Genomic DNA, 1,153,433 nt, shown 5'->3' on the forward strand with positions numbered 1-1,153,433 from the left:
AAATTTGTTCAGTGTTCAGGTTTCCCAGCCATAAGTCAGCAGAGGTAGAATGCATTGATCATAAACTATTTTCTTCAGATTTACTGGCATATTTGATCAGAAGACAGTTGAGTTTCTTCCATACGTCTGCCATCCTAGCTTAATGCGTCAAAAAATTTCTGGTCTTCTATCACCGTTCACATTCATCAGCTGGCCCAGATAGATATATTCATTGACCTCCTCTAACAGCATGTTGTTGATGTTCACATTTCCTGCTGTGACCCACTTGTTGGACATTACTTTTGTTTTGGAAAGGCTCATCTTCAAGCCGACTGCCTCACATTCCATGGCAAGATCAGTAACTAATGTCTGGAGTTAGTCATTGTCGTTTGCCAGTAATACAATGTCATCAGCATATCTCAAGTTGTTAAGCCTTCCGCCATTGATCCTTATATCCTTTCCTTTCCAATTTAACTTTGACACTGTCATCTCCAAAACAGCTAAGAACAGCTTTGGAGATATTGGATCACCTTGTTTAACACCTCTTCTGACAGGGAATTCTGAAGTTGCTTCACAGACATTAACACGTTCAGTACCTGCTTCTGAGCAGGACACTTGAATGCCTGGACCAGCCATTTTCATGCCCAGCCCTCTAGACGTGCATCGCTTAATACAATTTACGATTACTCCTAAACTATAAATATTAGAAAAATGATACTTTGTGCTTACCTCTTAGTAAATATTTAGGGTGTGATATCTGGTGTGACAGGTTTCAAAATATGTCAAATTTTATACAGCCTATATGTATTTTCGGCATAATGATTACTGTCACCGAAGTGAAGAAATTAAAGAATATGAAGGAAGCATATTCGGAACATCGTATTAGAAAATATCGGAGTATGAAAAACAGGGTCTTCGGTCCAGTACATTTTTATATCAGGGTTTTGGACTAATCGGTTTCCACGATTGCATGATCGAATTCTTTGTGAAAGGCCGGGGCACCATACATATCACTTGACTCGCGTATAGATTGGTCTGCTCACACACATACTGATAAAATTCGTCATTCATGAAAATACACATGTAACTCAAAATATCCTGCTTATTTTCTATTTGAACGTTTATACCTGAATTCTCTGTAAATGGTGGAACGGGTGGACAATAACTAGGATGGTCACAGGCACTTCACTTTTCTCTATAGGACTATCGGATTCGGGAATCGGAATATCCTCGTCACTCTCACTTTCACTATCTGAGTCTATTTCAGGAATAAGTTCATCACCAGAATAATCATTGTGAACAATATCTAATAATTAATTTTCTGTAAGAAACATTGTTTTATAAGCCATTATACTGCACTCGGTAAGAACAACACGCACTGCATTGGAATCTCAAGTACCATGTTGAAACGCGAGGAAGTGCTGAGATATTCCCGCTAAAACAGCTAAGATAAACATGAGCCCACTCAACGCGAGAGTTATCTCAAAAAGGTCAACCAACTTCCTGCTACAACCAGTAACGCTGACGAAGGTGTAAGAATGCATAGATGACGAATATAAACAGCATTGCTTCGCGCGGAACATTAAACGTCTTACGCCGTCCACAGTCCGCAATGAGTTGACAAAGGCTGAAGAGGTCTTGTAGATGTTATTGAGAACTCTGAAATTAGCCACTTCAATGCCCTGCTCATCTAAGGCTTGTAAGATAGCTGAATGGCTGATTGAATCAAATGCCTTTACAAAATCGACAAAGGCTATACACAGAGGCATTGGGTATTCATTTGCTGTGCTAATCACTTTATGCAGAGCCAGAATGTGGTCCATTGTGCTAAAGCTGTTGCAGAATCCTGCTTGTTTAACCGGCTGGGCTGAATCAAGGGTAGAGCTTATTCTGTATAACAAGATCTTCATAAAAAGTTTGTACAAAACAGAGAGCAAGTTTATAGGGCGATAGTTTTGGATATTGTGAATACTTCCTTTTTTATGCAACAATACTGAAATAAAATGGCGTATGGCTTTTAGTGCCGGAAGTGTCCGAGGACATGTTCGGCTTGCCAGGTGCAGGTCTTTTGATTTGATCCCCGTAGGCGACCTGAGCATCGTGATGAAGAAAACACATACACCCAGCCCCCATGTCATGGAAATTAATCAATGATGGGTTAAAATTTCCGAGCCAACCGGGAATCGAACCCGGGACCCGTGTGACCAAAGGCCAGCATGCTAACACTTTAGCCATGGAGCTGGACTGCAACAATACTATCTTTGCTTTATTCCATGACTAAAGCATTGTGTAAACAGGAAGTGAAGATTTTAGCCAGGTGGTTTATTGTTTCATCACCTGTAAGCTTCAGAATATCAACAGAGAGATCATTACCAGCAACAGTTCCTTTCTTCATGTTGTCTGTAGCACATCTGACTTCCGAAAGAAGTACATCTGGAATTTTAGTTACACTTTTTTTTTTTTTTGGTCAAGTGCTATCAAAATTTCCTTTGTTTTACTATACAGACACCGAGCTTGATAGCTACAGTCGCTTAAGTGCGGCCAGTATCCAGTAATCGGGAGATAGTGGATTCGAACCCCACTGTCGGCAGCGCTGAAGATGGTTTTACGTGGTTTCCCATTTTCACACCAGGCAAATGCCGGGGCTGTACCTTAATTAAGGCTACGGTCGCTTCCTTCCCATTCCTAGGCCTTTCCTATCCCATCGTCGCCATAAGACCTATCTGTGTTGGTACGACGTAAAACTATACAGATTGCTGTAAAAGTCTCCTCTTTTTCAGTAATTCGACCATTGTCTCCATCAATTGCTGTTATCTGTTTTTTACCAATTGTGAGCTTACGTTTAGCTGCCTTCAAACTTGCCTTGTCTTCTACATTTGTTCTTAAGGTTTCTTCATTGAACTTCGGTATATCAGCATCCACTTCTCTTCTTAAGGTCTTACATAGCTCAGAATATTGTATTGTGTCCCGATCAGTTTGAATTTTCATTTATCTTCTCCTGTGTAGCAAGTCTTTTGTTTGGTCACTGAATTTCTTTGGTTGGTTGTTATTCTTACATAAGCCACCTACTTCTTGTGTACTTACAACTAACATTTGTGCTAGGTCTTCTTCCTTTGTTACCTGAAACTTTCTTTGGATGACCTTTTCGAATTCTTCTTTGTTTGCTTCTAAATTTTTGAGATTGATTACGTTTCTCTTCCTTTTTAAAAGTTTTTTCTTTCATCTCTTACATTGATTTCAATTCTTGCTCATACAAGTCGGTGATCACTGTCAGTATTGAGTTTGTTTAAAACCAAGACATCTTTCACAATATGAGGCGTATTTGACAGAATAAAGTCAGTCTCGTATTTAACACTGAAGTTGGGGCTTCTACATGTCCATTTTTGGCTAGGATGCTTTTTGAAGAACGTGTTCATTATTGGCATGTTGGTATATTCTGTAAATTGTACTAGTCTCTCTCCTTGGTCGTTTCTGTCATCAATCCCATTGTTGCCCACCACTGAGTTATGAAGTTTATAGGTGATATAGATGTTGAATCCCATAGGGAATCTGAAATATTTATCCCGTATGAGTAAATTTATAATACCAATATAAATGGTCCGTTATTGGACATTATAAATTTTCCAGCCAACTCATTCTGGTTGCCAGCGTTTCACCTTCGTGTGCTAGGTTAGGCTCATTAGTTGGTACCTAGCACACCTACCAAGATGCTGGCTAGTGCATAGTGTGGAGGCCACTGCATAGGCTACTTAGAGCCACTGGCAAGCCAATGCACTATGAGAGACATCAATCAATCTGGTAATTTAGGTCCCCTTCTGGGATAATGCTGTCGTTCTTATTTGTTACAGTTGTGGAAGAGCCAATTTCATCAATAATTTCATCAGATGTAAACTCTGGCTGAAAATATGCACCTATAAACACGCACAGTTTTGTATCCATCACCAAGGCATTGTTCGATGTGTACAGAACTCTGAACGGAGCAAATATAGCCTTTAGCAAGCACATTATACCACCTTTTGACCTACCCGATGGACCTTGCTTTGCCAATTTATGGATTGTGTAGTGGACAGACGAGGACCATTCTGTAGTCAAGAAAGTTTCTACCATAATCACGGCATCGTAATTATCGAAAAAGCTATCAGGTGCTGATTTTGTGATATTTAAAAGACCCTCAATATTCCATAATAATACCTTCACTTTGCTGGTATCCATTGTCTCTATACACAAGTTAGAATCGAAAGGGGCGAAAAGTTATACCGGCTGGCCAAAAGGCCGGGTCTTGTACTTCGTCCTGTTCAAAAGGTATACGCAGGTGAAAAGCTTTATTGTCTCTCTTCGTATGAAGTTCTTCACAGTTTACTCCCTTTTCTGTGCCTTTACTTTTCAAATACTCCACTATGTCATTAGTAGACGATTCAGGGTTCACACGACCAATATATATAGGCACCGTGCACGTCACTCTAGCGGCCGGGTGGAGAACAACACGTAAGGCAGACTCCAGACTCGCAGTAGCTGTTCTGTTATGACTGAGCGTGTAGTCACTCAGATGATAATGGCAGAGGAAAGGAGATCAAGTAAACGCAATTGTTGTGTTGTCAGATGTTCCAATACTTACGCAAATACGGGAAGTGGAAGTACAAATTTATTGTTTTCCAAAACGAGCGATAGATGTGGACCGAAGGAGGCGATGGATAATACAAGGAGTTAACCGAACGAATTAAGTAGGCCTACACATACGTACTGCAGATGTTTGCAATAAGTTCAGTTGATCCGATTTAATTTAATTTTTAGCACTGATGGATCGCTTTGGCAACCTACAACTTACTCAAGAATAAGTTATGTAGTGCACATCTCATCGGAAACAAAAGATCTGGACACCCACTAAGTCCAGCCTATGTTCCGACAATATTTCCAGATGAATCCAAGAAGAGGAATGTGTCGCCGGGATCCAGCTTACAGCGCTTTCACTGACAACTCAAGCGATTAAAAAAGGAAGAATCAGACGGAAAATTTTCAAGTACAGTTTGCCCAAGTAACATAACCAAGGATGCATCCGTGGGAACAGATGCATCTGAATTTCATTGTTCAGACTTCATGTTTTCTTGTTCAATAAATGCTATTTGCTTTACGTCGCACTGACACAGATATGTCTTAAGGCTACGACGGGATAGGAAAGGCCTAGGAATGGGAAGGAAGCGGTCATGGCCTTAATTAAGGTACAGCCCCAGCATTTGCCTGGTGTGAAAATGGGAAACTATGGAAAACCATCTTCAGGGCTGCCGACAGTGGGGTTTGAACCCACTATCTCCCGATTACTGGGTACTGGCTGCACTTAAGCGACTGCAGCTATCGAGCCCGGTGTTCAATAAATGAAAACAACGTAAATACACAAGCATGGATTCCACTTAATTTCGTTCTGGGAGGGGGTCATTACGAAACATGATAAAAAGTGTGGAACGGAAGACGATCATGCAGACATCAAAGTGGTCCAGGTTTCCAAGGCTACAGTTCCATAAGGAACAACACACAAACGCGTGATTTAACAGGTGTGAACTTCAACGTCTTTGCCTTGCGTTATTACGAAACTGTAACGTTTCGAAATTATGTAAAGAAACCACATTATTCATTTTCCTAATGAAAATGAAAATCGGACTGTCCTATTCTGCTTTGAGAGTGTTCACAGGACAACAATTTCACGTATTTTTACGACTGTGCTTATGCAACTGGCACTGCGTACGAAACATTTCATATTCTGGCCTAGTAAGGAAGGTGTTCAAGAAACAATGTCTCCAGCATGTAAAAGAAATTACGGTAATTGTCGAGTCATTATTGACTGCACGGAATTTAGGGTTGAACAGCCTCTCCATGTAGATCAAGAGATTGTATTTCTATTCTCAATACAAGGGTTGCTACACTGCAAAAGTTTTAATTGCAATCACGCCTAATGGTATGATCGCTTTAAATCTAAATGTTACAGTGGAAGAGCTAGCGACTCATTCATAACAACCGTCAGTGGTTTGCTTTTTTTCAACCTGGCGATGAGGTCATGGCTGATAAAGGATTTAGGCATCAGAACTAACTTATCTGGCCGCGGTATCATAATCGTGACACCACCGTTCTTACATGACGGGAGATTAACAGCTGAGGAAGTTGAGAGTACTTACAATATTGCGAGTGTTAGAATTCACGTAGAAAGGTGTATTCAAAGAATCAAAATATACAATATATTACAGAAATTGCCAACAGAATTTTTTCCACACGTGGATGACATCGTCTATGTGTTGCATTTAAATCTATCAGCTGCCTCTGTGGATCCGTGGTAGAGTGTCGGCCTCCGGATCCCAAGATAGCGGGTTCAAACCCGGCAGAGGTAGTCGGATTTTTGAAGGGCGGAAAAAAGTCCATTCGACACTCCATGTCGTACGATGTCGGCATGTAAAAGATCTCTGGTGATACATTTGGTATTTACCCGACAAAATTAATTAAATCTCAGCCATAGACGCCCAAGAGAGATCCGGTTTACTCTAGGTCCGCTAGATGGCAGACAGAGTAAACCGGAACGTCGAAATTGACGAGCAGACAGCCAGATGGCGTTAATTCGAAATGTCTGCAAACGGTAGCTGAGGCCATACGATTATTATTATTTAAATCTATCGAAAAGGAGTCGTTATCTAAGAAATTTTTGGTTTTTTGAATGTAATCTGTTGCATGTGTGTTGCATGTGTTTCAGGTTTTGCATTTATCGGGTCCAAACTCACGCTTGTGCAATTTCGTCTCACCCTTCACAGCTGGTTTTGAATTGACGCTTAGTGAATAAGTGATTTCAATCCCTAACTGCCAAATTTCATCTCAACCCAAAAGTATTTTTAAAATGTCATGTGCATTTTTGAGACGATTGTGTTTGTTGAAATCTAACCTATGTTTTGTACTACACTCGCGGCAGGCAACATTCAGTGGAAGAGTGTCTGAAATAATTTGAATCTCCAATGCCAATTTCATCTCGAACTTCCGCGTGGTTTTGTTGCGGTTTATGTGTTCTTTTAAGTGATTATGTTTTTGACCCCTAACTCATGTTTATACAATTTTGACTCACCCTTCATGACCATTTTGCAAACTGACATTGTAATTCACTATTTCATGTCTCTCATTTAATCACACTGATTTAACATCTTGCATAATGTAAATGTCTGCATGCTTACGCCTATGCCTATTTCCCACATTTTGGCTGAAGATGACGCCAAACAGCGTCGAAACTAGTTCCAAGTGTAAATATATGTTGTAAATAAACTTATAACATTTATTTGTATTGAAAAGGTGGACCCTTTTAAGTTTCCTATCTTATGTGTTGCATGTTAACGAATTTGCTATCTCATTGAATAACATGAACAACAAATGAACTTCCATAGCATTCTATTGCTTCACTTTAAATTTCACTTCCGTAAGAATGTTCAAAGCAGCTCCCCCAATTGGAGATTCATTTACAAATGCGAGAGCTAAAGTATCAAAGTTATGTCGCTTAGTTTTGATCCGATTTGCTTTCGTGCTAGCAGATATCTTTTTTCTTGAAACCATCGAGGGCTTCCTGATTGAGAGTGTCCAGGGAGATTTTAATTATATGATCTGTATCAACCTGCACTTTGCTGGTAAAAAGCATTTTGTCACTCACAGTGCGAAAGGTGTATTTGTCTGGTAAGCGCACGTCCTTAGAGACTTGTAAATGTAATAGCTGTGTCACAATTTCCTCACATTTTTCTCTCTCCACATTATTCACTACCCTTGTATCAATAAGGTGACTACGGCCCTGCACGATTGTTCGATTTCAGTGCTTGCTTCTGCTCGATGCTTTGTACGAAGACTGCAAGGGATGTGTTTTAAAATATCCTCAGTTAATTCGAAGGGGGGAAGAGATGTCCTCAAAGTCTTTTTACCGAACAGTTCTTCTACGCGTTTGCCTTTTCTACATTTTTCTGTTGACATTGTTTTTGGGCTTGGTTTTCCCCACTGTTGCGGATGGTCTGTTTTGGAGACAGCGCTTTTATTATTTATAAAATACACTACCGCAGCTACGTGTTTGCAAGTTCTTCTGGCGCCGGCAGGACAGGAACATTCGCTGGTAGAGACATTACGATTCTGGTCAACCTGAACACAAAATAAAAATGTGTACAACTTAGCATCAATTAATCCTTACTAAATAAACTATATAAATTTTTACCTAACTACACCTTGCCTACCTCAAGTTTCACGATATAAGGCGACAAATTGCCAGATGTTCGTCGGGTGACTTTTCCTGTGATGTAACCGAAACCATTCGAAATTAACTTTTCATCTCCGTTCACGTGGCCACTGACAACAAGGTTTCTTCCTTTATTGCATGATGATTCACTTAGATCCCCGAATTAAATCGCTTTAAACCCGCAACTTGTTTGAATGTTACACACGTTGTACTGAGACTCTCGCACTGCGCGCCTCACCTCTTGTTTCAGAATGGGCCACTATGTAGCGCTAGGTTAGCATTTCGATCACTCTGCATGGTGCCTGTATCCATGTTGTTTTATTAGCTGTTCTGAATTTTCCATTTGATATTAGTGCTATTCCACTCTGTAATCTTCGGTGCATCCCAGTCCTCGTTTCTCTCTCCTCCCTTCTTGTTCCTCTTGTCATAGTAGGCCTCTGAGAGAGTTGGGAGAAAAATTCAGTCTATGACACCACTGGACCCTTATGACATAGCCAGTTTTGAGGAGGTTTGCTTCTGTGGCTTTTTACTAACTCCTTCTTCGCTGTCTACATATCGATTACTATCATGTTCGTATATTTCATTCAAGAGAGCTGGTGATTGCTGTGTGTTTTATCCTATTGAAGACTGTTATGAAGCCACAAGCCTCACACTGCTTCTTTTTCTCTCTCTCCTCAGCATCTAGATTAGTAATCACTCGTGTCTCAACATCTTGCTCTATTGTGGCAGTCTCCTTCATAAAAACTGGATTGGTTATACATTTTTTTACTTCCACCGGGATCGTTCATTTTATTTCTTCACTTATTTTCTTCACAATGTCGCTTTGCATTAATTCCATCATTTCCTTTAATCTCTTTGTCAAAATCTCCAGGTGGTTCCCTTTGGATTCCACTTTCTTTAGGACAATAGGTTTGCATTCCACACATAACCAAGTAAGTTTGCAATGTCTCCTTTTAACTACGTCTCATTCTCCCTTCGACAGTTCACTGCAGTCCGTATGCTGCCATCTGTTATAACACAGCATTTTCGCTCTTTCCGATGTCTTTCCTGCAGCTGTCGCACAGAGCCTCTTCCTCTACTACCTTATCCGCCAATGTAGCGCTAGCGAATAAATTTACTCTCTTTTTAGTGCTACTTATCCATATTTCTTTCTAGTTTAAGTTGTGTGTGATTATTTCTCCAAGATGTTTAAACTATAGAACTACACTAATTTTTTGATCATTTATGAAGACTTTATTTATCCAAACCAAACCCCATGGCACTACAGCCCTTGAAGGGCCTTGACCTACCAAGCGACCGCTGCTCAGCCCGAAGGCCTGCAGAATGTGAGGAATCGTGTGGTCAGCACGACGAATCCTCTCGGCCGTTATTCTTGGCTTTCTAGACCAGGACTTTATTTATGCTCAGAGATTTTGTAAGCATGATCTCAAGTTTTCTCGAAAGATATTTGTAAGCCTATGTTTAGGGCAGTATCTTGAAGATTGGTGATCTGGACACGAACTTCAGGTCAATGGCTAAGAGCTAATTCGTCTGCAAATCCCAGGCTGTTTGTTCTTATTGAGGGTTGTGCTCCAATTTTGACTTAGGTAGGTTTTCTTTTTACCAAAGTTTCATGATGTAAATGATAGCCATATTGAAAAGTAGTGGAGATAATCCATGACCTTGTCTGAGGCAGTTTTTATTGTAAAAACTTCTGACACTTCTCTCCTGGAAATTTGTTTTATTTCTGTGGCGAGCCAGAAGGAAAATTGAACGGAGTTGGGTTTTAAGTAAACAGGAACATCACTGACAAGATATCGGTATTAGAAGGAGTATCCAGCAGAATAGTTTGACTGGTTCTGAATGTTATGATATAGATGTTGATTCCCATAGTGAACCTGAAATATTTGTCCCGAATGAGAAAATTTATAATACCAATATAGTTGGTCCGTTATTGGACATTATAAATTTTCCAGCTAACTCATTCCTGGTTGCCAGCGTTTCACCCCAGTGTGCTAAATTGAGCTCATCAGTTGGTAAATAGCACACCTACCAAGACGCCTGGCTAGTGCATACCGTGGAGGCCACTGCGTAGGCTACCTGGAGTCACCGGCAGTGCCAGTGCACTATGAGAGACTGTCTCCTTTTCAAAAATTGATGCCTGCCTGGCCATCAGATGATATAGATGTTGATTCCCATACCAAACCCCATGGCGCAACAGCCCCCAAGGGCCATGGCCTACCAAGCGACCGCTGCTCAGTCCGAGGCCTACAGATTACGAGGTGTAATGTGGTCAGCACGACGGATCCTCTCGGCCGTTATTCTTGGCTTTCTAGACCGGTGTTGATTCTCATAGGGAACCTGAAATATTTGTCCCGAATGAGTAAATTTATAATACCAATATAGTATTAGCACACTGGGGTGAGAAACGCTGGCAACCAGGAATGAGTTAGCTGGAAAATTTATAATGCCCAATAACGGACCAACTATGTCTATATATATAAAATAATACTATTGTCTTTACATTGCTCTGAATTGTAAAAGGATGCTATTTCTGTATCTGTCGTGTCCAAAGTAGAGAGGAAATGCACTTTTTCAATTTCCGTAATTTCTGTCTGTGTGTATGTACATGCATCACGAGAAAGCGGCTGAAGAGAATGTAATGAAAATCAGTGCGTAGTGTCCAGGAATAAGTCGCTACAATCTAGGCCATACATAATCTTATTCACGCTGAAAGAAATGGTAGTTTAGGGCAAGGCCTAAATTTAAATTCTCAAATGTTTATGTTGTTAGTGGTCCTATCTTAATGAAAATTGGTATTCAAAGTCGGGAAATAAGTTGCTACAATCTTGGCAATAAATAATTTTATTTGCGCTGAGTGGAATTGTCATAAGGCAGCAGGAATAGATGAAATTAGACCTGAAATGGTGAAGTATAGTGGGAAGGCAGGGATGAAATGGCTTCATAGAGTAGTGAAATTAGCATGGAGTGTTGGTAAGTTACCTTCAGATTGGACAAAGGCAGTAATTGCACCTATCTATAAGCATAGGAACAGGAAGGATTGCAACAACTATCGATGTATCTCATTGATTAGTATACCAGGTAAAGTATTCACTGGCATCTTGGAAGGGAGGGTGCGATCAGTAGTTGAGAGGCAGTTTGATGACAACCAGTGTGGTTTCAGACCACAGAGAGGCTGTCGGGATCAGATTTTCAGTATGCGCCAGGTAATTGAAAAATGCTACGAGAGGAATAGGCAGTTGTGTTTATGTTTCATAGATCTAGAGAAAGCATATGACAGGGTACCGAGGGAAAAGATGTTCACTATACTGGGGGACTATGGAATTAAAGGTAGATTATTAAAATCAATCAAAGGAATTTATGTTGACAATTGGGCTTCAGTGAGAATTGATGGTAGAATGAGTTCTTGGTTCACGGTACTTACAGGGGTTAGACAAGGCTGTAATCTTTCACCTTTGCTGTTCGTAGTTTACATGGATCATCTGCTGAAAGGTATAAAATGCCAGGGAGGGATTCAGTTAGGTGGAAATGTAGTGATCAGTCTGGCCTATGCTGACGACTTGGTCCTAATGGCAGATTGTGCCAAAAGCCTGCAGTCTAATATCATGGAACTTGAAAATAGGTGCAATGAGTATGGTATGAAAATTAGCCTCTCGAAGACTAAATTGATGTCAGTAGATAAGAAATTCAACAGAATTGAATGTCAGATTGGTGATACAAAGCTAGAACAGGTCGATAATTTCAAGTATTTAGGTTGTGTGTTCTCCCAGGATGGTAATATAGTAAGTGAGATTGAATGAAGGTGTCGTAAAGCTAATGCAGTGAGCTCGCAGTTGCGATCAACAGTGTTCTGTAAGAAGGAAGTGAGCTCCCAGACAAAACTATATTTCCATCGGTCTGTTTTCAGACCAGCTTTGCTTTACAGGAGCGAAAGCTGGGTGGACTCAGGATATCTTATTCATAAGTTAGAAGTAACAGACATGAAAGTAGCAAGAATTATTGCTGGTACAAACAGGTGGGAACAATGGCAGGAGGGTACTTGGAATGAGGAGATAAAGGCTAATTTAGGAATGAACTCGATGGATGGAGCTGTACGCATAAACCGGCTTCGGTGGTGGAGTCATGTGAGGTGAATGGAGGAGGATAAGTTACCTAGGAGAATAATGGACTCTGCTATGGAGGGTAAGAGAAGTAGAGGTAGACCAAGACAACGATGGTTAAATTTGGTTTCTAACGGTTTAAAGATAAGTGGTATAGAACTAAATGAGGTCACAACACTAGTTGCAAATCGAGGATTGTGGCGACGTTTAGTAAATTCACAGAGGCTTGCAGACTGAACGCTGAAAGGCATAACAGTCTATAATGATAATGTATGTATGTATGTATGTATGTATGTATGTATGTATGTATGTATGTATGTATGAGTTGAATGGTAGTTAAGGGGAAGGCCTAAAATTTAATTCTCAAATATTTGTGTTATTAGTGGCCCTATCGACAAATACCACATTACTGAAGTTATATAGTATTAAATTTCGGATCGTTTATGTCTTATGCATTTTTACCGTTCCAGCTATGATAACAGAGATCTTAATGAATTTGGATTTTTGTTGTTAAGCCCATATCAACGTCGAGTTACAAGAAAATGGTTAAACAGAATTGAATGAAAATCGGTATATAGAGTTGGGGAATAAGAAACTAGAGTCTACACTATAAATAATTTTGTAAGACGTCCTAATATCACAGAGTCGAAAGAAAACTGAATGCGAAGGCCTACAATACAGAAAACTCATAACATTGAACAACAATAATATTACATTGACCATTGTTTGTTGTGATGTGCTTTGTCTCTTCTGTTGCCAGTCATGTCTGGTAGATGGGATTACTGCTGTTACCGAGTATTTTTTTTTTAAATTTGCTTTACGTCGCATCAACGCAGATAGGTATTATGGCAACGATGGGATAGGAAAGGGCTAGGAGTGGAAAGGAAGTGGTCCTGGCGTTAATTACGGTACAGCTCCAGCATTTGCCTGGTGTGAAAATGGGAGACCATGAAAAACCATCTTCAGGGCTGTCGACAGTGGCTTTCGAACCCACTACCTCTCGGATGCAAACCCACAGCTGCGCATCCTTAACCGCACGGCCAACTCGCCCGATTGTACCGAGTACAACAGCCTGCCTGAATATTGGCGGGAAGTAGCTCAGGAGTTAGATAACTTTCTTCTTAAGCATGCCATTCCACTGGCTCATAAATTTTCTGGTACTACTGGTACGTAACAAACTGGTTCATCATAGCATTTGAGCTATTCAATCCCTACTGTGAGGCACTGATTGGAACAAGCAATGTGCATATTTAACGAAATAATGGCGGTCGAGTGTTCACAGCTGTCTGCGGCCTGGTCATTCCAGCTCTGGAACTTTGGATTGTTCGATCGGCACCGTAGTACTGTTACATTACATGTTATAATTTTATATGTTATAAATTTGTTTGAAACTTTTTACACCGTAGTACTGTTCGTTAAAAGTGAGAAAATGTGCGGTTTTTCATTTGATCAAGTATTTTATAACATTGCTTTTAATCGCTACATTACTACTCACGTTTTTGTAATGACCTATCTCGACTTCAGTTAGGAAAACCATAAGGCAGTCTTTCTGAGAATCCTGTTGCTAAGCACGGGTACATCAGCTAGTAGGTATTATAAATTTACTCATTCGGGACAAATATTTCAGGTTTCCTATGGGTATCAACATCTATATCATCTGATGGCCAGGCAGACATCATTTTTTGAAAATGAGACTGTACCGGTTGGTACACCTATACGCCGCACATTTGAATTTTCCGCCTTAAAGTACTCCTCTTCAGCTGAAACTCTGAACTTAAAAAACTGAATAAATTCAACCGTTTATCAGAAGATGTCACTGTGTTAATTTCGAATTGTTTTTCTTTACTAATTATCAAGAAGTGTGGACATTCTCTCACAGATGTCTCTACCAAAAACTATGATCGTGCACCCTGGTGCGAAGTGAAGGAACTTTCCTTGAAGATATTTTGTATTTATAAGTTTGTTCTTTACTAAATGTTGTTCTTTCATTTGTGGGTTGGCAATATTAATCTTTCTTTCCGCCAGTTTTGAAATTAGCCAATCGTAACTTTCTGTCATTAATTTTCAGCCAATGGCGTCATCATTCCCCAATGTTGATGTGTAACTGTAAGCTACCCAATAAATGACTGCGGGTGTGTCTTAATCATTCATGAAAGGTCTCGAATCTTCCCCGAGAGTATAAAAACTGCTGATTTTCCTGGCTCTCCGCCACTTCTACATCTAGCTTAGTGTATGGACGTGTAGCAGGGGGCGGGTAGCGCCTCTTCCTTCGGGCAGCAGATCTTCAACAAGGTAATGGCCGTTTAACATCTTTTTTTCTTTCTAGCTCAGCAGTTTAATCCATGGGGCAGGTCCGAAACCTTTAATATGTAACCTATCTCTTGAAACATGTAAATTTTGTTTCAGTCTTTGTAAAACTTCATATATCTTTAACTGTAATTCGGGGATAGAGAGTGCTTTACCCTCTCGAGCTCCCCTTCATTTTGATTTGAGGTGACTACATTTTCATAACCGATTTTGTACTCTTCCTTAATGTGTTAAAATTTTTCTTATACGAGTCACCTCCCTAGTTTGGGAATAGCCCCTGTGTCATCGGCCTAGTGCCTCTTAGGTTTTAAAATGTGTATTTAGGAATGCTACTTCACGCCTCCATTCCTTTTGCGTTTAGGGCCATTTAAATGAACCTATTATTTTTCTATTAAGGCCCAGTAGGCTGGGTACAAGATACCCCTGTTTTCTTGTAAGTTGTGCCTTGAGGGCAATTTTTGGTAAAATCTGTTGTGGCCTTTAGTAGGGGATCAGCTCTTTTTGAGGTGGTAAAGTGCCTCTAGGAGGTCTGATGTGTTTTTGGAGCTAATGCTCCTTGTATAAAGGGGTTGTCTGCCCTTTGAACAAATGTGTGTCTTGGTAAAGTTGGGCTAGTAAGCTCAAGGATTGTGGAATTGGGGCTCGTAGACCAGAACTTGTTAAGACCCCGAAACTTGTACTTTCGTTCGTAAAATTATACCTTGTACCTGATTATTGGATAGCTGTTGACTTGTTCTTATTAAGTTTTCAAATTCTATGTAAAAATTGTTAAACCTTCCTATGTCCGAAAATATAACCTTTATTGAAATTTTAAATCATCTTTCGGCCTTGTAGTTGGATCCATTCCAGCCCGCACCTTCTTTCACCTCTGCCTTCCACGGGTAACTCCGTAACAGAGACAAAGTCTCTCATAGTGCATTGGCACTGCCGGTGGCTCCAAGTAGCCTATGCAGTGGCCTCCACGGTATGCACTAGCCAGGCGTCTTGGTAGGTGTGCTATTTACCAACTGATGAGCCCAATTTAGCACAATGGGGCGAAACGCTGGCAACCAGGAATTAGCTGGAAAATTTATAATGTCCAATAACGGACCAACTATATTGGTTCTGAATATTTTGAAAAGGTACAAAGTGCAGATTGTACAAGTTTATGCTCCCACTTCAAGCCATTCAGATGAAGAAGTTGAGTTCTTTCTATGAGAGTCTTGAAAAACTCTGTGAAAAAGGAAGAATTGTCATTTCCAACTGATTATTGGTGATTTTAATGCAAAAGTCGGCACCTATAAACTTATAATGCCAATATAAATGGCCCATTATTGGACATTATAAATTTTCCAGCTAACTCAATCCTGGTTGACAGCGTTTCGCCCTCATGTGCTAGGTTGGGCTCATCAGTTTGTACCTAGCACACCTACCAAGACGCTGGCTAGTGCATACCGTGGAGGCCACTGCGTAGGCTACTTACAGCTACCAGCAGTGCCAATGCACTATGAGAGACTTTGTCTCTTTACGAATAACTGATGTCGATTGAAGTTATTAGTTACTTGGAAGAAGAAGGTTTGACACTGATAAATAAGACAGACGGTTTGTTGTAACGGTACCAACACCATAGAGTTGGTATTCACGAATCAGAGAAAAATTATAACCAAAAGTCAAAAAATCATCCCAAACGTCAATAGGAAACACCAACTAGTGGAAACAACCTTTCTTATCGGATATGGTAGAGATCGGAGGGACTTGGAGGTTATTAAGATATTGAGGAAAATACAAAATGAAGCAATAAGTGAGTTGGACAGTTATGAGGTTCTTAAGACAAGTCAAGGAGGCGATTTGGATGAGGCAGTCTTGAAGATGGAGCTTCTGTTACATAGTGCTACCTTACTAGTGGTTTATAGAAAAAGTCAAAGCCATGGTTCAATGAAGTCTGCTACATGGCTCATAGGGCTACACTAGACTCTCTACATTTAGCACTAAACTCTCGAAGTGACGAACATTTACAGGTTTATTCTAAAATGAGGAAGGAATAAAAATCTATCGTAAAAGAGACAAAAGAATTATACCAGGAACAAGAAGAAAACCTTCTGATTGAGGAAGTAGAACAAGATCCATACAGAGCTCTAAATCCTAGGCACCCAAATATCCTAGCAACATTCCTATGGAAATTTGGGAAAACCATCTTAGTACTGTCCTACAAGGGAAAGATACACACCTTTTAGAAGACAAAGAAAGCAATTATGGATCTGTGGTGTACAATGACATTTACAATAAGATACAAAAGTTGAAAACTAGAAAAGCGGCTGGAATTGATCAGATTTCTGGGGATATACTAAAGACAATGGGTTGGGATATAGTACCATATCTGAAGTACTTATTTGATTATTGTTTGGTCGAAGGAGCTATACCAGATGAATGGAGAGTTGCTATAGTAGCCCCTGTGTATAAAGGAAAGGGTGATGGACATAAAGCTGAAAATTACAGGCCAGTAAGTTTGACATGCATTGTATGTAAGCTTTGGGAAGGCATTCTTTCTGATTATATTAGACATGTTTGTGAAATTAATAACTGGTTCGATAGAAGGCAATTCGGTTTTAGGAAAGATTATTCCACTGAAGCTCAACTTGTAGGATTCCAGCAAGATATAGCAGATATCTTGAATTCTGGAGGTCAAATGGACTGTATCGCGACTGACCTGTCTAAAGCATTTGATAGGGTGGATCATGGGAGACTACTGGCAAAAATGAGTGCAATTGGACTAGACAAAAGAGTGACTGAATGGGTTGCTATATTTCTAGAAAATAGATCTCAGAGAGTTAGAGTAGGTGAAGTTTTGTCTGACCCTGTAATAGTTGAGAGGGGAGTTCCTCAGGGCAGAGTTATCGGACCTTTATGTTTTCTTATATATATATAAATGATATGAGTAAAGGAGTGGAATCGGAGGTAAGGCTTTTTGCGGATGATGTTATTCTCTATAGAGTGATAAATAAGTTACAAGATTGTGAGCAACTGCAACGTGATCTCGAAAATGTTGTGAGATGGACAGCAGGCAATGGTATGTTGATAAACGGGGTTAAAAGTCAGGTTGTGAGTTTCACAAATAGGAAAAGTCCTCTCAGTTTTAATTACTGCGTTGATGGGGTGAAAGTTCCTTTTGGGGATCATTGTAAGTATCTAGGTGTTAATATAAGGAAAGATCTTCATTGGGGTAATCACATAAATGGGATTGTAAATAAAGGGTACCGACCTCTGCACATGGTTATGAAGGTGTTTAGGGGTTGTAGTAAGGATGTAAAGGAGAGGGCATATAAGTCTGGTAAGACCCCAACTAGAGTATGGTTCCAGTGTATGGGACCCTCACCAGGATTACCTGATTCAAGAACTGGAAAAAATCCAAAGAAAAGCAGCTCGATTTGTTCTGATTGATTTCCGACAGAAGAGTAGCGTTACAAAAATGTTGCAATGTTTGGGTTGGGAAGAATTGAGAGAAAGAAGAAGAGCTGCTCGACTAAGTGGTATGTAATACCAATATACATGGTCCGTTATTGGACATTATAAATTTTCCTGCTAACTCATTCTTGGTTGCCAGCGTTTCGCCCTCGTGTGCTAGGGTGGGCTCATCAGTTGGTACCTAGCACACCTACCAATACGCTGGCTAGTGCATACCGTGGAGGCCACTGCGTAGGCTAACTGGAGCCACTGGCAGTGCCAATGCACTAAGAGACTTTGTCTCATCAGCAAAAATTGATGCCTGCTTGGCCATCAGATGATATAGATGTTGATTCTCATAGGGAACCAAGAATGAGTTAGCAGGAAAATTTATAATGTCCAATAACGGACCATTTATATTGGTATTATAAATTTACTCATTCAGGACAAATATTTCAGATTCCCTATGGGAATCAACATCTGTATCATCTGATGGCCAAGCAGGCATCAATTTTTGCTGATGAGACAAAGTCTCTTAGTGCATTGGCACTGCCAGTGGCTCCAGTTAGCCTACGCAGTGGCCTCCACGGTATGCACTAGCCAGCGTATTGGTAGGTGTGCTAGGTACCAACTGATGAGCCCACCCTAGCACACGAGGGCGAAACGCTGGCAACCAAGAATGAGTTAGCAGGAAAATTTATAATGTCCAATAACGGACCATTTATATTGGTATTATAAATTTACTCATTCAGGACAAATATTTCAGATTCCCTATGGGAATCAACGTCTATATCATAAGTGGTATGTTCCGAGCTGTCAGTGGAGAGATGGCGTGGAATGACATTAGTAGACGAATAAATTTGAATGGCGTTTATAAAAGTAGGAAAGATCACAATATGAAGATAAAGTTGGAATTCAAGAGGACAAACTGGGGTAAATATTCGTTTATAGGAAGGGGAGTTAGGGATTGGAATATCTTACCAAGGGAGATGTTCAATAAATTTCCAGTTTCTTTGAAATCGTTTCGGAAAAGGCTAGGAAAGCAACAGATAGGGAATCTGCCACCTGGGCGACTGCCCTAAATGCAGATCAGTATTGATTGATTGATTGATTGATTGATTGATTGATTGATTGATTGATTGATTGATTGATACCTTGAACTTTTTACAGTTGAAGTGGTGGTGGCAGTAATTAATAGTCCTAAAGACAATAAAGTCTCTGGCCCTGATCTCGTTTACAATAAACACCTGAAAAGTGCTCTTCCAGTGCTTAAACAAGCTATCACTTATATTTTTAATTTTTAATGTATGCCTTTTACAGGTAACAATCCCTAATCATTGGAGAAGATCTGCAGTCAGAATGATATATAAAGGCAAGGGAAAATCGGATGACCCAAATGCCTGTAGAGGTATTGCCCTTGAGTGCACCATGTTTAAGACCTTATCAAAGCTCCTGGCTAATCGTCTGATTTTAAAAGTTGATGACAGACTTCCGGAGGCACAGTTTGGATTTCAGAGAGGAAGATCAACAACACAAGCAATTCAGTGCCTTCTAAATGATATCGAGGCTGCTCTATCAGTCTCAAGAGGAAAATTACATGCCGTTTTCATAGACTTTTCCAAAGCATTCGACACGTTAAGCAGGAAGATTCTGTTTGAGAAATTAGAACAATTGATAGGGAATAGCAGCTACATAACACGACTCATTAAAAACATATTGGCCTCAAATTGTATAGTGATAAATGATGGAATAACAACATCTAATCCTATAGAACAAACCACTGGCGTATTACAGGGTGATCCGTTGAGCCCATTGTTACTTATCATCGCGACTGCTGATGTAGAAATTTTTTCAGAAAGAGTAATTCCGTACATGTATGCAGATGATATAGTGTTGGCTTCGAGTTCAGAACAAGAGCTACAAGCAGCTTTTAACCTAATGATGACATGGGCAGAAAGAATGAGCTTCGTTTGAAGGAAGAAAAGACAGTTTCTATGACATTTAGGAAGGGTGGAAGGTCAACAACTTTCAGCGCAAGGAATGGTCCTCTGCGAAGTGTGAACAACTTCAAATACCTGGGCGTCACATCACAGTTTTCTGGCTAGGATTTTACGCTGCATATTAGGGAAAAAGTAAACGCGGCAATAAAGGCTATGAATGACATCTGGTTCCCACACAGGCTATCACTAAAGACAGCCCTGGAATTGTTTAAACTGAAGGTAACACCCGTTATATCTTACGGCCTTGAAATCGTATGGCCTCATTTAAAGAAGAAACACTTAGCGTTAATAGAAAAAGTTAAGTTGACTTTCTTGAAGTAGATTCTGTGTGTTTCTAAATACACCCTTTCACGTCTGGTTTATGAGTTAACAAGGGAACTGTTCTACATAGAGGATCTTTGGCTACAAATGCCTCTCCCGTCCATACAAGGATATGATCAATTACTGAATGAACTAAAATTAAAAAAGAATAGTGTATGGAGAGACTTTTATGCTATTGATGCAATGGTCTATAAAGACTGGATGCGAAAAGAATATGACCTAAGACACCTAGTCACTAGGTTCGCCGTACATGGCTTTCACTATAAAGTGTGTATAACGAAGCTGTTTCATCAGCCTGGTCCGAACTGTGTGTGATTGCTGTGGAAACCCTTGTGATCGATATCATGCTTTGTACTGTAGGCTTCAGTGAGAATCGTGGAAGGAATATTGTTCAGACGAGCATTCGTTTGTGTAATTTATTATACTATTGTGATATTACACAATTGGCCATTGGCTGCAACAAATGTTTTATTATTATAAGTAGAACTAACAAAACAGAAAAGGCCCAATTTCTAACCTGGCCAACGTATAATAAGAAATGTCTGTCATTAGACACTTAAGATCCCACTAGAAAACAGTCTCCTGGAAGCCAGTGTTGCTTGTGAAACCCTGTTCCAAATTAAGAATGAAAGAAGAATCATCAGAACTTGCATAAATAGAAAATACCAGGTTGAAGGAATCGGGAGAATTCTTTCTGATGAAACTGTCAATAGAGAGATTGACCCAATTACTAGCACAATGAAAAAAAGGAAAGATCTCGCATTTGTTTCATGCCGTGCAACTGCCGGGAAACCAGATATTATGGTAAGTAGTGATGAAAAATCTTGGAAAGAAGACTGGAGGACAATGGATCCACGAAATTCAGCAAGATCTTAAAGCAGTTGGACTCGAGATAGCAGGTGCAGAGGACAAAAATAAAATGAACATCCTTCTTAACAAATGATCATATGCTCCTGCTTCCAATTGTGCCGGGTGCAACACATTTAGTACGTGATCTACGAATATACAGTCAATACCGAGAGTGTATAACAATATTATTCATAGTCTGCCTGTGTGCAAGTATTGTATTGCGAGTGATATATATTTTAATATCCCATCAGTGGGTATTCTATAAATAAGTATTGTGACTGAGTGACATTAATAGAGCCCACAACCCTCAAGAAGAAGGTATAACGAGACCAGCGTGGATCGATTTGGTCCGACAAAAGTTACAGTACATAATACCAAATACAGTAGAGACAATACGCGACACACTGTGAGATATTGCGGGTCAGTGATTTGAGCTCTGTCTAGCGGAGTGACCTGAGAGTTACTGAATCTGTCATAAGGGCATGTGTATTTGTTTGTGAAGTTTTTGGAGTTATTTATGCGTTTGCATTAAGTTGACATAAGTAAATAGTAGCTTGTGTCATTCCTTTATATCTCCTTCAATCAATCAATCAATCAATCAATCAATCAATCAATCAATACTGATCTGTATTTAGGGCAGTCGTCCAGGTGGCAGATTCCCTATCTGTTGTTTTCCTAGCCTTTTCCTAAATGATTTCAAAGAAATTGGAAATTTATTGAACATCTCCCTTGGTAAGTTATTCCAATCCCAAACTCCCCTTCCTGTACATGAATATTTGCCCCAGTTGGTCCTCTTGAATTCCAACTTTATCTTCATATTGTGATCTTTTCTACTTTTCTAAACGCCACTCAAACTTATTCGTCTACTAATGTCATTCCACACCACCTCTCCGCTGACAGCTCGGAACATACCACTTATGTGATAATGAGACAAAGTCTTTTAGTGCATTGGCACTGCCGGTGGCTCCAGTTAGCCTACGCAGTGGCCTCCATGGTATACACTAGCCAGCGTATTGGTAGGTGTGCTAGGTACCAACTGATGAGCTCACCCTAGCACACGAGGGTGAAACGCTGGCAACCAAGAATGAGTTACCTGAAAAAATTTATATTGTCCAATAACGGACCATTTACATTGGTATTACATACCACTTAGTCGAGCAGCTCTCCTCCTTTCTCTCAATTCTACCCAGCCCAAACTTTGCAACATTTTTGTAACGCTACTCTTTTGTCAGAAATCACCCAGAACAAATCGAGCTGCTTTTCTTTAGATTTTTTCCAGTTCTTGAATCAGGTAATCCTGGTGAGGGTCCCATACACTGGAACCATACTCTAGTTGGGGTCTTACCAGAGACATATATGCCCTCTCCTTTACATCCTTACTATAACCCCTAAACACCTTCATAACCATGTTCAGAGATCTGTATTCTTTATTTACAATCCCATTTATGTGATTACCCCAATGAAGATCTTTCCTTATATTAACACCTAGATACTTAAAATGATCCCCAAAAGAAACTTTCACCCCATCAACGCAGTAATTAAAACTGAGAGGGCTTTTTCCTATTTGTGAAACTTACAAACTGACTTGTAGCCCGGTTTATCAACATACCATTGCCTGCTGTCCATCTCACAACATTTTCGAGGTCACGTTGCAGTTGCTCACAACCTTGTAACATTTTTTTTTTTTTTTTTGCTAGGGGCTTTACGTCGCGCCGACACAGATAGGTCTTATGGCGACGAGTAACATTTATTACTCCATGATCCGCAAACAGGCATGATGGAGTTTTTAATAAGTAACTATGATTGATGGAAAATGGTAAATAAAAATGTAAACAGACTCTGGAATGGGCTTAAAGCAATTGTTGAGGAATATGAAAATAGGTTTGTACCTTTAAAGGTGGTAAGGAATGGTAAAGTTCCAGTATATTATAACAGGGAAGTAAAGAGACTAAGAAGGAGGTGCAGGTTGGAAAGAAATAGAGTTAGAAATGGCTGTGGAAGTAAGGAGAAATTGAAGGAACTTACTAGGAAATTGAAGTCAGCTAAGGATAACATGATGGCAAGCATAATTGGTGGCCGCCCTCATTTTAGTGAAAAATGAAAGAGTATGTATAGGTACTTTAAGGCAGAAACAGGTTCCAAGAAGGACATTCCAGGAATAATTAATGAACAAGGGGAGTGTGTATGCGAGGATCTTCAAAAGGCAGAAGTATTCAGTCAGCAGTATGTAAAGATTGTTGGTTACAAGGATAATGTCCAGATAGAGGAGGTTACTAATACTAAAGAAGTATTAAAATTTAATGAAAGCAATGACATTTACAGTAAGATACAAAAGGTGAAAACTAGAAAAGCTGCTGGAATTGATAAGGTTTCGGGGGATATACTAAAGACAATGGGTTTGGATATAGTACCATATCTGAAGTACTTGTTTGATTATTGTTTGCATGAAGGAACTTTGCCAAATGAATGGAGAGTTGCTATAGTAGCCCCTGTGTATAAAGAAAAGGGTGATAAACATAAAGCTGAAAATTACAGGCCAGTCAGTCTGACATGCATTGTATGTAAGCTTTGGGAAAGCATTCTTTCTGATTATATTAGACATGTTTGCAACATTAATAACTGGTTTGATAGAAGGCAGTTTGGGTTTAGGAAAGGTTATTCCACTGAAGCCCAACTTGTAGGATTCCAGCAAGATATAGCAGATATCCTGGATTCAGGAGGTCAGTTGGACTGTATTGCGATTGACTTATCTAAGGCATTTGATAGAGTAGATCATGGGAGACTACTGGCAAAAATGAGTGCAATTGGACTAGAAAAAAGAGTGACTGAATGGGTGGCTTTTCTAGAAAAAAGAACTCAGAGAATTAGAGTAGGTGAAGCTTTATCTGTTCCTGTAAAAATTAAGAGGGGAATTCCTCAAGGCAGTATTATTGGACTTTATGTTTTCTTATATATATCAGTGATATGTGTTAAGAAGTCGAATCAGAGATAAGGCTTTTCACAGATAATGTTATTCTGTACAGAGTAATAAATAAGTTACAAGATAGTGAGCAACTGCAAAATGACCTCGATAATGTTGTGAGATGGACAGTAGTCTATGGTATGATGATAAACGGGGATAAAAGTCTGGTTGTGAGTTTCACAAATAGGAAAAATCCTCTCGGTTTTTATTACTGCGTTGATGGGGTGAAAGTTCCCTTTGGGGATCATTGTAAATACCTAGGTATTAATATAAGGAAAGATCTTCATTGGGGTAATCACATAAATGATTGTAAATAAAGGGTACAGATCTCTGCACAGGGTTATGAGAGTATTTAGGGGTTGTAGTAAGGACGTAAAGGAGAGAGCATATTTGTCTCTAGTGAGACCCCAACTAGAGTATGGTTCCAGTGTATGGGACCCTTACCAGGATTACTTGATTCAGGAACTGGAAAAAATCCAAAGAAAAGCAGCTCGATTTATTCTGGGCGATTTCCGACAAAAGAGTAGCGTTACAAAAATGTTGCAAAGTTTTGGCTGGGAAGACTTGGGAGAAAGGAGACGAGCTGCTTGACTAAGTGGTAAGTTCCGAGCTGACAGTGGAGAGGTGGCGTGGGAGGACATCAGTAGACGAATAAGTTTTGATGGTGTCTTTAAAAGTAGGAAAGATCACAATATGAAGATAAAGTTGGAATTCAAGAGGACAAATTGGGGCAAATATTCGTTTATAGGAAGGGGAATTAGGGATTGGAATAACTTACCAAGGGAGATGTTCAATAAATTTCCAATTTCTTTGCAATCATTTAAGAAAAGGCTAGGAAAACAACAGATAAGGAATCTGCCACCTGGGCGACTGCCCTAAATGCAGATCAGTAGTGATTGATTGATTGATTGATTGATTGATTGATTGATTGAAAAAGCCTTACCTACGATTCCACTCCTTTACTCATATCATTTATGTACCGTATATAAGAAAACATAAAAGTCTGATAGTACTGCCTTGAGGAATTCCCCTCTTAATTATTACAGGGTCAGATAAAGCTTCACCTACTCTAATTCTCTGTGATCTATTTTCTAGAAATATAGCAACCCATTCAATCACTCTTTTGTCTAGTCCAATTGCACTCATTTTTGCCAATAGTCCTCCATGATCCACCCTATCAAATGCTGTAGACAATACAACTCAGTATGAGTGGAAAGATATGTGCTGCATTTTTGTGCAATAACTATGAAGTGCAGAAGGATTTGCAGTCTTTCTTCCGTTTCCCTCGTGACAAGAAAATGTAAGTAAATACTGTGTTTGCATATATATTCTTCCAGTTACAGAAATATTTTTATAGAATGTCTACTTCCTATACTTCTGACCTGCGCGACCCATATTTTAACTGGCTTAAAATATAATAAGCTTATTTTATTGGATTAGTGCAGCAGCTAACCTTGAATACTGATGTGGTGTTGTAGGTGTGATCTGTGGGTTTTGATTTAATTCAGGAAAATGGATATGCATATGTGTGTGGCTGGTTGCATTCCAAGTTATCCGAGTTGGAATGCCATAACGTTGTCAAACACTGAAGAAAATATGGGTGATTTAAGAAATGTGATGATGCAAATTTGCTTTACCCTAATGTAACGGCAAGTATTGCTTATAGGGAAATTTTGAATGTTTTTGCAGCTAAATTTATAGATTTTCTTTCTGTTAGTAGGTTCAAGTTAAAAGGAAAATTGTCCAGCTCTTAAATGTAAATTCATTGAATCATGTGTGTAAGGAATGTGCTGATATTTTTATTGACAAGTGTGCTAATGTGATGTACAATGCTTTTAAATGAGAAAAAATGACAAATGTAGCTGTGAAAGTTCAGGCAGGTATGCTAAAGCTAAAAAAGTAATGCATAAATGAAAGATCACAGAAGTCTATTTCACATCTTGATTATATGTCTAATTTCAGTCTTTAAATAATAACCTGTTAAGTAATTCTTCATTCATGTATCCAGAATTGCTCTAGCAACTTTGAAGTTAATATTTTAGCAACACTTTCTTTCTAGACGTAATTTATTTATCCATTTCAGTATATACATGTCCATTGATATTTGAATTTAGCGCGAATTTTCAGGTCACGCCAGTAGGAGCGCCACTTGCGAATTGTGTCCCATTTTAACGAGGCTGAATCTGGAAGTTCCCGTATTGTCTCTACTGTATTTGATAATACGAAAGGTTATAGGCCTCCCGGTAGTTGCTCGAACTCAGAAAATGACCAACGGTAATTAATTAGAGAGAAAGAAAATGCAGCTCATACTATAGATAGACATTGAGAAATACCAAGAGAGTTGATAATTCTAAAGCAGCAATTTTCTTCTTTTTGGAAAAATAGTGGTACAGTAAGTAAGCTTGTCGTCCCGGGTACAGCACTTCACAGCTGCAGTTGTAATAGTGACCAACATTTTATGGTCTTACATAAACACTCCATTTCACTAGGAGCGCTGTATAGCTATGACGGAGTTATATTTTAATGATATTATTATTTTACATCTATTGTATATTTCTGTAGATCAAGCTATGGGAATGTTATAAAGTATATTTCGGAGAGGTAAGGAGTATCATTCAGTAAAGGCACTGTAGTAACTCTTAAGACAACGAAGCGTTTGGGAAGTTTATTTGTTCCTGTTATGTTTGCAGTACGGGGAATTTTATGTGATTTGTTTGCTCGTCCTGTCTACCCTGTACTTTGACAGGTGACAGTAGGCACAATAAATACTACGAGCATCTGTGTAGAATTTCCAGCTGTGTTTTTAAACATAAATACTAAGTTTGTGACTTCGCAGCAGAATTTACGGCGGTAAGAGAAAGTACTTTTTCTATTTGTACATCTGTTGATTTCTCTCAACATTGTCATCCGCTGTGTTCATTTTAGTTATTGTAATTGAGTTAGGAAGTATTGACGTTTTAGTTTCACTGCAGTGTTTCGCAGTCTGCTCAGTTAGGTCGTAGGCTATGATTATTTATACCCAGATTTATATTTTCGAGACACAAGGTGCCGATACATTATTCTTGCTTGGTTTCACACTATATTATTATATGACAATTTCCGTTACATATTTTCTAGCGATGCGGTACATTTTCAGTGAAGCTTTGAGCATTTTCATATACCTGTTTGGAACGAGATATTGATGCATATGCATTTAAATATATGGCCATAGGTTTAGTAATGGTGATTAAATGCTAAAGAAACATCATTCGCAGTCGTAATTCTCATTGGTAAATTAGCTATTTTTAAAATCACATATTCACTTAATCTCTTGTGTGGTTACTGAGACATCAGTCAATTTGTTGATGAGTCAGTGCCTTGTTTGCACTTGATAATTTCACTTCCTTGATAATCTGCTATAAATAAAACACTTCATATCATCCTAAATTTACTTAAGCCCAACTTTGTGTTTATGTCACTGGCATTAGATCTGTTTGGCAGGGGCTGATAATTTTGTTTTTATGTTACCACTGCCGTCATCATGTTCAGCACATTAACCAAACACAAGCAAGGCATTCGCTATAACCAGGAGTGGTGAGCACCAGGCATTCAGGAACATTTTATCATCTTGGATGCTGTTTATCTCATATTATGTACATTGTTATGAATAATAATAATAATAATCTAAGTGAATTCCACCTTGTTAAAATGTTTTAAATTCCTGTTTGTCAATTGTTCTGTTTTAAAAATTTCCTCATTATAGAACTTTTTTGTTATCAAGAGAAATATTCTGCAGAGTTAATGAAATTGGTGTGTTTTGAAGTGCCCATCCCTCCAACACCTACTACAGTACTTAGGTCATAAAACTTACCAAATGACAGTGCTGTAATGCAGAAATATGTCAGCTGCATACCCATGCCTTGACAGTTGTGTCCTGTTCCACAAAATGGCGACCATTGAGAGGTTTCTTCATGTTCCCGAACAGGTGATAATCACTCGGTGCTAAGTCGGGAGAGTATGGTGGGTGTGGCAGCAGCGTGAATCCCATCTGATCAATGGCAGCGGTGGTGTCTCAGCTAGTGTATGCAGAAGCACACCTTTAGCCCATTTTCATGGCAGCTTAGTTTGAATGGCACGACGTAAGTGCTTAAGGGTTGCCACATATGCTGCATTGTTAATTGTGGCCTCAAATTCCAGCCAGTCAATGAGGATGATGCCCTTTGTGTCCCAGAACACTGTCACCGTTTGCTTGCCAACTGATGGCAGTGTTGGACATTTCTTTGGTGCTGGCTCCCCCTATGCTTCCATTGCATCGATTGTTGTTTTGTTTGTGGCTCATGGTAATGGAACCATGTCTCACACTAGTCATAAGCCTAGCCATGAAGTCGGCCGGATCTTGATCATGGCGTTGCAAAAGTTCTCTGCGCACGTCCACACGCCTCTGCTTTTCGTCTGCAGACAAGAGTCTAGGCACCCACGTGCATGACACCTTCCCCAACTGTGAGTGGCCGTGCACGATCCACTGCAGGGTGTCTTGGCTAATTCCCGTGGCTGCCTCCATTTCCGTAAATGCGATGCATTTGTTTCCTTGGATGGCCTGTTCGACCCGAGCAATGTTGGCTGGTGTTGACACTGTCACATTCCTTCCAGAACTGGTTCCTGAGTTCACCGATGTGTGCCCTGTTTTCCAACCTTCCACCCAGTTATAAACTATTTTCAGTGACGGCACATGTTCTCCACAGACTGCCACCAAGCGGCGATGAATTTCTGCAGTAGTCACGCCTTCTTTCGATAGGAACAAAGTCGTATAGCACTGTCCCTGTCGGTTGCTTTCCATGTTGTCTGCTCCTATGCTGACATTGTTGTTGTAAAATGGCTATGACGAGTGCATTCATTGGCCCCTGTGCGTGTGGTGCTATCAAACGGTGCAACAAGATACTAGTTACACGTCACCACCTTCAAAAGTGAAATGTGAACTATACCCGGACGTACAAAATGTAAGGTGTAAAACAATATAGTATAACCCTCATACATTTATAATTGTTTACCTAGCTTTTTCTTAAATATTTTCAATGAACTTGGAAATTTATTGAACATTTCCTTTTATAATTTATTCCAATCCCTTACTCCTCATCCTATAAATGAATATTTGCCCCAATTTGTCCTCTTGAATTCCAACTTTATCTTCATATTATGATCTTTCCTACTTTTAAAAGCTCCACTCATGCTAATTCTTCTAATTATATCATTCCATGCCAACTCACCACTGACAGCTTGAAACATATCACATAAAACATATCAGATGTAAGGCTTTTCAGGCGTTCGCTCTATTAACCAGCGTTTCGTCTTAGGTCCGACACTAGACTCGTCAGAGTGGGATGTGTCAGACCCTACCCACTGACGCTGGGTGTATGCAGGTGAACTTATCAGAAGCCTATATAAGAGGCACAGTCTGATAACTGCATACGGGAGATAAATCTCCGCAATGGAATTATTGCCCGCCTAGCAATTCCGAATGGAAAATTCTAAATTCCCATGGAGGGCATTAGATATTTTTCACCAATAGAGCATGTCAAAAAACATATCAGATGTAAGGCTTTTCAGGCGTTTGCTCTATTAACCAGCTTTTCATCTTAGGTCTGACACTAGACTCGTCAGAGTGGGATGTGTTAGGCCCTACCCACTGATGCTGGGTGTATGCAGGTGAACATATCACGTATCACATAGTCAAGCATCTCGTCTCCTTACACTCAAGTCTTCCCAGGCCAAAGTTTGCGGCATATTAGTTAACACTACTGCTTTGTCAGAAATCACCGAGAACAAATACTGCTGCTTTCCTTGAATTTTTTCCAGTTCTTGTATCAAGTAGTGCTGGTAAGGGTCCCATACACTGCAGCCATACTCTAACTGCACACTTACCAGAGACTTATACGCCCTCTCCTCTACATTTGTACTAACACTCCTAAATACTCTTCTTAACTACCTCGTTAATATGGTTATTCCAGTGAAGATCATTCCTTGTATTAACACCTAGGTAAGTTACTTACAGTGTTCCCCCATGAGGTACTATTTCCCTATCAACACAATAATTAAAAGTGAGAGGACTTTTCCTCTTGGTGAAACAACTTGACTTTTCATCCCATTTACATTCATACCATGTCTGCTGTCCATCTCACTACGTTGTTTAAGTTCCCCTGCAGTCGCTCACAATCCTGCAACTCATTTACTACTCTATACAGTATAATATCTGCAGATACCCTTATCTTTGATTCCAGTTCTTTACTCATATCATTTAAGTATATAAGAAAACACAAAGGACCAGTAATACTGCTCTGCAGGACTCCCCCTCTTAACCATTACAGGATCAGATAACGCTTCACTTTTTCTAATTCTCTGAGTTTTGTTTTCTAGAAATGTGGCCGCCAGTGGCGTATGCTGGGATCAAGACGTGGGCTACCACTAGACTTAGGTTACATCCCCATTCCCGCATTTTCGACAGTTTGTTTAGTGAACGTCAAGTCTTACGAGTTTTGAGCCGCCAGAGTAGCCTGCTATGTTGTCAAGGCTGTTTCACAAGCTAATGCTAGGCCTCTGCCTCTGCCAATTCTCAATGCCTGATCAGTGGAAATTGTAGCATAGTGTTTAGGAAATTAAAGCTCGGCTTTGTGGCTAAATGGATAGAATGCTTACCTTTGGTCTGATGGCCCTGGTTCAATTCTTGGGATCAACCTCCTCGTACTCTTAATTCCCCTGACTTGGGGATTGGGTGTTCATGACGTCCGCCATTAATTTCATCCTCATTGGGTCACGACCAAGCATTGCCAGAGGCTATGCACTATTATCATCAAATTAAAATGTAGAATTTTACAACATTACCTGCAGTTGTACAAGTCGTTCACCATTTTATTAGCTCCCTTGGTAGATCGGTGATGGTGTCCAACCCATGATAACGGGATTGATTCCGAACAACGAAAGAGAACACTAACCCTGAAAGATTGAATTTCATTTTAGTAGATCTACCTATAAAAAGAAAATTATATTACTCCTATAATAGCAGCCCTGGTGTCTTCCAGCAGAAGGGTGTGAAATACCAGCACTCTATTATCTATATAATTAAGTCAGAAGTATAGTCCGCGCACCTATTAGCAATATTTCTTTGTACGGGGGGGGGGGGGGGTTGTGTGGAGGAAGGAGGGAGCTCTCAAAATTCCGGTTATACTGCCAACTGAATGAAAATGAAATCTGAATTGAATCGATAATATGATCGATCGATATGAATTTTCTAAACCTTTATTATCTTAAGCCAACAACTGTGTCATACACACTTTATATAACATTATATAACATTTCTCGATGCGAATCTTGTTCCCAGCATGAATTCTACAGTTTGGCTTTGATGTGTAAACAACAACAGTACTAATACGTAAAGTGTATGCCAGATGTCACACAGCGATGCATAAGCGATTCATAGTTTGTGTTTCAAAGGTTGCCATTACGAATCTCGAAGATACCCGAGGTCGACCTATTCAGCACTAGGGTGTCCGTGTATCGCTAAAAGGTGCGCGTATGGTATGAGGTCAGGAAGTACATACGATGAGGAAGGCATGGTTGTTTGGAATCGAACCCGTGATCATCGGTTGGACACCACCACTGATCTACCAAGGAACATGATAAACCAGTGAACAATGGGTACGAGCATTGGTAATGCTGTAAAAATTTACATACATACATAGATAATCATTATAGACTGTTATGCCTTTCAGCATTCAGTCTGCAAGTCTCTGTGAATTTACTAAATGTCGCTACGATCTTCGATTCGCAACTAGTGTTGTGGCCTCATTTAGTTCTATACCTCTTATCTTCAAATCGTTAGAAACCGAGTCTAACCATCGTCGTCTTGGTCTCCCTCTACTTCTCTTACCCTCCAATAGCAGAGTCCATTATTCTCTTAGGTAACTTATCCTCCTCCATTCGCCTCACATGACCCCACCACTGAAGCCGGTTTATGCATACAGCTTCATCGATCGAGTTCATTCCTAAATTAGCCTTTCTCCTGCCATTGTTCCCACCGGTTTGTACCAGCAATCATTCTCGCTACTTTCATGTCTGTTACTTCTAACTTATGAATAAGATATCCTGAGTCCACCCAGCTTTCACTCCCATAAAGCAAAGTTGGTCTGAAAACAGACCGATGCAAAGATAGTTTCGTCTGGGAGCTCACTTCCTTCTTACAGAATACTGCTGATCGCAACTGCGAGCTCACTGCATTTGCTTTACTACACCTTCATTCAATCTCGCTTACTATATTACCATCCTGGGAGAACACACAACCTAAATACTTGAAATTATCGACCTGTTCTAGCTTTGTATCACCAATCTGACATTCAATTCTGTTGAATTTCTTACCTACTGACATCAATTTAGTCTTCAAGAGGCTAATTTTCATACCATATTCATTGCATGTATTTTCAAGTTCCAAGATATTAGACTGCAGGCTTTCAGCACAATCTGCCATTAAGACCAAGTCGTCAGCATAGGCCAGACTGATCACTACATTTCCACCTAACTGAATCCCTCCCTGGCATTTTATACCTTTCAGCAGATGATCCATGTAAACTACGAACAGCAAAGGTGAAAGATTACAGCCTTGTCTAACCCCTGTAAGTACCCTGAACCAAGAACTCATTGTACCATCAATTCTTACTGAAGCCCAATTGTCAACATAAATGCCTTTGATTGATTTTAATAATCTACCTTTAATTCCATAGTCCCCCAGTATAGTGAACATCTTTTCCCTCGGTACCCTGTCATATGCTTTCTCTAGATCTATGAAACATAAACACAACTGCCTATTCCTCTCGTAGCATTTTCCAATTACCTGGCACATACTGAAAATCTGATCCTGACAGCCTCTCTGTGGTCTGAAACCACACTGGTTGTCATCAAACTTCCTCTCAACGACTGATCGCACCCTCCCTTCCAAGATGCCAGTGAATACTTTGCCTGGTATACTAATCAATGAGATACCTCGATAGTTGTTGCAATCCTTCCTGTTCCCTTGCTTATAGATAGGTGCAATTACTGCCTTTGTCCAATCTGAAGGTACCTTACCAACACTCCACGCTAATTTTACTACTCTATGAAGCCATTTCATCCCTGCCTTCCCACTATACTTCACCATTTCAGGTCTAATTTCATGTATTCCTGCTGCCTTATGACAATGGAGTTTATTTGCCATCCTTTCCACTTCCTCAAGCATAATTTCACCAACATCATTTTCCTCCTCCCCATGAGCTTGGCTGTTTGAAACACCACCAGGATGATTTCCTTTTACACTGAGAAGATGTTCAAAATATTCCCTCCACCTCTCCAGTGATTCCCTGGGATCTATTATGAGTTCATCTGAATTACTCAAAACACTGTTCATTTCCTTTTTCCCTCCCTTCCTAAGATTCTTTATTACTGTCCAGAAAGGTTTCCCTGCTGCTTGACCTAGCCTTTCCAGGTTGTAACCAAAATCTTCCCATGACTTCTTTTTGGATTCAACAACTATTTGTTTCGCTCTGTTTCTTTCATCTACGTACAAATTACATTTTAATTTTTAATAATAATAATAATAATGTCTTCTGGAAAGGCTTGGTCGTGACATAGGATAAAATGAATTTTCCCCAAGCCAAGAAAATTAAGAGTACGAGGAGGTTGATTTTGGGGTAGGTTTACCATTTTAAACTATCAGCATTTTATCTGCATACTTCAGTTATGAAAATAGCCAATCCAGTACCTGTTTTATGCGGTTCAGCCTTTTTACAAAAGTAATCCCACACGGTCAGCCAAGTTATACACTGTAACTTCAAACAAACTAAAATTGTTCTGAAAACAGTAATACTATTGAAATACACAAATAATTTTCTCAGCTGTGAACAATCGGTAGGATGTTTTGTTATTGAACAGTGAACATGTGACACCACAGTACATGGGTCAGTCGTGTCTGTTCGAGTCAATGAGCTCTCTCTCTCCTTAGCAGTGGCAGGGTGATTGGCAATCTAAAGGTCCAAAGCTTTGCCCACCTGTCCCCTCGGTCCCCACACCTATCGTTCATTCAGCAGCGAGCTGCACGAGGTGTGGCGAGGGGAAAGGGACGCAATGCCTGGACTGCAATATCAGTCTCCGATGCCTTGTACTAAAATGTATGAGCAACGTTTTTTTGTCATTGCTTTCAAGTTTTGTAAATGGAATGATGTGAAAGATGCTTACATTATAACGATTTCCATCTTTCTCATTAAGGTTTGGGCTTCACCGATAGCCTTGGTAGCCCTCAGTATATGCTGCTGGTAGCCACACATTCAACCACTCAGTTGCCCTCATTTTTGTCAGTAATCTCCCATGATCTACCCTATCAAAATCTTTGGATAGGTCAATAGCCATTTAGTCAATTTGACCTCCTGAATCTAAAATACCTGCTATATTTTGCTGGAATCCTACAAGTTGAGCTTCACTGGAATAACCTTTCCTAAATTTGAACTGCCTTCTATCAAGCCAGTTAGTAATTTTGTAAACGTGTCTCATATAATCAACAAGAATGTTTTCCCAGAGCTTTCAAACTACACATGTCAAGCTGACTGGCCTGTAATTTTCTGCTTAATGTTTGCCACTCTTTCCTTTGTACACTGGGGCTTCTATTGCAACTCGCCATTCATTTGGTATAGCACCTTCATGCAAGCAGTAATCAAGTAAGTGTTTCAGAGGTTTCATAGGTTAAGTGGGTGCTGCTAATACAACTTCGGTTGGTAGGTGGGTTTGAATCCCACTTGAGCCTGATACATTTATTCACATTTTGTATTTCGAGAATCATCCACAAAGCCAATGTATCCAAATACCCTCACATTGTGGGTTATTTATTCATTTATTGACTTATTTCAACATACAGTAGAGTCTCGATTATCCGACCTAAACGGGACCTGGAGTAGGTCGGATCACCGAATATGTCGGATAATACAGAATAACTTTGAAAATGAACTGAAACAAACAGGAAGGCTATACTCTAGTACTAAAACAATGACATGTTTTCCGGTACTCTGTTTATTGAATTATCAATTCAATTGTACAGTACATGCAGTATTGAACGAAAACATTCCAGATGTCTTACGAAAGGAAACTTTTCTCTACAGTTATTAAGCTGCCTAATGCCCTACCGTTTTTTCCACCGATCAAGCCACCCAGCACTGGCAGGAAATTTAGGGTCCCCTTCATTAAACTCCTTCTGGAAATACGCAGCCTTTTCCTGTAGAATGGGGCCAGATATTGGCAGGTCCTTCTCCCGGTGTTGAGATAACCAAAGAAATAGTGCTTCACTTACTTTTTCGTGCTCACATTTTTCATTTTTTCTCTGCTCTGGTAGAGCACCACTTTTAAATTTCTTCCCTCTGTTTTTTTCCAGTCTCCCACTGTAACACATCCAACATCCATAATCTGAAGCCACATTTTGAAGAATTTCCCCTTTGTCCAGTCTCTTTAATGCACTCAAGTTGTCTTCTATAGAAACAATCACTTTCTTCCATTTACTCGCTATACTCACAGAGGATATGAAAACTATAACATCCGCACCCAACCAATACTACAATGAACAATGACAAGACTCACTGCACCTGTCCTTGAGAAAAAAACTGTCCTACCGCCAGCGGTCAGGCCAGTGCTTGTCCCACGGTCGCACCCTCCACAGCGGGTGTGCCTGAATTTAGTCTCCACCAAAAGTTCAAATTAAGTCTACCAGTTTTGGATAACACGGAATGTCGGATAAGCGAAGGTCGGATGGGCAAGACTCTACTGTACTCATCTGTTGAATACATAGTGAAAAAATGATCAGCACTGCTAGGCTACACCAAGTGTCAGGCCAGTACACATTGAACATGCATGCTGCATGCTATTGGTTGCAGCAAAAATGGTCTTGTATTTCATCCACAAAGCTTAAAATGTGAATAAAAATATTTTGTACTCGTGGGATTCAAACGCACCAATGAAACTTTAAAAGACTAAGCAAGTTTGCTACGTGGTTCAAAGTCTGTAGCATTTTCATAGCAGGCAAATACTGGAAATGTATGTTAAGTATGGCCATGCTCGGTCACGTTCTTCCCTGTCCTGTTCTACAGTCACCATAAGACCTCTGTGTGTTGGAGCAATGTAAAAAACAATAGGAGGAGGCCACAGCTGGAGCCTCCCCAATCCTAGCCCTTTACCATCCTTCTGTCACTGAAAACCTTTGATGTGTTAGTGCGACATTAAAAACAAGTAGGAAAAAAAGAGAATAAAAACAAAACACTCTTAAAGTATGGTATCCTTCTTTCATGTTTATAAGGAGTCCGCAGTTCAAAGGTTGTCTATATTCTCAACAGATCCATTATCAGCTGTTGTAGTATATTCTAAATGTCAAGGAAAAGTTGTACTAGGGATAAGAGCGCCATCGTCACTGAGCGAGATGATGCAGTTACATTTCAGTCTGGCAAGCTTACTAAAATGCAAACGCCAACCAACCCTGTGAGTAACACTTTTATAACATTCATCACAGGCATTCACCTGGTCTCATATCAGAATGATGTAAAATAATGAAATCAGTTCTACCACAAGGGTAGGAAAGTTGGGTCATAAATATGAAGGGAAAAAATTAGGGATCTTCCGTGAATATGATTGTAAGAAGATATATGGACCTCTGAATGACTGAAGCTGTTAATGGATTTAGATCTTTAAGATCTTTATTATTTATCAGAACTGTTATTTTGAATATGTAGAGGAGATTAAGAAAGATGCTTGAGATGCAGGAATTAAGCTTACTGAACTGGATGCTGAAGTAAGTGACATGGAAAGATATCTGTGCAATCAAGAACTAGGCTGTTGAACCATTGAAAGAGGTAACAGGTTTTAAGGAAGTTCTCACAGATGCAAGTACAGGGTGCTTTTCACAGTTGAGAAGTAATTTAATTACATTTATGTTTTTAGTAATTTTTACTTATAATTGTTGCTGTTTACACAATGTAATTTTTACTTGTAATTTACTTCTTGAAATAAATTTGTAACCGTTACATTGTAGTAATTGATTTATGGTGCACCGAGCTCGATAGCTGCAGTTGCTTAAGTGCGGCCAGTATCCAGTATTCGGGAGATAATAGGTTCGAACCCTACTGTCGGCAGCCCTGAAAATGGTTTTCCGTGGTTTCCCATTTTTACACCAGGCAAATGCTGGGGCTGTACCTTAATTAAGGCCACGGCCGCTTCCTTCCCACTCCTAGCCATTTCCTGTCCCATCGTTGCCATAAGACCTATCTGTGTCGGTGCGACGTAAAGCAAAAAAAAAAAAAGAAAAGTATGGTGCGTGGAAGCAGAAAAGGTGAAAAAATAAATGAAGATAACTTTTTCAGTTCTATTACTGCAGAATCAGTAGCTTCACCAGTTCTGGTGGTGATTATTGTTTTAAGAGGCAGTCCAACTGGGCTACCATTCTCTATATAACACTAATGAGAGAGGAAAAAAAAATGGAAGGGGTCCGACACTTCGAAAAATGAAGGTATCGGCCAAAGGAAGACAAGGGCCACGAAAGGCGTGAAAATGAAAGACTCCCTAGGCTTCCATACGTAATACCGTCGGGGTCGGAAAAGAACGAGAGTTGACCAAGAGAGATCAGATAGGAAAGATGAAAGTGAGGAGCCTGGCACAAGTAAGTGGAAGCAATGTCAGGACTCAGCTAAGGGCCCCGTGGTCCCCACCCTACGCTCCCAAAGTTCAGAGCCCCTGAGGCCCCTTTTAGTCGCCTCTTACGACAGGCAGGGGATACCGTGGGTGTTATTCTACCGCCCCCACCCACAGGAGGACACCAGTTCTGGATGAGGTACTTTCTCTCCAGTACTTCAAAAGACATCATACTTATTCCAATGGTGGTGTTCTTATAACACAGGTATTCCTTCAAGAAGGACATATTTTGAGTAAATGCAAAGATGTACTTTCCCCCAAATAGTGTGAGGCTTAGCAATGAGAATTTTAAGAACCAATTCATTTATTTGTAAAATAAATGGCAGATTACTTGAAATGCTAAGCCATTAACTAACATTTCTTTTTAAAAATGGGAAAAGATCATTTCAAAAGTTTCAGTGTGTCATATTTATTAGTCTTGCCTGGTGATTTTTGTTTTAAGAGGAAGTACAACGGGGTAACCATTCTCTTTTTTGATACGGGGCGGGGAAGTCTCATTTCCACAAGACTGGCTTTTGGTCATTGTAATTTTACTGCTTGCTTGTTGAAAAAGTAATTTGTAAGTGAGGAAAATATTACACTAGCCTGCAATGATATCTCCGTTTTGGTGAAGATAGGTGGTTCATATGGAAAGCGATGTGCTGATTTCGAAAACTCCAATTGTTTTGCCAAAACACGTACAGGTTTTATGTAATTAGATATTTTATACAACTTATATCAATGGTCGAGATTTAATGTAGAGTTAAGAAAATTTGAATTCATTTCATTATGTTTCAACATTTTTTACCAGGCATCAAAGTACATGAACAACGCTAATATTAGCGCGTAGAATTGAGTGAAAAAACAAATGTTTTATCATGTACCGTTTAAAAGATTTCAATAAAAGAGATATCCTAATTCTTATGTTTTGCAAATTTACGGAAATATGAATGTCTTTTTCACATACAAAAATAAATTTCCAGTCATAACTTTTGGTGGAATACGTAATATTATGACTTACTATCTGGAAATAAAAAGAATTTCCCTGTGTAAGAAAGCCTTTGAGGAGAAGAAGCAGCTCTTAATAAATCCCTAGATACTGAAATTGTTTATCAAAACATTCATTTGGAGTGTGCTGCTATATGGCTGTGAAGGAGGACGTAAAACGACTGGAGGCAGTGGAAATGTAGCTATGGAGGAAGATGACAGGAACTGGCTGGATTGAGAAGAAAACTAATGAAGCAGCGCTTAGAGAAATAAACACCCAGAGACATTTAATAACAGCGAAAAAAGGAGAAAAGCATCAGTTTTTGGTCACATTCTCCGGCATAATGACTTCATAAAGAACTTGTTCGAAGGCAAGGTGATGGGAAAGAAAGGGAGAGGGAAACCACGGAAGATCATTGGAGAGGTAGTTGAGATGATGGGATGTCAGGGTTATAGAGAGATGAAAAGGATCGCAGAGAGAAGAGATCAATGGTTGCAGCGACAAGGCAAACCTTTAGATAATGATGATATCTGGAATATGCCTTTGCTAGCGAGATGTAGTGTTAAAAATGCACTATGTCTTCTAGTATGGGCTAGAATAAATTTGTTACTTTCATTGACCGGTCTCAGTCTCATCCTTGGCTTTGACAATACGAAAGTGACTGAGGTATGAGTGATGCTAGTAATACCATTCCTTATGCAGCCAGTCTCTGTTATGAATGGTGTGAAAATATTGCTCATAGGGTCGCTTAGTGCTGCATTTCAGTGGGCTTGGCAGACTAATATGTAACAGCAACTTCTGGTTCGGTGAGGAAAACAACGGGAAACTACCTCACTCCTCATTTCCATAGTACGCCTCTTCAGTGATGCTTAGGCTATTACGACAGCCTTTGGCGGAGCTGTGGAGGATCAAACCAGCCTTCAGGCTGAATACCCAACATACATACATACATGCATACCCCTAGGTGAAAATAAAATACAACCTCAATGTTGGATGCTTTGTATACTGTAAGAAAACCGGACTCCGGCACTGTATTCAATGTGTTAACATTATTTATAATTACATTTCAGACGTCAGAAAAATGTTTATTTTGCTTTCAAGTCATTTACGGTCACTTATTAAATTATTTTCTTTAGATCTTTAAGGGGTGTACAAATTTAGGGAAATGTGATCAAAATCATGATATTAAAGGAAATATTGAGGCCACTGTAAAAAGAATCCTTACGTGATACGGGAAAATGGAAAGTAAATTCGAACTCAGCACACGTAAGTTAGGTTAAACTTTTTACCGGAGGAAAAAGAAATTGCAGGTTATTGTTACTTTTTTCTTATACATTTCCCATCACTGGTGCTTATGACTTTTACACATTTAACTTCTTCTAATGTGTTTTGAATATTGTACTATTTTAATGGAGAAATCCATTGGTGTCGAATAACATTTGTGCTTGCTCTATTTTTTCCTTTTCAATTTGCTTTATGTCACACCGACACAGATAGGTGTTACGGCGACGATGGGGTAGGAAAGGGCTAGGAGTGGGAAGGAAGCGACCGTATCCTTAAGGTACAGTCCCAGCATTTGCCTGGTGTGAAAATGGGAAACCACGGATGCCGACAGTGGAATTCGAACCCACTATTTTCTGAATGCAAGCTGATAATTATGTGACTCAAACCGCGCAGCCACTTGCTGGCTATGCACATTTCTATTAAGTAATAACTTAATGAAGTATATCGACTGAATTAAATTAGTGCGACTTGTAAGGTTGCTTTGCTGGCACATCATTTCTGTGAATTGAAATTTTCTGTTCCTTATTGCATGCACATTAATAAATATGCCTAAGTCGTGTTTGAAATTACTGTTTCTGGAAAGAAATACTGTATAACAGCGAGATTGTATTAACACAAATATGCATTAAACGTTTTCCAGTTTATTGTGTCCCAGTTTTCTGGGATAGCTGGAGCCACTTAGGCCGATTTTAGTTAGGGGTTTAAGACCGGATGCCCGTTCCTGACACCACGTTATTTTGAGATTAAAATATCACACCAGGATCAACTGGGTCGACCTTCCGAGGGGTGGGGGTGGGGGAGACCCGCTTACAACCGCGACTTCACTCCAGTAGACCTTCAGTACATTCATGACGCGACTGTTCGTGGTGAACCTAGTCTTAAGCACCTTCGAAGAGCTAACCGAAGGAGATGCCAAGCTGTTAACCGAATACGCCTAGCTAGGTTATAGCCGTCATGTCCAGAAGATGGAAGGAGAGTACTGGCAGAGAGACGGGACTGTTCAAGATAGGCCTTCGGTTCAGAGGGTCCTGGTTTCGATTCCAAGCCGTGTCGGGGATTTTAATCGCGTTTTATTAATTCTTCTGGTTTGTAGACTGGGTGTTCGTGTTTGTCCCAACAGTTTCCTCTTCATATTCAGACAGCGCACTACAGTACCAACCACCACAGAAACACGCAATAGGGATTACATCCCTCCATATAGGGTTGGCGTCAGGAAGGATATCCGTAAAACAGGGCCAAATCCACGTGTGCGACACGGCTCGCATCCACGGCTCCACAGAATTGGGAAAAGCGGTAGAAGAAGATACAAGATCCCCATGTTCTTCTGATTCTTATTCACCTAGTACCGTTGGCATTTGCTAGTTATGTTAATTTTATTCACAGAATTATAATACTTATTTAAATAAACAAAACGAATAAGTTTGAGTGGCGTTTATAAAAGTAGGAAAGATCACAATATGAAGATAAAGTTGGAATTCAAGAGGACAAACTGGGGCAAATATTCATTTATAGGAAGGGGAGTTAGGGATTGGAATAACTTACTAAGGGAGATGTTCAGTAAATTTCCAATTTCTTTGAAATTATTTAGGAAAAAGCTAGGAAAACAACAGATAGGGAATCTGCCACCTGGGCGACTGCCCTAAATGCAGATCAGTATTGATGTATTGTATGTAGTTGCATCCGATCGGTGTAGGTACAGAATGTAGAGATAGAATAAGTACGTGCATTTTTATCCTATGTGTATTCTGTTCTGTTCTATACTCGCTGTTCTGTTCTGCCTATGCCATGATATGAAACCTTGCAGAAGAACCCGCGTAGTGTACCAGGATGCTAATGATAATCGATTCTGATTTGTTACCATGAAGGGAGGTGGTCGTACCTACTATCTGATTTGTCACTGATGGGCTTTATAACGTAACTAGCTGATGTACCCGTGCTTCGCTAAGGGATTCTCAGTCTTTGTGATTTTCTAACTGAAGTCAACATAGGTCATAAAAATCGTCAGTAGGAATGTAGCGATTAAAAGCAATGTTGTCATATAAAATACACGATCAAATGAAAAACCGCACATTTTCTTACTCTTAACGAACAGTACTACGGCGACGATCTGACAGTCTAAAGTCCCAGTGCTGGAAAAACCAGGCCGCAGATAGCCGTGAACACTCCTCTGCCATTATTTATGTAAGTGTGCACACTGCTCATTCCAATCAGTGCAACAGAGTAGGGATTGAATAGCTGGAATGCTATGATGAATCAGTGTGTTGCGTACCAGTAGTACCAGAAAATTTATGAGCCAGAGGAAAGGCATGCCAAAGAAGAAACTTATCTAACTCCCCTGCTACTTCCCGCCAATATTCAGGCAGGCTGTTATACACGGTACGACTGGGCGAGTTGGCCGTGCGGTTAGGGGCGTGCAGCTGTGAGCTTGTATCCGGGAGATAGTGGGTTCGAACCCCACTGTCGGAAGTCCTAAACATGGATTTCCGTGGATTCTCATTTTCACACCAGGGGCTGTTCCTTAATTAAGGCCACGGCCGCTTCCTTCCCAATCCTAGTCTTTTCTTATCCCATCGTCGCCATAAGACGTGCGACGTAAAGCAAATTTTTAAAAAAAATACTCTGTACGCAACAGTAATCCCATCTATCGGAGATGAGTGGCAACTGAAGACACAAAGCACATCACAACAAACAATGGTCAATCTAATGTTGTAATGTTGTTGATCAATTTTATGAGCTTTCTACATTGTAGGCCTTCACATTTAGTTTTGTTTAGACTCTGTGATATTAGGGCGTCTTATAAAGTTATTTATAACGTAATCCCGCTGCATGGCTAAATGGTTAGCATGCTGGCCTTTGGTCACCGGGGTCCTGGGTTCGATTTTCGGCAGGGTCGGGAATTTTAACCATAATCGGTTAATTTCGCTGGCACGGGGCTGGGTGTATGGGTCGTTTTCATCATCATTTCATCCTCATCACGACGCGCAAGTCGCCTACGGGAGTCAAAGCGAAAGACCTGCACCTGGCGAGCCGAACATGTCCTCGGACACTCCCGGCACTAAAAGACATACGCCATTTCATTTTATTTATAGAGTAGACTGTAGTTTCTTATTCCCCTACTTCGCATACTGATTTTCTTTAAATTCTGTTCGCTTATTTTCTCGTGACTCGGCAACAAAAATCCAAATTCATGAATGTCTGTTATCATAGCCGGTACGGTAAAAAATAATGTATAAGACATAAATGACCGAAAATTTAATAGTACCGTATATGACTTGACGTTCTGTAGTATTTATCGTCAGGACCACTAATAACAAATATTTAAGAATTACATTTGAGGCCTTCCCCTAAACTACCATTTCACTCTGCGTGAATAAAATTATTTATAGCCTAGACTGTAGCGACTTATTCCCTGACTTTTCATACCGAGTTTCATTAACATAAGACCATTAATGACATAAATATAAAATTAAATTTTAGGCCTTCCCCTAAACTACCGTTTCTCTCAGCGTGAAGCAAATTATTTATATCCTAGATTGTAGCGACTTATTCGTCGACCTCGCATACCGATTTTCATTAAATTCTCTTCAGTCGTTTTCTAGTGATGCGTGTACATACATACATACAGACAGACAGACAGACAGACAGACAGACAGACATTACGGAAAATTAAAAAGTACATTTCCTTGTTACAGTCGACATGACCGATACAGAAATACCATCCTTTTTAAATTCTGAGCAATGTACAGACAAAACTCTTATTATATATATATATGGCCGACGAAGAAAGTACAGTGTATAGCGAGAAAGGAAATCCATTGTACCTTATGTGTGATTTTAAATTTTCGTCCCACAAACACCTAGCCAGTGATATTCAGAGATATGACTTACAGCAGTGCCAACTATAAATGGCAATATACATCTTTGACGGAACAATTATTTGCAATCTCTTAAATGTAGAGTAGTATGAACGATTGTATGTATAAGAGCCATTTTGTTGACTTCAGTGAAGAAAAAACCAACCCCTGTCTTACGGCAGTCCGAAGGCCCAACTAGTGCTGCTCCGCTTTCGACCAGGGACCCATCTCGTGCTGTTTACTTCTCGGCTTGGGATTTAACTATATCCATAATATTAAAAGAAGCGTTTTGACAGATCGGGCTGGAGGTGGAGCATTGCACGTGCCATTGAACGGTGTTGTCACATCCCTCCATTCATTTCTCGTTCCTGTTCCACCTCACGTGTTCGTTTGTTCAGACCGCTGTGTTCTGTTGTACGTAACTCAGAAGTGAGAGGATTGGCAACTCGAAGCAACACGAGCCGGCCAGCAGGCTTATCTCTATGGCAACCCCAGTGGGTCCGCCCTCGTTTCCATAGCAACCATACCCCAACTCCCTTCTCCCCACCCCGGCACGCTCTGAGAACGGTCAGAACGCATCTTTCAATATGACGACTATAGTAAGCAATCGATCGCGGCACCCAATTAGTAAACACGGGATTTGTGACATTTCATCAACCGTTCTGTTACCTCCTACTTTGCGAGAAAGTTTCCTATCACCTATGCATTTTAAATATTTACTACCTATGGCCTTGTCACCAACATCCTCGCACTGCTGTTGGTTCGTACTCGCTGCAAATGAACGTGAAATGTCTACAAACCGTGTTGGGTTGGTGTTGGCCTGACCGAGTTCTGTTGTTTCTGTTGAGTATTCATCCCGAAGGTTGATTTGATCATCAACAGCTCAACCATCAGTGGTTATAGACGGTCTAGGCGTCACTGATGAGATATACTAGGGACATGAGGAGTGAGAGAGTTTCCCCTTGCTTTCCTCACTGAGTCAGAAGTTGCTGTTACATATCAGTCTGCAAAGCCTATTGGAATGCACGCACAAACAGAGCCGGTGAGCGACAATTTCACACCATTCATAATAGGAACTGGCTGCATACGGAATGGCATTGCTAACATCGCTCGTAACTCAGACATTTTCGTGTTGTCAAAGCCAAGGATGAGACTGATAAAGAGGTCAGTGAAAGTAACAAATTTGTTCTAGTCCATACCAGGAAACACAGTGCACTGTAAACTCTAGGTCTCGCCAGCAAAGGCACCCGAATATTCAATGGTCGTAACAGTGTGACCTTTATCATAGCCACTCGGGTATTTCCTCTTGCCCAGTTTTGTCACATTCAGTAGATTAACCTGGAATATATGATGTATCTTTGCCCAATTCATTCTGCGTAGTTGTTACATGATAAGTAATGTTACTTTCGTCTGCTGGTGCTGCTCATAATAGTTATAAGTCTGTACTTACATTTATAGCTGAGTATGCTAATATACTTTGTGCGATAAACCTTTGAATCTAGAGTGATTTACTTCTTGGCTATAGGTATCTTCCATTAACTCTTCTGAATATGTCATTTTCATGAACCCACTCATCACAATTTCGAAAAAATCCGTTATTGTACCATATATCAAATAATTACAGCTGTATCCTTCAACAAGCTTTCACAATATTGTAGTTTCACTATCATGAGAATTTTGTGCTGATATCTAAAAGTGTCCTAGTACTATTAGGAATTGAATGGAGTGCCGGAAATATTCAAATGCTGAAAGTATTTTTCTAGTCTTTATTTAATCGTAGGAGTACACACATTTTGAACATCCGTACCCTAGTTAGTGAACTAGGTTCATGCAATCTGATAACTATACAGAAGAATGTACATAGCCTACTTACTTGCAAGGATAATCCCTCTAAGCTTTCATAGCAGGTGTTAGTGACTAGGTTGAGAATTTTGATGAAATTGGTGGCGTTTTTTCTTGTAAGCCAGAAACATTGCTCCTTCGGTATTTACATGTTTTGTGACAAATTAAGGGACCGAAGATGAATTTGTGGGTCATTATTTTTTAAGTTTTGACCCAGTAAGATATTTTTTTACCATTTTTTGTAATTGTTTTACCCCAAAAGCTTAAATATTCTTATATTTAACGCTTTATTCATATTCATTTATAGGAAGCGGAGTTAGGGATTGGAATAACTTACCAAGGGAGATGTTCAATAAATTTCCAATTTCTTTGAAATCATTTCGGAAAAGGCTAGGAAAGCAACAGATAGGGAATCTGCCACCTAGGCGACTGCCCTAAATGCAGATCAGTATTGATTGATTGATTTATTTGTGTGTATATATATATAACCCTCTGAGGTGATTTTCCTGGCAATGAACATCCACTGTTCGTTACCCTTGACCAATGGTCGTTTTTTTTAAAAATCGTACTGGAGACTTTCTTCATGGTGGATTAATTATCCTCATTAAAAGAGAGAGTATAATTTCCCAGAAAAATATTCGGATTACGAAAGCTGGAAAGATCCTGGCGATTTTTTTTTTTTTTCGATTTTGCTATACGTCGCACCGACACAGATAGGTCTTATGACGACGATGGGGCCTAACTTAGGAATGGGAAGGAAGCAGCCGTGGCGTTAATTAAGGTACAGCACCAGCATTTGCCTGGTGTGAAAATGGGAAACCACGGAAAACCATCTTCAGGGCTGCCGACAGTGGGATTCGAACCCACTGTCTCCCGGATGCAAACTCACAGCTGCGCGCCCCTAACTGCACGGCCAACTCGCCCGGTCTAGGGATTGTTTAAATTTTTGATCAGTACTTAACATCTGAAGCAACTCTTGGGGCTGAGGGTTTCTCAACAGACCCTGCATGTCTTAATCTTTCTAGAACAGCATCGTGAAACTATCTTGTTGGCTTCGAACCAATGATGTTCGAACGATCAAGAATATTCATTTACCTAGGATATAGTGAGAAATTGAATGTTGTTATTTCTGACCCCAGATGGCCACCTGGACTGTCCTGAATATGCAGATGACTGTAGTTTCGTTCATTTTACTTCGCAAAAGCAAACCTGTAGTGTCTGACGTGCAGAACGTTTGTAATTGTGATTCAATTAACATTATGCCTGAAGTTAAACAAAATAAAACGATTGGTGATTCAGTTCGATGCAAATGTATTCAGTACGTTGGATTAGTGTTATTTTGCTAGTTTTGCGGTGTAAAAGTGTCTATTGAGAAGAAATTTACTCTGGAGCAACGCTTTAACCATGAAAACACAAGACAGCTTTGAAGCGACTTAAAGATCGGAAGACGGTGGAAGGATGAGAGTTCTCAAAGGCATTTATTTTTAGGGCAAGGTCAGATAAATTATATGCCAGACATAACGTTACCCTGCTTATGAGTGGCCTGGTTCAAATGGTTTATATTTCTAGCATATTCAATACAAGGAGAAAATATATTTTCAGTTCACTTTTTGAAAATTTTAGATCATAAATGCGTTGTTTTAGGCCATTTTGGGTTATTTATTGGTCAAAAAATCCTAGCCGTACAAGAATGGACCTAGCCAATTTAGAATTAAACCTCCTGCGGTTGTTTTTTTTTAAGAACATATTTCTATAGCTTCAGGGGATGGTTATTTAGTTGTACAGTAGCTCAAAAAAATTAGTGCATGGTTCCATGCAGGTACACTTTTCTTATTGTCAGAAGCAATTGAACCTATACATGTGTTTGTTATGGGTTACCCACAGTGTTTGTGTCTACATGGGAAGAGAGTTATATTTTGATATTTAAAAGTCATAAAATATTAAATGCGAAGAACATACAGTACCACGAGCACTTCTGTTCTGAACGACTAAACGTCCCCTTAAAATAGTCACTATGATTATCACGTTGTTTTACGTCTTACCATCACCTGCTGCTATCATTTCGTAGTACACCTATCTGCTTGTTCACTGGTAGCTGATAGCTTTAGAAACTAACGACCTCTCCGAAGTAGCACGTTAAAGTGATTAAGGGGTGTGACGCTTAATAGCCATAGGGGTTTTGAAGACGTTATTTGAGCTCTTGTCGTTGCGATGTTATAAATGGTCATGTTTATGACGTCGTTCTATGTTTTCTAGAATGGGAAAAGCAGAATGCTGATAATATTGACCGAGAGATGTGCACTGTTTTTTACGTGCCTTTTTCTCTTGTAACCTTGACAGTTCTGGCTAAATTCTCTGTTGCTCAAGTTGCCTGGAAATTGACATCCCCTTTTCGTGGATTATGCATGGGATTCAAAAACATACGACCTTCCTCTCGCCACACGATGTTTCTGTTGAAAATTCAACTCAGAGTGCGTATCTGCCAATACGCATCTCTTCAAAATCATTGAAGTCCACTATACTATCACACCCCTACCACCTCCGCAGCGTGCTCTAGAATATTGTCCTTTATTCACAGGCTTGCGTGATCGGCGTCATAACTTGTTAATGTTATCAAAGTAGACGTTTCATCCATGGTATGCAATCACATCCTCAGATATGAGTGGCAGTATTATGATCTAGTAGACGCTACCATTGAGGAAGCCGTTATAAGTAGTGTTGGCTACTGAATGTATGATTCGAAGCAGTGTATCGATTCATTCAAGTGTCCGAATGAATCGATTCACAGGAACGGCGAGCTCACGGCACACGATTCAGCTTACTCCCAGCGGACAGTGCTGAGTGGCGCACTCACTGGACGTTGACGGGGAGCCGAGCTTCCGCTGCAGCGAGACAGTGAATCATGGCACATTGAAAGAATCGTGAACGAGCGCGGCTCAGTGAGACACATGATACACACGGCTCCTTATCGGCTCACTGGACACGCGGAGAGCCGAGCTTCCGCTGCAGCGAGACAGTGAATCATGGCACATCGAAAGAATCGTGAACGAGCGCGGTTCAGTGAGACACAAGATATACACGGCTCCTTACCGGCTCACTGCAGCGAGACATACAGTGAGCCATGCTACACTGAAAGAATCGTATGCTATAATAGACTCTCGAGCTCAGCTCATTTGAAAATAATACCCATTTGCATTCACTGTCCTCTTCTTACAGGGAGGTTTAAATAATAGCTGGATTTATTTGCAGTGTTAAAAAGGTAGTCACAACATAATTCTGAAGTAGCTAGTAAGTAGGTAGGCTATTAGGTTATACTATTTATTAGTTTAGCGAATCTTAGTATTATAACTTATTTGACATTTGGCAATTAAACTCGATTCTAGCCTGCCCTATGACTATGAGTCATGCTCATGACCACTCAAAAGTACCTGTTTTATATTGGGAAGAACGGCTCAGTATTCTCTCAGTTCATATGTCACATCGTTGCACAAAACGTCAGTCATATATGGACAGACGCAATAACAGTATGTTGAATCAGAAAACCAGCGGGCTACTGTACATCTCGGGTAGCCTATACAAAATATGACTATTAAAAAAATCCTCAGCTGATAGAAGAATACTTTAAAAAAGTGACTGAGCGAGTTGTCGTGCGGTTAATATCGCGTGGCTATGCAATTGCATTCGGGGGATGGTGGGTTCGAATCCCACCGTCGGCAGCCGTTAAGATGGTTTTTCCGTAGTTTCCCCATTTTCACACCAGGAAATGCTGGGACTGTACCTTAATTCAGGTCATGGCTGCTACCTTCCTAATCCTAACCTTTCCCACCCTGCGTCGCCGGAAACCTTCGATGTATTAGAGTAACTAGCATTTTTTCTAAGAAAGAAGTTCATAGTATGAAGACCAGATGGCAGCTGCGAGCACTGAATGCTGTTGCTGCTGTCTTACCAGCACATACTACACAGATGCAGTAGGAGCGGTGACCAGTGAGCCGTGAATCGGATCACTGTATCGATTCAGTAACGTGAACGGAATCAAATGAATCGATTCAGTAAAATGAATCGAATGTCCCATCACTAGTTATAAGTGTCTTGAGTGTCAATGGTAGATTTATTGTGATTTTATGATAGTGCATTGTGAGTGGACCAATGGCATCATTGCGAAGTACTGACGTGGAAACCGTGGAGCATTACGTGTCATTGATGAGAGAGGCGAATGTCGGCATTGTGTCAAGACCGACCGACAAGTTTCAATGGAGTAAAATTAAGACAGCGTGGTAAACCCTGCTGCGTATGGGGTCGGGCCCCTTAATGTTGGTATGATCGACCGAAAATAGAGTGACTAATAATTGCTCACCGAGCTCGATAGCTGCAGTCGCTGAAGTGCGGCCAGTATCCAGTATTCGGGAGATAGTAGGTTCGAACCCCACTGTCGGCAGCCCTGAAAATGGTTTTCCGTGGTTTCCCATTTTCATACCAGGCAAATGCTGGGGCTGTACCTTAATTAAGGCCACGGGCGCCTCCTTCCCACTCCTAGCCCTTCCCTGTTCCATCGTCGCCATAAGACCTATCTGTGTCGGTGCGACGTAAAACAACTAGCAAAAAAAAAAAAAATGCTCTGTTCCGGATTCCTTTTCTTTGAGATGTTTCCGTTACAATGGCAGGCCCCCCTTTCCTACGTCCAGACACAATCGAGTTGGGGAGTTTTTAAGAAAATTGCATGCTCCCTTGCCTTCTGCCAGTCAAATCGTGAAGGGATTTATTCATTACAATGGTAGGCACTCCTTACTAATGCCAGTTACACAGGAGTTGGAGAAGGACCCCATTCCTACTGCCAGTCAAAGTCGATGTGGGGGTATTGATTATAATAGCAGACGCCCTCCTGCTGACAGTCACTATCGATTTGTAAAGTATTCATTATGGTGGCAGACACCCACCTTCTTGGTCGATACAAATAGACTTCAGTGAATAAATATAGATCGACATACGAAAGTATATGCATGTTTACATATTGCAGATCTTCATTAACATTTACGTACAGTTGAGAAACACAGCCAAATGTAACGCATACGGGATAGAGATAGGTAAGTAATATCCCTTGCACATAACTGGTACATCTTTATTCCATATTAATCTCCGTACCTGGTGGAAGAAGGTAGGGCTACTCTCCAGGTGTATCCTCCTGCTAATTTCCTTATCCAGTCTTCCATTTTCCGACATTTCACTTCCCAAGTATTTGAAGTGTTCCATTTCCTTGTCTCCAGTTTGCTTCCTCTACTCATCATCGTCTTGCTCTTCTCCACGCTGATCCTCAATCCCAGTTGTTCACTCCTTCTCTTCAGTACATTCAACTGTTGTTGTACATCTTTCTCATCTTCTCTTCAGATCACATCACCCGCAAACATCATTACTCTCTGGTTAATGCGGATCCGAGATAGCACGGATAACCAAAAAATACGGATAATCCAAAATACGTGTTCTTACTGGAAACTGCGCGTGTACTGTATATTTGCAAAACGTGCTACATATCACATTTGAGAGCCCACTGTATTACGCGTAGTTCGCCGGAAACTTACAACGTATTAACAATACGTTTAGAAACACACCGTATTTCATAAGACTTAGTTTCAGTTCACTTTTGGGAAATAATCGTCCAATTTTTTCTACTTCTGCTTTTCATTCACACTTTTCCTTCATTTTTCGGAGAGTCAAAGCATGTGTATAGTCAGACGAATTTTGTCCTGCGTACTCTAACAACAGTTGAACGCATTTCAGTGTATCGGCGTGCGTGATGACGGATTCCTCGATCGCTTCATCTTCGCTGTCTACCGAACGCGTCTTCACTATGCCCGCGTTACATAGCTGCTCCCACTCGCGGATGTTTTCATCTACATCTTCACAACCAGAAATTTGTTTCACAAGATCAGTAAAACTAGTAGCAGAAATCACATTCCTCATTACTTTAAAAGTAGAGAAGTAGAAAAGATTAAGATAAAGCTGGAATTCAAGAGGACAAATTGGGGCAAATATTCGTTTATAGGAAGAGGAATTGGAGATTGGAGTAACTTACCAAGGGAGATGTTCAATATATTTCCAATTTCTTTGCAATCATTTAAGAAACGGCTAGGAAAACAACAGATAGGGAATCTGCCACCTGGGCGACTGCCCTAAATGCAGATCAGTAGTGATTGATTGATTGATTGATTGATTGATTGATTGATTAATACTTATACCTTCAAGACCACTTTCAGAGATGGCCGACGGTTGAAATAGTGCCCTTAGCGTCTTTCGGTGGCAAAACGTTAGTCACATGCACAATAGTGCATTCTAAATGAAAACATTCGGTCCATTTCTAACATAATACATTACTTCTGGCTTTGTTTTTTTAATCTCCGAACTATGTTCGGGGCCGATGACCTTAGATGTTAGGCCCCTTTAAACAGCAGTCAAGAAGTACCTATGTACGGATAATCCACACTGGGATAACCGGAAGTTTGCTGTATTGCTTTTATCATTGTTATTAGCTCCTTGCCCATGCCCTTATTGAGCGAGTTGACCGTGCGTTTAGGGTCACGCAGCTGTGATCTTGAATTCGGGAGTTAATCGGTTCGAACCCCACTATCGGCTCCCCTGTGGATGGTTTTTCGTGGTTTCCCATTTTCAGACCAGGCAAATGCTGAGGACACTGCCGCTTCGTTCCCACTCGTAGACCTTTCCTATGCCATCGTCGCCATAAGACTTAATTGTGTTGGTGTGACGTAAAGCAAACTGTAACAACAACCACCACCACCACCACCACCATTGTCCCTGTGTGTTAGGCTTTCTCAAACTTTTGTTCAGTGTATGCTGCCGCATGTGTTTTCTATAAAATTATTACATTCTTCCTAACTTCTATAATCCTTAATGATAATAGTTGATTATATACAACATATAGCTTGAAGAGAGGCAGATTTAAAATATTAACATATTAAACAAATAATAATTAAAATATTTACTATTACTTACTAGATATTGGTGACAACGTTGCCTGATACTAGCAGGTGGGGCCCCTCTGATAGATACAGTGTGTTCCATTGTCGTGCTGAAGAGATGATAGATGAGTTTGTGTCTATCTTGTGGTGTGGTGGTATCGATAAGACTGGATCAGTTCCTTACCGTGCTCCGAAGTTGTGATTATATGAGAGGTGGTGAAACTTGACAACACTATTACGGAGGTAAGCACGAAGAGAATATTCGATGGAAAAGGCATAAGGGATGAAGATTACGGGTTTACCAAATTTAAATATAATGAGACTCATGATAATTGGTTAATTCGGCGTTCAAGTTACATCGGTTGATATTCGTGCACGTGTAGAAAGTAAACAATTAAAAAATGGATTATGAATGTTCATGTTATATGGGGTCTTGAATACTTCAAAGCACTGCTTGAAAGTGCAGTGTTTGTATGTAATAAAATGTCATCCCTTGTAAAAATAGTTAACACAAAAGGTTATCAGTGATGTTCGGCGCTGGGCGGGTAGAGAGGCTGGCGGGTGAGTAAGCGGGACCCCCGGCAGGCAGACCGGTCGATGTCGCTGCCGCCTCCCGCCCCGCCGGCACCGCAGTATGACTCACTCGCCCACTCCTGCCCCCTTCCCCATTCCTCCCCTCCACCCATACTCCATTCATGTTATCATCCAGCAGAGTTTCCATATTTCCGCGCTAGTTGTTTTGGAAGCCGAAATTCCCTTCTGCTGTCCCGTGCTAAAAGGGCCCCTTTATCTTTTCTCGTACATACAATACACGGGTTTTTTCAATGAACATATTTTATCTAGAAAAGACAGGAAAGGGAGGTATTTTTAAACAGAAAATGACACACTGGAGCAGCGATTCCCAACCGGGGTTCCAAGGCGCCATGTTAGGTCTTCCGCGAAATAGCATATCATTTTTTTTAGAACAGTCATGGAACTTATCCGTAGGTCTTTCTGTAGTGGGCGCTACACACGAACTTTGCTGATGATTTGACATTCGGACTTTCTCATATAGGTAAAAAAGAGTTTCCTTCAATCTCGCCAGGGCCGGTTGAAGAAATTTCAGGGCCCCCTGCAAGGCATTATTTTGAGGCCCCCATTGCTTACTTCAGGTCAATGTAACCGTACCTATTCACAGTACTTGATGTTTAGATTAATACATAATTTGCCACCAGTAATTTAGTTTCTAAAACTATTATAGGCCGATAAGCCAATTACGCTTTACGCCGGTGAAAGTGGTGACACTAAAACGACGTCTAGTTTCTTCGTCAGTTCGAAATATCACGTTCCTAGCACATATATAGCTATTCATCCCGTTTCTCCTTCTCATGAACCTGTTCCACCTCCCTCTTCATATCCTGTACTCTACGTTTCCCTTTCCTCTTACCTCCCCCCTTCTCTGTAACAATTCCCTGTTCCTCACCTTACCTTTGCTGTTTTACATCCGTTGACTCAGACCTCTCCTGAACTGTCCCCCTGAGTAGACTCCTTGGCCCTCAGTTTCCTTCCCCTTAAAATATTAGCCCACCTACTTTCCACAATTTATTCCCTTCCTTCCCCTTCCGCTTATAGTATACGTACGTTATCGTGTACATTGTACATTCGTAGAAAAAACAAACGCTAATACGTTGTTCGATTGCGATGACAACAACTTTGTTGCCACATAAGAGCTCTCTATCTGACTCGATTTCCTGCCACTGTCTGGATGTTTTTCGAGGGCTTCCCAACTATCGCCGCCTCTGCTTCCACTGTCCGACGTTACCTTTTGTCTTTTTCCAGCTCTCTGGGGATTCCATTCAGGAGATCCTGTTTCGGTTTGCTCTCAGGACTATTTCCATTTCCGTTCTCTTATCTAGACTTGAGACATGCGGTGTTGGGTGCGCTCCCACAATTCTTGATACGATATAGTGTCCGCCCATCGCATTCGGAGGACTGTTCTCAAACATGTGTTGATGAAAGTTTGAAGACGTAGCTTCAATTTCCTAGTAAGTTCCTTCAATTTCTCCTTACTTCCACAGCCATTTCTAACTCTATTTCTTTCCAACCTGCACCTCCTTCTTAGTCTCTTTACTTCTGTTATAATATAGGCCTAGTGGATCTTTGCCATTCCTTACCACCTTTAAAGATACAAACCTAGTTTCACATTCTTCAACAAATTGCTTTAAACCCATCCCAGAGTCTGTTTACATTTTTATTTACCGTTTTCCACTGAATGTCTTCCTTTCTTTCACATTTATTTTTAACTACCACAAAAACAGCTTCGTGATCACTAATACAGTCTATTTCTTCGGTTTCTCTACAGAGCTCATCTGGTTTTAGTTTTACCAGCACCACATTCAGAATATTCTTTCCTCTAGTTGGTCCCATCACTTTTTGAATCAGATGCCCTTCCCATAAACTTATTTTCCATTTGTTAGTCATGCTTTCTGTCGTTCGCATTACCTTCCCAATTGACATTTGTTAAATTGAGATCACCCGCTACAATCAAGTTCCTTTCCTTATCGTTTCCCACATAGCTGACTATCTTATCAAATAATTCTGAATCAACGTCAGCGGTAACCCTTCCCGGTCTGTACACTCCAAAGACATGAAGTTGCCTATTATCTTTAGAGTTGAGCCTAACACCTAGAATTTCATGTTTGTCATCTTTAACTTTTTCGTAGCTTACAAATTCTTCTGTCACCAGAATGAATACTCCCCATCCTATCATTTCTATCCGATCTTTACGATACACACTCCAGTTCCATGAGAAAATTTCTGCATCCATTATATCATTTCTCAGCCATGATTCAACTCCTATTACAATATCTGATAACTATATATTAAATTACTTAATTCTGTTCCTTTCTTTACAATACTTCTGCAGTTCAGCACTGACATTTTTATGTCATCCCTACTTGACTTCCAGTTCCCTGTTCCCTTATCACCGCTCCCTAGGCCACCCCGTTTCCCTGAATGCACCTCCCTGTAACCCTTCTAAACAAATTTCCTAACTTATATGTACCACTGCGGTTTAAGTGAAGGCCATCTGAGCTCAGATCCCTATCTTCTACCCACCCATTAGGATCTAGAAATCTCACTCCCAGTTTCCCACATACCCACTCCATATTCTCGTTTAAATCCCTAATCACCTTCCAGTCAGTATCCCTCCTACACAGTATTCCACTGATAACAATCTCCGCTTCCTTAAAACTTCACCCGTGCTGCATTTACCAGATCCCACACATCCCCAACTACGTTGGTACATATACCTGCTTGAAATCTATAATTCGACAGAGATTAACAAACTCCAAGGACATAGTTATAACATTTATTGTCTTTAAAAAAGCTTTTGACTCTGTTGATAGGTAAACCATAGATAAAGTAATCCGTGAATTTGGAGTTAAAACTAAATTGGCAAACCTAATTCGTGAAACCCTCACAGACACTATCTCGAAAGTAAAATTTATGGGTGAAATATCTCGACCTTTCAAAATAAATACAGGTGGCAGGCAGGGCGATAGTTTATCTCCACTACTTTTCAATTGTGTCATGGAAAAAATTGTAAAAATATGGAATGAAAAACTGAAAGAATCCAAAACATTGCCACTCGTGCTGGGGAAAAAGAACAAAGGTGTTGCAATAAATTGCCTGGCATTTGCAGATGACTTTGCCATACTTTCAGAAAGTCTTACAGATGCAGCAATGCAAGGCAATCTCCTTGAAAAGACAGCCAACATGACAGGCTTGAGAATCTCTGCCGAGAAAATAACATTTTTGACGAATATAAAAGGTGCCCCGAAGTTTTTAGTAACGGATATTTGTCAAATAGAAAAGGTAAAGAATTCAAATATTTGGGTGAGACAGTTCAAGAAAATGGTTTAGAAAAATCTGCTATGGAGGAGAGGATACAAAAGATGGAAAGAGCTTGCGGTATAACTAAGAATACTTACAACAAAAAGTGCTTATCAACAAAACTTAAAATAAAGCACTACAACACAGTAGTGAAATGAGAATGCCTGTATGCCAGCGAATGTCTAGCACTGAACTGCAAGCTTGATAAATTAGAAATATTAGAAAGAAGAATTATAAGGAAAATATTAGATCCTCTAAGAATTGCAGAGTTTTGGAAATTAAGAAGTAACAATCAAATTTACCAGAACATAGAAAACATATCAGAAACAATAAGAAAAAGAAGATTGCTATTTGTTGGACACATTTATAGAATGGATGACAATAGACTAACTAAACGATTATTCAAGTACTTTGGGGAAAAGAAATCAACCACCACCTGGATTCAAGAAGCCAAGAAAGACCTGGAAAGGAACAACATGAGAGAAGAAGAATTATTGGAATGAAATATTTTTAGGAAGAAAATCTTGCAAATGGAAGGATTCCAAGGGAGGAAGGAAAAGACAACAGGCACAAAGTGAACTGAAGACAGGAAAAAGCACAGTGAAACAATGAAAGAATACTGGAAGAAAAGGAAAGAACAACTAAGGAGGAAGAAATGAAATTGTAACGTGGTCCTTAGAAGGCCGGAACGCAAGAAGAAGAAGAATTGCTTGATGACATTACTGTTACGATTACTAAAACCAACACGTTAACGACGGGTATGCAATATATATATGTATATTCCCTTGTCCTTACCTGGCTTGGCTACAGTACAGTAGTTGAGAAGTATTTATTGCGTGTTTCCTTTTGTTACGGTCATGGTTGCACATACACTTATGGCATGACAAATCAGCAAAACAATCTGCTAAACTGAACTGTAAATGTCCTCAGATGCGAGAGTAGTTATATAATTAAAACCACAGTGAGGTTTTTACAACCGGTTGTTTCATGTCTGTGTTCAGTATAGGCTAAGATAAATTACTATGGAAATATGAAAGTCCATGGAACTACGCAGTGTGTTGTAGCTATGTAGGGAGAGATTGAGGGCAAATTTTATTTATTTATCTATTATACATTCGCTGAAATAGTAATAAGTGATATTAGTTCTAGGAAAGATCTGCGTATTTTAATTGTGAAATCACAGTCACATACCATAATAGCGCAACCACACAACCTATCATACATCACCAGACACACGAAACAGTCAGCGGTATTCAGAAGGAAATCTCTCCAAGCAGTCCTAAATATTGTAAATGTCTTACAGTTCCTGACATCAAATGAAAGTTTATTCCAAAATCGCGATACAGTTCCAATGAAGGATTTAATGTGTACTTAGAAGAGCGGTTGACGGGAATAGCAAGGGAAGAGCCAAATCTACTATTAAGATTATGGAATGAGGACAGGAAATACAATTTTGAAGAAATATATATACGGGAACATTTTTATCCAGAGTTCGATATACTGACGTCAGCAGTAGCGGCGATTGGGAAAAATAAGTAATGTTGGTAGTGGTGGAAGGGACGTGTCACAGAAAATTATAGACAACCAAAAGTACCCGGGTTTGAGGGATGTAGCGGCCGGGGGAGAGGGGGTGTATATATCAAAATTGAAAAGAAAAAAACCCCTACAAAATGGTAAGTTTGTTGATGCTCTCTGAGCGAATTTCAACAGAGAGGTAAATATTGACAGTCTCAGAAGTTAAGTGTGGTAGTAATAGATTTTGAGATTTTGATTCAGTATTTTACAATAAAACTTCCACCAAGGGAATAATAAATATACATGTATTACAATTAAATAGAAGTACGGCGTGATCATACAATTAAAAATCATCTAGAATTTGACTGCATACTAACAGAGTATCAGGCACTATACAGACAGATTGAGTGAGACTGCCAGACTGACGAATGTGCGCGCCAAGCGGGTGGGTGAATCATACCCCATTGTCCATGAACTTCCTCAGAGCACATGCTTCACGCTGCTGCGCGGTGCCTCTGTACGAATGGGTTTAGTCGCATATTGTGCGTATTTTCGCTATTTTTCTTCATAACTAAAATTAGGGACCGATGACCTAGATGTTAGGCCCCTTTAAACAACAAGCGTCGTCATAGAATTAGCTGATAAGACAACAGAGTTTGTACAAATAGCTTTTTGTAATAATTCCTAGTTTCTGGTGGTTAAAATGGAATAAAAATGAAATGTTTTTCAACCGGGGGGAGGGGGGGGGGTCGAACGTGCTCCATTGGACGTCAGTATATGAAACTTTCATCGCCCTTCGAGCTTCAGCCAGGAAAGAACTTCGTAGCTACGAGTTCCGTGAGCATCGCAACTCAAATTAAAAGCAAATGCTCTTTGCAGTTTTATAGTTAGTTCTCTAGTTGCATCAACGAGGACCACGTGGCAATAGTCAGCAGTAGCGGGACTAAGGGTGGCGAGGGGGGAGGGGGGCAGGTGGAGAAAACATTACATTTTTATTCCATTTTAGCCGGCTGAAACTAGGAATTATTAACATTATTTAAAAAAAATGTACGAGCCCCGTTATCTTATCACTAGCTCTTTAGCTTATTTTCTTTAATATTGTTAGCGGAAACACGTACAAAATGTCGTTCGTCGCGGCTAACCGGTTTGCAAAGCGGCTCATTAAGTAGTGGAGACGTTGTATGTGCTATGAAAAAGGTTAACAGGGGCACTGAGGTATGTTTCACCGATTGTCGCGCGCATTCATCCGTCAGGCAGTCTCTTTATTGTCTGTTAGTTTCTGTGTGTGTAGTCAAATACTAAATGATTTTTAATTGTATAATCACGCCATACTTCTATTTAATTGTAATACATATGTACACTGACTGACAGAGCAAATGCAACACCAAGGAGGAGTGGTTCTAAAGGGATGAAAGTTGGGGAAAAAACAGAGACGGCACGGACGAATAATTGATGTTTATTTCAAACCGATATGCAGGTTACACAATGCGCACGGCATCGACTCAGTAGGATGTAGGACCACCGCGAGCGGCGATGCACGCAGAAACACGTCGAGGTACAGAGTCAGTAAGAGTGCGGATGGTGTCCTGAGGGATGGTTCTCCATTCTCTGTCAACCATTTGCCACAGTTGGTCGTCCGTACGAGGCTGGGGCTGGGGCAGAGTTTGCAAACGGCGTCCAATGAGATCCCACACGTGTTCGATTGGTGAGAGATCCGGAGAGTACGCTGGCCACGGAAGCATCTGTACACCTCGTAGAGCCTGTTGGGAGATGCGAGCAGTGTGTGGGCGGGCATTATCCTGCTGAAACAGAGCATTGGGCAGCCCCTGAAGGTACGGGAGTGCCACCGGCCGCAGCACATGCTGCACGTAGCGGTGGGCATTTAACGTGCCTTGAATACGCACTAGAGGTGACGTGGAATCATACGCAATAGCGCCCCAAACCATGATGCCGCGTTGTCTAGCGGTAGGGCGCTCCACAGTTACTGCCGGATTTGACCTTTCTCCACGCCGACGCCACACTCGTCTGCGGTGACTATCACTGACAGAACAGAAGCGTGACTCATCGGAGAACACGACATTCCGCCATTCCCTCATCCAAGTCGCTCTAGCCCGGCACCATGCCAGGCGTGCACGTCTATGCTGTGGAGTCAATGGTAGTCTTCTGAGCGGACGCCGGGAGTGCAGGCCTCCTTCAACCAATTGACGGGAAATTGTTCTGGTCGATATTGGAACAGCCAGGGTGTCTTGCACATGCTGAAGAATGGCGGTTGACGTGGCGTGCGGGGCTGCCACCGCTTGGCGGCGGATGCGCCGATCCTCGCGTGCTGACGTCACTCGGACTGCGCCTGGACCCCTCGCACGTGCCACATGTCCCTGCGCCAACCATCTTCGCCACAGGCGCTGCACCGTGGACACATCCCTATGGGTATCGGCTGCGATTTGACGAAGCGACCAACCTGCCCTTCTCAGCCCGATCACCATATCCCTCGTAAAGTCGTCTGTCTGCTGGAAATGCCTCCGTTGACGGCGGCCTGGCATTCTTAGCTATACACGTGTCCTGTGGCACACGACAACACGTTCTACAATGACTGTCGGCTGAGAAATCACGGTACGAAGTGGGCCATTTGCCAACGCCGTGTCCCATTTATCGTTCGCTACGTGCGCAGCACAGCGGCGCATTTCACATCATGAGCATACCTCAGTGACGTCAGTCTACCGTGCAATTGGCATAAAGTTCTGACCACTCCTTCTTGGTGTTGCATTTGCTCTGTCAGTCAGTGTATATTGTTCCTCTGGTGAAAGTTTTATTCTGTAGTCTAGTATTGAAACAACATCTCAAAAACTGTTATTAACACACTTAAATTGGTAAAACTTTTACCTCTCTGTGGATTTCGCTCAGAGAGCATAAAAATGTACTACATTGTAGATTTTCTTCCAGTTTACATACATATACCCCGCCCTCCCGCCCCCGCCCGCTATATCCCACTAACGCGGGTACTTTTTGTTGTCCATAATTTTGTTTCGCCCTCCCCCCCCCCCCCGCTTTTAATTCCCAATCGCCGCTACTGATAGAGTATCACAGTCTCAGTAAGTTTTATTATCTTTTATCAGGGGGCTTTCATTCTTCGAGGAGTACATCTTCAATTTTCTCATATACTGGCTCAAGTACCCGTTCTTTGTAGGGATTTATGAGCCAGGATTAAAGTGGCTAAATTAAGCTGGCCCGCAAGTATATAACATGTGTGTATCTTACAACACGCTCTAGTAGGCAATATCTACGACCTTCTCGTCGGGGATATAAATATGCAAGTTATGCCTCCTTGACACTCGAGAGCACGCCACATAAAGCTTGGTTCTCCAGATAAAATGAAATGTGAATTATAAATCCACTAAATATGGATCATAAGAAAATAGAAACACAGAATATCTATATTATACGATGACGATAATGAAAATGGCTGAATATGTAAACTGCAGCAATTCTCAAATACTGATAAACACGCTATTACGCGTCGTTGGCCAAGTCCGAGTTCGATAATTGAGAACAGCTTAAGAGAATAATAATAATGAAACAGTTGTAACAAGCATACGGAGTGGAAAATTAGGCCAGATGGATCCGGGGATGTAGAGCGTATTAGTGATAAAATGTAGTTAAAGGAAGTGATAGTTTCAATACAAACAATTACTTTTACTTCAATAAATGCAGTGTGTACATTTCCGACCAGCGGGGATAACAAACAATTTCAGGAATAATTTCGAGTGCGAGTTTAAGATATGTTTCACTCACAGAAAAGTGATTACAGTACAAAAAGGTGTTGAAAACCAACTTTAGTCAAAGCAGTTGAACTTGGGCCCCTACATGTACATACATCAGTGTCTGAAATTTTTACATAGACTACTGTGTCAGGGGAATATATTTGAAGAATAAATAAGTGCTATATAAATTTAGGTAAGCAAAATAAGCCTGTTTAACATGATTTACGAAGAAATTCACCAAAAATTGCTAGACAAATTATGAAATAGAAGCTAAAGTTGTTAAACTCTTATACAAAATATTTTAAGGATCTATATACTGAGATTGATACTAACAAATTTTAACAATATATAGGATATGCTAGGGAAATGGTGGAGGTGAAGGGAACTGAGAGACACAGCCAGAAAAATTTAGTAGTTTAGTGGATGAAGCAATGAGTCCAAAACACACGAGGATAGATTCAAGATCAGAACAGTTCGAGTGCACCGAATGAGAATGTGACCCCTAGAGACATTCAGAGTCCGTAGCTCGTTGACACAGGAAAAAAAGTTACTGGCCTATACTTCGATGACTCCCCCAACTCCGTCCGGTACCACGAATATGACAAATAAAGAATATATTATCTCACATTATTTGCTATGTCTCACTTGGAAAATTGTTGCAATCTATGTAGAAGACAACCAGCTCTGTCCAAGATCCTGTGCTCGTACATCAACCAAGGAACAGGCTCTCGTTCAACCTGCCGGGTTATTATTATTTCTTTTGTTTCGGGGGGGCCCCCTAAGCCCGCTCCCCCCGCGTGATCATCGACTCAATCTACATGGCCTCCGACATGCTATTATTTCTAAGAAGAAAGAGATAGCAGGGAAGAGTGGTAAGTGATATAAGGAGTATCTGTCGGTTTCCGAGTGAACTCGCTACCACGGCAAGCCTGTTAGTACGTTAGACGCATTACCAGGCAAAGTTTGTGTTGGTAAGGTGGTGTTGAGGTGTGGTATTGAAGGGTCAGGGGAAAACCACAAAGGCAGAAAGAGAAAGAGCCTACATGTAAAACCTGACATCTTTTGATAGTACATGCAAGGATGTGAGCTGGAAAGGTCCAGTGGTTGTGTTAGTTGAGAAGAGGTATCATGTACAAGCCATGAACCGTAGTCTCGCCATTCCAGTCGTTAGGGGACAGTCCATCTGGGCACTGCCGTGACTAGCGCGGGCCTTGCCGGTTGCGGAGCCATGCGTCAAGTACCAGTAGGGCCCGCCGCACAGTGCCACCTCCTTGGGGTCCCTCGTACCCAGTCTCCGATCCCGCAGAATGAGGCCAAGCTCGCCTGAGCGGGGGCCTCCCGGATGGGGGTGGGTCATGACGCCGAGCCTCCTTCCTCTTTGCCCGCGCCATCGCCCGGTAAACGGGGCAACTGCGGTGAAAGGCCGGGTGGCCCCCCGCGCAGTTGGCGTACACGTGCTGCACAGGCCGTGTAGTGGTGATCACCCCCACAACGGTTGCACCTCACTAAGAATCCACACCTCTCCTGCCGGTGGCCCCATCTCAGGCAGCGGAAACACTGCAAGGGCTGCCGAGGGGGACGTTTCGGTCTCACCTGATTGCCGCTACCCGCTGAGGTCCTCTCCTGATTGACTCCTCGGTAGACTGCTGTCCTGGGAGCAGTCCTGGGTTGCGGCTGGGTGGCCCTCTCCTGGTGAGCCGGCGTCGTCTTCCTCATTGTCCGGGGATGTCGCCTTCTTCCCGGGGGTGGGGGTCTCTTCTCGGCAGGGGAAGAGGCCTCGTCCTGGTGGTCCTCCTCCCGGCCTGGTGACCCAGGGACTGCTGGTGGTCCCACTGTAGTGACGGCGTCTTCCTCCTCCTGGCTGGCGGCGGTGGCGTCAATATGTGCCGACACTCGACTGCGTTTCTTGTTCTGTGGGGCGCACATCGATGTCTGCACCTCGACTGACTCGCTGACGGGCCGGGCCTGGATAGCAGCTTCCGAACTCCAGGGGGCGTCCTTCTCCACTGCTGTGCTGCCATCTGCCCTCCGGGGCGCTGTCCTGGAATGTGCCTGGGTGATAGGCCCTTCCTGGTAGCTCTTAGTCTGCGTCTACTTCGAGAAGGCGGTCCATGGAGGAGCGGTCTGCATCCATTTCGCAGTGCCGAGCCGCTCGGTCTGGGTCGCACAGTCGCGGCGTCAGGGGGCGGCATGCTCCACCTCCGTGGTGACGTCGCTGGTCTCCGGCTGGGTGGCTTGGACTAGATCGGTGTTAACCGCCCTATGCCTTAGCCTCCTCGGCGTCTGGGTGATGGCCTCCCTGGTCTCCGTCTCGGCCCTCCACCTGAGGGCGCCGGCGTTCATCCCTGGCACGCCGTCCCTCCCTGGTAGGCGGATGACCTGGAACAGAGTAGAGAGCTCCTTCTCCGCGTCGCGCATCCGCTCCTGGTCGTGATGCCTGATGATGAGGCCTCCTGGTAGGAAGCTCTCAACGGACATGGTCGTCGAGATGATCCTGCCTCCGTGGTGAGGGCGCCGTATTCTGTCCAGGACCAGGCCCCGTTCAGAAAATACAGGGCGCCCCAACCCGCCGGGTTAGGCCCGTTGGCGAGTATGTGTACGAATTTGAGTACATTTTAGAAGTCACAAGAAGTAGAATATGACGTCAGGGGAGAGGGATAGTCAGCTCATTGAGCAAGATGGCGGCCAGTATGTGAAGTGTAGAAGGTAGTTTTGAAATGAATATGCAAGGTAATTCCGGAATATTTGCATCACAGTAGAACGCTTATGACTCGCAGCACTACAACTGTAGAATCCGAGTGCTTTCCATAGAATGGCGCGCTCATTCTTCAGCTGGCCTGTTAAATAACGACATAACGCGCGGAATACGTATTCGTTAGTGAAGACGACCACAGCCAGAAACGCAAGAAAGCTGAATTTTCCGTCAAACGGTTAGAGCTAAGAAAATGCACATGGCATTCTTTTAGGGCTAAATGGTACACTTCATTTTTCCATAGAGGACGAAGACGAAGAATACACCCACGGCATCCCCTGCCTGTCGTAAGAGGCGACTAAAAGGGGCGACGAAGGGATGACTGTATTAGCCCATGAAACTGCTTGTGATTGGTACCATCACGCGGGGAACACCGCGCGTCGCCTTAACTTGCGAGTAGTATCACTATGTTAGGTACAAAATAGGTTTGTGTTTGGTAGCGACAGATGGTGAGTCGGTATGGGTTCTCCAGTACCCGTGATATAACCATTGTGAGAAACACCACGGGTCTGGGCGTTGCCTGTGATTAGTACCCACTATGTGAGGAACACCACGGGAATACCGGTGCCCGTGATTAGTACAGCTAGGTGAGGAACACAGTGGGTTTGCGTTGCTATGAGTGGTGCCATTATGTGAGAAACACCATAGGTCTGCGTTACCTGTGCGACGTACCATACTTGTGAGCAGTACCACATTGTATGGAACACTGTGAGTCTACGCTACTTATGATTAGTACCGCAACATGACAGATACCATGGTTCTACTTTACTGGCGATAAGTACCATTATGAGGGACCGTTGACCTGAATTTTGGACCCCTTTAGACAACAGGCATCCTCGATTCAGGATTGTGCTTTAGAAGCAGTCCCTTGGTCAGTAATACTATTGTTTATGATAGTTTCTGGGTCGGATCCACTGATTGTTTTAAATTCATATCCGTCCATTCATTCTTCATCATCACGTTTTTTATTCTGGTCAGTGGATAATTTTGAACTTTTAAATTGTCATTACATTTCGTCTCATTTGGTACCATTAGGGGTCGATGACTAGATGTTAGGCCCTTTAAACAACAGGCATCGTCGTCATCATTTTTCGATAGGGTCAACCGTTTGCACGTTGTTTTAGTTGCTGAAGGGCAAAAAGTGCCCGAATTTGGGACATACTCCTGCAAAATCTCCCAGTAGTTCGAAACGGTGAAATATATCAACTTCCAAAGTATCACTTGCGTGTCTCGGTATTTCAAGCTATATCTTTACACCTAATTTCAGTTCAATCGGTCCAGTAGTTTTTGAGCCTATTCGGAATAACAAACACCATCTCATTTTTATTAATAAGTCAATAACCGCCGCCGCTTCTACCACCACCACCACCACCACCATCTTTACTTTAATTTATCATTAATGATTTAAGCCCACTAAGGAGCGCTTACGACTTACTTTTTGGACGCTCGTTTTCGTTCCCAATACCTCTTGAGCCTTGCTATTAGTTTTTACTCTCTTTCCTGTCAAAGCGGTTCGCGAGATTGAACAACCTTTGGTAGAAGAGACCACGAGTTTACCATTTTACAAAATTTTGACGGGTCTGAGAGATCAGTATCAGAAATCCCAGCGGAATTAAGTCTTTTCTTTTTTTTTTTACTTCATTGAGCCACATGCTGGTCTTGTAGCTTTTGATGAGAGAGATCATCTTCTTCATAAGCCTGCCGCTGTCCTTTCTCAGAGGGTGCCCATAAAATTTCACCGCCTACGTCGCATGCTAATGTTAGCCGTTTCCACGATTCTAATTTTTTTTCCCTTTAGGGTGAACCGAGCGCGCCTTTACCGCCTCGACTAGGCAACCCCCTCTTCACTAATAGCGCTGAACGAATTGACTGCGCCGTTCGGGTCGCGTAGCGATGAGCTTGCTTTTGAGAGAGGCAAGGTTCTTTTCTGTGGTTTCCCATTTTCGCACCTGGCAAATGATGGGGCTGTCGCTTCTACCTGTCATATCCGATCGTCGCCATAAGACCTCTTACATATAGTTTTTTATCGTCTACGTTAGAGTTCTTATTCACATCTTGCGGTCTACTATGACGTTTCACAGCTAGTTGCGTCACCGGGCGGCGACTCATTTCATTGTTCGTTCAGGCACGCGTTTGACCGCCTTTTTTGACGACACTGCAGGACGTTCCATTTAAGAAATTAAAGCACTTCACGTGGAGTGCATTGTTCTCCTCCCCCTCCTCAAGGCTATCAACTTGAGAACGGGAAGACATGTCCACGGAGCCCTAGCAGAGTGTAACTATTGTTTCCAGTTATTTACACCAGGCTCTTCTCATCTTTTCTATACGATTTGAAATTCTTTCAGTTATGCGTGCATTTCTATGCGATTGCATTGCATACTACACTATTATTTGTATTGAAGCCGGCCTCGGAGTCTAGGGGTAGCGAGCCGGAGGCCAGTTCAAGGATTTTTACTTAGTTTTCACGGCTAGTTCGAGGTCCACTCAGCCTTCGTGGTAATAACTGAAGAGATATCTGATGGCGAGACAGCGGCCCTTGTCTAGAAAACAAAGAATAACGGCCGAAAGGATTCGTCTCTCTGACCACGCGTGACCCTATAATCCGCAGGCCTCCCTGCGTGGGTGGGGATGCACACGAATACACCCACGATATCCCCTGCCTGTCGTAAGAGGCGACTAAAAGTGGCGACCATGGGATGATAATTTTAGAACCATGAGGCTACTTGTGATTAGTACCATTACGCGAGGAACACCATGGATCGACGTTACTTGCGATTAGTACCATCATGTGAGGAGCACAATGGATCTACGTTACCTAGGAGTAGTACCCTTATGTGAGGAACACCACGGGTCTGTGGTTAGTACCATCGTGTGTATTCCACCGTGGCGGGGAGGGTGGGCATTCGGCTGCGCGGACTAATGTCCATGTACCGTATTCTGCGCTGGAATGTGTCGGTTCCCCTATGTTCAGAATGGGTCTGCGCTACCTATGAGTAGTACCACTTTACGAGAAACACCACGGGTATAAGTTGCCTGTGATTAGTACCACTATGTGAGAAAAACCACGGATTTGGCTGGCGACCGTGATAAGTACCACCATGAGAAGAAAATCCTGGGGCCTGTTCCACCAACGAAGTTTGCAACTTTGCACTTGACAGTTCAGATTTTGTTCCACCATCACTTTTCAGATTTAGCTTGCAAAGTGAAAAGTTAGGAATCTTTTCAGTTGTAAATTAACAAGTATGTACACTAGTTTCTCGGCCTAGAATTATGTTTAGTGATATAAACATGTTACGACGAGAGCTTTTGTTATCATCAAGTGAGGACAGTGATGAAGAATCCAACAAGAGAACATACAAAGACAGGATTAATTTTCATAACCTCACTTCGACGGAATTTCGCGAGTGTTTTCGTGTTACCCCATTACAGACTGACTATATTCTTGAAATGATTGGTCATTTATTGAAACCTGCAACAAAAAGAAGTCAATCCCTTTCCGAAAAAGAACAAATTCTGATATGCTTACATTGGTTAGGAAATGGTGCCCAGCTGCACGGTGTGGCAGCAATGCATGGGACATCAAAAATCAACTGTTTGCAGAACTGTTACTCAAGTCGTAGATGCTATAGTAAATGTAATATTTCATAACATAGTACGTTGGCCTGATAATCCACATAATATAGCGACGGAATTTCTAATGAAGGGTGGCTTTCCTTCTGTGTGTGGATGTGTTGACGGTACTCTCGTTAATATTGATGCTCCTACTGAGCACGAGGAGGTTTATGTTGATAGACACGGGCATCATTCTCTCAATATTATGATGATTAGTGGCGCAGACTTGACTTTCTACAGTGCTAATGCTAGTTGGTCGGGTAGCGTGCACGATTCCAGGAAACGCTGCCTTATGTAGTCGTTTTGACTCAGGTTGGAGGCCGTTCCCAGGAGCAGTTATATTAGGTGACAGTGTAACGTTCCAGACGTTACAGTGTAATTATGTTAATTTTATTATGTGTAATTAATTCAGGAATTTAACGTCATGATATTTATTTTGGTATGTAATTTTATTATAATTCATGTTTAATCATTTGCTCACTATCATTTCATTACTTTGTAACTACGACTTGTAAACGAGGGCTGAATATCCTAATATTCACTTAGATTCTTGCGACATTCGTTTAAAATTAACTTGCAGTAGATTTCCTCTATCTTGCCACATCACTGAGGAAGAAGGAAGGACAAATTTAGACACCAAGTTCTGGGAAAAGCGAGCACGTGTTCAAGCGTTCTAACGTAAGCTACCGTATTTCGACCAGAATTATTCAAACTGATCACCGCCTATATTTTCAAAGGAGCGTCATGTTGCCATGGATACTGAGTGAAAGGACTAATAGAAGAACAGTTGATATCAGGGTTAAGACCCGTCAACTCTAATATCTGGAGTGGGGAGAGACGTGTCATCTGATTGGACCACGTGTAGCGACCTGTAATTAGCGCCAGAGAAGGTTATAAAAGGGCGTGTTGGAGCTCTTGGCTTCATCTTCTACGTGATTCTTATTGAGTTTCTACAATCTTCTACTTGATCTTCTACGTGATTCTTATTGAGTTTCTACAATCTTCTACTTGATCTTCTACGTGATTCTTATTGAGTTTCTACAATCTTCTACTTGATTCTTCTACTTGATTCTTCGGATACTTCGTGTGATTCTGCATTCGTATTCTACATTAATTACTTCATTTACCACGACGTGGTACTTAGAAATTCTGAATGAGGGGTGTATAGCCACTCTCATCAGGAAGTACGTACAGCTCGGCTACGAGACCGGTTTGAACCAGTCTAAGTCAATAGGTAGTATTAATCTAGATAGAAATGAAACTTCAGAGAACATTTTCAGTAAAGTTGGAAGGATTCTTAATTGAGTATCCTCTCCATATAACCCAAGGTGGTTCTTCTAACTATGACTTAGGGCTTATCTCCAATATATGGGATAGAGCATAATAGGGAGTGTTAGTTTTGAAGTCATCTTCCAATTAGTGGGAGGTGCAATTTGCAAGGTAGGAATGGTACTTAGCTGCAGATGAAGAGATCTCAAAGACGACCGGTGATGTTCCAGCTACAAGGATGGAAGCTTTCCAAGGACCAGCAGAACAAGACTACATGGTGAGCAAGCGAGTTAAAGATATTGCAAGTTTTAGCGAAGTAGAGTCATTCAATTTTTTGTTAAATTCATTTTCTATTTTAAATTCAGTTCTCGTTAAACCGTCGTCATTTATATTCAATATAATAAATAGTATTTTTCTAGTTCACTTTAATCAATCTGCCTTAATTAGCCTTTTGATTTTTAATTCTCCTGCTTAATGATTAGTGCACTATCACCCCACCCCTGTGATAAGAGTCCGTCCAAGCTTGATTATAAATTTTTATCTTTAAGTCCTCAACTTAAAGATTGGCGCCCTTAGCTTGAATGGTTGCATTTCTCGTTCGATGATTGTTCTCCGAGAGGGGAAGTCACATAAATGCCGCTCCAACGTGTGGCGAGAAAATCATTAAGTACGGAGCAGTTAATGACAGTAACGATATCAGAATTCGTATTATGGGCAAAATTTGGATATCCACGTTGCATTAGGAGTGTTTGATTGTGGGAAGGGTCATGGCTGATCAGACGAGAGAGGAGAGGATGTTGCGCAGTGGACGGGCGATAAAAGGCAATAATGTATTGAGTTCAGAGGAAGAGTTGTGTAGTCTAGTAGAGGAAATTGAAGATAGAAGTGTAAGTAGTATGGAGAGTGAAGGCAAGCAGAAAGAAGTCAGTATGGAGTCAGATGATAGTAGGATGGGGGGCGAAGCGGAAGTAAACACTAACAATGAAAGTAATAATAATGATCAGTTAATGGGAATGATGCAGTTAATGTTAAGTAAGATAGAGGACAGTAAAAGTGAAATAAAAAATGAATTGGAACAAACCAAATCTGAACTGAAAGAACAGTTAGAACAAACTAAAGCTGAATTAAGCAGGGAGATGAGGGAAAATAAGGAGGAAGCGAATCGGAGAATGGACGAACACAGTAGGCAGTTACGCGATCTGGTGGTAAAAAATGAACATTTTAATAAGCGATTAGAGGACCAGAAAAATGAATATGTACGGCAAGGGAAAGAGGTAGAAGAAAAGTTTGCGGAGCAGAGAAGTGAATTCCTGGAATTAATGGGGAAGGAAAACAACTCTACTAGGGAGGAAGTAATGAGGCAGGTCACTAGTATTGATAAGAGAGTTGAGACTCAAAGAGGGGAAATACGGATATTCAAAGACCACGTCCAACAAGAGATTGACACGGTAAAGCTTAGAATAGAAGATGAGACCCGGGCAAGTGAAGAAAGGTTTGCGATAGCTGAAGAGAATAAGATTGAAATTAGGACATTGAAAGAGAAGCAGGTTAATTTGGAGAGAGAAATTGATAGGAGAGACAGAGATGTAGAATGCCGGATGGAGAAAGCAGAAAATAAGTTAAAACAGGTGGCAAAGGATAAACAGGTTTTCACGGGAAGGCAATGTCTAGGAAATAGCTACATTAGGGAAATTGAACTACCTAAATTTAATGGGAAACAAACGAACCCGCTAGATTTCCTTAAGATGATAGAAAAACGATTTGAAAAGCGTCTAGAGGAAGGGTCTATGGACTGGGAAGACGTTATGGAAAATATTGACCATGCTTTTGTAGGAGAAACTCGGTCTTGGTTCATGGTATATAGGCAGACGATGACGAACCTGAAAGAATTCAGAAATAAGTTTAGAGAGAAATTCTGGAATGAAGCGATACAAGCTCGGGAGAGAGAAAGGGTGGTATTTGGGAGGTACAAACAGCATGAAGGAGTTACTATGACCGAGTACTTCCTGGCACATGTCATGATTTGTCAGAACTTAGATGGTATAACCGAGGGGTCTGATGTAGTAAGACTACTTTTGAGACATTTTCCGGACAGGGTGAGAGAAGCGGCCTGCATGCAAAAAGTTGGAACTATTCAGGAGATGGAGAACCTACTAGGCAGTTTTGATGCGTTAGGTAACCTTAGGAGTAGAACGGAGAATATTCAGAACTTTAGTCATCACAACGGAATGAGACATAACGGTAGAAGACAGAATCACGAAGCTCGCAATCAGTTCAGACCTCAGCAGAACAGCAGGAGCGGAGCACCTGAATATAGGACAGGAAATTCCCAACGGAGGCCAGAGCAATGTACTAATGAGTCCAACGTCAATACACAAAGGGAACCTTTAAACTAACTAGAGGCTGTAATGTTAGGTCAGAATTCCAGCCTAGTACGAAGGTAGCGAAGTGTCTTGCCATGAAAGTGTTACCATATGACCTAGATGTTAGAGACGATTTGTTGTATGAACCCGAGCAGAATAATGGAGATTCAAGTAATAAAGTAGTATATCCCGTTGTTAAATTGAAAGTCTGGGGGGCGTGGGTTAAAGTTTTGATTGATTCTGGTAGCCAAATATCATGTATTAGTTCTCAGTGGTATGAGTCATTAGTGAAACAGGGTATTCAGTTGGAGGAAATGCCTGTTAAGTCTACTTTCATCATTACGGCTGTTGGAAAGAAGTCTAAGCAAATTTGTAAACAAGTAGCTGTCCCGATCTGTATTAATAATTCTATTAGCGTTCAGATATGTTTGGTAATTCCGCATTTGATATTTGATCTTATCTTGGGATCTGACTGGTTAACGTTAAAATTGGCTCAGTTAAATTACAATGATCTAGTGCTAAATTTGAGGTGGAATAATGAGGATATCAAGGTCAAGTTTGAGGAGGAAATTCAGAGGAAAACGGAAGTTAGTACAGTGTGGAGAATGAGAGAGGTTTCTAAAGTAAATGAAGAGGCTAGTGAGGGCCTGAAGTTGTGCCAGTTGTGGATTAATGAGGATAAAATATGTGGCTTGAAAGAAGCCGTAAGTAGAAATGAGTTAAATGAAATCCAGAAGGACAAGTTATATGAAGTGTTATGTGAACACGTGGAGATTTTCTCCGAGAAACCTGGTGTTACCCATCTGTATGAACATTCTTTTTCTGTGTTGGATAAGACTCCATTCAGCGGACCGCGGTATCCGATACCACACAAATATGCCAAAGCCGTAGAGGATCAAATTCAAGCTATGTTAGCAGACGATGTGATTGAATTATCAAACAGTCAATACGTTAATCCCTTAATTGTCGTGCCTAAGTCTGATGGATCAATACGTTTGTGTATTGAATGCGAGAACGTAGTGAGAGTGTTAGGTTTGCCTGAGGAACCACCTCGTAATGCTGAATTTTACGTCCGACTGGCACGGGAGAACCTGATTAAATCTGGAGATAAACGTAAAAGGCAGCAGAAACGTAAGGTACTGGATAACTTTGAGGTAGGTGATATGGTTTTGGTGAGAGTTCCAATGTTGTCAAATAGTGAGGATAAGGTAACAAAGAAATTTTTTCTTTTATATCAAGGCCCTTATAAAGTACATAGAAAACTAGGACCCTGTGCTTACAAGTTAGCGGATGGCGAGAGCGTAATGAATGGTTCACATAACATTAGTAGTTTACGGAGATACCTGGCGTGTGAGGTGGCTGAACCGGATTGTGAGATATAGGTCAGTAACTCGGGGAAGTTGCTACTTGTTATGTCAGACTACGAGCGGAATGAGTTTACGTCTCAATTGTGGTGGTATTTCCTAGTTGTGTTTGTAAACAAGGGAGGTGTTTGTGTGGCGGTAGAGTTACGCTCGTTCATTGACAAGAGATCATCTGTTTTCCGTATGTGAGGCCATGAAATTTGATATATTTGTTTTCTGAGATGTTACCGAAGGCTAATTAAAGCTGACGACGGCAAATAATTAATTTTCCCGTATGTGCATTTCTAACTTGCAATAATTTTACCGTGAGCTTAAATCACGTGTTTATTCGTGTGAAGTGTATGGCATCCTGCTTCAAGATAAGGTTGAAACATTCGAAAGAGTGATAAAAGTGTAAATTGTTTGTATCATTTGTTTTCCATGGTTCTAATGTAAAAGATTGGAAGAGAACGTGTTACTGCTATCTAGCAAAGAATGTCGGAGAGATGGGGAGTAAAAGGACAAATAGACACTCGGCAGAGTCTGTAATCTGAATTGTATATATATTATGTTATATTCTCTAGGATAATCTTTTTTTTTACAAAAATGGAAAGTTGCTTGTGTTGGGCATAATTTAGTATCTAAACCTCAAGATGAACTGAAATAACAGACATTCGCAATGGTAAGCAGTCTAAGAGAGATATGGAAACAGTGAGATATAATTAATTGTATGAAAATAATGTCGCTCGTTATGGGCGGGTAATAGAGGTATTTCAAGTTAATGTGGGAGTAAGTGTGTGAGTTCTCAACTCATGTGATATTTGTTAAGAACTCATGGGGGCGTATGTAACGTTCTAGACGTTACAGTGTAATTATGTTAATTTTATTATGTGTAATTAATTCAGGAATTTAACGTCATGATATTTATTTTGGTATGTAATTGTATTATAATTCATGTTTAATCATTTGCTCACTATCATTTCATTACTTTGTAACTACGACTTGTAAACGAGGGCCGAATATCCTAATATTCACTTAGATTCTTGCGACATTCGTTTAAAATTAACTTGCAGTAGATTTCCTCTATCTTGCCACATCACTGAGGAAGAAGGAAGGACAAATTTAGACACCAAGTTCTGGGAAAAGCGAGCACGTGTTCAAGCGTTCTAACGTAAGCTACCGTATTTCGACCAGAATTATTCAAACTGATCACCGCCTATATTTTCAAAGGAGCGTCATGTTGCCATGGATACTGAGTGAAAGGACTAATAGAAGAACAGTTGATATCAGGGTTAAGACCCGTCAACTCTAATATCTGGAGTGGGGAGAGACGTGTCATCTGATTGGACCACGTGTAGCGACCTGTAATTAGCGCCAGAGAAGGTTATAAAAGGGCGTGTTGGAGCTCTTGGCTTCATCTTCTACGTGATTCTTATTGAGTTTCTACAATCTTCTACTTGATCTTCTACGTGATTCTTATTGAGTTTCTACAATCTTCTACTTGATCTTCTACGTGATTCTTATTGAGTTTCTACAATCTTCTACTTGATTCTTCTACTTGATTCTTCGGATACTTCGTGTGATTCTGCATTCGTATTCTACATTAATTACTTCATTTACCACGACGTGGTACTTAGAAATTCTGAATGAGGGGTGTATAGCCACTCTCATCAGGAAGTACGTACAGCTCGGCTACGAGACCGGTTTGAACCAGTCTAAGTCAATAGGTAGTATTAATCTAGATAGAAATGAAACTTCAGAGAACATTTTCAGTAAAGTTGGAAGGATTCTTAATTGAGTATCCTCTCCATATAACCCAAGGTGGTTCTTCTAACTATGACTTAGGGCTTATCTCCAATATATGGGATAGAGCATAATAGGGAGTGTTAGTTTTGAAGTCATCTTCCAATTAGTGGGAGGTGCAATTTGCAAGGTAGGAATGGTACTTAGCTGCAGATGAAGAGATCTCAAAGACGACCGGTGATGTTCCAGCTACAAGGATGGAAGCTTTCCAAGGACCAGCAGAACAAGACTACATGGTGAGCAAGCGAGTTAAAGATATTGCAAGTTTTAGCGAAGTAGAGTCATTCAATTTTTTGTTAAATTCATTTTCTATTTTAAATTCAGTTCTCGTTAAACCGTCGTCATTTATATTCAATATAATAAATAGTATTTTTCTAGTTCACTTTAATCAATCTGCCTTAATTAGCCTTTTGATTTTTAATTCTCCTGCTTAATGATTAGTGCACTAGTGATAAGAGTCCGTCCAAGCTTGATTATAAATTTTTATCTTTAAGTCCTCAACTTAAAGATTGGCGCCCTTAGCTTGAATGGTTGCATTTCTCGTTCGATGATTGTTCTCCGAGAGGGGAAGTCACAACAGTGCCTATGGACTAAGAGAGTGGCTAATACCCCCTCTTAATAGAAATCCTGACGATGCTGTTGAGCAACGATTTAACAAGGCACATAAATCGACACGGCGTATTGTTGAGAACAGTATCGGAATTTTAAAGGAACGTTTTCCCTGCTTAAACCACTTACGATTATGTCCAACAAAAGCGGGAAATGTGGTCTTAGCATGTATTGCATTGCGTAATATTGCACGTAAGGTTGGAAGAGAATAGATTAAAATGAAGACCCCAATCCTGGAAATGATGAGGCACCCGATTTAGACGCCGTTGCTAAACTCAATTCGTTGTTGAGATATTTCGCTAACTGAACTGAACAATAATATCTGTTTCTATATTAATAACATTCATTTTTATTTACTATACTATATTTCTACTGATCTACATACAATAAACATGTTACTATGAAATTTAAGTTCAAATCAATCACTCAATACTTTTACTGGCTATGTATTCTATGCATTCGTGTGTTGTATAGACATAATTCTGCGAAGCAGAAGCTGCAATGCCACTAGTAAATTCTGAAGGTGGTATCTCCAATTCCCTTTTCAACTTCAGAGTTTGCAACTTCCTGTGGTAAATTTCCACACGGAGAAGTTCCTGCATCAGTTTTTTTTGTCATCGTATGTTCTTCAATGTTAGCAATAGGACGTGGGGAATTCGACAGCTTCCTTTTCTTTCTCCTCGGTGTATTTTGTAGGTTTTCGCCACTGGAAAGTTCAGCAGGAGTCGGTATTGGCTCCACGGTCGCTTGATCTTCCATGTAGCTTTCTGGAAGATTCAACCCGTCTAAAACGGCCGAATCTTTCTGTAGGATGTCAAAGATAGCAACATCCGCCTCATCCAATTGCTTATCTTTCCCTCCTTAACTTACAGTTTTCTTGGCAGTATCTCTTTTTGCCTAAAAGCGAGAATTTAATGCTTCAGACGTGATATATAGGTAAGATGAAATCATTCATTTCTACATCACAATTTTATGTAACATGCTGCATCGACATATGTGAGGTTATACAAATTGATTTAAGCGGTATATTCTCGATTAATGCATTTAATTAAAACGTAAATATTTACTTACTAGTGCACGACATTTCTATAATCCAAATAGATTATCCCTTGCGTACGTCCAAGATTTTTCGGCTCCAGCTAACTGCAAAGACTGAGCTTTCTTTAGAACTTCAGTCCAAGCGGACCGCTTGTCATCATGTGATAGGTTATTTTTGAAATTGCCAGAAAGAATGTCCCGTTTCTCCTGGACAACTTCTAACACCGCTAGCTTCTTGTAATATTCTTTCTTTCCCATGATCAAAGCTTTAAAACTGCCGGTACCACAATTATCGTCAAATTCACCGCGAAAAGTAAAGTATTAAAACCATGGAGTATTATACAGTTTGCCCATGGAATAAACATGATCGGTTCACTCATACGCAAAGACTTTTCGTTTTGCAAAGAAATTGAAAAGTAATACCTAGATCATGGAGGAACAGAAAGACTTTGCACTTTGCAAGAATTGAAAAGTGCAAAGTTGCAAAGTGCGTTCGTGGAACTGGCCCATGGGTCTGCGTTACCTGAGAGCAGTAACATTATGTGAGGAACACCATGGGTTTTTGTTGCCTGTTGACGTCATCATAATGTGTCATACACCATGGGTCTGCATTGCTTATGATTGGTACCACTATGTGACCAACACCATTTAAGTATACGTAGCATGTGATTAGTTCCACTAAGTAGGAACACCACGGGAATACCGGCGTCCGTGAAAAGTCCCACTGTGTGAGGAACACCATGGATCTGCGTTGCTTGTGAGTAGTACCCTTATGTGCGAAACACCATGGGTTTATTGTGCGTGACATTCCATGGACTACATTACCTGTTGTTAATACCACCATGCGAGAAACACCATGAGTCTACGTTACATGTGATTAGTACTACTGTAGGAGGAACGTCATGGGTCTGCTTCACCAGTGATTAGGACCATAGTGAGGGGCCGGTGACCTGGATTTAGGACCTCTTTAGATAATAAGCATCATCCCTGTAATTAAGGCATTGTGAATTGGATCCACTGATTGCTTTTGTTTCACTATCATTTTTTTCATCATTCGTTTTAGATTATAATCAGTGGATAATTTTGAAGTTTTAATTTTCATTTCATTGCACCTCGTAACATTAGGGGTCGATGGCTTAGCTGTTCGGTACATTTAAACAACAATCGTCGTCGTCATCATCATCATCATCATCATCATCATCATCATCAATCTGCAGGCCTTTTGGCTGAGCAGGGTAGGCCCAAGGCGCCTGGGGGCCGGTGGCGCTAGGGGAATAATAATAATAATAATAATAATAACAATAATAATAATAATATCATGCACAAAACAAATACTCAATCTCAAAACTATCTTACAAATGTGCCAAACTAGACAAACAGTGATCACCTTCGTAAACTTTAGAAAAGCATATGACTCCATAGACGACAAGCAGCTTCCAAAGTACTCGAAGAATTTAAAGTAGGCAGAAAGACAAGGGAATTGATCAAGCATTAACTGACACTACCTCCAAAGTTAAATTCTTATAAGAAATATCTGAGGGGTTCGACAAGGAGATGGACTGTCATCTCTCCTTTTCAGTCTTGTTCTAGAAAAAGTAATCTGAACCTGGGGAAAGGAAGTTAAAGGAGTAACTCTTGGTAGACAACTGAAAAACAGAATTCACGTGCGGTGTCTAGGTTTTGGAGACGACCTGGCAATTCTTTCTAATAATTGGCAAGAAGCAATCTGCGCCCTCGAAAACCTACATGAAATTGCAGACAAACAGGACTTCAAATATCATACGATACAACCCAGTACATGGAAGGAGCCTCTCGGTTTCTAGATGGGCAAGCTATGATGACTAAATTTGGGCAAATTTCCCAAGTAAATAAATTCAAATACCTTGGAGAAATCATTCAACCTTCTGGATTAAATCGTGAAGCAAATGAGGAGAGAACTACTAAATTACAGAAAGCATATCGAATAACTTGGAACACATTTAACAAAAAATCATTATCTCGGAAAACAAAACTAAGACAATTTAATACAGTAATAAAACCTGAAGCATTATACGCATCGGAAATCTTAATCATTGGCGGTAGGTCACTCATAATTGATATAGAGAAGCAAGAAAGAAAAATTTCGGCCCAGTCTGCACAGAGGGAGTATGGATGAAAAGGAAATCTAATGAAATTTATTGCCGTACTGAAAAAATCTCAGACACTATCAGGAAAAGGAGGTTGAAATTCTATGGTCACATTCTCAGAATGAACAATGTTAGGTTGACCAGAAGAATTCTAAATCTTGCCCTCACACTAAAGTCAAGAACAACTGGCTAAATGAAATAGAATCAGATCTTCAGGAAATCAACATCAACCAGGAAATTGTGAAGAACCGATCTGCTTTCAGAACACTGATTAATAATCATTGTTTCGCGGAGCCAAAACCTGAAACTAATAAAACCTGGACAGAAGAACGTAAGAAGAATTTAAGTGAGAAGATGAAGAGATTTTGGGAAGAGAAGGCAAACTCATCAGCTAAATAAGTTCAAGAGTTCTCCTCAGTTGGGCATAACGATGTGAAAAAATTAATAATCGGGCGCGTCCCATTGGAATTGGGGAAGCTCGCTGGCTCTGTCGCCAGCAGAGTCAGAGAGTAGTAGGGAAATAAAATACCACCGTGAAAAAAACTGGTCCCTTGCCAGGGTTACGGCGAAGACTGGTAAATGACCAGAAGCCAGAAAACATCTTGAGGCAACGTCTAGGGCTAACAACCGTAGTTGTAAAAGGATGGGTACCCGTCCAAAGCAAAGTCAAGTCAAAAAGCATGATGACACAACATTTCAAGAAACATACCCCAGGGGGTAAATCTTCGGATAAATCCCTCGTCGTGAACGCCACGGCGCACGAGTCTCATTCGGATTCTGGGGGAGACTCGACATCATGCAAGAGACGAATCGGAGCGTCTCGGTGTACCCCGAAGTCAAAAACTCTAGCAACTTTCAACATAAATTCACTTACACAAACTGGCAAGCTGAAAACCTTCACCAAAGCTCTTCACGAAAATCAGATATCCATAATGGCCCTACAGGAAACAAGGTACCCAGATGAAGAGATTTTTGAATTCGAAGGCTACCGAATTTTCAAGAGCAAAGCGCAAAGAAAAATCCTCAATGGAGCTGTGATGCTTGGAACCGCGTTTGCTGCTAGAACCAAGATCCTTACATCGGTTGCAAATTTCGAACCTGTGAATGACAGATTGTCTATACTCACAATTAAATGCGCGAACAAAACCTACGCCCTAGTTAACGCACATGCTCCTACAAACAATAAGAACCAGTCTGATCCAGACGAAGTTGATAATTTCTGGGACCTACTGAATGAAAAATTAAACAAAATCTCCAAACACCATGTCAAGGTTCTTTTGGGTGACTTCAATGCCCAACTAGGTCGTGAACAGAAGTACAAGAAAGTTATAGGAAATTACCCTGCTCACAAAAGAACCAATCCCAACGGCAAAAGACTGGTGTCCATTTGCGAAAATCACAACCTGCAGGTGATGTCCACCCACTTTCGCCATCTACCCAGAAAGCAAATGACTTGGCGTTCTCCCGTCCAAGCTCTCGGAGAGTTCCAAATTGATCATGTTGCAATCTCCAGGAGAAACAGCCCTGAGATTATGAATGTCAAGGTAAAGGAAGGCATCAATGTGGCCTCAGATCAGTATATGTCTCTTATCAAATTCAAACCAATTCCTGCAAACACAAGGAAGACAACCAAACAGATCACACGCTTCGACAATGATAAACTTCGGCAAAGGGTCGAGGAGTTCCAGGAGAAGGCTAGACCAAATGACTGTGACTTTAACAACGCCAAAAGTCTCCTTGTGGAGGCCGCCAAAGACGTTGCAGAAATCAAGAGAAGCAAAAAGCATGCCTGGTGGAATGGTACCTGCGAATCAGTCCTCCAAGAAAGACTCAATGCGTGGAAACAGTACTACTCTACAAAATCAGAAAATGATTGGGAAACCTACAAAACCCAACATGCCCAAGCAGCTAGGGTGTTCAGAACTGAGAAACGTAAATACGAAAAATCTCATTGAAAAGATAGAACAAAACATTCGGAAGAATGAAAGCAGAGAGTACTACAGAGCTTTCAAACGCAAACTCACTGCTATAAACCACCATCTCTCATGCTTTGAGCGAAAGGACGGCACACTGGCGACGTCAAATGAAGAAAATTGCAGCATTCTGGCAGATTACTTCAAGAATTTACTTAATTGCTCTAAACCGCAAAGCGCCATTGAGACCAAGGAACCCTTACTCAGGTACCCAGATTCCAGACCACCCGACAGAGATGAAATCAAGCGCCACATTGCCCGTCTCAAAAATAACAAAGCGCCGGGGGAAGACTCAGTAGTAACAGAACTATGGAAATATGCCCCAGAGGAATCACTTGATATCTTGCAAAAGCAAATAGAAGAAATTTGGAACAAGGAGACCCTACCCGAAGATTGGAAAATAGCTTTGATCCATCCATTACACAAAAAAGGCAGCATGAAGAACATGATCAACTACAGAGGAAGATCTTTGCTACCCGTGACTTACAAAATTCTATCTCTTGCCATCCTGGAGCGTTTGGAAGCACAAGTCGAACATCAAATAGGTGAATACCAAGGAGGGTTCAGAAAAGGTCGCTCAACAGCTGAACAGATCCAAAATCTCAAAACGATCATCAGATATTGTACACTAAGGTCCAAGCAGTATGTGTCTGTCTTTGTGGACTTTAAGAAAGCGTATGACTCCATTGACCGGGAAGTCCTGCTAAACATCTTAAATGAACTTGGAGTTGATTTGAAACTGCTGGCATTAATTAGAGCCACCCTGACCGATACAAAATCCAAGGTGAAGTTCCATGGATGTCTCTCGCATTCCTTTGACATCAAAACAGGAGTCCGACAAGGTGATGGGCTATCCCCGATACTCTTCAACTGTGTTCTTGAAAAGATCATCAGAACCTGGCGGGTGAGATTACAGGAAACCAACTACAGTCCATTAAGAATAGGAACCAAATCCAAGGGGATCGCAACAGACTGCTTAGCATTTGCCGATGATATTGGTGTTCTCTCAAACGACATAGAAACCGCTAGAGCTCAAGTTGAAATTTTAAAGGAAATTGCCGAACAAACTGTTTTGCAGATATCGTTTGAGAAAACAGAAGTAATGACTAACATCAAAGAGGCTCCACCAAAACTCCATACAAAATACAGGGACATCACCCGAGTAGACAAATTCAAATACCTGGGTGAGATTATCATGAAAAATGGACTGGACAAAGAATCACTTCAGGAGCGAGTACGCAAACTGGAAATAGCCTACCAAACATCCCGCACAATCTACAACAAAAAATGCCTTTCCCAAAACACCAAGATACGTCACTATGAAACAGTTCTGAAGCCAGTAGTTCTATATGCAGCCGAAACCCTGTCTCTAAATGCCAACAAAGGACTCCTTGAAGAACTGGAGAAAAGAGAACGCAAAATTGTGAGAGGAATCTTGGGATCAAAGTACAGAAATGGAATCCACCAAAAGAGATCCAACAAGGAAGTCTACAGCAAAATAGAGAAAATTACCGACACAATCAGAAAAAGACGGGCACGATTTTACGGTCATCTGAAAAGAATGGACGGAAGAAAGTTAACTAAAGAAATCTTTCACTTTTTTTATTCAAACCCTAAAACCACAATTCCCTGGTTTAGAAATACCGAAGAAGACCTGCAAATGCTACATATCTCAGCTGAAGACGCCCTTAACAGAGATCTCTTCCGCAAGAAATATTGACGAACGGGCTAAACCGAGACGAGCAACCGAAGAGAAGACACGGTGCCCCTTGGACAGAGGAGCGTAAGCAGGCCGATTCACCAAGAATGAGGGGAAATTTGGGCTCTAAAGAAGGCCAAGTTCAGTGTCAAATGCAACAAGACTTAACGTGGTCCTTGATGGCCTCAGCGAATTATATAATAATAATAATAATAATAATAATAATAATAATAATAATAATAATAATAATAATAATAATAACTCTGCTACTCCTTTTAAGCTGCCCGCGTGTCAGTTTGAACATTCCACTTTACTGCAATCCTGTTGGGGTGTACAGTGATCAGTTTTTAAAATATATTTTGTTGAGTAATTCCCGAATGTTTCTTCAGATATCTTTTACATTCCAAAATGGAACATGGACTACTTTTCACCTTTCAAAAAATCCACCTTCTATCAGGCTTGGTACCAAGAGAATGACACGATATACATGGATCCATGCTGTGTTTGCGCATCACTATCTAATCCTAGATTACTTTTAGCAGCTTTACTGGACGAGCTTCACCAAAAGGGAAGTACTACTACCTTTTTTTTGAAGTACTGGTTAAGTCATTTATAAAAATGAGAGAACATGAAAAGGCAATGCATGTTAGTATACCGGTAATCACAATGACGTGGCGGTTTGGAAAGAGGGCGCAGCAGAAAGGGGGGAACATGGACAAGCATGTAAACTCCGGAAGGCAGTCTCTACATCTTTCCTTGATCTGGGAAATATAAGAAATACCCTTACGGGTGAAGGTGGTAGAATATGTCCATTAAAAGGGGAAATCTCTGTGGGGGGGGGGGGGGTAAACTTCGGAGAATGGGCTGGCAACCTCAGGACCCCTAACTTAGTATGGCATTGCTTCCACTTGCGTATGCCAGGCTTTTCACTTTCAGCTCCTGTTCTCTCCCGATTCCGAAGGTATTAGGTTTGCGAGGCCTAGAGAGTCTTCCAATTTCACGCATTGCGTTGCCCTTTCCTTTGTTTTGCCGATACATTCATTCTTCGAAGGATAGCTCCTCTTCCCTCTTAGTGTTAGGAGGGGTATAGTTGCTTAATACAGTGCGTTTGCTTACTGGTGGGGCCGGGAGAAACCTGGCTAGCCACGGGCGGGCTTGAGAAGCGCCAGTGAAGGTCGAGAAGGCGGCAGTTGTAAGCCAGCCAGCTGTGCAGCGCGTGTGTAACGCACTGGTTAGAAATGCAACAGGCTAAATACCCGCTTGAACAGAGAGTTTTTATGGACGATACATACGAAAGAACAGAGTCATGTATAGAGGTGCGCAGACGATTTGCAGTGAAATATCCGTGTGCTCCAGTTCGGGACAGAGTAACTGTTAAACGACTTGTTAACAAACTAAGGACAAGAGGATCGCTAAATGCTTCAATTTCTGAGTGAAGACGAAGAGTATTGACGGAGGACAAAATTGGTGAAATCACACGTTCTCCGAATAAATTTCTAAGACATGTTTCATAGGAAATTGGTGTTTCAAAACATCCCTTTTTACTGCCGCTAGACTTCTTAAATTAAAACCATACAGAGTGCATATCGTGCCTGAATTACGGCCTAGAGACGATGAAAAACGAGTTCACAGAGGTCGATAGCTGCAGTCGCTTAAGTATGGCCAGTATCCAATATTCGGGAGATAGTGGGTTTGAACCCTACTGTCGGCAGCCCTGAAGATGGTTTTCCCTTTTTTCCCCATTCTCACACCAGGAAAATGCTGGGGCTGTACCTTAATTAAGGCCACGGCCGCTTCCCATTCCTAGCCCCTTTCTCTCCCATCGTCCCCATAAGACCTACCTGTGTCGGTGCGACGTAAAGCAACTTGTAAAAAAAATAGTTAAAAGAAAAACGAGTTCAGTTTTGTAATTGGATGTTACAAAATATTGTGGACGGTAATGCGGATCCTCATTTAATTTTTTTCTTTCTGATGAGGCGTGGTTTCATCTACGAGGACATGTTGCCACACAGAAAATCGGCATTAGAGTACACATAATCCCGCAAGTGGCTAGTGACGGCAAGCGAGCTTTCTCCCGGCCCCACCCGTAATAGGCTTGTTTCACACCTACCCGGCTGCCGGGTAACAAGTAGCCGGCTCCGGCAAGAATGGGAATCCTTTTTCACATATACCCGGCAAGAACACGGCAGCAGTTGTGTACATATCGCGTGTTGGAATGGATCGCAATAAATAACTAGCGTTTATGGTCTTGTATAGGCGTTTGAAGAAAAGGAGAAAAAATAGACTGCTATGGGTGAATCCAGTCAATATGAGAAGAGACGAGGTAGGGGCATTCTTTTTAATTTTTGAAGACTTAAGAAATGACAGCGACAAATTTTTCAACTATTTTAGGATGAGTGTGCAAACTTTCTATGTCAATTTCCGGCATAACAACAAATACGTAATACACTAGAACGTAAAAACAAGGAAACGCAACACTCGAGAAGACTGTAGGCACTGCCGTGGTGGCTAGATGTGTAAACTTCCACTGACTCACAGCCACCACTACCCTCCCAATCTGGTTTTGTTCACCCGGCAGCCGGCCAGTACAGTGGGGGCTGCCGGCTTCCTACTACAATAGCACGGCAGCCGCGTGCCGTTTATAAGGCAACGACTTTTACCGGGCAAGTGTGAAACGTCTCGTACACTTCTTGCCCTGACAACCGTGTACCCGACACCGGTTACCCGGCAGCCGGGTAGGTGTGAAACAAGCCTAAGCGAACGCACTGTAGGACCGGGCGAGTTCGTTGCGCTGTTCGGTTCGCATAGTCATCATGAGCTTTCAGTCGGGAGATAAAAAACCTAAACCCATGACACTACAGCCCTGAAGGACCTTGGCCTACCAAGCAACCGCTGCTCAGCCCTAAGGCCTGCAGATTACGAGGTGTCGTGTGATCACGACGAATTTCTTGGCTTTCTAGACCAGTTCATTCAGGAGATGGTAGGTTCCAATCCTACTGTTGGTAGCTCTGAAGATGTTTTTCCATGGTTCCCCATTTTCACACCAGACAAATGCTCGAGGTGTACCTTATTAAGGCAACGGCTACTTCCTTCTGAGTCCTAGCTATTTTCCATCCTTGCGTCGCCGAAAATCTTCGATGGGTTAGTGTGTCGTAGCACCAAGGGGTCTGCTGAAGGCTTAACATCTACATCCAACGGACGGATCACCATCAACAGCGTCATTTGCCCTCGCTCCATATGAGCACTGCGGAGAGTTTGGAATTTAATCCAGGCTTTTGGCACGCAATCTAGTGATGAGAAATTGTATACCACCACCTCTTCTACCCTGCCGGCCAACATTCCGATGGTGACAATTTCTTCGACCAACGGGACTCGAACCGGCTAACCACGGTGTCAGATAGTTTAGACTTCAACGCCTTAACGGTCATGGCCACCAGGCGTGCTGAAATATGAAAATTAATGTAGATAGTAAAAGATTGGGAACACAGGGTAAACACAGAAGGAGAAAACAATCAAGTGCAAGGCACGTTTAGGTGTCCTTACCTTTTCATGGTCAAATTAATAATTCACTCTTTATCCTGGAATTTGAGAGAAAATGACTAAAACATGATAATCTTCTGGGATTTTGCCGTGTCAAAGAAAACAAAGAGGAATAATTTCACTTCGATTTTCTTTGACACGACAAAATCCCAGAAGATTATCATGTCTGTCAATACGGGCTGCCAAAGTATAATTCTAAATAATAGACGGCGACTTGCTTTTCATTTGTAAAAATAATATGTCAAAGAGTCTTGGGCTACATGGTGGGACATGATGCAATCAGTGCTGAATATTTAGTTGCATCTCACGCAGACGTTCTTAGAAACTTGCCGTAAATTTAATTACATTGGCTAGACAACGTAGCGCGCCGCGGGGCAGAACTCGGCGTTGAATCCATGACCGAGTTTGCATCGATCCCATAGCGACTTCCGTGAGCGAGGTTTGAACTCACCAATGCTCCTTTCAGAAATAATAATTATGCGTGTTTGGTGATATGACCACGTTTCTCGCGCCATGGACATGACACATGTTCGCGGCAATGGTATACTGAACCTAGACCACTGGAAATGAAGGAACGGAAAGGATTCATTGTTTAGTTTCCTGTTGTGTAAAACGCTCCCTCACGTTCTACCTTTTCTACGAGATTGTAATGTCATCTTGAAACTTGGCTTGCGTACGAAACATTTCATACAGTTAATTCTATTCGAATTTCATTAAACTGGCGCACCTGTGCGCGCTGCGCGAGCAAAATGATATTAGTAACTTCCAACTTGGTTAATGAACATAAATATGCTTACGAGGTCTTGCCGTTCGATATTCACGCACTCATTACTTTCTCCTTTGCTTGTCTCTCTTGCGGATAATTTCAAACATTTGAAGCCCTTTCACAAGTCAGCATTGTAAAAAAAAAAAAATAATAATAATAAAAACTGGTGACTTTCGCTCTCGTTTTGCCACAGGCTTGTGCCCAGAACTCGAAGGCCAGTCCTCTTGCCACGCCATTTGTAGGACGACAGTGACACTGCCTGAATAATGACATAAATGCACTGGAGAGAATATAATTTGATTTATATTATTACAGTAAAATATGTTTACTTCGAACGTTTTAAATTCGAATTCGTGAATAATTCCCTGACATTTCTACACAACGCAATGTTAACAGTATGTGTTGAATTCGAATAGTTTATAATCGAAGTAAAGATACCGTATTAGTACTTTTAGATTTTTAAGAATGATGGAACCCCGCCTGTGTGGACGAGAAAAGGGGTTCAGAATGCTGGTACGGCGATGTAACTGTAGTTCTTGTAAAGATAAGAAAAGGTTCAAGCAGTCGGGCTCCTGAGGGTACGTTCTTAAATCCAGAACTCCACGTAGAGTTGATGGACAGCTGTCAGCAGATGAAATGAGAGATTCCACTGGCTACTGAAGTCTTCGAAGGCGGAGCATGGGGACACTTGGTAAAAATCCATCATTAGCTGGAGATGGATTAAGCGACAACGACTAGGCTTTGCTACCGACGTACAACTAATAAGGGAATAAACACTGCTTTTGTTTACAGTAAAGTGTATGCAGTAGAGTGTGCTGTGTCAGGGTACCTGCGTTTGTTTTTCGGTATAGCATTGAAGCCAACCTGATTCACTTAAATTGTGATGTTTATTGTGTTACCTGTGTTCGGAACTGTTAAGTTTTTCCATCATGTCCATGCTTGAAAGAAAATATGATGATAGGGGCCGGTGACCTTCATATAATAATAATAATAATAATAATAATAATAATAATAATAATAATAATAATAATAAAAACCACTAGGCTGCCTAGGTGAGGCAGTAAAGATATTTTCGTTTTACCCGGAAGGATGTGGGTTCGATTACCCATCCGGGAGACGAAACATTTAGAAACAAGAATATGCTATGGCCGTCTGACGAGAAGTCACGTGGATGCAGGGTAAGGGGTGCGAGGGGTAATCACGGCTGCTGCACATGCACCAATCTCAAGTCTCAAGGCCTGACTATAAACACCTGTTCCGTCCGCAGTTTTTCGCGCGAAATGAGGTGCTGTTGTGGTACTTCAAAGTGTAGGGCATTTGTGCTTTAGTTACACGTTTATTTTAAGTACTGCTTAATGAACAGTTTAATAATGAACATGCATCTGCTCAGAGAGCTCGCACCATCTGTCACGACAAATGTTTGTAGCTTACTGTAGCCTATCTGTTATTAGTGACGTACCTACATGCTACCGCGACTTCTCGTGAGACGCAGATATATAAGAAAGGGAATAGGAGAGGAATAAATGTCATGGTTTCGGTGAGTAGGTTGCTCAGTATTCGAGTAAAGAACAGATAGAATGGGAAAGATTTCACGTGTTGTATCTCAGGAGGAGGCGGTTTTTACTGCTGGAAAAAGTTATGTGGATATCATCTTTTGTGTACGCCAGATGTGTCAGAAGATGATGACAAAAATTCAATATCTTCATTTGATGTTTGTTGATATAGAAAAACCTTATAATTCTAAGCGAAGGAAGTTACTATGAAGGACACTGGAATATGTTAGTGTGGAGTGTGCATCAAGAATGTGAAAAGAATGTACCACCTATGCAAGGCAGCTGTGCAGTTTGGTAATAAGGTATCAGAAATTTCTAAACAAGGAAAGGATTAAGCCAAGGGTGTATGTCAGAAACTATGTTTAAGTTTTATTTAGAGCAGAAGTTTGGTTGTGCCAGTACAGCACGAACACTTACATACATTATTGTTCGCTGACAAGCAAGTATAGGGTTTCTCATATAAAGTAAGACCGGCGAAGCGGCGTTTTTACTCTCCGATCCGTAAGCTGCTGTATGGGAGGCGCGTGTTTGACCTGGCAAACATCAGTCGTCATTCTGAATTTCAGCTGTTAACATGGTGAGACAGTTATCATAGCAACACCGTATTTTCATATGTAAAAGTTTTTTGTTTCATCTTAATGATCGCGTGAATAGTCACAACTCTCGCTTTTGGTGTGCAGAAAATGCTAATATTGTTTATGAAGTGGTGTTTAGGGTGCTGTTAGTACAAGTCGAATAATTGGGCTATTTTCGAGACGACAGTAAATGCAGAGATATACCAAGCTGACATTTTGACGACGTTCTTCCAAGAAGAAAAATCGCGTGGGTGGTTTCAACAACAAGATTCAGTCCTAACTAATACAGCAGAAGATTCCCTTTTTACAGTCTCGGAAGTGTTTGCAGACAGAGTGATTAGTGCTGGTCTATTTCCCCCCTCATTCTCCAGATCTAACAGTGTGTGATTTTTTACTTGTGGGGTCAACTGAAAGAAAAAGTGTGTCGAACAAGTCCGCACACATTGGAGGAACCGAAAGAAAACATTGCGAATGAAATCAAAAACATTACAGTGACAGCACTCACTAGGGCCAGCCAGAATGTGGTTAAGAGATACAGTGCCTGTATAACCCAGGAAGGACGACACTTCCAGCATCTATTATAAGGTAAGGTTTCATATAAGATTGTATACTCGCTTAAAGCAGTGCGGCTGCGCGCGTCGTAAGTTCCGCTGAGGCAGCTGCCGTAGCGCAGAGTACAAACACCGTGCGTTCGGTCTTAGTTTATATGCGAAACCCTGTATTTCTGGATCTGGATAGAGATGATTCCAAGTATCTCACGGGAAAGTTAGTGGATGCATGTAGACGTTGGGGATTAGCTGTCAATATGGATAAAACAGAATATCTTGTTACTGGAAGTGAGCAAGTTGAGGATTAGAATTTTGAGTTGGGCTGGTTGAGTACTTTGGTTCCGTAATGTACAAAACTGGCCACTGTGATGTGACAGGATAAGTCAAGCAAGAATAGCTATTAGATCTTTAAAAGGGATCTTTTGGAGTTTGAACATGCGCAGACAAACGAAGAAAGTGATGCTACGTATTATGGTTGAAAGCATCCTGACATATGGCTCGGAGTATTGGATACTGAACCAGAGACAAAGTGATAAGATTGAGGCTTTGGAAATAGATGTGTTGCGGTGAAGCAGGATAGTTACCCGTTTGGATCGGCTGGGGAATGGATATGTAAGAATAGAGTCATATGCGGAAGAATCGGTTACAGATAGGATTGATGCTCGAGCATTGAGATGGTATGGACGATTCCAACGGATGGAGGAACAGCGATGGCAAGTGTTGACTCAACTGGTCTCCACCGGGGAGATGCTGTTGGGGGAGATTAAGGGCAACCTGGAAGGGAACAGTATCTAAAGCCATGGAAATGAGTGGTCAATCCGAAGAAGACTGGCAGGATAAGAATGCATGGCATTTGAGAAGAGATCTCCCTTATATGACAAACATAAATATCTGTTTTAGCGAAACATCGAAATGCAAAGGAAGTTAGAGTTTATCCTCTGGGGAGGCAATTGACGCTGAAGGTCACTCAGCCTACACCAAAAATGAGCACCATGTGAATTCCTAAGGGCAAAGGCGGTCGGGCATAGAGCCAGCCACTCTCGTCACTTAGTGCCGATGTTGCGAATTGTGGAAACCATTACCATCCACTCTTTCAAGGACCTTTATGGGCTATACGGAGAATACTGTGTCCTTCCTTAACTGCAGCAAGAACGCATGTTTCATCATGGAAGAACAGTCCAGTGATAAATCCGGCAGGGAAGGACAGTTCTTATACAACGCTCTCACAGCGCGTGAGATAGTCTCTCCAGAGAAGAGTCCATTGTCCTGTCATCTGCATCGACTCGATGTTCGTAGTGGAAACACAGGCTCTGTTACCATGGAAACAGATCTCCCTCACATAGCAAACATATTTGTTTTAGCGATTGCGACGCAGGTGTCAGACTCAGAGTCGTATTCAGCGTATTCACTCACACTACCTAGTATGTTCTCTTCATACAAACAGCTAGAAAATTAAAATAAAATTATGCAATACAAGTTCATCATCACTTCCTTAATAAATTGCTGTATCTTATGGCTTCATCAGGTTTGCTTATGCCAATCGTGGTAGGTATTTTACGTCCGCGATCTTATCGACATAGACACCGAGCGAGTTGAGAAAACGTTTTTTTTTATTGATCTCAAACGGGAAAAGTATCAATAATAAAAAAGTAAAGTAAACTTGTGTCCTCAGCCCGAGGTAGTGCAGCTCGTTCCAGGTACACCCCAAATGGAGGTGAGCTACACGTTCCATTTTAAAATAATAATAATAATAATAATAATAATAATAATAATAATAATAATAATAATAATAATTGTACCGCTAGGTACACCTCAATGCCGCGCATTCTAAATTAGCGCCTAAATGAACTCCTCTATCAATCAAAAGTGGAACTAATAACACAACAAATTGGAACTTTAATCAGAAGATGTCACCATCGAAATATTATGTAATTTTGTTATTGCGCAGTTTCCTAAACTGAGTGGATTTCTTCTTGTTTTGTTTGCCATTCAACAAGAAGTTTGGATATTCTTCCATAGAAGACACTACCAAAAAAACTATGATCATGCACCCTGGTGCGAGATATAAGAACTTATAATTTAAAGAAGTTTTGTATTTCTAGGTTTTTGTAACTGATTGATGTTCACTTATTTTTAGGTTGGCAATATTTCCTTTTTCTTTCCGCCAGTTTTGAATCCAGCCAATCACTAATTTCTGTAATTAATTTTCAACCTATCACAGGCTTCTTGTTCTATTCTGAGTGTAACTTTGAGATTAACCAATTAAATTCAGAGGGTGTGGCTGGTTTAGTCTTGAATGATCTCGAACCTTCCTTGAGGGTTTATAAACTGCGGCTTTTCACGTTTCTTGGCCAATTGATCGTCGTCTATCTGAGTTTGTGTGTTTAAGCAGGAGGCGGGCGGCCTCTTTCGTCGGCAGCTAGAACATCTATAAGGTAATGGCCACATAACTTCATTCTTTCTTGCTACCTTCGCAGTTTAATCCTAGGGAAAGGTCCGAATCTTTAGTTAGGTAAACAGCTTTTCTAAAATGTAAATCTTTTTCCGGCTAATGTAAAAACATAATGCTTTAACCTTAAATCGGGGGAGAGAGAGTGAATTACCCTCTCGAGCTCCCCTTCATCTTGGTTTGAGGTGACTACGTTTTGTAACCTTTTTTTCTTCTGTAAGGTGTTTAAGTAATTTCTATACGAGTCACCTCGGTAGTTTGGAAATAGCCCCTGTTTCATCTCTTCGAAAAATAAACGTAAATATTCGTATGAAGGTAAATAAGGATTTTCATCAAACAAATGAAGTTAATTTATAACGGCAAGCTAGTTTGATTTCACTCGCGATGATCTTGAACGACTTGATCGAACCTCGGACGTGGAGCATCTGGTGAGCCATCATATTACATTGCCCTATTTGCGGTAACGATACGAGATTCATTGTGGTCGATGTGTGGGAGTATTGTGCTCTGTTTGGATGGTTTGTGTCCGTTGTTACAGCGATTATCTTCATGGAACAACTGTTCCATGTTTTGAATATGGAACTATGATTTTGGAAAAATAACATGCTATTTCACATCGTCATTAAAAAATACTTTATCTGAAATCCAGAATTTATTATTTGAGTATGTAGAAAATGAAAATCCAAAGTCTGTTTCCAGTAATTCGAAAGGGCCAGGAATGGATGAATGAAGCCGCATCTAAGAGGTGAGGATATGCAGTGTGCCGGCTGCCGAAGCCTGCCGCACTCCTCTGGGGTAATGATTAATGCCTGAGAGATGAAATGAAGTGAGATTGGAGAGTATTCCTATAATAATAATAATAATAATAATAATAATAATAATAATAATAATAATAATAATAATAATAATAATAATAATAATTAGGCCAACGAAGTACCTCGTCAATCGAACTGTCTTTTCCGTCTTCCATATTCTGAAACTTTTGTCCAGTACTCTAGCATTTCTGTCCGGCGCTTTTTTTAAATCTCCTCAGTCTGCGCCTTTCCTGTATTTGAGTATTTATTTAATTTATTCCCACACAACTGAATACCCTGCATTGTGATATAACGTGTTATAACAACTGCGTATTTTGCTTACTAAAACTTCCCTTTTCTTGCAAGGAAAGCAAATGCATATCTACAAACGTTAACTTGATGTACTAGCAGATCCTCTCGGTGAGTGGCGTTTGCTGCTATATTCGGTCTTCAGCTTCCTCTCCACGCTGGTCGATTTCCAGAGGAATCGTCAGCTGCACCGGTCGGCTGACTCTTGAAATATCTGGCAGACGCAGGATGGCTGACCTCACTCGGCCGTCTTTTGTTTGGAGGACTTCGTCGACGCGGGCTCTCTTCTACATATGACTGGGCAGGACGTCTTCTTTTAAGAGGAAATCATCTCCTACACGCTGTCTCGGACGTTTTCTAATTGGAGACTTTACCCCATGGTAGCTCTGCAGCTCAAGGAAGTCTTCCCTTTTCCACCTACGCCAGAAGTCTTCGACCATTTCCTTCATCGTGCGGAATTCTCTCGTTAAGACTTTCTTCCTCTCTGGCTCAGGTCCGGTTGGGAAGGTTGTGAGTCTTTCTACGTTCAGAAAATGGGAGAATGTCAGAACTTCAAGGTTGCTTCCGTCTTGCACAGTGGGATGTGAATTCAGGCTGGCTTCAGTGCTGATTTTAACAGCATGAAGGCCCTCTTCATCGATCTGTAAGCGACCTAAAATCTTCCTAAGGCAGCGCTTGGTGGATCCGACCATCCATTCCCACCATTCTCCCCACCAGGCCGCCCGTGGAGTTACGAACTTCCACGTCACATTGTGATGCGCCAGTTATTCATGTGTCTAAGGACTGTTTTGAAGGTTTAAGTTCTTTGTTCTCAGCTTGGAAGGTTTGGGCATGTCGGTATATGTAGTATGCAATATACGATGTCCTACAAAACGTTGGGAAGCCTTTGAAATCTGTCAGTTAAGTCGGTGAGAGCTCCAAGCGTATAACTGTCCCAGTTGCACACGTGAACAGAACGACGCAAGTTTTCCTGTGTTCCCCGACTTATGTAGAGTGGGCACGATGTAAAGGTAGCGGAGCATTTATTTATTCAACTCTTTCCTTATGGGATATTTTGCACGGCAGGAATCCATACACCACCACCTCGATGATTTGTCGGTCTCGTATGATCCAAAATTCAGTGCGAAGTTCTTTGAGGAATATACGTACCCCTAAGTGATGTAACTTGATGTGAATCTGCCAAATGAGATGTGTGAATCCGTGTGATCGTTCCAAACGCACTGGATGTTTCACACCACTTGTCAGGTCTGCAAATTGTAGACGGCCACCCAGGCGAATAATATCATTTTGCAGGAAAGGATTGCATCTACAAACCTTGGATGGTTTTGACAACTGTTTTTTTTCTTCAAGGTCGCCAGTTGTGTATGGAGCACTCCTCCTGAACCTGGCATGTCTAGTATATTATAGCGTTTTCGATGTTTTACCTAGTTTCGAATCCTCTTTCGTTTTTTCCTTCATACATGTAACAAACCGAAGTATCCATGCGGTTACGCCTAGCAGCTTTCAGTATGAGCTGAAGCATGAAGCGATGAACAATGGTCTTCGAACCGTGACTGGTAGAGCATGAGAAGTCTTCTTTTTTCCGGGCGTGTCCGGGACAGTGATATCACGGGGCCAGGAATTGGATTGTTCGATAAGCCACGTAGGTCGTTTCCACAATGAATCCCTCAAAACCAGTTCTTGGGCTTGAAGTCCTCTGTAGACGTAGCCGGGACAGTGTCCCCATTGACTGGACATGGTATGTCTGAATCTCGGTTACGCTGTTTGTCAAGTAGTTTGTTGGTCATATCGTCTGGAGTTGTGAAGAAGTAATTCGATTATACGAATTTACTTCTCGACCTTCTGCTCTCGAAATGTATCTCAATGGTTCTGAATTGGTAAACCATTTCTACAGAGGAAGTTTAGTGCTGAAGGCCTGTGAGTTCATAATATGTGACAACGGCCAAGTTATAGTTTTCTACGCAGTCTGCAAGGTCGTCCATAAGGTACAACCATCCAGTAGTGCTGCTGCAGTGGTAACTTATATTTCTCCTGGTGTAGTTCAACCAGTTCTCGCAGAACAGACGACAGAAGGAATGGGCTTTAGAGAAGCCCAAACTGTAATCGCGGCAGCGATATGTGACGACGTCTGTGGTTGTCTGAGATTCCAACAGAGTTAGTTTCGACTCAGTAGCACAGAAATCTTGAGACAACTACCGTTTTCACGTAGGGCCAGCTGTAAGAAAGCTTGACTGCCATCGCAGACAATGGCACTTCGGATTCATCTGAAATGGAGCAACGTCGCTGAAATTTCTGTTAGCGAATTTGGTCCCATCTCAAGGGCATCATTCAACGCTGGTTGGCCTTGCTCATGAGAGGAGGCATCGAGCACGAGCCTCTATTTTGTCCCATGTCTCTTCTTTTTTACTGCAACGTGATGTAGTAGATGAAAACCGTTTCCTGGAGTCTCACCCTTCGGGGCTATTTCCACATGCTGCTTCGTTATGTAGTCTAACATATGCGTATAGTGCATAGTTTTGAAGTCTGGAGCTTGATGCATGCGTGTCCCAAGGGTTTGAAATCATTTCTCAGCTGTTGTCAGGTCAACTGGTAATTCTATGTCTTTCTTCTTAGTAGTGATACAGCTCTTCTTCCGTCTTGCATCCGTTGGGTTTTGTGAATTTCGTGAAAGATAGCAGCCTCGTTATCGTCTAAGGCCCTGCCTTGCGTTTCACGGATGCCAGTTGTTTCCAGATCTCAGAACCCTCGCATGTTTTCTCTAGATGTATATCACTATCAGTCACTGAGACGTGGTGCGTCGCAACCTAATTGAGCGAGGTACCAGACTGATTGCCTACAGCACCCGTCCGAAGACTAGGAAACGGTAAGAGGGCAGGCGTGATTGACATCCGTTGTTCCGGTTTTACCATCTTCCAGTAATTGTCCGCGCCGATTAGTATTTCAGTAGGGAGTTCTTCGTTGTCATTTTGCCGATCAGCTAGCGCCAGGTTGCGGAAGTCCTGTGCGACACTTGGATGAGCTGAATATGCATTATGTCTTTCGAAGGCCGTGAGAGTTACGGTTTTCTTTGCTGAATGTGGTGGTGGTGATATTTTTTTTACAATTGGCTTTACATCGCACCGACGCAGATAGGTCTTATGGCGTCGATGGGATAGGAAAGGGCTAGGAGTAGGAAGGAAGCGGCCGTGGCCTTAGTTAAGGTACAGCCCCAGCATTTGCCTGGTATGAAAATGGGAAGTCACGGAAAACCATTTTCAGGGTTGCCGACAGTGGGGTTAGAACCCGCTATCTCCCGAATGGCAAGCTTACAGCTGCGCGCCGCTAACCGCACGGCCAACTTGCTCGGTGATTATTGTTTTAAGAGGAAGTACAAGTAGGCAATCATCCTCTATCAGTTAATTAATCAGAGGGAAACAAGTGGAAGGGGCCCGACACTTCGAAAAATGAAGAAATCGTTCGAATAAACACAAGGGCCACGGATTGCTTGAAAATTAGACTCTTTAGGCTTTATAACCTAATACCGTCGGGGTCGGAAAAGAACAATAATTGACCATGAGTGGTCGGATAGTATAGAGGAAAGTGATTGTCTGACACAAATGGAAGCAATGCCAGGACTCAGCTAAGGGCTCGTGGTTGCTAACCCACGCTTTCAAGTTAAGAGCCCCCGAGGCTCCTTTTAGTTGCCTTTTACGACAGGGAGGGGATACAGTGGGCATGGTACCTGTGGATGTCACTTCAAAGTCTGTCACTGCAAGATCTCGGCTACCAGTTTCGTGTAGTTAAAGATCATCCACTAGAGAGTTGGCAGTAAAGCTGAACTGGCTTCTGGCGTCCAGTAGACATCTTGGGAGTTTAGATATTCTAGAGGGCCCTTTGATCCAAACACGACCAGTTTAAAAAAAAAATGAAAATGTGACGTGGTAACTTCTACTTTACTGACAGACTTAGTTTGCGAGTTGGAGTTACAGGCGGCTTTATGATGAATTTGCTTAGATTTTAAGCAAGAATCATTTCTTTTTTTCTTTTTGTATCACTGTCGGACAGTATGTCCTCTACTTAAGCACAGAAAACATCTCTTAAAAAACTTAAGCTTGTCTTTTCTGTCTTGAATATTGCCTATTTCTTTATATTCTGGGGGGCCCATGTTTCTATTTTCACTAAAGACACAGAAAGGGCTCATTGTCGTCTTTTTCTTCAACTTCGATATTTTTTTTGTTCCCGTAGTAATTTGAAGAGTGGCTGCTGTAGAAGTATAGAGATTGGACGTGGTGTACTGGTGTCTTCTCGTATTTTCTGATCTTTTAGCGCTCCTTCAACCTCTTCATTGAGGAACTCCATTAATGTCATCGTATGGCCTTCCGGGATATTTGAGCACTTGGCGTGGATCAACCATCGTCTGCAGATCTGAGCTGGAAATGCTCGCAGAAATTTGGTGCTAGTACACGTCCATAAAAGTTGACGTCCTCTCCTTGGACCTTGAGTGCTTGTACCCAGCGATTACATTCCACGTATTTCTGATTCATTTCGTCAGAGCTTTCTGGTAAGGTAGGCGTTAAGTTGTCCAAGTAATCCAGGTGGGCCTGACTTATTCTGTTCTTGTCCCCGTATCGAGTTATTAATATTTTCTTTGTCTGTTCATAGGTGGTTGCGCTGGCCGCTATCCCGTCGACTAGATGTTTGGGCTCGCCTTCTGGGTACCCTCGGAGGAAGGCATGCTTGTTTAATTCGGTTACAGTCGGGTTGCTATCGATTGACGACTGAAACTATTCCCAGAATCTTGACGAGGTCTCATTGTCGCCAGAGAATGGTTCAAGTCTTATTTTGGCAGTTTTACCTGCTGATTAAATCCACTCCATGTGAACCCAGCTTTAATGTGTTGGAGGTACCAGGTGTATGCATAAGTCTTGTCCGGTTTCACTAAGAGATAGTGCCAGCGAACAGTACGCAGCGTATGAATTTGACACATACGTCAGTTTGTTCATCTGACATTAACCTACCAACATTCGTAAGTTGAGTCCGTCAAACACCAGCGTGTGTGTTGTATCGTTAGTGATCATGTCGACGTTTGTGCCTGGAAAAGAACGTTTGCGGCGCGCATTGCTGTTCTTGTTTAATCAAAATAAAAAAGGCTGTTTAAAGTCATCGTTTGCTAGTAGAAACATATGGGGAACACGCTCCATCGATTAGAACATGCGTCAATGTTGTTACGAATAAAACTCCATCTGTTTCAGTACTCTAATGTATTTCAGGATGGTCTAATAAATGCACACACACACACACACACACACACACATATATATATTTAAACACAAGCAATTCTAACCAGTCATGAATGGCCACGCTAATTGCCAGTCTATTTACAAATCTCTCTATCTTATGGCGCAACAAAGGTCCAGCCCGTTCCTTTACCTGGGACACTAATCCTTTCCCCCAAGTCCAGTCACCTCCTACAGCCATTGTGCGTAGACAGCTGGATTTGAACAAAGTGCCCCTGGCTATACAACACACGACGACTGTTCGTCGGTTCGACTCCAATGCTAGGCCAGTACTTCGCACAGTCCCATGCAGTGAACAATTGAACAACTCAACAGTATTCAACAGCAGGGCGATACTCACGCCAGCGAACATTAACACAGGTCCATTTATTCTCGCATTGACGATAGCGCGTTTCCTTGCTGGCTCACGGTGATCCTCATTTCACAGAGTCAAACAGTACAGTCTTTTGTTCTGTCGCCTCCAGTTACACATTCACTGGTCTCTCCGACACCACAGCAGCTCCTGGTTCAAACCTCGGTGAGACAATAGCGACAGCCAACACCTCTGTCGCCCTCACCCCAGCTCACTGTCACATCGGCTCCACCTCAGAGCCCTACTGTCACTCTCTCTAACACTGACTGCCGCACGGAGTCCAACGCTGACTCCGAGTCCAACACCGACTGACAGTCCGCTGTTAGCCTCTCTTTTTATAGCTCGCGTGATTTGATCCAGAAATTTCACGATGTCACTACAGGCAGAACATTCCCATTGAATCTCTAAGGAACTCGCAGGTAAGCCAGCCGCCGAGAACAACACACGGAAAGATCGGCCCCACACCACAGGCCGGCTGGGAGATTCCAGGTCGCCTGAGTTACCAGTCCCTTCCTGGAAGTACCGAAAGGGGCTACCACGGGGCCGGCACGTAACCATTTAAACGTGGTGATTTCAGTGTGAAGGACAGTGCGCGCTCTGGTAGCGGTATTGTGTATTATGAACTCTTGAAGCTCGGCGAAACCGTTAATGCACAACGCTATCGCCAACAAATGATTAATTTAAATCACGCATTGATTGAAAGACGACCGGAATGGGCCAGAAGACATGGCAAAGTGATTTCTTTACACGACAATGCGCCGTCTCACACAGTAAAACCAGTGAAAGACACCTTTAAATCGCTTGGATGGGACATCCTTCCGCACCCGCCGTACTACCCCAACCTGGCGTCATCTATCACATCTTCGCATCGATGAGGCACGCGCTCGCAGAGCAGCACTTCAGCAATTTCGAGGAAGTTGGAAAATGGCTGGACGAATGGTTTGCCGCAAAGGACAAGTAGTTTTTCTGGCATGGTATTCATAACTTACCTGAAAGATGGGCGAAATGTGTAGAAGCCTATGGCCAATATTTTGAATAAAAAAATGAATTTCCCTTGAAAATTACGTGTTTCCTGTACCACAGAGCCGGCAAAAACTTACGCATACACCTGGTACAAATGGCTGGCATCAATCGTGTTGTGTCGTGAATTCCCGCGTCTTATTTCATATAATGTACGCCTTAATTAACTTTTCATTTGATATTTCGTCGAAGAATGTTCAGAGTACTTTGTCTCGTGATGAACTGATACGTGATTCGAATAGATTCCGGGATATCGGTACCAGTATGTTGTGTTGTAACGTGAAATAACAACTTCGTCTTTCTCTTAATAAACACTTTTATTGCAAGGAAAACAAAGACTCATCTACACATGTAAACTTGATGTAATAGAAAATCCTGCTTCGTGTCTTTCCGATCTGCACTTTGGGCGATTGCGATTGATCTCATAACGAAGCAGAGCTGAAGTTGAATGGCACATGTTTTAAAATGCATTCCCCATCCGCTGCTAATATTCATTACATTAATCAGCTGACCGATTTCAGCCCATAGAAATATTTCTGCGTGTTTATGAATATGTACTGTATGTTGATGTGTAAACGAGTCATCTGGGTGAGATTAATGCAGCCTTCTATACTCTACCGTACATGACAGATCTGTTTGTTCCTTTTATCATCTGAAACCAATTAGCAAGCTTATATGAGTAATTTTTTAAAAGTCATGCTGACTGGCTGCATAGCTCAGACGGAGTTTTCGTCTCCTCATATGTTCAAAATTACGGGACCGAATCCTGACGCAGTCGCTTAGCAGTTAATTGTGTTTAAATGGGAGACCCAGTAGAGTAGAGTTAGACATCTTTACGGAGTGCGTGGACCTGGCTGATCCTCGCCGTAGTCTAAAACTTCCAAGTGCCATTTCCCTCATCCTACGAGATGACGAGCGGTAGAGTATAGTTCCTGGCATTTTAAGTGACACTTGTGTAGGGCAACATTCTTTCACTACGGCGTAACTGTTAAAAACACTCGTAGATGAATGGACATTATTATTATTATTATTATTATTATTATTATTATTATTATTATTATTATGCAATTTGTGTTAAGTCGCTCCGACACGGATAGGTCTTATGGCGACGATGGGGTGGGAAAGGGCTAGGAGTGGGAAAAAAGCGGCCGTGGCCTTAATTAAGGTACAGACCGAGCATTTGTCTAGTGTGAAAATGGGAAACCTCGAAAACCCATTTTCTTGGTTGCCGACAGTGGGATTCGAACCTGCTATCTCTCGACTGTAAGCCCACAGCTGCACGCCCCTAACCGCATGGCCAACTCGCTTGGTGCACTAATAGTCCTTACTGCAATTTAAAACATATGATCGGCAGCATGACAGTTTATATGTTTATATATGTGACAGTTCTTTGTGTACCTCTTCTGCTCATTCACCCGAGTTTATAGAAACGCTCACATTTTCCGTTTTTAGGCATCCCAACATATTTTCATATTCACGTCAACTTCAGTGATTACCGTTTTTAGATAACCCACCTTCTTTAAATAGCGAGCGCTTTCCAGCACTTCTCAGGGTATACCTCCAAGCTCATTACATAACAGTACCAATGTCCGTTCACAGATTTCTCGTTTCTCTTTTCACTTTCAACTTGAGTTCACGCGCTGGAAACTCCGGCTGTCGGTGTTAACCAGGATTATCAACCCCACTTTGTTACATAAGCAGGGTGCCATAGTGACCCAGATAATGGCTGTCTGATTCTTACCAAATGTACACAGGTATAACACCATAACTATCTTGATGCATTGCCCCAAATTAAAATATTAGCATGGATGACGTAACATTTACGTAATTAATTAATTAATTAATGTACCGGTACGTGTAACATGGTACGTCATCAATTAATAAATTATTTACGGTGCATGTAAGACGCAACACATTGTGTATTCTCTCGCGACTTTCGACGTGACGTCTACTGTATAAAGTCAGGCTACAAACATTCGAACTTTATTGTAACGAAGTAATGCTGGCATTGGCGCTTGTAGTTACTGAACTAAAGACCCCTTACAACATTTGAGAGACTGTTTGACCGGAAATATAGGACATATGAAAATATGATATTCGGTGGGCTTCAGTTAATAAATACGTGAGGCGAAGGGCCTTAAAATATGATTTCTAGATATAGGACTTTTGCGATTAGAGGAATACGAAGTTGGTTAAGATGTCTTAAGCCAGATTATTTGACACCTTACATTCTCATAACAAAATGGTCCGAATTCCGAAAGAATAACACGGCAAGGGAGGGGCTCAATTTTACGATTTTTTTTTCGAAAAATGGCAATTTTACTGTCTACAACTTCGGGCCGTCGTTTGGTGATGGCGCGAGAGGGGGGGGGGGGAGGTATCGTTAGAAAGGGTCTCTCTGAACCCAAGATGATGGTACCACAACAGTTGCCTTATAACATCTGGGGGAAAAGTTAAGAAGGGCCAAAAATGTGATAATTTCGTAACTTGCTTTATATCTATTTCTGAACGTAAATTCCGATATATAATGTGTCATTGAGTAGAGAATCTTAAGTCCGTCATAGTACCATTGCGGTAGACTTACAATAATTAGGGCAGTAAATGAAATGAAATGGCGTATGGCTTTTAGTCCCGGGAGTGTCCGAGGACATATTCTGTTCGCCAGGTGCAGGTATTTTGATTTGAGGCTCGTAGGCGACCTGCGCGTCATGATGAGGGTGAAATTATGATGAAGATGACACATACACCCAGCCCCCTTTTCGGCGGAATTAACCAATGCTGGTTAAGCACACTATCTAGCCATGGAGAAGAACTTTAAGGCAATAGACTTGCAATAATAAGGGCAGAAGTTACGTGGTGTGCGAAATTTCGAAAACTACCAAACGTTTTGAAATACTACCGTAATTGGTATAATTGGCAAGAAGAATTCGAGTAGGTTTGAATTTTGCCATCATAGTCCTTCTCAGACTTCAAATTAACAAATTATAAACACACTGAATCCTATGTCTTAATAAGTGCATGTGCTGAAAGGTACGAAATAATACGGAGGGGTACAGTTCCCTGAGCGTGGGAAATATTAGTCATCCGCGTCGCTAGGCCACCAGCCAGGTAAGTTGGTTCAAATGAATAACATCATAATATAACAGGTTGTAAATAATTATTACATCTAATAAGTTTCATTATCGGTTCCGGATTGCCTTGCCTGTAAATATAATTCTTAAAATGAATTACAAATATAATTTTTTTCCACTTGTTCGGTACAAAGTTGTTACCATTTCAAATGGTTTGTGTAAAACATTACATTATGAAAGGACATGTTTCGACCTTACTAAAGGTCATCTTCAGCTTAAAGATTACTGAGAAACAAGATATACATATACAACATATATAATTTCCATTTATTTTGGAAACAACTCCTGTATTTACAGGCTGCCGTTGAGAACAAGGTAAAACATCAATTTTCTGTACATATCTATCTTGCTGGCAAGATGTAGTGTTTACAGTGCACTATTTCTTCTGGTATGGGCTATATCAAATTTGTTACTTTCATTGACCTGTCTCAGTCTCATCCTTGGCTTTGACAATATGAAAGTGACTGGGGTATGAGTGATGCTAGTAATACCATTCCTTATGCAGCCAGTCCCTGCTATGAATGGTGTGAAAATATCGCTCATAGGGTCGGTTGTTGCATGCATTTCAGTGGGCTTGGCAGACTATGTCATAGCAACGGCTGGCTCGGTGAGGAAAGCAACGGGAAACTATCTTACTCCTCATTTCCCTTGTGCGCCTGTTCAGTGGCGCCTAAGCTATTTATGACAGCTGTTGGCAGAGTTGCAGAGGATCAAACCAGCCTTCGGGCTGAATACCCAACATACACAACATCTATTAGTTAAAGAAAATTCAAAATTAGCTGTAGAGGTGGTGCCTCAGGATCTTGATGGAGCCTCGGAGGACGAGGGTCGCGATTTCGGGGATGAGCTTCATTGGGAGTTGGGAGCGCTTCCATGTTGCGACGAAGTGACGAGGTATGGTACCGCGATCTCCGACCATTATCCCTATTATTTCAATTTCCTGAAGTTGGTATTTAGTTTTGTAGTATGGGATAGTGGGTTTGTATTTGACTGCTATGGTGTTCGAACCTGACCGTCGGATCTAATATGAATTCTTGAGAGCTGTTGTCTTTAAAGGCTATGATGTCAATTCTCTGCGAACTACCGTTTATGGCCAGTCCGTGTACCTCCTCATGTACATTGAATCCCTTCTTTCTCAGTTCTTCGGCAATGAAATAACAAGGTAAAAAATATACAGATACTATAAGACTCAATATTTTAAAACGTTCTTCAATCTTATCGTCGTGAGATGAAAAAATTGTGGATGCTTGTTACGTCGAAAAATAGATTAACTGAAACTGACCCTTCATATGTGTGTAAGAGTATTTAGGGGTTGCAGGAGGCTGTAAAGGAGAGGGCGCATAAGTCTCTGGCACGACCCCAATTAGAGTGCGATTCCTGTTTATGGGACCCACACCAGGTTTACTTGATACGAGGAATGGGAAAGATCCGAAGGAAAGCAGTACGATTTGTTCTGGGAGATTGCCGACAAAAGAGTGGTATTACGAAAATGTTGCTAACTTTGGACTGGGAAGACTTGGGAATAAGGAGACGTGATGCTCGACTATGTGATGGTTTCGAGCTGTCGCTGGAGAGATGGCGTGGAATGATGATAGTAGACGAATAAGTTTGAGTGGATCATTTAAAAGTAGGAAAGATCACGATATGAAGATTAAGTTGGAATTCAAGAAGATAAATTGGGGGAATGGAATGATTTATTACGGGAAATGTTCGATAAATTTTTCCAAATTAATTGAAATCATTTAAGAAAAGACAAGGTAAACAATTGATAGGGAATCTACCACCTGGGTGAAAGTTCTAAATGCAGATCAATTATGATAGGTTGATTGGTTGCTTACCCTAAAGATCAAATCAGTTAATTGGTTTTTATTTATTTATTTATTTATTTATTTATTTATTTATTTATTTATTTATTTATTTATTTATTTATTTATTTATTTATTTATTTATTTATTTATTGTATTGAATCGACTATCTAACTTGTATTTCATTTCACCTCAAATCGGACTTGCTTTGTCGCGAAAACCCCTGTCGCCGTCGTTGAATGCATTACTGTCTTGAATTATATTCGCAGCAGTAATGCCATCCCGATTTTATTGTGATTGTTTATACAATCTGTTAAAAGTTCTTCAAAGTATCGGACCTCCTCGTCGTACATTAATGATTAGTGTTCAGGGAGCTGAGATTCCGTTTTTTTTTTTGTTTTCCCCTTAAAATAACAATTGCTATCACTTTATCAGCATTGAGCTATTACAGAAGAAGAAGAAGACTGTTCTTGTAGAAAGCCTATAGGTTATGCGGATGTGATATGCCTTGTGGGTATAAGCAGCTGCTTGTAATGTCCGTGGCACATATCAAGCAAAGGGTAAGTCTCGCTGTTTTCATTAAAGTGGAGAGTTAAATCAAATAATCCAGTTCTTGAGCAAATACCACCAATGACTACAGCTGGGAGACCATTGTTTCGTTCTGTCCCACTGGCCACTTCTGTACGCTTCACGTTCGCTTTATAGCCTGTCGCAATGAAGAACTAGGCCTCATTACTGTAGTGTTGCTAATTTGCAGTAGACCGAACAGTGGGAAGTTATTTATGCTGTTTTGGTCCAGTTGTGATAGAGGAAAGTAAGCATGATACATTTTACTAATCAGCTAATAGTGTGGACGTACACGGAAATCAAAATCAGGACGTGGTATATGTATAGAGAGACGTGACGTAATTGTTAAGCTCCTACCGAACTTATGTAGTAACCCATCGATGTTCTTTCCGAATTGTGGCTGCTCCTGATTTTCATTAATTTGCCTATGAGCATAAAGATAAAAAATACACCCTTTACTTGTTGCCGTAAATTCAATTATATGTAACATTTTCGAACTGTTACTAACATTATGCAGGGTGTATCAGAGCTATACCAAAGAAAGAATCAGGGATGCTCTTCGTGTTATGTTAAGAAAAAAAATTTCTTTTCGAGGAAGTGAGGTTACTGTGTTACCTCCGAGCGCGCGATTCGAATTGAACTCGCCGTATTTACTATACCAGAGCACAAGCCACTGCCGTGCTTCAGGGAAGAAAAGGAGAGGGAGGGAAAGATATAATATAATAATAATAATAATAATAATAATAATAATAATAATAATAATAATAATAATAGTTGCTTTAAGTCCCACTAGCTACTTTTACGATTTTCGGAGACGCCTATCTGCCGGAATTTAATCCCACAGGAGTTTTTACATGCCAGTAAATCTACCGACACGAGGCTAACGTATTTGAGCACCTTCAAATACCACCGGACTGGGCCAGGATCGAACCTGCCAAGTTGGGGTCAGAAGGCCAGCGCCTCAACCGCCTGAACCACTCAGCCCGACAGGGAGGGCAAGTGAGGTGTATGATGGAGACAGAGATAATGCTCCGCGCGTATGCACAAGTTTCCTCGTTCTACTCGCACAGGATTGTCCTTATCTCTTACAAGTAATATCCACAGTTCGTTTATTGAACAGCCGTAACTGCACACACAGTACAAGAACACAATGTAATTAAGACACACTTGTCAGTCAAGAAATGCACCAGATCGTTTCTTTTCTCGTCTGTTTGTCGCAGTAACGTTCTTTATTATTTAACATGCTCGAAGATACAACGCTGCCACCCCACGATTGTGTATTCCTTCATTCACAACATTGTAAATACACAGTTAAAAAAATAGGGGAACATGTTTTTGAACGTATGCCATGCTCTACAAAACAATACCACATACCCAGGTATATTACAACTAAACCTTTATTCCTTACCGTTGAAGTATACAAAAGAACATCGATGGATTGGCGTTCATTTTCAGAACACAAACGGAAATGTCCAAACAAGGGCGGAAACAAAGTGTTAACAGTCCTCCAGGGTGGATTTTTATCACAGTTGGAGAGCTTCAATATGGTGTATGTCCTCCACGAGCATTTATCACAGCTTGGCACCTACGTGGCATGCTCCGTATAAGTCGACGGAGGTCACGTTGCGGTATCAGGTCCCATTCTTAAATGAGAGCCTGTTCGAGGTCTTGGAGAGTCTGTGATGGAACAGGACGCCCACGAACACTTCTGTCAACCCTATTCCACACATGCTCGATGGGATTAAGGTCGGAACTCTCTGCTGGCCATTCCATCTCTTGAATGTCCAGTTCTCGCTAGACAGCTCTGGTGATGCGCGCTACATGAGCCCAGGCATTGTCGTGCATGAGTACGAATTCAGGGCCAGCACCGTATGTAGCAACCAACGCATGCTGTAGCAGTATATGCTCGATGTACCCCGCAGCGTTAAGATTACCACGGACGGCGACAAGATCCGTACGGCCATCAATACTAATGCCACTCCACAACATCACAGAACCTTGTCCGAATCGGTCGCCTTCCTGGACAACATTTGGCATGTACTGCTCACCATGGCGTCTCAATACACGTTGACGTCCATCATGCTGTGTCAGGACAAATCTGGACTCGTCTGTGAACAACACAGGTCTCCATTGGCGAAGTTGCCAGTTGACGTGGGTACGGGCAAACAGAAGGCGAGCTGCGCGATGTTGCTGCATTAAACGGCGCACTCCAACGGGCCGTAAGGTCGTTAGGACACTTCTCTTAACCTGTTCCTTACTGTCTGGTCAGACACTGTGACTCCAGTGACCCTCCTGAGGTCTTGTCGCAGTTCTCTGGCAGTTGCCCACAGATGGTCAGATATCTGTCATCCTGTGCGGTTGCCATGCGTCCACGACCTTGTTCAACCCTCTTTGTAAACTGGCCTGTTTCACTGTAGCGATTCCACAAGCGTTGAATAACTGACGGAGAGACATTGAGATCCACAGCAACACGACGAAAAATCTATCCTTTCTGGATCAAAGTGACGGCCCTTGCTACTTGAACCTCGTTAAGATGTCTCATGGGATGTGCTGGTTGATGTACAACGTGCTTAAATGGCCGCAGTAGTCTGTGTACATGCAAGCACAGAAATGGTGTCCCGACGTAAACAATCAACACTGCCCCACTCCAGTACTGAAAAGAAGGGGAGAGAGTGAAGGGGTAGTGTTGAAGGCCAACCCAGTACAAAACAAGGGGGAAGGGAGTGAAGCGGTAGTGTCGAAGGCACAATGACTCACCTTCTCGCTTAACGCATTGCTGCATGGACTGCATGTAGACAGCCCGCTACAAGACATCGTTGTGATCGAAATGGGCACAGTGGCGGATGTATTGAAGTACAGCATTAGGTTACCTACTCGTCCGGCCCCGCGGTGTAGGGGACAACGCGTCAGGCCGCCCCGGGTTCGATTCCCGGCTGGGTCAGGGGGTTTTAATTGTAAATGATTAATATCCCCGGCCTGGGGACTGCGTGTTTGTATCGTCCTTAACGTTCCTCACATTCAACACTCAACACTTCCGCAATTCCAATTACATGCAGGTTCTTATATTGTGCAAGTAGGGGCAAAAGAACTGTATATGTCGACGCCCCGAACAAATAGCATTTTAACATACAAAATTAAAAAAGTAACCTACTCTGATAATTACAGTATTAAGAGGTAAAGGAGGTTTTTAACCGAAAAGTATTTTACACTAGTTAGGAAGATTTTGTAGCTGCGTTATATCGGGTAGTAATTTGAAAATATCTTTTATTGGTTCGTAACTTTGTTCTGGACTTCACTGAAGTTATATCATCATAATTTACCACATCGGATATAGAATTACGATAAATTCTATAAACAGAAAATTAATATGCTAAAATAAGGTATTGGTGTATAACTGTGTAAGCATTTCTTTATAAAAATAACTGAAGATACATTTTACTTCTTGAGCAATAAGAAAATACATCTGAACGGCACCCTCTAAAATGTCCACATATTCACAAGCAGTCATATGTGGTGTGATCTCTATCAACTCTCCTGGACCAGCACCCAATACGCCACATGTGATGCGACCCGACTGATTAGTTACCTGGACAAAGGGCTCTTCATAACGCTTTCCAACTGGACGCCAGCACTTCAGCTGTTTACCTGGGTCGGAGCAAAATACCTTTTCATCCAACCAAATTGTAATTTCCCATTCCTGTCGTGGAGTAACACTTTCTTGTAGTGCAAAGCCTACGCGAAGTTCTCTGTGGATAGGAAGAAGTCGCTCCTTTTTCGCAGCTCGGCGATTGTAAATACCTGCCGCGTGGAGTCAGCGACTCACGGTAGTCCGGCTTACTGGCAATTCCAATGCGGCAATCGCATTATCGATAGTTGCAAACGGAGAATTGTCCATAGTTTGAATGATTCCAGCATCCTGTTCCGGAGTAGTTCTTCTAGAGCCTTGTTATGTGTCCTATGATCTACCAATCCTTCTTCACCTCGTTCTTGCTATATTTCTATCCATCTCCAAACTGTCTTAAGACTGCATGGTATTGCTTGTGCTATTGCTTGGGGGACCATGTGAGCCTCCCACATGCCAATAATACGGCCTCGATTCACCTGTGATAGGATAGGAGACATCGTATTACAATGTTACAGTATAACGCCGGAATACACACACTGTGTATTCAGCACTACCTGTTCACTCCCTTCCCCTCCTTTTCAGTACTGGAGAGTGGCCTTCAACACTATCCCCTTACTCCCTCCCTCTTTTTCAGTACTGGAGTGGGGCAGTGTTGATTGTTTACGTCGGGACACCATTAATGTGCGTGCATGTACCTCACGACGACACACGGACGCACCGCTATTCACTTTGTGTTGAGTTGTCACCTGACAGTTTAATGCATGGCTACGCCTACAGATGGAGTATAACTTCGATTTGACATACCCTGAGTAGCTAAGGTCTCAAGATATGCTGTACGACCATTGAAACCCCATGTGCCAAATTAACGTTCACATACTAGACGTTAAAAACATGTTCCCCTAATTTTTTGAACTGTGTAGAATGAAATACTGAACGAAGGAAACAATATGCCCCATGGTTTGATTAGCCTACAGTAGATGTGCAGTATGCGAACGACCTGGAAAGCTGCATGTATTCTTCGTACAAGTTCATTTTCTCTTTCTACGGAGTTCGCATAGTACTCGTAGTCCATTTGTGCTGAACAAACTGTACACTGAGAAGGTACTAGCATTCGGGCCTAGGAAAAGGGAACATGCCCAGAGGGGAAGCGAGGTGAACCGAGGTTCGGGAGTTTTCCATCTGTGAATTCATCTGTCATTTATTGCAACTCATCAAAAAAAAACTAAACACGGAAGTAAAATATTTACAAAACTAAACTGCTGAAGCACCTTACAGCAATCACACCAACAAACTTCTATTGGCCTCGTATGATTGATGATTTACTGCAAACGGCATGTATTTTACCAAAAGTAAGTACCAAATGAATGTAGTACTATATATATATATATATATATATATATATATATATATATATATATATATATATATATATATACTGTATACAAAATACTAAAAGGAACGGCCTTCATCTGGTCCCTGGGCTACGAGCCCGGCACATGCATACAGCATAGCACACGCAGAAAGCACAACACTTACCCAATCACACACCCATTCGCTGCCACAAGCATTAACCTTTCACTCAACATACACTCACGACTTACACTCCGATGCTCGCAGCCCAGCAGCCTCGGGTTCGAAAGGAACCCCTAAGTTGATGCTCCGATCAAGCGAAACATAATAATGATCCTCATCCGCTGGACACAACCAGCCACCTAGACTACGCTTGAGAAGGGAAGGGGAAAGGACAGGAGGGGAAACAATCAATGTCGAAACAGAATACAACATACCACTAAGATTACACTCGTCCGGCTCCGCGGTGTAGAGAGAGCGCGTCCGCCTGTCACCCGGCGGCCCCGGGTTCGATTCCCGTCCGGGTCAGGGTTTTTTAATTGTAAATGATTAATATCCCTGGCCTGGGGACTGGGTGTTTGTGTCGTCCTTAATGTTCCTTTCCTCACATTCAACACTTTACACGGAAGTTTTTAGTACAATAGTTCTTTTTACGGAGCTCTTCTACTGCAGCAGAAGAACAAGAAAGAAATTGATAAGAAGTTTCAGAGACAAAGTGCCTATCTTTTCATGTTGAATTCTTCGAACAGACTTTTAAGACGATGGATTTCCGTGCCTATTTTAAGAAATCTGTCCATGTTGAACCTAGAAAATTGCAAAAGATATGGCAGTTTCATCAGCATAATCTGATTAGCTATATATTTTCCTAATTTCCCTAATGCAATTAAAGAAAGTGTTTATGAAGTTAGATAGGAAATGGTGGTTAGCCAAGTCCAACTTTTCAGTCTGTCGAACACACAATCTTTATATAAACATTACACTACAACATACCTGTAAGAACACACTATTAAACAATATTTGTATTGAACTTGTATGTTCGACTGACTGAAAAGCTTTTAAGTTACACTTAATTAAGTTGACACTGGAAAGTATGACTTCCTTCTTAACAAACAAGTCTATAGAATCACTGAAAGAAAGCTAAGAATTTATGAAATTTTGGAACTCTGTTTTCGAAATGAAAAGTCTCGTAGGCGACTACATCTATCCAAATTTGACAAATTTTGTCAAGGCAGTTCTCTGTTTACCACAATCTTCTGTTCCATTGGAACAGATTTTTTCCTCCTGTTACTATTAATAAGACCAAATTGAAAAACAAACTCCTATCCTGTATGTTGAACGGGCTCTTTCTAACAGAGAAGAAACTAAAAACACCCGTCTGCCCAAACTTTTCGCATTTCAAAACAGTTTATTGCTTTGACAATGTTTCCCAAGGATTAAGAGAACAGCAAAATGTGAAATGCATCTGAATATATTCTAAAAGAAAGCCAAATTTTGGGTAGTGTATCAAGACAAAAGGCATGTGTGTGTGGTGTGAATGTCAAAGTGAAATGCGTTACAATATTCATAGTGTTCATATCCTAGACATAAATAACTAGAAGTGTTAAGATGGTGTTGATTGAAACTACAGCATGTTTGCTTCCCATCATAGATACCAAAACCGGTAAATTCTGTTAATTACAAATGTTTTCATTTAATAAATGTGTTTTTGATAAGATACCTTGTTTTCTATACTACCTTTATGAATAATCCTACTCCATTGTAAAAAAATGATTTAGGCTACTACTTTTTTTTTCCATGATCTAGTACCTTATTAGGGGGAAATGTAGTACAAAAATGTTTTGCCCAGTGGCAACCCTGCTCAAATCATAGCGCAGGTGCACTTCAAGCGTCTTTGAGTCTTCGGGAATTATTCGAAGATAATTTCTTGTTATACAACTTTTTAAAGTAACTAATGAAAAAGACGTCTGCGGCGACACTGCCTACTGGGGCTGAGCATCCGTGATTTTTTCTTTCTTTTTGCTGGTATAGTCTGATACACCCTGTAGATGTATTTAATAGAAAAAAAGCCTCCTAGACTGGCGTACCAAGCTGCGCTTTCCTTCCTACATATTCAGATAATCATCACTATTTCTTCGTAGACTTATACTTTCCGTACTTCCAAAACACTGACGCTATATTTACTGTTTCATGTAAAGGTCTTGGACATAGCGGTCAACGGTTCAGTGTACTTTATGTGGAGTTAGTCTAATGAGGAACCTGTCGCAACGTCGAGGTCGGGAAGTCACATTGTTACCAGTGAAAGCGCTACGAAAGCTATAAGCGACATAAAGTACCTAAACCAACTATACATTCTCACAACAGCCATCAAGCTCTTTCATCTGAAATTTAGCCCTAGAGTGACATATGGCCTGGAAAATACACATGTTCACCTAAAAAAGGAGACAATATTGGAAAGAATAGAGAAATTACAGGCAACATTCTTTAAGAGAGCACTCTTATCAATGTACGCTCCCTCCTGACTTGTGTGCGAACTGACTAGACAGGTGTTCTACGTGGAAGGACTCAATTACAACTGTATCTGCTGGCCACGCTAGCTTATGTGGAACTTCTGCAAGAACTCCAACTGAAGACGCCAGAATTTGGGAGTTCTACACTAGCGACGCGTTGACCAACAATTAGAGGCCTAAAGGTGGCTACGAGCTGTGACATTTACTGATAAGATTCTAAGAGCGCGGATTCCATCACAAACTGTGGCATACTACAGGTTTTCGTGAACTGGGCCCAGAATGCATATGTACTGGATATCGGAACCCGTGTGAGAGGTACCACGTTAATAAATAGCTACTTTCGTACGGAATCTCATGAAATTTTGCACTCGAGTGTGAATAATGTTTGTCCGAGCGAGTTGGCCGTGCGGTCCTCTGCATACGCAGTCTTCATGCTCATATGCGGTGCTCAGTAATGTTGGGAGATGTGACGATGGATGGTGAACGGACCTGTTCCCTGTGGAAGGTACGTCGGCCGGGTGAGAATCCGTGTTCGGCGACCTAAGAAATTGTATTTGGCGGCCACTCGGCCGGCCAACGGAACAAAGCAAGTCTGTCCCCCGCAGGCCGCACTCGTCGGCGGCGGGCTACGACGTTCGGTTTCGGCTCTTGAGTCAGTCAGCTCCCTGGTTGATCCTGCCAGTACCGGGCGAGTTGGCCGTGCGCGTAGAGGCGCGCGGCTGTGAGCTTGCATCCGGGAGATAGTAGGTTCGAATCCCACTATCGGCAGCCCTGAAAATGGTTTTCCGTGGTTTCCCATTTTCACACCAGGCAAATACTGGGGCTGTACCTTAATTAAGGCCACGGCCGCTTCCTTCCAACTCCTAGGCCTTTCCTATCCCATCGTCGCCATAAGACCTATCTGTGTTGGTGCGACGTAAAGCCCCTAGCAAAAAAAAAAAGATCCTGCCAGTAGTCATATGCTTGTCCCAAAGATTAAGCCTTGCATGTCTCAGTGCAAGCCAAATTAAGGCGAAACAGCGAATGACTCATTAAATCAGTTATGGTTCCTTAGATCGTACCACTTTACTTGGATAACAGGTAATTCTAGACCTAATACATGCAAACAGAGTCCTGACCAGAAGTGGAAGGGACGCTTTTATTAGATCAAAATCAATCGGTCTGCTCGTCCGGTCCGTTTGCCTTGGTGACTGAATACATTTGGACTGATCACAAGGCCCTCGTACCGGCGACGCATCTTTAATAAACATTTCAGGATGAGCGAATGTACACGCATGCACAGAAATGGTGTCCCGGCATATTCTATGAGCACTACCCCACTCCAGTAATAAAAAGGAGGGGACTGAGTGAAGGGGTAATGTTGAAGGCCACTCCGGTACCGAAAAGGAGGGGATGAGAGTGAACGGGTAGTGCTGAAGGCACAGTGTGTGTATTGCTGTACATCCCCCACTGTGCCCGTTTCAATCGCAACAGTCTTGTAGTAGGCTGCCTACCTGCAGCGAGGAGGTGGGCGGGAGGATTCCATGCTTTGTTTATATCGGGACACCATTTCTGTGCATGCGTGTACAACCCGTCTTAGAGAACACACAATGAATCGCCGTCCTGTAGAAATCACCGAGCACTCACGGCAGATTAAGTTGGCCAAGCGACGACGTAACTTTCTTGAGTTTGAGGGCATTTTCACATCTTGTCACAAACTTTCGAATTAGCCCTCTACTTGGTCCTAGTTGTATGCTCCTGACCTACACTCTTACATCTAGTAGTTCTACTCGGCTATTGATGTAATCCTAGCCACGCGATTTCCAGTTTTGCACGAAATCCAAAACGCATACGTTAATTGGAATTCAAACCACGGCCATGTTGTTCAAGTCAGTCAACAATGACCTGCAATTAATGCTGTCGCCCAGGTGACAGATTCCCTATCAGTTGTTTATCTAGCTTTTTCTTAAACATTTTCAAAGAACTTGGAGATTTATTGAACATTTCGCTTGATAATTTATGCCAATCCCGTACTCTGCGTCCTATAAATGAATATTTGCCCAATTTGTCCTCTTGAATTCCGACTATCGTCATGTTATGATCCTTCCTACATTTAAAACCTCCACTCAAGCTTATTCGCCTACTTACGTTTTTCTACGCCAACTCTCCACTGACAGCTCGGAACATACCACTTACTCCCATGCCTTCCCAGCCCAAAGTTTGCAGCATTTTTGTAACACTACTCCTTTGTCGGAAATCACCCAAAACAAGCCGTGCTGCTTTCCTTTGAATTTTTTCCAGTTAGTCCTGTTGAGGGTCCCATACACTGGAGCCATACTCCAGTTGGAGTCTTACCATCCTTACTACAACCCCTAAACACCTTCATAACCATGTGCAGAGATCCTTACCCTTTATTTACAATCCCATTTATGTGATTACCCCAATGAAGATCTTTCCTTATATTAACATCTAGATAATTACAATGAAGTCAAACTTGAAACGGAAATGACAAATACTGTAAACAGTTATCTATTGTATTCTGAACTGTATTATCAAAATACATTCTTTGCGCAAAAAAATCATTATTTTATTTTGTAATACTCTGCTTAACGATCATGCATGTTCCTCTTAATTTATGTAACTTTCGCAAGTAGAAAAAATCGGTAATCTTCTGACGCGAGGTAGCCTATAACAGCTTATAATGAAGATATGAAAATGAAAATCCACAGCCAGTTTCCAGTCATTTGACCGAGTCAGGAATGGAATGAATGAATACCCCAACTAGCCGGCTGCCGAAGCCTGTCGCACTCCTCTGGGGCAATGATAAATGACTGACAAATGAAATGAAATGATAATGGAGTGTGTTGCTGGAATGAAAGATTACAGGGAAAACTGGAGTACGCGGAGAAAAACCTGTCGTGCCTCCGCTTTGTCTAGCACAAATCTCACATGGAGTGACCGGGATTTGAACCACGGTATCCAACGCGCCGGCCTGAGCCACGGAGGCTCCACTATAATGAAGATATATTATATTATATTATATTATATTATATTATATTATCCATAAACTCGAAAGCTTAGGGTCATTCAAGTGCAAATAAAAATAAAAATAGCACCTTCCAACTACATTTTTGAGGGTGTAGGAGTGATTTACTTTTCTCTGGTATTATTATTATTATTATTATTATTATTATTATTATTATTATTATTATTATTATTATTGAAAACCTACAACCTGTTTTCCAGTCATTGACCGGGTCAGGGATGGAATGAATGAAGCAGATATAGGCTGTTAGTACGATAGAGTCGCCACTCCCAGAGTGATTTATTAATGAGTGATAGATGCTATGAAATGAGAATGGAGAGTGTTGCTGGATTGAAAGATGACAGGGAATACCGGGGTACCCGAAGAAAAACCTGTCCCGCCTCCGCTTTGTCCAGCACAAATCTTACATGGAGCGACCGGGATTGGAACCACGGTATCCAGCGGTGAGAGGCCGACGCGCTGCTGTCTGAGCCACGGAGGCTTCCCTATTATTATTATTATTATTATTATTATTATTATTATTATTATTATTATTATTAGTAGTAGTAGTAGTAGTAGTAGTAGTAGCGCGGAGGTGAAGTCTAGAAGGTGCTCATCGGGCTTTCTTGCCATCTCGCTTGTGAATGTTCGAAGTTCAAGGAGAAACGTGTGTGTTTCCCTCGTTATACATTGACCCAGAACTGTGGTCGAGAGTCGCGTCTGATGGAGTCTCTAATTTCTGCTTTCGTATGAGCTCTCATTTCTGGGATAATGAAACCTTCCCGGACTGTAATTAATCTTGTTTGTCACGAGTCTTGCTTTTAAATTTACCCAAGATTCGTTCTTTGCTATTACTAACGACTTCTATTCAGACGCTTTGGAACGTAGACTGCTTGTGTATGTCTTCTGGAAAGAGGAGCGCTCCTCGTTTTAACGACCTTTTTTATATTTAGTTTGCGAATTTGTTACTGGCGCACGTAATGCTTCTTTTTGCACTTTAATGTCCTCAGTTTTATAGTTTATATATAATATACAATACAATACATCTTCATTATACACTGTTATACCTCGCGTCAGAAGAAGATTATCGATCTCTTCTAATTGTGAAAGTTACTGTGTTTTTATATAAATATGAAAGGTACCTAAATTAAGAGGAACATAATTGTTAAACAGAGTATTACAAAATAAAATAATGATTTTTATGCAACAAGTGTGCTTTGTAAATACAGTACAGAATACAATTGTTAATTGCTTACAGTAGGCCCTATTTGTCATTTTTATTTTGATTTCTATTAGAACTACAGTATACCAGAAAATTAAAAGTCACGTAGCTATCAGCTTTCACTCGGGACATAGTGGGTTCGAACCCCACTGTCGGCAGCCCTGAAAATACGGTTGCTTCCTTCCCACTCGTAACCTTTTCTTATCCTATAGTCTCCATGAGACCTATCTGTGTCGGTATGACGTGAGGTAGATTGTAAACAAAAAAAGGAAAATCAGTACCAATCGCGTCCCATTGCATGACATTGGCGGGTGTAGCTTACATAACAGCGTAATAGAGACCCCGCTACCCCCTCCTAGTTTCAAAACCAGCTTGTGTGGTGGCAAGCCGGAAGGATGTAAAGAATTTAGAAATTCTGTCCCCCTGTGAGTGGGGGACGCAGGCGAAGAATACACCCTCGGTATCCCCTACCTGTCCTAAGAGGCGACTAAAAGGGGCGACCAATGGATGATCGGATTAGAACCATGAGACTGCTTGTAATTAGTAGCCTACCACCACGCGGGGAACACCATGGGTCTCTTTTACTTGCGCGTAGTACCACTATGTTAGGTACACAATAAGTTTGTGATTAGTAGCGGCAGTGTGTGAATCAGGGTGGCTTTTACAGTTCCTGTGATTAGTACCACTAGATGAGCAACACAATGGGTCTGCCTTGCCTACGATTAGTACGCACTACGTGAGGAACACCACGAGTCTCTGTGGTTAGTACAACTATGTGAGGAACACCATAGGTTTGCGTTGCCTGTAAATAGCGCTGCAATGTGCGAAACACCACTAGGTCTGGGTTACCTGTGAATAGTACTACACCCTTCCGGGCCTCGAATGGATGACCCACGCATAAGAATGCCTCCACGTAACGGGGTAAACACCTACGGATGAGATTGGATTGAAGAGCGGGTCGAATTGCTTCACGAGCTTCGAACCGCTTCCCTTTCTACTTTCTGTGCTTGCCCGGCAGCATGAGCACTTGGGGAGTGGTACGTTCGAAGAAAAAAAAAATACTTAAGATGGAGCCTTATGTCTATAATATGAAAGTAGGATCTCTGGGTTCAAATGCCTAGTGGATACTGCTTAGCACTGCTACAAATGACAAGAATCATAAAATAGGGGTTACGAATACGAATTTATTCAAATATGACATATTAAAGAAGTTGACACAGCTCTATACAATGAACTCTCCACATATGGGAGGAAAATAAAATAATGATCACTTTAAAATATGAATCGCCCGTGGGCGTCGTCTGCATAACGGTATGATTGAGGTTTTGCGATTTGCTATCGTTCATCTTTCCTCATTAGTTCAGACCGTTCATGAAATTTTTATATTATTCTGTCGATCACACCGTGAGATGATCCGATGTCCCTATTCACAAATTACTCCCTGTTCTTAGCACGAACATAACCGGGGCCTACGCTACATAATTATCATATTAAAGAAACATTTGCATGATACACAAACAAACACACATACCATTTAGCTAAACCCCGGACTCCTCATCTATCACCAAGACCACGCAACGTGCACATAGGTTCTGTTTGAACTCAAAAATATATGCACATAATTACGAAACATACACAGATATATGGATATATACACTTCATGCATAAAGGAGAGCCATTCCTAGAAAGAAACAGCATGGTTATCACTGTTTCCGGCCCAAGGCGCATGCCTGGGGCAGCTCGCTCAAGGGCGCCAAGTATAATCCAGAGTCGAACTGGCCGACTCCCGACCGAGAGGTACTGTGGGTTTCTGTAAATCCCTAGAATAGCTACAGTCTCATATCACCGGATATCTGGGGGAGATCCCTACTCATTCATTAAATACCTTTTAAAATCACCGTGATATTATCATTATACAAGTATTCTTAGCTAAGCCATTTAAACCAAACAGAGGAGCACGGTGTAGACCCAGCGCCCCAAGTCTTAATACAGTGGTACAACGGGATCCCTCTGTCAGGAAGGCGAGAGCCAGACATTCACACACACAAAAAAAGAAGGGCGGCCATTCACTTCGCACGACCATTTCTCATTCATTGGCCACGCCAGATTCTTCTCTCCCTCGCACGTCCACCCTTCTCATCTCGGGGATACATATCCATGGCCCACTTCATTTGTTTATTCATATTATCGTGGAATTCCCATGAAATACTCTTTTATTCTCTCCCTTCTCATTATTACCGCTGAACGTCGACTGTGGGCACGATCACTTCTAACTCATCTCATCGTAAATTCCTCGGGCATTCGGCCCTCTCACTACGTCTCATATCGCGCATCTTCTTCCCTTGGGCATAGGGCTCTCATGGCTCCCCAGTCCACCTTTCAATACTCCTCGCTCCTACCACAGGAAATATACCTATATTTAAATCTTCTGACCAAAGATTAGGGACTCCTGCCTCTGGGTCTCACCCCGGCTATAGATTAAAAAAACACTCCAAACCATTCTGGCCAATTAATCAAAAATCACGGGAGACTTGCACATGGTCCCTCACACCTACCTAAATAACACAACATATACCTCTCCCGGTCGGGATTTCTTCTCTCTTGCTGTACATGCACTGATTATATGTGTAAGCTAGGCATGCATTGTCTGACTGACCCATGAGTTTCCCCGGCATATACGACAGCCACGTGGGACAGTAACTACCAACATTTTGACATGGTTTTCCCTGCTCGCCAGCACTATTGTTCCAACCACCCCTAAGGGAAACTCAAATATTCTCCTAACCTTGTTCCCATATTTGCTAGGACATTCTACATATTACTAAAAATATAACCCTCACGATAAGCTAATCATTAAGAAAAAAATGAGTCGTCCGGGAATTTAGCTCCCTTGAATTTACTCCAACATTATAAAAATCAATAAAATTTCCATATAGGACATGCATTATCTTACAACATTTTGATATTTACAAAGAAAGCTAATCCTATCCCCCGGTTACGTTATCATGCTTAGAAATTAGATTTGGACATCACTCATCTGTTTGGTGGCCGTTGTTTCTCCTTCCACGGGAGACCCATGATGGAGTTTTAGTGCTGCATGACCACACGGTTGGTGGCGGGCGTGCAGTCCTTCATCCCTGGTCCATACAAGTCCGACATCCTGGGGAACTCGTTCACAGCTGAAATCTTACAGTAATCCAAAATGGGTAACACTTTACACTCGTCACACGGCCTCTATTTCCAGAGTTTACACCACGAATAAGACGGTCTTTCAAATCACGGCGGGCGCGTTCACAGCAGGGATCGGGTGGCTCACGAGACTCGAGCACCCTGATTCAGAGTAACACTTTGGGTGATACCAAATTATGAATTTCACTGACTCATTAAAGCCGGCACTGTCTCAGCCGTATTCTGCTACTCGTTTGTAAAGTATGCTCGCGGGTTAACTAGTTTTACACGCAGCACAGAGACAATTCACCTAGGCTCGTTTGGCCTCCCGTTACACTTCACAAAGGCTTTTTACTACACAGCGGCGATGGACACAATAACTCTTAGTAAGCGGTCAATGGTTTCGGACTGTAAAACTGGAGCACCGCGGGACACAGTGTCCTCAACGACCCGCAAAGAAACAACTGTCTTCTGCGATGGCCAGCCCGGCCTATATCATTTTGCCCGCCGGAAGCCTGGGGGCGTAAACGTTCACGGTTCATTAAGGACAAGAGCTCCTTTCATACCAAGAATTGAAGACATTTAAATAGTGCATCTTGTGGCCCTCTATCTGCTCTTTCATTTGAGCAAGGCGTGCTGGGCCTACGATCGGCAGTTTTTATGCAATTTGCTTCCCGCCTTTGATTAATTCATTAGCGTCCCTTGGGGGGTGGAGTAATCTTTTGAGCGCGACTCTTAGCTTGGGTGACGCTGTTGTATTCACATGTGTTAGCAATATGTTACATCTGGACAGCTGGTGACCTCATTTCTTCCCCTGAATAAATTATTACATATTTTTAGTCTGGGAAACGCAGAAAATTCAGCTCTATTCAATGGCGTGTCTCACATAATTTTCCTATGTCTGGATCAAAATATCCTCCCATTTATACGCGCCAAAATCCGACGTTGGCACCCGTGACACGTGCATAAAAAACCGGAAGTTCCTTATGTTAGTTTGGAACTCTGGGAAGCTAAGCCACACCTCGGGGCGTATCTGACTCCTCCAGCATCGCGTCCTCTTCTTGCTCTCTCTGCAAGTTGAGAGGGTATTTCCGCGGGGGCTTGGCTCTTGCTCTGTCTCCCCTTTGTTTTTCAGGCGCTCTTTCGCGGGTTCCATTGTGGCCGGACGCCGCTCGATCCCCATCGCCCATACTGCTACTAATGACGCGACCTTTAGGAGTAATTTTAATGAAGTAGAAAGGCACCTATACTTCCAATGAGATGTACAGGACACTGTACGGTTTCAGTACCATAATGTTCGGAATACCGCGAGTCTACGGTACTTTTGATTAGTACCGCAACATGACAAATACCATGGTTATACTTTCCTAGCGATCAGTACCATTATGAGGGGCCGATGACCTGGATTTTGGACCTCTTTAGACTACAAGCTTAATCGATTCAGTATTGTGCTTTAGAAGCAGTCCCTCGGTCAGTAATATTGCGGGTCGGATCCACTGATTGTTTAAAATTCATATCCATCCATTCATTCTTCATCATCACGTTTTGGATTCTGGTCAGTGTATGATTTTGGACTTTAAATTGTCATTACATTTCGTCTCATTTTGTACCATTAGGGGCTGATGACCTAGATGTTAGGCCTCTTTAAACAAGAAGCATCATCATCATCATCAGCAATTCTGTAGGGTAATGAACAACTTCTTCACTGCTGTGTATAATGAGTAATATATTTGAACCTGGGCAGTAAATTTGGAGAAAGATGGCTTGCTTTGTCTTTGTGAAGTCAGTTTTTATCTGTCCGTTGACATTCGAGAATCCCTTTGTTGGCCAGTTTCAGTGTTACGTGATAAATGCACTTTCTCGACTGCAGTGTACACTACTACGACCTATGTTCACTTGCCGTCTCTTCAGGATGGGTTATCATAGATTTTACGTAGATAACGAAGAAAACACTGGGAAAATACGAATTATTGTATCATACGTAGCATGTTCAACGAATAATGGCCGAAGTCGTTTATAGCTCGCGATCTACTCGGTCGCTCTGAAGCTGGCCATTTACTTTTTTGGTAGAACTTATGCTGAACAATTCTTACCCTCATAGTAGCCCCCTAAAGGTATTAACACCGGGCCAGTTGGCCGTACGGTTAGGGGCGCGCAGCTGTGAGCTTGCATCCGGGAGATAGTGGGTTCGAGCCCCACTGTCGGTAGCCCTGAAGATGGTTTTCCGTGGTTTCCTATTTTCCCACCATGTAAATGCTGGGGCTGTACCTTAATTAAGACCACGGTCGATTCCTCCCCACTCCTAGGCCTTTTCTATCCCATCGTCGCCATAAGACCTATCTCTGTCCGTGCGACGTAAAGCAAGTTGTAAAAAGAAAGTGGTATCTTTAAGCCCGCCTGGTGGCGATGATCGTTATGGCGTTAGAGTCTAAACGGCCTGACACCGCGATTTACCGGTTCGAGTCCCGTTGGTCGAAAAAATTCACCATCAGAATGCTGGTCGGCAGGGTAGGGCAGGTGGTGGTATACATTTTCTAGTCACTAGATTGCATGCCAAAAGCCTGTACTAAATTCCAAACATCTTCGCAGTGCTCATATGGAGTGAGGGCATATGACTCTGATGATGGTGATTCGTCCGTCGGATGTGGACGTAAAACCTTTAGCAGACCCCTTGGTGCTATTCGACAGGAGTAGGCTAAGTGCCGGTACCGAGTTTCACCCTCTCCCTTCCTACTATCATTTATCACTTCATTCATTTCATGCCATTAACTCCTCTGATGAGGTTGACGTCAGGAAGGGCATCTGGTCATAAAAATCCGCTACGACAGATTCATCTCACCTCATACCCGACCCCACAAGGAAACGGGACAAGGGTTGAACAAAGATAGTATAGATCAGGGCCTCTCAAACGCCCAAAATCTCACCCGTGTAAACAGAGGTGCAGAGGTTCTATGTACCGTGCATCAGTCCGACTCGGCTCGGTCCGGACCAGCGTTTTGTCTCGGGGTGCGGGGCTGAGTGGCTCAGACGGTTGAGACGCTGGCCTTCTGACCCCAACGTGGCAAGTTAGATCCTAGCTCAGTCCGGTGATATTTTAAGGTGTTCAAATACGTCAGCCTGGTGTCGGTAGATTTACTGGCACGTAAAAGAACTCCTGCGGAACTAAATTCAGGCACCTCGCCGTCTCCGTAAACCGTAAAGCTAATAACATGAATATTATTTCTCGGGGTGACTCGGCTCAACTCAGCTCGGATGGTGGAGCGCTGCAGAGCAAGTGAGGAAGGGGGAGACAAGCGGAGCGAGCGAGACAGGCGTATGGAAAGAGAAAGACAGCGCTATTGCTCAAAAGTGAAGAGTGGGGGTCTGCACTCCTGTCAACCTAGCGAAGTCGTCTTTTGGACTTTGCACCGCACAATGCACCGGTGCATGCACCCTGAGAGGCCCTTGTATAGACGTGTCTTTATCAGTTTAACCAGCGTAAGCTAAAAAAGAAGGCACACGAACGGCCGGTTTTTCCTTCGACTTGCTTCACTGAAATGGTTACCGCTCGGCTTCCTTTGCTTATAGGTGAATGTTTCTGTACAAAAACATTCCTCGAGAAATTCTTAATAGAATGGTGCAAATCGCACCAAAATCCATCCAGTCGTTATTGAGGTTAGCCCCACATACAGACAGATCGAGGACTTTATTTCGTACTGAGTAGAGACTAGCTACCCGCCCCGGCTTCGCGCGGAAGCAGTTTTAAATATAAGGTGATATGTTACTTTTAACCGAGAACTTACAAATTTCTTTGTATACCGGTACGACAATAGTCGTTTTTCCTCCAGTAATAAACACGGAAAAATTGTTTTGGTGTAAAGCTGTCCATGGAAAAAACATTCTCCACTGAGATCAACTCCCGCCACGCTGTCTGACACTGTGCTTTGTTTATTGTTATGCCAAAGTGAAGGAATATCGTCGCCATACTTCTTATCTGTGTCGGTGCGACGTAAAGCAGATTGAAAAACTTCAGTGAAGGAATCATAGGGATTGTCGGTATTAAGCCCGCTTCTCCTGTGCCACATCCAGTCAAATTGCTTCAATCAAACAGTTTTTCAAAATGTTTACTGCTGTGAGCTTGCATCCGGGAGATAGTAGGTTCGAATCCCACTATCGGCAGCCCTGAAGATGGTTTTCCGTGGTTTCCCATTTTCACACCAGGCAAATGCTGGGGCTGTACCTTAATTAAGGCCACGGCCGCTTCCTTCCAACTCCTAGGCCTTTCCTATCCCATCGTCGTCATAAGACCTATCTGTGTCGGTGCGACGTAAAGCCCCTAGCAAAAAAAAATGTTTACTACCGAGCAAGTGGCTGTGTGGTTTGGGTCACGTAGCTATCATCTTGCATTCGAGAGATAGTGGGTTCGAACCCCACTGTCGGCAGCCCTAGAACAGATTTCTGTGGTTTTCCATTTTCACACCAGGCAAATATTGGGACTGTACCTTAATTAAAGCCACGGCCGCTTCCTTCCCATTCCTGGCCCTTTCTCAGCTTTGCGTCGCCGAAAACCGTCGAAGTGTTAGTGCGACTTTAAAGCACTAGCAAATAAATAAATAAATTAAATAAATAAATAAATAAATAAATAAATAAATAAATAAATACCTTGCCTGGTACACATCATTTTAGCGCTGCCATAGGATTTTGCTGTTTCGTGTACCGACATAACTTCTGGTCATGCTATTTGAGGATCTAGCCAGCTTCTGCCCTGTTAACCCTAGAATGGTAACAATACGCCTCATAGACGTACACGTACCTTGACAGCGCATCCCTACCCTCCAGCTATGTTTCAAACAGCCCCCCCCCCCCCTACGTGTGTCAGTCACGCCCCAGCCGTGTTCCTGTCCACGTTCGGTGAGTAATAATCCCTCTTACGTAATGTAGCGCACCTGAGAGGCGCATAGTTACCATTTAAGGCTAACAATTGGTGTGATTTTTTCTAGTTTATTTCATATGAGTTTTTATCAAATTTGTTGTAGGTTATTTTTCTTTTACTTGAGTTACTTCTGGAACAAGAATTTACTTTCAACAAGCTAGTAAGACTGTCTTGAGAGTCTAGTTTTTTTACTGGTGTTTATTTTTATGTACCACTTGTGCCTTGTATACCTTGCGTTGGAAATAGAATAATTAATTCAAGTTTCAGAAAGAAAATATAATTGAATTCACCTCTATACTTAGTGATGTAGTTAACATGAAGAACGTTGAAGAAAAGAAAGATAGGAGACAGTACAGACGATTTTTTGCGCCGTGTACTGCTTGGAAGCGTATAGTTACCAATAAGCGTTAAATTTCCTTGTTACCATTCTAGGGTTAAGCTAAACCCATTAGCATTAGTGTTAGCTACTGAATACATGATTCGAAGCAGTGTATCGATTCATTCAAATGTCCGAGTGAATCGATTCACAGGAACGGCGAGCTCACGGCACACGATTCAGCTTACTCCCAGCGGACAGTGCTGAGTGGCGCACTCACTGGACGTTGACGGGGAGCCGAGCTTCCGCTGCAGCGAGACAGTGAATCATGGCACATCGAAAGAATCGTGAACGAGCGCGGCTCAGTGAGACGCATGATACACACGGCTCCTTATCGGCTCACTGGACACGCGGAGAGCCGAGCTTCCGCTGCAGCGAGACAGTGAATCATGGCACATCGAAAGAATCGTGAACGAGCGCGGCTCAGTGAAACACATGATACACACGGCTCCTTATCAGCTCACTTGACACGCGGAGAGCCGAAGCAGCGAGACATACAGTGAGCCATGGCACAGGAAAGAATCGTGAACGAGCCAGCTCAGTGAGACACAAGATACGCACGGCTCCTTATCGGCTCACTGCATCGAGACATACAGTTAGCCATGCTACACTGAAAGAATCGTATGCTATAATGGACTCTCGAGCTCAGCTCATTTGAAAATAATACCCATTTGCATTCACTGTCCTCTTCTTACAGGGAGGTTTAAATAATAGATGGATTTATTTGCAGTGTTAAAAAGGTAGTCACAACATAATTCTGAAGTAGCTAGTAAGTAGGTAGGCTATTAGGTTATACTATTTATTAGTTTAATGAATCTTAGTATTATAACTTAGTTGACATTTGACAATTAAACTCGACTCTAGCCTGCCCTATGACTATGAGTCATGCTCATGACCACTCAAAAGTACCTGTTTTATATTGGGAAGAACGGCTCAGTATTTTCTCAGTTCATATGTCACATCGTTGCACAAGACTTCAATCATATGTGGACAGACGCAATAACAGTATGTTGAATCAGAAAACCAGCGTGCTACTGTACATCTCGGGTAGCCTATACAAAATATGACGATTTTAAAAAAACCTCAGCTGATAGCAAAATACATATTTTCAAAAATGACTGAGCGAGTTGTCGTGCGGTTAATATCGCGTGGCTATGCGCTTGCATTCGGGGGATGGTGGGTTCGAATCCCACCGTCGGCAGCCGTTAAGATGGTTTTCCGTTGTTTCCCCATTTTCACACCAGGAAATGCTGGGACTGTACCTTAATTCAGGCCATGGCTACTACCTTCCTAATCCTAACATTTCCCACCCTGCGTCGCCGGAAACCTTCGATGTATTAGAGTAACTAGCATTTTTTCAATGAAAGGAGTTCATAGTATGAAGACCAAATGGCAGCTGCGAGCACTGAATGCTGTTGCTGCTGTCTTACCAGCACATACTACACAGATGCAGTAGGAGCGGGGACCAATGAGCCGTGAATCGGATCACTGTGTCGATTCAGTAACGTGAACGGAATCAAATGAATCAATTCAGTAAAATGAATCGAATGTCCCATCACTAATTAGCATTCTAATGGGGAGCGTTATACCTGAATGACATCGTCACTGTCTTCTTACAAAGAGGTCGCAGGCTAGGATAATGTTATCAACAGTGGCCGTTGCATGTGAGGAATTACTGGATGTCCTGTGGCTACGATCACGTTGTCAACAGTGTCATAAACCTAAAATCTTAGTTGTACTTTGGCGACAGAAGACCACCACTGGTAAATCACGCTGTCGCAGAGTATTCATTTAAAGTTGCTTGGGAGTCCGTCTCAGGCATCGAACTGCATAACTGGCAGATTTCCTTGTCTGTGTGAACTTCTCGTGCTGCAGTATCAGCCTCTTCGCCTGCTCCATCTTACAGATCTGTTGGGCTCAGGTGCACTAAGTAATCCATAATAGTGTTACCAAGTGATGTGTAGCAGTTTTGCACGTCACGCTACAATTTGCACCCACTTTAACTGTAGTATTATTCTTCATTTGTCTCTGTAAAGTGTTCTAGTAAATCATTGTTAGCTATCGTTAAGTTTAGGAGTAACTATGCTGAGTACAAAACACTTTATTGGCGAGTCTTTACGAGAGAAAGATTTCCCTAAGCTGCACAGGTAGAATCTAAAGTTGGGGTTCATCCAAGGAGTTTAATCGTGGTGTGAGGTTTGGGAAGTGTGTTCTCCTGCAGATGTTTTTCGTACTGTAAGTACAAATGAATACCCAGTAGTGAATGCCATTCACTACGAGTGAGGGAATGTTTGATGAACACATACCGTCCATTAAAAACCTTTTAATAACTAACTATTGGTGTTCGGACATGGAAGACCATTTGGCCAATATCTACATAGTGAGAGAGTATGCAATTTATTTTAGATATTCGTGGTTGAAATGGATCCATAGCGCAATGCTACAGTCTTATAAATGTTGAAAAATTACGGCACATATTTGAAGGGCTTATTTCCAAAATGACGCAACTCCAATTTTTTCGGATTTCAAGTTGAACGTGTATTCCCACAATAGTACTTTATCATGTGGCAATGTATTTATTTTAAAAGTGGAGTATATCGTGGTTAAAATGGTATCCAAAAGTTGTATTTATTTCCCAAGTGACGCAAGTCCTCCAAGGTGCCGCTGCTCCACATGACCAATAGCACGGCGCGCACATATCACGTGACCGCTTACTGGTTGTGGCGGGACCACTGCCTGCTCGATCTGCATCCGATGGCTGCTTAAACTGCCTGCTCATTCCATACTCAAACGTGTAACACGCCTTACATACAATCTGCCGCCAGATGGCAGCACCAAACGTACCCATTTACCGCGTGAATACAACTAGATTAAGCATACCAGCAAAATTTAAAATTTGAAAGTAAGAGAAATATTAAAGAATTTTACGTATAAAGTGATGCTCTAGAGAGTTATGGAGTTATAGCTTCAGGTCTTTTCGAGAAAGAGGTTTCGACGAACAAGAAAACCTGGAAACTTTGTCTGTATGGTACTACCCTACATTACTAAGTAGAGGTTTCACGACTTTGGCCAGCACAGTTCCTGACACAAGTTCCTGGTGCTTATTGTTATTAAAACACTTTAAAAACTTACATTGGCACAAAGAAGGTAGAACATAGTTTTTTATAATCTGGAGCAGACTAGCAGATTTTTTGCAGTACGGTAGAGCCGCCTCAACAAATTTCTGAAGCCTCATAATTAGGTCAATAAATCGTTGCTAGGGCTAGCGCAGCTATCAATGGGGATGAATTAAATGAGGTAGAAACGTTATTCAAGCACGTGCTGCATTCTGTTTTTTCTTCGATTACGCGCACTAAATAACCACACACTAATCCCTGGTAAGCAGTTTCCGAAGTGACACACACTGACTCAGGTGGCTCCGAAAATCTTCCAGTAAATCAAGTACATACTCAGGGAATAATAATAATAGACGGCCTATTAGGCGACTTGCATATCTGTGAAGATGAAAGCCCTACCTAGGATGATTTCTAATGCTGAAGATGCCATACACAGCCCAGCCCCCGAGCCACTGGAATTAACCAATTAACTAAATAGGCCCTACTTGCGTAAATAATAATAGTAATAAAAAGAGCAGTATATTGACACGATATTATACTGCTAGCAAAAGACTCGTAATGGAATCTTAATCTGCTTACCCTCCAGGGTTGGCTTTTCCCTCGGACTCAGCGAAGGATCCCACCTCTACCGCCTCAAGGGCAGTGTCCTGGAGCTTCAGACTCTGGGTCGGGCGCATGAAACTGGGGAGGATGACCAGTACCTCGCCCAGGCGGCCTCACCTGCTATGCTGAACAGGGGCCTTGGAAGGGATAGACAAGGAAGGGTGAAGGAAGCTCCCGGCATTTGCCTGGAGGAGAAGTGGGAAACCACGGAAAACCACTTCCAGGATGGCTGAGGTGGGAATCGTACCCACCTCTACTCAGTTGACCTCCCGAGGCTGAGTGGACCCCGTTCCAGCCCTCGTACCACTTTTCAAATTTCGTAGCAGAGTCGGGAATCGAACCCGTGCCTCCGGCGTTAGCAGCTAATCACACTAATCACTTCACCACAGAGGCGGACAATGATATCTATGACAGCATATTATTCCGTTTTGTACCTTCACATTAACAGTACAGTGTCTCCAGATATTATATTACTTAGTATGTAATACTTCAAACCTTACGCTTACCATTTTCTGCAATGGTGTTTGAAGAGCTCTTGTTAGACGTCTCTGTGCTTGAATCCCTTCTCTTAATCATCGCTGAAATTAGCGGTTGTTTATAAGCTGGATAATCAGGGAAAGGGCTGGGTACAGATCCTGTTTTTAATTTTCGCGTTTTGCTGGTCACTTTGAAATCGTCATTTACGAAATGTAGACTGCAAACCACGGAATAATCAGAAGGAATCCATTTACTTCCCTTGCTGTTTCCTTCCCTGGATATAATACTTAACCACTTTCGACGCAATTGTGTACTTGAAGGTATATCATGGAATGAAATATCACGGCATTCTGGTTTCCCTTTCTTTGATTTGCAGAAAGGCACGCAGCAGTACACCATTTTCAATGAAAACAAGTACAGTCTATCCTATTTCCCGCTATTTCATTCCGTCAGGTCTGGAGCCGGTTAGTGCTGCCACCTGCTGTGGGTGTTTGTAAACGGAGTGTTTCATTTAGTGCCATGTTAAAATGTTGTAATGAGCATGCAGTATAAGCAGCCATCGGATGCAGATCGAGCAGGCAGTGTGCAAATACACTCTGCTCTTTCGCTCGTGGTTTTGCAGTGTGCAAATACACTCTGCTAAGGTAGGAAATGGTTGTTTCTTGAAGGGGAACAGGGACCATTGGGCAATGTATTGAAATACGACAAAGTCAAGGGTACTAAGAGCCTGCTCGATAAGCAGGGTGTGCGCCAAGGACATCCTACCATGGCATTTTAAGATACAATGCTCTCTTCTACTTCAACTGCTGAATATTGAAACCCACAAAGAAAAAACAATTCATCTTTCAACTCGAATATAATAATGATTGTTAAAATTTATTTTGTGAGTTGAAATGCGAAGTGTATGGACCAATAGGTCCTTCCAAACATTTCCCCTAAAAATGTGTATGTTCAAAAATACGAGACAATCATATTTGTTTTTCAGTCACATGTTAGGCTTTGCTAAATTACATTTGTTTTTTTACATTAGAGGCATTTTTATTTTCTGTTCATATTATAGGCCCCCGTGGTGTAGGGGTCGTGCCTGCCTCTTACCCGGAGGCCCCCGGTTCTATTCCCGACCAGGTCAGGGATTTTTTACCTGGATTTGAGGGCTGGTTCGAGGTCCACTTAGTCTACGTGATTAAAATTGAGGAGCTATCTGACGGTGAGATAGCGGCCTCGGTCTAGAAAGCCAAGAATAACGGCCGAGAGGATGTGTCATGCTGAACACACGACACCTCGTAATCTGCAGGCCTTCGGGTTGAGCAGCGGTCGCTTGGTAGGCCAAGGCCAAGGCTATCCAAGGGCTGTGGTGCTATAGGGTTAGTTAGGTTATTCATATTATAATTATGCGGTTTGAAATTCTTAAATTTTGAATAAATACAGCTTTTGTGAATTATTAAGCATTGTATTTTGAATGTTTTAGCATCTACGAAGAAACTTAGCCTACACCGTTCGGCATAAAAAATTTAAAAATCAATCAATCAATACTGATCTGCATTTAGGGTAGTCGCCCAGGTGGCAGATTCCCTATCTGTCGTTTTCCTAGCCTTTTCTTAAATGATTTCAAAGACATTGGAAATTTATTGAACATCTCCCTTGGTAAGTTCTTCCAATTCCTAACTCCCCTTCATATAAATGAATATTTGCCCCAATTTGTCCTCTTGAATTCCAACTTTATCTTCATATTGTGATCTTTCCTACTTTTAAAGACGCCACTCAAACTTACTCGTCTACTAATGTCATTCCACGCCATCTCTCCGCTGACAGCTCGGAACATACTACTTAGTCGAACAGCTCGTCTTCTTTCTGCCAATTCTTCCCAGCCCAAACTTTGCAACATTTTTGTAACGCTACTCTTTTGTCGGAAATCACCCAGAACAAATCGAGCTGCTTTCCTTTGTTTTTGTTTTCCAGTTCTTGAATCAGGTAATCCTGGTGAGGGTCCCATACACTGGAACCATACTCTAGTTGGGGTCTTACCAGAGACGTATATGCCCTCTCCTTTACACCCTAATAACCATGTGCAGAGATCTGTACCCTTTATTTATAATCCCATTTATGTGATTACCCCAATGAAGATCTTTCCTTACATTAACACCTAGACACTTACAGTGATCCCCAAAAGAAACTTTCACCCCCAATAACGCAGTAATTTAAACTGAGAGGACTTTTCCTATTTGTGAAACTCACAACCTGACTTTTAACCCCCTTTATCAACATACCATTGCCTACTGTCCATCTCACAACATTATCGAGGTCACGTTGCAGTTGCTCACAATCTTGTAACTTATTTATTACTCTATACAGAATAACATCATCTGCAAAACGCCTTACCTCTGATTCCACTTCTTTACTCATAACATTTATATATATATAAAAAAACATAAAGGTCCAATAATATTGCCCTGAGGAATTCCCCTCTTAGTTATTACAGGGTCAGATAAAGCTTCGCCTACTCTAATTCTCTGAGATCTATTTTCTAGAAATATAGCAACCCATTCAGTCACTCTTTTGTCTAGTCCAATTGCACTCATATTTGTCAGTAGTCTCCCATGAACCACCCTATCAAATCCTTTAGACAGGTCAGTCGCAATACTGTCCATTTGGCCGCCTGAATCCAAGATACCTTGCTGTAATCCTACAAGTTAAACTTCAGTGTAATAACATTTCCTAAAACCGAACTGCCTTATATCGAACCAGTTATTAATTTCACAAATATGTCTAATGTAATCAGAAAAAATGCCTTCCCAAAGCTTACATGCAACGCATGTCAAACTTACCGGCCTGTAATTTTCAGCTTTATATCTATCACCCTTTCCTTTATACACAGGGGCTACTATAGCAACTCGCCATTCATTTGGTATAGCTCCTTCAAGCAAACAATAATCAAATAAGTACTTTAGATATGGTACTATATCCCAACCCATTGCCTTTAATATATCCCCAGAAATCTTATCAATTCCAGCCGCTTTTCTAGTTTTCAACTTTTATATCTTATTGTAAATCTCATTGTTATCATATGTAAATGTTAATGCTTCTTTAGCATTAGTCTCCTCCTCTATCTGGACATTATCCATATAACCAACAATCTTTACATACTGCTGACTGAATACTTGTGCCTTTTGAAGATTCCCACACACACACTCCCCTTGTTCATTAATTATTCCTGGAATGTCCTTCTTGGAACCTGTTTCTGCCTTAATTACCTATACATACCCTTCCATTTATCACTAAAATTTGTATGACTGCCAACTATGCTTGCCATCATGTTATCCTTAGCTGCCTTCTTTGCTTGATTCAATTTCCTAGTAAGTTCCTTCAATTTTTCCTTACTTCCATAGCCATTTCTAACTCTATTTCTTTCCAATCTGCACCTCCTTCTTAGTCTCTTTAATTCTCTATTATGATAAGGTAGGTCTTTACCATTTCTTACCACCTTTAAAGGTACAAACCTGTTTTCACATTCCTCAACAATTGCTTTAAACCCATCCCAGAGTTTGTTTACATTTTTATTTACCGTTTTCCACCGATCATAGTTCCTTTTTAAAACTGCCTCATGCCTGCTTTATCAGCCATATGATACTGCCTAATAGTCCTACTTTTAAGACCTTCCTTTCTAACACATTTGTGTTTAACTACGACAAAAACAGCTTCATGATCACTAATGCCATCTATTACTTCGGTTTCTCTATAGAGCTAATCTGGTTTTACCAGCACCACATCCAGGATATTATTCCCCCTAGTTGGTTCCATCACTTTCTGAATCAGCTGTCCTTCCCATATTAATTTATTTGCCATTTGTTGGTCATGCTTCCTGTCGTTCGCATTTCCTTCCCAGTTGACATTTGTTAAATTCAGATCCCCCGCTACAATCACATTCCTTTCCATGTCGTTTCTGACATAGCTGATTATCTTATCAAATAATTCTGAATCCGTGTCAGCGTTACCCTTTCCCGATCTGTACCTCCAAAGACTTCAAGTTGCCTATTATCTTTAGAAATGAGCCTTACACCTAGAATTTCATGTTTCTCAGCTTTAACTTTTTCGTAGCTTACAAATTCTTCTTTCACCAGAATGAATACTCCCCCTCCCACCATTCCTATCCTCTCTCTACGATACACTCTCCAGTTCCGTGAGAAAATTTCTGCATCCATTATATCATTTCTCAGCCATGATTCAACTCCCATTACAATATGTGGTAAATACACTGACTGACAGAGCAAATGCAACACCAAGAAGGAGTGGATCGAAAGGGATGAAAGTTGGGAAAAAACAGAGACGGCACGGACGAATAATTGATGTTTATTTCAAACCGATATGCAGGTTACACAATGCGCACGGCATCGACTCAGTAGGATGTAGGACCACCGCGAGCGGCGATGCACGCAGAAACACGTCGAGGTACAGAGTCAATAAGAGTGCGGATGGTGTCCTGAGGGATGGTTCTCCATTCTCTGTCAACCATTTGCCACAGTTGGTCGTCCGTACGAGGCTGGGGCAGAGTTTACAAACGGCGTCCAATGAGATCCCACACGTGTTCGATTGGTGAGAGATCCGGAGAGTACGCTGGCCACGGAAGCATCTGTACACCTCGTAGAGCCTGTTGGGAGATGCGAGCAGTGTGTGGGCGGGCATTATCCTGCTGAAACAGAGCATTGGGCAGCCCCTGAAGGTACGGGAGTGCCACCGGCCGCAGCACATGCTGCACGTAGCGGTGGGCATTTAACGTGCCTTGAATACGCACTAGAGGTGACGTGGAATCATACGCAATAGCGCCCCAAACCATGATGCCGCGTTGTCTAGCGGTAGGGCGCTCCACAATTACTGCCGGATTTGACCTTTCTCCACGCCGACGCCACACTCGTCTGCGGTGACTATCACTGACAGAACAGAAGCGTGACTCATCGGAGAACACGACGTTCCGCCATTCCCTCATCCAAGTCGCTCTAGCCCGGCACCATGTCAGGCGTGCACGTCTATGCTGTGGAGTCAATGGTAGTCTTCTGAGCGGACGCCGGGAGTGCAGGCCTCCTTCAACCAATCGACGGGAAATTGTTCTGGTCGATATTGGAACAGCCAGGGTGTCATGCACATGCTGAAGAATGGCGGTTGACGTGGCGTGCGGGGCTGCCACCGCTTGGCGGCGGATGCGCCGATCCTCGCGTGCTGACGTCACTCGGGCTGCGCCTGGACCCCTCGCACGTGCCACATGTCCCTGCGCCAACCATCTTCGCCACAGGCGCTGCACCGTGGACACATCCCTATGGGTATCGGCTGCGATTTGACGAAGCGACCAACCTGCCCTTCTCAGCCCGATCACCATACCCCTCGTAAAGTCGTCTGTCTGCTGGAAATGCCTCCGTTGACGGCGGCCTGGCGTTCTTAGCTATACACGTGTCCTGTGGCACACGACAACACGTTCTACAATGATTGTCGGCTGAGAAATGACGGTACGAAGTGGGCCATTCGTCAACGCCGTGTCCCATTTATCGTTCGCTACGTGCGCAGCACAGCGGCGCATTTCACATCATGAGCATACCTCAGTGACGTCAGTCTACCCTGCAATTGGCATAAAGTTCTGACCATTCCTTCTTGGTGTTGCATTTGCTCTGTCAGTCAGTGTATATATCTGTTAACTTACTTAATTCTATTTCTTTTTTTACAATACTTCTACACTTCAACACTAACATTATGTCATCCCTACTTGACTTCCAGATCTCTGTACCCTTATCACCGCTCCGTGGACAACCCCATTTCCCTGAATGTACCTCCCTATTACCCTTCCAATTCATATTTGGAGCAAGTCTTCCGTTCCAAAGCGACGTAAATCCAAGTTCGCCCGTCCATTTTATGGTATTCTTTGCACTACGATTTTAGCCACCGTGATAAGCAGATGTTGTTCGAATTGATGATTCTACATAGAAAAAATGAAGTCTCTATCCTATTAGGAAATCAAGTGATTTAAAACGGTGTTACCTAAAAAATTGTGTTTCTAGGGGATGCGTCACTTTGGAAACAAGTCCTTCAATTGTGGAATTTGGTTTGATACGATGATGACAATGGAGGTTGGCTGTGGGGGTTTAACTTCACGAGAGAAGAGTGCAGATGGTTCTGGTGTTGAGAATACTTCTTACATGACGATAGGATGTGGTTCTAGTGGGTTGTTTCTCCAGTGTCTTCTGGCAGTGAGGAGTTTCCAAGACTTCCTTCCTGTGGAGATGACTGGAGTAGCATCCATGACCAATTATAATTAAAGCTATAATTAAGAGGTGTCTTCGTGTTAACTTCAAATTATTGAACCAGACTTACTTTGGGCTGGTGGGCTGAATTCTAGCGTAGTGCTTTCCTCTCGTAAGGTATGCCATGTTCCAGTAGGCCTGTTTCTTAATGCGGGCCGGAAAACTACTGTAAATGCGGTAACTGATTGTAAAGGCGGTGCTCACATGTGGGTTCTTTCACCAGCGTGTCTCCTATCTCGTTCATCATTATTCCTGCGTGCCCTTTAATTCATATGACCGGGCGAGTTGGCCGTGCGGTTAGGGGCTCGCAGCTGTGAACTTGCATCCGGGAGATAGTGGGTTCGAACCCCGCTGTCGACAGCCCTGAAGATGGTTTTCTGTGGTTTCCCATTTTCACACCAGGAAAATGTTGGGGCTGTACCTTAATTAAGGCCACGACCGCTTCTGTCCCACTCCTAGGCCTTTCCTACCCCCATCGTCTCCATAAGACCTATCTGCGTCGGTGCATTGTAAACCAAACTGCGGGTGGGGGGGGGGGAATGTAGAAGATGGACTTCCTGGGCTGCTTTCTGGACAGTATAGATTAAATTTACAATGTCTAAGACATACTGGTGTGTTGATAGGTTCCAACGTGTATGTTGCAGTTTCTTATTGTGAGTCACAAAATATTAGAATATTGTAGCCACAAAGACGCACATAGGAGATGCTGTCAGTTGTGTACACTGTTTTATTTACAAATTATATATATACACACACATACACACACACACACACACACACTAACCCACTACCTTCTTGGACAAAACACTGCTACGAAGAAGATGCTTCATAAGCATGTGAACCGATTACCAACACAACAGAATCACAGCATGAGTTCACGCACTCGGTTAACGACTTCCACTACAAGTCTCGTTAAACAACTAAATTCCAACTCCCAAGGCTGTCTCTTTATATACATTGCGTGGACAGACTTCTAGAAAAGTATGCCACATATTTTCTCATAATTTCTAGCGTCTACAATAACCTGTGTACAAATGGATCGAATATTCTGTAGGACTCTAGTACCGAGATCCGTTGTTCTGGATTATTACAGTGTGTTGCACAACATTACCTTGTATTTATACATCATATATACAAGTAATAATAAATTATATCCTATTAATTACGTGTTCTTACATTAAATAAACACTTATTAAATATACATACAGCAGACGTGTCGTAACATAACCTCACATACTACACACAAATAATACGACCACGATTTATACCAAATAAAGTCCATACATAACAACGTAAATAATAATAATAATAATAATAATAATAATAATAATAATAATAATAATAATAATAATAATCGAGCTCGATATTTTCAATATTTACCCATGGGTTAGAGAATTGTTTCCAAGTTATACTAGTCCATTACACTTGCATCAGGAATCATACGGAAGTGATTAATTTCATAGATAATAGCTGAAACTAAAATTTCTGCTGTAATGATAGACGTTTCTTGAGGTATGAGGTATTTTCTTGACAGCTGAGATGCAGAACAGAAGAACCTACGCCTGTTGAGATCTTTGGATCCGTCAGAATAGATATGGATCAAATTGGACCAAATGGTATTAAGAAAATCTTATACACTTTCATTGATGAAAATACTGTTAGTAATGAATAAAGGCCTTGGACTTCCTAGAAGACTGCTGTGCCGCCAGATTGCCTGCACGTATTAGAGTACCGCGTGACGACATTAGCAGCCATATTGCTTGGCCTTCGTTATGATGTCTGCTGCCTGTTTAATGGTTGTTTCTTCAGTTAAAATGTTTATTCTAGCTGATACAGATGGAACTATGTAAATCTTATCGTGGGAAATTTTCATCAAAGATGGGGTGTGGAGGGGGGGGGGGGGAGAAGAAAGAAGGAAAGAAAGAAAGAAAGAAAGAAAGAAAGAAAGAAAGAAAGAGAGGATGCCCTGCACGTGCCAATGCTTGTCATTTCATTTAATAAAGAGTTTCATATGGTATGCTGGTGTCGTGTCCTCCCCGGGACATGAACTCAGGACGGTAGTTCCCTCCGAGAATCGACCCGCAGGGAAGTAGGAGAAGCTGCTGTGGCCTGACTTATTAGAGTTAACCGGCATAAAAGCTGGGATTCAGTACTTAGAAATACGATTACTTATAAATGTGGTGAAATTATAATATGTAATTCACATAAATTGTAAGATGGTTGAAGGAATGAGTTTCAGAATTTTGAGCAATAAGTCGGTCACAAGGCTTAGAGTAATAGTCATAGGACCATGAGTCGAAGTAGTAATAATAATAATAATATTTGTTTTACGCCCCACTAACTACTTTTACGGTTTTCGGAGACGCCGGGTGCCGGAATTTAGTCCCGCAGGAGTTCTTTTACCTGCCACTAAATCTACCGACACGAGGCTGTCGTATTTGAGCACCTTCAAATACCACCGGACTGAGCCAGGATCGAACCTGCCCAGTTGGGGTCAGAAGGCCAGCGTCTCAATCGTCTGAGCCACTCAGCCCGGCATGAGTCATAAACACACAGAACAGAGGTCAGGTCGCTTACAGAGTCGTAGAGGAATTATACGATAAATGCAGGCATCTGATCGGCTTGAACCACGGAAGGTTCTATGGTGACGTCTCATAGAACATTCTAAGAGCTTCGAGAATATATATATTTTTTGCTAGGGGCTTTTCATCGCACCGACACAGATAGGTCTTATGGCGACGATGGGATAGGAAAGGCCTAGGAGTTGGAAGGAAGCGGCTGTGGCCTTAATTAAGGTACAGCCCCAGCATTTGCCTGGTGTGAAAATGGGAAACCACGGAAAACCACCTTCAGGGCTGCCGATAGTGGGATTCGAACCTACTGTCTCCCGGATGCAAGCTCACAGCAGCGCGCCTCTACGCGCACGGCCAGCTCGCCCGGTTCGAGAATATTTAGGTGGGGCCCTGATGCCTATATAAGCCTCGACAATTCTGCCGCGAGGCCTTCTGTTAGAATTGGCCGGAGCAGTTACTGAAGAAATCCTTGTCAGTCGACAAGACGATTGCGCAACCGATAATAAGAAGTCTTCTCAACTTAGTACCCGAGTATTAAGGCTTGTCTGGACGACATCAGCCCAAGACTCAAGTCAGTTAAGAGTCTGTTTTTCTGTATATAATCTACGTAGTTCAATCTTTCAAGAATAGTAAAATTTCATTTTTTCATCATCATTTCATCCTCATCACGACGCGCAGGTCACCTACGGGTGTCAAATACAAAGACCTGCACCTGGCGAGTCGAACTCGTCCTGGGATATCCCGGCACTAAACGCCGTACGACACTTCATTTCATTTCATTTCATTTCATTTCATTAAGGGAAATCAGCATCTGCTCACTATCCTTCTTCTCTTCACCTACTATAGCTGAGGCTTCCTAACCAACTCCATCTGACCGCTCGGGAACTTTCCAATCAACCAACCAGCCAACCTACCAACCTCCTACGAGGTCCTAAACCTGTCTGTCACGACACTGGTACGTTCTGTTCCTGTGTGTTTCCCATGATAAATGTACTATGTAGAGTTGTAGAAAATGAGTTCTAAGATGGAAATAAAGAGCTTCCGAACCCTTGTCCATATAACATATTTTCTTCTACGTGTGAGGTATGTATCCTGAAAGATTGGCCTACCATGTTGTTAAATCCTGTATATAAATTGTATATTTATTTAAATTGATATTAGTGGACTTGCTGCAGCATACGTTATAAATAAGTCAGATAACTCGTCTTGATATTCCTGTCGCATTCATATTGTTTTGCCGGCCCTTTTTAATAGTTTTATGAACATTTAATACCGGTACATAATAACTGATTCATTCTCTTATGTCGTTTTTTACACTTCTTTCCATACAATATTCAATGTGCTTCGACCGTTCGGGCGTATCTGGATCTGAATATTTTCAAACGATCTTGCCCGAGATAGTGCAACAAACAGTTGGCCGTGGCTGAATACTGGTTCGGGTAAGTAGACGCCCACTTCATCAAGAGTTTGTCCCTGCGCTTTATTAACGGTCATTCAGAAAGCTAGTCGAATTGATTCCTTCCCGTCTGTACGTACGTAGACTGCTTTCTGTTAGCAGCATGTAAGTTATTAGGAACGTTCTGCCATCTGTTGAGAATATTAAGAACCTGGGGAAGGTCAGAGAATCAAAGAATTTATAGCACAGAATAATATTCTTCCATGACTAGAGGATCTCTGGCTTGACAGGTAGTAATCAAACATGGCTGCATGCAATGACATTACTAAGGATGAAAATCACATATATCAGAATATTAATCGGTGTTGGTTCTGCTAAGTGCAGAATGTATTGCGGGTTAGGGTAAGCCTTCGCCTGCAGTTATTGGACTGATCATTTAATGTTTGATTTTATGATTACTCAAAGTTGGCTGAACTTAGAGACTATCAATATCTCATGAGTCACTGGCAGGTAATTCCGGAGAGAATACGACAAAAATGAAGCAAATCGATCCAGTAGATCGGACGGACGGTTTTGCCAGAGCTGTTTTTAGTAAACTCTTTTAATATATAGATAGGCTAAAGCATAATAGAAAAAGAAACGCATTTATATTGATACAAAATCAGAATAATAAAAAGCAAATATGCAAAATTAACTTGAGTCATATTCATGTTCAAGGAAATCATGGAACGTACCTCAACATTTTGTCTTCTCATTCTAGTTCTCATTGTATGTACTGAAGTATATTTCATCACCCACTATCTTGTTAAACCTCAAACACACTATGGAGCTGCCTGAGCAAACTCTGGTTTTCTGATCTTAGCAATCAACAACATTTGAAAGCGGTCTGAGGGTACATATACTCCTCGGTTTAAATACCCCCCTCCCATGACACTACAGCCCTTGAAGGGCCTTGGCCTACCAAGCGACTGCTGCTTAGCCCGAAAGCCTGCAGATTATGAGGTGTCGTGTGGTCAGCACGATGAATCCTCTCGGCCGTTATTCTTGGCTTTCTAGACCGGGGCCCCCACCTCACTGTCAGATAGCTCCTCAATTCTAATCACGCAGGCTGAGTGAACTTCGAACCAGCCCTCAGGTGCAGGTAAAATTCCTTGACCTGGCCGGGAATCGAACCCAAGGCCTCCGGGTAAGAGGCAGGCAACGCTACCCCTACACCAATCAATAAAATGTATTAAAAATAACTGGTTGAGCTTTTATATCGCATTTCAGTATAAATTTCGCATTCGTAGCAAAATTTAAATGTAATATTTTTGCGTTTGTGAGAAATGAAAATATGAAAGTGCAGGCCATTATAAGGATTTCCGTAATGTCGCTAATGCGAAAAATTAGCAGGCCTAGGCATGACTATTATTGGAGGGAATAGTTGAAGGGCGGAGGAACCGACGAAGACCCCGCTTCCAGTATATATCCACAGATGAGGTGGGGGGGGGGGCGTCGTTAACTATGCCAGCTATGCTGAACTTAAGAGGAGGGCAGAAGATAGCGCCGATTGGAGAGCTGCCGCAAACAAATCTACGGATTGATTTATTAACACTAGAACACCCAACCTGGGTCAATTTGACTGAGCTGAAGGCGAAGAGTTTATTTTTAACTTTTGATCTATGATAACTTCATTTCTTGACTTTTACTCACTTTGTGAATATTTCATTATAAAAAAATCTTAGGTTTATAAATACTGAACTTTTCGAAAGAAAAAAAAATATAGCAGTTTAGCTAGAACGCCCAACACCGTTCATTTTGATCCACGTCTTTGTACGTGATTTAAGTTCTACTGTTGGCATCTGTGATTGTGAAATACTTTGCGTCACTGCATTTACTTAGTCAACAATGGCATTACATGCAAGAAAAGCAACAATGCATCAATTTATTTGTTGTTGTTTGGCATGATTTGGTTACTGTCTGCTTCTCTTGAGAGCTTGTTGCAATGACGTCTCATAAACGTATGCGAGAAGATGAAATACCGGAAGAATTACAAAATATTTTGGAGGGAGAATCTGATGGAAGAAATGTAAGTTGGAATGAATCAGATGATGATTTCGTACTTCCAGCAGACGAAGTATCCGGTGATTCTGAATGTGAGGAAGGAAAACACGACAGATGAATATAAATGTGTGTGTAGGACTATTAGGAATGATACAGAAATATAAAGAAATTGAAAATGACATGAGTAAATCTCTCTCCCTTTCTCTTCAGAGCACGTTTCTTTTTTCTCTTTACTCCAATTCATGGATGTAAATTCAGTATTTGCTGACTTTTGACAGGATTTCTAATACTTGTATTGTTGTAATTGTAATTTATGAAGAAGCTACTCATTGTTGTCCGTATGGCTGGATCTCTAATAAATATTAGTGTTGGTAAATAGTAGTTCTTTAATTTAAAAATGATATTGTCAACAATAGATTAATTACACCAACATTTTATAGTTTGGGTCAAATTGACCTAGGTTTGAAGTTAAAGGCAAACGGAAAACCGGGCATTGGAGTGTTAAGGGGAAAATGGATTTGTGAGTAGGTATCAGTTGACGAGTGTGTGCTCAAAGGCGCTATTTCCACCCTAAGAAGGTTGTGGAAAAACGCAAGGAAACGTATCATAAAAGGCACATGGAACGTACCCACGATCGTGTATGGTACTACTTTTAAGGAATTACATATTTCTGGTCTGGATTGCTCATGACATTCGATAGTATTCAAATACTGCAATGTGCGTGGACGAACCACTAAAAATGTTTTTGAAGTGGAAATAGCACTTATCTTATTTCAGTCATCGTACGTTAACACTTTGAATGCTGGTGTGGACGATTGTCCTGTGTCGCTTTTAGTCATTTCTCGTAATGTCCGGCTCCATGGCTGAATGGTTAGCGTGCTGGCCTTTGGTCACAGGGGTCCTGGGTTCGATTCCCGGCAGAGTCGGGAATTTTAACCATTATTGGTTAATTTCGCCGGCACGGTGACTGGGTGTATGTGTCGTCTTCATCATCATTTCATTCTCATCACGGCGCGCAGGTCGCCTACGGGAGTCAAATCAAAAGACCTGCATCTGACGAGCCGAATATGTCCTCGGACAGTCCCGGCACTAACAGCCATACGCCATTTCATTATCACTCGTAATATTTTGTGTTGTGTGCTGGTCGGGAAGGGAGGAGGATGGCTCATTTCCTGGGCGAGATAGGGCTCATTTCCCCGCGGTAACAGAATGCAGATTACATGCCTTATTACTCTCCAAAGGGCCAGTAATGGGTGTATAATGAAGTTAGAATGGCGCCACTCGCCTAATTGTTAGCTAAGTTCCTCACTCTGCCTCCCGTCCACATTTCATATACTCGACCACCTCGCAAGATCCATGTCTATTTGCGCACGCCCCATGTTACAAAAAGTGAGCGACTGAAAAGTGTAAGTCCCAAGTACAAGCACGATCAAAAGGAACGAACACATTATCATAGAGACTTCTTGTTTAGTCAATGCACAGACGTTTATCTACATTTTACCTATAAAACAGTACAGGTCTAAGCTTCTAGTTCACATACCATTCACTTTAAATAGCAGTAAACGCCCCTTATAACCAGGATCAGGATTTTGATGACCTAAAAATCCAGTAAAATGACCCGAAAACTTAAAAAAAAATTACATCATTTTTAAATGAAATTTTACAATCAATTTGCTAGTCGAGTTGGTATATCATATATTTAAGTTGTTCACGTAATATTAACACACAAACAAATGCAAACGGACTGCTTCATTCTATAGTCTACTAACATAAATTTAATAGATACTTAATCTAACTTCATACTCTGATGAAGATGCACATACATACTAGTTAAAATTTCAGCCCATTGTTTATTACTGCAAATTCAGTTTTTAAGAATTTGTTTTCTGATTTCTCCTGCGGGACTAAATTCTGGCACCTCGGCGTCTCCGAAAACCGTAAAAGAGTAGTTAGTGGGACGTAAAACAAATACCATTATTATTATTATTATTATTATTATTATTATTATTATTATTATTATTATCTGATTTGTGGTCGATTAAGTCAGGAACATCTGAAGAACAACACACACACAAAAAACCCGAAAATGTTGCTATTAGATACGAATCGAATGCTTTATTGGTTTAGAGCATACATGAAAAATGTGCACTTCAAATGTGATATGCAGTCTTACCTCATTCAGCCTTATAATACTGCCACTTTCACTTCACATATTAAGCAGTAAGAATTTCACCATCGGTAAAAACAAATCCTCCCCGAATTCCGAAATTATTTGTTTGAAATGAGCAGCTCTACTTGGCTTTAATTTTGGCATTTTAAATATGTACTCTGCAAACAACTGTTACCGCTTTTGGGTGGATCGCAGAGAGGTGAAAGAAGGTGCTGGGTTTGAATGGGTCTAACTACGATATCAAAATTTGAATTAAAACTTTAAATAAAGGTTATATTTCTTTCAAACAAACTTAACAAACTTAACAAATTTTCACTAGGTGAAATAACAATGAAATCTCAGGTACAATGCCAATTCAGTTACAAGGGTGGAACACCCCAGAATAGAGAATTTAACAATTTTTGGCCTCAATCCCTCAGTTTGCACATCTACACTTTCAGAAGAGGTAGAAATCCCCCAAATTCAGGAGCACTTGCTCCTCAAGTTACAATATTTAGCCTTCCAGAGGCACCCCTCACAATTACAACTTAGAAAAGAGCCTACATGCTCTCGATTTATTACCACCTACTCAAGGTAACATTACATCAAAATGTTACAAGCTCTGGCCTCTCAAGGCACGATTTACAATTGAAATTTTTCTAAAATGTAAAATTTCGTTCGGCTAATGTAAAAATGTCATACCATCTTTAACTGAAATTCGGGGATAGAAAGCTCGTTACCCTCTCGAGTTCCCCTTCAACTTGGTTTGAGGGGACTACGACTTTGTAACTTTTTTTTTCTTTCTTTTCCGTAATGCATTAAATTAACCTTTGTTCGTGTCACCTCAGTAGCTTGGGATTAGCCCCCTGCATCACTGGGCCAAGAGCCCCGTTAGGATTTTATTCTTCATTTAGGAGTGCAAGTATACGCCTCCATCATTTTGTGTTCGGGCCATTAATTTATCCTGTTATTCCGTTTCTACGAAGGCCCAGTAGGTTGGGTACTAGATACCCCTGTGTAAACCACTAGCAGAAAAGACTAAAGACCCAGATCCTCTTCTGTCCTACATGCATTGGCTGGGATTCCAACTGCGGCATTCTTAGAGAGAAACCATTGGCGGTGGCACTCAACTAATAATAATGGCTTCGCAAGGCTGGAATTTAATTACCATTTATAGAACTGATGAACACTGGAAGTTATATTAAATTATGTTCAGTAGTTATTGAGAAACGATGGAACACATTCTGAGACATTCGAATTTCTCGCTCTTTTTCTGTTTTCTCAATGAGGTTTAATTTTTCCTTCCCTTGCCTTAGAAGTACCGTATTTTGGGATAACGTGATTTTTTTTTCTACATGGTATCGATATCGAAGCTTACTGAAGGAAGGTACCGAATGACAATCTAGTCTTCTTAGCAACAATATAACTGCTTTGAGCTTCATCACACTGTAGACAACACTTATAACCATCAACAACAAAAACATAAGGATTCAGAAAAAAAAGCCCATTCAAAACGATTCATCTTCTTGGAACAACCATAGAAAGAAACATTCTTTCAACAACTACAGTACGGTACTTAGACATATCTGCAATAGAATACTACGAGTAAGTTAGCTGTATACAGGCATCAAATAAGTATTCTTTAAGTTCTTTCCTAACCATGTATAGACCTCCTGGAGTGTACCAGCGCGAAAATAATGGAATGGAAGCTTAAGCATGATTAATTCAGTGTACAACAGATTCCAAATCAAATTAACAGCTAAATAGGTAACGATAGTGCAAATAAGTGCAACCTAATTACAAATTTTAACCAATAGTAGCTCGCGTCTGACTTCCCTTCAGACAATTGCAGCGCATCAGCGATCCAAGCAAGCGTTATATGAAGCTTGCTTGTTTGAGCGTAGGTGGCAGAGTGCGTGTAGGATGTTATTTTATTTAACATTTATCAGTGGATTCTGCCGAATTAAAAATACACATTGCATCATACATTCTAGAAACTAGATCGTTATTAAATTATCTAGCTTGCTGTGCGGTTGATTTTCATAAGACCTTGAGGACTGTTTGTATGGACAAAACACTAACTATAAAAATATATATTGCAAGCTATCTATTGCATATAAACACACGCTGCCCCGGACTGTGTTATAGATTATTAAGATCTATAAATGTTACCCATATAATTTTGATGCGTCTTATAGGCCTAATAGTTCTCAGTTTATTGAATTAAAATACATTCTGTATCAGCACACTTTTTAAAAATAATTTTATCCATAACCGGTTTTCGGTTGTCATATCGACAAAGGATTATACCATAAGACGCCGAATTTAGTGGCCTAAATGCCTGGTCCTATGATATCGCATCTATTCTTGGGTCAGACTGAGTTAGAAACGTTGAACAGAGTAAAGTTTTTGTAAGATTATCTCAATTACTTTTCGGATAATTATGTGACAGCTACATACAGAGCATTTGGCTCACATATGGCTACTGGGTAGGCCAATTTTCGTGAAGAGTTTGACGATTCTGCATTTCCTATAAGTGATTGAAAGTATGAATCATGCATGTGAAAATTCCAAATTGACTTAACATCGATTAATAGAGAAAAATCAAACGTAAAAGGGATACAGATACGGCAAAAAGTCATAAGACCAAGGTTGTAGATCATTCCAAATTGAACGGAGATAGTGCAATCCGTTAAGTGATAGGATTTCCCGAAGGTCTGCACCATCATTAAAATTGCCTCCATATTTCGATATTCTTCGGGAATAAAAAGTGAAAAATTTAAAGATCTTGGAAGTTTTCCGTCCGTTACAGGCTAAAACGTATAATTTTGTGAAATTTTCTTTTTCGTCTGGCAGATTATGCCGCAGTCTGAATTTTGGGCGAGGAGGGTAAAAGTTAGGACTTTCAAGAAACGAAACCAAAAAAATAAGCAGATGGTCATTATTACCCCTTAAATGGGTAGCTGTGCGAAAATTTCGCCAAAATAGTCGATGTGGAGGCACAGTCGTTACGATTTTATTTATATGGATAGATAAGGAATCTGCTCCACGTACAACACCTTTTGGGCTATGTCCGCTGGACTTAACCTGCAAAACTGACCATTCATGATATCTCCCTTATTAATCCTCTTGACGAATAAATGCACATGAAAGAAGTTTTAGAGATGGAATTCCATCACGTTTGGTCGATTTCCAGTGAGGTTGGTCTTGTACTGTATACATTGTGGAAGAGTAAAATCACCATTTCGGTTCCGTATAAACCACCAGTCCATGCCGGGAACGTGGAATGTTATTGACCTTTAAACCTACCTTTGGACAGGTGGGTGCTAAATATAAAGTTTGGTTCGAATATCTTCAGTAATTTTTAAGTTGTAAGAAATACGCTTTACACGCACCCGCTCTTAAGTCCGATGGGACTTGTACCGAAAAACGGTCCGTTAATGATATCTCCCTTATTAATCCTCGTATCGAAATGATGCACATGAGAAAAAAGGTTTAGAAATTAATTTCCATTAAGGCAGGTAGATTTCCATTAAGTTCGGTTGTGTATTTTGTGGAAGTGCAAAATCACGCTTTCGGTTTCGTATAAACCCCCAGTCAGTTCAGGGATTTAGAAACAATATTTGCCCTAAAACCTACCCAACGACAGGTGGATTCTAAATATTTATTTATTTATTTATTTATGTCTTTATTTGTGGCGAAGTTAGGGCTCTTGGCCCTCTCTTACACTTAACCACATTATGCGGCTTAATACTGAATCCAAACTTAATATTCAAACTTAACACAGTGTATATAATATAATAGTAATATAACTTAATAAATTCTAAAACTAAAAGATTACATCCTAAGTCTAAATTTAGAATAATAAATTCAATATTAACTATTCTAGGTGGAAATCATAAAATATAACAGTAATTTATGTAAACTTTTGGGAACTATTTACTCCAGACATTCACTCTCACATTCACACATAACTACATGATATAGCCTACGTATTCAAGAGGAAATCTTTAGACTGTCTTTTGAAGGTAATTAGTGAGGAACAATTTCTAATTTCAGGGGGTAAAGCATTCCATATTCTAGCGCCCGACACAAGGAAAGAATTACTGAAGGCAGATGTATGATGTGGAGGTATTGCAATTGTTGACCCAGATCGCGTGTCAAGGAGGATAGAAAACGGAAATTACTGGAGAGATATTCAGGTATATTTTCGGTCAAGAGTCGATAGATAAGGGTTGATACATGGTGATTCCTCTGCTGCTCTACTTTTAACCAAGAAAGTTGTGCATAAAAAGGGGATACATGCGAGGCAAAATTCAATGAAAAAATAAATCTAATGCAGGAGTTTAAAGCTCTCTGCAATTTCCTATTTTGTTCACTGGTAGCATCCAGCAACACAACATCATAATAGTTAAAAATTGGAAGTATCAATGTTTGAACCAGTTTTATTTTTAAGTTGAGAGGTAATACGGTCTGGTGAATCTTAAGGGGATGAAGTGATGAGTGAACTTTCCTGCATACGTTAGTGACATGCTCATCCCAGTTTAAAGTTTCACTTATAGTGACGCCAAGGCTTTTTACTGATTTACAGAATGGGATAGCAACGCCATTTAGTTGAATGACTGGAATTTGTAGACTGTGTAGATGGGCAAGCAGTTTTCTCTGGCCTAGTATAATAGCTTGTGTTTTCGTTGGGTTGATGGAGAGAGAATTCTCAGCTGCATAACAGCTGATCTGTTCTAAGTTTCGGTTCATATTTTCAATAGCTGCATTTATGTCATTCACTTTTGTGTGACAGTAAATTTGAAGGTCGTCGGCATAGAGATGGTAGTTGCAGTTTTTCAACTTAGAAGATATGTCATTCAAATATAAAATAAACAACAGGGGGCCGAGTATAGAACCTTGTGGCACACCATTAACTTTGTACTTCCACTCCGTTCTCTTATCATTCATGACAACACACTGTCGTCGGTTATGGAGGTAGGAAGCGAAAAATTTGAGAGCAGCGTGGCTAAAATGGAAGGAATGCAATTTCGCTATTAATATGTCCGTACTGATAGTGTCAAAAGCACTGCTGAAGTCTAGGAGAATGAGCACGGTCACTTTGCGTTCGTCCATTGCTTTTCTTACGTCATCCGTAACTTTTAGAAGAGCAGTAGATGTACTATGTCCTTTTTTAAATCCAGATTGCAGGTGATCAAGTAACGAATGATGCATCAAATATTGGAGCAGTTGTTCATGCATGAGTTTTTCTAAGACTTTCGAAAGTGAAGAAAGTATACAGACAGGTCGAAAGTCAGATGGAGAATTTGCTAGAGATTTTTTTGGTACTGGGAAAATTAAGGCATCCTTCCAAACAGTTGGGAAGTAGCCTTCCAAAAGACATGAGTTACATATGTGGGTTAAAATTGGCAGTACTACATCTATCAAGGTAACGACGAAGGATATCGGGATGTCGTCCACTCCGATTGCTTGCGATTTGATTGATGTTAGTTTTCTTCTTACATCGTTTTCATTCACTTTACAAAATTTGAACAAAGGCCGTTGTGGTAATGGAGTAGATTGAAGAGAATTTATTGTTGTTTGTATAATATGAGGGTGGGTATTAACTATTTCTCTAGTAAAGTGGGCATTTAATTCATCTGGATTTATGTCATGCGTATTGGAGTTTGTAGTTTGCCTCCCAATACCTACGGATCTGAGTTGTTTCCAGGTACTTTTTGTGTTTAAGTTACTGGCTAATTGTTGGAAGTACGCATATTTTTTGTTTCTGATTATTTGTTTAACTTTATTTCTAAGCACACGGTACTTTTCAAAATCTTCAGTTGATAATGTCTGCTTGTAACATCTGTGTAGTGCATCTCGTTCAGCCATTGCGGACTTAATGTCATTTGTTAACCATGGAGCAGCTTTGCGAGTCACCCTAGCAGTACGTTTAGGTACGTGTTTGTTATACAATCCCAACAATAATGTGTTAAACCTCTTTACTTTTTCGTCATTGTCAGTCAAGTGCAGTATTTCGTCCCACGGGCAGAGATTAGCATCTTGTATCAATTGTTGAGGATTTAAATTTTTCATGTCTCTATAGGTTATCCACTTCGGCTTTGTTTTGGGAACTTTCAAAGAATAAGCTAAATATATGAGATCGTGGTCTGAAATACCAGGTACAGAAGTTTGTCCGTGTTTTAGTATTTTCTGAGGATTATTTGTGATAAGTAAATCTATTAGAGTGTGTGAGGATCCGTTAGCCGTGTGCACGTGGTGAGTGGGGTTAAGTGGCAACACTGACATGTTACAAGAGGTAAGTATGTTCTGTAAACGATTTGCTTCAACGGAGTCTATTAACAGGTTTGTGTTAAAGTCGCCAAATATGAGTACATGTTCGTAGATAGGTAGGAGTCTTAATTCCGCCAATATCCCGCAGATAGTCCGATTGACGCCTCTCTTGCCTTCTACCCAAGGAATCACCACGAATTTAAAAGCATGATGAGGAAAATGACAATACGTTTCTTTCCTGCTGGCAAGCAGTCAGAGACGTTGCCAAGGTAACCTGTAGGTTCGTTGTCGGTCTGTCGGTCACTCAATGCAGAGCATGATACCCGCAGAAAATGGTAAATTTCTCCGTCATGTGGAGAGTAAGGTAAATTATGAACATAACGAAAGTTGTTTATAATGAAGAGACGTTTCACGTACGGTACACGGAGTTTACAGAAAATCAATAGTATAAGAGAAAATGGAGGAAGACCGTTCTGATTTTCCTATAAACCCCCCGTCTGTTCAAAGATTTTAAAATGATATGCATATCGAAACCTTCCCCGGGATTAGTATACTCTAAATATGAAGTTTGGTTGAGATCTATCCAGCCGTTTCGACGTGATGGTGGAACAAACAGACAAACAGACAGACACGAAAAGTAAAAACCACCGATTCGGTCTTGAGTTGACCCAAAACGGATAAATGTCTAAAAAGTTGGCAAAACAAAAGAAATTACAGGCAGCGGACCCCCGACAACTTTATTTATATAGATTTAATAACTCAATCCCCAGGTAACTCGAGTCTGCACAGAATGAAATGAACGTCACATTTTGATGGGCGATCAGAAAAAATTACAATAGCGAATTACATATATTGTAAAGTTTTCAAATAGGAACGATCTTCTATTTTCACGTAACATTGACGTGTAACGGGAAAAAGACTGCTCAACATTGCAGGATGTTATTGGGTCATATTTGAAATACGTCAGATCATTAGACTTCAATTGAGGCTCACATTTGTGTCGCTTTCTATGCATCTTTTTGTACAGCTTACCCACCTAATTCACACACACACACTATATATATATATTTCTATGAAAGATAAATGTAAGAAATTACAGACACGATTAGGAGATGTAAAAAAATCCGTCTTTGAGACGACTGAAAGCAGGTATGCGAAAATGAAATACAAAGATAAAAATATGACAAAAATACGAAAATTCACGGGGAAATATGACCATAATATGAAAATTACCGGAATATGAAAAACAACTTTAAAAGAGCCAAAATATGACTTGATATGACCCGTGAAAATTGCATAAAGATATTCACCGTAGATAAAATCATGCCTAACTTGTATTTTCCACGGAAATGATATTCTTTCATTATCATTATAGACCGTTATGCCTTTCAGCGTTCAGTCTGCAAGCCTCTGTGAATTTACTGAACGTCGCCACAATCCATTATTTGCAACTAGTGCCGTGGCCTCATTTAGTTATATACCTCTTATTTTTAAGTCGTTTCAAACTGAGTCTAAGTCTAAACATCGTCGTCTTGGTCTCGCTGTACTTCTCTTACCCTCCATAGCAGAGTCCAATAGCAGAGTCCATTATTCTCCTAGGTGACGTGTCCTCCTTCATTCGCCTCACACGACCCCACCACCGAAGCCGGTTTATGCGTACAGCTTCATCCATCTAGTTTATTCCTAACTGAGTCTTTATCTCCTCATTCCGAGTACCCTCCTGCCATTGTTCCCACCTGTTATGACCATTCTCGCTACTTTCATGTCTGTTACTTCTAACTTATGAATAAGATATCTTGAGTCCACCCAGCTTTCGCTCCCGTAATGCAAAGTTGGTCTGAAAACAGACCGATATAAAGATAGTTTCGTCCGGGAGCTGACTTCTTTCTTACAGAATACTGTTGATCGCAAGTTCGAGCTCACTGCATTAGCTTTACTACACCTTGATTCAGTCTCACTTGCTATATTACCATCCTGGGAGAACACACAACCTAAATATTTGAAATTATCGACCTGTTCCATCTTTGTATCACGAATCTGACATTCAATTCTGTTGAAATTCTTACCTACTGTCGTCAACTTGGTCTTCGAAAGGCTAATTTTCATACCATACCAACATCGCAGGATGTTAGGAGATGTGAAAAATCCGTCTGGAAATATTATAAAGAAATGAAATATGACATGTCATAAACATCAGAGCCCTAATTATTATTATTATTATTATTGTTACCGTGTTTTGGTGGTAGGTAGAGGTGTAAGAAGGTGCGGGCGTGAATGGGTCTCAAACTACGGAATCAAAGTTAATGTAAAAGTTAACAAGGTTATATTTCCTTTTCAATATTAAGTAATAACAAAGAACAGGTACTTAGTAGCCGAAACACAATTTGAAATGTACAATTACAGGGATTACAGAGTTTGGGCTTCGAGCCCTGAGTTCACAATTTTTGAGCAACTAGCCCAACTTTCCGATATACAAATTTTAACAAAGGGGCAGAAGACCCCAATCAAACCCTGGAGCCCTTGCTCCAAATTACACAGTAAAGCCTCCTCGAGGCATACAACACTCCGTTTCCAAAAGAGCCACACGCTCTTTAATTTAAGCCTCTCCTAGGCCACACCAAACTCCACCTTCAAGTTGTCCTCAACGGACATAAACACAGGGGTAAAATACCCAATCTACTGAGGTCTATTAAATGAAAAGCAGGTTAATTAAATGACCTCTAAAACAATTTGAGAGGAGGCGAACTTGCACTCCTAATACACTTGGTTTTTAAGACCTACTTTGGCTCTTAGGCCACTGATGCAAGGGCTAATCCCATACTACAGAGGTGACGTAATAGCAATTTACATTACATTACGGAAGAATTGGTTGAGAGAATAAGTTCACCTCAAGACGATGTGAGTGGGAGCTCGAGAGGGTTAAGCACTCTCTATCCCGATATGTCGTTTTAAAATGGAATAGATACCAGTTGTTTTTACATTTTAGGAAAAGGTTACATGGTTGAACGCTTAGAACCCGCCCCGAAAGTTAAACTGCTGAGCAAGAAAAGAAAGAATTTATTAATCGGCCATTACCTTATTGTTGACCGCCGCCGAGGAAAGAGGCGCTTCCCGCCTCCTGCTATGTACTTAATACACTGAAAGATGGAACAGAAGTGGCCCGGAGACCCTAAAATCAGCAGTTTATATACTCTCGCGGAAGTTTCTAGGCGTTAGGGGAATGAAAACACCCGCCCACAATGTTTTTATTGGATAGGACCCCGCAACAGATACAAGTTGGGGGAAGATACACCAGATTGGTCAGAAATTACTAAAAGAAATTCGGGATTGGATAAATCTAAAACAAGGGGAAAAAGAGGGGTATACAGCCAACTTAAACAATAACAGAAAGAAATTTAACAAGAAACAAACTTTTGAAATAAAAATTTCTCCAACAAAATAGTTCTTTGACTCCGCACTAGGGTGCGCTATTGTTGATCTTCAGTAGTGTCCTCTAGAAGAGAAAGTTCACACTTCTTACTTCAAGCGAAACAAAAACACATCAAAAAGTGACACAGTTCAAAAACTCAAAATTTTCCACGTGGTGATATCTTCTGAGAAAGTAGAGAATTAATAGAGTAGATAAAGTTCAACCTTCCTCCAGAAGAGGAGTTTCAACTGGCGCAACTTTTAAATAAACGGTGTAGAGGTGTACCGCCCGGTACAATTATTATTATTATTATTATTATTATTATTATTATTATTATTATTATTATTATTATTATTATTATTAAGCATACGATACATGTACTTAAGTCCACGTTTGAGGTTTGCTTGTAATAACGTGACTCTCATGCTAGCAATTATCTAGGCTTCATCTCGGGCACGTTGTAGATTCTCTTTGCCACCACGGCTGTAATTGTTCACCGGTCTAGATGATGGGGTTCCGATTATCGCCGAGGAATGACGTATGGACTGACCGGCGTGACGCAGTCCCACCGCACAATTCCGGACCGATGTCAAATTAATTACAATAGAGAGCGGTAATCAGAGTTAGCAGGCAATTAAAACTAATTATGTCGCAACCTTTCCTCCCCCTCTCCCTTTTGTGTAGCGTTCATTTCTCTTTTACCAACAAAGATTTATCCGCCCATCCTGAGAGAGATTACAACCAACGAGCATCATCTGAATCTGGCTTTTTGCTAGTGGCTTTACTTCGCGCCGACACAGATAGGTCTTATGGTGACGATGGGATAGGAAACTCCTAGGGGTTAAAAGGAAGCGGCCGTGGCCTTAATTAAGGTCCAGCCCCAGCATTTGCCTGGTGTGAAAATGGTAAACCACGGAAAACCATCTTCAGGGCTGCCGACAGTGGGATTCGAACCCACTATCTCCCGGATGCAAGCTCACAGCCGCGCGCCTCTGACCGCACGGCCAGCTCGCCCGGTTCTGAATCTGACATGGCTTTCACTTTCCTGTTCATTATTACTACTAATAATAAACATGTTTTATCATTATTTGGAACTATAACTCACTCCCCACCTCCCATCGGCCGATCCTGGCTACTCTTTTCTTATTACCTGTCCAGCGTCGCATGGTTCACTCTTTTTCTGCCAGTACCACCTGTTGTAAGAGCAGCTGTGATTAGTGTGTACAGTAGAATAGCCAGGATCGGCCGATGGGGGGTGCGGAGTGAGTTATAGTTCCAAAATGATGATAGAACAGAATGAAGGTGCGTCATTATAAGGACACTGAAATAAAGTGAATTACGTTGATATTCAACTTGCAGTACCGGTACACTACAAAATCTTACATTAACATACAGATCAAGAACAATACAATCAAAGTCAACAATTTCATAGCGAATTTTATGTTCATTTTATAAACTAAAATCCTGTTTTCGTGTTTTTTTTTTGAAAATATGTGTTGGTTTTACAGTTTGTTTCAGGATGTTTGTTTAATTTATTGTGTACTAGCTGTAGTACCCGTCGTTGCCCGGTTATTTTTGAATGTTTACCGCTCCAGACACGGCGCAATATATTTTTCCAAGCGGTAATATAAACTGTTTAAATATCAGCGCTATAAACATAAAAGAGGTTGAAATGGCGATGAAGAAACTTAAACCAAAATCATCCGCGGGACAAGATCAAATTCCACCTTATGTAATTAAAGGTCGCATGGAACGTCTTAAGTACCCCCCTTTCTCTTCATTTACAATTTAATTTTCAAAACGTCGAAATTTCCATCCTGGAAAGTGCCGAGAGTGTGCCCAATATTTAAATCAGGAGACCCCATGCTGATAAATAACTACAGGCCGGTATCCATATTGTCAGCAGTAACGAAAATTTTTGAATTTGTGCTATATCTTAGAATGCCGAATCACATACGACCTTTAATATCAGAAATACAGCATGGACTTCTTTCAAAACGATCTACAGTTACGTTAATTTCACGCAGTCGATATCCACAGCTCTCGAGAGCGGCGATCACATGGATGTGATATTTACGGATTTTGAGAAAGCTTCCGACAAAATTAATCATGATATACTTTTAAATAAATTAAATAATTTAGGGTTCTCTCATTCATTCTTATATTTCTTCTCTTCCTACCTGAGTGGAAGGAAACAATATGTGTCGTATAGAACATTTAATTCTAAAGAATACGTGGTAAAATCAGGAGTAATTCAAGGGTCTAATTTGGGCCCGTTAATATTTCTCGCATTTATAAATGATCTACCTGATCGAGTGATTTATTCTGATTTTCTACTATATGCTGATGACTTCAAAGTATTCAAAGCCATTTCAACAATCGGCGACAATGAACATCTCCAGTTAGACCTGAACAACATAACGGACTGGGCTGCAGAAAATAAATTATATCTAAACATTCTAAAATGTGTGTCTATGTCGTTCACCCGAAGTAAAGCACCCTCCCTCTATACTTACAAGTTAGGGTGCGATGACCTGAGAGCCGTAACAGAATGGAAAGACCTCGGAGTATTATTAGACCGGGAGCTGACCTTCACTCCTCAGGTACAGAAAGTGGTCACTGAAGCATGTAGAACTTTAGGATTTGTGATAAGAAATGTGAAACCATTTAAAATCATAAAAACGTGTATTAAGTTGTAAAACACCTTGGTCAGGCCAAAACTGGAATACGCGAGCGTGGTTTGGAGCCCTAGGTGAAAAATATATGTGTATCAACTTGAAAGGGTGAAAAGAAATACTTGAAAAATTTACATTTTAAAAGAACATCACAATATCCTCTTATGGTTTCGTACAGCGAGCTTTTGTTAAATTTAGAAATGGAGAGTTTAGAAGATCGAAGGCAGAAAGATGCGGCAAAGTTCATGTATATAATAATAAATTCGCAATTTGATAATCCTGAGTTCCTTTCCCTCCTGAATTTCCATGTGCCACGCCCGAATTCAAGATTTCATTTAACATTTTCAAATAAAACAGCTAAAACATCTGCCCATCAAAATCAGCACTTTACAGACTATGCAGTATTTATAACGGTGCATCTCGGAAAAGTAATGCTCTTGATTTCAGTACAAACTTAACAATATTTTTAAAGAAATTCATTACAGCAAGAAAGGCCATGTAATTGATCCCACAGTCAGAATGGAGCATCACACCGGCCAGCCTTTATATTCCCGTTAATGTCATAACAAGCAATGTGTTGTGTGTGTGTCCAAATGTTAATGCTGTAGACTGTATATTGTGTTATTGTTATTAATTGTGAGACTTTTATTTTTATGTAGTTAAACTTTGTTCGTATGGCAATGCAGAATGTCTATAATATCGTTCAGTTTTTCAGTAAAAAGGATTAGATTAAAATTAGTTTAGAATAGACTTAAGTTAGGCTAGGTAATATTAAGTAATAATTATTTGTAAGTTATCTGTGTATCACAAAGAATGCTGCTGTAATTGGGATGAAAATCCTGTAGCAAGCAATAAATTAAATTAAATTACCAGTTAGTTATGTGTGAAGTGAATTTTATAGAATTCCTTTTTGAAAAGTTGATTGATATTTTTTGATCTATGATATAGTTTTAGAGTTATTGAAATGTGTTTGATTTAAAGTTTAAATCAATGAATATTCAAGATAAACTTAAATACTATAATTAAGTGGTCCGCCTATTCAATACAATATATAATTTATTATATCTAGTACATGTTTCGTCCCCTAAGGGACATCATCAGCTAATAATAACATTAATATATCAGAAATAAATATTATTAAAATTGGAAAGACATATTAAAAATGTTTGACATTTCAAATAAGATCTTCGTAATTTTATATTATTTAATTTTCGAGTAAATCTTTATCGTTATGGAAGCTCGAATTGACTGGGAAGTATTTGACCCTGTCAAAAATATAAGTGATAACTATATCTATTTTTACGTCGCTCTATGGATAGGATGTACGCGATTTCAGCTGTCATTGGGACTGCCACCAACCATCCTTGCGACCCCAAAAGCTGTGGATTCAACACTAATCTCGGTTATTTTAGACTATTTACTTGTAAGCCCATCTCAGATCCCCGTCTCAATGGAGGTTGACGTGGACTTTTTACGGTATCCAGAGTGTAACAATAATTCATCTCAGCGGCACATAAACAATAGATTAGACATTAATATAGGTTCTTCTACTACTTTCCCACATCTGTGGGTTTGAGGGAACGAACTGCGTCGTACTTGTGGATTTGGCCCTGTTTTACGACCGGATGCCCTTCCCGACACCAATCCTATTTGGAGGAATATAATCACTATTGCGTGTTCCTGACGTGGTTGGTAGTGTAGTATGTTGCCTTATTATGAAGAAGTGTTGGAACAAACGCAAAATCCCAGTCCCCGAGCGAGGATAATTAATCACAAGCGATTAAAATCCCCTACCCGGCCGGGTATCAAACCAAGGACCCACTGAACCGTAGGTCGCTAGGCTAACTATTCAGCCAAGGAGTCGGACAACTTTAATATAGGTTATTTTCCATTATTTCTTCATGTCATCCCCTCCCATTCCCATCTGCGCAGGTTTTTCTTTTCTCCTGATTGTCACATGTATACCAAGTTTCGTCGAGAGCTATTCTGGAACATACTCACATACATCCACAATCTCGGCAATTTTTACATTAATTTTCACCCCTTCTCAACCTCCAATCTGATTGCGGCTGACATCCAGAGTGTCACAGTTCAACTCACGAGGGAACACATACATGTGTTACACTCGGATTCGGTTGAAATTTGGTGGGAATATTCGTGGGAGGCTGTAGAATGCTAAGGTGAAAACTGCATGTGCCCAGCGCAAGTTTAAACGCCAAAATTAAACAAATAAATAGTCGTAAATTTAGAAGTGCCGCGGGAGTATCGGGGTGTGGCGGAGAGGTAGGGAGGAGCGAAGCAACGGACGTGAACCAACCGGGCTGCGTCGAGCTGCGCCAGCAGCCAGGCAGCGTATAGTTCGCGCGTTCCCCGTAACTTTCCGATCAGATGTGCAAAACGTAAATATGAAAACAGCACATGAAACAAGTATACAAAGGACGATGTTTGAACAACGATACCAATAAGGTTTGAAAAATTCACGCCCGAGTTCTTGTTACTCGTTGTAATTTTTCAAACATTATTGGCATCGTTGTTCAAACATCGTCCTTTGTACACTTGTTTCATTTACGTTTTCCACATCTGATCGGGAAGTTAAGGGGAACGCGCTAACTATACGCTGCCTGGCTGCTGGCCCAGCTCGATGCAGCCCGGTTGGTTCACGTCCACTGCTTCGCTCCTCCCTACCTCTCCGCCACACACCGATACTCCCGCGGTACTTCTAATTTTACGACTATTTATTTGTTCAATTTTGGCGTTTAAACTTGCGCTGGGCACATGCAATTTTCACCTTAGCATTTCCCACGAATATTCCTACCAAATTTCAACCGAATCCGAGTGTAACACATGTATGTGTTCCCTCGTCAGTGACCTCGTAAAAATGGATTCGAGATTAATATAAGTCGTTTTGATTTATTTTTATATTTTCCTCCCCCCCCCCTCATTCCCTGGGAGTGCTAGGAGTATTTTCCCCCCAACAGTGTATTTTTCAGATAGTAAGTCATATGTGTACACACTTTCGTTCAGAGCTATTCTGGAACATCCATCCATCCATCCATCCATCCATCCATCCATCCATCCATCCATCCATCCATCCATCCATCCATCCATCCATCCATCCATCCATCCATCCATCCATCCATCCATCCGTCCGTCCGTCCGTCCGTCCGTCCATCCATCCATAATTTCGGTCATTTATACATTCATTTTCACCCCTTCTCAACCTCCAATCTGATGGCGGCCGAAGTAGGACTTAACCACCATCCAGAGTATCACAGTTCAACTCGGCGACCTCGTAAACAGTAGATTCTAATATCAGTCGTTTTCGTTTATTTTTATATTTCATCTCCTCCCCTAGGAGTGCTAGGGGTGTTTTCCTCCAACAGTATTTATTTCAGATAGTAAGTCATATGTGTACCAACACTGTATGACCGCTATGCTGGAAGAATCTTACATACATGCGTAATTTCCATAAGTTTGGATATTTAACCTCTCTCCCCTTCTCATACTCATGCCAGTGCTGGACGAACATGGACTTCAAAGACATCCGGAGTGTAACTATTCATCTCAGTGACCCCGAAAATTATGGATTCGACGCAATTTTCGATTACTTTTATATCTCACTGCCCCCTCGCCCCCCACCGCAATGACGGCTGAACTTAGAACTAAACATGTTCACAGACCTAGGTGCAAACAGAGGATTGTTTTTGCTAGTGGATTTACGTCGCACCGACAGAGATAGGTCTCTTGGCGACGATGGGATAGGAAAGACCTAGGAGTGGGCAGGAAGCGGCCGTGGCCTTAATTAAGGTACAGCCCCAGCATGTGCCTGGTATGAAAATGGGAAACCACGGAAAACGATCTTCAGGATTGTGTAGGCGCGTAGTTAATTCAGTTTTGCAGATTGAATGCTGAAAGACGTAGCTTTCTATAACAAAGATGTTCATGGACAGCTTATTTTGAAGCAAAACTCCGGAAATCTTTATGTACCTAGAAACACCGTTCTTTGCAGAGACATCGTTCAGATATCTATATATATAAAAGAACATGTCCTGACTGACTGACCGACTGACTGACTGACTGATTTATCATCGCCGAGCCAAAACTACTGGACATAATGAAATGAAATTTTGAGAATACATTTATAGTACAATGTAGGTGCTCGCTAAGGGAGGATTTTTGGATACTCCGTCGCTCAGGGAGTGAAAAGGGGGGTAAAATTTTAAAATGAGAGTATCCATATCTCAAAACTTTAAAAGTTTACAGATGTAAAAATTGGTAATTAGAATCTCCTTTAAAAATAAGGAAACACAAATTTTTTTGTTTTCAGAAAATCCCAATAAGAGGGGTAAAAAGAGGGTTGAATGCCTTTAATGAGGATACTTATATCTCAGAAACTGAAGACATTACAGACCTGAAAATTGGTACTTGGGATCTCCTTTAAAATTAAAGAAAAATATATTTTTTGTTTTTGGAAAATCCAATTAATGGGAGGATGAAAAGGGGGGTGAATTTTTAAATGAGTGTATCTATATCTCAAAACTTTTAAACTTTGCAGACGTAATAATTGGTATTTAGAATCCCCTTTAAAAATAAACACATATATTTTGTTCCGGAAAATCTCAATAGGAGGGGTGAAAAAGGGTGGAAAAGTGGTTGAATGCCTTAAATGAGGACTGACTGACTGATTGACTGACTGACTGATTCATCATCGCCGAGCCAAAACTACTGGACATAATGAAATGAAATTTTGAGGATATTACGGACCTGAAAATTGGTATTTGGGATCTCCTTTGAAAATAAAGAAACACGTATTTTTTGTTTTTGGAGAATCCAATTAATGGTGGTTAAACAGGAGTGACAAATTGGGGTGAATTTTTAGAATGACTGTAACTACAGTATATCTCAGAAACGTAAAATGTTACAGATGTAAACTTTGGTATTTGGAATCTCCTGTAAAAGTAAAGAAACATAGGTGATTTGTTTTTGGAAACTCTACATAAGGGGAACTAAAAATGGGGTGAAATTTTAAAATGTGCATTTCTACAGTATATCTCAAAAACTTAACATGTTACCGAAGTGAAAAATAGCATTTTTTATCTCTATTAAAAATAAAGAAACCTGTGTTTTTGTTTTCTGAAAAACCACTTGGGTGGAGGGGTAAAAGTGACTGAAAATGGGGTTGAATTCTTCTAATTAGGATACTGATATCTCAAAAGCTGAAGATGTTACAGACGTGAAATTTTGTATTTGGAATCGCCTTTAAATATAAGAAAATACGTATTTTTTGTTTTCGGAAATCCACCTAAAAATTAGTTGAATTATTTGTATGAGGATACTATTATCTCAAAAACGAAAGAGTTTGCAGACGTAAAAATTGGTATTTGGAAAATGCTTTAAAATGAAGGAAACACGTATTCTCGGAAAATCCAATGAAGTGGCGGGGGGAGGTGAAAAATTGAAAAATTAATTGAATTAATTGTATGAGGATACTTAGATCTAATAAAAACTAAGGTTGTTACAGACGTGAAAATTGGTATTTGTATCTCCTTCAGAAAAAAGAGAAAAAAAGTGTTGGGGGGGGGAATCATCTTTGGGGGCGGGGGTGAAAAGGATTTGAATTCCTTTTATGAGGACACATATTTTAAAAAGTGAAGATGTTAGAGTCGTGATAATTGGTATTTAGAAGATCCTTTAATATTAAAGAAACAAGTTTTTTTGCCGGAAAATTCACTTAAGGGGGAGTGTGAAAGGACGTGAAAAAAGTTAATTCTTTTTGTGGGGATACTTATATCTCAGAACTGAAGGTAACAGACGTGAACATGGGTATATGGAATCTCCTTTAAACATAAAGAAACACGCCTTCTTATTTTTTTTGGGGGGGGGGGAATCAACTTAACGACGGTGGGGTGAAGAAGAAGTTGAGACCAATTGATTTTACTGTTCATAATGTATTTATTCTGATCATAAATTGATCATTTTTCATCTTTCCTGGGTTCATTTTCAAGAGCCATCTTTTCCTTTGGAGAACATAGCTTACAGTAGACTCTCCTGGCATATAAATAAAAATTTAAACACATTTGAAATAAACGATAGGAATGATATTGACCGTGCAATTGTTAAACTCTATAATAAGGTCAATAATGCACGGAAGTATATCATTCGTGTCGCCAGAAATCTCGCGCACTTGCCTACGTCCGACGATGGTGCTGGTCACATTGTCAGCAATGACAGTGGCAGCAGATGTAATTTATCGCCAAGTAGCGGTCTTGCATCTTGCTGTGGGGTCCAGAACATCAGTAATAATAATAATAATTATTATTATTTTCTATTATTATTATTATTATTATTATTATTTTCTGGACCGTAGTCAAAATGTGCGGACCGCGCTGGAAACGGGTCCTAGCCGGGTAAGGACTTCGAATGCAGTCTGGCCGCGGGTTCAGTACCGCCAAGGCACCCAAGACGACACCACGCCGGATCTCCTCAAGGATTTGATCCATATTAAAAATGCTTATAGGAAAAGATGGCAAAGATTTAGGGACCCAACTGACCGGCTCGAATACCTGGACCTAGCCCGGGAAGTACGAAATCGATTGCTGGCAGGAAAGTTTGAAAAATGGGAGGAACTTTGCCGTAATCTCTCAGAAAACGAGTCAGATCATGAATTTGGGCGGGTTCTCTCAGAAAACGAGTCAGGTTGCGAATTTCGGCGGATTATATATAAAACCTTAAGCATTCAATTATAAATTTCTTAATAATACCGTAGCGAAGCACGGGTATTTTGCTAGTTTAGATATATGTTACTTAGCTATCTGTAGTATTTTCTGCTGTATGAGATTCTGCCAGCATCGCAGTTTGTGTGTGTGGAGCTTCAACTACTTCCCTACCGTCTAACACAGAGGTGCTCAGCTCGGTGCCTGTTGAGTCTAGCCCAGTGCGGCCTGACGTAGCAAGCATTCGTCATAGTGAAGCGAGAGAGCGCACACACTTTTCAGGGAGCATTGACGTTTGATTGTGATTACGAAGCTCGGTTCCACTACTCAGCGAAGTGCTGATTGGGGTACATTATTTAAAATAAAACTATAATCGCAACAAGAAATTTCCAATTTCTTTGCAATCGTTTAAAAAAAGGCTAGGAAAACAAGAGATAGAGAATCTGCCACCTGGGCGACTGCCCTAAATGCAGATCAGTATTGACTGAGAAAAACTGATCTTTTTCAAGATATTCCGGTTTGATTTACATTGCGCTTGATATAAACAGTTAGTATTATTTTTTAATATTTATTCATTCAAAGAAAACTGACACGTTATAATCTGTGTGCTACAATCTACAAAGGTACATGGTTTAAGCGTACAAGCTACGATTTACAATTCCTTGGATGGGAATGGCTGTTATTCATTCACCAAAAAATCCACAGCATGTTTCCAGTCATTTGACCGGGTCAGGCATGGAATGAATGGAGCCTCCATCTAGCGGTGGGTGTAGGAATTGTGGCGGCTGCTGAAGCCTAATCACACTCTTCTGGGGCAATGATTAATGAGTGACAGATGAAATGACATGATATTGGAGAGTGTTGTTGGAATGAAAGATGACAGGGAAAACGGGAGTACTCGGAGAAAAACCTGTCCCGCCTCCGCTTTGTCCAGCACAAATCTCACATGGAGTGAGTGGGATTTGAACCACGTTACCCAGCGGCGAGAGGCCGGTGCGCTGCCACCTGAGCCACGGAGGCCCAGCAAAACGTAATATAATTACGTAATGCAACACTGATTTTGCAGAGTGTTGAAGTGCTGTATGAATTTCCCTGTTCACTGGATTTCTGAAAATAGTATTTACAATTTAACAGGCGTCCGGTGATAATAGCTAGCCTCTAAATGGCAAGAGGGAGGATCATCACGAGTGAGGATTAAAGTACAACAACAATGTAAATGTGTCTATCAGATAGGTATACAGTATCCTCCATGGCACTACAGTCCTTGAAGGGCCTTGGCCTACCAAGCGACCGCTGCTCAGCCCGAAGGCCTGCAGATTACGAGGTGTCGTGTGGCCAGCACGATGAATCCTCTCGGCTGTTATTCTTGTCTCTCTAGACCGGGGCTGCTATCTCACCGTCATATAGCTCCTCAATTATAATCACATAGGCTGTGTGGACCTCGTACCAGCCCTCAGGTCCAAGTAAAAATCATTGACCTGGCCGGGAATCGAACCCGGGGCCTCCGGGTAAGAGGCAGGCACGCTACACCTACACCACGTGGCCGGCAGGTTTACAGTATGCCTTCAAATATGAAACCTCACTGATTTTAAATCAAAGAAAAGGTAGGGTTTTCCACGTGTCCAATACTACAAAATAGTGAAATTATTAAAACACATTTTTATTTAATATAATTTCTGGTACCGGTTTCGGCAACTTAATTTGCCATCATCGGCCTAGGAGATTGTTGCAGAATATTGTTGATAGCTACATTAAAATACTTATACTATTTGTATGTTTGTGTGTTCTCCCAGAATGGTAATGTAGTAAGTGAGATTGAATCAAGGTGTCGTAAAGCTAATGCAGTGAGCTCGCAGTTGCGATCAACAGTGTTATGTAAGAAGGAAGTCAGCTCCCAGACGAAACTATCTTTACATCGGTAAGTTTTCAGACCAACTTTGCTTTACGGGAGCGAAAGCTGGGTGGACTCAGGATATCTTATTCATAAGTTAGAAGTAACAGACATGAAAGTAGCGAGAATGATTGCTGGTACAAACAGGTGGGAACAATGGTAGGATGGTACTCGGAATGAGGAGATAAAGGCTAATTTAGGAATCAACTCGATGAAGTTGTACGCATAAACCGGCTTCGGTGGTGGGGTCATGTGTGGCGAATTGAGCAGGATAGGTTACCTAGGAGAATAATGGACTCTGTTATGGAGAGTAAGAGAAGTAGAGGTAGACCAAGACGACGATGTTTAGACTCGGTTTCTAACGATTTAAAGAGGTATAGAACTAAATGAGGCCACAACACTATTTGCAAATCGAGGATTGTGGCGACGTTTAGTAAATTCAAAGAGGCTTGCAGACTGAACACTGAAAGTCATAACAGTCTATAATGATAAGGCATGTATGTACGTACGTATATATGTATTTGTATGCACATAAACAGGACGTTGTAAACTAAGTTTTGTGTTATTTACAATTGCGTGTATACCTTAAAGCTTATGTAATTGAAATAATTCAATTCAATTATTACCGGGTTCTAGATAAGTCATAAAACTTATGCATCTTTTAAATATACAGCTCGTTGCGTTGTCAAATTGTTTGCAACTATTATAAAAAAATTACTATGACACCAAACTTTAGATATAATATCTTAAGTAAGCTTATTCCGCTGTTAAGGACGTACAATTAGCCTTGAAGAGGCATAAAAACATTTTAAAAAATTCGTCTTAGGCAGTTTTTAAAATATTATCCTTATCTTTGATGTAAATTTAGATTCAATGCAGACCAAAAATGAAATTCTTGACATTAAATCACTGATTTTATTTCCGGTAAGCACGATTGGATTGTTGGCGAGTTCATTAGATAATTCATACCCAAACAACCACAAGCCACGGCTTATCCACCTTTACTCTGTGTTATATTAAAACTGTTCCTAAATCACCTCTTAAATGTAATAGTGAAAATTGTAATTCATTACGTACATTATAAAAATATTTGAGGTTGTAGGCCTAACTCTTCATTGTACCCGGTCAAAATATATAAACTACAATGGACTATTATTTAGCGTATGGCTTATACAGACAATATCAGTAATATATATACACATTTACAGCTGAGAAACAAATTAATTTGTGCTTCACAATTGAATATCAAGTTTTTCAATCCAACGTACAGCTTCCGGAGACACCAGCAGGAAGTCATCTTCATCACCGTGATACGCTCGAATCTTACATTCCGTGACGATAAGATGAACAGTCTGGTGTGGAGCTCCGCAGTCACAGTCTGGATTAGGTAGCTTTTTCCACTTACGGAGAGCGGCTCTGCACCGGCCATGTCCTGTTCCAATTCTATTCAGGGCAGTCCATCTCTTGCGTGGTAGGTGGGATCCACTTGGAAGTTCGGGACCTGAGAAGAAGGTATGAAGGCGTACATCCGTTGCTGCTTCCCATCTACTTTTCCACTCATAAAGAGATTTGAAATCCTTAGCATCCATGTTAGCAGCATCACGCAGAGTTGGATGGCGTGATTTCAGTCTATTAAGATTCAGAAGTGGCAGGCCACTATTCACGGGTAGACTAGGATTTCTTGAGATCTTGTGGAATTCCTTCATGAGGGCATTAGATCGGCGTAGATCAGGTGGCATTATACCAGTTAGCAGTGGAAGCCAATGAACTGGAGTAGATGTGATTGCGCCAGATATGATGCGCATTGCGGTATTAAGCTGGGTGTCAACAAGCCTTGTATGATGACTGTTCATCCAAACAGGTGCACAATACTCAGCACTTGAATACACCAAACCTGGGGCTGAAGATCGCAAAGTGGTTGCTGAAGATCCCCAAGTAGTTCCACACAGTTTATGAAGGATGTTATTTCGAGACTTCAACTTTTGTGCTAAGTTCAGGAGGTGTTGTGTGAAGGATAGTGTACGGTCCAAGATGGACATAAATAACTTATTTCTTACAACGTAAATTGAAAATGGCGTGGATTTCTGCCCTCTTTCTGTCATTATTTCAAACTCTGGTATCGCAGCAGTAATCAAAAGCGACTGGGAGAACTTCGTCCAATCTTCACGGCCTGTGACGTAGCCGCAACGTCACTGTGCTTGAATAGCATACGCTGCGCTCATCGCCTGTCAGTCCGCCCACTTACAGTGCTGGGTGCCCAGCGTGAGCACCTCTGGCCTACACTGTGGTTGAATAGCATACGCTGCGCTCATCGCCTGTCAGTCCGCCCACTTGCAGTGCTGGGTGCCCAGCGTGAGCACCTCTGGCCTACACTGTGGTTGAATAGCATACGCTGCGCTCATCGCCTGTCAGTCCGCCCACTTACAGTGCTGGGCGCCCAGCGTGAAGCACCTCTGGTCTAACAAGTGGTGAATAGTCTGTTTACTTATTTCTTGGCACATTCTTTTATAATTGACGGGGTGGTGTTCTCTTCCCATTATCACTCGTGGATTTACTTCCATATGTGTTTTCGCTGTTAAATTAACGATGCCTGTCATTTGTACCCTTCATTATCTTCAAGTGATTACTAATTTGTTTACATTTGCTTTGATATCTCGTAATTCCTCACCCATAATAGATAAGATAAAACACTTGGGGATGTAACTGTATTACAAGTTCACCTGCATGTTCTGCGTGTCTGTCTGTAACCATGGTGTCAGGAGAACATTACCACATATATCTTCATTTGTGTTCTACCAACTGTGCTGGACTTAGTTATTATTTATTTAAAGATAAAATGTGTGGAAAAGAGAGGCCACAGAACCAGTTGCAAACACAGGGGTTTGTCACTGAATTAGGAATTTTGGTGTGTTTCACGGTTCAGTTAACTTCATTAAGGTTTCAGAGGAATGTAGTTATTATTGTACACGTAGTCCGACTCGTTGGCTGAACGGTCAGCGTACTGGCCTCCAATTCAGAGGGTCCCGGGTTCGATTCCCGGCCGGGTCGGGGATTTTAACCTTAATTGGTTAATTCCTACGGCACGGGGGCTGGGTGTATGTGTTGTCTTCATCATAATTTCATCCTCATCACGACGCGCAGGTTGCCTACGGGAGTCATCGAGCCGAACCCGTCCTGGGATATCCCGGCACTAAAAGCCATACGACATTTAATTTTCTTTCATTGTACACGTAATAAATACACTTGTCAGTTTTTATTTTAATTTATTTAATCTAGTTAATCTGACCCAGGTTTGCCAAATGACACAGAATACTACAAAGTATTTTTTTATGAAAGTTGTTAAATCAGAATCTTAAAAAATGAAAAAATGAAAATCCACAGCCTGTTTCCAGTCATTCGACCGGGTCAGGTGGTGGTGGTGATAATTGTTTTAAGAGGAAGTACAACTAGGCAACCATCCTCTATATAACACCAATCAGAGAGAAAAACTGGAAGGGCTCCGACACTTCGAAAAATGAAGGTATCGGCCAAAGGAAGACAAGGGCCACGAAGGGCATGAAAATGAAAGACTCCCTAGGCTTCCATATTTAATACCGTCGGGGTCTGAAAAAAACAAGAATTGACCTAGGGAGGTCGGATAGGATAGATGAAAGTGAGGAGCCTGACACAAGGAAGTGGAAGTAATGCCAGGACTCAGCTGAGGGCCTCGTGGCCGCCAACCCACGCTCCAAAGTTCAGAGCCCCCGAGGCCCCTTTTAGTCGCCTCTTACGACAGACAGATGATACCGTGGGTGTTATTCTACCGCCACCACCCACAGGGAGAAAACCGGGTCGGGAATGGAATGAATGAAGCCCCATCTTGCGACGAGGATAGGAATTGTGCCGGCTGCCGAGGCCTGTCGCACTCCTCTGGGGCAATGATTAATGACTGACTGATGAAATTTTATTGAAGAGTGTTGCTGGAATGAATGATGACAGGGAAAACCGGAGTACCCGGAGAAAAACCTGTCCCTCCTCTGCTTCGTCCAGCACAAATCTCACATGGAGTGACCGGGATTTGAACCTTGGAACCCAGCGGTGAGAAGCCGGCGCTCTGCCGCCTCAGCCACTGAGGCTTCTATATCGGCAAATAGAAAGTGAAAAATAAATTGGAGTATGATGTTGGTGAAATCAGATGGAGTGGAATGTTTAGCTCCAGGAAGTTCCATGAATGTATCATAACTCCACGTCTTTGATATAATTTTGTGTGCATGACATCACCTATACCCTACAACTTCTAGAAACACTGAGTTTAATCCCTTTCATGACAACATATCCGTGTGAGTGTACTCTTTCTTCTCTCACACAAAAGTAAACGAAGTACAGAAACAGAGCTAATGTAGAGGCTGATCTTCGATTCGAATGACTACGCTTGTAAAAGGTTTGGTCTTTGGAAAACGGCATCGTTGATCCAACAACCGCACCAAGTGAAATTTTTCAAGTAAAATTCCATGTCGAGACTGTTGTAGTTATTAGCCAAGTGTCACATTGTTTTATAATATCTGTGCGTGTACAGTATGTAAATGAAGTTAAACTTTTAAATAAAATAAACATTAGTCGTATATTATACGATTAGATTCAAACATGGTATTACAAAATTCTGTTTTTTTTGTTTACTGAATGCCGTATTATGCTCTGTGGCTAAGGGGTCCTTGGATATGTACGCGATATGCTCAGGGAGCCTCAGACACAAAAACGTTTGGGAAACCCTCTATTACGTCTGAGGAATGTGTCCTGAAAGTTTGGCCACACCTTATTGTTGCACGCTGTATGCATCTATACACTACTGTCCAAAACTTAAGCATAATCACTAAACGAGGCCATACCGCCTGATAGTAATGTCAAACGTATTGCTGAACAAACGGAAGCTGAATCACACACCATATGTCACACAACTTGTCCAAAGATAAAAACAGTGTCAGAAAGGTTCTGATAGCTAAGGTACACCTTTGACGACAACTAAACATCTTGGCAATGTCTTCCACAACAAAATATGCTGGTAATAGGGTGCATGGTTACCCCCAACGGCCACACATTCTTCGCAACGACGTGGCATGCTCTCTATCAGATGGTCCAAGAGCTCTTATGGCATTCGATCCCATTCCTCCGAAAGGGCAATGCGAAGGTCTTGGAGGGTCCTTGGTGGAGACTGACGGGATGCAATTCGCCTCCCCAATGCATCCTAGGCATGTTCTATAGGATTCAGCTCCTCGCTGGCCAGTCCATTTGATGAATGTCTTCTCCAGCCAGAAATTCATCCACCAGAGCAGCGCGGTGCGGACGGGCATTATCGTCTATTAAGGAGAAGTCTGGACCAACCGCACCTCTGAAGGGTTGAACATGTGGTCTCAGTACCTGATCTCTGTATCTCCGAGCGTTAACAGTGTTCCTCGGACCACCCATGAAGATGTGCAGGTCCGTACGGCCATTCAACATGATGCCGCCCCACACATGACGCCACCACCATCATACTGATCCCTTTCCACGATGTTCCTGTGGTTATGTCGGCTACCCGGTCCTCTCCAGATTAGTATGCGACGGGAATCGTTCTACAAACTGAAGTGAGATTCATCTGTGAGGAGCACACGCCTCCATTCATTCATGGTCCAATTTCGATGTTGACGGCTCCACAGTACTGGAATGAGCGGGACGCACACCGCTGGACGTCGAGCAAACAGCCCTGCTGTTCTGAGCCTGCGGTACATACTTTGCCGGGAAACAGCAACCCCTGAGACGGCTGCAAGCTCCGTCGACAATTGTCTTGAAGGTGCACTCCGATTTCGTCGGGCGGTTAAAGCCAGATATAGGTCCTACTGTGGGGTGTTACCCTTGGTCGACCTGGTACTGACCTACGACTAACATCTTCTGTGTCTCGAAATCGTCTCCAAAGCCTGGAAATGACACTTTGTGGCACATTCCAGGATAGGGTGACTTCGGTGTGTGTCTAGCCTGCTTCCAGGTGGGCGAGTATTCTACCCTGTAAAACGGGGTCCAAACGGCGTCGTTGTGCCGTTATGTTGTCACGTTTGCCACGAGGCTACACTCTGCACACTATGACAGGGCAAACACGACTGAGGGAATATGGGGCGCAGGCAGTGGCTGTACTTACCTTGCGGTTTCGCCGCTAGTCAAAGCAGGGAACACTCCGTTCCTATACAGAGTGAACACGTAAGGTTGGTAGGTGCATATGTCGTGCTATTGGCGGTTTGTTTCCTGTTGTCCTGCTTACTCGTAACTTATGCTTAACTTTTGGACACTGTTGTTTATATATATCTGAGAGAAAGAGAGAGATTCGTTTAGTGTGTCGTAAGGTTAGGTCTCTTGACCATCTCGCATACTTCCCCACTTACAGTTTAGATATTTTAAACATGATGGTAAACAACCACAAGTGATGAAAGAACGTGTAAGTAAAACTTACTAACTTCAGAATATGAGACATAAAGAAATAAACGAATTTTTTCATTCTGTTCTCTCTACTTAACAGGAACCCTTATCGTATTTATGTAACAATTTGGCTCTAACCGAGCTTGCCATTAAGACACAAAATAATACATATTTAGTTTCAGTTCGTAAAATTTTGTTTCGAATACAGTATAACTGATTTTTTGTCCCATGAAGGTGAAGTCCAAGGATAGTAACAAAGTGATTTATAATAGTGATGGCTATTTTGTCCTTTTCCTCCAATCAACAAAAGAAAATGGAATTGTGTCTCTGAAGTCAAAGAAGAGATCAGTGATCGATTCTATTTGTATAGGAAATATGGTATCATGGGTTCGTAGAGTGCTTTCTTTTATTTTTTTTCCATTACATCAGTTGCTTATTTGAAATTCAAACCGAATGGTGGGATCAATAATTTTTTCCCCTTTAATGGAGTTATCTATTCTACGACTACCGGCATTTACAGCAAGGCGCTGTTTCTCTTCATGAACTTCTAGTTCCCTCGTTTGGAGAGTGTAAGAAGACCTTAAACGTAGTTAGTGGAACGTAAAGCCGTTATTATTATTATTATTATTATTATTATTATTATTATTTTTATTATTATTATCATTATTATTTATAGGCCTATATTAAAAGAGTTTACTAAAAGCACTTTTGGCAAATCCGTCCGTCCGTTCTACTGGACCGATTTGCTTTATTTCTGTTTTATTCTCTCCGGAATGACCTGCCGGTGAATCATGAGACACTGATAAGTTTCTAAGTCCAGCCAACTTTGACTAATCGTAAAATCAAATCATTAAATGATCACTCCAATAATTGCAGGCGAAGGTTTACCCTAACCCGCAATACACTGTACTTAGCAGGTTGCTAAGCGACTAATGCTTTCATTAATATTCTGGTATGCGATTTTCATCCTTAGTAATGCCACTGCATGTAGCCGTGTTTGATTACTACCTTGAAGCCAGAGAGTATACACTTCCTCTGATGATGGAAGAATTTGATTCTCTGACCTTCCCCGGCTTCTGAATATAATCAACAGATGGCAGAACGTCTGATAACTTACATGCTGCTAAGAAAAAAACAGTCTACGTATGGGAAGGTATCAAGTCGACTAGCTTTCGGTATGACCATTAACAAAACGCAGGGACAACTCTTGAAAGAGTGGGTAGTCTACTTATTCAGCCACGGCCAGTTGTATGTTGTACTAGCTCGGGCAAGTTCGTTTGAAAATGTTAAGATCGAGATACGCTCGAATGGTCGAAGCACAGATAATATTGTATGGAAAGAAGTGTTATGAACTACATTAATAAAACTATTGAAAAAGGCAGGTAGAACAGCATGACTGTGACAGGTATATTAAGACGAGTTATGGTCTATTTATAGGGAATGCTGCAGAGCAGTGCAGATACACTAATTATTATTTATTTACTTTTCGTGATAAGAGCTGGTTTTCGATTGGATTCCCTTCTTGGGAGAGAGAGAATTCACCCTCCTCTTCCGATATCCTGAGTTGAATGAAAATAGGCCAGTACGCGGATATAAATGGGTTTTTAAGTCTTGAACCATTCATTCATACATAATGTGGTTACATCGCTCACCTGAGCCAAGTGATGAAATTGCACTTGTCTTACAGAGATGGATGGATAACTGTGGCCGGTGAAGCTCGGCAGATCAATAACAGCCTTGCAAGGCGGCCATTTCACTAAGTTGCTTGCGTCTTTCTCTGGCTAGCTCCAGGATTCTGATCTAGGAGCTCTCAGGAACCGTGTCCGCTGTGCTTGGTAGTAATTAGCTATTTGTTTTACGTCGCACCGACACAGATAGTTCTTATGGCGACGATGGGACAGGAAAGAGCTAGGACTGGGAAGGAAGCGGCCGTGGCCTAAGGTACAGCCCCAGCATTTGCCTGGTGTGGAAATGGGAAACCACGGAAAACCATCTTCAGGGCTGCCTACAGTGGGGTTCGAACCCACTATCTACCGAAATATCTACCGCACTTAAAGGACTGCAGCTATCGAGCTCGGTAGGTAGTAATTAGCACGCACTTCCACATGGACCTAAAGATAGTGTAAACTTTGCATGAAGAGATCTCAGCTCACTCTGTTAATTAAAAAAAAAGCTTTATATGGCTGTTTTTGTTATTCCATTGTATGTGAAATCAGAGCCACGTGGTCGTGATATTTAATTTCAGAATTTCTATATGTATTTGCCGGGATACATCGAGTGCATTTCATTCGTCCATTCATGCATTCATTCATAAATCCATCCATGCATTCATCCGTCGACTCATTCAATTAGGAACGCTCTCTCCGCAGTTGGTGGTTATCCGTGACTGGGAGAGAGGTGTTTATTCATTCATGCATGCATGTATACAATTCACTCACACAATCATTCATTAATTAATTCATTCCTTTATATATCCAATCAGTTATTCAGTTCATGTATAGTGTTTGTGGAATGTGGGGAACTCTGTACAGATTTATGACAAATAAATAAATATAAATAAATAAATATTTGCCGGGATACAAACCGTAGCCGGATTAGTTGGAAGCCGACCGTGCCACTCGGCTATCACGTCCCACTTTTAGAGCGAGAGCGTTTAATAGCAATCTTTGATAGAATAGGGAAGCTGAGGCATCCTATTTTATGACTGTGACTATCTGAAGTGTGGTTTTCTCCTCATAGTTCCCTGTTTCGGGTGATGCAAGCTTGAGTGGAAAAGTGTCTCTAGCAGTATACCGGGAATACCACTGGTTTTCTGACTGCTCAAGTGCTGCTGTTTTGCCATGCAGCGAGACATTTTGTTGAATCAAGACTGACTCATTATCTCAGACCTTGATGCTACTAACTGTACAGTGTGATTCAGCAGCCCCTTCCAATATCGTTTGCTGCAGCCCAACTAACGTGCACATGGTTATAGGGGTTCTATTCCCCTGCAGACGTACGGTATGGTACCAATGTTCAGTGAGCACATTTTGCACACGATTCTGAGCCCTAGGGAAATGTTATATAATCCTTTCGCAAAACATGACGTCTTGAGATTATGTAGCAACGTTTTTTGATGTTAATGTGTCGTGCCTCGTGACCGAGTGTAACGAAGAGGGGAATCAATGCATAAAACTAGGTAACAGTGCAGTGATTAATGTCTTAAACTCCGAACCGGATGGTGTATGTACTCGGCTCTCGTCGTACTACCAGCATGTTCCCAGCAGTGTAGCGTAGCGGATGTAGTTAGGCGTTCGCCTAGCAATCGACGGAATGTGCTAGAGGGGGTTCGAATCCAGCGTCATTCAAATATTTTTGCATCGGTATGATGTTTGAATACGTAAACACGGACCCACGTTTGCCACATTCAAACAGTAGAATAACGCTGTTATCCATCTTGTGCCCTGCGCATGCTCCGCTGGTTAGGGCCTGAATGTACTGTAATCTCTGCTGTCATTCGGCATGTTTTCCACAGAGGAATAAGTTGATATGCTCCCCATTTATGGGTAGGCAATACAAAACGCGTGCGAAGCACTACATCTGTACCAGGAACGGTATCCCGATTGGCGACACCCGGCTGCTACGACATTCCGCCGTGTTGAAAGATTTCTAAAGACAACAGGCGTGATATCCAACCAGCCACTAGTCTGTGATAGGCCCGTTACATCGGGTGAAACAGAAGAGGCCGTTCTGGAGGCAGCTCGTAATAATCCACGCATCCGTTCAAGTGCGATTACACGACATGTGAACACCAGCCAGCCGTCCGTCTGGTGAATACTTCATGAACATAAATTTCACCCATACCATCGTGAGCTACACCAAAAGCTCCATGGGCGGGATTCGAAGCTCGGAGTTCTATCGGTAGCTGTTAGGCAGGCTGGACAATGATGCAGCATTCGTATCGCATATATTGTTCTCGGACGAATCGCGCTTCCACAATAATGGGAACGTCAATCGCCACAATATGCACTGTTGAAGTCCGGACAATCCTCACTCGGTGTGACAGGCAGCCCATCATGTAACGATGGGTAGTGAATGTTTGGTGTGGAATCTTGCTGGATTACCTGATTGGACCTTAATTCTTTGAGGGCCATTGGACGGGCCCATGCTACCTGCAGTTTCTGCGTCAGGAACTCCCACTGCTACTGGAGGATGTGGCCATGCACGATCGTTTGCCGATGTGGTTGCAACAGGATGGAGCTCTACCAAATTCGACTTTGCCAGTTCGTAACCATCTGATCGAGGAACTGCCAGGGAAATGGATAGGACGAGGAGGCCCTGTTTCTTGGATCGCCAGATTACAGGATTTAATGCCGTTAGACTTCTTCTTGTGTGGACATTTGCAGAACGTCGTTTACACTCCAGCGCCGGAAAACCCCGACCAGCTCCTTTAGCTCATCACGGACGCCTGGCGAGCAATTACACCTGGAATGCTTCAGCGCTCAAGGCGACCTTTACTCCGGACTCGAACCTCCCACCTGACATGCAAGCCCGCTCTGCCACGCCTTTACCAACTAAACTACGGTTCCGAACGGCTTACTGGACAGCGGTCCCAATATCAATTTAGTGTTTCGCCGGTGTGTCACGTTCATATGATCTAGAAGGCACACGCATGTCTTCCAGTGTTTAATATGACTAAAGCATTACGGCGTCCTATCATGATGAGGCGGTAAATACCAAGACATCCGATTGTGTTGTCTGAGCATACCGGCAGGGCAGATGTTTTCAGGACGGAATGAATATTGTGGGTTGCATGAAACTACATTGGAAGAGGCGACTGTATCACGCTGTATAGAAATTAAAATGGCGCGATCATAGAAATGTGGCTCGCTTATAGCTATGTTTACGTTGTACATGGAGGATTACAAGTGTTATTTGACTGAATTATTCTGGTATAAAGTATCAATACCAGGTAAATTCGCAGATCGATATGGGATGGTTTTCCTTTTCTACTTGGCTTTGCTTGGTCAACCGTTGTTCTTTACTGATCCCGACGGTATTAGGCAACATTTGAATCTAGAAATGCTTCTCGCGGTATACTAACGATGTTTTCACTCTTCATTGCCAATGTCACATCTTTCATAAACCAAACTCTGTCGCAAACAACACACGGAAAACCAAATTCATTGTCCAGAAAATGCTGCTTGAAATACTTGCTGCAAAATACATCATTGCGATTCCAACGTTGTTCACGAGCAGTTTCTTCAGTCACACCCAAATGTGGCATTTTATAATCCACTGGTTCACTTTTCTTGTCTTCCAACAAAGTCGTACGAAGGTTGGAACTTAAATAGTGTCAGGACTGCTGTGGAAACGCTATGCAAGGGAATCTAATATTGTCGCTGATAGCACACGTTGGCTACATACCTACCGTACCTCAGAGCAAATGGACTCGCCCTTCCCACATCACCTGCGTGCGCACAAGCGAGAGAAACACAGTCACTTGTGAGCTAGCGGTCTAACGTAACGTTGTCACTGTTTTCCAAACAGGAACAACGGAGTTGGATCAAGATTGAATGTGCCAGAGGTCGTACAGAATGACAGTGTCATCAAGGTCTTCATGAGGCATGCGGGGAATCTGCATTGCCTTAAAGAACAGTGGCACGTTGGGTAAGAGCCTTCAACAATGGTCGGCAAACTGTGGCGGACATTCATCGGGCAGGTCGTCCTGCGAGCGTCAGTGAAGAAGAAGTGCATGCTCTTGCCGCATTACTGGACAGTGATCGACCTCTGGCACATTCAATTTTGATCCAACTCCGTTGTTCCTGTTTGGAAAATATAGTGACAACGTTACGTTAGACCGCCAGCTCACAAGTGACTGTGTTCTCTCGCTTGTGCGCACGCAGGTGACGTAGGAAGGGCGAGTCCATTTGCTCCGAGGTAAGGTGGGTGTGTAACCAACGTGTGCTATCAGCGTTGCATAGCGCCTCCACAGCAGTGTTGACACTATTTAAGTTCCAACCCTCGTACTTGACGTAGATATCATTTACTTCAAAGTACTTACTTATTGTAAATTGTTTTCGCTGTTTCAATTTCTCATAGTAACGCCTTTCAGGCTCTTTTCGTTTCATTTCTTTTATTCCTTCGTCATTTATTTCTCGTTTCAGTTATTTCTTTTTCACGTTTTTCCGATTCCTATTCGAATTTTTCTTTTTCATTATTAAATTTCTTATTCTGTACAACGGACGACGATGTATTCACAATGACAGCTAACCTCCAACTGAGCGCGCGAGTAAACACAGCGCCATCTTATAACAGAGCATGCGCGTGACGTCACAAATTTAACACACATTTTGCTTTATTTAGAAGCGCTATTTCATGAAAACTACGTTTCAGATCTTTTTTACAACATGTAGCCTCCTCTTTTATCTGTTAATTGAAACATTAAACATAATCGGCAATAGACGCGTTCTAGCCAAACACTAAAGGCGTCTTAAAAATTTTCTTTCCATGTACCCGTTATCGAGGAACGTAAGTCTACGTTAAGGAAGATGCTGACATCTTGGATACGTGCTGCAGGGCTGATTGTGAGCCTCTTGATAACACTACTGAAACTGGAAACAGATGTCGATATCAATCAATCAATCAATCAATCAGTCACTACTGATCTGCATTTAGGGCAGTCGCCCAGGTGGCAGATTCCCTATCTGTTGTTTTCCTAGCCTTTTCTTAAATGATCGCAAAGAAATTGGAAAATTATTGAACATTTCCCTTGGTAAGTTGTTCCAATCCCTAACTCCCCTTCCTATAAACGAATATTTGCCCCAGTTTGTTCCAACTTTATCTTCATATTGTGATCTTTCCTACTTTTAAAGACACCACTCAAACTTATTCGTCTACTGATGTCCTCCCACGCCATCTCTCCTCTGACAGCTCGGAACATACCACTTAATCGAGCAGCTCGTCTCCTTTCTCCCAAATCTTTCCAGCCTAAACTTTGCAACATATTGAACGCTACTCTTTTGTCGGAAATCACCCAGAACAAATCGAGCTGCTTTTCTTTGGATTTTTTCCAGTTCTTGAATCAAGTAGTACTGGTGAGGGTCCCATACACTGGAACCATACTCTAGTTGGGGTCTTACCAGAGACTTATATGCCTTCTCCTTTACATCCTTACTACAACCCCTAAATACCCTCATAACCATGTGCAGATATCTGTACCCTTTATTAACAATCATATTTACGTGATTACCCCAATGAAGGTCTTTCCTTATATTAACACCTAGATACTTACAATGATCCCCAAATGGAACTTTCACCCCATCAACACAGTAATTAAAACTGAGAGGACTTTTCCTATTTGTGAAATTCACAACCTGACTTTTAACCCCGTTGATATCTTCAACGGTTCACGTGTTGAGGGGAACATCTCGCTCGAATAATCCCGTATATTGTCATGCTGTAACATTTAACGAAACAAGTCATTAGTACTGCGTACTGGAATGTAGTTCGAATTACACCGAGGCAAATATTTCAACTTTTAAATTCCTGAAAGATTCAAAAGAGAGATGGATGAGGGAAACTTCAGAGTCAAATCGAAACCATTGCGGGTATTACCGGACAAGTTGGCCGTGCGATTAGGGTCGTGCGGCTTTGAGCTTGTATTCGGGAGATAGTGGGTTCGAACCTCACTGTCGGCAGCCTTGAAGATGGTTGTCCATGTTCTGGGGCCACGGCCACTCCCTTTCCACTCCTAGCCCTTTCTTATCCCATCGTCGCCATAGGACCTACCTGAGTTTGTGCGACGTAAAACAAATTAAAAAAAACACTGCAGGTATTACAGAGGAATGAGGAGAAGTTTTAAGTGGCTAATTTTTGAGGTGAAGTGTGTTTCCGAGATTAGAGAATGGAAATGGAAGCAGTACCACGCAGTCCTACCTGTAAAATTTGTTGTAATTTATACTGTACCATGTAGCTAATCTGTTTTAATACTCGTATTACATATTTAGGGAATGCTGTTTGTTATAAAATATCGTACATATTGCGTGGGATTTATTTATTTATTTATTTATTTATTTATTTATTTATTTATTTTATGTGCATGTTTTGTTATTAATATTTGTAGTTATCTGTATTTTAATCAGATCTATGTCGTCGGATGACATACTGTATATCTTCTGTAACTTTCTTTTGTTATTTATAGTACATCATTCCATTGTTATTATTTTCTAAAAAAGTGTGCCCTTTATATCATTCACCTTGGAGTATGCCATATGTACGAATGATTTTTTCTTTTTTTTTTTACATTTGGCTTTACTTCGCAGCGATACAGATAGGTCTTATGGCGACAGTTGGATAGGAAAGGGCTAGGAGTGGGAACGAAGTGGCCTTGGCCTTAATTGAGGGTTCGAACCCACTATCTCCCGAATGTGAACGTTTCTTATCGAAATGTAGGTCATTTTATAAACTGAAACTGCAGTTGTTCCTCTATCATTTCTGCCATCTGGGTTTGGTAATACGGTCATAAATATTGAGGCCAGTCTTTAATTGAATCGCGTTCATTGATACATATCCGCAGTAGCTCTCCCCCTTTCATTGTTGCGGTAGTGATAGACTGAGAAGAACTAAGCTGAACGTGGGAGTTTCATTTAGGCGGTTTTTGTCCTGCGTGCGTCATCTTCATCTCATTGATATCCTGTTCCATTCATGAACAATCTGCTGTCAGCGTGTTATGTTTTGTAGATACCATGGCGAGGGAGGAATTACTAAAGAGAATGCTGAATGGAATGGAAAGTGTGTTGTTGAGTGAATACAGCGCGATAAGAAAAGCCTTGAATTGTTATAGCCAAAAGAGTAACAACTTTATTTGTATCGCTTTCGCTTGCTTTAAATAAGCAATTTTTTGTAGAAACTCCGGTTATTCTTTTTATAATGGCCTTTGTTCAGGCTCAGGCTAGAGTAGACTATTGTACTTACCAAGATTGCAAAAAGCATTTGCGCACGAACTCGGGTGGTACGAGCGCCAGGCCTGGGTCAGTTATCCTCAGCAATAAAGTGATTCCCCTTCCCTCATTGGTCTTTTTGATATAACTGTAGCAGTATAGGTGTAGGGTCCGTTAGAGGTACTCCAAAAAGAGTTTCTTTCGTTTTTTGGAGTACCTATAACGGACCCTACACCTGTTTTGTTTTGTTTGTCCAACCTTTGTCCCGTTTCTGTACTGGGTCGGGTATGAGGTAAGATAAATCTGCTGTGGTGGGTTTTTATGACCGGTTGCCCTTCCTGTCGTCAGCCTCATCAGAAGCGTTAATGCTATGAAATGAATGAGGTGGTATACGTTAGTAGGAAGGGACAGGGTGAAACCCGGTGCCAGCACATAGCCTACTCCTGTCGAATAGCACCAAGGGGTTTGATCAAAGCTTAACGTCCCCATCCGACGAACGAATCGCCATCGACAGCATCATATGCCTTCACTCCATATGAGCACTGCGGAGAGGTTTGGAATTTAATCCAGGCTTTTGGCACGCAATGTAGAGATTATAAATTGTATACCACCACCTCTCGTACCCTACCGGCCAAACATTGTGGTGGTGAATTTTTTTTGACCATCGGGACTCGAACCGACTAACTACAGTGTCAAACCGTTTAGACTTCAACGCCTGTATTTTTACAATTATATCAAAAACACCAGTGAGGGAAGGTACCACTGTCCATATGAGGCATATCCAGGAACTATGTTCTGAAATGAAATGGCGTATAGCTTTTAGTGCCGGGAGTGTCCGAGGACATGTTTGACTCGCCAGGTGCAGGTCTTTCGATTTGACTCTCGTAGGCGACCTGCGCGTCGTGATGAGGATGAAATGATGATGAAGACGACACATTCACCCAGCCCCCGTGCCAGAGAAATTAATTAATGGTGGATAAAATTCCCGACCCTGCCCGAAATCGATCCCGGGGCCGCTGTGAACAAAGGTCAGCACGCTAACCATTTAGCCATGGAGCCGGACAGTAAGTTCTGATTTGATATGAAAATAGAACGGAAGCATGTTCTCAAAATAATTTTCCCCAGTGGATTCTGTACTGTTTTTCGTCGTAGTCTCCGTCAGTAATTGAACTGAATGATTCAATGATCTACGAAGGGAGTTCAGTATTTATAATACAGCACATTTTTTTCGCAAAAGCAGATTGGTTCTGTGGAAGATTCAAATACACCATGTTATTTCCCAATCGTTTTGCTACACTATCCTACTTTTCAACGTATTCGCCGTTCAATGCTACGGCCATAAGCTACTGTAATGTGAGGGCCTGTAGGTCTGCATGGTACCACTCGACTGGTCGATGTCGGAAGCAACGTCGTGCTGCATCGATAACTTCCCCATCTTCCACGTAGTGCTTCCCGCGGAGTGCATCCTTCGTTGGGCCTAACAAATGGAAGTCAAAAAGGCACGAGATCCGGGCTGAACGGTGGATGATGAAGAGTCCAGATCAGACAGGTTTGCTCGACTTTGGTTGTTGTGATGATGAAACACGCCTCGCCCAACGACTCACTGTGCTTTATGCCTACTGCCAGGTCTCCGTGGACATTTTGCAAGCGCCCATGAATATCTCTGGTGCCCTGGTTTTCCGCCAAAAGAAACTCTGTAACTACTCTCTGTTTGGTACGCACCTCCATTACAGACGTCATTTTGAATGCTAGTTATAGCGCTGCCGCTTATCGGAAATTAATGAAACTCTACGAGACGAGGCGGGAATATTCAAAGATGTCCCAAACAAAATTCCAGTTTTAAAAATCGAAATTGGCCGAGAATCAAAATGTGTTGCATTATATATTGAACGCCCCTCGTGCATTTGATGTATGGGAGAGAAAGCTGGATGGACTCAGGATATCTTATTCATAAGCTGGAAGTAACAGACTTGAAAGTAGCGAGAATGATTGCCGGTACAATTAGATGGGAACAATGGCAGAATCGCACTCGCGACCGGGGGCATGAAGTCTAAATTAAGAATGAAATCGATGGGTGAAACTGTGCATACGAAGCGCTTTCGGTGGTGGGATCATGCCGGGTGAATGCAGGAGGATGGGTGCCCTTGGAGGGCAAGAGAGGAGGGGAACCAAGGTGATGATGGTTAGGCTCAGATGTTTGCGATTTAAAAAAGTCTGTAACTAGGTGAAGCCATAGTGCTAGTTGGAAATTGATTTTGGAAGAATTTGGTTCATTCACAGAGGCTTGTGAACTGACCACTAAAAGGTAGGTCGTCTGGTGTCCATGATCGTTAAGTCCTATGGTCAGACACAGTGGTTAGCCGGTTCGAGTCCCGTTGGTGGGAAACATACTTACCATCAGAATGTTGGCCTGAATGTCGAATCACTGGGTTGCGTGCCAGTATTTGAATTTATTTCCAAACCTGCCCGTAATTTTCACATGGAATGATGGCATATGATGCTATTGATGGTAAAGTAAAACATCCTCGTTCAGAGGTGGTACAGCAATGGAGGTGAACTGCGTGTACTATTTTAACCAAATACCATCACTCCTGCCGATCGGAAATTTCTGGTAGTACCGGGAATCGAACCCGAACCTCCGAGGACGGCAGCTAATAGTGTTAATCGCTATACTACAGAGGTGGAAACAGTTGCTAGTGATTCGTCCGTCGGATGAGCACGTTAAGCTTGGAGCAGACCCCTTGGTTGTTCGACATGACTAGGCTATGTGCCGATACTGGGCTTCACCCTCTCCCTAGCTAAGAACAGAATGCCATTGATTGCGAATGCACTGCATTAACTTTGCTACATCTTAATTTGATTGTCTGTACTTCCATCCGGAGCCAAGCCACTTGAAATGATCCTCCTGTTTCAGTTTCATATTTGCTGCGTGGCATTTAAACCATTCATATTCAGAGTTCACAAAGTGGTCATGGAAGATTTAACTTGTCCCATGAGCAGCGAATGAAGAACAAGTCACTGCATTCTTCTCAGAGCTCACTCCATCTGTATAAAAAATAACTCTTAGACGTAATAAGTACTCAGGACGATTATAAGCTCTCACCAGAATAAAAGTCACCCTTGTGGGATTGTTAAGCCTGTACAGATCCCGCAGCAAACGAGTCCCGTGCTCAACCACACGCGCTCGGCCTCTACGTGAGCATAAGGCACTATCTATCAGTGAGACATCAGTTTCAAGCGGACAGTGTACGTCAGCATGGGTAGATGTAAGGTTGTGACAGAGTGGCAGAAATGAACAATCGTGTTTGGCTGTGCCCATGGCCATACGGCGCGTGAAGTTGCTGGATTTGTTGGTGTTTTTAGTGGACTCCTCAATGTGTCTACACGCAGTAGTGTACTACACGCGGCCACGAAACGTCAGAATTGTGGTCGGAAAAAGATCCTGACTGAGAGGGACCGGAGACGAGATTCACGGCTTGTGAATCAAAATCGCTTCCAAACCCGACAGGAATTGCTGCAGTCAGTGAATGAAGGTCCATCCGAACCTGTTAGAGAGAGAACACTGCGACGGGAACTGCATGCAATGAACATTTGGAGTCGGTCACTTCGCAAGAGGCCTTTGCTCACACAGGCACACAAAGCTGCGCGTCTTCAGTGGGATATAAATCATCGAACGTGGACAGTAGCTGACTGACGGAACGTAGTGTGGTCTGCAATCACGATCGTGCCTGTATTCCACGACGTCGAGTGCACCGAAGGTCAAATGAAGCATTTCATCCTGGATGTGTGCAAGGTCAGATTCAAGCCGGAGGTGGGTCTGTGATGATTTGGGGGTGCTTTTCGTATCATGGATTGGGCCCCCTCACTAAGACGACCACTAACATGAACCAGCATGTTTATTTAAACATTCTGGATGATATGGTGTTGCCTTTCAGTCAACATCTGCATGATGAGTATGCTATTGTTACGCCGATTTTTCAAGATGACAACTGCAAAGTTCTTCGGGCTGAACGCATATGTGTTTTATGAGCGCTCCTCCACCCTATAACATCTAAATCGGCCTGCAAAATCACCTGACTTGAACCCCCATTAAAAATCTGTAGGACATGTTGTAACAGCGGGTAAGACGCCGACATTAGCGTACCCGCAAATTTGTGGAATCGCGCGATGAAATCCTCAGCGGGTGGCTTAATCTGGATGCGACGTACCTGCACAATCGTGTGGACTCACTTCCTAACCGAATCCAGGCGGTTATCAAGTCCAAAGGCGGAGTTACACGATATTAAATTATGCTTGTAATGATTTCACCAGGAGTGACTAATATTTTGTCCGGCGAGCTTATTCTATATAGCACATTTATTCACTTTGCGTCTTCCAGAGAGCTTTTACGGTGATTACTTAGTGAAGTGTAACTCATATCTCCTGTAAACTATATTCTTATTCAGTAACCGATGCTTTTCGCATCACCCAAATGTAGGCTTACAATTGTTACAATTCTTCACTTTTAAACACTGTCCATGCGAACTAGAAGTTCATACCAACCCTGTAGTAACCCCTTCGATATTTCCTGGGAGGGACTAGTGAGTAAACATGGGGAGCTCCCAGTCGGCCTGGAGGTCATGGCCGGCCTTTCCATGTATTATTTTTTCTGGTCTCCCCGTGCGCTTTCTGGAAGGTGCAACGAGAAGGTTCCGTCTCTAACTGATCTCTTAATATTCCAGTAACCCATCATCGATATATAATACAAAGCCGCCGCGAATTAAGAATTGTAGTGTTGTAGGGTTGAGTTTGTGGTAGGTGTTCCACCAATCAGTGTTGGAGTTCAGTCGTCGGGATGGGGGCGACAGTGATTTGTCTCGCCGAAATCTGAACGAGGAATTGTTGTTGTTGAAGTATTATATGTGTGTGTACTGCCTTGGAGTACTGACTGGAATACTGTACGTGTATCGACCTGGAGTGAACGATTGGAACTTGACGGCAGAAGTGTTGGTTGTCGTCTATGCCCCCCCGGAGTCAGAGTACCGTCGTGTACGGAGCGGAGTATTGTGCGTATTGCCTTTTGAGTACTGTGTGTGTGTTACCCTGGATTCAGGATCGTCGTGGAGTCAGCGTCTGGAGTAACTGTCGTGAGTGAAATTGGAACAGTGTTAATGGTCGTTGTTGTGAGTAGTATTGTCCTGCTGGTTAACACTGTTGAGCTGTTGATGTTTAGTAGTCAGTTCACTGTGTCGGACTGTGGGAATCGCTGGAGATGCTGAAGTGTCCGAATTTTGTTCCCCATGAATGTTTTGACGTACCGACTAACCTACCGGCAGGAGGGCGACGTTTTCGAGCACCTTCAAATATCACTGGACTGATCCGGATTCGAACCCACTAACTTGTGCTCAGAAGGCCAGCACTCTACCTTGAACGAAGAGTTGTAGTGTTGGAGGGTCGAGTGTGTGGTAGGTGTTTCACCAGTATGTGTTGGAGTTCAGTCGTCGGACTCGTGAGGTGAGTTCCGCCCAGCTGGATCCTCAGCCGAGCGCATCTATCGCCCCAGTAGTGGAAACCCGAACCTACACGCTCTTAGCTTCATGGAGACTGTTGTATACAGGGAACTTGGTATACAAGGCACAACATAGAAGTTTATTGCTTCAACACATTTATACAATATGTACATGAAATAGAGCGAAACTTTTCTTGAAGCTTGTTGAGTTGCACACGTTTAATGTTAATATAAGGTAGTAGGCTGAGGGTCTGAATAATATTTACATACGTAAGAATTGATATTCCTATATACATTCAATCTTGTCTTGATGAGACAGTCTGTTCACATGAGAGAATGTTCTTGATAGTCGAAAACTATCGGTCATGTATAACAACCAGTGGAACTTGTAGAGAGAGTTCGTATTAGCAGAATGTTAACAGGAGGCATATAACTTGCAAGGAACTTGCGTCTAGTGTTCATATATAGAAGAATGCTATGATTGGATTCGGAGCACTGTAGAGGACTTGCGTGAGTAGCAGAATGCTTGGATGGGTGCTCGACGTGGCTACGGGATGCAGGATGAATGAGGCAATGTCCAGAGGTGAAACCTCACGGCCAGGAATCAGTCCACCTATTCAGAACACATTTTTAAGAGGGTACCTCCGTGTCTGACTTGCGGTGTAGTCTGGTCGTTGGTCACTGTAGGAGTCCTGGAGAGGCGAGAAACGTTGTTCCTTTTATAGCGCTGGTTGACGTCACAGACGATCACGTCAGCGCACTGCAGTCTGCCTCGTAGTCTCTGGAAACATCCATGTGTCGGGCGGGCTGCGGAGATTGTTGGCGCGGAGGACACACACAACAGAGACGAATTTCAATCTCTCTTATCTGGCCATCGAACCTCTCACGACTCTGGGTGGTATAGATATAGAATTAACTTTCGCTCGCATAATATTTACGTGTGTCGGAAACAACATGAACCCGGTCGCACAGTTGTCACTTCATCGGCTGCTGAAGTTAGCCAATCAGATCGCTTCGCAGGTGACTCATAGGCTTTGCGAGGCGGTGTTGCTAAATCTGCACGTGACTTAAGACCGGCTTGAGAGCGCCAGTGGAAGAAATAAACTTCTCCAGGGGTGGGATTTGAATACGGACAGGGTCACCCCACAGAAAGCTCTCCATTGAAACCCACGGTGTGTTTGTGTTCGATGCAGATTTCTGGGCGTGGCTCCTCTCAACCCGGTCTAAGCCACGTATAGATTTACCAACACCGCCTTGTAAAACTCATTTGCATTCGCCCGCGAAGCGATGTGATTGGCTAACTTCAGTAGCTAATAAAATGACATCGGCGCGAGATATTGAATGATTTCCTTCAAATTATGTATCAGTATGACCAACCCTCTAACGTTCACGTTGTTTCCGGCCACACTGCATCTTTCCGTAAGTATGTTACTTGTCATATCACAGAGCTGTACATCGACTTTATCTTCAAGACGTGTAAATTTGTTTAACATGTCAACAATAACATTTCACCGAGCTCGATAGCTGCAGTCGCTTAAGTGCGGCCAGTATCCAGTATTCGGGAGATAGTGGGTTCGAATCCCACTGTCGGCAGCCCTGAAGATTGTTTTCCGTGGTTTCCCATTTTCACACCAGGCTGTACCTTAATTAAGGCCACGGCAGCTTCCTTCCCATTCCTAGTCATTTCCTGTCCCATCGTCGCCATAAGACCTATCTGTGTCAGGACGACGTAAAGCAACTTTGAAAAAAAAAATAACTATAACATTTCAAATCCATACTGACTAGATGCCTTGTCAAGATCCCTCCTGGTGGCCGCGATCGTTAAGGCGCTGAAGTCTAAACGGTCTGACACCGTGGTTAGCCGGTTCGAGTCCCGTTGGTCGAAGGAATTTTCACCATCAGAATGTTGGCCGGCAGGGTAGGGGAGGTGGTGGTGGTATACTATTTCTATGCCTGCCAAAAGCCTGGATATGGAGTAAGGGCATATGGCGCTGTTGATGGTGATTCGTCCATCGGATGGGGACGTTAAGCCTTGAGCAGACCCCTTTGTGCTATTCGACAGGAGTAGGCTATGTGCCGGCACTTTGTTTCATCCTCTCCCTACTATCATGTATCACGCCATTCATTTCATCTCATTAACTCCTCTGATGAGGTTGACGTTAGGAAGGGCATCCGGTCATAAAAACCCGCCACGATCCCGTAGAGAAACGTGGTAAGGGTTGGGCAAACAAACAAACAAACAAACAAACAAACAAACAAACAAACAAACAAACAAACAAACAAACAAACAAACAAACAAACTGACTTGATAACTTGCCCGACTCCTTGGCTGAATGGTCAGCGTTGAGGTCTTCGGTTCAGAAGGTCCGGGGTTCGATTCCCGGCCGCGTCGGGGATTTTAATTGCGTGTGGTTAACTCTTCTGGCTCGGGTACTGGGTGTTTGTGTTTGTCCCAACACGTTCCTCTCCATATTCAGACAACACATCATACTACCAACCGCCAGAGTAACACGCACTAGTGATTACATCCCTCGGCATAGGTTTGGCGTTAGGAAGAGAATCCGACCGTAAAACAGCCCATTTGCAGCCCAGTTCGCACCCTCTACCCCGCATGTGTGGGGAAAAGTAATAGTAGTAGTAGACTAGATAACTTATTTTGACAGCTCCTATCACGCGGTACGTATTCTACGCTATAACTTGCATTTATACATCTTCACATGATAGGCCAACCTTTTATAATCTCTTGTTTGGTAAACATATAGGAATTCCTAATAAACGTGAATGAATCTGAAATTACCTTTTAAAATATTTAAAAGGAAGAAAAATACCTTCGGAAACTAATTTCCAAAGGATTACTTCCTGTGGATTGGAGAGTTTATTACTCGTTGCTATTTAGTCGTTATTCTATAATATATGATTTGCAGTTTAACAACGGTTTTGATCATTTAAATGGTGAGTAGTTAATGATATTCACATTTCTATGCTTGTGACAGTGATAGACGATCACATCAGCACATCTGATATGTTTTCCCCCCCGTCACATGTATTAACTAACAGTTAATGCCATTTTAGAAACATGAGCGTCTGTTGTTGCGCGCCGACTGACGAAGAGTAAAGAATGAATAAGTGATAGTTTTGGGCATTTTAGGTGCTGTCAGCTCTGTCGACCTGATAAATATTTTATATCGGCGATTGCGGTTTAGTATTTTATAATGCTTGAGTTTTCGTGAAGGGTAGATCCGTTTCAGAAAAAAGCTACTTTTGTGAAGGGTATATTTCGAATTGGTTTTCGGTAATAACTTCAGAGTGATTGATTTCCTTATCTGCTTGTAAGTGGTAACGCACCCCTGAGCTGTGCATTCTAACTTTGTTCCTCAGTCGTTTGAAACCCACAACTAATACAAACCACGAATATTTTTGAGGATGATGAAATCACAGTGCTTTCTTTTAACTTGTAGACGTAGAAAATGATATTTGAGACGGAGTGTAATTGATAATATCCTTGAACGCTACGCTGAAAAATGAAAATCCATAGCCCGTTTCTAGTCATTTGACTGGGTCAGGAATGGAATGATTGAAGCCTCATCTAGTTGGGAGGATAGGAATTGTACCGGCTGCCGAAGCCTGTCTCACTCCTCCGGAGCAATGATTAATGACTGACAGATGAAATGGAACGATAGTGGAGAGTGTCGCTGGAATGAAAGATGGCAGGGAAAATCGGAGTACCCGAAGAAAGAACGTGTCCCGCCATCGCTTTGTCTAACACAAATTTTACATGGAGTGACCGGGATTTGAACCACAAAACCCAGCGGTGAGAGGCCGGCGCGCTGCCGCCTGAGCCACGGGGGGGGGGGGGGTCACTCATAGCCATGTTATGTTTATACATTCTTATCGCTTTCATTATATGATTAAAGTTGTTTTGATATTAATTTTAAACATAGAAATCTTAAATTAGAGCTACTATGTTTTGCAAGTCGGCTTATATGTTATTTTCTTCAACTTTCGGAGAAGGATCACGGGGAGAGCTTTTAGAGTAATTATGAAAAAGTGACTGTTGTAAAGCTACCACTGCCAGCAAGCATGTAAGAAAAGATTCTAACTAAGAGATAACCTTAGGATCATACTTGATTCTTTTGTGTCAGTAGATGCTAACTAAAAGATAACCTTATTATCATACTTGATTATTTTGTGGGTCAGTTGGTTCGGTTACTAACACTGGAGGAAAGATTTTTCTTTAGCTGCTCAAGGTACAGTATTTCTATTTTACATAAACCCGACTTTCGTAAGCACCCTTTCCCCAACAAATATAGTACTAGAAATTTATAGTCGACGTCTTCCGTTGGTGGCAATTTAGATGTTCACAAACGATCCTCAGAGATGCAGATATTAGCTAAATTAACTATGGGCAGTTTTATGTCTATAGGTACCGAGCGAGTGGCTGTGCGGTTTGGGTCACGTAGCTGTCGGCTTGCATTCGGAAGATAATGGGTTCGATCCCACTGTCGGCAGCCCTGAAGATGGTTTTCCTTGGTTTCCTGTTTTCACATCAGGGAAATGTCGGGGCTTTGCCTTAATCAAACCCACGGTTGATTCGTTCCCGCTCCTAGCACTTTCCTGCCCCATCGTTGCTATAAGACGTATCTGTGTCGGCGCGACGTAAAGCATATTGTAAAAAATGAAAAAGTCTGTAGACAAACTGATGTCAAAACTCATGGTAGTGCTTTTTCCTTTTTTTAATCATCTTCTTCCAGTGTTGGAGGGTTGTATGTACTGTACATCCTTCCTCCTACCGCGTGTTGCTCTTAGTAAAAATCCTACTCCAAATATCCAGGAATGGAACCTGCATTAACCACGGTACATGTCCGCACGGAATGCGTTAGACCTTATCGATCTACATCGTAATCTAACATCGTCTAATACAATGTCCCGTATACTCCTAGTTGGCAAGCAATCTGCAAACCCCGTTAGCCGATATATGAGGGATAGCGAACTTTTTTCTTTCAGTTTTGAATTAGGTAAGACTTTTAACTTGTCATTAACAATTCTATACCTTTCTACGTCTCCTATTTTACATACTTCTGTTAATTACATTTTAAATATTTTATGCGCATTTATAATAACTTCTTCTTTTTTCTTAGTCCGCCTTTGCGGTATAGTGGTTAGCGGAATTACCTGCCACCCCCTGAGGCCCGGGTTCGATTCCCGGCTCTGCCAAGACAGTTGAAATATGTTACGAGGATTGGAACTGGGTCCACTCAGCCTCAGGAGGTCAACTGAGTAGAGCGTGGTTCGATTCACACCTCAGCCATCCTCGGAGTGGTTCCCGTGGTTTGCCATTTCTCCTCCAGGCAAATGCCGGGATGGGTTCAACTTAAGGCCACGAACTCTTCCTTATCTATCCCTTCCAAACTTCCTAACCCCCCTACAAGCACCTTTCAGCATAGCAGATGAGGCCGCCTGGGCGAGAGACTGGTCCTCTTCCTCTGTTCTATCCCCGACAGAAGAGTTACTGAATATGTTTTCTTATATATATATGATACGAGTAAAAAGTGGAATAAGAGATAAAGCTTTTTGCAGATAATGTTATCATATATAGAGTAATAAATAAGTTAAAAGATTGTGAACAACTGCAGAATGACCTCAATAATGTTGTGAGATGGTCAGTAGGCAGTGATATGATGATAAACGGGGTTAAAAGTCAGGTTGTGATTTTCACAAATAGGAAAAGTTCTCTGTTTTAATTACTGCGTTGATGGGGGTGAAAGTTCCTTTTGGGGATCATTGTAAGTACCTAGATGTTAATATAAGGCAGGGCCTCTCAAACGCCCAAAATCTCACGCGCGCAGACTGCGGCGCAGAGTTCCTGTGCACAGTGCATCGGTCCGCTCGGCTCGGCTCGGCTCGGCTCGGACCAACGCTTCGTCTCTGGGCTACTCGGCTAAGCTCGTCTCAACTCGGCTCGAATTTGGAGCGCTACGGAGCAACTGAGGAAGAGTGAGACAGTGGGAGCGAGCGAGACAGGCGTGGGGAAAGATAGAGACAGCGCTATTGCTCCAAATCGAGGAGTGGGGGTCTGCATGCACCCTGAGAGGCCCTGATATAAGGAAAGATCTCCATTGGGGTAATCACATAAATGGGATTGTAAATAAAGAGTACAGATCTCTGCACATGGTTATGAGGGTATTTAGGGGTTGTAGTAAGGATGTAAAGGAGAGAGCAATATAAGTCTCTGGTAAGACCCCAACTAGAGTATGGTTCCAGTCTATGGAACCCTCACCAGGATTACTCGATTCAAGAACTGCAGGAAATCCAAGAAAATGCAGCTCGATTTGTTCTGGGTGATTTCCGACAAAAGAGTAGCGTTACAGAAATGCTACAAAGTTTGGGCTGGGAAGACTTGGGAGAAAGGAGACGAGCTGCTCGTCTAAGTCGTATGTTCCGAGCTGTCGGTGGAGAGATGGCGTGGAATGACATTAGTAGACAAATATGTGTGAGCGGTGTCTTTAAAAGTAGGAAAGATCACAATAAAAAGATAAAGTTGGAATTCAGAAGACAAATTGAGGCAAATATTCGTTATTAGGAAGGGGGAGTTAGGGATTGGAATAACTTACCAAGGGAGATGATCAATAAATTTCCAATTTCTTTGCAATTATTTAAGGAAAGGCCACGTGGGCGACTGGCCTAAATGCAGATCAGTAGTGACTGATTGATCAAAATCTCACTGCCCTTGAGGTGGTAGAGGTAGGATCCCTCGCTGAGTCCGAGGGAAAAACCAACCCAGGATGGTGAACGAATTAGGAAAGGAGAGAAAGAAACGTCTTTGTACAACGTAGGATTTTAACCTGGTTTTGCAATATTAAAAATTAAATAATGGCTCGTTACCACCTTAGATAATGGAGGCATTTCATTTTATTTCATCAGGTGCTGATAACCTCGATGTTTGTCCACTTGCACTTGCAACTGTCCGGTGGAGGTATCTTGTGTCTCGCTAAGTGCCCAAGCGTTTATGCACCTTATCGTAGCGAGGATTCGAAATAAACAAAAGAAATAAATGCAACTGGCTATATTTTCTACTGCTATTCGAGATAGGAACAAACTTCGTGACATAAAAATAAATTATAATTTATATACTCACTACTGTATATTCTTTATATACTAATATTTTGCTCTTTCTTTTCTTTTTTAGGTAAGTAACACGACATTATGCAATAGCTGCTGTATAGCGGAATGCGGACTGGCAAGTGACAGTAAGTAATTTACATATTAATTCCTGCGGCCGGCAAATTACACCACTTTCTGCTTGCCGTGACTGGTAATAGTGATATTTGTTACGGGACATATGTGATTTGCATGATTGGCGCAAAACTCTCGATTAATAGCTTATGGATAGTGGAGAGGGCGTGGTTAGCCGAACATTTACACTACCATAAACTTAAGTTGTCCTAATTGTTTCCTCAGCGCAGGTTTCATCAAGATTTCTTAATGTCTCTGATGTACATTTGAATACATAAACAAACAAGTATATTATTCGCATTTTTTGTTATCTAACAGATATTTCTAAGTGCCACTAACTCTAGAACACAACACATAAACAAACACAATGGCAATATTTGTTATGATATGCTAGATCTCTGAATTACATGAAAGATGTCACAACTCCCGGTTCCTGAAGTCCCAGTATTACCATGATTCATAAATGGTATTATTATTATTATTATTATTATTATTATTATTATTATTATTATTATTATTATTATTATTCCCGTGAGTTATATGCAAGCCCGAGTCGGCGTTTTCTTAAAATGCAATCGTTAAAATTTAAAAATACCTCTGTTGGCTTGAAAATAATATATCATTCAGTTGTTTCAAGTCACTTGAATCGCGTGATGTGGGTGTGTGAGGATGGGCTTATAGCGCGGTCATCAGGATTGTACAAAGCTTACTGTATTGTATTGTTTAAGTAGAAGGTAATCATAAATCATACTGAGGCCATGAGAATAGTTTTACATTGGTACAGTGAGCTTACATAATATGGCGAAAATAACTCTGATAATTTAAGTCTTAGATACAGAGGTTTCTAGGATACAAGAACATACTGTAAGTTCGTCAATTTTTACGTAGACGAGACACTTGAGCTTCCTTTCAAACAACGACCATACCACCATGAGCTTGATCAGAATGACACAGTTAAGGAAATGTATTATTGAAGACAGATGAATCATGATATTAGTGCAATGTTGACATTGTCGAGACAGTTGTATTACTTCTTAAAACCACCCGGTAACGGATTTCGGCTGCGTCTGGTTAATTTCTCTGATTCGGGGATTGGGGGTTTGTATTTTTCCCCAACACATTTTTTTTCTAATTGCTTTACGTCGCACCGACACAGTCAGGTTTATGCGGCGATGGAAGAGGAAATGGCTAGGGTGGGAAGGAAGCGACCTTAGCCTTGATTAAGGTACGGTCCCAGCATTTGCCTGGTGTGAAAATGGGAAACCACGGAAAACCATCTTCTCGGCTGCCGACAGTGGGGTTTGAACCCGCTATCTCCCGAATGCAAGCTCACAGCTGCGTGCCCCTAACCGCACGGCAAACTCTCGATGTTTTCGCAACACAACTTCTCTTTATATTCACACAACAGATCACACTACCAATCACCACAGAATCACGCGAGAGTTAGTACATCCCTACGCGTAGACGTCAGGAAGGGTATGTAACTGTAAAACAGTGCCTAATCTGTATGTGAGACACTGCTTAAACCCGTAACCCCACCAGAATGCTGGAAAAGCGGAGGAGGAAGAAGATGAAGATGATTATTCACGGAAATTACTTTGTGCCACTTAATGCTGAGATTATGAAAAACAGAAGCCTCTACCTTCCACTCCTCCAAGGGCCTCCATTAACGGAGATGACTTGTTTCAGTTTGTTACATTCTAGGTTTCGAGATATCTGTAAAATGTAAGCTTGGATTTAAAAAAAAATACAAGTTGCTTTACGTCGCACCGACATATGGTCTTATGGTGACGATGGAATAGGAAGGAGCTAGGAGTGGAAAGGAAGCGGCCTTGACCTTAATTAATGTACAGCCTCAGCATTTGCCTGGTTTAAAGATGGGCAACCACGGACAAATATTTTTCAGGGCTGCCGACAATGTGGTTCGAACCCACTACCTCCCGATTGCAACCTCACAGCTCTACACCTCTAACCGCACGACCAACTCGCTCGGGGTAACCTTGATAAAGAGTTTAGACTGAGGGTTAAAGTAATTAACTATTGGTCTGCTGTGTGGGCTACGCCCTTTTATTTGATGTAATTATGTCCGATCACGTTGTGTTGGCTAATCAGAGGTGGCTGTTAGTTTTATTGGCGTGTGGCGTGGAGATGTAGCTCGTAAAATATATCATTGTCAAATAAGGACACAACGTCGTCATTAAAACACAAGTTGTTCCGTTCTCCCTCTGTGGATCAGTTACAAATTATGTCGCCTGTAATATTGATGTATCCCGTTGGTGGTAAATCAGTCCGTCCTTCCGTACACGGAGTGTCTGCTTTCGGATCTCAAGATAGCCGATCAAAACACAGCAGAGGTAGTCATATGCTTGACGGGCAGAAAGCTACTGGTCATCAAGCATGTCACACAGTGCTGGCATGAAAATTATTTGTTTCTTAGAGGTAGTGATTTTTCGCAACAGCGATAATATGCGAAATGTTTATAAAGTCTTGTACGTTTGCATTTTCGTTTTTCAAGACCTGTAAACCCCTTTTAATTTTTGAAAATGCCATAATATGCTAAATTTACTGGAAAGGCGAAATACATTATAAAATGTTATATAAATTCGAAATCGAGGAATAGAAATGGTAAAATTTTATGTCTCTAGAAAATTGTGTAAAATTTCCCTTTGAAAAAATAAAATGACCATACATTTTTCTTTCAAAGCAACTAGCAAAAAAAAAAAAAAGAATACGACTACGACAGGCATATCAAGACGAGTTATCTGACCTACACAGTTCAAAAAAAATAGGGGAACATGTTTTTTTGTAACGTCTGGTATGTGAAGGTTAATTTGGTAGATGGGGTTCCAATGGTCGTACAGCATACCTTGGGACCTTAGCTACTCAGGGTATGTCTAATCGAAGTTATACTCCATCTGTAGTCGTAGCCATGCATTAAACTGTCAGGTGACCCATCAAAACAAAGTGAATAGCGGTGCGTCCGTGTGTCATTGTGAGGTACTACTGCGGTCATCTGAGCACGTTGTACGTAAACCAGCACGTCCCATAAGACATCTCAACGAGGTTCCCAAGTCGTAAGGGCCCTCACTTCCATCCAGGAAGAATGGACTTTTCGTCGTGTTGCTGTGGATCTCAATGTCTCTCCGTCAGTTATTCAACGCTTGTGGATTCGCTACAAGGAGGGTTGGACAAGGTCGTGGACGCATGACAACCCCACAGGATGACCGATATCTGACCATCTGTACGTTGCGGCGTTGTTCAGTAACTGCCAGGGAACTGCAAAAAGACCTCAGGAGGGTCACTGGAGTCACGGTATCTGACCAGACAGTAAGGAAGAGGTTAAGAGAAGGGAAGTGTCCTTATGACCCTGACGTCCTGTTCGAGTGCCCCGTTCAACGCAGCAAAATCGCGCAGCTCGCCTTCTGTTTGCCCGTACCCACGTCAACTGGCAACTTCGCCAATGGAGACCTGTGTTGTTCACAGACGAGTCCAGATTTCCTCTGACACAGTGTGATGGACGTCAACGTGTATGGAGACGCCGTGGTGAGCAGTACATGCCAAATGTTGTCCAGAACGCCGACCGATTCGGACAAGGTTCTGTGATGGTGTGGCGTAGCATCAGTATTGATGGCCGTACGGATCTTGTCGTCATCCGTGCTAATCTTACCGCTGCGGGGTACATCGAGTAGACTCTGCTACAGCATGTTTTGGTTGCTGTATACGGTGTTGGCCCTGAATTCGTACTCATGCACGACAATGCAAGGGCTCATGTAGCGCGCATCACCAGAGCTATCTTGCGAGAACTGGACATTCAAGCGATGGAATGGCCAGCAGTGAGTCCCGATCTAAATCTCATCGAGCATGTGTGGAAAAGGCTTGACAGAATTGTTCGTGGGCGTCCTGTGCCACCACAGACTCTCCAAGACGTCGAACAGGCTCTCATTGAAGAATGGGACCTGATACCGCAACCTGACCTCCGTCGACTTATACGGAGCATGCCACGTAGGTGCCAAGCTGTGATAAATGCTCATGGAGGACATACACCATATCGAAGCTCTCCATCTGTGATAAAAATCCACCCTGGAGGACTCTTCTCACTTTGGTTTCGCTCCTGTTTGGACATTTCCGTTTGTGTTCCGAAAACGAACGCATCCATCGATATTCTTTTGTATAGTTCAACGGTAAAGAATAAAGGTGTAGTTGGTAATATACCTGGGTGTGAGGTATTGTTTTGTGGATCATGGCATACGTTCAAAAACATGTTCCCCTATTTTTTTGAACTGTGTATTTATAAAGGATTTAAAACAGCCTTGTCAAGTTCGTTGTAATGGACCGATTTCCGTCATATTTGTTTTATTGTCCGGAATTACCTGCCAGAGAATGATAGAAAAGACTGTACGTTTAGTGAAATGTGGGTAATCCTAAAACCAAATCATTTAGTTAAGTGATCTCTCAAATAATTGCAGGCGAAGGCTTAATACCTTCTGTACTTACTTTCAAGTTGAGCTAAAATTGACAAAATTTCGGTACCACCGCGCCTCCGGAAACCATACAAGTAGTTAGCAGGACGTAAATTCAATATTGCTATGTTTAGTAGGGTTCATTTAACTCGTTAAAGAACAAAATGCAGAATTGCGATAAATACTATACTAGAAGAGGTAGGATTCGTGTTGGAAGTTATACGCATAAAGGCAGTGAGAATGAAAATCCACAGCCTGTTTCCAGTCACTTGACCGGGTCAGGAATGGAATGAATGAAGCCCCGATCTAGCGGCGAGGATAGGAATTCTTCCGGCTGCCGAAGCCTGCCGCACTCCTCTGGAGCAATGATTAATGAATTACAGACGAAATGAAACGATATTGGAGAGTGTTGCTGGAATGAAATATGATAGGGAAAACCGGAGTACCCGGGGAAAATCTTGTCCCGCCTCCGCTTTGTCCAGCTCAAATCTCACATGTAGTGACCGGGATTTGAACCACGGAACCCAGCGATGAGAGGCTGGCGCGCTGCCGCCCGAGCCACGGAGGCTCACAGTGAGAATATTTATAATAATCATTTGCCGGTATAAACAGCTGGGGACATTGACAGGAGGGTATCACAAGGTGACGATGGTTAGTCTTAACTTTTAATTTTGGTGTAGAACTAAACGCCGCCACAGAGCTACAGTAGATACAAATAGAGGATTGAGGAGGCATGGTTCATTCAGAAATGTTTGCAGATAGAACACTGAAGGGCATGCCAGTGCGTAATGAATAAGTTTGTTTTGGAAGAGACAGTGTTAGTAGGTTTTTTTTATTTTTTTATTTTTTTTTTTTGGACAATTTGCTTTGCGTCGCACGGACACAGAAAGGTCTTATGGCGACGATGGATAGGAAAATGCTAGGAGTGGAAAGGAAGTGGTCGTGGCTTTAATTAAGGTACAGCTCAAACATTTGCCTTGTGTGAAAATGAGAAAGCGCGGAAAACCATCTTTAGGGCTGCTAAGAGTGGGGTTCGATCCCATTATGTCTCGAATGCAAGCTCACAGCTACGTGATCCAAACCACCTGCTCGGTGATGGCAATAATGGGAGTAGCAAATACTAGTAAACATCAGACAAGTTCCTTTACTCATTACCAGGGCTAGGGTTTTGATGACGTGTCTTCTTTTAATAATTAATAATTAAGAGGGGAATTCCTTTATGTTTTCTTATATATATGAATGATATGAGTAAACAAGTGAAATCAGAGGTAAGGCTTTTTGCGGATGGTGTTATTCTGTACCGTATAGGTAATAAATAAGTTACAAGATTGTGAGCAACTGCAACGTGACCTCGATAATGTTGTGAGATAGACAGCAGCCAATGATACGATGACAAACGGGGTTAAAATTCAGGTTGTGAGTTTCACAAATAGGAAAAGTCCTCTCAGTTTTAATTACTGCGTTGATGGGGTGAAAGTTCATTTTGGGGATCATTGTAAGTATCTAGGTGTTAATATAAGGAAAGATCTTCATTGACCGAGCTCGATAGCTGCAGTCGCTTAAGTGCGGCCAGTATCCAGTATTCGGAGATAGTGGGTTCGAACCCCACTGTCGGCAGCCCTGAAACTGATTTTCCGTGGTTTCCCATTTTCACACCAGGCAAATGGTGGGGCTGTACCTTAATTAAGGCCACGGCCGCTTCCTTCTCACTCCTAGCCCTTCCCTGTCCCATCGTCGCCATAAGACCTGTCTGTGTCGGTGCGACGTAAAGCAACTAAAAAAAATAAAAAAAATAAAAAAAACTTCATTGGGGTAATCACGTAAATGGGATTGTAAATAAAGGGTACAGATCTCTGCACATGGTTATAAGGGTGTTTAGGGTTTGTAGTAAGGATGTAAAGGAGAGGGCATATAAGTTTCTGGTAAGACTCCAACTAGAGTATGGTTCCAGTGTATGGGACCGTCACCAGGATTACTTGATCCAAGAGCTGGAAAAAATCCAAAGAAAAGCAGCTCGATTTGTTTTGGGTGATTTCCCACAAAAGAGTAGCGTTACAAAAATGTTGCAGAGTTTGGGCTGGGAAGAATTGGGAGAAAGATGATAAACTGCTCGACTTAAGTGGCATGTTCCGAGCTGTCAGCGGAGAGATGGTGTGGAATGACATTAGTAGACGAATAAGTTTGAGTTGCGTCTTTAAAAGTAGGAAAGATCACAATATTAAGATAAAGTTTGAATTCCCGGAGACAAATTGGGGCAAATATTCATTTATAGGAAGGGGAGTTAGGGATTGGAATTACTTACCAAGGGAGATGTTCAATAAATTTCCAATTTCTTTGAAATCATTTAAGAAAAGGCTAAGAAAACAACAGATAGGGAATCTGCCACCTGGGCGACTGCCTAAATGCAGATCAGTATTGATTGATTGATTGATTGATTAATTGATTGGACGCTTTGTCAAGCTAGGGACTAAAGAAACTGTTGACCAGTTACTTCTTGGAAATGTCCGCATCTCCAATCGGAGAATTCTTCCTCGTGAGAAGTCGAGTTTTTCTTTTGACGACGCGGAGCAATGTTCTCTGCGAAACTTAAAGAATTTTCACCTTGTTTTCTTAACATGGCAAAAGACCAAAAGCTTATTATAATGTCTATAACATAAATATAGGCGATACGAGCTCGATTAGTATGTTGATTGTAAAATTTCATTTAAAATGTATTTCATTTTTTAAAGTGTTTTGATCATTTTAGTGGATTTTCGCCGTCATTTTATAGATAGTTTTTTAAACATTTTAAAGTCATCGCAATCCTAACCCTGCTCATTACCCTTTTCTTTTGCCAAAATCCAATCCACCTTCGTACAAGCCATGAAGGTCTTTGTAGGAGTGGAAGTTGGGCTTCTATACATAACCTCGGCGCTGGGTGGGGTAAGGTTGTGAACGCTACACCGGACTACTTTCACCACCACCACCACCACCACCACTCCCCCCTCTCCTCACCCGGAATTAATCTGGTACTGATGTTTGGTGTAGGCCGACTGAACTTGGAACGACTTGGAACCTGACACTTCGGGCATAATTCGTAGTGTGTAGTGCACTAACTCGGTTTCAAGGCCGGTCTGCTAGGTGCGCTGGCAATCAATGTAATGCGATATCTCACAAAATGGCACGTATTCTTTATAGTGTATTTGCTAGTACGCCTACACAGCCTTGGTTAGACAGCCCCTCCCCCCCCCCCCCCTACTCTTCTTTTACTGTAGACGCCAGAAATACAACTATTCTGTACGTAGGGCTATTTCCAAACAAACCAGACTTTACCAGCTGAAGTGCAGGAAGGTGGATGTATTTCAGATACAGTACTTCCATATTGGTGGTCTGGATTCAGTTGGGTAGTTTTTATAGGTAGCTGTAGCATGTACATCTCGTACTGGTAGCTGGAGTGGGAAGTTCGTTCCGTGTAGATAGGTGCAGATAAAATTTTTAGACCGTCGCAAAAAGCCAGGGATGTGCGGAATGGGAACATTTCGCGGAGTATATATTTTAGCTCTGACAGTAACGAGCTGGTGTTATAGTGCGCTGGTGGGCGTTACATTTATAGCCAGCGGCGAATTATATTACCAGCTAACATAACTTAATCGTCATGCTGTAGATGTCTCTATCTATCGTTACATGTTTAGAACGAGGCTGTAGGTTCAGCAAATCTAGCAGAGCGCTCCTGGTAGTGTATTTGGGTGCTCACAATACTGTTTACGAAATAGTATCACGTCATTCTTCTTATTCTTCTTCTTTTTATTATTATTATTATTATTATTATTATTATTATTATTATTATTATTATTATTATTATTATTATTATTAAGAGAGGGCTACCATCCACAGGACAGAGTGAAGAAAATATACAAAACCTGGATCAAATTTTATACAACGGAGGCCATGATGAATGGGACATGGACCAACACTAACAAAGACACGCGACACTTGGTTAACTCGATGGTGGTACATGGATACCACCACAAGCTGTGTAATACCGAGTACTTCCATGATCCAGACGAATCCTGCGTATGCAAATGATGCGGTGTATAACGTTGCCAATACCATGTACTCACTTGTACAAATCGGAGATCTTATATTGTGATCTTTTGTAAAAGTGAGTGATGTCAGTAAACATGATAATTCTAGTTTGTTCTGAACTCGGTGCACAATTTGTGCACTGTATCTTCAAATAAAATTATTTATTTATTTCAGTCAAAGTTTAAAGGCAATGCCTTGTCGGTTCAACCATTGTCTTCTGTCTTCAGCTTGTCGTTTCATCTCACAGTAGGAACTACATGCATCAATACTGGAAGGAATTGCTTCCTCGGTCGACCTCTTCCCTTCTTTCCTAAGATCTTTCCTTCTAGTAGATTGGTAGATGCACTGTGTCTTCCATGAATTTAGTTGCTCTTCTATGTATTGTTATCATCAGCTGTTTCTTCTCCTGTATTTTTCTCAGGTTACTTTCGTTGGTTCTTTTTTCAGTCGAACTGACTTTTAGCATTCGCCTCCAGACCCACATCTCGAATGCTTCAAGCCGTTTCCTATCCTGTTCTTGGATTGTCCAAGATTCACATCCATCTAAGAGTACGCTGCACACAAATGACATCACAAACTTTTCCCAATTTATTTATTTATTTATTTATTTATTTATTTATTTATTTATTTATTTATTTATTTATTTATTTGTCTTCTTTCAAGTGGCGAAGTTAGGGCGTCTGGTCCCCAGTTACACTTAACCACACTTACAATACTTTTCTGCTGATATCATCATCATCATCATCATCATCATCACCATCATCATGATATAATCTATATATTAAGAGTTTACTGAAACACATTTGTCTAATCCGTCCGTCCGTTCGGCTGGATCGATAGCCTGCGTGGTGTCCATGATCGTTAAGGCGTTGAAGTCTATATGGTCTGCCACCGTGGTTAGCCGACTTGAGTTCAGTTGGTCGAAAAAAAGTTTACCATCAGAATGTTGGCCGGCAGGGTAGGGGAGATGGTGGTGTACAATTTCTAATCGCTAGATCACCTCTCCGCACTGCTATCGTTACATGTGTACAACGAGGCTGTAGATTGAGCAAATCTAGCAGAGCGCAGCTGGTTGTGTGTGGTCATCCCGGGCGTAAAGCTGAGCCAAACCCCTAATACTTGGAAAAGAGGCCCAGAAGAATAAGAAGAAGAAGAAGAAGAAGAAGAAGAAGAAGAAGAAGAAGAAATGTGTCGGTTCGACGTAAAGCAAAATTGTAAAAAAATTGAAAGAAGAATAAGAATAAGAAGAGAGTAATATTTTATCTGTGCTAAGTATGGAGTAGAACAAATTTGCTCTGTGATCTCAGACTTCCTCTTAAGTGAGGGGATATTACGCTGTTGATGGTGATTCGTCCGTCGGGTGGGGACGTAAAGCTTTGAGCAAACCCCCTTGGTGTTATTCGACAGGAGTAGTATACGTGCCGATACCGGATTTCACCCCCTCTCTACCTCATTATCATCATCATCGGACATGCAGACGTGCAGGTCGCCTGTGGGAGTCAAACAGAGACCTGCACCAGGCGAGTCGAACTTGTCCTCAGACACTCCCGGTGCTAAAAGCCGGACGATAAATAAATAAATAAATAAATAAATAAATAAATAAATAAATAAATAAATAAATAAATAAATAAATAAATAAATAAATAAATAAATGAGAAACTGGTCCGATTTGCTTCATTTTTGTTTTATTCTTTCTGGAATTACCTTCCGGTGAATCATAAGGCAATTGATAGGTCTCTAAGCTCAGTCAGCTTTGAGTAACCCTAAAATCAAATCACTAAATCCAGGTGATAGTTTACCTCTTTCCACCCTGAGATATTTTCTTTTAAATTTGAATTGTTTTCTTATTTCAATGTGCATAATTTTGAGATTAGATTTCAGGAAAAATAGTATTAAAAGTGTCTTCGCCATTCTCGTGAAAAACCACCTGCACAATCGTGCTAGTTAGGGTTTATTTGAGCACATTTCATTGCTGAATGACACATGTTGAGCATATGGAATTCTGTAATTGGATGATTTCATTTACAGTGAATCAAATATATGAAATAAATGAATTAAATTATGTTATAAAACATCAATATAGGACTTATATAAACAGAATATTCTTTGCGAAGTAGTAGTAGGGAAATTATTATCAGTGGAATCATTATCCCCTGTGTGTTCTTCCTCTTCATCAATATCGCCACCGTGGTGAGAATTATCAGAATCATTGCCTACGTGTGAAGATATAGATTCAGGTACCCACTCAACATCATTGCCATCTTCACTGAATAATCCCTCATAATCAGATGCATAGGTTAACCTCGCTATTTTTCATCTGATATTCCTAAAATTCGTATGAGTATATGTATTTTGTATTCACATAAGTATACTAATGCTTAATTAGAGGAATCGTCCCAGAATACTAATGATCATTTTTGAGGTTAGAAACACACCATTAACTGAAATTAAACCCTAACCCGCAACATCGTACTAGTTGCAGATTGAAAGTTTATTATAACCGCTAGGTTCAAACAGCAGCATTGTTAAGGATATGTATATCTTCTATGATTATTCTAGGATGTTTTAAAATGATTAACAACGAAATCAATATGTAAAAGAAAATAACAGGGACAAGTTACCTTGAGGCCGTATGGTGTGTTTTGTTTACAAAAGGTTAAACACATATGCTGCTTCCTTGTGCCCGACTATAGAAATAATAACTGCAATACGAAGCGCGGAACCCGCACGATCATTGCAGCCCGGTGTGACGCAGGGAAATGGGCTAGTTTTCTTTTAATAAAATAAAAACCCGACCCGCACGATCGTGTGGTCAAGGGTGGAAAGGGGGCGTAGTCCGCAATGCATTCTGTACGTAGCGGGTTGAACGCAGTTAAGGGGCAATATCTTTACTTAAAGATATCGGCGAAGGTAAAGGATTAAAAGTGACGGCGACTGTAGGCAAATCTGTAAATTAAACCAAACTTGGTACACTCGTGAGTACTATATGGAGATAAATACTGTGGGAGTAAGAACCTATCACTCCTAGGGATGGACCGGAGAGGGAATGACGTTTAAAAATAATCGAAAACGACCAATATTAGCGTTGAATCCCTACTTTACGGGGTCGCTAAGATGAATTGTTACACTCTTGATGTCGTTTAAGCCAAAGTTCAGCCTCCATCGTCATGGGGATGAGGGGTTAAAAAGAAAATGTCCTAAATGATCGAGATTAGTGTTGAATCCACAGTTTTCGTGTTCGCTAGGTTAATTGGTGACAGTCTCAATAACAGTTGGAATCGTGTACATCTACCTGTGGGGCGACGCGTAAATACATACAGTTATCATTTATTTGTATTATTTGTATTTATTACTGCAATAATTCTAAAAAAATAGAAAATAAAAAGTAGACATACAAGAAATGTACCGGGGCAGCGCGCGGACCAGTTTCATATCAAGACACATTATCTAACCTACTTGTAGCAAATGCTACGGCTCCTTGACTGAGTGGTCGGTGACCTGGTCTTCAATTCAGAGGGCCCTGCGTTCGATTCCTAGGTAGGCCGAGAATTTTAACTTCGTTTGCTTAATTCGTCTGGTTTGGGGACTGCGTGTTCGTGTTCTTCTTAATACAATTCTGTTCATACAAAACAGCACACCATATACTGCCAACTACCAAAGTAATACGCAATAGTAAATACATCCCTCCACATAGGATGGTGAAATCCATGGCAAATGTGGACTTTTAATCTTCCGTCCAAGAGACCTCTCACGAAGTGTACATTTTTTACAATTTGCTTTACGTCGCACTGACACAGATAGGTCTTTTGGAGACGATGGAGCAGGAAAAGCCTAGGAGTTGGAAGGAAAAGGCCGTAGCCTTAATTAAGGTACAGTCCCAGCATTTGCATGGTGTGAAAATGGGGAAACCGGGAAAAACCATTTTCAGGGCTGCCGACAGTCGGGTTCGATCCAGGAAGTGTACAGTAGCAGTGCTTGCTGGATAGAGAAATAGTTTTCACGTTCGGAATTGTATGTTTGACTGAGGTGTTAGCCAACGTTAATTTGAACGCTATTTCAGTTCCCTGTTTAAATGTTAACGTGAAGCGAATCTCTTTTTGTAAAGAAGAAGAAAAAAAAGTGGAATTGATTTTCAGTGAGTGGAACCAGCGTTTGAGCGTGCGCAGTTGCGACAAGTGGATACTCTACTGGTGTACGTGACGGGAATTCTGATGACAGCATGAATAAAATTATTGTAATCCCTGCACTGATGGCCTCTCCTTGACTTAATCAGATATCGGTCTTTGAGCGCGCACCGTTTGTTCAGATCTCAGTGAATGTATGTTTCATACCTGCTTTCGTAGGCGACCAGTTAAGTTCGCTTCACAGAAGGGATTGGAAACTGCATCGTTTGGACATCTAAGTTTCGTACATCTGGGTGGCCTCGGGTTCGATTCCCGGTCAATCCAAGGGTTTTAGTTCAGGATGGAGGGCTGAAGCGGGGTTCGCTCAACCTCGTAAGATCAGATAAGGAGCTGTCTTATACAAGAGACAGCGGATCCTGTCGCAAATTCCAAGCAATATGGCTGAAGGTGTTGTTACCATGACCACGTGACACTCAACTACGTGCTGAATAGCAGTCGTCTTACCAGCCCAAGGCCCTTAGTGTCCTACACGTGCGGCAGGTTTGTTTGCATTTTTATGTAACTGTTTACATTGTAATCGTATCCATGGGACCACCAGATTTTCGTGAAGTCCGAACCATTTAAAGTATCCCACGATATTTGGCCTGTGTTCGAACCGCGGCCACCTTGGCAAGTAGCCAGCATCGATGTTACGAGGCTTTTACACCCCAAGTGGCACTGACAGCAGTTACCTTAAGTAGAGTCTTCTTCAGATTTTGTCACATTAATTCGTGGCAAATAGCAGGATAGGACTAATTTTAATCCGACCCACCTTCACTTTTATAATTACAACTGTACAACAACACGGCATTTAATTTTTATGCCAACTTACTTGGCAACTTTATTTATTTTTGCTAGTGGTTTAACGTTGCACTAAAACGTTGCTCAGAACTCGCTGACATGCAACTTGTGCATGGAGACGACGACGGGAAAGGTGGCGTGGTAGTAGCCATGGCTGTACAGCCCCAGCATTTGCCTGGTGTGAAGATCGGAAACCAGGGAAAACCATCTTCAGTGGAGTTCGAACCCACTATCTCCCGAATGCAGGCGCACAGCTACGCGACACTAACCGCACGGCCACCTCGCTCGGTTTACCTGGCAGCTTGAATGTAGTGAACTTATGATACATTTTAAAAGATGAACTTTGTCAGTTATTTTACTATAGTCTGAAAATTAAACGATATGACACAATTTTTATTTTTTGATTAATTACCTAGACGTGTAAAAAAGTGTTGCATTCTTCCCATTTCCGTAAGAGCGTTCAAAAATTTAACAGGACATAGAGAATGCTCCAGTGAACAATTTGAGGTAGGGAACCTGGGGTCGGAGATGCCGGCTTAAGGAGATACGGAAGTAAACTTGTCTTATACCACTTTGTCTCGCATTACTGTTTTCCAGCTTGTTTACAGCCAACAGGCGTACATGTTTACACGTACTGTGCTGTTAATTTACATGCACATTCTTTATTTCTTGCAAGGAAACAAGGAGGACGAGCCTGATTACCAAGAAGTCATGATGCAGGTTTTGTTTACTTTACCTGTCCATAAAGTGGCTCTGTTGTATCGTATTCGCATTGTCCCATCACAGAACGTGCTATTAATCACCGACAGACCCATTCATTACTCAGTGCTATTCCGAGATGCACAGTACAATACGATGGTGCGGTACCAGTACAGTTGCGCAGAACTCACTGACATGCAACTTGTGCATGGAGAACTACCTTGCAATGCTCTCGCTGCTGAAAGCCTGTACAGGGAACGATTTCCTAACAGGTATCATCCGTCACGACGAGTGTTTATTTCTCTCCATCGACGAATGAGGGAGACTGGGAAAGAAGAAACGAGGGACCTGGCAACATGAGGACCACTCGCACACCCGATTTTGAAGAGGAGGTGCTGGAACGTTCTGCAGCGGACAAGTACTCGTCGTATTGCAAGTGAAATGGGTGCTGCACATATTAACGTGTGGCGAGTACTCCACGCACAACAATTATACCCATATCACCCACAACGCGTCCATGCAATGCTTGAGACTGACTTTGCACCAAGGCTCGCATTGTGTCAGTGCTTGCTCCAACAACGGATTGAGCAACAAGGTTTCCTCCATCTCGTATTGTTTACTGACGAGGTCTTATTTGATCATGATGGTATTTCGAACAGCAGGAATATCCATGTGTGGGCTATGGAAAACCCTCACGCTGTAGTAGAGTTACACCATCAAGTACGTTTTACTGTGAATATCTGGGCCTGCATTGTAGGCGACAATCTCATTGGCCATATCTTCTACCAGGCCGTGTGAATGGCCACTTTTACTTAAGGTTCTTGCAAAGAGTTCTACCTAAGTTGTTGGAGGACGCACCCTTGGCTGTTCTGCGAGGATCTTGATGCAAAGGCATGGCCTGCGAGGTCACCTGACCTGAATCCTATTGATTATTTCCTATGGGGATATCTAAAGTCACTTGTGTATGAGCCACTTGCGTATGAGATACGTTAATGGAATTAGTTGCCAGAATTGTAGCTGCTTGGGATGTGATTCGAAACACACCAGGCATATTTGTCTGGGTCTGTCAGAATTTTGTTCGCCGATGTTATGCTTGCATTGAGGTTGATGGCCGTCAGTTTTAGTACATTCTGTAAGATGCAGTGCAAATGGTACGTTCATTGTGTCAATGATGGTATTTGCAGTTAACTGTAACTAATGTAAATAAAAACGTATACAGTAATGTGATTGTATGCCTGAGCAAACACACTGCAGTCTTTCAAGCGGAAGTGATAGCTATTACAACATGTCTTGAAGAAAATTTGAAAAATGAACTATAGGAATAAGAACATTTTCATTTTTACGAACAGCCAAGCGGCCATTACGGCACTAGAAGCAGTTCGGACAATATCCAGAATTGTCTGGTATTGCCATTCACTTCTCCTGAAGCTCGCAAAGTCAACATTGTCAAAATAATATGGGTACCAGGGCATGCAGGTATAGAAGGAAATGAAAAGGCTTATAAACTGGCCAGGAAAGGGCCAGAAACACATTTTGTAGTCCCAGAACCTGTATGCGGGATTTCCTATGGACAGGCTCGATACTACATAGGAAAATGGGTACAAAAGAAACAAATGGAGAACTGGAAAAATACTCCAGGATGCAGGCTTGCAAAAGAACTGATAAAAGGACCAAACAAGGAGCATACTAAAGAACTGTTGAAACTCAGCAGAGAAAATTTGATGGGTAGTAGGACTGTTGACAGGACACTGCCATCTGAAAAAACACCTGCATAGAATTGGAGTAATAAGAGACAATAAATGTAGGAAATTCAATGAAGCAGAGGAATCAGCTAAACACATACTTTTCGAATGTGAGGCGCTGGGTAGACTCAGACTCTCCACTCTAAGACTACCAGGTGAAGAGAGAGAGAGAGAGAGAAAAAATCCAAGAAGACCCAATAAGAACAACCTGCAGCTTTGTGAAGGGAACAGGTATATCTAGGTGGGAATGAAGGAAAAACATAGTAGCAAAAGATCTTAGAGGTCGACGCTAATTAGGGACTAATATTTAGAGGCCCCATGAAGAAAAGAAGACCGGGCGAGTTGGCCGTGCGGTTAGGAGCGCGCAGCTGTGAGCTTGCATCCGGGAGATAGTAGGTTCGAACCCCACTATCGGCAGCCCTGAAGATGGTTTTCTGTGGTTTCCCATTTTCACACCAGGCAAATGCTGGGGCTGTACCTTAATTAAGGCCACGGCCGCTTCCTTCCCACTCCTAGGCCTTTCCTATCCCATCGTCGCCATAAGACCTATCTGTGTCGGTGCGACGTAAAGCAACTAGAAAAAAAGAAGACGAAGAAGAATGTGATTGTATTCCTATTATCTCCTTAAGCTGGCTTCTCAGACCCCTGGTTCCCCGCGTCAAATTGTTCAGTGGAGCATTCTGTATGTCCTGTTAAATTTTTCCACGCTGTTACGGAAACACCTTGTATGTAAAAATGTATATTATTAGAATAATAACATTTGCCGACGATTTTCATTTTCAGTTGTCAACAAGTAAAGGAATGGAATATGTAACTACATAAGAATCCGGGCGCTAGTTATCAGTGCTGATTTACGGTAAAAAATGAAATGGCTTATGGCCTTTAGTGCCGGGAGATCCCAGGACGGGTTCGGCTCGCCAGGTGCAGGTCTTTTGATTTGACGCCCGTAGGCTTCGTGCGTATCGTGATGAGGGTGAAATGATGATGAAGACAACACACATACCCAGCCCCCGTGCCAGGGAAGTTAACTAAATGGTTAAAGTTCCCCACCCTACCGGGAATCGAACGCGAGACCCCTGTGGCCAAAGGCCAGCACGCTAACCATTTAGCCATGAAGGCGGACTGCTTTACGGTGTGGAACGCTGATTGCCTCAGTGAACCGGCAGCAAACTTTTCAAATATGGATGTATCGCAGAATGTCGGAATCCCATGTGTAGACCGCATCACCAACGAGGAAGTAGTCTGTCGTGCCAGGGAAATAATGCGAAGTTCTAACCCCTGCAAAACGCAGGAAAGCAGCCTTTTTTCGGTCACATCTTGGAAAATTACAAATACAGCCCTGCAGCTCATAGGTTGTAAAAGAGACAGGAAAGGCGGAGGTGTAGGCTGAGAAGATTTTTCTGGGCGCTGAACCACCTGCAATCAATCGTTCGACATCCACGATTAAGGCATTCCTGATAAGCGAAGCTTAAATAATTAGGATTACTTTTCCCATAATGGTCGCCAACAAATCTCAGCCACCTTGACCGTGTACAATCTTTCTTCTGTGCAGCGTCCCTGTCTGTGGCAACTTGAGCACTAACCAAGTGCTTGGGAAACTAAACCTCAAAACTCTTTCTGCTCGCAAGAAAGTAGCCGACCTGAAGCTGCTATACAAAGTAGCTAATGCTTTATTTCGGTCTCACGAATTAGTTTCCTTATTCCCCTTCCACGTTCCATCCCGTAGTACCAGAATGAAGACCCTCTTCCATATTCCTTACTCCCGGCTTTCTCTTACCCAAAGGTCCGTCTCTATACGTATTCCAGCAATGTTCAATACCTTACCTATCAACAACAACCTAGATATCTTCTTAGCGTATCCTTCCTTCTGTCACCGGGCGAGTTGGCCGTGCGGTTAGGGGCGCGCGGCTGTGAGCTTGCATCCGAGATGTATTGGGTTCGAGCCCCACTGTCGGCAACCCTGAAGATAGATTTCCGTATTTTTCCATTTTCACACCAAGCAGATGCTAGGGCTGTACCTTAATTAAGGCCACAGCCGCTTCCTTCCCACTCCTAGGCCTTTCCTATCCCATCGTCGCCATAAGACCTATCTGTGTCGGTGCGACGTAAAGCCAATTCCTTCCTTCTGTCATGATATTTCTCACATACTTTTCCTTTTTGTTCTTTCCTGTATCTTTTCTTTATTTAAGTGCATTTTCCTTTATTTATGATGTTGTTTATGTAAATATGTAAAATATCGGACTTAACAGTTTTTATTCTGTATATATGTATCCTTTGTAAATGTTTCATTTTAGATTAATAACTGTTGTACTTATTTCGGATCTTTGTAATTCGGCGTTATGCCGTTACTGATCCTAAATAAATAAATAAATAAATAAATAAATAAATAAATAAATAAATACACTGACTGACAGAGCAAATGCAACACCAAGGAGGAGTGGTTCGAAAGGGATGAAAGTTGGGGAAAAAACAGAGACGGCACGGACGAATAATTGATGTTTATTTCAAACCGATAGGCAGGTTACACAATGCGCACGGCATCGACTCAGTAGGATGTAGGACCACCGCGAGCGGCGATGCACGCAGAAACACGTCGAGGTACAGAGTCAATAAGAGTGCGGATGGTGTCCTGAGGGATGGTTCTCCATTCTCTGTCAACCATTTGCCACAGTTGGTCGTCCGTACGAGGCTGGGGCAGAGTTTGCAAACGGCGTCCAATGAGATCCCACACGTGTTCGATTGGTGAGAGATCCGGAGAGTACGCTGGCCACGGAAGCATCTGTACACCTCGTAGAGCCTGTTGGGAGATGCGAGCAGTGTGTGGGCGGGCATTATCCTGCTGAAACAGAGCATTGGGCAGCCCCTGAAGGTACGGGAGTGCCACCGGCCGCAGCACATGCTGCACGTAGCGGTGGGCATTTAACGTGCCTTGAATACGCACTAGAGGTGACGTGGAATCATACGCAATAGCGCCCCAAACCATGATGCCGCGTTGTCTAGCGGTAGGGCGCTCCACATTTACTGCCGGATTTGACCTTTCTCCACGCCGACGCCACACTCGTCTGCGGTGACTATCAATGACAGAACAGAAGCGTGACTCATCGGAGAACACGACGTTCCGCCATTCCCTCATCCAAGTCGCTCTAGCCCGGCACCATGCCAGGCGTGCACGTCTATGGTGTGGAGTCAATGGTAGTCTTCTGAGCGGACGCCGGGAGTGCAGGCCTCCTTCAACCAATCGACGGGAAATTGTTCTGGTCGATATTGAAACAGCCAGGGTGTCTTGCACATGCTGAAGAATGGCGGTTGACGTGGCGTGCGGGGCTGCCACCGCTTGGCGGCGGATGCGCCGATCCTCGCGTGCTGACGTCACTCGGGCTGCGCCTGGACCCCTCGCACGTGCCACATGTCCCTGCGCCAACCATCTTCGCCACAGGCGCTGCACCGTGGACACATCCCTATGGGTATCGGCTGCGATTTGACGAAGCGACCAACCTGCCCTTCTCAGCCCGATCACCATACACCTCGTAAAGTCGTCTGTCTGCTGGAAATGCCTCCGTTGACGGCGGCCTGGCATTCTTAGTTATACACGTGTCCTGTGGCACACGACAACACGTTCTACAATGACTGTCGGCTGAGAAATCACGGTACGAAGTGGGCCATTCGCCAACGCCGTGTCCCATTTATCGTTCGCTACGTGCGCAGCACAGCGGCGCATTTCACATCATGAGCATACCTCAGTGACGTCAGTCTACCCTGCAATTGGCATAAAGTTCTGACCACTCCTTCTTGGTGTTGCATTTGCTCTGTCAGTCAGTGTATAACCTTCTGACCGGATCGTTGGCTGAATGCTCAGCGTTATAGCCTTCGGGTTGGAAGGTCCCGAGTTTCATTCCCCTTCGGGTCGAGAATTTTAGCTGCATCTGGTTAATTCCTCAGCCCTCGGGAGCCAGTGTGTTTTCGTCTCAATACTCATCTCCTCATATATCCACAATCCACCACATTACCAGCACCACAGAAACACACATTGGTGAAATACATCCCTCCAGTTAGGACTGACGTCAGGAAGGGCATCCGGCCACGTCCATTTGAGCTACACAGGTCGCACTCTAGACCCCACCAAGGTGTAGGAGGAAAGCGACTGAAGAAGAAGAAGAAGAAGAAAATGGCTGTGCCAATTTTCTGTGTGGAGAAGGCACCGAAAGAGAAATAATTCACGTATGTTAATTCTTCTACTATTTAGATTTTGGGAGCCATCCCTAGAGTTCGTCATAGCTTAATCTTTTCTGTCGGTTAGTGAGTTAATTGGAGTGTTTAATTTTGCCTGGACGAGTAATTAGCTTCTAGCTAGTTGACTTTTCGTTATTCAGTAGAATTCCTGGGGTTCTGTAAAACTTTCTAATGCAAATATTCACGTATAAAAACTTCATACGTTTTGTGAGTGTGTGGGTTTAAACATACACATCACGTGGGAGTTAAGCAATGTTGAACTTTTTTTAAAACTCATAAATAAATTACATGTTATCCTTTTGTGGGCGTGTTGTTTTATAATCTAATGTAAACGGAACATAATATTGCAGTGGCACCCATTTCAAACGATGTTTACTAAGGCGCTAAATATACATACATTTTCTTGTTTTCAAAAACTCTTCATACGAACATTTTCTCCTATATTTTTAAACCATTCACCTTCTAAATCAGTTTTTCATGAACTATCTAGGCTACATGTTGTATGTCTGCATGTTTCAAACAAAAATGATAGCGAAGTTTAAGCATCATGTAGGGTTGTCACGAAGCAGCCATACCAGTTAAGGATTAAAATTGTATTTTAAAATACTAATGATGCGAATAAAAGCCTTGTACATGTAAATAACGAAAAAACCCGAATTATTACCAGTACTAAGGCTTGATTTGAAGAATGCTAGTCTTCTGATTTGATACTATGACTCCAGGGGCTCTGAACTTGAAAGCGTGATGAGTGACCACAGGGGCCTTAACTGAGTCTGGCACTGCTTCCGCATACTTATGCCTGGTTCTTTGCATTCATATTTTCTGTTCGAGCCGGGCTGAGTGGCTCAGACGGTTGAGGCGCTGGCCTTCTGACCTCAGCTTAGCAGGTTCGATCCTACCTCAGTCCGGCTTTGTTAGAAGGTGCTCAGACACGTCAGCCTCGTGTCGGTAGATTTACTGGCACGTAAAAAAACTTCTGCGGGACTAAATTCCGGCACCTCGGCGTCTCCGAAAACCGTAAAAGTAGTTAGTTGGACGTAAAGCCAATAACATTATTATTATTATTATTATTATTATTATTATTATTATTATTATTATTATTGTTACGGATATATCCGTGGTAGGTAGAGGTGAAAGAAGGTGCGGGTGTGAATGGGTTTCAAGCTACGAAATTAACGTGCAATGTAAAATTAATTTAAAATTTAACTAGGTTATATTTTCTTTTCAAAAACAAGAGATAACAATCATAACAGGTACAGAGTAGCAAAAATGTAGGTACAATATTACTGGGTTCGGGCTCAGTGCCCTTACTTCATAACTCTTGGGCAATCAGCCCCGCCTTACTCCAAAAAAAATTTTAGCCAAGGGGCAGAAAACCCCATTCATTCCCAGGAGCACTGGCTCCAAACATTACACATAAAGCCTGCACGAGGCATACAGAAACAAATTTCAAAGCGCGATCCGCTCTCAAAATTGTAAGCCTATCACAAGGCCACACCAAACTCTACCTTCAAGCTGTCCTCTAAGGACGTATTTACAGGGGTAAAATACCCAAACTACGGAGGTCTATTACATGAAAAGAAGGTTGATTACATGACCTCTAAAATAACAATTTGAGAGGAGGCGAACTTGCACTCCTAATACACCTTGTTTTTAAAACCTAATCTGGCTCTGGGCCACTAACGCAAGGGCTAATCCCATACTACAGAGGTGACTTAGAGAAGAACACTTTACATTACATAAACGAAGAAGTGTTTGAGAAAATAAGTTCACCTCAAAACAAATGTGAGTGGGAGCTCGAGAGGGTTAGCACTCTCTATCCCAATATGTAGCTTTACAAGAAAAAGATGAAAAGAGTAATTACATTTTAGGAAAAGGTTACATGATGGAAATGCTTCGAACCCGCCGCGAGTGTTAAACTGCCGACCTAGCAAGAAAAGAAGTTATTAATAGGCCATTACCTGGTGTTGAACGGCTGAAGAAGAAAGAGGCGCTTCCCGCCTCCTGCTATGTACTTAATACACTGAAAGATGGAACAGAAGTGGCCCGGAGACCCCGAAATCAGCAGTTTATATACTCTCGCGGAAGTTTCTAGGCGTTAGGGGAAAGAAAACACCCTCCCACAAAATCTTTATTGGTTCGGGAAAAGAAACCCCTACATAGAGGAAAAAGAAACACATTATTGGTGGAAAATTAATTAAGGAAATTCGGGGTTGGCTAGATCCAAAACAAGGGGAACAAGAGGGGTATACAGCCAACTTAAACAATAACAGAAAGAAATTTAACAAGAAACAAACTTTTGAAATAAAAATTTCTCCAGCAAAATAGTTCTTTGACTCCGCACTAGGTCGCACTATTGTTGATCTTCAGTAGTGTCCTCTAGAAGAGAAAGTTCACACTTCTTACTTCAAGCGAAACAAAAACACATCAAAAGTGACACAGTTCAAAAACTCAAAATTTTCCACGTGGTGACATCTTCTGAGAAAGTAGAGAATTAATAGAATAGATAAAGTTCAACCTTCCTCCAGAAGAGGAGTTTCAACTGGCGCAACTTTTAAATAAACGGTGTAGAGGTGTACCGCCCGGTACAGACCTCCCCCCCCAAAAGTTCCTCCAAGGGGTAACACAGAAGAACATAAACTTGTTTCCAAAATAAGGTCCAAGTTTTGATGTTGATATTAAGATTAATTGCGGAAGCATTTATAAGATTTTAGTAATTTGGTTGGTTGCAATTTCCAAATTTTGTTGTTGCAGGTGCAGTAAAGTTTTTCTGTTGTAGTAGTTGAATTTCTGAAGATAAACCTTTAATGCTTAAAAGTGAAGAAAAGTTTTGCAATGTCCACCAAATATTGTTGTTGAATTCCCAAGTGTAATTATTGCTTATGGTGACTGTCCATGTAGTTGATGTAGATTGAGTCGGATGGCCAGACCGGCCGTTGCAGCTTGCGTCCAACGGAGGCCGCTCGGACCCCTCAAGTACCCTGAGATACCGCTCGCCCGCACTATGAGGGGAGCAGAGGTGTTGAAGTACGCCGCGCCCGCGGTGAACAGATACAGGCTGCGGGCATGTAGTAGGTCGTGCGCCGCACATCAGCCTTGGCCGGGAGGAGAGCTCCGGCTCGCCGTGCACATGTCGTCCTCGCTGGAGAGGAGGGGGCCCATCCCCCTCCCCAGTCGCTGCACGGTGCTGCGCGGCTGCGGGGGCGCTGAAACATTAAAGCTAGGCGGCAGAATTGTGTTGGACTATCATCTTCTTTGAGGGTACAGGCTTGTGGAGAGGTTGAGGGGCCAGCGGCGTGTAGATATCCATGGCATTTACTATTATGAAGCCACAGTGTAAGGTGAAGCAGGAGACGGGAGCGTGGTAATGGCCGTGGCAAGAACAGGATGGCAGTTTAACGGGTCGGGGCAGGTTTTACACAAGGCTTACATCTAAAACCATAATATTATAGAAGGGGCAGAATGCCTTAAAGGTGAAACTCAAAAAAAATATAACCTTCATATCCTTTCAAAATAATATGAAGCAAGTTAACACAGAAATTACACCGGTTTCACCTGGGACAGGTGAACTCTAAATATCCTCTCGGTGGCTGGATTACTTAGCAATAAGGTAACCGGCGTAAGAAAATCGAGAATGATACAAGGACCATGAAATCTGGGGGCAAGCTTGCCCGCGGGAACAAAATTTTTGACCATAACCAGGTCACCTACCTTCAAAGTGGTGGGTCTCCGTCCACGATCATACCTTTCCCTAACCTTTTCATGAGACACTTTAAGATTGGCTTTAGCCTTCTTCCAAAGATCTTTAATGTTATCCGGATCTATTGTCTCGGGTAGAATGTCATTCAAAGACCAGAGGTTAGAGAGCGGCGAGTTGGGAACAAACTTGAACATCAAAGAAGCTGGAGTAAACTTGTGAGATTCATGAACCGCCGAATTCAAAGCAAAAGCTATCCAATGCAGGGACGTGTCCCACCTGGAAGGATCTTCATGATGATAAGCAGTGAGTGCGGACCTGAGATTACGGTTAACCCGTTCAGCCAGAGAAGGTTGAGGGTAATAAGCAGATGTAGTTACATGAGAGATGGACAAGTCAAAACAGAATTTACGAAATAAATTAGATGTAAAAGCCTTAGCATTATCAGATACAATATATTGACACGGACCAAAAGAAGCAAAAATAGAATTTAAGCAAGCAATTGTAGACTGAGCGGTAGCCAGCTTAGTCGGGAATAACCACGAAAATCTTGTAAAACCATCTACACATACAAAGATGAATTTGTTGGCATTCCCCTTTGACTGGGGGAAGGGTCCTACATAATCAATATACAGGCGTTCCATGGGGCGCGATGCTTGATGCGAAGACAAGAGGCCTACCTTGGTGGACATGGTTGGTTTACTGAGCAAACAAGATTTACAAGCTTTTACAAGTTCACGGATTTCACCGTCCATACCTTTCCAGATGAACATTTCACGAATCTTTTCACGAGTTTTAAAGATACCCAGATGCCCTCCTAATGGGGTCTCATGATAATACTTGAAGATCATAGGTACAAGAACCGCTGGAACAACAACTTTCATCAACTTATCATGCCTCGAAGGGCAACATAGAACACCATTCCTCAGAACATAAGGGACAGCATGTTCCCCAGAAGAAAGGGTTTCCATTATAGGAGCCAGCGTCGGATCTTCACGTTGGTATTTCTCAATATCCCTAAAAAGCATGGGAGCATCGGTTAGGATGGCATTAACCTCGGATAGTATGGACTCGGAAGGTGATGAACTGTCGACCGGTTCATGGGTCTCGACCTCGTTTGAAAACATACGGCTGAGTCCATCAGCCACAACATTTTCGGTACCTCTGATATGTCGTACATCAAATTGGAAGGCAGAAATACGGATGGCCCAACGGGCTATACGACCAGTACGACGCGGCCTACCTAAGACCCAGCTTAAGGCTTGATTATCTGTCTCCAGGTCGAATTTGACATGTTCCAGATAGAGACGGAACTTTTCTAAGGCGAATAAGACTGCCAACCCTTCGAGCTCATAGATGGAATACTTGGCTTCTTGAACCGATAGAGTCCTAGATGCATAGGCGATGGGACGCCTCCCTAGTTCAGTCTCTTGAAGAAGGACTGCAGCTACAGCTGACGACGACGCGTCCGTTTGGACGATGAATTTCTTCGAGAAATCAGGCATAGCAAGTACAGGGGCATTACAGAGAGCTAATTTAAGATCTTCGAAAGCGGCTTGTTGAGAAGGTCCCCACTCGAATTTGATGCCTTTCCTACGAAGAAGGTTTAAGGGCGCCGCTCTATTAGCGAAGTTAGGAATAAACTTCCTGAAGAAATTCACCATACCAATGAATCTAGCGATACCTTTGATGTCCTTAGGAGGTTTAAAATCACGGATGGCCTGTGTTCTAGAATGATCGACAGCTACCCCATCGGGTGACACAATATGCCCCAGGAATGACATTGAGGGCTTAGCAAAGGCAACCTTGGACAACTTAACAGTTAACCCAGCCTTACGAAGGCGATCGAGAACTTCTCGCAGATGATCTAGATGTTCTTCAAAAGTCTCGGAAAATACGACGACATCATCCAAGTAGTGATATAAGTACTCAAATTTGATGTCGGAGAAGACCCTATCTAGTAGTCTAGTGAGCACAGCTGCCCCCGTGGGGAGCCCGAAAGGCACGCGGTTGTATTCGTATAAATTCCAGTCCGTGGCAAACGCTGTAAGATGTTTAGACTCCTCGGCAAGGGGAATTTGATTATAGGCCTGATTCAAGTCCAAGATGGTGAAGAACTTGGCCTTACGAAACCATGAAAAGCAAGAATGAAGGTCGGGAAGGGGCACAGATTGCAACACCACCTTCCGATTGAGAGCCCTGTAATCAATGACAGGCCTGAAGCCTCCTTGGGGTTTCGGGACTAGAAAAATAGGCGAAGAATACGCTGACTTAGAGGGCCTAATAATACCATCCTTCAACATCTGATCGATGATTTCTTTCAGAGCCTTCATTTTAGGTGGAGATAGCCTATACGGTGGAAAACGGACAGGAATCGAGTCCGTGACCTCAATTTTGTATTCAATAAGGTCAGTAACACCAAGAGTATCAGAGAACACCTCGGGAAACGACTGACACAGTTTGCGAATACTATCAGCCTGCTCCTCAGGTAGATGTCTAAGGTCTAACAACATCTCATCCTGGGTAGGCGAAATAGATGAACAGGATACAGAATTACACTTTAACAAGGGAATTCTACAATTGGACGCAAATTTGAATGTGCACGACCTACTCTGGAGATCGAGCACAAGACCAGTGTGAGAAATAAAGTCAGCTCCCAATATAATGGGGCAAGACAATTGCTTGGCCACAAACAATTTAACTTTCCATGTAAACTTAAAAACACGAATTTTGACCAGTAAGGAACCTAGAATTTCTAATGGAGATGAATTAGCCGAAACGTATTGAACAGGAGAAGAGACATAGTCAGGGAGTTTACAAACAGATTTCAATTTAGAATACCAATCAGCCGAAATAATGGAACAAACACTGCCTGAATCTAAGAGAGCTGTTATAGGCTCGTTATTTAACTCAATCTTAAGAAAAGGAACAGGTGCGGGGGTATCCGCCGCAATCCTAAGACACTCTTTAGGGCATTCAAATGATGAATTTGAAGGCTGGTCGTTCTCTGCATTTACAACCTGTTTACTAGGGGCTGAGTCTCGGGAAGATGGATTAGTCGGCTCAGCCGACGCCACTAGTCACTTTTTATTATTGGCATAGCTGGAATTTGCACCAGAAGTTGAGCAGGAGGGGGTGCTATTTGAGTTTGGGCAATTCTTGGCGATATGTGAGAAGGCCCCACACTTAAAACAGCCTTGTGATGACCCTGCTCCATTCCTTGTCCCACTTGACTTGATCAGAGGACACTTATTCCGCAGATGGTCAGGCGACCCACAAGCATAACATTTACGGGGATTGACTGGTCGGCGAGGTGGAGGCCGAGTGTTACTAAAGGAAGGCGGGGGTTCTTTCGCGACACGCAAAGAATCGGCGTATCTAACTCCTTCCGCTGAGACTGCTAATGCTTCCAGTTCAGAGAAGGTTTGCGGGCACGCCGCGAAACACAAATATGACCTGTAGGGTGGTGAAATCCCTTCGACAATAGCTTGCACGATCTGATCCTCAGGGAAGTGGAGAGCAAACACCCTAGTATAAAACTTAATATCTTGGATGAAGTCTGCCAGGTTTTCATCCAAGCGCTGTACCCGATAATAGTATTTCTGAATAAGGGAGGACCTGGCCCTAGCCGGGATGAAGTTAGCTAGCAAATGGGCATGGAAATCCTCAATAGAAGATTGCTCGGCAATGGCTCTAACTATTTTGTCAGATAGAACACCAATAGCATAAGGATAGATAATTTGCAAAATTTGACATGGGGAAAGAGAAAACACAAGGGCATGATCCTGAAATTCCACTAGAAATCTTAAAAATGAAATTACGTCACTGGTGGTGTTGACGGAAAACTTAGAGATACCTCTAAGCAACATTGCCAATGGATGAGGCAAGCTGCTGAACCCAGGTGACATAGTCGTTAAAGGTTTCAATGGCAAAGAAGTTAATTCAGAGCGGATGTTACTCAATGACGCACGGCGTTCAGATTCGTTGTTCGATGGGGCAGAGATAGTTTGAGCAGCAACGGTTATCCTATTGACTTCTCCCTGAGGAGGCTCTTCCTCGTTACCTACATTCACCGTGGCGGGTTGATCAGTTTTGGGAGGAGCTTCGCCGGTTAGCAATTGAGTGACCTTATTAGACAATTCAGAAATCGTTTCAAGGAGCGTATTAGCGTCCTTCCTCTGAACGTCATTCACCTTTAGAGACAACAGAACATTAACTCTATTTGCAAAGTGATACAGCCTGCCTTGCACACGCTTAATTTGATTAGGAGATGGATCGTTTTCATAAAAAAAAACTGACTACCGATGCTAGCCCAGTAATATTCTCGACAATCGTGGAAAGAGAGTCATCAATTTCTTTCTCTCCCAAATTGGGGATGGAAATGGGCAAATCAAGGGACTCTCTAAGCTTGTTAGTGTCTATTGCAACCGTGCCTCCAGATTGAACGTTTCTGATAGTTAACTCATATATCAACTCCTCTTTGCGCAAGTAGTTAAGGAGGAGAACATCGCGAGGGCCGGGCATGATGACAGAACAATTTTGAAAAACTCAAAAAATTCCAGCAACTGAGAAAATTGTTAGAGTTCGAATTAAAGCAATGTTTAGCCGTCAAAAGGGGCTAAATTGAGACCCATTCAACCACGCTCTGCTACCACTTGTTACGGATATATCCGTGGTAGGTAGAGGTGAAAGAAGGTGCGGGTGTGAATGGGTTTCAAGCTACGAAATTAACGTGCAATGTAAAATTAATTTAAAATTTAACTAGGTTATATTTTCTTTTCAAAAACAAGAGATAACAATCATAACAGGTACAGAGTAGCAAAAATGTAGGTACAATATTACTGGGTTCGGGCTCAGTGCCCTTACTTCATAACTCTTGGGCAATCAGCCCCGCCTTACTCCAAAAAAAATTTTAGCCAAGGGGCAGAAAACCCCATTCATTCCCAGGAGCACTGGCTCCAAACATTACACATAAAGCCTGCACGAGGCATACAGAAACAAATTTCAAAGCGCGATCCGCTCTCAAAATTGTAAGCCTATCACAAGGCCACACCAAACTCTACCTTCAAGCTGTCCTCTAAGGACGTATTTACAGGGGTAAAATACCCAAACTACGGAGGTCTATTACATGAAAAGAAGGTTGATTACATGACCTCTAAAATAACAATTTGAGAGGAGGCGAACTTGCACTCCTAATACACCTTGTTTTTAAAACCTAATCTGGCTCTGGGCCACTAACGCAAGGGCTAATCCCATACTACAGAGGTGACTTAGAGAAGAACACTTTACATTACATAAACGAAGAAGTGTTTGAGAAAATAAGTTCACCTCAAAACAAATGTGAGTGGGAGCTCGAGAGGGTTAGCACTCTCTATCCCAATATGTAGCTTTACAAGAAAAAGATGAAAAGAGTAATTACATTTTAGGAAAAGGTTACATGATGGAAATGCTTCGAACCCGCCGCGAGTGTTAAACTGCCGACCTAGCAAGAAAAGAAGTTATTAATAGGCCATTACCTGGTGTTGAACGGCTGAAGAAGAAAGAGGCGCTTCCCGCCTCCTGCTATGTACTTAATACACTGAAAGATGGAACAGAAGTGGCCCGGAGACCCCGAAATCAGCAGTTTATATACTCTCGCGGAAGTTTCTAGGCGTTAGGGGAAAGAAAACACCCTCCCACAAAATCTTTATTGGTTCGGGAAAAGAAACCCCTACATAGAGGAAAAAGAAACACATTATTGGTGGAAAATTAATTAAGGAAATTCGGGGTTGGCTAGATCCAAAACAAGGGGAACAAGAGGGGTATACAGCCAACTTAAACAATAACAGAAAGAAATTTAACAAGAAACAAACTTTTGAAATAAAAATTTCTCCAGCAAAATAGTTCTTTGACTCCGCACTAGGTCGCACTATTGTTGATCTTCAGTAGTGTCCTCTAGAAGAGAAAGTTCACACTTCTTACTTCAAGCGAAACAAAAACACATCAAAAGTGACACAGTTCAAAAACTCAAAATTTTCCACGTGGTGACATCTTCTGAGAAAGTAGAGAATTAATAGAATAGATAAAGTTCAACCTTCCTCCAGAAGAGGAGTTTCAACTGGCGCAACTTTTAAATAAACGGTGTAGAGGTGTACCGCCCGGTACAATTATTATTATTATTATTATTATTAGGAACAGCACATCTTCCTCCTTCAGTGGTGGACAAGTTATTTCGCAACCATAGCATGACTCCAACGCTTTCGCAAGTCAACAAGGATCGAATTATTGATATTTGGGAGGTACATGCATTGCCATGAAAAAAGTAGTGTCACATACTGTATGTTATTTTGTATAAACATTGATGTATCTCTTTCTTTTCCTTTACAATGGTTTAAATGATTTTGTTTATGTACAGCAATTTGAAAATCTGATACATACAGAAAGCGACATATGAACTTCAATTATCTCTGCTTGGAAATCTAAGCTATAATATTTCTTAGGTAAGTTTCAAGTTTATATTTGTTATATAGACGTGGCGAAGTTAAATTAATTTCGTTTGAATGCTTGAACTTTCTAAAAGGTTTCATTTTATTATAACTTAAGCATTATAATAGTAATCTAAACTTAATGTATGTTGCTTGGTTTCTAAGTCCGAAGGCTGGTTGGATCCTCAATAATTCTGAGCCTAACTTGGCAGGTTCGATCCTGGTTCAGTCCGGTAGTATTTGAAGGTGCTCAAATACGTCAACCTCGTGTCTGTAGATTTATTGGCACGTTAAAGATCTCCTGCGGGGAAAAATTCCGGCACCTCAGCGTCCCTGAAAACCGTAAAAGTAGTTTAGTGGGACGTAAAATCAGTAACATTAGCAATCATCAACAGCTCAACTGTCAGGTTCATAAATGACGTAGGCATCACTAAAGAGGCGAAATGAGGAGCGATGTAGTTTCCCGTTCCTTTCCCCACCGAACCAGACTTTGTCAATACGCATTAGTCTGCCAAGCTCACTGAAATCACTAGGTCCCACCAGCAAATTAGTTGGAGCAACTTACATCCTCCCTTCCTTCCTCCTCACATCTTTCGGCTGATGAAAAATGTGAGTGAAGTGGGAAAATAAGCAAGAAAAGTATACTGTATAATATAAATTGTATCTCATTCAATAGAATAATTAAATTCCGGCACCTCGGCGTCTCCGAAAATCGTAAAAGTAGTTAGCTGGACACAGTACAAGTCCGACTCTCTGGCTGAATGGTCACCGTTACTGTCCCTCCGTTCAGAGAGCCGCGCGTTTGATTCGTAGCCGGAGCGAGGATTTTAACCGCGTGTCAATCACAATCAGTTGAATTCTTTTCAATCAGTCAATCAATCAATAGTAGTATAATACGGGGATTCGGCCGCCACCTCCACCTCAGGCTCCCAGTGGCCACCTCCACCTCCACCTCAGCCAGAGGCCTCCCAGTGGCCACCTCCACCTCCACCTCAGCCAGAGGCCTCCCAGTGGCCACCTCCACCTCCACCTCAGCCAGAGGCCTCCCAGATGCCTCCTCCACCTCCCGCGGGAAATTTGAATTTGTAAACAAAGCCACGTGCTTTTTGACAGACAACAACGCATCGCAAACCTCAGTACTGCCATCTTGACGGGCCTAAACCTCAGTAGTGCCAACTTAACCTAACTAGCGCGAGGTAAACAAAGCCACGTGCTTTTTGACAACCACGTGCTTTTTGACAGATTTGTAAACAAAGCCACGTGCTTTTTGACAGCTGTCATCGACAACAACGCATCGCAAACCTCAGTACTACCATCTTGACGGGCCTAAACCCCAGTAGTGCCAACTTAACCTAACTAGCATGAGGTAAACAAAGCCACGTGTTTTTTGACAGCCACGTGCTTTTTGACAGATTTGTAAACAAAGCCACGTGCTTTTTGACAGACAACAACGCATCGCTAACCTCAGTACTGCCATCTTGACGGGAATAAACCTCGGTGGTACCAACTTAACCTAACTAGCTCGAGATAAACAAAGCCACGTGTTTTTGACAGCCACGTGCTTTTTGACAGCTGTCATCCACCATCTTTAAACTACAGAGCGCTGTGCTGCCCTCTTTCGTCACCTGTCATCGGCAGTGCTGCCATCTTGGCGGGCCTAAACCTTAGTGCTACCAACTTAACCTCACTAGCTCGAGATAAACAAATCCACGTGCTTTTTGACAGCCACGTGCTTTTTTGACAGCTGTCATCCGCCATCTTTAATCCATAGAGCACAGTGCTGCCCTCTTTAGCTACTTACCTTTGAAATGTGGTGGCGGATAATTTGAAAAAATGCTTTTTTGACAGCAGCCATCTTTGAGCGCCGTGCTACACTCTTTAGCTAGTTACCTTTGAAATGTGGTGGCAGGCAATTCCACATGACATCAGTCATCTTTAATCACGAGAGCACCGTGCTGCCCTCTATGTGGTGGCGGCAAATTGAAAAATTCTACATGCTCTTGTTTGGAAACAAACTCACGCGCTTTTTTGACAGCCGTCATCCCCCATCTTTAATCAACAGAGCACAGTGCTGTACTCTTTAGCTAGATACCTTTGAAATGTGGTGGCGGCAATTTGAAAAATTCTATGTGCTCTTGTTGGGAAACAAAGCCACGTGCTTTTTTTTTGACAGCTGTCATCCACCATCTTTAATCAATAGAGCACTGTGCTGCTATCATGCGGGCAATTTCGTTAGCTGTCATCCGCCATCTTTAATCCAGAGAGAACAGTGCTGCTCTCTATGTGGTGGCGGTAAATTCCATGTGCTTTACAAACCTATGTGCTTTTCTGACAGCTGTCATCCGCCATCTTTAATCTAGAGAGAACAGTGCTGCACTCTATGTGGTGGCGGCAAATTCCACGTGCTTTACAAACCTATGCGCTTTTCTGTCATCCACCATATTTAATCTAGAGAGAACAGTGCTGCACTCTATGCGGTGGCGGCAAATTCTACGTGCTTTACAAACCTATGCGCTTTTCTGTCATCCACCATCTTTAATCTAGAGAGAACAGTGCTGCACTCTATGTGGTGGCGGCAAATTCTACGTGCTCTTATTTGGAAACAAATTCTACTCGCTCTTCAGCTGTCATCCACCATCTTTAATCAAGAGAGCACCGTGCTGCCCTCTTTGTGGTGGCGGATAATTTGAAAAAATTCTTTTCGACAAGCAGCCATCTTTAATCCAGAGAGAACAATGCTGCCCTCTTTAGCTACTTACCTTTGAGGCGGTTAATTTGAAAAATTCTTTTCGACAAGCTGCCATCTTTAATCCAGAGAGAACAGTGCTGCCCTCTTTAGCTACTTACCTTTGAGGCGGTTAATTTGAAAAATTCTAGCTGCCATCTTTAATGAAAAGGGCATCGTGGTGCTATCTTGCGGGTAATATTTTACGTCACAGCTGTCATCCACCATCTTGCATTGCTAACCTTAGTGCTGCCCTCTTTAGCTACTTACCTTTGACAAGCTGTCACCCGCCATATTGCATCGCAAACCTCAGTGCTGCACTCTATGTGGTGGCGGATAACTTGAAAAAATCTTTTTGACAAGCAGCCATCTTTAATCAACAGAGCACCGTGCTGACATCTTTAGCTACCGCCATCTTACATCGCTTACCTCGCTGCTGCACTCTATGTGGTGGCGGTTAATTCGAACAAGTTTAATCACGCATCGGGTAAGCTAGAGTAAGCACGTGCTGTTGTGATGACATCATCATACATGTTTAGACTTGTCCGTTTTCTTAAGAGTAAGTCGATGTAAAGGAATGTGGTAGTGGTAAATTCGAACGAGTTTAAACATGCATCGGGAAAGCTAGAGTAAGCACGTGCTGTTGTGATGACGTCATTGTGCATGTTTAGACCTGATCGTTTTTCTTAAGAGTAAGTCGGAGTAAAGCAATGCAATAAGTACAACATTTTTGAATGCGATCAAATATTTATTTACAAATGTACTACAACAGTGTTAGTTTTTGCTGCTGACAAGGTTGGTGTGCTTCTTAAGAACGTATGCTTCCGAAATGCCTCCTGCAACATTCAAATTAAACAAAGCATTTAGAAATATATTATACTAAGTATGTTATGCTTTACAGAGAAGATCATGTACTTCTTACCTTGCTGTTATTCCTTTTCGGAATCATCATCATCATCATGAAGTACTAGAGAAAGTTCATTCATACACTGTGTACAGTGTTCAATCCTCGGATTTGGTCCATCCCAATCATCATCACCATTTTCTCCTCGATGCTTGTAATGTCGCTCACAAGTTCTGCATAAAGCTACTTCGATTGACATCTTACTGTGTAGAGGAAGGATGTCCCAAAAATTATGTACGTAAGAGGCAGCGTACGTATATAAAAATCCTGGTGGTAAGTATTGAATAAGATGTTTCGGCATCGACGATCTACGTTTATAGAACATCTTAATAGCCTCACTCACTCGTGAAACATAAATAAGATGTTGCGTATGAGCATGCAAACAGCATGCACATTTACAGTTTTGTTCCATAGCGTACGATGTCGAAGCACACACTAATGAAAATGATAAAGATCTATTCTTATTTATAGTCTCGTAACAATATTCGTTAGCGGATGGTAAGTAACATCACTCATATGAATAATAAGACAATAGGCTGCTGTGTTAGCAGGAATGTTTTCAGATGTTTCAAATTCTAAACGAATATCAACTGGAGATTCTTTTATAGATTCTTCATGATAAGAGCAGTCTATAACTACAATCGGTGCTTTATTTTTAAATTCTTGAGGTGTAAATAGCGGACGATCTTCTTTCTGATAATACGATGATTGAAATTTACAAAACATGTCATAGAGCATCCCAAACTTATTTTTCTCAAAGTTAATGTCGATGTTTTCGTAGGGATACGTAATTCCATTGAGATATAGTCTAACGTGTCTTAATTTGCAGTGATCAAACAGTGAGCTATCTTTTTCGTGATTGAATTTACGATTAGTTTGAAATCCAGAAATAATGTACAAGGGCTTCTCAGTAAAACGGGATGTTTTAACTGCCCAGCTATGCTTGTTTGTAGGTGGTAACACAGGATATTCATGCAGCTCCCAACTTCTAAAACGTATAGGTAATGGTGTATCATTTTCTACAATCTTGAGCAATCGAAGTTTTTCACGATCAGATAAGGTTACATGTGGGATCCGCCACAGTATACGATGCAGTGTTATTTTCGATTCTACAGGTGTTTCTACTGCTTTAAGAGAATTGTAATCACTTCGATCACGGATTAGAATAAGCTCTTGTTTTACGTTGATTATAATACGTGTAAAGTCTTCTGCGAATCCAAAAATATGTTTCAGTGATAACATACCCGTAAAAGTTCCATCCTCATTAATCATCCAGTTGTTAGTAGCTTTTGGACACCATCCAGCCATCCGCAAAAGATTACTTTCTTCATCACAGAAAGAAGGGTAGAGTTTCATTGCGCTTGTAATACCAACATTCTTCGTTCGATCTATTTCAACATTATTTACTTCATATCGCGCTTCAGAAAAGAGAAAAGCTAGAGCATGGTTGTTTAGTTGTGAAGTGCTTGGTCCACTTCCATCAGACTTTTCTAATCGTCCTTCAATATAGAGGTAGCTTTCGTGTGGTAAGGTGTAAACATCTTGTTGATTAATAATAAAATGAATTTCATCATTGTTATTTAATCCAAACGTAAAAGGTTGATAAGAATGAAGCTCACTTCGTACTACACCTTCACGACTTTCTACTGTATTCGTAATGTCTAGCATTTCTTCCATTCTGTTGTAGTAGTGTATATCCTAAATCTTGGAGTATCTGCTTATGGGTATCTGTTAACTCGATGAGTCTCTGCACACATGTAGTATGCCTTCGGAATGTACACCGTGTTTTATAGATGGTTTTCATACTGGTTTAAGATGTAGTTTGTAAGCTACGTACGCGTGCTGATCTAAATGAATAAGCTGATTATGTTTATTTACAAGTCTAAGAGTAATGTTGCTAATGTGTTTTACAGACACAGGATGATAAAGAACTACTGCTGGTTTCTCACAAATAGTATATCCACGTTCCTCTGTAACAATAAAGTCGTGCAGGACGTGCGAAGGTTGTAGATTACTATTCAAGTCTGTAATAATATTACAAGTAATGTTCACATTATAATCATCGAAGAGTTTTATAGGTTGATCAGACTCGTAACGTACGTTCGGTAGGAGCTCCCTCGATGAAAATCCAAGCAGTGGACCAATCGAATCAGGTTGTGATTTGAAGTCAATCTTAAATGATGATTCAATAACACATTTGTGCGTAATGTTGCTTATAGTGATTGAGAACTTGTAATTATGATTACTAAAACTATCTTCCCCAAACTGATCAATTAACGTACTTTCAATATAGTCGTGAATATCATCTACTGTATAACTACCTGAGGGTAGTGTTAGCACATACTCATCGTAATAGAACTTGTTTAAACCATCACGCACATTATAGATTTTATTGTAGCTTTCAAACGATACTAGTCCAAGACTATGCGGCTGATAACCAAGTTCGATTGGCGGATTAAAATAGATGGTTGTTTCAGGTCCTTCTCCACGTACAGCAAACGTTCTTTCACTGTTCGTCATCAAGTAGACACTAATACACTTTCTCTACTGTCTGGGTTTGATATAAGAACATAAGACATAATCGTCCGCACATGCGTGTATTAAAGTTTTGCACACGGTTTTTATTGTAAACAATGTCTGCACTGCTTCCGAAATAACGTTTGAGCTCAAAAGGAGGAGGTAAATCTCCATAGCTATCAAAATACCATACTTTAGATTTACGTTTTACATAAGCAACGTAATGAGTTCCAGGTCCACGACTGTCGTCCAAGTTAATTACGGCACTTTCACGTTCACGTGGACGTGCTGGTAGTTGATCACGCATATACACTCCTCGAAAATAATGAATTCCTAGTTGTTTAGCAAACGTAAAAACTTCATCATGCGTTAGAGCTCGATATGGCAGTGCATTCAGTAGACGTTTTTTGGAGAAATGTAGATACCAAGCCCTTTCTTGTATGGCGCTAGCTTCATGTTCACACCTTTGCCTCGTAACGCAATTGCCTCTATCGTCTTGTTATGACGTTCACTCTCTTTCAACTGTTGTTTCGCTTCTTCTACAGCTTTGACAGTTCTCGCTACAGCACTAGCACCACCTAGCAATGACCCTAAAGCTGCTAAGCCAGCAAACAGCGCAGGAAGAAATCCTCCTCGTTTTGGTACAGGAATAATTCGCGCACGTTTACTAAATATTGCTCTGCACTTTGGAGAAATTCTCGCTCTTGCTGCGCGTAACGCCTTAGTAATAGCTACACGAGGATTGTATTCCCCTCGAATAGCTTTTTGCGCAGCCTTTATAACATCTTTCCATCCAACAGTTTTTACTTTCTTCTTCTTCTTCTTCATGTCGTTTGGATATCGTTGTTTCACCATGCTGGACACGACTTTACTAGTCAAGAGCAAATCATAAACTAACCGTTGCCTCTTGTTTCGTTTAATATATATATTACTATTACGTACTTTATGATTCAGTTATCATGAAGATTATAAAGCAGCAAGACACGCTACCTGGTACCGACATTGTACCACATCTCTTACCTAGTTCTAGTACAACTACAAGAAAACGTCATGGAACGTTGTTTCCTTTTACTGTTCGATGTATTATATCAGGTCCGTCGGGATGCGGTAAAACAAATCTTTTACTCACACTTATTACTTCTGTAAATGGTATACGCTTCGAGAATATTTACGTTTTCGCAAAGTCACTCTATCAGCCGCTATATACTATTCTACAAACTGTAATGCACGATCTAGTTAAAGATGGAATAAGATATTTGAAATTTAATTCACATGAGCAAGTACCATCACCAGACGATGTGCTTCCTAATTCTCTAATGATCTTTGATGATGTCGCAACAGAACAGCAAAACGTTATTCGTGCATTCTTTAGTATGGGTCGACATAAATATGTTGATTGCATCTATTTGTGCCAAACCTATTCTCGTGTGCCCAAGCAGTTGATACGCGACAACGCAAATGTTATTGTGCTTTTTCGGCAAGATGAGCGCAACATGCGACATGTGTATAACGATCATGTTAACACTGATATGACATTCGATGACTTTAAACGTATGTGTGCTAAATGTTGGTCATTACACCGTTACAGCTTTTTAGTTATTGATAAAGAAAGTGATGTACAGCATGGACGATATCGCATGGGTTTCGATCATTTTATATGCATTAACACAGAATTACAGTAACTACTTGATTAAAAACCACCATCATGTTAACATCTAGCAAGGAGATCACAAAACATATCATCCAAGCTCGAAACAATATTCGACGGAAATTTAAAGAGCTTAAACGTATTCAAGCAGACACGGATTTATTTTTAAAAACACAACTAAGTACACCACTCAAAGAAATTTTTAATTCTACTTCATTACCGCAGTCTACTTCAAGTTTTGCTTCTATGCAAACATCATATCATAAAGAGAAGCATGAAGAAGATACGGAAGAGAAGAAGCAGGATGTAGATCAAGAAGAGGAAGATAAGGAAGAAGAAGAAGAAGAACTTAATGATGCATCACCATCTAAGCGTGTTGAGTTTTTAACTACAGATGTTATTGCAGAAACACCTACTACATCGACGCAAAATCTACCATCTTTGTCTGAGGTTATGATTACACCAGAGTATTGCAATCAGTTTAGAACTTTTATTCAAGATACCTATGGATCTCTCTTTGCACCTTATATAGAAAAACTTTTTACAGGACAAACTGACACTACCTATGGTATTCGCTACGAAGATGACTGTTTCCGGATAGGAAATTCAAATGTTAAGATTAATAGCAACAAACTCATTGTAAAAGGTGTTACCTATAAACCTACGAAAGGACTCTTAGAACTTCTTTTCTCACGAATACCTGACAAGGATATAATTTTACAAGATGATCTTAAAAAGTATAAAGCAATACTTTTTGCTACCGATGCAACACGACGTAATTACAAGAGAACAGAAGCTGTAAATGCGAATAAGAGTTACAAGTATCGTGAGTTTATTTCTAAGCTGTTTCCGACTGCACGTAGTCTAGACGTTATCTACAAGCCTTTGTTGCCGTATGTGGATGTAAGATACTGGAATGACCCAAACTTACTCGTTGAACGATTACAACTTTTAAGAGCATCGCAAGAGGCTGGTCACACTGGTCACGGATCAGAAATTCTAGAAATAGAAAGAGAACTACGTTATGCCGGTATTATTTTGTAATGGCTCGTCAAGAGAAGATCTCACCTGTAAAGGTAAACATCGCACATGAGTTACATAAACCAGCACGTCGCACCTACTGTCGCAGACGCGTTATTACACGAGGAAAAGATGATCTCTGGCAAGCAGACTTAGTAGAAATGATTCTATATGCTTCTAGTAATAAGGGCTATAAGTATCTACTTACTGTTATCGATGTGTACTCAAAGTTTGCTTTTGCACAACCCGTGCGTTCTAAAACAGCAGCTCAAGTTAAAGAAGCATTTAAACATATTGTTGAAGAATCGAAACGCTGCCCAAGGCTTCTTCAAACTGATCAAGGTAAAGAGTTTTACAACAAGGATTTTTCTTCTTACCTCAAGTTACTTGGCATTCAACACTACTCTACGTTCAGTAATCTCAAGGCAAGTGTTGTAGAACGCTTTAATCGTACACTCAAAACAATGATGTGGCGAGAATTTACAGCGCAAGGTTCATATCGTTGGATTGATCTGCTACCTAGACTTTTATCTACCTACAACGATACACCTCATCGCACTATCGGAACAAAGCCACGTCTTGTTACAAAGAATACACCTCGTCTAGATGCTATTCATCTTGTAATCAAAACAGCTGATCCACGTCGCTATCGCTTTAAAGAAGGTGATTTCGTTCGCATCAGCAAACACAAGTCTATCTTTGCAAAAGGATACACACCTAACTGGAGCACTGAAATTTTTCAAATCAGAAGTGTTAAGCTTACTAATCCAGTTACGTATTTACTTCGCGATCTCAGAGGACAGCCTATTGAAGGAGGATTCTACATCGAAGAACTGCAGAAAACAAAATATCCTGATCACTATTTAGTTGAACGTGTTATTCGACGTCGTGGTAATAAACTGTATGTTAAATGGCTTGGTTTTAATAACAGCTTTAATTCATGGATTAATAAAGAGGATGTACTTTAAATCTTATGTGTGTTTTCTTTTAATCCTCTACGTTTCCTTTCTTCTAAGTCACTAGGACATGCTGTAGGATTAAACAACACCTGTAATATGTTTTGACAATTCATATTTATTTTAGACTATATACATACATTTTTATCCTTTGTTTATTTTACGGTCTTTGTCACTCAGTTTTCGTTTTATTGCACCAACAACGACAAGTGCTGCTATATTCTTCTGAGCAGCTAAAGCACTAGGTAATAACACATACACACACAGCATAACTTTACGAAGCAGATTTTAACAGCTACACGACATGCAGGCAGCATGTAACTACGTATCAGGCGAATGTGTTCTAGGGCCGCAGGGGAGATGAAGCACGAAGAAAAGAAGATCAATCACTCTATTGATGAGTCCACGCCCAACATGCTTCCTCATCTTTCTCCCAGCACGTTTCTTCACCTTTTCCTTGTTTACTCTCTCCACAGCCATGATAAGTGTTTATAAGCGAAGACAACTCGTTAGTTTTAGGTCCGTGATACAGTTTAATTAGTTGACATGTACGGCACTGTCTCACAGAAGGTCTTCTAGCTAAACTCACGTGTTCATGATGTAAACTACACGTTTGAAGCTCTGACAAAACAGGATCTTGAGTCCACTCACGAGGCACCTTATCCCAAATCTTCTTTACAGCATTCGCAGCTACATTGACCAAAAATGCCTTTGGTAATGCATTTAACTCTTCTTCAGTAAAAGTGTTTAGTTTCTTTTTGCATGCATAAAACTTTACGATCGCCTTTTCAACTGCGTTACACTTAGTATCTCTTAGAAATGACATGATGTCTTTACTCTACAAATGTTTCTTTTACACTAAGGTTATTTCGACACTGCAGTTTACATATGTTGTTCACTTCCCGGCATGCACTGCGACACAACCAATCAAAGAGCATGCATACATGTTGTAAAGACTGTTTAGTTGTTTCTCTACTATGCTCTTTCGGAAGAGTTTTAAATGATGGGCACCCCAATTCATGCATGTCGATAACTTCACATGATGATGGTAGAAAATCACGCAACCATTCTTTCTTTTCACAACCCTTTAAAAGAACAAGATCTGCTCTTGACAAATGTGCATTCATCATTAAAGGTAGAAAACGATAAGGTATTCCTTTTTCTTCCCACTTCAAACCTAAATTGTTTTCAATCCACTGAGTCTGCTTTTTATCTTCATCTGTTTGCAAACAGTAAGGGAACCGTGGACTAAATACTAAACTAACAAGTTTTGGTGCCCACAACACACAGCAATCTAACACAGCCACCTCTTTAAACACAAACTTGTTTCCGTTTACTTTAAAGCCTTGCACATCAACTATTAATGTTTTCGTCATGTTTGCACTCCACACTCTATCACTGTTTCCCGAAGACTAAAGCTTTTAGTCAACGAACGGGTTTAAACATGCATGATAACGTCATCACTGCAGCACGTGCTTACTCTAGCTTACCCGATGCGTGATTAAACTTGTTCGAATTAACCGCCACCACATAGAGTGCAGCAGCGAGGTAAGCGATGTAAGATGGCGGTAGCTAAAGATGTCAGCACGGTGCTCTGTTGATTAAAGATGGCTGCTTGTCAAAAAGATTTTTTCAAGTTATCCGCCACCACATAGAGTGCAGCACTGAGGTTTGCGATGCAATATGGCGGGTGACAGCTTGTCAAAGGTAAGTAGCTAAAGAGGGCAGCACTAAGGTTAGCAATGCAAGATGGTGGATGACAGCTGTGACGTAAAATATTACCCGCAAGATAGCACCACGATGCCCTTTTCATTAAAGATGGCAGCTAGAATTTTTCAAATTAACCGCCTCAAAGGTAAGTAGCTAAAGAGGGCAGCACTGTTCTCTCTGGATTAAAGATGGCAGCTTGTCGAAAAGAATTTTTCAAATTAACCGCCTCAAAGGTAAGTAGCTAAAGAGGGCAGCACTGTTCTCTCTGGATTAAAGATGGCTGCTTGTCGAAAAGAATTTTTTCAAATTATCCGCCACCACAAAGAGGGCAGCACGGTGCTCTCTTGATTAAGGATGGTGGATGACAGCTGAAGAGCGAGTAGAATTTGTTTCCAAATAAGAGCACGTAGAATTTGCCGCCACCACATAGAGTGCAGCACTGTTCTCTCTAGATTAAAGATGGTGGATGACAGAAAAGCGCATAGGTTTGTAAAGCACGTAGAATTTGCCGCCACCGCATAGAGTGCAGCACTGTTCTCTCTAGATTAAATATGGTGGATGACAGAAAAGCGCATAGGTTTGTAAAGCACGTGGAATTTGCCGCCACCACATAGAGTGCAGCACTGTTCTCTCTAGATTAAAGATGGCGGATGACAGCTGTCAGAAAAGCACATAGGTTTGTAAAGCACATGGAATTTACCGCCACCACATAGAATGCAGCACTGTTCTCTCTGGATTAAAGATGGCGGATGACAGCTAACGAAATTGCCCGCATGATAGCAGCACAGTGCTCTATTGATTAAAGATGGTGGATGACAGCTGTCAAAAAAAAGCACGTGGCTTTGTTTCCCAACAAGAGCACATAGAATTTTTCAAATTGCCGCCACCACATTTCAAAGGTATCTAGCTAAAGAGTACAGCACTGTGCTCTGTTGATTAAAGATGGCGGATGACGGCTGTCAAAAAAGCGCGTGAGTTTGTTTCCAAACAAGAGCATGTAGAATTTTTCAATTTGCCGCCACCACATAGAGGGCAGCACGGTGCTCTCGTGATTAAAGATGACTGCTGTCATGTGGAATTGCCTGCCACCACATTTCAAAGGTAACTAGCTAAAGAGTGTAGCACGGCGCTCAAAGATGGCTGCTGTCAAAAAAGCATTTTTTCAAATTATCCGCCACCACATTTCAAAGGTAAGTAGCTAAAGAGGGCAGCACTGTGCTCTATGGATTAAAGATGGCGGATGACAGCTGTCAAAAAAGCACGTGGCTGTCAAAAAGCACGTGGATTTGTTTATCTCGAGCTAGTGAGGTTAAGTTGGTAGCACTAAGGTTTAGGCCCGCCAAGATGGCAGCACTGCCGATGACAGGTGACGAAAGAGGGCAGCACAGCGCTCTGTAGTTTAAAGATGGCGGATGACAGCTGTCAAAAAGCACGTGGCTGTCAAAAAGCACGTGGCTTTGTTTATCTCGAGCTAGTTAGGTTAAGTTGGTACCACCGAGGTTTATTCCCGTCAAGATGGCAGTACTGAGGTTAGCGATGCGTTGTTGTCTGTCAAAAAGCACGTGGCTTTGTTTACAAATCTGTCAAAAAGCACGTGGCTGTCAAAAAACACGTGGCTTTGTTTACCTCATGCTAGTTAGGTTAAGTTGGCACTACTGGGGTTTAGGCCCGTCAAGATGGTAGTACTGAGGTTTGCGATGCGTTGTTGTCGATGACAGCTGTCAAAAAGCACGTGGCTTTGTTTACAAATCTGTCAAAAAGCACGTGGTTGTCAAAAAGCACGTGGCTTTGTTTACCTCGCGCTAGTTAGGTTAAGTTGGCACTACTGAGGTTTAGGCCCGTCAAGATGGCAGTACTGAGGTTTGCGATGCGTTGTTGTCTGTCAAAAAGCACGTGGCTTTGTTTACAAATTCAAATTTCCCGCGGGAGGTGGAGGAGGCATCTGGGAGGCCTCTGGCTGAGGTGGAGGTGGAGGTGGCCACTGGGAGGCCTCTGGCTGAGGTGGAGGTGGAGGTGGCCACTGGGAGGCCTCTGGCTGAGGTGGAGGTGGAGGTGGCCACTGGGAGCCTGAGGTGGAGGTGGCGGCCGAATCCCTGTATTATACTACTATCAATCAATCAATCAATCAATCAATCAATCAATCAATCAATCAATCAATCAATCAATCAATCAATCAATCAATCAATCAATCAATCAATCAATCACTACTGATCTGCATTTAGGGCAGTCGCCCACATGGCAGATTCCCTATCTGTTGTTTTCCTAGCCTTTTCTTAAATGATTTCGAAGAAATTGGGAATTTATTGAACACCTCCATTGGTTAGTTATTCCAATTCCTAACTCCCCTTCTTGTAAACGCATATTTGCCCCAATTTGTCCTCTTGAATTCCAGTTTATCTTCATATTGTGATCTTTCCTACTTTTAAAGACACCACTCAAACTTATTCGTCTACTGATGTCATTCCACGCCATCTCTCCGCTGACAGCTCGGAACATGCCACTTTGTCGAGCAGCTCGTCTCCTTTCTCCCAGATCTTCCCAGCCCAAACTTTGCAACATTTTTGTAACGCTACTCTTTTGTCGGAAATCACCCAGAACAAATCGAGCTGCTTTTCTTTGGATTTTTTCCAGTTCTTCCTGGTGAGGGTCCCGTACACTGGATCCATACTCTAGTTGGGGTCTTACCAGAGACATATAAGCCCTCTCCTTTACATCCTTACTACAACCCCTAAATACCATCATAATCATGTGCACAGATCTGTACCCTTTATTTACAATCATATTTATGTAATTATCCTAATGAAGATCTTTCCTTATATTAACATCTAGGTCGGGGTCTCTCAGGGTGCAGGGGAGACGACTTCACTAGGTTGACCAGAGTGCAAACCCCCACTTCACTTCCCCTACACCTGTCTCACCCGTTCGGCCTGTCTTCGTCTTCTCCACCTTCCCCGCTGATTCTCCCCTCACTTCGAAATGTTCCTGAGCGGTGACACTGTTGTATGGGACAATGTTACCGGCGTTAAAACACTCTTCTTTCAATTTGGTTTGAGCAGACAATTTATCTTCTCTAGCTCTTCTTTCCCTTTATCTTTGCAATGATACCAGTTACACCTGGAACAAGGGACCGGCTGACAGTAAATCTGAGAGCCTTCTTAAATTACTATCAGAAATAAGCCTACTCGCACGCAATCTAGTTTTCGTACAAGTCAAAACAGGAACATATACCTTCCACATATGCATTTGGAACCAAACATAGAAATAATCTTAGCTGCTTCACGATGCAGCTTAGGAAAATTTTCCTTCGATAAATTATCGTAGAATTTGAACACAGTCTTTTTATTGGAAAATACCATGGATTAAGCATTTGGCTTTATCGTCACGACTGACAAAAATTACGGAAGTTCCCAGTTCGATTGAAATGGACTTTCGTTAGTCTTTGTTTTCTTCGAAACAGGTTGCCCGATTACTATGTTGTTGTCTTGCGCTTATCTGTTTCACTGATAAACAAGCCGTCTGTCACCAAACGCTTCGTCGCTCTCAGCACACTGCACTACCCGAGTCAAACCGAGTTGAGCCGAGTCGGACCGATGCACAGTGCACGGAGTCTCTGCGCCTCGATTTGCAGATTTTAGGCGTTTGATAGGCCCTGATCTAGGTACTTACAATGATCCCCAAAATGAACTTTGACCCCATCAGCGCAGTAATTAAAACTGAGAGGACTTTTCGTATTTGTGAAACTCACAACGTGACTTTTTACCCCGTTTATCATCATACCATTGCCTACTGTCCATCTCACAACATTATCGAGGTCCTTTTGCAGTTCCTTACAATCTTGTACTTATTTATTACTCTGTACAGAATAACATCATCTGCAAAAAGCCTCATCTCTGATTCCACTTCTTTACACATATCATTGAAATATATAAGAAAACATAAAGGTCCAGTAATACTGCCACCGAGCTCGATAGCTGCAGTCGCTTAAGTGCGGCCAGTATCCAGTATTCGGCAAGTAGTGGGTTTGAACCCACTTTCGGCAGCCCTGAAGATGGTTTTCCGTGATTTCCCATTTTCACACCAAGGAAATGCTGGGGTTGCACCTTAATTAAGGCCGCGGTCGCTTCCTTCCCACTCCTAGCCTTTCCTGTCTCATCGTCACCATAAGACCTATCTGTGTCGGTGTGACGTAAAGCAACTTGCAAAAAAAAAAAAAAAAAAAAAAAAAGTAATACTGCCTTGAGGAATTCCCCTCTTAATTATTACAAGGACAGATAAAGCTTCGCCCACTCTAATTCTCTGAGCTCTGTTTTCTACAAACATAGCCACCCATTCAGTTATTCTTTTGTTAAACTGGTTTAGGTCAATATAGAGTTCCAATCCCAATAATAATAATAATAATAATAATAATAATAATAATAATAATAATATGTTCATTTTTATCCAGTAGAACAGAATTCAACACTTAAAAGTTGATGAGCATGGAATATTACTTCGGAAAATCCGTCCATTTAAAAACAATGGCAGGTGGAATAAAAACGTTAATCTTCTTGGTTGCTGTCCAAATTTGTTTGTCATAATATAATTGAGTTGAGTATTTTCTTGCACACTCTTCCTGTGAACAGCCAGCACGCAGTCCACCTAGCCGCCTCTCTTCCAATGTAAACGGATTGGAAGTCTTGATGCGGCGTAATGTACTAAACATGCGTTCAGTTATACATACCGGGCGAGTTGGCCGTGCGCGTAGAGGCGCGCGGCTGTGAGCTTGCATCCGGGAGATAGTAGGTTCGAATCCCACTATCGGCAGCCCTGAAAATGGTTTTCCGTGGTTTCCCATTTTCACACCAGGCAAATGCTGGGGCTGTACCTTAGTTAAGGCCACGGCCACTTCCTTCCAACTCCTAGGCCTTTCCTATCCCATCGTCGCCATAAGACCTATCTGTGTCGGCGCGACGTAAAGCCCCTAGCAAAAAAAGCAGTTATACATGTCACTGGGTGTCAGACCTATCTTATTAGCCTCAGCTACAGCTCGGTAGAATTTGACGCAACAAGCAAGCAGCTTACTACGAAGGGTTGATTAGTCCTTACCGAGCGAGGTGACCGTGCGCTTAGGATTGGACAGCTGTGAGTTTGCATTCGGGGAATTGTGGGATCGAACCCCATTGTCGACAGCACTAAAGATGGTTTCCTGTGGTTTCCCATTTTCACACCAGGCAAATGGTGGTCTAGACCTTATCCAGTCCATCGTCGCCATTAGACCAATCGGTGTCAGTGCGACGTAAAGAAAATTCAAAACAAAATAAAATGAAATAAAAAATAAACTAAAAATAAAATGAAGGTAGCTATAGATATAAGAGTAAACAAAATGGAAAGCTTGTTTCATATGACAAGAAATATATACAATAAGAAATCTATATCTTGGAACTTGAAATTAAGACATTATAAGACAGTGGCCGGGCCAGAAATTTTATATGCTGCAGAAACTGTTAAACTTACAAGAATTGGGGATCTCGAAAAATTTGAAAAGGTTGAAAGAAGAATTTTGAGGAAAATATTGGGACCTATAAGAAACAACAGTGCCAAATTTAGATTACGATCAAACGGAGAGCTATATTTAAATGTTGAAAAACTGACAACTGTAATGAGGAAAAGAAGTTTTTCGTTTATAGAACGAATAACAATAGACTAACTAAACAAATCTTCAACTCATTGAACAGTTACAAATCCAAGCCAACGTGGTTTATTGAAATTGGAAAGGTTATGAAAAACGCTGGAATTAAAATAGATACGATAGAAAACAGAACACTTTTCAGAGAAGTAACACGAAAGGCAGGATTTCAGGAGAGGAAGAATTTAACAGCTGGAAGAAAATGAACTCAAGAGGAAAAGAAACAACATTCTCAAACAATGAAGGAAGTTTAGAAACGAATAAAGTTAAATGCAAAGAAAAGTAACCAAATTTGATTTATCGTACCCTCAAAAGGGTTATTCGAAGAATTATAAGAAAACGATAGTCCTTGTTATTGATTTCTAAGCAGTGCCATCTCAATTTCCGAAAATACACTAAATAAAACACAACCCCGTAAACGCAGCAATACGTTTATTTAAATTCATTTTAACATAATCATGTAAACCATCTTTTAACTATGACGTAAGAAATACGTGTCCTTGCTGCTTAGCAAAATCGTTCTGTAGGTCTGGTTAACAAAAATTTAAATGTAGGTATGCACATATATAATCGTGAACAACTTAGTGTAAATAGTATATTAAACTCGTTCGGTGTAAGAGAAGGCCGTATTGCCGCGATAAATAAATCATTAATCAATATAATATTTATTAACTCACAGGATATTGTATTTGAAAATGAGTGCTGTGTGTTAAATTTCAAATGATGCGCACAGATTCACTCTACCTTTAATTATAAAATGTTCACATTAGCATTTCATACGCGCTCTATGTTGAAACAACATTTATTACACACAGAAAACAGCAGCAATTTCGGATGCACGAATAGTACTAGTTAGGTAAATATAAAGTATACAATGAATCTCGGCCACGACACGTACAGCACTTCGACACACGATTCCTACTTTTTTTTTTTTTAACAATTTGTTTTACGTCTCATCGACACAGATAGGTCTTATGGCGAAGATAGGATATGCTTACGAGGAGGAAGGAAGCGGCCATGGCCTTAATTTAGGTACAGCCCCAGCATTTGCCTGGTGTGAAAATTGGAAACCACGGAAATCCATCTTCAGTGCTGCCGACAGTGGGGCTCGACCCCACTATTTCCCGGATGCAAGCTCACAGCTGCGCAACCCTAACCGCACGACCAACTCGCCCGGTGATTCCTACTAAAGGTGGGCGGATGAAGAGTGGGTATCGGTCCACAAGTGGCCACAGCTGGTCCGTGATCCGTCAGCTCTGCACTCCGACCGGCTAACCGAGCAGAGAAGGGTGGCCACGGCTCTCTACCCGTGGCTCTACACCTCTGTATTCGGGTGACGGAGAGGGGCTGGTCCACATTGTTGGCTGTCCTGATAATGTTTTTCCGTGGTTTTCCATTCTCCTGCACTAAGGCGAATGCCGGGACAGATCAACACAAAAGTAAGAAAACCTCAGACTTCAGATTTTAAAAGTTCATCCGGAACCCCTCTTCTTGCCATTATTGGGGCGAAACACATTTTTGTTTATATATTTTAAATTTTATTTATAGATTGAGAAGCCTGAACATTATCAATTCTTCTTCTGCTTCTGCTTTTCTCACACCCTGTTGAGTGAGGTTGCGGGTGCGCACACTGTCGCACAGTTGGACATGGCCCCGTTTTATGGTCGGATGTCCTTCTTGACGCCAACCCTATGTGGAGAGATGTATCGACGGGAGTGTTGGGGCAAACACGGATACCCAGTCCCCGAGTCAGGAAATTAACCAGAGACGACTAAAATCCTCCACCTAACCGGACCCTCTGAAGTGAAGGCGCTGACCATTCAGCAAGCAGCTGTGCTGAACGCTATCAATTATTGAGTAATCGAATTCCCAATCGGTGAACCAAATTATGAAATTTCACTGTGTGAAGCAGGTACTACTACTACTACTACTACTACTACTAGATGTTTTCACTCCTCCCCTGAAGGGGGAAGGCGGGCCTCCTAGACGGTGACGTCGTCTCTCAGGCCAGGAGATTTGTATCGGAGAAGATGTGCGGAGAAGGTGATAGGGTTAGCGCCCGCGGCCTATACTAGGAACTGTCCCGGCATACGTCTTAGTGTAGGAGAATGGAAAACCACGGAAAAGACATTCTCAGGACAGCCGACAATGTGGACCAGCGCCTCTCCGTCTCCCAGACACAGAGGCGTATAGGCACGGTAGAGCCGTGGCCACCCCTCTTCTGCTTCGTTGATCGATCGGAGTGCAGAGCTGTCGGACCAAGGACCAGCCGTGGCCAGTAGTGGGCCACTCTGCATCCGCCCACCTGAAATAAGAATCATGTGTCAAATTGCTGTACGTGTCGTGGCCGAGATTCATTGTATACTTTCTGTTTACCTAGCCAGTAGGCCTACTATTTGTACATATATTACGTTTATCCGAAATCGCTGCTGTTTCTTGTGTGTAACAACAGTTTTTCAATATAGAGCGCTTGTGAAATGCAAATGTGAACATTTTATAATTAAAGGTAGAGTAAATCTGTGCGCAAATGGCGTCGTTTTAAATTTAACACACAGCACTCATTTCCGAATACAGTATGCTGTGAGTAAATAATTATACAGGATATTGATTAATGATTTATTTCTGCTGGCAAAGTGGCATTCTCTTTCATCTAACCAGTTTAATACACTATTTACAGCACGTTGTTCACGACTTCATATGTGCACACCTACGTTAAAATTAATAATGAAATGATTAAAAGAACATGTTTTATTATTTATTTGCCTATGGATCCTCTTGGATCATGCAGTGTTTGTATGGTTCGCCTTTCTAGTCTTCCATATGGCTTTCATTTTTTTTTTTTCTCCGTGGGCTCTCTTTCTTTCTTCAATCCACTTGGTTCCTTGTCTCCTTGGAACTTTACTCTCTGTCTGTACTATCCATCTGTTTACTTTTCTACGGAACAGATTTCTGTCTAATATTTCTGATATAACGATCTGGGCTTCCTCCAGGTCCTTTCTGACTTCTCGGATCCATGGTAGATTCTTCATTTTTCTGATGTATGTCATGATCTTGTGTTTAAGCCTTGTTGGGAGTTTTTGAACATGCCCATAAAATTTAAATCATCTTTTTCTCTTGCTCTACGGAATTTGTCTATCCGTTTTCAGTTTTTTCTTGACCAAGATTTTTCCTAATTATCCTTCGTTCTTCCTTTAGAATGTTCTCTAGATCCTCTTTTCTATCGAGTACCAGCGTTTCGCTCACGTATAGAAGTTCAGGTTTGATCACAGTATTGTAGTGCCTGAACTTCGTGTGTGTGGACGTGTATTTTTACTTGTAAATGTCGCATGTTCTCCAGTATGACCTCTTGAGTTTCTGTACGCGAACTTCCTGTGCTTCCGTTTCTCCCACCCTATTGGTTCTGCAATTTCACCACTGTATTTGAACTGTGAAAGGTGAAACCCGTTTAACTGTATCTGTCCGTATTTTGTGTATAGTTTCAGAATGTTGAGTATAACATGTCCTGACTGACTAGCTGACTGATTCATAATCGCCGAGCCAAAACTACTGGACATAAAGAATTGAAATTTTGGGGATACATTTATATCAGAGTGTAGGTGGTCACTAAGGGAGGATTTTTTTAATATTCTGTCGCTAAAGGGGTGAGAAAGGGTGAATTGTTTAAATGTGCATATCTATATCTCAGAAACTTAACAGTTTACAGACGTAAAATTGGTATTTAAAATCTCCTTTAAAATGAAAGAAACGCCTGTTTTTTATTTTTGGAAAATCCCCTTAAGGGGTGGAAAAAGGTGAAAAGTGAAATATCTTTTATGGGGATACTTATATCTGAAAAACTCAAACGCGTTTTTTTGTTTTTGGAAAATTCAAGTAATGGGGTTTGAACAGCAGTGACAAAGGGGGTGAATTTTTAAGCAGACTATATTTACAGTATATTTCAGAAAGGTAAATTGTTACAGCTGTGAAAATTGGTATTTGGAGTATTCTGTAAAAGTAAAGAATGATAATTTATTTTCGGAAAATCCACTTAAGGGGAACTGAAAAAGGCGTCAATTTTAAATAATAATAATTATTTGCTTTACGTCCCACTAACTAATTCTACGGTTTTCGGAGACGCCGAGGTGCCGGAATTTAGTCCCGCATGAGTTCTCTTACGTACCAATAAATCTACCGGCACGAGAATGACGTATTTGAGCACCTTCAAATACCACCGAACTGAGCAAGGATCGAACCTACCAAGTTGGGGTCAGAAGGCCAGTGTCTCAACCGTCTGAGCCACTCAGCCCGGCGGGGTGAATTTTTAAACTGAGAATATCTACAGAACATCTCATAAATTTAACATGTTAAAAGCGTGAAAATTTGCATTTTAATCTTGTTTTCGGAAGAGAGAGAGAGAGAGAGAGAGAGAGAGAGAGAGAGAGAGAGAGAGAGTGTGTGTGTGCGTGTGTGAAAATGACTGAAAAGTGGGTTGAATTATTTTTATTATGATAGTGATATCTCAAAAACTGAATGTGTTACAATGGTGAAAATTGGTATTTGGAGTCTCCTTTAAAAATAGAGAAACATGTAATCTTTGGTTTTCGGAAAATCCATTGAATTGAACTTTTTCACTTCCTTTCACTCTCGCCCCTTAAGTGAATTTTCCAAAAAATTACGCGTTTCTTTATTTTTAAAGGAGATCCCAAATACCAATTTTCACGTCTGCAACATCTTTAGTTTTTGAGATATAAGTATCCTCATGCAAATAATTCAACTAATTTTTCAATTCTCTCTCTCCCGCTGAAGCGTATTTTCCGAAAACGAAGGAATACGTATTTCTTTATTTTTAAAGGAGACTCCAAATACCAATTTTCACCATTGTAACATATTCAGTTTTTGAGATATCTCAAAAAGCGAAGGTTACAGATGTGAAAATTGGTATTTTGAATCTCTTTTAAAAATAAACACGGAATTTTTTGGATTGGGGGGGGGGGATCAACATACGGGGAGTGGTGCGTGAAAAAGGAGTCGAATTCTTTGCATCAGGGTAGGCCTACTTATATCGCAAAAAATATTTTATAGACTTGACAATTCTTGGTATTTAGGATCTTTTTTAAAATAAAGAAACACATATTGTTTTGTTTTCGGAAAATACTTAGTGGACCGGGCGAGTTCGCCGTGCGGTTAGGAGCGCGCGGCTGTGAGCTTGCATCCGGGAGATAGTGGGTTCGAATTCCACTGTCGGCAGCCCTGAAAATGGTTTTCCGTGGTTTCCCATTTTCACACGAGGCAAATGCTGGGACTGTACGTTAATTAAGGCCACGGCCGCTTCCTTCCAACTCCTACGCCTTTCCTATCCCACCTTCGCTATAAGACCTATCTGTGTCGGTGCGACGTAAAGCCACTAGCAACAACAATACTTAGTGGGGGAGGGGTTGAAGTAGTTGAATTATTTGTGTGAGGATTCGTGTATTTAGAAAACCTAAATAAACACGTAATTTTTTTGTTTTCGGAAAATCGACTTGGTGTGTGTGTGTGTGTGTGTGTGTGTGTGTGTGTGTGTGTGTGTGAAAATAAGTAAAGAAGGAGTTGAATTCTGTTTATTAGGATTCTTATATCTCAGAAACTGAAGATGTTACAGACGCTAAAGTTGGTATTTCAAATCTCCTATAAAAATATAGAAACACGTATTTATTTTATTCGGAAAATCCGCTAAAGGGGTGAGAGGGGTGGAAAGAAGTGAAGAAGTTGAATTCTTTTTAAGAGGATACTCATATATCAAAACTGAAGATGTTACAGACATGAAAACTGGATTTTGAAATCTTCTCTAAGAAGAGAGAGACACGCAATTTTTTTCCGGAGAATCCTCTTAAGGGTGTGAAAAGAAGTAAAAAATGAGTTGAATTCTTTTTATGGGGATACGTATATTTCAAAAACTGAAGATGTTACAGACGTGGAAATAGGTATTCGGAATTTCTTTTAAAAATAAAGAAACGCTTTTTGTTTTTTAAGTTTTATTTTTCGACTTGAGAGAAGACTGTTTCTCACATGTACGGTTCTATGTCGCATGGTCATCTTAGCCCCAAAAGGCAATACCACAAACTTAGTTTACAAAGAGTTTCTGGGGTAAATGAAACCCAGTTTTATGTTGAGTTTTTATACGTTATTGATTTTCAGATAATGTCTTAGTACGGTGCTAAAGGACGATTTCTTTTAACAAATTACGAAATCCACGCGAGCGAAGCCGCGGGTAACTGCTAGTTTATATATAAATAGACATGAATATTTTGTTCTTTAAAACCCAAATACTTTTAAAAGATTATCCATAGTGTAAAACAGTAATATACAGAGTGTATCCGTGGTGATGTTACAAACATTCAGGGATGATGGAGGATCGCAAACGCATCAATTTAAGATAAGGAACCATATTGCAGAAACGATCGAATCAAAAGTTGATCAAAATTCTACTCATTTAAGTCCGTTTACCTGCACAAGTTTCGCAAGCTACTCCATTTACAACGAATGTTTCGAAATGGCGTCCCCCTGAGTCAATGCAGGCATCGTCGCACAAAGCTTTGTCGTACCAGTCCGAATATCCCCGATGTCGTTTGAACAGCGTCGTAGGCAGCGAGAACTCTTACCAAGAGATCCTCTTCAGTCTCGACGGTGTCTCGTACACAAGGATTTTCACATGGCCTCACAAGAAATCAAGTGGGGTGAGATCAGGTGAACGAGCCGGCCACGAAACAAGACCTCCTCTTCCTATCCACTTTGCAGGAAATGTCTGATCCAGGTGTTCACGAACCCTCAGTCCAAAGTGAGGTGGGGCCCCATCATGTTGGACGAAGGGCAAGTGGGATGTGTTCCCGGAACGTGGGTAGTACATCTCTGAGCATCACTGTATACACTGCTGCTAAAGTTGGGTGGTTCATGAACTAACTAGTTCATTTGAACGACTCTTTTATTTGCACTGGTACGAGTTCGTTCAGATATTTTGAACGGGTCGTTCACGCGAGCATACCGCATGTTAGAGGAGGAACACCTAAGCAAGCACCATATATCGTAAAAGATGCGTACTAGCTCGCGCCGCTATGCCGTTGCTAAGATGTTCATAATAAACTACCTCGTTCATTGATTGGTTGATTGAACGAATTACCGCGTGAGCTATTTCCATGTAGACAGCACAAATGAACTATTGTATAAGCTTGCACACGATTGGCCAATGGCGTGCCGTGTTAATGGTCACTTAACAGCACATCTCTCACACTTCTCAACTGGGGGGGAAGGAGTTATACAAAATTAGAAAGCTTATCTGCCTCTCCGTCTTTCGTGTATACGATTTCTTCACGTAGGCAGACTGGCGGCGGCATTGTGTAGCTGTTTTCTGTTCGTGCTCATAATAAACTAACTCTTTCATTTGAACGAATTGCCGCGAGGGCTGTTTCTATGGCATCACCTCATGAACTACCTCGTTCATTTGAACGACTCAAGGCTCTGAACTGTATCTAACGAACTATTTCGAGCAAGTGAAGTAACTAGACCCATCCCTAACTGCTGCTGTTAAGAACGGCGGGACGTTAAACAACGTGGATTATTAATAACTATTTACTCGAACGTTTCCGGATAACGGTTCCCTATCTCAAATTGATCCGTTTGCCGTCCTCCATCATCCCTGAAAATTTGTAACATCATCACAGACACCCCCCGTACATGGAATTCGTAGATCCCCTGCATCTCGTAAGATGCTACTTAGAGGGGAACAATCAAAGAATCTCTACTCTCTCTCATCTTGTAATCCCAAAAGCATATCAATAATTGTATGCTTTCCTGTATAGCGAAAAATGTATATACATCTTTTTGTTACGTAACGAATACTGAGGATATAGTTTTTGTAGTTTAGTGTAGTGTAGCCTTGCCATCATGTATATCGTGCGTGTTCCAGGATGTGATGCATCTTACGCAGCCAGATGTCGTATGATTCATGTTGAGTCATCAGGAACGACAGCACCAGGAAATCGACTGTAGCACTGTAATCGAGCGGGAAGTTTTAATCTCTTCTGTGTAATTGGCACGAACCTTCTGGAACGGAAAAGAAAGGAATTGTTGCTAGACTGTGCTGAGCATGACATTGATGGATTTGATGTTGAGTTTTGTGTGAGGGGGTACGTGCGCGAAGTTTCTTAAAATGTTGCGAGAAAATATTATTTTTCTTTGTCACGAAGCTTTCATATTTGCCCATTTTCTGACCAAAAACGCTGAGCGGACTCTCGTAGGAAAGGGTGTACATAGCTCCGTGCTGTAGGGTTTTATTATAAAACATGTTTCTCATCTTATTTTATCTGGCAAGATTAAGGCCTTCAGGACTTCTCTTCCATCTAACCAGGCACTGGCATATACGTATATTACATTGTATTACATTACAATAGCTAGATTAAATACAAATCAAATAAACAATAATACAAAAATGACGAGTGATGAAATTAAATTAAGTAGAAATAAATTAAATAAAAGAAAAGATTAAAAAACTGATATCCTACATATAAAAAAGGTAGTACCAATTTTTTAACATACATTTTTTTATATAATAATTGAATGTCTGTACAATACATTTGTCCCATACACACTTCGCCAATAATTCACTGCATGAGATGGGTGAATTAGTGGACCTTTTTCACTCACTCCCTCTCTAAAATTAGACGTGCCCTATCGGCCTTAAGAACGTAAGGTCGTCTCTCTATTAATATGTGTATAGAAATCTCTAAATTCAGTTTAATCATGGCAGTTATTTAAGGAGATTCACTTTTATTTAAGGTGTTGTAAATATGTGTATGTAGACTTCTCAAGATTTCGTTCAAGTTTAGTAATTATTTTAGGAAATTAGTTTTTATGTATTTATTTAAGGTGTATTTGCAGTATCTAATGTTTTATTGAATCATCTATAATAGGGTAAATAACCTGCTGATGATACGTCTATCTGTCTATAAATTTGTGTGTTCTATGACGTTATGTTAGGAAACTTTTATATCACTTTGTACCGAATGTTATTATTTAAACTAAAAGCATATATGCATCCGGGAGATAGTAGGTTCGAATCCCACTATCGGCAGCCCTGAAAATGGTTTTCCGTGGTTTCCCATTTTTCACACCAGGCAAATGCTGGGGCTGTACCTTAATTAAGGCCACGGCCGCTTCCTTCCAACTCCTAGACCTTTCCTATCCCATCGTCGCCATAAGACCTATCTGTGTCGGTGCGACGTAAAAGTCCCTAGCAAAAAAAAAAAAAAAAGCATATATACAGTATGGTCCAAAACATTATCCCCAGTACTGCTTTAGCATTCCATTTGTTATCACATTTCATTACGGATTTATAGTATTAGAAATGTATTTTTAATAATTTAGAGATGTTTTGCTGCTGACTGTTCCAAATTCTTTGAAATTATTTAAGAAACAACTGTTAGGGAATCTCTCACCTGGGAGATTACCCTAAATGGAAATAAGTGGTGATAGATAGATAGATTGCTTTCTGGTCAATTTATACAAGGAATATTTGCAAGATGTTGTAGTATCATTCCAGCTTCGAAAGTTAACGGATAGATTCACACTGATCGCCTAGCAATGAGTGCGTTGTTTGGTAACTAAATGTTGCATATGTCCTCGCAGTGCATTATATTACCACCAGATGTTCTAAATCTGTTTGTAAACTACTTCTCAACAGTTATTGTCCGTTAATCAGTGTGCCAAAGGATACAAATTGTGTAATTTTTCGGACTACTGTGGTTGTTTCTCTCAGTGAGTGATTCCTTTTAACGATTTTCATTGTAACTGAACGGAGATACAGAGGTGTCTTCGATTTCCAGATCATGGGGAAGAATATCTAAGAAAGTGTATGGATATTATTTTGGACCAGACTGTAATAATAATAATAATAATAATAATAATAATAATAATAATAATGTCCATCTCTGTAGTGTAGTGGTTAGTGTGGTTAGCTGCCACCTCCCGGAGGCCCGGGCCCGATTCTCGGCTCTGCCACGAAATTTAAAAAGTGGTACGAGAGAAATGGGGACCACTCAGCCTCGGGAGGTCAAGTGAGTAGAGGGGAGTTCGATTCCCACACCAGCCATTCTCGAAGTGGTTTTCCATGGTTTCTCACTTCTTCTCCAGATAAATGCCGAGATGGTACGTAACTTAAGGCCACGGCCACTTCTTTCCCTCTTCCTTGTCTATCCCTTTCGATATTCCCATCCCCCTACAAGATACTCAGATTTTTGAAGAGCGAAAATAAGTTCAATTGTCTCCCGTATCGTGCGGTGTCGCCATGTGACACATTTGATATTTACATGACGACTTGAATTAACACTGCTGGACTGATTGGCTCAGACGGTTGAGGCGCTGGCCTTCTGATCCCAATTTGGCAGGTTTGATCCTGGCTCAGTCCTGTGGAATTTGAAGGTTGTTAGATTACCTAGCACTTCGTCCGCCTTCGTAGCGTAACGGTCATTGCTATTAGCTGCAGTCTCTGGAGACCCGGGTTCGATTCCCGGTACTGCCAGAGATTTCAGAATGACAGGCAGGAGGGCTGGTATGTCGTTGGAATGGTACATGCAGCTCACTTCCGTTAGGACGAGGACACGAATTTACTTACTTTACCTAGCAGTTCAAAGAACTCCTGCGGGACAACATTCCCGCACCTCGGCGTCTCCGAAAACCGTCAAACGTAGTTAGTGGGACGTAAAACCAGTATAATTCTTCTGATTTTGTTTTGTTTACAATCTGCTTTACGTCGCACCGACACAGGTAGGTCTTATGGCGACGATGGGACAGGAAAGACCTAGGAGTAGGAAGGAAGCAGCCGTGGTCTTAATCAAGGTGCAGCCCCATCATTTGCCTGGTGTGAAAATGGGAAACCACGGAAAACCATATCTGGGTCTGCCGACAATGGGGTTCGAACCCACTATCTCCCGAATAGTGGATATTGGCCACACTTAAGCGACTGCCATACTTCCAGCTGATGGAGACGCATCCTGCGAGTGTGGTGTAACACAAGATCCGTACCACCTGCTCATTTGTCCCCTACTAGAACATCCCTGCACTACACAGGACCTAATCGAGGCGAACAACAAGGCCATCGGAGTTGCTACATTTTGGAAATGCTGACCGGACACGGAATGATGATGATGATGATGATGATGATGATGATTATTATTATTATTATTATTATTATTATTATTATTATTATAGGAAAACTCCAGTATCCCAGTAATATTTCCTAACATTTTTCAGTTTTCGAAGGTAGCATTGAGAGAAAGGGCCCAAGAGAAGGCAATATATATATATTAGCGGAATATCGGGAGTATGACCGAATTAACTTTATCTTAGTTTCAGAGTGTCGTTTCTAAACATCATTCTTTTAATCGATAGTTTGTGAGTTTGTGTCTACCGACGTACTTCTTTGCTGAACTAGGGCAGCTCAGAACCACGGTTTTAAAGTAAGGATTCTCCATTACGAGTACACGTCATTGACTTCTTGAAATCTTTCTTGTTTTTCTTTCAGATATCAATATTAACAAGGAGAGCCAGATTAGTAGTAATATTTTGAATGAACATACCACGAGAATTCTAAGCACTACGAGTTCGGTTGATGGCTGTCTATTCCATAGACAATGATGACCCTGACCCGCGTCCAGAGTTATCGACCCATGCTCGCTGCAGCGCCCTGCACTCCCAGGCTCCAAAGACTCGTGGGTTGCTTCCGGATTACCGACTTGCCTGCCAGCTCTACTTTTCGCTCGGCTTTCCTCCCTAGAAAAAGCTTATTGTCTCGTTAAGATATCCCATGTCCAAAGAGATGCTCATTTGCACAGGTTGGTTGCGAAAGCAATTATAACTTCGCAGTGTAGAATCCTACAAGAGCGTTAAGTCATACGCTATGACAACGCTGATGTCCGGCTCCATGGCTAAATGGTTAGCGTGCTGGCCTTTGGTCACTGGGGTCCCGGGTTTGATTCCCTGCAGGGTCGGGAATTTTAACCTTAATTGGGTAATTTCGCTGGCACGGGGGCTGGGTGTATGCGCGGTCTTCATCATCATTTCATCCTCATCACGACGCGCAGGTCGACTACGGGCGTCAAATCAAAAGACCTGCATCTGGCGAGCCGATCTTGTCCTCGGACACTCCCGGCACTAAAAGCCATACGCCATTTACAACTCTGATGAGACCTATGGTTTAAATTCTGACTAACGTTAGATATTCTCTTCTTAGGCTGACATTTGCTTCCTGACAGCCAAGTAATATTGTCTGAAGTTTCCCACCAATGCGGTCGTGGTTCGAATCACGGTCAGTACATGTGGGATTTTGGAAATGCAAATTCACTTCCATGTGGTTCGGATTCCATATAAAGCTGGAGGTCCCGCGGCTATAATATATTATAATATTAATGTTATTAGTTTTACGTTCCATTAACTATCTTTCGCCGGGCTGAGTGACTCGGACGGTTGAGGCGCTGGTTTTCTGACCCCAGTTTGGTAGGTTCGATCCTGGCTCAGTCCGGTGGTATTTGAAGGCGCTCAAATACGTAATAGTAATTAATTGGTCGTAAAGCAAATAACATTAATGTATTATTATTATTAAACTATTTTTACGGCGTTCGGAGACGTCGATGTGCCAGAATTTCTATCCGCAAAGTTCTTTTATGTGCCGGTATATCTTTTATTTGAATCTTGACTATTTAATTTACGTGGCACCGACCTGCGTAGTTATGGTGCCGATGGGACAGGAAACGGCTAGGGGTGGCAATGAGTCGACCGTGGACTTGATGAAGGTACATCACCAGCATTTGCCTGGTGTGAATATGGGAAACCATCTTCAGAGCTGCCGACAGTGGTGTTCAAACCCACTATCTCCCGAATGCAAGCTCACAGCTACGTAAGTAAATCTACTGACAGGAGGCTTACCTATTTTAGTACCTTCAACTCCAACCGGACTGATCCGAGATTGTAACCACCAACTTGGTCTCAGAAGGCCAGTGTTCCACTGTCTGGGCCATTCAGCCTTCCTTACGTAAAACCGTAGGTCCCGTTCACATCCCAGCCCACTTTCCCGAATATTAAAAAAAAACGAGAAAAGAAGACATTTACACACGCACAAATCGTGCATTTCAGTGTAACATAAGTTATCAGGAATTTTCAGTGCGCAGAGGCCTAAATGTTAATGACCAAAAATCATTAGCATTTAAATTATTATTATTAATAATAATAATAATAATCATCATCATCATCATCATCGGTTGCAATTGTGGGAAGTCAGTTTCTATGTCAGTCAGCTATTGTGCCTTTGATGTTTTCTCGAAGCAATGGAGTAGAATTAGAGAAGTAGGAAAACTAGCGCAGCGAACTGGGAGTTGCGATCGATGGTATTTTGTTAGAGGGAAGTGAGTTCGTAGATTTAATTATCTGTACATCGCTCTGCTTTTAACCCGACGTTGTTGCTCCGGGGACGAAGTCTGATTGGGCACAGGCTATCTTCTTTATAAGCTGGATCTAACAGATTCTATCGCAGATTAGATCTATGAACAAATGGGAAGAATAACAGTTCGCTGTTAGTAATGAAGAATTCATCATCACCATCACGATGAGCATGGGAATTAGGGTTGACAGATTTCCAGATAGCAAATAAAGAGCGCTTCAATTTCTTTGTCACATAACGCTAAAATAAAACACCATAGCCATTTAATGAATGAGAGAAGAGGCTAGGGATGTATTAACTAATAAATACTGATAATACACCAGCGTGAAATATTTTTTAATATTATTATTACAAACTAAGAATGCGTTAGTCTTTAGACTGAAATGCACATTTCACAAGTACTTACAATTTAAAGATGCAATTTGCAAGAATTTCTTATTCAGCAAAACTGTTTTGTGAAATTCCTTACCATTCTCATTGTAGTTGAAATATACAGACAGTTCATTATTTTTATTAAATCTACAGAACTTCTGTTTCCATCTTCTCTCCATTTTCTTGCTATTATTGAATTATCTCAGTATATGCATTCGATGGAATTATAATGAACATAAACTTAAGTAGCATCAAAATGTACTTCCTTCAATTTTTCTCGGCCAGTTAAACCTGTAATATATAGCCATCTCTTTGGTATTGTTTTATCAGCCTATCAACTTCTGAACACATGCCATCCCTATTCTCCTTTTCCTCTAAACGTAGTGTCTTCACTAACTTTCAGATATTGCACCGTGCGCGCAACAAAATGAAAAAAGAAAAACCCGTAAAGTTCCGAGCAAAACCGTACATCTGGCAACCTTAATGGGAATGTCAGGAAGGACTCACTATGGCCTTTTTTTTTTTTTTTTTTTTTTTTCGAAACGCGTTAGGCCATCCAGAAATTAAGTCTCCTTATTTCTTCTCTCGTAAAGTAAACGTATTTAGCCGCGAAATATGAGAATGCGCGACTGATCTAAGACATAATCATATACCGGCCGGACAAGTCCCGTCAGGTGTCAGCAGCGCAGCACCAGTGGCTCCAAATGGCGGCTCGTATTCTTTCTCCCGCCACCTGCGAGGTTCGATCTGTGATAAAGTTTCTACGGAAATTGCGATGGGCCGTTCAAAACAAGAGGCGTGGAATGTTCAGTGCGGGTTTTGTGCTGATCCTTGGCAATGCTCGCCCACATACGGCTCCGAGCTCAGCAAATGCTCTGCAGGAGTTCGACTGGGAGGTGTTTGTTCATCTACCGTACAGTCCTGATCTTGCACCTCAAGAAATTCCTGTCAGCATTTTCACTCGGACGAAGATCTGAAGATGAATGTCGTGCGCTGGTTCCGTTCCCAGGCGGCAGACTTCTACGACATCAGTAAACAAAAGTTGATCCCAAGATACGACAGGTGTCTCGACTCTGGTAGTGATCATGTCGAAAAATTTCTCCAACATTGCTGTATCGGGTGCCAATGAAGTTTTTCATGCAACTAGGTTGTCTTTTTTAATAAATAGGGGAAACTTTGACAATGTTATTTGCTTTTCGTCCCACTAACTACTTTTAAGGTCTTCGAAGACGCGGAGGTTTCGGAGTTTAGTCCCTCAGGAGTTCTTTTACGTGCCAGTAATTCTAACGAGATGAGACTAACGTATTTGACCACCTTCAAATACCACCGGACTGAGCCAGGATCGAAACTGCCAAGTTGGGGTCAGAAGACCAGAGCCTCAACCGTTTGAGCCACTCAGCCCGGCGGAAACTCAATTTCTGGATGGCCCTCGTATTCTAATTTCCTGAACAATGCATAACTGACAACCTATGGAATGATAGTCGTTTGTATTCACAGTGAATTTAGACACTGGTCACTGAATATTGTTGTACGAAAACTGTCCGAACTGTCGCCCGCCACGTTCAATACCGGCATCACATGGCTGCAGTGTCTGGGTTCGTGGCTAACTGTTTAGTATGCGGCCGGAGTCTCGGGTTCGATTTCCGGAGGATCGGAGATTTTAATCGTTGGCTAATTCCTCTGGCTCGGGGATTATCTTTCTCTCTTTCTCTCTGTGTGTGGGTGTGTGTAACTCGAAACTCTGATTAGAAGGGGAAAAGATCTGACCCTTGTAAGATTTAAGATATCAGAAAGGGAAGGCTGCGGAAGGCGTGGAAATGGAAGACTTCGTAAGCCTCGAAAACGTAATATCGTCGAGATCAGAAGAGAAGAAATGTTTGTGAGATTGAAAAGAAAAACATGGGAGCCTTGCACAAGTAGAAGAAATACCAGGCTCAGATAGAGGCTCCGTGGTCTCCAAACCGCCCTCTCAAGTTGAAATCGGGGCCGATGACCTTCGATGTTAGGCCCCTTTAAACAACAAGCATCATCATCATCATCATCATCATCATCATCATCATCATCATCATCATCATCATCATCATCGTCGTCAAGTTGAAATCTCTCTTTACCGAGCGAGTTGGCCGTGCGGTTAGGAGCGCGCAGCTGTGAGCTCGCATCCGGGATGTAGTGGGTTCGAACCCCACTGTCGGCAGCCCTGAAGATGGTTTTCCTTGTTTTCCCATTTTCACACCAGGCAAATGCTGGGGCTGTACCTTAATTAAGGCCACGGCCGCTTCCTTCCCAATCCCAGACCTTTCTTATCCCATCGTGGTCGTAAGATCTATCTGTGTCGGTGCGACGTAAAGCAACTAGCAACATTACATACATTATCATTATAGACTGTTATGCCTTTCAGCGTTCAGTCTGCAAGCCTCTGAGAATTTACTAAACGTCGCCACAATCCTCGATCTGCAACTAGTGTTGTGGCCTCATTTAGTTCTATACCTCTTATCTTTAAATCGTTAGAAACCGAGTCTAACCATCGTCGTCTTGGTCTCCCTCTACTTCTCTTACCCTCCATAACAGAGTCCATTATTCTCCTAGGTAACCTATCCTCCTCCATTCGCCTCACATGACCCCACCACCGAAGCCGGTTTATGCGTACAGCTTCATCCATCGAGTTCATTCCAAAATTAGCCTTTATCTCCTCATTCCGAGTTCCCTCCTGCCATTGTTCCCACCTGTTTGTACCAGCAATCATTCTTGCTACTTTCATGTCTGTTACCTCTAACTTATGAATAAGATATCCTGAGTCCACCCAGCTTTCGCTCCCATAAATCAAAGTTGGTCTGAAAACAGACCGATGTAAAGATAGTTTTGTCTGGGAGCTGACTTCCTTCTTACAGAATACTGCTAATCGCAACTGCGAGCTCACTGCATTAGCTTTACTACACCTTGATTCAATCTCACTTACTATATTACCATCCTGGAAAAACACACAACCTAAATACTTGAAATTATCGACCTGTTGTAGCTTTGTATCACCAATCTGACATTCAATTCTGTTGGATTTCTTACCTACTGACATCAATTTAGTCTTCGAGAGGCTAATTTTCATACCATACTCATTGCACCTATTTTCAAGTTCCAAGATGTTAGACTGCAGGCTTTCGGCACAGTCTGCCATTAAGACCAAGTCGTCAGCATAGGCCAGGCTGCTTACTACATTTCCACCTAACTGAATCCCTCCCTGCCATTTTATACCTTTCAGCATATGATCCATGTAAACTACAAACAGCAAAGGTGAAAGATTACAGCCTTGTCTAACTCCTGTAAGTACCCTGAACCAAGAACTCATTCTACCATCAATTCTCACTGAAGCCCAATTGTCAACATAAATGCCTTTGATTGATTCTAATAATCTACCTCTAATTCCATAGTCCCCCAGTATGGCGAACATCTTTTCCCTCGGTACCCTGTCATATGCTTTCTCTAGATCTACGAAACATGAACACAACTGCCTATTCCTCTCGTAGCATTTTTCAATTACCTGGCGCATACTGAAAATCTGATCCTGACAGCCTCTCTGTGGTCTGAAACCACACTGGTTTTCATCCAACTTCCTCTCAACGACTGATCGCACCCTCCCTTCCAAGATGCCTGTGAATACTTTGCCTGGTATACTAATCAAGGAGATACCTCGATAGTTGTTGCAATCCTTCCTGTTCCCTTGCTTATAGATAGGTGCAATTACTGCTTTTGTCCAATCTGAAGGTACCTTACCAACACTCCACGCTAATTTGACTACTCTATGAAGCCATTTCATCCCTGCCTTCCCACTATACTTCACCATTTCAGGTCTGATTTCATCTATTCCTGCTGCCTTATGACAATGGAGTTTATTTACTATCCTTTCCACTTCCTCAAGCATAATTTCACCAACATCATTTTCCTCCTCCCCATGAGCTTGACTGTTTGCAACACCACCATGATGATTTCCTTTTACATTGAGAAGATGTTCAAAATATTCCCTCCACCTCTCCAGTGATTCCCTGGGATCTGTTATGGTTCATGTTTGTGGGTTACTGTAGTCACGTCCTAGTTCGTGAACCATGGGCAACGGCTGAGTGGCCTAGTAAGTGGTCCTGAGAGTCGGGATACCAGTTGCTATGGAATGGGAGTGGGCATCTCGGACATATTCTGAGTCGTGGCCCTCCTTGTGCTCAGGCGGCCAGGACTACACAATTCACCGGTGGTCCATAACCCGTTAGAGGAGAGATCCTCACTTGGACTATGTGCAAGTAGGGCAGCATCCTGCTTCATGAATTTACCGAGCTCAGAACACTTAAAAAAAAAAAAAAAAAAAAAAAAAAAAACCAAAACAAAGAAATCTCTTGGGGAATCACTTCTCTATTTTTTCTGTCGCCTTTTACGACAGGTCTCATACGCCGTCCTTCTTCTTCTTCTTCTTCTTCTTCTTCTTCGGAAATCGAACCCGTATTGAGCGCAATTAAAGAGAAGCGCATCTCATTTTTGGACACCTCATTAGGACACCGGAAACTAGAATTAGTAGAAAAATTATGAAATAACAATACCAGGATTAAATAGATCACAAATTAAGAATGGTAGAGTGTTCCCAACTAAAGGTATCTGAGGGGATGAAGAAATATTGGAGGCATAGGAAAGCTTTTGTTTGTATAATTGACTGGAGTGGTCCTATGTTGGCCATAAAATGTTATTATTATTATTATTATTATTATTATTATTATTATTATTATTATTATTATTATTATTATTATTATTATTATTATTATTATAACTCTGGCAGATGTAAGCATACGGTGTATTGGGGCATTGATTCTTTGACATTTGGTAGATAAAAAGGAACGTCGGAACTGACAGACAGGCAACCTAAATGGTGTCAAACCAAAATGCCAAGACACACTTAACCAAGGTCATTCTTCTTTCTCTTCGAAGCACTGAGCCTCTGTTGACTCTAATAGAACAACTTGTAAACGACCTGATTGTTGTTCGTGTGTTCTATGCTGCCCACCTCAGCTTGGAGACCTTGGGTAAAGCTCTGTGGAGTGAACTGCAAGGGCATGCGTGTGGGGAGTTGGCGATCTCCCGGGACTGATGATGTGATTCGGCGTAACGCGGTTTCGCAGAGCCTTTTGAGGTGTCACTTCCCAGGCTTCCTGTTGTGACCATCATCCGCAGCTGAACACAAGACGCGTTGCATGCTGGAATGTTATCTCGGACTGGTTCGATCCTCGGCTACTAAAACCTTTCGGCTGTAGTGTGAGAGCAGTCTTCTTTCTTCCTTTTCCATGCCCACTGTAGGTGAATGCTAAACTCGTCTGCAACGTCTGTTCTCTCTCTTCTCTCTCTCTCTATCTCACACACACAAACGTAGTAAACTGGGACATAATAGACCTAGGATGAAGTATTTGAACGACATCAAGAAGAGGTTAGGTTGTGTCAATTACATGGAACTGAAACGAACACCCAATGAAAGAAAAGAGTGGTTGCATCGACAAGGCATTAGCCTTTAGAATATTGGTGGATTGAATAGCCGTGTGTATAAGTGATTTCTGATCAAAGCGGCCCAGTTTCATATGCCAGCCTGTGATGGCAATTCCAGTCTACTCCGTAATGTTAAATATCCAAGAAGTTAAGGCTTGGTTTCTCAGAACCGACGTATGCGAGGTGCGAGGTGCGAGGCGGCCTCGCACAAATCCAGACTACAGTGGTTTCTCAAGCTGCGCGGTGCGCAGTGTGCGCAACCTTGCAGTGAGACCTCGCAGCGTCACTGCACACTGATTCGTCCGGCCAGATTTGTGCGAGGCGACAGCAGTGCGAGGCGACATTGTTTCTGTTCTTGTTTTTACTGTTTTAAGCAACACGATGAGCTTTACGGACGAAAATGGACGAGGAACTGATTGAAGAAGTTCGAATGCACCCAGTGTTATATAACTTACAACACAAGAGCTACAAAAACAACATTGTGAAAGACAAATGGAAAATGATATCACTGAAGTTGGATAGAACAGCTAATAAATGTTGCTAGTTTTATGTATTATACGATTGTCTTGAGAAGGAAAGAGTTCGTAAAAATAGAAACTCCAAAAACAAAGGTACCAGACGATTAATGTTAATTTACTGTCATTTTGAGCCTCCGTTCTTGGGATTCTTTGTTTTTTCATTGATGTGGTAGCTGCCTCTGTGAATCGGTGGTACGGTGTCTATTATTATTATTATTATTATTATTATTATTATTATTATTATTATTATTATTGATGTTACTTATAACAAATATAATGAGTTCAGTTTCAAAGGATTAAATAATTAACAGATTTAGAAATGATATATCAACCAATAAATCCATTACTTTAATATCAAATATGCCAATATATATAATTTTACAAAATTTGAGTTCAGTATTGTTCATTTAATAAAATCACGTGTTTTATTTTAATAATGGTATTCATTCCGTTATTATGCAAATTGGGTCACGGAAAAAGTAAACTACAGGTAAACAAATACATGTTTGTCCGTTAGAAAAAAAACTTTCACTCCACCCTGTTAGCATATTCTCTTTGTCATACCGATTCTCTCTCCCTGCTACAAAAATATTTATTGAAGCTGTCTCTTATAATGAAAGCATCATGTGTAGAATTAGCTCCCTTGTCAGCCGCCAGAGGAATCATGTTTTTTTCTGTTAATTCCAAATTGCCACTAAAGTGTTCATTTGGGCAAGGAATTCGCTCATTCCGGAGAAGGTTGTGGACGATACATGCTGACATCACAAGATCATCAACAGTTTTCATTGATACTGCTATAGGCGTGAAGAAAACCCTCCAGTACTGACACATAATCCGCTTCCTCTTCCAACAGCAGCGCACAGGCTGCGAGATCCAATGAACAAGACATGTGCTCGGCAACGGATCCGCTTCGCAGCCTGGGAAACCACGAGCCTCGCAGCGTCATTGGGACGAAAGTACGCAACGTTGACTTCGCACCTCGCACCTCGCACCTCGCATGCGTCAGTTCTGAGAAACCAAGCCTTTAGCAGTGGCGATCTGACGGACCGAAGCCTAGCACACCTATTTCCCACCCCCCGGTCCCCGCACCTATCGGACATGTAGCAGCAGGACGCGCGAGGTGTGGCGAGGGGAGAGAGACGCAGCGCTTGGATTGCAATATCAGTATCTGATGCCTTGCTCTCAGAAATACGAGCGACGTTTTTTGTCATTGCTTTCAAGTTATGTAAATGGAACAATTTATCAGATGCGTTATATTATAATATTCTTTAGATTTCCATCGTTTTCATTTGAGGTTCGAGCTTCACCGATAGCCTTGGTAGCCCTCAGTATTCGCCACTGGTGATACGTATTTTTGCTTTAGTGCTGCTGCACAATGAGAACGGAAGTGATACCGTTGGTACGGAGTTGTTTATTGAAGAGATACGCAACTTCCTCGAGAGACGCTGTCTACATCGACGTAACAGAAATGCTTCCTCTTCGAAATCCATTTCAGTACTGTATATTTACGGGTGTTGAGTGATGGGGAAGTTTGTGGTCGATATGAACTTCAAATAACCACAAACAACCACGTAATTGTGGTTAAGGGTGCCCGATTGCAACCGCAGCTGAACCACTCAAGAACCAACGTTTTGCAGTTGCAAAGTGGTACGTGCGAATGCAGCCTAACTCCCATGGACCATCTTACCATGTGCATTTCCATTTTGCGAAGTATTTGCTCGTGTCTCTTTAAAATATATCTTGTATGTAAAATTTGTCGTAGCATATCGCAAGGAAATTAAATTACACGTATCCTGGCCACAGAACGTCTGTAATTATACATTAACGGAATATTTAGGTAAGTTCTTAATAGTCGAGCATAAGACTTTTTGTTGCGTTTCTTCTGAAGTACAGGGAGCGGTAGTCTCCCTTTCGTCATAAATTATTCATTCAGTGTTTCTTCGTACTTTATAGCCTCTTGTTAGATGAAACTTTTAAGTAGAGACTGCTGAACGTGGAACAGGACGATTAGCGGAGGGCAGCCAGGCGTGTGCTTTGTGTTGCACTGCTGACGTAATGCAGCCCACGCTCTTTAAGACTATGCCGGATAAGTTACTGCTCATATCTCCTGGATTGTGCCGTGCTCTTATAGCCTTCTGTTTTGTGTGGAGACGGGAAACTGCTCTGCAGAACTTGATGGGTGTAGGCTGGGGACGGTAAACTCTTGCGGAGCAGCATCTCATAGCTATTACTTACACGTGACTTTTAACGTATGGTGACACTATGGTAATTCACTTGTTGCTGTTATGGAAACGCGTGAAGATTGCAAACTGTCATGGGGAGGTGAGGGCGTGGCTGTTACTCTGCGTTATACCAACAACCGCTGTACCGTTTAAATTATTTACTGTAGAGACGAATAACTTCTGGCGAGTGTCATTTAAGCGCTCATGTCACCTCCATAGCGAACACGTGATTCACCGAGCAAGTGTCCGACTCGTTGGCTGAATGGTCAGCGTATTGGCCTCGGTTCAGAGGGTCACGGATTCGATTCCCGGCCGGGTCGGGGATTTTAACCTTCATTGGTTAATTCCATTGGCCCAGGGGCTGGGTGTTGTGCTGTTCCCAACATCCCTACAACTCGCACACCACACACAACACTATCCTCCACCACAATAACACGCAGTTACCTACACATGGCAGATGCCGCCCACCCTCACCTCCCCATGACAGTTTGCAATCTTCACGCGTTTCCATAACAGCAACAAGTGAATTACCATAGTGTCACCATACGTTAAAAGTCACGTGTAAGTAATAGCCTTACAAGGGCTGCACTCGGCTAGAAATAGCCGCACGAAATTATTTATTTACCGAGCAAATGGTTGCGCGGTTTGAGTCACGTAGCTCTCAGCTTGTAGTAGGGAGATGGTGGGTTCGAACTCCACTGTCGGCAGTCCTGGATATATTTTTCTTTGGTTTCCCCACCTTCATACCGGATAAATGCTGCGGTTGTACCTTAATTAAGGCCACGGTCGTTTCCTTCTCACTCCTAGACATTTCCTATCCCATCGTCACCATAAGAGCTTTCCTGTGTTATTCAAGGCATATGATGGCACTGCGGTCAATTTTTTTTACGTCGCACCGACATAGATACGTCTTATGGCGACGGTGGAATAGGACAGGGCTAGGGATGGGAAGAAAGTGGCCGTGACCTTAATTAAGATACAGCCCCATGATTTGTCTGGTTTGAAAATGAGGCTGTGGGGTTCGAACCCACTATCTCCCAATGCAAACTCACAGCTGCGTGACCCTAACCACACAGCCAACTCGCTCGGTGGTCAGGTTTTTATGGTAGCAGTTATGTCTGATGTGGAGCAATGTCTGATACATAGTGTGGAGTAAAGGGGATCATGCTGGTAGGCTACAATACGTGTAGTATTAGGTCGCTCTATTATTTAAGTGGCTAAGTCTTGTATTATTCATTACTGTAGGGCCAACATCCATTATCGCAGCGCCATCAGCTTGAAGCGCGACTTATTCTCGCCACGGGCATTCCATATTACGTGGAACTACAGTTGTTGGTAGTCGCTTTGAGTACTCCGTAAATGGTAGAATCGATTGAATTTCGAGTGGTCATACTAAGTGAGGTCAAACTGGGTGATCTTGCGATAAAAAAAAAGAACCCCACAGCCTGTTTCCAGTCATTCGACCGGGTCACGAATGGAATGAACGAAGGCGCCATCTATTGGCGAGGATAGAAATTGTGCCGGCTGCCGAAGCCTGTTGCACTCCTCTAGGGCAGTCATTGACTGCCAGATGAAATGAAATGATATTGTAGAGGGTTGCTGGAATGAAGAGAAAACCGATGCACCCGGAGAAAACCTTTCTCACCTCAGCTTTGTCCAGCACAAATATGGTATGGAGAGACCGGGATTTTGTAGCATGGAACGCAGCGGTGAGAGGCCGGCGCATTGCCGCCTGAGCCACGGAGGCTCTTCATGTAACGATATAAATCCAACGTAATGATGTTAAGACATGCGGCGAGAATACATCTTCAGAATGTAATGTTGGTAAATTGTTTGAATTATTTTCTTGTCTACAGGATAAAGACCTGTGTTGATTAGAGGCGTTCTGAAGGCATCTGTAGAAAAGGTCCTTTTGTTTCACTGTCGCGTACTTGGCCCACCGTGTGACTGTGTAAATTATATCCGAACATCTCGTACAAATTGATAAGATCTACCGGGTGCTTCTGTCGAAAGGGTAGTCTGCCTCGTCCGCTGTAGGAAGAGCTTGCATTTCATTGCACGAAATGATCACGTGCAACAACGCAAAGTATGAAAAGTTGTCGAATGTTGCGTAGGGGATAGAGACTAACCGGGAATGTATTGAATCTATGCATTGCCCAAGTACAAACAACTTCAGCGCATAAATGTTTAGTCTAGTTAAATGCATGGTGATGTAATGGCGTCTTGATGAACTTGTGGATATGCAAATTATATTTGCAGAGCGTTATCGCAATGAACGACAAGCAGCTGCACTTTATGATTAGCAATATGTAGACAGACCACAGACCCATAGCAAAGGGATTCATAGTAAGTGAACATGGTAAGAAAAGCTGTTACCGCAGAGTTCACCCTGATCCTCCTGCTAGATGCGGCAACGTACACAGTGAAGATTAACCAGCAAATTGGCTACGCGTTTTCGTCAAATAGCTGTTAGCTTACTTTCGGGAGATGGTGCGTTCGAACCCCACTGTGGACAGTTGTGAAGATGGATTTCCGTGGTTTCTCCTTTTTCATACCAGGCAAATGCTGAGATTGTGCCATAATTAATGCCACGGTCACTTCTTTCTTAATCCTAGCTCTGCCCTATCTCATCGTCAAGACGTGTGCCTTGTCTCTGTCGGTGCACTGTGAAAAAAGGAAGGGTGCTTTACGTCGCACCGACACAAATAGGTTGTATGGCGATGATGGAATAGGAAAGTTCTGGGAGTGGGCAGAAAGCGGCCGTGTCCTTGAGGTATAGCCCCAGCATTTGCCTGGTGTGAAAATGGGAACTAACGGAAAAACCTTCTTCAGGGCTGCTGACAGTGGAGTTTGAACCCACTTTATCCCAAATGCAAGTACACAACAAAGTCATTACGGCTATTCTGTGATGTATTTAATCTTCGGATCGAGAGAAATGGACTTGGACCCTATTCAGAAACAAGTGGTGGTAATCTTAGGTTGAATCATTGGCTGAAGTGAAGCGGTCTACTGACACACACTAACCACCTGTGTACTCAGCATTATGACGTGTGCAAATTGGAGAGCATGTGATTGGATCAGATCATTATCATGTCTTGAATAGGGACAATTACTTTATCTGGCTGATGTTCCTCCAACTGTGAAATTCTCATGCTTCGACAGCCATTGAGCTCCTGCTTTATGCAGGAGGGTAATCTACAACCAGTGCATCGTATTTAAAAGAAATAATGCGTTTTTTAAAATCTAAAAAGGTTTGATTATAAGCCTTGCATTCGTACGGTTTGGACGACCAGTTTGAATAAGGTATAAGGAATTAGAGTAAGCAACATAATCTTCTTCCTTCTGGGCGTGTATGTGATGCCGAGCTGAGTAGCGCAGACGGCAGAATGCTGGCCTTCTGAGCTCAAGTTCGCAGGTTCGATCCTGCTTGGCTCAGTCTGGTGGTATTTTAAGGTCAGTTTCGTGTCAGTAAATTTGCAGGCACATTGAATAATTCCTTCGGGGCAAAATTCCGATACCTTGGAGTCTCCGAGAACCGTAACATTAGTTAGTGGGAATTACATTTATTATTATTATTATTATTATTATTATCTATATGTTAAAAGAGTTTACTAAAACACCTTTGACAAATCCATCCGTGCGTTCTACCGGACCGATTTGCATCATTTTTGTTTTATTGTCTCCGGAATTACCTGTCAGTGAGTCATGAGACATTGATCAGATCATTAAATGATCACTCCAGTAATTGCAGGCGAAGGATTACCCTAACCCGCAATACATTCTGTACTTAGCAGGTTGCTAAGCGACTAACACTGTCAGTAATCTTCTTCATTTCGAATCACCCATCTTTGGGGTACGTCTGATCAATCACTTCTTAGATGCTTCTACTCTTTCTTGATACGTGTGATTTTAATCCTTAGTAATGTCATTGCATGCAGCTGTGTTTGATTACTACCTGCCAAGCCAAAGAGTATACACTTCCTCTGATCATGGAAGAATACTATTCTCTGTTAGATACTCTTTGATTGTGTGACCTTCCTCAGTTTCTGAAAATACTCAACAGATGGCAGAACGTTCCGAATAACTTACATGCTGTTAAAAAAAAACAGTATATATACGTACAGTCGGGAAGGTATCAAGTAGAATAGCCTTCTTATGATCATTAATAAAACGCAGGGACAAACTCTTGAAAAAGTGGGTGTCTACTTACCCGAACCAGTATTCAGCTACGGCCAATTGAATGTTGCACTTTCTCGGGCAAGTTCGTTCGAAAATGTTAAGATCCAGATACGGCCGAATGGTCGAAGCACAGAGTATATTGTATGGAAAGAAGTGTTATAAAGTATATTATCGGCATTAAATGTTCAAAAAACTATCGAAGAGGGCAGGCAAAACATTAAAACTGTGGCAGGCATATCAAGACGAGTTATTTGACCTGCAGCACGGGATCCACTAGTTCTTATTCTTTTTCTTCTTCTTCTTCTTCTTCTTATTGTTATTCTGCCTGCTGTATTTTTTTTGATGGGTGTAGTACTTGTGCATCCATCTCTTGGCACAAGCCAGAGCAAAATGTAGTTTCCACCGAAGTCCCAGTCTTATCCATGGTTGTGACAATATGGAAGTTGCTGGGATATGGGTGTTGCTGAGTGATGACATTCGGAGCGCAAATAGTGTCTGAGTGTTATGACAGGTGTTGCTCAAAGGGTTAGTCGTGCTGCTATATCACTTTATGGTCAGCATTGGCAAACTACAGTACTTCACTCCTTATCTTTCTTAGTACGCCTCATTTTGGTGCTGCCATTGGTTTTTCTGGTTTTCCTGTAATTGCATAGCCTTTGGTGGTGCTGCTTGAGGATCCAACCAGGCTCTGGGCTGATGACCTAACAGACAGATATTGTTATTTTTATTATTACCTGCGGGCACAGTGTGGGCACTGCGGAGTATCGCCCAGGGTCTTCTGATCCGAAAAGTATCAGCTTCTATATTTCGTACACTAAGATCTTCGTTCCTCAGTATGGTTTGAGCTGTTCGCCACCACGTTGCTCTTGGGCGTCCTCGTCCTCTTCTTTGTTCTGTGGTGGAAGGCGCTTTCTGTAGGGTGATATGCTGTAGGCCTTTATCATTACGCCGTTTCACGTGTCGTTGCCAGGCAAGTGGTCTCGTCTCCAGTTTCTCACCAATATCTGTGATACCGAAGGATCCTCGCACGTTCTTAGTGCGCAGTACTAGGTTAGAATGCAAACTAATTTGGCTATTAGAAAGCATCGTCTAGCCCGCTCTTCCATAATGTAGCGAGAGTAACATAACGGCTAGGGGTTATAATAGGCCGAGCCCCTATGTTTATGCAAATCTCATAGCAGAACTGTTGTCTGGAATATAGTATACTTGTTATTCCCTTCAGTAAGTTTGCATTCTAACCTGTAAATGCCTGAACATCCGGGCTCTAGCATAGATGACGAACACTGGTTGCCTGCTTACCATGGTCCCTTTTTTGTTTGTCGACGCAAAATTCTCTACGCTAAATTTATGACGCTAATTCCAGATAGACCTCCCCCTATGCATGTTAAAAATCGGATATTGTCTCCACATGCTGTACACTATCAATCCTGTCAAAATCGCGAGAAGAAACGAATATACGGATATACACTACTTACCTACATTCTCATTATATTAGAAGTATTACTAGAGGGCCAGTGTTGCTCCGCAGGAATCGTTATGACCGAGCTCGATAGCTGCAGTCGCTTAAGTGCGGCCAGTATCCAGTATTCGGGAGATAGTAGGTTCGAACCCCACTGTCGGCAGCCCTGAAAATGATTTTCCGTGGTTTCCCATTTTCACACCAGGCAAATGCTGGGGCTGTACCTTCATTAAGGCCACGGCCGCTTCCTTCCCACTCCTAGCCCTTCCCTGTCCCATCGTCGCCATAAGACCTATCTGTGTCGGTGCGACGTAAAGCAACTAGCAAAAAAAAAAAGAATCGTTATGGATAGGTCAGATAACGTGTCGTGATATGACATTGGTCCATGTGCTGCCCGGATACTTTTTGAAGGTATACTTTTAGAATTTTTATTAGGCTGCCTCTTAATTATGTGTCAACTGAATTTTTGTAGATTTCTTTATTGTGATGATTGATTTTTATGTACTCTTTTGTAAAAACATTTAAGCTCTTTAAGTCTTTAGGCTTTTTCAATCGTGAAATTACCAGCGTTTCGCCCCAGTGTAGCAGTGGGCTCATCAGTTGGAATGCTACACGCTAGTGCGCCGTTGTGCCTCCACTTTATACAAGTGGAAGCACATGCTTCCCCTAGTGCACCGTCACTGCACTGTCCTACATAGGAGGTTTTGCAGTAGTATCTCAACGGCGCACTAGCGTGTAGCATTCCAACTGATGAGCCCACTGCTACACTGGGGCGAAACGCTGGTAATTTCTCGATTGAAAAAGCCTAAAGACTTAAAGAGCTTAAATATTTTTAACATTTGCAATCGATAAAATTAAATTATGGTTTCCTTCTGGGAACCTTATTTTTGAACTCTTTTGTAGTTTTTAGAGTTATCGTTGTGTGTTCAATTGGAAGTTTCAGTTTGAGATAATTTTGTTTCGCGTGGAGCTTTGTCATTACTGCAGTCGATATTGCCAAATAAATAATAAAAGTAAACGATAACTCTATGTATTTACGCGTCGCCCTAGATATATGATGTACACGTTTCCAACTGTCATTGAAAATGTCACCAATCAGCGTAGCGAGCCCGAAAACTGTGGATTCAACGCTAATCTAGATCATTTTGGACATTTTCCTTTTCGAACCTTCCCCCCCCCCCTCCTCCATGCCGATGGTGGCTAAACTTGTATTTAAATGGCATCAAGAGTGTCGTAATTCATTTCAGCGACCCCAAAGAGTATTGATTCGGCACGAACATTGGTCGTTTTCGATTATCGTTATGTCACTTCCTCTCAATCCCAACCGTAGCGGTGCTAGGGGTGTCTTACCTCCACACTAGTTTTCTCCAGATAGTATTAAGTCATATGTGTACGAAGTTTGGTTGAAATTGCAGGTTTGCCTATAGTCACCGTCTTTGTAATCGTTTAGCGTCGCTGATATCTTCACTTAAAGATATTGCTCCTTAAGAGTGTGCAACCCGCTAAGTTCAAAATGTATTGCGGGCTAGAGTAATCCTTCACCTGCAATTATTTTGGAGTGATCATTTAGTGATTTCATTTTAGGATTATTCAAAGATGCCTGATTCACTGGCAGGTAATTCCTGAGAGGATAAAACAAAAATGAAGCAAATCGCTCCAGTAGAACGGACGGATTGGACAAAGCTGTTTTAGTAAACTGTTTTAATATATAGATACCAATAACTTCAGGTACGTACAGAGCGTTCCTTGTAAGAGACTGTCACACTTGCAGCCCCTCTTCTTCTTTGTTATACAGTGCAACTGCATATGCCAGTAGGACACAATACAGTTGTGAGTCAGGATTAGAAAATGCTCGCCCTAATGTGTCAGCGTAAAACCCGCCAGGGATTTAGTGGTTCCCAAATTCCATAACATTTATTGCATTTGATTGGATGAATCACAGCGCATCTGGTCGCTGAAAAAACCCCTAGCTTCCTCTCGATCTTCCCCTTCGCTGCTCCATAATCTCACCATTCAAGTTCAGTCATAAAGTGACTCATACTATCCTCACATGTGTATTAATTGCAGTTTGCTATTTGCTTGGCTGATTACATCGGCACTATTCTAGGGTTTCTGTATTTAGTCTACGAGGTCAATATTTTCTCCATTACACCGCAACTCATGATGCAAGATTAGATTGTGCATAGCAGTCACGTTTAATGCTTCATGCGCCAGAGCCACGGAATGCGGAACCCTTGATTACTTAGCGGTAGAATTGGCTATTATTGCAAAGTTACTTTTGATTCTTTTTATGTTGCTCTTTCTCTTTTGTTTTGTCGCTGGCCTATAGCAATGTCTATAGTCAGGGGCGTAACGTTATGGCCTTCAGGACCTGCAATGCAGGCGGGCCCGGGCCTTTAAGGGGCCTCGCAGAATCCCCGCAAAAATAAAAGTAAAATTAATTAATTAATAAATTAATTCATTAATATATATAGGTGTATATTGGTAATATGAAAAAGGATACAGCTGCAGGAGATGACGGTCTAATAGCATTTTGAAACTTGCTGGGGAAAAAGCCGCAAATTATTTGGCTAAAATGTTTACTCATTTTCTCCAACGAGGATCAATCCCCAAATCTTGGAACAAAGCAAAAAAGGTAGTATCCACAACATAATGAACTATCGTCCTATCAGCCTATTGGCCGTCCTGTACAAAGTCCTTACCAAGGTCCTGACTAATAGAATCAGCTCAACTCTTGACTTAGCCCAACCCATCCACTAGGCGGGTTTCCGCAATGGTTTCAGTACCATTTACCACATACTTGCTCTAGATAAGCAGTCAGCAGAATGAATGATTACCAACTGCCCCTCTGCTTAGCATTTGTTAATTTCGGAAAAGCATTCAATTCTCTTAGCCACTCATCTGTCCTTTTGGCATTAGCTGAACAGGGAGTAGAAGCAGCCTACATCAACATACTTAAAGACATATACAAATCATCTTCTGCCTTTTTTTTTTTTTTTTTTTTTTGCTATTTGCTTTACGTCGCACTGACACAGATAGGTCTTATGGCGACGATGGGATAGGAAAGGCCTAGGAGTTAGAAGGAAGCGGCCGTGGCCTTAATTATGGTACAGCCCCGGCATTTGCCTGGTGTGAAAATGGGAAACCACGGAAAACCATCTTCAAGGCTGCCGACAGTGGGACTCGAACCCACTATCTCCCGATTACTGGATACTGGCCGCACTTAAGCGACTGCAGCTATCAAGCTCGGTCTGCCTTTGTTAGTGTCAGTGAAAACACTGAAGATTTTCCCATTCAGCGTGGTGTAAAACAAGGTGGCCCCATCTCACCAAAGCTCTTCTCTGGAGTCTTAGAAATGGCAATGTCCAAAATTCAATGGAAAGATCGAGGCATCAGAATCAATGGGAGGAGGCTGAATCACTTGAGATTTACGGACGTTTTAGTATTGTTGGCTGGCGATAAGGAAGAACTGCAATCACAAGTACGCGATTTTGTACTAGTTTGTCAGCAAGTAGGCCTCAAGATGAATGTGTCCAAGACAAAGATCATGCGTAACAAGTGGGCAACTTCAGGAAACTTAGTGATAGAGGGAATAACTATTGAAACTGTTGGTGAATACATCTACCTTGGTCAACAAATCAACATGGAAGGAGATATAAGACATTAAATTTTCCGAAGAATCAAATTAGGATGGCAGGCATTTGGACGATATTCAATCGTCTTCAAATCCAACATGTCAGTAAACCTAAAGAAGCAAGTTTATGACCAGTGCATTCTCCCTGCCATGACCTATGCCTGTGAGACCTGTACAATGAATGTGTTTACTAATCGGAAACTGAGAACTGCCCAGAGAGGAATGGAGAGGTCTCTGCTTGGGTTTACCAGAAGAGATAAAAAGAGGGCCCATGACATAAGAGCGGTTACAAATGTCGTTGACATCATAACGATAATATCAACCTTGAAGTGGCAATGGGCAGGACATGTGGCCCGAAGAAGGGATGACAGATGGACCAAGGTTGTTCTTGAATAGAGCCCAAGAGATAAACTGAGACCGCGAGGAAGGCCACCGGATCGCTGGGACCAATACTGTTGATCGCAACTGCGAGCTCACTGCATTAGCCTCACGACACCTTGATTCAATCTCACTTAATAATAATAATAATAATAATAATAATAATAATAATAATAATAATAATAATAATAATAATAATAATAATAATAATAATAATAATAATAATAATAATAATAATAATAATAATTGTTACGGGGATACCCGTGGAATGCGGAGGTGAAAGAAGGTGCGGGCTGGAATGGGTCTAACTACAAAGCTGAGATATTAAAATTGCATTCAAGGTTATATTTTCAAAAATAGCAAAACAATTTTCACATAAAAAGTTCAGATTTTAACAAGTAACAACAAGTCAAATCAGGTACAATACCAGGAAAGCCAAGATTTAGAGATATTTTAACAATCTGGGCCACAAGCCCTAATTTTTACAATTTCTGAGCACTCAGCTCACAACCACATATTACCAAAGGGCAGAAATCCCCTCATTAGATGGAGCACTTGCTCCCACCTAGCACTGTCAGGCCTCCTAGAGGCACATATCCAAATACAAGAAAGAGCTGACCCGCTCTGCCCTCAAGGCACATTTACAAAGAAACAGGGGTATCTTGTACCCAACCTAATGGGCCTTAGTAGAAAAATAATAGGTTAAGTTAATGGCCCGCAACACCAAGTAGAATGGAGGCGTGTACTTGCACTCCTACATGAAATCTTTTAAAACCTAAGAGGCAGTAGGCCGATGAACCAGGGGCTATTCCCAAACTATGGAGGTGACTCGTATAAGATAAATTTCATACATTAAGGAAGAAAAGGTTCCCAAAACGTAGTCACCTCAAGGCAAAAATGAAGGGGAGCTCGAGAGGGTAAAGCACTCTCTATCCCCGATTTACGGTTAACGATATGTGAAGTTTTACAAAAGTGACAGCAATTTACATGTTTGAAGATAGGTTTCATAATAAAGGTTTCGGACCTTCCCCGCGGGTTAAACTGCTGAGCTAGCAAGAAATACAGATGGTTAAGTGGCCATTTACCTTGTTGAAGAGCTGCTGCCGGATGAACGAGGCGCTTCCCGCCTCCTGCTACACTTCCGTACACTAGGCTAGATGTTGTTCGAGTGGCCGAGAGACAGGAAAATCAGCAGTTTTTATACTCTCGGGGAAGATTCGAGACCTTTCATGAATAATTAAGACACACCCACAGGCGTTTATTGGGTAGCTTACAGTTACACATCCAAATCGAATAAGAAAGACACGATTGGTCAAAAATTAATTACAGAAATTCTGGACTGGCTCAATTCAAAACTGGCGGAAAGAAAATATTAATATTGCCAACCCACAAATGAAAGAACGAAATTTAATAAAGAAGAAACTTATGAATACAAAATTTCTTCAAATAAAGTTCTTCCACTTCGCACCAGGTTGCATGGTCATAGTTTTTTGTAGAGACATCTATCAGAGAATGTCCACACTTCTAGATCAATAGAAAACAAAACAAGTTGAACTCCACACAGTACTGACAACTTCGTAATCACAAAATTTATGGTAGTGACATCTTCTGAGAAAACTTATGAGTTGATACAGTTGTTAAAGTTCAGAGTTTCTCCTGTAGAGGAGTATTTTAAGGCAGAAAATTCAAATGTGCGGCGTAGAGGTGTACCAGGCGGTACAATAATAATAATAATAATAATAATAATAATAATAATAATAATAATAATAATAATAATAATTGTGGGCATCTGTATAGGCTTGGTGGTGACCTAATGAGGATAAAACGAATGGAGAAGACGTCATAGACACCCAGTCCCCAAACCAGGGGAATAAACGGTATGAGAGGGTTCATTCTGAAAATTGAACCGGGGCTGTCGGACCAAAGGCAAGCATTCTATGCATTTAGCCACAAATCTGGACTTTAATTAATTTGCTGAACCTTAGGGTACAATCTCCACTGATCAGGAGTTGAGCATTGGCAGTAGCAGAGGCCAGGGCAGTAGCTTGTGAAGCAGCCTTGACAACACAGCAGGCTTCTCCGTTGACTATTGGCTGCAACTCAAAACGCTGAAGGCTTGACGTTCACTAAACCAACCATCGAAAAGGGGTAACCTAAGTCTAGTGGTAGCCCACGTCTTGATCCCAGCATACGCCCCTTTTCATACTGATACATAATTTGAAACAAATAATGAGATATTTAGCCCAGCTGTCGTTTTATAAGCTGCTGAAGTTAGTCAGATCACTTTGCGGGTAAATTCAGATGGGCTTTGCAAGGCGGTGTTGCTAAATCTGAATGTGGATTGAGACCAGCTTGAGAGCACCAATCGAAGAACCGAAACTTCGCCAGGTTAGCGACTTTAATACAGTCCTCCGGGCTGACAGCATGGCGCCTTACCAAGTACGCTACGGTGACACCGGCTGAAACCCACTTTGTGTTTGATGTTGATTCCTCGCCATGCTTCTCAAGCCGGTCATGTAGCAACACCGCCTCATTGATTTCGCCCGCGAAGCAATATGAGTGGCTAACTTCAACAGCTGTTAAAATGACAACAGCGGGAGATATCAAATTCTTTTCTTTTTCAAATTATTTATCAGTATGACCAACCTTTCTAAAATCCATATATTCGCTTTTTTTAACCTGCAGTTCTCTACGTAAAGCCTGATATTGTGTTGTAGAAGGCAATGGTATTTTTAATCGCAGTTCTTCTGTATAGAGCTCGTAGGTTAGTCTCGAAGGAGCGTTTTTTGCCAGGCAGACAACATTTTGCAGGTACATGGCCTTCACTCTTTCTAATGTAGCTGGGTTATCTTTCGATAGGTGTTCCCGGGCAGTGTCTAAGGCGTGTGTCATGGTGGGGTCTGCTTGAACGTAGACTTTTTCTCTTGGCAGCATGTAAGTTATTAGGAACGCTCTGCCATCTGTTGAATGTATTTGGAAGCTAGCGAAGGTTAAAGAATCAAAGAGTATCTAGCAGAGAATAGTATTCTTCCGTAATCAGAGGAAGTGTATAATCTCTGGCTTGACAGGTAGTTATCAAACATGGCTGCATGCAATGACATTACTAAGGATGAAAATCACATATATCAGAATATTAAAGTGTTAGTTGCTTAGCAACCTGCTAAGTATAGTATGTACGGGTTAGGATAAGCCTTCGCCTGCAATTATTGGAGTGATCACTTAATAATTTGATTTTAGGATCACTCAAAGTTGACTGAACTTAGAGACCTCTCAATGTCTCATGATTCACCGGCAGGTAATTCCGGAGAGGAAAGAAAAAAAAAAGAAGCAAATCGATCTACTAGAACGGACGGACGGTTGTGCCAAAGCTGTTTTTTAGTAAACTTTTTTAATATATAGATAATAGTATAATATTGTGCTGGACGGCATGATTATCGCATTGGCTCAGCTGTCGGCTTTCCACCCGAACGGCTGAGGTTCGAAATCCAGTCGATCTTGGGTTGGAGTTTTCAATTGAAGAATCACACTGCGTCAGGAAAGGCATGAGTCCTTAAACCCTCCGAGATGACTCCAGCGACCCCGCAAATGTATGGGATAAGGTGAAGAATGTTTGTACGGTCCAGTTCATTGGCTGAATGGTCTACGTGTTGGTCTTCGGTTCATAGGGCCTGGGTTCGATTCCCGGCCGGGTCGAGGATATTAGCTGCGAATGGTTTGTTCCTATGGTTCGGGGATGGAGTAATTATGTTCGTCTTGATACACTTCTCTCCATATACGAACAGACACTACACAGAAACACGCAATACTGAATACATTTCTCCACACAGGGCTGGAGTCAGGAAAGGCAACCAGGCCTTAACTCAACAAATCCATATCAATGAATTTGTAATAAAGCCATGAAGAATAAGAAAGAAGAATATGATAATCTGGTACCAATCTCCTCTCTTCGGACGGTTGAGGCTCTGGCCTTCTGACCCCAACTTGGCTCAGTCCGCTGGTATTTGAAGGCGGTCATATACGTTGGCCTCGTGTCTGTAGGTTTACTGGCACGTAAAATAACTCCTGCGGGACTAAATTCTGGCACCTCGGCGTCTCCGAAAACCTTAAACATAGTTAGTGAAACGTAAAGCCAATAACATTATTATAAATGGTGTGAAAGTGTTGCCTAGGGGGTCAGTTAATGTGTACACTTCAGTGGGCTTGGCAGACTGATATGTACAACACTTTCTGGGTCACTGATGAAAGTAACGGTGAACTGCTTTACTCCTCGTCTCCTTTAGTACGCTTCTTCACTATCACATAGGCTAATGGTGGAGCTGTTGAGGATCCAACCAGCCTTCGGGTTGAGGACTCAAATACGCATAGTTTAAGAATGGAGATATAGGCATACATTATGTTGATTTACGGTACACCGGGCGAGTTGGCCATACAGTTAGCCGCGCGCAGCTGTGATCTTACATCTCGGAGGTAGTGGGTTCGAATTCCATTGTCCGAAGCCCTGAAAATGGTTTTCCGTGGTTTAATTAAGGCCACGGCCACCTCCTCCCCACTCCCAAGCCTTTCGCATTCCATCGTCACTATAAGACCTATCTGTGTCTGTGTGACGTAAAATAAATTTTAAAAATGGTACTGGTATTATTTTTTACTGGAATTAACTGTGTTAAACTTCTATAAAGTCTATGGCACTATCGTATGAATGATGATCGATCCTTACTTGACGTGTGTTCACTTCGTATTACACACCTCTACTATTTTTGTCGTCTTAGTCAACATTATCAGCTCCTTCAATATTTGATCAGTTAACTGAATTTGGTAAGTTACATAGGAGGTTAGAAATTCTTCGACGTAATTGAGTAGCTTGGGTGTGTGGGTCATGAAAGAGTGGGAGTTTACTGAGTGAACGAGGTACTTGTGCTCTATGCTCTTTTGCTAACCTTTTTACTGAATGTTGGCGTTCAAGTGCGGTGTGGTCTTCGTTTGTTTCATACTTTACTTGATTGAGTTCTTGTGTGTGTTTTTTGTCTCCTTGTTTGAGTGTGTAGTTTTATTTACACTACTCTTCTCTACAGTCAGAACACCTTGCAGAAATTGTGCTATGATATTACTTTTTAAAGGTTATATCATATAGTGAAAACTTGTCTTTATTTTCTTTGTTTTCACTTGTTGATCAGTGAAACTTTACCGTAAAATGAATAACACACATCCTATAACGAAGGTTTACCCATCACTGGCCCCGATAGTATGTATGTACGATGATGATGATGATGATTATTATTATTATTATTATTATTATTATTATTATTATTATTATTATTATTATTATTATTATTATTATTATTTCATTGATTGCTCTTGGGCCGTCCGACTCCTTGGCTGAATGGACAGTGCTGAGGCCTTCAATTCAGAGGGTAGCGTTACAAAAATCTTGCAAAGTTTGGGCTGGGAAGACGAGCTGCTCGACTAAGTGGTATGTTCCGAGCTGTCAATGGAGAGATGGCGTGGGAGGACATCAGTAGACGAATAAGTTTGAGTGGTGTCTTTAAAAGTAGGAAAGATCACAGTATGAAGATAAAGTTGGAATTCAAGAGGACAAATTGGGTCAAATATTCGTTTATAGGAAGGGTAGTTAGGGTTTGGAATAACTTACCAAGGGGGATGTTCAATACATTCCCAGTTTCTTTGCAATCATTTAGGAAAAGGCTAGGAAAACAACAGATAGGGAATCTGCCACCTGGGCGACTGACCTAAATGCAGATCGGTAGCGATCAGTAGTTCTACCGGGAGAGTTGGCCGTGCGGTTAGAGGTGCGCAGCCTTGAGCTTGCATCCGGGAGATAGTGGGTTCTAACTCCACTGTCAGCATCCCTGAAAATGATTTTGCGTTGTTTCCCATTTTCACACTATGCAAATTGATTAAGGCCACGGCCGCTTTCTTCCCACTCCTAGTCCTTTCCTATCCTATCCTCGCCATAAAAGCTATCTGTGCCGGTGCGACATAAAAACAAATTCTTAAAAAGATAAGTTTCCGACCATGCTGTATATGTATACAGAGGGTATCAGTTGAGCACGTCCAAACTTTCAGGACATGTAGAGGAAGAAAATATGTTACATGTATATGGGTCCAGAAGCGCTGTATTTACATACTACAACTAACCTCTACATAGTGCATTAATCATGGTAAACACACAAGAAAACGTACCAGCATACCGCTGAAACTCTTTCTTGCATGAAACGTTCAAAATGCCCTCTGTTAGCACTGACACATGCATCAACACGCCGTCGCATTGAATCCCGGATGCGCTGTTGGGTGCCCTGTAAAAAAAGACCTAGGATCGAAGGAAGAGATGACAACGACAACGTTGTCATGCCATTAGTTGGCCACAGAAAGCATTTGTATACCCACGGAATGTGATGGAGCTTCGTCACTGAATATAAAATTGTAGTCAAATCTATGGACGTAATAACGACGGGCAAAATACAATTATATTGAACATATAGAATAATAATGTTATCAGTCCATAGACTGGTTTGATGCAGCTCTTCATGCCACCCTAACCTCTTTATTTCCACATAACTGCTGTATCCTACATCTGCTCTAATCTGCTTGTCATATACATACCATGGTCTACCCCTACCGTTCTTTCCGCCTACACTTCTCTCACAAACAAACTGAATAAGACCTGGGTGTCTTAAGATGTGTCTTATCATTCTATCTCTTCTTACTAATTCGATTCAGTATCTCGTCATTCGTGATTCGGTTACCCACCTCACCTTCAGCATTCTTCTGTAGCACCACATTTCAAAAGCTTCTATTCTTTTTCTTTCTGAGCCAGTTATCGCCGATGTTTCACTTCGATAAAATGCAACGCCCTAGACGAAAGTCTTCAAAGACATCTTTCTAATTCCTACATCAATATTCGAAGTGAGCAAATTTTTTTTTTTTTTAAGGAAGCTCTTCCTTGCTTTTGCTAGTCTGCATTTTATGTCCTCCTTGCTTCTGCCATCGTTAGTTATTTTACTACCCAAGTAAACAATATTCATCTACTTCCTTTAAGACTTCATTTCCTTATCTAATATTTGCTGCTTCACCTGACTTCGTTCGACTGCATTCAATTACTTATGTTTTGGACTTATTTTTTTTCATCTTGTACTTCATACCCAAGACTCCGTCTGTAGCATCCAGCAATTCCTCCAGATCTTCTGCAGTTTGAGATAAAATGGCAATATAATCGGTAAATCTCAGTATTTTCCTCTCCTTGGATTGTGATTCCCTTTCCGAATTCCTCTAAAATGTAATATATTTTGGCATGATAAATACGAAATGCTGATCGTACCCACAAGTAAGTATGGGTACGGTGCTGATATTCTATCTATGTGGTTGATAAGTCGCTTTATGCACTAAGTCACGTTGCTGTGCCTGCTGGGTGATGGGCGGGTGAGGGGAAAAGGAGGTTTCTGTACTTTTCTTTATCATCATTGCACTGCAGATCGGTTAGTGCCGGGCTGGGTAGTTCTGGCTGTAGAACGCTGGCCTTCTGAGCTTAACTTCGCGGGTTCGATCCCGGCTCAGTCCGGTGGTATATGGAGGCAGACAAGTACGTCCGCCTTTTGCCGGTAGATTTACTGGCACGTTAACGAATTCACGAGGGACAGAATCCCAGCAACTAGGCATTTCCAAAAACAGTAAAATAGTTGGTGGGACGTAAAACCAATAATAATTATTGTTATTCGGATCGGTTAGCAAGGGGCGAGAGTAGAGGGAACGTTCGGTGCCTAAATGGGACAATATAGTGTTACTATACGCGGTGTCCCAGGAGGAATGGTCAATATTCAGGGATATGACAGGAACGATCATTTGAAGAAGAAAATATCATATGGACATATACCATATTCCGAATGGTTTCCAAAATAGAACAGATTTAATGTACGTTGATTTTTGGGCTAGTGGCGCGCACGTATGTATTGTACCCACCCAACCTCCTCGACGTTTCGAAATGCGTATAAGTTTTCCGCATGTAATATTCGTCATACACTTGTACTTGGGACGTTGATACTTGCAGAAAGACACCGTGTGCTGGTAGTAGGACTACACTGCACCATTTCAACAATGTGTTGCTGTTCCTGCACAGGTTGTTGAACTGCACGTTCAGAAGAAAAATGGGAACTTGGGGGAGTACATGTTTCACTCAGTGTGCTGAAAACTCTGGTAAACACTCTACGATCAGGAATTCGACGTTTCGTGTACACATGTTCAGTATTAACTCTTCTTAGGTGAGTTCAGTACAAACATAGCATGTTTATGACACTGATTAAAAATGTGTCCACTAGATTATTAAAATGAAACAGTAATTTTTCTTTTGTTCTACAATCTCGGTCGTCGGAAAGAGGGGAATAGGTTTCTGAACTACTTGGATAAGCACGAGAACTACTGTCAAGAAATGATGCTTTATTCCTTCGTTCACATATAAACCACTCAGTTGGTATAGAGATTCCATTGGTACTATGTTCATAAAAGGGGATGAGAGAGAAATTGTTTGCAATGCTGCCTTTAATCCTGAGCCTTTCGCTTGCTTGCTCTACCCTCCCATCTCTAGAATAAATGTATCGTTGGAAATGAGATTTGAGAATGGAAAGCAATTCTTCCCAGAAAGTTCTTCACAGAAAATCTTGGAGATGTAGAAAGTTTTATTAGACACGCAATTCGCTTATGTGTGGATGATGGTGGAAAGATATCTGATATCGAAAGAGTTTTTAGGTGGTATCTTAAGAGACGAGCGTAAGGGGATGCAGTTTGTAAATTGGCCCAGCGATTTGGCTGCGCGGTTTGGGTTAGGTGGCTGTGAACATCGGGATATGGTTTTGGTTTTGGCCTGGGTTTTAAGACCGGATGCTCTTCCTGGCGTTGTGTGATTTTTGAGATGTAAATCACAACCCATAATTGACGAAAATTCGAACCTTAGCCTTCCTGTTCGGGAAGTCAGCAGGTAAGCCGCTGAGCTAATCACAACACGTCCTACCCCTCTAATGTTGCATCAACACACATGCGTTGCATTATTATTAAACATACATCTACCACTCAGTTATATCTGAGGCCGCCGCAACCACCCTTACTCAGTTCAGTTCTGGCCGAGAATTTAATGCCGGGTGCCTTCCTCATGTAGCTTGATTTTTCACGCGAAAATCTCCGTGTTACAGGTACTCACGGCCCGGACAAAGCCATTGCGCTAACAAGACACCTTTATTATTATTATTATTATTATTATTATTATTATTATTATTATTATCCGTTTCATCCACTTTTGGGTGGATTAGATCAATCAATGATTAGTGAGTCGTGTTTTCCTCTCTTCCCAGTACTTTTTCATGCTTTCAGACCTTCCTCTCTTCTTCAGAAATTCTCGTTTGAGCTTCACCCTGTCCTGAAACCTCTTTTACCGAGCTCGATACCTGCAGTCGCTTAAGCGCAGTCAGTATCCAGTATTCAGGAGATAGTGGGTTTGAACCCCACTGCCGGCAGCCCTGAAGATGATTTTCCGTGGTCTCACATTTTCACACCAGGCACATGCTGGGGCTGTACCTTAATTAAGGCCACGGCTTCTTCCTTCCCACTCCTAGCCCTTTCCTGTCCTGTCGTCGTCGTAAGACATATCTGTGTCGGTGCGACGTAAAGCAACTAGCAAAAAAAACTCTTTATTTTATCTTTGATTATTTTCTTCGCGGATCCATCTACAAGCATCTCGTCGGTATTTTGGAACTTTCGTAGGTCCTTATCAGTTTCCTTAAATTATTCGGTTTGGTTTTATTTTTGCGGAAATATTCGAAGATTCTTTTAGTTATCCTTTGTAACCTTCTTTTGATGATAATAATAAATAAAATCATGAATAATAATATATAAATAAAATTACTCAAAACTTAATAAAATTAATAAGCATAATTGACCGAAATGTCCGTAATATGGGCGCCAGAGTTCACCAGAATGGATCCCTCGAATTTAGATAAGAGCATGATAAACTTTATATCCCAGGGCGTGTACATAATGCTGCGTACTGGTACATCTGCTGCAGGCCTTACCTAACCTCCTGAAAACGACTAATTAGGTAGGAACTGCACCTAGGTTCATCAATAACACTGATTCTAAAATAGCTAACTATATTCTTAACAAATTCCGTGCATGAGCACCTCATCAACATACAACATTATACATATAATACACACATAAAATATTGCTGGAAGACTCCATATTTACAACAACAACAACAACAATCATAATAATGAAAATCGTGGGAAAACGAAAGCGAGAACTAAGCTACCATTTGTAGATAGTCCGATGAACAATGTACATGTATGAAGATAAATACCCTTCACTGTGTCTATATCAATTCGACTTACCGATTCTCATAATCGGCAGTTATCACATCACACAGATACTGTACCTTGTACTACCGTGTTCACATATTTTAACACTTGTTGTAAAGATATATACACACGTCTGTCGATCCTCAACATACAAATTTATGGAAAGTCTGAGATAGCTTTCACCAACATATAATGCTAGGCCGCCACAAGTGCTACAATACTTAATGCGCAAGTACTCTCCACAATCATCCACTTTCCACGAACATAACAAGACTACGCTCCACGAACGTTTGAAGTCCAGTCCATTGCAGCCGTGTAACTCCAGTACCGTGTATCAGCACCACTTCCTTCTCGTACCGTGTGTCAGTTGTCGTTCCTTAATACAGTGTTACTAGTTGTAGTTATCTTCCTTCTCGTTCCTTTACAATCACCTCTACAATCACCCTTACAATGTTTTTTACAATGTTTTTGGTTGCCGCCGTATCATCAACCTTTATAGACATCAACATCCCCCTCCTCTCAGATGATACGTCTGGATTGGTGCTTGCCAGCCAATCATGGGTGGTCCTCTTCTCAAGCCCAAGCCCTGAACTACTTCTTCCTCCCAAGACAATAACAAACTCTGGGGTATATTCCATGAGTCACCAAATTTTCCTAATACAACAACAAGCTCATCTCATCAGGCTGGGATATATACATGATTCATGAATTTCCCAACACAAGTACATCACAACAAACACTGGGGTAGCCATATGACTCATTCAAATTACCAGAGTTATTAAAGCAATGTTTTCCCACTCGTGCAAAACAAATTACTCATACCTACATATGCGGATATCTTCCAGCTTACCAATATAAATGGCAAAATATATAAATGAAATACTGATAATAATAATGATAATAATAATAATAATAATAATAATAATAATAATAATAATAAATCGAATACTGACAATAATATCTCTAACTTCTACATATAATTCTGGGGTGTGATATATGTACTATCACACCTTTTCGGGTCCATTCTTAGGATGTGGCCATAGAAGTCAATTCTCCTTTTCCTTATTGTGTCGGCAATCCTTCCTGTTTTCCTATTCAGGATTTCATTGCTGATGTGTGGAAGTTCGTTATTATGGAATTTGGGCCCTAGAATTTTCTTAGTATTTTCCTGTCCTTGATCTCCAACTTTTCCGTTGGACCATATGTAGTTATAGAGAATGTTCCTGCAGTGTAAAGGACTTCGGGCTTGACTACTGTATTATACTGTCTGATCTTGGAATTCCAGGAGAGGGATTGTTTGTTATAGGTGTCTTTCGTAAGCTGGAAGGCTGTTTCTATTTTGGTTCGTTGTGATTCCATTGTTTTCTTCTTAAGACCATTCCAACTGATCCATTCACCAGGGTATTCGAAATCCCTGACGATCTCTATTTTTTTTCCCGCTTTCAAATATTTTGGGGAATTCTTACTGTTGGTTATTATTTTGGTCTTTCCAAAGGCGATTTTGAGACATATCTTCTCTGCTTGCTTCAGCGGTTCGATGGACTGCTCCTTGGCTTCCTCCCACGTCTCAGCTAGTAAGGCTATGTCTCTGCTAAAGCTAAATATTTGATCTTGATACCCTTGTTTACCGATCCCAATCGAATTCTACCACTGACTGTCTTATTCCATATTCTGTCTACCTTCTCCAAGGCGCAATTGAACAGTATGCAGACAGTCCGTCACCCTATCGGACACCAGTTTTGATCTCAAAAGGAGCCGACAATGCTCCCATGAATTTGACTTTGGAAAATGTATTAGTGCGTGTTTCCCTAATGAGGTTTGTTGTGTTTTTGTCCAGACAGAATTCTTTGAGTGCAGATAGGAGATTTTCCGGGTGTAGTGAGTCATACGCCTTTTGGAAATGAATATAGTGATGACGTATGTTTTTGCCCTAGATTTCCGATGTGCTATAAGATTTTAACGGTTCAAGATTTGTCCCGGACAGGATGTCCCCTTTCTAAATCCCGCTTGATATTCTCCCAATTGATGATCTAACCGTGGTTCTGTTCTATTAATTAAGGCCTTTGAGAATATCTTATACGTAATATCCAAAAGTGATATGCCTCTGTAGTTATTGGAGTTCATTTCATCCCCCTTCTTGTGGATTGGGTGGATCAGGGCCATCTTCCATTCTTCTGGAATCCTTTCTTTGACCAAGATGTCTTCAAAACACTTTTTGTAGGGATTCTATTGCTTCCTTGTTGGCATTCTTCCAAAGTTCGGCTGTGATCTGGTTTTCTCTCGATGCTTTGTTGTTTTTAAGGCTCGAAATTATATTTTCTAGTTCCTCGAAGGTTGGTGGCTGTGAGTCGGGACTGGTATTTGTTGGGACGTTAAATGTCATCTTATTGACTGGCATTTCACAGTTGAGATTTTCAAAGTAGTCGGTTAATATCCTGCAGTTATCCGTGTTATGTGCTATATTTCCGTTCTTGTCCCGTAACTGTAGAGTCGGTGGCTTGTACTTTATTGTTCTCGGTTTAAAGATTTCGTAGAAACTTCTTGTATTGTTTTTAGTAAAGTCCTCATCTATTTGAATAGGCATCTGATTTTCGTAGGCCCTTTTTAATTTTTTGATATTTTTAGAATTTTTTGTCTGTTCCTTTCCGTTCGTGTCGACTGTCATTTGTGCCATGCCTCCGTTGCTGCAATAGATTGTCACATTTTTCCGACCACCCAGCATTTTTTATAACTTTTGTTATAGGGGCTGAATGTTCGGCTTTTGATAATAAGTTCCGTTTTATTTGATCCCAATCTTGTTTGTGTATATCCTTTGTTGCAAGATGGTATTCTTTTGAATTGAAGATTTTCTCCTGGTCATATCGTTTACTTGTGTGTTTAAGGACCTTTTCTCTCCTTCTGGGGATGATTTTGATCTTTATCTTAGACAGTCAATGGGTCCGAGTCTAAAAATTAGCTCCCCTTAGGACTTTGACATTTTGTATCTCCCTATTTAACTTCCGTCTAATAGCCACATGGTCCAGTTGAAATTCACCTAATTTAGGGTTTGGTGAGATCCACGTTTAGGAAGCTTTTTAAAAGCTGTGGATTTCAGTATCATACCATGGTCTTGGCACAGCTCTGTAAGTCTGACACCATTTTGATTGGTCCTGTTATGCGCTGGGTATTTCCCAACTACATGTTGATACTTTCTCTCCTTGTCTATCTGGGTGTTGAAGTCTCTCATTAGTATGATGTTGTGTTTTTCATGTACCCTTTGGATGACATCGTCTGACTGATCCCAGAAGAGTTCCACTTTCTCCTTTTTTTTCTATTGTCCTCATTTATAGGGGCATGGATATTCACGATAGTGTATATTTTATTGGTAAATTTGAAAACCAAAGTTGATAGTCTTTTAATATTGAGACTCAAAGCGGACTATGGAATCCAGGATGTTCTTGTTTATTATCAAGCCATTTCCTAGGTGTGGCATGTTTTTCATGACTATTTGACCAACTTTTCCCTTGCATATCTTGAACCCTTCAGAGTCGAAGTTGTTTTCATCTATATATCTGGTCTACTAAAGTGCCATTATGATAATTCGATGATTTCTGAGAGTGTCTGTAAGGTATATTACCTTTCCTGTTTTAAGAAGAGAATTAGCCTTGAAGGTGGCTATGAAATTCGGGTGTTTGCATTTGATTTTGTTTGAGGTTCCAAGGCTCTCCGACTCGTCTCTGTGTAACGCAGCGGACTCCCCAGAATCCGAATGTCTGCTTGTGCACAACGGTGCACCTAGGTAATTTGTTTCACATTACACTTTCCCATGAACGATAAACATGAATTTGGGGTGATTACTTGAGTCACCAGTTTACAACCAAGGTTGTGAGCCCCGGAGGTTTCTTCGAGCCGCCCCTAACCTGGGGTACAGACGCTGACCTAAGGCCACCCAATCTGAGAACGGATGTCTAGGGAATTTTATGTTCTTCAACCAAGATTCGATTATTATTATTATTATTATTATTATTATTATTATTATTATTATTATTATTATTATTATTATTATTATTATTATTATTATTATTATTATTATTAAACCACAGAGGTGAAAGGACGTGTTTGTATACTGTGCCGTGAGAGTTTCATTTTTCAAGTGGAAAGTGACATTATTGAGGTACAGTTCAGTTACATTACTTAATACTAAGTGAAGTTCTTTGAATTGACATAATTAACATTTCAATCGAAACCTGTACAAGAGTAAAAACTGTGTTTGCTTGATTGTTGAGTTCGTTAAAATTTAAGTCGCCATTTAGTTAACATATGACATCAGAGACTCTAGTGGCGGAGTAAGGAACGAGAAACAAAGCACGGTAGTACTGCCAACTGCTGCATAAGTCATGGAATACGGCAAAGCGTGCGAGTGCGAACTGCCTAATGACGGGGGCTATGTGGAGTGCAAGGGGTGCGGAAATGCATGGCACTATGATTGCTCCGCCCTGAAAGAAAATTCGTACCGTGCGATGAGCAAGGACAAGAAAACAAAATGGCGATGTGCTGAATGCAGAAAGAAAGTGGACACTAGCAGTAACGCTAAAAAAAGCGATGACTTGACGGACATCAACAAAAAGTTAACAATAGTTGTGGACTTGAAAGATGCAGTGAATGAAAGGAAGTTCATTTGTGAACAGTATGAGGACATTAGGACAGGAATGCAGAGCATGATTAAACAGATAAAGGAGTTGGAAAAGAAAGTGGTGTGTTGAACAGATGCATGCAAAGAAAAGGATGATATAATTCATGAACAGGAAATTAGAATACAAGAACTTGAACAATATTCCAGAAATAGAAACCTTTTGCTGCATGGTATTCCAGAGAAAGATGAGGAAGATGTTGAAGAAATAGCATGCAGAATTGCAGCAGAGCTGGATGTTCCATTGTGTAAAACTGAAATAGATGCAGCACACAGAGTTCCAACTAGGAAGGAGTACCCAAACCCATCATAATTCAGCTACCAAGGAAGAAGAGAGACTTAATGCTCGCAAGAAGGAAAAGCAAGACCATCCTTAACTCCAAAGTTATTGGACCAACTGAAGGAGGGAAGGTACTTGTCACGGAGCAACTGTCCCCTTACATGGCTAATCTTCGCTGGGAGGCATGGAGACAGGCGGACATCAAAGGATGGAAGTACGTATGGGTGAAGCAGGGAAAGCTGTTCTCTAGAAAGGAAGAGAAAACTACTCCGGTAAGAATTCTTTCAAAAAAAGACATTGAAAAAATCCAGTAACTGGCTGAAAATATCAATATTTAATTTTACTCTAGTGTATCTTAAATTTAGTTATGGATGTTAGTTACATTGATAGTTGTAGTTTATTACTAGACTCAAAGGTATACAATAATTGTGATGAATGGCTACAGATGACAAAGAAACAAGAAAGTGAAATGTCTCTACTTCATATGAATATAAGATCAATTAGAAAATATTGGGATCAGATGGTTATAATATTAAGACACAGCAGGCCACTGGTAGATGTACTAATATTTAGTGAAATAAATGTAAATAATGAAATGGAAATTGAGCAGTATGAGTTAGAAGGATATAGTATGCATTATTCAATAAGAAATGTTTCTAAGGGTGGAGGAATAGTCATTTTTGTCAAGGAAGGGTTCATATTTAAAGAAAAGAAATGTATAACAAATCAGTTTGAAAATTTATCAGGGGAAGTTTGGATTAATGGAACACTATATGGGATCATTATGGCAGTATACAGACCACCTGACTATAATCCAAAGGATTTTATGGAGGAGTTAGATCTTCATTTACATAGTATGAATGCCAGAAACTTAATAATTATTGGGGACATGAACATAGATATTCTGAAAGACAGCAGAGTCACATCCTTGTAGAATAATGTGCTAGCAGATCATCAGTTAGTTCATTGCATTAACAAGTTCACAAGGGAAGAATATGTAAATGGAAAACTAACACAATCCTGCATCGACCATGCATTGATTAGGAGTGGGAAAAATGTAAGAGATTCTTCTGTAATTCAGACTAAAGTTTCTGATCACTATATAATAACTGTACAGATATCACATGATACTAGGTGTAATAAATATGTTCCAAGTGAAAAAGTTATAGATAACATACAGGAAAGGGTGAGTAAATCCATGTTAAGAACAGAAATAGAAATTATTGCAAAAGAAATAAATGAGAACATGAGTTCAGATGATATATACATGAAGATATGCAATGCAGTTAACAAGGCAACTATTGAAACGAAGGATACAAAATAAACAGAAGAGAAGGAAAGACTCTCAACCGTGGCTGACGGGTGCTACAATAGAAAAAATCAAAAAAAGGGACAGACTTTTCAAAAGATGGAAAAATACATCAATTTTAAATCCAGAAAATAAGGAAAATTTAAGGAGGTTATATAAAAGAATGAGGAATGATATAATAGCTGATATTCATAAAGCAAAAAGAAAGTATTACAGATTGCAGTTTGAAAGTTGTAGAGGGGACATGAAGAAAACTTGGGAAGTATTAAATGATGTGCTAAAGACTAAAAAGAAATGGACAATAGAAGAAACGGTAAGACATTATTTAGGAAGGCAAGACTCACTAGAAAATATAGTTGATAACTTTTCAAAAACATTTTCAGAATAGCTAGACAAGGTAGTACATGAATGTAGAGTACAACGAAGACCATTACCTAATACAGAGAGACTTTCATCATTTTATCTACCACTAGCAAGCACAGCAGATATAGCACACATAATTGAAGGAATGGACATAAATAAATCACCAGGCATGGATAAATTAACAGTTAAACATCTGAAAGATAACATAGACATAATAACACCAGTAATACAGAAGCTAATCAATAAAATAATAGAGACAGGTATTTTCCCAAAGGATCTGAAGACTGCCATAGTGAGACCTATTTACAAGCAAGGTTCACATTTACAGTATGAAAACTATAGACAAATATCTATTCTTCAAACTATAGGTAAAGCAGTTGAAAGATACATTGCTGATCACCTAATCTCATATTTAGAAAAATTTAAAATTATTGATGAACATCAATTTGCTTATCAAAAACACAAGGGTACAAGTAATCTTCTTGAGGAATTCTCCAATTTGATCAATGGGAAGCTAAATCAAGGTATGCACATTTTAGCTATGTTTATTGATTTCTCAAAGGCATTTGATTCAATTTCCCATGAAAAAATTATTGCAGCGTTAAGCAAAATTGGGGTAAGAGGAACACCACTAAAAGTTTTTGAAAGTTATCTGACTGACCGAACGTATAGGGTAAAAATTGATAATATATATGGAGAAATAACTTCAATTAAAAGAGGTGTTCCACAAGGAAGTATCCTAGGACCCATTTTGTATATTATTTTTGTCAATGATATAAGCTCATGTTTTAAAAAATGTAAATATTTCATGTATGCAGACGATAAACTAATTGTATCAGTACATAAAAACCCAAAAGTAGCAGAGAAGCATTTACAAATGGAGTACAACTACTTTCAAGAATGGTGCCATGATAAGGGTCTAATAATTAACACTTCAAAAACAAAAGTCTTGTATATTACTACCCCAAAAATGCAAAGAGAAAACATTAAAATAACAGGCCATTCAGTTCAGTGCATTCACGATGGTGAACAAAAATCATGCAATTGTGACTATGTAATAGAGGAAGTTGATAACATGAAATATTTAGGTATAATAATAGATAGATATTTTTCATGGAAGCAACATATTAATAATGAAAGACTGAGGCTAAGCTTGTTCAAAATGCAAATGGTTAAGTATATAATACCTCATGATAGCTTAAAATTGGTTTATCATTCACTTTTTGAGTCACTTATATCATATGGTGTAAGTGTATGGGGACCAGCTTCTGTTACAGACATAAACATGGTACAAATGTTACAAAATCGCATTGTCAAAGCATTCTTTTGGTGTGAAAACAGAGGAATATTTAGCTTAAGTGAGGATATGTTAACAGGGATGTACCAGAAGGAAAGGTTCTTGAGAGTTAAACAACTATATATGTACAACATAATTAAAGAAAATTACTGGAAGCCACAATATAGAATTGTTAATGAACATACACATGGAACAAGACTGAGGCATATAAGTTATTTTCAGGTCATGAGGTACTACAACAAATGTGGATCCAGAACACTGCAAGTTGTAGTTCCTAAATTTTTGAACAAGTTGCCCTCAGAATTGACACACTTGAAAACCAAATATCAACTAAAAAAACATGTGAAATTATGGATCATAGGTAATAAAATTACAGTTTAAATATTTGTTCATGAATGAAAAATGTACCAAAGACTTATCTATTTTGAGTGATACTTTCAGGGATTAAGAAAAACTCACACCACAGGACAAAATTACAATGCTAATGTAAATATACATACCTTATTAATGTTGTGAACAGTAAGGATTTCAACATTGTATATAAATGTGAAACAACTACAGCGGCAGATAAGCACATCAAGTGCTTTGCAGGTGTAAATAATTGCAAAGATAATGTATAATATCCTACTGCATATTTGCAAATGTATTTTAGATAAGTTATAAATAAAAATAAAAAATAAAAAATAAAATTATTATTATTATTATTATTATTATTATTATTATTATTATTATTATTATTATTATTATTATTATTATTATTATTATTATTATTATTATTATTATTATTATTATTTATTGACATCATGAGCTGAATGTTCGTGGAGAATAAGAATAGTGTGATGGAAATAAAATAAAGGTGGCTTAAGGAATAGTATGTTTCAGAACGAGGGCGTGACGTAAAAAGTTTACGGACCACTGAACTCCTTTGGCTGTGTGTAGAAGGCAACCCGGATAGCACGTGGGTAGGAAGAGTAGCATAACGGACATCCCTCGCGGCCTTCAACCAAAGGACTGTGTTGGGTACAGTTCATTTTTGCATTAGGGATTTTTACATTTATGGGCTTCGTTAATCCAGGACATTGTCCGGCTCCATGGCTAAATGGTTAGCATGCTGGCCTTTGGTCAAGTGTGTCCCGGGTTCGATTCCCGGCAGGGTCGGGAATTTTAAACATCATTGGTTAATTTCGCTGGTACGGAGGCTGGGTGTACGTGTTGTCTTCATAATCATTTCATCCTCATCACGATACGCAGGTCGCCTACGGGAGTCAAATGATCTGCACCTAGCGAGACGAACATGTCCTCGGACACTCCCGGCACTAAAAGCCATACGCCATTTCATTTTTCATCCAGGATATTAAGTCCATATTTTTTACTTCCCCGTCTCTCTCTCTCTCTCTCGCTCGCTCTGTTTCTCTATATCAAAATCGAATTGACTGACCGACCCTGCAAAAACAGTATATGATAACAGTATTATACCTGAAAATGGAACAATTAAGGTATAATACTGTTACCATGTTTTCTTTTGCAGTTACTTTATAAATTTCTTTCTTTCTTTCTTTCTTTCTTTCTTTCTTTCTTTCTTTCTTTCTTTCTTTCTTTATCTATTTACCCTCCAGGGTCGGTTTTTCCCTCGGACTCGGCGAGGGATTCCATCTCTACCGCCTCAAGGGCATTGTCCTGGAGCGTGAGACTCTGGGTCGGGATACAAATGGGAAGGAGGGCCAGTACATCTCCCAGGCGGCTTCACCTGTTATGCTGAACAAGGGCCTTTAACAGGGATGGGAATATTTTAAGGGATAGGCAAGGAAGGGGGAAGGAAGCGGCCGTGGCGTTAAGTTAGGTACCAACCCGGCATTTATCTGGAGGAGAAGTGGGAAACCACGGAAAACCACTTCGAGGAAAGTTGAGGTGGGAATCGAACCTATATCTACTCAGTTTACCTCCCGAGGCTGAGTGGAGTCCGTTCCAGCCCTTGTACCGCTTTTGAAATATCGTGGCAGAGCCGGGAATCAAATCCTGCCCTCCGGATGTGGCAGCTAATCACGCTAACCACTGCACCACGGAGGTGGATTGTTTATAAATTTATTATTCAAAATTAGTGTCGGCAGACTGAAGAACCAATTACAAATTAACACGGAGTTGAAACTGAAAAGAAATGCTTTCAGATAATAGAAAATAATTCCCAACTTTCAGGGAGAAAAGATTCTTTTATTTAGGCGCTGTTATTTCCTCTATTTGATCTGTATTCATACAAAACATCCCGGCACACAACAGATTAGTTGTTTTACTGACACTGGATTTACGAGTGTTCACCTCACGCCAGAGCACACAACTGAATTTTACGTTCGTTCAAAACCATCCAGCAAGAACACATGTACATCACTGAACATCAGTTAAGCCAAAGCCTGTCTGGTCAGTGTTGCCAGGTCTACAAATAAAACAATCTGTGGATTGTACGTAAACATTTCGGTAGTTTTGATGAAAATGTCGGTAGTTTCTCGAGCACTGACATGTTATATATAACTAAATAAAGAGTGCAATAGTTTTGAAGTTATTATGGGAAAATTATATAATTTCACTCGCCCGTACTCTCTGGCCCCTCTATGCTTCTTCCCCTTCCCTCCCCCCCTCCCCTCACCCCGCTCTTGGGTCGTTGAAATTGTGTGCCAGTTTTGAAGTCGTAGCGGGATGCAGATTTTGTATTCTACATGCTGGTCGGTGATTTCCTTTCTAATGGTTCAGTCAAGCCTGAGTTTTGAGTTTAGTAAGAGGGGAGAGATTACGTAATTTGAACCTATAATGAATGATGTTATACAGCGATACGAGGAAAGAGTTTTTTCGGCACAAATATATTATGGCCGGGCTGAGTGGCTCAGACGGTTGAGGCGCTGGCCTTCTGACCCCAACTTGGCAGGTTCGATCCTGGCTCAGTCCGGTGATATTTGAAGGTGCTTGAATATGTCAGCCTCGTGTAGGTAGATTTACTGGCACGTAAAAGAACTCCTGAAGGGCAAAATTCCGGCACCTCGGCGTCTCCGAAAACCGTAAAAGTTGTTAGCGGGACGTAAAGCAAGTAGCATTAATTAATTAAATATATTATGCACCATTAATCATTTTCCTTAAATTGGAATCAGAAGAAATTTCGGCAGATATTTTATTTCTTTTTTTGGTGTGTGGTAAAAAATTGGGATATCTTCTAAAATTTTGGGAGAGCTGGCACTGTGTCTCTAGCTCTTTGGCGCCGCTCCTCACGGTAGGGCCTCGCACTGTGTCATTGCTACAATTTAAGCACGAGGAAGTGCATAGTGTTTATCTTTCTACTCGCTATGCTACAATGGCAAGATAAAAATATAATCTACGTGTACATCATGAACATTTTCAATTATCTCTAAATATAGGCAGCCATTAATAGTATCCAGTTGTTACCGAGCGACTTGACTAAGTGGTAAGGGTTGCGTGGGTGTGAGCTTGCATTCGGGAGATGGTGGGTTCGAACCGCTTCACCAGCGGCTCTGAAGGTTGTTTTCCGTCTTCTCTCTTATTCACACCAGATAGATGCTGCGACTGTACCTTAATTAAGACCATGGCCGCCTCCTTCTGTCTTAGCTCGTTCCTATCCTGTCGCTGCCGAAAACGTACCTGAGTCAGTGCGGCGTTGAAGCACTATAGCCGGGGTGAGTGGCTCCTACGGTTGAGGCGCTGTTCTTTTGACCTCAACTTGGCGGGTTCGATCCTAGCTCAGTCCGGTAATATTTGAAGGTGCTCAGGTACGTCAGCCTCGTGTTGGTAGATTTACAGGCACGTAAAAGAACTCCTGCGGGGCTAAATTCCGGCACCTTGGCCTTAATAGTACGTAAAGCAAGTGTCATTATTTTTAAGCACTACTATAAACATGTGTCCATTAGTAAAGAAATATGCGACGTAAAGCAACTAGCAAAAAAAAAAAGTAAACAAATATTACAAAGATACGATGGAGACTTCCTTTACCGAGCGGGTTGGCCGTGCGGTTAGGGGCGCGCAGCTGTGAGCTTGCATTTGGGAGATAGTGAGTTCGAACCCCACTATCGGCAGTCCTGAAGATGGTTTTCCTTGGTTTCCCGTTTTCACACCAGGCGGATGCTGGGGCTGTGCCTTAAGGCCACGTCCGCATCCTTCCCACTTCTAACACTTTCCTATCCCATCGTCGCCATAAGACTTATCTGTGTCGGTGCGACGTGCTATCATATGCCTTGAATAACACATATAGGTCTTTATGGCGACGATGGGATAGGAAAGGGCTAGGAGTGGGAAGGAAGCGACCGTGGCCTTAATTAAGGGAAGAGTAGTTGTAGGTCAAAACATTTACGTACTACATTAAAAAAAGCAATGAAAGAACAGTTGCGATATGAACTGTTGTGCGGATTGTGATGTGTCATTATTTGTTTCCAGGTTATGCTGACTTGTATTTGTTTTCTTGTTTATTTCTTGTGTTGTGCTATTTCGTATATTGTCAAGCCTGCAATATACTAGTATTGATTTAGAACTCAACATTAACAAAATAGAGGCTCTTGACCTGCGCTACACCGAACTCTAACGAGGCACTTACTTCCATCTCAGTTAGTAACGAGACCTTACACATTATCGCGGACTTTCGTTACCTTGGCAGCCACCTCTTGACTAAAGCTAAGTTAGACACTGAAATACAGTATCGCGTCAGATGCGCTGGTGCAGTCTCAGGGCGTCTCCTCAAAAGGGTCTTTGTGAACCATGACCTCAGTATCCAGACCATGGTATGTGTTTACCCGGCTTTAGTAATTGTAGCACTTACTTATGGACGCAAGACGTGGACTGCTTGCAGAAAACACTGGAAAAATACAAGAATACGCAGCAAAATGGCATGAACTTAGAACAAACCTCGATATCTGGAAGAGAAGATTGCCACGAGTATGGGGGCAATGCTTATGACATATTAAATTCGATGGGCTGACAACGTTGCCTGCTTGCCTAACACACTCGCTCTTTAAAGCAAGTGATGTATTGACAAGGATCAGGGAGAACAGGAATAGTAATACAAGGACGTTCTAAAGTACCATATGAAGAAGTATCAAATCCACATCGGTAAGTGGGACTACCAGGTGTATGCAAAAGGTTTTGCCGGTTTTTGTGGTAAATAAAACACGTAATTTTCAAGGGAAATTCAATTTTTGTTCATTCAAAATATTGGCCATCGGCTTCTACACACTTCGCCCATCTTTCAGGTAAGTTATGAATACCATGCGAGGAAAACTGCTTGTCTCTTGTGGCAAACCATTCGTCGAGCCATTTTCCAACTTCCTCGAAATTGCTGAAGTACTGCTCTGCGAACTCCTGCCCCATTGATGCGAAGAGGTAATAGGCAATTGGCTACAGGTCCAAGCGATTTTAAGGTGTCTTTCACTGGTTTAGCATTGTCGTGTAACAAAATCACTTTGCCATGTCTTCTGGCCCATTCCGGTCTTCTTTCGATCAATGCGTGATTTAAATTAATCATTTGTTGGCATTAACGGTTTCGCCGGCTTCAAGAGTTCGCAATACACAATACCGCTCTGGTCCCACCGGACACAAAGCCTGGTCTTTAAATTGTCGAAACCATGCCTCACATGTTCTAATCGACGGAGCGTGTTCGCCTTATGTTTTACCTGTAAACGATGACTCTCCACAGCCTTTTTCTTTTGATTAAATAAGAGCAGCAATGCGTGCCGCAAATATTATTTTTCAGGCACAAACGTCGACATGATTAATGAACGATACAACACAGACGCTAGTGTTTGGCGGACTCAACTTGTGTGTGTTGGTAGGTTAATGTCAAACGAACAAACTGACGAAATCATGTATATTATATCAATAAGGGTTGCCTAAATGAAACAGAAAATTTCGTTGGTTTCTGTAATGGTTTATTATTTGCAATGTCTGAACATACAAAAAGTAAAGTAAAGATGACTGTTCACACGACCATTAAGTGCAAACCAGGCCTCATCCAAATACATCACTCACAAAATTAGCACAAGTAGGGGCTTCGGTTTCTTCTGCACACAGAGCTACGAAGCTGTACGCTCAGAGTATCCGTCATCAAACGGCGCATTGCTTGAATAAGCAAGGCGACTCTATTTAAGCAGATGTACAGGATCTCTCTTATAATCCCAGACAGAGCACACGGTGTTTGTACTGTGCGCTACGTCAGCTGCCTCAGCCCAGCTTGGGTACGTCGCGTGCGGCCGCCCTACTTTAAGCGAGTATACAATCTTATATTAAATCTTACCTGTAAAGTTGCTGGAAGTGTTACCTTTCATAATGGGGGACTTCATAAACACCATGAGAATTATCTGCACACCGATAGCGTTGGAGGCAAGAGAATAGAATGTATAAGATTTGCTGATGATATGGCAGTAATAGCTGAAAGTGTGAAGGACCTCCGCAAAATGCTGAGAGAATTAAACAAAAAGTGTGAAGAGTATGGAATGAGCATAAACAAAAAGAAAACCAAATTCATGATACTCGGAGGTAAAGGTGAAAAGGCAACAATCAAGATAGGGGGAGAAATTATTGAACAGGTGAATAAGTTTAAGTATCTTGGAAGTATTGTGACTGAAGACCTTCACTCTATAACAGACATAAAAGCTCGAATTGCCTTAGCCAAGGAAAGCTTCAACAAGAAAAAACTGCTTTGTGGCCCGCTAGAGAAAGATCTGAGGAAGAGACTTGCAAGGTGTTACGTATGGAGGATAGCTCTATATGGCGTTGAAACATGGACATTAAGGAAGGAAGAACAGAGAAGAATAGAGGCATTTGCGATGTGGATTTGGCGAAGAATTGAAGGAGTAAAGTGGGAAGATAAAATATCAAATGAGGAAGTTCTGAAGAGAGTGGGAGAAGAGAGGAGCATGATGTCCGTAATCCAAAATAGGAAGAAAAATTGGATAGGGCATAATCTAAGACACAACACCTTACTACGAATAGCAATTGAAGGGATGATAAAAGGAAAACGAGGAAGGGGAAGGAGACGATACCAGTCGTTAGACAGCATAAAAAAAAGGAAGATTATGCAGCAGTGAAGAAAAGGGCACAAGATCGAGAGATACGGAGGTCACGGCCATGACTGGACCTGCCGGATGGCAGAACAACCTATGATGATGAATAGCGAGAGGTATAATTTCGTGTGGCTATTAAAGCCCTGTCACCATGAGGATTATCTGCACACCAATAGCGAGAGGTATGATTTCGTGTGGCTATTACAGCCCGGTGCAGCCTAAGTGTGGCAGACCCTTGTCAGAGGATGCCTGCCAGGTGTAGGAAATTACTTGTTCGTTTGATGGAGAGTAATGTTGGTGTGAAGTTGCAGGAAAGTGCGAAGGGAATTAACCATTCGTGATTTAAGTCTGTCCAAATGGCCGACCAGTCTGGCAAGGAGCCGGTCTAATAAGACATGACTCTCTCTACATCTGATGTATATTGGTAAAGATCGAAGTTGATTACTCATAAGGCATCATCCATCTATATAAATAAAATTGTAGGGGGTCCGCTGTCTGTAATTTCTTTTGTTTTGCCAATTTTTCAGATATTTATCCGTTTTAGGTCAACTCAAGACCGAATCGGTGGTTTTTACGTTTCGTGTCTGTTTGTCTGTTTGTCTGTTTGTCTGTTCCACCATCACGTCGAAACGGCTGGATAGATCTCAACCAAACTTCATATTTAGAGTAAACTCATCCCGGGGATGGTTTCGATATGCACATCATTTTAAAATCTTTCAATACTCGGGGGGTTTATAGGAAAACCAGAATGGTTTTTCCACCATCACGTTGAAACGGCTGGATAGATCTCAACTAAACTTCATATCTAAAGTATACTCATCTCGGGGAAGGTTTCGATATGCATATTATTTTAAAATCTTTGAATAGACCGGGGGTTTATAGGAAAACCAGAATGGTTTTTCCACCATCACTTCGAAACGGCTGGATAGATCTCAACCAAACTTCATATTTAGAGTATACTCATCCCGGGGAAGGCTTCCATATGCATATCATTTTAAAATCTTTCAATACTCGGGGGGTTTATAGGAAAACCTGAATGGTTTTTCCACCATCACTTCGAAACGGCTGGATAGATCTCAACCAAACTTCATATTTAGAGTATACTCATCTCGGGGAAGGTTTCTATATGCGTATTATTTTAAAATCTTATCTTAAAATCTTTGAATATACTATTGATTTTCTGTAAACTTCGTTTACCATACGTGAAACGCCTCTTCATTATAAACAACTTTCGTTATGTTCATAATTTACCTTACTCTTCACATGACGGAGAAATTTACAATTTTCCGCTGGTATCATGCTCTGCATTGAGTGACCGACAGACCGACAACGAACCTACAGGTTACCATGGCAACGTCTCTGACTGCATGCCAGCAGGGAAGTAACGTATTGCCATTTTCCTCATCATGCTTTTAAATTCGTGGTTGTTCCTTGGGTAGAAGGCAAGAGAGGTATCAATCGGCCTATCTGCGGGATATTGGCGGAATATCGTTGGATATTATAACCGCCCTCGAATAGATTAAGTAATAACACCATTAGTCATCTTCTTATTATTTGTTTACCTAAGAATCACTGACCTAAATTTCTCCTCTGTTACCGCTTTATTATATCCATTACTCACACTAGCATAATTTATTGAGGGGCATTTGATTTTCCAATACATTCACTTGGCATTTACATATTTGTCGTTATCCGGCTGTCCTCAGTTATAATCCATTTTCTATTACTTTCAACTTTCTTAACTGTATTATTTCTTCCTTAATTACGCCGTATGTACGCGAGTGCTACAAACTACTGGATGTATTTCCACCAAGTCTCATATTTAGAATACACCTGTCCTTGATAGGTTTTAGGGCAAATATTGTTTCTAAATCCCTGAATTGACTGGGGGTTTATACGAAACCGAAACAGTGATTTTGCACTTTCACAAAATATACATAACCAAACTTAATGGAAATCTACCTACCTTGGTAGATAATAATTTCTAAACCTTTTTTCTCATGTGCATCATTTCGATACGAGGATTAATAAGGCAGATATCATTAACGGCCCGTTTTTCTGTACAAGTCCCATCGGACTTAACTCCCGAGCGGGTGCGTGTAAAGCGTACTCCTTACAATTTGAAAACTACTGAAGACATTCGAACCAAAATTTATATTTAGCATCCACCTGTCCAAAGGTAGGTTTTAAACGTAAATAACATTTCATGTTCCGGAATGGACTGGCGGTTTATAGGGAACCGAAATGGTGATTTTACTCTTCCACAACATATACAGAACAAGACCAACCTGACTGGAAATCGACCAAACGTGATGGAATTCCACCTCTAAACCTTTTTTTCATGTGCATTCTTTCGTCAGGAGGATTAATAAGGGAGATATCATGAATGGTCACTTTTGCAGGTTAAGTCCAGCGGACATAGCCCAAAAGGTGTTTTACATGGAGCAGATTCCTTATCTATATAAATCAAATCGTAACGACTGTGTGCCTCTACACTGACTATTTTGGCGAAATTTTCGTACAGCTTTCCGTTTAAGGGGTAATAATGACCATCTCCATAATTTTTGGTTTAGTTTCCTGAAAGTACTAATTTTTTACCCGCCTCGCCCAAAATCCAAATTGCGCCATAATCTGCCAAAAGAAAAAGAAGATAATTGAAATTTGACAAAATTATACGTTTTAGCCTGTAACGAACGGAAAACATCCTAGATCATTAAATTTTTCACTTTTTATCCCCGAAGAATATCGAAATATGCAGGCAATTTTAATGATGGTGCACACCTTCGGAAATTCCTATCACATAACGGATTGCACAATCTCCGTTCAATTTGGAATGATCTACAACCGTAGTCTTATGACTTTTTGCCGTATCTGTATCCCTTTTACGTTTGATTTTTTTCTTTAATCGATGTTAAGTCAATTTGGAATTTTCACATGCATAATTCATACTTTCAATTACTTATATGAAATACAGAATCATTAAACTCTTCACGAAAATTGGCCCACCCAGTAGCCATATGTGAGCCAAATGCTATGTATGTATCCGAAAAGTAATGTAATGTGAGATAATCTTACAAAACCTTTACCCTGTTCCACGTTTCTAACTCAGTCTGACCCAAGAATAGATGACATATCATAGGACCAGCCATTTAGGCCACTAAATCCGGCGTGTCTTATGGTATAATCCTTTGTCGATATGACGTACGTTTAGTAGCAGTTAATCTGTAAATGAAGGTCTTCAATATTGTAAACACGCATATACTTTCGTATGTCGATCTATATATATTCACTGATGTCGATTTTTAGCGATCGAGAAAGGGTGGGTCTGCTATTGTAATCAGTACTCCCCACACCGACTTTGACTGGCAGTAGGAAAGGGTTCCTTCTCCAACTCCTGTGTAACTGTCATTAGTAAGGAAAGCCTACAATTGTAATGAATAGTTCCCTTCTCGATTTGACTTGCAGAAGGCAAGTGAGCATGCAGTTTTGTTTAAAACTCCCCTACCCGATTGTGTTTGGCAGTAGGCAAGGGTGCCTATCATTATAAAGAAATGTCCTCATCTAAAATGTGACTGGCATTAGGCATAGTGGCCTGCTATTTTGATGGAAACTCACCAACTTGGTGTGACTGGCAGTAAGCTGGCTGGCAGTAGGAAAATGGACCTGGCATTATAATGATAACTGCACAACTCAATTTCGAGTGATAGTAGGGTAATTGCCTGCCATTATAATACAAACTCCTCAACTGTAATCTGTCTGGAGGTAGGAAAAGGGGCTGCCATATGAACGAAAACTCCCCAAATCGATTCTGTCCGCGTAGTAGGCAATGGGGCCTGCAATTATAACGTAAACTTCCCAACTCGATTGTGAATGGCAGTAGGCAACTGAGCCTGCCGTTATATCACAAATCCGTAACAAACACTTTACATTGGAAACAACGTACGGGGACCTCCCCATGCTCTTTCTCGGATAACGCTAAGAGACATGCAATTTTAAAACAATCTTATTTACTGCATGTACACTATTTACTTCGATATTCGAATACAATGTAGAATACCGTAGCGAAGCACGCGTACATTCGCTAGTTTACAATAAAATCGAATGCACATACACTGGCAACGTTGAATGCAGATGACGAAATTCAAACTGCATTTCTCAGTAATACGTGATATGGAGGGAAGAAGTAGCTGTCATTTTCGAGTACCTAAAAGGACCATAGAACAGGCTGGAAATTCAGAACTGTGCGTGTTACTAGCCAGGTAAGTATGCTTTTCCTGCTCGCGTTGCTTTTTAAAAGGGGGAGTATGATGCTATCGGTAGAGAAGGTCAAACTTGTTCAAATGTGTTAGCTTGGGCGAAGCTTTGATGCGCACCGCATCTCAAAGGTGAGAAAAGTTCAAAGGTGGCACAAGGGTGGGAGACGCACTTAGACGAGATGAAAGAGACCCTTCAATCCTCGGCTTCTCTAAGGCACAATCTAATAACACAGCGATTTCGTACATGAAATGTAACTGAATTTTATATAAGGAAGTAAAAACCAAGCATGCACTTTTGTCTTCTGTACACTGCTGCATGTACTCCGCTCTCAGCATCGCCATCACGTTCAGATGTATGTACCGTACCGTACGAATACGAATACAGTCCTTTCCAAAAGTTTAAGACCATTACATTTGTAATAGAATTCATATGGCAATTTAAAGAAAGTGAGGATTTCCCCCAGAAGTCCTCGGTTTTGAGGACTAAATTCAGCATGAATATAACATAGAAGAAACAATATTAACAGTATGTGATGGCCTGCCGATCGCCTCTTACGATAGGCAGGTTATATCGTGGATATATTCTGTCTTTCATACACTGGGACAAAGAAGGATGGAATATATGTTAAGTAGTTTCAGAGTAACGGGTGTTGTAGCGGAATAAGGCACTGTTAATACATGATTGTAATACCCCCAGTGGGTGGGGGTGGGGGGCTCAGACGAATACACCCACGGTGTCCCCTGCCTGTCGTAAGAGGCGACTAAAAGGGACCCCAGGGGCTCTCAACTAGGGAGCGTGTGTTGGCGACCACGGGACCCTTAGCTGAATCCTGCCATTGCTTCCACTTGTGCCAGGTTCCTCACTTTCATCTATCCTGTCCAATCTGCCTTGGTCAATTCTTGTTCTTTTCCAACCCCGACGGTATTAGAGCATTCGAGTCCTAGGGAGTCTTACATTTTCTCGCTCTTCGTGGCTGGTGTCTTTCTTTGTGCGGTACTTAATTTTTCGAACTGTTGGACCCTTTCTATGTGAATTTTCATATGATGATGCTGTATTTACCCGGTCTAGAAAGCCAAGAATAAAGGCCGAGAGGATTCGTCGTGCTGACCACACGACACCCCGTAATCTGCAGGCTGTCAGGCTGAGCAACGGTCGCTTGGCAGGCCAAGGCTCTTCAAGGGCTCTAGTGCCATTGGCGGAGGGGGGGGGGGGATGCTGGATTTAGAATGTTAAACTAGTAGTAATTCTTGTAATATTTTCTTTCCGTGGAATTTTTTGTTGTACCCTTATTGTTGTTGTTTTTGTAAAAGTTTGAAATACTTAAGTTACGCGTGAATTTATATAGGACGGTGTTGTAATGTTAAGCTAGTAGTAAGCTCAACCTATGGTATTGTAAGCCGTAGTGTTAAGCACTGGGAATACTTACGTTGTGTGTGAATTTGTATATGATGATCCTGGATTTATTCCCCCTGTGGCTAACTGACTGACTCACTGACTCACTGACATTAATGTTTGCCCACTTCCAGGTGAGCTAGGAACTTGAAATTCGGCAGTCTGATAGCTTTTAGGCTGCAACCCAAGGAAAAATTGCAAAAAGTTCAAATTTTTCATATTTAGCCCCCCTTCCGCCCAATCAAAGAAATTTAGTGTTAGACCCTTCCAGATGAGCTAGGAACTTGAAATGTGGCAATCTGATAGCTGTTAGGGTGTGTCCCAAGGGAACATACCAAAAAGTACAATTTTTTTGTATTTAACCCCCCCTTCGCCGAAATACTGAAATTTCGTGTTACACCCTTGCAGATGAGCTAGGAACTTGAAATTCGGCAGTAGAATAACACCCACGGTATCCCCTGCCTGTCGTAAGAGGCGACTAAAAGGGGCCCCAGGGGCTCTCAACTAGGGAGCGTGGGTTGGCGACCACGGGACCGTTAGCTGAGTTCTGGCATTGCTTCCACTTACTTGTGCCAGGCTCCTCACTTTCATCTGTCCTATCCGACCTCTCTTGGTCAGCTCTTGTTCTTTTCCGATCCCGACGCTATTAGGTTTGCGAGGGCTGGAGTCTTTCATTTTCACGGCCTTCGTGGCCCTTGCCTTTCTTTGACCGATATCTTCATTTTTCGAAGTGTCGGATCCCTTCTATTTTCCCCTCTGATTAGTGTTATATAGAGGATGGTTGCCTAGTTGTACTTCCTCTTAAAACAATAATCACCACCACCACCGCCTCCTGGATTTACAATATTAAAGTAGTAGTATTCCTTGTAATATTTTCTTTCCATTTAATTGCTTGTGCTATTGTTAATAATATTAATAATAGTAATAATGTGAGGAACGCCATGGGTATACGGTGCTTGTGAATAGTACCCTTATGTGAGGAATCATACGGTCTACGTTGCTTGTAAGTAGAACACTTATGTAATAGTGTCGTTGTTTGTGACATAGCCTGAGTTTATATTACCTGTGATTAGTACTACTATAGGAGAAACATCATGGTTCTGCTCTGCCAGTGATTAGTACTATTATGAGGGGCCGGTGACCTGGATTTTTGACCCCTTTGGACAACAGGCATCATCATCATCATAAATGATTTATACAGACCCATAGCTATTAGATGTTTACATATGTTCAGAGTGTCCTTGAAAAAAGTTTCCAATATTTACAGGGAAGGCAGCACACAACAAACGAAGGATAAAAACTCCTATAAACATTGGTCGCCCATCTACTCTTCACGTGTTATGGTCCTCTACCACGTGACGAACTAACCTTCTTGACTGCGAGAACAATACGGTCTGTAGTAGGCAGTGATAAGGAGAGAAAGGCTTCTTAACGGAGAAGTAAGAGGAATGGTGTAGTGGCAAATGGGAATATATAAAAATTTGCCAAATTTCAATATTCGAACACACCCCAAATTTGAGTCCGCCATTTTGTTTGGGGCTAAATATTTAAAACATTGAAATTTTTATAATTTTTTCTTGGGTCACAGCCTAATAGCTATCAGACTGCCGAATTTGAAGTTCCTGGCTCATCTGGAAGTGGGTAAACATGAATGTCAGTCAGTCAGTCAGTCAGTCAGCCAGTCAGTCAGTCAGTCAGTTAGCCTTCTGGCTTTCTATAATAGGGGTAAGGGTCAGAGAGGGAGAAATAACGAAAATCAATGTCTACTCTGTGGAGAAGAACTGGAAGAAGCGCATATATTAAGAGTTTGTAGGCAACCGAAGCATTGAGAGCTAAATATCTGGGAAGTGAATATAAAACAAAAATAGAAAGAGAATTCTATGCAATTGTTAAACTATTACATAAAGAGTGGATTTCTTTCTTTCTTTCTTTCTTTCTTTCTTTCTTTCTTTCTTTCTTTCTTTCTTAATATGTTTACCCTCCAGGGTTGGCTTTTTCCCTCGGACTCAGCGAGGGATCCCACTCCTACCGCCTTAAGGACAGTGTCCTGGAGCGTGAGACTTTAGATCGGGGATATAACTGGGGAGGAGGACCACTACCTCGCCCAGGTGCCCGCACCTGCTGTGCTTAACAAAGTCCTTATGGGGGGATGGGAAGATTGGAAGGGATAGACAAGGAAGCGGCCATGGCCTTAAGTTGTGTACCATCCCAGCATTTGCCTGGAGAATTGGGAAACCACGGAAAACCACTTCGAGGATGGCTGAGGAGGGAATCGAACCCCCCTCTACTCAGTTGACCTCCCGAGGCTGAGTGGACCCTGTTCCAGCCTTCGTACCACTTTTCAAATTTCGTGCCAGAGCCGAGAATCTAACCCGGGCCTCCGGGGGTGGCAGCTAATCACACTAACCACTACACCTCAGAGGCGGACAAGAGTGGATTACACCGGGAGGAATAGCATATTTTTGTACTTTAAAAAGTAAGCTAAGGAAGGGGAAGGTACATGTTGTCCTAGACAATATAGCATTGTTAACGTTTAGGACAAAATTAATAATAATAATAATAATAAAAAAAAAGTACAAAAGAAATTATGAATGTGAAAGTAGTAAGGAATGGTGAATTTGATTCCGACCATTTTCTCTCTAAAATTAAAGCCAAACTCCTACCTAATAAAGAACAAAGAAAGCCACAGAGGTTAATAAAATATAATGTAGACAGACTTACTATAACAAAAGAATCAATTAAAAACTACCAAGATGAAATTAAAGTGGCTAAACAAGGCAACTGGCAAGAAATATCCAAAGCAATTAATTATGCAGCACAGAAAACATTTGGGCCAATAAAAAATAAAAGGAAAATATGGTGGAATGAAATATGTGAAGAAGCTTTAGCAGAGAGGGCTAAAACATGGAAAAAATGGAAATGCTCAAAGAAAATTGAAGATTTTGATCAGTTTAAACAACAAAGGAAGGAAACAGCAAGGATAATCAGAAGTACTAAACGAGCCTTTCAAAAGGAGAAACTTATAGAAATGGACAAAAACTTTATAAAAAATAACACCCGTGACTTTTATCAGACTTTTAAGAATGAATTAAAGGGGTACCAAACTACAAATGTTAGTTTCAAGGATGAAAACGGCAGAATTGGACTAAGCAATACTGAAAATTGTGAGATATTAGCAAGATATTTTGATCAACTTTTGAACTGTCCTGAACCAAGTCATAAATTAGAATTTCAAGATATTGATGAAAATTTGGAAGAAGACATACCACCAACTATAAAAGAAATTGAAGAAGTAATTAAAACCCTCAAAAACAACAAAGCTAGCGGAGAAGATTCTATTACAGCGGAACTTTTGAAGTGGTCCTTGCCAAATATAGCAAATGAGCTACAATTACTCTTTGAAGAAATCTGGAAAACTGAAAAAATTCCTGAGGAATGGAAAGTAGCCTTGATACATCCACTCCACAAAAAAGGTAATAAACAGGACGTTAATAACTACAGAGGAATATCTTTATTAGCAGTGGCATATAAAATATTTTCCAAAATTTTATTAAACAGAGTAGAAACAACACTAGACAATCATTTAGGTGAATATCAAGGTGGTTTCAGGAAAGGAAGATCATGCTCAGAACAAATATTTAATCTTAAGTCAGTAATTCGCCACAGGTTACTTAATTCAAAGGACATTGTAGTCATGTTTGTAGATTTCAAAAAGGCTTTTGATTCTGTTGACAGAGAAACTATATATAAAATAATTCGAGAATTTGGCATAAAGTCTAAACTGGCAAATCTAATCCGTGAAACACTTACAGACACAGTCTCTAAAGTGAAATTTCTGGGAGAGATATCACAGCCTTTCAAAATAAAAACTGGTGTACGACAAGGCGACGGACTATCCCCAATTCTTTTTAATTGTGTCCTAGAGAAAATAGTGAGAATTTGGAACGAAAAACTTATTGAACTCAACATTTCACCGATAAGGTTAGGAAGAGGAAACAAAAGGATTGAAATAAATTGTCTTGCATTTGCAGATGACTTTGCAATACTTTCTGAAAATGTGACATCTGCTGTAACCCAAGTAAATGTCTTGGAAAGAATCGCCAGCAGAACTGGCTTAAGAATTTCTGCAGAAAAAACAAAATTTTTAACAAATATTTGGGATGCACCAAAATTTCTGAAAACAGATATTGGCCAAATAGAGAGGGTAAAAAAATTCAAATATCTAGGGGAAATAATCCAAGAAAATGGTTTAGAAAAATCTGCAGTAGAGGAGAGGGTACATAAAATGGAGAGAGCTTATGGTGTCACCAAAGATATCTACAATAAAAGATGCCTATCCAAAAATGCAAAAATAAGGCATTACAACACAGTAGTGAAGCCAGAATGCCTATATGCAAGCGAGTGTCTGGCATTAAACTATAATTTAGATAAGCTAGAAATACTAGAAAGGCGAATCATGAGGAAAATATTAGGCCCACAAAACACAGCAGAAGGTTGGAAATTACGAAGTAATGCTGAAATATATCAAAAAATAGAAAATATATCAGATGTAATGAGGAAAAGGAGACTTATGTTTTTTGGACATTTATATCGAATGCAAGATAGTAGATTAACCAGTAAGATTTTCAGATATTTGTGGAGTAAGAAATCAACGACAAGCTGGGTCAACGAAGTAAGAAAGGATTTAGAAAAAAACAATATAACAACAGAAGAAATAAATAATAGAGAAGGCTTTCGGTTAAAAGTATTGAAAATAGAAGGATTCCAAGGTAGGAAAGTAAAAACGACTGGTTCAAAGTGGTCTGAAGACAGAAAGAAGAAACATAGTGAACAGATGAAAGCGTACTGGAAGAAAAGGAAAGAACAAAGAAGAAGGAATTGAAATTGGCACGTGGTCCTCTGGTGGCCCATTCGAAAGAATAATAATAATAATAATAATAATAATAATAATAATAATAATAATAATAATAATAAATGTCATTGGCTTTACGTCCCACTAACTACTTTTACGGTTTTCGGAGACACTGAGGTGCCGTAATTAATCCCGCAGGATTTCCTTTACGTGGCAGTAAATCTACCGACACGAGGCTCACTTATTTGAGCAGCTTCTAATACCACCGGACTGAGCCAGGATCAAACCTGTTAGGTTGGGGTCAGAAGGCCAGCGCCTCAACCGTCTGAGCCACTCAGCTCGGCAAGAAAATTGATTATATTTAGTGTAGTAATAGTCAAATAATTTTAAGAGGAAAATATAATGCGTGTATCAAACTTAATGAATTGCAATAAATGCTCTCTTCCCAGTTTCAGGGGATGGAGGTATTCTATTCTAGTACGCAGTGGAATACTGTACGTTGACTAGTGCGTTTCGTTCCTGCTTTATACAATACAAATGAACACACACATTTGTCTACGTGTAAGGTATGTTCCTTCTACATTATACGACGAAAACGCAACATGCTACTGTTCTGGCTTACGACCAATGTTTGATGATGATGCTTGTTGTTTAAAGTGGCCTAACATCTGAGGTCACCGGCCCGATGGACCAGTGTTTAGGTAGGAATGGATTTCAATTTCTTGTTGCGTACGACCCTCCGTAAATTATTAGAACATCATGATCCCTGGTAGTAGTGGTAGCCGATCATAACTGCGAAGACACTGGGTTTGTGACCAATGTTTATAGGACCTTTTTTCCTTCGCTTGTTGCGTGCTGCTTCCTCTGTAAATATTGGAACCTTTTTCAAGGACACCCTCTGGAAATACATTAAGTTGCTTAACGAGGAGGAGTAATTGTAGCTCTGTGCGCTTGATGCAAAATTGGTAAGGTGGTTATATTTTAAATTCTGGTCAATGCAAATCAAATTATCGGGTATTTCGTTGCTTTTGCTATTCAAATTCTTACAAAAAACTGTAGGCTTCATAAGTAAAATTAGTCATGGAGAACTGTAAGCTTGCATGCTTTTTATTATTAGTTTTACCTTCAAACGTTCTCAAATTTTTCCATTAATTCTGTGGTCTTTGTGTTGGGTTCAGCGTTGCCAACCCCCGAAAATAGAAAAACCGTACAGAAATTCAAAATACTCTGTATTCGTTATCGTAAAACCGTACAGTAATAATATTCGTTCAAATACACTAAAATTCAATAAGAATGCGTGCAGAAATACCAAGTAGTAATAATATGAAATACAAATACTTAACTGAAACGTAATGCTATAAGTAAGAATATGCAACATATACACTTTGCCCTTTCTTCCCATGATGGGTCAGAACGCAGTCACTTCCTATACTGTATATACTCTCCCACGATTGCCTATACTTTGTTTTCCCTCTGGGTGTTTAAGTTTTAACTTTTTTGGTGTCGAAATACTTGCTTTATTTTTGGAATCGGAAGTTAACTGCATCTTTACTTATTTAACATTCAAAATAAACATCAAAGAAATTAATACATAGTAAGGTAACAAACAAGAAATTGAAACACTGCATTGTCTCGCAAAAGAATTTGAAAGTAATCACAATATTATTCAAAAGTTTAACGAATAAGTTTTACAGCTAGACGCTGCAGTGTTACATGTACAAATGTACGACTACAAGATCCACAGTTGTTAAAGTTTGAAGTAGGATAATCCCGGCCGCAGAGTGAGACAGAAAAATACCAGGCGCTTTATTGGTTGATCTGAAGCCATCTCAAAGGTGAATCACAACATTCGAAGCTTGGGAGTCCCCTGGAGAAATAGAAGCCACGTCATACATGTCCAGGAAATGAGATATGTTCAAACAGGAGACAAAATAACCTTGCATACAAAATATGAACATTTCCAACAATAAAAAATGTTAATTTAGAAATTTCGCAGAACCATATTGAACCCATAATTCTACCTTGCTAAGAATTGCAACTACAAGATGGAGTGTAACCATATATTTTATTGCAAGCTCATCTCGCGTTCTGTGGCGTGACAACTCACAGTGGGCAGGCGAACCACCAAACATTCGAACGAGGTCGAAACATTTCGGTACACCTCGGTAATTAATAATGAAATTCTGGATAATAACCCTCATTGCGAGAGATTTCGGCCCTGTCATTAACAAAGAAATAAGTAATTAAGAATTTTGAGAAATATCTGATGAAGCTAAATTCCACAGGGTGGAAACGTATTTAATTATGCCTGGAGAGAATTCGGCATCCATACTGGCAGAGTAGAAACACGTGTCAAGGACATACAGTAACAATACGCTGACATTCTCCTGCGCGAAATTAATGAATTACGCCCGTTAAAGTAACAGGAAAAATCAGCAAACAACACCACCATGACCGGAAAAATAGATGGAATCTTTGGAGCGAGTTTCGAAGAAATCGGCCCAGTGGTCTTCAGCCTGAATGATTGCACCACAGTAGATAAGGCCAAGCATAGCGTCCGTAGAAAAGGCTTAAATAACCCCTCCTCAACCAGGAGCGTCAGTGGTCATTCTGTGTTCCGAGGAGCGTGAACCTACGTCAGGTAACATAAGGAGAAGACTTAAAGTGGGCGAAATAAACTTGTAGAATCTCTAAAGCCAGTTGGTTTGAGGGATGAATATTTTACCAAGTGTTAAATGATGAACGAAGACTAAATTAGCTATTTGAAACATTGTAGATACGACATCTATCACGGCCAGGGAAGAAAATTATAACTTTAATAACTGTAGGATTCCTAAACTTCTCATAGGGAGACAGCAGATTCATAGATAGTTTTTGTGAATTACTGCGGACAGTGTTAATTCTTTTGTAATCGGTAAGGGAGGACGATAGTCTGGCGAAGATAAGCTTTTTGTCTCACGGTCAATCACGCCTGTGAAACATCTGGTTAGGAAGGAGTTGGGAAGATTCCGCAAACTGGATTAGTAGAGTTCTCGAGATGAAGCGGGACGATTGAACTGTTATATGTGAATAGAATAATTTATGGTAACGTGTGTTGCTTCAAGCTAAGTGTCAAATCTGTGTGTTTATAAGGTAATAATTTAAGAGACGAATGTGTCCTGCAGTTATGAAGGGATAAATTGGAGGTGGCTGGCACACAGTGGAGCCGAGATAATGCCATGCCAAACGACTACAATTACAGGTCTGTATAATTTAAATATTATGTTTTGTAGTTAGAGATGTAAATACTTGTCCCTTTAAATTAAGTAAATAATTAATAAATCATAACGTCGCGTTGTATATGGGGCGTGTGTAATCAAGAATGTTGCGATGATGAGGATGTCTTGTCGTCATTCTGGTGTGGAGGCGAAATGTCTGTTATTTGCGTCAGCGCGCGAGACTTTAAAATGTGTTCAAATTTCTTAAAAATATAAAAGTAAAGTTAAATATTGCAATGAAAATCAATGAAATAATGTTCGGGCCGGTAAAAGTTACAGTAATGATAACGATAAAATAACCGTTATGAGTGTGATAAAGTCAAATATCAAATTATCCAATAATAATAATAATAATAATAATAATAATAATAATAATCACGTCAGTATAAAATTTGAGACGATGAATTATGTTTTCAGCAGTACTGTCAAGCGAGATTCGCGGTTTATATCGAATTCCAGTGAAGTGTGATAAAGTTGGCGCTTTTGGGAAACTTAAATTTTGTGATACCATGCATTCGTGATACAGAAAATCACGGCATGCTGTTTTGCTCCTGAGGTCAGGAAAAATTTCGAGAAGTTAATTGTGAGATCATTATAAAGTTGTTCGATCGTGGGGGGTCGCTTGTATTTAAAAAAGTTTCAAGTGTAAAGGAAATGGGTTGTAATGGAAATTAAATAATGTGAGAATAGTTAGGAAGATGTTAAAGGCAGAGCGATCCTGTATTTTATGAGTGATGTAGCATGAGCAGGATGCCCAGGATAAGAGGTTTTGTATTTCGACGGAGAGGATTTTTCGTGACATGATGTCTAGGTTTAGATGTAATATTTCTGAGACAGGCTGTGTATGATGAACGATGTCCTGTAGCAATCCAGAATGGTTGCTGAATTTAAAGGTTGTCAGATCCAAGTGAGCGCGATGTAACGCCTATTTAAGTACAAGTTGATGTTTCTCCCATGATTATTTTATGTAAGACCGTAGGTAACGGCATTATGTCTAAGTGACGGTTCTGTTTGACACCAGCGAAGTGCGTTTTGAGATAGCCGACCTCACGAACAAAATACATTTTAACACACGGTCAAGATAATATTTGATTATTGTATATTGAATTCTGTTTTGTATCTTTACGAGATGAGAATATAGCTGACTAGAAACATTGCGGGTGTGAGAAATGAATTTTAGAATGATAGTTTAGCTTGAGTAGATTGATGGGATGTTACTTCAATGGACAGTTCACGACGATACATATTCGGAATGTTGACATGGCAGGTCAGTTGGAGCCTCACGCTCGAGTTGTGCCGTGAATATCGTGATGGTAGTCATTGTTTTCAGTGATATTACGAAATATTAAACGAGAGTTAAGTGTATTTTTATTTAGCGATCTTCACTGCATGTGTTGAAATTGTATTGAGGAATAGATTAAACTATTTCGACATGTTGTTTAAGTTCGATTTCACGCTTTATTGTAGGAAATAGACACAATAATTTCCAGGTTCGAGTTAATTTTGGTAGCGAATTTCACTTCATGTGTTAGAGTTTCAACGAGGGTCAGATTTAATTATCCGAGCATTGTATTAAAGTTTCGATTTCGCCTGACAGTATGAATGATGTGTAGATACCATAACGTTGGCTCAACGATATATTTAGGATGCTGCGTACATTATACAGAATGTTTCAAAAATGGGGGGCATAATTTCAGGTATGTATTTGTTATATGTTGACAATCAAAATAGTTCATTACAACATGTGTCAGGAAATGCTTCATTTCTGAGTTATGGCCTTCACAGCACTGAACTTCACTGGAACGTTTTCTTTCCGCAGGTCATTGTCATTACAGAAGATGTTCAAAATGTGCACCTCCTGCTTGAATACAGACTTCACATCGATGTCTCACTGACTTGGATGGAATGTTTCCTGATGGATGGATGGGTAGAGGTGACCCGATTGTTTGGTTTCCACGCTCACCTGATCTGAACACTCTCGTTTTCTACTTGTAGGTCCATTCAAAATCATCGGTGTATTCGTCTCCGGTGCCTGATGTGGAAACCCTTCGGAATCGAATTGTGGCATCGTGTGAGGACATATACTCCTGGAGTTTGGGATCATGTTCGCAGGTCAATGAGACATCGATGTGAGGTCTGTATTCAAGCAGGAGGTGGACATTTCGAACTTCTTCTGTAATGACAATGACCTGCTGAAGAAAAACGTTCCGGTGAAGTTCAGTGTCGTGAGCGCCATAACTCGGAAATGAAGCATTTCAGGACAAATGTTGTAATGCACTATTTTGATTGTCTAGATGTAACAAATACATACCTGAAATTATGCCCCCTATTTTTAAACACCCTGTATACAGTAACTTAAGGATGAGTAGACACAATAACGCTGACTCAACGACAGGATTAGGGCGTCGTCTGTACATAGTCGTCATAGGTTAGTCATGTTGCGAATCGACTTGAACGATGTTAGTGTTTGCAGTAGTGGGTACGAATGTGAAAGGTATTAGCAGGTACTGTTCAGGCATAATTCTTACCAGCCAGAATGTGCTCCCATAATAGCGTTGCATCCGTTGCGGCATAAATGTAAGGGTTGTCCCGCGTGGAAACCGGGCTAATGGAGACTGATCATTACAGCTTAGCCGCACGTGTTCAAGTTCGATGAACTTTCATTCTCTATTTGCTTTTCTTTACTTTTAAGATTTATTGTTCGGATGTCCGGTATATTCTGATAATGCCGTGTGTTGACACTAGTTGATTTATGCAGGATACACTAAAAATGCGGTTTCGATACGTCAGCTGTTAATATGTATTTTATTTTCACTTTTCGTTATTCACATTATTTATGTGAGACGTTGATCTACCGATCACTTGTAGTTTAGTTTAATGGGACAAGTGTAGGTAGACATATTTGTAATGGTGGTCGTAGTTATAGAAAATTGGAAATATTTTCTTTCGTGTGTTTTATTGTGGACTTGTATTTTAACAAACTTAACGACGTGATTGTTTTATAAACCTGAAAGTTGGTTTATGTGGATTAACTCTCATTTATCGTTTTGGTCAGTGGTGCCCGGTTTTCAGGTTTTATTCTCGTTTTCTGGGTTTTGCTGTCCACGAATTTTACACTACATTTTCATTCTTTGAAAGACAATAATAAATAACTTCAGTAAAACTTTATACCACTCACGTTATGCATTGTGACTGCTTTAAAATATGTTGTGAAAATGTTAAGCGACTTTCTTGCCAATTTAATAAATGAAGTATCGTGATTTAAATTGAATAAATGTTGTAGTAAGCACATTTTGCCCCTCATTTGAGTAGTTATGCTATTTTCTCAACCCTATCGTTTGGTCGATAAAGTGACAGAAAAAAAAAAAAAAAAAAAAACCTCGCAACGACCCCAAGATCCAAGAGTACGGTATTGCTCTACTGATGCAGCCGAGGCAGACGATCAGTGATGGAACGGTAAGTTCACTGGTTGAATATATAGCGCGCACTGTTTGACATTCGAACCGTACATCGTTTATAGAGGGTTGAAAACCGTAAATGTACGTTTAGCAACGCTGGTTACAAATGTAACATTCTTAAATCTTAACGTTCTTTCAGAAATTATTACTTCCGAGCTCGATAGCTGCAGTCGCTTAAGTGCGGCCAGTATCCAGTATTCGGGAGATAATAGGTTCGAACCCCACTGAAGATGGTTTTCCGTGGTTTCCCATTTTCACACCAGGCAAATGTTGGGGCTGTACTTTAATTAAGGCCACGGACGCTTCCTTCCCACTCCTAGCCCTTTCCTATCTCATCGTCGCCATAAGACCTATCTGTGTCGGTGCGACATAAAGCAGCTTGCAAAAAAAAAAAAAAAAAAAGATTACTTCAGCCATACATCATACGACTCATTTCAGCTGTTGTAACTCTTATTTCGGGAGTAATTTCAACCGACTATGTTCACCAGTATTCTATTGTTACTGTCATTGCACTCTGAATGTATATCAAATTAAAATTCAAGGACATTTCTGGTTGGAGAAAGTCAAATAAATTTATCTTTTTTTTTGTGGTGGTGGTGGTGGTGGTGGTGGTGGGGGGGGGGGGGGAGGTGACTGTTACTTCGCCGTCTGGTAAAGTTTTAATGCATGTGTCACTGTTCCGTACAGGGCAGGCTTGGAGATTAAAATAATTAAAGAAAGCGTTGAAAGCTTTGAGCTTTATTGGCATGGACTTGGTTTGGAAGCTGTTTAAAACGGGGAATAAAATGAAAGACTTCAAATGTGCTTTACGTTGAATAGCTTGATGCGCAGCTTATCGCCCAGTCCGTACTTCCCTCTGTTTAAGAGAGAAAAGGAAGACACCTTTAGTTGGGGAGCCCATGCAGGATGAGAGGAAATTATTCGTTTGGTGGGATTCATGTTGAACAGTTTACTACAAATCCTATTAACTGAGCACTAAAAATTCGTTCAGCTTGAATGATTATTTAACATGTAGGTATGTTTGAGATCCGAAGAGAAATTATTCATTTCGTGATGTGTACAAGTTATAAAGTGAAGTAAAACAGCAGAATTACTCGGATTTTATATTCATAACCCCCTGTGGGTGGGGGACGCAGACGAAGAATACACCCACGGTATCCCCTGCCTGTCGTAAGAGGCGACCAAGGGATGATTGTATTAGAACCACTTCTTGTAATTAGTACCGTTACGCGGGGAACACCATGGGTCACCTTTACTTGCTAGTAGTACCACTATGTTAGGTTCACAATAGGTTTGTGATTAGTGGCAGCTGAGAATGGTTCACTGTGGGTACCCGTGATTAGTACCATTGTGAGAAACACCACGGGTTTAGGCGTTGCCTGTGATTACTACCATTATATGAGCGACACCGTAGGTGTGCGTTGCCTGTGATTAGTACCCACTGTACGAGGAACAGCACGGGAATACCGGCGCCCCTGATTAGTACACCTAGATGAGGAACACCATGGGTCTGCGTTGCGTATGAGTGGCGCTATTATGTGCGAAACACCATAGGTGTGCGTTACCTGTGCGGCGTACAATACTTGTGAGTAGTACCATCATGTGTGGAACACCGTGAGTCTACGTTACTTTTGATTAGTATCGCAACATGACAAATACCATAGTTCTAGTTTACTAGCGATGAGTAGCAGTATGAGCGGCCGTTGACCTGGATTTTGGACCCCTTTAGAAAACTAGCATCAGGATTGTGCTTTAGAAGCAGTTCCTTGGTCAGTAATACTACTGTTTATGATAGTTTCTGGGTCGGACCCACTGATCATTTCATATCCATCCATTAATTTCATCACATTTTTTATTCTAGTCAGTGGATGATTTTGAACTATTAAATTGTCATTACATTTCGTAGCATTAGGGGCCGATGACCAAGACGTTAGGCCCCTCTAAACAACAATCATCATGATGATGATCATCATCATCATCATCGTCTTCGTCGTCTTTTATATGCATATGCCGGGTAACCCACATACGTTTTACACCTTAAGGAGAATCATAACGGAAATGTTGGGATTGTTGTCCATAAATTAGAATTTTAATTTTTTAAAATTAATAAAAAGGAATTTTTAAATTTTGAAGGATAATTGCTGTGTACTTCGGTGTCCGACTCATTGGCTGACTGCTCAGAGTTGAGGCCTTCGGTTCAGAGGGTCCCGGGTTCGATTGCCGGCCGGGTCGAGAATTTTAATCGCCTCTGATTAATTCTTCCGGCCCGGGGACTGGGTGTTTGTGTTTGTCCCAACACTTTCCTCTTCATATTCACACAACCCACCACACTACAAACCACCACAGAAACACGCAATAGTGATTCCATCCCTCCATATAGGGTTGGCGTCAGGAAGGGCATCCGGCCGTAAAACGGGGCCAAATCCCCATGTGCGCCACCGTTCGCACCTGCGACCCCACAGGTGTTGGAAAAGCGGTAGAAGAAGGAAAAGAAGAATTGCTGTGTTCTTCTGCAGGGCACCTCTGGGTCCTAACAGGAGGCCTCTGACAACCCACTTAACAAGAGAAATATTATGTTTGGCTGATAGATATGGCACACATGGTGTATAAATTGCTTGTTTTTTTTTTTTTTTCCAAATTGACCGGCTCCGTGACTAAATGGTTAGCGTGCTGGCCTTTGGTTACAGGGGTCCCGGGTTCGATTCCCGACAGGGTCGGGAATTTTAACCATAATTGGGAACATGCGTCATTTTCAAAAATATTTTGTTTGAAAAGTACACCAATGAAATAGTACGTAAACGTATTACATTGTGGTATGTTGCCTTGTTTTCTACCATTAAAAAAATATTTAATAGTGCCTTTCCGCAAGGCGAGTGAAACGGCCTCTGACGTAAGCGGCGCGCTGTGACATCACGATCCAGTACCGCATGGAGCTCTATCAGCCGTTGTGCATCAGCCGTTGCTAAAAGCCGATTGTTTATTACTCATGATCGCGAATAACTTCGAAATGACAGAAGAAAGGTTCAAAACAGCATAGTCAGACAATCTACCATGTGTAGATGTCATCATTCTTGAAAAATGTGACTTTTGTGGCCGCAGAAATTCGCGGATAACAAGTAAGTTTGTAAGTGGCATCTTTTATATACGTGCAATGTACTGTAACCACTGATCTCTATACCTGGATGGCTGGTAGCTTGGGTAGCAGTAAGCCGAATAGAAGATGACTGGCGCAGTAAAATGGCAGTGAGCGCACGGTGCAGTAGACCACGAGGAGCGCGCTTGCTTTGTTTATGCTTAGTTCAGTGACGCCAGGCCTCTTGATTGTAGTTCCAGGAGTGTTCTGTGCTTTGTTATTGCAAAGTAAATAGTAGTGTATTTTACGAATTTAGGTTCGTTGCCTTGTAGTATACTTGTGGATTACAAGATTCAATTTAAATATGTATGTGTTTACCTGAGTCCGCCTCTGTGGTGTAGTGGTTAGCGTGATTAGCTGCCACCCCCGGAGGCCCGGGTTCGATTCCCGGCTCTGCCACGAAATTTGAAAAGTGGTATGAGGGCTGGAACGGGGTCCACTCAGCCTCGGGAGGTCAACTGAGTAGAGGTGGGTTCGATTCCCACCTCAGCCATCCTGGAAGTGGTTTTCCGTGGTTTCCCACTTCTCCTCCAGGCGAATGCCGGGATGGTACCTAACATAAGGCCACAGCCGCTTCCTTCCCTCTTCCTTGCCTATCCCAATCTTCCCATCCCTTCACAAGGCCCCTGTTCAGCATAGCAGGCGAGGTCGCCTGGGCGAGGTACTGGTCATTCTCCCCAGTTGTATCCCCGATCAAGAGTCTGAAGCTCCAGGACACTGCCCTTGAGGCGGTAGAGGTGGGATCCCTCGCTGTGTCCGAGGGAAAAAGCCGACAGATGATGATGTGTTTATCTGAAATATGAATGAAGAAACATTCTACGGGGTATTAACATACCGCAGTATGCAGCTTATGGATGTACAAACAGAACCGATCAATAGAAGGAGAAATCATTTCATCGGGGAGTTTTATACTGTACATAAGAATCTTCCTAGGGTAGTGTTTTGAGTTTTAGGTTTATTGTATCATATTTCGCATATTCCGGGAGCAAAATGGCAATTAATTTTTGTAGGTTTCCTTTCTCGAGACCCGAACATCTAAGATCATCGATTAGGAGTATCAGGCGGGAGAATTGGGAGCCTCCTAAAACAGCTGTTCTCTGCTCGGATCACTTAGAGGAAGACTGTTTTGATAGAAATGGACAAACTGTACACCTTAGAAGTGATGTAGAGCCAACTGTTTTCAATTTTACTGAACATTAACTGCAAGTAAAAATTTACTTATATTTTTCTTATTTCTCGTAATTAAACTGACGGTTTCGATGAAATAATTGACGTGACCTTATAACAATCTTAGAAAATGAAGTCTGGGGGAATTCTAGACATTATTTACATCAGTAATAATTATGGGTGGGAGAAGGGAAAGTGTGGTGGGTGTTTGGGGCTATCCCATTATACAATTCGTGGTATTTGGGACTCTTAACTGGTGTTACATATATCTGATGATGACTATCAATATCGCTTTGCTAGCTGAATTTAATTAAAGAGGTCTGTAATAGTGAATTAAGCTGCAGGTAATGTGATATATTGACAAGTTTTGAATATTTGCTGGTTTTATAAATGTGTACATTTGCTTCACTGATATTTTAATTTGATAATATGCGCGTTATTTCATGGAAACAGGAAACAGAAATTCATTATCAAGCACCGATTACGATATGTCGAATCTAGGCCTGTATAGTGAGCTACGTTTATAGGTACATCATTTTAAGAATGCATAATTTCGTGGCATACATGTATACAATTTACAGCAATGTTTCCAGAAACTGGTTTTCACTTGTATTGTGTTACCGATCGCTAATTGCATGTATTCAGCACCTAAGTTAATATTTGTCGGCCATTATTATACACTCATGTTTATTGCTATCCCGGAGATTTAGTGACCTCGGAATGACGTGTCAGTGATCCCAATGTCCTTATGCTTTGAGTGAACATGTCTCTATATTTTTAATTATTCCAATGCGCCATTAATTGCGACTTAAAATTGACTATATTATCATTGCTTCCCCATAAGGAGAGCTCTAGGTTGGGTACGCCAACATGGCGAACCGCGCACTCAACTTGGCGTACTTTCTCCTGCAGCGGAGACCTGCCATCAGCGATCCATGTATAGAGATCAGTGACTGTAACCCATAGTATTAGGATAACAACGAACCTGGATAGATATCACATCACTTTCAACGTTTCCTTCTAGACTGATTCCCCTATTAAAGAATAACATTACATTTTCGGGCTTTCAGCATTAGTACAGTAAGAAATCGGATTTCAGCACTAACATAAACATATAGGTAGCATTATAGTACTAGTCCGCTTCTGTGGTGTAGTGGATAATGTGTGCCACTCCCGGAGGCCCGGTTTCGATTCCCGGCTCTGCCATGAAAGTTGAAAACAAATAGTACGAGGGCTGGAACGGGGTCTACTCAGCCTCGGGAGGTCAACTGAGTAGAAGGGTTTCTAATCCCACCTCAGCCAACCTCGAAGTGGTTTTTCGTATTTTCCTACTTCTCCTCCAGGCACCTAAGGCCACGGCCGTTTCCTTCCCTCTTCCTTGTCTATCCCTTCCGATCCTCCCATCCTCCAACAAGGCCCCTGTTGAGCATAACAGGTGAGGCCGCCTGGGCGAGGTATGGCCCTCCTCACCAGTTCATCACCATACTCAAAGTCTCACGTTCCAGGACACTGCCCTTGAAGTGGTAGAGGTGAAATCCCTCGCTGAGTCCGAGAGAAAACCAACCCTGAAGGATAAACTGTTTAAGAAAGAAAGAAATATCATAGTACTATAGGGCTATAATCTATCATTCCCCAAAAAATATATATTTATGGTTGGGATAACTGGCCTACCCACTTCCAGGGCCCATGAAAGAGAATTAAATATCTTTGTGGAGGGAAAAAGTTAAACATGATAAAGATAAATATGACTTCATCTAGTTTTCACAAGTCGGCTGAGTGGTTCAGACTGTTGAGGTGCTGGCCTTCTGACCCCAACTTGGCAGGTTCGATCCTGGTTCAGTCCGGTGGTAGTTGAAGGTGCTCAAATACGTCAGCCTCGTGTCGGTAGATTTACTGGCACGTAAAAGAAATCCTGCAGGACTAAATTCCTGCACATCGGCGTCTCCGAAAATCGTAGAAGTAGTTAGCGGGGCGTGAAGCCAATAACATTAATTACATTTGGCTTTTAACAAGCTGAGCATATCAGGAAAGGAAAGTGTCCTGGTGACATTTTAGTCGCTCAATACAGGAATGTCTTTGGGGGCTGTGACTTTTACTTTTCTTTTTTCTTTTTTTTTCCTTGCTGTTTGCTTTACGTCACACCGTCACATATAGGTCTTATGGCGACGATGGGACAGGAAAGGCCTAGGAATGGGAACGAAGCGGCCGTGGCCTTATTTACAGCCTCAGCATTTGCCTGGTGTGAAAGTAGGAAACCACGGAAAACCATCCTCAGGGCTACCGGCAGTGGGATTCAAAACCCGCTATCTCCCGGATGCGAGCTCACAGCTGCGCGCTCCTAACAGCACGGCCAACTCGCGCGGTATTTTTACCCTTCGGTTTATTGACTTGGCTTGTATAACCTAAAACTTAGGCCAAGTTGGATAATATTTTAAACACCTACATCACTATTTTCACCTGTGTGCAATTATGTTATTTATTTCATTAATATTATGATAATTATTATAATTGAGCATTGTTAACTTATAAGACCCCAACAGACAAGCATTGGTTTTGTGTAGAGTTATACATTTGTGAAATTCACGTTGTTTCCTTTCATGATGTACACGCCTATTCTTTGTTACATTATAGAGTATTTAGATATAGCCTAAATTTCTTTACCAATTAAGTTCTTCAATAAAGACATACCGTACATAACTGTCGCATGTCAAGATATATTGGTAGAATTAGAGCTGTCAAAATGGTTCATAACCCCTTTGATTTATTATCTTGACATGGATCACCCAAAACATAGATTAGGTTTGGAGAATACTTTAATAATCACTGTTTATTACTTTCATATTACAAGATGTAATTGAAGCATTTAAATAAAGCATCATACGTTAAAATTTAAAGTTTTACCACTAGAACAGCTGACGTGGAAAAGTGATTTGAAAATTCAAACAAATTCATCTTACGTTAAAATCTTCAAAACAATAAACTGTGAACTTTTCCGATATATCACCAGCATTTATCCGGCTCGCCAAAATCCATTTCTCCCTAGTTTTTGCGTCTTTGGAACATTTATAAACAATTTGTTCGGTATGGTATGCGATGTGCTATTGCACATCGGAACTCTACACCATTTATAAGTTTTCTACCTCACTGTCTGCGCAGGATTCATTTTAAGTCTAAAATATACCACTCAGATTATTATCCAATGTATAGACCTCGAATTTAACCATACTAGACACTAACGTAAAGTAGAAATACGCGAAGTGTATCCTGCTTCTCACAGCACACTGTGTTATTTCGTCTGCTAATCCAGTCAACCTGTACGATGACGTCAGACCAATGAGATCGCGTACTTGCGTGACGTGACATTTTCGTAGATTTTTATCATGTTTGGAGTTATTATTTGTACATTCTGATCACATTTTTGAATTCTGCATGAAATTTTGAATCAGATTAGCATATTTTTAATTAAAACCCCGGATCATGCATGTTCCCTATTGGTTAATTTCGCTGGCACGACGGCTGGGTGTATGTGTCGTCTTCATCATCATTTCATTCTCATCACGACGCGCAGGTCGCCTACAGGAGTCAAATCAAAAGACTTTAATCTGGCGAGCCGAACTTGTCCTCGGACACTCCCGGCACTAAAAGCCATACGCCATCTCATTTTTTTTTCCAAATTAACAACCTGAGCCTGTTGCAGGACCCTCTCGAAGCGAATAATAGGATCTAACACCATCGTTTTATTCTCTTCCTTATTGATACTTATGGTGTCCACTGTTCTCGTTGAATCGTCGATAGTGATGCAGTGAATTTCGTGCACCTCCTATCTACGCTGCCTTGAGCAGCTGATGTCCTTACTCGATGGTGGCGGTTGTTGCGCAGTAATTCGGTGCTCCTGCAGAACCCCAGCACTTGTCCAAGCGTTTCGGTCTTGTTCCTAAAATAGCAGGAAACTAGAGCTTTGCCTCTTACAAACTTATATCTCCAATAGTTTATAGCTGACTGCAAAACCCGAGTTATTGTTACGTATATGAGTATTTTTGACAAGTCTGTCAAATTATAACCCAAAAATAATGAGAACGGTGCCGCAAGAGCGATTTCCATGCAACATACGTGGGCCGAGTCATAAGTCATGGGAACCATTTTTTTTCTCGCGAACAGGAGACATCACGGAAAATCTAAGATATGCATTTGGAAACGTGCTGTATGTACTTGCGTATAATGCCACTAGATGGTGTATCTAAACAACAGTGTGGGTCTAAGCATGCCCCCAAGTTCAGTGTGTGAGTGAGAGCGTCACAAATTGTATGTCAACAAGCAGGAGAACGATCGTATATTAAAATAACAGATCTCCGTGGCAAAAATGCACGCCAATGCCATGCAGAGCTGCGGGAAGCATTAGGTGTGCATGCCATGCCCTATAGAACAGTGGCGAGGTGGGTGGGGACGTTCAAACGGGGTAGAGTATCAACTGCCGATTTGCCTCGCCCAGGCCGTCCAGTGTCCAAGACAAAGATGTACGGATAATGGTGATCGATCAGTGTTTACATGAGGACAGCCGCTGGACTCCATAATCCTACACGATAACGCGACAGCTCACACAGCAGCCATCGTTCAGCGTCGCTTACAACGGTGGGGATGGGAGGTTCTTCCACACCCGCCTATTCGCCTGATCTGAGCCCTTGTGACTATGATCTAATCCCCAAAGGCAAGAAGCCATTACGTGGACAACGGTTTGCTAACAAACAGGATATCGTAACAGCATTTCGGAGAGAGGTGTCACACGTTAGCGATACACAGGCAGCGAATTGTATTCAGCGCCTGCCCCACCGCTGGCAACGCACAGTGGAAACCTTGGGTGATTATTTCGAAGGTCTGTAACCAGTGGAGACCTGTCCTTTATACGTTGTCTTGTGCATTTGCTGTCTATACCATAATAAAACAATGTTTACCAATGGCCTGTGTTCTGTCACTCACTTTCCTATGAGAATCTCCTGAAGTGAGAATTTGTCTTCAGGCACTATACATAAGTACATGCCCTATATTTCCAAATGCATATCTTAGATTTTCCGTGTTGTCTCCTGTTCGCGAGAAAAAAAGTAGTTGCTTTGACTTATTACTCGACCCTCGTATAAAAATAAACATGCTAAGTTAGCAACATTGCAACAAATTAACTAATCATATAAACATTTTATGTGATGCTTTATCTTATTAATGTGTGCTTGTGTTTTAAATTTGGTTGTGATAAGTGGTAAATTGTAGCAGAAGTTTCAATTTTCAGCCAAGACTCCCCTTAAGTGGGGGGGACCAACACCTTTGAACATAGAAAAACTGAGTGTATTAAACATTTTTTGCAGCTTTGGAAATGAATTCTGAAAGGAAACTTAGTATGACAAACATATTATTCCTTAATAATATGCCTAGATATTTAGAAATCATATGGACGTATGCCATTATATATAATTATCGAAAATGGCAGTAATAATAATAATGTCGTGTGGCTATTTCTAGCAGAGTGCAGCCCTTGTAAGGCAGACCCTCCGATGAGGGTGGGCGGCATCTGCCATGTGTAGGTAATTGCGTGTTATTGTGGTGGAGGATAGTGTTATGTGTGGTGTGTGAGTTGCAAGGATGTTGGGGACAGCATAAACACCCAGCCCCGGGGCCATTGGAATTAACCAATGAAGGTTAAAATCCCCAACCCGGCCGGGAATCGAACCCCGGGACCCTCTGAACCGAAGGCCAGTACGCTGTCCATTCAGCCAACGAGTCGGACGAAAATGGCGGTGTATCATGGCCACTATTTTGCCGTTTTCCTGATAATTTTGCAAACGCATGAATATTTTTGTGTGGTTCTTTTTATTATGAATACTAATGTTATAGCTACATCATATACTAGAATCAGTTAAATCAATCACGTATAAATATTTTTTCAAGAAGTTATTTTCAAGTATCACAATTTTTTCATTAATTTTCATTTGAAAATACTTTTAAAAAACTGAAACAAGAAGCTTGCCGAATTATTCTAATATATCTTCTTCTCTATGAAGTATACATGCATACAAAATTTCATCTTAATATCTTAAAAAGTTGTAGAGTTATCAGGGAAAAGGTTCTGATAAACAGAAGTTACGGGAAATGGGCTTGCTTGGGTGACAGGGCTTCACGTTTTTGGTCGTAACTACAAAAGTATTGGAGATATTAACAAAAATGTTGCACTGTTATAAAGAGAAAAGTTAAATTTAAAATGTAAACAAAAACTGAAAATTCGCATTTTTGGAAGGTCAAATGTATTGGTCCCCCATTAAATGTCATAATCAGTCACCACCTCATAATGATCATGTAAGAAAAGGTGGTTAATGCATCGAACATCCCCCTTGGTAAATTATTCCAATCCCTAATTCCTCATCTTATAAGCGAAAATTTGTCCCAATTTGTCCTCATGGTCATACGTAGCCAACCACATTCAGCCATGCAGTTATTTCTGCAGTAAAACTTGTAGCCAAGGTGAAAAAGAACGTTTTCAGATGTGACGCCGTTAGGAAATGATGACTGGTACATGCAGAGGGTGAAGCGTGAGTTACTGTTTGTATGTTCACTGCCCTCGGTGACATCAACACAAGTATGGACCATACGTTCTTGTCGCCTTGACTTTCGGGCGAGTCAGAAATATGGCTACGTATTTAAAATGAACATATTATGTTGATGCACAAGTCCGTGGCGTTTTAACTGGGCTAAGACGTGTTAATATTACTACACTTTTAATTTTTGCACACTTGCAATAATGGGATATAGTAGCGATACAAACTTCACATTAGTGCATTAGTGTTGCATTTTCAAAGACTTTTTGCCAGTGCTGGGGATTTTTTCATTTCCACGCCTAACAGATCTACTGGTTTGATATTAAAGAAGTCGACAAGCCAAGTTCGAAGATCATTTACGTCATGACAATAGCGTCCTTGCATATTATTCGTTAAGGAACGGAAGAGGTAAATATTGGAGGAGGCAAGGTCGGGAGTATAAGGGGAGTGGGAGGTGTGTGTCGATGAACCGGCAATGATCAAGCAAAGACTCACACATGGTTTCATTCTGATATTTGTTATTTTCGCTTAAATCAAACTGTACACCACCCCAGACATACACACACACACACACACACACCCTGCCCTCATTTCTGACCTTTCCCATGGAGTGCTAATGCCTCACGAAGCCTGACTGGATGAATTTCATCACATTTCCTTACTTTTAGAGGATTGTTGCCTAGTTTTATTTCCTCTTAAAACAATAATCACCACCACCACCATCACCACTTCCTTTAAGGTTGACTGGCGTGGGTCATCATGAATCGACACCACGTTGCCTTGGTTGGTCTTCATTAAAGGCTGATGATCTTCCTGAACATGGAAAACACCCCATTATTTTGAGACCACTCCTCATCTAATTAAAGTTTATAATTAACCCAATCACTCAATTACCTTAATACTAGTAAATTACTTATTTATCACTTTTTGTGTACAAAACAATCACCACCACCACCACCACCACCATCTCTCAGGTTAAATGACATGGGTCATCATGAATCGGCACGTTGATTTGGTGTTCATTAAAGGCCGATGGTTACCATAAAACCTATATGTGTCGGTGTGACGTAAAGCAAAAATAAAAGACCGATGATCTTCCTGAACGTGGAAAGACACCCTATTGTATTCTTTTTAACCATACTCTTCCCGATATCATGGTCCCTATACACAGTGCAAATTGTTCCAGCCTACTTAGCTGCTTGTGTTTCTCCATTTGAGTACCCATCTTCGACCGTTCTTCTGACACTTCACCAGGTGCTCAAATACGTCAGCCACGCGTCGGTAGATTTACTTGCACATTAAAGAACTCCTGCGCTACAACATTCTGGCACCTCAAGCCAGGTTGTGCGATAATGGCACCAAAATCGCTTTCGCGTGGCTTCCAACGTACGTTGGGATTGCGCGAAATGAACTCGCGGATGAAGGTTTTGAGGAAGCGGTACTTTTACCTCCCGACCTGTGAATTTGTTATCAGCTCCGTCGAACCATCTTGACGTCCTGGGAGTCGGAGTGGCTAGATATCCGAACTCCCAATAAGCTGAGGGCAATTAAGAAGACAACTGCCGTGTGGCGGTCCTCTTTTCGGCCCTCACAGAGAGAGGCCGTTATTTTGTGTAGGCTGAGATCTACTGACATCCATCCTTCTGCGCAGTAAAGAAAAATGATCAAGATTCTAGGAAGGTAAGTTGAAAAACTAGCCAAAGATTGGAGAGGAGTGTGGAATTCTTAAAAATGACTCCTCTAGGCACTGCAAACCTACGACCACCAGGGTCGGAAGAGAACATGAGTCAAATAAAGGAAGCGCGCTGGGCAGGTGAGGGGTGGCGCCTTTTAGGTGAGGTAGGAGGGAAGTATCTGACACGAGTTTGAAATCCCGCTGGGGATGTGCTGTGGTGTTAATATATTGAGGGTGGAAATGTGGACCTATTTGGGTGTAGGATTGAGAAGATTGTGACATTGGCGTTATCCCAGCATTTAAAAAAATGCTATTTGTTCGGGTCGTCGACCTATAGACATCTTTTGCCCCTACTTGCACCATGTGATATGAACCTGCGTGTAATTGGAATGGAAGAAGTGTAGAGTGTTGAATGTGAGGAAAGGAACGTTAAGGACGACACAAACAGCCAGTCCCCAGGCCAGGGATATTAATCATTTACAATCAAAAACCCCTGACCCAGCTGGGAATCGAACGCGGGGCCGACGGGTGACAGGCGGACGCGTTGCCCCCTACACCGCGGGGCCGGACATCCCAGCATTTACTTGAATTGTTAGTAATAATCTATATATTAAAAAGTACTAAGACAGCTTTGTTCAGTCCGTCCGTCCGTTCCACTGGACCGATTTGCTTCATTCTATTTTTATTTTCTCCAGAATTACCTGCCGGTGAATCATCAGGCATTGATAGGTCTCAAAGTTCAGTCAACTTTAAGTAATCCTGGAATCAAATCACCAAATGACCCCAACCCGCAATACATTCTGCACTTAGCAGGTTGCTAAGCAACTAACACTTCCATTAATATTCTGGTATATGACCTTCATCCTTAGTAATGTGATTGTATGCAGCCATGTTTAATTACTACCTGTCACGCCAGAGAGTATACACTTCCTCTGATCATGGAAGAATTGTGTTCTCTGCTAGTTATTCTTTGATTCTCTGACTTTCCCCAGCTTCTATATACACGCAGCAGATGGCTGAGCGTTCCTAATAACTTGGATGGTGCTATGAGAAAACACTCGACGTACGCACAGACGGGAAGGTATCAAGTCGACTAGCCTTCTCTTGATGAAGTGAGTGTCCACTTACTCGAACCAGTATTCAGTCACGGCCAATTGTTTGTTGCACTATCTCGGGCAAGGGGCAAGATCGTTTGGAAATTTCAAGATTCAGATACCCCTGAATGGTCGAAGCACAGTGAATATGGTATGGAAAGAAGTGTTATAATACTACATTACGAATGAATCAATTATTATGCGGTCGCTTGGTAAGCCAAGGTCCTTCAGGGCTGTAGTGCCATGGGGTTAGTTTTTATCAGATGTTCATAAAACTATTGAAAAGGGCAGGCCAAACAGTATAATTACGACAGACAAATGAAGACAAGTTATCTGACCTGTTTCTAAGAAATGCTGCAGTACAGGCCCACCAATAATAATTTCATGTAGTTTTTGCGCCTTGCTGCAGTCCTTGTCAAATCCGGCGCTCCAATAATGGTGGGTGGCGTATGTTGTGGAGAATAAATTGCATTTCGTATAGAGGATGAGGTGTAGTGTGTGGATTGCGGGATTGTTAGTCTCAACTCAACGACAACTTCAGGGACGGAACAAACACCCACTCCGCGAGATTGACGTCACCGGGAGTCGAACTTTTCTTGTTTGTACACAGACTGTACAAACAGTTCATTCCTATAATCACAGGCAGTGGTAGAGCGGACAATAAATGTAGGAATCATCTCTGTACTCGGAAATTTCTTAGATGCAACCAAGGAAAGTCGTTTCAGACGAGGTTGAAATTCCTATAATTTATTTATTTATTTATTTATTTATTTATTTATTTATTTATTTATTTATTTATTTACTTATTTATTTATTTATTCAGCTTGTTGGCTGAATTTTCAGCGTATTGGCCTTTGGTTCGGAGGGCCCTGGGTTTGATTCCCGGCCGGATTTGTGATTTTAACTGCCTTGTCAATTCCTCTGACTCGGGGTCTGGATATATGTGTTCGTCTGAAGCACTTCTCTTCATTTACATCCAACACATCACACTACTACCCACCACAAAAACATGCAGTAGCGAGTACATCCCTTCGTATGGGGTTGACATCATGATGAACTTCACCGAGTGAGTTGGCCGTGCGGTTAGGGTTGCGTAGCTGTGAGCTTGAATTCGGGAGATGGTGGTTTTGAATTCCATAGTCGGCAGCCCTGAAGTTGATTTTCTGTGGTTTCGCATTTTCATACCAGGTAAATGCTGGGGCTGTACCTTAATTAAGGCCACGCACGCTACGTTACCAACCTTAACCCTCTCCCATGCCTGCGTTTGACGGTAAAGCACTAGCAAAAAAGAAAACTACAAAAAACAAAGAAGGATGCCCGGCCGCAAAAATAGGCCATATTCATATTGCCGAGAGCAATAAATTGAAAAAAAAAATGCCGGGAAGAAAATATTTGATTTATTTATTTAGTTCCGAATACAGTGTCTTCTTAACACGTAAGTACTTATTAGGCATATATTGTACAAGTAAAAATAAATACAAAAAAGAAAAAATGTCTTGGATTCAGCCTGTTGGACATCTTAAATCACACTTATATTCCGAAAGCCATTTTTTTTTCGGTGTTTAGCCGGGCTGAGTGGCTTAGGTGGTTGAGGCGCTGGCCTTCTGACCCGAACTTGGCGGACTACGAGAGGTGGTGGTATACAATATCCAGTCACAGTCACTAGATTGCGTGCCAAAACCTCAACATCTCTGTAGTGTTCATATGGAGTGAGGGCATTTGACGCGTGGGTCGTGATTGGTACGTCGGATGGTAACGTTAAGCCATGAGCAGCTCCCTTGCTATTCGGCAGGAGTAGTCTATGTTTCACCCGCTCCCTACCTCATTATCATCGCACCACACTCAGATCTCTAACTGGTTGCCCAGTTGGGGAGTCCAACAGAAAGACCTGCGCACCAAGTGAGGCGAACATGTCTTCGGACACTCCTGGCACTGGAGTAGGAGACAAGCATCTGTGCCGTTGATTAAGGTACAGCTCCAGTTTTTGCCTCGTGTGAAAATGGGGAATCCAGGGCTTCCTGCGGTGGGTTTCGTACCCACTGTCTCCCGAATGTAAGCTGACCTCTGTGTGGCCCAAATAAAAAAAAATAAAAAAATAAATCAGTGACGTACAATATACTCCCCAAAGTATTACTCACAAAAGTAGAGGCTCAACTAGACTCCTGCATCGGAGAGTACCAGGCTGGGTTTCGCAAGTCAAGGTCATGCGCCGAACAAATCCTGAACCTCAAAACCATCATCACTTACAAAAACCTAAGCGCCTCACCCTACGTAGCAACATTTGTTGACTTTCAGAAGGCCTACGATTCAGTAGATAGAGAGTCACTCTTCCAGGCACTTGCTGAACTGGGACTAGATAAGAAAACCTTAAATCTAGTGAAAACTCGTACCAACACTACAGCCAGAATCAAATTCAGAGGGGAACTGTCCAAGATCTTTGAGATCAAAACAGGTGTTAGACAAGGGGATGGCCTATCTCCAATCCTCTTTAACTGCCTTCTCAAAAAAGTCATTCGTGAGTGGACGAAAATGCTAAAGGATGACTCTGGATTGAGAATAGGCTACAAGAAAGACAAGTTAACTGTCAACTGTTTAGTCTTCGCAGACGACCTTACACTCCTGGCATCCAGTGTGGAGGAAGCTATCCATCAACTATCCTCTCTCGACCACATAGCAGCTAAAGTAGGGCTGAAGATCGCCATCAACAAAACACAGTTTATCACCAACATCAAAGATGCACCCAAATCAATCTCACTGGGGGGCAAAACAGTACAAAGGACTAACTCCTTCAGATATCTAGGAGAATGGATAACCCCAAGCATGAATGGAGATCAGGCCATAAACTGCAGATGCATCAAACTGGAAAGCACGTGCCACCTATGTAAGAATATGTACAAATCCAAATCCCTCTCCCTTAACCTCAAAATCAGGCATTACACTACTGTAGTGAGACCGTCAGTACTATATGCCTCAGAATGCCTAAACATGGTAAGAAAAGGGCAACTTAGAAAACTGGAGCTGAAGGAAAGGAAGATCTTGAGAAAAATCATGGGCCCTATTAAAGAAGAAGGCAAGTACAGAATCAGGCACAACAACGAACTGTACCAACAATTGGAGAGCATTACAACATTTATGAGGAAGAGGAGATTGAATTTCTGTGGTCATGTCATGAGAATGGACAATCAGAGGCTCACCTCCAGAATCTTCCACACCATCTCTAGAGGGAAAGCGACTAATGCCAAGTGGGCAAGACTCGTCAGAAAAGACCTTCAAGAATTGGACATTGCTCTCAGTGAAATTTATGACAGGAATAGGTACAGAACGTTGATCAAAACATCAAACCCTCTCCAATCACTAACAGAAAAAACAGTACGTCCGGGAGGAGGTGTGAAATGGACTCAGGAGCGAAAAGACATTCACAGTGCAAGAACGAGGGAGTACTGGTCAAGGAAGAAAGCTGCTAGAGATAAGAACCACGTGGTCCATAGCAGGCCCAAACGGAACTAAAAATAAATAAATTAATTAATTCTAGATCTATCAAATACTTTTTCATAAATATAAAACTTAATTCACTCCTATTGCTGTTCGAAATTATTTACTTCTTTATTTATCTATTTCTTTATTTGACTTTAGTAGTGGCGAAGTTAGAGCTCGTGGCCCTCTCTTACACTTAACCACGTAAATTACGAGATAATACATATATTTATTAAATGTACTCTCCTATTATAAAATCAAAGATAATTAAGCTAAATAACTTATAAATTATGGAGAACATTTAATGAAGAATGAAAGCGAAGTTTAACAAATAAAAATAAGATTTAAAAAAATCCAGAGCATAAAAGTAAAAGAAGAATGAGCAAAAGTAATAATGAAACAGTTACATACAAACTGACAAATATAAGCAATGTATAAACAAGACACAGTACATAATGGAGTAACGTAAATACAAGTATGCGCGTAAACAGCGATCTATGTACACCAGCTAAAAGGTAAATATTATGTGCATTTACTCTGTAATAATAATAATAATAATAATAATAATAATAATAATAGAGTAGTAGTAGGAGGAGGAAGAAGAAGAAGAAGAATATTCTTCAGCTGTACAGTAAAATGCGAATGTTACTAGCCTACCTACCACAATCACATAAATTACCATATGTCACCAGCTATACGAAACTTGTCAGTGGTATTCAGCATGTAATTTCTGCATGCATTTTTAAATTTTGATATTGTACTGACAGTGCAACTGAGAGTAAGGTGAACGACCGCGATACTCCCAAATAAGTAATTTGAAGTTGCGAAGCTAGATTACCTTATTTTTCCCTAGTTGACTCTGGATGAAGGCTGCGAATTAGCGGGTTGGTTCATATCACTTTAATTCTCTTGATCCCTTTATTACGGCTTGCAATTTTTGTGCTGCATTCTTCCTACACCTTGTGTATACTGTGCGTAGGGCACCAGTTGGCTTTCATCCAGGTCTGGGTGTGAAGACGGCCTGGGTGTGTTATATTTCATCAGGAATTACAGTAGGGTTTAACTAGAGATAATCTGCTAATATCCGCGTGGAGGGTTCTACATGCTACCGGGCGTTCCTTTTGAAGTAATGGCCTCGGTGACAAGGTAACCATGTGAGGACTTTGAGGCAAATTGTATCTTATGTGAAACTCGATGCAGCGTACACTGGTGACCGGAAACAACGTGAACCGGGAATGTGAGCGTTAGAGGGTTGGTTATACTGATAAATAATTTTTAAAAAATCGATATCTCACGCCGTTGTCATTTTATCAGCTGCTGAAGTTAGTCAGTCAGATCGCTCCCCGGGTGATTTCAAATGGGGTTTGCGAGGCGGTGTTGCTAAAACTACACTTGGCTTAAGGCGACACTCCGGAGATAAATATATTTTTACCTAATGCATGGACGTTCACGAAACTTTGTGGGAATGTCACCTACATAAAAATAAAGATATCACCAACATTTCTTTCTTTTTAAAAATATTTTTTGAATTTTTTAATTCAATTTTTTCGTGAAATTTAATTAACATATTAATATAAATTCGTGATTAGGTAGATAATACTTCTTTTAAAAGAACTGCATATTGATTTTCGTGTACATAATTTGTATGAAGGGATATATCGTACTAAAGTTTGTGTAATTTTTACGTTCTAAAATTTTTTGGACTTAAAAATCCCTACTCCTTGAATAAATTCTGCAATAGAAAATTCCATACTCTAGTTTCTTAGTATAGTATACAAAGTTCGTCACATTTGGCAGAATATTATGGGATAAAAATGAGATTTAAATGAAAAAATACAAATTGGCAAACAAAGCATTGTTACAGTGATAAATTGTTTGAATTCAGCGGAATAACTTCGTGACAAGAAAAAAAGAAACTCAAATCCTTTCAATTTCAGTCATAAAAAAGTCACCAAAATATCGATTTTTATCTCCGGAGTGTCGCCTTAAGACCGACTTCAGAGCACCAGTCGAAGAAGGCTTGTGTTGCTATATGAATCCAGGTCCACTGTACACATACCACATGGTGTTTAACGAACATGATCATAAATGACCGGTCGCCTAGCAGCTACCGATGCTGAGAAATCAGCATCAAACCCAAGCACAACTGCGGGTTTTAGCTAGTGTCACCGTAGCGTACTTACTGTGGGGCAATCCTCTTAGCTCGGAAGTCCGTGTTCAAATCCCTCCTCTGGCGAAACTTTTTCTTAGATTGGTGATCTAAAGCCTTAAGCCATGCACAAATTTTCAACACCGCGTCGCAAAGCCAATTTGAATTCACTCGGGAAACTTCAGCTCCTTATAAAATAACAACTGCGCGATATACCGAATTAAAACAAAATTATCTGTAAGACCAACTCTCTAACATTCATACACCAGGTTCCCGTTGTTTCCAACCACCCTGTATATAAATTAACTCTTTTGTCTGTGGTTGACGGGGTAGGCCTTACACAATTGCAGAATTACTGCAATCTAGCGGACTGATTCATTTTAGTAGGTTAGAACATGAGCGGGTTCAGACGAGTGATGTCGAACTGGCGCTGCTGGGATGTAAATCACAACCTCCAATGATGGGATATTTGAGCTGTAAGAGTAGTACATAATGATGACGGGGGGTTTCAAATAACACAATTACAGATCAGAGATAAAATATAACGCGTATATCATAGCGTTAGATACATAGTCAGGGTGACCCACAAAGAAGCGCAACGAAGACTTGATGTGAAACTACCTTCCATAGGCTAACGGCGTAGTCATGGTGTAATGTCAGGTCCCGTGACCTATAACAGGCTAAGCCACCTCGGATGTGGTCATAATTTGCACGGAACTTTTGGATAGAGGAGGAATGGGAAGAAAATGACCATCCTCAGAAAGTAAGTGACTCATGGTCCTCGGGCTTAGGTCCGGGCACAAACTAGATGAACCTCACACTACCTGTTGTTATAGGTTAGTTCTTTTTGTACAACTGCAACTGCAATGCTGTTTCATGAAGATGAGTTGCATTAGAGCATCCAATCATGCCTATCATAAGAGGCGACTAAGAGGGGCAACTCCCAAGCGCTCTCATGGATTGACTACCAAAGGCTCCTAGCGGAGTCTGGCATTTATTCCACTTACTTGTGCCAGGCTCTTCTATTACGATTTTCCTACCTGAACTTCCTTGGTCAACTCGTGTTCTATTCCGACGGTGGCGACATTCAGTTTGTGAGTCCTACAGTCTCTCATTCTGATGTCAATCATGGCCCTTCTCTTTCTCCGACACCTTCATGCTTCGATGGTGCAGACACTTTATTTTTACATAAAAATTAAAGCACCCAGAAGGGGAGAAGGAAATTAAATGGAACTTCGCCTGTTGTGAGGGTACGTAGTGTTATTTCAATGTTTGTAAAATTGAGTCAAATTAGTAAATAACTTGGCAGTACGAACCCATTTATCAGTATGACGTTGCATCTCTTCTAGCCTGGTTGCATGCACTGATTGGTTGGGAAGGGCGTTATAAAGCAGTTGTGTCCTCTCCTGAGGCAAGCTGGCCCACAATTGTTGTATCCTATTTGTCGAAGTAGGATCCCCACCACCACCATGAGAGTCATTACTGGGCATCAGTCAGGTCGTCACACATGCCGCTTGCATCCAGCGAGTGTTGCTACTCATGTACAGTGCCTTTTGTGCTTGAGTTGGGCTCATTTTCTTTCTTTGCGATTCAGTTTATTTGCTACTTAGAATAATCATTGATCGTTATGATTTCCTGTAGGCAGATGTAAATGGTATCCGATATTTTTGGTACAGAATTTTAAATTGTAGCCTTTGATATATGAAAAGAGTGTTCGAGACTTCTGTAGCTATTCCCTCAATCCATCTCAATATCGTGAAACCAGTATTCGATCTCACAACGAGGAAGCAACTATCTAATTTAGTCCTGCGGGTGCATAAGCCAAGAAAGATAATAAACATCCTAACACCGAGCTCGATAGCTGCAGTCGTTTAAGTGGGTTCGAACCCCACTGTCGGCAGCCCTGAAGATGGTTTTCCTTGGTTTCCCATTTTCACACCAGGCAAATGCTGGGGCTGTACCTTAATTAAGACCACGGGCGGTTCCTTCCCATTCCTAGGCCTTTCCTATTCCATCGTCGCCATAAGACTTATCTTTGTCGGTGCGACGTAAAGCCAGTAGCAAAAAAAAAAAAAAAATCCTCATCCTAACACAGTTGTTTAAGTGGAGTCTATCAAGTGTCTTCTGCTGTTGACTGTGACTAGACTGCGAAAGTAATTTTGATACACAATCCAACCATTTTACTTTGCCTCTACAGGTGTATATATGACTGAGTAGTAAGTAATTTTCAGCCCTCAGTAATATCTCCTAGACTTGTAAAACACTTAAAAATTGTCAACACGAGATTGTTAGAACACTGACTAAATAATTTAAAAATACTGGTTGAAAGCGTATCAATGTTTGAATAGGTCAAAAGGAGAAACTGTACTGTAAGCAGAACTCGACTGTGTACCGCTGGGTTGCCTAGATGTTGGCTTTTCGTTAAACACAAAGAGAAATGAAAAAATCATATTTGTGTTCATAGATATACGTGGTACGAAAGAAGAAATGAGAGACCTTAATGGCACTAAAGAGGTGCACACAAGAGCAAGTACACCTAATAAGCAACTAGAATGTAATACCTGACACAGTTAGTCGCAGACAGGAAACTTCACATTGGGTTGATACAAGCAAAACCTAACTGTGTATCGCCGGGTTGCCTAGATGTTGCCGCGTGCACTTCGTCTCCTCGCCTGAACTCTGAAGAAGAAAGGCGCCGATCATATTTTGTTTCGATGGTATCTGTGGGATTGAGGAGTAAGTTATCCCTTACCTTGAAGAGCAACGTGGATGATAGGAAGAAGCAATACATAGTTGAGAAGGAACAATCGAGAATAAATGAATGGCGAAATGTTGAAATGCAATGCGAATTTATATCGCAGCCTTGCGCGGATGTAGGCGCGAATACATTTGACGAGATCGGTTTGCTGGACTTGTGGACCATGCTGTGGTCGATGCTTCCGACGTTTCAAGGAAAACTGGAGTGGCCACTTCCAAGGTTTTACTCTCTTCCCCGCCGGGCTGAGTGGCTCAGACTTTCTAACCCCAACTTGGCAGGTTCGATCCTGACTCAGTCCGGTGGTATTTGAAGGTGCTCAAATACGACAGCCCCGTGTCGGTAGATTTACTGGCACGTAAAAGAACTCCTGCGGGACTAAAATTCCGGCACCTCGGCGTCTCCGAAGACCTTAAAAAGTAGTTAGTGGAAAGTAAAGCAAATAACATTATTATTTATTATTACTCTCTTCTGTGTCTACGGAGGTCTGAGCGCGTTGCTTTTGCAGCACTAGGAGGGTTGGTAATGGGCACAGGTGCTGGTGTTGGATGTTACGTCATTTGCCAGTGAAGTACAACATTATTTTCTCTTTTGTGTTCTTTGTCGTTTTGGTATTGGTCGTGTATTTGATTGTGGAACTTTGTTTACTTTTTCTCCTTAGTTTTATTTTTCATTTGTTAAATAAAGTCCTTAATTCAAAATATTGCCCGTTAAATCGCGGGCTAAAATGACAGGCTGCATAGATGTATTCGCGTGTACTTTTGATGAAATCGGTTTGCTGAACTTGTGGACCATAGTCTAGTGGTCGTCGATGCTCCCGACGTTTCAAGGAACGTTCTATTTCAGTTAGTTTGTACTTTTAATCTTCACATTTGCATGGTCCTGTCTTAAATGACCCTAGGAAGCTTTAATGATAATAATAATAATGTTATTTGCTTTACGTCCCACTAACTACATTTTTAAGGTCTTCGGAGACGCCGAGGTGCCGGAATTTAGTCCCGCAGGAGTTCTTTTACGTGCCAGTAAATCTACCGACACGGGGCTGTCGTATTTGAGCACCTTCAAATACCACCGGACTGAGCCAGGATCGAACCTGCCAAGTTGGGGTTAGAAGGCCAGCGCCTTAACCGTCTGAGCCACTCAGTCCGGCAAAAGGAAGCTTTAAGGAATCCTATGCTATTACTCATTGGGCTCTTTCAAATTATCCGCTTAATTGCACATAAGATTTATTTCTCTTATAAGATCTGTTATTGCAAAATATGCAGTTCTGAGTAAAACTCTAAAGGCTGATTTTTCGTGTGTGGAATAGCATTTCACAACTAACTGAAAGCAGGCAGCCTGAATAGTATAAACAACCCATTAGACACTTGATCTATTCTTGAACCACTCAACTGAACTGAACGGCACTCAGACTTATTTGTCGAAGTAGATTCCCCCACCACAGTAGTCTTTACTGGACGTCAGTCAGGACATCACACTTGCCGCTTGCATCCGGCGACTGTATCTGCGAATGTGTCTAAGTGCCTTTTGTGGTTGAGTTGGGCTAATTTTTATTTTCACGGTTCTGTTTACAGTGTAGAATAATGACTGACCTTCATGATATTTTAGGCACGTAATTTGAAATTGCAGACTTTGATATATGAACAGAATGTTGGAGAATTCTGTAGATATTCCCTGTAGCCAAAAACCATAATTTCACTTTTAATTCCAGTGTTCCTGGTATAGCGTCCCTCATTAAAATGCTTGATCGCTATAACTATTAACTATTGATTGCTTGTACCTATCATTCATGTTACGTTTAAGGGTAAGGGAGAACTTATTCCTCATCCTACAGATATCTCTTGACGCATAATATGATCGGCGCCTTTCCTCTTCAGGGTTGTGCCGAAGAGCCGAGGTGCACGCGCCAACATCTAGGCAACCGAGTGATACACAGAGAGGTTCTGCTTCTACCAACCCAATGTGAACCTTCCTTTGTGCGACTGACCGTTTCAACTATTTCATTCCAGTTTATTGAATGCATTTGTCCTTGCATGCACCTCTATGGCACTATTATGGTGTAAAATATTTTTTTCCTTAGTCCCACCTGTAACTGCGAACACAAAAACGATCGTTCCCTTTCTCATTGTGTTCAACGAAAAGTGAAGTCCGCGCCAAAGTATAGGCAACCTAGTGATACACAGGTAAGTTCTGTTTACGGTGTAGTATTATCCATTTGACCTATTCCGCCATTAATCTACTTTCAACTAGTACTTTTCTATTATTTATTCAATGTTCTAACAATCTCGTGTTGAATATTTTTCAAGTCTTTGTGATATTACTGGCGGGTGTGGCTGAAAATTACATACTACTTAGTCGCGTATACACCTGTAGAGACAAACGATGGTGGACTGTGTATCAAAATCATTGTTGGTATAGTCACAGTCAACAGTAGGAGACACTTGATAGTCTCCACTTTAACAATGTGTATAGATTTAGGATATTTATTACCTTTCTTGTATTATGGTACCCACGGGACTCAATTCGACATTCGCTTCCTGATTGTGAGCTCGAATAGTGGTCTCTCAATCTCGCGATGAAGAAGTAAATGGTAGTGTATGTAATGTATGTATGTATGTATGTATGTATGTATGTATGTATCATTCAGACGGAAGGCTCCTTGCATCCCCAACAGCTCAACCATCAGCTCTCATAGGCAGCCTAGGAATCACCGAAGAGACGTACTATACTCCTCAAGGCTCTACTTCTAAATTGACGTTTTGGCAGGTTTTGGCTCTGTATGGTGGTTATGCGCTGAAACATAGACATCCAACCAATCCCAAGCTGCCATTCATATCGATTTATATCGGCAGAACACGATCTCGAAATCTACAGTACCTGGCCACTTTATTAGACTCAACATAAAAAATCTTCATTTTTCTAACAAAATGTTATATTAACAGACATTTAATGGCATATTACACATCACTAATGGATAGCATTACAGTATGTTTAATTTACGATGTCATACGCAGTTTTAAGACTGCAATTCCAATATTTAGTCAGTCCACCCTTAGCTTTTATGACTGCTTGCACCCTGTGAGGCATACTTGCAATGCAAGATGAAGCTGCTGCTGACAACTTTTCATTATGTTTCCAATGAAATATGATCTTTTCAAGTAGTTGAAGCTTGGTAGTGATACAATCTTTACCATTTTCAGACATTGCCACACATTCTCAATCGGGTTCAAATCGTGTGAATTACGGGGCCAGTCCAAAAGAGGAATTTCTTTCTCTTTCAGAAAAGCTTTAATAGATTTTGCTGTGTGGCATGGAGCCCCATCTTGCATGAAAATCTTGTTTTCAACTTCACTAAACCAGTCCTTCAATTGCGGGATCAGTCTATTTTCAAGTATTTGTCTGTACTAATCCTGACGCACTATACCCTCCACAATCTGAAGACGTCCCATTCCCTTTCCACTTATCACTGACCAAATCATGACCTCGGTAGGATGTTTTACTCTTTGCTGGACGCAATTCTTCTCATACTCTTCACTAGACAATCTTCTTACAAACCGGGATTTCTCACTTGACACCTCAAAAGTTGATTCATCACTGAAGCAAACCTAGAAATTAAGATGATGTGTATGAAATTTAAAGTTGTAAATACTCGTTGGAATTTTCCTAGTTAAAACATCATTTGTTAAGGAATTTATATTAGGAACTTACCCTTTTCCAGTCTTCTGCTGTGAAATGTTGGCGTTTTCTTGCCCACTGTAGTCTCCGTTTCATCATTCGTTCAGTGTTTGGCTTTCTTAGCTGGTCGACGACATCGGTACCCCAAGCTGCAAGTACGTCGACGCACTCTTCTCTCGGAAACCTTGATACCACTGTTGTTCAGTTCTTGGGTTATAGTAGCATAAGATACCCTTCTGTTTCCTTTCACAATTTTGACGAGCAAACCTTCTGCTCTTGGAGTCAGAATTTTCTTCCTACCACATTTCCCTCTTCTGTTCTTCGGCTAATCTCTCCCAGTTTTATTTGTATTGTTTATACGACGCACAGAAGTCTGCGATATTCCTGAATGGGCAGTAATTTCTCGTTGTGTCAGATTTCCATTCTGCAAAAGTCCCTTCACAAACTCAATTTTGCGAGGAAAAAGGTCTTGAGACTTCCCCATAACTCTGTTATCAAGAATTTGTTTGATTTCCCAAGTAACAAATTTAAAACGACTGCTACCTCATAAAGTTCCTGTTATCAACACAGATTTAGCGTAAATATCTAAAATACAGCAAGACAAACTGTTAAAGTTAATTATCAGTAAACCAAACACATATCTGACACAAAAATCGCGGGAATTATTACCTCATATGTTTATAGCAAGGTAGGTACTAAGTTAATAAAGTAAAAAAAGGCAGGAATTTGTAATGATAATAAGTTCCAAAACTCACATTATTATCAAGAATACCATGTCCTACAATGCAAGTATCAACAATGGGTTTGCTGTCACATAAATCCAAGAAGTAGGGTGTCAAGTGTAAAGAATTGCTAAAAAGGTCCTTGAGTCTAATAATGTGGCCAGGTACTGTACATAGTTGCCAATTCTAATATTTACATTCACCACATGGTTAACCTATCTTGCTCAGCGTGTATGGTGTTCCGTACGGTACGCGATCTTTTGCATTTTCGTTCAGTAATCACTGTGTTTTTCAAATTGTTGGAGGGTTCTGGTGATTTTTGAGATCAGTGGAGTGTTCCCTTTGTAGGCCATAACCTCCTTCCTGTGTCAGCCATTAGCGGGGAGTGATGTGTTATTTCCTCAGTCTCTTTTATTAATAATAATATATTCTCTTATTAGTGTCAGATGTTAGTAAGTGTAGTTTTGTGAATTTGTATTAAATCCATGTTCATTAGTTTTTCTGAGTACGGTATTACATTTTGCAAGAGCTGTTTACCGCATCAGCTGTTCTAGCGGGCGTAGCGCGCTGGCAACAGAGGAAAGGCGATGCTCATTTGTTTTGCAAAACTTCAGTTTAGAAGTAAGGCCGTGCGGAGTATAGGTGAAAGATGAATAACGAAATTTCCCGTTGCCTTCCTCGCTGAGCTACAAGGTGCTATTGCTAATCGGTCTGCCAAGCGCACAGACATATAGGGCCTACACACCAACTGACCCTTCTTACAACTCATCACAGTCATTGCCTGCACGTAATAGTATAATGATATTGTTTTTAAGTCTCAATAACTACTTTTTCACGGTTTTCGGAGAGAAATAGTATCATTAGCGTCGGCCATACCGAGCAAGTAGTTGCTTGGTTTGGATCACGTAGCTGTCGGCTTGCATTCGGGAGATACTGGGTTCGAACCCCACAATCGGCAGCCCTGAAGATGGTTTTCCGTAGTTTCCCATTTGCACACCAGGCAAATCGTCACTAAGACCACGGTCGCTTCCTTCCTGATCCTAGCCCTTCTCTACCCCATCATCTGCATGTGGGTGCGACGCAAACAAAATCAACAACACATCGTTTATATCTCAGTCACTTTAATAAAACTTGTTCTGATCCTCACTTGGAGACACTTCCCTGCATACGCGTCGTAAAGATTACCAATAAATTGTAAACATTTGTTGGTGACAGTCTCAAGCAAGCCTTGCATTACTTATGTTCTTCCAATGTGAGCTTAAAAAGAAATAAAGCTGAATAATAATAATAATAATAATAATAATAATAATAATAATAATAATAATAATAATAATAATAATAATAATAATAATAATATATTATTAGTTTATATCGGCCTACTAAAGACCGCGTTATTTCAGCTGTATTTTATGGGTTTGATCTTTGCCCAGTGCTCCTTCATTCATTGCCGGTGTTACTCTTTTCTTTCCTCCGTCCACGTCATTCATCTTCAACTTCGGCCTTTCTTGAAAACCCTAGGGCCGATGACCTAGATGTTATTCGCCTTTAAACGACAAGCATCATCATCATCATCATCATCATCATCATCATCATTGAAAACCCTGGTGGCCTTTTAGTTTCCTCCTGAGTGGGTTGCGTTCTTGTCCATCGTCATAAGTGATCCCCTTCTCCTTGAACCAAGTCGGCTGGGTCTTCTTATCTTTAAAATAGGTAAAGATCTGGTTCGATAATCGCGTGGGTTTTATTCTTAGCAAGTGGCCATAAATTGCAATTCTCATTTAATCGTAATAAATGAAATAACTTCCACTACTTGAACACTTAATTACTTTTACTTGTTGAAGTAATTTGAACGGCTAGACGATCTACGTAAGCCTTCCAATACCATATCTGAGACTTACCTTTGAACAGTTGATTCCTCTGTGGGTTACAATCAGACCGCTGTATCCCTGGCTCAGATCTGTGTCTCCACGCGCCAAGGTCTAAGTGGACATGGTGCAAGCTTTTGATGGGATCGATTTTCCCTTTTTCTTTCACTCGTCATCGCTTCGGAAGACTGTGATATCCCATTTAGGCAGCTAAGTTATATTCCTCTGTGCTTTATTTTTTTCTCTTGGTTATATTGGCTGGGTTCAGGTTCTGAAGACTGCTTATGTAGAGTATTTGGTTAATCGCTCGTCTTCTGTTCATAAGACTGCGACCTCGAATCCTCAAACAGTAAGTTGACATTAATCTACGACAGCTTAAATGTGACATACCCGTGCGATTAGATTTGCTGCCAGCTCAACGAACCCCTTTCTTAAGGTGAAATTACGGCACTCTGATGTCTTTCTTAAAATAGGTCGCATTGGAAAGGATTTACACAGAATATATATATATATATATATATATATATATATATATATATATATATATATATATATATATATATATATATTATTATTATTATTATTATTATTATTATTATTATTATTATTATTATTATTATTATTATTGGTTTAACGTCGCACAAACTCGGATACGTTTTCAGTGGCAAAGGGATAGGACTGGGAAGGAATTATCACTGGTAATAATTAAGGCACTCTAGTCTCAGCATTTCCCTGAAATGAAAGTGGGTATCCACGGAAACCATCTTCAGGGCTGCTGACGGTGGGGTTCGTATCCACCATACCCTTATTGCAACTTCGCAGTTACACTGCCCATACTTTGCAACCAATTCGCTCGGTATTTATTATTATTATTATTATTATTATTATTATTATTATTATTATTATTATTATTATTTGTACTTGGCACCGCGGTGTTGGGGTAGCGTGCCTGCCTCTTATTCAGAGGCCCCGTGTTTGATTCCCGGCCAGGTCAGGGATATTTACCTGGATCTGAGGGCTAGTTCGAGATCCACTCAGCCTACGTGATTACAGTTGAGGAGCTATCTGACGGTGAGATAGCGGCCCCGATCTAGAACACCAAGAGAAACGGCCGAGAGGATTAGTCCTGCTGACCACACGACACCTCGTAATCTGCAGGCCTTCGGTTTGAACAGCGGTCGCTTTCTATAGCATGGCCCTTCGGGGCTGTTGCTCCATTGGTTTGGTTTATTATTATCATTACGGTATTATTATTATTATTATAGATTTTGATTAGGGTACGTATTCCAAATCTGAAACGTGCTGCTATCAAGGTATTAAATTGGTAATTAAATGACGTATTGCTTTTAGTGCCGGGAGTTTGAAAAAAGAGTTCTACGTATTATTTCCTTTGATTATGAGATTATTGAGCACTTTGAGTTTGTCCTTTGGTATTTGCATACAAATTGTCTTCCTTATTGCCAGATGCAGGTCTTTTGATTTGGCGCCCGTAGGCGACCTACACGTCGTGATTAGGATGAAATGACGATGAAGACCACACATAAACCCAGCCCCCGTGCCAACGAAATTAACCAATGTGGTTAAAATTCCCGACTCTGCTGGGAATGGAACCCGGGACCCCTGTGACCAAAGGCCAGCACGCTAACCATTTAGGCATGGAGCTGGACTAAGGTATTGGTAAATAAATCTGGATTGAATCTGTGAAGTCTGTATTTGAAAAGCAAGCGTACTTGTAATTTTACATGACTGTTGATATCATCAAAGCCACGGGACTTTCAGCATTACGTGGAATCCAAAGCACACAGAAGTGACTTTTCATTTAAAATATCCCACATGCATTAGCCAGGATATGAAGTGTAGACACCTTAGTGAGAAACCAATGTCAATCTCGTCTCCTGATTTGTCTTTCTAGCCTCATTATGGTGTGTACCATAGTGCACCTGATTACAAATATAGATACTGATGTGTGTAAATATCACTTTTACGCTATTTTGAGCTCTCATGAGGCAGCCAAGGAAAAGTGTCTTCGAGTCTTCTAATATTGGTACCTACTTTGTCAACTCTCCCGATGACTCACGCTGAGTGCCTAGCAGGGCCAGGGATCGAACACCAGGACATCCACCTTCAAGTCCACGCCCCGGCGTCTTGACTAGTGCGCCATCTCAATTGTTTAGTCAGCAAAAATATTGGTCAAGGATCCCTGTTGAACCAGTATAGGGTTACTTCCTGGTTATTAACTGAGAATATAAAATTAGTCTTGGGGATATTGACTGGATTTTGGGAAAACGAGCCAAGTTCGACAGTAATATTCTCAGTTTCTATCTTTCAAAGAATCGATCATCGATACCTGGAAACTGAAATAATTTTTCAGTGAATTGCGCGGATTATTTGTGCCTTTGTGACCTTTTTGGGGATTATTGCGGGACTATTTCTTGGAGAAGAAGAACTTCCCCTCAAGAAATACTTGCTCGTGGAGGCATTACGTCACTACATCCTTAGAATACAGTCCTAGCTGAAGCTGTTTCTCCTGCACCTTATGAATACTTCACTGTTTGAGATGGCAGCACTGTTTGTTCCCATATCGATTGAGTACTTCCATGGGCTGCTATTGGTCTTCCAAAGTGACGTAGGCGGATCCACTGGCTATTGATTGCCCCAGCTGCAATGGGATACCACGTGACCCCTGACCTTTGGGAGCGGTTGTGTGCGCAGACGCAAACGTAGGCAGCCATCTTGTGAGGGAGGTCGACTGACAGAAGTATGTGGGCACTTGTTGTTGTGGGTAGTGAGTAGTAGTGTTTTTGTGTGGTGTGTGCCTATGTGAACATCTCTCATAAATGTAAGTACAGCTTCTCCTTGATACTTTCTTACAGGTTTGAAGCGCAGGGAGAAATTGATGTTATTTGAAGATTTGCTGAGGAACAGTATCGGACACCAATCATTTCTATGAAATAACAAGTATCACCTTTAAACTCGAACTCTTGAGCCGGAAAAGTAATTGATTGCCTTTAAGCTACCGCATAATATTCATTGACAAGTATTTGGTAGTAATTTTCAGTCTTCCCGGCGTGTTTTAGTCTTCATTCCAAGAGATGCGCTACAGAATTGTTTTCTCGCCTAGTCCATATGGAAATCGTGGGGGGTGTCGATTTTATACTCCCCCGTGCAGTTGTTGTTTGATGTGTATTATTTTTGCCTTAATCAAAGAGAGTTTTCTGGTATGTGTCATCTCCCAAGTGGATATGTAGACCCATATTTTCTCTTTTGTTTTTGTATTCTCTCTGTTAAGTTATGCACCAAATGCTTCTGGAGACGGAACGGAACATACACATATATCGAGTAAAATAGCTTCTTCATACACCACAATGAATCGATTACGGACTGTTTGAAAAAAAGAGTTCTACGTATTCTTTCCTTTGATTATGAGATTATTGAGCACTTTGAGTTTGTCCTTTGGTATTTGCATACAAATTGTCTTCCTTATTGGTCTGCCCAATCTTTTAGTTCTCGTCCGCAGTGATACGAAGTCCGATATTCTTCAGTGCAGGGAAAGTAAAGTATATATTGGAAATACAGTCAAACTATTGATTGTAAAGTCCATGAATTCTGATTTAAATGTTCGTAATGAAGGTACGTTCCGGGTCTCAACATTATATGCCAGTCATATGAGTCTCCTCTTGATCTGAAACGTCCGTGGACGGATTGAGAGATTTTTTCTTCCTCAAATATTGTTTTCTTCTTGGTACTGATCTGGTGAGTTACGAATATGTAATGCTAATTATCAGAATACTTTTTCTGATGCTTACATCTGTTACCGAATGATCTATCTTTCCTTCTTCCTATGCTATGTCCGCTTAGCGAACGTTTCTTTACCGGGGGCTGCTCCAAACAGTTTGATAGATTTTTCCATACATATCCCTCAGATGGTTTAACCATGATGATATCTTCCGCAAAGACCTAGATTACCTTCAGGTTTGCTTCACATGATATTCCAGAGACTGCACTTTTTTGAAATCGCAAAGCCAGAATATTCAGTCTTCGGCTTCTTCGTGTTTCTGCCACCCTAGTACCTGCACGTATGTCACTTCGCGAGTTCGACGTATATGGAGTTGCGATTCCGTAAATCGTGATGCAGAAGAAATAACATCTCGCCATATTGAGTTTAAACTTAAGGTAAGATTGTTATTTCAAAGAACATTCTTTATCCTAAAGAACGTGGCTCGGGATTTCTCGATCCTTTTATTTTATTCATATTGATACTACACGCACGGTATAATTGTTATTAACATTTTTCCTATGGGATTAAATTTGCCGTTATCTCTGGTAATTCAGTAGGTAGTATTCTGACGACCATGATGTCAAGAATGAAATCGCACTCTTGATAAACTGCCGCGATTCTGTTGATAAGTAGTTTTAATAGTACGTTTTGTAGTAGTACTTCAGTCCTCCTGGCAATTGAGAACGGTACACCATTCACCTTGATTCCATCTTCTGTGTTTTCCTTTGTCTTTGACTGAAGAAAGGGAGGATACAAGATGCAACCCTTGAAGTCAGTGAATCTCATATCAACTTCGTAATTGACATCTCCACATCGCTGCACTAGTACCTGCATCCTGAAGAAACATACCTTCTGCTACGTTTTAAAGAATAGTTGAAAATGAAGTTCCACGCTATCCTTCTCTAGCTGACAAAGCCGAATATTTGTTTGTGTTGAAAATTAATCTAAGGTAGCATTAAACCAGATGATACGCTGCTAATTGGCTGATTCCTCCCACAATCTTACCTGTTGATAGTTTACCTTTAAGGTTGCGATAATTTGTTACGGTATTTCAGCCAGCTAATTCTCTTTTTAGTGTACTATAAAATAGACGCTCAGTCTATTTCAAAATGTAATTTTCCGCCAGGGTTGGTTAACGTATGATTCTGGTACGCGTAACATTTTCATCGATTATTTCTATCTAATTTTAATTGTACTTTTTTTTTTTACAATTTGCCTTACGTCGCACCGACATTGATAGGTCTTATGGCGACGATAGGCTAGGAAACGGCTAGGAGTTGAAAGGAAGCGGTCCTGGCTTTAAATATACATTTTCCTGGTGTGCAAATTGGAAACCATGGAAATCCATCTTCAGGGCTGCCGACGGAGGAGTTCGAACCCACTTCTTCCGAATGCAAGCTCTCAGCTGCGCACCCCTAACCGTACGGCCAACTCCCTCGGTCTACCTATTTAATTTTTGTTGTTGCTCTGTCTGTAGTTCAGACATTTATTGATGATCCAGGTAATCTTTTGTCTCGTTAGCCTCATCGGTGTTAAATCGAAATGTGTCGATATGGTGGCTAATAACTTCGTTCTTATTTGTCGTGGAGGACAAATCGTGATTTCTTGCAGGGAACCGAAGATACTTCGAGCGAGTAATACGAATATGATTTGTTCTGGGATTTTCATGTAACCTGAAACAGGGTTCAGTGATTATAGCTCGAATTATGAATTCTAATTTGGAGGGTTATGATTGATAATATGCTTTGAGATCTGCCATAAAATACAGTCATCTGAGAGAGGAGCGCATAAAGACTTTTGTGACTCGTCGGACTTTCTTATGGGATTGAGAGTTAGGTAGAGAGAGAGAGAGAGAGAGAGAGAGAGAGAGAGAGAGAGAGAAATCAGTCGTATCAACTGAAGAAATAAAATACCCTTCAGCAATGGGAAATATAAGACTGCTTAGAACTCACAGATTCAATACCGTTGGTGACTGGAGAAAATGAGAATTCCGAGTAAGGAAAGTAGGAATTTAAATCTGATTTGATACTTTTATTTCAGCCATTCATGTTTCTTTCGTCATTCCTCTGTTTATTGCGAGGCGTGCACGTTGTTCGATTTTTATGTGACTCATGCAGATAAAGTCCTTCACGAAGAGAGGTTCCAGAGGGGTTTTGTGGTTTCAGACCCATTTAAGGAATGTTGCATTTTTCTCTAAATCAGAAACTCCTGATATTTTTTTTCATTAAAACAAACATGCCTTATGCAACATACTGTCACATTGTTCAAACAGACTTTTTACATTTAAATATGAAATGATGCTAATAATAGAGAAATGCATTCTAAAACAGTTGATGGAATTTTCCTTGTAATGTTACTCATCCTTCTGGAAGGACGTTCGGCTAGTCTGGTGGCAGAGGTAGGGGGGTGGGTTTGACATCCTGATTATCAGTAACTTGTGAAGCCCCTCTCCTGGCCTGTATTCTTTTAGTATCTGTAATAGTTCGTTTAGTTTTAATTATTGAAGAGCTTGGAATGGTAATTGGCAAGAAAAATTGAAAAGAGTACGGTTCCTTAATTTAGAGGACAATAGGATGGAAAAACTATAGCTTACCCAGGTGTGCTAAAATGTCGAATTTCGCTTTGCTCTAGAACCGAACCGAACCAGACCACTCATATTTGATTTCTTGACCCTGTAATGGCATGGGCTTGCTGCAAAATTGATTTTTTCTGAGCCTCGCTCCTCTGTCCTAAGTGGTTTTCTTTAAATGAACAATTTGCTTCACGTTGAATCGCCACAGATAGGTCTTGTGGTGACGATGGGGGCAGGAAAGGGTTAATAGTGGGAATAAATCGACCATGGCCGTGATTCAAGCCCAGCCCTAGCATTTTCTTGTTGTGAAAATTGGAAACCACGGAAAATCATCTTCAGTTCTTCAGGGTTCGAACCTACTATCTCCCGAACAAACAGCGCAGCCACTCTCTCGGTCTGAATTCCTATCATCAAACCTCGCTCTCTCAAGAGGCCGTGCGTGACCTGGAAGACTCGACAATGTCCACCGGTACAGCTGCAGTGCCGTGGGCTGTTACAATTCCTGTTATAGTGTAATAGTCGGGCTGAGTGGCTCAGACGGTTGAGGTGCTGGCCTTCTGACCCCAACTTGGCAGGTTCGATCCTGGCTCAGTCCGGTGGTATTTGAAGGTGCTCAAATACGTAAACTTCGTGTCGGTAGATTTACGGGCACGTACTATCTGCGCACTTTTTAGCGATAGATTTGTGTACGGGTTTGAGGAGTAAGAAGGGAACGCTTCCGGTTCCGTTTGTACTGCCAACTGAATGGAAATGAAATCGGGAATGAATCGATAATATGATCGATCGATATGAATTTTCTAAATCTTTGTTATTTTAAGCCAACAACTGTGTCACACACACATTATATAACATTTCTCGATGCGAATCTTATTCCTAGCGTGAATTCTATAGTTTGGCTTTGCTGTGTAAATAACAACAGTACTAGTACGTAAAGTGTACGCCAGACGTCGCACAGCGATGCATCAGCGATTCATAGTTTGTGTTTCAAAGATTGCCAGTACGAATTTCGAAGATTGCCGAGGTCGACCGCTTCAGCACTAGGGTGTAAATCTATCGCTAAAAAGTGCGCAGATAGTACAAGAACTTCTGCGGGACAAATTTCCGTCACATCGGCGTCTCCGAAAACCGTCAAAAGTAGTTAGTGGGACGTAAAAACATTATTATTATTGTTCTTCTTATTTTTATTATTGATTCGTTTTGGCCAACTGACGAGCGCGTTTGAACTTAGCACTTGTTTGGTTCTTCTTCTCTTCCCAATCTCTCTTCATCCTCTCGCTGTGTTCCTCTTTACGTTTTTCAGTCCATTCTGTACTTAGTCGAGTGGGCTTTACAGAAAATGTGTGTTTGTGAATTAATATTCTAAATTTTATTCTATATTGATTGGTTTCTTCATTGTCCGACTCATTGGCTAAATGGTCAGCATTGAGGCCTTCGTTTCAGAGGGTCCCGGGTTCGATTCCCGGCCGGGTCGGGTATTTTAATCGCCTCTGATTAATTCTTCTGGCCCGGGGACTGGGTGTTTTTGTTTGTCCCAACACTTTCCTCTTCATATTCACACAACACACTACACTACCAACCATCACAGACACACGCAACACTGATGACATCCCTCCATATAGGGTTGGCGTCAGGAAGGGCATCCGGCCGTAAAACAGGACCAAATCCACATGTGCGACATAGTTCGCACCCGGGACCCTACAGGTGTGGGAAAAGCGATGGAAAAAGAAGAAAAGAAGAAGATTGATTGGTTTCTTCATTAATGCAAATTTCATTTAGATCTCTGATTTATCTTAATTATTGTGATTTTTCATTGATGAGGCTAAGTTTAAAATTTTATTTGTGAGCCTGTTATTATCCATTCTATATAGGTGACCATAAAATTGTAATCGTATTTTCCTGATTGTATCTGCGTTTTTCTTCTGTAACTTGATAGATTTCATGTAATTTCTTTTTCCTTCCAAATACCATTTTCGCACTTTGGTCCTAATATTTTCCTGAAAATTTTTCTTTCTTGTTTTTCGATCATCTTTATTCTAGATCTGTCACCAATCATAATAGTTCCGAATGCATAATGTGTTTCTGTTTAAACTACTGTGTTATAATGCCGTCATTTTGCCTTTTTTGGTATAGTTCTTTTATTGTATCTATGCCAAGTAATTTTGTATAATCTTTGAAGTTTTCCATTCTTTGTTAGCTTATTAATTTAACCCTGTTGGTTCAATAATTTCACCTAGATACTTAAATTTGTCTACTTGAGCGATATTTCCATATTTGGTGATTAACGGTTGATTGTTGAAACCTGATCTATCTAGTCCCTTCCGCATTTTTTTCTTTTCATGAGAAATTTGGGTGGATTGAGTAGCTCATTAACTGTTGACGTGAGGAAGGGCATCCGGTCGTAAAATATACTGCCAAAAGCCAAACAACAGCCAGAATACATCTTGAGGCAACCTTTAGGGCTCAGAACCTCAGTTCTAATTTTGAGATCGACTGCATTTGATCTCTTCATATCCTTCAACTGATTAGCATAATGGAATTTTTCTTCTTCTTATTCTTCTTCTTCTTCTTCTTCTTCTTATTTTTATAGTGTAATATTGGTATTTAACTTGTGTGTTCGACATACTGAAAAGCTTGTAAGTTACGTTTAACTGAGTCGACTCTGGAAAGTCGATTTCTTAACAAATTAATCATACTAGTACACGAAATATCATAATGAACGATTCTTCTGTACCGAGTAGCAGATTATTCGTACACTTCCTTTCCATGGCAATGGGCACTAAGGGTATATTTTACTACTTCTGGATCAAATGGCCCAATGTATTAAAAATACTACGTAACAGATTTCACTACATTCCGTTTCAGTGATAATTGAGCAGCCATTGGCATAATTTGTACATTTGCTTTCGTTGATAAGACAGTAAGTAGCATATTTTGATACTCTTACTATTATGGCTCCTTGTATACTTGGTAACATATTATACTACCCTCACTTTAAATTATACTTGACTGGGCGAGTTGGCCATGCGCTGAGGGGCGCGCAGCTGTGAGCTCGCATTCGGGAGATATTGGGTTCTAATCCCACTATCGGCAGCTCTGAAGGTGGTTTTCGGTAGTTTCCCATTTTCACACCAGGCAAATGCTCGGGCTGTACCTTAATTAAGGCCACGGCCGCTTCCTTCCCATTCCTAGACCTTTCCTGTCCCACCGTCGCCGTAAGACCTATCTGTGTCGATGCGACGTAAAGCCACTAGCAAAAAAATAAAAAATAAATAAATTGTCTGAAATCAGAACAAATCGAGCTGCTTTTTGATTTTTTCCAGGTCTGCAGTCAAGTAATCCTGGTGAGTTCTTCAATACACTGGAACCATACTCTAATTGTGGTCTTATCAGAGACTCTCCTTTACATACTTATTACAACCGCCTGTTGGTGGGAGCGGTAGAATAACACTTTTGGTAACCTCTGTCTGTCGTAAGAGGCGACTGAAAGAAGCTCCAGGGGCTCTGAACTTGGGAGCGTGGGTTGGGGACCACGGGGCCCTTAGCTGAATCCTGACATTCCTTCCACTTACTTGTGCCAGGCTGCTCACTTTCCTCTATCCTATCCGACCTCTCTTGGTCAACTCTTGTTCTTTTCCTACCCCGGCACTATTAAGTTTAGAGGGCTTGGGAGTCTTTCATTTTCACACGGCCAACTCGCCCGGTCAGACAAAATAGTAGCGTTACAAAAAGGTTGCAAAGTTTGGGCTGGGAAGACTTGGGAGAAAGGGCACGAGCTGCTCGACTAATTGGTGTGTTCCGAGCTGTCAGCGGAGAGGTGGCGTGGAATGACATAAGTGGACGAGTAAGTTTGAGTGGTGTTTTTCAAGTATGATGATAAAGTTCGAATTCAAAAGGGGTAATTGAGTGAAATATTCGTTTATAGGAAGAGGAGTTAGGGATTGGAATAACTTACCAAGGGAGATATTCAATAAATATCCAAATTATTTGAAATTATTTAAGACTAGGTAAACAACTGACATACATACATACATACATACATACATACATGCATACATGTTGCCAGGCTGAGTGGCTCAGATTGTAGAGCGCAGGCCTTTTTGTGTCCAGGTTGGCGTATCCGATTCTGGCTCAGTTCCGTGCTGTGTGAAGGTGTACAAATACACTAGCCTTGTATTAGTAGTTTTCCCGGCAAGTAAACTGTCTGCGGAACAAAATTCTGGCACCTCGGTATCTCCGGAAAAAAACCGTAAAATAAATATTGAGACGCAAAACCAGCAACATATAATACATCCACGGCATCTTCAGCCTGTCTTAAAGGGCTACTAAATGGAGTGATTCCTTTGGGACTCTCAACTTGAGTGTGTGTGTTTGTTTGTTTGTTTGTTTGTTTGTTTGTTTGTTTGTTTGTTTTATCTGGCTGGCAGCCACAGACTCCTCACTTTCTTCTTTCCTATCCGGTGCGTCTTCGTCAACTCTTGTTCATGGATTTAGGTTAGCGTGGCATAGCGAGTCTAATTTCACGCCCTTCGTGACACTTCCCATTTTTTACGGATATCTTCAATTTCATCTCTCACAAAAGTTTCATCGACTGCCTGTTTGTAACACAACCTCTCTCTCACACACACACTAATACCCAACTGAATTTTTTCGAATTTCCCTAAAAGGAAACCTAAAAATGAAAAGGAAAATTCTTGCCCTTTAACGTTATGGAAGAATTACACGTACTGTATGTCAGGTCGCGGAGTGACGATCCACTGCATTCCACCATTATCCTCTTAGAATGTGGAGCGGACGGTCCACCGAGAATTTATAAGAGTATTTTCTTTTTTTGCAAGTTCCTTTACGTCGCACCGACACAGATAGGTCTTATGGCGATGATGGGACAGGAAAAGGCTAGGAGTGAGCGTCCGCAGCCTTAATTAAGGTACAGCCCCAGCACTTGCCTGGTGTGAAAATGGGAGACCACGGAAAACCATCTTCAGGGCTGTCGACGGTCCACTATCTCCCGAATACTGGATCCTGGCCGCACTTAAGCGACTGCAGCTATTGAGCTCGGTATATAGGCCTATAAGAGTTTTAATCACTATATGTCAGAAATCAGTAATAATCTCTGTGTGTTTCATGGACACCGAGAAAACGTCCAGGCAGGTCTAACTGGACCAACATCTCTGTCAGGCCCTTGAAGAACTTTAATTCCCAATTAATTGAATAGAAAGGGAATATGATGTGGTTTAGGTGGGAGATGTGACTACCAAAATGCTGTTGCTTCTTCATCTCCAATTAGGGATCACTTTGAGATCGATCGTTCACACCTGACCAGCTTCCACTCCAACGCCAGATGCACAGATGCCCTCCACAAATGGAGTGAAACACTTTCGCTGAATTCCGGCTGTGCTGTATGATACTTAACACAGGACCTTGAGGTCAGAGCCTGTAGATGGGATCTTACCGATTTTCTGATGACAGCCGATCAAGCAGTTGAATTCGTTTGCTAGTTGGTCATTTGCTGTAAGGTTTTACGACGTGGGCGTGCACGAATCTCGCTGTCGTTGCCTTCCACACTGCACCTCGTATATTGCTGTGGCGCAGCCTCCCCTCTCTGGCAGTGTGTTCCTTCTCTACGTGATTACCCACAATGTTGTCATTTTCTATCCTGTTTACAGTTTTTTATTCCAGGTTTCCCTTATTAATTACTAAAAACAACATTTATAAGGAAAGTGCCACCTCCGTCATGCCGAAATCTACCTTCAAACGTTGGTAACATAACCGTTATGTTAGCTGGTTGCTTCCACTGCAAGGTCCCGAAATTGAAGCTGGAATCCTACGTGGTCAGACGGTGACTTGGCACAACTGGACATCCCTGACTCAGTGGTGAGCTGTGTGGAGTGCGTTTGCTATATGCAAGACGCTAGTGGTTGGTCCACACCGAGAGCTGTACAATCCGACCTGTAGTGACTATTACCGCTTTCTTATTGTTTATATGTGTAATTCAAGGTTTTATTACGGGGCTTGCAATGGAAATGGAAACAGACAGCAATTTTTCGGATGTGGTCTTCTCGCTGCATGTCGGTTATGTCACCAAAACTTCAAGGTAAGTTTCGGCATAAATGGTAAAACACTTTCCTTGACAGTAGGGCAATTTGAATATAATTATTATGTGACAACTTTGTTATCCAAGAAGTAACTATAAAGTTTATGTCTGGGTGGGGAGAATCTGCGCGTAGGCAAACACAAGGATCTTCAGGGATTCAATCAATCACCACTGATCTGCATTCAGGGCAGTCGCCCAGGTGGCCTTTTCTTAAATGATTGCAAAGAAATTTAATATTTATTGATCATCTCCCTTGGTAAGTTATCCGAATCCCTAACTCCCCTTCCTATAAACGAATATTTGCCCTAATTTGTCCTCTACCGGGCGAGTTGGCCGTGCGCGTAGAGGCGCGCGGCTGTGAGCTTGCATCCGGGAGATAGTAGGTTCGAATCCCACTATCGGCAGCCCTGAAAATGGTTTTCCGTGGTTTCCCATTTTCACACCAGGCAAATGCTGGGGCTGTACCTTAATTGAGGCCACGGCCGCTTCCTTCCAACTCCTAGGCCTTTCCTATCCCATCGTCGCCATAAGACCTATCTGTGTCGGTGCGACGTAAAGCCCCTAGCAAAAAAAATGTCCTCTTGAATTCCAACTTTATCTTCATATTTTGAATTTTCCTACTTGTAAAGACACCAAACCCAATCAAACCCCATGGCACTACAGCCCTTGAAGGGTCTTGGCCTACCAAGTGACCGCTGCTCAGCCTGAAGGCCTGCAGGTTGTGAGGTGTCATGTGGTCAGCACGACGAATTCGCTCGGCCCTTATTCTTGGCTTTCTAGACCGGGGCTATTATCTCAGCGTCAGATAGCTCCTCAATTCTAATCATGCAGGCTGAGTGACCTCGAACCAGCCCTCAGGTCCAGGTAAAAATCCCTGACCTGGCCTGGAATCGAACCCGGGGCCTCCCGGCAAGAGGCAGGCACGCTACCCCTACACCACGGGGCCGATACTTGTAAAGACACCACTCAAAGTTATTCATCTACTAATGTCACTCCACGCCTTCTCTTCACTGACAGCGAACATACCACTTAGTCGAGCACCTCGTCTCCTTTCTCCCAAGTCTTCCTAGCGCAAACTTTGCAACATTTTTGTAACGCTACTCTTTTGTCGGAAATCTCGTCCGCAGTGTTTGTTTACAAATTCTATTCATTAATTTTCATACTGAAAAGAACTTCTCACATGTATTCGCGGAACCGAACTTCCGCTGACCAGCGAATATACGGCCGCATAGCAAATACAGAGTACCTGCAATTGTCATTTTGCATTAAAAAATTTATCAGTCATTGTTAGATGACTGCGACATCAACTCTAGGCACTTGAACACAAGAACGTTCGAATCACCGCTGGCCAACCCCGGCTGCAACAGCTGCTATGATATTCCCCCAAGAGTGATCTCGTATGTCTTTGCACACGCGCAGTAATGTGCATTGTACAATGTTTGCCCACCTTCGTGTTACTCTTTAATTTGGTGTGTATATTCCTTCTGATCTTGTATTCGAGATGTACACGAAGATCACATTCATTTTAGCAAAAAATGGGAAAATAATTGAAGAAATGAGCACCGACGTTGCGTATGACAACTGTCCTTCGTGTTGGAGAATTAAAAGCAAATTTTCATCCAAGATAGTGCAAGCACTTGACGACGTAGTACTGATTACTGGAGCCCAAAGTGTGTACTGCAGTCTAATTTAAGAGACCAAATACATTCCAGATAGCACAAAGAGATTAGCTTAAACATTTGTAGAGCCGTATTTAAGTTAAAATGCAACTCTTTACATCACTCATGATTAAACTTTTACAGTTTTTAAGGATCCATCAATTCAATACGCTATTCAATCAGATAAAATACTTCACCTGATAGAAATTATAAGTACATGTTTCATCCACCTAGTGGACATCTTCAGCTACATACGTACTAAACCATTATTACATTTAGATTATTCAAAGAGAACAGTGAATTAAAATATCTATAGGGTAACTAATGCATGACCCATTAAAATTGCGGAATGAACCGCCAAATTAAAATACGTGAAATAGAAAGTACATGTTTAGTGACTTCAATACGGATCCAATATGAAACTTTTAGTATGTAATCAGTCATGATTGTCTTTAATAGTGTGCCTACCAGTTGTCATGCTTCATTGGGCTCAGATTTTGAGCCGATAATGCGTTAGAAATGCAAACTAATTTGGCTGTTGGGAAGTGTCATTTAGGCCGTTGTTCCTTAATGTACCGAGAGTAGCATAAGTTCTAGGAGTTATAGCGTTCTGTACCCCTGAAGCTTATGCAAATCTCATAGCAGGACCGCTGTGCGCTTGGAGTACATTTGTTACTCGTTACATTTGCTTTCTGAACTTTTACGCTTACAAAACCAGGCTGTATTAATTACTATCAATAACTGTTATGGAATTGGACTCAGTGGATATTTTCGAAATATGCATGTGATGTTTAGAAATTCCCCTGTGGTTAGCCTACAAAAGACCATTTCGTATCCACTTACAAATATAATAGAGATCTTGAAGCTAACACTATGTCTCCTTTTAACGAATTCTTATTATTTATGTCCCTTCTTTCAGAAGAAATACATTACCGTATTATAAACATTTTTAATAGTAAGTAATTAAATAACATAGTTACGACCATCTTGAATGTATGCAGCTGATGTGAAGAGAAAGTAGGGCAACGTGCCTTCTATGAGCAGTCAACATTACACCTATTTCGAATTCATTCGGAGAACGGTTTGATTACCATTGCAGGTTTTGAAGAGCCTACTGACTAGAAGGCACCCAACGGTCCGCTTTGAAAAATACATTGGACAGCCTGCTGACGTTGGTGAAGAAAAGCGGCAAATTTTTTAGTCTGTCATCCTATACTACCAGAGAAAGTACGATCTAGAAGTAATGTGTCATCGGCCTAATGGTGGAGCCATTCCTCGCCTCATCGCGGATTTGTAGCGAACTTGTTGTCTACAGACTGACGTTTTAAAGATGATCACAGTGTTGGCCCTAAAGAATCGATCCCCTCTTCAGGAGTCATTCCTACTGAGAAGCAACCGCAACAACAACAAAAGCAAACCATGACGAACGCTCAAAAAGTTTTTACCGACTAGATATTTGTTAAGTATACTTTGATAGCAACCCAGAAATCTAGGAAATGTAGGATGAATAAATCCTAGTTGTATATGTTCTCTGAATGAATCTGAACACCGTGCCTTGCATTCAGGAAATAGTGGGTTCGAACCCCACTCTCGGCAGCCCTGAAGGTAGATTTCCTTGTTTTCCCCATTTTCACACCAGGCAAATGCTGGGACTGTACCTTAATTAAGGCCACGGTCGCTTCCTTCCCACTCCTAGCCCTTTCCTATCCCATCGTCGCCATTAGACATATCTGTGTCGGTGCGACTTAAAGCAGATTTGTAAAAAGTAAAATAAAAACATGGACATTTATTATTGTTAAATATACTGATGCTCTAGATGTTAGGCCCCTTTAAACAACCATCACCACCTGCACCATGATCAATATCCTCACTAACATAGAATTGCCAATGAGCATATCAGATTTAATTCTTGCAAAGGAATTTATTTTGAATTTCGGTCGTGATTGTGGTGGTCGCTTTACAGGGTAAGTCAACGAACTTAAAGGTTCAGTATAAATACTGAGATGTTCACGAGGAAGAGTTCTATCTCTTCAAAGGATGAGATTTGTAGGGGAAAATGAAAGAGAAGGACCATGAAAATCAGGAACTTGCCAAATTTCTTCTCCTGTATGTTATATCGTTGGGGTCGAAAATATGAGTTAATCAGTAACATGATTAACCACACTTGGAGGAAATCTACTTTCTGAGTCGAATGGGACGTCTTTAATGCCCCTGACAATGTTACCTGATACCGAATGACTCATCTCGCAACTGCTCAATGAATCGTTCATCCCGTGTGCTTATTATGCCTACAAAATATCTTAATGAAGTCTAATTCTTCTTTTCCGACCTATTTCGCAGCTTATATACATATATATGAGGAAAGCAACGGGGAACTACCTCACTCCTAATTTTCCTAGTGCGTATGTTCAGTGATGCCTAGGCCATATATGTCAGCTGATGGTGGAGCTGTTGAGGATCCAACCAGCCTTTGGGCTAAAGACTGAACAAACATATATATCAGTTGCCCCAGCAGTACTTTGTTCTGTAGCCTAACAAACGTGTGAGATCGTCGTGAGGACGAGATTTTTCTGCTAACATCCCGTATTGTACTAATGCACTGTAAGCATATCCTGCGAAGGATTCTGGTCGCTATTATCGTTCCCACCATGTGACTATAGTCCGTTCGAAAAATGACATCCTTTCAATCACTTATTGTACGTCAGTCTACTTTGTGACTATGTTAAGATGTCGTGCTAAGTGACTGGGTATAGAGCAACGCGGAATTGACTCTTAAAACTACAATACAGTGAAGTGAAGAGTGTTCGAAGCAGCGAAAGTGAGTGATAACATAATCTAAGGTATTCTTAATACAACTCTCGCTTACAGCTGTAGCATAAGCATGGGGCCAACACTAGACTACCAATTAACGGAACGTAATATTGACAGTTCGAATCCTTCATCTGTATTTTTTTAAACTTCGATATGAAACTTCAGTGCTTAAACACAGACCAGCATGTGCCACACGAAAGCAGCAAGAGGCCTCTATTACTGCGCACACTGCACTGTTATGTGGTGGGAATGAAGTAGTTTCAGTCATTCGCCATGTATTCCGTGAATGAATACGTTGACATGCTCCCTATCAACGGGAAAGCAGGAGAGAAGTCATTACTGGTACTACGTCTGTATCAGGAAAGTTATCCAAAGAGGCGACATCCAACTGGAGAGACTTTCCGCAGTGCTGAGAGACGTTTACGAACAACAGGGGTACTTAAGACGGTACCACCTGGTGAGAATCAGGAGGCTGTTCCCGACACAGCTCGCAAAACCCCTCACACTAGTACCGGTACTCGGGCAGTTGCACAACAGGTGAAGATGAGCCAGGCTTCCGTACTACGAATACTGCATGTTCATAAATATCATCCCTACCAAGTACAGCCAAACCAGGAGCTCCACGAGCAGGATTTCAGACCTCGAATTACTGTTAGTTGCTGTTAGGAAATTTGGAAAATAATGCAGCATTTCTGTCGAAAAGCCTGTTCTCGGACGAATCGCGATTCCACAATAATAATACCGTCAACCACCACAACATGCTTCAGTGGACTGCTGAAAATCCTCACTATGTGTGACAGGCAGCCTATGAAGTGCAATAGTGATCTATGGTATGGAATCATGGGTGATCGCCTTATTGGACGGTATTTCTTAAAGGGCCTTTTTACAGGTGTATGCTACATGCACTTTTTATGCCATGAATTCCTACTTCTGCTGGAGGATGTGCCACTTGGTGAACGTTTAACGATGTAGTTTCTGCATGATGGAGTTCCACCACATTGGATGTCAGCAGTCCGTAACCATCCAAATGAGACACATCCTGGAAAATGGATAGGAGGAGGAAGATCTTTCTCTTGGCCCGCCAGGACACCAGATTTAATTCTATTAAACTTATTACTATAGGAGCATTTGAAACAACAGTTTACACCCAGAAGCCAGAAAATCCCGAACGCCTTCGATAACTCATCGCCGAATCCTAGAGATCAATAGCACCGGCCATACTATAGCGACTAGAAAATCCATTTAACGGCGTGCTCAGATGTGCATAAGCCAGGCTGGTCATCACTTCGAATCCTCACATTTTCGGAGAAATGTATCGACTGTAACATCCAATGTTGAAGTTTGTTTGTTACGCGTTTGTTGATTGCTGACAACAATGTAGGCCCCTAAAGCTTGTATTCAAACTCCTGTTTTCAGTAGATTGTAGATTTCAAATCAGTGTGTATGTTAAATAGTGAAGGCAAGCATCGCTGCGAAGAAGTCGCAAAAGGGAGGGAAATTGTTTAATATTGTAGAAAAGTCACCAATAATATGGCGATTACAAAATGGGGAAACAAACGTCAGTGTCGCGAAGGAGTTGGGTGTATCACACTTGACGATTTCTACAATTGGAAGGGCCAAGACCGTGTGCGATATTATTGATCAACTTACATTGTTGCTATTTCTTTCCTCACCTTTTGCCGACATATTATTACTGTACGTACTGTGTAAACATAGAAGAAAAATCATCTCGATCCCAGTCCACAAATACTGTATTCCAAGCACAGTATTTATATCACTTAGGTTTTTTAAAATTTTAACTTCATTCTGATTTTATTTATTTGTACTTCCTACAATGATGGGCTGTCTAAATCTGACAAAGTATACCATAACACTGTAATATTGAATGTATGTGTAACCATGAAGAGTTTTCTGGAGTTAATCCTTCTCGGATGCAGTAATATCAAGGTGATGTCTAACAATTTGGGCACCGGGCGAGTTGGCCGTGTGGTTAGGGGCGCGCGGCTGTGTGAGCTTGCATCCGGGAGATAGTGGATTCGAATCCCACTGTCGGCAGCCCTGAGCGTTAATTGGTGGCCCTTTCAGTTTCGTTATAACCGTTTTTTACTATATTACTCTTAAAGTTTAGATGAGTTATGGTTTGCCAAGTCCTGTGATATTACGAATACGGTTGTGGTATGAACCCTGTACAAGCTATAGTAACTTCCTAGTTCATTAACGTTGGCTGGGGCAGAGTAGCTTGCACGTGTGACAACGGTGTCTGTGCAGTCATGCACTTTTTCTGCAATGATAGGTCATTCGTATATGATGTGTGTAACTAGTATGGATACCGAGGGACAGGAATTGCATAATGTATAAAGACAGGTTTTAAGAGCAGAGATGTGGATAGTCATAGACGAATGGAAGCCCTGAAGATGGTTTTACGTGGTTACCCCGTTTTCACACCAGGCAAATCCTGGCGTTGTACCTTAATTAAGGCCACGGACGCTTCCTTCCAACTCCTAGGCCTTTCCTATCCCACCGTCGCCATAAGACCTATCTGTGTCGGTGCGACGTAAAGCCACTAGCAAAAGAAATGGGCGGAGCCTTTAATGGCCTAGACGACTGTCACAGTACAGATTTTTGGGAATGTCCACACTGTTGAAAAACTCAACTAAGAATTTTGATATGGTTCCTCCTGTTCCGATGAAAAATCCTACAGCCCTTATACAGGAGATGTATGGTTGTTTGAAGTAGCTGATTGTTGGTACATAGATGGCTCGCTTCTCCGCGTCTGCCTCTGTTGGCTGACGCGAGTCGACCTTACATCTAATGGTGGGGTCCAGAATATATGCGAAGTCTTTTTCTCGGTCAATTGCGATTATATCTATTCTCCGGTTGCTTCCACCGTCAGTAACACTTGCCACCTCTTCATGTACCTCGTTAGCTGCCTCTGTGGATCCGTGGTAGTGTGTCGGCCTCCGAATCCCAAGATAGCGGGAGAGGTAGTCGGATTTTTGAAGGGCGGAAAAAAGTTCATTCGACACTCCATGTCGTCATGTAAAAGATCTCTGGTGATACATTTGGTATTACATACATACATACATTATCATTATAGACTGTTATGCCTTTCAGCGTTCAGTCTGCAAGCCTCTGAGAATTTACTAAACGTCGCCACAATCCTCGATTTGCAACTAGTGTTGTGGCCTCATTTAGTTCTATACCTCTTATCTTTAAATCTTTAGAAACCGAGTCTAACCATCGTCGTCTTGGTCTCCCTCTACTTCTCTTACCCTCCAGAGCAGAGTCCATTACTCTCCTAGGTAACCTGTCCTCCTCCATTCGCCTCACATGACCCCACCACCGAAGCCGGTTTATGCGTACAGCTTCATCCATCGAGTTCATTCCTAAATCAGCCTTTATCACCTCATTCCGAGTACCATCCTGCCATTGTTCCCACCTGTTTGTACCAGCAATCATTCTTGCTACTTTCATGTCTGTTACTTCTAACTTATGAATAAGATATCCTGAGTCCACCCAGCTTCCGTAAAGCAAAGTTGGTCTGAAAAAAAACCGATGTAAAGATAGTTTCGTCTGGGAGCTGACTTCCTTCTTACAGAATACTGTTGATCGCAGCTGCGAGCTCACTGCATTAGCTTTACTACACCTTGATTCGATCTCACTTACTATATTACCATCCTGGGAGAACACACAACCTAAATACTTGAAGTTATCGACCTGTTCTAGCTTTGTATCACCAATCTGACATTCAATTCTGTTGAATTTCTTACCTACTGACATCAATTTAGTCTTCGAGAGGCTAATTTTCATACCATACTCATTGCACATATTTTCAAGTTCCAAGACTGCAGGCTTTCGGCACAATCTGCCATTAAGACCAAGTCGTCAGCATAGGCCAAACTGCTTACTACAGTTCCACCTAACTGAATCCCTCCCTGCCATTTTATACCTTTCAGCAGATGATCCATGTAAACTACGAACAGCAAAGGTGAAAGATTGCAGCCTTGTCTAACCCCTGTAAGTACCCTGAACCAAGAACTCATTCTACCATCAATTCTCACTGAAGCCCAATTGTCAACATAAATGCCTTTGATTGATTTTAATAATCTACCTTTAATTCCATAGTCCCCCAGTATGGCGAACATCTTTTCCCTCGGTACCCTGTCATATGCTTTCTCTAGATCTACGAAACATAAACGCAACTGCCTATTCCTCTCGTAGCATTTTTCAATTACCTGGCGCATACTGAAAATCTGATCCTGACAGCCTCTCTGTGGTCTGAAACCACACTGGTTTTCATCCAACTTCCTCTCAACGACTGATCGCACCCTCCCTTCCAAGATGCCAGTGAATACTTTGCCTGGTATACTAATCAATGAGATACCTCGATAGTTGTTGCAATCCTTCCTGTTCCCTTGCTTATAGATAGGTGCAATTACTGCTTTTGTCCAATCTGAAGGTACCTTACCAACACTCCACGCTAATTCTACTACTGTATGAAGCCATTTCATCCCTGCCTTCCCACTATACTTCACCATTTCAGATCTAATTTAATTTATTCCTGCTGCCTTATGACAATGGAGTTTATTTACTATCCTTTCCACTTCCTCAAGCATAATTTCACCACCATCATTTTCCTCCTCCCCATGAGCTTGGCTGTTTGCAACACCACCATGATGATTTCCTTTTACATTGAGAAGATGTTCAAAATATTCCCTCCACCTCTCCAGTGATTCCCTGGGATCTATTATGAGTTCACCTGAATTACTCAAAACACTGTTCATTTCCTTTTTCCCTCCCTTCCTAAGATTCTTTATTACTGTCCAGAAAGGTTTCCCTGCTGCTTGACCTAGCCTTTCCAGGTTGTTATCAAAATCTTCCCATGAATTCTTTTTGGATTCAACAAGTATTTGTTTCGCTCTGTTTCTTTCATCTACGTACAAATCCCTGTCTGCCTCTGCCCTTGTTTGGAGCCATTTCTGATAAGCCTTCTTTTTACGTTTACAAGCTGCTCTCACTTCATCATTCCACCAAGATGTTCGCCTTTTCCCATCTTTACACACAGTTGTTCCTAGGCATTCCCTTGCTGTTTCTACTACAGCATCCCTGTATGCCACCCATTCACTTTCTATATCCTGAACCTGCTTACTGTCTACTGTTCGAAACTTCTCACTAATCATATCCATGTTCTTCTGTCTAATTTCCTCGTCCTGGTGGAGATTTTCTACCCTTATTCGTTTGCAGACTGATTTCACTTTCTCTACCCTAGGCCTAGAGATACTTAGTTCACTACAGATCAGATAGTGGTCTGTATCATCGAAAAATCCGCGAAAAACTCCTACATTCCTAACAGATTTCCTGAATTCAAAGTCTGTTAAGATATAGTCTATTATGGATCTTCTGGTACCCCTAGCCTCCCATGTGTAGCGGTGAATAGCCTTATGCTTGAATAATGTATTCGTAACAGCTAAACCCATACTAGCACAGAAGTCCAGCATACGCTTCCCATTCCCATTAGCTTCCATATCTTCCCCACATTTACCAATTACCCTTTCGTATCCTTCAGTTCTATTCCCAACTCTCGCATTGAAATCTCCCATTAGCACTATTCTATCCTTGCTGTTGACCCTGACCACGATGTCACTCAATGCTTCATAAAACTTGTCCAGTTCATCCTCATCTGCACCCTCACATGGTGAATACAGGGACACAATTCTAGTCCTGATTCCTGCAACTGACAAATCTACCCACATCATTCGCTCATTTACGTGCCTAACAGAAACTATGTTGCGTGCAATGGTATTCCTGATAAAGAGCCCTACCCCAGACTCTGCCCTTCCCTTTCTAACACCCGTCAAGTACACTTGATAATCTCCTATGTCTTCCTCATTATCTCCCCTTACCCGAATATCAGTTACTCCTAGCACATCCAGATGCATCCTCTTTGCTGACTCAGCCAGTTCTACCTTCTTTCTTCCATAAGCCCCATTAATATTGATAGCTCCCACTCGAATTCCATTTCGTTCGCCAAGTTGTTTCCAAGGAGCCCCTCGCCTGTAAAATGGGAGTGGGACTCCATTACTTCCATAGGTCCGAGGCTTGCTTAAAGTGTTCTGAGCTCGGTAAATTCATGAAGCAAGATGATTCCCTACTTGCACATAGTCCAAGTGAGGATCTCTCCTCTAACGGGTTATGGACCACCGGTGAATTGTATAGTCCTAGTCGCCTGAGCACAAGGAGGGCCACGACTCAGAATATGTCCGAGATGCCCACTCCCATTCCATAGCAACTGGTATCCCGACTCTCAGGACCACTTACTAGGCCACTCAGCCGTTGCCCATGGTTCACGAACTAGGACGTGACTACAGTAACCCACAAACATGAACCATTTACCCGACAAAATTAATTAAATCTCAGCCATAGACGCCCAAGAGAGGTCCGGTTTACTCTGTCTGCCATCTAGCGGACCTAGAGTAAAACGGAACGTCGAAATTGACGAGCAGACAGCCAGATGGCGTCATCGAAATGTCTGCACACGGTAGCTGAGGCCATACTATTATTATTATGTACCTCGTTACCTTTCTGGGAGAATGCTACGTAAGTGTGCAGCCTAATGCATACAGATATGACATTTTAGCAACAAGAAAAAATGCCGTTTTGTGCGAGTATCGGCTATAACGAGCGTTAATTGGAGGCCCCTTCGGTGTCGTTATAACTGTTTTTGACTGTGTTACTCTTGAAGTTCAGATGAGTTGTGGTTTGCCGAGTCCTATGATATTGCGACTACGGTTGTTGTATGAACCCTGTACACGCTGTAGTAACTTCCTAGTTCATTAACCGTAGGCTGGGGCAGAGTAGCTTGCACGTTTGTCAATGGAGTCTGTGCAGTCATGCACTCTACTGCAATGACAGGTCATTCGTATGTGATGTGTGCAACTGATATGGATACCGAGGACGGGAATTGCATAATATATAAAGACAGGTTTTAAGAGTAGAGATGAGATAGACATAGACGAATGGGAGAGTTTGGGGACGTGTAGAGACTCCTCATTGTACGGTGTCGTCCCGGTGATATGGAACTGCGCCCTTTCCAGATCCTTTAATTAGGCCGATTGAACTGCGCCCATAGTCAAGTCGGTTGTTAGCCCAAGGTCAGTTTAAGAGGAAGTGATGGACTGTCTCCCACCACTAGCTTCTCTACTGTTGAGAATAAGAGGTAGTCCCCATCCCGATAAGCAGCTGCACTACGAGAAACCCAACAGAGAACATTCCAAGACAATATCCGTCCTAAAGTGTGAAGGAAATGTGTAGTATGATACTACTCGGAAATAAAGGATTAAATTCAAACTTCATAAATATCAAGTATCGCCGAGCTCTATAGCTGCAGTCGCTTAAGTGCGGCCAGTATCCAGTATTCGGGAGATAGTAGGTTTGAACCCCACTGTCGGCAGCCCTGAAAATGGTTTTCCGTGGTTTCCCATTTTCACGCCACGGCCGCTTCCTTCCCACTCCTAGCCCTTTCCTGTCCCATCGTCGCCGTAAGACCTATCTGTGTCGGTGCGACGTAAAACAAGTAGCAAATATATATATATCAAGTATCGACTGGGATAGTCTACTATAGGATCAGTGTTGCCAACCCATAAATCTTTTCTCCGCTAAATTTTAGTTGAAAATCCGCTAAATTCCGTTAAATTTCGAACTGAAGCAAAATAGCATATACCAGCTGTTTTAATAAAATATATTAACTCAACACTCGCCAGTTTCAGAACAGGAGTTTATCATCTCCTCCCCGCATTATATGCTCTGAAGCAGATGTGCTGAGTTAAAGTCCTGTTGTTTCATATGAAGCCACATGTTACTATGCTTTGTCAAAGATTATGCTGGCTGTTCACAGCAGCAAAGACAATACGGAAATTTTCAAATCTGTTTAGAAATATATTTTCACTTTCATTACTGTTTTCATTGTTTTTGATAAGTGCGGAAAGAAATAATGTCAAAACAATTGCGCATTTATATTGCACTGCCTATAGATGCAACGTCCGTGTTTGGGATCATTGGGAAGCTCAACCAACTAGTCTTTTAAAGTTTACTTATCTAACCACTCTTTACGATATATCTGACAACTTTTTAACATTTTCTTTCGACATACCGACGTACCAAAAATAATCTGATGTCGAAATAAACACGTTATAAAACACGACTCTACCCGGCTCATCAAGAGTACAGTAACGATTGTAACAAATTCTGACTGAGGCTGGTCTAGAAAACGTGTGGTGGTATGCAGCATAAGTTCAATACAACAGGAATAAGTAAACTAATACGCCATATTAAGTTCTATATTATTTTTTTCTCGTGGTGATGAAAAGTGACATTCTTACTGCTGAAAATCGCTAAAAGAAGTTTTAAAATCCGTCAAAAAATCCGCTGTCCGCTAAATGGAAAATTTATCCGCTGTTCCATCAAAAAATCCGCCAAATTTGACGGAAAATCCGCTGAGTTGGCAACAGTGTATAGGATCATGGTAGCAAACACTAATGGAAGGCTATGCTAAACAAATGGACTAACAGCCAAAAATTGAATCTTTTACAAATTGAAATATATTCTTCTTTTTGGTTGGTTTTAATAAATGTTGCTAAACACTTTGCCAAATAGATAGTTAAATATTGGGCGTTATTCTCATAGAAGTCACTGTTGAAGTTTGTTTAGAAGTGATGTTTCGTTTGTGGATGTCCTAGTTATTTCGCTTTCGTATGTGACTTTTTTCTTGAATTGATTACCGTTACATGAGCATGAGTAAACGAACACAGGTATTCTTATTCTTAGATTATGGTGCGTTTCTAAGAACGACTTCGTGTGGTTCGTATTTGTCACCTGCAAGTTTACATAGATTTGAAATGAGTCGCTTAAAATTTACATAAGTCTACCCAACATTATTCGGTAGAGGGGAGGAGGGAGGAACATACCTGAGCGCTAACCATGGGCGCACGTCCACTACCACTTTTCGAAGCTTGGGCGCAGTTTCATACCGTCCTCCCGAATGCGAAGTCTCGATTGCGGATACAAAATATTTGGGAAGAGTGCCAGCTCGTTCCAGGGTATTCCCCTTTCGGTCGCTTCGTTATGGCAGACTGTCTCGATTGCAGACACTATTTCCTACAAATAAGCCTTCGTGAAATAAAGCATCGACAGTATACTGTACTTTTATTACTTGTGGAACTGCGTAAAGGTTCACTTTTAGCGCCAACCGGACTGCGTTCGTTTTTTATCTTTATTACATAATGTCCCTTTACACTTCCTCGTTTTCTCCTTCAAACAAATCCATGTGGTAGCACCATTTTTACTAATTCTAAATTGTCTGTAACTATAATCGTGTAATGAAGCACATGGCTTACCTTTTTCCGTCTCGATAAATTCCATAATAGCACAAAAATTATTATTAAACAGAATTTTTTTTAAAAAACTCAACTTTTATAGAGCTAACGTTCTGTATGACAACTAAAGCAGAACTGGATTGGTAAGACGGGTGGAAGAGGAGTGGAAAGAAAAACTCTGGAACGAGCTGTGTCCGCAATCAACACGCAACCCACTGTACACTGTAAATTTAAACAGTTTAGTTCTTTTTAAATCTGTTCAGTGACTCTTACTGAACCTTCGTACCGAACAAGTGGCAGTTAAATATTCTCTACGATATACGCGTTCTGCCCAAACACTAGAAGCGTCTTAAAACCTTTCTTTCCATGTTCCCCTTCTCAAGGAACATAAGTCTACATTAAAATGTGTAATGTGATGTTGCTTAGCAACCGTGATGCTATATCATAAGGCTGACGGGCACCTGAAATTAACGATACAAAATGTGTAACCTAGCAACTGCTATTGGATGGCCATGACCGAGAGACGCATGACATATTTATAATCATTTGATATTCCCAAAAGAAAATTCGACACCATGGTTCTATGGTTTTTGGTAGTCTGCTTCTCTGTAAATGAACAGACACATATTAAGATGAATACATATAGTCAGATCCCTAGCCAGAAGAATTCATTGCGAATAAAAAATCCAGTCCAAACGAGAATCGAATCCGAAACCCACTCAGCAGAAGGCCTCGATGTTGACCATTCAGCAAAAGAGCTGGACTAGATAAAAACGAAATAATTCGTGAAATTTCGAAATGTATACACAAGAAGAAATTCAGAAGATTTCTGAAGAAAACCACTACTGATATCTGTGGATTTCATTGGTTCGGATTAGGGACTTCAGACATGTGTAGAGGCATGCTTTTTTCGCATTAACGATAAACGCGACAAAAAAAATATTTTGGAGCGATTTTGAAATATCTTAACGAATCATATGATTATGGTTAAGATATTAGTGATTTTGTTTTCGCGAATTACAGCGACAAAGCCAGTTTAAAGCGAAATTTACTTATTTTGCGTTAAGTGCGAAGATACAGCGAAATTCATGGAAAAAATCTATCTTGAAATTTTATTCAAATAACACGTGTGTGAAGGGAAACAGAAGGTAGAATAAGGATTTCTCGTTTCGACAGAAATATCTCATCGTATTAATATTCTATAAAATTCCTTAATGGTGTGGTCATATGTGGTGAAAGGGTAATTTGTTATGTAATCTTATTATCAATATTGCTTCTCTTTATTTATTTATTTATTTATTTATTTATTTATTTATTTATTTATTTATTTATTTATGTATATTTCACATAAATAATTCACAAATCTCACGAACTGAACTTTTTATGAATAATTTTAGGAAGGGATTAACGCGAAATTAAAGCGATTGGGTCAGCCCTATTTCGAGAGATGGAACATAAATTAATGCGAAAGATGTGCCTCTAGACATGTGTGATTGTTTGACCCGTGAAGTTGTGTATAAATACTGACTGTAAACTATTATGTTGTCTGGTATGGTCCATTATTGGGGCTCTTGAATTGGAGGCAGTGTCCTGAAGTGGAAATAATCTGAGATAAACTACACTGAGGGTTGCCACTTTCGGCGCTGGGACTACTTCTCATATTACAGTACCTTGAAGTAATATTAAGAGGTGTTCTGTTTTTTAAATGGGAAGACTTCCACTGCTGAAATTTTACAGGCATGACAGCTACTATCAGGAGTGATTCTGTCTTTGTACGGCTCCTTGCTTTGTGTTTTACCTTCTCTTGTTTACCTGGCCGTTGTGGTGCCTACCCTGGCACGGATCGTTCAATAGCAAGACCTGGCTACCGGTGCGATGTTATTGATCGGCGGTGCCGTTCGGGTATTTCTTCTTACAGACACACTGTCTCTACAGCTGACACAATACTTCCCTTCATGCGCTTATCTGTTCGTTGTGCTTCTCCTCAAACTATCGAACACATTGCTTGTGAGAGCCTGGAGCCGAGGAACTGGACTACATACAGACCTAGGGCATTCAAAAATAACTCTTTTATCTGACTGTGAAAGTAGCGAGAATGATTGCTGGTAGAAGCAGATGGAACAATAGTAGGAGGGTTCTCGAAATGAGATAGGCTTACGAGAGGAACCCAGGAAGTGTAACAACCCAAATTCCCAGAAAAAAGGGGTCGAAATAAGCGAACACGTGCTTCAGCTTATTCGTAGACAGGCACTCGACTGTTTGCGAGAAAGTGACTTTCGAAGTTTTCGAAGTTACCTACCTTTTAGACCGTAACAAGTTCATCTGAGCAGTGGAATCGAATCGAACCGAACAGCCGAAATTCCCACTCGACCGCTCACATCTAGCGGAACAGAATCGAAGGGGATTTTACGAGAAACTTCAGGCTTGCAATGGATGGTCTGAAAGAAGGTGTGAGGAGGCAGAAAATTACGAGAGATCGGATAAGTTTCTGGGTGTATAAAATTAACAAGAGAGGCAAAAGAAGAGTATTCAAACTTATTTGAATGTGTATTGCGCGATGAAGCTAAGTCTCGACGGCAGAGTTACGGTAGGCCCATTGCAATTTCAACAACTATTTCAGATAGTAGACTTTAACAGAAAAGTTAAGTTTTTCAGGAGGAAATGCTACCTGAGATGCAATTGGAGTCCGTGATCATTTTTAAAATTATTTAATGCAGTAGGTTGCGTCCCGTGGCAGGTTGAAATTATTAATCGAGGTAGCTTTTTTTTTTTTTTTTTTTTTTTTTACAATTTACTTTACATCTGCCAACGGCCGTAGCCGTGTTGAAACACCGGATCCCGTGAGATCTCCGAAGTTAAGCAACATTGGGCGTGGTCAGGAGTTGGATGGATTGCCACGCGCTGTTGGTGGGGGGTAAGGGAATGGAGGAGCTGAAAGGAACTGGCCACCCTACCGCACGTAAACTCCGGCTCAGGAACACCTCTGCGGAGGTTCAGACCTGCCTTCGGGCGGAATAACCCTTACCTTACCTTACGTCGCACTGACACAAATAGGTCTTATGGTGACGATGGGATAGGAAAGGGGTAGGACCGTGGCCGTAATTAAGGTACAGGCCCAGCATTTGCCTGGTGTGAAAATGGGGAAACCGCGGAAAACCATCTTCAGGGCTCCCGACAGAGGGTTTCGAACCCACTATCTCCCTAATGAAAACTCACACCTTTGCGACCCTAACCACACGGCCATCTCTCTCGATAACATTAATCAAATACTATGAAGTGTATTTATTACCCACAACAGAGCAGTTAGGAACACGTGTACGACAGTTTGAAACCTAGGGAATGTAAGTTCACTGTAAGTATAATGAACACTTAAAGATACATCCCATGTGAGATGCGATGTCAATTATCATACTGATATACTGTATGCGGACTCCAGCATAACATGATTTTGTGATAAAGTCAACAAGATTATGATATAAATTGGATATAGACTAGAGTAACCTACAACAAAATTGAATATTCTAATAAGTTTGATTTTTCATAATTTTGCTTACTTCTTCCCAGGCATTATTTTTACGTTGTTGTTGCAGCAATGCTCGTGGGTCTTCTTGTAGAGGAAATTATATTTCTGAACTAAACTGATAAATCTTTCCGTGACTAATATTAATTAGTTGAATAAACGTTCCCCAAACAGAACGTTCCCGACTGTATCCAAGGAATAGCTAACTTTCCAGCTGAAGCTGATACACATTTGCCGCCAAATGGCCGTCCGAAAGATCTCGAACCGACCGTCTACGAAGTTGCACGAATCTTGATAATTCTGTTCAATTCCGCTTTGCTAGTTGAAAAATATTCTTGGCAGAGAATTCTGTTCCGTTCAGTTCGATTCGATTCGACTCGTGGCGATCGCCATCTCTATTTCCCGTTTAAACACATGTTAAAAACAAGTTCTGTTCGGTTCGATTCGAATCCTTTCCACTAGGTGGGAGCGAGCCTTCAATCGGACCGAATGTGGTGCGTTTGCTCAGATTGTCGATCGCCAAAGTGGTCGAACAGGTCACGCTCACTAGCGGAGCAGGACTACCTTCCTTCGACCGACCGTAAAAGGGAAGTGCTGACCTTTATTGCACGGTCGTGGATCTGTAAGCCTGTGTCATGGCCAACCCACAGTACTTCACATCACAGCCTGCACGGTTGCTAGGCAACATTGCGTTACACATTTTATTGAACGTCATATATATGATCATTTCATTTTCCCAAATAGGAATTTAATAATTATGTTTATAATCTGCCCTCACTTCATCATTTCACACGTTGTTAAATTAAACAATTTCGCTTGCCTTCTATTTTTATTTTCTTAACATAAGCTATCTGCCATTTGATAAAGAAAATGTAAAAATGCTCCGTGAAGTACGGTAATATATACATTTTTCATTAACAGAGGTGAAGCGAGTGTTCGCTTCAAATAAACCATTTTGCAAACGAAACAGGATTAAATTCCCTTTTAGTTTTAAATGTTAATTCGCAACATTTTTATTCCTTTAAGTGCGTGTCGTATGGCGCAATGATGCACACAGTGGCAAAGATGAATCACTCTGCACATATTATGGCGATTTATTAATTATTCTATAAAGTAGGAGGAGTAAGTAGCATATTGCTTTTTGGAATTTGCCCACGTACATACATACTAGTGTCATGCAAAACACGCTCTATGCTCGGTTCATATTTTCGAGCACGACCATGACCGAAGTTTGCTTCTAAAAGGCGGGGCGAACTATGTTCGTTCGACCTTACTCCTTGATACTGGCTCCTTCACGCACTATCTCGGTCACAGGTACAAGTGTTTCCCTCCCTCCGTCTTTGTTTCTACCAATTGTGGAAGGATATGGTAACACATCAACAATATCTACTTTTCCAAAATTATCACCGATATTAATCTGTTCTTGCCCTAATGATTTAGAGCCTTCTCCAGCCAAAGTGTTGAGTGGTCGGGAATTTTTGGCACACATGAAAACACGCGTGATAGTTATGGCTTCCTTTGCATTGCCTGGCAAAACTTGGTGAGAAACTCTAAAATGAAATGAGTTATTCCGGATGCATTTGCTAACAGTGCAATACATGTTTCATGGGAAACCTAACCTGTCTCATGACAGTCTGCTGCTCCCACCTTTTTGTATCGGTAATCAGTTTGCTACTTTCATGTCTGCTGGGAGAAAATCTGAGTCCACACAGTTCCCATTCCCGTACAGCAAATTTGGCCTTAATACAGAACGATGAAGGGGTAGTTTCGTCTGGGATTGTACTTCTTTCTTAGAGAGTACTGTTGGCTGAAATTGTCCGGTTGGCCATTTTTGTTCTGTAAATGTCAGTAGGTAAGAAATCCAAGAGCATTCAATGTCAGATTGGTGATACAAAGCTGGAATGAGTAGATAATTTCAAGTATTTAGGTTGTGTGTTCCCCCACGATGGTAATATAGTGAGATTGAATCAAGGAACAGTAAAGCTAATGTAGTGAGCTCGCAGTTGCGATCGACAGTATTCTCTAGGAAGGAAGTCAGCTCCCGGACGAAACTATCTTTACATCGGTCTGTTTTCAGACCAACTTTGCTTTACGGAACGAAAACTGGGTGGACTCAGAATATCTTATTCACAAGTTGGAAGTAACTGACATGAAAGTAGCGAGAATGATTGCTGGTACAAACAGATGGGAACAATGGCATAAGGGTGTTCGGAATGAGGAGATAAAGGATAAGTTAGGAATGAACTCGATGGATGAAGCTGTACGCATAAACCGGCTTCGGTGGTGGGGTCATGTGAGGCGAATGGAGGAGGATAGGTCATGTAGGAGAATAATGGGCTCTGTTAAGGATTGTAAGAGAAGTAGAGAGACCAAGACGAAGATGGTTAGACTCAGTTTCTAACGATTTAAAGATAAGAGGTATAGAACTAAATGAGGCCATAGTATTAGTTGCAAATGGATGATTGCGGCGACGTTTAGTAAATTCAGAGGCTTGCAGACTGTACGCTGAAAGGCATAACGGTCTACAATGGTGATGCATGTATGATATTAATTAATTACAAGTTACTTCACGTCGCACTGACACAGATAGATCTTATGGCAACGATGGGATAGGAAAGGGCTAGGAAGTGGCCGTGGCCTTCATAAAGATACAGGCTGGTGTGAAAATGTGAAAACATTGACAACCATCTTCAGGGCTGCTGACAGTGGGGTTCAAACCCACTGTCTCCCGAATGCAAGCTCACAGTTGCGTGACCCTAACTGGATGAGCAATTCGCTCGGTTTTTTACCGTATATTAGTAAGAGAAGTCCTATCTGTGTATGTCCTCAGTAGTGAAGTGTTCTAAACATCTGCGTGTAATCCTCCCAGACCTATTTGGATCGGCCGCCGCTGATCCTACGCATTAAAATTTGCCACACCGTTCTTGCAGAATCACTTTTTATGTTCTACTAATATCGGAAAGTTCTTTGTGTTTCGCAAGGTTTGTCCGTGGTCGGTATCGTGTATTATCGATCCCCTGGAGCCATGTTGGCGAGCTTCAGTGAACACGCCAGCTGCTTTGTTATCGCCTACTTCACCGTTAACACCAGGTCATCACTCCGGTTAGGCTATTGCCGATTGATCGTATGCTAATGTCTATAACCCTTCCATCAAAATCTCCTATTCTCGCATTCGACATTCATGAGCCTGCCATTCAGTGAACGGGGTTACAGACGGTCGAACGCTTCCAACATTCGACTGAATTTAATATATTGTTCCCATGTTCCGTTTTCAACCGTGTTTCCTGCCGACCTATTTCTGTCATATTTTCTTAGCTCACAGGCTTCTCATCTGGTGGTAAATAATTATCGAGCACAAATTTTTTATATAAAACAGTTGGCTATTTGTTAACATTTTCGTTTTAGACATTTGTGCATAATTCTGCAAGTGCCAAGAACTACATTTCTAGAAAATACAACTCAGTGAATTAGAGTAGGTGAAGCGTTATCTGATCCTATAATGTCTAAGAGGGGTCCCGCAGGGCAGTATTACTGGACCTTTGTTTTCTTATATAGACTAAATGAAATGAGTCACAGATAAGGATATTTGTGGATGCTGTTACACTGTATAGAGTAGTAAATGAGTTGCAGGATTGCGAGCGAGTGGAGGGGGACAGCAGACAATGGCATGAATGTAAATGTGATGAAAAGTCCAGTTGTAAGTTTTACCAAGAGGAAAAGTCCTCTCAGTTTTAATTATTGCGTTGTTGGGGTGATTGTATCCCAAGGGGAACACTGTAATGACCTAGGTGTTAATATAAGGAATGATCTTCATTGAGGTAATCATGTTAACGAGGTAGTTAAGAAAGGTTTCAGGACGCAAGGGAGAGAGAGTATAAGTCTCTGGTAAGACCGCAGTTAGAGTATGGGACTCTCAGATGGAGCCTAACAGATGGCCCCTAACAGCGTTCCTTCGACTTTTGGATGTCACATCTATAAGTGCATCAGTTGTCTATGCTTGGAATAACAGAGATAAGCATCTCATAAGAAGGCAGTTCCTGAAACAGCTTGCCAAGAAACTTAATAACCTTTCCGTCTGTTGAACACACAGGTTAAATATCAATGTTATACTACGAAATACTTGTAAAAACACATTATTAAACAAGGATAAAATACACATTATTATTATTATTATTATTATTATTATTATTATTATTATTATTATTATTATTATTATTATTATTATTAGCGTATGGCAAGAAAATTATATACATAATATACAATATATACACAATAATAAAAACATCGATTCACTTCAGGCATTAGTGTTATCTATTATATCTGAATGTCCAACTTTTCAATCCACTGTAGTGCTTCCGCTGTTGGCGATAGGAAGTCTTCCCATCTTCCTGGATAATCCCGTAGTTGACACTCGCTTACAATGGCGAGGGGTTCCACAGTCACATTGTGGAAATGGTACAAATTTCCATTTTTAGAGTGAATCCCTGTACCTTTCATGACCTGTCCTGATCCTGTTCAGTCTGGACCAAGTTGCACGTGGCAGTTGGGATCCATTTGTAATTTTTGGCCCTCTGAAGATGTTATGCAGGGGCAAGTCAGGAGAGTTATTCCAGCGGCCTTTCCACTCCTCCTAAGCATTGAAGTTGGTGGATGCCGTGATTTCAGTCTTTGGAGACTAAGAGCTGGTATGTCATTTAGAACAGTTAGCAGGGGATTCGTGCAGATCTTGTTGTACTCACGAACAAGAGCACTGGATCTTCGTAAGTTAGGTGGCATTATTCCAGGCAATGGTGGGAGCCAGTGAACTGGAGTTTATCTGATGGTGCCAGATGGTATTCAATTGTGAGTCAGTATACTTTGTGTACGGGTTATTAATCCACACTGGAGCACTATAGTCAGCAGCAGAGGAAACCAGTGCTAAGGCTGAAGAGCGCAGGATGTTTGCAGTAGATCTCCAAATAGTACCAGTTAGCTTCTGAATAATATTGTTTCGGGTTTTCAGTTTGTTTGACAAGTTCAAAAGATGTTGCTTGAATGATAAAGTGCGGTCCAAGGTAACACTGAGATATTTTGGATACCTATTGTGATTAAGTACTCGATTGGAGAAGGTAATATTTAGTTTCAAGTTAGCAAGCCGGTTGCTCAAATAGAAGCAAGAAACCTCCGTCTTGGCTGTGCTGGGTCTGAGCCAATGTGGATAAGTCCTGAGACAAAATGTCTTTTTTTTTTTCTCAAAGATCTTGTGTTGTGTGGCCAGGGTCCAGTAAACAGCATAGCAGAACTTTCTGGATATTGTTTCTGGAAGTTCAGAGATGTACATATTAAACAGTAGTGGCGATAAAACTGATCCTTGGGGCAAACCATTATGCAGTTTTCTCACTGAGTTTTTCTTTTCACCCAAACAGGCTTGGAATTTCCTGTCGCTGATCATGTTGTTGATGAGCTGTGCAATCGTTCTTCAGGGCATAGCTCTGAGTAATTTATAAATCAATCCTTCCATTCGGTATCAAAAGCAGCAGATGTTTTCAGCTTTTGTTGGTATCCGGCCTCAATGTAAGATGTTCATTAAAGTACTTGATCGCAGCAGAATGACATATTCCGTTCTTAAAAGAACATCATCAAATTCTATCAAGTCACACTCAAATATTTAGAAATAATATTTATGTTTATCTCTGTTTAATATTTAGGAACTTACATTCTAGAACTTATCTCAATAATAATAATATACATTATTATGTTTCGTCCCATTAACTACTTTACGGTTTTCAGAGATGCCGAGGTGCCGGATTTGGGTTCCGCACGCATTCTCTTACGTACTGATAAATCTACCGACATGAGTTTCGGTATTTGAGCACCTTCAAATACCACCAGACTGAGCTGGGATCGAACCCGGCAACTTGAGTTCAGAAAACTAGCGTTCTATCGCCTGAGCTACTCAGTCCGGCCCGCCGGACCCATCATAAGCAGCTGATCTGCTGGAGGGAATGGTCCTGGTGTTAACAAAGCGTGTACTGTGCTGGCGAGAAGAAAAAATGTGTACAATTTGAGGACAGGTAATGGAGGGATCTCTCAGTTAGAGATAATAATAATAATAATAATAATATTAATAATAATGTTGTTGGCTTTACGTCCCACTACTTTTTTACGGTTTTCGGAGGCTCCGAGGTGCCGGAATTTAGTCCCGCAGGAGTTCTTTTACGTGCCAGTAAATCTACACACGAGGCTGACGTATTTCAGCACTTTCAAATACCACTGGACTGAGCCAGGATCGAACCTGCCACATTGGGGTCAGAAGGCCAGCGCCTTAACCGTCTGAGCCACTCAGCCCGGCAGTTAGGGATCTGAACACCAAGACGGCTATATGGAGATTTCTGAATTCTTAATATTTCAGGAGAGAGAGAAATGACTAAATATCATAGCATAGGGAAATATGTGATGAATGCAAATAATGATAATTTCGAAGATGAATTCCGGCCGATACTTAGTTTAATGTACTTTTTCTTTGCGTACAGAATAGAAGAGTTATTGAGTTTGCCATCCAGCTGTGGAAACGTAGCAGTGAGCTCTGCTCGGGTTAGGTGGAGGTAGGGAATGTTCCAGGATCGATTGCTCTGCGCCAAGTTCTCTGCTGTGGTGTGCTCGGGACCGAGGATGTTAAGCTTGAGCGAGAGGGGCGGCTTCTCTCGCTAGAGTGCACTGCTCTGAAGAAAGCGACCGAAAAGGGGAATTGAATTACCTGGTTCTCCAGTGTTCATTTGTTAACAGTTTTTTCTGCTCGCCTAAACAGAAAATATATATTTTGTCTGTTAATCATGAAAATTCCGCCTCTGTGGTGTAGTGGCTAGTGTGATTAGCTACCAACCCCGGAGGCCCGGGTTCGATTTTCGGATCTGCCACGAAATTTGAAAAGCGGTACGAGGACTGGAGCGGGGTCCTCTCAGTCTCGGGAGGTCAAATGAGTAGAGGAGGGTTCGATTCCCACCTCATCCATCCTCGAAGTGGTTTTCCGTGGTTTCCCACTTCTCCTCCAGCCAAATGCCGGGATGATAGCAAAGTTAAGGCCACGGCCGCTTCCTTCTTCCTTGTCTATCCCTTCCAATCTTCCCATTCCCCATAAGACGTCTGTTCATCATAGCGGGTGAGGCCGCCTGGGTGAGGTACTGGTCCTGCTCCCCAGTAGTATCCCTCGACCCAATGTTTCACGATCTAGGACACTGCCCTTGAGGTGGTAAAGGTGGGATCCCTCGCTGAGTGCGATAGAAAAACCAACATTGGAGGGTAAATGGATTAAGAAAGAAAGAAAGAAAGAAGCAAGAAAGAATTATGAAAACTAATTTTGTTACGGAGAAAAAACTTTCCCTGTCGTACAGTACTGAAATTAAAAATATGTGATTTTGCCAGAAGAAAGGGATCTTGTGGCTGAAATCCTGGTTTTGAGAAAAACGTGTTTAAAGATCAAGCCACTGGGCTTCAGTCCAGGCACCAGGGACAAGTTCATCCCGAGACCTACAGTTCCTGGGCTGAAGTCTGCAGCTACCATTCAAGCGGTGTATTTGCACTCTCTTAAAATACAGAGTTATTATCAACTCTCAGGTCATAAACATCATAAGGTCCTTCTTTTCGCAATGCCCCATGCGACCTTTAGTTCGGTTGTAACAATTCAGCGATGTTCACTTGTGTATTTATGCTACCCCTGAATTTCCGTGGAGTGAATGTAAGAAAAAAAGAGATCGGTGAAAAGTCATAATGACGATTATGTTGTTAACGCTGCGATTTGCACCTCGGAATTTTGAACGGTGTAGCTTCCCATTCTTAACATGGAGCGGCACTTAGCAGCTCACCAACGCAGGAGGATTAGCGAAACTTCTTGTTATGAACGAGATTCTCCTTATCACACAGGAGAGACTTAATGCTTGCACAGCAAGACACACTACAGGTTTCAACAGTCTTTGGAAAGGTTTCAGAATATACAGTCACTCTGGTGACATATATGTCTAGACCATAATTTAATCATCTCACGTTTTAAAGAAGCTAGACCGTAATATTGGAATATAATCCTTTCTGGCCAATATCCGAATGAATATATCCGTCATGGGCTCTCCTCTTGTTTCCAGATACGAGTTTTAAAAGAACTTGCTCATTTCACGATCTGTTTTTTCAATGTTTGGATGAAAATCCTTATTTCCTAGAATTTGAGAAGATTAAACAGTGTGCCTCCAAATGATGACCGACTTGCATTAAGGAAAGTTGGAACACTTTGCCTAGAAAATAAAAAGTGGTGGTGCTGGTGATTGTTTTAAGAGGAAGTACAGCTAGGCAACCATCCTCTACACAACACTAATCAGAGAGAAAAAAGTGGAAGGATTCCGATCTTTCGAAAAATGAAGGTGTCGACCAAAGAAAGACAAGGGCACGAAAGGCGTGAAAATGAAAGACTCCGTAGACCTCGAATGTTCTAATACCGTCGGGGTCGGAAAAGAACATGAGTTGACCAAGGGAGGTCGAATAGGATAGATGAAAGTGAGGAGCCTGGCACAAGTGGAACCAATCTCAGGACTCAGCTGAAGGCCCTGTGGCCGCCAACCCACGCTCCCAAGTTAAGAGTCCCTGGGGCCTCTTTTGGTCGCCTCTTTCGACAGGCAGGGGAGTACCATGGGTGTTATTGTACCGCGCCCACCTACAGCGGGTTAAAAAGCCATCTTCTTATTGACCACGAAGGCTCTTGGAGGAGTGGAAGGTAAAGCCTTTTTTACTATTCGTATCCTCGGCACTAAATGGGATAGAGGAGTTAGCTCTATATACAGCCGCCTTTGTCCCCAGAAATTAACCTGGTAGTCATTTTTGGAGTAGGCTGAGTGGACCTCAGGGCCATGTGCTCTTTCGGAAGTGGAAATATCGTTTCTTACATTTTCTACTTTCTGATGGGGAATCGAACCCACGTCCTTCCGGGTGAATCGAGCTCGCCTTTACCGCCTCTCGCGAAGAAAGTGATGGAGATATCGAGTGGCATCATCACGCGTGCATTTACCAGTGCCATTAATTGTGCATCTCGCACTACGATTGTGCGCCGGGAGATACGGGGATTGGCGTTCAAGGCTCAGACATCCGCCCTTAAACAGCACATTTCGCCAATGTACGATAAACAGCGCCACCAGTGGTAAGTGGATTTGGTGCGATGAATCTCGCTATAACATGAGCATTCAGATGGGACAGTTTGCGTGTGGCAAATGCCAGTTGCCACCCTGTACAGTACCAAAAGCAAGTTGTGACGAAGGTGTGATGAAATGTGAGGGTGTTTTTCGTGGAAGGGTCTTGGTTCTTTCGTAATAACACAGCAAGTTAAAGGTGGAAAAATATCAAGACATTTTGACCATTTGCGTGTTGTCTAAAGAACCACTTCAGAAATGAAATCTGTGCGTTTCAGCATTATAATGCTCCCTTCCATAAAGTGAGGTCTATTCGTGGGTGATTCATGGACATTGAGGTTCCGAAAATAGGACCTACCAGCCCGGAGTCCCGATCTCAATCCTATCAAAAACCTACGGGATGAACTAGAACAACCACCTCGCTCCAGTCCCCCAAACCAAACCAAACCAAACCAAACCAAACCAAACCCAACCCCATGGCGCAACAGCACCGAAGAGCCATGGCCTACCGAGTGACTTCTGCTCAGCCCGAAAGCCTGCAGATTGTGACGTGTCGTGTGGTCAGCACGACGCATCCTGTCGGCCGTTATTCATGGCTTCCTAGACCGGGGCCGCCATCTCACCGTCAGATAATTCCTCAACTGTAATCACATAGCCTGAGTGGACCTCGAACCAGCCCTCGGGTCCAGGTAAAAATCCCTGGCCTGGTCGGGAATCAAGCCTTGGGCCTCCGGGTAAAAGGCAGGCACGCTACCCCTACACCGCGGAGCCGGCACTCGCTCCAGACCCCGGCGATCCACATCGCCAACTACGCTTGCTACAGGAAGAATGGTTTGTTCTTCTCCTGGAGATATTCCGACTTCTGGTAGACAATCTTGTAATTAAGCGCCATGAGAGGGCCCATCAACCATAGCAAAGTCAATTACCGGCTAGTGTATCCGAGGAACACTTGAAGGACTATTTCAATGTGTCCAGATATTGTTGATTAGACCTAAAATCCAAAAACCTATTTTGAAGAAGTATATAGTGTCTCGCTAATTAGATACTGTGATACTGGATAGACGGCTACTCTGTTTTCTTAATCATTAACCGTATTTTCCCAAGACAGTACTTTCGAACTCGGCTAAAGTGGATGGCATTTCAGTGTATTCGAATCCATTAACTTCATGTTGTTCGTTCACTGTGTACAGACAGCGTCACCCCACGTCGTTCAACTCCTGTCATTTCTGTGCTAGGGCGGACCATGAGGAGGCGGACAGCATCCGAGTGTCGTCTTTGTTTGTTGTGTCAACTCCCACATACGAACAGCTTCATTGTAATCATGACACTAAAATAGCTCTATATTGGAAGTGACTTACTTCAAAAGCTTCCATTTTCATACTGCTGTCTTCCTTTAGTCCGATGTTAACCTTTCATACGCTTGGTAGAGCGTCGCCGTCAGTGATCACAGTACCTAATTAAAATGTCGCTAATAAGTTCCGAAAAAAAGCTGACGAGTGATCGCCGAACGCCACGGACTGCGATTGCCAAGGTGGACAGAAAAGCGACACCGTGGTATCGAGTCAAATAATGTTTTTTGGATACCAGGAGGAGTACTGATGGTGCCATTTCAAAAGTAATTAATGACTTGAATTCAAATCAGTTGACCCCTGGGGGTGGGGGACGCTGACGAAGAATACTCCCATGGCATCCCCTGCCTGTCGTAAGAGGGGACTAAAATGGGCGACCAAGGGATGCTGAATTTTGAACCATAACCTTAGCTGCGATTAGTTCCGTCACGCGAGAAACACCATGAGTCGAATTTTCTTGCGATTAGTACCACTATGTGAGGAATAATACCATAGGTCTGCAGGTGGATCACTATGGGTTGGGTATCCGTGTATAGTATCCGCCACTGACGGAGGCTACAGGTTCGGTTGAGCATCCCGAGGAGATAAAAATAGGCTGTCCTCGTTTGGGTGTTTCAGCATCTAGTTGTGGACATCATAGGCCTGCATTTCGCAGTACACTACGAGTCATGGTGTTGCCTGTGATTAGTACCACTATATGAGTGAAGCCATGGGTCTGCGTGTGTGTGAGGAACATCACGGGATAGCACGGGTCCCTGTTGTTAGTACCACTATGTGAGGAACACCATGGGTTTACGTTGCCTATGAGGTGCATCATTATGTGAGAAACACCATAGGTCTGCGTCACCTGTGCATAGTACATTACCTGTGAGTAGTACTACAATGTGACGAACACCGTGAGTCCACGTTATTTGTGATTAGTACCGCTACACGAGAATTACCATGGTTCTACTTTACTAGCGATAAGTACCATCATAAGCATCATCATCTTCATCAAATCGATTGAGAGGACTTTATTTTGTATAAAAATACAATGTGATCAGATTACATAAAATAAAGAAAAGTTTTGGTTTTTATCCAAGTTGTCTGCTTGATTTTTACTTTTACGGATAAAAGCAAGCCAAGTAACACATTCATTTGAATTAGGTCTGCTTTTAAATTCTCTATGAATGTTCTTTATGGGGCAATCTTGCTTTCCTCCCTCTCGGTAATCTCTTCTCACCCATCAAAATGCTCCACCTATACGCCCATGATGATCTCTATTCACATATGCTGCTGGATGATGTGGACTGGAGCGTTGTTCAAGTTGGGATATTTGTGTTGATCACTTTGGTGTGAAAGTTATCTGGTGGCTACGTTTTAAATTAATTGTATGTTTGTTCCTGTTATGTTGCTTACTCGCCCTGAGCTACGCATAATTAGATATTACCTTTCGCGAGTGTACCGCATGTTTAATCAGGGATGACACACGTACAGCGCGCTCCCGTGGTCGTACGTGTTCTAATTACACGTCCGGCTCCATGGCTAAACGGTTAACGTGCTGGCTTTTGATCACAGGGGTTCCAGATTCGATTCCCGGCATTGGTTAATTCCGCTGGCATGAAGGCTGGGTGTATCTGTCGTCTTCGTAATCATGTCATCTTCATCACGACGCACAGGCCGCCTACGGGCGTAAAATCAAAAAGCCTGCACCTGGTGAGCCGAACATGTCCTCGGACACTCCAGGCACTAAAAGCCATATGTCATTTCATTTCTAATTTCACAACGGAAAACCTAAAAAATCAGTTGTCAAAAACGGTGGAATATTTCAAAAGAACCGCCGTAGGCAGAAAATAATGATATATGAATCAGCTTATAAATGTAATATTACTGTTTTTTTACATCCCACTAACTACATTTTGACGGTTTTCGGTGACGCTGAGGTGCTGGAATTTTGTCCCGTAGGAGTTCTTTTACGTACCCGTAAATCTGCCGACACGAGGCGGAGGTATTTGTGCACCTTTAAATACCACCGGACTGAGTCAGGATAGAATCTGCCAAGATGGATTCAGAAGGGCTTATACATGAATCAGCTTATAAACAATTCAGTGCTCACCCCCGGTGTAGGGGTAGTGTGCCTGGCTGTTACCCGGAGGCCCCGGGTTCGATTCCCGGCCAGGTCCGTGATTTTTACCTGGCTCTGAGGGTTGGTTCGAGGTTCATTCAGCCTACGTGATTACAATTGGGGAGCTATATGACGGCGAGATACCGGCCCCGGTCTAGGAAGCCAAGAATAACGGCCGAGAGGATTCGCCGTGCTGACCACACGACACCTCATAATCTGCAGGCCTTCGGGCTGAGCAGCGGTCGCTTGGTAGACTATGGCCCTTTGGAGCTGTTGTGCCATGGAGTTTGGTTTGGATATACAATTAAGTGCAATTGGATGCATCTAAAGGATTTATCGGTGCTTAGACGTGGTGGTGATGGTGATTGCTTTTTTTTATCGTTCCTTACTTCTCTGCTAGTGATTTAACGTCGCACTAGCACACTGAAGGTTTTTGTGACGCAAGGACCTGATTGAGAAAGTAACGGCCGTTGGTTTAATTAAGGTACAACCTCAGCATTTGCCTGGTGTGAAAATAGGAAACCACGGGAAAGTACAACTAGGCAAAACTCCTCTCTTAACTCGAATCATAGGGAGAAAAGAGTACTAACCCTTCAAAGAATGAAGGTGTAAGTACCAGGCGGCACTAGTGATTACTTGTTTTCGAAGGAGCACTACAACGTGCTGTATTTCAGATGTTGTGAAACATATAGCAGTCATTACACTACACACGTTCCATAACAGCGTGCATTTGTAAATACGCCAAAGATGCAGCAAAGAAAATTTAATAATAATTTATAATTGATATACACTGACTGACAGAGCAAATGCAACACCAAGAAGGAGTGGTTCGAAAGGGATGAAAGTTGGGGAAAAAACAGAGACGGCACGGACGGATAATTGATGTTTATTTCAAACCGATATGCAGGTTACACAATGCGCACGGCATCGACTCAGTAGGATGTAGGACCACCGCGAGCGGCGATGCACGCAGAAACACGTCGAGGTACAGAGTCAATAAGAGTGCGGATGGTGTCCTGAGGGATGGTTCTCCATTCTCTGTCAACCATTTGCCACAGTTGGTCGTCCGTACGAGGCTGGGGCAGAGTTTGCAAACGGCGTCCAATGAGATCCCACACGTGTTCGATTGGTGAGAGATCCGGAGAGTACGCTGGCCACGGAAGCATCTGTACACCTCGTAGAGCCTGTTGGGAGATGCGAGCTGTGTGTGGGCGGGCATTATCCTGCTGAAACAGAGCATTGGGCAGCCCCTGAAGGTACGGGAGTGCCACCGGCCGCAGCACATGCTGCACGTAGCGGTGGGCATTTAACGTGCCTTGAATACGCACTAGAGGTGACGTGGAATCATATGCAATAGCGCCCCAAACCATGATGCCGCGTTGTCTAGCGGTAGGGCGCTCCACAGTTACTGCCGGATTTGACCTTTCTCCACGCCGACGCCACACTCGTCTGCGGTGACTATCACTGACAGAACAGAAGCGTGACTCATCGGAGAACACGACGTTCCGCCATTCCCTCATCCAAGTCACTCTAGCCCGGCACCATGCCAGGCGTGCACGTCTATGCTGTGGAGTCAATGGTAGTCTTCTGAGCGGACGCCGGGAGTGCAGGCCTCCTTCAGCCAATCGACGGGAAATTGTTCTGGTCGATATTGGAACAGCCAGGGTGTCTTGCACATGCTGAAGAATGGCGGTTGACGTGGCGTGCGGGGCTGCCACCGCTTGGCGGCGGATGCGCCGATCCTCGCGTGCTGACGTCACTCGGGCTGCACCTGGACCCCTCGCACGTGCCACATGTCCCTGCGCCAACCATCTTCGCCACAGGCGCTGCACCGTGGACACATCCCTATGGGTATCGGCTGGGATTTGACGAAGCGACCAACCTGCCCTTCTCAGCCCGATCACCATACCCCTCGTAAAGTCGTCTGTCTGCTGGAAATGCCTCCGTTGACGGCGGCCTGGCATTCTTAGCTATACACGTGTCCTGTGGCACACAACACGTTCTACAATGACTGTCGGCTGAGAAATCACGGTACGAAGTGGGCCATTCGCCAACGCCGTGTCCCATTTATCGTTCGCTACGTGCGCAGCACAGCGGCGTATTTCACATCATGAGCATACCTCAGTGACGTCAGTCTACCCTGCAATTGGCATAAAGTTCTGACCACTCCTTCTTGGTGTTGCATTTGCTCTGTCAGTCAGTGTACAAGCAGACATTCCATTGTATAAAAGAGTTGTTCGGCGAAATACGTGTGCAGAAGGCAGAAGTCTATTTGGAAACTCCTGTGCATACCGTCTGCGAACTTCGGCTGCATTCCGACCAGATTCCCCATAGATTAAAATGTCTGTGTATTCGTCGTTGCTGAACACACTATCCATTGCCTATATGCAGGCAGCAAATGTAGTACTACTGTACTGCTGTACCATACACCAGCTTAGTACTATGCGGTTGAAAACGAGGTTTCCTAATGCAAGGGGTTGCATTAGGCGGGTAGCGCTGAGGAACATGCTGTGAGCGACCTCCGATTGTTTTATTTTCATATTTTGACGTGACCTGCCTGCTGGTAGTAGTGCCCCTGTTAAAATCAGTGCGTAGGCATCCCATTCATTATTTGAGCATGCGGGACATTTATAGGCCTAAGTACGGCGCTCGCGGGCCGCCTGGTATCATATAGGGAGTGAAAGGCTCTCTAGACCTCGCAAACTTAAAATCTAAGGATTCAGAAGACTTACTTTTTGGTTAGTTGTTTAACGTCACGCTGAGTAATATAAATGAAAATCTCGTCCTGTTTCCAGTCATTCGACCGGGTCAGGAATGGAATGAATGAAGCGGCGAGGAGAGGAACTGTGCCGGCTTCCGAAGCCTGTCGCACTCCTCCGGGGCAATGATTAATGACTGACAATTGAAAGGAAATAATATTGGATAGTGTTGCTGGAATGAAAGATGACAGGGAAAACCGGAGTACCCGGAGAGAAGCCTGCCCAGCCTCCGCTTTGTCCAGCACAAATCTCGCATGGAGTGACCGGGATTTGAACCACGGAACCCAGCGGTGACCGAGCCACGCAGGACGCTATGTAGTAGAAAACCACTGGTTTGCCTGGATGTTGTGAAAGGTTGATCGTGCTTTTGTACCACTTTCTGGTTTAGTGAAGAAAGCACTAGCAAACTACCTCACTCCACATGATGCCTGTTACGTCTCATTGTGGCGCCGCCGCGCCGTCGGATGTTGCGGTTTCCCTATAACCACATAACATTTGGTGGTGCTTCTTGAGGTTCCAACCAGTCTCCGGGCTGCAGAATAAGACAGCACTTAGAAGGTTTCGGTGACGCAAGTATGGAAAAGGGCTTGAATAAGGAAGGTAGCGATCGTAGCCTTAATGTAGCCTCCATGCCCAGCGTTTGGCTGGTATGAAAACGTGAAACCACGAAAAATCATCTCCAGGACTACCGATTGTGCAATTCGAGCTCAGCATCTTCTGAATGCAAGCTCACATGTAAGTCACCTGAATCTGCGGAGCCAACTTGTTCGAAAGTATCGGTTGATCAAGAGAGGGCAGATGGGAAAGTTGAAAGTGAGCAGCCTAGCAAATATTGGAAACAGTACCAGACTCAGCTAGGGTTCCGTGGTCGCCAGGTCGCGCTCCCAAATTGTGAGTCCCTTGGTGATTTCCCCTACAGACTTTTCACTTCTGACCTTGGGAAGGAGTGTGTCCCTAAAAATGCTTTGCATTGTTTCCTGTGAAACTTTTAGAGGTAGGGTAAAACCCAATTCGATCGCGGTCTACAAGCCCAGTAAATTTCTTGTATTTTCATCTAGATGTCATCCGTGAAAGCGTAAAGACACATTCAAGTGCAGATTAAACGTTCGCATAACAACGTACAACTTAAGCGGAAAAGACGTAGACATTCACTACGAACGACGCAAACGTATCAGTCGATGAAAAAAAGAGAACAAAATGACATAGAGTGTGTACGTACGTACATTTTTTGTTCTTATGTTTCGGAATTTGGCCAACTATGGACCGCCGCTTCTTGGCCTTTCTTCTCTTCTCTTCTCTTCCCCAAACCTCTTCATTCTTTCGCTCCTCTTCGGAAATGATCCGTTCGGGCCTCCGTTTTAGTGGTTTCTCTTCAAATGATTTTAGATTGCCGCCTCTTCTTCTGAACACTCTTCTATTTCCTCTGCAGTTTTCTTGACCTCTTCTTCCCACTTGGAGATGGCCTTTAACCCCATGATGTATTTGAAGATCCTTTTGGTCAGCCATTTATCATCCATTCTTACTTGGTGCCCATAGAATTTCAGCCTTCGTTTCCTCATTGTGTCCGTGATCTCTTCAGTGTACTTGTAGAGCTTCTCATTTCTCTACTTCTTCCAAGTCACATCGGTAGTCTTCTGCGGTTGCAGAATTTTGTATAATCTGCATCCTTGTCACGGAACGGATCACGTAAACATAAACATCTAATCATACCCTTCGGAGCAAACCAAGCTATTTTTACTTCCTCATCAGCTCCCTCTCTCCATAAGAGGATACAGCAGAATATTACTTTCATGTGATGATGATGATAGGTTGCCTGCGTGTCAATTTCGACGTTCCATTTTGCTCTTCCAGAAGGCGGAGGAACGGATTTCTGTTGTACGGTCATCGGGTGAATTGTAATGAATTTTGTTGTGTAATCACCAACTGTGTCGTCTGGTGATCCTTTACGTGCTGAAATCATACGACATGAAGTGCCGATTGATTTTTTTTTTTCTATCCTTCAAAAAATCGCACTACCTCTGCTGCCGGGTTTTAGCCCACAATCTCGGGATCTGGAAGTCTATACTCTACACTGATCCACAGTTGCAATTTATTTATTTATTTATTTATTTATTTATTTATTTATTTAATCAAGGTGTAGTAAAGCTAATCCAGTGAGCTCGCATTTGCGATCAACAGTGTTCTGTAAGAAGAAAGTCACTTCCAGACGAAACTACCTTTACATCGGTCTGTTTTCAGACCAACTTTGCTCTACGGGAACGAAAGCTGGATGGAATCAGGATATCTTATTCATAAGTTAGAAGTAACAGACATGGAAGTAGCGAGAATGATTGCTGGTACAAACAGATGGGAACAATGGCAGGAGGGTACTCGGAATGAGGAAATAAAGGCTAATTTAGGAATGAACTCGATGGATGAAGCTATACGCATAAACCGTCTTCGTTGGTGGGGTCATGTGAGGCGAATGGAGGAGGATAGGTCATGTAGGAGAATAATGGACTCTGTTAAGGAGGGTAAGAGAAGTAGAGTTAGACCAAGACGACGATGATTAGACTCAGTTTCTAACGATTTAAAGATAAGAGGTATAGAACTAAATGAGGCCACAGCACTAGTTTCAAATCGAGGATTGTGGCGACGTTTAGTAAATTCACAGAGGCTTGCAGACTGAAAGCTGAACGGCATAAGTGTATAATCATAATAATATTTATTTATTTATTTATTTATTTATTTATTTATTTATTTATTTATTTATTTATTGCGCACTACAGGATTTATAATCCCAATTACAGTGGCAATTGTTTACATATTTTTATATTTCAATGTTTCAAATCAGTCTAATAACCTAATGTCTGGACTATTCCAATATTATGTTTACAATGAGAAAGAAACAATCTAATGTAATTTAATTTTTACTAAGAAGAGCAAAATAAGGAAATAAAACACGTAATTTCATATCTAAACTTTATTCTAGTTCTAACACTTATGATTATATGTATGGAATTGGACTTAATATAGAAGGTTTGAACTTCATTTTGTGGTTCAAATAAGCACTACAAGTTATTTAGAGAGTTTTCACGGAGATGGATTGTTGTATAAACAGGTCTACAGGTATACAGAATTCTAGATCATTATTTTTCTGAACTGCACTGTTGTAGATGTTGCATAGCCTGTAGAGTGGGGAATTTTTGTGAGCGGTTGTTTTGACGTTTTTATTCTGAAAAGTGGCATTTTTCCTCGCATTAAAGTGCGGCACGTGAAAGTTTAGAAGGCATAAAAAGTCAGGGATGTCAAGAATAGAATTTATAGTTTTGTACAGGAACTTCATGTTATCCTTTTGTCACCTCAGTTCCAAGCTTTCTATTTCAATATATTTAGAGAAGTTCGTTGTATTCTATATGTGGATCATTACCGTTTTTTTGAAATGTAAGTACGATGACGGTGTATTGTTTTATGGGAAATCTATAGAATTTATTTATTTTTCATTATGTATTATATTTATTTATTTTTCTCATATTCTAAATGTAATTTTTCAACTGATTTTTCTGCATCATTCTTCTAATTTTCTAACAATTTTTCGTCCCCGAGATTGGATCCTGCAGACGCCCTTGTCAGGGACGTGCCGCCATTTACTAAATGGCTGCTTCTTTCCGCAGTGCTCGTTATTGGGGCTCTTGCAGTGACGTCAACTCTATAGGCACTAGACTACTAATTCCCTTCACTGCTCTAATGACGCCCTGTAGAATTTGCTGTTCGGGAGTGATATTCATGGTTGAGCTGAATTAAACTCGAAATAGAACGCCGTTGATTGCTAGGCGGGCTCCAATCAATACATTCCTCTGGGCTGGGGGGGGGGGGAGGGGGGGAATGCTTAGCTCCTCCTTTTCTTTCGTAAAACTGGAATGGTTGGTTCTCGTGACTTTGATAAAGTGCATGCATTACCTTGTTCAGCAGCTTTTGTGCAATAATAACTTTTTATCGACAAATTGCAATTATAGTTACGGCAGGTCACGGTGGTAATGGTGACGCCCCATTTTCTTTTGCACACAGTCTTCCCCCAATCCATTATCCGTATGAAAGCTACTACTACTAAATATTTTCATTCCTCCCCTGAAGAGGGAGGCGGGCCTCCTTGACGATGACGCCGTCTCTCAGGCCAGGAGATTTGTATCGGAGAAGGTGAGAGAATTGGCGGCCGTGGCCTATAGACTACTAGGAACTGTCCCGGCATTCGCCTTAGTGCAGAGGAATGGAAAACCACGGAAAACAATTCTCAGGACTGCCGACGGTGGGGTCCAGTCCCTCTCCGTCTCCCGAAAACAGTTGCGTAGAGCCACAGTAGAGCCAAGGCCACCCTCCTCTGCTCGGTTGACAGGTCGGAGTGCAGAGCTGTCCGACCACGGACTAGCCCACTTGTGGGCCGAAACCCACTCTGCATCCGCCGATTATGAAATCGGAATGGACTACAATAGATCTCCGTAAAGGACGAATTATGCTGTGCTTCAAACCAATATTCTAACTAAACGATGCTTCCGCCTGTTGCTTTTTCCTGATTGATGCCGTATTTTTGAATCTGTCTGTTGGCACATGAAAGAGAAAAATGTACCTTCCATCGAGGTCTCAGTCTCATCTATGACTATGGAAGCTGTTAAAGCAATGGGCTTGTTAATGACAGACAGATGAAATGAAATGATATTGGAGAGTGTTGCTGGAATGAAAGATGACAGGGAAAACCGGAGTACCCGAAAAAAACCCTGCCCCGCCTCCTGTTTGTCCAGCACAAATCTCACATGGGATGACCGGGATTTGAGCCACGGAACCCAGCGGTGAGAGGCCGACGCGCTGCCGCCTGAGCCACGGAGGCTTGAAATCATAGTATGAACGAATTTTTATTTTCTCTATGTCTAGAGCTGAATTTAACATCTTGGAATGTGTGTTATGTGTGTATATTACATTGGCAAATACATTACCTAGGGTACTGCATACGAAAGGCTTCATGTTTGTGCAAGAAAAACTGCTCGCTAACCTAACTTCTTTGTCGTAGCATCTTACATTGCCGAGCGCAGTACTGTGATCGGCGCAGAATAGCGTGCTACACTGTACGATAACATTCTATGTGGTTAAAATCTGCTGCACACGATGGATCATACTCACACATGGGGGAGTTCGGCACTTCAATCCGATGAAGATAGTGGGCATAATATTCGCGTTCTAGCATTTTACATATTAGCGATGGAAGTTGATATCTGGTGCGACTAGTGTCGCCAGGTTTTTGAAATGGCAATAAGAGACAGGTCATGTCAACACGGCATAACGACATTTGCTCAAGAAAACACTGAGATATAATTTACCATACTAAAATTACATTGTAAGGGCTGAGAGGATTCGTCGTGCCGACCACCCGACACCTCGTAATCTGCAAGACTTCGGGCTGAGCAGCGGTCGCTTGGTAGGCCATGATCCTTCGGGGCTGTTGTGCCATGGGGTTCGGTTCGGTACAATTACATTGATTACATTATTTTGATGTTTCATTTTCTACATGAAAAGTTTAAAACCCGTATTTTTCTTCACTTTTAACCTTTTATCAATATGTTGAACCTCCCTTAATCAAGTCTTGAAATTTCTGACAACTATGATAAAAGTTAAGTGAGACTTGAATAATTTCTGACTTTATCAGACTTGCTGAAGCCCGCCTGGTGGCCATGATCGTTAAGGCTTTGAAGTCTAAACGGTCCGATACCGTGGTTAGCCGGTTCGAGTCCCATTGGTTGAAAAAATATTCGCCATCAGAATGTTGGCCGGCAGGGTAGTAGAGGTGGTGGTATGCAATTTCTAATCTCTAGATTGCGTGCCAAATGCCTGGATTGAATTCCAAACCTCTCCGCGAGGAGCGAGGGCATATGCCGCTGTTCATGGTGATTCGTCCGTCGGATGGAGACGTTAAGCCATGAGCAGACCCCTTGGTGCTATTCGACAGGAGTAGGTTATGTACCGGCACCGGTTTTCACCCTCTCCCTTCCTACTATCATATATCATGTCATCCATTCCATCTTATTAACTCATCTGATGAGGTTGACGTCAGGAAGGGCATCCGGTCGTAGAAACTCCCACGACAAATTCATCTCACCTCATACCCGACCCCGTAGAGAAACGGGACAAGGGTTGGACCAACAATCAGAGTTGCTGAACATCTGTTTCTTTCATTATTCCATTTGACTTTAAGAAATGAAAAAACTCTTTCAACGTATGTGTTTCAACCAGGTATACTTAGATCATCAGATACTAGCATTAGTAGCCTACATTTGGAATAGCATATAAATTAACATTAGATAAAAAAAATCTAACCCATTCTGAATACACATTACAACTCAATATCAGTACAGGTTATCTAGCTCCAGCATTACGTAAGTGAATGTTATGGGAAGAGAATTCATCATAAAAGCTATCCAAATCAAAAGATGGACACATTTCAGTAAATTTCAAAGAACTAATAATTTCGTCAATACCAGAAAATGTAAAATATTTCAGACGTAAAGCCTCTACTTTCTCAAATATTAACATCACTGTAAATAGATCATTTTGACCGTGGCAGGAGTGAGTTGCTTAAAAAAAAAAAAAAAAAAAAAAGAAGAAAAGGCGTCCCCTGTGTTGTTAAAATGGGACAGTAGTTCAGACCTTCAAATACGGGAAATCCCACCAGGACACCGGGCAACTCTAGGTGACACCTATACTGGCAGACTGTAAGTTTGTCTGATTCTTCAGTCCGGAGGTTCGTTGAATCCTTGTACAGGTTGTGCTGTTATAGGATGGTGGCGCCGTAATGAGTCATACAAGACGTAATGAGTGAGTTAGATTGCCACTGCTTTCCTCAGTTTTGTAAAGAGACGCGAGTAGGTTTTAGAACTGTGCTTGCGATACAATACTTGACTCTATACAATGAAGAAGAGTACCTTGCTACCAAGAGAGCAACGATGATATTTAATTCGATCCTTTCGGCAATATCAGGACAGTCGTTCTTACTAACAGAGGAATGCCAACTTTTCCAACATTGTTTCATTTCACACAGCACAAACCCAGAAAAAACTGACCATACCCATAATTCTTAGCGGTGAAAACACGAAACACAGTATGGGGAATTCGTTTCATGTTCTCCAAGGAATGATCCATGGAACTACAGTATGTCACTTTCTTATTCATGCAGTTTCATACTGTGAAAAGAGCAGTATATTTTGGACATTCAAATGGATGTTACAATAATTGTCTTTTAAGAAATGTATTTCTGGTAGATTTCTTTACAATACCATACAAAAATATTTATAACAACATATAGTAATAAATACTGGAGACTATAACAGAACATGACCTTTTCCTACGTCACATTGTTATTCATTCAGTTGCCAGTTCTTCAAATAAAGTATGAATGAAATGAACCATAGAACCAATCCTAGTATTTTGTGGAGTAACCCTTTGCTTTAATGACAGTTTGACACCTACGCTGCATGGAATTTACTGGCCTCGCACACGTTTCATGGCTGATACTGAACCATTCTTGGGTCACCACTCGTTTTAACACATATTTGGATGAAACCTTTCTACTGTGAACCCTAGACTTCAAAAACACCCATAAATGTTCAGTAGGGTTCAGTAGGGTGTTTTTAATTGTTTTGGAATGTTCCAAATTAATCACTCCTTGTTCAGAGCAGTGGTATTTTTGGGGTCGTTTTGATGTTGGAACATGTAGATCGGTAGCATTCCCAATTCTTCAGCATTTTGTTTAACATTGTTCTTCAAAATATTATTGTACACTACTTTGTCCATCGTGCCTTCAATAAAATGAATATTCTGTACACCGGTGCCGACACACACCCCCACATCATAACCGATCCACCTCCGTGTTTCACTGTGGGAATTGTATTGGCCACATCGTTGCCCGTATTGGTCTTTCTCCACACCCTACGGGCACCATCGGAATCAAACAGATCGATTTTAGTTTCATCGAACCAGATGACATGGTTCCAAAACTCTTGGCCCTTGCTTACGTGTTCTTTCGCAAAGAGCAGTCTTGCAGCATGGTTCTTCTTACTAACATAGGGCCTCTTCCTTGGTACACGGCCATGGTAACCGTGTCGATGTAAAAGTCGCAGGACCCTGTGAGTACATATTTTCTTCCCAGTAGCAGCTTCCAGCACTGCCCGCAGCTTTGGAGTACTTATGCGAGGGTTGGATTTCACTTGCCTCACAATAAATCTTTCTGCTTGTAGACTTAGTTTCTTTTGTCTGAGTTTTCTTGTCACATTCTTCACCGACCCTTCGTACTTAAACTTATTCACGACATATTGAACAGTGGTATGACTTTTCTTCACCATGACTCCTATTTTTCTTTTGGTGTACCCTATAGGTGCTAGATTGTCTGTTTCAGCTCGTATCCAAGCTATTTATCCTTACCCATTTCTACCAGCACTCTCACTGGTCGAAGACGAACACAACCCGCAACACCTCTCCTCGCACCACACCTACTTACAGTAGGTATGCCCCGTTCAGTGTTGTCGAATGACGCCATCTATACCAGTGTATGAATAGCAAAGTGACTTGAAGTTTAGCAGTGTATGCAGTTTTTATTTATGTAAACGCAAATTGTTTGCACTAACAAAAAATGTGTGCATTGAGTGTTTACGTCTTTTTATTACATTCACGACACGCAACTACAAATAAATAATTTTCATAAATATACAGGCACACAGAACTCTTTATAACGAAATGGTTTATGTATGAATAGGAAATTGACATACTGTATGTACCATTCCTCTATGTTACGCCGCTGTTGAAGATTCTTCATTTCTTCGGAAGTCCGACAATCTCGAATGAACTCTCAGTTTTGCAGATAACGAAAGTGACAGGCGTGATGCATTACCTCTGGTCACGCAACTGCTAGATAATGATCCAGAGCAACCAGCTTCACATATTTCTCAACAGGGCACCATCCAAAAGAGGTGCTAGTCCTTACAGCATCCACATTGAACTATCTATGAACACATGATAGAATAAATAAATAAATAAATAAATAAATAAATAAATAAATAAATAAATAAATAAATAAATAAATAAATAAATAAATAAATAAATAAATAAATTCAGTCATTCATTCATTCATGCCAGCTTTACTAACAATCGCTACAAGGCCTTTTAGGGACAACATTCTTTAGGTAGTGACTAGTAACTTTATTAACGACTTTAAGGACGCAGGGTAGATTTGGGAATAGAACTAACCACAAAAATACATGTTTTTATTATGCCACCTTATCCCGTCCCATTACACATATGAAAATGAAAATCCGCAGCCTGTTTCCAGTTATTCGACCGGGTCAGGAATGGAATGAAGGATGCCCCCACCTAGCGGCGAGGATAGGAATTGTGCCGGTTGCCGAAGCCTGTCGCACTCCTCTGGGACACATAGAGCACTCACATTTTACACATGCATTATACAGGGTGGTCGGAAATAACGTGAACCGAGTATATGAGTGTTAGAGCGTTGGTCATACTGATAAGTAATTTGAAAAAATTACGTCGATGTCTCGCGGCGTTGTCATTTTATCAGCTGCTGAAGTCAGCCAATGAGATCACTTCGCGGGTGAATTCAAATAGCCTTTACAAGGCGGTGTTGCTAAATCTGCAAGTGGCTTGGTCGGGCTTGAGAGCCATGGGAGAAATGAACATCAAACACTAACACACTGTGAGTTTCAGCCAATGCCACCGTAAGGTGCTTGCTATGGGGCGACCCTACCAACAGGGAGGTCCTTGTTGAAGCTCCTCCCCTGGAGAAGTTTATTTCTTCTGTTAGTGCTCTCAAGTCAGAAGTTCCAAGATATTAAACTGCAGGCTTTCAGGATAGTCTACTAGTAAGAACAAACTGCTTACTACAGTACATTTCAAATAACCTGAATCCCTCCCTGCTATTTTATTACCTTTCAGTAAATGATTCGTTTATACCATGAATAACACAGGTCGAAGAGTACAGCTGTCAATTATTTGAACCTAGAACTCATTCTACCATCACTGTGGCCAGACTGTCGGCATAAATGACTTTGATTGCTTGTAATAACCTAACTCTTATCCCATGAAAAATGAAATGAAATGAAATGGCGAATAGCTTTTAGTCCCGGGAATGTCCGAGGACATGTTCGGCTCGCCAAGTGCAGGTCTTTTGACTTGACTCCCGTAGGCGACCTGCGCGTCGTGATGTGGATGAAATGATGATGAAGACGACACATACACCCAGTCCCCGTGCCAGAGAAATTAACCAATGTTGGTTAAAATTCCCGTCCCTGCCGGGAATCGAACCCAGGACCCCTGTGGCCAAAGGCCAGCACTCTAACCATTTAGCCATGGAGCCGGACACTCTTATCCCATGATCCTCCTGTACGGCTGACGTACTGTATTTCTCTTGGTACTGCCACATGCCTTCTATAGATCTACGGAACATACACAATCTTGTCAAATATTTTTTCGGTTACTTGACCCTCGCTGCCTTTCTATGGGCAGGGGTGCGTAGTCCCAGCCGACCGATGAGAGACTGTCACTATATTACCTACCGATATCCGCATTTCTCGATAGGTGACCCCATTATTTTATCTTCTGACTAGCTGTTACCCACGGCTTTGCTGGCTAGGATTTGGTAAGTTGATAAAAATTAATTGTTCCTCGAAACTGCACTATGATATCTGAAAATCCCTAAAGTATAAAAACTCACCGAAATATTGCATTTAATTTAACCCAGAACCTCTTTGTAAACCACACTACCAGGCTACTGGCAGAGCTAAATCTGGAACATGTGACATGCAACTCTACATGTGAGAAACAGTCTTCTTTTAAGTCGAAAAAAAAAAAAGGCTTTCCTTATTTCTAAAGGAGATTCCAAATACCAATTTTCACGTCTGTAACTTCTTAGTTTTTGAGATATAAGTATCCTCATAAAGAGAATTCAACTCCTCCTTCACTTATTTTCGATCTCCAGCTTAAGTTGATTTTCCGAAAACAAAAGCTACGTGTTTCTTTATTTTTAAAGGGGATGACAAACGCCAATTTTCACGTTTGTAACACGTTAAGTTTATGAGAAATACAGTAGATATAACTTACTCATTTTAAAACTTCCCCACTCCTTGGCTGAGTGGTGAGCGTTGAGGAGTTCAGCTCACAGGTTTCCGGGTTCGATTCTGGGCTGGGTCGGTGATTTTAATCGCGTGTGATTAATTCATCTGGCTCGGATACAAGTTGTTTGTGCTTGTCCCAACACTCTCCTCTTCATATTCACTCAACACACCACATTACCAACCACAACAGGAACACGCAATAGTAATTACATTCCTTCACACGGGGTTGGCGTCAAGAAGAGCATCCAGCCGTAAAACAGGATCAAATCCACATGTGCGACACAGTACGCATCCGCGACCATACAGGTGTGGGAAAAGCGATAGAAGAAGAAGATATTCATTTTAAAAATTCACCCGCTTTCTTTATTATTTCAGCCTCTTAAGTGGATTTTCCAAAAGTGTGTTCATTTATTTTTCAAAGAGATTCCAAGTACCAGTTTTAACGTCTGTAACATCTTCAGTTTCTGAGATATATGTATCCTCATATAAAGAATTCAACTCCTTCCTCGCTTCTTTTGAACTCCCGCCCTTGCCCCTTAAGTGGGTTTTCTGGAAACAAAAATTTGTTTTCTTTCATTTTTAAATGAGATTCCAAATACCATTTTTCAAGTCTGTAACATGTTCGGTTTTTGTGATATATTGTAGATAATCTCGCTGCTGTAAGAATAATGGAGCTGACGTTGCCGAGATTACGGCAGTTCATTTTTATTTTAACCGATTTCTAGAGCAGGGCTAGTGTGCTGCCACTATCTCCATAACGGTTGGATTTAGGGCCTTAAAACATGGTTTTCGGGCCCGTGGGGCTCACAGTTTTGTTGTTTGTCTCAAGGGGCTTAAATTGAGTTTTGCCTCGTCCTTGTACGACAAATTCGATATTTCGCCTATATTAGCCTAGTATTTTTATATCTCTCCCCCCTCCCCCCTTCGATTTGTTTTGAAAATAAAATACAGCCCATGTCCCTCAGGGATAATGAATATGTACATCAGTAAAATAATTTTTAGAATCGGTCCAGTAGTTCTTGTGATTAGCCATTACATACAAACAAACTTTACCTCTTTACATAGGTATTACTGTAGATTCAACTTAAGAAGGAGAGATATCTGATCGTACTTTCTCTTAAAACCGTAATCGCCAACACCGCCGTAGTGCTTCTGTACACGATGTTTCGGGAGGAATATTAAATATTTCGGGAGGCGGTAATATGGACTGTTTAAAGTACAAAAAGTCATAAAGCATGTGCCCAATGTGGAGTGTGTTTATTTACAGCCGTTTGTATGGTCCTCATAAAAACCACCTTATAAGAATGTTTAAAGACGCACAAGTGACTTACTGATTTATTGATGCAAAAATTCTACATGATGTGTAATAGTTCAAACCAAATGGTTTATTGATGGAGCTATTGATCTACAAACATATTTCCTTTGGAACAGTTCACGGTGCAGATTCAAAAAGCCTGCTACTGATTTCAGTGCATTTTACTTCAGCTCTCTTGGAAATGGTACGTGAAGCTCGTCGGAAATTGTCTTAGCGTTCTTTTATGGAGAACTAAGCATAATTCGAGCGACCAATTCGTCTCTTGTACTTCTCCGTTTTTCATTAAGGCCGACACTGTAGCACTGTACCATTAAGGCTAAAGCCGCTTTCCTCCCGTCTAGGCCTTTCCTGTCCCATCGTCGCCGAATACCTATATGAGTCGTCATAGTTCTATACTCTATCTTGATCAGGAGGTAAAAGCTTTACATCTGATCGCCTGATTGTTGTTGGTCCCTTAGCACCACCCAGAGGTCACGTGGAGGGTACTTTTAGGTTAAACCTGCGGACGTGAGCAACGTTGGACCCCAACAGAATTGATCTTGATATACTCAAGCAAATTCCAGTGGAACAGGCAGGCTTTAGACCATAGAAAGTACAACAGATCAAGTTATGTCTCTTACAATGTACATAGAAGCAGCCCACCAAATAAAACTCAAGACTTCAATGGCATTCATAGACTTAACAGCGGCCTATGACACAGTCTGGATAGCTGGAGTATTCTACAAGTTCCTGAAAGTTATCCCGTTAGAATAACTGCACGACTTTTGAACACCATGTTGAGTCAAAGACAATTCCATGTACACAAGGGGAAAGATGTAAGCAACCATAGGTCGCTGAACAACGGCCTACCTCAAGGGTCGGTCCTTGTTCCCTTGTTGTTTAGTTTATTCATTGCAGACACTTTCAAGGACATTTGGATACGCAGATGACTGGGCAATGACCATCAGAAACCAAACAGTTGAGCAAACGGAAGAGATTTTGGCAGAAGACCTTAAGAAGAAGTATTGCTCCCGTATTATGCTGAAAGTCTTCTATGAATTTCCGTTCCTGGTACATCCTCAGACCAAAAAAAAATACGTAACGCTGTTCTTCCTTGGTGCAAACAGAGATTGGCGCGGTCATCTTTACGTCGCAACAGCGCAAGCTGTACTGATCTGATAACGCTGAAACCTACCACAGACATAGATAACGGTGCCATCTAGCGGCTGGTGAGCACACAACGCCATAGAGCCAACTTAAAGACAATTAGAGCAAAATTGCAGATACTTATTGATTTGCGTACGTATTTAACTACTGTATGTCAGTATGATACATCAATATGTATTCTCCTTTACAATGAGAACTGTTGAAATCCCCTTTAATATGCGGCATTTGTTTGGTCTCTTGGACAGCGTCTAATCGCAGTTTTGCTGTAGATCGTCCGTTATATAACTTACTGTAGTTCAGTTGTAGACCATTTCTCTGCCCATCTGTCGTAAGCTCCCTAGCGGGTAATGGCAAGAAAGAAAGAAAGAAAGAAAGAAAGAAAGAAAGAAATAAGAGTAGAAGGAAGAGGGATGGCTTTGAAATTAGCGTCACTTTGCTGAGGAGATCAATAACTAGGAAGAAAAGTTAACCACGACTACGAACACGTTGCGTGAGTGCTGGAACTTCAGTAATATTATTAGTCATTAGTGTGATGTGAATGATGAATGGGGTGGCAGTGTGATAACTCCAAACACAAAGTCATGCAAGGCCACTGTAACAGGCAGTCGTGGTAGCGGCGATCATTACTGAAAGTGAAAGCGAGGTGAATGAGCTCTGAAGAGACGTATCAATATTGTCACAAGAATGTATCTAGAGTTAACAGTTTACAGATCAGTGGTAGGGTATTGGGCTCCGCATCCCATCGCGGGTTCATACCCGGTACAGGCAACGGATTTTTGAAGGGTGGAAACATGGTTCCTTCAACGAATGTTAAGTGTTAACACTGCTGTTAAGTAGACTTAACATAAATTTAACAAAATGGCCGTCTCATCAAGAATTTGTAACACTAACAATTTTTTAATACTTGCGTTAAATTAACATGACACCAATCTTGTGTTAAACCTCTTAACAGCTGTTGAAATTTCAAAATGGAAGCATCTAGAAGACGTAAGTTTGAAGCTCTACTGCTGTTTGAAAACTATAAATCGAAGAAGGTAAAGAACGACCCATACTATGAAAAACATGCCTTTTTAGAGTTGCCAGAAGGAAGTTTTGTACAAAAATAGGTACTTAATTACCAAAGTCATAATGAAAAAGATGCTACAAGAAATTGAAAATATGTTAGAGTTTCTCCACAGATTGGAACGTATTAATGTCTCCAGTGCAGGAGTAACTTATAGTTCTTAGATATTATGTTTCAGACTCTTTTCGTGTAATTGGAGGAGACTACGCTCATGAGTGAAAGAGTGTTTAGAATTGTGCAAAGAGTTTCCGCTGCATTGGCAAGGCATTACATTATTTTCCCCGCACTAAAAGAATGCCCGAAAATCATTCAAGATGTAGATATATCAATTATCACATTTTCCCAATAGGAGCTTTAGATTGTACTTATATAATAATGCATTGAATGTTGTGATATAACCGTCCGTTCTTTTGTTTTTCAAGCATACCCGCATACTGTCAATTTAAATCTATAACGACGTTTGTCTCGTGTTCATTATAATGACGTACCGGTACTGGGCGAGTTGGCCGTGCGAGGAGAGACGCGCGGCTGTGAGCTTGCATCCGGGAGATAGTGGGTTCGAATCCCACTGTCGGCAGCCCTGAAGATGGTTTTCCGTGGTTTCCCATTTTCACACCAGGCAAATGCTGGGGCTGTACCTTAATTAAGGCCATGGCCGCTTACTTCCAACTCGTAGGCCTTTCCTATCCCATCGTCGCCATAAGACCTATCTGTGCCGGTGCGACGTAAAGCCTCTAGCAAAATAAACCATTATAATAACGCTTCTGTTCTGTACTTATTCTTCGAAGTCTCCACTAACCTAACCTATAATAAAGTCAACCGTGTGTGACAAGATACAGTTTTTAAAATTAGATTTATTTATAGTCAAAGGTCTTATCGCGACTCTTACAGATGATTACAGAGTAATAATATTGTGATTATAAGGAAAAATATAAATAAATACAAAGTAAGTAAATTTATCAGTTCCGTAACAAATGTTCGAAATGTGTTGGTGAAACCGGGAACTATTAACCGAAGTGTTAAATTAATAACAGTTGTTAGTTAACATTTGTTAAGTGAAATGTAACACAGAGTTGAAGAAACCGAGAATGCATCTCATACAATGTCGGCATGTAAAAGACTTCTGGTGAAACGTTTGGTGTTAACCCTACAAAATTAATTAAAACTCAGTCGTAGGTCGCTCAACGCAGTTTCAGTTTCTCCGCCATCCAGTAGCGTAAAACGGAGGGTCAAAATTGGCACACAAGTGGCCTAAATGACATCGAATCAAAATGCTTGCACGTGGAAGCTGAGACCATACGATTATCCCTTAGTTCCTATCACCTGAAACTGAATGAATGAATGAATGAACGAAAGAATGAATGAATAGAATACTCTTCTCTCCCAGTCACGGATGACCACCAACTGGGGAGAGAATATTAATTTATTGTAATCATAATTAATACATGCAGTTAGTTTTTTTACAATACACAATATTAAGGATAACCCAATTAAGAAACATACTGTAGTACAAAATTATTTAAATATACAGAAGATGGTTCTTAAACTATTATGGCTAAAAGTTCAATGTACCGCCACGAAAAAATCCCTAAATTATAGGTTTAAATAATATGAATACCTGGCTAATTATTAAATCATTTTAATTGATTATGAACCATTACTTTCAATACGTATAGTAAATAAGACGCGATGGTGAAATTTAATACATTTTTGTAGCTCATAACAAGAAATTTAAGAGTTTGTATCTGTATCAATTATAATACAATGATAATGAAGTAACACAAGAATGAATGTTTCACAGAACGCTAGTTTTTAGCCTAAACATCAAATTAATAAGCAAGGATAAAACATTTTCTATCTTAAATCTGAAATTAAGAGAACGCGAACCATCAACATTTAAATGGGATGGCGGTACCTTCATGGCGTAACGCAGTTTCCTAATGTGTCGTAGTCCAGGTGAAACTTCCAAACGTAGCTCCATACATACATATTTAACTTTCTTCTTATGTATTTCCATATTTCCAATTGTCTTCACTTTTTACCTAAAGGCTGTTCGCGTACCCCTCCAGAAGTCTCAGGCGTACTTCTAGGCATACGCGTGCCATAATTTGAGAACCACTGATATACAGTATTCCCATAAATAGTACTTGGACGTATCTTTAATAATTAATCATTATATAAACTTAGCATTTGAGGTACTACTGTTCTTACTAATAGCTACATTAATGTTCTCTATGTTATCCTCTTTTAATTTCTTTTCTCACATTCCTCCTATAATATTACATAGTTTTGCTGTTCTCCCTGGTGTCTTCCATTTTCTGTCTAATAACTTGACAATTGTGTAAAGTTCAGGTTCATTTTCGATTTTACCTCTCTCCTTCCCATCTATATACTTCTCTCTGATCTTTCTTGTTTCCTTACAGTCTTTTAGTAGGTGAGTCGCTTCCATATCTTTATTGCATAAAATCCATCGATTTCCCTCATTTTTTGTCTTATAACGTTCTTCTTATAAACTCTCATCAGCCACCAAATTATTCCTGTCATTTCCCTTTTTGTTAACATTTTAGTCCTTACTGCCATATTTTTACTTATTTTTACAAAATCCAACACCTCTTATCTTGCAATTACATTCTGTCGTTATTGTTTGCATTTCAGTGTCTTTTACTCTTTGAACTACCCTTTCACACAATCCCATATCATCCCTTGATAAATGTATTTCCCAATAGTACCCCATTCCTATGTCATCCAATAGTTTCTTCACCCCATTCCCCCAGTAACCATCATTTTGATATTTCATTTGGCCCTGGTGTGCTATCCTTAGAATTTCATCCCTCTGCCCCCGTCTTTAGTCTCAACCAATATTTAATTATTCGTTTAAGAATATCCTCCCGTATACGCATCCTTTCATATATCATTCTCACTCCACTGTTCGCAGTACTGCTTGGCAATCCCATTATTGTTTTGGAAAATTTACTTACAACTGCACCTAATGTTACAATTCTATCAGCTACTCCCACAATAAATAACTTCGTTTTAACAAATGAATTAGGTACATCTTTCTGAACTTTGTATTCAAAGCTCGGCATATTTCTGCCCATAGTTTCATACTAGCCAAAAAACTTACTCCCTTCATTTTTCCTCTTTTTATCTCTTCTGTCGATCTGCCATTGTTGCTTATGATCGCCCCTAGGTATTCATTTTGTAACATATTCTGATTTTGTCTTACCCATCCACCACTGTCCACCTTTTTTGAGAGTTTGCCCTCCTTTTACACGCAATAACTCAGGTTTTCTGCGGATTAATTTTTAGATTCCACTCTGTACAATAACTTACTACCCCATTACTACTATTTTGTACTTTGTCACGTGTTTCTTTATTTTTATTTTATTTATGACTACCGGGGTCTTGCCCATTCAGCCAAGAATATTGTTGTACACTGTCTGGTTTATGTAACATGGCCTAAATGGTCTCTCTCTCTCTCTCTCTCTCTCTCTCTCTCTCTCTCTCACACACACACACACACACACACACACAGTAGAAGGATGGTTCTTGAGACATGGCGAGGCTCCTTTCTCAAAGTCTTCCGAGTGGAAAATGTCAGACGTCTAATTTGAAACTGTATATCCGAAGGGATGATTTGAATCCCAGGAATGAATACTACTTCACCCGCCGCATGTCCAGTTTTGATGGTGGCTTCAATAATATTCGGCATCAGCTTCTTGTCTGATAGTCATGTCCCATAGATGAGACGATAAAAATAATTACTGAAAGCAGGTTTTTACCTGTATAAAGAATCGTTTAAGAATAAGCCTCTATTAACAATTTCAGATCAAATCACTTTATTTGCAAATGAGGTGTCTACCTCAGTGGCAAATGATTAAAAAAAAACCATTATTGATCACTAATTTGAAATTAAAAAGAAATGAAGACATTTTCCCAAAATACAGTGTTATACAATTTACACTAACAATTTTTCTGTTAAACACACGGCCTATCCTTAATAAATTTATATTATTTACAAAATTCTACTCATATGTTCTGTACATACACACATAACCAACTCTACGGTATGTAGAATCACTTCAATTAATACTATACAACTGCTATAAAATTTAAATTTACATTGGTTTTCTTTTTTCCTTTTTACTCGTTTTGGTTCCTAATATGCATAGCGACCTGCTGCATCTCAACCAGAGCCCTTTTGCCACCACTTTTCAGAGTTCCTGAAGGGCCTTCACAGCTACTGTAGCAGTCCCAGGGCCCTCGAAGTCCCCAGTGTACCGTACAGATCTCTGTTTGCCGTAGATTTGGCTGAGCATCGCATACGAACACACGTAAAAGCTACTTGTTAATGACTTTACAGCTTCATATCTTGGAGCAAGAATTGCTCTTTGACACAGCCATGCGTGAACATTTTAAGCGAATGACATGCATATCGGAGAAATATTAAGCCTCACCGTTACGTGCTACTCGATGTGTTTATTTACAGTGTCGTTGCAACTAAAAGATAAGTGAATGAAATTAATATCGGGTAAATATGAAATAAATAATTGAAAAGATAAAAAATACTAAAATAACGAAGGCTATGAAAAAATCAGCATGGGGTCTTAAAATGGCTCCTTAACTTTTGTTCGCTGCCTATCTTATGCACGTTGTCCAGCGACAGTGAATCTATGCATTTAATCATCGTTACCTTCGTTAGTTTAGTATTTTTTTATCGTTTCATCCGTTTTTTAATTTCATATTTACCCGATATTCATTTCATTCCCTTCACTTTCGGTTTCAACGACTCACATAGGTCTTAAGGCGATGATGGGAAAGTAGCTAGGAGTGGGAAGGAAACGGCCATGGTCTTAATTAAAGGTACATCCCCAGCATTTGCCTGGTGGAAAAAACGGAAACCACGGAAAACCATCTTCAGGATTGCCGACAGTGGATTCAAACCCACTGTCTCCCGAATGCAAACTGACAGCGACATGCTCCAAACCGCGCGGCCAACTCGTTCGGTGAGTAGAATTTTGTCGTTAAATAACACACTGTTGCAATTGGAAAAAATTCGTGCATAAAGGAGGAGAATAGAAGCACTTGAAATGTGGTTTTACAGAAGAATTCTAAAGGATATAGTTGGGTAGAGAGGATCACAAAGGAAGGAATATTGAATCGAGTTGGTGAAAGAACAATGTGACGAAATTTGACCAAAAGGAGAGTATTCACATGGGATACATGTTGAGACGTCCAGGACTTGTTCAGTTAGCGTTTGATGGAATAGTGTGTAGGCGGGGGTAGTAGGAACTGTAGGAGTCAACCAAGACAAGATTATGACAAACGTATATTTGTGAGTAGGTTATATAACAAAAAGTATTAGAACAGGGTAGCGTGGTAAACCGTATCAAACCAGTCTGAGCTGGTGAAACAAATAACAAGAAGTCGGCGATGATTGCGCAATTGAGTTTTAAAACATTTCAGGCAACGTGAATTGAAGTAATTTTGCTTGAAATAATGGCATGTATGTTTGTAATATCCCCTAATTATTTGACCTTCGAGTGAAGTTCTTGTATCTGATAAAATAACTCCACCCTTTGATCCCATTTAAGCTGAAGAGAGTGTGAACGTCGTGGCTTACTATTATCGATTGAAACACGCTTTCATTTTCCCAATTTACCTGCAAGCGGTTTACTTGGAAGGTCGTTATCAGACATGTGGGCGCTACCGCTGCCCTTAACTGGAGCGAGTCACGTTTGTAAGAATCGATATTTTGTTGCCCGGTTCTCCGTACGGACCATCGTTGTGGCAGGAGGAGCTGTGTTAGTGAGTGTGCAGTGATTAACGAAGCAAACTACAGCTACCAATTTCATTGCTGTTTTAAACAGTGAAATTATTTCCCACTCTTCACTATGTGATGTCCCCATTATTCATAGCAGCTCCCTCTGTGGACCAGTGATAGTGTCGGCCTCTTGATCCCAAGATACCGGGTTCAAACTCGACGGAGGTAGTCGGATGTTTGAAGGGTGGAAAATAGTCCACTCGGCGATGTTGGCATGTGAAAAATCTCTGGTGTCTTGGGCTGATGGTGAGACCAGGGTATTCGTTAGGGAGTTACCGTAAGCGAAAATACCCACTTAGCCGTTACATCTGGTACGTATATCCGAAAACCTGGATACCCGCTTATCTGTTGCACGTAGTGTCAGTCTTACCAGTTGATATGTTTCTTGCGTGTATTCCAGGCGAGGCATATGATTCCCCTTTCTTCCTGCGAGAGTGTTTCTCTGTTCCACCATCTTGGTCTCGCTAAACATAGCACATTGTAAAATAATAATAATACATGAAACAATTTACTTTTTGCCATTCAATTTCAAAAGGTCTGAAACTTGCAAAGAAAATGAAATTGCCGCAAAAAATCAAAAGGACATAAGTTTTATTTATTTATTTATTTACGAGTATTTATTTACATATGAACCGAGCTTTTCTAAAAACCCAAATTGAAGGTTAAATTTTTTATTGTTTGTTGCTTTGAAAATGTATGAATACAGCATATTTGTTCAAATAATTAGGACCGAGCTCGATAGCTGCAGTCGCTTAAGTGCGGCCAGTATCCAGTATTCGGGAGATAGTGGGTTCGAACCCCAGTGTCGGCAGCCCTGAAGATGGTTTTCCGTGGTTTCCCATTTTCACACCAGGCAAATGCTGGGGCTGTACCTTAATTAAGGCTACGGTCGCTTCCTAACCACTCCTAGCTCATTCCTACCCCACCGTCGCCATAAGACCTATCTGTGTCGCTGCGTCGTAAAGCAACTTGCAAAAAAAAAAAAAAAAAAAAAAAAAAAGAAAGAAAAACGCCTTTTCGATATATTTGTCCACTGGTTGGAATGTTGAAATATTGGCTCGTTACTTTGTTGTTAATGAAAATACCTAATGTATGGCAGTCATAAATAAATATAGGCCTAAATAATAATTTTTGAATAAACGAACTTACCTTGAAGACAAGAGGTTTGTTTTAGAACAATCTTTAGTTTTATATTTTTGAGTTAGCATGAAAGTTTTGAAATAACTGGTTTTTATTCATCCTCCTCATTATCATAAACCGAGCTCGATAGCTGCAGTCGCTTAAGTGTGGCCAGTATCCAGTATTCGGGAGAAAGTAGGTTCGAACCCCACTGTCGGCAGCCCTGAAAATGGTTTTCCGTGGTTTCCCATTTTCACACCAGGCAAATGCTGGGGCTGTACCTTAATTAAGGCCACGGCCGCTTCCTTCCCTCTCCTAGACCTTTCCTCTCCCATCGTCGCCATAAGACTTATCTGTGTTGGTGTAAAGCAAAATAAAAAAGGCATTATCATAATGCGCATTATAAATTTGTAAAATTTTAACGATGTAGTACTCTGGTGATACGAGAATCAGTTTTGGTGTGAACGGGTACCCGGATAATACGGGTGCTCAGGTAGCAGAGTTCAGGAGAGATCCATTTTCTGTTATCTGGTAGTGTAAAACGAAACATCGAAATTGAAAATTTTGGTTTTATTTTGCATATAAGAAAAGAAAATCTTCCTTCGTTCTGAGGATGTCCAGATGTCCTGAGAAATACCACGACGAAGTATATGATTTAGGGTGTCCATATGTCCTGAGAAATACCACAACGAAGCGTGTATGATTTAGGATGTCCATATATCCTGAAAAGTACCACGACGAAGTGTGTATGATTTAGGATGTCCTGAAAAGTACCACGACGAAGTGTGTATGATTTAGGATGTCCAGTTGTCCTGAGAAATACCACGAATAAGTGTGTATGATTTAGGATGCCCAGATGTCCTGAGAAATACTACGTTGAAGTGTGTATGGTTCAGGATGCCCAGATGTCCTGAGAAATACTACGTTGAAGTGTGTATGATTTAGGATGCCCAGATGTCCTGAGAAATACTACGTTGAAGTGTGTATGATTTAGGATGCCCAGATGTCCTGAGAAATACTACGTTGAAGTGTGTATGATTTAGGATGCCCAGATGTCCTGAGAAATACTACGTTGAAGTGTGTATAATTTAGGATGTCCAGATGTCGTGAGAAATACCACGACGAAGTGTGTATTATTTAGGATGTCCAGATGTCCTGAGAAATACCACGACGAAGTGTGTGTGATTCAGGATGTCCAGATGCCCTGAGAAATGCTACGACGAAGTCTGTATGATTTAGGATGCTGGTATGTTCTGAGAAATACGACAACCAGGTGTGTATAATTTCCTTCTCTATGGGGATTTTCTTTTACTTCATATTCCCTCTTGCTATCTGTTTTAATATAAAGCGGATTGAAGTCAATTTGCCAACTGTTATGACTTTGAATTGGTACTTTCAGAAAGCGAGTAAATAACATAACTACTCTCTCTCTCTCTCTCTCTCTCTCTCTCTCTCTCTCTGGACACCCACCTCATTTTGAGAAACGGCTACCCCGCAAGTAAATACGCATTCCACAGGCAATGTTAAATAATGGATTGTAACTTTTTTGTGCCATTGAACACACTTTCAAACACAAGAGAACAAAACAAGCAGAGTTTTTAACTGCTGTATTTCAAAATATGGTCTGTCACAACACAGTAACGTTAAACCACAAAGCCTGCTTGGGCTAAATTTAGAGCGCCCTTGTTACTTGACGATGTGCATTTAGAAGGCAGGGAATGTATTTGAATCGCTAGGAATATATTGCATGGAAGAAAAACCTAGTGGTTAATGGTGAAAGTTCGATTTTAATTATTTCGAAAGTCAATGTTATCACGTACAAGGCAAGAATCTTAGAAGCTGAACGAGATTGGGAGAACTTACGTCTGTGTTTCAGATGTATTTTTATTTTTAAAATCGGAATCTTTGTGGCATTTCATGTTACACGACAATCGACGTGTAATCGTTTGCGTGAATATAGGTCGCGCTTCCATGTCGCTGTAGAACGTTTTCTATTAAGCCTTAGCATTGATCTGTAATACTGGCTTTGTGTTGCAAAAATGTCCCTTCTTCTTGCTTCCTCAATTCCAAGATTGGTGGACAGCGATTCGTCTTCTTTAGTCCTCCCTTTCTTCGGCTAGTCGTTTCATTCCTACGTAAGATTTCGCATTCACATTTTCAGTGGTTTGATTAATGAACGGCTTTATTGGTCTGCCTCTTCTTCTTTTGCCCTCTACTGTCTCTTGCAAAACATTCTGCATAAAGGCGTTGTGCTTGTACTAGTGTCGAGTAAACAGATCACTTCGTTTCAAATGCTCCTTCAAAAGACTTCTTTTCTTCCGAATTTTAGTAAACCCACCCTCATTATTCGTTTTTAAGTCCGGGGTCCCCACAGCTCGAATGCCTGTAATCTTGTCTTTCACTTTTCGTCAGCAGTCCGGGTTTCCGAGCCATAAAGAACGACATACCAGACATAATTGTTTAAAATGTTATTTCACTTCTTTGTATAGGTTTTTAAATATAGCCTGTTTTGTTGTTGAATGCTTAGTTAGCTTGAGCAGTTCCGCTCTTCGTCCATCTGCAATAATTTTGCGACCTCGATATGGAAGAGTCTCCACTTGTAAGTGGAATGCCCCTAATTTTGATGTTAACGTCCAATAGTTGTTCATCACACTCCATTGCTTCTGTGAAAAAGTCGCGATTTTTTTTCCGGCGAAGATTAGCATTAGACTCAGTCAGAAGTTTTGTAGGAGAGAAGGGACCCTTCGGCAGTGGTGTGGTAGAACCTACTATCTATCTGTATAAACTGTCTTGTTGGTTGTGATTATTGTATTAAGGGGAAATACAACGTGCTAACCACCTCCACTTGCCGGTCCCACGGTGTAGAGGTAACGTGCCTGCCTCTTAACCGGAAGTCCTGGTTTCGATTCCCGGCCAGATTAGGGAATTTTACCTGATTCTGAGGGCTGGTTCGAGGTTTACGTGATTATAGTTGAGGAGTTATCTGACGATGACATAGCGGCCCCGCTCTAGAAAGCTTTCTTGCTGACCACACGACATCTCGTAATCTGCAGGCCTTCAGGCTGAGCAGCGGTCGCTTGGTAGGCCAAGACCGTTCGGGGAAAATCCGTCCCTTTTAAAAATTAGGATATCAGCAAAGAAAAGGGAAGGGCCACGAAGTATGTGAAGCAGGCTGGTATATTTGACTGTTGACATCGGGATCATAACCACGGGACCTCTAGAGACGTGGCATTTCACTTCATAAATTCCCACTTACATTAGCCGGGATTCGAACCGCAGCCGCCGTGATAAGCCAGTGACAAGGCCACTCGGCTACCTCGATCCCTCGGGGTCTCGAAGGGCTCGAAGACTTTCTACATCTCGCAAACCTAATACCATCGGGGTCGGAGACGAACAAGAGTTGACAAAGGGATGTCAGTAGGAAGCCGCTTGGTGCAAGTTAAGTGGAAGCAGGTACGGTAGCTCGTTAGTTTTAAAATGACAGCTGATGAACCTAGCCATGCAAGGCAAGCAGTATGACTGAGGAACCTGGACACGTGGCAATAAATTCTACCGGCCATCTGTCTGGGCAGCAGTGATGAGTTCGTGTTTGTATTGTAACAATATTTGGGAAAACACACAATGTTTTTGATTAAATAGTCGGTATAGGCAGGATTAGTTCACGAACAAAAATTATATTATTTGCCTGGCGCGTTTCCCCTCACCCTGGTGGGTTCGCGGGGTTCACATGTCGCATCAGTCCAGCTTTTTCGCCGATTGTCCTTCTTAACGCTTACCCTATGTAGAGGGATGCCTTAAACTCTAAAACGTGTTTCTGTGTGGGTTGATATTGCGGCCAGAGGAATTTACCAGACGTGGCTGAAATCCGTGGCCCTGGCATGTACCGAGCCAAAGGCGTACACAGTGGGGAGGTTAGAGGGGGGGGGGGAGGTTCAAAACCCTTCCGAAACTGAAGTGAACTTCAGAAATTTAAACTATATTTAGCTTACAAATAAATTAGAAATATTATAAAAACAAGCATTTGCAAAATAAATAATTGAATTTAACGTATAAAATCTGTCATCTTTAAATTTTACTCTATGAATGTAGTTACCGCATTTACTGAAAGATGACTGCTAATGTTTCTGCGGTGCGCTCGGTGCCAGGCAGATCCCTGGACAACAACCTCTGTCGGCATTGCCACGGAAAGAAAGAAACTCTTGGTCATGTCCTGGGATTCTGCACACGCGGGGAGCTCCTAAGAAACACGCGGCACCACCAGATCAGATCCTTCATTGCCGAAGAACTGAGAAAGAAGGGATTCAATGTACATGAGGAGGTACACGGACTGGCCATAAATGGTAGTTCGCAGAGAATTGACATCATAGCCTTCAAAGACAACAGCTCCCAAGGATTCATATTAGATCCGACTGTCAGGTTCGAGCACCATAGCGGTCAGCCAGAGGAGGTTAATCTAGAAAAGATTAACAAATACAAATCCACTATCCCTTACTACAAATCTAAATACCACCTTCAGGAAATTGAAATAATAGGGATAATGGTCGGAGCTCGCGGTACCATACCTCGTCACTTCGTTGCCACATGGAAGCTCTTCCAACTCCCAATGAAGCTCATCCCCGAAATCGCGACCCTCGTCCTCCGAGCCTCCATCAAGATCATAAGGTACCACCTCTACAGCTAGGTTTGAATTTTCTTTAATTAGATATGTACAGAAAATTAATATGTTCTTAGCGGCAGCCTGTAAATACAGGTGGTCTTTCCAAAATAAATGGAAATTATATGAATGGAAATATTAATTTTGATGAGATATAGCGATTGCTTGAGTTTTTTAATGTTCTCAATACATTTTGCACCATAAAAATCAATTTCAATAAACGTACAGAAATATTTTCATGTTTTCGAGAAGCTAAAATATATTTTTAATTAATCAAACGTCTAAATATTTTTAATACTTACATTGAAACGTATTGTTAACTCCATTTTTAAAAGAAACCTTTGTGTCGCACTGCACGCACGTGTTCCAGCGTGTTCTGCCCACCAGACAGCTACAAATTTACCTTTCTACATCACCTATTTAATTGTAAAAGGTATTGCTCTAAAAATATTTCAAACTCATCTTTCTGTAAAATCTATTTGAAAGTAAAAAATATTTGTTACTATAGTTTTCGTTTTTGGAATCCCCCCCCCCCCCAATCGTAACCCCCTCCCAAAAATTCCTGGATATGGCCTTGTGTCGAGCCTACAGCTTCCTGAACCTAAGATTGCTAAGCTGATCATCAGGGGTGGACGTTGTTGAAATGTCTTTTTCTTTTTAGTACGTTGCTCAGTAGTACAGAAATTTATTCGGCGGTATAACAAACGATAATAAGACGTTTTTATTTTACATTATTTTGCATTTTTTTGCCGTTTTGGGATGATTAGCCATGATTTCTTCTTTCAAGAAGCATTTTGAGAATTTTTAGATCATTTCAAAATGTTTTTAAAAAAATGTATGCATGTATTCTTTATTGTCAGACTGGAAGCAGAGACAAGGCTTTTTGCGGATGATGTTATTCTGTACAGAGTAATAAATAAGTTACAAGATTGTGAGCAACTGCAACATGACCTCCATAATGTTGTGAAATGGACAGTAGGCAATGGTTGTGAGTTTCACAAATAGGAAAAGTCCTCTCAGTTTTCATTACTGCGTTGATGGGGTGAAAGTTCCGTATGGGAATCATTGTAAGTACCTCGGGTGTTAATGTAATGAAAGATCTTCGTTGGGGTAATCACATAAATGGGATTGAAAATAAAGCTTACAGATCTCTGCACATGGTTATGAGGGTGTTTAGGGGTTGTAGTAAGGATGTAAAGGAGAGTGCATATAAATCTCTGTTAAGACCTCAAATAGAGTATGGTTCCAGTGTATGGGACCCTCACCAGGAATACTTGATTGAAGAACTGGAAAAAATCGAAATAATAGCAGCTCGATTTGTTCTGGGTGATTTCCGACAAAAGAGTAGCGTTACAAAAAATGTTGCAATGTTTTGGGCTGGGAAGACTTGGGAGAAATGAAGCGAGCTGCTCGACTAAGTGGTATGTTCCGAGCTGTCAGTGGAGAGCTGGCTTGGAATGACATTAGTAGACGAATACGATTTAGTGGTGTCGTCAAAAGTAGGAAATATCACAATATGAAGATAAAGTTGGAATTCAAGAGGACAAATTGCGGCAGATATTCATTTATAGGAAGGGGAGTTAGGGGTTGGAACAACCTACCAAGGGAGATGTTCGATAAATTTCCAGATTCTTTGCAGTCTTTTATGAAAAGGCTAGGAAAACTACAGATAGGGAATCTGCCACCTGGGCGACTGCCCTGAATGCAGATCAGTATTGATTGATTGATTGATTGATTGATTGATTGATTGATTGATTGATTGATTGATTGATTGATTGATTGATTGATTGATTGAAGTCCACAAGTACCGGACGAGTTGGCCGTGCGGTTAGGAGCGCGCAGCTGTGAGCGTGCATCCGGGAGATAGCGGGTTCGAACCCAACTGTCGGCAGCTCTGAAGATGGTTTTCCATGGTTTCCCATTTTCACACCAGGCCTACCTACATAAGACCTACCTGTGTCGGTGCGACGTACAGCAAATAGAAAAAAGTCCACAAGTGACAACGAAAAAAATTGTACATTTTCTTACACGTGGTTAAATTTGCTATATAACTTGTCTTTCATGACTAAGCAAACTGAACAGTAGTTGCTGGTGACTAAGAAAAGGTAGGGAAAGGATTTATACCTGTGATTCTTGTGTTTCCAAGATATGAGCAGGAACACAATACAGATATCTGATAATTTGGAGAAAGTATTTTCTAACGTGTCTCAAACATCAGTCCTCGAATCTTCCCCTACAGCCAGTCATTCAGCCCTGCGTACCACAAGAACGAATTGGAAACGACAGTAACATAACTTTCTGCTTCAGTAGAGAGAGAACTATGCTCCTCTGTGCAAGAAAATGGCAAAAGTGAAACCACCACAGTGTGCATTTTAAATTCAGTTAGTGAATGAATTTGGAAAAAATGTCGTGTTTACAAAAGATTGGGGCGTGTTTTATTTTTTATATGTGTAGTATTACCGTGAATGTGGAAAGAAGTTTATTGTATAACAGCACATTAATCGAGATAAACATCTGAAAGCTGCAACGAGTGCGGAGAACAACAAATGCAACATGCAACATGCAACATGCAACATGCAGAAAATCATTATGTACCCTATATATTTATATATACTTTCGACTAAATTATGAGATAATTATTTCTGTAAAAATAAAAGCTGTGCAATGAATAGAGCAGTGATATATTTCTTATAAAGCCATTGTTACACAGACTCAAGAATTCAGTTCAGTAAAGTTTTAAAGTCATTTTGAAGTTATTTTATAGCATTTTTTCAAATATTTGAGGGAATTTTATTGACCATGTTCTGTGATCTTTTAGGTCATCGACATCTGCTCCCTAATGATCATTCATTCGTGGACCCGAATTACGAAAGAAAGAAAGAAAGAAAGAAAGAAAGAAAGAAAGAAAGAAAGAAAGAGAAAAATGCATTCAGCTTAAAATTCAGTTGTGTCCAGTTCGTTTTAATAATTCGATAACGCAGCTGTTTAGTGATTCAGTTGGCTTCCATATCATTCAGTTAATTCCTAACCATGGGATCAGTTTCTGTCAAGGTAATGAAACAAAGGAGTCCTTGTGGACCCACATGCATCTGACAGGAAGGTCCCTTTGGACCGTGAGATAGAATTATGAACAGGTGTTCACCTACATCCATGTATTTGGATCAATGTGTATAATACTGTTGGGAGGAGCATTACTAGGAGTATCTTCTGAGATAAAAATTGTAGCTTGCATTAGTTGTGCCACTCGTTCAGCGATATGATATCCAAAACGGAATGTTTAATGGATGTAAAAGACTTATTTTTAGTTCTATACATTTTAATCGGAATTAGAAAAATGTTTTTGAACCCTTTCGTTTGGAGCGTGGCATTGTAACGAAATGAAACATGAACGATAACTCGCTCAGAAAGAAAGAGAATAGAAGCTTTTGAAATGTGGTATTATAGAAGAATTCTGAAGGTGAGATGGATAGATCGAATCACGAATGTAGAGATACTGAATCGGATTGGTGAGAGGAGATCGTTGTAGCCAAATTTGATGAGAAGAAGAGATAGAATAATTCGACACATCTTAAGACACCCAGGATTTGTGCAGTTGATTTTTGAGGGAAGTGTAGGGGGTAAGAACGGTAGGGGTAGACCAAGGTATGAATATGACAAGCAGATTAGAACAGATGTAGAATGCAGCAGTTATGTAGAAATGAGAAGGTTAGCACAGGATAGGGTGGCTTGGAGAGCTACATTAAACCAGCCTATGGACTGATGACTCAAACAACACATTTTAATCTCTATATGCAAAATAAATAAATAAGTAAAATTAGCTCTGTGTGTCTGCCTTCCGAAACATCAAGTCTAAACCGTGGACCAGAATTTCATAAAATATTGCTAAAACATTCTCAGACGGAACATGCTACGGCTATGGAGCTGAGCTCAGCATTCGGGAGACGATTGGGTTCGAACCCCACCATCGGCAGTTTTGAGAATGGTTTTCTGTGGTTTCCCATTTTTACTTCCAGGCAAATGTCGGTATAGTTCCTGTTCATAGGCCACAGCCGTTTTCTCTCACTATCATTCATTTAATCTTCATTACCGCCTCAACTGAGGTTGGCAACAACAAGAGCATCCGACTGTGAAAATACGTCATGTCATTTCATCTCAACTCAATTCCGATCCTGTATCAATGAAGGGGACTAAGGGTTAGACGTCCATGCATCATTTTACGTGGTCCCCCATTTCTCCTTTTATCCATTCAATCATGCTGGTTATAAATACGATTCGGATTTTAAGGAAAAGTCATATTTCTTTCTTGCGCTAATTTTACCCAAAATCTGAAATATAACTCTGATTGATAAGTCCTTGATCCCGTTTAAAGCAAGTTTTTGTTGCTTATAAATGCATATTTGTTTTTATTGATGTTTAGTTGATTTTCTTTGGACCATTTCGTTAGCCTTTCCAATGATTCTTACAGTTTATCTTGGTTCTGAGAAAATATCATCATGCCATCTGCATAAATTAATAACTTGACTTGGTCTGTGACACAGGCTTTCACTACATCACAGGTTCCCATATTGAATAATAGTGGACTGAGGGGGGCACCTTGGAGTACTCCTACAGTCTTCAGAATAGGTTTCGAAGTTGACAAGTTATCGTATATACATACATAATTCTCTGATAAGATATTTCTAAGTAGTCATACGATGTAATGGTATCCGATGATGTTTTCTATTTTATTCAATATGATGCTCCTACTGAGTCAAACGCTTTTGTGAAGTTCATAAATATAGCATACAGCTTCCTCTTTGGTACTCTGAGGGCTCCTTCAATCTCGTCTGGGAGACGTTTTACTGCTTGGAGAGTTGATCGTCCACTTCGAAACCCAAATTGTTCATCTGGGATGTAATGTTCCACTAGTTTTTCTAATATTTTTGATACTAGCTGCAGTAAAAGTTTAAATAAAGTGTTTTCTGATGCAATTCCTCGATATGAGTTTGTATAATTTACACCACCCTTCCCTTTATAGAGGATTTTGAAAATGGAATGTCTCCATGTCCATGACTTTATTTAAGATAAAAATAACTCCTGTGTTTACTTATGGACTAGAACTCATCTGGGAATATCTCAGTAAACAGGACTTGAAGTAACGAGAGAAGGTCAAGCCAACTTACTTGAAATGAGTGTTGGATGTGTCCAAATTCGCTCCGTCACGTTTGATACATGAAATGGCAAAAGAGACGTTCTTTATAGAGAACCTATGAACTAAACTAACGTTGCCCTGTACAACGGATTATGGGGAACTCTTGAATGAAATGAAGTGGAAGAAATACGAAATTTGGAACGACTTTTATGTCATCATTTAGACTTTCACGGCCCGTGTAACTATTCATAAGTTATATTTTTGGGCTTATGCCGTGTACATCATTGTAAACACACTCAACGTTTCAAAAGGAACCTTGCCTTTCTTCATCAGGAGACCGATCGAAAAATATCCTCCCCATAGAGTTTTCTAATATTATCATTTAGACTTTCACGGCCCGTGTAACTATTCATAAGTTATATTTTTGGGCTTATGCCGTGTAGATAATTGTAAACACACTCAACGTTTCAAAAGGAACCTTGCCTTTCTTCATCAGGAGACCGATCGAAAAATATCCTCCCCATAGAGTTTTCTAATATTATCATTTAGACTTTCACGGCCCGTGTAACTATTCATAAGTTATATTTTTGGGCTTATGCCGTGTAGATAATTGTAAACACACTCAACGTTTCAAAAGGAACCTGATGCTATAACGACAGAGTGGACATACAGTGGATACAAACTGAGGCATTCCGTAACTCGTTTTACCATACATTAATTTCATCACAAGGTTTGTCAACTAAACAAGTATCATGTACCGGATTCACAGTGTATATGTACGTGGTATCATCGGCAGTGTGACAGATACCATGCCCTTAGATGCAAGAAATTGAAGTTTTCTCTGATTGAACTAACCAAAGATCAAATATGTGTGCATGTATCTATGCATATGTATAGTTCATTGTGTCACAAAACACTTTGTGTATAGGGCCATTGGCTGCAATAAGACTTTAATAATAAATTAATATTTCGGCCATTTTTATTGTTTTGGTCATATTTAGCTCATTTTAGTGATAAAAGATCATATTTTGGTTATATTTTGAGTTTGTTTAAATTGACGAGTCGCTTTTAACACGGTACATGTTACCTGCTTCGAGTTTCGAACACATGACTTCCATATACTGTAATAGATGTATTTTTCTTTCTTTTCTGGAAACAGATAAGCGGCAGGTTTACAAGACATGATTCCGAGAAAGAGATGATGTACGAACGTACGCCGATAGATACAAAAATGAATGCTAATACTTCGGTTTTTTTTTAAGGAAATATAAAGTTTTAGCGTACCTACTAAACCTCTGTCAGTCCGCATGATTTAATGTGTCTGCTCTATTATCGCTAATCACTGTTTGGCACGTATAATGTTAGTAATAATCTGATACTTGCTACCCATCCCTAAAACGCTGAAGTCATATTTCACCCTTTTTAGGTCATATTTTGCTAGTTTCTAGGGAATACTTGCTTATATTTTTTATGTTATAAATATTCTTTTTATGTGGAATTCTTTATTAGAGTGTACGTTGCCGTATTTTAAGTCCCAATTTCTTCTTTGTTTCAGACTGAAAAATGTCGTCCGTGAAGGTGGCGGTGAGGGTGCGGCCCTTCAACAACCGCGAAATCTCCCGCGATTGCAAATGTATAATAGAGATGCAGGCAAACACCACATGTGAGTATAACTTATCTTCTCTATACATACCGCTCACTAGAGCCGTGCAGTAACCGCGTCGGAGCTCATTCCATTGGATTATACTAGTTTGATCAGAAAACGAACGGACATTCGTAGATGAATGAGTCTGGACAGGTTTGAGCCAGACTCATTGCTGCCCGGTTAAAGTGGGCGATATGTCAATAGTGAGGGGTGTGTGTGAACGAACCTAAAACCTCGGTAACTCCACTCAGTTGTTCACTCACTCAGTGGGTGATCAAACTAGGAGTTGTTGCCTTGTTTCTGCTTCTCTGCTTGTTGCAACAGCGCTCCAATGTGTGAGGCGCTAGAACTTCAGAGTGTCCGAGCTGCTCGATCTAGAGATGGGCTGCGAACGGAGTCGCGACTCCGAGGCGACAAACAGAGCCATCGCGCGAATATATGAGAAAATAGTACGCCACCAACATGCGGAGGCCACAGCTATGGGGTCACCGATGTCGTTCAAATTTTAGGAGGTCGATCCTCGTTAAAAATAAACAGATGTAGTATGTGTTGGAACATATTTGCCATTGACTCTTATTTAACAAGAAACACCCTCAAATATAACAGTCTTTATATGTGCTGGCATCACAGTTGGTTAAAGTTCCGGATCGTCACGCGGGTACCTCGAGTTCCAGGCGGGCGAGCGCCATGTTGACTGTGAAATGTGTTCATAAGCTGTGGTTTGTCCGATCTTCGCTTTTCCTTTTCTTTCATAACCATTGATAAGAGATGGATTTACAGCAAAAATCAGTAAAAAGAAAAACTGAAGTAAACAAAAATTAGGTCCTTATGAACTTCAGACACGAGATGCTTGCGTGGAATTCGGGAATGCTAACCGGTAGAGGTGCCGGCAGCCAAAATTAAAGGGACATTTTCTCGTTAAATAAAGGCCAATCGCAGAAACCCTTGGAGACCTATCTCCTTATCTAGGCTAGTTTATTTCCGTCCCGTGCAAAGGGAGACGGAAATTCCCGATGTGTTCCGTTACGCGACGAATGTCAGATATTAAGAAAGTATGTGGAGATGTAAGTGCTTGCGATATTATTTTCTTTCTTTTTCTGTTATGGCAATACGAGAATACATATCCCTCCTAGGACTGAGAAGGAAACGAGTATGGCCTTAATTGAACTACAGCCCCAGCGAATATCTAGCATGGAAATGGAAAACTACGGAAAGCCATCTGCAACGCAACCGGCAGTGGGGCTCGAACCCACTACATCCCAAATGCAAGCTCACGCTGAAATGACGCGCTAAGCGCTCGGAGTCGACTCTTCGCATGCGAACTGAATCTCCTTTTGGAGTCGAAAAAGTCGACTTTCACGACTCCGATGTTCATTCGCGCACATCTCTACTCGATCTGCTCAGACTAGTTTCTGTTCATCATGATCAGACAGTATGAACAGTTCGGTAGACGCGTCTGTTCAGTGAAGACGAGCTTGTTTATTTCACACACTCGTCGGCCAAAGTGCTCCAGCAGGAAGCGTTGAAATATTGAGTGAGACCCATCTCTTATAAATGAACTTAATCGAGTCTACACGTTATTTTGCATTCTCGTACTGCTCACCCTACTCTGCATTGAATTTTGTTACTTAATTTTTCTAAAACTACTCTCCTTCATCCTCGGCGTTAAAATAAATCTTAGGTTTCTCTTACCGTATGTCTTCTCTTCCTTGTTGGTATAGTCTACGTTTCTGAAATGGTAAAATAATATTGTAATCTCCTAGATGTTTAGTTTTATTTCTTTTATGCTCAGTAAGAAAATGCATCTTACATTATTTTATGTATTCTTTTTATTAGATTTTGTATATTAATTGATACATTTAAGTTAAAGCGGCAGTTACAACCAAGGGGCCTCTGGTCCTACTTGTAATTAGCTTTAAATAAATATATATCTATGTCCTTTTTCAGTTAAATTTTGTCACTTAAATTACGTTAAAATCACACTCATTTTTCAAAATTTTCACTTTAATTATGTTGAAATAATACGCACCTTTGCCAGTTGATTTTTGTCGCTTAAATTATAAAATATGTTGAAAAGCGCCTTTTTATTTCCTTTTAAATATTGTCACTTAAATTACCTTCTCAGTTGAATTTTTCCATTTAAACTACTCTGAAAAAGTGCTCCTTTCGCAGCTGAATCTTGTCTCTTAGATTTGGGGTGTGTTTTCGATGACGCACTTTATGATCTACCTACAAACGCAAAAAATTAGTTTACCATTCTGCTGTGCGCCCTCCGTTGCACTTCAGCTTTTCCGATTACCCTATTTCGCCTTTGTTTGGCTCACGTTTCCTTCCAGGTTGTTTATTTATGATAGTTAAAATATAACTTGTCACGAGATTGGTTAGCACCGCATGCGGCCACTGCAGCATGAGTGATATGCGTCGGTAATTCCAGTGAAGTCTATTACTCGTACGTTAATCGATCTCTGTATAGTAGTTTCCAAGCAGGAAGCTGTTCTAGTCACAGTCAGTGGCATACGGATAGTAGCACAAGGTCGCCGGCTCGCTCCACTTTGAGAACGAACAATAGCCGCACTGGCAAACATACCGCAGGCATAACACCTTTTCTAATATTGTCAGTACTCTAAGATACAAGAATATTTTAAGATACTGAGCAGTTTGGTGGGGCGGTACGGACCATGTAGCTGTTAGCTTGCGTTCGGGAGATGGTGGATTCTAACTCCACTGTCGGCAGCTCTGAGTATATTTTCCACGGTTTCCCCATTTTCAAAACAGGTAAATGTTCAGGTTTTACCTTAACCCCACAGTTGCTTCCTTTCCAGTCCTAGCCATGTCTATCCCATTGTCGCCATAAGACCTGAGTCGGTACGACGTAAAACCAACTGCAATATTATGTAAACTCTATTTTAGTCTGTTGCTGTACCTGATACTTTACAATAACTGCGACAGACTACTCTGCTTTACCATTGTCACTATCGTAATCGTCGTCAGCACTTTGCAGAATTCTTCACTGTCCTCATCGCCTGAATCTTTGTAAATTCGCAATGATCTTCTTCCACAGCTTTTCCTACGCGCTGGCGAGGTTGCGGAGTGGGAACTGAGTCGCTCATGTGGGTTTGATAGTATTTTACGGCGGGATGCCCTTCCTAACGCGAACCCTATGTGGAGGGATGATTTACATATCATTATAAACAAAACAAAAACTATTTAGTAATATTTTTTCATCACGTCGGTTTTTTATAACGCCCTCTTGCTGTGGATTTTTAGTGTGTCATAAGTAGATTTTGTATGTCATGTTGTTAATTTTTTAGTTAACATGTTGAAAGATTTTTTTCGGGCCGCTACATCTACATCTAAGACTACATCAGCTCAATAGGATTGTTCTGGCTGTGATAAAGGGTACGGTCGTAAATTAAATGCCAGCATTCGTTTTGTGGGTTGATCTTCATAGCAAATTTTGGGCTGTTGTTTGGAGAGAAAAAGTGTCGTAAAAGTTTGTTCCAGTTGTCGAAACTTGGATACGCTTTTGTTGAAACTATTCATCAGTGACATATTTTCCTCTGAATATATTTCAAATTCTGGTGATCAAGTGGCGTTGTCCATCATTACTATGCTTCCCTTAATGATCCAGGAATTCATTTCAAACAGCAGCCCTTAAATATCGCAGCTGTCTTTTCCTCATGAAAACAAGACGAGTAAGCTCTTCCACGTGCTAGTAAACCTACCAACAATTCTGGCCACCTTTCTAATCGCGTGAATCTGTTTACAAGAGGTTTGTGTATTTGAGCACTTTCAGATTCTGAGCTGGGATCGAACCCGCTATCTCTGTGAGCATCCGGGAGATAGTAGGTTCGAATCCCACTATCGGCAGCCCTGAAAGTGGTTTTCCGTGGTTTCCCATTTTCACACCAGGCAAATGCTGGGGCTGTACCTTAATTAAGGGCACGGCCGCTTCCTTCCAACTCCTAGGCCTTTCCTATCCCATCGTCGCCATAAGACCTATCTGTGTCGGCGCGACGTAAAGCCCCCAGCAAAAAAAAAAAAAAAAAACCGCTATCTTGACCTCAGAAAGTCAGGGCTCTATCGTATTGAGCTGCTCAGTTGGCAGGAAACTTATTTGAAATCAAGCTAGGAATGCTATCAAGTCCTGATGCCAGTATATCACCACGGTAATATTTATTCCGATATTTTTTAAAATCACTTACCAAGGAGTGGAGGCTTCGAATCTTCAGCATACTGCCGTAGGTCAAACTGAACTTTCTCTGATGTCTTTGGAGGGTGATTGGGGATTTAAATGAGGCTATGGAGTGGGTATGTGGGAAACTGGGAGTGGAATTTCTAGATCCTAATGGGTGGGTAGGAGATAGGGATCTGCGCTCAGATGGCCTTCATTTAAACCGCAGTGGTTCGTATAAGTTAGGAAATTTGTTTGGAAGGGTAATAGGGAGGTACATTCAGGGAAACGGGATGGCCTAGGGAGCGGTGATAAGGGAACAGGGAACTGGAAATCAAGTAGGGATGACATAAAATTGTTAGAGTTGAACTGTAGAAGTATTGTAAGGAAAGGAATAGAATTAAGTAATTTAATAGATATATATTTACCAGATATTGTAATAGGAGTTGAATCATGGCTGAGAAATGATATAATGGATGCAGAAATTTTCTCACGGCACTGGAGTGTGTATCGTAGAGATAGGATAGGAAAGGTGGGAGGGGAGGTGTTCATTCTGGTGAAAGAAGAATTTGTAAGCTACGAAAAAGTTAAAGATGAGACACATGAAATTCTAGGTGTAAGGCTCATTTCTAAAGATAATAGGCAACTTGATATATTTGGAGTGTACAGATCGGGAAAGGGTAGCACTGACGCGGATTCGGAATTATTTGATAGGATAGTCAGCTATGTGGGAAACGACATGGAAAGAAATGTGATTGTAGCGGGTGATCTGAATTTGCCAGATGTCAATTGGGAAGGAAATGCGAACGACAGGAAGCATGACCAACAAATGGCAAATAAGTTAATATGGGAAGGACAGCTGATTCAGAAAGTGATGGAACCAACCAGAGGGAAAAATATTCTGGATGTCGTGCTGATAAAACCAGATGAGCTCTATTGGGAAACTGAAGTAATAGATGGTATTAGTGATCATGAAGCTGTTTTTGTGGTAGTTAAAAATAAATGTGATAGAAAGGAAGGTCTTAAAAGTAGGACTGTTAGGCAGTACCATATGGCTGATAAAGCAGGCATGAGGCAGTTTCTAAAAAGTAATTATGATCGGTGGAAAACGGTAAATAAAAATGTAAACAGACTCTGGGATGGGTTTAAATAAATTGTTGAGGAATGCGAAAACAGGTTTGTACCTTTAAGGGTGGTAAGGAATGGTAAAGACCCACCTTATTATAATAGAGAAATAAAGAGACTAAGAAGGAGGTGCAGACTGGAAAGAAATAGAGTAGAAATGGCTGTGGAAGTAAGGAGAAATTGAAGGAACTTACTAGAAAATTGAATCTAGCAAAGAAGGCAGCTAAGGATAACATGATGGCAAGCATAATTGGCAGTCATACGAATTTTAGTGAAAAATGGAAGGGTATGTATAGGTATTTTAAAGCAGAAACAGGTTCCAAGAAGGACATTCCAGGAATAATTAATGAACAAGGGGAGTGTGTATGTGAGGATCTTCAAAAGGCAGAAGTATTCAGTCAGCAGTATGTAAAGATTGTTGGTTACAAGGAAAATGTAGAGATAGAGGAGGAGACTAAAGCCAAAAAAGTAATAAAATTTACATATGATAACAATGACATTTACAATAAGATACAAAAGTTGAAAACTAGAAAAACGGCTGGAATTGATCAGATTTCTGGGGATATACTAAAGACAATGGGTTGGGATATAGTACCATATCTGAAGTACTTATTTGATTATTTTTTGGTCGGAGGAGCTATACCAGATGAATGGAGAGTTGCTATAGTAGCCCCTGTGTATAAAGGAAAGGGTGATAGACATAAAGCTGAAAATTACAGGCCAGTAAGTTTGACATGCATTGTATGTAAGCTTTGGGAAGGCATTCTTTCTGATTATATTAGACATGTTTGCGAAATTAATAAGTGGTTCGATAGAAGGCAATTCGGTTTTAGGAAAGGTTATTCCACTGAAGCTCAACTTGTAGGATTCCAGCAAGATATAGCAAATATCTTGGATTCTGGAGGTCAAATGGACTGTATCGCGATTGACCTGTCTAAAGCATTTGATAGGGTGGATCATGGGAGACTACTTGCAAAAATGAGTGCAATTGGACTAGACAAAAGAGTGACTGAATGGGTTGCTATATTTCTAGAAAATAGATCTCAGAGAATTAGGGCAGGTGAAGCTTTATCTGACCCTGTAATAATTAAGAGGGGAATTCCTCAAGGCAGTATTATCGGACCTTTATGTTTTCTTATATATATAAATGGTATAAGTAAAGGAGTGGAATCGTAGGTAAGGCTTTTTGCGGATGATGTTATTCTCTATAGAGTGATAAATAAGTTACAAGATTGTGAGCAACTGCAACGTGACCTCGAAAATGTTGTGAGATGGACAGCAGGCAATGGTATGATGATAAACGGGGTTAAAAGTCAGGTTGTGAGTTTCAAAAATAGGAAAAGTCCTCTCAGTTTTAATTACTGCGTTGATGGGGTGAAAGTTCCTTTTGGGGATCATTGTAAGTATCTAGGTGTTAATATAAGGAAAGATCTTCATTGGGGTAATCACATAAATGGAATTGTAAATAAAGGGTACAGATCTCTGCACATGGTCATGAGGGTGTTTAGGGGTTGTAGTAAGGATGTAAAGGAGAGGGCATATAAGTCTCTGGTAAGACCCCAACTAGAGTATGGTTCCAGTGTATGGGACCCTCACCAGGATTACCTGATTCAAGAACTGGAAAAAATCCAAAGAAAAGCAGCTCGATTTGTTCTGGGTGATTTCCGACAAAAGAGTAGCGTTACAAAAATGTTGCAATGTTTGGGTTGGGAAGAATTGAGAGAAAGAAGAAGAGCTGCTCGATTAAGTGGTATGTTCCGAGCTGTCAGCGGAGAGTTGGCGTGGAATGACATTAGTAGACGAATAGGTTTGAATGGCGTTTATACAAGTAGGAAAGATCACAATATGAAGATAAAGTTGGAATTCAAGAGGACAAACTGGGGCAAATATTCATTTATAGGAAGGGGAGTTAGGGATTGGAATAACTTACCAAGGGAGACGTTCAATAAATTTCCAATTTCTTTGAAATCATTTAGGAAAAGGCTAGGAAAGAAACAGATAGGGAATCTGCCACCTAGGCGACTGCCCTAAATGCAGATCAGTATTGATTGATTGATGCATAATTGTACTTACAATGTCCTTTTCAACTCATTTCTGAATGTTATTCCACTCTTCTCAATACTGGCTCTTCCACAGATATCGTGCGAACTCAGAAATGTGTGCCGCAACCTGGATTTTCATGTACAGAAAAAGAGGAAGGCCAAGAAAGAATATTATAAATGGGCTTCTAATAAGAATGGAATATAATACCTACTCTCATGATTTGCTTAGTATATCTTCACATTTCTAACATTGCTTTTACATTCATAATACGTACAGAGGCGGACAGAAGTATTCAAATACAACATTGTGCTACTACAAGAGTATATTTAATGACAAAAACATAGACAATAGATATAAAAATTCCTCTTCTACGGTTTGTAATACATCGTACCTTCATGTTAATGTCACATATATGCACGTAAGTTACACACATACATATTCGTGCTGAAAAAGTTTCTCCCAACATTGGGACATAAGTATTCATATACACAAAATACAGCACTCTAGTACTTCGTAGTCACCGGGCGAGTTGGCCGTGCGCGTAGAGGCGCGCGGCTGTGAGCTTGCATCCGGGAGATAGTAGGTTCGAATCCCACTATCGGCAGCCCTGAAGATGGTTTTTCGTGGTTTCCCATTTTCACACCAGGCAAATGCTGGGGCTGTACCTTAATTAAGGCCACGACCGCTTCCTTCCAACTCCTAGGCCTTTCCTATCCTATCGTCGCCATAAGACCTATCTGTGTCGGTGCGACGTAAAGCCCCTAGCAAAAAAAAAGTACTTGGTAGTCATGCATTTACGTTGAATCACTGCTGCCAAATGCCTTAGCATTGAATGTACGTACTTGCTAATTATGTCTGCAGCAATTTTGCTCCATTCCTGCAGAATAATTTCGTTCAGTGTCGTCTTGCTGGTGATGTGATGTTTCCTGGTCCTATCTTCCAATACCTCCCAAATGTTCTCGATCAGGTTCAAGTCGGGTGATTTGGTGGTGTTTTGAGAGTATGGGGTGTGTTGTAGATGATCCATAATCTAGCAACTTTGGAGGTATGCTTCGGATCGTCATCTTGTTGGAAATAAAAATTATTTCCATGATTTAGTTTTTGAGCGCTTTTCTTCAGATGTTCTTGTAGTATGTTCTTATCATACTTGTTCATGTTTCCCTCAATGAAAGCTAGCTCACCCACACCACTTGACGCCATACATCCCCATACCATCACGCTGCCGCCCCCATGCTTGACCGTAGCTTCCATATGTTGAGGGTCCCACTCAGTACTTTTGTCCCCCCACCTTTAATCGGCCATCACTTCGGTATATATTGAACTTGTTTTCATCCAATCATAACACACGATCCCAGAATGCATTATCCTGCGATACATATTCATTAGCGAATTCCAAACGCTTTCTCTGGTTTACTTTACTGACATACAATTTACGTCGTGGTGTTCTGGATTGGTATCCGGCACTGTTCATAACCCTACGGACTGTTCTTTCATGAACTACTTTTCCAAGATGTTCCTCTAGATGTGCTCTAATTTCTGTTGCTGTTAGCCTGGGATTTTCCTTCACTATTTTAAGCACCAATCTTTTATCTCGAGACGTATGTTTTGTCGGAGCACCTCTCCTAGGCTGGTTAACAACGGTATTCCTCGTCTTATAACGTTGGATGACACACCACTCAGTGAACGGTATTTCTGCGTATAGCTTCTCCAATTTCTTTACATTTCTTCTTTTGTTCATGCAGACGCAAAATGATATTTCTCTCCTCTAGAGTTATCTCCTTTCCTTTTCGCCCCATTTCGACTATGATCACTCATATTCAATGTTGCTTGTGTACTGTATGGCTGGAGAGGTGACTGAGGTGTTCTGAAGTTACAAATGTCCATATTGCCATCATTTAATGGGTTGTACTGCTCGCTCATACAGCGCGTTTGAATACTTGTCATCAGGTTACGGAATGTTGTTGAAGGAAATTGCATGTTACAGAACACACACGTATTCTCATCGTTTGTATACTGTGTCTGTGTTTGTAACACATGATAATGCATCGGTGAAGTCATGGCATAATAGATAATTCAGAATTCTGTTTCGATTATTTCCACAATATAGCTGCACATTCCTACATTTGAATACTTCTGCCCGCCTCTGTATATCAATACACGCACTGAAAAAGAAAGTTAAGCTCGTAAAAGGAGAGATGGAAATGAAATAACACTACACATGCTGAAAGGTCTTGTGAATGTATTGCAATAATTACAGTATAAGATCAAAACGACTAAGTTAGCAGTACGGGTATACTGCTGGTTCCATGTCAGTGGGATGTTTTATCACCTCGGGCCTGGATGCAGGCTCCGATTATGTTTGTAAGGGAGACGTACAGCTGTACGGAGTTAAGTCGGGCTACATTGTATGTCGAAATCGTGCGGATCGGCACCAGTAAGTTGGGGTTGATGTATAGAGTGCACTAAATGTATCCGGATGGCAGGCGCAATATCACGGGATTTCGTAAAATTCAGCGCAATACACGGAGATCCTCCCTGTATATGGTCTATTTGAGTAGAGCCGGACCTTCACGACGTGTGTAGGTACGCTAACATGTTTTTCAACATTGGACTACTATTATACCTGAATGTTCCACATGCCTGGTAATTGCACGACCACTCAGCCTGACGGAGACACGCAATGCGGCCCCTGTCGCACTCCTGTTAAATGCAGGATATGCTGAGTAATGCGTCTACGAGGCATACTGATGTTCACTGACCTTCCTCACTCAGCTGACTGACCTTCCGTACACGCTTGATAACCTATCGCCTACACCTATCGCTATAATCGTGGCGCCACCACTAATGCACTCTGGTGATGGTTCTAGATGTTACAGATCATTGCATAGCTCGTGCGTGGGTCATCCCATTGCCGACTGAAGTTATGTATACACGGAGCATAGTGAATTTTCTGCCGGAGGGGCTAATAACACGTCATTACAGATGGTTTCGGAACAAAGTGCATTACCCAATCTCCGTGAATGATTTGGATTCGTACGCTCACAAGACGTGCCGCACTGCAGTTCCAGATACAAACTTTTGTTCGTTGTGTGATACACACCAGTAAGTCTAAAATACAAAGCACCAAACGTTCTCTTGCTGTACAAACTTGTAGAGAATTGCGGCAAGGAAGGAGACAACACTGTGTCGTGCAAAGTTTGCCGAAGAGATGTAAGAACAGATAAAACTCCACTCTTTAGAAAAGATTGTAATAGTAAAACACGCAAAGGAAATATTTTAAATCACGCCAAGAGGGACCCTCAACATCAAAATCGGATCCAGAAAATAAAATAATAACTGTGTCGAGATGTATGATATAGGACTAAAATCCCTTTCAACAAGGTCGAAAATACATTTTACATTTCTTTAACACACGGAAGAAGGAAGGAAAGAAAGAAAGAAAGAAAGAAAGAAAGAAAGAAAGAAAGAAAGAAAGAAAGAAAGAAATTTCCCCCATTTCTTTAACACACGGAAGAAAGAAAGAAAGAAAGAAAGAAAGAAAGAAATTTCCCCGTGAATCCACTGTGAGACATTATTATCCAATGTTATTGCTTTGAATTAGCTAATTGATGCCGTACAAACATATGGGTTTCACTGGACAAAATTACAGATACAATCACTCCCATAAATATTCGGCCACTGATAAAATCCGTGAAAAAGTAATGACAGTAAAGCAACCATGAGCAGAATGTGAAACCAAATGTGTCTAAGTAATGGAACTACATGTGGTTGCTTATGCCGAAGAGGAATCACGAAGCATTGATGCACAGTATGCTGTAAAAGAAAGGACATTGCACACATAGGTGAAATGACACGCCTTAAATATATTCGCTCACCCGGAAAGGCCAGGATTGCCGCTGTGTTCATTGACAGCGAGAGGGCAGATAGCGTTGAAACACGTTCAGTTCAGTAGTGCGGTGCCGCAAGTAATGTCGTGCCGAAGTCATTTGCTGCAGTGTTGCGGACTGGTATAAAAATTGGGTGCAAAACTCAACACACTACCACGTTTGAAGAACGCCAGCTCGTAATATTACACCATGCTCGAGGTTAATCGCATAAAAGGATATCACAAATGCTTAGCGTAAGTAGAACAAGAGTTGGAGATATAATAAGACGATTCAGAAATACAGAACTGATTCAGTTCCCCACACAGGCAGACCAAGAAGGATGACAGAACATGAGGAGCGGTTTGTGCTTTGGAATGTGAAACGAAATCCGAAAATTAGTGCCCCGAAATTGGTGGCAGCTGTTTTAGAGGAGTGTGGTAAGAAAGTGGGTAGGGAAACCATGCGAGCACTGCGAAGAAATGAGTCCTACGAGTGCCGCGTTACTGGACAGTGATCGAAACCAGACGATTCGTGAGCTCGCATTCGCTTCAGAACTGTTGCAGATATTCGACAGGCAGTAGACCGCTCCATTCGCTCCATCAACAGAACAGGCTCTGCTAAAGGTATATTACGACTTCCACATCGCTGGCAACGGGTTATACACAACGCTGGTGACTACACTGAAGGGCAGTAAAGGTTGCTAACACTCTTTTGTGTCTGTTGTAAATAAATAGTTGCCACTATTTAAGTTCCAACCTTCGTACATGCAGTTCATTCCAGAGCCTCCAGAGTCAAGGAGAAAGATGTCGAATAGTTAACTATGTAGGGTAGCCATGATTACTCTGTATATAGCTGTCCCCTTTGTTCAAATTATTCGAGTGTTTAGCAATTTCTATTGTCTCATGAATGATTCTAGGTGTAAATCATTTCTCTTTATAAATACCAGATGTTGGGTCAAGAATGATTTGATGGTCATTATGTATGGCACGTTCTGCCATAGCAGACTTCTCTGGCTGGCAAAGACGTAGTCTACATGGTCTTAACTTCACCTGTTTTGGTACCTAGGCTAGAGCCCTGCTCATCACTTACTAACCGATAGATGGTCTGCACATACAGTATGTACCTATTCTATTCGTACGGGCTGTTTGCGTTCGTACCTCATAGTACTGCCAGAACATAATAAACTGAGAAGGACCGGACGAGTTGGCCGTGCGGTTAGGAGCGCGCAGCTGTGAACTTGCATCCGTGAGATAGTGGGTTCGAAACGCACTGTTGGTAGCCCTGAAGATGGTGTTCCGTGGTTTCCCATTTTCACACCAGGCAAATGCTGGGGCTGTACCACGGCCGCTTCCTTCCCATTCCTTGCCCTTTTCTATCCCATCGTCGCCATAAGACCTATCTGTGTCGGTGCGACGTAAAGCAGCTAGCAAAAAAGAACTGAAAAGGATTTTATTCACTGAACATATATTCTACAAAGCCTTCAGAAAACATATATCTACTATATCTGTTTACAACCATGTTTACAAAACATACAGCTCTTAATAAAGAAAAGTCCTGGCAGAAAATGAAGATGATCTGAATTATACATTAGCAGAAATGGAATCCACCTTCAACAAATATAACATGAAGATCAACAAAATAAAACCCAAAGTCCTTCTCTGTAGTCGGCAGTATGAACCTTCTCGTACTTTAAATGTATAGGAGTTCACTTATCTTGGTAGAGAAATAGTCAGGCGCGTTAACCAAGCCAAAATAGCGTTCAAGAAAAACAGAAAGCTCTTTGCATGCAAAACCATTAGTATGAGCCTCAGGAAACGTCTTGTAAAGATATATGTGTGGGGCGTACTGTTGTATGGTAGTGAAACCTGGACCCTTAGCTTGGCTGATAAGAAACGTATAGTAGCTTTGAAATATGTTGCTACAGTAAAATACTGAAAATTCCATAGGTGGAATGAAGAAACGCTGAAAAGGATTGGGGAGAAGCCATGTTTATAGAATATGCGTACTCACCGCAGAGACAATTGCTTTGGACATCTTGAAGCATGCAAGTCTTCTGCACACAAACTGAAGGGCAGTAAAGAAGGAAAGAACTGTAGAGGTAGACCACGGCTAGGATATATATAAAAAATAATTCACAAGGGTTGTGATTATTACTTGGACTTGAAGAGACTAGCCACAGAGTTAATGGCAAGCCGCTACAAACCAATCTTCAGATTGAACACCACAGAATAGGAGGAAACTGTCAGCTTGTGCTACATCATGTTTATGCTCAGAGAGTAAAGTAATCTTTAGTGTAGTCCCCTACACGTTGCCAACAGTGCGGAAGGTCTTCCGGACCACGCACGTCGGTGCTTGCTTCATATCCGTACTGAAATGCTGCTGTCCATCTCGCAGCTGTTTGGTGCAGAAGGGGATTATTCCCCAGAACTTCCACAAGCTCTCTGTGACATTTGGCACTGCGACCCCAGCGAACGGACAGTTTGATTTACGCACTACATCCATTCTGCACGGAGCCTGACTCACTAGAGCGGGGACAGATACAACGGTTCGATAAAACGGATGCGGGGGATCTACCAGACAGGTGGAAACATACCGATGGGGTTGGGGAGCGTAAGGTGCTGTCGAAAATGTGAGAATAATGCCGAGTAGATTTACCAGGTGTACGATATAATGCCAGGTGGTGGGAATCGATTTCAAATCGATTACATTTTAGTAAAGCAGCGATTTAAGACACAGCTGAAGGACTGTAGAAGCTACCTTGGTCCAGATATTGGTAGCGACCACAACATGGTTTTGAGCAAATGTCAACTAAAACTGAAGAAACAGAAAAGGAAGAACAGTCAAAAATGGAATACTGAAGCTTTCGGAGATCAAAACCTTGCTATTGATTTTAAGAAGAAGACAGATGAACTTCTGGTAGAAATATCAGAAATAGACTTAGGAAGTATGGAGAATAAGTGGAATGCTTGGAAGGGAAGTGTTCTAACATCAGCAACAGATGTGGGAAAGCCCAGAGCACATAACAGGAAAGCCTGGATAACTGATGAAATAATTGAGAAGATAGACACAAGAAGAAAGTTTAAGAACTCTGAGACTGAAGAAGGACAACAACAATACAGGAAATTGAGGAACGAAATAAATCGAGAGGCGAAGGCAGCCAGACAAAAATTTCTGGAATTGCAATGAATGGAAGTAGACGAACTAAATTTGAGACAGCGTTTAAGGTAGTCAAAAGGTTCTTTGGGGACAAGAGGATTAGGTGTAAGGGACTGAAGACAGATGATGGAGAACTGGTGTATGAAGATTCTGGAATTGCCTCAAAATGGAAAGAAATTCATATCGAGGAAGACATACACCTTGTAAAATACTAGAAAATGAAGAGCTAGTAGATAAAGAAGATGAGGCAGATGAAAGAATCCTGGATGAGCTTAATCAAGCAATGGAAAGGCTAAAAGAAACGGAAAGGCCTCTGGGGTTGATGATATGCCAGCAGAACTGATTAAAGCCACTGAATACCATGTGAAGAAAGCCCTATTTGATCTGATTTGTGAAATGTATAACACGGGACATATCCCATCGGATTTTAGGAAGTGTGTCATAGTGACCATTCCAAAGAAATCATCTGCTAATAGATGTGACCAATATCGCACACTGAGCCTTGTAACCCATGCCTTTAAAATACTCACCAGCATTATCTTGAAACGCATGGAAGGAAAGGTGGAGTTGGCGTTGACAGAAGATTAATTTGTATTTAGGAAGGGTAGAGGGACTCGAGAAGCAATCCTAGCTTTAAGAATGATTATAGAGAAACGACTACGAAAAGATCTTGGTACATTCATTGTTTTCGTGCACTTGGAGAAGGCATTTGGTAAGGTTGAGTGGGATAAACTATTCATGGTGCTGAAAGAACTGGGTGTCAAGTACAAGGACAGGAGAACAATTTGGAAATTGTATGAAGACGAGATAGCTGTTATACGATGTGGAGATTCCACAACAGAGGTCAACATTAAGCAAGGAGTTCGGCAAGGTTGTTCGCTCTCACCAATTCTTTTTAATGCATACATCTAAGAAGCAATAGATGAAGAAAATGATAATTTGCCAATGATCGGAGGTCTCAAGATTCAAGGAGAAAGAATTACCATGGTTCGCTTTACAGATTATATCGCAGGACTTCTTCCATCTACGAAAATAACAGCTATGCTTCCTCATCCAACTTACTCACCTGGCTTAGCCCAGTAGACTTTTCCATTCCCCCAAACTGAAAATAATTCTGGAAGTTCGACGATTTCAGCCAATTGAAGAGTTCAGACTGAAATCGCAGACAAAACTGTGCACGATCCCACAAATAGCCTACCCGCGACTGCTTCCATAAGTGGAATTGACGTTGGGAGCGTTGTATTCACACAGAAGTGGGGTACTTCGTAGGATACAAACCTAACTAGGCTGTAGGAAAGCCCCCTAAAGATTTATTTTCAAAGGTTGATTGTTATTTTGAACAGGCCTTGTAATATGTCACTTATCAGAACCTAACAATTACAGACAGTTCATTGGATATAAATTCTCTACAGAGCGAGGTGCGCAGCTGTCAGCTTGCATTCGGGAGATAGTACGTTCCAACTGTAGACAGCTTTGAAATGGTTTTCCGTGGTTTCCCATTTTCACACCAGGCAAATGCTGTGGCTGTACCTTAATTAGGGCCACGGCCGGTTTCTTTCCACTTCTAGCCCTTTCCTATCCCATCGTAAGTCAACGTGTAAAAGATATCTGTATGCCTCTTAATTAAACCTAACAACTCCACACCCCCATCCATGCTTCGCTGACACTACCTATATAAATAAAATCATAAATTTGTCTGTGCACTGGAAAGTTTTAATCGGCGAAACTATGTTGTAACACTCAATCTCGGGAGATCTCTGAAGTTAAGCAACATTAGGCGTGGTTACGTGGTAGCTCACGTGCTGTTAACCAGAATAGCTCGCCACCGTACCGCAAGTAAATTCCAACTCAGCATGTCAGATTAGTGCCCCCAGGCCTAGCAGAGGGCAATGACTATGCTGCTAACGTCCAGGTTTGGATGATGCACTTTTTATTATTAGACCCCTATATTTTCTTTGCGTTTAGGGCATCTGCGGACCACGGTGCTTGTGTTCTAGCTGTGTTTTTGTCGTCGTCTGCCCTTTTTAGCGTACTACATTGTGTTGTTGGCGGTCTCTTGAGCCTTCCTGTTGACCCAGTATTTCTTCATTTTCTCGCTGAATTCTTCCCTGCGCTCCTCTGACCATTTCCCGGCTCCTTTGTGGCTAGCTGATGTAAGCGATGTTAGGAAAGGTTAAGTTTTGACCATTAAACGGTATGCATTCCTGTCAGTTATGACGGCTTGATTAATATTAAGCTGTGCAAGATCTTTGTCAACTTGCGTGGTCCAGGGGAATCCAGTAGCTTTACCTTTGTTAGCAACCTTCAAGATCTTATGAGATAATCTATTAGGATCCATTCTGTGTAGGTGTCCATAGGAAGTCAGACGTTTTCTTCTGATGGCATCTGTGAGGTTTTATTGATGCTGGTAGAGCTCATTGTTGAGTTTGTACCATCGCCTTCCATTTGGTAAGATCCTTGGCCCTATTATTCTTCTCATGAATTTCCGTTCTTGCACTTCCAGGGCTCTCAGTGGGGTCTTTTTAGTTAGGGATAGGCATTCTGCTGCGTAGAAGACTGGTGGTCTGACTACTGCATTATAGTGTCTAAGTTTTACATTCTTTCATAAATGCTTTGAGACATACAGTTTTCTGCAGGCATGGTAGGCCTTGTTTAATTTGGTTTTCCTTTGTTCAAGAGCGTTCCAGCGTTTCACTTAGGTCCTCCGATATCCACTCTCAGAGGTACTTCACCTTTTTAGCTCTCTTGATATGCTTTGTATCACTCTCATTGTTGTAGGGGCATCTTTGATGTTGGTGATAAACTCAGTCCTTCCAATGTTGATCAAGAGACCCGCTTTAGCTGCTATAGAGTGCAGTGTTTGAAGGTGCATAGTGGCCTCATGCATGTCGTTTGGTAATAAAGTAACGTCATCAACAAAGGCCAGGCATGGAATCCTCAAGTTGTCTGCTTTAAACCTCATCCTTAATTCGGTGTTCTCATGTAATGACCTGGTCCATTCGCTTATGATCTTTTCCAGGACACAGTTAAATACTATGCATGAGATACCATTTCCTTGTCTCACCCCTGTTTTGACTGTGAAGCCCTCTGATAATTGACCTCTAAACTTAACTTTGGAAGTGGTGTTGTGGAGGGTGGCTTGCACCAACCTATTAATTTTTTTGTTCAGTTCCAGTTCCCTGAAGGTGTTAAGGAGTGTGATTCTATCCACGGAGTCATATGCCTTCTGAAAGTCGAAAAAAAAAGCTACCCACTGTCGGCATCTTTTCTTGGTATATTGAAGGATGGATTAGACCCCCATATTATTATTATTATTATTATTATTATTATTATTATTATTATTATTATTATTATTATTATTATTATTATTATTATTATTATTATTATTATTATTATTATTATTATTATTATTACTATTATTATTATTATTATTATTATTATTATTATTATTATTATTATTATTATTATTATTATTATTGGTGGTGGTGGCAGCAGCAGTAGTAGTATTAGTTTCCTCATGAATGCGCATAGAAATTGTCGTGTTTCTTCCCCAGAATTGTTTAGGCAATGCCTTGTCAATGTAGCCACATCTGACGATCTTCTGCTAGCCTCTTCATGTTGCTAAATGAACCACATGCCAGTTCACTGACGGAGTTCTTCATGTATGACATCCTTGGTCGTCCCCTGGGTCTCTTTCCCAGCACTTTACCGTCAGTGATGGTTTGGAGATGAGAGTCATGTATCAAGTTCAGTACGTGTCCGAGGAACTTTGTTTTCCTCTTCTTTATCGTATTTAATAAACACCGACCTTCTCTTACGTTCTTTAAAACAAGGTCATTTGCTTTTTCTAATCCATCCAACTTGTTTTTGTAATTATTCTCCAAAACCACATTTCTGCAGCCTCAAGTTTTGTTTCTTCCCGTTTCTCTGATGTCCAGGTTTTGCATCCATACAGTAGCACACTCCTAACAAAGGTCTTGAGAAATGATTTTCTCGTCTCCAAACTGAGATGGTTGTTTAGCAATAAGTTTTTCTTATTTTGGAAGGCTTGTTTTGCTGCCACTATTCTTTTCTTGATTTCTGAAAGGGATCAGTTATCAGATGTAATTGCACTACCCAGATAGGAGAATTCTGTGACCTGTTCTATCGGTGTGTTATTTAATTTTAAGTGTTTTCTACCTGTAGTCTTCTTTTTGTGTACTATCATGAATTTTGTTTTCTTTATATTTATTTTTAGTACATTTTTCTAAGGATTTGTTGAATGTTCTTAGCATCTTACTCATATCCTTTTCAGAATTAGCTAAGATAGCAATATCATCTGCAAAGCGGATGCTGTGTACCTGAATACCATTAAAATTCACCCCTTTCTCTAACTGCACTTTCTATGAACAGGTTAAATAGATATGGAGACAGCTGGCAACCTTGTCATACTCCTCTTCTAATTTTTGCCTCCTTGTAGTTGTTCTATTTTCCTTCTAATTCTGTCTTTAATGATGATAAGTACAATCTTAGAAACGTGAGAAAGGATCGCTAATGTCCTATAATTCGAACAATTGCATGCATTTCCTTTTTGGGGGGCAGTGAAATTGTTCTACTTTTAATAAAATTCTCGTAGCATTCAGTAATCACTCAAACAGACCGTTTTCATGGTATCATCACAGTTGTTCAAGAGTTCTGCTGGAATGGCTTTGTTCTCTTTTAGTTTAGATTGTGCTTCATCGAACTCCTGCTGTAGTTATGGGCGGTTCTCTGTCGACTTCTTGAATTGATTCCACATCCTCCAAATATTCTTCAATATCGACAAATATCTTCTGCATCATATATGTCTTCAAGGTATTCTTTCCATCGTTCACTTACATTTTCGATTTGAAAGCGGTTCAGGCTGTAAATAACAAAATATCTCGAAAGAAAATGATCCGTTAGAAGTGAATGGAGCCACCTCTCGCGTCTAATGTTTCCTGCCGGGCTGAGTGGCTCAGACGGTTAAGGCGCTGGCCTTCTAACCCCAACTTGGCAGGTTCGATCCTGGCTCAGTCCGGTGGTATTTGAAGGTGCTCTTGCACGTAAAAGAACTCCTGCGGGACTAAATTCCGGCACCTCGGCGTCTCCGAAGACCTTAAAAAGTAGTTAGTGGGACGTAAAGCAAATAACATTATATTATTATTAATGTTGCCTTGTACGTATCAGGCGTGTATCAGGTATATCTTCTAACTCATCAAAAGTTTTCAAAGAATATTATTCTCTTTCATAGCCCTACTATTCAATGAAATAGTATAATATTCTCGGAAAACAATTGCGTATCAAACAGAGCACCAATTATATGTCACCATTTCACCGCCTGACGATAAAGTATAAGCTCTGAAACGCGTTGTGGAATACAAATTAAAAAAAAAAATTGTGACTGGTAACAGTATTAAACTATTTCATAATAACATTGTTATTTAATCCCGATTAATATCTGGAAAATTATAGAAATGGGTAGTTTCGTCTATATGGCTTAAAATTCATTTCACATTCTTGATCTCGTAACTATTTTAATATTTAACAGTCAACGTCCAGTTCCAAGCTACCTTACTTTCTTAATTTTTGGTGTGTAATTCAATAGATATTACTTTTTTTTTTTTTTGCTAGGGGCTTTACGTCGCACCGACACAGATAGGTCTTATGGCGACGATGGGATAGGAAAGGTCTAGGAGTTGGAAGGAAGCGGCCGTGGCCTTAATTGAGGTACAGCCCCAGCATTTGCCTGGTGTGAAAATGGGAAACCACGGAAAACCATTTTCAGGGCTGCCGATAGTGGGATTCGAACCTACTATCTCCCGGATGCAAGCTCACAGCCGCGCGCCTCTACGCGCACGGCCAACTCGCCCGGTATAGATATTACTATAATATTGTATACCAATAAAAACGCTTTCATTATATTATGCATCTATCGACGATATTTTATTAAGATCTCTGAAATTCTTTAAGCCCTCCTAGCTGGGGAGGAGAAGCGAGGCATGTTAACTCTTACGCAAACCTTTAGTAGAAGTTGATGTATGTGGGAGGAATCCTGCTAGGGAAGACAACGGAAACTGACACTCGCTGCTGACGCTTGTGAATAACGTCAGTGGTGGCGCCCCTGCGTCGCGGCGACCCGCTTTCTGCACAGATATATGTAATCGGAAAGTGCGTCTCCCTGGGAACGACAAATAAACTATTCTCGGAAGTACGAGTTTTCCTTTTACTACACATTACCTAACACGCCTTGTGTGGGAGAGTATTCTGTTTTTAAAAATACTTCTGTATCAAGTTACGCATGATAGGACTACTTTTATCTAAGTTTAGAGTGAAGCACGGTTTGGCCGTCTCAAAATTTTCTATCGTCTGCAAAGAGTATGAAATATTCCGAAGCCATCTTTTCTTCAGAAAATACATTTTAACTTAATCGTTATCCTGAAAATGTACCACACACCAAAGTAGTAGTAGTAGTAGTAGTAGTAGTAGTAGTAGTAGTAGTAGTAGTAGTAGTTCTGCAGATAGTGCTGTCGCCCAGGTGGCAGATTCCCAATCAATTGTTTGCCTAGTCTTAAATGATTTCAGTGAGCTCGGAAATGTATTTCCCTTGATAAATTATTCCTGTCCCTAATTCCTCTTCCTATAAGTGAATATTTCCCCCAATTAGTCCTCTTGAATTTCAGCATTACTTTCATATTAACATCCCTTCTACCTTTGGAAGCTTTACTCAAGCTTACTCGTGTATTTGCGTCATTCCACGTCATCTCTCCACTGACAGCTCGGAATATCCCGCTTATTAGTCGAGCGGCTCGTCTCGTCTTCCCAGCCCGAAGTTTGCAACATTTCCTAACAGTACTCTTTTGTCGGAAATCGGCCAGAACAAATTGCGTTACTTTCCTTTGGATCTTTTTCAGTTCTAGTATGAAGTAATCCTGGTATGGGTCCCATACACTGGAACCATACTTTAATTGGGGTATTACCAGAGACTTATTACGCCCTGTCCTTTGCACCCATACTACAACCCTTAAAAATTCCCTCATGACCTTATGAGGAGATCTGTAACCTTCATTTACAACCTCGTCAACGTGATTACCAAATTAAGATCAGTCCTTACATTAACACATATATACTTACAGTGTCTCCCCTGCGCATCATGTGACCTTGCCGCGGTTGGGGAGACGTACGTGTCCCAATGAAGCAGATTGCCGAGCCGCATGTGCAACCAACCATATCTGTTGAGAGACCAGACTAACGAATGGTTCGTCGAGACGGGAGTAGCAGCAGTTAGAAAGTTGAAAGGGCGGCACTCTGGATGATTGGCTGATATGGCCTTGTAATAATAATCAGCGTGGCTTAGCTCTGTTGATACTGCTACACCGCTGAAAGCAACGCGAAACTACAGCCGTAACTAACTCCCGAGGACATGCAGCTCTCTCTGTATGAATCAATCAATCAATCAATACTGATCTGCATTTAGGGCAGTCGCCCAGGTGGCAGATTCCCTATCTGTTGCTTTCCTAGCCTTTTCCGAAATGATTTCAAAGAAATTGGAAATTTATTGAACATCTCCCTTGGTAAGTTATTCCAACCCCTAACTCCCCTTCCTATAAATGAATATTTGCCCCAGTTTGTCCTCTTGAATTCCAACTTTATCTTCATATTGTGATCTTTCCTTGAATGATGTACTGATGATGGCTTCCTCCCGGGTAAAATATTCCGGAGGTAAACTAGTCCCCCATTCGGATCTCCGGATGGGGATTACACGAGAGGGGGGGATCATAAGGAAGATGGATACTGACATTCTGCGAGTCGGAGCGTGGAATGTTAGAAATTTGAATCGTTGTGGTAGGCTAGAGAATCTGAAAAGGGAGATGGATAGACTAAAGTTAGATGTAGTTGGTATAAGTTACGTACGTTGGCATGAAGAACAGGATTTTTGGTCAGGCGACTACAGAATTATCAACACAAAATCAGACAGAGGAAATGCAGGAGTTGGTTTAATAATGAATAAGAAAATAGGGCAGCGAGTAAGCTACTACGACCAGTATAGTGAATGAATTATTGTTGTCAAGATATACACCAATCCAATGCCCACCAAAATAGTGCAGGTCTATATGCCTACTAGTACAGCGGATGGTGAGATAGAAGATTAAATACAATATGTAAAAGGTGACGAGAATCTAATTGTGATGGGAGACTGGAATGCAGTGGTAGGCCAAGGAAGAAAAGGTAATAAAGTAGGAAAATTCGAATTGGACAAAGGAATGAAAGAGGAAGTCGGCTGGTTGAATTCTGCACTGATCATAATTTAGTCCTTGCTAATACTTGGTTCAAACACCACAAACGAAGGCTGTATACGTGGATGAGACCTGGAGACACTGGAAAGTATCAAACATACTTCATTATGGTTAGGCAGAGATTCAGAAACCAGGTGTTGGATTGCAAAACTTTCCCAGGAACAGATGTGGACTCTGACCACAACTTATTGGTCATGAAGTGCCATCTGAAGTTGAAGAAAGAAAGGAATGCAAGGGGAGTAGATCTAAACAAGTTGAAAGAAAAGAGTGTGAGGGATTGTTTCAACGAAAATGTTACACAAGGACTAAATTAAAAGGCTGAAGGAAACACAATAGAGAAATAATGGACAGTCGTGAAGAATGAGGTCAGTAGGACTGCTGAAGAAATATTAGGAAGAAAGGAAAGATCACATAAGACTCAATGGATAACCCAGGAGATACTAAACCTTGCTATGCCTTTCAGCGTTCAGTCTGCAAGCCTCTGTTAATTTACTAAACGTCGCCACAATCCTCGATTTGAAACTAGTGTTGTGGCCTCATTTAGTTCTATACCTCTTATATTTATATCGTTAGAAACCGAGTCTAACCATCGTCGTCTTGGTCTACCTCTACTTCTCTTACCCTCCATAGCAGAGCCCATTATTCTCCTAGGTAACCTATCCTCCTCCATTCGCCTTACATGACTCCACCACCGAAGCCGGTTTATGCGTACAGCTTCATACGTCGAGTTCATTCCTAAATAAGCCTTTATCTCCTCATTCCGAGTACCCTCCTGCCATTGTTCCCACCTGTTTGTACCAGCAATCATTCTTGCTACTTTCATGTCTGTTACTTCTAACTTATGAATAAGATATCCTGAGTCCACCCAGCTTTTGCTCCCGTAAAGCAAAGTTGGTCTGAAAACAGACCGATGTAAAGATAGTTTCGTCTGGGAGCTGACTTCCTTCTTACAGAATACTGTTGATCGCAACTGCGAGCTCACTGCATTAGCTTTACGACACCTTCATTCAATCTCACTTACCATAATTATCAACCTGGGAGAACACACAACCTAAATACTTGAAATTATCTACCTGTTATAGCTTTGTATCACCAATCTGACATTAAATTCTGTTGAATTTCTTACCTACTGACATCAATTTAGTCTTCGAGAGGCTAATTTTCATACATACTCATTGCACTATTTTCAAGGTCCAAGCTATTAGACTGCAGGCTTTCGGCACAATCTGCCATTAAGACCATGTCGTCAGCAAAGGCCAGACTGCTCACTACATTTCCACCTAACTGAATCCCTCCTTGCCATTTTATACCTTTCAGCAGATGATCCATGTAAACTACGAACAGTAGTGGCGAAAGATTACAGCCTTGTCTAACCCCTGTAAATAACCTGAACCAAGAACTCATTCTACCATCGATTCTCACTGAAGCCCAATTGTCAACATAAATGCCTTTGATTGATTTTAATAATTTACCTTTAATTCCATAATCCCCCAGTATGGCGGACATCTTTTCCCTCGGTACCCTGTCATATGCTTTCTCTAGATCTACGAAACATAAACACAACTGCCTATTCCTCTCGTAGCATTTTTCAATTACCTGGCGCATACTGAAAATCTGATCCTGACAGCCTCTCTGTGGTCTGAAACCACACTGGTTTTCATCCAACTTCCTCTCAACGACTGATCGCACCCTCCCTTCCAAGATGCCAGTGAATACTTTGCTGGTATACTAATCAATGAGATACCTCGATAGTTGTTGCAGTCCTTCCTGTTTCCTTGCTTATAGATAGGTGCAATTACTGCTTTTGTCCAATCTGAAGGTACCTTACCAACACTCCATGCTAATTTTACTACTCTATGAAGCCATTTCATCCCCGCCTTCCCACTATACTTCACCATTTCAGGTCTAATTTCATCTATTCCTGCTGCCTTATGACAATGGAGATTATTTACCATCCTTTCCACTTCCTCAAGCATAATTTCACCAACATCATTTTCCTTCTCCCCATGAGCTTGGTTGTTCGCGACACCACAAGGATGATTTCCTTTAACATTGAGAAGATGTTCAAAATATTCCCTCCACCTCTCCAGTGATTCTCCGGGATCTATTATGAGTTCACCTGAATTACTCAAAACACTGTTCATTTTGTTTTTCCCTCCCTTCCTAAGATTCTTTATTACTGTCCAGAAAGGTTTCCGTGCTGCTTGACCTAGGCTTTCCAGGTTGTTTTCAAAATCTTCCCATGACTTCTTTTGGGATTCAACAACTATTTGTTTCGCTCTGTTTCTTTTATTTACGTACAAATCCCTGTCTGCCTCTGCCCTTGTTTGGAGCCATTTCTGATACGCCTTCTTTTTACGTTTACAAGCTGCTCTCACTTCATCATTCCACCAAGATGTTCGCCTTTTCCCATCTTTACACACAGTTGTTCATAGGCATTCCCTTGCTATTTCTACTACAGCATCCCTGTATGCCGCCAATTCACTTTCTATATCCTGAACCTGCTTACTGTCTACTGTTTGAAACTTCTCACTAATCATATCCATGTACTTCTGTCTAATTTCCTCGTCCTGGAGATTTTCTACCCTTATTCGTTTGCAGACAGATTTCACTTTCTCTACCCTAGGCCTAGAGATACTTAGTTCACTACAGATCAGATAGTGGTCTGTATCATCGAAAAATCCGCGGAAAACTCGTACATTCCTAACAGATTTCCTGAATTCGAAGTCTGTTAAGATATAGTCTATTATGGATCTGGTACCCCTAGCCTCCCATGTGTAGCGGACTAGCGGTGAATAGCCTTATGCTTGAAGAATGTATTCGTAACAGCTAAACCCATACTAGCACAGAAGTCCAGCAAACGCTTCCCATTCCCATTAGCTTCCATATATTCCCCACATTTACCAATTACCCTTTCGTATCCTTCAGTTCTATTCTCAACTCTCGCATTGAAATCGCCCATTAGCACTATTCTATCCTTGCTGTTGACCCTGACCACGATGTCACTCAATGCTTCATAAAACTTGTCCAGTTCATCCTCATCTGCACCCTCACATGGTGAATACACGGACACAATTCTAGTCCTAAATCCTCCAAACCCACATCATTCGCTCATTTACATGCCTAACAGAAACTATGTTGCGTGCAATGGTATTCCTGATAAAGAGCCCTACCCCAGACTCTGCCCTTCCCTTTCTAACACCCGTCAAGTACACTTTATAATCTCCTATCTCTTCCTCGTTATTATGGGCTGATGACCTTCGATGTTAGGCCCCTTAAAACAACAAGCATCATCATCATCATCATCATCATTATCATCATCTTCCTCGTTATCTCCCCTTACCCGAATATCACTTGCTCCTAGCACATCCAGATGCATCCTCTTTGTTGACTCAGCCAGTTCTACCTTCTTTCTTCCATATGCCCCATTAATAATGATAGCTCCCCATCGAATTCCATTTCGTTCGCCAAGTTGTTTCCAAGGAATCCCTCGTATGTCAAATGGGAGTGGGACTCCGTTACTCCCATAGGTCCGAGGCTTATTCGGTAAATTCATGAAGCAGGATGCTACCCTACTCGCACATAGTCCAAGTGAGGATCTCTCCTCTAACGGGTTATGGACTACTGGTGAATTGTGTAGTCCTAGCCGCCTGAGCACAAGGAGGGCCATGACTCAAAATATGTCCGAGATGCCCACTCCCATTCCATAGCAACTGGTATCCCGACTCTCAGGACCACTTACTAGGCAACTCGGCCGTTGCCCATGCTTCACGAACTAGGACGTGACTACAGTAACCCAAAAACATGAACCATACGAAAATACAAGAATGCCAAAAATGAAGAGGGCAGAAAAGAATACAGGCAATTAAAGAATGACGTAGATAGAAAGTGCAGGATAGCTAAGGAAGAATGATTGAAGGATAAGTGCAAGGATGTTTAAAGTTGTATGGTCCCAGGAAAGGTAGATGCTGCATACAGAAAATTCAAGGAAACCTCTGGAGAAAGGAAAAATAGGTGTATCAATATTAAAGACGGAAGCAAGATGGAAAACCACTAGAGAAAGAAGAGAAGGCAGAAGATGACAGGAACATATCCAATAGTAGTATTATCACGGTAAAGGCGTAGATGATATGGTTCTGGAACTAGAAGAAACTGTTGATGCTGATGAAATGGGAGACCCAATTTTGAGGTCAGAATTTGACAGAGCTTTGAGAGGCCTATAGAGAAACAAGGCACCTGGAATTGATGACATTCCGTCAGAAGTACTTAGGAGAAACCAGCATGGCGGCATTATTCCATTTAGTGTGCAAGATGTATGAGACAGGAGAAGTGCCATCCGATTTTCGATATAATGTTGTTATACTTATTCACAAGAAAGCCGGTGTTGACAAGTGTGCAATCTACCGCACCATTAGTTTAGTATCTCACGCCTACAAAATTTGAGCACGTATTATTTACAGAAGAATGGAAAGACAAGTTGAAACTGAGTCGGGAGAAGACCAATTCGGCTTCAGGAGAAATGTAGGAACACTTGAAACAATCCTGACTTTACGTCTGATCTCAGACGATCGAATTAAGTAGGACAAGCCCACGTACATGGTGTTCGAAGATCTAGAAAAAACACAAGATAATATTGATTGGACCAAGCTATTCGAGATTCTGAATGTGATCGAGATCAGATACCGAGAACGAGGAATTATCTACAATCTGTATAAAAATCAATCTGCAGTGATAAGAATCGAGGGCTTTGAAAAAGCAGCAGCAATTCAGAAAGGAGTGAGGCAAGGCTGCAGTTTGTCCCCTCTCCTTTTCAATGTTTACATAAAACAGGCTGTAAAGGAAATCAAAGAGGAATTTGGAAAGGGAGTCAAAATCCAAGGAGAGGAAATCGAAACCCTGAGATTTGCCGATGATATTGTTATTTTATCTGAGACTGCGGAAGATCTAGAGAAATTCCTGAATTGTATGGACGGAGTCTTGGATAAGTAGTAGAAGATGAAAGTAAGTCCAAAACAAAAGTAATGGAGTTCAGTCGAACGAAGTCAGGTGATGCAGGTAATATTAGAGTAGGAATTTAAATCTAAAAGGAAGTAGATGAATATTGTTACTTGGGTGGTAAAATAACTAACGACGGCAGAAGGAAGGAGGACGTAACATGCAGCACAAGCAAATAAGGCCTTTCTTTAAGAAACGAAATTTGCTCACTTCGAACACTGATATAGGAATTAGAAAGCTGTTTTTGAAGACATTCGCCTGGAGCGTGGCATTGTATGGAAGTGAGACATGGACGATAACTGACTCAGAAGAAAAGAAAGAAAGAAAATAGAAGCTTTTGAAATGTGGTATTACAGAAGAATGCTGAAGGTGAGGTGGATAGATCGATTTGGCTAAATTTGACGAGAAGAGGAGACAGAACCATAGGGCACATCAAGACATGCAGGTCTTAGCTTTTGAGGGAAGTATAGGTGGTAAAAAGGGCAGGGGTAGACCAAGGTATGAATATGACAAGCATATTAGAGCAGATGTTGGATGTAATAGCTACCTAGAAATGAAAATGTTAGCACAGGATACGGTTGCATGGAGAGCTGCATCAAAGGAGTCTATGGACTGATCACCCAACAACAACAACAACAACAACAACTTATAGTGATCCCCGTGATCCCATAAACACAGTAATTAAAACTGAGAATACTTTCCTTCGTGAAACTTACAACCTGTCATTCCATCCCGTTTACCATCTGTCTAGGTCTCTTTACTGTGCTTCACAATCCTGCTACTCCTGTACTACTCTGTGCAGTACTACAGCATCTGAAAAACACCTTATCTGCTATTCAAGATCTTAACTCACATTAGTATACCTCAGAAAATATAAACGACCAATTATACCGCCTTGCAGGACCCCACTCTTAACCATTACAAGTTCAGATAATGCTTCATCTACTGTAATTCTTTGAGATCTGTTTTAGAAATTTACCCACCCATTCAGTTACTCTTTTGTCTAGTTGAATAACCCTATTTTCGTCTGTATTCTCCTATGATCTACCGCCATCAAAAGCTTTATGTAGATCAGGAGGGATACAATCCATTTGACCTCTTGAATCTAAAGTATCTACTACATCTTCCTGGAATCCTACAAGTTGAGCCTAACTGAAATAGATTTTCCTAAACCCGAAATGCCGTCTATCAAACCAGTTAGTAATTTTGGAAAACTTATAAACAGTACTGTGTATGTCAAGTTGACTGGCCTGAAATTATCCTCTATGTGTATCACCCTTTCCTTTGGACACTGGAGTTACCATAGCACCTCTCCTTTCTTTTAGTACGGCTCCTTCATTAAAACTGTAATTACCCATTACTGATTCCTGAAATGTCCTTCTTGGAACCTGTTTCTCCACTTTTCACTAAAACTAGCATGCCTGCCATTTATGCTTCCCATCTTGTTACCCTTTGCTGACTTCTTCTTCCTTCCGTTTCTCCTGTATGGCGTTGACTCAAAAGACCTGCACCAGGCCTCTCCGCAGGCCACACTCCATTATTAATTATCATTTAATTTTCTATTAATTCGCTAAATAGTCGAATTAAATAAAAACTTAGCTGTCGATTATCTCTAGATAAAATGGTGGAGTTCTCGCTATATTATTACAGATAAAATATCTGTACAAATATTATTTTATAAGTTAAATACTTATGTACCGAAGTGTGAATATTATTACTGGGATGGAATTGTCACGGGCTTCTCATCTGGACGGCCGCAGTTCGAATCCCGGTCAGTACATGTGGATTGTGGGTTCGAATCCTACCATCGGCAGCCCTTAATTAAGGTAAAGCCCCAGCACTTGCCTGGTGTGAAAATTGGAAGCCACGGGAAGGAAAACTATTTCTCCCAGTACATGATAATTACCGCTACTGACCCCAGTACAACACTGCCTACCACCCAGACTTCGGACTTGTTATGTACGATCAGTGTCGATAGTCCGCCTGGCTGTGGTCGTTAAGGCATCATAGCTATATGGTCTGACACCTTGGTTAGCCGTTCGAGTCCCATTGGTCGGAAAAATGTCCACCTTCAGAATATTGGCCGATAGAGTAGGAGAGGTGGTGGTATACAATTTCTAATCACTAGATTGCGTGCCAAAACCCTGGGTTCAGTTCCAGACCCCTCCGCAGTATTCGTATGATGTGAGGGCGTATGCCGCTGTTGATGGTAATTATCCGTCGGTGGGGACGTTAAGCCGACAGGAGTAGGCTACGTAACGGCGAAGGGTTTCACCTTCTCCCTTCCTACTATCATATATCACGTCATTCATTTCATCTCTTTAACTCTTCCGATGAGGTTGATCTCAGGAAGGGCATCCAGTCGTAAAAACTCACCACCGGTACGAAGATTTATCTCGCTTTAGACCCGACCCCGTAGAGAAACGGGATAGGCCTAAGCGTTGGACATGCAAGTACTATCAATGACGATGACTACCAGCATGCTTTATTTATTTATTTGTTTGTTTGTTTGTTTGTTTCTTTCTTTCTTTCTTTCTTTCTTTCTTTCTTTCTTTCTTTCTTTCTTTCTTTCTTTCTTTCTTTCATGCATCGAAGTGTAATCAGGTTAAATTTAAACATATCGACAGCTGTTCAATGTTGTGGATCTTGTTATGAGTAAATCTATTACGGCTCGTAATTTCAGGATATAGCTATTATTTTAAGTAATCCCGTGAAATTTGTCGAAATCAGTATGTTTGTTTACACATGTGGACGTTATATTTTCAAGCCGCACTTCAATGGCCCCCGGTCTATAACATTATTTTGTTCGTAAAACATTGCACAATGTGTACCCATGTATTTGGTGAGTTATTCCGAGACCAGACTGTTTTCTTTGGTGCTGATATATTTCATTATACACGACTGTGAAGCGAAGTGGTGGTGGTGGTGGTGGTGGTGGTGGTGGTGGTGGTGGTGGTGGTGGTGTTTATTGTTGTAAGAGGAAGTACAATTAGGCAACCATACTAGCGTTGCCACCAGAGGGTGAGGTCATGTGTAATAGCTCTGCGTCTTACAACCGCGTATACAGAAAACCTGCGCTTCTTCCGTAGCTTCCGAGGTATATTTGTGGCTCATTTTGGGTGCTGAGTTTGTGTTAGTGTTGTCCAAAGAATATACTCTCGTTTAATAGTGCTTTTAGTGTAATATTTATTCTAAATTTTGTGCAGTAAGTGTCGGCCATCTTGTTAACTGCTACAATAGTTCCATAGATAACACTACGTAGATAGCCACTCATTATGTTCGGCTAACATCTTTGCCCTCACTGTCACCCATTTTGTTTCTTTCGTCTTTGCTACCATAGAAACTATGATGAAGATTGGCACTCTGTTTAGCATTCTTGGCGTTGCCTAGGTCACACAGCCGGCCCATATTGTCAGCCATCTTAACATGAGTAAAGTGAGGCTTCTGTACTAACAGCATATTACACATTACCTGGTCAGCTTGCGTGGGGGTTTGGCTCTGAAATGAGTAGGAGCTAAACATAACCCTGCGTGAGACACTGGGGTGGGGGGCCTCAACCCCGACACGGCGCGTCCCAATGGCTGATAGGGGACGTCCTGTAGATATGCAGGGCAGGTGCGAATAAGGCACGGTCAAATAAGCACCCGCGGATCAAATGAGGCTAAAAAGAAAATGGCCAACGGTCTCTAAGGCGGAAGAGGAAGTCTCCCAACGGCTTGGTGGGCGGAAGAACTAATCCCAAGTCTTACCAAGTTGGTTTTATTCTTGGATAGAAGATATGGACCGAATACCCCCCGGGATAAGGGACCCCCTTTACCAAGAACCAACGGTCTCCAAGGAGGGCGGATGAGCGGGTATAGGGTAGGGCACTCTCTTGCCCTTGGAGTGGGAAACTGCTCCTAAAGGCGGATGAACCAGTATGGTCAACGGTATAGGATGGAGAAGGCCAGAGGGAAACCACTCCATTAAAGATCCACTGGATATCCCTTGTTATGCAGCAGTGATGGTGGGCTGTGGAACTAAATGCAATTCCGGAGGTAAAATAGTCCCCAGTTCGGATCTCCGGCTGGGTCAGGGACAAAGCGTGGAAGAAACACAAGAAATATTATTTTAGGAACTTGGAATGTACGATCTCTCAACATTTGTGGTAAACTAGAAAACTTAAAAAAGAAGATGGTTAAACATGACATAGACATATTAGGAGTGAGTGAAATAAAGTGGCCTGAGAAGGGGGACTTTTGGAGTGATAACTTTAGAATTATATACTCTGGTGGAAAAGGAATCTGTGCAGGTGTAGGAATAATATTAAGTAAAAACGTAGGTGTACGAGTTCAGAGCTATGTACAATGCAGTGATAGAATAATTATGGTGAGAATAGAAAATGAACAAGTTGACATGATAATAATACAGGTGTACATCCCAACAACGAATCATTCAGATGAAGAAGTAGACCAGGTATATGACCAGTTAGAGGAGCTGATGGATACGATTAAGGATAACGAGAATCTCATTTTTCTTGGAGACTGGAACGCTTCTGTTGGTGAAGGAGAAGACGGGAAGATTGTAGGTCAGTATGGTCTTGGAGTAAGAAATGACAGAGGACAACAACTAATAGACTTTTGTAAAGCAAAAGGACTAATAATTACAAACACCTTGTTCAAACAGCCCAAGAGAAGAAGGTACACCTGGACTGCACCTGGAGATAAAGCGAGATATCAAACAGATTATATTATGGTAAGGGAAAGATACCGTAACCAAGTCAAACAATGCAAAAGTTATCCAGGGGCTGATGTAGCGAGTGACCGAAACCTAGTATTATGAAAATCTGATTTAAGACTAAGAAGGAAGAGGAAGAATGTGGAAAAATATTGCAGATATAATGTCAGGAAACTAAAACAAGACAGAATCAAGGAAAACTATCAAACACTGGTAAAACAGAACGTCGCAGAAATACCCAATGGTACAATAAATGAGAAATGGATGGGCCTTAAACACTCTAACATAGAAGCTGCAAATCAGGTAATAGGTAAAACGACGAAACAAGCACGAGAACCATGGGTTATAGATTACGTGCTTGAACTTATAGAGGAAAGAAGGAAATTTAAAAACTCAAAGAGTGAAGAAGGAATCAGAAACTATAAAAGACTCCGAAACATAGTCAACAGAGAAGCAAAGAAGGCTAAGGAAGAATATATAACGAGACAATGCAAAGAAATAGAAGAAAGATTGGAGAAAGGAAACATGGAAACTGCTTATGAATTGATTAAGAAACAATTCAGAACAGTCACTGGCCGTAGTAACAGCATATTAAGTGAAAATGGGAAACTGTTGTCTGAGAGTAAAGAAGTGGGAGAAAGATGGAAGCGATATATAGAAACATTATATGAAGATCTGCTTATGAATCCTACTGACATAAATGACCTTGAAAATGAAGATAACATTACAAGAGATCAACTGGGACCCTCTTTAACCAAAGAAGAATACCTTAAGGCTGTGAAAGAATTGAAACCTAATAAAGCGCCAGGATGCGATGAACTAACTGGAGAAATGATACAGAGACTGGATGATGAAACACACGGCTATATTTTTAAACTGATTACGGAAATATATGAAACCGGAAAAATTCCAGAAGATTTCAGAAAGTCTCTCATAATCCCTATACCAAAGAAACCTGGAACTCTAAAATGTGAAGAACATCGCACCTTGAGTCTTTTGTCGCACATGTCAAAAATATTGACAAGAATAATATATTACCGAATAAGCAATAAAATTGAACCACATTTGGCTGAAGATCAGTTTGGATTCAGACGAAATAGAGGCACACGAGAAGCTATTCTAACGTTACGACAGGTTATAGACAAAAAGAAAACCTTTGTTTATTGCATTCGTCGATTTAGAAAAAGCTTTTGATAATGTGAACTGGAATATGTTAATGAAGATTATGACTGGTGTTGGTCTAGATTTTAGAGATAGACGGATAGTACATGAACTCTATAACAACCAAAGAGGCATCATAAATATAAATGGTGAAGTATGGGAGGCTTATATAAAGAAAGGAGTACGACAGGGATGTAATTTGTCACCAGTGTTGTTCAACCTGTATATTGAGAAAGGCATTGAGGAATGTAAAGATGAAATGGAAGGGATAAAGATAAATGGAGTAGAAATCAAAATGATAAGATTTGCTGATGATATAGCTGTCATAGAGGAGAACGAAGAGAAACTACAAAGTGCGTTAATAAAAATGAATACGATATTGAGAGATAAATATAACATGAAAATTAATACAAAAAAGACCGAAATTATGGTATGCAACCGCCAACATATTGCAGTCGACATTAGAATTAGTGATATACCACTAAGGCAAGTAAATGTCTTTACCTATTTAGGAAGTAAAATCACTCTAGATGGCAAAAGTTCAATCGACATACAAAGCAGAATTGCCCAAGCAAAGATTGCTTTTTACTAGAAAAGGATACTTCTTACTTCAAGGAATTTAAATGTGGAGACTAAGAAGACATTTATTAAGTGCTATATATGGAGTGTGGCCTTGTATGGCTCAGAAACGTGGACTATTAGTTCATGTGATAAGAAACGTCTGGAAGCATTTGAGATGTGGTGCTGGAGGAGGATGGAAACGATCTCATGGACAGCAAAACTCACAAATGAAGAAGTTCTTCGACGAATAGATGAAAAAAGATCCTTTTTAGCAACAATAAGAAAGAGAAGAGACCAATTAATTGACCATCTCTATAGGCACAATGGTTTCATAGTTAATGTCATGGAAGGAATGATTCAAGGTAAAAGAGGAAGAGGAAGACCTAGACTGCAATATGCAAGACAGATCAGAGATGACGTAGGAGCAGGCTTATATGTGGAAATGAAGAGATTAGCGGATTACAGAGAAGACTGGAGAAGACGAATTGCTGCCAACCAATCTTAGGATTGAGAATTAAGAAGACTAGCGTTGCCAACCCGCCGAAACAAACATTTATCATAATCACATAATTATGCTATTACCGATACTGTTCTACTTCCTATTAACTGATTAACAATGTAATGAACGTTAACCGAATTCATTAAATTTCACATAAACTGTGTTGTGTATTTACGTGCATTTAGATGGCAAAAGAGTAGAATAATTACATGTATTCAGTGAATAGTGCAACGTATATGCAAGATTTGCAGTCATTCCTACGTTTGCCGCGGGTTTTTTACTTTTTTCGCTCGTACAGAACAAGGATCAAAAATACAGTACTAATAGAACAGGACAACTTTTGGAATATGCATCTCGGCCGTAAACAATAAGGCATGCGTAGTGGGTGTTTATTTGCGGGCAATAAATAATGGTGTGCTAAAGGTCCTTTCCTTTCATGTCCTTTCGTTTCCTTTAAAGAAAAGAAGAGCGATTGAACAAATTGTTTTTCGATGGTTGTGAGATTTGAAATTCTGCTATGTTTTAGCATTCTGTTACGTGGGCCTACAGCCTGTTCTCTGCTCAAAAATCTCAATTCTGCTATGCACAGCAGAATTCTGCTACGGTTGGCAACTCTGAGCCATATTCTATTAACACTATCAGAGGGGTAACTGAAGTACTTAAAAAGATAATAGTATGATAAAAAATATGTTTGAAAATTCGATGCATCTGTATTTTTTTTGTCCTACTGTATTTGTGCGGTAGGCCCTAAACATGTTAATGAGTAGGGCGGATGTTGTTGAAATGTGTTTTTTTTTTTTTTTAATTTGTATTGGAACGTAGCTTAGTAGTCTTCTTCTTCTTATGACGCCGCCTCCCTTCGAAGGTTGGCGATCCAATTGATTATGATTATACGCGAAACGGCAGCACGGAAGATTTTTATCGACGTATGTCCATACCACCGCCGCAAGTCTTTCAGCCAGGAATTTCTCCGTCTTCCCACAGATCTTTTCCCACCAATCTTCCCTTGAATGATCAGTCGGAGAAGTTCGTATCGTTCACCTCTCATGATGTGCCCAAGGTAGCTGAGCTTACGCTCCTTGATGGTTATGAGAAGCTCTTTCTTCTTGTTCAAGATGTTGAGGACTTCTTCATTTGTCTTCTGTTGAGGACTTCATTTGTCCTCTTTTCTACCCTAGATATTCGGAGTATTCTTCTGTATAAGTACATTTCAAAAGATTCAATACGCTTCTCCAATAAAGGGCTAAGCGTCCACCCTTCGAAACCATACAGAAGGACAGGAAAGACATAACTCCGTAGTTCAGTAGTAGCCTATAGAAATTCATTCTGCAGTATAACAAAGAATAAAAACACCTTTTTATTTTGCATTCTTTCGCAGTTTTTGCCGATTTGGGATGATCAGTCATTATTTCATTTTTCAAGAAGGTTTTAGGTCAATATGTTTACTTCGAAGTATTTGTAGATCATTTTAATTTTTTTATATGCATGTATTCTTTGTCATTTTCTTTCTTTCTTAATCCGTTTACCCTCCAGGGTTGGCTTTTCCCTCGGACTCAGCGAGGGATCCTACCTCTACCACCTCAAGGGCAGTGTTCTGGAGCATGAGACTCTGGGTCGAGGATACGACTGAGGAGGAGGACCAGTACCTCTCCCATGCGGCCTCATGGTGGAAGTATACTTACACCGTGGGCGGCCTAACCTTCTGTGCTGAACAGGGGCCTTGTGGGGTATGGGAAGATTTGAAGGGATAGACAAGGAAGAGGGAAGGTAGCGGCCGTGGCCTGAAATTAGGTACCATCTCGGCATTTGCCTGGAGGAGAAGTGGGAAACCACAGAAAACCACTTCGAGGATGGCTGAGGTGGAAATCGAAACCCCTCTACTCAGTTGACTTCCCGAAGCTCAGAAGACTCCGTTCCAGTCCTCGTAACACGTTTCAAATTTCGTGGCAAAGCCGGGAATCGAACCCGGTCCTCCGGGGGTGGCAACTAATCACACTAACACCTACACCACAGAGGCGGACCTTTATTGTCACACTGTCAAAAATCCACAAGTGACAATATAAAGTATACTTCTTACATGTAATTAAATTTGCATTCATGACCAAGTAAACTGACCAGTAGTTGTTAGTGACTAAGAAAGGATAAGGAAATAATTTGTAACTGTGAGTCATATGTAAGCGAGATGTGCAGGAACACAATGCAGAAGTCTGATAATTAGGGGAAAGTATTCCCAAAGTGTCTCAAGCACCAGCCCTCGCACCCGTCCCTAAGGGTCTCTTTTCAAGAGATGGAGTTTGACCAAGACTGACTCCAGTCTTCAGACCTTAATGATACCGCTACTCTTGATCGTACAAAGATGGCGAATCGAGTAGCCGGATTATTGGAAACTTCGGTTTGTTGTTTTCCTATACAGTCGGGGTAATTTCATGAAAGTTGACGATAAATATTAGTTTCTTTGTAGAATACAATTGTGCGTGTGTATTTCACCGCCGTCTCAATCTCTATATACTGCCTGCTCTGTGCGGTGAGAATTGAGTTTACAGCGACATTGCAGATGGCAGCACTTACCGCACCCACAGCACATGTTGGTTAAACGAGTGTTGGTCCTAACACCAATATAAAATTAAAAATAATCCTTAACATGTTACTAATTGAGAGGATAATGCACATACAGAAACTAATATTTCACATTTGAGCTTGGCTTAAGATATAGAAACGTAAAATATATAAAATCTTACCAGTTACAGTAGATATATTAGGATCATCCTATGCTGCATGGTACATACAAATTTCAGAATTTTCTCGACACGAGTAACGGAGCACCTTCTCAGTCCTTTTCTTTCTCTTATTTACCAGCAGTGGACGCAAAAAAATGTCTATCACTATTTCGTTGACCCTTTGTTCATGACCAGTTTTCAGGATACGTTTTATAGCACATAATGCAGTGCGTGCGTTCGTCATGTCATTAAATCTACCACCCAATCTCACTGAACTAAATAGAGCTTCTATTGCGTCTCCAGAAAATCATCTAATGAGAACATTAAATAACTGATTTTTTAATAGGTAAGACACACATTCCACTATAGATTTCACCGTTCGCGAGACAGCATCTGCCGTCTCATTAGTCAGACACTTCAGTTTTTCACGTTTTGATTCCAACCGAATTATTTTAACGTACTCGATGAAATCATCATTCAACCATTGTAAGTATTTTATCTGCTTGCGAATAGAAATGCACACAGTCTGGATTGTTTTGCCGAAAGGCGTTACAGTAATCATTTCTGAACTAAAAGGGATAGATCGTAGACTCTACGCCTTTAATGGAAGTAGGCAGCAGCGCTAGAGAACTTATTTAAAAGTCGGATTACAAGAAAACACAGTTTATTCGCGAGAGCAGGAGATTTTACAATATCTGTGCCAAATACACCTTCAACATTGACTACGCAAAGGAACTTGTCACTGGTTCGGTCGTAGAGTAGCCGTACCTAATTAGCCATTTAATCTGCGATCACTGTTACACTCCTATCTGTTGGTCTAAGACTTTTACATTCAGCTCTAAGTGTCTCCTTCACTAATTGGGAAATCCCGACAAACACCATCAACATTTTTCATTTAGGCTACCTGTCCAGAGTACTTTGTGACGGAGCTGACACTAGACCAGCAGTCCTGCCATATTCGTAACCGTTTGGGATACTATTCCCCACGCCACATAGTACCGCGTGATTTGTTCTGACTGCCCGTATTTTGTCTTGCGAAAATTATGGATTTGATTTTTGAAAACGGTCGTTTTTCCTTTGTTCGCCTGCTTCCTTTATTTTATTCAGACGATCAATTTCTGGGTTGTCTTCGAATTGTCTCTGTAGTCTTTTAACTTTATTATGATTAGTCATCAGCTGTTATCGCAGTCTCAGAATTCTTGATCGGAGCCTCTAATGTCTGATTTTCTGATCACTGCTGTCATTCTTACTCGTTGGAATCGTTGTTCAAATTAATTTCGTACTCGTCATCCATTGTATATCCTGCGGCTGAAGAGCTTGTTTCATCACAGATTTCTTCCGAAGAAATACCTTGTCACTGTCTGGTCTTTCGTGGAGCTATTTTTCTGGTTTGAAGGTAATGGGGATAATTCGAAGACCGACTATGCACTCTCTCTGGCTTCAATATTTTTTCTTTTAGTTTTATCTTTTATCTTCATCTCTAAAATTCAGGCTACAATTTTCTCGAAGTCTTTACTTGCAGGGATAACAGGGATAACAGGAATCCTCACACCTGAAAAATTTGGATTTCCTGTTTTGATATACAGTGAGGAACACAACAATTAATCATTTTACAACCAGAGACACACAAATAAATGCTCGATGCATACGCACTGGAAGAGAATAACGTGGGTACGGAGATAAGTTGGGTGCGTTAGCTGGCGCCCCTAGCGGAGGTTTGTGACACTAAGAGCTCACGCTGAGAAGCATGTTAAGCGCATAGCATAGAGCAGGCAGTACAAGGTAGATAGAGTATATTAGGTAGGCCATTCCCGCTCACAGCGCTCTCATTGGTTGATCGCGCGTGACGTAGCCGGGAGGGCTAGAAGCGCGCGCCTGCATTGCCTGCATGCAGCATAAACCTCGATAATTAGGTAAAATTTCAATTTCTTATAAATAATCAAAAGGTTTGCATTATTATAATAAAGTGGTACTTTACACACCACCTGCAATCAGTGATATAATACTGTTGATAGAAAAATAGAAGAAACTCTGAGTAATTACATCTTAAAAGCCGACTGTAAGAACAATACATACATAGAAACACTGGAATAGTTATTGGTTTAATTGTATTTAAAACTCACTTTTTGATGACTTAGGAAGTTGTTGAAGAAGCTGAAGCTGCCCACAGTCGACTCTTTTTCGCTGAATACTTCTTCATAGCATCTATATAATGTTTTTTGTTGAGGTGACGTATTCTAATAAAAGTCCTAGTTCTGACGTATAGTGATATAATATTCTCGTCAAGTTCTGGAAATTTTGATTTAATTATAGAAATCAAAGTCTGCATTACTCTTTCACATTTAGAGATATAAATCCCGTGAAAACTGCCAAACAGTACCTCAAACTGGATAACTTTTTGATACCATTCTTCGGTTGGACGAGTAAGGCCTCCTTTTGAAATGATTGATAACCAGTCGTGAGGCACTTCCTGTGGCAAGGCAAACATTTCACCTTTATCACCCAAGCTGTCATCAACAGAGCGACATTTGAATGCCAAGTAGCCTGCAAGGTATTTAATTGCATCCTGGTTTACGTCTTCAGTTTCGAAGTCCTGGCTCAAGTCTTCCATCCTTAACAACTCTAACGTTTCTTCCTGTTCATCTACGGGTACAGTTGTTAACGGCCCCTCAAAAACATCTATACATAGTTCATTGCTTACGAAGCTCAAGAAATCTTCTTCATTATGAGCATCAGGATGAAAAATACCCGTATCACACGGCGATGAATTATTTTCGGCTTCCACTGACACACTACAGGAGAGAGGGATTTCATTACTCCCTGTGAGTAATAGAAGTCGAATTCTGTTACGAACTTCAAAAGGGGACGGATTGCTATAAAAAACTCCTAGGCCACGGACACGTGAAAAAAAATTCTCCAAACAGTCTTGGTTTAATCTGGCAGTTAACATATAAGACATATTTGCATGTTTCATGTCTTCAAAAAGCCCTAAGAGAGAATTTATAGATATTATGAACCCCTTCTGAAACGGAAGTAAAGTTTTCCGTTTACCAAATCTCACCTGTGTAATCACCTCCAGAAAGCGCTTCAGAGTATTTTCCTGACTCCTTAAGTTTAAGCCGTACCCACTCCTAAGGGGAGTCTTTTCATCCTTAGCCGCCCTGGAGTTCAACACGTCGAAGGTGTCATTGACTAGCTCGATGAAGTTGCTTTCAGCGTCCTTGTTTAAAGAATACCGCACTGCCAGAGCTGTGCGCCTGGAAAATAACTGCGCAGCCATTCTCACATTTTGACGGGATCTGCCTGTTACACTCAGATGAGCCTCATTAATATGATGTGTAGTTGATAGGCCCCCTGTTTGAGTTTGTAATAGGTGTTCTGTTGTCTTCTTCTGAAATTCTGAACCATCAGCTAACGTCAAACCTTCATCTAAAAAGTGGTTTCTCAATAATTTCAAGAGGTGGGGTACATCACAGAACACCCACACCTTCCTTTTATCATCCACTGGATTGGTAAAAAAGCTCTTGTTCTTGTGTACATTTAATTCCTTCCACACTTTGGCATTTTTGCCCCCCATGTCACAAGTTACTGCGACAGTATGAATGTCACAAGCCTCAAGTTTACAAATTATGTTTCTTAACAACTCTGACGTCATTGTCACGTCGAAATCATAAAAAATGGGTTGCTTCCATGCAGCAAAGAGCCCTCGAACCATCGCTACCTGGACGTTGCTGTGAGGTCCTAGTATGCGGTCATCAGATGAATCGTATGAAATGCGTCCGTCTATATTCATTTCATCAAATGTCAAAACCGCGATCTTTTCAGACTCCTTGTAATTTACTGCTCTGGCTTTCAACAGATATAGCACCTCTGTTAAAATTCCGGGCCTACATTTAAAGCGCCGAATCCATTTTTGTAAGGTTGACCGACATGGTAAAGGAATGTTCCGGTTCCTCAAATAATCATATGCTTTTCTGGAAAGCGATCTCAAAGACAAAGCATTTGCTATGTCCTCCGAGGACCATTTCACTCGTTTATTGCCTACCAAGAGACATCGAATCTGACCTGGCGTAAAACATTTCGACAGAATCTTAACTACTTCCTCTCTGTGTGCACTCTTCTTTACTTTCGGCAGAGACGGTTGTTGTCGTCTTTTTGAGACTAGATACCTAGATCCCTTGAGCTTCTTTAGAGCAGCCTCCCTTCGTCTTAAAATCGCGTTTTCCTTTTCCAAAATCTCCACCTGCTTACGGAGTTTTAAGATCTCCTCATTTTGAAGCGATTCAGTGCTAGTCGCCTGGTCAACTTTCCTTTTCTTTGGTGACAAAGTCTCTAATGTTGATCGCGCCCGCTTCTTCACGCTCCTGACTTCATGACGCAAATCTCTATCACTGGAAATCTGTAAAATGAAGATAAACCTTTATGAGCGATCACGTTTTAAACATTTATAAAATCTAAACTACGATCGTTAAGTAAAATAAGCCTTAACTACTTAACGTTCGAAGTATATGAAGAGTTATAAGTTAATATAGGCCTACTGTCGTAACTCGGTGTTCTCACATAAAACGTTCTGCTGGTAAACAACAGAACAATGTAAAAAAAATCGAAAAATTGTTCCAGTACCAGGAATCGAACCCAAGCCTTCTAAACGTAAGTCAGCTACCCTAGCCGGTATACAATACCGTAGTACGACATAATAAGTTTATTCATACTTCCACGTAGCTGGTCAAATTTATTACGATTTATTAAATATTGTATTTATTAATTATTAAATATTGTATGAAAATTAGTACACAAACCTGCTCTGCTGTTTGGCTGGGAACGGTGCTAGTGGTTGAACACGAAGCTTTATCGCCATGCCAATTTGCAATGTACAGAGACGGAACAGCATCTGCCCGCAAGATTTTTCTCTGTGGTAATCCCAGTAGTTCATTTCTCAAATCTCGTTCATAATCCTCTTGACGAAAATGTATGGAACATACCCTGGCATTATCAGGATTAAATTTGTCACTTCGCTTACAGCGCAACACCCACACTCGCCTAATCTCCTCACGTTTTGGAAATCTGTGGTACAAGACACCACTTGTTTTCGATCCCCAATTAGTACATTGTGCCATCGCACAATTAACTTTATAGTTAGAAACCTTACTCATCTTTAACACAACAATCAACACAATTCGGAAAATCTTACAAGACTGCGTACCGTACCGCAAAATAGACCTATACTGAAAGCGATTTCCTTATCGTTTACCGCAACAGCTGCTGACAGGAGACCTCCACGTGACGTCAGCATGAGGCGATGCTACGCTGGAAGCAAAGCGCGGGAGTCGGGAATGAGCCCCCCTGCAGGCAGTATATAGGATTGAGACGGCGGTGGTGTATTTATATGAGTCAATGGACACTTAGGATCTGTAATCATACGCAGTAATGTGAGGATGTGTTTGTTTTGATCGTGTTGTGAATCGGGTTTAAGTCTAACTACCGGCAATGCCTCTCATACAACTATCCTAAAGTTTTCTAAGGAATAAAACATTAAGAGAGAAGTTTGTTAGAAATATACATCGTGACTATTTTGAAGTCGATGACAAAACAGTAGTGTGCATACATCATTTTGAGAATAACCCTGAGGTTAGGAAATACTTTTTTCTAATGTAAACGGTATACCTATTCGTATTCCTCCAGAAAAATAATTTAAATAAATTGTAATTGATATGGTGATATTTAGTCAGTGCCTATGTGTTATAAAGTGTCGAGTGATTTAGATGAAAGTGTATTTTACAAGAATATGTGCTTGCCTGCGGAAGTGTTTGGCTGGATATTGGTGTATAACGAACAATGTTGGTGTGACCGTTGCATACAAGATATACATATTTCGTAGGCAACGGTGTGACAGATGGAGCAACCTGTACACTATTACAATGAAGAAATAGTGATTTGGAGGGATTAGCTGGGTTTCTAACGCAGGGTTTTACCAAGACCAGCTACAATATAATATCAGACCTAATGCAGCCACCTATATTAGCTAAAATGGCGCCGCGATCGGTTTGTTCAAATGTAAACATGAACATTTGCGAACCATCAGTTTAGTTCTTTCTGTTGGTTTGGTTTGATTACGAAACGTCAGTGTAGTGATGTATTTAGTGAAATTTGATTTTAAAACCATTTTGATATATTAGGACGTGTGGATCGTATTGTGTGCCTGGATGTAATTCATATTACAGCAGATGCACTCACATTCAGATCAAGTGTACTAAATGCATCGTGATGATTTCGTTGTTACAAATAATTTATTAAGGTGCATTAAAACATTCGAGGATACATTTTAAATAGAGGGTATGATTTCCGTGTACATATGAGCTCTGTGCTAGTGCTTATCCTAGTACATTTCTCAATTATTATACCTTTTGAGGTTTTAAAAAGTCAGGTTATTATAGTGATAAAACTACTTATTTTATCTGCGAATGAAGATTATATTATTAACTTTATTAAATTAGAGGACAAGATATCAACTGATATACTGTCACAGTACATATTTACGTTGCCGACGATTTGGGTAAGTGCTTTATACGAAAATACATATGCCATCAGAGAACGTCAAATCGATTCTCACCGGGCGAGTTGGCCGTGCGGTTAGGGGCGTGCAGCTGTGAGCTTGCATTCGGAAGATGGTGGGTTCGAGCCCCACTGTCGGCAGCTCTGAAGATGGTTTTACGTTGTTTCCCATTTTCACACCAGGCAAATGCCGGGGCTGCACCTTAATTGAGGCCACGGCCGCTTCCTTCCAATTCCTAAGCCTTTTCTATCCCATCTTCGTCATAAGACCCATCTGTGTCGATGCGACGTAAAAAAAAAAAAAAAAAAAAAAAAAATCGGTTCTCCTATTGAGTATCTGAAGTGAAACAGGTGCAGTATAGCAGTTTGTTGAATCATTATCAGAATCATTGTTATAAGAGAATTGGTATTCGTGACAAGGTTATGTTTGAGACACTCGTTCAGTTGTATCACCTTATATCGCTGTTGCTCGCTCAGGACCACCCCCAAGCCCCCTGTGGGTGGGGGTGGTAGAATAACACCCACGGTATCCCCTGCCTGTCGTAAGAGGCGACTAAAAGGGGCCTCAAGGGCTCTGAACTTTGGAGCGTGGGCTGGCGTCCACGGGGCCCTCAGCTGAGTCCTGGCATTGCTTCCACTTACTTGTGCCAGGCTCCTCACTTTCATCTATCCTATCCGATCTCTCTTGGTCAACTCTTGTTCTTTTCCGACCCCGACGCTATTAGGTTTGCGAGGGCTAGGGAGTCTTTCATTTTCACGCCCTTCGTAGCCCTTGTCTTCCTTTGGCCGATATCTTCATTTTTCGAAGTGTCGGACCCCTTCCATATTTTCCCTCTGATTAGTGTTATATAGAGGATGGTTGCCCAGTTGTACTTCCTCTTAAAACAATAATCACCACCATCACCACCACCAGGACCACCCTGGGGACACGTGCAGGGCAATCAATAGGTAAAATCCTGCGGACGTGACACTTATCATGTTAAATTACCGCCGTTGGTATAATATTTACGTGACATTTTCGTACTAGCCAATACCAGCAGTGCGGCTACTTCGACCGCCATGTTTTTTTAAATATTACGTTCTAAGTATTGGAGCCGGCCGTGGTATGGTATGACGTTAGCGCTGTGTTGCGAAAAATGGCGTCTTATTGTCGTGGTAACGTAGACAGTATTGACATTTTATGGTGTTTATTTCTCGTTGTCACTTGGTGCCCTTTCCCGAAAAATTCCGTTTTACACTCTCTTTTTGTTCTCTTATTTTATCATTCTTTATGCGTATTTGTGTCTTCAGTCTTCGTCAAGTGTTTTATTTCATTTCATGCATGTAGTTATTGTTTTTAGCCGGGATGGGTAGCTCAGACGGTTGAGGCGCTGTCCTTCTGACCCCCTAACTTGTCAGGTTCGACCCTGGCTCAGTCCGGTGATATTCAAAGGTGCTCAAATACGCCAGTCTCGTGTCGGTAGATTTACTAGCACGTAAAAGAACTACTGCGGTACTAAATTCCGGTACTTCGGCGTCTCGGAAAATCGAAAAAATAGTTAGTGGGACGTAAAGCCAATAACATTATTATTATTATTATTATTATTATTATTATTATTATTATTATTATTATTATTATTATTCATGATTAGCTTACTATTAGTTTGTTCATAGTCATTAATTAAAGATTACGTTTAGGTTAGTTTAGTTTACGATAGAAGCCTCCGTGGCTCAGGCGGCAGCGCGTCGGCCTCTTACCGCTGGGTTCCGTGGTTCAAATCCCGGTCACTCCATGTGAGATTTATGCTGAACAAAGCGGAGGAGGGGCAGGTTTTTATCCGGGTACTCCGGTTTTCCCTGTCATCCTTCATTCCAGCAACACTCTCCAATGTCATTTCATCTGTCAGTCATTAATCATTGCCCCAGAGGAGTACGACAGCCGGCACAATTCCTATCCTCGCCGCAAGATGGGGGCTTCATTCATTCCATCCCTGACCCGGTCACTGACTGGAAAACAGGTTGTAGGTTTTCATAGTTTACGACATGAATTTTCACCAGCGAATTTAATGTGAAACAAGACTTTCACACTGAGAGAAATGGAAGACTTTGTCACAGCCAAAGGGAATGTCAATAATGTGAGACAGCCGAGGGTTGGGGAAAAGTGGTAGGCCATACTCAAGCCCAACAAGCAATCACTCAAGCGCGGGAACGAGGGGGTATTATAGACACTGCGGTAGATGATCTAATAATGTCGCTTGGTGATTCCACGAGCTTCAATTCAAGTGAAGAGCAGAGAGGTGGTGACGTGGACATGAAAAGAATCGAACCCCTCCCCAGCGATTAGCGTTAGTGGATAGGCAATTAACTGTTTGTTTTCATTGAGGGGTACTGTTCAGTATATTTTAGCATTGCGACAAAGATTGTCATTAAGTTACGAACTGATTATTTTGATTGTTTTTAAATTACACTTTGTGATTCCCTGCATTGAGTTATTCTGTTCCGCGAGAAATATTTCCGCCGTGATTTTTGTGAATTACATCGTCTACGTAACTTGTTGATCGTAGGTAGCTTTTGAGGAAAGGTAGTGCGAAATATTTGAACTTATTACTGTGTTTTTATTCTCCCTTTAAGATTGAAAGACCGGGCGAGTTGGTCTTACGGTTGGGGGCGCGCGGCTGTGAGCTTGCAACCAGGAGATAGCGGGTTCGAATCCCACTGTCGGCAGTCCTGAAGATGGTTTTCCGTGGTTTCCCATTTTCACACCAGGCAAATTATGTGGATGTACCTTAATTAAGGCCACGACCGCTTGCTTCCAACTCCTAGGCCCTTCTTATCCCATCGTCGCTGTCTAAAATTATGAAAATACTAGCTGATGTACCCGTGGTTCGCTACGGAATTCTAAATTTTATACATAATTCTAAGTTAGGTAGTGTAAACGTTGTGAGCAAGATCCTATTAAGCTGCATAGCTCTTAACGTTGCCCTAGAAACACGACGGGGAAGTCACCAACGTCTTTTCCCTTATGAAGACTGCGTTAGGAAATTTTCATTTTAATGGTAGGCCAGCTTGCCTACCGTCAGTTACAATCAGGTTGAGGAGTTTTCATTATAATGGCAGACACTCACTCTCTGCCTGCCTTTATAGATTCTCAGAAAGACTCTCTTAGTGGTTTTCCCAACTGAAATGAACATGGGTCATTACAATGACGTCAGTAGGAATCACGCGATTAAAAGCAATGCTTTCATATGAAATACTCGATCAAATGGGAAACCACACATTTTCTCACTTTGAATGAACTGTACTATGTTGCCGAACTAACAGTCCAAATCTACAGAGCTGGAATGACCAAGACGCAGACATCCGTGATCTGTGAACAATCTTCGTCCTTTTTATGGCGGTTTCTGAGGGGGTGTCGAATAGTGGACAGTCCCAGGGCAAAAACTATGCCCGTTTACTTGTCTGTTCCCCGGGAGTATCCGATGAGTCGGAAAATCTCAATTCACTGCACTGGCGGGGGAAAGAACTATCTGACGTGAAGGCCATTTTTCCTCCAAGCCAGAGAAGAAACCACATCTTCGCTGCTAATTTGGAATAAAATTAATGCAGATTTAATAAAAGTGAAGAGGAAGAAGCTTTTATTAAGAAACGGCTCCTTTCAGGATTGAATTTTGAGTTATTTAGTGAATTGTGGTGCTATAATTTGGAATAGGCCTAAATTATAATTCTAGACCAGTTCATACTACTACTCCTACTCTACTAAGTGAGCCTCTGACTTAAGTGCGCACACTGCTCATTCACAACAGCGCGTCAGAGTAGGTATCGAATAGCTAGTATACTATGATGAACCAGTGTGTTACGTACCAGCAGTATCAGAAAATGTATGAACCAGAGAAATGGCATGCTAAAGAAGAAAGTTATCTAACTCCTCAGCTATTTCCCACCAATATTCAGTTAGGCTGTTATACTCGGTACGCAGCAGTAATCCCATCCATTGGAGTTGATTGTCAGCATAAGAGACAAAGAACATTACAACAAACAACGGTCAGTGTAATGTTATTGTTGATCAATGTTACGCGCTTTCGATATTGTAGGCCTTCACATTATTAATTGTCTTCCGGTTCTGAAATACCACTCTTATCATAGTCGGTACGGTAAAACTGAATAAGACATAAATGATCGGAGATTGTATTCTCTATAACTTTTGTTATGTAGTACTTTTCCATAGGATCAAGAACATAGGTATTTAAAAATTAAAGTTTAGGTGCCTTCCCCTAAACTACCATTTCACCCAGGGTGAATAACATTGTGCATAGCTTAAACTGTAGTTTCTTATTCCCTGACTCTATATACAGATTTCCATAAAATTTTCACCCATTTTTTCGGGGCTCGGCGTTGATATGGACTTAGCAACAAAAATCCAAATTCATGAATGTCTGTGTTATCATAGCCGGTACGGTAAAAATGCATAAGACGTAAATGATCAGAAATTTAATTCCATATAACTTCAGTTATGTAGTATTTATCGATATGACCACTAATAATATAAATATTTGAGAATTGAATTTTAGGCCTTCCCCTAAACTACCATTTCACTCAGCGTGAATAAAATGATGTATAGCCCAGATTGTAGCGGTTCACCCTCCGACTTTACATACCGATTTTTATTAAATTCTCTTCAGCCGTTTTCTCGTGATGCGTGTACATACATGCAGACAGACAGACAGACAATTACAGAAAAGTAAAAACTGCATTTTATTGTTACTGTGGACATGATCGATACAGAAATATCAGTTTTTTCAAATTCTGAGCAATGTACAGAGAAAACTCTTATTTTATATATATATAGATAATAAATCATTTGAACCATGACTTTCAAAACAAAGAGAATCCGTTAGAGTTCTGAGTTAGAATTTGTAGTTCTGTGCAAGAAAAATCCAAAAAGTGAAACCTTCACAAAGTGTATTTTAAAATCAGCTTGTGAATTAATTAGGAAAGAAGACGTGTTTACTACAGGCGGGAGTCTTTTATTTCGTAAAAGATTGTGTAGTGTTAAAGTGAATGCGGAAAGGAAGTTCTTTCTACAGCGACACAAACGAGAAAAACGTGTGAAATCTGCAACGCGTAACAACTAGTGTTCCCAGTTTATTAGAGGGCAAAGTGCTAGCACTACATCCAGCAAATCATATATTCATATTATAATACTTCCAAATAAATTAGGAGATGATTATTTCAGTAAAAACAAAAGTTGTGCAGTGAATAGAACAGGGACATAAACTATTATTTGTAAAATCATTATAACACAGTCACCAGAATTCAGTTTGTCAAATATTTTAGTAAATTTTTATTTATTTTGTAGTATTTACCCATAAATTAACGACATTTTATTGGTCACTAGCTGGTGTACCCGTGCTTCGCTTCGGAATTTTACATTGTATACGGAATTCTAGCGTACACGTTGTGAGCAAGATTGTATTAAATTGCAGAGCTCTTAATGTTACCCTAGAAACGCGACGGGTAAGTCACCAAACATCTTTTCTCATATGAAGACTGAGTTAGGGAATTTTCACTGTAATAGTAGACCCACTTGCATAGACTACCATCAGTCACAATCAGGTTATGGAGTTTTCATTATAGTGGTAGACACTCTCTCTCCACCTGCCTTTTTACATCCTCAGAAATAACCGTCTTAGTGGTTTTCCCAACTGAAGTGAACATACATTACAACGACGTCAGTAGGAATTGGTGCGATTAAAAGCAATGCTTTCATATGAAATACTCAATCAAATGAAACACCACACGTTTTCTCACTTTTAACGAACAGGAATACGCTGCCGATCTAACAGTGCAAAGTTCCAGAGCTGGAATAACCAAGCCCCAGACAGCCGTGATTCGTGAAAACTCTTCGTCTGTTTTCGGCGGGGAGAGGGGCGAATAGTGGAGACTCCCAGGGCATAAACTATGCCCTTTTACTAACCTATTTCCTAGGAGTACCCGATGAGTCGGAAAATATCAATTCATTACACTGGCGGCGGAAAAATCTATCTGACTTGGAGGCAAATTTTTCCTTCATGCCCGAGGGAAAACCCCCTCTTCACTGATAATTTGGAATAAAATGAATGTAGAATTTAATAGAAGTGAAGAGGAAGAAGCTTTTCTTAAGAAACTGCTTTTTTCAGGGTTGAATTTTGAGTTATTTAGTGAAATTGTGGTGCTATAATTTGGAATAGGCCTAAATTGTTATTCTAGACCAGGCCATACTACTACTACTACTACTACTCCTACTACTACTACTACTACTACTACTACTAAGTCAGTTTCTGCCTTAAGTATGCACACTGCTCACACTGTAGGGATCGAATAACTGGAATACTATGCAGAACCAGTGTGTTACATACTAGCCGTATCAGAAAATGTAGGTATGAACCAGAGGGATGGCATGCTAAAGAAGAAGATTTTCTAACTCCCAGGCTATTTCCCGCCAATATTCATTCAAGGCTGTTATACTCGGTACGCACCATCTATCGGAGTTGAGTGGCAGCATAAGAGACAAAGAACATCACAACAAACAAAGGTCAATGTAATGTTATTGTTGATCAATGTTATGCGCTTTCGATATTGTAGGCCTTCACATTTAGTTTCCTTCCGACTCTGAATACCACTCATCATAGTCGGTACGGTAAAACTGAATAAAACATAAATAATTGGAAAATGTATTCTCTGTAACTTTCGTTATGCAGTACTTTTCGATAGGACAAGAAACATAGGAATTTTAAAATTAAATTTTAGGCACCTTCCCCTAAACTACAATTTCGTTCACGGCGAATAACATTGTTTATGGCTTAGACTGTAGTTTCTTATTCCCCGACTCTATATACCGATTTTCATTAAATTCTGTTAACCCATTTTCTCGTGGCTCGGCGTCGATATGGACTTAGCAACAAAAATATAAATTTGTGAGTATCTGTGTTATCATAGCCGGTACGGTAAAAACGTGTAAGACATAAATGGTCGGAAATTTAATTCTGTATAACTTTGGTTATGTAGTATTTATCGATACGACCACTAATAACATAAATATTTGAGAATTACATTTTAGGCCTTCCCCTAAACTACCATTTCTATCAGCGTGAATAAAATTATTTATGGCTTAGATTGTAGTGACTTATTTACCGACTTTGCATACCGATTTTCGTTGAATTCTCGTTAGCCGTTTTCTAGTGATGCGTGTACATACATACATACAGACAGACAGAAATTACGGAAAAGTAAACGGTGCATTTGCTTGTTACTGCGGACATGATCGATACAGAAATACCATTCTTTTCTAATTCTGAGCAATGTACAGACGAAACTCTTATTTTATATTTATAGATAGATAGATTTAAAGATTTTTAGATCAAAGTCCCGCTCTCCCTCCTTCCTTTCTGCCACGACCAGCACAACATAGTACTCTATGTGCTCCTAACTTAATGTGTTTTGGGTACCCAAGTACGAGCCCTGTTGATCACTAAGTTCCCTTTCACGTAAATCAAAACCGAAATCCGTAGGTATGACAAACCATTCAGGACGAACTTAGTTGTACACATTGATGATTCAGTGTTCATTCCTTAAAAGTGGTTACCCATCTGCGTCAGCCTCGTGTCGGTAGATTTACTGACACGCAAAAGAATTCCTGCGGGACTAAATTTCGGCACCTCTGCGTTTCTGAAAATCGTAAAAAAGGAGTTAAGTGGGACGTAAATAAAATAACATTGTGTTTTTACACATCCGTTTTGTCCAAATCGACAAACATCGAAGAAGTTCACTGCAGATTTATATGACATGAACTTTAGTTATCATTTCTGTGAACAGCTCTTCATTCGTTGGTCATGCTGCAAAGGTCTGCTGTGATAGGAGGTTCAAATACTATTGTCGAAAGCCCTGAAATGGTTTTCCACGGTTTCACCATTTTCACCCCAGGCAAATGCCGGGACTATCTGTAAATTAAGGCCACGGCCACTTCCTTCCCACTCTTAGCCCTGCCCTATCCTATCGTCGCCATAAGACTTGTCTGTTTCGGTGCAACGTAAAGCAAACAAAAACAGATGCTGTTCGCATCACCCAAACGTAAACTTGCCATCTTTTTCATGTGGACGAGGTTTTCCATTAGTAGCCAATATTACGCATGCGAACTGGACGTTGTCTGTTGCTTTCAACTTTGCCGACTTTGAAGTGGAATGGACTCTTCACCCCGGTAAAGGAGGGTAGTGATTTTGGCTCTGTCTACAAAGGTCTCTGACTTGATACACATGGTTCGTTATGTGGAAAGATTTGGGAGGGAGGGAAGGGGGGGGGGGGTTAGTCTTGTTCGTATTTGAATCACTTTTTATGAGTTTTATTTGGTTCTTGATCTTTGTAAAATTATATATTTTGTTTAAGCAGTAACCATATCCAATCTACTTTATCTTTTCTGTTTTCAGATATCGTAAACCCCAAAGTACCACCTGGCTCTAAAGATGCAACTAAGAGTTTCAACTACGACTACTCCTACTGGTCTCACAATGTAAGTATTATTTTCTACGTAGCCTATATATTACATAGTAAAACTTCCTCAATTTAGAGGTTGCCTAAAAGACAAAGTAAGTTTGTACTTGGTACCAGCTTAAAGTGTGTAAGATACGTCATTAGAGCGTACGATAGCCAATGATATTTCATTCGAGAGCAGTAAATGGGAAGATTGCATATGAAGACGACTTCTAACAAGCCAGCAATTCCAAATTCGAACTGAACATATTGTATTGGGCACTGCCAGAAGTCGATCTGAACACTTTCCGTTTCTGCGAACACTTATAAATTTTCTTGCACACTGAGGCGGAAAATAATATCTGCGTAAGGATTTAGGAGCAGATTTTGGACAAAAGTTTATCACAAAACGCGAAAGTTGCAAATAAATTAAATTGAATACATAATTCACGAAATTATACTGTCTTTCACTATTGTTAAAACAATAAATTAATTGCCTCGTAATAATCGTATGGCTTTCGGTACCGTATGCAGGTATTTTGATTTGACGACACTTACGCTCTCTGCTTGTCAGTTTGACCTTCCCTTTTACTCTGCTGCGTATCAGAGAAATCAGAAGTCTATTGAGCGTTACTTAGATATAATTAATTTTATCAAGTAAACATCAAATGTATCACCACAGATCTTTTGAATGCCGAAATGAACTATTTTTCATTTCCTTGGATTAACCAGCGTATTTGCTAGAATATAGGCTACGGTAAGTGTGCTGACGAAATGACAGATTCGCCTATAGCGTAAGAGAGATAAAACAGCTCGAAATCTAAACTGGCAGTTATCTCAAAACAAGTGTATTTTGCACATACATTGAATTCGTTTAGGACGGCAGTATAGTAGTCCTGTAGTGTCAAACGTCGTAAGTCTATGGTATTTTTGTTCAACATTCATATATTAATGAGCATCAAAATCCACCGACAATATACAATGCAGCTTTTAAATTAAATATTAAAAATACAAAGCGTAATATTTCAAATATTGGCAATATGGTGACGATTTTTACCCATATGCGCGTTGGTAGAGCGCTGGGCTTTTGATCTCAAGTTGGCGGGTTCGATCCCATCTCAGTTCGGTGGTATTTGAAGAGGCCAAAACACGTCAGTCTCGTGTCAGCAGGTTTGCCGGCACCTAAAACAACACCTGCGGATTATTTATTTATTTATTTATTTATTTATTTATTTATTTATTTATTTATTTATTTATTTATTTATTTATTTATTTATTTATTTATTTATTTATTTATTTAGCTTATGGCTAGTGCACATTGTTATACGACACATAAAAATATAAAACAAATAATAAAGAAGTAACTGAAAAAAGAAAAGAAAACACTAAAAATCAACCAAGTGCATGGAGAGTTCAGAAAATTAAATCTAAATTGTCTAACCACTGAATAGGCCTAGCCTCATCTGTAGCCGACACAGAATCTTCCAATGGCCTCAAGTATCATCTCCTTGGGCATTCAGCGACGATATGCCGGATGGTCTGTTTTTTCCTCACTCCAGTCGCACTCGGAGGAGGATCTCATACCCCACTTAAGGCAGGAGGCCCATATTTCGTCTCCTTAGCAGATATGGACTTGTAGAAATTCAGGAATATTATGGACAACGCTAGAAATAGTTATATATATTACTGAATATGTTCTCCACTTATGGTTCATGGTGTGGGTTACTGTAGTCACGTCCTAGTTCGTGAACCATGGGCAACGGCTGAGTGGCCTAGTAAGTGGTCCTGAGAGTCGGGATACCAGTTGCTATGGAGTGGGAGTGGGCAGCTCGGACATATTCTGAGTCATGGCCCTCCGTGTGCTCAGGCGGCTAGGACTATACAATTCACCGGTGGTCCATAACCCGTTAGAGGAGAGATCCTCACTTGGACTATGTGCAAGTAGGGTAGCATCCGGCTTCATGAATTTACCGAGCTTAGAACATTTTAAGCAAGCCTCGGACCTATGGGAGTAACGGAGTCCCACTCCCATTTGACAGGCGAGGGACTCCTTGGAAACAACCTGGCGAACGAAATGGAATTCGATGGGGAGCTATCAATATTAATGGGGCTTATGGAAGAAAGAAGGTAGAACTGGCTGAGTCAGCAAAGAGGATGTATCTGGATGTGCTAGGAGTAGGTGATATTCGGGTAAGGGGAGATAATGAGGAAGAGACAGGAGATTATAAAGTGTACTTGACGGGTGTTAGAAAGGAAAGGGCAGAGTCTGGGGTCGGGCTCTTCATCAGGAATACCATTGCACGCAACATGGTTTCTGTTAGGCACGTGAATGAGCGAATGATGTGGGTAGATTTGTCAGTTGGAGCAATTAGGACTAGAATTGTCTCCGTGTATTCACCATGTGAGGGTGCAGATGAGGATGAAATTGACAAGTTTTATGAAGCATTGAGTGGACATCGTGGTCAGGGTCAAAAGCAAGGATAGAATAGTGCTAATGGGTTATTTCAATGCGAGAGTTGGGAATAGAACTGAAGGATACGAAAAGGTGATTGGTAAATGTGGGGAAGATAGGGAAGCTAATGGGAATGGGAAGCGTTTGCTGGACTTCTGTGCTAGTATGGGTTTAGCAGTTACGAATACATTCTTCAAGCAGAAGGCTATTCACTGCTACACGTGGGAGGCTAGGGGTACCAGATCCATAATAGAATATATTTTAACTGACTTCAAATTCAGGAAATCTGTTAGGAATGTAAGAGTTTTCCGGGGATTTTTCGATGATAGAGACCACTATCTGATCTGTAGTGAACTATCTCTAGGCCTAGGGTAGAGAAAATGAAATCTGTCTGCAGACGAATAAGGGTAGAAAATCTCGAGGACGAGGAAATTAGACAGAAGTACATGGATATGATTAGTGAGAAGTTTCGAACAGTGGACAGTAAGTAGGCTCAGGATATAGAAAGAGAATGGGTGGCATACAGGGATGCTGTAGTAGAAACAACAAGGGAATGCCTAGGAACAACTGTGTGTGAAGACGGGAAAAGGCGAACATCTTGGCGGAATGATGAAGTGAGAGCAGCTTGTAAACGTAAAAAGAAGGCGTATCAGAAATGGCTCCAAACAAGGGCCGAGACCGACAGGGTTTTGTACGTAGATGAAAGAAACAGAGTGAAACAAATAGTTGTTGAATCCAAAACGAAGACGGAGGAAGATATTGGTAATAACCTGGAAAAGCTAGCTCAAGCAGCAGGGAAACCTTTCTGGACAGTAATAAAGAATCTTAGGAAGGGAAGGAAAAAGGAAATGAACCGTGTTTTGAGTTATACAAGTGAACTCACAATAGCCCAGGTAATCACTGGAGAGGTGGAGGGAATATTTTGAACCTCTCACTGTAAAAGGAAATCATCGTGGTGGTGTTGCGAACAGCCAAGCTCATGAGGAGGAGGAAAATGATGTTGGTGAAATTATGCTTGAGGAAGTGGAAAGGATAGTAAATAAACTCCATTGTCATAAAGCAGCAGGAATAGATGAAATTAGACCTGAAATGGTGAAGTATATTGGGAAGGCAGAGATGAAATGGCTTCATGGAGTAGTAAGATTAGCATGGAGTGTTGGTAAGGTACCTTCAGATTGGACAAAAGCAGTAATTGCACTTATTTATAAGCAAGGGAACAGGAAGGATTGCAAGAACTATCGAAGTAGCTCATTGATTAGTATATCAGGCAAAGTATTCACTGGCATCTTGGAAGGGACGGTGCTATCAATCGTTGAGAGGAAGTTGGATGAAAACCAGTGTGGTTTCAGATCACGGAGAGGCTGTCAGGATCAGATTTTCAGTATGCGCCAGGTAATTGAAAAATGCTATGTTTCGTAGATTTAGAGAAAGCATATGACAGGGCACCGAGGAAAAAGATGTTCGCTATACTGGGGGACTATGGAATTAAAGGTAAATTATTAAAATCAATCAAAGGCATTTAGGTTGACAATTGGGCTTCAGTGAGAATTGATGGTAGAATGAGTTCTTGGTTCAGGGTACTTGCAGGGGTTAGACAAGGCTGTAATATTTCGCCTTTGCTGTTCGTAGTTTACATGGATCATCTGCTGAAAGATATAAAATGGCAGGGAGGGTTTCAGTTTTTTTTTTTTTTGCTAGGGGCTTTACGTCGCTCCGACACAGATAGGTCTTATGGCGACGATGGGATAGGAAAGGCCTAGGAGTTGGAAGGAAGCGGCCGTGGCCTTAATTAAGGTACAGCCCCAGCATTTGCCTGGTGTGAAAATGGGAAACCACGGAAAACCATCTTCAGGGCTGCCGATAGTGGGATTCGAACCTACTATCTCCCGGATGCAAGCTCACAGCCGCGCGCCTCAACGCGCACGGCCAACTCGCCCGGTAGGGTTTCAGTTAGGTGGAAATGTAGTAAGCAGTCTGGCCTATGCTGACGACTTTGTCTTAATGACAGATCTGCATTTAGGGCAGTCGCCCAGGTGGCAGATTCCTTATCTGTTGTTTTCCTAGCCTTTTCTTAAATGTTTTCAAAGAAATTGGAAATTTATTGAACATCTCCCTTGGTAAGTTATTCCAATCCCTAACTCCGCTGCCTATAAATGAATATTTACCACAATTTGTCCTCTTGAATTCCAACTTTATCTTCATATTGTGATCTTTCCTACTTTTAAAGACACCACTGAAACTTATTCGTTTACTAATGTCATTCCACGCCATCTCTCCTCTGACAGCTCGGAACATACCACTTAGTCGAGCAGCTCGTTTTCTTTCTCCCAATTCTTCCCAGCCCAAACTTAGCAACATTTTTGTAACGCTACTCTTTTGTCGGAAATCACCCAGAACAAATCGAGCTGCTTTTCATTGGAATTTTTCCAGTTCTTGAATAAGGTAATCCTGGTGAGGGTACCATACACTGGAACAATACTCTAGTTGGGGTCTTACCAGAGACTTATATGCCCTCTTCTTTACATCCTTACTACAACCCCTAAACACCCTCATAACCATGTGCAGAGATCTGTACCCTATATTTACAACCCCATTTATGTGATTACCCCAATTAAGATCTTTCCTTATATTAACACCTATATACTTACAATGGCCCCCAAAAGGAATTTTCACCTCATCAACGCAGTAATGAAAACTTAGAGGACACTTCCTATTTGTGAAACTCACAATCTGACTTTTAACCCCGTTTATCAACATACCGTTGCCTGCTGTCCATCTCACAGCATTATCGAGGTCACGTTGCAGTTGCTCACAATCTTGTAACTTATTTATTACTCTATACAGAATAACATCATCTGCAAAAAGCTTTACCTCTGATTCCACTTCTTTACTCATATCATTTATATATATATATATAAAACATAAAGGTCCAATACTACTGCCCTGAGGAATTTCCCTCTTAATTATTATAGGGTCAGATAAAGCCTCGCCTACTCAAATTCTCTGAGGTCTATTTTCTAGATATATAGCAACCCATACAGTCACTCTTTTGTGTATTCCAATTGCACTCATTTTTGCCAGTAGTCTCCCATGATCCACCGTATCAAATGCTTTAGACAGGTCAATCGCAATACAGTCCATTTTACCTCCTGAATCCAAGATATCTGCTATATCTTGCTGGAATCCTGCAAGTTGAGCTTCAGTGGAATAACCTTTCCTAAAACCGAACTGCTTCTATCGAACCAGTTATTAATTTCACAAACATGTCTAATATAATCAGAAAGAATGCCTTCCCAAAGCTTACATACAATGCATGTCAAACTTACTGGCCTGTAATTTTCACCTTTACGTCTGTCACCCTTTCCTTTATACACAGGGGCTACTATAGCAACTCGCCATTCATTTGGTATAGCTCCTTCAAGAAAACAATAATCAAATAAGTACTTCAGATATGGTACTATATCCCAAACCATTGTCTTTAGTATATCTCCAGAAATCTTATCAATTCCAGCCGCTTTTATTGCTTTCAACTTTTGTATCTTATTGTACATGTCATTGTTATCATATGTACATTTTAATACCTCTTTATCATTAGCCTCCTCCTCTATCTGGAAATTATCCTTGTAACCAACAATCTTTACATACTGCTGACTGAATACTTCTGTCTTTTGAAGATCCTCACATACACACTCCCCTTGTTCATTAATTATTCCTGGAATGTCCTTCTTGAAACCTGTTTCTGCCCTAAAATACCTATTCATGCCCTTGCATTTATCACTAAAATTGGTATGACTGCCAATTATGCTTGCCATCGTGTTATTCTTAGCTGCCTTCTTTGCTAAATTCAATTTCCTAGTAAGTTCCTTCAATTTCTCCTTACTTCCACAGCCATTTCTGACTCTATTTCTTTCCATTCTGCACCTCCTTCTTAGTCTCCTTATTTCTCTATTATAATAAGGTGGGTCTTTACCATTTCTTAGCACCTTTAAAGGTACAAACCTGTTTTTACATTCCTCAACAAGTCCCAGAGACTGTTTACATTTTTTTTTTACCGTTTTCCACCGAACATAGTTACTTTTTAAAAACTGCCTCGTGCCTGCTTTATCAGCCATATGGTACTGTCTAATAGTCCTACTTTTAAGACCTTTCTTTCTAACACATTTATTTTTAACTACGACAAAAACAGCTTCATGATCACTAATGCCATCTGTTACTTCGGTTTCTCTATAGAGCTCATCTGGTTTTACCACCACCACGTCCAGGATATTTTTCCCTCTAGTTGTTTCCATCACTTTCTGAATCAGCTGTTCTTCCCATATTAGCTTACTTGCCATTTGTTGGTTATGCTTCCTGTCGTTCGCATTTCCTTCCCAACTGACATTTGGTAAATTCAGATCCCCCGCTACAATCACATTCCTTTCCATGTCGTTTCCCACGTAGCTGATTATCTTATCAAATAATTCTGAATCCCTGTCAGCGCTACCCTTTCCCGGTCTGTACACTCCAAAGACATCAAGTTGCCTATTATATTTAGAAATGATCCTTACACCCAGAATTTCATGTAATTCATCATTAACTTTTTCGTAGCTTACAAATTCTTCTTTCACCAGAATGAATACTCGCCCTCCCACCATTCCTATCATATCTCTACGATACACTCTCCAGTTCCGTGAGAAAATTTCTGCATCCATTATATCAATTCTCAGCCATGATTCAACTCCTATTACAATATCTGGTGGATATATATCTATTAAATTACTTAATTCTATTCCCGTCTTTACAATACTTCTACAGTTCAACGCGAACATATTTATGTTGTGTCGAAAGCCTGCAGTCTAATATCTTGGAACTTGAAAACAGATGCAATGCGTATGGTATGAAAATTAGCCTTTCGAAGACTAAATTGATGTCAGTAGGTAAGAAATTCAACAGAATTGAATGTCAGATTGGTGATACAAAGCTAGAACAAGTCGATAATTTCAAGTATTTAGGTTGTGTGTTCTCCCAGGATGGTAATATAGTGAGATTGAATCAAGGTGTCGTAAAGCTAATGCAGTGAGCTCGCAGTTGCGATCAACAGTATTCTGTAAGAAGGAAGTCAGCTCCCGGGCGAAACTATCTTTACATCGGTCTGTTTTCAGACCAACTTTGCTTTACGGGAGCGAAAGCTGGGTGGACTCAGGATATCTTATTCATAAGTTAGAAGTAACAGACATGAAAGTAGCAAGAATTATTGCTGGTACAAACAGGTGGGAACAATGGCAGGAGGCTACTCGGAATGAGGAGATAAAGGCTAATTTAGGAATGAACTCGACGTATGAAGCTGTACGCATAATCCGGCTTCGGTGGTGGGGTCATGTGAGGTGAATGGAGGAGGATAGGTTAGGAGAATAATGGGCTCTGTTATGGAGGGTAAGAGAAGTAGAGGTAGACCAAGACTACGATGGTTAGACTCAGTTTCTAACGATTTAAAGATAATAGGTATAGAACTAAATGAGGCCACAACACTAGTTGCAAATCGAGGATTGTGGCGGCTTTTAGTAAATTCTCAGAGTCTTGCAGACTGAACGCTGAGAGGCATAACAGTCTATAATGAGTATGTATGTATGTATGTATGTATGTATGTATGTATGTATGTATGTATGTATGTATGTATGTATGTATGTTCTCCACTTACGGGTAAGTTACATTGAAACTGTTATAACGTAAGGTAGTCAGTATTTGACATAAGCACTACAAAAACTACACTACTTGTGCGGCCATTATCCAGTAATCGGGAGAATGTGGGTTCGAGCCCCACTGTCGGCAGCCCTGAAGTTGGCTTTTCGTGGTTTCCCATTTTCACACCAGGCAAATGCTGGGCCTGTACCTTAATTAAGGCCAAGGCCGCTTCCTTCCAATTCCTAGGCCTTTCCTATCCCATCATCGCCATAAGACCTATCTGTGTCGGTGCGACGTAAAGCAAAAAACAAAAACAAAACTAAACTATCAAAAATGTCCCCCGCCAAATTTATGAAAAGTACAATTATTTTTAATATATTTTTCTTTCTAATCTTACGAAACAGTATTCCTATAATGAATTACTTGAAGGCCATTTCTGAAAATGTTTTTTGGTATTATTTTTAACATAGTATTTCAGCGTTGCTCGTGGGATGTTAAACACTTTACTTCCACGTTTGTAACCCATTGTCTTGTCCATCGCTGCCTTAATAGCCTTTTTTATAGCCTCCTTAGCCCACTGCTTGCGTTTTTCCCATCTAAAAATAATAAAAACTTCATAAATAACAAATAAAATGAAGGGGGACGAAATTACGAGCATTCCCTGATTTATGATAATGGTCGCTACAGTAACTCACGCCAAGGAACTCCACCACACGACTGAAATGCAGTCCAGTATTTCATACACATATCGGTGCTCTTTCTAGCAATAACAGGCTCTTAATATGAATGCTGCATTAACTCCGCTCAGCCTGAAAATGAATCCTCCTTGTACACGGAAACTAAGTGGTGCACACAACCAGCTCTCGCGGGATGAGGCTATGCATATGCGCGTGGTTAAACATTAGGTACCAACAGTGCAAACTGGAAATCCCTAGGGAGACGAAATTATGTGGGATGTAATGCGGCCTCCCTCCCTTATATAGCAACGAGCCACACCGTCCTTAATTGGTGCGAACTCTATTGTGGGCAACCCAGGTTTGTCTTGGGAGATTATAGCCAACTGGCTGATGTTGAACACTATTCCTGTAATATTAAAAGAAGCGTTTTGACAGATCGGGCTGGAAGGAGGAGTATTGCACACTGTTGCCACATTCCTACATTTCATTCTCCTTCCCTTACATTCCGGCTCACTTGTTCGTTTGTTCAGGCTGCTGTGTTCAGTTGTACGTAACTCAGAAGTGAGAGGTTTGGCAACTCCAAGCAACACGAGCCGGCCAGCAGGTTTATCTCCATGGTAACCGCAGTGGGCCCGCCCTCGTTACCGTGGCAACCATACCCCCTACTCGGTTGCGTTCACAAAATACTACTCTCCAACTCCGAGTAAACTCGGAGTTAATTCTATCCGTTCATAAAAGTAAAGAGTTAACTTCACAAGGCGTTCAGAAAATGCATTCGAATTAACTCAGAGTATACTCCTTTTACTCTGCGTAAATAGGTGGGTAGATTTAACTCGACATGCGCAGTAATTCGTTCATTGGTGGCGGTGAAAAATATTAACTGCAAGTATATTGACATGACAATGAATTCAAATTAATTTCTAGTTGTTGACAAAGAAGGGCGTTATTTATTGAATAAAGAATGGGATATTTTCGTTTAAAACAGGAAAAATAGGTACCGTGCCAATTTTAATAATCGCCGGAAATAACATGATTGAATTTTTATAAGAATACCCATGTTATGAAAGAACAGCTGATTTATTAACCTCAACTTTATGAGATTTACTTGGGAAATGTATAATACGTAACTTTTTTTATATTTTAGATGACCTTCTGAATGAGACCATTTAATTATACGATCAGAAATACCACACAGTGCATTTACAATTCTCACGAAACGGTCTGTACGAATCGGGTGCTAAGAGCCAAATTACAACCAGAAGTTTTTTTTCGTGGGCCTTGCAATGGTCTTCCTCGTTCCCCGATTTTGGATTTAGAAAGTTTAGGGCCAATGACTCAGTAGATGTTCGAATGCTGATCCGGCAATCGGAAATGTTGTTTAAATTCAGTTTCGTTGTAGTTGTTAACAACATAATCTTTACAGTTAGTTGTCCTAAATGGCTTATCGTGCACTAGTGCGGAGCCGATGTATTGGTATTCATGATCAATGTAATCAGATTGTTCCTAGGAGGTAAAGAATAACGGATACTGTTTTAAGGCACAACTTGGTGAGGAAAGTAGTAATAACTCATATACCACGCTGCTATGAAGAAACTCGCCTGGAAATTCCTCGCAAATGAGGTTATGGTAAAACAAATAACCTTCCTTAATTGATTAGCCATATTCTGTGTTACTCTGTATTCACTCCAAGCGTTCACGAAATACCGTTACTCACAGTTAACCTTACCAGTTACTCAGTGATACTCTACTCCAACTCTACTCGGAGTCGTATTTTGTGAACGCAGCCCTCCTTTCGCCCCACCCCGGCAGGCAGTAAACGGACCTCCCTCTAAGAACTGCCAGAAGGCATCTTTCAATATTATGGCTATAAATGAGGACTGGCACTCAATTGGAGCTGTGTTGTTCCACTTCGGTTGCCACTCATGAAATCCATTACAGGACCCATTGATGAGCTCTCTGGTAATTTAAACGGAAGTAGATGTTAATTTCAAAGCGAGCTGTACCTTAATCAAGGCAACGGACGCTTTCTTCCTACTCCTAGCCGTTTCCTATCCCATCGTCGTCATAAAACCTGTGTCGGTACGACGGAAAAACGAAAAGAGAAAAATCACAATGTTATTGAAGAAATGTGCGGAGTACATTTGCTTGAACCCCCCATGAAATGGCCGTCAGTTTACACAAGATGTTTCTTGCTCTTAGTTTTAGTGAAGTCCGAAAAAGGTGTTGACGGTAGGTCCAGGATCTGTCCAATGTCACACCCCAACATTTAGGACGTTTGTTGTGGTGAATATGTACGTCAATTAAAGACAACACATAGTTCCCTGTTTGCGAACTTGTTACTCAAATGGAAGCAACTTACTTCAGATTTTATCATATTAGGGCAGGGTCTTCATTTTTTGAAAGAGCCAGAATGGCCAGATGAGTAGTCGAGGTTTCCTCGGTCACAGTAAAGACGCTGTGAGTTTATACTGTACGCCTGGGGTATACTGGGAGGTAGTGGGTGGGTACTGGGAAATACCTGGATTTGCTTGGAATGTGTACTGTGCATAGGAGGACATAATGCCGCTGTAGCTGCTCCTTCGGCTGCAGATTGACCGGGAAACGTGGTGGTGGTGGTGGTGGTGGTGGTGACCGGCGTATATTGCGAATAGGGGTACATGATTGGAGGTGATGTGAGTTCTGTATTCTTTCTTGAGAAAAGAAGGATGAGAAAGAAAGCTATCGCCCAAGGTGACAGATCGGAAGGAAAAGGGGATGTGAAGAACGAATCCACCCCAACCATCCCAGTTCGAATAGAGCAGACAAGCCCTGTCCACCCACCCAATAGAGAAGCCCGGAGGTGAAACCTCCCGCCAGTTACTATGTCCACCTGTTGGTCCACTTTTGGTGTTGGACACAAGTACTGATGTATTACCGTACTACTCGTAGCGTTCACGTCGGCGAAGAATGTTCGGCGCTCGTATGGGACTTACTGTACTTTCTAAAACACGTCAGACCGGACGAGTTGGCCGTGCGCGTAGAGGCGCGCGGCTGTGAGCTTGCATCCGGGAGATAGTTAGTTCGAATCCCACTATCGGCAGCCCTGAAAATGGTTTTCCGTGGTTTCCCATTTTCACACCAGGCAAATGCTGGGGCTGTACCTTAATTAAGGCCACGGCCGCTTCCTTCCAACTCCTAGGCCTTTCCTATCCCATCGTCGCAATAAGACCTATCTGTGTCGGCGCGACGTAAAGCCCCTAGCAAAAAAAAAAAAAAAAAAAAAAAAAAAACGTCAGCCTTCCTTGATAATCGGCGTGACCCATTCGACTGCGTAGCGAGGCTAGCCTTCGTGCTGAGTTGATGTAATTTTGAGCAGCTGGTGTGTCAGCTTATACATGTCATTGGAGTAGCCTACCTGATTCACGAGGCACGCTTCTGTGAGCTGTACCCGCAACTTAATTTCTTAAGACATTACAAGGGTGAAACATCTGCAGTTTTTCAAGTATGCTCAAACTGCATTTTTCATGAGTGTTTTTTTTTTTTTTTTTTTTTTTTTTGCTAGTGGTTTTATGTCGCACCGACACAGTTAGGTCTTATGGCGACGATGGGAAAGGAAAGGCCTAGGAATTGGAAGGAAGCGGCCGTGGCCTTATTTAAGGTAAAGCCCCAGCATTTGCCTGGTGTGAAAATGGGAAACCACGGAAAACCATCTTCAGGGCTGCCGACATTGGGATTCGAAACCTCTATCTCCCGGATGCAAGATTACAACCGCGCGCTCCTAACCACACGGCCAACTCGCCCGTTATAAGTGTTATCAAGGATTGTTTGTTAGTTTAACGCTATCCGGTGCATACCTTGATATGAGATTGCTTTTTTTTTAAAGTTCCATTATATCAAGAGTCGGAAGGTAGGCCTAATTTAAGCAGTCTACTCACTGTCAAACATGTCTGGCACATAGCATAATTTCGAACCCGATGAATTGTATAGTCTGCAAGTTTCTTGTTCTTACCTTACTTAAGGCATAAATAACAGTTTTAGCCATATATCGCTGTAGAACAGAGATGTTAGCAAACCAGGCAATCGTTTTTCGGTTCCTTGTGTGTTCTTCAGTCATTGTTTTGATATTTCAATCAATCAATCAATCAATCAATCAATCAATCAATCACTACTGATCTGCATTTAGGGCAGTCGCCCAGGTGGCAGATTCCCTATCTGTTGTTTTCCTAGCCATTTCTTAAATGATTGCAAAGAAATTGGAAATTTATTGAACATCTCCCTTGGTAAGTTATTCCAATCCCTAAATCCCCGTCCTATAAACGAATATTTGCCCCAATTTGTCCTCTTAAATTCCAACTTTATCTTCATATTGTGATCTTTCCTACTTTTAAAGGCACCATCCAAACTTATTCGTCTACTGATGTCCTCCCACGCCATCTCTCCAATGACAGCTCGGAACATACCACTTAGTCGAGCAGCTCGTCTCCTTTCACCCAAGTCTTCCCAGACCAAACTTTGCAACATTTTTGTAACGCTACTCTTTTGTCGGAAATCGCCCAGAACAAATCGAGTTGCTTTTCTTTGGATTTTTTCCAGTTCCTGAATCAAGTAATCCTGGTAAGGGTCCCATACACTGGAACCATACTCTAGTTGGGGTCTCACCAGAGACAAATATGCTCTCTCCTTTACATCCTTACTACAACCCCTAAATACTTTCATAACCATGTGCAGAGATCTGTACCCTTTATTTACAATCATATTTATGTGAGTACCTCAATGAAGATCTTTCCTTATATTAATACCTGTTGGTCCACTTTTTGGTGTTGGACACAACAAGTACAGATGTATTACCGTACTTCTCGTAGCGTTCACGTCGGCGAAGGATGTTCGGCGCTCGTATGGGACTTTTGTACTTCCCCAAAGGGAACTTTCACCCCATCAACGCAGTAATTAAAACTGAGAGGATTTTTCCTATTTGTGAAACTCACAGCCTGACTTTTATCCCCTTTTATCATCTTACCATTGCCTACTGTCCATCTCACAACATTGTCGAGGTCATTTTGCAGTTGCTCACAATCTTGTAACTTATTTATTTCTCTGTACAGAATAACATCATCTGCGAAAAGCCTTATCTCTGATTCCACTTCTTTACACATATCATTGATATACCGGTATATAAGAAAGCATAAAGGTCCAAAAATACTGCCTTGAGGAATTCCCCTCTTAATTTTTACAGGAACAGATAAAACTTCACCTACTCTCATTCTCTGAGTTCTATTTTCTAGAAACAGAGCCACCCATTCAGTCACTCTTTTTCTAGTCCAGTTGCACTCATTTTTGCCAGTAGTCTCCCATGATCTACCCTATCAAATGCCTTAGATAAGTCAATCGCAATACAGTCCAATTGACCTCCTGAATCCAGGATATCTGCTATATCTTGCTGGAATCCTACAAGTTGCGCTTCAGTGGAATAACCTTTCGTAAAACCGAACTGCCTTCTGGAGAGCATTCTGCATCGGAGACAACTTGCAGATATGTTTGTTTTTGTTTTGACGCTTCAGAGACAACGATTTCGACAAGAAGAATAAAGAGGCATTGCAATATAATAATGAATAATTTATTTTTGTGTCTCATTAATTTTAATAGTGCATTCTGCCTTCTATCAAACCAGTTATTAATTTTGCAAACATGTCTAATATAATCAGAAAGAATGCTTTCCCAAAGCTTACATACAATGCATGTCAAACTGACTGGCCTGTAATTTTCAGCTTTATGTTTATCACCCTTTCCTTTATATACAGGGGGTACTATAGCAACTCTCCATTCATTTGGCAAAGTTCCTTCATGCAAACAATAATCAAACAAGTACTTCAGATATGGTATATATCCCAACCCATTGTCTTTAGTATATCCCCTGAAACCTTATCAATTGCAGCTGCTTTTCTAGTTTTCAACTTTTGTATCTTACTGTAAATGTCATTGCTGTCATAGGTAAATTTTAATACTTCTTTAGTATTAGTCACCTCCTCTATCTGGACATCAACTTTGTAACCAACAATCTTTACATACTGCTGACTGAATACTTCTGTTTTTGAATTCCTCGCATACACACCCCCCTTGTTCATTAATTATTCCTGGAATGTCCTTCTTGGAACCTGTTTCTGCCTTAAAGTACCTATATATACTCTTCCATTTTTCACTAAAATTAGTGTGGCCACGAATTATGCTTGCCATCATGTTATCCTTTGCTGACTTCTTTGCTAGGTTCAATTTCCTAGTAAGTTTCTTCAATTTCTCCTCACTTCCACAGCCATTTCTAACTCTATTTCTTTACAACCTGCACCTCCTTCTTAGTTTCTTTACTTCCCTGTTATAATTTAGTGGATCTTTACCATTCACTACCACCTTTAAGGGTACAAACCTATTTTCACATTCCTCAACAATTGCTTTAAACCAATCCCAGAGTCTGTTTACATTTTTATTTACCGTTTTCCACCGATCATAGTTACTTATTAAAAACTCCCTCATGCCTGTTTTATCAGCCATATGGTACTGCGTAACAGTCCTAATTTTACTTTTACTTTCTTTGACATTTATTTTTAATTACCACTATTTCCATAGAACAGTCTGTCATTGCCCTTTGCACTTTCTACCTTACAAGGTGAATGCAGTTAATTGATAGGAATGAATCAAGGTATTGAACATCCGTGTTTGTGTATTTCCTAACTGCAACTCGTATTTACAAACAATGTCTTTCACATGCCACTGTTTTCATTCTTATAACCAGTACCGGTACATAAAATATAACGCTTGAGATGTCCCTAGATTTCTAATACCGGTACTACCGAAGTCTGTGGAGATGTCAAATATCAGAGTTTACGAACTGTAGTTATGAAATTATTCTTTAGTGAGATTTCTGTGTCTTCATAGAGTAAGAGCGAAATTACTTTAATACTTTCTCGAGTACTTTACAACCATTTTTTATATTAGTATTAACTGTATTATGTACTCTTTGTCTTCGGGCATCCAAAGTATAATAAATTCGCGTGAATTCCAACCTCAGTTAATTTCATATTCAGAAAGAGCAGTGGCGATTAAGGGGACAGTCGCTTTGTGGGGGGGGGGGGGAAGCAATTTTATCCGCCTGAAGCTAGGAATTAGAATTATAAAGAAAGCAACTTGTACAAACTCTGTTGTCTTTTCCGCTAAGTCTTTCCTTTAATGTACAGTAATTATTAAGACAAATATTTCGCGAAAATACGCACAAAATGTTTGTCCGGCTGTCCGAATTGTACAGCTCCACAGCAAGTAGTAGAAACCCGCGAGGCAATGTGTAGCATTCATGAGGTATATTTTTGGGCTTATGCCCTGTAATTAATTATAAAAACACACTCAACGCGTTTCGAAAGGAATCTTGCCTTTCTTCATCTGAAGACACAGAGAAAATGAAACGACGCATAACAGGTTGCTAGGAGAAAGCAACAAGGAACTTGCAATAGTGCCCTAAGATGTAAACAGGACGCCATTTTAGCCCCAGATAGAGACAACGAATGGCAACAGTAAAGCATTACTCTCTAATGGTTCTGATAATAGGTAGCCATGATTCACTAAGGTTGTAGCCTGTATCGCGGTTGAAATTATCTGGGTGTTTACGTATTTCAACCGCCTCCCTGATAATTCTTGGGCGATATTGCTTTATACGGGCAAGAACATCCACTTCTTGGAACAAAACATCATGACCAGGTGTTAAGGCATGATCAGCAACAGCTGATTTATCAGGTTGGTTGAGTCTGATACATCTGGTATGTTCTTTGATGCGAATACATACCGTTCTTGAAGTCTGCCCAATATAAACCTTGCCACAAGTACAGGGAACTCTGTAGATACCAGGTTGTTGCAATTTAGGCAAACTATCCTTAGTTGGTCGCAGGAGTTGCCTAATCTTAATTGATGTTCCAAAAACAGTTCGTACATGGTACCTACATAAGATTTTAGCAATACGATCCGTCGTGTTATGTATGTAAGGTAGGTAAGCAGTTCCTTTTACATCTTTTTTCTTAACAGACGTCCGATTATGTGTCGATTTAAGAGCCGTTGAGATCAAAGCTCTGCTGTAACCGTTGTATCTTACTGTAAATGTCATTGCTGTCATAGGTAAATTTTAATACTTCTTTAGTATTAGTCGCCTCCTCTATCTGGACATTATCCTTGTAACCAACAATCTTTACATACTGCTGACTGAATACTTCTTACTTACTTACTTACTTACTTACTTACTTACTTACTGGTCGGCGCTACAGTCCTTGTAGGTCCTTGGCCTCCTTTATCACCTGCCTCCATTCATCTCAGTCCTCAGCTTTTCTTCTCCAACGTTTAACTCCTAACTTTCTAAGGTCATCCTCAACATCATCAATCCATCTTTTCCTGGGTCTTCCTCTCCTCCTCCTTCCATCAAGTTTCCCTATAAACACCTTTTTAACGGTGCAGGTTTCTGCCATTCTCTGAACATGACCGGCCCACCTAATTCTTCCCTGCTTAATTTTAGTAACAATATCTGGCTGGCCAAACAGTCCTTGCAGCTCTACATTTGTCGTCATTCTCCACCCATCCTGCTCTCTTACTGCACCGAATATCTTTCTCAATATCTTCCTTTCCCACCGTAACAGCCACTGTTCTTCTCTGGAGGTCATCACCCAGCATTCTGATCCATACATAACTATTGGTCTTAGTACTGTTGTATATATTTTAATTTTTGTATTCCTGCTGACATTCCTGGATTTAAACATATTTTGCAAGGCGTGAAAGCATCGGTTTTCACTTGTTATCCTCTCCTGTATTTCCACGGAGGTTTTATTGTCCTCTGTTATTATAGAACCTAGATATTTGAAAGATGTGACTCTTTGATATTCCTTCCCATTTAATCTTAGTGGGGTCCTTCCTCTTACTCCCTCTGTATCTTCCATCTTCATATATTTTGTTTTGTTTATATTCACTTCTGGTCCTAGGTCCCGTGCTTTCTCTTCTGATATTGAGTAGCTCTCTTCAAGAGCTCTTTTATTTCTTGCAATTATTGCTACATCATCAGCATATGCTATCACTTGTACTAATCTGTTCAAAATGGTTCCCTCTGGGTTGATGGGCAATTGACGAATTACTTTTTCCAATGCTACGTTAAAAAGCAGTGTGGAAAGCACATCTCCCTGTCTTAGTCCTCTCTCCACTAAAAACTCCTCTGACAGATCTTGCTCCACTCTCACCTTGCATACTGTTGTTTTCAAAGTCATTTTTGTTAATCTAATCAATTTCCTTGGGATTCCAAATTCTTTCATAATCTTGTAAATTTAACACCTGTCTAGACTGTCATATGCCTGTTTAAAATCCACATACAGCTGATGTAGCTGTTTGTCATATTCATAAAATTTCTCTAGCACTTGTCGTAATATAAATATCTGATCCAGAGTAGAGCGATGTTCTCTAAAACCTGCTTGGTAATCCCCTAATATTCTTTCCATCCATAATTCCAATCTTAAGGCTAGTACCTTACCAAAAACCTTACACGTTCCATCCAGCAAGGTGATCCCTCTATAATTTCCACATACTGTCTTGTCTCCCTTTTTATGTATTGGGTAAATTATACCCAATGTCCAATCCTTGGGTATTTCCTCCTTTGTCCAAACCTCCTTAATCAATTCATAAACAGCCTTTTCTATTCCCTCTCCCCCATATCTCAACAGCTCTGACTCCATTCCATCTTCACCTGGGGCTCTATTATTTTTTAATGCATTAATTGCAGCTTTGATCCCTTCTAAGTCTGGCTGTTTTACTGATTCCTCTTCCAATTCTCTTTCTTCCTCATCAACATTTATATTTTCCTCCTCTCTATCATCTTCATTATTTCCATTGAGTAACTCGTAAAAATACTCCTGCCATCTTCCAAGCACTTTGGTTTTATCACCCAGAAGGTTTCCATCTTTATCCTTGAAGAAAACAGCTCTTGGTTGAAATCCTCTCTTAAGGTCTTTTGTTCTTTCATAGAACTTTCGTACCTCGTTTCTATCCTTCATTTCATCCAGTTCTTCGATTCTCTTTCTTTCAAAAGCTCTTTTCTTATATCTACATATCTTATCTGCTCTTCTTCGTTTCTCTCTATACTCTTCTACTGTTTGTCTTGTTCTCCTTTGAAGCATTCTGTTCCTAGCATCATTCCTGTCTTGGATTAATGTTGAACATTCCTCATCAAATCATTCTGCTCTCTTTACCAATTTCTTCTTTCCCAGGGTACTATCTGCAACTTCACTGATAGTTGTTTTCAGTATCTCCCATTTATCTTCCACTTCTCCTTTCTCCCATAATTCCCTTTTTATTTCCAAAGATTCAGCCATTTTCTTTTTGTATTTCTCTTGCAATTCCTCATTTTTTAGACCTTCAATATTGTGCTTTGCCTTTCTTGTTACTTTTTCCGTTCTTGCCAAATCTATTTTTTGTCTGTACTTGACTCTAACAAGATAGTGGTCTGTATCTGCATCAGCACCTCTGCAGCTTCTAACATCCATAATATCTGATGCATGTCGACTGTCTATTATAACATGGTCTATTTGATTTCTTGTCACACCATCTGGTGAAATCCAGGTCTCCTTGTAAATGTTTTTCCTAGGATGCCAAGTACTTTTAATTATCATCTGCTTTCCACTCACAAAATCAATCAATCTCAATCCGTTATCATTACTTACTTCATGCAGGCTTTCTTTCCCTACTAAGTGTTTGTACACCTCTTCTCTTCCAATTTTTGCATTTAAATCTCCAAGGATAATTTTCACATCATGCCTTTGAACTTTATTAATTTCTTCCTCCAATTTAGTATAAAATGCATCTTTCTTCTCATCTTCTGCCTCCTCAGTAGGGGCGTACACACAAAACACAGTTACGTTGACGAATTTTACCCTAATTCTCACAGAGCACATCCTATCATTGACTGGAGTAAAGTTGATCACGCTTTGCTTTACCGACTTATGTATGAGGAATCCTGTGCCATTACTGCCTGCTGGGGGACCACTGTTGCTCATGTCCGTAGGTTTAACCTTAAATTACCCTACACATGTCCCCCGGGTGGTGCTAAGTGAGCAACATCAGAATAAGATGAGACCGAACTGTCCTATACGACCTCCCGGTCAAGGAAAATGGAGAAGAATCACACCTAGAGGCCCTTCTCAGGGCCCTCAAGTTCGTAACATTGGCCCTTCAATGAAAATATGCCAGCTTAACATCGAGGGCATAAGCAGAGCAAAGTGTGAACACCTAGCAAAGATTCTCAAAGAACACCAGACTCATATCATCCTGCTTCAAGAAACCCACACGGAAAATGATCTCCAGCTGCAATCCAGAGGGAGAATTCCAGGATTTAAATTAGTGTCCGCAGTTAATCACGCAAAGTATGGGATTGCCACCTATGTGAGGAGTGATATTACCCACTATCAAGTCTTGCCATCCTTCTCAGATAATGAAATATTTACTACCTCAATCAAAGTTTGCGATTTGACAGTAGTTAACGTATATAAACCTCCTGGAACTCCCTGGCCGTCTCCACCAATTCCATCTCTGCAAAATCCAAGTATAATTGCAGGCGACTTCAACAGCCATCACACACTATGGGGATACAAAGAGAATGACAGTAATGGGGAAAAGCTCACTGACTGGATGGAAACTGAAAACCTTAAGCTTATCTATGATGCCAAGGATAAGGCTTCCTTCTCTTCTGCACGATGGAACAAAGAATACACCCCGGATCTCTGTTTTGTAACGCAGTCACAACACCCACTCAGCAACATACGACGCACAGTGCTCAACAAATTTCCTCACAGTCAGCACAGACCAATAATTATCCAGTCTGGATTGCTTGTGCCCATCGTTCACTCCTGCCCGAAAAAGAGATGGAATTTTAAAAAAGCCAATTGGGAAGAATTTTCTAAACAGATTGACTCCAACCTGCGATGGATAAGACCTATTCATAGTAACTACAGCAGATTCATCGGTGTGGTTAAAAGTGCAGCAAAACGATGTATCCCAAGAGGATATCGTAAACAATACATCCCCGGCTGGAACGAGGAGAGTGAAAGGCTTTTCAAAGAATTTGAGGCCAATGGTGACCCAGATACAGCTTCGGAACTGTTACAATCCCTAGATGAAAATAGGAAGAGAATTTGGCAAGAAACAGTAGAGTCCCTAGACTTCACTCACTCCAGCAGAGAAGCTTGGAGCCTGATCAGGAAATTGGACACACCAAATAGCAAAATTAGACCGAAAACAAGCATCAGTCTAGACGACATGGCCAAGCATATGATCTGTACCTCAAAGGTCTCAGTTGAAAAGCATCGTAGAAGGCACGTAAAGCACCTCCTGAAGGAAAAGAAACATTCGGCTCAACGATCCTCTGAATTCTCTGCCCCATTTCAACTACAAGAAACTAAGCAGGCCTTAGAAAGTCTAAAACCTGGCAAAGCGGCAGGCGCTGATGGTATATATCCAGAGTTCCTTCTTCATCTTGGACCAGCTGCTGCTAAATGGCTTACTAACTTCTTCACAAACATACTAGAGACAGGTAACCTACCTTCAGTCTTCAAGAAAACAAAAATAATAGCTGTATTGAAAACATCTAAGGACCCAACAAAAGTTGAGAGTTACCGGCCAATAGCACTACTCAGTGTTACAATGAAGCTTATGGAAAGGCTGATATATAACAGGATTTTTGCGACAATAAACCAGCATATTCCAGTCGAGCAAGCTGGATTTAGACCTGGACGAGGATGTGAAGAACAGGTTTTAGCACTAGTTACCCATATTGAAAATGGATTTGAGAACAAAATGGTAAGCACGGCCGTCTTCTTAGATCTGACAGCTGCATATGACACCGTGTGGCAAGATAAGCTCCTTCTCAAATTTATCAGCATCATCCCTTGTCTGAAACTCTCCACATTACTCAGTAACATGCTGAGTAATAGGTACTTCCAGATTTTTTCCGAAGACTCCAGAAGTAAAGTACATAAGATAAATGGCGGACTCCCTCAGGGCTCTGTATTGGCCCCTCTTCTATTCAACCTGTACACACATGACCTTCCTGTAACTAAATCCAGAAAATTCATCTATGCAGATGACATCGCATTGGTTGCCCAACATCAACGCTTCGATGAGTCTGAGTTGACGCTTACATCAGACTTAAAGATTCTAGACAGTTACTTTTATCACAACAACCTTAGACCAAACCCCAAGAAAACTGTTGTGTCTACCTTCCATTTGCGGAATAGAAGTGCTGGGTACAAACCAACCATACCATTCAAAGGAGAGAATCTACAGTATTGTAGTAACCCAAAATACCTGGGAGTCACCCTGGACAGGTCCTTGACCTACAAGAATCACCTCTATAATGTGTCAGCCAAGATCAAGACCAGAAATAACATCCTCCAAAAGCTGGCAGGTACATCCTGGGGTGCTAATGCCCAAGTCCTGAGATCCACTGCTCTTGCACTCTCTTATTCCGTCGCTGAATATTGCTGCTCTACCTGGCTTAACAGTGCTCACACTGGATTAGTAGACACCCAGCTGAACCAAGCAATGCGTATCATTACAGGATGCATCCGACCAACTAACACACACTGGCTTCCCACCCTAAGCCACATACCACCTCCATCCCTAAGAAGATCACAGTCACTGCTTAACTTGTGGAAGAAAATTGAAAACAATCCTCACCTTCCTATTCATTCTGACATAGCAGCTTCCCCAGCTAAACGACTGAAATCCAGACACCCTTCTTGGCGTACTGCAATGAATTTACAGGACACCTCCTTTAATGTATCGGACGCCTGGAAAGAACAATGGCAACAGCAATCCGCATTACCACATCACCACATCATTGAGAACCCATGCAAGTGCCCAGATGGTTTTTCTCTTCCCAGACGGCAGTGGAGGATGCTAAATCGAATTAGGACCGGCCAAGGTAGATGTGGAGCCACTCTCTTCAAATGGGGATGGAAGACATCACCGCAATGTGACTGCGGACAAGGGGAACAGACAGTGGAACACCTTGCATTTGAGTGTTCTTTGCGTAGTTACAGAGGCTCTATTGAGGACTGTGTCTCAAACGAAGCTCTTCTCTGGCTATTAAATTTTGACATGGAACTTTAGTTACGAGCTTGAGATGGTAGTTGTATATATTGTAAATAATATTGTATTCATCATACGCTAAAAAAATAAATAAAACTGCCTGCTTTTTCTCCAATGTACATCAAGACATGTTGTCCAGACATCATAATCCCTTGCCCTTTTCATCTCAGTTCCTGTAGAGCTGCTATTTTCACTCCATACTTATCCATTTCATTCCTTAATTCTTTCAACTTGCCAGGTCTCTTCAATGTCTTAACATTCCACGTTGCTAATATAATATCCTTATTCCTTCTCTTTAGCCGTTTTTCTCGCCGGTTCGTCACCAAGTTTTCCAGTCCTGCTTTATTCATTCTTAAGGTATCCGTAACAGTTCTTTTTTTACGAGGTAGGGGAGTTAACCCTACGCTCAACCGCCAACCTGGAGGACCAGGGTATCACTCTTAGTCTGGATCATCACCTTAGACCTGTCCGGCTTGGGTGGCCCTACCAGGAGCAGATACTCCCGCCGGCATAGCTCTAAGGATCATTTGACCACGCAAGCCTCCAATAAACACCCGGCAAAATATATTTTGCCTTCGTCAAGGTGGTGATACCTTCGGGAGGACTGAATACTTCTGCCTTTTGAAGATCCTCGCATACACACTCCCCTTGTTCATTAATTATTCCTGGAATGTCCTTCTTGGAACCTGTTTCTGCCTTAAAGTACCTATACATACTCCAGGGATTTGTGAAGTGTCAGCTCTACAAGAGGAAATTAACACCTTGAGAACTACCTTTGAGAACAACGGTTACAGCAGAGCTTTGATCTCAACGGCTCTTAAATTGACACATAATCGGACGTCTGTTAAGAAAAAAGATGTAAAAGGAACTGCATACCTACCTTACATACATAACACGACGGATCGTATTGCTAAAATCTTACGTAGGTACCATGCACGAACTGTTTTTGGAACATCAATTAAGATTAGGCAACTCCTGCGACCAACTAAGGATAGTTTGCCTAAATTGCAACAACCTGGTATCTACAGAGTTCCCTGTACTTGTGGCAAGGTTTATATTGGGCAGACTTCAAGAACGGTATGTACTCGCATCAAAGAACATACCAGATGTATCAGACTCAACCAACCTGATAAATCAGCTGTTGCTGATCATGCCTTAACACCTTGTCATGATGTTTTGTTCCAAGAAGTGGATGTTCTTGCCCGTATAAAGCAATATCGCCCAAGAATTATCAGGGAGGCGGTTGAAATACGTAAACACCCAGATAATTTCAACCGCGATGCAGGCTACAACCTTAGTGAATCATGGCTACCTATTATCAGAACCATTAGAGAGTAATGCTTTACTGTTGCCATTCGTTGTCTCTATCTGGGGCTAAAATGGCGTCCCGTTTACATCTTAGGGCACCAGTTCAAGTTCCTTGTTGCTTTCTCCTAGCAACCTGTTATGCCCGTCGTTTCATTTTCTCTGTGTCTCCTGATGAAAGGCAAGGTTCCTTTCGAAACGCGTTGAGTGTGTTTTTATAATTAATTACAGGGCATAAGCCCAAAAATATACCTCATAAATAGTTACACGGGCCGTGAAAGTCTAAATGATGATAATGTGTAGCATGTTCTACGACGACGGGTAGCAGGGGTATATTTTTGCCAAGGTCACCCGCTTACCGCGCGCATTCGTCACTCTGGCAATCTCACTCAGCGTGTCTATTCAGTTCTGTCTATAGGTGGGCCGGCACAAGGTTGCACTTGACAGTTGTAAGTCATGTTGGCACCACTGAAAAAATGAAATGAAGAATGTCACCCGTCAATCAGAATCACCAATCTACTACTTTTTATATGTCATATATAGTTACGCATTTTATTCATGTTAATTCGTATTTAATTCCGTACAGTGCTTATAATCTTTTCTTACACAAATATGAACATTTAAAAATGTTATAAGGTTTAAGCGAGCCACAAAATAAATAGGAACTATTTTCAGTTGATTGTTGTTGGCAATATGGGTAGTATAGTGGTGCCATCTATAACTAGCTTGACTACCACGTTGAAGTGTTGCCGTTATGTCTGTCGTCGCTAGCACGTGGTCAGGTGTGATTCGCGCGTTTATGAAAGTTTTGTTTTCATTGTGAGATAACTGTGAAGTTTCATTTTAACGAATGCAGTGCGATGTCTCGGAAACGACAACATAGTCATGAAACGCGAAGTGATAATTCTTTGCGCCGTGGCGGTGTGTCCCTTAATAGTCAGGCATTAGAATTAGTGCGGAGAACTCGCGAGTTTTATGAGAGGGAGAGGAAATTCGTACGCTTGTACAGCCGTCTCTCTGTTCCTGCAGATCATGTTGTGGAACGCATACGTCAAACATTAGGGCTTTCAAAGCGTACTGTTATTCAGAGAGGTGTCCGCCTCCAAGAATAGAAGTAAAAAGGGACTGGGGTACATAGCAGTAGCGGAAACGGGGCTGATAGTAGGGACTTATTTCACAGCACTTCGGGAAGAAACGAATTAAGCTATCTCCTGTAACAGGAATTAATTATTTCCAGGCTGATGCAATAGGAAAAGACGGTACCGTACGATGATTACAGCTCAAAGTCCCTTCTGTCATTGTTATGGACAATGTACCTTACCACTCCGTAATAATGAACAAGACCCCTCCTTTGAGCATCAGTAAAGAACTGTTAGTGGAATGGCTGCAGTAAAGAAATATCCCGGCGCATATGTGTATGACTAAATTAGTCGACGAGGTAGCGAAGGAACAAGGGCACGAGGTTATTAGGTTGTTGCCGTACCACTGTCACTTCAACCTCAATGAATTGGTACGGTATGGGGTGAAGTAAAACATTACGTACCGGTACCAGTGGCGGTGGGCTCTCAGGAGCACAGGAGCACGTGAACACCCAGTTTTAATACATATTTGCGCATTCATGGATAATTTAAAACTTTCCTTTCTTTCGACCTGATTTCGACAATCGATCGAAAACACTCGACTTATATCGAAGCTCCGTTACACCGACAGTTGTTCGTTTTGACTGACAGTGCATCGAGCACACTGGATAATGCGCTATTGTGCTGAAGACTATACGCATGCGCAAAGCAGATGACGTCATGGTTTTCTGCACTGATATTCCCATTAGCGAAGAGCACGGCAAGGTACGTGCCTTCTCGTCTAGAGCCACCCTCAACCCAGTGGCAGTATGACAGTTGACCACAAGGGTCCGCCACCTCCCCTATTACGGTTAGCCACAGCCTCCCAGGAACTACTATTGCATTACATTACAGGCAGATTTCGCTAGTACCCTAATTCTGAATAGGCATTTTCTAGCTCGTTGTGAACAGGTGCTTCGTGTTTGTAATCGCGGGAAGAAGTTTGCTTTACCTTGTGACTGGAAAATCTTTTCAAGTGAAATTAATTTAAGTGTTCTGTTCTGCTTCTGTGTTTGTATGGTTTGTGACCATGGTATTCTTTGTGTAAGAGGAAATGAATTCGGTTCAGGTAATTTTAACCAGTGAAATATTAACGTATCAGGATAAGTTAGAATTTAAAAGGCTTGGACCGAACAGACCAGACTTGATTATCGAAAAATTTACAAAAACTGACAAACGCGAGTATAGGCGTAAGTTTAAGAGAGAAGTGTACGAAACACGCAAGTGGCTCTGTGGTTGTAGATTTAGGAACGCGCTTTTTTTGTTTGCCCTGTTTATTGTTCAACAAAGAAAGAAGTGAATGGAATTCAGCTGGGTGCACAGACCTTGCTCATTTGAGTGCAAAAATAAATAAACATGAAAATTCTCATGCACACAAAAACGCCAGTATTGAATTCCCTACGGTAGTATTGTCTATAATTTCCAAGACGAGAATAATTAACGTATGACACAGTAGAACTCTGCCGGCCCCGTGGTGTAGGGGTAGCGTGCCTGCCTCTTACCCGGAGGCCACGGGTTCGATTCCCGGCCAGGTCAGGGATTTTAACCTGGATCTGAGGGCTGGTTCGAGGTCCGCTACAATTGAGGAGCTATCTGACGGTAAGATGGCGGTCAAAAAAGCTGGTAGACCATGGGGTTTTGTTTGGTTCTACACTAACACCCAGGTGAAGTTCGTGCTATTTAAAAACCAAGAATAGTGCTCGCATCCTTCAATATTCGCAGTGTAATAAAGTTATTGTGCATTTTACTTTAGTTCTACACTAACAAATTAGTCTCGTATAAAATTTATCCACGGTTACAGGGGTTCTACCAAATTATTTGTGAAGAAGGAACCGTACAAGGAATTGTTAGTGAAATAATTTTTGTACCTATGTTAATTTTTTGCTGATTTGAGACATGAACAAAAATGTTGTTGTGAACACCCTAAAAATGTTGTCACGAGCCGCCACTGACCGGTACGCACTAATATCAAGTCCTTCACAATTACTGAAGTGGAAGGACTGTTTCGGGAGAGTATTGCTCGAATGGATGCGGCTTTGTGGATGAAGAAAGTTAGCCATGTCGCAACATTCATTAACTCGACAATGGCAATACATGGCATCATCAGTGACTGTCAGGAGTTGATGATCTGCCTAGACGATGATGACAATGACAACGAAGGCGACGGTAGTGATAGCAGTGATCTGGAGGGTATCGAGCCTCTACGTGTATGAATCAGGTATGAAAATAAGGATTCTGAATTTTCGTAAATTTTATAGATTTTACTTGAAATATTTTGTGTTAGTACCGGTATATATTATTCTAACATTTATTGGTGTATTCAAAGTGAGATTCGTGTCGACCGATTTCTTTAGTATTTTCTAACATCGCGATAATAAGAATTTCGTAGTATATTTATCTCGTATCATTTTGTGTGATAAATAATCGGTGAGTTGAAAGTTCGATTTTTGTCGGCGGATTTCATTTGTTTTGTGTATCATCGCGATGATATTAAAACATTTCTTCCATGTTTTTAAAAACTCACGTGTCTTGCAATCAGCTGTTGTTGCGGCGGCAACATCGCTTCGTGCGCCATTGCAGTGTGACCAACATTGTGCGCAGCTGTCATGTGCAACCTTACGCCGGCCCACCTATAGTGTCTGTTTCTTATTACTCGGTTAGTGTGTAGTCAAATACAAAATGACTCTTTAATTGTATAGGCTAATCACGCCGTACTTCTATTTAATTGTAATACATGAGTAATTACTCTTCGTTTGGTGAAAGTTTTATTGTATACTATTATTATTATTATTACCACACTTACCATTTTATAGCTATTCTTTCCTATTGTTCCGCCCCTATATCCCTCAGACCCGGGTACTTTTTATCTACATATTTTTGTGCCCGCCCATGTCTAATTCTAAATCGCCGCTACTGAGAAAGAGGTTTCAAAGATAAACCAAACTATGCTGATGAACTATTATGAGTAAAAGGTTCAGATATGAACAAATTTTAATTGGAAGCTCATAGGTACTTGTATTTCATCGGGTGTCGTTGAAAACTTGAAACAAACATGTTCTGTTCCGGTACTGAATAGTTTCTGTCCACATTTCATTGAAAACTGAGCTTGTATGTCCGGTAGCCACAGCTTCGTCCGAGTGACTAGAACATTAGCGTATTTCAAAAGTAAAATTGTGCAACTTTCAAGGGATCTATGTTGCTTGAATAGGCTTGCTGTCGCTAAGAAATACATCCAAAAATTGTGGTCCCGTTAGCGTAATATTTAATTCTGTGGAAGGTTATTTATTCTACTGACACTGTATTAGCTGTGAATGTTACCTCATTCAAAGGGGTCATATAGTAGGGCTAGCCAGTTTTTGATCACCATTAGCCTTTTTTTTTTTTTTTTTTTTTTTTTTTTTTTTTTTTTTCCACAGTGTAGGATTACCTACTGTATTCACTTCATGCTTTCTGGATTTTTCAACTTCATACTGGTATTTTGATATTCTATTTTCAAGAAATGCTTGATCACTGTGTCTAGTTGTAGACATTGTTCTTGGTATTATTCATGAATAAATTATGAATAAACTGAAGTTCAAATTCTGAATTCCACGTAAAATTGGAGGGCCCATGGCTTTGATCATGATATTAAGTTTCATAAAACCACAAGAGTGTTTTTCCATTTTGGTATTGGGAAATCTATCAGTATCTCAATATGAACATGCCATAAAATACAACATAGAAAATTTTCTGGATGTCACCAAAGCTGCGGTTAGCCTATATTCTCTATGTCTTACCAGAACCCAAGAAATTTGACACACACACACACACACACACACACACCACTAAGATAAAGAGGAGTGTATCAATGGAATGGTTATTGTTGATTGTTTACCATTAGTGTTTAACAACCAAACATTTAAAATTGCTTTCCAAAAGTATTATTAACCCAAAGTTACAGGCACACTTGTCTTTTGGGACTATGCCATGTGAAACAAGACAAACTGAAGGGAAACTTAACATTTCATGAAGACTTTACTCAGCTTCCTCAGAGTTAAACTATGACTATGGCTGTTTTACCAAAAGGTCTGAATCTACTGACATGAGGCTGGCGTGTTTGAGCACCTTCAAATACTATCCGTCTGAACTGGAACCAAACCTGCCAAGACCAGTGCTCTGACCCACTCAGCCTGACGTTTTGACTACTCTTTGTCAAGATGAACAGTCACTAACAGTGTTAAAAGTACCATAATGAATATCAGTTTACACTTTCATCTAACAGTATTGATCATTTCTCTCATATCTGCTGGTGTAAACAGTGTCGAATGTTCAAATTTCCTTGCATAGCCTACACACAGACATATAGGCCTATTTGCTGCAGTAGAACTTAGTTTCTTACTTGATATGCTGCATTCTGCTCCCCTGTTATTTACCCTAACAGTTATTATATTTATGCTTAATTTTTGCTTTTCAGGCCAGTGACCCCAATTTCTCAACTCAATCTATGGTTTATAGAGATATTGGAGAAGAGATGTTGCAGCATGCATTTGAAGGTTAGTATATGCTGTAGTCTATAAAATAACTTTAATTACTTCTCGTAAGTCTGAGCTGATTTTAAACATTTTCTTCTGTGTGGTTACACAGAAAGTTATGGCATAAGTAAAGAGTGCCCACTCTCTGCTAGCACTGATGGCTTGGGTTGAGTTGACTAGTGTCACCAGATATCTTAGTTTCAGCTAACTTTAACAAGAACAGAAATAGTTAAGACTCTCATTGTTTGGCATTAGCTGTGCAGGAATTATTACATATTTGTTTGTATGATGTATATACTCGTACTTCTGTGTTTAGAACTGGGACTGTTTTCAAGCACAGAATTGCAGTATAAACACAAGAAAAGTTTGGCCAAGTGTTCTTAAAGTGTCATACTGGATAAGCATACCGTGATTATATGAATTAATCTTGGTCATTGTCGTAATCATCGTAGCCTACTCCAGAAGTTCTCAACCTTTATCTTGCAGCCCTGTGGGGTGCCTCTCCAAATTTCTCCTAGGTAGTCTACTCTCCTCGCATGACTCCCCTATTTAGTCGGTTCATATGCACAACTTCATCCGTAGAGTTCATTCCTGATGTCACATGAAATCAGTATCCCACAATCACAAAGAGGGCTATAATAATGTTTGATGTCATACTCGTGTGAATCAGCATTTTGTGACATGAAGAGTTCAATCTAAACAGGGGAATAGACTGGTGCATCTTGAAGATGATTTTTGTGTTGACCTTACAACCATAAGGCTATATATTCAGAACCAGTGCAATCTTCACATTCATTTTAATAGGTGAATGTTCAAAAACAATAACAAAATTCTTTTTGTGGACATCCAGTGCAGATAAGAGGGGATTGTAGCACTTACCTTTGTCTTTCTCTGTTTCAAAGCAATGTGCTGCTTACATTTAGAAGAATGCATTTGCATGCCTGCAAATGTGTGGCACTACAAAGTGTAGAAGTTTATATTGTTAAACATTACAAAAATGTGTGTGTCACAATTATTCTGGGTGTTCAGTAAAGCGTGTCATTGGTTTAAAAAAAAAGGTAGGAAATGCTGGGCCTATTCATTTCTTCTTCAGGTAAAGACCTCTCCTATCTTCCTCATTATTCCTCTCATCATCATCATCATCATCATCATCATCATCATCATCATCATTTCCCTTTATCCAGCTGTAGCCTGGTAGGGGCAAATATGGTTCCTCTCCGCTTTCTTCGATCTTTCACCACTCCTCCTCCAACACTGTGTCCCAGTCCAGGTTTCTTTCTATAATGCTGCGTTGGATGGTATCCTTCCATCTCAATCGTGGTCATCCACGGCCTCTCCTTCCTTGGATTTGCATTTCCATCACCTTTCTTGGCATTCTTTCGTCGCTCATTCGCTTTATGTGCCTAAACCATCTTAGTCGGCTCTTCTCTATTCTATCATTCATTTTTTCCACTCCAATTTCTTCCCGGATTTTCTCATTCCTTATTTTGTCTCTTTTACTCTTCTGTATCATACTCCTCAAGAACTTCATTTCAGCTGCCTGTATTCGACTCTCATCCTTCTTTTTCATTGTCCAAGTTTCTGCTCCGTAAGTTGTTATGGGTACGTAATACATCTTGTACATAGTATCCTTTGCTTCCATTGGCACATCGTTGTCCCATAACATGTTTCTTACACTATGATAGAAACAACTTCCAGCTTGAATCCTTTTACTAATCTCACCATCCAGTCGAGCATTCTCCATTAATTCACTCCCCAGGTATTTAAACGTTTCCACTACTTCCAGGGGCTTGTCTGCAAGTCTAATCTGACCTTTCTCTTCTTTCTCCCCTCTAGTCATAACAAGAGTTTTACTCTTTTCTACACTTATTTTCAATCCACATTCTTCGATCTTCCCATTCACCACATTCAAATGTTCTTGAACCTTCCTGTCGTCTTCCCCCCAAATCACAATATCATCTGCAAATAACATCATGTTCATTTCTCTTCCTCCATATGCTGCTTTTGCAGTTCTCATGATGTCATCCATTACTATTGTAAACAGGATTGGTGAAAGAACACTTCCCTGTCTCAGCCCACTAGTTATTTTGAACCAACTTGTCCTGCCAACTTGTGTTTGCACGCAACTACAACATTCCTTATACAATGCCATGATCATTTTTATTAATCCCTGTCCAATTCCTTTTTGCACCAGACTGTCCCAAACTTTCGTCCTGGGGACACTGTCATATGCCTTTTCAATGTCAATGAATGTCATCACCATATCATTCCCGTACTCCCAATGCTTTTCCATTAGTTGTCTCATAATGAAAATGGGCTCTATTGTTGACCTTCCACTTCTGAAACCAAACTGATTTTCCAGTATCTGATTCTCAACCCTCAACCTTATTCTACTTTCCAGTATCCTTTCCATTATCTTAGCAACATGGGATATTAGAGTAATTCCCCTGTAGTTCTTCAAAACTTTCTTATCACCTTTCTTGAAAATTGGGATGATTATTCCTTTTCACCAATCCTCAGGGATCTCCTTATTCTCCCAGACATTCCTGAGAACCTGATACGTCCACTGCAGGCCTACAGCTCCAGCTGCCTTTATCATCTCCAATGAAATTTCATCTATTCCAGCATTTTTTTCCATTCTTCATCTTTCTTACTGCCATTTCAATTTCATTCATTGTAATTTCTTTATCCATTTCTTCATCAACTAATTGCCTTTTCTGGTCGTCCATTGAATGACTGTCATCCGTTCTTATGTTCAGTAGCTTCTGAAAATACTCTCTCCATCTATTTCTTATTTCTTCTGGATTTGTTAAAATTATGCCACCTTCATCTTTCACAAATCTGGTGTTTACTTGATCTCTCTTTTTGTTTCTTAAGATACCATACAGTAATTTCTTGCTGCCCTGTGTATCATCTCTCAATTTCTGTGTGAATAAGGCCCAGCTTTTCCTCTTTTCTTCCTCCACTACTTTCTTGGTCAAATTCTTTGCCTCCACATATTTTCTTCTACTTTCTTCAGTCTTAGATGTTTTCCATGCTTTCCATGCCATTTTCTTTTCCTTCACTTTAATCTTTACCCTATCATTCCACCAGTGTGTTTCTTTGTCTTTCACATTTCCTGATGTTCTACCACACACCTTTTCTGCACATCCAACCAGTGCTTCCTTAAATCTCTTCCATTCCTCTTCAACATTCCCCACCTCTGTCCTGGGTACCAAGGGTATTATTTCCCTTTGAAATTCTTCTTGTATGCTTTTCTCCTTCAACTTCCATACTTTAATTCTTTTCTCTCTTCTTAATTGGGGTTTTTCAATCTTTCCAACTTTCAATTTTCCTATCACAACTCTATGATCTCCACCAAAGGCTTCTTCAGGCATGGCTGTTACATCTACAAGGTTCTTCCGGTGTTCTTTCTCTATGATTATATAATCAATCATAGTCTTTGTTTGTCTGTCTCCCCAACCATACCTTGTAATCTTCTGACTGTTCTTCTTCCTAAACCAGGTGTTTCCAACAATAATTTGATTCCTCATGCAAAAATCCACCAACAACTCGCCTTCTGGATTTACGTTTCCATATCCAAAGGGCCCTACAACATCTTCCTTTCCTTGTCTTTCCATTCCAACTTGTGCATTTAGATCTCCCATCAATAGTACTTCCTTATCTTCTATCTGTCTCTCCACTTCCTCTAAGAAGTCCTCTAGATGTTCATCTATGCAACCAGTTTGTGGGGCATACAACTGAAATAGATCTTTCATGCCATTTTCAAACTGGGGTCTCATCATCATCATCATCCTATCGCTGATGTACTTTGTATATTCCACATATTCTTGGATTTCTCTTCTAAGTATGATGGCCACTCCATTTTTTGCTTCAGGTCCTCCGCTGTAATACAGCCTGTATCCTTCTCTCAGAGGGATCTCCCCTGTACCCCTCTTCTTGGTCTCGCACAGTCCAAGTATGGCTATATCTTTTTCTATCATGAAGTCAACCAGTTCTTCTGTCTTTCCCGTCAGTGTCAGTACATTTACTGTTGCAATTTTGATGTAGTTTGGTGCTGGTTGCCCATTTTTCACAGTTCCCCCAGCACCTGAAGAGCTGCACGTCGCTTTTAGCAGGGGATGCCTTAACCTTTTCCGAGGCACCATATCTGCTTTGTCCATATAGGCTATTGTTACGATGGGCTTGCCACACCCGAAGGCATTTTATACCTACTGCCAGGTTCAAAATTAGGCCGTCTCTAACATGGAGACTGACGCCTTTCATAGCCGCTCCTCTGGAGTACAGACGCTACAGGTATGCCCCTTCCGCCATCTCCGCCGTACCGAAGTCCACAGTCTCCGCTGTAGATGCCGTTGAGGTCTTCACTCGTAACCCTGAGCTGGGACCCATACCAGATGTTACACACCGGGTCAGTGTGCTCTGGGACTCACATAGGCAGGGGCGCCACTCCCTGGGTAGGGCTGCCTCCGAAGAGGGTCCCTACCTGCTACCATTATTCCTCTGTCTTGTGCAATTTTCTTCCACACTGGCCTCACAGCTCACCTCAGTATCTTGCCCCAGGGGCTCTGAACTTTGGAGCATGGGTCGGCAACCACAGGGCCCTCAGCTGAGTCCTGGCATTGCTTCCTCTTACTTGTGCCAGGCTCCTCACTTTATTTCTATCCTATCCAACCTCCCTTGGTCAACTGTTGTTCATTTCTGACTCGACAGTATTAGGTTTCAGAGGCCTAGGGAGTCTTTCATTTTCGCGCCCTTTGTGGCCCTTGTCTTTCTTTGGCTGATACCTTCATTTTTTGAAGTGTCAGATCCATTCCATTTTTTCTCTCTGATTAGTGTTAATAGAGGATGGATGCCTAGTTGTACTTCCTCTTTAAACAATCAAAACCACCACCACCACCTCAGTATCTCTGACCATCTAGATCAGAAGTGGCCACACCAAACAAGGTGGGCGCATGGTACAATAGATGTATGGGTATAGATGTGTGGGTGCAGATAGCACGTTGGTTACATTAGGCTGCATTCTCATACCTCTTATCTTGCAGCAGCGGTAGTGGTATCCTCGTATGCGGACTGTTAACGTCTGATGAAATGAGACCCGTGGTATATCTGCAAACATCCCTCACTGGTGAACACTATAGGAACCTGATGTCTGATCACGTCCACCCATTTGTTTACCTTCAGCTTCCTGAAAGGAATCTTTTCCTGTAAGAAGACAATGCACTGTCTCATTGGTCCCGAACTGTGGCTAGTCGGTTTAATGATCACTCCGCATTCATGAGGATGCTTGCCTAATCCCAAAGATCCTATTGAGCATATCTGAGATGCTATCGACAGGCATCTACGCACACTAAACCCTGCTCCGACCAATTTTGCGGTAGGAGAGGTTGTGCGGTGGTCGTGGATAAGTATGGCTCCCTAATGCTTTTGATGTCTTGGAGAGTCCATGTCGCTGCCATCATCAGGGCGAAAGAAAGTGCTACATGCTACTAGCCAGCTCTAATTCAAGTGTTATTCACCTTCCACATGGATACAAACCCTGTGGATACCGAAACAAACACGTCTGTAGGTTCAGTTGTTTGAGAAAAGTGTACCTGCGAAGAACTTTTACAGTACCATGTGCTCATCCTTTGTTTGAGCAACTGTATATGCATGCTTTGTAAACCAGGTACTGATCCCATCAGACATGTTACAGATAGAGAACATTGCCATATTGCTCATCCTCAACCTCAACCTCGTAACTTGCCTAGTGTCGCTGGTGGGTGGTATTGTGAATGTGTACACAACGGAGAAGAGACGATGTACCTGTAAATATGAAGCGACATACAAATCCCATTGAGAAGAATGATGCCTTTTTGTGCATATTGGGGAACATTGTAAATTTATACTTTGTAGGCATTCTGTCATATCAAAAATATATAATGTTGAACGACACTACCATACCAAAGATGCTCAGACATATAACAGTGTTATAGGAAATGAACTTTTGCAACTAATTGCAAATTTAATACAGATTATCGACACTGGAGTAGTCTTACATAAAATCAGCTTCATGGTCCGTATCGCACTTCAATAGATTCACAATTAAGTATTTATTTATTTTCCACCTAGTCGATACAATGATTGCTTAAGGCAATTTAATGGTTAAAAGTGGTACATGTTTCGTATATTATCAACATCTTCAGCCACATAACACTGTTTAGATGAAAGATATATAAATTGACAAAGTAATGCTTTAGAGGAAATGTCCTTAAAATTAACATAAGATTGACAACATTAAAACAAATAAAAAATAAAATAGGATTCCTGTATTATTTTTGGATATTAAATAATAATCTGTAAGTTAGCATGTGTTTTATTTTAACATCATTATTTACTGTTACTCTGCAATCTTATGTGTAGGATGCTACAAATGATGGTGCTGTGAGGACAACCTTTAAAATCAATCACTTAATTGGATAGGAACTTCGACCATTCTCTAACAAGGCTGTTTGTGAAAGAATGCCTTGACATTGCTAGTGAATCTTTATTCCTCAAGACAAAAATGTAATCATGCTCGTACAACACATTGGAATTCAATGTCAGAACTGCCCCCACTGAACCCTTCTCGTCTCCCATTGCCTGCCCAGTAGAAACAGTGCACACGTGATTTCATGCCCTCCTGACCACTTTTGATCTAGATAATGGGCATCATCTTCTCCTGTGTCTGTCTCTCAGATTTCACTCTGTTTCTATCTTTGTAAATTTTTTGTGATTGTTGCATGCACCCCCTCAGCCCAGTTCTATTTATTGGACCATGGAATGTCATCTTAAAAATACTTCTGAATACTAACTAAAAGTCCTCACTAACAAATTATACATTAGAAAGAGCTCTAGCGATAGTTCATCATAAAACAGTGATTATCAGATGGGAAAGAGCTGGAAATGTGATTGCTCTCAGAATCTGAATCCCCTGCTATCCAGCTGAAGATGTTATCTATTTCTGCTAGGATTGTCGATATGTGAAGAAATCACATTCCACTTTTCTGTGTGGAATTAACTACCAGTATTAGCTGTTTGTGGAGACTTCGATCATGGAATCCACTACAAATTGGTAGGATTATTCCTTTTTTTGGAAAGAACCTAACATTACATACAATTTACAAAATAGCCATTTAATGTTAACCTAGTCAATACTTACAATACCACATTTTGTGGTTAAATATTTATAAATAATAGAAAGGTTGTGAACATGTTTCGCCTTTCTTAATGGGCATCATCAGCACAATGGATAACCTTAAAACAAATAATTACAACTAAGAACTTTTACAATTATTGATCATATAAAACTGGAATGAGATGTTGTGATGTTAAAAGTTATTTTCGATATCATGATTAGAAAGTTTGACGCGAATGTTACAAACACAAGTTAAAACTATTGTAGTACATTTTTACAATATTGTCTAAAAAATATATATCGGCATTCGTCTGGAATTGAAATGGATCCTCTTCTTTTAATTTTGGTGAAAGTCAGTGTTATTGTCGTGTTCACCACCAAGTAGATTTGAAGAAAAAGATATGTATAAAACATAATTATGTTCCTATTGTAGAAATTAGGTAAATCTGACTGACAGTCAGACTAACGCTAATAACAGAACAAGATAGACACTCCACGGCATTCGATTCTAACCATTGAGATGTACACAACAATCTGGAAGACTACTGTTTTAGCGTTAACCATTCCAACTTGTACATCGGATAAATTTTCAACGTATATTCCATTTCAACGTATTCTTACCTGAAAGTGTTTTAACCAATTTAACTCAAGAAATAACACAAATTGTTCATTCCTGACCTAATTTCTACAATAGGAACATAATTATGTTTTATACATATCTTTTTCTTCAAATCTACTTGGTGGTGAACACGACAATAACATTGACTTTCACCAAAAATTAAAAGAAGAGGATCCACTTCAATTCCAGACGAATGCCGATATATATTTTTTAGACAATATTGTAAAAATGTACTACAATAGTTTTAACTTGTGTTTGTAACATTCGTGTCAAACTTTCTAATCATGATATTGAAAATAACTTAACACCACAACATCTCATTCCAATTTTATATGATCAATAATTGTAAACGTTCTTAGTTGTAATTATTTGTTTTAAGGTTATCCATTGAGCTGATGATGACCATTAAGAAGGGCGAAACATGTTCACAACCTTTCTATTATTTATAAATATTTAACCACAAAATGTGGTATTGTAAGTATTGACTAGGTTAACATTAAATGTATATTTTGTAAATTGTATGTAATCACTAACGTCAATACGGACCGAAAATGAGATTAATGACTTGTAATATAGAACCTAACATGTTGATGTGCTGTTTTTCATGGTATTCATACCCAGTGACTAGCAATAAAAATAGCAACTGAATAGGAGGAGGAGGGCATTTCAACAATTTAACTACCATTGTTAAATATTGTTAGTGATATTGGTCTGCGCACATTCTGGCTAATAACAAACAACATGGGTCTAACACTTGTAGGGTGCATAGCATAGAGCCTCTCGAGGGAGTGAGACCCTGTAAAGTGCAGACAGTTTTGTGTTAGACCATTGGTTTAACAGCAAATACATTGTTATGGAGCTTTTTGGATTGGTAGTTGGTAATGAAAACTATGTTGAATTTTGGGTCTGTGACCATATTCCATGAATTTTAGCCAATTGCAGCGGTGGAGCTGTGGAAGGTGTGGATTATGATATTAGGTTATAAAAGTAAATATATATCTAGGGGTGGGTTTGTGGGTCTCTAACATTTGTTATGAACACATCATTTGCCTTTTGCTAGCCTATAATGTTGTGTAGACTGCAGGTCTCTTGGTAAACTTCTACCTATGCTTGGAGTTCAAGGAAGTGGTATGTGAAGGTAATGCAGTAATTAGATGTGAGAGTGCTGTAGACAAAGGTAACTATGAAGTACAGTGTGGTTAATACATGTGAGATTTTCATATGAAAAATCATGACACTGTGGTTCACATTTCATGCAAATCTGTTGTTATGCTATAGTTCATGGTAAGAGGTAAAGAAAAGTCCTTCTACACTGCAAAGTAGATGAGGAATGGATTAAGTAGATTAAAAACTGTGGGTTAGACTGTTAGCTCACAAGTTTTATCTAATGAGAGAGTCCTATCATATGATCGGTCCGAGCAAGGGGCTGTGTGGTTTGGGTCAAGTAGCTGTCAGCTTGCATTCGGGAGATAGTGGGTTCGAACCCCACTGTCGGCAGCCCAGCCCTGAAGATGGTTTTCCATGGTTTCCCATTTCCACTCCCTGAGGCAAATGATGGGGCTGTTCCTTAATTAAGGCCATAGTTGCTTCCTTTCCACTTCTAGCCCTTTCCTATCCCATCGTTGCCGTAAGACCTATCTGTGTCAGTGTGATGTAAAGCAAGTTATAAAGAAAAAATCATATGATCAGAAGTTAACCCAAAATTACATTAAAAAAGCTATGATCTAGAAAGAACTGTGACAGCAGGAAGTATGTCGGAAAGAAACCATGACCATCTGCAGCCTTTTCTTTCCAAACAACTGTAGGGCAGCAGGATAAAATTGACAAGTATTCTAACACTATTTCAGACAATTGTGAGTTTTTATTTTTCATGATCATGTATTTGATTCAACATTTGTTCCTCGTTTTTCCAGATTGTCATTGTGAACATTATTGCTCTGTTGTTTCTTATTTGTTGTCTAAATTGAATTGGATATCTGATTGGATTTATTCTCTTTCAGGGTACAATGTTTGTATATTTGCGTATGGTCAAACTGGAGCGGGAAAGTCGTACACGATGATGGGTAGGCAAGAAGAGGAAGGTCAAGCTGGAATTATTCCTCAAATTTGTCAAGATCTCTTCAGGAGGATACATAACACAACCACCGAGGAATTGAAATATTCAGTGGAGGTGAGAATTGTATTATTATTTTTGTGTGCATCAAGAAATTATTTTAAATAAAATTTAATATGGAGTTTTTTTATTAATAATAATAATAATGCTTTATTAACGGTAATACCATTTTACATAACAGTAGAGAAGAATAAACAAAACACACTAAAAACAAAGTTCAATGGAGTATAAGTAGAAAAATATGTACAGATATATACACAGGTTATATTACAAGTAAGCACAGGAAAGTAATAGTCAGTTCTGGAGATTATGTAAGTGATTTCTAAATTTTGACAATGAGCAGTTAAATATATCAATATCCACTTTGTTTAGAGATCTTGACATTCGTTCAGTGGGCCCATTGAATGCGTAGTTAGTTCTATGCCAATTTGTAGACAATGCATTCTTGAACCTTGTGCGTCTGTCTGGTACATACGTTAATTTTTGCAAGGAGTTGTGGACAATTCACCAAGGAATGAAGAATTTAAAAATGAAAAGTGTATCCAATAATTCACAGCATTGTGACAGGCTATGCAGATTTAAGGACTGTTGTAGGGATGTATAATCAATATTATCATATGAGAATCCTGCTCTAAATGAATATAGACAAAGAAATTTATGTTGTACTGAATCTAATCTATGGAGAGAGGTCTGATGAGAAGGGTTCCAAACAGGTGTACAGTTTTCTAGTATAGGGCGTACCATAGATACATACAGCAATCGCTGGGTAGCTAAGTTGGAAAATTCTCTAGAATATCTAGTAATGCAACCCAATCTTTGAAATGCTTTCTTACAAATATTTTCAATATGTTCATTAAACGATAGGTTATAACTGAATAAAACACCAAGGTTGTTAACTTGTGAAACAGGAAATAGAATGTTATTACTAAATTTGTACTGAAATGATTTTTTCTTCTTGTTTTTAAAAAAACAATATTATTTCACATTTCTCATGATTAAGTTTCAACCCATTTTGAATACAGTACTTTTCCAGATGATGTAAATCTTCTTGAAGTTTTAAACAATCAAGTGGACAATTAATTTGCATAAAATTTTTTGCATCAGTAAACAAAAGCAATTCAGATTCCTTAAGTATGTTTTTAATGTCATTTATGTAGAGAGGAAAAAGTAAGGGCAGACCCTTGAGGAACTCCACTGGTAACAATAATAGGCGCAGAAAAATGATTCCTTATTTTAACAATCTGCAGGCGATTTTTAAGATACGATTCAAACCATGAGTGGAGAGGCCCATTAATTCCATAGCCCGTTAGTTTTTGCAGCAAGATATTGTGGTCGACAGTGTCAAAAGTTTTGAGAAGTCTGTGTAAATGCAGTCCACTTGGGAGTGGTTCTCTACTGCATCCAAGAGGAAATGATAGTATAAAAGAAGATTGATACAGGTTGACCGCGCTGAAAAAAATCCATGTTGCTCATCAATGATGATGTTTCTAAAGAGAGGTGTGATTTTGTCAAGAATTATTGAGTCAAAAATTTTGGAAATATGAGAAGAAATTATAACTGGTCTATATTGTTTTATGTCAGTTTTATCACCATTTTTGAAAACTGGACTAACAAATCCTTTCTTCCATTCCACTGGAAAAACGCCTTGGTTTAATGATAAGTTGAACAGATAAAAGAGTGCTTCACATAAAATAAATGAGCAGTACTTGAGCGGGTAAGTTGAAACACCATCAGGTCCTACAGTTTTCTTTAATTCCAGAGATATCAGTTTGTTGTAAATTTCTGCCTTACTTATGTTTATAACTGATAGATTGACAGAGAAAGGATAATCATATGACATACTACTACTATTCTGATAAGAAGAATAAACAGATGAAAAGTGGTTAGCAAAAAGATAGACAATATTTTCTCCGGTATCTTCTGTAACTTCATTAAGATGCATTGTTGAAGGAATATTATTACATGACCTTTTAGAACTTAGATATTGCCAGAATTTCTGTGGATTGGAAGTAATATTTCGTTCACAGTTGGAGACATACATTGTATAGCAAGATTTAGATTCAGACTTGCATTCATTACTTAATTTTGAGAAATGCTGATAATCACTATTGAGACCTGATATTTTGTATAGCTTGTGTGCTTTCTTCTTTTCAATAATCAGTGACTTCAATTTATGATTAAACCACTTTGGGAATTTGGGAGTCTTAAAATTCCGTATAGGGATGTAAAGTTCCATGCCATAATGTAGTACTGAATAGAAAGTTTCTACTGCTTTATAAATTGATACATTTTGAAACATCACCTTCCAGCTGAACTGTGACAGATAATAATTTAGTCCATTAGTCACCCTTTAAAAAGTCAAAATAAAAACTATCAGCAGGCAAGGAATTGTATAGCTCATTTATAGGTAAAGAAATCTCTAATGCTGGGTGGTGTCTATCGAGGGAGACAATGCTTTCATTACTAGATTTTACTACAGTGGAACTGGAGTTACTGAAAACCAAATTAAGAAAGTGTTTCAGAAAATTTGGGATAGCATTAAACTGATTTAAACAGAGATAAGAAAAAGTGTCTATAACTAAACGGGACTGCATAGTGTGGTTGCCTACTGACATAAGGCCAGAAGATGTTTCTTCATTTACTATCCAATTAGATTGTAGTCACCAACAATAAGCAATAAATGGTTGTCGAGATTTGACATAATTTTTTCAACAGCACTGCAATGTTCGAAATATTTTTGGACAGGAGACTTTGGTGGAATGTATACAGCACCAATGATTAATTTTGTGGTGTTAAAAGTCAGGGACACTAACAACTGTTCAACTGTGTTAATGCACGGTATCAGAGTAGGTTTAAACCTCTTGCTAATACAGATCATTACCCGCCCATGGGATGCCTTCATACTTGTTAAAGAAGACCTATCACATCTGAAAATTGAATACGTTTCGAGTCCAAGTTCCACATCACTAATTTCATCATTTAAGTTTGTTTCGGTTAATACCATGAAGTCATAGTCAGCTAAACATGAAGAAATTTTAAGTTCAGTTAGTTTGCTTTGAAGTCCATTTACATTTTGATAGTATCCTCTAAAGTGTTCAACTAACCTTTTTATTGATATCTTTGGTGCTTTCTTAGCATTGTGTATCTGACCTCTGTGAAATGATTCCCTATCTACATTTTGTATTATATTCCTGATATAAGTTACACTTTCTAAATCATTTTCTGTATCACTTAAGTTTTTGCCAGTAGGATAGCATCCCTCCTCATTTTCTTAACTAGTTTCCCAAGAGCATTCTACTAGATATTCTATTGAGAAGTTTACCAAACTTAGAGGTTCCTTTTCTGTTAAGGTGCAGCCCATCTTTTCTAAAATCACTACCTCTAAGCCAACTATTAGCATCGACAAAAAGGACATCTCCATTACGGCATGAAATGCAAATATCGTATGGCTTTTAGTGCCGGGATATCCCAGGACGGGTTCGGCTCGCCAGGTGCAGGTCTTTCTATTTGACGCCTGTAGGCGACCTGCGCGTCGTCATGAGGATGAAATGATGATGAAGACAACACATACACCCAGCCCCCGTGCCATTGGAATTAACCAATTAAGGTTAAAATCCCCGACCGGGCCGGGAATCGAACCCGGGACCCTCTGAACCGAAGGCCAGTACGCTGACCATTCAACCAACAAGTCGGACCATTACGGCATAACCAATCAAGAGTGGAGTTTACAGCATCTATATAGCGATAATCAACATCATGATGATATAAAACGCCACTGAGACAAAGCTTTGCCGCTGGAAACCTCCTTTTTTTTATCGCAGTAATAAGCCTATCAGTTTCGGCCATTATGTCACTAGGTGCTGATAAATTATGAAGGTCATTTGTGCCAATATGAACTATCAGGGCTTCAGGATTTTCTTTAATACTGTCACTGTTTACATGTTCTGTAAGTTGACCCACTCGCATGCCTGGATAGCAGTACGCAATTCCCTCTTCAACTTCGGGCCCAACATTTCTTATCATCGAGTCACCCACTATTACTGTATGGGCTTATTTATGTACCGGTTACCGACGGGATTTTTTTTGTCTTTTCGACACTACAGCTGAGTCATGTTCTATGTTTGCATCATGATCATTAGATTCTAATACTTGGAAACTGTTTTGTGTCACTAAATTATTATTTTCAGAATCTTTAAATGCAACATGTTTCCGGTTAGGCCTAACATTCTTCGACTCTTTAAAATCTCTTTAAAATCTTTAAAATTATTTTCGTATTGTCTTGGCATTTCAACATTATTTTGCTTAAAGTTCTTCAGTTCCAGCAGAGCATTTTCTAGATCCGTTGATAACATTTTAATTATTTCATCTTTGTATGAGAGTTCAAGTTCCAGATCTCTTATTCTAATCCTCAAATGCGAGGAGTCCAAAGTGAGGTTATCGGAAACGAAATCGTCTACCGGATCAGACACTTCGCTACCAAAAGTATTCTTAAATACGCACTCATAAGAAGCATTAAGACTATTAAGACTAACATTATTTCCGTGAATAGATCCATTACACTTCATACACATATTATTACCGAACATTTCACCACTCGGAGAAAAAATTAAATCACTGTTTACCGCCATGGCCATACTCAAGGTGGTCTCAGTATCTTGTTGCCAAAATTAATTTATAGGAATCAGAAACTATTCCTAAGGAGTGGCAATCAGTTCTTATACATCTTCTCCATAAATATAGGCAATTAAACAGATGTGAACAACTACAGAGACATATTGAGCTAATCGTTCACAATTGTCATGATTAGTCAGAATAAGATTACCATTCTTGTCTTGGAAACATACAAACGACAAAAGAAAAGATTTGTATTTGAACAGTGACATGATATACTAGAGAAGATGATTTTTTTAAAATTCATGAATATTATAATTATACTGGTAGTATATAAAAAAACCGAGCTCGATAGCTGCAGTCGCTTAAGCGCGGCCAGTATCCAGTATTCGGGAGATAGTAGGTTCGAACCCCACTGTCGGCAGCCCTGAAAATGGTTTTCCGTGGTTTCCCATTTTCACACCAGGCAAATGCTGGGGCTGTACCTAAATTAAGGCCACGGCCGCTTCCTTCCCACTCCTAGCCCTTTCCTGTCCCATCGTCGCCATAAGACCTATCTGTGTCGGTGCGACGTAAAGCAACTAGCAACTACATTAATCCCAGTTCTTTGCAGCTATGATGTAAAAGTATGAAATATTATAGCCAGGGTGACCAGGTTCTAAAACTGGGAAAAAAACAAAAACAAAACAAAACTGGGACACCTTTTTCAACATGTTTATTTCAGCACAATTTTCTTTACCCTCTCCCCACGCGTTCCCTCCCACAAAAAAATAAAATAAAAATACATTCAAAATTATTACATTGTCATTATGGATTTTCTTCATGAGCTTCTGGCTTTTCATGATATAGTTGAAAATTCTGAACATGTCAGTTTTAACAATATTACAATGGTACATAGCATTTAGAATTTCTGCTTCAAGACAAGATTTTTTGTACCAGGAATGCACACCATAAACTAATAACATTTTGGAAATATTGTCAACAATAATATGAGATTTTTGGAGTTTTAATGTCCAGTATTGAAAAACAGAAATAGCAGTTGGCATCTGGTGGCAAAGAATCAAGCAGCTAACTTCCAAAATCTTCTACTGTAGTTACAAAGTGCTAATACATACATTCCTGTGTGCTGCCAACTTTGATCATTAAATTTAATAATCTCAAAGTTTACAATAGAGTTATTACTGGTTAACAGTTGACTCTCAAGTTGCACATTAATAAATTGCATTATCTGGTAATGAAAACTTACAATTTTGCATGAACATTTTTCAAGTTAAAGTGGCCGTTCTCAAATACCGGGAATTTAGACGTCCTGAAAAACCTTCTTGGGTACCGGGATAGTTGGAAAAAATTGGGATGTCTAGTCACGCTGGTTATAACTAGTTACATAGAAGAGGTCAGTTCCTATTTATTATTATTATTATTATTATTATTATTATTATTATTATTATTATTATTATTATTATTATTATTATTATTATTATTGAATGATTGGCAACTACATTTTGGTGTGCTGTGTTGTCCCAGAGATAATTTGGGGTTATTGTGAGAAAAGGGTTCACAGAAACCTGTGCAGGGATGAGAAGAGGACGTGTGGAATTTGAGGTGGTAATTGGAAAATGTAAAGGAGCTCAGAGAACCTTGTTACAGTATTTAGATGAACTTACTGTAGTGTTATCCTATTTTTATTCAAATTACTTTTTTTTCTTACACTTCCCACATCATGAATTTGGCCCTTTGAATGTTGATGCTCTTTTATAAAATGGACAGTGTCACAGCCTTCAGTTCAAAGGGTCCTGCATTTGATTCCTGACCAGGTTGATGATTTTAATCTCATCTGGTTAATTCCTTGGACTTTGGGACTGGAAGATTTTATTTGTCTAGCTACACTTCTCTTTATATATTATACATACAACACACCACGCTACCAACCACCACAGTAACATGCAATAATAAACACACGCTCCACATAGGATTGATTCCAGAAAGGGCCTGTAAAATGGGGCAAGTCCATATCTGCAATATGCTTCACATCTACAACCCCACCAGGGAGTGGGGAAAATCAGTGGAAGAAGAATGAATGAATGAATGAATGAATGAATGAATGAATGAATGAATGAATGAATGAATGAATGAATGAATGAATGAATGGATACCTGCTTTTTTGGTAAAGCTGAGAAGCAGAAACTAGCTTGTCAGGGACTGAGAAGAAATCAATGTTGAACTGGAGTCAGTGGGGAAAGAGCCTGTTTGTGTGAAGATGGCAGTATATGAAGATACGGAGATTGTTCTTGTGCCTTTGTGTTTACTTTCTATTTCTCACCCCTCCCACATTGATGTGTCATTTTTTTTTTCCTGTTATATGTTTCTCTCATTGTTCCTGCCTTTCTATATATGATTTAATGTAGTTTCTATTGATTTAAACATAATTGTTGAGATTCTGGGACACTTGAGTGCATTTATGAATTCAGTAAAGGTTTCTTTAAATTTCATACATGAAAATGTAAGACATTTATTAGTCTGAATCTTGTCTTTGATCAATATCTGACTTTTCACTTAAGTCACTTGGATTCAAACCTCTACACCTGAGACAACACAGTGAAACATAGATTTTTGAGAATCAATCAATCAATCAATCAATCAATCAATCAATCAATCAATCAATCAATCAATCAATCAATCAATCAATCAATCAATCAATCAATCACTCAATCAATCAATCCATCCTGATCTGCATTTAGGGCAGTCGCCCAGGTTGCAGATTCCCTATCTGTTGTTTTCCTAGCTTTTTCTTAAATGATTTGAAAGAAATTGGATATTTATTGAACATCTCCCTTGGTGATTCCAATCCCTAATTACCCTGCTTATAAACAAATATTTGCCCCAATTTGTCCTCTTGAATTCCAACTTTATCTTCATATTGTGATCTTTCCTACTTTTAAAGACACCATTCAAACTTATTCGTCAACTAATGTCATTCCACGCCATCTCTCCGCTGACAGCTCGGTACATACCACTTATAAATGAAAACCAACGACCTGTTTTCCAGTCATTGACCGGGTCAGGAATGTAATGAATGTAGCAGATATAGACTGTTAGTACGATGGGGTCGCCACTCCCAAAGTGATTTATTAATGAATGATTGATGCTATGATATGAGAATGGAGAGTGTTGCTGGAATGAAAGATGACAGGGAAAACTGGAGTACCCGGTGAAAAACCTGTCCCGCCTCCGCTTTGTCCAGCACAAATCTCACATGGAGTAACCGGGATTTGAACCATGGTATCCAGCGGTGAGAGGCCGATGCGCTGCTGTCTGAGCCATGGAGGCTCACCACTTATAAAATAAACCAAAAATTTATTTGTTTTCCACCTATTCAATACATAAATGTTTCTATTGTTAGGATTTTATCCTTGATATAATACTTCAATTGGGACATGTTTTGCTTGTCTACCAAGCATCCTCACCCATTACAATGTCCCAAAGTTATAACCTTGATGTACTTATAATTAATCGTACTTAATTATAGCCTAACACTAATTAGATAAAAACATTTTGCTGAAGTGCAGTTATGATATACAATGTATAATTGGCAGTTTAGTTGTGATTAAAATAACAGTGCCAAAGTTAGAGTAAATGAATCAAGTCTTTTACTCCTATAAGTAAAAGTCTTTTACATCTAACTTTAGCCTATCCATCTCCCTTTTCAGATTCTCTAACCTACCATAAGTGAAGTACGTTGGCAGGAAGAACAAGATTTTTGGTCAGGCGACAAGAAAATAGGGCAGCGGGTAAGCTACTACGACCAGCATAGTGAAAGAATTATTGTTGTCAAGGTAGACACAAAACCAATGCCCACAACAATAGTGCAGGTCTATATGCCTACTAGTTCAGCAGATGATGATGAAGAAATCGAAAGAATATATGAGGAGATAGAAGATTTAATACAATATGTAAAAGGTGACGAGAATCTAATTGTGATGGGAGACTGGAATGCAGTGGTAGGCCAAGGAAGAGAAGGTAGTACAGTAGGAGAATTTGGATTGGGACAAAGGAACGAAAGAGGAAGTCGGCTGGTTGAATTCTGCACTGATCATAATTTAGTCCTTGCCAATACTTGGTTCAAACACCACAAACGACGGCTGTATACGTGGACGAGACCTGGAGACACTGGAAGGTATCAAATAGACTTCATTATGATTAGGCAGAGATTCAGAAACCAGGTGTTGGACTGCAAAACTTTCCCAGGAGCAGACGTGGACTCTGACCACAACTTGTTGGTCATGAAATGCCATCTGAAGTTGAAGAAATTGAAGAAAGGAAAAAGATGGGATCTAGACAAGTTGAAAGAAAAGAGTGTGAGGGATTGTTTCAAGGAACATGTTGCAAAAGGACTAAATGAAAAGGCTGAAGGAAACACTATAGAGGAAGAGTGGAGAGTCATGAAAAATGAAGTCAGTAGGGCTGCTGAAGAAATGTTAGGAAGGAAGAAAAGATCAACTAAGAATCAGTGGATAACTCAGGATATACTAGACCTGATTGATGAACGACGAAGATACAAGAATGATAGAAATGAAGAGGGCAGAAAAGAATACAGGCGATTAAAGAATGAAGTGGATAGAAAGTGCAAGGTAGCTAAGGAAGAATGGCTGAAGGAGAAGTGCAAGGATGTTGAAGGCTGTATGGTCCTGGGAAAGGTAGATGCTGCATACAGAAAAATCAAGGAAACCTTTGGAGAAAGGAAATCTAGGTGTATGAATATTAAGAGCTCAGATGGAAAGCCACTTCTAGGGAAAGAAGACAAAGCAGAAAGATGGCAGGAGCATATCCAACAGTTGTATCAAGTTAAAGATGTAGATAATTTGGTTCTGGAACATGAAGAGGCTGTTGATGCTGATGAAATGGGAGATCCAATTTTGAGGTCAGAGTTTGACAGAGCTGTGAGTGACCTAAATAGGAACAAGGCACGTGGAATTGATGACATTCCTGCTGAATTACTGACTGCCTTAGGAGAAACCAGTATGGCAAGGTTATTTCATTTAGTGTGCAAGATGTATGAGACAGGAGAAGTCCCATCTGATTTTTGGCAGAATGTTGTTATACCTATTCCCAAGAAAGCCGGTGCTGACAGGTGTGAAAACTACCGCGCCATTAGTTTAGTATCTCATGCCTGCAAAATTTTAACACGTATTATTTACAGAAGAATGGAAAAACAAGTTGAAGCTGAGTTGGGAGAAGATCAATTTGGCTTCAGAAGAAATGTAGGATCACGTGAAGCAATCCTGACTTTACGTCTGATCTTAGAGGATCGAATCAAGAAGGACAAGCCCACGTATATGGCATTCGTAGATCTAGAAAAGGCATTTGATAATGTTGATTGACCAAGCTATTTATGATTCTTAAGATAGGGATCAGATACCGAGAACGAAGAATTATCTACAATCTGTATAAAAATCAGTGTGCAGTGATAAGAATCGAGGGCTTTGAAAAAGAAGCAGCAATCCAGAAAGGAGTGAGGCAAGGCTGCAGTTTGTCCCCTCTCCTTTACAGTGTTTACATAGAACAGGCAGTAAAGGAAATCAAAGAGAAGTTTGGAAAGGGAATTACAGTCCAAGGAGAGGAAATCAAAACCTTGAGATTTGCCGATGATATTGTTATTTTATCTGAGAGTGCAGAAGATCTCGAGAAGTTGCTGAATGGTATGGATGAAGTCTTGGGTAAGGAGTACAAGATGAAAGTAAATAAGTCCAAAACAAAAGTAATGGAGTGCAGTCGAACGAAGGCAGGTGATGTAAGAAATATTAGATTAGGAAATGAAGTCTTAAAGGAAGTAGATGAATATTGTTACTTGGGTAGTAAAATAACTAACGATGGCAGAAGTAAGGAGGACATAAAATGGAGACTAGCACAAGCCAGGAAGAGCTTTCTTAAAAGAAATTTGCTCACTTCAAACATTGATATCGGAATTAGAAAGATGTTTTTTGAAGACTTTCGTGTGGAGCGTGGCATTGTATGGAAGTGAAACATGGACGATAACTAGCTCAGAAAAAAAGAGAATAGAAGCTTTTGAAATGTGGTGTTACAGAAGAATGCTGAAGGTGAGATGGATAGATCGAATCACGAATGAAGAGATAGTGAATAGAATTGGTGGGAGGAGATCCATTTGGCTAAATTTGACGAGAAGAGATAGAATGATAGGACACATCTTAAGACACCCAGGACTTGTTCAGTTGGTTTTTGAAGGAAGTGTAGGTGGTAAGAACGGTCGGGGTAGACCAAGGTATGAATATGACAAGCAGATGTAGGATGCAATAGTTACGTAGAAATGAAAAGGTTAGCACAGGATAGGGTGGCATGGAGAGCTGCATCAAACCAGTCTATGGACTGATGACTCAAACAACAACCACCATTGCCTACTGTCCATCTCACAACATTATGAAGGTCATTTTGCAGTTGTTCACTATCTTGTAACTTATTTATTACTCTGTACAGGATAACGTCATTTGCAAAAAGCCTTGTCTCTGATTTCACTTCTTTACTCATATCATTTATATATATAAGAAAACATAAAGGTCGAATAATACTGCCTTGAGGAATTTCCGTCTTAATTATTACAGGGTCAGATAAAGCTTTGCCTACGCTAATTCTCCGAGATCTATTTTCTAGAAATATAGCAACCCATTCAGTCACTCTTTTGTCTAGTCCAATTGCACTCATTTTTACCAGTAGTCTCCCATGATCCGCCCTATCAAATGCTTTCAAATTACTCATTTTAACAGTATACTGTAATAATTATTTTTATAACAATTGTACAGAAATTGGATCATGTCATATTTTTCAATAACTTTTCTGTTGTTATAATTCAGGTGAGTTATATGGAAATATACTGTGAACGTGTTCGTGATCTGCTCAATCCAAAGAACAAGGGTAACTTACGTGTACGAGAACACCCACTGCTTGGACCCTATGTTGAAGACTTGTCAAAATTAGCTGTTACATCGTATCAAGACATCCATGACCTTATCGATGAAGGAAACAAAGCAAGGTAAGTTACTTTTCTCTGGTTTTGTCTTTCATCTCAAAGCTCATATAATTTATTTGTATCAGTTGTAGCATCTTTTATGCATAAACAGCAACAAGCAGTTCTTATCATAAAATTCTAGGCTTTGTAAGGGAAAAGAAAAATGAAATGCAACATTTGTTAATCAATTATCAAAAATTGTTATACCTGTATATGTTAATTTCAGTTATAATCAAGAGATGATTCAGTTTGACATGTATGGTAGACCTGTCAAACTGATAAGAAGCAGGATGGCATTATTTTGTCATCCTAAGAGATGTTTCTGAGTATATTTACTAATCAAATCTCTATGTATTTTTAAAATATTGAAAGAATAAAAAAATACTGAGCGTAACTATCACCATAACTCTGATGATTATGTGTGCTCTAGACTTTCAAACTGTAATGCATATTATATGCATTTCTTATCCAGAGTAGACTAGTAGTTTTAGCTGGATTATCTGTGTCTTATCTCTTTCTAATGCTGAATGGTACCTTTTGGCAAGTTTCTTCCTGTTCAGATCAGTGGCATTTAACTCTGGAAACCATGCCTGTAGACTCTATGGGTTTCTGTTCTTTTGAAATTTATCAAGCGCGTAATTTCTATGGGCTTGAGCATAAAAATTAATTTAAAATCCCTCCCTGAGAGTTTTACAAACTTCGTTATACGGTAGCTATATGTTCATGGGGTTATGTAGTAACAAATTCTGTTGCTAGATGGCACTTGGTAGCAGTTTTTGTTACATTTTTCATTAGTGAAGGATGAAGTGCAGAGAAGCAAAAGTATATAATGCAGTACTAAAGATGGCACAAGAAAGGCTAATCAAAATATGTAATGCAGGTGATACAGATGGTTCTGATAGTGAAATAGATAAATTGGGAGATACTGTTTGTGTGTTGGAAGGTATGTATTGTAAATAATTTTTAGTAAACCAAAATCATAATATTTTGCATATAACTTTTAAAAGTTTAGGCTTAGACTTTGTAGTGAAAATGTTGATCAGGGACGCAATTTATTACACCAAGAAACAATATGATAATCTTAAGACGTAGACTTTCATGACCACTAAATCACATAATAAAACTTCATTTGGGGATACTAGGTTGTTTAATACTTATAATATGCTGACATGTTTTGAACCCACAACCAAGATTGTCTTCAGAGTAGTAACAAAGATTTTATTGGCAACTGTCACTCCATAGTAACAAAATTCAAGATAGAGAGACCCTGTTAGAAATGTAGTTCATTCCAGGGCCTCCAGACTCAAGGAGAAAGATATTGACGAGTTAATTATGGAAGGTAGCTATGATCTACTCAGTATATAGCCGTCACCTTTGTTAAAATTATTCGGGTGTTAAGCAGTTTCTATAGCCTCATGAATGATTCTATGTATAAAATGTATCTCTTTACAAATGGCAGAAGTTTTGTCAAAAATGATTTGATGGTATGTATGGCATGTTCTGCCACAACAGACTTCTCTGGTGGGCAAAGATGTAAGTGCCTGCGATGTTCCTTAACCCTCAAATGTATACTGAGTAGATTATGGCTATCCTCCATAGTACACTCGTCAACATCATTCTCCTTGACTCTGGAGGCTCTGGAATGAACTACTGTACATTTCTAACAGGGTCTATCGTGAATGTGGTTACCAATAAAATCTTCATTGCTCTGAAGGCGATCCTGGTTGCAGGTTTGAAATGCGTCAGCACACTATAAGTATAGTAAGTATTACACGATCTAACATCCCCAAAATTTTATAACAATATGATAGCTTGTGAATTAGGTGGTAGGTAACATCAATTAGTTAATATGTAGGTTGCATCACTTTCATATTTTGTACTTAACATAAATAGAACAGTTTTTCCATTTACATAGTGATAAAGGACATAGCAATATCTGTGCCTCTTGAGAGCATTCGTAGATGATTAGTAGTTAGTGGAATATTAAACCTGTCATTACTATTAGGTAGCTTACTCTCCACAAAGTTTTATAGAGATGATAATCAGGAACCATAATTTTGTTAAAAAGAAAACTCATTTTATTGGAGCTCTATAGATAGTAAACATATTTTTGTTAGCGTTTGTTCTCTTACACGAGGCGTGTTTTTTAATTAAGGACCGTTTTGTTTCAGACACTAGTAGTTCACGTGCTCGTGCATCACTACGAGCACATGCGTCTTGTGCCGGCATGCCTCGGTAACAATGGTGCTCAGTTGCAGCTCTGTTGCTAACCTGTACGGTTCTGTTCTGTGCTTGCTCAAATGTTCAAGATTATCGACTCGCCCACCCCGTGCGAGGTTCGGTCAGTGATGCAGTTTTTGTCGGCAGAGAACCTGTCTGCTGCAGACATTCACCGACAGATATCAGTGTTCGATGACTTTTTTTACTCGTTATGCCGAAGAAGGTGGCGGCATGGTGAATCAGATCATAATGGGAGATGAAACATGAGTTTCACATATCACACCTGAATCAAAGCAACAGAACCTGGAATGGAGACGCACAGATTCGCCTGTAAAGGTGAAGGCCAGACTGACTCTGTCCCAGCGCAAGATCGAGAAAAGGGCCCGTGAACTCTTGGTTATCTGAGCAGGCGGCAAGTTTCTATGAAGAGGGTATTCTAAACTTAGTTGTAAGATATAATAAGTGTTTAAACAAACTTGGCGGCTATGTTAAAAAATAGAGTAAAGTATGTAGAATCTGCAAATAAATGCAGTGTTTGAAAATCGTCTTTCGTTGTGTAGTTATATTCAAGCGGCCCTTACTTAAAAAACACGCCTCATAATACTAAGAGGCATATCAGTTTTTATTGAGAATATATGAAGTAGTAATTTATTACAAACAGTAAGGTAACTTTGTTGTTCTGATCTATTCTTTCTAGAACTGTAGCAGCCACAAATATGAATGAAACTTCAAGTCGATCACATGCAGTGTTCACCATCTTTTTCACACAGCAACGCGTTGACCAAACAACTCAGCTGACCACCGAGAAAGTAAGCAAGATATCGCTGGTTGATTTGGCTGGCTCAGAACGAGCCGATTCAACAGGGGCTAAGGGCACTCGTCTCAAAGAGGGAGCCAATATCAACAAGAGTCTCACCACTCTGGGCAAAGTCATCTCTGCCCTTGCAGAAGTGGTGAGTAACAATTTTAACTCTGATGAAATTTGCTACTTTTTAGAAAAGGTATCCTTCTTCTGTCAGGATGTCATTGTGAGAATGTGTCTGAGAAATGTATTTTAAAATAAATTACACTACTATTCTTAAAGTGGAGAACACCAATAGAAAAAGTAGACTTACACTTTTTATTTTCATGGATAGGTATAGCTAATTAGTTTGAATCATCAAACATGGATGCAACTGGGGCCAAATACTATTAAAAGGTTTGAAAATGCAGATGTATAAAAATTCTTTTGTTAATATACAAAGACCGAGCTCGATAGCTGCAGTCGCTTAAGTGCGGCCAGTATCCAGTATTCGGGAGATAGTGGGTTCGAATCCCACTGTCGGCAGCCCTGAAGATGGTTTTCCGTGGTTTCCCATTTTCACACCAAGCAAATGCTGGGGCTGTTCCTTAATTAAGGCAATGGATAATTCCTTCTCACTGCTAGCCCTTTCTTGTCCCATCGTCTCCATTAGACCTATCCGTGTCGGTGCGACGTAAAGCAACTTGCAAAAAATATATATATACAAAGGCTTATCCTATTTTTAGTGAAAATACTATAGTATGTTCATCAGGAAACGGAATAAGTGTTTCTCTTGCATATACACATCAGAGTGGTACCCAACTTGCCTCACAGTACATGGATTCGTCCGTCCATCACTCTGCACATGCACTGTACTGCAAAGAATAGTCGTCTGTGAGATACCAGTTAAATGGTTAGTATCCAAGATGTTATAACAGGAACAGTGCAGATGAATTGAAATTGAATGTGCCTGTGCCTGTACAGCACAAGTGTCATGGAGGTCTTCATGACATGTGTAGGGATTCGGTGTTGCCTTACAGAAGTGTGACACGATGGGTCAAAGCCTTTAATGATGGATAGGTGTGTGGCCAGAATGCATCAACTGGGTTGTCCCACTGTCAGTGGCGAGGAAATGCAGCTTGTAGACGGGTTGCTGGAAACAGGTACAACCCAGACGGTTTGTGAGTTACACCAGAGACTGACATCGCACCCAAGACTGTATTTCATATTCTGAAAAACCATCTTGCCATGAGAAAAACTGCATTGCAATGGATCTGCATCATTTGATGGAATTGAAGAAATGACAAAGATACAGTGCTGCAGAAACCCACTTGGAATGCTATGGGTGCATAGGGAAAATTTTCCTATGCTGCATCATAGCAGTGGACGAGATATGGGCCCAATCAGACGAGCCCAAAATGAAATGCCAGTTGAATGTATGGTGTCGTTATGAGTCCCCATTAAATTGAAATAATAAATAAGGTAGGTCAACCTATTCAATACAAATAAATATGAAATGTAGTGTTACATTCCTATTTAATTATAAGTGGAATCGGTACCGGTTTCGACCCCAATCCGGGTCATCATCAGCCGAATAAAAAGCAAAAAACAATGCAGAGGTAAGATAGAAAGAAAATAAAAGATCAAGTCCCCACAAAAAAACAGTTGAAAAGGCAATGTAAAACAACGGGGATTCCGCTGATGACCTGGATTGAGGTCGAAACCGGTACCGATTCCACTTATAATTAAGTAGGAATGTAACACTACATTTCATATTTATTTGTATTGAATAGGTTGAACTACCTTATTTATTATTTCAATTTAATTGTGATACATTTCAATACGGAACATTATGAAATTTTTATCTTTAAATGAGTCCCCATGCTACTCAAAAGTGCGTCGGAACCTCAGTGATGCAAAGATGTTGATTCTGATGCACAACTGTGATGGCATTATATTAATGCATGCTGTATCCTGAAGAGACCATGATAGCACAGTACTGTATTACTGTTCATTTTTTGGAACATTATCTGTGAGCAGCATAGCGCAGGAAGTGGTGGCACTTTTCTGCCTACACCTCTCATCATTTTGCAGGACAATGCCTGAGCACATATTAAGCAGCCAGTAACTGATTTATATGCTCAATGGGGCTGGGGAGTACTCTGTCATTCCTCATACTTCCCAAACTTAAGTCCGTATGATTTTAATTTGATACCGAAGATGAAAGTACCGCTTCGTGCCATCCTCTTCCAAAATTTTCCCGAAGTTCTGCAGACAGGAGATCACTTCATTCACAACCATCTGGGGTTCAGGAGCTGCTGCAGGCTACTGCAGCTTCTACATCACCAGCAGCGGGTTCTGCATGATGCAGGGGAGGGGGGCTACATTGAGGGACTATAGATATTTCTTTTGTGTTGGTTATAATTAGTACGAGCAGTTGCCTCAAATAAAGAAGCCTTCGTATATGTAAGTGAATAATAAGAATAAGGAAATTCATATATCCAGGTGTGGAAAAATTAAAGCTAAATTATTAACTAATGAATAATGATTAATTTTGTAATATTTTGCTACCACAGAAAGTTTTTGAAAGTTGGCATGATAATTGATTAGGATGACTTATAGAGGGATATCACATCTATATATCAAAGAAAAACTATAGGCTATTCTTGTATATGAATTCCTAGGTATTCTTTTATTTCACATTACTCTTTTTCTTACTTTCCAAGCTTCACTCCACTGATAATTGTCCTGTCCAGAGACATAAAGTTCAAATTGTGGTGTTGAGCATAGCTACCCTTGAGTAGTATCTTATTTATAGACAATTTTCAGCTATTTCAGTTTGTTATTCATACAATACTTCCAAAGAAACTATTACAAAAGTTATCAGAGAGTTTGTATGCGAACAAGGTTGAGGATGAGAGATACAGCAATGTGCTCTATCTGTAACATGTTTGATGGGATCAGTACCTGGTTTACAAAACATGCATGTACAGTTGCTCAAAGAATGACCACATTATATTGTAAAAGTTCCTTACAGAAACAACTGAACCTATAGATGTGTTTGTTTAGGTATGCACAGGGTTTGTATCTATGTAGAAGTTGAATTACACTTACATTAGACATACGTGGCTAGTAGCATGTAGCACCTCCTTTCACCCTGATGATGGCAGAGACATGGACTCCACGAGATATCAAAGGCATTAGGGAATCATACTTATCCACGATTGCCGCACATCGCTCCCCGCCCCCCACCTTATGCAAGGAGATTGGTCAGAGCAGGGTCTAGGGTGTGCAGATCTCTGTGGATAGCACGTCAGATGCGTTCAATAGGATTGAGGATGGTTAATCTTCAGGACTGCACAAGCATCCTTATGTCTGTGGAATGGTAATTGAACCAATTGGCCACAGATCGGCGCCAATGAGCTAGTGCATTGTCTTGATACAGGAAAAGGTTCCCTTCAGGGAGCTGGAGGCAAATAAATGGGTGGACATGATCAGACACCAGGGTCCTGTAATGTCTGCCAGTGAGGGATGTTGGCAGATATACCAGTGGTCTCATTTCATTTCCCGAACAGCCCTCATATGAGGATACCGCTACCACCAACTGAGCTGGAACCTACTGGCAGGAGGGACACGTCATCCCGTGCTGAGTGACCCACTCGGATCCTGCCATCGTCATGTACCAACTGGTACCTTGACACATCTGACCAGACAACTTCTTTCCATACTCAGAGTTATGGCAGTGCTCCAGTGATGTTACTGTGATGTCACTAACCATTTATGTCTGCTATTAGATCTTAGTGGGTGTAGCAACATCTGTGTCCATCAGTGTATTTAACAAACGATAAATGGGAGTGAGTAAAAGCTTAGGAAGAACTGGCAAATACTCAGGAAGGGGAGGAGGGGACAACGAATAATAAGTGCATATCTCTCAGAAAGAAACTTCCTGTGTTTTTATTCATGAGTATTTATTGCTGTTGGTGAGACAAGTCCAAAGGCGGTGTTCCTTTGCTCATGTTAGTCATTGTGCTGTTTGATGTGCAGTGAGCAGAAGTACTCCTGTTGGATGACGACTCTTGTACCCTATTGTAAGTAGATGGTCTGGATGGCGTGGCTGCTCACACTTCATTGTTGTCCAGTATTGAATTCACTAGTGATCTGCTGCACTTTAGGTCTGTCTGTCACCTCTTACCATCCAAGCTAGCTGACGGTGTCCTTCGTCGTCAACATGTTGTACTCCATGGCAATTCACCGTGGTGGTGGTATTCCTTAATCACATACTCATGGAATACTCTTGATACTTTGGCCTATGGGTAAAGGAGAGGGCATATAAGTCTCTGGTAAGACCCGAACTAGAGTATGGTTCCAGTGTATGGGACCCTCACCAGGATTACCTGATTCAAGAATTGGAAAAAATCCAAAGAAAAGCAGCTTGATTTGTTCTGGGTGATTTCTGACAAAAGAGTAGCATTACAAAAATGTTGCAAAGTTTTGGTTGGGAAGAATTGAGAGAAAGAAGAAGAGCTGCTCGACTAATAACTCAATGTTATTATTTCAATTAAGTGGTATGGTCCGAGCTGTCAGCGGAGAGATGGCGTGAAATGACATTAGTAGACGAATAAGTTTGAGTGGCATTTATAAAAGTAGGAAAGATCAGATGCCTGCAAGACTTTGGCGATAGAAGATAGAATAGCCCATATGTTCAACACCAATATTCTAGTCTCAATCAAATACGCAGAGATTTCATGTCTTGCCCATAATGTGATCACTTGCTACTCACACATGTGAAACGAGACAAGACTACGTCGCAGTCACATGCTACGCCATACTATAACATTTACCGGGCTGGCTGCAGTGCCTTTTTGCCAAAGTGGCAGCTAATCTCTAATTCAGTTCATCATCATAATCATCATCATCAATTCTCCACTCCATCAATCTGGGTGCTGGTGTTTACGTGCCTCTTTCATTTTGTCCTGTCCATCCACTGCTGATATTCTGCATTTTGCTGTCAATTTACATCACATTTTACAAAATCTTTGAAAATTTGCTTTTTCTAACCATCACAAGGTCTCCCTTGGGCCTTTTCCCCAACAACTCTTGGGGCCATCCTTCTCATATGTCGATACCATTGTAATCGGCTTAATTCTGCATTTTTCGACAGACTCTTCTCCAATCCAAGGTGTTGCCAGATATTCTCATTCCTTATTTTGTCTCTTGTCTTTGCAGGTTCAGTCAAAGTTGCTGCTTCCAGTCCATACGTTAGAATTGTTACAAGACATGTGATCTTGGAAGCTTGGGGAAATGTCATCCATATATAATTAATTGAATTTATTATTATTATATTATATTATATTATATTATATTAGTGGACCCGTGCGCTGCTCCACAGCATTTCTTATAAATAGGTCGGATAACTCATCTTGATACGCCTGTCATAGTCATACTGTTTTTCCTGCCCATTTCAATAATTTTATGAACATTTAATACCGATAATATAGTTTACGGATTTTCCAAAAATACAAAATGTGTATATTTTTAAAGAAGATTCCAAATACCAATTTTAACGTCTGTGACATCTTCAGTTGTATGATTCCGCCCGTATGTATGTCTTACCCTACAGTTTTCTTTCTCGAAGAGTAAGTCATAATATGTTTACCCTACCGATTGGGAACGAACTTTGACTTAAACGGCATTCAGAGTGTCACAGTTCATCTCAGCTACCCCAAAGACTATGAATTTGTCACTAATATAGTCATTTTCAGATTTTTAAGTTTCACCCCCTTCCTTTAGGGGTGCTAGGGGTTTCTTGTCCCTACAGTAATTTTTCTAGATAAAAGCAGAGATAAGTTTTAAGGAACACATCATAATCTTCACATACTGTCGGGTAGGCAACCCGCTGATCGGACTTGTCTTGCGGTTTGTTTATTTTCCCTTATTTTATTTTTCACCCATTAGTGCCAAACTACCAATCAGATTTCGTTCAAACCACTTCATAATCCCTCTCAGATGTAATAAGCACAAACTGTGAAAATTTCAGCAAAATCGGTCCAGTAGTTTTTGAGTCTATTAGCTTCAAACATACCAGCATCCAATATTATATTATATTATATTATATTATATTATATTATATTATATTATATTATATTATATTATATTATATTATATTATATTATATTATATTATATTTTAAAAGAATAGAAGTGGTGACAGACAATTTCCTTGTGCTCTTGGTTTCAAATCAATTTGACCTGCCTTCTTGAACATGCACACAGCTCTTAGTCTCTTTTATGTACTGTACATGTTTTACTCGAGCTATGATTTCATCTGGCTCTTCTTTGTCTCAACATTCCCATCATCAGTGTGCACTGCGATGATAATTAAAATGAAATCTGATTAAATATTAAATGCAAGGAACATGCAATATCATGCTGTCATTCTTTTCTTTTTATTTTTTTATATTTTTTTTTATTTTTTTATTTTTTTAGCAACTACACGCCATTTTCCAATGGTAATTTCATGTCCAATATGAACAATTTTTATAATGTTCAACCATCCACCAATTATGGACCCCTGACTGTTTAGAGATTATATGGTGTTCTCTTACTTGATTACTCTGCCATGGCATACTAATATTCTTGGAGCGTTTACAGTTGTAGTCATGCTATCTGTTAGATGCCTTATGTACTCGGAGTTATGGCAGGGCTCCAGTGCTGTTACTGTGATGTCACTAACCGTTTATGTCTGCTAATAGATCTTAGTGGGTGTAGCAACATCTGTGTTCATCAGTGTATTTAACGAAAGATAAATGGGAGTGAGGAAAAGCCTAGGAAGAATTGGCAAATCCTCAGGAAGAGGAGGAGGGGACAAGGAATAATAAGTGCATATCTTTCAGAAATAAACTTCCTGTGTTTTTATTCATGAGTATTTATTGCTGTTGATTAGATTTGCACTATACAGAATCTAAAATTTCTAATAATCATTTGACAGATTAAATCTAATCATTATGTAGCCATGAATCGGAGGTGTTTTTTTAAACATGCTACAGATTACTTGGTGTTCATTCAAAGAATTATATACATTGCAGTACCATATTCATGAGCGGGCTACTTACCTTATTTATTTTATGGCAAATTCACATTTTAAATTTTGGTATTATTATTATTATTATTATTATTATTATTATTATTATTATTTTTATTTCATATACAGTATATGTACCCTTTAGGCCCATTTCCCGATCCACTGTCAAGGATGGGGCAAGGTGAAATTATATGGCATATTTTTACAGCCAGAAGTCCTTCCTGATGCCAACGTCAATTGAGGAACTAATGAATATGAAATTAATGATGGTGACTGAAATTGGGTAAGGAGGTGAAAGAAATCAGCTGTGGCCTATGAAGAGGAACTGTCCTGGCATTTTCCTGGGAGTGAAAATGGGAAACCGCAGAAAACCATTCTCACGACAGTTGACAGTGGGGTTCGAAGTCACTCGTTTCCCAAATGCAGAACTTGGCTCCATAGCCCTAGCATGTTAAGTCACGCAGCTGCTCTGCTCGATGTTGGTATTATTTCATATAAAAAAACATAAATTCAGCATTATTTCACATAAAAGGTCGAGATGTGAATGAAGAAATAAACCACTTTCCCCTTTGCGAAAATCAAATGATCATAAATATGTCTCCCGGTCATGGCCATTCATCAATGACTGCTAATTTCAGATGGCAACCAGCTATAACACACAGCCTGCATGTTTGTTAGGTGACATCGTCTGACCATCCATCCATCCACTGCCTGCATGTTTGTTATTGTTACACTTCCATCATACATTTTACAGTGTCTTGTTACACAAATTTCCTGATGATCTCCAGCTATAAGATATATTTATGCCAAAACAAAATAGCTTTAGGTTTACAGCCCTCATGGTGCAGTCTATTGCATATTTCTGAAAATGTAACAGATCTGAACTATGAAGGAACCTTGAGGCTTTCATATTGTGGTTTTAAGAATAGTTCGTTGCATTTATTTATGGTTATTACATACCTGTTGTATAGAGAAACTGGTGTGTTAGGTTACAGTCTACAAAATTAAAGCTGCATTTAGAATATAAAATATAAGGTGTTGCATGCATTTCTTTATTCATTAAAATTAATTTGACATGAAATCTGAGAACATGGGACATAATGTTATTAGATAATATTTTTTACAATTACTATCCCTACTCAAAAAGATTAAGCATGCTTTTTACATTACATGGTCCACTGGAAGTGATTTGATAACACGCTATGACATCCTGGTTAACCTGATGAGTCAGGAGTCACCTTGGCCTTCAATTTACAGCAATTGGATTTTCCTTCATTAAATGTTATGCAAAGATTTGAAACTTATGCAGAAATAGCAAAAATTTTGTAAAAAATATTCAGAATTTCAGATGTAAGTTTTATGTAAAACACAAAGTATCTCATTATTTTTGATCTGGGTGGGCATGAAACTCGGTGTACTTGCTTTATGTACAATATAACAATATTTTGCGAATCTATCGCTCACAGAAACTATGTTTCCCTATGCTTAACAATCATTATTCACCTTTTGAGTGAGTTGCATTTTGTTTCTCATGAATTTAAATAATTGAAATCTTCTACACTTGCCAAAAATTGTCTACAATGTAGAATGTTACTGAAGAAAGAACTTCCCTTTGGAAAAGAAGAATCGTGTGTGTATATTGTTACATGAATGAAGCTCTGTGGGGTACCACTGATAAAATTTAACTTGTCAAAAGCACCCAGATAATGCTGAGACCACCCATTATTCTTTTATGTCTCCTCAAAACCATCTGAAACCTATGTTTCTAGTGAAAGTGCCTAGCCAGATTAGCAGCTTATAGTGATTTACCAAAAATTGCATAATGCTTAAATAATAATAATAATAATAATAATAATAATAATACCGGGTGAGTTGGCCGTACGGTTAAGAGCGTGCAGCTGTGAGCTTGAATCCGGGAGATAGTGGGTTCGAACCCCACTGTCGGCAGCCCTGAAGATGGTTTACCATGGTTTCCCATTTTCACACCAGGCAAATGCTGGGGCCTGTACCTTAATTAAGGCCACGGCCGCTTCCTTCTCACTCCTAGGCCTTTCCTATCCCATCAACGCCATAAGACCTATCTGTGTCAGTGTGACGTAAAGCAACTAGCAAAAAAATAAAAATAAATGTACTGCAGAAATGAAAAGAATAGCATTATGTAAAAATGCCTTTCAAGACAGGAAACAGCTTTTAGTGAATAAATCATTGAGCATTGAACGAAAGAAAAATTTCAAAGACATCCATTCAGTGTCTTATATAACCATAAAAAGAAATTGGTTGGGGTGTTAATTCCATCATTGTAATGTGAAATTCTTTAATTTTTACAATATACTTGATAGCTATTTCTCATGAATTAAGTTTCTCTCCCTCCTGGAAAGGGAATAACATGTACCATGGAGAAACCTGTGTAACAATATGAAAAGCATCCAGTGGCGTGCATTGAACCCCATCTACCCCAGCACTGCTGGGGTAAAGAACTTAGTATCAACATTTTCTAATTATTCCTTAGAATGCTTTTTAATGTTTAAAAAATTGCAAACATCCAAGCCAAGGCAAGTAGGCTACAGCTGTCTTGACAATCTGGTCACACTACCGCAGTTCAGGTTCTCCAGTGAGCTGGGTTTCCTTGCTGGCGCAAAATAGAACTACCCCAGCAAAATTTAAGGTCGCTTGGGTGACGCGTGCACTTGAAGCTTCCTTGTCCTGGGAGCTGGGCGGAGCTGTAGGTAAGGTAATGTTAGTTTTAATACTTGACACTCGAAGTCTTCAGCGCCATACACTAGTGACTGCAAGAAAAATATCAACATTTTAACAGTATAGCCACTTGCACATCGTCTTGGTAATAAAAACAGATCCACTATATGAAATCAATTTTAATATAGAAGAATATATTTGTCTTGTTTTGGCATGTATACACTTCGAGCAATTCATTGATGGCACGTGTAGAGTATGTGTTCTAACAGCTGCAGAAAAATATTTAGGTTGCCCAGCATGAACACAGAGTTAAGTGCGAAATAAAATAATTTTATATTTGGTTGTCTGTGATGGTGGTATACAGTGAATTTTTGTAGTGTTCCTCTTGAATTATAGGTGAAGGTTTCGCGAGTTCTGTGTGTTATACGTTGTGACAAATATTTTCCCTTGTTTGTCGTTGATGCACGTACACTCAGTATGCGAGTGAAAGTAAAAAACTTCAGCGTCGGTAAAATACCAGTTAAATTTTTCTGATTAGTTTTGATTAGGCTTTTAAAGTAAAAAAACAAATAGTCCCAGTGTATTTTTGTGAAAACCATGACCGTACAATCACAAAGCGTTACTGGATGAAACCGTAAGTACATAGTTTAAAATCTGCTATAGATTGAGTTATGATGGTGTCGTCACTGCCATGGATGTCAATTTGGAAGTATGTGCGAGCGTGTGGTTGAAAATATTCTTGAAAGATCTTTCTCTTTCTCAGGTAGACCTTTCCACAAAGAAATGCAGCCTTATAAAATTGTAATGTTGACTTTAGAGAGTGTAGTGGGGCTACGATTGTTTACACTTTTAAAACTTTTTTGCAGCTGGGGTAATAAATATGTTCACTGCACACCACTGAAAGCATCCAAATTTCTTCCAATTTTACCTATGCTGTAAATACGGCCAATCATTCCTTTTCATGGTAATCCCATGCTGTAGTTGAGCAACTATGAGAGTTAGGAAGTTGGGCTCTAACTACTACACTCCATTAAGATTCTACCTGCAGGCCGGAAGGTTTAGGACAGTGATAGTTAACTCATGGTGTAGATATGAAAATTTGCCATTTCAGAACAAAAACAATTCTTTCCAGTCAATAAATGGTTGCTCTATGCTGTGAGATAGCAGTATACTTATTAGGTTGTCAGCAGTTTATTCTCGGAAGATATTTTTGAAGAGTTATCTGAATGGCATCTTGTTCGTGAAAGCTGCAACTTTTTGTCTGCAGAAGAAATTAGTTGTTTAAAATAATAGACATAGGATTGAAGAAAAACCAACATACTTTACCCTCCCCCAAAAATGTCCCTTTTCACAATTGACATTGGGAATAATTTTCTTAATCCTCAATTTAATAATGCTATTTACTACAAAGTTTTTTAAATTCTTAGTTTGTATGGTATCATTATCATGGGTTTGCCCTTCCAGTGTGCCAGGTAGGGTGTTTGAAAACAAGCGTATTCCAAAGTTGCCTATTCAAAAACATTTCATTGTCCAAGACAGATTCCCAATTCCATCCTCTTCTCTCCAAGTCTTCCCTCAGTTGGTCCATCCATCTTCTTCTTGGTCTTCCAGCTGGTCTTCTACCTGTTATTCTCTTTTCCAAATAAGCACATGGTAACCTTGTGCTATTAATTTGTTTAACATGCCCAAACCATTTAAGTCTAGATGACCTAAGTCTTTCCTACATCGATTCATTTAGACCTAGGTTAGATCGGATGTATGGTATCATTATCGTGAAATATAAATGTCAAGAATAGATAACTGAAAACTTGTAGAAAGTTATGTACGGGTAGTACAAACTGCAGTGTTGATATTTCCCTTTGAATCTGAGTTGCTTGATTATCGATAAATATTATAGAATATTAGCCTCCGTGGCTCAGACGGCAGCGCATCGGCCTCTCACCGCTGGATACCGTGGTTCAAATCCCGGTCACTCCATGTGAGATTTGTGCTGGACAAAGCGGACAGGTTTTTCTCCGGGTACTCCGGTTTTCCCTGTCATCTTTCATTCCAGCAACACTCTCCATTATCATTTCATAGCATTTATCATTCATCAATATATCACCTTGGGAGTGGCGACCCCATTGTAATAATAGCCTATATGGTTCATTCATTACATCCCTGACCCGGTCAAAGACTGGAAAACAGGTTGTAGGTTTTCATTTTCAGTATAGAATATTCCTCCACATTTAGGATTGTCTTGGTCAGATTTATTGCACCTCTGAAGAAATGTAAATTTAAAGAGAATTAGCCTTAAACAGATGTGAGCAAAGCATCCTGTTAAGTTCAACCATTTTGAATAATACTCTGTAAGTAAAATGATACCCCTGAAAGTTATTTATCTAATTTGCACTCTACTGTATCATACAGACAGTACTGTTTCAAAAAAACTTTCATTTCTTAAATATTTTTAGTTCATTTGTCCTATAATTCCTACAGTGAACATTAATAGTCTGTAGTGATGTAAACAAACATTAATGCCTCATCGTTACTGAATAATTACCAAACTTGAGGGAAATATATTCTTGCATATTAAAAGCTGCAAAGAGTTTTAAATAATTGCCATATAAAGTGATGAGTCTGGTAAGGAAAGGAACTATAGTAAGTAGTATTGGTCATTCATTTTGATTGTTTACTTGTTTTATGAGACCATGTTTTGTATTTTACTTTGTGTATTTTAAGCTGATCTTCAAATAGGTAAAATTAAATCTGCCTTTGTTTGACAGTATTTTAATCTATTCTTCATTATTTATGATAATTAATATTGATCTTTCCTTTCTTCTTGTATTTTCATTTCTGTGGGATAGTCGGTGAGTGTTTTCTTTCACTCTTGTACATTTTGTGTTCCTGCTTAAGTTATTGTATCATCACTCAGTTTTAATGCAGTACAGTATTTTCAGTTTTCTTTGTGTGTGTGTCTTTTGTGCTTGTTGTAGTTTTTTAAATATACATTTCATATTTTAAAAGAAGGCAAAGGAGCTTAGTATTTGCTTCAGTGGAATATTGCTTCGTAGTTTGATTTAAACGTTGGCTTTACATTTTGTCGTATTAACATTAACTAAACCATTTAGCAATTGATTATACCTCTTGACTGCTTTTGTTGACTATAAAATTATTCTGCTTCCCCTCCATCTCTGCCTAGAGATGTTTCTGGAAACTTTGAACAGTAGAATATTGAAATTTCTTACTACTATTGTTCATGGCTTATGTCTATACACCATTGTAAATAACTTTGTTTCATTTATCCTCTTGCTTTTTGCAGTTCATGTGAATACTGTGCTAGTTGTTACAGCGTGAACTTTTTGTGGTGATCAGTCTTATATTTTGTGTGTGTCACTTTGTGAGCTTTCTATGCATGCACGGGTTTAATTTCATGTTTCTTCCTACCTAGAGAATACCATTTAATGAGCTATTTGGCTTTAGATATGTAACCAATTTGGAGAACTTTCCAGCATTTACTTCATGGCTGAAGTGTACAAATAAAAGGTGGTATTCCAAATAGAATTCTTTCATTAATTGCTTCTCAGTTTGTTAATTTTATTTTTTCCATTTAAGATCTGACATTTTTAGCCATAAAATTAGAGAATGATTTCCAGCAAGTTTTCCATAGATGGGACAGGATTAACTCCCTACTTTATGTTTATCTCAGGCTAATTGTTTAGTAATAATAATAATAATAATAATAACAACAACAACAACAACAATAGCAATAACAACAACATTGATCCTTTCATGGTCCGTACTTATAGACATGATATAGGCTTTCCTCTGAAGACACAGAGCAAAGTTTCTCTGTGAAACATAGAGAGTTTCACCTTGTTTTCTTGACACGGCATTAGCCCAAAAGCTTATATCATGTCTATTATAATAATTTTATTATTATTCTCATGTCAGTAACATCTAGAATGTAGAGTTAAAATGTCACTCCATAACAGTACACAGATTTAGACCAAAAGGTGCTACATCAGTTGTATTATGTGTGCCTCGAAAGAATTCATCTCTGTACAGGAGGATGGGCACAGCGGACATTGAAGCATTTGCTTTAGATTACGGTCTTCCCTGCATTCACACTTGATCATGTCAGTATCGATGTAACTCCATCTTGCTAAGTTCATGTGGTTTAGTTCTCTTTGTAGCCAGGTGGTAAGTATTTAGCTACTGCTATCTCTCCATGGATTTTGGGAGACCTTGTTTTTCATAGTTGTAGCCTTGCTTTTTCAGCTGATCTAATATTAGTTCCCGAATGTTCGTAAAAAGTGTTCCTGGACTTCAGTCTCTGAGCTGAGAGTATGTGGCCATAAAGTGGAAGAGCACTTTTTTTTTTTTTCAGCCCTTGTCCTGTCCTTGTTCACGGCCATTTCTCTTTATGTGGTGGTGTAATTCCCTGCAAGTTAATAGATTGTTTACTGGAGTAGACTTTAAACAGACTATCACTATCTGAAAGGCCTCATCCACCTGTTTGGCATGGGATGACTAATACCAAACCGGACATCCATATTCTGTGACAAAGTATCGAAGGGTCATTGGTGATATGCGGATAGTCTGTAGCAGACTACCCCACTTCAACCCAGGCTGTTTGCACAACAGGTTATTCCAGGTAGAGACTTTCTGTTTACAGTTCATACAGTGCTTCTTGAAAGTGAGAGCTCTGTCAAGTATTACTCCCAGATATTTTGGAGTGTCACAGAACTGTGGCTCAATACCTGATCACATGACTTTCAGCTTCTGATGTGCTTGTTTCTTCTTCAGATGAAAGGCACAAAGTTGTGTTTGTACAGGATTATTTTATTAAGATGAAAGCCATACTTTCCAATGTTGACTCAGTTTAAATGCAACTTAAAAGCTTTTCAGTCTGTCAGTAATAATAATAATAATAATAATAATAATAATAATAATAATAATAATAATTTTTTTAACGAGGGATTGTGGAAAATCTTCAAAAGACACTTGTGAAGGATCCACACTCCACAAGTGTGTGAGATTCTTACCCACTAAAAACCACGCACCCTTTTCCCACGATGTGTGCCACCACCCCGGAACCGCTCTCGCATTACTTCAGGGTGATATCGTGCTTTGTCTTTCAGACGTCTTCTTTCTTCATTTCTCCTTTACGAACGTTTGTATGCTTCCAAATCCTTCTTCTTCTGACAAAGGACGTTCTCCACGTACACTGCCAGGTGATCCCAGGATTCCTGGTTTCGCAGCAACACCGAAATAATATTATCTGTTGTCAATTCTCCTAGTTCAGTTTCCACACATCATCTCTGAATCGTCCAATGGTCGCATACAAAAAAGGTGTGAAATACGTCGTCAATGTCATCACAGTATATGCATGCTGCGTCACTCGCTCTGCCCACTTTATGTAGGAATTTCCGGAAATATCCATGCCCTGTTAGAAGCTGCGTGAGGTAGTAATTTACTTCACCATGGGCCCTTTCAACCCAGATATCCAAGCGTGGTATCAGTCGCTTGGTCCATTTGCCTCGAGGGTCACTTTCCCATCTGAGTTGCCATCGCCTCATCTGTTGACTGAAGGTACGCTTCTTTGCACATTTCTTTCCCAGCTCTCCTTAGGAACGCCAGATTTCATGTCGCTCCAATGCAAGTAGGTCTATTGGGGCTATTGCTGCCACCGTGAGGATTGCAGGTTCGGAAACCGTGCGGTATAATAATAATAATAATAATAATAATAATAATAATAATAATAATAATAATAACCCCAATAACTACAGGGGATCTCACTCCTAGACATAACATACAAAATATTTTCAATAATCATCCTTAATAGGTTATGTTTACAACTTGAGAACTAGGAGAATATCAAGGAGGTTTCAGACTCTGGAGGAGCTGTCCTGATCAGATCATGAGTCTTAAGTTGATAATGGACTATAACAGGAGAAGAAACAGAGATATGGTGATAACATTTGCAGATTTCAAGAAAGCTTACGATTACATCCATAGAGAATCTCTGTTTAAAATTTTAAGACACCTTGGACTATACTGCAAATTAATAAACATGATAAAATTGACTTTTACTAATATCAAATCAAAAGTGAAGTTTAGGGGTGAAACATCAGTCATTTGAAATGAAAACTGGACTACGGCAGAGAGATGAGCTCTCACCACTATTATTTAATTGTGCTCTAGAAATGGTAATGAGGGAATAGTTTAGGAAATGTCCCCCAAAAATGAAGATTGGCCGATAAATCAAAACAAATTGCCGGGGTTTTGCCGACGATTTAGCATTACTAGCAGTGCACATAATAAATTTCATATTAGAGCCTGTATTGTCAAAGTATCAACTTGTGAAAATTTAAATTTATAATTCCACCTTTACAATACTGTAATTGTCTTTATTGAAAAGACTACATTAGACTATATTCACGATACATGTTTCGTCCTCTTATGGGACATCTTCAGTCACACATACAAACATTGAATATAAGGTTGGCATCTTGTCAATCTAGAATCTTATAATGGTGCAGCATGAACATAATATGAAGCATGAAATCCAGTTAAAACACAGAATAAAATGTTACAGGCATAGAATTGCCCAATTATAAAACAACATGAGTGGCTATGTGAATAAAATTATATGTATATTGTACATAAAATGGTGTGTTGATAATGCCACATTAAAATAGCTTCCTTGATTAGATGAAGAAGGTGGAGTTATGTTGATGACGCAAGTTGAACTTGATTGTGTGTTGACAATATGGGCCTAAATAAAAAAAAAATATGAGTGAACTAAAGAAAAAATTCTATTCAAATGTAAACTGAGTGCCCATCTGGTCACTCACCTCCTTGCCCATCCTGCGTCGACCACTCCACCTCAAGTGTTAAAGTTTAGTGGCATCCTCGAAGGTCATTGAGGACTGACTAGGAAGGCAGGTTGAGGGGAGTTTGATGTAAGGGGAGAGGTGTAAGGTAAAGCATTACTCACGCACCTTTGTGTAAAGAATTTAATATATATTGAATTCCTCCAATATTTCATTCAGATTATAAACTGTGTTGCATTTTTGATCAATATTTATAAAAATGTTTTTCAAAATATTCAATAGATTTCCTTTCTTACTTAATTGAAGAATTTGAAGGTCTTGCTTTATGTCCGTGAATGTATGATTGGTATTGACCATATGAGAACTGAATGCCGAGAATCTGCCATGTTTTGACGCATTAACATGTTCCTTATACTTTATGTTAAAATTGTGGCCTGTCTGTCCAATATAACTGGCAGAACATTGCTGGCACTTTCATTTGTAAACTCCTGATTTCTGAAATTTGCTATTGCAGTTATTGATAGTGTGCTGATTATAGAAAAGATGAGCATTTTTGTTGATTGTCTTGAAAGAAACTTTCATATTATGTTTCTTGAAAACATTTGTAATTTTGTATATTTTACTATGACTGTAGGTGAAATTATTATGTGAAAGCAGTAATTCAGCTTCATACCCTATCTTGGTTATAGCTAGTCCTTGTACCATGGAGAGCAGGCATTTCAGTTTAAATTGAGTTCAGACATGTTAGTTTGGTAGTACACAAAGCTAAATTTGTACTTTTGGCCACAATTTCATTTACGTTGTGATTTACCAGTAACATACCATCATAACTAAATGAAAAATATAATTTTACAATATGAAGTGTGGTTGAAATGTTGCAAATTTTGCAAATGACTAGTGCTCGTTACGGGCTACAAGCTTGGCATACGACTACAGCCTAAATCTAGGAATTATCATAATTATAGATGAAAAACAAACATTAAGAAGCTGTAGGACCACCATCTACTTAATAAAACCTTTGGTTGGTTGCAACATTTCAACCACACTTCATATTGTCAAATTATATTTTTCATAAGATTCTTACTGCTAGAAAATATGTTTTAGGATTTTGCCATATATTTTGTGTATGTTTTAATATGGCTGATGATGACCCCGAGTAGGGTTGAAACTAGTCCCATGTAATGTAAATACAACTTAGTATTGAATAGGTGGAAAACTCTACTGTGCATTATTTATGTTATCATAACTACAGCCTGCAGTTGTATGTCAGTAGAAGTTTCTCATTATTTTAAACTCCAGTTCTGAATTTTTTAAAAAAATCTAGGGCAGTAAAGTGTAGCTCAGGGTTTGCTGCTGTCATTCACTTTTAAAAAAACCCACCCTACATATTTCCAGGTTTTACTAAGTAGATGGTGGTCCAAGAGCTTCTTAATGTTTGTTTTTCATCTATAATTCTATAATTATGATAATTTCTAGATTTAGGCTGTAGTCATATGCCAAGCTTGTAGCCCGTAATGACCACTAGTCTTACAATACCAAAGTATGCCATCCTCAAAGCCAAGAATGCTGCTGGTCTTGCTTCTAACCTCTACTACCACGAAGACAACAAATGTTCCTGTTTTGAGAGTCATTCAATAAAAATGGACATTCCCAAATGATTTAAAGCAGTCCAACAAGGTAGTTTCTTTATTGGCTTAGTAGTGAAATTGTGCATAATTTGCTAAGTTATATTTTTGTAACTATATTTCTTAATGTATCCTTTTCTATCTTACACTAGTAGGATGATAGCAAATTGGAATTTTTGGTGTTTTTAGGCACTTCCTACCCATGTTCTAGTTTGTGAAATCTTATACCATTGCATTTGGTTGGTTGGTTAAGAATGCTTAAATGCAAGAGACTTGCAACAGTAGATTAACTGACATTTTAAAGAACCCCTCTTGAAAGTAAAATTCTGACCCTTCAGTATCTCTTAAAGTACATTATTATTATTATTATTATTATTATTATTATTATTATTATTATTATTATTATTATTATTGTTGTTGTTGTTGTTGTTGTTGTTGTTGTTGTTGTTGTTGTTGTTGTTCCAGCAAATATGCAATAATTTTCAGCACATTTCATCATTGTTGAAATTTTTTCCCATCAGAGTATTCTAGATCATGAATAGTCACGTCTAGTGATCCTGTCGTTCATGGTGATTGTTATTTTAGGGGCAAAACAAGATGATTATCAGCCCTTCTTAATGTCAACTATAGGAGGAAGAGTTTTTTTCTCATGAATAGTAAGGGTGTTGGCTATAACAATGAAAGAAGTCACAAAAAGTTGGAAATTGGAAGATTCCTGGGTCTCACAAACCATATACCATTGATGTCAGAAGAGAAAAAGACCTCACCAAGAGAGGGTGGATAGGAAAGATGAAGTAGACACTTGACCGTAGCAACTGGAAGCAATTTCAGACTTGAGTTGGTCCCCAGAGATACCAGACAATCCTCATAGCCTACAAGTCCCTGGAGTGGGGGTACATAAGATCTGTCTAGTTGTGAAATTATAAAATATTTCCACTTCCATGAGTGTATATTTATATACTCTGCTAAACCACAATGCCGTATTGGCAGGGACAGTAATGTATCTAATGAAGGTGCTTTCTGAAATTCCGTATCTTAAAATATGATTGTATTGTATTACGATAATGTAATAAGAATGGAAGTAAAATTATCAGAAAAAAGAATAAGTATCCTCTGCCTTCACCTAAAGAATTAGATTCTTGGGAAATGCCTTCGTTTTATGGTGTGTTAAATTACATGCTCTTATAGTACTGATTTAATTCTATATGAATTCTTACAGAGCTGTTAAATGATTATGGAGCATGTTGTTAACAGGCTAGCAAAAAGAAGAAGAAAGCAGACTTCATTCCGTACCGAGATTCTGTGTTAACTTGGTTACTCCGAGAGAACCTGGGTGGAAATTCCAAAACGGCAATGGTGGCTGCTATTAGTCCTGCAGACATCAATTATGATGAAACCTTGTCAACTCTTAGGTAAGTTCATTTTGAAACTATCCCTAGATCATCTTAGATGTGAAACTTCCATGGTCTGTTGAGTTTAGTTCTTCTTCAGGGTTGAACCCTGTTGTTTTCTGTACCTTCTATACAGTTTGCTGCTGATGTTTTGAATACATTGTAGCATTTTTTGTCAAGACAACTGAAATACCCCTTTAACGACTTGGGAGACTTGATAGGCTAAGTTTTGGGCGGAAACCGTTTGAAGTCACATGACCATATTCAGAGTTGCATTTGTATTCTTTGTGATTGAGTTATTGGGAAGGAACATGTTTCTAACTTGCATTTCCTAAACATGCCTGTAGTAGGGACACATGATAATGTTAAGATGACAGTTCAGTCGTATAACATTGAAGATTACTCACGCCATGAAAGTATTAGCAGATATAAATTGTGCCCCAAGGTAGAGCGGTGATTGTTGATGTTGATTTGGAAGGAACATGAGATTGAAGGTGAGACAGAGTATATGAAATAGTAGGGCATTTGATCATTATAAATACTTTTTTTATTACAGTTGGCTTCATGTTGCAGCGACACAGATAAGTCTTATGGCGATGATGGGACAGGAAAGGACTAGGAATGGTCAGGAAGTGGTTGTGGCCTTAAGGTACAGCCCCAGAATTTGCCTGGTGTGAGAATGGGAAACCGCAGAAAACCATCTTCAGGGCTGCTGACATTGAGGTTCAAACCCACTATCTCCCAAACGCAAGCTCACAGCTTGGTCTTTGAAATATCAGGATGTCTGTTCTCTCGGGATGATAGTATACTGAGAGGAATCAAATCACTTGTAGTAAAGCTGATGCAGTTACAGTCAACTGTGTTTTGTGATAGGAAAGTGGTTTTTCAGATAAAATTATTATTACATTGCTGTGTCTCCTCGCTTGCTTTGCTGACCAAGAGTCAAAGCTGGTTGATCTCATGATCTTTCATGCATAATCTCAATGTAACATAAATAAAATAGCAAAAATGGTTATATTATTAAGTGGTGTTCGTAACAAATGGAGAAAGGCTAAAACAAGAATTAATTTGTCAAATGAAGCTGCGGATAGGAACAGGGCCTTGACGTGGGGATGAAATAAAACAGTTGAAGGATGACAGGTTACATTCGACACTGAAGGACTCAGCTGTTGAGGGTAAAAATAAAAGCAGATGATGACCTAGATGCTGTCAGACTTCACAAGCTTTGATGGCTTTTCAGGATATTAGGACGTGTAAACATTTTAAAACCGTCTATGTTTCAGATACACTGTGGAAGCTGTTGTCAAGATAAAATGTGGATTGACACTGGCCATGAAAGCGTGCAGTAGGATGTTAGACTTTGTTCGTAATTATTTTTAGGCAAGAGGTGTAAATATACCTGTTGCTCTTTCTGGATGGTTGCAGTTTTTTTTTCTTCTGTCTCTTGGCACAGGCCAGAGTAAAATGCAGCTTCCCCCGAATTCCCAGTCCCATTTATGACTGTAGCAGTATGGAAGCTGCTGAGGTGTGAGTGGTGCTCAGTAATGATGTTTGGAGCATGAGCAGTGCTTCTGAGTGTTATGAAAAGTGCTACTCATAGGCTCTGTCGTGCTGCAATAGCATTTTTTGGCCCAGTGAGGAAAGCAGTGGCAAACTACCCAACTCCTCACTCCACTTAGTAAACCTAATTATGGTGCCACCTTCAGTTTTTGCAGTTTCCCTATAACCACATAACCGTTGGTGGTGCTATTTGAGGATCCAACCAGCCTTTGGGCTGATGATATAGATGTTGATTCCTATAATGTCCAATAACGGACCATTTATATTGGTATTATTACTTTGGGCTGATGACCTAACAAAAGAGGTGTAAAAAACACGAGACCGTAGTGTTAGTAGATCAACTGTGGGTGGGTTGGTGAATGGACGGATGGATGGATTTACTTTGAACCGAAGAAACAAACTTATAATATTGTGTTATGAAAGTAGCATTGGTGGTGCTCTTTGTGCTAATACTGTATGATTGTCTCTGTAGGTATGCAGACCGTGCAAAACAAATCGTATGCAAAGCTGTGGTCAATGAGGATGCTAATGCTAAACTTATCCGTGAATTGAAGGAGGAAATTTCGAGGTTACGTGACCTGCTCAAAGCTGAAGGCATTGAAGTACAAGAAGGTAAGTGCAATATATGTTATACTGTACTAATTTTAAACATGGGAGTATTCTTCTTTGAATGAGTAGTGTATTATTGTGTAAATACCCAGGTAAGAGAGCTAGCAAGAAGTTTAACAGATGGAGAGCAGCGTCTTGCCGTGTAAGAACGCTTCGATAGAGTACACATAAAAGAAAGGCATGGCTACAACATTTCTGGCTGCAGCCTTCATCAGTGGAGGACAGAATAATAATGGTAGTGGTTATTGTTGAAACATAGATTCTGTGTAAAGCAAAGGGTGTGGAGAGACAGACAATAGAATGGAAAAAAAAAAGGAGCAGTTATCTAATGCTAAGACCGAGTGCTTCCCTAGACTTGAGCACCAGTCCAACTTTGGAATTTCTAAGTGCTAGAAGGTGGGTAGTTAGGAGGTAAATTTTGAGGACTTTAATAAATGTGAAACAGTTGTCAAACATGGTTTGATAGTGCTGGGTGAGAATGAGGGAGAGGAAGATCCCTGTTAGGGGGTTTTGTAGGTACTGCACTATCTTTCACTGACAAAGCCTGCAGCTGTAAATTTTGGACTCATGTCTTCCTTTTTTTGTACTCGATTTGTATTGGTTATAAATGGATAACCCATTTTATTGTATTTTTATGGTGTTAATTAAAGCAGAATATTGTAGTGTTCATCATGATTTCTAATAATTTTTTAAAGATGAGATTGATTATTGGTAACAAAATTATGTCCAATTGCCTGTTTATAACTTTTTTCAAAATTTGTTCTGCATTAATTCTAATAGAAGTATGTTAAAGGGACACATACAATCCATGTATATCTGTCTGTATTAAAGTTAATGGAGACAGATTAAGCAAATAGTGCTTGTACAGAAGATATTTAAAAGTACTAGGACATATATTGTTAGTATAGGAATTCTTAAACTTTGTTATTGTTAGCAACATTGACAATCATTTGTGATCGACATGACAGGTTTCGTATCGGTAGGCTTTCAGATTGGTGATCAGTCCAATCTGCAAAGTACAGGTGTTATTTCATGCTGTTCTTCACCAGATCTGTCTATCATAATGAAGAACTTCCTCTGCTTTTCTATCTTTTACTTTGTAATTCTGTTGTTTGTTTTGGTCTTCTTTGTACATTAATCTGTTTTATGTCCAAATCATTACAGCTTATTTTTATTCATCTTACTACATTACTTCGTGCTGCATTAGTTTTTGCCATATATCTTAATTTCACACACTGTCTCCTAGTCTTCTGCAACATATTTCTCGGACATTTCATTTCTGATGCATGTCACTTTATCACCGACTAGGTTTGAGGCAGATGTGTCATATTAGGTATGTGATCTGTTTGCCACTATTTCATTAGCTGCCATTGATATATCTTTCATTGTATATCCCACACAGTCTGTGATTGAAAAAGAATACTTCCAAGTTGTATCATCTTGTTGATTTCAATATCTAGTCTTCTCCAGTAATTCATTATCTAAGTACTTGAAGTTCTCTACTACTTCAGTATCTTGGAGTCTGATTTTATCATTCCTTTTCCTCTCTCTCTCTCTCTCTCTCTCTCTCTCTCTCTCTCCTCATCAGTGTGGTTTTGATTTTCATCATACATTTCTCATTCTTCAGTCTTCTCATTTAATCTAAATCTGTTTTGATGAATTGATTTGCTGTTCGAACTTGTGTCCAAATTGGTCTCCTTTTCTTTTCCATTTCAAGAAATGCCTTAGAATGTTTTACATATAAGTTAAAGATGAGCTACTGTTCAAGAACCATGATGTCAGACAGTTTGAAATTATTCTTTAAATATTTAAATTTTTTGTAATGTAGCATTCAGAATGTTACAAAAAAGTAAATAGTCACCATACAAACATTAGAATTGATATGTACAGAAATGTTGCATAAAATATATAATTTACAATGTTCATACCATGTTTTGGGTGTATGATATATAGACTAAAGAATCGGCTAAAATTCAGAACTTGTTATAAAAAGTCTGTCTTACATCAATTTAAACCATTGCTGTGCATTTTTTAATTGGTTTATACTCTTTCCACTTTTAGGTTATCCTTCAGGCATATTAAGAAAGTCTGCATTTGTTAACACTGTTGTGGTTTTAAAAAATATGAACTCTACTCTTAATACAAAACTCATCAATTGTACTTGTGTCCAATTTATGTTAAATAATCCCAGAAAATTACTTTTTATGGTATTTTAGACTGAAAGCCTTAATCATAGATTGTATTGTTGAAGATCATAAATTTGACTGAATTAAAATAAAAATCAGCAACAATGATATGATAAGGAATTCATTAATTTAGTGTGTTTGTCAAACATGCTCGGAGATCCTGGCATCTCGTGAAGGATGAAAGCAGTTGCAAGTGGTGTTCCTCAGTTCAAGCAATTTGATTTGAACAGTGTTTACTTACAGATCTGTGATTCTAAGAGCTTTGTGTTTGCATGTTGGCATCATCTGGTTGTGGCTGAATTCATCAGGGATTATATGCTATTCCTTGAGAATTGCAGTCACAGACTTTAACTATCTTGAGACGATCGGTCCATTGAATGTTTTAGTATTAGAAATGTAAAGTGCTTATAGGGCTGAATGTTAGTCTGTCCAGAGTGCAGATTGGGCAGTTTTATATAATATACTAATTTAAAAGTATATGCATTGTGTTACACTCAACAGTTGTTGATATGAAGGTGAAAGAAGCCACAATAATCATAAATCGAAATAGGTTTTATTCATGCTGAAGACTTCTATGCAACATATATGACCGTTTTCTGCATTGCTTATTCTTCTCATGATCTGTCTTTCTAAACAGACTGTTCTACACCTAGTATTGCTCTTCAGTTTTGATTTTCCACTCTATTCCACTCTATTTCTCTTGGGTGTCCTTAGCAGAGTTTTTCTGAATTTCATTGGGTAAATACCAAATGTATCACCAAAGATCTTCAACATGCCAGCATCATAAGACATGGAGTATCAAATAGACTTTCTTCCGTCCTTCAATAATCCAACTACTCTGCCAGGATTTGAAACTGCGATCTTGGGATTTCAAGGATGATACCTTACCACTGATCCATGGTGGGAATACTCCATCTAATAGAGTGCTTTATTAAAATAATACACTACCAGAAAAGAATATCCAAACAGCATGAAATAAGGAATATAGAATATGGAAATTTTGGCAATATATTTGTTGAGGTAACATACTTAATTGATTAAACATACAAGACTACAGGTTAATACCTGCACGAGAAATGCCATCCCAAATGTGCCATGCTGGTCCATTAATAACTGGTGTATTTGCCTGACTGTTGAATGCAGGCATGCAAATGTGCATGCATTATGTCGTACAGGTGCCAGATGTCAGCTTGTAGGATGGAGTTCCATGCCTGTTGCACTTGGTCAGTCAATACAGGGACGGTATATGCTGGTTGTGGATGACGCTGGAGTTGTCGTCATTATCCTGTTGAGATACACCTCCGGGAATGCTGTTCATGAATGGCAGCACAACAAGTCTAATCACCAGACGGATGTACATATCTGCAGTCAGGGTGTATGGGATAACTACGAGAGTGGTTCTGCTGTCATAGGAAATAGTTCCCCAGACCGAAACTCCTGGTGTAGGTCCAGTGTGTTGATGCCGCAGACAGGTGGAATGCAGGTGCTCACCTGGCCGCCTCCTAACCAACACACGGCCATCACTGGCACCAAGGCAGAACCGGCTTTCATTGGAAAACACAACGGACCTCCACTCCATCCTCCATTGAGCTCTTGCTTGACACCACTGAAGTCACAGACGGCGGTTGTTTGGGGTAAGTGGAATGCATGCCGCAAGGTGTCTGGCTTGGAGCTGTCCTTCAAGAAACAGATTTCGAACAGTTCATTTCATTACTGTGGTGCCAACTGCTGCTCGAATTGCTGCTGCAGATGCAGTCCACTGCGTCACAGTCGCACACCTAATATGGCAGTCCTCCCTCTCGGTGGGGCCACGGGGACGTCCGGAGCCCAGTCTTCTTGCAAGCGTACCTTCTCGTGACCACTGCTGCCAGCATCCATGCACAATGCACACATTTCTGCCAAGTCATTCTGCACTAGTGTGGAAGGAAAATCCACCTTCACGTAGCCCTATTATACGGCCTGCAGATAGCTGCAGTGAGCTGTTGATACTGGCCTCTTTGTCGTTGTAAAGGCATTCGTCACCCACTTACAGCCACTCTGTCCAATCTCATGGGTTTCCAAATGAAATTTAATTTGTCCTCCTTTTCAGTACATATATAACTCCATCCTTAGATAGATAAAGCACAAACTTTTTTTAACAGAAAACAACTTCATAACATCTAAGAAAGAGCCAACAAATAAAATACAAAGGGACCTGAAAACCATAATTAAGAACGTTTTGTTTTTGTTTAATGACCTTGAAAAATCCAAAATGATTATCATGAATCTGAAGCTTCCCACAGCGAAAGCGCTACCCAAGATCCATAAAGCAGATGTCCCCACAAGACCCATTATCAGTTTCAGAATAGTCTGACTTATAAAGTATCTCAGTTCATTCACAAATTCGTTAAATCACACTATCATTTACAAGCCAATATGTCAGTGAAAAATTCCATAGAATTTTGCAATAAAATTAAGTACTTTAATTTATCCAAACACCACACACTTCATTCATTTGATATTATTAACATGTATGCTGATGTGCCCGTTAACAACACCGTTCCGACCTTCCAATACTGTACAATTTCTTATAGCTAGTTTATTGTTTACATGACATAATCCAGCTTAATCTCCAAGTGTGATAATAAATAGAACATATTTTGTTCCAATTATGGAACATCTTCAGCTAAAAGATTTAACTAAAATTGACAGGACAATTAAAATGTATATGGTGATTATGATGATGAGCTAAAATGTTCATTCATGTTGGGTTAAAACTTCCAACAAGTTAAATTCCAAGTTAATAAATAAAATTGGCGTAAAGGGTCTTATTTAGGCTGGAGAAGTATATATTGTTGTCAATCAGTCAGTCACTACTAATCTGCATTTAGGGCAGTCGCCCAGGAGGCAGATTCCCTATCTTGTTGTTTTCCTAGCCTTTTCTTAAATGATTGCAAAGAAATTGGAAATTTATTGAACATCTCTCTTGGTAAGTTATTCCAATCCCTAACTCCCCTTCCTATAAACAAATATTTGCTCCAATTTGTCCTCCTGAATTCCAACTTTATCATATTGTGATCTTTCCTACTTTTAAAGACACCATCCAAACTTATTCGTCTACTGATGTCCTCCCACACCATCTCTCCACTGACAGTTCGGAACGTACTACTTAGTCAAGCAGCTCATCTCCTTTCTCCCAGATCTTCCCAGCCCAAACTTTGCAACATTTTTGTAACACTACTCTTTTGTCGGAAATCGCCCAGAACAAATTGAGCTGCTTTTCTTTGGATTTTTTCCAGTTCCTGAATCAAGTAATCCTGGTGTCTTGGTGTCTGGTGTCTTGAAGACAATCATATGTTAGAAAATCTTTTATATTGGATAACACATTTGTTATTTTAGACTCTCATATTACTAAAAGCAATACCATACTTGAACTTCTTAACATCCATTGATCCACATATAAAATTCACCATAGAGTCGGAAAACAATAATGCCCTTAATTACCTGAATTTAACCATTATGCACAACTACATCAACATTTCATCCTTTAATATATACAGAAAACCCACCCACACCATCAGTACCATCCAGCAAACTTCTCTGCACCTAGACATTCCTTTATCTCGCAAGAATTACAAAAAAGAAATAAACACTATTTACAGTTTTGCAGAATACGACGACGTCAGTAGAACCTTCATCAAAAGAATCATCAATAGATATAAGAGCAGACCTAAGACTACCCGCGAAAAAGATTCTGCTACTAAAGGGAAGTTTCCTACTTTCACATTCAGATTTCTAATGTCTTTAAAAACATATTAAAATAGAGTTTAGAACCTCCCACACCAACTCCAGACTTATTTTCAACCTGCTTACTGTTAATAATAATAATAATAATAATAATAATAATAATAATAATAATAATAATAGATACTTGAACTCGAGAGTTTACAAAGCCACAAGACCTATCTGTGTCAGTGCGACGTAAAGCAACTAGGAGTTTACAAATTAGAATGCCAATCCTGTAATTCCACCTATGTTGGTCAAACAGGTCACAATTTTGTCATAAGATACGCCAAATATCGCAACGCGGTCAAATATAATCGTTTTTCAGCTATGAGTGAGCATCATAAAGAATCCAGTCATGAATATACAACAATAAATAAAGATCTTAAGATCTTGCATTATGAGTAACGAGGCTCCTTGCTTAACATTCTCGAGAGCATCCACATCAATATAGGTCAGTTTATGATCCCCTCGTATAATTTAAATGAAATCAACAAAAAAATAAGAACATATATTTGTCAGTACTTCTATAATAAAAACAAACCCCGCCTCCATCTCTCGAAGTCAACACCACTCCTCTCTCTTCCTCTCCCCACCAGCTCAGCACCTCCCTCCCCTTCTCCCTTCACTTTTCCCATCCTCGCAAACACAGCTGAGCCAGCAATAGACACTATCAGTGAAAGTGGGACCACTAAATTGAGAGGGTCAGGCCGTTCGAGAGGGCAGCTATTTTATAAGTTTAAAGTTTTCTTCACACTTATTTTTTACTTACTAGCCCAAGTTTCTCATGCACACTCATTTTTTTCCATTACAGATTTGAACTTCATTGCCAGTTTCCACTATGAGTCACATACATTGTACCTCACATTTTTCTTCTCAAATACAGTTTCTCAATTATTCACTGCCCTGTTGACTATTTGTGATTGTGATTCAATGAAGACAGACTGTCATTTTAAATTTTAGCACAGTGATTTCATCTTAGTTTTTCTAATTGTAACACACTGCACATTTAGATTAAGAGGTCCACAACCTCGCCATAATCACTTATTGTTTTAATTCCATCATGTCTCATTTGTTTTCATTCTTTTCTTCATGGTGTTTTCACATTCGTTTAAAATCAATTTTGTAAAAAAAAAAATTAACCTTTTTTTCATTGGAGATGGTTCAAACGAGTTGAAACATGTATGATTAAGATTACTCCATCTATAGATGGAGATATGTATGTATTGAATAGGAGGACAAATCAACTTTCCTTTGTAAAGTGAAAACCGTCAAGACGGAATGATTTTAATATCTTGCAGTCTCACGGGTAACTAACGCTCTTGCACAGTACAGCCTATATTTAAAACAAACCTGATGTGATGCTAATGCGATTTGCGAGAAATTTGATTCAGCGTCATCTTTCAAATGTATAAATACGCCTACCAACGTTCATTAATCTAGCACAACTCCTCCTTAGTGTTTGGATATTTTTTCTGCCAGTGTATTTAAAAATTAATTGGATTTTAATCATTTATGAAAAACTACTTCATAGAATCTGATTAGATCTTAGCTGATACTCAGTCTTGATCTAATCAGTAAAATTGGTTTCATAAAAAATTGGCTATTTAACTTTCAGTTTGTACAAATGATATAGTAGTTGAACTGTTAGTAAATTATTTTGCTTTGGTTTTTCTTGTATAATTTCATGAGTTCAGTAACAGATTCACCAATCTGTCTGGGAAGTTGACAAAGCTTCTTTAATGCTGTCTGAAGATGCAATATCTTTGGCGCTGGTTATGGATAAGGACTACAAAGCTTTTAAAAGTTTTAAGGTCCACCTTATTCAATACTATACAATTTGTTGTGTAGATGTAATTACAACATATTATGTTTATTCAGAACTAGTTTTGATGCTATACTGGGTCATCATCAACTGAATAGAGGCATTGGAAAACTGGCAGTCATATAAATATTATCAACATTAACATTATCACAAATTAAAATGTATATGTATTTAAAAAGATATACGTGTTTTTGTCCTTCCTTTCTCAACAAGTCTGTTGTACCAAATTAATAAATCATATGCGATCAGGTTCGCTGTAATTATTGTAATTTTAAGGTGAATTAAAATTAAAATTCACACACAAAGTTATTAAAATAGTTCCGTTCATAAAACTCTTTGTGCTTAATTAAATACACTTCATAATTCTACATATAGTGCAATCATAAAAATAGATTCCAGGAAGTTATGTAGTGTCCTTTTTGACAATATTATTCAGTGAAACAAGCCTGATGAAGTGGGAATGTGCAAATAAAGTCTTTAAGCTATTAACAAGAACTGTGTTTCCCAGTTCAAATGCGGAACCCGTGAATAATAAGAAATATATTAGTTATAATGTCTCAGAGGGAAGGCAAGATATAAGATCATGTCCAATAACGTAAATGTTTATATGACTCACCTAAGAAGGTCGTTGACTGAGCGAAGCGTTATGAAGCACTATGAGCAGTGATATGATTGAGTTCAAGTGCCCACGGTGGGTTGGGACAGGAAAGGAGGAATAGGGTAATTGGGAGGAGAGATTGAGGATCGGCAGTGTGAGGGGGATCTGGGAGACATAGTGGAAGAAAGGAATAACGGGCAAAACTATTACGCATAGCACGAAAAACCGAACTATTGACTGGAACTTGTACATTTTAACAAAGTGCAATAAGAAAATCAAATAGAACTTTTGATTTTTCGGAAATGTCGTTTAAGTTAAGGTTTGGATTGAAATATTGATCCAAGTGTATATAGCAACATTCTGTAACATTAAGCAAACTTCCCTACCTAAAATCTCCAAGATCTCAATGTCTTGCTCTGTAGTTGTGAATTTATGTTTTAGTTCATGTATGTGTTGGCCTACAGTGGAAAACTTGTTATACTTTACAGCGTTAACTTGTTCTCTATCTAATTTTGAAGTTGCGTCCTGTTTGGCCCAGATATGTGCAGCCACAGTCATTACATCAAAACCTATATACACCCGATTTAGAATAAGTATTGGATCCATTGATTGAGGCTGAGTAATGTAATACTTCAGTGTTACTGTCATCAGTACGAAATGTAACCTTGACATTATGTTTTTGAAAATATTAGTAAACCTATATATGTATCCTTATTAAAAGTAAATGTTGCAAAAGCCTTTTGACTAGGTTTATCTTTAACGTGGTTCGTGAGTGTTGCTTAACCTTGTTGATTATATGTTCGATAAAGTCTTCTTAAAAGCCATTGCACGGATGAAATTCAACTCCTTGTTCAAATTAGCCTTTGTCATGGGGATCCTAAGAGCTCATCCTACCAGGCTCTTGTATGTGGCATATTTTGATTCTGTGGATGCTCCGAATCCTGCCTTATGGTGACAGCTGTTTGTTTAGGCTTTCTAAAAATACTGTGTGTAAAAGAGGAATTGAGTCTGTTAAGTCCAAATAATTAATTGACTTATTCTTTTCTGATTCCAAAGTAAACTTTATATGTGGGTCTATACTATTGAGAATATCGATAGTAGCAGTCACGTCCGTGACACGTTCGTCCAGAATTACAAACGTGTCATCCACGTATTTAGACCAAAACAGTATGTTATTAAATTTATTGGCGTTCTCTATTACATTGTCTTCTAAAAAATCCAAATAGATCTCAGCCAAAATACCCGAGGCCGGAGACCCCATTAATAAACCATCTTGTTTATAAATTTTAATTTTAATTCACTTTAAAATTGCAATAATTATAGTGAACCTGATCGCATGTGGTTTTATTAATTTGGTACAACAGACCTGTAAGTCTTCGACTCGTTGAGAAAGGAAGGATAAACGCTATATCTTTTTAAATATATATTCAGTTTAGTTATAATATTTTAATTTGTGATAATGTTAATGTTGATAATATTTATATGATTGCCAGTTTTCCAATGCCTCTGTTCAGCTGATGATGATGCAGTATAGTGTTGAAACTAGTTCTGAATAAACATAATATGTTGTAATTACATCTACACAACAAATTGTATAGTATTGAATAAGGTGGACCCTAAAACTTTTAAAATCTTTGTAATCTCAGTTCAGTATGGATAAAAATTAAGTTTATTATTTTAAATATTGATAAGGACACTTGTTTTGTGCGATTACTAGACCAAGTTATCACACCTCTATTTATCAGAAAGGTGTAACCTGAAGTTGAACATAGTGTATCACTGTCATTTTCAAAGTCCCTAAATCTGCACACCCAGCAAGAATAAGCAAATTTCCTTCTCTATTATACACAATGCCACAATTTGGAGTACCTCTTAAGTATACCTTATATACATTTTCCGGAATTCTAATGCTCGGAATTACAGTATAATTTGCAATATATCTGCTAGCATAACTTTTGTAAACATATCGGGGTGACTTACGACAGCAGCAAACATAATAATTGATCCCCGCCGGGCTGAGTGGCTGAGACGGTTAAGGCGCTGACCTTCTAACCCCAACTTGGCAGGTTCGATCCTGGCTCAGTCCGGTGGTATTTGAAGGTGCTCAAATACGACAGCCTCGTGTTGGTAGATTTGCTGGCACGTAAAAAGAACTCCTGTGGGACTAAATTCCGGCACCTCGGCGTCTCCGAAGACTGTAAAAGTAGTTAGTGGGATGTAAAACAAATAACATTATTATTATTTATTAATAATTGATCCTACAGGTTTGCAATAAGGGACATTTAAATCTTTCATTTGGGCACCAATCTTTAATGCTCAAGATTATGTGAGTATCTGCTTGACTTGCTATAGTTTTAGCATCCTCTAATCCAAATTTCCTAATGTCTATGTATATAGCCAGTTTGATGAATATGCCTTCATTTGATTGTAGTCTATCTGCATTCCTACAAAATTATTCGGACCAGGCTTAATGATGTCCAACGCGTTTTGAAGTATCGATCTGATCTCTTTTAAGGTCTTTTTGACATGATTAATCCAGCATCCCCAAATAGTAAAGAATAATAGTGGCTTTACCATCATTATACCTGTAAATCCATAAGAAAACTTGAATTGATTGAATTTCATATTCCAACATTGAGATGCTGCTTAAGGCCATACTGCAATTTCTTCAGCTTGCAGAAAATTATGCATCGATGGAGGTCCCTTCAGGTGGTGAAAAATATTTTTCATACAATTTATCATGCAGCAATTGTATTATCTTCTAACTGTTCTTTACTTCAGTGGCAAGAGTAATCTTATAGAATCGTATCTAGTTGTTGGAGAAAAAGTTTCTTCGTTGTCCACACCATTTATTTGTGTACATTTCTTTGCAGATAGTCTGGTTTTGTACCTATATCTCTCTCCTGTAGATTAATACTTAATTTTAAATACCCATTTTGAATCTGTAACATTTCTTGTTCTGATCTTACATTTTGTTCTGGTGTATAAGTTGCTGTGATTTCAAGCTCAATTCTTTCTTTTCTTTTTCTTTTCTGAGGAGTTTCTCTGATTCTCTATTTTTGTACTTCAAACTTGACACTCTGGTTTAAGTTAGCTTTTAGCAATCTCAAGTATTGTTTAAAACACTGTAAACATCTGATTTGTACATTAAGAAGAAAGTGAGTCAAATATCCAGTTTTGTTGTCTTTGAAAATAGCAAAATATTTAGCTCCATTCACAGATCCCATAGACATGGGACCACATATATCCAAGAATACCCACTCGCCTTATTCTGCCTTCCAACTTTCATGCGAGGAGAATGGTATTTGATGTTGACTCCTGTGTAAACAGAGTTTGCAAAAGGAATTTTCATTGTTGGTGAGTTTTACATCTGGCATAATATTTTTATCTTTTCACATAGAGATCCAACATTCTCATGTCCCATTCTTCTGTGCCACACCTTCAAAATTTTGTTCGATCTTTGGTTTTTGAAATTGTAGTGTCCTAAACATCATTCTTTAAATATTATTTGGTTCTCCTATAGCATAAGCTGTTAACAGCCCATTAACATAGATTTTCACTTGTTTTTCTTCTTTGGAAATTTTCATGCCATTTCTTATTATAATTCCCTCTGAAAATAAGTTCCCTTTGAAATCTGGAACGAATGAGGACATCATGAAGGACAGTGCTATACCACTTGTTCCGGACTAGTTTATCTATTTTAATATGGTGTTGCCTTTCCCTTGTGCCATAAGCTTTTAATCATTCCCTAGAAATATTGCTTGGCCATCATTGTTCCCTATAATTAGACAAATAATTTTGACAATAAGTCATATGGGTTGATAATCCACTATTTATAACTCGGAAATCATCATTAGCAACTGTGACCTTTTAAGATTTGATTACTGAGAAGTGATTTTTGTCAAGAGATTCTTAAGTTCCTCAGGAGCTTTCCTTTTAGCTATTCAATACCCATCAATATTTCCCCCTCTTTGACAGTTATAACAAGTCAGCCTTGATTTCCATTCATTTCAATCATCTGATTCTCTTTGAGTGAATTGTGTGAAGTCCATTTATTTTGAGGACTGTGTTTCCCAATCCTTCATTAGCTTGCAGAACAGCTTCTTCATCTAGAAACTGAGCTGTTAAATTTAAGATTGTTTGTCTATCATCTGGCATAGACAGCTAAACCTGACAAAAGTTATTGACAGGTAAATTACTAATAATCTTTGTCATTATTACAGCTATTTTCTCCAACATCCATCAGTTTATGTGCAAATTTTCTATCATAGCGATGTGTTGTGCTATAGAGTCATTCTCTCCCACTCTCTCTAATGAAATCTGAGCTATTCCTGTTCATAAATATGGTAGTTAATTTTGCCCAGATTTTCTTGGACAAAGAATAATTTTTCAACAAGTGTATTCTGTGACAGGTCCATTGCTGATGATGTAAGGCATATTACCATTGTCATTTTTGTCCCACTATTTGAATTTTCAAGTGTTTATAAGCAGTAGTCAGATTGAAATATTTTAAAAATATTTTTCTTCCTCAAACTCTTGAGGTTGCCGAAGATGATCATTATCTGTTTACAGTTCCAGTTTCCCATGCGTGCCTTCTTCTTCATGACCTCATCGAGTGACCTTCCCTTGATTGCACTATCGGTCTTGATCACATCTATCCAACAGACTTTAGGTCTTCCAATCCTCCGTTTTCCATCTACCTCTCTTTCCAGCTGTTTTCGGGCTCTCCTCGTAGGTTCCATTCTCTTCATGTGTCCGAACCACTGCTGTCATGACATTCTGACTCTGTCTAGCAGACACGACTTAATCACAGCTCCTCCCCTCACCTCTTCATTTGTTAACTTATCCATCTTGGTTTTCTGGATGGTGGATCTCAGAAATTTCATCTCTGAAGCCTGAAGTCTTGATGAGTCTCTCTTTGTGAGAGTGTATGTTTCAATACCATAAGTCAAGATTAGTACGGAGGAATTGTTGAACAAGGTTAGTTTTGCTTTCTTTCAGATCTTTTCATCCCAGAGGAGGGTTCTCGCTTGTTGGTAAAAGATTGTACTCTTTTGCACAGTGATGGTGGTGGTTTCTTTGGTGGCTAGGTTATCCTTTGAAACTATGCTACCCCGGTATGGGAAATTGTCTACACTCTTCAGTTTGTAGTCTCCTAGTTTGATGCTTGGTGATCGGTCATTTCTTTTCACCGCCATTACTGCGATCTTTGTCTCGCAAATATACAACTGAAGTTGGTAAGGGGGAAACCCCCCCCTCCCCACCTTTTCTTCTACCTCTTTCTGGTGGAGTTGAGGATGTGAACTCTGATGCACATATTGACTTAGCCCAGTTTTATTGCCAGATGGCCTTCCTGTTGCCAACCCTATGTGAAGGAGTGGTACTGTGGTGTTTGGTTGTGTGATGTGTTGTGTGAATGTGAAGAGGAGTGTGTTAAGACAAACACAGATAGTCCAGAGTCAGAGGAATTAACTAGATGCAGTTAAAATTCAAAATCTAGCCAGGATTCTAACCTGGAACTCTCTGAACTTGAAGGCCTCGTAGCTGACCATTCAGCCAAGGAGCTGGGCTTGTGTTTGACCTTCTAGTATGTGATGGTAGGCACAATGAATGAAGCCCTTCTTGTTACCATGTTTGAAGACAATCTTGTCAATTTTTTTTTTTTTTTTTTTTTTTTTTGCTTCCAATTACAAAATAGTGGACTTCTTCGTGCACAGTGTACCCTTTTTCCTGTAGTATATGAGCAACAGACAACTGGATGCTGTGGTGTCTGAAGTCCTTTAGACATTCACTCTAATTACAGGATCCTAAGATATGAGCCAATGTTTTGATCTCACAGCATCACTTGCAGTGTTTACATTCCTTGAATCTGCCTAGAACAGCTGATATAAATACAACATTTTTTGTCATCTGTAGGATATCTTTCCATTCAGTACAAGTTAGCCTACCCTGTTTACTTATCCATTGATTTGCTGGAGTGAATTTGTGATGCCTAACTATTTCAGACTTATTTAATTTATTTTCCGGGTTGAACCGTGTTGTACTTGTATGCATATCACGTACAGTTTGCCGACGTTTCGAATACATTGCAGTATTCATTGTCAAGGCGACTGAAATACCCCTACTCGATCCGAGGTAATCAGTCTCCCAGGCAGAGTTACACTACTAGAGTGGCCTTGATCTTGGCCTTTTATATCCTAGCCTATCTGGCTGGCGTAAGTGGCTGTCTCGCGAGGCTTCTGGAAAGTTTATGTCACAGCCAGGTAGTGGGGGCTTGCCCACGCTGTTATGTAATGGGGTTGCGGCCCGTGTGTTTATGTTGTGGTCTGTGTTAGAAGAAGGATACAAAATCAGTAATTCTTGGATGCCCATCATTCATAGTTTAAGACATACAGACCACAACATAAACACACGGGCCGCAACCCCATTACATAACAGCGTGGGCAAGCCCCCACTACCTGGCTGTGACATAAACTTTCCAGAAGCCTCGCGAGACAGCCAGGGCTTACGCCAGCCAGATAGGCTAGGATATAAAAGGCCAAGATCAAGGCCACTCTAGTAGTGTAACTCTGCCTGGGAGACTGATTACCTCGGATCAAGTAGGGGTATTTCAGTCGCCTTGACAATGAATACTGCAATGTATTCGAAACGTCGGCAAACTGTACGGTTCAACCCGGAAAATAAATTAAATAATTCTTCACACCGTGGAAGCTTCACTTCTATTTCAGACTTGTTTGACACCATCTTTTTATGTTCCTGTCCCCTCACAGGTTGTAGAGGTCTTTATGTGTCTGCAAGTGGGAGGTACTGTTGGGAAGACTGTCAATATTGAATAGTGACATGTGTTTTGCTGTTTGTTCTTCCAGATTTTTCATTGAATTGATATGTTCATTACTTGCTCTGCGTAGTATGTTGCAACTGTTGATCTGTTGCAGGACTGCTTCCCATTTTGCTCAGAAAAATAGTCACTAGTTACTAGATATGAAATGGTTATAGCTTCTTTAATTCTTTGAGGTTCTTGTGATTTAGTTATTTCCTAAATGGAGAAGCCTTTATTTATTTTCGTGTTCTGCTTGAGAGATTTATGACTGTACATTTTATGGCGGTTCTAGTATAACAGCTCTTTAAGTAATCAACAGTGTTCTACATTTTAAATAGTATTACATGAATTCTGGTTTATCGTACTATAATAATTAAGATTTTACCCCATGCCTCAAGTTTTTCTTGCAGGAATGTAATTGCTGTTTCTGTATATTTAGATGCTATAGTAGATATAAGACTGTATTTTAAGTGCATTGATTCCTATTTAGTTACTTTAGGTTGGGTGTGTCGCACCTCTAGCATCAATAAGATATAGTACTTTTGCTGCTTCAGTATTAAGCACTGTATATAATGTAAATATTTTTTATTATTATTTTTAAAGTGAGGGGTTTGGTGCAACACCTCAAACCAGTTAGCCTTTCAAGTGTTGCTGTTGTTCCATCAAATCAATGTTCTTTGACAAAAAAAAAAAAAAAAAAAAAGAAAATAATTTTTTGATTTTCTCATCTTTGTTGCACTTGGCCCCTTGGAAGTGATCAGGCAGATTCCCTTCTTTTACAAACTCAATTGTATATTGCTGTTGTTCTTTCTGTAGGGCCAGATGGCAAGGTCATATATGAAAAGAAATGTGACAGTATCGAGACTAACAATAACAACAGCATTAACAACAATAGTGAGAATAACGACAATAACATCACTAACATCAATAATAACAAGAACAGTAATAGTAAGTAGTTCTGTTACCATGCCGACACTCTGCTTTCATTAAATCTTGAGCAGTGTTGGAAATGGAAATTGATAACAATCCAAAATTGCCATAAAAATCTCTCTGAGATTTGATAATAGTTCAATAATTTTCCACGATAAGGAAATTAAAGTTAGCCTTCTGATTTTAAAACCAATTCATTCACAAGCTATGTAGATAAATAATTCACTATCCCATAGCCAGGAATTACGGACCTAAAACTTCTTGTGCATCCTGTATTCCCAGCATTCTCTACAAAAAAAAAAAAAAAAAAAGTAATAGAGAGAAATGTTTGTGTGTTAGTTTGATTATAAAAACTGCAAAGAAAACAAAAACCATAATGTCTAACAGTCTTGGTTGTGAAAATCCATAATCAGTATAAAACTCCCTTTTTATAATTATAAAGGTTCAAACCATGGTATTTCTTAATGAAATAAAATTTTTATCTACCACTCAGTTGCTCAGCAAACAGTAGCTTTGTAAAATACCCATAATGGAGTTAATGATGGGGAAAGAATGATATTGAAATTGTAGGCTATGTGGTCCTTTCCCTTCAATGGGAATACTTGCCATTCCTCGTGACACTTTTACTCCAGTGAAAATTTCTTAATTTATGTACTGTACTTGTTCTGGAAATATGGAGACAAATATCAACAGGTGGGGCATCAGCTATAATTCCAAGCAGTTCTAGAAGTTATCCCACAGTTCAAAAGATAATACCAGTATATCACAGTGAAGTTATAGAGCGAAACTTCTAATGATTAGTATGAAGTATACAGTTGTTGACATCTCTTCCTGGTGACAGACAGGATGTAAAGGCATAGGCTTGAAGCAGAGTTAGGGTTACCATATGTCAGCATTTATGAAGACATGCCCTCTTTTGAATACTTTTTTTTTTTCATTCATTCATTTTTGTTTCATACATATAAAAGGAGATATTCAGCATACCTTCTGTGTTAAGTGTAGGTAACGAATGAAGATCTCTGGGCTGAGTGGCTCAGACAGTGGAGGCGCTGGCCTTAGTAGTAGGTTTGATCCTGGCTCAGTATTGAAGGTGCTCAAATACGTTAGCCTGATGTCAGTAGAATTACTGGCATGTAAAGGAAATCATGTGGGACTAAATTCTGGCACCTCAGAGTTTCCAAAAAGCTGTCAAAGCAGTTGGTGGGATGTAAAGCAAATAACATTCATTATTAATAAAGATCAGTTTTCTAATTTGAAGAAATTTGTCTGTTCATGTGGTGATAAACATGGTGCAAAATAGAACAGTTATACAGAGATTGTGAAGGCAGCACAGTACCAGGCCTCAGTGCCAGTGTTGGAAGGTTATTTTCTTTAAAGTTAGTGCAGTGGACTGTGGAAAGAAACAGATGTACCAACAATTCTGTGAAAGAACTTGCTTTAGAGAAATTTAATTTCAGCCATACAAATGTATGTTTGACTATTTGTACAGCAACACAGAATTGTTAAAGAAAATTAGGTCAGTGTTAAATATGCAGGAGCTGCAAAAGTTATATGAATGACGAAATTGGTACGTGGGGTTGGTTGGTACAAAGGAATGTGTCAGCATTTTCAGATTTCAAAATATGATAACCCTAAGTGCAATATCAAGCACTTTTGCACCTGGTGTGATTCCATCACATTGAAAGTAAAGAATTTTGGGTTTCAATAAATCCTGTTGCTTCTCATTCTTGTGGATATTTTACATTCCATAATATCTCTGAAATGGGGCATACTTCCTATCTGTATATAATGTATCTTCTTCAAACATATTTTGATTCATATGAGATCATCAACAATAACTTTAATATACTGAAGAGTAAATCATTACAACCAGCACTACCTAGCAGAAGATACTTCTACTATCTCATAATGATTTTCCCTATCTGAATGTGAATATTATAGCGTATGCAGAGGTATATTGATACCATATACTCCAATTTATTTAAACTAAATGTTGCAGATTTTTTGGAAAACTAAAAGTTTCAGCAACTTTGATAAAGGACAGATTATTTTGTCCGAAGTAGGGTGTTCATATTCAGTTGCGGTAAGTATCTGTTAACAATATTGCTAGAATGGAAAGTCATCAATTTTTGACAGGGCAGTTAACAGCCTTGTCTCAACAATGTTCAGAAAAACAGACATGCCCTTGCAGAATACAACCCAAAAGCAGTATTACAGTTCTTCATTTTACACAAAAGTTCAGGCTGGATGCTGGAGGAATTTGTCATAACAAAATGCTATGATCCCTGTTGCATTTGATAGCATAGGGCTACGGACCAAACTCTTTAAGTATCCATGTTAAACCATTTCTGTTGTTGAAAACAATGTCAAAAAGAGTTGTGAATATGGAAATTAGATCTTTGAGCAGGGGACAAGTCACTTAATCTGACAAACCCTATGTTCTTCCTAAGGTGGATGCTTTTTTGTGTGTGCATTTTCTGCCTGGAAAAGCAATAGTATCTGGGTACACTTTAAGAAGGTGAGCCAAGGAAGAAGGTCTTACAGTACAGGCTTTATTCTTCTGGGAAATACAGGGTCCTATTATTACCACAGAAGATATGTTTTATTTCTTTAAAGTACCTTAACATCCCAGTCATGACATTAGCCTTCAGTGCAGAAAATCAGTTCCTCAGTAGGAGATATGCTCCTTGTTACTTTGAACAAATCATGGTTCCAAGGTACCAGGATGAAAATGCAGTTGGTCTTTTGTTTTAATGGTACACCTAACACGCTACTACTTGTAACTGGTGATACTCCTGCTATAGAGCTAGCAACGATGATACCTGTTGCCACATGGTACCTAGCCACACACCATTGTACTTAACAAAAGACCTTGAAACTACGGGTAATTGAAAGATAGAAAATTATGTAGGAAAATGTGCAATCCTAATAAAACTGTTATATTTCCTCAGATCTTCATATTGTACACTTGAAATTGAAATCATTTCTGCCATTTTCTCATAATTTTCATTTGTGGAAGTGGCTTATCAGGTCATACATATAGATTCAAAATGTTGTTAAAGTTACCAAATTAACCAGATCCCAACAATTTGATAATGTATAGCATGTCTATAGCTGGCCCCGTGGTCTAGCGGTAGTGTGCCTGCCTCTTACCCGGAGGCCCCGGGTTCGATTCCCGGCCAGGTCAATAATTTTTACCTGAATGTGAGGGCTGGTTTGAGGTCCACTCAGCCTGCATGATTACAATTGAAGAGCTGTCTCATGGTGAGATGGCGTCCCCGGTCTAGGAAGCCAAGATAAACGGCCGAGAGGATTTGTCATGTTGACCACACGACACCTCATAATCTGCAGGCCTTCGGGCTGAACTGCGGTTGCTTGGTAGGGCAGGGTCCTTTGGGGGTGTTGTGCCATAGGGTTTGGTGTGGTTTAGTATGTCTACAAGTTTGCTCAGATAAACTTTTAACTCCTTACTTAAAGTAATCAAAGGACCTAATCTTTGCGAAGAAAAATGTAGGAAGTATATGTACGTATTTATATATATTAATAAAAATATTATGTACTGACAGACTGTATTTGATTAAATTGATGATTGTAATTAGAGGTGGTGATTTTTTGTAGTTGCAATATACATGAAATGTATATAAGGTCTTGTACGGTACTTTAGTATTTTCATTTTTGATGACCTACAAACCACTTTCAAAATGTTTTTAAAACAAGTCAAGAGTGCAGAATTGACTAAAATGCATTATAAATACAAAACCAATGATTTTTCAAAATAAATCTTTGTCTCTTTTTTGTTCTTTTGGAAACTAAAGCTGAGAAGTTTGTGCACCTTTGGACTGCCTTCATTTGCTGTTGGCTGTTGAGCTCAAATACCCAGAGTTTGCCCAAGCAGCTCTGCACTGTATTTGAGGTCCTACCAATATTGTAGATGCTGAAAGATATTTCAGTAAATATAGTTTAATTGTAAGTAATACAAGAACACTTATGACAGAAGAAATGTTCAGGTATGTTCTACGATTTCCTTCAAGAGTGTCACTGATTCATGAATATGGCTTCAGTTAATTTTGTAAATTTTCATTTTATTATTTTGATTGTGTATCAGTATAAATGTCCTTTTTCTGTTTTGCTTTAGCCTATATCAGCATAAAATAAATGTACAATTTATACTTTGTGCATTTTTTATTTTCATTTTTATTTTTACTGTTAGCTCTGTGCGAATGTAATTTTAATTTCACATCAGTATTATCAAAAGACATTACCTGTTCATCAGAAATAACTAAAATTGTATGCTTTCCTTCAAATCACTATAAAACACTAAATTATTATTGTATAAATGCTAAAAGAAGACTAAATGTACAAATCAGATCACTGAATTTCTGGTTTCAAGACTTGCAAAATCACCATCTGTAATTATAATCAATAGAAAACACAACACTGTCCAATAGAGATCATTCTAAACTTCAGGCAGCTGAAATGAAGTTCCTCCGTACTACAATTAAAAAAAAGACAAGAAAGACAAGATCAGGAATGAGAAGATTGAAGAAGTAGGAATACATGATTCACTCCTCAATAAGATCCAGGTATCAAGACTGAAGTGATTTGGTCACATGAAGGGGATGCCAGCAAACAGAACTGCAAGGAAGGTATTTGAGAGAAAAGTAAAAGGAAGGCAACCTGTGGAGAGGCCATGAAAGAAGTAGATAGATCTAGTCAAGAGTAACATGATTGAGACAAGTTAGTCGAGGAAGAGTGATACAAGGACACAATGAGGTGGAGGGTGCTCATTTACCAAACCTCAGGAGCTGGAGATGGTTCAAAATGATGGTGATAAAAAAAACTGAACCTGCTTCTTGTGCATATTTTTAGTTGTAAATTTTATTCTTCATTTCGAATCTTATTATCTAATATTCATTTACTGTCTGTGCACTCTGAAAGTCGAACAAGTAGGCTACATGTTAACTTACATTTAATGTAGTCAAGAAGATACTGAATCTGAAAGAACAGGATTGAAAGGGATGGATAGAGTGTTACATAGTCTTTCATAACCAACTTAAGAAATTTTGCTCCTTAAGTACTTCAATAGCAGAAAATGTGGGTTTGGTTGACTCAAAAAGGAGGAACTGTCACTAGGACTCTTTAATTTTACTGAAAATTTGGAGGAATGATGACAGTTGGATCAGACAATATTTTTATAAATTCTGTCTTGCCCATTTCTCTGTTTAATTGTATTCCTAAGGCAGTTTGTGTTGACAGTTAAAGTTAACTTCAGCTTCTTTGAGTTTCATCATAATATGAGTGATATTTATTGACCATTTATCTGCTCTTTATCAGAAGGCTAGCTTAATGAACCAATTCAAAAATACGACTCGGCAAGTAAATCACAACTATTTCTATTCCCTCTCTTCAGTTGTTTATGTTAATTTTCACATATATAGACAATCATTTTTTAAAGAACTCCCAGATTTATTTTGTTGTGAATGGATTATATTTTTCAATTTTGAAAAGGTTTAGAAATTGTATTTGTTGTACCACACTATTGATTAGTGTTCATTATTGGGCCCCATTTCCAGCACTTGCTTTCAGGAAGCAAGTATTATGATATTTCTCAATGTGTAGAAGAATGTTCCATTGATGGAAAGTCTCCAGTCACAGATAAGTACCCCAGCTTGCATTCGCGATCATTTACTGTTGCATGTCCTTCGTCCAGTATAATGAAATACACGCTACGATGAAACTCTCAACCTTCCTTCGATTACTTTATGGGTGTTGGAGTTTCTCCTGTAACAATGACTTCATAAAATTTATAAACGTCATGCAGTGACCATTAAGCATGACTGAAAATACTTGGCTAATCTCAAAGATTGCAGAACAGTGATGGTAAGTAGCATATGTGTCAGAGCTGTTCCCTATGATGTGCTGTCTCCCAGCCCATACGAGCACTGATTCACAACCATGTAAGTGACTTAGCTGAACACACCCTCCCTGTACTGCAATCAGTTGATCTGCTTGTGTTATTCTCATGCTTGGTCCATATTAAGAAGTAAATGTCAGTAAGTTGGTTTCCTCTTCTCTTGTACTGTTATTCCTCACTAGTATTGTTGGCTTCTTGCTTTGTAAAGTTGATTTTCCCATTCATCCTGCTCTGTTTTTGTCTCTCCATGTGCTTGGACAAAAGGCAATTACTTGTGGTTTGACAAGGTGTGATGCTTATTGCTGAATTTTAAGCCAAGCTTTTGCAAAAGGTAATTCTCTGCAGAGGGGAGATTTAGTTCATATGAACCAGAAGAAAAAAGTTTAAGAAATCACAGAATTAAATTTTGTGTAATGTTACCATTGATGCTTTCATGGCCTGTAATTATAGACATGATATAGGCTATTTGGATTTATACCGGTCAAGAAAAATAAGGTGGAAAATCCATATGTTTTGCAGAGAGCTTTGCTTTGTGTCTTCACAAGAAGACACAGAGCAAAGTTCTCGCAAAATGTGAAGTATTTCACCGTATTTTCTTGACACGGCATATGCCTGAAAAGCCTGTATCATGTCTAAAATTTTGTGTAGTTTATTGAAGTTGACTTCTAAATAATTACATAAAGGGTCATTCACTTCTGTATTTTGCATTAGTATATGGCAGTGCTTGTATACAGGATGCCTCTCCTCGAGGGCAAAAAACAAGGTGGTGGTAAGGAAGTTAAGGAAGCCATCATATATAGTTCAGTTAACTACCACTTCTGTATTACAACTGTATGCTGCTAAGAAAGAAATTAAATGCAACTTAAAAGCTTTTCAGTCTGTCGAACACACAAGTTCAATATAAATATTACACTATAACATATACTGGAAAAAAAAAAAAAAAAAACCAACAACCCACCAACACAAATCAGGAGTAAAAATACACACTATTAAACTAAGAATTTTTAGTGGAATTATGTGTTTGACAGACTGGACAGACTGAAAATCTTTTCCATTACAAGATATTAGAATAATTCCTTATTGACAGGTTTTCACTTTACAAAGGAAATTGAATATGTCCTCCTATTCAATACCATACATACACATCTCCATCATTAGATGGAGTAATAATAGTCATATATGTTTTAACTCATTTGAGCCATCTTCAGTGAAAAAAAGGGGTTAAAGTTTTACATAATTTATGCTAAAAAAATGTGTTAAAACATAATGAAGAGAAGAACGAAAAACAAATGAGACATGATTGAATTAAAACATAAGTGATTATGGCGAGGTTGTGGACCTCTTAGTCTGAAACTTGCAGTGTATTATAATTTAAAATGAGGACGAATTCACTGTACTAAAATTTTAAATGACAATCTGTCTTCATTGAGTCACCATCACAAATAGTTAAGAGGGCAGCGAAAACTTGGAAACTAAGTTTGAGAAGAAAACAAGTGCCAGGTGAAATGTATGTGACACATAGTGGAAACTGCCAATGTAGTTCTCCTCAGTTTTTCGCTGCCCTCCTGACTATTAAAAGTAAGGCAAACACAGCTGAGCCAACATTGGACATGATCATTGAGAACGGGATCGCTAATCATCAGGAATTGGAATGGCTGCAGAGCACCAGGTTACATATTTCAGGTTTTTAAATTTCATTCTGAGACATATTTACACAACAGCTTGAAGGATGGTATAAAAACTAAGTATTATACTAGCTTGAAGGCAAGAAATATACATTAAATCTTAGAAATTTTATACTCTTAGCACATTCACTATGAAGAATTCGGTAGACTATTTTAGTATTATAATGATTAAGTCATGGATTATGTCATCAGATGACTGTGAAGTACAGTATAAGTGAAGAAACAAATTAGTGACATATCAGGTCATATATAAAACAATAGGAACATGGAAAAGATGTCGTAGAATACTCATAAGTCAGTGTGGGAAGAAGTAACATAGGGAGGAGAGGGTGTGACTGTAGAGTGGCATTCTTCGTGGCTTCTCACCAAGGTGCAAGTGGTTTGAATCCCAGCCGATGCCTGTGGAATTTTTTAAATGAAGTCTCGTCCCTTTGGTTCATATTCTGCCCAGAACTGGAGGTCCCATGGCTTTGATAACAATACCAAGTATTTACATCAAACTAAAAGTGTACCTAAGAAAAAGGAGACAGGAATAAACATACAACCTAAAGGGACAATCGTCACATCTTAATTCACTACAGTCTTCAAATAGATGGGCTCTATCCGTATTAGTCTCAGTTCTTCAATGTCCATTTCTTCTTGGCCCCTGACAGACTCGTATCTGTTTCCCATCTTCATCAGGAGGGTAGGCTTCAACCTCATTGTAGGGTCATGACAGAATTATTTAGCAATATGAAGAGTAGTCATATTTTGAATAATTAAGATAGTTTACAAATATTCTAAATGACATCAAAATATGTATAATATGTAATGGAATGGGAGTAAACAGATTTATTTTTTGCTACTGGCTTTGTGTTGCACCGACACAGACAGGTCTTATGGCGACAATGGGATAGGAAAGGGCTAGGAGCGGGAAAGAAGCAGCTGTGGCCTTAATTAAGGTACAGCGCCAGCATCTGCCTGTTGTGAAAATAGGAAACCACAGAAAACCATCTTCAGGGCTGGTGACAGTGGGATTCAAACCCACTATCTCCCGGATACAATTTACAGCTCCGCGCCCCTAAGCACGCAGCCAACTCACCCGGTAAAGGGATTAAAAACATACATCAAATACAGGACAATAGGAAATAAGGCTAGGAATACACACTCCAAAGATAAATTCAGTGACAGGCTAGTGTGAGCTATATTAAGTAAACCAGCTCTGCTCACACAATGAGCCAAATTCGGCAGACTCGATCCTGGGTCAGATGCTTATATATGGTCAGCCTTATGTCTGTAGATTTACTAGCACATAAAAGAACCCCTGCAGGACAAAATTCTGGCACCTTGGCATCTCTGAAAACCATATAAGTACTTAATGAGACATAAAAACTAGTAAAATTGTTCAAGATTATGGATAGTTTTAAAGGTCACACTGCAATGAGTCGGAATTTAAATCCAGATGTTTCAACATAGTACGTCACAAAAGAAAAAAAGAGGCCAGATTTCTGGACATCCTGAACTACTCAGTGGTCAGATTATGGAGATTGTACTGTGTATAAAACAAGAATATATAATTAGTGTTTATCATGGAGTGAAGTTTAAAAACAAGACCAATTCCATTGTTAACCAGGGAACAGATGACATCACTGCACATAGTAGCCATTATCTTTGGAGTGAAGTAGTAATTGAGTATAATAATACAATTATGTTATTGTACAACAATTGAAACAAGTTGGCCAAACTTTAAAGATAGTAGTGTGCAAGATTTTAATGTTTTAATGGGTTGGATTGGGCTTGAACTTAAGTTTATCCAGATATTCAGAATTCATTGGCATAAATTTCACCTTGAATACCTAAGTATGGACTTAAATATTTGTCCAAAATTAATTTTAGATGGAAGTTGTGCTTGTCAAGTTACTTAAAATAACCTTTATATTTTTTCTTTCTGTCTGCCATATGCAAGATGCAAATTTATTAAACACTAGTGCATACCTGGAAAAAATTATGACTGTATTTTTTCCAGGTTGTATATACCTGAAAAAATTAATAAACTGTAATTTTTATCAGGTTTGTACTACTTTCATAAATTAGTATCTAATATTTGACAGACTGAAAAAGATCAAAGTTGCTTTAGAATGAAGTTAAAACGTGTGAATCTTCTAAACATGATGCACACTGGTCAAGTATGTATTGTGACACATTTGATTGTGTATATCCATGTTTGGTATATTCTTTGTGTCCATACAAAATAATTATGAGTTTTATGCACTCCCATTTTTGTGCTGTGTTAGGTGTTCTTTTTCTTTTAAGTGTCTTCTGTTATCATTTGGGTGTTTGTATATTTCACCATTGCCTATGCACTGGTTCTAAGTGTGCTCCTGATCATCTTCTGGAGAGTAAACAAACTTTGTAAAGTTATGCTTTGAATTTAATGTTGGAAATGGATAGCTTGAAATGGTATGCCAAGATAATCAATCTTGATAAGATGGGTTTTAATTTAGAGGTATATTTGGATACTTACATGCTATGAAAGTGCATTCATTCAGGCAGTTGCTATTGCATCAAAGTAAGGCTAACGTTGCAGAGTTTTATTACGCAGTTCCCTTCCTTAAAACCTCATGGAAGATTCTAATCAAACCCACAACATGTAATAATTAAATCAGTTTTCTATTGGGGTATTAAGTTTACGTTAATAGTTGTTCTCAACCTAGATATCAGTTTTTTACTCTGGTGCAACGTGGTCACTACTGCACTTTATCTAGAGCACTTTGATTTTCTGAGTGATTTCATTGACAAAAAAAATCTTTCTGATATATAAAGTGGTGGATAGTTGTATATTCCAGTCACTACTGCAGTTTAAACTCCATTCTTTCCATTTAGGAATCTAATTCCTTACCCTTTTGAGCTAGCATGGTTCAGGTGGAATACAGGAGTTACGAATTCTGGGAATTACGTTATGCCATGTGCATATATAACTCTAGAATTCTGTACTCTATTTAATAAATGATTAATAACAAATTCCACTTAAAGATAAGACAGCATACAAGTATACGTGGTCAAGGTTCCGTGAGGATACAGTAGAATTTGCTATGTTTACTCCTGGTTGCTCAGCAGATTTATAAGCTGTATTCTAAAACCTTTAAAGTGCCTTCATGCTTAATGCTGTAAGTTCAACATTTTACCTAGTGTTAGTCATATCATCGCTTGAAAAAGGAGACCTTGTATGTTACAAAACTTGATTTTACAATCCTATACAGTTGAAAATAGAAAAAAAAGATGTAATATTAATTACAAATTATGAATTAAATTTGATGATAATCATATTGATTGGTACCAAAAAAAAAATGTTCTAACGTTTTGCACTTACGAAGTATCTGTAGACAAAATTACTGATTTGATGTCTCAGTTCTTAAGTGACCATGTTTGCATATTACTATCATACTTGTGATAAAAAAAAATTAATTAAAACTGAAATAATGTTAGTGTGTCACCTGATGACATGTGGCGCTTTTAGCATAGTGACATGACACTACTTCATTGCTGGTACTGCAGTGTCACTTTCCTACAAGCTCATCCATTCTGCTTTGATTTGATGATTCTTTCCATTGAAGGTTGACAGGTACAAACAATTAGAGAATTTTCTTTCCTTCATACTGTGAAAAAAAAAAAAACAAACAACACAATTTTTAACTCCCTTTCCACTGCCATCTTTCATTTACCAACATTATTTTCATGCAAGGTAGTAGTAGTAGTAGTAGTTCTACTGATAATTTGGGTATTCCTTAACTTATATATTGGAAGACATATCCTATACAAAAATTTCAAAACAATTTATTAAAAAACCATCATTCCAATACTTAACAATTTTTAAGTTTAAGATACAAATATTACATATATGTTAAAATGGGACATGTTTCACTTAGGGGTAAGCGTTGTTAAATTTCCACTCATTAATAGAATGTTCTCTGTGTTTCAAAACTTACATTTATTTTCTTACACATTTCAGTATTCAACACGCATTACATTGCGAATTCTCCCACATCTAAGGCTTTATTGAACACCCTATTTGTTGAATCTACGCTAGACAGCTCATGACTACAATCTATTACAAAAATTATTCTAGGAGGAGACACAACACTTCTATACTGATGCTTCAAGCGCCTTTTGACCTTATCATGCAACCAAACTCTACTGTAATTCTACGTACCTGATTTTCAATCAACAACGTTCGAAGATTTATTTTTCGATATTTTAATTAATCCATGCTTCATTAATATCAAATAATCTGTACAATCCAAATGTATGTCAGATCATTATGACCATGTCTCGTTCTACAAATAACCAACTTGTACGTTTTTAGACGAACACTAGTATTCATTCCATGTACATATAATACCAAGTTAATTACTGAATTTTAGTTGCATTTAAGCATCACCTTCTCCACAGATTAGATTTTTATGACTGAAATGAAATGGCGTATGGCTTTTAGTGCCGGGAGTGTCCGAGGACAAGTTCGGCTCGCCAGATGCAGGTCTTTTTTTAATTGACTCCCGTAGGTGACCTGCGCATCATGATGAGGATGAAATGATGATGAAGACGACACATACACCCAGCCCCCATGTCAGCGAAATTAACCAATTATGGTTAAAATTCCCGACCCCGCCGGGAATCAAACCCGGGACTCCTGTGGCCAAAGGCCAGCACGCTAACCATTTAGCTATACAGCCGGACTTTTATGACTGTTTTATCTTGTATTAAAGCATATATTATACTTTAATGAGGAACCCGGTTCAGGGCCCTGACTTAGCTTTAGATTAAATATGGCTGAAGATGCTTACAAAGCTTAAGCGAAACATGTCCCATTTTAACATATATGTAATATTTGTATCTTAAAGATTGTAAAGTATTGGAATGGTGCTTTTTAATAAATTTGTTTGAAACTTTTACATTCTGTACTCCAATATGGCTATCATAATGAGACTCATAACATGTAAAGTAAGACATATCCTATTCATAACAAATTTTAAGGTTTTCTTTTTTTCATATCATTGAGCTTTCATCCATTTCCAGCATTGTTTTTGTGGTCATTACAGAGTATTAATCTGAAAGATTAACTGTGATGATTTTGCTTCCTTATAGGAAACGTAGTTAATGAATTTTTGTTGCATGATTTCCATTAGCTCTTACATCAAATACGCATTTGCTATGGCTGTTGTACTCTCTGCCTCTTTATGTGAGTTGTTTTTATTCTGACACTGTAATGTTTTAAATTTACTGTATATGGAAGAGATCTTCCATGTCGTTTATTTTTCGTCGTCTGATAAGGATAAAAGTGTGTGTGTTATACGGTATGTTGAAAGAATGATTTAAACTGTCATATCTCTGGTAGTCTTTAGAGAAAATATGTTCATTAAGAGGCCAGCTCTAGGATGGAAAAGCTTGCAGGTATTGAACACCTTATTCACTCAGTCGCATAGCCAGAGTGATGTGCATCAGGTCCTATTTGAGTCATTAATTCCCATTTTGATAGAGGTGATATTTATTTACCATAAAGGGTGTTGACTATATAAAGCATTGACTGCTTTTTTAAGGACAGCTATTCAGTTTATCCTTAGTATTTTTTTCTTTATCTTTTCCCACTTGTGGGGTCGACATTTCTGGAGAGTTGCTCACATTTAGCTCAGTCTCATACATAATCTTCCTTCAGTTCTTTGTCTCTAAAATTTTTGTTGTTGCAGTTCAACAGTTTTCTTCTTGGTCTTCTTCGTCCACTGGTGCTCTCGACATTCCTACTGCCAACCCTTTTACCTCCTTAGTCGTCATCCCTTCTCATCAAATGACCATACCATTGCGGTCTTCTCTCTTGGATCTTTTTGGAAATTTCTACTATCATACTACATGGCTAGATCCTCTAGTTTCTGATCTTGTCCATCTTGGTGATACCACACATCCATTTCAGTATTTTCATCTCTAATGCTTCCAGTCTCCTCTCCTGCATTCTCAAAATGGCCTGCCTTTTGTACAACATTGCAGGTCTCAAAACCGGTTTATAGAGCTTTCCTTTCATTTTCACATTTATCCTTCTTTCACAAAGCACTTCCAACGTCTTTCTCCAGTTCATTCATCCAGCTTTTATCCTGTGGCTGATTTGAGTCTAAGTTACTATCTGTAATCATTCTGGAACTTGGTACTTGAAGGTATTAACCATTTTAAGCATTTCACTTTCCGTCAGGACCAACCAGATTGTACTGGATTACATCCTCAGTGGCTGACTGTCCAAGATATACAGGGTGTAACTAAATATGTGGGGAAACTCCTGGGATTCGATAGAGGACCTGACAACAAGCAGAACATGTCTTATAAACACATGGTTTATTTGCTTTTGTTTCCGTGTTACAGGCATCGTTTGCGGTGCACATAACACAGACCACTTCACTATGCAGGTTGATCATTTGTGTAAGGCACACATTCCGCTTGAATGTTTCGTCCCTATTCAAGTCTATGTGCATTTGTTTTGCATTCAAAACCATGTGATGTCAGTTGCTTAGCAAAGTAAACACTTCCACACAGGTTTGTTGGAAATGTTCCACTAGATTCAATTCAGCGCATGTGGTTCATGCGTGATGGAGCACTGCTTCATTTTGCTCTTGTTGCTAGAGCCATTTTACATCAGCGGTTCCAAAAATGGATAGGGCGCCAGGGACCGACACCGTGGTCTGCTCGTTCTCTCGATCTCAATCCATTAGACTTCTACTTATGGGGTCATTTGAAGGCCACTGTGTATGCCACACCTATTCATAACGTGAAAATGATGCGTCAGCAATAGAGCAAAGGTATGTAAAAGTTTCAAACAGATTTATTTAAAAACCACCATTCCAGTACTTTAAAATATCTAAGTCTAAGATACAAATAGTACATACATGTTAAAATGGGACACGTTTCGCTTAGGCTTTGTAAGCATCTTAAGCCATACTTAATCTAAAGCTAAGTCAGGACCCTGAACTGGGTTTCTCATTAAAGTATAATAATACAAGATAAAACAGTCATAAAATCTAGTTTGTGGAAAAAGCAATACTTAAATGCAAATAAAATTCAATAATTAACTTGTCATAGTATTATATGTACATGGAATGAATACTAGTGTTCATCTGAAAAAGTACAAATTTGTTATTTGTAGAACGAGACAGTCATAATGATCTGATATACATTTGGATTGTACAGATTGTTTGACATTAATGAAGTGTGGATTAATTAAAAATGTCGAAAAATAAATCTTCGAGCGTTGTTGACTGAGAATCAGGTACGTAGAATACAGTGTAGTTGATGACTCCAAGTGGTTGCGTAATAAGGTCAAAAGGCACTTGAAGCAGCAGTATAGAAGTGTTGTGTCTCCTTCTAGAATAATCTTCGTAATAGATTGTAGTCGCGAGCTGTCTAGCGTAGATTCAACAAATAGGGTATTCAATAAAGCCTTAGATGTGGGAGAATTCGCAATGTAGCGCGTGTTGAAAACCCTAGTGTTGACAGAGAGGTGACTAGTCTTGTTGGTTGTTTGAGACGATCCACTTGGAGTCATCAACTCCACTGTATTCTACGTACCTGATTCTCAGTCAACAACGCTCGAAGATTTATTTTTCGACATTTTTAATTAATCCATGCTTCATTAATGTCAAACAATCTGTACAATCCAAATGTATCAGATCATTATGACTGTCTCGTTCTACAAATAACTAACGTGTACTTTTTTAGATGAATGCTAGTATTCATTCCATGTACATGTAATACTATGACAAGTTCATTATTGAATTTTATTTGCATTTAAGTATTGCTTCTTCCACAAACTAGATTTTATGACTGTTTTATCTTGTATTATTATATTTTAATGAGAAACCCAGTTCAGGGCCCTGACTTAGCTTTAGATTAAGTATGGCTGAAGATGCTTACAAAGCCTAAGCGAAACATGTCCCATTTTAACATTTATGTAGTATTTGTATCTTAGACTTAGAGATTTTAAAGTACTGGAATGGTGGTTTTTAAAAATAAATTTGTTTGAATTTTTTATATTCTGTACTCCAATACGGCTATCATAATGAGACACATAACGTGTAATAGAGCAAAGGTGTCAGCAGATAGGACAGACGCCTGGAATATGGGAATGAGCGAGACAGTCAGTGATGCGGCACGTAGACGCCTGCATTACAGCTCGTGGTAGCCATTTTGAACACCTTGCATAGAGAACTGTAAATAGTAAATTACACTTTATCAACACAAATGACCAACCAGCATAGTGAAGTGGTCTGTGTTATGTACACCACAAACAATGCCTGTAACACGGAAACAAAAGCAAATAAACCATATGTTTACAGGATATGTTCTGCTTGTTGTCAGCTCCTCTATTGATTCCCTGGAGGTTTCCCACATATTTAGTTACACCCTGTATAATGAACAGATTGGAGAGCTTGTTAAGTTTGGTTTCCAGTTTCCTTGTTCATACTTCTCCAGAATGAACAACAAGAGATGAAAAAGAAAAAGTTCACCCTATTTATCTCTATGCTTTGTAGCTAATTGATATTGATGACTGTGCTATTATCTGAGTAAATAGTATATTGAATTGAGAATACTTATGCATTGTAGGCTACAAATATTGTCCACATTCCTCTACGTAACTAAGAACTTTCAAAGGATTCTAATGTCACTGTACTGTATTTACCGTTGCATCAAATGGATTATATGTTGTTGTTTTTTTTTTTTTTTTTTCAGTTAGCTTATTTAGTCCTGAATGGTTTGTTGTTGGAGATTGATAATTTTTGGCAGAAATTTGGAGATATTTGGACTCCTTCCACCCACCCTTCTGGCTATGTCCTTGCTCTCAGAATAAATATTAATATTTGATTCGTTATACTGTTCCTCTTCCTTCCAATAAGATAGTTCGTTTCTCAAGCATTTAATTCTTTATTTTTACATTATACCTTGCTTCTGTTTGAGTCTCATATTAAGATATGGTAATAAGATCATTAAGTATTCCATTATAATTGCACTGTCTTTCACAGGTATCTTTTTACCAGTTTTGCTAATGCTATCTCAGGCATGTGGGTTGACAGAATCTCATTTTCATTTGACAAACCAGCAACTCCCTGGAAACAGCAAGTGGAAAATAACTAGAATTCAGCAGGGTGCTGTTAGTATTGATGAGAGTTACAAAAAGAAGAAAGTAAAGAGAATTGGATGAGTCAGTAAGCACGATGGGACTGAATGTGTTAGGAAATTGTGATTGTGGTTAAGGAGAGAAATAGAAGAGGTAGGCAATTGCAAAGCATTCTGTATAAGGTCAAAAGTTACAAGGCTAGCAGGAAGTGGAACAATTCGTCAGGAAAGTTGAGTAGGTATATCACACTTACTGTTAGGTATGGAAATGGGCAATTGATTTAATAATGTTTGACAAGTGTTGGAATTAGGACTAGGTTTGTTAGTGAAAGTGCAAATCAGTATGAGATAAGTTTTATGAGTTACATTTAAAGATAAGCTATCATGAATGACTTAGAATTCAGGAACTCAATCAGAAATATGTGCTTATTCAAGTGATTTTTTTCAGTGATACAAAGCACTATCTGATGTTCAGAAACTTAAGTATTGTTATACTTAAAGAGCAATAAGTATGAATTGTATGCAAATTCATAAGGATAGTATATCAGAAAGGAGTGTCAGCAAAAGATATAAACTGCATCTAAACATATGAAAAACAAAACTTATGGTCATTAGTAAAAAATGTAGCCACTCAGTCAGTCTGTGTGAGTGGGGAATACTCCTACAGCAAATACAAAAGATAGATTAGCTTGGGTATGTACTGAATTAGAATTGGGACCATTGTCAAGAAACTAAAACTGCACTGAAAAGGCATGAAACACATTAACCACGTGAGAATTGTGCGGTGCAATTTTAAACTGAACCTACAACTAAGGACAAGAGTCCTTTTATAGTAGGTGTTCTAATTAGTGGTACTAACGGGCATTCAGAGACTCGAGTACCAGAAGACTTGATTCTTTTGATATCTGGTGCAGTGATGGCTAATGGTTTGAAATTGTGGTGGTGTAGAATGGATATCAAAGGGGTATACCCTGACAGCATACGAAAATTATGAGTTTCAGAATGACAAAACTGTAGTACTTTAATAAAGTCAAGATCTTAATCACTGTACTGTGTGTGTTTTTTTCTTTTTCTTTTTATTCACGATATGAGACAGTTCACTGCATGTGCCAGATAAATGAAATCTTCACTGCTTCAACAAAAGCCTCATTGAAAGTAACTTTCCCGATGTTTTTAGTTTCTCGTGCAAGTATGTTGAGACCCATGTGCAGAGTGTGACATTGTGTCCCCAATAGAAAGTCACGTCATACCTCTAAAAGCCACTGTCTCTGCACAAGCCAAGATCCTTTATAAGCTACTCCCCGTAGGTTAGCAACTTGCTTGCAAACATGAAGACTCTTACAAACATACAAAACAAGACATCAGCTACAGATAGTAGTTGTGAATGAAAACTCAATCCAGCAACAGATTCAGGAATTCAGGAAAATAACTTTACAAATATCCTGGGTTTCACGCATTATGAATAATGTAGTCCTGTAGCATATAAACAAGGATCTAGAAATCATGCAGACAAACATGGTTATAAAAGTTTCACACTGTGACATCTGTAATGAAGAATATCAGCCATAACTACTTACTATATCATCCAAAGAAAAGGCAGAGAAGAGGAGGTCCTGATCTTCAGCACATCTTTTGGATTGGAAACCTGTGACAGTGGTAGAACACTTCATAAAGTGATTTATTTAGACCAGCAACAACATCAGACAAGGTTACTACGGGGGGCAAAATGAAATTGGCCTAGAAAATTTAAGATCGATGCGGAACTGGCCCCTGTTAATTAACAGGAGAACCGCCCATCACAGGAAATGCTGGAAACCGTGATTTTGATGCACCAATAAGTTGTGCTGTCACATGTCTGCTCTTGCGCATCTCCCAAGTAATATTGTAACTCTCTCCCAAGTACGTCGCTATGTCATTACATGTGAGTGAGTGAGAGGAGCAGACGTGTTCAGTGACGAGTTGAACGCAACACAAAATGGTGCTCATGACAAAACGGCACGTGTTCATTGTCGACTGTTATGCGAAGAACAATTTTTGGAAAACTGTTTGCACAAGAGTTAAAGACTGGAAGTGTTTCAGCAAAACTTCCAGCGAAGTCTGCAGTGCAAAACTTAGAGGCATCAGACAAAAGAAAGTTATAAAGAATCTTGGAAATATGATACTGGAAAGGAGCAAGCAAGTAATGAATCAAATCATGCATAGAAAGATAAGAATATGAAAAAAGTATACACAGCAAGATAAATAAGAGTCAAAATGGCTAGAGGGAACAACAGAAAGAAGAGATGAGGATAAACTTGAAAACACAAGAGCCCAAGAACAATTTCTGCCTCTTCATACATTGCTGTCTTCACACAGACAGGCTCTCTTCATTGATCCCAAATCGCCTGAGTCCCTGATGATGAGCTTGTTTCTGTTCCCCAGTTTTATCAGGCCTTCAGCACTCATCGAGAGGCCATCTTGACAGATCTTTAGTCTTGATGAAGGAAGTGTAGGATAAATGCAGGAAATGTGAAGAAACATGAGATAAAGATTAAAAACAGGTGCTAAAAGACTAGGAATACAAGACAACCAGAGGAGGAGTAAAGTAGCGTAATAGGTCAATAAAAGTAATGGAAAGGAGCAAACAAGTGGTAAATCATATCAAATGTAGAAAGACAAGATATTGAATAGAAACTCACAGTAGGATAAACAGAATGGCAGGTAAGTGTGGGGAAAAGGAGCATACCCAGCAAATGTTTGTTAAGAAGGAAGCTATACTTTCCAGCATCAACTTAGTCAAAAAGGACATACAAACTTTCCAGTCTGTCAAACCCACAAAATTTCAATATAAATTAAAACACTATAAACATCTGTAAAAAATACACACATTTATACAGAGAATGACAAGTTTTGTTCTACAAGAACACCCTCATATTCTATCAAATCACTTAAATCATGCATTTGTACGTACAGTATTATAGAGATGATAGAGAATGATAGAGAATTAGTTGATAATTTATTATTATTGAAAAATGCGCACATGCCGTGCAGAATACCATTACATTACATTTACATTACATACACATTACTTTTTCTTTGCTATAAGCTACGATGGATTTCTGTCTATTCCTGCATTTTACAATATGGTATCGATCACAGAATTCCAAGCACAACTCACACACACATTCGTCATTTGGTTCGTGAAATAATTTGTTGCAGCACACCTTGTGGTGGAAACCATGGATCGCCAATCTCGTCGTCACGTGTCGCATATCATGATTAGCTTCCATCCAGGTCCTGTCTTGCATAGCAGATGTTGCATAGAAGTCCTCTGGTATGTTGTTTTTCTTCTCATGCAGATCTTGTATAAGCTGTTTGAAGCTGGTACTAGCTTGAAGTATGTGCTCGCATCTCAGATCTTCTATTAAGAAGGTCTCCCTGGTAAGCTCATACACTAGCCTCGATCTTGCATTCTGCGGGACTCCTAAAATTCTCTTCAGGTATCTAGCCTTTACTCGCTCCAATTCTTCCAGCTGTTTGTACGTGAGGTATTCTGCCACTAATTCTAGGCCATACGTCAGAACAGGTAGTATCTTTAACCTAAACAAGTCCATAGCTGTGCTGATCGATAGTTGTGTGATGTTCCTGATTTCATTCATAGCCCTAGTGGCCGCCACTGCTCTAGATCTTATATGTAAACTGAAACTCTTTCCCGTTGTTTGAATTGTGATACCTAGATATTTAAAATTGTTAGCCCTCTTGAGTAGTTTGCCATTGCATTTGATGTTCTCTGCTTCAGTGAGTCTTCCTCCTTTCCTAAATACTACCAATTCCGTCTTCTCTTCGTTTATCTGGATGTCGTTTCTCTCTGCCCATTCACATAGTGTGTTTAGCGATACTTGCAGTTTATCTATATCTGTCGCTGCGATGGCCATGTCATCAGCGTATATGTATGTGCTTGTTCCTGCCATTCCTTTGGTGACATCGTTCTTGAGAACATTAAACAGGATAGGGCTGAGTGGATCGCCTTGGAGGACACCGTTCGTTTGCGACAGCCAGTCAGATATACCTATTCCATCATCTATCTGTATGTAGTTTTCTGCCAGTATATTCGATATCAGGGTCGTTGTGCTCGTTCTTCCAAGTAGTTCCTCCAGTTTATCTATTAATATCTTTCTGTTGACCATATCAAAGGCTTTTGAGTAATCAACAAAAACCACATATAGTTTTCCTTTTGGTCTTTCTATCGTCTGTTTTATTTGTTCCAACAGGTTTTCTACTGCCAGAGTCGTGGACCTTCCCTTTCTAAAACCAAACTGTTCCTCTGGTAGAAGGGGTTCTAGCTTCTCTGCCAGCCTTTTGGCAAGGATTCCTGTTAGGAGTTTCAGTAATGTAGATTCCAACGCTATTCCTCTATACGTGTTTGGGTTCTCTGTGTCTTCTTTTCCCTTGTACAATAGCTTGATTGTTGACTTTCTCCATTCGTCTGGTATACTTCCTAATTCTAAACATTTATTTAGAAGGGAGGTCCATATCGGTAAGTATTCTTGTGCTGTCTGCTTTAAGTGTTCACTTCTTATTCCATCTACTCCTGGTACTCTGTTATTCCTCATTTTCTGTATCGCTTTCGCAATTTCATCCGTGGTGAAGATCTCATCAGCTTGTGGAGTCATAGGTGTCTTAATCATGGGTCTTGTTTCTTTTGAGCAAATTACTATTCTTATATGATCTATCCATGTTTCCATAGGTATGTTGGGCTGTATTTTCTGCCCTTTTGGCCTCAGAGCTCGGTAGGGGTCTTCTTCTGCCTCCTCTACCATTTTCTTATGTTCTTTTTCCAGGTGTTGCTTTTTCTTCTTTTTTATTAGGTCCTTGTATTTCTTTCGTTCTCGTTGGTATTCTTCGGTGGTTGCGCTTGCCATTTGTCCTCTAGTTTTATGTAGTGTTTTCAGTGTCAATTTTCTTTGTTCATAACATTCTCTGTCGAACCATGGCCTCGCCTTCCTATTTGAATCTTGTGTGGTGGCCCCACTTATTATAGTTGATTTCAGCCATGTAGCGGCCTCATCAATATTTTCTGCTCTTATTGCTCTTTCAACCTTATCTTTTTCTTTCATTTTCCCTTTAATTTTTTCCATGTCCAGGGTCTTGCCAAATGTTATATTTCGTCTTTCTTCTAATTTGCTACTTCTACCGTTTTCTATATTTAATTGTACTGGAATGTGTTTACAAATGACTACTGCTTCTTTTTTCACTGTGGTGGCAAGGTGTTTTGATCTAAAGCCCTTTGTGATTATTAGGTCTATTGTGCTAGTTCCGTTATGCCCTATGTATGTCCAGTCCTCCTGTCTGTTGTGTATTGTAAAGCCTTCATTTGTTACATATTCCATTACTTCTTTGCATTTTCTATCTTGCCTATTTATTGCACAATTCAGATCTCCCGCAATGATTATCTTATCCATACTTCTACTATGATCCAAGGCCATCCCTAGTTTATTTATTATGTCTGTCGCGGTGTGATCTGGATTAAAGTAGACTGCTACTATAACTCCAATTCTTGTCCTGACAACCAGCATGTTTTCTTCTCTTAATAGTAGTTTGAAGGGGGCCAGTTGTGGTTTGATGATGCATAGCACACCGCCTGCTGGTCTTCCTCTTCTCACACACTGTATCGCATAGGTATGAAAATTGTAGAATTCTGGGATGTTCAGTTCTGTATCCTCTTTTACCATTGTCTCTGTGAGTACTCCAATGTCATAATCAGCCATGATATTTCTCGGAAGCAGGCTCAAGACTCCCCTCAGGCCTTCTATGTTCCATGTTATTATATTAGTCCCTGGTTGCCGGGCCTCTGAACTTCCAGGGTTGCCGAAAGGGTCGACATATTACATCTTCTGGCCAGAAGTTTCCATCGTAGACTGTTTCTAGGTCTTGCATTGGAATGCCTATTTTGAAGGCTCTGCTTCCTATTTTGTCGTTCACCAGGTTGCAGTATATTTTTCCTTTTACTCCGTTTTCCTTCAAGTATTCTACAATAGCTTCCTCCGTCGTATCTTTGTCCAGTTTTCCCACGTATAACCAGGCGTATCGTTCTGCTGCCTTTATTTTACTTTCCCCTTGTTCTAATTCCCATTTTTCTTCCGTTCACTTCTTTTCCTGTCTCGTTTTCCCGTTGTCTGTTCCCGCCTCTCACCGCTGTTGTCCACTCCCTATCCTGGTTCTCTAGTTTACTCTTATCATTTACTGGTGTTCTAGGTTGCCTTGTTGCTCGCTTCCACTCTTCCTCTTCTATTATATTTATTTCGACGTCGTTGGGTTGTTCTTGCTGGCCCCTGCGCTCTTGTCTTGTTACCTTTGTCTCTGTTACGCCATGTGTTTGAACTGGTTCCTGTCTTTGTGTCACCATTATTTTCATTTCCTCTTTTATCATCATCTTTATATTATATGTCAGATTTTCAACCATGTATTTTATCTGTTGGTTCATCTTTTCTATCATTATTCCTTCTATATCTTCTTCCGTTCGTGTTTGGTGTTGTGTAGCTCTAGCCAGGTCAGGTGACTGACCATTAAGTGTCACCAATTCGTCATCATTTCCCTTAGTCAGTCTTCGTTCATCACTACTAGTTGCCTGCTGATCTCTTTGTATCTTGGAGATGTCGTCGTTGCTGTAGCCGAGAGATGTCACTAGTTGTTTTGCTGTGAAACTATTGCTGCCAGTTGGCGGATACCATTCCATTGCCAGCTTGCTACTTGGAGGTTCATAGGTGAGGTCGGGAGATGTCACGAGTTGTTGCGCTACGAAACTATCATTTGTCTCCTGACCTGCGTTTGTTACATTCATAACCTCTTCGACATTTATTTCTTGAACATTATTCTTATCTTCAAAGGCATGTTTAGTTGTTTGAAAGTACTCACGAATGATCTTCACCGCTTCCTGCAGCTGTTCCTTCGTTTCCTTTTTCATATATCCTCCTGCGTCCGCTATGTCTTCAATGCTTTTCAGAGAACTTTTAAACCGTTGTTCAGCTTCGTCCGCCATCTTGTAGTTGATAATATGAACAAGTATTGAGAAATAATGGTTTTATAAGTATTCAACCATCACCATATTAACATAATGAAAAATTTCTGTACTTATCTGAATTGCCGAATCTTAATCCATTGTCTCCAAACACTATTTCATGACTGTGGTCAAGGAGAGGCAAAGCATGTTGTTCTGCGGAGAGGGGAGGGGAATAAAGGAGGAGCAAGTGCAACGTTGCGGATCCTTCCTATTGGGTAGGGGAGAACAGCTCAGTTTCTTCTTTCCCTCCCCTGTCCGCAAAGCAACATGCTTTGTCAAAACCTTCCACTAGCCTCTCCTTGACCAAAGTTGTGAAGTAGTGTTTAGAGACAACGGACTAAGCTTCGGTAGTCCAGTTAAGTACAGAATTTTTTCATTATGTTAATATGGTGATGGTTGAGTACTTATAAAATCATAATTATTTGTTAATACTTGTTCATATTATCACCTAACTCTCTATCATTGACAAGTTTATGTAAAGTAAACAATACTGTACAAATAGACACATGATTTAAGTGATTTGATAGAACCTGAGGATGTTCTCGTAGAACAAAACATGTCATTCTTTGTATAATAGTGTGTATTTTTTACAGATATGTTTATAGTGTTATTATTTATATTGAAATTTTGTGGGTTTGACAGATTGGAAAGTTTTGATATCCCGTATGTAAAAGTTGGAAGTGTCCTTGTCCTTGTCCTTTTTGTGTTCAACTTTTCCATGTCTCATATTTCTTTTGCTTTCTCTTCCCACATTCATCAGACCTTTGTTTCCCTACAATAAGATGGATATAGGGTAACTCAGGTAGATGCTTGTCCTCTTTAGTACCAGTTATAGAGAGTTTATGGTACATCAAATTATTCTTGCAAATAACTAGATTGTTTTTGGAAATGCTAACAATATTGTATAGTAGTTAAGTTGTCAAGTAATATGGTCATACTTTCTAGCTAGAGTTGGCCTCTACTATGGTAGCTGTGGAACAGCACTTCTGTTTCTGACACCTCCATTTATTTATTTTTTTACAGGGGAGGAGGGAGGTGGCATGAAGGTGATAAAGCGAGACAGTGACAAGCAGCTAGTGAATCCAGCATCTGCAATTGCAGAGGAGGCTGTGGACCAACTTCAAGCTAGTGAAAAGCTCATTGCAGGTAAGGGACACTTGGTGCAAATTTCTTCATTTAAGAGCATTTGAGTAGCAAAATATTTCATTGTAATTAGACAATAAACCATTGTGAAGAAGTGAATATTATTCTTCGATATTTCAGTGGTTGGAATCGTTGATTAATTTATCTGTTTAAAAGTTAGAGAGAAACACTTCTTCCCTAAAGAGCTATAATCTTGATAATTCATATTTTAGAGCTCGTTTGAAGATTCCTGGTCATTTTCTTTCAATTGTTTTCTCTTTTACTGCAGCATTGTAGAGTTTTGATGCGTGTGCATACAAATCACCAGCGACTCATTCTGCTTATCACTGTCGTAGAAATAGGGAAGGGAAAAGGAGACAGCATCGCTGGAAAGAATACCTTTAATGAGGATACCCCCTCCAAATGTTGCATTGTAGGCATTCATCACAAGTTGCATGTATCTGTCACTGAGGTACTTTTGTAGGCAGCTGGTGGATAGCAGAAGTTAATTAGTTCAGTATGATTGATTGACAGCTGTAAGACGTATGAAATTCTTGAGGTCTTGTGCTAGGTGCTGTATTAGGACATTGTTTAGAAGAAATAGGTTCAAATATTCACTAGTTACTGGTACTCCTATAGCTCTGTATAATCCGTAACATTCACAATAAATACGGAAGGAATTATTTCTCAGGTTTATGTAACCATAGTTTCTAGCGCGTACACAAATAAATAATAAATATAATAATAATAATAATAATGACATAAATTATGAATAAAGAAATAGTCAAATTACACAGTGGCGGTGATTTCATATCAAAACATGGAAACGTGACGGAAAACTTCAAAATACGCAAAATCAAATCGTACGCTGGGAACTTATAGGCCTAAAAATGACAACTATGACAGGATTGTGGAAGGTGCAGAGGCCTAAAAATGACAACTAAGACAGGATTGTGGAAGTTGCAGGAACCCTATGAGGTCCATGGGAATGTATGGCGTTATGGGGGAGAGAAGACTTACAAGAAACACCCTCTAGCTCAAGTATATTAAAATAACAAAGAAAGTTTTACAAAAGCAAGTTAACCTCTTAACATACCAATTATTTACAAAATTGTGATCTTTTTTTACCTAATTTTTTTATTGTTAAAATGGGCTATTTATTGAAAACTAATGACAGTGGTAACAATGAAAATACATTTTTCGAACTTAACAATGAAATATAAGGCACCGAAAAGTTCTTGTTTTAAAATCCCGAGTATACTTGTGATATTTTTTTACGGGTTCTAAAATAAATAACACAGCACTAAACAGATGGCAAGTAATAAAACATGACACTCAATACTGTTCATATGTTTGTGGCTGTGTGAAATGCCCTAAAACAAGGATCAACACACAATGCTACATCGGGAGGGAAAGCCGCAAAAACGAACTGCCTGAGTCACCGACATCCACTACGGTTGAGTCAGAGACATCTGTTGGCAAAAATAGGACCCCGAAGTAATAATTTCATAAACATTTGGCGGAAATATTGAGAAACAAAAAGAAACGAGTATATTCAGGCTTTTAAATTAGGTACCGATCAATGAGCGACATTCCCGAGTATACTCGGGATTTTATTTTATATAAATAAATAAAACCCCGAGTATACTCAGGCTTTCATGTTAAGAGGTTAAATTACATAGCAATTGATGCTTGACTCGAGAACAGATACAGTTTGGCTAACCAAAGCGAAAACATAATCAGGATGCTTGAATCCTAGGCCTTCTCTGTCCCATCGTCGCCACAAGACCTATCTGTGTCGGTGCGACGTAAAGCAACTAGCGAATCCTTTAGTAAAACACAAGTTAAACGTATGTAGAATTACACAAGGCTTGTCAATTAAAATGCAGGTATAAGACTTGAAGTTACAACCTACGAGAATCTAGGGCAAACTTGGACACGTTAAAACAAAACCTTAAAAATTATATTAAGCGAGAAAATACCAAAATGCAAAAGGAGTTAAATTAAATCAAACAAAATCAGAAAACATTGAGAATAACATTGAAATAACACTTACCAATAAAAACTGGAGTTCCCGAGGGGAGACCTCGAGTGCACACGCTCGCTAGGGTGGTCAGATGTAAAAATGACCCGATCACACGCATCGTTTTTCCAAAGCCAGCAGAAGACGGGAAATGGCCCGATCACAATTAACCAATAAGAAACAATTTCCGCTAGATTCTCGTTTGCCAATACAATTGCATGACCATATATGGTCATTTCCTAGCCTACTGATGCGAGAGGAATTACATCATCTGTTTCAACATCGGTAATCATGCGTGTGGTATAGGATGCTTCAAAATAAAGCACCTTACAAAATTTTGCATCAGATTACAATTTTGACATATAGAATTACATACAATTTACATACAAAAAAAATAACTTCAAAACACTTTTGCATCTTACAATGTTCATTTACAGTTCCATATATCTTGCCTTTTCCCTAAAAAAAATTATTACACACACATTTAAATGAATATTTATTGCCGTTACATAAAATAATTCCAGCAGAGTCCAGAGTTCTCATTTCTTCATTCCTCAGAATACAAAATATCACAAACAAAAATTAAATCCTTCAGACAATTTAAATAAAAACTTCAAAATTATATTTCCCATAGCTTCAGTTCTCCGTCTCGCCACATATTACAGTTTATATTCGGTGGTTGAATTGGGTTGGTAGCGACCAGTGTTTTACCAATAACAGTGTCCCGTGTTATGCACTGTTTTCCTGTGAAAATGAGCATTCGTCTCTGTATGTGTCTAAATATTTTAAAATCCATATTTGATTTGAGCGCCATTGAAGTTCAAAGTAGCTCCATTATTTGTTTTCTCTTTGGACCCTCAGAAGAAAGAAATCTTGATGTCTTGCCATTTATGGGTAAAGCTGAGTGTGCTGGGTTATTTACCTCGTCTTCTGCCATGTACTTCTGTAGGTCTTCCATTCCATTTTCCAACATGATTGTGCTGTTTGAGAGTAAAACTATGTAAATTGTGAAGTTATCACAGTTCATCGAAGACATCAGATGTCAGTTGCATTGTACTGTTAAAAGGGTGTAAGTTAGTTTCTTTTATGAATTTCAATAATTATCTTATACTGTTAATGAAAGTAATTCTAATCTAACTGAAATTGGTACCTAATGTTTGATTTTCTAGTATTTATGAGCTGTCCCTTATTTTTGTGAAAAACCCCACACGATTTAGGTAAATGTCCCTTATTATATTAAAAAGTGGCAACCCTATTCCTGACATTTGTGGACTTGCTGTAATGCATGGTTTTGTCCTACACTGTACGTTCCTATTTGAAAGTTGTTGTATTTTTACTCCTCTATGGGCTGCTTTAGTTTCTGTACAACCTTTCAATCACATTGTATAATCCCCTTGCTTGAATATGTGCTGTTGTGCAAGTGACCATCTTTACATGAAGAGAGTAGAACATAATCCCTTCAGTAACAAATTGAAGTGCGTACAGTGCTCTTCTCATAATGCAGTGAATGGTTATGAAAATAAACCTTTTCGTTACTTGAAATTCTTCCAGTTGTTGTAAATGTTGTCAAAAGTGACAGAGAAAACATTGAAGAGTTTTCATTTCTTCTGATGTTAAAATAGTGATAACTTGTAGGGTTTTTGTTTTAAGGGGTAAAATGACAAGATTATTGGGTTCTATATATGAATGCACAATCTTAAATTAAACAGCCTTACATATTCAGCTAATCTCATAGCTCTTATCTGAAGTACAAAAGGAACAGTGACATGTATTGTGGAAGAAGAAGTGAGTAGGAATAAATTCCTCTAGTTGGCAATTTTAACTATTTCTAGAAGACTTTTAAATGATGTTTTATATCTTTACTGGAACTTGATCAACCAAATAAGTTGTAACTGATGCATCTTCTTGAAGTTTGTAGTGTATTTCAAATCTTTCTTCATATCTATATTTAGAGCTCAATGAGACATGGGAAGAGAAACTGAAACGCACAGAGTCAATTCGACTCCAAAGAGAAGCAGTGTTCGCTGAAATGGGGGTTGCTGTGAAGGCAGATGGTATCACAGTTGGCGTCTTCTCACCAAAGAAGGTAGGTGTAGTCTTTAATGGTTATTGTAAGATGATGATGATGATTGTTGTTTAAAGAGCCTAACATCTAGGTCATCAGCCCCGTTATTGTAAGATTTCAGAAATTGTATTTCATAATTATTCATGCTATCATATTAGTTGCTAAAGATTTTGTAATGATCACATTATTTGGAATTTATGTTTAAGAAAATTCTGGAAATACATAGATCCCTTGAACAAGTAATTTCCATTGTTTGGATGACACTTTCATGAAATTTACTTAAGCCAGCTTACTGTTTATTTAGTCTTCACTGTACTAGGTATACATCACTGTCCTCCTGGACCCAGGTTCAGTTCTTGGTACTGCCACAAATGATATGCCTGAAAAGAGTTGCACCACCACAGGATGAGGACATGAACGTACTATCAGTGAAGAATATCTTTATGGGGAAACAAAACAAACAAACAAACAAACAAACAAGCCCCACTATGCTATAGCCCTGACGGGTCTTAGCCTGCCGAGTGACTGCTGTTCAGTCCGAAGTACTGTAGATTATGATGTGGCATTTTAGAGCAAGGTCGCTCCCTCGCCTTCGGACATCTCCTCATTTCTTCAGAGTAGGCTTCAAACTAACTCTCAGGAATTGAATTCGAGGCCTCCGGGTAAGAGACAGGCCAGCAGAGGCTATGGGGCTGGCAGTCCATATAGGAGGAGAGGAATGAAATTTCAGACTCTCTCTCTCCCTCCACCGATGAGCCATTACTTTATGACCACATACTTAATATGGTGTAAGACCACCTTTAGCCTGCAGAACTGGACTGCTGTCAGGTATTAGTGTGTTGGAATAATGAGCCCCAGACCATTGCATTCAATGCTTCAGCTGCCACTGATCTGTATTTAGGACAGTTGCCCAAGTGGCAGATTCCCTATCTGTTGTTTGTCTAGTCTTCTTAAATAATTGTGAAGAATTTGGAAATTTATTGAACATCTCCCTCGGTAAATTATTCTCCTCCACCTGCCTCTCTCTGCCCACCATTGCTATCAGGTCATAGGTTATGAATTTCATTATGGTCCGTATTGACAATTGATCACAATCAAACCGTAGAGAAGGGTCCACCTATTCAATACTATTAGCTTGTATAATGTCTTATATAATTGGAACCAGTTTCGACCCCATATATACTGGGTCATCTTCAGCTACGATCAAATTGGAAAAACATACACTAACATACAACACATAATAAATTAGACAATCTGTTATGTTTCAATTTATAATCCAAATTTTAAAATATTGATGAAGTTTGAACAACACGTCCAAAATTGAAATTAAATGACGCTTCAAAACTGTTGCTGTTGGTGCCGAACTATCCCGTTGCTCCTACAGTGACCAAATGTTCCTGAGTTGATCTGGGAGTTGGCATTCTTCATCTGCATAGACAAGCCACTTGGTTTATAAGTTATGTTTTGTACAGTAGTAATTTGGGTAATGGTTTGTTGAAGGGGAACATTCATAACTTGAATAGGTATTCCTTATCATTTTGATGTTGGTCTCCGTACCAAATGCACACATTTTATAAGCATCATAGAGGCATTCACTTCAAATCAAATAAACAATAGATCACTACATCTGAGGATAAGGAATAGGCTGCTGTTGAAATGCAACAGGATGATGTGTCGTTTGCCCATCACTGCACAATTTTCAATACACATTCACAGTAGCACCACAAAAGCAGCCAACAAGCCATGCTGTCACTAGTTGACCTCTATCTAACACAAGCAGATCACCTACTTTTCCTGTTCTGTTGCTGGAGACTCAACTAACAGTGGGCCTGTAGAACTGCCCTATATATACACCATACTGCCAGCATGTCATATGTACCTCTTTGTGCTCCAGACGTGATAAATATTCCCAGGTCTGGGTGGTCACAATGTCATGTCTCGTCAGTGTAAATGTATCCTGCAAATTTCAAATTAATGATGATGGGGATTCTGTGGAGTGTTCGTCATTAATATGAAATTAGTGTGTATTTGTAATATGTTGATACCATTTTTCTTGAAGGTACTTGTCAGCATTTTAGTGCTTCCTCTTCCTTTCACTGTACTTATATTATTTTAATAGTGCCTATACTATTTTAAGCAGTTGAGATAAGTTGTAGATCAACTCAGAAAAATAACATAAAATCCAGCAAGACAACTCCTACTCAGCCAGCACAGATATTACACTCTAACTTGGGCAGCATCACGACTCCCTCTGCCTTATTTCTTGACCAGATTTGTTGCCTTTTGTATGGGACACCTTTTCATTTGATTTCACAAGTTTGAGTGAAATGATTTCTAACTGGCAGGTGAGGAGTAAAATTCTTTGATATGCTGAGTGTCATACTCGAGCATTCTCATTTAAGAGGAAGAGACACTACCTGAACACTACAGGATTGGAAACTGGCTGAGAAAGTGTAAGTTCTTTTGACGTCTAGATAATTTTGGAAAATATGAGTTCTAAGCAACTTTTATCCTTTCTCAGCTGCGAGCTATTTCTATGAACTACTACTACTACTACTGCTGCTGCTACTGCTTCGGCTGCTTGTTTATCAATGTTTGTGTTACCTTGTGGCAGGGTCCTCTTGTGTGTCAGTTTTCTCCATTTGATTCAGTTCCAGGTCAAGCTCTTCAAAAGCTAAAGATTTCCGGTCTCCACCTATTCATGAATAGGTGGAAACTTTTAGCTTTTGTTTTACATTATATTGCTCTTCAGCACAGAATAATATGAAACTTATTACCCATGAACATGTAGCATATCGATCAGTCATTGCTGAGGTTGTCCCTTGACTCCTCTTTTTACTGATTTTGGGTGTTTAGCCTGTCTTTGTCTCTTGGAGCACATGTTCAAACTATCATAGTCTATTTTCTCCAGGATCGGTGCATCACTGAATAATTTTCTTACGTCTATATTAAAAATATAATCCAAACTAATGATGTTGGCTGACCAACTGAGCACCTTTGTCTTCGTTATATGTAGTCGATGTTCTGCCTCTTTTATTGTTAGCCAACATTCTGCACCATAGTGTGTAGACAGGATGGTGGCGCACTATATCTTTAATTTTAAGGGGTCTTTCATAAGGTGATGCCTGTCGTTGTTCACCACATCATCCAGGTTGCATTAATCCTTAGTCACCTTTTCAATAAGTTGGCAATATTACATTCCCAAGATATTTAAACTTCAGCCTGGATTGGATTGTTCTGATTTGCTGTGGGTTGGCTATCTTACATCCATTTATTTGTTGAGTTGCAGCTCATATTGCTCCTATCAGTTATGCTAATCTTGAGTTTGGCAAAATTTCTATGGACTTGATTTATGTTCATTGTTTGAATAAAATATAAAAGCTCCCTTCTCTCTTATCATTCCTTCAATTCTAGGGATAGTGATCTCTGAGGAGACTATTGGTCCTCGGCTGGACGTGCTGCACAAAAGATGTTCAATCCAGTTGTACTCTTGATAATATTTGACCATTGAGTGGGAACTCGTCCACAATCTCTCTGGCTAGGAACATTTCTAAGGATGATCAGTTTTTTTATGCTGTCATTCCCACGTCATATAGTGTGTCGAAAGAATTATAAAACCCTTTGTTTACATATTGATAATCTGATTCTGAGGTTGAGCTGGTTTATAATGGAATCATTGGTGTGAAATGCTGTTCAAGGTATGTGTAACATTCTTTGCCAGCACCACATTTCAAAAGAATCTATTTTCCTTCAGGTCTGTAGCACGAAGAGTCCATGTCTCTGCTCCATAGAGGAAAACTGAAAATACCAAACTGTATATTACTCTTGTTTTCATTGGTAACGAAATAGAGCCATCCTTCCATAAATGGGACAAATTTGTCATTACATTTTTGGTCATAGCTGTTGTAGTTGTAAAATATCTTTGTTTCGTAAAATATGTTTATTTGTCTGACTTTGACAAAAGGACTGTGGGAGAAGATGATGAACTGGTGGAAAATCATTTAATACTGTAAAATTTCTTTTTTTTTTTTTGATGTGAAGGTATTTAGGGTTATTTAATTACTCTGCTACTTCTCCAAATTTATTTGGTTATTATGAAAAATTGTTATTATGTTGATAACTGTATCATCAGCATCTGAATAAATTTTGTGGCAGGGTGTAGCCGCACGTGTTTGTGTTGGTGAGATGATTCTGGCGATTTCCTGTTGCATCAGAAAATAAATTTCTGGAAGCTATGAACGGTAGATGTCATCAGTTTTCTCTTGACCCTCATTGGCCAAAATTAAACCCCTTACTATTGGCAAATGAAAGACCTGCGGGTGCGCTAATTGGTTATTTCTCTTTTTCACCATTTCCGGCTGCTGGCCACTTGGCCAGAGCCAAGCTTGTTTCCTCGGTCTTTTTGGTGGGACCGGTGAAGGGAGAAGTTGTCTCCTCCATCTGATGGGTCTCCCGGCCCTTCGAGGTAAGCACTATTTAGTTCATGTTATGGGTTTTAACGTTCAAATGTAGTTTCTTCATTTAAATTTTCTTTAACCTCCGGAGTTTGCCCGGGATTTCTTCCATTTGCCAATTTTAATTTCAAATAACTTAAGTCTTCGCAGTTAGTCATACCCATTTGTTTTAGAGGCATTCCCTTTTTACTTTGGGCTTTATTAACTGTGTACAGTAGTTATTATGTAAAATTTCATTCCTCTTTTCTTTTGTTTCAGTTGTGTAAAATATGTAAATTTTAAATTCCCTCGGGTATGCCTCTAAGTAGTGCTGTTTTGTCTTAGCATACTCTCGTCCAGGATGAACCCCTTATTCTGAAGTATTTTAGAAAAGGTTGCACCGGGCGAGTTGGCCGTGCGGTTACGGGTGCGCAGCTGTGAGCTCGCATCCGGAAGATAGTGGGTTTGAATCCCACTATCGGCAGCCCTGAAGATGGTTTTCCGTGGTTTCCCATTTTCACACCAGGCAAATGCTGGGGCTGTGCCTTAATTAAGGTCACGGTTGCTTCCTTCCTATTCCTAGGCCTTTCCTGTCCCATCGTTGCCATAAGACCTATCTGTGTCGGTGCAACGTAAAGCAAATAGCAAAAAAAAAAAAAAGAAAGGGTTGCTTCCTGAGCAGGCTCTGGGTTAAGATTTTAATTATTTTCACTTTTCCTTTTTCTTCCTTATACCTTAACATGTAGGTGTGCTTTGTTAACGTGGGTTCCTTCTTTTAAATGTATTTGGTTAAATTATTTTTGTATATTACTTTAAAATTACTGCCGTGAAAGTGGTACTCTTGTATTATCCAATTCTCTAAATATACTGTGTTAACCTTAACTTGCGTCATAATGCATTATGTAGCCGTTTTGGTGAGCGCGTACACAAAAATGAAAAATAATAATAATAAACACTATTAAGAAAAATGATGGCTTAGAGATTAGATGAAATAAAATCCAATACTCGCGCACGATAAGTACTGGAAAACATCAGAATATAACTACCAGGTTAGCCAATATGACAACTAAAGGAATGGAGATGGGAAGCGGTTGGGACCCTACCCGGGCCATGAGAAGGTATGGCATTGCCGGGAAAATGAAATTAACGGTGACTCCCATTAAATATTACGTTTACTAAAATGTTAACTGGAAAATAACATTACAAATGGGACCATCAATGACTCAAGTTAAGGTTAACACAGCAAATTTAGAGAATTGGATATTACAAGAGTACCAGTTTCACAGCAATAATTTTAAAATAAAACACAGAAATAATTTAACCAAATACATTTAAAAGAAGAAACCCATATTAACAAACCACACCTACATATTACAATATAAGGAAGGAAAAGGAAAAGTGACAATAATTAAAATCTTAACCCAGTGCCCACTCAAGAAGCAACCTTTTCTAAAACACTTCAGAATAAGGGGCTTATCCCGAACAGCAGTATGCTAAGACAAAACAGCACTACTTAGAGGCAAACCTGAGGGAATTTAAAATTTACATATTTTACACAATTGAAACAAAAGAAAAGGGGAATGAAATTTTACATAATTACTGCTGTACACAGTTAATAAAGCCCAAAGTAAAAGGAAAATGCCTCTAAAACAAATGGGTATGACTAACTGCGAAGACTTAAGTTATTTGAAATTAAAATTGGCGTATGGAAGAAATTCCGGGCAAACTCCACAAGTTAAAGAAAATTATGAAGAAACTACATTTGAAATTTAAAACCCAAAACATGAACTGAATAGTGCTTACCTCAAAGGGCCGGGAGACCCATCAGATGGAGGAGACAACTTCTCCCTTTGCCGGTCCCACCGAAAAGACTGAGGGAACAAGCTTGGCTCTGGCCAAGTGGCCAGTGGCTGGAAATGGTGAAATCGAGAAATAACCAATCAGCACACCTGCAGGTCTTACATTCGCCAATAGTAAGGGTTTTTATTTTGGCCAGTGAGAGTCCAGAGAAAACTGATGACCATCTACCGTTCATAGCTTTCAGAAATTTCTTTTCTGATACAACAGGAAATCACTAGAATCATCTTATTAGCACAAACACGTGCGGCTACACCCTGCCACAAAAGTTATTCAGATGCTAATGATACAGTTATCCACATAATAAAAAATTTTCACAATAACCAAATAAATTTGGAGAAGTAGTAGAGTAATTAAATAATCCTAAATATCTTCATATACAAAAAATTAAAATAAGAAATTTTGCAGTATTAAATGATTTTCCACCACTTCTTCTTTTCCCACAGTCCTTTTTTCAAAGTTAGACAAATAAACATATTTTACTCCAACAAATGAACATATTTTACAACTACAACAACTTTTCCTCTCTTAATCTTGGGGGTACAGCTACCTGGACTGGAAATGGCTGAACCAAGGTATAGCATTTCTGAGACATTCTCTAGTTCCTTGAAGAAGTCTGTGCTGGCTAATTTCTCGGCTGTATCAACAATCATTATTTTGGTCTTGTACATGATAATTTGTTGTCCCATTTGAGCACTGACATTTTTTACATAAGAAATGAGCTCTATCATTTTCTTCTCATCACTATCAAGGAGCGCAGTATCGTCTCCATAACGGAGGTTGGATATTTTCGTACCACCAATAGGAAATCCGCCATCCCATTCCTCAAGTGCAGCTCTAATTATGTACTCGCCCCTTTAAAGGAAAAATAATATCTTAATTTTTAATAACCGGGCGAGTTGGCCATGCGGTTAGGGGTGTGCGGCTGTGAGCTTGCATCCGGGAGATAGTGGGTTCGAATCCCACTGTCAGCAGCCCTGAAGATGGTTTTCCGTGGTTTCCCATTTTCACACCAGGCAAATGCCGTTCCTTAATTACGGCCACGACTGCTTTCTTCCAACTTTTCGGCCTTTCCTATCCCATCACCGCCATAAGACCTATCTGTGTTGGTGCAACGTAAAACCACTAGCAAAAAAAAAAAAATACTGTTAAGTACTTTTTTCTGGGTTGAATAATGTTATTGTTTACCTACCTTATGTACAGGTGGCTGACATTTTAAATAATATATTGCGGCATTCTCTGTCGAGGTGACTGATACACCCCTACTTGATCCAAGGTAATCACTCTCCCCAGGGAGCTGAAAGTTTTGTAGTCTTCCTCTAAATTCATATTGTGTGGGCGTTTCTTAATTTCTATAACCTCTCAAATTTTTCTTTTGAAATTCTGGGGCACAACTGCTAAAATCTTGGTTTTGTCAAATGAAATTTTGTGGTTTGTTTTGCTGGAATGCTTAGCTGCAGCTGAAATTTCTGTGTCTTGGTTCTTGATGTAACAACTAACTTTTACCAGATTTAAAGAGGATATATTCGTCACACCAAGAACCAAGACATGGACGTTTCAGCTGTAGCTAAGCATTTTTGCAAAATAAACCACATTAATTCAGTAGAACCAAGATTTCAGCAGCTGTGCCTCATAATCTTGAAGAAAAATCTGAGACTAATAGAAATTAAGAAACACTACAACAATATGAATTTAGAGGAAGACTACAAAACTTTCAGCTCCCTGAGGAGAGTGTTTACCTTGGATCGAGTAGGGGTACATCAGTAGTCTTGATAAAGAATACTACAGTGTATTTAAGATATCGGCAACCTGTGCATAAGGTACATAAAACAACACAGTTAACCTACGAAAAATAACTTGGCAGTAATATAACAGACCATGGAAGCTTCACATCTGTTACAGAATTGTGTTTGATGGAACTTACTGTCTTAGCGATATCCATTCATAAAGATGTCCTATATCATCGTTGTGCCTTGAACTGCTATATGACATTTTGAAGGGAGAAATACTGACTTGCAACACATGTATCACTTAGGAGGAAAATTTGTTGATAAAGTTCATGCAGTACTGAACCTTATATGACAGAACCTTTCTGGTCAGAGTTCTAAGCTGAAATACAGTATTATCACATAGTGGTTTTTCTAGGTACAACAATTATATAACTTTGGTTGCCTCCTGCTTCTGCAGTGTAATGAATACCAGGCTAGGCATATTAACTCGTGCTGTGAATTCACATGTAGATGTAGGCTGAATAAGAGGCTCTACTGTATTGGGAAAGAAGAAACTTGAAGACCAAGGTATAGATAATATTCTTTCATCTCAGTAGCTGATTGTCTGGATCCATGGCTGAATGGTCAGCATAGTAGCCTTCAGTTTAGGGGCCCGGGTTCAATTCCTGGCTGGGTCGGGGATTTTAACTGAACATCGTTGATTCCAATTGCTGGGGGACTGAGTGTTTGTGTTTGCCCCAGTACACATCTTCATGTACAAACACCACATCACACTACTAACCAGCACAGAGACAGACAACAGCAATTACATCTCTTCATATAGGGTTGGCGACAGCAATTTCAATGTGTTTCACATTTCACTACTCAAAAACTGAATAATAGACCACTGTTCTTCTTTCATGCATATCTCAAGTGGGGTGGCCAATGTTGCACTGGTATTTGTCTGCACAGTGCTACCATCTATAGGATATTCATTAGTCTTTACAACTGGTAGAACCTTGGTACAACATTTCAGATTTTATTACACTTTTAAGTTTTCCATTTGACACGCTCTCATATTTACTTACTTTCATACCCTAGTAAGTTTTGATGTTTTTAAATTAAACCCCTGTTAGTCTATTTGTATGTAAACAAAGCCCTTTATTGCTTAAGTTAAGGAATCGATTAGTAGTTTTTAACCTTTATTTGTTTTTTATGTACTAAAGAAAGAAATTTTTGTTTATTTTCTTATCTGTTGGTTTAGACACCTCATCTAGTGAACCTGAACGAAGACCCCTCAATGTCCGAGTGCTTGCTGTACTACATTAAAGATGGCTGCACTCGTGTCGGCTCTGCGGAAGCCAATATTCCGCAAGATATCCAACTGAGTGGCTCGCATATTTTGAGTGAACACTGTGTGTTTGAAAACAGTGATGGTGTAATCACCATGACACCAAAAGAAGGTGCTCTGTGCTATATTAATGGACGTGAAGTGACATCTCAGACAGTGCTTAAGACTGGCTCTCGTGTAATCCTAGGCAAGAATCATGTGTTTCGTTTTAACCATCCTGAGCAAGGTATGAATGAATGCTTGAACCTCTGAAAGTGAGAATAGTGAGAATTTTGTGACTTAAAGAGTTCAAACTGATTGTTGAGTTTGTCTGTTTTAGCACGGGAGAGGCGGGAGAAAAGTGCTGTCATACAAGAAAATACAGGTACTGAAATTGCTGTGTGTTTGAGAATGTGTGTGGCTTGTCACTGTGTTGTGAAACCTTGTCTTCTAATAAATAATTTTTGAAATATTGTCCTAGTTTGCCATCCGTTCATATTGGGGAACATTTTTATATGCTCAGTGTTCCTTTCTTCTCCTGTTGTAGTTTTATGGTATTAACTGTATCAGAAATTTATTCCGAATAAATTTTATTCTGCTTTTTGCATAATTGGGGGTTGCCAAGATTGACAAAGCTTACAAAAGTAGGGGGTTGATGATCTAAGAGTCCTCTTCTCCCTGAAATAAATCAGGGTCAGAAATAAAATCTTACAATCGATTTGTATTGGTCATCAAAATTTCAGCAACCAATGTAGAACCACAACTACAGGAAGAACAATACGGATTCAGAGAACACCGATCAACTACTGATCTCATATTTGCACTTAGAATACTGTTAGAAAAGCATTGGGAGAAGGGCAAAGACTTAACACTACTGTTTTTGGATCTCGAAAAGCATTTGATAGTGTTCCAAGGAAGACTATATGGGAATGCTTAAGAAAGAAAAATGTACCCAAAGGTCTTATCCAGAAAGTTAAAATACTTTACAAAGACTGCTGCAGTTGCGTACAGATAGGAAACGGTAATTCTGATTGGTTCCAAACCACTAAAGGAGTGCAACAAGGCAGTACCCTTTCACCCTTACTTTTTATCACTGTCATGGATGATGTCATGAAAGAAATTAAGCAGAAGAACAATATGGACATCAATGCATTTGCATTTGCAGATGATGTAGTAATTTGGGGAAATACAGAGAAGGAAGTCCAAGAGAGGCTGAACACCTGGAATGAACATTTGAAAGCACACGGATTAACAATAAATAAATCGAAAACTGTTACTATGTCTGTCAACAGGCAGAAGAAGAAAAGAAAAATAATGCTGGAAGGTACTTGTTTCGATGAGATACTAGAACAGTACTGTCTTAAATGTAGGAGAAATCTTTCTTATAAAAATACAAACCATATAGAACTACAGAAAATATCAAGCAGGAAGAGAAAGGAAAAAATCACAGATAAAGAATACCATATTAAAGAAAACATGAAAAAGGGCAATGTTTTCCATCATTGTGTATTGGAGAAGCAATATGGAGGAATTTAAAAGTGGGGTATGAAGTGTTGTGAAATGTAAGCTTTAAGTGTCAAACTTTTGTAAGAGATCTCATCTTCCTATTCATACTGACAAAGCTCATCAAAATATTTCTTTCTAATTTTTCTAGTGCAACAACCTTGCTTTGGTAAGACCTATAAAAACAAATCTACTTTTCCAGCTTCACAATATTTTGAGTACATTTACTGTTTAAAGCCTGGAGAGGGCACGTAAAAATAACCCCGTGAGGAGGCACGCACGGTGCTTTAGACCGGGTCAGGACAAAATTAAAGTTAAAAACTTTTTATTTTATAACCACCTATTCAATACCAAGATAATGCACTCAATTATTTATAAAATATTCATGAGGTACATTGGTTAATAGGACATGTTTCGTTCGTCTTTGCGAACATCATCAGCTACAAATAACAAAGCCTAAGGTCAGGGCCCTGAGTTTATTTAAATGGTTAAAAATGTCGTTATATTAAAAGAATGGTAAAATTGTGATAAAAGTAGTTGTATAGTATTAAAATTAGACTGTAACATAGTATAACGATTAGCATCAAGAATTTTTCATAAAGTACAACGAATATTGATAATCTAAAAAGTAAAAACAATCATAAGGGTTATCAAATTAGAAAAGCTGTAATAGTAGACATTAAAAAAACTTCGATGTTTGAAGCGTGGATTAATTGTAGAGTTGTTGGGTATAAACTTGAAGTTTGAAATCTGAAAAGAAAGAAAAATGGAAGAGTGAAGTAGTGTTTAAAACAAGAATAAAAAGGGGATGAAAATAGTAAAAGGGGAAAGCTTACCCATTAGACCGGTGAAAATATTTACTAGTGATAACAGTGTGAATAGGACAAGGCAGGCCACTTGTTATTTCCTCTAGTGAATTGTGTTGGGTTGAGACAGATAATATTGTAGGCACTAAAATATGTCCGTATGTGACGCGTGGATAATGTTGAAAGCATGAACTTTAAATTTTTAAATCTGAAAAGAAGAAGAAAAAGGAGGAATTGAGGCCATGTTATGACGAAAATTAAAAGGGGGAGAAAGAGAAAATTGGAAAAGGAAGCTTACCTGCTGTGATAGAAAGGGAGTGTCCGCTGACGTTAGCTGCGTGAGGCAAACTGGCAAGCGGCTTTGTTGTTCCTTCTTGTGTTATATGTGTGTATACGTAGAGGCGGGGAGTGAGTCATGTGAGGAGGGGAAGTAGCTGATTCTTTAGACGCGCTAGATGTTCGTGGAGGGGGTGTCAGATGGGGGGGTGATGGAGTAGTAACTGTTGTTGCTGAGGAAATGCTCTTAACGGTTGGATAATTAAAAATGTTCATAAAGTTGTTGTTATTTATATTTAAAAAAGAGAGTAATTCTGGGATTTTCTCAATTAATGGGCTTTTGATTTCTGAAATTTCGTTTAAGTTTTGATTTCCATTGAAATGTTGGTCCAAGGATATGTAAATGTTCTCGAACTCTGTCATTAGTTTGCTTTTACTGACGTATTTTAGGATTTGAAGATCTTTTTCAATCGTCGTAAAACTGTGGCCGGTTTCTTCCATGTGAATACTTATGGCGGAATATTTTTTGTGTTTTGAGGTGTTGTAATGTTCAAGGTACCTAGTCAAGAAATTGCGTCCGGTTTGTCCGATGTATGAAAAATCACAATGAGTACATTTAAGTCTATAGACACCAGAGTTCGAGAATTTAGTGCGATTACTGTTAACTATGTTTGAATTGAGAAAAATATTACGGTTCGTGTATCGTGTTTTATGGGCGATGTTGATGTTGTATTTCTTTAGGGGGTTGGTGATTTGAAATAGGCCTGGATTTGTGTAGGTGAAAGCGGCATATTTTGATTTTTTAGGTTTGTCCGGAATTAACTTAGTCGCAGTTTTTAATTTTACCTTATTGATGATTTTGTTAATCATCAAGGGGTTATAGCTGTTAATTCTGGCCAAATCTTTGATGTAATTTAATTCTTTTTTACGATTTACAGTTTATGAACATTTTTAATTATCCAACCGTTAAGAGCATTTCCTCAGCAACAACAGTTACTACTCCATCACCCCCCCATCTGACACCCCCTCCACGAACATCTAGCGCGTCTAAAGAATCAGCTACTTCCCCTCCTCACATGACTCACTCCCCGCCTCTACGTATACACACATATAACACAAGAAGGAACAACAAAGCCGCTTGCCAGTTTGCCTCACGCAGCTAACGTCAGCGGACACTCCCTTTCTATCACAGCAGGTAAGCTTCCTTTTCCAATTTTCTGTTTCTCCCCCTTTTAATTTTCGTCATAACATGGCCTCAATTCCTCCTTTTTTCTTCTTCTTTTCAGATTTAAAAATTTAAAGTTCATGCTTTCAACATTATCCACGCGTCACATACGGACATATTTTAGTGCCTACAATATTATCTGTCTCAACCCAACACAATTCACTAGAGGAAATAACAAGTGGCCTGCCTTGTCCTATTCACACTGTTATCACTAGTAAATATTTTCACCGGTCTAATGGGTAAGCTTTCCCCTTTTACTATTTTCATCCCCTTTTTATTCTTGTTTTAAACACTACTTCACTCTTCCATTTTTCTTTCTTTTCAGATTTCAAACTTCAAGTTTATACCCAACAACTCTACAATTAATCCACGCTTCAAATATCGAAGTCTTTTTAATGTCTACTATTACATCTTTTCTAATTTGATAACCCTTATGATTGTTTTTACTTTTTAGATTATCAATATTCGTTGTACTTTATGAAAAATTCTTGATGCTAATCGTTATACTATGTTACAGTCTAATTTTAATACTATACAACTACTTTTATCACAATTTTACCATTCTTTTAATATAACGACATTTTTAACCATTTAAATAAACTCAGGGCCCTGACCGTAGGCTTTGTTATTTGTAGCTGATGATGTTCGTAAAGACGAACGAAACATGTCCTATTAACCAATGTACCTCATGAATATTTTATAAATAATTGAGTGCATTATCTTGGTATTGAATAGGTGGTTATAAAATAAAAAGTTTTTAACTTTAATACATTATCTTCAATACGGTCTAATTATGAGATTTATCACATGTAATCAGGACAAAATAGCACAAATTAAACAAAAACTATTTTTAATGTTACAAAACTGGTAAATAATTTTGAACCAACTTGTAAATAACGTTCATAGGTATTTTAACAATTCAAAAATTGGATGTTAAACAGTTGACATTCATTCTGCATCATCACTTGGTTCCTGACTTTCCATACCATGCCGAACACAATCATGTCACTGCCGAGTGTTATTTGCAGACACTGTATGTTGCTGGCATATGTGGCATCTAGTCTTGGATTTTCTCGGAGGCTTTCCAGTTGCAGTAGGTGCATCTTCCACATCCTTCTAGTTCTAGTGGAGCTGCAGAGGGCTGCTCTTCTTCAGGCAATCGTAACATTTGGCAAATGTTCCTTTTCTAAAAGGCTTTTGATTTCTCTTTCCCTATTTCTATCCATGATGTGTTGGACTTGATTATATACAAAGGCACTATTTTACATGAAAATAAAACAAAACTGGCACATTCTTATTATATTAACTGACAAAATGAAATAAGACTTAACTCATAAACACGCATAAGTCATGGGGCACGCCAGGAGTTTCAGACCGGGTCCATCAAACAATGCAGACAGGCTGAAATGGAGGAGTGTGAGGGGTGAATTTTTATGCACACTGATAGTGGATAAATCCAATTTAAGGTACTGAGGGGATGGAAGCTAGTGGCCTGCTATGTTAAGAATTATAAACATTTATCTCTGAACCTGGTCAAAAAGACTGTGATGCACCCTCTCCAGGGTTAAACATTCAGTTAGAACTACTGGAAAAGCTACTTTGCACGAGGCTATACATAGTTCATTGTCGTGCTGGTAACTAGTGGTGTAAAATGAAAAGGAAAAGAAAGAACATGAGCATCTTTCTCATTCCTAGTATGAGTTACTTTGAACATTCTTTGCTTTGAATTTTTACATTTTCATTATGTTTCTGCTATCATCCTTTCTCATTTCTATTTAAGGATTTCACATCTTTTGGTTTTATTCTACAAAATTTAACAACAATAACCTGAAATTAATGATACAGTATTTCTCAAAAAACTAAGCTTTTTTTCTTGCAACCACAATAGAAACTATAACTGTATTAATGTCAAAAGATTTGCCGTCTCTGTAGTTTTGTGTGTTTTCTGGTGTTTTCTGGCATAAGTAGAATAATGTTTTCTTCTTCTTAGAATGTGAAGTAAAGGTCTTCATGAAATGTTACGAATGTTGAACAGTTTGATGAATTTTGCCTGGTATAAACCTTCAGTACTACTATGTTTGTTCTAATTTCTGTTTAGAAAAGATTACATTCATCACTTCATGTTCTAATTTCTGTTTAGAAAAGATTACATTCATAACTTTTCATATCTAAAACATTTATTTACTTGGAAACTAGATACTGGAATTCAGGAGAACCTATTCTAATTGTTGATCTTTCGTTCAGCACCTGAAAAAACGGACAAGAACTCTCCTGTCGAGACACCTGGTAATGGAGAGAATGTAGACTGGGATTTTGCTCAGGTAGAGTTGTTGGAGAAGCAAGGTATTGACCTCAAGGCAGAAATGGAAAAACGATTATTGGTACTGGAGGAACAGTTCAGGAAGGAAAAAGAAGAAGCTGATCAGTTATTTGAAGAGCAGCGAAAGGTGAGGTCTTGTACTTGGAGGCAAGTATACTTTTAGTTTTTTAATGATCCTTGGTGGAGGAGTTTACTATCTCTTGCATTGTTTATTAATGAAAGTCATCAACATTTTATGCAATTCACGTAATGAATTAATATCTTTAACAGTAGCATAATGTCATCTGCATTGATACAATGAAATTTAGAGGATATTGTCCATGTACCAATCATCAACATCACCACTGGCTTGCTTTGCTTTAAGTGACCCACTATTTCCTTGATGCTCTCAGTATATAAGAGAAACCAGTAAACTGGATGCCCTTCAGATCCGTCAAATTTCTAGCTAGGTTCTATCACCTTTTCATTCAAACAGCTGGCAGACATTGCTGTGCTGCAGCTGTGCTTTGAATTGAAAATATGATTTCATGTATTGGCCTAATTATTATTGTCTTCATCTAGAAACCTAAAAAATTAGGGATCAAATTTTTAGGGCATCCAAAATATTCTGTTCAATTCTCTTTCAAATATTCTACATATGAAAACACTATCCTCCATATATAACATTTAAAGAGAAATTCCTAAAATATTTGTTGCATACTTCATATCAATGAACGTTAAAACTTCTAGTTATGATGGTGTACCATAGAGAAATATTTGACTTCTGAAAATTTTACTGGGAAATTGTTGCTTTATAATTTTTTTAGTCACATCTGTAAATAGATTAGCCTTTAAGATACAGATGAAATGTATTGCTGTACTTGGGCATAGGCAGGACAAACTTGCTGTAGATGCTGAGTGAATCTGAAACTTTGGCTCATGTCCATAGCTCGTGGTCACTGAGGGATCTGCCTGAAATATCCAGACATCATCAGATAAGGTCTAAAATTTCAACCACTGGCATATAGTGTATTTATGAGGAAAAGGATTCACAGGGGGCAAGGGGAAGAGTTATAAGCTCCTTTCGAACTTTATATTATTGAACTTCTGTACATTAGAAAAACAGGAAATGAGAGACAGTTAGGTCTCTGATAATTATGTGCTTAACTTTTCAGAAATATGTATTTATTAATGTGCTTAAAAAGTGGAAAATATGTGACTAAATTTCCAAAATACATTCTTAAATTTGTACTCTAAATATACCCCCAGTTACTAAAAAATATTGTTAAAACGTCCTGCTGCCTGAATAACCCAGTTCACAGTATAAAATAATGTTTCATCAGACACACTTTCCTCTTAATAGGCCAACTTACCATAGTTTCCTTAATTTTGTCAGAACTTGTTTCCTGGGTTCCATGGGTTTCCCAGGGGAGTTCTCAAGCTCCTCATAGACTTCAAAATTGTCCTGCAGAACTGGCAAAAGTGGTACGTTTTTCTTTTCAAGTTTTGTGATTGTGAAACTTAGGAATTGGAAGTTAGATTTAATGTACAACAAGTCTTCTTGAGCTCCCTTTGTACACATAGGTTCTAAAGACTCGCTAATGCACACAGCATCATCTTTGATGAGCTTTTCGAGGACTGACTTTATTACCTTAAAATTGCCCACATAATAGCACACTGCATCCAGCCAAGTAACCCAGCTGGTGTACTCTGGTTGCAGAGGTTGTGGCAAGTCATTGGTACACTGTTTCATTAAACTCAAACGAATGGATCCTGTAATGAATACTGTACTTTTTTCACTGATGCTATTACTCTGTTCATATTTGGAAAAAAATACTCGTTACTGTCTCAGTAAATTAAATGAATCATCTTGCCATACAGAACTTTCAATCCTTGGCATGCTTTAACCATGTAAGATGCAGCAGGTGTAATTAATAGATTCACTTTATCATATTGGATGCTATCTGGCCACAGAAGCATCACAGTATCATTAAAGCTTTAGCTAGTGTATGACCATTAGTTTTCTTGGGATGAACTGTTTTTAGTAAAAATGACTGTGATGGATTGCATTTTAACACACTGACAATGATGTTGGCTATGTAATGGCCAGTAGCATCAGTTGTTTTGTCCATTGTAATCCATTCTGTGTGGACACTAATTTCACCATGAATTCTGGGATGTATTTTATTTCTTGTAAATAGAACTCCACACTGTCTGTCCATGTCTTACAAGTTCGGCAGACCACTGTAATTTCATGTAAAATAGGCTTAATGAGACTCTTGATGGCTTCAGCCTCCTGCTATCCTTAATAATTGGGGAATTCCTGTCTTTAAATAGAAAACAAAGACAAGTGTGCACTTACAAAACAGAGAAGCCAATCACAAAGTAGTAAATTAAAATATAGGGATCCACCTACTCAGCACAAATAATTGAATAGGTGGATCCTTATATTTTAATTTACTACTTTGTGAATCTCGATTCAGTACGGACCTAACATGAAATTCTTGGCGTTGAACAGAGAAGCCAATTGCTAGAATTGGCAAGCATCAAAAATATGGGCAGGTGGCAGGCATCGAAGATATAGAAAATTAATTAATATGCCAGAATATGTATTTAATTATACAAACAGCAAAAATTAAATATATTTATGTGCTTAAATATTTTTAAACTAATTATCCGAGCCTTGCACAGAATGGACTGAATTACAATACTCTTTATATCCATTGTACAATGATGCTCTATGGCTAATTAAAGTGTCAATGTTTTGGATGGAGTTTCTTGTACCAACCATGCTCCGGGTTATTGGCATTGGTATACCTAACATTCATTATCTTAGTTTGCATTTTTTCACTTCTTTATTTTTTGTATGGCTACTCTAAGCACATAATTATCCGAGCCTTGGTATCCCTAATCTGTGTGTATTCTTATATGCATACAAGCCCTGGATTGCTTGATAGATTGTTAACAAGTGTGTTTGCCGCAGAATTACGAGGCGAGGATTGATGCTCTACAGAAGCAGGTTGAGGAACAGAGCATGACCATGTCCATGTACAGCTCATATACTCCTGAGGATTTCAACAATGACGAGGACATCTTTGGTCAGTATTCACCTGATTTGCATAACTTGCTTTGTGTGGTTGAAGTATTTCTTGCATGCAATGTTTCTTAAATTCAGATTAATTCAGTTTTCTGAAAGGATTTCAGCATGATTGTTAATTCAGATTTGGTAAACTTGTGCAGCATTGGATATATGACAGCTATACATAAACTAAGTTCTGATGGGATTTTTGATTAAAAAGATTTTATTTCCAAGCCTTTTATATTGTCATTCAGTGCATAAATTCGTAAACTACTTTTGCGTATAATTTCCAGCATTGTAGAGACACTTGCCATAGCAGGTTTTTCAATCCCTAAACCATTGAACTCTGGTCCTGCAGTCTAGGGGTAACAAGCCTGCTTCTTACCCAGAGGCCCTGGGTTTGATTCCTGGCCAGGTAAGCAATTTTTACCTGGATCTGAGGGCTGGTTCGAAGTCCACTCAACTGTATGATAATAGTTGAGGAGCTACCTAAGTCAGGTGCAATGGCCAAAAGGATTCCCTGCTGTGACTATGCATCACCTTGTAATCTGTACTTCTTTGGGCAGTGCAGTGGTCTCATCAATCAATCAATCAATCAATCAATCAATCAATCAATCAATCAATCAATCAATCAATCAATCAATCAATCATCAGTGATCTGCATGTAGGGCTGTCACACAGGTGACAGACTCCCTATCAATTGTTTACCTAACCTTTTCTTAAATGTTTTCAAAGGACATTTCCCTTTATTATGCCAATCCCTTATTCCTCTTTCTGTAAACAAATATTTGCCCCTATTTGTCTTCCAACTTTATCTTCGCATTATGAGCTTTCCTATCTTTATAAGCTTCACCCAAGCTTATTCGTCTACTAGTGTCATTCCATGCCATCTCTCAATTGATAGCTCTGGACATAATGCTTCGTCGAGCTGCTCATCTCCTTTCTCTAAGTCTTCCAAACCCAGAGTTTGCAGCATTTTCATGACACTCCTCTGTTGTTTGAAATCAGCAAGAACAAATTTTGCTGCTTTCCATCTTTTCCAGTTCCCATATAAAAATCCTGTTGTAGGTCCCATACACTGGAACTATACTGTAACTGGGGTCAAGTAGCTTATAGCTTGTGGTCATCATCTTAGGCTTGTCATCATCATCATCATCATCATCCTTGTTATATAATGAAGAAATAGCTGTGAAATTTGTGAGCAAATCCAGGGAAAATGAGGAAATGGTGAATCGTCTGTTCTCTTCAAACTTTTCGTCCATTACACGTAACAACTCTTTCTTATTCAGAGGCAACTAGTAAAGATCATCATGCATTTTTTTTTTTTTTTGCATCATCCTTTAAAATGATTCATCTCCATACCATTGAATCATTTGTGGCAAGTTTTTCTTATACCTCACAAAATTGTTGATAAATGCATGCTAGAAGTGGGTTGCATTTCACACGCAGAAGGTGACTTAATTTTCTTAAACATTGTGAACAAACCGAATATTATGTAAATTCAATTCAGTTGCAAGCTGCATTAGTGCCTTGTCAAATTATAAACAAATGCAGCAAGCACATGCACAATTATGACCATAAAGTTGCAAAGTGTTTGGAACTTAGTTTCTGCATAGTATTGGTGATGTATTTTTATTTACTGTATGCATGGTAGATAAAAGTTTTGTCAATTTTAATCTTTGCATTTCTCCATATTTTTATTGTAAATAGTACTTACCATCTAGAAATGTAAAAAGGGGAAAATATAGCCATCTGTTTGAAATAAACTCTCATAACCAGTTCAATCAGTCATCAGTGATCTGCATTTAGAGCTGTCGCACAGGTGGCAGACTCACTATCAATTGTTTACCCAACCTTTTCTTAAATGTTGTCAAAGAACATTTCCCTTGAGAAATTATTCCAACCCCTCATTACTCTTTCTGCCCCGATTTGTCTTCTTGAATTCCAACTTTATCTTCGTATTATGAGCTTTCCTACCTTTAAAAGCTTCACCCCAGCTTATTTGTCTACTAATGTCATTCCACGCCATCTCTCTACTGATAGCTCTGTACGTACTGCTTCACTGAGCTGCTCATCTCCTTGTCCATTTAAAATTGACTTTTCGTGTATTCTTTCTTGTTAGAACTAGCTTATGCCAACCTTGCTTTCATAATTGAGGAAAGATGAACCAGGAACCCATTTTTGAAACTAGTACATAGAAAAAATTAAGTCAATAAACAGAAATTATAGATGAGATGACTATGGATGTGTTTTAGTATACTATGCATAGAGCTAATGTTTCAAGCATGCCTTTTGGAGGGCATGGAAGTAAATAACTCTCTTATGCATAAAGCTTAGCTATTTTCAAAAGCAACATACACTACTCCTTTTGATGGAAGTGTAACTATTTTGATCTCTTTCATGGTCCATCTCTGCTACTCATTACCCCTTTACTTAGCAAATCTAGTGGTCTAAATCATGTTAACACCCTCATCAGTAGTAAAACATTGAAATGAGCCCTTAACAGCAGTACATTTCACAGAGTAAAAATGCTAGGTGCATCTAAGACTCAAACTTACAACCAGTTGGTGGTTAGTTAGATGTGATATCTGCATCTTGTATCTTTGAAACTAGGCTTGATGGGGTCCTGAGCAGTCTGTTCCTCTTTCTTGTAATTTTGTGCAAAGAACTACGAAGTGCTGTTAGCGCTAAAAAATCAACTGATTTTTTCTGAACCTGGCGAGTTGGCTGTGCGGTTAGGGGCGTGCAGCTTTGAGCTTGCATGCAGGAGATAGTAGGCTTCTGTGGTTTCCCATTTTCACACAAGGCAAATGCTGGGGCTGTACCTTAATTAAGGCATTGTCGCTTCCTTCCCACTCCTAGGCCTTTCCTATCCTATCATCACCATAAGACCGATCTATGTCGGTGCAATGTAAAACAAATTGTTTTAAAAAAAAATTTAAAAATCTGATTTGGAAACTGTTTATTATTCTTCTCTTCTCCCTTGCCATCTCTTCCACTCATTTCTCTGATGTAGTCCAAATCAGACAGTCAGTCGATCAGTCAGTAAATCAGTCACCTCTAATTTACATTTAGGGCTGTTGCCAGTTGGCACATATCCTGTCAGTTGTTTATGTAGTCTTGTCTTCAATGATTTCAGAGGATTTGAAAATTGATTAAACATCTCCCTTGGTAAAGTATTCTAATCTCTAATTCCTCTTCCTACAAGTGAATATTTGCTGCGGTTTGTCCTGTTGAATTCCAACTTTATCTTCTCACTTTTAAAAGTCCATTCAAGCTTAGTCATCTACTAATGTCATTCCACGCCATCTCTCCGCTAGCAGTTGGAACATACCCTTTAGTCCAAGATGTTTATCTCCTTACTCCTGAGTCTTCCCAGCCCAAAGTTTGCAACATTTTCATAATACTATTCTTTTGTTGGAAATCGCCCAGAACAAATCGTGCTGCTTTCCTTTGGATCTTTTCCAGTCTTTGAATAAAGTAATCCTGGTGTGGGTCTTTCCAGTGACTTGTACGCACTGTCCTGTGTATCCTTACTACAACCCCTAAATAACCTCATAACGATATAGAGAGATATGTAAACTTTATTTACAACCTAATTAATGTAAATAATCCAATGAGATCTTTCCTTATACTGTATTAATACCTAGGTACAGTAAGCGGCAGCCAACTCTGCACTTCCCCTTTCCACTCCTCCTGCATATTACTTGAGCATAAAACATTTGCCAAGCTAAGCAACACTGGCCTGTGTCTGGCGACCTACTGCCATGTTATCAGACAGGCGTGTATTCGATAGTCTCCACACCACTCATCTCCACTCTCCCACTGCTGCGCTCCCAAGGCCAAGTGCATAGCTAGAGGCAGACATCTGCACTTCCAGTGATTTCTATGGAGTACTTGCACTCCATCAACACAGAAATTAGAAGCAAGAGGACTTTTCCCTCTTGGTAAAACTTACAACCTGACTTTTCATCCCCTTTACCATCAGTGAAAGTATTTATGTCTGCTGTCCATCTCACGACGACATTTTTGAGGTCTTTTTGCAGTTGCTCACAATCTGTAACATATTTATTACTCTAGATCTTAGAGAATTAGCTTTATCTGACTCTGTAATAATTAAGAGGGGAATTCCTTAAGGCAGTATAATTGGACTTTTATGTTTTCTTATATACATATGTAAATGATGACACAGATAGGTCTTATGGCGACGAAGGGATAGGAAAGGCCTAGGATTGGGAAGGAAGCGGCCGTGGCCTTAATTAAGGTACAAGGAACTTGATTAGACATGAGAATAATTATTATGCTAAAGGTCTAATGCCTTGGTCAAAAGGTCCTTTACCGGGCGGGTTGGCCATGCGGTTAGGGGCGCGCAGCTGTGAGCTCGCATCTGGGAGATAATGGGTTCGAACCCCACTCTCGGCAGTCCTGAAGATTGTTTTCCGTGGTTTCCCATTTTCACACCAGACAAATGCTGGGGCTGTACCTTACTTAAGGCCACGGCCGTTTCCTTTCCATTCCTAGGCCTTCCTGCCCCATTGTCGCCATAAGACCTATCTATGTCGGTGTGACGTAAAGCAAATAGCAAAAAGTTCCTTAAATAATGACTATACATTATATTAATGTTTTTAATGTTTAGGAATTTTTAGATTAAATCATAGCTAAACAGGCACCTGTTTTTGGTTTTGAGGCAATGATAAGGCTGATGATGCCCTTTAAAAGGTGCGAAACATGTCCCATGTTCATAGTTTTAATGTGGAAAGAACCTTAATCTTATGATTGATTGTATTGAATAGATGGAAAATAACACACAATAAAATGTTACACATTAAAAAAAAAAAGTGGTATGTTCCAAGCTGTCAGTGGAGAGATGGCGTGGAATGACATCAGTAGACGAATAAGTTTGAGTGGTGTCTTTAAAAGTAGGAAAGATCACAATATGAAGATTAGGCTGGAATTCAAGAGGACAGATTGGGGCAAATATTTGTTTATAGGAAGGGGAGTTAGTGATTGAAATAACTTACCAAAGGAGATGGTAAATAAATTTCCAATTTCTTAGCAATCATTTAAGAAAAGGCTAGGAACACAACAGATAGGGAATCTGGCACCTGGGCACCTGCCCTAAATGCAGATCATTGGTAATTGATTGATATTGCACAAAAAGGGCCCCAAAGTCATCAGTGGAAATTTTATAGCAGAGCTGAAAAAGTGTCTAGAATGTAAAAACTGCATTTCTATGTTTAACATTTTGCGCTACCTATTCTCAGAAAACTTACGTTACACAATGCAACAATTTGATTCTTCACCACTCGATGTCATAAAAACTTTGATCAATTTGTAAGGAAATTAGTGAAAGCTGTAATTGACTTTTCTCAAAATACAGTTCCTTAATAATATTTATTTATTTATTTATTTATTGCACATTGAACATAGCAGGCTTTCGCCCAAATGCATGTTCACAATACCCATAAAGCCAAATGTACTATTCCTCCTACCGCCTCCTACTAAGTGTGATACTAATTTACATCTAACCCAAGACATATAAAACTAATAAAACAGAGGAATGTTTAGCTCCTATTCGGAGACCTTGGCAGAACGGCAACACTGAATAAAGAAAATAAATGCCTTTCGGCGGTTAAAAAAAAAACCACACATCGGCACTCTGTGGGGGTACATGACCTGCCCCCATCCTTTGTGTCAGCAACACTCACTATTCACTTCCTCCTCACATGCACACATTTTAGCAAGCAGCCACTGTCCTTGAACCATGTTCCATATGATTGACCCTGTCTGCTTGCTCTTAATCATGACATCCTCTATTGTCCCATTTCGCTGCACACACACATAACGTTTCTTCAGCCTGCTGAGTTATGCATTAACTACTTTCAACTCAAAATATCCTTAACTCCTGACTCACTATTGAAGAGCAGCATTTGAATCACACTTGTCAAGCCTTCTTTTTACAATTTTTTTTAGGATACTTGACCATTTCCTTCTTCTATTTTGACCAGACATAATTTTTTAACAGCACATAAGTATTTATTTAAATTACCGACCCTGGTCCATTCATTTGCCACCCATTTTATAATTTCCCATTCATCCCCCTGCTTGAGTAGGACTTTTTCCTTTGGATTCAATAACTTACTTCTTACTTTTTCTAATGCAACACATTCTTTCACCAAGTGAAGTTCATTAGACACTTTCTCGCACAATAAACACCGTACCTTATCTGTCCTTCTAGACTATCCCTTATTCTTATACAGCCCCAAAAACCACCATAACAAACCTCTTCTCTCTGCTCTGTTTACAATGTTAAGGCTTATTCTTGCAACTTTGGTGACTTTATTGTATAGGCTAAGAGAACACTTCTCCCTACATTCCTCTGTCAGGCGCTGCCTTCGGATGTCTTTAACTCTCCCTACTATCTCCCTCAGTGTGCAACCTGTACCAAACTATCTTCCAAATATACCCCATACCAATCCTAACCAAATACGCTTTAATTTTTGTAAGCCAACACCCCTTATACATAACTGTTGGAGATACGCTGCTTGCAAAAACTTTTCTTAATAGCAGAAGTCAGTTCAATAATTAATCTGAAAAATTGCACCTAGAAGCATGAAGTCTTTTTTTTTTTTTTTTTTTTTTTAAATGCTGAGTATCTTAGAGAAATTTTAGAACCACAAGGATCTTAAAAATAAAAATCTGACTAGGTCCCTTTCCATGCGATGGGTCTCATATAAGGAAACTTAACGGACCAATACTACCTAATGAAAGAACCTCCCCGCCCCCACCCTCCCATCCCATGTCATTACATGATCAGATAATGCTTCACCTACTCTACAGTAGTTCTTTGTCCTGTTTTATAGAAATTTAGCCACCCATTGTCACACTTTTGAATACTAATCCAATTGCCCTAATTTTTGTCTATAGTCTCCCATGATGTCGAGAAGAGAAAGGAAAAGGCCGAGAAGGATGTGAAAATGAAAGATTTCCTAGGCCTTGCGAACTTAATATCGTCGGGTTCAGAGAGAGCAAGAGTGGGCCGAGCGAGGCAGATTTTTTTTTTTAAAATTTACATTTTGGCATTTGGTCCGTAAGACCATGCTGCCAGCTCTGTACATTTAGAAAACAGGAAAGTCAACAACAAGTCTTTACAACATGGGACCGTTCATGGAGCGAGGCAGATGAAAGTGACGAGTCTAGCACCTTATCAAAATCCTTTGGAATGAGCCAATGACTGCAGTCACTTAAGCGTGGCCAGTATCCAGTATTCGGGAGATAGTGCGTTCGGACCCGCTGTTGGCAGCCCTGAAGATGGTTTTCCGTGGTTTCCCATTTTCACACCAGACAAATGCTGAGGCTGTACCTTAAATAAGGCAATAGGTCGACAGAAATACAGTCCATTTTACTTCCTGAATCTAAAATATCTGCTATGTCTTGCTGGAATCAAGTTGAGCCTCACTGGAATAACCTGTCCTAAACCTTAACTGCCATCTGTCAAATTAGTAATTTTGCGAATGAGAAGATGGATATTGTAGATAATTTCAGTACCTAGGTAGCGTTCTGTCTTCAGACAATACCACATATCAGGGAATTAGCAACAGAATACAGAAAGCTTCCACATTCTATCACATTGTACATTAAATACTTTTGGATGAAACATTTCCGTTAGTTTCTAAGATCGCCTTGTAATAAATATATCTTGTACCTATATTGACGTATGGTCTGGAAGCAGCAACACTTACCGGATCAATAAGGAATAGTCTTCAGGCAACAGAAATGAAGTTCCTCCGTTCTTGTCTACAAATAACAAAAATGGTTAAAATAAGGAATGTGGATATCTGACAGCTGCTTGGATTGGAAAGAAACTTGCTGGAGACCCTATGTGTAAAACTTGTGTTTTTCATACAGGTTAGAAATCTAGGAAGCCCTGACTGTCATAGGCAGTAAAGGATGTATATAAACTCTGAGTAAAAAAGGACTGGCAAAGTGGAAGCATATGTGTGTAATTGTGTCTCATGTTAAGAAAACTGTAATCTGTAATTAAGTACAATAAACGTGTGTAGAATCATAGTTTAATATCAGTGTGTTCTTGTAATGTGTATTCGATTTTCCATACTGCAATAATTACTAACTCTCTTACACTATAGAAGTGAATAGATTGCAATAGTGTGGTCACATTAAATTAATGGATCCCCACAGGACTCCTCGAGCATACTTGACCACAGTGTTCCTGGGATGAGACTAAGAGGAAGACCTCATGATGTATGGAAGAAGCAGATTTTCAAGGACCTTGAAATTAGAGATATGAACAACATCTTTGGATCAACAGGACAATCTGAAGGAGGCTCATATACAACCGCACCTGGCTTGCTGGAAATGATGATGATGTCTAATCGGAAATAATGTTTTCTCAGAGATTATGTGCAACATCTGTCAGGCTGACTGGCCTGTAATTTTCTGCTTTATGTTTATCACCTTTTCCTTTGTATAGTGGGGCTACTTACAGCAGCTCTCCATTTATTTGGTATAGCCCTTTCTTTGACTCTTCTTCCCATACATGTTCCCATGCAGAGCAGTTAAAGAGATCTTGCTGTCTCATCACAAGACCACCTTCTCCTCAGCATGATTCCTCATAATTGGGCTTCCACAATTTTAACCGAGTGAATTATCAACACGGTGTGTATGTATTTGGGAGGCAGTGGGCACAAACCCTACCATTGACAGGGCGGAAGACGATTTTCATTTCTGGCAAATTCCCTGGGCTACTACTTACTGCCAGAAACCTGTATGTGTTAGTGTTGTTAAACTGCTAAAAAGATAAATAATAATTGCTATTTTTATCTTACGTAAAACAGTGCTTTTGTTATTGTGACCATCCATAAAATTCTCTGCACATATTTCAGTTTGTTTTTTCAACCCTTGTCCCATTTCTTTACGGGGTCGGGTATGAAGTGAGTTGAATCTGTCGTGGTGGGTTTTTATGACTGGATGTCCTTCCTGACGTCAACCTCATCAGAGGAGTCAATGAGATGAAATGAATGAGATGATATCTGATGGTAGGAAGGGGGAGGGTGAAATCCGGTGCCAGCACATAGCCTACTCCTGTCAAATAGCACCAAGGGGTATGCTCAAGGTTTAACGTCTCCATCCGATAGACGAATCACCATCAACAGCATCATATGCCCTCACTCCATTTTGAGTGTTTCTTTAGCTTTTTCACAGTCATGCACAAATGTAGTACTTATAAACTTTACTATATTTTTCCATATGTTGGCAGCTCCCAGATTCACAAAATATTACAGAATGCTGGATGCTTCTTATTTGGGTTATGCTGTAGTAGCATACCTAATTTAGGCAAGGGGTTCCAACTCCTATTGTTTTTCTCCCTACTACTTCAGTTACCTGTCACCAAACCATATTGGTTTAAAAGTCAACAGAGAAACTCCTTTATGAGAAAGGGGGAAAAACCATCTAAAAACGAAAATAAGACACAGCTCCACATCCAGCTTTGGTTTTGAATGGTTGAGTAAATAAAACAATAATTATATCATCCCTCTTTCATGTGAGGTATTCAGTTTTATGACTGATTTGCCCCTGTGATGGGTCTTATCCATTAAGTTAAAGATGAGAAACATGAAATTCTAGGTGTAAGGCTCATTTCTAAAGATAATAGGCAACTTGATGTCTTTGGAGTGTACAGACCGGAAAACGGTAGCTCTGACACGGATTCAGAATTATTTGATAAGCTATGTGGGAAACGACATGGAAAGGAATGTGATTGTAGCAGGAGACCTCAATTTACCAAATATCAATTGGGAGGAAAATGCGAACGACAGGAAGCATGACCAACAAATGGCAAATAAGCTATTATGGGAAGAACAGCTGATTCAGAAAGTGATGGAACCAACTAGAGGGAAAAATATCCTGGATGTGGTGCTGATAAAACCAGATGAACTCTCTAGAGAAACCAAAGTAGGCATTAGTGATCATGAAGCTGTTTTTGCCATAGTTAAAAATTAATGTGATAGAAAGGAAGGTCTTAAAAGTAGGACTATTAGGCAGTACCATACGACTGATAAAGCAGGCATGAGGCAGTTTCTAAAAAGTAACTATGATCAGTGGAAAACGGTAAATAAAAATGTAAACGGACTCTGGGATGGATTTAAAGCAATTGTTGAGGAATGTGAAAACAGGTTTGTTCCTTTAAAGGTGGTAATGAATGGTAAAGACCCACCTTATTATAATAGAGAAATAAAGAAACTAAGAAGGAACTGCAGACTGGAAAGAAATAGTTAAAAATGGCTGTGGAAGTAAGGAGATATTGAAGGAACTTACTAGGAAATTGAATCTAGCAAAGAAGGCAGCTAAAGATAACATGATGGCAAGCATAATTGGCAGTCTTACAAATATTTGTGAAAAATGGAAGGGTATGTATAGGTATTTTAAGGCGGAAACATGTTCCAAGAAGGTCATTCCAGGAATAATTAAAAAGGGGAGTGTGTATGTGAGGATCTTCAAAAGGCAGAAGTATTCAGTCAGCAGTATGTAAAGGTTGTTGATTACAAGGATAATGTCCAGATAGAGAAGGTGACTAATACTAAAGAAGTATTAAAATTTACCTATGACAGCAATGACATTTGCAGTAAGATACAAAAGCTGAAAACTAGAAAAGCAGCTGGAATTGATAAGGTTTTGCGGGATATACTATGATCAGAAATGAAGTGAATAGGAAAGTAGCTGGTATTGAGGTTCCTATTATCAGTGTCATAAACTCAGACTTCCGTGGTATGGTCACATAATGAGAATGAACAGGGAAAGACCTGCCAGAAAATATTTTGACCTTAATCTCGTAAGAAGAAGACCACAGGGAAGACCTAGAAAACATTGGATAGAGACTGTAAGATCAGATGTGGAGGGGAGGGGATACAAATGGGAGGATGTACTGGATCAGAAGATGTATGAAAACAGAAGGAGATGGCGAGCACTTGTACACCACACCCGGGAAACTGGAGTTGGGAAATGATGATGATGATGATGATGATGATGACTAAAGACAATGACTTGAGATATAGTACCATATCTGAAGTACTTGTTTGATTATTGTTTGCATGAAGGAACTTTACCAAATGAATGAAAAGTTGCTATAGTAGCCCCTGTATACAAAGGAAAGTGTGATAGACATAAAGCTGAAAATTACAGGCCAGTCACTTTGACATACATTGCATGTAATCTTTGGGAAAGCATTCTTTCTGATTATATAAGACATGTTTGCGAAACTAATAACTGGTTTGATAGAAGGCAGTTTGGGTTTAGGAAAGTTTATTCCATTGAAGCCCAACTTGTAGGATTCCAGCAAGATATAGCAGATATCGTGGATTCAGGAGGTCAATTGGACTGTATCATGATTGACCTGTCTAAGGCATTTGATAGGGTAGATCATGGGAGACTACTGGCAAGAATGTGTGCAATTGGACTTGACAAAAGAGTGACTGAATGGGTGGCTCTGTTTCTAGAAAATAGAACTCAGAGAATTAGTCGGTGAAACTTTATCTGTCCCTGTAATAATTAAGAGGGGAATTCCTCAAGGCAGTATTATTGGACCTTTATGTTTTCAGTGATATGTGTAAAGAAGTGGAATCAGAGATAAGGCTTTTTGCAGATGATGTTATTCTGTACAGAGTAATAAATAAGTTACAAGATTGTGAGCAACTGCAAAATGAGCTCGATAATGTTGTGAGATTGACAGTAGGCAATAGTATGATGATAAACATGATTAAAAGTCAGGTTGTGAGTTTCACAAATAGGAAAAATCCTCTCAGTTTTAATTACTGCGTTGATGGGGTGAAAGTTCCCTTTGGGGATCATTGTAAATACCTAGGTATTAATATAAGAAAAGATCTTCATTGGGGTAGTCACATAAATATGATGGTGAGTAAAGGGTACAGATCTCTGCATATGGTTATGAGGGTATTTAGGGGTTGTAGTAAGGATGTAAAGGAGAGAGCATATTTGTCTCTGGGGAGACCCCAACTAGAGTGTGGTTCCAGTGTATGGGACACTCACCAGGATTACCTGATTCAAGAACTGGAAAAAATCCAAAGAAAAGCAGCTCGATTTGTTCTGGGTGATTTCGGACAAACGAGTAGTGTTACAAGAATGTTGCCAAGTTTGGGCTGGGAAGAATTGGGAGAAAGAAGATGAGCTGCTCAACTAATTGGTATGTACAAAGATTTGATAAATAAAAAATCTTCCACCTTTTTGATACTTATATTTGCATTTAAGCAAATTAATTAATCATACACAGTACATATTTCGTTCCTTTTTAGAACATCTTCAGCTGTTTTGCATTGCTTAGGTGAATTCACTAAGTATTTATCTTTTTAAGAACATTTTAAACAGGTACCTTGTTTTTCTTAAATACTACATAAATTTAAAATAAATTAAAAACAATGTGGATTGTTGAATGGGGTAGTGAAATGAGAGGGAAATGGATCTACTTATAGTTAGCCTAATTTTAAAAAACTATTTCTATTCATTTGAACAGATGTTGTAAAAAATGTTTCCAACACTTTTATCGCTAAAATATTCTGCTTGTCTTCTAATAGAAAGTTGTTTGAAAAAGTAACTTTACTTTGTCACTGTTCTGAATATTGCTAGGTTCTCTCTTCATTTACTCCCTCCAAGGTGGTTGCTGTTTGTTTTAAATTTACAAAATATCTCTTGAATTCGGTTAGTTGAGGAAGCTTGAAGCTGAGTGCTGTTTTGCTATTGGAGCCTCCCCATAATCTTGTTGTTATCAAAATCCACTCCTACTGTGTCCTTGGAGGAGCGACGGCTGAACCAGCCTTCCGTCTTGTGTACCACAAAATCTGAATTACATAAACTTTCACCCACCCATGTGTACAGAAACTTTCATACAGTAAAGAAAATTGACATCGTACCACAAGACGGAAGGCTGCTTCAGCCGTCGCTCCTCCAAGGACACAGTAGGAGTGGATTTTGATAACAACAAGATTATGGGGAGGCTCTTTTATCAATAGCAAAACAGCAATCAGCTTCAAGGTTCCTCAACTAACTGAATTCAAGAGACATTTTGTAAATTTAATACAAACAGCAACCACCTTGGGGGGAGTAAATGAAGAGAGAACCTAGCAATATTCAGAACAGTGACAAAGGAAAGATATTTTTTCAAACAACTTTTTATTAGAAGATAAGCAGAATATTTTAGCAATAAAAGTGCTGAAAACATTCTTTACAACATCTGTTCAAATGAATAGAAATAGTTTTTTTTTTAAATTAGATTAACTATAAGTACTTCCATATCCCTCTCATTTCACTACCCCATTCAACCATCCACATTGTTTTTAATTTATTTTAAATTTATGTAGTATTTAAGAAAAACAAGGTACCTGTTTAAGATGTTCTTACCAAGATAAATACTTAGTGAATTCACCTAAGCAATGCAAATCAGCTGTAGATGTTCTAAAAAGGAACGAAACATGTACTGTGTATGATTAATTAATTTGCTTAAGTGCAGATATAAGTATCAAAAAAGTGGAAGATTTTTTATTGTTATTAAGTCTTTGTAAATCGGATTTGCTACGGGAAATGAAGCTGATTTCTTGCAATAATTCGTATGTTCCAAGCTGTCAACGGAGAGATGGCGTGGAATGACATTAGTAGACGAATAAGTTTGAGTGGCGTCTTTAAAAGTAGGAAAGATCACAATAAGAAGATAAAGTTGGAATTCAAGAGGACAAATATTCGTTTATAGGAAGGGGAGTTGGGGATTGGAATAACATATGAAGGGAGATGTTCAATAAATTTCCAATTTCTTTGAAATCATGTAAGAAAAGCATAGGGAATCTGCCACCTGGGCAACTGCCCTAAGAAAATTAACATTGGTTATAGAAGGTTTTTATTAAATATATTGGCATTCGTTTGACGTCTTTATAAAATTTTGAAGCAAAGTTTTTTTCTTTTTTTTTTCTTTCTGTTGTGTACGTTCATTCCACAGCTAAGCAGAATGAATTTAAAAAGCTGCTTTGATAAGCTGCTGTTCTTACAAGTGGAGAGAAAAGACACCCCCCCTCGACCTCTTTGTTTTGAACAATGGTTCCGCTTAAGTGGTTGAAAGGGCTGACAGGAGTGTTTTCTGCGAGAGATTTTTGCAAGAAAGCATTATCTACAGTATTTGTTTACAGAGAGTGGCTATAGGCTTTGTCTAAATGACTGTTGGCCAATTAATTACAGTATTCTGCTTGGCATTGAACTCCGTCTAGTTTTATCATGCTTTCTACTGTACTGGGATGACAGTAAGGAAGCCCGTACAATAATATCGGTCATATTAGTGTAAAATAGGCCATTTGCTTTTTTTCTATCACCCAGTAAAGATCTGCTGATAAACTCTAAGACTGTATGCTTTGCACCTTATCTCCTCCACATGTTTAATCCATCTTAAAAGTCCTCCCCATTTCTCTCATTGTAATCTGACTCTTTATAAATATTGTCAAATGCTCTCAGCAGTTTTAAAATTTACAAATCCTCAATAACTGATTATGCTTCATTCACTTTTGACTTTAACCAAATCTTCATCTCAAATACTGTATGGATCCACAACAAGTCCACAATCAGTTGTTATAGAAAACTTAGTTGTCACTGAAAAAGCATAGTAAGGAAAGGATGCGTGAAGTAGTTTCTATGTTACTTTCTTCACTGAGCCAGAAGATGCTATTGCATATCAGTCTGCCAAGCCTACTGAAACTTTAGTAACTCTTCCTACAGCCATATTTTCATACCTTTAATCACAGAGACTGGCTGCATCAAAAACTATGTTATTTGCATCGCTTGTACCTTGAGTACTTTCATGTTTTCAAAGTTAAAGATGAGACTGAAACAGGTTGATGAAAGTAGTAAATTTGTTCTAGTCCATACCAGAAGTCATAGTACCCTGTAAACAACTGTCTCTCTAGAGGCAGGTCTGTGCTCCACATCTGTGTACCCAAAAGTCAAATGAGAAGTACTCTTTAACAAGTGTTGCACAGTTGGACAATACAAGAATGAAAGGTGGTACTACTACTACTACTACTACTACTACTACTACTACTAGAAACAGGTAAACTATGGCCGGGCGAGTTGGCAGTGCAGTTAGGGGTGCGAAGCTGTGAGCTTTCATCTGGGAGATAGTGGGTTCGAGCCCCACTGAAGATGGTTTTCCGCGGTTTCCCATTTTCACACGAGGCAAATGCTGGGGCCGTACCATACTTAAGGCCATGGCTGCTTCCTTCTCACTCCTAGGCCTTTCCTATCCCATCATCGCCATAGGACCTATCTGTGTCGATGCGACGTAAAGCAAATTGTAAAAAAAAAAAAGTTAACTATGTTTGAAAACTATGTGATCCCCATGCAGACCCTTGGAGGGGTGGAGTGGGTAAAGGGTTCCATTATCCATACCGTTAGTACTAGAGAGCATAGAATGGTGAGCTCTGTGCCCAGCTGCCTTTGACGCCTTCAATTACCTTTCATTTCTAGTATAGGATGACCTAACGACCAAATGCCTCTCCATTGGTGAATATTCTAAATTTCATGAGATCTTGATGAGAAATCAAATCCATGGCCTTCTTGATGAACTGAACATTCCTTTACCATCTTAACTAGGCAGACCCCATGTAAATTCAATGAACCCTCATAAAATTCCCTTACTTATACTTCATGGTTGCTTGAACACTTCTCAGCAGGCTTTCTTCGTGTATGTAATAAATAAACATTTTGAGTTTCCATCATCTTTCAATTTACTCACTGAATATTCAAGAACATAGTCTCATTTCTGACTGTGCAGTTTCTGTAAATAATGATTGGTGTTCATGGCACAACGTGAGGGGAAAGTAATGTGACATGTTGCAAAATATTATGGTTGTTTTGTTTCTAACAAAAGGCATACTGTTGAAGACTTTTTTCAGTACTGTGGATGATTATTCTAGTAGTAATTATGAATTGGGTCATATAAGTGCTGGCAATCATTACTGCTCTGAAATATATTGCTAGTAAAATCTTACGTTATGTTCTGTATCCACAAATAAATTAATAGATCTTCCCCAGAATTTTGAAGATACATAATTATGAAAGACTGCTATTGTCTTGCTGCTATTAAATGACTGTGGTTAGACACTTCATGATTTTGCTATGTAAATAGCAAACATTTATTCTTAATAAGCATGTTATTCAAGTGAGACACCATGTAATATGAACCCAAATGATTGGAAATTGAATGGTGCATGCTATTTTGAAATAATTTACTTCATTAATGGTATCCATATTTCATACCCTTGGGTTTTTGCATGCATCTCACTGCATTGCCTGGGTTCTGTACACAATTAATGCATTTCTTACTGATATGATCTCTTCCCAATTTGTTAAATATTTGTTTTTTTCTTAAATTCCTTGATTTGTTTTCTCCTGTGCTGGAAAACATTAACTGTAAATAGCAGCTGTTGTAAACACTGGCTCATAAAGGTGTTCTTTTACATGGGCAACTTCATGCATCACTGGACAGGCTGCACTTGGTTTGATATCCAACTGTGGAATGGCTTTCTCCTGTAGCAGGGTTTGTTTTTTTGTTGTCATGCTCTGTTGTTCTGTTGCTGACTGCGGGTTGCCTCATGGCCTTTCAGTCAACCCCTTGTTTGACGCAGAGTGCACCTGGACGGACCGTCAATACCAGCTGGCGGCGTGGTGTTTCCGCAAGTGGAAGTATCATCAGTTCACATCCCTGCGTGATGACCTTTGGGGGAATGCCATTTTCCTCAAGGAAGCTAATGCAATCTCCGTAGAGCTGAAGAAGAAGGTATATAACTGTCATGTAGTGTTGTGCTCTCAGATTTAGTTAAATTTACCCACAGCATTATTCTAGAAAGAAAGAGTAGGAGATACGTGGCCACAAGTAGTATCCTGGTAGTTGCTGCTTAATAGATACTGTCCTATTCCACTCATTCTTGCTTCATGCAACATTCAATCCTGAAGCATTTCTCTGTGTTTTTTTCTAGTACTGTTTACATAAATGCAAATGTGCATTATAAAAACAAAGTTTAAGAGGGATTTCACAAGACATCAGTGAAGTCATTTGTATTCCACAGAACACTTGTCACAGTGCACTGGACGCCCTGTTAACCTTTTCACTCTGGCAGACTGCTGTAGTGAGCCATGCAGGGTAGCCGGTGGACCGCTGTAGCAGTCGTGTGTCATTCGGTTTTTCTGTATTTTGCTACGGTAGACTGCTGGGGAAGTTCGACCTTTATGATATCCAGTGGTTGTCTTGCGAGTCTGTAGTTGCTAATAGTCACCAGATGGCAGGGGTAATCGTAAAGTAATGGTTCAAATGATCTTTACGCTCATCATTTGCTGTGTAATTGTTGTTCACTGCCAACATATTAGCACTTCCGTTAGTAGCTTCAATACATTGTGGTACTTGTATTTCGTATACTGCAGTTAAAGCTCTCATATTGGGTAGCGACTTAGAAGAAAATGAAAAAGGGAAAGATTTAACTCTGCGAGTGCTGTGTCCTAAGCCACTGATCTAAAAGGATGATGGGAAGACTCGCATGAATGAATGTAACTAAAACATATTCAAAGATAATTGACTGAACTATATATATTTTTCAAAAATAGTCAACTTGTCATGTCTTAACTATGTGAACAAATGCCAGCAAGAAAGCAGTATGTATCCCATACAGCAAGCATGGCCACCCGTCATAGCCACTCGTCCCCAAGACCACACATCTGCCCTCGCTTTGCCAGAGTGAAAAAGTTAACCAGCTGACCCGGTGAATAACATCACGTCCCTTTTCCTACAACCATGAGCCTGCACTGCCTCCCACCCTACCCTGCTCAGTCAAGATGCTGTGTGTTTCATATAGCTTATCACTTACAGTAGTCAGTTTGTTGATTTATTCAGTGCAGTAAGCATATGCACTATTTTAGTAATTGTAAAATGAGTACCATGAAAAGACAATCACTAGCGATAGGAATTTCTTGCAGTACCAGTAATAGGATAGAATGCAAACAAGTATCAAGTATTCTTTCCTTGCTCTAGTTGTAAATTGTGGTCAGCACAGCGAAAATGATCATAGTTTGCTTTTTCAACTTGTGAAACAATGTTTCTGTCATTGTCAATACAAATATTTTCCAAATTCCACTTACAAATTACATAGTGAAATTCTGTAGTTATTTGGAGGTGCTGTGCCTCTTTGTGACCTACTTAACTTCTAGTGCTGAACTACAAAATATCCAGTTTGAGTCAGTCCAGTGCACTGCAATCCCCAAATACCTACAGTTAGAGACCGAAGTCCAAAAATCCCCATTAAGACAAGTTCACTACTTTTCATTTTGTGTAATAATTTTAGCTTTTCAGCGTCTTACAATTTAACAGTTCTTTTTTATTACTGTATCACTACGAGGGAGATTGTAAGTGTTTGAACAAGAAGTTTCTTGTAAAACCGCTTCGAGACCACGATCTGAGATGATGAGTAGCGTACTCAATCCACTTCACAAGTTTATTGATTAATTCTTTTTATTGAGGATACAACTTTCACTGTTAGGTGTTCAAGCATTGACTGAGACATACTAGGAGTAACATCATCAGCAGATGTTGGAGATATGCAAAACAGGCCTCATGATAGCTCAGCCAGTCGGGAAATAATAGGAAGGTCGCAGATCCTCTTGAACATTCAAGATTCCAGTGGTTACCCCTGATATCTTGCGAATAGCGTAGGATATCAGCAGGAACATAAACATATATCTCCTATAAAACTGAGCAACACTAGGGAAAAATACACATTTCAACTTTGAAAGTAGGTTATACATATACTGGAATTAGTACCGAAATGTCTGCCTCCATAGCGCAACTATTAGTGTTATTAGCTGCCGTCCTGGGGAGGGAGGGGGGTGTTCGATTCCTGGTACTGTTAGAAATTTGAGAATGGCAGGAGGACTGGTTTGTGATTGAAATGGTACATGCAGCTCACCTCCATTGGGGGTGCGCCTGAAAAGAGCTATACTAACCTCTGGATGCGGACACAAGTTTACTTAGTACTTAAATACTCTGTCATATTTCAATTCATTTAATTTTATTTTATACCTTAACTTACAAATTTGCAGTATGTTAATATTCTTTAACTGGTCAAGGATGCAGTCTGCCTGAAACAAACTTTGTTTACATTGTCGACATCACACATCATCCCATAAGGGGTGATGATTCAAGCTTTCTCGACTAAGTGCAGGACTCTAGTAGACATACATCCACTTTCGAAAGGATGAACTTGCTTCAGATGATAATTGGAGACTGCTTGTGCTTCTGCTATAATTGAACAGTTTTCCCACATGTTTTTTACAAAAAACTGTTTTTTAAAACTCTGTTTTCAAGTGGTCACCTTTTGATATTCATTTAAATCCAAAACTCTCTCCAAGTTCCCATGTAATGGTTCAGAAATCATATTTTCGACTTACAGCATCGTAACCTCTGAGCAAACAACAATCCTGCACAATATTTGAAAGTGAACTGGTATAAATCAGTTGAGAATTTCTTTGTTGTTGGTGAATTGTACATTGTAGGCAGAGAAAGATGCATACCTACCATTTTTAGTTCAACTCACGCACCTCCAGTCTTGACCCTCTTCCATGAATAATAATAATAATAATAATAATAATAATAATAATAATAATAATAATAATAATAATAATAATAATAATAATAATAATTACATACATACATAATCATTATAGACCATTATGCCTTTCAGCGTTCAGTCTGCAAGCCTCTGAATTTACTAAATGTTACCACAATCCTCTATTTGCAACTAGTGCTGTGGCCTCATTTAGTTCTATACCTCTTATCTTTAAATCATTAGAAACAGAGTTTAATCATCGTTGTCTTGGCCTCCCTCTACTTCTCTTACCCTCCATAACAGAGTCCATTATTCTCCTAGGTAACCTACCCTCCTCCATTTGCATCACATGACCCTACCACCGAAACCAGTTTATGCATACAGCTTCATCCATAGAGTTCATTCCTAACTTAGCCTTTATCTCCTCATTCTGAGTACCCTCCTACCATTGTTCCCACCTGTTAGTACCAGCAATCATTCTCGCTACTTTCATGCCTGTTACTTCTAACTTATGAATAAGATACCCTGAGTTCAGCCAGCTTTTGCTCCCGTAAAGTAAAGTTGGCCTGAAAACTGACCGATGAAAAGATAGTTTCGTCCGGGAGATGACTTCCTTCGTACAGAATACTGTTGATTGCAACTGTGACCTCACTTCATTAGCTGTACTACATCTTGATTCAATCTCACGAACTATATTACCATCCCGGGAGAACACATAACCTAAAAATGTGAACTTATCTACCTGTTCCAGCTTTGTATCACCAATCTGACATTCAGTTCTGCTGAATTTCTTACCTACTGACATCAATTTAGCCTTAGAAAGGCTAATTTTCATTCCATACTCATTGCACCTATTTTCAAGTTCCAAGATATTAGACTACAGGCTTTCGTCACAATTTGCCATTAAGACCAAATCGTCAGCATAGGCCAGACTGCTTACTACATTTCAAACGAACTTAATGCCTCCCTGCTACTTTATACCTTGCAGCAGATGATCCATGTAAACTACAAACAGCAAAGGTGAAAGATTACAGCCTTGTCTAACCCCTGTATGTACCCTGAACCAAGAATTCATTCTATCATAAATTCTCACTGGAGCCCAATTGTCAACATAAATGCCTACATCATGTTCCTCCTCCCCAGGAGTTTGGCTGTTCACAACACCACCAGGAAGACTTCCTTTTACGTTGAGAAGATGTTCAAAATATTCCCTCCACCTCTCCAGTGATTCCCTGGGATCTATTATGAGTTCACCTGAATGACCCAAAACACTGTTCATTTCCTTTTTCTCTCCCTTCCTAAGATTATTACTGTCCAGAAAGGTTTCCCTGCTGCTTGACCTAGCCTTTCCTGGTTATTTCCAAAATCTTCCCACGACTTCAACATGTATTTGTTTCGCTCTTTTTCTTTCATCTACGTACAATTCCCTGTGTGCGTCGGCCCTTGCTTGGAGCCATTTCGATAAGCCTTCTTTTTACGTTTACAAGCTGCTCTCACTTCATCATTCCACCAAGATGTTCATTTTTTCCCATATTTACACACAGTTGTTCCTAGGCATTCCCTTGCTGTTTCTACTACAGCATCCCTGTATGCCACCCATTCTCTTTCTGTATTCTGAACCTGCTTACTGTCTACTGTTCGAAACTTCTCACTAATCATATCCATGTACTTCTGTTTTAATTTCCTCGTCCTGGGGGATTTTCTCCCCTTATTTGTTTGCAGACATATTTCACTTTCACTATCCTAGGCCTATATATACTTAGTTCACTACAGATCAGATAGTGGTCTGTATCATCGAAAAATCCCTGGAAAACTCGTACATTCCTAACAGACTTCCTGAATTCAAAGTCTGTTAAGATATAGTCTCTTATGGATCTGGTACCCCTAGCCTCCTATGTGTAGTGGTGAATAGCCTTATGCTTGAAGAATGTATTCGTAACTGCTAAACCCATACTAGCACAGAAGTCCAGCATACACTTCCCATTCCCATTAACTTCCATATCTTTCCCACATTTACCAATCACCCTTTCATATCCTTCAGTTCTATTTCCAGCTCTAGCATTGAAATCACCCATTTGCAGTATTCTGTCCTTGCTGTTGACCCTGACCACGATGTCACTCAATGCTTCATAAAACTTGTCAATTTCATCCTCATCTGCACCCTCACATGGTGAATACACTGAGACAATTCTCGTCCTAATTCCTCAAACTGCCAAATCTACTCACATAATTCGCTCATTTACGTGCTTAACAGAAACTATGTTGCGTGCAATGGTATTTCTGACAAACAGCCCTACCCCCATACTCTGCGCTTCCCTTTGTATCACCCATCAAATACACTTTATAATCTCCTATCTCTTCTTCGTTACCTCCCCTTACCCGAATATCACTTACTCCTAGCACATCCAAATGCATCCTCTTTGCTGACTCGCCAGTTCTACTTTCTTTCTTCCATAAGCTCCATTGATATTGATAGCTCCCCATCAAATTCCATTTCATTTGCCAAGTTTTTTCCAAGGAGTCCCTTGCCTATCAAATGGGAGTGGGACTCCATTACTCCCTTACGTCTGAGGCTTGCTTAAAATGTTCTGAGCTTGGTAAATTCATGAAGCAGGATGCTACCCTACTTACATATAGTCCAAGTGAGCATCTTCCCTCTAACCAGTTAGGGAGCCCGGTGGATTGTATAGTCCTAGCCGTCTGAGCACAAAGATGGCCTTGACTCAGAATATGTCTGAGATGCCCACTCCCATTCCATAGCAACTGGTATCACGACTCTTAGGACCACTCACTAGGCCACTCAGCCGTAGCCCATAGTTCACGAACTAGGACGTGACTACAGTAAACCACACCAAGAACCATTAATAATAATAATAATAATACTTTTTTATTTATTTTATTTTACATTGTATGGCCTTCATTGGACCGCTTCAGTCAATTATACAATGAACTTTTCAATTTTCTCCCAGCCGAGTTCTTCTTCATTTTTTCGGAACTTGATTTTCTCTCCTTGTCTGAAATCACTCTTTCCATGGTTTGTTGATCTTGGTCTGTAGTCTGGTGTCTGTTTTTGAGTGTCTTGATTCTGTGGTGTTGTTTTTTATATCTTCTACTGTGATTTGTAGTTCATATCTTCTTTGATTTCTATAATCCATTTAATATTACTCTTACTATTGCACAATATCTCTATTATCCTACTGATTCTAATAATAATAATAATAATAATAATAATAATAATAATAATAATAATAATGATAATGATGATGATTATTATGGTCATAATGATATTGTTTTTTTTTACATCCTGTTAACTACTTTTGATGGTTTTCGGAGATACCAAGGAGCCAGGATTTTGTTCCATAGGAGTTCTTTTACATGCCAGTAAATTTACCGACATGTGGCTGACATATTTGATCACCTTCAAATACCACCAGACTGAACCAGGATTGAACCTGCCAAGTTGGGGTCAGAAGGTCAGCACTTCAACTGTTTGAGCCACTCAGCCCAGTAGAAACAGAATCACGTGGCTCTGCTAAGTTAGACATGTCCTTTGTGACATACATGAACGTCCTCATTTCCTGGTAAATGCTAAGTCCAGACCCACCTAGCAGAGACAAATACTAAAAAAGCTTAATTTAAAAGTAGTTTTTTTGGTGTTCCATTTTATCTTTGTTACTTACAAAAGGGTCTCCAGGTGCTAAAACCAGAAACAGTTTCTTTCAGTTATAAATTGCATAATTTGAACCTCTTCCTTGTGCTAATAAGTCCATGCTTCAAGAATCTTATACTTAAATGGCCACCAAACCTTTACTAGATGTTGAACGTAAAATAACCAGCATTGATGGACTGGGGAAGTTTCCTTCACTTCATGGCTAAAGGTAATCAGCCCGATGAACTGATTAAAAGCATTTGATCTGTTAATTAAGTTTTACAATTTTTGGCTAATTAATTCTACAACACTAATAAGATGTAATCCATACTACAATATGTAATGTTCCTTACAGGACTATAAGATGGGCATGAGGATACTTGATACTCATTTCCATTCTAACCTAATGCTGCATGAAATTTCTATCCCTGACTCACATTGTATGTATTATTATATATTTTTTTCATGTTTAAATAATTTGTAATAATATAGAATACTGTATTTAAAAATCTCTATAAGCCTAATATGTTTTGAAATATTGTTTTAAACATGGGAAATATCTTAAATTAAAATGTACATAGTAGTATACATTGCTGGATAAACCATAATCATTTTCCAACTCCAGTTCCTCAGATTTGGTGTACAATCGTTTGCATTCGCCTTCTGTCATTTTGTTATTCATCCAAGGACCTGGTCCCAGGCAGTCTGGATAAGAGGGTGTCCACTGTAGATGAATATTGCTATTTGGGTTGTTAGAATAACGATTCCAGAAGTAAGCAGACCTTATAATGTAACCTAACCAAGAAAGGAAGATGGTTCTTACAGGGAGAAATTTGCTCATCCTCATCATAGATATGTATATTAGAAAGAGATTTGTGACAATGTGGAGCATGGCATGGTGTGAAAGTGAAACACGGTCAGTAACTTGTGTAGAAATCGGAATAGAAGCTTTAGAAATATAGTGTTTCCACACAAACGTAAGTTACAATAAGTGAGTTGATGGGATTACAAATGAAGTGATGCTGAATCAAGTTGTGGAAAGACAATAGTTTGGTAAAGAATAATGTCTGTATTTTCTGGGCTTGTAGGCCTTGGTCTAGGAGCGTATGATGGTCCCGGCGTTTCATCAAATATTCACCAAATACTGCATTCGGCATCTTCAAGGGTTCGGAATGACTTTGATGGCTACAAAGCTCTCAGTGAAATGGAGTGGTCGGAATTCCACCTCAGTACATAGTACAGTCTGTGGTCTCTTATGGTAAGGAGTGGTCTCTGATTGGCTGTTCTTTAGCCAATGATAGCTCAAGCTATGGTGCACTGGTCGCCTATTGGTCCACCATGTTTGGGGGGCGGGGCACGGTTGCTTATTGGCTCTTTGCTGGGCATTGATTTGAGCAGTGTGGAGCGTGGCATTGGTGAACCTAGAGTGCCTTGGCGGAGACCAAGCAATTGATCACCTGTTGCCTTTTCTGGCCTGCTGTGGCCACCATATCCTCCAGGATTTAAGGTCTTCAGGACTGAAAACCTGGCTTTGTTGACCTGTTCAGATTCCTCCGTACGGTTGAAGTTGCTGGAGTGCTTAAGGATTTTGATGCCTTCCCTCTGTAGCCAGGCATGCTAAGATACAGTAGTTGACAGTATAGTACCACTACGAGTGTGATAAGACACACTGTGTACAGTACAACTACTGGTCTTGTCATGCCTAGCTACAAAGGGAAGCCATCAGAATCCTGAAGCACACCAACAACTTCAACCATAAGGAGGAGTCTAAGTGGGTGAACAAAGCCTGGTTTCCAGTCCTGAAAACTTTCAATCCTGGAAGACATGGTGGCCGCAGCAGGTCAGAAAAAACAACGGGTGATGAATTGCTTGTCTCCGCTGAGGTAGGTCAAACAACGCCAGGCTCAACACTGCTCCAATCGTTGGCCAAAGAACAGTCAATTAGTGATTGGCCTCCCACTGTGGTGGACCAATAGGCAAGCAGCGCACCATGGATTGCACTATCATTGGCCAAAGAACAACCAATCGGCAACCACCCTACTCCAAAGCGGACCACAGCCTGCACTATACATTGAGGTACAATTCCAACACCACTCCAGTCTACTGAAAGCTTTGTAACTTCGAAACCCTTGAAGATGCCAAACGCTGTTTTTGGTGAAATGTCGAGACCATCATACGCTCCTAGATCATAGCCTACAAGCCCGGAAAACAGACATTGTTCATAATGCTGGCCATGAACGCTTTAACTGCTATATAAATTTGGTCAAGATTGATCAGAAGAAGACATCCAGGACTTGTTCAGCTGGTTATGGTGGTAACTGCTAGGAAAGACTAAGATATGAATATGACAAACAAAATAGAGTAGGTGTAGACTTCAATAGTTATTTGGAGATAAGAGTTTAGCACAGGATATGGTAGAATAGAAAACTGCCTCAAACAACTCTATGGATGATGATTCAGACAACAACAACAACACACCTCCACAGTGTTTAGATTGGTGCCTTCATGGCCCATATGAAGAGTGGTGGTGGTGGTGGTGGTGGTGGTGGTGGTGGTGGTGGTGATTAGTGTTTTAAGAGGAAGCACGGCTAGGCAACCATCCTCTGTATAACACTAATTAGACAGAAAAAATGGAAGGGATCTGATACTTGGATAAATGAAGGTATTGGTGAAGTAAGGACAAGGGGTCACAAAGGGCGTGAAAATGAAAGACTCCCTAGACCTCGATACCTAATACCGTCAAGGTCAGAAAAGAAGTGTTAACCAAGGGAGGTCAGATAGGAAAGATGAAAGTGAGGAGCCTGGCACAAGCAAGTGGAAGCTATGGCAGGACTCAGCTAAGGTCCCTGTGGTTGCCAATCCATGCTCCCAAGTTCAGATCCCCTAAGACCCCTTTTAATCACCTCTTATGGCAGGTAGGGGATACCGTGGGTGTTATTCCACCGCCACCACCCACAGGGGGCCCATATTAAGAGACGTTATTTCTTGATCTATTAGGACTCCCATCAGGGAACACCAAAGAAATATCCCTCTCAACCAGCTAGATAAGTCAGCAATAGTTGAGCATGCCCTGTTGTCTGGTAGTAATGTCATGTTCCAAGATGCTGTAGCTTTTACCCACACAAAACACAATTGGTCTAGGATAATACAGAAAGTAGTGGAAATACATAAAAATCTTAATTTTTACAGGGACTCTGGCTATCAGTCGATATCTGGTCACTAACCATTAAAGAACTGTCCTTCACTATTTCATGTCAGTTTTTTCCAAATTCATACTCTCCTAATTACTAGATAGTTCACTCAATGTGTCATGTATTCATCATCTTTGTTTCTTCTTTTTGTTGTTGTTGTCTCTTTGATCTTCTTTGAGCATTTCCATTCCACCCCCCCCACTCCCCCTTTCTCCCACACTGTTTTTCACTTCTCCTTTCATTAACATAATTCTGTTCCTGTGTCTCTATCTTGACTTTATATTTATTCCATTGCACTTGATCTTTCCACTCCTATCTTTGAATAGTCGGATGATCTTACTGTTTATTCTGAAACTCGTGGACATACAAACATGAAATATCTCGCGTAGAATTAAGATGGTGACATTTCCTACTTGGAATAAAATAGTGCATTGTTAGCCATCCGGTGACTTACGATAGTATCATTTAATCAATAGAGCAACAGTCAAGTGTTTTTCAAGTTCAAATACACCACCACCACCACCACCACCACCACCACCACCACCTTGTTCTAGATGCAAAGTACCAAAAAGATCACCAGAATAGAACATTGAGAAATAAAATTTGTTAGTTGAATATCTGGCATATTCCTCAAAGTTTTCTATTGCTATATGAAGGACAGTGCAAAGTGTGGATATTCTAGTCTTCAAAAATTCATTGTCATTATCAGGGAGTGAACCAAAGATCTTGAACATTAGCTTACTCACTAACCATTGAAGATCTTCAGAAATGATTTATCCACCAGTGTTGCATACCATTCAGAAGCCTTATTACTCAACACCAGTGATTCAGATACGAGTATTATGCAAATATCATACAAACTCTACCTGTTAGTAAGATCTGGCCTTCTCACTTTCCTTTTTTTTATTAATCAACATGCATTTCTAATAATGCATGTTGTTCAGTAATGCTTGGTAAAGAAGTACAGTACACTTGTGAGATGATGAGTGTTCATGCAAGATTTTTTTTTTTTAAATTTCATTTGTGGGATAAATAAGCTCATTGATTAATCTATCTTCTTATAGGTTCAGTTCCAGTTCACCTTGCTGACAGACACCCTGTATTCGCCCCTACCAGTCGACTTGGTGCCTGCTATGGAGGATGAAGACGATGAAGACAGACCTTTCCCTCGTACTATTGTAGCTGTTGAGGTACAGGACACCAAGAATGGAGCTACTCATTATTGGACTCTGGAGAAACTTAGGTATATTTTGTAAGATGTATATTTTTCTTCTTTGTTACTATATTTTAGTGCCTAAAATTGAAAGCAGCATGAAGTCAGCATTGTGGGCAAAATAAATATACTTTTTTAAAATAATTACATTGTCTTTCTCACAGAAAACAGCTAGATGGATAGCCCTTCTTACAGCATTATACTTCAAGAGAATATTGAAGAATGAAACCTACAGAAATACTTGTACGTCCTCAAGATGTCTGTCATCAAAATCATCATCATCATCATCATCGTCATCTGTTATTACTTTCTTTTAAACCTATTTTTGCATGGGGACATTTTCAGAAGCAATTTACGTATCAGTGATGCGGACTATTCAGTGGCCCTAACAGTTGGTAAACACAAATGATTCAGGTACAAGTACTGTAAAATTGGGATTAATTGTCTGGTCTTTTAATTTTCTTTTTCATTAAATATTTTATGGCATGGAACATAACAGCTTTAATTTTACATTATTGCTAACACTACAAGAGAAAAAAGATATTTCAGTTTTTAGATCATGTCCTAGCATATATTACATACATTGAGTCACATTATCTTCCAGCTGGGACTGGTGCAGTGCTCAGGACACAGTAATTTGAAGGTCATACTGGTCACCACCTGGCTGGCTACTTTGTGCAATCAGTTGAGTTTGAGTGCTGCTACCAAAAGTTGGCCAGCTTCTGGCCAAAAGTTAATATGACCTCACTCTTTGCTTGTTTGTATGTTTTGGCATACCATGATAATAAGTGTGACAAATACAGAAATCTTCTACAGAAGAAATGAGAATTAAGGTTCAAGGTTTTTTTTTCTTAAAGCAAATCACAGGTTGATGCAACGGTTTCTGCCTAAGAAAAGGAGCTATTTTGTCATCTATATACGAGACAAAATTAAAGTTGTTTATCATAAGTCCATTGGAGTTCATCAGGAAGCTAAGGTTATGTTTGTTCCAGTGGAGCTGGATCAAGTCAGTATATACCCTATGAAGGATATATTTGAGGAGGAACCATTTGCCAAAATTTGTAATTTTGCACATGCATCCAGAAAGACTCCGTTTGTAGCCATGCTGACAATGTGTGTGGACTTTGTTCTGTGTGATCAAAATGTTAGACACTAGAGTGGCCTGCATTGTGTGAAGTAAGAGGTCAGTTATTTGATTCCTATCAATTACAGACCTCGTTTGGCCGGGATTCATTGCCAGATCTGTGAAGTGTATAACCCCAATGGTATAAGTAATAGCAAAGTTCATGCATGGATGAGGTTATTCAGTGAAAATCAAGAGAATGACCATGATCACTCAACCCATTGACTGTTTATAATCCATCAATCCGCCTCCGTAGCGTAACGGTAAGTGTTGTTAGCTGCCGTCTTCAGGGGCCTGGGTTCGATTCCCGGTGCTGCCAGAAATTCAAGAGTGGCAGGAGGGCTGGTATGTGGTTGAAATGGTACATACAGCTCACCTCCATTGGGGGTCTGTATGAAAAGAGCTGCACCACCTCGGGATGAGGAGACACATTTACTTAGCAACCAAATGTTTGCAGTTCACACCAGAATTCATGAAAACTGATAGTTCACAATTTCCACACTATCATTACATATTACATAAGTTTCAAGGTAATTTATCTACAAAGGTCCATAAGAAAAGGCTTAACCCGTCTTAATGTCTTGCACATTAGAGTGCTGACCTAAGCCCAAGGTAGTGGGTTTGATCCTGGCCCAGACCCTTGGTATTTGAAGCTGTTCAAATATGCCCCCCTCTTGTCAGTAGATTTGTCTGTAAGACAAAATTGAGCGCCTTGGCATCTCCAGAAACCATAAGAGTACGGGGCAAGTTGGTCGTGCGGTTAGGGGCGCGCAGCTGTGAGTTGCATCCGGGAGATAGTGGGTTCGAATCCCACTGTTGGCAGCCCTGAAAATGGTTTTCCTTGGTTTCTCATTTTCATACCAGACAAATTCTGGGGCTATGCCTTAATTAAGGCCACAGCCGCTTCCGTTCCACTCCTAGGCCATTCATCTCCCATTGTCGCCATAAGACCTATCTGTGTCGGTGCGACGTAAAGTAAATGGTATTAAAAAAAGACATAAAGAGTATTTAGTGGGACTACGAACTTGAGACCTGGACGAGGATGTGAAGAACAGGTTTTAGCACTAGTTACCCATATTGAAAATGGATTTGAGAACAAAATGGTAAGCATGGCCGTCTTCTTAGATCTGACAGCTGCATATGACACCGTGTGGCAAGATAAGCTCCTTCTCAAATTTATCAGCATCATCCCTTGTCTGAAACTCTCCACATTACTCAGTAACATGCTGAGTAATAGGTACTTCCAGATTTTTTCCGAAGACTCCAGAAGTAAAGTACATAAGATAAATGGCGGACTCCCTCAGGGCTCTGTATTGGCCCCTCTTCTATTCAACCTGTACACACATGACCTTCCTGTAACTAAATCCAGAAAATTCATCTACGCAGATGACATCGCATTGGTTGCCCAACATCAACGCTTCGATGAGTCTGAGTCGACGCTTACATCAGACTTAAAGATTCTAGACAGTTACTTTTATCACAACAACCTTAGACCAAACCCCAAGAAAACTGTTGTGTCTACCTTCCATTTGTGGAATAGAAGTGCTGGGTACAAACCAACCATACCATTCAAAGGAGAGAATCTACAGTATTGTAGTAACCCAAAATACCTGGGAGTCACCCTGGACAGGTCCTTGACCTACAAGAATCACCTCTATAATGTGTCAGCCAAGATCAAGACCAGAAATAACATCCTCCAAAAGCTGGCAGGTACATCCTGGGGTGCTAATGCCCAAGTCCTGAGATCCACTGCTCTTGCACTCTCTTATTCAGTCGCTGAATATTGCTGCTCTACCTGGCTTAACAGTGCTCACACTGGATTAGTAGACACCCAGCTGAACCAAGCAATGCGTATCATTACAGGATGCATCCGACCAACTAACACACACTGGCTTCCCACCCTAAGCCACATACCACCTCCATCCCTAAGAAGATCACAGTCACTGCTTAACTTGTGGAAGAAAATTGAAAACAATCCTCACCTTCCTATTCATTCTGACATAGCAGCTTCCCCAGCTAAACGACTGAAATCCAGACACCCTTCTTGGCGTACTGCAATGAATTTACAGGACACCTCCTTTAATGTATCGGACGCCTGGAAAGAACAATGGCAACAGCAATCCGCATTACCACATCGCCACATCATTGAGAACCCATGCAAGTGCCCAGATGGTTTTTCTCTTCCCAGACGGCAGTGGAGGATGCTAAATCGAATTAGGACCGGCCAAGGTAGATGTGGAGCCACTCTCTTCAAATGGGGATGGAAGACATCACCGCAATGTGACTGCGGACAAGGGGAACAGACAGTGGAACACCTTGCATTTGAATGTCCTTTGCGTAGTTACAGAGGCTCTATTGAGGACTTAAACTGTGTCTCAAACGAAGCTCTTCTCTGGCTATTAAATTTTGACATGGAACTTTAGTTACGAGCTTGAGATGGTAGTTGTATATATTGTAAATAATATTGTATTCATCATACGCTAAATAAATAGTGGGACTACAGGTTTTTATGCTTGTGATCAGTTCCAAAGATGCTTTCTGAGGAATGCAAAGGAAATATGGTAGTACTTTGCTATTTTTGACCCAACACCATGAGGATGGTGGTGAATTATTAGATTGCATCATCATAGAGTATAAGGGATTGGTGTACAGTGCGACTCCTGAATCCAAGGAGCAACTGAAGTGACAGCACAGTGAAAATGAAATTTGAACATATGATAAAACAACAGAGTTTTGAGACAGATACAGTATTTTATTGGTGGATACCATACTTCAAAGGATAACAATAAATGCAGCTGCATATTGTTGACCTTGAAGAAACTCCATCGTACAATCCAGAATAAACATTGTAGCCATCTGCCTGCTGGAGTTTTATTGCTTCATGATAACGTAAGGCCCTAGACTAGTGCTCAAATGTAAGTTCTTATTGAATGTTTTGACTGGCAGCTATTGGATCACATCTCTAGCACTGACTGTGCACCTGGTGAATATTACATTTCCTACATGTAATTTAATGATGAATCTTTTTGTATTCCTGATTTTCTTGTCCTTAAAATGGCAGTCCTGTTCTTAGAATTCTGACTTAACTAACAAAAATGTGCATATTGTTTCATTACCTCTGGGTTCTTATGGAACTTTGTATTGCAATACAGGTTAAACTGAATATGCAGATTCAGGAATTGGAAAGATGTCTTATTAGAAATTTTCTATATTTTTTTTGATGTGTAAATTGGTTATTTTTCATGTTCCTTACTTCCCACAGATATTGTTAATAGGTTTTCTTTGTTCCTGTTTTAAATCCACTATGTTCCTCTGTCCTGGAAAGTAAAGCAAGATCTCATGAATATTGTTTATATTAAAGAAGAACGTGAATATCATTCACTGAAAAAATGCTGCTCTTGCTTTGTGTTTATATTATGTCCCAGTATATGAAAGCTGAGAACAGTATAGAATCACCACTTTATAAAGCACACAGAGAGTCCAATCTTACACAAATTGTATTTGAAAATATTACTACATATACAGTTAGTATTTACAGAAAATGTCCCAAATTACTTTACAAGATTGCAGGATGTAATTCAGTTTGTTGCTACTCAAATGTTTCATACAGCCAGAGAAATCCATCAGACATTCGTTGGTGTAGGCATAACTCCATGGTTTATCACAGAAACCCCACTTGTACATGATGTAGTTCCACCTTTACTATCCAGTGTGGTTTAACTGGATGCACCTTTGTCTAGGTGATGGAAACCTGGTTCTGGATATTTGTCTCTCCCCCCCCTTTCTCATTTCTATTTGTCTCTAAGCTGCTTCTGTATATGTTTAGGTAATTTTAATGGTCACTATCCATCTTGTGGCTCTGAAATGCCCTGCCCCACTGGAAGGAAGTTGGAGAAGCTTATAGGAGAGCTGGATATCTGTATTTTGAGTACAGGGGAACTAATTCATGTTAGTGTAGCACATGGAATGTTTTCCAACGTGAACGCTGGTCTCTGCACCTGTGAACTTGTTTTCCTGTTTCAATGGGATGTGCAAGACGACCTCTGTTACAGTGACCATTTTCGTATCATTCTTATTTAATTGAAAAATACATCCATTGTGGCTCCTCCTTTAAAAGTAGGAAAGATCACAATATGAAGATAAAGTAGGAATTCAAAAGGACAAACTGGGGCAAATATTCATTTATAGGAAGGTGAATTAGGGATTGGAATAACTTACCAAGGGAGATGTTCAGTAAATTTCCAATTTCTTTGAAATCATTTAAGAAAATGCAAGGAAAACAACAGATAGGGAATCTGCCACGTGGGCGACTGCCCTAAATGCAGATCAGTATTGATTTGATTGATTGATTGATTGATTGATTGATTGATTGATTGATTGATTGATTGATTGATTGATTGATTGATTGATTGATTGATTGATTAAGAAACTGTGCCGGTGTATTGCTCCTCAGCAGTGGATTTTAAAATGTGCTGATTGACTAAAGTTAACACAGTGTGCTGTCTTCTCTGAAACTCATAGCCAAAGCATAGACGAGGACGTGCTATATATTACGCAAGTAATTCTGCCTGTTGCCGAAGAGCCTATTCCATCTGTCTCACTGACTTCCTGATGTAAACTCATTCTGTGGGGGGAAGAAGAGAGAGTAGCAGCTATAAAAGACAGACATAATACTTGCCAACAGTATCGAAGTTCGACCAATGTGGCCAGTTTGATAATGTTTGAGAAACTGCACATTAAGGTGCCAGATCTTATTCAATAGAGTGAAAAAAGCTTTGAGGGAAAAGTATGCATCATTCACAATAGCACATACACCACCATCTCAAGTCGGATTAAACTTGATGCATTTTGAGTATTCACTTGTTGGTCTTCAGCATACTCTACATTCCTCTACCTCTAACTTAAGAACACTATATCCCTCATTCTACGAGAAGATGAGCAGTCGGTAGACCTTTCCATCCATTGCATGAAAGATGGTCTGTTTTGTTCTAGTTATTTTAACTTCCCTTTTACTGTAAATTAATAACATTTTTATTTTAATCTAAATTATGCTCTTAGTCTTTTAATTGCATTTTTATCTACTAGTTTTATGTTTAAAATGTGATTTTAGTTTCTAACTTGTTGTACTATACTGTATATGAGTTTACTTCTAAATCAATGCCTTATTGTATATTATTGAATTTCAGTTCATAATTTATTTTTTGTATGAAAAATAAGGCATTGTCAATCAGATTCACTCATTATTTTAAATTCATAATCATACTCATCCTAATCAGTGGGTAAATTTTAAATTATAATTTCATCTCGTACCATCAGGGGCCAATGACTCAGATGATTGGCCTCTGAAAACGACGACGACAACATCTTTATATGTTATGGGAATCAACATCTATATCATCTGATGGCCAAGCAGGCATCAATTTTTGGTAGTGGGACAAAGTCTCTCGTAGTGCATTGGCACTGCCGGTGGCTACAATTAGCCCACGCAGTGGCCTCCACGGTATGCACTAGCCAGCGTCTTGGTAGGAGTGCTAGGTACCAACTGATGAGCCCAGCCTAGCACACGGGGGCGAAACGCTGGCAACCAGGAATGAGTTAGCTGGAAAATTTATAATGACCAATAACGGACCATTTATATTGGTATTAACATCTTTATATGTTAGTTACCTGAACTTGAACTTTGGGTGCAAGGATAGTAAGCATGTAGTGATAGATTAGTCTTGTGATGCTTTCGTACTCATGTTGAAGAGTGGTGGTATTATACGAGGGTAATCCCAAAAATAAGGTCTCCTATTTATTTTTTTATAAATACAGAACTTTGTTTGTGCGGCTGTTGGTCACAATATTGTGAAGAGTGTTTCCCGCGCTTGCTTATAAAAATGCACACGCTGCACTGAGGCACTCAGTCTTGGCTTGGCAGCCGTTGAGAATGGAGCTCCCGTTGGATGTTACCGCCAAATGCGAAGTGCGTGCAGTTATTCAGTTTTTGAACGCAAATGTACTAAACCGATTGAAATCCATCGCCAATTGACGGAAGTGTATGGTGAGTCGTGCATGGATGTCAAAAATGTTCATAAGTGGTGTAGAGAGTTTACAGCTGGTCGGACTGATTTTCATGATGAACAAAGGAGCGGGAGACCATGCATTTCCGTTGTGACAGTCGTGAAGGTTGAGCAAATCATGCGTGAAGATCAGCGGATCACCCTGAAGTTTCCCGAAGTGCCGCTCACAGAATTTTAATGGAAAAGTTGAAATACTGGAAGGTGTGCATAAAATGGGTGCCACGCATGCTGACTGAAGACCATATGCGGCAATGAGTTCATTCTTCTGCGCATTTCTTCAATGCTTTGCAGCCGAACAGGACAACTTTTCGGACTCATTTGCCATGGGTGACGAAACCTGGGCGTTCCACTTTACACTTGAGAGGAAGCAACAATCACACCAGTGGCGGCATCCCTCTTCGCCAAAACCGCAGAAATTCAGGCAAACACAGTCTGCCGATAAAGTCATGGGGATTGAAAAGTGGTATTGTTGGTCAACTTTATGCCCGCTGGGCCCACAATTAACGCTGACAGGTACTGTGAGACCCTGAAAAAACTCAGACGGGCAATTCAGAACCGGAGAAGAGGAATGTTGAGCAAGGGCGTAAACATTCTCCATGACAACGCTCACCCGCACATTGCCCGGTAAACCGTTGCTCTCCTGCAAACAGTTTCAATGGAACATCACCCACCCACCTTATAGTCCCGACTTGATGCCCAGTGACTATCATTTGTTCCCTAAGTTGAAAGAACATTTGGCTGGAAAGTGATTCAGCACTGACGACGAGGTGAAAGATGAGGTTATCAACTTCCTGAACAGCATGGTGGCAAGCTGGTATGACATGGTCATACAAAAACTGTCACAGCGTCTACAAGAATGCATCGACCAAAATGGTGATTATGCAGAAAAGTAGCAGAATGTCCAAGCTGTAAAATTATGTAAACCATTGTAAAAATAAACAGGTCTATGTATTTATAAAAAAAATAGGAGACCTTATTTTTGGGATTACCTTTATATTTTTTCCCCCAGGAAAATGAGGGAAGATGACACACAGACTGCTCAAAAAACGAAAGAAACTTGGTCACATCTTTAGATGTTTCTAACTACATTGTACGAATGCTTAGTGGGATAGGAATTGGACTGTTATGGCAATAACGTCCTGTTTATATAATAGAGGGTTCCACTGTCATCTGGATGTTTGAGAAGTGTAAACATCAGTTGAAAAATATAACTCTGTCAATTCAGAGAGAGAGAATGACAATACCGGACAGCTTGCTTGCTGTTTTCAGCGAGAAAGTCGATAGTCCTGCTACCTACATGGCTTGGTGTGACCAACACTTCAATAACATATTGCCATCTGTATGATTCTTGGCGCACTGGCATGTTGTTTATAATCATCGTTTATAATGTATCATTGTTTGTCACTCAATAATCTTACATTGCAGTTATATTCCAAGAAAAGTGTTTTGCGCTAAACAAATTACCCAGCAAGATAAGAGGCATGGGAACTGATAAGGACGGCAAGTATTAAAAAAGTAATGAGTTCGCATCTGTGTTGAGGTTACATTCTATGCCCGTTATGTTAAGAAAATGAATCAAATACTCTACTGAAATGTTAGTGGGACATAAAACCACTAATAACAACAAATATGGAACTCTAGTATACTCAAACTTGAGGGTCCACATGGTTAAACAGTACCGGCTACCATAAATTTCACAATCGAAAACTAGTGGGCCTGTAGCGTAATGGTTATCGCGGTATTCTTGAAATTGAAAATTGAAGGCCACGAGTTTTTAATCCAGTTACCTTTTGTTTACTGTAAGAAAATAATAATAATAATAATCATAATCATTTTCTTCACGTCCCACTAAGTATTTTTACGGTTTTTGGAGACACACTGAGGTGCCGAAATATAGTCCCACAGGAATTATTTTACATGCCAGTAAATCTACCTACACGAGACTGACATATCTGAGCACCTTCAAATACCTCCGGACCGAGCCAGGATCGAAACTGCCAAATTTGGATCAGAAGGCCATCGCATCAACCGTCTGAGCCACTCAGCCCGGCGTTAGAAAATTATTTCAGTGTATTATTGGCATAGGCTTGAGCACCAGTCCAACTAATTTAATACGTATGTATGGTAATTCTTCATGCATAAATTTGTGAAAGAGACTTTAGGAAATTCTGAACACTTCCTTTTTGTCAGGAACATCATCATTTCACTCACGTAACCCCAATATGTGTTATATGTATTATGTATTTCAGTCTTCAGAGGTAAAACAGAAAAGTCAAAGTACAGCAAAAGCGAGATAGCAGTGTAAGGTGAGGTCCCTTGTAGAGTTCGGGAAGATTGGCCGTACCAAGGAAGAAGAAGATGAAGAAGAAGAAGGAGAAGAAGAAGAAGAAGAAGAAGAAGAAGAAGAAGAAGTCAAAATAATGGACCAAAACTCCTGTTCCTTAATTACAGCTCCTCTTTCCCAAAATCTTAAAAAATCATGGATGTTGTTAAGTTATCTGCCCCCTCTGGTGGTTCGGCTGAATGGTTAGAGCTTTGTGGCCCTTCTCTTTCATTGTATGATACCTTCATTCTTCGGAGTGTTGGACCTCTTCCATTTTCCTCCTGATTAGTTTTAATAGAGGATGGCTGGCCAGTTGTACTTCCTCTTAACATAATCACCACCACGGAATGGTCAGCGTACTGACCTTTGGTTTTAGGGCCCTGGTACGATTCCCGGCTGAGTTGGAGGTTTTAATCGCATCTGTTAATTCCTGTAGTTCGGGGCCTATGGGTTTGTGTTCGTATTCATACGGATCTTCAAGTATATACAACATATCATACGAAAAACAACCACAGAAACACGCAATAGTGAGTACAGTATATACCCCTCCACATATGATTGCTGCTAGGAAAGGAATCTGGCCGGAAAACTAGGCGAAGTCCATACGAAGTGCTACGCCAGGTAATTGAGAAAAGGCTAGAAAGAAGAGGAGAGAGTAGTTGTTAAATATTTCCCCCAGAGGCTGGGTGGATCCTCAAACAAATTCTGCTTTATAACTTTTAAGACATAGCAAAAGGCACGGCTAGCATAATGCTCATTTGGAGGTTTATGAAGGAGGCATTTCATATTTTAAAATTTCATTCTTAATTATTATGTTTATTCAATTATTTTAACAAAAATATTTCCAATGAGTGTAATGCATTCCTCTTAACTGTAGCATAGACAAGTATGCAGTTCACGCCAATACGGTAGATGTCATCACCGTCGCTGTTTGCACTCCACTCAATGCTGTTGAAATAGAGCTGTTCGGTATTGGTGTATTAAAGTATTTGGCATGGGCTATCAAAGGGAAACAACCCCAGGGCAGGAGCATCTATAGTTTTGAGTGTACCTGTCGGACAAAAACGTGTATAAAATACTAACTAATGAATATAATTCACTCATTTTTGCATTCATGCTATTGAAAATGATGACTTACCCATTCTTCATTCCTTGAATGACTGCTGGCTGTGGTACAGATGTTTCATTTGAAATAATTTCATAAAGAATGGATTCGTGTTCTCTAAAAACATTGCGAGTTTGGACGGTGGGTGGACTTTATACTGTACCCGCTCAAAGCCTGAGTCCCAACCAGCATTTATATCAGGGGGTGTTACGGTCTGAATCTATCGCAACTAATAAACAATTTTAAAAAAATATGAAGATACAAGATCTCCAATTAAATGTATGGGTGCTATCCAATTAGTACTACAGGGTTGAACGGGACACTCTATAATCATTAACTTTAAGGCCCATCATAAAAACACATAAAAATATATTTAATCAGATCAGAGGGAAAAATATGAAGGCTCCGTCCTAGGAAAGGGGACGGATATTTAAACGGTCACCAAGGGTTTACTATTCTACAAGAACAAGAACCTGGAACTGTTTCCTTACAAATGCTAAAGGAGCATTTTATATAAGTAAACAAAATATTTTTTACACACAACCAAAATCTGTTGATCCTTAATTTGCCGGGATTGGCAAATTATTCCTGAAATTTTTTACACAGTATTTGACACTTTTGACCACCCATCCATTTGGGTGGTGGAACCGTTGATATCTGAAGGTATCAGATTTACCCTCGTTAACACGACCATTGATGGTCATGGACCCATTTACCTGTTGGCCAAGTGGGCGCGATCACATGACCCATGTCATCGCCTCCACTTTTATTGAGATGAGACCAACCCGGGAAATTACAAACTCTCCCCGGGTTCCTAACCAAGATATGCTAATCGTTAACTGAAGGAAACGACAAAGCGACTAACCTAATGGTCCAGATGTAGGGATTTGCCTTCATATTACAAATATTAACTTATTATTTACAACATGTATGTTGGGTATTCAGCCCGAAAGCTGGTTTGATCCTCTACAGCTCCACCAACAGCTGTCATAGATAACCTAGGTGTCACTGAAGGGGTAAACTAGGGAAATGAGGAGTGAGGTAGTTTCCCAATGCTTTCCTCACCGAGCCAGATGTTGCTATTACATATCGGTCTACCAAGCCCACTGAAATGCATGCACCAACCGACCCTATGAGCGATATTTTCACACCATTCATAACAGGGACTGGCTGCTTAAGGAACGGTATTACTAGAATCACCCATACCTCGGTCACTTTCATATTGCCAAAGCCATGGATGAGATTGGGACAGGTCAATGAAAGTAACAAATTTATTCTAGCCCATACCAGAAGACATAGTGCACTGTAAACACTACATCCTGCCAGCAAAAAAGGCATTATTTACAACTACTTGACGTTATTACGTTATTTCACCAGCTGACTTCCCTAGTATCATTCATCAACATCATCCGAAATAATAATTTTAAAAAATATTTTAATTATATTCATTATTATTATTATTATTATTATTATTATTATTATTAGCGCATTCTCCCAATAATGGAAGACGTTAAGCAAACAACTCGATCAAGCTTTCTTTGGGTTCTTCTTGTTCTTCCAATAGGCTTTCATTCTCTCTAAGAAGGCTTGTTTACGTTCTTCCGACCATTTCGGTCTGCACTGTTTTTGCTTTGGTTGCTCTGATGTAACTTCCTACTTGTTGACTTTGTGTCTGAAGGTATCTCTTTCTAAAATGTCTGTTGCACATGTGTTTGCGTTTTTGAGGTCCTTTCGAAGTTCGTCCAGCCAAGGTGTTGAATTCTTAAGTGAGCTAACATAATTTAATATTCTTTTTGACAGTCGATTTTCTGGTAATCTTGTGAGGTGTCCAAAGAATTTCATTTGTCTTTTCTTAATGTCAATTTCAATGTTTGAAACTTTTTCTGTTGTTTTGATTGATTGTAGCCTGTAACCATCTTGGGTATATCTTGCTCCTAGGATTTTCCTGATGATCTTCCTCTCTTGCTTTTTTATTTCTTCTAATTCTTGTTTACTGTTAAGTGACAATGTTTCACTTGTGTAAAGGACTGTTGGTTTTATGACTGTGTTGTAATGCCGAATTTTTGTCTGTCTTGACATGCATTTTTTGTTGTAGATGTCTTGAACTAACCCTAATGCCTTCTTGACTTTTTGGAGACTGTTTTGCTGTGAGATCTTCTCAAGGCCTGTCGGTTCGATGAATTCTCCGAGGTATTTAAAGTACGAGACCCGGTCGATTTTACCGTATTTTGTTCTCAGGCTCGTGATATCTGTCTTTGAACAGAAGAATTTAGTTTTCTCAAATGAAATCTGTAGTCCCACTTTTTCTGCAGATTCCTTAAGTATCTCAAGCTGCTTGATGGCAGTCTCCTCATCCTCTGTTAAAATCGCCAGATCGTCCGCAAATGCAAGGTATGGTACGTAGAGGTTGTTTTTGGAAAAGCCCAATCGGATCGGTTTCCAGGATTCATGTTTCTTGAGTTCCTTCTCCCATTCTTCCATAACCTTGTCTAGGACGACGTTGAACAAAATAGGAGAGAGTCCATCACCTTGTCTCACACCTGTTTGAATGTCGAAGGGTTCTGAAATTTCTCCCATAAATTTCACTTTAGATTTTGTGCCCGTTAGTGTTTGTTTTATGAGTTCTAGGGTTTTGGGATCTAGTCCTCTCTCCTCTAGAATTTGGAATAGTGAGGGTTTGTCTATTAAATCATATGCCTTTTTGAAATCTACAAATGTGCATACCGTAGGCTTTTGTCTGAGGGCTCGTAGTTTAAGTATGGTTTTGAGGTTGAAAATTTGTTCTGGGCATGACCTGTTTGGTCTGAATCCTGCTTGAAATTCTGATAATTTGGGTTCTAATTGTTGTTGTGTTCTATGCAAGAGACAGGCTGATAGTATTTTGTATGTGACTGATACAAGTGAGATTCCTCTGTAATTGTTTACGTCTAACTTGCTGCCTTTTTTATGTAGTGGATGGATTAGAGCAATCTTCCAGTCATCCGGGAGCTTTTCGGTTTGCCAAATGTTTTGGATTATTTGTGTAATTTCTCTGAGTGAATTTGGGCCTAAATTTTTCAGAAGTTCAGCTACAATTCCGTCTTCCTGTGATGCTTTGTTGTCTTTAAGTTTCTTGATATGTGAATAAATTTCTTCCTGAGTTGGTGGTGACGAATTTTCCGGTATGATTTCTGGCTGTACTTTCGGGAATCTCTTTTTGGGTTCTGGACAATTTAAAAGCTGTGAAAAATATGTAGCTAATTCTTGGCAGTTTTCTTTATTTGTCAAGGCTAGTTTACCATCTTGCTTCCGAAAGCAAAGGTTCTGTGGGGAATATCCTTTAATTTGGTTCGCGAAGGTCTTGTAGAAATCGTGTGTGTTGTAATTTTTGAAGTTGTCTTCAATTGACTTCAGTTGGTCATTGACGTATTTCCGTTTATTTTGTCTTAAAATCTTTGATACATGCTTGCGAACTTCGAAGAATTTCTTCTGTGTTTCTTCTGATTTGTTACAATTGTAGTTTTGAAATGCCTTTTTCCTTTCTTCTAGTGCAGTCTCACATTCTTGATTCCACCAAGGATGTTTTGGTTTCTTGCGAAGAGGAATTAGGTCCTTCGCCGTTTCGATGATTTTAGTCTGGAAATTCTCCCAACTCTCTGCAGGTCGTTTTTCCCATTCTTCTGAAATTTTGGAGTCATTGATTTTGTGTAGATCAAATTTTGGAATCACCGATGTTTTCTTGTTGAATTTCCCTTTGGGTGTGAATTTAATTTTGATTCTGCTTAAATAATGATCCAAATCGATGTTAGCACCTCTGCGCACTTGCACATCATGAATTTCCTTTTGGTAATCATATGATATTGCCACATGATCAATCTGAAATTCTCCTAAATGATGGATGGGCGATCGCCAAGTTTTTTGCTTTTTGGGATTCTTCCGGAGTGATGTTGACATAATTTTGAGGTTATTTTGTTGGCATAACGCAATGAGGCGTGTGCCATTTTTGTTGGTGAATCTGTGGGCTGGATAGTCTCCCACTGTCCTCCTGTATTTGTATTCCCTGCCAAGCTGTGCATTGAAATCACCGAGTAGAATTTTCACATCATTTTTAGGGATTTTGGCCATTTCTGTTTCAAGTTCTTCCCAGAATCTTTCTGTTTTTTCAGGCTCCTTTTTATTGTCTCCATTTGTTGGTGCATGCACATTAATAAAGGTGTATTTTTTGTTTGTATGCCTGATTCTTAAGGTCATAAGCCTATTGTTGATGGGTTTCACATCTATTACTGAATCCAAAACTTTTTTGTCTACACAGAAGGCCATTCCTAACAATGCTGCTCCTATTATTATTATTATTATTATTATTATTATTATTATTATTATTATTATTATTATTATTATTATTATTATTATGTCCGACTCGTTGGCTGAATGGTCAGCGTACTGGCCTTCAGTTCAGAGGGTCCCAGGGTTCAATTCCCGGCCGGGTCGGGGATTTTAACCTTCATTGGTTAATTCCAATGGCCCAGGGGCTGGGTGTTTGTGCTGTCCCCAACATCCCTGCAACTCACACACGACACATAACACTATCCTCCACCACAATAACACGCAGTTACCTACATATGGCAGATGCCGCCCACCCTCATCGGAGGGTCTGCCTTACACGGGCTGCACTCGGCTAGAAATAGCCACACGAAATTATTATTATTATTATTATTATTATTATTATTATTATTATTATTATTATTTCGAAAATTTATATTTTTATTTCCCATCTTTAGAACTTAGTCACATATGCTAACTCCCAAATATGAACCACCCAGATCTGATTTCATATCGCTCGGGACATAATAACGGTGCTTGAACCTGCAACCTTATTTTCGTACTGTCGTTAATTCACGGAGACCATGTCGTCCTAAGACGAATCTCAAACCCCATAACACCTCGCAGTTGGGCAACTACATCCAATCTCTGCAAGTGCTAAATTATTCTTTCCATTTTCGTTTTGAAGTCCATTTTTTCACTGGAACTCTTCAAACATTTAATTAATTAACCCTCGGTGCGTGGACTCTATTCTACCACTCATAACACCGGTCTCTGCATACGACCTCAATGTCGGCCGTAAGATCCATCTATTTCTTCATCAACATCAGTACAATTCACTTTCATCTCGTGCCGGATTTCTGTCCCGCACGACTTCCGATCTCAAAAATGGGCTCAAACCACTCTGGGCTTTCAACATATCATGACCATCCTATACACGTGCCTCTATCACTTCTAAACAAAGATTTATGATTATTGTGGAGTCCAAAAAACATTAAATCAACAATTAAGGTTAAAATCATATTTACTGCTTGAATTAAACTATTCACGCCACATGTTATCTCGACATTGAAATTTCATTAACTTACAATCATTCCATTAACTTAGGCCCTTGCCATTATTCACAAAGCATTGCAATAAACATGCATTTACACATTACCCATGTTCATTTATCACTCCGATACTTCTACTGATTATGTTTCTGTCCACTGGCGAAGTTCGCTGCACGAATAATCATCGATATTTACAGACAATTCAATGGACTTCATTCCGTCCCACAAGAACAAAATCACTCGGCAACCCTCTACCTCTGGATACTCTTACAACATGCCTTAATATCTATAAAGTTTCCGATAACGGAAAACACATTTGAGCACTTATAAAATTAATATTAATCTTATCTTTACATGAAACGTGCTCCATATAATTTCAAACAATTCAAGCACTTGAATAAACAAATCAACCCTACTCTACTCTATTAAATAATCAAAATTATGATGAGTGCTTGATCTAATTATGTACATATTAATTTGTTCCTTTGTCTATCTTTGAATTTATACGAGCCGTTTCCGGCTCGTTTCACAATCAAGTTACCATAATGAAGGAATATGATTTCCTCCCGCTAACGATAGCAGTCTGCAAATTTATATTAAGGGGTACTCATCTCAGCCTGTAATTTGCTAAACCGGACAAGGAGCACAGCCCTCACCCATGTTTAGCATTGCATCTTACTGGTATTCATGCCAGCTTGAAGAGGTAATCCAATGCAGTTTTCAGATTTACACATATTAAATTTCAAGTTTTAAAATTTTAACATTTTAACAATTTTACACACACTAATATTGAACTGAAACTTTACATTTATGGCCTTTAATCTAGCCCACTTAATGTAAATACACATTCTTCATTCCTTTCCCGGACACTAGGAACATGGGATACCTCGGGATTCCCTTTTACAACAACCCAGGCGCGCACTCGAATTCCTGTCGCGTGTTTACGCAGCTGACCAGGTATCAGTTGATGATTGACTGTTTACTGGGTGAAATACGTCGAACACCCGTGATCATTCTCACGCCACATACTTCCTAATTTCTTTTTGTAGAATTTCACACTCCTATCCGTAGGTTTTAATTTAATGAGTTCTGTAAATATTGGAACTCTTCCTGCTAGTATACTGTTCAAGACTGTAATATGAACTACTTAACGTCACGAATCACTGTGCTACGTAACATTCTAACACTTCAAACACTACTCCATGAGTAAATACACACATGCTCCCTGGCGTAGTAATGGCATGGAATATTCACAAGTAAGTTACGCACCCCTGGCGTGGTAACAGCTCGAACACCTTATCAGAAGTAAGTCCGTCTCCACGACCCTATATTTATATTCGTCTCCTCCTCCAAGTTCACGAAAGGTCATCTTACGACGCGCAGCTCTGATATCCTCATACAACTGTTTGCGCCTTTGCCAGTGGCTTAAATATGGGATCCAATGATGTAATTATGTTCTCAAAGGCTCTATGCCAATTCTCAACTAATATCGTTCGCTGGTAATTGATATAATTGCGAATTTAGCTCTTGTATCCCAGCCTGGGATTTCACGTTCTTTTGCCGCGTCTCTTGCCTGCAGCCAGTCAATGGATAGCATCCACGAATTCTCAGAATTACGCCAATCAATCTCCCTCAGTTAATAACTTTTAATAACTTTAATTATATGGTTAGGCTTCTAAATTCCACCTTATTCCGAATTTATTAATCACTTCCTTCTATAAATTTAATCCGTGGATTCAAGTTTGATAGTGCTTCTTACAATACGAAGTTGTCGTACCTACTACTGCTCTATGAAAATAATAAATACTTAATTGTGAATCTATTGAAGTGCGATACGGACCATGAAACTGATTTTACGGTCCAAGGTAGCGCGGGTCAGAGAAGTTTCATATTTTTTTCTTCAAGTGCCAACCTTGTGCTCAGCTCCTGCTAGTAATGTGGAGCTCCCTTGACGTCTTTTCTAGGAATTCTGCACACGGCCTCCTCCAGTGCATCGTACTATAATTTCGCCAGCGGGCCTGAAACCTTCCACTGACTTGGAAATAACTCTTGCCTGTCTCTTCCCCCTTCGTCACCATTTCTGAGAATTCTAATTCTGCTTGCCATTGTATTCGTTAATCTTAGTGGAGACAACAGTGTGTGGCAGGTTGCACAATACCATATCGGCCTGGCCTGCACTTACTTTATGTAAAGTAAGATATTCTTGTTTCTGAAACTGAAATATATATTCCCCAATAATTAATTATAATTGAATGACGCCTATCACACCCCCACCAGGGCGAATTACATTTTTGTAAGTATTTCTGAAACACCGCTATATCCCCAAAATGGATATACTGTATATCAGGATTAATGTCTTTGTTCTCCAATTTCCAGTCACTATGGTTCTGTGTCACTGGCAGCGCGTTTGGCATTTTGACTTTGGCATTTTCACTCTCACTTTCTCCAATACTCTTCGCACCCTTGAATTCAGATTCATTTTCCAAAATGTAACTAAAATAATGTCTACGAGTGCATTCAAACTCTTGTCATTATTGCAGTGGTGGTTCTACTGCATAATGAATACTGAATACCAATAAAAATAAACTGTTGTTCAACAATCCCAGTATCACAGAAATACAGACAGCAATGTTCACCAACAGTATATGTCTCTAATTCCTTACAGTGTGTATTGTGAGAACTTATATCGGAAGGGAATCTAATAAATCATTATAAGTAAGACACTGCGCCATTGTGAGCTGAGCTCTTCATTTGAAACTTTTATCCTATGAAGGGTGGTAATACTCTCTATTAAGATGCCTAATTACCACATAACCATTTTGATGTATGATGAAGGACCACTTTGTTTATGACAATTATGCAGTGATGTCATGTGTTAAGTGTCCAAAGGGCGTTTCCATTTCAGTTCTTATTTGTTGCAAAAGTGGTGGTTTGTTTTTATTTCAACCTGTGTATGCATGTCATGGAGGTATGAACATACAAAAAAGTGACCATATTTCTTTTCTGAGCAGTTTATTTAACAGCTCGAGTGGCCATTTTGATGGAGTAGATCTTATTGTGCCACTAATAGTTCTTACAGTTACATTTAACAGTTTCAACTTTATTGGTGTGAGCATTCAAAGTCATACTGGTGAATAGTGTTCTGTTAAATACCGTATTTACTCTTATTAGACAACCTTTTATTTTATTTTACAGTTTTACAGCCAAAAACAACAAAGGGGGGTCCAGTATGAGATAACCTCAAATCTTGGGCATTGAACATGTGACTTTTAGGATATAAAGAGCTATAAATTTTACATATAAACGTTCTACACTATTCTTTAACAAGCTTATGAATTTATTCTGAGTTTTACTGGCTGTTTTCGTTGGAAGGCACTATTTCCAAATTTAAAAAGACAATAAATGGTGAACACATGACATATATAGCCTACATCTAGTCAGTTTTACTTTTTTATCACGTCATTCATTTCATCTCATTAACTCCTGTGATGAGGTTGACGTCAGGAAGGGCATCCAGTTATAAAAACTCACTGCAAAAATTTGTCTCACTTCATAACCAGCTCCGAAGAGAAAAGGGATAAGGGTATCTTATTATCATATTATGCAATATTAATCAAAAGAACTTAATGGCCACTCATTTGTCACCGTCAGTTGAGTAGTAGGACCATCACACAGTAAACCTAATCACTGCTTTAATTTGAATTATCATCATCTTATACCACCAAGTTCCCTGCTACTGGTGTGTTGTCATTACAAATGACTTCATTTTCACTGCCATTTCATCAGCCATGCACTGGCATCGAGAGCATTTCAAGATCGCATTTTTTTAAACTTTTAAAAATACAGTAGTTTTGTTCCCGACTATAGAGTCCAAAAAGTGAGAATCTATTCGCAAATGGTTTCTGGAGATGGCATCTGTTATTCCCAGTTGGTATTTATGTAGCAGAAGCCACCCCTTCCGAATAAAGCTGTGCTGTGAAAAGCGTGCTAACTATGCTCTAAAGTGCTAACACATCAGCTGATAACTAGCATATGTTAAGAGTTGTACTTCCGAATGTAATACGTAGTGACTGGATGCATTGTTTGGATAACTGCGGCTGTTAAAAACCAGACTGTTATTTTTAAGTATATTTCATGCTTGTTCTCTACGTTTATCGCATCAGGATTTTCCTAAACAACTGTAATTGAGATAAGAGAGACCGCATTGTTTAGGTTAGGTATGCTATCAAGTGCCCCGATAGTGCCAGAAGTTTCATGACAGAAAGAATAAAAATAAAAAAACAGGAAAGCTTGCTGCATTTATGGTTATCTACAAGTGTGGCAGTAATGCATTTTATTATCATAATTGTTTAATTTCATACATTTGTTGTCTCCAATTTTTTTATTAGTGCATAGTATATTTTGTTTGGCATCTCCGAAAATCGTGAAAGTAGTTAGTGGGAGACGTAAAATCAATTTTATTATTATTATTGACATACTATATAGGCTTTTGGGCTTATGCCGTGTCAAGAAAATAAGATGAAATTCTTTACGTTTTGTGGCTACTCCAACCACTACTCTTATACTTACATCTCCTTCACACAATATACATAACATTTGTTTGAGCGCCAGTTGCTTTTTTAAGAAAAACAACAAAATTCGGTAGAGCATACCTCTTAAATCAATTATCTCAAGGCGTGAAGTGATAAACTCACATATATGGCAATATACAGGGATATGGATCAGGAAAAGATTAAGTTACTGTTGCATTTCCACAATTGAGGATTGTACATGGAACTGGAATCACTTATTATAATTAAAATAAAACTGAGTTTATGACTATAATTTACGTCACAATGAACAATCATTGACGTCTTTTAATTTAACAAAAGAAATATATCGTGAGATTTGCGGTACTAAATAAAAGGAAAATTTAATCTAAACAAAAAAAGCTATTGGCCTGAACTTGAAGTGAGATGTGATATCGCCGCTGATTACACTCTTCTTCATGTTATGAATGCATAACATGTCTGATGCTTTAATTACCTGTTGTCTGCATACACCGCTGTTGAACTTGAAATTCTTGGGAAAACCTGTGAGCTGAAGTCGGGAGCCGTCTGTTGTTATCTTCTTATATAACAAGGAGTTGGCCTACATACCATGTACGCGTGTAGGGAGCTCCAATGTAATTACGTCCACTCAATATATTTTAAATAATTGGAAAATATTATTGAAACATCTTGTGAAGTCCATCCTCACAAGAAGATGATGTTTCTTTATCAGCATAGTACCCGTCTCTGCTCGGATACAAGCACCACTTGTAGACTTCTTCGATTATTACTTCTTCAAACACAACTCTTAGCTCTTACCATCACACTAAGACCACTTCTTCCATTTGATACATCTGACTGTTACATATGATCTGCACGATATCAACTGCTTATGAACTGAGTACTATCCACTGATTGATATCATCTGCCTCTCTCACTACCGTTGCCTCGACTTATATCACCTCGCGATGACGACTCATCTCCCCACTCACTGTTCATCCCTTCCACTTCCACATACAGTAGCTGGCGAATACTGACACTTGGTCGCAATCACGTGTCCACGCACTGATGTCATCAGTCACGCGCTGTCTAAGCGTACCCAAGCGGACCAAGAATGACTATACCGAATGCGTCACCGGGAAATCTCCTTGTACACAACATTCCCAGTTAAACATAGCCTCGATTGCAAAATACTATGCCAGCTCATCTAGCCAAAGTTACAAGCCACAGCATGACAATATGAAACCAACAAATCTCACTTACTACAATACAGAATAATTACAAACATATTCACTTAACCTATGATTAAATACAATAATATACGCGATACCTAATTATTACAGTCTAAATGATGAGAAACAGAATATATAAAATCTAATGAATCGGGTTAATAATAATAATAATAATAATAATAATAATAATAATGATGATGATGATGATAATAATAATAATAATAATAATAATAATAATAATAATGATAATAATAATAATAATAATAATAATAATAATAATAATAATAATAAATACTGAATGGAATCTGTAACCCTGTTGTACGGTTACAGAACGCCTCCCTCATGAAATAATCGATTAAATGAATCGATTGATTCATGAAATATATACATAAGCACCTAAAATCGAGTATACCAATATATACATGTATAAAAATGCCCTTTACAAATTGGGTACATAGTATCATCCATCTGGATGTTTGTTGTTACACATATAAAACATTGATCAATTATCATTTTCACTTTGATTATACAGTATTATTTACATACAGATTACATTTCTTTCTCACTTCTGTCGTTTCAAACGTTCATTGAGTGTTCAAAAGTAATTCTCGAAGACATTTCATTATATACACTGTCTCCAAGCACTGGAGTTTATTGCACTGCCGTGCCTCACTTATTATCACAACACACGCTAATTTCACTGACGTCCTGTTCGCAATGCCAGCTTCATAAAATATGGTGAATTAACATAATAATGAAACTTAATCAACAAACTCACATGATATATTTCTTAAGATTTCTTATATTGTATGTGCCTACGATATTTCCTTCCTTGTCTTCTAATGAATAAGCACATTTCCCAATCCGTTTCACTACGGTGAAGTATCCCTGATATAACAAGAAAAACTTAGAAAATTGACCAGCTTCTGCTGATGACGGGAGTGGCACTCTGAGTAAAACCTTGTCACCAAACTCAAATTCATCCAATGTAGTCTTACAAAAGTTATCATGCACCATCTTACCGTGTTATCCTTCTTATGTATAATAACAAGTGGATTTAAATTAGGACTACATGATGGTTCGATTATATTATAATCATTTAAAGTTAAAAACTTCATTATTGTTCCGTATTGAATAGAGAAATAAGATGTACAATATTATAGGTTAGGATCCACCTTTCAATACTCCGTAATAAGATGGTAAAAAGTAGTTACAACCTGTTTAATGGGACCGGTTTCAACACATTTTAAGTGTCATCATCAGCCAATTTGCGAAGATCTTAAAACAACTAGCACATTGAATACAGGCAAAAAATTAACATTGTATCATAACGTAGCAATTCACTGAATTCACTGAATTGCTACGTTATGATACAATGTTAATTTTTTGCCTGTATTCAATGTGCTAGTTGTTTTAAGATCTTCGCAAATTGGCTGATGATGACACTTAAAATGTGTTGAAACCGGTCCCATTAAACAGGTTGTAACTACTTTTTACCATCTTATTACGGAGTATTGAAAGGTGGATCCTAACCTATAATATTGTACATCTTATATTATAATCTAGCATAATGTCAATCTGCTCTTCAACCGCGCTAGTGTATTTTAACGGAATGGGATATTTCGGTCCTACAAAAGTTGAGTTATCAATAACATTAAATTTGTGTTCGTAAAGATGTGTTCTACCAGGCCGATCGCTAAAAACATCACTATGTGATATCAATAATTCCCACAATTCGTCCTTCTGACTTTCCGCTAAATTACATTTCTCCACTGTCTCATACAATTCATCTCTAGAATCACTCTGTATGGACACATGGCAGACATCAATATTTTTCCTAATATTAGGAATTTCACAAGATCCTTCCGTACTAGAACACACTTTATTCGCACTAATTTCTGACAAAACATCATATGGTAAACTGACTTCCCTGCTACTCTTTCCCCAAATAAGATTGACATTACACAGATCAAAATTTAATTTAGCCTTGTGACACGTTAACCAGTCGGTACCTAAAATAACGGCATAAACTAAGTTAGGCACTACTAAGCATGGTTGGAAAATACATTCTCCACTTATGCTAATGGGGACAGCTATTTGTTTATTCACTCTTTGAGACTTGTTTCCAACAGCTGTTACGATGAACGTATTCCTCACTGGAATTTCCGCTACCTCATACTTCTCTCTTAAAACTTCCTCATACAGCTTGGAATTTACACATGACTTCTCACTACCAGAGTCCAACAAAATCTTAACTTTTCTGCCCCATATCAGCAGTTCAATCGTCGGTGTAACAGTAACACTACTTAAATTCTCCTCATTACATAATATAAGATCACTCAACAAATCTTGCCTTATATCTAAATTTAAATTACACTTATAAAATTTATTGTCTACGATTAAGTCGTCACTTAAAACATTTGAATTATTGCTACTTAGGTCACAATCATGTTCACTTACAACTATAGGCTGGTCGACATTAACATGCTTATCTACCTTATACGTGAACTCACCATTTACGGACTGTCTCAGTGACCTGTTTATACAGTCCGTTGCGCGTTTAAAGTACTTGGTTCGGTTACGACTTGTTGGTTACACACCTCAGTCGGCCTCCCCTGTTGCCTATTTCCTCTAGCTTCATTATTATTATTATTATGGCCTGTATTCTCCCGCCTCCCAGCTTCTGGTTGATTACCATAATCACGCCTCCCAGTCCTGAAATTTTCCGAACTATTTTGATAATTTCTCTCCCTGTGGAAATTATTATTAGGTCTCTCCTGATATTCTCTTCTGTAGTTACGATTATTCATAGTCCTGTCCTGATTATTAGATTGGTTACCCCTTCCTTCTACATTCCTATTTAGTGTCCTACTATTATTCAAGCTACTACCTAAAGCATCAAAACTTTCCAACAAAATCTCCATTTCCTTAATAGTCTCCACTCTTTGCATACAAACAGCTTCTCTTATTCTATCGGGATAGTGCTTAGCCATAAGTCTAACTATATCAGCCTCAGGTCCAATACATTCTAAATTTCTCCACACCAAAACATGAGCCAAAAAGTATTCAGTCATTCTAACACCCTCGTTAGAATTATACCTGCCAAACATTACTCTCTCTCTCTCTCTCTACTCTGAACACCTTCACTCCAAAATTTAGCCATGAATTTCTCCTTAAATTCAGTTAGACTAGACATCGAGCTTTTATATACTTGAAACCAAGACTTAGTCTCTCCTACGAAAGCATTAGATAAGATCTCCAATACAGTTTCCCAGCTAATAATATTGTCTCTTAATTGAACAGCAAATTTCTTCTCTGCTACTCTCATAAATTCCATCGGGTTAAATTCTTTCCCAGAAAACTTAGGTAAGTCATGATCTCTAGTGATTAAACCATTATTTACAATTATTTCGCGTACATTTCTACTATCACGCACTTCTTTCTGGAGTACTCTCTGGCAACTCAGAAATTTTTCTTCCAATGTTTCCTCAGCCTTTTCTTCAATTTTTCTTAACTTCTCCTGTAATTTTTCTTCCGATTCTCTCACCTTCTGTGATAATGATTTTTGTTCACTCTCTAGATCACCTGCTTCTCCAAGTTTTCTTTCCACCTGTTCTACCCTACTAATACATTTCCTAGTTTCTTGCCCCACTGTATTGGTTATCTTTTCAAACCTTTCTTCTACTAACTCATTGATTTCTCCTTTATTAGACTCGATCTTGGCACGTAATTCATCAATCTTATGCCCTTGTTTAATGCATGTCTCACTAACTTGCTCTATTTCCGTATGGAGATTGCTCCGACCCAATTCCATCTCAGCTCTGATGTCACTACACTCCCTATTTACCTTACTTTCTAAATTATTAATTTGCTTACTTATTTCTAACACCTTATGATCTATCTTATTACTAACATCATCGATCTTCTTATTAATACTAATACCCTGAGCTTCAATTTTCTCACTAATGACCGCTTCAATTTTCTTACTCATAATATTATTCTGAGATTCAATTTTCTCACTCATAATATTATTCTGAGATTCAATTTTCTCACTCATAATATTATTCTGAGATTCAATTTTCTCACTCATAATATTATTCTGAGATTCAATTTTCTCACTAATGACCGTTTCAATTTTCTCACTCATAGCATTATTCTGCTCAGTCATTTTGGACATCAGCAAATTAAATAAACCAAGGTCAATCACCCCTTTACTTTGATCTTGCATGACAGCGTTTTCCTCAGTTTCTACTATTTTCTGACTTTCAGCAGGTCCCACCTTAGTCACCAACTTCCTATTTATGTTACCACCTTGGATTTCCTTGGACACAATAACCTCAGCCTCATCACCTGACTGCATATTGCTATCCTTGTCCATCTTCGGTTTCCTACTAATTTTTCGCGATCTCAAAGCTATTTCCCCTTGCAATTCCTCTGACATTACCCCTTAAATACAAACTTCAACAAAATGACCTTCCTAACATTACTCGGTGAATTTAACATGTGCGTACTCCTTAAAAGAACTGATCCATGTATATTGCCATTCAGAAACACTTTTTCTGAACCTTTCGAGTCCCACGTTGCTGGCGACACGTTGTGGCTACTCCAACCACTACTCTTATACTTACATCTCCTTCACACAATATACATAACATTTATTTGAGCGCCAGTTGCTTTTTTAAGAAAAACAACAAAATTCGGTAGAGCATACCTCTTAAATCAATTATCTCAAGGCGTGAAGTGATAAACTCACATATATGGCAATATACAGGGATATGGATCAGGAAAAGATTAAGTTACTGTTGCATTTCCACAATTGAGGATTGTACATGGAACTGGAATCACTTATTATAATTAAAATAAAACTGAGTTTATGACTATAATTTACGTCACAATGAACAATCATTGACGTCTTTTAATTTAACAAAAGAAATATATCGTGAGATTTGCGGTACTAAATAAAAGGAAAATTTAATCTAAACAAAAAAAGCTATTGGCCTGAACTTGAAGTGAGATGTGATATCGCCGCTGATTACACTCTTCTTCATGTTATGAATGCATAACATGTCTGATGCTTTAATTACCTGTTGTCTGCATACACCGCTGTTGAACTTGAAATTCTTGGGAAAACCTGTGAGCTGAAGTCGGGAGCCGTCTGTTGTTATCTTCTTATATAACAAGGAGTTGGCCTACATACCATGTACGCGTGTAGGGAGCTCCAATGTAATTACGTCCACTCAATATATTTTAAATAATTGGAAAATATTATTGAAACATCTTGTGAAGTCCATCCTCACAAGAAGATGATGTTTCTTTATCAGCATAGTACCCGTCTCTGCTCGGATACAAGCACCACTTGTAGACTTCTTCGATTATTACTTCTTCAAACACAACTCTTAGCTCTTACCATCACACTAAGACCACTTCTTCCATTTGATACATCTGACTGTTACATATGATCTGCACGATATCAACTGCTTATGAACTGAGTACTATCCACTGATTGATATCATCTGCCTCTCTCACTACCGTTGCCTCGACTTATATCACCTCGCGATGACGACTCATCTCCCCACTCACTGTTCATCCCTTCCACTTCCACATACAGTAGCTGGCGAATACTGACACTTGGTCGCAATCACGTGTCCACGCACTGATGTCATCAGTCACGCGCTGTCTAAGCGTACCCAAGCGGACCAAGAATGACTATACCGAATGCGTCACCGGGAAATCTCCTTGTACACAACATTCCCAGTTAAACATAGCCTCGATTGCAAAATACTATGCCAGCTCATCTAGCCAAAGTTACAAGCCACAGCATGACAATATGAAACCAACAAATCTCACTTACTACAATACAGAATAATTACAAACATATTCACTTAACCTATGATTAAATACAATAATATACGCGATACCTAATTATTACAGTCTAAATGATGAGAAACAGAATATATAAAATCTAATGAATCGGGTTAATAATAATAATAATAATAATAATAATAATAATAATAATAATAATAATAATGATGATGATGATGATGATGATGATGATGATGATAATAATAATAATAATGATAATAATAATAATAATAATAAATACTGAATGGAATCTGTAACCCTGTTGTACGGTTACAGTTTCGCAGAGAACTGTGCTCTGAAGAAATCTCGACTGTCCACGGGAAAGGCTTCTTGTAAGAAGCCTTTCTCTTCTTGTAAAAAGCCTTTCTTGTGGACAGTCGAGATTTCTTCTGAGGACGCAGAGCACAGATCTCTGCGAAACATAAAGAATTTCACCTTATTTTCTTGACACAGCGTCAGCCCAAAAGCCTTATATGGTATCATGTCTGTAAGTACGGGCCGTGAAAGCATCAATGGCAACATTATTATTATTTGTTAGGTATGTTGCTGAGTAAAACAGTCGTCATGAATGGATTGATTTCATCATGTTTTAAACCTACTTCTCTCCAAAAATCACGTATATCGGCTCGAGTTACGAGATATTAAATTATCACTTTGTTAATGATCTTGCCTACTATATTAATAGCAACAACCGTGAATATTGCTTAACTAAACTCGTTTCCTCATCCCGAGGTGATGCAGCTCTTTATAGGCACGCCCCCAATGGAGGGGAGCTGTATGCACCATTTTTACCACATATAAACCTTCCTGCCATTCTTAAATCTCTGGCAGTACAGTACCGGGAATCGAACTCATGCCCCCGAGAACGGCAGCTAATTGTGCTAACCATTATACTGGCGAACATTCTTAACTACAAAAAACAGACGCATAGCATGGCTGATGCGTGCTTGCATTGCGTGGGTCGGACACGAAACTTTTCACCTATTTGTATGATGTCGTCAGAGCTGCAGTAGGCCTGCACTATGGAGGCAGACATTTCTTAACTATGAAAACACAGATGCATTGCGTGAGTTTGACCTGTTTGCATTGCGCGGGTCATACAGACAAAACTATTCACAAATTCGTGTGATGTCATTGGAGCTGCATTAAGACTTGTACCTGCTTTGAAGCGGAATCATTGTTCTTCTCTGACAAATTACGTTGGGGGATCTTGATTGCAAGATTTATTTTCATTTTTATTTTTTCAAAAAGCCAGGGGGGGCCAATACACCAGTGAATATGGTAATAAACTATGGCGAGGGATGTTCCTAGGGAATATTGATGTATCAATCAGTCAATACTGATCTGCATTTAGGGCAGTCGCCTAGGTGGCAGATACCCTATCTGTTGTTTTCCCAGCCTTTTCCTAAATGATTTCAAAGAAATTGGAAATTTATTGAACATCTCCCTTGGTAAGTTATTCCAATCTCTAACTCCCCTATAAACAAATATTTGTCCCAGTTTGTCCTCTTGAATTCCAACTTTATCTTCATATTGTGATCTTTCCTACTTTTATAAACGTCACTCAAACTTATTCGTCTGCTAATGTCATTCCACGCCATTTCTCCGCTGACAGCTCGGAACATACCACTTATGATATAGATGTTCCCATAGGGAACTTAGTCGAGCAGCTCACCTTCTTTCTCCCAATTCTTCCCAGCTGAAACTTTGCAACATTTTTGTAACGCTACTCTTTTGTCAGAAATCACCCAGATCGGGCTGCTTTACTTTGGATTTTTTCCAGTTCTTGAATCAGATAATCCTGGTGAGTGTCCCATACACTGGAACCACACTCTAGTTGGGGTCTTACCAGAGACTTATATGCCCTCTTCTTTACATCCTTACTACACCCCCTAAACAGCCTCATAACCATGTGCAGAGATATGTACCCTTTATTTACAATCCCATTTATGTGATAACCCCAATGAAGATCTTTCCTTATATTAACACCTAGATACTTACAATGATCCCCAAAAGGAACTTTCACCCCATCAACGCAGTAATTAAAACTCAGAGGACTTTTCCTATTTGTGAAACAACCTGACTTTTAACCCCATTTATCAACATACCGTTGTCTGCTGTCCATCTCACAACATTATCAGGGTCACGTTGCAGTTATTCACAATCTTGTAACTTATTTATTACTCTATACAGAATAACATCATCTGCAAAAAGCCTTATCTCTGATTCCACTCCTTTACTCATATCATTTATATATGTAAGAAAACATAAAGGTGCAATAATACTTTCTTGAGGAATTCCCCTCTTAATTATTACAGGGTCAGATAAAGCTTCACCTACTCTAATTCTCTGAGATCTATTTTCTAGAAATATAGCAACCCATTCAGTCACTCTTTTGTCCAGTCCAATTGCACTCATTTTTGCCAGTAGTCTCGCATGATCCACCCTTACAATTTGTTAAAATTCGTATCCACCTTATTCAATACCAAAAATGTTGTTAAGATGATATTACAACATGTATATTTATTCTATCAGGACTAGTTTCGACGCTTTATATTGCGTCATCATCAGCTGATATACACTGGAAACATTGGCAAACATATAAGTTTATCTACGTCACACACATTATAAAAACTATGATAAAGATTTAAAAACCTTATTATCATTATACTATTTCCGAGTCCATATTGTCCAAGACTTGCAATTATTAAACTTTGGATTGCTAAAATCTGATGCAGTTTGGTTTAAATAATCATTAAAATTAAACAAAACTAATAATAAAATCACAATCTTCTTAAAAACATTCACTTTGTTTGACGTTTAAAAAAAATGTTTTTGTAGAACCATATTAAAACCATTCAATAAAGTCCTCAGGCTATTGCCATGTAGTGAACATAATGTCGCAGAATAAGGTTAAACAATCTTCTTAACTGATCCACCCTATCAAATGCTTTAGACAGGTCAATAGCCATACAGTCCATTTGACCCCCTGAATCCAAGATATCTGCTATATCTTGCTGGAATACTACAAGTTGAGCTTCAGTGGAATAACCTTTCCTAAATGCAAACTGCCTTCTATTGAACCAGTTATTAATTTTGCAAACATGTCTAATATAATCAGAAAGAATGCTTTCCCAAAGCTTACGTGCAATACATGTCAAACTGACTAGCCTCTAATTTTCAGCTTTATGTCTGTCACCCTTTCCTTATACACAGAGGCTACTATAGCAACTCTCCATTCATCTGGTATAGCTCCTCCGACCAAACAATAATCAAATAAGTACTTCAGATATGGTACTATATCCCATATAGTATATCCCCAGAAATCTTATCAATTCCAACCGCTTTTCTAGTTTTCAACTTTTGTATCTTATTGTAAATGCCATTGTTATCATATGTAAATTTTAATACTTCTTTAGCATTAGTCTCCTCCTCTATCTGGACATTATCCTTGTAACCAACAATCTTTACATACTGCTGACTGAAATACTTCTGCCTTTTGAAGATCCTCACATACAAACTCCCCTTGTTCTTTAATTATTCCTGGAATGTCCTTCTTGGAGCCTGTTTCTGCCTTAAAATACCTATACATAACCTTCCATTTTTCACTAAAATTTGTATGACAGCCAATATATATCTACTTTTCATGTATTATTTGTAAACTTCCTTACCAGGTATGCTTGAAATTTAACTTCCCGAGCAGTCTTGACAAAATGATAGACTGAATATTGGAGCTGTAATGTCCTGTCAAGATATTTTGGAGTGATATTGTATCTCAGAGTACCAAGGAAATGAAATATTTGGCTGATCTGAGCAGATCCCATTCGTTTTTATTCATGGAAACAATATACTGTACTTCTGTTTTAGTGATGTTAGCTCTGTCGTCATTTACTAAAATATTCATGAAGTTAAAGTGTGAGTTGCCCATCACATTCTTGTATATTTCTACTCTGATATAAGAGCTTGAGATTATCTATATAATGGAACTCCTGACACATCATACTGGCTATGCCTGCAATGTAGAAGTTAATTAACACTGATGCAAAATAGAACGTTGAGCTAAACCCCTCCTGAGGACTAGCTTTTATTTTCCTTTTGCCTTGATATGTCATGAACCACTGGTTACTTACATGTTGTTCGTGAGATAATAAACCTGAATCTAGAATTGTCACTTTTGCGCACATCATCATTTTATGATAGGCAATTTCCATATGATATTTGCACTGCAGTATTAACCAAAATAATTTTTAATCAGTACGTTGCTAATTTAGCCAAGATGAAATTTCTTAGAGGAATAATTGGGAAGACATGAAGGGATAAAATCAGAAACATAGAAATCAGAGAGAGAATGGAGTCCCTAAACTGCAAGACAATATAGAGACCAGTAAGCTGAAAAGGTATGGACATATGACGAGAATGGAAAAGGATAGAGTTCCAAAGCTAGTATTTACAGAGAAAATAATTGGATCAAAGCAATGGGGAAGGCCCAGAAAGAGGTGGGTGTTTACAGTGATGGAGAGTATAGAGAAGAAAGGAGTAATAGTAGAAGAAACATTGGAGAATGAAGGGAGTGGTGGAGAGATAGTAATCTGTAGAGGTCTTTGATTCATAACCCAACCCAGAAGACTGGAAATGGGGAAAAAAGAGGAAGAAAAAATATTATTATTATTATTATTATTATTATTATTATTATTATTATTATTATTATTATTATTATTATTAATTTAAACACTGTTATTCAAGCATCAGATATGTTGTTTTATACTGGTACCAGACTTGAATTAATCACCACATGGCTTCTCCTTAATTTTCTTTGCTGAAAGAAGAGTTATTTTAACATTGTTAAGATAAGAGGCTATCAGGCCTGTGTTTCCATGACTATTCCTTTTATAGATAATACATTCTCTTTTCCTTGAAACAGTTTTGACATGGTAATGTTTATAAAATCAGGGATACAATCATGTGCTTACATTTGGGTGTCTAGCTCCAAAACTAAAGATCCAGCCTGAATCCGTTCCATTTGATTGGAAATGTGGGACATGAGAGAAAATATGATGACGTTAGGTGTCAAGGCTTAGGGAGTCTTTCATTTTCATGCCTTCATGGCTCTAGTCTTTCTTTGGCCGATAACTTCATTTTTTGAAGCGTCGGACCCTTAATTTCGCTCTGATTAGTGTTAATAGAGGATGGTTGCCCATTTCTCTTGAAACAATAGCAACCACCACCACCACGTCTGGCAATTTCAATTCACAGGTCTGAAGTAGCCTACAGACATTCTTCCTGTTATGAGTTCATATATAATAGCATATCGGCAAAAAGAACAAAATCCATACCTTTATATACTATCCATGTGCCATTACTGTTGGTAGAACTGCTGTTGCCTTCACCAGTTGCATCTATCCAAAGCAAACTATCTTCACTCCTGTCTAATGTGTTCGAGATTCCCATTTTCTTGAAACAGTTTTTAATTGTCTCCGAAGGAACCATGTCTCAGTCATGCGATATCCACTAGCAAAGAAGTTCTGCAAATGGTTTCTGTATCTTGCCTGCTGGAGAAAGTTCATGCAGACGTCCTGCGAACCAGTCCTGATAAAACTTTTTTGTATAGTCCTTCAAAGGTGTATTTACTGAAATGTCCAAGGGTTGAAGTACGGATATCATTTCACTAGGAATCTATAGAGGATGGTTGCCTAGTTGTACTTCCTCTTAAAACAATAATCATCACCATCATCATCATCACTAGGAATCTCTACCAAATTAGTTTTCATGATTTCCAGTAACCTTTTGGCATGGTTTTTCATATTAGAACCTCTTGCGGTTGAAGTTTTGTGCCCTCAGTTGTTGTTGCAAGCATTACGGTGCAACTCTGTTTGTTGCTTCCTGTCATTTGTACCACAACACTCGTTTTGCCTCCCATATTGATTGTTCAACTTTGTGGCATATCGAAGCTGATAGGAGTCTGTTGTGAGTTTCCCATTTGGGAAAGGAGATAATTGTTCTTTTTATGCTTCCTTATCCTGAAACAATGAAAGCTGATAATTGTTCTTTTTATGCTTCCTTATCCTAAAACAATGGAAGGTAATAATATTTTGATTGAAATATTTTGATATTCTTTGCCATGATGACTTTCTTAGATGCAGAGAAAAATTATTTCTCCTCATAATCTTTACTATTCAGTAGCACCAGGTTCAAGCGACAGGCCAGCTGGGGCATTGGTCGCAACCCATGGATCTTTGTACCAGAAAAGGCTAGGGCACCTCCCGCTATGCGGTGCACGTTGGTCTCACCTGACCAACATCTTCTGGTCCAAGGACAGGATCAGTTGAAGAAGAGTCCAACCTAAATCATTAAGAATTATCACTTCAAATATTGGTACCTTAACTGCACAAAGCAGAGAACTTTCTGACATCCTGAAATGTAGACATTGCTTGTCTATAAGAAAGTCTGTGGAAGGTCATAAATCAAAAGAAGGTTCATAAATTAATCTACGATGGGACTACCAATGCCCAGGGAGTTATTGTTATTATGACTGAGCAACTCTACAGCTACATAGCAGCTGTCCATTGGTACTCCGATCATTTGATGTCAATGGTCATTGACACCCAACTCAGCGACTTCATATCTTTTCCACCAGTGCTCTGCAAACAGATTGTGATGAAGTAGACAAAGATACCTTTTGGACAGAATTGTTGTTGTTTTTAAAGTAATCAGTCCACAGATTGGTTTGATGCAGCACTCCATGCCACCCTGTGCTAATTACACCCTACATCTACTCTAATCTCTTTGTCATAATCACATGTGAGTCTACCCCTGCCATTCTTACCACCTACACTTCCCTCAAAATCCAATCGAACAAGTCCTGGGTGTCTTGAGATGTATTTTATCATTCTATCTCATCTTCTGGTCATATTTTGCCTAATCGTTCTCCTCTCAACAATTTGATTCAGTATCTCTTCATTCGTGATTTGATCTACCCATCTCACTTTCAGCATTCTTCTGCAACACCACATTTCAAAAGTTTCTATTCTCTTTCTTTTTGAACTTGTTACTGTCCATGTTTTACTTCTGTACAATGCCATGCCCAAAACAAAGGTCTTAAAAATCCTCTCTCTACTTCCTCTATCAATGTTCAAAGTGAGGCCATCCTTGCTTGTCCTAGTCTGCATATTATGTCCTTTCTTCTGCCATCCTTATTTATTCTACTACCTGAGTAACATTATTAATCTACTTCCTTCAAGACTTCCTAATGTAACATTTCCTGCATCACAGACTTAATTCGATTGCACTCCATTACTTTTGTTTTGTATTTATTTTCATTTTGTACTCCCTTTCCATTACTGTATCCACACCATTTGGCAATTTCCCCAGATCTTCTGCAGATCAGATAAAACAACATCAGTAAATTTCAGACTTTTGATTTTCTCTCCTTGGATTGTGATTCCATTTCCAAATTCCTCTTTGATTTCTTTTACCCTCTGTTCTATATAAACACTGAAAATGAGAAGGGACAAAGTGCAACCTTGCCTCACTCCTTTCTGGATTGCTTTTCCTTTTTCATAGCCCTCAGTTCTTGTCACAGCAGACTGATGTTTTATGACAAGTTGCTTTACGTTGCACCGACGCAGATAGGTCTTATGGCAATGATGGGACAGGAAAGGGCAAAAAGTGGGAAGGAAGCAGCCTTGGCCTTCATTAAAGTACAGCCCAGCATTAGCCTGGTGTGAAAATGGGGAAGCCATGAAAAACCATCTTCAGGCTGCCAACAGTAGGGTTCAAACCCATTGTCTCCCGAATCTGGATACAGGCACTGCACTTAAGCGACTGCAGTTACCAAGCTCAGTTAAACTGATTTTTGTACGGATTGTAGGTAATTCTTACTCAGCCTGCGTGATTAGACTTGAGGAGCTATCTGACGGTGAGATAGCGGCCCCGGTCTAGAAAGCCAAGAATAACGGCCGAGAGGATTCGTCGTGTTGACCACACGACACCTCGTAATCTGCAGGCCTTCGGGCTGAGCAGCGGTCGCTTGGTACGCCCAGGCCCTTCAAGGGCTGTAGTGCCATGGGGTTTGGTTTGGTAGGTAATTCTTCTTTCTCGGTAACTGATCCTAGTTACCTTCAGAATCGCAAATAACTTGATCCTATAAATATCAAATGCCTTTTCTAGATCTACAGATGCCATGTATGTGGGCTTGTCCTTAATTCGATCCTCTTTAAGAACCGATGTAAAGTCAGGATTGCTTCACATATTGCTACATTTCTTCTGAAGCCAAACTGACCTTCTTGTAACTCTCTTCTTGTTCCAGAACCTTATCTACTTCTTTCCCTTAGATTTGTTCCTGCAATCTTTCTGCCTTGCTTTCTTTTCTTAGAAGTGGTCTTCCATCTGAACTTGTAATATTCATACACCTAGTTTTCTTATCTCCAAAGGTTTTCTTGATTTTTCTGTATGCAGCATCTACCTTCCCTACAGCCTACAACCTTCAACATCCTTGCTCTTCTCTTTCAGCCATTCTTCCTTAGCTGTCCTGTTCTTTCTATTTCATTCTGTAATTGCCTGCATTCTTTTCTGCCTTCCTTATTTTTTGCATTGTTATATCTTTGCCATTCATCAATCAGGTCTAATATCTCTAGAGTTATCGGCTGATTCTTACTTGATCTTGCCTTTCTTCTTAACCTGTCTTCATCAACCCTGCTGATCTCATTCTTTATGACTATCAACTCTTCATCTATTTTTTTTTCCCCCTTCAACCTTTTCTTTTATTCCTAATGCAATATGTTTCTTGAAACAGTCCTTCACCCTCTTTTCTTTCATCTTATCTAGCTCCCATCTTCTTGCATTCCTTTCTTTCTTTCTTTCTTTCCCTTTCTTTCTACCTTCAATTTTTTCTTCAGAAGACATTTCATAACCACCACGTTGCGTTCAGAGTACACATCTCTTCCTTTGAAGGACGAGCAATTCAACACCTGGTTTCTGAATCTCTGCCTAATCATGATGGTCTATTTGATACCTTCCAATGTCTCCATGTCTTGTCCACATATACAGCCATCCCTTGTGGTGTTTGAAACAAGTATTACCAGACTAGACCCCATGGCGCAACAGCCCCTGAAGGGCCATGGCCTACCAAGCGACCGCTGTTCAAGCTGAAGGCCTGCAGATTATGAGGTGTCGTGTGGTCAGCATGACGAATCCTCTCAGCTGTTATTCCTGGCTTCCTAGACCGGGGAGCCAAGTGTTAGCAAGGACTAAATTATGATCGGTGCAAAATTCAACCAGCCGACTTCCTCTTTCCTTCCTTTGTCCCAGTTCGTCTACTGCATTACCTTCTCTTCCTTGGCCTACCACTGCCTACCAGTCTCCCATCGCAATTAGATTCTCGTTTCCTTTTACATATTGTATTAAATCATCTATCTCTTCATAAATTCTTTTGATTTCTTTATCATCTGCTGAGCTAGTAGGCATATAGACCTGCACTACTGTGGTGGACATTGGTTTGATGTCTGTCTTCACAACAATAATTCTCTCACTATTCTGGTCATAGTAGCTTACCCGCTGCCCTATTTTCTTAGTCATGATTAAACCAATTCCTGCCTTTCTCCTATTCAGTATTGTGTTGATAATTCACTGACATGAAAATCAAAAACAAGAGAAAATCTGACATAACTGGACCAGCAAGAATCAAATGGTGGAAATTAGAATGTGAGAAAAAGACAATTGTTGATATTACTTTCCCCCCAGTCAACATTTCATAAATTGATTCCACCTGGTGTGGTCACTACCAGTGAATTACTACCCCAGCAACAACAAATCTTGGTGTTACGAAGTCTGGCCAATGTCGAATCGACATACAAACGTTGTCGACAGTTCAAGTGGAAGAGAAAGTGCCTATTAACAGAAAAGTGTGTTAGAAATGGAAGCAGCTGCAGACTATGGACAATCATCAGAAATAAAAGGCTGCTAGAAAAGGAGCTAAAGAAGTGGTAGTTGAAGCCAAAATGGTACATTACCAAGCCTTGTGCAACTGTTTGGAAATGAAAGGAAGAGAAAAGGCAGTATACCAGTTGTTACGTTCATAGTGAAAGGCATTATTGGAGAGAGAGAGAATTGGTTGCCGATTATATGACTGGCAGATGATATTCAAATGGTGACAAGAACAATCCGGTGATATGTCAAATGTAGGATGCTACTTAGTTTATAATATCACCTATTCAGTACATTAAATTTTTTTTAAACAATTAGAAATTTATCTTTATTTCCATATGAAACATGTTTCACCTTTCATTGAAGGCATCATCAGTCACAGTACTACCTCAAGGTATAAGTCAGGTACCTGATATATATTTAAATTATAATTACTAAGAAATAATATTGATATACTGTATTACAGTAGGGATAGTCAATGAGAAAAACAATGTTCAGTAATAATATGGATACCAACATATCAACCGTTGGCTGTAAATTACTAGTTGTATATCAACCGTTGGCTGTAAATTACTAGTTGTGAAGGATAACAGCGTCAAAATGTTAGGGTGTGTACCTACAAAGGTTATATTAACATATTTACTTGGGGGCAGTCTAGGAAAAAGGTACAAGTAATCGGCACCAATGCGTAAAACCACAGGGCATTTTTAACAGTGTCCAGCAGTAGTATCTTCAATACGGATCCATAATTATATTTATTACTTGCGACATATCAAATGTCAAATTTCCTCATTCATAGATTCTCCATGGCTAAACAAGCACTGGACTAGTCCCATATATCACATCTGAAGTAGTTGTTTGAGCGATAACTAGTGTGAAGAGCACACAGGTCTCAGGACCAGATGATCTGCCAGCTGACTTGTGGAAAATTAGAGAGCTTAATGGAAAGGCAGTTCCTTGGCTAAAAGAGTTTTTCAGTGCTGTGATGTACTGCAACCACGTTCCACCTGAGTGGTTATCCAGTGTCACAGTACTTATTTTTTAAGAACAAAGGTGACCCTGCAGACTGTTCTAATTATCAATCAATCTGACTCCTGTCACCTTGAACATTTTAGGACAAATCCTTGACCAATGTTTCTACAATATCGTCAACCGTACCAAAAGCCAATGTGACTTTGTCAGGGGATGTGGGATTACATATGCCATATTTGCAGCTCCTCAACTAATGGAGAAGCATCGCAAGAAGAGAAAAACTATTTCATCTGGCCTTCCTTGACTTGGAAAAGGCCTTTGATCATGTACTGCATCAACTGATTTATTATGCTTTCCATGACCATGATGTACCTGAAACACTTGTCAACTGGGTCAAAATGCTGTATGTAAATACCACGAGTAGAGTTTATTGGTCTCTAGGTCTATTGGATAGTTTCCTTGAGACAGTCGGCATACACCAGGGATCAGCATTCTGTTCACTTCCATTTATCTTGGTCATGGGCGCAATTACCCAGAATCTGCAGAAGGGCATTCCATGGGCTCTTCTTTATGCTGATGACGTTATGATTGCTATGACCACCAGGGCTGATTTGCAAGGTCAAAATCAAGTTCATGCATGGGATGATAGCTTTGGCCTTCATGTGAATCTGCAGAAAACAGAGCACTAGGAAACCTGCTCTACCTCTGGTTAACAGAGTTCCTTTACCCATTGTAGATACTGTTTGGTATCATGGATACCATCTGCAGAGGTGCCAACTATTATGGATTGTCGTAATTATTACAAATTTCACCTCACCATTACGGGATTACGGTCAAAGGGGAAGTTATTATGGAAAAGCTGACATTATCACAAAAAAATAATTTTCTACAGAAAAAAAAGGAAAGAAGGGAAAATTTTCAATCCTTTCGAGCCTTTCCCCTAAATCTCCCCTGTTTCAATGCTTCTGAGTTGGCAACGATACTTATTCGATCGTGAGTTCCTTTTGTTACCCATTAGCGTTGTAAAATTCATTGTGAATGAGGGAGGTCAGGTGCTGCTCTTCTCCACTATAAATCCTTCAGTACTCTTGTATTTGCTGTGTTAAGTGTACCTGACAGTTGACAGAAAGATTGAGAAAGAAGCGAGACCTACATTAAGCACATCTGCACTGGAATCGCTTATGGTTCAGAAGATGAAAATGTCATCACAGTGAGAAGGATGCTTCAAGAAAAACTGCAGTGAAGGCAGCTGCTGCGTGAGAAACAAGATACAGGGAATGTTTTATCACAAAACTAAAAGGTTGTGTGCAAATGTTATTGTGTAATAAGTTTTATACTTTCGAATAGATTGCTAGAGGAAAGGGCAAAAGGGGTGTCATTATCGAGAAGGAAGGAGCATGCTTTGGACTCGACTCTAAATTTTTCTTGGGTGCGCTTCAAAAGTTGGCACTTTTGCATCTGTATAATGTTGGTTGCATTGACAAAGATGTAAGGGCAAGGATTGATGTTGCATGGATGTGATGGAGTGATGTTGCAGGAATTGTGTGTGATGAATGAGTGCCAATCAGTCTGAAGTCCAAAGTATATGGGACGATTGTTCAACAAGTTGCACTTTACAACTCTGAGCGCTAGGCTACCAATAGAAGAGCAGAACAGTCCCTCCTTACCATGGAAATGTAAATGCTAAGATAGTCCTCGGGCATTTCACTTCTTGAGCACAAAACAGACTCAATCAGATGGCAGATTGGCGCATTGTCAAATGGTGAGAAGCAACATGAACGCCGGCTTGACTGGTACATATAATATACAAAGTTCATTCCACCGACTCAATACTGTACAGTAATTGCAATGTTTATAAACACATTACAATATATTATCAAGGTACTAGTTTCGACCCTGTATGAGTCATCATCAGCCTAACTAAGATACACTTATGGATATGCCGAAATCCTAAGACAGAATTACATTGTGGAGATAAGATTTTAAAAAATGAACTGTGTATGTGATGCAATAATGTACATATAAAATGGTGGAAAGATGAACTGTTATAGATAAAATGAAGTTGTGCTTATCAGTGACAAATAAAATTTTTAGGATTTACGTCAATTACAATGTGACTGTAAGAATAGTTATCATACAATTATTACAATGATTAAAATATGCCCTTGTTAGCGAATACTCTAAAATTGCACTTTAAAAACTTAATATGCCGGTTGAATGCAAAGTCCAGATGCTACTATTGAGTTGAGACGGTAATTAAATGTAGATAACCCCATGCGACCTTCTTATAGTATAATGAATTCTTGCTGCAGTGTGAGGAATATTCCCAATCCAAGTTGAAACCAATAAATAGAACATGACGAAACAGTTAGAATTAACGCGAGATATTTTAAAGGACGGGAATGGCAAAGAACCCGGGTTTAGCAGCTTGCCTCATCCATTGGCAATGTTGCTCAGAGGTATCTCTAAGTTTTCCGTTAATACCACCAGTGACGTAATTTCATTTTTAAGATTTTTAGTTGAATTTCAGGATCATGCCCTTGTGTTATCTCTTTCTCCATGTCAAATTTTGCAAATCATCTATCCTTATGAAATTGGTATTCTCTCTGACAAAATAGTAAGAGCCATAGCCGAACAGTCATCTATTGAAGATTTTCATGCACACTTGCTTGCAAATTTTATTCCCGCCCGCGCGAGGTCATCTCTGATTCAGAAGTACTATTATCGAGTACAGAGATTGGATGAAAATCTGGATGATTTCATACAAGACATTAAGTTTTATACTAGGGTGTTTGCCCTTCATTTTCCTGAAGATCAGATTGTACAGGCTATTGTAGAAGGAATTTCACCACCCTATAGGTCATATTTGTGTTTCGCGGCGTGCCCGCAAACTTTCTCTGAACTTGAAGCGTTGGCCGTCTCAGTGGAAGGAGTGAGGTACGCCGATTCCTTGCGTGTCGCGAAAGAACCCCCGCCTTCTTTTAGTAATAATCGGCCTCCACCTCGCCTAGTCCACCAAGTATTTAACATACCTATGACCAAGAAAGATCTTTCCATTGAATTGAATACTATTCGTGGTATAGCAAAATTCAACGGCTTTGGTAGCCACTTTATAGAAAGTATTATCAATAAACATAAATTTCATCCCAAAACAACACTTAAGAAAGAACTACCTAAATATGAACCCTTTTCTACTTTCACATTTAATAACGAAATTCATAAGATCACTAATATTTTCAAGAAAAAGGCATAAAAATAGCATTCAAAACCAATAATAACAGTACACACATTCTACATAACACATCACACATCAACAAGGTCAACAGGTACGCAAAATCAGGTGTTTACAGGCTTTAATGCAACTCCTGCACTAATATTTCTTATGTAGGGCAAACTGGTAGAAGCTTTAATATAAGATATTTGCAACACATCACCGCAGTCAAATATAATAAATTATCAGCTATCGGCCAACATAGTCGATTACAATCATAAATTCACGAACATTGAACTAGACATGGACATTCTTGAAAGGGCCCTCTCCTTAATATAATCGAGAATTTTTACATACATCTGGACCAGTACTTTAACGCTAATTATAACCTTAATGAAATAACGGAAAAGTCTAATATTTTATTTGATTTATTCATTACCTATTTCAGGAAAAAAACAAGTTAGCAGACCAAAAATCTTTCTTTAAGTCAATTAAAGGTCCTCCGCCAATACAATCACCACCATTTTCCAACCCGCCGGCCCCGCCTTAAGCCACTTCCCATTTCCCCGCCCCTCCCTTCGCACGTCACTCACTGGATTGCTCCTCCCTTCACTAACTTCTTCCCCTCCTATTCCTTGCCATTCTCATTCCCTTAGTTGCATTCCACCAGTCAGGTTGTTCACATTGCACGCAAGGTGAGTACTAGTTTTCTCTTTTCGTTCTTCGCCATTCCCGTCCTTTAAAATATCTCGCGTTAATTCTAACTTTTTCGTCATCAGGTTCTATTGGTTCCAACTTGGATTGGGAATATTCCTCACACTGCAGCAAGAATTCATTATACTATAAGAAGGTCGCATGGGGTTATCTACATTTAATTACTGTATCAGAAATATTGGATCTCAAGCAAGACAAATACCGTCTGCGCCAATGTTCAACGTTCAATTCTCCACTTGAAGATGCACTTGGAATCCTAGAACTCAATAGTGGCATCTGGACTTTGCATTCAACCGTCATATTAAGTTTTTAAAGTGCAATTTTAAAGTATTTGCTAACAAGGGCATATTTTTATCATTGTAATAATTGTATGATAAATATTCTTACAGACTCAGTGTAATTGACGTAAATCCTAAAAATTTTATTTGTCACTGATAAGCACAACTTCATTTTATCTATAACAGTTCATCTTTCCACCATTTTATATGTACATTATATCGCATCACATACACAGTTCATTTTTAAAAATCTTATTTCCACAATGTAATTCTGTCCTAGGATTTCAGCATATCCATAAGTGTATCTTCGTTAGGCTGATGATGACCCATAGAGGGTTGAAACTATAACCTTGATTTGACTGGTACAGGAAAATCATAAGAACAACGACCAACAGCGTCACAAGCACTACCTTCCATCTTAACATGCAAGGAAGAAGACCTCATGGATGTCCAAAACTACAATGGCAGGACACAATCAACGTAGATATGATAACACAAATGTGGCCCCATCGCAAGATGCAACAAACAGAGCCAGTTGGCATTCAAGGATCCCTAAAGTAGACCCTGCACGTGCGGGGCATAACTAAGAGGAAGAAGAAATCTTTTCCGTCCAGTCTTAGCTTACCTTAAAATTTGAGAGACTAATCTCCTGTGCACGGCTATTTCAGTCCTTTAAAATATTGCATTCTGTGAGTAATGGCATATCCATCATTTCGCAACGATATTGTGTATTGTAGAAATTCCTGTTCTACTTGCCATTTGCTAGCTACAAAATGCTTTACAACACTTGTTGATAGCTTGGTGCATTTTTCTGTTTCTGCAATTGCAGAACGTACAGTTCAATCACGAACTCCCGTGAATCTCGTGTAATTGATTACCGCAAGTTTATATGATGCAATATTGCTTGCATATTTGCTCATTGTGGATTTAATAACATAGTTATGAATTCACAGAACCCACACGAAGCACTCACATGGAATCTATATTCATAACAGACTGCACAGAATTACTGCATCAGGTCGGTGTGGCTCTCGCACTGAACTAGTGGAGCACTGCAATTTGGAAATACCAGATTTCAAAATAGAAAAACTGCTACTTGCTGCCTGCATTTTGCAATGGTCACAGAACTGCTCAGCAAATGCTTGAGAAAACGTGCGCATAAAAAGAAGTCCCCATTTCGAACTTAAAAAAAGGATCTGGGTGCACAAATTATGCAGTGGTGAGAATTACACCAGTAAATAGAGTACAAACATCTATGACTAAACGCTATGTTTTTTGCCCTTAGCCAAACCATAACTCTTTGTAAAACATCAAGAATTTATAGTTATTGTTTCTTTTATTTACATGATGTAAAACAGCAGAACTATTATGTTTAATATTCAGGGTTGTTAAGTCCTAAATACATCTAATATACTGATTTATCGTTTGAACTATTAAAGGGTGATTTCTGTGTAAATTTAGTTATTCGGAATTTCTACTTGCAATTTAATCCTTTTTTAGAATATTGATGGTTACATTAATTGAATCGAGTAGAGTTCAGTTCTTATGTTTTGGACAAGTTTATTTCAGTTGACATTTTGCAGACATAGTAAATAATGCTTGCTTTACTTCCATGTCGAAATACCAGCAACTTTTTGTTGAGAATCCCTTTAGCAAACTTTTTTTTTTTTTTTTTTTGCCTCAAAGGCAAAAGATACTGCACATACCCTCCTACTTATCCTACATGCCTGTGCCACTGCCTATGGAAGTGTCCAGTGGCTAACAGCACCATTTTTCCTCCTATCTTGTAGACACCGCTTGGAACTCATGCGCCATATTTACAATGAAGATCTTAGTCCAGAGACGCCAGAGACGAGGGACGACTTGTTCCAATGTCTGTCGGTCTGTGCTAATCAGAGGTTCTCGCTTGCAAATCTTTTGCCTTCGAGGTTGGTGCTCAGTATTAAAATGTGCGTATACCTGTGAGCTGTACGTGTTCTTTAAGCTTTCCCTTTACCCTGTTGGCATGGCAAAGAGTATGTTAGTACTCTCTCTTTTCTGCTTCTTTCTTCTACTCTTCCTTTCTACCTGCTTTTCTGATATCACACATTATAATTATGCTAAAACTCATGTATATGCCTGGTAATACTGGTGTGTTTTATATAGGATACTCAGTATATATGTATATAATTTTTGTTTGTTAGGAAATATTCTTAATTTCCAATGGGTTAAGTATTGCTGCAGTTCTTCTTGCTGCAGTAACTGCAATTATAATGATGCAGTTAACATCTAATTAATTAGAATTTTCTGGGCTGTGATGGCTGTCTCTTTGTCACTGGTTTCTCATGAAGGTGGTTGCTGATCAAATCCCAGAGAATGCATGTGGGATTTTAAAAATTCACCTCCCTGTGGTGCAGCTTCCACTTAAAACTGAAGTTCCTGTGGCTATCATCCTGATATCAACAGTCTCATAAAACTGCAAAGTTGCTTGATTGTCATTTTTCTTCCTTTTGAAATTGACGTTTTCTTGAAGACAGCTGCCTTCTTTAATCTAATTCTATGTGGTTAATGAAATATGTACATTTTTAATGGTAAAATTTAACATTTGAATAATATTAGTTTGTACTGTTGTTGATGAGATATTATGATGTAATGAATAATATCGAAGATTTTATACTATTTTAAGTCAAAACTAAATTTTTGGAAGACATGCAGATACTATGGATTCAACTGTGCTTCGTTTCTTAAAATCAGTGTTAAAAAACCCACCAGTTTAGCATTGAGCTTATCTAGATTCCTACTTACTTCATTCTGTCCCTTAGTTGCAATATTCACAGGGCTGATCCCTCGGTAACATATTGTTGTTTATTATTGATGGTATAGAGATTATAATTTAGAATTCCATAACCTGCATATGTCCCATTGAAAAGCAGTCTTACGTCTTGCATATTCTTTTGATTATACTACTTCTCCCACATTTTTGTACATATTATAGCTGTGCATAAGATTAAAGTAGTTACTATGAATGCCAACTTTGTAAAAAGGAAATATTTGTTTCCAGTATTCTATAAAAGAAAAATAGTTTCTTACACAATATTTATATGGAAGGGAAGTTCTGGAGTTAAAGGAACTCTGAAAAGTGGTGGCAAAAGGGGCTCTGGTTAAGACGCAGCAGGTCGTTATGCAACTTAAGTTCCAAAATGGGTAAAAAATAAATAAGTAAATAAATGCAATGTAAATCTTAATCTTATACCAGTTGTATAGTATTATTTGAAGTAATTCCACATACTGTATATGAGTTGACTATGGTTGTAAGTACAGGAGATATTATAAGTAGAATTTTGTAAACAGTATAAATGAGGGGTATGTTTAATAGAAAAAATTGTTAGAGTAAATTGTATAATATTGTATTCTAGGAAAAATGTTTTCTTCTCTTGTTAATTCAAAATAATGTTTTTTAGTATACCATTTGCCACCGAGGTAGACACCTCATTTGCAAATAAAGAGATTTTGATTTGATTTGATTTACTACATTTTCTGTTTATGTAGTCAATCAACACAATATTCAAATGTAATCTTAGGGGAACTGTTTGGCATTCTAATTGTTGTTATTTATGGTAACAAGGACTTAGAATTTTAGGTTTTTATAAAAGCAGTTTTAAGCCTTTCATTATCACAGATTAGCCTTTTAGGTTTTTGAAAATTATTTTAATCGTTGTTAGTGCTTCTTAGTCTTTTATAGACATTTATAATTGAAACATACCGTATATAGGCAAAAGAACCAGGACAATTTACATCATGGCATAAAAAAATGCAATAAAAGGTTAGCATAATTAATTGTGTAGAAAGTCAAACAAATATACAATAGTGCTACTGTTTATTTGCAAATTAAGTCTTAGTGGCAAAAAATTCAGTGCTGTTTTAAAGATTTACTTACTTGTTCTTCCATCAGTAGTGACTTTTTTTTGTTTTTTTGTTTTTGCTAGTTGCTTTACGTCACACCAACACAGATATTGTTGGCAGAGGCAAGTTTAATGGACTGCCCTATCCAATTCTCTTTTCATAGAATCATGATATAAGAACAAGTGTGCCCCGCCAGGCAGCACTAGAGTGGCCAAGCTCCACAGTACCAATCAGCTGGTCTTAGGAATCATGCCAGAGAAAACGTATTACTCCGTAACTGATTAGTATATACACTGCCTTAAAAAATAAAAAAAAACAGTGAGAGATTACAACTTTTTAAAAAACCACGGCAGGGTACAATGGAAAAAATCGTACATGGAAATAAGAGCTACGGCCTTCACCACATGTTGCGGAAAGCACAGGTTACTGGAGTTTACATATAGAGATAAATAGTACTTAACTCCCAGCATATTACAACAAACGCCCATTGATCTATTTAAAGGTACTCTACTTACCAATTCAGTTTTGTCAGTTACTGGACTTTTGAAAGCTTGCATGAAGACTTGGCAGATGTTCGAGATTGGAAATCTCGCCGGATTTTCTTCATCCTGAAGAAAAATCTGCGCTTCAGATAATGATAAACAAGTGTGGGGATTATATCCATAACATACTGAAGACAACAGCCAGCTCCTGAAGGATTAACTGATATTTTTCTCTGGAATCGATACAATAATAATAATATATTTTATTGCAGCCAATGGCCAAAAGATATTTACATTAATAACACATTGGTCATCTTTGCAGAAGGCTGTTATCGATTCGCGCCGACAAGTACAAATCTTGGCATGATAACGTTCATAGCTCTTACCACAACGTTCATATACACAGTCCGTGTCTGGTTGATGGAATTTCTTTTAGTTTTACACAACTTATAATGAAATCCGTGTATTGCAAAGCGTGTACTCAAGTGTCTGAGCTCATATCCTCCTTGCCAGTCTTTGTAAATCATTGTGTCTGTCGAGTAAAATTCGCTCCAAATGTCTCTCGTCTTTGCTCTTAATTTCTCTATGAACTGTAGATATGTTGTAGTTGGTAGCGGTAGGTAACAACGGAGATCCTCTGCGTATAAAGGTTTGCGAGTTAACTCAATATACAAGCCTTGAAGGCATATACTTCGAGACACATAGTGCCTTTTTCAGAAACGTAGCTTTCACTTTTTCTAGTTACACGAACTGTTTCATTTTTAGATGCAGCCATACAATTTCTAAGCCATAGGTGATCACTGGTGAGACTTTGAGGTCAAATAATTTCAGGGCTGTTTAGATAGACAACTTATCCAAATTCTGAATGTCGTTGATGGCTCTGATTGCTGCATTTGTCTGTCATTGGTGTGGGTATAGAAAACATTACCTCTGGTTTGTAGTGTGACTCCCAAATACTTGAAGTTCGATACATTCTTTAGAGGTCTCCCATGTATATGAAACTCTGATGCCTTACCTCCTTTCCTAAATGTCAATGATACTTCCTTTTCCTCATTTAATTGAAGTCTGTCCATCAAGTGTCTCTTGCAGTTTCTCGCTGGACCTCGAGGCAGTCACGATATCATCTGCATACATATATATGCTTGTTTCTTCAGGGATCTATAATGTCCGTCGTAGTAATTATAAATAGTACTGGGCTTAGTGAATCCCCTTGTAGTACACCGGTGGTTTGTTGAATTGGGTTGGACTTCGCTATTCCGTCACTAATTTCTATGCAGTTTGAGGCCAGTATGTTCTGAATTAGTCGTTTGAGACTTGCATTACCTCTCATTAATTGTCTAGTTTCTCCATTATGATTTTTCGGCTGATAGAGTCGAAGGCTTTAGAGAAAATTAGATCAAAAATTGGATGTATGGCTTTTCAGGCGTTTGCTCTATTAACCAGCATTTCGTCTTAGGTCTGACACTAGACTCGTCAGAGTGGGATGTGTCAGACCCTACCCACTGATGCTGGGGTGTATGCAGGTGAACTTATCAGAAGCTTCTTATGTAGCACAGTCTGATAACTGCATATTTGGCTTTAGAGAAGTCGACGAAAATGGTGTATAGCTTGCCTCCCGCTCTAGTTGTACCTGCTTCAGTATAATCCAGTAGACACTTGATGGCCTGTATCGTATTCCTCCCTCTTCTAAAACTGAATTGTTCCTCCTGTAGTTTGGAATCGACTTTGCTAGTCAGGCGTTGACATAAGAGTTTTGTTAGGATCTTCAGCATCGTACATTCAAGGGCGGCGCCTCTATAAGCGTTTGGATCTTCAGTGCTTCCCTTTCCTTAATATATCATTTTGACTGTGGACTTTCTCCAGCTGCTTGGAATCGTTCCTTGCCTAAGGCATTGGTTCAACATATGTTATTGCTTCTTTTAGTCTCTGGAAAGCAATTTTGATGTGTTTATTGTAGATATTATCCGGACCGCAAGCCTTATTATTCTTGGAGCTGTTTATAGCATCTTCTACTTCCTTGAATGTAAACAGTTTAGTGTCTAGATCTTCTTCTCCCATGGGTGTTTGAGCTAGAATACTGCAAGGATGTATGTCTCTTGTATTTAATACGTGGCCCACATGATTCTCCCAAACCTCAATAGGATTATTTCACGGATATTTTGGGTGTCTTGGGTTAAGTGCTTTATACAGGCGTTGCTCTGCTTTATCTATCAATCTTTGTTCTTCCTGTTCCTGAAATAGCTTTTTCTCCTGCTGTATGAGTGCCTTATAGGTCCACCTCTTGTTGGTGTAATCTAGTAGTGGATTGGTGCTTGGGGCTTTAAGGGCTGCGTGCAGCGCTTTCAGTGCAGTCTTTCTTGCCATGTCGCAATTTCTCTTCAACCAAGGCTTTGCTTTCCTTTTAAATGGAGGCTCTGAAATATCTGCGCCTTGTAGTAAATCTTCTAGCTTGTTGGCTGCTTCCTCCAGGTTGCCTTCCATTACCATCTTCACAGTTGCCTGGTTGTCTGTCTCACATACATCGTGCTGTAGGAATTTCCTCTATATCCTACGGGTTTCAATTTCCTCTCGATCATAATCACCTTTCATCAGAAGCATGGTTTCTACCATCTGATGTTTCCTTACTAGGTTTAGGATAATTTTCTGTCCCATTGGTTTTAGTTTGCGCAGGTTTGTAAAGATCAGGTCTATGGTGCTGATGCCATTATGACTTATATATTTCGCCCACATTGATTTTGAGATCAGTTTTCCAGTATTGCTTTCTCGGCCTGGAAACGAATGTCACATACCCTTTTTGAAGGACGTGTTAAGAACACTTCATTGTTGCTTAAACCATAGTCTTTTATTTCGGTGAGAACTGAAAATTTACTTTGATTATTCTCAAGTAGAGAATGGGCGCAGTGCGAACACTTTATAAATTTAGAAGAGTGATTAACAATGTACCCAGCCAAATGGTACACTAAACACTTCTCAATCGAAATTATCTGATTTTACTATCATATCATCAAAGAAATTAACATGACAAATTCTGCTATTATGTGTTAACTCGGTATCCTTCCATGAAATAGCTCTGGCCCGTTTTTCAAATTGATTTCTATCCTTCGGTAGTGAAAAGAATTGCATATCATCAACTACTCTACCACAACCTGACGTACAGCCGGGCACAAACCAGTACGGCATGCTGAACGATTAAATTAATCAAGCCACATAAGATACATGCTTGAAGTACACAATACACAATGAACTGAGTTTAGGAACTGAAAGCAAAGAAAATTCAACTTATTCACTGAAATATCTCACACAGTGATGTATCCCGCACTTTTCTATACCCGGCTTACCGTAACTACTGGAACACATGTTGGATATATTCGCGTGCCTTGTTTGCAGTAGCGGGACCACAAACTACCATGCTATAATGGCCGAGTCCTCACACTTGGTCTAATATTTGTCATGATAGAATACTGCATTCCGTTCCTTTGTATTCTGTCAGCAGCCCCCAAAAAGATTCTGTACAGTTGAACAGCTTTCATGTAACTTCTGCAATGTGCGTAAAAATGAAAATAACTGGTAGCTCCACATGGATTTAAGAGAAAAATGATGATTTACGTAACAGATTTTGATCAAGACTATTTTAGACTACTTTAGGTTTAAATGTTTCATTTAGTCATTTTTAATGCCTTGGTTGGCAAAATGTAGTGTTTATAGTGCACTCTGTTTTCTGGAATAGGCTAGAACAATTCTGTTACTTTCATTGAACTGCCCCAGTCTCATCCTTGGCTTTGACAACATCAAAGTGACTGAGGTATGAGCAATGCTAGTAATACTATTCCTTATGCAGCCAGTCCCTGCTATGAATGGTGTGAAAACATCACTCATAGGGTCGGTTGGTGCATGCAGTTCAGTGGGCTTGCCAGGCTGAAACATAATAGCAACTTCTGGCCCGGTGAGGAAAGTAACAGGAAACTACCTCATTCCTCATTTCCCTAGTATGCCTCTTCAGTGACACCTAGGCTATCTATGATAGCTGTTGGTAGAGCTGTAGAAGATCAAACCAGCATTCAGGCTGAATAAACCACACACACACACACACACACACACACACACACACACACACACACACACACACACACACACACACACACACACACACACACACACACACACACACACACACACACACACACACACACACACACACACACACACACACACACACACACACACACACACACACACACACACACACACACACACACACACACACACACACACACACACACACACACACACACACACACACACACACACACACACACACACACACACACACACACACACACACACACACACACACACACACACACACACACACACACACACACACACACACACACACACACACACACACACACACACACACACACACACACACACACACACACACACACACACACACACACACACACACACACACACACACACACACACACACACACACACACACACACACACACACACACACACACACACACACACACACACTGTTCATAATAGTAATGTATAGTCCACGCACCTTTTAGCGATATTTCTTTGTATGGGGCTGAGGAGTAGAGAAGGAGCTCTCCCGGTTCCGGTTATACTGCCGACTGAATGGAAATGAAATCTGAATTGAATCGATAATATGATTGATCGATATGAATTTTCAAAACATTTATTATCTTACGCCAACAACTGTGTCACACATACATTATTTAACATTATTTAACATTATACAACATTTCTCAGTGTGAATCTTGTTCCTAGCATGAATTCTATAGTTTGGCTTTGCTGTGTAAACAACAACAGTACTAGTATGCAAAGAGTATGCCAGATGATGCACAGCGATGAATAAGCGTTTCATAGTTGCCAATACGAATATCGAAGATAACCGAGGTCGACCGATTCAGCACTAGGCTGTGCATGTATCACTAAAAGGTGCGTGTACTGTACATGATCAGAAAATCTAACAAAAAAATGGATAGCTGATCAAGACCTCCTAGTATTTGCTGATATTGTTACGAGGAGAAACAGAAGCTGAAATACAGAAAACATTGACTGAATGGAGCAATATTTCAATTAATTTCTGCTGAAGATGAGTGAAACAAAGAACTGTAGACATGACCGACAGGAAAAGAACAAACTCGCATCTCCTTTTGGAAGGAACCAAATTGGAATCAGTTTCTCACTTCAAGTACCTTGGAAACACAATCTTGAAAGACACAGAAAGCATCAAATGTACACAATCAAGTCAGAAACATACTCTGAGACTGCAAAATACCACAAAAAGATAAAATCACACTGTACCACACCTACTTTGTACCAGTTCTCACATTTGATTTAGAGGCATTTACTTTACTAAACAATGACTACAGCAGAATTCAGGCAACAGAAATGTGATTCATTAGAAATATCAAACTTCTCAAAAGGACATATTCAGAAAAGAAGTAAATAAGAGGGTAACTGGCACTGAAGTCCCTATTACCAGTGTAATAATAATGATGATGATGATGATGATGATAATAATAATAATAATAATAATAATAATAATAATAATAATAATAATAATAATAATAATAATAATAATAATAATTTTGTGTGGCTATTTCTAGCCGAGTGCAGCCCTTGTAAGGCAGACCCTCTAATGAGGTTGGGCGGTATCTGCCATGTGCAGGTAACTGTGTGTTATTGTGGTGGAGGATAGTGTTATGTGTGGTGTGTAAGTTGCAGGGATGTTGGGGACAGCACAAACACCCAACCCCCGGGCCGTTGGAATTAACAAGTGAAGGTTAAAATCCCCGACCCGGCCGGGAATCGAACCAGGGACCCTCTGAACCGAAGGCCAATACGCTGACCATTCAGTCAACGAGTCGGACACCAGTGTAATAAAATAGCATAGACTTCAGTGGTATGGGCACATTATGGGGGTATGTTAGGGATGTACCTTAATTAAGGCCATGGTCGCTTCCTTCCCACCAGTGTTGCCAACTTAGCGGATTTTCCGCCAAATTTGGCAGATTTTTTAATGGAACAGTGGATAAATTTTCCATTTAGCGGACAGCGGATTTTTTGACGGATTTTCAAACATTTTTTAGCAATTTTCAGCGGTAACAATATCACCTTTCATCATCAGGAGAAAAAAAACTTACTACGGCATAATAGTCTACTTATTCCCATTGTATTGAACTTATGTTGCATACTACCACTCGTTTTCTAGACCAGCTCTGGCCCACAGCCTCAGTCAGAATTTGTTACAATCGTTACTCTTGATGAGCCGGGTAGTATCGTGTTTGATAACGTGTTTCTTTTAACATGTTCTTTTTGGTATGGTATGTCAATATGTCGAAAGAAAAGGTTAAAAGTAGTCAGATATTCCGTAAAGAGTGATTAAATAACTAAACTTTGAAAGACTAGTTGGTTGAGCTTCCCAGTGTTCCTAAATACGGACGTTGCGTCTATTGGCAGTGCAATATAAATGCGAAATTGTTTGACATTATTTCTTTCCGCATTTATCAAAAACAATGAAAACAGTAATGAAAGTGAAAGTAACTTTCGAAATAGATTTGAAAATTTCCATATGTGCTTTGCTGCTGTGAACTGCCAGCATATATTTTGAAAAAGAATAGTACCATGTGGCTTCATATGAGACCACAGGACCTCAACCCAGCACATCTGCTTCAGAGCATATACGGCAGTGCGGGGAGGAGAAGATGATGAACTATTGTTCTGAAACTGGTGAGTTTTGAGTTAATCTCTTTCATTAAAACAGCTGGTATATGCTATTTTTCTTCAGTTCAAAAGTTAGCGGATTTTCAACTAAAATTTAGCGGAGAAAATATTTATGGGTTGGCAACACTGCTTCCCACTCCTAGCTCATTCTTATCCCATCATCATCATAAGACTGGTCTGTGTTTGTGCGTGATAAAGCAAAATTGTAATTGTACATCATTATGAGAACGAAGAGCGAAAGACCTTCAAAACGTTCTTTGACCTTACTGTCCAAGAGAAGATCAAGGACATGCTGGATAGAGACACTGTAATCAGATGTGGAGGAGAGAGGTCTCAGATGGAAGGATGTTCCGGAACAGATGGTGTATGCAGGCAGGAAGAGATGACCCGGGAAACTGGGGTTGGAAAATGATGATGATGATGATGATGATATGTTCAAATGTGCAAGACATTCAGCAGACCGGGCGAGTTGGCCCATGCGGTTAGGGTCGCGCAGCTGTGAGCTTCCATCCGGGAGATAGTGGGTTCGAACCCCTGGGTTCGGCAGCCCTGACGATTGTTTTCCGTGGTTTCCAGCTGGGGCTGTATGTTAATTAAGGCCACGGACGCTTCCTTCCCACTCCTAGGCCTTTCCTGTCCCATCGTCGCCATAAGACCTATCTGTGTTGGTGCAACATAAAACAGGTAGCAAAAAAAAAAAAAGATTCAGCAGAACAACTTGATTTTATTTTTAATAATTAGGAAATTTGTACCTTTTGTTGCTATAATAGGATGTAGATATTAAACTAGCAGCACAGCCATCAGCATTGCCAAACATTTATCATATTTTAATATGATACTCCATTTCAATATTTCAGTAGATACCAACATGCTACATTTTGAGAACAAATTAATATGGTTTTTCCTTCCTAAAAAAAAGTTGTAGCTGTGAAAGGAGTAATGTTTATGTTGAGTCCTCAACCTGAAATGCTGGTTGGATCCATAACAGATCCATCATCAACTGTCATAGATAGCCTTGGCATCACTGAAGGGGTGTACTAGGAAAAAGAATAGTGATGTAGTTTCTCATTGAGCAAGATTATACTGCTGCATATTAGTCTGCCAAGCCCACTGAAATTTAGCCTTCTAAGGCTAAGTTGACAGATTTGCTCCCAGAACATCTCAGTGGTATTGGAAGCTGCCAGCCTTGTATTGGTAGATTTACTGGTACATAAAAGATCTGCCATAGGATGAAATTCTGGTACCTCAGGATCTTCAAATAACATAAGTGTTTGGTGGGATGTAAAATTATATGTAATATGTATATATAATACACGGTGGTTGGAAACAACGTTAACCGGGTATATGAGCATCAGAGGGTTGGTCATACTGATATATAATTTGTGAAAAATAATCCGATATCTTGTGCCATTGTCATTTTATCAGCTGCCAAAGTTAGCCAATCATGTCGCTTTGCTGTTGAATTCAAATGGACTTTACAAAACCTAAACCTAAACCTGCGTGTGGCACAAATCAAATCAAAATCAAAATCTCTTTATTTGCAAATGAGGTGTCTACCTCGGTGGCAAATGGTACACTAAAATACATTATTATCAAGCACTAAATATTAAATTAACAAGAGAAGAAAATTTTTCCTATAATACAATATTATACAATTTACGCTAACAATGTTTTCTATTAAACACACAGCTCATCCTTAATAAATTTATATTGTTTACAAAATTCTACTTATAATATATCCTGTCCTACTTACAAATATAGTCAACTGATATACAGTATGTGGAATTACTTCAAATGATACTATACAACTGGTATAACATTAATATTTACATTGCATTTATTTATTTACTTTTTTTTTTTTTTTTTACCCGTTCTGGATCCTAAGTAGCATAACGACCTGCTGCGTCTTAACCAGAGCCCCTTTTGCCACCACTTTTCAGAGTTCCTGAAGGGCCTTCACAGCTACCGTAGCGGTCCCAGGGCCCTCGAAGTCCCCACTGTACTTCACCCCTACAGGCAGTCCCCTACTTTGGCTGTCCAAACTCCTTAGACCAGGGGATGGAATTAATTTATTCACACACATTTTTTTATATACAATAACCTGCACTGGTCGAATGCCCTCTAATATTTCATTTATTTTCTCTGTTGCTATTTATTCTCTTCTTGAATATCTGTACAGATTTTGGAAAAGGATCAAACACTACCCCTGGTAAACTGTTCCACTCCTTCACACCCTTCCCAATGAATGAAAATTTACCCCAATCGCTTCTGCTAAAATTCCTTCTAATTTTATATTTGTGGTCAGTCCTGCCGATATAATTATTTTCCAACTGAAGCCTCTCACGGATATCTCCCCATGCTTCTTCTCCTGTATAGGCTCTATATAATCCTGTAAGTCTAGTTTTCTCCCTTCTCTTACTTAAAGTTTCCCACCCAAGTTCCTTTAACATTTCTGATACACTACTCTTTCTCCTGAAATCCCCTGTTACAAATCTTGCTGCTTTCCTCTGCACACTATCTATTTCTTTTATTAGGTATTCTTGGTGAGGATCCCAAACACTGTTTGCATATTCCAATAATGGACGAACCATACTCAAGTAACTTTTTTCTTTTAATTCTTTGTTGCATCCTTTAAGTAGCCTCATTATGACATGTAATGATCTGTATGCTTTCCCAACAATGTCATCAATATGACCCTTCCAGTGCAAATTACTTTCAAATCTCACACCTAAGTATTTGCACTTGCCATCTTTTGGGATAACTACCTCATCCAAAGTATATTCAAATTCAGTTTTAAAGCTCCTGTTTGTAAAAGTTGTAACAGTTGATTTGCCTCCATTAACCTTCATATTATTTTCTTCAACCCATTGTTGGATACTTTCAAGGTCCCTTTGTAATTCTGAACAATCCACAATGTTGTTTATTTCTCTATAAACAATTATGTCATCTGCATACAATCTTATTTTTGATGTTATATTGTTCCCTAAATCATTTGCGTATATTAAGAAAAGTAACGGACCGATTATACTACCCTGTGCAATTCCCTTCCAAACTTTCTCTTCCTGAGATACATTATTTCCTACTTTGACTTTCTGAACCCTTGAATTTAGAAATGCTTTTATCCAACGTGTAACCCTTAGTCCAATCCTATTCCCTCCAATTTCTTTAATAATATTCCATGTTCCACTCTATCAAAGGCTTTGGAAAGATCTATGGCTATGCAATCTAACTGACCTCCTGAATCCAACTGATCTGATATGTCCTGCTGAAATCCCACCAGTTGTGCCTCACAAGAAAATTTCTTTCTAAATCCATACTGGCTCCTCATGAACCAATTTTTATCATCACATATCCCTCTGATGTACTTCGATATTAAACTCTCCAGAATTTTACAAACTATACTGGTCAGGCTGATTGGTCTGTAGTTCTCTGGTTTCCTTTTATCACCCTTTCCTTTATAAATTGGTATTATTATAGATTCCTTCCATTCCTTTGGTATTACACTATTATTTATGACATAGTCAAAGATAAATTTTAAATAAGGCACTATGTACCACCCCATTGTCTTTAATACCTCCCCAGTAATTTGATCACTCCCTGCTGCTTTTCCTTGCTGAAGCAGTTGGATTTCTCTGAAAATATCTTCGTTTGTGAAAGAGAAGCTTCTTGTTTCCCTCTGTCTCTCTCCCTCTCTATCTTCTGTTTCGGTTTCCAACTCTTGACAATCATCTACTGAATCTCTAAATTCCCTACTAAATAGGTTTGCTTTCTCAGTATCTGTTAAATAGTGTTCACCCCCTTCTCCCACCATTGTAGGAATTTGGATTCCTTTTCCTTTTTGATTCCTGATATATGAATACAGCTTTTTCCATATCCCTTTGTGGTCATTACCCTCTTGAAGTATGCCATTCATATAATTCTCTTTTGCTTCCTTTTTCACTCTATTCAGTTCCCTCATTAGCTGTTTTCTAGTTTCTCTACTCTCCCTACCCTCTTTGATTTTCCTGTTTACTATTCTACATTTTCTTTTTAATTTTCTTATTTCCCTTGTATAATAAACAGGGTCTGAGGTCATTTTACCCTTCTTAACAGGTACAAATCTCTTCTCTCCTTCCCAAATAATTCCTTTAAATTTAGCCCAAAGTGTATCCACGTTACTCCCTTCACTTATCCAACAACTGAATTGTGAGTTAAGGTAAGTCCCAAATTCATCAACTTTAGTTTTTCTGAACAATTTCTTGTCTTGTGTAACCCTCTTATTAAGCCTTTTTGGTACGAGTCCTACATCCATTATTACAGCCTTATGGTCTCCTATTCCTTCAATTACCTCAGTTTTATCAACAATTTCCCATGGTTTAACCAAGAATACATCTAGTAAGTTATTGAGACGAGTCGGTTCTTGTACTACTTGTGTAAATCCTCCCTCCCAAATTAACTTATTTGCCAGTTTCTGTTCATGGGCTTCACTTGCAGCTCCTTTCCATTCAACTTCAGGCAAATTTAGATCTCCCCCAATTATTACCATATCATTATTATTGTTTTTACAAGTATAATCTATTATTTTTTCAAAGATTTCCATGTCTCTTTCCTCTCTTCCAGGCCTGTATGTTCCTATAATTCCCACCTCCTTCATATTATCACAAACTAATTTTATCCCTAATATTTCATCCCTTTCATCGGTAAACCATTCATGTGAACAGTAAGTTTCCTTCACCAGAATAAACACCCCCCCTCCCTTTTTATCTCCTCGGTCTCTACGATAGACTGTGTACCCTTCTGGAAATACTTCTCTATTACCCACCCCTTCTTTCAACCACGATTCCACTCCTATCACCACATCAGTCTCATAAGATTCCATCAATGTACCGAATTTTAATTGTTTATTTACTACACTTTGACAGTTTACCAAGAGCAATCTCAGACCCCCTTCCTCCCTAAAACTTGACTGTTGCAATTGGGTAACTTGAAATTCCTTACTATCCTGAGTTTCTTTTTCTAGTTGACTGAGCCAGCTGGAAGTATAGCTGGCTCTTTCTGCTAGTTTTCCTGGTCAGTATTATAACTCAAGGGAGTTGCCTGTTTTACAGTACATATCTTAAGATTAATAAAATCTAGAACAATATTTCCTATCTTTCGTTTACCTGAATTGTTTAGATGGAGGCCATGTTTTGTATAACAGTATCTCTCAAAACTGCTGCATTCAATAACCTGAGTATTCCGAAAATGTTTACAAATTTTAACAATATCTGTATTGACCTTGTCCACTTCAATGTTCACACACGAATCTCTACTCAAATCATGCCTGTGGGGCACGTTCACTACAAAAACGTTAGTGTGGGTCAGCTTCCCTAGTGTATGTTTAAGTTGTGATCTTACATTCTTGGCGTCGTCGCGAGCTACGTCGTTCGTCCCACCGATGATAAGCACTGCATCGCCGCTCCCGAAGTTCCTAGTTGCTGCTTCTACGTTTTCCACAACCCTGCTGATAGAAGCTCCTGGATATATTTCTCCGGTTGCTGCTATATTCTCATCGTTAATCACTCCCGCAATTCCCCTTCCTTGGCTATCACCAAACACAGCTACCTTCGCTGATTTAGGCCTAACTGGGTCTTGAATTTGAATTCTAGGCCTAAATTTCAAACTCGGCACTGGCTTGAGAGCCATGCTGAGAATCAGTACCAAATACGAATACATCGTGGGTTTCAGCTATTGCCACCGTAGTGCACTTGCTATAGCACGATCCTGTCAGCTCGTAGATTCCTTTTCAAATCCTTCCCCTTGGCGAAAGATTTTCTTCAATTGATGCTTTCAAGCTGGTCTTAACACGTTCACTGCGTATTAGCAGAGCGTGACATACCCGCCAACCTGAACAAAATATTTGTGTAGGACTCTTTAAAAGTTGTAATTATCGAAGTTTTGTACGTTGGTAGGACGAGTTCTATCGAACTCCTGGACTTAATCCCACTCACGCGCCTGGTGCATGACGCGCACGGTGGTTGAAATTGAGAAGTAATACTGGTCACCAGGCGGATCACGCGCCATACGTGTTGGTAGATTACTGTGCATTATTTATCGCGGATAGCAAATAAATGCATAAAGTATGTTACAGACATAAATATATTCATATTTACACTTCTCTATTACAGAATTCGACAAACAAAAATGAAATACTTTCGTTAAATGTGTAGGTCCCGTGATGTTGAAGGAACCACATTGTCGGCCATCAGAAAAAAATATAAATAAAATTATAACATAAGCATCACGACGCAGTCAAAAATGATTACTGCATGTTCTTTCAAGTTGCTTATAAATATGATGAGGAGTAAATAACAATTAGAAGTTCTTTCGTGTTATGCACATATATGATGTAAGAATAAACACAATTACAAGTTCAGTTCTTTTACTGAACATATTGCAGTAGTGGAATTTATTTATTTCAAAAGCGGAATCACTCGTAATTCTCTTGAAGTAATAATAAACAGAAAATGCAGTGTCTTAGCTCACATTGAAGTGGTCTTGCTGCTCAAAGATCCCATAAATGAATGATGACATATGACGACAACTCTGGAGATAAATACACGGAAAACGGAATACTCACGCGCAAATATGGCTACGGATGAATCTGCTAGTAGACTGGACTTGCACGATGTGCGGGATGACAATTAGAGCCTTTCTTACCATGCGGGAAACCTGTGATTCACATCTCGTAGCAACTGCCCCATGACGCGTTAGGCGCGTGCTCCATACCTGCTTATAAAGTAGCGTCACGCGCCCAGCGCATGATCCGCATTGAACGTGTTAAACCACGCACATGTTTAGCAACACCGCCATGAAAAGTCCATTTGAATACACCTGCAAAATGGTCTGATTAGCTAACTTTAGTAACTCATAAAATGACAATGGCGCTAAATTTTTTATTTTATTTTACATTTTATAACCTACATTGGACCACTCTAGTCGATTATACAAAGGATTTCTTGATTTCTTATCAGCCCAATATTCTTTTAAAATCTTTTATCACCATAACCAAACCTCTTACACTCATATATATAGTTCATGTTGTTTCTGACCACCCTGTATCTTTAAAGATAAAAATTTCATTGTTCCGTATTGAAAAGTATCACAGTTAAAATTGAAATAATAAATAAAGATGTTCAACCTATTCCATACAAAAGAATAAGAAATGCAGTGATTACATTCTTATTCTTATTCTACAGGATCATAATTACTTATTCAATTATATTGAATTATATTATATGTATCTATATATACTTACATTCCCGCGACTGAAGCAAATACTGGATCATTAAGCTATTTTTCATTTTACGTTGGCGTTTGAAACCACAGTGCCTGATGTTGAATATATCGTGCTGATCACTGGGAGCTGGCAAGTTACTTCAATTGATCTACTCATCTTCAGCTTCAGCACGATTATGGATCTTCATATTTGTTTGATTGTGTTATGACTTTGGGCCTGACAGTGTATACAAACTAGCTCATTTAACCGTTCGCCGCTTTTCATAAACATTATAAGACTTTGCCTAACACTGTGCCATACTGCTGTTCAGGAAATTGCGCACTGTTTCTTTTAAGTGACATCTTACTTCTCCTGAATTTTACAGTGTCTACCCCCGTCATTTTTATATCGCCTCTTCTACTGATCCGAAGTGAACTTGATCTTTTATTTTCTTTTTCCTGTGCATTGTTTTTCATGTTTTAATCAGCTGATGATGACCTGGACTAGGGTCGAAACCGGTACCGCTTCTACTTATTATTAAATAAGAATGTAATCACTGCATTTCTTATTCTTTTGTATTGAATAGGTTGAACCTCTTTATTTATTATTTCAATTTTAACCCTGTATATGTAATGTGTTTGTTTGTTTGTTTGTTTGTTTGTTTATGTATTTGTTTATTTATCTATTCATTTATTTATTTATTAAGATGATGATATAGGGAGATTGTAAAAATCCATATCAGCACATAGCCTAGTCCTGTTGATTGACACTACGGGGGTTTCCTCAAGGCTTAACGTCCCCATCTGATGGGTGAATCACCTTGTCATATGCCTTCACTCCATATGAGCACTACGGAGAGGTTTGGAATTAAACCCAGGCTTTTGGCATGCAATGTAGTGATTAGAAATTATATACCACCACCTCTCCTACCCCGCTGGTCAACATTCTGATCGTGAAATATTTTTCCACCAACGGTACTCAAACTAGCTAACCACGGTATTAGATCATAGTCTTGATGCCTTAATGATCATGGCCACTGGATGGGCTATCATAGGTACTGGATGCTCAGTGGTGTTCAATCACTTTATCTTTGCTGTTTTCATATTGTCGAAGCCAAGGATGAGACTGTGACTGAAAGATTACAGTAACAGACTTGATCTGTTCCATTAGTGCACTATAAATACTGTGACACCAGAGATGAATCTGGGCTAGGAAGAAATTAGCAGAAGGAATCATGTTCAGAATTAGAATTAAAATCACATTTGAAACAACATAAATCACAAATCTGCATTTTCCTGTGTTCACTAAATGCCTGCCTCATTGCACTTAAGTAAAATAGACTAAAATATACATTTAATAGTTCTGCTTTTCATTTGTCGGCTCGATGGTCTAGGGGTAACATGCCTGCCTGTCACCCGATGGTCCAGGGAGTGATTCCTGCCCAGTCTAGCGATTTTAATTCTGAGGTGAGTGCTGGAATGGAGGTCATTGAGCATTGTGAGTCCAGCTGAGAAGGTGTGTGAAATGAGGGGCAGGAGACGTGGTGACAGAAACCAAGCTATATGGCTGAGGATGTCATATGATGACCACATGACACTCCAATATCGGCTGGCCATCTGGTTGGGTAACAGTTATTTTGGCCAGCCAAGGTCTAAAAATGGGCTCTATGTGCCAGGGATTTCTTCATTACTCTCTTCTTCCTTGCATTTTCCCTGTTTCTTCGGGTTAGCACTCTGTGTGGATTTAGCAAAGTTTTAGGACTAGGTAGATGCAATTCCTATTGTGTTTCTGTGGTGGTTAGTAGTATGATGTGTTTTGTATTGATGAAGAGTTGTGTAATAAGATGAACACAAACATCCACTTAAGGTAATTTATTCATATGAGAAGTAAACACTATACAGTATTGAAATTAAAGCAAATAAAAATAATAAGGAGACTTATGTTTTTTGGACATTTATATCGAATGCAAGATAGTAGATTAACCAGTAAGATTTTCAGATATTTGTGGAGTAAGAAATCAACGACAAGCTGGGTCAACGAAGTAAGAAAGGATTTAGAAAAAAACAATATAACAACAGAAGAAATAAATAATAGAGAAGGCTTTCGGTTAAAAGTATTGAAAATAGAAGGATTCCAAGGTAGGAAAGTAAAAACGACTGGTTCAAAGTGGTCTGAAGACAGAAAGAAGAAACATAGTGAACAGATGAAAGCGTACTGGAAGAAAAGGAAAGAACAAAGAAGAAGGAATTGAAATTGGCACGTGGTCCTCTGGTGGCCCATTCGAAAGAAGAAGAATAATATTGCATAATGGTACTTAATTGAACAATTAACAAAAACTAAATAAACGTAGACCATCAAAATGGTGTGTGCACATAATTTGGCCAAATCAGGAGCGTTAGGTGTCACAGTCATAAAGCCTTGCACTGTTTAGCTTAAAGGACACTTGCTGCAGTTCATGAAAGGGTTGTCATTTGATCTTCACCACATTCACAAAACCAGGACAAACCAGAAAAGCCAAACTTTATCATATCTATTGGATCTACCTACACCAGTATATGGAAAGAAACCCCTCTGAAGAGCATTTGCTGTATGTTTGTGCATTCACTGGGCAACAGTGATGTACTGGGTAATTTTTCCAAGCCAGAAACAACTCTTAGATATTGTGAATTAAAAATGGCATTCATCGGAGCCAAAACTATCATTTGACAGGTGTTGTGCAGCAGTTGACCAAAGCCATTACTGATTTAGTGCTTTGTTTCGATAAACTATGTTCTGAAAAACAGGGCCAGCCTATCACAAAGAACTTTGATATATAAATGCTATATTTGATTTTCTTTACAGAGGAAAATTAGTTTCATGTTGACTTAAATATACTTTCATTTGAATATCTTAACCCATTGGCATACCAATTTATAGGCATTTATTTGCCTAGAATTATTATTTAATTTGTGCTTGTTATAGCTGTTTGTAGGTTCTCGTATAAACTTCAGTTTAATACTTACAACTGTTCATAGATTATCTCGCAGACCTGAATTCATAAAATGAAAGAATTGTAAATCTCACCTATGGACTTTTTTTTTCAGTAAGGTTTCATTATTTGGAAAATTCTGAAGCAGTGAGGGATGTGCAAAGCCATGAGACATTTATCTCATTCATACTAGCAAAATTGGGATCTTTTGTGGGCCACAGAGTTGCCTAAATAATATTGGTGGAACCATATCACTAGTCCCCAATAATGAAATTTTTGTTGTTTTTGCCACCTTTCCCTCCCATTTTCATTGTTTGTTCTTTCCGTTCTTTACTTGAACTTGGTTGCACAACATCACACTTGTCACTTTCAGAATATTCTGATTCACTGTTGCTTTTGTGAAAAGTCACCATTATCACTGCCACAAAAGAGTTCTTCACAAACTGACATTTCTGATTCACTTTCACTCTAGCTTATTTTCAGAATTTCAGAAATATGACCGCTTGCTGACAACAGCCTTCTGCACATCATGATTACTGCTGCTGGCCTTGAGTTAGATGGAAATGGTGTGACAGGGATTCACACTCAATGTTGAATAGAATATAAACTACCAAACAAGTTGGCTGTATGGTTAGGGTCATGTAGCTATGGGCTTGCATTCAAGGGATGGTGGATTCGAATCCTACCAGTGGCATCCCTGAAGATGGTTTTCCATGGTTTCTAGTTTTCACACCAGGCATGTGCTGGGGCTATACCTTAAGTAAGGCCATGGCAGCTACCTTCCCAATCTTAGCCCTTTCCCATCCTTGTGTCGTCAGAAAACTTTGGTGTGTTATTGCAACGTTAATCCACTAGGAAAAAAAAACAACATGAACTAGTCAAGATAATTAAACTCTGGTTTTGTTTTGTTAAAGAGCAATTCTTCCTCTATCGAATTGTATATAACATGTCTTACCATCTCTTGGTAAAACATCTGAAGTATATGTACAGATCTGATTAACCTCTCGTGACTGTATAACATGGCTGAGAGCAGTATGCAAATGTTGTGTTCTGCATGCTTTTGCACAGCTGGGAGCTGTGGTTTTATGCCAGTACCAGAGTTAAAACTATTTTCTTATTGTAGGGCTAATTTAGTGATACTTGAATCTTGAGTAAGAAACTGCTAAGAGGATGAACAAAAACATAAAATAAACTTGAAACTATAACTTCTCTTTTGAAAAGGAAATTTGGCTGGGGAGGGGTGGGTACCTGACAGGAATTTCTCTTGTCTGGGAGTTAGGGTGGGGTAAAAATTTTGAGAACCACTGCAGTGGGCTTATGTTGTATTTTACATTTAGGAAAACATTCAGTATATCTACAGTATGAGGAGACAGCAGTGCATGAGAAGATATGGGGTCTCTTTTGTCCTTTTTCTGTCTCTCTTCTGGTGCTTCCTATTCTCACTCTGACTTGCCATTATCTTCATCATTTATTTATGCTAACATTCTCCTTCCAAGCTGTTGTTCTTGAGTCCATTAACTTGCTTGATTTACAGTCACTCCCATAAATATTCGGCCACTGATAAAATCCGAGAAAAAGTGATGACAATAACGCACCCATGAGCCAAATGTGAAACCAAATGTGTCCAAGTTATGAAACTATATTTGGTTGCTTAGGCCGAAGAGGAATCACGGAACATTGATGTACAGTATGCTGTAAAAGAAAGGACATAGTGGACATGGGTGAAATGACACGCCTCAAATATATTCGGTCACCCGAAAAGGCCGGGATTGCCGTTGTGTTCATTGACAGAGACAGGGCAGATAGCGTTGCAAAACGTTCAGCTCAGGAGTGCGGTGCCGCGAGACACATTGTGCAGAAATCATTTGCTGCAGTGTTGCGGAATGGTATCAAATGGGGTGCAAAAGACAACACAATACCACTTTTGAAGAACGCCAGATCGTGATATTCCATCATGCTCGACGTAAATCGCATAGAAAGATATCGCAGATGCTTAACATAACCAGAACAACAATTGGAGATATAATAAGACGATGCAAAAATGAAGACAGAATTGATTCAATTCCCCTGACAGGCAGACCAAGAAGGCTGACACAACGAGAGGAGCGGTTGTGCTTCAGAATGAAAAACGAAATCCGAAAATTAGTGCTCCGAAACTGACAGCAGCTGTTTTAGAGGAGTGTGAAAAGAAAGTGGGCACTGATACCGTGCGAAGAGCACTGCGAAGTAATGAGTTCTTTCGGAGAAGAGCTAGGAGGAAACCATACATTAGTGCAGTAAATAAAAACAAGCGGCTAGAGTTCGCAAAAACCTTCGTACGCAAACCCAGTGCTTGGTGGGAGGATGTGTTATTTGTTGATGAGTCAAAGTTCAACATCTTCGGGTCCGATGGAAGGCAATTTGTGTGGCGAAAACGTCACGAGGAACTGAGAACAAGCAATTTACAAGCAACGGTAAAAAAATTGTGGAGGAAGAGCAATCGTGCAGGGATGTGTAGCATCGAACGGGGTTGGTGCACTGGGTTTCATTGAAGATACTTTGACAAAAAAAGGGGGTATTTGGCTATCCTCAAAAACAATTTGCGACAATCGGAACAACTTGGTATACACTGTACTTTCAAGTTCTACCAAGATATCGACCTCAAGCACAAGTCATAACTTGTCAGGGAGTGGCTGTTGTACAACTGCCCGAGGGTCTTGAAACTCCACCACAATCACCCAACCTGAACCCCATTGAGAAGGTATGGAGTCGAATGAAGGCAGCTCTGCAATTGCGGCGGCCAAGTTCCTTCAGAGACTTGAAGAGGAGACTGCTACAAGAATGGGCGGCATTAAGCCCTGATTCTATCAAGAAAGTTATCGCCAGTATGCCGAATCGACTAGAATATGTCCTAAAACATCAAGGTGAACCTATAAAGTACTGAATGTGTAACATTGTTGTGAATTATGCGAGTTTATGTTGGTTTTTGTATAGTGGCCGAATATTTTTGAGGTGGCACTGGAATTATTGCTTTTATTTAATGTACGACAGAGGGCGTACTAATGACTGTCAGAAGATTTTGAATTACATCACAATGTTTGTAGAACGTGTTACTATGTTTTCCTACATGTTTCGTTGTATTAAACGTCATCACTATAGTGTAAGAATAACTACCCATTAAAAGTGTGTGAAAAATCAGACTGACCGAATATTTATGGGAGTAACTGTATATGTTTTTCAGTAATGTTTATAAATGGAAATCTATTTGTAATTGAAAGTTAATAAAAAAAAACTGCATGCCTTATTGCTGTAAAAAATGAATTTGTTATTCTCTCTCCTAGTTTATTTTTGTGTGTGTGTGTGTGTGTGTGTGTGTGTGTGTGTGTGTGTGTGTGTGTGTGTGTGTGTGTGTGTGTGTGTGTGTGTGTGTGTGTGTGTGTGTGTGTGTGTGTGTGTGTGTGTGTGTGTGTGTGTGTGTGTGTGTGTGTGTGTGTGTGTGTGTGTGTGTGTGTGTGTGTGTGTGTGTGTGTGTGTGTGTGTGTGTGTGTGTGTGTGTGTGTGTGTGTGTGTGTGTGTGTGTGTGTGTGTGTGTGTGTGTGTGTGTGTGTGTGTGTGATGACTGACTTGCTCATTTTGGTTCTTTGCAGGGTAACCTTTTCTTCAGTTTTCTCTTTTATATCTCAGTTGATATATTTTATGCCTTCATGCTGCTTTCAAATGAAATGATTCTAACCTAAATTTATTGTAACATAATTATTTTTTTGTCAAGTGTTTGAGCCTTTGTACTAAGAAACAAGTCACCAAGTGATACTAAACAATTTGAAAGAGATTCTGAAAAGAAGGATAGGAAAATTGCTCATTTTGTGATGTTTCCAGTCTGGAGGATTTATTTCCGATACTGTTTCGTATCTTCTCTTGTTTTTAAATTAATTATATAATACCCTTATATATCCTCTAATATGTCTCTTTCTCTTCTAGACATTTCTTATTTTGTGTAATTTATTTCACCTCTTGTAAACATTTTATCTCTCATTTTAGTTTCTTGTCAGATATATAAGCAGTCAATTTTATCAGTTTTATGTTTGATTCCTATCTACAGTAAAGATTTTTTTAAATATAGTGTAACTAGAATGCCTGCTATAAATTAATTTAGATATCTATGATATGTTGACCAACTTTAAAACCCAACTTGTATCACCGCTTGTGGGTAGGGGATGCACGCAAAGACTACACATACTGTATCCCCTGCCTGTTGTAAGAGGCAACTAAAAGGGGCAACCGAGGGATGATTGAATTAGAACTATGAGACTGCTTGTAATTAGTACTATCGCATGAGGAACACTATAGGTCACCTTTACGTGCGAGTAGTACCACTATGTTAGGCACACAATAGGTTTGTGATTAGTAGCAATAGAATGTGAATCAATATGGGTTTTACAGTACCTGTGATTAGTACCACTATATGCGGAGCACCACAGGTTTACGTTGCCTGTGATCGGTACCACTATGTGAGCGACACCGTGGGTCTGCATTGCCTGTGATTAGTACCCACTATGTGAGGAACACAACGGGATAGGACGAGTCCCTGTGATTTGTACACCTATGTGAGGACCACCATGGGTTTGCGTTGCCTATGAGTGGTGCCATAATGTGAGAAACACCTTTGAATATTACATTACTTGTGAGTAGTACCACAACACGTTGAACACTGTAAGTCTACGTTACTAATGATTAGTACCACTACATGAGAAATACCATGGTTCTTACTTTCCTAGCAATAAATGCCATTATGAGGGACCATTGACCTGGATTTTGGACCCCTTTAGATAATAAGCATCATCGATTCAGGTTTGTGCTTCGGAAGCAGCCCCTTGGTCAGTATATGCTATTGTTTTAAGATAGTTTCTGGGAAGGTGGGCCTTTGCGGATCGAATCCACTGATTGTTTTTAAGTTCATAATCATTGTTCATTGTCTCTTTTTTTGAATTCTAGTCAGTGGATTAATTTTGGAATTATTTTTAACTTTCAATGTTACGAGCTGGATCTGCTGATTATTTTAAATTCATATTCATCCATTCATTCTTCATCATCACGTTTTGAATTCTGGTCAGTGGATTAGTTTTGGACTTTTAAATTGTCATAACATTTCATCTCATTTCGCACCAGTAGGGACTGATGACCTAGATATTAGGCCCCTTTAAACAAGCATCATCATCAACTTATATAACTTTTCTTAGTACTAAGAACACCATTGTTGTCTTCAGTAGGTTGGTTATGGCTCATAGGGGTCTCTTTACATACAGTTTTTACCCTTAATACTAGTATACTACCTGTGAAATATAAGTATTTAGTTACCATTTACTTCAGACTCTAGTCTTTATATATTAATATTTTTATGGTACAAAAGAACTTCCCCTTGATAATAGAAGTACCGAGCTCGATAGCTGTAGTCGCTTAAGTGCGGCCTGTATCCAGTATTCGGGAGATAGTGGGTTCGAACCCCACTGTTGGCAGCCCTGAAGATGGTTTTCCGTGATTTCCCATTTACACACCAGACAAATGCTGGGGCTGTGCCTTAATTAAGGCCACAGCCGCTTCCTTCCCAGTCCTAGCCCTTTCCCGTCTCATCGTTGCCATAAGATCTATCTGTGTCGGTGCGACGTGAAGAAAAAAAATTTAAAAAAAAAAATAGAAGTAAAAGATTCATACAATATTCTGTCTGTGTCATTGATGTGATTGAACTTTGCCTATGATGAAAGCCACGGTTATGCTCCTTCCTTGAGATGGTCGTCAAAACACTTGCCACCAAGGAACTTCTTCAGGTGAAGGGAAAAGAGTAGGGGATGTGCTGACATTGTTCCCAACCAAATGTAATGAGATCCTGGATTGATCAGCTGTGTGTGGTCTGGCATTGTCATGAAGCAAGATGATTCTACGGAAGAGCATCCCATACCATTTGTTCTGAATCACATGACACAGATGTTGTAATGCTGCACAGTAACCATTTTTGTTGACTGTTGTATTCTGAAGCAAGAATTCAACAACCAAAATACCTTGAATTATGCACATGATCTTTCGGTTGGAAATTGTCTGTTTGAATTTGAATGCCTCCACTCCAGGGATTGCTGCTTTGAATCAGGACATGATGTTGAATACCCATGTCTCGTCTCCTGTAACAATGTGGTTTAACATATCATCACCTTCCTCAGCATATCGTGTGAGAAAAGCCGATGCACTACCCATTTATTTGATCTTGTGTTTCTTCAGCGAGGTGTTTTGTCACCCATCGTGCACACAGTTTCTGAAATCTTTTGCAATATATTGTAGATTTGTACAATATAAATGTCTAATCAAATCCTCCTATTCAATACATTATAATATACTTCATGTATAAAGATGTTCTTACATTACCATACGGTACATGTTTCGACCCATATTTCGAATATGTTTTTAAATCTTGAAATATATAACTTACAATCCAGTAATATTATGAACAAAAGTTATTGAACATTGGTACAATGGGTCTCATTTGAATCCTTATTATATACAATTAAAACATACTGTGAATATTGCTTGAGATATAATCTTTCTTAAAATGTTTAAATCTTGCTGTTGTAGTTAAAATATCTAAATCTTCAATCCTGAACTGAACTCATTTCTTAAAACTCCATTGTAGTCACCTATAGAGTGACATATAGTGAAGTGCAACAATGTGGTAGAGAACGCACCTTAACATTTTAGAGAAACAACAGAAAGTGACAAAATTGTATACTTGTGAATTTTTGCCTCAGTTGCACACACCAAATAATTTGTGACGATGGACAGTCAGCTGTTCCGCAGGATGTCGTGCACATATTGATGACAACCTTCATTGATCATTTGAACCCATTTCCTCACCATTCCATCTGTTATGCACTTTCACCATACACCTCACACACTTGGCAATGAATGTCAGCTGGTTTAATATTTTGTGTATTCAAGAAATGTATCTCGCACTGTATCTCACATTGCAAACCATCCACTTCATGGTCCGTATCTATAAATTAATCAATAAATCAAGCAGAGAAATTGTTCCACCTAATGGATACTTTTTATTTTGCCTTTGATGAGGCAAGTAAAACATAGTTTGGATATTGCTTGAGATATAATCTCTTGTCTTAAAATTTTAAAATCTTTCTGTGTAGTTAAAATTTCTAAATCTTCAATTTAAACTAAACATGTTCTACTCGTAAATTGAATTTGCCAAAGGCAAAATAAAAAGTATCTATTAAGTGGAACAATTTTCTTATTGATTTACTGCATGTCACAGTCGGTGGGTTGAACTGTCTTGAACATTTTATACACTCGCATCAAGATGCCCACACTATTGCATGTGGCATGTCAACCGATGACTGAAGCAATTGTGCATCTGTCACTGCAGCGCTACACCAGAAATACATAGAAACTGTACTTGCTTAAAAGAACAAAACAGAAATAACATGCACTTCATATACTTCGATAGCGCATATGCAAGGTCATTTTATATCACCATCAGCTAACTGCTCTGAGATACCCAGCTATTTTTTAGCAACTCATTATAACAACCATTTCAATTAAATTTAATGATTATCATCATTAAATCTGTCTGGTTCAACCCAAACAGTTCCCTTGTTAGAAAGAGTGATTTGAAGACTTGCACCATGGACATTGCCATGTAGAAATATATTCAGAGGCTTAAAGAAAATAAAAATCTTAACTATCTTTTCATCTGGATCTGTGGTTCTTATTCTGAAGACTTACAAAAGCATTCTTGCCATCTCTACTCATTTTCATGCTTTGTTTTTAAAACCAGAAAGACTTATTTGTAGCAGATCAGAGTTTTTGTTTTATAGACATGTTCTTTGACCCACCTTTCTTTATTTTGGAAACAAATTTATCTGCACAAAAACCAAGAAGATCCTTGGCCATGTTCATAAGCCCCAGGGGCTCTGAACTTTGGAGCGTGGGTTGGCGACCACAGGGCCCTTAGCTGAGTCCTGGCATTGCTTCCACTTACTTGTGCCAGGCTCCTCACTTTCATCTATCCTATCCGACCTCTCTTGGTCAACTCTTGTTCTTTTCCGACCCCGACGCTATTAGGTTTGCGAGGGCTAGGGAGTCTTTCATTTTCACGCCCTTCGTGGCCCTTGTCTTTCTTTGGCCGATATCTTCATTTTTCGAAGTGTCAGATCCCTTCCAATTTTCCGTCTGATTAGTGTTATATAGAGGATGGTTGCCAAGTTGTACTTCCTCGTAAAACAATAATCACCACCACCACCACCATGTTCATAATCCTGTCATTAGTTGGACCAGCAGTAGTTTCCTTAACTTAATTAGTAAAACAATCTTGTACAAAGGCTCATATGTTGGGCCTTCTACCATGATGGCTATAGCTTTACTGTTCAGTGAACCTATAGTCTGTTTAATGAAAAATCAAACTGTTTTGTGCAGGCAACGGCTGGAGCTGATGAGAGAGATGTATCACAATGAGGCCGAACTGTCACCTACATCACCCGATTATAATATAGACTTCTTGACCGGAGGTGATCCCTTCTATGATCGCTTCCCGTGGTTCCGCATGATTGGCAGGTAAGATATCTTCAAGCATCTATACATTAGAGGTATAACTTATGTGCATGAAATCTTATTTATCAGTTTGGAAAAGGTTTTCCCATGACATTCCTTTCATAATGTTGAAATTATTCTGAAATCTTATTGACTCCCAAAGTTTAGATAGAAAACTGACTTTAATATCTGTATGGGATTCACTGTATGGTAATTAATTATAAGTAACAGAAAAATGGGAAATGACAGATAGTCTCTATAGAAAGATGGGAACACAAATAGGAGCATGTTATATGATAAACACAATGAGAAGTTAGCCTGGGTAGAGGAAACAACAGGAAGTGAAGGAAAGAGACCATGAATTGATGAGGATAATTTCCACATCTTTATACATTGCTTTGTTCACATTCTCTCTTCATTAACCTCAGTTCTTCTATACCCATTTATTCTGTCCCCCTACTGCTTCCTAGTTTCATCATAAGGGTACAGGTCAACGTTCTTCATAGTAATCCATCTTGCAGAATGTTGTATTGTTTTAAAAAGGATTTATGAATTTCATTAAGTAATACTGTATACTGTACACAGTTGAGACTGCAGCATTTCCCTTTGTTGCAGAGCATTTGTGTACCTGAGTAATTTGATGTATCCTGTGCCACTTATACATAAGGTGGCAATAGTGAATGAGAAAGGAGATGTGAAAGGGTACCTTAAGGTTGCTGTGCAGGCAGTCATAGGTAAGTGTTCTTCCTTTCTTTTTTGTATTAGTTGCTGTTTAGAACCTGTTACCCATCTCTTGGTTTCAGAATGTACTCAAGGGTATTCTCTCTGCTATGAGTTCTTATGGAATAATGTGGCATTTCTGTTTACGTTCTCTTACATTTTATTTGTCCAGGTTGTAATATTGGATTTACAGACAAAAATTAAGAAAGAATTATTATGACAATTGAAACGTGGAATGTCAGGACTCTTATAAACTTAAAGAATAAATATCATCATGAACCTCTAGAACAAGTAGATCATTACCTCTATCTACGAAGTATTTTATGTAGTAACAGCTCAGCAGAAGTCAATGTGGAGAACAGAATACATGCTGCCCAGATAACTTTCGGACATCTTACACATCGGGTCTTCCTGAACAAAGACTTAAGAATATACACAAACTTGATGACATATTGAGCAGTTGTCATCTCCACCTTGCTCTGTGGATGTGAAATCTGGACTCTATATCACCGTGATATGAAGAAACTAGAGCGCTTCCATCAACTGAACCTCAGAAATATTATGAACATCAAATAGGATGACTACATTCCGAACACAATTCTGGAGAGGGCAAGGATGAACAGTGTAAAGGGCACCATCATTAGTCACCAACTTGGAGGGATTGGGCATGTCCAGCATATGATCGATGAAAGACTTCCTCGAAAAATTCTATATAGTTAAATCAGTACAAGCATGATACTCCATGGTGCCCGTCTGAAGACCTTCAGGAGCACTGGCATCAATCCAAGTTCTTTGTATATCATCACAGAAAACTGCACTCACTGGAGCACAACCACTGCAGCTGCTCTTGCACAATTTGAGTGTGAACATCATAGACATGGAATAGAAAAACATCAGAGGCATAAACAACTCCAGGCTCAACCACGACCTCCACCGTCTATAAGGTGCAACCAATGTGGTCATATGTTTCGTGCCAGGATTGGTCTCATTAGCCATCAAATGCATCTGCATCCCTGAAATCAAATCTTGGAAGAATGCCAGGAGAGAGATTAATGCTTGGAAACGAGTATCAGCTGACGACGAATATTGGATTTAATATAGGTTAAGCAGAAAATGATTCTCAAGGACTTTGCAATACTGCCATTATAATATTATTCATCCTCTTTCCACTGTTCAGTCTTCCCATAAGAGCCAAGTGTAATGAAATATGCTCCAAAATGGGATTCTAAACCCAGAGATTAGAATTCAAAATGTATTTGCATACCTGCCAACCCTTCCGATTTACCCGGAAACTTTCCGGTTTTTAACTCGTCTTCCGATTTATTTTTATTTCTTCCGATTTTTTACTAATATAACCTCTAGTACCGCCAATACTCTTCCCCTTCGATAAAGGATAAATTCTTACGTACTTGTGTAATTTACGAAACCTTATTTTCAAGCGTATTTATTTGTTGCTTTATTTCGTGAGTGTTTCGTCCGTCGCCTCCGTGTATCGTGTTTCCCGCACACCACAACAGCGTGCGCGCTTTATGCAGCTGGGGATTCGGGGCGACAATCGTCCTGCAAGCAAGAGGCTAGCGCGCGCTAGCGACTCAGTTAATCAGGACGAAAGAACGAGTTTATTGTGCTGTTCGCGCGCTGTTGACATCTTTTCTGTGCACAGTTTCGTCGGAGTGGTAGGCCACATGTTTTTCCCCCTCTCTGTCAAAGTCGTTTGTTAATAATGTATGGGACATATTGAATTGTTTTGCATGTGGTAGTTTCGCGTATTTAAGTGCATAATTTTAATGAATTTAATGTTTTTAAGGGGGTTCTTGTCGGTGACAGTTTCTGGCATTTTCTTTTCTCGTTATGGCCAAAAAATATAACAAACGTTATCTCCAAGTGTTCAGAGATACCTATAAATTTCCGTTCATTTTACCGTCTAAGGGAAACTACCATATTTTTCGCGTAATTAACGCCCTTGCATAATTTACGCATCCCAATAATTTTAGGTCCAAAGTGGAGAAAAAGAAATGTTCACGTATTTGACGCACCCACAACTTCGAACATCCATCACTCAGCTCCGGATGCGTTTCGAAATAAAGATGTCAACTACTCAAGTAGCAGGCTTCCTATCGCGAAGCAGGCATTCCACACACAGGGCAACGTGCTGTTATTAGCCGTCAGGAAATCCCACTGCACTAGTTTTACGAGTGTTTCGGGTACGGGACCTTCTGTGATCTCAAAATTGTTTGTCATTACACAGTATTCCAGTAATACTGCATCATACAAACTCGCGGTGATCATTTACGTCGAAACATACGGGAATAGAGCAGCGGCCAGCAAGTATTCAGTGTCCAAATGAAACGTACGCTACCGCGGTAACAGAAGTGCACTTCAAGCGGCCAACAAGTCTCCCAAAGCATTTCGCGGACCAAAAAGCGACAAGTTTCTGCAAGTAGAGGATTATCTGCTTAAATATATGATTTTGTTGGGCAATGTTGGATAAGCCGTTTCTCACGAAATGCTGTATTTTAAAGAATGAGAAATAGCCGCGGCACATGGAATCAGTGTCTCGGATTTGAAGGTTAGCCGAGGCTTGATTAATTTTCTGAAGAGAAATGAACTTTCTCTTCGACGAAGAACAACATTATGCCAAAAAAATGATGAATGATTTCAACCATTGTCATCGCTTTGTGATTGAGAAGCGTGAAATGAAGGAATATTTGATCTCCCTTTATAGGAACCGCACGTCAGACGCCAATCAGTTTCCGTACGCCACAAAGTCGAAGAATCGATGAGAAAGGAACATATAGTGTTATCGTACGCGCTATCGAAAGCCAAAAACAACGATGTACTGCAATGCTTGCTGATGGCAGAAAGGTTACACTTTACATTGTTCTAAAACGAAAAACAATGCCTAAAGCAAAATTTCCGCGAGTGATCCACGTTCGTATTCAACAGAAAGGATGGATTGACACGTCACTCGTACAAGATTAGATATGAACGGTTTGGGGTAATGTAGCAGGGTCCCTTCTTCGATGCCTGGCCCTTCTCGTGTTGGATAGTTTTCTTTTTTTTTTTTTTTTTTTTTCGGTATGCCATTCAGGTCGTATTTTCAGCTCGTAATGAGAAGAATATTTTCTAGTGTCGGTACTTGAAACCCACGTGTCTAACTTACCTGATGTACCCTATTTGACTTTTCAGAAAAAATCTCTCGCCGGAATTTTACGCTGTATGACGATAATCGCAAATGAGTTGAACCAATTGTCTTTATATTATATTTGATGTATCTTTTAAACGTAAATGAATTATAAATAATTTGTAAAGATCTGAATTCCGTGAATAATTTACGCATCCGCAGTTTTCGCCTGTATTTTTCGTCAAAAAAGTGCGTTAATTACGCGAGAAAATATGGTATTATGGATTTTGTTGTGTGTGTCGGTGTGACATAAATATTATTATTCGTATGTAAGTGTCATAAATGAGAGTGATTAGGTACATTTTCTTGTAACCATTTTTATGTTTTCTTAGTTTAAGATTTTAAATTTAATGATCAATTCGCATTGTAACTGTAGGTATGTATGCCTTTTATCCTGAGCTATTTTCACGTAGACTGTGGTGAAATATGCGTGATGAAATCCAAGAATTAAAAAATCTTCCTATTTTTGAATTCTAAAAGTTGGCAGGTATGTATTTGTTTATCGTATGGCTTGTAGTGCTGGGAGTGTCTGAGGACATGTTCCCGCCTGGTGCAGGTCTTTATATTTGACGCCCATAGGCGACATGCATGCTGGGATGTTGGATGATGGACGATGACGAGGAAGGGAGAGGGTGAAACCCGGTGTCGGCACGTAGCCTGCTCAAATAACACCAAGGGTCTGCTCAAAGCTTTGCATCCCCATCCGATGGACAAATCGCCATCAACAGTGCTCCACGCCCTCCCTCCATAAGAGCACTTCGGAAAGGTTTGGTATTGAATCCAGGCTTTTGGCATGCAGTCTTGTGATTAGAAATTGTATACCACCACCTCTCCTACCCTGCCGCCCAACATTCTGATGGTGAAATTTTTTCATCCAATGCGACTTGAACCAGAGCTAACCACAGTGTCAGACCAGATAGACTTCAACGCCTTAACGATCATGGTCTCCAGGCGGGCTAGAATTCAAAATGAGTCGAGGCGATCCTCGGTGGCTATTCTGTATGTACTGTAGCTCTTTTTTTCTCGGATTTTTCCAGCCTCCTGGGAAAACGGCTGCTATAGTCCTACAGTACTGCCCTAGTCAGTCTCAAGTGATAAAAAAACTACATGCATTTTCACTAACATCAAAATACCCCAGATTACGCCATTGTGGTCCTCACCTATGGAAATATTCTTGGTGAACATAAGGCACTGAGATTCCCAATTTGGTTTCAGGAGTGGTAGATCAACACTTCAGGCAGTTCAGTGTCTTCAACAGGACATAGAGGGAGCCTTGGATCAACCTAGTGGAAAACTTTATGCCATCTTCATTGATTATTCAAAGGCTTTTGACACGATTCACAGAACTATTCTTTTAGAGAAATTACAAAAGATCACCGACCAGAGTTTCTGTCTTCTTCCACTAGTCAAAGATCTGCTCACCAGCAGTTGGATAGAAATCAGTGATGGCATTACCAGATCCGGTCCTATTTTACAAACTATTGGGGTATTCCAAGGTGACCCAGCTGGCAAGGTTCTTGCAACAGTTTTTTTTTTTTTCGATCAGCGAGGCATTTTGCTGATTGATTTTTTTGCATGAGCGACACACAGTCGATGCTGCTTACTACTGCGAGCTGTTGAACAAGGCGAGGGTGGCATATCACTGCGAAAGACGAAACCAACCAATTCGACAATGCGCAGCCCCATACTGCAGCTCTGTCTCCAAGCTACAGGAAATGCACTGGACTACACTTGAATATCCTGCTTACAGCCTGTAAGAAGCTTAATGATTATAATAAATATGGCCTTACTTATATTTGTGTACAATGAAAAAATTATTCCAAATAACAAATTCAAATTCTTATACAGTACTAGTTAAACACTCCTGCTTTGTATGGGAGCAGTTGTGAATTTAAGGCAATAGATTACTTTTAACTGAGAACTTATAAGATTTTCGTGTACGTGAAATTAGTTGTTGTTCCTCAAGTAATGAACACAAAAATATTTTGTTTTAATGTAACACGCAAATGGGACAAGTAAAGCTGTCCATGAGGAAAACTTTCTCCAATGAGATCAACTCCAATCACACTAAATGTCTGACCCTAAGCTTTGTTTATTGTCATGCCAAAGCAGACTCTTATCAGGAATTTTACCAGTTTGAAATCAAAAGGCAAATCTGAAGGAATCGTAGGGATTTTCGATATTAAGACTGCTTCTTCTGTGTCACAGCCAGTTAAATGAGTAACTTCTATCAGTTTCTCAAAATTTTCACTACCAGTCTTGTCCCATAGCATAACTATGGTGAGTAGATTACATAACAATATAATAGGCACTCCCACTTTCAAAATCAGCTTGTGAGGTGGCAAGCTGGAAGGATATAAAGGGTTCAGAAATTCTGTAGGGTAATGAACAGCTACTTCACTACCGACTGCTGTGTTTACTGAGTAATATACTTGAACCTGGGCAGTGAATTTAAAGGAAGATCATTCTTTTTGTCTTTGTGAAGTCATTCTTTCTCTGTCCTGTGACATTCGAGAACCACTTTGTTGGTCAGCAAATACAGGTCGTCAGTGACAAGCTGCTGAGCAGTCTGATGTCACCCATTGCTTTAATGGCCATGTTTAGTCTTTCTTTGACATGAAGGGAAAATTGTTTTCCAGCTGCTTGAAATGTTATTCCCAAGTACCGGAAACTTTATACTGATTTTAACTGCCGGTCCCTATAGTAGAATGTTCCCTTCTTGCCTTCTCTCATAAAAGTCATTGAGACCAGTCTTATCCTCATTGTCTCAGCTTAGTTTCTTCTTCCTTTTTTTTTTCAATTTGCTTTACGTCGCACCGACATAGATAGGTCTTTGTTTGTTTTTTTTTTTTTTTTTTTTTGCTAAGGGCTTTACGTCGCACTGACACAGATAGGTCTTGTGGTGACAATGGGATGGGAAAGGCCTAGGAGTTGGAAGGAAGCGGCCGTGGCCTTAATTAAGGTACAGCCCCAGCATTTGCCTGGTGTGAAAATGGGAAACCACGGAAAACCATCTTCAGGGCTGCCGATAGTGGGATTCGAACCTACTATCTCTCGGATGCAAGCTCACAGCCACGCGCCTCTACACGCATGGCCAGCTCGCCCGGTATAGATAGGTCTTATGGCGACGATGGGACAGGAAAGGGCTAGGAGTGGGAAGGAAGCAGCCGTCACCTTAATTAAAGTGCAGTCCCAGCATTTGCCTGGTGTGAAAATGGGAAACCACGGAAAACCATCTTCAGGGCTGCCAACAGTGGGGCTCGAACCCACTATCTCCCGAATACTGGATACTGGCCGCACTTAAGCGACTGCAGCTATCGGGCTCAGTGCCCATTTACTCACTTTGTTAAAATTACTTTGTAGGTGAAAACTCTGAAATGGACGTTACGGCCATGTCATCTGCATACATGAGTAATTTGACGTTACTAGACGTTGTACAATATAACTATTTATAATAGTTTATTTAAATCCGCGGATTTAAATAAACTATTATAAATAGTTATATTGTACATTTAGACCAGTCAATACGGACCAAACACAATATTAACCTATCATGGTTAAGTTTATTAACAGTTACTAGACGTTATCGATTTTGTAATGTCTGCCGTTGTAGTAATGAAGAGCAAAGCAGCCTGACTTATTGCCCTGCAATTTCCATTTGTTCGGACCGCTTAAAGAAGCTCTAGGAATTCAACGATTTGAAGATGACGAGAGTGTGGAAGACTTCATACGCAACTGGCTGGTGACACGACCCTGTTTATGATGAGTGCATCAAAAAGCTGCCCATATGCTGGGACAAGTGCATTTTCAAAACAGGAAACTATGTGGAAAAATAAATTGTAATCGCCTTGTGTTTTTCAATAAATGAATTTAAATCAAAAATAAAGTCCCATTTATATTTGATCCCCCTTCGTATTAGCTTGAATGTAGTTCTGTTATAGTTGGACTATAACCTGCAAGTTCATCTCTACTTATTATAAAATATTCTCAATCCTGTCTGTCTGTGAGGACTAATTTTGAGAACCAGTGGGTGGATTTCGATGCAGTTTTCACTACTCTGTTAAGCACTTCTTGAGAAAGGTTTATGTGGCTGAGAAGTAACGATTTCAGTGAGAAAAAAAAAGGCTGTCCGTACACCTTTTCAGCTTATGCTGGCTTAAAGAAGATACATCTGTTCTATGAGCATGAAAATGGTAGAGCATAAAAAGTTCTACAAAAAAGTGCATGATGGCATATATCTAAAACACACAGCCCCACTATAAGTGTTTTTATGTTACAGTAACAATTTAAGTGAAGTGAAAGAAATAAAGGCTGAGTGCCTTTTTAGCTTACGCTGGCTAAACCATTATATTAAGAGGTAAGAGTTGTTCAGCATAATAAGTTCTAAAGTTCTACAGTACAGCCTTTTAATTAGTTAATCCTTATCAAAGTAAATGGTTTATTCCCCCTCAAATAACTAATGTAGGTAGATTAAAATGTAACTTACATAATGTTATTTTCATCTATACTTTCAGAGATATTGTTTTTATTTTTTTGTGCAATCTCCATTTGGAAATATGAAAATATAAACGACCCGCTTCTGAGCAACTGTGTAGATTGCGAGCCAGGGCTTGGGCTATCATCGGCTTCGGTGTCAACAATTGAACATGATACGATACAATAATGAATAGTTTTCCAGTGATTTTTTTGTTATCTATATAAAATGTATGATAACCCATCATGCCGAGATGGAAAGCAAATACAGGTCGTAGTACATTGCATTTGAAAAAAGTGCATTTATCACATAACTATATGAAACTGACCAATAAAGCGATTCTCAAATGTCACAGGACAGAGAAAGAATTACTTCACAAAGACAAAAAGAATGATCTTCCTTTAATCACTGCCCAGGTTCAAGTATATTACTCAGTAAACACAGCAGTCGGTAGTGAAGTAGCTGTTCATTACCCTACAAAATTTCTGAATTCTTTATATCTTTCCAGCTTGCCACCACACAAGCTGATTTTGAAAGTGGGAGTGCCTATTATATTGTTATGTAATCTACCCACCATAGTTATGCTATGGGACAAGATTGGTAGTGAAAATTTTGAAAAACTGATTGAAGTTACTCATTTAACTGGCTGTGACACAGAAGAAGCAGTCTTAATACCAACAATCCCTATGATTCCTTCAGATTTGCCTTTTGATTTCAAACTAGTAAAATTCCTGATAAGAGTCTGCTTTGGCATGACAATTAACAAAGCTTCGGATCAGACATTTAGTGTGGTTGGAATTGATCTCATTGGAGAAAGTTTTTCTCATGGACAGCTTTACTTGTCCCATTTGCGTGTTACATTAAAACAAAATATTTTTGTGTTCATTACTTGAGGAACAACAACTAATTTCACGTACAAGGAAATCTTATAAGTTCTCAGTTAAAAGTAATCTATTGCCTTAAATTCACAGCTGCTCCCATACAAAGGAGTGTTTAACTAGTACTGTATAAGAATTTGAATTTGTTACTTGGAATAATTTTTTCATTCTATACAAATATAAGGCCATATTTATTATAATCATTAAGTTTCTGGCAACAGTTGTTGGGTGAAATCTTGGCTCCATTTACATTCTGGTACACTTTGAAGTGTGTAAATCTCCTTTGCACATATCTCATTCCTTCTATCCAACTAAAGAATGTATGTGGATGCAGTTAAATAAATTGTACTTGTTAGAATATTAGTTCTTGCCATATTATTCTTCAAATCTGAATATAATACTCCTACTAATGTTTCACCATTTTAGCAGGATAAATGTAGTTCCACTACTTTCACACCTACCTCCTGCTGAATGTTCATAGTTTACCCAGATTTAAACTTAAATCATCCCCTTTAGTGTGTTGCCTTTTTAATAATTTTTTTTAATTAGTCAGTATAAATGTCTATGGTAATCATATATGTAGAGACTTAACACAGACCTTGTTCCAGAAGAGGAGAACAGTGACTATGTGAGTGGAGTGCGGCAGTCTGCTCGTATTTCATTCGATGATGAACTATTCATTGGTCAGCGTACTCCATCAAAACGTGGCTCACTATTGACGCAAACGTTGGACAAGAACCAGCAGCAGTTGGAAGAACGGGTGGTGGAAGGTGAACCATGCAAAGATGAGCCAGTTGACACTGATGGCGATGAACCAACCAAAGACTCTTGTAAATTGGATGGTGAGTAAGATATTGAAGATATTTAACTCAGTCTGTCCTGTAAATATGTGATAGTTGCCCAAAAAGTCCCTGCTTTCACTCTTAGTTATTTTGTAAGTACCAAGTTTATAATGTGTTTGAATGATACAGGGCAATTCAGAAAGTTGCACAGAAACTGAAGTAGCCCAAAGAGGGGTCAAAGAACATCAATTTTTTTAATAGAAACATATAATTGAGGATGAAACCCTACATCAGGGGAATCCTGAGTATGTGGTGGGAGACATTCCAAACAGCTTTTGTAAATGACATTCCAGTGTCTAACTTCACTGTGTGCACAAATGACTATCACTTCATTGATTGTTAGTTCTGAGTTGTTTATGAATTGAGAGCATTTTGGAAAAATAAATTAAATAGTCCATTATTTTGTTCCTGATATTTCCAGGTTTACCTTAATTCAGGGTTTCATTCTTCTGGTACTTTTACCGCCCCATGAAAATGGGTGTTGCACTGTTGGCAGATAGTTCAGATGATATTTGTAATTGTCAAGAAAACAAACTGTTGTAATCTTTTAAAATTTCGGTGTTTAGTTTGTATTTGCTTGACAATATCATATTCTTCTCTACAATTTGTCAGACTTAACTTTTTTTTTACTTTGTTATGAATGACTGTTGTATGATCCTTGGCTACCAAACGAGTTGACTACATGGTTTAGCTCTCATAACTATGAACTTTTAATTAAATTTAAGAATTTCATCTTATGGGAGATGATAGGTACAAATTCCCACTGTCGGCAGCCCTGAAGATGGTTTTCTGTGGTTTCCCATTTTCACACCAGGCAAATGCTGGGGCTTTACATTAATTAAGGCCATGGCCGCTTCCTTCCCATTCCTAGGCCTTTCCCGTCCCATCATCGCCATTAGACCTATCTGTGTCAGTGTGACGTAAAGCAAATTGTTAATTACAGCCATAGTCATTTCCTTCACAGTCCTTGCCTTGTGCTATCCCAATGTCGCTGTAAGACCTGTCTGTGTTGTTGTGACATAAAACAAATAGGAAACAATGAAATAAAACATTTAAAAAATATTTTGCTGCTTGCTCATTTGTTTCTTTGAATGGGCACAGATTAAAAATATGAATGAGAATTGAACGGTAGTGTGGTTCAAAATATCTGCATTGATATAAAGAAGTTCTGTGATTAGTATACATTTTATTCTCTCTGGTGTTCTTTTAGAGCTTGATGGTGATGCAGATAGTGGCCGAGGTGACAGCTCTATGTCAGAAGAAGAACTTCCTCCTCACCTAACAGTTGGCTCAGAGTTCACATTCCGTGTGACTATTCTGCAGGCTATGGATATAGCTTATGACTTTGATGAAGTCTTCTGCCAGTTCAAGTAAGTTGAAAATGTATTTCTGTTTGCCTTTTTTTTTTTTGTTCCTTTGCTGTTGGTTTCTTAAAATTTAATATTTAAGGTGTTTTCTCTGGCCTAAAACCTGAATCCACATTAAGAGATGTCTGCTTTAAGAATAGCTATGCTCTGAAGCTTCTAAATCTGGACGTCAGAGGTGAACTATCATAAATTAAAAAATTACTATTTTGAGGGGTTTATCATATGCAACTTCCTATGGGTACAGAGACTGCCTGCTGAGGTGGTAAAGGCGTGCTCGGTTCACCGGGAAGGATGTGGGTTCAATTCCCCGTCAGGAAGTTGAAAAATTTACGAAACGTGATTTCCACTTTTGGAGGTGCATATGGTCCTGAGGTTCACACAGCCTATGACAAAAATGAGTACCAGGTTAATTCTTGGGGGGGGGGGGCAAAGGCGGCCGGGCATAGAGCTAACCACTCTACCCCATCAAGTGCCGAGGTTACAGATTGTGGAAGCCTTTACTTTCCACCCTCCAAGGGCCTTAATGGCCTGTACGGAGATGACTTTTCTTTTTTCTTTTTTGGCTTCTTATGGGTATACTATTGTATGTTTTGCAGGAATGAAGATAAGCTATGCGATTCTATCATATGTGAAAGGAGAACCCAACGATAAACAGTGGTAAATGATCATACGACAGTTCAACCTACTGCCCTCCGCTGACTTCCTTATCGTATTTGTTCTTACGATTGTTTATCATGGTCAGAATTGTCAGTTTGACCTGCCTGAGAGATAACGAAATGTGCACCTCAGCAGCTTTTTTTTTGCTTGCCTGTAAAGTTAGTGAAATGTCACTTACGATAGTTTACCTCTGATGTCTAGAAATGTTGAGAAAGTTTTTCATCTCATTATCTTCAATATATTGTTTGTTCTTTTGGCATCTGCTGCTATTACGTTTACTTTCTTAGCACCAGGGATTGTAAGTTTCTCAATGCCCTTGGAAAACTCGCTAATTCAGTAGCAAATCTCTGGTCTAGTAACTAGCTGCATAAACCCTGAACAAGTCTTCATTTATGTACAGTAGAAGTCCGTTATAGCGAGATTTCACAACGTCGGAAACTTTACTCGCTATAGCAGATTGTCGTTATATCCGATTTTTGTATAAAATTCGGAAAACCCCCCATGCGTATTAAAATTCGTATGAAACGGCAATCAGTTTGTTCAAAACTTGCGTTTCCGCAAATGTTATCCACACTACGGCTTACTTGTTTGTTATTTTTCGAAATCCGATACTACGTGAAAGTGTATGTTTAATTTCATTCTGAAAAAAATAGAGTACTGTATTTCTCCGAATCCAAGATTTTCTTCAAAAAATTTAAATCAGACTCAAAACGTACTTTGTAAAATCATATGAATGGCTTTCTTGTACAATAGGCCTACGCATTTTTAGACGCCGAACATTGACTTTCGTCATGCCTATTTTTTTGCAGCTGCACAATTATTCTTTATTTCCACGGATTTAAGGGCCATTAACTTAAAATTGGCAACATAATACCGAAGAGAACCCGTTGAAAATTTGCCGGCAGTACATATTCCATGCGTCTGTACATTGCGACGATTCATCAGGAAATCTTCTTGCTGTCTATGAAACTGCTACTTTTACTCAGCGTCAGATGTAACCGACTACCGCTACACTCACGTCTCGCTTGACGGGTTCGGCCAACTTCAGCGGCTAGCGATGTATAGGCCTAATCGCGGATGTCGAAAGTCAACGAACGAGTTTATTGCGCCACGGTATCGCCATTCCGCTCTTTGTCTTCACGTAACACCAAATATTGACTTTAGTTAGGCCTATGCCGAAAATATTCCTGCTGTCTATAAGACTTAATTTTGCTAAGCGTCAAGTATAATAGACGCGTTATAACTCTGCCACTGAGTAGCCATAGCCTTTCTAAGAATTCGAAGGCCCGCATGTTTTGATGCCATTCTGCAGATTTGAGAAACGTTTTTGTAAAGGCTAATAGAACGCCATACTCTCTTCACTATTTCCTGCGATCCTTTGTGTAACTTCACTGGCGATATAGGCTATAGTAAGGAGGCGGTCGTTTATTGTCAACGAGTTTTGTGCGCGTGTGGAATGAAGTAGCGTGGTTACCGCGGTAGTTGCCAGTGGTATCCATTAACTTACTGTTAGGCCGCGAATGCAAGACAACCCTTGAGCTTTCACATGAGATTCTGAGAAAAAGTCTTGGATTCGGAGAAATACGGTATTACTCCAGAGGTTTCTGTGGCAAACACTTCTGTTCTCTTCTTCAAACGGCGTCACCTAACCTAACCGTATATGTATCATGAAAACATATTTCAAACGCAAGTAGAGAAATGATAACCTCCTCACGAAAAATTTACATTTAAATAGCCTTTCCGAAATTTAACTAGACGCGAGAAGATATGAAATATCCTCTAAAATCAGTGATGTACTCTGCCATATCTTGAGGTGTATCCCATTCTTACTTAATTTCCGTATATAACATTAAAATTAAGATATCGTTTAATTCAGCCTTTCTTCTTCTTCTTTTATGACCAAATAGGATCACTTAAGTCAGTCCGTCGTTCAGGTCTCTTTGAAGGGATTGTTCGGGCTTTGCGGTCCTCCCAGTACTTCTTCAGACGCTCTGATCTTCGTGCCCTTTCCTCAGTTGAAAATGTGCGTGTTGTTGGTTTGTTTTGTGTAAGGGTAAAGTGGAGGTTTGTATTCTTGAGTTTTGTATTCAATTTTATCTTATTTGTGGTGTCTTCTGTTGTAAGGCCTATTTCCTTCAGATCCTCTCTTACTTCTCTGATCCATTTACATCCTGTTGTGGTATTTTTTGAGACGAGATTGTGTTGTACTAGTTGTTTCAGAAGTCTCGAATCCTGCATCCTCATGATGTGTCCAAAGAATCCCAGTCTCCTCTTACGCATAGTATCTGTAATGGGTTCTAGCTCTTTGTACACGATTTTGTTAGGTATTAACCGCCACTGTCCATCTTTCTGGTATTTTTTGTTGATGCGGGTTCTTCCAATCCTCCTTTCAATTTTCTGAAGTCTGTCAGTCTTTGATTGTTTATTCAGTCTTTATTGTTAACGAATTAACAATTGCTATCGGCTACGTTATTTACACATTTATTACGAAACGTGTTATCCTCTTTCATTTCGAATTTTCTTTAGAGAAGAGAAGTCGACGGGTATTAGGTACTAATCAACTCCAACATCGCCTTTGAATGTCGACGAGAGAACTCGCAAATGCACAAAGTGAGAAAACTATACCATACGGTACCGAAGAAGATCGATCACATTTTGTCGCAAACGTTTCAGTTTTCTTATTCAAACAGCGTCACCTATCCTAACTAACCGTACTATACGTATGATGAAAACACACTTCAAGCACCAGTAGAGAAATGATAACCTTCTCGATATACATTTTCATAAGTTCCGTAATTTAACCAGACACGAGAAAATATAAACTAACCTCCGAAATCCAAATTAAGCACTCTGCTATATCTCGAGGTGTATCCCTTTCTTACTTAATTGAGTATTTAGCCTTAAAATTAAGCAGTCGTTTAGTCCGCCTTAATTTTTAACGAGTTAACGACCGTTTATTTACCGGTACGCATTTATGACGAAAATGTGTTCTCTTTCATTTCAAATTTTCTTTACGGAACAGCAGTCGACGGGTATTACTATTCGACTATGACATCACCTTCGAATGTCGACGAGAGAACTCTCTAGTGCACATAGCGAGGAAACGATGCGAAGGTAATTGATCATATGCAATATCATCGCTGGGGTGCATAAATATCGCTTACGGAAAAAATTGCACTCGCTTAATAGCTCGTAATAACGGATGCATCAGTGATAGCGCTCTCGCTGTAACCAAAGGACGATACACAGTTTAATATAGGAATTTTGAAGGGACAGAAAAAAGTCGTCGCTATATCGGAGTTCTCGTTATATGCCGTACTCGCTATAGCGGACTTCTACTGTATTTAAAAAAACTTTTGTGAAATATTTATTGGATAAGGTACTCATTGTCCTTGTGGCAGTCTGCAAATGTTGTAGGAAGGTATCTAATAATAATAATAATAATAAATATTTAACTGCAGAAAACATTTCTTTACATTATGTGCATTTTGAAATATAAAGTCAATTTGGTTAAAAGTTGTTACGGAAAATTTACACAAGACATATACTGTAGATTATATTTATAGTTTATTTAGTGTTTAATGGAAAAAAATGTATCACACTTGATTCCTCATTTTTCTACCAAATACTAATGTGCATGTTTTATCATATTGGTTATTCAAGTTAATATATTGAGTAATAAAGCTTAGGCTGACAGCTCAACAATATCATCTCTGGATCCTCACAAAGGTAGCTGCAGTTTAAATTGAGGCCAATCCATATGAGATTTTTCAGATTAGTATCCCCATGTCCAGATTTAAGGTAAAAATGGAGATTACATGGCTGTGATTACAATATCATTTATTACATAAGTTCAAGCTTGCTTGCTTGTTTCAGGGATACTGCATTTTCTTCTTCTTGTTTTTTATAGGCCAGCTAACGACCAGGACATTGAACTATTACATTTTGGAATGGGCTTTGATGTTTGCCCAGTAGTTGCGTATCCTCAGGCTGTGTTGCTCCTTCCTCTCCTTGGTCCAAAGGGCGCCAGTCTTCTTCGTTGGTAGTCTGTCCTGGAACTCCTTATGTTTAAGTATCTTCCTGAGTGTTGTCCGATCCTTTAAGTTTCCTTCTGTTATTCCCAGTTCCTGTAGATCTTTATCCACTTCCATCAACCATGGTGACTTGGTCTTCCTATTTTGCCAGTAGCTGAGAATCCGGTTGGTCAACCTGGTCGGATGCATCCTATAGATGTGCCCATAGAATGCTAGGCATCTCTTCCTTGCTACATTCGTTATTCTTTCAGAGTACTTGTAGAGCTCTTAGTTAGGCCGTCTTCTATAACTGTCGCCTTCCTTGACTGGCCCCAGAATCTTCCTCATTATTTTATTCGTGCAAATTTTTTACTTTGCCTAGATTTTTTGTAGACAGTGACAAAATTAGTCATTTGCTACAAGTACAGTAATGAAAATAAAAACAAATACAGTAGAAGTCCGTTATAGCGAGAATTCATAACGGCGAAAAATTCACTCGCTATAGCAGATTGTCGTTATATCCGATTTTTTGTAAAAATCAGGAATTTATGGCAATCAGTTTGTTAAAAACTTGCGTTATCGTGGATAATATCCACACTATGGCTTACTTGTTTGTTGTTTTTTGAAATCCGATACTACATAAAAGTGTGTGTTTAATTTCATTCTGAAAAAAAAATATATTACTATATTTCTCCTTCAAAAAATTTTAATGAGGCTTAAAACTTGCTTTGTAAAATCATATGAATGTCTTTCTTATACAGTACGCACTTTTAGACTATTTGTAGACGTCGAACATTGGCTTTAGTTATGCCGTATTTTTTGCAGCTGTATAATTATGCTTTATTTCAGCGGGTTTAATAACCATTAACTTAAAATTGGCATCATAATATCAAAGGGAACTCGTTGAAAATTTGCCGGCAATACACATTCCACGAGTCTCTACAATACGACGATCCATCACAAAAATATCCCTGCTTTCTATAAAACTTAATTTTACTAAGCATTAGGTACAGCAGACACGTTATAACTCTACTACTGAGTAGCCGTGGCGTTTCTAAGAATTCAAAGGTTTGCATGTTTTGATGCCATTCTGCAGATTTGAGAAACCTTTTTTTAGAGGATAATAGAATGTCATTCTCTCTTCACTATTTCCCAAGATCCAGTGACGTTACAGATAGGAACTGTACAACCGGTCGCCGCGGCTAGCGATGTATGATAAAGGGGCGGTCGTTTATTGTCAACGAGTTTTGTGTGGGCGCGCGCAGGGGTGAAAAGAAACAGCGTGGTTACTGCGGTAGTTGCCAGTGGTGTTCATTACTATCAGGCCGCGAATGCTAAACGACCCTTGATTTTTCGCATGAGATTCTAAGAAAAAAAACATCGTTTTGGTTTCGGAGAAATACGGGATCACTCCAGAGGCTTCTGTGGCAAACATTTCAGTTTTCTTCTTCAAATGGCGTTACCTAACCTAACCGTATATGTATCATGAAAACCTACTTGAAACGCATGTAGAGAAATTATAACCTCCTCGCTAAAAATTGACAAGGGAATAGCTTTCCGAAATTTAACTAGACACTAGAAAATATAAACTATCCTCTGAAATCAGTGATTTACCCTGCCATATCTTGAGGTGTATCACATTCTTACTTAATTTCAGTATACTGTATACCATTAAAATTAAGAGATCGTTTACTTCAGCTTTTATTTTTAACGAGTTAACAACTGCTATCGGCTTGGTTATTTATGCATTTATTACGAAAACATGTTATCCTCTTTCATTTTGAATTTTCTTTAGAGAACAGCAGTCGTCGGGTATTACTAATCGACTCCAATATCGTACCGAAGATGATCGATCGCACTTTGTGGCAAACGTTTCAGTTTAAAGTTAAAAACTTCATGATTGTTCCGTATTGAATAGAGAAATAAGAAGATGTACAATATTATAGGGAAGGATCCACCTTTCAGTACTCCGTAGTAAGTTGAACTAAAAAGTCGTTGCAACCTGTTTATTGGGACCAGTTTCAACACATTTCAAGTGTCATCATCAGCCAATTAGCGAAGATCTTAAAACAACTAATACATTGAACACAGGCAAAAAATTAACATTGTATCATATCGTAGCAATTCAGTTAATGTTCAAAACACAATAATCACAGTCAAGAGAGTAAACAGAACATCACTATCTTGCGCCAAAAACAAATATAGTTAAAGTTCATAAGCAGGTCAAGTATGCACTTAAGTAAAGTCGTTGCTAGGCAGGTCTTGTAGGCATTTGTTTCTCTGGCCGAAGAGTAAAAGGTGACGTGAATGAAGTCTTAGGAAAACAGTGTAGGATTTAATTTAGTCAAATTCAAAGTGTATATATAGGTTTTAAAATAATTTAAAACGTTAAAAAAGAATAAAGCCAAATAAAAATATATTAAAAAATAGGAAGAAATAATGAAAGAAATACGAGGTTCAACTCGAAACAACTTGCCGTAGTAATTGATAAAGAAATGATAGAGAAAGGGGGTGGGGAATGTTTATTAGAGGGTGGTGGTTATTGTTATTAGAGGAAATACAATTGGGCAACAATCCTTTATATAACACTAATTCGAGGAGAAAAGAGGAAGAGAACCGACACTTCGAAAAATGAAGATATCGGTTAAAGGAAGACAAGGACCACGAAGGGCGTGAAAATGAAAGACTCCCTAGCCCTCGCAAACCTAATAGCATCGGGGTCGGAAAAGAACAAGAGTTGACAAAGGGGCTCTGAACTTCGGAGTGTGGGTTGGCGACCACGGGGCCCTTAGCTGAGTCCTGGCATTGCTTCCACTTACTTGTGCCGGGCTCCTCACTTTCATCTATCCTGTCCGACCTCCCTTGGTCAACTCTTGTTCCTTTCCGACCCCGACACTTTTAGGTTTCCGAGGGCTAGGGAGTCTTTCATTTTCACGCCCTTCGTGGCCCTTGTCTTCCTTTGGCTGATATCTTCATTTTTCGAAGTATCGGATCCCTTCCATTTTTCTTTCCTTCCCACCCTCCATCCCCCAGGGGCTCTGAACTTCGGAGCGTGGGTTGGCGACCACGGGGCCCTTAGCTGAGTCCTGGCATTGCTTCCACTTACTTGTGCCAGGCTCCTCACTTTCATCTATCCTGTCCGACCTCCCTTGGTCAACTCTTGTTCTTTTCCGACCCCGATGCTATTAGGTTTGCGAGGGCTAGGGAGTCTTTCATTTTCACGCCGTTCGTGGCCGTTGTCTTCCTTTAACCGATATCTTCATTTTTCGAAGTGTCGGTTCTCTTCCTCTTTTCTCCTCGAATTAGTGTTATATAAAGGATTGTTGCCCAATTGTATTTCCTCTAATAACAATAACCACCACCACCACCACCACCACCACCACCACCACCACCACCATCACCACCCTCTAATAAACGTTCCCCACCCCCTTTCTCTATTTATCATTTCCTTATCAATTACTACGGCAAGTTGTTTCAGTTGAACCTCGTGTTTCTTTCATTATTTCTTCCTATTTTTTAATATATTTTTATTTGGCTTTATTCTTTTTTAACGTTTTAAATTATTTTAAAACCTATATATCCACTTTGAATTTGACGAAATTAAATCCTACACTGTTTTCCTAAGATTTCATTCACGTCACCTTTTATTCTTCGGCCGGAGAAACAAATGCCTACAGGACCTGCCTAGCAACGACTTTACTTAAGTGCATACTTGACCTGCTTATGAACTTCAACTATATTTGTTTTTGGCGCAAGATAGTGATGTTCTGTTTACTCTCTTGACTGTGATTATTGTGTTTTTAACATTAACTGAATTGCTACGATATGATACAATGTTAATTTTTTGCCTGTGTTCAATGTATTAGTTGTTTTAAGATCTTCGCTAATTGGCTGATGATGACACTTGAAATGTGTTGAAACCGGTCCCAATAAACAGGTTGTAACTACTTTTTAGTTCAACTTACTACGGAGTATTGAAAGGTGGATCCTTCCCTATAATATTGTACTTCTTCTTATTAAACGTTTCAGTTTCGTTATTCAAATAGTGTCCTATCCTAACTTAACTGTACTATATGTACGTATGATGAAAACATACTTCAAGCACCAGTAGAGAAATTATAACCTTCTTGCTATAAATTTACATCATAATAGCCTTTCTGTAATTTAACGGACGCAAGAAAATATAAACTAACTTCGTAATCAATGACGCACTCTGCCATATCTTGAGGTGTAGGCCTATCTCATTCTTACTTAATTGCGGTATTTAGCATTCAAATTAAGCAATCGTTTATTCAGCGTTTATCTTTAACGAGTTAACAATGGTTATCGGACATGTTATTTATGCATTTATTACAAAAACTGTTCTTCCCTTTCATTTTCTTTGCAGAAGAGCAGTCGACGGGTATTACTAATCGACTCCGACGTTGCCTTCGAATGTCGACGGGAGAGCTTGCTGGTGGGCTTAGCGAGAAAACGATACGGTACTGAAGATGATCGATCGCATGCAGTATAATGACTGAGTGCATAAATATTGGCAACGGAAAAAATCGAGCGCGCATTTGCGCTCGTAATAATGGATGCGTCAGTGATAGGACTTTCGCTGTTACCGAAGGATAATACACAGTGTAATATAGGGATTCCGAAGGGATGGACAAAAGTTATCGTCATAACGGAGTTCTCGTTATATGCCGCACTCACTATAACGGACTTCTACTGTATATTTATAAGCATAAATTATCAACATAAGATAGAAAGGAGGATAGGGACACACATAGGATAAACAGGCAAATAGAACAATAGAAAGAAGAGACTAAGACAAATTCCACATCCCTACACACTGCTGTCTTCATAGAATGGCTCTACTCTTACCAAATAAGTTCTTCCAGAGAAGATGTGGAACAAAAGTTGGATAATTCATTTTTTATGTCATCATTATAACATAATGAATGTCAGTTTTAAAGAATTTTCCTTCAAATGTGCTAGCCCTGGAATGTAGGGGTAGCAAGCCTGCCTCTTAGTCATAGACCCTGGTTTCGATTCCCAACAAGGTCAGGGTTTTTTACCTGGACCCGAGGGCTGGTTCATGGTCCACTCTATGGGAGAACGGTGGAGGAGCTATATGATCGTTAGACAGCAGACCAAGCCTAGAAGGGCAAAACTAACTGCTGAGAGGATTTTTTGCACTGACCACGCATCACCTCAGCCTTCAGTCTGAGCAACAGTCATGGTAGGCCATGTAGTACCATGGAATTGGTTTGTTTTTTAAATGCAAAGGCTGTGTGTCAATCCAGTTACACTTCATTCATTATCCCAGTGAGCTCATCTTATATAATTCCAGATGCTATCTTTCTGTAATACAGGATTTCTGTCTATAGTTTACTCTGTCTGCCTTATGTTGTGTATCACCTCAGATTACAAGCATTGTATCTATTAGTTGTAAATATTGATTTTTTTCCTGTTAATTCATAATGTAGTAAATATTTTTACTGAAATACCTAATTATTTTGTTAATATTTTGGAAGAATAGTCCTGATAATACATTGTGAATTTCCAGCTTCCTGCATCGACATGATGAAGCATTTTCCACAGAACCTGCGAAAAATTTTAGTCCTGTTCCATTGGGCTTCTTTCATGTCCAAAACGTGAGTATAAAGTGATGTGTCTTAAGTCATTTGGTAAAATCAAAACCAAAATTATTCGTGTTGGAAAGTAGAACTAGGAAAGATGGGAAATAATAGAGTAACAATATGATTGGCTAGAAAGGTGCTTCTGACAGAATTATTGCATTGTTTCTTTTGTATAGTCCAAATTTCAGTTCATTAGATTATGTGCTTTCCGAGCAGCCCAGAAGATGGTTTTCTATGATTTCCCATTTTCACAACAGGCAAATGCTGGGTATGTACCTTATTTAAGGCCATGGCCACTACATTCCCAATCCTAGCCCTTTCCCATCCTTCCTTCACCAAAACCCTTTGACGACTTAATGTGATGTTAAATTACTAGTGTTACCATATCGTAGTATGTACGTATGGTGATGAGATAATACAGTTATAGTAATAGTAGATAGATAGATAGATAGATAGATGAAGCATACAAGTGGTGGAAGAAGAATCACAATAGATAATAATAATAATGATAATAATTGAACAATAACGACAGAAACGCACAGTGAGAAAGAACTAGGTCAAGAGAAAAATATAGGGTCAAGAGAAAACTAAAAGTTAACAATGTAAATCAAATATATTTAACGATGAATAAATGAGTAATTAAAGATTTCTCAACAAGATAGTAAATACGGTACCAGACAAGGTTTTTGCTATGACAATAAATATATGAAGGAAACCTCACACGACAAGGAAATTATGCCACATTTACAATATAAAATATCAAAAATACATCAAGAATTGTATGAATACATTAATTGTAGAATGAAGAGTGATAAAAGTCCAATGAAAGGAAGCAACCTAAAGGTAAGAAAGAAAAAAAAAAGATGAAGAAAGAAAGGAAAGGGGAATGGAAGTAGGGATCGAACTGGGGAAAGGATTCTCTTCGCCGGGTGTTGTTACCATTCAAGATGTTTTACTATTGCAGAAAGTAGCTTTGGTCCTAGAAAGCAGATAATATGAAATCAACGTTCCATTGTCCGAAGTACAGTTCGTGTTTGAAAAATTTAAGTAGGAATAAAGTCTTGCATATTTGAGTTTGATGCCGGAATAAGCAGGCGAAAGCAAAGTTCAAATGGGGCAGATGGTTCAAAGAAGGATCCATTGTCAAAATAACATTATGATAGGTCTTGCTCACCAAATAATCCGAAGAATTATAGTTCAGATGGTAATGACCATGTAAACCTACCACAGTTGTTCGGTGCTCCACCACTCCGATACGAAGGCAGACTCAATTGAGAGAGGTGGAGCCCGAGAATATATAGCGGTATAGAAGCATCGAGAAAAATAGAAAAGTCGAAAGCCAGCATGTTCCAGAAATAAGAACGTCATAATCACGTGTCCATAGAGGTTAGCACAAGCACAAACGGCAAGAGGAGAAGGCCGATGCATGGAGAAGATAATGATGTCACAGTCACATGTTGGAGTAGCAGACGGCAGGTGAGCAGAGCAGTAGAGTGAGTGAAGCAGCAACATCGTGGTCTGAGGAAAAAGCAACATGTGAAGGTAGGAGATATACGTAGCATTTAGAAGAGATCGTAACACTAGCAAAAAAAAATAAGGGAAGGATTTTTCTCCCCACTACTATGTATGTAGTGTGGTTAGTTTTGACATAATGTGCGTTAATTAAATTGGTAAATTACTGTTTTTACTGTTTAATACAATTTATTTCCAATTAATTATATTTTATGAACTTATTATGGAGCAGTTTCTTAATCCTGAGAAACAGCTATTAAACAAATGTGAGACTAGGCTATAGGATCTCTATATTACTTTTGCAAAACAATATTTGGTGGGTGGGTGGGTGGGTGGGTGGATTACTGTGTGATAAGTTCAGCTGCAGGATGCAGAGGATGAAAATAATGAAAGGAAAGCTCTATAAATCTGTGGTGAGATCTGTGATGCTTTATAGTGCAGAAACTTGGCCAATCACAAAAGCCCAAGAGAGAAAGATGGAAGTGGAAAAAATGAGAATGTTAAGTTGGATAAGTGGAGTTACAAGAAAGGATACAGTAAGGAATGATTACATCAGAGGATCAGTAAAAGTGGGACCTATAGGAAAGAAGGTTGAAAAAAGTAGGCTAAGATGGTATGGACATGTTCAGAGAAGATAGGAGGACTTTGAGGAGAAAAGAATTGGAAACCCGGAAATTGAAGGGTCAAGGAAGAGAGGAGGACCAAAAATGAGATGGAAAGACAAGGTAGAAGGGGATCTAAAAGAAAAAGGTTGGAAGAGGAAAAAAGCATTGGATAGACATTTATAGAGCAGAAGAATCTACCAAAGCAATGCTGACCTTACGTGATGTGGGAAAAGGCTGATAAAGAAGAAGAAGAAGTGGGTTCAAACCCCAATTTTGGCAGCCCTGAAGATGGTTTTCCATGGTTTCCAATTTTAACAGTAGGCAAATGCTGGGGGCTGTACCTTAAGTAAGACCCTAGTTGCTTCCTTCCCATTTCTAGCCATTTCCTATATAGTCACCGTAAGACCTATTTGTGTCTGTTGACATGAAGAAAATTGTTAAAAAATAAAGTACAAGGAATGTCAATAAATATTTACCCTATTGGCCATCATGTTTTGAAGGGGTTTTTGCTAGTTAATATTGAATTAGATAATTTGAATTTAAGGAATATGTCTCTAGCTCACAGAATGTATCCACAACAAGAACACTGTTATAAGATGTATACAATTTATTAATTTCAGATCACTGTAAATGTGACGAAGAGTTTTCTGGAGTACCTGAAGACACAACCCATTGTGTTTGAAGTTTTTGGTCATTATAATCCTTGTCCAGTGCGCAAATATCTCTTGGGCATGGGCATGCCAGTGACTGTAAATAGGTATGTATTCAATTCCTGTCTTCATTAAACTCTCAGTTCTTTACGGATGTTGAATATATAGAATAATAAATAAAGGTAAGTGTACCAATAACGATCATCAAAGCCGGGAAAATGGTAATGACTATATTAATTAATTAATTCATTCATTCATTAAACTACCAGTAACTTTATGAAAGAATTTTAGAGCGTAAAATCAGACCCCTTAATGAAGAGAACCTCTTCGAAGAACAGTATGGATTCAGGAAGGGGAGATCAACAACTGATTTAATCTTTACAGTCCGTCAATTAATGGAAAAATACTATGAACACAACCGAGAATATCGACTCATCTTCAGCCAAGAGAAAAGTGAGGTTATGGACATGAAGAGATACGGGCAACCAATGGGACACATTGAAATGGAGGGGAAACAGCTACAGATGAACCATCAATTCAAATATCTTGGAAGTGTTATCTCTGATACTGGTTCTATAGATAAGGAAATATCCCATGGAATTCAGGCAGGTAGCAACTTTTACAAAATAGTTAAAGACATAATATGGAACAAGAAAATACCAACAAAATGTAAGAGAATCATATATGAAACTTATTACGTACCAATCCTGACCTATGGTTGCGAAACATGGACCATGAGAAACAAAGATGTTAGTAGAATCCAGGCAGCAGAAATGAAATTTGTCCGTTGCATGATCAGCAAAACACGGAGGGTCAGAGTCCGTAATGAGGAAATCCGCAAGCAGGCTCAAGTTGTAAGACTGTAGGACAAAATAACAGTGCAGCGACTGAGATGGTATGGACATATGCGACGCATGGGTGATAACAGATTACAAAAAAAAAATGTACGATCTAAAACTAGAAGACAAAAGACCAAGAGGGCGACCAAGACTCAGGTACTAGGACAGGGTGAAGATTGACATTCAACAGAGAGGACATACTTTGGAAAGCATTGAAGAAGGAGAGAAGTTCAGGGACCGCAACTGGTGGAGAAGCCTCGTTTGCCGACCTATCGCTTAAGATGGAATGACGTGGGATATGTATGTATGTATGTATGTATGTATGTATTTATTAAACTACCAGTATTAAAGATGAGAACAAACTCAAATTTCTCGTCTTGTAACAATGATTATTATTAGTCCATCCATTTGTCGACTGGGGTGTTCTTGAAGACACAGATAAGAAGTAATTTTCCTCCATGTATGATGAAACAGAGACACTGTGTGTTTATAGAAAAGTGAAAAAATATATATTCATGGCTTGTATCTGCAGGTGATAGTTCCTGTAAGGCCAAACGTACAGTTTGTAAGAGGTAATTTTCTGTTGCTCACAGAGGAGTGATGCGAGACAGTTATTCATAATTTCCTGTTTTTACAGTGTCCTTTGGGCGTTTTGTTGTCAGATATGTTTGACTGCACAGGAATAGGACAGGGAGTTTGGTCAGACATGTCATGTATTGACCTTATAAAAACATAAAAACATGGCAACTCTAGTTGTATGTATTTCATTCATTTTTTTTTATTTTTTTGGCTAGTTGTTTTACGTTGCACCGACACAGATAGGTCTTATGGCGACGATGGGACAGGGAAGGGCTAGGAGTGGGAAGGAAGTAGCCGTGGCCTTAATTAAGGTACAGCCCCAGCATTTGCCTGGTGTGAAAATGGGAAACCACGGAAAACCATTTTCATGGCTGCCGACAGTGGGGTTCGAACCTACTATCTCCCGAATACTGGGCACTGGCCGCACTTAAGCAACTGCAGCTATCAAGCTCGGTGTATGTATTTCATTAAAATATATTGTGAAGTAAACAGTATGATCATAATGTAGTATGACAGAATATTATGATTTTAATGTTTTAAGTTTATACATTCCTTTCTCTTTATTTTTCTGTAATTTACATCGCATTATTGACTGTGCAAAATCAAAAGAATTTCATGCACCAAGACTCAAAAACAATCCACAACATTGATAACAACAACAACAACAATAATAATAATAATAATAATAATAATAATAATAATAATAATAATACATGCCATAATTTTGTCCCACAGGAGACCTTTAACATGCCAGTAAATCAGTCGACACAAGGCTGATGTATTTGAGCACCTTCAAATACAACTGGACTGAGCCGGGATCAAACCCACCAGCTTGAGCTCAGAGGCCACTGCTCTACTGCCCAAGCTACTTAGCCGTGCTGAAAATAAAATAACATGAAATTAATTCTCAGCTTTGTTTATTCTAAGAAGTTACTTGGTTAAAAGAAACCATTGAAACTCCCATATTTTCTTCTGCATATAGATCAGCCATTTTTGTAAAAGTATTTAGAAAAGGTTGTAATATTTTACCCTCAATTGTTAAACAACACTATATTCAAATGAATATAATATATATATATTTTTTAAATGAGGGATTGTGGAAAATCTTCAAAAGAGACTTGTGAAGGGTCCGCACTCTACAAGTGTGTGGGTTTCTTACCCACTAAAAACCACACACCCTTTTCCCACGATGTGTGTCATCACCCCAGAACCGCTCTCGCATTACTTCAGGGTGATATCGTGCTTTGTCTTTCAGACATCTTCTTTCTTCATTTCTCCTTTATGAACGTTCGTACGCTTCCAAATCCTTCTTCTTCTTCTGATGAAGGACATCCTCCACATACACTGCCACGCAATCCCAGCATTCCTGGTTTTGTAGCATCACAGAAATAATATTATCTATTGTCAGTTCTCCTAGTTCAGTTTCCACACATCTTCTCTGTATCGCCCAATGGCCGCATACAAAAAAGGTGTGAAATACGTCGTCAATGTCATCACAGTATATGCAGGCTGCGTCACATTATGCAGGAATTTCTGAAAATATCCATGTCCTGTTAGAAACTGCGTGAGATAGTAATTTACTTCACCGTGGACCCTTTCAACCCAGATATCTAAGCGTGGTATCAGTCGCTTGGTCCATTTACCTCGAGGGTCACTTTCCCATCGCCTCATCCGTCGATTGAAGGCATGCTTCTTTGCACATTTCTTTCCCAGCTCTCCTTGGGTACGCCAGATTTCATGTCGCTCCAATGCAAGTAGGTCTATTGGGGCTATTGCTGCCACTGTGAGGATTGCAGGTTCGGAAATGGTGCGGTGTGCACATGCAATACGTAAAGCTACTCTCCATTGTATGGCAGCTATCCTTCTCCAATACCAAACAAATCTCAGGATTCAGCCCAGATTTCAGAGCCATACAGGAGCACTGACTGAACCGTCGACTTGAGAAGATGTCGTTTACTGGATTACGGACCTTTAATATTTCCCATCAGTCTGCTAAGTGCAGCCATGTATTTTACTACCTTATCTGTCGCTCTCTGAATATGATTTCAGAATGTGAGCTTGGAGTCAAGTGTCACTCCTAGATATTTTGTGCTCGCAGATGTTTCAATCACTAACTCTCCAACAGTCATTGGTACAAGAGTTTCGATCCTTTTCCTCGTCAGAAGAACTATCTCCATTTTGTGTTCGGCTAGTGTTAGACTGTGGCTCATCATCCATTCTTTTATGCGCCGCATCACCTGGTTCAGTTTGATTTGAGCCATTTGAACATTACAGGCCACTATCAAAGAGGCCAGATCATCAGCGTAGCCCACAAGCTTCGTGTCCTCTGGCATCTCCAAACATAACAAGCCATCATACATTATGTTCCAAAGATCTGCTCCAAGGATTGATCCCTGCGCTGCACCAGCCATCAGATGTTTTGTCTTTTGTCCATCTTCCATATCATACAACAGAGTGCGATCTTTGAAGTAATCTCTCATTATGCGCATAAGATATTGTGGTAGCTTGAAAGTTTCTTCAGTAGCTACCAACATGTCGCTCCACCTTGCCGAATTGAAGGCATTCTTCACATCCAGGGTCACAAGAAGTGTCAATTTACGGGAATGATGGTTGCCCGTTTGTGGTCTTTCTGCTGTATTCACCACCTCTCACACTGCATCTAGCGTCGAGTGTCCTCTCCGAAGTCCATGTTGACGAACAGATAGATCCCCTGCTAGTTGAACTGCTGAGAGGATTCCAGGCTGCAAAAGTTTCTCCAGGCCTTTTCCAGCTGTGTCCAGCATACATAAAGGTCTATAACCACCAAGTTTTCCTTTGCTGATCAAAACCAAACAGGCCATTTTCCATCGGGGACTAAAAACACCCGCTTGCAGGCAATGATTGTACATATTCAGCAACAGTTCTGGACAGAGTTCTGATATTATCTTTAGCACTTCTGTAGGTAAACCATCTGGTCCTGGAGTTTTCTTGTTTCTAAGAGAGCTAATAGCTCTATTCAGCTCTTCTACTGTGAAGAGGGGTATATCATCCAGTTCTTTTTCATCGTCACACTCAATCCTCTCTGGATGGTCTGGGAATAATATATCCACAATTTGTTTAATGGTTTGCGGATCCGCACTCGGGGTTGAAAATGTGCTAAGTTTCTTCATTACATTCTTGTAACTTGGTCCCCATGGATCATCTTCTACTTCTTTAGCTAGTGCCCACCATTTATCGGCTTTACTTTTTCTAATTGCATTACGAAGCTCCTTCTTCGCTGACTTGTACTCCGCTGTGACTAAAGTATTCTCTGGACTGCCTCTCATCCTCTGAGCCCTGCATCAAAGTCGCAGACAATTCCTTCTCAGCAAGTACGCTGGACGCTTGCTATTTCGCGGTCTCCTTTGGGACATTGAGGCGTTGCATGCTTGGTGGATTAGCTGCATGGTGAGTTCAACACATACACCAGCTGCTTCTTTCCCTCTATGAGCAAAACATTTTTCTGTTATGTTCTCCATTCCATTCCGTATTACATCAATTAATAATAATAATAATAATAATAATAATTAATTTATATCGTGTCAGAAGCATACATAAGTTTAAAATTAAAGATAAGGAAAAACATAAAACATAATATAAATACTCCAATGGTGAAGAGCCACATTAAACTATGTGAGCCCAAAACCTTGCAACATCAAGTGCATTTGGCTTCGCTTTAACCAGGTATTCTGTTGTGCAGCTGAATGGGCATGAACTGCATTGCAGCAAATGGGCTGTGGTCTGCTCTTCTCCACATACACACAAGGTACTGTTCACTTCAAAACCCCATTTCTTCTGGTTTACCCTGCACCGCGTAACACCAGAGCGCAGTCTGTTCAGTGCTCTCCAATTCACCCAATCTGTGACATGGCCAGGAGGGAGTTCCTCTTTTGGGGTCATCCATTGACTGATCCTCGTATGTTGACTCCTGATGCGCCATTCTTGAATTCTTGCTTCCTGCAAGTGTTTCGGTTACTCTCAAGAAGCTTTTCCTAGACTTAAGTCACTGGCGTGGTGGCTCATATCCAAACAAAGGGTGGGCTTTCGATGTCAACACCTTTCTCTTTTCTTTCTTGGCTGCCACTTCACGGCAAATATCGGGAGGTGCTATCCCTGCAAGGCAATACACTTTTTTCAAAGGTGTAGGTCTCAAACATCCAGTAATAATGCGGCAGGTTTCGTTGAGTGCTACATCAACTGCTTTGGTATGGCAAGATTTGTACCACACCGGGCATGCGTATTCAGCTGCGGAATAGCAGAGTGAAAGGGCAGATGTCCTCACTGTGTCTGGTTGTGCTCCCCAAGATGTTCCAGTTAGCTTCCGCTCAATATTGTTTCTAGCAGCCACTTTCTGCTTGATGTTCAAACAATGTTTTCTGTAGGTTAAGGCACGATCCAAAGTGACTCCGAGGTACTTCGGGGTAGGATTGTGTTGTAATGCTATGCCTTGCCAAGTGACCTTCAGAGTTCGGGAAGCTTCTCTGTTGTTTAGATGGAAAACACAGGTTTGCGTCTTAGTTGGGTTTGGTGTTAGTTGATTCTTCTTGTAATAGCCAGCAAGAGTGTCTAGAGCTGTGGACAATGTTTGTTCAATCGCCTCGAAGTTATCCCCCTGAGATGTGATGACACAATCATCAGCATAGATGAAACTATTCGTCCCGGCAGGAAGAGGCTGATCATTTGTGTAAATATTGAAAAGCATTGGTGCCAACACGCTTCCCTGAGGTAGTCCGTTCTTCTGTATCCTCCACCTGCTTCTTTTCCCCTGGAACTCAACGAAGAAACTTCGATTTTGAAGTAGGTTTCTAATGGCACAAGTCAGATGGAAGTCCTTTGTCATGCTGTATACCTTTCCAAGGAGAATTCGGTGATTAACAGTATCATATGCTGCCGAGAGATCTATAAATGCAGCTCCTGTGATTTTCTGGCTTTCAAAGCCATCTTCTATGTGTTGACTTAATTTCAACACCTGCGATGTGCAGCTTTTCCCTCTCCTGAATCCAGCTTGCTGTGGAATCAGAAGTGGCTCGATTTTATCAGTCAACCTATTGAGGATTAGTCTCTCCAGAATCTTAAAAAGATGGCATAATAAGGAGATTGGCCTGTAGCTCCTAGGGTCATTTTTATCTTTGCCTGATTTTAGAATGGCTATGACCCTAGCCTTCCTCCATATTTCAGGTATCATGGAAGACTGAATGCAGTTATTCATGAGTTCTAGCAACCAGCACTTCGCAGTAGGACCAAAGTTCTTAATTTGTTCCATTCGAAGGTCATCGAGTCCTGCTGACTTCCCAATCTTACACTTACTGAGAGCTAATTCCAGTTCAGTTAGTGTGAAATACTTAGATAACTCATTGCTCTCGTCTGGTTGTCTGACTATAGGATTCTTCCCTACTTTCATGGAAAGCTTTGGTTTTCCATTAAGCAAAAGTTGGTGTGCTATTTGATCTGCACTCACATTGACATGTGTGTTACCTTGCGTAGGATCATTGCTCAAGCGTTTTAAAAGTCTCCAAGCTTCTTGACTGCTCCTACCCATATCAACTTCAGACATTAACTTCATCCATGTCTCCTTCTTTGCCTGGGCGATAGAGGAAAGAACACTTTGTGCTGCTTGAATCGTTTGCTCACTAAATGGGTCTTCTTCATGAAGGCTGTAGTAATCATGCAGCAGAGCAGTTGTTTCACGAGTTATACCTTGAAGGTAGCGTGTCCTGCAGCCTCTGGGAATTGATGCCCGTGAACAGAACTTCACGATATCAATGAATTTGTCATAATCTTGGGGTGTAGGAGAGACAGTTTTTATCCTCTCATCCAACATACTGGAAAACCTTTTCCAGTCAGCCTTTCGAAAGTTATATCTCCGTCTGAACCGAACTTCGTGTGGTCTTATGGATGAAGAGAGGTGACATATTAGTGGCCGGTGTTGTGTTCTTGGGATTGGTGAACCCATTTCTTTAGAACATTGCTGCACAAAGCAGTTGCTCACAAAGAGAAGATCTGGGTTATACCCTCAGTGCCATCTTCCACTGTTGAAGGAGGAGGGAAGCTTACTGTCATGAATAAGGGAAAGCTCCTGAGTTTCAGCCCATGCAATGACGATCTCTCCATTCTCATCTTCTTGAGCATATCCCCAGACGTGACTACGGCTGTTAAAGTCACCGATTACTATTGACTTTGTTTGATTACCAAAATTTGCAGGTGGTGAGAAAGAGAACTTTTCATTTGGAGGCTTGTACACAGATGTAATGGTCATGTTGCTTAACTCCACGGTGATTATTTCGATGTCATTATCTTCAGTATGATGAGTACTGATGATCTGGATGTCTGGCTTTACAAATACAGCACTACCATATTTCGCATGAGGCCTTTCTGCAACTAAAATCATTCCTGAAATCTTTGGACGTTTCTGATGTTCATCCCTATGCATTTCCTGAATGCACAAGACGTCACATTTCTGATCTTGGCATAGTTTTTTCAAGAGTTCCTCTTTGGCAGCTGACAGGCCTTCAATATTTATGGATATTATTGTCATGGATGGCCCGTTTCTTAAAATACATTTTAAGATTGATTAGTTCTACTTCTGGTGTGAGAGAATCAGCCGTCTAGGAAGAGTCCTAGTCCGTTGCCCAGGAGACACCCGGATGTATAACAATATCACATGCAAATACACCCTACTGGGAGGTTTCTCTCGTGTCCCCCATAATAATAATAATAATAATAATAATAATAATAATAATAATAATAATAATAATAATGTTGATTGGACCAAGCTATTTGAGATTCTGAAGGTGATTGGGATCAGATACTGAGAACAAAGAATTATCTACAATCTGTTTAAAAATCAGTCTGCAGTGATAAGAATCGAGGGCTTCAAAAAAGAAGCAGCAACTTTCCAATACTTATCTTTCCTTATATTTAGGATATAAACATTACAACTGGTGTTGTTAGTTGGTACATGTTTCGCTTAACTGCCATAAGCATCGTCAGCCAAAATAATTCTTAGCCTAAAGTTAGGTCAGGGCCCCGAACCTAGTGGCCTTAAAGTATATAGTACCCTAAGATTCGCATTTACATTATAGAAAATCAGTAGTCTTAAAACTAGTGTGAAAACTTCCAACAATGTTCGACATGGCTAAGAGAAAAACACACAATCATGTTGACAGAGGTTAAAGCATCCAAGTACAACATAGAGCTGGTAGTAGAGTAATTAAAATCATATGGGATATCATAGTGTTATCAGTCAATCAATAAGAATGTTTACACATAAAAATTATTATTTTTTAAGTTCAATGAAATGAAGAAGGTAATTAGAGTAGATACTGGTTACTGGTCTCATTCTTTGCATAGACACGAGAGTCTGGTATGAGAAATCACTTATCGTAGATGACTATGGAGTAGTAACACTTCACCAGAATTGATCACGCCTGAAGCCGCGTATATGTAGAGGCAAATATCCAATTCTTTTAAAATAATGGTTAAAGCCGAAAACAGGTGTCCTCATTTCTACTGGGAGTTCAAAGTTATAGATGGAGAAAATAAGACACAATGAGCGTGAATTGATAATAGTTTGTCCAAAAATGAGAGTCTACGACCACTTACCTCTTATGTTGGAAGAGCGGAGACTGATCACCTTAGCAGCTTGAGGAGGTATGGTAATCGTCTGCCCGTTGCTGCGTGTGTTGTATCGGTGTGCTAGCTTGCATGGAGATTAAGTCGGGAGGGGAGGGGTAGGCACAACAGTGAGAGAGCGCTAGAATTTGGCGGCGGAGTTATGGCACGAGGACGGGGTAAGGTGGAATCTGTTATTGCGACCGGAGGGATATTGAAAGGTTTGTAATTGAAGATTTTTGTGAAATTATTATGATTTATATCAAAATTAGTAAGTAACTTGGGGACTTGTTCAATTATCGGGCTAATATTCTCAGAGACATCATTCAAATTATTATTATTATTATTATTATTATTATTATTATTATTATTATTATTATTATTATTATTAAAATGTTGATCCAAAAATGTAAGTATTTTCAAAACCGGTCATTAAGCTGCTTTTGTTTACATATTTAATAATTTGAAGGTCCTGATCAATTGTAGAAAAATTGTGGCCGGAATCCCTCATATAGATGCTCATAGCAGAGTATTTTTTATGCTTTAAGGCATTATAACGTTCCAAGTATCTAGTTCTAAAACGACGGCCAGTTTGCCCGATATAAGAAAGTTTGTACTGGGGGCATTTAAGTCTGTAAATACCAGAGTTCGAAAATTTGTCATGAGAAGCATTTACCAAGTTGGAATTGAAGAATATGTTCTGATTAGTGTTGTTCGGTAGGCGATTCTGATATTATGGATCTTTAACGGGTTAGTAATGCTGTATATAGCTGGGTTAGTAAAGGTGAAGGTGGCAGTATTTATTCTTTTGGGCTTATCTGGACTTAAATTTGTGGCTTTCTTAAATTTTATTTTGCCAATAAACTTATTGATCAGGTTAGGTTTAAAGCCATTCAGTTTTGCAAGTTCTTTTATGTTATCAAATTCTTTTTTTTTCGGTTAGTAGGGGATAGTGGGACATTTAATGCTTGATAAACTAAACTGTAGAAAGTTGCTTGTTTATGAGATTGAGGATGTAAAGACTCATTCCTTATTTTCAAAGGAGCAGTGGAGGACTTTCTGTAAATTTGAAATTCTTATTTTCATGTTCATTTTCTGAATGTACGTTTAGCGGTTATTCACAGTCTATTGTCCTCGATTCACTTATCAAACATTTGTGAATACATACTTATAAAGTACTAAGTTCGCTAAGATTATCAGATCATACTCCATTTTAAAAGTCAAAAAATGTTTGTACCCTTCATTGGTGGTTTGAAATACAAGAAAACTAGAAATCAATCTATTTTTAAATATTTTGGAACGTTTAAGCCCAGATTACATTAATATTACTCAGATGCGTTAAAGTTTAAATTGAGCACCATGAAACGAATTAAGTAGATGTCGTTTGATACATTATGGTAGGGCAGCAGGGCAAATAGTGCAAATTCACATATTCTTTTCATTCTTCTCCACGGGTGGTATTGAAGTGTATGACAAGATTCATCTTCAAAGCATCAGGCGCGAAAGACCTCCGATTATCACTTAACACATTTTTGTAAGAAGAGAAACTCCTTTCACTGTCACAAGATTTTATTGGTGCATATTTAAACAATATCAAATCACTGCTGTCGAGTATGCACTCGTCTTGAAATGTACTGGTGCCTTCTCCTTTAAGGACAACATTTATCTTGCACACACAGCGAAAACCATCACTTCGATTAAGCACATTTTGAAGTTTCCGTTTTGCACTGACGCCAACTATTCCATGTGATTGTTGTGCTGAAAATTCAACACTTCTCACGATTTTAATACTTGCATGAATTTCTAAGATGGCAGCTTCTAAATGAGTAATTACACTCGATCTAATTCCAAAGTTTGACTTAATATATGCCAGACTTTCTGACAAACTGTTGGAATACGCTAAATTTGACGAGAAGAGACAGAATGATAGGACACATCTTATGACACCCAGGACTTGTTCAGTTGGTTTTTGAAGGAAGTGTAGGTGGTAAGAATGGAAGGGGTAGACTAAGGTATGAATATGGCAAGCAGATTAGAGCAGATGTAGGATGCAGTACTTACGTAGAAATGAAAAGGTTAACACAGTATAGGCTGGCGTGGAGGGCTGCATCAAACCAGTCTATGGACTGATGACTCAAACAACAACAATAATGATAATATACGCCTGGCTCCTTGGCTAAATGGTCAGTGAGTGGCCTTCGGTTCAGACAACCCCTGGTTTGATTCCTGGCCAAGATAACAATTTTTTCTCGATATGGTTAATGGTTAAGGATGTAGAAGCAACGGTCATGGGAGACTTCAATTAAGAGAGTAGTGAAGAGGTAGAGAAGTTGGTGGATTTTTGTGTGAGAAATTGATTAAATGTGGGCAATATTTGGTTCAGGAAGAAGAATAGTAGAAAGATTCCAATATATGGATGGGGAAACTGAAGGATGAATATAGTTATTTATTACTTCTTGGTGGAAACAGCAAATCGTAGACATTTGTTACATGTAATAGCTTGCCAGAAGCTCCTTTGATGGAGACAATAAAATAGTGATAACAAAATTGAAAGTTGGAAAAATAATGAAAATTAAAAAGTAATAAGAGAGAACAAAATAAAAGTATGGAAAGTAAAAGATATGGAAGTAAATAACACTTACTCAGAGCTGAGGCAGAGAGAGAGTAGAGGTGGAATGGGACATGGTCAAGAAGGCATGCAGAAACTGTGCAGATGCAGAATAGCTCAAAGTGAAAGATAGAGAGACCCCATGGTAGAATAAGAGAATAAAGGGTCTCGTACCATTAGGGGCAAATGACCTACATGTTAGGCCCCTTTAAACAACAAGCATCATCATCAAGAGAATAAAGGGAATAGCAGAAATTCAGAAAGTATGGCAAGTATGGAATAGGGATAAAATGGACGAAAATAGAAGAAAGCATCAAGAAATGAAAAGAAGGTGCAAGGAAGTAGTAGGTGAAGAAAAGCTGGAGGGATTTAAACGAGAGTGGAAGAGAATGTGTATTATGGTGAATGAATGCTATATGGACTTGTAAGAAGGAAGAGAAAAGAAAGAGTCTACACGAAGCAGGTGAAAGGAAAAAAGAGAGATAATTAGACAACCAGAGGAGATAAGGAAAAGAACTCCTGAATGAGGGAAGGGGTGTACAGTAGATGAGATGATAGAGGTAGAGTGTGAGGAGACATAATCAGAGAGCTAAATCACTATGGAGGAGGTGGAAACTGCTGTCAAACAAATGAAAGTGCAGAAAAATAGCAGGATTGGATAAATTGTATGGGAAATAACAGCAGCAGGACCTGTTCATTTACAACGACGAGAGTAAAGGAGTAATAATACCTATGTTTAAGAAGGGGGACAAGAAGATATGTGATCATTATTGAGGAATCACACTCATATATCAGGCAGCAAAACTATTTGAAAGGGTACTGGAAAAGAGAATGAGAAGAAAAGCAGAAGGACAAGAGCGATATAGCTTTCAAAATGGAAGATCAACATTAAGCTCCGTCTTCAGTATGAGGCAGTTAATGGGACGAAATTGGGAATACAGAAGAGAGATGTGATGACATTCCTTGATTCAGAACAGGCTTACGATAATGTCCCCAGAGCAATGGTAATGCAACAAGAAGGCTTTGGAAAACAAATGATAGAATGTGTACAAACAATGTACAAAAATTGTTGCAGCAGTGTCCAGACACATGTGTGAGAACAGAGTGGTTTAGGAATGAAACTAGACTATAACATGGAAGTGTACTGTCACCACTGTTATTCGTAATGGTTATGGATATTTCTGGTCTAGGAAGCCAAGAATAATGGCTGAGAGGATTCATTGTACTGACCACATAGCACTTCATAAAATGCAGGCCTTTGGGCTGAGCATTGGTCACTTAGTAGGCCATGGCCCTTCAGGGCTGTTGCACTATGGGGTTTGGTTTTTATAGACAAAATTATGATGGTGACAAAGGAAATATATGGGGTCAGGGAACTGAAGGTAATACTGTTTGCAGATGATGTTGTGGTGTGGAGAACAGAGAGGAAGTACAAGGGCAAGTCTACATTTTGAGTGAGATTAATGAAAATAATGGAATGAAAATCAGTGTGGAAAAGACAGTGGTGATGACTAGAGGAGAAAGGAAAGTGAATGTAATTATAAAATTGAAGGGACAAAACTTTTAATTTGTGGAGAGCTTCAGGTACCTGTGAAGTGAATTGGTGCAGGATGCAGGGCTGAAGAGGATGCAGGGCTGGAGATGGAGATCAGTAAAAGGATTCAACAGAGAAATGCCTTCTACCAGAGTGTGAGAAACCTGGTGTGGAGGAAGGAAGTATCTGTGAAGTGTAAAGAGGTGATGTATTGCACCTGCTCACATCCTGAGTCCCAGACTAGCCTTAATCTCAGAGGTGATCAGTTCGTAAAAGAAGATAAAATTTAATTTTAAAAAAAGACAATCAAAACATATATCGGCGCACCAAATGAACACAGGGATGAACGGGGCATGCAAATTAAGGTAACGGGGGACGGCTCATTCAAGTATATAAATTATAGACTCCACAATAGCACTGGGAAGTGACAACTTAAATTTCTCGGGCATACTGGACTAACTACAATAAAAAGATATGGAAACTGTTTCCTATTGAAATTGCAATGAGGAGCAATTTATTTACTTAATTTGCAAACTGCACATGATGACAATTATTACATTGGGGCACTTCCATCCTGAAAAAGAAATGACATAATACTTGGATTCATCTCACTACTCTGGTAGTGTACAATATTTGGTGAATTCGCCCCATTGGTTACTGGGGGTCGAATCCACATCCGTATGAGTGGACGTTTCACCGCTGGAGATATTCTTTCAGAGACGAAGGCATGAGAGTAACTATTTACTGTCATCTCCCCGTTCCATAGGACATGAGACACTTCCGGTAACTACATTCTGGTGAGCCGGACCCCCACTGTGGAAATGTTATCGTATCTAAAATGGGAATTTATAGTACGGACAAACTCTAGCCTATTATTCCAGATTCACAAACATGCCAGGTATAAGCTCATTAACTCAAAGCTTAACTCAATATTTACTTTTGTCAATATGACAAGACGTACAGAAAGGTTCGTTATTATGCTCTGGGTTAGTTCGCATCTACCGCTAACAATCTCCCACGTGGAAACCCAACATCTGGTTCTGACCAGTTCGACACATGACGACTGTCCCGATCATATCTTCCTATGATTATTAAATAATCATCATTACCATCCTATATCTGCTCATTATCATATTCTGTGATTACCATCAATTATTTTATTATCATCATTAATTTCAATTATAATCCTATATTTGATTATTATCAATTGTCATCCGGGATGATTATATGCTAACCCTTGCCGACGTTTCAAACGAAGGGTTGTTCTTCCTCGTAATTTATCCACACAATTTAATGATCAGTTTCCTAATAAATTATTATTATTATTATTATTATTATTATTATTATTATTATTATTATTATTATTAGATGCGAAAAAGACCAGAAAACTGATCACGCAAAGCTCACTTAGAAGTTGTGCATTTCCTTCTTTGCCAGGCAGCCTTCAATTTTTCTCTCATCGTGGTTCTTCGTTCTTCTGTCCACTTGGCTCCTGTCTTCTTCTTGTGGTTTCTCTCTGACTCTACTTCCCACTTGTTGATTTTTGTTCTGTAGCAGGTTCGGTTAGCGATGTCGGCCACTTTGATTCTTGATTTTTCCAGGTCTTGGTGGATTTCCGTTGTCCACCTATTTGTTTTGATGTTTTCTGTTGCCTCAAGTAAGATTCTTGTCAGTCTGTTTTCTGGAAGGCGTTATTATTATTATTAGGTTTGTAACAATGAATCATCATCCATAAAATATCTTAATTTTCTGTCATCATAATTATTATTCTCAAAATACTATTGCAAGTTCTTCTTCTGCTACTTCAACCTTTCATTATTATTATTATTATTATTATTATTATTATTATTATTATTATTAGTGGAGATTATCATTATCGTATCACTTATTCCTCATGGATTTAATATTTTACCTTGATCTCACCATAATTATTCTCAAATTAATCGAATAAATTCTTCCTATTATTCCTCTTCATATTATTATTATTATTATTATTATTATTATTATTATTATTATTATTATTAAAAATGGAAAGTTTGATATTTTAATTTCCACTCTTTAGAATTCAGTCACATGTTAAATCCCGTTGTGAACCACTAGGATCTGCTATATGTCGGTCGGGACAACACGGTATTCAGGACCGTACCTTCAAGTTCGTACTACCGTTAATTTTATGGGGACACCTGTCCTCCCAAGACACATCTCACAACCTATGGCACATCGCAGCTGGGCAAATACCTCCAATGCCGGTGATTGCTAAACTATTCCTTCCAATTAATTCAAAGTCCATCTTTTTTCCATTGGAACTCTTCAAACATTTAATTCATAAATTAATCCTCGGTGCGTGGATTCTACCACTCATAACACCGGAATCGGCATTTTATATCATCTTAGGCCTTGAGATTCATCTATTTCATCATTACAAACAGTACAGCTCAATTTTATTTCAAGCCGGATTTTCGTCCCTCATGACTTCCAACTCTAAATATGGGCTCAAACCACTCTGGGCTTTCAACATATCATGACCATTCTAATTCATGTGCCTCTATCGCTTTTAAACAAAATTTAATGGTTAAGATAAAGTCCAAAAAATGAAATCAACAATTTACGTAAAATCAAACTTACTGCCCGAATTAAATTCTTTAACGCTACATGTCATCTCCACATTGCACTAGCAAACTCACGAAGCACTGTCATTATTATTATACTTTAACTTGCAAACGCACAAAATATTATTATTATTATTATTAATAATTCACTTTCCTTTGCCACTCACAAAGCACTGTCATGATTATTATACTTTAACTTGCAAACGCACAAAATATTATTATTATTATTATTATTATTATTATTATTATTATTATTATTATTATTATTATTATTATTATTATTGTTGTTGTTGTTGTTGTTATTATGACCTTCCGTACGCAACACAAATTTTACTCTCTGGCACATTCATAATCTGGCTGTCTGGTAACAAATATTCATACTAACATACAATCACCGCAGTGATTGAAAATCAAATAAATGGGTTAGCACAAAAGGAAATCTAACACTTGAGTTGAACTTAAATCAAAGTATCCACAAACAGCATGCATTAATTGAAAGAAATATCCCATATTTACATTATACTATACAACAAACACTCAATTAATTAATCTAACCCATTATTACGTTAATATAAATTAGTTCGTCCGTCTATCAAAAAAAATCATGGATTCGGGAGGCGAACCATGTTAAGTAACCATAATTAATCTACATTGAACCCCGTTTAGTCGCGATAACATACCCAAATATTAAATTTGTGTACTCATTCCTATGTAGAATTCCATTGTCTCGTAGCGGATGAGAAGCCTCAAGACCCCATGGTAATTTTACTCGTACTTCATATCGCACTTTATAAATTTAACACAATAAAACACTTCTGGGCGACTACCCATGATTAATACCTTACTAGAGAATTTACACTAATTTATACAAGAATAAAGAAAACACTTATAGGTGCCTTTAGACCCATTACATTTACACAATTATTCTTCCTGGAGCCCGAATCACACATTGTGACACATTATGACGAAGTGTCGTTTCATTTGAACCAGCGCGTATTGCGTTCTTTATCCCGCACTTCCTGAAGTATATGATACCATCTTGTGATCGCCTCGCTCCTACAGTTCCCTGCTACAATAATTGTTACACCGTCTATTATGAAATATTTATTTCAGGCTCTGAACACTGCCTTCAAAAAGTATTATCGGCGTTCCTGTCGATCCTTTATATTCCAACACATGAAATGTTGAGAAATGTATTAATTTCACATACAGTGATACTGATAATTTACACTCGATATACTGAATAATTATCACTGTTCGTCTTCACCTTCCTGACTACTAACGTACTTTCAACTCTAACAGAATCTATAATGCGTTTTCTGGTACCAAGTTACAGAGTCACCGTGTCAGCATATCAAGTTATTTCAAATGACTGGTTGATGTGAAGCTCGACTGGTAACAACTGGTGACTTTTAACAACTGGTAATGTGAGGTCCAACTGCAAGTTATTTGTGGACGATATGGTTTCCCGCCGGGGTCATCCGTGGTCATACCAGGGAGAGGGGGGTTGGTTATCCTAGATCAGTATTTGGAGGTGGATTTGGATCTCTTAATTTATCCCACTTAATAAACTGGCGATACACATTCACGTGTCGTATTCTGAACACATATCGTTCGGCGATCATGGAGATATTACTTGATTTCTGTCCTCCACCTTTTCGCGCGCTAAGTCGGCGTTCCTGATGCGTGGTCGTTTTGACCAATGGCGAGCTCGCGTGGGTCATTTCCAAGAATTCTTTGAAAATGAAGACCTACAACCTGTTTTCCAGTCATTGACCGGGTCAGGGATGTAATGAATGAAGCAGATTTAGGCTGTTAGTACGATGGGGTCGCCACTCCCAAAGTGATTTATTAATGAATGATAGATGCAATGAAATGAGAATGGAGAGTGTTGCTGGAATGAAAGATGACAGGGAAAACCGGAGTACCCGGAGAAAAACCTGTCCCACCTCCGCTTTGTCCAGCACAAATCTCGCATGGAGTGACCGGGATTTGAACCACAGTATCCAGCGGTGAGAGGCCGACGTGCTGCCGTCTGAGCCACGGAGGCTCTCCAAGAATTCTTTACTTTAATTTATTACAATTACAATTAATCAACATTGGGTTGATATCACAAAAATCCCCTCTGTTTAATTTCGTGGTTGGAATAATTTAATTACTTTTATCGGAGAAGCTAACTGGAGTTCGCCTCGGTTTCTCTTAAGTTGGTGCATCTGCGAGCCTCTGATAAATTTTGTCAATGGCTACCATAGCAGCGGTTATTTCAAATATCGCTTCCTTGCAACCTGACCACAAAATGCCTCGAGGCGTTGGAAACTCTAGTACGTCATATTCTTAGTATTTTGTGACACATCGGCTGCACCTTGTTCAGAAATAAAAGCTCTCTCACTTCCTTGTAGTCATTACTTCTGTTGTTGTGAGCTCTAGATTTAATCCTCTTAACTTTCTGACCAAGAAATATTCTCCCCATAATGACAGGCTTAACTGTGGCGACGGATTGTCTCGATCCTGTCTGACTATGTCGAAATTCTTCTTTTCACACCAAACTGACACTGTACATAATTTAATATTCTCATATGTCTGCATTTATATTATAATACCAAATTATGATATATAAGGCCCATCTCATCTGGGTACAATATATGATATACTCACATATACATTGGAAAAATGGACACTGACAAAAAGATGGAGAATAAAATCCAAGCCAGTGAAACAAATTCTTTTAGGAAGAAAAGAAAAGATGGAGTAAGAAATGAGGATGTCAGGAAGCAAATCATAGTGGAAAAATCTTTACAACAGAATGGAGAAAAGTAAACTTGATGATTTGGGTATATTAAGAGGATGGAAGAAGGAAGGATGCTGAAGTAGACAATGGAGACCCAGATAGAAGAAAGGAGGGCAAGAGGAATACCCAGGCTAACTTGATAGTAAATGATCAAGAATAGTAAAAATAGAAGAAACCTGGATTGGAACACAGTGTCATAAAGTGTCATAAACTTCCCAATGCAGTGGGAGTTGGACGAGGGAAATTGATGATGGTGGTCAATTCCTCTAGCTTGGGGATTAAGTGTTTCTGGGTGTTCATGTTTTTCTTAAATCACATCTCTTCCTCCTGAAACTAGAAATAATATTCTTCAGAAAATTGCTGGTACATCATGGGGAGCCAATACTCATGTTCTAAGATCAACAGCATTAGCCTTATTATATATTCTGTTGTTGAATACCGCTGCCCCTCTTGGATCAATAGTGTTCACACTAAGAAGATTGATGTACAACTCAATCAGGCACTGCGCATAATCACGGGATGCATTCAGAGCACGAAGATACTATGGCTTCCTGTTCTCAGTAATATTCCACCTCCAGCCCTAAGACGATCAGAAGGTCTCCTAAAGGTTTGGAAAAACATTCAGCAGAACCCCCAACTACCCTTCCATCAAGATATTACATACACTGAACACTAATGATTGAAATCAAGGAAACCACCCTGGTGTACAGCAACAGATCTTGAAAGTACCTCTTTTCTTGTTAACAGTTCATGGAAAGCCCAGTGGGATCAGTCTTCAATAGTCAACAAACATCTAGTTGAGAATCCTTCTAAACATGTACAAGGATTTGATCTTCCAAGACAACAGTGGAGAATCATCAATCGGATAAGAACTGGACAAGGCAGATGTGGTTATCTATTGTGCAAATGGGGCTGGACTAGCTCTGCAGATTGTGATTGTGGTGTCTCTTCTCAGTCAATCCACCACATTGTTGCTCAATTCGAGATTTCAAAGGAACGCTAATGGACATTCACCGCACATTGAATGAAGCAGTTGATTGGATCAAAATACTAGACCTGGAGTTGTAGTATTGTACGGACTTGTGACTATGCACATTTCTCCTGAAACTATATTGTACCTGTAAAAAGTGTTCATATCTTTAAGGTGCTTGATATTAAATTAACGAGCATGGATCTTATCCTAGGGAGTGGCTTTATCATTGGAGTTGGTACAGAGAGGGGTATAGGTATCAATTTTGGAGATTCTTTTGATAAATTGAGTTTATTGATCATCAAAAGCAAGTTCATATCACCTTCGTACAGCAGCATGGAAGTGTCGTGGCTGGTTGGTACCTCCGAATCCTGGGATGGCACTGGACGTCGCCTGGGCAGAGACCACACCTGCTCGGATGAGGAGTTCTGGAATGTCTCGAGGTTCTGGAATGTCTCGAAGATTGGCACACATTTCTGGGTTCGATTTGAGACGTAATTCACACTTGAGTTTTCTGCACGGCACTCCACACATTCATGGCACTGTCTGAACAGATATGACCTTTTAATTATGGTTACTGCACTCTAGATATTAAATCAAAACGTTCTGGAATAATCACTCGAAGAACAAGATGATTTTGACTTTGTACCGGTAGAAATGCAAGTTCATAATGCAAGCTTACTGTAAATTGGAATGTTCTAGAGGATTATAGTCACCACAGTTCTTAATGCATAGTTTCTGAAGATTTAAAACACATTGGCAATGAACTGAATAAATAGCACTCGGAAACTGTCTTGTTCCGTCAACAGGCGAAGTGAATAGCCATTAAAGAAAATGATATTTGAAAGAAAAAGTCTGACTTCATAAATTATGGATTCACCCAAACTACTGGAAAGTTCTAGGCTTTCTGGGAACGCGACATGCGTATTCTGAATTGTCACAGTCTTTAATAAGGATAAGAATCAAAACACAAGTCCCAGTGCAGCACTTGGAAAGTATTGCATATTTCACAATTAAACATAATGTTGAACGTCCCCTAAGTGTCACAGTCTTTACAAGACATAAATTCAATGAGGCACTTGGGAAAACAAGTCATATCGTTCACACGAAAGTTTATGTTAGTAGGGCACAAGTTCATCCTACACGCTCAGAAAATTTCAATGTTCCAGAAATTGATTCACAAAATACAAGTTCGAATAAGTTCGAAACGTAAGTTCAATGTGGTACACAACACTCGTGAAAATTCAAAGTCCTTTCAATCGTCGTCGGATAACTAAGTCCCTATGTGGCACTTCAAAAAAATAACAAAGTTCCAATGTGTAGAAATAACAAAGTTCCGATGTGTCAAAATATTAAAGTCACGACACTCGAAGAAAATAAAGTTCCGATGTGTCAAAATATTAAAGCCCCAACACGACACTCGAAGAAAATAAAGTTCCGCGGACAATGTTCCAGTACGTCACCTTAAGAAAATAATAAAGTCTTACTGCGACCCTTGCCGAAAATAACTAAGTTCCAATGAGACGCTTCGGAAAAATAATGAAGTTCCTATATGGCACTTTAAGAAAATATCAAAGTCCAATCACGACACACGAAAAATAACAAAGTTCCAATGTGTCAATATGACAAAGTTCCAACACGATGCTCGCAGAAAATAACAAAGTCCCAATCAGGCACTTCAAGAATATGATCAAGTCCCAACACAACACTTAGAGAAAATACCGAAGTTCCAATACTTGGATTTCGAAGACTGTCAACTAGAAGTTCGACACACACAATACTCCTCCTGTCACCCGTGTCACAGAGACGGCGGAGTGACAGATACTGAATTCGTAGGTCGGGTGGTCCTCCTTTTATACCCGTTCTCGTGGAAGTGTCTAGAACCCGGGTATTATCTACCCTTACAACTCCTATAATACTTGGTGAATTTTCTTGAAATCTTGACAGATTACGTCCATTGTAATGGTTTTTAAGATGGCAGTGTCGAAATAGCGATAAAGTAGCGCAAAATGTACTTTTGAGGGTAAGCTGGAACATTACCATATATGGTCGCGTATAGCTGACTTACGGCGACCACGTCACTCGCTGGGTACGTCACTGCGTTCGGCGGGCTGCCTACCTTCCACCTCGTGCGAAGTTCAACAAACATACTTCGGACTTCTCTCGTTGCGGCTTTCCCGGTACAATATATATGTACATACATTCATCATACAATAAATAAATAAATAATCCTGAAAAACCACCACAGAAACACACAATATTGAGTAGTACGTCCCTCGTCATAAGGTTGGCATTGGAAGGGCACTTGGCTGTAAAACTGGGCCAAATCCACACTAAATACCAACCCGAAAAAATTGAGGAAAAAGGCCAGCAAGAATAAGCTTATGGCCTCAGCTATCATGTGGAGGCATTTTGATTGGATGATTGTGTGGTGTTTTTTAAACTAGATTGCAGAGAAATAAGAACTCTGTTAGGCAAGCAATGCCTAAAGGCTGATCTCTACTGATTAACATTTAACAACAATGAATTTGATGGGGAGCTATCAATATTAATGAGGTTTATGGAAGAAAGAAAGTAGAACTGGCTGAGTCAGCAAAGAGGACGCATCTGGATGTGCTAGGAGTTAATGCTATTTGGGTACGGGGAGATAACGAGGAAGAGATAAGAGATTATAAAGTGTACTTGATGGGTGTTAAAGGAAAGGGCAAAGGGAAAGGGGTAGGGCTGTTCATCAGGAATACCATTTCATGCAACATAGTTTCTGTTAGGCACGTAAATGAGTGAATGATGTGGGTAGATTTGGCAGTTGGAGGAATTAGGACGAGAATTGTCTCAGTGTATTCACCATGTGAGGGTGCAGATGAGAATGAAGTTAACAAGTATTATGAAGCATTGAGTGACATCATAGTCAGGGTCAACAGCAAGGATAGGATAGTGCTAATGGGCAATTTCAATGCGAGAGTCGGAAATAGAACTGAAGGATATGAAAGGGTGATTGGTAAATGTGGGGAAGATATGGAAGCTAATGGGAATGGGAAGTGTTCACTGTGTTAGTATGGGTTTAGCAGTTATGAATACATTCTTCAAGCGTAAGGCTATTCACCGCTATACATAGGAGGCTAGGCGTACGGGTTTTCCGAGAATTTTTCAATGATACAGACCACTATCTGATCGTAGTGAATTAAGTACCTCTAGGCTCAGGATAGAGAAAGTGAAATCTATTTGCAAACTAATAAGAATAGAAAATTTCCAGGACAAGGAAATTAGACAGAAGTGCATTGATAGGATTAGTGAGAAGTTATGAACAGTGGACAGTAAGTAGGTCCAGGATGTAGAAAGAGAATGGGTGGCATACAGGGATGCTGTAGTAGAAACAGCAAGGGAATGCCTAGGAACAACTGTGTGTAAAGATGGGAAAAACAATCATCTTGGTGGAGTGATAAAGTGAGAGCAGCTTGTTAACGTAAAAAGAAGGCTTATCAGAAATGGCTCCAAACAAGGGCTGATGCAGACAGGGAATTGTATGTAAATGAAAGAAATGGAGCGAAATAAGAAATTGTGGGAAGATTTTGGTAATAACCTCGAAAGGCTAGGTTACGCAGCAGGGAAACCTTTCTGGACAGTAATCTAGAATCTAAGGAGGGGAGGGAAAAAGGAAATGTACAGTGTTTTGATTCATTCAGGTGAACTCATAATAGATCCCAGGGAATCACTGGAGAGGTGGAGGGATATTTTGAACATCTTTCGAACGTAAAAGGAAATCCTCATGGTGGTGTCGTGAACAACGGAGCTCATGGGGAGGAGGAAAATAATGGTGAAATTACGCTTGAGGAAGTGGAAAGGATGGTAAACAAACTCAGTTGTCATAAAGCAGCAGGGATAGATGAAATTAGACCTGAAATGGTGAAGTACAGTGGGAAGGCAGGGATGAAATGGCTTCATCGAGTAATATAAGCATGGAGTGTTGGTAAGGTACCTTTAGATTGGACAAAAGCATCAGTTGCACCTATCTATAAGCAAAGGAACAGGAAGGATTGCAACAATTATCGAGGTATCACACTGATTAGTGTAACAGGCAAAGTATTCACTGGCATCCTAGAAGGGAGTGTGCGATCAGTCGTTGAGAGTAAGTTGGATGAAAACCAGTGTGGTTTCAGACCACAGACGGGCTATCAGGATCATATTTGCATTATGTGCCAGGTAATTGAAAAATGCTATGAGAGGAATAGACAGTTATGCTTATGTTTCATAGATTTAGAGAAAGCATACAACAGGGTACCAAAGGAAAAGATGTTCACCATACTAGGGGACAACGGGATTAAGGGTAGGTGATTAAAATCAATCAAAGGCATTTATGTTGACAATTGGGCCACAGTGAGAATTGATGGTAGAATGAGTTCTTGGTTCAGGGTACTTACAGGGGTTAGACTAGGCTTCACCTTTGTTGTTCATAGTTTACATGGATCATCTGCTGAAAGGTATAAAGTGGCAGTGAGAAGGTGCTAGCATTAGGGCCTAGGAAAATAGGAACATACCCAGAGAGGAAGCTAGGTGGACCGAGGTTAGGGAGCTTTCCATCTGTAAATTCATCCATCTTTTATTCAATGGTAACAACATATTTACAGTACCATAACTGAAGAACCTATTAAAAGTAATCCAATAAACTTCTATTGACCTCGTATATACAACCCACAGGTAATATAACAGGAACACAAGTAGTAGTAGTAGTAGTAGTAGTAGTAGTAGTAGTAGTAGTAGTAGTAGTAGTAGTAGTAGTAGTAGAATATAACATTTGAAAAATACATACTGCAAAAAGAAATGGCCTTCAACTGGCCATAGGCCCCTGGACTACGAACCCGGCACATCCACACAGCACAGCACACACAGAAGCACAACTCTTATCCAATTACACACCCATTCGCGGCCACAAGCATTAACCTCTCACTCAATATACACAGGCAAGATTCACTCACGACTTACGCTCCGATGTTCGCAGCCCAGAGGCCTTGGGTTCGAAAGGAACCTCCAAGTAGATGCTCTATAGAGCGACAAATCGATAGTGAGGATCAAACGCTGGATACAACCATCCACCAAGACTACATTTGAGAAGGGAAGGGGAAGGGACAGGAGGAGGAACAACCAATGTAGAAACAGAATACACTCAACTCTTAGCACAGGCACACTTTAAGTGTCAGTAAGAGTCTTTTCAGTCTAAGAGTGCAATTACAAGTATCTCGTTGTACAATTTTTTTTTAAATACATGAAAACATCTGTGATATCCTCCCCACCTGAAACCGGGCCAAGCCCATACAACACACTTCACATAGTTTTATTAGTCCATTGGGGATGCAATATACACATAGGCATGGCAGTGAATATTAAAGAAAACACTTCACACAGTAGCTGTCGATATACACATAGCGAGGCTTCTGGGAGGGAACTGACGAGGTCAGTTACCCAACCAGTTTTTCCAGCACGCACATTACCGGGCGAGTTGGCCGTGTGCGTAGAGGCGCGCGGCTGTGAGCTTGCAACCGGGAGATAGTAGGTTCGAATCCCACTATCGGCAGCCCTGAAAATGGTTTTCCGTGGTTTCCCATTTTCACACCAGGCAAATGCTGGGGCTGTACCTTAATTAAGGCCACGGCCGCTTCCTTCCAACTCCTAGGCCTTTCCTATCCCATCGTCGCCATAAGACCTATCTGTGTCGGTGCGACGTAAAGCCCTTAGCAAAAAAATAAAAATTTCCAGCACGCAACACACACTACCCTAGGTGTGTGCCGACTGTCGATACGAGTTCATAGAAGGTAAACGGAGCGGGCAGCACACACTGTACAGAGGAGACTAAATTCTCCAACAGCTGGACAGCTGGCTAGATCGCAGTGGTGACAAGCAGTGTCTCAGGACACAACACAGCATATCCTCGATGAGGCAGCGGATTACAGGAATAGAATAATGATGTCCTAACATCACTTAGTACAGCACCAAGCACCAAAGAGGGAGACAGCAAACTTCTCCTTGTGGATCGACTGGCCATCTCGAACCATTAGGATCGGATTTCAGGATTCTCCAAAGTCTTGTTAACACCACACTTGCTCCCGGAGGAATTCCTGCGGCATAAGCCAAACACAGCAGAAATGCGGCAGCAAAATGGGGTAAAGGATTGGGGAACATGGAATACTTCTCAAACGTAGTAAACTAGTGAACAACAGAACATTACACACACAGACATACTTAATCTAATGTGAGGCCTCGAAACAAAGAATTGACATATCAAACTGAAAGGAAATATATATATATATACAGAACTTACAATAGTAACTAACCTGGAAATAACTTTACAATATCCAAAATGTGACCTGATAAATCATAACTTCAGGTATAAATTTATGGAAATAGAATAATACATATCCCATTATTGACCTGTTTGTCAGCAGTCCAAACATTTACTCTCTCGGTCATCAGCTTCTGAAAAACTTACAATATTTACTATTTACATTTACTATCTTGGTCATCAGCTTCTGAATAAGTTACAGTATTAAAAGGCAGAACACCTCATAACTTTAGACATTACCGAGAGACCAATAGTATATTACCGAAACTTGGCAAAAACAGCAGTTACCAAGACTTTCTCTTAATAAAGCATTAAGTGGCCTTTACCTGAGAAAGATGTACACGGGTCAATTTCCCGTTTGAATTATCCCGAACCAAAAGAGTGACAGGCATCAAATACTTCAAAATTTCCCACGGACCTCGATATCGGGGAGCTAGTTTAGCAGCCTGATGATTGGCCTTAGAACTCGCAGGATAATTCTTAATGAAGACAGAATCTCCAACCCTGAAATTACCAGCTTTGCGACCCTTATTATAATATAATATATAAGGAGATTACGATGGGCTCTAGTCCAAGTCTCACGGATGGAGGAGGGTTCAATAACTTCCGGCAAAAGGTCATTAATCGACCAGAGATTGGCTAATGGAGAATTAGGAGAGAACGCAAACATGAGTTTGATAGGAGTTTGCCCATGCGATTCATGCTTAGCTGAGTTGAAAGCCAAGGACAACCATTCCAAATTAGAGTCTCAATGAGAGTGATCATTTGAGTGATAGGCAATCAAGGCTAATCTCAAGTTGCGGTTAAAACGTTCCGCATATGAAGGATTTGGGTAGTGGAGAGAAGTAGTAATATGGGTTATTCCTAACCCAAAACAGAACTTAAATGCATGAGAAGTGAACACTGAAGCATTGTCCGACACCAGATACTGGCAAGACCAAACGTTCCAAAAATCTGTTTCAAACATAACAGTACTTTTGGTTGTGGTATCACGCGTGGGAAATAACCAAACGAAACGGGAAAATGCATCAACACAAACTAACACATATCTACAGCCAGACCGGGAATGCGGGAAAGGTCCTAAATGGTCTACAAACAGCTTCTCCGTAGGGCGATTAGCTTGTTCAGAGGCAAGGAAACCTAATCGGGTATTCTGAGCTGGCTTACTTAAGGAACAGACAGGACAAGATCGAATGTACTTACAAATATCTGCATCCATACCCTTCCATATAAAATGATTTCTAATCCTTGCTCTCGAGTTTTGAAGATCCCAAGATGACCACCTAAAGGGGAAACTTGGAAATATTTGAAAATCACAGGGACCATGGCAGAGGGAAGAACGACTTTCAACTTACGATCATAACGAGAAACACAAAGCAGCTCGCCATCCTTGATGACGTATGGCTTGACTACTTCTCTCTCAGAAATTCTCCGGATAATGCCAGCGAGAGTTTAATTTTTTCCTTGATGCTCACGCAATCCCTGAAACAATTCAGGAATTTCTAGAAAAACAGAATTAGCTATCCCAACCTTCTCTTCTTCTACCAGATCATCAGTACCAGGGTAAAACATACGACTCAACGCGTCAGCAACAACATTCTCGGAGCCCTTAATATGCTTCACAGAGAACTTGAAAGCGGAAATACGAATGGCCCAGTGAGCAAGTCTACCTGTCGAACGAGTATCCGTAAAACCCAAGAAAGAGCCTGATTGTCGGTCTCAAGGTCGAACTCAGAGTGCTCAATGTAAAAACGGAATGTTTCCAAAGCGAACAAGACAGGGAGCGCTTCGAGCTCGTGGACAGAGAATTTTGCTTCCGCAGAGGTTAACGTTCTGAATGCATAAGCAACCGGACGGCGCCCTAGCTCAGTGTCTTGGAGAAGAACTCCAGCAATAGCGCTCCCAGAAGCATCCGTCTGACAGTAAATCGCTTGGAGAAATCCGGGATAGTTAAGACAGGAGGGTTAGCAATAGCAGATTTTAAATCCTCAAAAGCAACTTGCTGTTCCGATCCCCAAACAGACTTGACTCCTTTCTTCCGAAGATAGTTCAATGGAATAGCCCTCTGAGCAAAATTGGGCACGAACTTCCTAAAGAAATTACACATGCCAATGCAATAGGCAACAGCTTTGACATTACAAGGCGGAGGGAACTCTCTTATAGATTTGGTGTGATCAGGATCAATAATTACTCCACTAGATGACACAATATGTCCCAAGAATGAAATCTGTGGTCTGATGAACGAGACCTTGGTAGGTTTGACAGTTAAACCTGCCTTCTGAAAATGGCTAAAAACTTCCCGAAGGTGATGGACATGTTGCTCAAAATCCTCACTGAATATAATCAGATCATCTAAATAATTTATGACGAACTTGAATTTGATGTCAGAAAGAACTGTGTGTAACAAACGAGTCAAAACAGAAGCACCTGTGGCCAATACGAACGGGATTCTCTCGAATTCGAAAAGGTTACAGTCAGTAGCAAAAGCTGTTAAATGCTTAGATTCCTCTGCCAGGGGAATTTGAAAATATGCCTGATTCAGATCTAAGGAAGTGAAGATCGTAGCCTTACTGAACCAAGCAAAACACGATTGTAAATCAAGCAGTGGGACAGATTTTTTAGCAATATTCCTGTTCAGTACCCTATAGTCAATAACAGGGCGAAAGCCACCTTGTGGCTTAGGAACCAGAAATACCGGTGACGAGTAGGCAGATGTAGACCTCCGAATGATACCTTGATCTAACATAGCTTGGATTTGCTCTTTGAGGACTTTCATTTTGGGCGGTGCTAAATGATACGGTGGTGATTTAACAGGGGTGTGATTGGTAAGTTCGATCTTGTACTCAAGGACATTTGTTAGCCCAAGTTTATCCGCAAGGACTTTGGAAAATTCCTTACACAAACTCTGAATACACTCTGCCTGCTCAGACGTCAGATGAGACACATCAGGTAGGCCAACATCAACAGACGACAATATAGTCTCATTCGACTTGATCTTTCCATTCAAAGGATATTGATAAAACACAGGGATCAATATCTTGGGCTGAAACTGAAAATGAATAAATAGATCCTGCAAACAAATTAAGAATGAGCCCAGAATGTGCAATGAAATCGGCTCCCAGTATGACTGCACGAAACGCAGGCAACCAAGAATGAGTGAGCTGGGAAATTTATAATGTCCAATAACGGACCATTATATTGGTATTATTGCACAGTATAACTTGTTGACAACCACGAAGCTGAATTTCCAAGAAAAGGAAGCTATTCTTACAGAAACTAAATGTGCCAATAATACCTAGCTTACTGCCATTCGCCGTCACATACGTGGAAGACACAGGTTCTAGTCTATTAAACTTATTGGAGCTCTTTAACAGATCATAAAGTTCTTTATCAATTAAGGACACTACGCTCCCCGAATCAACTAGGGCAGACATGGGTACCTTGTTTAGTTTAACATTCAAATAGGGCAGTTGAGGTCGATGAATGGCCTTTACTCGAGTCCAATCTCGCAAATTACTAGGAGACCCAAACAAACGGCTTTCAAACAAACTTGAAAGATCAGAACAACCTTCAGTTTCAGGAATGAACATCAACGAATGACCGTTGAGTGCGACCGGCACTCCTTCTGCCACTCTGTTACATGATAGCTTTCCTAGTCAACTCCTGTTGCCGCGATCACCTCTAGATGATTGGGTATGATTTCTTTGAATTACAGGACAATTAGGACATACATGTGTGTTAGACCCACACTCGTAACACTTACATTCTACGGGCTGAGAACCGGAGTCACTACTGCTAGGTTTAGAAAACTGCCGTCGAGTACAAGCATTTCGTAGATGATCAGCCGATTTATACAGAAAACAACGTTGTGTTTTGTCAATAGAAGGCGAAACAGGGACAGAAGCGCTACTAGATAATGGTCTATCGATATTACGGAGTGAGTCCGCATATTTCACTCCTTCTGCTGCAACACAAGTGTTTTCTAGCTCGAGGAAAGAATTAGGCCTTGATGAAAATGACAAGTAAGACCTATACTCGGGCGTCAGACCTTCAACAGTAGAACTCACAATCTCACCTTCCGAATATTTCAAGCGGAAAACTCTCAAACATTTTAATGTCCCTAACATACTCTCTGAGTGATTCATTACTTCGTTGTACTCGAAAGAAATGTCGCTGCACTAGAGATGATAGTGCTCTGGTAGGAATACATTCATGTAATAGTTTTGCATGGAAATCCCCAAGAGAATCACGTTCAGACATAGCCACAGCTATGCGACTGGCTAAGTTTCCAAAAGCATGCGGATACAAAATTTGAAAAATCAGATCATCTTTGACACCATATACAGCACTGTTCTCGAAAATTCAATTAGAGTGCGCAGGAACTCAATAACTTGTTCGATAGAGTCAATAGAATAAGACTTCATCCCTTTAATAAGTAATTGTAGCAGATGTGGTAGCTTTGTGAAATTAACGACTGAAGAAATATTCTCTGTCGCACATGAATCATCGCCGGATGAAATGGGATGACCAGGCGGTGGTTGCAAAATTCCCTGTTCAGTACGTTCAGCAACATCAGCAGGCTTATTTTCAACGGAGACAGAAAACAAGCTATCTCCCAACCCCTAAAGAGACTCAATTTTATTCGACCACAAAACTAGTAAGGTTTTTACATAATCGCCCCATACTATCACCAAATAATACCTGGAGATCAGCCACACGGTTCCTGTAATGAAGCAGGCAAGCTTTAATACGACAAATCTGCTTTCGTGTAACATCACTTTGACCTTGATTAAACTCGTCCAACGTGGACTCTATTTGAGACAGCGAAACCCCGATACGACCTAACGCACTCTCAAGAACAACAGCTCGATAAACTAACAGGGTTGCGTAACGAGGAACGAAGTAATCTAATATTATCGTCTAATGTGCCGGCAAGAGAATTCCCCCTAATACTCAGTTCATATCCCAGCTCCTCGGTTCGTAGCAATTTGAGACCGAAACATTCGCGTATCCTATCTTCATTAACGGATCCCATTGTCCCTTGTGCATCTTTACTAGTATCAGTCATATTAGCTCCTCTAGATACGAAAGAATAAGGGACAAGATTGAATTTACTGATGGAAACAACGTAATCACACTACCACCTGAGAAGGTGCTAGCATTAGGGCCTAGGAAAATAGGAACATGTCCAGAGAGGAAGCTAGGTGGACCGAGGTTAGGGAGCTTTCCATCTGTAAATTCATCCGTCTTTTATTCAATGGTAACAACATATTTACAGTACCATAACTGAAGAACCTATTAAAAGTAATCCAATAAACTCCTGTTGGCCTTGTATATACAACCCACAGGTAATATAACAGGAACACAAGTAGTAGTAGAATATAACATTTGAAAAATACATACTACAAAAAGAAACGGCCTTCAACTGGCCATAGGCCCCTGGACTACGAACCCGTCGCATCCACACAGCACATTCACGGCCACAAGCATTAACCTCTCACTCAATATACACATGCAAGATTCACTCACGACTTACGCTCCAATGTTCGCAGCCCAGAAGCCTTGGGTTCAAAAGGAACCTCCAAGTAGATGCTCTAGAGAGCGACAAATCGATAGTGAGGATCAAACGCTGGATACAACCAGCCACCAAGACTACATTTGAGAAGGGAAGGGGAAGGGACAGGAGAGGGAACGACCAATGTAGAAACAGAATACACTCAACGCTTAGCGCAGGCACACTTCAAGTGTCAGTAAGAGTCTTTTCGGTCTAAGAGCCCAATTACAAGTATCTCGTTGTACAATGTTTTTTAAATACATGAAAACATCTGTGATATCAGTTAGGTGGAAATGTAGGAAGCTGTCTGCCCTGTGCTGACGACTTGGTGTTAATGGCAGATTGTGCCAAAACCCTGCAGTCTAATATGTTGGAACTTGGAAAGAGGTGCAATGAGTATGGTATGAATATTATCCTTTCGAAGACTAAATTGATGTCAGTAGGTAAGAAATTCAACAGAACTGAAAGTCAAATTGGTAATACAAAGCTGGAACAGGTAGATAATTTCAAGTATTTAGGATGTGTGTTCTCCCAGGGTGGTAATAAAGTAAGTGAGATTGAATGAGGGTGCAGTAAAGCTAATGCAGTGAGCTTGCAGTTGTGGTCAATAGTATTCTGTAAGAAGGAAGTCAGCTCCCAGACAAAACTATCTTTACATTGGTCTGTACTCAGACCAACTTTGCTTTGCGGGAGTAAAAGCTGGGTAGACTTAGAATATCTTATTCAGGAGTTAGAAGTAACAGGCATGATAGTAGCAAGAATGATTGCTGGTGGGAATAATGGCAGGAGGGTACTCGGAATGAGGAGATAAAGGCTAAGTTAGGAATGAACTCGATGGCATAGCTGTACACATAAACTGGCTTCAGTGGTGGGGTCACGTGAGTCAAATGGAAGAGTCTAGGTTACCTAGGAGAATAATGGACTCTGTTATGGAGGGTAAGAGAAGCAAAGGGAGACCAAGACAATGATGGTTAGACTCAGTTTCTAACTATTTAAAGATATGAGGTATAGAACTAAATGAGGCCACAGCACTAGTTGCAAATAAAGGATTGTGGTGACGTTTAGTAAATTCACAGAGGCTTGCAGACTGAATGCTGAAAGGCATAACGGTCTATAATGATGATTATAATGATGTATATATGTTTCATTTAACATTGTGTCCATACTTGTAAACATGTTAAACTTGACTTCCTCTGTTTACACACAGCTAGTTCATCATATCAGTTTGTGTTAAAACATTCAGGTGGTGTCTTGCATTTTCAAATAAGGACAGTGGCCTTTGTTATTGCCACTGTTGCTTCTTACAGGATTTTGAGAAGGATTATGATGCTTGTTGTTTAAAGGGGCCTAACATCTAAGTCAACGGCCCTTCTTGAGAAGGAAGGAAAGGAGAATGTGGGGTACGAGAATATATGAATAGAAGGCACACTGTAGATGAAATTCTGAATGAGTATAAAGTAGAAGACAGGTTTGGATTTAAAAACTTTCTTAGAATGCCTGAGCATGATTTTAATGTAGTTCCCTTAAACGAACTTTAGTATGATTTACGAACATAATCGTATAGATCCGCATTGATACAGTTAAAACTAAGAAACAATGTTAGGTTTTGGTCCACCCAATCAATACACATGTGTATTGTTTCAGCATGTCAATTTCAGCATATCATTTTTAACATGCTGTTGTTAAATGTTAATCAATGGCGACCCAGCATAAGTTTTACTTAATTTCATCATGTAAACACCAGTTGTGTCAGCAGAAATCTTGTAGATGCCAACATTGTATGACAAGGAATGTCAATAGGAATTTCTTCCTCCCTTCAAAAATCTTCCTACCTCCGCCAAGTTTGATCCTGCAATCTTAGAATCTGGAGACTGATGTTCTACCTCTGATCTACAGAGGGAGCTAATGTACTAATCAAGATCACAACCAAAGAAATATCACATATCTCCACTAACACTTCCTGTTATATGTAATATGCTCTTGAAAATTATGAAGCTCTTTGAAAAAATATCAATGCTTTTAAGTCTCTCATTAAAAGCAGCAACTTGCATGAATCCAACACCCATCACTTCATCAGAAAAGCCTGGATAAGCTTGAACTAGCCAATGTCAATCCTCCTGACTGTGTAACTGCCTTCTTTACAAGAGTAGAAAAGACTTGTTAACCAAGAAATACCTGTTCCAAAGAATTTGACCTCTAATATTATCAGTCTTATGTGAAAGAAGCCGTCACAAGCGTTAGTTTAGGACAGGTCATCTGGTTATATTGACGTTCTTGTTATCCAAGTGGCCTCAGCTAATTTATTTCCATCAGAATGAAAATGAACAAACTCCAGTCTCCAGATGTACATTACAAGGATGTCAAATCTACTAACCTACAATCCTGTGCTGCTGAGGAAAGTATAAATTAACATCTGTTAAAATCGTAGATTTAAGGCTCGGTGCTAAAGGGGCGATACTCTTGAAATTTTTGAGACAAACTTTGATAATGAAGTGTTCATATACACCATAGAAAGTTCTCTACCTTTGGAACTACCATATTTATGTAGCTAATGTAGAAGTCATGTGCCGTATAGTCTACATAAATTTTATGTAATTTATTGTGGTTTTAATATCTTTTGTTATCATTGTTTCGTCTAAATTAATGCTGTTCTGAGCGTGTTAATTTTAATTGTAACTGTCCTATAATTTGCATTGTTTTTTTTTCATATGTTTAACCAATTTTATTTTAAACTTTGTCAGTCTGGACAACTTCCAGTTATGGAGAAGAGGAATAAAAATTGAATATAAACTTAATTTCTTATATTAGAATTTGTATGTTTACAGCAATGGTTCCCGTCAGCCACCTAAGAGAATGTTACCGCCTTCTATTCCTATAAGTCAGCCTGTACGATCTCCGAAATTTGGTGTTCTACCCTCGCCTACCACTAGCCATGTTCATGCCAAGTATGATGTGCTGGTGTGGTTTGAGATCTGTGAGTTAGGTATGTCTGACTTCCATTATACAAAAATGTGTACATATTTTATTTGGATGAAATTAAAATATTGTCTGACATTATCAAAAAGAAATCAGTTCAGTAATCTCTTATCAAAACCAATAGACTTCCAGGTTCATGGGTATCATGCAAATAGACTAAGATAAAATAACAGTATGAAAAATGATGTGGACAACAGTGCACTGATATTCTGTATAACTAGCAGTTCAGCTTATTCTGTTCTGACTTTTGGATTGTCTCTCCTTGTCATCTTCTGGAAGCAAAGTGTAAATTTTAGCATAATCGATGCCCTAATTACATGAAATGTGAAGATAAAACTGGAAATTTGGTTAAATGAAATTTTAAGACTGTAGTCAAATATTTTTTATCAGGTGAATATGCATGGGTATCATGCAAATAGAAAACCTTAAAAAACTGTCTGGTGGAATGATGATATTAAAAAGGCTATCAATGACAGAAACCGTGCAAGAAGATCCTTATATCAAGCAAGAATGGGGGGAGATAACGTGAAATAGAGGAGAAGCTTTCACTTTACAGAAAGAAAAAATTATAGGTCAAACAGTTGGTTGTAGCTGAAAAGCAGAAATGCAAGGAAGATCTGGCTACCAAAATAATGCAGGATGCAAATATAAAACTGTTATACAGTATTGTTAAGAATAGAAGAACTCAAAATGAATATATCCACTCTGTAGAACTTCATAATGGTGAGGTGACTAGGGATAAGGCCAAAATATTACAGGAGTTCCAAAGGCACTTTGAAACTTTGCTGAACTGTTATGAAAATGTCACTACATTAGACGACGAACCTTATGATTTTGGCAGAAATAATACCACTAGTCTGACATTGTTGGAAGTAGAGACAGCAATGTTGTTGTTGTTGTTGTTTGAGTCATCAGTCCATAGACTGGTTTGATGCAGCTCTCCATGCCACCCTATCCTGTGCTAACCTTTTCAATTCTACGTAACTATTGCATCCTACATCTGCTCTAATCTGCTTGTCATATTCATATCTTGGTCTACCCCTACTGTTCTTACCACCTACACTTCCTTCAAAAACCAACTGAACAAGTCCTTGGGTGTCTTAAGATGTGTCCTATCATTCTATCTCTTCTTCTCATCAAATTTAGCCAAATCGATCTCCTCTCACCAATTTTCGATCAGTATCTCTTCATTCGTGACAATCTATCCATCTCACCTTAAGCATTCTTCTGTAACACCACATTTCAAAAGCTTCTATTCTCCTTCTTTCTGAGCTAGTTATCGTCCATGTTTCACATCCATACAATGCCATGCTCCACACGAAAGTCTTCAAAAACATCTTTCTAATTCCTTTATCAATGTTTGAAGTGAGCAAATTTCTTTTCTTAAGAAAGTTCTTCCTTGCTTGTGCTAGTCTGCATCTTATGTCCTCCTTACTTCTGCCATATCTAAGCTAAAAAAACAACACATCAACTGGATCAGATGAATTAAGTGTTGATGATCAAAGCACTAGGAGAGGTAGGACAACAGTGGATGTACAGGGTACTAAATAGAATCTGGAAAGTGAATGTAATACCCAATGACTGGAAGCAAGGAGTCATCATCCCATTGTTGAAAAAAGGTGATAGAAAGAAATGTACCAACTACAGCGGTATAACTCTGCTGTCACATGGCCTCAAAATCTACGAATCCATCCTTGAGAGCAGGATTGGAAAATATGTTGAAACTACACTTGAGGAGGAACAACATGGATTTAGACCTCATAGATCAACTATAGACCTCATTTTTGCCACCAGAATGTTCTATGAGAAATATTCAGAGAAAGATAAAACAATTATAACTATTTTTCTGGACATCAAGAAAGCATATGACAATGTACCACGCAGGCATATATGGGAATGTTTGAGACATAAGAAAGTACCTGATGACATCGTAGCATGAGTACACCTCAAGTGTACAAACCTAGTGTTGTGTCCAGATCCAGGATGGAAGGTCAGGTTGGTTTGAAACGAAGAGAGGAGTCCAGCAAGGAAGTTGTCTTTCACCACTTCTCTTCATAATCATAATGGATGAGGTTTTAAAAGCAGTTAAGAGAAAGGATCCAACAGCTAATATCCTGGTTTTTGCTGATGATGTAATTCTATGGGGTAAGACAGAAGTACAAACTAGACTAGATCTCTGGCATGAAGCTTTTACAACTTTAGGTCTCAAAATCAGCAAAACGAAGACAGTTGGCTTGGTGATGAGTAGAAACTCTCCAACTGTTCACCTAAGAATTGGCGATGAGGAGATGGATATTGTAGACAACTTCCAGTATTTAGGTAGCGTTATGTCATCAGACAATACCATGTAGCAAGAGATTAGTAACAGAATACAGAAAGCTTCCAAATTCTATCACGCTGTACGTCAAATACTTTTGGATAAAACATTTCCGTTAGTTTCCAAGATCACCTTGTACAAAATATATCTAGTACCTATATTGACGTATGGCCTGGAAGCAGCAACACTTACTGGACCAACAAAGAGTCGTCTTCAGGCAACAGAAATTAAGTTCCTCTGTTCTTGTCTACAAAAAACAAAAATGGTTAAAATAAGGAATGTGGATATCAGACAACAGCTTGGATTGGAAAGAAGCTTGCTGGAGACTCTAGAAGTGAAGAGATTGCAATGGTATGGTCACATGAAAAAAATGAACCCTCACAGGACTCTTCAAACATACTTTGACCACAATGATCCTGGAAAAAGACCAAGACCTCGTGATGTTTGGGGAAAACAGATAATGAAGGACCTCGAAAATAGAGATGTGAACTGGTGTTGCATATATGAGCAGCATCTGTGGATGGATAGAACAAATTGGAGGAGGCTCATACACAACTACACCCAGCTTGCTGGAGTGAAGAGATGATGATGATGATGATGATGATGAATATGCATGCCAGAATGGCTCAAAAGAAAAATCAAAATTATGTGGGTACTCCTGTTAGCATGCATAGTAATGACTTTGTCCATCTTTATGATTAGAGTTTGTATACGCCTCATGTGGTAGCATTCCTGTAAGATTTTCGTAGTCCTTAGAAATCACCTTTCTTCCCCTTCCTCTCTTAGTTTGTTGGCCGGGAAGTAGAAAGTGCACCTCTTTACATCCTCCTCCTCCTCCTCCTACCCCCCCCCCCCCCGTCAATTCCTCAAATCTACTGAAAATGATCCATATTTTTATCATTTTCTCAGTAAAAGAGTTGAGGTATGGTATTAGAATTATGTAGGTAATCTGATCATGAAAGCCAGTCAATACAGTTGAGGATGTTGTCACCCTGACCACATGGCACTGCAGACCATCTGGCTGAGCAGCAGTTGTTGTGGCAGGTCAAGGCCTGTAAAGGGCTGTGTGTTGCACAGGTTTGATTGTATTATTTTTAATATTTAGTAAGTCAAGTTGAATTTCATTTTGGTCCTTTCTTCCTCTAGTCTGCCTTTCTTCTTAAATACACAACAACAACAACGATAATAAAATGATCTTATTTTTTCATCAAAGGTTGGCAATCATCTTGGCTATTCTAGTCTTTGAGTCTGCCACATGGAAAAGCAATATCATGTTCATCTTTAACCAGCCCCTCAGGTTCTTCTGCCAGGATATTCTTCTTTGTCTAGATCTCTGTTGTCCAGAGATCTTCCCCTACATCCCAAACTGTAGGATCCTGTACTTTTCATTCTGCATCATGTGTCCCAACTATTCAAGTTTCCACTTCTTGATGAAAGAAGTTCTTTGGCTTCTTATTTAGTCTTTTAATCACCTCGGTATTCCTTACTCTTCCAGTTCATGAGATGCGTAACACATGCCAATAGACCCACATTTCAAAAAGAGTCCACCCCTCCATTCCATACAACAGTGTGAGAAATGCATAACCCTTGAACACATGCAGCCCCAAATCTAGATTGAGATTGTGGTTGCTGAAGAGAGCATTTTAATTAAGGTGTTTTGGTATGCTCATTACTTGCCTTGATCTATTGGCTGAGCTCCCATTTTTCATTCAAATTACAACCAAGGTACTTGAGCTGTCTAACACGCTTGATCTCCTCGGTGCCTAGCATTATTTAGCTGGATGGACCACCTCTTGCTCAAAATCATGAACTTGGTCTTTTTCATGTTCATCTTTAGTATACAGTTTTTACAAGCAGTGTTGACTCTCTCCAGCAAGGCTTGAAGATGTTCTGTGCTGTCTGCAGGCAGTATGGTATTATCTGCATAGCAAATGTTATCGATGTGCTCTCCATTAATGCAGATGCCTTCTGTTGTAGCTGTTTCCAGTGCTTCACCCGGTATTGCCCATTGGTAGACATTAAAATTCAGGGGAGATAAGACACAATCCTGATGAACTCCTCACTGGATTTCAGTTTCTTCAGACAGGCTGTCTTCCACTTAAATTATGGCTTTCTGGTTCCAGTACAGATTTGAAATGATGCGGATGTCTCTGCTGTTGAGACCGATCTTCCTTAGCACTTCCAGCAGTCTACAGTGTTGTACTTGTATCAAATGCCTTTTTGTAATCAATAAAACATGCATACACATCCGTGTTCATATCCTGCCAATGCTGTACTAGGATCTGTATGCAGTACAGCACATCCCACATCCCAAAACCACTTCTGAACCTAAATTGCATTTCTGAGTGTGTCCCCTCACATGTAACATACATTCTGCTGTGGATGATCTTCAGAAACATCTTCAGAAAATGGCTCATCAAATTTACTGTACAGCGTTCCTCATATCACTTTGCATTGATGTTCTTCGGTAGAGTGACGAAGGTGGACTTAAGCCAATCATTTGGAATTATGCCAGTTCTGTACACCGCGTTAACAGATTGGGACATCAGTGCCATCGTTGTCCACCAGCTTTAGGATTTCAGTGCACACCTGATCTGGCCCTGCGGCCTTACCAGTCTTCAGTTGTCGAACAACTCATCGCATGACTTCCTGCAAGATGTCGGGTCCAGTGTCTGATTCAACCACGCCATGTTGCTCTGGTCTAGCATCTTCAAGTAACTGCTCATTGTATGCATTCCACAGCTTCAGCTTATTTGCTGTGCCCATCAGCAGTCGGTTGTTGTTGTCGACCAGTATGTTAGTGTCATGCTTTCTATTCATTCCCAGCATCTCTTTGATCTTCTGAAGCTGTCATGTCTCTCTTATAGTTCTTCAGTCTCCAGACATTTTGACAGCAACCACTTTTCTTCAGTTTCTTTGATCTTGGCTTTTATTTCCCAATGTACCTGGTCGTATCACTGTTGGTTATGATTTCTCCATTTATGTTTCTCATCTATTATCTCCAGAATCTTGTGCATCATATTCTTGGCTGTTTGTTCATGCTCATCCCTGCTCTCAAATGTTTTGTGTCTGTTATGATGAGCACCTGCTTCATGCCTGCCCACAACTCCTCCACATTGTGCTCCTTATTCTTCAGTCACTTCAGCCCTTCTGCAAAATCAACCTCAAGTCTGCAGCAAACCTCGACCTCTTTGACCATGTTTATATTTATTAGCATTGTTGCCCTCTGTTAATGGTCTTGAGATTCAGATTCATGTTCCCAACCACAGATTGTGGTTTGGTGCGATGTCAGCTCTTGGGTACATTTTGGCTGCCTGGAAATTGTTCCTGAACCTTTGGTTGACCAGGATGTAATCAATCTGGTCCTGACTATGTTCTCTGCTCTGTCTTGAGGCAACTTCCATGTTTAAAGACAGCATGGTGAAAATTTGAAGAGATTTTCTTCCTGGCAGAACTGAATGAATCTACTTCCCAGCCCAAAATCTCCCACCACTTCTGTTCTTCCCTTCCATACTTCTGCATTGAAGTACCCCATGACAGTATTCAAATGCTGGTGCTTCATCATGTGCATCACTTGGACCTGTGCATAGAGCTGTTCAACCTCTTCATCCTCCTTATACGCAGTTGTTGTGGTACATATACAATGTTGACACTTACAGGACTAGCTTGGAGCTGCAGTAATGTGACACAGCCAAGAGCGACACACAATTCTTCACGGTGCAGCTCACCCAGCATGAAACTATCATAGTAATTCTTTGTCAGTGATCTGGCTCATTGTTGTCTGCATAATACACTGTGTGGTCATTGGAGACCACATCCCAGCCATCTCATTTCACTTACATCAAGAATCTTGATCCCAAGACTCATCTCTTCTGTGATATTATCTTTCCTGTTTCATACATACTTCAGATATTCCATGTTGCAATCCTGATGGCTAACCCAGAGCTTTAGCACCCTCTGACCATCTAAGGTCTGCCAGGGACTGAGGGTCATGTGTTTAATGTTATCAGCCGTGATGATTGTACAAGGAAAAATTAATGCTGTGTTTTTCCGTTGCCTTCCACATCGCAATGTGACACCCGTACCTCCAATCCAGCCCCGCATACCATTCTATGGTCCTCAGCTGTTTCTGTGCACAAGGTCCTCATCAGCCTCAAGTCAGTTCTCTTGAAGCTGCTGCCCTCCAACTAGATGGGTTCCAGTGCCTCCAACAAGATGGGTTCCAGTGGGATTTAATCCATTGAGGGACCATCATCTTCCCCTTTCAGAAGGCTCCTCCACCCAAAGCCGTTGGCTCTCTCACGGACAACAGGTTAATTGACTGCTGCCTGACATTTGGCATAGAGTCGCTCCAGCATAGTAAACTCCATTACCATGGCAGAGTAACCTGGCCAGACATGGATAGGAATAATAACAATAATAATAATAATAATAATAATAATAATAATAATAATAATAATAATAATAATAATAATAATAAATCCCAATGGCAAAAGACTGGTGTCCATTTGTGAAAATCACAACCTGCAGGTCATGTCGACCCACTTTCGTCATCTACCCAGAAAGCAAATGACTTGGTGTTCTCCCGTCCAAACTCTCGGAGAGTTCCAAATTGATCATGTTGCAATCTCCAGGAGAAACAGCCCTGAGATTATGAATGTCAAGGTAAAGAAAGGCATCAATGTGGCCTCCGATCACTATATGTCTCTTATCAAATTCAAACCAATTCCCGCAAACACAAGGAAGACAACCAAACAGATCACACGCTTCGACAATGATAAACTTCGGCAAAGGGTCGAGGAGTTCCAGGAGAAGGCTAGACCAAATGACTGTGATTTTAACAACGCCAAAAGTCTCCTTGTTGAGGCCGCCAAAGATGTTGCAGAAATCAAGAGAAGCAAAAAGCATGCCTGGTGGAATGGTACCTGCGAATCAGTCCTCCAAGAAAGACTCAATGCTTGGAAACAGTACTACTCTACAAAATCAGAAAATGATTGGGAAACCTACAAAAACCAACGTGCCCAAGCAGCTAGGGTGTTCAGAACTGAGAAACGTAAATACGAAAAATCTCTCATTGAAAAGATAGAACAAAACTTTAGGAAGAATGAAAGCAGAGAGTACTACAGAGCCTTCAAACGCAAACTCACTGGCTATAAACCACCATCTCTATGCTTTGAGCGAAAGGACGGCACACTGGCGACGTCAGATGAAGAAAATTGCAGTATTCTGGCAGACTACTTCAAGAATTTACTTAATTGCTCTAAACCGCAAAGCCCCATTGAGACCAAGGAACCCTTACTCAGGTACCCAGATTCCAGACCACCCGACAGGGATGAAATCAAGCGCCACATTGCCCGTCTCAAAAATAACAAAGCGCCGGGGGAAGACTCAGTAGTAGCAGAACTATGGAAATATGCCCCAGAGGAATCATTTGATATCTTGCAAAAGCAAATAGAACAAATTTGGAACAAGGAGACCCTACCCAAAGATTGGAAAATAGCTTTGATCCATCCATTACACAAAAAAGGCAGCATGAAGAACATCAACAACTACAAAGGAATATCTTTGCTACCCGTGACTTACAAAATTCTATCACTTGCCATCCTGGAGCGTTTTGAAGCACAAGTCGAACATCAAATAGGTGAATACCAAGGAGGGTTCAGAAAAGGTCGCTCAACAGCCGAGCAGATCCAAAATCTCAAAACGATCATCAGATATTGTACACAAAGGTCCAAGCAGTATGTGTCTGTCTTTGTGGACTTTAAGAAAGCGTATGACTCCATTGACCGGGAAGTCCTACTAAACATCTTAAATGAATTCGGAGTTGATTTGAAACTGCTGGCATTAATTAGAGCCACCCTGACCGATACAAAATCCAAGGTGAAGTTCCACGGTTGTCTCTCGCATTCCTTTGACATCAAAACAGGAGTCCAACAAGGTGATGGGCTATCCCCGATACTCTTCAACTGTGTTCTTGAAAAGATCATCAGAACCTGGCGGATGAGATTACAGGAAACCAACTATAGTCCATTGAGAATAGGAACCAAATCCAAGGGGATCACAACAGACTGCTTAGCATTTGCCGATGATATTGCTGTTCTCTCAAACGACATAGAAACCGCTAGAGCTCAAGTTGAAATTTTAAAGGAAATTGCCGAACAAACTGGTTTGCAGATATTGTTTGAGAAAACAGAAGTAATGACTAACATCAAAGAGGCTCCTCCAAAACTCCATACAAAATACAGGAACATCACCCAAGTAGACAAATTCAAATACCTGGGTGAGATCATCATGAAAAATGGACTGGACAAAGAAGCACTTCAGGAGTGAGTACGCAAACTGGAAATAGCCTACCAAACATCCCGCACAATCTAAAACAACAAATGCCTTTCCCAAAACACCAAGATACGTCACTATGAAACCGTTCTGAAGCCAGTAGTTCTATATGCAGCCGAAACCCTGTCTCTAAATGCCAACAAAGGACTCCTTGAAGAACTGGAGAAAAAAGAACGCAAAATTGTGAGAGGAATCTCGGGATCAAAGTACAGAAATTGAATCCATCAAAAGAGATCCAACGAGGAAGTCTACAGTAAAATAGAGAAAATTACCGACACAATCAGAAAAATACGGGCACGATTTCACGGTCATCTGAAAAGAATGGACGGAAGAAAGTTAACTAAAGAAATCTTTCACTTTTTTGATTCAAACCCCAAAACCACAATTCCCTGGTTTAGAAATACCAAAGAAGACCTGCAAATGCTACATATCTCAGCTGAAGATGCCCTTAACAGAGATTTCTTCCGCAAGAAAATATTGACGAACGGGCTAAACCGAGACGAGCAACCAAAGAGAAGACACGGTGCCCCTTGGACAAAGGAGCGTAAGCAGGCCCACTCACAAAGAATGAGGGAAATTTGGGCTCTAAAGAAGGCCAAGTTCAGTGTCAAATGTAACAAGACTTAACGTTGTCCTCGATGGCCCCAGCGAATTATATATATATATATATATATATGATAATAATAATAGACTCCAAAACGCTAAACTTGACCAAACAGACCCTCACTGACACGAAGTCAAGAGTGAAATTCATGGGAGAAATCTCAGACGAATTCCTGATAAAAACTGGTGTCCGGCAAGGAGATGGACTATCACCCCTCCTCTTCAACCTCGTACTAGATAAGGTGATGAGGGAATGGGAAAACGAACTGAAAGCACAAAATAGTTGGAACCCAGTAAACATCAGGACACGAAAAAACAAGCTTGAAATTCCATGCTTAGCCTTCGCGGATGACCTGGCCCTTTTGTCCAGCAATGAAGTCACAGCAATAAAGCAAGTTGAAATTCTCCAAGAATGTGCCAGAAAGGTCGGACTTCATATCTCCTTCCAGAAAACTGAATTTTTCTGTGCAAAACTAGACATCCATAGTCTCAATACAAAATACGGACAGATCAACAGAGTCCCTCACTTCAAATACCTGGGCGAAATCCTCAAACCAACCAGACAAGAGAAAATAGCCCAAAACAAGCGTGTCCAAAAACTCAGAAGAGCTTATGGGACAACAAGAGAAATCTACAACAAAAATGTATGTCTCTCCACGTTAAGATTAAACATTACAATACTGTAATCAAACTGGAGGCTTTATATGCAGGGGAAACTTTAACGCTTCATAGAAAGGGCGAACTGGAAAATATCCTAAAAGAAGAGCGAAAAATCATGAGGAAAATTTTAGGACCAAGACACACGGGAGAAGGGTACCGCCTCCAAACCCGGAAATCCACAGAAAAATTATCTAATATTGCGGCAGACCTCAGGAAAAAAAGGCTAAGATTTTATGGAAATGTTAAGAGGCTTCCAGAAACTAGACTAACCCACCAAGTTCTTGAAAGAGTTGACAAACTGAAGAATTTTCCTTGGATACAACAAACAAAAGCGGACATGAAGAACGCACAAATTCTCTGTGAAGACATTTTGAATTGAAATATATATAGAAAGAAAATTGACAATTGGGAAGTTACTCCAGAGAATGAAGTACCAAAAAGAGCAGGTACCAAGTGGACGGAAGAAAGGAAAAGGATCTTTAGTCAACAGATAAAAGCATCCTGGATCCTCCGCAAACGAAATCATAAATAAAGCTTCGTGTGTTCCGAAAGGGGCCATTCACACATAATAATAATAATAATAATAATAATAATAATAATAATAATAATAATAAATACAAGGTGCAAGGATGTGGCGACAACTGCAATTAGCCACCCGAGTTGTGGCGGGAAAACCATACCTATTTAAATGCCTGCCTTTCACCAGAAAACATCATGAGGCCCTCTATGTCCAACCCCTAAAATGAACATTATTATAATAGAACAAGCTTCTTACAAATTACCCTGAAGACAAAATCAGGCTTTCGGATTCCAGGGTGCCTGACATTTTGAAGCTCGTGAGTGAATTGGAGCACCACAAGAACATTGCTAAATTGAAGAGTAAGAGAAAATACTATTTTGGAACATTCAACATCAACTCCCTTATTCAGGTTGGAAAACTGAAACAGTTAACAGCGTAGCTACATAGACTCGACATCTCGACACTGGACCTCCAGGAAACGCAGCACATGGATGAAGAACCCTTTGAATCAGATGGGTTCAGAATCTTCAAAGGAAAGGCCGGAAAAAAGATTATGAAAAACGTCCCGCAACTGGGAACAGCCTTCGTAGTAAACAAAAGTTTCTAAACACTATAGTTGACTTCAAGAGCGTAAACTCAAGACTATCGCTCATGACGGTCAAATCAGTGAATAAGAAATACATGCTGATAAATGCTCATGCACCAATAAATGAGGATAATAAAAAGAACCCCAATATGGTTGAAGAGTTTTGGGAAAAACTGGAGGATGAAATACTCAAGGTCCCAAAAAATAACATCAAAATTCTCCTGGGGGATTTTAATGCACAAGTGGGGCGGGAAAGGAAGTACATTGAAATAGGTGGACAATACCCGGCACACAACAGGATGAATAAAAACGGAGAACGACTGATCAATTATGCAATTAAAAATAGGAGAGGATTTCCACCAATCAATACTTATTTATTGTATGTATTAAACTACAGGACCGGTTTCGACCTCATATTGAAGGTCATCTTCAGCTGAACCATACATACATATTTATATAATGAAGCTTTGATTAAGATTGTGGTGTTGAAGGAATGCCATATGATGATGATGTACATTTAGTCACATACAAATGGGGCACGTCTTAGCGTGAACTGGCGTATATGTCATTCTGTACAATGTTGCAACTATATGTCTAAAATATTGAAGGTCTTAAAACTAGTGTATAAAACATGTCTTTACCTAAACTAACTTATATATATGTACAAGATAAAAACAATATATAAAAAAACACTTCATGCATATGAACATTCGTTCTTGCTTGGTGGTCAATACATCGACTAACTTCCGTATTTAAGTCTTATTCACAGTTGTACACTTCAGCTGCTATTCTAGGAGTTTGTAAAATTGCATGGATAAAAGTTTTGTCTTCCTGTGCGTATGTGAGATAAAACACTTTCAATATTTTTTTAAAAAGGGTGCCAAATGTATGGATGAAATTCAAGTAAAATATGTTCAGCTCTGCTGTGTGTGTTGCCCTTTTATTAGAACCAATTCATGTTGTCTTTTTGGCGTCCATAAATTTGGATGACATTGGTTTCAAAGTAGTGGCTCCTTTCCCATTTGTAGCTGTGCAATGATGTTATGTTTATCTGTGGAAGATAAGATAGAGTTATAAGTGATATTGAGTGGAGGAATGTCTAAGGGTTATGTGTGTGAATTGGAATATGTACTTACTGTTGTTGGTGTAGCTGAGTTGTGTTTGACATGCGAGCTTGTAATGTGCTACTTCGTGTTCTTCTTGGGCTTATACTAGCTGCTGTGAGGGGAAGGGAAGGAGGGGTAGGGAGAGTTGTTGTTGTGGGGGTAGGGATGGAGCTGGGTGTGTTGTTTGGTGTTTTTCTGTTGCGTGTTGCGTTCTGTTTATCGATTAACTTAAGGTAAGGGTTTTTTAGGGCGGGGATAACTGTATTGAAGATGATGTTAGTTTTTTCTGTGATTTCATTTATGTTGTAATTTGGATTGGTGTACTGATCTAGAGTGATGTAAAATTCTTCTGTTATGTTGAGCAGGGGGCCTTTGGGGTTTATGTTTAGGATTTGCATATCGTTATCGATGTTTGTAAAACTGTGTTTATAGTCTGCGACATGTTGTCCTATTGAGGAAAAATGATTGTGTTTCAGTACGTTTATGTGTTCGTTATATCGGGTTAGGAAGTTTCTACCGGTACGTCCGATATAGCTGGTCTCGCAGTTATTACATTTGATACGGTATACCCCTGAGTGGTTGTATTTGTTGTTGCTGTTGATTGTCCTGACATTGTGTATGATGTTGGTACTATTGTGTGTAGTTCTGAATGCTATTCTTAGGTTATGTTTTTAAAAAATGTTAGTTATGGGGTATATGTGTACATTATTGAAAGTGAATAGTGCATAATCTTTCTTGGGTTCGTTTACTTTTGTTAGTTTGGTTTTGGGTTGGGATTTTATTTTGTGAATGATTTTGTTAACCATTTCTTTCTTGAATCCATTGTTTTTAGCTATGTCATGAATTAATTGTAATTCTTTGTTTAGATCTTCTTTTGTTAACGGTATATTGAATGCTCTGTGTATCATGCTATAGTAGACTGCTCTTTTGTGTATGTTGGGGTGAACGGAATCCATTTTAATTGTATTTGAGGTATGCGTGGGTTTTCTGTATATTCTGTAAGAAAGGTGGTCATCATGTCTAGTTGTCGTTATGTCCAGGTAGTTCAGTTTGTGATTGTTTTTGGATTCCATGGTAAATTTTATATGGGAATCTATTGTATTGAGTTTATCTAATATATCAGTTTCATTTGTGGACCTATTGTTGAGGATGATAAAGATATCATCAACAAATCTACACCAAAAAAATATATGGTCTATCTTGTTGATGAATGTGTGCTCTAAATAGTCTATGTAAATTTCGGCAATTATACCAGAAGCGAGAGATCCCATTGGTAAACCCTGTTGCTGATAGATAGTATCATGGAATTTAAAGTAGTTGTTACTAATGGCAAAATTAAGTAATTTAATGAACTCTTCTATTTCCAAAGTGCTTAGATTGCTATGACTTTTTAGGTTAGATTCAATGATTTCTATTGTTCGTTTTGTGGGAATGTTCGGGTACATGTTTATTATGTCAAATGATGCGAGTTTGTGATATGGTTCAATCTTTAATCCTTTTGTCCTATTACAAAATTCTATTGAGTTCCGTACTGTTTTATTAGCTAAGAATACGTAGTGCTTTTTGAGAAATTGTTGAATAAATTGCGGAAGTTTATAGGTTGGGCTTGCTCTGTAGTTAATAATAGGTCTCTCATTGGAATATGTTCTTTGTGTATTTTGGGATAAGCTTTAGTTGTAGGTATTTGAGGATTCATTGCTATAAGTTTAGAGGATTCTACTTCTGTTAAAAAAAAGTGTGTATTTTTTAATAAGGTTTTGAGGTTCCTTTGTATGTTATTGGTCGGGTCTTTACGTTTGATGAGGAAAGTGTTATCTTGAAAACATTCTTTAGTTTTCAATATGTATTGGTCTTTGTCGATAATAACTGTGGTATTGCCCTTATTGGCTTTCGTTATTAGTAGATTATTCTGTTTTATCTTATCTTTGAGTTTGTTTAAGTGTACTTTATTGGTTGATTTATTATTTTGGGAGTTACTGTGAATTTTGTCAATATATTGTGGGAGCCTTTTTTTAATATCATATCTGTCTTCGTCTCGTAGCTCATGTGGGATTTTCTGTATGGCGTGCCCCATTTGTATGTGACTAAATGTACATCATCATCATATGGCATTCCTTCAACACCACAATCTTAATCAAAGCTTCATTATATAAATATGTATGTATGGTTCAGCTGAAGATGACCTTGAATATGAGGTCGAAACCGGTCCTGTAGTTTAATATATACAATAAATAAGTATTGATTGGTGGAAATCCTCTCCTATTTTTAATTGTGCAATTGTCAATACGGAAATGAAGATTATAGATTACGATATTGTAGCCAACCAGGCAAAATGGAACGCATATAGATTTCGAAACTTAAAGATCAAACTAACGAATGCGATTAAGAGCATTGTTTATCTGAAGGAATGTCTAAAAAATGACCTAACACCTAAATTCCTGAGAAAATATAACAATAAACACAGGCACACCTAACAAACTCATGATACGCAAAATAGAACAAACAAAATCTGGCTGAAAGAAGAAATAAAGTTTTTATACCGTAAAAAACAACATCTTAACAACGAACCATACCGAATACATTTAAAGGTATCTAACGAGTTACCACATAGCTATTGGGATGATTTTCAGCAGATCACAACAGAAAAAATCAGGAACTTAGCCACCAAAAAACAGAATACACTAAATAAGAAGTTAGAAGCACTTAAACAACCATCCAAACCAAACCCAAAAATCGAAACTCCGAACACGAACTCTCCTACCTTTCCCAATGAAATCACTGAACACAAATTCCACCCACCCGTAAAAAATCTCACAAATACGTCTTTTAACGAAATGGAAACTGTCATCTTGAGCAAGGGACCCAAGCACAATTGGGGTAACACATCAACTTTCCAGAACATTACAACTACTATCACCGAAATAGAAAACGCCATACAGAAAATCCCACATGAGCTACGAGACGAAGTCAGATATGATATTTAAAAAAGGCTCCCACAATATATTGACAAAATTCACAGTAACTCCCAAAATAATAAATCAACCAATAAAGTACACTTAAACAAACTCAAAGATAAGATAAAACAGAATAATCTACTAATAACGAAAGCCGATAAGGGCAATACCACAGTTATTATCGACAAAGACCAATACATATTGAAAACTAAAGAATGTTTTCAAGATAACACTTTCCTCATCAAACGTAAAGACCCGACCAATAACATACAAAGGAACCTCAATACCTTATTAAAAAATACACACTTTCTTTTAACAGAAGTAGAATCCTCTAAACTTATAGCAATGAATCCACAAATACCTACTGCTAAAGCTTATCCCAAAATACACAAAGAACATATTCCAATGAGACCTATTATTAACTACAGAGCAAGCCCAACTTATAAACTTTCGCAATTTATTCAACGATTTCTCAAAAAGCACTACGTATTCTTAGCTAATAAAACAGTACGGAACTCAGTAGAATTTTGTAATAGGACAAAAGGATTAAAGATTGAACCATATCACAAACTCGTATCATTTGACATAATAAACATGTACCCGAACATTCCCACAAAACGAACAATAGAAATCATTGAATCTAACCTAAAAAGTCATAGCAATCTAAGCACTTTGGAAATAGAAGAGTTCATTAAATTACCTAATTTTGCCATTAGTAACAACTACTTTAAATTCCATGATACTATCTATCAGCAACAGGGTTTACCAATGGGATCTCCCGCTTCTGGTATAATTGCCGAAATTTACATAGACTATTTAGAGCACACATTCATCAACAAGATAGACCATATATTTTTTTGGTGTAGATTTGTTGATGATATCTTTATCATCCTCAACAATAGGTCCGCAAATGAAACTGATATATTAGATAAACTCAATACAATAGATTCCCATATAAAATTTACCATGGAATCCGAAAACAATCACAAACTGAACTACCTGGACATAACGACAACTAGACATGATGACCACCTTTCTTACAGAATATACAGAAAACCCACGCATACCTCAAATACAATTAAAATGGATTCCGTTCACCCCAACATACACAAAAGGGCAGCCTACTATAGCATGATACACAGAGCATTCAATATACCGTTAACAAAAGAAGATCTAAACAAAGAATTACAATTAATTCATGACATAGCTAAAAACAATGGATTCAAGAAAGAAATGGTTAACAAAATCATTCACAAAATAAAATCCCAAACCAAAACCAAACTAACAAAAGTAAACGAACCCAAGAAAGATTATGCACTATTCACTTTCAATAATGTACACATATACCCCATAACTAACATTTTTTAAAAACATAACCTAAGAATAGCATTCAGAACTACACACAATAGTACCAACATCATACACAATGTCAGGACAATCAACAGCAACAACAAATACAACCACTCAGGGGTATATCGTATCAAATGTAATAACTGCGAGACCAGCTATATCGGACGTACCGGTAGAAACTTCCTAACCCGATATAACGAACACATAAACGTACTGAAACACAATCATTTTTCCTCAATAGGACAACATGTCGCAGACTATAAACACAGTTTTACAAACATCGATAACGATATGCAAATCCTAAACATAAACCCCAAAGGCCCCCTGCTCAACATAACAGAAGAATTTTACATCACTCTAGATCAGTACACCAATCCAAATTACAACATAAATGAAATCACAGAAAAAACTAACATCATCTTCAATACAGTTATCCCCGCCCTAAAAAACCCTTACCTTAAGTTAATCGATAAACAGAACGCAACACGCAACAGAAAAACACCAAACAACACACCCAGCTCCATCCCTACCCCCACAACAACTACTCTCCCTACCCCTCCTTCCCTTCCCCTCACAGCAGCTAGTATAAGCCCAAGAAGAACACGAAGTAGCACATTACAAGCTCGCATGTCAAACACAACTCAGCTACACCAACAACAGTAAGTACATATTCCAATTCACACACATAACCCTTAGACATTCCTCCACACAATATCACTTATAACTCTATCTTATCTTCCACAGATAAACATAACATCATTGCACAGCTACAAATGGGAAAGGAGCCACTACTTTGAAACCAATGTCATCCAAATTTATGGACGCCAAAAAGACAACATGAATTGGTTCTAATAAAAGGGCAACACACACAGCAGAGCTGAACATATTTTACTTGAATTTCATCCATACATTTGGCACCCTTTTTAAAAAAATATTGAAAGTGTTTTATCTCACATACGCACAGGAAGACAAAACTTTTATCCATGCAATTTTACAAACTCCTAGAATAGCAGCTGAAGTGTACAACTGTGAATAAGACTTAAATACGGAAGTTAGTCGATGTATTGACCACCAAGCAAGAACGAATGTTCATATGCATGAAGTGTTTTTTTATATATTGTTTTTATCTTGTACATATATATAAGTTAGTTTAGGTAAAGACATGTTTTATACACTAGTTTTAAGACCTTCAATATTTTAGACATACAGTTGCAACATTGTACAGAATGACATATACGCCAGTTCACGCTAAGACGTGCCCCATTTGTATGTGACTAAATGTACATCATCATCATATGGCATTCCTTCAACACCACAATCTTAATCAAAGCTTCATTATATAAATATGTATGTATGGTTCCGCTGAAGATGACCTTGAATATGAGGTCGAAACTGGTCCTGTAGTTTAATATATACAATAAATAAGTATTGATTGGTGGAAATCCTCTCCTATTTTTAATTGTGCAATTGTCAATATGGAAATGAAGATTATAGATTACGATGATCAATTATGCAACATGAACAACCTAAAACTCATGTCTACCCATTCCAAAGCATGCCCCAACAAAAAGAAAACATGGGTATCACCAAACCCCTTGCTAGGCGAATTTCAACTGGACCATGTAGCGATATCCAAGAACAATTACAAGAAAATTCATAACATTAAAGTTAGAAAAGTGGTTAATGTAACATCAGACCACACAGATTACGATGAATTTCATACCCGAACGAAAAACACATACCTGTGGCAATAGAGTGCCAAAAATTGAGCGTGAATTACTCATCCAAGAAAAGAGGGAAGAATACAGGAAAAAGCTGCAGGTGCCAAAAAATTGGAATGAAGTGACAAAATATCTGCAGGAGACAGCAGTAGAATTAGCATCTACAAAACGTCAAAGCAAGCATGCATGGTGAAATGCAGAATGCGAAAATGCAATCAAAGAAACATTTGAGGCATGGAAATCATGGAACGAGAATAAGACTGTGATAAATTTGAAAAAATCATGTGAAATAAGGAAACAAACACACCAAACACTGAGAAGAGTCAGAAGAGAACACCTTAGGGCAGAAGTCACAGAAATGGATGAGAACTTCCATAGGGCCTTTAAAAATAGAATCAAGGGCCATATAACACCGAGCCTGCATTTCAAGAAAACAGACGGAACTCTTGCCCTGAACAATAAAGATAACTGTGAGATCCTTTTAAAGTACTTTGAAGACCTCCTTAACTGTGAATTGCCACGGGAAAAATTGGAGATTGAGAAGGACACAATCCAGAACCCAGATTCCGAACCACCAGACGAGGAAGAGGTAGGGGAAGCAATAAACTCCCTAAAGAACAACAAAGCATCTGGTGAAGATGGAGTAACAGTAGAACTGTGGAAGATAGCCAATGATGCCTTTATCACTGAAGCAATAGAACTGTTCCAGAATATTTGGAGAGATGGAAAAATACCAGAAGACTGGCTAGTGGCATTAATACACCCGCTACATAAAAAGGAACCGAAAACAGACGTCGACTACTACCAAGGAATATCACTTTTATCTATCACGTATAAGATTTTTTGTAAACTCCTATTGAACAGACTGACACCACAAATTGACCACAAGTTTGGAGAGTATCAGGGTGGCTTAGGAAAGGGCGCTCTTGTCAGGATCTAATCTTGAGTCTAAAAATGATAATCAAATATTACAATGCGCGACCAAAGAACCTCTTCATCTCTTTCGTTGACTTTCAAAAAGCATACGATTCAATAGATAGACACATTGATGGACATTTTGAGAGAATATGGCATCAATCAAAAAACACACAACTTACTTAGGTTAACACTAACAAACACCATATCCAAAGTGAAATTTCAAGGGGAGATCAGCAAACCCTTCCAGATAAAAACAGGTCTGAGATAGGGTGACAGCTTATCACCAACACTTTTCAACGTGGTTCTAGATAAGGTCATGAAAACACTGTGGAAGCATAATGACTCAGGTGCTCTAATAGGTAGTAAAAATAAACATGTCAAACCCAAGTGTTTGGCCTTTGCTGATGATTTGGCACTCTTTGCTGAGACAGAACAGGAAGCAGTAACACAGATAAATGAACTACAGGAGATAGCCAAGAAAACAGGTTTAAAAATCTCCTTCACAAAAACAGAAATGATTAGCATGGACAAGAATTATGTGAAGAGAACAATGAAAATGAAATATGGCGAAGTGAAGGTCACAAAGCAGTTTAAATACCTGGGAGAGGTTATCAGCAGCAACGGGATGGATAAAGAGGCCATGGAAAATAGGAGACTTAAGTTGGAAAGGATAAACACCGTCACCAAAGCCATTTACAACAAATAAGAATCTTTCCATTAATGCCAAACTAAGACATTATGATGCTGTGGTAAAACAAGTGATTCTGTATGGGGTGGAAACAGCAATAGTAATGAACCTGGAAAAACTACTAAGGATTGAAAGGAGGATATTAAGGAGGATTTACGACCCAAGGGTGGTAGAGGGAAACTACAGATTACGATCAAATAAGGAGATATACGAAAGAACAGAAGACCTAGAAACAACAATAAGGAAAATACGGCTGCGATTCTATGGACACATGGTCAGAATGAATCCAGCAAGGTTAAATAAACAAATTTTTAATAAAATATAGTACTTGAAGAGTCAGGGGGGATATGCCAAGCAGATGACGGAAGTCAAGAGGTTAGGAACTGCAGATGAAGAATGTCATGATAGACTTTCCAACATAAAAGTTCTTGTTGAAAAAAAGAAAGAGTGCAGAGGGGGAAGATGGGCTGAAGAGAGAAGAGCGCAACATTCTGAAAGAATGAAGGCACTGTGGAGAAAGAGGAAGGAAGAAGGGATGATAAGAAGGAAGTGTAGTGGTATTGGCATGGTCCTAAGTTTGGCCGGTTCGCAGGAAAGAAAGAATAATAAATACACGTAGATTTTTTTACAGGTAGGGACTCCCTGCCCAGGGAGTGGCGCCCCTGCCTATGTGAGTCCCAGAGCACACTGACCCAGTGTGTAACATCTGGTAAAGGGTCCCAGCTGAGGGTAACGAGTGAAGACTTCAATGGCAGCAAAAGCGGAGAATATTATTCGGTATGGTGGAGCTGGGGGAGGAGGCAACCCATTCCTCTGGGGATAGTACAGATGAAACCCACTGCCTTATGGGATGAGGAGGGATCCTCAAAGGCTAATGGAGTGAAGCCCGAAAGAAAATCCTCAATTACGTTAGGCCTAGCAAGCCAGTAAGAGCTTATTTGTAGTTGCTTTCAAAACACATAAGACCCTCGGAATGCATTTATCGACTAAATTAAGACACCAGCATGTGCATACTCATATCAGGGATGATGGTTTATGACCTGATGATAGACAGAGTCTTGCAAAAATGCAAATATCCCGGAGGAGTCTAACATGGATTAGAGCCATCAACTTACTTAGTCTTGCAGGAAAATGTGAAGAACTAGTGGGCCTCATGGAAAGGAGGAAATTAATGATACTGGGGCTGAGTGAAACCAAATGGAGAGGGAAAGGTATGAAGAAAATGGTATACACTGTATTCGCATGGAAATGACAAAGAGATGAGGAATGGTGTTGGTTTCATCATGAGTAAAGATCTAGGAGGAGTCGCTGACATTCAGTATATTAGTGAAAAAATAATAAAGGTGGATGTGCATTTGGGGAAAGAAAAACTAACTTTGGTACAGGTGAATGCACCTCAAACTGGATGTTGTCAAGAGGATAACAACCATTTTCTTGATGATTTGGAAAAAGTTATTAGTAAAGAGAGAGTAATCATTATAGGAGATTTGAATGCACAGATTGGGACAGATAGAACAGGATATGAGAACGTAATGGGACCTCATGGATATGGTGGAAGAAATATAGAAGGTGAACATCTCCTTGACTTCTGTATAAAGAATGGGTTGGTGGTGAAAAATAGTTGGTTCAAGAAGAGACAGAGCCATAAGATAACACGATACAGTTGGGATGGACAACAAAAGACTGTAATTGATTGTCATCTCAGATGAAGAAAGGAGCAGAATGGTAACAAATGTCAGAGTAATACCCAGCGAGAGCCTTGACAATGACCACCGTCTATTAGTAGCTGACCTGAGAAACTCCTATGTGCCAAAAGTACAGAACAGGAAAATGCCAAAAATCAAAGTATGGGGACTCCAGAAAACAGATAAGAGAACTGAGTATCAGAACCAGATAAAAACTCTATTACCAAGAGATGAAATGAAAAATGGAGAGGCAGAATGGACCAGACTAAGGGACACATTGGTTAAGGAAGCAACTGAAGTTTGTGGAAATACAAGTTTGAAAACCTGAGAGAAGGAAATACCATGGTGGAATGAAAGAGTGAGAGCAGCAATCAGGGAAAGAAATCTCTTGCGGAAATAAATGGATCCGTAGAAAAGTAAACCAGATCTTACTAGAGATGAGGCAAAGATCAGAAACCTCGAACAATTATACTGAAACAAGAAACTGGATGTTAAATGTACAGTTACAGAAGAAAAGACTAAGGCATGGAATATATTCACTCAGAAACTGGAGGAAGACAGCAGAGGCAATAAAAAAACTACTGTATAGTGTTCTCAGAGGTAAAAGGAAACCAATGAATATCATAAAGGCACTTGAAGATGAAAATGGAAATCTGGTTAGGACAGAAAGTGACAGGAAAGAAGTCCTGAAGAACCATTTCGACCACCTACTAAGTAGACCAGTTCAAAAACAAAATACAGAACCAGGAATCCAAGCCCACAATGAGGAACCTCCCATCACATGGACAGAAACTGAGACAGCCTTAAAATTGATGCCTAAAGGAAAATCTTCAGGTACAGATGGAGTGAATGTAGCAGGCATCCAGGGTATACATTGTCTGCACAGAGTACTAAATGCCATATGGACAAAAAACAAAATACCTGCAGATTGGACCAAGGGCATTATAATTCTCCTGTTTGAGAAAGGCAGCAGGCGGAAACCCACCTACTATACAGGAATAACGCTACTTTCTCATTCTAGAGAAGATCATAGAAAGGAGATTGAGAAGCATCATTATACCACAGTTAAGAGGAGGAGCAATATGGATTCAGAAGTAACAGATCAGCAATAGATATAAAATAGAGCACCTGATGGAAAAGTATTGGGAGAAAGGCAAGAACCTGGTTATTGTATTCCTGGATATAGGAAAGGCCTATGATAGTGTTATAAGAGAAAAGATCTGGGAGTGCCTGAGGAAAAGAAATGTGCCTGAAGGACTGATAAGGAAAACTCAGATGTACAAAGACTGTACTAGCTGGTTTGAGACCAGGAATGGAGTTCAACAAGGAAGTGCACTGTCCCCACTACTGTTCATCACTGTTATGGACAATATAATGAAGAACGTTAAGGAAAAGTTAGGTGAACTGAATGCAGTGGCCTTTACTGATGATATCACGATTTGGGGGTGATACAGAAGAGGAAGTATAGACCATACTGAACGTATGTTGCGAAGTGAAGCTATTTAATGATTTCTTCCTTCTACAAATCATATATTTTTAGAAACATAAGTATATACTGTTGTAGGTATGGGTAGTATGATCATAAATGTTTGTCTTGTTACTTTTAATCTTACTAATTTCATTAAAACTATTATATAACCTTCTTCTTATAGTAATATACAAGTATGTACTGTGTTTTGAATATAAGGTAGGTGATGGTAATATGGCCATGCTAAGCTTTGAGAAATTTTTGTGGCGCCATTTTGAAGAATTTTTGTGAACTCTTTGTGGGACAATATACTTTGGTTTCTTTCTAATACGGAGAAAAATAATCAAGCATTTCATTAAACTAGATTGACAGGAAAAAAACTCATTATCAAACGTCTCACTTTGTGCCATATTAAAAGCATGTGAAGTTAATATGACCACCAATGCTTGGTATGTCATAAAATTTAATTTTTCAACTTTCAATCATTGTGAAATGTAAATTTAGTATATCTAGTGGAAATTATGATGAATGTTAATTAATTAAGAGCTACTTTGTGTGTTCATTTATTAATAAATCTCTACATAACTAATTTTTTAAAGAATTAATTGATTAAATTTTTAGGAATAAAATTCTTAAAAATAGAAATATCTTAAGATGTAGATTCCTTTCGGTTGACATCAGTTAAAGCACTTTGGACAGATAAACAAGTCTTCATCTTCCTTAGTAAGTCCAACACACAATTCATGAATGTAATTTCCACAGACAGAACAAAGTCTCATATCTTGCACTTCATCTTCAGATCATACAGCACAGTACCAGCTCTCAGTTCGTTTTGATGAAGTTTTCTTGGGGATAACATTCCCCTTAACTTGCATACAGTCTTGATGTTTCATGATGGTAGCTAGTTTATCATTCTTCTTGGTCTCTTTCTTAGCTTCAAATAAATTTTTCTTCAGTACCACACCACGACTGTTGACAGCAGGTTTCATAACCCGGGTAGTCCTCCATTTCTTTCTTGGCGTCGGGAGCATTTCTTCAAAAGAACGGTGATGGGACGAATTTTCAACTGCTTTTGAAGTATTCAACTCATCAGATTACGTAGGTCAGAGTTATCTGAAGTAGATGAAAGCTTGTACAAGTCTTCAGAGGTATCTGAACTGGATGAAGAACATCTGTGACGTCTCCGATGCTGCCAGTGGGCATCCCTCTGAATACCGGACGAGCCTGCTACTGGATGAAGATGGTTGTCATCACATTGTTCAGGAGAAGTGGTGCCTGGTGCACTATTGACAGTTGTGCCTGGTTGTGGCTGCTCGGTGGCTGTTCTTGGTGCAAAAGCCTCTTCGGGGATTACTAGGGGATTGAAGGGAAATATTCCTGTGGCTTTGAAGCTGCTTTTCATGTTAACTTGCGTCATAGACCTTTCCCATGTTGGAGTAAAGACATCGGCGAAGTTGAGTTGTGAAATATGTTGTTCCTCTTTATGTGTATCAAAATACATGAGTGCATGTTGATCCCAAAAATATCTCAAAACTTCGGGAACAACCTTTATCTAAAGGCTATAACTCCTGCGTTGTGTTTGATGGCAGACAATACAGCAAAATGTCATTCCCTTCAGCAACCTCACAAATCTTGTAATCTAAGTTGGACTTTGCCCCATCAAAAATGATAAGTCACTTTCCATTTGGCTTGAATCTGGAGAAATATTTCTGTGGTCATGCAATCTTTTGGTGTCATTTTTGTAATGGAACCTGTAGGCAATCTTATTTCCCGAGCTGGATTTTTTCTTACTCCAGAGAACATGATCATTGGGGGTATGACAGATCCTGTAGCATTTTCACAGGCTACAACTGTAACAATCTCACTGTGTTCCTTCGCGATAATATGGACTCGCTTGGATCCTTTTTTAGCAAACACTTGTGGATCCTTGTGCAGTTGTAACCTACTGCCTTTCTCATCCATGTTGAAGATCTTTTCAGGAAAATTTAGTAAATTATTCTCAGTAATAATAAGTTTTAATTTTTCAAAATGGTCCCCAACAATAAATTTGTTAAGTTTTTGAGCTTGGGCAGGGTTTAATCTTTGAGCTTTTTGTTTTGATACTTCCATATTCCTTGCCATGAAACCCTTCAACCAATAACACCCAGCAGCTCCTCTAGAGAACCGGTTAGGAATTCCATTTTCATGACAATATCTAAAAACATTCAACTTCAGCATTTTCGATGTCAGTGGATAACCAATTTCTGACAAACGAAATATTCTACTGCATAGTGCCCTCTCTTGTTCAGCAGTAAGGGTTGCTTTGCAACCCAATTTAGATGTCGCAACCTTGTTATTTGCAAGATAACAACGAAGAGTTCGCCTGGGTACGACATACCGTTTACTCGCAGCGTTGACCGACAATCTCCCCACTTTAATATCTCCTGATGCCTTGGTGAGTGCATCCTGTGTCCATGTACCACAACTATTCTTTTGAGGATCAAAGGGATTCATTTCTGATATGCAGAAACAATAAAAATATGTTTTAGAATGTTTGCCCCATAATGCAGCTAATATGGCCAACTGCTCCTATTATGGCCAAGACTGGCCATATTAACAACAAGGTTGATTTTTAAAACAGTGTATTTAACAACCAGTTAAAGAAACTTAAATTTCTACAACTCTACGTGAATTAGCATAGAAAACTGTACACCTGGCAAAAAAACAAATACAGTTAAGTGTTGGTAGGATATGAGAGCAAGTGCGTATTTACCGGAGTGAAATAAGAAGCGTGTTCTCCATACAGCATCCACTACAGATAATGGCAGCTCCACCCCACTCCGTGCGTTCCCCACCTCCAGCGATTACCCAGAATCCTTAAGAGACACGTATGGGAGACCATGCTAGTGCCATCTTTCGTTTACCTTACGAACTACGCCCTACGCCCACTATTGGCCATATTACAAACCTTGGGCATATTCCCATCAACCTCTTTATATATATATATATTATCTATTGAATAAATATTAGCCAGGCTGAATGGCTCAGACGGTTGAGGTGCTGGCTTTCTGACCCCAACTTGGCTGGTTCGATCCCGGTTCAGTTCCGTGATATTTGAAGGTGCTCAGATACGTCTACCTCATGTCGGTAGATTTACTGGCATGTAAAAGAACTCCAGCGGGACTAAATTCCGGCACCTCGGCATCTCAGAAAAGCTTAAAAGTAGTTAGAGGGAAGCCAATAACATCATTATTAAATAAATATTTTTTTCTGGATTAAAGCCACTTATATAAGTCTTTAACAAAAAGCCAAGCCTTCAGCCAAGTTTCATGGGCTTTTGTCAGCGCAAAACATATATGAAGAACTGCTGCTAACAGTAATCATAGAAATGCTTCAAGAAATGTGAAAGTCTGTTGAATGACTTTGTGGCCCTCTTCTGACTAGACTTACTGATCTTAATGCTGTGCTGTGGTGGTTGGGAGGGAAGTTTTTGTTAAAGACTTATTTATTTATATATGTAGACTTTAATCCAGAAATTATAATATCTATTTTATAAGTGATGATGAGCCTTGAAAATGTATGTTCTTTAATATATATTTTACTTGTTAACTCCCATTCCAATCTATTCTGTTCTTATGATTTACCTCAGAACTATGTAAAATATCTTTTAAATCTCTTTGTATACTGTGTATTGAATCTGCATAGCATTCAATTAAAAGTGCCATTTATGTTTTATATTAAACTTCTCTTTTCGTTTCCGTGGGAAAATTTCTATGGAGAACAGTCGTAAGGTCTTAAATTGAAAATAATAAGCCAGCAATGATGTGAATATTCTGACTTCAGTCTTTTAACCCTTTATAAGACAGAAAGATGGCTTTGTGTTTAAATAATTATTGTAAACTTATTTTCAGTGACTGTTGACTGTAAATGATAAATACCATACAAAATACAGTATTCATGTTCATTTTCCTACATATTGGAATGGTAACATGCGTGCCATGAGCTTAATTGAACTGCACTTCTTGTTGTGCGATCAGTAGTAAAATGGAAAACAAATCTTGAGGGTATTTCTGGGAACTTGCAGAACAGTTGAAATAAATTACTTATTATCCACATTAATTGAGGTATTTCTACAGGTTTTTCCACAAGTCACCTTCAGAAGTATGAAACACAGTATCCATGCATTGTTACTACTGTACAGAATGTACTCCAGATACATATGTACTGTATTTTGAAATATTTACAGAATCATACTCCAACAAAAAAAATTTCATTATTTTTTCAAAATCAACTTTCATAAACAGAGAATTGTACCTTATGTTACAAACATCAATGTCATTTAATCTTATGGTTTTTCCAAAAGCTGCTTTAAAACTATGTAAGTCATCTGAGCGATGAAAATCTATAAGTAAGGTGAGAAATCATTCAACCAATGGCCTATAGAGGGTTAAAGTAGACCTAATACAAGATAAACCAAGCATGACCAACTTAAATCCTCCCTGCCATTTAACTCAATTTCTTCAGACCCAGAGTATGAAGTGTCAGTTTTCACTGTATAGTTGCTCTATTATAAATTAAAACGATGCAGAGAACATACTATTGAAACAATATTTGAAGCGATGCGCCGAATAGGGGTCTAACCACCAAAATCTCAGTTATGAGTTAATTGCAAGAAACACACTCTTGGACTGGAGTTAGATCCCTTTTCCGCGCGAGACAGAAGTTCTCCACCCTCTAGCACAGCAACAAGTTCTGAATTCTTCCACATGATTACGCCACTATGCAGGAACGTCCATATAGAGCCTTATTCCGATGAAACCTCACATTCAGAAAAAATGTCAGTTAGATCCCTTTTCGGCGCATCGCTTCATTTGATGATGACGGTGGTGGTGGTAACAGAAAATACACATCACTCTAACGCCTCATAGAAAGTGAACTGATAAGGTATATATCTTATTGTTTGTTTCTTTAATTTCAGCACCCAATGGAGAGTACGTGCCTGCGGTAGTGGATCATTGTGATGATCTCCCCTGCCGTGGTCTGTTCCTTCTACATCAGGGTATTCAGAGGCGGATCCGGGTTACAATTGTACATGAGCCTGCAGCTGAATTGCGTTGGAAAGATGTTCGTGAGCTTGTCGTTGGTAAGTGCCAAGCAGATGCAACTTTTATTTTTCTTATTTTGGTCATGCATTAAATAGAAATATAGCATAATATTCTAAAAATATTCAACAATAAAGTAGTTTTCTATTAGATAAGGATGTTATGGATAGTATTTCTGTAACTGTTACTTCAGCGACTACAACAAACACAGTAAAGGGAGGAAAGTAGGTGCAATTACACGGTACCTAAGACACTACACACCCAAGAAAACAGCTGATGAATTATGCGGAACTCCACTGATAACAACACTGGTAAATATCAGTAGGGGCAACTTGACGATAAAAACCCAGGAATGTGAAAGGAGCTGGGAACCTACCAAGGGCATGGAGATGGCTTAGGTTGCAGATTCCGGAAAATCAACCCTGATCCTTGATTTTCAAAATATATTATTTACCAAAATATTATTTACAGAGGACTTTACAAATGAATTCCGAACAATTTCAGTCATACCGAACTTGTGAACTACAAATTACATGTTCCTTGAGACACACAAAGTGGATGTTCCTTGACAATAGCTTCTATAAGTTCAAAGAGTCAAGCAAATACCATACATCTAATTACAACCCAAGTCGTACAATACAATTTAGAGTGAAGTTAAACGTACCTTTCAAAAATATCTGAACAACATAATTAAACACGTCAAGTGACACGGAACTGCTACAGGCAAAACCCCCAAGGTAAATACATAAAACTACAATTTACATGTTTAGTGAAACAAGGAAAGGGGAATGCCTCGGAAACAAACAGGCAAACCCAGCTGAAAAGCTAAGGCATCTGAAATAATTGAGTGGCGAGTCTGGGTGAGGTTAGAGCAAACTCCTGTATGAAAAGCAAGCGAACATTAAATGAAATTTAAGGTGGAACAGAAATCAAGGTGGCCCATCCTGGTAGCGAGACGATGTCAAAACTTCGGACAGTCAGGAGATAGAAGACGGACAGCCAGATAGACCGACAGACAGCGAAATGCTGCCTTGCTCTCTATAAAAGGGAAACCTTGGCCTTGGAGTAGCCAATCAGAACGCAGGAGCCTGCCTATCGTCACGCAGATTCACCAATCACAACTCCTACTTCAGTCGCGAACTTTAAAAAATTTTCTCGAATACACACGATCACGAATCTTCCATTTCCAGACCAGTCAGAACATACTTTCTAGAATACATAACTAACAAGGGCCAATACACCCTGTTCAAAAATTCAAGTTACAACTTTCTGGATAGTTCCAGTAAATGAAATGAAATGAAATCTAGTTGTTACAAATACCATATGTTACCAAAATATTTACACTGTACAGGTTAGGTAGTTACATGGAATACAAATAAAATATTTTACCACCACACTTCAGATCATACAGTAAGTACTACTTAACAAGGTTTACAAATAAAATCTTCATTAAACACTTTCCACCGGGCGAGTTGGCCGTGCGCGTAGAGGTGTGCGGCTGTGAGCTTGCATCCGGGAGATCGTGGGTTCGAATCCCACTGTCAGCAGCCCTGAAGATGGTTTTCCATGGTTTCCCATTTTCACACCAGGCAAATGCTGGGGCTGTACCTTAATTAAGGCCATGGCTGCTTCCTTCCAACTCCTAGGCCCTTCCTATCCCATAGTCGCCATAAGACCTATCTGTGTCGGTGCGACGTAAAGCCCGTAAGCAAAAAAAAAAATAAACACTTTCCACTTCCAATACATTTTACACCTGTGACAATTTCTTTGGATATTATATTCTGTCCTCTATTGTCTGGCATGAATATAAAATTCCTTTTCTTATGTGTTACTTCTAGAAACTGTGGAGGATAGAACATTTTTTTTTTTTTTTTTAACTTGTACAAATTATTTGAAAATATAATTTACATAACATTTCACTTGAAAGAGATGTGATACTAAAGTTGATTCAACTCTGTGCATGTTAATAGGTCGCATCCGAAACACGCCAGAACCAGAAGAAGAAGACAACGACAGTTCAGTTTTGTCTCTTGGTTTGTTCCCTGGAGAATACCTTGAGGTACCAGGAGATGATCGGTGCATGTTCCGATTTGAGGCAGCTTGGGACAGTTCATTACACAATTCGCCTCTGCTCAACAGGGTGACCTCATATGGAGAACAGATCTTCATGACTATCTCAGCATATGTGGAGGTACATTTGAAACAGTTATTGTCAGCAATAAGTTCTTGTTTGCTAATACAAACCTGGTTTCATATTGAAAAAGAAAATATATCTTACTAGCAGTACCCATGCCCTTTCACTACATGAACAAATTACAATGACTTTTTAGAAATTAGTTCAGTGACAAATGCCTGTTAGCAATGGAATGAACCATGTTAATGTTAATAAAGAGGTAAACAAGGTCTAAGGAGTCTTCAAAATTAAATTAATGCTTTCAGTTAGATATGTATATAAATTGCATCTTTCCTATAGATTTATTTAACATGATAACCAATTTCCCTTTCCCAGTTCCAACTGGGTCGGGATGTTACAGTAATGGCACCTGTCCATATTCTTTCATCCAACCACCATTCTTCCTCAACTATGTTCCGATACAAGTTCCTTGTTATTATGCTGTTCTTGATAGTCAACTACTTTAGTCTTGGTCTCTCTCTTATTCTTTCTGTCTTAGCATCCATTATCCACCTGGTACCTTTCTCTCTCTTTCATCCTCCTAACATGTCCAAACCATCTCAGTTCATTTCTCCTCATTCTGTCGGAAAGCTTTTCTACTCAGATTTCCTTCCTCACATCCTCGTTTCTTACTCCATCCTTCCTATGATACTTCTTAAAAACATTTCACTGGCCTGGATTTTACTCTCCCGTTTTTTGGTATTGTCAAGGTCTCTGTTAAATATGTCAGCATGAGGCAATAATAAATGTTATACGTCACAAGTGGCTGCGCAGTTTGAGTCACATAGTTGTCAGCTTGCATTTTGGAGATAGTGGGCTCGAATCCCACTGTCGGCAACCCTGAAGATGATTTTTCCATGGTTTCCCATTTCCACACGTGGCAAATGCTGGGAATGCTTGGATTCTACCTTAATTAAAGTCACGGTTGATTCCTTCTCACTCCTATGCCATTGTCGCCACAAGACCCTGCGTCAGTGCGATGTAAAGGAAGTTGAAATAAAATATTCACCTCTCTAAACCTTGGTACACCGGGCAAGTTGGCCATGTGGTTAGGGGTGCGCGGCTGTAAGCTTGCATCTGGGAGATAGTGGGTTCGAATCCCACTGTTGGCAGCCCTGAAGATGGTTTTCCGTGGTTTCCCATTTTCACACCAGGCAAATGCCGGGGCTGTATCTAAATTAAAGCCATGGCCGCTTCCTTCCAACTCCTAGGTCTTTCCTATCCCATCGTCACCATAAGACCTTTCTGTGTCGGTGTGACGTAAAGCCACTAGAAAGAAAAACTGTGGTACTTCTTCAAAATAAAGTTCCTCACACACTGGCAAAATGCATTTCTCAGTTGTATCCTTTTACTGATCTCCCTTTCTAGATCAGTTTGTTTTCCAAGTACTTGAATCTTTCCACAATTGGAAAGTACCGAGCAAGTGGCTGTACAGTTTGGGCCACTTACCTTTCAGCTTGCATTCGGGAGATAGTGGGTTCGATGCCCCTGTCGGCATCTCTTAAGATGGTTTTCTGTAGTTTCCCACTTTCACACCAGGCAAATGCTTGTGCTTTACCTTAATCAAGGCCATAGATGCTTCCTTCCTCCTAGCCCTTTCCTATTACATTGTCGCCATAAGACCTATTTGTGCCAGTCAATGTAAAGCAAATTGTAAAAAAAAAAAAAAAAAAACACAATCTTAAAATTTTCAAAGTTTTCTCCCTGAACCTGTTCAGCACATTTCCCTTGTCTTTCCTGTGGTCAGCAACATTGTCGTGTCTTTATCCAAGCATATTTGCATTCCATAATTGCCAATGTACTCCCTCAGTATTTCGAGTTGACCCTGTACTTCCTCTGCATTAGTCACACTTCAATGCCATCCTCAAATATTACCACCTTCAGCTCCCTGTCCCCATAATTTTCTTTCCCTTTGTCTCCTTCATAATTTCATCCATTAACATGACAACAGAACACTCCTCTGTCTTAGTCCAGTTACATTCCAAAACCATGCTGTCCTATGCACAGGGGTCTCGACACTACTGCAACAATGGGGAAGAACAGTGGACTTTTCATTAACCATATAAAAGCTTGGTGCAGAAAAACTAGTAAATAAGGTTTTATTTTCTAAATAAGTGCACAGTAAGTAAACAAAATATTTCAGCAACACTATGGTTGATGACCTTAATTTACTAATTTGTGATTTGTGATATCTATCATAGTGTAAAGAGTCACCTCTTCCTGTAAAATGTGTGTTTAATACTGTTTTATTTACCTATATATGAATGCTAAAATTAATTCTCTTCCTTTTACTACAGCTGGAAAATTGTGGTCGTCCAGCCATTATCACCAAGGATCTTAGTATGATCATTTATGGACGTGATGCCCGCACTGGTCCTCGATCGCTGAAGGGTCTATTCTCGGGCAGCTATCGCAATGCTGAAGCAAATCGATTATCGGGCGTGTACGAGTTGGTTCTGAAGAGAGCTTCGGAAGCAGGTAGCCCAGGTTTGTTCCCGTCCCGCCCTGATTAGTGCTGATGATGCATGATGAGGTTTTATGGGGCGGCAACAACCAAGGTCATAGATATAGGGCTTGGCGGTGCTCGGACCTGCCATAAATTTCTCCATATTTTGAGTGAAATGAATTATTCTGAATCTATTACTTAAAAGCTGAGACTCTTTGAACTGAGCTGCTAGAAAACACACCCTAGCCTCTGAAGTAAGATCATATTTTCTGAAAATATATTTGAAATTCACAGTAATTGGTTACATTGATTTTTCTATAGCAAGCAGAGTTATTAATTCTCTTGAGGATGCTTCAAGGTTGCCGCACATCATGTTTGTGTTATTGTTTTGGTTGCTGATTGACAGACTGATTTAATCCAGTTCTTCAGCCCATCCTATCCTGTGCTAACTTTTAATCTCTACTATTGCAGCCTACATTGGTGGGAGGGGAGGGGGCATACAAGGTGATTGGTTCATATCCCAGCCATGTATGTGGGATTTTTGAAATGAAAGAATTATGTCCTTGTGATTTGGATTCCATGTAAAACTTGAGGTACTTTGGCTGTGATCAAGATATCAACAGCTGTCTAGACTACCAGCTTGCTTGCTTTTGCAGCCTAAATTTATTCTAATCTTTCTGCCATATTCATGCCTTGCTTCAAAGTATATAATTATAATTCCACTCAGTTTTCTAGCACTGTGTCAGTCGGACATGGTTGTTGCAAGATTTAACCTATCAGTGTGCATTTTCTCATGGTCTTGTACTACACTTGGCTCAGTATTCACTCATTTGTGATCTGATCTACCTATATAATCTTCAGCATTCTGTTGGAATTTTGCATTTCAAAAACTTCTCTATTTTCTACCATTCTGCTTGTAGTAGCATCCATAATTCATTCTTTTACCACATAAAACTGCTCCCTAGGTAAATACATTCAGAAACAACTTTATATGTGGCTATGATTGAGAACAGGAAGTTTTTTATTTTGTGAATTGGTCTTCCACCTTGGAATAGGCAACATTTTCATCAGCTAAATATCCAAAAAAAAAAAAATTCATAGTCTAATATCACTTGCCTGATCTGGCTTCAGTTGACTGCATTCAGTTTCTCTTTTCTTTCAGTTACTCTTTGTTACAGTCAGTTTTTAAGACTATGACCATACCGTACCTACAAAGAAATTTTTAGATTAATACTTTCAAGAAATTTATGAATTTCCTCTGTAAATTAATGACAATGAGGATCGAAGACTTGGTTGTACCAATCAGAAAGTTGTTGACGTTATAATTTAACCTTTTAATTGCTGTAGATATTATTCTTGAGGAAAGATAAAATGGCTAGTAACTTAATCAATTGTTTAGTGTTACTATTGCCATTTCCTACTGTTTCCGAATGTAAGGATATTTGAGAATCTCAAAATGGAAAGTCACATGGGTGTGTTTCATATTATAAAATACTAAAAGTAATGTGGCTTAGTTTTACTTGATTTGAAGTAGTGTAAAATTGCTATCTTGGTCATTTTTCTAGGAATGTTTATATAGAAGAGCAGAATCATTGGAAATGTTTAAGATGGTTTCATTTTATAACAAATTAATAGAGTCTACAATACAAAGAAAAGTAGTTCAGATATGATTTGTCCAATTCTTAGCTTCAGTACCACATATTCTTCCCGGGCTGAAACACCCCGCCCAGAAATATTATGAACTGAGAAGAAGAGGCCAACTTAATTCTGCCCAACGTTCATATAGGACCCCTTCAAACCCTGAAAGATCAACGAAAAGGGGAAGAGAAAAGAGAAGAAAGAAGTACATGTATGATTCCACTCAGTTCTACTATTACAATCAGCGGTGAAAAGCCATAAGCAATGTGTTTACAAACGAACAACCAGTTTTCAGCCTGAAAGAAGATGTACTGCACACATACTTTTTGGACATATTTTCTAGGCCGAACAACCACAAAAGACCAGAATACCCTCAAAAAGGCACTGAGAGTGAACTCGTGGAGACTAACGACCTATACAATCTGGTCATATCTAAAGAAGACATTATTCAGGCAACACAGAAAATCAAGATAGACGCCGCAAGTGGTCCTGACCACGTAATCGTCCGAGCTATTAAAAACAGCACGATTTCAGAGATAATCGCAATTATCGCCACTAGAATGCTAACAACAGGATTAGTACCATCGACTTTCAAGAAAGCCCATACAATTCTGGTTCATAAAGGAGGTGATGTAAATGATCCCAATAACTGACGTCCTATTACTATATGCTCAGTTATTAGATGGGTCATCGAGAAAGTTCTTGATAAACAGCTTCAGAACTACATTGTGTTTCATGACAATCAGAGGGGTTCGCAAAGCTTTTGATAACATCGGACATGCGCACCTCCAGAGCACACTGGAGTCGGTCGGAGTGCCCGAAAAACTGACGAGACTGCTAATTGCTCTACAAGAGGGAAACGTAACACAGATACAGACACAAAAACAGGGAACAAAACCCATCAAAATTAATCGCGGTGTGCTTCAAGGCTCCCCTTTGTCACCGGCATTATTTAACATCGCTACCAATCATATTGTGGAAGAACTATCTGAAGATTCTTTAGCAAGGAATTACGGTTACTCGATTGCAAACAAGGAGCCTAACCTCACTATAATGTGTTTCACCGACGATACGGTAATATTTGGGAAAAACACTGAATCTGCTGCCGAACAAGCTAGGATCGCCATAGAAAGATTTAAGGAACTCGGCCTGGACATCAATGCTTCAAAATCAGCTTATCTTTCTATCAAGAAAGGTCAGGTAACGGAGGAGACTATCATCATTAATGACGACTGTGAAATTAAATCACAGTGCAACGGAAGTGCCATTTGTTACTTAGGTGTGAATTTCATCAATGAACTTGAACTGGATACACAAGCCGTACTTGACAAGACGCAAAACAAGATTGACACCCTTGTTAGCTCACCATTGCTGCAATCTGACCAGAAATTTTCAATTTTAAATAGTTCAATATCACCTACTCTTATTTACCCACTCCAAGTTACTCCCCTAAACAAGATACCTCAAATTTTTTTATCAGATGCGGATAAAATACTAATGAGTGGAACTAAAGAATTATTACAACTACCAGCAGACGTTCCGGATCACATGGTATACACCGAAAGGATGTATAAAGGCCTCGGTTTGTTTCGCGCCACTTGGGAAGCCAAACTACAGCATATTAACATTTGTAATAAATTATTGCTTGCAAATAACGGCTTCATTAATGCAACTAGGAACTTGGAACAAGAACGTACAATTTGTTTGAAAGATCTAGGCATAGAAATGAATGATTGAGTTATGTCCAAAAATAGCCATCTTCCCATTGTAAGGCAGGTCCGACATATACTACAAGACAGAGAAGTTCAGTCATGGATGAAGTTGCCGCACAAAGGAAAGGGCGTTGGACTCTTCCAGGAATACACGCTAGGGGAACAAATGGATAAGAGATCACCGAGGCTTATCCTGTGCAGAATGGAGAGAGGCCATCAAGATGACAGCGAATGTTAGCGCTGTTCGCTCCGTGCGGGGAAGGTCCCAGGACAACACCCTCTGTTGGCGTTGTCACAGAGAGCACGAAACTCTTGCCCATGTCCTGGGAGCCTGCCCTCATAGGGAGGTATTGAGAAATTCCCACCATCATACAATACGACACATGATTGCGATCTCGCTGAGGGATTACAAGTTGTCCATTTCATGACCATATCGATGAGTATAATCAAGAAGTTAATATAAAGAACCACCTAATCGATACTTTATTTTATGCCTTAGGCAAAATATAATATATATTAACACTTACAGGTTTCACAGTGCACGAAGAGGTCTCTGGCCTAGCTACCGACGGGAGCAACAGGCGTATTGACATGATAGCCTTTCAAACAGCTAGCAAGCAAGGACTAATCTTAGATCCCACAATACGCTTCGAGTCGCACGTTGGCCAGGCCGAAGAGGTAGATGCTGAAAATAAGTCAATTTACCAGCCAACTGTAAACTACTATAAAGATAAATATCACCTAGACAATATTTCCATCCATAGACTCATGATCGGAGCTCGAAGCACAAACCCTAAATTTCTTGTACAGCTATGGGATTCTCTCGGCCTCAGCCGGACACAACTTCACGACATCGCTATCGCCACAATACGAGGTTCAGTGACCATACTCCGCAATCATCTATATAACATTTGAACAATAATACTGCAAATTTATTCCTGAGCCTTGTGATTTTTCTACCTGGCACACTAGCAAAGTCAACAGTAACTTAGAAAACAAAATACCGTGTAGTCGACATACTTTGTCCTTGTGGCAGCCTCCGCATGGGGGAAGTTTGTAATAATAATAATAATAATAATAATAATAATAATAATAATAATAATAATAATTTAAACTTGAACCGGAGAAGTAACTCTTATTTCAAGTAAAATGAAACAACCCTTTCATTGGATAATAGAAATCATTTTGTTGTTAATATAACAGTAGTAAAAGGAATGAGAATTTGGGAGGTGTTTCCAAAGATGTATTGTAGGAGATGCATTGAACTGAATTTTTTTTTGAAAAGTAAGAAAGTTGCAGTGATACTGTAGGCAGGTATTTTGGAACTTCATCTCAGCATAGATCAGTTTATTTACTTCTGTACTTCGTATTTTGCTTTTGTACAGAAATTTACAGCTTTATTTACTGACACTTCTATAGATTTGGTATTTGCAAAATTACTTTTCCTGTCAGGTGAAAGTAAATTTTGTCCTCATCCTGAGGTGGTGCAGATCTTTTCAGGCACACCTGCAATGGAGGTGAGCTGCATTTGCCATTTTAACCACATACCCGCCCTCTTGCCATTCTTAAATTTCTGGCAGTACCGGGAGTCGAACCTGGGCCCCCGAGGACGGCAGCTATTAATACTAACTGTTACATGGAGGTAGACACTTTTTTCTGTAGAAATGTGATTGTTGTGGCTTAGTGAGTTAGGGCACGAAGATTGTAAAACAAAGCCAGTTTGCGGGCAACAGACAGGGTTGGATAAGGACAGAATATAAAACAGCAACTTAACTATAGTAAAACCATGGTAAAATACTCTTAAGGGATCATGTAGTAACCATGTATAGAGTGGAAGACAACCAAATATGTACAGTATTACAGATACAAACATGGTCAAAATTATTAGCCCTACTGTGCTTAATTTTTATGAAAAAGAAACTAATTAATCTTGTCTCATATACAAACCCGAAGAATGAATAACAATACTTTTTGTACAATTTAACTCTGAATTTACGCTCCTCATATTATCAGAAGCACTGATAAATTGCCATACACTCACATCTCTTCAAGCTCCATGGCTAAATGGTTAGCGTGCTGGCCTTTGGTCACAGGGGTCCCGGGTTCGATTCCCAGCAGGGTCAGGAATTTTAACCATCATTGGTTAATTTCTGTGGCATGGGAGCTGGGTGTATGTGTTGTCTTCATCATCATTTCATCCTCATCGGCGTCAAATCGAAAGACCTGCACGTGGCGAGCCGAACACGTCCTCGGACACTCCCGGCACTAAAAAGCCATACGCCATTTCAAGGGCATCTTGCCTCGTGGGAATTGCTTCAACTGATTTTTCATCCCCTTTGTCGTCAGCAGTGGCACTGGCTTGATTTTGTATGATTACATGTAATTAAAGAATTTTTAAAGTGAGTATCTAGTTGCCTTCAGAAATGAAGTCCTCCTTATGAACATCTAGCTTTTTGTACAATACAGCCCAATTCGGATAATCATTTCTAGAGACTGAACTATCAGATCCGTATGAATTTAAAAGAAGAATTGTGCTGTAATGACTGCAATAACACACACTGTGATACAAATGAATTTTTTTGAAATCAAGTCAGTATCTTATTAGTCACCTTTTCTGAAGCAATTAGCAGTGTGTGCACAGTGTTTCCATCCCAGTCTGCATTGATGTAATTCACAGCATCCAGAAAAGTGACAGGTTTCATTTCTGCAATGTCAGTATAGTGCAGGTACTGTAAGACAATTTGCTTGCAATAAAAATGTTCAGAGAACTTTTATTATCCCCAGGTCCGTAAGCTGGAACATTTAATTATACATAAAGATGAAAAGGCGAGTTCCACATTTTTAGGGTGCGTGCCACAGTAGTGTATAAAGAGCAGAATATTCCATCCAGCTTTCATCATTTTGTTGTCCAAATCCTTTAACTACATGACAAATAAATCACTACCTCATCCATACAATGTGGTTGGTTCTTATAAACACTTGGCTATTTTTCATATTCTTCAAACAACACAGTTTAGAAGATTTTCCCACCATGGCTAATGGCAGCTTTGAGACACATCAGAATTTGCTGTAGTGAATATTGTTAGTCTGCCCTAACTTAATTACCCTCATGACACTTTTCTCCCCTGAAAACATCCAATTTATCTGGCATAAGCCTGAAGAATAATTCATCTGCATCAAAGTCTTATTTGTATTTTATAATAAGATTAGACAGCATATTTTGCCACTCAATAACATCAGTTTCACTGAGAGATTCTGACTCACCAGAAATTTGGCAGTAAATGAGTCAATTTCTTTATTTAAATCAGTTCAGTAATAATAATAAGCCAGTACCTAGGTTGTCACTGAATGGCTAGTTTTAAGGAAAAAGTTGCTTCTTTTCCATCTCAAGTATTCCCAGTTTATAGTACTGTACACATACAGCAAAAGTAGCCTCCTTACTTGAACCGTACATGAAAGCATACAAGCACTTTGCCTCCACCCTTATGAGCTATATTATTTGTAGTTTCATTCTACTGGACATGAAATTCCTGTATTGTTAGTGTGTTCTTCATGAATTTATTTAAATCTAAAAATATTTCAAAACACCGTACCCTTCTTCATCTTTTATCATATTTTATTCATAAACGATGTGGTTTGGAACATAGTCTTTTAGCATAAAGAGGAATTATGGAAGACTTCCTTAGATAAGACCATCGTAATTTCAATCCAAAATATCCTCCCAGCCATAAGTCGCTACTCCCAGCGATGATTATTAATGATAAAAGTGATCCGAGCACTGGCTGCCACTGGATTCTAGTAGTTTGTCTAGTTTAGTGTAGCTTAGTGTTCTGTAGAATGTCTTACCATAGTGTATGTTAGATCAGTACATAACTACGTATGGAAAATATTTCTATTGCCTGATCTATTTGTTACTGCATGAGTGTATATACTTACAATGTAAGACTTATCTTCATTTGTGGAAATGAAAATCCACTGAAACTTTCAAGTTTTGAACATTGTTATATGCATTTTCCATGTTGTTTATTAGACAGTCCCTGTAATTACTTATTAATTTGAAAGTACCCTACTTTGAACAAAATATTTTGACATACTCCGGTTGTATTACAATGAAATATCGTAGAACTTTGAAAAAAAAGAAAGTGCTTAGAATATGCTAAGAAAAAGCTTCTCCCAGCCCAGTTTTACCAGTTGAGAAGAAACTCAGGAATGTTAGGGAATATGAACTTGGAACAAATGGATCATTTCAAATATTTAGGATGTGTGTTCTCCCAGAATGGTAGTATACTAATTGAAATCGAAACAAGGTGTAACAGAGATGTAACAGTGAGCTCGCAGTTATGATCAGCGGTATTCTGTAAGAAAGAAGTGTGCTCTCAGATGAATTTGTCTTTATATTGATCCATTTTCAGACCAACTCTGCTGTATGGGAGCGAAAGCTGGGTGGGTGGACTCAGGACAACTTATTCATCAGTTGGGAGTAACAGGCATGAAAGTGGCAAGAATGATTACTGGTACAAACTAGTGGGGACAAAGGCACGAGGGTACTCGCAGTGAAGAGAGAATGACTGTTAAAAATTAACTCTTTGGATGAAGCTGTACTCCCTTCAGGGTGGGGTCAGGTGAAGCAAATGGAGGAGAATTAGTTACCTTGGAGAATAGTTGACCCAGTCATAGATGGTGAGAGAAGCAAAAAGAGGCCAAGGCAACAACAGTTCACCTCTATTTTTAATGATTGAAAGATAAAAGCTGTGGAGCTAAATGAGGCTACAGAGATAGTTGCAAATAGAGGATTGTGAAAGCAATTAATGTACAGAGACTGCAGACATTGCTAGAAAGCAGAATGGTCTACAATGAAGATGTATGTATAAATGTACCTAATGTGAATATTCTGAGAGATATCAGAAGTGTAATAAAGTGAATTTGTTCTTTTGATAAACTGTGGCATTTGAATATGGTGAAAGGTAATGCTACAACCAGTGCATCATGGTGGGGGTAATAAATATACCGTTCAAGTAGAAAAGAAATTTCCGTATTTTTACCTTAAACCAAAGTCGCACAGATTTGCTACCAACAATGTGTTCTTCCCACTAGTCTACAGTTCCACAGTCAAATAGCTCACAGCTGTCGCCAAATCAGTAGGAAAAATGTATACTCTACAGTGTGATGGCAGTGGTGCCAGACCTGTAGCTTAGATCCTTTCCAACAGAACAAAGATGGTGTAGGCCACCATAGTTCAATTGGTAGAGCAACTGACGCGAAATTGGGATGTTGTGGGTTCGGATCCCACTGGTATCCAGTTGGCCATTTTTGTTCCGTACTTAACATCCCTTCAACATGTACTATATGTACGGAACATGACCTAATAGGTTGAAAGTCGGTTTCGATTACAATGCGGTCATGGAAATTCAATATTCATGGACCCTTGAAGGGCTTGCCATAAGACACAGTATAATTAAGTGTAATTAAACAAGTCAACACCCATTGAGGAGCCATCTTGACAGGTCTTCAATATTCATGTGGGAAGTGTAGGATAAGAAGAAATCTGGATACACCCAGGAAAAGGGATGAGACATGAGGTAAAGATAAATCAGGTGGTAAAAGACTAGGAGCACAGGACAACACAAGAGGAGAAAAAGATTCCAATAAGATAATATTATTGGAAAGAAACAAACAAATGTCAAATCAAGTTAAATAAAGAGAGAGATGAAAACAAATGCATTACTGTGCAAATCTAAATCTATCGCCAATTAGGTGATCGTTGATGGGAAGTACTCATTTACTTGTAATCTAAATTTTGTCCAGATATCAACTGTCAGGACACATAGAGTTGCTCTCACACTGCTAATAAACTGTAAATGGTGATTCATTTCACCTGATGTCTTTCCTTGATGTCTAAATACCTCCTGACAGGCCTTTATATCAGTGACATGATATTTATCAGTATCAGTAGTGCTACTGAAAAAATAAGGGACATCAAAATAATTCAGAGAAATAACGTGAACATGGATATATGAGCATTAGAGGGTTGGTCATCATCATCATCATCCTAAACCATCTCCAGTTTCCCGGGTGTGGTATATGAGCCTCCTCCATCTCATCCTCTCCTTGTACCATTCCTCCTCCACCAACTTGTCCCAATCATGACCTCTCAGCAGTACATCGTTATTAACTAAATCTATCCATTTCCTCCGTTGCCTTTCCACGGGTCGTCTTCCTTCTATTTTTCTGTCAAATTCCTTTTGAAAAAATTTGAAAAAATTGATATGTCGCACCATTGTTATTTTATCACTTGCAGAAGTTAGGCAGTCGGATAGCTTCACGGGTGAATTCAAATGGGCTTTGCAAAGCAATGTTGTTAAATCTGCACATGGCTTAAGACCAGCTTGAGAGCACCAATAGAAGAAAAATATTTTGCTAAGGGAAGGTATTGAACACGAACCTCCGAGCTGTGAGCATCGTGCCACAGCAAATATGCTGCGGTGACACTGGATGAAACTCTGTGTGTTTGTGTTTCTTCTCAGCATTGGTAGCTGCTGGGCAAGGTCATTTATTGAAAGCTGTTCTGTATTGCACATTGTTTCCTTCACTTTTTTTTGCTTTATTCCACCGGAGTTGGCAATGGAATCTAATTATCGTTATTTATGGGAGTGACATCTCATCACAGTTTTATGTTGGCTGATAGGAATGCAAGTTAGCTACTTCAGCAATGGAAAATGGCATGTACTGATCTTCATTAGGTTATAAAAGTAAATGTACTTCTGGGGGCGGGATGGTGGGTTCCTGGATATCGCAATGAACCCATCTCTCCTCTGAAACTAATTCCAAGTAATATTTCATTAATTTCTACTTCCTTATAGCTGGACTGAATGGCTCAGACAGTTGAGGTGCTGGCCTTCTGACCCCAACTTGGCAAGTTCGATCCTGGCTCAGTCCGGTGGTATTTGAAGGTGCTCATATATGTCAGCCTCGTGTCTGTAGATTTACTGACACATAAAAGAACTACTGTGGGACTAAAAATCTGGCACCTCGGCGTCTCCAGAAACTGTGAAAGTAGTTAGTGTGAAATAAAGCAAAATAACATCATTATTATTTCCTTATAATGTTACAAACCTTCGGTAGTGAGGTGTCAATTTTTACCAATTTCTCCTATACACATTCCATTTGCAGTGAATACTGTTTGTGTTTATACTTCTAATGACTGAACAAGCCAGTTCTGGCTAAAAACATGAAACCACATAGATTGCAAATGACGAATTGTGGGGAGACGATGCTGCATCCAACAGAGTATTCATTTCTGTCGTTCAGGCTCTTCATGCCTGTGATATTCTCAAATAGTTCAACAGCACTAGGGGTTTGGCGCCAAAGCAGGTGATACTTGGCAAGCGTGTCCTGGGTTTTACGGTTGATGTTTGTGACTTTATAATGATTTGTTGAAGCTGTTTGTAATAACACTTCAAAAGGGCACCACGGGATCTTGTGCCTGAGCTAGGTTCACCATACAGGAATAGTCAAGGAAGCCTGGCATCACTCGTGCGGCAGGCATGGCCAGTTCATCTAAGCTGATGGTCAGTGATGGAGGCTTGTATATGGTTCATTCACAGTTTCTCAAGAAATGGGAGATTGGAAACATGGTACTTCCATTTGATATTAAAGATAGAACAATGTTTCTGTTGATGAAAACACTCAATTTTCTTGATATCACAGCAATCCAGGGTCCAGGTTTCACATCCATAAAGTAATGTTGAGATGATGACTGCTTTTTACACCACGTGTTTGGTATGAACTGTTAAGTCTTTATACCTGAAGACCTGGTTGTATAGTCGTGGTGGTGGTGGTGGTGGTGGTGGTGGTGGTGGTGGTGGTGGTGGTGGTGGTAGTTGTTCTTCATAATATGTTATAATAGGACATTGTCTTCACAAAATGTTTTTTGTTCAACATGGCAGAAGAACAAAAGAAAAATCTTTTTCTTTTTTATTCTGGAATGTGAAAACACCAACCTAAAACTGCTTAGAAGTCTACATGTTGTAAATGGGAAGATTTGAACATTGAAAGGAACACAATAGGACAAACACACTGACAGGAAGTGTGGGAAGAGGGAACAGCAGAAAATGGAGACAAAGACAAAAGTTAAAACGCAAAAGGACAAGAATAATCTCCACATCTTCACACACTGACATTTTCAAATAGACAAGCTCTCTCGAATACCGATACTTCATCCCTTTCAGCCCATGAAGAGCCCATTTTTGTTTACCATTTTCATCAATAGTGGTAGGCATCAACATTCATTGGGTAACCATCTTTGACAGATTGTCAGTCTTGATGTGGGAAGCATTGGAAAAGAAGAAAACTGAAAAGAAAAGAAAGAAACACAGGAAAAAGGTGGGTGGAGACAAAGAAATATGAATACATGTGGTATAATAAGGTGAAGAATGGGGTGGAAATAATAACCAACAAGAACCTAGATGGGTATGTAGATAAAGTGCACTACATAAGTGACAGAATAATATACAGTCAAAGACAGAGAATGAAATAAAGCATTTTATCCAAGTGTATGCATCCTCCACTGGATACAAAGTTAACAAATTCCTGGAGACACTGAGGGAAGTGGAAGTGACTGTTATGGGAGACTTTAATGCAGTTTGTGGGATGCAACATAAAAGGAATGGAAGAAGTAATTGAATCTTTTTGATATCAGAAGAGAAGTAAAGAGGGAGAAACGTTGGTGAATTTTTGTGCGAGAAATGGGTTGTATAGGTAATACTTGGTTCAGGAGGAAGTGATGGTGATGGTGGTATTACTGTTTTAAGAGGAAGTACAACTAGGCAACCATCCTCATATAACACTAATCAGAGAGAAAAAATGGAAAGAATCCGACATGTGGAAAAATGAAGATATCGGCCAAAGGAAGACAAGGGCCATGAAGGGTTTGAAAATGAAAGACTCCCTAGGCCTTGAGTGCTCTAATACCTTCGGGATCAGAAAAGAACAAGAGTTGACCAAGAGAGGTAAGATAGGATAGATGACAGTGAGGAGTCTGGCACAAGTAAGTGGAAGCAATGCCAGGACTTAGCTAAGGGCCCCGTGGTCGCCAACCCATGCTCCAAAGTTCAAAGCCCGTGGGGCCCTTTTAGTCACCTCTAATGACAGGCAGGGGATTATTCTACCGTCTGCACCCACAGGAGGGTTCAGGAGGAAGAATAGTAGAAAAATTACAAGATATGGCTGGGTAAACAGGAGGACAATGATAGTAATGGATCACTTCTTGGTGGAAAGGGCAAATTGTAGACAGTTGTTAGGTGTAAACAGCCTTGCCAGAAGCATCTTTTGATGGAAGCCATTGAGTAGTGGTAGCAAAAATTAAAGTAAAAATAGTGAACATGAAAGAAATAAGACGGAAGAAAATAAAACTACAGAAGTTAAAAGATATAAAAATAAAACAAAAATTCTAGTATAAATTGAAACACAAATCCATAACTGAGGTGGAGAGTGTGGAAATAGAATGAGATATGTTCCGGAAGGCATTTGTAAGCTGTGCAGAGAGTGCTTGTGGCAGAATAGCTGAAAGATTGAAAGATAGACCCCATGGTGGAATGAGAGGATAAAAGAAGCAAAGAAAAATAAGAAGAAAGCATGGCAATTATGGAATAGGGATAAGAAAGAAGAAAGTAGAAGAAAGTATCAGGAAATGAAAAGAAGGTGCAAGAAAGTAGCAAGTGAAGATAAGAAGAAAAGCTGGAAGGATTTACATGAGAGTTGGAAGAGGATGTGTATAGTGATAAAAGGACTTGTAAGAAGAAGAGAGCAGGGGTGTCTTATCCCTGCAGTATTTTTTTCAAGATAGTAAATGATATTATATATTCCACCCGTTGTTCTGACTGGCATTTTTTTTTTTGTATACAATAAAATTGCAGTATTTTCACATCCATCCATCCATACATCATTATAGACCATTATGGCTTTCAGCATTCAGTCTGCATGCCTCTGTAAATTTACTAAATCAATCAATCAATCACTACTGATCTGCATTTAGGGCAGTCGCCCAGGTGACAGATTCCCTATCTGTTGTTTTCCTAGCCTTTTTTTAAATGATAGCAAAGAAATTGGATATTTATTGAACATCTCCCTTGGTAAGTTATTCCAATCCCTAACTCCCCTTCCCATAAGCAAATATTTGCCCCAATTTGTCCTCTTGAATTCCAGTTTTATCTTCATATTGTGATCCTTCCTACTTTTAAAGACATCACTCAAACATATTCGTCTACTGATGTCATTCCATGCCATCTCTCCACTGACAGCTCAGAACATACCACTTATTTATTATTGACAGCTGAACCAACAATGGACTCGATCACATGAACGAGACTGTTACTTTGAGAAGGCCAGGCCATTTTGAGAGGACAATCACCTTCTAAACACCATTGGAACTTCATTGACGGTTTTCACTAGGTCACTTACAGTTTACCATGCATCTGTCATCTCCCTAACACAGCTTCTCAATTTTATGTTGTGGCCCTCCGACCATTTATTATGAGGCTAACCAACCAGCCAACATTATGAAACGATAATCAAGAATGGTACCGCTAGATTGAGAAGATATTGAGAATGCTGCTGTTCTAAAGCTTTAAACTTCATCGGTGTTTCTCCTTGTCGCAGGCTTTCCGCCTGCACGTTATGTCAGGCTTAGTTTCTCAAACTTTTTCACTTCCACTCGCCTCCTAGCCAATTTGATGTGATGGGTTTCTACAAAGATATATTTTCAGCCTGAATTTTCAACAGTGATTTCATCCTGTTTTATATTGCTACAAATCCAATCTTCTGTAAACTAAGAGGTCTGCAACCTCACTATGTGCACTTATTGTTCATTTCCATCTGTATAATTTGTTTTCATTTCTTTTCTTCTTAGGTTAACACAGTTTTTAGTTTCAATGATGTTTTTATATTAACCCCTATTTCACTGAATTCTGTTGCAGTGAGTTGTTTTTTGCTCCACATGATGATGTAAATATTGTATATTGTGCTAATTTAGTTTCTGTCTAGGCTCTTTTGTTTTTCATTTGTTCTTTATGCTTTTTAGCTTTTATTAGCTTATATTATGTAAATTATTTATTTCAACCCCCCCCCCCCCCTTTCACTGAAGATGGATCAAACGAGCAGAAACGTTTTTGAATTTGATTATCTAATGGTGGAATATATAATGTATTGAATAAGGAGGATACACTCATTTTTTCACCATTGTAAAGTGACATACCACTTATTCGAGCAGGTCTTCTTTCTCCCAAGTCTTCCCAGCCCAAACTTTGCAACATTTTTGTAACGCTACTCTTTAGTCGGAAATCACCCAAAACAAATCAAACTGGTTTTCTTTGGATTTTTTCCAGTTCTTGAATCAAGTAATCCTGGTGTGGGTCCCATACACTGGAACCATTACTCTAGTTGGGGCCTTACCAGAGACTTATATGCTCTCTCCTTTACATCCTTACTACATCCCCACAATCCTCTATTTGCAACTAGTGCTGTGGTCTCATTTAGTTCTATACCTCTTGTCTTTGAATCGTTCGAAACTGAATCTAATCATCGTCGTTTTGGTCTCCCTCTACTTCTCTTACACTCCATAACTGAGTCCATTATTCTCCTAGGTAACCTATCCTCCTCCATTCACCTCACATGAACCCACCACCAAAGCTGGTTTATACGTACAGCGTCATCCATCGAGTTCATTTCTAAATTAGCCTTTATCTCCTCACTCCAAGTACTCCCCTGCCATTGTTCTCACCTTTCCAACTTATAAATAAAATATCCTGAGTCCACCCACCTTTCGCTCCCGTAAAGCAAAGTTGGTCTGAAAACAGACCGATGTAAAGATAATTTGGTCTGGGAGCTGACTTCCTTCTTACAGAATACTGTTGATCGCAACTGCGAGCTCACTGCATTAGCTTCACTGCACCTTGATTCAATCTAACTTACTATATTACCATCCTGGGAAATCACACATCCTAAATACTTGAAACTATCTACCTGTTGCAGATTTGTATCATCAATCTGACATTCATTTCTCTCAGATTTCTTACCTACTGACGTCAATTTAGACTTCGAAAGGCTAATTTTCATACATACTCATTGCACCTATTTTCAAGTTGCAAGATATTAGACTGCAGGCTTTCGGCACAATCTGCCATTAAGACCAAGTCGTCAGCATAGGCCAGACTGCTTACTGCATTTCCACCTAACTGAATCCCTCCCTGCCACTTTATACCTTTCAGCAGATGATCCATGTAATCTATGAACAACAAAGGTGAAGCCTAGTCTAAACCCTGCAAGTACCCAGAACCAAGAACTCATTCTACCATCAATTCTCACTGCAGTCCAATTGTCAACATAAATACCTTTGATTGATTTTAATAATCTACCCTTAATCCCTTAGTCCCCCAGTATGGTGAACATCTTTTCTCTCAGTACCCTGTCATATGCTTTCTCTAGATCTACGAAACATAAACACAACTGTCTATTCCCCTCGTAGCATTTTTCAATTACCTGGCGCATGCTGAAAATTTTATCTTGAAAGCCTTTCTGTGGTCTGAAACCACACTGGTTTTCATCCAACTTACTCTCAACGACTGATCGCACACTCCCTTCTAGGATGCCAGTGAATACTTTGCCTGTTACACTAATCAGTGTGATACCTCGATAATTGTTGCAATCCTTCCTGTTCCCTTGCTTATAGATAGGTGCAGTTGATGCTTTTGTCCAATCTAAAGGTACCTTACCAACACTCCATGCTTATATTATTCTATGAAGCCATTTCATCCCTGCCTTCCCACTGTACTTCACCATTTCAGGTCTAATTTCATCTATCGCTGCTGCTTTATGACAACTGAGTTTGTTTACCATCCTTTCCACTTCCTCAAGCGTAATTTCACCATCATTATTTTCCTCCTCCCCATGAGCTCCGTTGTTCACGACACCACCATGAGGATTTCCTTTTACGTTTGGAAGATGTTCAAAATATTCCCTCCACCTCTCCAGTGATTTCCTGGGATCTATTATGAGTTCACCTGAATTACTCCCAACACTGTTCATTTCCTTTTTCCATCCCTTCCTAAGATTCCTCATTACTTTCCAGAAAGGTTTCCCTGCTGCTTGACCTAGCCTTTCCAGTTTATTACCAAAATCTTCCCATGACATTTTTTGGATTCAGAAATTATTTGTTTCGCTCTCTTTCTTTCATCTAGGTACAATACCCTGTCTGCAATCAGCCCTTGTTTGGAGCCATTTCTGATAAGCCTTCTTTTTACGTTTACAAGCTGCTCTCACTTTATCATTCCACCAAGATATTCACTTTTTTCCATCTTTACACACAGTTGTTCCTAGGCATTCCCTTGCTGTTTCTACTACAGCATCCCTGTATACCACCCATTCTTTTTCTATATCCTGTACCTGCTTACTTCCCACTGTTCAGAACTTCCTACTAATTATATCCATGTACTTCTGCCTAGTTTTCTCATCCTGGAGATTTTCTATCCTTACTTGTTTACAGATAGATTTCACTTTCTCTATCCTAGGCCTAGAGATACTTGGTTCACTACAGATCAGGTAGTGGTCTGTTTCATCAAAAAATCCCCTAAAAACCCATACATTCCTAACAATTTCCTGAATTTGAAGTCGGTTAAGATATAGTCTATTATGGATCTGGTACCCTTAGCCTCCCATATGTAGCGGTGAATAGTCTTATACTTGAAGAATGTATTCGTAACTGCTAAACCCGTACTAGCACAAAAGTCCAACAAATGCTTCCCATTCCTATTAGCTTCCATATCTTCCCCACATGTACCAATCATTCGTTCTATCTCCAACTCTCACATTGAAATGACCAATTAGCACTATCCTGTCCTTGCTGTTGACCCTGACTACGATGTTACTCAATGCTTCATAAAACTTGTCAATTTCATCCTCATCTGCACCCTCACATGTTGAATACATCGAGACAATTCTCATCCTAATTCCTCCAACTGCCAAATCTATCCATATCATTCGCTCGTTTACGTGCCTAACTGAAACTGTGTTGTATGCAATAGTATTCCTGATGAATGGCCCTACCCCAGACTCTGCCCTTCCCTGTTTAACACCCATCAAGTACACTTTATAATCTCCTAGCTCTTCCTCTTTATCTCCCCTTACCTGAATATCGCTTACTCCTAGCACATCCAGGTTCATCCTCTTTGCTGACTCAGCCAGTTCTACTTTCTTTCTTCCATAGGCCCCATTAATAATGATAGCTCCCCATCGAATTCCATTTCACTCACCAAATTGTTTCCAAGGAGTCCCTCGCCTGTCAAATGGTAGTGGAACTCCGTTACTCCCATAGGTCTGATGCTTGCTTAAAATGTTCTGAGCTCTGTAAATTCATGAAGCAGGATTCCACCCTACTTACACATAGTCCAAGTGAGGATCTCTCCTCTAACGAGTTTTTATTGATATCTTGTAAACGGTACTTGATAAAGCATTTGTTTTTTCACAGAATTCTTACATACTGATATTAGTATTATTCACATATTATGATGTCTGGTAAAATTTTTCAAAACCTGATAAAATGAATTCAAATTTCCTTAAATTTACATTAAATTTCAAACACCAATATATATAAAATATCTAATTACATACTACCTGTACATATTACGGCAAAACGGTTGGTGTTTTTGAAATCAGCATATCTTTTTCATGGTTCTGAAACATGGACAATGACCAGAGCAGATGAAGAACTGTTTGACAGATAGGAGAGGAAAATACTGAGAAAGATTTTTCGTCCAGTGAATGAAGGGGAACAGTGGAGAATAAATAAAAACAGAGAACTGGAAGAGCTCTATGTACATCCAACATCCAAATATTGTATCTGAAATAAAAGTAACAGATTACGGTGGTTGGGACGTGTAGAGAGAATGCCAGATGATAGGTCTGTCAAAAAAATTTAGTAAGGAAATCCAGATAGCAGAAGATTGAAACTAAGATCTCAAAAAAGATGGCTGGATGATGTGGAGGATGATTTAAGAAAGTTGGGAATAAGAAGATGGAGGAAGAGTGCTGAAGATCATGAAGATTGACTACAATTGTCAGAGAGGCCAAGGTCCTGCATGGGCTATAGCACCAAGGAGTAAGTAAATCATTTTTCATATCAACCACTTATTTTCACCATACTCGGGAAATCATTGCAGGTTAGTGTAATTTGCAACTTTATAAGAAATGAAAATAAGGAAAGAGAGATCTGAAGTAAAGTCCTGATGTGAACTCGAAAATCTACTAACAAACAAACTAATAAAAGAGAGAGGAAAATAAAATAAATAAAAAAGAAAGTAAACAAGAATATAATGAAATGTGAAGTAAATGTGGCCCTGCTGTCTTCCTTTTGGGTCCTTCAAATGTATTTATGCATCCAAATTCTTTGCAATGGACATGAGCATTTCTTATAGTGTAAACATCCTTATAAATCATAAAAAAGAAAGCATAGTGCATGAATATGTTCAGAGTTATCACTGAGTAGGTCACAATGCCTTCTTGAGGAAATAATGTGGCGATAAAGCAACATTTTATATTTAAGACTGATGCAAGTGACCAGGTATAATATCTGTGTGTGATTTGTATAACTTAGGAGTGAAATAACATACATTCTTTTGGTCAGTATTTTCCCATGTGTATTCCATTATGATATGAGACAGTTCTTTTCTTTTTTTAAATTTCAGTTAATCCTAATATATTTAAATACTTCTTAGACAAGCAACATTACATACTGTCTCTTAAAGTAATTTTAATATTTTTCAAGTTGAGAATTTTGAATGGCTGTTCCCTAGTGGATTTAGGCAATACCATTTACCTAGAGCGACAGTAAAATTCTTATTTCAGAGAGTAGTTTGTTTTATAAAGCCTGTGTAGAAATACTCTGTAGTATTGTGTGAAATATTCTTCGTTTGCTCTTTTACCTTTAATATTAGGCAGTGGCAGTAGCACTTTGTAGCTTAATGCATTCATGAAGTTATGAAGAATATAAGAGTAAAAGTTAATGTCATATAGTGTGTTTCTTTTTCTTTTTTTTTTCTTTTTTTTATTTTACCAGTTGCTTACCTTTGTCATAACATATTTCAAAATTTTAAACTCATTGGACTAGGATTCAAACACATGATTTGCCTCTATAAGTGAATGATCTTAAGTATTCTTAATTTCTGGATGATTTTTATAGTAATGACTCAGAAACTGTTCTAAACTTGTAGAATATCTATCATATTGTAACTCTATGCAGGTGTACAGCGCAGGCAGCGACGAGTGCTTGACACAAGTTCTACATATGTTCGTGGTGAGGAGAACTTGCATGGCTGGCGGCCACGTGGAGACAGCCTCATCTTTGATCACCAGTGGGAACTTGAGAAGCTGACACGGTTAGAAGAAGTTGAGCGTGTACGCCACATGTTACTACTACGTGAACGGTTAGGCATTGACAAGGCTCCTAGACATGACTTTACTAAGTCTGAGAAGGTATGTTTCACTTACTGTTTCATTAAAAGGATCTTTTTTCCTTTCAAAATTGTATCTTGTACTGTGAAAATCATTATCTCACTTAACGGGTCTACTTTGTGTTCATGAACTGGGACTGTAACAGTACAATTCCGTTCATCCATTGTGATTATACAGTCACTGCTGGTGAGAGCCACAAAATTAAGAAAGTTCCAGGTGTAATGAATTGCACATTAAGAATAGAAAGCTAAGAAGAATAGGAAACACCAAAAGGTTCACACAACGAAAGTGTGCACAGGGAGAAATGAGAGGCAAGGAAAACATGAAAACACAAGGGAACATCGGCATATTCCATATTCTAGCATGGAGTAAGCATCCACACAGATTGCACAGGATTGTTGGAGGTGGGCGTGGTTATGCTGCACAGAGTTTTCATGCAGTAGGATGGTCCAGAATCAAATTGTACCGTCTTGAGCAAGAGTGTCCCAGGTTTGTTGATTGAGACCTGCCATCTTCATAGTGTGTTCAAGCTGGTCCTTGTAACACCTCATGGGGGCTCCACAAGGTCTGGTATCAGAACAAAGTACACCGTACATGATTTGGTGTGGAAATCTGCTATCACTCATCCGACGGATGTGACCAATCCATCTAAGCTGATGACCAATGATGGACGATTCTATGCTCTTGGCATGCACTTTCTCAAGAACAGCAATATCGGTGACATGGTCTCCCCTTTTTATCCTAGGGATGGATCAAAGTTTTTGCTGGTGGAAACGCTTGAGCTTTTTCAAGTCACGTCGGTAAAGGGTCCAAGTTTCACAACCATTGTGATGACAACAGCGTGGTACACCATGAGTTTCGTCTTCATGGTCAGGTCGTTATTCATGAACACCCAGTGTGATAGTTGTCCAAATGCTGCATGGGCAGCACCAATTCTTTTCTCCACATCATACTCATAGTTACAGTGCACAGATAGGGTACTACCCAAGTATGAAAAGTGGTCTACCTACTCCAGTGGAGTATCTGAAATGGAGATGTTGAATGTCACATTATGACATTTGAGTTTTTGTTGTGTTTCTGTTGATTCCCTTTGTATATACTCTTTGTAATATACATAATACACATGTATTACACATACACATAGCACAATAAAATGTGTGCTAAACCAGAACATAATTCCAATATAATTGGTCCGTTATTAGAAATTATAAATTTTCCAGCTAACTCATTCTTTGCCCCAGTGTGCTAATTTGGGGTCATCAGTTGGTAACAAGCATACCTACCAAGACAAATGGCTAGTGCATGTAGTGGAGGTCACTGTACAGGCTACTTGGAGCCTTAGGCACTGCCAGTGTGCTTATAATTTTCAATAATGTGCCAATTATATTGGAATTATGAATATATTCATTCAGGACAACTATTTCAAGTTCCCTTTGGGAAATCTTAACCAGAATATGAAAAACTGTTTTTGAGCACTGTATTATACCATTATACGTAATGTTGCATTTATCGATTATTTGAATTGCTAACTATACACCTGACCTTAATTGGATTTGTATGAATTACATTAACAATGGACTAAAATTTTCTCTCCAGCTTAAAAAAAAAAAAAAAAAAAGAAGTTAATTATTAATAATAATTAATCTTTTTAATGGTAGGAAGTATGCTACCCTTTCACTCAATAAGATGGTGGTGTTTACTCATAACCATGAAGTTTGGTACAGTTTTCTTTTTCTTGCCAAAGAGTAGATCAAGGCTCTTCTAAATTTTACTGTTGTTGTAAAATCATTACAGTAAATTCATGCTTTTTTTTCCCTACATTTCTACCACCCAAATCTATCCTAGTGATATGCATCATTTAGTTGATCCCTCCATTTTTCCTACCACTAGAACAGAGAGAGATTGTATTGGTGCTGATTATTATTGTAGGAGGAAGTGCATCTAGGCAACAATCCTCTCTTCACGCTAACCAGAAGGGAGAAAGAAGGGGTCTGACCCTCCAAAGAATGAAGGTGTCCACAAAAACAGAAGGTAGGGTCATGAAGGACACAACAATGAATAAATAACTCCTTAGACTTCACACACCTACTGTTGTTGGAGTCAGAAGAGAACATGAGTTGATCAACGGAGATCAAATAGGAAAGATGAAAGTAAGGTGCCTGATAAATATGTGGAAGAAATGCCAGACTCAGCTAGGGGTCCAATGGTCACCAGCCATGGTCCCAGATTGAAAGCCCCAGAGGGTTATCCCTTTCAGTCACCTCTTACAAGAAGCAGAGAATACCTTGGTTGTGTTCTACTGCCCCTACCCACTGGGAAAATAATGTAATGGAAATAAAAAATTTTAAACTCAAAAACCCATAAGAAATCAAGTGAAAATCCCACAACCTATTTCCTGTCATTCGACAAGGTCAGGGATGGAATGATTGAAGCCCCATCTAGTGGCAAGGATAAGAATTGTGCTGGCTGCTGAAGCCTGTCATTATGAAGGCATAGGAACTTTCTGCCCAGCTTGTCCAAAGTTGAGTTTTTAACTCTACCATATTATAAGAATGGTTTGAGAGAAATGGAGTTAAAGTGTAATGATGAAAACACAGCAAGTTCAGTCTGCTGTACCAAACAAACTCATTTACAGTGCACAGTAGGCTACACGAGTGAAGACTGAATGTACTCAGGGTGTTTTATGTTTAAGCTGAAAGAATTAATCATAAAATTAATGAAATTGACTGCTGATAGAAATAGCTGGGAACATGGCAGAAGGACATTCATAATGAAGAGATAAATGCTAAGTTGGGAAAGAACCCTTCGGATGAAACGCTGCATATGAGTGGTAGGGTTAAGTAAAGTGAATGAGTGAGGAAATGCTACCTAAAAGATATTGTGCTCTGCTATGGAGGGCAAGAGAAACAGAGGTGGTGATTATTATTTCAAGAGGAAGTAAAATTGGGTAATAATCAGTGATGGTGGTGGTTATTATTTTAAGAAGTAGTACAACTAGATAACCGTCCTGTATTAACACTAATCAGAGGGGAAAAAATGGAAGGGATCCAACACTCCGAAAAATGACGATAACAGCCAGAGAAACACAAGGACTATGAAAGGCACAAAATTGAAAGACTCCCTAGGTCTCCACACGGAATACCGTTGGAATCATAAAAGAACAAGAGTTGACCAAGTGAGGTTGAATAGGATGGGGAACCATCTTCAGGGAGTAGGGAAGCAGAGGGAAAGTCAAGAGACTATTATTTTAATGACTGTGACATACATTCAGCTTTTACATAGATGGGAAGGTAGACAATGTTCAGTCTGATTTAAGTAGATACAGAAAAGAGGCACCCAATCAAATACTATAATTATGACATTCCAAAGATATGACAAAATTCAAGACAAAGGCCCAAATTGTACAAAGTAAAGCTTGTCTCCTAGAGCAAATCTGGTTAATGAGGAGAGGTTATCTTACCAGTATTTAATTATTTCAAGCTATAACGGATCATATGGACGACCCTGTGAGCTAGGGTTAAAGTGCCTTTCTTACACTCAGAGGTTTGATTCCCAGCCAGGTCAGGGATTTTTACCTGGATCTGAAGACTGGTTTGTGGTCCACTCATCCTATGCAAGAACAATTGAGCAGCTATCTGGCAGTAAGATAGTCCCCAATCTAGATCCCTGTCCTTTTTCTTCTGGATTATTGATTTTATGTAGTGATAAAATGAATACCTGATTATTTCACTTTGAGAGAGAGAGAGAGAGAGTGTGTTTGTGGTGTTTTTTTTTCCCAAGAAAACCACAAATTATATTCTTTTGTTTTCTGAGACATATCTGAAGTTACCATTTACCACTATCGTAAGCTGTCAGACTTATAAAAATGTTAATCATCATCAGTAAATCAAGACTTTATAAAAATGGATGGCATCATTCCTAGCTAACAAGTTTACATTTCAAGTGAATGTTAATATTGTTATTACATACCATCAGGGCATACAGTTTTACATGGAATGGGAACCTCAGGAACATAACTTTATTCCAAACAGCTCACTGTATACTTAACTGGGATTGAAACTACGGACATGTTGGTGAGATACTGAATCGTCACAATACCTTATATCCCAGCCTGAGACCGGATGTTTCTCTGTAAATCCTGGACGTAACATTTTCTAACACTACCTCTCATTATTTTATCTGGTTTTAAAAGATAATTTTTGCAATAATCATAAGGTGAAAGAAATAATTTTGCACTTCAGGGTCTTGTTCTGAGTTAATGTTTTGAGGGTATTATTTTTGCGTTGAAGATTATTTTATATCCCTGATATGGCAGTAATACGTGATTAAGTTTTCATTGAGAAATGTTTGGTAAAATCAATCTGTAAGTCTGTCAAACTTGTTTATTGAATCCTGCCTATTAAAAAGTTTATGTATGAAGTTTTGAGTGCTATAACAATTAATGCCACTGCAGTATTCTGAAATATATTTTTCACAAAGTTAGGTCCTCTTCAGCCTGTGTCATGGAAGAAAATAATATCATTATCGGTTTTATTATTAGCAGAGAGGACATTGTCCTCTTCTAATTTGGTGATTTCCTTTCTTTGACAGTGTGAGACATATGTGCAGTATGTATTAGAGAGCTGTGACTTGTTAGCTGCTAGTGAATCGGCCACCGAGGCAGTAAGTCCAAGTATTTGATGTTGCTTTTGTCGTCCTTGCAGGACAAGCACAAATGTGACTGTGTGGCCAAATTTGAAGATGACTAACTCACAGGGACGTCGCAGATACTTCCCTTGTATTCACTTCTGTCATTGTTAACACCAGCTTCAGTAGAGCATGTTTGCAAACTTCCAAGATGATGGCAAGGCTCTTTTTAAATGTGAATGGTGTGGGATCTGAGGTTGTTGATGCAAAATTTCTTAAATGGATATTTCTATTTTGCTACTTTTATTTGTTTGCAACAAGAAATGATGTTACCTTTCATAAACTATGGGATGTAAAATAAGAAGGCTATATCGAAACCAAAACTTTATTTTGTATCCATGTCCATTACAGATAATCCAGCTATAGGAGGAATTAGAAATCTGCTTTGAATGTAGTCTTCATCTTCAAAGAAATGTCCATTGTCATTCAAATTATGTTGTGAAATATAAAAATGCTTCATCAAAGAGGATGATAATTTTGTATATGATGGGAACAGTTAGATAAACTGAAGGTAAAGGGTGTCCTTTTTTACGTCATACATTGGTGGAATAGAAATCCCCTTTGGTTATTATCTTCATGTCAGAAACATCTTGATGTTGTTTGATGATGTTTGTTGTTTAAAGGGGCCTAATAGCTAGGGGAAACATCTTGTACACAAACAAATATTACTTTAAAACACCAATGTGACCAATATTTTCAATGTCAAGTGCATTCTGCATTGCCTGAAACAGTTCATCTTCAGTACATGAAGATCGACACATAGGACATTGAAGCAAGTGTTTCATGGTTTGTTCTTCACCGCACTTGCATTTTATGTTGTCAGCATTTATATAGCACCATCTCACAAGGTTGACTTTGGACTTGCCCACTTCTGCCTTGGTCTGTTCAGAGATGTCCATACATGCCATTTTTGATTGTAGCCAGTTAGTAAATGTTTTGCTACTGTCATATGTCCTGGGATGTTAGAGATCTTGGTTTTACAAAGCTCTGCTCTTGCAGTTTCAGGTGATCCAGTTAATTCCCATAATGTTTGCAGGGAACTTTCCTGGACTTGAATCCCTGAACTGTGGGTACATGGCTGTTGAGATCTACTTTGGTGCTATTTGGAAGAGATTCTTCCAATCATTTATGTATTATGAGTAGGGTTTATATTTATATTCAATACAAACTTACTTAGCGAGTAATGTTCACATGAACATTAAGAGCACGGCCATATAGGACTCCTGCTATTTGCTACTTGCTGAGTAAGTTTTAAATCCTAACCTATTGCCAAGAAATCTGGTCCCTAATAATGTGGCAAAGAATTTACATTTTGTGTCCTGCTCTGGTCGTGTTCGAATACGTCTTCCAGTAGTCAAGTCCTTCCCAGTGATGTTACTTTTCCTTTCTGTGTTCTCTCTTTGAAAAGAATCTGTATTAGTTTTAACTAATTCATGGTGATCAGCTTATTGGTTGAGGTACAATGTTAAACAGGAAGTTGGTAGAAATCTCTTTGGGCAAAGTTTCCCAAACTTGTGGGAAAGCGCATTCTGCATTGCCTGAAACAGTTCATCTTCAGTACATGAAGATCGACACACAGGACATTGAAGCAAAGAATGAAGCTTATGGATCCTATTGTACAGTTGAAAAATGTATAATAATATGAACAATACCAACCCATAGCCCCCAATTGCAGTAGCTTCTTGTATGCTGATGACCTCGCCCTAGCCACTCAGAGAAGAGATTTTGAAACAGTGGAGATCACCCTCACGGATGCCCTTAATGATCTTTCTAGATATTACAGCACAAACCAGCTTAAACCGAACCCCTCAAAGACACAAGTGTGTGCTTTTCATCTGAGAAACAGGGAAGCCACTCGCAAGTTAAAGATAGTATGGTCAGGAGTCGAACTGGAACACTGCGAGTCTCCAAAATATCTAGGAGTGACACTTGATAGATCTCTTACTTTCAAGAAGCACTGCATGAACTGCAAATCAAAAGTCTCCACCAGGAACAATCTTTTACGGAAACTGGCCGGATCACAGTGGGGTAGCCAACCTGAAACCATCCGAACTTCTGCAATGGCACTATGCTATTCTGCAGCAGAGTATGCGTGTCCTGTCTGGTATAATTCAACATATGCCAAACAGGTGGATATAGCTCTCAATGAAACTTGCAGAATTATAACAGGTTGTTTGAAATCCACTCCAGTTGAATGGCTCTACCACCTTGCAGGAATAGCACCTCCTTCTGTTCGAAGAGAAATAGCTGCGAACAAGGAAAGAAAGACAGTGGAACAGGAAAGGACCCACCCTCTATATGGGCATGCACCGCATCTGCAACGTTTAAAGTCAAGGAAGAGTTTTCTCAGAACTTCAAAGGAACTTAGAACCACTACTGAAAAAGCCAGGTTGCAATTATGGAGGGCTACATCCTACCTTCCTCCTGGCTGGATAAGATTTTCTGAAACTCTACCTCCTGGCTACAATGAAGAATGGATGACCTGGAAGTCCCTGAATAGACTGAGATCTGGAGTTGGCAGATCCAAAGTTAATTTGGCAAGATGGGGCTATATAGATCAAGAAAAAATCCAATGTGACTGCGGAGAAGACCAGACAGTCCAACATATGCTCCAGTGTCGTCTATGTCCAGCCTCCTGCACAGAAGATGAACTATATCAAGCATCAAAAAATGCTTTGGAAGTGGCCAAGTTTTGGGCAAATGTAATATAGTAATTATAACTGTGTACAACATGTATGTTTCTGATACGAGAATAATAATAATAATAATAATAGTTGGTTGATTCACCTTACGGTTTGATTATCTCCTTTGAACATTTTCTATCATTTTCTGGTACAGTTCTGTCTTGTCCTAACTTTAAGAAAATGATTTACAAGCATCAGTTGACAACATTCTAACAAATGGGTCTGAATTGCTTTGTGTTTTATGTCTGTGGATGGTTTTGAAATCAGTCGGTACAGTTAGTGGATCTACTTTTTAACTTGAACCCAAAGCCTCATTTATGAATAGTTTCAACTCTAAAGTGTAGTGTGTTGCAGGATCTGGTATTCCATCTTATTTTAGAAATCAACTTCTAACCAGGATATAAGCAAAGAATGAACTGTGACAGCTGAAAAGTGCAACATCCTCTACTTGATAATAAGCTGAAAAATAAATCAAATAATATATTTCTTGGCTTATAAGACAAAATATTTTCTGCCTATAGACTCATATGAGTGTATGATAGTTACTGGAGATGATGTGCATTTACAAAAGCAGATTGAGCAGTGTACTGATATGAAGGGCTTGGATTTGTGAATCTACCCCAAGCAAAGAATGAAGCGACTTTTGTATATTATTGTATAAATTTCAGGAATTTTTTTTTGTTAATACAGTCAAAAGGGAACAATTTCTTTCCATGATATATGATACTCCAAACAAATTAACGGAATAAAATGGGTCAGCACGAATTCTTCTTTACAAGCTCAAAACAAAGAGCACAGGTCTTACAAAATAATTGATCAGCATTTAGCTCTCATAACCAGCATTTTAAGATATCTTCTGGAACTACAGTCTCTAACAAATGCTTGTAGAAGAAGAAAATAGTGAGTGTAAGGAAATACGGATACTTATTCGCATTTTTGTTTACATAAATTTCTTTAATGAACAGCCTTAAATGTTCCTTCTTCCTTAAGAGGGATATTGTTTTCATCTCTATCAATATTGATTGAGTGCTTTTGCTTTCTTCTTTATTTATTTTATATATTTATTTATACAATTCTTTTTTCACTTATTAGGTGCTTTGAAGGTGATTCTCGGTACATTTTGAACAGCTGGTAGGAACATTGTAAAAAAATGAGTTGGCATCATTGTCTGGGAATGAACTGAAATATCGATCCATACTAAACATGAAACAAAATTCTTGACACTGCAATAATTACTTCATATTTGGAATGCTTGTATGTTTCTCTTTTGTTGTTTCATTTATGTGTACATTATTTTCCATAAACGCAATGAGTTAGTTTTGCAAGCAGAATATCTGATAAACAATTAAAGAATGCACTAAACATTTGTGTAGCACCTCTTTATAGACATTTCAGAACTGGTGATCTCTTCTTTATAATCAGCTGGAGAGTGAAATTTTAATCCATAAGTCACTGCTATGTTCCGTCAAATTTCATCTTCGTGAATATAGAAAATTTAGTGTTTATCATCACTGTGTTTTGCACCCTCACACGTTAGTTGTATTTCTACTATCAGATTATTCCTAGAAGACTGCAGTATCTGCCATCTCTTTTAAAGTCACCTACTGATTAGGCAAAAAGAGGGGCAGTGTTCTTGCTCTCACTGGCGACGTCCCTGTGTAATTCAGCTTTTTAATTATGCTGCTTCATTGAAATTGATTTATGCATCTGCAGTTCTGCTTTAATAAATGTGTCATCATATATTGTATTAGTTGAGAGTTTTATGAATGAAAAGTTGTAAAAGATTTCCTTATTTGGTGAATTTTTCTTATAGAAGATGTATTGGATTATTATCTGGCTCTAAACTAGGAAATGTTATTTACTACCTAACATAAAATTTGGTCCTTTCATATGTAGCCTATGTTATTTATCACTTTACAATGCACCAAGGGAGGAATGATTCTGTTTGTATTTAGTATTGTACATTTTTATTCATTTTACTTTTTATTATTTTCTAGAATTAACAAAATATGCATCTGCTTCATTACAGAGATATTTATTGGCATGTAGCATAAATCTTGTCTCAATATGAGAAACTGCTTTCTAAACATCTACTGTTAAATCATAAATTAAGTAGGCTACACTTTCCTTGGAAATCATACGTATAAATTTATGAAAACCTGTTTACTCATTCAGCCATTTATTTTAGGCTTTGTAATATTTCTTTTTTCCAGTATTGTAGAAATGACATGATTAGTTAAGGATAAGGTGACATGGAGATCTGCATCAAACCAGTTTGTTGAGCGACGAACTGGACAGCAACATTTTAAAATTATCTTGAGAATACAAAAAAATACTTGTGACAGAAATATTGCAAATGTTAATATATGTTTGTTTACAAATAATTTAAAATATATTTTTCTTGTTTTAGATATTCTTGGTAATAGTGAAATTTCCTAAGTTGTTATCTAGCATCTGTTTGCTCATGAATATTTTCAGTTTGATGATTTTCTTCTGGACACCATATAAAATTAAATTTGAATGAAGTGTTGATGCCCAATTTGATCTTGCATCATGATCAAGTTTTGTGAAAAAGACAGTATATCAGATCAGTATCTGTCATTTTAATTTTAGAGCTTTTCTTCGTTTTGCTTTATTTCTTTCCTTCACTAACTTTCCCCTTCTTCTCGTGCTCCCCTTATCTGACTCGTTGTAGGGTAGAGTAATGGATCAATGACCTCTATTTTTGTCTTTTGTCTTTTCTTCCACCTGATGAGGATGGTAGAATACATCCATATTCTCCTTCTGTCTGTCGTAAGATTAGAGCAGGTATACGATGTGGTGGTTACATAGAAATGAAAAGATTAGCACAGGTATAGGGTGGTACGGAGGGCTGCATCACACCAGTCTGACTGATGGCTCAGATAACAACAGAGGATAGTTGCCCAGTTGTAGCCCCTCTTAAAACAATAATCGCCACCACCATTGCCACAGAAATGGAGCTGGATAAGACACCTCGGAAATAAAACCACAGGCCAACAGGCAGTCCAACTTGGTTGCACCACATGCAATAGTGATGGGGAATTAATCTTGGAATATGGACTTGTGTATTGCGAACACTTTCTTTCAAAGGAGGATGAACACTTCATTACCTATAAAAGTGGGAATCATAATACACAAGACTACATTCTAATAGATAAGCTTAACTTAAGACAAATTAAAGATTGTAATATTATTCCTGGAGAATCCCTTACTTCCCGACATAGACTTCTACTATTTGCCCTAAAACTTAAAACATTCACAAAAATGAAATTGACCAAACTTTTTAAAATATCAAATACAGTAGCATAAATTGACACAGACAGAGGGAAGCATCTCTCTGTCTCAAGGGAGACTGCAGCATTTTTTCTGGATTGCCCAGTGAAGTTTTGTCAAGGCTACACAATATGCAGCTGCATTAATTGATGTCCCTGGTGGTATGAAGCCCACTAGCAGAACACCTTGTCTGTCCGAAGATATGGTTGCCATATCTTGTGAGCTGAGAAAGTCTGCTTGAATTTTTCTTTCGTCAGATATAATACATGTTGAGACTTCATTAATAATTGCTTGGATTCAATGGTTACATGGGACACCTATGTCTGGTCCCCCATAACGATGTGCTCCAATAATGCGTCACCTTCCTTATAGTACCATTAAAATATAGGATTTTTATCCACCTTATTCAATACACAATGTTGTTAAAACTCTAAAATTAATGCATAGATAGCACTGGCACATCTCTTCATTTTGTGTTCCTCGGTTAGCATCTTCGGAATCTACCGATTGCACAACTTTTTTGACATAATTTTGTTGAGAACTGACCTTGAATCATGTGAAAAGTGAAGTGATAGACAGGGTATTGTGAACTACCTGTTTGCTGGAAGGACAGTGTTAACCTCGCACACATCAACATCTCTGATCAGAGATGGCAGACGAGAGCATGGGTTGTCATTTACATTCTCCTGGCCTTCCTTGAATAACCTTACCTACTTATTAACTTTTCCATCACCCATAGCATTGGGGTCATACACTTAACAGATCTGGTTATTAACACTTTCAACACTATGCCTGTACGGGTTACGGGCTCGCTGCTTTCCTGCTTCTGGACGGCGCCCATATGTGATACAGGCGTGATTTTCTCGTGTGTTTATATCCAGCTGCACATATCACGTACAGTTCCCGTCCTTGATTGGAGGTAATAGTTCATCTAGTGACCGCTAGAATGCAGCAGTTATCGGGAATTTCGAACTGAAACGTTAAAACAGGGTATTTTCTCCTTGCCATGACCTCTGTCGAAGCACTCGATGTGCCGTGTGCTGCGCGCACCAAATCTGTCACACTGTCAGCTGTGTTACTGTGTAAACATGTCTTCACGCCGGCTCAATGATAGGGATATTTTGGATATTTTATCAGAAGAAGCGGGTTCAGAGATGGATGAAAGTGATGACGATCCTGCTTACGAACCGGATAACGTATCAAGCGATAGTTCAGGTAGGATTTTTATTTATTACGTCACTTTGGAACGTAAGTGTTTAGCTGTATTATTTTACCCTGAATACAAATGATAGAAATACTTCACCTACAGAAATTTGGGGTTTTTTTTTTTCTTCGTTTAGACGAAGAGACGCAGGCTGATGATTCACCTGTGCCGGAAACACTTGCTAGATCATCTGAACCTGATGATGAATGGTCAGAAACAGATGACCAACCACAGCTACCTGTCTTCCAGTCGGCATCTGGTTTTACTCAGTTTTGCGCAGGGAGTGACGAAATGGATTGTTTAAAGATAAAAATTTCATTGTTCCGTATAAACCAGTACCACTTCTACTTATTATTAAATAAGAATGTAATCACTGCATTTCTTATTCTTTTGTAATGAATAGGTTGAACCTCTTTATTTATTATTTCAATTTTTACTGAAATGGATTGTTTCAGTAATTTTTTTAGTGACGATGTGATCAAAAATATAAAAACAGAAACTAACAGTTATACAGGTACAACAATTGCGGCAATGAAACGTCAGGGCAAACTGAAGGAAAATTCCATGTGTCACCGGTGGTCTGCAGTAAAACTTCACTAAATTTATTGGTTTTTTGCAACAATTTTGCATATGTGTGTGGTGAAGCTACCCAAACTTAGTGATTATTGGTCTACTGATCCCTTTTATCAGACAGGATTTGCCATTCAATTGTTGAGTCGTGATAGATTTTCCGGAAATTTATTAATGTTGCACCTAAATGACAATGCCACCTTCATCAAGAAGGGGGAACCTAATCATGACCCACTACATAAACTCAGGTCTTTCTTTGATTTTTTTGTGCACAAATGCATTGCCAGTTTTCAGCCGTATGAGAACGTAACAATAGATGAGGCTATATGTCCCTTCCGTGGTCGAGTAGGGTTTAGGGTTTATATGAAGAATAAGCCCAATAAGTACAGTATGAAAATGTATGTACTTTGTGATGCGGCAACAGGCTACGTACTGAATTGTGAAATATATACGGGATCCGCAGGGAACGTTGACAACAGCATTCAGGCTCTTGTAGATAGATTATGCTCACAGTTTTTCAGTAAGGGCCACTGTATTTATATGGACAGGTACTATACTAGCCCTTCCCTTCTGAATATGCTGTGGCAAAAGAAAACCCTGGCTGTTGGAACTGTCATGAAAAACAGGAAGGGTTTACCACCAACGTTCAAGACAAAGAAATTGAAGGAGGACGAGATGATATTTTTGAGGAAAGGGCACCTTCTTGCTGTGAAGTGGAAGAGCAAGCAGGATGTTTTATGCCTTTCAACAAAACATAAGGCTTCCACTACACTTGTTTCTGGTAGATCAAAGGGTGGTGTCGTACAGAAACTAAAGCCTGATGTAGTCATCGATTACAATATAAATAAAACTGGTGTTGATAGAGCAGATCAACTGAACAGTTATTACCCATTTGCACGGAAGACAATGAAATGGTGGGAAAAACTCTTCTTCCATTTGTTCCTTATGTCTGTTGTGAATGGTTTCATTCTATATAAATAGATCTCAAAATCAAAGATATCTCTTGTGGATTACATGAGAGTGATCAGTTTGCGGTTAGCAGCTAAAGGAGGAGGAGACATCTCAAGGCTGGAACCTATTCCCTCCCCCAGTGTCGATAGGACTTTTGCTCGCCATTTTCCAGAAAAGGTTCCTCCAACGAACAATAAAGTGAATGCTACTCGTTATTGCAAGGTATGCTCAGACAGGGGCAAGAAGGAAAGTGGTAAGCGCGTCAGAAAAGAGAGTAGCTGGTGGTGCAAGGAGTGCAAAGTAGGACTGTATATAGTGCAATGTTTTCAGGACTACCATACAAAAACAAACTATTCCTAAATAGGTAAATATTTTATTCCACTGCATTTGTGTTTATTTGTGGCCTAAGTAGTCACATTAAATGATTATTTTTTATTATTTGAGCAAGCTTATTGGTATAACCTCAATGTAAAATTTTTTCCGTACTATTTTTTTCATTTTTTTTCATAAGACTGGTATAATTAAATTACTTCAGATATTCACTTCTTGATTAACATCTTCATTTTGGATGGTTGACACCTTCATACGGTACAAAAATCAGGCATGTAATATGTTTCGCTGTTCCATAATAACGTGTTAAAAATTATCAAAAAGACCCAGTTCACAGCCAGGATCCATGTTAAAATATGGTAGTGTTGAAAGTGTTAATCTCTGCTGGCGACACATTCCTTGCTGTCAAGAACCAGATAATTGACTGTATCTCACATGTGATGGACCACTTGAAAATGAATATCTTAGCAATGATTATTTATATTTTTCAAAACGAGTTTGTACTCTTGTTGGAAAAGATAGTATTGCAAAGTGGAGAACAATACAGCCTCCTCAAAATTAACATGTGCGAGCCTACAACATTGTGTCTCATTTTCTGGGAGTAAAATCAGCGACAAGAAGCGAGTCGTCTGTTACAGGAGCTTGGAGTCTCCTTTTTACGAATGATACTGTATGTTACAACATCTTGTAAAATATACAAATTTTGAAATTAAAAAGGTGAGAGAATTGGGATTGATGAGGAAAATCCAGTCTATTTGAAGTTAGCATTGTATGGAGATTTTTTTCCTTCTCTGTTGCTCCCTCTTCCAATGGTGACTTGTGATTGTGTTTATCCTATTGTGTGTTCCTACTCGTGTTCCTATCTTTCTCTATATGACTTCAATTTCGAGTTGGTTTGCTGATGCTCCGATTCCAACTATTACCCTAAAAGATCTTGAGGCAGAACTAACAGCTGAAGTAGATTTGTTAGAGTAACCACCAGCTATTGAATGTTTGATGTGCCATGTTATAGGAGGTGTGCAACATGGTTGCCAAAGCAACAAATGAAGGACGTGCCAGTCCTGTAGTGCTCAAGAGTCCCAGCAAGGATGTGTATGAACCATGGGAAATGACTGAAAAGGAGCAAGAAATAGCCACAAAGTGTATTAAACTCATCCAGGGAAGGATTCCCAGTAAGGTAAATCAGAAAGCCACATTTTAAAATGACATTAAGTTGTATTTGGTAATCCATCACTAAAAGCAACACATTCCTTGTGATTACTTCCATACGGTATAAAGTAGACTAGTCTGATTCTGGTTGAAAAGATGGAGTCTTGTGTTTATTAAACAATTGTCTGCCTGTGAAATGAATTCTCTGTTGTCTTTTTTCATAGAACATGCATCATACATCCTCTCTATAGAATCGTATGCCTTGCAGCACTCAGTCTGCATGCCTCTATGAATTAACTATGTGCCTCCACAATCCTTTGTGACCAGTTCTGTAGTTCTGCAGCCTCGTTTAGTTTCACACCTCTTATTTTTAATCATTAAATATTGAGTCCTCTACGAGTGTGTGGTCTGTCGGAAGGAAGTGGTACTCCTTAATTCCCACAGGTCCAAGGCTTGCTTAAAACATTCTGAGCATGCCCAGTAAATTTCTGTGAGGTAGGGTGCTAGCTGTACTTACACATAACAGTAGTATGATTTAGGGACCACTAGTTGATTGGGTAGCTTTACCTGTGTGAGTGCAAGGAGGGCCACGATTCCTAATATGTCCAAGGTAACCAGTTGTATTCTATAGCAGATGGTATAGCAGCTGGTAACCTGACTCTCAAGACCATTACTAGGCCATTCTCTTATCCTCATGTTTCATGAATTAGGACGTGACTACAGGAACTTACACCACAAACGACAGTGATTAAATGTAAAACAAGAAAATTTCAGTGCTCATTGAGTAGTCGTTTCACATACTGTGACAAGGCACATTTGCATAATGAGTTTTGTATATTCTCTCTGAGTTTGTCTTTCCAATTTTGATACTATGCTCATCCAATATGAAATACTTCAGTGTACAGCCTCACTTCTTAGAGGAATTTCCTTCTCTGACTGGTATGTACTGTGTGGTGATCCAAATATTCTTTCTTTTGTAGTATACTACTTTGTATGTCCTCCATTCTTAGTGCTGGAATCTCATTGCATAGATTGATTAATACTTGAAACTTTAATCCCCTGTGTTCATATCTTACTTTATCCCATAGTTCCCACCTGTTGGAACATTCATTCATGCTACTTTCATATTTGTCACTTCCAGCTTATATATAAGATATCCTGAGGCTACCCAATAGAAAATTTGAACTGAAGAGGGATGGTTATGATGGTTGTGATTATTATTTCAAGGGGTAGTACAACTTGATAACCATCCCCTCTGAACTCTAATCAGAATAGGAAAAGGAAGCGGTCTTATCCTTCGAAAAATAAAAGCATTTGCAAAAGAAAGTGTCAAGAAGAATTTGATAATGAAAACTTCTCAAGGCCTGATCTAATACACACAACAAATTTAATTTCATCTTACAAACCACCAGTTTTGTTTTCCATCTGGCATTCATCTTCTCAAGTCTTTTCACTACCAGAGGAACGCTAGTTTTGGAAACTTGTACAGTTTTGTTTTTACTTTTTTACTGTTCCACCTCATAATGGCAATGTTGAGAGGGTATTTTGTTGTCAACAGTCTTATCAATGTGTGAAAGGAATGTCAAAATTGTTGCATAAAATGGGATCATCTGATAAATGTAGTTGAGCAAAAACAATGTAACAACTGGTTGTACATTGTCTTAAACTCTATTGTGAGGTATATTTGCATTAAGTTTCATTAAGTTGTTTGCAATTAATGTAAAGTTATGTTTAAGGCTATAATATTTTAGCGCACATGCATTTTGATGCAAAAATGTAACAACTGTTATTTTAATTTATTACATTTTTAAAAAGTGTCCTCCGTTTCGTGTCACACGATTTGGTAACCTTGCCCTCAAGACAATTTAATTTTTATTTTGATTCATATTCTTAGCAGGTACATTAGGAACTAATAGAACCTGTCATTGTACCTGCTCTAAATACATTATGTGTAAGATCTTCAGAAGTGCAATTCTAGATCAGTAGATGAAGTATGGAATACCGCCTGAAGGTGTCTCAACACAAGACAATTAAGAGGTGTAGAACTACCAAAACAAGCACTTTGAATTCCTAACTTGAGTTCTCATTATACAACTTTTCCAGCTTCATCTATTTTAATGTAATAATGTTTATGAATATCAGCTAGTTCCATGGTATGGGGGGTATTGTGCCTGTCTCTTACCTGGAGGTCCTGGTTTTTATTTTCTACAAGTCCAAGTATTTTTATTCTGGACTGAGGACTGAACAGGATTCACACAGCCTTGCGAGACCTTCTGAGCAGCTGCCTGATATGAGAGGCAGTGGGATTCGGTCACAATAACCAAACAGTACAGCTGAGGACAATGTCTTGGTGACGCGTGGCTGTATGACATAATTATGTAGACTATTTGCCTGGACAGCGGTTATTTTGGCTCCTTGACGAGCTGTAATTATGTGCCACAGGTTTTGGTAATGAATATCTGATTGTGTCACAGTTAAACTAACCATGAGTGATATCGTTCATTTACATATTTATTGCAAGCATATTAATCATTGTCATGTCAACAAGTGACTGATAAGTCTAAAGGGTCAAATTTTGCCAGTTTACTTGTCTGCTCATTTATGGCTGTGAATGTTGAGCAAGGCAGAACCAGCACAATCAGCAAATGTATGTCACGAAGATGCAGATGCTGTCATTATCAGTAGGTGTCATTCTGTCTGACGGATTGCGCAGTGCACACGTGCGAGGATCATTTAATGCTGCCCCTATCTGTGAGAAATTGAAGGAGTGGCAGTTGCATAGGATGTCCTAGAGCAAACAGCCAAAAAACTTTGAGGAGAAACAGCATTCTAGTCACACAGTCATCAAATCAAAGGGTATTCTCTTTGATGATCAGAAGAGCCGACCCTGAGTGATACTTGTGAGTGTCCATTACAGGCACATAGACATCCAGGAAAGGAGAAGAAAACACTTGTCTGCTTCTGAGCTGCATGTAGTTGGGATCTTCTGAAATCAGAGTTGGCATTTTATTGTATTTTCTTCCTTCCTCTTTTTTTTTTTTTAATTTATTTTTTTTTTTCTTCTGAGAAGGAAGCCATTCTTTCCAGTGTTGACTTAGTAAAATGTAAAATAAAAACTTTCCAGTCTGTCAAACATGCAAATTTTAATATAAATTATAAAACTATAAACATACCTGTAAACGAAACACACCATTATATGAAGAGTGATGTGTTTTGTTCTATAAGAACATCCTCAGATTCTAACAAATCACTTAAATCATGCTTAAATATGTACAGTATTGTTTACGTTGCATAAACTTGTCAATGATAGAGAGTTAGGTGATATATAAACAAGTATTAACAAATAATGATTGTATAGGTATTCAACCATCACTGTATAAACATAATGAAATACTTCTGTACTTATCTAGACTGCTGGAGCGTGGTTTGTGGTCCTGAAATAGTGTTTGAAGACAATGGACCACTCTTCAGCAGTCTAGATAAGTACAGAAGTATTTTGTTATGTTTACACAGTGATGATTAAATACTCATACAATCATTATTTGTTAATACTTGTTCATATTATCACCTAACTCTCGATCAGACAAGTTTATGCAATGTATACAATACTACACATATACTGGTATATGCATGATTTAAGTGATTTGTTAGAATCTGAGGATGTTCTTATAGAACTAAACATGTCGTTCTTTGCATAATAGTGTTTTTTTAACAGGTACAGTAGAGTCTCGCTCATCCGACCTTCGCTTATCCGACATTCCGTGTTATCCGACACCGGTAGACTTAATTTGAACTTTTGGTGGAGACTAAATTCAGGCACACCCGCTATGGAGAGTGCGACCATGGGACAAGCACTGGCCTGACCGCTGGCGGTAGGACCGTTTTTTTTTCTCAAGGACAGGTGCAGTGAGTCTTCAGTCATTGTTCATTGTAGTGCTAGTTGGGTGCGGATGTTATAGTTTTCATATCCTCTGTGAGTATGGCGAGTAAATGGAAGAAAGTGATTGTTTCTATGGAAGACAAGTTGAGTGCATTAACGAGACTGGACAAAGGGGAAATTCTTCAAAATGTGGCTTCAGATTATGGTGTTGGATATGTTACAGTGGGAGACTGGAAAAAACAGAGGGAAGAAATTGGAAAGTGGCGCTCTACCAGAGCAGACAAAAACAATGAAAACATGTGAGTACGAAAAAGTAAGTGAAGCAACACCGGGAAAAGGGCCTGCCAATATCTGGCCCCATTCTGCAGGAAAAGTCTGTGTATTTCCAGAAGGAGTTTAATGAAGGGGACCCTAATTTCCCTGCCAGTGCTGAGTGGCTTGATTGGTGGAAAAAACGGTACGGCATTAGGCAGCTTAATATCTGCGGAGAAAAGTTTCTTCTCGTAAGACATCTGGAATGTTTTCGTTCAATACTGCATGTACTGTACAATTTAATTGATAATTCAATAAATAGAGTACCGTAAAACATGCCATTGTTTTAGTACTAGAGTATAGCCTTTCTGTTTGTTTCAGTTCATTTTCAAAGTTATTCTGTATTATCCGACATTTTCGGTGATCCGACATACTCCAGGTCCCGTTTAGTTCGGATAATCGAGACTCTACTGTATCTTTATAGTGTTATAATTTATATTAAAATTCGTGTGTTTGACAGAATGGAAAGTTTTTATATTACATTTAACTTGCATTTTCTTCATGTAACTCTTAAAGTTTTCCATTAGTTTATAAGAATTTTATCTTAATGTAATCCAGTCCTTATTTAACTATGTGCCCCATATTGTTTTGTATTCATGTGTTCCTGAATGTTACAAGATTATGTAAATGGTTTTCTTCTTCTTAGGATCTACAAATGTCAAAGCATGAAGCAGATGTATCTCCCAGTGAAGATACACAGGTGGACAGTATGGTCTCTAGTGTCATATCTACATCGTCAGTTGAGTAAGTTCAAATGGTAGACACTTTAGCGTAATGTCAATCTATGGCCAGAGTAACATTCTATTATATTTATTTGTTGCGGAAATATTTAAGCAAAATATCTTGAGTAATTCAAATTATGTCTCTCAAGAGACATTCCTTAGACTTTAAAATTTGTATTTCATTTTAGTTTTATTTCTGATTTCTTTCTCTTTCACCTCCCTAGTCTTAAAAGTCGTCTTTGCTTTCTGTAGGTTATCGTCGCCTGAGAAGCAGGCTCGGTGTGTTCCATTGGAGCAGTTTGTCTTCCCCAGTGGGCCAAGAGGAGATGCAAGCACCCCTACTCCTATGAACTGTAGCACAGACCAAGTTGTACTGTATGTGCCAGAGATGGAGGAGATACGCATTAGTCCTGTAGTGGCACGTAAAGGCTACCTTAATATCCTAGAGCACAAAACAAATGGATGGAAGAAGCGATGGGTGGTAAGTGGTATCTGTTGTTTGCTACTTTAGTATATATTACCATGATTTTATAGATTCAATAGCTTGTAACCACCCAGCTTTTTCAACATTCATGATGAGGATGCTAAAGGGCAGCATTTCCCAGTTGAAGGCGCAGGGCTGGCTGGGCCAGTCCTGGAATATGGAACAGCCATATGGGAACCTTAACAAACAGGACTCATTAAAGAACTTGATGGTGCAGCAAAAGGCTGCAAGATTCGTGCTTAATGATTTCAGTCCTAGAAGTAGTGTGACAAGTATGATAGAAAACCTTGGGTGGGAGACACTGGGGACTAGAAGGAAAAGAACATGGTTATGCACCACATATAATACCTACACGAATAAGCCACCTTGGGGAGAGTTGAACAGTCGACTAAAAAAGCCCTGTTACATAAGCAGGACAGATCATCCGCATAAAGAAATGTGTATGTTGGGTAGATATTTGTTTATAAATTGGGGAATTGATTATTGGAATGCATTATCTGCAGATGTCTTAGAGCTTTTTTCCAAAAGTGTAAGATGTTTCAAGAATAGACTCCGGTATTCTGTAAATTGTGTGTAAATTTCTATGTGATGGTGTCATATTTTAATACACTGTTCATATTATACAGGAATATAAATATAAATACGAGGCACCATATCTGCTTTGTCCATATAGGCTATTGTTACGATGGGCTCGCCACACCCAAAGGCATTTTATACCTACAGCCAGGTTCAAAATTCGGCTGCCCCTAACATGGAGACAGATGCCTTTCGTAGCCGCTCCTCTGGAGTACAAACGCTACGGGTATGCCCCTTCCGCCATCTCCGCCGTACCGAAGTCCACCTTCTCCGCCGTAGATGCCGTTGAGGTCTTCACTCGTAACCCTCAGCTGGGACCCATACCAGATGTTACACACCGGATCAGTGTGCTCTAGGACTCACATAGGCAGGGGCGCCACTCCCTGGGTAGGGCTGCCTCCGAAGAGGGTCCCTACCTGCAGGAGGAGTGGTGGAAAGACCAAAGAAAGTGGAGAGGAACCATATTTGCCCCTACCCGGCTACAGCTGGATAAAGGGAAATGATGATGATGATGATGATGATGATGATGATGATAAATATAAATAAGGGAACTTTCCACCTAATCAATACTTTATTCTATAAGTGTTTAGAAACCCTTAGTATTACAGTAATATCACAGTACCGGTTTCAACCTCATACTCAGGCCATCTTCAGCTGCTGAAGAACCTGTTAAAAAATAACTATATACAATCCTAAAACATTACTTAATACAATCATAAACGACAAATAGTTCGTTATTGATGTTCTCTGGTTTAAAGTCGAGAAATTCATGTTTGGTCCGTATTGAATAGAGATTACAAAACATACATATATACATACATTATTATAGACTGTTATGCCTTTCAACGTTCAGTCTGCAAGCCTCTGTGAATTTACTAAACGTCGCCACAATCCTCAATTTGAAATAAGTTTTGTGGCCTCATTTAGTTCTATACCTCTTATCTTTAAATCGTTAGAAACTGAGTCTAACCATCGTCATCTTGGTCTACCTCTACTTCTCTTACCCTCCATAACAATCCATTATTCTCCTAGGTAACCTATCCTCCTCCATTCGCCTCACATGACCCCACCACCAAAGCCAGTTTATGCGTACAGCTTCATCCATCGAGTTCATTCCTAAATAAGCCTTTATCTCCTAATTCTGAGCACCCTCCTGCCATTGTTCCCACTGGTTTGTACCAGCGATCATTCTCATTACTTTCATGTCTGTTACTTCTAACTTATGAATAAGATATCCTGAGTCCACCCAGCTTTCGCTCCCGTAAAGCAAAGTTGGTCTGAAAATAGACCGATGTAAAGATACTTTCGTCTGGGAGCTAACTTCCTTCTTACAGAATACTGTTGATTGCAACTGCGAGCTCACTGCATTAGCTTTACGAAACCTTGATTCAATCTCACTTACTATATTACCATCCTGGGAGAACACACAACCTAAATACTTGAAATTATCGACCTGTTTTAGCTTTGTATCACCAATGTGACATTCAATTCTGTTGAATTTCTTACCTACTAACATCAATTTAGTCTTCGAGAGGCTAATTTTCATACCATACTCATTGCACCTATTTTCAAGTTCCAAGATATTAGACTGCAGGCTTTTGGCACAATCTGCCATTAAGACCAATCGTCAGCATAGGCCAGACTGCTTACTACATTTCCACCTAACTGAATCCCTCCCTGCCATTTTATACCTTTCAGCAGATGATCCATGTAAGCAACGAACAGCAAAGGTGAAAGATTACAGCCTTGTCTAACCCCCTTTAAGTACCCTGAACCAAGAACTCATTCTACCATCAATTCTCACTGAAACCCAGTTGTCAACATAAATGCCTTTGATTGATTTTAATAATCTACCTTTAACTCCATAGTCCCCCAGTATAGCGAACATATTTTCCCTCAGTACCCTGTCATATGCTTTCTCTAGATCTATGAAACATAAACACAACTGCCTATTCCTCTCATAGCATTTTTCAATTACCTGGTGCATACTGAAAATCTGATCCTAACAGCCTCTCTGTGGTCTGAAACCACACTGGTTTTCATCCAACTTCCTCTCAACGACTGATCGCACCCTCCCTTCCATGATGCCAGTGAATACTTTGCCTGGTATACTAATCAATGAGATACCTCGATAGTTGTTGCAAGCCTTCCTGTTCCCTTGCTTATAGATAGGTGCAATTACTGCTTTTGTCCAATCTGAAGGTACCTTACCAACACTCCATGCTAATCTTACTACTCTATGAAGCCATTTCATCCCTGCATTCCCACTATACTTCACCATTTCAGGTCTAATTTCATCTATTCCTGTTGCTTTATGACAATGGAGTTTATTTACCATCATTTCCACTTCCTGAAGCATAATTTCACCAACATCATTTTCCTCCTCCCCATGAGCTTGGCTGGTCGCTACACCACCAGGATGATTTCCTTTTACATTGAGAAGATGTTCAAAATATTCCCTCCACCTCTCCAGTGATTTCCTGGGATCTATTATGAGTTCACCTGAATTACTCAAAACACTGTTCATTTCCTTTTTCCCTCCATTCCTCAGATTCTTTATTACTGTCCTGACAGGTATCCCTGCTGCTTGACCTAGCCTTTCTAGGTTATTACCTAAATCTTCCCACGACTTCTTTTTGGATTCAACAACTATTTGTTTCGCTCTGTTTCTTTCATCTAAGCACAAATCCCTGTCTGCCTCGGCCCTTGTTTGGAGCCATTTCTGATAAGCCTTCTTTTTACGTTTACAACAATAAGTTAAATTGTACAAGATCCACCTTTTCAATACAAGATATGTTGTTGATTAAAATTACATCATCATTTATTAAATGGTACCGGTTTCAACATCCATGGACGTCGTCATCAGCCAAATAGGGTCATTATACAAAGATACACATTAAAGTTAAAACACATAAAATTGACCCTCATAATTAAAATTATCTGTAACAAGTTAAAATATAAAGCATATTTATGCTAAATATCCAGGTTTGAATATATAATTAGTACAAGATTGGCAACTTGTTAGTCACTAATTAAAAAAAAAAAAAAACTGAAGTTGGGAAGCCTCGTAGAAATAAGTTCGAAGTCATTGACAATTTTAAATTTTTTTAGATTTGGGTGCTTTGTACAGCATTGGCATCAACATATGTACGTATGTAGAGAAATGTATACTAACTGCGATGTAGTAATGTTAAATATGTTGAAAGAAGTGGATGATGTTCCTCCGTGATCGTAACAACAATACTAAGGCAGTAGATAATACATATAAAAGCCATCTTCTTAAGTACGATGTTATGTCATATTTCTTTGGAGCGAGTGGATCTTGTGACCGGAACTGTATGTTGAAGAAGTTAAAATATTCTCGATCCAATGCGGGCCTGTAGTATGAAAGATAAAAACGAGTTAACTCGGATAGTGGAAATGGGGCAAGGAAGTAAAGTTTTATGAAGAGACTCGCCTTTTGGTTGACTGGTTGTATGTACTGCGGAGTTGAGTTTAAGAAAAATTGACAAGGGAAACGTGTAGACTGGCTGGGGAAGGAAGGGGAGAGGGAGGAGTGTTAGGTAGGAGGATGGGGAGGGGCGATAAACGGGGCGGGATCAGCAGGTTTCCTATCTGAAAGACTGAGCTATTTTCCGGAATTTTGAACAAATTAAACGCTGCAATGAGAACATCGAACAGGATTTTTGGTTTCTCAGAGATGTTATTTAAATTAAAGTTTGAATTAAAAAATTGGTCTAAGTGAATGTAGCAGCTTTTGGTAGTATCTAAAAGAGGTGTCAGAGCCGGGAATCGAACCCGGGCCTCTGCGGGTGGCAACTTATCACACTAACTGCTACACCACAGAGAGGACTAGAAATGCAGTATATGTAATATATTTTATACCATACTAGCTGATGTACCCGTGCTTCGCTACGGGATTCTCAGAAAGACTGACTTTGTGGTTTTCCTAACTGAATTGAAGATAGGTCATTACAAAAATGTCAGTAGGAATGTAGCGATTGAAGGCAATGTTATCATATAAAATACTCGAACAAATGAAAAACCGCACACTTTCTCACTTTCAACGAGCAGTACTACGGTGCCGATCTAAGAGTCCAAATTTCCAGAGCTGGAATAACCAGGCGCAGACTGCCGTGAACACTCCTCTGTCATTATTCCGTTAAATATGCACACTACTCATTCCAATCAGTGCCTCAGAGTAGGGATTGAATAGCTCGAATACTATGATGAACCAGTGTGTTACGTACCAGATATATCAGAAAATGTATGAACCAGAGGAATGGCATGCTAAAGAAGAAAGTTATCTTACTCCCCAGCTACTTCCCGCCAATATGCAGGCAGGCTGTTACATTCGGTACGACCAGGCGAGTTGCCCCTGTGGTTAGGAGTGTGCAGGTGTGAGCTTGCATCCGGAAGATAGTGGATTCGAACCCCACTGCCGGCAACCCTGAAGATGGTATTCCGTGGTTTCCCATTTTCACACCAGTCACACCAGGCTGTACCTTAAAGCCAAGGCCGCTTCCTTCACACCACCAATCATTTCCTATCCCATCGTCGCCATAAGACCTACCTGTGTCGGTGCGACGTCAAGCAAATTAAAAAACCCTCGGTACGCTGCAGTAATCCTATCTGTCGGGGATGAGAGGAAACAGAAGACAAAAAGCACATCACAACAAACAATGGTCAATGTAATGTTATTGTTGATAAAGTTTATGAGCTTTCTATATTGCAGGCCTTCACATTAGTTTTCTTTCGACTCTGTCATATTAGGGTGTCTTACAAAATTATTGATATCATAGACTGTAGTTCCTTATTCTCAGACTTTACATACCGATTTTCACTAAATTCTGTTTGCCCATTTTCTCGTGACTCGGCGCTGATATGGACCTAGTAACAAAAATCCAAATTCATGAATATCTCTGATTATATGTGGTACGGTAACAATGTATAAGACATAAGTGATCGGAAATTTAATAACTTCTTACATAACTGCTACTAACTTATGACATAACTAAAGTTATGTTAGTTATGTAGTATTTATCGATACGACCACTAATAACATAAATAACTTATTTATTGAGAATTACATTTCAGGCCTTCCCCTAAACTACCATTTCACTCAACGTGAATAAAATAATTTGTAGCCTAGATTGCAGTGGTTCATCACCCGACATTACATACCGATTTTCATTACATTCTCTTCAACCCTTTTCTATTGATGCGTGTACAGACAGACAGACAGACAGACAGACAGACAGACAGACAGACAGACAGACAGACAGACAGACAGACAGACAGACAGACAGACAGACAGACAGACAGACAGACAGAAATTACGGAAAAGTAAAAATTGCATTTCCTTGTTACTGTGGACATGACAGTTACAGAAATATCATTCATTTCAAATTCTGAGCAATGCACAGGCAAGACACTTATTTTATATATAGATTACATTTCAGGCCTTCCCCTAAACTGCCATTACACTCAGTGTGAATAACATTATTGATAGCCTAGATTATAGCGACCTATTCCCCGACTTTGCATACCAATGTTCGTGAAGATACGACCACTAATAAAATAAATATTTGACAATTAAATTTTAGGCCTTCCCCTAAACTACCATTTTTCTCAGCGTGTATAGCCTATATTGTAGCGACTTATTTCCCATCTTTGTCTAGCGATTTTCATTAAGACACGACCACTAATAACATAAATATTTGAGAATTAAATTTCAGGCCTTCCCCTAAACTACCATTTCACTCAGCGTGATTAAAATAATTTATAGCCTAGATTGTAGCGGTTCATCACCCGACTTTACATTCCGATTTTCATTAAATTCTCTTCAGCCGTTTTCTCATGATGCGTGTACAGACAGACAGACAGACAGACAGACAGACAGACAGACAGACAGACAGAAATTACGGAAAAGTAAAAAATGCATTTTCTTATTACTGTGGACATGACCGATACAGAAATACCATTCTTTTCAAATTCTGAGCAATGTACAGACAAAACTCTTATTTTATATATATATATATATATATATATATATATATATTTTTCAATACATTCAATTATTTGTTTCTGTACCGTACTTGGAAATGTGTTTGATTTTTATGCCATAGTTTTTAATAGAGGTATTCATTTTTGTGACATATGTTTAAGATCATCCTAATCGTAAAATATAATTTGTGTTTTAGGCAGTGCGTCGGCCTTATGTATTCATCTTCCGTGAAGAGAAGGACCCTGTGGAAAGGGCTCTTATAAACTTGGCTACTGCACAAGTGGAGTATTCAGAAGACCAACAGGAAATGGTCAAGGTGCCAAACACGTTCAGGTAAATTTTATTGTGCCATCTGTTTTCAAGATATTTGTGTAGTTGTACAGTTATTAATGTGAAATATGTCTTCTGGTCTTTAACCATAAAAAGGGGAAATCTACTTTTGAAAATTATCTTTCATGTATTAGATACCTACTGAAATTGTACATCTAGCAGGAAAATAATATTCATTGGTGTAGAGAGTGGACCCAAATTTATCATACTTTGTTATAGGTTAGGTAATGATTTATTTTGTGGGAGGTGTGACCCGGTTGATTGGAGGGATATTTCTGTGTGTTCTGTGATAAGGCATTTAATAGAAAGGACTATTGATAGGATATTGAGACAAAGTATAAAATTCAGTGAGAATCAGAGAGGATTTGTATCTCAGCCAGGAATGTTTGTTAATGTTTCATTGGTAGATGGATGTTTGTGAAGGGGTAGAAATGAAAAGGTCAACATATCCATAGCAATGGTAGATGTAACTCAAGCTTTTGACACTGTAGGGTTAGACCATTTGGATAAATGTTTGAATTTTCAACCAATCCCAACACCACTCTGTAATTTAGTTAAAGTTTTTTCAATAAGGACTTCACAAGAATACATAATTTTAATTGAATTTCTGACTCAATTATGCTGCAGAAAGCAGTTTTCCAGGAGTCACCTCTTTCTCCATTTTTTTTTTAATTTAAAAAGAGATTTCATTCTCAAGGATCTGTCAGAAAAAGAAATAACTGACAAATATGGTTTCAAAGTTTCAAGATAATTAGAAAAAATGACCATAGCTGCTTTCGCAGATGATATTGTCATCATAGGACATAACATAGCTGCAGCTCAGAAGCTAGTGATGATGGTAAAATCATTACTGGAAACAATAGGTCTCCAACTAAATGAAAGCAAATCGGTTTCTGTAAATGTTGAACAGGGAAAGCTGACAGAAAAGGACTTGACTCTTTATATTGATAGTTTCATAAGAGGCATAAACAAGGGGAATCCTTTAAATATTCAGGTGTTTCATTCAACGAAGGGATAAAATTTAATTTTGAATCATTCATCATCATCATCATCTGCAGTTTCCAGCTGTTGGCCAGGTCTGCTAGAATCATTCATATTAAATCTTAAAATTGACCTTGAAATCTTTGTGTCAATGTCTATGCTATGTCCAGACCAGAAGCTAAACATAGTTAATCAGCACATGTGGCCAAAATTTACATATCCTTTGCAAATGGTACCAATGCAACAACTTCCAGCAAAATATTTAGAAGAATATAGATAAAATAATCCATAGCCTCATCAAGGAAATGCTGCTTTTACCATCGGATGTACCTAATAGTATGTTTTGGGAGGCTTACCATTAAAAAAATGTAATATTATTAGTTTACTAATCTATAATAATCCTCATGTGAATACTTTAAGGCCTCTAGAAGAAGAATTTAAAGGATCATATAATCATCTGGATCTCCCCGGTCCAACGGATTATCGTAAATCAGCTGCTAGAAACCTAAGGAAAATCTTTGTCAGAGGCAGTATGACATTTGGAAAACATTGCCTGTAGAGGGCAAAGGGATTGAATTATACGGTGAGGTCACCGAAGCCATTACTGTAATTGGATCACCAACAAGTCAGGACTGTCTACCTCGGAATGGGTTACCTTTCTGAAAATGAATGGCAATGTTGCAGCAGTAGTTCCCAGTCGATCCTTGGATGGTTCCTGGTGCAGATATGGATGCCCAGAGAATGAAACCCTTGCTCACGTTCAAGGGCAATGTGACCGTGATTTATGCCCAGAAACGTTTGCCTCCATCAAGTAAGGAAACTAATAGCAGCAGCATTGAAAGACAAATCATGGGAAGTTGTGGAGGAAGTATCCTGTATTGCAACAACCGGCTCCACTATACGAATAGACATCTTGCCATCTTCAAAGGTTGCCAGAAATAGATTCATTATATACCAAACAATTAGATTTGAAACAGGAAGAAAATGGCCAGAAGAAGTAAATGTTGAAAGAAGAACATACACGAGCCAACAATTGGATACTTCAAGTAAAAATATACCGGGCGAGTTGGCCGTGCACGTAGAGGCGCGCGGCTGTGAGCTTGCATCCGGGGGATAGTAGGTTCAAATCCCCTGAAGATGGTTTTCCGTGGTTTCCCATTTTCACACCAGGCAAATGCTGGGGCTGTACCTTAATTAAGGCCACGGCCGCTTCCTTCCAACTCCTAGGCCTTTCCTGTCCCATCGTCGCCATAAGACCTATCTGTGTCGGTGCGACGTAAAGCCCCTAGCTAGAACAAGTAAAAATATAATCTGAAACATCTAGAAGTAATAGGACTTCTAATAAGGTCTCGCGGTGTTATTCTGAAATTCTTTAAATTGTTTTGAAAGAAATTTGTATTACCTCAATCTTTATGGGACAAAATTGTCACAGTGATGCTGAAGAAATGGTGCTGAATTTTAGTCCATCACCTACATAAATGAAAATTTGCACATTGTAGAAAAAATAATATATATTTTTACGGTATACAGAGTCCAATGTGTCTATATCCAATGGGAAACAGTTTTCAAATAAAATAAAATAAAACTCAAAGCTTCAGTTGAGTGTACGTAAATAATGACAAACATTTATCTACAAAAGGTGAAAATTATGAGATGCAGTTTGAAATTTACTGCGGATGACAGTGACTTTTTTTAAATGTATATATTTTCTTTTCATGCAATTTTTCATTAATGATGTTATATGTTATGATATCTATGTCCCTTCAAAAACAAATTATATGCTCATTTTCTCCCAGTAACAAATAAGGCCTGTGTTTCAAACACTTCTGATATTACAACATAACGTGAACTGAATTATGGTTTTGTTCAACAATCAATCAATCAATCAATGATCCGCACTTAAGTCTGTCGCCCAGGTGGCAGATTCCCTATCAGTTGTTTACCTAACATTTTCTTAAACATTTTCAAAGAACTTGGAAATTTATCAAATATTTTCCTTGATAATTTATTCCAATCCCTTACTCCTCATCCTACACATGAATACTTGCCCCAATTTCTCCTCTTGAATTCCAACTTTATCTTCATACTATGATCTCTCCTACTGTTAAAAGCGCCACTCAAGCGTATTCATCTACTTATGTCATTCCACAACAACTCTCCATTGACAGCTTGAAACATACCAGATACTTGTAGGATGCTAATTAATTTATTATTTAATCACCTATCCAATACATTATAGTCTTATACAATTAGGATTTGATCCTTATTACCTTATGAAATGTGAAACATGTTTCACCTTTCATTGAAGGTATCTTCAATCTTTGTACCTCCTCAAGGTTAAATTAGGCACCTGATTTATAATTAAAATATAATTACCGAGCTCGATAGCTGCAGTCGCTTAAGTGCGTCCAGTATCCAGTATTCGGAAGATAGTGGGTTCGAACCCCACTATCGGCAGCCCTGAAGATGGTTTTCCGTGGTTTCCCATTTTCACACCAGGCAAATGCTGGGCTGTACCTTAATTAAGGCCATGGCTGCTTCCTTCCCAGTCCTAGGCCTTTCCTGTCCCATCGTCGCCATAAGACCTATCTGTATCGGTGCGACGTAAAGCCAATAGCAATATATATATATATATATATATATAATTATTAAGATTTAATTTTAACATACTTAAAATAGGAGCAGTCTAAAGGAACTGAATAACAGTTTATGGTATTATTGTCTGTTGGTTGTTGGCTGTTGGTTAATAGTTGTGACGAAGGTACATAATACAGTGCTTAGTAGCAGTGGGCTGTTTTGAATCTTTAAATATTACAATGTTTCAGAATGTTAGGAAAAACATTCCAGCAATATGAGAATGTTAATTGAGACCTTATTCAGAAGTAAAGTCGTAAAAAATTGAAAAACTATCTGGTTGAAAACATTCCAGCAATATGAGAATGTTAATTGAGACCTTATTCAGAAGTAAAGTCGTAAAAAATTGAAAAACTATCTGGTTGAAGTCATAGGTTCGAAATTTTTGGTTTGCAATAAGTAATTGTTGATTTAACATTTGGCGTAAACTGACAACCTGATTGGAGTATCTTAACTTGTTACAAATTTAAAATAGGAGCAGTTGAAAAGAAAGATTGACTAAACAGTTTTTGCTACTATTGTGAATAAGAACGATAACAGCCATTAGCTGTTGATAAATAGTTGTGCCAAGGGTACATAGTACAGGGGTTAGTAGCAGTGGTCTAATTTGGGTTTTTAAGTATTACATTTTTCAGAATGTTAGGAAATACATTCCAGCAATATGAGAATAGTTAATTTAGACCTTATTTGGAAAAAATGCCATAAAATTGAAAAAAGAAAACAAAGTGTAAGTCTTTGGCTCGTGATATTTGCCTTGTAAAAGTAATTGATGTTTTAACATTTGGCGTATTCCATACCGAAGAGATCAAATAGTAAAACAACAACTTGATTGGAGTATCTTGACTTAAAATAAGCTTTCATTAATATTGTTAGTGAAGTGAAGTTCTAAGTAGCACAGCTTGATGGTGTTGGTGCATGCTGAATGCTAACGTGTTGATCAAAAGGGACATCTAATTTGTGATGGATGGTGTGAAAGCCAAGCGTGTGTAGACTGTCTACAATTGAGAAAATGTATTATTAAACTTATTGTTCAAAGGAAATGATTTAAACAGTGATGATGATGATGATGATGATGATGATGATGCTTGTTGTTTAAAGGGGCCTAACATCGAAGGTCATCGGCCCCTAAGCTAAACAGTAGAGATGAGTAAATGTGAATATCACTTACCCCTTATGCCACTAAGATGTTATTTATTCGTGTTGAGTGTTGTCGGACTAATGAAGGTCGCTCAGTTCCTACTTCTCATACTGTATCCATGAGGTCATAGTGGAGGGGGAAGCGCTTGGGAAGGAGGAGCTATGGGCTTGCTGGCCACGTGCAGAGGAGAGTTGATGGAAACGGGGGAGGTAGATGGGAGGCATGTGCCTGTCGACATGTTGGAATTGTTGGCTGACATGGTATTAAAGATTTATAAAAAGTTATTCTCATGAAAATTCATTTTTTGAAGTTGAATAGGAATTTGATCATAAAGGGGGCTTTTTATATCTATTATATCATTCAAGTTTTTGTCTTTATTAAAGTGTTAGTCCAAGATGTATAGGTTTTCAAATTCGGTCATTAGCCTGCCTTTCTTGAGTCTTTTTATGATTTTCAATCTCGTTCTATTGTGGTGAAATGTTGACCAGTATCCTTTTATTATGTTCATGTGCGTTAAAGTGTTCTAAATATCTAGTTTAATTTGTGATGAATGTTATGGAGCAAAGCATGTGTAGACTGTCTGTAATTGAGAAAATTTATTATTTATTCGTTTTGAGTGTTGTCGGTTCCTACTTCTCGTATTGTATCCATGAGGTCATAGTGGAGGGGGAAGCGCTTGGGTAGGAGGAACTATGAGCTTGCTGTTCATGCGCTGTACCTTCAACACAACTATTTATCAACAGCTAACAGCTGTTATTGTTCTTATTCACAATAGTACCAAAAATTGTTTATTCAGTCTTCCTTTTCGACTGCTCCTATTTTAAGTTCGTAACAAGTTAAGATTCTCCAATCAAGTTGTCAGTTTACTCAAAATGTTAAATCAACAATTACTTATTGCAAGCCAAAAATCTCGAACCTATGACTTCAACCCGATAGCTTTTCAATTTTTTATGACTTCACTTCTGAATAAGATCTCAATTAACATTCTCATATTGCTGGAATGTTTTTCCTAACATTCTGAAACATTGTAATATTTAAAAATTCAAAACAGACCACTGCTACTTAGCACTGTATTATGTACCTTTGTCACAACTATTAACCAACAGCCAACAGCTGATATTGTTGTTATTCACAATAATATCATAAATTGTTATTCAGTTTTCCTGAAGACTGCTCCTATTTCAAGTATGCTGAAAATTAAATCTTAATAATTATATTTGAACTATAAATCAGGTGCCTGATTTAACCTTGAGGAGGTACAATGACTGAAGATGCCTTCAATGAAAGGCGAAACATGTCTCACATTTCATGAGGTAATAGGATCAAATCCTAATTTTATAAATTGAATAGGTGGTTAAATAATAAATTAATTGGCATCCTACAAGTATAGTAATCTTCAATACGGAACCATAATGATATTTATCACTTGCAACATACCAGATAGTCGAGCATCTCTTCTCCTTACTCCCAAGTCTTCCCAGCCCAAAGTTTGCAACATTTTCATAACACTACTCCTTTGTCAGAAATCACTCAGAACAAACAATGCTGGTTTCCTTTGAATATTTTCCAGTATTTGTATCAAGTAGTCCTGGTAAGGATCTACTACACTGGAGCCATACTCTAACAGCAGTGTTACCAGAGACTTATACGCCCTCTCCTTTATATCCTTACTACAATCCCTAAATACTCTCATAACCATGTGAAGAAATCTGTAACCTCTCTTAATCTTGTTAATATGATTACCACACGTTCATTAATGATCCCTGGAATGTCCTTTCTGGAACCTGTTTCTGCCTTAAAGTATCTATACATATCCTTCCATTGCTCCCTAAAATTCATTTGGCTGCCAATTGTGTGTGCCATCATGCTATCCTTAGCTGATTTTTTCACTGAATTAAATTTCCTGGTGAGTTCCTTCAATCTCTGCTTACTCCTGCTTAATCTTGATCTGTAGTAATATAACAAGAACTCCAAAATTTGTCTAGAGAGAACCTAGATCTCAAGTTGTAGCCATTTATTTTGACTGTTTGTTCGGTCTAGTGTTACATTGGGTTTAACATACTGCACGAGGCCTAGCTCTTCCCACAGTCCACATAAATGTACTTCATTAAGTTCAAAGGGAAGGCCAAAAGAATGTAAATTTCATTATTATTATTTTATAATCACACTAAATAAACACTGTACAATATATAAATAGGATGCTGTAGCATGCTGTCATGGGCAAACTCAATCCATGCTTACTAGTGTCGTGCATTGTTCGAACTTGAGACGGGTAACCAAGACAGAACATCATGTGCCTATCTGCATATGCAACCAGTATCACGCATGAGTGGAGCGTGTAAGCTAAAATGCCCGAGTTTGCTCCAATTCGTTCGACAGGTCATGTTCGGAGCGAGGCTTGCTGACTAGGGAGGATGGCCTTGCTTGCTTTACTGACGTTGCAAGCAATGTGGATTTTCCAGATATAGGGAATCCCTTGTGTACATAGCTAAGCCCGGGAATTCGGAGCTATAAAAGGGCGAAGGAATGGTTGAGTTACCCTTTTGTTTTGAGCTGAAGTTCACCATGGCACGTGAATCGACGGACAGCGTTATGACTAAAAAGCAGTGAATATAAACTAATCAAGAGAGATGGGCTCAGTTCTGATGTTTGGAAGAAGTTCCTGCTTGTGGTCACTGCAGATAGTCGGCAGACATGGTATGTTTCCTGTGAAATGTGCAATGCACTGTTAACATATAAACCCGGTACAACTCATTTAAAAAGAAACAAATTTGCAAATTTAATGCTAGCTTTTCTCGCCAAGTATTGCTTGGCATTACAAAGCAAACCGTAACTAGCGCGTGTGATTTCATGTGTGCCAAAGATTTCCGACCGTTTAACACTGTTGCCGGAGAAGGCTTTAAAGAATTAGGGCAAGAACTGATCAATATCGGTGCTAATCTTGGAAAAGTAGATATTGTTGATGTGTTACCGCATTCTTCCACCATTAGTAGAAACGTCCAAGCAAAGGCAGATGAAATACGAAGCGAAATAATGCCGCTGATTATTTCTGCTATGCACGACAAATGTTGCACGGCTACTGTTGATATGTGGACTGACCAATACAACTAAACCCATTATCTGACGCTGACTACGCAATCTACAGACAGAGAGTGGAAGCTGATCAGTAATGTGGTTTTTACTACAAAATTTTCAAATACAAAGAAAACAAGTGCAAGTATAATTGAGGAAATTCACGAAAGAATGTCCGAGTTAAGCATTCCTCTGTGTGATTATGAAGACATGTTCTTTTGTAACAGATCAGGGTTCAAACATAGAGACAGCTTTCGAAGAACATAGACGTGTGCCTTGTGCTGCTCACTGCTTAAATACAGCACTTGCGCACGTATTCGATGAATCCAGATTTCTTATGAAAGATGTTCCAGTATCTGCAAACACAATAAACGCCGCAAAGGCAGTAGTGAGCTACCTGAAAAAAGCAGTCTTGCTGCCCAGCTTCAAACAACGGTACAACAAGAAGTAATGACGACGTGGAATAGTCTCTATACGATGTTACAGTCTGTTTTTAAGCAGGAGGAATACACGTGGCAGCACGTGAAATTCATTAACCATTTCTCTGACAGGAGGGATATTTACTACATTATTTTCCAGTATTGCTTACCTATATATACGAGGCCGTCCAAGTTCAGTATATTGTAGAATCACAGTCTAAAAATACGAGTTTAATTAATGACAGTTACATGCTCAGTCGTAAGTCCACCATTGAGGCAAAAGCGAATGTTTCCATAGATAAAGGTGCGCGGGACAAACAGCAGCTAAACAAGAACGAGGGGAAGCAAGCACTTCTACCTGTGCCTGAGACAGCGCGTGAAGGAGCGAGTATGAAGGGGCAAGTTCGAACGAACATAGTTCGCCTCGCCTGTGAGAAGCGAGGCTCGGTCATAGCAATACTCGCCAAATATGAACCGAGCATAGAGCGTGTTCTGCACGACACTAATGCTTACCCACGCTAGTACTGGTTCGTAACTCGAGTTACACTGGCCAGTAGTGTCGCCCTAGCATCCCTTTCCAAAGAGGTTACAACATAAACTCTGTCCTTACGGGTGCTGCCCTCTTGGGACAAACATACACCTAGAGTTCAAACACTATTTAATAAAATTATGTATAGTCTTCTGTGTAAATGTACATCCAGATTTCAGAATATATATTTATCAGCAAAACCCTGCATACAACATGATACCATTGTACAGATTTTTTTAAACACTGCATTATTCTATGAAATTTAAGTTGTTATAGTCTTAAAACTTAAACTGCAGTAATTCAAGAAATATTGAAAGACAAAAGCTTACTTATCTTCCACAATGTAGATAAACAGTTCTTGGTTTCAACATTTACACAGTGAGTCTGTCTTTTTTCTTTTCCTTAGTGTGGTAACTAAACATAGAGGCTTCCTCCTCCAGACCTTGGGAGATAAGGAGGTGCACGACTGGCTGTACGCCATTAACCCACTTCTGGCTGGTCAAATCAGGTAAGTAAATAAACATTTAAATATCAGCTCAACAGGCATGGTACTCCAATTGTTTTTTTGTTTTTTTTTATACTTTCTTCCTGGCTTATTTTACTACTTTCCAATTCTGTTACTGGAACAACAATGATTGTTTAAATTTAAACAATTTTAACAATTTACTGAGTAGGTTTTGTCCTTTGTCAGTCTCAGTTTTACTAGTTCATATCCTTGTTGTTTGTGTTGTTGTCTTGTTCTGAACCAAACAGGAACATGAGTGGTAGGAAATAGACTTAGTTTGGCTCTCATTTGATGAGAGATGAAAGGACAAACTTGCTCAGTAAACTGTCAAATATTTTTGAAACAACCATTTTGTAAATATTTTCTACAAAAAAATGAAATGCTCCAAAACATTGGAACAGTTTAGTTGATTGTCCGGATGCTACATTAACCCGGCAGGACGCGCACTGACTGTTGAGATGGAAGGACGCGCAATGGGTAAAAATTACCCACAAGCAAAAATCCTCCTTAATTCTGAATTGTAGTTATTGGAAACCATATGAATGATGATTAAACTTATGTAGTAAATCATTTGTAATAGTTTCGGAGTAATTATGGCAATGTGCAACTTGTGATAATAAGAATGAATATTGAAATATTTATATTCTCATAAAACTTGCATATACACTGGCATCTCTTACTTGTTTATATTAAATCTTTTATATTAGACACACATTTTCTGTATCAAAAGAGTCACGTACAGGTATGATAAACACCCATTGGCTATAGAGGGAAAAGCAGAGGGTAAGAATTGTAAGGATGTTCAAAGATCAGACTTGATTACACATCACTCATGGTCCATTGCTTCCTGTTGTTCATTCATTTCTTCCACACATTCTCCACATACTGACTTCAAAAAGGTTCCTGGCAAATTAGTTTTTCGTACATTACACAACATGTGGTGTTTTTTTTTTTTTTTATTCCACGGTCTTCGCATCTTCCTGCTCAACGCTTTCTGAGGACAGTACTTTTCCTTTCCTCAGATTTTACAGAAAGCCACTGAACACATTTGGAAAATTGTTGGTGGAATCATTATTTTACTTCTCAATGCCAAATGTTCGTTTATGAGATTCAAAGACAGCATTTCAAGCAATTTCGAAGGATTGTAGGTTCGGAGTTGAGTTTAGATTATTTGCTTTATGGATGACTTGAGCATTTGAAATAGGATACAGTTGTCAATTACTAATTCCTATGAACGAATTAGAAACGTGTCTGATCACTTTCTTCAACATGATCAATTTCTCAGTCATCAATAGCTGTGATGTCGCTGTTTTCCTTGGGAGCAACATTTTTTTAATTTTGCTCTGTTTCATAGAATAATACACCTTCACTTCCTGAAATTCACTAAAATTTTGCGTAAACTTGCCGAAAAACACATATATACTATAAAGTACACTTGACTAATAATAATTACTGCACTGTTTGTCCATAAAAACAAATAGTTAGCAATAAACAAGAATGGCATTCTGAAATGTATGAGCGCGCTCATGGGTGAAATTTACCCATTCAATGTTTCTCTCACACAATGAGCGGAACTAACAAAGCTGCACAGCTGATTTAAGGTCATGACATTTGAAAGGGCTCACTCGCAATGTACTGAGAGAGGAGGCCTGAAGAGCACATTAGAAATAACTAAAAGATACACTTCAATTTCATGCGGGTAATTTTTACACATATGTGCATCCTTACAGATTAAATGTTTAATAAAGTTAGAATTGATGGATGGTTACATCTCCATAACGAACCAGTGGTGCAGTTCTAAAAACCTGTGAAGATAATAGGAACAGAATTTATAGTAAAGTGCAAGCCAAAGTAACCAGTGTTATACTTAAGAGGAATGTTGAAATGATGATTTCCATTCTGAAGCCCATTGCTGAGACTCTTGATAAACTACAAAATGATTTATGTTCCATTGATCATGCTCTGTATCTCTGGAAATAACTTAAAAAAACACATAATTGATGTGTCCCTAGAGGAAAATATTAAGAATACATTTGTAAATAAATATAACAGGGTTTTTTCTCCTGCTCATTTTCGTGCTTGATTCTAAGAAAATCAGCAACATGAATTGTTGCAATTAAGTGAGGATAAGAAGAAATTGGGACTTCATTTTGCAAGCTCAAAATATACTGTAAATCTAGTTCTCTTCTATGTCTTAGAGTGAAATTCCAGACACAATGTCCACCATTTCAAGAATTAATTTCTTGAGTTTGTGGTGTCACAAGTGCCAAGCTTATGAATGGTGGAAGAGGAACAAAAGAAAAAAGTGCAGTTGAAAACTTTTATCCTAATATATTCCCCATCATCAAACAACTTTTGACTTGTGCAGGAAGAATTTTTTCTTCTTTCAGTTTACATCATTGAAAGCTTTGAAACAGACTGAGAACTGAAAAGGCCTCTAAACTAGTGTTTTTATTCAGTGTGTTTAATACCAGTGATAAGCTTATTTTCTTTTTGTGTTTGTAGGAAACCTTAGCATTTTTTGAATACAGTACTTTATTTAAGGTCACTTAAACTGTGTGGTTATGCAACTGTTCTACTGCAGTAGAATCCTGATATACGTTCCCGGAAACTACGTTTTCCTGTATTATTCATTCAAAATACGTGGTCCCGCGAGCATCCTAATTAAATCACGTAAAAATCCTGCGTTATCCGTTCCTTGAAGAAACGATTTCCCGGATCATCTGTGCAGAAATTTCAGTCCCTTCAATGCTAAATCCTCGATCATGCATTTTTCAAGAAAATGTATCTCATGAAAGGACGGCTACAGCATACTTACGGATCTTGGTGTTAACGTCCCGTCATTGTGGTAATTTGAGGAAGTACAGTACTGGAAAAGCGATCGGTGGTAAACTTGCATATCCATCTTAGCTATTCGGGTGGTATTGTTAGAGAATCCCTGGAAATCATAAAGCAGGGAGTGTCCACAACAATTGGAAGGAGACAGAGAGCATTTCGACAGCTCTACTTGAAGATGGAACGAATTTCATCAAATGTTCGTACTTGTAAAACGTCTACATTATGTCCGGGTTTAGATGTTTGTTTTTTACTTTTTTTTTATTTTATCGCCGAACAGGTTTTCGGCATTTCGCTCAGGGCACTGTATAGTCACTGGGCTTTCAGGCAGGAATCGAAACTGCTCCTTCTTAAGTAACACAAATTTACAGTAGTACCGTATTTTAATATTATCATACATGATTATGTTGATATAGAGTTGATTCCCATAGGGAATTGAAATATTTGTCTCGAATGAGTAAATTTATAATACCAATATAAATGGTCCATTATTGGACATTATACATTTTCCAGCTAACTCATTCCTGGTTGCTTGCTGGAAAATTTATAATGTCCAATAACGGGCCATTTATATTGGTATCACGATTATGTTATCGCTACCAGAACAGATATTGCACCTTACATACATAAAGCCATGGGAGTATTTGGGATTGCCTATTACTGTTTTCATCCTAATATAAGACTGGGGATTTCATGTTTTTGTGTTAAAATGTTGTAAAAACAGAAGTCGTTTTATTTGCGCATGTTACGTTTAAAGCTTTGTATCATTTCGCACTCGTACTGACTTGTACAGCTTTCCAGCTGAGCTCAAGGTCGCGAATAATAGTAATTTTGGAAGTGTTAATGATATTTTTTTCTCTTCCAATTTCATTGTCATTAGTGACGGGCAGAATTGAATTGAATGCATTTAAGAACTTGAAGATCGATACTTACATTCGAAACCATATTCTCGAGTGCAATATAACTTTGAAAAGTCATTGTAGGCCTAATTTACATGGTACAAGATTTCCATAAACTGACTACGAACAGTATACGGGTGACCAATTTACAATGGAAGATTTTTTAAAAAATTTAAAAAAGGATTTTGTCATCATTTTGGGCGCTTTTGTATCTAATGTGCATTATTTTATTAGATTAGAGAATTAAAAACTACTTGTGGTCAGTTGTTGTTTGGCTTGGCATTACGGGTATTAGATTTTTCGAAGAGTTTGGCTGATCAAAGTTGCTGAACTGAAAGCAGTTTTCAGAGGAAACTGACTAAGTTTCCCCAGTAAAACTGAATGTAAAGCTTTGAGATTTTTAAGTCGCATACCGGTAATTAATGATTGAAGCCGGCCCCGTGATCTAACTTGCCTGCCTCTCACCCAGAGGGCCTGGGTTCGATTACCGGCCAGGGCAGGAATTTTTACCTTGATACGAGGGCTGGTTCTAGATTCACTCATTCTACGATTACCTTTAATTGAGGAGCTATTGAATGGTGAGATGGTGACCCCAGTCTAGAGAGCCAGGAATAACGGCCGAGAGGATTCGTCACACTGACAAGGCGTCACCTAATCTGCAGGCCTACGGACCGAGGGCAGTCGCTTGGTAGGCGGAAGGCCCATTGGGGCTTTAGTTTGGTTTGGTTTAGGGGCCTTTGATATAAGCGTCGATTCCCATAGGGAATCTGAAATATTTGTTCTGAATGAGTAAATTTATAATACGTAGGTGCTTTGAAAAGTTCTCGGAATGTACTAGAATTAAGTATCTTACCTCGGTGGAACTGCTTTTATTTTTCAACATAGTCTCCTTGTAGACTAATGCATTTGGTCCAGCGATGTTCCGATGCCTTGATCCCATCTCGAAAATGAGATTCCTCCAGGCCTGCAAAATACCTCTCCAATTTGGCTGTCAGTTCTTCCCTTGTAGAAAATCTTCGTCCACCAAGGAAAATTTTCAGCTTGGGGAATAGATGAAAGTCTGATGGTGCCAAATCAGGTGAATAAGGTGGATGTGACAACAATTCGTACCCCAGTTCATGAAGTTTTGCCAGGGCAATAACACTTGTGTGTGGTGGAGCGTTGTCCTGATGAAAGATGACCTTTTTCCTTGCCAAACCAGGCCTTGTTTCGCATATCTTTTCCTGTAGTTGGTCTAGGAGGTTTGCATAGTATTGCCCCGTAATTGTTTGGCCAGTAGGAAGATAATCTATCAGCAGAATGCCTTTTGCATCCCAGAAAACCTTTCCGGCCGAACGCACTGCCTTTGCTTTCTTTGGTGGTGGTGAATCAGCATGTTTCCACTGCTTTGACTGCTGTTTTATCTCTGGGGTATAGTAGTGGACCCAAGTTTCACCTGTAGTCACAAACCGGCGCAGAATATCTTGTTGGTTGCACTGAAAACGGGCCAGATTTTGTTCGGACATTTCCAATCTGACGCGTTTATTGTCCAATGTCACCTTTGTAAAGCGGCACCCATCTTGCGGAAAATTTTTTCATACCCAATTCTTCGGTTAAAATATAATATACCCATTCAGAAGACATCCCTACAGCTTCAGCAATCTCCCGCACTTTCAGTCGACGATCCTCCATGACCATTTTATGTACTTTTGCGATAAATTCTGGGGTCGTAACATTTTTTGGCCGTCCACTACGCGGATCATTATCCAAGCTCTCCCGACCAAATTTAAACTCGCTGGTTCACTTGGCAACAGTTGAAAATGAAGGAGCAGTGTCCCCCAGTGTGTTCTGAAAGTCAGCATGAATTTCCTTTGCTTTCATACCTTTCTTTACAAAGTATTTAATCACTACTCGAATCTCAGTTTTTTCCATTGTCACAAATCAGTGCGCGGGAACAACAACAAAGAGTCGTCACTACCACACTCCTGCAGCTAGAGCACTGACACGTCACGTGTTCACTCACAAAGGATGTGTGATTATTGAGCGGGAACCTCGTTGCTCTAGCACTGACATCTAGCGATGATTCCAAGAACTTTTCAAACCGTCCTCGTACCAATATAAATGGTCCGTTATTGGACATTATAAATTTTCCAGCTAACTCATTCTTGGTTGTCAGCGTTTCGCCCCAGTATGCTAGTCTGGGCTCATCAGTTGGTACCTAGCACACCTACCAAGATGCATAGCTAGTGCACACCATGGAGGCCACTGCGTAGGCTAATTGGAGCCACCGGCAGTGCCAATGCGCTATGAGAGACGTCCCATTAACAAAAATTGATGCCTACTTGGCTATCAGATGATATAGGTGTTGATTCCCATAGGGAATTTGAAATATATGTTCCGAATGAGTAAATTTATAATACCAATATAAATGGTCCGTTATTGAACATTATAAATCTTCCAGCTAACTCATTCCTGGTTGTCAGCGTTTCACCCCTGTGTGCTAGGCTGGGGTCATCAGTTGGTACCTAGCACACCTACCAAGACGCATGGCTAGTGCATACCGTGGAGGCCACTGCGTAGGCTATTGGAGCCATCGGCAGTGCCAGTGCACTATGAGAGACTTTGTCCCATTACCAAAAATTGATGCCTGCTTGGCAATCGGATGATATAGGTTTTTGATTCCCATAGGGAATCTGAAATATTTGTTCCGAATTAGTAAATTTATAATACCAATATAAATGGTCCGTTATTGGACATTATAAATTTTCCAGCTAACTCATTCCTGGTTGCCAGCGTTTTGCTATTGGTATTAGGGGTCTTTGTAAGATTATAAGAATACGTATTTCATTTTTGTGATGTTTAGCAAAATTGTTGATGGTTCATCGTTCCCAGATTTTCCATTTTCCCATGTTGTACTTTTTTTTTTCGTGCTCCATCCGGAAACGGAGAATCGAGGTTCCACTATACATTAATAAACAAATGACTAAGTATACAGGAACATTAAAAATTCTATTATTAAGAACTGAAGAATTTGTTTTGATTAATTGATGTCATTAAGTGCAGATTAAAAGTTATTAATATTGGCTTCTCGTCTCCACCTGTATGTAGAGGGCAAGACTAATAGAATGTGTCTGATAGAAATTAGAATATGCAATACACACATGTTGGAGGGAGGTTCTTTAGTAAGTGTGAAGAAGTGAGCTTAGTATGTCCAGTTCTGAGACAAGTATGTTAATATTGCATTTTGTATTACTACTTGATCAGTGACGGAGGTATGAGGGATGCCAGTACTCTTTAATGAATGGTGTGAATAGGGTCCATTGGTGCATTCATGTCAGTGGACTGGGTAGACTGATATGTAGTAGCAACTTCCGACTCAGCAAGGAAAGGTATGCAAAACTACCTCACTTATTTACCTTGTATCACTCTTCAGTGCCATTTGTGGCAGCTAATGGCAGAGTTGTTGAGGATCGAATCAGCCTTTGAGCTGAATACTTAACATACCTATACTGTACTGTCATATCAATCTGAAGAGAGAAATGAGTTTTAAACCAGAAAAAATGTTTTAACAAAGAAAAAGCATGGTTTTTAAAAGGTTTTTTCCTAACCCTGCAGTTTAATACAACCAGATTTGAGGCAAGGCATCCTGTAGTCACGAACAACAGCTGATTGACATAGAAAAGTGTCCTAAAAGTCATGCTACAAGGCACTCTGGGGATGAGCATCTGTGATATGTTCTGAGTTGTAGCCCTCCTTGTGCTCCTGTAGTTTGGCCGACCCAATTGACCTGTGGTCTCTAAACGTTAGAATTAAGACCAGTTCCCAGCTTCACAGATATTTACTGATCACACTCACAACAATTTTAGTAAGCCTTAGATGAGACTGATAGAATCTCACTTCCTTTACAGGCCAACTTGAATGAAATGGAATTTATCAATATCAGTGGAGGATATCAAAGAAATAAATAAAGAAAGAGAAGAAAAAATAATGAAATGGCAATCAGCAAGCAGGATGTTTTAGAACTGAGTGTTATTCAGTTGTGGGGAAAGAAGAAGAAAGAAGAAGTGCTCTTAACAAGTATGAAAAGGGAAGAAAAAGCACTGTGCAGAGTGGGATTGTTTTTCAGGAAAACCATACCACATAGCATTGTTTGTTAGCCACATAAATTTGTTAAGAAGGAAACCATACTTTTCAATGTCCACTCGCTTAATGTTACTTCAAAGCTCTTCAGTCTTTTGAAAACACTAATTATAACACACACAACACTATAACATACCTGTAAAAAAAAAAAAGACACACTGTTAAACAAAAAATGACATGTTCGTTCTACAAGATCCTCATCTTCTATCATATTAAATCATCCACAAACATGTACAATATTGTTTACGTTGTGTAAACTTGTCAGTGATTGAGAATTGGTGATGTTATGAACAAGTGAGATAAATTATGAATGTAACCTAGTCCTCCACTGAAAAGAAAAAGAGAGAGACTACTTGTATTTGAACCTTGGTACTATAGGAGATTACTGAAAATTAGTTGGAGAGAAATGGTCATGAATGAAGAGGTGTTTAGAAGAGCAGGAGAGAGATGATGTTTTATGACACAAATAAAAAGACAACAGGATCATCTAATCTATATATATGAAATAAGAGTTTTGTCTCTTACACCACCTACCTATTCTGGATCGGTTGAAACTGGCTAAAACTGCCAGGAGCTGAATCCGGGCCTCTTAGACTAGAGAACAAAGTGTAAAAGGCATTTCCCCAGAGCAGAGAGACAATAACATAGAGCAGAGGTCAATTTCAATGAATTGTGTTTATTAACATAAACTAGAGAGCAAAGGTTTGAAGATAGGCATAAAACAAATAAATGGGGAATACAGGGAGTTAAATACTCGCATATATGGCTTGTAAAGATACTCCAATCACAATCAGATCGCTTGACTTATCCATCTGTATCTTATAAAATCTTACACCATCGCAACAGAGGTTTCGTGAACTGTGATACAATTATTTTTTATTTACTACCAAAGAGTGGCAATTGGCGTATGGCTTTTAGTGCTGGGAGTGTCCGACGACAAGTTCGGCTCACCAGGTGCAGGTCTTTTGATTTGACATCCGTAGGCGACTTGCGCATCGTGATGAGGATGAAATGATGATGAAGACAGCACATACACCCAGACCCCATGCCAGTGAAATTAACCAATTATGGTTAAAATTCCCAACCCTGCCGGGAATCAAACCCGGGACCCCTGTGGCCAAAGGCCAGCACGCTAACCATTTATCCATGGAGCCGGACATAAAAATGAAATGATTAGCTGTTTATTAAAGACACAAATTACTACTTAAAGTAACATATGCAATGTACATAAAAATAACTTCCGTCCTGAAGTTGTAAAAAATAAAATCTCACACATGCATTATATCTAGTAATATTTACGTAAAAAGCAAGGTTGCTGAACACAATAACATTTTCAAAAACAAGAAGTGCTCATAATACAAATAGTAACGCGTATAACAGGAGTAAGTTTCCTGCTCCACTTCAACATAACACCAACGCCATTAGTCGCGCAATAAGAGAAACTCTCACGCAGTGCGCACGGACACATAGGAACCTTTGTTCTGACTAGGGGAAGGGGTGCTTGCCCTTCAAATGTGAATCGCTCTACACATGACAGTTATAAACTCAGCTAGAAGAGGGAACAGTCACCTCCCTTTCATCACTGAGAAGTAATACCACAATAAAAAATAATGTGAGAAAATCTCATACAGCAACCACGCGCAGGTTAAGGACCATCAGCAATCATGAGGTGAAAGAAACAGCTTTCACACAATAAAATTATCAGGGCTCCCCAGACAAAGTCAAGGCTTTTTTGTCAAAAAAAGAAACATGGTTCCCAACAATCTCCAAAGAGACTGCATCCGCAGAAATCAAAGACGCCAGTGAACCAAGGCTGACAGAAAAGTAAACAAATATGGAACACAAGGAGGTAAGAAAGAGTTGCCATTGTATGGAAACAAATAAACATGAGTCATAAAGCAAGTAAAATGAGAGCAAAATCCTGAAATAAACACATTAATAAGCTGAGGAAGCCGCAAACAATAACGAGATAAGAATAATGACAAAAGTAAATATTCATAAGAGTGGTGGTGGTGGTGATTATTGTTTTAAGAGGAAGTACAACTAGGCAACCATCCTCTATATAACACTAATCAGAGAGAAAAAAATGGAATGGGTCCGACACTTCGAAAAATGAAGGTATCGGCCAAAGAAGACAAGGGCCACTAAGAGCATGAAAATGAAAGACTGCCGAGGCCTCCATACGTAATACCGCCGGGGTCTGAAAAGAATAAGAGTTGACCAAGGAAGGTTGGATAGGATAGATGAAAGTGAGGAGCCTGGCACAGGTAAATGGAAGCAATGCCAGGATTCAGCTGAGGGCCCCGCGGTCGCCAACCCATGCCCCAAAGTTCAGAGCCCCTGAGGCCCTTTTTAGTCGCCTCTTACGATAGGCAGGGGATACCATGGGTGTTATTCTACAGCCCCCACCCACAGGGGGAATAATCATAAGATACTGAAAAGTAACACAGGTCCGATAACCATTCCACACCCACACACACTGAGACCAAACATCCGAAGCAGAGTGAATAAAAAATATAATATCAAGACACTTTACGACAAGAATCGTAACAGCATGACATGAATCAGTCAACGGCTCATGAGCTTGATCCGAGAGCACAAATCAGATCCCTGGGTCACCCAGTCAAAACACATATCATGAATAAGGTACACGCCGCACGACACGTATTCATGTCTCTCACACCAACCGAACATGAAGCATACAGCATCAGCGGTAGACCATAATGCAAATCATAAGCTCGAGCCAAACGTCAAAGACATAGAGAAATAATAAGTCTCCAATCAAAAACCACAAACAAACTCATCACACACATGAATAATCAGATTGGTGCTACCTTTTGCTCTATGTAGGAACGATTACATAACAAGCAGACATGAAGAGAAAAGGACGACAGTGAAATAAGTCTGCAGCAAAATCATAAAAGAATAATACACTAAATAGGGATCTCTCTGAAAACAAACTAGCATAACTATGGCAAGCCAAGAAAGGATAAGTAGGATAAATACCTTGAGATTGGAGAAGTCATATTCATTGACTCTGAACTAAGCCATACAAGATAAAATTTTAATATTTTTGTAGAACCATTTGTACGAGATGAAAGTTATCTCGTAGACCAAAGTCTCTCATCTTTTCTTTAAAAGCCATTATTGTCAGAAGACCAAAGATAACTCGAATCAAAGATAAGCTAGAAAGAAATGCTTTGACAATCCTCCGTTACTTGAGGTGTCATCTGTCTAATCGGGATGAACTACATGTCAAGTCAGGCATAGAGAACACTAAGCAGCCATAACAGACTGATCTATGGCATCGTAAAGAATGCGATATCTAGTAAAGTACAAAAGTATGATATGAAGGTAATAAGGTGCGGCTCACTGTACATTGCTCAGAATTTGAAAAGAATGGTATTTCTGTATTGGTCATGTCCACTGTAGCAAGGAAATGCACCTTTTGCATTTCCATAATTTCTGTCTGTATGTAGGTATGTATGTACACGCATCACAAGAAAACGGCTGAAGAGAATTTGATGAAAAGCAGTATGGAAAGTCGGAGGATGAGCCACTACAATCTAGGCTATAAATAATTTTATTCACACTGAGTGAAATAGTAGTTTAGGGGAAGGCCTAAAATGAAATTCTCAAATATTTTATTAGTGGTCCTATCGATAAATATTACACAACTAAAGTTGCATAGAATTAAATTTTTGATCATTTATGTCTTGTACATTTGTACCGTTCCAGCACTGATAACACAGACATTCATGTATTTGTATTTTTGTCGCTAAGTCCACATCAACACCGAGCCATGAGAAAATGGTTAACAGAATTGAATGATAATTGGTATATAGAGTCAGGGAATAAGAAACTACAGTTTAAGCTGTAAACAATTTTATTCACCCTAGATAAAATTGTAGTTATGGGGAAAGCGCCTAAAATTTAATTTTTAAATACCTATGTTATTAGTCCTATCGGAAAGTTTAATAAAACTTTTATTCAATTCTACATTCATTTTATTTCAAATTAGCAGTGAAGAGGGGGTTTCAGCCCTGGCTTGGAGGAAAAATTTGTCCTCAAGTCAGAAAGGTTTCTCCACTGCCAGTGTAGTGAATTGAGATTTTCTTGCTCATCGGTTACTCCTAGGAAACAGATTAGTAAAAAGGCATAGTTTTGGTCCTGGGACTCTCCAATATTCGATTTCCCCCAAAAGACTAAGAGTGTTCACGGATCACGGCTGTCTGTGGCTTGGTCATTCCAGCTCTGGAACTTTGGACTGTTACATAACAAAAGTTATTGTTGTTGTTTGAGTCATCAGCCCATAGACTGGTTTGATGCAGCTCTCCATGCCACCCTATTCTGTGCTAACCTTTTCATTTCTACGTAACTATTGCATCCTACATCTGATCTAATCTGCTTGTCATACCCCTACTGTTCTTACCACCTACACTTCCTTCAAAAACCAACTGAACAAGTCCTGGGTGTCTTAAGATGTGTCCTATCATTCTATCTCTTCTTCTTGTCAAATTTAGCCAAATCGATCTCCTCTCACCAATTCGATTCAGTATCTCTTCATTCGTGATTCGATCTGTCCATCTCACCTTCAGCATTCTTCTGTAACACCACATTTCAAAAGCTTCTATTCTCTTTCTTTCTGAGCCAGTTATCATCCGTGTTTCACTTCCATACAATGCCACGCTCCACACAAAAGTCTTCAAAAACATCTTTCTAATTCCGATATCAATGTTTGAAGTGAGCAAATTTCTTTTCTTAAGAAAGCTCTTCCTTGCTTGTGCTAGTCTGCATTTTATGTCCTCCTTACTTCTGCCATCGTTTGTTATTTTACTACCCAAGTAACAATATTCATCTACTTCCTTTAAGACTTCATTTCCTAATCTGATATTTTCTACATCACCTGCCTTCATTCGACTGCACTCCATTACTTTTGTTTTGGACTTATTTATTTTCATCTTGTACTCCTTACCCAAGACTTCATCCATCCCATTCAGCAACTTCTCGAGATCTTCTGCAGTCTCAGCTAAAATAACAATATCATCGGCAAATCTCAAGGTTTTGATTTCCTCTCCTTGGACTGTGATTCCCTTTCCAAATTTCTCTTTGATTTCCTTTACTGCCTGTTCTATGTAAACAATGAAAAGGAGAGGAGACAAACTGCAGCCTTGCCTCACACCTTTCTGGATTGCTGCTTCTTTTTCAAAGCCCTCGATTCTTATCACTGCAGACTGATTTTTATACAGATTGTAGATAATTCTTTGTACTCGGTATCTGATCCCTATCATCTTCAGAATCATAAATAGCTTGGTCCAATCAACATTATCGAATGCCTTTTCTAGATCTACGAATGCCATGTACGTGGGCTTGTCCTTGATTCGATCCCCTAAGATCAGACGAAAGGGGGGTAGCAGCCTTTCGGTAGTTGCAAGGGCGGCAGTCTAGATGATTGACTGATACGGCCTTGTAATAATACTCAACATGGCTTAGCTGTGTTGATACTGCTACACGGCTGAAAGCAACGGGAAACTACAGCCGTAACCACCTCCCGAGGACATGCAGCTCTCTCTGTATGAATGATGTACTGATGATGGCTTCCTCCCGGGTAAAATATTCCGGAGGTAAACTAGTCCCCCATTCGGATCTCCGGGTGGGGACTACACGAGAGGGGGCGATCATCAGGAAGATGGATACTGACATTCTGCGAGTCGGAGCGTGGAATGTTAGAAGTTTGAATCGTTGTGGTAGGTTAGAGAATCTGAAAAGGGAGATGGATAGGCTAAAGTTAGATGTAGTTGGTATAAGTGAAGTACGTTGGCAGGAAGAACAGGATTTTTGGTCAGGCGACTACCGAATTATCAACACGAAATCAAACAGGGGTAATGCGGGAGTTGGTTTAATAATGAATAAGAAAATAGGGCAGCGGATAAGCTACTACGACCAGCATAGTGAAAGAATTATTGTCGCCAAGATAGACACCAAACCAATGCCCACCACAATAGTGCAGGTCTATATGCCTACTAGTTCAGCGGATGATGAAGAAATTGAAAGAATATATGAGGAGATAGAAGATTTAATACAATATGTCAAAGGTGACGAGAATCTAATTGTGATGGGAGACTGGAACGCAGTGGTAGGCCAAGGAAGAGAAGGTAGCACAGTAGGAGAATTTGGATTGGGACAAAGGAACGAAAGAGGAAGTCGGCTAGTTGAATTCTGCACTGACCATAATTTAGTCCTCGCCAATACTTGGTTCAAACACCACAAACGACGGCTGTATACGTGGACGAGACCTGGAGACACTGGAAGGTATCAAATAGACTTCATTATGATTAGGCAGAGATTCAGAAACCAGGTGTTGGATTGCAAAACTTTCCCAGGAGCAGACGTGGACTCTGACCACAACTTGTTGGTCATGAAATGCCATCTGAAGTTGAAGAAACTGAAGAAAGGAAAGAATGCAAAAAGATGGGATCTAGACAAGTTGAAAGAAAAGAGTGTGAGGGATTGTTTCAAGGAACATGTTGCACAAGGACTAAATGAAAAGGCTGAAGGAAACACTATAGAGGAGGAGTGGAGAGTCATGAAAAATGAAGAAATGTTAGGAAGGAAGAAAAGATCAACTAAGAATCAGTGGAAAACTCAGGAGATAATAGACCTGATTGATGAACGACAAAAATACAAGAATGCTAGAAATGAAGAGGGCAGAAAAGAATACAGGCGATTAAAGAATGAAGTGGATAGAAAGTGCAAGGTAGCTAAGGAAGAATGGCTGAAGGAGAAGTGCAAGGATGTCGAAGGCTGTATGGTCCTGGGAAAGGTAGATGCTGCATACAGGAAAATCAAGGAAAACTTTGGAGAAAGGAAATCTAGGTGTATGAATATTAAGAGCTCAGATGGAAAGCCACTTCTAGGGAAAGAAGACAAAGCAGAAAGATGGCAGGAGCATATCCAACAGTTGTATCAAGGTAACGATGTAGATAATTTCGTTCTGGAACATGAAGGGGCTGTTGATGCTGATGAAATGGGAGACCCAATTTTGAGGTCAGAGTTTGACAGAGCTGTGAGTGACCTCAATAGGAACAAGGCACCTGGAATTGATGATATTCCCTCTGAATTACTGTCTGCCTTAGGAGAAGCCAGCATGGTAAGGTTATTTCATTTAGTGTGCAAGATGTATGAGACAGGAGAAGTCCCATCCGATTTTCGGCAGAATGTTGTTATACCTATTCCCAAGAAAGCCGGTGCTGACAGGTGTGAAAACTACCGCACTATTAGTTTAGTATCTCATGCCTGCAAAATTTTAACACGTATTATTTACAGAAGAATGGAAAAACAAGTTGAAGCTGAGTTGGGGGAAGATCAATTTGGCTTCAGAAGAAATGTAGGAACACGTGAAGCAATCCTGACTTTACGTCTGATCTTAGAGGATCGAATCAAGAAGGACAAGCCCACGTACATGGCATTCGTAGATCTAGAAAAGGCATTCGATAATGTTGATTGGACCAGGCTATTTATGATTCTGAAGATGATAGGGATCAGATACCGGGAACGAAGAATTATCTACAGTCTGTATAAAAATCAGTCTGCAGTGATAAGAATCGAGGGCTTTGAAAAAGAAGCAGCAATCCAGAAAGGAGTGAGGCAAGGCTGCAGTTTGTCCCCTCTCCTTTTCAATGTTTACATAGAACAGGCAGTAAAGGAAATCAAAGAGAAATTTGGAAATGGAATCACAGTCCAAGGAGAGGAAATCAAAACCTTGAGATTTGCGGATGATATTGTTATTTTATCTGAGACTGCAGAAGATCTCGAGAAGTTGCTGAATGGTATGGATGAAGTCTTAGGTAAGGAGTACAAGATGAAAATAAATAAGTCCAAAACAAAAGTAATGGAGTGCAGTCGAACGAAGGCAGGTGATGTAGGAAATATTAGATTAGGAAACGAAGTCTTAAAGGAAGTAGATGAATATTGTTACTTGGGTAGTAAAATAACCAACGATGGCAGAAGTAAGGAGGACATAAAATGCAGACTAGCACAAGCAAGGAAGAGCTTTCTTAAGAAAAGAAATTTGCTCACTTCAAACATTGATATCGGAATTAGAAAGATGTTTTTGAAGACTTTTGTGTGGAGCGTGGCATTGTATGGAAGTGAAACATGGACAATAACTAGCTCAGAAAGAAAGAGAATAGAAGCTTTTGAAATGTGGTGTTACAGAAGAATGCTGAAGGTGAGATGGATAGATCGAATCACGAATGAAGAGATACTGAATCGAATTGGTGAGAGGAGATCGATTTGGCTAAATTTGACGAGAAGAAGAGATAGAATGATAGGACACATCTTAAGACACAGAGGACTTGTTCAGTTGGTTTTTGAAGGAAGTGTAGGTGGCAAGAACGGTAGGGGTAGACCAAGGTATGAATATGACAAACAGATTAGAGCAGATGTAGGATGCAATAGTTACGTAGAAATGAAAAGGTTAGCACAGGATAGGGTGGCATGGAGAGCTGCATCAAACCAGTCTATGGACTGATGACTCCAACAACAACAAGATCAGACGTAAAGTCAGGATTGCTTCACGTGTTCCTACATTTATTCTGAAGCCAAATTGATCTTCTCCCAACTCAGCTTCAACTTGTTTTTCCATTCTTCTGTAAATAATACGTGTTAAAATTTTGCAGGCAAGAGATACTAAACTAATGGTGCGGTAGTTTTCACACCTGTCAGCACCGGCTTTCTTGGGAATACGTATAACAACATTCTGCCGAAAATCGGATGGGACTTCTCCTGTCTCTCACATCTTGCACACTAAATGAAATAACCTTGCAATGCTGGTTTCTCCTAAGGCAGTCAGTAATTCAGAGGAATGTCATCAATTCTAGGTGCCTTGTTCCTATTTAGGTCACTCACAGCTCTGTCAAACTCTGACCTCAAAATTGGGTCTCCCATTTCATCAGCATCAACAACCTCTTCATGTTCCATAACCAAATTATCTACATCTTTACCTTGATACAACTGTTGGATATGCTCCTGCCATCTTTCTGCTTTGTCTTCTTTCCCTAGAAGTGGCTTTCCATTTGAGCTCTTAATATTCATACACCTAGATTTCCTTTCTCCAAAGGTTTCCTTGATTTTCCTGTGTGCAGCATCTACTTCCCAGGACCATACAGCCTTCGACATCCTTGCACTTCTCCTTCAGCCATTCTTCCTTAGCTACCTTGCAATTTCTATCCACTTGATTCTTTAATCGCCTGTATTCTTTTCTGCCCTCTTCATTTCTAGCATTCTTGTATTTTTGTCGTTCATCAATCAGGTCTATTATCTCCTGAGTTTTCCACTGATTCTTAGTTGATCTTTTCTTCCTTCCTAACATTTCTTCATTTTTCATGACTCTCCACTCCTCCTCTATAGTGTTTCCTTCAGCCTTTTCATTTAGTCCTTGTGCAACATGTTCCTTGAAACAATCCCTCACACTCTTTTCTTTCAACTTGTCTAGATCCCATCTTTTTGCATTCTTTCCTTTCTTCAGTTTCTTCAACTTCAGATGGCATTTCATGACCAACAAGTTGTGGTCAGAGTCCACGTCTGCTCCTGGGAAAGTTTTGCAATCCAACACCTGGTTTCTGAATCTCTGCCTAATAATAATGAAGTCTATTTGATACCTTCCAGTGTCTCCAGGTCTCGTCCACGTATACAGCCGCCATTTGTGGTGTTTGAACCAAGTATTGGCAAGGACTAAATTATGATCAGTGCAGAATTCAATCAGCCGACTTCCTCTTTCGTTCCTTTGTCCCAATCCAAATTCTCCTACTGTACTACCTTCTCTTCCTTGGCCTACCACGGCATTCCAGTCTCCCATCACAATTAGATTCTCGTCACCTTTTACATATTGTATTAAATCTTCTATCTCCTCATATACTCTTTCGATTTCTTCATCATCCGCTGAACTAGTAGGCATATAGACCTGCACTATTGTGGTGAGCATTGGTTTGGTGTCTATCTTGACAACAATAATTCTTTCACTATGCTGGTCGTAGTAGCTTACCCGCTGCCCTATTTTCTTACTCGTTATTAAACCAACTCCTGCATTTCCCCTGTTTGATTTTGTGTTGATAATTCGGTAGTCGCCTGACCAAAAATCTTGTTCTTCCTGCCAACGTACTTCACTTATACCAACTACATCTAACTTTAGCCTCTCCATCTCCCTTTTCAGATTCTCTAACCTACCACAACGATTCAAACTTCTAACATTCCACGCTCCGACTCGCAGAATGTCAGTATCCATCTTCCTAATGATCGCCCCCTCTCGTGTAGTCCCCACCCGGAGATCCGAATGGGGGACTACCGTAGTTTACCTCCGGAATATTTTACCCGAGAGGAAGCCATCATCAGTACATCATTCATACAGAGAGAGCTGCATGTCCTCGGGAGGTAGTTACGGCTGTATTTTCCCGTTGCTTTCAGCCGTGTAGCAGTATCAACACAGCTAAGCCATGTTGAGTATTATTACAAGGCCGTATCATTCAATCATCTAGACTGCCGCCCTTGCTGCTACCCCCCTTTCGATGAACCATTCGTTAGTCTGGTCTCTCAACAGATACCCATCCGACCGAGCTCGATAGCTGCAGTCGCTTAAGTGCGGCCAGTATCCAGTATTCGGGAGATAGTAGGTTCGAACCCCACTGTCGGCAGCCCTGAAAATGGTTTTCCGTGGTTTCCCATTTTCACACCAGGCAAATGCTGGGGCTGTACCTTAATTAAGGCCACGGCCGCTTCCTTCCCACTCCTAGGCCTTTCCTGTCCCATCGTCGCCATAAGACCTATCTGTGTCGGTGCGACGTAAAGCAAGTAGCAAAAAAAAAAAAGATACCCATCCGATATGGTTGCACCTGCGGCTCGGCTGTCTGCATCATTGGGACACGCAAGCCTCCCCACCGCGGCACGGTCACATGGTTATAGAGAATTAAATTTCTGATCATTTATGTTTTATTCGGTTTTACCATACCGACTATGATAAGAGTGGTATTTCAGAGTCGGAAGAAAACTAAATGTGAAGGCCTACAATATCGAAAACGCATAACTTTACATTGACCATTGTTTGTTGTGATGTTCTTTGTATTTTATGCTGCCACTCAACTCCGATAGATGGGATTACTGCTGTGTACCGAGTGTAATGGCCTGACAAAATATTGGCGGGAAATGGCTTGGGAGTTAGAAATCTTTCTTCTTTAGCATTTCATTCCTCTGGTTCATACATTTTCTGATACTGCTGGTACGTAACACACTGGTTTATCGTAGTATTCCAGCTATTCGATCAATACTCTGACCCGCTGTTTTGAATGAGCAGTGTGCACATTCAAGGCACAGGCTCACTTGGTGGTGGTGGTGGCGGCGGCAGTGGTGGTGGCGGCGGCGGTGGCCGGGGTGGTGAATTACAATTTAGGCCTATTCCAAATAATAGCACCACATTTCACTAAATAACTCAAAATTCAACCCTGAAAAGAGTCGTTTCTTTTATTAAATTCTACATTCATTTTATTCCAAATTAGCAGTAAAGAAGGGATTTCTGCTCTGGCTTGAAGGAAAAATTTGTCCAAGTCAGATAGGTTTCTTCACTGCCACTGTAGTGAATTGAGATTTTCTTACTCATCGGTTACTCCTAGGGAACAGATTAGTAAAAAGGCATAGTTTTTGCTCTGGGGCTCTCCACTATTCGACTCCCCCCCACCAAAAAAAGACGAGTGTTCGTGGATCACGGCTGTCTGCAGCTTGGTCATTCCAGCTCTGGAACTTTGGACTGTTAGATCGGCAGCGTAGTACTGATTGTTGAAGGTGAGGAAATGTGTGGTTTTTCATTTGATCGAATATTTCATATGAAAGCATGGCTTTTAACCACGCCATTCATACTGACGTCATTGTAATGTCCTATGTTCATTTCAGTTGGGAAAACCACTAAGACAGTCTTTCAGAGGATATAAAAAGGTAGGTGGAGAGTGAGTGTTTGACGTTAATGAAAACTCCCCAACCTGATTGTGACTGATGGTAGGCAGGCGGGCCTACCATTACAATGAAAATTCCCTAACCCAGTGTTCATATGAGAAAATACATTGAATTTCCCGTCGCGTTTCTAGGGTAGCGTTAAGAGCTATGCAATTGAATACAATCTTGCTCACAACGTGTACACTACCTAACCTAGAATTCTGTGTACAATGTAGAATTCTGTAGCAAAGCATGAGTACATCAACTAGTAGGCCATATACAATATACATGTACTTAGACATGATGGGTTATTGAAGAAAATAATAGAGGGTTCACAGACGGGAAAAAATTATATTATGGAAGATGACCAAGATTAGAGTACACGACACAAATATTAGATGACATGAGATGTGATTCCTACTATGAACTGAAAAGGAAAGCAGAGAAATGGCTGATGACTAGTGAGTGATGTAGAGTCCTCCATTTGTCAACTTAGTAACTTTGAGAAAGCTTTTACTTATCTAAGCTGGTAATTGTTGGCTACATCCAGCGACTATGTTTGGACTGAAGCCAGTTCCTTTGTTCCATTCATGGTTGCTATATAGGGGATGAAGGAAATTCTGTAGGCAATAACTCTGTTCAGTGGAGAGGGATGGAGAAGTAGGAGATTGAGGAGAATGCTGTAGGCATTAACACTGTTCAGTGGAGAGAGGAGGGGAAAATGCTTCTTTGTCATCTTATAATGCATTTTTGTGTATTAGGGAGTAAATATAAGCAAATGATTTTAATGAAATAAAAGTGTGGAATTGAATTAAAGAGTATCTTGTAAGACAATATTTTAAGTGATAAATAACCTAATTAAACATCATAAGGGGCAAGCATGCTGCCTAAATTTAGAGAATTTAGTACAGATAAAATATCCTAACCTACAAGAAGAATTTCCAAGGGAAATAATACCCTTTGTACCCAGAATGGAGATGGGGAATGTTGAAGATAAATGGAAAATATTTAAGGAAGCATTGGTTGGATGTGCAGAAAAGGTATGTGGTAGAACATCAGGAAATATGAAAGACAAAGAGACACACTGGTGGAATGAAAGGGTGAAGATTAAAGTGATGGAAAAGAAAATGGCATGGAAAACATGGAAAATGTCTAAGACTGAAGAAAGTAGCAGAAAATATGTGGAGGCAAAGAATTTGGCCAAGAAAGTAGTGGAGGAAGAAAAGAGGAAAAGCTGGACCTTATTCACACAGAAATTGAGAGATCAAATCAAATCAAAATCTCTTTATTTGCAAATGAGGTGTCTACCTCGGTGGCAAATGGTACACTAAAATACATTATTGTCAAGCACCAAATATTAAATTAACAAGAGAAGAAAATTTTTCCTATAATACAATATTATACAATTTACGCTAACAATGTTTTCTATTAAACACACAGCTCATCCTTAATAAATTTATATTGTTTACAAAATTCTACTTATAATATATCCTGTCCTACTTACAAATATAGTCAACTGATATACAGTATGTGGAATTACTTCGAATGATACTATACAACTGGTATAACATTAATATTTACATTGCATTTATTTATTTACTTTTTTTTTTTTTTTTTTACCCGTTCTGGATCCTAAGTAGCATAACGACCTGCTGCGTCTTAACCAGAGCCCCTTTTGCCACCACTTTTCAGAGTTCCTGAAGGGCCTTCACAGCTACCGTAGCGGTCCCAGGGCCCTCGAAGTCCCCACTGTACTTCACCCCTACAGGCAGTCCCCTACTTTGGCTGTCCAAACTCCTTAGACCAGGGGATGGAATTAATTTATTCACACACATTTTTTTATATACAATAACCTGCACTGGTCGAATGCCCTCTAACATTTCATTTATTTTCTCTGTTGCTGTTTATTCTCTTCTTGAATATCTGTACAGATTTTGGAAAAGGATCAAACACTACCCCTGGTAAACTGTTCCACTCCTTCACACCCTTCCCAATGAATGAAAATTTACCCCAATCGCTTCTGCTAAAATTCCTTCTAATTTTATATTTGTGGTCAGTCCTGCCGATATAATTATTTTCCAACTGAAGCCTCTCACGGATATCTCCCCATGCTTCTTCTCCTGTATAGGCTCTATATAATCCTGTAAGTCTAGTTTTCTCCCTTCTCTTACTTAAACTTTCCCACCCAAGTTCCTTTAACATTTCTGATACACTACTCTTTCTCCTGAAATCCCCTGTTACAAATCTTGCTGCTTTCCTCTGCACACTATCTATTTCTTTTATTAGGTATTCTTGGTGAGGATCCCAAACACTGTTTGCATATTCCAATAATGGACGAACCATACTCAAGTAACTTTTTTCTTTTAATTCTTTGTTGCATCCTTTAAGTAGCCTCATTATGACATGTAATGATCTGTATGCTTTCCCAACAATGTCATCAATATGACCCTTCCAGTGCAAATTACTTTCAAATCTCACACCTAAGTATTTGCACTTGCCATCTTTTGGGATAACTACCTCATCCAAAGTATATTCAAATTCAGTTTTAAAGCTCCTGTTTGTAAAAGTTGTAACAGTTGATTTGCCTCCATTAACCTTCATATTATTTTCTTCAACCCATTGTTGGATACTTTCAAGGTCCCTTTGTAATTCTGAACAATCCTCAATGTTGTTTATTTCTCTATAAACAATTATGTCATCTGCATACAATCTTATTTTTGATGTTATATTGTTCCCTAAATCATTTGCGTATATTAAGAAAAGTAACGGACCGATTATACTACCCTGTGCAATTCCCTTCCAAACTTTCTCTTCCTGAGATACATTATTTCCTACTTTGACTTTCTGAACCCTTGAATTTAGAAATGCTTTTATCCAACGTGTAACCCTTACGTCCAATCCTATTCCCTCCAATTTCTTTAATAATATTCCATGTTCCACTCTATCAAAGGCTTTGGAAAGATCTATGGCTATGCAATCTAACTGACCTCCTGAATCCAACTGATCTGATATGTCCTGCTGAAATCCCACCAGTTGTGCCTCACAAGAAAATTTCTTTCTAAATCCATACTGGCTCCTCATGAACCAATTTTTATCATCACATATCCCTCTGATGTACTTCGATATTAAACTCTCCAGAATTTTACAAACTATACTGGTCAGGCTGATTGGTCTGTAGTTCTCTGGTTTCCTTTTATCACCCTTTCCTTTATAAATTGGTATTATTATAGATTCCTTCCATTCCTTTGGTATTACACTATTATTTATGACATAGTCAAAGAGAAATTTTAAATAAGGCACTATGTACCACCCCATTGTCTTTAATACCTCCCCAGTAATTTGATCACTCCCTGCTGCTTTTCCTTGCTGAAGCAGTTGGATTTCTCTGAAAATATCTTCGTTTGTGAATGAGAAGCTTCTTGTTTCCCTCTGTCTCTCTCCCTCTCTATCTTCTGTTTCGGTTTCCAACTCTTGACAATCATCTACTGAATCTCTAAATTCCCTACTAAATAGGTTTGCTTTCTCAGTATCTGTTAAATAGTGTTCACCCCCTTCTCCCACCATTGTAGGAATTTGGATTCCTTTTCCTTTTTGATTCCTGATATATGAATACAGCTTTTTCCATTTCCCTTTGTGGTCATTACCCTCTTGAAGTATGCCATTCATATAATTCTCTTTTGCTTCCTTTTTCACTCTATTCAGTTCCCTCATTAGCTGTTTTCTAGTTTCTCTACTCTCCCTACCCTCTTTGATTTTCCTGTTTACTATTCTACATTTTCTTTTTAATTTTCTTATTTCCCTTGTATAATAAGCAGGGTCTGAGGTCATTTTACCCTTCTTAACAGGTACAAATCTCTTCTCTCCTTCCCAAATAATTCCTTTAAATTTAGCCCAAAGTGTATCCACGTTACTCCCTTCACTTATCCAACAACTGAATTGTGAGTTAAGGTAAGTCCCAAATTCATCAACTTCAGTTTTTCTGTACAATTTCTTGTCTTGTGTAACCCTCTTATTAAGCCTTTTTGGTACGAGTCCTACATCCATTATTACAGCCTTATGGTCTCCTATTCCTTCAATTACCTCAGTTTTATCAACAATTTCCCATGGTTTAACCAAGAATACATCTAGTAAGTTATTGAGACGAGTCGGTTCTTGTACTACTTGTGTAAATCCTCCCTCCCAAATTAACTTATTTGCCAGTTTCTGTTCATGGGCTTCACTTGCAGCTCCTTTCCATTCAACTTCAGGCAAATTTAGATCTCCCCCAATTATTACCATATCATTATTATTGTTTTTACAAGTATAATCTATTATTTTTTCAAAGATTTCCATGTCTCTTTCCTCTCTTCCAGGCCTGTATGTTCCTATAATTCCCACCTCCTTCATATTATCACAAACTAATTTTATCCCTAATATTTCATCCCTTTCATCGGTAAACCATTCATGTGAACAGTAAGTTTCCTTCACCAGAATAAATACCCCCCCCTCCCTTTTTATCTCCTCGGTCTCTACGATAGACTGTGTACCCTTCTGGAAATACTTCTCTATTACCCACCCCTTCTTTCAACCACGATTCCACTCCTATCACCACATCAGTCTCATAAGATTCCATCAATGTACCGAATTTTAATTGTTTATTTACTACACTTTGACAGTTTACCAAGAGCAATCTCAGACCCCCTTCCTCCCTAAAACTTGACTGTTGCAATTGGGTAACTTGAAATTCCTTACTATCCTGAGTTTCTTTTTCTAGTTGACTGAGCCAGCTTAAAGTATAGCTGGCTCTTTCTACTAGTTTTCCTGGTCAGTATTATAACTCAAGGGAGTTGCCTGTTTTACAGTACATATCTTAAGATTAATAAAATCTAGAACAATATTTCCTATCTTTCGTTTACCTGAATTGTTTAGATGGAGGCCATGTTTTGTATAACAGTATCTCTCAAAGCTGCTGCATTCAATAACCTGAGTATTCCGAAAATGTTTACAAATTTTAACAATATCTGTATTGACCTTGTCCACTTCAATGTTCACACACGAATCTCTACTCAAATCATGCCTGTGGGGCACGTTCACTACAAAAACGTTAGTGTGGGTCAGCTTCCCTAGTGTATGTTTAAGTTGTGATCTTACATTCTTGGCGTCGTCGCGAGCTACGTCGTTCGTCCCACCGATGATAAGCACTGCATCGCCGCTCCCGAAGTTCCTAGTTGCTGCTTCTACGTTTTCCACAACCCTGCTGATAGAAGCTCCTGGATATATTTCTCCGGTTGCTGCTATATTCTCGTCGTTAATCACTCCCGCAATTCCCCTTCCTTGGCTATCACCAAACACAGCTACCTTCGCTGATTTAGGCCTAACTGGGTCTTGAATCTGAATTCTAGGCCTAAATTTCAAACTCGGCACGGCAACGGATCGCGATGATTTGGTTTCACGCGCGCGATCACTTTCTTCCAGGATTAAATTATTTAGGGCAGAAAACCTATTTCTAATGTTTATTTCCGGAAATTCAGTTGTAGATTTCTTCTTAGCCGGCCATCCACGAACTACTTGACACCACGTGCTCGAGTTTGTTACTTGTACCGGTATATCACTCGAAGAATGGTCAGTCCCAAATTCTAGCGATCGCAGTCTTTCTTTTAATTCTTGATTTTCAACTTTAAGAGTCTCATTGTCCTTTTTTAGAATGTTTATAATTTCTAATGCACTTTTATATTCCTCATCGACTGTTTTCGGTGCTTCGTCAACGCCGTCCCCAACAACAACATTCCGAACACACTGCTCACAAATCCAGTCAACATTTTCATTAGTTTTTACGTCTCTAGGGCAATTTCCGCACTTATAATGCCACCATCGATCACATGAATCACACAACATTCCATTTTTCACTAATTTTCGACATTTTCCGCACTTTTCGTCACATTTTACGGTTAATTTACTCGGAGAATAAAATACTACGTCGTCATTACCGGGCGCCATTTTGAAAAAAAAAAGGAAATTACTGTACGGTATCTTAAGAAACAAAAAGAGAGATCAAGTAAACACCAGATTTGTGAAGGATGAAGGTGGCATAATATTAACAAAGCCAGAAGAAATAAGAAATAGATGGAGAGAGTATTCTCAGAAGTGGCTGAACATGACAACTAATAACAGTCATTCAATGGACCACCAGGAAAGATAAATGGATAAAGAAATTACGATGAATGAAATTGAAATGGCAGTAAGAAAGATGAAGAATGGAAAAACTGCTGGAATAGATGAAATTTTAGTGGAGATGAAGGCAATTGGAGCTGTAGGCCTGCAGTGGACATATAGAGTTTTCAGGATTGTCTGGGAGAATAAGGAGGTCCCTGAGGATTGGCAAAAAAAGATAATCATCCCAATTATCAAGAAAGGCGATAAGAAAGTATTGAAGGACTACAGGGGAATTACTCTATATCCCATGCTGCTAAGGTTGAGGGTTGAAATTCAGACAGGAAAATCAATTTGGTTTCAGAAGTGGAAGGTCAACAATAGAGCCCATTTTCATTATGAGACAACTAATGGAAAATCAATGGGAGTATGGGAATGATATAGTGATGACATTCATTGACATTGAAAAGGCATATGATATTGTCCCCAGGACTAAAGTTTGGGAGAGTCTGGTGCAAGAAGGAATTGGACGGGGATTAATAAAAATGATCATGGCAATGTACAAGGTATGTTGTAGTTGCATGCAAACACAAGTTGGTAGGACAAGCTGGTTCAAAATCACTAGTGGGCTGAGACAGGGAAGTAGTCTGTCGTCAATCCTGTTTACAATAGTAATGGATGACATCAAGAAAACAGCAAAAGCAGCATATGGAGGAAGAGATGATATTGTGATTTGGGGAGAAGAGGACATGACATTCAGATCGAAGAATGTGGATTGAAAATAAGTGTTGAAAGGAGTAAAACTCTTGTTATGACTAGAAGGGAGAAAGAAGGGAAAGGTCATATTAGACTTGCAGACAAGCCCCTGAAGACGTTCAAATACCTGGGGAGTGAATTAATGGACAATGCTCGACTGGATGCTGAAATTAGTAAGAGGATTCAAGCTGGAAGCTGTTTCTATTGTAGTATAAGAAACATGTTATGGGACAAAGATGTGCCAGTGGAAGCAAAGGAAACTATGTACAAGGTGTATTACATACCCATAACAACTTGCGGAGCAGAAACTTTGACAATGACAAAGGAGGATGAGAGTCGAATACAGGCTGCTGTAACTTCTTGAGGAGTATGATACAGAAGAATAGAAGAGACAAAATAAGGAATAAGAAAATCTGGGAAGAAATTGGATTGGAAAAAATGAATGACAGAATAGAGAAGAGCCGACTAAGATGGTTTGGGCACATAAAGCGAATGAGTGATGAAAGAATGCCATAATAGGTGATGGAAATGCAAATGCAAGGAAGGAAAGGCCACGGACATCCGCGATTGAGATGGAAGGACACAATCCAATGCAGTATTAGAGAAAGAAACCTGGACTGGGACACAGTGTTGGAGGAGAAGTGGTGGAAAAACCAAAGAAAGTGGAGAGGAATCGTATTTGCCCCTACTCGGCTACAGCTGGATAATGGGAAATGATGATGATGATGATGATGATGATGATGTATATCCTAACCCACATTCCAGACATTTAGTGTTAGAATAGTTTCTTGTGGGATTCATTAAGTGCTAATGCGAAAAGTGTGAAATGTACGAAAATTAAGTTGAAGCTGTGTTGGTTATGTAGGAGGGTTGAGAGAATGTTGTCGGCAGTAACTCTGCTCAGCAGAAAATGGGGGGGGAGTGCTGTTTGGTCATTTTATAATGTCTCTTTGTGAATTAGGGAGTAAAAGCATGATAATGATTTGATGAAATAAAAGTGTGAAATCAGAGAAGAATTTACTTAGTAGAGGTGCACCGCTTTGAATTTTCCTCGGTGAATGATGAGCCGGTATGCATTTCACCCTTTCAGGATGTGACACAAGGCATAAAATGTGGTCGAGCATTGGCGTTGTATCTTTTGTGTATTGTGGTTGAATGAGCTCATGAAGGATACGAATGTTGCACAGAATCGAGCAGCGTTTCACTACTGCCCTGACATACAGTTTGGAGCTAATTTGGGAACATCTAACCCTATCTGACCTTAGAGTTATTGAGAATGTCAAGGCTAGATTCTTGAAGAGAATTTTAGGTATTTTCAAAATGTCACCATCGAGACTTGCTAGAGAAACCTTCCTTATGGAAGACATAAGAATGAGACTACAATTAGCCTCCACACAACAAGAACAGAAACTACTTCAAATTAGACTAAGAAAGTGAGTGGAAATTGACTTGGAATTCTACAGGACGGACACAATGATTAATTGAAGCTGGACTGGGCCGAACAGCGAACTGAGGAGTGCTCTGAACAGACTGGCCATACATGGTTTCCATCACAAACTGTGCGTACGACCTGGTTTTCATGACCCATCTGTGCAGTGCGTGTGTGTGCGTGTTATATAGCAAACAATGTGATCGATACCATTTTAGTGAATGCAGTAAAAGAACAATTTCCTTATTGGATTATTCTGAAATGTAATGCACATTTGTGCACAATTTCTTATTATTATTAATGTGTGCACATTTTAGTGAATATTATGGTCCCTTCCATGCAGGTGTTATACAATTTTGGCAGGTTCTTTCTCCGATCCACGTCCTGATTAGTTCAGAAATGGTTCACGCAGGAAGGTCAGGTCGAACTTATCAACTGGCCTCCTTGTAGGGCAGATACAAATCCCATCGAGAAAGCGTGGGCCGAGGCAAAAAAGGATAATGGTGGAGACCTGGCCCGATCCATGCCAAATACAAACGACGCTCTCTGGGATATTGTTGGTGCAGCCAGAGATGTGGTGGCAGGTGATTACATACTTGTGCTTCTAACCTAATCAATTCTATGGCCACATGCTTGGAAGAGGTCATGCACAACAGCAGTGCATGGTTCTGATGCTGAGTGGACCACCCAACAGCCCTTTTCAGGGCCTCAAATAAGCCTACTCACTGTCAGTAATGGCATGATACAACAAAGGAAGTTATGTGACTCACATAAAAAGTCACTGTAAGACCCGAACTCTTGGCACCCAAGGCGAGCAGCAGAACTCACGATTTAGTGCGCATGGCTAACACCTTGGCTGACAAAGTCTCCACGTTTGGAGACATTTCACAAAACTATAACATGACTGCTGGAAAAAAAAAAAATTGCATGCATTAGTCATAATATCATAATATGGCCACTGAACAGATATATAATGTCCCAACCAAGACGTGTAACAAGCTACGTCCTACAACAAAATAGAACGTAACTTGGCAAGGCCACGTTGCATGTCCTATCTTCTCACCTGTATATACCTTCCAAGGGACACTCACTTCCTGTGTTGGGAATTATAAATCATGGAAGTAGACAAACTATGGTAACACTTTCAGAGATACTGGGACATAATTATTCTAATTTATGTTTATTTGAATGTGTTCCTCTCCAAGTTTTGGTATTTCTGTTTACGACCATATTCATCATTTGTTTGTTCCTTTCCATTACATATGCTGTTACATATGTCTTTTAAACCATTTTGTCTATAGTTTCGGAACTGCACTGCATTTGGCTGGTGAGTGTTGCAAAAGCACGAAAGTTTTAAAATTGAAATAATATCTAGACAACACATGTAATGATAGTATTAAATCTCTCATTTTATAGAGGAAGGGCCATTGTAGCAAGAAACAAGGGTCTAATGTCGATTTGACATCATCGGGTCATGCAGTAGTACTGCCATCTTGTGGTACTAAAACGGTCATGCGGCACGGCTAACAGTTAGTGTAGCTCTTGACTTTGGAATGGTACAATGTTGTATGAGATGGTGTTTAATTTCTCTTCGTGGGTTTTACATATATATGACAAAAATAACTCGAGTAGTGAACATTTGAGAAAATTGTGGTGTGGGCAGAATTTCTTTCTTTTATAAAATGTTGCGATGTTTGGACAATAAATGGCTTCAAAATGATCAAAAACCCATTCAGGGAAATAGAGCAAATTACCAAAATTCCAACAAGTCCAAAATCGCCCATTTTAAATGTTAGATGATTTGCAGAGTTAACACAGCTGCGGGCATCCTAAAGACAGTTCCGCAGTGCTGGAGTATCAGCCATACTCTTCCAGTGAAGGAAAACAGTGTACAAGTCATGGTCTTGAAGGTGCATAAATTTATTTGGAATTCAGAAATGAAATGTCTGCAATAAAACTGCAAACTCGTACTAACTAGATCCTTCATTTTGACTACACCTATCACAAAATATAAATTTCATGTTTCCGTATTGGCAACTAAACTACCGTAATATTCTTTAAATCACTATGACAATGATTTATTGCCTTATGGTTAATGTGAATTTAAAAAACAAACTTTAAACCACGACCTTATAAGAACATAAACTTTTCCTTAATAAGAACATTTTAACATACATATCATCCTCCTCACTTCAGTTTTACATGTTTTTAACTACAGTACAATATGCAATGTCAATTTTAGCCATCTACTGAAGATGATCCATTTAGGATCAAAACATGTATATTTATTTATTTATTATTTATTTACATATTTTACGCCCACATTGGAGCACTGAAATCAATACATTTGAGTTAATTTCTTCTTCTTCTTCTCCCAGAACTTTTTCATCCTCTCCGACCTGGAAGCCCTTTGTGTGTCCGATATAGTATATTGTTTCCGTTCAACTACTTTTAGTTTGAGACTTATGCTTTTGTTCTTCAAAATCCTCTTCTCTTTTCTGTCTTTGATTTGTTGCCGAGTTATACCCAATTCTTCCAAATCGTCCTGAACTTCTTTGAACCAATTATTATTGATTTTATTCTTCAAAAAGTAATCGAATAGTTGTTTCAATATCCTGGTGTCTGCTAATCTAGATATGTGACAGAAAAAGGAAATTCTTCTTTTACGCATTGTAGATATTATTGATTCACATTCACGATAGACAATGTTGTTAGGCAACAATCTCCACTGTCCATCAACTTGGTGTTTTTTATTAATAATTGTTCTAAGAATTCTTCTCTCAGTTTTCTGTAATTTGTCTGTTGTAGATTTTACATTTAATTTGAATAACGTTTCACTAGCATAGGTTGCCTCTGGTTTAACTATGGAATTATAGTGTTTCAGCTTAGCGTTTATCGAAAGAGATTTTTTTTTATAGGTTGGCCAGGTAAGTCTTTGTGCTTGTTTAAATTTAGTTGTTCTGTGTTCTATTGCTTCTTTTTCATTTGTGTTCCATGTTATTATTTCCCCAAGATATTTGAATTTCTGAACAATTTTAATCTCTTTATTACTGTTCAGCTGAATAACTGGTAAATCAACTTTAAAAGTTGGCATCATTTCTGTTTTTTCAAATGAAATTTGTAATCCCATTTTTTTAGCTATAATTTCTAGTTGTTCAATTTGAAATTTAGCCTCTTCTATTGTATTTGCAAGTAATGCTAAATCGTCCGCAAAAACATGTATAGTTGTAATGAATGTGAAATTTAAGTTTTTTAAATTCACATTAACCATAAGGTATTGAATAAGGAGAATATTGTTCAACAATAAATCATTGTCATAGTGATTTAAAGAATATTAACACCTATCACATGGTACGGTTTTCACATCAATATTTTTGACCGTGACAGGCACAGCCCTGTTTTAACTTTTCTTTGTGAGGACCACCTTGCAATTTATCTTTTGTGCATCTTGGAAACATTGTCACAGTGTGAAATTCTCCATTTTTCAGATCCAAGTTGGCTCGAAGGAGACCTCTTACTGCACCAAGTATGGCCGTACCACCAGTACTGCAGGTTGCTAAGTGAGTGGGTGCTCTTGATCACTTGTACTGTTACTAATCAAGAGTGGACCAGAAGTTGAAGTCACATTCCATCAGATTGCGAGTTGTGGTCCCCCTGATGATAGCATAATCATCAGTAATCATTCTCCATTCAGCCAAGAAATTGCAAATTTAAAAAAAAAAATGGTACTGGAGTTTCTCTGATTATTTGTATCTTCAGGTTTATAGATATTGCCTGTTGAACACATTTCAATCTTTGTTTTACCCTGTGTGGACCGGGGTCCTCTACTTGGCTACCTCTGGAATGTGGACACTCGTCTGTTGTGGCATTTCTCTCCTGAAGAGGGAGCAAGTCTTATACATAAAACATACATATATAAATATAAGTACATATACATACACACAACTCAATAGTATCTCTTTCTCTTGCTTTATGTTTTATGTTGGAGATTTTTTAAAAACACTACAGAGTCTTTTATTTTCAACTTTAGTTGGATTGAGCTTTCTAAGTCTTCATAGATAACAGTCCCACTATCCTCCACTGAGTAGCTGATCAATGTATAGTGTGCTTGTATTTGACATTTTATGTTTAATATGATAAATATCTTAGGTAATAAAATATTTGTAAATTTGGCCAAGGGTTACCTATCAGTATCGCAGCCTATTTCTGTGGATGGTTTATTGGGTACATCAAACATGGAGTAGTGGACTTGTATGAAGGCAAAGAATACTTGCTTGTGGTGTGTATGTCTCTTCTTACTCTGTTAAAGCACATAGGCCTCAGTGGGAATAATAATTGGTAATAGCATTGGTATTAATTTATGAAATTATCTCAAGTAATTTTTAGTATTGTCATAATTTATCTTCATCTGTATTATGATTCCTGTTCAGCTGCTTTTGTCAGAATGTGAATAAAGTTATGCAATCAGGTACAGTACTCAGTGGAGGTAGAACTGGCCTAGCTGCTACACTCATCTCTCAGCTCTGGGTTTATGTTCTTTTTGCTTCTGTCTGTCATGTTATGTTGCATAGGTAGGACAGATAACTGGATGATGATATCTGAACATTTTCTGGACATTATACTTCATCTTAATGCATCATAGTGTATAAAATTATTATTATTATTATTATTATTATTATTATTATTATTATTATTATTATTATTATCCTGTCATGCTCTCCTTTAACTTCTTAAGTTTTCATAGGAAAGTTGTGCAAAGAGTTCAAAGATAGATAACTTATTTAAGATTTTGAGATAAGCTCTCAAGAACACTGAATTCCACAATACATTCCACTGAACATGTTTGACTTAAAAATCCACCATTCCACTGGTGAGTTGAACTTTTTCAGTTATGATTTGGGAAACCTATATACAGTATACTGTGTATATGTATATACATTAAGCAAGAGTTGGGCTCTTAGAAGTTAATTTCTATGTTAATTTAAGTTGTCATATAGCGTAGACATAAGAATGTGTCATACTCTTAAGTATACAAATATTGCTTTGGCAATTAAAAGAAGGGAAATAAGCTCCTGAATTTTTCTTATTTACAACTTTATCTCGTATAATCGTTCAACTAAAGTCGTATTTCTGTTAGAGAAAGTATAAATTATAGGACTTTGCATGAGAATAACTTAAGCAATTTAATGTTTCTCTTATGGATTGCATAGGATTGAAGCACATGGACAGTGAAAGGCATTTCCCTAGAATTCAGTTGTAAGAAGAATGGAAATCCTAAGCAGATGTTTCTGAGACTGGTTTACGCTACTGTATTGCAGTCCACAAACTAGGCATTCCATCCTTTGTTGTGTGAAGCAAGATGACTGGAAAAGTTGGTCTCATTTATTTCTGTATAAACCCAAAAACCGTCTTGTCTAAAAGAGCAGAAAATGACCAATAGAACAGATATCTCCATTTTCACCTGACATCAGGTAAATAGTGTAATGTCTGTTCTGTTTCCACTGTCACCATCCATGAAAATACATAACTATGCATTATACTACTATTCATTCATGCTATGCAAATGTTAATTTGAGATCAAAAGACTTTAATGAATTAATTATTTGTGAATTATCTTTTTTGTGATTCAGTTTTCTAAAAGATTTTTCATAGAGATGAAAACATGGTGGGTTGTTTGGTTCAACCATTTATTTATTTTTTATTTTATTTTTTCATATTGAAGATTGTATGATTTATGATATACATCTTTCTGGTGAACATGACATGTTTTGTTTCTCCATCTTTGAGTTTCTTGTTGGAATAACCAAGATGAATCTCTTATTTTACATGCATATAAATAGGTGACAAGAAAATCACACATTCAGTGTTAGTGTTAGTATTTACCTGCATCTTTACTCTGAATTATTACAGACCAGAGATTCCAGACATAAAGGCAAAGTGTTCCATTCCTTAATACAATATATTTTAATATTTTATGGTACTGTTTTTATTCTGGTATGTTTCTGTATGTTGGTAGTATTGGTATTTCTATTTTATTAAAAATATATAATTTATCATAGTCATATGTAACTGTTTTTCAATTACCGTGATCTTGGTTTACACTATGGTATAAAGTTCTGAATCCCGCAATAGGAAATGAAATATAAAACATAAGGATTAAACTGTAATTGCAAGATTGTTGCTTCCTGTGATAATGTGACAGTATACTTTTCTGAAACTGTTTCTTCCAAATGAATTGGTTTATCATTGGTACTGATTAGGGTTTTTCCTAGTTAGTATCATTATATTGAGAATTATTAGTGCATGTTTTATTTGTCATACTTCCTGATTTTTTGCTGGTAAAATGTCGGTCAGAAGTCTGTACTGGTATTGCTTTTGAGTCTGTAGCTGAATATCTGGAAGTAAAACTGACAAAAATGTTTCATTAAAAATCTGATTAACTGCTTTCCATTGTGTAAGCTTTTTCTTTTACCATTTAGATTTATTATATTACCTGTTCCATTGGAAGGAAAATCTAGAGGATAGAATGAAAGAATTGAAACATTATTTTGTATTCTTTGCTACTAAGAGTATACAAATTTTAAAGTGAGTTTGTACTTTCTTAGTGCCCAATTGCTTGTATTTTCTTGAGCTGTTATGTGTTTGTTGTACAGTATTATTATGTTTCTCAGTGTATAAATCTCCTTTATTTATACTGAAAGATTGCTAGTCTAAGCTTGAAGAAGCCTAAGTGTGACATATTTAGTTTGAGAATTGCTGATAGATTTTAAATTTAAATAGTCTTTTTATATACACATATTATATATATATGAAAAATTTATCAAGATATTATTTATGTTAATAGTTTGTATATATGAAACACAGTTATAAATATATATCTTTGTGGTGAAAGTGTAAGGGAACATCCTACATATTTCTGTTTTTTGTACCTCCTTACCATTGATTCGAGGCAGCTGGAGTGGAATTGTGACTGCTTATGATTTGTGCAATATTAGTCGTATAAAATGTTTGTTGGTGCTAAGGAGCTGTTGGGAATACTGCAGTGGTGGCTCATAATCAGCTGAGCGCTATTGTGAAGACTGGAGAACCTTTTTGTAAACCTTACTGGTACAAACTCCTAATAACTGAAAATTCACATTGTGTATAGGAATATATGGATTGCAGAAAATCCATTTTGCTATTAAGTAGCTATGTAAGCAAAATCATTTTAAATTTTATTTTTGTTCTTTATATGTATTAATATAAGTATATTTTGTTGATATTACAGTATTTTTTTGATTAGGCCTACAGTTTATTTAGGAAATATTAATTTGTAACTGTAAGCTTAATGGCAGTTGGGCCTGTGCAATTACGTTTTCAAAATCATATTTTGTTGACCTGAACTATGTAGACTATGTTGTTCAAGATGTAGTTATAACATACCATGGTAGAATAGTTTTGATTACAAAACATCAGTCAAGTCTGTGTCGTTCTGACAGTCCTGTACCAAAAAGAAAAAAAATCAGAAATATATGTCTTGATATCAAGTGGGAAAAATGTGAATATCTTAATAAATTTTAATCATATATCAAAATACATAAGTGTACAGTCTTTTTTCATAGGGGAATTAAAATTGCTTTCTGAGTGTCTCATAAGGAGATCTCTGCTTGTTCCCCTTTTCATATCTCCTCTCTGTCCAATGCCTTATTGTAACAAAAACGTTTCCCTTTCTGTTTGTTACATTAACACATTTGACTAAGGAAGTACAATATTCCTTGTGAATCTTCAATGCAGTATATTTTACAATACAGATGTGTGGTGTTAATGTAACACAAAGTTTAAAACTCTGATGTATTCTAACAAACGATGACTTCAATTAAATATGGTTTTCACTCTTACTTAAGCAATAAAATTTACAGTCGATAATTTTATCTCCTAATAAATGGAATATGTCTACAAAGAGGATCATACACAAACATATAACACCTGGTTTAGTTTAATTATTTATAATCAAGATGAGCTGTTGCTATTCACCTGTTTTGTAATATTGGAGGCTTTATCATGGTGTTTCTGTCTATCAGTCTCATAAGATTGACTAGAGAAGCACATTTGAGTTTATTGAGAGGAAATGTTTCTTCAGCTTGATTTTATCAAATATATATGTATGCCATATGTAGCACTAGGTTACTTACACATTATGAATCAAATTAAGTATCTGTTGCTGGAAGGTCTAAAAATAAACAGAATATAGTGCAGCTGGTTTTCGAATGTGGTATCAATTTATTAAACACTGTATGACATTAGATCTGCATTTGGAATAATTTATATGATTCCTGCTTCTCAGAGTTCCTCAGTTTTTTGTCTTGAAAAATAACGAGTTTATAGTATTATTTCTTTCCTTCATATTCATTCTATCTTATGTATGAGATATTGACAGTGTCCACCCAATAAACTTAGTGAGCTTATTCTGCCGTATGAACTCCTCCATGCATATTTTTAAGAGCCTTATAGACATAATTCCATATATTCTTTGTTAAAAATCTTTTTCCTCCTATAATTTTCTTATAATGTAAACAGGTATCCCCATACATTCAACTGCATTTCTGTCAACATTTTGTTAGTATTCTTAAAATATTGTCTTGTTGGGAATTGCAAGCAAGATTGTTATTTTCTTGAAAACTAGAAAATACCAAAGGTGTGAGATCTTTACTCACTGTAAAGCTGTATTAAAGTGAAGAAGAAACATGTAATATAATGCAGTTTAACCATGCATCACAAAAATGTTAATAATAGTATGTTTTTGGGTAAATAAAACTATTTTTAAAATGCCTGAGTGTTTACATGTTCATAGGACCTCTAGAGAAAACATACTCTACATTATCATTAAAAGTAACCATTACAAACTGCCTCTTGGTTATATATTCAGTGATAAGCCACTCTGATGAACAGCACTCCTGGTGTCAACTGTATGAATGAGAGTGAGTTTGTTGTGACCAAATGTAATATATATAGTGACTGACATGCCAACACTCTCATCACCACTTCCATGTTTATTTTCAATAGTCTCAGCAGCAGTAATTGTCATTCTGTTTGGTGTTGAAATGTTTGCCTTGTAAGCAAAACATCTCTTTAAAGAATATATGATCTTGGCTAAAGTATCTTGTGTTGTGTATCGAGTTCCTAAGCTTTCATATGATCATCTCTTCTCCTACAAAATGATGACATCCTCTGCCTATACACTAGATAGAAAACTTGATTACTTGCAACAAGATAGTTGATACTTGTAGCAGTACAAAGGAATAGGATGCAGTTTCATAAATCTGAACTTAGAAATTTCCTGACAAACACTCAGGAGCGAGTAATAAGTTACTATGAAGCATGGGATTTTTCATATTGCCAGCTTGAGACCAATTCTTAATAGCTTATCCTTCAAAAAATTAAAGTGGATGCACTGTTTTTATTATTATTTTTATTCTCCAATATTTTTTAACTTATGCTCTGAAAGCTATTTTTCAAATCACCTTTAAAGAAGTTTATAAAGAAATTAAGATCTACAGGAAGCAACATCCACTATGCAGATGACATTGTGATATTAGCTGACATTTTAGAAGACCTTCAATTCCTTTTCAACACCATCAATGAAGTAAGCTAGGAGTTTGTTCTTTCAATGTTTATTTTAAAGCCAATGTTCACGGTAACCAGCAAGCAGAAAATCTCAGTGCTGTTATCACTCCAGACAGAAACACCATTGAAAGAGTGTCACATTTCAACTACCTAGGACAGACTTGGCAAACTGGTGTGGCTGGTTTGTTCAGCAGCTCTGCACAACACAGTGAACAGTGGGTCTAGAAGGTGAGAGCTGCATTTAAATCTGTATAAGACTAAATATTCAAAGAATTGTAACGTCAAAACAATCGGGGGAGGGGGAGTAAAATCCCAATACATGCAAGGGAAAGTCAGTTTCACATTTTAAAAATTATTTTTAAAATTATCCTTAAGATCTTTTTAATAATCTACAATGAAACTTCTCCAGATGACCATCCCTTTAAGCCAACTGCCCCTATTCCCAACTACTTTTCCCAGATTTGAGGTTTGATGTTTGTGACCTTCATGGTTTGTTTGAGGTGGTGTTTATAACGCTTTAGAGGGACACCGCAGGCTCTCATGTCTGAGGAAAATTCACCATAAAGGAATTGGTGAGGAAGTCTGGTGTCGCTTATGCGGCACACGTGCCCGGTCCACTGAAGCTAACGGCCAATGTTAGGGGCATCTACAGATTTGATATATCTAAGATTGAACGGAAGTTTCTGCTGATGAAATCATTCAAGCTTCTTGATGTTACAGCTGTATAGGGTCCAGGTTTCATGTCCATAGAGTAATGATGTGATGATGACTGCTTTATACACCATGAGTTTGATATGAACTGTTAGGTCTTTATTTCTAAAGATGTGCTTGGGTAGCTGACCAAATGAGCAGCACAGAGTCTGTTCTCCACATCCTTTATGAGGTGCACTGTTTGTATTTTTGGATTTGGAAAAAGCTTATGATACAGTTAAGAGAAAACATGTATGGAAATGCCTACTGAAAAGGAATGTACCAAAATTATTAATTAACAAGATAAAAATGTTGTATCATGAGAGTAAAAGCAGTTTACAAGTGGAGAGTGGTGATTCTGAAACATTTTATACAAAAGTCTCAAGCAAGGAAGTGCACTGTCGCCATTATTGCTTATTATATTGATGGATGAAATCATAAAACGTGTAAAACAGGGTATCAGTAGTGATGAAGTGAATGCTTTGGTATTTGCAGATGATGTGGTGATTTGGGGAAAGGGAGAAAAGGAAGTACAAAGGAGACTGGACATTTGGAATGAAAATCTGAAGGAGTTTGGAATGGTAATTAGTAAAAAGAAAACTGTAGTCATGCACTGTGGAAAAGAGAAAAAGAGAAGCCAAGTAAACATAGACGGAGAAAGGTTAGAGAATGTGGAACAGTTTACATATCTGGGTAGCATTATTAATGGAAGTAATGAAATCAACCCTTAAATTAATAACAGACTGAGTAAAGGTAGAACATTTTATCATCAAGTCAGAGAGCTTTTATGGGATGACAAAGTACCCAAGAGAACGAAATTAACATTATATAAACAGTATTTCATACCAATTGTAACATACGGACTAGAAACACTGGTAACTAATAAGAGACAAGATAGTAAGATCCAACCAGTAGAAATGAAATTTTGAAGAACATCAGTTAAAAAGACAAGAATAGATAGAATTCAAAATATTAAAATCAGAGAAGAGCTGAAGATAGAACCATTAGTACAGAACATACAGAAAGCAAGACTGAGGTGGTTCGGACATGTAAAAAGAATGGGAAAGGATCGGGTAGCAAGAAGGGAATTGGAAAGAGAAGTTAAGGGAAAGAGACCAGTTGGAAGACCGAGAAGAAGGTGGATGGATCAGATTTGAAAGGACATTGTAGAAGCTGGATTGGATGTGCTGGAAGTAATGGAGCAGGAAAAGTTGGAAGGACAGAAAGGAGTGGAGGAGGCTTGTTAACCACACCTGGGTGACTGGAGTGGGACATTGATGATGAGGATGATGACTGTTCAGACAAGATGCTCCCAAGGTATGACAAGTGATCTGTCTTTTCCAGAATAACATCTGACATAGACATTGAACTACTACTTCTACTTCTTCTTCTTCTTCACTGATGGTGAGGCCAAAACTGCCATATGCTCTTTTGAAACTATTGACTGACTGCTGCAGGTCCTCAGAGAGTGAGAGCAGGTGATGCAGTATAATCAGCATATTACAGTTCAGTTATTCTGTCACATAAGTTGAGCAATGTGAACGAAGTCTTGTCAAGTTGAAGAGACTTCCATCAAGAAGATACCTTAAATCAATGCCAGAGGTGTTGGGTACAGCATGAATCACAAAGCATAGCAGCCACATACAGAGCAAGAGTGTTGGGGCAAGTAAATGCCCTTGCTTCAGTCCATGTATGAGAGGAAAAGCATTAAGAGTTGTTTTTCTGATGCAGAACCTGACCAGACTTATCGTGGAGTGCTCGAACCAAGCCAACAAAGAGTTCAGGGCAATCGAAGAGTCTCAACACTGCCCACATAGCAGGCCTTGGGACAGAGTCAAAGCCTTTACCAGATCATAAAACACTAAGTAGAGAGGTTGCTGCTGTTCTCTGCATTTTTCTTGAAGTTGCCATGCACAAAAGGTCATGTCAATTGTGCCTCTTGAGGCACAGAAATTACACTGAGACACGGGGAGAATCTTCCCAGAGACAACCTGGAGATGGCTAAGTAGAATCCTTGCAAGAAGTTCCCCAGCTATGGACAGCAGGAATATACTGCAGTCAGCTTCCTTGAAAATAGTGATGATAGTAACATTCTTCGGGTCACCAGGTACTAGCCGAGTTTTCCAGATTAAGATGATTGGTGTGAACAGTCTTGTCTTTTAAGGATAAGGACATCCCTTGGATCAGCTCCACTGGAACATTTGTCAGGTCCAGGTGCCTTTCTGAGTTTGTTAAGAACCTCACAGAATTCTTGTTATGACTGTGGCATTGCCATCTTTGGCTTCGGGGTTTGTTGCTGCACATCTTGGAGGAAGTCCTCAGCTGTAGTAGAATTGCTATTTAAAAGAATCCATTACTCATTTCAGCATGCCGTCTAGCATTCTCCATTAATTCACTCCCCAGGTATTTGAACGTCTCCACTACTTTCAGGGGCTTGTCTGCAAGTCTTAACCTGACCTTTCCCTTCTTTCTCCCCTCTAGTCATAACAAGAGTTTTTCTCTTTTCTACACTTGTTTTCAATCCACATTCCTCGATCTTCCCATTCACCACATCCAACTTTTCTTGAACATTCATGTTCTCTTCCTCCATATGCTGCTTTTGCTGTTCTCATGATGTCATCCATTACTATTGTAAACAGGATTGGCAATAGAACACTTCCCTGTCTCAGCCCACTAGTGATTTTGAACCAGCTTGTCCTACCAACTTTTGTTTGCACTCAACTGCAACATTCCTTGTACATTGCCAGGATCATTTTTATTAATCCCCGCCCAATTCCTTTTTGCACCAGGCTGTCCCAAACTTTAGTCTTGGGGACACAATCATATGCTTTTTCAATGTCAATGAATGTCATCACCATATCATTAAATGAGGCTCATAATTTCTGCATTGTTGCCCTCAACAGTCTGACTATTCCTTTTTTTTAAACCAATAGATTCCTCAGCCAACTGAGGGAGAACAGTTAAAATTGTTGGCCATTCTTGCTCCATGCCATTTTGATAGTTGGATTTGATGCCAGCCGCATGGAGATCGCATTCTAGAACTGTTTAGCAATAGACCAGTCACAAAGCTCACAGATGTCAAACTTCCTTCTGGATACACTTGAGTGATGCAGAGGCAATTTACAGTGGAAAGAGATTCTGAGTTGGCAGATCAGAAGTTTGTGATCTGTCCAGCAATCATCAATATTTCTTGCAATTTTGGCAATCAGAATGTTTATCTTATCAAATTGTCAGGTGATGATGTAGTCAAGAATACACCAGTGCTTAGAGCATGGGTGCATCCTTTGGTGGTACTTTGCAAAAGTGTGTACTCAACTGGTGATAAAACTAGAGTTCTAGGAAGCTAACATTTTCATCAGCATCTAGAGTGGGGGATGGGAGTGATGAAAATGTCCCCTGTGAGTGGTGTACAGAGAGTCATACAGTGTTCACTGATTCCTGTGGGAGTGAGCCAGAGGGCATTTACCAGTTTTGTCTTCACAGCAAACCCAACACCATCCATACAAGTCTCACTTTCCTCATTTCCCTTCCAAAAGATGAGTTGTATGGATGAGGTGATGGTTGGTGATTATTTATTTATTTATTTATTTATTTATTTATTTATTTATTTATTTATTTATTTATTTATTTATTTATTTATTTATTTATTTATTTATTTATTTATTTATTTATTTATTTATTTATTTATTTATTTATTTATTTATTTATTTATTTATTTATTTATTTATTTATTTATTTATTTATTTATTTATTTATTTATTTATTTATTTATTTATTTATTTATTTATTTATTTATTTATTTATTTATTTATTTATTTATTTATTTATTTATTTATTTATTTATTTATTTATTTATTTATTTATTTATTTATTTATTTATTTATTTATTTATTTATTTATTTATTTATTTATTTATTTATTTATTTATTTATTTATTTATTTATTTATTTATTTATTTATTTATTTATTTATTTATTTATTTATTTATTTATTTATTTATTTATTTATTTATTTATTTATTTATTTATTTATTTATTTATTTATTTATTTATTTATTTATTTATTTATTTATTTATTTATTTATTTATTTATTTATTTATTTATTTATTTATTTATTTATTTATTTATTTATTTATTTATTTATTTATTTATTTATTTATTTATTTATTTATTTATTTATTTATTTATTTATTTATTTATTTATTTATTTATTTATTTATTTATTTATTTATTTATTTATTTATTTATTTATTTATTTATTTATTTATTTATTTATTTATTTATTTATTTATTTATTTATTTATTTATTTATTTATTTATTTATTTATTTATTTATTTATTTATTTATTTATTTATTTATTTATTTATTTATTTATTTATTTATTTATTTATTTATTTATTTATTTATTTATTTATTTATTTATTTATTTATTTATTTATTTATTTATTTATTTATTTATTTATTTATTTATTTATTTATTTATTTATTTATTTATTTATTTATTTATTTATTTATTTATTTATTTATTTATTTATTTATTTATTTATTTATTTATTTATTTATTTATTTATTTATTTATTTATTTATTTATTTATTTATTTATTTATTTATTTATTTATTTATTTATTTATTTATTTATTTATTTATTTATTTATTTATTTATTTATTTATTTATTTATTTATTTATTTATTTATTTATTTATTTATTTATTTATTTATTTATTTATTTATTTATTTATTTATTTATTTATTTATTTATTTATTTATTTATTTATTTATTTATTTATTTATTCCTGACTTACATTTGTGGCGAAGTTAGGGCTCACGGCCCTCTCTTACACTTAACCACTATAAACAGAATTTAAAAATGTAAACATAAAAGACATAGAAATTCTAAAAAGAAATAATATTACAGACAGATAATTCTAAGACTACTGGTAAGTTAGGCCTACATATCAGTACAGCAATTAATGTGATAATTACTAATAATAATAATAATAATAAATGAAGAAAACCCATTCACACAACATACACACAATGACTCGCACAACTCAGTTTTATGTTACCAGGAAAAACTTTCTCCAGGCAGATTTGAATTTATGAGAGGAAGTAAGGTGCCGAATGTCCATTGGGAGTGTATTCCAGATTCTCGATGCGGTAACTAAAAAGGAATGATTGTAGGAATTCGTTCGACTTAGTGGAATTTCAATTAGGGAACCAGAACGGGTACTAATTTCATGGAATGAGGAAAGGAAACAAAAATTAGAAGAGAGGTAAGTAGGAGTGTTCGTCGAGAGCACTTGGTAAACAAGTGTCATTAAGTGAAAATTCCTTCGTTAATTTATGCGTAGCCATTCCAATGTTTTGAAATATGGTGTAACATGAGTGTCATGTCGCAGTTGGAAGGCATATCGTATGCATGAGTTTTGTGCTCGCTGAAGTCTCAAAGTGGTGGTGGTGGTGATTATTGTTTTAAGAGGAAGTACAACTAGGCAACCATCCTCTATATAACACTAATCAGAGAGAAAAAATGGAAGGGGTCCGACACTTCGAAAAATGAAGGTATCGGCCAAAGAAAGACAAGGGCCACGAAGGGCGTGAAAATGAAAGACTCCCTAGCCCTCGCAAACCTAATAGCGTCGGGGTCGGAAAAGAACAAGAGTTGACCAAGAGAGGTCGGATAGGATAGATCAAAGTGAGGAGCCTGGCACAAGTAAGTGGAAGCAATGCCAGGACTCAGCTTAGGGCCTCGTGGTCGCCAACCCACGCTCCAAAGTTCAGAGCCCCTGGGGCCCCATTTAGTCGCCTCTTACGACAGGCAGGGGATACCGTGGGTGTTATTCTACCGCCCCCACCCACAGGGGGTTGAAGTCTCAAAGCTTGTTCAGCATTTAGATTGACTAGCACTGTATGACAGTAGTCTAAAATTGGGAATAGTAGTGCTTGGATTAATTTTAATTTAAGTTTTTGAGGAAAAGAATTCTTGTGACGTTTCAGGGGATATAGAGCTGCATGAACCTTTCTACATACATTTGTTACGTGTTCATTCCAGGTCAGATTCTCATTGATGGAGATTCCAAGATTAGTTACATTTTTAAGGTATGGTACAGCAATGTCATTGATTATGATTGGAGGAGGATTGATATTGCTTATTACATGTAATAATTTAGAGTTTCCTATGATAATACTTTGTGTTTTATGAGGATTTAGGAGTAAGTGGTTGTTTTTAGCATAGGCGGTAAGCCTTTCAATATCCGAATTAATGTGCTGAACTGTTTCATGTAAATTGTTTGTAGTGGTGTGTTTGTATATCTGCATATCATCAGCATATAAGTGGTGGTTGCAATACTGAAGTGTGGAAGATATGTCATTAATATGCAAGATGAACAGTAAGGGCCCTAGAACAGACCCTTGAGGGACACCGGATGATTTTACAGCCCATTGGGATCTTTGATTGTTTACCACTACGCACTGACGACGATTTGTAAGGTACGACTTAAAAAAATTAAGGGCTATCGGGCCGATATGCAGAGAGCGTAGCTTAGATAATAGTATGTCAATATTTACCGTGTCGAACGCACTACTAAAGTCAAGGAGTGTCAGTATCGTCACCTGCCGTTTGTCCATTGCTAGTCTTATGTCATCTGTTACCCGAAGAAGTGCAGTCGTAGTACTGTGTCCCTTTCTGAAGCCAGATTGCAATGGGTCAAAAAGAAAATGTCTGGTTAAGAATTCTACTAGCTGCTCATGTACAACTCGTTCAAGAACTTTCGAGAGAGGGGGAAGAATCGAAATACAGGCCGGTAATCAGATGGCTCATTTGCTGTGGTACCGGTATGCTTTAATATTGGGGTTACTAGAGCATCCTTCCATGCAGTTGGAAACGTCCCTGTGGTGAAACAGTGGTTTACAATGTGGGTAATAATTGGTAGGACCGCACCAATAATGTTTTTTATAAAGCCTATTGGGATGTTATCTGCTCCTTTAGCTTGTGACTTAACTGAATTTAAAATACGCTTTACATCATTTTCACTGACAGAGTGAGAAGAGAAATTATTTTCATTTTCTATAAGGTCACTGATTATTTTATTTAGATTGATATAATTTTGAGGTCGAGATTCCTTTATTGGGTTAGTTACGAAGTGAGAGTTAAGTGTATCGAGAGGTATAGTTGGCATATGTGGCTCTTTGCATTTTCCAACACCCATAGCTCAAAGTTCGTTCCAGGTTTCACGTGCATTTAAGTTCCGTGTTACATTTTTAATGTGATTAAATTTGCTATTGCGAATTAATTGCTTTGTTCTGTTACGTAAAAGACGATACTGTTCGAAATCTAATTAATTTAAACCTAGGAATTTCATTTTTGTCCGTATTGATCTAATTCATTATTTGTTTCCTTGTATCGGCGGAACATTGCGCCACAGCGAGCCATTGTTGCTTTTATATCACTTGTTAACCAAGGTGCAGGCGAGCGAGTGACTCTAGCTTGCCTAACTGGAGCATGTTTGTCATATAGTCCTATGAGTAGAGAGTTAAATCTTCTCACTTTCATGTCTGTGTCCTGCACCTGCTTTATATCTTCCCAAGGTAAACTGTACGCATCATTTTGGAGTTGTTGTAGATCGATATTTTTCAGATCCCTATAACTAATGTATTTAGCTCTGTATTTTGGTACACGTAGAGAGTAGCACAGGTAAATTAAGTCATGAGTTGATATGCCAGGTACAGGAAATTGACCGTACTTCAGAACTTTATGCGGGTTATTTGTAACTAGGAGGTCAATTCCAGTATGGCTTGTGTATTTAAGTGCATGAACATGATTCGTTGCATCAAGCGGTAAGATCGTCATGTCGACGGAGGTAAGTAGGTTGCTGATTCATTCTGATTTGCCAGTCGGGGCTAAGATATTTGAGTTAAAGTCACCAAGAAGTAGTATATGCTCGTAGGTTGGTACTAGTTTGAGAAGGTCAGATTCAAGGTCAGAGATATTAGTAACATTCGGTGGTTTATAGACAACTCCTATCAATACTTTTTGACGGTTAATTATGGTCTCAGCAAACATATATTCTGTATGTGGAGTGATGCCAGATGATGATCTGATAATTATTCTACATTTAATACCATCTCTACAATAAACTGCTACACCACCACCACGTCTGGCAGTGCGATCATGCCGATAGAGAGGAAGTACAACTAGGCAAGCATCCTCTATATAACACTAATCAGAGGGAAAAAATGGAAGGGATCCGACACTTCGAAAAATGAAGATATCGGCCAAAGGAAGACTCCCTAGCCCTCGCAAACCTAATAGCGTCAGATTGGAAAAGAAGAGTTGACCAAAAGGGCTCGGATAGGATAGATGAAAGTGAGGAGCCTGGCACAAGTAAGTGGAGGAATGCCAGGACTCAGCTCAGGCCCCCGTGGTCGCCAACCCACACTCCAAAGTTCAGAGCCCCTGGACCCTTCTTAGTCGCCTCTTACAACAGGCAGAGGATACCGTGGGTGTTATTCGACAGCCCCCACCCACAGTGGGACTGTCTCCACGACCATCGGGAACAAAACAGTGAACTTTCCAACTCTGTCCATTTTGTCATTGGGCCAGAGAAGGAGCTTAATGAAATCCAGTGTCATTTTTTCCACTGATGGTGCCATCAACCCATCTAAAGAGGCTCATCCACCTGAAGCCATTGGCTCCTTTAGAGAGTTGGTTTATTTACCGGCATCCAACACTTGGTGCTGTGTTGCTGGCAGTATGGTTTACTCCATTACCATAGCAGGAAAAACCTGGCCAGATTACAATGTACATACATACATACATACATACATACACACACTCATACATGCATATATGAATATTACCATTATGCCTTTCTCTTTTCAGTCTACAAGCTCCAATATCTAATCTAATAACCACCTCAATATTCTTCCATTTGCAGAATGTTCAATGGTATATTCTGCTTCCACTTCAGTTATCTTAAAATTATGAAATACTGACAAGGGAAGTATTACATTCTTCATGCTGAACCTGCCTTGAAACTTTGGTTAATTAATAATAATAATAATAATAATAATAATAATAATAATAATAATAATAGACGACTCCAAAATAAACCCCTGATTATACAAATAAGCAATAGGAGAGTGATACTAGTCTCTACAGGTTGGATCGTGAGCAGGAAACTGTGAGTCAACATCAGTAAAACAAGTGCAGGTCTCACCATTGAGGAAGGGATGTTGAGTTGCACTACATTACCGTGTAGGCACGTAGGATTTCAGCCTCAATTTCATGTGTTTGCAGTAAAAACAGGCAACCAAATTTTTTGCATATGGTCTTTTCATAATGCATTTGTTATGTCACCAAGGTTTCAAGGTAGATTTCAGCATGAAGGATGCAATACTTTTCTTGTGAGTCTTGTTGATCTCATGTCCCCACCTGCTTACATTACAACCTATAGCTATTTCCATTTGTCATCTTGAAGAAACCTACTCTCCGCCATTCGCACCTCATAATCATAGCCAATTTATATGAATAACTTTCTTGTATTTCCTCTTTATGACAGTATGAATGCTTTCCTATCACAGTCCCACCTATTCTTATTGGTAATCATACTCACTACTATCATGTCTGCTATCCTCAGCTTTTGAATAAGATATCATAAATCCTCTAGGTTTTGCTCCTCCACTTAAAGTTGGCTTGAGGACCAAATTTAGTATGTAAATTCAGTCACATCTTACAAAATGCAGTAGTCACAAACTTACTGCATTACCAGTACTATATGTCATACTGTAAGAATACATAGTAAAAGTATTTGAGGGGTCCATCTGTTCTGATGTGGTTTCAAGATCTCTTCCCTACCCCATACCTTTATCACTTTCATCTTTGAGATGCAAATTTTCAAGAGGAAATAGTAGTCTATTTTCACTTCAGTATAGAATAGTGAAATGTAGTTTACAGGTATCCAAAAAACTAATCTTTATTATCTCCTCTACAACGAAGTTTGACATAACTCTAATATTGATTCAGTTCAATTCCCTAAAAAGTTATTTGAACCATTGATCAGTCACACATATTCAAAGTTGAGGACACATTTCATTAAATCTCAGTTGTTGACTCTTGTGGTAAATCCAGTAATAATTGAACGTTTACACATCGATGCCACCAGGAGTACCATGGGACAAACTGGTCTTTTACAAATAATATTACTGTTAATAGATATACCAAAATCACTAGAGATAAGAAGAATCCTAAGGTAAATGTTGTCCATAAGGGAATAATCCCATACTTTTGTCCTTCCAATATAAAATGATTCATCCCTAGAATACACACTACAATAAGTGCCAATGTAAAGAGAGTCAGCAAAAACATAATCAAAAGGTTAGCACGAATGGTTGGCCAGTTACGAGGATGTCTCACCCACAGCCTGAGGGAACGACAGAGCCCATAGCGTCTTGTCTCTATGGTGTTGAAGCGAAACTTACATAGCTCACAATAACTACGGCATGCCTGGTTGAGCCATCGAATTAAACAACCCTTATGAACATAAGCCAATGAACCCTTGCAGTTACAGGGTGAAATTAAGGGTTCCAACACATCTGACAACTGGCAGATTCGACATACAGCTGATGACACATAGGGCAACATATCAGTTGATGTCCATTAATATCTTTCCATGATCCAACAGAGATTGGAACATTTCTTTTCATTATAATTTATTACTTTGGTTTCACACTTCTTCTCATATATTACATGTGTGTTTACTTCCATTGGCCATATGTACTAATAACATCAATGTAATAATTATCTCCTATCCTTCAGAATGAACTCAAACTGCTATCAAAATATGACACCATCAAAACAACATACCAAGGAAAAGTATGGGAAAAGAACAAACAAGTGTCAAATCAAATCCTTCTCTCTATGTATGACTTGATAACAAGGAAATTAGAACCTATTGTTGAAAAACAAAGATATTTGAGATTAGTAGGTATTTATTTAATTATAACCTCCACAGGATCAACTCACAAACTACAGTACCAGTACCATGAAAGTGATTGTTTACAGCAATAGTAAAAGGAATCAAGAAAAGAAGATTCCTGAAGTGTTAAAAGTAAAATATAGGCATAAATAACAACACAATATATTCTATAAAATGAAGTATACTTAAAACCATAACTAACCTCTTATGACTTAAAAATATAGTCCAAATAAAAAACTACCTATCTGAAGCATTTGGAAAAGGATGACACTAAAAGTACATAGAAAAGGAATATACAAATCGAAGTTAATTGTGACTTATCAGCAAAGAACTCTCCTGAAGAACAGCCATTTCAGATAAACATTCCATTTTCTTTGAACTACAAATAAAAAAGTTGAAGAGCTAAAACTGTATTGAGCTATTCTTTGATATTCAATTCAGTTTGCTCATGTGTCACAGGTTATTATTTACTAACACAAGGCTAACCTTAACCATAAATTACCTTACACTGTCCTCAGCAAGCCTCATTGCACTGTGGATAAAAATTGTATTAAGAAATTAAATGACACTTTTAATTAAGTGAATGTATTTATTATTCACAACAAATGTAAAAACCATCCATAACTATCTGGGAGCCAAAGAATATAACTGAAACAGCGCTATACCTGTAGCCATCTGTGATGTTCCAGCTGAGGGCACTATTATTTTAATTTTTAACCCTAAACTGGTAAGGTGATTTTTTTTTTTCACAAGCCAAAAGAAACTGGCCTCACGGTAATGGAAAAAGTGGAAGTATTCAAATGTTAGAAACTGACATTTATAGTAAATTTATTGATAAGTACTCATAACTATCCATAACAATAATAATCATAAACACTTTCAAATGTGGATGTTGTAAAAATGTCAGCAATTATCTTTATACAAACAGCAAATTTAATGGCATATGGCCTCCAAACAGGCCTAGTGAAGGTCTTTCAAGTTGACGCCGTATAGGCAACCTTTGCGTCTATGCAGATGGGGCCCTACCTACGATGAATTCTAATGATGAAGATGGCACACCCCCCCAGCCTCCGAGCAATCGAAATATTAAACATTGGGAATTGAACTCGGGACCCTCTGGACCAAAGGCCATCACGGTAACCATTTAGCCATGACACCAAGCAACAACAAATTAACATCTCTTCACTATCATAAGAGGAGAGGAATGTCATTGCTTTAGCCTATATGAAAACAAGTTTAGAGGGTGCAAAAAAACATTCTCTGTACATGTACTGCAGATTGGTGTTTTACAACCAGAGCTTTTGATGAGTCCTCGCCTGATTCATCCTATCTATCAGAAGTATGTTTTCCTGTTTCACTGTCATGATCGGTCATCACCACTATAATCGCGTGTGGGTGGGGGAAGTAAAATAGCACCCACAGGATACCCTGCCTATCATAAGAGGCAACTAAAAGGAGCCCCAGGGTCTCTAAACTTAGGAGTGTGTGTTGACGACCATGGAGCCTTTTACAATACCAATATTGTTGGTCTGTTATTGCACATTATAAATTTTCCAGCTAACTCATTCCTGGCTGCCAGCATTTCGCCCCAGTGTGCTAAGTGTGGCTCATCAATTGGTAAATGGCACGCCTACCAAGATGCTTGGCTAGTGCATACCGTGGAGGCCACTGCAAGGCTACTTGGAGCCACTGGCAGTGCCAATACACTATGAGAGACTTTGTCTCATTTACGCCCTTCGTGGCTCTTGTCTTTCTTATACCGGTACCTTCATTTTTCAAAGTGTTGGGTCCCTTCCACTTTTTTGCCCCTCTGATTAGTGTTAATAGAGGATGGTTTTCCAGTTGTACTTCCTTTTATACCGGACGAGTTGGGCATGCGTTTAGGTGTGTGCAGCTTTTAGCTTGCATCCAGGAGATAGTGGGTTTGAATCCCACTGTCGGCAACCCTGAAGATGATTTTCCATGGTTTCCCATTTTCACACCAGGCAAATGCTGGGGCTGTACCTTAATTAAGGCCACGGCTGCTTCCTTCCCACTCCTAGCCTTTTCCTATCCCATCGTTGCCATAAGAACTGTCTGTGTCAGTGCGATATAAGGCAAATTATTTAAAAAATTCCTTTAAAACAATAATCATCACCATCACTCAGTCAATCAATCAGTCACTACTGATCTGCATTTAGAGCAGTTGCCCAGGTGACAGATTCCATATCTGTTATTTTCTTAGCCTTTTCTTAAATTACTGCAAAGAAATTGGAAATTTATTGAACATCTCCCTCGGTAAGTTATTCCAACCTCTAACTCCACTTCCTGTAAACAAATATCTGCCCCAATTCGTCCTCTGTCAGCTTGCATCTGGGAAATAGTGGGTTTGAGCCCCACTGTCAGCAGCCCTGAAGATGATTTTCCGTAGTTTCCCATTTTCGCACCAGGCAAATGCTGGGGCTGTGCCTTAATTAACATGGCCACTTCCTTCCCACACTTAGGCCTTTCCTATCCTATCATCACTAAGACCTATCAGCCAGTGCGACGTAAAGCAAATTGTAAAAAAGAAGAAAAAAAGAGGTATTCCCTGTCTGTTGTAAGAGCCAACTGAAAACTGGAACCTCAAGGGCTCATAGCTTTGGAGCATGAGTTGACAATCACATGGCCCCTAGCTGAGCCTTGAATTGTTTCCACTTACTTGTGCCAGAATCCTCACTTTCATTTTTTCTGTCTGACCTTCCTGGGTTATCTCTTGTTCTCTTCTGACCCCAACAGTATTAACTTTGCGAGGCCTAGGGATTCTTTCATTTTCACACCACTCATGACTCCCCTTGCCAATCTGCATAGGCAATAATTTTCATGTTGAGGCCCGTATTGATGGTTATGACTTTATTTATAAAAGTTTAAATCCACCCAATCAGTACATTGGATTTGAAATAATTAAAATTAACTCATTCAAATTTTTTTGTCATAGTACTAGTTTCAATCAGTATAATGGTCATCTTCATCTAACAAATCAATCGACAAAACAAAAACAACCAAGAAATGAGTACATAGATATCTAAAAACATCAAGGTGAATTGCCCATTTAAACAAGCAAAAAATGTACTGTAAAAGTCCTGTAAGAAATTAATACAATGAGCAAGAAAATACAGTATACTCATGATTATCCGGGCTAATGACCGGGGTGAATGGCACGAATAATCGGAAAACATGGATAATCCAAAAGCTTGTGTTTATTACAAGCAAAATGCCTTCTATAATATTTTTGAATACGGTACCATATAAAGTAGGCTATAATACATTTTTAGAAATAACTCACACATGTTATTGTGCTCTGAATAAGTCTGAAATGGTTCTCTGATTTTGGTTGGTCATCTGCTTTCTTACCTTGAGACGTATTTTGTGTGTGTCAATAATGTCACCATATTCAAACCCCATTTGTCCCACATAATCCAACAGGTATCTATACACTGTGGAGCCACAGAATGAGAAACACTTTCATCACTTCCTTTTTCTTCAACCTCAATTAAACTTTCAAATTCAAATGTATTTAATTTTAATTACAGTATTTTGAATAAGGAGAAAATGTGCGCGGTTAATCCACAAACTGGATAATCCGCGCCCAGATAAGCAAGAGTACACTGTATGTACAATCAATGCGGTTAATGATTCTAAAAGTTACATATATAGTCCAATGCAATGTATTGGCTTAAAATCTTGATATCTAATTAAAATTAAGTGACAGCCGTACTTCAACTTAAAATAGCACACTGAGCATTTAGAGTGTTATTTCTAATTGAACATATCAAAGTATAAAATGTTCCTAGGCACGTAAGATTTATGTATCTGATTGACACTAGTTGATTATACAAGGCTTCTGTGTGTAGCTGTAGTCTTCTATTTTTATTAAAAGTTGTAATGACATCTAAATTAATACTGAGAGAGGGAAGTTGAATCTTAAAGGGATATCTTAGTTGTTGTGTGGAAACATAAAATCATATCGATCAACCCACTGAGGTGTGATAGGATATCCCTTGATGTTCGAATTGGGGTGCAGCAGTTAACAGGTGGTAAGTTTGAATGAGTTAATTTTAATTATCTCAAATCCAATGTGTTGATTAGGTGGATTAAACTACTACATGTTACTCTTCGATGGATCGGAACCCTTCAATTTTCCTTGTGATTAGTATTAAGGGAGGACAGTTGTCCCAACTCGGCAGGTTTGATCCTGGCTCAGTCTGGTGGTATTTGAGGTTCTCAAATACTTTACCGTCGTCAGATTTACTGGCACGTAAAAGAACTCCTGCAGGACTAAATTCCGGCACCTCGGCGTCTCCGAAAACCGTGAAATTAGTTAGTGGGATGTAAAGCCAATAACATTATTATTATTATTAACCTAGAGGGGAGACTCAGCTTGTATATATAAATAATTTCTTAGCATTCATTCACTGTGAGTGAGAAGAATGAGTGATGAAAATTAATGAATGCATGTATGAAAGTATACCTATTTGAAAGTAATATGAAAATTAGAAAAAAAATGAATGGGAATTATACTCTCACATCAGAAAGTTGGGAAATTTACGAAATGAGATTTCCACTTCTGCAATGGTATATGGCTCCGAGGTTCACTCAGCTTACAGCAGAATTGAGTACCAGGTGAATCCTTAAGGTCAAAGGTGGCCATGTATGCAGCTAACAACGCTATCGCACTTAGCGCCAAGGTTACAAAAAGTGGAAGCTTTTACTTTCCACTCCTCTAAGGGACTTTACAGCCTGTGTCAAGACAGCTTTGGATAGCTGTGAACTATATAGAGTATGAAAAAGTATATGGAAACCATACAAAACTGCCAATACTTTTTCATTTTTAATTTTATTCAGCTAATTCCATGCTTGAAATAGTGTTCACACGTTCACAGTATATCCTCATATCAGTGTATTATTATACAGAGTGTCTGAAAACAAGTTACGGAAATTGTAAGAGGACATAGTCTGAGACAAAAATCGATCTGTGGCATGTTTTATTGATGTGATGATGCTTGTTGTTTAAAGGGGCCTAACATCTAGATCATCGGCCCCGCATGTTTTATTTCCTCCTAGTGAAAGCTCAATGGAAATTCAACAAAGAAATGTAAGTTCATTCGTGAGCAACTTCTGTATCAGCCTATGCAGCATGTAGCCAGCCAAGCTGTCTTGCTTGATAACGTTGGGTGGTGCACTACCATAGTATAGTGACGTGTTACACGCTCACATGCAACCTTGCTAGTACTGGCTGCATATCACTGAGCAACATCTGATCATCATGCCTGGATAATGCATTGTCTTTATTCTCATTATCATGCGCTAAGGTATCCTGATGATATAGATTTAGCTGGAAAATTTATAATGTCCAATAACGGACCATTTATAAAAGTATCCTGAACCGACTGGCGAACAAAACTGGAATACTAGTTCTAATACTCTTGCCGTTTTTAGGTGAGCACACTGCATTGGTTTTATAAAGCATGTAGGATGCTAAAAGGTTTGTTTTATCACCTATTCAATACATATAAATTTTATAAATTAGGAATTTATTATTGATTCCACTTGAGAACATGTTTCGCCCTTCATTGAGGGCATCATCAGTCAAATTATCACCTCAAGGCAAAAAATCAGGTACCTGGTTAGTAGAAGAGAAAAGGTACGGCAATTTCCAGCAGGATAGTGCAATGGCCCATACGGCGCGTAGCTCTATGGGACGGTTATGGGAAATGTTCGATTATGATCAGATCACCAGTAATGGCTTATGGCCCCCTCGTTCGCCTGATTTAAGCACGTGATTTTTATCTATGGGGAAATCTTAAAGGAAAAGTTTACAGGACTAATCCTCGAACTGCAGAAGAATTAAAATCTGAAATTAGGAACATTGTGTGTTCTATCGATGTCAATGAACTACAAACTGTGTTTCGAAATCTCATTACAAGATGTGAAGCTTGCATTGCAGCTGAAGGAGATCACTTTCAGCATCGTCTGTAAATACTGGTGAGTTCAGTTTAATTTCCTAGTTGATTTATTTATTTATTTGTTTATATATTTATTTATTACTGGCAAAGTCAGTTTAATTTCCTAGTTGATTTATTTACTTGTTTATTCATTTACTTATTTGTCCAGAGCATCTATGTATCCAGCGAGTTCAGTTTAGTTTAGTTTGTATAGGCGTAATCATGCCGCTTCTTTGAGCCGACTATGCCTGCTTATCATGGCGGGCACTGCGCTCGCTGTCTCCGCTTCCCAGCGCACCTAATCCTCGGCACTCCGCTCTGTACTTTCAAATTAATCACCCTGTAGTATGTCAAACTGAAATCATTTTTAAATATTTACTTAATTATTTATGAAAAAGAATCAGGAGAATATAAAAAATAGGGTATGATATTCACGGAACATGAAACTAGTTCAATTGTGTCTAATCAAATACACTAAACGACATACAAAATATATCAAATGACTTAATACGAAAATAAAAGAAATGAGAACTAGTTCTCTTGGAACAACTTGTATGTTAGAATAAGGGATCAATACTAAGGTTCTGCCATGTTGAGTGGCTCATGCGGTTGAGTCACTGGCCTTCTGATCCCAACTTGGCAGGTTCGATCCTGGCTCAGTCTGTGGTATTTGAAGGTGCTCAAACACATCAGCCTTGTGTCAGTAGATTTACTGGCACATAAAAGAACTCCTGTGGGACTAAACATTGGCACCGTGGCATCTCAAAAAAACATAAAAAGTAGTTAGTAGGACGTAGAGCCGATAACATTATTATTTTTAATACTAAGGTACTCAAGTAAGTTGAAGGTGAATCGGATAGGAACATTTGTCCAGCTTAAGTTCAGGGTGCTGTGTGTTAATAGCAATGGAAGTAGAACTACAAGGTAAGTTGATGTTGTGGAGTTCTGCTTATGTAGTAAGCTGGTGAGAATTTGCACATCTCTTTTGCTGTAATTGAGTAGGAATCATCTGCGGAGCAAATGTTGGGCTATAATTCTGCACTTCATTCTTAATGACCTCTATCAGCTTCATTTTTGCTCTGAAGCATGCTTCAATTTAATTTAGGAATGACAGAAGAAACATCCTACCACATTCATTTTCACTTCTTTTTCTCATTGTTCCCTAGAGTGGAAACTCCTCTCTATAGCACTTGCTAGATTCTTACTCACTGGATCTTGATTGATTTTTGCCTGAATTTTTCTTTTTTTCTGGAATTAGAGAAGGCCGTGTCAAGTGCAAATCATCATAATCATTATCTTCCAGAGATACTTCCACAGGAAGTAGGGCAACTGCGAACCTGGTGGGTGATTGTCGAACAATTAGCTTGCTGACATGGTCGACTTGATGTGTCGCTCTGGGGTGCAGCGAGGAATCCAGTCGGCCGTGTTTCGTAGGTGACGGACCATACTTAGCCGAGCTGCTCCGAGTGGCTCACATTGTCTGGCGCTAGACATAAGTCTCTTCCTCTGTCACATCGTTACAACACAAGAAGTAGGAACTCCAGACAGACCAACGCTGCTAATACAGTAAGATAGACACAAATACGGCAAATGAGTAAGTACCCACTTTACATAATACATAATTCTTAGACATTAACGTACAATTTAAACACATGTCAAACTCGTCTTTTTGTTCCTTTGTAGTATAACCACATTTTTTTTCCTCGGTGTTCCACATCTTCTAGAAGGACTACATTTCCACGTGATAATCAAATATTACCTGTCGAATACTTGGAAATACTCGTCTCAAAAGCAGCTTCAAACAGCACATCACGTCTGTTTGCATTAGTTATATCAAGATAATATTTTAGATCAATCAACTTAATGAAGATAATTTTATAACATTCGCCTTTTCTCTTGGCCAATTTTAGCGCCGGAACGCAAAATATAAACAAAATTCACCTCAAGTTTTCAATCATTCTAGTCTATTGAAAACTTATGTCGACAACTGTCCCAGCAAGTATATGCTGAATTTTCTTACAAAGAGGATCCACTTCAGTACCAGACTGTTTTGTTTTTAGAATTTTAAATGACACAAACCTTTTTTGGACAAATTTTAAATTGTTTACAATTTTTTTTAACATGTATTGTATACAGTATGTCATGTCGCAACATCTTACTTTATAACTATTATTCTGTTATATTAATAACATAAGAAATCACAGTTCAATTTTTACAAATTATAAATGTCATTGTCCTCTAAACAATGTTTGTTTTAAGATTAAATTAATATGGCTGATGATGCCCAATAAAAGAAGGTCGAAACATGTCCCCATAATATTTAGATTTTCTATGTTCAATTAACCACATAATGTGGTACTAATTGTATTGAATAGGTGGGGTAATAAATATACTCCTTTTGTAAACTAAGTGAGATCGCTGTTTTCAATACGGAACAAAAATGAGAGTGATGGTTTGTAAGGCAGAAAGTAAGCCAAGGAAAAGTCAGTAGTAGATTGGATAGCCTACAGAGAATGACATACATAGCCATAAGTGGGACTATGAGAACTACACCAACAGAAGCCTTGAATACTTTACTAGACCTCCCATCACTATACAATTTTATGAAAGGACAGGCTAGAATGAGTTCATATAGATTGGCACAATCAGAGTGCTGAAATGCACAATGACCCAATCTAGGACACTGTAAAATTAACAGAGTAATAACAGAGGAAGTTTTAGACATGCCTTCTGATCATATGATACCAAAGTACAACTTTGAAAAACCGTTTGAGACCCAGATAATAAAAAAAGAAGACTGGGATATCAACAAATGGAATACTGAAAAAGAAGATATAGTGCGGTGGACTGTTGGCTCAAAGACTGGGGATGGCACAGGAGGAGGGATCAATGGGGGAAGACTTGAGAGATCAATCCAGATGAGCCTGGGCAAACACACTACAATCTTTCAAGCGGAAGTGATAGCTATCACAACATGTCTTGAAGAAAATCTGAAAATGAACTATAGGAATAAGAACATTTTCATGGACAGTCAAGCGGCCATTAAGGCACTAGAAGCAGTCCGGGTAATATCCAGAATTGTCTGGTATCGCCGTTCACTTCTCCTGAAGCTCTCAAAGTACAACATTGTCAAAATAATATGGGTACCAGGGCATGCAGGTATAGAAGGAAATAGAAAGGCAGATAAACTGCCAGGAAAGGGGCAGAAACACATTTTGTAGGCCCGGAACCTGTATGCGGGATTTCCTATGGACAAGCCCGACACTACATCGGAAAATGGGTACAAAAGAAACAAATGGAGAACTGGAAAAATACTCCAGGATGCAAGCTTGCAAAGGAACTAAAAGGCCCAAACAAGAAGCATACTAAAGAACTGCTGAAACTCAGCAGAGAAAATATAAGATGGGTAGTAGGTCTGTTGACAGGACACTGCCATCTGAAAAAACACCTACGTAGAATTTGAGTAATAAGAGACAATATATGTAGGAAATGCAATGAAGCAGAGAAATCAGCTGAACACATACTTTTCAAATATGAGGCTCTGGGTAGAATCAGACTCTCCACTCTAGGACTAGCAGGTGAAGAGAGAGAAAAAATCCAAGAAGACCTAATAAGAACAACCTGCAGCTTTGTGAAAGGAGCAATATATCTAGGGGGGAATGAAGAAAAAATATGGTAGCAAAAGATCTTAGAGGTCGACGCTAATTAGGAACTAATATTTAGAGGCCCCATGAAGTAAAGGAGAAGAAGAGGAAGAAGTGTCTCATAGTGCATTGGCACTGCCGATGGCTCCAAGTAGCCTATGCAGTGGCATCCAGGGTATGCACTAGCCATGCATTTTGGTGGGTGTGCTATTTACCAACTGATGAGCCCAACTTAGCACACTGGGGTGAAACGCTGGCAACCAGGAATGAGTTAGCTGAAAAATTTATAATGCCCAATAATGGACCATTTATATTTGTATTATAAATTTACTCATTTGGGACAAATATTTCAGGTTCCCTATGGGAATTAACATCTATATCATAAGTGGTATGTTCCGAGCTGTCAGTGGAGAAATGGCATGGAATGTCATTAGTAGATGAATAAATTTGAGTGGTATTTTTAAAGTAGGAAAGATCACAATATGAAGATAAAGTTGGAATTCAAGAGAACAAATTGGGGCAGATATTCGTTTATACGAAGAGGAGTTAGGGATAGGAATAATTTATCAAGGGAGATGTTCAATAAATTTCCAAATTATTTGCAATTATTTAAGAAAATACTAGGCAAAGAACAGACAGGGAATCTGCCACCTGCGCAACTGCCCTAAATGCAAATCAGTGGTGATTAATTGATGTTGCGAGACCAAGCGAAGTGACACAACCGGGTAGCTGCATCTGACCCAACTGTTTAGAAAGAACTGGCGGCCAGTATAGTTCATGTAACTGCTATTCCTTGCCTCATGAACCGGTAGAAGTTGGCGCTGAAGTGGAAAGTATTCCTGTAGACGAGGCAAAAAGACAACAGACGGACAGTAGCTGGCAGCCAGTACTTGCCTTCATCACTGGCCACTCACTTTCTTCGTCTATAGTTCTTTTAAAACCTTCTATAATTGGAATGTAACTAAATACCAACAAAGAAAAGGAAAAAAAATCTGAATTTGTACGATACAAATTTCAAATAGTTTCATGTAATTAATCCAATAATCAGAATCACGAAAAATCGCAAATACACCCCGGTGTTTTGAAGTATTTAAAATTCCTGCTTGGTAACAGAAGGTCCACTATCACTACGATTAACCCCCTGCTCCATTCTCAGCTTGTCGTCATTGATTTGGACAAACCATCCATGAGTAGCCTAAATAAAATTCATTGAAGACAGCCTGGCAAGACTCCACACATTTAAGTGGTTTGAATGTCCTATCAGGGCAAGTTGAAGCTGAAGAAGTTGTTTACCGCACTGGCGATGATGATGTTACTTTCATGTTTTAGATTAATAGCCTACTAGACATATTTATAGCAATCATAATGCTCCTGTTATTTCTGATATGAGGACATAAGATGCAAAAGCCGCCAAGTCCACCTTGACAAAATTTTCAGAAATTGAAAAAAACGTGCTTCTGCTTTACAATTTATTCTTATTGTGTGTGTATTGGACAAGAAATATGTAAGGGGTTTGGGGATAATATAGCAAAGCAAAGTCATCTCCATACATGCCATGAAGGCCCTGGGAGTGGTGGAACGTAAAGGCTTCCACTATTCGTAACCTCGGCACTTGATGGGATAGAGTGGTGAGCTCTATGCCTGGCCGCCTTTGCCCCCAGGAATTACCCTGGTACTCATTTTTGGTGTAGGCTGAGTGAACCTCAGGGCCATGTGCACCTCCAGAAGTGGAAACCTCATTTCTTAAATTTTACGACTTCCTGACGGGGAAGTAAATTCTTTCTTGAATAAAATTACTGTGTCCACCTATTCAATACAATTATATTTTGTAGTGATTAAATTCTACATGAACCCACGTCCTTCCGGGCGAACCGAGTATGCCTTTACCACCTCGGCCAGGCAGTTGGGGATAATATAAGCAAAGAAAAATAAACATATACCCTGCTGTAAATGTGAATTTTATTTTGTACTGGAGGGTTTTGGTTGGAACATGATAGTAATCATCAATTCAAAATTCTGTCATGTAGATGAATGTAGATGAGTGAGAAGCTAAGAGTCTGCAGTCAAGTATTCTGCATTATCAATGAAATATTTCAATAATAGAAAGCTGTTTTTACAAGTGTAAATTCAAGAATAATGTTTAGTTGAATTAGTTATGTTTCACCAAATAGATCTTGACAATCGAAAAACATTCACATTGTTTTAAACTCTCAGATCAGGCACACATTCACTCCCATTCCCTTCACAGGCAGGCTCATCTTCGACTAATTCAGGTAGATTTTCATTGGAAGCATCAATGACGTCCTTGTAGAATTTGAGGCTCTCCATTCCATTGCATTATCAGTAGGTTTTCTATGTTTGTGAGCTTTTCGTTTTTCACTTGGATACCATTTGGAAGAATATTAAGAGTAGTGTTTCCAAATCTCTTTCTCTTCTTGAGAATTCTTTTAGGGATATATAGATCAGTGCGGTAATGAGCTTCACCTTCGTACTAAATTTTCCCGTATAAAGGTACTAAATTATGGAAGAAAAGTACTAAATCTTTTTTTTTACAATGGAGTAGGATTATTCATAAAGACAGTACAGAAAACAAAGTATACTTATCAAAAATACACATTTATTAAATGAGAAATTCAAAATTATTAGGAGTTATCGGTTTTGATATCTGTGATGGGAAGCAGCAGTGTTGCAGTTTCAATCGCCACCATCCTAGCACTTCCAGTTCCAAGCTGAGTACGAGTTGAGGGCCATTTATTTATGTTTAGAATATGAACACTATGAATATTCTCACGCATTTCTATTCAACATTCACATTGCACGCGCACACACAAACACGCATTTTGTCTTTATACACTACCCAAAACGATGGCTGTCTTTTAGAATATATTAATATGCATTTCTCATTTTGCTCTACTCTTAATCCTTGGAAAATATTGCCAAAGCAATAAACTGTTTTGAAATGTGAAAAGTTTCGGCAGACGAGTGTTTTAGTTTCTCCCATTCAACATATGCTACAGAATAGGAGTTTGTTTCTCAATCTGGTGTTACTAATAGAAAAAGCAGGAAAAAAAATTCTGTTTCAGCAGAAGAATGTGGTAAACAGAGCACTGCCTTCACAAAATTCATCAAATTTGAAAAGATGTAGTCGCCTACATGATTTTTCATTTTGAAAGAAGAGTTCCAACATTTCATAAACATTCTTAGTTGTCTTTCAGCGATTGTTAAGAAGAAAGCCATACTTTCAAGTGTCGACTCAGTTATGTGTAACTTAAAAGCTTTTCAGTCTGTCGAACACACAAGTTCAATATACATATTGTTTAATAGTGTGGTTTTTTTTGCAGGTATGTTATAGTGTAATATTTATATAGCTTGTGTGTTTGGCAGACTGAGAAGTTCTTAAATTTCTGTGGACTTTGTTACCCCCTATTTCTTGTATAACTTCATAAGCACTCTGTAATTACACACCGAGCTCGATAGCTGCAGTCGCTTAATTGCGGGCAGCATCTAGTATTCGGGAGATAGTGGGTTCAAACCCTACTGTCGACAGCCCTGAAGATGGTTTTCTGTGGTTTCCTATTTTATATACGTATTTATAAGGAGCACTCGAATGAGTATTAGGTTTGTTGTGCTTATTTTACTGTATTCTGGTAGTGTTTTAGTCTGTTTTTGCACTTTAGCAGATGGTAGCGGTCGCACTTTATCTCACACAGTGTACAAACACAGTCATCCATCGGGTTGTGGAATTTTGTCTTTGCGCATATTTTGTGGTGGAAGCCATGTATCGCACATCTTGTCATGACATGTCTTTGTTGTTGAAGTTGTTTGGTCCAGTTACAATCGATCATGGCGTCATTGCTGTAGAATGGAAAATTCTAAGTTCCCATGGAGGGAATTAGATATTTTTCACCAATTTTGACATGCTCTATTGGTAAAAAATATCTAATTCCCTCCATGGGAACTTAGAATTTTCTATTCGAAATTGCTAGGCGGGCAATAATTCCATTGTGGAGATTTATCTCCCATATGCAGTTATCAGACTGTGCCTCTTATAATGGACTTCCGATAAGTTCACCTGCATACACCCCAGCGTCAGTGGGTAGGGTCTGACACATCCCATTCTGATGAGTCTAGTGTCAGACCTAAGACGAAACGCTGGTTAATAGAGCAAATGCCTGAAAAGCCAACATCTGATCTGTTATTGCTGTAGAATTCGTGATCTATTTCCGTGCGTTTCTTAAGAAGTTTTTTCTGAAGCTCTTGGAATGGGCCGGTAGATGGCAGTGGTAGATTGAGTCGTAGATCTTCAATGAAGTAGGTTTCCTGTGCCAGTACATAAACAAGTCTGGAGGGTGCCAGTTTACCTACTCCTAGGGCCTTCTTGAGGAATCTTATTTTGACTCTTTCTATCCCCTTCAAGTCACTGACTGTCAGGTTGTCCCATATTATTTCAATTCCGTGTGTGACAATTGGGGTTATTGCGGTCTTGAATAAAGTCATCACTGTGTTAAGGGATAACATAGATATATTGTTGATATTGTGAATGGCTCTGATTGGTGCTGTTGTTCTGTCTAAAACGTGGTTATTAAAGGATGTCATGTTCGTTTGGAACGTGATGCCCACGTATTTGAATTTCTTGACTATTTGTAGTGTTTTATTTTTTAACAATATAGCGTCGTCCTTGGCTGTCTTGCCACCTTTTCTGAACACCATCTGTATTGTCTTTTTCTGGTTAATTTCAAATTTGTTATCTGAAGCCCAAGCTTCTAACTTCATCATTGTCATCTGTAGTTCTGCCTTTGAGCTCGATCCCAGTGCCATGTCATCAGCGTACATTATTAGAGTAGTCTCTGGAGAGTCTGTCATTATTTGTATGATATCTGCCGTTGCTATGTTGAATAGTAGTGGACTTGGGGGTCTCCTTGGGGTACCCCATTTGTTTGAATTACTTTCCCGGATGAGGATGCTCCATCTTCAATTTTGATTAGGTTGTAGTGTAGTATGGTCTCAACGATTCTCACGAGCATGCTGTCACCAATCATTTGTTTTAATTTTCCTATCAGCATATCTCTGTCGATAAGATCAAAAGCCTTCTTATAGTCGACAAAGACGACATAGTACTTCCCTTTTGGGTGCCTCAGTGCCTCTTCTACTTTTCTTTTAAGTATGCTGTGGCTTGTAACGTGCTTTTTTCTTTGCAGAAGCCTAGTTGGCATTCTAGTATGAATGGGTCTATTTCATTATTCAGGTGATTCACTAAAGTAGTTGAAAATGCTTTGTATAGATTGCTTTCTAGGGCTATACCTCTATATATGAGTTGGGGTAGTCAGTTTCTCCTTTCCCTTTGTCGAGTATCTTCAGCGTTGCCGTTCTCCAAACTTCCGGTATTTTGCCTAAATTTAGATATTTGTTGAAGAGTTCTGTCCAAAGCTGTAGTAAATAGTCTAAAGTACTTTTTAAGTGTTCTGTATATGTTGTCCGGTCCTGCTGTCTTCCCCATTTTTCCTTTACCGATTGCCGTCTGTACTTCCCCCGTGGTTAGTCTAATTTTGTGTTCTGGATTGATAGAGTGGTTTGCGGTGTCACGTGTTTCCCTGCTGTCTCTGTTTAGAAGCACCGAGAAGTGTTTTTCCCATGTTTCCATTGGTATTTCCCTAGTTCTGCACACTTGCTTTTTCTTGAGGGCAGTGGATGGGTCTGTTTCTGCTTCGACTACAAGCTTCTTGGCTTCTGCTTCCAGATATTCAGCTCACTTTTCTTTTAGAAGTTTTCTGTAGTTCCTTCTTTTAATGGCGTATGCTTCCAAATGATCAGCAGTCTCCACTTTTCTGACTAAATATATAACGCTTGTAAAGAGTCTTTGTATGCTTTATAGCACTGTCTGTTAAACCATTTTTGTGCTCTCCTTTCTTTCGCAGGCAAAGTGGCTTCCTGTATCAGATTAGTAGCGATTTGTACTGCTTCATCTAGGTGTCCTCGAGCTACAAGTGCTCTTGCTCTTTGTATATTCGGGTGGTCTTGCAGTTTCGTTCTCTCAATATTTCTTGAAAGTGTGATGCCCTTATCATCAGGGATTAGCGATTTCCGCATCTCTTTGCGTTCAATTTCTGTGCAGATGGGTATATGTTTTCTGATTGGTGTTGACCCTGAGGACCATAGACCTTCCTGCTTCTTTATTATAAATCTTTCTCCTCTGTAGAATACAAGATCAATTGCCTATTTTCACATCATGCAAATGCTGGGGCTGTAAGGCCAAGGCCACTTCCATCCCACTCCTAGCCATTTCCTATCCTATCGTGGCCAGAAAACCTATCGGTGCAACGTAAAGCAACTTGTAAAAAGAAAGAAATCTATAATTACATCAGGGAAAAATATAGCTAATGGGATTATAGTGAGGAAACTGCCATCTCTTTTGCAACTTTCTAGTTCGACATGGACAGATTCCTTAAAATAGGATCACTAAAATCTAGCCTCTTAAAAACTTGTTCATCGTCGCCATAAGACCTATCTGTGTCGGTGCGACATAAAGAAAAAAAAAACTTGTTCACAGAATTCAACATGAAAAGATAGACATTTCGTTCTGAAACTTCTTAACAATTTCTTTCTTGTTCTTCTGCTGCAGTAGAAGAGCTTCTACTCTACTTCCTTAAAAGGTAGGCTACTAGATTTCTTTTTTTTTTTTTTTTTTTTTTTTGCGACGGTTACTAGATTTCCATAGAAAGAACTAACGTAGGTACTAAAAAATGTCCACACCGGGCGAGTTGGCCATGTGGTTAGGGCCGTGCGGCTGTGAGCTTGGATCCGGGAGATAGTGGGTTCGAACCCCAATGTCGGCAGCCCCGAAGATGGTTTTCTGTGGTTTCCCATTTTCACACCAGACAAACACTGGGGCTGTGCCTTAATTAAGACCACGGCCGCTTCCTTCCCACTCCTAGGCCTTTCCTATCCCATCGTCGCCTACCTGTGTCGATGCGGCATAAAGCAAATTGCAAAAAAAATAAAAAATAAAAAAAAATAAATGCCGATGAAGTACTAGATCTAGTACTAAAGTTGGCATCCCTGACTGTAACTGCACTGCTTGTTTTCCTCAGTATTATTCACTTGATTTGACATGGAATTATTTTAACAGGACTATCTTCCATGTTATTAATATATTTCTTGATATTTCTTGATAATTTAATCAAATGTACGTGATCTTACGACCTGATAAGCATCTGTGAACTGTATTTGGTGAAATGAAACCTATGAACCTTTGTCACGTGAGACGGATGAGGAGTTTCATTGGCTCCTGTGGACTTGGCGGTTCTTGCTTGCCATCACCCCGAAGGACTTGGCGGTTATTGCTTGAAATTGCAAATTTCTACATGTATTTATAACATGAGTAATATGAGTAATAAAATATAACCAAATAATTCTCCATTGCGCACATAATCGCGTATACAGCTTCAAAATGTCTGAAATTGGACTTGGCGGCTTTTGCATATTATGTCCTCATATCTACTTTATGATTCATGTTGTCAAAATAAATAAATAAACAAATACGAAATGATTTGACCATGTTAGTTGTATAATTTTTGTGCCATTGGCAACAGTGTAGTCGCTCGGGATCCTGAATGTTTATAATATGGCACCGGCTCACCAAGTCACCATCAAAGAGGATAGATTAGAAGTCACCATTCTCTTCTCTCTTTTTGGTGTGTCGTGCAGCTGCTGATGCTGACTTGACTTGTGAAAAAAAAAACGCATTTGTGTTTCATTGATTAAATCTATTCACAGTGGGGCATTTTGCTGTGACATGCTACAGCCGCTGAGAGCTTGAGGTAAAATGCTGAGATTTGACTTGACTTTATGAGCCTTAAGAAGAGAATTGTAAGATTCAGAAAAGAACGAAACAAAAATGTTTATTTGTTTATTGTTTTTAATTAAATCAATATGCCTTATGAAATAAATAGTCGTGTACGGGCCAGTGATAGTATTTAGTTTATTTGTGGCGAGTTGCTGTTACTATCTATGTTTTGTATTTTGTACCGGTGTTAAACTGATACATTTTTCAAGGAAGAGAAAAATACCGTATTAATCCACGAAGTGTAGAAATATGGAGAGATGACGCGAATTTGCGGAAACCATAGTCTTTCTGATTCAAGAAACGGTAACGTTTCGTTTATCGCGGGAAATCAGCCCCAGGGGCCCTCAATTAGTGGGAGCATTGTTTTTCCCACGAGGTTATCGGAAGTTGTGGAGTAAAACATGTCCTTCGCTTTTTGAGCGCGATTAATGAGTCTTTAGTGCTCCTTGAGCTTGGATTGGAGCCAGGTCAACATTACTTTTATAGCATGATAAGGATGTAATCGCGTTTTATGTAGAAGATCCAGGGCCTCTTTTCTGATTTTGTAACACTCATTATCGAACCAAATCTTAGCAGTTCTTGGTGGTTTCCGTATTTGTGACTCCCTGATGATGTTCAGTGCTGTATTTAGCACTGTATTCAATAGGGCTTCCTCAATAATTTGTGATATGTTCCCCAGCTCATCCTTTCTCCTCTCAGAAGTTTCCAAGGAAACTTTTCTTGTAGTGATCAATTCCTTTTTGTTTGTAGTAGCTGTTTTGACTCAAGAGCAAGGATGAAAGTATATGATTTTCCACCTGTTCAATACAAATTCAAATGTGATATAAATTGAAATGTCACATTTTATTCAAAAATATTAGGGACTGGTTTTGGCATATTTATGCCATCATTAGCCTAAAGTTAGATAAACAAGGACACAAGTAAATTACATACATGTCAATACACAAATAAACTTTCTAACAGACTGGTAATTCATAATAGCGTTGATATGTACAAAATTTTGAATGTATAAAAACTCTCATATTTACATCTTATAAAATTCATGATAAAGGTAAAAATTGATCTGTTTACAGTTCTGTGATTTCTAATAATAATAATGCTATTTTTTTTACGTCCCACTGACTACTTTTACGGTCTTCGGAGACGCCGAGGTGCCGGAATTTAGTCCCGCAGGAGTTCTTTTACGTGCCAGTAAATCTACCGACACGAGGCTGTCGTATTTGAGTACCTTCAAATACCACCGGACTGAGCCAGGATCGAACCTGCCAAGTTGGGGTTAGAAGGCCAGCGCCTTAACCGTCTGAGCCACTCAGCCCGGCTGTGATATCTATCACCTGGTGATGTTTTTTTCTACAATTGTGTGTAAAATAACAAACGACGTCTTTTAAAAATACTTCTGTCTGAACAGTTTATACAACTAATAAAATTTGGGGTATTTACATTCCTATAGTATTAAGACTTTTTAGACGTTCTATCATGTGATAATACACCATGTATATAAAATTAGTAACAGTGTCCAGTACGTTATATTATAAAAGAGAACAGCTATTCGTTATTTAATGTTTGTTAAAAATAGTTCCTCATTGGAATATAGGCGATGACCCAAGTTAAATTGGTTGGCTTTGAAATTTAGCGGTAGCCTAGTTGTCAGGTTGTAAGATGGATTTTAGTTTCCAAATCTCAGAAATAAAAAGAACATGTGAGTGGCTGAGGCCGTAGTTTGACGTATATGAGTTTACAAGACACTATGTCATCCGGTGCTCAAATGCAATTGTAGAGGGATCTTGATTCAAAACGGACTTCATGCGCCACATAACCAGCAGAAAGCTAAAGAGGAACTAACGCGGGATACTAGCGAGCAATGTTAAAAATGTTAGGACAACTTTGTAAATTCAATTGTATTGAATAGGTTGATTCTAATAAATTTTGGTAATATCTTAAATTGATTCAATACGGATGTCGGAACATCAGATGTGTGGAGAAAAAGGTAGGATAGCTGATAATTTATAAGATGGTGATTAAACCCAAAGTTATTTATGACCGCAATCTCGATCAATTTATCGGATACACTGAGGCAGAATTAGAGAAAACAGGAAGTAGTGACAAACTCGCTAATAGACTTCTCTGCTTCTGTTGTGAATTACTTATTTCGTTTAAGCAAAGTGTAAGAAATACGTTGTAGAAAGTAAGTTATACAACTGCTCTTGGTCTATTTTTTTACCTCACATCTGTTTGGTGTCTTGTGAAATTGCTAGTTTTAATTAATTTTTATAGGTTTTTGTACTGGAACGTGTTGCAATGAACGGGTGAGACAGCTCAGTAAAGAGAACTATAGCGGCTTTTCTCGGAAGTATCTCGAGGACGAGTCTAGTGTGCTGTATTTCCCGGATGAAAATCTTACGGAGCCGGCTTCTGTTTCTTCTCTTCTGCCAATAATTACACCACCATCATCATCTTCTTCCAAAAGTGTAACACCTAAAAAAAAAGTGAGGCTCAGAAGAGAAAACCACCAACTCCAAGAAAATTCTCCCCAAAGAAGAGGTCTCGACCCACCTGCAGCTACTGTGGAGAGCTAGGAATCGGGACCAAACGGTGAAAGGGCATATAATATGCCCAAAACGCAGGCTTCAGCATGAATAACCGATACATCTGTCTTATGCTGGCTGTGATTAATGATCTTTAAGATATGTGATAAGTTTTGTCAAGTGCAGTAGTGTTGCAATTAGTTGTTTTCAGTGACCTTCTGCAAGTCATAAAACCTCAGAGACTTAGCACCAATAGATAGATCTCCACGAAAAAATTAGGCCATAAATAATATCTGTTGGTAATTTTTGTTAAAAAAATTGTCAGAATACCTGTGAACATGAAAATGTAAACGCCAGCGTAACTTCCAAATAGTTTAGTAGTTACTTGTGTCACAAAGTAACCAAATTTTTAAACAGCTCTACTGAAAAGTTATGAATTCTTATGTAGTAACTTTACATGCTAATTTAAGGCCTTAATTTCTCTTGGAGTCATTCAATTCTATTATATGATATTAGTTACATATTATGAAACATGACAGTACCTTTAACTCAATACCCGACATGTGGTCCCTTTTCATTTGCACACAAACATTTACAGGGTGACTGAAGAGTGCAGTGTTAGAGGGAGAGAGAAGTCTGCTTTTTCTTAACTGTTCAGTCATGAATAATCATTTCTCCTTATCTAAACACAGTGTTATCACGGCAAATATGGTTTCTTTCTGTTCTCTCTCTATCCACTTGGGCTTCTTGGCTGACTGGTCAGTATAGTGGCCTTCGGTTCAAGGGCCTTGTGTTAGATTTCTGGCCGGTCAAAGGATTTTAACTGCATTAGGTTAATTCGTGTAGCTTGTTGGTTGTGTGTTCATGTTCTTCTTAGTACATGTCTTCATTTACATACAACACAACATACTACAAACCACTACAAAAACATTAATTTCCTGTTAGCCGACATTCACTTATTCAAAACATCAAGAAATATTACTCAAGACAAGTGAATCACTACTGCAAACATAGAGAATTTTAACAATTATAACTTTTTAAGATTATGAACTCATTCTAGATAATACATTAGATATAGACCACACATCCGGTTATGTGGACGAATCCGATCTACGGAATGTCACTGTAATATTTGTCCCAAATGGAAGATAATAATGGCTTTTACTCAAATAAAGTGTAAAATCTGCGGTAGATTAAGAAATACCGTTGTTACTAGGGAAATATGTATACTTACTTACAGGCTGTAGACAGGACTCCCTTATGTTGTATTCCGCTGCTTATGCCGTCTTTTGTTTCTTTCTTGAGGTCCTGGGCTATCGCCGACGAATGGGAATGCTTTGTCTGTGAATTCTCATTATCTTTGTCCATATGACTAGCGCGAGCAGTTCAAACAGCAAAATTCACTATGTGGTCAAAAGTATCCAGACACCCCCAAAAACATACGTTTTACATCTTAGGTGCATTGTGCTGCCTCCTATTGCCAGGTGCTCCATATCAGCGACCTCAGTAGTCATTAGACATCGTGAGAGAGCAGAATGGGTCGCTCCGCGGAACTCACGGACTTCGAACGTGGTCAGGTGATTGCGTGTCACTTGTGTTAGAAGTCTGTACGCGAGATTTCCACACTCCTAAACATCCCTAGGTCCACTGTTTCTGATGTGATAGTGAAGTGGAAACGCGAAGGGACACGTATAGTACGAAAGCGTACAAGCTGACCTCATCTGTTGACTGACAGAGACCGCCGACAGTTGAAGAGAGTCGTCAAGTGTAATAGGCAGGTATCTGTCCAGACCATTACACAGGAATTCCAAACTGCATCCAGATCCACTCCAAGTACTATGACAGTTCGGCGGGAGGTGAGAAAACTTAGATTTCATGGTCGAGCGGCTGCCCATAAGCCACACATCACGCAGGTCAATGCCAAACGATACCACGCTTGGTGTAAGGAGCATAAACATCGGACGATTTTAGGAGTAGCCTGACCTACAAATTATCTCAATTTATTTAAGATTTCCTTAGTACACATTATCACTACCAAGTAAACACAACGATAACTTTTTGTGATCAACATTTCACCGTTTTTTAACTTCATATGCTTTATATGTTTTATTCTTTTGCAACGTAAGTTAATTTTCGTTCTTCATAACTTAATCTAAATGTTGTTCCGGTTAGTCACCACTTATCAACCTTACTTCAATTTGTGTTATCCATTTTACAGACTAATATCAGACTGTTCAACTTCAATAATGCTTATGTATATCAGCACAGGTTCGAACACAAAAACTAAGCCAGCAGTATATAGATACCATCTGAACCACATCAAAGGACAACAAAAAGCATTGAAACAGAAAGACTTCCAGCTCAAGACTGTTTTTAACTATCAACACTTCACATTTTTAAAACTTTGTACAATTAGGGGCGAGGTCACGTGCCGAGCGAGTCAACAACGATTGGATCCCCCGAGAGGGACAGGGGAAGTAGCCCGAAGACATGGAGGCATGAGAAAAAGGGGAAACTCTTCCAGGGTAGGAAATATCCGCTTCCCCTGGAGCCATAGTTAACCCTCCATTGGTCGCGTCTCATTTCTTAACGCCGCTGGTCGCGGGTGAGTGGAGCGCTCACCAGTAATGTAATATGATCTTTGAGGCCTTTCTTGTTATTATTTTTGGTGTTATTGTTTTATACTTGTTTGTGTATGTATGTTCAGTCATCAGCCCTAAGGCTGGTTGGATCCTCAACAGCTCCACCATCAGCTGTCATAGACTGCTAGGCATCACTGAAGAGGCGTACTAGGGAAATAGGAGTGAGGTAGTTTCCCGTTGCTTTCCTCACTGAGCCAGAAGTTGCTATTACATATCAGTCTACCCCCTGCGGGTCGGTGATGTACATTTAGAATACACCCGCGGTATCCCCTGCCTAATCTCATGTTTTAATCCGTATTGAAATCTGTTGATATACAATAATAAAGTTTTATTATGAATCCACCTGTTCAATACATTATAATGTTGTCACATTTAAAATAACTTCATTAGTTAAAAAGTTATATATGGGACATGTTTCGCTCCTTTATAGAGCAGCATCAGCCAAATCTGAATCTCGAATAATTGTTATTTACGTAAATAATGACTTAAGAACTATTAGAACATTTTTGACGAACTTAAAACTTATTCTATTAGAATATCATAAAATATAAAATCTTTGTATACATGGCTTAATTACATGTGCTTAATAGGAAATTACATTCAAATTATGGAAGAGAGAGTACTAAAATATAAAATAAAATAAAAATATATATATCATGTCCAAAATCTTAGAAAGATGTGAAAATCAATCTTAGGAGCTAAATTTGAGGATTTTCTTGGCAATGAGATCTGGTAAAAAAGGTTATAACCTCGGAAAACTCCAAACCGACAAACAGCAATTGGAGGGACATTCAACAAGATAAACCAACCAGCAGCTTTCAATACAAACGTTGATTTACGTCCCTTTCAATCATCCTTATCAAATCCATTAGTTCAACGAACGGTCATTGACATCTATAAGAACATATCTTTTCAACAGCATTCGCCGAGGTCATATGACAGCAAGCATTTAAATTTCTTGAAGACCAACATTTATCCTGTTACAAGTTCAATCATCAAATTGACGATAAATTTGAATCTTTATAGACTCTTATCCACAAGGGATAAATAACTTTTTTACCGGATCTCATTGCCAAGAAAATCCTCAAATTTAGCTCCTAAGATTGATTTTCACGTCTTTCTAAGATTTTGGACATGATATATATATTTTTATTTTATTTTATATTTTAGTACTCTCTCTTCCATAATTTTAATGTATTTTCCTATTAAGCACATGTAATTAAGCCATGTAGGCTATACAAAGATTTTATATTTTATGATATTCTAATAGAATAAGTTTTAAGTTTGTCAAAAATGTTCTAATAGTTCTTAAGTTATTATTTACGTAAATAACAATTATTCGAGATTCAGATTTGGCTGATGCTGCTCTATAAAGGAGCGAAACATGTCCCATATATAACTTTTTAACTAATGAAGTTATTTTAAATGTGACAACATTATAATGTATTGAACAGGTGGATTCATAATAAAACTTTATTATTGTATATCCCCTGCTTGTCGTAAGAGGCAACTAACAGGGGCCCAAGGGGCTCTCAACTTGGGAGTGTGGATTGGGGACCACGGGGCCCTTAGCTGAGTCTTGGCATTGCTTCCACTTACTTGTGTCAGGCTCCTCACTTTTGTCTATCCTATCCGATCTCCCTTGGTCAACTGTTGTTCTTTTCTGACCCCGACGGTATTAGAGCATTCGAGGCCTAGGGAGTCTTTCATTTTCACGCCCTTTGTGGCCCTTGCCTTTCATCGTCCGTTACTTCATTTTTCGAAGTGACAGATCCCTTCTTTCTTCTTTTTTCTCTCTCTTTACCCCTGTGGGTGGGGGACGCAGACGAAAAATACACCCACGGTATCCCCTGCCTGTCGTGAGAGGGTACTGAAAGGGGCGACCAAGGGAAGATTGAATTAGAACCATGAAACTACTTATGATTCGTATCATCACATGTGGAACACCATGGGTTGCCTGTACTTGCGAGTAGTACCACTGTATTAGGTATGAAATAGGTTTGTGATTAGTAGCAGCAAGAGGGGGTTCTCCTGTGGGTTTCCAGTACCCGTACGTCGTACCCATGTGAGGAACACCGCGGGTCTGGGCGTTGCCTGTGAGTTGTACCACTATATGAGCGACACCGTGGGTCTGCGTTGCCTGTGATTAGTACACCTAGGTGAGGAATCTCATCAGTTTGCGTTGGCTATGAGTGGCACCATTGTGTGAGAAACACCATAGGTCTGCGTTACCTGTACGAAGTACAATACTTGTGAGTAGTACCATCTTGTGTGGAACACCGTGAGTCTTCGCTACTTTTGATTAGTACCCCGACATGACAAATACCATGGTTCTACTTTACTCACGACGTGTACCATTCTGTGTGGCCTTAGACGTGGATTTTTCACCCCTTTAGACATCAAGCATCATTGTGCTTTATAAGTGGTCCCTTGGTCAGTAATACTATTATTTACGATCTTTTTTTTTAGTCTGATCCACTGTTCTTTGTTTTTTTGTTGGGTTCATGTCCATCCAATCATTCTTCATGACATTTTAATTTTATTTTGGTCAGTGGATGAATTTGCCCTTTTTGTTATTTCATTTCGTACCATTAGGGGCCAATGACCTCGATGTTAGGCCCCTTTAAACAACAATCATCATCATCATCATCATCATCACATATGTCTCCCAAGCCCACTGAAGTGCATGCACCAAGCGACCCTATGAGCAACATTTTCACACCATTTATAGCAGGGACTGGCTGCATAATGAATGGCATTACTAGCATCGTTCATACCTCGGTCACTTTCATATTGTCAAAGCCAAGGGTAAGACAGAGACAGATCAATTAAAGTAACAAAATTGCTCTAGCCTATACCAGTAGACATAGTGCACTGTAAACACTAGGTCCCGCCAGCAAAGGCAGGATACTTGTTTGTCTGTCTGTTAGGTCATCAGCCCAGAGGCTGGTTGGATCCTCAAATAGCACCACCAAAGGTTATGTGGTTATAAGGAAACTACAAAAACTAATGGCAGCACCAAAATGAGGCATACTAGGCAAGATGAGGAGTGAGGTAGTTTGCCATTGCTTTCCTCACTGGGTCAGAAAGTGCTATTGCAGCACGACTAACCCTATGAGCAACACCTTTCATAACACTCAGATGCACTAGTCGTGCTCTGAATGTCATTCATTACTCAGCACCACCCATACCCCAGCAGCTTCCATATTGTCACAGCCATGGATGAGACTGGAACTTCAGTGGAAGCTACACTTTACTCTGCTCTGTGCCAAGAGATGGATAGAAAAGTACTGTATCCATCAAGAAATGGCAGCAGGCAAATACTTGTTTATTCTTTAATTATTTTTTGTTTTTGTTGATAGGTTATGTTAAGTACTATATTCATTGAAACAGAATACACATAATTATTGCAAACACCATGGTAAAGTACTTAATGCTACACATGTCATTTTTAAATACATTTTTCTTACTATTCTACATGTGAAATATACACTGAGCAGCACGAAAAACGGAACACTTCAATTTCTTTCAAAAACTGAAATTTATTCTAAATTTATGACACTTTTATGACACTAATCCACTATCTTATGATAAGAATATTGTGGTACGGTCTCATCTAAGTGTCTAACAATGAAAAGAAAAGACGATTATAAACAAATTGAACAAATTAAGCGAGAGATGCACATTTCAAGGAAATTTTGAGTAAGCTCATAAATTGCAAGTTATAAATCTTATTCCGTATTGACGGTTATCACTTTACAAATGAAAGTATTTATAAAATCCTCCTTATCAATACAAATCAAGTCATCTATTAGATGAAACAAAGTCTATACATGTTTCAGCCTAATCTCAAGGCCATCTTCAGTAGCAGAAACAATAATTACATAATACACAAACAAATTAAAAATCGTGATGAAGTGAAATGACAGTGATCATGATTAGTGAATTAGAAACACATTGAGGTACAAAGTCCTCTCGTCTGATAGGTCGTTCTTGAATTGTCAAATAAAACTTGCTGACTGTTAAAATGAAACCACTGCGCTAAGCAGTGTAGTGAGACCATCAATACCATAGATTAAAACGTGTGTAACATCTGTAATGATAAAAAGGAATTATGAGTGGATTTCTTTTAACATTTACAGGAAGCCCACTCACACAATAAACACAATCCACCAGACTTCTCTACACCCAGGGACACAGAAGAAGACAGCTTACAATAGTATGATTTTCAGAGCTCTTTAATGTTCCTTTATCCCGTAAGAATTTTAGAAAGGAAATCAACACCATTTATGCAATAGCCGAAGGTAATGGTTTCAGTAAAACTTTCGTGAACAAAATTCTCAATAAATTTAAAGGTAAACCCAAGACCACCTTAGAAAAAGAATCTTCCCCTTAAGAGAAATTCACCGTATTTACCTTTAATAATAATAATAATAATAATAATAACAACATATATCCTATTTCAAACATCTTTAAAAAACACAAGTTAAAAGTAGCTTTCAAGACCGTTCACACCAATGCAAACACGTTTTTTAATTCTCATACTGTCAACAACAGCAAAAAATTTTCAAACTCTGGGATATACAAATTAAAATGCCAATCATGTTTTTCAATGTATATTGGGCAAACAGGCCACAGCTTCAATGTAAGATACTCCGAACACCTCAATGCCGTAAAGTACAACCACTACTCAGCCATGTGCGAACATTGTAGAGAAAAAAATCATAAATATACAACAATTGACCAAGACTTAAAGATCCTGCATTACGAACAGAAAGGTCCCTTACTTAATATACTAGAGAATATTTAGATATCGACCAATATAACAATCCCATGTACAACCTGAATGAAATCAATGAAAAGAAAAATATATTATTGGAAACCTTTGCCCTGCACATCTGTGAACAATTCAATAATAAAAACGAGTTTCACTACCGACATTCTAGAACAAGACCCGCCCTTCCATCAACACCCTCCTCCCATGATTCACATCGTCCTCCCCCCCCCCCTCTCCATTCCCGCTCCCTACCACATCGGCACAGATACACAGTAAGCCACACACAAGCTTAGTTGTCAATGTGACTTGAGGCTGACAAGGTCATCTCCACTGTTGTTTATAAGTTTCATTTCCGTATTGATAGATATTACTTTACAAAAAACAATATGTATATGAGTTTCCACCTTATCAATACAAATTTATTTTACATTAAGCAGGTAAATATAGTCAAGACTAGTTTCGACCCCTAGGGGGTCATCCTCAGTTGACAAGCGTTAAAAATGTATTGTTTACAAAAACATCACATGTAGTGGTAAAAGCTTAAATTAATTTGAACCGATCATTAATGTTGGTATGTCTGGTACATGATTGACTAGTGTGCATCATCCATGAAGACACATATTTTTTATGCTACTACCATCCAATTTTTTAGGTTATACAATGTGGAATATACATGCATTTATGCAACTCAACAGTGGCAAGTTTAACAATGTACAAGTTGGCAATCAAGAGTAACAGGCTTTACAAACTGATTTTAGCATCTAAGATATATGCCAGTAAGGTGTTACATTGATATTCTAGTCAAAAGTGTTCAAACCAATGTCCTAATCAATAGCCAATGTGTAATTTATGAACCAACTTTAAATGTACATTGTTAAACTTGCCACTGTTGAGTTGCATAAATGCATGTATATTCCACATTGTATAACCTAAAAAATTGGATGGTAGTAGCATAAAAAATATGTGTCTTCATGGATGATGCACACTAGTCAATCATGTACCAGACATACCAACATTAATGATCGGTTCAAATTAATTTAAGCTTTTACCACTACATGTGATGTTTTTGTAAACAATACATTTTTAACGCTTGTCAACTGAGGATGACCCCCTAGGGGTCGAAACTAGTCTTGACTATATTTACCTGCTTAATGTAAAATAAATTTGTATTGATAAGGTGGAAACTCATATACATATTGTTTTTTGTAAAGGTCATCTCCATTCGAGACGACAACTTTTATTTACGAGTAAGTATTATTTTTTAACTTGTTTTTCATCCACTCATAATTCCTTTTTCTCATTATAGATGTTACACACGTTTTAATCTATGGTATTGATGGTCTCACTACACTGCTTAGCACAGTGGTTTCATTTTTAACAGTCAGCAAGTTTTATTTGACAATTCAAGAACGACCTATCAGACGAGAGGACTTTGTACCTCAATATGTTTTTAATTTACTAATCATGATCACTGTCATTTCACTTCATCACGATTTTTAATTTGTTTGTCTATTATGTAATTATTGTTTCTGCTACTGAAGATGGCCTTGAGATTAGGCTGAAACATGTATAGACTTTGTTTCATCTAATAGATGACTCGATTTGTATTGATAAGGAGGATTTTCTAAATATTTTCATTTGTAAAGCTCATAAAGGTAATGCACTCTGTTTTAATTTTACACACTTCACACTTTCACTTCACAGACCTTGGAGACTATCTCGGGGACCTCTGTTCACATCTTCAAAAGCGTGTATTGCCACCTCTTGCAGCAATGACGGCATTCAGCCTTTCAGACATGCTTCTGATTAATACGGTAATGTTCTGTTGAGGAATCATCTCACATTCTTCCAGGAGGGCGTTCCTTAGGTCCTGTAGGGTCTCTGGATAGTGCTGACGGACTCTTCTCCCCAGCTGGTCCCAAACATGTTCAATGGGATTCAAATCGGGGCTTCGAGCAGGCCAAACCATAACATGAATCCCTGTTTCATCCAAGAACTGTTGCACAATTCTCGCAACATGTGGGTGTGCATTGTCGTGCATTAGTGTAAAATCATCACCAATAAATGGATCGAAAGGCACAACATGCTCCAGAAGGATTTCCTCCACATACTGATGTGCAGTAAGGCTCCCATGCTCCACGAAGACTAAATCCGTCCTTGCAGCTGTATTGATTCCTGCCCACACCATCACAGAACCACCGTGAAAAGGCGTCCTGGATGAAAATGTGCAAGGGGAATACCTTTCCCCTGGCCTTCTCCAGACCCTCTCACTTCCGTCAGGTGATCGGAGGCCAAATCGCGACTCGTCGGTGAACAACACTTGATCCCATTGTTGTACTGTCCAGCCGAGATGTTCCCTTGCGAAACGTAGTCGAGCTGTGCAATGCTCTCTGGCGAGTTCCGGTCCTGTAGCAGGTCTTCTGGACTGAAGATTGGCTTCTTCCAGTCTTCTTCGAACGGTTCTCTCACTAACATTAACCCCTCGAACTTGGTGGAGTCGATTTCGTGCTTCAATAATGGTGGTGTGACGGTTGCGGAGAACTTGAAGTTACAAGTCATTAATCTCTTGAAGTTGTAAGAAGCGGTCATCTTTTTCCGATGTTGCTCTTCTTGGGTCTGATCCTGGTCTCCATGCAAAGCCTCCAGTTTCCCTGTATCTTCGTACGGTTCTGGAAATTGTACTCAACACTTCTGCAACGTAATGCATGCTGCGACCATCCTCCGCCAAAGCAACAGCTTTCGCAGCTTGTTCAGGGGTTAACCGAATGTTTACTCCAGAAAGCTGATTAAGAGAACCACAGAAAGATCCTACAAACACGTGTGATTGAAAGGGGAACAATTAAAGGTACAACAATAAGCGCTACAAGAGCGGGAAAAGATTATTGGCTCACATCCAGAGATGTGTTTTCCAGGTTGCACGGGGAAAAAACAATTGAGGCTAGTGCAATAAACAATCAACACTTCATTATTTACTTACAAAGCAATGCCAATAGCATACCCCGTCTAAAAACAATGGTTGAAGTGCTTCACTTCGATTAAATAGATAATTACACATCATTTATTGGGTGTTGCATTTTTTGTGCCGCTCAGTGTATGTTTACATATTTTACAGCAAATAAATAGGAATCTAACATTGCACAATGAATAACTACAAATTACAATAAAAATTATTGTTGTGAAATGCATAATTAACATTCCAATAATTATCAAGGTAACATTATTATGTCACTGATAAATGTTTTTTTTTTCGACCATGCATGCTGTGTTGTGGACTCGGGGTACATTTAGTCACTGTCTTCCATGCCTATCTCAACACTCCCAGAGCACCTCTGACAAATACTGACAGTGTTTTGACCACATATTGGGAGCTGACATTTACTGCATCTTTTCATTGTTTTTCGATTCTTCTTCGGGCAGTAGGCACATTTCACCCTAGCTTGGTCTAGTTGTGGCAGAGTTGTCAGCTCTTCTTGTGGTAGCCCAAGGTTTTGTTGCATTCTCATTCGAAGATCTGAATGAATGCCACTAGTAGAAGCTCTCCTTGCCGGGTGATTCTTGGTCGGATCTAAAGCCAATGTTTTCAAGAACTTTCTTTGCGTCATCTCTTCATTCGTGTTGCTTCGGAAAGTGATCTGGGCATTGATTCTCCCTATATCCAGTAATGTGAAAAATATACGAAGAGGCCATCGATAGCACACCCTTGCCAAGGTGTACAGAGTTTTATGCTTGTCTACTACGTCCACCCCTCCTTTGGTAAGGTTGTAAAACGTAATGACTGTAGGCTTCCTCAAGTCGCCAGAAGATTCATCGATCTCATCAGAATCGTGCATACTTGATATTAGTATCACGTTCCTGTATTCTCGTGGCATGTAGGATACTAATAAAGCATCCTCACCGAACGCAAACAGACTAGAGTTCACTTCCCTTTGCCTAGTGTTCACAATTTCTGGTGGGATTGCAGTCTTGTTCTTTCTGATAGTAGCGACATGTCATTTCTCACCAGCTCATTCACTAGCTCCACTGAAGAGAACCAGTTGTCCATTGTTATATTACGCCCAGTGTTTTTTATTGGTTCTGTCAATCTTTTCACAGTGGCACTTGGTCTGTTATCGCTAACAAACGGCCCATCCGGTTGAACTCCAGGGTAGACCTCCATATTTGAGGTGTAAAATATTCGTGAATCCACCATGGTGAAAATCTTGAGACCATACTTTGCTGGCTTCTTTGCCATGTACTGCCTGAAACTGCACCGCCCTCGAAAAGACTTAAGCATCTCATCAACTGTGACGTACTCTCCTATCGAATAGCAAACTTTACAGCGCTGTACAAAGCCTTCAAATATTTCTCGTATCGCTGCCAATTTATCGACGGATTTCCTTTTATTTCTCGTCTGAGCATTATCAAATCAGAGACATCTCAAAAGTAAGTAAAATCTCTGGTTTGACCTCACTAGTTACAAGTAACTATTCTCATTTTGGTTCCGTATTGAAGTTGACGAATGTCTCAAATATTATTACAATATTTATAAGTCCACCTGTTCAATACAATACAGTATTGTACAGTATTGTATTGAACAGGTGGACTTATAAATATTGTATTAATATTTGAGACATTGACATCACTAGACGAAATATTTCTGGAGCTGTCCTATCCGTCACCCACAAATCTTCAACATTTTGATGAGAGGACTTCATCACACCGGATAACTAAAGTAATCCTATAAGAGTCCTGATTTCAACAATGTTGGTATCCACAGCACCACTCTCCCGAGAATAATTAGCTCTCGTAATGCGTAAGCGAACATTCGTATGAAACACAATTTTCTCCAACACACTGTCTGGGAAGTAGAAAGCCCACGATTCACGTACTGTCTTCGCATTCTGTGCAGCACATGTGACACCTGGTAGATGAATCACAATGTTTCTTTTCTTCCTACTTTTGTTGGGGCGAGGGGGATGAATATTCCACAGAGTAATGTTGTCACGACCAACATATTGAGGAGCAGGCTCGACTGGCTGACCAAGAACGGCTTCGTTCCGAGAAACATCAGATGCGCTGTCGTGATTGCTGTTGGCAGGTTGCTCTGTATCTGAGTACTCAGAATCTTCATTATTGCCTTCAGCTAAGAGAACTGCTTCATCATCCAACTCCTCTAATAACCAATTACAAATCATGGAATCTTGATTCATGACTTGTAGTCTAATATGATAAGAATAATGTGGAAGTTGGAAAAAATGTAACGCCAATGGTTGCGGGTGAGCGACTCACTCACTTATAATGCACTGTGGTCATTAACAATGCCTGGCTGCTAATGAAAGTCGCGCCGCACCCTGCAGCATTGTTGGACTTGCTCAGAACATTCTAAAAGTCAGCTACTCGGTGATTAAGAAGCACAGTGCTACTTAGCTTCGCACGGCACATCTTTAAAAAGGAAGGTGAGCGCCACGCTCACCCCGCGACCAACGGAGGCTTAATAATCAGAGAATGACACTTTATTAAGGGAAGGAAGGCAAGCTGGAAATGAATACATAAACATATATACATATACAAGAATACAGTTAAATATAAAGTTACGCATAACATTAGAGCCTGGCTAGGCTGAATAAAATACAAGGAGCCGGGCCTTAAGTCAAACCATGGGAAGGAAATAGTCTCTTGAATGAGAAACCATGTTCAATCATAATTAAAGTATCTTGAGCACACCATATTTCCGTAGCAATAATCACGGGGCATATTTCAAAGCAAGCAACTTGCTCCGGCAGCAGGGAACATGTCCCAGAGTACAGGTCCAATAGTAACGCTCCGAAAAGTAGGCAACAAAAGTCATCAGATGCGAATACGACACGAGTGGTCGAAGATCATACGGACAGAATCTCCTAACAGTCCTTCCACAGAGCACAGTGGAACGAAGTAATCTTCCACATAACGAACGAGTTGCTGAGCACCAGAGCAGGGCCAACTCGAAAGAAGACAGGTTGGTGTAATTAATTGAAGTTCATAATAAGCAAGTAACATCGGCTCCAGGTGACGTGGTACACACCAGCCAGCTGCATCGGAGGGGCCTTCCCCGCGAACTTAGGCAAGATGGGTTCTCCAAAAGCTGGAACAATCAATACAGAGCTGACAGTATCTTTTGAACGTGTTGCCGTGCAAAGGAAGGACCGACGGGAAGGCATGGGGTCAGGCCACAGGAGGTGACTAGGCATCTAACATGGAGGTAACGAGCGAACAAGATAGTATACGAGATGTAGGGATGAAGGCATGAGGTGGAAGGAGCAAAACTGACACACAGACAATACATAATGCGCTCAAACATAGGCTAACTACTAAAATGTCAATATAACATTAGAAAACCCTCCTTAAGTATTTCGAAACAAGGCAAATGGGGGAATAATAAACCTCAGATCAAGCGAGCAACTATGCCGGTTTCACCTGGGAGAGGTGGACCCTAAAGATTCTCTGTCCGACCGGGTTCCTAAATTGCAGCGACACAGGAGTAAGAAACTCCAAAATAGTAGAGGGTCCCCAGAAACGGGGAGAAACTTTACCAGATGGAACAAAATATTTTACAAAAACCTTATCGCCGACGGCCAGGCTGGTAGGTCTACGTCCCTGATTGTAGCGTTGCTGCTTCCCCAAATGTGAAACTTTCAAATTTTGCATGGCACGTTTCCAAGTAGCCCTAATATCAAGAGGGTGAATAGTCTCTGGTAATAAGTCATTCATGCTCCTTAAGTTGGATAGGGGAGAATTAGGGACGAAGGTAAACAAGCGAAAAGGGCGACATTTTATGCACCTCATAGATAGCAGTGTTGAAAGCAAAGGCTAACCATGAGATAGATGTGTCCCACCTCGAAACATCCTGATGATGGAAGGCAATGAGAGTGGAACGTAAATTACGATTCACCTGCTCTGCATACGACGGCTGGGGGGTAGTACGTGGATGTTGTAACGTGCGAGATGGACAGGCCAAAGCAAAACTTCCGGAACAGGTTACATGTAAAAGCTTTTGAATTGTCAGACTAAAAACTGACAGGGCCCAAAGGTTGAAAAAAATGCTCTTCAAACATTTTATGGTGGCATCAGCAGTAGCCCACTTAGTCGGAAACAACCACGTAAAGCAAGAAAACAATCCACACAAACTAGGTTGAAACGGTTCCCCTCTCCTTGCGACTTGGGAAGAGGTCCGATGTAGTCGATAACGATACGCTCCATTTGCCGCGTCGCCTGAGTCGATGACAGTAGTCGTACCTTGGTACTAATCGCCGGCTTACTCATCCTGCAGATCTTACAGGCCTTCACAAGTTCTCGAATTTCTCCATCCATCCCTTTCCAAATAAAATACTCCCTAATTTTTTCCCTAGTTTTAAATACTCCTTGATGCCCAGCAAGAGGATACATACGTACATTATCATTATAGATTGTTATGCCTTTCAGCATTCAGTCTGCAAGCCTCTGTGAATTTACTAAACATCGCCACAATCCTCGATTCGCAACTAGTGTTGTGGCCTCATTTAGTACTATACCTCTTATCTGTAAATCGTTAGGAACAGAGTCTGTACTCCGCACGACCTTACTTCTAAATTGAAGTTTCACAAAACAAATGAGCATCGCCTTTTCTCTGTAGCCAGCACGCTATGCCCGCGAGAGCAGCTGATGTAATACGACCGCGGTAAAACGCCCTTGTAAAATAATGTAAATATCGTACTGAAGAAAACTAATGAATATGGATTGAAAACAAATTCACAAAAACTACGCTTACTAACATCTGACACTAAAGGAGAATTCATTATTAAGAATGAAAGGGAATGAGGAAATAACATATCATTCACCGCTAATGGCTGGCACAGGAAGGAGGTTATGGCATACAAAGGGAACACTCTACTGATCTCAGAGTCACTGGAGCCCTCCAACAATATGACAAACACACTAATTACTGAAGGAAAATGCAAAAGATCGTGAACTGTACCAAATAGCATACACGTTGAGCGAGATAGGTTAACCACATGGTGAATGTAAATATTAGAGTTGGCAACTAAGTTTCAAGATAGCGCTCTGCCAATATAAATCGATATGAATGGCAGCTTGGGATTGGTTGGATGTCTATGCTTCAGCGCATAACCATCAGACAGAGCCAAAATCTGCCAAAACGTCAATTTAGAAGTAGAGCCGTGCGGAGTATAACCATCATCGTCTTGGTCTACCTCTACTTCTCTTACCCTCCATAACAGAGTCCATTATTTTCCTAGGTAACCAATCCTCCTCCATTCGCCTCACATGACCCCACCACCAAAGCCGGTTTATGCGTACAGCTTCATCCATAGAGTTTATTCCTAAATTAGTCTTATCTCCTCATTCCGAGTACTCTCCTGCCATTGTTCCCACCTGTTTGTACCAGCAATCATTCTTGCTACTTTCATGTCTGTTACTTCTAACTTATGAATAAGATATCCTGAGTACACCCAGCTTTCGCTCCCGTAAAGCAAAGTTGGTCTGAAAACAGACCGATGTAAAGATAGTTTCGTCTGGGAGTGGACTTCCTTCTTACAGAATACTGTTGATCGCAACTGCGAGGTCACTGCATTAGCTTTACTGCACCTTGATTCAATCTCACTTACTGTATTACCACCCTGGGAGAACACACAACCTAAATACTTGAAATTATTGACCTGTTCTGGCATTGTATCACCAATCTGACTTTCAATTCTGTTGAATTTCTTTCCTACTGACATCAATTTAGTCTTGTAAGTGATAAAAATCATTGTTAATCCGTATTGAAGATACTATATGTAGGATGCCAGGGCGAAACGTGTCTCAAATGGAAATGGTAATAAATTCCTAAATGTTTAAAAATTATAATGTATTGAATAGGTGACTCAAACCCTTTAGCATCCTACATCAATTTAGTCTTCGAGAGGCTTTTCATACCATACTCATTGCACTTCTTTTCAAGTTTCAGGCTTTCGGCACAATCTGCCATTAACACCAAGTGGTCAGCATAGGCCAGACTACTTACTACGTTTCCACCTAACTGAATCCCTCCCTGCCATTTTATATCTTTCAGCAAATGATCCATGTAAACTACGAACAGCAAAGGTGAAATATTGCAGCCTTGTCTAACCCCTGTAAGTACCCTGAACCAAGAACTCATTCTACCATCAATTCTCACTGAAGCCTAATTGTCAACATAAATGCCTTTGATTGATTTTAATAATCTACCTTTAATTCCATAGTCCCCCAGTATAGCGAACATCTTTTCCCTCGGTAAGCAGCAAGAAGAGTTCCATTATAATATTTGAATATCATTGGAACCTGTAACCGATGCTACAGTGGTTACACAAAACAAAGCACTAAACACAGTAAAGGGGGGAAGGTAAGAACAACTACACAATATCAGAAACCACTACACATTCAGAGACACATTAGCTGAAATTACGCGGATCTCCGCCGACCAAAACATACATAAATGTCAGTAGGGCCAACTAGTGGGCAATAAACCAGGAAAGTGGAAACAGGCAGGACCTACCGAGGGCATGGACATGGCTTAGATTGCATATTCTGAAATAAATCAACCGTGGTCCTTAAATTTGAAAATGTTATTTACAAAAGGATTTTACAAATACATTCGGAACAAAATCCGCCAACTTGCAACTTACGAACTATATTCTCTGTGATACACATAACTTAGAGGTTCTTTGATAATATCTTCGTACAAGTTCAAAATTTCAAACCAAATGTACATCTAGTTACAAATCCAGTTGTACAAGGCAATTTACAGTGAAGTAAACGTACTCTCCAAAACTCTAGCTTGCATCAAGTGACACAACTAGCAGAGGCAAAACCCAAGGTAAATATATTAAACTACAATCTACATATTTAGTGAAACTAGAAAAGGGAATGCCTCGAAAACAAACAGGCAAGCCCAGCTGAAAAGCTAAGGCATCATAAATAATTAATTTGGCGAATCTAGGTTAGGCTAGGGCAGATTCCTATACGAAATGGCAACCGAACATTATGGAAATTTTAGGTGGAACGGAATTCAAGAGAGTTTACCCAAAGGTGGGCCATCCTGGTAGCGAGGCGTCGCACACGATGCAAAACTTCAGACAGACTAAGGCAGACCAGGCCAAGACAAGACAGACCGATTTCTCATTAATGCTGCCTCGCTCTCTATATATAGGAAACCCTGGCCTTGGAGTAGCCAATCAGAATGCACGAGTCCGCCTATGCTCACCTAGGTTCACCAGTCACAATTCCTACTCCCGTCGCGAACTTTAAATAACCTTCTCGAATACACATGCTCGCGAACCTTCCATTTCCAGAACAGTCAGAAAATATATTCTAGAAGACATAACCAACAAAATACAACACACCCTGCTCAAAAATTCATGTAACATTTCTGGATACTTCCAGTAAGTACAGAACTGAAATCTACTATTTACAAATACATATGTTACAAATATTACACTGTACATACAGGTTAGGTCGTTACAAATAAAACATATTACCACACTTTACAAATAAAGTCTTCAGTAAATGTTTTCCACTTCCACTACATTGTTCACCTGTGACAGAACCAAAACCGTGGGCACCACCACCTTCATCTTCTGATCGTGGCGAGAAGGACAACAAAGAACTCTATTTCTGAGAATATAAGAAGCGACCGGGTTCCCTTTCTTTAACTCCTGAATAACTGGTTCTAACTCAGAATCGGCAGCTTGAAGCTTAGCTATATCATAGTATATAAGAGGAGCATCGGACAAAATTGCCCCAGAAATCGACAACGATGTTATAGGATCTGGGCCTAATTCCTCTTCCTGTTCAGCGCTGGGATAAAACATACGACTCAGAGAATCGGCTACTACATTTTCTGTGCCCCGAATATGACAGACATCAAACTTGAAAGCTGAAATTCTAAATGCCCAACGAGCTAAACGACCAGTTCTAGGCCTACCCAAAACCCAGCTCAACGCCTGGTTGTCCGTCTCAAGCTCAAACTTGGCGTGTTCCAAATACATTCGAAATTCCTCGAGGGCAAATAGCACGGCGAGTTCCTCCAACTCATATATGGAGTATTTGGATTCAAGGAGAGAAAGGGTTCTGGATGCGTACGTGATGGGATGTCTCCCTAACTCGGAGTCCTGCATTGAAACAGCAGCGACTGCAGAGGAACATGCGTCAGTTTGAACCACAAACGTTTTCGAAAAGTCAGGCATGGCTAAGACGGGGGCATTAGAGATAGCTAGCTTAAGGTATTCGAAGGTTGCTTGCTGGGAGGGACCCCACTCAAATTTAACACCTTTCCGACGGAGAGCGTTCAGTGGGGCAGCATGCTTACCAAATCCGGGATAAACTTTCGGAATCATGCTGTCAAAATGAGCAACCCCTTTCACGTCCTTTGGAGTGGGAAACTTGCAAATAGCCTGAGTTCGGGACAAATGTACAGAAACACCTCCAGGAGAAACTATATGCCCAAAGGATGACATTTGGGGCTTTGCAAAAGAGACCTTTGAGAGCTTAACCGTGAGCCCAGCTTTACGGAGACGGGTCAATACCTCCTTGAGGTGTACAAGGTGCTCCTCAAAACTTTCCAAATAGACGACTAAATCATCCAAATAATGGTAGAGGTAATTGAACTTAAGATCCGAAAATATCTCATCCATTAGCCTCGTTAGCACTGCGGTGCCTGAAGAAATTCCAAAAGAGAGACGACAGAACTCGTGTAAATTCCAGTCGGTGGCGAATGCAGTTAAATCAAAAATCAAATCAAAATCTCTTTATTTGCAAATGAGGTGTCTACCTCGGTGGCAAATGGTTCACTAAAATACATTATTGTCAAGCACTAAATATTAAATTAACAAGAGAAGAAAATTTTTCCTATAATACAATATTATACAATTTACGCTAACAATGTTTTCTGTTAAACACACAGTTCATCCTTAATAAATTTATATTGTTTACAAAATTCTACTTATAATATCTCCTGTACTACTTACAAATATAATCAACTGATATACAGTATGTGGAATTACTTCAAATGATACTATACAACTGGTATAACATTAATATTTACATTGCATTTATTTATTTACTTTTTTTTTTTTTACCCGTTCTGGGTCCTAAGTAGCATAACAACCTGCTGCGTCTTAACCAGAGCCCCTTTTGCCACCACTTTTCAGAGTTCCTGAAGGGCCTTCACAGCTACCGTAGCGGTCCCAGGGCCCTCGAAGTCCCCACTGTACTTCACCCCTACAGGCAGTCCCCTACTTTGGCTGTCCAAACTCCTTAGACCAGGGGATGGAATTAATTTATTCACACACATTTTTTTATTTACAATAACCTGCACTGGTCGAATGCCCTCTAACACTTCATTTATTTTCTCTGTTGCTGTTTATTCTCTTCTTGAATATCTGTACAGATTTTGGAAAAGGATCAAACACTACCCCTGGTAAACTGTTCCACTCCTTCACACCCTTCCCAATGAATGAAAATTTACCCCAATCGCTTCTGCTAAAATTCCTTCTAATTTTATATTTGTGGTCAGTCCTGCCGATATAATTATTTTCCAACTGAAGCCTCTCACGGATATCTCCCCATGCTTCTTCTCCTGTATAGGCTCTATATAATCCTGTAAGTCTAGTTTTCTCCCTTCTCTTACTTAAAGTTTCCCACCCAAGTTCCTTTAACATTTCTGATACATTACTCTTTCTCCTGAAATCCCCTGTTACAAATCTTGCTGCTTTCCTCTGCACACTATCTATTTCTTTTATCAGGTATTCTTGGTGAGGATCCCAAACACTGTTTGCATATTCCAATAATGGACGAACCATACTCAAGTAACTTTTTTCTTTTATTTCTTTGTTGCATCCTTTAAGTAGCCTCATTATGACATGTAATGATCTGTATGCTTTCCCAACAATGTCATCAATATGACCCTTCCAGTGCAAATTACTTTCAAATCTCACACCTAAGTATTTGCACTTGCTATCTTTTGGGATAACTACCTCATCCAAAGTATATTCAAATTCAGTTTTAAAGCTCCTGTTTGTAAAAGTTGTAACAGTTGATTTGCCTCCATTAACCTTCATATTATTTTCTTCAACCCATTGTTGGATACTTTCAAGGTCCCTTTGTAATTCTGAACAATCCTCAATGTTGTTTATTTCTCTATAAACAATGACGTCATCTGCATACAATCTTATTTTTGATGTTATATTGTTCCCTAAATCATTTGCGTATATTAAGAAAAGTAACGGACCGATTATACTACCCTGTGCAATTCCCTTCCAAACTTTCTCTTCCTGAGATACATTATTCCCTACTTTGACTTTCTGAACCCTTGAATTTAGAAATGCTTTTATCCAACGTGTAACCCTTACGTCCAATCCTATTCCCTCCAATTTCTTTAATAATATTCCATGTTCCACTCTATCAAAGGCTTTGGAAAGATCTATGGCTATGCAATCTAACTGACCTCCTGAATCCAACTGATCTGCTATGTCCTGCTGAAATCCCACCAGTTGTGCCTCACAAGAAAATTTCTTTCTAAATCCATACTGGCTCCTCATGAACCAATTTTTATCATCACATATCCCTCTGATGTACTTTGATATTAAACTCTCCAGAATTTTACGAACTATACTGGTCAGGCTGATTGTTCTGTAGTTCTCTGGTTTCCTTTTATCACCCTTTCCTTTATAAATTGGTATTATTATAGATTCCTTCCATTCCTTTGGTATTTCACTATTATTTATGACATAGTCAAAGAGAAATTTTAAATAAGGCACTATGTACCACCCCATTGTCTTTAATACCTCCCCAGTAATTTTATCACTTCCTGCTGCTTTTCCTTGCTGAAGCAGTTGGATTTCTCTGAAAATATCTTCGTTTGTGAATGAGAAGCTTCTTGTTTCCCTCTGTCTCTCTCCCTCTCTATCTTCTGTTTCGGTTTCCAACTCTTGACAATCATCTACTGAATCTCTAAATTCCCTACTAAATAGGTTTGCTTTCTCAGTATCTGTTAAATAGTGTTCACCCCCTTCTCCCACCATTGTAGGAATTTGGATTCCTTTTCCTTTTTGATTCCTGATATATGAATACAGCTTTTTCCATTTCCCTTTGTGGTCATTACCCTCTTGAAGTATGCCATTCATATAATTCTCTTTTGCTTCCTTTTTCACTCTATTCAGTTCCCTCATTAGCTGTTTTCTAGTTTCTCTACTCTCCCTACCCTCTTTGATTTTCCTGTTTACTATTCTACATTTTCTTTTTAATTTTCTTATTTCCCTTATATAATAAACAGGGTCTGAGGTCATTTTACCCTTCTTAACAGGTACAAATCTCTTCTCTCCTTCCCAAATAATTCCTTTAAATTTAGCCCAAAGTGTATCCACGTTACTTCCTTCACTTATCCAACAACTGAATTGTGATTTAAGGTAAGTCCCAAATTCATCAACTTTAGTTTTTCTGTACAATTTCTTGTCTTGTGTAGCCCTCTTATTAAGCCTTTTTGGTACGAGTCCTACATCCATTATTACAGCCTTATGGTCTCCTATTCCTTCAATTACCTCAGTTTTATCAACAATTTCCCATGGTTTAACCAAGAATACATCTAGTAAGTTATTGAGACGAGTCGGTTCTTGTACTACTTGTGTAAATCCTCCCTCCCAAATTAACTTATTTGCCAGTTTCTGTTCATGGGCTTCACTTGCAGCTCCTTTCCATTCAACTTCAGGCAAATTTAGATCTCCCCCAATTATTACCATATCATTATTATTGTTTTTACAAGTATAATCTATTATTTTTTCAAAGATTTCCATGTCTCTTTCCTCTCTTCCAGGCCTGTATGTTCCTATAATTCCCACCTCCTTCATATTATCACAAACTAATTTTATCCCTAATATTTCATCCCTTTCATCGGTAAACCATTCATGTGAACAGTAAGTTTCCTTCACCAGAATAAACACCCCCCCCTCCCTTTTTATCTCCTCAGTCTCTACGATAGACTGTGTACCCTTCTGGAAATACTTCTCTATTACCCACCCCTTCTTTCAATCACGATTCCACTCCTATCACCACATCAGTCTCATAAGATTCCATCAATGTACCGAATTTTAATTGTTTATTTACTACACTTTGACAGTTTACCAAGAGCAATCTCAGACCCCCTTCCTCCCTAAAACTTGACTGTTGCAATTGGGTAACTTGAAATTCCTTACTATCCTGAGTTTCTTTTTCTAGTTGACTGAGCCAGCTTGAAGTACAGCTGGCTCTTTCTACTAGTTTTCCTGGTCAGTATTATAACTCAAGGGAGTTGCCTGTTTTACAGTACATATCTTAAGATTAATAAAATCTACAACAATATTTGCTATCTTTCGTTTACCTGAATTGTTTAGATGGAGGCCATGTTTTGTATAACAGTATCTCTCAAAACTGCTGCATTCAATAACCTGAGTATTCCGAAAATGTTTACAAATTTTAACAATATCTGTATTGACCTTGTCCACTTCAATGTTCACACACGAGTCTCTACTCAAATCATGCCTGTGGGGCACGTTCACTACAAAAACGTTAGTGTGGGTCAGCTTCCCTAGTGTATGTTTAAGTTGTGATCTTACATTCCTGGCGTCGTCGCGAGCTATGTCGTTCGTCCCACCGATGATAAGCACTGCATCGCCGCTCCCGAAGTTACTAGTTGCTGCTTCTACGTTTTCCACAGCACTGCTGATAGAAGCTCCTGGATATATTTCTCCGGTTGCTGCTATATTCTCGTCGTTAATCAATCCCGCAATTCCCCTTCCTTGGCTATCACCAAACACAGCTACCTTCGCTGATTTAAGCCTAACTGGGTCTTGAATCTGAATTCTAGGCCTAAATTTTAAACTCGGCACGGCAACGGATCGCGATGATTTGGTTTCACGCGCGCGATCACTTTCTTCCAGGATTAAATTATTTAGGGCAGAAAACCTATTTCTAATGTTTATTTCCGGAAATTCAGTTGTAGATTGCAAGATTCTTTGGCAAGGGGAATCTGATAATAAGCTTGATTTAGATCTAAAACCATAAAATAGCAGCCCTTCCTAAACAACGACAAGCATGAGTGTAAATCAGGGAGAGGAACCGACTGTAACACAATTTTCTTATTTATTACCCTATAGTCAAGAACCGGCCTGAACCCACCCTTTGGTTTAGGGACAAGAAAAATGGGTGACGACTAGGCCGAGGTGGAAGGCCGAATGATTCCCTGATTGAGCATTTTGTCGATCTCTTTCAAGGCCTTGACCTTAGGAGAAGATAATCGATAAGGAGGAATTCTTACAGGAGTAGGATCCGGACTTCGATTTTATAGTCCAACACGTTAGTCATACCCAATTTCTCGGAAAAACATCGGAAAATGCTTCACACAACTCCCTCACACTCTGCGCCTGATCCTCAGGCAGATGGCTAAGGTCACACACCATCTCGCTCTGAGGAGGCATAACCGAAAGGATAGGAGCAGAATTTAAAAACTTTTGCAGAATGACAAAATTTCAAGCAACAAGTGTAATTCTGGAAGTCTAAAATTAATCCGAATAAGAAAAAAAAATTGTTTCTAAGTTGACAGGGCACGGCAAATTTACAGCTTAAAAAAATGGAAATTTCCAAGAGAAGTTAGAGATACGAATTTTCACCCTAACAAAACCCCTAATCTCTACGTTCGAAGAGTTGGCCAATACGCACAAAAATGAAACAGGTTCCAAGTCCAAAAACGTACAAATAGACCAACCTCAACCGTAACAAAGGGAACAGGACCTTTAAGATTGGACAAGCCAGTATCCAGTAATTGGGATATTGTGGGTTCGAGCCCCACTGTCGGCAGCGTTGAATATGGTTTTCCGTGGTTTCCCATTTTCACACCAGGCAAATGCCGGGGCTGTACCTTAATTAAGGCCACAGCAGCTTCCTTCCACTTCCTAGGCCTTTCCCATCCCATCGTCGCTATAAGACCTATCTGTGTTGGTGCGACATAAAGCAAATAGCAACAAAAAGAAAAAAAAAAAGGATTGGACGAAATGCTTAAACACTTTTACCGGACACTTACTAGCAGGGTGATCAATAGGCAGACCTTTATCACTATTGACACACGGGGGTTCATCATTGGAAATATCCATGACTGCCCCCTCACCTAGTCAACTGGAACTCGAAGTTCCCAGACAATCTCTTGCCAGATGGTCAGCGAGACCACACTTAAAGCAAACCAACCTACTGCTCCTTGATTGTCCATTTGCGCCAGTGCTGACTCTAGAAGATCGCGCATCCGAAAATTTAACTGGGCAGTGGTTTCACAGATGTTCTGATGAGCCGCGGGCATAGCATTTCCTTACATTCCCTGACTTGCGTGATGAAGGAGTACTAAGGGCCTTAGGCACGGAGGGATCACTCGACGTACGCATAGAGTCCGCATGACGAACTCCTTCGGCGGATACTACCATCGCCTCCAATTCCAAAAAATTGTGAGGATGGGCCGCAAAACACAAACAGGAGTGGTACACAGGAGAAATCCGCTCTACGATGGTTGAAACAGTTTGCTCTTCCGAGTAGTTCAACGCAAAGACTTTCACATAATATTTGATGTTAGAAATGAAGTGCCCGAGCCGGAATGAAATGTGTTAATAAATATGCATGAAACTGTTGATTAGACATATGCTCAGCAATTGCATTAACTATCTTTTGCGACAAAACACCAAGAGCAAGCGGATAAATGTGTAACATGTGAGCGTGTGATAATCCAAAGATGGAGGCATGGTCTTGGAACTCTACGAGAAAACACAGGAAAGAAACAGTATCGCTAGCCGAATTTACACAATAATATGCAGCCTCTTTTAACATCAAGGTCAATGGGTGGGGAATATTAGAAAAAGGCAAGACATATGACGATAAGGTTGACTGTAAAGGTTGTTGCTCTACCAATTCTAAATTCTCTCTATGTTTATGCAAATCGTCTTCACCTACAACTACACCAAGCGGGGCAGATTTGGCCTTAACAGCCAACTTACTAAGCCACGAGTCAGCCTTCTCTAAAAGGCTACCGGCTTTAGCTTCTGAATCCTTAATTGGGTTCCTAGTTTCCTCCTTCAAGGTTAACGAGAGTAGGTCTTCGATACGGTGAAGGCAATGAGTAACGCGAACTTGGACACTTATAAGTAGGTGGTTCATTGCTACATCGCTCTCTAGAAACTCCATTACTGACAAAATGTCAGCTAGGTTTGCTTCAATCAATGAGGCCGCTCCACCAACCTCTCCGTGAGTTAGGTTGGGTACAGAGATTACTTTGTCTAAATTAGCTCTTAACAATACCTCGTCACTCTTAACAGTACCTCTAGATTCTAAGCCGCGAATAGCTAATTCATACAAAAGTTCCTCCTTCCGGAGAGCCCCAGGATAGGCTATATCTCGAGTAGCCATTTTACGGCAAAAATAAAGAAATTCAGTGATCCCACTGGCAGAAACACTCTCAGGGCACATGTCTCTCCCAAGCTTGTACACCGGTTGGTCCTAGGCCAGCCCCATTCAATCACGACCGTTCTGCTACCAGTTCTGTGCCAACCTATGGCAAGCGTAGCGAAAGAGAAGGAAGTGGTACGCCTATGGGGCTGGACAGATAAGCACTCGAATCAAAATGCCAAAACTTTATTATATAAATGATTTAAATTTGCCTTGTTTTGACAACATTTGCTTCACACCTTAATCATAAACTCTGTCAGACTCTTTATCCAATATATAATAAGAACACACTCGCATAATATGTAATTTACAAATGTCACACAAGGTAACCTAGGGAACCAGCCCAGGTAATTTGAAAATACACTTAATACAAGCTTAATGAGGAGGGTATCCCACTTCATATAATTGCCAATTACCAACAGGTAATTCTAGAAAAAAAGTGTCTAACAATCTAAGAAACACTTTAGGTAAGCACAAGATTACAATAACAACATCTAAACAGCTCTTAGAACTGCGAAGAAACTCTTCTAGTTTCCAACTGATGCGACTTAATACACACTTTACTTGGCATTACACGAAGGTGTGTAAAACCTTGCCACTTCATTATAAGGAACCTCAAACAACATTACCCGTGGCTATACAATTCATAATCGAGGACTTTACAATTTAAACATCCCCATGTAAGGGGTACGACATGCCTCATCAAACAAACTGCCACGACAGAAGTGGAAAACAGTACAAGAAATAACGAGCATTAGCTCTACGTAAACACACCAACTAGACTTTTACAAATGAATGTTACAAATGCGTTTTGTGCAAACCTAACACATTGATTTCATTTCTTTACTAAAAGGGGTCCAACCATCTCATACCCTTTCTTACATGGTAAGACATCGGGGAACTATAGAAATTTCAACTTCTAACTCCATGTCAGTGGAACCTAGTTCGACCTCCACATGGCACCGGCTTGCAGTGTGTCGCCTTCAAGCACGAGAAGCAGAATCTCTCTCTCAGTTCGGTTAACCGTGCCGAGCGAGTCAACAACGATTGGATCCCCCGAGGGGGACAGGGGAAGTAACCCAAAGACATGGAGGCGTGAGAAGAGGGGAAACGCTTCCAGAGTGGGAAATATCAGCTTCCCTTGGAGCCATAGTTAATAATCAAAGAATGACACTTTATTAAGGGAATCAATCAATCAATCAATACTGATCTGCATTTAGGGCAGTTGCCCAGGTGGCAGATTCCCTACCTCTTGTTTTCCTAGCCTTTTCTTAAATGATTTCAAAGAAATTGGAAATTTATTGAACATCTCCCGTGGTAAGTTATTCCAATCCCTATCTCCCCCTCCTATAAAAGAATATTTGCCCCAATTTGTCCTCTTGAATTCCAACTTTATCTTCATATTATGTGATCTTTCCTACTTTTAAAGACACCACTCAAACTTATTTGTCTACTAATGTCACTCCACGCCATCTCTCCGCTGACAGCACGGAACATATCGCCTATAATACCAATATAATGGTCCGTTATTGGACATTATAAATTTTCCCTGTGAGCTTGCATCCGGGAGATAGTAGGTTCGAATTCCACTATCGGCAGCCCTGAAAATGGTTTTCCGTGGTTTCCCATTTTCACACCAGGCAAATGCTGGGGCTGTACCTTAATTAAGGCCACGGCCACTTCCAACTCCTAGGCCTTTCCTATCCCATCGTCGCCATAAGACCTATCTGTGTCGGTGCGACGTAAAGCCCTTAGCAGAAAAAAATAAATAAATAAATTTTCCAGCTAACTCGTTCTTGGTTGCCTGCGTTTCGCCCTCGTGTGCTAACTTAGGCTCGTCAGTTGGGACTTAGCACACCACCCAAGATGCAAGGCTAGTGCATACCGTGGAGGTCACTGCATAAGCTATTTGAAGCCACCAGCAGTGCCAATGCACTATGAGAGCTATGTCTCATTTCCAAAAATAGATGCCTGCCTGGCCATCAAATGATGTAGATGTTGATTCCCATAGGGAACCTGACATATTTGTCCTGAATGAGTAAATTTATAATACCAATATAATGGTCCGTTATTGGACATTATAAATTTTCCAGCTAACTCATTCTTGGTTGTTGTTGTTTGAGTCATAAGTCCATAGACTGGTTTGATGCAGCCCTCCATGCCACCCTATTATGTGCTAACCTTTTCATTTCTGCGTAACTACCGCATCCTACATCTGCTCTGATCTGCTTGTCATATTCATACCTTGGTAGATATTTACTGTTGTAAGTATTTGAATGTTGTTGCTCTGAAAGCACTTAAGGAAAAAATGCCTCTTGTAACATTTTCTGTCCATGAGGCAAGTCAAATATGGGCAGATTACAAGACTAATCAGTTTGAGTAGTGTACAGTGCCATTAAATTGGTAAGGAGCTGGGATTAAGCTTCCTTTACCACAGGGTGTGCAAATATGCTGCCCAACAATAACCTGCTGTGATAAAGATGATCAGGATACTTAAAATAGTGTGGCGTTTGATACGTTGGATATGATAAGTTTTTATGTCTGACAGTAATACGAATGACCTAAGTGATAGATAATCACAACACAAGCGAAAATAAGTAAAGTTAGTCCACGGCACTTTGGTTATGAAACAGTATAGTCTGAGCAACTTAGTGGCTCAGGCAACCAGGTACCATATGACTGGAGGGAACATGACAAACCGCAGAAAGACTTTATTTCGGATACAAAATCCACAATCTCGTTAGATACCAACAACACAAAAACGAATGCATTAGGAATAACAATATTAATAAGCAGAGTCAGTGGAGCTTTGCCAGACGGACCAAGAGGGTTGCCTGTGGTAAGTACAAGATAAGAAAATACATAGGAAAAAGGGGAAACATCAAAGTTTTCAAAGAAAAAGGGAATCAATTTTGAGAAAATTATATTCTTACCATAAATCTCCAACAAGGACACGCAATGTACAACAAACAAGATTTTTAAAATGCAATTACCACAGTTTTAGAACAGGCAAAACCAAACGTTAAATGAGATCGGATAGATCTTGACTAGAAATTTGCAAGCGACACCAATGAGTCTCACCAAACTGACCCATGATCCGTACACAGTCACAACTTTTGATAAGTAAACCACAAAGCTTAAGAAAAAAAAAAGGAGTGATAATACAACTTATAACACTGAATAAAGGCCACACTTAAAGTTTTTATCAAACCCACCAGGGGTAAAAAAAATAAATAAAAAAAAATTAAAAAAAAGAGAGAATTTAAGTAATTTACAAATAATAATAATAATGTTATTTGCTTTACATCCCACTAACTACTTTTTTACGGTTTTTGGAGACGCCGAGGTGCCAGAATTGAGTCCCGCAGGAGTTACGTGCCAGTAAATCTACCGACATGAGGCTGACGTATTTGAGCACCTTCAAGTACCACTGGACTGAGCCAGGATAGAACCTGCCAAGTTGGGGTCAGAAGGCCAGCGCCTTAACCGTCTGAGCCACTCAGCCCGGCTAATTCACAAATAGTAGATGGGAATTCAGACCGTGAAAAAAGGTAAATACAGGTGAAATTAGACAGACAGAGGAGGGAGGGAGAAGGATGGATTTCAGGCTACTTTAATCATGTTAAAGTTAACAGTGAGCGCGTACACTGCGCTGCCAAGCAAAGAGTTCTTGATGTGATAACACTTCTAACATTTGTCCATGATAAGTTCACCATATGAAATTGAAAACAACTAGAGACATCAGTCTGCAAGATTTGGTTGGAATCAAGGCCTGAAGGGCATGCTGTAGTTTCTTTTTAGAATTTTTAGAATTTATGTCTAACGTGGAAGTATTTCTACTTCTATTGAAATGCCTTCATTTTGCAAGAAACCCAACTGAGGGACAGCCAAAACCAACAGATCTTATGGACAAGAGAGATCTGTGTATTTATGAATCTATGGTGTGATGTAGGCTGATGCTTCATCAATACATAAAAAATGAGAGATATACATAATGCATGAAGCTGCTCAAGAGTTGGCAGCAAGAAAACTGAAAGTTGGCAAAGTTGTTTGCTGCCATGCTGACAGTATAGCTGTGGGAAAGTGGCGTGATAAGCAGCAGATATGATTCATTTCTACAGAATATGAACCTGACATGGTAGAGGTGATCACCAAGAGAGAGGACGAAAACTGAAGCCTAAAACGTTAGTACAGTATTATAGACATATCAGGCACAGATCGCCATGATCAAATGAATTCTTATTGTCCTTTTGCAAAGAAAATAACAAAGTGGTATCGAAAACTAGAAATTCATGTAGTTCAAATGATACTATACAATTCCTACATGTTATATAACAAGTCTGGAAATAAGGCATCACTCTGTGAGTTACAGCTAGCAGTAATTGAGGAGTTATTACCAGCTGATTACAGCCAACCATCTTGTAGGATCCCTAAATCTATCACACCACCTACAGAAGCACATTTTGCCGGTAATGTGTGGCTAATGAGTATGAGTGTAGATTTCGGACGGAGACTTATGAAGAGGGGCGGCGCAGAGACCGTGTTCAACAATGCTTCGTGGAATTCCACAAAAGACAGAAGTAATTGAATGAATATTGTATTTTAACATTGACATTATAATAGAAATAGACTTTCAACCTATTAGGTCGTGTTCCGAATGTATAGTAAGTGCTGAGGAGCTGTTTAGCACAGAACAAAAATCGCCAACCGGACATCAGTGGGATCCAAACCCAGTGGCCTGTTTGCCTGTGTTTGTTGTTGTGTAATATATTGTCTAGGTACAGCAATTGTTCACACAACAATAATAAGATTCTACTACAGCAGTTTTGTGTGAAATGTTCAAAAACTTCTTTTTCTTTTGTATAAAATTTCTACTATTGAGCAAAACATACTGTTGCTCAAGCTCATCAGTAGTGTTGCTGATGCACCATGACAGTCATGGTTCATATGCACATAAATATTATTGAAATATCTGTAGTTCGAATAATAATGAAGGATGTTAGGTGTAATGGAAAAATTCTTAAATAAATAGATGCTTTAAAATACCTAGGAAGTAAGCTAATTGGGAAAGGAAACGTCAAGGAAGAAATTTCTGAGAGGATAGGAAATTGCTCTAAATTTTATTACTGTGTATCAGACATAATTAGAAATTGGACATTGCCTACAAAAGCACAAATCATGGTATATAAATCATATTATTTGCCAGTATTGACCTATGGATCTGAATGTTTGACTTGGGCAAAAGAAGATCTGAATAGATTACAAGGGACAGAGATGTGCTTTCTGTGAGGGATCTTTGGTCAAACAAGAAGGTACAAGATATGAAACAATACAAAACGCTACAGATCAACCCCCTTAAAGAACTATGGGAAGAAATAGGCTGAAATGGTTTGGCCACGTCAAAAGAATGGGACAAGAAAGATTACCAAGAAGACCTCTGGAATGGACAGAGTCTGGAAGAAGACCAATTGGGAGACCATGAACAAGATGGAGGTATCAGGTGGGGGATGACATAAATCGGAGAAGGCTACAATGGGAGACAATGATGAACGATAGACTGTGGGAAATAAGAGAAGATTGGAAGAAGCTCTGTGAACAACCTGCATAAGTGGCAACGTTTTAGGAAGAAGAAGAATATAAAATGCATAAGGACACCATAAGTATTATCAAAATTATTCAAATAATAACCTTAAATGCATAAGGACACAGAAATAAACTCTTAAGTAAAAAAAGTATTACAGTACCACGGTAATTGTTACCGATATCTGAGCAGCCGCGAATATGTTAATTCTAGTAGTTTTAATTCAACTTTATGAATAATTTGAACTTTTCACACTGTACCTTCGACATTCCCATACAACACTGTGTTTAAAATTCATGCTATATTCAAATATTATAATGTTTATCACAAAATAAATAATACCATATTAGAATACTCATAGTTTGAAAAATATATTGTTTAAGAATAAAGTAATGCTGTGCTGGAAACTGAACTGTAGCTGCAAAGTTAAGGAAAATTGCAAGCTTGAGGCTGCTAGGGGTATGTGACCTGAATGATCCTCTAGGTAGCCAATTGAGTGTTGATCATTTGGAAAATCCACTCATTAGGCCTAAAAAGGCTTTGTACTCGATTAAATCAAAGGCTACAGGTGTAGATGATATTCCTATTAGTTTTATCTATAACATTATGGGTGCCGTCCTGCCTATACTGACACATATACTGAATTAAGTTTACTTAACGGAACTTTCCCTACTGTCTGGAAAACAGCCAGTATAATACTGGTACCTAAGTGTTCAGACCCACAGTCATTTTCTGACTACTGGCCTGTGCCCATACTCACTGTGCTTTCTAAAGCCTTTGAACGTTTAGTCTACGAGCAAATTCTGGAATGCCTAAGTAGAAATTCTCTTTTGAACCCTATGCAGTCTGGTTTTAAGAAGGGTCACAGTACCGCAACAGCACTTTTGAAGGTTCTGAAGACATTAGAAATGCTACGGGCAAATGACTGCCCACTATACTTATCCTTCTTGACTTCAGTAGCGCCTTGGACACTATAGAAATTCAGACTATGATAAAGAAAATGGAACTGCTTAATTTTGACCTGACTGCGCTGAAGTTTTTTTAGTTCTGATCTAGGTAACCGTCAACAGTGGGTAACAGTAAACAACAAGGCCTATAAATGGAAAATGAAAGTTGTGCCCCTCAAGCGCGCTTACTTTTCTGTATTTATATCAGTGACATACCATCTGTGATAGGAAACAACACACACCACCTCTATGTCGACAATCTTCAAATTTGTCAACACTGCAAGACTTCAGACTTAGGTGAAACAATACAAGATATCAACAATAACCTCAGATGACTCAGTATAATATGAACAACAAAGATACTGAACTCCACAAAATCTCAGGCAATCATTATTGGATCACGAAAATTACTGAGCTGCTCAAACAATGTTGCAAACCTTCCTATTCTACTGAATGGTAATGTTATTCCCTACAGTAAAACTGTTAAAAATCTTGGCGTAATTATGAATGAAACACTTTATTGGTCTGATCACATGAAAGAAACCCGTATTTGGAGCGCTTCACCCTCTTAAACGGCAGAGGGATTTATTTCCATTTGAGCTAAAGGCCAGACTAATACAGACACTGGTTCTCCCTATTCTTGATTATTGTGACGTTGTTTTAGTTGACATGACAAGAGAAGAAACACTTAAACTTCAACGAGCACTGAATTCATGCCTACGATTTATTTACAATTTCGGATATGATGTTCATACCACCCCGTGCTATTAGGCTCTCTCATGGCTGAAGCCTGATAAATGTCGGCAGCTACACATTTTAACGATGGTGTTTAGAGTGTTAGATGAAAATTCAGCCACTGTATATTTCTTCTAAATTCACCCTTTTACCATAATTTCACAACTTAAATACACATTCAAGATCCTTTCTTTCTATTCCAGTGCTCCGCATAAATAAAGTAAATAGATCATTTGTGGTGATCAGTGCCAGATTATGGAATTCCTGCCAGTTCAGGTCAGAGGAACTAGCTCTTTATCAAGATTTAAGGTCACCTGCCGAGACTATCTGCTAACTGAATGGTTGAAGTATGAGTGTGTGGGTGCCTGAGGATTAATCAATTTAAGAGCTTAAAAAATTAGTGTTAATATTAATTTAGTTAGTAATTTATTTAAATTCATTTTAAATTCTACTAATTTTTGCAGTTTAACTATTTTAAGTATCTTAGCATTTTATTTTAGATTTTACTTAGTATGTGGTTAAGTGTATGAGTGGGCCTCGAGCCCTAACTTCACCACTGTAAAAGAAAAAAATGGCACTAATAAATAAACCTAGAATTCCACAAGGAGTTGGCAGCTATATGCAGATGAAATGAGGAATTCCACTTGCTAATGAAAGCTTAGAAGATGGAGACAGACTTCTCTCATTGCACATTTTTGGTATTTACTTCTCCTACCATATTGCTCCTCCATTGTCTTTGATTAATCTGATAACTTTGCTGTCTATTTCATAACACCCAGACGTACAAACTGGAAACGTCTTACTTGGAGCTAAGATGGTTTTGTCACTTCCCACTCGGAAGGCTAGCGAACAGTGAGCCATCTTGTGGTGAATGAGAATACCACTTACAATAGACCAAGAGTCAAGTTTGTGCATTCAAACCATCGTGAGAGATGTCATCTCCATGAACAGATGTTTTTTTCTCTTCTGGCGACTCGTAGCAAAGTCTCCGAGAAACTTAAAGAATTTCTCTTTGTTTTCTTTGACTTGCCAGTCCCGCGGTGTAGGCATAGCGTGGTTGCCTTTTACCCAGAGGTCCTGGGTTCGATTCCCGGCCAGGTCAGGGATTTTTACCTGGATCTGAGGGCTGGTTCGAGGTCCACTCAGCCTACGTGATTACAATCGGGGAGCTATGTGATGGTGAGATGACGGCCCAGGTCTAGAAAGCCAAGAGGAACGGCAGAGAGGATTTGTCATGCTGACCACACGACACCTCGTAATGTGCAGGTCTTCAGGCTGAGCAGTGGTTGCTGGGTAAGCCATGGCCTTTGGGGCTGTTGCGCCATGGGAAGGGGGTCTTGGACTCAGCAAAATCTCAAAGGGTTATCATGTCTAACTTCATCAAAGTACAGTACTGCACAAAGATGTTACTAGAGGGTGTTTCAAGGTACAGCCAAACATTCCATTCCACATACATAGAAGAAGAAAATATGTTATATCAGCATCCGTCCAGAAATGCTTTAGTTCAGTGTTAGAACTCACTTTCTACAACTCTGCATAGCACAGTTCTACTTCTGCTTTTCCCACACTTATTGGGTCGTGGGTGCCAACTGTGGATTTGGCCCTGTTTTATGACCAGATATCCTTCTTGACTCCAAAGCTATGTAGAGGGATGTATTCACAGTTGTGTTACTCTTTGGTGATTAGTAGTGTGGTATGTTCTCTGAATATGAAGAGAAAAGTATTGGGATCAACACGAACACCACAGTTCCCGATTCAGAATAATCCAGGAATCGAACCAGAGACCCTCTGAACTGAAGGCCTACACGCTGACCATTCAGTCAAGGAGTCGGACAATTCTTCATAGTACAGTAATCATGGAAAACGCACAGGAACAGAACATAACAGCATTCCACATGAAACTCTTTGTTACATGACATGTTGTAAATGTTGTCTGTTAGCATTGAAACGTTCATCAATCTGCTGCATCGGTGCATCTGGTTATTCCCCAGTTGGTGTAACTCTTTGAGTACCAAGGGATGCTTTTGCATTCTTCTGTGAACTAGTAGAAAGTGCCAGGAATGATAGATTTTTCATCCCTCGTGCAGACCAGTTTAAAAACTTGGTTCTTTTCCATTAGATGGTAGCACATATCAGTATATTCTTCTCAAGGAAGGTGTGTAGTCTCCAAATTTACCACTATGAGCCTCATTAAATCATTTGTTTTTGTATGACAAATATTTAAAAACGTGAAGATCATGTCCGCACAACTCGCGCGCATATCAGGGATAGTGGACTTACATGACTTAGGTGACTAGAATGAAGGTTAATTTAATGCATTACAGGAAAAGAAAGTTACCAAATCATAGTCACCTCAAGATAAATGAAGGGGAACTCAAGAGGGTAACACACTTTCTATCCCTGATTTACAGTTTAAGTAAGACTTTATTGAAATTTTACATGAAAAGGAAGAAGTTTACATTTTAGAAATCAAATGGTTACATAGTTAAAGTTTAGAACCTTCCCCTCCGATAAGTTCAATCAATCAGTCACTACTGATATGCATTTAGGGCAGTCGCCCAGGTGGCAGATTCCGTGTCTGGTGTTTTCCTAGCCTTTTCTTAAATGATTTCAAAGAAATTGGAAATTTATTGAACATCTCCCTTGGTAAGTTATTCCAATCCCTAGCTCCCCTTCCTATAAATGAATATTTACCCCAAAGTTGGCGGAGATAGCTACAGAGGTAGAAAACTGGTGGCCATTACCTGGGCTGCTGATCTGCCTGCTGAAGAATGAGGCGCCCCACCTCCTGTCTTAACACACACACTCAGAAAGTCGACAATCAATAAGGCAAGGTAGCTTGACAAAGCCGCAGCTTATTTACCCGAGGGAATGATTCGAGAAGGCTCTGGACTAAATCTGGACACACCCTCTCATTTTTATTGGATAATCCAAAAGGTATCAGAAGTCTATTATTGGCTTAAAGATAATTACAGAAAATTTCTGATTGGCCAGATTCATAAGCTGGCAGAATGAGAAGGAAGTGTTGCAAACCTTGAAATATTGAAATAAATGAAAGTTTAGTTGTGAAAACCTATGAACACAAAACTTCTTTAAATCACTTTCTTCTACCTTGCACCATAGTGCATTACCTCAGTTTTTTTTTTGTAATGACGTGTGGAGACAAGTTCAAACTTCTTGACGTAATACCAATATAATGGTCCGTTATTGGACATTATAAATTTTCCAGCTAACTCATTCTTGGTTGCCTGCGTTTCGCCCTCATGTGCTAAGTTAGGCTCGTCAGTTGGGACTTAGCACACCACCCAAGACGCAAAGCTAGTGCATACCGTGGAGGCCACTGCATAGGCTATTTGAAGCCACCAGCAGTGCCAATGCACTATGAGAGCTATGTCTCATTTCCAAAAATAGATGCCTGCCTGGCCATCAAATGATGTAGATGTTGATTCCCATAGGGAACCTAAAATATTTGTCCTGAATGAGTAAATTTATAATACCAGTATAATGGTCCGTTATTGGACATTATAAATTTTCCAGCTAACGATTAGGACAAATATTTAGGTTCCTTATGGGAATCAACATCTACATCATTCTTGACGTAAACCAAAACAAAACAAATCCAGTCAGTTTAGGAAACATTAAAATAACATAATACTCTGTTATTTAGTGGTGACATCTTCCGATTAATGTCCCAACTTCATGCACTAGCTGTTTCAAGATTTGTATGAGAAATAGCATTCCTTCAACGCTTCTTTTAAATGTGCGGAGTTAAGGTGTACCACCCGGTACATTAACTATAAATGGTTTTAGATATAAAGTGCCATTAATTCCAAGAGGCATTTCTTTTATAAAACAGGAAAAAGTTTCACTGTAAATGGGTGTAAATTGAGAGAGTAATGAATTTTTTTCTAGAGAGTTGCAAATCTGACAAAAAGTGGGTTGCACTCTTGGCTAATACCTAACAAATATGAGCAGCATGAAATGGTTAAGCGCAAAACAACAGTATTTTTCCAACACCTCTTAACGTTAGCTGGAGAAAGAATAGAGAAAATTTAGACTTCTCGATGCAGGGTGTGGTAGTTGAGTGAAATTACTATCTTCTCACCAAGTCTGCTGCAATTTGAACTCCGGCCAGTGCATGTAAGATATTTGAAATGAAATTTATTTCTCTGTGATTTAGATTCTACTATACATAAAACTGGAGGTTCAGTGATTTGATGACCAGAGAGAGCCCTTTGATCCAGGTTTTTAAAAGAAGTAAGAAGCATTTCTACAGCTAAGCTTGTTCTAATGTTTCCTGGAGTATTAATTCAAGAATGATCTTGTATGATATAATTTTCCTGTATCCAATCTTCATTAAAGAGAATTTCCTCTTCACAATGACTATTCACCAAGAAACACTCAGTGTTATCCTTAGGAAGAGACGATGTATACATCGAGGTGTTATTGGTAATAGGATGGTGAAAAAGATATCCCACTGACAAAAAGTTTGTAACATCAGTTTCAAATGAATATCTGAAAATGTATTTCGACATCAGTTTCCATTGAAATAATATTTATTTATTAGACCACCTAATCAATACAAAATCGTCTTGGATGATTTACATAAATTTGTTAACTAATAGTGGTACATGTTTCGCCTTCCCTGAAGGCATCATCAGCCATAGTCTTAACCTTAAATTAAAAATAAGCGTCTAAATAACATGTAGTAATGAAATGAATTTTAAAATCTTGAAGAGATTTGAAGTAAAATAACATTAAAAATAACAATGATGGTTTGAAAATACAATGTGATGAGATATAATAGTGGAAGTATTAACAAAATTAACATTAGAAGGTTGCTAAAATAAGTGCAATGGATAAAACAACAGATTGTTATACAACAAGTAGTAAGATTGCATAAAAGTAAAGTTGATAGTCTGGCGGTTATAATTAGACGATGGCGAAAAATCGTGTATAATCAAAGTAAAGAAGAGAGAATAAAAGTCAAAGTTAGTCGAGAGATCCGAAGTTAATCATGATCTTGAAGATAAAAGACGAAAGTCAGATGCATATGGTGAAGTTGTAGAACACGTTGAGGAAGTTGGTGAATAGAAGTTGAAGAACAGTTTCAAATAGGATCACTATGGACCATCTCAAAATTTGAAGTGATGTTTGAAGTATTTAAATACTTCTAACTCATAACGTTACAAGCTATCTTTGTCACCGTCAAATGATTCCACTTTTATATGCTTTTTCAACTAGAATATCTACAAACTCACAATTTACAACATTTGAACATCACTTCAAATTTTGAGATGGTCCATAGTGATCCTATTTGAACCTGTTCTTCAACTTCTATTCACCAACTTCATATCCTCAACGTGTTCTACAACTTCACCATATGCATCTGACTTTCGTCTTTTATCTTCAAGATCATGATTAACTTCGGATCTCTCGACTAACTTTGACTTTTATTCTCTCTTCTTTACTTTGATTATATACGATTTTTCGCCATCGTCTAATTATAACCGCCAGACTATCAACTTTACTTTTATGCAATCTTACTACTTGTTGTATAACAATCTGTTGTTTTATCCATTGCACTTATTTTAGCAGCCTTCTAATGTTAATTTTGTTAATACTTCCACTATTATATCTCATCACATTGTATTTTCAAACCATCATTGTTATTTTTAATGTTATTTTACTTCAAATCTCTTCAAGATTTTAAAATTCATTTCATTACTACATGTTATTTAGACGCTTATTTTTAATTTAAGGTTAAGACTATGGCTGATGATGCCTTCAGGGAAGGCGAAACATGTACCACTATTAGTTAACAAATTTATGTAAATCATCCAAGACGATTTTGTATTGATTAGGTGGTCTAATAAATAACTTAATGTTATTATTTCAATCAAATATCATCAATACGGACCAAAAATGATATTTATTACATGTAATCAGTTTCCATTCCAAACGTGAACAAAGGAATAGTACATCTGTAAGACTGAACCTCTTGAAACATTCACACGTTAATTCTAATTATGCTGATTTTTTTCTGTAGATATACAGCATTGGCAAAGTGCGCAGTGCACCATAACAAACCTCTCAAAGAATGTGAATCTTGTCTAACAAAAGCAGAGGGTAATGAAAGACCTTCAGGATCAGAAGAGAACAGGTGTTGACTAGGGAGGTTCCATAAGAACTCATGAAAGCCAACCTTAAGTAAGTGAAAATGCTGCGAGATGTATCTGTGACCCTGTTATTTCCCTGAATATCTGACAAGGAGGAAGCTGTAGGAGTCTGTATAAAACTGCAACAGATTCAGACTAATGTTGCCATGATCTGGTTTTACTTTGAATCTGATTATTTAATCAAAAAAACAAAAAGCACATCAAGTACTATATGAGACCTTGGGAGATATTTTCTAAATAACATCTGCACTCTTTTTCACTTTGCTTAAAATTACAAAAGGAACACATTTTAACCTTGCTCTTGCCAGAGTACATACTGTAGCTTGACATGATCTTCCAGTTGTTCTGAGGGGGTCTCAGTCTTTTAAGATATGCTATGAATGATGTTGCTATAATGCTAGCAGAAATATTATTTATTGCCAGCACATTGACATTACCGATCCGGTTCATTTACTGGAGCTAGGCTATCAAGATTCCTCTTTGGAAAGCAAATTATTTATAAAATTCACTCAACATTACACCCAAAAATGTTAATAGCTATGCAGATAGCCCCTTAAGGCAAGGATTACAATTTTTTTGGAAAGATTTAATATGACTAGAAGATAAAATGTTGAAACTTACAAAATTGATAACATTGTCTACTCCGAAAACTGTAAAAGTAGTTCGTGGGATGTATAGCCAATACACAAGAACCTTGTTTATCCGGCCTCCATTAATCTGGATCTCCAGTTTATCCGGATCGAAAATAATACAAATTTAATTTTACTTGTACGGTATTTCTTTTATGGCGTCGATTCTTCTTAAATGTCTTCCGCCAAGGATAGTTAAGGATAGGAATTGGAAGTAATTCGACCATGGTCTATCAAAGGTACTGTCGTGGCGTTCGCCTGGAATTGATAATGGGAAACCATGGAAAACCATTCCCAGGACAGCTGAGGTGGGATTCGAACTCACGCTCTTCTGAATGCAACGAACTATTAATTCACTGACGGTGAATTTGAAAATGAAACCGGCGCTCCATTAGAAGAAACAATGACTCATGGAGAGGCAACACTGCAGCTGAACAAACTGATGGCCTATATAGAATCCTTGACTGAAGCCACACCAGCAGAACTGTTGTTAGTAAAACTTTGTGATCGTTCTGCGCGCAAACGCTATACAAATGTAAAACAGAAAAAAACTTGCACATTATTTTAGTGCATAAAACAGAGTCGTAAATGTAAGAAAAGTGTTCTTATTTTTTTTGAACAATTGGAGAAAGGTACAACTTTTGTTAATAGATTATATAACATGTGCTGTATTTGTTTCTTAGTTTTTCGGATTTTCGATAATCCGGATCAGTGTCTGTCCCACTTAATCTGAATAAACGAGGTTCTTGTGTAATTTTATTGTTATTAACTTTGTCTTAAAAAATAATTTTTCCTGTACTATTAAGTGTATTCTGGAGATTGTTGATGTATATCCTACTAAGTTATCAGATTTTGCCTAGTTGTTTGTTGCTCAGTACTTAATAGTCAGCAAGATAAATATTTTTTTCTTGGCTTGTTAAGTCCAGCATGCTTGGTTAGAAATATATATTATTTTTTGTAAATAGTACACTACATAAAATTTCTTGTATTGTTGACCCCAAAGAATGATATATTGTTTAAAAAAATAAATATTTATTAAAACTTACAGTATACGGTATATTATTATCCTTTATTACCTCCTGTAACATAATTGTGAACATTATTCTGTCTACTCAATATCTTGCTATTTTGTGCACGGACTTGTCGCATTTGAGTTAAATAGTATCCAGTAGTGATGACAGTCGAGGACGGGGTCTTGAGACTAGCGCAGTAACCTGTTTCTCGTGAGATCTTGAGAGCATTGTTCCCACTTACTGCGGTGAGCAGCATGTCGTAGGCCTGCAAGTAGACAGAGCTGAATGTTGATTTGTGCCGACTATGCGAATAGCCAAACACGGGCCTTCTCCATTTCGTAAATACTGTAGATGTCGGCTAGCGACTAGGCCGTTCATTTCTACTGAGGTATACTATTGACGCAGTATAACATAATTATAAAGGATACGGTTTCTGGCATTGTATGCAGCAGTAAGTACACGAATGTGTAGTCTTAAGTACAGAAACTGATGGCTAGGGTAGGGATACATGGTTATCATTCATTATTTATCAGACCTCATATTCAGTATCCACTTGACCAGTGATAGTGTTTTCCTACAGTATGGTGACGAAGGAAATAATTCCATACAATGTTATAGACTATTTACTTCATAATTAGGTACTTCAGTATATGACTGTGCAATGTGTAATTGTGTCTAATTGTCCATGACAACTGTAAGACGGATGTCTGAAGTGCAACATAAGTCATGGATATAGGATTATTTTGAAGACATACCACATAACCCTGTCTGATGCATTGTTTGTTCAAGGGAAGTAAAATATGTCAGCAGAAATACAGTACTTAAGGGATGACCCAGCAACTTAAAAACACATATCACTGAAGGGCAATCGTCATAGTGAACACCTTCAGCCTGGTCTGGATCACAAGAAGCTACCCTGTCAACAACATTTGCGAGGTATCCAGGTAGATGTACATCCTATCGACAGTTATTACCAAATTATATAGGGTTATTCAGCTAAGATGTTCACCTCAAATAACTCGTGAACCGTTTAAGATACTGACATTCTGTTTTAACTTTTGTTAATGGTGTTAAGGGGCTCAGAGTTGAACATGCAGTGCTCCTCCAGTCTTTTGACCAAAGTTATCAGTACTTAAGTTTCCATATGAGAACATTAATTAACGCAATAACTGCTGATGATACACTATCAAGCTTATGCTTGTAGGTACTGGGATGTCACATAGATCGCAGCACAGGAGAATCAGCAAGAGTCTTGAGATCTATAACGCCAGTCTCGAGGGAGAGCATTGCCCATCACTAGCATTCAGTTAAATCAGCTAGGTGATGTCCGCCTCCGTGGCATAACGGTTAGTGTTATTAGCGGCCATCCTCATGGGGCCTGGGTTCGATTCCTGGTACTACCAGAAATTTAAGAATGGCAGGATGGCTGGTATGTGGTCCAAATGGTACATGCTGCTCACCTCCATTGGGGGTGTTTCTAAACAGAGCTGCACCACCTCGAAATGAGGACACAAGAGTACGTCCGGCTCCATGGCTAAGTGGTAGCGTGCTGGCCTTGCCTAGTTGTACTTCTCCATAAAACAAAAACCACCACCACTCACAGGGGTCCCACGTTCGATTCCCAGCACAGTCTAGAATTTTAACCATAATTGGTTAATTCCCCTGGCACAGGGACTGGGTGTATTTGCCGTTTTCAACATTTTATCCTCATCACGATGCGCAGGCCGCCTACGGGCGTCAAATCAAAAGACCTGCACCAGGCCTCTCCGGGGACCACACGCCATTTCATTTCAGCTATGTGATGCATGGCTTCTCTGTTTGCATTTTGGCATTGATTCCTAGAATAGTCGGGAGGAATTTTAGAGGTTTTAAAGTGCAAAAATCCAAGTTAGTAGATTTACTGCTAAGGCCTTAAAATTCTGCATTTAGGGCTGGTGCCCAGGCGACAGTTGTTCAACTAGTTATTTCCTAAATTATTTCAAAGAATGTGCAAATTTATTAATTTCCCTTGATAAATTATTTCAATCCCAATTCCTATACATATAAATCAATAATTTTCCTAATTTCTTGGTTTCCAATTTTATCCTCGTATAATCTTTCCTACTATTAAAGAATCCACTCAAGCTTGCAACAGCATCATTAAGGAGTTTTTTGAGCTTCCAAATATCTGCTGGTAGATCATCTCAGCACGGTGCTTTTGAATACTTCATACCAAAGTCCTGCAGTGAGGCCCACTGCGCAGCACTCGCAAACCCACAGACTCCGGCAGCCCAGCGCGTGCAGTGTCGTCCTCTTCTGACAAGGCCACTTACTGGCCCACAGTACCATTCAGCTCACCGTAGTCCACCGCGCTGGGCGGGCTGAGCAATCTGCCCTGACCACTTCCTCGCAATAATGTGCGCCGAGCACAACGAAATGTTCATTTCACACTTCTATTCGGATCGCTCACTATACAAATTCCTGTACACTAATGATTAATTTTAAAGTATACTAACCACAGTTTGAAATAAAACGATAAGGATACCCCCTGCACTGAATTAATAATAATAATAATAATAATAAAACAGTAACTTCATTAGAAACTAATATTTGTCTGCAATTGGCATCAAGTCAACTGGAAATGAATCTAACACAAAGCATATTCATGGTGGTGGTGGTGATTATTGTTTTAAGAGGAGGTACAACTTGGCAGACATCCTCTATTAATGCTAATCAGAGAGAGAAAATGGAAGGGATTTGACACTTCGAAAAATGATTTCAGCCAAAGAAAGACAAGAGCCACGAAGGGCGTGAAAATGAAAGACTCCCTAGGCCTGAAGTGCTCTAATACCGTTGGGGTTGAAAAAGAACGAGTTGACCATGGGAGGTCGGATAGGATAGATGAAAGTGAGCAGCCTGGCACAAGAAAGTCGAGGCAATGCCAGGACTCAGGTACAGGACCCATGGTCACCAATCCACGCTCCCAAGTTAAAAGTCACGGGAGCCCCTTATGGTTGCCTCTTACGACAGGCAGGGGATACCGTTGGTATTATTCTACCACGCCCACCCACAGGGAGTGCACATTCAAGGGACCTCTCTCGCATTTAACTCAAAATTAACTAAAATACAAACTAAAATGATACGAAAAAACCTCAACACAGGTTTTACTCAGTTGATGTGCATAGTTAATTGGTCATTGATTAATGCTGGTGGAATTACTGTGAATTAAAAGATGGAACATCAGCACAAAGGAATCAGGGGAGTATAAGGGCATTAAGCAGTTGTATTAAGTGAATATAATCAATAATTGAATTGAAATAGATAAAAAAATATATAAATGAACAAAGTTATGTACATTTAAGTAAGAAAAGAAACTTCCATTACAATTAAAAACTTACAAAAAAGGCTCCAAGTAATGACAGGCAGACAAGAAAAGGGATTAGATCAGTATAAAAGCAAAAACAGAGTGGTGAAGTGGAAGTATAACTCAGTATTGTGGATCAAAGTCATGCTCTGCTACCATTTATCACAAGTTGAGAGTAATAATAATAATAATAATAATATTTGCTTTGTCACACTAATTTTTTACGGTTCCACCGAAGTGCCAGAATTTAGTCTCGCAGGAATTCTTTTACATACCACCGGACTGAACCAGGATCGAACGTGCCAAGTTGAGGTCAGAAGACCAGCGCCTCAACCGTCTGAGCCACTCAGCTTGGCAAAAGTTGAGAGTGAAGTGGGGTATAAGGTAACTTAAAATACTGTGCATGTATCACTAAGTGAGTTGCACAGTTTGCTAGAGTTCACAGAGATTTCCCTGGAGTTGAAAATATTATCGAACATGATACATTGTAAAGCACTAATTGAATAAACAGCAAAATAAATATAAATTAAGCAGTACAAAGTAAAGAGTTTGGATATTTTTTTCCGCCAGTGTGTATTCAAATGCCATGAATGTAGAATATGGAAGTTTTAGCAATGTATTTTTCGAGGTAACATATTTAATTGATTAAAGGTACAAGACTACAGGTTAATATCTGCGTGAGAAAGGCCGTCGCAAATGTGCCATGCTGGTCCATTAACAACTGCTGTAATCACCTGACTATTAAATGCAGGCATGCATGCATTGTGTCGTATAGTTGCCGGATGTCAGCTTATGGGATGGAGTTCCATGCCTGTTGCATTTGGTCAGTCAATACATGGATGATTAATGCTGGTTGTGGAATACGCTGGAGTTGTCGTCCAATAATGTCCCATGGGTGCTCGATTGGGGACAGATCGGGGGATCGAGCAGACCAAGGCAACATGTCGACACTCTGTAGAGCATGTTGGCTTACAATAGCAGCATGGGGGCATGCATTATCCCATTGGAAAACACCTCCGGGAATGCTGTTAATGAATGGCAGCACAACAGGTCGAATCACCAGAGGGACATACACATCTGCACTCAGAGTGCATAGTGTAACCACGAGAGTGCTCCTGCTGTCGTAGGTGATCACTTTCCAGACCAGAACTCGCTGTGTAGGTCCAGTGTGTCGACACCGCAGACTGGTGGAATGCGGACACTCACCTGGCCTCCTAACCAACATACAGGCATCACTGGCACCTAGGCAGAACCAACTTTCATCGGAAAACACAACGGACCTCCACTCCATCCTCCAATGAGCTCTCGCTTGACACCACTGAAGTCTCAGACAGCAGTGGTTTGGGGTAAGTGGAATGCACGCCGCAGGGGTCAGAGCTGTCCTTCAAGTAACCGATTTTGAACATTTTGTTGCGTCACTGTGGTGCCAACTACTGCTCAAATTGTTGCTTGCAGATGCAGTCCGCTGCGCCACAGCCATACGCCGAATACGACAATCCTCCCTCTCGGTACCACGGCACCGTCCGGAGCCAGGTCTTCTTGCAAGCGTACCTTCTTGTGACCACACATCCACACACAATGGCTGTAACTTTACTCAAAGAAACGGTAGCTTCACTATGAAAATGACTGCACATCAGACCAACTTAGAGTAAGCCTCTGGCTGTAACAATACTGAGTACACTGAGTGTCGATGGACCTCGTACAGTTCCTTTTATGGATGACTAGGGTAGTCTGCTATGGAGAAGGAAACTCCTCCCACATTGGAAAAATCACTCCGCTAATAATTGTCTCTCCAGAGTCGAATGGGTATTCAATTGATAGATCGTGACATCCTGTATTTACTGATCTATTTTCGTTTAAATCACATCACAGGTTTACTGGTTATTTCTAAAGCATGTTCTTTCATTTTAGCATGCGAGGGAGGGGGTATCGGGATTTCCCTTTCTGCATTGAGATAAGTACTGGGAACATCCGGCACTCATCACTGACGGCTTTCTTATGTGCGTCATTAAGAATGTGCTTGATAAGTAATTCATCTTCTTACATTATCAAATACTACAAATTATGCTGATTTTATTGATTCCTTACTTGTAATTTTCTTAGATTGTGATGAAATTTCCTTATTATTTGGGCCGTGAAATTTGTGGGTTGGTATCCAAGAATAGGCAGGGAAACCAGTAGGAATATCCGGTTCTTAGGTTAAAACCCTGTATATGTAACCACACCTATGGACACAGGCAGCAGTTGAACATAGCATCTTCTCTCATTCTCCCTTCCACAATAGAGAGCGCGATACCAAGGCCACGCTGTACTTAGAGCTTCACCCTCTCTGTGCGCTTAACGAGAGCTCCTGCATCTAAACTCGTGCGGTGTCGTTCGTATTCCAGTCTGGGCGTAATTGCTGTTGCAACCAAATACTTCATAAATTGATGCAGAGAACAGCATACAGTGGCTCAAAAAAAGTATTGGTCTGTCGAGATAATGCTACATGTGAGGAGGAAGAATCGAAGGGAATGATGATAAAAATTGACATATACGAGAATCCTTGATTATTTATTATCTTGTGTAACGTGTATTTTGTTAAAAAACATAATTCTTCCATGTCCATATTACTAAAAAACTTACAACAATCATTTTCACTTGTCACCTAAAAGTATTGGTCTGAATTAACACAGTGCAATTTCTTGATCCTCAGTGAACATTTCAGTACCTGGTAGGTCCTCCTTTCCTCTGTATAATCTCATCCAACCTATTCGACATCGATCGTACCAAGGATTCCGTAGTTTCCTTTGGCATGTTATTCCATTCGGTGAGTAAGGCTTCTTTCAGGTCATCTTTGTTTGATATTGCATGTTTTCTCACGTTTTCTCCAAATAGTGCCACAAATTCTCGATGGGGTTGATGTCGGGAGATTGTTGTATAGTTTCCATCCAACGTGGTGTATTATACAACAGCCATAACTTCATGTTCAGGGCTGTGTGTTTGGGGTCGTTATCTTGCGTAAACATATACTTTGCTGAGATATTTTTTGTACACTTGATGGAAGATGTGTCTTGAGGATGTTAATGTATGCTTTGTGATCCATAGCCCCTTCAATAAAGGCTAATCCACCTACACCTTTCGCACTCATGCAATCCCAGACCATCAGGGAACTGCCTTCATGTTTCACAGTAGCTGCAGGTTCGTCTCTTCAAGTTCAGAATTCGTCTTTCTCCACACAGTCACTCGTCTGTCTGACCTGAAGAGGGTAAATTTGCTCTCATCGATAAAAACGACTCTCTTCCCATCCTCTTAGTTGTCATTTCTGTGCTCTTTAGTGTACGCAAGTCTCTTCTTCCTGATAGCCTTACTGATGTACGGCTTTCTGCGGACTGTTCTGCCCCCATGCCCTCTTTCGCGTAGCACATTTTGGATGATTTCAGATGACACTTGCACTCATACATCTTGTTGTAATGCAGCTGCTATCTTCGGCGCACTTAGCTGAAGATTTTGGGCCACTTTGCGTACAATTTGCCGTTTGTCTTGAGGGGCAGCCACTTCTTGGTCTGTTTTCTATTATCTTTGTTCTTTTGTACCTGTATACAATATTTTTAACAGTTGTAACAGCTCTTCCAATAATTTAACTTACGTTGTTGAAAGGTTACCTCTTTGAAATAGTCGCACTGCAATCCTTCCTTCTTCCACGATTGTTTCTTTCATTTTCCTTTCGATTGCTAGCTGAGCACGGAAACAGTGTTGAATATTACCTTGGAGGTGTCAGCACATACACAATGAGCCCAAGTTCCGGCAGACAGCACAATGTCACGATATTGTTTAGTAGACCAATACTTGTTTGGCATTTAATGACGCACGCCGTTGTATTACTGGTCCGTTTGCAAACAACATGAACCCCCTTGGCTCCATATTCAATCTACCTATATACTTGATTGTCCTGCATATCTACCTACGTGTACTTCCATTACATGCACCAATATTTGTACTATACTGTTTTGTTCATACCATGGCTATGGGGAGACCAATACTTTTTTGAGCCACTGTATATATCTTGCTGAGCTTCATGACATGACTATTAACGTGGTATTGAACGGTTTCAAAATTAATGGTCACCATCTCTGGAACACATCCTGTAACACATAAAAACTTAATTTCTTCGAGAACCATTTGAATTACAAAAAATATAAATACTGCATATGATTTTTTAAAAAATAGAAAACTGGATTACATGCCAAGCTTTATTTTTTTTGATAGGGCTAACCATTTGCTCATTATTTTGGGTTTTTAGCAGATGAAACATAAACAAGTTCAGTAAATGCCTGTATATTAATGGCTGCCATTATGAAATGCTTTATTGTTGAAAACTCCAAATATGCCTGTGTTTGAACAGATATCTGAGATATATCCATATCAATAGGAGTCCTATAGCTTTGACATGACTAAGTGAGAAAGAAATTACACCACCTCATTTTAAGCTATCATGCAATTTTTTTGCAAATACAGTATACTTTCAGGTCAATATTTTGTAATAAAACAGTCAAGTGACCATTCTTTGTGAGAATTTTTGTGCAAAATTTCATTCTTATAATAGAAATTCTTGTTCAGATCAGCATCCTTTTCAAAATAAGAGTTTAAAAATGTGGAATTGTACCCATATTCGTGACCATTTACCCGTAAGGATGTAGTACTCCATCAGTCTACTGTAATGTTTGTAAGATGCTTATCTTTTTCTGCTTTTTTTTTTTTTTTTTTGCAGATCATGCCATAATGGACAGACTTCCTGATGAAGTGTTAGAAGAAATTTTCTCCTATTGCACTTTTCAAGATTTGGTTTGGAATATACCAGATGTGAACAGTCACTGGAGACTAATATCGTCCAGATCTAAAGTTTGGAAGTATCATACATACTGTCCTGGCAGAAGGGATGGTGGAAAAGAAATTATTGCAGTGTTAAAGAGGTGCCCAAAGTTACAAGCAGTGGATTTCAGGAAACGAGTATTTGGAAAAGAGGTGTTTGAAGTACTTGCAAACAACTGTTCTGATCTTGTTAAATTGTTTATAGATTATTTTCAAGATATAAGTTGTGAAATACTCAGTGAATTGCAGAGAAAGTGCCCAAGAATTGAATATTTGGATGTGAATGAAGAAATACTATCCCATCCAGAGAAACTGGAAATAATTGGACAATTCATGAATCTAAGAACACTCTCTTCAAAACGAAGTATATGTAATGTTAGTTTGAAACCGATTGCAGATGGATGTCCAAGACTTGAATGTTTGGAAACGGGAGAAATAAGTGTAGAATTTGATGATCTCAGCTACTTTCTGTCAAAGAAAAAAGACACTTTACGTACTCTTGTACTGCCATGTAGTGTTTCTAGGGGATCTAATAAATGCACCATCCCTCTCTTATCTGTGTGTACAGCTTTAGAGTCATTGTGCATACATTGGAACTGTGAAAATGAATCTGAGTCACTGGTTCAGGCTTTGGGTAATTTGAAGAATTTGAAATCTCTCACTTGGCAGGATTTACATTTTAGTACAACAGATGATGATATGCGTTTATTTGGCAACAAAAATTTGGCTCACTTAGTCCGTCTTGAGCTCTGCTCTTTCTCTTCCTATAATGATGCTATTACAAAGATCATTGTTGAAAACTGCCCTCAGTTACAAGCTTTACATCTGAGTATATGTGCAGAATTCACTGATAAAACATTGGAAATGATAGTTCTCCTAAAAAATTTGAGGGAGTTAGGTATATATGGTAACAGAAATGTAACTGATAATGGTATAAAACATCTCTTAAATATTGAACAATTAGAATGTCTGCTTCTTGGTTGTTGTGATAATTTAACTGCTATCAGTTTGAACTTACTAACAAATTTCAGTCATTTACAAATATTGAAGTTTCGATGCCAGAGTCTTCGGAATTCTCCATGGCATTTATTTGCAGACCATCTGAAAAGTCTGAAACATTTGGAGATATACCGTTGTCAAGATTTAAATGTTGTAGCTCTTAAAGCACTAAAGAAAAAGATGCCTCATGTTACATTTTCTGTTGATTTAAGCCAGAAAAAGGCTAGATATCGAAAGAATCAGTTCAAGTAGCATGTAGTTGTGTATAATAAGTTGTTTAACAAGGGGAGTATCACACCCTTCATGCAAAAGCCATATGTTGAAACTTCGGCGGCACTTTGGTGACATAACCGATGTGCTATGAGAAGATCACATGCAAAAAAATTAGCTGCCTGTTTCCACTACAAGGCTTCGAAATTGAAACTTGTATCCTTCATGAGCCAGGTGGTGATGCGGCAAAGCTGGACTCGCTGCCTCACTAGTGAGCCGTGGACCTTGACACATAGTTTTCTGCTCACTGCTGGGTCACTCACAGTGAAGGCTGTACAATCCAGCCTGTAGTGATTGGTATCACCTTAAAATAGTTTATATGTATGATTCAGGGGTTTGTTTCAGAACCTTTTAGTGGAAACAGCCAGCTAAATCTCTTTCATATGGTCTTGTCATAGCATATCTATTAATTAAAATTTATTAAATATACTAAGGGAAAGGATCCATATAATCAATACATAATTTATTCTGTGATTAATTATACATCACAGTTTGAAAATGCGTATTTTAAACTTTTATAATTGTCAGACGTCATTAAGATGCAAAAATCCTATTTTTTAAGGTTTTTAAGATTTTAACATCGTATATCACCATATGTTTAATAAGTGCTTGAAAATGTTTTTAGATATATGCTTCATCATTGTTTGTAAATAACAGGATTGATACTTTGTCAATTTTTTACTATGAGTGGCTGAAGATGATCAGTACTTGGTCGAAACTGTGATGTTTGATTAATCACGGAATAAACTATGTATTGATTAGAATCCTTTCTCTTATTATATTTTATCAATACGGACCAAAATGAAGATAATATGATATGGAAAATCTGTTATGTTACCAAGGTTTCATGGTAGGTTTTGGCATGAAGGATGTGACATTCCGTTGTAAGATTCATTTGCACTTGTTGTTCCTGGTCAGATTATTCACTTTTGTTTTCGAACAATCAAGGTTTTCTTCTAACTGAAATTTTAAAAATATTTTGATCTGTGATATTTTAATGCTGTGAGATGTTTTATCAGAAATTTTGAATTAGATTCATTTGTGGGATTTTAATTTTTGCTAGCTTAATTTCGAATCTCAAACACATCTACTATCCTGTTCTGTATGGGATCAGTAGCCTTTTGAAGCAATCCTTCAACCTTCTCTCACCTTCACTTGAAATCAAAGACATCCTTCCCTAGGGCTTCACAGTTACCCTGAACCTTGAGAAGCAGGGCAGAGGTGCTGAGATGGTAGAGCGCTGGTCTTCTGAACTCAAGTCGACAGGTATGGTGAATGCTCAGTCCAGTGGTATTCGAACGTACTCAGATACACCAATTTCATATCAGTCAATTTACCGGCACATGAAAGAACTCCTAGAGGACAACATTTTGATATCTTGACATCTCCAAAAACTATAAAAAGTAGTTAGTGGTATGTAAAACCAATAACAGCTTTGAACCCTGAGAATGTTCTCACTTGTTATAAGGATGACTGATGCAAGACCTGTACCTTGCGCATGTCCTGTATAAGGTTCAACAGCCTCACTACTACGTCTTACTGTACCTTAACTATTATCATCATCTTATCAACTACAGTACCAAACTATTTTTGTATTCTACATTACTTAACATCAACTGAACATTATTGCAGTCATTATAATATCTGTAAATTTTCCAACACAAAGATTTGTGTTTGACACAGAGCTCCACCAAGCCATATTTTATGACTGGTGTTCTATCAAAATCTTTTTATTCTCTTCCTTTCATCCCTTTGTTCTGAAGGATCCTGAGTTAGTATTCAGTTTTAGGGAAACAGGCAGTGGAAGAGGAAGTACAACCACCCTCATTGAGGGAAACCCTGTGCCATTATGTTAGTATTTATCTTTTATTTTTACCATCTCTACCCTCCTGGCAGCACCTACTTCCATAACTGTATGGAGCGCCTCTCTTTCTTCTTTCCTCCTTTTGTAAATATTGCTTGGACCACGTGGGTATTATTCCGCTCCAGTTGGGCCTTCCTTCCTAAATGTGTTTTAACTTGTAGTAGTAGAAAATGCAGACTGGGAGAACTGTCCTGTCTAAAGATCTAAATTTTAATTTGCAAGGGTCTAATGCCATACTGAGTATAGTATTCTGTGAGTTTTATGAGACTAATTTAAAGAGAATACACATCTATGTCCACAAAATTTACAGTACCTTATATTCCTCAGTTTGGTTCATGTCACCTATTTGGGATGAAGACAGTCGATATCCTCATGTAATATATCTGCCTACTGGTACAGGATACATCTGCAGTTAAGTTCTTTTTCTGGATTGGACCCTGTAATCTTGCTTATCTTATGTACAAATTCCCATTGTATTTAATACATTGAAATATTCTTTATTAAGGTGACCAAAGTACTCTTACTTGATTGCCAGGCAGCTAAAATCAATGATGAAGGTGGTGTGTGAGCTTTGCTCCCACGAGCCCTGAAGACTTTCCTGTCATGCTTCGCTGGCCCATGTACCACAGTCTCTTGGATTTCTGCAGTATCCTTGTCTTGCTTTCCTTTCAGTAGCATTTTCACATGGAGAAACTGAAAGAAGTTGCACTGTCAGTTATCATGCAGTAGGAATCAAGTCACACTATCAATGATCATACAGTAGGAATCATTTCCCAGATGTCCATATTTCATATCAGTAGTGGTGTTTGCTTGACACAAACCTTTGTGTACTTTAACATATAGTCTTGATTTATCATCTGCCCTATGGTGAACCATCACAACTGCATCAAAAAATGCAGTAAACATTACCTTTGTTTTTATGGTTGCCACTTTCCTTTCTTCTAGCCTGATGAACTATTCTTTTTACAATGTGTGAATGATATCCTGTGAAACATCGAACTGCTCATTAGAATTGTATTCCTTAGATAATTTATCTTTCAAATTGTCTCTTTTAAACCAAAATACATTTTTGAACCTCAGTCAACCCAAGGTATCCTCTGGTGAATGTGTATTTAGGTTAATGTCGCTTATGCTGTGAATTTTATATCCATCTGTTAAGTTTTGTCTTCAATGTCATGGACTGAAAGTAACATTTTTCTGAGCTCATAAAATGGTTCATATTAAGTTTCTCAATTCCTAATTTTATGTCCTTTCATGGGGAGTTTTGAAGAGTTTTCAACATGCTGCAAGCATCATAGGAGATCTTAATCATAACATACCTTCCAACTGTTAGTTAAAAATGGGATAGGCCTATATTTCTTGAATGTGGTGACAGGTAGATACACAGCTTCCATTTCATCGCTTAGGAATGGAGATTTTGTGTGCAACAGAAATCTGTGGTTGAAAAACAAAATTGAGCCAATTACAAATTATGAATCAAAATTAATTTTGTATTGATTAGTGTAAAAAATTGTTGTTCTTAAGATTTTCTTTTTGCACTTGTGAAGTATCTGTACACATGGCTCAAAATATACAAGATGACAAGATGATGTTGGTTTTTTATAAGCAATTCTAATGAATAATTTGTTACCTGGTTTCGACAGACCAATCTAGACACAACAAAATAACAAAATTGTTTTTCAGAAAAATTACAAATAACTAGGTGTCCATTCTTATACAGTGATTATCCATTTCTTGTTAAAACCATTAGAAAGGCGTCATGGACTACACTTTAACTGCTATACCTTAAAGCATTTAAACTGATTTATAATAGAAAGTAAAATACAGGTATTAGTTGGTTCATCGGTGTTTTTACGCCCTTTTCTTTAGAACTTCAGTTTGATCCAGTTGTACTGTGTACAACTCTGTTGTGCTTTTATTCGTTATGGCAAGTAGACTTCTTCTGGTACTTTTTCTATTTTGTAAAATGAGAAAGAAATGCACGTTGAACATACTTGTAAATATATTCACCAAAAGTTTAATTAAGTGCACTGTGAAATGTTACAAAATAATTTTTAATGAGATGCATTTTATAAATAAAGAAACCATTTTTAAATACTGAATTTCATTTTAAATGTATTATTATATTTTACCTAATGATATATAATACCTGTATTTCTCCATACCTTGTGCCTAACCATGCTTTTACTTCTTTCCATTATAGAAGTAACTCTTGGTTAGTCTGATGCACTGTACATAGCAGACATTTGTTTGAAGCGCTCATTTTTGTACCACAAGTTCAAATATAAACATCATATTTAATAAAATATGATGGACAAATCACTACGTCTACTGGGAAAATAATTCTGACATTACTTAATTTCTTTATGGCAGACTCTAAATCCTGTATATGTAGTGATAGTATTTTTCAGGCTATATTCACAGTTGTGTGACATTTTGACCACTTCCTACATTTGACATTGGCAGTGCATAGCACACAAAGTACATCACATGTTGTGAGTGTATAAGACTGGTGAATGGCCGTCTGCACATATGGTGTATCACTTTTTGCTGTTCTGGGTAAACGGGGTGGTTTATTTGAGTTGCAAAAAGGAATGACCTTTGGGAAAAAAAAAGTATTTCTGAAATAATGCAATGCCCCTGTGATGAAAGTGTATTATAAGTGGTCGAAAGGCATTGTTGTGAATAAATTATGAAACTGCTGAGCACTATATGCCGTTGATGTGAGAGATGCCCATCAGCTACAGAATGGTGTTTGAGGGCCGACCGACGTGAAATGAACCAGGGGCTACCAGATGTCTGTCTAAAATGACAGTTAGATGAACCCTGCTACGTTTGAGGATGGGAAGCAATTGTATGGTCACTCCACCTATGGAAACAATGGTGCATTAGTGGCAGTATTGGAATTGGCTCTCTGCTGATTGGCAAAGGGTGGCTTTTTCCAAGGAGAACCGTTTTCTACTTTGTGGTATAGATGGAGATTGGCGCATGAGGTGAGAAACACCGGAGGAAGAACACAAGCTAGTCTTGACAGCAGTGTATTCTAGGAAAAGTTTTTAAACGGCTTTCTCTGGGGCTGCTGATCATGTGAACGGCACTCTCAACCCACTTGGTTACGCGTTCATTCTTATAGATTGTCTTCCCTGAGGTAGATGAGATCTTCCAGCGAAACAGTGCAACTTCTCACATGGCTAGAAATGCTTGATGGTCGTTGGAGGAACATGAAAAAAGACTCCCAAGTATTTCATTTTCATTCATTCATTCATATCCTAAAAGCAAGGCCTTGTCGCTGCAACCACATTTGTCTCTCCTCTGCTGAGCGTTTCAGGTCAACATATTTTTTCAAATTCAGCCTGTCCATCACTGAATCCAGATACTTCTTTCTCGGCCTTCCTCTACCCTTCTTACCCAGAACTTTTCCTTCTTCCAGCATAGTGGTGAGGAATGTATTATGTTGAAGTGAGTGGCCAAGGATTTTTATTTTTCTCTTTTCTACAGTATGGATCCATGCCCTTGTTTCGTCTATTTCCTTAAGGACCCTATTGTTTGACTTTTTCTCTGTCTTGCATCGTCCTCCATATCCACATTTCCATTGCTTCCAGGCGTTTTATATCCTGTTTTGCTAAGACCCTTCTTTTGCAACCATACAACAAAACACTCCACACAGACATGTTGGCAAATTCTTTCCTAAGTTTAATGTTAAATGTTCCTGCTTGTCAGAAGCTGTTTCTTGTTACTGAAGGTTTGTTTAGCTAGAGCAATACTCCTGATTTCTGTGGTGCACCTGTTGTCCTGAGTGATAATGCTTCCCAAGCAGCAAAATTGACTTGTACATTTTCATCACCTACCTTAATGTTTATTGGTATTTCCTCAGTTGATTTCTTGACAACTAATACTTTTCTTTTCGAGGTGTTGAGTTTCAGTTTTGATTCTTGTAGTGTTGTTGTTAAATCTAGTAGCATTTTACTTATTTCCCTCTCTGAATCTGCAATTCAATGTCATCGGCAAACTTATACAGTGGATTTGTTGTCCGTTAATTTTAATTCCTTTGGTTTTATGCTTAAATTTTTATATGGCCTCTTCAATGAACATGTTAAACAAAAATGGAGTTGGTGCACAACCTTGTCTCACTCCCCTTCTAATGGATGCTGTCTTAACATTATTATTGATTTCTATTGTTGTGCTTTGATTTTTGTACAGGAGTAAAATGAGTCTTCTGTCCCTCCAGTCCAGTCCTATATTCTTCATGTTCCTAAAGAGTTGTTTCCAGTTTACTTTGTCAAAGGCTTTCTCTGTATCCACAAATGCAATGTATGTTTTCCTGTTAACACCCAGTCTTCTTTCTAGAATAGTTCTTAATGCTTCTTAGTTCTTAGTTCTTCTTGTTCCCTTCCCTGTTATAAAAACCAAACTGATCCTGCGATGTATATTGTTCAGTTTTCTTTTTAATCCTGTTCTTAATTACATTAAGCTGTATTTTGGATGCATGCGATAGCAGTGTTAGTGTTCTATAGTTGAAACAGCCAGTAGCATTTCCTATCTTTGGTAGGGAAAAATATCCTGGATGTGGTGCTGATAAAACCAGATGAGCTCTATAGGGAAACTGAAGTAATAGATGGTATTAGTGATCATGAAGCTGTTTTTGTGGTAGTTAAAAATAAATGTGATAGAAAGGAAGGCCTTAAAAGTAGGACTGTTAGGCAGTACCATATGGCTGATAAAGCAGGCATGAGGCAGTTTCTAAAAAGTAACTATGATCGGTGGAAAACGGTAAATAAAAATATAAACAGACCCAGGGATGGGTTTAAAGAAATTGTTGAGGAATGCAAAAACAGGTTTGTACCTTTAAGGGTGGTAAGGAATGGTAAAGACCCACCTTATTATAATAGAGAAATAAAGAGACTAAGAAGGAGGTGCAGACTGGAAAGAAATAGAGTTAGAAATGGCTGTGGAAGTAAGGAGAAATTGAAGGAACTTACTAGAAAATTGAATCTAGCAAAGAAGGCAGCTAAGGATAACATGATGGCAAGCATAATTGGCAGTCATACAAATTTTAGTGAAAAGTGGAAGGGTATGTATAGGTATTTTAAGGCAGAAACAGGTTCCAAGAAGGACATTCCAGGAATAATTAATGAACAAGGGGAGTGTGTATGTGATGATCTTCAAAAGGCAGAAGTATTCAGTCAGCAGTATGTAAAGATTGTTGGTTTCAAGGATAATGTTGAGATAGAGGAGGAGACTAAGGCTAAAGAAATATTAAAATTTACATATGATAACAATGACATTTACAATAAGATACAAAAGTTGAAAACTAGAAAAGCGGCTGGAATTGATCAGATTTCTGGGGATATACTAAAGACAATGGGTTGGGATATAGTACCGTATCTGAAGTACTTATTTGATTATTGTTTGGTCGGAAGAGCTATACCAGATGAATGCAGAGTTGCTATAGTAGCCCCTGTGTAAAGAAAAGGGTGATAGACATAAAGCTGAAAATTACAGGCCAGTAAGTTTGACATGCATTGTATGTAAGCTTTGGGAAGGCATTCTTTCTGATTATATTAGACATGTTTGTGAAATTAATAACTGGTTCGATAGAAGGCAATTCGGTTTTAGGAAAGATTATTCCACTGAAGCTCAACTTGTAGGATTCCAGCAAGATATAGCAGATATCTTGGATTCTGGAGGTCAAATGGACTGTATCACGATTGACCTGTCTAAAGCATTTGATAGGGTGGATCATGGGAGACTACTGGCAAAAATGAGTGCAATTAGACTAGACAAAAGAGTGACTGAATGGGTTGCTATATTTCTAGAAAACAGATCTCAGAGAGTTAGAGTAGGTGAAGTTTTGTCTGACCTTGTAATAGTTGAGAGGGGAGTTCCTCTCGGCAGTGTTATCGGACCTTTATGTTTTCTTATATATATAAATGATATGAGTAAAGGAGTGGAATCGGAGGTAAGGCTTTTTGCGGATGATGTTATTCTCTATAGAGTGATAAATAAGTTACAAGATTGTGAGCAACTGCAACGTGACCTCGAAAATATTGTGAGATGGACAGCAAGCAATGGTATGTTGATAAACGGGGTTAAAAGTCAGGTTGTGAGTTTTACAAATAGGAAAAGTCCTCTCAGTTTTAATTACTGCATTGATGGGGTGAAAGTTCCTTTTGGGGATCATTGTAAGTATCTAGGTGTTAATATAAGGAAAGATCTTCACTGGGGTAATAGCATAAATTCGATTGTAAATAAAGGGTACCGATCTCTGCACATGGTTATGAGGGTGTTTAGGGGCTGTAGTAAGGATGTAAAGGAGAGTGCATATAAGTCTCTGGTAAGACCCCAACTAGAGTATGGTTCCAGTGTATGGGACCCTCACCAGGATTACCTGATTCAAGAACTGGAAAAAATCCAAAGAAAAGCAGCTCGATTTGTTCTGGGTGATTTCCGACAAAAGAGTAGCGTTACAAAAATGTTGCAATGTTTGGGTTGGGAAGAATTGAGAGAAAGAAGAAGAGCTGCTTGACTGACTAAGTTGTACGTTCCGAGCTGTCAGCGGAGAGATGGCGTGGAATGACATTAGTAGACGTATAGGTTTGAATGGCGTCTATAAAAGTAGGAAATATCACAATATGAAGATAAAGTTGGAATTCAAGAGGACAAAATGGGGCAAATATTCATTTATAGGAAGGGGAGTTAGGGATTGGAATAACTTACCAAGGGAGATGTTCAATAAATTTCCAATTTCTTTGAAATAATTTCGGAAAAGGCTAGGAAAGCAACAGATAGGGCATCTGCCACCTGGGCGACTGCCCTAAATGCAGATCAGTATTGATTGATTTGATTGATCAATTGTGAATAGTAAGATTCATTTTGATCTCATTTCGGAATGTGAATGTTAACATGAACAGGGATATGAATCTCAACATGAATATGAGTATGAATATGTGTAAATAGCTTAACGTTGCAATTACTTTTTCTTTTATTTGAGCCAGCGCTGACTGAACTATTATTCAGGTATAATAGCTTAAAAATACCCCCCAAATTCACACTACTGTTTCGTAGGTCGATATTTTATTTAAATAAATATTATTATATTATTTTTCTAGAACGAATGTGTTATGAAATCTTTCTCTTACGCTTAGTTTATAAGTTAGTTATTAAGTTGAGTAATTTATTGATTGAATTGATGCACGGTAAGAATTTTTCGCGGATTTTGGTAGTCGGTACTTTCTTAGGTGAATTAATTCTTCGGTGGACCGGTATTCTTCTGAACTCACGTAAAACGCAACTTAATGTAAAATCTCAGATTTTACTTGACTGATGGATACCCTGAGAAGAAATTGAGCTGCTGGGAAAATAATTTGCTGACCGTGCTACCACGGGGCACATTATTCAAATGGCAGCCCAACGCGGGTCTCGAAAAGAAAGGTATCGAGCAAAGAAGAGACCTACCAATGCATTATTTAATTGCCGCTCACACCAAGAGCGAGAAGAGAAATACACCGGGGGACTCAGAAGGAAAAAGGCTGAAAACTCACATTATTTATATGCCGACTGAACTTGGGATAAGACAAGAATGGAGAGTAGGCCTACCAATTCATTTTATTAATTAGCAACCCGACCTAAGACTTGAAGAGAAAGACACCGTGGGAACGGAATGTAAAAGCGAATTGTGGACCATGAGCAGTTAATTTTGCAGCTCTAGGCGAAACTTATTTGATTATTGGATGTTGAAATGAAGAAATGTTGTGACGAGAAGGATTCCCAGGAGAGTAGTAATGAGAGGACGCATGATTGGAACTGTATGAGGAAAGGAAGATGGAATATGGATGAAGATACAATTTTATCAGTAGGAATAGATGATGCTAAAGAATTACTGTTATTTATCAGATGATTTCTTTCTTCTCATAACAATAATGTAGGTTAGGTTAATTTTTAAGTCTATTTTAAACTGACACTGAGTTGATTTTGACTATGGTGAAGGCTGATCAACATCTAAGTAGATATTGGATGCCGCAGAGCGGAAATTTTTTTTCTTTTCTCGTAACCTATTCTGAAATGATATCAAATTCATAAATTTGAACTCATGGTCCAGTTGTTGATGGTCTATCTGGTGCGATGGTACCAATCTCCAGGAAGGTCCATCCATATTATCATTTACTGCAAACAAAAACTTGAAACCTGTGCATAAGGTGGAAACCTTGGACTCTTTGAATCTAGTAGACTAAGGAATTGTTGTCTGTGTGGTATTATATGTTGATATTTTGTGAATTTAGAGATTTGTTAGGAAAATTATAGAAGTTTTAGGTAAAAATTGAGAACTTGTTAGGAATCTAGAGAGATCATGCCGAATATAATTGAGTTTAATAAAGATGGCAACACAGGGAAGAGTACAGACGAGAAGGGAGCAGGAAGAGGAAATGAAAAGAGCACAAGAAAAGCAGGAAGGAACTCCATTATGGTTCCAAGAATATTAAAAAAACAGGAAGAAGAAAAACAGAAGGAGAAGCAAGAACGTGAAGATAAGGAGAGGATAGAGAAAGAAGAGAAGGAAAGAAGGCGAGCAGAAAAGGAAAGGAAACAAGAAGAATGGCAAGTGAAACAGAAGGAGTCTTTGGAGGAAATCGTTAGGAAAATAGAAAATGAACATAAAGGGATGATCGAAGAGTTAAAAAAGAAACAGGAGAAGTGACTGAAGAAAGTGCAAAAATTCGATCAGAAATTTCTGAAGTCAAGAACGAAATTCAGAATATGCGGACTGGGTTGACCGAAACCATGGAAAAGAAAAATAAAGAGATGCACGACGAAATAAATAAGATCAGAGCAGAAGTGACAGAAAATCGAAGCATCATTACGACGCGGATGGATGAAGAAATAGCTAAATTGACTGCTAATTTGGAGGAAATGAGAGGCAGTAATGAGAGAAAATGGGAAGAAGTAAACGAGATAAAGGATAAAGTAACGGAGAGCCAGGAAATCATTAGAATATTGGAGGAAGAGAAGATAAATGAAATAACAAGTGGCATGGAAGGATTAAATTTAAGGCAACAAGACTTAGATGAGAGATACGAGCAAGCTGCAAACAAAGTAGCTGAGAAAATAGACGAATTGAATGAAAAGATTGAGAGCAATAAGGCTGAGTCGGAACGAAAAATGGAGAAGACCGAAAAAGAGATGAAACAAATTAGAAAGGAAATGCACGAGATGAAGTTGGAAACGCAGTCAGCGAAATCTATGGCTACAAACTCTAGCGACAGGCAAAGAGCAATTGACGTACAAATAAGCGAGAGAGAAAATACACCTTCAGGAATAAGTGACCCGAGTAGGAGAGATATTGAAATAATAAATGGAAGTAACCAGAGTGAGGGAGCCCCAATAATCAATATCATCAAGAACTACGTTGATCGCCCGAAACATTTCGACGGTTCGGCCAAGACTTCCCCGAAGCAATTCCTTAGGGACATAGAAGAGTACTTTGGAGAGGGGAAAATTCAAGAGGAGAAGAAACTGCGGATCATTGAAAAACATCTGGATGGGAACCCGAACATTTGGTTCCAGGCGTTCAAGTATAGTTTTCACAACTACGATGAGTTCAAGGTAGCCTTCTTGAGAAAGTTCTGGGACCCTGAAATTCAGCAGTAGCTGAGATTAGAGCTTTATTCGAGGAAGTTCTCGACTGCTGGCCAAATACGCTACAGCGACTGCTTTTCCTACCAATTTCATCGATTTCAGGAACTAGATTCTGCGCCGAGTGAATTTGAGGCAATTAAAACCATCCAATGGCAGTTTCCACTCGAAGTACAGAGATTATTAGCGGCCTCAGACATACAAACTGCCATTGATATGGAAAAACTTTTGAGGCAGATCGACCTAACATCAACGTGCGTAAGGGAAAGGAATCCGAGGAATCTTAGGCAAATCGAGGCGACTAATGCAATTAGTCCAGAAATTACCAACCGCAGAGTAGATAAAGTTGACGAACCTAGGGCAGAAAATCGTACTAAAGCCCAAGACAAGGAACCGAGGAGATGTGGTTGCCAGTGCAGCGGGAATCAACCTGGAAGATGTGGGCAAAAGGCAATTGAAACAGCCTACAGTACAGGAATAACACCCGTTACAACACGAACAGGAGTCAACCATACTACAGGAACAGGAGGCGGTACAATGAGAGACGAGGACCAGGCCAATACAATCAGAATGAATAAAATAGACGTTACGTACAAGAGCTCAGGGAGCAAAGACAAAACAGAAGCCGATGGGAGGAAGCTATCAAAGATAAGGACATAAATGGCGACCTCAAAGGGGCAGAAAGTCTCGAGCTCCAAAATTACAAACGTAGAAGACAAGAAGAAGGGTGGAAAGAGCCTGATATCCGAAGGAATACGGACAACTCCGAGCCATCGGAGAGAAAAAAATACGCCGATGGCAAATTAATGAATCTTGAGATTGAAAATAATGAAGCATTGGAGAACTTTGTCAAAATTCGCAGTTGGATAGTAGCTCAAATCGATCACTGGGACATCCAGCCGGAAGACTTAATTCGAGAGGATACTTGTCATAATATGCAACCTACATTCAAATTACCAGTCATAAGAGTGAGAGTGGCTGACATCAGGCTATACTGTTTAGTGGACTCTGGAGCCAGTATAAGTGTGATGTCACACACTTTATTTCAAGAATTGAGCTTGAAAATAGAGATAGCGACCATACCCGTATCTGGGGTAAAAATTCGAGACATCATACCGGATAAGTCGTCGAGTGCAAGATGCAAGCTTACCTAAATATAAAGATCGGCAAACACGGATTCGAGCACCCGGTTATGGTGATGAAAAAAAATAAAATACAACATTATATTTGGGATAGACTTTATGATAAGTTCGAGGATGACGATTGACATGGAAAGATATGAGGTTCATTCCCAATAGTAGAAAATGATGGAAATAGGACTGTGGAAACGATCCAACTCAATGACACGTTTGAAGGGAATGAGTGTTTGAAGATCGAAGGAAAGGAAGTGGATTTATTGGACAGAGAGAGCCTAGAACCTGAAGAAAAGGATTTTAGCCAAGAGATAAAGCGTGAAATGATGATGAGAATCGAGGAGATCATTGCCATCGAGGAGGAAAACTGCGAAAAATCAGAGATTTGGAAGGCAATTGCTCAAGCTGAGGTGTCAGCAGAAGAAAAAAGAAAACTGTACGAAATCATAAATAAATATATTGAAGTTTTTAATTATAAACCTGGACAGATACCCAACTTCAAATATAAATTGATAGTCAATGATTGGACACCGTATAAGGGGAAGTTTATGATGTACCGGAGAAGTACTTCGCTGAAGTAAAGCTGATCATTGAAGAAATGTTAGCTGATGGATTAATCGTTAAGACCACCACTCCATTTCTAAACCCGCTGGTCATTGTCAAGAAAAGCAACGGGAAACTAAGATTATGTCTTGATGCGCGCAGGATCAATGAAAAGCTAATTCCAGAGTATAATCAGGCCCCCAAGATCAAGGACATTGTGAAGAGATTTCGAGGCCAGAAGTACTTCACAAGCATGGACTGCACGGCTTCGTATCACCATATTGTCCTCGAAGAAAAATCACGATTATTAACAGGATTCATGTTTAATAATCAAACATATGCCTATTGTCGGGTGCCATTTGGGCTGAAAATAGCTCTGCCGTATTGATAAGGGCACTAGACAGGAGCCTAACAAGCGAAGTAAAAGAGTTCGTAAATTGCTACGTCGACGATCTGGTTCTTGCGAGTTCCACCTTTGAGGAATACTGTGTCAAGCTGGAGAAGCTACTAAGTAACCTGCGGAGAACTGGCTTCAAAATAAACATGTCAAAATCTAATCTAAGGTGTTGTGTTTTGAATTTACTGTACCACACAACTGAATGTGTAATGGCAACCTCTGCCTTCTAAATTAACCCTCTAAAAGAGAATTTTAGTTCTCACTAGTTGGCGGAGATTGAGTGGCACATCTCGGAACTGCTTCGGACGCTCCCTATGAAGTGTCACCCCCCTGGTTTAGGTAGCAGCATTCTAGTTCGGTATATAGAGTTAAGAGGGCGTACGGTGATCACTTGAAGTGAAATGTGGAAATCACGGCTGTTTACAGTGATAGTGTAGAAAGTAACAGTCGTTACTCGTGATCTATTGATATCAGTGAAAAAATCACAGTTCGTGAAATATCGCCCATCACTAGTCATGTTACCGAAAGCACATTTCTGTGATAGAATATTCTTCAAGAATTAGTTCACTGTGGTCACGCAACACATGCTGACTCAGCTCTTGGTGTTCACAGCGATATATGGATTATTCACCACTGAAATGAAGAAGACAGGCTTTTGAGTAAGAACATACCAATCCATTACCTGTAAACTATCCAACTCGTAATATGGAAATCATCAGCACTTACCAAGACAGTCTATATGAATTTTGTATCTTCTGACTGAATGTATGACGCTTAAATGTCCCCGCAACTATCGTTCGCTGGATGTGTCCCAACTACAAAATGTACAAGTGAATCCAGTTCCATTGAGCCGCCCACGCTTTAGTGATTCAGATGACAACTTCTAGTACTGTACTTGTAATTTATGTCTCTTTACCAGATATCTAGTGGCAAAAGACAAATAGCAGATTTCACAGATTTTCATGATTCCTAAATATAATTTTGCATGTTTAGAGAGAAATGATCCAAATGGACGTATTGACCACACTAGAAATGATCCAAATGAACTTATTGAGTGTTGGCTGGTGACCGGTGGCGAGTGGACGTGTGGCTATCGGCTCTAGCGTTCTTCTCAGTGTCTTACGCGAGTAGGATCAGCTTGGTGTGTGTCTTCTCTTGTGTTGTATCGGTTCTGCTTTGGGAGCGGTGAGAGGTTGTGAGTATCCTATTTGTTACATTCCCACCTCATTCCGGACCTCATGGCGGAGTCGAGTGGGTGTCTCGGTATGGAGGAGGAAGCCATTGAAGTGGATAACGGAGAATACTCGATAGAAAACACATTAGTGCTTCCTGCACCTAACAAACCTACTAGTAACAGTGCTCCATCTAACAATGTTGATTTATTTTCCCGTAAACCTGAAACACAGATATATCGTGATACACACATACGGGCCCCTTTGTGGTATTCGTGGTGGCACTGGATGCCAGTAAGAAATTGGGAAGCATACATCCCATGGCGTTAGATAAACTTTCTTATGGTAGAAAATTTGAGGGTGTTACTCTCAAATAGCTAGGCGTGGTCGACAGCGGATACAGATTGAATTTCAGACTAGACAAAATCTAATCAATTCCTCACAAATCCGGTCCTTAAAGAAAAACAGCTGAAAGATTTTATCTCTTCGACGGCTTTGTATAAGATAGGCGTGATTCGTGGTGTTGATAAAGATTTGTCAGTGGAGGAAATATGCAAGGTGGCTGAATCGACCGCCCCCATTGTGGGGGCTCAGCGCATGAAACGCCGCTCTACTCAGGTTGGGAAGGTTGTTTATATTCCCACAGGCACCATTAAACTAACGTTTCAAAGTCAGACCCTACCCGCTTTCATTTCAATATATCGCGTGCGTACCCAGGTGGAACCATTTGTTTTTCAACCAATGATCTGCCGGCGCTGTCAAAGATACAGACACACCAGAAAAAAATGTAGGGCAAAAAACCCGCGCTGCGCCAATTGCGCCCATGAGCATGAATCCACCGAATGTCAGACCTCGACCAGACTTTGTCTCAACTGCTCAGGGGATCATTCAGTAGGATCGCTACAATGTCCGGAACACAAAAGACAACAGGAAATGAAAAAAGCGCAAGCTTTGGAAGAAGTGACTTTCTCCTCAGATTCATTTTTTTACGTCGGACAACAATAGATTCCGCCCGCTTTTGTCCCTACAACACTTCCCTCCCCTCCCGAGTGCTCCTCAGGTTATGCAACCTCCAATGCCTCGAAAACGTAAATTTACGGCGGTAGTTTCCTCGCCCCCCCCCCCTCGGCACGATTGTTGCCTGGCTATGATCTCCAAGGATATCGTTCAATCCTTCAACTTCCTCTCTCGGGCACAACATCCCCTTCCCCTATACCCTCAGTATCCGGAAAGAAAGTACCGCATCCTATCAGCTTTATGTCTATCACCCTTTCCTGTATAAAGGAAAGGGTGATAGACATAAAGCTGAAAATTACAGGCCAGTAAGTTTGACATGCATTGTATGTAAGCTTCGGGAAGGCATTCTTTCTGATTATATTAGACATGTTTGTGAAATTAATAACTGGTTCGATAGAAGGCAATTCGGTTTTAGGAAAGGTTACTCCACTGAAGCTCAACTTGTAGGATTCCAGCAAGATATAGCAGATATCTTGGATTCTGTGGGTCAAATGGACTGTATCGCGATTGACATGTCTAAAGCATTTGATAGGGTGGATCATGGGAGACTACTGGCAAAAATGAGTGCAATTGGACAATTGGACTAGACAGGCAGGTTGAGTCGGCTGGGACCTCTAAACAGGGGCTCTCCCGGGATTCGAACAAGTTAGCGGAAGCTATATCCATTATGTCTGATAAACTAACAGCGTATGCAAGGGCAACCCCTAATCCTGACAACTGGCCCAAAATGTGCCGCACACTGCTGGAGGAATTACTGGCTCTCTTCAAACCCTTTACTTCATCTGTCTCCCTCAATGAGAATTCTTCAATGGAACGCACATAGTATCACCCCTAAACGGCACGAACTACTTTTACTAATAGATTCTTATTCCCAGCACATCACTAACAAACGATTTGCTATAAGCCTTCCCCATTATACATGTCTGCGTCATGACAATTTTGGTTATGACGGAGCTTGTATTTTAGCGTCAAACACCTTACAATTTTCACTGGTAGTCTTACCATATAGCATACCCGGTACACAGGTTGTTGCGATAGTTGTGGAAAACATATATTTTATTTCTATATATTGTCCCCCACGTATCCAAGGTACATACGATAACTGGTCTACCTTTTTTTCGCAGCTCCCCCAACCCTTTATCATAGGGGCGACTTCAACGGGCACCACCAAATTTGGGGATGCGAAGTTTCGTGCCCCATAGGTAATAAAATAGCTAAAATAGCGTCTTTATTCCATTTACGTATTATGAATGACGGCACCCCTACTAGGGTGTCCGCCCCACTAACAAATAATAGTGCGGTTGATTTAACTCTCTGTACAAGTACTTTGGCATTCCGCATGGATTGGGAGGTCATACAGGACATGCACGCCAGTGACCATTTCCCTATCTTAATTGGATTGGCTGATAGCATGCCTGCTTCACTTCGCCCGGTCAAATTGAGTAGACGAATGCGCCATTTCAATACTTCCCACTTTCAACAGTTTCTAACCCACAAATTTTCGGATTTAAATGACCAGCAGATGTCTTATACATTTTTTACAGATACTATCACTGAATATTTAAATCTCTTCCACCCGCTACAGCCACATTTCCGGCCCAAATCCATTACTTATGTACGCTGGTGGGACGCGGATTGTGTAGATTTAATCTCGCGTCGGAAAACTGCACTGCGTTCCTTTCGACGTTTGGGAACACTACAATCGTTCTTACATTATAAAGTACTTGTTGCGCAATCCACCAAGGTATTCAATGAGAAACGCCGCCTAGCTTGGAAAACTTTCATTGCCTCGCTCAATCGACAATCGCCGTCTAAAAAAATATGGCGAACAATTGCAGGACTATCAAACCGTTTCTTTACTACCCCATCTAAGACCCACTGCAATATGGAGGCCTTGGAACAATTTTTCCATCAACTCACGCCGGATTTTGTGATCACACAATTTAAATTCACTGTTCCCGGTGGTTTCAACCAATTTGCATCGCTCACGAACCCCATTGATAACCAATAATTAAATTTGGTAATCCAATCATCACATAACTCGACACCAGGCCAGGATGAGATCTCATACTCCCTATTACAGCAACTTCCCTTGTCTGCTCGTCAGCATTTATTAACGATTTTCAATCATTGCCTCGGATCGGCTCGAACTCCTGACACCTGGAACGTATTTTACCTCGTACCTTTGTTGAAACCGGGTAGGAACCCTGTGCTACCTGACAGTTACAGGGGAATTTATCTGGGGCAATGCCTGAGAAAAATTTACAAAAAATCCTTCAGGAACGCCTTAAATGGTCTCTCGATTTTTACAAGTTGTGGCCAAAATTTCAATCCGCCTTCCTTCCAGAACGTTCTGCATCGGATGCTATTAACCTTTTGGTCACCGGTATCGTTTTGGCACGATGTCCGAAGGAACCGTTGCTGGCCATTTTTTTATATCCGTGGAGTTTATGATCATGTGGATCTTCACCTACTTAGCCAAAAATTGCTCAATTATAAATTTCCTCCCCACTTCATTAACTTGCTATTGAACATGCTGCTGCATCGATCTCTTCAACTGAAACATTTCCCACAAATACCCGCACGTACGACTTCTACCGGGCTCCCTCAGGGGGATATTCTAAGTCCTATTTTATTTACAATATATTCCATGTCCCTAGAAAAAATTATTACGCGCAGGGCCCGGATGATCCAATTTGCCGACGATCTGGTAATTTATTTCGGCCTTCCATCACTTGACGACATTTATTCGGCATTAAATATTACCCTTAAAGAATTTGGTCAGTGGCTTCTGGCGCATAATTTTGAAGTATCCTTAGATAAATGCCGGGCGGTGATTTTCTCCTGGGCTCGGCGTACGGCTCACCCACCAATCCGATTCCAAGGCGTCACGATTCCGATAGTCCCGTCTACCAAATATCTGGGTATTTACCTTGACCGAAAACTACTTTGGCACGCCCAGGTTAACTACCTGGTGGGCAAGTTACTGCCCAAAAAAACACTATTTTTTGCATTACGACAGCGGTCTTGGGGAGCTGATCCCGCTACGTTACTTCTCTTATATCGTAATATTATTCGTTCCTCATTGGAGTATGGCTCGGGGTTTCTCGACATGGCGGCTAAGCAAAAACTTACCAAATTAGATTCGATTCAGGTCCAGTTTATTAAACTGTGTTTAGGAGTATTACCAGCATCACCAAACAATGCAACTCTAGTTGAGGCGGCGGAATTTCCATTGACCTTGAGGAGAAAAATTATCACCACCAAGCTTCTGCTACGGAAGTTCTCTTTAAACTCTCACCCTCTGCTACCTAAATTAGATTTACTAGTTCGATACTTTCAAGAGCAAGGTACTCCGCTACACCGTTACCCAGCGTTAGCATGGGCCTATCATCAATTTAGTTCTATTCGTACGTCTATCTTGCGTAGCCCGTCTCCAGTGCATTACATTATCCCTTTCCAGGCTAACTATCACGTTCCTGATATGATATTGCATACGTCTGGTAGTGACCCTATTGTTGGCCCGGCCTGGACACAAAGTGCTAGAAAATATCTCCATCGGAGTCAGTATCCAGATGTTCATTCATTCGCCCATATCTTCTATACTGATGGTTCCAAAATTTTCACCGCCCTGGGGTGGGGGCGGGTTTCTGCTCCCCGGATTTAATCATTTCTAAACAATTTGTCATTCCTCAGGAGTCTTCTATATTTATGGCGGAAGCTTTCGCTATCCGTCAAGCTCTACTGTACTTTAAATATTCCCAGCTAACTGCAGCAATTATTGCTTCTGACTCATTGAATGTACTACGCGCCATATATAATCCCAGGTCCCGCTCACATTGGTACGTTCAAAATATTCGTAAAATATGTTTCGATCTTCATCTAAGGGGGCTGTCACACAGGCTCGGTCGAACGACTGCGATCAACCGACTAAGAAAACAAACCTACAGAGGGCAGTGGCACCAGTCACACAGCATCGATCGTCAGCGATCAACTACGAGCGATGAAGATCGACTGGTTTGTGAAAACAAACGTGTCCGTTTTTCAGTCGCAGTCGTTCGATGATGGCGGACGCAACATAGTCATCTGTTGATGAAATCGAAACATTAATTTGCTTAGTGTATGAAAACAAAGTGGTGTATAATCCTAGACCGTGAATTTTGTATGGCATTCTATGGCGTCGAGAATTGGGACAAAAACTGGAATGTAATTATTAGATTGATTACGATTATCTTATGAATAGTGTTATCTTAGGTTATTTATTGATAAAATATGTTATACGGAATAGATTGGTAAAAAAAAGTTACCTAGGAGAAGTAGTAATTATCATTCTTGTAACTTAATCGAAGAAATGTTTGGAAAACATAAGCAGTGCTTTCCTAACCTCAATCTCGTACCTAATGAAATGAATACCACTGTTCGCTTTAATGACAAATAAGTGTAGGCCTATGCCATAAGTAGGCCTACTACTGCATGTATATTTTCTTTGTCACAATATTCTGATTCATTGTTTCAGGAAAAAGTTGTACCAAAACATGGCAAATTCTGAGGGCTGGATATCAAACTTGGAGAGATAACTTCCTCCCTCTCCTACCAGGTTCTGCTGTACAGAAAACATAAAATGGGTCTGCTTCAATGCCCTCAACTTTCTGGAACTCTTCATTGCTGGAAGAAGGTACAATTCAGTAATATTTATTTTTAAAAGTAGGCCTACACTACAGACCAGTGTTCTAGTTGTGAAAGAGTGAGGGGAAGATTCAGTCTGTAGGCCATAAGTTCCACCCATCTGTTCATCAATTTATCAGATATAACTGAAAGTAATATAATATAATCTAACCTAACAATCATCTTACTAAAATAATTATTGAAAGTAACAATTTCTTAAACAGAAGTCTTGTGTCCAGACTAAAATGTAGCTCCAATTTAGAAGAATTGCATTATTATGTTGTTCATTTTTTTCAGTTCTATAACAAACACATCTATGGAAATGGCACCTGGTGTATGAGAGCCTTTTCACCAAGCTGAAATAGAGGAGGAGGAAGCAGAAATAATTTGTGTTGGAGGGGTCTAACTCCTACAGTTTATAAATTACTGAAGGGACTTCAGCTTCCAGTCCAGTGGCTTCTGCTTCTACAAACAGCTCTGCTAGCAGTTAAAAATAAAAGAAACAGAAATGTGACAGTGATGTGTTAAGTGAATATTTAGAAAAGATACTGAAAATTGAAAAGAAAATGTAGGTAATCATAATCAATGTTATTTTTAGTGTCTTCATGATGACATGGAAAGAATGAGTGTACTAGGTCGAAGTGTTTTTAAAGTTAAAATTCAGGAACTGTTGGATACACTGTTAGGCCAAGAAAGAATCTAATAAAATTTATGTTCTTGAGAAATGTTCTACTTTTTAAATTGAATCAGTTTTTGTTATACTTATCTATCAATACTTATTGGAATCCTCAGTGAGTTATGTGTATTAACACCTGATGGGAAAGAACCTTAACTCCAATTTTTATTAATTATTAGCATTATTACAACATCTTAATTTGTATATTTTATGTGGTAGAACATGTATGGTTTACAAGGAAAGGAGTATTTTGAAATAAATGTAGTAGGTCCTTTCTGTGTGTATGTAGTAAGCAGTCGTACAGCACAGGTGGTCTGAAACCAGACTGGCGTATTGATAGTTCTGTCCAAGAGCTGACTTCCTTCTTACAGTATACTGTTGATCGCAACTGCAAACTCATTGCACTAGGTTTGTACAGCACAGGTGGTCTGAAACCAGACCAGTGTAAAGACATGAGTAGTTTTGTCCAGGAGCTGACTGCCTTCTTACAGAATACTGTTGATCACACCTGCAAGCTCATTGCATTGCGTTTACTGCATCTGTATTCAATGTTGCTTACTATACTGCCATCCTGGGAGAATACACATCCTAAATATCTATTTGAAATTATCTACCTGTTCCAGTTTTGTATTCTCAACCTGACATTCAGTTCTATTTTAGGTGTCTTCCCTACTGCCATCACTTTAGTCTTGAAACGACTAATTTTCATGTCATATTCATTGCATCCTTTTTGAAGTTGCAAGATATTAGATTGCACAGTTTCAATAGACCAAGTCGTTCGTATAGGACAAAATAATTACTACAGTTATACTTGACAGAATCCCTCCCTGCCACCTTATACCTTTGTAACTTAGGTAGCCTTTATCTCCTCATTCCAAGTACTCTCCTGCCATTGGTACCTGTCTGCACCAGCAATCACTACTTTCATGTCTGTTACCGTACTTATAATTTATTAATAACATATAGGCTTACAGAGGGCATCAAGGTAGACCGATTATTTTATTTTTTGTGCTGTAGATCCATATAAACAATGAAAGACAAAGATGAAAAATTCATTTGTAACTATTTTGACAGGTGTTTCTACCAAAGTTTTGTAGATTTTAAACTGCAACATAAAAAACTGTATTTTGTGTGATGTGATATTAAGGGGATATGATGGCAGAACATGTACATATTTATAAAAAATATATTCATATGACAGTTACATGCTTGTAATAAAAGGTTGAGTAGATTAATTACCCTGTAAGTCAATCCAAGATCTTACAAGACCCATACACCCTACTCTGTCAAACATTAATTTATATAATCGGTATTTACAAACAGTTTTGACAGGCAATGTAAGATATAGCAAAATTAAATCATTTACCACCTGAGCATCATCATCATCATCATCATCATTTCCCTTTATCCAGCTGTAGCCGGGTAGGGGCAAATATGATTCCTCTCCACTTTCTTCGGTCTTTCCACCACTCCTCCTCCTCCAACAGTGTCTCCCAGTCCAGGTTTCTTTCTATAATGCTGCGTTGGATGGCATCCTTCCATCTCAATCGTGGTCGTCCACGGCCTCTCCTTCCTTGGATTTGCATTTCCATCACCCTTTTTGGCATTATTTCGTCGCTCATTCGCTTTATGTGCCCAAACCATCTTAGTCGGCTCTTCTCTATTCTATCATTCATTTTTTCCACTCCAATTTCTTCCCGGATTTTCTCATTCCTTATTTTGTCTCGTCTACTCTTCTGTATCATACTCCTCAAGAATTTCATTTCGGCTGCCTGTATTCGACTCTCATCCTTCTTTGTCATTGTCCAAGTTTCTGCCCCGTAAGTTGTTATGGGTACGTAATACATCTTGTACATAGTATCCTTTGCTTCCATTGGCACATCTTTGTCCCATAACATATTTCTTACACTATGATAGAAACAACTTCCAGCTTGAATCCTTTTACTAATCTCAGCATCCAGTCGAGCATTCTCCATTAATTCACTCCCCAGGTATTCACCACATTCAACTGTTCTTGAACCTTCCTGTCGTCTTCTCCCCAAATCACAATATCATCTGCAAATAACATCATGTTCATTTCTCTTCCTCCATATGCTGCTTTTGCTGTTCTCATGATGTCATCCATTACTATTGTAAACAGGATTGGTGATAGAACACTTCCCTGTCTCAGCCCACTAGTTATTTTGGACCAACTTGTCCTGCCAACTTGTGTTTGCACGCAACTGCAACATTCCTTATACAATGCCATGATCATTTTTATTAATCCCTGTCCAATTCCTTTTTGCACCAGACTGTCCCAAACTTTCGTCCTAGGGACACTGTCATATGCCTTTTCAATATCAATGAATGTCATCACCATATCATTCCCGTACTCCCAATGCTTTTCCATTAGTTGTCTCATAATGAAAATGGGCTCTATTGCTGACCTTCCACTTCTGAAACCAAACTGATTTTCCTGTATCTGCTTCTCAACTCTCAACCTTATTCTACTTTCCAGTATCCTTTCCATTATCTTAGCAACATGGGATATTAGAGTAATTCCCCTGTAGTTCTTCAAAACTTTCTTATTACCTTTCTTGAAAATTGGAATGATTATTCCTTTTTGCCAATCCTCAAGGACCTCCTTATTCTCCCAGACATTCCTGAGAACCCGATATGTCCACTGCAGGCCTACAGCTCCAGCTGCCTTTATCATCTCCACTGAAATTTCATCTATTCCAGCAGTTTTTCCATTCTTCATCTTTCTTACTGCCATTTCAATTTCATTCATTGTAATTTCTTTATCCATTTCTTCACCAACTAATTGCCTTTCTTGGTCGTCCGTTGAATGACTGTAATCCGTTCTTGTGTTCAGCAGCTTCTGAAAATACTCTCTCCATCTATTTCTTATTTCTTCTGGCTTTGTTAAAATTATGCCACCTTCATCCTTCACAAATCTGGTGTTTACTTGATCTCTCTTTTTGTTTCTTAAGATACCATACAGTAATTTCTTGCTGCCCTGCATATCATCTCTCAATTTCTGTGTGAATAAGGCCCAGCTTTTCCTCTTTTCTTCCTCCACTACTTTCTTGGCCAAATTCTTTGCCTCCACATATTGTCTTCTACTTTCTTCAGTCTTAGATGTTTTCCATACCATTTTCTTTTCCTTCACTTTAATCTTTACCCTATCATTCCACCAGTGTGTTTCTTTGTCCTTCACATTTCCTGATGTTCTACCACACACCTTTTCTGCACATCCAACCAGTGCTTACATAAATCTTTTCCATTCCTCTTCAACATTCCCCATCTCTGTCCTGGGTACCAAGGGAATTATTTCCCTTTGAAATTCTTCTTGTATGCTTTTCTCCTTCAACTTCCATACTTTAATTCTTTTCTCTCTTCTTAATTGGGTTTTTTCAATCTTTCCAACTTTCAATTTTCCTATCACAACTCTATGATCTCCACCAAAGGCTTCTTCAGGCATGGCTGTTACATCTACAAGGTTCTTCCGGTGTTCTCTCTCTATGATTATATAATCAATCATCATGGTCTTTGTTCGTCTGTCTCCCCAACCATACCTTGTAATCTTCTGACTGTTCTTCTTCCTAAACCAGGTGTTTCCAACAATCATTTGATTCCTCATGCAAAAATCCACCAACAACTCGCCTTCTGGATTTACATTTCCATATTCAAAGGGCCCTACAACATCTTCCTTTCCTTGTCTTTCCATTCCAACTTGTGCATTTAGATCTCACATCAATAGTACTTCCTTATCTTCTATCTGTCTCTCCACTTCCTCTAAGAAGTCCTCTAGATGTTCATCTATGCAACCAGTTTATGGGGCGTACAACTGAAATAGATCTTTCACGCCATTTTCAAACTGGAGTCTCATCATCATCATCCTATCGCTGACGTACTTTGTATATTCCAGATATTCTTGGATTTCTCTTCTAAGTATGATGGCCACTCCATTTTTTGCTTCAGGTCCTCCGCTGTAATACAGCCTGTATCCTTCTCTCAGAGGGATCACCCCTGTACCCCTCTTCTTGGTCTTGCACAGTTCAAGTATGGCTATATCTTTTTCTATCATGAAGTCAACCAGTTCTTCTGTCTTTCCCGTCAGTGTCAGTACATTAACTGTTGCAATTTTGATGTAGTTTGGTGCTGGTTGCCCGTTTTTCACAGTTCCCCCAGCACCTGAAGAGCTGCGCGTCGCTTTTAGCAGGGGACGCCCTAACCTTTTCCGAGGCACCATATCTGCTTTGTCCATATAGGCTATTGTTACAATGGGCTCGCCACACCCAAAGGCATTTTATACCTACTGCCAGGTTCAAAATTAGGCCGCCCCTAACATGGAGACAGACGCCTTTCGTAGCCGCTCCTCTGGAGTACAGACGCTACGGGTATGCCCCTTCCGCCATCTCCGCCGTACCGAAGTCCACCTTCTCCGCCGTAGATGCCGTTGAGGTCTTCACTCGTAACCCTGAGCTGGGACCCATGCCAGATGTTACACACCGGGTCAGTGTGCTCTGGGACTCACATAGGCATGTCTACAAAAAACGAATGTAAATAATAAAATGATTATGTTTGTACGCCTAGAAGTAAATTGGCAACGACCGTGTCTGTAATGCAACCAAAATGTAGGCTGTTTATTAAATGCAAACCCTTAGGTGGCTGATTTTCTTATAAATGTTTACACAGAGATAGCCTAGTCACAATAACAAGGCATTCTCTTGATCACAAGCTACAAATAACAAGCACCAAACAGCACGGACGATGCAGTGATTGTGATCACGTCACGACTAAAAATCACTGATATCAGAAAATCACGATATCAAATCACGCTGTGACTCACAAATCACGGTATCGCTCATCACTAGTACGGTACTGGGCGGGTGTATCAGCTGTTTCCGCGCAGTCGATCCCTCTCGATCGATGAGCAGTGTGACAATGTAAATGAATTTAGTCGTTAGTACTCGTTGCCAGTTGGTCGCTCTTGATCGTTCGATGCCCTGTATGACAGCGGGCTAAGAGACAAACGAGTTACCTTAATCTGGATTCCGGGTCATTCCAACATAGCGGGTAACGAATTGGCGGACCGCTTAGCTCAGGCAGCCGCGCACGGTCAGGGAGTGGTGTATCATTTGATGTTGCCGTTCATGGAATTTTGGAGTAGTTGTCTTTCACACATGCGCCTGCTTTGGCAGACTGAATGGAGTGATCCCGCGTGTCGTATAGGTCGCCACTTGTATTCTATACTTCCGAATGTCCCGCGCTCTCCGTGGTTTCTGAAACACCCCTATACTAGACGTCAGATTACTACTATTATTCGTATGCGACTAACCATATGTGTACGCCGGATTACTTATTTCGCATGAAATTGGTAGAGTCTAATCTATGCACTTGTACGTCGGTGGCTACGAGTAATCATATTTTATTTCAGTGTCCGTTATTAGAAGTCAGCAGGCGTAAATGGTTACAACCTTGTTTTCGAAAACAATTCGCGTTACTCACGAAATTGACGTGTTGGATATTAGATCCCACTCCATTTTCGGTAGCTGCTCTATCCAATTTCCTTTTTGACAACAAAATATTCCTGTAGTTTATGTCCCTTCCCCTACTCCTTATGTGTTGATCCGGTTTTGTACGTGATTTGTAGAAGTCGCCAAGTATCGGTCGCTTTGGCGTGAAGCCTAGTACCTTGTGTCCCTGTGTTTTGTTTTCCTGCGTGTAGGTTTTGTAGGTTTTTTCTCTCTCTATTCAAACGTACCTTTAGTATTAAAGTTTCCGCATCCTCTATCTTTTGGCTTGTTTTTAAGATACGTGGCTGGGTATACCGTTCCCAAGCGAAGCCCATTAAATAACCTAGACAAGACAAGACAAGAACTTATTGGCCATGTGTTGACGCAATTCAAACAAATATTAAAAATTATTCACACGAACGTATTGACCACGTGCACTGCCTTCGTGATGTCCAGGCCGTACTGTAACGAGCGCGGGAAAGCAATCAGCTGATCGTTAGGGGGGAAGTTTAGCACATGAGTTAGTAGAGTTAAACATAGATTTTCGCAGTTTTCTTGAAATTTTTAACGATGGCCGCGTGTTCACCCAGACATATGTGAGAATGAGTCGTCATCGACTGCAGTATTAAGTGGAAATCGTTAATTAGTGAAGAAAACTTAGTGTGAGCGTGTATTTATGTGAAGCTATAAGTTAAGAAGATCGTTCTTCAGTGTTTTAATGTTGTAGTTTATTTGTGTACAGTTATATTTATAGTGTAAAATTAATTGAGTTAGTACATTCTGTGTTTTATTATTAACCAAGAATTGTATATACTTGAATTAAGATGATCAGTGAGGGAAATCACCATGCCTAAAAGTTGCTGTACCGGGCGAGTTGGCCGTGAGCGTAGAGGCGCGCGGCTGTGAGCTTGCATCCGGGAGATAGTAGGTTCGAATCCCACTATCGGCAGCCCTGAAGATGGTTTTCCGTGGTTTCCCATTTTCACACCAGACAAATGCTGGGGTTGTACCTTAATTAAGGCCACGGACGCTTCCTTCCAACTCCTAGGCCTTTCCTATCCCATCGTCGCTATAAGACCTATCTGTGTCGGTGCGACGTAAAGCCCATAGCAAAAAAAAAAAAAAAGAGTTGCTTTGTGCCTGGCTGCAAAGCCAATTATAAACAAGGAGAGTACACTCCGGTATTAGTGTTTCCTTCTGATGAAGAACGAGTTAAGTTGTGGAAGAAGGCTATTCCCAGAGGGAATTTAATAGTTAATCACAACACAGTTGTATGTATTAAGCGCTTTCCTAAAAATCACATCCTGAGAGAAATAAGAGTGTCATAAACAAGCGTAACGTTAGGTAGGACCTATATTTTTATGTAATCAGATCTACGGCTTATCTGAATTCGGTGTATTTGAAAATGCAAGTCTTATTTATGAGTACCACCGAGCTCGATAGCTGCAGTCGCTTAACTGCTGCCAGTATCCAGTATTCGGGAGACAGTGGGTTCGAACCCCACTGTCGGCAGCCCTGAAGATGGTTTTCCGTGGTTTCCCATTTTCAAGCCAGGCAAATGCTGGGGCTCTACCTTAATTAAGGCCACGGCCGCTTCCTTCCCATTCCTAGACCTTTCCTGTCCCATCGTCACCGTAAGACTTATCTGTGTCGGTGCGACGAAAAGCAAATAGCAAAAAAATAATTTTAAAAAATAAATAAATTATGAGTATCAAACAGCAGTGTGATTTATGTAAATCTTATCTTCTGACAGATTCAGATCTTATTTATGAATTACCTCCAGAAGTAAGATAGTACTGTATCTGAATTTCCTAAATCGAGGGGGCTTAAAATATCCATCAGACATGTCAATAGAACTTGGAATTGAGGTGTACAAAGTATTTTGTGTGTTAGTGTCAGATACATATAAGAGGGTATTTCTAAATTCAGACGATCCTAAGTGTGTCACAAAATCCCTGGCTTTGGAGTCAATGCAGGTGGCAGATTCCCTAGTCATTTGTGACTGCGGGAAGAAATTGGAAGACCTGGCCGGACAGTGTAGGCCTATATATATTTGGGTGAATATATTTTTAAATAACTTTTCCAAAATTCACACCGACTTGTGTATTCAACAAAGTGCCTCAAAGAGAGCAGACCTACTCCATACTGGTGTAACTTCCTGTAAGAGGTCCAGGAAAGCTGCAGTGTTCATGGAGTGGAAACAGTGAGGTACAGAAATAATTTATATTTGTAATAAATAGTAATGGTAATTGGCTGCATGTTTTCTGTCAGTGTCTATGATGTGAATGTTCCAGTTGACCAGAAAATGGATAAAATCGCAAGAATATGTCTGAAAGTGTTAGGCTGTACTCACACAAACGAACGTATATACGCGAGAAATAGAACGTTACGGAGAAGGATATGCATTGTATGTCAGAATTAACAAATATTTGAGGATAGCTTTTGGTTTTACAAGGTGTTAACAGTTCTTTAAGTAATTTAAACGAGTGTGTTATTCAAGCGGAGCGTATGCGTATCGCCTTCAAGTCCCCCCAAAGCGTGACGTCATCAGAGGTACAGTACGGCCTGGACATTACGAAGGCAGTGCCACGTGCTAAGCGCTACTGTCATGTTTGTGTCATGTCTCATGTGCGCCACGAACTTTGTGCTACGCGTTTGTTTGATGCAAGGTATCGCTTTTATCGTGTTTGTGCGTATTATACTGCGAATTTGTGTAGGGTAAGACGGTAAAATATTATTCGTAATGTTGTGTTAAAATACATTCAGGCTATGTTGTTAGGAAGTGATAAAAACAGTGAGACGTGTGTCTCACAATTCACGTTACAGATATTAGGCCTAATGGTGTTATCCCTTCTGAAATTACTACTAATACTACTGTCGAAAGGGGAGCCTCCGTGGTTCCGACGGCAGCGCGTCGGCCTCTCACCGCTGGATACCGTGGTTCAAATCCCGGTCACTCCCTGTGAGATTTGTGCTGGACAAAGCGGAAGCGGAACTGGTTTTTCACCGGGTACTCCAGGTTTTCCTATCATCTTTCATTCCAGCAACACTCTCCATTATCATTTCATAGCATTTATCAGTCATTAATAAATCATTTTATATATTTTCGTAGGTTATGGTATGGTGTTGAGAAGAACAGTAATCTAGCGACAAGCGAGGGGGGCCAGGTTAGGCCTCTATTAACCGACAACAAACAAAAGAACCCTCGGCTACTTCGGTTCGCGCAGCTTGTTCCGGTTCATCCCGATGTTACCCGACGAATCAAGGACAAGCACACGCGCAACTGGCTGACAGACATGCCGGCTGTCAAGCTGGCGTTAACACATACTGCAAGTAGCTGCAGTCAGGCTCTTAGATTGAGGTTATTCTTTCATTAAAGCCGGAAACGCAATGCAATTAAAAGAACGAAAGTAAATGTAAAGTGGCCAAAAGTATTAACCATTGAGTTAAATGGAACCCAAGCTGTATACCATATTTTTAAAAATAAAAAATAAAAGTATACTGTTCCAATAAGCGTACACACAGAGGACATAATATGAACAACACAAAATAACCGTCGAAGATACTCTCTGCTACAGTCAAGTATCTTTTCCGATTTTAACACACGCTTCGATTTGTCCAGTGTAGGTACAGTTTTTTCATCACGTAAAATTCGCTTATTTTCCGACGTATCACATCTTTTGTGAAGTCGTCTGTTTCGATCCTTTTCTTGTGGACTGTTTTCTTGCCATCAGGTGTAGAAAAATGCAAACGACCCTTGGCCATAGACGTCTTCTCTTCCACTAAAATACGTTTCACCAGTGACTTTGAAACCCCTGTTGCTTCACTTGTTGAAGCCACTACATTATAATTCAGTTTATGAACTGTTTTCTGTTCTCGTAAGTGAGCAGCTACGTTATATACTATTTCTCTGGCTTGTCCCCTTACAGGCTGTCCAGATTTGCTACCAGACTTCGAAGTAGCAGCCATAACTACTGTACATTTAAATGACGCTCCCACTAGAATAACACGGTACACAACACTAAATAGCTGAAAGACTGGGCTGCCGTCAATTATTTCGCTGCTGAGCGGCTTTAGATGTGTGTGTGTGTTGGCATACCAGTTGCGCAACTGCCGATACTTCTAATTCTGTTTTTTACACAGTCAAGAATTTAGTTTATTCACCTGGTTAATGTGCTCCGTAATGAGTAATGACCCTTGAAGGTCGCTAGGTAACACTGTTCAACACTATATACCGGTACATAAAAACATTTACCAATACAGTACACGCTACATGCAAAGGAATTATAGGACTATAATTAATACAACTAAAGAAAGAAATGTGAATAAAACTGACAAAACAACAAGAGCGCTAAAACGGATACAGAAGTGACAGCGAAACTCTTGTGTAACCGCGCTTCGCAGTGTGCACAGTATGGTGGCCAGGCGGCATGTGACCCCCTCCACTACTCCCTATGATGTCAGACATCCACTCGGAGAGAATGCGCGGAGAAGTGGGCTTTGCGCAGGTTCTTTTGTTAGTTGCAGGGTAATAGTTTGCAGTGCAAGCTACATTGGTCTGGACTGGTTAGGGTAGGGGATGGACTAGACAATTGGTCTGGATACACCACTCATATGGGAACAAGCAAAGGTAGTCTGGGGGCGTAAGCCCGTAGGTTAGAGCCGCGTAAAACATGGTATCACGAAAAGGTTCGCGTACTGTAGTTGTATGAACATACCGTTGCCTACGCTATAATACAAGGCCTTGAAATGCACTCATGGAAACGGGTGGCATCCTAGTTCACCATTCAGCCGCTAGGATCGCGTTCTTGCCCCCTTGTATTCGCATGGCTGTATATGTCAATAAGTAAATTATATCCTAAAGAAAAAGAACTGAATGTTTTGCGAGTATTGACAGTACTTTATTTATAGAGCGGTGCTTCATTGGCTTGGATATGTCATCGAAGTTTCAAAACTTTCCTTTTGAGGGGCTTCTTATCAAGTTTAAAACTTTCTCTCTTCTACTTGAGTGGCTCGAAACAATGTTGTCTAATAGAGGTCTCAGAAATTTTCATAGTAGAAAAAGAGATCGTTTGTCGTCTTTACACTTTCTACACTTAATTTCACTGTCGAACACGTCTTTCAAAAAAATGTACACCTTTTAGTAACTCTCTTCGGGGCAAGCACTACGTAGCGGAGGTGACAAATTCCGTCGTTCACTGCAGAAGTGCCACAGATGATGATTTTTGGTACTTGAGGGCTCCTCGATTTTGAAAACGAATATGACACAATGTTGGACTTTGAGTAGCTGGAGAAGAGATGTTCTAAACAGCCTTTACAGTCTGTCTATTCTTTTGGCACACGAATCATGTCATTTTATTCTGCTTGGCGTCTTAGGTAGCTGAAGAAGAGCTCGATGTCATTGCTTGTTAGGTTCTTCGTCAATGCATAATGCAAATGTATACTTATGAGGTATTTCACGCAGGCAGCAGTGGATTGGGTAATCAAGATCTATGCCTGATACATTTCCCTCATGAATCTTTTTTACTTTCTCTGAATGCATTTGAATTTTCTTAATATATGACAGGAAATGATTAATTAACCAAGTGAGGCGTACATCTTCAGTACTAAAAGATGCTCTTTTGTTCTCATTTCTGGAATATGTCCCATGTGGTGTAGGGGTAGCGTTCCTGCCTCTCGCCCGGAGGCCCCGGGTTCGATTCCCGGTCAGGTCAGGGATTTTTCTCTCGACCTGAGGGTTGGTTCGAGGTCCACTCAGCCTACGTGATTAGAACTGAGGAGCTATCTGACAGTGAGATGGTGGCCCCGGTCTCGAAAGCCCAGAATAACGCCGAGAGGATGCGTCGTGCTGACCACACGGCTCCTCGTAATCTGCAGGCCTTCGGGCTGAGCAGTGGTCGCTGGGCAAGCCAAAGCCCTTTTAAGGGCGTTAAGTGCTGTGAGGTTTGGTTTGGCGTTGCAGACGTCTTCCGCATCGAGCAGTGTCATAAAATGCTCCATAAAACAAATGGTTTATTTTAAACTGTACTTAATGCTCTCGGGACAAACCACCTCCATACTGTTCAAACCAGAGATTGTTTCAGGGGAAAATACAATATTTTTAGCACTTGCTACATTCATTTTCTGCAAATTTGTCGGGCAAATTATTTTTCTGGTGGGTTTCCTAATTTAAGATTTCTGAGTTTGAAGAGACTTCTCAAATGTTTGCCGGTCACGGTATCATTGTTTACAAAGAAGTCCAGTGACAAATTTTGGGATCGCCCGATTCTTATGATGTAACTCGGATCAAAACTTAGGAACAGAGACCTAATTTCATCAGCTTGAAGTCGTTTCTCATGCGTAATACTTCCTCTGTATAATGTTTCGAACATTGAACTATCACTGGAAACTTGTGAAACGAAATTCTACTACCTTTAATTTCTCGTGAATAAACCATGACTGGAACTGCGAATGCTCAACATCAGACGAATACATAATACATTTACAACCAACTCAGTTAATAAACACCTTTAAAGGTGCGAACCTGGTAGACAGGGGGCAAGAAAGCGATCCTATCGGCCCGGCATTTAGCTTCAGTGTGACCTCTTTGATAGTGTTTTACGGGCTCTATTTCCAGGCCTTGTATTATAATGTAGGCAGCGGAACATACAGTAGTGTGCATTGTACTGAAGTGGGGGAAGACTATGTAGACATCTGAAGCATTAAAACCGTCATCTCACCGGGCGAGTTGGCCGTGAGCGTAGAGGCGTGCGGCTGTGAGCTTGCATCCGGGAGATAGTAGGTTCGAATCCCACTATCGGCAGCCCTGAAAATGGTTTTCCATGGTTTCCCATTTTCACACCAGGCAAATGCTGGGGCTGTACCTTAATTAAGGCCACGGCCACGGCCACTTCCTTCCAACTTCTAGGCCTTTCCTATCCCATCGTTGCCATAAGACCTATCTGTGTCGGTGCGACGTAAAGCCCCTAGCAAAATAAACCCGTCATCTTAAGATTTCTCTTTTTTTTCATTAATTCAGTCTTGAAGCAGTTTGGACGGACAGTGTAGGGTCAGTCAGGGTAATTAGGAGACAGACAAAAAAAAAGGGAAAAAATGAGACACTCAATTTTTTCTGCTCTGATTAATAATCTCAACACTTTGCATGAATGACATTATATATTAGTCTTTTATCCATTATGGTAAAATAATTGGAAAGTGTCCGAACTATATATCTAGCAGTACACAAGTTTTTCCTGAGTGGTGTTTTTTCTAACCAAAAAACTTTCATGCATTGCACTTTGTATTTTGTTACTCTGGCTCAACCCAAATATCCAGGAAAGTGTTTCTGGTTTTATTTGGTAGTGTAAGGGAGAATCTTCTTTTTCAGCTTGAAAACACAATTTTAAGTTTTTGATTTGAGAAGAAAATTCATTTAAAAAAAAGGGGGGGAAATATGAGACATCATTAGGGTAAAAGTGAGACACTTTTAGGGGAAATATGAGACAGTTGGTACACTTGTTTCTGTACCTGTATACTTATGTTTGTCATTCATACAGACTCCTTTCCTGATATACTTCCTGAAAATTCTTTTGAGAATATCCTACTTTCAAAAATCAAACACACTGACAAAACCATGATGAAGCGAAGAAGAGTGGACCCAACAGCAAAGGTGATAACATCTGACGAGTATTCCCAGCTTGTGAGGGAAAAGCAGAAACCACTTCATAAGAAGGATAGAAAGGGTACAGGTATTCAAAAGGCAACAGTTCCAGTAGTAAAACCTCCATCTAAGACAAGAGCAGAAGTTCATTAACTGAGCTCGATAGCTGCAGTCGCTTAAGTGCGGCCAGTATCCAGTATTTGGGAGATAGTAGGTTCGAACCCCACTGTCGGCAACCCTGAAAATGGTTTTCCGTGGTTTCCCATTTTCACACCAGGCAAATGCTGGGGCTGTACCTTAATTAAGGCCATGGCTACTTCCTTCCCACCCCTACCCCTTTCCTGTCCCATCATCGCCATAAGACCAATCTGCGTCGGTGCGACGTAAAGCAACTGGCAAAAAAAAAAAAAAAAAAGTAAAGAAAGTTCATTCTTCTGATTCAGCTACAAGCGAAGATGAAGACTGGCAAGTTAGCGGTGAGAGTCTTGATGAAGTTGATCTGCTTGACACAGATGCTGTGGAAATGACCATGGCAGATGAAGTAAATCCAGGTGACTTTGTACTTGTACTTTTTGAAAGTTCTGGAAAGCGGCATTCTTTTCAATATAAATATGTTGCCACTGTTCAGAAAGTTCTGGAAGGTGGAGACATGCAAATCATGTGTCTCAATTGTGTAGACAATAACAAAACTGTGTTAAGGCTTAATGAAAACGATGTATCTGTTGTGGAAAAGTCAAAATTACTAGGGAAATTTCCTGTTCCAATAATACCAGGGAAAGGTAGAGGCATTACATTTGCATTCCCAGGAACAGTTGATGTTTTTGAAAATAAAAAACTAGAACTCCTACAATTTCTTTTAAGCCAGTTTAAACCAAGTGATGTCTCATTTTTTCACCATTCTGATTACAATGGGCACTATGTATTTATTTAGTATAATTAAAATGTAACATAAATTCAAGCATAAAGCTCAGGTACCATTTAATTAGATGGGATAATGTCAACAGTCTATACTAAGTAATTTTTGTCATGAATGAGTTTAAAAATGCATCTCAAGCCTAAATTTCGTGGTATCAGAACATGGCCATTTTGTTCCTATAATAAAACTGAGGAAAGTGTTGCAAACTATTACACCCAGATTTTTTCCTGTCTTCCTTTGACCCTAAGCTGTCTTACAATTACCCTATTAACTCTCCAACATGATTTTACAGTCTGCTACAATACTGTCTCACTTTTCCCCTGGGTTGTCTCATAATTCCCCCTTTTGCAGGTTAAAAATGAGACGCACATTTATATTTATTTTTCAAAAGTTAATGAATATATAGTAATCTGTTGTTTCCAGTGTTTTTTGTAACACCAGTCACAACTTATTATGATTTTTTTAATAACTGTCACTGTTGTAGTTTGTAATTTATGAACAAAGTTGTAAAAAATGTCTCATATTTACCCTGACTGACCCTAGTTATTGGCTTTCGACTTTCGGATGACTGCCATTGATATTTCCTTTATTTTTATTGTATCGGAAAAAAGTTGAGAGAAGAAAGTTCATAAATAATATTCTAGTCAATTTTGTCGTGAGCAGTTTTCCTGTAAAACCAACCGTAAGAGCGATTTATCGAGTTTTATGTTTTAGGTCCCCTCTGAAACCCCCCTCCTACTGACGTTTTTCAACAACTTGTAGCTAGGATCCCACTCATTCTTATGCTGAACTTAAATGATGTGGAGGAAACGACAAACATGAACAAAAGGACAAAGACAATCTCCACATCTTCCTGAGTTGTCATCTTGAAGTAGATTGGGTCTCTCCTCATCAGTCCCAGTTTTTCTTCTTTCCTTTTTCTGAATTTGGCCGTCTATGGAATGCGTAGAACTTAAGGGTTCTTGGCCTTTCTTTTCTTTTCTTCCCAGAACCTCTTCATTCTTTCGCTTCTCATATTTCGCTCCTCTTCAGAAATGATCCATTCAGGTCTCTGTTTTAGTGGTTTCTCTTCAAATGATTTTAGACTGTCGACTCTTCTTCTGAACTCACTTCTATTGTAGATCATCTGCAGTGTAAACCAACTTTTTCAACATCCTTCCTGACCTCTTCTACCCACTTGGAGATGGCCTTTAATCCCATGATATGTTTGGTCCGCCATTTGTCATCCATTCTTACTAGGTGTCCGTAGAATTTCAGCCTTTGTTTTTGCATTGTGACTGTGTTCTTTTCAGTGTACTTGTAGAGCTCCTCATTTCTCCTTTTCATCCAAGTCCCATTAGTCTTCTGTGGTCCCAGAATTGTCCTCAGAATCTTCCTTTCCTTCTTTTCAAGTTCTTGCCACTCCTCTTTTTTCATTTAAAATCAGGCTCTCTGAAGCATACAATCATTCTGGTTTTATTACTGAGTTATAGTATCGGATTTCGGCTTTGTAGGATATTGTCCATTTGTGTTAGCTTGTAGGCCAGGTCTAATTTTCTGGCTCTTGCCTTGTTTGTCTCTTTATCCAGTCCGTTCATTTGGATCCATTCACCTGGGTATTTGAACTTGACCATCCTTTTAATCCTGCCATGTTTTACCTCCATATACCTCTCGGTTTGGTGAACTCCATATATTCACTCTTTTCATAATAAGACCCTCTTTTTTGGTGGTTTCATGCAGGCTCTCCAGCAGCTTTTGAGCATCTTTTCGGTTTTTGGCTAAGATGGCCTGGTCATCTGTCCTTTCTTCCCCAGGTGTATTCCACTATTCCTTCCAATTTCAGAGTTTCTTCCCAGGTTTTCATTATTTTATCCTGTACGATATCGAAGAAGACCGGGGATAATCTGCTTCCTTGTCTGACACCTGTTGTTATTTCAGTTGGAACAGAGATTTCTCCTAAGAACTTCACATTCAAGATGGTATCCGTCAGTGTTAGTTTGATGATTTCTCTCTTTTTCTTGTCAATTCCACACTCCTCTAAGACACCAAGTAAGGTTTGTCTATTAGACAAGTCATATGCTTTTTTTGAAGTCAACAAAGATGACCCTGGTGTTCAGGCTCCTTATCGCTCTTGTTGTCAGAATGCTTTTAAGGTTGAATATCTGTTCTGTGGATGACCTCCCATTTCAAAAACCAGCTTGGTATCCCAATTCATATGCATCCATTTCTTCTCAGCTCCACCAGCAAGCTCATTTCTGCTTCCCAGCTTCACTTGGACGGTCCGGCTCCATGGCTAAATGGTTAGCGTGCTGGCCTTTGGTCACAGGGGTCCCGGATTCGATTCCCGGCAGGGTCGAGAATTTTAACCACCATTGGTTAATTCAGCTGGCACGGGGGCTGGGTGTATGTGTCGTCCTCATCATCATTTCATCCTCATTGCAATGCGCATGTCGCCTCTGGGCATCAAATCAAAAGAACTGCACCTGGCGAGCCAAAGTCTTCGGGCACCTCCGAACACTTAAAGCCAAACACCAGTTCATTTCATTAGGACGGTGAGCTACAATACTCATTGAGGGTTATTGTGAGTTCCTTTTCTTTTGTTATGTTTGTCCTATATTCCTAGTCTTTTACCGCTTGTATCCATCTTAATCTGTCTCTTCCGTTTTTTTTTTTTTTTTTTTTTTTGTTTATGTGGCTTTCTTCTTGCCTTACACTTCCCACAGCAAGACTGAAGATGGGACTGATAAGGAGAGAGCCTGTCTACTTCAGTGGTTTACGAGGTTCTTTGTCCTTTTTTGTTTGCATGTTTGTCCGCGTCTCCTTATTTTGTTGAATCCCTTTTCCCATACATTGCATTTATCCTGTTATGTATTCCTATTCATGTTCCTGTCTATATATTACTTGAGATGTCTTTCATTTGTTCCCTTCCATTACTTACCGGTAATTAGTTGTTGTTATAGCTGTTGGAATGCTGTTGACTTTCATGGCATAATTATACAGAATTTTCAAATGGCTTTATACTGTGTGGAATATCCTAGAAAGACTGAAGTTCAGGTTTCAAATAGTTGATGTTATTAGCCAAATACTACTGAAACTATACAAGTGAAATTTATTACAGTACGGTATCAGTTTGATTACTCATTCTTAAAAAGCACTAACCTTCTGAGTCCAGGTTGGCAGGTTAAGTCCCAGCTCAGTCTAATGGTTGTTTGAAGATGCTCAAATATGCCAACCTCATATTGGTAGATTTACTGACACTTAAAAGAATTCCTGTGAAACAAATTTCCAGCACCTCGGCATCTCTTAAAACCATAGAAGTTCTCAATAGTTTGTTAAACCATTATTATTATTATTATTATTATTATTATTATTATTATTATTATTATTATTATCATCATCATCATCATCATCATCATCATCATCATCATCATCATCATCATCATCATCATCATCATCATCATCATCATCATCATCATCATCATCATCATCATCATCATCATCATCATCATCATCATCATCATCATCATTATTATTATTATTATTATTATTATTATTATTATTATTATTATTATTATTATTATTATTTGTGAATGGTCCCTTTCGGAACGCACAAAGCTTTATTTATGATTTTGTGTGCGGAGGATCCAGGATGCTTTCATCTGTTGACTAAAGAGCCTCTTCCTTTCTTCCATCCACTTGGTACCTGCTCTTTTTGGTACTTTATTCTCTGGAGTAACTTCCTACTTATCAGTGTTCTTTCTATATATATTTCGATTCAAAATTTCTTCTGGTTGAATTTGTGTGTTCTTCATGTCTGCTTTTGTTTGTTGTAACAAAGGGAAATTATTACATTCGTCAAAATTCCTGCCTAAAATTTTTTGCAGAAAAATAGAGTTAAAGATTGGGACTGAGTTCTTAAGGGAACCAATAATAATAATAATAATAATAATAATAATAATAATAATAATAATAATAATAATAATAATAATGCTGAATAATTTAGAAGTACTGAAAAGAAAATTTATGTGGAAAATACTTGGTCCGCTAAGAACTACAGAACTCTAGAAATCAAGAAGTAATGATGAACTATAATGGAGCATTGTAAACATAAGATACAATGCGGAAAAGGCGATTGATATTTTTTGGACATTTATAGAGATGGATGACAACAGGTTAACCAAACAGATCTTCAAATATCTTTAGAACAAGAAGTTAACAACAACCTGGATTCATGAAGTCGAGAAAGATTTCGAAAGAAACATCATAAAGGAAGAAGCAACAGGGAGAGAGATTTTTTGAAAGGAAGCCGAGGTCAGGAGGGAGAGAAAACAGGGTCAGAATGGTAGGAGAAGAAAAGGAGGCATAGTGAGCAGATGAAAAAGTATTGGAGGAAGAAGGAACAACAAAGAATGAAGCATTGAAATTGTCATATGATCCCTAGAAGACTCCAATAGAGAAACACAGAGAAGAAGAAGAATGCAGAAATTCTAGATAGGTTTACATTTCACAATAGGAGTAGAAAACACGAAGTAGTAGTTTTCAGGAAAAATACAGAAAGCGTGTAACTTTCCGAACGGATGAAGAAGTACTGCAGAGACCAAAAATCAAGAAAGGAGACGAGACAAAAACATGAAAAAGTTATTTTACTTGGTCCATAGATGGCTGAATTCAAGGGAATAATACAATCAATATATACAATACAATCAATACTGATCTGTATTTAGGGCAGTCGCCCAGGTGGCAGATTTCCTATCTGTTGTTTTCCTAGCCTTTTCCTAAATGATTTCAAAGAAATTGGAAATTTATTTAACGTCTCCTTTGGTAAGTTATTCTAATCCCTAACTCCCCTTCCTATAAATGAATATTTGCCCCAGTTTGTCCTCTTGAATTCCAACTTTATCTTCATATTGTGATCTTTCCTACTTTTAAAGACGCCACTCAAATATGGCCTCAGCTACTATGTGCAGGCAGTTTGATTTTATACCATCTAGGCTGCTTCTATGACAAACTCAACATTCCAGTTTTTACTGTATTAGATGGCAGAGTAAATGAGATTTCTCTTGCCCGATCTGTAATTAAGTTTTAAGTAGTTTTGTTGGGTGAGCACCAATTATGTCACCTGAGATCTTTTATATTGCCGACTTCATACGACGTGGAGATTCAAATAGACTTTTTTCTGCCTTTCAAAAAATGACTACCTCTGTCGGGTTTGAACCTGTGTTCTTGGAATCTGGAGGCTGGCACAGTACCACTGGTCCACAGAGGGACCCAAGAAAATTGAGAGCATGATTGTTAGATCAGTCCTGTTAACTGTAACAAGAACAGGCAAATTTCAGTTTTGAGTGACTAAATATCATGATCATTGCCAAAAAGTTGTCCACTTTAGTAAAGTCAGCTGGATAAAACATGGATTATTTTTGAAAATTTCCTGCAGCTAACTAATTCAATTTTCTAAGCATGAAATCTGAGCCACAATGATGTGACTTTTTGTTTCAAATATCCCACATACATTGGTTGGGATTTGACCTATGACTGCCTATCAACTTTTAGACCAAGTGTTGTAGCATTCACTTTTACTGTTTAAGAAGTGAAGCTCTCAGAGTAAAGCAGCATATTCTGCAATGTTTTGCTCATGTTGTGTTGGAAATGGTTTATCAAGAGAACAATGAATAATTAACTGTTATATTAAACTTAGAGCCAGTATTATAACAAGGTTAGTATTAAAATTTTTATTCTCTTTTAGGCCTTTTTCGTTGTGATATTACCAGTGGAGTAGTCGCCATTGTCTTGGGAAAGTGTGGCAATCCTACTAAGCCTGCTTCCACAGCGGGATGAAAAATGGGTAATTTCAAGATTGCAAAGGCATACTGTAATACTTAGTTCGTGAAATTAAATTATGGTTCCCTTCTGGGAACTTAATTTTTGATAAGATTTGTTATTGATCATTTCATTTGCTTTTATGGCTGGATTGTCTAGGAATACAATCTCAAGTGTTTGATTTGTTCCAGTCATTCAGACCACACACATATGTAAAAGACAACTTTCAGTGTAGGATCAAACAATCAATGAATGATCATCAGTTAGTCATGATCTGCATTTACGGCTGTTGCCCAGGTGGCAGATTCCCTATCAGTTGTTTCTTCTTCTTAAAAATGTCGTTTCCAAACGGAGGTTGATGATCCACACGGCCAGCTGTGATCTTGATTTTGCAGTCATGCCATGTGAATTTATTGGAATATCTCTCTGGATCTTTAATGCAGTGGTTTCCCGTTGCCTTCTGCATCCTAATGCCGTTGACCAAACTGGTTCCTCCGCCTATGGGAACAATTTCTTGTACCCAGGACAATAGAGTGCCCTTACTCATACCCGCTCATCCACACTCAAAAAGTCTGTTGGCACTTGGTATAGGGGATCTCCTTATACCGGGAGATAATCGGTCCCTCATTCGTTAGCCACCTGCATATAAAATATTATTTTTATATACAGTCGTTGCTCCCTCTCTACCACGGGGAGGTGAATGTCAGGATTTCACCATCATTGAAACAAGGACCAAATGGCATTTCCTTGTTTCTCTGGTTCTTTAGAGAGATATCAGTTGTTTACCTAGCTTTTTCTTAAACATTTTTTAAAGAATGTTGCCATTGATGCTTTCAAGGCCCGTACTTACAGGCTTTTGGGCCTATGACGTGTCAAGAAAATAGGGTGAAATTCTTTACGTTTCACAGAGAACTGTGCTCTGCGTCATCAGAAGAAAATCTCGACTGTCCACGAGAAAGGCTTTTTAAACATATTAATGATGTAACATTATTTATGTAAATTAATGAAAAAACCAGTGTGTTCAAAAGGTGGACCCTCAAGAAACATTCTTTCAAAAGGGTATGTTTAAAGCTGTGAGTTGATGTGGAAAGACATAAGTAGACAAATAAGTTTAAGTGGCGTCTTTAAAAGTAGGAAAGATCACAATATGAAGATAAAGTTGGAATTCAAGAGGACAAATTGGGGCAAATATTCATTGATAGGAAGGGGAGTTAGGGATTGGAATAACTTGCCAAGGGAGATGTTCAATAAATTTTATAAGTTGTAACATATGACATTGTCGAGCATCTCTTCTCATTACTCCCAAGTCTTCCCGGCCCAAATTTACAACATTCTCGTAACACTACTCCTTTACAGTTCAACAATAATAAAGGTGTTTTAATTTGTTCCACCTATTCAATACATATTTTCACTTATAGTGGTTACATAAATAGATTCTTAGTTACATGGGACATGTTTCGCCCTCAATTAAGGGCATCTTCAGCCTAAACACAATCATCAAAAATACAACTAAATTAAAAGTGGAAGTTAAAAGTTTAGTCAGTTATTAAAATTCGGAACATAAAAATGTGAAAAATGATACAATATATAAAGATGCTAATTAAAAACTGTCTTATGATTAAACTATAATCTTGTCGGAGACTAAAACTTCTACTAAAATTCTAATTAAAACAGTTCATAAAAAGAGTTACAACACCAGACTCAGAGCCAACAGACGGGCAGCAACCAGCACAACAGTAGATAACAAATAACAACTTCCACTTACATAAAACATTTTTTCTGCATCTACTGACATTTTCTGGCAAGGTTTCAGCCATTTTTATTATCTACTGGTGCTAAGGGCCACTTACAGTTTTTCAACAGATGCTTCTGTCTCACTTGCTGACGAATTTCATCAGCGGCCTTGGAAAGATTGTATTCATGACAATCAAGTTTATGCTTGTGTTCACGCCCTCATGTCGTTGGCTTTATATTATTACCACTTTGGTTTTCCACTAATATTTTTTATGAACTGTTTTTAATTAGAATTTTAGTAGAAGTTTTAGTCTCTGACAAGATTATAGTTTAATCATAAGACAGTTTTTCATTAGCATCTTTATATATTGTATCACTTTTCACATTTTTATGTTCCGAATTTTAATAACGGACTAAACTTTTAACTTCCACTTTTAATTTAGTTGTATTTTTGATGATTGTGTTTAGGCTGAAGATGCCCTTAATTGAGGGTGAAACATGTCCCATGTAACTAAGAATCTATTTATGTAACCACTATAAGTGAAAATATAAGTATTGAATAGGTGGAACAAATTAAAACACCTTTATTATTGTTGAACTGTAAAAATTTTCAATACGGACCTAAAATGAGGTTTATAACATGTAACACTACTCCTTTGTAGGAAATCGCCCAGAACAAACCGTACTGCTTTTCTTTGAAATTTTTTTGCATTTCTCATATCAAGTAGTCCTTGTGAGGGTCCCATATACTGGAGCCATACTCTAACTGCAGTCTTACCATAAAAGTATATGCACTCTCCTTTACATCCTTACTAAACCCCTAAATTCTCTCACAGCCATGTGAAGATATCTGTAACCTTTCTTAACAACCCCGTTAATATGATTTCCCCAATGATGATCATTCCTTATATTAACGCCTATTGTTCCCCATGAGAAACCATCATCCCATCAACACCATAACTAAAACTGAGATGACTTTTTCTCTTGGTGAAACAGCTTGACTCTTCATCTCATTTACATTTATACCCTTGTCTGCTGCCCATCTCACAACTTTTTTAAAGTCCCCTTGAGGTCGTTGCTGGTTCCGATTCCTCTGAACGCACGTAGCAGTTTCACACATAGTAAGAATCATGTTGCTAATAAAAATATTTCTTGACATGGGGTGGTATGAATAAACATGAGTATTTATTATATACTCAACTTTCCTGAGCATATACTCCACTTCATAAGAATAAAGTTCTTGAGAACGTACTCACTAGCTGAGCATATACTCATGTCATGGAGGTGGTATAGTATGAACTCATATGTAACAGTCTGAGAGTAGATTTCATTTGTGGAATGAATAAAAGAATATTAATGTTCTTGGCTTTCCGTCCCACTAACTACTTTTAAGGATTTTGGAGAATCCAAGGTGTCGGAATTTAGTCCCACAGGAGTTTGTTTGTGTGTGAGTAAATCTACCAACACAAGGCTGACATATTTGAGCACCTTCAAATACCACCGGACTGAGCCAGGATTGAACCTGCCAAGTTGAGATCAGAAGGCCAGTGCCTCAACCGTCTGAGCCACTCAGCCTGGCACGAATAAAAGACAGTAACTTCTAAGATTGATGAGTATATGCTGACTCGGTTTTGTGTAGAGCTGAAATATGTCTCAAGTATGAGCATCTACTGATTATTGCTCTTGAAAGTATGATATAAAAAATTGCTATGTTTATTAATAATGTGGTTACTCATGGAACCGTTTCCAGGAGTAACTTGGGCATGTGAGTTGTAAGGATCTTAAATTCTATATCATTTACCAAAATTGATTTTATTTGGACCAGAGAAACTGGAAACATGAGGTGCAGTTTAGAATATAGTTAAATTAATAGCATTTTTAAGACTGGTAGGTCATCCTGGATTTCAGTGTGGCATAGGGGACTTGGTAACAGCCTGCATTATGGCCATGTTCACCAAGGCGTTGAATTCTATACGGTCTGGTGCTGTGGTTAGCCGTTTCGAGTCCCATTGGTAGTAAAAACTTCACCATCAGAATGTTTGCCGACGGGGTAAGGGAGGTGATGGTATAAAATTTCTAATCACTAGATTGCGTACCAAAAGCCTGGATTAAATTCCAAACCTTTTCGCTGTGTTCAATGGAGTGAGGGCATATGACGATGTTGATGGTGATTTGTCTATCGCATGGGGACATTAAGACTTGGGCAGACCTCTTAATGCTTTATGACAGGAGTAGGCTATGTGCTGGCACCAGGTTTCACCCTCTCCTTTCCTACTATGATATATCATGTCATTCATTTCATCTCATTAATGCCTCTGATGAGGTTGACGTCAGAAAGGGCATCCGGTCATAAAAACCTGCCAGAACAGATTCATCCCACCTCATACCTGATCCCGTGGAGAAATGGGACAAGGGTTGGACAAACATAGGTCCCCATCAAACAATTGAATCGTTCACCCGAAAAACGTTGTATCCAACAAAAAGTAAATTTTACAGGAGGACAAAAAAACGGTTTAATGCTTAACTATTATTATTTTTAAACAAAAACTGGATATGTAAGGTAATACCACCATTGAACAATGTATTGTGAAGTTGTCAACACAGTATGGTACATTTACAACATTATTATAGGCAACACAAAAAAATTTCGGCAGGAATAACGTTGTATGTGGCCAGTTACAACGTTGTTCTTCTGAAATACACTCACAATATTATCTGAAATCCCTTCAACAAAATAGAACACAGCAGTAAAAATAATCAGAATATCTGAGTACAGTAATATCACACTTCCACAGAAAGATTGTGTCTCATTATCAATGCAAAATTGGTTGCAATATGCTATAACTTGTAAAGTAAGATACAGTATTTATGATTTAATACCACAAGAACGACTATTAAACACTGGGGAGTAAAACATTATTCACTTAGTAAGTTTTCATAGAAACCTCTCTTTTCAGCAGGAATATATTGACACATGTCCAACAGATCCTTCTTTTTTGCCCTCTTGATTGGTAAAGGTGTCCCATATAAAATTGGAAAAGCTGAAATGTTCATAGGTGGCAAATTTATGTTTCTAGTTCCTCTTGTCTTCTTTGCCAAGGATTGATATACCCAAGGTTGTAAAATATTATGACTTTTTCTTCCTCTAAGTGTAGTGGGATCATCGGACGATATTTGAAGCCATGCATATTCTGTTATTTTGAATGACCCCTTGCTTAAGCTGGTATCCAGTATGGTAAGATCCTTGAAATCTTCACTTTCCATCACGCAAACCAGAAAACCACACGTTTTGGCATTTGCAATCACAGGTACCCAGTCGAATGGCTCATACACAGGGAAGGAATTTTTGTTCCTCTCTATCATGGCGAAGTCCCTGTCACAGGGCAAGAAACTGTGCCCTGTGACAAGGAATTTTTGATCTACAGCAGTAAAATATTTGCAGACGATCAGATTCTGGTAAAGAGCAATCATTCGCCAGTTATTATTCTGACCAATACAACGGTCAGACCAGACTATCAAATTACGAATTTCACCGGCTTTAAGTGGCTTGAAGTGCGTAGTAACATATTTCAGTATACAAGAAGATATTTCTGCTGACCCCCTTCTGGCAATACTTTCATGCCAGAAATACATGAAAGCAGTATTGTTACCCATATTATGGATTGCTAGGTTGTAGCACGAGTACTGACGTTGGTAAAACACAGAAGAATGGTGTAATTGTGGACAAAATAGCACTTGCTGAAGATCCACACACAAGGTCACTACATTTTTGTTGATTTTGCTATTATCAGAATCAGCTGCAAGTGTTTTGTACGCTAGTTCAGCCCTAGTGTGGTGAATTGTGCTTTCAATTTCAATTTGTTTACATTCCTCTTCAGATGAGGCTGCAGTCATCTGAATGAACAATCTGTCACAGTATGAACATGAATCGGACCTAGGAATTCCAAATTTCAATTGAAAATCACTTCTAAAGATGTCTCTATATGTGCTTTCAGTGACATTAACATTAGGATATTTCTCCCGGAAAAGTTCATACATTTTCCGCACATTCAGTTGTGGACTTAAGAAACAGTTCACATTCTTATGCCTGGAGTAGTGACTTTCCTGTTTAGGAAATGATTCAATATGTCTTTTTACTAAGTCTTTGTCACAATCAGGAATTCTGTTTGGCCTGTTGGAATGCTTTCCTCTTTTGTCCTGAAGAGGCAAGTTGGCTTTCATTTTTTCAATCAAGATTTGCACTCTACGAGGTGTAATACTATACACATTGCACAAAGTCTTCTGACAAACCTGTACCCTACCATTTTCCAGAGGTAAGTAGTAAAGAACCGAACACTGGCGACGAGATACTTCTTCTGGGGTAGTCCGTCTCTTTACTTCCCCTACTTCAATGCATTGGTGAGCTAAAAATGTTGTTTGGTTATCATAATTAAGCCCGTAGAACGTCTGGAACAACTTTATTTTACTATTCGCAGGTACATTTCCGCACGAAAACTTGCAGTGGCAAACTTTTTCCTAAAAATAAAAGAAAAAACTCCAATGAATCGGAATAAATTAGGCCTACATTTAGCATATAAAACCTTACTTGTTGTTTGTGAACTAGAGGCAAATTGTTTTGATCATGAATATGAAATCATACGATCTGTACTATTGCAACAACAGCTACATAACATAAACATATTAACGTGCCTATATTTAAAAATAGAATTGCTCTATAACCATGATATTGTTCCAGAAGTGCATCAGGCTTGTATAAGAATGGCTTCTAAATATTTTATATAGTTAAAGTCAATATTGACCGACCAGTTAATACACTTTAAGCATTATATGGATCGGAATCAGTTACAACGTTGTTCTACTTAACCCACTTGGTGGTAGTTTTCCAGGAACAGGTTGCTTGTTTTTCGAAATATATGGGCATCCGCTGTCCTTCAGTGCCTTTCGTCTGTTATCTTTCCAATTAGCAAGATTAACTTTCCGTCTTTTACCTTTATTTAGTCTTTTTTGATCACTGTTTGTTAGCGACACAACAACAGAGTCGGCCATGTTGCTTGTAGTTACAACGTTGTTCTACTAAACGGTAATTTGAAATATTCATCATGGTGCCAACTGTTATTTTCTGCAAGAACAAAGTTTCCCAACGCATGCAGGATACCATATAGAACGTTATTCCATCTTTAACTCACTTTCAACAAAATTGTTGGTTACAACGTTTTTCGGGTGAACGATTCAATTGTCTAAAAATATTGTTGAATTAATGTGGAGTACAGTACTTCATGACTAATGCTGCAGTGTGGATTAATTTAAATTTCCTCAAATTGATACACAGCTTGCTGTTACAGAACAAGAGCGACAGAAAGAGTATAATTATCCAGCAGCAATGGCTGCTCTTGACTGCAGTCCTGTTAGGCCTGCATATTAATGTGATGAGTTCATAAACAAGAAAGGCAGTGTATTTTCCTTCGGGACCTTCATGAACACTCGGAATGCCGGGCAGATGTTCCATTTGAAACATATGAGTTGTATTCAATATATAATGCAACAACTTTTATTTCGCAGTCAATTTCGGTTTTAAAAAATTGGAATTTGTTCGGGACATCTTAAAATATTCCTGCTTTGTCTCGTAGAGTTTATCAATTTCTGATAAGGGGCAGTGCTAAAACTAGCTTTCAAAATTAGGTCTGTAACGGAGATGCGTACCAAACAGAGAGCAGTTATTGAGTTTCTTTTGGCGGAAAACCAAGGCATCACAGATATTCATAGGTTCGTTCCAACACATGAGTTTCTGATGGTCACTGGCGGGTTCGTGCATCGCCCTATGCGCATGCGCCGGTTTAGGATTGGTCAGCGGCTAGTCCCGAGCTTGATCGTGTTGGAACACTTCCTGGACAGCAATCTGACTTGTAAACAAAGAGTTTGGCGCGTATTACCTTGCCCTGTTTAGTTGTTTGTAGATTCGTGAGAAAAAGGAAAGGGTAAATTACTGAAATACTGATGAAATTCAATATACGTATAGAACACGGTACAAGTATTTTAAAAATTAATAAAGAATGAAATACACACACATGGTTTATTTTCGTTTTAATTGGTTAGGGAGGGATATCTGTCTCGAAGTCTTAGGCATGTATTTCACTGTTAAGGAAGTACCATTTAAGTAAATTGGATCAAAGAAATGTTATAGTCTTTGATAAAATCAAATCAAATCAAAATCTCTTTATTTGCAAATGAGGTGTCTACCTCGGTAGCAAATGGTACACTAAAATACATTATTGTCAAGCACTAAATTTTAAATTAACAGGAGACGAAGAAAATTTTCCTAGAATACAATATTATACAATTTACGCTAATAATTATTTCTATTAAACACACACATCATCCTTAATAAATTTATATTGTTTACAAAATTCTACTTATAATATCTTACAAACATAGTCAACTCATATACAGTACGGTATGTGAAATTACTTCTAATAATACTATACAACTGGTATAAGTTTAAAATTAACATTGAATTTATTTACATATTTATATTTTACCCATTTTGGAACCTAAGTAGCATAACGACCTGCTGCGTCTTAACCAGAGCCCCTTTTGCCACCACTTTTCACAGGCAGTCCCCTACTTGGGCTGTCCAAACTCCTTAGACCAGGGGATGGAATTAATTTAATCACACACATTTATTATTTACAATATCCTGCACTGGTTGAATGCCCTCTAACATTTAATTTAATGTCTCTGTTGTTGTTTATTCTCTTCTTGAATATCTGTACAGATTTTGGAAAAGGATCAAACACTACCCCTGGTAAACTGTTCCACTTCTTCATGCCCTTCCCAATGAAAGAAAATTTACCCCAATCGCTTCTGCTAAAATTCCTTCTAATTTTGTACTTGTGGTCAGTTCTACCAATATAATTATTTTCCAACCGAAGCCTCTCACGGATATCTCCCCATTGCTTCTTCTCCTGTATAGGCTCTATATAATCCTATAAGTCTATTTTTCTCCCTTCTCTTACTTAAAGTTTCCCACCCAAGTTCCTTTAACATTTCTGATACACTACTCTTTCTCCTGAAATCCTCTGTTACAAACCTTGCTGCTTTCCTCTGCACACCATCTAGTTCTTTTGGATGAAACATAAACCGGTATCTAAATATTTGCGATTAAGGAAATATAGCGAGATACTGAATTATATTAAAGGAGATTATGGTTGAGGATGTAAGGAAGAAAATAAACGTTTTCAGCTCCCAATACTCGGCAGAAAATACTGAGTAAGGGAACTGCTGATATTGTCGCATTTTTGTTAGGCATCGTAAATCTCAAACTACAAACATAAAAATAAATTTACAAGCTGCTTTACGTCACACTGATACAGATAGGTCATGTCGAAGACGGGATAGGAAAGGGCTAGGAGTGGGAAGGAAGCGACCGTTGCCTTAATTAAGGTACAGCCCCAGCATTTGCCTGGTGTAAAAATGAGGAAACCACAGAAAACCATCTTCATGGCTGCCGACAGTGGGGTTCGAACCCACTATCTCCTGAATGCAAGCTCACAGCTGCGCGCCCAACTCACTCGGTATAAAATAAATACACTTGCTCGTTCTTTATTATTTATCATCATATCATGTCATATTTATCATCATAAGTTTCCTATCTTCTGTCATCATAATACACTATTTTCAAAGGTCATTGTCACAACCTTCGTTTCATAGAAGTCGCGGGTCCAATTCCTGGCCAGGTCCAGTTAATTCCACGAACGTGGGAACTGGGTGTTCGTGTTCGTCTCAATACATGCTCTTCATAGACACACAACTTAGTGCCAACCAACCAATGGAGAAACACGTAATAGCAAATACATCCCTCCACAACATGTACAACACAGTTCGCTCCCAGGCCCCACTAGGGTGAGAGGAAAGCAGTGGAACAAGTGGTAAGCAGGTTTCCGTTTTGATGTACCAGGATTACCTACAAGTTTTAAATAACTAATTAACTTTTATGTGGCCATGACCCTGTCATTTTCTACCATTAGAAAAAACAACAACTATAATAATCGCTACTGAGTTTGGACGGTGAAATCAGAATGACGCGATTAGAAAGAACCTCGAGAATTCCACTAGCAACAATAAAACTTACGCAAATAATTTTCTTTCCTTGGCGCGGATAACTGCATATCCACTGGATGAAGATTCAACGAAATCCCTGTGCATTTCCATTTTTATTGCGTATTTATTAATTCGTTATTTACTAATTATTACTAATTTATTATTTCCACTCTTCAATTCACAAGTACCTTAACAGAATTCATTAACAGATTTAGAAATAATTATTACCGCTTAGAGGTTATGGCAATGTTAACAAACCACATGGGAGAAAAACAAGGAACAGAACAGGAGTGGAAACGCATGTGGTCTGTCCAGTGAGTTTCCTCTCTCGCGCATGTATTCCATTGCACATGTCCGTACTACCGGTTCATGCCACAGGCCTCGGACGAGTTCTGGCGGTCAGTAACTGCAGTTTGAGGTATGTTGGAACGCCACATTTGAGTACATGCATCAGTCCGGGATTGGTTTGGTGTGTGTTGGAACGCTTTCTCTCAACTGCGCATGCGTTGGACGGTCAGGGACTCGTGTTGGAACGAACCTCATAGGCGCTTGCAGAATGTCTACGGAGACCTGGCACTGGGCAAAAGCACAGCGAGTCTTCTCCATGACAAAGCAAGACCTCATACAAGCCTGCGCACCCGGCAGGAGCTCACAAAACTTCAGTGGACTGTTCCGACATGTTGGCTGAATGGTCAGCTTACTGGCCTTCGGTTCAGAGGATCCCGGGTTAGATTCCTGGCCGGGTCGGGGATTTTAACCTTCATTGGTTAATTCCAATGCCCCGGGGGCTGGGTGTTTGTGCTGTCCCCAACATCCCTGCAACTCACACACCACACATAACACTATCCTCCACCACAATAACACGCTGTTACCTAGATATGGCAGATGCTGCCCACCCTCATCGGAGGGTCTGCCTTACAAGGGCTGCACTCGGCTAGAAAAAGCCACACAAAAAAAAAAAAAAAAAAAAAAAAGTGGACTGTTCTTCCTCATCCACCCTACAGCCCGAAGCTCGCACCTTCAGACTTCCATCTGTTTGGCCCAATAAAGGATGCACTCCGTGGATGATAGGGAATTTATCAATGCAGCACGGCGTTGGCTCCGACATTGACCAGTCGAGTGGTACCATACAGGCCCTCACTTTACGGTGGCGTAAGGCCGTAGCATTGAATGGCGATTGTGTTGCACAATTAGGGTATTAATAAAAGGACTGGGGAATAACGTGGTGCATTAGAATTATCAAAAAAACCAACCTCCTTTTAGGAGAAAAATGTGTCGCATTATAAACTGAACTCCCTTTGTACATAGGCCTATACATAAGATACAAGTTTTCTTTTATTCTCATTTTCACATTATTTATCTATCGCATTATGTGGCTTTGGTTTTGTAGCTGTCAACTTGGTTTAAGGAGATGGGGTACGATCCCACTGTCGGCATCCCAGATGATGGATTTCTGGCACCTGGCGAATGCTGGGGCTGAACCGTGATTAAGGCCAGGGTCGATTCCTTTTAACTCCTAATCCTGTTGTCTCCATGCTTTTATTTATTTATTTATTTATTTATTTATTTATTTGGGAAACCAAAACAGCGAGAAGCCGAATTACAGAGTTCTGCAATGAAATACATATTTACAATAGAGTAGCACAAGGCAAGCATAAAGAAAAGTGGAAGAATAATGACAAAAAAACATCTAACGATAAAAATAGAGGAAAAAATTAAAAACTAACAAAATTAGAGACACAACATATAAAAACAAAAAATAGAGGCTAAAGAAACAACGAGAAAAATTGTTGAACGTAAAACGAAAAGAACAACTTATAGCTAGGTACAGTAAGATAAATACAGATAAAACACTTAAGTAATTGTATAGCACAGTAAAATATAAATAAATATTATATTATGTAGAAAAGAGAGGACAGCAATGAGAAGAGAAAAAAGGAATATGAAGAAAATGAACTAGGTTAAGGGAAGGAAGAATCGATTAAAGGAGGCATACGAAGAAAAAACGTCCAAGTTCCTGTCAGAAGATAAAGAGTTAAGGAGGGTTGGTATGCGGATAAATAAACTTCTTTGAAGGACAGAGAGGCGGGAATACGGAATATGAAGAGGCAGAGTAATCCTGATTTTGCGAGTTGGAACATGTAAGGAAAAGAAGGATGCAGGTTCAGGAGAACGAAATAAACCGTTAACAGCGTTATATAGGAATCTAAGGTCGGCTACATTCCTGCGACTAGATAACAGGTGAAGGTTTAACTTGTCTAGTATCTGATTACTGCTCAAGTTTCGACAATCAGATACTCTGGCTCTAACAATGGCACAGAAGAATGACTGCACGCGGTCAGTATGATTCAGATTAGTGGGTGAAGAGGTAGACCAAATGGGAGACGCGAATTCAATAATCGGTAGGATGCAAGATACATAGTAGGCTCGGATGGCGCGGATATCGGTGATGTCAGAAAATCTATACAACAAACCGAGAAGTGACATTGCTCGCGCGGTTATCTTTTGTATATGGGGGACAAATAACAATTTACTGTCAAACATCACTCCTAAGTCATTTTGTTCTGTTAGAGTTGGGAACGGGTTACCGAGGAGGGAGTATTTACTGAGAATAGGGGATTTACGAAGCGTGATCGAAATAGAGGAATACTTGGCAGGATTAGCCTTAAGACGCCATGTGGAGCACCATTCAGAGAGTGAATTAAGCCCACTCTGTAAGGAGTTTACGTCAGATAAAGAATCGATTTGTTTGAATATTTTACAGTCATCTGCAAATAGTAGAATTTCACAAGAAACGGAGGATATAGAATTAATGAGATCGTCAATAAATAAGACAAAAAGAAGCGGACCTAGGACACTGCCCTGTGGGACGCCAGAATGTACCATAACAAGAGTCGAACTGAACCCATCAAGAACCACACGCTGAGTTCTGGTATTGAGGAAGCTCTGCAGGAGAGTTAGCAAGCGACCATGGATATTAAAACGTTCTGAGAGTTTATAGGAAAGAAGTGCGTGGTCTACGGTATCAAAAGCCTTAGCAATATCAATGTAGCACACGTCCAGTTGAGAACCGGCGTTAAGAGCAGATGTTGCACGATGGAGAAGAACAGCCAGTTAGGCAGGAGCTACCAGGAAGAAAACCATGCTGCTGGGACGATATATAAGGAAGTGTGAAAGAAAGAAGGCGCTGGTGGATAATCTTTTCACAGATGAGTGACAGAGTGGGTAATATAGAAATTGGACGATAGCTCTCTCTATGCCGGTGCAAAGTAAAATAAATAGCAATAAAGATAATTTATTTCTTCATTCTTCCTGCTTGTAATTTGGTTTGAGTTAGGCCTAATCCCAAAGACTCGGACATTTCCTTCGAGATTTATTAAATAAGGCAGCCTACAAATTGTGATGAGTATAGTTGACAAACAAGAAAGGCAATGAAGGTATTGACATGCACATATGGTTAACACCACACATTTGTTTCACTCTTATTTTCATATTTATTGTACACATTTCTACCACCTACAACACATTGCTTGTAATTTGGTTTAAACTGACTCAAGACCTTTGTTCATTACTTAAGAACAGAAGAGAATATTCCCGTGAAATTATTGGAATGTTATTAGCAAGATATTTGCTATTGCTATGAGCAAAATACAATCTGATATATGCGCAGGCGGAATTGAATTCAGAACGCAGTAGTTGATGTTATGTATGTTGACAGTCGTACGCACCATGAGTATCTACTCAGTTTCAAATAATCCACATGGTGGTGCACTTGAGAATCTACTACATCGAACGAGAACCTTGTTATTCTTACCAAATGGAGTACATACTACTTGGGCTGAGAATATATTCCTATCGAATGCTCATGCTCACGAGTACATACTTTGAGTAAGAACTTGGGTTTTATTCATACCACCCATGGTCTTTGGAATTTAAGCTGGTTTCCCATGTCACCAGAAAGGCAGACAAAAATTGAACTGAATCTGTTTTTGACTTTCGTATACCTAATCTCCAATAGATGGTATTACTGCTGCATACTGAGTATAACAGCCTCCCTGAATATTGGCAGGAAGTAGCTGGGGAGTTAGATCTCTCTCTTCTTTAGCATGCTATTCCTCTGGTTAAAAATTTTTCTAATACTACTGGTATGTAACACACTGGTTCATCATAGTATTCCAGCTATTGTATCCCTACTCTGAGGCACTGATTGGAATGAGCAGTGTCCACACTTAACAGAATAATGGCAGAGGAGTGTTTGCGACTGTCTGTGGCCTGATCATTCCAGCTCTGGAACTTTGGACTGTTAGATTGGCAGGGTAGTACTGTTTGTTAAAAGGGAGAAAATGTGCGGATTTTCATTTGATCAAGTATTTTGTATAATAACTTTGCTTTTAATCGTGACATTTCTACTGGCTTCATTTTTTTTTTTTTGCTGGGGGCTTTACGTCGCACCGACACAGATAGGTCTTATGGCGACGATGGGATAGGAAAGGCCTAGTAGTTGGAAGGAAGCGGCCGTGGCCTTAATTAAAGTACAGCCCCAGCATTTGCCTGGTGTGAAAATGGGAAACCATGGAAAACCATCTTCAGGGGTGCCGATAGTGGGATTCGAACCTACTATCTCCCGGATGCAAGCTCACAGCCGCGCACCTCTACGTGCACGGCCAACTCGCCCGGTACTGACGTCATTATAATGACCTATGCTGACTTCAGATGGGAAATTCACAAAGATAGTCTTTCTGAGAATTCCGTAGCAAAGCCCGGGTACATCAGCTAGCCTGAGATAAATGCAAAGTATGAGTCAAAAATTTGAAGTGGATATACAAAACTATAATTTCACATATACTGTACATAGTAAATGGGGGTACAGGGAGGTGCTTTATTAGCTCAGTGGCTTAGCTACTGGCTTTCCATTCGGAAGGCTAGCGTTCAAATCCCAGTCGATCCTGGGTAAAGATTTTCATCTCAAAATCATGTGGCATCGCCATTGCCAAAACCCAGATGAGCCTGGGTGGTTCCAGTGACCCCAGAAATTACTGGGAAAAGATGAAGAAAGTTTTACCGGACCCTGTAGAGAAATTGTACATACTTACATAATTGTGGAAGTGAATGGAATTAGCTTTGCATACAAGATACATGCATTGATAAAGTGTTTCTTAAGTAGGATAGAAAAAGTCTTGTTCCCAATGAAAAGCAAATTGATACCTCTAGACATGTTTCATTAACAATGAGATATTGCAAAATCCAATGAAATTCTAACTAAATTTTACTGTAATTTAGTTTTTAAATTAAGCTGGTCTTGTCCTAGTGAACTCTTGTGCCATTATGTAAGTTGATACAATTCTTTTTTTTGCAGTTTGATCTAATATGGAGGAATTTCCTGATGAAGTTCTGGAGAAAATTTTCTCCTGGTGTACTTTTCAAGATTTGGTCTGGAACATTCCTGATGTGAATATTCGTTGGAGAATGGTATCGACCAGACCTAAAATTTGGGAAAACCGTACATTTCGACCAAGGAAGGAGGATGATGATGAAAAAATTATCAGTGTATTGAAAAGATGCCCAAGATTGCAGGCTGTAAATTTTGGAGAACGGGTAGTTGCTGAAAAAGTTCTCATAGCACTTGCGAGTACCTGTGCTGATCTTGTCAAGTTACGGTTGCACTCTTCTCAGAGTATAAGTTGTGAAATATTAAATGAATTACAAAACAAGTGTCCTAAAATTGAATATTTCAATATAAGTAGAGAAACATTAACCAGCGCAGAGAAAATGGAGATCATAGGGAAATTTATGAATTTAAAAAGTATTCATTCAGAGTGGAGCGATTGTTCTGTTAATCTAAAACCAATTGCAGATGGATGTCCAAGACTTCAATGCTTAGAGGCAGGATATATACGTGTAGAACTTGATGATCTGAAATACTTTCTTTCAAAGAAGAAAGACACTTTACGTACCCTTGTTCTGCCATGTAGCATTTCTGGGGAATTTAATAAATGCACCATCCCTTGTTTATCTGTGTGTACAGCCTTAGAGTCATTGGGTATACATTGGAATTGTGAAAATGAACCTAAATTACTTGCTCGGACACTGGGCAGTTTGAAAACTTTGAAATCTCTCACTTGGCAAGATTTTGATGTACATAGCATAGACGATATGTCACATTTATTTGGCAACAAAAATTTGGCTCACTTAGTACGATTAGAGTTCTGTTCCTTCTTCTTGTATAATGATGCTGTTACAAAGATTATTGTTGAAAACTGTCCAAATTTGCAAGGGTTGCATTTAGGGGTTTGTGAGGAATTTACTGATAAAACAATGGAAATGCTGATTGACCTTCAATATTTAAAGGAAATTGGTATATATGGTAATGATAATTTAACTGATGAAGGTATGAAGTGCCTGTTACGTATAAAGCAGTTGGAATATCTGTTACTGGGAGGTTGTAATGGTTTAACTGTGCTAACATTCTGTGTATTAACATCCTACACACATTTGAAAGTATTAAAATTTCAATGTCAGAGCCTTAAAAATCTTCCATGGCATACATTTTCTGATCAATTGAAGGATCTAAGACACATAGATATTTACCGTTGTAAGGATTTGAATGTCCTTGCTCTGAAAGCACTCAAGGAAAAAATGCCTCTTGTAACATTTTCTGTTGATGAGACAAGTCAATTATGGGCAGGTTACGAGACTAATCAGTTTGAGTAGTGTACAGTGCCATTAAATTGGTAATGAGCTGGGACTAAACTTCCTATTATTACCACACAGGGTGTGCAAAATATTCTGCCCAATAATAACCTGCTGTGATAAAGATGATCAGGACAATTAAAATAGGAATCAACACCCTCTCGGTTTTCATCCACATTCATTTGCAGCAAGTTATATAATGTTGTTTTAGACAAGGTCTGCAACACAAGTGCCTTGAAAATCAAATATTAAAATTTTACTCTTATACAAACTCGCACTGACGCCTGAATATAGAAATCGAAATGAGACCAAGCAGAATTACTGCAGAGACTCTCACTTGATAAATTATGGCTGCAAAACTACAGTACATACCTTACTTTCTTCTATGAGACTTTGGATGAAAATTGCAAATTAGAAGTTTGGTTTCTATCCTCATTTAAATTGCCCTGATTCCCCTTATCACTGCCAATGGTCATTGGACAGCATATTTCCTACACCCTATAGAGTACATATTTTTTGTACAACTCTTATAGGTCCTTTTTCTTCTTCCTTAAAGTTTAATCTTAGAATCAATCAAATATTGCTACATACATATATTAACCCTCAATCGGGCGTGTAGCGCCCTAAACGACTGAGCTCTAAAAGTTTTGAACAAGCAATCCGTCTGAAGGTCAGCCCTCCGCCAGACTATCTTCCCCAAGGGATCATCTAACCACCTGATAGGGTGACCCCTCCTCAGTCACCCTGTGGACATGGAGGTAGATGATTTAGTCATTCTGTGGTCTTTTACACCGGTGCGCCTGTCAGTGTAACTTGTGTCTCGATCATTGTGACCAGTACGTGCCTGGCTGTGTTTTACTAGATTCGTTTAGTTTCTTGTGCATAACCATCTCAGTATGGATCCTGCTGAAGAGGAAAGGATCCGATGATTGATAGAGAGTGTTGAAAAGGAAGAAAGTGAAAGAACAACTGCATTTGTGAAAGGCAGATGCAATGCAGTAGGCTGCCTATTGGAAGAAGTTGGTGAGGCAGCAGAAGATACTTCCAGACAAAAGGCACAAAGTGATGATGAAGGTGAAACTGACAATCTTCAGGTTAGTGACCATTATACATATAGTGAGCTATTGGGTGATGACGGATGCGGTGCTGTTGTTTCTGAAGTGAATTTGACAGGCAAGGAGGACTGGTCATGAACCAGGTCATAATATTGTAACATGCCTTCCAGGGCCCTAAAGGTTTAGCCAGCAATGTTAAAACTCCAATTGAAACCTAGGAGCTACTTTTTCCAGACGATATTGTACAAAAGATTGTCGACTATACCAATATTTGGTTAGAGAAAGAGAGAGGTAACTTCTAGCATGAAAGCTGCAGACCTACTAATATCATGGAACTCAGAGCACTCTTAGGACTTCTCTACTTTTCAGGTGCTTTTAGGTCGGCTCATCAACATGTGGAAGACCTTTGGGCTACAGATGGTACAGGAATCGATGTTTTCCGTAGCATTATGAGCATCAAGCGCTTCAAGGTGTTATTGCATGCTTTACGCTTTGACAACATTGATGATCGAGAACATCGTCAGCCAGTTGATGAAATAACAAAAATTTGTGAAATATTTGATGATTTTGATAAAAAATGTATCAGCTTGTGCTGCCCTAGTGAGTACGTAACTATAGATGAAACTTCGAGGCAAATGTCCTTTCAGACAATTCCTGCCTAACAAGCTGGCTAAGTGCGGTTTAAAAAAAATTGGACTAGCATGTGCAAGAACGTACTACACAGTGAAAATGGAACTCTGTGTATGCCAACCACCCATTGGACCCTACCAGCAGGCAAATACACCAAAAGAAATAGTTGTAACGAATGGTACAGCCCATGTTTCAGACAGGGAGAAATATCATGATGGATAGTTGGTTTACCTCTGTTCCTCTTGTAGCCCACCTGAGAGAAGTTCATAAGTTGACAGCAGTTGGAACGATGAGGAAAAACGAAAAGGAGATTCCTCAACTTTTACGGAGCTGAAATCAAGACCTGTGAATAGCAGCTTATTCAGGTTCCGGGATGAGTGTACTCTGGAGTCATACAAACCCAAGGCGAACAAGGTTGTTCTGCTCATCTCCAGCTTTCACAAAACAGATGTCATAGATGAAGAATCAGGGGAAGCTAGGAAGCCTAAAATACTAACATTTTACAGTCTTACTGAAGGAGGTATCGACACTGTGGGTCAGCTCAAAGAGACTTATTTGGTGTCAAGGAGAAGCTGCAGATGGCCTCGCACCATGTTGTCCATGTTTTTCACAAAGGTGAAAATTAAAAATAGTAGTTTTTTATCATTTGAAATAGATAGATAGATAGATAAATGTCTTTATTGGCAAATATTTATGAAAAAACGGTGTTTTAATTTATGATTATTCATGCCAGATATATTACAGTTACATGGGATGAAGGGAAGGATAAATATATATCTAGTTCAAATAACTTCCATTTTTCAAACCAGAAAAAATGAATACGAACGGAAAGTTTTTTTTCAAAGCTTTAAAAATTTATTTGTAAATTAAAATTTTCAACAAGTTTTCATTTTTCTAATGCGGTCATTGAGTGCGTAAAAATGTTTTAAACATTATCTAAATAAAAGTAAACTTACTTGCCGCAGTATTAACCTTCAACATTTTTATTAGATTCCAAGGCCGTACAATAAATTATGAAAATAATCGTTGCGGTCTAAAAGACCGCGCGCACCCAAGAGTGTTCGTCGGAAGGGCGCGCCCCATTGAGGGTTAAGGAAAAATATGAACTACTTGATTATAGTCAATATGGGATTAGTATTACTTGAAATGAAGCTGTTAAAGCTAATCACTTGTAAAAATATGGACGTCAATGAATTTCAGATAAGAATGTGTTAATGGAACACATTACAGAGATACACATTTTTTTGTATAAACTTTTATCAGTGAGTATTTCTCCCCCCCCCCCCCCTCTATTCCATTAACTCTTTAGCTGGGCTGTATGGCTCAGGCAGTGGAAGGCTGGTCCTCTGTGATTAAGTTCGTGAGTTTATTCCTTGCTCTTTTTAATGGTATTTTAAGGTGCCCAAATATTCCAACCTCGTGTTAAGCACATAAAAGATCTCCTGCGCAATGAAATTCCAGCACTTCGGCACCTCCAATATCTGTAAAAGTAGTTAGTGAGACGTAAAACTAATATTATTATTTATTATTACTATTGGCTTTACGTCGCACCGACACAGATATGTCTTATGGCGACAATGGGACAGGAAAGGGCTAGGACTGGGAAGGAAGCAGCCGTGGCCTTAATTAAGGTACAGCCCCAGCATTTGCCTGGTGTGAAAATGGAAAACCATCTTCAGGGCTGCCGACAGTGGGGTTCGAACCCACTATCTCCCGAACACTGGATACTGGCCGCACATAAGCGACTGCAGCTATCGAGCTCGGTACGTAAAACGAATAACAATGCATTGTTATTACTGTAAAAGTTGGTTGACACATTCGCAGCCAACGATGAAACGTGCCACGTGGCTCCACTTTGACTTAGTACCGATGACAATACGTGTGTTGCACTCCTTGCCAAATATTGAAGCTCATATTTCTGCCAGTATGTATATAAACAAATTGACACCTTATCTGTGCATTGTTAAACTGTTGTTAAACTTGTGCTCCATCTGGGCGTCAGTTAGTTATATCTTTAGCCATTACATTTTGGCATACTTTTCTGCAATGTCAACAGAAAATATTGAGGTTGTAGGACCAACTCACCAGAAGAAACTCCAACTTCATGGGGTAATCAAGCATTCTGCAATTAATGATGATAGTTTGGAAGTTCTTCTGAATGCTAGTGATAGTGATGAAAGTGATGACTGTGATATGTTCTCATTACAGAAGATGAGGAAGATGAAGTACTGCATATAATCTCCAAATTTCCTGCCAAATAATAAAGGGTCATTTCTTGGAGTTCAGATTCATTCTCTATGAAAGAAATAAACTTTATTGGTCAGCTTGGGATTAAGGTTCTGCTTCCCAGCAACGCAAAACCTATTGATTAGTTTGTTGATTTGTTTGTTAGTTGGGAGAAAATGTCACTGAAATGTCAAGGATAACTGCCTGGAACGATGTTACTGTGGATGAGTTCCACATATTTTTAGTATTTGTGTTTCACATGGGTGTTGTACAAATGTCTTGGATAAGGATTTACTGAAAAAAATGCACCGGTTATTCAACATTACATGATTTTTAAATTTTTTAAAAATTTTGCTAGTTGCTTTATGTCGCACTGATACAGATAGGTCTTATGGCGATGATGGGATAGGACAGGCCTAGATGTTGGAAGGAAGCGGCCGTGGCCTTAATTAAGGTACAACCATGGCAAATCATCTTCAGGGCTGCCGACAGTGGGATTCGAATCCACTATCTCCCGGATGCAAGCTTAAAGCCGTGTGCCTCTGACCACACGGCCAACTCGCCCAGTCATTCCATGATTTAGGAACTATATGAATAGAAATAGATTTCTACTTCTACTGAAATGCCTTCATTTTTCAAGAAACACAACATATCGTTTATATAAAATACAAATTTATACAAATGATTGAGCACTTCAGTGACAAAATGAAAGAGGAATATGATCCGGGTAGGGATCTGTGTATTTATGAATCCATGATGTGATGTTGTAGGCTGATGATTCTGCAATACATAAAAAGATGAAAGACATAAATAATGCATCAAGCTCTATATGCTCACAGAATGGATGGAGCAGTAATAAATTTTGCTGTCTACACTGGGATAACAGATGATAATCTATAGCTCATTCCATGTTAAGAAAACAGTATTGCTCCCATGACATCAGGGTTGGCATATCGAATGGCTCTGCTCAACACCATCATGGGAAAAAGGCGGCACATAAATTTGTGAAATTTATTAAAGTTCAAGACAAACAAGCGGAAGGAACTAAACTACAAATTATTTTTATGAGCTAAAGGGGATGGAGGGTTTACAGGGGCTATATTCGGTTTGTACAGAATCAGAGGTAAACTACAGCACATAAAAAAACCTGAGCATTGAAGTGTAGGGTAAATTGGGGGAGAAAATAGACACATAATATTTATGGGCTCAGGAGGTGAGGGATGCATTTAATTGCATTTAATAAATTTTTCCAGCAATAAAGGCTAGAAAACAGATGCAACAAATAAATACTGTAGATGACTACAAAAGAGCATAGTATTAATGCTAAAGAAAGAAATCACACACATAGGCTTATTGCATAACTCTCACTCAATACAAAACAATTATGCACCGATTCAAAGCCTAAAAACACACACGCAACGTATAAATACAATAGAAGACTTCACTACAGAAGTGAGCTGCCGGCGTTTCACTGAGTGAGGGACTACACGAGGCTTGTACCAGATCAGCCCAGAAGAAGGTAAACAAAGGAAGGCAATGAAGCGATGGCTGTTCCTGCCATTATGCTTCCTCCCTGCTAATGTATTGATGAAAAAGAAAATGTTATGTACAAAGGGCACTAGGAAAGTTTTGCAATGTGAGTGAACGCTTTAGACTTTTTCAAAATAATTTCCACTACACTCAGTACACTTTTCCATACGTCGAAACCAGTCACTGAACCAACTTTGTCACTTTTCTTCTGTTACATTTTCACACTCTTGATCCCATGCTCTCAGAAGCTCCTTGTCGGATGCAAAACGTCACTCTTTCAGCTTCATCTTCACTTCTGGGAAGAATGCAAAGTCACATCGGGCAAGATCAGGACTGTATGGAGGGTGATCAAGCACAGTCAACCCTGATCTGGCAAGAAAATCCATTGTTACATTAGCACGATGTGCTGGAGCATTGTCGTGATGCAAGAGCCAAGTGTTGAGCCGTGACCTTGGACGGAACTGCTTGAGAGCCTGGATGACCTGAGGCAGACAAGTCCCACTGTACCACTTCGCAGTAACTGTCCTTTGTGTTTCTAGCACAACCCGAGTCAGGATGCCTCGTGTAGTGAAAAATACTGCAATCATCCTTTTCTTCACTGACCTTGACTTTCGCACAGTCACAGGAGTACCCTCATCTTCATGTTGGGACATCGTAATAATAAAGCCAAGTTTCGTCACCTGTAATGATGCTATTGACATTACACAAAGTCCCATTTTAAAACTGTTTTAGCATTTTTTGGCACCATGTCACTCGATGTGCCCTTTGTTCCTCTGAAAGTGAATGGGGCTCCCAAAGGTAACAAACCTTTCTAACATGGAGATGGTCATGTAGAATTGAATCAATAGATGGTGCAGGGATGTGGAGGGTCTCTTCTATCTGCCGATATGTCAACCGCCTCTCTTGCTGCAACATTTTCCTCACAGCTTCAATGTTTTCCTCAGTCACTGGTTCAGACGGTCGCCCAGAACGAGTATCGTCTTCAACCCCAAAATTTCCCCTCTGGAACTCTTTGTACCAGCGGAAAATTGTTGTCCGATGTGGACAGTCTTTCCCCAGCACGGGAGTAATTACCTCCAGGCACTGGTCAACAGTTAATCCACGAGTAAAATTGTAGCGTATAATTGCACGATATTCACCTTTAGACCACACTGGCATCTTAACTTGCTTTCAATCCCACTGCTTGGTAACAACTGGTGTGAAGGTCGTGCCTTGCTGTCTACTAGACTGGTTTTCATCCCTTACCACAACAGGGGTGTCCAGCCAAGTGTGTTTCTGTATTGCAAAACTTTCCTAGTGCCCTTTGTAGTTATTTTAATAACTCAAGGCAAAAATGCCTCATCCTTGTTATCTGTCCTTCATAATATATTGCAAAGTACAGTATAATATCCCTTAATCACGAGGATTTATGGGTGTCTCAGAGGGTGTGTGTGTTCACTCCTTGCAGGTCCATAAGAGCAATACTGTTTTAGTAACATGGAATGAGCTATAGTTGGAAAAGACCATGCTGCAGATGTTGTGCACCGTCTTCTGCAGGGCCAGCTAAATTTTGAACACCGAGCTCGATAGCTGCAGTCGCTTAACCCTCGGATACTCGCGCGGGCTACAGGTGTAGTCCAGTGATTTATTTCGTTGTAGTACAGAGTATATCTGTTGCTAGGAGTATTGATACTCTATAGCTTCCTGTCAATGTTGCAATTAAGTGGTGAGTGTGTTTCCGGCTTGACTAGGCATGTTATTTAGGTACCAGACAGATTAGAAGTGGTCTGGGCTACCACAGTAGCCCGCGCGAGCATTGCTGTTTCAGTGCTGACACTGAGCGAGCAAAGGAAACATCGCCGTGCAGGCCAAGCAGATGACTTTAAAATCAGTCAGTGGTTAGATGAAAGTAATCATAGTATTGTTAGCGGTGATTGTGACGATAGTGAACAGGATATACTTACACACAAAATGCACCAAACTGAATCTGAAGAAGGTACAAGCAGTGGGGAAGGTACCCCGACCGAGTGTCCAGCGATAGATGAGATGCAGGTACCGGCAGCAATAATTCCAGGTGATTCACTGCCAAGGACAATTTCAAGTGGCTAAGGGATCATCCACGTACTAATCTGCGTACAAGAGCCCATAATATGATCGTACACTTTCCTGGCCCTAATGGAATTTCTCGTAGTGTGAAAACTGAACTTGAATATTTAAAACTTTCTATAGATAGAAATATAATACAAATGATTACCACAGCATCAAATATTTATATAGGTGAATTGAGAGACAAGTTTGAACGTGATCGTGATGCACAATTTACTGACATAGAAACACGTGCTTTGATAGAGTGCTAAAATACCTTAAAATGTTCACAGAAACTCTTAAGACAGTTTTTTAACCTGATATTGTTTTTATTTATCTACCATGAAAATATGTTCTAATGTAGATATTTAGGTATGGTATATATATATATATAAATAAATTTAAAAGCTGTAATTCTTTTATTTCTGTTTCAATGGTAGATTTCCCTTAGTGTGAGATGCAATCAAATTTTTCTTCAAGGGTTTTTATTTTCTCTTCTCAACAAAAGGAAAACCTACGTGTGGTCTTCAAATTTGGCCTAGAATATTTCCTTAGGGTATTATTACCAAAGGAACCTAAAAACAGTGCATACGAGTCATTCAGATTGGATTTCATTTTGGGCTACATATGTAGCCCATGCAAGTAATGCTGCGTCTATTCCTAGCGCGAGTGTCCGAGGGTTAAGTGCAGCCTGTATCCAGTATTCGGAAGATAGTGGGTTCGAAGCCCACTGTTGGCAGCCCTCAAGATGGTTTTCTGTGGTTTCTCCATTTTCACACCAAAAAAAGTCTGGGGCTGTAATTTAATTAGGGCCATGGCCGATTCCTTCGCACTCCTAGCCCTTTCCTCTCCCACGATCGCCATAAAACCTATCTGTGTCAGTACGACATAAAGCCAATCGTAAAAAAAATAAAATAAAAAAAAAGTACATGTGGACAACTTCTATTATAGCTGTCTCAGTAATGTGACACATTCAATTATAGTTTATTCCATGTTAAGAAAACAGTATTGCTCTTATGACAACAGGATTGCCATATTGAATGGCTCTGCTCAACACGATCACATAAAAACAGCAACACATAAATTTGTGAAATTCAGTATTTAAGTTCAAGAAAAAAGTGGAAGAAAGTATAGTGCAAATTATTCTTATAAACTTAAGGGAGTGGGGGATTTTTGGTTTGTACAGAATCAGAGGTAAACTATGGCACATAAAAATCTCACCATTGAAGTGTAAGGCAAATTGGGCAAGAAAAAATTTAGAAAAAATTATGGGTTCAGGGGATGAGGAATGCATTTAATAAATTTCTCCAGGCAACGCAAGATACTACTGTGCTTAAATACAAAGTATGTTACAAGTGTTATAGTAATATCCACCCGTTCAATAGGCTATTCAATTTACATACATTTCAATATGGACCTAACATGAGAATCATAATGTGTAATGTAAAAGCCAACCGGGCCTATTACATGTTAAACAAATTTCTCAACCTGAAGGTTAAGATTAGCAGTTTAAGTAAATACATAGCTTTCCTAAAAGAATGTCTAAGACTAAAATTAGTACCAAGATTCTTGAGACATCTCCAAAGGTAAAACTTATCAACTCATAAGTTATTGAAAACCCAAAACAGAACTACTGAAATCTGGCTTAAGGGCGAAATAAAAACTTTCTATAAGAAGACGTCACTCCTAAACTTACAACTGTACAAACTACACTTATGGGTGCCTCAGTATGTGAACCCTATATAATGGAATTCATTTCAATTATATGTTGATTATAAATTAAATGATATACTAAGCAGGAAACAGTTCACATTAGATAAAGAACTGGCTCATTTAAAAGAAAATCACCTACAGGCACCCAAAATACACTTAGAAAAAAGGGTTCCTTCTTCCAACAACTCTCCCGCCATAGTTAACTTGACGAACACAAGCTTCTCAGAAAAAGAAATGGATCTTTTGGGTAAAGGTTTAAAACACAATTGGCCTAGTATACAAAAAGAAAACGATGTTATCACCACCAAAGCAGAAGTCGAGACGAATATTTCAAAACTGCCTCTGGAGTTACAAAATGACATTAGATACGACATAAAAAAGAAACTTCCAACATTAATTGAAGTCTTAAATAAAAATGCTGTTCTCAACCATACAAAATTAATTACAGAAGTAAAAACAAAATAAAAGATAACAACATAATAGTAACTAAAGCCGATGAAGGAGGGACTACTATTCTAACAGATAAAAAATATTACATTGTAAAAAAACAAGGAATTTTTCACAAATGAGATTTACACAATAGTCAATAAAGACCCCACAATAAGAATCCAACAAAATTAAAAAAAAAACAAAAAAATACTTTGTATTGAATAGGTGGATATTAAAGTAACACTTGTAACATACTTTGTATTTACATACATTTCAATACGGACCTAACATGAGAATTATAACGTGTAATACTCCTGTGCTGTTGTATCGCTCACAAAAACAATAGTAAAACTGAAATGGGGTCGTAAATAGTGGTAAAATTAAAATGTGCTTAAGAAAGAACAGCTAAATAACAAAACCAACCACAAATAAAACACACGGCAAATCTTTCATCAGTACAAGTTATGCCATGACGTATCGCTGCACACCACAACACCAAAATCTTCAGTAACAACTTCTGTACAGTACGAAAATAGTAGAAAACACACAAATACTATGCAATATACAACCAACTCTCACTCAACACAAGACGAGTACGCACTGATTTAAAGCCTAAAAACACACGCAACAAATAAATACTGTATACTAGTAATAACTAAAGTTGGTATATGACATTTCTTAGAGGAAGGTTCGTTCACTGCCTGCCGTGGCGGGATAAAGGGAGTGGCTGTATGGTTGCCATGGAAACGAGAGTGGGGTGACTACGGTTGCCATGGAGATAAAACTTCTGGGCTGCTCATCTTGCTGGGAGTTGCCCAACCTCTCACTTCACTTGCGAGTTAGATCTTGTCGCAAGCAGTTCAGTGTGAGTGGTATTCTATTTCTGTTTTGCGGCCGTTAGTAAGTTTCTAATTGTATTTTAAATACTATTTACGTACGCACGTTCAATCATTCATAGGTCAGAGCTGAGTCCTCGCACCTCGTACCCAATTTCATTCACCATAACAAATTTCGTCTTCATTAGCTCCTCAGCTGAAATTGGTGCCAGGAAGGGCATCCGGCTGTAGAAACGTGCTGTATAAATTAATCTCATCTCATCCTGACCCAGTATCAAGAAACGAGACTGAGGGGTAGACATACATACAGACAGAGGAATGTAGGCTAATTATATTTTGAGCAGCTACTTACTTAACGTCTCAGTATGAATATTTGAACAATTTGAGCATTATGTAAGCATTATTTTAATATTAATATTGTCCCCTATTGTATAAGAAAGTGTAAGTTAACTGTTAGGTATGAGATGAGCTACAATTGCTTCAAAAAGGGTAGCACTGTCGAAGAAGTTAAATGTTACAGCAAAATTCTTTGTTTTGAAATTGGAAAGTGTAAAATTCAAAGGTTTTAATACGCCCATATTTTGTCCTAATTCTTAAAACTCATTTAACTGCCTTTACACCCACAACCATCTGGTAAATCTAAATAAAAGGTTTATTTGAGTCCTGTTTATTCTCTGTCAGTCCTGATATAAACGCATCAATCTCAAATGGTAAATATAAGTAATTTAATGACTTTCAACATACGATTCGTAAGAATCCCAGTCTTCCTGTACCAGTCCTTCAGTAAGGAATTCCCTCACAGCAACCTGACTGTTTGTATAAGAGTGATCGCAAATGGGACGACACCGCCTGGCCAGGTAGTCCACAACAGATCACAGCGGTCAGCATGAAGGAGGGAACAAGTGAGCCGGAAGCGAGGGTTAAGAGAATGTAGAAAGGAATGCTGGAATGTGGCAACATGGTGAAATGGCACGTGCAGTGCTCCTCCCTCCAAATTTACCTGTCATATGCCAACTTTAGTTAAGTCTAGTATAGATGACTTCAGTAGAGAAGTGAGCTGCCGGCGGCTTACAGAGTGAGGGACTACACGAGGCTTGTACCAGAGCAACACAGGAGGAGGAAAATTAAGAAAGGCAATGAAGCGATGGCTGTTCCTGCCATTGTATTTCCTCCCTATGGATATATTTATGAAAAAGAAAATCTTATGTAGTTATTTTAAAAACTCACGGGCAAAAATGCCTGATCCTTTTTATCTTTCATAATACATTACAAAGTACAGTATAATATCCCTTAATCTCGAGGAATTATGGTGTCTCAGAGGGGGTGTGTAGGTACATAAGAGCAGTACTGTTTTCTTAACGTGGAATGAGCTCTTAGTACGCTCAAGAGTTTGCAGGAAGGAAACTGAAAGTTGGCAAAGTTGTCTGCTGCCATACTAATGGTATACCTGTGGGAAAGTGGCGTAATAAGCACCAGGTATGATTCATTTCTACAGAATATGAACCTGACATGGTAGAGGTGAGTAAAAACTAAAGCCTACAACGATAGTACAGTATTATAGACATGTCAAGCGCAGATCACCATGATCAAATGATTTTTTATTATCCTTTCACAAGGAAAAACAAAGAAGTGGTATCGAAAAGTAGAAATTCATGTAGTTGAAATTATACTATACAATTCCTACATGTTGTATAACAAGTTCTCTGGAAAGAAGGCATCACACTATGACTTTCAACTGGTAGTAACTGAGGAGTTATTACCAGCTGATTACAGGCCACCATCTTGTAGGCTCCCTAAATCTATCACACCGCCTACACAAGCACATTTTGTCGGTAAATGTGCAACTAAAGTATATGAGTGTGGATTGAGGAAGCAGTGCAGACTGTTAGGAACGGGGGTGGCGCAGAGACGGCGTGTTCTACCGCAGCGAGTGTCCTTGACAGCCAGGCTGGTGTTTTCGACAGTGCTTCGTAGAATTCCACAAAAGACGGAAGTAATTGAACGAATATTGAAAATTCCCGACCACATTGTAATCAAAATAAACTTTCAACCTATTAGATTGTGCTGAAGATGGTTTCCCGTTGTTTCCCATATTCACACCAGGCAAATGCTGGTGGGGGCTGTACCTTAATTAAGGCCACGGCCGCTTTCTTTCCATTCCTTGGTCTTTCCTATCCCATCGTCGCCATAAGACCTATCTGTGTCGATGTGACGTAAAGTTAAAAAATAATCTTAACGAAATTAGCAACTGTATTATTGGAGGTATGGGTGATCCTCGATTATTATATTTCTGTAATTCGTTTTCAAACATGGTTAGTGCATCTAATACTGTACGTTTGTCAAATTTATATCGTTTTCTGAACACATTATCTGTATTAAATTCAACTGGGTTCCGTGCATCTCTTTATAACATGCCGAGGATTAGGCACAATGTACCGAATAATTTCCTGGATCTCTTCAATTTCATCTACAAAATTAACTACACCAGCAATATCTGCCATTTTATTATTTTTCAGATCTCAGAGTCTACTTAAGTACGGAACATCGGCGACTTGGAAGTGAAGTCGCCATCTAAGTTTACTTACCTCCAAGTAGCGATTATGAAATGGAAATGGCGACTTACCACCTTCTAAGTCTAAGTCTAAGTCAAAGTCTCGTTCATGAATACGAATAATGGACTCTGTTATGGAGGGTAAAAGAAGTAGAGGGAGACCAAGACGATGATGGTTAGACTCTGTTTCTAACGTTTTTAAGAAAAGAGGTATAGAACTAAATGAGGCAACAGCAGTGGTTGCAAATAGAGGATTGTGGCAACATTTAGTAAATTCACAGAGGCTTGCAGACTGAACGCTGAAAGGCATAACAGTCCTTAATGATAAAGTATGTAATGTATCCATGTCATGACCCCTTTCCTTGAGTTACCCGGACCGAAACATGTCCCTTCTCATTTTCTGAAACTAAAGCTTTTATTTTGATTTTTATGACATTTTATCACTCCAAATAACAATTATATCCAAAACGACACTCAATAGGGTGTACTACAAGAAATATCAAAAGTTAACCCATATGTACCCACCCGCCCTGTGCACTGACATTGCTAGGAATCCGCCAACTTTTTAGTATGCAACCTTGTGTTGCAAGCTTTCGGTTAAAACAGTGTAGTGAGTGATCGACTGCACATATTATAATACCAATATAATGCTCTGTTATTGGACATTATAAATTTTCCAGCTAACTCATTCTTGGTTGCCTGCATTTCGCCCTCATGTGCTAAGTTGGGCTCATCAGTTGGTCCTTAGCACACCTATGAAGACGCAAGGCTAGTGCATACCGTGGAGGCCACTGCATAGGCTACTTGAAGCCACCAGCAGTACCAATGCACTATGGGAGACTATGTCTCACTTCCAAAAATTGATGCCATGAGGGCGAAACGCAGGCAACCAAGAATGAGTTAGTTGGAAAATTTATAATGTCCAATAATGGACCATTATATTGGTATTATAAATTTACTCATTCAGGACAAATATTTCATGTTCCCTATGGGAATTAACATCTATATCATGCACGTATTATCACGGGACCTGTTTTATATTATTGAGAAATTCCACGCTGTTTCTCATGACACAAAAACAGAACAATACAGAAATATAACACATAAAAAATCCCTTTGAAAAAAACTTCATCATTAATTTATCTTACCTCAGAAGTTCTTTAGTGTGTGGTATGGCTGGAAATGGTCAGTACAAAGTGGGACTTTACACTGATCACACTGCCAGGTGGTCGCCTTCCTCTGCTTGTGTTTCAGGCATGCAACACACCATTTTGTTGCTCTGGAGCCCTTTGCATGGGAGATGATAGCTATCGTTCGACACTTTGCACAATCAAGTGTAGAATCTTTCTTGAACAGTGGTATGAAGATGGAGTGGCACCACTGGTCTGGCCAATTTCCAGATGTCCATATCTTCTGGCATAACTTGTGGAGGGTGTCGACACCTAGGTCACCCATATTCTTTAGGATTTCAGCAGTGATTCCATCTTGCCCTGGTGCTTTCCAGTTCCAGAATTTTTTTATTGCACTTTCCACCTCATTTCTGAGGATCGTTCGTTCAATGTCTGTTGGGTTATGGTGACCTGGCATTGGTTGTGGATCATCAGTGAACAGTTTGATGCAGTATTCTCTCCATACTTTGGTAATGCCCGCTGCATTTGTGATGATTTTCTCCTGGTCGTTTTTAATAATCTGAGTCTTAGGCATGAACTCTCATGCTAAATATTTCATCTTGTCGTTCAGTTCTGCGCTGTGATTTCTGGCCGCATTTGTCTCTAGTTCTGCACACAGTTTCTTAATATGCTCATTTTTATCTCTTCTACAAGCGTATTTGATGTCATTGTTAATTTTTTCCATTAGTCATCCTTGTTGTTCTGCATCTGTAATTGTGAGCGGGATGTTAAGTCTTATTTCAACCAGTGCTAAAGTTTCGTCAGTCACCCAATGTTATCACTTCACCATTTTGTTCATCTTTGGGACCTTGCTCGCTGCATCTATGATCCGTTCTTCATTTCTCTTCCAAGCCATGTCACAATTTCCCTCTAGGTTAGGTGGTCCGGTGCTTCGGAGTGTTTCTTGGAAAGTAATTGGCTGAGGGACCGTTACCATTCTTGACTTTATTTTGATGACTGGTTTGCTCAGTTTGATTCTAAGGTAGGCTCAGAGTAGACGATGATCTGATCCGCATTCGGCCTAGGTTTTGTTTTCACATTATGGAAGGAGGTTCTCCATCATTTATCGACAAGGATGTAATCAATTAGGTTCTTAAAATGCCCATTCGGGGATGTCCGCGTAAAGAGACTATGTTTGTGGTGTTTAAACATGGTATTCATAATGGAAAGACTGTTGTCGGTTGCAAACTGTATCAACCAATTGCCTCGCTCATTAGGCGCACCCAAGCCATACTATCCTACAGTTTCTCACGAGTGGTGGTCTATCGAGGTGGTTCCTACTTTTGCATTGAAGTCTCCCAATATGATGGTAATACCTCTTGGTTTAAGTGATGCTATAGTATTTTCCATGTCTGGATAGAAGTCTTCGATCTCTTGGTCGTTTGCAGCGATGGTGGGTGGATATACCTGGATCAGATGTAATACATACAGTATTTACCTTAAAATGTGGTATTTCATTCATTGAGTTTTAAATTAATGCTTTATTTTAATTTTAATTATAAATAGTTTTAGATATAAAGTGCCATTATTTCAAAGGGGCATTCCTTTTATAACACAGGAAAAAGTTTCACTGAAAGTGGGTATAAATTGAGAGAGTAATGATTTTTTTTTCTAGAGAGTTTCAAATCAGACAAAAAGTGGGTGGCACTTGGCCAGTACCTAACAAATACGAGCGACACTGAGAGGGTTAAGGGAAAAATAGCGGTATTTTTCCAACACCTCTTAATGTTAACTGGAGAAACAACAGGAAGATTTGGATTTCTCAATGCAGGGTATGATAGTTGAGTGAAATATTACTGGCTTCTCACCAAGTCTGCTGCAATTTGAATTCTGGCCAATGCATGTAGGATATTTGAAATGAAATTTTATTTCTTTGTGATTTAGATTCTGCTATACATAAAACTGGAGGTTCTGTAGCTATAACTGCATTATCAACAGTCACATAAGACTAAATTTCTGCTTACTTATCCATTCTCTGCCATATTTCAAATGACCCAGAGAGCCCTTTGGTCCAGGTATTAAAAAAACACACACACACACTACAGCTAAGCTTATACTAATATGTTTCCTGGAGTATTAATTCAAGAATATAAATATAATTTCGTGTAGCTATTTCTAGCCGAGTGCAGCCCTTGTAAGGCAGACCCTCCGATGAGGGTGGGCGGCATCTGCCATGTGTAGGTAACTGCGTGTTATTGTGGTGGAGGATAGTGTTATGTGTGGTGTGTGAGTTGCAGGGATGTTGGGGACAGCACAAACACCCAGCCCCCGGGCCATTGGAATTAACCAATTAAGGTTAAAATCCCTGACCCGGCCGGGAATCGAACCCGGGACCTCTGAACCGAAGGCCAGTACGCTGACCATTCAGCCAACGAGTCGGACAATTCAAGAATGATCCTGTATGATATTATTTTCCTTTGGTCACTATCTTCATTAATGAGAATTTCCTCTTCACAATCACTGTTCACCAAGAAACACTCAGTGTTATTGTTAGGAAGAGACGGATGTATACTTTGAGGTGTCATTGGTAATAGGATGGTGCAAAAGATATCCCACTACCAAAAAGTATGTAAGATCAGTTTCAAATGAATATTTAAAAATGTATTTCAACATCAGTTTCCATTCCAAATGTGAACAAAGGAATAGTACATATGTAAGACTGAACCTCGTGAAACATTCACACGTTAATTCTAATTATGCTGATTTTTTTCTGTAGATATACAGCTTTGGCAAAGTGGGCAGTGCACCGTTACAAACCTCTCAAAGAATGTGAATCTTGTCTAAAGAAAGCAGAGGGTCGTAAAAGACCTTCAGGATCAGAAGAGAACAGTTGTTGACAAGGGAAGTAGTCTGTATAAAACTCTGCAACAAATTCAGACTGATCTTGCCATTATCTTGTTTTACTGTGAATCTGATTATTTCATCAAAAAAACAAAAAGCACATCAAGTACTACAGTATATGAGACCTCTTTTTCACTTTGCTTAAAATTACAAAAGGAACACATTTTTACCTGGCTCTTGCCAGAGTACATACTGTAGCTTGACATGATCTTCTTGCTGTTCTGAGGGGTCTCAGTCTTTTAAGATACCGTATGCTGTAAATGTTACTGCTATAATGCTACCAGCAAGATTATTGTCGGCACATTGACATTACCGATCCGATTTATTTACTGGAGCTAGGCTATCAAGATTCCTCTTTGGAAAGCAAATTGTTTGCAAAATTCACTCAACATTACACTCAAAAATATTAATAGCTCTGCAGATAGCCCCTTAACCCAAGGATTCTATTTTTTAAAATATTTAATATAACTAGAAGATAAAAATGTTAAAAATTATGAAATTGATAACTTTGATCTACTCCGAAAACTGTAAAAATAGTTAGTGAGACGTAAAGCCAATAACATTATTGTTATTAACTTTGATCTAAGAAAGAATTTTCCTTGTACCATTAAGTGTATTCTGGAGACTGTTGATGTATATCCTACTAAGTTATCAGATTTTGCCTAGTTGTTTGTTGCTCTGTACTTAATAGTCAGCAAGATAAATATTTTTTTCTCTCCTGTGTTAAGTCCAGTGTGCTTGGTTATAAATATATATTAATATTTTTTGTAAATAGTACCCTATGTAAAATTTCTGGTGTTGTTGACCTCAAAGAATTTTATATATATATATATATATATATATATTTTTAAATAAATATTTAGTAAAACTTACAGCAAATTGTATTTTATTATCCTTTATTGCCTCCTGTAATGTAATTGTGAACGTTATTTTGTCTACTCAAAATCTTGCTGTTTTGTGCATGGATTTGCCCCATTTTAGTTAAATAGTATCCAGTAGTGACGGGCAGTCTGAGATTTCTTGAGACTAGTGCAAGCACCTGTTTCTCTTGAGAAATGTCGAGAGATCTTGAGAGCGTTGTCTCTGCTTTGTGCAGTGAGCAGCGTATCGTGGGCCTACAAATAGGCGGAGCTGAATGTTGTTTGTGCCGAGTAGGGTGTGCAAATAGCTAACCACGGGCCTTCTCCATTTGGTAAATAGATGTCGACGAGCAACTAGGCCTTTCATTTTTACTGAGGTATATTATTGACACAGTATAACATAATTATAGAGGATACGGATTCTGGCATTGTACGCAGCGGTAAGTACACGAATGAGTAGTGTAAGGACAGAAACTGACAGCTATTGCAGGTGTACATCGTTATCACTCATAATTTATCAGACCCCAGATTCAGTATCCACTCGACCATCGATTGTGTTTACTGACATTATGGTGACGAAGGAAATAATTCCATACAACGTTATAGAGTATTTGTATCATATATGGTTCTTCAGTATATGACTGTGCAATGTGTAATTGTGTCTAATTGTACATGACAACTTTAAGACGATATGTGAAGCAGAATGTAAGTCATGGATGTGGGATTATTTTGAAGAGATGCCACATAGCACAGTCCATTGCATTGTTTCTTCAAAAGACTTAAAATATGTTAGCAGAAATACTTCAGGGATCACCCGGCAACTTTAAAACACAATATCACTGAATGGAAATCGTCATAGTGAACACCTCCAGCCTGATCTAGATTGTAAGAAGCTACCCTCTACAAATTATTAAACAAATTAATTTAAATAACCACCTAATCGATACTTTATTTCTTGCCTTTGGGCAGAATTATAAAAACATTATCATATACAGGACATGTTTCGACCACTTAGTGGTCATCTTCAGCTGTCTTTAAAATAGTTTAGATGAAACAATTTGATTAGTAAGTACATTCAAATCTTAAATTATTTCCCGTATGTGTATGTTTAGTCCTCAGCCCGAAGGCTGGTTGGATCCTCAACAGCTCCGCCATCAGCTGTCATAGATGGCCTAGGCATCACTGAAGAGGCGTACTAGGGAAATGAGGAGTGATGTAGTTTCCCGTTGCTTTCCTCACCGAGCCAGAAGTTGCTATTACATATCAGTCAGCCAAGCCCACTGAAATGCATGCACCAACTGACCCTATGAGCAATATTTTCACACCATTCATAGCAGGGACTGGCTGCAGAAGGAATGGCATTACTAGCATCACTCATACCTCAGTCACTTTCATTTTGTCAAAGCCAAGGATAAAGCTGAGACAGATCATTGAAAGTAACAAGATTGCTCTAGCCCATACCAGAGAAGACACAGTGCACTGTAAACACTAGGTTCCGCCAGCAAAGGCATAAATTACTTCCCATGGGAAATTATAACTATTGCTTAAAGCGTCATGTAAATGAAAACAGTCCCAAGGCGGCAGAGTACAAACACCATTCCAGAAAGATCGTGAGGCAAGCTGCCCAAATCTGAAGACCGCTACGTATTTGATGCAACTTAATAGAGATGTCACCATAAGACCATTGTATATTAACACTAGAACGGCCGAACTTTCCTCATACCTATAAAGGCCACAGGCGGTCATTTTGACTGCTGCCACTTACTGACATATATCTAGCATCCAGGATCTGGGAAACATGCGAATGTTCAATTATTAATTTTAAAGCAACATAGTTTTTTTTTTTTTTTTGGTAGGGGCTTTACGTCGCACCGACACAGATAGGTCTTATGGCGACGATGGGATAGGAAAGGCCTAGGAGTTGGAAGGAAGCGGCCGTGGCCTTAATTAAGGTACAGCCCCAGCATTTGCCTGGTGTGAAAATGGGAAACCACAGAAAACCATCTTCAGGGCTGCCGATAGTGGGATTCGAACCTACTATCTCCCGGATGCAAGCTCACAGCCGCACGCCTCTACGCGCACGGCCAACTCGCCCGGTTGCAACATAGTTTACAATTGGGATGTATTGTATACAGATCAATCCATTGTTAAGTATTAATAATTGTTCATATTCTCTCACTTCTAATAGGTAACAATAAAATATTTTGATGGACTTGCTATTGAATTCCTTTATGAAAAATGATAAAAATAAGAGTCTCAATTTGTTTACAAGCCTATTTAATCACTTGACAAGCAATGTATGCAAGTTATATAAGGGACAATATTGGTGTTCCCTTATCAACTACGGATGTAATGTTTGGCGTAAATGTACATAACCCTAAAAGATTAAAAGTCACAAAAGCACAACTTTGTGCATTAAAAAGTACGAGCGTGGAAATACCTTGAAATTCTCTAACGGTCAAAATGACCGCTCTGGCCGTTCTAGTGTTAACAGTTCAACACAACCTGGTACTAAAAATAGAAAGCAACTTTAAAGGAAGATAATTAACACAACAGACAATCTATAAGGAACTTGAAGACTGTTATAAGCAAGATCAAGCCACCTAGCATTTTTATAAAAAGTGCCCAATTACAGACGTTTTAGACTTCTTAAGTATGTTCAGTTAGAAAATAAGTTTTTTTACTGTAGATGCAAATTGTAATTTAAGTACCTTTTTACACACCACATCACTAAAATCCATCCCCCTCCCCCCCCCCCGTTCCCCCTCCCAAATTTCAAGCACTTTAAGTTACTTTTCCTTGTGGTGAAACTTACAACCTGTCTTTCCATCCCATCATACCATTGTCTGCTGTCCATCTTAGAACAGTGTTGAGGTCTTTTTGCAGTCGCTCACAATGCTGTAACCTATTTACATCATTCGTAAAAAGCCTTAGCTGTGATTTGAGTTCTTTACTCTTATCATTTATATTGATAATAAAGTATGAAGTTCCTAACTTGTGGGACCCCTCTTTGATAAGTCAGCAGCGCAAAACAGTCCATTTGACCTTATGAATCTAAATGATCTGAAATGTCTGCTATTTCTTGCTGGAATTCTACTAGTTGAGCCTCACCGGATTAACTTTTCCTGAACCCAAACTGCCTCCTGTCAAACCACTTAGTAATTTTGCAAACATTTCTAATATAATCAGAAAGAATGCTTGTCCGGAGCTTACAAACAATACATGTCAACCTGACTGGCCTGTAATTATCTGCTTTGTTTATCACCCTTTCCTTTTATACACTGGGGCTACTATAGCAACTTACCATTCATTTGGTATAGCTCTTTCATGCAAGCAGTAATAAAATAAGAACTTCAGATGTGGAACTATATCTCAACCCATTGCCTTCAGTTTATCCCCAGAAATCTTATGAATTCCAGCTGCTTTTCTAGTGTTCAAATTATTATTTTTTGTATTAAATTGTAAACCACCACAGGAATAGCTACCCTTAAACAAGCCTGAAAACATCAAACTAGGTGCTCCAGTGCCATCAAGAGGTGAGGTGGAACAAGCCATCAGTGAACTCAGAATGACAAGGCCAGTGGGGAAGATTCAATCATAACAGAGCATTGGAAGAATGCAGATAGCAGAACAATACACATCTTAACTGAACTTATACAAGGCATCTAGATTAAGGAAGAACTCCCTACAGAATGGACCACTGCTCTAATCCACCCTCTGCACAAAAAGGGGCATAAATGTTAACAATTATAAGGGCATTTCCCTTCTCTTGGTAACATATGAACTTCTCTCTAAGATACTACTCAAGAAATTAGAATCTCAGCTAGATAAATAAATTGGAGAATACCAAGCAGGTTTCTGGAAGGGCAGATCATGTATTGAACAAATACACAACCTTAAATCCATCATTATGGAGGCTAAAACCACAGTATAAAAGTTTTGTAATCACATTTTGGACTTTAAAAAAGTTTACGACTCTGTTGATAGAGCGGATCTATTCAATATCCTGCAAGAACTCGGGTTTGATCATAAGACATCGTCAAGTGTATCCTAACAAACACCCTATCTAAAGTCAAGTTCTGAGGGAAAAATCTCTGACCCTTTTTAGATTAAAACAGGAGTAAGGCAGGGAGATGGAATCTCACCCATATTGTTTAATTTCATATTAGAAAAAGAAATCCGAGAATGGAGGAAAATACTCCCTGAAACAGGTCTAAGAGTAATAAACAGGAAACTGAGAATCAATACCCAATTGGATTGTATCTTTTTGCAGATGATGTAGCTATACTAGCAGATTTGATTGTAAGAGCAGTAGACCAGATAAATACACTTCAGTCCATAGCCCCCAAGACTGGACTTCAGTTGTCTTACGAGAAAACAGTGTTCATGACAAATATGCACCAGAATACCTTCTTCCCTGTAACAAGGTTTGTAAAGTCAGAGCTTTAAATATTTGGGAGAATGAATCAGTGAAAATCTCAAGACCAACAAAGCATTTGAAGGAAGGATTAGGATACTGGATATTGCATACAACCAATACAGAAAAGTTTACCAGAAGAAATCCATATCCTTCAATGCAAAATTAAGACACTTTAATCCATTCCAGTCTGAGCCTTCAATATCCCTAACAAACGTTCTGGACTGGGCATTTTTAAGGATATTTAAAACATGATATCTCGGTACCTGTGGGAGATATTTGCATGATTCTTTTTTCTTTGTGCTTGTTTGAGCATCTAGTTTTAAAAAACGCTGCTTGTAATATGTCTACTATCACTTGAGATTATAAAATTGTTTATATACTATACCATGTTTTGCGAATAGAAAAAAGGTCTGACGGATAACTAATCAAGTACAGTTTTCTGAAATACTGTTATATTTACCCTATTTTACTAATAAATAATGTGCATTGCAATTAAAAAAACAACAATAATGAGTACAATATAAAAATAAAAATTTTTCAATAATAATAATAGTAATAATTACATTAATGAAAATGGGCGCTCTTATGAAATTTTATTTTAATTGATAAATTTTGTCAAAAGTTACTCAAATGTAAAAATATTGTTCCATTTACCACAAAAGACTTCCGAAAAAGAGAAAATATAGTCTTTTAAACAGACAACTTTACTAATATGTAGACAATTTTACGTATTCACGCAAATTTGAAATACGCGGGAACATGCGCTAGGTCGTAAAACGAACTCTAATCATAATGAAATGTAAGAAGTTGTTTCAAATTCATATGTCAATAATATATTCATTTGCGCATAAACTTATAATATATCATAAAATATCGAAAATATCACTTTCGTCAAGCACATGTTTGCTGCGAGAAGCCATGTCTTAGAGCTCACTGAGTGACATCTACTGATGCATGTTGATCGAAAATATCATAAATTCTCTGACTTAGACATATAATACTGCCATCTGCTTAAATACTCTCGTAACTAATACATAAAGAAAGACAATGTAACCACCAGAATGCATGCATAGCTCGTTCTCGATTTTTAGTGAATTGTCAGACCTTACAACGGGCTATGCCTGTAGCGCGGCCTGAGCGTAATTTCGGCCGCTGCGAGTTATGCTCGCGGTTAGACCGGAAAGAGTTGCTGTAAAATCAGACCTGACGTCCTCAATGCAGCTGAAACCCTAACAGTCAAAGGAGCAAAACTCATACAGAAACTAGAGGTCAGGGAAAGAACTACCTTGAGAAAGATCTTCGGCCCAAGGATCATAAATGGAGAAAGGTACCTCAGGCCCAACAATGATCTATACCTCAAGCAAGAATCTCTAATGGATACCATCATCAAGAGACGCCTCCAATTCTATGGACACCTTGAGAGAATGAATGAGTTAAAAAACTGACCGATATCATTCCACCGAGCCAGCTCCTGCATGAAAACATCACTGTGGTACAAGCAAGTTAAATGAGATCTTCAAAACTTCAACATCTCTGAATCCCATATCCAGGACAGACAAACTTTCTGGAAAATGTTAAAGGAAGACCCACAGATTGAACATAAGAAAAGGTAGAGTCCAGAGAGATCAGGAACAGCTAAACAACTACAAAGCCAGTAAATGAAGGAGATATGGGCTAAGACGAAGGCTCTTAAGAATGTGAAACCAATCTCTTGTTAGCTGAAAACCATTTTGATTAACCATCGTAGTCCATAGTTGGCTCATTTGAAGAAAGAAAGAAAGAAAGAAGAATAATCGAAATCGACTTTCAACGTATTAGGTCGTGTTACGTACATTTAGTACATGCTGAAGAGATGTTAAGTACAGAACAAAAATGGCCAACCAGATACCAGTGGGATCCGAACCCACAACCTCCCGATTTTGCGTCGGTTGCTCTACCAATTGAGATATGGTGGCCTAGGCCATCTTTGTTCTGTTGGAAAGGAACTAAGCTACAGGTCTGGCACTACCGCCATCACACTGTAGAGTGTGTTTAAATTGCCCATTGAGGGCCAAGTCAATGAATATTGAATTTTCACGACCGCATTGTAATCAAAATCGACTTTCAACGTATTAGGTTGTGTTACATACATTAGTACGTGCTGAAGAGATGTTAAGTACAGAACAAAAATGGCCAACCGGACACCAGTCGGATCTGAACCCACAACCTCCCAGTCCTTTCCAACAGAACAAAGATGGTCTATGGCACCATAGCTCAATTGGTAGAGCAACTGATGCGAAATCGGGAGGTTGTGGGTTTGGATCCCACTGGTGTCTGGTTGGGCATTTTTGTTCTGTACTTAACATCTCTTCAGCGTGTACTAAATGTACGTAACATGACCTAATAGATTGAGAGTCGATTTCGATTACAATGTGGTTGTGAAAATTCAATATTCATTGACTTGGCCCTCAAAAACGACTTAAACGTACTCAACAGTGTGATGGCAGTAGTGCCAGACCTGTAGCTTAGATCCTTTCCAACAGAACAAAGATGGCCTAGGCCACCATAGCTCAATTGGTAGAGCAGCTGACGCAAAATTGGGAGGTTGTGGGTTTGAATCCCACTGGTGTCCAGTTGGCCATTTTTGTTCTGTACTTAACATCTCTTCAGCACGTACTAAATCAATCAATCAATCAATCAATCAATCAATCAATCAATCCTGATCTGCATTGCAATCGCCCAGGTGGCAGATTCCCTATCTGTTGTTTTCCTAGCCTTTTCTTAAACGATTGCAAAGAAATTGGAAATGTATTGAACATCTCCCTTGGTAAGTTATTCCAGTCCCTGACTCCCCTTCCTATAAACGAATATTTACTCCGATTTGTCCTCTTGAATTCCAACTTTATCTTCATATTGTGATCTTTCCTACTTTTAAAGACACGTTCCAAACATCTTCGTCTACTGATGTCCTCCCACGCCATCTCTCCACTGACAGCTCGGAACATACCACTTAATCGAGCAGCTCGTCTCCTTTCTCCCAAGTCTTCCCAGCCCAAACTTTGCAACATTTTTGTATCGCTACTCTTTTGTTGGAAATCGTCCAGAACAAATCGAGCTGCTTTTCTTTGGATTTTTTCCAGTTCCTGAATCAAGTAATCCTGGTGAAGGTCCCATACACTGGAACCATACTCTAGTTGGGGTCTCACCAGAGACAACTATGCTCTCTCCTTTACATCCTTACTACAACCCCAAAATACTCTCATAACCATGTGCAGAGATCTGTACCCTTTATTTACAATTCCATTTATGTGATTACCCCAATGAAGATCTTTTCTTATATTAATACCTAGGTATTTACAATGATCTCCAAAGGGAACTTTCACCCCATCAATGCAGTAATTAAAACTGAGAGGACTTTTCCTATTTGTGAAACTCACAACCTGACTTTTATCCCCATTTATCATCATACCATTGCCTACTGTCCATCTCGCAACATTTTCGAGGTCATTTTGCAGTTGCTCACAATCTTGTAACTTATTTATTACTCTGTACAGAATAACATCATCTGCGAAAAGCCTTATCTCTGATTCAACTTCTTTACACAAATCATTGATATGTATAAGAAAACATAAAGGTCCAATAATACTGCCTTGAGGAATTCCCCTCTTAATTTTTACAGGGACAGATAAAGCTTCACCTACTCTAATTCTTTGAATTCTATTTTATAGAAAAAGAGCAACCCATTCAGTCACTCTTTTGTCAAGTCCAATTGCACTCATTTTTGCCAGTAGTCTCCATGGTCTACCCTATCAAATGCCTTAGACAGGTCAATCGCGACACAGTCCAATTGACCTCCTGAATCCAGGATATCTGCTATATCTTGCTGGAATCCTACAAGTTGGGCTTCAGTGTAATAACCTTTCCTAAACCCAAACTGCCATCTATCAAACCAGTTATTAATTTTGCAAACATGTCTAATATAATCAGAAAGAATGCTTTCCCAAATGTACGTAACACGACCTAATCGGTTAAAAGTCGATTTCGATTACAATGCGGTTGTGAAAATTCAATATTCAAGAATAACAGCTATTATTTAACAGTAACATTTTCTGAATAAGCGTTCTTTGAATTGAATGTGCGTTTGCTGTGTATGAAGGACTCTAAAACACCTCAAGTAAACCAGGCCTTGATGTCACATTAATTTTCCCAAAATTCTATATACGGTATCATGTTTTCAATGTTTAGATGTATCAGAGCATCACCATGGTGGATTAATTTCTGTATCTGATGTCGTGGGCTGATTATTATAGTATTCCAGGTCAATGACCTACATATTAGGTTTCATAAAATAATAATCTAATCATGTATCTTATTCACTCAGTCAATCAATGATCTGCATTTACAGCTGTTGCCCAGGTAGCAGATTCCCTATCAGTTGCTTACCTAGCCTTTCCTTAAGTGGTTTCAAAAAACTTGAGAATTTATCGAACATTTCCCTTGATAAATTTTTTCAATACCTTACTTTTCATCATATAAATGAATATTTGCCCCAATTTGTCCTTTTGAATTACGGTACAACTTATCTCCACATGATCTTCCCAATTTTTGAAAGCTCCACTCAGCCTTATTCTTCTACTAATGTTATTTCACTCTATCTCTCCATTGACAGCTCAGAACATACCACTTTTAGTCAAGCATCTCATTTTCTTACTCCCAAATCTTCCCAGCCCAAAGTCTGCAAAAAATTTGATAACACTGCTCCTTTGTCAGAAGTCACCCAGTACAAACCGTGCTACTTTCCTTTGGATCTTTCCCCAGTTTTAGATTTTAGAGTAGCAATGAAATTTGTAATTCAGAGTGAACAACTGTACAGTATAAGCAAGCAAGAAAGTTTGTAAAAGTTTGTATCTTTATGTTCCTATTGCTATTGTGAAGCAGTGGGACCTCTAGTTTTACATGGAATCCAAACCACATGGACATGACTTTACATTTCAAACATTCTGTATCCACAATATGATTAAATTACTGCAACTAATATAAAAAGTATTGTCATCAGAAACAGGTGTTTATTAAAATAAACTGAGTGGTAGTGGTGATTATTGTTTTAAGGGAATGTGCAACTAAGGTAGCCATATGTCCTCTTTTTCCTGGACATATCCTCTTTTTAACGGCACAAAAAGTGTCCGGCCAGATTTTCGAATAACTTGACAAATGTCCTTTTTTTTGGGGGTGTTTATTTATGAACTTCACTGCCACATTTAAATAGGCAGCACTTTTTGTTTACAACTATTGTTTGCTTCCATTTTCTTTCTAGTTCAGTGCTGTTTAGAGATTGTGTCTATGTATAAATTGAGTTCTGAAATTTTTATTAAGTATTATTTTGCTGTAAATATGAATTATTCTTTTGTATTCCAAGTCATAATTGAAACATAGAGTGAATATTTCCATTGCTTAATTCACAGTGGGCCAAGGACAGAAACAGGTTTACAATTGAGACTGTGAAAAGTGTACAAAAAAAAAAAATGTAGTGTGTTTGCTGTATAATTTCAAACATTTCATTTGCATCCAGTTTCACCATTATCTGTTGGATAACAAACTACTTTTACATATGATTCCATCTTCAGAAAAGTACAAATGGCACAGGGAAAAAAAAAAAAACATTAATGACAAAAATGATAGGCCAATGGTCTGTGATGAAAGTGAAGCTGATATAAGATGTAGTGATTCCATCAGTAGATTGTGTCCTCTTTTTTTCCAGGTTGGTGGTCCTTTTTTCTTAGACTGGTGATATGGCATCCCTACGTGCAACTAGGCAAATAAACTGAATGACTCAGTCATTGTTGAGTGGTAAATTCTCAACTTTGTTCCAGACATTTTTATAGCATTTTTAATTGCCACAATACACTAAATTGAATACAAAAATATATTACAGTATTGTTATAAGTTAATTTAAATTGCTTCCCAATTTATGGGTTGCTGCTATGCCGGAGCTCACCATACAGTCTTTACATCAATAGTATTATACACAAGTTTTATAATTAAACAATGACATTTGCATCAAGATTAATCCATTAACAATATAGGAGTAAATAATAAATTCTATAAAGGTGGAATAAGTATTATTGTATTTTTATAACATTAGGCAAATTATGATATTTTGGCATGCATGGTACAATCAGATAAATTATGGTGGTACAGTTAGCATCATTGAATGTAACAAGAGAATGTCAAGGAATGTCAACCAAACAACAATGTGTCCTGCAGCTGGAGATAAGATTTTTATTGTCAATATTTCTTTTTGCTGTGTTTGTGGTTTTCTATTACAAAATTGTGGCTGTAGGGCATAGATGTATTCTTTGTATAACAACCTATTCTGTGTTGAATTTATGAAGGTATGGAGTTACTCCCTGATGAAGTCCTTGAGAAAATATTCTCCTTCTGCACATTTCAAGAATTGATTTGGATTATACCTAACGTTAATACTCGCTGGAAATTAATATCGCAGAGTGCCAAAATATGGAAACATCATCCATTCTGTCCTGGAAAGGAAGACAATGATGATATGATTATCACTGTATTAAAAAAATGTCCCATGCTTCAGGCTGTGGATTTTAAGGGAAGGCAAGTTGGTAGAGAGGTTTTTGAAGCACTTGCAAGTTACTGTTGTGAACTACTTTATCTGTCTTTACATGATTTACAGGATATAAAGCGTAATACATTGCGAAATTTGCAAATGAAGTGCACTAAAATTCAATATTTTGAGGTACCAAGCAAAGTTTTATCCTCATCTAGAAAGGTGAAGATTTTAGGAAGATTCATGAATCTGAAAAATATATCTTCTCAATGTCATTTGAGAGGCATTGATTTAAAAGCAATTGCTGATGGCTGTCCTAGGCTGGAAAGTTTCAACATTGCAAATTTACGTTTGCAGCACGACAATTTCAAGTATTTTTTATCAAAAAAGAAATCTGTATTACGTGAGCTTGTGTTTTGTTGTTACAGTTTTAACAGATATGCTATTCCTCTTTTGTCCGTGTGTACAGTTTTGGAATCTTTATGCATTTGTACTGGGTACATAAGTGATATTCTACCCTTTATTGAAACCTTGGCCAACTTAAAAAATTTAAAAAATCTTACTTTACATAGTTTTACCTTTCTTTATGAAGAGTTCAACAGAATGTTTTGTGAGGAACGTTTTACTCATTTAGTGCAATTAGAATTTCATTCATGTTCCTGGTATACTGATAACGTGATGCTGATAATTGTTAAGAACTGTTGTAATTTGCAGGGTCTGCACCTCATTGACCAGGGTGGGTTAACTAATAGATCCTTGGAAATATTACCTTTCCTTAAACACTTGAAGGAGTTAAGCATTTATGGAAGTAATACCATTACAGATATTGGAATTAAACATCTTCTGGCTATACAGGGATTGGAAAGTATATTCCTTGGAGGCTGTAAAAATGTAACTACCACAGGCCTACATTTAATAATTATTTTTAGTCATGTAAAATCTTTAAAATTTCATGAGCAGGATCTTAAAGATCTCTCTTGCCATATTTTTCCTAAACAGCTAAAATACTTGAAGCACGTGGATTTCAACAGATGTTGGGGTTTAAGTAGCACATCTATAAAAATGCTGAAGGAGAAAATGCCTCATGTAATATTTTCCTTTGATGATGTATTGTATGAGACTGACCAGAGCTCTGAAGCATTTAGCTTGAATAGTACAGAGGTTCAAAGTTTTGTGTTTCCTCTGTCCCAAATTAGTATAGGCCTGTTATTTGTGTTATTTCTTTTCATTTATCTCTTTGGACAAGGAACTGGACTGTAGGATGCTAATTAGTTTATAATATCACCTATTCAATACATTAAAATTTTTAAACAATTAGGAATTTATCTTTATTTCCATATGAGACATGTTTCGCCTTATCATTGAAGGCATCATCAGTCACAGTATTACTTCAAGGCATAAATCAGGTACCTGATTTGTAATTAAATTATAATTACTAAGAATGGTTCATGTTTGTGGGTTACTGTAGTTACGTCCTAGTTCATGAACCATGGGCAACGGCTGAGTGGCCTAGTAAGTGGTCCTGAGAGCCGGGATACCAGTTCTTATGGAATGGGAGTGGGCATCTCGGACATATTCTGAGTCATGGCCCTCCTTGTGCCCAGGCGGCTAGGACTACACAATTCACCGGTGGTCCATAACCCGTTAAAGGACAGATCCTCACTTGGACTATGTGCAAGTAGGGTAGCATCCTGCTTCATGAATTTACCGAGCTCAGAACATTTTAAGCAAGCCTCGGACCTATGGGAGTAATGGAGTCCCACTCCCATTTTGACAGGTGAGGGACTCCTTGGAAACAACTTGGCGAACGAAATGGAATTCGATGGGGAGCTATCACTATTAATGGGGCTTATGGAAGAAAGAAAGTAGAACTGGCTGAGTCAGCAAAGAGGATGCATCTGGATATGCTAGGAGTAAGTGATATTCGGCTAAGGGGAGATAACGAGGAAGAGATAGGAGATTATAAAGTGTACTTGACGGGTGTTAGAAAGGGAAGGGCAGAGTCTGGGGTAGGGCTCTATATCAGGAATACCATTGCACGCAACATAGTTTCTGTTAGGCACGTAAATGAGCGAATGATGTGGGTAGATTTGTCAGTTGGAGGAATTAGGACTAGAATTGTGTCCGTGTATTCACCATGTGAGGGTGCAGATGAGGATGAAGTTGACAAGTTTTATGAAGCATTGAGTGACATCGTGGTCAGGGTTAATAGCAAGGACAGAATAATGCTAATGGGCAATTTCAATGCGAGAGTTGGGAATAGAACTGAAGGATACGAAAGGGTGATTGGTAAATGTGGGGAAGATATGGAAGCCAATGGGAACGGGAAGCGTTTGCTGGACTTCTGTGCTAGTATGGGTTTAGCTGTTACGAATACAAGCATAAGGCTATTCACCGCTACACATGGGAGGCTAGGGGTACCAGATCCATAATAGACTATATCTTAACAGACTTCGAATTCAGGAAATCTGTTAGGAATATACAAGTTTTCCGTGGATTTTTTGATGATACAGACCACTATCTGATCTATAGTGAACTAAGTATCTCTAGGCCTAGGGTAGAGAAAGTGAAATCTGTCTGCAAACGAATAAGGGTAGAAAATCTCTAGGACGAGGAGATTAGACAGAAGTACATGGATATGATTAGCGAGAAGTTTCGAACAGTAGACAGTAAGCAGGTTCAGGATATAGACAGTGAATGGGTTGCATACAGGGATGCTGTAGTAGAAACAGCAAGGGAATGCTTAGGAACAACTGTGTGTGAAGATGGGGAAAGGCGAACATCTTGGTGGAATGATGAAGTGAGAGCAGTTTGTAAACGTAAAAAGGAGGCTTATCAGAAATGGCTCCAAACAAGGGCCAAGGCAGACAGGGATTTGTACATAGATGAAATAAACAGAGTGAAACAAATAGTTGTTCTGATAGTGTAACGTCAATATTTCATGTCAGACCACTGCTGCTGGACACTGTTAAATGCCCTGTGGTCTTGTGTATTGGTGCCAGTCACTTGTATCTTATCCTTAGACTGCCCCCATGTGAATATGTTAATATAACCTTTGTAAGTACATACCTACCCTAACATTTTGACGCTGTTATTCTTCACAACTAGTAATTTACAGCCAACGGCTGATATGTTGGTATCCATATTATTACTGAACATTGTTTTTCTCATTGACTATCTCTACTGTAATATGTCAAAATTATTTCTTAGTAATTATAATTTAATTACAAATCAGGTACCTGTTTTATGCCTTGAGGTAGTACTGTGACTGATGATGCCTTCAATGATAAGGTGAAACATGTCTAATGGAAATAAAGATAAATTCCTAATTGTTTAAAAATTTTAATGTATTGAATATGTGATTTTAGAAACTAATTAGCATCCTACATATAGTATCTTCAATACGGATCCATAATGATATTTATTAATTGCAAGGATCCGGACTGTCGCTTAAGAATACTTTCAACAATGTAACTGTGCAAAACTTTGTGTTGTTTCCCTAATTATTGTTTGTTAATATCTGAGTAGGTCTACTTTGAGATTATCTGTATGGGAAAGGCAAATATAACATTACATCTCTCAAAAGATATCAACACGTTTTACATTTAGTGAGTAGAATTATTTTTATTCTCAGTGTTCACTGTCCTCTCTTATGAAATACCTTTACAACAAGAATTTAAGCCTAGACAGGGTTAAAGCTGTTATTACTAACCTCACTTCATTTCTATAGGTTGGTACTCAAGGAAGAATAAACAAGGCCTAGTCCACTGCCTTCGTGATACTTCACGAAGGCAGTGCCTAGTCCCAATTTGCTCCCTGTCATCTTTTTAAAAAGGTTAATTATATTAATAGGATTATTTATTACCAGTATTTCATCTTGATTGACTGAAGGGGGTGCGTGTGTGTGTGTGTGTGGGGGGGGGGGTTAATCCTTGTTTTTTACAGGTTTTCTTAAATTAATTCTGTTTTGTAGGTACGTTATACCATATTTAATTTGATTTTCATACAACCTCCAGTCCATTATTTACATTTTCTCTGTGAACTGATGAAAGTGTTGTTTATATGGTATAGTATGGTCAATTTATCCTGCTGTTTAATGATTCATTGAGTTTAGAATTAATGTATATATACTCTACAGATTCCATTCTCATGGGGTTTTGTACTGAGGTTTACCATAGTTTTGTTTTTCATATGTATAAAGGAGCAAGATTTTGTCATATATTTTCAAATAAATAACTTTCTTAATTGGCTTTTACTAGCATTTTTCTTTGAACTTGTAGTTTTCTTATAAAAAGATTTTTATGTAGCACATGTGTAAATACAGATAATGCTACAGGCAGCCTACATTTATTAAATCATATGGTAATTTGACAAATAGATTAATTCTGTAACCACTTGACGACATCGGAAGCGAGTAAACTCTTTCAAGATTAAAATTATTGTGTCCACCTTTTCAATACAAATATATATATTTTAGTGGTTAAATTCTACATGAATTAAACACACCAGTTAAGGACATGTTTTGCCCTAGTTATGGGCATCTTAAACCTATATTAATCTTAAGGTCAAGAATTAAAACTATAAACATTGGAACTTGTAGTGAACTAACTTAATACTACATACAATTGTCTTATGCTATTTACATAGTACATACTGTACATATTGTAAACTATATTGTACATACATGTCATTGTCCGATTGGCATGGGGGCCAGGAGGATAGGTGGTGTGCTAGGCTTTGCTCCGTTAGATCACTACTGCAAATGAATAACCATGCGTTCCTCATCTCATATTTCCTCACCTCATACTTCTGATGTAATTATACAGATAACAAAGTGCTGGTATTTCACTCCCGTTTACTTCTGCATCCTTGTAGGAAGACCCTGCAGGGCTACTGTTATAGGAGTAATATAGTTTTCTTTTTATAGGTAATTCTTCTAAAATGAAATGCAATCAGGTTTAGTGTTCTTCTCTTTTATTGGTTAGAATAGAACCCGTGATCATGGGTCGGACACCACCACTGATCTCTCGAGGAAGCTAATAGACCAGTGAACGATGGATAAGACCGCTGGTAATGCTGTAAAATAAAATGCAAATTTTTAATTTAATAATAATAATAATAATAATAATAATAATAATAATGTTGTTTGGCATCTGTATAGGCTTCGTGGTGACCTAATGAGGATAAAATGAACGGCGAAGAAGTCATAAACACCCAGTCCCCAAGCCAGGGGAATTAAGAGTATGAGGTGTTTGATTCTGAGAACTGAACCAGGCCCATCAGACCAAAGGCAAGCATTCTATCCACTTAGCCACAAAGCCAGACTTAAATTTGCTAAACCTTAGGCTACCATCTCCACTGATGGTGTTGATTATTGACAGTAGCTTGTGAAGAGGCTTAGACAACACAGCAGGCTTCTCTGTTGGCTATTGGCTGCAGCTCAGAACGCTTAAGGCTTGACATTCACTAAACCAACTATCGAAAAGGGGTAACTTAAGTCTAGTGGTAGCCCACGTCTTGATGCCAGCGTATCGTCGTTGCCGGGACAAAACCTCCTATGTGAAAATTTTTAGCTTAGAACTTTGGCCGGTAATGTTCTGTCATCTAAGGCGCAATATTGTGTGAATATTGTCAAGGCATTCTCGCTCTTAATAATGTGTGTGCTGCGGGTCAGTATGTCTCCAAAAATATTATCACATAGGAGGTTTTGTCCCGGCAACGACGATATGCCACTGTCCCTGGGGCCTAACATTCTGCTTTTTGTTGGAAAATCCTTGTGGAGACACATTGAAAGACCATTCCTCATTTCATTTTTGCTTCAAATTAAAAGCATTTGCCTCATGAATGAAACCTACAGATATTGGTGGGTTTCCTGATGTTAGTGGAGGGTATGAGATCTTGTGGTCCAACAGATCATTGTGAATTGGTAACTGAGGGTTCGAAAGTATCTTTTGATACAGACAAGGTCATTTTCCTTTCTGAGGCAGAAATATTTGCAGTGTGTTGGTAACCAGCAGAAAGGACTGGATTTAATAGTCTCTGATATCAGCCTCATTGTCTGGTCCAGCTGAACATTGATCTCCTTAGCATGGCAGCTGTTGAGCCAAGTTGATACACAGTATTCAGTAACAGAGTATTCTAAGACAAGTGCAGCTGTTTGAAGTACATTTGCTTGTGCTCCCCAGGAGTTGATCATTAACTTACACAAAATGATAATGCATGCTCAAATTTTAGCTGCTCTAAAAAGGTATTAACAGAATATCAGCGATCTGTCCAATGTTACATGCAGGTATGTAGATTGTGTTCTGAGTCAATTGAACCGAGCGAGTTGGCCGTGCGGTTAGGGGCGCGCATCTGTTAGCTTACATTTAGGAGATAGTGGGTTTGAACCTCACTGTTAGCAACTCATTTTCACACCAGGCAAATGCTGGGGCTGTACCTTAATTAAGGCTACAGCTGCTTCCTTCCCACTCCTAGCCCTTTCCTATCCCATCATTGCCATAAGACCTATCTGTGTTGGTGCGACATAAAGCCAAATTGCCTTGAGTCCGTTGCCATGACATCACAGCTTGCTTGAAGAAGTCAAACCCATTTGGCTGCTGTGTGGGATCTATTACATAATAGGTGAAACAGAGATGCGTTGGCACCTCATAACATGTAATTGTCAATTAAAAGGAATGTCAACCATTAGAGAAACCATTCAGCTATTACTCACGTTAAAGCAGCAGTGGCAAAGAGTTACACTTCTTGTGTGCTAGTACGCCCCAGGAGTTCTACTATGTCTGGCCAGCGCTCCGGCTATCCCCCACCACTGTGATGTTCGGAAAACATGTGTAAGAAAGTGAAAGGTGTGTTTGAGGTGGAATCGGATTTATGAAATATAAAATCTGCCTTCAATAGCCTTCATAATCAAACATAACACAATGACAAAAATAATAATTTGTTGTTTTAAAGGTAAAAGTCACTAGTGCACTTTTGGCTGAAGTTGAGTTATATGTAGTTTCACATCAAAATATTCCTTTTATGTCTCATGAAGTGGTCATCAAGAGCATAGGAGGGCAGAATACAATTTTCTATTTTAGAAGAAATCACCAGCTGCATTTCTGGCTTTATTATGGCCAGGAAAAATATCATTTTATCTCAGGCACATAAAAATGTCACTTAGTTAGTTTTACCTCTGAACTATCAAAATTCACTAACAAACGCACTTTGCATATAGGCAAAATGTATAGTCTTTTCAGAAAAACAAAGAACACTGTGATGTGTTAGTTTATGTTTAGCTACAAGGTGTTTTATATCATAAATTAAAAATGAAGTTCCCAGAAGGAAACCATAATTTCATTTCATGAATTTCAATAATGTTAAAAGCATTCAAGTTCTTTAGGCCTTTTCAATTGTGAAATTACCGGTGTTTTACCCCAGTGTAGCAGTGGGCTCTTCAGTTGGTTTGCCACCCCTTTCCAAGATGCTGGCAGATAGTGGACCCTTGAGACACCACTGCAAGCCTCCTATGTAGGAAAATGCAGTAACTGTACACCTATGGAGTATGTACAGCTGTCAAGAAAAGGAAAAGTGGCCACACTTGAACAGGGAATATACAGGGTCTCTCTTACAGGGGCAGATCAGAAAATAAGTTGCACTTCCCAGTTATGGCCATTTATTACACCACCTATACAACAGCAACACAACTATAACGAGATACACTGTAACGTCACTTTTACACATATATTCCAAGAGACTCCAAACATTTCTGCGAACGCACAGCCAACTTATCAATGCCGGATGCATAGAAATTTCCTCCAGCATTCTGCAACCACTCAGAGACAGCGGCCTTCACCTCCGGGACTGTAGGGTGGATGTTGCCAGACCTCCCACTTGAAACACTGCAACAGTTCTCTCGTTTGGCGGGCCTTGTGAGGTGTTGCGTTATCGTGCAACAAAATCACACTGGCGCTTCTCTTTAATCGCTTTACGCAACTGATGCAACGTTTCACAATGCGCCGCGTTGATCGTCGTTCCTTTCGCCATTAATTCCACGTGCAGCAAACCCTCCATGTCAAAGAACACTGTCTCCATAACCTCACCAGCTGAAGGTTGAACCTTGGCCTTCTTTTGTTGTGGTGATGAGGGGTGCACCCATTCCATTGATGTTCGCTTCGTTTCGGGGGTGAAGTGGTGGACCCATGTTTCGTCACTTGTAAGTCGCCGCAGAAACCTGTTGCCGTCTGTGGCATAGCGTTGCAAAAATGCCAGGGAGGATTGGAAACGTTGTGCCTTGTGCTCATCGGTGAGAAGACGTGGGACCCATCTTTGACACAGCTTACGATATCCAGGGTCCTTGTGAACAGCTGCACTTAATGAGTACTTAACCCTGTTTTACCGCCGGATGCCCTTCCTGAGGGATATATTGTTCACTGTTACGTAAAATGTAATAATAATACAATAAAACCTCATTAAGTTCGAAATCCAATCGGAAAATCAAAAATTTAGTGTTAAACGAATACTCAGTTTAAAGAATTAGAATATCAATAATTTTTACAAATCGAGAACGAGCTATGCATGCATTCTGGTGGCATGGGACTACCCCAATGAAGATCTTTCCTTACATTAACACCTAGGTACTTACAGTGATCCCCAATAGGAACTTTCACCCCATCAACGCAGTAAATATTTTTTTACAAGTTGTTTTACGTCGCATCGACACAGATAGGTGTTATGGCAACGATGGGATAGGAAAAGGCTAGGGGTGGTGAGGAAGCGGCCATGGCCTTAATTCATTTGCCTGGTCTGAAAATGGGAAACCATGGAAAACCATCTTCAGGGCTAATGGCAGTGGGTTCGAACCCATTATCTCCCGAATACTAGACACTGGCCACAGTTAAGCGACTGCAGCTATCGAGCTATCGGTCGCCGTAATTAAAACAGGCTTCTTTAGGGAACAGATGTGTAGAGAAACTGCTAAACACTAAGTTATGTCAATGGAGATCTTGAGAAATTAAAATAAAATCAAACACAATTAAATCCCCTAATAATAGTCTGCTATGACTTTTGGTCTTCAGTCTACAGGCTTCAATAAATGAACTAAATGTCTCAACAAATATTTTAGTTATTTCCAAGTCTGGTTCACAACATTCACAACAAGCCTATGGGAGAGACGCTGCCATTTCATAGATCACGGACTCTTCGAACAAAACGGAATTTGATATGGTGCAACCAGATCAATGGGGCTTATAGAAGAAAAAGCTGAAACTGTCTGAGTTAGTAAAGAGGATGCGTATGAACACATTAGGAGTTAACGATAATCGGGTAAGGGTAAATGGCGAGAAAGAAATGGATTTTTTCTTATCAAGTGTTAAGGATACAACATACAGTAGTTCCTGTTAGGAACGTAAATAAACGAGTGCTGCGGGTACATTTGGTAGGACTGGGGCCAAGATCATCACAACGTTTTTACCCCGTGAAAGGCTTCACCAGCCGACGACCAACTCATGTCCCTTTGCTGACACCTCGACACAGAGCTCAACCACGTGCATGGGCCCGCGAACATTGGCATTGGACCATAGAACAGTGGCGGTGTGTGGTATGGTCCAATGAATCCCAGTTCCAATTGTATCGAGCTTGTATGGGCACGTTAGAGTGTGGTGTCTGCCCATTAAGCTATGGATCCTGCATGTCAACAAGGTTGTGTCCAGGCAGAGGGTGGCTCAGTGCTGGTCTGGGCGGCGTTCTCATGGTCGCAATTAGGCCCCATTTTCCGGTTAAAGGGAGCACTGACAGGTGCACATTATGTGCACATTCTTTCAGACCATCTGCATCTCTTTCTGGTCCTAGAGTACCCTGATAGAGATGCCATGTTTCAACAGGACCTTGCATCATGTTACCACCTTGTGGTGGCATGGAGGTGGTTGGAGGAACACTCTAGTGAAGTTATGCCATGGATTGACCCTCCAGATCCCCTGATCTTAATCCAGTCGAGCATTTATGGAATGTTGTCGATACTGGTGTACACAATAATAATAATAATAATATAAAATGATTTTCATTACTTGCACTGGTGTACACTCCATGAACCCTGCACCAACTACACTAGACCAATTGTGGGTAGCAGTGCAAGGTGCGTGGGTCCAGATCCCTCCAGAACAATTTCAACATGTTGTAGAGTCGATCCCTCACCATATTACTGCCATTTTTAGGGCTCATGGAGGAGCAACTGGTTATTAACAACACATTCCTTGTTTTCCCATGACTTTTGGCCACTCAGTGTATAATATGTTATTAAAGAGGTCTACTATCTTATTAATTTGTTCTTCATTGATAAGTTTGATAACTATAGCTGAAACCTCATCAGGGCCCAAAGTTTTTCCATCTTTTAAGTGGTTTATTGCACAAGTTACTTCCAATTTCAAAATTATTGGCCTATCTGTGTATTTATGATTGACATTTACTGGTAGTCGGTTATCAAAAAAAGAAGGCTTTCAATATATTTTTCCCATGTTTTGACTTTGTCAAGGTGATTTATATTGGTTTACCAGAGTTATCTTCTAAAACAAAAGGCCTCTTATACCTGAAGGTCACCGGGCGAGTTGGCCGTGTGCGTAGAGGTGTGCAGCTGTGAGCTTGCATCCGGGAGATAGTAGGTTCGAATCCCACTATCGGCAGCCCTGAAAATGGTTTTCCATGGTTTCCCATTTTCACACCAGGCAAATGCTGGGGCTGTACCTTAAGGCCACGGCTGCTTCCTTCCAACTCCTAGGCCTTTCCTATCCCATCATCGCCATAAGACCTATCTGTGTCGGTGCGACGTAAAGCCCTTAGCAAAAAAAAAAAAATTAAAAAAAATACCTGAAGGTTCCAGTTACTTCTTTCATGAGTTTATGCATATTTATTTATTTATTTATTTATTTATTTATTTATTTATTTATTTATTTATTTATTTAAAAAACAAAAACAATGCAGGAACCCTGTTTTACCAAAGGTATATTAGGGTTATAGTTTAAAATCATAACAAAGAGAATTCTTATAATTTAGTTTATAAAAAAATATTAGTTAATGAATGTGAGAAACTGCACATAACAACATTGTCTCTTAAGTACATTATACAGTGGTTTAAAAAGTTGCAGGTTACAACCATTCAGGTGGCATTGTAAAAAATATCTTCCCATTTCAAACACTGGACACTCAAATATCAAATGATTCACTGTCTGAATCGATCCACAAAAGCATAAGCAGCCATCTGTAATGTTAGGTTTAAAGCATTCCAAATAAGACTAAAATTTTCCATGACCAGTTAAAAATTGAGTGAAAACAAAGTTCGGCACTAATGCTTTACACAATAGTCGCTTTTGAACTTCCAAAAAAAAAAAAATTTCTCGCAGAACAGATCCTTTCAAACTACATGTCCATAAAATATTCCAGTGATGTAAAATATATTGCCCAATTTGTCTTTGAACTTAGCATATTGGAGATTTATGGTATGCAATATCCAAAAGAGACATAGCAACTATTTTAGCTAATGAATCTGCTTTTACATTACCAGTAAACCCAGTGTGACCTCTAATCCAAGATGTACAGATGTGAGGTGAGAACACTCCTCAGCTATTGCTCTGATATTGACAGCTATTGAATTTAAGTCATATTTATTGTTTACTGAGTTCAATGCAGCTTGTGAATCACTGAAGACTTGTACTCTTTTGTTGTTGGTTTTACAGCATTGCAATACACACTTTCAAGACCCAAAGTTCTGCCTGAAAAATTGAGCAGTTGGGACAAAGTTTATACTGAGCTGCAAATATTTCAGCATCATTCTCATAGACTACAAATGCATATTAAAGACATCATCCAATCCTGTTTGGTTTTTCTAATTTCTCTTCTAATTTGATTATAATCTGCCAATATTGATCCTTGTTGAATTTGACACTCTTGCATTTTCCCCCCCAAATCCAGTATGTGTTCTGTCATCCATTTTCTTCCTCTCTGTTCTATTGCCTGGCTGAAGGTGTTTTCTACTTACTATCTGGAGAGTGTTTTTTATTTTCTTCCATTGATTCTCTATCTCTTGACTGTTCAATACTGGTTGTTTAGTTCTATATTGAGTTCATGAGCAGTGGCACCAGCTTTGGGGGTTGGGGGGTTAAGGCTTTTTCTGTCCCTCCCTCCCAAGTAATCTTGGGGGCAGAGTGCCATTTTGACACCCCCCCCCCCTCGCAAAGAAATTCTCCTTCTAGATGTTAAGTCCCCTTTAAACATGGAGTTTGGTAGCCTTCAGAGCCCCGAGTCGAGAACTACAGCATAACAAGATTTAAAAAGGAAGTCCTAAGGTTGGTTCTCTCTGGTCTGCTGCAGGATGGGTTGAGCTGCGCTGATGTGGTTATACCCAGAGAGACTGGTGAGCTCTCCCCAATGGATTTGGTAGATGATTTTATATCAAGGAATGAGATTAGGAAGTGTGCATTCTTTCATACTGTAGAACTACATTTCCCAATGGAGGCTGTTCAGGTGGTACATTTGGTGGTAGAGCTTTTATCATGAAATGAACAATATACAGTCTTCAGAAATTGTATTTATAAAACAAGTTCTACTTTTTTTTTTTTTTTTTACTTGTGCTTATTTTTGATAGCTCCCTCCATAAGACATTCCTTCAAAACATTTATTTATGAATCAAGTCCTATTTTTCTGTTTACTTGTGAATATTGTTGATAACTCTGTACATTAGACTCATTCAAAAATGTACTTGATAAACAAGATGTATTATTGCTCTCTTTGTTTGCGAATATTGTTAATATAGGCCTACATGAATGTTTGCATTACCGCTAATAGTTGTTCCTCATTTCACATGCCTTTGTTCATGTTAATTATGCCACCCCTCTCTTCCAGTAATTACCCAAAGTCATGTTCATGAGCATGTTCTTGTTTTATTAGACATTATTGTAATTTTCTCACATCTATTCTGCTGGATATTTTAATCTCATTTGTGCATCAGCAAAATAATGGGTTATAGTCATAACCTAAGTACATCTGCCCCTGGATATGAACTAAACCTTGTAATAAAATTCCTGAATCTCTTAGTGATGAGAATGTGGTACAGATCTCTATGTAGATATACTATGTGATTAAAAGTATCTGGATACCCCCAAAAGCATACGTTTTTCAATTTAGGTGCATTGTGCTGCCACCTACTGCCAGGAACTCCATAGCAGCAACCTCAGTAGTCATTAGACATCGTGAGAGAGCAGAATGGGGCACTCCACGGAACTCACGGACTTCGAACATGGTCAGGTGATTGGGTGTCACTTGTGTCAGAAGTCTGAATGCAAGATTTCCACACTCCTAAACATCCCGAGGTCCACTGTTTCTGATGTGATAGAGAAGTGGAAATGTGAAGGGACACGTACAGCATGAAAGCGTTCCGGCCGACCTCGTCTGTTGACTGACAGAGACCTCCGACAGTTGAAGAGGGTTGTAAAGTGTAATAGGCAGGCATCTGTCCAGACCATCACACAGGAATTCCAAACTGCATGAGGATCCACTCCAAGTACTATGACAGCTTGGCGGGAGGTGAGAAAACTTGGATTTCATGGTCGAGCGGCTGCCCATAAGCTACACATCATGCAGGACAATGCCAAACGACGCCTCGCTTGGTGTAAGGAGCGTAAACATTGGATGATTGAACAGTGGAAAAATATGATGTGGAGTGACGAATCACGGTACACAATGTGGCGATCCAATGGCAGGGTGTGGGTATGGCGAATGCCCGGTGAGCGTCATCTGCCAGCGTGTGTAGTGCCAACAGTAAAATTTGGAGGCAGTGGTGTTTAATGTGGTTGTGTTTTTCATGGAGGGGGCTTGCACCCCTTGTTGTTTTGCATGGCACTATCACAGCACAGGCCTACATTGATGTTTTAAGCACCTTCTTGCTTCCCACTGATGAAGAGCACTTCAGGGATGGCGATTGCATCTTTGAACACGATCGAACACCTGTTTATAGTGCATGGCCTGTGACGGAGTGGTTACACGACAATAACATCCCTGTCATGGACTGGCCTGCACAGAGTCCTGACCTGAATCCTATAGAACACCTTTGGGATGTTTTGGAACACCGACTTTGTGCCAGGCCTCACCGACCGACATCGCTAACCTCTCCTCAGTGCAGCGCTCCGTGAAGAATGGGCTGCCATTCCCCAAGCAACCTTCCAGCACCTGATTGAACGTATGATTGCGAGAGTGGAAGTTGTCATCAAGGCTAAGGGTGGGCCAACACCATATTGAATTCCAACATTACCGAAGGAGGGCACCACAAACTTTTACGTCATGTTCAGCCAGGCGTCCGGATACTTTTGATCATATAGTGTACTTATCTATTTAGGGAACTATATTTTGTATTATCCTTACGAATCATGATTTTGGAGTTGGTAAATGCTATACTAAATTTATTTTCCACATTTTGGAGTTTAGCACATATATTCCATATTCTTAGACATTAAAAGCAATGTAATCCATATTTTGCACAAAAAGTATGAAATTCTATTACTAGTACACAAACATTCCTCTTAATAATAGGGAAACAAATAATACCGTACATTAAGAATTTATATTTAAACCTTTTATTTTAACTGGTGTACAGCTGAACAATAGGGGATGCCTGGCCGAAGCAGTAAAGGTGTGCTCGGTTCATCCGGAGGGTCTTGGGTTCGATTCCTCGTCAGAAAGTCGAAAAATTGAAGAAACTAGATTTCCACTTCTGGAGGTGCACACGGCCATGAAGTTCACTCAGTCTTACACTAAAATTAGTATGCTTGGAGACAAAACATGACAGCCTAAATTCCTGGAAGCCAGCAGTCAATCACACCGTGCAGAGTTTTTTTTTCTTTACGTCGCATCGACACAGATAGGTCTTATGGCGACGATGGGATAGGAAAGGCCTAGGATGTGGAAGGAAGCGCCCGTGGCCTTACTTAAGATACAGCCCCGGCATTTGCCTGGTGTGAAAATGGGAAACCACGGAAAACCATTTTCAGGGCTGCCGACAGTGGGGTTCGAACCTACTATCTCCCGAATACTGGATACTGGCCGCACTTAAGCGACTGCAGCTATCGAGCTCGGTCCCAAGGGCCTTCATGGCCTGTATAGAGATCACTTAAACTTTGCTTTGCTTTGCTTTTTTTTTTTTTTTTTTTTTTTGCAGGTCAACAGTCACTTCTGTCCTCGTCTGAGCTGAGTAGGTAAACGGATAAGCGATGCAGAGTGAGAGAGAGAGGCAGGGAGGCCGGAGGAAGTGAGATCAGCCAGTCGGTAGGCTGAGCATATGAATCACAATATTGATATTCGTTGAAGAGTCCGACTCCCTAGCTGAATGGTCAGCGTTGAGGCCTTCGGTTCAGAGGATCCCGGGTTCGATTCCCGGCCGGGTCGGGGATCTTAATCGCCTTTGATTAATTCTTCTGGCCCGGGGACTGGGTGTTAATTTCGGCAGGAACGGCGTTTCCATACCTCCCAGGGAATTATTTTCGCACAGTGTCTTTAAGGGGATTGCTTAATAAAAAGTTAGTGGAACATAGTCTACACCGGACATATAAAAGAGTACCGTACCCTACACGTGTATGATTTCTCATCGTAAGTTTTATCACACGTTTTGAAGTCATCATCATCATCATCTGTTTACCCTCCAGGTTCGGTTTTTCCCTCGGACTCAGCGAGGGATACCACCTCTACCGCCTCAAGGGCAGTGTCCTGGAGCTTCAGACGCTTGGTCGGGGGATACAACTGGGGAGAATGACCAGTACCTCGCCCAGGCGGCCTCACCTGCTATGCTGAACAGGGGCCTTGCGGAGGATGGGGAAGATTGGAAGGGATAGACAAGGAAGAGGGAAGGAAGCGGCCGTGGCCTTAAGTTAGGTACCATCCCGGCATTTGCCTGGAGAAGAAGTGGGAAACCACAGAAAACCACTTCCAGGATGGCTGAGGTGGGAATCGAACCCACCTCTACTCAGTTGACCTCCCGAGGCTAAGTGGACCCCGTTCCAGCCCTCGTACCACTTTTCAAATTTCGTGGCAGAGCCGGGAATCGAACCCGGACCTCCGGGGGGTGGCAGCTAATCACGCTAACCACTACACCACAGAGGCGGACACGTTTTGAAGTACGTATCGAAACTTGTGAATTTTATGAGGTGGGGAAGGGGGGCGAATGGTTGAAAAGGGGTCAAAATAATGTGTGGGTATGTGTTCGGCACGTACAGGGTGGCGCACGAATAGTTGACACATTTAATTTTAGAATAACAACTTTATTTTTCACAGAACACTAATGAAATTTTAGACACAAGCAGCTTGGACCCTGGAAATACATTTTACTATATCACATGTTCAACGTGACCTCAACTTCGACGGATAACCTCTTCGAGACGAGTAGGCACGTTTCTGACGACTTTGCGGCACATGTCTTCATGAATTTTACTGGAGAGCTGCACAAACCGAGCACGCATTTCCATGCGGCTTTGAAATCTTGAAGCGAAGAGCTTTTTTCAAATACCACCATAAAAAGAAATCACAAGTATTTAAATCTGGGCTTTAAGGAGGCCAGAAGGCTCCGCCATAATTGTTGTACTGTGGGTAACGATGAGACATTACCGGTACACAATCAACACATACTCCCCTCAAAAACTCAAGAACATCTTTAGCTGTGTGAGGTGTTGCATCATCTTGCATAAACATTGCGTATGAAGAGGTACAGCGAGAATTTGAGGCATGATTTCATTCTCTAGCATGTACTTGTATCGCTGTACATTAACTGTCTGACTGAAGAAAAATTGTCCAATTAACCCATGACTTGACAGAGCTACCACGCACAGACTCACTTTTCCCCATACGTGTTCTTTCCGTGAATAATGTGTGGTTTTCTGTAGCCCAAAACAGCCAGTTTTTTGTTTATCAACTGCCCCTTTGAGATGAAAATAGGCTTAATCAGAGAACCAAGTGTTAAACAGTACTTCATCTTTACCTTGAGTCCATAAGGCGTACTGCAAACTCTTCTGCCTGTGAAGATCTGTTAGCTTGTGTAGCAGACATTTTGTACATGTACCGTGTAACATTCTTTGAATTGAACGGCGCGGTATTCCACTGTCTCTTGAAGCACCCCGTGTTGTCTTGTGTGGGCTGCGCTGCATGATGACCCTCAGGAGATTGAACTGCTGGTGCTTGTGGTCCCTTTTCTTCTTTCACGCTGCCTTATCCTTCAAAGTTTCTGTATAAGCGAAGGATGGCGTTCCTTGCTAATGCCCACCTAGTCTGAAATACAGCTCGAAATTTCTGTTGTGTCGCCGTAACACTTCTTGATTCGCAATAAAACATAAACTGTTTTGGCGCGCTGCTGACCGGAGAGTTGGCCGCGGTCGGCCATGGCAGAAAGTTCACTGGAATGCAGGCATTTGGAGACAACGCAGTAGTGACCTCTACAGATATTTCCATGAAAGAGGGAAGGTGTGCGCGAAATTTTAACAGTACGTAAGTTGCATTTTATATTTGCTTTTCAAATGTGTCAATTATTCGTGCGCCACCCTGTAAAATGTTGAGAAATTAAGCATTGGTTACAATATGCCTAAAGTAGCAGAGTCAACCAGTTTAAAATTAAAGTTACGTATCAGAATTTAAAGATGATAGTTCGTCAATTGAGAGCCTCCATGGCTCAGGCGGTAGCGCGCCGGCCTCTCACCGCTGGGTTCCGTGGTTCAAATCCCGATCACTCCGTGGGAGATTTGGTGCTGGACAAAGCGGAGACGAGACAGGTTTTTCTCCGGGTACTCCGGTTTTCCCTGTCATCTTTCATTTCAGCAACACTCTCCATAACCATTTCATTTCATTTCATTTCAATTGACAGTAAGATATTATTTTGTAATAATGCAGTGTTAGTGTACATCTACTCTGAGGTTTCTGGTGCAGGAACACATTTAACAAGTAAACATCTTGCTATTTGCTTTACGTCGCACCGACACAGATAGGTCTGTTGGCGACGGGAGAGGAAAGGCTTAGGAATGGGAAGGAAGTGACCGTGGCCTTAATTAAGGTACAGCCCCAGCATTTGCCTGGTGTGAAAATGGGAAACCACGGAAAACCATCTTCAGGGGTGCCGACAATGTGGTTTGAGCCCACTATCTCCCGGATGCAAGCTCACAGCTGCGCGTCTCTAACCGCATGGCCAAGTCGCCCGGTTAAATAAATGTCAGGCTAACTAACAACACATTCCGAGCAAAGACAATTGTTTCTGACACAACTAACAACTACGAGTGTAACTTCCAAGTTCAACACCAGTCTCTGTCGTGCTATCATCTATATATATAAAATAAGAGTTTTGTCTGTACATTGCTCAGAATTTGAAAAGAATGGTATTTCTGTATCGGTCATGTCCATAGTAACAAGAAAATGTACTTTTTACTTTTCCGTAATTTCTGTCTGTCTGTCTGTCTGCCTGTCTGTATGTATGTACACGCATCACGAGAAAACGGCTGAAGAGAATTTAATAAAAATCGGTATATAAAGTCGGGAGATGAGCCGCTACAATCTAGGCTATAAATAATTTTATTCACGCCGAGTGAAATGGTAGTTTAGGGGAAGGCCTTAAATTTAATTCTCGAATATTTATATTATTAGCGGTCCTATCAATAAATACTATATAACTAAAGTTATATCGAATTAAATTTCCAATCAATTATGTCTTATACATTTTTACCGTACCGGCTCTGATAACACAGATATTAATGAATTTGTAGTTTTGTTGCTAAGTCCATATCAACGCCTAGCCACGAGAAAATGGGTTAACAGAATTTAATGAAAACCGCTATATAGAGTCAGGGAATAAGAAATTACAGTCTAGGCTGTAAATAATTTTATTTGCCCGAGATGAAGTGGTAGTTTAGGGGAAGGCGCCTAAAATTTCATTTTTAAATACCGGTACCTATGTTATTGGTGCTATCGAAAAGTACTACATAACAAAAGTTATAGACAATACAATTTCCGATCATTTATGTTTCATTCAGTTTTACTGTACCGACTGTGATAAGAGTGGTATTTCAGAAGGCCTACAATATCGAAAGCGCATAACAATGATCAACAATAACTTTACATTGACCATTGTTTGTTACTGATCAACAATAACTTTACATTGACTATTGTTTGTTGCGATGTTCTTCATTTCTTATGGTCCCGCTCAACTCCGATAGATTGGATTACTACTGTGTACCGAGTATAACGGCCCGACTGAACACTGGCGGGAAATAGCTGGGGAGTTGGAAAACTTTCTTCTTTAGCATGCCATTTCTCTGCTTCATGTAGCCTCCGTGGCTCAGACAGCAGCGCGTCGGCCTGTAACCGTGGTTCAAATCCCGGTCACTCCATGTGAAATTTGTGCTGGACAAAGCGGAGGCGGGACATTTTTTTTCTCCGGGTCTCCGGTTTTCCCTCTCATCTTTCATTCCAGCAATACTCTCCATTCTCATTTCATAGCATCTATCAGTCATTGATGTATCACTGGGAGTGGCGACCCCATCGTACTAACAGCCTATATATATATATGCTTCTTTTATTACATCCCTGACCCGGTCAATGACTGGAAAACAGGTTGTAGGTTTTCATTCTCATTTTCCTCTGGTTCATACATTTTCTGATTCTGCAGGTACGTAACATACTGGTTCATCATAGTATTCCAGTTATTCGATCCCTACTCTCGCGCGCTGTTTTGAATGAGCTGTATCCACACTTACGGCAGAGGCTCACTTAGTAGTAGTAGTAGTAGTAGTAGTAGTAGTAGTATGACCTGGTCTAGAATTACTATTTAAGCCTATTTCAAATTATAGCACCACAATTCACTAAATAACTCAAAAGTCAACCCTGAAAAGAGCCGTTTCTTAAGAAAAGCTTCTCCTCTTCACTTTTATTAAATTCTACATTCATTTAATTCCAAATTAGGAGTGAAGAGGGGGCTTCTCCTCTGGCTTGGAGGAAAAAAAATTGCCTCCGAATCAGATAGGTTTTTCTGTTGCCATTGTAGTGAATTGAGATTTTCCGACTCATCGGGTACTCCTCGGAAACAGATTAGTAAAAAGACATAGTTTTTTTCCCTGGGACCCTCCACTATTCGCCTTCCCCCTCCCCCCCCCCCCCCCCGCACAGCAAAAAAAAAAAAAAGACTGTCCACGGACCAGAACTGTCTGCGACTTGGTCATTCCAGCTCTGGAATTCCAGCATAGTACTGTTCCTTAAAAGTGAGAAAGTGTGTGGTCTTTCATTTGATGGAGTATTTCATATGAAAGTATTGCTTTTAATCGCGCCATTCCTACTGACGTCATTGCAATGACTTATGTTCTTTTCAGTTGGAAAAACCACTAAGACCTTTCCGAGGATGTAAAATGGCTGGTGGAGAGTGAGTGTCTGCCATTATAATGAAAACTCCCCAACCTGGTGGTGACTGATGGTAGGCAAGCGGGTCCATCATTGCAATGAAAATTCCCAAGCACAGTCTTCATATGAGAAAAGACGTTTGCTGATTTCCCCGTCGCGTTTCTAGGGTAACGTTAAGAGCTATGCAATTTAATACAATCTTGCTCACAACGTGTACACTACCTAGCCTAGAATTCTGAATACAATATAGAATTCCGTAGCGAAGCACGGGTACATCAGCTAGTATAACATATAGTCTTCACCATCATTACATTCTCATCAAGACGCGCAGGTCACCTACAGGGGTCAAATCGAAAGACCTGCATCTGGCGAGCCGAACTTGTCCTCGGACACTCCAGGCACTAAAAACCGTACGCCATTTCATTTCATCCCTGCTGACATCCCTCTCTTCAAACTGAATAATACGCGCTTAAGGGAAATCTTCGAGAAATATACTGAACAATAGTGATGGGACAAAAAATAAAGGCAGAGCTGCTGTATACTTTGAAGCAGCTTCTAGCTTGAAGCTTCTGTTGAATTTGCCCCGACTGTTATTGCTTATCTCCTTTGCCGTTGCGAAACTTCTGTCAGGTCAATGGCAGAAGGGGAGAATAAGGAATTTGTCTGGAGGTCAGTCGCGAATTCCGACTAATGAAATGAAATGTTCAAATGAGTAGAACACTTCAGTCCTCGAAATGGCATGGTTTGACTTGTCATTATTGTATATAACTCTGTGATTCTTGCTGAATTGCAATGTTCTGGCTTCGCTATCTATATCTATAATAAGAGTTTTGTTTATACATTACTCAGAATTTGAAAAGAATGGTATTTCTGTATCGGTCATGTCTACAGTAACAAGGGAATGCACGTTTTGGTTTTCCGTAATTTCTGTCTATCTGTCTGTATGTATGTACAAGCATCACGAGAAAACGGCTGAAGAGAATTTTATAAAAATCGGTAGGGTAAACTTGGCAAATATGGGCACTAAGGTAATATGGGCAGATTTAAGAAATATTTCATTTTTCACGCAATGGTAGCGAATAGAAGCATGCGCTCTGCTAGGTTGGTGATCGTGAAGTGTCATGCCTGCTCAGTATGTTAAAGGTTGTCTTCTACTGTGCTAACGAAAGCTGAAAAGAACATGGTTTGAAGTAAGTAGACCAGTCTACTCTTCCAAAATCGAGGCGTTATAATAACTCAGTTAATTTACATAAGGCACTACACGCAAAATACGTTTATTTTTCAAGAAATATTACTAGGGGTAGCTTGCAAGGTTAGTGTAGGGTATGTTGTAGCGAGAGGATACGCGCTTGGGAGTTAGTTCTTTCCCATTAATGCCAACTTCTGAAACGTGGCACTAAGGCAAAAATGGGCAGTGACACTGTAGGTAATATGGGCATCATCAAATTACATTGTATTTACGTGACGGGCTCTGAGATAGATTTATTCTCTTTTATTTCTACGGCAATCTGTACGTTTTCATGTTAATCGATTAATATAGCATGTAGCTATTTCGCAAAAAATAAATAATGTTTCCTTTTTTTCCAGATTATGATGCAAAATGGGAATGAACGAGTGGGTAACCGCCAGAAATGGGATAAAGAGGATATGTCGCGTGTTGTAATAACAGTAAGAAATGGCGATTGTAATCATTTACAAGCATCTAGAACTTATAATGTGCCTAGACAAACTTAAAATTCTTGATAAAAAAGATGAAGGATTTGAATCTGCTAAACAACCCGGCCAGAATATTTAATGCCGACGAGTCAGGACTCCAAATGAACACGAGGGATGGCCATGTTGTATGTGAAAAAGGAAAAAAATGAGTCCAGTTCCAAAACTGAAGTGGACGACTAGTAACCGGGGAAGACGTAAGTGTTCTGCAAGAAAACTTGCAAGTGAAGAAAATCTGGCTTCAGCGCAGAAAAGGGGGGCCTATCGCAGGAGTCAGTAGAGGAGGTTTAGCCGCAAAGCGTAAAGCCATACGGAGCAACAAAGTTTCCTGTATTTGTCCTGTGTGTAAGGGCAATTATTATTATGAGAATGAAGGGCAGAAGTGGGCTAAGTGTTGTGGTTCATGTGCTAAGTGGTTCCATGAGAAGTGCGTAGAGATGGAAGGTGATTCTTTCTATTGTGATGAGGGCAGTTAAAAACTTTGTCAGTATTTATGACTCAGAGTGCTCTCATGTGACTGTTTCTGTTAGATTAATCCTTTTACTTTTCATATTACACACAGTTTTCGCCAGTTTTATGTTACTTACAGTCTCTAATTCAATTCAAGTGATTCCGAGTTGATAACTTAATAATAGTATTAGTTCTACTTCCTTGGTAGCATTTTTTCATGATCAGTGTTTAATTATAATATATATTTACCCTTATTTTCTTATATGTATGTTCAGTACAACCACCTTGTTACAATACAAAATGAATATAACCATATCAGTGGCTCTAATTGTGATTTAATAACTTGTGCCCATATTACCTTAAGAGTTTGGCAAATATGGGCAGTTGCAGGGTTTGCTGCAAAGCTGCACAGTATGTCAACTACTATGGCATAGAGGCTAGTTCAAGCTTTATTCGAATGGAAATGGTTGTAAGTTTTCAAGGATTTTTTACCAGGAAAATGGAAGTTGTTTTAGTGCTCCTTTTCTTCAGATATACCTTATGGTGCCCATATTTGCCAAGTTTACCCTATGTAAAGTCGGGGTATGAGTCATTACAATCTAGGCTATAAATCATTTTATTCAAGCTGAGTGAAATGGTAGTTTAGGGGAAGGCCTGAAATTTAATTCTCAAATATTTATATTATTAGTGGTCCTATCAATAAATACTAGATAACTAAAGTTATATAGAATTAAATTTCCGATCATTTATGTCTTACACATTTTTACCGTATCGGCTATGATAACAGAGATATTCATGAATTTGTATTTACCGAGCTCGATAGCTGCAGTCACTTAAGTGCGGCCAGTATCCAGTATTCTGGAGACAGTAGGTTCGAACCCCACTGTCGGCAGCCCTGAAAATGGTTTTCCGTGGTTTCCCATTTTCACACCAGGCAAATGCTGGAGCTGTACCTTAATTAAGGCCACGGCCGCTTCCTTCCCACTCCTAGTCCTTTCCTGTCCCATCGTCGCCATAAGACCTATCTGTGTCGGTGCGACGTTAAACAACTAGCAAAAAAGAATTTGTATTTTTGTTGCTAAGTCCACGAGCCGAGCCACGAGAAAATGAATTAAGATAATTTAATGAAAACCAGTATATAGAGTTGGGGAATAGGTAACTACAGTCTAAGCTATAAATAATTTTATTTACCCGGGATGAACTTGTAGTTTAGAGGAAGGCGCTTAAAATATAATTTTTAAATACCTATGCTATTGGTCCTATAGAAAAGTAGGCCTACTACATAACAAAGTTATAGAGAATACAATTTCCGATCATTTATGTTTTATTCAGTTTTATCGTACCGACTATGATAAGAGTGGTATTTCAGAGTCGGAAGAAAACTAAATGTGAAGGCCTACAATATCGAAAGCGCATAACATTGATCAACAATAACCTGACATTGCCCATTGTTTGTTGTGATGTTCTGTGTCTCCTATGCTGCCACTCAATTCCGATAGATGGGATTACTGCTGCGTACCGAGTATAACAGCTTGACTGAATATTGGCGGGAAATAGCTGGGGAGTTAGAAAACTTTCTTCTTTAGCATGCCATTCCTCTGGTTCATACATTTCCTGATACTGCTGGTACGTAACACACTGGTTCATTATAGTATTCCAGCTATTCGAGCCTTGCTCTGACGCGCTGTTTTGAATGAGCAGTGTGCACACTTAAGGCAGAGGCTCACTAAGTACCACTAAATAACGCAACATTCAACCCTGTTAAGAGCCGTTTCTTAAGAAAAGCTTCTTTCTCTTCACTTTTTTTAAATTTTACATTCATTTTATTCCAAATTAGCAGTGATGTGGCGGTTTCTCCTCTGGCTTGCCGCTTGAAGCAAAAATTTGCCTCCAAGTCAGATAGTTTCTCCCACTGTCATTGTAGTGAATTGAGATTTTCCGACTCATCGGTTACTCCTAGGAAACAGATTAGTAAAAGGGCATAGTTTTTCCCTGGGACTCTCCACTATTCGACCCCCCCCCCCCTTTCCTCAGAAAAAAGACGAAGAGTGTTTACGGATCACGGCTGTCTGTGGCTTGGTCATTCCAGCTCTGGAACTTTGGACTATTAGATCGGCAGCGGCGTAGTACTGTTCGTTAAAAGTGAGAAAATGTGTCGTTTTTCATTTGATCGAGTATTTCATATGAAAGTATTGCTTTTAATCGGGCCATTCCTACTGACGTCATTGTGATGATCTCTGTTCATTTCAGTTGGGGAAACTACTAAGACAGTCTTTCTGATGATGTAAAAAGGCAGGTGGAGAGTGTCTGCCATTATAATGAAAACTCCTCAACCTGCTTGTGACTGATGGTAGGCAAGCGGGCCTACCATTGCAATGAAAATTCCCTAACCCTAATTCTGCGCTAGTGATTCTATAATGCGTAAATTTAAGATCCTCTTCCACCATAACCTCTGTTTCTAGGACACAGACTTGCATTGAAGGAATATACAGAAAATCATCTATTTCGAATATCTTAACATAAAACCCTGTATATATTACTATACGTGAAGAAATATTTATGATTGTACAGTATCTTTTTTTGCCACTCCTCCCTCCTGGCTAATTTGCCATTTGCGGGATATAAAAGTTAACTTCAGTTACTAATACCGTACCCTACTAATGATACTGGTTCTATACTTTATTAATGGCATAATGCCACGTTAGTTGTAGTCTTTCGACTATCGGTGAGGTCTTTAATTCTGCGCTAGTGATTCTATAATGCGTATTTTCTATATGTTTCGTCGTCCGCCCCATTGCTTACGTAACAACTGAAAACACAGGGGCGTAGACGGTCATGGATTTTTTTTTTAAATTACAGAAACCGAAAATAAACTGAATAAACATTCAGACATATAATGTAATTGTAGAACCAATAGATCTGTAATTCACTTATATCAATGCCTTTATAATGACAAGTTATTCTTGCGCCTTTATTGTGTTCTGCCATCATTCCCATCGGTCGATCCTGGCTACGCTACTGTGAAAACACGACGGACGTTTGTTCTATTAGCTTCAGCCAGGGAGTCCCTCCGCCTCTGTATGTTGTCTTATCATGTTGACTTGCCCTCTTTTCACCTCTCATAGACCCCACCCATGCCTGACCAAGGATGCGCCGTGATTTGACGCGTCTTCTCGCAGCTCCGATCAAGGTCGCCTGAAGCAGACGAGAGACGACTGCGTTGTAGTTTGCGTACTGGCCTGTAGATCGCCCCGCTGGCATTGCACGCCTCACAAGGACAGCCAGGCTCAAAGTGGCAAGTCATGATGAATTTGCAGCGTGCTCATTCAGTATAAATACGAGACACACTTATCGGGAGCGTAATTAGTGCAGTGCTGTTAACATTACCTGCTGTTAGAGCTCTCTGAGAAAGGAACGATTCAACATGGTGAAGACGAAGAAGTTCGTCGTGGCCAAGCACTTCGAAGGCGAGCCTAAAGAAAATGATCTTCAACTTGTGGAAGAAGAACTTCCATCCCTCAAGGATGGGGAAATCCTGTGTGAAGCTGTGTGGCTCAGCGTAGATCCTTACATGAGAGTATTTGCCCCAACACTTCCTAAAGGCAGTATAATGATTGGGACTCAAGTAGCGAAAATCATTGAAAGTCGCAATAAGGGTTTTCCTGTCGGGAAATATGTTGTGGGTCATCTCGGATGGCAAACCATTTCCGTCCACAACCCACAGCAACCAACTACCTCACCTATGGCTCCTACGTACCTTCTTCCAGACTTCGGTGAACTTCCTCTGTCCCTGGCGCTGGGTGCTTTGGGCATGCCTGGAAACACCGCCTATTTTGGTTTCCTCGAGATCTGCCAGCCCAAGGCAGGTGAAGTGGTGGTGGTGAGCGGCGCTGCGGGAGCGGTAGGTAGCCTGGTGGGTCAGATCGCCCGCATCAAGGGCTGCAAGGTGATAGGCTTCGCTGGCTCTGACGATAAGGTACGCTGGCTTAAGGACGACCTGCACTTTGATGCCGCCTACAACTACAAGAAGACGGACGTGGACACGGCGCTAAAGGAGGCAGCACCTAACGGTGTGGATTGTTACTTCGACAACGTTGGTGGCGTCATGAGCAGTACCATCTTAAGTCACATGAAGCCCAAGGGCCGAATCTCGGTGTGTGGCAGTATTAGTTCATACAACGCGGACGCCAAACAACTGGCCGTAGCGCCAGTTGTGCAGCCCTACTTGGTGTTCAAAGAGTTGAAGATGGAGGGTTTCGTCGTTCATCGCTGGTTGGATCGCTGGATGGAAGGTATTCATCAGATGAAAGATTGGGTCAAGGATCAACAGCTGGTTTACCGCGAGACCATCACAGAGGGATTTGAGAACATGCCCAAGGCGTTCATTGGCTTGTTCCGAGGTGAGAATATTGGCAAGGCAGTTGTTAAGGCCTGAATACATACGTAGAGTTCACTTGAGTGACTCTTGCCTCGAAGTGACGTGGTACCAACATTACATAATATTAATAAATTAATTTATGAACAATGTTACACATTTGTGGGCGTTCGTGTCGATAGTTTGACGTCAGTAGTGTAAGTTGCAGAGTAAATTTGAGTAACTTTGTTATTTTTTAAATTTTATGTGCCTCTCAAGATTATTATTATTATTATTATTATTATTATTATTATTATTATTATTATTATAGAAAATAAATATAATGCCAAAAGATATGCGATGTTCTACCAAGTGCTATTGGGTTTCCCAGATAAGAATAATTTCTATAGCTCTTAATTTTGCCAGTACGGTAATTAATTTTACTGACCATAAAATGATATACGGTATCGCCTTAATTATTGTTGTTCCGTGTCGTCATTAGTGTATTTGTGAACTGTGTATGATTTGGTCTGTAATGCGTGTAATTAAAACCCCTCCTTTTTAATCAAGTTTTTAAGATGTTTGGAAGGCTACGTTGTACACTCATTTAATAATTTTATTACTTGGCGTTTACGTGAAAACAATTGTAAGTGCTCTTTTGATACTCCATTGTTGCGAGTTGCTACCGACATTGTTGGGGCCATCTTCATACCCGTCAGTGAGGTTCCACTTCAATACAGAAGAAGATTACGACATTTTCGCATCAATACAAGGTAATTACTTTTAATAAAAATATAACTGTATAGTATTAAGATTCGATGGGATTTGGTTACTTTTTGAAAATTTTGCTTCATGATGTGGGAATAGCATATACTACTTCAAGTATCTCCTGACTTAGTAGGTCTTTTTAGATTGATTACGCTTTTACTTGTAACTTGTTCTTTATTTATTGGTTTCGGCACTTAATGAGTACTTAACCCTGTTTTACCGCCGGATGCCCTTCCTGAGGGATATATTGTTCACTGTTACGTAAAATGTAATAATAATACAATAAAACCTCATTAAGTTCGAAATCCAATCGGAAAATCAAAAATTTAGTGTTAAACGAATACTCAATTTAAAGAATTAGAATATCAATAAATTTTACAGTAACTTACAGCTTACGGTATATGATATACTACATGATGCAATGATCAACCGCAACTGGACTCAGGGAGGCTATGAGTTGAGACACGTTGTGACCAAAGCCTGTGTATTAAAGTAAGTTTCCATGAGCCAAAAGATGCGGCGAACTTTGTGAACGCTATCACGTACTGCGTAAACTGAGAATAGAATCCTTAACAAATTTTTTGTTTTGCTATGGGCTTTACGTCGCACCGACACAGATAGGTCTACGCGCACGGCCAACTCGCCCGGTCTTAACAAAATTCTGTACAGACGATTGCTCATAAGAATTTTGTCCATGCACATTTGTGCGCAATAAAACATTAATATTATATATAAATAACTGTTAAGGCACTCAAAGTCCCTTTCGGAAACAAAAATTAAAGTATGTTTCGCTCTCACTCACGGCCATTTGTTTTCGTAGCTTTAGTAAACTCAGCGGTGATGCAGCAAATCGTTCTACAGTAAATTATTCAAGGCGGTGAAAATTTCCTGCCGGCTAAGTGGAAGTACATCGCTATGGCTACTTCGAAGTGTTCATCATTAGTGTTCTTTCCTAACATTTGTGTTGACTCGGTAACGTTCACGGCACCAACATCCAATTAAACTAAGGTTTGACTATGATTTACTTTCAACTCGGTCTATAAAGCCAAGAATAACGGCCGAGAGGATTAGTCGTGCTGACCACACGACACGTCGTATGCTGAGCAGCGGTCGCTTGGTAGGCCAAGGTCCTTCAAGGGCTGTAGTACCATGGGCTTTTTTTTTTTTTTTTTTTTTTGCATTCCCAACAGAGGAACAACTTAGTAAACAATACATAGCGTCGGTGGTTCGCGTTAAGGGATTTAATGACGCAGGGGACTAAAACAAATTAAAAATAAATCCTTATAAAAGGTCGTGTTATCTGAAAGAGGGAAAGCGTAGAAATATGATACATGAAGTGCACCTGAATTAGCAGAGAGGAACGTTCGTTCCTTTATGCTTGCCAGGGTCCCACCAACCTGACGCAAGATATATTCATATTTATAGGCCCTATAGAAGAATTAAAACCAAGACTGTGCGAAATGCGAGGATTGTGTGTCTTGCTATTGACTGGCTGTAACGAAGACAAGTTTCCTATATTGGGTGATATGAATAAACCTGATATCTATGTCTTGAAATACATCTCAAATGTAGATGGATAAACTGGAGCTTCGTCTCACTGAATGGAGAAGTACCTCCGAGTTTCTTGAGACTGTCCGGTAGGTGACTGAAAGTGATAGGCATCAGGCTGAAAACATGATGGTTTTACAACGGAGAAGAAAATTTTTATAGAGCATGAAGAGATTCTCTTGAATTTTTTCTTTTGCTAGTGGCTTTACGTCGCACCGACACAGACAGGTCTTATGGCGACGATGGGATAGGAAAGGCCTAGGAGTTGGAAGGAAGCGGCCATGGCCTTAATTAAGGTACAGCCCCAGCATTTGCCTGGTGTGAAAATGGGAAACCACGGAAAACCATCTTCAGGGCTGCCGACAGTGGGATTCGAACTCACTATCTCCCGGATGCAAGCCCACAGCTGCGCGTCTCTAACAGCACGGCCTCTCTTGAATTGTAAATATCTCTAAAGGTTTCGTAAAGAGAATGTGGATTATCGGGAGTCAATACATGAGAAATGAAGTGGAACTTTTAAAAATGAGAACACACACACACGACCTTTTACTTTTTAAATTATGTTTATTTTTTGGTGTAACGTTGGCAAACACAAGTGGTGTGGTGTAGCCAAAGATATCAGTTTCGGCCAAAACGCGTTGGCTGGTGGAGGCGGTAGCGGCGATGAGGGGGGCAGTCGCTCTCCACTTTGCGGAGAAGACATTATATTTTTATTCCATTTTAGCCGGCTGAAGCTAGGAATTATTATTCTAACAAGCAATGTTTACAAGCCCTGTTGTCTTATCAGCTAATTATTTCTTCAATTATTAACAAAATTATTACCGGAAATCGCACAGAATGTCGTTCGTCGCGACTAACCGATTTGCATAGCGCCACAGCAAGTATTGGGGACTTGACATGTCCTGTGAGGAAGAGTAGCAGGCGTACATTTCTTTTGCCAAGGTCATGGACTCTGAGTTATGATTTACCCGCTTGCTGAGCGTATTCGTCAGTCTGGTAGTCTCTTTAGTGTCTTGTTATTTTTTAGTGTGTAGTCAAATACCAAATGATTTTTAATTGTATACCGGTGATGTATTTATTTATTTATTTATTTATTTATTTATTTATTTATTTATTTATTTATTTATTTATTTATTTAACTTTAGCAGTGGCGAAGTTAGGGCTCGTGGCCCTCTCTTACACTTAAACACGTAATTTACAGATAATGCACATATAAAAGAAACGTACTATTCTGTTCTTCTTCTTCTTAATCTGTTTACCCTCCAGGGTTGGTTTTTTCCTCGGACTCAGCGAGGGATCCCACCTCCACTGCCTCAAGGGCAGTGTCCTGGAGCGTGGGACATTGCGTCGGGGGATACAACTGGGGAGAATTTGACCAGTACCTCGCCCAGGCGGCCTCACCTGCTATGCTGAACAGGGCCCTTGCAGGAGGATGGGAAGATTGAAAGGGATAGACAAGGAAGAGGGAAGGAAGCGGCCGTGGCCTCAAGTTAGGTACCATCCCGGCATTTGCCTGGAGGAGAAGTGGAAAACCACGGAAAACCATTTCCAGGATGGCTGAGGTGGGAATCGAACCCACCTCCCGAGGCTGGGTGGACCCCGTTCCAGCCCTCATACCACTTTTCAAATTTCATGGCAGAGCCGGGAATCAGAACCCGGGCCTCCGAGGGTGGCAGCTAATCACACTAACCACTACACCACAGAGGCGGACACTATTCTGTTATAAAATCAAAGATAAGCTAAAAAATTAAAGATTGGAGACTTCTATTTAATTGTAACTTAATACACATGTAATATTGTTCCTTTTGTGAAAGTTTTATTGTACAATATTGAATCTAAATCTCAAAAGACTATTATTACCGCACTGTCAACCTTTACCTCTCGTCGACATTCGTTCAGAGAGCATCAGCTTACCATTCAGTAGCTTTTATTTTATTGTGGTTTTGGTGGTTTTGGTGTAATTACTACCCCCCCATCCCGCTATATCCAACGAACCCTGAAATATTTTGTTGCCTGTACATTCCCCCACCCCCACCTCTCAACTTCTAATTCCCAAATCGCCGATACTGGGTAGAGTAATTGGGTCACAACCAGAAGCCTGGATGCAATTTCAAAAACTACACAAGCATTAAAAGATGAGATCAAGTGCCAAGAAACTTACGCATTTCATAATGCTATAGCAGCAGTTGATCGCACTCCTCATGTGAGTGGGGCGATCTGGTACTGTTTCGACTTACTGGTGCCAGACTCCTTAATTTAATCTATCTTGTTCGACCTTCCTTAGTTAATTCTTTTTCCTTTCCGATCCTGAATGTTTTTAAGGCCACGACAGTCTTTCATTTTCATGCCCATCGTGGCCTTTACTTTTCTTTTGCTGATGTCTTCATTCTATTCGTGGTAGTGATTAGGTTATTGTTTTAAGAGAAAATATAACTGGGTAACCATCCTCTCTTAACTCCCATCAGACGAAAGAGAGAAAGCAAAAAAGCAAGAAAGAAAGAAAGAAAGAAAGAAAGAGCCCACCCCTTAGAAGAATTAAGCTATCGGCGAAAGAAAGCGAAGGGCCATTAAGAACGTGAAAATGAAGGACTAGCAAAGCTAATACCATCGGGGTCGGAAAAGAAGAAGAATAAAAAGAGAGATCGGATAGCAATGATGAAAACATAAGCATGGCACAAGTGGAAGCAATTCCAGACTCAGCTAAGGACCTCATAGTCGCCAACTCAAAGCTGGGAGTCCATCGGTTCCGTTTTAAACCCTGTTACGTCAGATAGGAGATAATCAATAATAATAATTCAGGTACCATTTGTAAGTATTTTAATTCGATGGCATTTAGACTGTCTTTGCGTCAGTTTAGGCGTTCTGCGGTCTAAGGGTAGTGAGTCTGCTACTTACGTGGAGAATCGGGTTTGATTACCGATCAGGTCAAGAATTTTTACCGGAATATAGGGGCTGGTTCGAACAGTAGCGGCATTTGGGAATTGGAAGTGGTGGTATGTGGGGGAGGGGACAAAAATTGTACAGGTAACTGAAAGTACCCGGGTTTGTAGAATATACTGCCGGCGGGGAGGGGGAGGTATATACATCAAAACTGAAGAAAAAAGCTACAAAATGGTAAGTTTTTTGACGCTCTCCGAGCGAATTGCGACAGAGTGGTGGTTGTGGTGGTGGTGATTATTGTTTTAAGAGGAAGTACAACTAGGGAACCAGAGGTAAAGGTTGACATTTTACCAACTTAAGTGCGCTAATAATAAGGGGACTTAGGGATTGGAATATCTTACCAAGGGGAAAAAAAATGAAAATGAAAACCTACAACATTTCCAGTCATTGACCGGGTCAGGTGTCGCACTCCTCTGGGGCAATGATTAATGACTGACAGATGACATGAAATGTCATTGAAGAGTGTTGTTGGAATGAAAGATGACAGAAAAAACCGGAGTACCCGGAAAAAACTTGTCCCGCCTCCGCTTTGTCCAGCACAAACCTCACATGGAGTGACCGGGATTTGAACCACTGAACCCAGTGGTGAGAGGCAGACGCAATGACGACTGAGCTACGGAGGCTTCAACTTACCAAGGGAGATGTTCAATAAATTTCCAATTTCTTTGCAATCATTTAAGAAAAGGCTAGGAAAACAACAGATAGGAATCTGCCACCTGGGTGACTGCCCTACATGCAGATCTGTAATGATTGATGTACACATGTACACAGTAAGAAACTATCGAAAGCTAAAGAGACTGACGAATGCGCGCGGAAAGAGGGTGAATCACACCTCAGTGTCCATAACCTTGGCACAAAAAAAAAAAACCGAGGTATACCCCTGCTACCCTTCCCCAAAACACAAATTCTCCACTTCTTGCTGTTGCGCTATACAAATCGGTTAGCCGCGACGAACGACATTTTGTGCGTATTTCCACTAATACTTTTGTTGATATTTAAATACAATAAAGGAAAGAGTTACTGTTAAGACAACAGGGCTTGTTCAAATTTTATTTGTTTTAAAAATAATTACTGTAATTCCTAGTGTCGCGTAGCCGAAGGTGCGACGATAATCAATTTTGGATTATGTCTCGAATGGAGGTATCTTGCGTTCAGACCTGAGTTGTAACTCGAGTCCAATAGAAGATGTCAAATCACAAGTCGCTTTTTTTTTTTTTTTTTTTTTGCTAGTGGTTTTACGTCGCACCGACACAGATAGGTCTTATGGCGACGAAAATCACAAGTCGAAGAATGATGATAATGTTACTCAAAGTAGCTAAGGTATCCGCTGTTATGATGGTACTCTGAAAACTTTTGAATAATAAGACTTTTTGAAGATGAAAGGTACTCGAGTCATATAACAGATGGGATTTGATGAATAGAAACCGAAGTGAAGTCCTCTCAGTATACAAGCTACGGTAGATCTGCTCGTACACTGAATGGTCATACGCAGATTATTTTATACATTGGCATTTAAATACTCTCGCAAAGCTGTGTGTGTATGGCCCTTGGCCTGATCTATTGGCCTATTCATTATTAGAAATCAATATGGTAGGAAGTTCCTTTCCTTTGAAGGGTGGACAGCTATGATCATTAAACTAAGAAATTAAATTAAATCGCTTCGTGTTTATGTTATCAAACATAGTGCTATTGGCTAATATTCAGCACATAATTTAATAAAATAAATAGATTCAACTTATTTAGTTCCTCTTTGAGAAGAATGCCGACTTGGGTCATAAGAGAGAACAGATCCTCTTTGAGAAATACCATTATTTTCAAATTCTGAGCAATGTACAGACAAAACTCTTATTTTATATATAGACTAGCAAGATACCTGTGCATCGCTACGGTAGTATACTGAAATTTATAATTGAATGCTTAACGTTTCATATATATAATCCGCCGAATTTCGCGATCTGACTCGTTTTCTGAGAGAATCCGCCAAAATTCGCGATCTGATTCGTTTTCTAATAGGTTACGGCAAGTTTCCTCCCATTTTTCAATCTTTCTTTTCAGCAACCGATTTCGTACTTCCCGGGCTAGATCCAGGTATTCTACCCGGTCAGTTGGGTCCCTAAATCTTTGCCATCTTTTCCTATAAGCATTTTTAATATGGATCTAATCCTTCAGGAGATCCGGCGTGGTGTCGTCTTGGGTGCCTTGGCGGTAGTGAAGCCGCGGCCGGACTGCATTCTTAGTCATTACCCGTCCAGGACCCGTTTCCAGCGCGGTCCGCACATTTGACGACGGTCCAGAGCATTATTATTATTATTATTATTATTATTATTATTATTATTATTATTATTATTATTATTATTATTATTATTATTATTGTTACCGTGGTTTGGTGGATCAGCAGAGGTGAAAGAAGGTGCGGGGGTGAACAGGTCTCAAAATACGGAATTGAAGTTAAGATAAAATTTAACAAGGTTATATTTTCTTTTCAAGATTAAGAAATAACAAATAGAACAGGTACTCAGTAGCCGAAACACAATTCGAAAATGTACAATTACAGTGATTACAGGATTTGGGCTCCGAGAGCCAGACACACAATTCTTGAGCTATAAGCCCAACCTTACGATATACAGAATTCAACAAAGGGGCAGAAGACCCCAATCATGCCTAGTAGCACTTGCTCCTCATTACACGGTCAAGCCTCCTCGAGGCATACAACAACTCAATTTTCAAGAAAGAGCAACTCGCTCTCAAAATTTAAGCCTATCAAAGGCCACACCAAACTCCACATTCAAGTTGTCCTCCTAGGACATGAAAACAGGGGTAAAAATACCCAACCTACTGAGGCCTATTAAGTAAAGAAACAGGTAAATTACATGGCCTCTAAAATACCAACTTGAGAGGAGGCGTCCTTGCACTCCTAATACACTTTATATAAAACCTACTTGGCACTAGGCCGTTACTGCAAGGGCTAATCGCATACTAAAGAGGTGACTTTTAGAAGGAAACAATTTACATTACGTTAAGGAAGAAACGGTTGTGAAAATAAGTTCACCTCAGTGCAATATGAGTGGGAGCTCGAGAGGGTTAAGCACTCTCTATCCCAATATGTAGTTTAGAAGATAGAATTGATACTAAGTGTCTTTACATTTTAGGGGAAAAGTTACATGGTGGAAAGGCTTCGGACCTGCCCCGAGAGTTAAACTGCTGAGCAGACAAGAAAAGAAGTTCTTAAACGGCCATTACCTGGTGGCTGAACTGCTGCCCGAAGAAAGAGGCGCATTCCGCCCCCTGCTACGTACTTTACGCACTGATAGATGTTACTGAAGTGGCCCGGAGACCCGAAAATCAGCAGTTTATATGCCCTCGTGGAAAGTTCGAGGCGTTTCAGGAATGAGAACACCATTCCATAAAAATTTTATTGGTTAACGACGAAAACCCCTACACTAGATGAGGAAGAAACACCTTATTGGCGGAAAATTAATTACAGAAAATTATGATTGGCCAGTTTCAAAACTGGCAGAAAGAAAGGGTTAATATTGCCAACTTAAACAATAACTGAAGGAAATTTAACAAAGAACAAACTTATGAATTCAAAATTTCTCCAAAAACATAGTTCTTTTACTTCGCACTAGGGTGCACAATTGTAGTTCTTCAGTCGTGCCATCTGGAAGAGAATGTCCACACTTCTTACTACAGGCAAAACAAAAATACATCGAAAACGACTCAGTTCAGAAACTTCAAAATTTCCAAGTAGTGACATCTTCTGAGAAACTTGAAAATTAACACAGTAGATAAAGTTCAGACTTCCTCCAGTAGAGGAGTTTCAACTGGCGCAAAGTTTGAATTAGCGGCGTGGGGGTGTACCACCCGGTACAGACCTCCCCCCCCCCCCAAAAGTTCCTCCAAGGGGTAACACAGAAGAACATAAACGTTTGTTTCAAAATAAAGTCCAAGTTATGATGTTGATATAGAAATTAATTGCAGAAGCATTTATAAACATTTTCTAAATTTGGTTTGATTCAGTTTTCAGAATTCTTTATAGTAACTTTAGATGTAAAGTCTTTATGCTTGTAGAGGTTGAATTCAGAAGGAAACTTTCAGTTTTTAAAGTTGAGGAAAAATTTTCTAAGTCCACCAGATATTGCAGTTGGGTTCAAAACTGTAGTAATTGTTGATATTAAATGTCTATGTAGCTGATTACATATATCCAAGGTTGATTAAGTTAGACGGCCAGACCGGCCGCTGCTGCTTGTGTCCAGAGGAGGCCGCTCGGACCCCTCAAGTACCCTGAGATACCGCTCGCCCGCACTATGAGAGGAGTAGTGGAATTGAAGCTCGCCGCGCCCGCGGCGAACATGCAGGTCGCGGGCCAGGTACAGGTTGTGCGCCGCACATCAGCCTTGGCCGGGAGGAGGACTCCGGCTCGCCGTACACTGGTTGGCCTCACTGGACAAGGGCGGGCCCATACCCTGCCTCAGTAGCGGTACGGCGCCGCGCTGCTGCGGGGGCACTGAAACATTAAAGCTCGGCGGCAGAATTTTGTTGGACCAGAATGATTTTAGGGTACATTCATTGTGGTGGAACAGAGGGGCCAGCGGCGTAGAAATATTTATTTCATTTGAAAGCCACCGTGTGTAGTTGGGCAGGAGACGGAAGCGTGGTAATGGCCGTGGTAAGGACAGGATGGCAGTTTAACTGGTCGGGGAAGGTTTACAATAAATGGTTACCCACAAAGGAAACAGATTCCAAGGGCAGAAGGCCTTAAAAGTGAAACCCCTCAAACAAAAATATAACCTTCATATTTCTTTCAAAATTATATGAAGCAAGTTAACACAGAAATTACACCGGTTTCACCTGTGACAGGTGAACCCTAAATATCCACTCGGTGGCTGGATTGCTTAGCAATAAGGTAACGGGAGTAAGGAAATCGAGAATAGTACACGGCCCATGAAATCTGGGGGCAAGCTTGCCCGCGGGTCGCCTACCTTCAAATTGGTGGGTCTCCGTCCACGATCATATCTTTCCCTAACCTTTTCATGAGACACTTTAAGATTGGCTTTAGCCTTCTTCCAAAGATCTTTAATGTTATCGGGATCTATTGTCTCAGGTAGAATGTCACTCAGAGACCAGAGGTTAGAGAGCGGCGTGTTGGGAACAAACTTGAACATCAACGAAGCTGGAGTAAATTTATGTGATTCATGAACAGCCGAGTTCAAAGCAAAAGCTAACCAATGCAGGGACGTGTCCCACCTAGAATGATCTTCATGATGATAGGCAATAAGCGCGGACCTGAGATTACGATTAACCCGTTCAGCCAGAGATGGTTGAGGGTAATAAGCAGAAGTTGTCACATGAGAGATGGACAGGTCAAAGCAGAATTTACGAAATAGATTAGATGTAAAAGCCTTAGCATTATCAGACACAATATATTGACACGGACCAAAAGAAGCAAAGATTGAATTTAGACAAGTAATGTTGGACTGAGCGGTAGCCAGCTTAGTCGGAAATAACCAGGAAAATCTTGTAAAACCATCTACACATACAAAGATGAACTTGTTGGCATTTCCCTTTGACTGGGGGAAGGGTCCTACATAATCAATATACAGGCGTTCCATTGGGCGCGAAGCCTGATGAGAAGACAAAAGGCCTACCTTGGTAGACATGGTGGGTTTACTAAGCAAACAGGATTTACAAGCCTTTACTAGTTCACGGATTTCACCGTCCATACCCTTCCAGATGAACCTTTCACGAATCTTTTCACGAGTTTTAAAGATGCCTAGATGCCCCCCTAATGGGGTCTCATGATAGTACTTAAAGATCATAGGTACAAGAACAGCTGGAACGACAACTTTCATCATCTTATCATGCCTCGAAGGGCAACATAAAACACCATTCCTCAGTACATAAGGGACGACGTGTTCCCCAGAAGAAAGGGTTTCCATTATCGGAGCCAGCGTCGGATCTTCACGTTGGTATTTCTCGATATCCGTAAAGAGCATGGGAGCATCTGTTAAGATGGCATTAACCTCAGATAGTATGGACTCGGGAGGTGATGAACTATCGACCGATTCATGGGTCGCGATGTCATTGGAAAACATACGGCTGAGTCCGTCTGCGACAACATTTTCAGTACCTCTGATATGCCTAACGTCAAATTGGAAGGCAGAAATTCGGATGGCCCAACGGGCTATACGACCAGTACGACGCGGCCTACCTAAGACCCAGCTTAAGGCTTGATTATCTGTCTCCAGGTCGAATTTGACATGTTCCAGATAGAGACGGAACTTTTCTAAGGAAAATAAGACTGCCAATCCTTCGAGCTCATAGATGAAATACTTGGCTTCTTGAGCCGATAGAGTCCTAGATGCATAGGCGATGGGTCGCCTCCCTATTTCAGTCTCTTGAAGAAGGACTGCAGCTACCGCCGACGACGACGCGTCGGTTTGGACGATGAATTTCTTCGAGAAATCTGGCATAGCAAGGACAGGGGCATTACAGAGAGCTAATTTCAGGTCTTCAAAAGCGGCTTGTTGCGAAGGCCACCACTCGAATTTGACGCCTTTCCTACGGAGTAAGTTCAAGGGCGCCGCTCTATTAGTGAAATTTGGAATAAATTTCCTGGAGAAATTCACCATACCAATGAACCTGGCAATACCTTTTATGTCCTTGGGAGGTATAAAATCACGGATGGCCTGTGTTCTAGAATGATCGACTGCAACACCATCGGGCGACACAATATGCCCTAGGAATGACATGGAGGGCTTAGCGAAGGCAACCTTGGACAACTTCACAGTTAACCCAGCCTTACGAAGGCGATTGAGAACTTCTCGCAGATGATCTAGATGTTCTTCGAAAGTCTCCGAAAATACGACATCATCAAGATAGTGATACAAGTACTCAAATTTGATGTCGGAGAAGACCCTATCTAGCAGTCTAGTGAGTACAGCTGCTCCCGTGGGGAGCCCGCAAGGCACGCGGTTATATTCATACAAATTCCAATCCGTGGCAAACGCTGTAAGGTGTTTAGACTCTTCGGCTAGAGGAATTTGATTGTAGGCCTGATTCAGGTCCAAGATGGTAAAGAATTTAGCTTTACGGAACCATGAAAAACAAGAATGAAGGTCAGGAAGGGGCACAGATTGTAACACCACCTTCCGATTGAGAGCCCTATAATCAATGACAGGCCTGAAGCCCCCTTGGGGGTTTCGGGACTAGAAAAATAGGTGAAGAATACGCCGACTTAGAGGGCCTAATAATACCATCCTTCAACATTTGATCAATGATTTTTTTCAGAGCCTTCATTTTAGGTGGAGATAGCCTATATTGTGGAAAATGGACCGGAATCGAACCCGTGACCTCAATTTTGTATTCAATAAGGTCAGTAACACCAAGAGTATCAGAGAACACCTCTGGAAACGACCGACACAACTTACGAATACTATCAGCCTGCTCCTCATGTAGATGTCTAAGGTCTAACAACATCTCATCCTGGGTAGGCGAAATAGAGGAACATGATACAGAATTACACTTTAGCAAGGGGATTTTACAATTGGAAGCAAATTTGAATGTGCACGACTTACTCTGAAAGTCGAGCACTAGACCGGTGTGAGAAATGAAGTCAGCTCCCAATATAATGGGGCAAGACAAGTGCTTGGCCACAAACAATTTAATTTTCCAAGTAAATTTAAAAATACGAATTTTGACATATAAGGAACCTAAAATTTCTAATGGAGAAGAATTAGCCGAAACATATTGAACAGACGATGAACAACAGTCAGGAAGTTTACAAATAGATTTCAATTTCGAATACCATTGAGCCGAAATAATTGAACAAACACTGCCTGAATCTAAAAGAGCTGTTACAGGTTCATTATTTAACTCAATTTTGAGAAATGGTACGGGTGCGGGGGAGTCCGCCGCAATCCTAAGACATTCTTTGGGGCATTCAAAAGATGAATTTGAAGACTGAATTTTCCCTGAATTTTCGACCTGTTTACCTGGGGCTGAGCCTTGGGAAGCTGAATTAGTCGACTCAGCCGAAGCCGCTAGTCACTTATTATTAGTGACATTGGTGGAAGTTGCACCAGAAGTTGAGCAGGAGGGGGTGCTATTCGAATTTGGGCAATTCTTGGCGATATGTGAGTAAGCCCCACATTTAAAACAACCTTGTGATGAACCAGCTCCATTATTTGCCCTACTAGATTTGACCAATGGACATTTATTGCGAAGATGGTCAGGCGACCCGCAAGCATAACATTTACGGGGTGTGACTGGTCGGCGAGGTGGAGGCCGAGGATTACTAAAAGAAGGAGGGGGTTCTTTCGCGACACGCAAGGAATCGGCGTATCTAACTCCTTCCGCTGAGACGGCCAATGCTTCAAGTTCAGAGAAGGTTTGCGGGCACGCCGCGAAACACAAATATGACCTATAAGATGGTGAAATACCTTCCACAATAACCTGTACAATCTGATCTTCAGGGAAGTGAAGAGCAAACACCCTAGTATAGAACTTAATATCTTGGATGAAATCTGCCAAGTTTTCATCCAACCGCTGTTCACGATAATAGTACTTCTGAATAAGTGAGGACCTTGCCCTAGCCGGAATGAAGTTAGCTAGCAAGTGGGCGTGGAAGTCTTCAATAGATGATTGTTCGGCAATGGCTCTTACTATTTTGTCTGAGAGAACACCAATTGCATAAGGATAAATTATCTGCAAAATTTGACGTGGAGAAAGAGAAAAAACAAGAGCATGGTCCTGAAACTCATCTAAAAACCTTAAGAATGAAATTACTTCACTGGTGGTATTAACAGAAAACTTAGAGATACCTCTGAGCAACATTGCTACTGGATGAGGCAAGCTGCTGAACCCAGGTGACATAGTAGGTAAAGATTTAAGTGGCAAAGAAGTTAATTCAGAACGTACATTATTCAACGAGGTACGGCGTTCAGACTCGTTGCCCAATGGGGCAGAGATTGTTTGAGCTCCAACGGTTTTCCTATTGACTTCTCCCTTGGGAGGCTCTTCCTCGCTACCTACATTCACCGTAGTGGGTTGATCAGTTTTGGGAGGAACTTCCCCAGTTAACAATTGGGTAACCTTACTGGACAATTCAGAAAGATTTTCAAGAACCACACTAGCTTCCTTCCTCTGAACGTCATTCAACTTCAGAGACAACAGATCGTTAACTCTATTAGAAAAATGAAATAACCTGGCTTGCACACGTTTAATTTGATTGGAAGAAGGATCATTTTCTTCAAAAAAGGTAATTACAGATGCCAGCTCAGTAGTATTGTCCGTGATCGTGGAGAGAGAGTCGTCAATTTCTTTCTCTCCCAAAGTGGGGATGGAAATGGGCAAACCAAGGGACTCTCTAAGCTTATTTGTGTCTACCGCAACCGTGCCTCCAGATTGCACGTTTCTAATAGTTAATTCATAGATCAACTCCTCCTTGCGCAAATAGTTAAGATGGAGAACATCGCGAGGGCCGGGCATGATGACAAAGCAATTTTGAAAACAAACGGAAAAATCAAAAAATTCCAGCAACTGAGAAAATTGTTAGAGTTCGAAAATAAGGCAATGTTTAGCCGTCAAAAGGGGCTAAATTGAGACCCATTCAACCACGCACTGCTACCACTTGTTACCGTGGTTTGGTGGATTAGCAGAGGTGAAAGAAGGTGCGGGGGTGAACAGGTCTCAAAATACGGAATTAAAGTTAAGATAAAATTTAACAAGGTTATATTTTCTTTTCAAGATTAAGAAATAACAAATAGAACAGGTACTCAGTAGCCGAAACACAATTCGAAAATGTACAATTACAGTGATTACAGGATTTGGGCTCCGAGAGCCAGACACACAATTCTTGAGCTATAAGCCCAACCTTACGATATACAGAATTCAACAAAGGGGCAGAAGACCCCAATCATGCCTAGGAGCACTTGCTCCTCATTACACGGTAAAGCCTCCTCGAGGCATACAACAACTCAATTTTCAAGAAAGAGCAACTCGCTCTCAAAATTTAAGCCTATCAAAGGCCACACCAAACTCCACATTCAAGTTGTCCTCCAAGGACATGAAAACAGGGGTAAAAATACCCAACCTACTGAGGCCTATTAAGTAAAGAAACAGGTAAATTACATGGCTTCTAAATTACCAACTTGAGAGGAGGCGTTCTTGCACTCCTAATACACTTTATATAAAACCTACTTGGCACTAGGCCGTTACTGCAAGGGCTAATCCCATACTAAAGAGGTGACTTTTAGAAGGAAACAATTTACATTACGTTAAGGAAGAAACGGTTGTGAAAATAAGTTCACCTCAATGCAATATGAGTGGGAGCTCGAGAGGGTTAAGCACTCTCTATCCCAATATGTAGTTTAAAAGATAGAATTGATACTAAGTGTCTTTACATTTTAGGGGGAAAGTTACATGGTGGAAAGGCTTCGGACCTGCCCCGAGAGTTAAACTGCTGAGCTGACAAGAAAATAAGTTATTAAACGGCCATTACCTGGTGGCTGAACTGCTGCCCGAAGAAAGAGGCGCTTCCCGCCCCCTGCTACGTACTTTACGCACTGATAGATGTTACTGAAGTGGCCCGGAGACCCGAAAATCAGCAGTTTATATACCCTCGTGGAAAGTTCGAGGCGTTTCAGGAATGAGAACACCCTCCCACAAAAATTTTATTGGTTAACGACGAAAACCCCTACACTAGATGAGGAAGAAACACCTTATTGGCGGAAAATTAATTACAGAAAATTATGATTGGCCAGTTTCAAAACTGGCAGAAAGAAAGGGTTAATATTGCCAACTTAAACAATAACTGAAAGAAATTTAACGAAGAACAAACTTATGAATTCAAAATTTCTCCAAAAACATAGTTCTTTCACTTCGCACTAGGGTGCACAATTGTAGTTCTTCAGTAGTGCCATCTGGAAGAGAATGTCCACACTTCTTACTACAGGCAAAACAAAAATACATCGAAAACGACCCAGTTCAGAAACTTCAAAATTTCCAAGTAGTGACATTTTCTGAGAAACTTGAAAATTAACACAGTAGATAAAGTTCAGACTTCCTCCAGTAGAGGAGTTTCAACTGGCGCAAAGTTTGAATTAGCGGCGTGGGGGTGTACCACCCGGTACAATTATTATTATTATTATTATTATTATTATTATTATTATTATTATTATTATTATTATTATTATTATTATTATTATTATTATTATTATTATGTTATGGACCCCGCAGCAAAATGCAAGACCGTTACTTGGCGGTAAATTACATCTGCTGCCATTGTCATTGTTGACAATGTGACCAGCACCATTGTCGCGCGTAGGCAAGTGTGCGAGATTTCTGGCGATACGAATGATATACTTATGTGCATTATTGACCTTATTGTAGAGGTGAACAATTTGACTTTCAATCGCATTCCTATCGTTCATTTCAAATGTGTTTACATTTTTATTTATATGCCAGGAGAATCTACTGTAATCTAAGAACGTTCTTCCGAAGGAAAAGGTAGCTGTTGAAAACGAACCCAGGAAAGATTAAAAATGATCGGTTTATGATGAGAATAAGTACATCGAAAATCTACAGCCTGTTTCCAGTCATTCGACAGGGTCAGGAATGGAATGAATAAAGCCCCATCTAGCGGCGACAATAGGAACAGTGCCGGCTGCCGAAGCACTCCTCTGGGGCAATGATCGATGAATGACAAATGAAATGAAATATTGGACAGTGTTGCTGGAATGAATGATGACAGGGCAAACCGGAGTATCCGGAGAAAAACCTGTCCCGCCTCTGTTTTTTCCTGCACGAATGTCACATGGAGTGACCGGGATTTGAACCACGGAACCCAGTTGTGAGAGGCCGGCGCGCTGCCGCCTGAGCAACGGAGGGTCCTTATAAGTACATTGTGAACAGTAAAATCAATTGGTCTCAACTCCTTTTACACCCCGCCGCCGTTACGTTTATTAACCCTCCCCCCCCCAAAAAAAAAATTAAAAGAAGGAGTGTTTCTTTATGTTTAAAGGAGATTCCAAACACCAATGTTCACGTCTATTACCTTCAGTTTTGAGATATAAGTATCCGCATAAAAATAATTCACTCTTTTTCACTTCCTTTCACACTCCCCCTCCCCCCAAGTGAATTTTCCGGTAAAAAATACTTGTTTCTTTAATAGTAAAGGATCTTCTAGATACCAATTATCACGACTCTAACTTCTTCAGTTTTTGATGTATGTGTCTTCATGAATGGAATTCAACTCTTTTCCACTCCCGTCCCCCAAGATGGTTTCCCCCCAAAACACGTTTTTCTTTGTTTTTAAAGGAGATCCAAATACCAATTTCACGTCTGTAACAACTTTAGTTTTTTATTAGATGTATGTATTCTTATGCAATTAAGTCAATATATTTCCAATACTTTCACCCCCCCCCCTTCATTGGATTTTCCGAGAATACGTGTATCTTTACTTTTAAAGCAGATTCCAAATATCAAATTTCATGTCTGTAACATCTTCATTTTTGAGATATCAGTAGCCTAATTAAAAGAAATCAACACCATTTTCAGTCACTTTTACCCATCCCCCTCCACCCAAGTGGTATTTCCGAAAACTAAAAATACACGTTTCTTTATTTTTAACAGAGATAAAAAATGCCATTTTTCACTTCTGTAACATGTTAAGTTTTTTGAAATATACTGTAGAAATTCTCATTTTAAAATTTAACCCCTTTTTATTTCCCCTTGAGTGGTGTTTTCAAAAACAAATCACCTATGTTTCTTTACTTTTACAGGAAATTCCAAATACCTACTTTTTACATCTGTAACATTTTACGTTTCTCAGATATTCCGTAGATATAGTCTTTCGAAAAATTCACGCCAATTTGTCACTCCTGTTTAACCGCCATTAATTGGATTTTTCAAAAACAAAAAAATGGTGTTTCTTTATTTTTAAAGGAGATCCCATAAACAAGTTTTCAGTTCTGTAATATCTTCAGTTTCTGAGATACATGTATCCTCATTAAAGGCATTCAACCCATTATTCACCCTTTTACACCCCGGCTATTGAGATTTACAGAAAAAAAAATACGTGTTCCTTTATTTTTAAAGGAGATTCTAAATACCAATTTTTACATCTGTAAACTTTTAAAATTTTAAGATGTAGACACACTCATTTTAAAATTTCACCCCCCTTTACACCCTCCCATTAATTGGATTTTCCAAAAACAAACAAATACGTGTTTCTTTATTTTTAAAAGAGATCAAAAGTACCAATTTGCAGGTCTTTAATATCTTCAGTTTCTGAGATATAAGTAGCCTACCGGTATCTTGATTAAAGGCATTCAACCCCTTTTTCACCCTTTTTCACCCTTTTTCACCCCTCCTATTTGGATTTGCTGAAAACAAATAAAATACGTGTTTCCTTATTTTTAAAGAAGTTTCTAAATACTAATTTTTACATCTGTAAACTTTTAAAGTTTTGAGATATAGATACACTCATTTTAAACTCTCACCCCCCTTTTCACCCCTTTAGGGACGGAATATCCAAAAAGCCTCTCTTAGCGAGCACCTACATCTTAATATGAATGTATCTCCAAAATTTCATTTCTTTATGTCCAGTACTTTTGGCTCGGCGATGATGAATCAGTCAGTCAGTCAGTCAGTCAGTCAGTCAGTCAGTCAGTCAGTCAGTCAGGACAAGTTATTTTATATACTATATAGATTACCTTTCAGGCCTTCCCCTAAACTACCATTTCACTTAGTATGAATAAAATTATTGATGGCCTAGATTATAGCGACTTATTCCCCGACTTATTCCCCGACAGACAGACAGACAGACAGACAGACAGACAGACAGACAGACAGACAGACAGACAGACAGAAATTATGGAAAAGTAAAAAAGTGCATTTCCTTGCTACTGTGGACATGGCCGATACAGAAATACCATTATTTTCAAATTCTGAGCAATGTACAGACAAAACTCTTATTTTATATATATAGATTGATGGAATAATGCCACATTAGTGTACTTCTTCGGCTAGCGGCAAGGTCTTTAATTCTGCGTTATTCATGCTATAATGCCTGATTTTCTATATGTTTCGTCATTCGACAGTGCGTATTCTACGGGCTACCAGGGCTACCGGTGGTAGCCCAAAAAATTACACTAAAAATAAATAACACTTTATTATATTTTCAACAGAGCATTCAAACAATTGTGAAATTCATGGGCATTCTTCTTCATGGAAAGAAAAGATGGTTAGTAGGTAGTGGACGTGGCACCGCGACCGGAGAGCGGTAGCCTTACGCCCCTCTCGCCATCTCTCCTCACCCATACTCAACAATCAGTCACTACTGATCTGCATTTAGGGCAGTCACGCAGGTGGTAGATTCCCTATCCGTTGTTTTCCTAGCCTTTTCTTAAATGATTTTTAAAAAATTGGAAATTTATTGAACATCTCCCTTGGTAAGTTATTCCAATCCCTAACTCCCCTTCCTATATACGAATATTTGTTCCAATTTGTCGTCGTGAATGCCAACTTTATCTTCATATTGTGATCTTTCCTACTTTTAAAGACACCACTCAAACTTATTCGTCTACTAATGCCATTCCACGCCATCTTCTTTTTCACAAATCATCCCAGCCCAAACTTTGCAACATTTTTTAACGCTATTTGTCCCACTAATTCGTCATAACATTCCATCGTTTCCTCTAACAGTACATTAAAGTTCCCTCTCTGTTTATTCATCTCTTCCCTCCCTTCCTTACTATTTCTGTATTTTCTTCATATTTTCGTTAACCTGATCAATCATGTGCTTAATCTTTTCACTACTCTGACCTATCTTCTGATCCAACGTATTTTTAACGCCCTCCTTCATGTCCTCTATCAGAGCCCTCTTGGCTTCCGTATCCATCTTACACTATCTTTCATTGAAGTGAACCCCACCTCGACTCGAAACTCGGATTAAGGACGATCAACTTGAAAACGAAATCTAATCAGTTTTATCTTAAACCAGCTTCATAAAATTTTCACAACAATCTGACTTAAAATCAAATATGTAGCCTGAACACAGCTATCTCGAAGTTGCCTACCATTGCATTTTACTAGGGGTATTTTTCATCGAAGTAAAAAATATTCAAATAGGTAGCCTATAATCATCCTATTAAAATTTCGAGTAGGTTCATAAAATAAAAACATAGGGAATTAAATACCAACACAAGTGGTGTATGCCAATAAAGTAGGCTGTCTTTCCAGTATTGAGGCAGATACATCTAATACAATGGGTAATACCGTCCAAAAACTTTCCGTCTGAAACGTAACTTATTACCATTTCACAACAAATCCTGAAGGGCTGAGGTCACATTTATCTACCACGAAAAGCTAACATAACTTTAATAAATGATTCACTATTAGTTATGAGGCCTATTGCAGCCAGTACCTCCTGACTGGTATCCATGAATACGTCTAGCTGAAGTGTATCAATATTCATATTTCCTCAGATTTGGGAAAATTTATTTTATTTTCCCCGGGATTTAATTAAATCGCTACTTGACTTTGGGTACGCCATTATTATGAATGACTGTCACTACGACTATTTTCATTTGTCTTATAGATATAACATTAACTTTAATCTGTCATTCATTTCACATACTGGTATACCGTATTATCGTATAACATGAACTACCATAGCTTTCCTTCATATTAAGCCCATCTATCGAGCCCCACGTTGAATAAGCCATCTTAAATGCCCCCATTATTGCCGAGCTAAGCCTAGCCATTGAGCGAGAGATCCCGGGGTGGACCGTTCGTTCCTGGCTTTCCGTTTTTAGAGGCATTTGAGGAAATAAGGGATGACGACCAAGCAAAAAAATAAATAAAAAACAACACTCTTACATTTATTAACATCAGCATCAATGAACACAAAATATCCTTGCTGGGATTAGGATCCTTCATAATGTCTGGTCTTCCTGTAGCAATTAACAACCAATCAAACATAATCCTCGTCCTCCAGCTTTATGGAAACGTTCTGGAATAAAACTTAACAAAAGATTAGGCCTTCACTGCCTTCAAAAATTCAAATATTTCTCTAAATTAAAGTATCTTGAGACTTCAATGAGGATTTACACAAAATTATCAGGCAGCTATCTCGCTTATTATTTCATAGTAAAAATTATCTTAATTTTCCATTAATTTATCGCAATCTCAGCACGTGGTCAAAGTTAAATACTAATGAATTTCATTAACTAAGGTATTTAACGTCCATTAATGACACCAGTAGAAATTCTGATGGAAAATCTGAATTGACTCAAGGATTATAATTAATTAATTAATTAATTAGTATTCATTTCCAACCCTATCTGTGTAGCATTTACTATTATCATCACACGATCGTGTTTACAAATTAGTGTATCTCGCTGAATAATTCTCACTGTAATTATGACACATATTTTTCCAGTTAACCAATTAATTATCATCATCATTACTCGTTATCTCTTAAACTCAAGCTAATTGTGCCGTTCGTGGACATTAAATTTATATTTGCATGGCATTTAAAGTTTCAAATCAGTTTGAAAATATTTTGGAAATTTAATATAAATGTACTGAAAATTTTCTCATAGCCACGTGTAAGTTAATTAAGGATTAATTTATAAATCGTTTGCCTTTGCTGGAAATGAACTCGACGATCTTTCATCTAAATCTTTGGTAAGTGCAAATTAAATCCTAGCCTGGTCTTACTCGTCGTTATTCTCAGCAAATTGTTCCTTAAAATATGCTAAAAAGTCATCATGGTTGCAAAACAACGTTGAAAATAATCCCTGCCGTTGCGATGAATGCACGACCAGATTAAAATACACTAAATAATTGAAAACATGAAAATATACCTAATTACAACATACACAAACACCAAATTCACACAAGATAACACGTATTTTTATATACATATTATTTAGAACGAATCCTGCCATTATGAATGAATTATTTTTAGCATGGTCGCGTCAATAATATCCGGAGGATGAACTCGTGTCTGATAATATTCTCAATTCAATTAGTGGCTAGTGATCGAATTTGTAATATTACTTGAAATGAAATAATCATTAAACAGCAACGGAGATCCATCTAAATTTCTGAGATTAATTTGAGGATTCTAATAGAATTCTATAATCATCACCATCACATGGGTTACAAGTCGCAAATGTAGCGTTCGTGAGCGTTAATCACATTATTATTACTCCCTATTCATTAAATTTGTTCGACGTGTGCTCCACTTTATTATAATTCACACTGTGCTCCCAAAGACACAAGCAACAAATCATTCAATAATAAATTATCGAATTAATATACCGCGGGACAGCCAATATTCCAGGCGCATCATGAACTGATCACATTAAATATCACATATAAGGAATCTAAGACAATTTATAGCTCACGGCCGTATAATTTCATTCTTAATCCGATCTTTTACTTAAATTTATTATTAATTTTAGTGATTATTAGATCTATCAGTTCTACTGAAATGTCGTGAAATTAGATGACTCGACCCTAAAGCATGCAAGTGGATTTAAAATGAGACTAAACTCGACCCTAACTCACAAAAATTTACATATAACTACAATCAACATTATTTCCAATATCACACGTAAGCAAATGAAGTTTATCGCGTGGTCAGTGATTTTTAAATGTGTCTAAATCCTACGTATGAGAACTCATTCAAAGACAGACTACACAGCTAATCTAATATATTTCAAAATTCAGTCACACACACGTCAACTACCATGACACCTCAAGGAATGAAAATGAAAGTAACTCAGTCTACTACAAAAACTAATAGAGCTACGATTTAGGGAAGAAAGATCATCTAGTTTTACAAAGATGAGAAAGATATCAAACCGTTAAAATGGTACTCAAGTTTACCTGAGGTTCGTCATTCCGGCATTTTCCCGTCAGTCACGTGCTCCAGCCAGAAATGCCTTACATGCTTAGCAAGTCATGGAGACACGGCAGCAGACGTCCCACGATGAAATTATGTTGCGCATTGTAGAGGAAACATCCATCTTGAAGTACACGGCGATTCGCTGGGATGAGTTTCGCCACGTGCCAGTAATGTAAGCTGTAACTAATGCAACAGATATTAGAATGTGCACACACACGCTGGAATATTTAATGTTCTCGTGGAGAAATAAACTTAACTTAGATCACTAATGTTGAAGTTCAGTACATAAGATTTTCTAGTAAAACTGCACTAAATTAGCAGAATGGATGTCTGCCCGCACGGCTGAATTTTTCCCACGTGGTTCCGACGAATATCGTTACCAGCAGAGTCACAGAGCAACGTAGACCAGAGTTGATCAGAGTAGAGATTGATTTACTGTGAACATGACGTTTTATAGTTTCCGCTCGGGGGGTGTGCTTCTTTTAGAGACGATCATTGGTTCACGGCGTCTCTTGTAATTGGTCGTGACTGTTTCTAGAAGCTTTCTTGCTTGCAGCGCAGGTCGTCATGCGCGTGCCTCGCCTGGGAACACTGGCTTGTCACGTGATTTACCCTGCACTCAATCGAAGACGGATCAATACTTTGTCCCTCTGAATGACAGAAAAACCAGTTTGGTGCGCACACACAGCTTTCCAAATGATGAATACAACTCCCGGCGAACAATAACACTTTTAATGTCGACCTGTCGTAAATCATCCAGTGATAGCCAAATTTGAAGGGGACAATATAATTGGTCAGTTCTATAATTTTGAATATGGCATTACCATGCCTTGCGCCAATTTTCGCAAAAAACATCACCTGAAGCCATCTATTGAAAATGCCGAAAGTGCCCCACGTTGGGCGCCATTTGGAACCATACCACCCACGCCATTGCTCCATAGAACCATGCGACAGCAACATTGCCCTAAACTGGGCTATCGCCATACGAGACCATACACCAAGGCGTCCGATGGTATGGGACCTTTTCAGTCTAGAGTCAAATGTCATCTCACCTGGAAAGCGAAAATTAAACTCCAAACTGATGGGTGAACAAAAGCTCCTCCAACCGTGCAAGAATCAACCTCCGTTCCATATAATACGATCTCCAGCCTCCCAGAGCCATGGTGCTTTGCGGCATAATATCAAAGTACAACTCGAAATTAAAGGCATAAGTGAACGGAGGAAAAACTGCGATGGATTCAACTTCGCAAATGATAAGCAGACAAACTTTAAAACGCTATTTACTATACCTTGATAAAACACATAACTAAATTCACTGTAACCACTAGAGTTCGGACCAGCTAGGAAGACGTCTGGGAGTGCATGCGCACTTTGGACTATCCCACGTAGCGCATCCCCTCCTGACAGAGCTCCTGCTATAAGGACAGTTCAGTGCATAAGTTTACACTCAGCTGTCGCGCGCTCCTCTCTAATTTCTCGTTGTGTAGTAACTGTGTTTAGTGATACTGTGCGTTAGGCCTATCTGTGACAGTATGGAAGGCGTTAATAGTAGCCTGCATCATAAGGTGCTAAGAGTCAGACTCGTGCAACAATCCTGAACATTATAGGCTTTATGGAAAGGGAGGCAATGGAAGGAAAGTTCGTGATAGATTGTAAGAAAGTGCAGGAAAGAGTAGCAGCATCTGTTGGAGTGTCAGAAAGTTCTGTGGCACGGATTAAGAGCGAAAAACGAAAAGCGATAGAAAACCTATGGATAGTCTGTTTGAAACACCAAACAAAAACAGAATGCGCACAAAGAATTTTACTGGACTGGACGACTTTAACGAAGGTGCCGTACGTCGTATTGTAAACAATTTTTATTTAGATGAAAAATGTTTACCTACAGTTTCAAAAATTTGTGCAAAGTTAGTTAAAGACTTAAATTTCAAAGGATCCAATACTAGTGTCAAGCGAATCCTTCGATCATTAGGATATCATTGGAAACAGACTAACACTAACAAGCGCATCCTAATGAAAAAACATGGCATAAAATACAAAAGATTTGTTTATTTGAAGAAAAACTTCCCAGTATCGGGCGGAGGATAGGCCTATAGTCTACACGGATGAAACCTATATATGTACAATCGTCCCATGTATCCAGCAAAGGTTGGTCTGATAATTCAATATCCGGTATATCAGCGCCCATGTCAAAAGGAAAAAGACTTATAGTTGTACATGCTGGCGGTGAAATGGGTTTCACGGAGAACTGTCTGCTAAACTGGAAGTCTGGCAGCAAGAGTGGCGATTACCACAATGACAGGAATAGTGACAATTTTTTAAGTGGGTGAAAGATATGCTTATTCCTAATCTTCCACCTCGCAGTGTTCTCGTGATTGACTACGCGTCATATCACAACAAGGAGGTAGATCGTGCTCCAACCTCCAGCTCACGTAAAGTGACGATGATCTCCTGGCTAATGAACGGTGGTGGTGGTGATTATAGTTTTAAGAGGAAGTACAACTAGACAACCATCCTCTATATAACACTAATCAGTGAGAATAAATGGAAGGGTTCCGACACTTCGAAAAATGAAGGTATCGGCCAAAAGAAAACAAGGGCCACGAAGGGCGTGAACTTGAAAGACTCCCTAGCCCTCGCAAACCTAATAGCGTCGGGGTCGGAAAAGAACAAGAGTTGACCAAGTGAGGTCAGATAGGATAGATGAAAGTGAGGAGCCTGTCACAAGTAAGTGGAAGTAATGTCAGGACTCAGCTAAGGTCCCCGTGGTCGCCAACCCACGTTCCAAAGTTCAGAGCCCCTAGGGCCCCTTTTAGTCGCCTCTTACGACAGGCAGGGGATACCGTGGGTGTTATTCCACCGCCCCCACCCACAGGGGGATGGCTAGTGAATAGGAACATTCCATACCGTGAGACGATGTACAAACACGAGCTTTATGAGCTTATCAAATTGTTCAAGCCGGCACACAAAACCTACGTCCTACTCATGGAACAGTACGGACACTCGGTCCTTCGACTGCCCCTATATCACCCTGAATTAAACAGTATTGAAATAATGTGGGCAAAAGTGAAGAACTGGATAGTTTCTCACAACGTCACCTTCACTATTGACCACGTACGGAAACTCGCTAGACAGAAATTCGCGTCAATATCCGCCAAAGACTAGAAGCGTAAATGTGAGCACACAAAGAAGGTGAGGAAAGACTTCATGAGGGATGAGGAACCATTTGACATTATAAAGTCCTTTGCGATCCAGCTGGGAGCCGACAGAACGCCATGACGTGATGACGGAAGACTCATTGGAATTGAAGAGCTGTAGTGGACATTATAGAACAAGTATGTGCTAATTTTGTGAATATAATGTCATTATTTTATTATTTATTATTTCAAGTGCCTTTGGCTCAGCATATATAGACCCTTTATGGTGTTTCTTTTTATGATTTTTTTTCTGTGCCTGAGAACAATAATTATAGAATTAGGCCTATATGTCATATCGTTAAGTCACATTTCTTATCTCACAAGAGAGCAACAAAATATTGACATTAAGGAGCTAGGGACAAACGATGATAGTCTAACACTGCTTTCTCGCCTTATAGCAAAAGTACTTATTATTATTATTATTATTATTATTATTATTATTATTATTATTATTATTATTATTATTATTATTATTATTATTATTATTATTATTATTGTTATTATTATTATTATTATTAATATTATTTCGTTTCACCCTCTTTGGGGTACGTTGAATAAATTCTTTTCCTGTGTGTTTTCTTTTCTTTGTGCCCAATATTTCTTCATTTCTGATCTTCGTTTCCGCTCGTCTTCCGAGAGAATAGGTTTGGCTTTAAATATAGATTTGTTTTGGAACCTTATATTTTCTTCTTTAGTTATTACTTGAGCTGTTCGACCGAATAGTGAATTTTCTGTATTTTTTAATTCTACCAGGTCTTTTTCAGTTTCTTTCAACCAGACCCATTGTCCTTAGTATATCCCCAGAAATCTTATAATTCCAGCCGCTTTTCTAGTTTTCAACTTTTCTGTCTTATTGTAAATGTCATTGTTATCATATGTAAATTTTAATATTTCTTTAGCCTTAGTCTCCTCCTCTATCTGGACATTATCTTTGTAACCAACAATCTTTACATAATGCTGACTGAATACTTCTGCCTTTTGAAGATCCTCACATACACACTCCCCTTGTTCATTGATTATTCCTGGAATGTCCTTCTTGGAACCTGTTTCTGCCTTAAAATACCTATACATACCCTTCCATTTTTCACTAAAATTTGTATGACTACCAATTATGCTTGCCATCATGTTATCCTTAGCTGCCTCTTTGCTACATTCAATTTTCTAGAAGTTCCTTCAATTTCTCTTTACTTCCACAGCCATTTCTAACTCTATTTCTTTCCAGTCTGCACCTCCTTCGTAGTCTCTTTATTTCTCTATTATAATAAGGTGGGTCTTTAACATTCCTTACCACCCTTAAAGGTACAAACCTGCTTTCGAATTCCTGAACAATTTCTTTAAACCCATCCCAGAGTCTGTTTACGTTTTTATTTACCGTTTTCCACCGATCATAGTTACTTTTTAGAAACTGCCTCATGCCTGCTTTATCAGCCATGTGGTACTGCCTAATAGTCCTACTTTTAAGACCTCCCTTTCTATCACATTTATTTTTAACTACCACAAAACAGCTTCATGATCACTAATACCATCTATTACTTCAGTTTCTCTATAGAGCTCATCTGGTTTTATAAGCACCACATCCAGGATATTTTTCCCTTTGGTTGGTTCCATCACTTTCTAAATCAGCTGTCCTTCCCATATTAACTTATTTGCCATTTGTTGGTCATGCTTCCTGTCATTCGCATTACCTTCCCATTTGACATCTGGTAAATTCAGATCTCCCGCTACAATCACATTTATTTCCATGTCGTTTCTTACATAGCTGATTATCTTATCAAATATTTCTGGATCTACGTCAGTGCTACCCTTTCCCGGTCTGTACACTCCAAATATATCAAGTTTCCTATTATCTTTAGAAATGAGCCTTGCGCCTAGATTTTCATGTTTCTCATCTTTAAATTTCCGTAGCTTACAAATTCTTCTTTCACCCGAATGAATACTCCCCCTCCCACCATTCCTATCCTATCTCTACGATACGCACTTCAGTTCCGTGAGAAAATTTCTGCATCCATTATATCATTTCTCAGCCATGGTTCAACTCGTATTACAATATCTGTTAAATATATATCTATTAAATTACTTAATTCTATTCCTTTCTTTACAATACTTCTACAGTTCAACACTAACAATTTTATGTCATCCCTACTTGATTTCCAGTTCCCTGTTCCCTTATCACCGCTCCTAGGCCATCCCGTTTCCCTGAATGTACCTCCCTATTACCCTTCCAAACAAATTTCCTAACTTATACGTACCACTGCGGTTTAAGTGAAGACCATCTGAGCTCAGATCCCTATCTCCTACCCAACCATTAGGATATAGAAATTTCACTCCCAGTTTCCCACATACCCACTCCATAGTCTCATTTAAATCCCCAATCACCCTTCAGTCAGTATCCCTCCTACACAGTATTCCACTAATAACAATCTCCGCTTTCTTAAGCTTCACCCGTGCTGCATTTACCAGATCCCACACATCTCCAACTATGTTGGTACTTATATCAGCTTGACTTACGTTGTTGGTACCAACCTGAAACACTACCACCTTCTCCTTCCCCTCCCGATATATAGAACGAGAATTGGTTCCTTATTTGTTCTCTGGCTTATTGGTTTGTCAAGAGAAGATGTGACTAAAAGCCCTTTTGTGAAGTTAGTCCAGGAAGCAGAGAAACCAGGCCACTGGCACCGTTATTTATGATTTTTGTGTCTGATGGGGGAGGCTTTTACTGGCGAGACGATTAGGTCAATGTCCCAACCCTGCACTCCAGGGAGCCGCAGCCATTTTTAAAATCCAAGTGTGGTAAGATATTCTTCTTCAGGCAGAGAATTATTTGTGAGAGCGATTCTTTCTTTTTGTTTTCCCCTTTTCTTTTCCACTTACTTGTCAATATTGGTGTGTATTTGTAGTGGCTGTTTACATGTAATTATGTCCCCCAAATGGGTAGGGAACCTTTAGTAATAGTTTATGTCTGCGAAACGTCCTTAATCCTAGCATCATGTTTTTATTTTATTTTATAGGTCTATTGGTGCTGTTCCATATAAATGACCTATTTTTGGTTCACTTATCTACTCCTACGCAAGTCATCATCACGATATTTTATTTTGTAACGTCATTCGTTCTATTATGTGAAAATTATAGATGTAAGTCTTTATGGCAATTATCTTTGCACTACGAGTGCGATCTATTGTAAAAGAGGTATTGTGATAACTAATTTTTTTTCATTTTTAAAATCTAATATGCTTTGTCTAGTAAAGAGTCAAATAATAATGGAGTTCCTCATTTCCGTAATTAAAATTTAATAGTGTAGTATCCTTGTCCCATGATATTCTCGTCACAAGAACCCCAAATCGACCGGCTGCCGATTGCAGCTAGGCTGGTGCAGTTATTTATCGACAGGTAAGCAGGTAAGTTCGATAATCCATTAGGGGTATATACCCTGTAGGGTATAATACTGCTATGTATTTTGCTTCCTTGTCATTTCATAGCTCGCTCTCTTTCTGGGGATCTCTCCAGCTATGACTGACTTGTGTTTGCACCACCAAGTCGGAGGTGTTGTGCAATCTGATGCAACTTGACTTAGACATGGACAAAGGACCTTGCCAAAGATTTCCACTGCCTAAACCAATTTTTCAATTAATTATATGTATGACCGGTACGGTTACAATACAAAGTATGACATATTTTAAACACTTAATTTCATAAACAATAAATATTTTGTTTAATTTGAATGTTGCAGGGAGCATTACAACTTTGGAACCATGATACCTATTCGCAGTAAACTGTTAAGGGGTACAGCTACCTTGTCGCCAGCATAACCAAGACTGTTGTATAACCAGTAGTAGTTAGTTTAATGTTGTAAATAAGTATACAGTCAATATTTCATTAGTCAAAATGTTCTACTTATTGCATTCCCTTTGCCTACTTACACCTATGGAAAATATTTACATTCATACCATCTATAAAGGTTTGAGTTTACTAGAGAGTGACCTTGATAACGAACAAGTCTAAATATGCATAACCATATCGACGTCATCGCTGCAGGTTAAACAGAATCATCTTAATATGGCACGCGCTCAGCCCCGCCGGACACAGTCTGTCGGATGGGGGCGTAAGGCCTTGAGCATAAGATGCCATCGTAATTGTTATGCATGTGTAGACTTGTTCGTCACTGTCGGATGGAGACATAAAGCCATGAACTGACCTCTTTTAAAATCACTCGCGCTGTAACGTCACGTTATTTGTCCTAGGATGGAGACGTAAAGCCTTAAACCGAGTAAAAATGGGCCAGAACCCACCAAAATAGTGTCTGTGAGGATAGGCCCTTCCAAAATGGCGTCTGTATGGTTAGGCTTGCTCACGTACGCAAGGATATGACTGTGACAACGTTACTTGTCCGTCGAATGGAGACGTAAACCCAGAAGCAGACCACTCGATAACACACTTGCACAACTAAGTAGTCTGTCGGATGGAGATATAAAAAGCCTTAAGCTGACCTCTTTTAAAATCACATATGGCGACTGTGTAGTTAGACACCTCCAAAATGGCAACGGGAGGGGCATATGACCGTAAAACTGGGCCCAAGATAGCGAATGTGTAGTTAGACCCCTTCGAAATGGCGGCAGGAATGATATCTAACAGAAAAACTGAGCCTCTAAGTCCTGTGCAGTTAGGCCTCTCCAAGATGGCGTCGGGAGGGGCATTTGTCCGTAAATCTGGGCCAAAGAGAGCGACTGTGTAGTTAGGCCCTCCAAGATGACGTCGGGAAGGGCATCCGGCCATAAAACTAGGTTAGATCATATGTGCCCCCTCTGGTGGGAGGATCAAACTGGCGACGGAAAGGTCATCTGACCGTAAAACTGTGCCCAATATAGTTGGGTCCCTCCAAAATGACGTTGGGAAGGGCACCTGACCGCAAAACTAAATCCTATGAAGTCAGGCTCCACCATGAGGTTAGGTGTGCTCTCTAATGCGAATCTACATTGCCCTAATGTTTAAGATGGCGTCGCGAGAATCCCCATAGCTCTACTATTCAAGATAGCGTCGGGAAGGGCATCTAGCTGTAAAAGTGATTTTAGGCCCTCCGAGATAGTGACTGTTGGCGTCGGGAAGGGCAACTGACCGTAAAACTGAGGTTAGGCCCTCCGCGAATCGGCATTGCCCCACTACTATACTAAGGGTCAATGACCTACCCCCTTATCCCCACTACTAGGGGCCAATGACCTAGTACGAATATGTTGACGCAGCACCCATTGTTTTAGAACCCGTATTCTCCTACTATTCCAGTTGCCGCTACAGCTAGCGGTTTCTTACCTAGTTAAAAGCGTTTCAAGCAAATAGCCTACAATAAATGCACATTATCGCGCGCATAGATGTGAATATATTTCAGAAGTTGTGGTATTTTCGATTTGTAATTTGTTTACGTATCTGTGTGCTGAAGAATTTTACTCATAGTGTCTTAACTGAGCCAGATTTGGTTTTGTGATAAGATGATGGAACAAACAAACACCTGTGGAGGCTTTAAATGCCAACGACTCTATAATAGAGAGTCGTCGTCCATACAGTGACAAAGCTCATATTATGAATATGACAAGGCATATGCCTTAAATGCAATTGTTCGTGTGCCGCCGTGAAGGAAAACAGCGTGAGTTTACACGTCATTTCACATCACCTACAGTACATATGATGGAATTGGTTGTCTGGCAGTTTTAGCTGTTGTAATTTAGACGTGAAAATATGGACTCTTTTCACACAGCAGTTAAAAAGTAAGATAAATTGAAGGTTCATATTTGCAGTAGCATGTACTTTGCAAACTTTGGTAATACAAGAATAGATTTATACTCGATAAACAACATGCTCTGCACTATGGCCAATATGATGCTCTGGAAAAAAAAAAATCGAGAAATTTTACTACGCATTCGATTTCCCGCAGAAGTAGGCCACGAAATTCTTTCCACTGTATATTAACAGACTAAACCAAGTGATTCCTGTAGTACTAAAATTGGCAACATTAATCGTGGCAATACCAGTAACCTCAGCATCTGTAGAAAGAACGTTTCCTGCACTGAAGGGGATAAAGTCATATTGTCGTTCAACGCAGACACAAGAACGTTGATGCTGTTTGGAATTCCAGTGTCAACTGAAAATTCCTTTCTGCAGAAAAATTCGCCACAGATGTCTCGACTTCACACATAACTAGATAAGATTTAAAAACAGTAATTTAATGTTTTGTGTATTACGGGGCTGAGTGGTAGCCCAGATGTTCGGACCAGGATACGCCACTGTCACTCGAAGTGCGCTCCATTGCTTCCGTGAAAATGAAAACCTACATCCTGTTTTCCAGTCATTGACCGGGTCAGGGATGTAATGAATGAAGCAGATATAGGCTGTTAGTACGATGGGGTCGCCACTCCCAAAGTGATTAATTAATGAATGATAGATGCTATGAAATGAGAATGGAGAGTGTTGCTGGAATGAAAGATGACAGGGAAAACCGGAGTACCCGGAGAAAAAATATCCCGCCTCCGCTTTGTCCAGCACAAATCTCACATGGAGTGACCGGGATTTGAACCACGGTATCCAGCGGTGAGAGGCTGACGCGCTGCCGTCTGAGCCACGAAGGCTTTTCCATTGTTTCCGTAACAACTGAAAATTTGGCCGACGTGCTCGGGTGAGATCAGTCGGCTATGTTCTACTGGCGGGTCTTGAAATAGTAATGGAATATCATTGTCCAAATATTAGGCAATACCGTAATTACAGTTACTAACTATTACATATGTTACCGTATGGCTTTTGTAATACTGAATTTCCCAATAGCAATGGGACACCAGTATTCCAATATTACTACAATATGATAGAAACTTGAGGCATGTTCTTCTACAGAGATGTCGAAAGAGATGCACTGGGCGTGGAAGTCAAGCAGGCTAACAAACTATTGTGTATTCTATTCAAGGGCTTGCTAACATTTTATAGAATAGTCTACCGATTTCATTATATTTTACTTATTCGCTAACTGGAAAGCAGCTGACAAAATTTACATTAGATGCCATTAAAGTTGTCGAAGAATATGGTTTTCAAGTTATTACAAATCTTTTTACGTCGCTCCGAAACAGTTAAGTTCTATGGCGACGATGGGATAGAACAGGGTTAGAAGTGGGAAGGAAGTGGCCTTAATTAAGGTACAGCCCCAGCATTTTCCTGGTATAAAATGGGAAACCACGGAAAACCATCTTCAGGGCTGTCGCCAGTGGGATTCTAACCCACTGTCTTCCGAATAAAGCTTACTGCTGCGCGCCCCTAACCGCACGACCAACTCGCTCGGTGGTTTTCAAGTTAATCGAATAGTAACCTGTAATTACCAGGTTAATATTTCAACGTTTGAAACACTATGTGGAGGACGTGGCACTTTGAAGCATGTATTAAATCTAAAGCCTACCCGGCGTTCTGCAGGTTTATTATTAAATACCGTACCTCACAACCTTTTAATTTTAAGACTTCAATGTAACTTTTATTTCATGTCTCTGAGATTGCAAAACAATGAAGTATTAGCTATAGTAGAGTTGAGACGTCAAGGAATATGTATAGGTCTACCTAGATGGCAGAGCCCTCTTCAGTAATCCTACAGCATGAAATACATCCATCTGATAATGAAAGGTCTTTGTAATGACCGTAATCTTGTATCGCTTTTGTCAATTGTCCCTGATTTTCTTATTGCAGCCGTGTGACTTACTAAACTGCTCCAATCTCATGAAAGAACAATTCACAAGAGTAATAAAATGCGAGATTTGTAATATTTCTAAAGCCATTTTTAAGTAACATTGTCACACATAATTTACAGAAGTGCTAGACATTTATAAAACTCAATAAGAAACCTCTCAACAGTAACGTTTAAAAAATTCAGTGAAATCTCAACGGCAAAACAAAGAAAGCGGCGTAATTTCTATACATGAAACATACGCAGCCTTAATGTGGCAACTATTTATTCATTTACCTACTTTTAAAAACCTTGGAGTTGCATGTTCGATTTAAGAAGGTAGCGCAGATATTAAGATTAGTAAATATCAGTATGGGTTATAAGGTAATTTAAGATGAAAATAATTTCTACGAACTGTGCGTATTTCGGAAGAAGTAGGGAGCTTAACTGCGAAACATTAGCTTGCCGACTACCGAACTTAGCCGAGTTGCTCCGAGTGGCTGCACATTGTCAAGCGCTATAGCTCATTCCATGTTAAGAAAACAGTAAGCTATTTGGTATTGCTCTTATAACAACATGGTTGCCATATCGAACGACTCTGCTGAACACCATCACGGGAAAACGGGGGCACATAAATTTGTGATATTCAGTATTTAAGTTCAAGACAAAAAGTGTATGAAACTAAGCTTCAAATTATTTTCATGAATGAAAAGGGACGGAGATTTACAGGGGCTATTTTTGGTTTGTACAGAATTAGAGGTAAACTACGGCACATAAAAAATCCTCAGCATTGAAGTGTTAAACAAATTGGGGTGGGGTGATAGAGAAATAATTTTTATGGGATCGAGGGGTGAGGGATGCATTTAATAAATTTCTCTAGGCAATAAAGGCTAGAAAACAGACGCAACAAATAAACACTCTAGATGACTCTACGAAAGATCACAGTATTAATGTTAAAGAAATAAATCACACACGTAGGCTTATCGCGTAACTCTCACTCAACACAAGACAAGTACGCACGATTTAAAGCATAAAAATACACACGCAACAGTAGTCGCACGCTGTAGTTGACTTCACTAGAGAAGTGAGCTGCCGGCGGTTCGCAGAGTGAGGGACTGCACGGTTCATGTACCAGAGCAACACAGAAGGAAAATGAAGGAAGGCAACGAAGCGATGGCTGTTACTGCCATTGTGCTTCCTCCCTACAAATGTATTTATGAAAAAGAAAATATTATGTAGTTATTTTAAAAACTCACGGGCAAAAATGCCTCATCCTTTTTATCTATGTTTCATAATACATTAGAAAGCACAGTATAATATCCCTTAATCACGATGAATTATGGGTGTCTTGGAGGGGGTGTGTTCACTCCTTGTAGGTCCGTAAGAGCAATACTGTGTTCTTAACGTGGAATGAGCTACAGACGTAAGTTCTTTCTATCAATTGGCAGCGTGCTCACTCGGTATAAATACGAGAGAGACTTTTCGGGAGCGTAATTAGTGCTGTGCCGTTAACGCTACCTGTTAGAGCTCGCTGAGAAAGGAACGATTCAACATTGAGAAGATGAAGAAGGTCATCGTTGCCAAGCATTTCCAAGGCGAGTCTTTCTTACTCCGTTTGCCCTTCAGGGTTGGTTTTTCCCTCGGACTCAGCGAGGGATCCCACCTCTACCACCTCAGGGGCAGTGTCCTGGAGCGTGAGACTTTGGTTCGGGGATAAAACTGAGGAGGAGGACCAGTACGTCGCCCAGGCGGCCTCACCTGCTATGCTGAGCAGGGGGAGGGGGGAGGGGTTGTGATTAGGAGGATTGGAAGGGATGGACAAAAAAGAGGGGAGGAAGCGGCTGCGGCCTTGAGTTAGGTACCATCCCGGCATTGGCGTGGAGGAGAAGTGGGAAACCACGGGAAACCACTTCCAGGATGACTGAGGTGGGAATCGAACCCACCTCTACTCAGTTGACCTCCCGAGGTTGAGTGGACCCCGTTCCAGCCCTCGTACAACTTTTCAAATTTCGTGGCAGAACCGGGAATCGAACACGGGTCTCCGGGGGTGGCAGCTAATTACGCTAACCACTACACCACAGAGGCGGCGTATTTATTTTTATCTAGAAAAAGTTATACTAAACTCACACAGCTGCGAATGTTCTGTCGGCATTTCTGTACCCATTTTGCCCTCCTATTCTTATATTTTGGGATTGTTAACCTAGTCCCTTTATATGAATGACTTTTCCAATTTGGAGTGACACAATAACCCATCGACAAATTTGACCATTATCGGTCCTTAATTGATAACTTAATCTCACTGCACTGGATAAACCGTTGCCTACGGGATAAACACGCAGTGGAGCTCTTTGGTCCCAAAATGGTCGCTGCCGCAAAGATTTCTGGGAGCGTGACCAGACCGGTGTATATAGACCTTGATTCCTCAGCATGATTCCAACATTAAGAGAATAACTTGCACATTAAAGCATTTTTCGTCATATTTATATCAACATCACCATCATTACCACAATTTCACTTGATTCTTCGAAGATACAGGCGACTCGGAATGCCTGCATTGTTGTAGAAACGAAGTCTCTGATCGCTCCAAGGTTTCAGACTCTCCATGAAAGCACGTTAGAGAGATGTAAGAAAGTGCGTTTTGAGCAAAAAAGTGGTATTTTTTATGAAGTTTTATAAAGAAAAATAAATGTATCGCATAGTAGTTCAAGATGAACTCACACGAGTCAGGTCGTTGCGACTGGAAATTTCACGTCCTGGTAGAAATGAAAATACTCTATACTGTGTGTGTATTTACAATTGGATTTACGTCGCACCGACACAGATACGGTAGGTTTATGGCGAAGATGTGATAGGAAAGGGCTAGGAGTGGGAAGGAAGCAGCCGTGGCCTTAATTAAGGTACAGTGTGAAAATGAGAAACCACGGAAAACGGAAAACCATATTCAGGGCTGCCGACAATTATTGAGTTCGAACTCACTATCTTCTGAATGTAAGCTCACGGCTGCGTGCACCAAATCGCATTGCTCCCTCGAAAAATTGCATTTACCTTCCAACTGCGCTACGCGGTGGCAAACTCACCGAAGTTTTCCGAAGTGCTCCGATTATTTTCTTACAGCGCTATGCGGCAAATCACTAAACTATTGCTTTCTCAGGAGGTAGACTCTTGTGAAAGCGTGTTGAAAGGAACAAAGTATCTATAGATGATTGCGTCACGGTAGAGGCATGCATCCATATCGTCCGTGGTGGAATATTGTCATATTGTATTCTGTGGTGTCCTTCTGGCATATTTTTGCAGAATAGACATTGATTCCCTGTTCTTTTAGGAGTTTTATTTACATTTTTAAGCCTACTGTTTTCTAAACAACTCATTTGAAGTAGTTTATTTTTTAATATCTTAGAACAGGTGTTATAGATTATTTTCATAATGACTGAGAAAGAACGAGTGAAAACTTGTGTGAAGAATAATTTGATGACTTTACTTCTCTTATGTGGAGTGTTCTTTGGTGTATTACTGGGATTCATTCTGAGGAGAATGAAAAAGAGGTACACTCCACGTGAAATAATGTACGTCGGATTTTTGGGTGAGATATTTTTGCAAATGTTAAGAGCCGTTGCTCTACCACTCATGATATCGTGTTTAGTGGCTTCCATTGGACGTCTCGATATGAAACTTTCTCGAAGAATTGGAACCCAGTTAGTGTTGTTCATAGCTTTAACTAAAATTCAGGCTTGCTCAATGACAATAGTGGTTGCTCTTATTGCTAAACCAGGATATGGTTTTACAACTAGTAGTACACGCAGAAGCGAAAGTAAGTTTAAAGCTACGAAGACAACAGTTGATAATTTTCTAGACCTTGTAAGAAATATGTTTCCATCAAATGTAGTGGAAATGACTATGAAGCAGTACACAACAGTTCTGGTCAAACCAGACGATGCATCAGAAAGTGATCTCTCAACTTGGAATGTCAAAGAAGGAGGAGAGATGACTGATAGTATCAACATGCTAGGTGTTGTCAATGTCTCAATTATGATTGGGATTGGGATCGGTTTGATACAAGAGAGTGGCTTACCACTGCTCAAGTTCTTTGAATCCTTTAGTCAAGTTACTATGGTCGTCACAATGTGGGTCATGTGGGTTGCACCTGTATGTATCCCGTCAATTATAGCGAGCCAGTACCTGCAGATGGTGAACATCGGCGTTATTATGAGTAAATTGGCACTTTATATAGGAACGTTATTTTTACTGTTTACTTTTCAGGCTTTTGTTATATACCCACTAATTTATTTCGTCTTCGTTCGCAAATCTCCGTACACGTTTATTTGGAATTTCTCGGATGCTTTGATTACCGCTATTGCTACAGCTTCAAGCAATGCATGTTTGCCGTTTTCTATCAAGTGTATGATAGAAAAGAATAAAATCGACCCTCGCATTGTAGAATTCATAATGCCTGTCGGAGCAAATATCAATATGGATGGCGCGGCTATATTTCAGTGTTTGGCAACTATATTTGTTGCTCAGATGTATAACCGTGACCTTTCATGGGGAGACCTTGTCATGATATTAGTGTTAAGTGCTGCTGCAAGTATAGCAGCAGCAGGAGTTCCACACAATGCTATTGTAACATTAGTTCTTGTTCTGACCGCTATGAATCTGCCGATTACGGAAGTAAGTCTTTTCCTTGCGATAGATTGGCTATGCGATCGTTATCAGACACCTATCAATATTCTCGGAGATGCTGTTGCTGCTGGCGTTCTGGCCGCCTACAATAAAGACCTCCTAGCAACAACAGATGAACAAAACGAAGATATTACAAAACAAGAAAAACAAGAAACAGTGACAATACAAGAAATAGTAAAAAAGAAAAAATGAGAGTGAAATCCTTAATACCATATCCTACTTATAGGAGTTATTACAGTAATAAAGCAATATATGATAGCCTACTTCTGTAAGCATTTTTGGGTAGAAAAGATGAAAGTGTTTTATTTTACATGTTAGATGCGATTATGCTTGCTACCTTTAAAGGTAAGATTAGATTATTTGCTTCACTCAGGTCTAGAAAAATATAAAATGGCTTTTAGTGCCGGGATGTGTCCGAGGACTTCGGCTCGCCAAGTGCAGGTCTTTTTGATTTGACGGCCTTAGGCGACCTGCGCGTCGTGATGAGGATGAAATGATGATGAAGATGACACATACACCCAGTCCCCGTGCCAGGGGAATTAACCAATTATGTTTAAAATTCCCGATCCTGCCGGGAATCGACCCCGGGACCCCTGTGACCAAAGGCCAGCACGTTAATCACTTAGCCATGGAGCCGGACAAGGTGTAGAAAGATAAATAAGGGAAATTCTGTGGTGTAGTGGTTAGTGTGATTAGTTGTCACCCCCGGAGGCCAGGTTTCTATTCCCAGCTCTGCCACGAAATTAGAAAAGTGGTATGAGGGTTAGAACGGGGTTTACTCAGTCTCGGGAGGTCAACTGAGTAGTGGAGGGTTCGATTTCCACCTCTGCCATCCCCGAACTGGTTTTCCGTGGTTTCCCACTTCTCCAGGCAAATGCCGGAGTGGTACCTAACTTAAGGCCACAGCCGCTTCCTTCCTTGTCTATCCCTCCCCATCTTCCCTCTTCCTTGTCTATCAGTTCTAATCTTCCCTCTTCCTTGTCTATCCCTTCCAATCTTCCCATCCCTCCTATGAGTGGGGGTGGTAGAATAACACCCACGTTATCCCCTGCCTGTAGCAAGAGGTGACTAAAAGGGGCCCCAGGGGCTCTGAACTTTGGAGCGTGGGGTGGCGACCACGGGGCCCTCAGCTGAGTCCCGCCATTACTTCCACTTACTTGTGCCAGGCTCCTCACTTTCGTCTATCCTATCCGACCTCCCTTGATAAACCCTTGTTCTTTTCCGACCCCGACGCTATTAGGTTTTCGATGGCTAGAGAGTCTTCCACTTTCACGTCCTTCGTGGCCCTTCTCTTTCTTTGGCCGATATCTTCATTTTTCGAAGTATCGGATCCCTTCCATTTTTCTCTCTGATAGTGTTATATAGAGGATGGTTGCCTAGTTGTACTTCCTCTTAAAACAATAATCACCACCACCACTACTTCCCATCCCCCTCCACAACGCCCCTGTTCAGCATAGCAGCTGGCCATCCTCCCCAGTTGTATCCCCGACCCAAAGTCTCATGCTCCAGGACACTGCCCTTGAGGCGCTAGAGGTGGAATCCATCTCTCAGTCCGAGGGAAAAACCAACCCTGGAGGGTAAGCAGATAAAGATAGGAAGAAAGAAAATAAAGTAAAAAGGGCAATAGTGCACTACTGTAACAAACTGCTAGTCGTGACCGAAATCACTACGGCCGAAAGTGCGGCAGGCCGGTACAAGGCACGCTACCTTTCACTCAGTCTCAAGATAGACGAGAGAGAGTTGCTATAGTAGCCCCTGTGTATAAAGGAAAGGGTGATAGGCATAAAGCTGAAAATTACAGGCCAGTCAGTTTGACATGCATTGTATGTAAGCTTTGGGAAAGCATTCTTTCTGATTATATAAGACATGTTTGCAAAATTAATAATTGGTTTGACAGAAGGCAGTTTGAGTTTAGGAAAGGTTATTCCACTGAAGCCCAACTTGTAGGATTGGTGGATCATGGGAAACTACTGACAAAAATGAGTGCAATTGGACTTGACAAAAGAGTGACTGAATAGGTGGCTCTGTTTCTAGAAAATAGAACTCAGAGAATTAGAGTAGGTGAAGCTGTATTTGTCCCTGTAAAAATTAAGAGGGGAATTCCTCAAGGCAGTATTATTGGACCTTTATGTTTTCTTATATATATCAATGATATGTGTAAAGAAGTGGAATCAGAGATAAGGCTTTTCGCAGATGATGTTATTCTGTACAGAGTAATAAATAACTTACAAGATTGTGAGCAACTGCAAAATGACCTCGATAATGTTGTGAGATGGACAGTAGGCAATGGTATGATGATAAATGGGGATAAAAGTCAGGTTGTGAGTTTCACAAATAGGAAAAGTCCTCTCAGTATTAATTACTGCGTTGATGGGGTGAAAGTTCCCTTTGGGGATCATTGTAAATACCTACTGTAGGTATAAATATAAGGAAAGATCTTCATTGGGGTAATCACATAAATATGATTGTAAATAAAGGGTACAGATCTCTGCACATGGTTATGAGAGTATTTAGGCGTTGTAGTAAGGATGTAAAGGAGGGAGCATATTTGTCTCTGGTGAGACCTCAACTTGAGTATGGTTCCAGTGTATGGGACCCTTACCAGGATTACTTGATTCAGGAAGTGGAAAAAGTCCAAAGAAAAGCAGCTCCATTTGTTCTGGGTGATTTCCGACAAAAGAGTAGCGTTACAAAAATGTTGCAAAGTTTGGGCTGGGAAGACTTGGTAGAAAGGAGACGAGCTGCTCGACTAAGTGGTATGTTCCGACCTGTCAGTGGAGAAATGGCGTGGGAGGACATCAGTAGACGAATAAGTTTGGATGGTGTCTTTAAAAGTAGGAGAGATCACAATATGAAGATAAAGTTGGAATTCAAGAGGACAAATTGGGGCAAATATTTGTTTATAGGAAGAGGAGTTAGGGATTGGAATAACTTACCAAGGGAGATGTTCAATAAATTTCCAATTTCTTTGCAGTCATTCAAGAAAAGGCTAGGAAAACAACAGATAGGGAATCTGCCACCTGGGCGACTGCCCTAAATGCAGATCAGTAGTGATTGATTGAATTGAGAGAGCTGTTTCTGTGTACCTGTGTAACCGCATAAAGAGACGTACTGGGTACACATCCCACTTTACTTTGCCCTTTGCTTTTCATCCTTTTTTACTTGTTTCTCCTCGAGTGCGTTTTTGTATCGAGAATCTGATAGAATTTCAGACCTTTTCCATGCCTTCTGGTGTGAGTTTTGTTCTCGTACTTCGACAGTGGGTGAAGAGCATTGACCGTAACACTTCCATTAGATTTATCGTTTGCTGTTTCTTCGGTAGTCTTTTCAACTGTTTCTGCCTCTGAGGTCACTTCCATAAATTCTCTCTGTACCGATTGGAAGTCCTCTTCGGGCATTCGAACGTGAGTGACCTCTGCGTGAAAAAAATCTTCCTCCGAAAAAATATTAGTGTTGAATGGGTAAATACCCGTAGCAGAAAATGAGTGTGCCGCCTTTTCAGTATTTGCTACTCTATTGAACGCCGCTTTAAACAGCCCGGATACCTGCATTCGAGTGACAGCTCTCCCTGGATGAGAACACAACCACTTTTCCACTTCTTCAGCGTAGATTTTCGTGAAGGGAGCAAAAATGACCATATCCAGTGGTTGCATCCTGTGACTTGCGTAGGATGCGGGGGGCGGGGGTGCGAAGAGAGAGGGCCTGTCTCTTACAGAAGTTCACTACCCAGTCCTTGCCTGCTTGATTTCTTTCTTCATTGAAAGGATGTTGAAGTCCGTTCAAACTTGCGAAATCGTACGCCACTTTCATCAGCTGCTTTCTGGTTATTCCATGAAATCTTGAATCCAAGTCTTGAACATATTTTGCGAGCTCTCTTTCCATGAATTCATTAAATACTTTCTTAAATCGACCTAATAATAATAATAATAATTTCGTGTGGCTATTTCTAGCCAAGTGCAGCCCTTGTAAGGCAGACCCTCCAATGAGGGTGGGCGGCATCTGCCCTGTAGGTAACTGCGTGTTATTGTGGTGGAGGATAGTGTTATGTGTGGTGTGTGAGTTGCAGGGATGTTGGGTACAGCACAAATTCCCAGCCCCCGGGCCATTGGAATTAACCAATGAAAGTTAAAATCCCCGATCCGGCCGGGAATCGAACCCAGGACCCTCTGAACCGAAGGCCTGTACGCTGACCATTCAGCCAACGAGTCGGACAAATCGGCCTAATGAATCCGGAATATTACCCTGCAAGGACAATAAAAATTGCTAATTGAAATTGTTCCCCCCCCCCCCATTTTACTCTTTACACTATGTCAACTAATTTGGAACCTGAAAGACAATACGCATTGCTTTAAATCTTTTCCGAAAGGTAGCCTCATTGACTCCTATTTTCTTCGTACGGATCGTTGACTCCCTCCATTCCTCAGAACTTTTGCTTTATCAAACATTTCCTGAGTAAAAATACTCTTATATGTCGTCTTTGTATTTACCCAGGATGACGATCTGAAAGATAATATTATTGATAATAATAACAATTATAATTAGAATTTGCAAGAGAAACCTGATCATGTTGACTACCGTAAAGAAAAGAATGATGGACAGATCATTTTTCGTAAGGCGGCCAATAATACGCACCTTCAAATGTGGCGCGTACTCTGGGCCGTTCTGTTGCCAGAAAAACTCGCTAGATGGCAGAAGCGTTAGCGTTAAAGTAAATTTTGACACACTAGCGTGGAGTACATGAACACACAATTGTTATTGTATAAAGCTATTTCACTCCATTTAAACTCACCAACATTACACTCTTATTATATGAGTAATAAAATTTACAGTGAAAGTATCCAAAAACAGGATTTTACCTCTCATTCGCAGCGAAATTCACGAAGCTTCTAACTCACTTGTAAATAGCACTCAGTAAGCAACTTCTTGTCACGCTGCACGACGAAATCCCCTCCCTCGCAGTACGTGGACATATCTTCGCAGCAGCATCTCCAGCGTTTTTTGATCGGTCGGGTGGCTTCACATCTCTAATAACAGCTCCCACCGACCTGAATCAGCATATAGGCCGAATCCTAGTTGGAAGTTAGCCTTCCTGATACCTCAGACATGACTATCACCACCACTACCACCACAACGAATTCCGCCCTCACCTTTTCCTCCCATCCTTTGATGACTGTTACGTCTTCCCATCCTACACCACTTATGTCCACGTCTCTATCCGTGCCACATAATTTTTCTCAGATCAGTGTACCACCTCCTCGTTTTCTGCACCGCCGTTCAACACCTGTTTCTTCGTCTGCACAGCCACCAACTACGACACCGTCAACTCCAGCCGCATCAGCATTGGCCGCCCGTCAGCCAGCACCACCGCCATCATCACCAGATACCAACACAGTCTTTAGGTGCGTCGTTCGCGGCGTGGACCCACTCATCTCCGTAACAGAAGTCCAACGTCAGCTACGCCTTCACGCCATACCAGTCCGGAGGGCGTTTCGCATCTTCAACTCCACCGGCCCAACATACTTTGTACGCCTATAGCTACCCACTGCAGCAGCCGTCGACCATCTCATCGCCACTGGTGCCCCCATCTACGGTAATCTCCATAACGTCGAACCCTCTCGTTTCGCTCCACAATCTAGACATCCCCACACCACACCACGTCGCCACACCTGGCCTGATCATCCTCCTTTTCAATCACCACACAACGTCCGTCCGTCTTCTCCCCAATTAATATCTCCTTCCCATCGCCGCGAACACTCGAACATATCCGACACCTCACAACTATACTGTATTACATCGCCTCCACACTTCACCACCTCACCCTTCCCCACAACTTCCATTTAAGCACTCCCGTGTAAACGTCCATTTCTTCCCATCTCCATTGCCAAGAGACCCCATCTTCACTTCTTAATAAATATTCACATCGCTTTACCCATCCTCTTCATTCAGCCACGACGTACTGCTCTCTCCACATCTCCCGGCCCGACAGAGAGAGCGCCACTCTCTAGGGGGCCCGTCCGCCTTTGGGCGGAGAATGAAAACAAGTTAACGAACGAACACGAAGTCTTTATCAGTGCTACCAACGGTTGAATTAAACCACTGCGTACTCTTACCCGTCCGCGTACTCTTGCCCCCTCTACCTTATGCTGTTATTCATGACATAGCCAAAGAGAAAATTTAAAAACCTAAGGTGGTGGTGGTGGTGATTATTGTTTTAAGAGGAAATACAACTAGGCAACCATCCTCTACATAACACTAATCAGAGAGAAAAAATGGAAGGGGTCCGACACTTCGAAATATGAAGGTATCGGCCAAAGGAAGACAAGGGCCACGAAGGGCGTGAAAATGAAAGACTCCCTAGGGCTCCATACGTAATACCGTCGGGGTCTGAAAAGAACAAGAGTTGACCAAGGGAGGTCGGATAGGATAGATGAAAGTGAGGAGCCTGGCACAAGTGGAAGCAATGCCAGGACTCAGCTGAGGGCTCCGTGGTCGCCACCCCAGCTCCAAAGTTCACAGCCCCTGAGGCCCCTTTTAGTCGCCTCTTACGACAGGCAGGGGATACCGAGGGTGTTATTCTACCCCCACCCACAGGGGGTAAAAACCTAAGTCACTATGTACCTCCTTATTGTATTTAGTATCTCTGCAGTAATAGAAAGATCACTCCCTGCTGCTTTTCGTTGCTGAAGCATTTGTATTTCTCTGGAAATGTCCTCATTTGTGAATGAGAAGCTTCTTGTTTCCTTATGTCTCTCTCCCTCTCTATCTTCTGTTTTGATTTCCAGCTCCTCAAAATCTACTGAATCTATGAAAAATCCTACAACCTGTTTTCCACTCTTTGACCGGGTCAGGGATGTAATGAATGAACCATATAGGCCATTATTACAATGGGGTCGCCACTCCCAAAGTGGTATTAATGAGTGATAAATGATATGAAATGATAATGGAGAGTGTTGCTGGAATGAAAGATGACAGGGAAAACCGGAGTACCCGGAGAAAAACCTGTCCCGCGTCCGCTTTGTCCAGCACAAATCTCACATGGAGCGACCGGGATTTGAATCACGGTATCCAGCGGTGAGAGGCCGACGCGCTGCCGTCTGAGCCACGGAGGTTACTGAATCTATGAATTTCCTACTAAATAAATTTGCTTTCACATTATCTGTAACAAAAAAAAAAATAGGTTCACCCCTTTTTTCCACCATTGTGGGAATTTTGCCTTAATATCCCTTTTGATTCCTAATATATGAATACAGCTTTTTACATTTCCCTTTGTGGTCAGTACCCTCATGAACTATGCCATTCATGTAATTATCTTTTGCTTCCTTTTTCAATGTGTTAAGTTTCCTTGTTAGCTTTTCTTTAGTTTCTCTCATCTCCCTATACGCTTTGATTTTTCTGTTTACTATTCTACATTTTCTTTTTAATTTTCTTATTTCCCTTGTACAAAATAAACAGGGTCCGAAGTCATTTTACCCTTTTTAACAGGTAAAAATCTCTTCTCTCTTCCCAAATAATTCTTTTAAAGTTTACCCAAAGTGTGTCTACATTACTCCCTTCACTTATCCAACAAGTGAATTGCGATTTAAGATAAGTCCAGAATTCATCAACTTTAGTTTTACTGTAGGTACAATTTCTTGTCTTGTGTGACCCTTTTATGAAGCCTTTTTGGAACCAGTCTTACATCCATTATTACAGCCTTATGGTGACTTATTCCTTCAATTACCACGGATTTGTCAACAATTTCCCATGGTTTAACCAAGAATACATGTAGTAAGTTACTGAGTCGAGTTGGTGCTTGTACTGCTTGTGTAAATCCTCCCTCCCAAATTAACTTATTTGCCAATTCACGAGCTTCACTTGCAGCTCCATTCGATTCAATTTCAGGCAAGTTTAGATCTCCCCCAATTATTACCATATTGTTATTATGGTTTTTATGAGTATAATCTATTAGTTTCTCAAATATTTCCATGTCTCTTTCCTCTCTTATAGGCCTATATCTCCCTATAATTCCTACCTCCTTCATATTATCACAAACTAATTTTATGTCTAGTATTTCATCCCTTTCATCGGTAAACCATTCATGTGAACAATAAATTTCCTTCACCAGAATTAACATTCCTCCTCCCATCTTATCTCCTTGGTCTCTGCGATAGACTGTATACCCTTCTCTAAATACTTCTCTATTACCCATCCCTTCTCTCACCCATGATTCAAATTCTATCACCACACCAATCTCATAAGATTCCATCAATGCACTGAATGTTAAATGCTTATTTACTAAACTTTGACAGTTTACCAAGATGAATCTCAGACCCCTTTCCTCCGTTAAACTGGACTGTTGCAATAAAATAAAATAACCCCAGTTATTCATATGCATACCATGCCTTGTAAAATGCTGTCTACCTAATTTACCTAAGTCTACCATCTTAATATTATTAAAATGTTTACATATACTAATCACACGTTTGTTAGTTTTGTCAATTTCCTTACTCACGCAAGACCATTCTGGAAGATCATGCCTATGGGGTAATTTCATAACTAACACATTTGTTGAATTTAAGAGGGACATAGTTGATTTCAGATGTTTGATAGCAGCGTCCACTTCATTTCTATAAACACCATTAGAACCTGCACACAAATTCAAAGAGTCATGTTTCATCAGTTTTTCACATTTTTCGCAAATACTCTCCGTTATCACCGAAGTAGCCGCCCCAGAATTTTCCTCGACACTACATTCCCGCTTAATATTCGCGGCAACTCCTCTGCCGTGCCTGTCGCTATAAATATGCACTAAAAGCCCTACTTGTTTCTTTTTCAATAAACTATTTTTACTAAGTCTATTGGGAACTACGACGCTATCACTAAAATCATATCTCTGCTATCTAACACAATGAACCTATTTGACGTCGAAATCACATTATCTTGTGGCGACATAACCTCTATTTGCTTCTGCTGTGCTTCCTTATACCTATTAGGAACTTCCTTCCACTGATTACGCTCATCTAGTTCTCTTTCTAAGTTCCTAAGCCTATCTAATAATTTGTCATTGTTCTCCTGTAGCACTCTAATCACTTCATCTTTCGTCATAAGTTCCGGCTGAAGTCGCTTAAACCTCCTCATTCGCTTGGCTTAAAACAGAACTCTCGAACACGCAAGTTCACATCCATAAATTTTCCCTTTCTTCCTTATTACTTGCTGATATACATTCCACATGGTACCAAACCTGGCATACACTATACGGAATGCCGTTTTTAACACGTTTATTGTTTATACCATCGTTCACACGATCAAATTTACACAAAAAACCGGAGCAATAGACTATATTCTACAGACACATTTGAATCGACCGACGCCACCTTACGTATGTATAGAGATGGTCGATAAATAATAAAGGGAGAAAAGCGCACGAATGTGCATATAAATTGTTCTACTCTACTATATTCATGTAAGGTCTTTTCTCTTTTGCTGCACTTATTGAAGTGGTATCGTTCACACATTTTCCCACACAATTTCTACACGCATTCGTCGCTTGGTTCGTGATATATCTCTTTTACACATAGCTTATAATGAAATCCGTGTACAGCTAGCCTGTTGATGGCACTGCGCATGTTCTGATTTGGGCCCATCCAGTCTCTACTTGTCATAGCATCTGTCACGTAGAACTCAGGCCAGATTTCTTCTCTTTTGCTTAACTTCAGATTTAGATGAGCAATGGCTTGAATTAGTGTTGATGGTAAGTTTGATCCTCGATAAGGAAAGACTCCTGAGCTAATTCATAAGCTAATCTAGATGGAGTTATCTTAGATATACCTAATATCCTTTAGAGAAAGATAGCTTTCACTTTTTCGAGGGTAGTAAGGTCTGATATTTACAATTTGCTCCAAATTAAATGTATGCCGTTTGTCAAAATGGGTAGTATCTGCATGAAAAATTGTCATTGCCGAGCCTATTTATATTTTGGTTGGTTCTTGTATATAGTAAATTCCTCTTATTGCTGCTGTTGATCTTTCCCTCACATGCATTTTGAACTAAGATCCTGACGTTTGTAGAGTGATGCCAAGGTAGTGAAACTTGTTTACTGTAGTCAAGTCTACCCGTGCATATGAAATTCTGTCTGTCGCTGCTATTCTTCCTCCTTTTCTGAAAACCATACTGTACCGCACCCAGCGGTAGTAACCCTCTAGGATGATGCCTCCATTCCTGTATAGACATCCGACTAACTCAGGTTTGGGCAGAGAAGTGGGTTGGTTGTCGATGGGCAAGTCTAAAAGTCGAAGTTTCTCACTTAATTATAAGTAAATGACAGGAAAATGGAGGTATAACTCGAATGAGAAACAATATTATGGGGTAGAATGAGTTTATTCACAAAATAACCCCTAATCATCCTAACATAAAAGGAAAATCAACTAATAAAATTGATAATAATATTATCTCCAAAAATGGAAAAGAAATGGACATTAAAACGTTAATTATTCACATAATTAAATGCCAAAAGGGAAGTTCAAACACAACATTAAATACTTGTAAACTTCAAAATATTCTTCACATGATTGTCCAAAATTCATATTCATAATAGTATATGTATGCGTATACAAATACGTATTCGATTCGCATGGAGTAACACGACGTTAAGTATCACATTGATACGGATTTTAATTTCGGAGAGTCGTCGCACAGACTAACATAAAAAGAAAATTAAAACGCAATGGGACATGATATGAATTATGATAAATACTAGTGGCATTTCCCTATGATATATTTACAATGAACACAAATAAGCAAAGCATCTCAAATATATACATCGGATAAAGAAATGGAAATCTTACATACTACACTGATTCGGCGTGAAACGCGGTTCACCAAAAGATCTAGTGAAAACTAGATTGACCACCAACATTCAATCAGCACTCGGGCTGTTCCCCATTAAACAACAAGACATCATATCAAAACAACATGAAATAGAGCAAAACACCATCCTGTAAGAGAAAACATATTATTATCCTTTATTAAACATATGGAAAACAATGGGCAACATTGCATTCTTCTGCTGCATTTGCGCACCCGAAAGCGCGTTCATCCGTCACATATTTCCTGCTGTGCCGTGGGCTGAAAAGAAATGTTAGAACTCAATACTGCACTGAGGCTTGGTTACTGTTCGACAAGATGGTATAACGGAAATAACATCTCGTTCACGCTGCCTGTGTAAACACGGCTGATAAGTAAACCTGTAAGTCGATCTCATATTTCCTCAACTGCACGGAAACTCACATACAATCGTGCTTCTTACTAGCATGCTACAATAATTTATCACACACATCGGACCTCACTAGCCTGGCATCAATTCCCCGTCAATTCTGATTCTCAATGAAATGAAATGTCGTATGGCTTTTAGTGCCGAGATATCTCAGGACGGGTTCGGCTCGCCAGGTGCAGGTCTTTCTATTTGACATCCATAGGCGACCTGCGCCTCGTTATGAGGATGAAATGATGATGAAGACAACACATACACCCAGCCCCCGTGCCATTGGAATTAACCAATTAAGGTTAAAATCCCCGACCCGGCCGGGAATAGAACCTGGGACCCTCTGAACCGAAGGCTAGTACGCTGACCGTTCAGCTAACGAGTCGGCCTCTGATTCTCAATATTCTCTCAGAATACACTTACAGGGCTAAATTCACTGCACATTATTCTTATCACTTCATCAGGCATACAATCCGACTCGTTGGCTGAATGGTCAGCGTACTGGCCTTCGGTTCAGAGGGTCCCGGGTACGATTCCAGGCCGGGTCGGGGATTTTAACCTTCATTGGTTAATTCCTATGGCCCGGGGGCTGGGTGTTTGTGCTGTTCCCAACATCCCTGCAACTCACACACCACACATAACACTATCCTCCACCACAATAACACGCAGTTACCAACACATGGTAGATGCCGCCCACCCTCATCAGAGGGTCTGCCTTACAAGGGCTTCACTCGGCTAGAAATAGCCACACGAAATTATTATATATCAGGCATACAATCGGCCTGCATCATCAACATAAATCAGCATGCATTAAAATCTCTTATATTTCTTACAATCTCATCAGCCCTTCCCATTAGAAATCCAAGTTCGATTCCTATACACATCATTGTTCGAAGCAGTTTCCAACCTACGTTGGAAGACTCCTTTCCCATTCAACGTTGCAGTACAACTCCACACATGTCGGCTCCTGAAATAACATGCGTCATGCAATCTAACTGTTACTCACTTTCTAAATGACCAAAATTAAATTGAATTTACTCTCAACGTAGCAAGTGTTTAACTCGGAAAGTGGATGATCTTTTCAATATAATCCTCCTATCTCTAATATACAAGAATATCGGAATAGTACTAAGCTAATTATCATGCATAATAACACAACAAAATAAATCCTAACAACTTCTTCAATATCCCATCTAACTAATCGTAAAGTAAAATAAAAATATAGAAATCATGCATTCCTCTTTTATCCGTATTTAAAGCACTACAAATGTAGAATAAACACATGCCGTCAGGCACAATTTACGTTAAAGAAAAATCTCTGAACTAAACTTCACTAGTATTTAAACATAATTCATATAACATGCCATCTAATTTAAAAACATGCGTCTTATCTTGGACGACTCTCTGGACATTGGCAACGGCTCACATCCTTGCCATAGTGGTGTCTTACTCCATGTTGATCACTGCTTTAACAGATAGAAACAATCTTCTTTCTTCTATGGGCGGTGCCATCTTCTTGATGAAAGTTCCTGTACACTGCAATACAGAAGACTTTAGGTGAATGTCTCTTCACCGCTCGATTTGCCCGTGCCGAACAAACCCTTGTTAGCTGTGAACTAAGCCAACATTACTGACAAACAAACACACTTGAAATTAAACAATTAGGTTTTTTATACAGTTAGTTAGAGCGGCTCGTGGTTCGGTTCGAAAGTTCTTCGCGAAACGCTACCGACACGAAAATGCAATACAGCTGAGCGTTTCTTTATCACTTTCCAGTCTGCGGCTATTATTACCGTCTATTGATCTGGAGTAAAATTTTGCGCTGTAATGAAATCGGCAATTTAGCACTGCACCAGTTAATCCAGTAACCTTCACGACTAAAAGCACTGTTTCTCGGTCGTAACACCATACACTGTTATATATCTCTATCCACGTGGCAACAATCACGCACAAGTATCAGAGCAATACCGAACAACGTTCACACCACGTCAGCTCCCACAATCAGAGTGATGCTCTCAAAGCTTGGGACGCTGGATAAGCTTTGCTAACGCCGTTGTATCTATGGGATTCCCACATGTTTAAAAGAGCAACCAATCAGCGTTCTTGCCATTCACAATGACATATATTAATTAAAACACACCATAAAACACACCATAAAACACACTCCAGACGATATAAAAGTGACTCAGATTATTTTTATATCGTATTCCTTATTATATTACACTTTCCGACCTGTGGAAATCCGTCAACTAACAGAACTGATTCCTTTATAGCGATATCTTCTTCATGCAATTGTCCATGTTGGTAAACCTGGGATATTAATTCCGCGCGATCCAGACTCCATATTTGCCAAACCCATGCGTTCTGATTGGCTGAATGTTCCTCTTGACCAACGTCTTCTACACGTGCCGAGATGTGCTAACTTCTGGTAATGCTAAGATTTTCTCACAGTCCCGAGGAAGCATCGTGCAATATCCAGCGACTTTGTGTCTCCATGGACTTCCGGTTTCAGCTATCCTGCGATCCACTACTTTTACCATGCCTGACTGAAATTTATTTCAATAAAATTACATAATATGACAAATAATAATCTGAGTGTCTCTTATGGGCCGTCAGAATACGGCTCAATACAGACCGTCTTCTCCTTGTTAGCCTGGAAGTCGTTTGTTTCGGCCCATTCCTGTAATCTATCTACCGTGATCTGAAGGTCTTCTCTGTTTCTCGATCTTATCATGTCATCTGCATAGGCATAAAGCACTGTTGATAGATTATCTGTTATTCTTGTGATGTCTGTTGTAGCTACGTTAAAAAGCGTAGGGCTAATGGGATCTCCTTCTTACACACCGTTAGTTTGAGTGATGGGAGAAGAGAGTGATACCCCATCATCTATTCTCACACTATTTTAGGCTAGGAGATTATTTATTGTAATATTAAGTGCTTTGTCTGCTCTAATCATACCGTCTAATTTTCCCATTAGCTTCGATCTGTTGAGCAAGTCAAAGGCCTTACTAAAGTCAATGAATACATCATACAATTTTCCTTCTTGATGCCTAAAGGCTTCTTGCACCTCATCTAGTAAATTAGCCACAGCTTGTAGATTTCCTCTGCCTTTCCTGAACCCGAATTGTTTCTCTGAAAGATGATCTTCTATTAATTCGTTAAGTTTTGAGTAATGATTTTTGTATATATTTTCATGATGTTGTTCTCTAGTGTTGTCCCTCTATACGAGTTTTCATCATCAGGCTCTCCTTTTCCCTTAAGAGTTTTATGTAAGACTCTCCGCGATTCTACCCGTTTCTAAACATTTATTGAATAGTTTGGTCCAATAATGTGCTAGCAACTGTAAAGTGTCTTTTATATTCTCGTTGTAAATTCCATCCGGACCAAGTGCTTTGTGTTTTTTAGTGTCTTGAATTGTTCTTGTCACTTCATCTATTGTTATTTTTAGATTTTTGTCGAACCACATTTCAAGACATATAATGCTTAAGTTCGTCCTTCCGTATTTAATACATTATTGAAGTGGATTTCCCATTTATTCATATGTATTTGATTAGATGGATTCACCATTTTCCTCTTTAAATCCACAAAAGGATCTCTTAGCTTCTTGTGCCTTTTGTGCCTGTATTTCGGTATGACTGTTCCTTTTCGTTTTCAATAATTTTTATAACTTCGTCGTTGTGTCGCATAACCTTGTAAGATGGTTACAGTTTTAAGTCTTCTGGCTATATGTAGTAAGTTTAGCGTGTTTCTTCTTTCTGTGTAACATTCTACATAAAACCATTCTTTGGCCTTCCGAGGTTTTTTATGTGACAAAGAATCCCTTATTATACCATTGATGATACCTAAAGCTGTTTCGAGATTACCTTCCTCAGTGAATTGATGAGTCTCTTCTATCCTTTGGCTGTTTTCCTTGAGTTTGTTTTCGTCTACACTTCTCGATTTTATGTGAATATTCTCTGTTTCATGCGGGACCTTTTGTCTAATTAAAAATTTTGCCGACACTGGTAAATGTTTCCGTTGTGCGGCGATACCTTGATTTCTCATAATCTGATGTCCTATCAATTTAAAATTTCTTCCTCGGTAGAAGATTAGATCAATGGTACTGGAACCGTTTGGAGACAAGTAGGTGACCTCCTCACTTTTATAGATTAGACGATATCCTTCCGTGAGTAGCATTTCTAATACGATATCTGTTTTGTTATTCTGTTTATCCAGACGGCAATTAAAATCTCTAGCTAGTATTATATTTTCGTCCTTGTCAGTAAAGGCTAAAAGTTTGGCTATTTGCTCGACAGTGGCTTCCGCTTTTTTCAACGGGCTAATATACTGTATGTTCCAAATATAGTAACTTCTTCTGCTTTCAAGATTACTAAATTTTCATCTATTATTGTATCTCTAAGTCTCCCCATTTTGTTGTACATGCAAGTCACTCCTCCTTCTGGCCTTCCTCTATCCTTATGAATTGATAATGCGTGTTTGCTGTAATAGTCTGGCGTATCCATCCTCTCTGTCAGCATTGTTTCTGTGATTACAATTGTATCATGTCCTACTCAAGGATTTTCTGGAGTTGTTGAAAGCACGCCTCTTATTCCTTCTACATTCCATAAAATCAAGTCAAGTGAGAAATTTCCCAAATCAAAGTTATCTTTCTTGATTAACGTGTTCATTAACCTATTGGAATTTTGCGCCTTATTGTCTTCTGTTTAGAAAAAGAAACTGTCTTACTAGAACTCCGGATGGCCAGAGATCTGGTTCCATGGCTCGTTCTTTTTCCGCAAGCGGGATGCTAATTTTAAAAGCTTTGAAGTATCCTTTATATTGTAATTTTTCACAATTTACCTCGTTTGTTATTCCTTGTTTTTGGAGATATTCCTTAATTTTTTTCTTCTGTAGTATCTCTGTGGAGCCTACGTATAACCAAACCTTTCGTTCTTCAGCTTGAAGCTCGGTATTGCCCATTGTCCCAATTACTGTGGGCTTATTACCCATCCCCTGTATTCTTTTGATTATATTGTCGTGTCGGGGTACTCTTGGGTTATTCACTTTTACCATTTCCACATTCCTATACATTGTTGTTTCATTGATTTTGGATTTTGTATCCGTTTCAACGTCGTCCCTGGTTTCTGCATTGTTTCTTTGTATTTCCAAGTGACTTATTCCCTTTATTACTGATGTTCTAAATGTTTGAGCAAATTCTGTATTATTTTCCTTTGGAGCAGTAGATGCTATTGTAATTAGTAGGTCAGTTTTCTTAAGTTGTGTCTGCATTAGAAGAGTCATTTTTGTCATTAATGTTTCACCTCGGTCTTCTATTCTGTCTTTTAATTCTTTATACAGTCCAACCTGCCCTCACGGACACCCTTATTCAGCGGACACCTTCCTATACGGACCATTTTCCTCGGAACCGATTTTATTTTACATAAGACAAGTGTTAAATTAGCCTCATTTAAGCGGACACCTCGAACTCCGGACAGCGGACATCGCCATTTGTCCCGTCCGCTTGACTTAAGCGGACACATTACACGTTGCAGGGCAAATTATTACGCCGGACCACATGTCATCCTTTCTTTTAAAACCATTCTTCAGACATTCTTGTACTAATTCGAGTGCAAGGGGAGAGATGTTACATCGGAATGCAGTTCTACCTAGTGGTGTATAGGCCTGTTCCGAGAATTCTAATTGCCCAGAAATGCTGCCAGAGACTGTTGACTCACAAGTTACCTGTGGATTTTCTTGCCTTCTTGCATCATTCTATTCATAACTCGGATTGTCGCTGATAAGGTCGAACTTGAGAAGGAAAAGACAGTGCAGGCGCTACTTAGTGAGACAGAAATGCCGTAGCATTTCAGTTGTCTGTTAAACATGAGTAACAAGGGATTACTTCACGAAGCTGTAATATTTGTGGATGATGTAAAACCACTTATAATAACTCTCTGTGAAATACTAACAGAGAAATAACTTAGAACAATAAAAATAAAGACATGCATGGTTATATTTAACGTGGATGTTCTTTGCCGTTAAAATGTTCGATTGTTTTTACAAACTTGTTTCAGCGGACACCTCTCGTAACGGACATTTTTCCTCGGAACCGACGGTGTCCGCAGAAGGGAGGTTCGACTGTCATTGCTATTATTGTTTCTGGAGATTTCTGACTCTTCTTGCGAACTTTCACAGAGACCATAGTTTTGAAGCCTAAAGTGATATGATTCGCACATCCATAGAAGGTTTCCCTTTCGAGAATTTAATGCCTTGATTTCGGTTGCTCCGAGTGATGTACATGAGGTGCAGCCATCACATCCTATGGAATTATCATCTTTTGTATGTTCTATGGCGCATTTTGCGCAATGTTCAGTGTTATTTCCTTGTGTTGCTGGCGTAATCGTCTACTCTCTGATTTTTACGTGCGTCACAATCGATACAAATGAGCACTCTCTACAGTTGAGATTATTACTCTTTGATGTTTTATATAAAGATTCTCCGGGAGATCCTCTGTATGTAAACGTTCTTGGTAACTACTAAGAAACCAGTATGTCGACCGTTCCTTTCAAGAATTTGTATTTAAATTAAATCACTTTTACATACGAAAATTTCACTGGTTTTTCAGTAAAAATAGAATTTTGCCTTTTGGTGGTGTAGTCAGCTTTGTTTCACTGTAAAACACTCGGTTATTCACAAATTAATTCGTTTTAAACGCACACCAAATTACAATACCTGCTGTACGATAAATCACAGCCTGCTACTTTGTCACCGATATTTTTTTGTCACCGATATATGAGATACGCTGTCCCGCAAGTATCTGTGAGAAAATATCTTTTAAGTTGTGTACTTGGATCACGTTAACGTGGTGTAGCTCAAGGTCTATATCCGTTTTTCATTTACCTGTTACCTACGGCGATATCAAAGGTGTTAAATCTTACATTTTATCATAGTGTATTTATGAGCACAGCAGAGAGAATACCTACTGTATCTAGAAACTCTGTATGTAAACAGCTACCTCATATTTCATATATAGCGTGAATCGAACAGAGCCAGTAGCGTATACTGAGGGCTACCAAGGCTCTCAGCGAAGCCCAAACCTCAAATGAGAACGATGGAAGTCTAAAGTACATTATTATGTAAGCATCTGACACATTGTACCATTTACAAAACTTGAAATCAGTGAGAAAATCGTCGCACGTATTTCTGAGAGCTAAGCATCGGAGACTGTTTTTGCAGTCCAGGGTCTGCGACCCTCTCCCCTCGACTCCCCACGCGCGGCTTGCTGCTGAATGTCGGATAGATGCGGGGACCGGGGGGATAGGTGTGCTAGGCTTCGCTCCGCATGATCGCCACTGCTAACTATTAACCATGCGTTACTCATCGTGATCGTATATAGAAGTGAAGCTTCCACGGTGTGAAGAATTATTTAATTTATTTTCCGGGTTGAACCGTGTTGTACTTGTACGCATATGTACGTGATATGCGTACAAGTACAACACGGTTCAACCCGGAAAATAAATTAAATAAGTGATCGTATATACTTCCTCACCTCATACTTCTGACTTAATTATATAGATAACAGAGTGCTGGTATTCCACTCCCGTTTACTTCTACATCCTTGTAGGAAGACACTGCAAGGCTGCTCTTATAGGAGTAATATAGTCTATAAAAATAGGTAGATCTGCTAAAATGAAATGCAGTCTTTCAGGTTTAGTGTTCTCTTTTGTTGGTTGGAATTGAACCCGTAATCATGGGTCGGACACCACAACTGATCTCCAGAGGAAGCTAATAAACCAGTGAACGATGGGTAAGACAGCTGTAAAATTCAACATTTTATTTAATAATAATAATAATAATAATAATAATAATAATAATAATAATAATAATAATAATAATAATAATAATAATAATAATGCTTGGCATCTGTGTATGGCTTGGTGGTGATCTAATGAGGATAAAATGAATAGCGAAGACGTCAAAAAATATATCCCCAAGCCAGGGGAATTAACAGTATGAGGGGATTGATTCTGAAAATTGAATCGGGGCCATCGGACTAAAGGCAAGCATTCTATCCATTTAGCCACAAAGGCGAACTTGAATTTGCTAAACCTTAGGCTACCATCTCCACTGATAAGGTGTTGATTATTGACAGTAGCTTGTGAAACAGCCTTGACAACACAGCAGGTTTCTTTGTTGGCTATTGGCTGCAGCTCAAAACGCTGAAGGCTTCACGTTCACTAAACCAACCATCGAAAGGGGGTAACCTAAGTCTAGTGGTAGCCCACGTCTTGATTCCAGAATATGCCTCTGAACAGAGCAGTCCTCAGCTGGCGAATGATGCACGTTTGAACACGTCATACAATTTTTTTTCGAGATGCACTTGTCCTATTACCAAAATAATCACGGTGCTGAATTTGTAACGTTTGTAGATTTAAGGCTATGTATACAAAATAGTGTGGCACCGTTTAAAAAAGCAAAGTTAATGCCATGATCTCAAAATATTAACGCCATGAAACAATACTGTAAGTCCGAGGCATAGGAATGTGGCGACCCCATCGTCCAGTGGGTAACCACTGCAATTAGCCAGCCGAGTATTGGCGGGAAAACCATACCTATTTAAGGTAGGAGGAAATGCCTGTCTGACGCCAGAAAACATCATGGGGCCCACTAACGGTAAGGTTTGTACAATGTTTGACTATGTCTAACCCCTAAAATGAACGTTAATATCATGGAACAAGCTTCTTACGATTTAAATTACCCTGAAGACAAAATCAAGCTTTCGAATTCCAGGGTGCCTGACATTTTGAAGCTCGTGAGTGAATCGGAGCACCACAAGAACGTTACTAATTTCAAGAATAAGAGAAAATATTATTTTGGAACATT

General features: G+C 39.6%; 4 protein-coding genes across 7 annotated transcripts; all 4 read left to right on the forward strand.

Annotated features, from left to right (window-relative positions):
* The first annotated feature begins 26,940 nt into the window (after positions 1-26,940).
* unc-104 (kinesin family member unc-104) lies at positions 26,941-898,468 on the forward strand. Its single transcript, XM_067138474.2, has 34 exons — positions 26,941-27,021; positions 421,167-421,274; positions 473,554-473,636; positions 503,393-503,471; positions 513,226-513,395; positions 524,813-524,991; positions 527,885-528,140; positions 547,440-547,597; positions 549,609-549,748; positions 590,654-590,776; positions 594,728-594,861; positions 604,104-604,416; positions 604,510-604,554; positions 610,224-610,426; positions 613,262-613,376; positions 630,028-630,200; positions 640,920-641,098; positions 713,534-713,671; positions 714,263-714,381; positions 723,512-723,745; positions 724,956-725,115; positions 735,337-735,424; positions 738,147-738,283; positions 772,446-772,603; positions 800,466-800,630; positions 802,560-802,780; positions 805,060-805,249; positions 824,847-825,079; positions 839,790-839,954; positions 844,765-844,862; positions 845,093-845,321; positions 852,104-852,240; positions 861,417-861,518; positions 893,150-898,468. The coding sequence occupies exons 2-34, from the start codon at positions 421,175-421,177 to the stop codon at positions 893,223-893,225; spliced, it is 5,100 nt and encodes a 1,699-aa protein (XP_066994575.1). The 5' UTR covers positions 26,941-27,021; positions 421,167-421,174; the 3' UTR covers positions 893,226-898,468.
* Positions 898,469-928,158: 29,690 nt separating this feature from the next.
* Positions 928,159-982,400, forward strand: LOC136882451 (F-box/LRR-repeat protein 2). The gene is made up of 2 exons (XM_067155110.2): positions 928,159-928,355; positions 979,986-982,400. The coding sequence occupies exon 2, from the start codon at positions 979,997-979,999 to the stop codon at positions 981,335-981,337; it is 1,341 nt and encodes a 446-aa protein (XP_067011211.2). The 5' UTR covers positions 928,159-928,355; positions 979,986-979,996; the 3' UTR covers positions 981,338-982,400.
* Positions 982,401-1,010,103: 27,703 nt separating this feature from the next.
* On the forward strand, positions 1,010,104-1,038,846 carry LOC136864255 (F-box and leucine-rich repeat protein 13-like). 4 transcript variants are annotated; one of them, XM_068229644.1, is made up of 2 exons: positions 1,010,104-1,010,161; positions 1,037,492-1,038,846. In XM_068229644.1, exon 2 carries the CDS (start codon positions 1,037,503-1,037,505, stop codon positions 1,038,844-1,038,846), a length of 1,344 nt encoding a protein of 447 aa, XP_068085745.1. In that variant the 5' UTR covers positions 1,010,104-1,010,161; positions 1,037,492-1,037,502. The 4 variants fall into 4 exon arrangements, with proteins under 4 accessions (XP_068085745.1, XP_068085742.1, XP_068085750.1 ...); XM_068229641.1 differs by lacking the exon at positions 1,010,104-1,010,161 and adding an exon at positions 1,010,548-1,010,671; XM_068229649.1 differs by lacking the exon at positions 1,010,104-1,010,161 and adding an exon at positions 1,010,551-1,010,622.
* Positions 1,038,847-1,093,539: 54,693 nt separating this feature from the next.
* On the forward strand, positions 1,093,540-1,095,150 carry LOC136882478 (prostaglandin reductase 1-like). The gene has a single exon (XM_068229639.1). It carries the CDS (start codon positions 1,093,672-1,093,674, stop codon positions 1,094,680-1,094,682), a length of 1,011 nt encoding a protein of 336 aa, XP_068085740.1. The 5' UTR covers positions 1,093,540-1,093,671; the 3' UTR covers positions 1,094,683-1,095,150.
* Positions 1,095,151-1,153,433: the final 58,283 nt, after the last annotated feature.

Source organism: Anabrus simplex, chromosome 1, assembly GCF_040414725.1.
Source record: "Anabrus simplex isolate iqAnaSimp1 chromosome 1, ASM4041472v1, whole genome shotgun sequence".
NCBI classification, from domain to species: Eukaryota; Metazoa; Arthropoda; class Insecta; order Orthoptera; family Tettigoniidae; genus Anabrus; species Anabrus simplex.

Coding starts and splice junctions, on each gene's coding strand:
- LOC136882478 (XM_068229639.1), top strand. CDS start 1,093,672: ATGGTGAAGACGAAGAAGTTCGTCGTGGCCAAGCACTTCGAAGGCGAG.
- unc-104 (XM_067138474.2), top strand. CDS start 421,175: ATGTCGTCCGTGAAGGTGGCGGTGAGGGTGCGGCCCTTCAACAACCGC. Junction 594,862..604,103: donor GCGTCTTCTCACCAAAGAAG/GTAGGTGTAGTC, acceptor CTGTTGGTTTAG/ACACCTCATCTAGTGAACCT. Junction 613,377..630,027: donor CAATGACGAGGACATCTTTG/GTCAGTATTCAC, acceptor ATGGCCTTTCAG/TCAACCCCTTGTTTGACGCA.
- LOC136882451 (XM_067155110.2), top strand. CDS start 979,997: ATGGACAGACTTCCTGATGAAGTGTTAGAAGAAATTTTCTCCTATTGC.
- LOC136864255 (XM_068229644.1), top strand. CDS start 1,037,503: ATGGAGGAATTTCCTGATGAAGTTCTGGAGAAAATTTTCTCCTGGTGT.